At 42.1% G+C, this 1,153,433-nt stretch overlaps 1 protein-coding gene and 8 non-coding genes across 12 annotated transcripts; 4 read left to right on the top strand and 5 right to left on the bottom strand.

Moving 5' to 3' along the window:
- The first annotated feature begins 110,184 nt into the window (after positions 1 to 110,184).
- LOC119920426 lies at positions 110,185 to 110,322 on the top strand. The gene has a single exon (XR_005448172.1). It is a non-coding gene; the product is annotated as a small nucleolar RNA SNORA7 (small nucleolar RNA).
- An 11,582-nt stretch (positions 110,323 to 121,904) lies between these two features.
- Positions 121,905 to 122,042, top strand: LOC119920305. The gene has a single exon (XR_005448062.1). It is a non-coding gene; the product is annotated as a small nucleolar RNA SNORA7 (small nucleolar RNA).
- A 12,648-nt stretch (positions 122,043 to 134,690) lies between these two features.
- On the top strand, positions 134,691 to 134,828 carry LOC119919992. Its single transcript, XR_005447764.1, has one exon. It is a non-coding gene; the product is annotated as a small nucleolar RNA SNORA7 (small nucleolar RNA).
- A 197,512-nt stretch (positions 134,829 to 332,340) lies between these two features.
- On the top strand, positions 332,341 to 1,140,507 carry GRM7 (glutamate metabotropic receptor 7). Of its 4 annotated transcripts, XM_038740576.1 has the most exons (11): positions 332,341 to 333,112; positions 575,735 to 575,951; positions 705,367 to 705,508; positions 706,656 to 706,810; positions 791,645 to 791,785; positions 821,184 to 821,384; positions 840,270 to 840,409; positions 938,164 to 939,099; positions 1,056,517 to 1,056,763; positions 1,066,352 to 1,066,443; positions 1,139,385 to 1,140,507. In XM_038740576.1, exons 1-10 carry the CDS (start codon positions 332,603 to 332,605, stop codon positions 1,066,420 to 1,066,422), a joined length of 2,760 nt encoding a protein of 919 aa, XP_038596504.1. In that variant the 5' UTR covers positions 332,341 to 332,602; the 3' UTR covers positions 1,066,423 to 1,066,443; positions 1,139,385 to 1,140,507. The 4 variants fall into 4 exon arrangements, with proteins under 4 accessions (XP_038596504.1, XP_038596506.1, XP_038596505.1 ...); XM_038740578.1 differs by lacking the exon at positions 938,164 to 939,099; XM_038740577.1 differs by lacking the exon at positions 1,066,352 to 1,066,443.
- LOC119920104 lies at positions 424,656 to 424,793 on the bottom strand. Its single transcript, XR_005447869.1, has one exon. It is a non-coding gene; the product is annotated as a small nucleolar RNA SNORA7 (small nucleolar RNA).
- Positions 672,817 to 672,954, bottom strand: LOC119920075. Its single transcript, XR_005447842.1, has one exon. It is a non-coding gene; the product is annotated as a small nucleolar RNA SNORA7 (small nucleolar RNA).
- Positions 735,435 to 735,572, bottom strand: LOC119920460. The gene has a single exon (XR_005448205.1). It is a non-coding gene; the product is annotated as a small nucleolar RNA SNORA7 (small nucleolar RNA).
- On the bottom strand, positions 939,578 to 939,715 carry LOC119920004. Its single transcript, XR_005447775.1, has one exon. It is a non-coding gene; the product is annotated as a small nucleolar RNA SNORA7 (small nucleolar RNA).
- On the bottom strand, positions 1,003,095 to 1,003,232 carry LOC119920406. Its single transcript, XR_005448154.1, has one exon. It is a non-coding gene; the product is annotated as a small nucleolar RNA SNORA7 (small nucleolar RNA).
- Positions 1,140,508 to 1,153,433: the final 12,926 nt, after the last annotated feature.

Raw genomic sequence — 1,153,433 nt, 5'->3', positions numbered from 1 at the left:
GTTCTAATTCTGGCTCCACCATATGTCTGCTGTGTGACCATGGGTGAGTCACTTAACTGTAGCAGCATAGCTTAATGGAAAGAGCCCAGGCTTTGGAGTCAGAGGTCATGGGTTCAAATCCTGACTCCACCAATTGTCAGCTGTGTGACTTTGGGCAAGTCATTTCACATCTCTGGGCCTCAGTGACCTCATCTGTAAAATGGGGATTAAGACTGTGAGCCCCCCGTGGGACAACCTGATCACCTTGTAACCTCCCCAGTGCTTAGAACCGTGCTTTTCACATAGTAAGTGCTTAATAAGTGCCATTATTATTAGTAGTATTGTTATTATTATAACTTCTCTGGGCCTCAGTTATCTGCAAAATGGGGAATGAGTGTGAGCCCCAGGTAGGAAAGGGACTGAATACAACCTGCTTAATGTGTGTCTTTCCCAGTGTTATAACAGTACTTGCCACACAAGTACTCAGCAAGTACCATTATTATTATTATTTATTAATTATTTAATGTCAGTCTCCCCCTTTAGACTGGGAGCTTATTATGGGTAGGGAAGGTGTCTACCAACTCTGTTATGTTATACTCTCACAAGTGCCTACTACCAGTACTCTGCACACAGTAAGCCCTCAAATACCACTGATAGGTTTGGTTGTGGTTAGTCATGGGTATTAGTAGCCTCCTTTGGCGCCATACACAGCAGAACTGAGTGGAATTGATAAATACACAGGGGCCTGAAACCATGCCAACTAAAATATTTGTTATTGTTACATTAGTTAAGAACCTCCCTGATTCATGGGACTGTGATCCTATTAGAGCTGTTTTTTTGTTGGGTTTTTTTTTTTTTAGCAGTCCTTCTCCCTTGTTCAAAGAGCACTCAAATGCATGTAGCACAGCTATGAGACAAAAGAAGAATTCATATTTCCTAGAAAAATATATATATTTTCAGTGCTGGGGCACTAGCTTTCAAAGCAGACCTAATCACTTTTCATCCATACCGTATTCGAGTATAATAAAAAACAAAGTGAAATATGAACAACACATACATTTTGAGGCTGACAAATGTTGGAAGTTAAGAAAAATTCTGAGTCTTTACATGAAATATTTGGGCTATTTCTTTTGCACATAAAAATATACACTACTTTTGTGTTTTTTGAATATCAATATTTTAACAACAAAAGCACACTATATTTATGGTGTTTATATATTCATATACAAAATACATCAGATTGTGGATAAAAGTTGGCCATTTCCTTGTCTCTCAAGCATCAGTTTGAGGGGTAGAACTGTCTTCTATGATAACTGAACATACTTTCTGAGCTAAGAAAAAAAAGTTTTCAATCATTTCTGTGAATATATTATTATCTGGGAGTAAATCTGTCATTTTGCATTGGTCCACTTACTTTTTCAGACTTCTAGGGTAAAAATGTGATTGAAATATTCTGGGGCTGTGAGAATAATTATCTGCAACTTCTCTTATTGATCCACATCCTGCTTGCAGCCCTGCCATACCTATCACTCAATTATATTTATTGGGCACTTATTCATTCATTCAATCATACTTATTGAGCACTTAATATGTGCAGAGCACTGTACTAAGCGCTTGAAGTACAATTTGGCAACATATAGAGATGGTCCACTTATGTCTGCAGAGCACTGTACTAAGTGCCTGGAAGAGTACACTGTAACAGAATTAGTAGTCATGTTCCCTGCGCACAATGAGTTTATGGTTTAGAGGACTAAACTGCAGGAACAGGGGAAGACATAGGTGAACTGCGTGTGCAGACATCTCAAAGTTAACATGTCCAAAACAGAGCTCCTTATCTTCCCACACAAACCCTGTCCTCCCCATGCCGTTTCCATCACTGTAGACAATACCACTATCCTCTCTACCTTAGAAGCCCATAAATCTTGGTGGTGTCCTAGACTCATCTCTCTCATTCAATCCATATATTTGATCTGTCACCAAATCCTGTCAGTTCTATCTTCATGATATTGCTAAAAATCCACCCTTTCCACATCATCATAACTGCTACCATGCTGATCCAGGAATTTTTCATACCTTTTTATGGTATTTGTTAGGCACTTATTATGTGCCAGGCACTGTATTAAGTGCTGGGTGGATACAAGTTAATCAGGTTGGAAACAGTCTCTGTCCCACATGGGATTCACAGACTTAATCCCCATTTTATAGATGAAGTAACTGAGACACAGAGAAGTTAAGTGACTTGTCCAAGGTCACACAGTGGACAAGTATCCTGCCTTGACTATTACATCTGCCTCCTCACTGAACCCCCTGACTTCTGTCTCTCCCCACTCCAGTCCATACTGCAATCAATCATTTATTGAGCATTTACTGCATGGAGAGCACTGTGCTAAATGCTTGGGAGAGTACATTATAAAAGAAACATTCCCTGCCAAAATGAACTTACAGTCTAGAGGGGGAGAGAGACATTAATATAAATAAATTGTGTATATATATATATATATAAAGTGCTATGGGGTAGAGGGTGGGAGGGATTAAAAAGGGGCAAATCAGGGTGACAGAAGGGAGTGGGAGAAAATAATATGAAGGCTTAGTGAAGTCCTCTTGGAGAGATGTACCTTCAATAAGGCTTTTAAAGTGGGGAGAGTAATTCTCTGAGGCAAGAGGCAGGTCTATAATAATAATTTGGGTATTCATAAAGCATTTACTATGTGCCAGGCACTGACAGCAAAGTGGTCGAGCTGAATTAGAACCTAGGTTCTTCTGGCTCCCAGGCCCATGCTTTGTCCACTAGACCATGTTGCTTCTCTGCAGCGTGGCTCAGTGGAAAGAGCGCAGGCTTTGGAGTCAGAGGTCATGGGTTCAAATCCCAGCTCTGCCAATCGTCAGATGTGTGACTTTGGGCAAGTCACTTAACTTCTCTGGGCCTCAGTTACCTCATCTGTAAAATGGGGATTAAGACTGTGAGCCCCCCATGGAACAACCTGATCACCTTGTAACCTCCCCAGTGCTTAGAACAGTGCTTTGCACATAGTAAGTGCTTAAGAAATGCTATCATTATCCAGCACTTAGAACAGTGCTTTGCACATAGTAAGCGCTTAACAAATGCCAACATTATTATTCTCTGCCTCCCAGTAAGTTGGCGAGAGGTCAACAGTGAGTTAGATAAGATCAAGGTACAGTGAGTAGGTTGGCAGTAGGGGAGTGAAGTTTGTGAGTTGTAGTAGGGGAGCAGCGAGGTGGCAAGATGATTGAGTGCTTTAAAGCTGATGGTAAAGGGTTTCTGTTGGAGGGTGGATGAAAACCACCTGAAGTTCTTGAGGAGTGGGGTAACATGAACTGAACATTTTTGTTGAAAAATGATCCAAGCAGCAGAGTGAAGTATGGACTGGAGTGGGGAGACAGGCAGGAAGGTCAGCAAGGAGGCTGAAAGAGTAATCAAGGCTGATAGGAAATGTGGTAGTAGTTTGTATGGGGAGGAAAGAGTGGATTTGAAGGATGTGAAGGTTGAACAAACAGGATTTAATGATAGATTTGAATATATGGGTTGGATGAGAGAGATGAGTCAAGGATAACACCAAGGGTAAGAGTTTGTGAGGTAAGGAGGATCGTAATGCTGTCTGCACTGATGGGAAAGTCGAGGGAAGGACAGGGTTTGGGTGGGAAGATAAAGAATTCTGTTTTATACATGTTAAGTTTGAGGTGATGGTAGGACATCCAAGTAGAGAGGTCTGCACTCGGCTACATGGATAATTTTCCTAAAAACTGTTTTAGTCCATGTCTCCCCATTCCTCAAGAACCTCCAGTGGTGGCTCATCCACCTCTGCATCAAACAGAAACTCCTTACCATTTGCTTTAAAGCACTCAATCAGCTCGCCCCTCTCCTACTTTACCTCACTGATCTACTACAGTCTGGCTTGCACATTTCACTCCTCTAGCAACAGCTTGCTCACTGTGCCCCAATCCTGTCTATCTTGCCTACAGCCCCTTTCCCATGTCCTTCCCCTAGCCTGGATCTCCCTCCCTCTCCCTATATGCCAGATCACTACTCTCCCCACCTTCAAAGCATTATTAAGGTCACTAATAATAATAATAATAATGGCATTTGTTAAGCGCATACTATGTGCAAAGCACTGTTGTAAGCACTGGGGAGGATACAAGGTGATCAGGTTGTCCCAGGGGGGCTCACAGTCTTAATTGTCATTTAACAGATGAGGTAACTGAGGCACAGAGAAGTTAAGTGACTTGCCCAAAGTCACACAGCTGACAAGTGGTGGAGCCGGGATTTGAACCATGACCTCTGACTCCCAAGCCCAGGCTCTTTCCAATGAGCCACACTGCTTCCCCATCCAAGAGGCCCTCCCCAATTAAGCCCTCTTTTCCCAGTTTCCTCTCCCTCCTGCATTATCTGTGCATTTGATTCTGTGACTTTGGGGTATTTGATATTTGCCCCACACCACTTATATATGTATTATCCTTCAGTTTCCTTTACTCTGAAATTTGTGATAATCAACAGCATCAACTCTTTAGAAAGCTTTCTATCAATCAATCAATCGTATTTATTGAGCGCTTACTGTGTGCAGAGCACGGTACTAAGCGCTTGAGAAGTCCAAGTTGGCAACATATAGAGACGGCCCCTACCCAACAGTGGGCTCACAGTCTAGAAGGGGGAGACAGAGAACAAAACAAAGCATATTAACAAAATAAAATCAATAGAATAAACATGTACAAATAAAATAAATAGAGTAATACATCAATCAATCGTATTTATTGAGCGCTTACTGTGTGCAGAGCACTGCACCAAGCACTTGGGAAGTCCAAGTTGGCAACACATAGAGACGGTCCCTACCCAACAGTGGGCTCATAGTCTAGAAGGGGGAGAAAGAGAACAAAACAAAGCAAATTAACAAAATAAAATAAATAGAATAAACATGTACAAATAAAATAGAGTAATAAATCAATCAATCGTATTGAGTGCTTACTGATAGATTTATAAATTAACTTTAGCAATTTCAATGAGATTGCTCCTTTAAAAGCTGGTGTGTATTGTTAGAGGTAAATAAACTTCTGTAATTCTTGATAAATCCTTACCTTTCTTTTTTGATGATTATGCTACTTAAGGGAAATCCTATCCATGCATGTGAATGGGGCCCAATAATTGAGGCCTGACTGACATACGCTTCCCTATCACTTTTTTTATGATCCTTCTTAAGCACTTATTTTGCACCAAGCACAGTATTAAGTGCTGGGGTAGATGCAAGAAAAGCAGGGTGTGCACAGTCCCTGTCCCGCATGGAGCTCACAATTTCTGTATGAGGAAGTAGGTTTTAACTCTCTATTTTATGGATGAGGAGACTGAGGCATGGAGAAGTTGTGCTTTGCCTCAGGTCTCAAAGTATGCAAATAGCGGAGCCAGAATTAGAACCTATCTTCTGATTCCCAGGCACAAGCTCTTTCCACTAGGCCACACTGCTTCTTAGCACTTGTGGAGTATGTCTGTGCATATTTACCTCTAGCAATATATGCTGTTGCTTAGGTTTTCAGGGCCTCCTGATGAAGAGGAGAGGTTTTAGCGTCACAATTTTTACATGATATGATGGTTGACTATTATTAAAATAGGAACTGATGGGCACTTGAATTGTGGGGCATTGAATGACATGTCCTTTACTGAGCTGTTTACTCAAATAAGAGGTTTAACTATAAGCGGGCTTTTCTTTTGAAGAGAAGTAAGTGGAAAAGCTATTTTGTTCTGCCATGAAGGCTAATTGATAAAGCAACTCGAAGTTTCTTAAATGCACATCTAATTTTCCCTTCTAAATTTAATAGTGTGCTACTTAATAATAATAATAATAATGGCATTTATTAAGCGCTTACTGTGTGCAAAGCACTGTTCTAAGTGCTGGAGAGGTTACAAGGTGATCAGGTTGTCCCACAGGGGGCTCACAGTCTTAATCCCCATTTTACAGATGAGGTAACTGAGGCCCAGAGAAGTTAAGTGACTTGCCCAAAGTCACACAGCTGACAATTGGCCAAGCCAGGATTTGAACTCATGACCTCTGACTCCAAAGCCCATGCTCTTTCCACTGAGCCACGTTGCTTCTCTGACTTCTCTACTTGGTGACTTGGTGAATACTTCAGGGAAAAAATAGACTTTAGCCAGAAATATTTAGATTGAGCCTCTAGTTGTAGCAGACCAGATAGTGATGCATTCTACAGTTTCATTTTCTTTGTCACCTGAGCTTATATTTACAAAGATGATGTATAGATAACAGAGTTTGTGAAATTCTATGGTTTTCCTCTAGACTGTAAGCTCATTGTGGGCAGGGAATGTGTCTATTGTGTTCTCCCAAGAGCTTAGTACAATGCTCTGCCCACAGTAAGTGCTCAGTAAATACAACTGATTTGTAGAAGAAATGCACTGAATAATTTGCAAATTGTTGTAGTTTTCACTGTAATCAATATCTCATAGCTTGGAGAAATTGATGATTATTATAATTTGTCCTGTGATTTAGAGCTCATTTTGATCATCTCTGGAACATGGAAGCTTTTTATCAGTACATTTATTCAGTCATATTTATGAGCTCTTAGTATAGTACTTTGCACACAGTAAGTGGTTACATCTACAAGTTAGGGCAGACAAGTAAAATCTAGAGCCGTTCTACCAAAGATGTAAATTAAAATCATTTACCTTATACTGTCTGTGTTGAATGCCAGTCATCAAATAGCACTTGTGAATTTTCCTCTTAAATGACAAAGCAGCATGGCCTACTGGATAGAGCATGGACTTGGGAATCAGAGGGACTGGGGTTCTAATTCCAGCTCTGCTACTTCTCTACTGTGTGACCTTCAATTCTCTGTGTTTGTTACCCCATCTATAAAATGGGCATTAAGAATGTGAGCCCCTGTGTACAGTGCTCTGTACACAGTAAGCACTTAATAAGTTCAGTTGAATGAATGACAGGAAATACGTCCAGCCTGATTAACTTATATCTACCCAGCACTTGTACAGTGCCTGGCACATAGTAAGTGCTTAACAAATACCATAAAAAAGGATGGAGGTAGAAATAGCGATCTAATTCAATTGCAAGTAATTAACATTTGACATCTGAAAGAATCTGAAATATTTTCAATTTTCACTAATGGGCAGTATATGACTCAATTTATATGGTTTTCAATTATTTCAAATACAAAATAATAATTAAACGAGATGATTTGTATCTCCAATTATCTTGCAATTGGAAAGATGAGGCACAAGGTGGAATTCTATTTGAAAGCTCTCTGAAGGCATATGCAGCATCACTCTAGAATACTTAGAACAAAAGGACAGTCACTGACTCAATTTATGATTAACAAGACAAACCAGGATATCACCCTTAGCAGCAATTTGTGTGTGGAACATGTGGTTAAGTGGGGAGAAAAAAAATTCTCAAACCCAATATATATTAATGGTTAAATGCTTTGGGTCTACTAAAACCTCTCTAATGAGAAATTAAGAATTTGGAAGACTATGGAATTATTTGAATTTTGATTCATGGCTTTGGAAGAAGTGTGCCTGAGAAGAGGAATTGAACTGAGACCATCAGCTTTTCTCACTCTCTGAGCACTACCAGGAAGAAGTGTCATTAGTTCACAAACTTCCTAGACTCATACAGCAATGAACTCTGGCCACTGGAGAAAAAGAGCAATTTGAAGAACAGTACAGATTTGAATAAGAGAACCTTTTGAAGAAAAAAAAGAGGCACCTACACATTACAGATTATAGAGTAATCATAACATTTAATTTCAAATTTATAGTCCTCCATGATGATGAATTCTGCTAAAAATGCCTACAGCATGTAATGTGCCACATATGTGCCTGAAGAGAAGAAAGTGAGTGGGGAAGTAAAATCAAAGGAGTATATGAGAGAGACATGTATAGTTGCAGTGGGTGCATTCCAAGCTGGTGCAGAGCTCAAAACAGAACACCCAGTTTGGGATTGTTGGTCTGGGGTTGCTGGTAGAGAAGCAGCGTGGTGTAATAGAGAAGCAGCAAAGCCTGGTGGATGGAGTCCAGGCCTGGGGGTCAGAAGTTCATGTGTTCTAATTCTGTCTCCACCACTTGTCTGCTGTGTGACCTTGGACAAGTCACTTCACTTCTCTATGCCTGTTACCTCATTTGTAAAATGAGTATTGAGACTGTGAGCCCCACATGGGACAGGGACTGTGTCCAGCCTGATTTGCTTGTATCCACCCCAACGCTTAGTAGTGCCTGGGACATAGTAAAAGCTTAACAAATATCATAATTATTATTATCTAGAGTTAGAGAGGACTAGACAGTAAGCTCCTTGAGGGTAAGGATCATGTCTACCAACTCTGTATTCTTCCAAGTGCTTAACACCGTGCTCTGCACACAGCAAGTGTTCAATAAATTACCACAGATTGAATTTGGGTGGGAAGTTTAAAAAGTGCAACTACCTACCAATGTAGTCATTCTACACTTGAATTCCTCACCCTCTGGAATGAGCCCCTGGAGACATTGGTTCTAGGGCCTGACTTGGGTAGAGGTAGAGCCGCCTAAACCAGAACCAAAAGGGGTGGGGCTCCCTAGACATTAGTGGCAGATTTAGGTATATTCTTGAAAGCAAAGATAAGAACTTCAAGCCTGAAAATTGAATCAAAGGAGACAATGTAAGCCAGTGGTTCCCAAACAGAAAGCAAAACTAGACAATTCAAAAAGAAACATGAGGGGCAAGGATGGAAATCTAAATGCAAAAAACTGGTTGTTTACTTTTTTTGTATCATGACAATATATGCCAACCCCAGGATAGTCATATTATTTTTCATAAATGCGGCTGTTTTGTGGGGCATGCTTTCTTATAGACTTAGATTCAGTGTTAAATTCCAATCCAGCTCTGACATGAACCCTATAGATAAGTACAAATTATAGATCACTTCCTGGAACTACCTGCCTTACCGATCCCCTCTTCTCTACTTGTTTTTTTGGACTTTCTTAATCTTTATGCATCACAAAAATGTCCCCCTCCCCCTGCCCCATTTATCTATTATCATTGTTATTTTGAAACCAGAGACTTGCACAGCCCCAACTCAAGCCAGACATTGCTGCCTCTGTCTTTGGTGACCTTGAAGAATGTGGTTTCAGTGGAGTTAAGGGGGCAAAACCCAGGTGACAGTAATAATTCTGTCATTTATTACGTTCTTACTATGTGTGAGGCAGTGAGTCAGTGGTATTTACTTAGTACTTGTGTGCAGAGCACTGTATATTAAGCTTTTGGGAGAGTACAACAGAGTTGGTAGGCATGGTCCCTGACCACAAGGAACTGACATGGGATTTATAATCTATTTAATCCCCATTTTACAGATAAGTAAGTTGAGGCTCAAGAAGGTTAGGTGATTATGCCATTGGCCTGCTGTATGGCCACAGGCAAAATGGGACTCAAGCCTGGCTCTCCTGACTTCCACTCCAGGGATTTTTTTCACTAGATTAACAGGCTGTAGTGGGTTTAAAAAAAAAAAAGCAATCAGCAGTATTTATGGAGCACTTTGTGCAGAACACTGGGAAAGTACAATATAAGAGTTAGTAGGCATATTCCCTGGCTACAAGGAGTCTAGCACAATGCTTGGCACATAATAACCCCTTAAGTCCCATTGATCAATATTATTAGGCATTATGAGTGATAGTCCCTTCCAAAAATTTTAAAACCCAAAATACAGCTTGTCTAAATTCCATGTCTTAAGCAATTTTTGTTTGTTTTTTTCCCATCAGATTTTTTTTATCTAAATGATCATTCTGCCAGCCTTCTGATACAGGGGCTGTCTGTAATAATAGGTTATGCCTTTTTGTTAGCTATTCCACAGTATCTCCTCCAAGTGCCCTCAGAACTCTTGGGTGGAGGATGACATCATCTTGTGATCTTGTACATATCTGGACGCATAGTAAGCACTTAACAAATACAATCATTATTATTATTATCTAATTTATCAATTTGTGATTACCATAATTGGATCCATCATCATCAGTATGTATCGAGTCTCTGCTGTGTGCAGAGCACTATATGAGACACTTGGGAGCATATAATAAAAATAGAAGAAAAGGCTCCTTTCCTGGAGTTTAGAATCGAGTTCTTCTGAACAAGTTTGGTGTAGTTATCTCTAGTATTTCCTAAAGGCAAAGTTAAATAATTCGAGATCCTTAGCCAGCTATTTTTCACCACTGAAAGACATGTCTGAGTGTACCTTTTATACCCATATCTAGTGGTCAAGTCAATTCTCTAGCTGGTTTTCAGCTTTTGATATGCTTGAAAAATCTTTGGATATTGGTTTTGGCATTCCTTGTGAGATGTTTTCCAAATTCCTTTTTGTCTCCCACCTACTTAATTTCCTAAAAGGACCTAATTTACCCCTCTCTATGGATTTTCCTGTTCTTTGTATTTGGATATTTAGGGGTTTTTTTCGTTTTTTTCTTTTTCTTTTTTTCCTGTGGCAAATATTTTACTTGAGCCTTTTGACTTCTAGGAAATATTTGTAATTAGGGTTCTTTGTTCTTGCCCATTCCTGATAAATCTATCATCAGGAATTGATGGAAAATTCAACTCAGAATATTAGTCAAGTGAAACATGCAATTTGCTTGGTAGATCTTTACAGTTTAGGCATTCAGTTTATTTGAATATCTAATGTTAGATTCCTTGGGGTAAGTACAGATAATCCTTTTATCTACTTAGAAGAATTTCTATTTAACCTGGGTCCTTTGAAAGATAAAGAAAAAATGCAACTTGTCTTATAATTAATAATGCTAATGGCATTTATTAAGTGCTTACTATGTGCAAAGCACTGTTCTAAGTGCTGGGGAGGTTACAAGGTGATCAGGTTGTCCCACGGGGGGCTAACAGTTTTAATCCTCATCTTGCAGATGAGGTAACTGAGGCACAGAGAAGTGAAGTGACTTGCTCAAAGTCACTCAGTTGACAATTGGTGGAGCCGGGATTTGAAACCCTGACCTCTGACTCCAAAGCCCGTGCTCTTTCCTCTGAGCCACGCAGCTTGACTTTCTATGTTAAGAATTAGAACCACTTCACTCATATTTTATGAGGCTAAATTAACATTTTGAATCATTCTTGTTTATCCATTAGATCCAAATCCTATTTTTATAAATCTAAGGCCCTGTAAGTGAAACAGTAATGAGAGTAAAAGCAGGATACACCCCAGGTAGGTTTCTATTGCTCTCTGGAAAATATTGTTAAATTAGATCTTAATTATAAGAAAGATGTGATATGGCAATTTGAGAAGTTCCTAGGGATAAGTTACAGAAAATGTAACATACAGCAAGTATTTTCATCCTGGCAAACTAATGTGCTTGGCATAAGTTAGCTGGCACATCCTAGTGTGACACTGATCATTTAACATGGAAATCCATTCTGTTCTGTGAAATAATTGCATCAAAATCTTTGACTCAAGCCAATGGGTCAGGTTGCCTTGTTCTGTACTTTAAAAATGCCAAAATCAATCAATCAATCAATTGTATTTATTGAGCGCTTCCTGTGTGCAGAGCACTGTACTAAGCACTTGGGAAGTACAAGTTGGCAACATATAGAGACAGTCCCTACCCAACAGTGGGCTCACAGGCCTTGTCTAAATTTTTTTTCTCAAGCTTCTTTTGTTAATGGATTACCTTTTCCCTGCTTTCATTTATTTATGGAAAAAGCCCATTATGGATTGTGGACTCCCACAACTTTTGAAAAAGATGTCAGTATTGAATTGTCAAACTTTAGCAGTTTGTAGATAAAAATGGTGTCTACTGCTAGATTTTTTTTTCCCAACAGGAAATAATGCATAGCACTTTTATTAAGGCCAATGTTTCCTTTCTTTAGCAAATGCAAATATCATCCCAAGATGGGTTTTTTCTAACTGTAACTAACTTTGCTAACTTTTTCTAACTTTTTCTAACTGCTTTCATCCTGTGTTCTACCCTGGGATGAGGGGGAGAAAAAGGACACACAATTGGATATTATTGTCCTATGTTGCCTACACCAAAATCACATAGATTTGGTAATGAAAACGGTTCCAGCTGTAATGACTTGAAAAGCACGATTACATTTTCAAGCCAGGGTATTCCATGCCTAAAGTTCCATGCAGTACTTTTTACTATATGTAAAGTACAGAACAACAGTTCCATGCCACTGTCCGCCTCCTTCGCTCTTATGCTCGAGCTGCCGAACGCTTCTGGTGAAAGTCTACACACCATGCCAACCTCGTTCACTTCAAGTTTATCCTTTCCTGCCTTAACTCAGCCCTCTCCTCTGCCAGACAAAACTATTTCTCCTCCTTTATTGACACCCATGCCCATCATCCCCGTCAGCTCTTCCGTACATTCAACTCCCTTCTCAGGCCCCCGGTTCCTCCCCCTCCTCCTTCCCTTACCCCCAACGATCTGGCCTCCTACTTCATTAATAAAATTAAATCCATCAGGTCCGACCTCCCCAAAGTCACTCCCCCCACCCTTCTCCAACCCCCCGGCTCTCAACACTCTCTGCTACTCTCCCATCCTTCCCAGCAGTTTCCTCAGAGGAGCTCTCCTCCCTCAAGTGCTACTCTGGCCACCTGTGCTTCTGACCCCATTCTCTCTCATATCATGAAATCTCTCGCTCCGTCCCTTCTCCCCTCCTTAATTTCCATCTTCAGCCACTCACTGTCCACTGTTTCCTTCCCCTCTGCCTTCAAACATGCCCATGTCTCTCCCATCCTACGAAAACCCTCTCTTGACCCCACCTCACCTTCTAGTTATCGCCCCATCTCCCTCCTACCATTCCTTTCCAAACGCCTTGAATGAGTTGTCTACATGTGCTGCCTTGAATTCCTCAACACCAACTCTCTCCTCAACCCCCTCCAGTCTGGCTTCCGTCCCCTACATTCCACCAAAACTGCCCTCTCAAAGGTCACCAATGACCTCCTGCTTGCCAAATCCAACGGCTCATACTCTATCCTAATCCTCCTCGACCTCTCAGCTGCCTTCGACACTGTGGACCACCCCATTCTCCTCAAGACACTATCCGACCTTGGCTTCATGGACTCCGTCCTCTCCTGGTTCTCCTCTTATCTCTCCAGTCGTTCATTTTCAGTCTCTTTTGCAGGTTCCTCCTCCCCCTCCCATCCCCTTACTGTGGGGGTTCCCCAAGGTTCAGTTCTCAGTCCCCTTCTGTTCTCAATCTACACTCACTCCCTTGGTGACCTCATTCGCTCCCACAGCTTCAACTATCATCTCTACGCTGATGACACCCAAATCTACATCTCTGCCCCTGCTCTCTCCCCCTCCCTCCAGGCTTGCATATCCTCTTGCCTTCAGGACATCTCCATCTGGATGTCTGCCCGTCACCTAAAACTCAACATGTCCAAGACTGAACTCCTTGTCTTCCCTCCCAAACCCTGCCCTCTCCCTGACTTTCCCGTCACGGTTGACAGCACTACCATCCTTCCCGTCTCACAAGCCCGCAAACTTGGTGTCATCCTCTACTCTGCTCTCTCATTGACCCCTCACATCCAAGCCATCACCAAAACCTGCCGGTCTCAGCTCCGCAACATTGCCAAGATCCGCCCTTTCCTCTCCATCCAAACCGCTACCCTGCTCGTTCAAGCTCTCATCCTATCCCGTCTGGACCACTGCATCAGCCTCCTCTCTGATCTCCCATCCTTGTGTCTCTCCCCACTTCAATCCATACTTCACACCACTGCCCAGATTGTCTTTGTCCAGAAATGCTCTGGGCATGTTACTCCCCTCCTCAAAAATCTCCAGTGGCTACCAATCCATCTGTGCATCAGGCAGAAACTCCTCACCCTCGGCTTCAAGGCTCTCCATCACCTCGCCCCCTCATACCTCACCTCCCTTCTCTCCTTCTACAGCCCAGCCCACACCCTCCACTCCTCTGCTGCTAATCTCCTCACCGTGCCTCATTCTTGCCTGTCCTGCCATCGACCCCCGGCCCACATCATCCCCCTGTCCTGGAATGCCCTCCCTCCCAACATCCGCCAAGCTAGCTCTCTTCCTCCCTTCAAGGCCCTACTGAGAGCTCACCTCCTCCAGGAGGCCTTCCCAAACTGAGCCCCCTCCTTCCTCTTCCCCTCGTCCCCCTCTCCATTCCCCCCGTCTTACCTCCTTCCCTTCCCCACAACATCTGTATATATGTATATATGTTTGTACAAATTTATTACTCTATTTTACTTGTACATATCTATTCTATGTATTTTATTTTGTTAACATATTTGGTTTTGTTCTCTGTCTCCCCCTTCTAGACTGTGAGCCCACTGTTGGGTAGGGACTGTCTCTATATGTTGCCAACTCGTACTTCCCAAGCGCTTAGTACAGTGCGCTGCAAACAGTAAGCGCTCAATAAATACGATTGATTGATTGATTGATTAAAGAACAGGTATCGTACCAAATCCCATATTGTAGCAGCCTCTTTTTATAGAAACAAGGAAGTTACTTTTTTTAATGACATTTGTTAAGCACTTGCTATGTGCCAGGCACTGTACTAAGCGCTGGGGTAGATCAGGTTGGACACAGTCCATGCCCACAAGGAGCACCATCTTAACCTCCATTTTACAGATGAGAACTGAAGCATAGAGAAGTTAAGTGAATTCCTCAAGGTCACACAGCAGACAAGTGGTGGAGTCAGGATTAGAACCCAGGTTCTAATCCTTATATTGGAAAGGAATGTAGATTAAGATTCCAAGTTCCATGTGGGACATGGACTATGTCCAACCTGATGACCCTGTCTCTATCCCAGAGTTTAGAGCAGTGCCTGGCACATAGTAAGGACTTAACAAACACCATAACAAAAAAGGAACAATTAAATTGGCCAGGCTATCTCCTGCTTTATTTTTTTCTCCTGATATTATTCTTCATTTAGTGATCGAATCCTTCCAAGTTTGTTCAAATATAGAAATGAAACTGTTTTGCATGCAAGAATGGAAAGGTGAAAGAGCTCTCAAAGTGATGACTTCAAAGAATTAGAAACCAGCTCTGTTTTAAATAGGAAGGGGAGGAAGTGAAACTCACATATGACTGAAATACAAACAGGAGCTGGCTTTTATGATTCAAAACAAAGAAATTAAAATCTCAAATCTGGAACTAATCTGCATTCTAGTTTCCTGAATTGTCCTTTATGTGCCTATAAAAGTCAAAGCTATCATGGCTCTATGTGAATTAGCAGTGTGAAGGAGAGAATGTAGACAGTTGTCTGTTAACGTGGGCATTCATTCAATCATATTTATTGAGCTCTTACTGTGTGCAGAGCACTGTACTAAGCGTTTGGGAAGTACAAGTTGGCAACATATAGAAACGGTCCCTACCCAACAATGGGCTCACAGTCTAAAAGGGGGAGACAGACAACAAAACAAAACATGTGGGCAGGTGTCAAGTCATCAGAACAAATAGAATTAAAACTGTGAGCACACTGTTGGGTAGGGACTGTCTCTATATGTTTCCAACTTGTACTTCCCAAGCACGTAGTAGAGTGCTCTGCACACAGTAAGCACTCAATAAATACGATTGATTGATTGATTGACCAAAATAGACGAGTTCTCCAGCTTCTCCAACAGTCTTTAACAAAATAACAAAATAAACAAAATTAACAAAATTAACAAGATAAATAGAATAGTAAATATGTACAAGTAAAAAATACAGTAATAAATCTGTAATAATAATAATAATAATAACATTTGTGAAGTGCTTACTATGTGCGAAGCACTGTTCTAAGCGCTGGGGGGATACAAGGTACAAGGTGATCAGGTTGTCCCACAAGGGGCCTCACAGTCTTAATCCCCATTTTACAGATGAGGTAACTGAGGCCCAGAGAAGTTAAGTGACTTGCCCAAAGTCACACAGCTGACAATTGGTGGAGACAGGATTTGAACCCATGACCTCTGACTCCAAAGCCTGTGCTCTTTCCACTGAGCCATGCTGCTTCCCTGTACAAACATATATGCAGATGCTGTGGGGAAGGGAAGGAGGTAGGGCAGGGGGGATGGGGAGGAGGAGAGAAAAAAGGGGGCTCAGTCAGGGAAGGTCTCTTGGTGGAGGTGAGCTCTCAGTAGGGCTTTGAAGGGAGGAAGAGAGCTAGCTTGGCGGATGTGTGGAGGGAGGGCATTCCAGGCCAGGGGGAGGACATGGGCTGGGGGGCTGAGAGAAAGGGGTAAAGGGGAAAGGTTCAGTTAAAGACTGTTGGAGAAGCTGGAGAACTCATGTCTATTTTGGTCAATCAATCAATCGTACTTATTGAGCGCTTACTGTGTGCAGAGCACTGTACTAAGCGCTTGGGAAGTACAAGTTGGCAACATATAGAGACAGTCCCTACCCAACAGTGGGCTCACAGTCTAAAAGGGGAGACAGAGAACAAAACCAAACATACTAACAAAATAAAATAAATAGAATAGATATGTACAAGTAAAATAAATAAATAGAGTAATAAATATGTACAAACATATATACATATGCAGGTGCTGTGGGGAAGGGAAGGAGGTAAGATGAGGGGAATGGAGAGGGGGACGAGGGGGAGAGGAAGTAAGGGGCTCAGTCTGGGAAGTCCTCCTGGAGCAGGTGAGCTCTCAGTAGGGCCTTGAAGGGAGGAAGAGAGCTAGCTTGGCGGATGGGCAGAGGGAGGGCATTCCAGGCCTGGGGGATGACGTGGGCCGGGGGTCGATGGCGGGACAGGCGAGAACCAGGCACGGTGAGGAGATTAGTGGCAGAGGAGCGGAGGGTACAGGGTGGGCTGTAGAAGGAGAGAAGGGAGGTGAGGTAGGAGGGGGCGAGGTGATGGAGAGCCTTGAAGCCAAGTGTGAGGAGTTTCTGCCTGATGCGCAGATTGATTGGTAGCCACTTGAGATTTTTGAGGAGGGGAGTAATATGCCCAGAGCGTTTCTGGACAAAGACAATCCAGGCAGCTGCATGAAGTATGGATTGAAGTGGGGAGAGACACGGGGATGGGAGATCAGAGAGAAGGCTGATGCAGTAGTCCAGACGGGATAGGATGAGAGCTTGAATGAGCAGGGTAGCGGTTTGGATGGAGAGGAAAGGGCAGATCTTGGCAATGTTGCGGAGCTGAGACTGGCAGGTTTTGGTCACGGCTTGGATGTGAGGGGTGACTGAGAGAGCGGAGTCGAGGATGACACCAAGGTTGCGGGCTTGTGAGACGGGAAGGATGGTAGTTCTGCCAACAAAGATGGGAAAGTCAGGGAGAGGGCAGGGTTTGGGAGGGAAGACAAGGAGTTCAGTCTTGGACATGTTGAGTTTTAGGTGGTGGGCAGACATCCGGATGGAGATGTCCTGAAGGCAGGAGGAGATGCGAGCCTGGAGAGAGGGGGAGAGAGCAGGGGCAGAGATGTAGATCTCGGTGTCATCAGCATAGAAATAATAGTTGAAGCCGTGGGAGCGAATGAGTTCACCAAGGGAGTGAGTGTAGATCGAGAACAGAAGGGGACCAAGCACTGAATCTTGGGGAACCCCCACAGTAAGGGGATGGGAGGGGGAGGAGGAGCCTGCAAAAGAGACTGAGAATGAACGACCGGAGAGATAAGAGGAGAACCAGAAGAGGACGGAGTCTGTGAAGCCAAGGTCGGATAGCGTGTTGAGGAGAAGGGGGTGGTCCACAGTGTCGAAGGCAGCTGAGAGGTCGAGGAGGATTAGGATAGAGTATGAGCCGTTGGATTTGGCAAGCAGGAGGTCATTGGTGACCTTTGAGAGGGCAGTTTCGGTGGAATGTAGGGGACGGAAGCCAGACTGGAGGGGGTCGGGGAGAAAATAGGTGTTGAGGAATTCGAGGCAGCACGTGTAGACAACTCGTTCAAGGAGTTTGGAAAGGAATGGTAGGAGGGATATGGGGCGATAACTAGAAGGTCACTTATTACACATTCCTGCTCATGCACTAAGAGTGATTGACCAATTAGGCTTCATCCCATCACCCTCTCTTTCCCCTCCTCTTCATTCCCACCAGAACTGGTGCCTGAATTAGCACCTGCCCCCTGGCCTGAGGCACCAGATGGCTGATCTGCACCTAGGTCAATCCCCAGGAATCGCCATAAAATCAACAGATTAAGCCATCTCCTTCAAGGTTCCTGGTCTCTTAATCTCTGCTGTCACACACACACCCCAACCCTCTTTACTACAAGCTTTTCAAAAATTGGAAAGAGCCTCTTTCAGCCCTGCTGTGTGGTCACATACAGGCTAAACTGTGGAGGTGGGGAAAGAGGGCTTTTAAAGTGATGGAGACACAGACCTGGGCTCTACAGGTACATAGCAAGCATCTTCCAAAATTTTTAAATCCTAAAATTACAGAGAAAAGTGGGCAGTTTTGCTATTTTGTAATCAAGTGTTCTGTAGCTGGAACTCTTGGCCCAGAGGGTGACTCTAATGCTTCTAACACTGCTTGATAATAGGTCATTTGTTGCTTGTGTTTGGTCAGAAAGCTAACAATTTGGGGTTTCAGGTTTGCATTCTTTCCATTCTGAGAGCTGTGCATTTTCCTGTAGCCAACACTTTATAAATTCATAGGTTTATGTTCATTATATAGGCACTTCTTATATCAATGCTTACTAAGGACTAACTCTTTGTAACAAAATTTATTATTTAGCTTTGCCAAGTACTAAAGACCATCAGAAAGATCTGACCTGATTACATTGTATGTACCTCAGCACTTAGTACAGTATGTGGCACATAGTATGCATTTAATAAATACAACTATTATAATATTTATTGAGAATTTACTGTGTGCAGAGCACTGGACTATGCATTTGGGAAAGTTCAGGACACCAGAGTTAGTAGACATATTCCTTATCCACAAGATATTGATGAATAAGAAATTTCCTTTGGCATATATTAAATTCATCAGATGACTGCTCAGTTTTCCCCTTCACTTTAGAAAGAGACACAGCCTCCAACTACTTTAAAACAAAAAGGTTTTTTAAACATCTGAGGTGGTGTGATTTTTTTTTTGAGACCTTATATTCATGCAAATTAATTTTTTCCCCATCTTAATTCATACTTATTATTAACATTCTATATAAATATACTATATCTCAGATCATTTTAGAAGAAATTTCTAACTACTTTGCTTTTAAAATAATGGTAGGCAAATCAGAAATGAACTTCCCAAAGCCCCTCTACTGCCTCTTCAATATTCTGCTCTTTTCCTCTTTCTCCTCTTTTTGAGCTGTCTCTTAAGAAGAGGTTTCCTTCCCGCTCTCCATGTCTACCTCTTTTACCAGTGTCTCTGACCCTATCCCCTCTCGTATTTTAAATACACTTGTACTCTCTGTCTCTCTAATCTGCCCCCTCCCCCCCCCCCACACACATGCTTTTCTCCCTTATGGCTATTCTCAACCTCTCACTATTTGGTTGTGCCTTCCTTTTACACTTTAAGCAGCAGCGTGGCTCAGTGGAAAGAGCCTGGGCTTGGGAGCTGGAGGTCATGGGTTCTAATCCTGGCTCCGCCACTTGTCAGCTGTTTGACTTTGGGCAAGTCACTTAACTTCTCTGTGCCTCAGTTACCTCATCTGAAACATGGGGATGAAGACTGTGAGCCCCACGTGGGATGATCTGATCACCTTGTACCCTCTCCAGAGCTTTGGAACAGTGTTTTGCACATAGTAAGCACTTAATAAATGCCATTATTATTATTATTATTATTTAAGCACACTCACCTCTTTTTTTTCAATGGAATTTAAGCACTTTCTGTACTAAGTGCTGAGGTAGATTAATCAGTTGTATTTATTGAGTGCTTATTGTGTGCAGAGCACTTGGGATACAAGATAATCATGTTGGACAAAGTCCCTGTCCCACATGGGGCTCACAATCTTAATCCCCATTTTACAGATAACTGAGACCCAGAGACGTGAAATGACTTGCCCAAGGTCACATAGCAGACAGGTGGCTGAGCTGGAATTAGAACCCAGGTCATCTGAGGCCCAATCCCATGCTCTTTCCACTAGGCCATGCTGCTCTTCCGTACTAAATCAATCTTCTTTGAATCCCAGCATAGCTCAGTGGAAAGGGCACGGGCTTGGGAGTCAGAGGTCATGGGTTCAAATCCTCACTCCGCCACTTGTCAGCTGTGTGATTTTGTGCAAATCACTTCACTTCTCTGGGCCTCAGTTACCTAATCTGGAAAATAGGGACTAAGACTGTGTGCCCCACGTGGGACAACCTAATCACCTTGTATCCTCTCCAGCGCTTAGAACAGTGCTTGGCACATAGTAAGTGCTTAGCAAATGTCATTATTATTATTAATATTATTATTACTCCATATCCTTGCTCCTATTCCTCTCCAAATTATTCAAACAGTTTTCAAATATTGCTGCTTTCATTTTTCTTCCACCACTTCTTGACTTACTGCAATGGGGTTTTCACTCCCTTTGGTCTATTGAGACTGCACTTCACAAGGTCACCAAAGATCTCCCCTCTCAATCAGTCAGTCAGTCAGTAGTATTTGAGTGCTTACTCTGTGCTGAACGCTGTTCTAAGTGCAATATAATATGGCAGAGTTGGTAGGCATCTTCCCTGGTCACAAGCAGCTTGCACATAGTCAAATCCAATATGCTCTGCTTTGTCTTAATTCCCTTTGACCTCTGTGACAGTGTCATCTGTTGACCATTCCCTCCTCTGGTTTCAATGAGAGTCCTCACCTGGTTCTCCTCCTACCTCTCAGATGGCTGCTTCTACATTTAATTTGCTGACTCCTATCCACCTCTCAGATCTATCCTAGTCCCTACCTTCCTCCACCTATACAATCTCACACTTCCTCTTACCTTCAGTGAAACTTTTACTTGAACGATTTGTCTATAATATTGCCATGGCAAGTATTTCTTTGGCAACATTATTCATTTTCTGCATTTGGACCTGCACAGACCCCCAAATCCAATTTACAGAACAGTTCCACCAATGTCCCCTGCAAGCCAGACCCTACATCAACTGGCAAAACAGGATCCCAAACAATTTGATCCTGAGACTGTCTGACAACACTGAAGCAGTTTGTGCATGCTCTAGTGATGAGGAAGACATTGTCAGTTAGTCATTTATTAGTCTAATTAGTCACACACACATCAAGAAAAATTCGTGTCAAAAATGACAAAATACCTTTTAAATCTGAAGGACAACGATACTAACAGAAGAGCCTAAACTCAACCAGACTGAAGAAAATGAAATGTGCATTCATAACTCTCCAAATATATATGCTGTTCCACCAGCCTGCAATTCCCACCGAAGCAATGAAGAAAAAGAATAAGAATAATGGCATTTGTTAAATGCTTACTATGTGCCCAGCATTGTTCTAAGTGCTGGGGTGGGGGGAATACAAGGTAATCAGATTGTCCCACATGGAGCTCACAGTCTTAATCCCCATTTTACAGATGAGGTAACTGAGGCACAGAGAAGTTAAGTGACTTGCCCAAAGTCACACAGCTGACAAGTGGCAGAGCTGGGATTAGAACCCGTGACCTCTGACTCTCAATCCTGGGCTCGTTCCACTGAACCACAATGCTTCTCTATTGTATTTATTAAGTACTTACTGTGTGCAGAGTACTGTACTATGTGCTTGGGAGAACACAATATAAGAGATTTGGTAGACACATTCCCTGCTCACAACTAGATTACAGTCTGGAGTGGGAGACAGGCATTAATATAAATAAAAAGAAATTAAGGATATGTACGTAAGTGCCATGGGGCTGAGGAACGAGTGAATAAAGGGAGCAAATCCAAGTGCAAGGGTGACATAGAAGTAAGTGGGAGAATAAGAAATGAAGGCTAAATCAGGGAAGGCCTCTTGGAGTAGAGAAACCTTCAATAATAAGGCTTTGAAGGTGAGGAGAGTAATTGTCTGTTGGATATGAAGAGGGAGGGCATTGCAGTCCAGAGGTAGGATGTGGGTGAGAGGTTCATTCACTGTCATATTTATTGAGCACTTACTGTGTGCAGAGCACTCACTGTACTAAATGCTTGGGAAGTACAAATCGGCAACATACAGAGGGTGTCCCTACCCAACAACGGGCTCTGGTGGCAACATAGATGAGATAAAGGTATCTGGAGTAGGTTGGCATTAGAGAAGCCAAGCGTTCGGACTGGGTTGAAGTAGGAAAGCAGTGGGTGAGGTAGGATGGTGTAAAGTTGATTGAGTGCTTTAAAGACAACGATAAGGAGTTCCTGCTGGGTGCAGAGGAGGATGGGCAAACACTGGTGATTTTGGAGGAGTGGGGGGATTTGGACTGAACTTTATTTTTTTTACCAAATATGATTGAATGAATGAAACATGGATTGAACATTTTTTGTAAAAAAAAAAAAAAAATGAAGTGGGTGGATACAAGCAAATCGGGTTGGACACAGTCTCTGTCCCAGATGGGGCTCACAGTCTCAATCCCCATTTGGCAGATGAGGTAACTGAGGCCCAGAGAAGTGAAGTGACTTGCCCAAGGTCACACAGCAGACAAGTGGCAGAGCTGGGCTAAGAACCCATGACCTTTTGACTCCCCAGACCGATATCTAGCCACTACGCTATGCTGCTTCTCAAGACTGAAAGCTCATTGTGGGAAGGGAATGTCTGCTTATTGTTATATTGTACTCTCCCAAGCACTTAGTTTGGTGCTCGGCACACAGTAAGTGCTCAATAAATATGATTGAGTGAATGAATAAGTGTGTACATATGGAAAAGAGACACTTTTGGTGTAGGGGATTATGTCAGTGATGTGTGAATGAGGAGAAAAAGCTGAAAGTTTTTTTAAAAAATTACTATTGAGGTAATAATTAAATGTTCACTTGAAAACTGCCAGCATGCATGGCTCCCTGGTATAAATGTCTTTGTATAAACAAGCTGTTGGAATTAGAATCAATCAGTGGTATTTATTGAGCACTTACTGTGTGCAGAGCACTGTCCCAAGTGCTTGGGAGAGTACAATTCAACAGAGTTTGTAGACATGTTCTTTGACCATAAGGATCTTACAATCTAGAGGTATGGAAAAAGAGTTCATGATTGCCAGAGCAAACACAGAGTATGTAAGGAACTATGTTTTGAGCTACATTTACTTGTAGATTGTAATCTCTTTCAGGGTAGGGATTGTATTTTTTACCTTGATTGTACTCTTCTGAGAACTGAATACAGTGCTTTGCATACAATAGGTGCTCAATAAGTGTTACTGCTTAATAATAATAATAATTTGGTATTTAGATATTACTATATGCCAGGTACTGTTCTTAGCACTAGGGTAGATACCAGATTCTCAGGTTGGCCACAGTTCCTGTCCATCATGGAGCTCACAACCTAATGTGATCAAATTAAATAATTTGAAAAATATTTACCCCTACCACTAAATTTGCAGAGTTGTATTAAATCTTAAATGGAAGCTTTTCCACTTGGGGGATATCTACAGATGCTCAAAGACCATGTCTCCCTAACACCTTGAGGCCTGGGAGTCAGAGGACCTGGATTCTAAACCTGGCTCCACACTTGCCTGATGTGAGACCTCGGGCAAGTCACAAGTGCTCGGTGTCTCAGTTTCTTTATCTGTAAAATAGGGATTAAATATCTGCTCGCCCTCCTATTTAGCCTGTGAGCCCCATGTGGGACAGGGATTCTAACTTGATTATCTCGCTATCTACTTACTACAGGGCTTGGCATATAATAAATTTTTAACAAATGCCACAATTTATTATCACCATAACAGACATGGAGCTTTGCCAATTATTCTTGCACTCATGTACACATATTATCCTTTATTGCTTTCTCCTACCTGTAATTTTATTTTAATGTCTGTCTCTCCTACTAAACTAAACTCCTTGAAGACAGGAATTATTTTTCTAACTCTATTTTACTGTCTATGCTCTGCATAGAGTAAGCCTCAATAATAAATACTGTTGATTGATTTTTATTATCCAGTGAATCGAGATTAATATAGCTAGAAAACATAAATTGGGTCACAATGGAGTTGTAACCATATAGAGCTCAAATGACATTGGGGTTTGACTTAAATTCAAGAGAAAATGGACAGCCCCCTACTTCACTTTTCATTACAGAAACATGGCCATTATTTTGGCTGCATGTTCATGACCATTCAACAACAATGAAAATAAAAAGTCTAGCAACAGATTCACCAATGCCAGAGTTGAAACCAATGAAGCCTTTTCCCAGATCAGCACACTGGCCGTCTTAATACTTCAAGTCATTACCCAGCCCAGACAGAAAATCCACAATAATCCTGCTACTGCCTCAGAGACATGACCTTGCAGTTTTTCAATAACTGCATGAGAAATGTCTTCACAATATTGAGCCTGAAATACAAAGAAAAATGTACTTAATACTGCCCCAAATCTTCACCATCCATGCTCATATGTTGAAATTATGTGCACTTTCCAAGTCTCCTTCTTGCTACAATACAGACCTCACTTCAAACTCAGAATCAAAACAATACTCATCATGTCACACCTTCATTGTGCAGGACACGTCAGAAGGATAGGATCATGTTTACCAACTCTGTTATACTGTATTCTCCCTAGCACTCTGTAGAGTGCTCTGCACACAGTAGAATGGTAACTCCTTGAAGGCAGGGATTAGGTCTACCAACTCCATTGTATTGTGCTTAGTGCAGTACTCCATACACAGTAACTGCTCAAAAAATACCATTGGTTGAAGGAAAAGAGGTATAAATCAAGCTACTACTCTATACTTCGCTGTCCATAAGCAGGGTGGACAGAAGAAACACTATTAAAGATAGGACTGAAAACCACAAACACTGTAACATATTTGAAGGCCAGTTGGGAGAGAACAGAAAACAGAATGTTCTAGGGCCTTGCAGTTTGTGATCTTGTTTTAGAATTTAATGTTCAGGAGGGTGTGTAGGAAAGAATGAACACTACAGCTGCTCTAGAGGCATCCTGTTTATCGAATTCTGCTACCACATTGTCAGTGTCCCCAAGGATATGTTGGTCGATTTAATTTACTACCTCTTTTTCTATCTTTGTATCATTTAACAGTAGGTTGCTGAAGTATAATTCAGGGAAAGTCTTCAGCTCGATGTTGTTAATTGAGATTTATATAGTAGTAATAATGTTGGTATTTGTTAAGCAATTACTGTGTGCCAAACATTGTACTAACTGTTGGGGTAGATGGAATTTAATCAGGTTGGACACAGTCCCTGTCCCACATGGGGCTAGGTCATAGTAGGATTTTACAGGCGAGGAAACTGAGACACAGAGACGTTGTGACTTGCCCAAGATCACAAAGCAGGCAAGAGACACAGCTACGATTAGAATCCAGGTCCTCTGACTCCCAAGCCTGTGTTCTTTCCATTAGAGCACAAAGATTCCAGCTAACACATCCTCCCCATTCTTCAGCCTAATGGTCAGTCCACAGCACTTTGCTAATTCTGAAATGCAGTTTGCAATCACTTAGCTTTCTTCCAGGTATGTGTTTAGTGCCCAGACCTATGTGCAGAGCAGCTACTTTCTGATTCAAGTATTTAATAATAATAATAATTCTTCAATGTTACTCTTTGTCTATGAAGTTGTTTTCCTGAGAATCAGAATCATATTCCATCACATAAATATGATTTCTTTTAAACCAGCTTCTAAATTCCTTTTGTAGGAATCGCTAGGATATATGTATTTAAAATAGGTTAAGCAAGACAAGCCTAACAAATCTAATTAACACCCCAAACCTAAGCCATATCAATCAATCAGCCATCTCTAGTACTTGTGTACATATTTATATCCTCCCTAAGCATTTGTGTTTATATGCATGACCACTCGTATAGTCAATTTATTACCCCATTTGTAAATATCTCTATGTCCACCTCCCCCATTAGAATGTACACTGTTTGGGGGCAAGGAACCGGTCTGATGGTTCTCCTTTAATTTACCAAGCACTGTGAGCACCAAATAAGTGCTCAATAAATGGTTTTACAACTATTAGAAGAGCTTGTGCTGGAACTGAGCAATACATCCTCTTCCTGCTTGTAGATCTAGCCAAGTAGGCCATCAGATCCAGCATCTTCACCACATTCTGTGATGCACTGATTTCATCACTGGTGAGATTTGGGAAGCTGAGAGGTTGGTAGTTGGAAGGCATATGTGGGCTGGTGGAATGAGCATGGAACTAGGTGGCAGGAGATATGGGTTCTAGCTCAAACTCCATCATATTCTTGCTGTGTGATCTTGGGAAGTCACTTCTTCCCCTGTAAAATGTGGCTAAAGCATCATCATAATAGTAATAGAAATGGTACTTGTTAAGCACTTACAATGTGCCAATAATAATAATTATGATATTTAAGTGCCTATTATGTGTCAAGCACTGTTCTAAGCACTGGGATAGATGCAAGGTAATCAGTTTGGCCACAGTCCCTGTCCCACATGGGGCTCACAGTCTTTATCCCCATTTTACAGATGAGGTAACTGAGGCATAGAGAAGTTGAGTGGCTTTCCCAAGGTCACACAGCAGACAAATGGTGGAGAAGGAATTAGATGTGAGCCCGCTGTTGGGTAGGGACCGGCTCTATATGTTGCCAACTTGTACTTCCCAAGCGCTTAGTACAGTGCTCTGCACACAGTAAGCACTCAATAAATACGATTGAATGAATCAATGAATGAACCCAAGTCCTTCTGACTCCCAGCCCCGGGCTCTATCCACTAAGCCATGCTGCTTCTCTATGAGCTCTCCCTTCCTCTTAGAGTGTGAGCCTCATGTGGGACAGGGATTGTGGCCAATCTAATGATCTTGTATGTACTCCAGTGCTTAGCAAGCAGCAAGCACTTAATAAGCAAGCAACAGTCAGTGCATCACTTGGGCCACATATATTATTATTATTATTATTATGGTATTAAGTGCTTACTATGTTCCAGGCACTGTACTAAGCACTGGGTTTGATACAAGCAGAGCAGGTTGGACACAGTCCCTGTCCCACTTGGGGCTCACAGTCTCAAATTCCCATTTTACAGATGAGGTAACTTGAGGCACAGAGAAGTGAAGTGACTTGCACAAGGTCACACAGCAGACAAGTGGCAGAGTTAGGATTAGAACCCATGACCTTCTGACTCCCAGGCTCTATCCTCTATGCCATGCTGCCGGAACACTGTTGACTATATCATTCCCAGCTGCAAGATTGCTCAGATATCCAATGCATGCTCTTTTATTGGGAATGTGGAATATTGTGTTGGTAATTACCAGCCAATGTTTGGCTCCTCACTGAGCAGGAGAAAGCCAGTGTAATTTAGCTGTCCAATTCCTTGTGGTCCAATGGTTTTTCTCCACATTTACACATCCCTGGCAAATGTACACTGAAATATTCTATCACAATCAACTTGTCAGATTTTTAAAATGTAATGAATCTTTGTAGATCCTTATAAAATCTTTCTTCTTAGTGATGTTAGTCTTAGTGGGGAAATATGCACTGCTTATCTATTCATGTCAGTGGGTGTCAAAGTTCTGTTCCTTTCAGTAGTTAAATAGGGGGAGTATATACGTCACAGGACCCTTGGACATGAAGGTACTCTGAGAGGTCATCTTCTCCATTCCCCTGGCTCAGATGACACTACATTTACAACGTAAAATGGGTGGTAGAATGAATGGCAATGATTTTCAGTGTGTTTATGGCATAATTTTTCATCCAGAAGTTGTTTTGGTCTGCAGATGAAAATAAAAAGGATTGTTTGTTTCTAGTATGGGAACAGAACATAAAACACAATCTATTTGGCCCAGACTAGAATCGAGGCAATTAACTAGATAATTTAGATCAAAGCTTAAGACCAAGACCAAGAATAGTTTTTAGGAGTAAACCAACCAAAAGTGAGGTTTTTCCTTCTGAATTTTCTGGATACTTTGTCTAGGCTACACTTCATTTTGACTGTGGAAACCTGTCTTTTTATTATGTCACTATCATCAGTGACCAAAAGTGCTGCAGTTGGTTTTGATGGAATCTCTTCTGCCATTCAGCAGCATGGCTTAGTGACAAGAGCAGGGGTTAGGGGAGTCAGAGGATGTGGGTTCTAATCCCTGCTGTGCTACTTGTCTGCTGTGTGACCTTGGACAAGCCACTTTACTTCTCTGTGCCTCAGTTACCTCATCTGTAAAATGGGGAGTAAGACTGTGAGCCCCATGTGGGACAACCTGATTACCTTGTATCTACCCCAGCACTTAGAAGAGTGATTGGCACATAGTAAGTGCTTAACAAATACCATAATACTTATTATCATTAATAAACTCTCTAATAATATAAAATATATCCTCCCAGGACTTGTCATTGGGCATTTGTGGCCAAAATGTAGTTTGTGTAAAAAAAAATCTAGAATGATAGAATATTCCTCTTAAGATTTTAAAATCCATAATGATAGAATATCCCACTTATTTATAAGGGTTGTAATCAGATTCTGAATACTAATACTTCACTTCCCATAATATATTTTAGAATCTCTATTTATTTTCTTGTTTTCATGAATGGTTCAGTAGACAGAGCAATGACTTACTGATAGTGTAAGTCTAGAGACATCCATTATATCAGTAGGTGTCTAAAATTTTGGGAAAGTGGTATTGGTAATGTTCCCAACTAACTGTGTAAAACAGAAAGGCCATTTACTCTGGAGCTTATGTAGAGTTTACATTTCTTACTCTGGATTTTCTAATCTAATTCTCTGAAAATTTCTTCTAATTTGCTAAAAGCTGTTAGGTCTGTCCCTTTCACAAATGTGTTTCCGAAAGAGTACTGTTATGATACTTTTTCTACTCCTGCAGTCAGTATTCCCACAGAACCAAAGGAACAAACTGCAAAGTAATTTAAAACTAATAATATAGAGCATTTCAAGACACTGGCAATGCTACCTGCATGTTCATGCTTACAGGGCTCCATTTAAAGATAAAAAGAATCTCAAGATATTGCTTTAAAGCAGCTTGATACTCCTGTGTATTGGCTGGAACTGACTGCTTTAGACTGGGATGAGATCAGAGTATAGTTGAAGATGAGTTTCTGAAGTGGCCACTGGTTTGATTGACATAGTCTTAATGGGCCAGTGACAGTGAGATTACAAGCCCTAATAGGGGTGTCTCAGCTCAGAGGACTGTGAATTTTCCAAAAGTGGTTGACTTCAGCTCCAATTTTTATTCAAGTTCAAATATGTATGCCTCATATAGTTTTGAGTTCATTTGAAGCACAATCATCCAGCAACTGTTGTACTCCTCTTAAATGCATAGAACAGTGCTCTGCACATACAAAATACTCAATAAATACAATTAATTGGTTGATGGTGAAACATACACAATTTCCTGTTTAGGGTTTTTTTTGGTATTTATGAAGTGCTTACTATGTAACGTGCTGGGGTAGATACAAGCTAATCAAGTTGGACACAGTCCCTGTCCCACATAGGGCTCATAGTCTAATACCCATTTTATAGATGAGCTAACTGAGGCTCAGATAAGTTGAGTGCTTTCCATTCTTCCCAACAAGAAGAATTTGCCCTAGTTAATGGGGAAAATCCTGCTTGGGTGAGAGTGCGGGGTGGGAAGGGCATATAGTGAAACTTCATCTTTCCTCTGGCTTGAGGACTTCAGTCTAGTTAGGAAAACATTGTGACCTAATGGAAAGAGCATGGGCCTGGGAGCCAGAGGAACTGTTTTTTGTTTGTTTTTTAATGACATTTGTTAACTCTCACTGTGTGCTAAGTTCTGAGCTAAGAGAAGCAGCATGGCTCAGTGGAAAGAGCATGGGCTTTGGAGTCAGAGGCCATGGGTTCAAATCGCGGCTCTGCCAACTGTCGGCTGTGTGACTTTGGGCAAGTCACTTAACTTCTCTGTGCCTCAGTTCCCTCATCTGTAAAATGGGTATGAAGACTGTGAGCCCCCCCATGGGACAACCTGATCACCTTGTATCCTCCCCAGTGCTTAGAACAGTGCTTTGCACATAGTAAGCACTTAATAAATGCCATCATCATCAACTAAGCACTGGGGTAGATACAAGATAATTAAGTTGGACACAGTCCCCAACCCTCATTGGGCTCACAGTCTAAGTAGGAACGAGAATAGGTAGAGAAGCAATGTGGCCTAGTGGAAAAAGCACGGGCCTGGGAGTCAGAGAACCTAGGTTCTAATCCCAGCTCCACCACTTCTCTGCTGTGTGATCTTGGCCAAGTCACTTAACTTCTCTGTGCCTGTTACCCCATCTGTAAAATGGGGATTAAGACTGTGAGCCCCATATGGGACATAGACTATGTCCAACCAGATTAACTTGTATCTACCCCAGCACTTAGTACAGTGCCTGGCATATATTAAGCATTTAACAAATACCATTAAAAAAACAGGTATTAAATCCCCAAGGCATGGAGGAGATAAGTGTCTTGCCCAAGGTCACACAGCAGGCAAGTGGCAGAGCCAGAATTAGCACCCAGGTCCTCTGACTGCCAGGCCTAAACTATTTCCACTAGGCCATGTTATTTCCCTAATCTTGTCTCTTCCACTTGCCTGCTGTGTGACTCTTGGCAAATTGTTTCACTTCTCTGTACCTGTTTCCACATCTGTAAAATGGGGATAAAACACCTGTAATTTATCCTATTTAGAGTGTGAGCCCCATGTGGGACAGTGTTTAGCCTGACTATCTTGTCTACTTTAGCACTTTGTACAGTGTTTGGCATATAGTATGTGCCTAGCAAATACCCTTATTATTATTATTATTATTATTATTATTATTATTATTATTATTATTATGTGAAGGTGAGGTGAAAGCCTGACTGCAAGGGCCAGTTTAAGATCTTTGACCACACTAAGGTGGGTAAACTTCATCAACCCCACCACCCCTACCCCTCAGTTCCATATAGTGTCATTGCATTATGTTGTATGCGCACACAGTATAATAATAATGATGGCATTTGTTAAGCACTTACTATGTGCAAAGCACTGTTCTAAGTGCTGGGGGAATACAAGGTGATCAAGTTGTCCCACGTGGGGCTCACAGTCTTAATCCCCATTTTACAGATGAGGTAACTGAGGCTCAGAGAAGTTAAGTGACTTGCCCAAGGTCACACAGCAGACTTGTGGTGGAGCTGGGATTCGAACCCATGACCTCTGACTCCAAAGCCAGTGCTCTTTCCACTGAGCCACGCTGCTTCTCTATATAATGTATAATGTATTATAGTATAATGTAATTATGTTGTGCAGAAGTTCGTTTTAACCCCCAAATCTAGAACATTCCTCTCGGATGGGACGGCTGATTTGCTCCTGACTTATCATGTTCCCCTCCCAATTCCTTGTTCATGCTGGCTGGGTCCTTTAAAATTTTCCACCACCATCTGTCCACACCACATTAGCACAGTCTGAAATTGGCCCTGCCAGGCTTTGTCTAAGTAATAAAAAAAAAATTAATTCACAAAATTGACTCAGACATTACTGGGGATCCCATACTGATAATGAAGCCCATTTATAGTCTCATGGAAATTGTGTGTTTTCTCCAGTTCCAATGTATGGCTGGACACAAATCAACTCTTCCCCAGTTTTTTTTTTTTTATCACCTTTTAGGGAAAGTAGAACTTCTTGTGTCCTTGATGCAAAGGAGTTGCTGTTTTTAATCTTAAAGTGCTGATGCCTTTTACAAAGCCAGCACTCTGTCATTCTGGCACTAAAGAATTTGATTGCCAAGAAGTCCCCGCTTATATTTGATGATTCATTTGATTAATTGATTTAAATTTTCTTTGTAATTTTCCCAAAATTTTCAGCAAGCAAGCCCTATCAAGAAGCACAGAGGTGAAGGAGTAGCTAGTTTTATGGAATTTGGGACTTAGATAATAATTGTGGAATTTGTTAAATACTTACTATGTACTAATCCCTGTACTAAGCACTGGGGTAGATATAAGATAATAAGGTTGGACTGATTTAACTCATGAAGAAACTGAGGCACAGAGAAGTTAAGTGAGTTGCCCAAGGTTGTGCAGCAGGAAAGACTTGGGAGTCAGAGGACCTAGGCTCTAATCCCAGCTCTGCCCCTTGCCTGTTCTCTGATCCTTAAGTCATCTGTAGTTCAGTTTCCTCATCTATTGAATTAGAATGTAATACCGGTTCTCCCACCTACTTAGACTGTGAGCCCGGTGAGGGACAGACACAGAATCCAATTTGATTCTTACCTCAGTGCTTAGAACAAAGTAAGTGCTGAATAAGTATCATGATTCTTGTTATTGCAGCTACTAGTTGCTGTTATCAGCCACCCTCCTGGTCTCACCCCTGCATTTCTTACTGATTTTTGACACCAATATCTCCTTCCTTCCCTCACTCCTTTCTTGTATGCTGATCCTTGGAGACTCAAATGTCCGTGGTGATGAGTCCTCTGCCTTTTCTCACCAATTGCTCTGTTGACCTCTGCATGGCCTAGTGAATAGAGGACAGGCCTGAGAGTCAGAAGGACCTGGATTCTAATCCTGCCTCTGCCTCTTATGTGCTGTGTGACCCTGGGCAAGTCACTTAACTTCTCAGAGCCTGTTACCTCATCTGTAAAATGGGGATTAAGGATGTGAGCCTGTTGTTGCATATGGGCCGTCTCTATTTTGCCAACTTGTACTTCCCAAGCGCTTAGTACAGTGCTCTGCACACAGTAAGTGCTCAAATACGATTGAATGAATGTGGGACATGGACTGTGTCCAACCTGATTACTTTGTATTTACCCCAGTGCTTAGAACAGTGCCTGGCACGCAGTAAGTGCTTAACAAGTCTCGTTATTATTATTATTACCTTAAGCCATGTATACTACAGCTACCCAGGCCTACTCCCATGGCTCCCTAGCGATTTGCCTCTTAGAGTTCACAGTGCCAGAGTCCTCAAGCTCCAGGGTGTCTTTAGAGACATTAGATACCTCAGGGCTTCTACAGTTTCTACAATAGGAAGGAGAACAGGTATTTAATTTCCACTGAACAGATGAGGAAACCGAGGCACAGAGAAATTAAGTGCCTTGTCCAAGGTCACACAGCAGAGAAGTGGCAGAGCTGGGATTGAAATCCAGGTCCTCTGACTTCCAGGCCCATGTGTTTTCCACTAGGCCACGCTGCTTATACTCTGTTCTCTCCCTGCCCGAGTTGAAGAATAGCGTTCAATAAAAAGAAGAAAATGGCTTGGTCCCAAAGGTGTTGAAATGGAGCCTTGACTATTTTTAGCTTGCCACAAGTTAGAGAAATCTGATTCAAATTGCTCTTGTTCTGCATGCAGTTGGAATCATCCACTGGATTTTAAACATTCTTGGCATTGTGCAGGCCAGCTGGTTTGCTAAAAGTATCAACTGTTACTGGGGAAACCTGCTCCAATGAGTGAGTTAAAAGTTTGGACTCTATGGAGTGTTTGGTGTTGAGGAGGGTGCCAGCGTGGGTGATGGAGGAGAGGACAATGAAAGGAAATCATCATCACCACCATCAAGAATGCGCTGGGCTTTGCACTATTGCTCTAGGCATGGGATAGGGAAGGTTCTTATTAGCCCGGGCGATGTTAATCCCAATAGGCCAAATACTGCAAAGCCCCACCAAGAAGGTGCTCGGAAGTGGCAAGAAGGAGCTTCCTATCCTGGGGCTGGGCTGGGGTGCCACAAGGCTACAACAAGGATGTACTCAGAAGTAGTAATTGCAGCTCAATTGGCAACCTAACAAGGAAGTGTCACACTGGTAGCAAGCCAATTGGTGATCTCTACTGGGAACCTACTTGTTTTGTTTTGTTGTCTGTCTCCCCTCTTCTGGACTGTGAGGCCGTTGTTGGGTAGGGATTGTCTCTGTTGCCGAATTGTACTTTCCAAGTGCTTAATACAGTGATCTGCACAGTAAGCACTCAATAAATACGAGTGAATGAATGAATGGGAAGTGTTTCAACTGAAGGAAGTTGCACTGACCATGACAGTCTACCCGCTTATGTATACCCTCCCTGAGTTCCATTGATTGCCAGTGTCTTTTGCTTTTGATCCTCTTCTCCATTTGTATTCTTCTGTGATTGGTCAGATATGCCAGTGTCTGCTCCTCTCTGTAACCACCCCCCACCTCACCACCACCACCACCCAATCTCCTTATATGAATGGGTTTCAGCTGGGCCTTGAGGTGGCTTCTTTCTTTCATGCCCCTTGTAGTGACTTTTCTTCTGGTGTTCATCATTTCACAAGCTTAACTTTTCATCATATGCCTAGCCTCCCTATCTGCAGTCCCAGCATCCCACCTTAAGTCCTTAAGTCAAGCTGGCTTTCGATCTTGCATCTTTTGGTATTCTTTGCTTTTTACAGATTCTGTTAATGCATGAACCTCTATTCCTTCTTCTTTTTTGTTATTGCATGCACCTACATTTCTGTGTCTTCTACCCCAAACTCTGCCTGGTGCTCTTCCTTTTTCAGCATGGCTCCTGTGTTGGGAAACATCACCTTTCCACTCTGCACTGCTATCTGGCTTCCAGGCTGCAGGATGGCAGAATTCCTTCAGCTATATTGTGTGTGTGTGTGTGTGTGTGTGTGTGTGTGTGTGTGCATGCGCGTGCTCGTGCGTGTACTGGTTTGCCCGCCCCCCCTCCCCACACACATATCTCACCCTGGTCACACTCCCTTTACAGGATGTCTGTGTGTACATGGTGCCGCAAGTCCATGTGTGGTTGGGTGGGACTTGGTCATTTTCCCATATCCTAAGGCTCCAGACACCTAAGCGACACAAGAGAAAAGGACCCCAAAATAGGCTTCACTAAGCCCCCCTTTTCCTCAGCTCCTCCTCCCCATCACCCCAACTCGCTTCCTTTGCTCTACCCCACCTCCTCGCCCCACAGCACTTGTGTTTATATGTACATATCTATAATTCTATTTATATTAATGTCTGTTTACTTGTTTTGATGTATCTATCTATCTATCTATCTATCTATATCTATATCTATATCTATATCTATATATATATATATATAATTCTATTTATATTGGTGCCTGTTTACTTGTTTTTATGTCTGTCTCCCCCCTTCTAAACTGTAAGCCCTTTGGTGGGTAGCAATTGTCTTTATTGCTGAATTGTAATTTCCAGGCGCTTAGTACAGTTCTCTGCATACAGTAAGCACTCAATAAATACAACTGATTTTAATTTATTAAATGCATACTGTGTGCAGAGCTTGAGGGAATTTAATACAACGGAGTTGGTAGATCCAATCCTTGTCCTCAAAGAATATAGCATCTAGTGGAGGAATTTATAATTTTGAGTGGAGTCTCCCTTGTGACTCCAACCAGTAATCAGATAATCCTCTCCCCTGGGTCTCCAACTCCATTTTCCACCCTCTTTAATGCCTCCCTGCTTGTCCCAGGTAATGTTATTTTAATTGCTTCCTCACTTCCCCATGGCTCCTGGGTTACTCTGGAGTTAGGGCCCCAAAGGAGCCTAGTGTGGTAGTTGAAATGAATATTGTATCCTGTTTCAGCTTTACGAATTGTGTAGATTTAGAAGCATTGTGTTCATCTGAACTCAAAATGTCATGTCAAGGACTGCCTGTAACATTTTCCCCTTCAATACCTGACACAATGTCCACCTGTAATCTTTCCCCAGGGTACCATTTTCCTGGTGACACTTCCTCTGGTTATTGCATGAGTTGAAATATTCACAACTTTTTAAAAGAAATAATTTCAAGGCTCCATTTAAGACATTCATAAACTTTTGGTATAAATCTTGTTCACCATACCTCCAATCGAACAAGTGCAGTTCTGATCATTATATTCCCTGGCTATTGTCACAGTTAAGCCCTTCCTTGATAGCAAATTTTTTTTTTTTCTGTTACCTATTTCATCTTTTTATTTTAGTTGCTGAGTTAAGTGACTAACGCATAATTGACTTTGGTCTTCAGTATCAATTAGGGAATGCTGAAAGAGGAAGACTGTAGAAATTTACAGCACTTTTTTTGAATGTTATGCTCATGGTGCTATATGCCAAGCAATAAACAAACCCTAATGCAAATGTAAGCATTAAAGAATGAGTCAAAAACACATTGGTCTGGCAGCTACTTTAACATATCAGAATTGGAGGCAACAACATACTATTCCCTGTATAAGTCAATGTAGCAGTTAGGGTAACATTTGCAAAACTAGGACACTCATTTTGGGGGTACAATATTCATACTGACAATTAGTTGTAGATACAAATACTTAATTGGAGACACAACACAGCTATTCTGTTCCACTGTAATTTTGCAGAACAGCTGTTCAATGTAGATGCAGTAACACATGGGTAAAATAAATGGTTCCCTCTCCTCACCGCTCCACCCTCCATGGAAGTTCGGTTCATTTTTTTCTAAATCAAAAATGATTATTAAAAATCTCTAGATGGAAATCTTGAATCTGAGTTAGCATTCTTGTTTTTATCCTATTCGGTTTTCAGGAGGCTTCAGATCTTGAACATGTGAACTCCTTGCCTGCCAAAATCGCTAAGCTTAGAAGAAAAATAAATACAAGCATATCCCTGGTTCCTAAAGACCACAGTACATAAAATCTGGATATGTGCCCCACAATAACTGCTTCGGACACTGCCCATGATTCAGTCAGAGCAGAGAGCTCCGTTTCTTTCCTATCCCCTCCTCCCGAGAGGAGAGAAGGAGGAACACAGGAACATCTGCGGCTGCAGTGGGGGATTGAAACTCCTTGGGGGTCCTTGGACTCAGGACAGTGGTTGCAGAACCAGTGGCCTCAGGGGCTGAGGATTGGGAAGGGAAGGGAGAGGGGTAGAGATCAGTGCCAGATAGAGAACAGAGGTGCAGCAAGACCAAATGAAGCTCCCAGCTGAAGCTCAGGGGTCTGATCACTGGGATGGGGACCCCATAGCAAGGGGAGAGGAACTGGGGAGAAAGAGGTTGAGGCGGGTGAGATTAGGGGTGTGTGAAGTGAGGAGTTCCTAGGAATAATGGAGGGGAAAGGACAAGAGGAGTGATACAGTGCACTTTTCAATTATCTGCAGACCTTGGTTGTTGTGTAGATCGTCACATTAGGAAAAGGTAAATGACAAATTGCACTGAAGCCTCTGGGAAAATATATCTCACAATACACCCACATTTTCAAAGAACATATTGATATGGATCCTGGGGTATGCCCATTCTTAGTATTAAAATCCAGGTTGACCTATATACATATACATTCATGTATTTCTTATTTCTCTCTGTCTTTTCAAATATGAGCATCAACTCAATCTTGCTTTATCCCCTTCTGCTGTGTTATGACAAATTTCATCACTCAGCTGGCTTTTGGGTATCAGAATGAATAAGCAGTACAAATTAACTGCTTGTTTTCATGTAGTGTTGCTCATATGTATGGTAATCCTGCATAAATTCTGGTCACTAGGAAAAAGCTATTTTTCAGATTATTATTTAAATTGCATATACATGCCCCCTTCATTGATTTTTTTTTTTTTACTTTCCTCCTGGAATCCCTTTAAGACTTTGCTTTTTTAAAAAATCAGTTGATTTACTGCTTATAGACAGAAGATGAATCACTTGCACCATGTGCTTTTAAATAAAACAGAATGGAAGGGACTGGTTTAATCATATTTTATTCCAGGTCCACTTATCTCCATAACCTATTGCTTAGGCCTGTCAAGAATGATATGTTGACAATATCCTATCTAATGGTGCTTGTTGCTCACAAACATTACAGCCTTGTTTATTCATGAATGAGGCTCTGAAATCCCACAAAACTGGGTGCTGGATGCTGATTCATACACGGAAGTTTCCAAAGACTGAATTAAACCTTGATTCTAGTTAGTACTTTGCCACTGCCTTACACTTTTTGAAACATTTTCTAAAGGGCATATCTAAAGTCTATCTCTAACTTCCAAAACCTACGCTAATGTGACCATGTTGTTTCATTTAGCAATCAAACTCCCTCCAGTTTATCGGTGTTTTGGAAAATTCAGTTTTCTTCATCCAGGGAAGATTGCTTTGTCAGTACATGTCCTTCCCAGATACTTCTGTTAGCTACTTTTGAGGCTTTTGTCCTTGGTACTATTTAGAACACATTAGACTTTACTTGGAATATGCAGGATATGCACCCAAGCACGTTTCATTGTTGAAATGCTAATCTCCAATGCTGAAGTGTTGTTTTTGGGTTTGTCTTCCAAAGGCCATACCTCTTCGTGATCAGGGACAGTCTTTAATTTTTCTCTCTATATATTCCCAAGGGCATTCTGTTATCAGAGACCTTCAATGAAGGAAAAATACGGGGCAATGAGGTGAAGTACTAGACTTGTCGACTCTCACCCCAGGATTTTATTTATTTTATAATAATAATAATTATTATTATTATTTTGGTGTTTGTTAAGCACTTACTATGTGCCCAGCACTGTTCTAAGCACTAGGGGAGATACAAGGTAATCAGGTTGTCCCACATGGGGCCCACAGTCTTAATCCCCATTTTCCAGCTGAGGTAACTGAGGCACAGAGAAGTTAAGTGACTTGCCCAAAGTCACACAGCTAAGTGGCGGAGTTGGGATTAGAACCCATGACCTCTGACTCCCAATCTCGTGCTCTTTTCACTGAACCATGCTGCTTCTCTTTCAGAACTGCTAAATATTCAGATGCTGTTCTTGCTTTGCTTAAATAGCCCTTATTTCCAAGTAGCACTAAGACTAAATCACCATTTTTATTAGATTTTGGTCATTTCAGGATTCTGTTGCTTCTCTGATAGAGCAAAAACCAGAAGACATTTCAGCTGGGCATTTCCTAAGAAAGTGGTGTTACCAGATTTAACCATCATGGTTGCTTGAAATGAGCTGATCTGAATCAATCAATTAGTCATATTTATTGAGCGCTTACTGTGTGCAGAACACTGTACTAAGCGCTTGGGAAGTACAAGTTGGCAACATATAGAGACAGTCCCTACCCAACAGTGGGCTCACAGTCTAGAAGAATCTACAGTCTGAATCTACTGTTGCATCTGCAAATACTATTCCGTTATTGTCTTGGAAAACCAATGGTCTAGTCCTAATAAAAATGAGAAAGGAGAAACCTTCTGCATCTGCAATAGACTTTATTGGAAGGAGCCAAAACTGCAGTGTTCCAAAAAGAGTGGGTAAATGGTGTGACTCTAAGAAATACTTTGGAAGTTGTAGTGAGGATGAGATTGGTTCTCATTTTTAGACTACCATTAGGCTGCTGTTCATAGCCCTCTGCTTGATTAATATCACAGCTTTGCTCTGCTTTAGGTATACTGGTTTAAAAGGACACCAAATTAATACAAATAGGCAAAATTATTAGAGTTTGGTTTGTATTCTAGTGTTGCCTTTGTCTGACTAGGTGCCAAAGAAACCAGATAAGGTTGAACTGTTAGGCTATCTTCATGACCAGCAGGGCTAAAAGTAGAAACTTTATCTTATTTTCAATGAGAACCTTAGCTTTGCAGAATAAATCAAAACAAAATATTTGCGGGAGGAACTTAAGTTCAGAGACATACTATCCATAATTTTTGAAGACATTTCTGGCATCCACTAATGTTGATGATTATCGGTAACCTTCCCTGGCTTAGAGGGGCTGGTATTGATTTTCTTCACGGTGTTTGAATCAGCTATAGCTTCTTCTGATTTGTCCCAGAGGAAGCATATTTACTGCTTTGAGCACACGTCAGGTTATCACAGATTGTGAATGCCAGAGGGAAACGTTAACTACACCACCAATGCATGTGTGCCTCCTACGCACCTGAGGTTTAAGTAGGTTGGAATCATATATTTAACAATGACTCCAACCTTCCTTGTCCAGCTTTGCTGAGCAAAGCCAATTCCTACAGGACTTTGCTGTGCAGAGCACTGTTCACCCATCTCCTTTCCATAGGTCCCTTAGAACCCAGTTTGTGCCAGATTCCAAGGGAGAATCCCTTCTTGGACACTACTCGGCCACTAACACTTACAACTTTCCTGGGGATGTCAAAGACACACAGAGGGAAATTGCCAACAGCTCAGAACTGACCAGTTAGCACTGTGCCCTTTACAGGAGGAGTAGAGGTGTGGACCCCATCCCATCTTTAGCCCAGGTCACTTCAGATTGTGAGTTCTGAGCCTAAGCATCAGTATCAATAGTTGAGCAAGCATGCTACTTCTTCTCGTGCCCTGACTTTGTTTGCTTGAAGTGTTCCTGTTTCAAGAGGCATACCTCCCTGCTTGACACCACCGTACCGGAACTCTTTGAACAATGTGGCATAGGTATCGGGGGAACAGAATCGTGGCATCAGAACAGAAGCAGTTCCATTACTAGAGCCATCCAAGGGTCTACCCAGAATGGCAACAAGAAGCTTAGAGGAACAGTGTGATGGTTGTCCTCCTTGACATCCAGTCTGTTTAGGGATGTGCCATCTAACGTAACTAAATGTTTTTCCCCGCTATATTCATAACTTTCCCTCTAGTCATCTCTTTTGGTCCCCTCTGCTGTGAATTCCTTCAAACCCCTCTTGAATCAACTGATATTTTCTGTAAGATAGTGTGGCCTATTGGAAAGGCCATAGAACTGGAAGTCGAGAGACCCAGGTTCTAATCCCAGCTCTGCCAATAGTCTACTGTGTGACCTTGGACAAGTCACTTAACCTCTCTGGGCCTCAATTTCTTCTTCTGTAAAGTGGAGATGTGATATTTGCTATCCCTACCTTATAGACTATGAGGCTTATGAGGAACAGAGATGGAGTTGGAACTGATTATCTTTGATCAGTGCATAGTGAACATGCTTACCATCTGCTTTATGAAGAAGGGTTTCCTTTTGAACTTACAACTTTCACATTTCAAAGGATGCCCCATCTTCCTGATGAAGTTGGATCCATCACTTTGCCCCCTCCTACTTCTCCACCCTTCTCTTCTTCTTGAACCCAGCCCACACACTTCACTCCTCTGGTGCTAAACTTCTCATTGCACTTCAATCTTGCCTGTCTCACCACCAACCCATGGCCCACATCCTGGCTCTGGCCAGGAATGCCCTCCCTCCTCAAATCCACCAAACAATCACTCTTCCCCCCTTCAAAGTTCTGCTGAAGGCTCACCTCCTCCAGGAGGCCTTCCCAGACTACACCCCACTTTTCCTCAGCTCCCCCTCCCATCCACGTCACCATGACTCACTCCCTTTTCTCTTGCCCCTCTCCCTGCCCCACAGCACTTATGCATATATGCACATATCTGTAATTCTATATAATTATAGTGATGCCTGTTTACTTTGATGTCTGTGCCTCCCCCTCCCCACCTGCCCCCGTCTAGACTTTAAGCCCGTTGTTGTCAGGGATCATCTCTATTGCTGTATTGTACTTTCCAAGCACTTAGTACAGTGCTCTGCACATAGTAAGTGCTCAATAAATATGATTGAATGATCTGATGATAATAATAGTAATGTTAGTATTTAAGTGCTTACTATGTGCCAAGCTCTGTTCTAAGCACTGGGGGCATATAAGGTAATCCCACGTGGGGCTCACAGTCTTAATCCCCATTTTACAGATGAGAGAACTGAAGCACAGAGAAGTTAAGTGACTTGCCCAAAGTCACAGGAGTGACAAGTGGCAGATCTGGGATTAGAACCCATGACTTCTGACTCCCAGGCCCATGCTCTTTCCACTGAGCCATGCTGCTTTTCCGATGGAAAAACAATTCCGTTTTCACCCAGGTCACACTCTTCATGATTATATAGGCTTCAACCAGGCCTCTTCTTAACTTACCTCTTTCCAGACTAAGTCGCCACCTTCACTTTATCCTCATGGCTTCTTTATCCTTATTTCAATCAATCAATTGTATTCATTGAGTTCTTACTATGTACAGAGCACTGTACTAAGTGCTTGGAAAGTGCTCTATACTAAGAGCACTGTACTAAGTGCTTGGAAGAGTTCAGTACAGCAAAATTAAAAGATACATTCCCTTTCCATAAGGAGTTTACAGTCTAGAGGACTTGCTTTCCTTCCCCTTCTCCTTCTCTTGTTTGCCCTTTAATCAATCAATCATATTTATTGACATGGCAACTTTTCCCCTAGTAAACGACACTGTATCTTTTACTTTCTCCAGTTTCATGTTGTTCTTCCTAAAATGTGGGAACAAGAAGAGCACATGGTATTCCAAATGTGGGCATCCTGTGCTTATGTACACTGGCCAAATGATGCCTTTGGTTTTGTTTCTATCCCTTTCCTGATTATGCCCAGCATTGGGGGGGGGGGGTATTTTTGGGGGGTTTTGTTTTGGGGGGGCCTTTTAGCTGCTGTCATACAAAGTACTGATGATTCAGCGGAAAAGTCAATAGCGACTCCAAATTCTTTTCTGAACTGTGACTAGCTTCAGACCCAGAAGATCTTAGGGTCAAAGCGCTTAGTACAGTGCTCTGCACACAGTAAGCACTCAATAAATATGATTGAATGAATGAACTGCAGACTTGGAGATCTGAATTATGAAAATGTTAAACAAAAGTGATTGTTGCAGTGATCCCTGAAGGCCCCTCCTGTTCCATCCTGAAAAGTGGCTGTTATTCCCTGCCCTTGGTTTCCTATTTTTTAGCCAGTTTTCTATCCATGACTGAACATTGCCTCCAGTCCTGTGATAACAGTTTGCTTTAAAGGCCTTTGGAGTGGAATCTTGCCACTGGTTTCCCACTACCCACATGCTCGCTAACCCCTTCAAAGGACTCCAGCAGATTAGTGAGGCACAATTTCCCTTTACAGAAACAATGTTGTCTAAATGCTCAGTGATCCTAAGGGTAATTATAGATTCTATTCATTTGTCGGGTGTAGAAGTGAGATTTACTGGTTTATAATTTGCAGGATCACCTCTGGAACCTTTTTTACAGATGGGAGTTACACTGGTAATCTGCCAGCCTTCCAGTACAGTGGATGTCTATAACTATAGTTTATGCCCTCTTGCTAGCGGTTCGGCACTTGCTCTCCAAGTTCTTTAAGAACTCTCAAATGGATGTTATCTAGCCCCAGTGAATTATTTACACCTAGTTTGCACTTTTATTGTACACTCCCAAGAACTTAGTAGAGTGCTTTGTAGACAGTAGGTGCTCAATAAATACAACTGATTGATTTGGTCTGAAACAGTCCGTGTAGTCTCTATTATTGGATCCAGTTTCACTTAGGAGTCTGTTTCGTAAGACAAATTGTGTGTGCTAGTCTCAAACATCATCCCCGGTAAAGACCAAATGAAATTATTCCTGGGCACCCTCAGATGTCTATCTTTCATCTCTGTGAGTTTATTTTTTACCCCATGCTACTCAAGTGCCCCATTGATTCTTAACTCTGGCTTTTGATATGCTTATTTATTCAATAGCTACCGTGGGCTTCCTCTACCAGAGAGATGTAGCTCAGTGAAGATCATCATCAATCATATTTATTGAGCACTTACTGTGTGCAGAGCACTGTACTAAGCGCTTGGGAAGTACAAGTTGGCAACATATAGAGAAAGTCCCTACCCAACAGTGGGCTCACAGTCTAAAAGGGGGAGACAGAGAACAAAACCAAACATACTAACAAAATAAAATAAATAGAATAGATATGTACAAGTAAAATAAATAAATAAATAAATAGAGTAACAAATATGTACAAACATATATACATATATACAGGTGCTGTGGGGAAGGGAAGGAGATAAGATGGCGGAGATGGAGAGGGGCAAGAGGGGGAGAGGAAGGAAGGGGCTCAGTCTGGGAAGGCCTCCTGGAGTAGGTGAGCTCTTAGTAGGGCCAACATGAAGATGGGGACAACAGCTCCTTCCAAAGCAGGAACTTTTATTCACACTCCTTCCCAGAAGGGCTCGACTTAAGTCTGCTGATCCAAGCAATGAGTGTGGGCCAATTAACATAATAATAGTAATAATAATTACGGCATTTGTTAAGCGCTTAGTATGTTCCAGGACCTGTACTAAGTGCTGGATTGGATAGAAGCAAATCAGGTTGGACAGAGTCCCTTGTCCCACATGGGGCTCACAGACTCAAACCCCATTTTACAGATGAGGTACCTGAGGCCCAGAGAACTGAAGTGACTTGCCCAAGGTCACACAGCAAACAGGTGGCAGAGCTGGGATTAGAACCCATGACCTCTGACTTCCGGACCTGTGCTCTATCCTCTACGCCATGCTGCTTCTTGTGTAGGGCTTCAACATATTTGTCCATTTTTACATAGTCCCACCTTACCTCTTGCAGTGAGTTCCTCGTTGTGGGCAGGGAATGTGTCTGTTTATTGTAGCCTCCTAAGCACTTAGTACAGTGCTCTGCACACAGTAAGTGCTTAATAAATAAGATTGAAGGAATGAATAAATTCCCCATGGCCCTCTGCATAACCTCCTTCAAAGCTGGCTTCCTGGTCTCCAGCCCCTGGCCAGATCTGCCATCTCAAAGCCGTGGGGCATGGAGGTTGGGTGAGGGTACAGCCCCCAATAACAGGGTGTTGGAGGAACACAGGGCATCGGAGTTGATCTCTCACAATGATGGGGGAAGGACCTAGAGGTATACTGTGGGGCTGTGTTCCGGGATAGGGCTAGGTTGCTTCATGACACCTAATACTAATAATTTTGGTATATGTTAAAGGCCTACTATGTGCCAAGCACTGTACTAAGTACTGGGGTAGATACAAAATAATCAATTCCCATATGGGGTTCAGATTCTCAGTAAGAGGCGTAGCAGGTACTGAACACCTATTTTGCAGATGAGGGAACCGAGGCTCAGAAAAGTTAACTTACCCAGAGTCACAGAATAGACAAGCGATGGAGCTGGGATTAAAATCCAGGTCCTCTGATTCCCAGGCCTGTTAACTCCCTCCTCCATCTCTTGTCCCTAATGACCTGGCCACCTACTTTTCTGAGAAAATGGAAACTATCAGTTGTGATCTTCTTAAAATTTCCCCTGCCCCTCTCCTGTCCCTCCCTCCTCCCGCCCCTTCTTCAACTCTCACGTCTTTCCCGGCAGTATATCAAGAGGAGATCTCCTTCCTTCTCTCAAAATCCTTCACCTATGCATCTGACCCTATCCTTTTGCACCTTAGCAAAACACTTGCCTCCTCCCGAACTGTCACCTTTAACTGTTTGCTCTCCAATGGCTTCTTTCCCACTGCTTTCAAACATGCCCATGTCTCCCCTATCCTAAAAAAAATCCCTTGACCCCACAGCTCCCTCCAGTTATCGCCCCACCTCCCTCCCACCATTCCTCTCCAAACCCCTTGAGTGAGTTGTTTACAACCACTGTCTCAAGTTCCTATCCTCCAATTCTCTCCGAGACCCCTCCAATCTGGATTCTGATGCCTTCACTCCACAAAACCTGCCCTCTCAAAGGTCACAAACAATCTCCTTCTCCCCAAATCCAATTAACCCTACACCATCCTAATCTTCCTCACCTGTCAACTGCCTTTGACACTGAGGACCACTCCCTTCTCCTGGAAATATTATCCAACCTCTGCTTGACTGACTGTTCTCTCTTGGTTCTCCTCCTATCTACATATCTATAATTCTATTTATATTATTTTGATGTCTATGTATATATATATATATCTAATTCTATTCATTTATATAGATGCTATTGATGCCTGTTTACTTGTTTTGATGTCTGTCTCCCCCCCTTCTAGACTGTAAGTACATTGGTGGCAAGGATTGTCTGTCTCTATTACTGAACTGTACTTTCCAATCAATCAATCAATCGTATTTATTGAGCGCTTACTATGTGCAGAGCACTGTACTAAGCGCTTGGGAAGTACAAATTGGCATCACATAGAGACAGTCCCTACCCAACAGTGGGCTCACAGTCTAAAAGGGGGAGACAGAGAACAGAACCAAACATACCAACAAAATAAAATAAGTAGGATAGAAATGTACAAGTAAAATAAATAAATAAATAAATAGAGTAATAAATATGTACAACCATATATACATATATACAGGTGCTGTGGGGAAGGGAAGGAGGTAAGACGGGGGGATGGAGAGGGGGACGAGGGGGAGAGGAAAGAAGGGGCTCAGTCTGGGAAGGCCTCCTGGAGGAGGTGAGCTCTCAGCAGGGCCTTGAAGGGAGGAAGAGAGCTAGCTTGGCGGATGGGCAGAGGGAGGGCATTCCAGGCCAGGGGGATGACGTGGGCCGGGGGTCGATGGCGGGACAGGCGAGAGCGAGGTACAGTGAGGAGATTAGTGGTGGAGGAGCGGAGGGTGAGGGCTGGGCAGTAGAAGGAGAGAAGGGAGGTGAGGTAGGAGGGGGCGAGGTGATGGAGAGCCTTGAAGCCCAGGGTGAGGAGTTTCTGCCTTACAGTGCTCTGCATACAGTAAGTGCTCAATAAATATGAATGAATGAATCTCTAGCCACTTATTTTCAGGCTCTTTTGTGGGCGCCTCCGCTGCCTCCCACCCCCTAACTGTGGGTGTCCCTCAAGGTTCAGTGCAGGGTCCCTGTCTAGTTTCCATCTACACTCACTTCTTTGGAGAACTCATTAGTTCACATGGCTTTAACTGTCACTTCTATGCAGATGTTTCCCAAATCCAGCCCCGATCTCTCTCCCTCTCTGTAGTCTCGCATTTCCTCCTGCCTTTGAGACATCTCTACTTGTATGACAATAATAATTATTATTATGATTATGATATTTTTAAGTGCTTATGTGTCAAACATTGTTCTAAGCACTGGGTTAGTTACAAGGTAATCAAGTTGGACACACATGGGGCTCACAGTCTTACTCCCCATTTTGCAGATGAGGTAACTGAGGCACAGAGAAGTTAAGTGACTTGCCCATTGTCACACAGCTGACAAGTGGCAGATCCAGGATGTCCTGCAGTCACCTCAAACTTAACATGTCAAAAACAGAACTCCTCATCTTCCCACCCAAGCTCTGTCCTTCCCCTGACTTTCCCATCATTGTAGACAGCACCACCATCCTTTCTGACTCACAAGCCCATAACTTTGGCATTATCCTTGACTCCTCTCTCTCATTCAATCTACCATTAAATCTTGTCAGTCCCACCTTCACATCATCACTAAAACCTACCTTTTCCTCTCCATGCAAACTGCTACAACATTAATCCAAGCATTTATGCCATCCTGCCTTGATTACTGTATCAGCCTCCTTGCTGACCTCCCTGTCTTCTGTCTCTTCCCTGCTTCAGTCCATACTTCACTCTGCTGCCTGGATCATTTTTCTACAGAAACATTCAGTCCGTGTTTCCCCATGCCTCAAGAACTGCCCACTCAATCAATCAATTGTATTTATTGAGCTCTTACTGTGTGCAGAGCACTGTACCAAGCACTAGGGAGAAAATGAGAAATAGTGTGGCTTAGTGGAAAGAGCAGGGGTTTAGGAGTCAGAGGTTATGGGTTCTAATCCCAGCTCTACCACTTGTCAGCTATGTGAATTTGGGCAAATCACTTAACTTCTCTGTGCCTGTTACCTCATCTGTAAAATGGGGATAAAGACTGTGAGCCCCAAATGAGCACTTTACAAACACCGTTATTATTATTACAATCTAGAGTTGTTAGACTGCCCACAAAGGCATTTACAGCCTAGAAGGGGAGACAGATATTAAAATAAATTACAGATACATAAGTGTTGGGACTTGTGTGGAGTGAATATCAAATGCCAACAAGGTACAGATCCAAGTGCACAGGTGACATAGAAGGGACAGTGAGTAGAGGAAATGAGGGTTTAGTTGGAAAAGTCCTCTTGAAGGAGATGTGATTTTAATAGGGCTTACAACCACTGAAGGTTCTCGAGGAGTGGGGTAACATGGACGGATTGTTTTTGTAGAAAAATGATCCAGGGAACAGAGTGAAATGTGGACTGGAGTGGAGAGAGACAGGAGGCAAGGAGATCAGCAAGGAGGCTGATGAAATAATCAAGGCAGGATAGAATGAGTGATGGTAGAACCGACAGGATTGGTGACATTGAATATGTGGGTCGAATGAGAGATGAGTCAAGGATAATGCCAAGGTTATGGGCTTGTGAGACACGGAGGACCGTGTGATTTTTGCCACATGAAGCTATGGGAAAGTTAGGGGGAGGACAAGGTTTAGGTGGGAAGGTGAGCAGGGAATGTGTTATATTGTTGTGTTGCATTCTCCCAAGCTCTTACTACAGTGCCCTGTATACAGTAAGTGCTCAATAAATATGATCGAAGATAAGGATTTCTGTTTTGTAAATTCCTTAGTGGCAGGAATAATATATACCAACTCTCTTGCATTGCACTCTCCCAAGCACTTTTTAAAAATGGTATTTGTTAAGCACTTACTATGTGCCAGGCACTGTATGAAGTGTTGGGGTAGATATGAAAAAATCAGGTTAGAGCCAGACAATGTCCCACATGGGGCTCACAGTCTTAATCCCCATTTTACAGATGAGGTAACTGAGTCACAGTGATGTACAGTGACAGCATGGTGCTGTGCACACAATAAGCACTCAATATCAGTGGTTGATTGAGCTCCGTTTGTGACAGTAACTATGTCTGATTCATTCATTCATTCAATCATATTGAGTGCTTACTGTGTGCAGAGCACTGTACTAAGTGCTTGGAAAGTCCAAGTCGTCAACATATAGAGAAGGTTCCTACCCAACAACGGGCTCACAATCTAGAAGGGGGAGACAGACAGCAAAACAAAACACGTTTTGTTTTGTCTGATCTGCTTAGCACAGTGCTTGACACAATTAACACAACTATCAATCGATCAATGGTATTTATTGAGCACTTACTATGTGCAGAGCACTGTACTTAAGCGGCTTGAGAGAGTCCAGTACAACAGAATTGGCAGGCACATTCCCTGCCCATAGAGGGGGAGACAGACACCAAATGCCCCTCTGTGGGGCTGACCTCTATGCGAATGGACTGAAGGATAGCAGCCCAGGATGTCCACCCTCGCCGTCCCCATCAGCATGAGCTCCTCCAACTCCCCCCACCCCAGAGCAAGCCTAAAATCCCAGGCCCTGGGGCTGCAGCAGTGGAGGCCTGCAGGAAAGAAGTCAGAGCCAGTTTGAGTGCAGGAGTCTTTACCTGTATCCAATACTCCATACAGAAAGCATATGTACAAAATGGTGTCAAAACCCAGATGGTGAAGGGGGTACACAGCCCACACTAAATCCCAGGGGCATCTTTGGTTGCACCTTCCCTCCCGGAGCCACACAGTCACCTGCAATCCCTACTATCATTTTTATCATTAGGTGGCTGTTCACTTTCTTACTGTCTGAAGCCAGCTCTTCTGCTTACCCTGCAGAGCCACCCATAGTCAGCCTGCGTTGTAGTGGGAGAGGAGCAAGGTAAGGTAGGAGTGGTCGAGCTGACTGAGTGCCCTAAAGTCAAAGATAAGGAGTTTTTGTTTGATGCAGAGGAGGATGGGCAACCACTGGAGATTTTTGAGAAGTGAGGCGATGTGTGTAAATTTTTTGAGGAACATGATTCAGGCAGCCGAGTGGTGTGTGGACTGCAGAAGAGAGAGCAGGTATATTAGCCCCATTTTACAGATGTGGAAAGTGAGGCCTAAAGAGGTTATGTGACTTGCCCAAAGTCACCTAGGTGGACAGTGGCAGAGCTGGGATCACAACCCTGCCAACCTCGTTCACTTCAAGTTTATCCTTTCCTGCCTTAACTCAGCCCTCTCTTCTGCCAGACAAAACTATTTCTCCTCCCTTATTGACACCCATGCCCATCACCCCTGCCAGCTCTTCCATACATTCAACTCCCTTCTCAGGCCCCCGGTTCCTCCCCCTCCTCCTTCCCTCACCCCCAACGATCTGGCCTCCTACTTCATTAACAAAATTAAATCCATCAGGTCCGACCTCCCCAAAGTCACTTCCCCCCCTTCTCCAACCCCCGGCTCTCAACACTCTCTGCTACTCTCCCATCCTTCCCAGCAGTATCCTCAGAGGAGCTCTCCTCCCTCCTCTCAAGTGCTACTCTGGCCACCTGTGCTTCTGACCCCATTCCCTCTCATCTCATGAAATCTCTCGCTCCATCCCTTCTCCCCTCCTTAACTTCCATCTTCAACCGCTCACTCTCCACTGGTTCCTTCCCCTCTGCCTTCAAACATGCCCATGTCTCTCCCATCCTAAAAAAAACCCTCTCTTGACCCCACCTCACCTTCTAGTTATCGCCCCATATCCCTCCTACCATTCCTTTCCAAACTCCTTGAACGAGTTGTCTACACGCGCTGCCTAGAATTCCTCAACAACAACTCTCTCCTCGACCCCCTCCAGTCTGGCTTCCGTCCCCTACATTCCATGGAAACTGCCCTCTCAAAGGTCACCAGTGACCTCCTGCTTGCCAAATCCAACAGCTCATACTCTGTCCTAATCCTCCTCGACCTCTCAGCTGCCTTCGACACTGTGGACCACCCCCTTCTCCTCAACACACTATCTGACCTTGGCTTCACAGACTCCGTCCTCTCCTGGTTCTCCTCTTATCTCTCCGATCGCTCTTTCTCAGTCTCTTTTGCAGGCTCCTCCTCCCCCTCCCATCCTCTTACTGTGGGGGTTCCCCAAGGTTCAGTGCTTGGTCCCCTTCTGTTCTCAATCTACACGCACTCCCTTGGTGACCTCATTCGCTCCCACGGCTTCAACTATCATCTCTACACTGATGACACCCAGATCTACATCTCTGCCCCTGCTCTCTCCCCCTCCCTCCAGGCTCGCATCTCCTCCTGCCTTCAGGACATCTCCATCTGGATGTCTGCCCGCCACCTAAAGCTCAACATGTCGAAGAATGAACTCCTTGTCTTCCCTCCCAAACCTTGCTCTCTCCCTGACTTTCCCATCTCTGTTGACGGCACTATCATCCTTCCAGTCTCACAAGCCCGCAACCTTGGTGTCATCCTCGACTCCGCTCTCTCATTCACCCCTCACATCCAAGCCATGACCAAAACCTGCCGGTCTCAGCTCCACAACATTGCCAATATCCGCCCTTTCCTCTCCATCTATACCGCTACCCTGCTCGTTCAAGCTCTCATCCTATCCCGTCTGGACTACTGCATCAGCCTTCTCTCTGATCTCCCATCCTCATGTCTCTCTCCACTTCAATCCATACTTCATGCTGCTGCCTGGATCATCTTTGTCCAGAAACGCTCTGGGCATATTACTCCCCTCCTCAATAATCTCCAGTGGCTACCAATCAATCTGCACATCAGGCAGAAACTCCTCACCCTAGGCTTCAAGGCTGTCCATCACCTCGCCCCCTCCTACCTCACCTCCCTTCTCTCCTTCTACAGCCCAGCCCACACCCTCCGCTCCTCTGCCGCTAATCTCCTCACCATACCTCGTTCTCGCCTGTCCCGCCATCGACCCCCGGCCCACGTCATCCCCCGGGCCTGGAATGCCCTCCCTCTGCCCATCCGCCAAGCTAGCTCTCTTCCTCCCTTCAAGGCCCTGCTGAGAGCTCACCTCCTCCAGGAGGCCTTCCCAGACTGAGCCCCTTCCTTCCTCTCCCCCTCGTCCCCCTCTCCATCCCCCCATCTTACCTCCTTCCCTTCCCCACAGCACCTGTATATATGTATATATGTTTGTACATATTTATTACTCTATTTATTTTACTTGTACATATCTATTCTATTTATTTTATTTTGTTAGTATGTTTGGTTTTTTTTTCTCTGTCTCCCCCTTTTAGACTGTGAGCCCAATGTTGGGTAGGTACTGTCTCTATATGTTGCCAATTTGTACTTCCCAAGTGCTTAGTACAGTGCTCTGCACATAGTAAGTGCTCAATAAATATGATTGATTGATTGATTGTTAACATCCAGTCTAGGAAGAAACTATTGGCAGAGTCTCTGATACCAAGGAATAAAATCTTTTACTCAGATACTATGAGTGCCAATGTCCTCAGAGGCTCCAAGTCATGCATATGATGATCTACTGAACAGTTTGAAAGACAGACCCTTAACAACTCATTCTACATGTCATGAGGATGCATCTTAATGCCTTGAGATTAGAGCGCTTCCAGGACAGTTGCTCATGGACTCATATTCCTGGCAAAACAAGTCAGTTTGCAGGGCCAAGTAAAAAGGAATTAATTTCCTTAAGGAGGAATTTCTTCAATATCATTAGTGAGTTCACATGCTTTACCCTGAAATTTGGTTGCACATTCATAGAACTTTGTCATTTTTGCAGGGAAACAGTTGATTTATGACTGAACAGCCAATTTTTTTCCCACTATGGGAATGGGCTTTGTTGATTAAAAAACAATTATTCACTGGATTTGCTGATGCTGTGAATTTTTCCCCTACTTGGTCTAAAGTAAAACAGTAAATGGAATTACAAACAACTTCTAATTTCCATACCAATGTCTGAGAACCAGAGGGATTCCAAACTCCCTAAACTAGGGGAAGATCAATTAACAAGCCTTCTCTGCTACAAAGGAGAACATTATTTAATTTTTATTCTTTGAATCTTGCTTCATTGAGATTTAGTAGAAAAGTGGTATAGAAACTTGAGCAAAATAAATATCTAACATTCTCAAACTCAAGGACTCCATTTTGATCTTGTGTCAAAAAGGTAGATTGCTATTCAGTGAGCAACATTTTAGACAGTTTAAATTTTCTAAAGCCTGCTCTTTTGGCTTGTTTTTTCCCCCCTCACTAAAGCATATGAACTCTTATCCTGAATGGGAAAAAAACCTTCTCATAGCACTGAGTAGCTTAAACCTCAAGATGGTTGCAAAATTACTTCAAATCCCTACCTCCAGTGGTGGTTCACATTGTCTTAACCAAATAAGATAAACTCACTCCTTCCCCCTGCAGAGATAAAGGGCTGCTTAAAAATAATAATAATAATAATAATGGCATTTAAGTGCTTACTATGTGCAAAGCACTGTTCTAAGTGTTGGGGGGATACAAGGTGATCAGGTTGTCCCATGTGGGGCTCACAATCTTAACCCCCATTTTACAGATGAGGTAACTGAGGCACAAAGTCACACAGCTGACAAGCGGTAGAGTCAGGATTAGAACCCATGACCTCTGACTCCCAAACACATGCTCTTTCCACTGGGCCATGCCTTGTGGGAACACCATTCTGTGGGTTCTCTCTCTTCTCTCCACCTTTCCATAGGACCCAACAACATGACCTTGTGCTCCCAGGATACAGTGAGCACATTTTTGTGTTGGAGGTCCTGGGGGACTCAAAACAACACAGCAGAGGGACCTAAACAGGGCAGGACTGACAAGGTAGGCAATAGAGGGGGTGGGGCTACCCAGAATAGAACAAAAAAAGGCAGGTGTGGAGAAAGAGTGTATTTGCTTTTATGGCTTGAGAAGAGGCAGTAGTGTTGGCTGCCACGGCTTGAAAAGTGATGGGCTTAAGACTTATCTATGAGCTCTGTCTTCCTCCTTGCCCTTCTCTATCTGCATTGGCTGGCTCTTCAGGTTTAATCCCATTGTGGAATTCCCCATCTCCTGTGCCTCGGTTCAGTGGCAAGACAATATTCCTTGATTTTATTGACAGAACCAAGCTGTATCATTGACGTCCTATATGACACATTCCATTCTATCTCCACATACCTGAAAAACCTTTGATTAAATTAGTGATGCACTATAGATTTCTTAAAAAGCTCTCAATCGATCAGTTGTATTTATACAGTACTTACTGTGTGCAGAACACTGTATGAAGCATTTCGGAGGCTGCAATACAACAGAGTTGCTGGACACATCCCCTGCCCACCAGGAGCTTACTGTCTAGAGTGGGAGATAGACAGTAATATAAAAAAAATTATGGATATGCACACAAGTGCTCTGTGTGGGTGGGGTGGATAAAGAGAGCAAATCCAAGTGCAAGGGCGATGCAGTAGTGAGTGGGAGAAGAGGAAACGAGGGGGTAGTCGGGGAAGGCCTCTTGGAAGAGATGTCATTTTAATAAGGCTTTGAAGGTGGGGAGAGTCATCTTTTCTCCAAAAGAACATATTTATTTGTTTTTATTATTTTCTGATTGATCCCATGTCAGAAATATGAATGGATGAGCATTCATGCTCTCACATATTTAACTGATGGTACAGCTGTTGGCAGTATCTGATTGTGGAAGTGTTCAGGCTCTTATTGGCAATAGACCTGAACTCAGACAAGACTAAAGAGAGAATAGGAAATTTATTCAGGCAACCCCCTTTTTGGGGAGCTACATTCCCAGGGTTGAGAGAGACAACATTTTCCACAGTCCTCTGGGAGATTGTCTACTCTCATTTTCCTTCCAGAAGATTCCAATTAGCAAGCCCCACAGGACTCATAAATTCATGAAATGAAGATTGCAGCTTTCTCCTTTCCTGGTATTTTGTTGCTTATCTTAGCTTCTCCGAGGTGGGGCCTCTCTGATGTCCAGTTTCCTCTGACCCCATGATAAATAATGACTAAGTTGTTGAGGCTCAAGAAGGCTTGTGGGCTCATACTTTTCTCGTATGCTTATTGTTCTTGGTTTTTTTTTCCTCATTTCTCCCCCTCCCCCACCACCCACACATCACCAAGGAGAAGCCTCATCCGCCAGTAACGTGGGGGCAGGCAGAAGCACAAGAACATATAGTACACGTTCTACCCTCCCAGACACATTCTTTTAAATATTCCCATTGCAATGACACCACCATCTTTCCCATTTGGAGAGCCCTTATCCTTGGCATTGTCCTTGATTCCTCACTATCTTTCAATTCTTATGTTGTCTTTTGCTAACCCTGCCTATTTTTCTGAGTCCAGAGCTGTCTATGGGACACTGTGTTTCTTCTCTCCATCTTCCCATCCCTACCAAATTCCATGAAGTGTTCACCTTTGTTTACCCTCTGTTTCCTTTAATCTGCTCTACATAATGGACCCGACTAAAACAGTACAGTCCCTTGGTCTTAATAATAGTAGTTGCGAGAAAGCTGGTAACATTCTGGAAAGTCAGTGCAATGTGAACTTGGTTTGTGCTGTTCTCACCATCTGCGAATAGCCATTTACTTCATTTCCATCTTAGCAAGGTCTTTGAGTCACCTGAGCACATACAGCTCTATCTTTGCAATACTTTCTTTTCTAAAAGAGTTTAATCCAGTTTAGGAAGAACTATTTCTGGTCTCACTTATTCCAGCAAAAATTTGATATTTGATCTGATTTGTAGTGCCGCTGCTGCTATCCCTTAAAAAATGAATTTTGGAAAGGCATTTAGCTACAGGCACAAAGGAAAGTCTTAAACTGGGTAGCTGGGGTTAACTCTATGTGCAGATTTCATTGCCAGGAAAAAGATCTCTTTCACAATGCAACTGTGAGACTTTATTAGAAATGGGGATGAATTGGAGCCCAGGGTGAAAGCATCATATGAGATTTCTCAGCTGCTGTGCACGGTTATGCCACCTAACAGGAAAACCAGCCATTTTTTTAAGTGTTCTTTTGGCTGCGCATGCTAGTGATCCCAAAAAGAGATGAATGTGAGTTAAAATTCCACTTTGAATACTGTCATGAGAAAAATTAATGAAATGTCCAGAGATGTGTCAACACGAGTTAAAGGCTATATTTCTGCTTGTAAATGTTTGCTAATAATGGATAACAGCTGTGTTTCTACTGAAATGTCACAGCTTAGTATTTTCATAAGGTGGATAAAGGGGCGCTTCAGAGTAATTCAAAAGCTTCTATCATTGCTTCCTCTTGTTTCCACCATAGGATAGTGCGTATGTTCAGAACTGAAGAAGTGTGTTGAAGAAATAAAAAGAAATAAATTATGGTACATGTTAAGCACTTACTATGTGTCAAACACTGTTTTAATCTCTGGGGTAGATACAAGTTAATCAGGTTGGACACAGTCCCTATCCCACATGGGGATCACATTCTAAGTAGGAGTGAGTGAGATTTAATCCGCATTTTATAGATGAGGTAACTGAGGCACAGAGAAGTTAAATGACTTGCCAAGGTCACACAGCAGGCCTGTGGCAGAGGCGGAATTAGAATCCAGGATTTAATCTGATCAAAGTGGGACAGAGGAAGGAACCCGAGGGGAAGAAGTGTGGAACCCATTGGATTCAAAATAATAACTTCCCCCTCAACACTCTGACTGACTTTCCTATTTCTTTGTTATGGATTCATTCATCTACTTATTTTTGTTTCACAATGTCTCCAATGACTTCTAGACTGTGGGCCCATTGTTGGGTAGGGACCATCTCTATATATTGCCAACTTGTATTCCCAAGCGCTTAGTACAGTGCTCTGCACACAGTAAGCGCTCAATAAATGTGACTGAATGAATGGACTATTATGGGCAGTTTCTATAATCTTGACTTCCACACTACCAGTCAGTCAGTGGTATTTATGGAACATTAACTGGGTGCCCTAGATTGTAAACTCCTTCACTGCAAGGATTGCCTCTTATTCTCTCCTTTTCTCTGTCCCTCTGTGGTGACACAATCCTTACGTGACTTAAAGCAGGGCAAGGACACTTAGCACAAGTGAGGCTAAGAGGACCAAAGGCCTGTAAACTAGAAAGATCTGCAGGCCGTGAGAAAACAGCAGCTCACTAAATTCACAAGAATGAAGAAGGTCATAGGATATAAAAAGTTGCCAGAATATTTTGATATGAAAGAGAACGAACAGGGACTCTCTGGACCGACTAAGAACAAAAAAAGACATTCTGGCACGGAGGAATATTCTGGAGATAACTTGTGAAAGCAAACACTATTCTTTTAACCAAGGCCACACTCTATATGAATGTAGCAATAATTGGCAATGGGAAGAAGTAATTGTCACTGAAAAAAAAATCTCAGCAATTTTTCCAGCATAAAAGCTGTCTGCACCTGTCCCCATCCATTTGGAAATAAGTCCCAAAGAAGCAAGGAGGAGAGAATAATGGACCCATTCCCTCTTCTGAACCAGAGCTGAGAGACCTAGCCAGTCTTCTAGTATCTTCCATCTTCCTGTTGAGGTGAGATTTTTATCTATCAGAAGCACACCGAAATTTGTGTGCTTTATTACTTTACTCTGGAGTATTAGTTATGATATTTTAGTAAATTTGTTGAGAAATTCTTCTCACACTACTCATTCTTCTATTACCCTGGTCCATCATTTTGATGTGCTCTCCAAAATATTGAAATTTATATTAGTAGTGATTACTGAGAATGTCTCCTGAAATTATTTATTTTCCTACTGATCATGTTTTGTATACGATTTGGTGGAGAATATGGGCAATATCATTTTAAACCATGAAAGCAATCGAAACCAAATCTATTTAGTGAAAAGTTGGTACTTAGGTTTGTGCCAAAGAACAGTGACTTCAATTGTAGCATAAAGAGACATGCCACTGAAAAAGATATAGTGACTTTTAATCTATGCAGTGAGAGCCCAGGAGATACTGTGAACAGTAAAATAGCATTTTCATATCTGGCTGTATGATAAATAGAGGTTCAAATCCAAAAGTTGAATATTAAGAACCGTAACCTAATCTTTAAAAAAAAAAATGGTATTTGTTAAGCCTGGCTATACTAAGGGCTGGGGTATATCCAAAGTAATCAGGTCCCCACCATCTCCAGGTTTTGACCAGTCATCGTGAGCCCGTTGTTGGGTAGGGACAGTCTCTATATGTTGCCGACTTGTACTTCCCAAGTGCTTAGTACAGTGCTCTGCACACAGTAAGTGCTCAATAAATATGATTGAATGAACGAATGAGATAGCCAGAGAGACAATGGGCTTGTTTACATTATCTTATTTATTAGGTTTTTTTCATTCATGTTTTCAAGTTTGGTTATGTTAATTGACTTTTTTTCAATTTTGCATTGGTCATTGAAGAGATAAAAGTGAGCATATCCTGGTAATGCTGGTTCATATTGAAAATGAATAAAATAGAAGCAGATATGATTCATTTCAGGTGGTATTTTGATGGAAAATGGTACACTCTACCACCAAATGACTACCTATCCCATTTTGATAGAAGGAATTTTGTTAAGAAGTCAGTGTGATTATTTGGTTCAAGCATTCCTTAATAACTGTCTTTGGTGTTTTAAGGTATCTTCGGTTTTAAAGGCAGAATATTGAGGGTTAATCTGAAAAAAGAAATTGTGAGTTGGCTGGAAAGCTTTGTGTAGCCAATGGCCTTGGGTGTCAGTGATAAGGAAACAGCTGCATACAAGGAAGAGATTTAATTGCTTAGCATAAGTATTATGCCTAAATTGAGGCTGTTTAGTTGTTATTTCAGTTGGTGAGTACAGAATTGCTAACCAATTTGAATTATAGGATACATATTTGGTGTGTTGAAACTGGTAGGGAATAAATATAATCTGCAAATGAAGAATATCATTACTAATCCATATAAACCTAATTGTTCTTGGTGTTCCAGTTAGCCAAACTGACCAAGGGTTTGCATTTAATGACTACTGTTGTTTGAATTATAAGGATGAATATGGTTACATGTGTGAAATCCAAATGGCTGTTTATCTCTTTTAATGTGTTTTCACAAACATGGTTGGAAGTTTGTGGCTTAAGTTCCAGAGATTAAAAAGCAGGATGCAGAGAGTTAAATTTAAGAATGCTCTTAATTACATTTTGGCATATTGAAGATAGAACTCATTTTGAAGGTAGAAATAATGGAAACTATGAAAATAAGAAATCCTACATTTTTCAGGGGCAGAGTGTGTGTTGGGGGTGGGGGAAGGGTTGCCATTCTTAAGGGTCTTCTCACTAGATGACTCTGCAATGTTGGGATATGATATGTACAAAATGGATGGAATGTACAAGATTGGAAGCATGGTAGAAGGATTAAACAAGATTGTGAAATCTTCAAGGTGAAAATGACAAGATATGGTTTTAAGGAAGGAGTAATTATACTAACTGTCTTCTGGTTTGGGGACATTGAAAATTTATAGGGTTTTCTTCATTTAAAACTTTAAAATGTTTTTTTATATGCATAAGTTCCTATGATTGTTTTGAAATATGATTTGGTCAGAAACTCAGAGATGCAATGTGATGGGCATTATGGGAGTTCATTGATTGGGAAAATACTAAAATTCATTCAGGGAACTGGTGCAATTAGTTTTATTTTCTATGAGAGTTGTGGGGTACCATCATTACTCCTGGAATGGAATATTTGAATGCTTGCACCCTAAAATGCCACCGATCTAAATCAAGAATTGTTAAAAGATGAACAACTCATAATGTATCTATCTATGCATTACAGATCTTAATTTGTGGAAGGAAGTGTGCAAAGTGTGTGATAAAGTGAATTTGAAAATGTGATAATCAACGTATCTGTTTTGTTTTAATGTGACTATGCTTTAAGGTGAGTTTAGTAATGTTTCAAGAGTATAAAATATTAACTTGGTAAAATGCATTGATAGAAGCCAGAGCTGCAAAATAATGTCAGATATGTATTATGCATTCATAATAATTTTGATAGGAATAGTTTCTTCACTAACAATCTCATGTGAAACACTTTTGATTTTAATGATAAACATAATTGTGCATATTAACCCACTGATAGCAAGATTACATTTTTGAAATTTTAAGAAAAACCAATCTGTTTTGATACCACATTCTAAGAATTGATGCTTCATCTGTGCCTCAAAACTTGAAGCATTTTTGAAGTTAATATCATGCAATAGTTTTGTTAGTTTGCAGAATTTTGCTCTGATACATGTATTCCAGGCAAACTTTATCTATCTTTTGTTTCAATAAGAATGAATTTTCTAAGCAGATTTCCATTTCAATATTCATCTAAAACTTCCTCGGACAAATAAGACAATATATTTAGTAACAGGAAACTTAAAAAGCCTTGTTCTTTATATCTAAGAATAGTTTATTAAGTCACGCCCTTAACCACATATTTACAAAAGCCAGTATTCTTGGTGTAGAGCCAAGCAGGAGCAGCAGGAAGCAAATACGAATTCATTCTCCATCTGCTTAGCATTGGGGTGTGACTAAGACATGGGAGAGACCTGGTCCCCTTCTTCACATTTCAGCTGTGGTAGCTATGACAGTAGAGGTGTCATGGGGTGTGATTTGCCTAAATGGTGTTTGGTTGACTTACTAAATTCTGCCTCCCTCTTCGCCCTCTGCTTACCAGCTCGGGTGACCTAGTAATATAAACTATGAGGCAGTTTGCTGTGTAGATTTTTGAGAACGCCAGTTTGATACATCACCTTGAAAGATTTCACCAGAATAAAGTCCTGTAGCAAAAAATCCACCACCCCGTTTTAGAACTCTTCAGAATTCTACCTCCACTGAATCTGGCGAAACACCAAGCATCAGGGACAGAAGCAAGTAAAAACATGAACTGCTGCCACTCTAACCATCATCCACATTCTGAGTCCTTTGAGTACTGGGGTAGATCCCTGGAGAAAATGATCCCATTTCATCTTTGAATATTAAAACTAGTGTTACTTTTAAGTATTATAGTCTTGCAAATGTTATTTTGATATTTTATTATAACTTGCTGAATGACTGTAATAACAAACACCCATCAACAGAATTGTCCTATTTTTCCCATCTTTTTGGAAGTCAGCAGGCTGTCTTTAGTCAATGTACAGAATCCTGTTCCTGAGAGATTGCCCTCTTGTGACCCCATTTTCCTACCCGGGTCTCCTGAGAATCCATTATTATTACTTTCTCAGGACCATCATCTGGGAGAGCTGGGTTTATTTTTTCTTTGTTCTGAGTCTTTTATGTCCACAGTTATATTTTAATATCATAGTGTGGTATTTCTGTGCTACAGTGTGGTTATCTCTTGTTTAAGCAACACATATTACTTGTTTAAGCAACACATATTACTTTATTAGAGGGGAAAAAAGCAGGACACAAAAACTTTTGAGGCATTAAGGACCTCATGCACAGCATTTTTTTCTGAAGAAAGCAGTGTAAATGAATGAAAAACACAGATTAAATGCTCTTGGAATACACTTGGGCCAGTGAACTCTAAAATGATGCTTTTCAATTTATAGCACAAAGACCATTTGACCAACAGGATGAAATATTCCATAACTCCCCAAATTCTTAACAAACAGACATATAGAATGCATATATGAGCAATACCATATGACAGTATTGTTTAACTGCTAAAAAGAAGTGATCAGAAATACATGAATGAAGTGCAATGATTTTATTTTTGGCTCTGAATGCTGTGTCATGCAAGATATTTATTCTTCAGATCCCTTGAAGCATACAGGATTAGAATATCAATAACTTCTTCGGTGTTTCATATGCTCAAAATGATATCGAGAGAAATAGAGTGATTCAATAAAATTGCACAACACTGAGACTTTCTCCTTTCACCTCACTTAAGTAAAATAATATAAGGAATGAGATCTTAAAGGTGATACCTTTAGGTATATGAAGAGGGAACATGTTTAATTGTATATTACTGTTCCTGCTGAAGTCTTTGGGTTGTGTGTACATACCTTGTATTCTATTACCCATTTATTCATTTGTTGTGCTGTCGTAGAATTTTTTGTGACCAGAATTTTCAACTAGTGTTTTGACAGCTTCTGTGTTACATGTTTATCCCCAGAGAATCCACTGGTAGGTATGTTTAACACTGTCTTAAATTGTATGTGTTTTCAAATACAGTACTGTCATGCTAACAGAGAAACAAATCCCAGAAAAGGATACTATAATACCTAAGCAGATAGTTAACTCTTTTTTAGCTTGTCATCTCTAGTTGCAGTTACTTTCAAGTTCAAAAAAAAATGCTACTGATGTTGAGATTTTATCAATCTTTGAGTCTGAAAAACCAATGTATGTCCAACAGCTCCCTTCACCCTGTGATTAAGGATGGGTTACCCCAGAGATAGTCAGCCTTTTGTAAGGTGGTATGTGGGTTAAAGTGTACTTTTTGAACCTCAGGTCTAGCTTTGTCTCTCCTCAAGTGACATGATGTCACCATTCTCCAGGAGCCTTGTTCCTGGATTCTGGGCCTAGAGATGTGACATCCTAGATGTTATTCTAGTCTGATGGATAGAAGAAGTCTGACCTGGACTGTGCTCAATTATAAATTGTTGCATTAGTATTTTCAGTCTGTTGTCTGATGCTATCTATTCTAATTTTGATTTCTAGATATAAGAATCGAAGAACTTGGAACTTGAATTGAGAAGCAGCATCGCCTACATGAAAGAGCATGGGTCTTGGAGTTAGAGGACCTTGGGAAAGTTACTTAACTTCTCTGTGCCTCTGTTTCCTCATCTGTAAAATGGAGATTAAATCCTACTCCTTCCTACTGAGACTGTGAGCCCCATGTGGGGCCACATGTGTCCAACATATTTAACTTGTGTCTACTCCAGCACTTCCAACAGTGTTTGACACATAGTAAGTGCTTTAACAAATACCATAAAAAATCCTTCAGCACATTAAATATTATTCAAGATATTCCAAATAAGCTCTATGCAGAGAAATGAAGGAATAAGAACTGTGGAATTTGAAGGTTGTATGAACAATAATCAATCAGTGGTATTTACTGAGTGCTTCCTGTATACCAAGCTCTGTACTAGCCTAAGGAAAGTTTTCATTATATGGAAAAGGAGGTGGAGAATAATTGGCTAGAGTGGACAAAGCGTCTCTGTTCATCTCTGGTTAGCATCCATCTTCCCTTTGAAATGTTTTTCCAACTACTAATCCATTTTCCATAACTAAACCAAAATAGCTGCCTAAACCATGACAATGTGGGTGCATTGGTAGACATTGCCAAATGATAGCTCCAAAGAGTCAGCATAAACTCAGCCAAGGCGTCATGTTCTAGCCTGAAGCATCATAACTGATTTGCTGGATTTGATGTGGTTGCTTTGATCATAAAATGTTATAGCCTTATCAAGAATCAAATCAATGTGTGCATTTTTGGGTCTCTTTCTTTCTCTTTTATAGCCTCTGCTGATATTTTACAGAAGGTACTTTTCAGCAAAGAAAATACTGTTGCTGAAACTGCTGCATCACTGAGGTAAAATCCAACTTTGCATCCATGGAGGTTAATTGAATTATTGATCACCTTAGAGTGGAATCCAGTGTGTGAATCCACACAGAAGTGATTCATTCAGAGCAACCATTGACCTGCCTGAGAGGCTGAAAGAATAGGGTGAGTTCAGCATTGATGAAATTATTCTCTCTCTCTCTCTCTCTCTCTCTCGTGTGTGTACATCCACATGTGCAGTCTACACATATAGACTAGAGATCTATGTATATAAATGTTGACTATGTCAAATGTCCATGTTTTTTATTAAAAAGGTGCTTTTCCCAGATTAGTGTTTAATGGCACAATAGCGTGAGTATACGACTACTCAAATTGCAATCTACTATAATATAGTTCAAATGAACTATAAATATGAATGTGTGATACCTTTTCTATAATGTTATTGATTTCCAATGTTTTCACTCGTGTAGTATGTGCCCCCCCCCCCCCCCCCGCCAAATCAAAGGAAGTTCTGCCTCTAAAACACTGCAGGATTAAAGCTAAACAGCATTTTAAATATTTATTAGTACTTTTTAAAGGAAGGTGGTTGTTCTTTGTACTCGAATTGGTTATTGATTCTTAAAAGAAAATAGGCATGGCCTTTAGTCTCCTTGATTCTCAAACCCAGAAGGAATCTTCAAGTTATACATATTTGGTTAATGTGTTCAACTTGTCCTATCAGTGGACTCCATTTCAAAGGAATGAATGATCACTATATGCCAAAATTATACTTAGTGTCATTCAAATGGTCAAACCCAGGCCAGCACAAGTGTAGGTTTGGAGACAGTTACCCAGACCTGAGAAGGTGCTAAAGAACCCTTTGAGAATAGAACTGAGAGGAAAGGTGGGAGTGAGGCTAAGAGAGGGTTGTGAATAATGCAAGAAATGGAGTTTATAAGTAGTACTGAGGTCGTAGTGGAGAGGAGAGCCAGGATGGGAAGTGGGAGGAGGCTGTGGAGAGCTCAACTTCTTGTTCCTCCCAATCTCACCTTCTCACTTGTACCTTATTCTTGTCTTTCCTGCAGCCTACCCCTTGCTCACACCCGATCTGGAATGCCCTTCTCCTTCAAATTCATCAGACCACAACTCGCCCTATCGTTAAAACCCTTCCTGAAACCCTAGACCTTCCATGAGGCTTTCCCTGATTTAACTTTTCTTCTCTCCAGGTCATAGCTTGCCCACTACCTGTTCCCTGAGACTTTGAGCCCAGCATAAGAGAGGGAATGTGTCCAATCTGCTTATCTGCAAACAGTAAGCACTCAATAAATATGATTGCTATTGATTGAGACAAAGTGAACCTTGATAAAAGTCTAAATGAAAGGCCTGGTTTATGCCCAGCCAATCAAGTTACCTATAATTTTTCTGAGTTTTAGCATTATCATTTGAAATAATTGGTTTCAATCTAGATAGTATGACTCGAATTCACACATTCCTCCCACAATTTCAGTGCTTACAAGATTTTTCCATCCTAATCAGTCTACATTATTGTAAATATGACTTTCATCTGTGCTAATTCATTGAGTCATTAGTCATTATTACTATTACTGGAATTTTGCCCTTCTGTTAGGATTCTAATGTGGAAGTAAAATATCTATTCTGTGTTTGTCTTAAATTGAGCACTTTGTTCTTGAATAACTACATTTATGGAAAGAGAAAATTGAACTTTTAAACAAGCACACACACACAAATCAAGTAATGCTAACTATTGGAAAATGACTCCTTAATGTATATAGGGGCTATAGCATTTAAACAAAGTTGTCTTGGTTGTATACAACTATTTTCCTTTAGATTAAAATAATCTTCAAGGACAGAATATGTAAGTATATTTACAACATGAAAATGCTGTTTTGAAAATACCTTTTGTTGATCAGATGTGTTCAAACTTGCATGCAGTTGTTTGTCATTTTAGAACTGGATTGTTCTATCACATTGTGACTTTTGTGTGGAAGAATGGATTGGGATTGATTTTCTTTTTCTGAAACTTAGGTATTTCCTGGATGATTAATAGAAGCTAGGAATTATCATTATCATCAATGCCATCCCCTCTTACCATCTAAAAACACCTGCTCTGGTTCTTCTTCCCTCCCTAACCATCATCTTTAATCTTACTCCCCAAGGACTCCTTTCTCTCATTCCATCATGCCTCATCCTCTTACTCATCTGTTCTCTTTTCCTATTACACCCCAGTTTGCACTTTACATTCCTCCCAAGCTCACCTTGTCCCTGAGCCTTATTCTCACCTCTCCCACCTCTGAACTCCAGCTCACACCCCTTCTATCCTTTGCCTGCTGCTCTACCCCTCTGAAATCCCACCTCTTTCAGGAAGATTTGTCCACTTACCTTTTCTTTCCCCAGGATGTGACCTGGGGACTTTTTAAGGACAGCAGTCAGACACGCCCAACCTTCTATAACTTTTGTACAAATTGATTGACATACCCTACTATTCAAGGTCCTCTTCCTGCATTCTGCCAGATACTCTGGAAGGGAGAGGAACCTCCCTCTGCTCCCACTTCCCTAATTCTTCATCTGAAACAGGAGTGTCTGCTCATTTGACCCTGGTGCTCAGCAATCTGGGGCAGAGTTGCTCTCCTTGAGCACAGACTTCACCATCAGGATATCAAAATACTTTTTTGAAAGCAATGGTGGCCCAATGAGTGGTGAAAGGGCAAGGGTAGCAAATTATCATTCTGTGCTCTAAAGTGGAATAGATTATTTGTTACCCTTGATCTTTTCAGCCACAACAGCATCTATCGTCTTCAAAATCCCATGACATCTGTGTAGGTTTTGTCTGCGCCTGAAAGTTATTTTGTGTGAGACTAAGAATTTCCAGGTACTCTGCTCATTCTTTGCACCAGGTAGTGGTTCTGATACTGCTTTCATAGATTGGGATGTGAAAGAGAGTAGAGGCTGTGTATTTACTAAAAAAGGGGGGCTACAGTAAGGAAAATTCACATTTGTAGTAGTACTGAAGGTGTCAAGCCCCACTTGCATGTACAAATGGCATTTTTTCTGAAGCCAGTATCCTATATCCAAACAGCATTCTCCCTAAAATATACTTAAAACATGTGTTCTGGCAGAATTGGCGATATTGGACAATTATTTGGAAAATTTGATCTGCTATTATCTTTTATCTATCCCAGCTGGTGTTCAGTACAGTGCTTAAATAATACCATAATTACTCATCTCTCCTTTCCTCAAAAATAATAGTCTATCTGTGTTTCCCCATAAAAATATTGATCTGGGTTTGGGTTTGCAAGACCCTTTTTATGCCAATCATTGAAAATATCAAATGAATGAAAAGAACTTCCACTTGAAACTGGAGTGGGTATGCAAGATAGAGAATGCAGAATGTTAGTGCAGACATTTTCTTTGAGGAACTGTACTAATTTAGTTCACCCACTCCAGTATTACAGCAAGTGGATGTGGGGGATCAGCAGCATGGCTCAGTGGAAAGAGCATGAGCTTTGGAGTCAGAGGTCATTGGTTCAAATCCCGGCTTTGCCAACTGTCAGCTGTGTGACTTTGGGCAAGTCACTTAACTTCTCTGTGCCTGTTACCTCATCAGTAAAGTGGGGATTAAAACTGTGAGCCCCCACTGTGAGATAACCTGATCACCTTGTAGCCTCCCCAGCGCTTAGAACAGTGCTTTACACATAGTTAGCACTTAACAAATACCATCATTATTATTATCAGCACTTTCTAAAGTAGCATGCCATTTTGCTGCAGCTACTTATACCTCAGTCCCAAGGATTGCTACTAGCAGAGATTCATTCATATCCTAAATTTGAATGAGAAAGGTTTCCTACTACTGATGTGTCATTAGATCCAAAGTTCTGTTGGTATATTAAATTGCTTAAGCTGTCCTAGATTATGCTATTTTTATTGTGGCAGCTTGACTGTTCTAGAACATTCTTAAAACTTTAACAATTCATGAACCGGAAGGAAGTATTCTTTCATTTTCTTGCATAATCTTCCATTAGTACAACTGGGTAAAGCCTTTTTAACTCCTTTGCGAGGTCAATTTTAGCGTGTCCTTTGCCAGTAATGAATTTTACACCATGGAAAATTATCTCTAGTTTTAAGTGGAAGTTCTTTTCACTCATTTGCTATTCTATGATTGGCATAAAAAAGCATCCTGCAAAACCAGACCCAGATCAATATTTTTATGGGGAAGCAAAGATAAACTATTATTCTTTTAATAATAATTTTAAAACATCAATTGATACAGTGCCTTACCTATCCTTTTGATTTTACTGTAGCTCCTTCACAGGTTTCAATGAAGAGGTTATATAAGATGTGGAAAAAAAGGATTCTGAAAATGAGCCAAGTTAAAGCTCTTTTCCATCCCAACTTCTTCTCATGAGGTAAATATTTAGTGAAGTGAAAGAATGCCCACATCTCACATGTATGCTGCTGGCCATCAAATCCAATTTGATCATAGCACCTTCTCTGTGGGCGGGGATTGGGTCCACCAATTCTGTTGTATTGTACTCTCCCAAGTGACTTTTACACTGCTCTGCACATTGTAAGCACTTAATGAATACCATTGATTGATTGGATGCAGACTTTCAGGGGGTGTTTAACAGCCATTTGGACCGTTCCCTCTTACACCTGTTGCCAGTTATCTGTGCCATCTTGGTCCCTGGGCAATGGTGTGGGAGGCCCTAAGCACTCCTGTATACCTCCGTTTGGGCATTGCATAGGTTGTGCAATAGGATCCAGGTAGGGGCCACTGAGCAAATGTCACCCATGGTACCTGTGGCCTTCTCGGGTAGCTTGTGACACTTCTCCATAAACTGTTCCGCAGCACCATGCATCATCCACCTGTCACACCACTTTTGTATGTTCATTCTTTGACTATTGAACCCAGAGGTATCTTTGGGTGCTGGACAGCACAGAGATGGAGAGCTGAGGGATTTTGAGGCTTAATCTGCTCTCAGGCATTTGGGAGGGTACGCTGAGACCATGGTCATCTGGGTAGGTCTGGGGTATGATCACTGGCTTCAGACCTGGTCATTTGATTTAGAAAAGGGAGCTCCCTGTAAGATTTGGGTTGGCACCCAGTGTGAATTTTGCATCCTGTACACAAGAAGCAGCGTGGCTCAGAGGAAAGAGCACGGGCTTTGGAGTCAGAGGTCATGGGTTCTAATCCCAGCTCTGTCAATTGTCAGCTGTGTGACTTTGGGCAAGTCACTTAACTTATCTGTGCCTCAGTTAACTCATCTGTAAAATGGGGATTAAGGCTGTAAGCCCCCCGTGGGACAACCTAATCACCTTGTAACCTCCTCAGCGCTTAAAACAGTGCTTTGCACATAGTAAACACTTAATAAATGCTATTATTATTATTATTATTATTATAGGGATGTTGCTCTTAATATTAGGCAAGACATATCCACTACCTAAAATGTGCTTGTTTCATGCAGACAAGAATAATGGCTGATGGGAATTATCCTTTGCCACCTGTGTACTAAACCAACACAAGCAAGAGATACCAGACTATCTTCTATAATCTCAACCCTTATCAGAGGGGTCAAGGAGATCTTTAGAGAGAACAGATATTTTTTGCCATCTATTACTTTATCTGCGAATGATTTTGTATGACTTGTCAACCATTAGCAACTGATTTTTTGTATAATTAAACAGGAATTAAACATTCTATTCTCTCCTTAAAGACCAGCCAGAGGTTTGCGTGGTTGCACATGCGGTGAAACGAGTCAGTGGAAAGGATGGAAGCTGGAGGTGCTACAATTTGGGAAGTTAAAATCTGACATTTAATGAAGGAAGTATGATTGAGATCTTCTCAAATATAAAGTTTGTATCTGTGTGTGTGTGTGTGTGTGTGTTTTAGAACAGAAAAATGGAACTACTACATAGATCAAAATGAACTTGAAAGGTCAGACTCATTAAAAGGAACTCACACAAATGAATTGAATTTCATTTTCTGATGCATTTATCCCTTCCTTAATGGTCAGAAAAATGAAAATGTATTCCTTGTTACATCCTAATGGAGTGTGAAGGAAAAAAAAATACATGACCATTTATGTCATTTTCATTCAGTCAAGCTGAACAAGGTGATCAATCTGTGCTTTAGCATTTTAGCAACTATCCCCTATCATGGGAGAAGGATGGATTTTTTTTATTAATGATTATTGTGATATTGAATCCTAAAAAGCTCATGGAGATCCCCCTTGTGGATTGATGAAAGAGTAGACCTTTAGGTTTCAGACCCCTTTGTTACTCTCTTCAGTTTTTCCTGGGCTGAATCTGCAAAGGCAAAATGGAACAGAGGGTCCTGGCAATTTTCTAGATCCTTCAGGTCAAAAACCTGCTATGGATTGGCAAAGCAATGCTATTTTGACCTACATCATTTGGATTGGTTGATTACAATGATAAATGAGTCAAATAATTTCCCAGCTCTCTTTTGCCAATGTAGATACAGACTTGAGACAGAGAGCATACTAGAGGTCATATATTTTAATGTATTTCAAAGAAGACACTACTGACAGTAAAATTCACTTATGAATGCACGTGTGACTGAGAAGGCCAACACAAGACTCACAATCCCAGCCGCGTTATGCACCCAAAGACTGCTGTGTTTGATATTTGCTGCCTCTGGTGCTGCTTTGGCTTTTATTTCCTTCTCTCTAGAGAGAAAACCTAAAAATCTCCTGTACATCAAGGTAGAGCAGCTGGACCAGATTATGGGGTCTGGCAACACCATCCAACTACTCTAAATTCCTTGAGGGTAGGGATTGTACCTACCAACTCTGTTGTAGTGTCCCCTCCCAAGCATTTAGTACAGTGCCCTGCTCGCAATAAGCATTCAACAAATACCACTGAACCAGGTCAACTATATTGAACTGGAACCTTCTCACTGGGATTGGGCCATCATGGCACTGGATCATTTTTAGTATTTGTAACTTCCTGATTCTATCCTAAAGTTTCCAAAGCTTTATAGACTCTACCGTCTCCTTTCCATGACTTCAGTTTCACTTAGGGTTTACATTTCATATCTTTAGCCCAGTTTCTAGAGACGCTGAAGCAGCACATTTTACATTTACATGATGTGGGTGGGCAATCAAATTATTACCTATCCTGAGCATCCAATGACTAAAATAAATCAAATGTCAGGACAAGAAAAAAATACTAATGCTTTTTCATCTACGTGAGTATTTTTCTCCTTAGAGCAATTTTTCAGATGTCATTGAAATTTAAACTGCCATGGGGCACAGCACCAAAAATAAATGGCTTTCTGAGGACCCAGAGGAACAGAAGCTTGGGTTTGCACATTTCACATGGTAATATTGGGTTTTGGCAAAGTCTGATCTCTAGTGAGGGGCCCAGGAAGGTAGGTGTGGCTTTCAAATTGAAGCTTATAGTAATGTGATCTTCAAAAATGAAGAACAGTTCTATATTACCATCTTAGAGCCTGCCTAGGTACTGATAGCTGATGATCAAACAACAAAGTTGTAATATGTCATGCACATAAACTGTGTTCTAAATAAATCAATTCAACATGCATGTGCTGATGGAGGTCTGGTGGTTGGTCCAGGAAAATGAAGATGGGGGAAAAGTCATTTTTCTCTCTAGCTTGCTTCTGTGCTTTGCCTCTAATGCATTCATTGTATCTAGGTAATCTGGACAATTTAGATCAAGTATGCCATTTCGTCAATATCATGACTCTAAGGGTATTTTCCTCAACCCTTTAGGTCCTTCTACAACATACAAACAGCCCTACCATTTGCATATGATAACAGTCAAACAATCTTGCAATTTGAAAAAGAACAATATGGTCTCTGAGAAAATTCCTCCTCCTACTTAATGAACACTGTAACTTCAGCCTTTGTTTACAAGCCATCGAAAAGGAGATTGGTTATTAACTAGCATTTTTGGTAGTAATTCCAAAATGTTCTATTGATAATGGCAGTTTAGATGAGTGGGGAAAAAAATGGAAACCAGTCAGTGGTGAATGTTATGTTGAGTTTGTCTCTTAATTGGCCAAGGGATGGAAATATAGATAGCCAATGTCTAGGGGCAGCGTCTGTCCCATCCTGCTCCGTCCCCTGAAAACATCTGTAAATTTCTAAGGCTTCTCTGGCTTACTCTTTGGTGATCTAGGTAAAGTACAGGGAGGGAGGACAGAGACAGAGGGATGAAAATGAAAGCAACATGGAGGGAGGTGGAGTGGGCTCACAGACAGCAGTCTTTATGAAGAGTCACATCTACCTGAACCATCAGGCTTGTTCTGTGTGGAATCATGGCTCAAATGAAAATTCTTATTGGAAAATTATTTTGTCAATTATTTTAATTCCTGATAAAGACAGCCTCTCTGACTTTACTTTTATAATTTTTTGTGCATATTTGTATTAAGTGCAAGACAATATTTCTGATTTGCTCAGTAAACAAATTAAATTGGGTTTAGTGGTGGAATTAAAATTTGGAATAATTAAGATTTTTCCAGAGTATAAGCTCTTTGGGGACTGGTTTGAGATTCATTCATTCAATCGTATTGACTGAATGCTTACTGTGTGCAGAGCACTATACTAAGTTCTTGGGAAGTACAAATCAGCAACATAACATGAGATCTTGTTTAAATGTATAGTGTTGCAAAGCTAATAGGTTATTTATTTTTTCTCTGATTATTAGCAACGGATTCCACAGCAAGAGTTGGCCACATCTACAGAAGCAGCAGTCTCTAATCAACAGATTCATCTGAGATCCTGGAGGAGCAGAAGCCTGGGTTTGCACACTCCAAATGGTAACACTCCGTAATGGTGAGGTCCTTGCAGGACAAACACATCTCTAAGTGAAAGGGCCAGGCAGACAGATAATAGCTTTCAAGTCTAGGACAAGATTTGATTAAGCTTGCCACCTAGTCTGCTGTAATTGAGTTTGGACCCAGCTGCACACACCGCAGTCGAAGAGTAGGGCTCAGCTCCTTGCCAGAGTCAGGTTGCAGAATCAAAGTGCGGTTTTAGGCAATAATCCGAGGGTACCCTCTCTTGCTCTTTCAGACCATCATTGCTTCTAAAGAGCTCTACCCCACCCCTGTCTCACCTGTCAATTTACCAAGGGCAGAGGCAGACTCTTAACTCCTCCCTGCAGTGACCTAGCCTTTCTTTTGAGACCGGTGAACCTGCTCCCCCTTGTTGGAGATCCTGGGGCACCCAGAATTTGACTGACTAAGAAGAGCTCTTTCTGCTTTTCCTTTTCCAGCTAGACATAGCTTCTCTTAAAGGAGAACCCTAGTGGGAAGATGAGTTTCTTCTTTTATATTCAGAAACTCAGCTGGTGCATAGATCAAACCACTTTGGCGACCCGCATGGGACAGTTTTTCTGCCTGCAAATCCTTTTCCCTTCAGCCAGACAAGCTAACTAAAATTAGAGGTAATTTCCAGAAACTCCTAACACATTTTCTGACACACTAGGTCCCTCTAGATTGAGGAATAGGAAAAGAACCTGTCTGGGTTTGCAGTAAAACACCAAAGTTTTATTGCAAAAAGGTGGCAGATATGCTTAGTCCTGAGCCTGTCCACATTACATAATATTTCATATTTCCATTTCTGCTATGTTCCTGAGCCCAAATCAGTTCGGTTCCCCGGATTGTTCTAAATCGAGATGCTCTAGGCAGTGGCTTAGCTTGGACTCTTTCTGACAGCAGTGGCTTAGTCTTGCTCAGGTCATTTCTTGCTGTCTAGTTTTTAACCTAATAACCTCCCAGTCATTTTTATGCCAGTTTTTAAAATTGGCTTGTTTCCCAAGTCCAGCACTGAGCATACTGTGTTCACTGAAGGGAATGAGCCCTGACCTCCTTTAGGGGTTTCTGAGGGAGCCTAGGGCAGCCCAGTTGCATTCTCCCCCACCCCCCTTCTCCCCAGGACCACTCTGCACTCTGTTGCATCCCAACCACCTTGGAGAGGCATTGCTAGAAAGCACAGTTGTATTACTGTTACCCTAGGCTTTGTAGCAGAATAATAATAATAATGATAATTATGGTATTTAAGTGCTTACTATGTGCCAAGCACTGTTCAAAGCTCTGCGGTGAATACAAGGTAATCAGGTTGTCCCACGTGGGGCTCACAGTCTTAATCCCCATTTTACAGATGAGGTAACTGAGGCACAAAGATGTTAAGTGGTTTTCCCAAGGTCACAGCACACAAGTAGTGGAGGCGGGATTAGAACCCAGGTCCTCTGACTCCCAAGCCCGTGCTTTTTTCCACTAAGGCACGCAGAAGATCCATATAAGCCCTGCCTTGCGGTGGGGGGGAGGTCACTAAATGAGGGACCCAATTTTTCAAATGAGCTGGGGCACATGGAGGTTGGACCAGTTGCTCCAAGGCAATTCCAAGCCTCCAATAAGCCTACAGTCCCCCTAGCCACCACTTGGCTTGGGGCCACTAGGTCCTCTATACCCTGGCAATGAAATCCCAAAGGCCACACTGCTGAAAGCGCAGAAACCTGTTGCTCTGCCTCTGCCACCGTCCCCTCCCCTTCCTCTCCTCTTCCTCCGCTGCCCCCTCCTTCCCCCTACTCTCACACCAAAAGGTACTGCATAGTAATAGAAGATTCATGTACAGAGCCCAGGAGGACACTAAATTCTGGACTCTTTCTTGTCCTCGGGGTAAATATCCAGTAGATGTCTCCATGAATTGATATGGACCCATAGGGGAAGCTATGTGCAATCATCATAACCCTAATCTGATGGCCTGTGCACACACCTCCTTTATATGGATTATAGACCTGGCTATCCACACTGTGGGGAGGTGTGTGTGGATAGGGGGGAGGAATCTGGCTTTGACCTTATGTTATCCCTGAGACTAAACTTATTAGGAGCTATAAATAGTGACATCATCACAATTTTATAGGGGATTAGGAATGAATCGAGTCTGAGATAAAAAAAAAATACAGTAAGATACTACAGATGTCTTTTAATTTTATTATTGCAGTGTATCATTTCTGAAAATAGCAGGTTACAAAAATACATGTAAACACTTCAGTGAGGTGAAGGAAGCTCCTCATACCCCAGTTGGCAGCTTTATTTCACCTACACACTTGCATTATAGTACCCGTAAGTCATTTTGAGGTCCAATACCACAGGCAGCAAGCATTACTGAATATGTTTATCTTTATGTATCACAACAAGTCCATGGAACAGCTGTAAAAGGCCATTGTCACAACGGGGAAAAAAAGTTGACTTCCCAATCTAGCATGCCAAAAATCTTTTTTTTCTTCTGAATATTGACGGTTACTATTCTCTCCCCCACCCCACCCACCCCCCCAGCCATTGCTTTGGGGCTAAATGGCTTCTATGGGGGCTTTAACTCTGACTCATCACTGTATCCTGGGGAAGATTAATTCCAGTAAAGATATTGAGAAATGTGCTTTTCAGGTATGAAACCATGTAACAAATGAATGCATTTCAAACCAGGGATCAGTAGATCAATTCTTTTCATTTCAAATGGTAGATTTCCTCTTCCAGTAAGGTATCCTATTTGACTTGGAGATTTATAGACAAGTTGAATGATGTCAGCTTCCCATAAAAAGGGAGGCTTATGGGTAGCTTAACACACCTGTTTGTTTTCTTCCAATCCAGAGCTAAAAACCTCAAAACATGCTGCTCAGTGTTTGCCTTCCCCTTTCCCTCCCACTCTCTTTCTTCTCCAGGACCACATATCTCTCCCCATTTTGTCCACCCCAGTCTGGAGCTGTAGTCACCTGGATGGGTTAGACCACTCTCCCAAGGAAGGAAGGTAGGAAATGGTGACATGCTGTTTGCCTCTATTCTTCTATTCATTGGTTATTTTTCTTGGCATTACAAGGCTTAAAATATCTTATGTCTCTCTTTCTTCCAAATATTTTCTAGGCTTCTGGGGACTGTGTCCATTCTGATTAGCTTGTATCTACTTCAGCGCTTATAACAGTGCTTGACGCATAGGAAGGGCTGGATAAATACAATAATAACAATAATGATAGTAATAATTTTATATCATTCCATTAAAGATTGATTTAAATTCTGAAATCTTTGCTCAATTTGAAAACAATTATTTGAGAAATATAAAAATTTCAAGCAAAGAAAAACAGCTCACCACAAAAGCCCAACATATAAGGGCTGTTGATCAACTGTTTCAGGGACCTTAAAAATATGGTGAGTGGTCTAAAAGCAAAAAAATCAAATGAATTTAAAATGCAAACAAAAGATTACTCCTGACAAAGCCAAAATTGGTTCAACAGTAGTAATAATAATAATAATAATAATAATAATAGTGGTTTTTAAGTGCTTACTATGTGCCAAGCACTGTTCTAAGCACTGGGGGGGATACAAGGTGATCAAGGTTGTCCCACGTAGGGCTCACAGTCTTAATCCCCATTTTACAGATGAGGGAACTGAGGCCTAGAGAAGTTAAGTGACTTGCCCAAAGTCACACAGCTGACAAGTGGCGGAGCCGGAATTCAAACCCATGACCTCTGACTCCCAAGCCCGTGCCACACTGAGCCACACTGATTAAGGGTGTAAGGTTTATGTTTTTTGGTCCTAGTTGATTCTTCTCAAACGTTTAGTTGCCTACACTCTTATTATTGTTTGAAATTTTCAAAGTTTTTCCTAATTGATTAAACATCTGTTTTTGTTGAACTGAATTCAACTCTTCTCCAGATACAATATAGATAGAAGTCCCATCTGGGCAGAGTGCCAGATAGGCACGATGCTTAAGTAATAAGCACAATTATCTTGCTAATAAACACCAACTAGGAATTAAACTCATGTTGGCAGATATATAGGACACTTAGACATTGTGGGATTAATTAAAATCTAAAGGAAGTTCCATCACAGACACAGATTTAATAATAAATCATATGTACTTTCAGTAGAGCAATTATCTCACTTCCCTCTCTTTTCAACTATCAGTGTTTACATTTATAAATTATTTCCCATGAAAAAACAGCTTTAGATAAACTATGAGCAGCTCTACACTTGATTCTTACTTAGGAATATATAGAGCAAATAAAATAATCAATAAAAGTGAACAATAATATTGCCTTAGGAATGTTCATATTGAGCATGAGTTTCTTAAATTGGCAGTAGTAAAGTGTTTAGGTAAATATTCTTTCAGTGAATTTCCAGCCAATATTTCTTAATACTACTGAAGTAGTCCGGTTCATCAAATTTTAAGGATTTATTTTCAATTTTATTAATTTATGTGAAAGGCTCATATATTTTTCAAACATTCACCTGGCCTCTGCTATTCCTTCAATTCTAGTCTAGACAGTGTATGAATGTAAACCTACATAAATATTCACATACAGATCTCCATGGTCTTCATGTAGCAACGAATAATAATAATGACAATATTTGTTAAGCACTTACGATGTGTCAGGCACTGTACTAAGCACTGGGGTGAATACAAACAAATTGGGTTGGACACAGTCCCTGTCCCACATGGAGCTCAGTCTCAATCCCCATTTTACAGATGAGGTAACTGAGGCCCAGAGAAGTGAAGTGACTTGCCCAAGGTTACACAGCAGACAGGTAGCGGAGCCGGGATTAGAACCCATTACTTTCTGATTCCCAGGCCTGTGCTCTATCCACTATACCATGCTGCTTCTCTGTTATTACTACAACTATTATTTTTAGTACCTGTAGCTGAGATAAATGGAAGTTAATCAGAATGGGCACAGGCCCTGTCCCACTGACATGCTACACTGAAAGGACATCAGTTCTAATCCTGGGTTCTCCACTTGTCTGCTATGTAACCATAGTCAAATCACTTAACTTCTCTGTGCCTCAGTTACCTCATCTGTAACATGGGGATTAAGACTGTGAGCCCTATGTGGGGCAGGGACTGTGTCCAACCTGACAACCTTGTAACTACCCCAGTGCTTAGTACAGTGCCTTGCATATAGTAAGTACTTAACAAATACCATTAAAAACATTGATGTAAATACCTTTTAAGTGGCTGAAAAAAAACAAAGGAAAGGGAAAAGGCAATAGTGCTTGACGGTTTATCTTTATTGCTGTTGATTCCTATGATACGCTGGATGCTGAGAGGGGACAGCCTTCCAACTGCATTTTACAATAACATCAGGCAAGACTACCTTATTCTGAATTTACCGTGAGATATTTGTCATGAGATATTTTCAACTAAGGGCTAAATTTTGCATGTATAGGATCTATGGGAGAAAAGAGCAGCTCAGTGCTGTAATCAAATAAAATGTAAACTAAAAAAAAATATGTTTCACAAGTAAAGCAATATCTGAAGCTGTTTGGGTCCTGCTAGATAGAGAGACGTGGACACAGCCTTAGAGATCCAGAAGTTCAGCCTGTGCCCAGGAGTTATTGATCGGGAAATAATAATAATGATGGCACGTGTTAACTGCTTACTATGTGCGAAACACTGTTCTAAGAGCTGGGGGATACAAGGTGATCAGGTTGTCCCATGTGGGGCTCACAGTCTTAATCCCCACTTTACAGATGAGGGAACTGAGGCTCAGTGAAGCGACTTGCCCAAGGTCACACAGCAGACGCGTAGCAGAGCCGGGATTAGAACCCATGACCTCTGACTCCCAAGCCCGGGCTCTTTCCACTGAGCCATGCATATCTTGTGCTGAGGAATGCTTCAAAGCACTGTCACCTCTCTAGCCGAGTCACAGCTTTTAGACTAAAGAGAGACAGTCTGTTCTCATGGAGGCAGTTAGAGTGAATTGTGAAGTGAGTGCACAGCAAAAATACCCTGGAAGACCCCAAAGTATTTCCAGTCATGCTCCTATCAGTAGCCTGGATAATTCAGGTTCATGAACAGGTATGTGCTGTTTTCAAATAATTATATCTAACCAGAGAAAGCATACTTTTGAGATAATGTTTCCTAGGAAAATTCAGTTTAGACCAGACTCTAGACTGGAGAAAACCATCCTCTATGACCACATGATATTGACTTTTAATGCTGGTATTATTTACAGAATTTTCTCACTTTAAGATAATGTTATCCAGTTTAACTTGGCTTAAACACTTCCCTTCCCCCCTCTTCGAAGGATTTTGAACAGACTTGAATAGAGTGATTTGTGCCCATTTCATTTAAGTATGGATAATGATGGCTGTGTTAGCAGTGGCATCTTTAATCCATTATGTCAAAATGCCTTATTCCTTAATGGGATGTGAAAGATAGTACTTTGAACAGAAGAACTGTATTTACATATATCTACAAAATCTTTCCTGATTGGTAAATATTTGCTATTCGTCATTTGATCGTGTATGTATGTATTGTGTTTTAGTATATTTATGTTGTTTGGAGCAATTCATTGGACTTAGAAATTCATTAATTCACTTTACATGATGTCCTATGGAATAGTAGATTTAGCACTATTTCAGTGAAGAATCTATTTTCATGGAAACAATTGAGATCGGTTACTAGAATATAGCAGTACATTTAGACCAAGAGAACGCCAGTGTGATCCTACCCTAATTCAGTTCATAGGATACATATAATAATAACGGTATTTGTTAAGTACTTACTATATGGCAGGCACTATACTAAGTGCTGGACACACGCTTGGACTGCATCTTAGAAGGGGCAATGTTATAGTGAAGACCCGTTCTTCAGCTCCATAAGGCCCTTGGACAAGAGGAATATCCAATGCCCATAAACTGTAGGCTCCTTCTCATTCATTCATTCATTCAATCGTATTTATTAAGCACTTACTGTGTGCAGAGCACTGTACTAAGCGCTTGGGAAGTACAAATTGGTGACATATATCGACAGTCCCTACCCAACAACGGGCTCACAGTCTAGAAAGGGGAAACAGACAACAAAACAAAACATGTGGGCAGGTTGCAAGTCGTCAGAATAAATAGAATTAAAGCTAAATGCACATCATTAACAAAATAAATTGTGGGCAGGGCACTTGGCTACCAACTCTGTTATATTGTACTCTTCTAAGTGCTTAGTACAGTGATTTGTACACAGTAAGCTGATTGACTAACATGGATGCCGAGTGGAGATGGAGAACAGGAAACCTCCCTTAGTAAATCCCACACTGTGATGAACAAAATTATTATTATTATTATCATTATACTTATTAAGCACTTAAAAGCACTATTCTAAGAGCTGGGGTAGATGCATATTAATCAGGTTGGACACAGTCCCTGTTCCAGATGGGGCTCGTAGTCTAAGTAGGAGGGGTAGCAGGTATTCCATCCCCATTTTACAGTTGAGGCAACAAGCACAGAGAAGTGAAATGACTTGTCCAAGGTCACACAGCAGAAGGTTGAGGAGAGGGATTGGAACCCAGGTCCTCTGACTCCCAGGCCCATACTCTTTCAACTAGGAAATGGAGTCCCAGCTTCCCCTACCCACAAGCACACTCAGACTGGTTCAAATATGTTTACCAGGAAGTTCAGAATGATTGGAGGCAGGAAAATGTTTACAGAGTGGAATTTCCTTTGTTTCTGTCTGTGGTGTCATTTAAAGCCAGGTAGCAGAGTGGCACAATGGAAAGAATGAAAAGACTTGCCCCAGATCATACATAGAGGTAGAGGTAGCCTGCATGGTTAGTAGTATCAACAACCGAGTCTATCAGCCTTGATTGCCCCTCTGTCAGAGACCAGAAGAGATACCGGAGAGATGTCGCCTTCAAAGCCACTGGGTGAGAAGATTCCTTAACAGTGCCCTGCAGGCTCAGCAGCACTCTTTCTCAATTTTTTAACTATTTAGAAAGTTGGGCTGTTGAGACTGTTGGACATTGATTGATCTCCTGGAGCCATGAGAAGTCTGGAAACTGCTCATAAGCCCAATTGTATTGTTGCTCTTAACGTTTTTATGGTTGTCCTTGTTTCCTTATGTTGTTTTTAATGTTGCAGTCTTTCCTTATGTGCCCTTTCCCTGTCCCTAATTATTAGAGTGTGAGCTTCCTGTGTGTCAGAGGCCAAGTATGAATTTTTTTGTATTTGTTAAGTACTTACTATGTACTAGGCACTGTATTAAGCACTGGGGTAGATAGAAGTTTCCCAGATTGGACACAGTCCCAGTGTCACATTGGGCTCACAGTCTTAATCCCATTTTACAGATGAGGTAACTGAGGCACAGAGAAACTAAGTGACTTGCCCAAGGTCATGCAGCAGATGAGTGGTGGAGCCAGGATTATAATCTAGGTCCTTCTGACTCCCAGGCCTATGCCCTATCCATTAGGCCACAAATTATTATGTTTACGTACTCAATTCTGCAAGAATTCATTTTTACTATGATTGCTATAGAGCCAAATAGTGTCAGAATAATAATACTACTAATAATTGTGGTATTTATAAGCAGTTACTATGTGCCAAGGGCTGGGGTAGATGGAAGATGATCTGACGAAGCACAGACTCTGTCTTGTATGGGGCTCACAGACTAGGAGAACAGGTATTTTATCCCCATTTTACAGATGGAAAAAACTGAGGTGCCAAGTGTCTGTGACTCGCCCAAGATCACTCAGCAGGCAAATGGCAGAGCCAAGATTCGAACCTGGGTTTCTTGGCTCCCAGTCCTGTGCACTTTCCAGTAGGCCATGGAAGAAACAGTTGTACGACTGGGCTTGGTGTTGGACTCCGGGTGAGTACTAACACACAAGTTTTCCTTAATGTGAGGTTCTGAAAGAAAGCAACCCAGTGTTACAGGAGAATTGATTGTACACTGCTTCTCATTAAGTAGGTACTCTGTGAATACTAGTGAATTTCATTCATTCATTCAATCGTATTTACTGAGCGCTTACTGTGTGCAGAGCACTGTATTAAGTGCTTGGGAAGTACAAGTTGGCAACATATAGAGATGGTCCCTACCCAACAACGGGCTCACAGTCTAGTGAATGAATGGACACTGGCCAAATGGTATTTTCCCAGTGTCCTTTGTCAATCTGCTTTTACCATAAAACACCGATAACTGCCTAGGGAAAATCTGAGGTCCATAGCAGACTCACACAATAATGAATCCTTCACTATAAAAGAGCACATTGAAGTGAGAGTCCCTGTATTTGTGGATTCCTTTTCATGTGATTGAAAACCAGACTATTTCTGTTTTTGTTGTCAAACAAGAATGTTAAAGGTTTCGTTTTTTGTGTTTTTTCTAAACAAATACTGGCTTTGTCCCCATGAAGATATAGATATGAGTCTTCTCTCATATTTATAGATACTCCAGAGCAATAGTAAATAGCTGCATAGAGTCATTTATTTTCCTGTTAGGGTTAGTCTGGAGTTAGAATGAATATGTTAGGAGGCTCAGTGATTTAAATGTAGTCAGAGTGCTAAAGATGACTTAAAATGTTTTTCATCCTTGATCTGCCAACTGTTACCCTTTTCATCTTTAACATGTGAATAATCAAACCTAATATTAATCTGGAGAGGAAAATGACAAACAAGCCTTTTGTTTGAATCATTCAAACCATGGTATTTATTGAGCTCTTATTGTGTGCAAAGCACTGTACTAAGCATTCATTCATTCAATCATATTTATTGAGTGCTTACTGTGTTCAGAGCACTGTACTAAGCACTTGGGAAGTACTTGAGAGAGGACAATACAATAGAGTTAGTAGATAAGATCCCTGCCCATAAGGAGTTTACAAGCTAGAGCTTACACCCTTAAGTCTTGCTAAATATCATTTTGACGTGAATAGGCAATTTTAAGAAGTATTTAAAAAGGAGTTTGGGACTTAAGTGACCTACATGAGTTAAAACCAGACCTGAGATCAACAGTAAATACACCATGAAAAAAATCACGAATAACCAAATAATTGAGTTGGTATTCACCTGATGGGCTTTAAGGATTTGTATTAAAAAAACAAAAACCAAAAAAAAAAACTGCAGGATGTCTTACTGATTTAAAATATTTTCATAAATCCTATGTAACTACTCATGATATTTTTCACTTTCCAGATATTGTCATAAACACTACAGGCACTACAGCCAGATATGCAATACAGAAATTTCCAGAGACTCTGGTTGCAATTTGACTACTTAGTTGGAAACTGATTATCCTCGGGAGAATTCAACAGAACTCAATGACAGGATATACCTACCAATCTATTGATAGATATGAGCCAGGGTTTGGAGTTTCAATAAAAGCTTTTTAAAGGTAAGAAATAACCTATTTTGAAATCCAAACTCTACCTGTTTTAAGGTTGAAATGTAGCCATAAAATGTCTTTAGGTTATTTTAAAAAGCAAATTTAGTTTAGTGGTAATAGCCTTGATGCCAGAATTGTGATCATTTTGTTTACATTTAGGAAATGTAAATATGGGTCCCACATAGTCTAGTAGTCCTGAGTCCACAGGAGAATGAACCCGGCCCTAAATATGGGCAACAAATGTAATGGTGTGACAAGGGCCAATCTTTACATAATCATAATAGTGATAATAGATAATCAAAATTATGATATTTGCACCCAGTGTGGAAGGGTTGCCTGCCATTCATTCATAGGCCCCAGTAGCCACACTCTCAAACAATATAAACTTCATTGTCAGTAGTATCATCTCTGAACACCAGAGTTGAACATACATAGTGGAAATTGTGTTCTCTCCTTTGTACAGCACACAGATGGCTGAGGTGTGTTTATAGGTCTAAGCAGCTCAAAGCCATCATAGACAGGTGAGGATTGAGCTCCATCCTAGTTATCCTCACCCCTTTCCTCTGAACCAGGTTCCTGTTATACTACCTTTTTCCTGAGCTATGAAGAATTGGAATGGCTTTGTTTACAATCTTAGAATGTGTCAGGAGCAAAGCTAGAACTAAAGCTCCAAATCTTCTATTCCAAGTCAAATGAGCTATTCCAGATTGAATGAAATGACTCTTGCTACAATCCTCATACATATTTTAAAACTGAAAATTCTAATATCTCCTTGATCTCTTTCAAATGATGCATTATTCGCATAGTCACATATCTCACAACTTATGCAGTGTTTGTGTCACTTAGTCACAAAGTTGGAATGGGTGAACTAAGGGTAGCTGAAAGAGCATAAATCTGGATGTGGAAATTATTTTCAAGTGGAAAGATAAGTTCAATGTTCATTGGTTTGAATTGCCTTTATCTTAGACCTGTAAGGTTATTAGTAGTTACAGCTCATTAGGTCCAGAGGTTGAGAACTGAAAACGCATGGTGCCAAGCTTCCTACTGAATATCAAATATGGTTATCTTATAAACTGCAGATAAATTTTCCTCCATTTTCAAAGGACCTAAAACCTATAGTTATTAAAGTTGGATTCTATGATGAAAATGCCTAAATCAAAACAAGTCTACCAACAAAAAATTATGGTTTCAGCCTTTAGAGAGATGTTTTTTTCCTCTGGACTGCAAATCTCCCTAGGCAAAGCCCTCATTTCCTCTTCTGCCACTTCCTTCTGCATCATCCTTGCACTTGGATTTGTAACCTTTATTCATCCCCCAACCCCCTCAGCCACACAGCACTTGGGTACATAGGTAGTGGATCTGGCAAGGGCCTGGGAATCAGAAGGTCATGAGATCTAATCCCAGCTCCACCACTTGTCTGCTATGTGGCCTTGGGCAAGTCACTTAACTTCTCTGGGAATCAGTTACCCCATCTATAAAATGGGGATTAAGGCTGTGAGCTTCAAGAGGGACAGGGACTGTGTCCAACAGATTTGCTTGGATCCAACCCAACACTTAGTACAGTGCTTGACACATATTAAGCACTTAACAAATACCACAATTATTATTATTACATGTAATTTATTGAATTATGTTAATGTCTGTCTCCCCTCTAGACTGTAAACTCCCCGAGGGCAGGAATCATGCCTACCAACTCTGTTATATTGTAGTGTCCCTAAATACCATTGTTTGATTAAAGCTCATTATATAATCAATCAAACAGTAGTTTTTATTGTCTGCAGAGAGCACGATAGTAAACATTTGGGAGCATACACTAGTTAGCAGATGTGATCCCTGCCCTCAAGGTGCTAATAATCTAGTGGGAGCGATAGATACTAAGATAAATTACAGATTTAAATTCGGGAATCACAGTCTATCTTACATCAGATCCCTCTCCAAATTTAGTGCATTTCAAAGGTAGAGAAAAGCAAGTGTCACCCACCACATCTAGGTATCTAAGGTCCTCTTTTCCATCCCGAACAACAGTAGGACACTTGCTGTCTCTAGACTAGAATAGTGGAGATGAGGGTAGGCTCAACTATTAGCTTCACAAGCATGGGTACTCGGGTGTTTTTGGCCAAGTATAATTAATGACAATGTTTCTAAAAGCAATTTGACATTTTCATAGAATCGAGGTTTTGTACAATGCCTGTAGGTAGTAATTTTAAAGGAATGTGGAATTTATTTTTAAATTACATCTATATTATTTTTCTCATATGGTAAGTATGTAGCAAATGCATTTCTACTTAATAGTACAGATATAACATTACAGAGGACTGGGTAAGTTATACATGACTGAAAAATGTTACTGCACTACAAGGAAATACAACAGGATTATAAAGTGGGGTTAATATAGACCTTCCCTGACTAAACTCTCATTTCCTCTTCCCCCACTCCCTTCTGCAACCCCCTGATATGCACCCTATATTCACCCCTCCCTCAGCCCCACAGCACTTAGAGAAGCAGCATGGCTCAGTGGAAAGAGCCCGGGCTTGGGAGTCAGAGGTCATGGGTTCTAATCCCGGCTCGCAAATTCGTGAAGCGTTCCATATTTTTTCACCCCATCTCCCTCCTACCATTCTTTTCCAAACTCCTTGAACGAGTCGTCTACACAGGCTGCCTCGAATTCCTCAACACCAACTCTCTCCTTGACACCCTCCAATCTGGATTCTGTCCCCTACATTCCACAGAAACTGCCCTCTCAAAGGTCACCAATGACCTCCTGCTTGCCAAATCCAATGGCTCATACTCTATACTAATCCTCCTCGGCCTCTCAGCTGCCTTTGACACTGTGGACCACCCCCTTCTCCTTAATACGCTATTCAACCTTGGCTTCACAGACTCTGTCCTCTCCTGTTTCTCTTATCTCCCTGGTCGTTCACTCTGTCTCTTTTGCAGGCTCCTCCTCCCCCTCCAATCCCCTTACTGTAGGGGTTCCTCAAGGTTCAGTTCTTGGTCCCCTTCTGTTCTCGATCTACACTCACTCCCTTGGTGACCTCATTCGCTCCCACGGCTTCAACTCTCATCTCTACGCTGATAACACCCAAATCTACATCTCTGCCCCTGCTCTCTCTCCCTCCCTCCAGGCTCGCATCTCCTCCTGCCTTTAGGACATATCCATCTGGATGTCTGCCCGCCACCTAAAACTCAACATGTGCAAGACTGAACTCCTTGTCTTCCCTCCCAAACCCTGCCCTCTCCCTGACTTTCCCATCACTGTTGATGGCACTACCATCCTTCCCATCTCACAAGCCCGCAACCTTGGTGTCATCCTCGACTCCGCTCTCTCATTCACCCCTCACATCCAAGCCGTCACCAAAACCTGCCAGTCTCAGCTCCACAACATTGCCAAGATCCGCCCTTTCCTCTCCATCCAAACAGCTACCCTGCTCGTTCAAGCTCTCATCCTATCCCATCTGGATTACTGTATCTGCCTCCTCTCCAATCTCCCATCCTTGTGTCTCTCCCCACTTCAATCCATACTTCACGCCGCTGCCTGGATTGTCCTTGTCCAGAAATGCTCTGGGCAAGTTACTCCCCTCCTCAAAAATCTCCAGGGGTACCAATCAACCTTCGCATCAGGCAGAAACTCCTTACCCTTGGCTTCAAGTCTCTCCATCACCTCGCCCCCACCTACCTCACCTCCCTTCTCTTCTTCTACAGCCCAGCCCGCACCCTCAACTCCTCTGCCGCTAATCAATCAATCATATTTATTGAGCGCTTACTGTGTGCAGAGCACTGTACTAAGCACATGGGAAGTACAAGTTGGCAACATATAGAGACGGTCCCTACCCAACAGTGGGCTCACAGTCTACCTAACCGTGCCTTGTTCTTGCCTATCCTGCCATCGACCCCCAGCCCACGTCATCCCCCTGGCCTGAAATGCCTTCCCTCTGCCCATCCGCCAAGCTAGCTCTCTTCCTCCCTTCAAGGCCCTACTGAGAGCTCACCTCCTCCAGGAGGCCTTCCCAGACTGAGTCCCCTCCTTCCTCTCCCCCTCCTCCCCCTCTCCATCCCCCCCACCTTACCTCCTTCCCTTCCCCACAGCACCTGTATATATGTATATATGTTTGTACATATTTATTACTCTATTTATTTTACTTGTACATATTTATTCTATTTATTTTATTCTGTTAATGTGTTTTGTTTTCTTCTCTGTCTCCCCCTTCTAGACTGTGAGCCCACTGTTGGGTAGGGACCATCTCTATATGTTGCCAACTTGTATTTTACTTGTACATATTTATTCTATTTATTTTATTCTGTTAATATGTTTTGTTTTCTTCTCTGTCTCCCCCTTCTAGACTGTGAGCCCACTGTTGGGTGGGGACCATCTCTATATGTTGCCAACTTGTATTTCCCAAGTGCTTAGTACAGTGCTCTGCACACAGTAAGCGCTCAATAAATACGATTGAATGAATGAATGAATTGAATGAATGTCTGCTGTGTGACTTTGGGCAAGTCATTTAACTTCTCTGTGCCTGTTACCTTATCTGTAAAATGGGCATTAAGACTGTGAGCCCCCTGTGGGACAAGCCTGATTACCTTGTATATAGCACTTAGAACAGTCCTTGGCACAGAGTAAGCGCTTAATAAATGTCATCATAATTATTCTGTACATATTTGTAATTTATTGATTTATATTAATGTCTGTCTCCCCCTCTAGACTGTGTGTGAGCTTGTTGTGGCCAAGGAACGCGTCTACCAGCTTTGTCATACCATACTCTCCCAAGGGCTTAGTACGGTGCTCTGCAAACAGTAAGTGATCAATAAATATGATTGATTAATTGATGGATTGATACTATTCTTACTCTGAAAATATGATGCTATTTCATGCATTTGCAAAGGAAAGAGAGAACATTGAACTAGGAGAGAAAGCAATTTTGACTCAACTTGAGACTTTGTCAGCTGAACTTAAACCTATTATAGGACATTTAGAGGAATCTGAGAGTAAGATATAACAATGTGATTCTGTGCGCATATGGAGCTCAAAAAGAAAAAAAAACACACTTTATCATTAGGTCTATCTTTTTTACAATTCAGAAATATTTTGATCTATACAGAGCTGTCTTTGATTTTTGAAGACGATGCTACTGAAGATTTTGAGTGTGGCTGAAATGACCTATGTGCAACTAACAATCCATTCCTCACTGGGTCCATTGGTGGAGAAGCCATCCCCAGCGGAGCCTGAATAGGGCCAGTAGGAGGATAGGGGCCAGACATCCAGAGGGTGATAGCCATTATAGGTGCTAGTCCCTCAGTTGCAGATTGCCTACTCTAAAAAAGAGTTCAGGCTATTATATTCCATGGGCCAGGCCAACCCGTCACCCACTTTCTGCCTCTGGCCTGGAAAGCCCTCCCTCTTCACATCCTATAGATGATCATTCTCCCCTCCTTCAAAGCCTTATTAAAAGCACATGTCTTCTTAGAGGCCTTCCCCAACTAAGCCCTCGTTTCCTCTTATTTCACTCCCTTCTGCATCACCCATGCACTTGGATTTGCACCCTTTATTCACCCCTCCCTCAACCCCACAACATTTATGTGCATATTCTGTATGTATTATGTACATAGACTGTAAACTTGTTGTGGGGAGGGAACCTATCTACCAACTCTGTTATATTGTATTCTCCCAAGTCCTTAGTACAGTACTCTGCACACATTTAATCACTCAATAAATATGACTGATTGATTGAGTCTGTGGTCTCTTCAATCATTCAATCATATCCTTATAGTCTCTTTGGTTGATTGTTCCTCTGCCTCATACACCCTAACTGAGAGGCTCCCTCAATGATCTGTTCTGTGTCTCCTCTTCTGAATGTACACTCACTCCCTTGGACAGCTCATCTGGTTTCGTTGCTCACTTCCTCACAAACTATGTGGATGACACTCATCTCTACCTCACTAGCCTCAGCCTCTCTTTGGCCATCTCACATTTCCACCTGCCTCCAGGATATCACACAATGTATGCCCTGCTGACACCTTTCAGCTATAACTGAAGATATAGCTATAGCTATAACTGGAGATATTCCCTCCCAAATCCTCTCCCCACCTATTTTTCCCATCACACCTGACAGCACCACCATCATCTCCTTCTCTGAAGCCCACAGCCTCGGAATTATCCTGAACTCCTCCTCCCTCTCTTTTGATAACCAAATAAAGTTTGTCGCAAAAATATGCCATTTTTTTTCCTCAACAGCATTTCCGGTATCCACCAGGCTGCTCTCCCAGCCTCCCTTTCCCTTGACTCTGCTGCAACAAATCTACCAGACCACAGATAATTTCACCTTCAAAACCTTTCTAAAATCACATTGGCACTCCTTGTCCTACCTAACCTTGCTAAAACACAGCCCACACACTTTGTTACTCTAATGCCAACCTACTTATTGTACCTCGGTCTTGTCTCTCACGTTTGACTCTTTGCTCTCATCCTCCCTCCAGTCTGAAACTCCCTCCACCTTTCAACAGCCCTAACAGACCACCACTCTCCATGTCTTCAAAACTTAAAATGATTTCTCCTCCAGGAAGACTTCTGTGATTGACCTCTCATTTCTCCAGCCTATTCACCTTTCCTTCTGTGTTGTCTATGCACTTGGGTCCCTACCCCTTAGGTACTTTGTTACTCACCCACCCCCAAGCCCCTTAGCACTCATTCACTTATCCTTTTAGTTTGCTTCTTTCCTTACCTATGAATTTTTTTGAATGTCTGTCTGCCCCTCTACACTGTGTGCAAGGATCATGTCCATCAACTCTACTGAATTGTACTCTTCCAGGCACTTAGTACAATGCTCTGCGCATACGCACACACACACACACACACACACACACACAGAGGAAATGTTCAATAAATTCCATTGTTTGAGTAATAAACAGCATCAACTAAACCAGATCTACATAAAAAATACTGTGTAAGCAATTCCTTCAGTTTCAGAAACCTCTGTTAGCTTGCACCAAGTACCAGCTGTACTCATTGAGTGATTAAGCTGTTAGCTTTGAAAGTACAACTTTATTACTGAGAAAAAATGTTCTCTGTCAAGACTCTGTGACATAATTGCTTCACACTTCCATGACCATGCTGGGAGTTTGTGGTATGAGAAAGTAATTGGACTTGATAAGACATGTTGATTCTAAGTAAAATTCTGGGCTAAGAAGAACCCCTGAAGGTTTTGTGGCTATAAGGTGGGATATGGTAGAAAAACACTTCATATATTTCTATACTGAATCTTTCTGGTAAGGGAAACATTGCTAAAAGGAGCAGCACTTTGACAAATGGGTCAAACAAATGTGCAATTAGGAGCAAGCAATTAAAATGATGATTGAATGTGTGATAGTTAATTTCTAACAATTCAGTCTTATAACCTCCACACACTGGGGCTAGTGATATGAATAAACGTTTTTTTTCTCTATTTTATTAAAATCTGTATGTCATCTAAATGCTCACAGGCCTGCACTTCTACACCATATCCAGTTCATTTCTATGAAACTAGTGCAGGGCCATATTGTTTTTAATTCATATTAAATGTCTGTCTTCCCGTCTAGGCTGTAAGCTTGTTGTGGGCAGGGAATGTCTTCTGGACTGTGAGCCCGCTGTTGGGTAGGGACCGTCTGTATATGTTGTCAACTTGTACTTCCCAAGTGCTTCGTACAGTGCTCTGCACCCAGTAAGTGCTCAATAAATACGATTGAATGAATGAATGAATGTCTAGCCACTGTTGTAGTCTTCTAAAGTGTTTACTGTGTGCAGAGCACTGTACTAAGTGCTCAGGAAGCACTATTGATTCAACAAATGACTCAGGGCTTTGATCTAAATTTGAGTCATTCATCAAATTACTTGGATTCAGCCACATGTTTGTTGGAAAATTCAAAATTGCGGATCCCCTACAGCTATGAGAAGAAAATCCACGTAATTCATTCATTCAATCGTATTTATTGAGCACTTACTGTGTGCAGAGCACTGTACTAAGTGCTTGGGAAGTACAAGTTGTTTCAATTTCATATTACCCCTTCATATTCTTGTGGCCACTGATCCTAGCTCCTGACAATCAATGAATAATTGTTGGAGTTTAGTTTTGGGATATAATATTTGGAGTTTTTTAAAAATGCATTTTTATGGGAACACTGCATAATTGTGGAAAATCCAAGCAAGTCTAGAAAACTAATATTTGCCTAGTATAGAATACAGTTCAGTATTGAAGACTAAACAAACATGAAAATCATTAAAATTTAGTGCTATAGAATTTTAAGACAAAGATAATCCGGATAACCTTGTTTTTATTTGCATCAAGATCATCTCTTTCCTCTTATTTCCTGTACTCATTGGCCTGGTTAGGATGATCATTACAATTCCAGTTTCACTCAAGACAAGATTTTCTTGAGGTAAAGATAATCTGCATAGCCCCATCTTGATTGATACCGAAATCAGATTATACTCTCAGAACCTGTTGTCTCTTTCCATCTGCCTCCTTCCTCATGGGCCCAAGTGGAGTGACCTCCATAACCCTAATCATTTTCCCATTGCATTATTGAATCACAAAGATGGAAAGAACATAATGAGTCCGTCAGATCCATTCTCTTGTCTGGAGAATGATTAATCCAACCACAGTGGGTGTTACATTGGATTAATATTCTACCATTGAAAGAAATTGTGATTTTAAATTTATATGTAATTGTAACAAATGTATTCATAATCTAGCTGAGATGTCAAATATTGTCTTTCAGGGTAACATTGAAATTTCTATTGCATATTATGCTTTCAAATTCTTGTGAACACTGATTTGACCGAATAACAGTGATTTGACTGAATTCCTGATTACGTTCCTAACAAGATTATTGAATGATTGTTAGTTTGTGAATTTGCAGCACGATAGTTTCTTTTTCAATGCATTCTTCCTTTTGGAACCATACAAGATATTGTGTGTGCATAGAAAATTCAAACAAGTTTAGAAAACAAGATTTGCTTGTTGAAGATTCAGAATAAGACTTCAGTATCAATGACTAAAACCTAAAAAATGGAAATCGTTAAAATTTTGTGCTGTGAAATTGTGGTAAATAAAATTGTACTTTGAGTTGGTTCAGGTATGAAAACTTACTCCAAGCCAACCATTGATTTTTTCCATTGTCTGCTCCATGCTCCCACTAAACATGGGAATCATGACAATCATGATTCTGGTGTCATATAAGACATATGTTTTCTTGATATTCACATAATCAGGAAAACTATTTTGTGTGATACAAGTGTGTGTGTGTGTGTGTGTATGTGTATCTGGAGCCCATCATCCTTTTCTATTTGTCTCCAAACCCATCTGCCATTTTAGGGTGACAGTCGTGATTCTGTTTTCATTTAAGACTAGGTTTCTAGGAATATGGACAACCCTGTACTGATTGATATCACATGTTTATACCATGCTCAGATTATATTCTCAGAGCCCTTCACCTCTTTCCATTTGTCTATGTATACATTGGCCCAATTGGAGTAACCTCCATAACCCTAATCATTTTACCAGTGAATCTGCAAATCACAGAGGTTGAAGGAACATCATGAGTCCATTGAATGCACTGTCCTGTCTCTCGCCTGACTAATTAATCTAGAACAAGTGCTGCATTGGACTAATGTTCTACCTTTGGAAAATCTAATTCAGATTGTAACCTTATAAAGAACCATAATAAATTCACGTGTAATTCTGATGAGATACTAAATTCTTTCTGTGATCATTACATTGTTTTATTTATTTTATGACTCCTTCAAATCTTTAGGACCACTGATTTAGCATCCAATCTAGTTCTTAACAAGATCAATGAGTAATTTTTGGAGTGTAGCTTTGAAGTATGATGGCTTTTTTTTTAAATTCCAAAATGCATCCAGCTGTGTAGACCCCTACAAAACATTCTATGTTTATGGAAAATTCAAGCAAATCTAGAAAACTAAGATTTGCTTGTTGAAGGTACAAAATAAGGTTGCACTATCAACAAGTAAGCATTAAAATAAATTGAATTAAATTTTGGTGCCATGTAATTCTCATATAAAAGTATGGACAACCTCTCTTTGCTTTGCTCTGCACCAGGATCAGAATATCGTCTCATCTCTTCCTCCTTGTTGCCTGAACACGTCGGTCCAGTTGGGATGACCATCCTGATTTGGGTTTCCATCAAGGCAAAGGTTTTCTGGAGATAAAGATGATCCAGACAACCCTGTCTTGATTGATACCAGGGTCAGATTATAACTGAGGTCCTTGTGTCTTTCCATTTGTCATCGTACACATCAACCCAACTGGAGTAGGCTTCATAACCCTAATCATTTTACCACTGGATTGCAGTGGTGGAAGAAACATGAAGAATCCATTGGATCCACTTTCCTTTCTCCAGAATGACTATTCCACTGAGGGCAGGGGCAAAATTAGACTAATATTCTATCCTTGGAGCAGCTTATTCTGATGATAGTCATTGTGGTATTATTAGTTAAGGGCTTACTATGTGTTGTGTCATCGAATAGGATGGAGCTTATTACAAGGTAATCAAGTTGCCAACAGTGGTCCAGTGCCCCACATGGGGTTTGCAATGTAAGGGAGAACACGTGTGAAATCACAATTGAATTGAGGCCCAGAGAAAGTAAGTGATTGCCTAAACTCACGCAACAGGTAAGTGGCAAGGGACCACCCCACATTTGGTGGAAACAGTATCTAACTTTGGCTTCACTGACATTCCCCTGTCCTGGTTCTTCTCCTATCTCTTTGGCTGCTTCTTCTCGGTCTCTTTAGACTTCTCCTCCTCTGCCTCCCACCCTCTAACTATGAGGGAGCTTCAGGGCTCAGTTCTGGGTTCCCTTCTATTCTCCACGTACAGCCACTCCCTTGGAGAACTCATTTCTTTCCCCAGCTTTAACTACCATTTCTATGCAGATGATTCCTAAACCTACCTTTCCACCCCCAATCTCTCTTTTCTCTTAAGTCTCGCATTTCATCCTGCCTTCAAGACATTCCTATTTAGATGGTTCACTGAAACTTCAAACTTAACACATCCAAAACAGAATTTCTCATCTTCTACCCAAACCCTGTCCTCCTGATTTTTCTATCATTGTAGACACTACCATCATCCTCCCATTCTCACAAACCCAGAATCATGGTAGTAACCTCAACTCATCTATCTCATTAAACTCACACCTTCACTCTGTCATGAAATCTCGTCAGTTCTACCTTCTCAACTTCTACAGAATCCATCCTTTTCTCTCCATCCAAATTTCTATCATGCTGAGCCAAGCACTTATTTCCCACCTTGATCACTGCATCAGCCTCCTCACTGACCTCCCTGCTTCCTGTCTCTCTCCTCCTCAGTCCATACTTCACTCTGCCCCCTGGATCATTTTTCTGAAAAAACATTCAATGCACATCACCTGACACCTCACAAATCCCCAGTGGTTGCCCATCCACCTCCACCTCAAACAGGAAGTCCTTTCCACTGGCTTTAAGGCACTCAAACAGCTCTCTTTGTCCTACTTTACCTTGCTGATCTACTATAACCCAATCTGCACACAGTGCTCCTCGAATGCCAACCTAGTGTTTGTTCCTCAATCTCATCTATCCTGCCACTGATCCCTTGCCCACATCCTCCCTCTGGCCTGGAACTCCCTCCCTATTCATAGCCTGTAACAGTCCACCACTCTTTCCATCTCCAAAACCCTCCTAAAATCACATCTTTTCCAAGAGGCCTTCCCTGACTCAGTCCTCATCACCCCTATCTGCCCTCCCCTCTATGTCGAATATACACTTTGCTATGTACTCTTTAAATTCATTCAATCATATTTATTGAGCACTTACTGTTTGCAAATATGTTGATACACAACCCAGCCCACACTTGTCTGGGTCTATACTCTACTATTTCCCCTATCTGTAATTTATTTTAAAGCAGTAGTAGTATTTGTTAAGCACTTATTGTGTACAGAGCACTGTACTAAGTGTTGGGAAAGAATACACAGGTAAGGAGAAGCAGCGTGGCTCAGTGGAAAGGGCACGGGCTTTGGAGTCTGAGGTCATGGGTTCAAATCCCAGCTCTGCCAATTGCCAGCTGTGTGACTTTGGGTAAGTCACTTTACTTCTCTGGGCCTCAGTTTCCTCATCTGTAAAATGGGGATGAAAACTGTGAGCCCCCCGTGGGACAACCTGATCACCTTGTAACCTCCCCAGTGCTTAGAACAGTGCTTTGCACACAGTAAGCACTTAATAAATGCTATCATTATTATTATTATTAAGGATTAGGCACAGTCCCCTCTCCCTTTTGACTGTACTTTCCTTGTGGGGAGAGATCATGTCTTTCAACAGTATTGCATTATACTTTCCCAAGAGCTTTGTATGATGTTCTGTACCAAGTAAGCACTCAACAAATACCATTGATTGAGTAATCAGTTGGCTTCCTCTTGTCTCCTGTACACATTGGCTCAGTTGGAATGACTATACTGACTCAGATTTTAATTAAGACCAAGGTTTTCTTGACATAGAGATGATCTAGACAAAACTATCTGTTAGATACCAATCTTGACAGGTACCAGGGTCTGATTATAATTATGTTCATCCTCTCTTTCTATTTGTGTTCATATAGACATCAGCCCAATTGAAGCAACCTCCATAACCCTAATCATTTTACCACTGAATCACAGAGGTGGAAGAAATATGCTGAGTCCATCGGCTCTACCCTCCTGTCTCTAGAATTCCATTGAGAACAGGTACAAAATTAAACTAATACTCTACCCTTGTAAAAGCTTATTCTGAAAATGATTGTGGTATTTAAGTGCTCACTATGTTCCAAGCTCTGTACTTGGCAATGAGATATATACAAGATAAGCAAGTTCATTATGGTTCCTGCCCCACATGGAGCTCACTCACTGTCTAAGCATGGGGGGAACATGTATATAATTGCAATTTTTACAGACAAAGAAGAAACTGAGGTATACTGATGTTAAGTGATTTGCCATGCAGCAGGTGACAAGTAATTATAACCTTATGTTGATTTGTAATAAATTTGTATGCAATACAGATGGAATGCTAAGATTCTCTATCATAGCTATACTGTTCCTATTTCATAGTTTTCCTCCAATTCCTGAGATCACTGATGTAGCTCTTGATCTGGCTCTCACCAAGTTCAATGAGTGATTATCAGGGTGGAGATTTGGGTGGTAATATTTGGTGGTGTCAAAATGAATTCAGGTATATGGAAAAATGCAAGATGTGTGACTGCAATATTGAACAAGATTAGAAACTGTAGAAGTTCTTGGTTAAATTATAAAATATGGCTGACACCGATGACTAAACATTAAAAATGAAAAACATTACATTTTTCTTCCATGTAATTAATAATAATAATGGTATTTGTTAAGCACTTACTATGTGCAAAATTGTGATAAAAGGTAATCTGGATAACCTTTCTTTGATTTGAACCAGGTTCAATATACCTATTCAGGGCTCTTCACTTTTTCTTTTCCTCCTGTGCACATGGACCGAGTTGGAGTGACTGTCACGATTCTGGTTTCATTCAAGGCAAGTCTTTTCTTGACATACAATAATCAGGAAAACACTGTCTGGAATGATACTTGGGTCAGATTATATATTCATATCCCATCATAACTATTTGTCTTCCTTGTAAACATCTGCTCAATTGGTGTGGTCTCCAAATTCCTAATTACTAATGCACTGAAACATCAAGCTGCAGAGGTGTAAGGAATATCACAAAACCATCAACTCCACACTCCTGCCTCCAGAATGCATAATGCATCCAGAAAACTTGTGCCTAGAGACTAATATTCCTCCTTTAGAAAATGTTATTCTGATTATAATCTTAAATGGAATTGCAGTAAATTCATATGCAATCCAGATGATATGCTAAATACACTCTATGATAGTTTTGTTGCTGCTTTTCCCTATTATTTCTTTGTGTTTTTGCATCCAATAATCAAGGTCTTGATCTAGCCCCTAACAAGATCAGTGAATGATTGTTGGAGTGTATATTTGGAGTTTGATGTCTAGTATTTTTGAAATGTATATGGCTGTCTGGATCTAAAGACATTTTATGATCAAGGAAAATTCAAGCAAGTTTGGATAACTAAGATTTGGTTGGTGAAGTTTCAGAATAATGCTATAATATATATGAGTAAAAACTCTGGTAAGCATTAAAATGTTGTGCTCTGTAATTAATGATAATAATGGCATTTATTAAGCACTTACTATGTGCAAAGCATTGTTCTAAGCACTGGGGAGGTTACAAGGTGATCAGGTTGGCCCACGGGGGGCTCACAGTCTTAATCCCCATTTTACAGATGAGGTAACTGAGGCTCAGAGAAGTTGTGACTTGTCCAAAGTCACACAGCTGACAATTGGCAGAGCCAGGATTTGAACCCATGACCTCTGACTCCAAAGCCCAGGCTCTTTTCCACTGAGCCACGCTGCTTCTCTAATTGTGATAGAAAGATAATCTGGACAAATTTGCTTTCAGTTGAACAAGTCAGAATAGACTGAGTGAAAAAATCTCTTTCCTCTTGTTTCCTGTACATATAGACTAGGTTGGAGTGACCATCCTGACTCTGGATTCAGTCAAGACAAGTATTTTCTTCACATACAGTTAGCCTGGAAAATGGTGTCTTGATTGATTCCAGGGTCAGAGCATATACTCAGCACTCATCACCTCTCTCTATCTGTCGCCATACACAGAGGACTAATTGAAGTTGCCTTCATAAGCCTAATTATTTTATCATTGAATCATCAAATCACAGAGGTGGAAATTACATCCTAAGTCTATTAGAACCACTCTCTTGTCTCAAGCAATCAGTGGTATTAATTGAGAGCTAGCTGTATGCAGAGCACTATACTAAGCATTTGGGAGAGTAGAATACAACAGAGTCGGTAGACATGTTCCCTGCCCACAAGGAGCTTACAGTCCATAGGGGGAGATAGACATTAATATAAATAAATTACAGATATGTCTATGAGTGCTGTGGGACTGGGTGGGGTGAATAGCACATACTCAAAGGATACAGATCCAAGTGCCTAGGCCATGCAGAAGGGAAGATTCAGGGAAGAGAGGGTTTAATAAGGCTTTGAAGATGGGGAGAGTGGTGGTCTGGAATGTAAAGAAGGGGAGAGAATTCCAGGCCAGAAGGAGAGTGTGGGAAAGGGTTTGGCAGCCAAATAGGCAAGATTGAGGCACAGTAAGAAAGCTGTCACCAGAGCAAAGTGTGTGGGCTGGGCTGTAGTAGGAAATCAGTGAGGTAAGGGAGGAGGGGGTGAGCTGACTGAGTGCTTTAAAGTCGATGGTAAGGAGTTTCTGTTTGATGTGTAAATGGGTGGGCAACAACTGGAGGTTTTTGAGGAGCAGGGATATGTGGACTAGGTATTTTTTCAGTAAAACGATCCAGGCAGCAGAGTGAAGGACTGGAGAGTGTAGAGACAGGAGGCAGGGAAGTCAGCAAGGAGGCTGATGCAAAAGTCAAGGCAGAAATTTAATAAGTGCTTCAATCAGTGTGGGATCAGTTTGGATGGAGGGGGAGGGATGCATTCTAGAGATTTTGTACAGGTAGAACTGATAGGATTTGGTGAAAGCCTAAATATGTGGGTTGAATGAGAGGGATGTGTCAGGAATAATGCTAAGCAGTGATATGACAACCAGTTCAGTCACAATTCCTGTCCAGCATGGAGTTGACAGTCCAAGGGGAAGGGGAAAAGGGGATGTAATAATCATTTTACAGATGAGAAAATGGAGGCACAGAGATATTAAATGAATTGCCTAAGGTCACACAGCAGGGAAGTGGAAAGTTATGTACCCTTATATAAATCTATAATCATTCATATGTAATCTAGATGAAATCAATCAGTGGTATTTCTTGAGTGTTTACTGTGTGCTGAGCACAATACTATGCATTTGGGAGAGAACAATACATTAGAGTTAATAGGCATGTTTCCCACTCACAGGAGCTTAACATGTCTACCAACTCCATTATATTTCACTCTACCAAGTGTTTAGTACAGTTCTCTGCACCACTAAATGCTCAATAAATATGACTGAGTCTTGAGGGATATTGAGGTGCCAAATGTTTTCTATCTTTCTGGCATAGTAATATTGTTGTTTCTGTTTCAAACTATTCTTTGAAATTCCTGTGATCACTGATCAAACCTCTGATCTATCTCTCAAAAAGATAAATATACGATTGTTGGAATGTAGACTGAAGTTATGATATGTTTTTTAAATGCATTTTAAAATACATTTTCCAAGTAGTTGGAACCATACAAGGCATTCTGTGATTATCCAAAATTCAAACCATTCTAGAAAACTCATATTTTGCTTGATGAAGGTATAAAATAAGGTTACAATATTGATAACTAATCACTAAAAATGAAAAGCATTAAAATTTTGTGTCATGTAATTGTGTAATACAGATATTCTGGGCAACCTTGCTTTGACTTGTACCAGGGTCAGAGTACTTATTCAGAGCCCATACTCTCTTTCCTCTTGCCTCCTGTAGGCATCGGTTATACTGTAGTGACCAACATGATTCAGCTTTCAGTCATGATGAGAGTTTTCTTTGCATACAGCTAACCTGGAAAATCTTGTCTTGACTGATATTATGGTCAGATTACATATTCAGAACATGTCATCTCTTTCTTTTTGCCTCCGTATGCATCAGACCAATTGGAAGGGGTTTGATAATCTTCATCATTTTCCCACTAAATTATTAAAATCAAGAATGGAAAGAACATCACAAGTCCATCTGATTCACCCTCCCGTGTCCAGATTGACTAGTTTATCTGGAACAGGTGCCACATTATGCTAATATTTACCCTTGTAAAAGTTTATTCTGATTATAACCTTATATAGAATTGCAATCAATTCATATGTAATCCAGTTAAGATGCCAAATCTATGATTTTGGAAAACTAAAACAAGTCTAGAAAATGAATATTGCCTTGTTCAAGGTACAGAACAATACTGAAATACCCATGACAAAGCACTAAAAATGAAAAGCATTAAAAACGTATAGCATGTGATTGTGATATAAAGATAACCTGGATAAGAGAAACAGCGTGGCTCAGTGGAAAGAGCATGGGTTTAGGAGTCAGAGGTACTGAGTTCTAATCCCGGCTTCACCACTTATCAGCTGTGTGACCTTGGGCAAGTCACTTAACTTCTCTGTGCCTGTTACCTCATCTGTAAAATGGGGATTTAAATTGTGAGCACCATGTGGGACAACCTGATTACCCTGTATCTAACCTAGCACTTAGAACAGTGCTTGGCACATAATAAGTGCTTAACAAATGCCATCATTAATTAATTAACTCTGCTTTGTTTTGCACCAGGATCAGGCTACCTACTCAGAACCCTTCCTCCTCTACCTCTGGTGTCCTGTACACAGCTGCCAGGTTGGAAAGACCATCATCATGATTCTGCTTTCAGTAAAGATAAGTAATTCCTTTGCATACAGATAATCTGAAAAATGCTGTCCTGATTGATTCCATGGTTACATTTTATGTTGAGAACCTGTCGCCTCTTTCCATGTGCCTTCGTTCAAATTGGCACAATAGCAGTGGCCCTCAAAATCCTAATCACTCTATCCTAATCCTCCTCGACCTCTCAGCTGCCTTCGACACTGGACCACCCCCTTCTCCTCAACACACTATCTAACCTTGGCTTCACAGACTCCATCCTCTCCTGGCTCTCTTCTTATCTCTCTGGCTATTCATTCTCAGTCTCTTTCATGGGCACCTCCTCCCCCTCCCATCCCCTTACTCTAGGGCTTCCTCAAGGGTCTGTTCTTGGTCCCCTTCTATTCTCCATCTATACTCACTCCCTTGGTGAACTCATTAGCTCCCACGGCTTCAACTATCATTTCTATGCTGATGACACCCAAATCTACATCTCCACCCCTGTTCTCTCTCCCCCTCTCCAGGCTTGTATGTCCTCCTAACTTCAGGACATCTCCATCTGGATGTCTGCCCGCCATCCAAAACTCAACGTGTCCAAAACTGAGCTCCTTATCTTCCCTCCCAAACCCTGTCCTCTCCCTAACTTTCCCATCACTCTGGACGACACTACCATCCTTCCAATCTCACAAGCCCACAACCTTGATGTCATCCTTGACTCCACTCTCTCATTCACCCCACACATCCAATCTGTCACCAAAACCTGCCGGTCTCATCTCCACAACATCGCCAAGATCCGCCCTTTTCTCTCCATTCAAACCACTACCGTGCTGGTCCAATATCTCATTTTATCCCAACTGTATTACTGCATCAGCCTCCCCTCTGATCTCCCATCCTCCTGTCTCTCCCTGCTTCAGTCTATACTTCACTCTGCTGCCTGGATTATCTTTGTACAGAAACGCTCTGGGTACGTCACTTCCCTCCTCAAAAATCTCCAGTGGTTGCCTATCAACCTTTGAATCAAGCAAAAACTCCTCTCTCTCGGCTTCAAGTTACTCCATCATCTCATCCCCTCCTACCTTACCTCCCTTCTCTCCTTCTACAGCCCAGCCTGCACCCTCCACTCTTCTACCACTAACCTCCTCACTGTGCCTTGTTCTTGCCTGTCCCGCTGTCAACCTCTGACCCACATCCTACCTCTGGCCTGAAATGTCCTCCCTACACACATCTGCTAAACTAGCTCTCTTCCTCCCTTCAAAGCCCTACTGAGAGCTCACCTCCTCCAGGAGGCCTTCCCAGACTGAGCCCCCCCTTTTTCCTCTTATCCTCCTCCTCCTCCCCTCCCCATCATCCCCCTCTGCCCTACCTCCTTCCCCTCCCCAAAGCACTTGTATATAATTTGTACATAGTTATTACTCTATTTTATTAATGATGTGTATATAGCTATATTTCTATTCTGATGTTATTGACATCTGTTTACTTTTTTGTGTGTTGTTGTTTGTCTCCCCCTTCTAGACTGTGAGCCCGTTGTTGGGTAGGGACCGTCTCTTTATGTTGCCAACTTGTACTTCCCAAGCACTTAGTACAGTGCTCTGCACACAGTAAGCAATCATTAAATATGATTGAATGAAGAATGAACAGTGTATTAAGTCAGCATGCAATAATGATTGATTGAATGAATGAATGAATCAATCAGTCAAATCCCAAATGTGGAAGAAACATCATGAGTCCATCTGATACACCCTCCTGTCTCCAGAATAATTAATTCAATCAGAACAGGTACCACATTAGAGTAATGGTCTACCCTTTTTAAAGCTTTTCTGTGGGCTGGTTTGAAGATCTGGGTACATTAAAAACACAGACACTCGGAGTCGATATCGCAGGTAGAAATATTTAGGGATGATTACCCGAATGGTCTCTCTTGACTATGGGGGTCCCAGAAACATAGGTGGAGACTGGTTTAATTCTTGACCTCTGCAGGGGTCAAGTTGGAGCCCTGACTTCCCTCAGCTAACATGTGTCTTATAGCCTTTTTTTTACTTTTGGCTCTGTAGTTATCCAGGTGGTCCCCCCCACCTCCATACCATGGGTTGGATGGTGAGCAAGAGGATGTGTGTCCTTAGATAGGAATTTGTTCCACGAGTGGCGCATCATCCCATGTGGAGGTATAGTCTCTGATGAGACCATTTGCTCTGTGGAGCCAGATCTGCGCTGTATATGATGACAAATGATCAATCTATCTTTTGGACCTATAGAATGCTTATTGTGTGCAGAGTATTGCACTATGTGCCGGTGAAAGTACAATGAAATAGGGTTGATAGACATGGTCCTTGCCCAAAAACTTACTTTCTACACTCTTTGATAGTTATATTTCATTTAAATTTTATCATTCCTTCTAATTCTTGTGACAACTGATCTAGCTTCTGAGCTAGTTCCTTTCAAGATCACCGAAAAATTATTGGATTAAGAAAATTGCTGTTTTTTAAAAGGCCTCCAGAAGTTGGGAACTACACAAGGCATTCAAGGATTATGCAAATTTCAAACAAGTCTAGGAAAAAACTTCTTGGTGAAGACACAAAATGAGGCTGCAATACCAGTGAGTAACCACTAGAAATGGACAGCATTAATAGTATGTGCCATATAATTGTGATATAAAGGTAATCATGTCCAATATACTTTGATTTGCACCAGACTCAGAACACATACTTGCAGCCCTTCCTTGCTCTCCTCTTGCCTCCTGTACCCAGCAGCCAATGGAGTGACCTGTTTCCAGCAGCCAGTGGAGTGATGGAGTGACCATCGAGGCTCGGGTTTCATTCAAGCCGTCTTTTCTTCCTATTAGTAATAAGAAAATTCTGACTTGATTGATTCCCGAGTCAGATGATATACTCAGAACCGATCATCTCTTTCCATTCGTCTCCGTACACATCGACTGAATTGGAATGGCCCTCATAACTTAATAGTTTTTTCAATGAATCATCAAATCACAGACTCTCACCCCATCACTCATCACCACAGCACTCATGTATATAGCTGTAATTTATTTATATTGATGTTTATCTGTATTGATGTCTGTTTCCCCTGCTGTAGACTGTGAGCTCATTGTGGGCAGGGATTGTCACTCTTTATTGCTGTATTATATTTTTTCAAGCTCTTAGTATAGTGCCCTGCACACAGTAAATGCTTAATAAATATGGTGGAATGAATGAATGAATCATGATTCCATCAGATCCACCCTCCTGTCTTCAGAATGACTAAATTCATCCAGAAACAGTGCAAAATCAGACTGATAATCTAACCTTGTCAAAGATTATTTTGATAATTATTGTGATATGTAAGTGCTCCCCATATGCACTGTAAGATCATTTGTCATGGTCTCTGTTCCATTTGTTACACTTATCTGCTGGGTGACCTTAGGCAAGACATTTACTATATCACCATTTAACAGATAGGAAATTGAGGCAAAGATATATTAAGCATCTTGCCTAAATTCACACAGCAGATTAGTGGCAAATCATCGTAACCTTATATAAAATTGTAATAAATCTATGTGTAATACAAATGAGATGTACAACATTCCTTTGAATTCTTACAACTGAGCTAGTTCCTTAACTAGTTCTTAACAAGACCAATGATTAATTGTTGAAGTGTAGATTTGGGTTGTGATATTTGAAGTTAATCAATGAACCCATCAATAGTATTTATTGAGTGCTTAATGTGTGCAGAGCACTGTACTAAGCACTTGGAAGGGTACAATATAACAGAGTTGGTAGACGTGTTCCCTGCCCACAGCAAGCCTACAGTCTAGAAGGGGAGACAGATATTAAATAAATGAATGAATTATGGCTATGTGCATAAATGTTGTGGGGCAGAGGGAGGGGTGAATAAAGGGATCAAATCCAAGTGCAAGGGTGATACAGAAGGGTGTGGTAGAAGAGAAAATGAGGATTTTGTTAGGGAAAGCCTCTTGGAGGAGATATGCCTTCAGTAAGGCTTTGCAGGTGGGGAGTTTAATTGTTGTCAGATATGAAGAGGGAGGCCGTTCCAGGCCAGAGGCAGGATGTGGGTGTGAGGTCGGTGGCGAGATAGGTGAGAGTTAGATACAGTGGGTAGTTTGGCATTAGAAGAGCAAAGTGCATCGGCTGGGTTGTAGTAGGAGAGCAGCGAGGCAAGGTAATTGAGTGTTTTAAAGTCAATGGTAAGGAGTTTTTGTTTAATTTGGGTGTGGATGGGCAACACTGGAGGTTTTTGAGGAGTGGGGAAACATGGACTGAATGTTTTTGTGGAAAAATGATCAGAGAAGCAGAGTGAAGTATGAACAGGAGTGTGGAGAGAAAGGAGGCAGGTCAACAAAGAGGCTGAAATGGTAATCAAGGTGGGGTAGGATAAGATAGAGAAGCAGCATGGCGTAGTGGAAAGAGTACGGGCTTTGGAGTCAGAGGTCATGAGTTCAAACCCCAGCTCTGCCAATTGTCAGCTGTGTGACTTTGGGCAAGTCACTTAACATCTCTGTGTCTCAGTTCCCTCATCTGTAAAATGGGTTTTGAGACTGTGAGCCCCCTGTGGGACAACCTGATCACCTTGTAACCTCCCCAGCGCTTAGAACAGTGCTTTGCACATAGTAAATGCTTAATAAATGCTATAATTATTATTATTATTATTATTATAAGTGCTTAGATTAGTGTGGTAGCAGTTTGGGTGGAGAAGAAAGGGAAGATTTTTAGCAATGTTGTGAGGGTTGAACCTGCAGGAGTTAGTGATAGAATATCTATCTAATATCAGATAGAATATGTGGGTTGAATGAGAGTGAGTCAAGAATAATGCCAAGGTTACAGGCTTCTGTGGCAGCAAAGGATAGTGGTGCTATCTACAGTAACAGGAAAATCGGAAGGGAGGAACGGGTTTGGGTGGGAAGATGAGGTGTTCTGTTCTGGGCATTTTAAGTTTGAGGTGTTGGCAGGACATCCAAGCAGAGATGTCTTGAAGGCAGGAGGGAATGTGAGATTGCAGAGAGAGAGAGAGAGAGAGAGAGAGATCAGGGTTGGAGATGTAGATTTGGGAATTATCCACATAGTGGTGATAGTTGAAGCCATGAGAGCAAATTAGTTCTCAAAGGGAGTGGGTGTAGATGGAGAATAGAAGGGGACCTAGAACTGAATTTTGAGGGACTCTCGTAATTAGGGAGTGGGAGGCAGAGGAAAAACTCAGAAAAGAAACTGAGAATTATTGGCCAGAGATATGAGGAGAACCAGGATAGGATAGTATCACTGAAGCCAAGGTTGGATAATGTTTCCAGGAGTAGGGGGTGGTCTACAATCTTGAAGGCAGCTGAGGGGTCTGCGAGGATTTCAGAGTTCGTGAGGGTAGAGATTGTGTAGTGACTACAGATGATGAGATCGATTGTGTGTCCAAGTTGGTGAGTGGGCAAGCTCAGGTGAAGCAGGAGGTCAGTAGATTTGAGGAGTGATAGAAAGTGGGCAACACAAGGTCTTCAGGAACATCTATGTGGATATAGAAGTTCGCAAGGATCACTGTAGAGATGAAGAAATAGAGAAGGAATGTGAAAAAGGGATCAAAGTGTTAATATGCATTCAGGCTTTTGGAACCATATATGTATTCTATTATTATGGAAAATTTAAACAGGGCTAGGAAACTTCGATTTGCTTGGAGAAGGTACAGGAAAAATTTGCAGTATTGGTGACAGTAGTATAAATGGGAAAGTATGAACATTTTTTCCATGTGATAAAAAGGTAATCTGGACTGTCTGGCTTTATTTGAACCAGGGTCAGAATACTGACTCAGAGCTCATCATCCCTTTCCTCTTGTCTCCTGTACACATTGGGTAGATTGGTGTGACCATTCTGATTCTGGTTTTATTTAAGACCAGTTTTTTCTATATATACTTATAATCTGGAAAACGCTGTCTTAGTTGATACCATGGTCAGATTGTATATTCAGAGTCCATCATCTATTTCCATTTGTCTTGGAGTAGCCTTCGTTACCCTAATCATTTGACCACTGAATCATCATATCACAAGGTTGGAAGGAAGATCACCAATCAATCAGATCCATCCTCCTTTCTCTGGAATGACTAATCCATTAGATCAGGTGGAACATTATACTAATATTTACTCCCAGAAAATATTATTCTGATAATGATAATTGTGATATTTATTATTCACATACTGTGTGCCTAGCACTTTATGATATTCTGAGGTTGATGCAAGATAAACATGTCACATACAATACAATCCCACATGGGGTCTACAGTCCAAGGGGGAGGGAGAGCAGTGATATATTCTCTATTGTGCAGATCAGGAATCAGAGGCACTGAAAATGTCTGTGAATTGCCCAGAGTCACACAGCTGGTAAATGTCAAGTGATTATAACCTTCTAAAGAATTGCAGTAAATTCATGTGTAATCCATATGACTGGCCAAACACTCTCTCTCATAGTTACAAATTAGGTTTCGGTTCATATTAGACCATAATATTCTTGTAACAACTGGTCTAGCTCCTGATCTGGGTCCTAATAAGATCAGACTGATTGTTGGAGTATAGATTTGAGGTATCACATTTGTTGTTTTTAAAATGCATTCAGCTCCTTGGTCCCATATGAAACATTCAATAATTATGTAAAGTACAAAAAAGTCTAGAAAACAAGGATTTGCTTGGTGAATATAGAGAATGAGGCTTTATTATGGATGAGTAAAAACTAAAAATGAAAAGCATTACAATTCTGTGCCATGTAATTGTGATATAAACAAAATCTGGAAAATCTTGCATAAATGCATACTGTGGTGAGAATACTTATTCATAAACCATTATCTCTTTCCTCTTGTCTCGTGTACATGTGGACCAGGTTAGAATGACCATTCTGACTCTGCCTTCATTTAAGTTTAGTGTTTTCTTTACATACAGGCAATCTGGAAAACTGTGTCTTCATGGATGTCAGGGCAAGATTATATCCTCAGAAACTGTAATCTCCTTCCATTTGCCTCCATCCACATGGTTGCAATTGGAGTGATTTCCATAACCCTCATCATTTTCCCACTGCATCACGGAATCACAGAGGTGGAAGTAACATGGTGAGTCTATTTCATACATTCTCTTGTGTCTGGAATAACTAATTCATTCATAGCAGGTGCTACATTAGATTAATATTTTAGCCTTGGAATTTTTTTATTTTTTATTATTATTTCTATTTTATTAGTCTCTCAAATTCTTGAGATCACTGATATTACTTCAGATCTACTTTCTGACCAGCTCAGTGAGTGCCTGATGGAGTGTATCAATCAATCGTATTTATTGAGCGCTTACTATGTGCAGAGCACTGTACTAAGCGCTTGAGCACTGTACTAAGCGCTTGAGCACTGTACTAAGCGCTTAAAATGTAGAGTGTAAAATGTAGAGTGTAGATTTGGGTGATGATATTTGATATTTTTTGAAAGGCTTTCAAGCATTCAGAACCTCCCGCATACTCAAAATGTAAACTCCATGTGGGACAGGGACTGTATCTGACTGGATTAATTTATATCTACTCCAGTGTTTAGAACAGTGCTTGACACATAATAAGCACTTAAGAAATACTGTGATGATGATGTAAATAATAGTAATGACAGTAATAATTTGTATTATACAAGACAGTCTAGAGAAATAGCCTGACCTACTGTGGAAAAAGCATGGACTCTAGGGGTCAGAGGAACTGTGTTCTAATTCCAGCTCTGCTAGTTGCATGCTGTGTGATCTTGGGCAAGTCATTTAACTTCCTTCTGGCTCAGTTTCCTCAATTGCCAAATGGGGATTAAATGCCTCTTCTCTCTTCTGCTTTGACTGTGAGCTGGTTTGCATTATGACAGTGTAGATATCAGTGCAGATAATCTGGGAAAGCTTTCCATGACAAATACTGTGATCATATTATATACTTAGAGCCAACATCTCTGCATTTTCCTCTGTACACAGGACCAATTGTAGAGGTCTTAATAAAAGTAATCATTTCCCTATAGAATTATCTAAGGATAGCGGTCAATGGAACAGCACAAGTTCATCGAATCCACCTTCTATTCTCCAGAATGACTAATAAAGACTGTGGTGGTAGTTAAGCACATAAATGGGTAAAGCACTGTACTAAGCGGTGGGGTGGATACAAAATTATCCCGCTAGAATCTAAGCTCATTGTGGGCAAGGAATGTGTCTATTAACTCAATTGTATTGTACTCTCCCGTGAGCTTAGTACAGTATCTGCACATAGTAAATGCTCGATAAATACCATTGATGATGATGATAATCAAGTCCCACATGGGGCTAACAGTCTAAGTATGAGGGAGAGCAAGTATTGAATCCCCATTTTGCAGAGGAGGGAACTGAAGCCCAGAAAAGTTCATTGACTTGCCCAGAGTCACTCAGAAGGTGAGTGATGGAGATAGGATTAGAATCCAGGTCCTCTGACTCCCAAGCCCATGCTCTTTACACTGGGCTGGGCTGCTTCTCATCAATTTATCCAGAGCACGTCCTACATTAAGTTAATGTTCTACCCTTGGGAAAAAAACTGCTACAGAATTGTTATGGAATTGCAATAAATTAAGGATTAATCCTGATGAAATGTGAAATAATTTCTAACATAGTTAGATTTCATTTAATACCTACAAATTTTTGCCACCACTGAAGTAGTTCCTGATCAGTGAATGCTTGGGGAAATGTAAATTTGAGGTATGTTAATTTAGTGTTTTAAAATTCATTCAGCTCTTTGGAACCATAAAATACATTATATGACCGAGGAAAACTCAAGAAAATCTAAGACAAAAAAATTTCTTGGTGAAGGTACTGCATAAAGCTGCAATATCAGTGAATAAACAGGAAAAAAAAGAAAAGGAATACAATTTTGTGCCATGTAATTGTGATATAAAATTAATCTAGCCAACCCTTCTGTGTTTTCCACCAGGATCAGAATAACTGCATCATCTCACTCCTCTTGTCTCTTCCATGCATCAGAGTGACCACTGACCACTGTGATGTTGGTTTAAGTCCAGACAAGTGTTTTCTGTATATTCATATAATGTAGAAAACCTTGTCTGGATTTGTACCAGGATCAGATTATATTCTAAGGGCCCCTCATTTCTTTCCTTTTGTCTCCGATTGCTTTGGCCAAATTGGAATAGCCTTCATAACCTCCATCATTTCGCCATTGAAATATTGAATTGTAGATGTGGAAGAACATTACAAGTCCATTGGATTAACCCTCTTTTTTTCCAGATTTACTGATTCATTCAGTACAGGTGATTAATTGCACTAATAATCTTATCCCTGTAAAAATTTGTCAATTAGAACTTCTTATGGTATTGATAGTCATGTGTAGAAAATGAGATTCCCATATACTTTTTACTAGAATGATATTGTTGTTTCTCTTTTGTATCATTTCTTCCTATTTATGCAACCACTGAGCTAGCTTTTGAACTAGTTCCTAACAAGATAAAGGAGGGTTTCTTGAAGTGTAGATTCAGGGTATGATATTTGGTGGGTTTAAAATGCATTCAGTCCTTTGGATACATTTAAAACATATCATTATGGAAAATTCAAACAAATATAGGAAACAAAGATTTGCTTTGGAGGTACTAAAGTATTGGTGGCTAATCACTGAAAATGAAAATGCATAAAATTGTAAGTCATGTAATTATGAAACAAAGATAATTTGACCAACCCTTCTATGATTTGCACCCAGTTCAGAATAACTAAATCATCTCTCTCTTGTATTTGCTGACCAGGATAGAATGACCATCATGATTCTGGTTTCAATCATTCATTCATTCAATTGTATTTATTGAGTGCTTACTGTGTGCAGAGCACTGTACTAAGCGCTTGGCAGGTACAAATTGGCAACATATAGACAGGGTCCCTACCTCACAACGGGTTTACAGTCTAGAAGGGGGATACAGACAACAAAACAAGTAGACATGTGTGAATCCCATCAGAATAGGTAACTAGAATTATAGCTATATATACATCATTAATAGAGTAATAAATATGTACAAATATACACAAGTGCTGTGGGGAGGGTAAGAGGGTAGAGCAGAGGGAGGGAGTGGGAGCAATAGGAAGGGGAGGAGGAGTAGAGGAAAAGGGGGGGCTCAGTCTGGGAAGGCCTCCTGGAGGAGGTGAGCTCTCAGCAGGGCTTTGAAGGGGGGAAGAGAACTAGTTTGGCAGATGTGTGGAGGGAGGGCATTCCAGGCCAGGGGAAGGATGTGGGCTGGGGGTGTATGGTGGGACAGGAGAGAATGCGGCACAGTGAGGAGGTTAGTGGCAGAGGAGCAGAGTGTGCGGGCTGGGCTGTAGAAGGAGAGAAGGGAGGTGAGGTTGGAGCGGGCAATCCATACCAGTGTTGTTTTTTTTTCATACAGATAATCTAGAAAATTGCATCTGGACTGATCCCAGGGTCATTTTATACACAAAGAGTCCATCCACCATTTTCGTATGTCTCCTTCTGCATTGGCTCATTTCTGGTGGCCTCCATAACCCTCATCATTTTTCCACTGAAAGATTGAATTGTAGATGTGAAAGGACTTTGCAAGTCTATCAGATTGACCCTCCTGTCTCCAGAGTGACTAATCCATCCAGCACAGGTATTACATTGCACCAATATTCTACCCTTGTAAAAGGTTTTGTTGATCATAACCTGGTAAATTCATGCGTAGATGAGACCCATATACTCTTTAAGAAAGCTATGTGTTTCTCTTTCATATTATTTCTTCATATTCTTGCAACAACTGATCTAGCTCCTGATCTAGTTCCTAACAAGATCAATGCTTTACAGATGCTTAGTGAGGGTACAGAAGGAGGCTGCCATTCCATTGGCTAAACACTATAAATGAAATGTATTAAAATTCTATGCCATGTAATTGTGACAAAAATTCAATTTGTTCAACCTTACTGGATTTGCACCAGGGTCAGGATAACTCCCCTCTCAGGGTCGCACCTGGAGAGTTTCCAGTACTCTACCAGTCTTAGCTACGGGAGAGAGAGTCAAGCAGAGGCCAACCCATTCCATTCCTAGCTTGGACAGTGGCTAGCAAGTGGGAGACAATCTGCTACAAGTCAAAGCTCATTCATTTGGGGCAGCAGCAGCATGGGAGAGAGTCGAGGGCAGAGACTCAAGTTTACTGAGTGGACACCCACAGTGGTAAACCACTTCCGTATTTTTACCAAGAAGACTCTATGGATACACTACCAGGATAATTGAAGGGGGAGAGCAGGGCATTCAGGGAGAGAGGTGTCCATGGTGTCGCTATGGGTCAGAAACGACTCGACCGCATAACACAAGACAGGATAGCTATGTAATCTCTGCTCTTGTGTCCTGTATGCGTTGGCCAGATGGAGATGACCATCCTGATTCTAGTTTTAATCCATACTAGTCTTTCTATATACACAGATAATCTAGAAAACCTTGTATGGATTGTTACCAGGTTCATATTATATACTTAGAGCTCTTAACCTCTTTCCATTTGCCTTTGTCCACCTTCACCCAATTGGAGTGGCCTCCATAAACCTAATCATTTCACCACTGACACATCATATTGAAGGTGGATTTGTATTGATCGTCCTAATTCCAGAATGACAAATCTATCCAGAATAGGTGTTAAATTAGACTAATTATGAAATCTTATGGAATTGTGTTAATGTGTGCATGAGATCCTTTTTTTTAAGGTCCTTTTAAGTGCTTACTATGTGCCTGGAACTGGGGTAGATACAAGATAATCAGGTTAGACACAGTCCCTGTCCCACATGGTGCTTACGATCTAAGGAGGAAAGGGGACAATTCAATTCCCATTTTGTAGATAACTGGTGCACAGAGCAGTTAAGTGACTTGTTCAAAGTCACACAGCAGGCAAGTGGTAGAGTTGGATTGGAATCTGTGTCCTCTGGCTTCCAAGACCATACTTTTTCCACTAGGCCACTCTGCTTCCCATAATATCTGAAGGATAGTTTTGTTGTTTCCTAAAATCTCCCTTGCTCCTCTTCAGTTCCCCCATCTTCCTCCAGTCTCTTTGACTCTCCCTATATTCCCTGCAATAATTCAAGATGAAATCTCTCGCCTCCTATTATAAATCCAAATCCTCCACCTGTGCTTCAGACCCCATCCCTTCATACATTTTTAAAACAGCCCCCAAGTCTTGCCTCCTTGACTGCCATCTTCAACTATTCACATTCCAACAGCTTCTTCCCCACAGCTTTCAAATTTGCTTATGTGTACCCCCTTGTTCTAAAAAAAACCCTTCCCTTGACCCCATGGCTCCCTCCAGTAATCAATCACCCCATCTCCCTCATACCATTCCTCTCCAAATTCTTTGAGCGAGTTGTCCACACCCACTGTCTTAAATTCCTCTCCTCCAATTCTCTCCTTGACCTCCTCCAATCTGGCTTCTGCCCCCTTCATTTCACAGAAACAGCCCGCTGTAAGGTAGTCTTGACCTTCTTGCCAAATCTTATGACCTCTATTCCATCCTAATCCTCCTAGTCCTCTCAGTTGCCTTTAACACTGTGGTTTCTCCTTGAAACTTTATCCAAATTTGTATTCACTGAAACTGTCCCCTCTTGGTTCTCCTCCAATCTCTCTGACCGCTACTTCTCAGTCTCTTTTTCTGGCTTCTTCTCTGCCCTCTGACAGTAGGGGTCCCGCAAGGTTCAGGTCTAGGTCCCCTTCTATCCTCCCTCTGCACCCACTCCCTTGCAGAACAGATTCGCTCTCATGGCTTCAATTACCATCTCTATACAGATGATTCCCAAATATCACCTCCAGCCCTGACCTCTCCTCTCTCCTTCCCTGTAATCAAGCATTTCCTCCTGCCCTCAAGACCTATCTACTTGGATGTCCTGCCACCACCTCAAATTAAACATGTCCAGAACTGAACTGGACATCTTCCCACCCAATTCCTGTCCACTTCCTGCGTTTCCCATAACTGTAGACAACACCACTATCCACCTTTTCTTACAAGCCCATAACCTTGGCATGGCCCTCAACTCATCTCATAACACTTACATATTTAGTCTGTCACCAAATCCTGTTGGTTGCACCTTGAAAATATTGCTAAAATCGGCCATTTCCTCTCCATAATAATAATTATTACTATTATGGTGTTCGTTAATCACTTACTATGTGCCAAACACTGTTCTAAGCACTGGGGGTGATACAAGTTTATCGGGTTGTCCCAAGTGGGGCTCGCAGTCTTAATCCCCATTTTACAGATGAGGTAATTGAGGCACAGAGAAGTGTGCCCAAAATCCATCCAAACTGCTACCATGCTGGTCCAAGCACTTAATCCTATCATGCCTTGATTACTGCATCTGCCTCCTCGGTGACCTCCTGGCCTCCTGTTTCTCCCCACTGCAATCCATACTTCTCTCTGCTATATGAATCATTTATCAACAGAAACGTTCAGTTGTGTCTTCCCACTCCTCAAGAACTTCCAATGGCTGCCCATCTACCTCCACTTCAAACAGACACTCCTTACCATTGGCTTTAAAGCACTGTCAGCTTGTCCCATCCTGCCTCACCTCCTTAATCTTCTACTATAGCCCAGTACGTACACTCTGCTCCTCTAGTGCCAGCTTATTCACTGTTCCCCAAGCTTGCCTGTCTCTCCACCGACCCCTTTCCCATGTCTGCCCATTAACCTGGAACTTGTTCCCTTCCATATAAGCGAGATGACCACTCTCTCCACCTTCAAAGCATTTAAAAGTCACATCTCCTCCAAGAGACCTTCCCTGATTAAACTCTCTTTTACCTGGATCACTCTCCCTTCTATGTCATCTATGCACTTCAATCTGTGACCTTTGGACATTTTACATTTTCCCCACTCTCTAACCCACAGCACTTGTGTACTTACCTTTAAATTATTTGTTCACATTAATGTCTGTCCCTCCCTCTCGACTATAAAGTTCATTTTGGGCAGGGAACATGCCTGCTAATTCTGTGGTATTATACTTTCCCAAGCTGTTAGTACAGTGCTCTGCACAGAGTAAGCACTCAATACCATTGATAATTGATTGTTTCCTCTTTCAATAGAAAGCAGTGTGGTCTAGAGCAAGGGTCTTTCTAAAGTTCTTATCCCAGTTCTGCCACTGGCCTGCCATGTGACCTTAGGCAAGTCACTTAACTTCTCTGTGCCTCAGTTTCCTCGTGTGCAAATAATAATTATTCATTCATTCATTCATTCAATCGTATTTATTGAGCACTTACTGTGTGCAGAGCACTGTACTAAGTGCTTGGGAAGTACAAGTAGGAAACATATAGAGATGGTCCCTACCCAACAACAGGCTCATAAGTGCTTATTATGTGCCAGGCACTATACTAAGTCCTGGGGTGGATACAAGAAAATCAGGTTAGACACAGTCCCTGTCCCACATGGAGCCCGCAGCCTAAATCCCCATTTTACAGATAAGACAACTGTGAAGTGAAGTGGCTTCACACTTCAGCTTCTTCCCCACTACTTTCAAACATGCTTATGTTTGAAAAAGGAAGTGACTTGCCCAAGGCCACACAGCAGACAATTGGTGAGTCCGGGATTAAAATCCATGACCTTCTGACTCCACCCATGACCCTCTGACTCCAAAAAAAGAATAATTATGATTGTTTTTTTACCACTTACTATGTGCCAGACACTGTACTAAGCACTGGAGTGGATACAAGCAAGCTGGGTTGGACGTAATCCCTGTTCAACATGGAGCCCACAGCCTCAATCCCCATTTTGCAGATGAGGTGACTGAATCACAGAGAAGTGAAATGACTTGCCCAGGTCACACAGCAGACAAGTGGAGGAGCTGGTATTAGAACCCCTGATGAGGGGCCGGTCTTAGAACCCCTGACTTTGTGACTCCAAGGCACTTGCTCTATCTACTACGTCATGGGGGGATTAAATCAATCAATCATATTTATTGAGTGCTTACTGTATGCAGAGCACTGTACTAAGCGCTTGGGAAGTACAAGTTGGCAACATATAGAGACAGTCCCTACCCAACAGTGGGCTCACAGTCTAGAAGGGGGAAACAGAGAACAAAACCAAACATATTAACAAAATAAAATAAATAGAATAGATATGTACAAGTAAAATAAATAAATAAATAGAGTAATAAATATGTACAAACATATATACATATATACAGGTGCTGTGGGGAAGGGAAGGAGGTAAGACGGTGGGGATGGAGAGGGGGACGAGGGGGAGAGGAAGGAGGGGGCTCAGTCTGGGAAGGCCTCCTGGAAGAGGTGAGCTCTCAGTAGGGCCTTGAAGGGAGGAAGAGAGCTAGCTTGGCGGATGGGCAGAGGGAGGGCATTCCGGGCCAGGGGGATGACATGGGCCGGGGGTTGACGGCGAGACAGGCGAGAACAAGGCATGGTGAGGAGAATAGCGGCAGAGGAGCGGAGGGTGTGGGGTGGGCTGTAGAAGGAGAGAAGGGAGGTGAGGTAGGAGGGGGTGAGGTGATGGAGAGCCTTGAAGCCCAGGGTGAGGAGTTTCTGCCTGATGCGCAGATTGATTGGTAGCCACTGGAGATTTTTGAGAAGGGGAGTAACATGCCCAGAGCATTTCTGGACAAAGACAATCCGGGCAGCGGCATGAAGTATGGATTGAAGTGGGGAGAGACACGAGGATGGGAGATCAGAGAGGAGGCTGATGCAGTAGTCCAGACGGGATAGGATGAGAGCTTGAATGAGCAGGGTAGCGGTTTGAATGGAGAGGAAAGGGTGGATCTTGGAAATGTTGCGGAGCTGAGACTGGCAGGTTTTGGTGACGGCTTGGATGTGAGGAGTGAATGAGAGAGCGGAGTCAAGGATGACACCAAGGTTGCGGGCTTGTGAGACAGGAAGGATGGTAGTGCCATCAACAGTGATGGGAAAGTCAGGGAGAGGGCAGGGTTTGGGAGGGAAGACAAGGAGTTCAGTCTTGGACATGTTGAGTTTTAGGTGGCGGGCAGACATCCAGATGGAGATGTCCTGAAGACAGGAGGAGATGCGAGCCTCCTTCCTACTTTGACTATGAGCCTCATGTAGGACAGGGACTGTGTCCAACCTGATTTTCTTGTACCTATCCTACTACTTAGTATGGTTATTGGTGTATTATAAGCGTGTAATAAGTGTAGTAATAATAATAACTATGATTATTCCTTCATTTTCTTGAAACCACTGCTCTTGTTCCTAATCTAATTCCTAAGAAGTCCAATGAGGGACTGCTGGAGTATAGATTTGGGGTATGATATTTGGTGTTCTTTAAATGCATTTAGCCATTTGGAACTATATCAGCATTCTGTGATTTTGGAGAACGGCAGAAATCTAGAAAACTAAAGTGTTCTTGTTGAAGGTACAGAATAAAGATGCAATAGCAATAAGTACTCAAGATGAAATGTATTACAGTTTTGCATTGTGTTACATAAACATTGTCTAGATGTTCCTATTTTGACTTGTACCAGGGTCAGAATACCTGCTTGGAGCCCATCAACTCTTTCCTCTTTTCTCCTGTACACATTGGCCTGTTTGGAGGAAGTATCACAATTCTGGTTTACATTATGAAACCTGTATCTTTCAGCACAGAAAATCTGGAAAACCTTATTATGACTGATACCATGATCATATTATATGCCCAGAGTTCATCATCTCATTTCATTTGTCTCCGTGCGAATTGGCAAATTGGAATGGCCTCAATAACTTTAATCATTTCCCCTTGATTTATAGAAGTTTCTAGGTCGAAGGAACAGCATGAGTTCATTGGATCGAAGCTCCTGTCTCCAGAATGACTAATTCCTCCAGAACAAGTGCTACATTAGATTAATGTTCTAACCTTATTAAAGCTTTTCTATGGGCTGGTTAGATGTGATAGAGACACAGACACACAGAATCAATATCACAAGCTTCAAAGCTCTTCATCATCTCGCCTCCTCCTACCTCACCTCCCTTCTCTCCTTTTACAGCCCAGCCTGCACCCTCCACTCCTCTGCTGCTAACCTCCTCACTGTGCCTTGTTCTCGCCTATCACACTGTCAACTCCTGGCCCACATCCTACCCCTGGCCTGGAATGCCCTCCCTCCACACATCCGCCAAACTAGCTCTCTTCCTCCCTTCAAAGCCATACTGAGAGCACTTCCTCCAGGAGGCCTTCCCAGACTGAGCCCCCCTTTTTCCTCTCCTCCTCCTCCTCCCCTCCTCCCCTCCCCATCACCCCCACTTCCTCCCTCTGTCCTACCCCCTTCCCTTCCCCACAGCACTTGTGTATATTTGTACATATTTATTACTCTATTTAATTAATGATGTGTATATAGTGATAATTCCACTTATTCTGATGGTATTGACACCTGTCTACTTGTTTTGTTTTGTTGTCTGTTTCCCTCTTCTAGACTTTGAGCCCATTGTTGAGTAGGGACCGTTTCTATATGTTGCCGATTTGTACTTCCCAAGCGCTTAGTACAGTGCTCTGCACACAGTAAGCACTCAGTATATATGATTGAATGAATGAATTCATTTAGGGATAATTACCCACATGATGTCTCTTCTGCCTGTGGGGGCCCCAGGAATGTAAGCAGAGACTGGTTTAATTCTTGACAGCCTGTCACCTCTGTAGTTGGTCCAGTGAGACTCCCAACTTCCCTCAGCTGACATATGCCTGGTAGCTTTTTTTAAAAAAAAAAACTTTTGGCTCTCTGCATATCCCAGTGGTTCCCCCCATACCATGGGATGGATGGTAGCCAAGAGGATGTGCATCCTGTGGTACATTCTCATTCCACGAGTGGTGTATCCTCCCATGTGGAGGTGTAGTCTCTATCTGATGGGGCTCTTTGCTCTCCTGGGGTAAGATGTGTGCTGTATTGGCAGAGGATATCCTTGAGAGCCCTATTCCTTTCCATGGGTTTCCTGGAACACCCTCTCTCTTAATTTCTGAGAGAAGGTCACTCTCCTCACCTTTAAAGCCTTATTGAAGGCACAACTCCAAGAGGTCTTCTCTGACTAGGCCTTCCTTTCCTCTTTTCCCTCTCTCTCTTGTGTCACCCATGCAATTGGATTTGCACCCTTTATGAACTCCTCCCTGAGCACCACAGCACTTATGCACATATCTGTAACTTATTAATATTAAATTTTCTCCCTCCCTCTAATAATAATAATAATAATGGCATTTATTAAGTGCTTACTATGTGCAAAGCGCTGGGACTGTACACTCATTGTGCGTGGGATACATGTCTACCAATTCTGCTAAATTGCACTCTCCCAAGAGCTTATTTCAGTGCCGTGTGCACAGTAAGCATTCAGTAAATACAATTGATTGACTGCTTAAAACAACAAAGGACATTCTATGATTATGCAAAATTCACCTAGGAATTATTTGGTGATGGTACAGAATAAAGCTGCAATACAGGTGGATAAAAACAAGAAATGAAAAGCTTTAAATTTTGTCATATAACTGTGATATTAAATTAACTGTGACAACACTACTTGGATTTGAATAGCAGAATCCATACTCAAAAAGCTCCCTCACTTTCCTCTTATTGGCAGTATATGTTGAACAGGTTGAAGGGGCCGTCATGATTCATGATGGAAAAGTGATTTCTTTACATACATAAAATCTAGAAAACACTGTGTTAATACCTATAGACAGATTACATACTTAGAAACTACCATTTCTTTCTACTTGTCACCATCCACCTCTACCCAATAAGAGTGGACTTAATGACAAATCATTTTACCATTGAAATATTGAATTGATGCTGTGGAAGGAAATGGCAAATCCATTGGATCTAACCTCATTTTCCAGAATGACTAATCCATCCAAAAGAGGTGCTACATTATCTTGATATTCTATCCTTGAAAAGTTTTCCTGATTATATTCATTCATTCAATTGTATTTAAGTGTTTTCGGTGTGCAAAGCACTCTATTGTATAATTGTCATAAATTAATGTGTAAATGAGATTCCATAAACTTTCAATGATAACTTTACTAGTGTTTATCTTTCATATCATTCCTTCATATCCTTGTGACCACTGGCCTAGCACTTATCTAGTTCCTAACAAGGTCAATGTGGTATTGTTGCAGTGTAGATTTGGGGTATGCCATTTGGTGTTTTTAAAATGCATTAAGATCTTTGGAACCATATGATTATGGAGAATGGCAATAAATCTAGCACACTATGATTTGTTTGAAGGTAGAGAATAAGGCTACAATATCAGTGACTAAACACTAAAAATTAAATGTATTAAAATTTTATCCCGTGTTATTGTGATGTAATGACAATATGAAGAACCCTGTTTTCATTAGCAACGGTGTCAGAATACCCACTCAGAGATCATCATTTCTTGCCTCTTGTCTCCTGTTTTATCGGCCAGATTGGAGGGAGTGTCATGATTCTGGTTTAAGTCGTGATGAGTTTTTCTTTCAGTACAGATAATCTGGAAAAACTGGTCATGACTTATACCATGATCCTATTGCATACTCAAATCCGTCACCTCTTCACATTTCTCTCCAAACATCAGCCTAATTGGAGTGACCTCAGTAGCCGTAATCATTCCTCCATTGAATTATCAAGTATCTAGTTGAAGGAACAATACAAATTCATCAGATCCGCCTTCCTGCCCCAAGAGTGACTACTTTATCCATAACAGGTAAGTTCATTCTGATTATTATGTAATTGCAATAAATTCATGATTAATTCAGAAGAGATACCAAATGATCACTATCACAGTCACGCTGTTGTTACTATTTCATTTTATACCTTAAAATTCTCCATGTCTGTTCCAGTAGGTGCTGATCTAGTTCCTAACATAATCAATGAGTGATTGTGGTACTGTAGATGTGGGGTGTTATATTGAGTGGTTTTAAAATGCATTCAGCCATTTGGGACCATATGAAACATTGTATGATAATGGAACAATCAAACATGCATAGAAAACAATGATTTTCTTGAAAGTAGTGAATAGTGCTGCAGCGTTGGTGACTAAGTACTTTAAAGTGAAAAGTTTTAAAATTTTGAGACACACAATTATACCAAAAGGTAATCTGGCCAATCCTTATGTTATTTTTATTTAATGGTATTTAAGTGTTTACTATGTTCCTGACACTGTACTAAGCACTGGGGTAGATACAAGCTCATCAGGTTGGACACTGTCCATGTCCCACATGGGGCTCCCAGTAATTTGTACTATGGTCAGAATAACTATATCATCTCTCTTTTTGTCTTCCCTACACATCGGCCAGGATGGAGTGACTACTGTGGTTCTGGTTTCAATCCATACCAAGATTTTCTATACGTACAAATAATCTAGAAAATCTTGTGTGGATTGATATCAGGGTCAGATTATATACTCAAAAACCATCAGCTCTTTCCATTATCTTCATCCTCTTTGGCATAAGTGGAGTAGCCTCCATAACCCTAATCATTTCATCATTGAAACATCTACTCATAGGTGTGGAAGGACATCCTAAATCCATTGGATCAATTCTTCTGTTTCCAGAATGATTAATCCATCCAGCACAGGTACTACATAACGCTAATATTCTATCCTCATAAAGGCTTACAACCTGGTATGGAATCATGTTATGTTCGTGTGTGAATGAAATCCCCAATTACTCTACAATAATTATATTGTTTCTCTTTCATATTATTACTTTAAATCCTTGCAACCATTAATTAAGCTCTTGATCTATTTCCTAATAAGATCAATGAAGGATTATTGGAGTGCAGATTTGGGGTCTGATATTTGGTGTTTTAAAAATGCAGTCAGCCTGTTGAAACTATTTTGGCATTATATGGTTTTGGAGAATGGCAGCAAGTCTTAGGAAACCAGGGTTTGCTAGGGGAAGGAATGGAATGAGGCTGAAATAGCAATAACTAAGCATTAAAAGTGGAATGCATAAAGACTTTGTACCCTGTTATTGCAGTGATTCTGGTTTAAGTCATGACAGGTTTTCTTTCAGTACGTAAAATCTGGAAAACCTTGTCATGACTTATATCATGATCATATCACATATTCAATTTCCTTCATTCTTTTAAATTTTTCTCCTTACACTTCAGCCCAATTGGAGTGGACTCAATAAACATAATCATTTCCCCATTGAGTTACTAAAAGTGTAAATGTTGAAGGAAGAGCACGAGTTCATCAGATCCAGAATGGCTAATTCATCCAGAATAGGTGGTGCATTAGACTAATGTTCTACCCTTGGAAAAGCTAATTTTGATTATAACCCATTATGGAATTGCAATTTGCAATTAGTCCAGAAGAGATACTTAATGGCCTCTATCACATTACAGTCTTGTTTCTATTATATTTTGTACCTTCAAACTTCCGGACCAAGCTAGTAGATCCTGATCTAGCTCCTAACAATCAATTAATCCATTATATTTATTGACAGGATAAATGAATAATTCTGGTGTAGATTCGGGGTGTGATGTTGAGTGCTTTTAAAATGCATTTAGCCATTTGGAACCATGTAAGACATTATATGAGCCTCGAAATTTCAAACAGGTCTGGAAGACAAGAATTGCTTGGTGAAGGTAATGGATAAAGCTGCTATATCAATGAATAAACACTGAGAATGAAAAGTTTTAAAAATTTTTGCTATGTAATTGTGATAAAAGATGATTTGGCCAAGCCTGTGATTTTTCACCAGGGTCAGGATAACATTTTCCCCTTGTCTCCTTTACACGTCAGCCAGGATTAAGTGACAATCATGGTTCCGATTTCAATACATGCCAGTGTTTTCTATATGTACGGGTAATTAAAAAAAACACATCTGGATTGGAATGCTGATGTAAAGATAAACTGGACAAATATTTTTTTGATAAGCACTGGAGTCGGAATACCTACTCAGAGCACCTTGACTCTTTTCTCTTGCTTCTTGTCTTATCAGCCAGTTTGGAGGGATTGTGATGGTTCTGGTAAGTTGTGACAAGTTTTACTTGCAATAGAGATAATCTGGAAAAACTGGTCATAACTGATACTAAGATCATATTATATATACCCAGAGTCCATCATATTTTTTCAGTTGTCTTTGTATACTTCTTCCTGATTGCAATGGCCTCAATAACCATAATCATTCCCTTATTCAGTTATGGAAGTGAAGAGATGGAAGGAACAGCATGAATTCATCAGATACACCCTCCTGTCTTCAGAATTATTCGTCCAATGTTCTACCTTTGGAAAAAGCAATTTGGATTATAATCTATTATGAAAATGTAATACATTCATGATTAATCCACAGGAGTTGCCAAATAATTGGAGTTACACCGTCGTTACCCTTTCATTTCATGCCTTCAAATTATCAGGAGTGCGCCTTTAGGTCCTGATCTAGTTCCTAACAAAATCAATGAATGATTCAGGAAGTGTAGATTTGGGGTATGATACTTGATGTTTTTAAAATGCACTTAGCCACTTGGAACCATGTAAGACATTATATGATCTTGGAAAATTCAAGCAAGTCTAGAAATCAATGATTTGCTTGATGAAGGTACTGAATAGTATTCATTCATTCAATCGTATTTATTGAGTGCTTACTGTGTGCAGAGCACTGTACTAAGCGCTTGGAAAGTACAAGTTGGCAACATATAGAGACGGTCCTTACCCAACAGTGGGCTCACAGTCTGCTATATCTGTGACTAAACACTAGAAGTGAAAAACATTAAAGTTTTGTTCCATCTAACAGTGACATCAGCCTCTCAACGTCGCACCTGGAGAGTTTCCAGTACTCTACCAGTCTCGACTACGGGAGGGAGAGTCAAGCAGAGGCCTAACCACTCCACTCCTAGCTTGGCCAGTGGCTAGTGAGTGGAAGGCAATCTGCTACAAGTCAAAACTCACCAGTGCTGGGCAGCAGTGGCATGGGAGAGAGTCGAGTCAAGTTTACTGTGCAGAAAGAGGCAACGGTAAACCACTTCCATATTTTTACCAAGAAAACTCTATGGATATACTAATGATGGCATTTATTAAGCACTTACTATGTGCAAAGCACTGTTCTAAGTGCTGGGGAGGTTACAAGGTGATCAGGTTGTCCCTCGGGGGCCTCACAGTCTTAATCCCCATTTTACAGATGAGGTCACTGAGGCACAGAGAAGTTAAGTGACTTGCCCAAAATCACAAAGCTGACAACTGTCAGAGCTGGGATTCGAACCCATGACCTCTGACTCCAAAGCTCGTGCTCTTTCCATTGAGCCACGCTGCTTCTATATGGTATATGGTATATACTACCATAATGATTGCAGATAGAGGTAAGCCATCATGGGAGAGATGTGACTTTGGTGTTGATATGGATCAAAGACGACTCGACATCTTAAGACAAGACAACAGTGACATAAATATACTCTGGCTAACTGATGTGAATCAGGGTCAGAATAATTACAACATCTCTCTTTCCTCGTCTCCTGTTGACCTCGCCCAGATTGAACTGACCATCATGATTCTGGTTTCAATCCATACAAGTATTTTCTATATGTACAGATAATGTTGAAAATCTTGTGTGAATTGATAGTAGAGTCATATAGACTCAGAGGTCATCAACTCTTTCCATTATCTTCATCCTCCTTGGCCCATTTGGAGTGGCCTTCATAACCCTTCATATAGAAGCAACATGGCTTAGCCGATAAAGCATGGGCCTGGGAGACAGAGGACCTGGGTTCTAATCCCGGCTCTGCCATTTGTCTGCTAGGTGACCTTGGGCAAGTCACTGAACTTCTCTGCATCTGTTACCTCATCTGTAAAATTAAGACTAAGGCTGTGAGCCCTACGTGGGATACAGAGTGTGTCCAACCCAATTATCAGAAGGTCATAGGTTATAATCCTGGCTCTGCCACTTGTCTGCTGTGTGACCTTGGGCAAGTCACTTAATAATAATAAATCATAATATTGATGGCATTTAAGCACTTACTATATGCAAAGCACTGTTCTAAGCGCTGAGGAGGATACAAAGTAATTAGATTGTCCCACATGGGGCTCACAGTCTTCATCCAAGAGAAGCAGCATGGCTCAATGGAAAGAGCATGGGCTTTGGAGTTAGAGGTCATGGGTTTGAATCCTGGCTCCACCACATGTCTGCTGTGTGACCTTGGGCAAGTCACTTAACTTTTCAGAGCCTCAGTTACCTCATCTGAAAATTGGGATTAAGACTATGAGCCCCATGTGGGACAACCTGATCACCTCGTATCCCCCCAGCACCTTGAACAGTGATTTGCACATAGCAAGTGCTTAACAAATGCCATCATTATTATTACTATTATTATATCCCCATTTTACAGATGAGGTAACTGAGGCACAGAGAAGTTAAGTGACTTGCCCAAAGTCACACAGCTGACAAATTGGCAGAGCCGGGATTTGAACCCATGATCTCTGACTCCCAAGCCTGTGCTCTTTCCACTGAGCCACACAACTTCTCTGTGGGTCAGTTCCCTCATCTGTAAAATGGGGATTATGATTATGATCCCAGTGAGGGACAGGGACTGTGTCCGACCCAAATATCTGGTATCTACCTCAGTGCTTAGAACAGTGCCTGGCACATAGTAAGTATCTTGTATGTACCACAGTGTTTGTACAATTTTTGGCGCATAGTAAGCGCTTAAACACTATCAAAAAACCCCTAATCATTAGTCATTGAGACATCTACTTGTAAATGTGGAAGGACATCATAAGTCTATTAGATCTGCCCTCCTATTTCCAGAATGGCTAGTCCATGCTGGACAGGCACTATGCTAGACTGCAAACTCATTATGGGCAGGAAATGTGCCTATTATAGTGTTATACTGTACTCCCCCAAATGCTTAGTCCAGTGCTCTGTACACAGTAAGCTCTCAGTAAATGATTGATTGATACACTGCACTAGTAATCTGTCCTTGAAAAAACTTAATTTGATTGTAAGCTCATATGGACTTGTATTAAGCTCATGTGTAGATGAGATCAGTTATTCTCTATGATAGTTATATTGTTCAGTCAATCATATTTATTGAGCACTTACTGGGTGCAGAGTACTATACTAAGCACTTGGGAGAGTACAATATAACAATAGACACATTTCCTGTCTACAATGAGCTAATTCTCTTTCATATTATTCCTTCATATCCTTGCAGCCACTGATCAAGCTCGTGGCCTACTTCCTAATAAGATCATTGAGGGATTGTTGGAGTGTAGATTTGGGGTATGATATTGGTAGTTTTAAAATGCAATGAAGCCTTTTATAACCATATTGACATTACACCATTATGGAGAATAGCAGCAGATCTAGAAAACTGAGGTTAGCTTGGTCAAGATACCAACTGAGACTGCCCTATGAAATGCATTTAAATTTTGTCCCACATTATTGTGACATAATCTGGACAAATGTGTTTGGGTTTGCACCAGGGTCAGAATACCTACTAAGAGCCCAGGAACTCTTTCCTCTCATCTCCCATGCACATGTCAGTTCGGAGGGAGCATCATGATTCTGGTTCGTCATGAAAGCGTTTTTTCAGTATGAATAATTGAAAAACCATTGTCATGACTGAGCCCATGATCATATTATACTTCCCAAGGGCTTAGTACAGTGCTCTGCACACAGTAAGCACTCAATAAATATGATTGAATGAATGAATATTATATCTGTAGCATCCATCGGTTCATTTGTGTCCGGACACATCAGCTCAATTGGAGTAGACTCAACAACTGTAATCATTCTGCCACTGAATTATCAAAGTTTTGAGGTTGAAGGAACAGCACAGATTCATTGGATCCAAATCTTCTTTCTTCAAAATCAATAATTTATCTAGAACAGGTGGCACACTAAACTAATGTTCTATCCTTGGAACAGCAAGGGCTTGGGAGTCAGAGGTCATGGGTTCTAATCCTGGCTCGGCCGCTTGTCAGCTGTGTGACCTTGGGGAAGTCACTTCTTCACTGTGCCTCAGTTACCTCATCTGTAAAATGGGGATGAAGACACTGAGCCCCACGTGGGACAACCTGATTACCTTGTATCTACCCCAATGCTTAAAACAGTGCTTGGCACATAGTAAATGCTTAACAAATACCAACATTATTATCATTATTATGACCTAATATGGAATTGTAATAAATTAATGACTGTAGAGATGTCGACTAGTCTCTATCACAGTGTCACAGTTAGTGACACAGTTAGTGTTAGTGACACAGTTAGTGTCAAGCGCTTAGTACAGTGCTCTGCACAGAGTAAGTGCTCAATGAATACGATTGATTGATAGTGTTGTTTATTACATTTTATACCTTCAAATTCTCATGACTAATCCAGTAGATCCTGATCTAATTCCTAACAAGATCAATGACTCATTGTGGGAGTGTAAATTTAGGGTGTGATATATGGTATCTTTAAAAGCATTCAGTCATCTGTAACAATATAGGACGGCGTATGAAAGTTCAAGCATGAATAGAAAGCAAGGATTTTCTTATTGAAGGTACTAATGTTGTAATATTGATGACTAGTCACTGAAAATGAAATGCATTAAAATCTTGTCATGTAATTGTGATATCAAGCAGTCAATCTATGCATCAAGCAAAAACTTCTCACTTTCGGCTTCAAGGCTCTCCATCACCTCGCCCCCTCCTACCTCACCTCCCTTCACTCCTTCTGCAGCCCAGCCCGCACCCTCCGCTCCTCTGCTGCTAACCTCCTCACTGTACCTCGTTCTCACCTGTCCTTCTATCGACCCCCGGCCCACGTCCTTCCCGTGGCCTGGAATGCCCTCCCTCCGCACATCCGCCAAGCTAGCTGTCTTCCTCCCTTCAAAGCCCTACTGAGAGCTCACCTCCTCCAAGAGGCCTTCCCAGACTGAGCCCCCTTTTTTCCTCTCCTCCTCCCCATCCCCCCCGCCTTACTCCTTCCCCTCCCCACAGCACCTGTATATATGTTTGTACAGATTTATTACTGTATTTTACTTGTACATATTTACTATTCTATTTTCTTAATGATGTGCCTCTAGCTTTATTTCTATTTATTCTGATGACTTGACACCTGTCTACATGTTTTGTTGTCTGTCTCCCCTTTCTAGACTGTGAGCCCATTGTTGGGTGGGGACCGTCTCTATATGTTGCCAGCTTGTACTTCGCAAGTGCTTAGTACAGTGCTCTGCACACAGTAAGCGCTCAATAAATACGATTGAATGAATGAATGAATATCAAGATAATCTGGCTAACCCTCTGTGGTTTGCATCAAGTTCATTAGAATTTACATCATCTCTCTCCCCGTGTCTCCTGTTTACATCAGCCAGAAAAGATTGACCATTGTGATTCTGGTTTCAATCCAAGTCAGTTTTCTTTATGTTAAATAACCTAGAAAACTGTATCTCGATTGATGCCGTAGTCAGAATATATAGTCAGAGCTCATCACCTCTTTCCATTGTCTCCATCCACCTTGACCCAAGCGGAGTGCTCTCCATTACCCTAATCATTTCACCATGGAAACACCTAATTTTAAATGTCCAAGAACCTCTCTGGTCTACATGATCCACCATCCTGTTTCCAGAATGACTAATCCATCCTGGACAGTTGCTACCCTGTACTCATGTTCTATCCTTGTATACGCTTATTTTGTTTTTAACTTCATATGGACTTTTGGTCACGTATAGATGAGGTTCTCCTGTGCTCTGACTAATTATACTGCTGTTTCTCTTTCATATTTTCCATAATATTTTTGTAAATACTGATCAAGCTCTGGATCTACATCCTAACAAGATCAATATGGGCTTGTTGGAGTCTAGATTTGCAGCCTGCTATTTGGTGTTTTAAAAATATAATCCATCTTTTCTAATCATTTTGGCAGTATACAACTATGGGGAAATTCAGCAAGTCTAGAAAATTAAGGTGAAGGTACTGCCTGAGGCTGCCATATCAATAACTAAAAACTCAAAATAGAATGAAATGCATTTAAATTTTATCCCACATTATTGTGATGTAGATATAATCCAGGCAGCCATGCTCTGATTTGCACAGTGGTCAGAATACCTACTCAGAGCCCATAAACTCTTTCCTTTTGTCTCCTGTCCATGTTGTTCAGTTTGGAGAGAGCTTCAAGATTCTGGTTTAAGTCATGAAAGGGTTTTTTTCAGTATGAATAATCTGGAAAACCTTATCATGACTAATACCATGATGACAGTGTAGCCTCAGAGTCCATCATTTCTTTTCATTTGTCACTGCAAACATCCTCCCAATTGTAGTAGTCTCAATAACTGTATTCATTCCCCCATTAACTTATCGAAGTGTGGAGCACAAGGGAACAGCACCAAGTCATCCGACCTAATCTCCTGTCTTCAAAATGACTTATTCATCCCGAACAGGTGCTATGTCAGACGGATATTTAACCCTTGAACAAGGTGATTCTGATTATAACTTATTACACAATTCCAATAAATTCATGATTAATCCAAAGGAAATGACAAACAGTCTCTATCACAGTTAAGGTGGTGTTTGTATTGCATTTTACACCTTCAAATTCTTACAACCAATCTAATAGATCCTGATCTAGTTTCTAATTGAACAAATGAATTGTTGTGGGAGTGTATGATATTTGGGGATTTTTAAATGCATTCAGCCATCTGGAACTAGTGCTTAGGACAGTTCTTGGCACATAGTAAACGCTTAACAAATACCATCATCATTACTATTATTATTATATGACATCATATGATCATGGGAAATTCAAGCAAATGCATGGAAAACCAATCTTTTTTGTTGAATGTACTGAAAAAGGTTGTGATATTGGTGACTAAATACTGAAAATGAAAAGCATGAAAATGTTGTGTCATGTTACAGTGATGTAGAGATAATCTGGCCAACCGTTATGTGATTTGCACCAGAGTCAGAATAATTACATCATCTCCTCGTTTCCTGTACACCTGACCATCATGATTCTGGTTTCAATCCAGGCAAGCGTTTCTATATGTACAGATAATATAGAAAATCTTGTGTGGATTGAAACCAGGGTCATATTATATACACCGAGTTCATCACCTCCTTCCATTGTCTCCATCGTCCTTTGCTCAATTGGAGTGGCCTCCGTTACCCTAGTTATTTTACATTGAAACATCTAATTGTAGATGTGAAAGGACATTGTGAGTCCATTGGATCACTTTTTCTGTTTCCAGGATGACTAATCCATCCATCACAGGTACTACAATGCACTAATATTGCATCCTTGAAATATTATTTTGATTGTCATCAGATATGAAATTTTGTTAAATTCATGTGTAGATGAGATCCTGAATACTCTGATAGCTACTTTGTTGTTAATGCAGAGTTATATAAAGCAAAGGTTTTTAATATGTGACTAGTTATATTGTTTCTCTCATATTATTCCATGATATTCTTGCAACCACTGATCAAGCTCTTTCTCTAGTTTCTAATAAGATCAATGAGGGATTTAGGGAATGTAGATTTGGGGATGATATATGGTATTTTAAAAAGGCAATCAGTTTTTTGTAACCATATAGGCATTACACCATTATGGACAATGGAAGCAAGTCTAGGAAACTGAGGTTTGCTTGGAGATGTAAATGAGGCTACCATATCGATGACAAAGTACTGAAAATGAAATTCATGAAATTACTGTCCCATGTCAAGTTGAAGTAAAGATAATTTGGACAGCTGTGTTTTGATTTGCACCAGGGTCAGAATATCCACTCAAAGCCCATCAACCTTTTCCTCTTGTCTCCTGTACACATCAATCAGTTTGGAGGAAGCATCATAATTCCTGTTTAAATCATGAAAGGGTTTGTTTCAGTAAGAATAATCTAAAGAACCTTTTCACAATTAAAATCATAATCATTTTGCATATTCAAAGCCATCATGTCTATTCATTTGTCTCCAGACACAACAGCCCAGTTGGAGTGGCTTTAATAACCATAATCATTCTGCCATGGAATTATCAAAGCATCAAAGTTGAAGGATCAGCACAAGTTCATTAGATCTAATATCCTGTCTTCAAGATCAATAATTTATCTAGAATGGGTGCTGCAATAGACTACTGTTCTACCCAAGAAAAAGCTGATTATTAATTGTAGCCTATTGTGGAATTATAATAAATTTATTACTAATCCAGGAGATGCCAAATTTTCTCTATCACAATTACAGTGTTGTTTCTATTGCATTTCATGCCTTCAATTTTTTGTGAACAATCCATCAGGTCTTCATTTATTCATTCAATAGTATTTATTGAGCACTTACTGTGTGGTAAGCACTGAACTGAGTGCTTGGGAGAGTACAAACAGATATAACAGATACAGATATAACAGGTACAATCCCTGCCCACAACAAGGTTACAGTTTAGAGGGGAGACAGACATTAATATAAACAAATTACAGATATGTACACCACTACTGTGGGGCTGGGAGTGGGTATGAATAAAGGGAAATGTCAGGGAGACATGGAAGGGAGTGGAAGAAGAGGAAAGGAGGGCATAGTCAGGGAAGGCCTCTTGGAGAAGGTGTACCTTCAGCATCATCATCATCATCATCAATCGTATTTATTGAGCGCTTACTATGTGCAGAGCACTGTACTAAGCGCTTGGGAAGTACAAATTGGCAACATATAGAGACAGTCCCTACCCAACAGTGGGCTCACAGTCTAAAAGGGGAAGACAGAGAACAAAACCAAACATACTAACAAAATAAAATAAATAGGATAGATATGTACAAATAAATAAATAAATAGAGTAATAAATATGTACAACCATATATACATATATACAGGTGCTGTGGGGAAGGGAAGGAGGTAAGATGGGGGGGATGGAGAGGGGGACGAGGGGGAGAGGAAGGAAGGGGCTCAGTCTGGGAAGGCCTCCTGGAGGAGGTGAGCTCTCAGCAGGGCCTTGAAGGGAGGAAGAGAGCTAGCTTGGCGGATGGGCAGAGGGAGGGCATTCCAGGCCCGGGGGATGATGTGGGCCGGGGGTCGATGGCGGGACAGGCGAGAACGAGGTACGGTACGGAGGTTCAGCAATGCTTTGGAGGGGAGGAAGTTGATGGTGATCTGTTGGAGATGAAGCAGGAAGGTGTTCCAGCGACAGTATGTGGGAGAGGGGTCAGGAGGTTGCCTATCCACCTCCATATCAAACAAAAACTCCTCACCACTGGCTTTAAAGCACTCCATCACCTCACCCCCTCCTACCTCACCTCGCTTCTCTCCTTCTGCAACCCAGCTGGCACACTTCACTCCTCTCTTCCTATCCTTCTCACTGTGCCTCGATCTCACCTGTCTTGCCGCCAACCCCTGGTCCACATACTACCTCTGGCCTGAAACACCCTCCCTCCTCAAATCCACCAGACAATTAGCCTCTCCACCTCACCTTCAAAGCCTTACTGAAGGCACATCTCCTCCAAGAGGCCTTCCCAAACTAAACCCCACTTTTCCTCATCTCCTCCTGTCTGCATTGCCCTGACTTGCTCCCTTTGCTCTTCCCCCTCCCTCCCTTACAGCCTTATGTATACATCTGTAATTTTATTTATATTGATGTCTGTTTATTTGTATTGATGTCTGTCTCTCCCCCTCTAGACTGTGAGCTCCTTGGGGGCAGGGATTTTCACTCTTTGTTGCTGTATTGTACTTTCCCAAGCACTTAATACAGTGTTCTGCACATAGTAAGCGCTCAAATACGATTGAATGAATGGATGAGATTGAGGTACAGTGAGAAAGTTAGCATTAGAGGAGTGAAGTGTGTGGGCTGGGTTGTAGGAGGAGTGGTGAGGTAGGAGAGGGCAAGGTGATTGAGTGCTTAAAAGGTAACTGTGAGGAGTTTTTGTTTGTTGCGGAGGTGGATGGGCAACCCCTGGAGCTTCTGGTTCCTAACAAGATTGATGAATTACTGTGGGAGCACAAATTTAGGGGGTGATACTTGGTGACTTTAAAATACATTCAGTCATCTGGAACCATGTAAGGTAGTATATGATCCTGGGAGTTCAGGCAAGGGTAGAAAAGAGTTTCTTGTTGAAGGTACTGAATGTATTTGTAGTATTGGTGACTAAACATTGACTATGAAAAGCATTAAAATTTTGTGTCATGTAATGGTGATATGAATATGATCTGCCCAATCCTTCTTGATTTGCACCAGGATCGTTATAACATCATCTCTCTCTTCTTGTCTCCTCTAAATGTTGGCCAGTTGGAGTGACCATTATGATTCTGGTTTCAATCCAGAGCAGATTTTTCTTTATAGAAAATCTAGAAAACTGCAACTGGATTGATACCATGGTCAGGATATACACTCAGAGCTCATCATCTCCTTCCATTATCTCCATCCACCTTGACCCAAGTGAAGCGTCCTCCATTACCCTAATCATTTCACCATGGAAACACCTAATTTATATGTGGAAGACCCTCTCTGGTCCATTGGAGCCACAGTCCTATTTCTGTAATGATTAATCCATCCTGGACAAGTGCTACGTTGTACTCATATTTTATCCTTGTATAAGCTTATTGTGATTATAACCTTGTATGGACTTGTGTTAAATTGATGTGTAGATGAGATTCTGTACACTCTACAATAGTTGTATTGTTTCTCTTTCGTTATTCCTTCTTATTCTTGCAACCACTGACCAAGCACCTTGCCTAGTTTCTAACATGATCAAGTGGGATTGTTGAAGTGTAGATTTGGGATATGAAATTTGGCAATGCACCTCTGTAACCATTGCAACATTATACAATTGTGGAGAATGGCAACAAGTCTAGAAAATTAAGGGTTGCTTGGTGCAGGTGCTGATTAAGACTGCTGTATCAAAGACTAAGTACTCGGAATAAATTACAATTTTGTCCCATGTTATTGTGATCTAAAGATGATCTGGACTACTGTGCTTTGATTTGAAGCAGAGTCAGAATACTTACTCAGAACCTAACAGTTCTTTCCTCTTGTTTCCAATATACACTAGCTAGTTTGGAGGGATAATTGTTATTCTGATTTTAGCAATGAAAGAATTTTTTTTCAATATGAACAATATTGAAAATCTTGACATGACTGATGTCATGATCCTATTATACTCCATCATCTCTTTTAATTTGTCTCCATGCATATCGGCCCAATTGGAGTAGCCTTAATAACCATAATCATTCTCCCATTGAATTATGGAAGTGAAGAGGTATGAAGGAACAGCACAAATTCATTGAATCCCCCGCCCCCATCTTCAAATTCAATAATTCATCCAGAACAGATGCTATGTTGGCCTAATGTTCTTCCCTTGGAAAAGCTAATTCTGATTATGACCTATTATGAAACTGTAATAAATTCATGACCAATCTAGAGGAGATGACAAATAGTCTCTATCACAGTTACAGTGTTGTTTCTATTACATTTTATACCTTCAATTTTTCATGACTAATCCAGTAGCTCCTGATCTAGTTTCTAACAAGATCAATGGATTATTGTGGGAGTGTAAATTTAGGGTGTAATATTTGGTGTCTTTAAAATGCACTCAGTCATCTGGAACCATATACGACATCATGAAATCATGAAAAATTTAGGCAAGTGTAGAAAACAAAAATTTTCTTGTTGAAGTTACTGAATAAGGTTGCAAATATTGGTGACTAATCACTGAAAATGAAAAGCATTTTAATTTTATGTCATGTAATTGCGATATGAAGACAATCTGGCCAGCTCATCTGTGCTTCGCACCAGGGTTGGAATAACTACATCATCTCCTTTTTTCCTGTACATGCTGACCCGAATGGAGTGACCATCATGATTCTGATTTCATTCCTTGTTAGTGTTTTCTATATATATAGATAATATTGAAAACCTTGTCTGGATTGGCATCAGGATGCAATTATATTCTCAGAGCCAACCACTTGTTTCCATCCTCTTTGGGCCAATTGTATCCTCCATAAACCTAAACATTTTGAAATTGAATCATCATGTCACAGATATGGAAGGAATGTCACAAATCAGTGAGATCCACCTCCCTGTATCCAGAATTAATAATCCATCCAGATTAGACTGTATAGTAGACTAGTATTCCACTCCTGGAAGAGCTTATTCTGATAATAATCATCTCAGTCTTTGTTCTGTGCTGCTTATGTGCCTAACAGTCTAATAAGCTCCAGGATGTGACAGAATATAAACAGGTCATACACAGTTCCTGTAGTACAAGGAGCTCACAGTTCAAAGGGTAGGAAGAACAGGAATATAATCCTCATTTTTCATAACAAAAAATTGAGGCACAACAAATTAAATTGAGCTGCCCAAGGTTACACAGTAGGTAAATTGCAAATGATTGTCACCTTTTATGGAATTGTAATAAATTCATGTGAAATCCAAATGCTCTCTATCACAGTTCCACTGTTTCTATTTCATATCATTACCTCACATTCTTGCTAATAATAAGAAGCAGCAGCATGGCCTATTTGCAAGAGCATGGATTTGGGAGTCAGAGGATGTGGGTTCTAGTCCTGGTTCCACCCTTGTCTGCTGTGTGACCTTGGGAAAGTTATTTCATTTCTCTGTGCCTCAGTTGCCTCATCTGTAAAATGGGGATTAAGACTATGAGCCCCACGTGGGACAACCTGATAACCTTGTATTCACCCCAGAGCTTAGAACAGTGCTTGGCACATAGTAAGTGCTTAACATTCAATCATATTTGTTGAGCGCTTACTGTGTGCAGAGCAATGTACTAAGCGCTTAGCAAATACCATCATTATTATTATTATTGTTATCACTGACCTAGCTCCTGATCATATGTTAAGTGAACACAAGGTTCTTAAGAGAAAATAATTGATGCTTACAACTCATAGATTGTTATATTGCTTTTCTATTTTATTATGTTGTTATTTCAAATTCTTATGACAACTGACCTAGCTTCTGATCTAGTTGTTCTATAGATCACTGAGTATTTTTGAGGGTAGATTTAGGTTAAGATATTTGCTGTTTCTGAAGTACGTAAAGGTGTTTGGAACCATATAAAGTGTTTCTGATGATGCAGAAGTCAAATGAGTCTAGAAAACTAAGAATTCCTTGGTGAAGGTACAGAACAAGGCTACAGTGCCAATACTTAAACACTAGAAATGAAAAGTCTTGAAATTCTGTGCCATGCAATTGTGATATAATGATAATATGTTCAATTCTGATTTGTTTGCACTAGCATTAGAATACCTTCTCTGAGACCTCCATCTCTTTCCTCTTGTCTCCTGTACACGTAGGCCAGGTTGAAGTGACCATCGTAAATTCTGGTTAATGTCAAGGCAAGTATTTTCTTTACATAGTGTCAAAAATTGTATCTGAATTGACACCAAGGTCTCTTTCCATTTGTCTCTATTCACATTGGCCCACTTGGACTGGTTTCCATAACTTCAATCATTTTCCCAATCAATCATCAAATCTCAGCATTCAAAAGAATATCATGCGTCCATCTAGTTCATTCCCCTGTCTCTAAAATTACTAATCCATCAAGGACCAGTGCTATATTAGACTGATATTCTACACTTGGAAAAGTTTATTCTGATCATATCCTTATATGGAATTGTAATAAGTGTAACCCCTCTCAGGGTCACACCTGGAGAGTTTCCAATACTCTACCAGTCTCGACTACAGGAGGGAGAGTCAGGCAGAGGCATATCCACTCCATTCCTAGCTTGGGCAGTGGCTGGATAGTGGAAGGCCATCTGCTACCAGTCAGAGCTCACCTGTGCTGGGCAGCAGGAGCTTGGGAGAGAATCAAGGGTGAAGATTCAAGTTTACTGCATGGAAGGAGGCAATAGTAAAACACTTCTGTAGTTTTACCAAGAAAACTCTATGGATACACTACCAGAACAATTGCAAATGGAGGTAGGGTGTTCTGGGAGAGATATGTCCATGGCGTTGCTATGTGTCGAAGATGGCTCAACGGCATAAAACAAACAAACAAAAATAAATATTTATGTAATCCAGATGGGGTTCCAAATACTCTCTCAGATAGTTCCATTTCATATTAAGCAGATATTTTTATACAGATACATATTGGTGTGTGTGTGTGTGTGTGTGTGTGTGTGTGTGTGTGTGTGTGTGTCCACAGGACACTCAATATAAAATGATTGATGCTTAGCGTATAGCCAGTAATACAAATGCATGTCTGACAACCCCTTCCATAACCTATACCTGTAAAATTGTGCCTTTCTGCATTGTTGCATTTATCACCATCCAAATTTTTGTTCCAGGAATCATACCCTTTTGTGATTGCTGACAGACAAGCTCTCCACCTTTTTGCTGCTGCCTCCTGTCTCCTACTATAGTACATATTGAAGATTTTGCTCCATAGCATCTTTAAAACATTTCTTCTGTCCACCCAACTCCTCATCAAACAGAAACTCCTAACCATTGGCTTTAAAGCACTCAGTCACCTTGCCCCCTCCTACTTCATCTCAATACTTTCCTACTACAACCCAGCCTGCACACTTTACTCCTCCAGTGCTAACCTTCTCACTGTATCTCGATCTTGTCTATCTCTCTCTCAACCTCTCACCCACATCTTGCCTCTGGCCTGGAACACCCTGTGTTCTCATATCTGACAGAAAATTACTATCCCTGCCTTCAAAGCCTTATTGGAGGCACATCTTCTCCAAGAGGCCTTCCCTGACTAAGCCCACTTTTCCTCTTCTCCCACTCCCTTTTGCATCACCCTAACTCATTCCCTTTATTCAGTCCCCCTCCTAGCCCCACAGAACTTACGTACATAACTGTAACTTATTTATAGTGTCTGTCTCCCCATCTCGACTGTTAATTTGTTGTGGGCAGGGAATGGGTCTGTTTATTGCTATAGTGTACTCTCCCAAGTGCTTAGTACAGTGCTCTGCACACAGTACACGCTCAAATATGATTGAATGACTATCTGACTGGTTGCTCTGGTTCAGCTCAAAATAAAGAAGCTATATGGGTATTAGGCTACCCTCCAGTCTACTCACATATTCCAGCCACTGAAGGAGCTGCTTGTATTTCTTCAATGATGGTAGATTAACTGCATTCTCAGACTTCATTCTTTGGGATCCTATTCTGTCACCTTTTATAGATGCAAATATGTGTGTGTTCACACGTGTGCGCTTACGTGCCCAAGCACAAGTTTTGGTTATGGTAATAAGATTCCAATGGCAGAATCTGTAGCATATCAGCTCTTGCCCCTAATTTCAACGATGCACTTACAGATACTTGGCCCAACTTGAAAATATAACTTTACATTAAAATATCTGGCTATCACATATCTACCTGAGCACTTAGCACAGTGCTGTGACACAAAGTGCTTAATGAATACCACTATTATAAAAATAACATTCCATATTTTTAGTTTTGTCATATTGTAGCCACCTTCTTTCAACAATAACAATAATTGTGATGTTAAGTGCATACTATGTGGCATGTGCTAGGGTAGATGCAAAATAATGTTAAGCCAGGTCCCTGTCCCACATGGGCATCAGAGTCTAAGTAGAAGGAAGAACAGGTATTGAATCCCCATTTTACAGTTGAGGAAATTGAAGCACATATAAATTGAGACTTGCTCAAGGTCACATAGCCAAGTGGTAGAGCTGGGATTATAACCCAAGTCCCCTGCTGTTCCTTCAACCTCGTTTCTTTGACAATTCAATGGGGGGATGATTATGGCTATTGAAGCCACTCCAATTGGGTGATGTGTATGGAGACAAATGAACAGGGATGATATATATAACTGAATATATAACTAGACCATGATAGAAATCAAGACAAGGTTTTCCAGATTATCAGTATTGAAGAAACCCCATGCTCTTTCTACTCGGTCATACTGCTTCACAATCTCCCAAAGGACAATCCATCCTTCTGGATTCGGTTTTCTCCGATTGGCTTTCTGCCTTTCTCTAACACTGGAGTATGTGATAACTTTTACTTCTGAATTTCAGATGGAACTATCTGCTGGGCTCTATGATTTCCTTGTTGAAGGCTGGTATATGACCACATTGTCTTCAGAATGGTTGTTAGTCCAAATACGTCTTCTAAATGTGAAATGATCCATGTTCTCTAACTTGTCCTCTTAATGTAAGTGATTCAAAGTGTATCGCAGGTAATGGAGGATTTCAGAGACTTGAAAAAAAATGATTTTACTTCACCAGTGGATATTATTTTGCCCTTTACTCAAAGTAATTTACTGGGAAAAGGGACAAAATGATAGGCAAAGGAGTGTAGTGAAAATGGTCTCTGTGGTTTTCCAGATGTTCCTGCCTTTCTATTCCTCCTCCTGCTTTTTGCCATTTCTTGCCCTGAGAAAAATCCTCCTGTTAATTGATTTTCATTAGGTTATATGAGCATTTTTGCTCTTGGATCTAGTCCAAACTGTAGTACTAAGGTGACTACACTCCCATAATTAGATTTGTCACCCAGTGTCTCTGTTTTCTTTGGATTTTATAAAGAATAAACTAAAAACTGGTGTCAGATGCATTGAAGTGAATACCACAGTAAAAAAAGTCCCATGTGTTGCCCTGGCCATAGTGTATCAAAGACTTATTTAGCAAATGGATAGTCTTGATATTTTCAAACTAGTCCTCCCATTGTCTTTTGGAGCAGAGAAATTTGCACATTCCCAGCCTAGGCTCTGAGGCCTATTCTGTATTCCCCTTAGCGTTATTTGGAAGCAAATCAATATTTTAATAGATTTTAGCCAACTCAGCTCACAAACCAGTTTCCCAAAGTTTTAGAAACAGAAACTCTACTAACCTCACTGCTATTCCCTAGGATAATAAATAGCAAAGAAAACACGAAATAGTAAACCATGACTTGTTTAAAGGAGTAAATCACATTCAGCATGAAACGGGAAATGCCAACTGCAGGGACAGGGAGCTTTAACAGAAAATCTAATATTTTCCAGTCACCATGGCCTCTCTAATGTAGCATAAAACCTAGCTCTGCTACAGAGTTGAAAGTTTAAAAAAAATGTTATTTGTAAATGGAAATTGGCAGGATGGAGCTGTTTAATCAATGCTTACCAATACAACATATTTAATGGTGATGCCTTCATCAGCTTTAGCTGAGGTGATGATCATTTACATACACTTAAAACCACTCTTGAAGGTGTGGCATTTTGGATTATGCATTGGGTTTCAAAATGTTGTGTAACACGATAGCCTCAGGAACTACACATTTCATTTCCACGAGTATCTTGGGGAGGCAGTCATTATTACTGGAATGAACCACAGCAGCCAGACCACAGAAAACTGTACAGTGGCAGGCAGCAGTAGTAAACTGGAACTCATCCAAACTTCAGGAACCATCCCCAACTCCCACAGCATTTATTGTGGCCTGCAGTGGGCTGAGCACTGGATTAGACTCTTGGGAAAGTGCTCTTGTTGCTGACAACTGCCTCTCAACAGGGGGTCCTGTAAGAGAACCCACACCCCTGCCCCCAGCAAGCCTGTGGCAAAAAGCAAAGAAGCCACCTGCTGTCCAGTATAATTACCAATCTAAGAAGAAGACAATGAGTCAAAAGGTCCACTGCATTGCTTTATGCAGAGGGTTGGGGTGAGGGGGTGGGTTCTCTTACAGGAACCCCTGAACGTCAGAAGCAGCGTGGCTCAGTGGAAAGAGCCTGGGCTTGGGAGTCAAAGGTCATGGGTTCGAATCCTGGCTCTGCCACATATCTGCTGTGTGACCTTGGGCTAGTCACTTAACTTCTCTGAGCCTGTTACATCATGTGTAAAATGAGGATTAAGACTGTGAGCCCCATGTAGGACAACCTGATCACCTTGTATCCCCCCCACAGCGCTTAGAACAGTGCTTTGCACATAGTAAGCACTTACCAAATGTCATCATTATTTTTTTATCAGAAGCAGCATGGCTCAGTGGAAAGAGCACGGGCTTGGGAGTCAGAGGTCATGGGCTCTAATCCCGGCTCTGCCACTTATCGGCTGTGAGACTTTGGGCAAGTCACTTAACTTCTCTGTGCCTCAGTTATCTCATCTGTAAAATGGGGATTAAGACTGTGAGCCCCACGTGGGACAACCTGATCACCCTGTATCCCCCCACCGCTTAGAACAGTGCTTTGCACATAGTAAGTGCTTAACAAATACCATTATTATTATTATGAGAGTAATTTTCGGTTGGATATGAAGAAGGAGGGTGTTCCAGGCCAGAGGCAGGACATGGGTGAGAGGTTGGTGGCAAGATAGACAAGATTGAGGTAGAGTGAGTAGGTTGGCATTAGAGGAGTGAAGTATGCAGGCTGGGTTGTAGTAGTAGAGCAGCAGGGTAACATAGGGGTGAGAAAGGTGATTGAGTCCTGTAAAGACCATAAGGAGTTTCTGTTTTATTGAGAGGTGATGAGCAACAACTGGAAGTACTTGAGGAGTGGAGAAACATGGACTGAATGTTTTTGTAGAAAAATGATTTGGTCAGCAAAATAAGGACTGGACTGCAGAAAGACAGGAGTCTGGGAGGTCAGCAAGGAGGTTGATACAGTAATCAAGGCTGAGTAGGTTAAGTGCTTAGAGTACTGTGGTAGCTGTTTGGATGGAGAGGAAAGGGCAGATTTTAGCAATGTTGTGAAATCTGAGCTGACAGGATTTGGTGACAGATTTAATTTGTGGGTTGAATGAGAGATTAGTCGAGGATAATGTCAAGGTTATGGGTTTGTGATAAAGTGCCTACAGTGATGGGAAAGTCCAGGGGATGACAGGGTTTGGGTGGGAAGATAAGGAGTTCTGTTTTGGACAGGTTAGGTTTGAGGTTTTGGTAGGATATCGAAGTAGAGATGTCCTAAAGGCAGGAGGAAATGCAGTACTGCTGAAAAGGAGAGAGATTGGGGCTGGAGATTTAAATTTGGGAATCATCCATTAGGTGGTAGTTGAAGCCATGGGAGGAAATGAGTTCTCCCAGGGAGTGGGTTTAGACAGAGGATAGAAGGAGACTAGAATAGAATAGTTACATTTGTAACTAACTAGGAGGAAAAAAAATCAATGAAGTAAAAGAAGTGACCTAATAATACTGCAGAAGATACAGGTGCTAGTTGTTTCAAAGAGAAATGAAGATGAAGTTTTAAAATGGAATTAATAAGGTAATTAAATATGACGGAAAAAAAACAAACCTTCATGGGGCAGTCATACCAGTAAAAAGTGGAAGAAGAGACTGTCAGTAATATATTTCAAATTGAATAACCACAGACTAATTGGTCACTTCTTATACAAATGAAAGATGAAGGTTTGATGACAAAAGGAATAGGGATTTGGGGAAAATACCAATCAATCATATTTATTGAGCACTTACTATATGCAGAGCACTGTACTAAGTACTTGGGAAAGTACAATACAACAGAGTTGGTAGACATGTCCCTTGCCCAGATAGACGATGGACTCTCAAGGTAGAATGTTAGACTAGGTCTAGCTACTCCCACAACACTGAATTTTGCAGTATTCAGGATCAGAAACAGAATTTTCAGAACCCAACACTCTAGAAGTTTTTATTTAGCAGTATTGATATGAGATTATGTGCCTCCTACTAAATAATCCTAGAATCACATCATCATAATCTATCATGGTTTAAGTCCCCACAATTCCCTCTAATTTTTCCAGTTTCACACTCTTTACATATCGATCTATAAGTCAGTGGACATTTATGGGGTGACATATTTTGGGAAGTGTGAGGGAATTTCATGCACCAAACATAGTTCTTCTTAATGGAATTGGTCCATTTTACTTCCACACAACCTGCTGAAAATTTGCCCCTGAGAACATGGCAAATAAAATGAATGACGGACCGCGTGAAAACATCTTTCTCTTTGGTTCTACTTGTGTGCAGGGAAATTCCCTAGTGGAATCAGCTTCTCATGCAGTATTACCAAACAGAGAAATTCTGCTACACTGTACTGCCTGCAAAGTAATAGCTTTTCATAATGAAGATCTTATATTCAGCCTCTAGGTTTTAAATATAATAGGAAAACATTGATTCTAGCCAGAGGGCAATGGAGTGTGCTTGCCAGAAAGGGATAAATGAGCTCTATACATCCATTGTCTACAAACACATCTACTCGGCAATAATGGTCATAATGTGCAGGAAGCTATCAAAGGCATTAAGTGCTCAATTGGGAGGGAGGACAGATGGGAGGCTAGAAGTGGTAATGGGCAAGCACTTAAGCCATGCCATCTGTGCGATAGACTCACTTCAGATCCCAAAGACTTTCACCTCTCAGCTGAATAGGATGGAGAAAGGCTCTCCAATCACAAACACCACTTTCTGCTTCACCTACTGCGCCCTCTTGCTTCCATTCTCATTTCCCTTGCCAGTTCATCCCTACACTTTCCTTCCTCATTCTTTTCTCCATCTTGCTCCTTATCTATGCTCCCTGCTCTCAGAGCAGTGCCTGGGTCAGCACTGCAGACTGGGGGAAGTAGAGGGGAAGATGTTGTTTACTTCAGTCTATACTTCACACTGCTGCCCGGATCATCTTTGTGCAGAAAGGCTCTGGGCATGTTACTCCCCTCCTCAAAAATCTCCAGTGGCTACCAGTCAACCTACACATCAGGCAAAAACTCCTCACTCTCGGCTTCAAGGCTCTCCATCACCTCGCCCTCTCCTACCTCACCTCCCTTCTTTCATTCTACAGCCCAGCCCACACCCTCCTCACTGTGCCTCGTTCTCACCTGTCCCGCCGTCAACCCCCAGCCCACATCCTCCCCCCTGGTCTGGAATGCTCTCCCTCCGCACATCCACTAACCTAGCTGTCTTCCTCCCTTCAAAGCCCTACTGAGAGCTCACCTCCTCCAAGAGGCCTTCCCAGACTGAGCCCCCTTTTTCCTCTCCTCCTCCCCATCCCCCCTGCCCTACCTCCTTCCCCTCCCCACAGGACCTGTATATATGTTTGTACAGATGTATTACTCTATTTTACTTGTACATCTTTACTATTCTATTTTCTTAATAATGTGCATTTAGTTTTATTTCTATTTATTCTGATGACTTGACACCTGTCTACATGTTTTGTTGTCTGTCTCCCCCTTCTAGACTGTGAGCCCGTTGTTGGGTAGGGACCATCTCTATATGTTGCCAACTTGTACTTCCCAAGCACTTAGTACAGTGCTCTGCGCGCAGTAAGTGCTCAATAAATATGATTGAATGAATAGTGGAAGACAGATTTGGATTATTCTAGTCACCAACTGATGTTACAGAAAGGGTCGATGAATTGAGGAGATTTGCAGGCACATCAGCAGACTTATTTATTGTACCAGAGGAAGGACACCGAAATAAAATGCCAACCGCAAAGTATGCAATTAGGCTAGACTATATCAATCAGTGGTATTTATTGAACATGCACTGTGTGCAGAGGGCTGTACTAAGCACTTAACACTCAACTAAGTGCTTAGACATGTAATTGTATTCTGTCACTTCCTAGAGGGGAATACAGAGCTCATCAAAGACATCAAAAAACTAAAAGCATCCCTAAAAGACAGCATTGGGTCCATGAGGAAGTAACAGACACCCTTATCTGGATCGAGATGATCCAGATTTTGGAAAGAAAATTTATCCTAATACTGGCATGTACCTTGCTCGACTGAGAGTGGATAGGGAATTGGATGAAGTAAACATCTATAATATTTATAGAAAACTGATGTGGTCTATCATGGTCTGAGATTTCAAGAGACATTTAAAAAAACTAGGATTTCACTACTGATTCCTCTAGACCACATGCTCATTGCGGGCAGGGAATGTGCCTGTCAACCCTGTTGTAAATATCATTGACTGCAATATTGATGCTGGTTGAATTTGAGGAATTTGAGTTGAAAATAGAATTATTATTTCAAAAGGGGAGAAGCTGTAAGCAAAGAATAGTAGTTTAATAATGAAGGAACATCTAATATCATTTTGGTACATTAGAGAACTAGTCACATAAGCAGTCTTGTAATAAGAGGGATTAATGAACACTTTCACACATGATTTTAATAGGAATTCAATAGTTACAAAGTGAATTAGATTTAAAGTGCTTATAAGTTTTTCTGAAAATCTAATCATTCAAAAATGCTCTAGTTCCTGTGGTAATGTGTTTTAATTAAAAATACGTATTTCTAGCAGATTTTTAATTCTGTTTTGGTCATTAAAATATTATCTGGAACTATCTTGCAAATGGAGGCAGGCTATGTGAAATAAGATGCAAAGAGAGGTATAATTTAAAGTTTTTTTTCACTACAGAATTTACCATCTTAATTTTGAGAGATAATTAAATTTCTTAACTCTTTCACAGATAGCCTAATCTATTGTTTACAAGAACAGGAACTGAAATGAAATTTCCTGGTGTAAAAATGGACTAAATCAAGATGCAGTACATTCTTAAAAGAAGCAAGAGATAATTTTATACCAGGGAAACAAATCATTTCTTTTCACAGTTATTTTTAGTCCTGAACTCCTGGGGTCCTATTTTTACCTTTATCACCAACCAATCCATTGTCTGTACAACTATGGTAGAAGTATCAAATGCTCTAATAATAATAACAATAATGATAATAACTATATTTGTTAAGTGGTTACTATGTGTTAAGCACAGGGATAAGTGCTAGGGTAGATACAGGATAATCAGTTCAATCACAGACCCCTTTTACATGGGGCTCACAGTCTAAGTGGAAGGGAGAACAGATGTTGAATCCCCATTTTACAGATAGAGAAATGGAGGCACATGACAGTGGGAATTAGAACACAGGTCTCCTGACTCCCAATTCTGTGTTCTTCCCACCTACCATATCCTTATAGTCTACTAATTTTAAGTTTATACTGAGTGGAAGGGAGTATGTGCTCTCAGACAAGAGCAAAAAAACAGGCAATCAGATGAGCTTAATTTTCCAGTTATTTTAACAGGTCCTTTGAGAGGATTGTAAACAGAGAGTGCTCTTGAGGGCAGAATGTCTATTGGTATTATCCATCATTTAATCAATCAATGGCATTTATTGAGCATTTACTGTGCGCAGGGCACTGAACTAAGTGCTTGGCAGAGTGCAACAGAGGTTGTAGACACATTCCCTACCCACAACGAGTTTACAGTTCACCCCAGTCTTTCTTCTTCACCTCCAGGCCAGGGGTGGAGCAAGAGGTCAGATGTAGGCCACTTCCCTCGAGAAGTTCTATATGTTATTTCTTCTCTTTCACTAGATAAAATTGTTATGCAGATAATTGACACTGTAAATTTGGTAAACTGGATCCAAAAGATAGTTAATGAAGACTACAAGGGCTGTGAAAATAATCTAGGTCATCGCCTCTCTCCTGAATATCATGGTAATACCAGAAATTATGCTCCATCTGGGACACTATGTGGTGTACATTTTCAAAATTAAGTACCTACTTACCCTAGTAAAAATGAACTAGAATAAATTAAGGAAATCAGGAAAAGAGATGAATGCCCTGAGAGAAAATCATTAGGGAATTTTCCAGTACAGAGGAAACTACTACCAGCTTTTGCTGGATGACTGAAATAGGCATAAATCACTAAATCTTAATAATAATTACTGTGGCATTTGTTAAGTGCTTACTATGTGCCAGGCACTGTACTAAGTGCTGGGGTGGATACAAGCAATTCAGGTTAGACACAGACCCTGCCCCACGTGGGGCTCACAGTCTCAATCCCCATTTTACAGATGAGGTAACCGAGGCACAGAGAAGTGAAGCGACTTGCCCGAGTTCACACAGCAGTCAGGTGGTGAGCTAGGATTAGAAACCATGACCTTCTGACTCCTAGGCCTGTGCTCCATCCACTAGGCCATGCAGAGGAGGTTGATAAGGTGGCTCTCCAATTTATTGGACAAGGAGAGCTCCTGGCCCAGAGTCAAGGATGCTGTGAGTCTTTACTCTTTTATCTCCAAGGATGCAAAAACTTACCAAGCTAAGCAATAAATGCAGCAAAAAAAAAAAAGGTGGGTGAAAATATGGTGCCAAATGAACCGACCCCAACCTATTCTATTCCATATTTTTGTATGCTTCATGGAAAGAAAAGTTATATGTGAAAAAGTTACGTTGTATATATAATGCAATGAAGTTCTTTTTCATTTTTTTCTTTTTTCTCTGGCAAAAAGGCGGAGCATTAAACATTTTTGTACTTGTCAAATTGGACAAAATTCTTCAAAAAGAAAAATGGTATGTCACATCAAGCACTTTAGCCATCTAAGATTTTTTTAAAAACATATTGATTTTGGCTCAGGCTGGATTTCTTTTCTTCAAAGGATAGCCCTGTTCATTGTTGGACCCCAAAATACATTGGTGCTGTGTTATCAAACTTCTCTGCCAAAATATTCCACCCATGTGTACATAAGTCAAGCAAACTATAGAGGTGATAGATTAAAATAAACTGCCTTAAAATGAAATACTTAAATAGACAATGAATTATGCAAGTTTATAATAATAATAATAATGGCATTTGTTAAGTGCTTACTATGTACAAAGCACTGTTCTAAGCACTGGGGGCATACAGGGTGATCAGGTTGTCCCATGGGGGGCTCACAGTCTTCATCCCCATTTTACAGATGAGGGAACTGAGGCACAGAGAAGTTAAGTAACTTGCCCAAACTCACACAGCTGACAATTGGCGGAGCCGGGATTTGAACCCACGACCTCTGACTCCAAAGCCACCTCTTTCCACTGAGCCACACTGCTTCTCCATAAGTTTATGATCAATATTGATGAAATACAACAGGTAATTGCTCAACTGTAGGGCACTAAGATGTCCTTTACTAAATGGCTATTTCTGTGAGTACACATCTGATATTATTTTAATAATATTTTACATTATTTCTAAAAATATCTTGGAGATGACATTCTGATATTCAGTTTTCAGCTGAAGAAAATTTTATAAAATAATTACTTCCTTATCACTAGCAAATTTCAAGTGTGGACTACTTACCAATCAAACAGTGGTATTTATTGAGTGCTTACTTTGTGCAGAGCACAGATGTGTTCTCTGTGTGTATATGTGTATGGTTATTAGGTGGGCACTAGGGTTTGGCAGAGTGCTTCGTTTGATTTGTTGTTGTTGGTAGTAATAGTAATAGTAGTAGTATTCATTAAGTGTCTTCTTGGTGTTGTGCACTGTACTACATGTTTGGGAAGAACGAAATTAAGAAATGACAACCTTTCCATGAGCTGCCTACACTCTAATGGGGAAGACAAATCAATCAATCATATTTATTGAGCATATACAGTGTGCAAAGCACTGTACGAAAAGCTTGGGAGAGTACAGTATAACAGAGTTGGTAGACGTTCCCTGCCACATGAAAGATTTATAAATAGAGTGATCGTATTAAATAATTAAGTATTGATTCATGCATGAGTGCTGAAGTGGGTATGAGAAACAGCATGGCCTAGTGGATAGAGTACGAACCAGGGGGTCAGAAGGTCATGGGTTCTAAATCCTGGCTCTGTCACTTGTTTGCTGTGTGACCCTGGGCAAATCACTTCTCTGTGCCTGTTACCTCATCTGTAAAATAGGGATTGAGACTGTGAGCCACACGTGGGATAGGGACTGTGTCCAATCCTATTTGTTTGTATCCATCCCAGTGCTTAGAACAGTGCCTGGCACATAGTAAGCACTTAACAAGTACCACAATTATTAATAATGCTCAAGTTGGCTGAAGGGATGTTTGGGTACTGGATATCTGCTGCCCCTCTTGCAGTGCTCATTCATTCAATCATATTTATTCAGCACTTACTGTTTGCAGAGCACTTTACTAAGTCTGTTCCCCCAAAGGACCATCTCCCAGCTGAAAGGTTTGAGGAGTGAGGGATGATATAATGGTGTAGTTCTGCAGCACTGCAATTGTATCATAGTTGTGGGGGACCCTGAAAGCAGCGTGAATTAGCAGAAAGAGCACAGGCTTTGGAGTCAGAGGTCGTGGGTTCTAATTCCGGCTCCGCTGCTTGTCAGCTGTGTGACAAGTCACTTAACTTCTCTGTGCCTCAGGACCTCATCTGTAAAATGGGGATTAAGACTGTGAGCCTCACATGGGACAACCTAATAACCTTGTATCTAGTGCTCAGAACAGTGCTTAGCACAAGTAAGTGCTTAACAAAACTATCATTATTATTATTATTATCATCATCATTATGGCATTCATTCTACCATTTACCCAGAGTTCCCCAGGAACCATTTTTGAAAGCTGAAATCTGTTCTGTATGAGTGGCAAAACTTGTACTTTTTGCTACCAGAAAGACTGTCAGGATAATTCACCTTCAGGTCTAAACCTGGCTATGAGATCAGAAGGACAGGTAAGAAGGTTAAAATCCTCTAGCAGCATTGTTCCAGACTGAAGTTGGTGGTCTATGAATAGCTCTGTAGTGGGAGAGGATGAAACAGGACAAAGCCAAATCTTCCCCCTCCACAAATCTCTTGTCAGCTTAGATTTTGCTTTCAATCAATCAATCAATCGCATTTATTGAGCGCTTACTGTGTGCAGAGCACTGTACTAAGCGCTTGGGAAGTACAAGTTGGCAACACGTAGAGACAGTCCCTACCCAACAGTGGGCTCACAGTCTAGAAGGGGGAGACAGAGAACAAAACCAAACATATAAACAAAATAAAATAAATAGAATAGATATGTACAAGTAAAATAAATAAATAGAGTAATAAATATGTACAAACATATATACATATATACAGGTGCTGTGGGAAAGGGAAGGAGCTAAGACAGGGGATGGAGGAGGGGCGAGGGGGAGAGGAAGGAGGGGGCTCAGTCTGGGAAGGCCTCCTCTCTTTCTGTTTTTGACTGTTCAATGGGCATTTACTGTATAGGTCTACACAGGACAAAACCAGGATATCATTGTTATTCTTGGAACATAGTAAGTGCTTAACACATGCCATTATTATTATTATTATTATTATTATTATTATTATTATTATTATTATTATTATTGTTATTATTATTATTATTATTATATTGAAAGATTTGGAAGGAGGGAAAAAAATTTGAGTTTTAAACATCCCACCCATAACTTCTAAATAAGCAGAAATAAAATAAGCCTTTTATCTTTTATCTTTTCATTAAAAAAATGATATCCCTACACTCTTTTGCTGACTCACCATAAAAGTCATTTATCTTCAGCAACAGGCCTGAATCCAGTTAATGTTGGCGTGATCAGACAGAGGAATGATGTGTGATAGCAACACGGGTGTATTGGTACAATGCCTTCAGCAGAATAACAATGAAAGAAAAAGAGTTTTGCCTGTCACCTCAATATCATTTACTCTGTTTCTAGAGAAGCTGCATACCTACCTGATTATCTACCACACATTTTAAGAAAAAATTAAATAAAATGTTGGCTGCGGAGTTTGATCACATAAAAAGGAGATGTTAGAAAAACATAAATTTTCATGACAACAAATCTATAGGTACTTTGAGAAGCCCCTTTAACTGGAAGGTTATTTTTCCATTTTAAAGTAAAGCTTACTATTGTCATTGAACTTGCACACAATGTCAATTTTCCTTTCCTTGTGAGCAAATGATTAGTGATGTAGGTCATGTTGCTGAAACCAAAGCCCGTCAGGCAATAAGGACTCTGGAGATTTCTTAGTGGGTTAAAAAAAAATGCATTAAGCATAACTTTATTAAAACATAACGCACGAACGCATGAAATTAGTTTCAGCCTGCTTGCTTCCTCTAGGCCATTTCTTTGACCACAGTGTGACAACAGAACCTTAACTCCTACAACCCAAAGCCAGTCATCTCATCTATCAAACTATCTTTTTCTCCTTGCATGAAGGGTTAAGTTGCCAAATTCCCAGAAAATACAAATTCACAGACTTATCCATATATAGCATCTATCCAACCTTCCCACTTCTTCTTCCCCACCTTCTGCCGAGATTTTATAAGATTTGAGTTGGTGCTATTTATCTTTGCAATTTAGTTGGGTCTTTGGACTCTTTCACTCCTTTTTTAAAAAAATCTTCCCCTCTTTCTTGGCAAACTTTCAATCAGACCTTCAAGTATTATTCTTGATTTTCATTTGTTAAGGAAACAGCATGGCTTGGTGGAAAGATGACAGGCCTGTGAGACAGGGGACCTGGATTTTGATCCCAGCTCTGCCACTTACTTGCTGGATGACCTTGGACAAGTCAGTTCATTTCTCTGGACCTCATGGGGATCAAATACCTCTTATCCTTCCAACTCTGACTGTGAATCCCGTGTGAGACCTGGTCTGTGTCCAACCTGATTATCTTATATCTACCCCAGTTCTTAGTACAGTGCTTGGCACATCGTAAGAGCTTAACAAATAGCACAATCATTATAATTATCAAGCTCTTGCTGAAGCAATTTTATTGGTGACTTTGAGAATGACTGGTATGACCAACATGTAACCAACAATTGCTTCCCCACAGTGTGCATGTAAAGATATTCCTTTGCATTTGCCCCCCACAGTCCTTGGCATTTGTGCTTCTGTCTTTTGATGTTGAAATCTTTTGACATTCTTTGAAAATTCTAATATTGCTAATTTCTGCATGCCACGTTAGTCTCTGTTGCTCCAGTCTCGTAGGTGTTCCTAGCTATGCCACGTTTTCCGAGACTTGGTTTCATGTTATATTTAAAATATTAATTCTACTTCCTTCCTTTATTTGCAGTCTCCCTAAGTCAGCTCAGCATAAAACTACTATTTAGGTGTCTTGGCATCTTTCATTTTCCTCACTTGCCCACCCCAGAAATGGGGTGAGATTGGTTTTGATACTATTGAACTGTTCATGTTTATGAATAATAATAATAATAATAATGGCATTTATTAAGCACATACTGTGTGCAAAGCACTATGTGCTGGAGAAGTGACAAGGTGATCGGGTTGTCCCACAGGGGGTTCACAATTTTAATCCCCATTTTACAGATAAGGTAACTGAGGCACAGAGAAGTGAAGTGACATGCCCAAAGTCACCCAGCTGACAATTGGCAGAGTGGGGACTTGAACCCGTGATCTTTGACTCTAAAGCCCGGACTCTTTCTACTGAGCCATGCCAATGTCTAAGAGCTGGCTCATCATTTCACGTTAAGTATGGCATATAGGTGGCAGCAATGGAAATACTCTGAATATTAGATGTATTTTTTGTTCTTAGTCCAAGTCTCCTAGCCTGATAGGCTAGGCTCAATATTAAAATTGCTTTACAAAATTTAAGTATTCATTGAGCAGTAGCCACTGTGCCTTGGTGGTGCCTCCTACACTCTGGGAGCCAAAACCAAAGGAAGAGACATCTCTTCACCCTCCTGATTCCCCCGCCACATACCCGGTTGATCTTATCCTGCTTGACTAGACTGGGGTGAGCATAAGACAAGATGGCAGCCATGTTGCCTCAGTGACTCAATCAGTTTTTCTATTAATCAATCCATGCTACTATCAGTCATATTAATTGATCCCTTACTGTGTGCTGAGCACTGTACTAAGCACTTGGGAGAGTACAATATAACGGACAAATTGCAGAGGCTGGTGTGGTGACTACACCACCCAGGATAGGTGGGGTTTATTCTTAGCAACCTCCAGAGATAGAAACCCCATAGCCTCTCAATAACTTATTGCGATATTTTTTTTCCTGAGAAGGGTCTTTCTCACCCACCACCTCCCATATTATGGTTGACTTCTGTGCAAAGCCATATCTGAATCAATGCCCTTTCACTTCTCTTCAGGGCTCAGTGCAGCAGGTTCCACATCAGCAAGTCAGACATCACTTCTCAAAGTGATGGCAGATGAAATTCATACTTGAGGAAATTCACCAAGAAAATAACTCTGTCCCATCCTCCCTAGCCCAACAGTCTCTCTTCCTGTAGCGTTCCTGGTATCCCCTTTACCTGCACCCCAAATTTACCCCCCCCCCCCATGTCTCCCTGGGCCTCCTATGCTTCTCACAATTCCATATTTATTTACCTTTTTTTCCCCACAGCTCCAACATGATGAACTTTCCCTCTGATACTGATTCTGCTGCTCTGGTTGCCCTTTGGCACCCAGTAGTTACAACCTTTTAGGGCTGCAAAATTGAAAGGGTGGAGCTGGACCAGGTCGGGATTGGAGGAGAAACAGGTTGGGGCAGTGAAGAAGAGTCTCAGCCCTTCTGTCCTGCACCTCTCCTCTTTCTCCCTTACATTATTTCCTCCTGTGCTTTTTTTTTTTGAAATATGTCTTCTCCCCCTTGCTATTTAGTCATTCAAGGGACACTCCATTCAAATGATGTGGAAAACCACCAATTTTACCCGTACCCACAAACATGCCCCTTTAGTTTGTGCTCAGAGATATAAAGGTAAGTGGAAGACTTTGGGATTTCTGACATACATTGATTTTTTTTTCCCTAATGCTTTGAGGGTATGTCATCTTGGGTGACATTTGTGATCTCTCAGAACAAATCATCTATGTTTTTTTATTATGCGAATGGCAGTGATGCTTTCTGAAATACATTTTTTCAGAAGTTGATCTGTGACATTCATGTACAGTAGACAAGTTCACATTGGTGTACAAATTGGTATGTGATCATGTTTGTCAGCACACTGGATGTCTTATTCATTTTGACTACATTATTCAGATGACATTCTTTACAGGGTGCCAAGTAAAATGCTAAATAACTTGTCAAACCATAGTGTCACAATGGATAGATGTCATTTTCCCTACATTCTACATATTGGGCCCCATTCTCCAAGACATAAATTACTCCCTGAGAGTCAGTGCCACTTACGGAAGTTGTATTAGCTCTTTCAGGCCCTTAGGGCACCATTTAACAAATCACTGCTTCATTGCACTAAATCATAGACTTAGCAGTCCGGAAGGAAATTTGAGAGGCCACCTAGTCTATACCTTGGGGTCTGAGAAGGATCGTCCCAGTCGGGTGAGAATCATTTCTATTTTGAAAAGTTCTGGGGTATTGCAGCTTTCGAAGCAGCTGTGGAATCTCGACCCACCACAGACACCAACATTTCTTATGCACCATCCACCACAGCATGTGGCAAGACAGCATCACAAACCATGAAATCAGTTTCAGGTGGTTACGGGTGGATGGTCAATCAATCAATCAATCAATCGTATTTATTGAGCACTTACTATGTGCAGAGCACTGTACTAAGCGCTTGGGAAGTACAAATTGGCAACACATAGAGACAGTCCCTACCCAACAGTGGGCTCACAGTCTAAAAGATGCCGGTCTGCAGATGCCGGCTGTAGGTGGGGATTATAGTGCTTGTGTAGGTCTTTACTCTGGGACCCCTATTCACCAGACCCATGTCCTCTTAGAAGGTTTCAATTCACATTAGAAATGTTTTTTTCTTCCTTCCAAGGGAACAGATGCCCAAGATCTGTGGTCGCAATGGATAAGCTCGTTATGGGCAGGGAGTGTGTCCGTTCATTGTTATATTGTGAGAAGCAGGGTGGCTCAGTGGAAAGAGCCCGGGCTTGGGAGTCAGAGGTCATGGGTTCTAATCCTGGCTCTGCCACTTGTCAGCTGTTTGACTAAGGACAAGTCACTTAACTTCTCTGTGCCTGTTACCTCATCTGTAAAATGGGGATTAACACTGTGAGCCCCATGTGGGACAACCTCATTTCCTTGTATTTCCCGCCCCCCCCCCCCCCCACCCGGCACTTAGAACAGTGCTTGGCACAAAGTAAGAGCTTAACAAATGCCATTATTATTGTTTTATTATTGTACTCTCCCAACCGCTTAGTATGGTGCTCTGCACACAGTAAGTGCTGAAAATGATTGAATGCATCACCCACATTTTTTCCACTGTTTATTGCCATAATTGCCTCAAAGCTCATATGTCTGGTGATTTTGACCATTTCTTTCTTCAAAATGAAGTGCATAACATTAACCTATTTGGAATATTTAAGATTAGTATTATTTTTGTGGAAAAGGATGGAAGAGAAAAAAGGTAATAATAATAATGATGGTATTTGTTAAGCCCTTACTATGTGCATGAAAGAGGGGCACTGGGGGCACTGAGAATTCTTTTAGTTCAATGATACACTTTGGTTAATTTGTTTGAATTCAAAGGTTAATTGACCTCTCTCCTACTAATTTAATGTTTTTCATACTTAGCTTAAAAGGTTGAGTTCACTAATCACCCTCTTCCCCCCAACCATGTATCTTCTTTCCACCATAACAAGCCAAAGGTGATGCAACCCAAAAGTGAAGAACCTGAGTGCAATTGATATGATACTGGCGTGTATCAAAATACATGAAATATCATCTTAAATTCATCAACTCATGACTCTTTTTCTTCAGGGAAATGAAGTTTGAGGAGTCAAGACCTGGAGGCTTCTTGCATACCCTCTTTTGGAGTTCACACAATTGTGACATGCCCTCAGAGAAGATGACTAGGAGTCCCAGATCTTCTAAGGTACCTTACTCTCACTCCACCCAGGGGAATTTGCTTTGGAGAAGTTCTTTCATGTATCTGATTTATCTGACTCTTTTAGGCATCCAACACTTACACCTACTTTTAGAGGAGCAGCACGGACTAATGGCAAGAGCATGGGCTTGGGAGTCAGAGGTCATAGGTTCTAATTCCGGTTTCACCACTTGTCTGCTGTGTGACCTTGGGCAAGTCACTTAACTTCTCTGTGCCTCAGTTACCTCATCTGTAAAATGGGGATTGAGACTGTGCGCCCCACGTGGGACAATCTGATGACCTTGTATTTGCCCCAGCGCTTAGAACAGTGCTTGACACATAGTAAGCACTTAAATACTATAATTACCATTATTACCATTAACTCCCAGTCATTGACAGATGATGGATTTTCTTTCCATTTTTTCCTTTTCCCTGTCATAGAAGGGCTACCAGTTACCTTGTGCTGGAATACAAGAAAAGGAAGATAAATTGTTTATTCCAGCCCAGGAATGACAGAATGTGTGAGCATGCAATTTACCCCTTCATTCAGCAAGACAAAGAAACACTATAGTGGGTGTAGACCCGGATCATCCCCTCTTCTCAGTCAATCAGTCCATCAATCAATGGTAGTTATTGAGCACTTACTGTGTGCAGAGCACTGGCCTAAATACTGGTAGAATTGGTGTTAAGATCCTTCCCCACAAAGAGCTTACAATCCTTTATGGAAGTCAGGCCTGAAAATAAATTACAGATACTACGGTGAGAAGATGAGAGGTTAGTCAGGAAAGGCTTCCTGGAGGAGATATAATTTTAATAGGATTTCAAACTCTCTCCCCCTTTATATTTGACAGACTACCATACTCTCCATCTTCAAAGCCTTGTTAAAATCACATCTCCTTGGAGAGGCCTTCCCTGACTAAACTCTCTTTTCCCTTCTGTGTCACCTAATCACTTGGATCTGTACATTTTAAACACTTGATATTCACTCCACCCTCAGACCCACAGCACTTATATCCATAATTTATTTTAATATTTGTCTCCCCCCTAATAATAATTGTGGCAATTGTTAAGCATTTCCTATGTGCCAAGCACCATACTAAGCACTTTGGTAGATACAAGATATTGAGCTCCCACATGGGACTCACAGTCTAAGTAGGAGAGAAAACAGGTATTGAATCCCAATTTTACAGATGAGGGAACTCAGGCCCAGAGAAGTTAAGTGACTTCCCCAAGGTCACACAGCAGGTACATGGCAGAGCTGGAATTAGAACCCAGGTCCTCTGACTCCCAGGCCCATTCTCTTTCCACTAAGCCCCACTGTTTTCTAAACTGTAAGTTCCTTGTAGGCAGGGATCTCACCTACCAACTCTATTGAATTGCACTCTCCCAAGTCTTTGGAACAGTGTTCAGCATATAGTAAGCATTAAATATCATTGATTGGGTATTTGTTAAGCACTTACTATGTACCAAGCACTGTACTAAGTGGTCAGGTAGATACAAGATAAACTGGATGGAAACAATCCCTGTCCTACTTGGGATTCACAGTGTAGGATGGAGAGAGAGCAGGTATTTGATCTGCATTTTACAGATGAAGAAACTAAGGCACAGAAAAATTAGGTGATTTTCCCAAGATCACACAGCAGGTAAATGGTGGAGTCGGGATTACAACCCAGACCCTCTGACTCCTATGCCTGTGCTCTTTTCACTAGTCCATGCTGATGGGGAATGGGGACAGTAGTGGTCTGTTGGGTTTGAATGGAGTTGAGGGAGTTCCAGGCAGGATGGAGGGAGTGAGCAAGGGGTCAGTGGTAAGAGAGATGAAGTCCTGATGCCTGCTTACATATTTATGCCTATTTGTTTACTTGTACTGATGTCTGTTTCCCCCCCACCCCACCCCCTCCCTCCAGACTATGAACCCATTGTGGGCAGGGATTGTCTCTCTTTATTGCTGTATTGCATTTTCCAAGAGCTTAGTGCAGTGCTCTGCAGACAGTAAGAGCTCAATAAATACAATTGAATAAATGAATTAATAAATAATTTGTTAGAGGAGTTAAGTGTGTGGGCTGGGTTGTAGCGGGAGAAGAGTGAGGTCAAGTAGGAGGGGGAGAGCCGATTGAGTGCCTTAAAGCCAATGGTGAGGAGTTTCTGTTTGATGTGAAAATGGATGGGCAACTATTGGAGGAGTAGGGAAATGGACACGGAAAAATATATTTTTAGAAAAAATGATTTGGGCAGCAGAGTGAAGTATGGACTGGAAAGGGGAAAGGCTAGAAGCCTTCCTTGATTCACCCCTCTTTTCCTGTCTCCATCTTCCTTCTGTGTCATCTATACACTTGGGCATTTTGGTATTGACCCTGCCCTCATCCCCACAGCAGTAATGTACATATCTGTAAATTATTTATTTATATTAATGTCCGTCTCTCCCCCTAGACTGTAAGCTTATTGTGAGCAAGGAACAAGTCTACCAACTCCATTGTACAGCACTCTCCCAAGTGCTTAGTCAAGTGTTCTGCACACAGTAAGCAATCGATAAATGCTATTGTTTGATTGAAACAGTGAGGTTAGTGAGAAAGTTGACCTAATAGTAAGTAATCAAGATACAATATGACAAAGGCTTAGACGAACGTGATAACAGTTTGGAGGGGGAAGTGGCAGGTTCTAGAGATGTTGTCAAGGTAGAACTAACAGGATTTGCTGATTGACTATGTGGGTTGAATGAGAGAGATGGGCCAAGGATAATGCCAAGGTTATGAGTATGTGACAGGGAGGGTAGTGGTGTTTTCAAAACACATGGGAGAGGAGAGAGTTTGGGTAGCAAGATGAGAAGTTCTGTTTAGGACATATGAAGCAGTGTGTCCTAGTGGAAAGAGCATGGGCCTGGGAGTCAAATGATCTGGGTCCTAATCCTGGATCCACCACATGCCTGCTGTGTGACCCTGGGCAAGGCACTTAAGTCAAATTGCTTAGGAGAAGCAGCGTGGCTTAGTGGGAAGAGCCCAGGCTTGGAAGTCAGAGGACGTGGGTTCTAATCCCGCCTCCACCACTTGTCTGCTGTGTGACTTTGGGCAAGCTACTTAATTCTCTGTGCCTCAGTTGCCTCATCTGTAAAAATGGGGATTAAGTCTGTGTGCCCCACATGGGACAACCTGATTACCTAGTAACTACCTCAGGTGAAAAAATACAGTGGTATCCCTTTTTGAACCTATGAAAAATGCATTCTTCTTCTCGAGTAGGCATATCCATTTGGGATCTTCCTTGAAATTTGGAGTTGAAATATAGTAAATTACTTCATATTTAATTTATCTCCTGTGAGGAAAAAAGGTGGCTTATTTTTCCATGGGAATTAACCTCTGTCAACAATTCAGTAGCCACATAGCTAAGTTCAATGACTTTTCTATTGATCAAAATTGTTTGGAATATAATTATCTAGCCACATATTAGGCAGCAGAAATGATTTATTGCACAAGGAAATGCAATCTGTGGAATGGCTAAATAAGCAGAGAACACTTAGCTCATTTTTTCCAGTTTGTATAAAAACTTTTTTGTAGTTACAGTAAATAACAAAAAGTTATAAGGCTCACAATAGGAACATTAAGAAATCCGTTCTTTTAAAATCAATAAACCAACAGTCATTACTTCTCTTTGCTTGAGATCAGCTTGGAGAAAATTGATCCTGATTCTTAGAATTAAATCGAAAGAAATATAATTATTACAAGAATATATGTGTATTTTTGACATTCTGCAAGATGGCAAAAAAAATTAAAGAGTAGCATAGATTTTATATTCTATTAATTATTTGCAGAGAAGTTAGACCATTCAGTGTAACCTAGTGGATAGAACACAGGCCTGGGAGTCAGAAGGACCTGGGTTCTAGTCCCAGTTCCCCCACTTGCCTGCTGTGTGACCTTGGGCAGTCACGTAACTTTTCTGTGTCTCAATTACTTCATCTGTAAAATGGGGAGTAAGACTGCCTGTGAGCCCCATGTGTCCAACCTGATTAGCTTGTATCTACCCCAGCACTTACTACAGTGCCTGGCACATAGTAAGCCTTAACAAATATCTTTTAAAAAAGGGAATTACTTTTAAATTGACATTTTAATACAAAATAATTCATGTACTCAGCCATGAAAATCAGTGGTATTGGAATTTCTCTAAATGTCAGATGAAGTGTATGGGGTAAGTCTAAATTCTCATACCCTGCGATCCATCAATACATCAATCAATAGTATTTATTGAGTGCTTACTGTGTGCAGAGCACTGTACTAAGCACTTGGAAGAGGACAGTAGAGTTGGTAGACACCTTCCCTGCCTACAAGGAACTTACGACCTAGAGGGAGCAACATACATTAAAATAAATTACAGAGAGGGAAAGTAACAATATTATAAGGCTATGTACATGAGTGCTGTGAGGCTGGGGTTGGACTGAGTATCAGAGTGCTTGAGGGGTACAGACCCAGGTGCAGGTGAAGATGGGGAAGGTGGTGATCTGTCAGATATGGAGGGGAGGGATTTCCTGGCAAAATTGAGGTACAGTGAGTTGCTTTGCATTAGAAGAGCAATGTGTGTTGGGTGGGTTGTAGTAGATTAGGGGGGTTAGGTAGGAGGACAAAAACTGATTGAGTGGAGAAGCCACTGAAAAGGTTTGACTCTGTCCAACCTGGTCAACTTGTATCTACTCCAGAGCTTAGAACAGTGCTTGGCTCATAGTAAGCACTTAAAAAGTACCATTAAATTTTAAAAAAGTTGAACAAAGGTAATTGTTAGTCAATCTGATATGTTGTCCTTCTTGATTCGATTTCTCTGTATGAGTGATTCATGGACTCCTGATGCTATTAGTCAGAGTACCCAAGTTGGTTCCATGAAGTGTCATTTTGAGTTATGACCCCTTTATCAGGTGACCAGATAAGTGGCCTCCTTATCTTGGCACCTCCTCTAAGTGGTTTAAACTGCATTAGCTACCTGCCTAGTGACAAAGAGGTGGAGCCAGGGAAGAAGGAGATGGGACATTCTGTTATTCCCCCTCCTACCACTCCCACAGTGGCTCAGTGTCCCATTCCCCCCAACAACGACCCCATCACCAGCTTTCTCTCTGGTCTCCAGAGGGACAGTGGTGACAGTGGTGGCACGATACCCCCAGAGCCTCCTGGAGCTACTTTTCTGTCCTCTGGAAGGTCAGGGGTCATGGAGATCTGGTTTATGGAAGCTTACGTGACCACATCTCTCAAAGAGGTGGGACACAGCAATGTGAGACTCACGGGGGTAACCCCAACCCCCTCTGAGCAGATGAACAGTATTGTGGGGCTCAAAAGGGTGTGTAAGGCTAGCCCTCCTGCATCAAATTGCATTACATCACTGGCAGATGTTCCAGATGAATTAGAGCCCATTTGCAGGAACCAGAGGGCATGACTCATTGGTGGATCGTAAATCAACCAAACTGGAAGGAGGATAATTAGTTATTCATTTATATTAATGTCTGCCTACCTCTTTAGATGATATGCTCCTTGTGGGCAGGGAACCTGTCTACCACTCCGTTATACTGTAACCTACCAAGCACCTAAGTGCTCTGTAGACAGTAAGTTCTCAATAACTAGGATTGATTGATATCCCAATGGTCCACTGCTATTTCATATTGATATTTATGACATTCATTAAGGACTGGCTTTGTGCTAAGTGCTGGATTATCAGATCCAGCAAAGTGCTTGTCACAAATGGGACTCATGATCTCCCCCAACCCCATTTTATGGATGAGGAAATTGAGGCCCAGAGAGGTTAAGTGATTTACCCAAGGCCACACAACAGGCCAGGGGCTGAGCTGGGATAAGAACCTGGGTCACCTGACTCCCAAGCCTGGGCTCTTTCCACAAGCTCACATTGATTGAATTTGTGCTTCACTATGTTCTTAAAATATTTGTTCTACAAAGCTTCCTAGATGTTCAATTTGGTTTGTTACTCCAGTGTGGCCAGAGTCTGTGAATAATCAATATTTGAATGTATAGGTTTCATCCCAAAGGGTTTTGCATTTAGGATGATACAAGGATTTTTTTTCAAAAGATAGACTGCAGAGACATTTTATGCTTGTGTGCAAGGTAATGGGAAAAAGGCTCAACAATTACCAAGAATAAAGCTTTGCAATTTTGCATGACTCCTTTGTATCTGAAGGAACTTACTGTTGGACAGCTATTGAGGGGATTTTGAAAAATCAAAGAGGGGTTTAAAACAGAAACAGAGGAAATATTGGTTGATTGTGATCTGTCAGACTTTGATTTTCTAAAACTAGGAAATTACATTATTTTGTTGTTGGTGAGAGAAGGAATTCATAAGTTGAAATGATTCTGTAATATACATGGACAAATTTCCTCAGGCTATAATGGCATTTTGCCAAGATATTGGAAAATGTCAGCAGTCTGCATATGTTAGAAATGTCTTTTCTTTTATTCAGTAAGGCAAATAGTTTGAATATTGAATTGCACTACTGAAATCCTAAAATGATCTGACACTTTCAATCTGGAAAGGTTTAACTTTTTGAAAAGTCAAACCTTTTCAAAATTCCCATCAAGGCATTATTCATATAGAGGTGTGAAAAAGATAGTTCCTGAAGTACAATGTGAGTTTCACAGGTAGGATTCAGGCCCATCTTCTAGACTGTGAGCCCGTTGTTGGGTGGGGACCGTCTCTATGTGTTGCCAATTTGTACTTCCCAAGTGCTTAGTAAGGTGCTCTGCACACAGTAAGCGCTCAATAAATACTATTGAATGAATGAATGAATGAGGGACTCCTCCCCTCCCTATAAAGTCAGAATTGGAAAATCCTTCAATGTGAAAACCTAAAAAAAAAAAAGACAACATAACTGATTATGAATCAGGTGAATGGGCCCTCTCAAGGAAGGAGAAACAAATTTGATTTATTTAGCCTGAAGAAGAGAATGCTGAGGTAAGCTTAAGAGTAATCTTCAGTAACAATAATCAATCAAACAATGGTATTTATTGAGCACTTATGTGCAGAACACTTTAATAAACACTTGGGAGAGTACAATGTAAAAGAGTTGGTAGACATAGTTCTTGCCCATAACGAGTTTACAGTCTAGAAGAGGAGCTTGCAATAATACCTTGAATTTGTAAAGCGTTTTTATTTTTGCAAAACACTTTTAAAATATTGATTTTATTTTGTCCTTACAGTGTCCCCATTTATTATTTATTATCCCAATTTTACAGATGGGGACATAGAGGCCCAGAGAAATGAGCCGCGTGCTTGAAGTCATGCAGCAATCCTATGGAAGAAACTGGGCCTAGACCCTAGGGCTCACAGTAGTAGAAATGGTATTTACTGAGCACCTACTGAGTGTATTGCCCACAAAGAGAAGACCAACACAAATGTAATGTTCTATACCACCACCTGTCCTCATTTATCTACCTGGAGGTTCAGTGCTTCCTTGGTCTTCACACCATTGTGTTCCTTTCACTTTTTACCATTAGGCATTTTCCAGATAATGTTTGAGGGGTGTGGTATAAGCCATTTTAGAAGTCTTATTTTTCCTATATTTTTTCACAAGCATTGAGAAAGGGAGGATTACTATAATAAAATCCTAATCTTAAAGGTCTTTTACTAGGGTTTCAGTCAACACAAATTCACAGGATTTTCAGTATTTTGAAGGTGGATGGATAGAGAGGGTGCTCTTAAGTGGACCATGGAGAGCATGAAGAGGAGAGTTCTGGGACCTTATTTTCTTAATCATCAAAACTTCACATTTCATCAATTGATCAATGGTATTTAATGAGTGCTTGTTGCATGCAGAGTACTATACTAAGTGCTTGGGAGAGTACAATATAACAGATTTAGTAGGCATGCTCCCTGCCCACAAGAAACTCCTCACCCTCTGCTTCAAGGCTCTCCATCACCTCGCCCCCCCCCCCCCCACCTCACCTCCCTTCTCTCCTTCTACAACCCAGCCTGCACCCTCCACTCCTCTGCCGCTAATCTCCTCACTGTGCCTCATTCTCACCTGTCCCGCCGTCAACCCCCGGCCCACATCATCCCCCTGGCCTGGAATGCCCTCCCTCCCAACATCCACCAAGCTAGCTCTCCTCCTCCCTTCAAGGCCCTACTGAGAGCTCACCTCTTCCAGGAGGCCTTCCCAGACTGAGCCCTTTCCTTCCTCTCCCCCTCCTCCTCCTCCTCTCCATCCCCCCCGCTTTACCTCCTTCCCTTCCCCACAGCACCTGGATATATGTATATATGATTGTACATATTTATTACTCTATTTATTTATTTTACTTGTACATATTCTATTCATTTTATTTTGTTAATATGTTTTGTTTTGTTCTCTGTCTCCCCCTTCTAGACTGTGAGCCCACTGTTGGGTAGGGACCGTCTCTATATGTTGCCAACTTGTACTTCCCAAGTGCTTAGTACAGTGCTCTGCACACAGTAAGCGCTCAATAAATACAATTGAAGGAATGAAGGAATGAAAAGGACCTTACATCCCACTGGAAGCAGCGTGGCTTAGTGGAAAGAGCACGGGTTTGGGAGTCAGAGGTCATGGGTTCTAATCCCGGCTCCGCTGCTTGCCAGCTCTGTGACCTTGGGTGAGTCGCTTAACTTCTCTGTGCCTCAGTTACCTCGTCTGTAAAATGGGGATGAAGACTGTGAGCCCTATGCGGGACAAACCGAATAGCTTGTATCTACCCCAGTGCTTAGAACAGCGCTTTGGCACATAGTAAGCACTTAACAAATACCAACATTATTAATCTTTTTAACAAACCTGAACTCAAGCCCAACCATGAACTATTTTGTGTGATAAATGAAGCCTGTGTGTACTAAAAGCATAATGCATTTCAACAACTCAGCTATTGGTAAGTATGGGTTTGCCCTAGCAATGTCGATATCATATTAGTCATAAAGTAGCATTCCTACTGAGACTAACCCAGGCATTAAAAAAATCCAATAATTGCAGATTGAATTTTGCGGAAAATGCACTCTGGAAGTGCTGGATTAGTAGGACAATTTTCCAAAACCTGAACATGAATTCTAGAAGTGAATAAACTAGCATTAAGGCAGCTATGCCACTTATCACAACTCACAGGCCAAAGATGTGAGGGAAAGAAATAAGGTGGATATTAAAATGGAAAGTAACATACTTATTATAAGAATATATATACAGATTGGTAAAAAAAATTAAACAGTACATAGATTGTTATCTCATATTGGTTATTTGGTGAGAGGTTGGAGTATTTGTGGAGAACAGTTAGCTTCTCCTCAATTTTACAGATGAGGAAACTGAGGCAGAGAGAAGTTAAGTGACTTGTCCAAGGTCACACAGGAGGCAAGTAAGGTAGTCAGGATTAGAACCCAGGTCTCCTGACTCCTGGGCCCAGGATTTTTCCACTAGCCCATACTGCACTTGAGGATGTTATTATCTTATAAATTCTCTACTCTTCTCCTTCTAGTGGTGGAGAGGAAGCTGAGAGCTAAATGTGGAATGCTAATACCTACTATTACATATTTAGTTTTGTTACTGGTGGGGACAATGAAGATAGTAGTTGTAGTAATAGTAGTAGTAGTAATAATAGTTCTAGACTGTGAGCCCACTGTTGGGTAAGGACCGTCGCTATATGTTGACAACTTGTACTTCCCAAGCGCTTAGTACAGTGCTCTACATACAGTAAGCGCTTAATAAATACGATTGATTGATTGATTGTAATAGTAATAGTGTTTATCAAGCAATCAATGGTATTTGAGTACTTACTATGTACAAAACACTGTCCTTAGCACTAGAGAGACTACAGTACAAAAGAGTTGGTAGACACGTTCTCTTCCCACAAGGAGCTCACAGTCTAGAGGGGGAGACAGACATTAAAATAAATAAGCAAATTATGGATATGTACATAAGGGCTGTGGGGCTGAGAGTGGGGTGAATATCAGTGCTTCAAGGGTACAGATCCAAGTGCACAGGTGATGCAGAAGGGAAAGGGAGTAGGTGAAAAAATGGCATAATCGGGGATATGATGTTAATAAGGCTTTGAAGGAGGGGAGTGGTGGTCTGGCATATAAAGAGAGGGAGGGAGTTCCAGACTAGGGGGAGGACTTGGGTAAGGGGTCATTGTCAAGATAGATGAGATTGAGGTACAGTGAGTAATTGTCAAGAGAGGAGCCAAGTGTGTGGATCGGGTTGTAATCAGAAATCAGTGAGATAAGGTAATAATAATAATGATAATAGTAAAAATAAGAATAATGATTATGGTACTTGTTAGGCACTTACTACGTGCCAAACACTGTTCTAAGCACTGGGGTAGATACAAACTAATCAGGTTGGATGCAGTCCATGTCCCACATGAGGCTCACATTCTTAATCCACATTTTACAGATGCGGTAACTCAAGCCCAGAAGTGACTTGCCCAAGGTCACATAACAGACAAATGGTGGAGCCAGAATTAGGACCCAGCTCCTTCTGACTCCCAGGCCCATGCTATATCCACTAAGCCATGCTGCTTCTCTGTCCTTTAATAAGGTTTTGAAGTGGGGAGAGTGATAATCTGTCATACATGAAGAGGGAGTACTTTCCATTATTACAAGAGGCAGGATGTGGGTGAGAGGTCAGTGGAGAGAGATAAGATCGAGGTACACTGAGTAGATTACTCCGGCCACCTGTGCATCTGGCCCCATTCCCGCTCATCTTATGAAATCTCTCGCCTCGTCCCTCCTTCCCTCCTTAACTTCCATCGTCAACTGCTCACTCTCCACTCGTTCCTTCCCCTCTGCCTTCAAGCATGCCCACGTCTCCCCCATCCTAAAAAAACCCTCTCTTGACCCCACCTCCCCTTCTAGTTATCGTCCTATCTCCCTCCTACCATTCGTTTCCAAACTCCTTGAATGAGTCGTCTACACACGCTGCCTCGAATTCCTCAACACCAACTCTCTCCTCGACGCCCTCCAGGCAGCTGAGAAGTAAAGGAGGATAAGGATGGAGTAGAGGGCATTGGATTTAGCAATAATAATAATAATAATAATAATGTTGGTATTTGTTAAGCACTTACTATGTGCAAAGCACTGTTCTAAGCACTGGGGTTGATACAAGGTAATCAGATTGTCCCACGTGGGGCTCACAGTCTTCATCCCCATTTTACAGATGAGGGAACTGAGGCCCAGAGAAGTTAAGTGACTTGCCAAAGTCACACAGCTGACAAGTGGCAGAGACGGGATTTGAACCCACAACCTCTTGACTCTAGAAGATCAACTGATGACCTTTAAGAGGTCAGTTTCTGTGGAGTGAAGGGGGCAACACCAGATTGGAAGGGGTCAAGAAAGGAAATGGAAGAGAGCAAGTGGAGACAGTAGTTGTTAGACAACTCATTCAACTGGTTTTGAGAGGAAAGGTAGAAGGGAGATGGGGCTATAACTGGAGGGCACCTTGGGGTCAGGGGAGGGTTTGTTTTAGGATAGGGGAGACATGAACATGTTTGAAAGCAGTGGGGAAGAAGCCATTGGAGGGTGGATGGTTAATAGTTAACAGTTCATTTCTTTATGCCTCAGTTTTCTCATAACAAAACAATTGATAAAGCAGTCACTGAGTTTCATATCAGTTAATCAGTGATGCTTATTGAATGCTTTCTGTGTGCAGAGCAGTGTACTAACGACTTGGAAAAGTATAATACAATAGAGTTGGGTATAATACAATAGAGTTGGTAGACCCATTCTCTATCAAAAGTTTATCTAGAGAAGGAGATAGGTATTAAAATAAATTACAGATGTCTATGTAAGTGCTAAGGGTGAGTAGAATATCAAGTGCTTAAATGGAACTCTTTGGCAGCCAGAGTTGGTGTAAAATACAAATGAAGGTCAGGCATGAATGATCAGAATAATGAACAGATTTTTTATAAAGGGACTACTTTAATTCTCACTAAGTAGGATGTTATACCTCCTACTTAGGAGGTATATTCGCTGCCGCGAATTCAACACCAACTCTCTCCTCGACCCCCTCCAGTCTGGCTTCCGTCCCCTACATTCCACCGAAACTGCCCTCTCAAAGGTCACCAATGGCCTCCTGCTTGCCAAATCCAACAGCTCATACTCTATCCTAATCCTCCTCGACCTCTCAGCTGCCTTCGACACTGTGGACCACCCCCTTCTCCTCAACACGCTGTCCGACCTTGGCTTCACAGACTCTGTCCTCTCCTGGTTCTCCTTTTATCTCTCCGTTCATTCATTCTCAGTCTCTTTTGCAGGCTCCTCCTCCCCCTCCCATCCCCTTACTATGGGGGTTAACCCAAGTTCAGTTCTTGGTCCCCTTCTGTTCTCGATCTACACTCACTCGGTGACCTCATTTGCCCTCAAGGGCTTCAACTATCATCTCTATGCTGATGACACCCAGATCTACATCTCTGCCCCTGCTCTCTCCCCCTCCCCCCAGGCTCGCATCTCCTCCTGCCTTCAGGACATCTCCATCTGGATGTCTGCCCGCCACCTAAAACTCAACATGTCCAAGACTGAACTCCTTGTCTTCCCTCCCAAACCTTGCCCTCTCCCTGACTTTCCCATCACCGTTGACGGCACTACCATCCTTCCCGTCTCACAAGCCCACAACCTTGGTGTCATCCTCGACTCCACTCTCTCATTCACCCCTCACATCCAAGCCGTCACCAAAACCTGCTGGTCTCAGTTCCGCAACATTGCCAAGATCCGCCCTTTCCTCTCCATCCAAATCGCTACCCTGCTTGTTCAAGCTCTCATCCTATCCCATCGGGACTACTGCATCAGCCTTCTCTCTGATCTCCCATCCTCGTGTCTCTCCCCACTTCAATCCATACTTCATGCTGCTGCCCGGATTGTCTTTGTCCAGAAACACTCTGGGCATGTTACTCCCCTCCTCAAAAATCTCCAGTGGCTACCAATCAATCTGCACATCAGGCAGAAACTCCTCACCCTGGGCTTCAAGGCTCTCCATCACCTCGCCCCCACCTACCTCACCTCCCTTCTCTCCTTCTACAGCCCAGCCCACACCCTCCGCTCCTCTGCTGCTAATCTCCTCACCGTGCCTTGTTTTCACCTGTCCCGCCATCGACCCCCGGCCCATGTCATCCCCCGGGCCTGTAATGCCCTCCCTCTGCCCATCCGCCAAGCTAGCTCTCTTCCTCCCTTCAAGGCCCTACTGAGAGCTCACCTCCTCCAGGAGGCCTTCCCAGACTGAGCCTCTTCCTTCCTCTCCCCTTCGTCCCCCTCTCCATCCCCACCGTCTTACCTCCTTCCCTTCCCCACAGCACCTGTATATATGTATATATGTTTGTACATATTTATTACTCTATTTTACTTGTACATATCTATTCTATTTATTTTATTTTGTTAATATGTTTTGTTTTGTTCTCTGTCTCCCCCTTCTAGACTGTGAGCCCACTGTTCGGTAGGGACTGTCTCTATGTGTCACCAACTTGTACTTCCCAAGCGCTTAGTACAGTGCTCTGCACACAGTAAGTGCTCAATAAATATGATTGATTGATTGATTATAATTCATAGCCAACTCCTCCAGTACTTTGGTACAATATTCAGCACAAACCGACGATTAAATCAATCAACCAATCAGTGGTATTTATTGAGCTCTTACTATGTGCACTGTACTAAGTGCTTGGGAGAGTTCAGTACAACAAAATTAGCATATACCTTCCCTACCATAATGAGTTTACAATCTAGAGGGCGAGACAGACCTTATTATGAACCAATAAGTAATTTATAATGCATACTTTAATGACATATACGTAAGTGCTGTGGGGTTGGAAGTGGCACAAATAACAAATACCCAAAGGTCACAGATCCAAGCACATAATACAGAAGGGAGAGAGAGACCAGGTAAAAGAGGGCTTAAGTAGGGAAGGCCTCTTGGAGGAGCTGTGACCTTAATAATGCTTTGCAGGTGGAGAGAGTGATGGTCTGGCTCATATGGTGGGGAAGGGAGTCCCAAGCTAGGGAGAGCATGACTTACTAGCATGATTGATTCAAGCTTCAGAGAGAAACAAAAGACAGAGTCTAAAGCTCCCTGTGAATTCCCAAATACTTGAAAATGTGAGGAAAGCATAATTCAACTATTTGTAAATTCTCTTTTCCGCCTTCTTGCCCCCACTTCCCCTTTCTCCACCTCCATCTCATGTACAGAGTGAAACTCTCCCTCTGGAGTCTCAGCCCCTCTCACAAACAGCAGCCTCTACAATGCCCTACCTGGGCTGCAGGTCTGCTATGACAGGCAGAGTGCAAAGACCTTCCTCTGCCTAGGAATTGAGAGGGTATGGACTGCATTGCATGACTTTCAGCTCTAAGCCCTGCTTCCAACTTTCTCGGCACTAACCCTTTTTCAGAAAGTCTGGTGATCTCGTAATATAAAGTATGCAGAGACCTCATGAGGTGGCTCCATAAACAGCTGCTTAATGGGATCATATCAAAGGAGGATCTCGTTTCATTAACGAGTTGCTGAACAATGTCTGGAAAAATGTCGCAGAACTGCCATGGGAACAAATGAGTTAACCAAGAGAGTGCGCTTGGATAGAGAATTAAAGGGAACCCAGAACTGAGCCTTAAGGGACTCCCACAGTAAGAGGGTGGGAGGCAGAAGAGTAGGATGTAAAAGAGACTGAGGAGAGGTCAGAGATAGAAGGAGAACCAACAGAAGGCACTGTCCATGAAACCAAGGTTAGATAATGTTTCCAGGAGAAGGGGATGGTCCACAGTGTCAAAGGCAGCTGAGAGGTCACAGAGGATTAAGATGGAGTAGAGGTTGGTGGTCATTGGTGACCTTAGAGAGGGAAGCTTCCACGAAGTGAAGGGCCAGAAACTAGATTGGCAGGAGTCAAGGAGATAATTGGAGGAGTGGATGTTGGAGGCAGTGTAAACAACTCACTCAAGCAGTATGGATAGGAATGGTAGGAGGGAGATGGGGTGATAATTGGAAGGAACTGTGGGGTCAAGGGAGGGTTTTTTAGAATAGAGCTTATATGCATAAAGCACTGTTCTAAGTGCTGGAAAGAATAAGTAGTTGGAAATTAGACCCAGTCCCTGACCCTAGAGGGAAAGACAGAAAAATCAAAACAGAGGATCCACATGAAGGCAACCCCAAGAATAGGAGCATGGCTTAGTGGAAAGAGCACAGGCCCTCAGAAGATCTGAGTTCTAATCCTAGATCTGCAACTTGCCTGCTGAGGGACCTTGTACAAGTCACATAACTTCTCTGTGCCTTAGTTTCTTCATCTGTAATAATGGAATTCAATACCCATTATCCTTTTCCCCTACACTGGGAGCCCACAAAGGACAGAAACTTTGACTGACCGATTATCTTGTATTTACTCCAGTGCTTGGCACATAGTAAACATTTAACAAATACCATTAATATGAGAATAATATGGAGCATTTCCTCCCCTCCATTAAAATCCCCAACAAAGGAAAACAGCAAGCCACAAAAAGTGAAGGATTTAAAGATGTGGAAAAAAAAACAAAGAGCTATATTCATTCATTCAATTGTATTTATTGAGTGCTTACTGTGTGCAGAGCACTGTACTGAGTGCTTGGAAAGTACAATTCGGCAACAAATAGACAATCCCTACCTAACAACAGGCTCATAGACTAGAAGGGGGGACAGATAACAAAACAAAACAAGTAGACAGGCATCAATAGCATCAGTATAAATAAATTGAATTATAGATATATACACATCATTAATGAAATAAATAGAATAATAAATGTGTACATATTTGTGTACATATATGTGTACATATATACACAAGTGCTGTGGGGAGGGGGGTAGAGCAAAGGGAGGGAGTAGGGGTGATGGGGAAGGGAGGAAGAGCAGAGGAAAAGGGGGTCTCAGTCTGGGAAGGCCTCCAGGAGAAGTTGAGCTTTCAGTAGAGCTGTGAAGAAGGACAGTGTGCTAGTTTGGCAGATGTGAGGAGGGAGGGCATTCCAGGCCAGAGGTAGGACGTGGGCCGGGGATCGACTGTGGGACAGGTAAGAACGAGGCACAGTGAGGAGGTTAGCATCAGAGGAGTGGAGTGTGTGGGCTGGGCTGTAAAAGGAGAGAAAGGAGGTGAGGTAGGAGGGGGCAAAGTGATGGAAAGCTTTGAAGCCACTAGTGTGGAGTTTCTGCTTGATATGAAGGTTGATAGACAACCACTGGAGGTTGTTTGATTGTCATATCGTAGCTCCAAATACACCAATCTGTCTTGGAATCATCAATACCTCACAGTGATTCCTCCTGTTTCAAAGAACAATGACTTTTTCTCTGAAGTTCCCTTCTACCAATTTTCTCCTTTTTTTAATTAAGGTATTTGTTAAGCACTTACTGTGTACCAGGCACTGTACTAAGCGCTGGGGTAGGTACAAGCTAATTAGGTTGGACACAGTCCCTGCCCCACATGGGGCTCAGTCTTAACCCTTAAGTCTTAACAGAGAAGCAGCGTGGCTCAGTGGAAAGAGCCCGGGCTTTGGAGTCAGAGGTTTTGGGTTCAAATCCCAGCTCTGCCAATTGTCAGCCATGTGACTTAGGGCAAGTTACTTAACTTCTCTGAGCCTCAGTTACCTCATCTGTAAAATGGGGATTAAGACTGTTAGCCCCCCATGGGACAACCTGCTCACCTTGTAACCTCCCCAGCACTTAGAACAGGGCTTTGCACATAGTGAGTGCTTAATAAATGTCATAATTATTATTATTACTATTAACCCCCATTTTACGAATGATGTAGCTGAGGCACAGAGAATTGAAGTGACTTTCCCAAAGCCACACAGCAGACAAGTGGCCGATCCAGAATTAGAACCCAGGCCTTTCTATCTCCCAGGCCCGTGCTCTATCCACTAAGCCATGCTGCTTCTCAAAAACAACATCTGTTCGAAGTGGGATAGGAACCCCTGTCTCCAGGGGAGACTGTGATCTGAACACAGTGCTTTAGTCCCCTCGGCCATGGAAAAAGCAGGACTATCAAGAGCTTCAGGGATTGGAGGCCCATAAGAGATAAGCAGCCTTCATCAAGCTCTATCTGCCACCTTGCAAACTGGCCTAATTCAGTTCCCTGCCTCCCAAATTTCTCTAAGGTAAAATTTGTTAAAATTTCCCTGGGCACAATCGGCATACCTTCTAAGATTTGGGTGATGTTCTTGTAGTGAACAGAGTAGTAGTATTTAGGGAATGGAAACACTGAGAAGCAGCATGGCTTAGTTGATCAAGTATGGGCCTGGGAATCAGAAGATGTGGGTTCTAAACCCAGCTCTACCACTTGTCTGCTCTGTGACCTAGGGAAAGTCACTTACTGCTCTGTACCTCACTTACCTCATCTGAAAAATGGGGTTTAAAACTGAGTTCTCTGTGGAACAGGGGACTGTGCCCAACCCAATTACCTTGTATCTACACCAGCACTTAGTACAGTGCCTGGTGTATAGTAAGTGCTTAACAAATACCACAATTATTGTTTTTAATATTATTTCAAACCAAGATTAAGGTGTGGGGAAACAAGTTTTTCATTCATAATCATTTTGAAGTATCTGTGTTGGCCATTAAATTAAAACTGATTGAAAAAATTCCACTATAGTATATAGTCTTTTTGTCCTATATTTGTATATCTGAAATAAACTGAACAATGAAAGCATTAATACTATTTTGTGTTCTGTCCAAATGATATGGCTTCAGGGATTCTAGATTAAAAAAGTAATGTTCCCAGAAAGTTAACCTACTTATCTGAACAATATAACTTTTAAAGAGTACCATTCCAAGAGAATCCTGAAAGAAGGACAGTCTGTGATAATTCTTTCTGTTATGTTTGGAATATTCCTCCAAATTATAAGCAATGCTGTTTTGCGGACTGTCTACACAAGATCAAATAGAGAGCTGAGCAATTTCCAGATCATGGAGGCAACAAATTGAATGAAATAATCTAGGTGAAACTTATTATTTTCCTATATTGTAAGTTTTCTGGTCTGACAATTAGATAATTGCCTCAATTAGCCAATTTGTCAGAGTAGACACAACCTAATTTCCCCAAAAAGCATTGACATTACTGCACTAATATTCCCCTTGTTCTGCTTCACATTGTCTAAACAAGGCAGCATGGCCTAGTGGATAGAGCATGGGCCTGGGAGTCAGAAGGACCTGGGTTCTAATCCCTGTTCTGCCACTTGTCTGATGTATGACCTTGTGCAAGTCAATTCACTACTCTGTGCCTCAGTTGCCTCATCTGTAGAATGGGCATTAAGACTGAGCCCCACGTGGGACAGGGACGCAGTCCAACCTGATTACCTTGTATCTACCACAGTATTTACAGCAGTGCTTGGCACATAGTAAGTGCTTAACAAATGCCATAATTATTAAGTCAAGGCTTCCTCCACACAAACTATATTGTTTGGACCAAAGCATTAACTTGTTTGTTACAGAGTCCAACTGACTAGAATCAGGACCATTATGGAGGTGAGCACCCTGTTCTTATCTTAAACATTACTGTCTAGTAGTCAAAAGTTTTGACATTCAGTCTGTCATGAATACTTACCCCAACCAAGGAACCGTGGAAGCATGGAAAAGCATGACCCATTGTTAATTAGCCATATTGGCTGGAAATAATTATAGGAAATATTTGGTATAAAGAATCTACCATCTATGCTCCTTCCCAAAATGTTTACTACCTGTCATGCAGGATAAAAGCTAATTCCACTTCACTCTTGTAAATAGATAACAAAAAAGAGCATATAATTAAAGGTACAGATTAATTGAAAAGTAGAGCTTAATTCCACCAGCCAAATGAAATTTTTCCCACCAAATGGGGTTTCATCAAGTAACATCTCAACAAGATAAAATGTTTCTGTTGAAATGAATCAGACAGCCTATCTTTGTCAATTCCTCAGGGTACAAATTTGTAAGAGCTGTCAAAATACGTTGTCTATCTAACTTCACTGCCAATATGAATTGTGTTGCAAATTTGATAGCCATCTGCTTTTTGCATTCAGATTAAACCTAACTTGACAGTGGAATCTACATGGCATGGGAAACGTTTGCATTCTAAAACAACTATTATAGAATATTTTCATTAACCCAATGGCTTTTATTGGTGGATGCAGCATGGGACTGTTGGCTAATCATCACTATTTAAGATTATTTTCAAGTGTATTTTTAAAATCAAAATTTCTACCTAAAAACTATATACCAAGGCTCCTTAAATAGCACTGCTCAGATTACTCTATCAGTTCATCAAGGCATAATTTGGGCTAGAGAGGAAGTTGTAAATAATTGGAGTTTTACTTAAGCTAAATCTTATTAATTAGTCAAATGTCCCTATTGTGCATTTGCTACTAATCAAATGATGTATACCATGCTTTGCCATTAATTGCGGTTTCAGGTTTCCATCTGGAGTTTTCATAAAAGCACATATCTTCAAAATCAATCATATTTATTGAGAGCTTACTGTGTGCAGAGCAGTCAACTAAAGGCTTGGGAGAGTAAAATATAACATAGTTGGTAGACATGTTTCCTGCCCAGTGAGCTTGCAGTCAACATGCTGCCTTTTCCTTGATATTTTCCAATCCACTATTGTTACCCATTTTCTGGGGGCAGAATCTAAACTGTCTCCCCTCAGCTGCCATCATGTTCCATGAGCTCTCATCTACTCATCCATTACTGCCTTTCTGTTTTCCATAGTGATTCTGGGCACTCTTTGATCAGTTGGTCAGGTCCGTAGTAGAGTGTAAGCACATTGTGGGCAGGGAATCTGTCACCAACTCTACTATATTGTATGCTCCCAAGTGATGATGATGGTATTTGTTAAGCGCTTAGCATGTGCCAGGCACTGTTCTAGGCACTGGGGTAGATACAAACTAATCAGCTAGGGCACAGTCCCTATCCCATGTGGGGCTTTCACGATGGCAATTTACAGATCGTGATTTTACAGATGAAATAACTGAGGCACCAAGAAGTGAAGTGACTTGCCCAAGGTCATGCAGCAGATGTGGCAGAGTCAGGATTAGAACCCAGGTCCTTCTGATTCCTAGGCCCATGCTCTATCCACTAGGCCATGCTACTTTCCTGATTAACTTAACTGGACAAGTGCTTGCATGTAGTAAGTGCTTAACAAGTACCATAATCATTATTATTAATAGTATTACTCTATGTGCTTAGTACAGTGCTCTGCACACAGTAAGCGCTCAATCAGTGTGATTGAAAGACGTGAATGGATCATTTTGTATCTGCTCTAGTACTTAGTGCAGTGCATGCACATAGTAAGCACTTAGGAGAAAGACATCTTCCCTGATTAACCACTCATCTCCCCATCCTATTCTCCCTCTCTTCTGTGTCAACTATGTCATCTACACACTTAGGTCCCTATCCCCTAAGCACTTTGATACTCACCCCACAACACTTAAGTACATATCCTTATACACAGAAGCAGCGTGGCTTAGTGGAAGGAGCCCGGGCTTGGGAATCAGAGGTCATGGATTCTAATCCCGGCTCCACCATTTATCAGCTGTGTGACTTTAGGCAAGTCACAACTTCTCTGTGCCTCAGTTTTCTCATCTGTAAAATGGGGATTAAGGCTGAGTCCCACATGGGACAACCTGACTACCTTGTATCTACCCCAGCATTTAGAACAGTGCTTGGCACATAGTAAGCACTTAAATACCTTCTTTATTATTTCCCCCATCTGTCTTCTCAACTAGACTGTAAAGTCCTTGAGGGCAGGAATCATGTCTACCAACTCTATTATATTCTTCTAAGCATTTTGTATAGTGCTCTGCATACTTAGCATGTGCTCAATAAATACAATTGACTGACTGATTGACTATAATGTAGCCCTATCAGTACATGTAGTATTTACTACCTAGCCAAGTATTTCTCTTGGTGGAAAAACTGAAAGTAAAATGAACAAAAATCTTTTCATGAGTAGGCAATTGGCTATTTCTGAGGTTACTCTAAGGTGCTTCTTTGTACATCTTCAATCGTTTTGGCTGTGATCCTTACTCTTTATCATGAGACTGGAAACATCCTTGGATTGGAACTATATTACTACTATCACAATTCTTATCTCCTGCAACTTGAAAGCAAAAGCTGCATAATGTGGTTTCTTACTTAAACGATTCAGATAGCTGCAATCACAGTTTAAAGTAGGGAAGCTTGCCTTGGCCTCTCTTATCACTTAGCTTGGGCATCTCTGTATTTTATGAACTAGCCCAGTAAGCAATGAACCGAAATATTAAAAAACAATTATTGCAGAGCTTTGAAAACATCTCCTGACTTGAGGGCTTTCAGACACAGGTCAGATAAGGACAGCTATAGGGAACAACAAGCTTTCTAACTGCTCGTTGGAAGCAATCTGACAACCATTTAGAAAAATACTTAACATTCACCAATTTCTAGGTTCTGCTTTCCCCTTAGGAGTACACAGAAAACAAATCTATTCGTCTCATTCCTATCCAGCAGCAGAGAATACCCAGCAGTATCTTAGCAGCAGCCAGGACTTCCAGGTCAGTATAATTCATTGAATCAATAATTCTAAGGTTGTACTTAAGAGGTTGGAAAATGTGATGTGACCTGGTGCATGATGAATGATGGCAATCTTCAGCTCAATGTCCAGACTCTTTGGTGTCAAATTTAAAGTATCTAAGTCAGAAGGATTACCAAGCGCTCAACAGAATGATTCATTTTGCAACATTTTCTCATCACAAACCACTGAATATTGAGACTGAGCAACATGAAATTTTTAATTCAAGCCTGCACTTTAACTTTGTTGCCTAACTATAATTTTTTTTATTGAATTCAAAAAATTATTCATTGAAGCCACCAGTTTGTTCAGGTCATTTTCTTGACCTTCATTTTTTTAATCTCATATTCACTAGAAAGTGAAGCAGTGTGGCCTAGTGGAAATAACATGGGCCTGAGACTCAGAAGACCTTGGTTCTAAACCCAGATCTGCCAATTATTCTGCCAATTGCTTGCTGTGTGACATTGGGCAAGTCACTTAACTTCTCTGTGCCTCAGTTCCCTCAACTGTAGAATAGGGAGTCAATATACCTGTTCTCCCTCCTACTTAAGACTGTCAGCCCCGATGTGGGACAGGGACTGTGTCCCACCTAATTAACTTGAACCTATCCCAGTGCTTAGAACAGTGTTGGACACATAATAAGCTCTTAACAAGTACCATAAAACAAAAGAACAACAAACATAGATATGTGAATCTAGGAGAATTAGCCAGAAGTGATACCCTCCAGATTGGACAAATATAAAATTATTATTTCTAAAAGACCAAAATGGATATAATTTTGTGTGAATTTTAGAAATCTTTCAGGTGAAACAGTGCTAAAAGCATTTTATAAATGTGAATCAAGTGAAAGCCTACATAGATAGGACAGAGTTAATCAATCAATCCTACCTAACTGAAAGAAACCCCCTACCATCTTGTATTTGTAATTCAAAGCCTGCTCGGAGGTGGTGGGTGGGAGCAGTGAATAATGGGCAATGGAAGCAGTAGTGGCAGGTGAGGGGAAGCATGGTGGGAGTAGAGGGGGAGGTATAGGGGCAAGGAGGGGAGAAATGGAGAGAAAGGGTGAGTCACAACTTCTCTGTGCCTGTTTCTCATCTATAAAATGGGGACTCAATACCTGTTCTCCCTTCTACTTGGACTGTAAACCCATGTGGGGCTTACAGATTGGACTATGTCCAATCTGATTATCTTGTACCTACCCCAGTGCTTAGAACAGCATTTGATACACAATAACTGAGAAACAGTGTGTTTCAGTGGAAAGAGCACAGGCTTGGGAGTCAGAGGTCATGGGTTCTAATCCCAGCTCCACCACTTATCAGCTGTGTGACTTTGGGCAAGTCACAACTTCTCTGTGCCTCAGTTACCTCATCTGGAAAATGGGGATTAAGACTATAAACCCCAGGTGGGACAACCTGATTACCTTGTATCTTCCCCAGCGCCTAGATCAGTGTTTGGCACATAGTGAGTGCTTAACAAATACTATTATTATTATTATTATTATTATTTACTATAAGCTTTTGTGGACAGGGAGTGTATTTATTATTTTATTGTACTCTCCCAAGTGCTTAATAATAATAATGGTATTTAAGTGCTTACTACATGCTGTGGAAGAAAAATTTTACAGACTTTGCATTGTGTTTAGAAAAGGGTATGTCAGAGACAAGTTCTATTACTACTAGCGCTACATCCAGCACTAGTAGGGAGAGGCATTAAGCAGCAGAGTCCCCCTGCTAGACAAGGCCAGCTATTTTCTATCTACAATTAGAAAATACGGATTAGACAAACAAGTCTAATTATTTCAGGAGTCCCTTCAGGTTCCAATAGATGGTCAGATCTTCCCACACCCTGTTGTCATTTCAGCTGCAGCTGTCAACTGGGAGGGTTTCTTTTGGTCTTAGTTTCTCGGGGGGGCCGCAGTCTTCCAAAGGTGAGAGGTGTAGATTTAGGAGTTCAGGTTCTGGCACTTGACGGCAGTGTTAGTGGTCAGGAGGCTCTGAAATGGTCATGTCCACTGCGGTGCCAGGGCATCATTTTATTTATGAACTTTGACTTATCTCCAATCTCCTGGTTGTGGAGACTGGCAGGGTGAGTTGAGTTCCTCTGGGAGGATCTCTAGGAGGTGGTGGGTAACTGAGGCAGAGAGAAGTTAAGTGACTTGCCCAAGGTCACTCAGCTGACACGCAATGGATTTGGGATTAGAACCCACATCCTCTGACTCCCAGGCCCGTGCTTTTGCCACAAGGCCATGCTGCTTCTGTAGACTGTGAGCCCGTTGTGGGCAGGAAATGTCTCTGTTGCTGAATTGTACTTTCCAAGCACTTAGTACAATGCTCTGCACATAGTAAGTGCTAAATAAATACGATTGAATGAAATACTTAAATTCTTATAATTATTATTATTAAAATTATTCTAGGTAGGAAAGCAATTTTAAATTCTCACCCAATCACCTCTTTTGCAGTTTCACACTTAAATATTCAGTTGAGGGAGGTGCCTTCTCTCAAACAAATTCCTTCTTTTTGATCTTCTAAAGTGATAGATCCAGCCCCCTGATGGGTTTTGTTATTCCTATCCCCATGCCTTAGTTGCAGATTTCTTGCAACTAACTAGGTGATTTCACGAATTGCTAAATGAAAGGGGGAAACAGCTTAAAAATGCACAACAATAAAATGACTTTCAACCTTTGGTGCACATTTTCACAACACTGGTCAGCCCATACAACTAACTCATTTTACACATACCTTCACACAGACACACAAGTGCAGTCACTTCTTCCTATCAAATGAGGTGTTAATTTCCATTCCCCCAGAATAAATGCCTAAATCCTTATTTAGCATTCTCTTTCCTTTCTGTGACATACACATTTCTTTTTTATGTTTACTCCCTCATTATGTTTTAGGCCTTTCATTCTTTTCCTTCAAGCCATAATCTCTCTTTATAGGCATCACCTCAAATCTCAACTCCTTGGCGCTTCGAAAACATCCTATGTAACCATTCTAGCACAGACAAGAGGGGGATCTTAATCCCAAACACGTTCATGCAATCTTTTCATCTCTTAAAGCAGACCACTCTATACACTCCCACAAACACAAGGGTGCACCCAATCTCAACACAATCACACATGAAACAGAATGAAGATATTCTCAGGCATCATCAGGAACTTTCCTTTACCATGGACGTAAATTTCAGGTTACAATCAATCAATCAATCGTATTTATTGAGCACTTACTGTGTGCAGAGCACTGTACTAAGCGCTTGGGAAGTACAAGTTGGCAACATATAGAGACAGTCCCTACCCAACAGTGGGCTCACAGTCTAGAAGGGGAAGACAGAGAACAAAACCAAACATATTAACAAAATAAAATAAATAGAATAGATATGTACAAGTAAAATAAATAGAGTAATAAATATGTACAAACATATATACATATATACAGGTGCTGTGGGGAAGGGAAGGAGGTAAGATGGGGGGGATGGAGAGCGGGACGAGGGGGAGAGGAAGGAGGGGGCTCAGTTTGGGAAGGCCTCCTGGAGGAGGTGAGCTCTCAGTAGGGCCTTGAAGGGAGGAAGAGAGCTAGCTTGGCGGATGTTGGGAGGTAGGGCATTCCAGGCCAGGGGGATGACATGGGCCAGGGGTCGACGGCAGGACAGGCGAGAACGAGGCACGGTGAGGTGATTAGTGGCAGAGGAGCGGAGGGTGCGGGCTGGGCTGTAGAAGGAGAGAAGGGAGGTGAGGTAGGAGGGGGCGAGGTGATGGAGAGCCTTGAAGCTGAGGGTGAGGAGTTTCTGCCTGATGTGCAGATTGATTGGTAGCCACTGGAGATTTTTGAGGAGGGGAGTAACATGCCCAGAGCGTTTCTGGACAAAGACAATCCAGACAGCAGCATGAAGTATGGATTGAAGTGGGGAGAGACACGAGGATGGGAGATCAGAGAGAAGGCTGATGCAGTAGTCCAGACAGGATAGGATGAGAGCTTGAACGAGCAGGATAGCGGTTTGAATGGAGAGGAAAGGGCGGATCTTGGCAATGTTGCAGAGCTGAGACCAGCAGGTTTTGGTGATGGCTTGGATGTGAGAGGTGAATGAGAGAGCGGAGTCGAGGATGACACCAAGGTTGTGGGCTTGTGAGATGGGAAGGATGGTAGTGCCATCAACAGTGATGGGAAAGTCAGGGAGAGGGCAGGGTTTGGGAGGGAAGACAAGGAGTTCAGTCTTGGACATGTTGAGTTTTAGGTGGCGGGCAGACATCCAGATGGAGATGTCCTGAAGGCAGGAGGAGATGCGAGCCTGGAGGGAGGGGGAGCGAGCAGGGGTAGGGATGTAGATTTGGGTGTCAAGGTCTTTGAGAAGGGTCTTTCTTAAACACTGATCTTTTCATGTGAGGCTATTTTGGCGCCTGCAGTTTAAATTTGTTTAGCGTTGATTTAAAACGTATTTTTCAATCCCAGGAGAACACCGGACTCAATTTTTACAAATTCCATCGTTTGAACTTAGATAACAATCTCTCTCTCTCTCTGAGCCCCAAATAAATCACCTGATAAGGAGAGAGTCAAATGTGCATATAGAATCACACCCAGGTTTTTGCAGTTTGGACACGGAGGATCCTGCGTACTGCTATCCAAAACGGGTGCTAGGGTGCCCAAAACATCGTGGCTTAGTGGCAAGAGTCCGGGTTTGAGAGTCAGAGGACGTGGGTTCTAATCCTGACTCCTCCACTTGTCTGCAGTGTGACCTTGGACAAGCCACTTAACTTCTCTGTGCCTGTTACCTCACGGGCTTGGGAGTCAGAGGTCATGGGTTCTAATTCCAGCTCTGCCACTTGCCCAAAGTCATGCATCTGACAAGTCACTCAACTTCTCTGTGCCTCAGTTATCTCATCTGTAAAATGGGGATTAAGACTGTGAGCCCCACATGGGACAACCTGATTACCTTGTATCTCCCCCCAGCACTTAGAACAGTGCTTGGCACTTAGTAAGTGCTTAGCAAATACCATTAAATAAATAAATAATTAATAATTAATGCATTCATTCATATTTTTTAAGAACTTTCTGTGTGTAGAGCACTGAACTGAAAGTACAATATAACAATAAAGAGTGAAAATCCCTGCCCACAACGAGCTGACAGTCTAGAGGGGAGCAGGCAGACATCAATACAAATAAATAAAATTACATGTGGGACAGAGAGAAAGGGGAAGAGCAAATGGAGAAAGTCAGGGCAAGGCAGAAGGGCATAGGAGATGAGGAAAAGTGGGGCTTAATCTGGGAAGGCCTCGGAAGATATGTGCCTTTAGTAAGGCTTTGAAGGGGAGGAGAGTAATTGTCTGGCAGATTTGAGGAGGGAGGGCTTTCCAGGCCAGAGGTAGGACGTGGGCCAGGGGCTGGCAGTGAGACAGGCGAGATCGAGGCACAGTGAGAAGGTTAACACCGGAGGAGTGAAGCATGTGAGCTGAATTATAGGAGAGAGGCTAGGTGAGGTAGGAGGAGGTGAGGTGATGGAGTGCTTTAAAGCCAATGGCGAGGAGTTTTTGTTTGATATGGAAGTGGTTAGGCAACCACTGGAGATTTTTGAGGAGGAGGGTGACCCATCCTGAATGCTTCCTTAGAAAGGGCAGCAGAGTGAGACTGGAGTGGAGTGGACTGGAGTGGGAAGAGGCAGGAGGCTGGGAGATCAGCAAGGAGGCTGATGCAGTAATCTAAGTGGGATAGGATGAGTATGGTAGCAGTTTGGACAGGGAGGAAAGGGCTCATCAGTGTTACCAGCATTTGGTTTTCAAATGACAGACCAAGAACCATGTTTGGTGGCAAACTTGGATTGATACCAGACACAGAACAGTGTCTGGCACATAGTAAGTGCTAAACAAATACCATTAAAAGTATTATTATAAGCCCAGTCATTTGATTGACTCAAATAACTTGGCTTTACAATTGACTTAAATCTAGTAGCCCAGCTCCAGCTGAGTCAACCACATTACAACATGGTAAAACCCCTCCCTTTAATTAAACAAGCCTCTGGCCCTGCTTATCACCTAGAACAAAACAGGTTTAGGGCTAAGCAGAAAATGCCCCAGGATTTACTGCTTTCTATCCTAAATTAAATAATTTTGCTTAAAAAGTGAATTAATTCTGTTTAAAAAGGAAATTCTGATGATGGACAATATTTTAAATGGAACTATAACAACAAGCAGCCGGGCAGCTTAGTGGATAGGGCACAGGACTGGGTGTCAGGAGACTTGGGTTCTATTCTTGCTTCTGCCACTTGCCTGCTGTGTGACCTTGGGCAAGTCCATTAATTACTCTGGGCCTCAGTTTTCTGTAATTTACTTTAATGTCTGTCTCTCCCACTAGATTGTAGGGTCACTCAAGGCAGGGGTCATGTCAACTTACTCTATTGTACCCTCCAGGTGCCTAGTATAGGGTTCTGAAAGTGTTCAATCAATAAATAGTATTTATTGAGCACTTGCTGTGTGCAGAGCACTGCATTAAACACTTGGGAGAGTATAATTTAATGGCTCAGTGGAAAGAGCACGGGCTTGGGAGTCAGAGGTCGTGGGTTCTAATCCCCACTCCACCTTGTCAACTGTGTGACTTTAGGCAAGTCACTTAACTTCTCTGTGCCTCAGTTCCTCATCTGTAAAATGGGGATTAAGACTGTGAGCCACACGTGGGACAACCTGATTACCTTGTAACCTCCCCAGCGCTTAGAACAGTGCTTTGCACATAGTAAGTGCTTAATAAATGCCATTATTATTATTATTATTCATTCATTAATTCAATCATTTATTGAGTGCTTACTGTGTACCGAGCACTGTACTAAGCACTTGGGAAGTACAAGTGGGCAACATATAGAGACGGTCCCTATCCAGCAGCGGGCTCACAGTCTAGAAGGGGGGGAGAGACACCAAAACAGAACATATTAACAAAATAAAATAAATAGAATAAATATGTACAACTAAAATAGAGTAATAAATATGTACAAACATATATACAGGTGCTGTAGGGAGGGGAAGGAGGTAAGGTGGGGGGATGGGGAGGGGGAGGAGGGGGGAGGAAGGAGGGGGCTCAGTCTGGGAAGGCCTCCTGGAGGAGGTGAGCTCTCAGTTATTGGCTTAATTATTATTCAGCTCCAAAAGACAGAAAAACAAAATCTACAAACCTGGGCCAGGTACTTTGCTTAAATTTTAAACTAGATATTGCCCAGTTCTCTGACAATTCTGGTTGGAGAAGGTAATTTCTCCTTCACTTTATCTGCAGCTGTCACTTCGAAGTCAGTGACACCTTGACTCCAATTATAGCAACCAGTTGCTCGGAGCTGCTCTTTACACTTTTATCTGCAGCCTTTTGGGTTTCATCAAGGATCACCTCAGGTGTTTGGTTAGGAATTCCTTCAACTCCAGCCATATCGGCAGCACCTCAGTTCTGACGTGTGCCGCAGACAATAATTATTTCCTCTTACATTTAGTTTTTGCAGGATGTGGTGGAGTTTAATAAAGATTTATGTGGGTAGTTAAGAGATTAAGGAAGGCCATGGTCCCCATGGAATTCACACAGAGGGAGTGATGCTGTTAGTTTTCAGGAGGACCCCTACTTATTTGGATCTGGAAGTGGTGGTAGGTTGTCACTTCCAATTTTGGGCTCCTACCAACAGGCTACAGGCAGAACTTCTCTGTTATCTAGATGGGAAATATTAACCCAGGCACAATAGGCTCTCTTTGGGGAAATACCAGGACTGTCATAGTAAAGAAGAAGAAGGAAGAACAAGAAGAAAAACAAGAAGAAAAGAACAAGGAGAATTGTGATGCTTACTATGTGCCAAGCACTGTATTTTGCACTGGGTTAGATACAAGATAAGCAGATCATCACAGCTCCCCTCCCACATGGGGTTCACAGTATAAATGGGAGAGGTAACAGGTATCTCGCCTCAGTTTCACAGATGAGGAAACAGACACAGAAAAGTTAAGTGATTCGCCCAAGGTCTCACAGCAGGTAAGTGGAAGAGCAAGGATTAGATTACAGGTCTCTTGACTCTCAGGTGTGTGCCCTTTCCCTTCTACCTCCCTAAACCTCCCTCTAGTACTCTCTAAGGACCATTGGTCTGGCCCAGTTAAGGCACTGCCCATTGTCTTATGTTCATACTTCCCTGAAGAAAGGTTTGTACTGTGTTACTATTCCTAGAGATTAATTCATTAATTGGTTGATTAGAGAGAGCACATCTTTAAACCCCACTTCCATGGGCCTCAACTGCTCTCAACATTCAGCAAACTGAGGTGTGCCTTCACTAGTGCTCTGAAGGGGGGAAGAGTGATTGTTTGGCAGATATGAGGAGGGAGGGCATTCCATGCCAGAGGTAGGACATGGGTCACGAGTTGACAGGGAGACAGGCAAGATCGAGGAACAGTGAGAAGGTTAACACCAGAGGAGAGGAGAGTGTGGGCTGGGATGTAGAAGGGTAGGAGGGGGCAAGGTGATGGAGAGCTGTAAAGCTAATAGTGAGGAGTTTTTGTTTGATACAGAGGTGGATAGGCAACCAGTGGAGATTTTTGAAGAGGGGAGGGGTGACATTCCCTGAATGTTTCTGTAGAATGATAACCCGGGCAGCGGAGTGAAGCATGGACTGAAGTGGAGAGAGGCAGGAGGTAGGGAAGTCAGACAGGTGTTTGATGCAGTAATCCAGTCAGGATAGGATGAGTGATTGTACTAACGTGGTAGCAGTTTGGAGGGAGAGGAAATGGCAGATCTTGGCAATATTGTGAAGGTGACACCAGCAGGATTTGGTGATGGTTTGGACATGTGGGGTGAATGAGAGAGTGGAGTGGACACCAAGGCTGTGGGCTTGTGAAATAGGAAGGATGGTTGTGCCGTCCACAGTGACAGGAAAGTTCAGAAGAAGACAGGGTTTGGGAGGGAAGATAAGGAGCTCTGTATTGGACATGTTGAGTTTTAGGTGGTGGGAGGACATCCAAGTAGAGATGTCCTGAAGGCAGGAGGAGATACAAGCCTAGAGGGAGGGAGAGAGAACAGAGGAGGAGATACAGATTCGGGTGTCATGCACATAGAGGTGATAGTTTAAGCCAGGGGAGCAAATGAGTTCTTCAAGGGAGTGAGTGTAGATGGAGAATAGAAGGGGACCGAGAATCCTGATCTTGACATCACCACTGCATCCAAGTTAATGGATGGCAGAGTACCCATAACATTTAAAACCATCAAGGTTGCAGCTATGCTGCCTAGTGGGCTCTTTAGGAGCACTGCACCTCCTTCAGGCCCAACTTTCATTTTGTCTAAGTCACAGGAGCACAGAAAAGGGCATCTTCAACCAGCCTGCTCCTGTGCATCTTTCACTTTCACATGGCTTCAGCTACTACCTCTATGCAGACGACTCTCAAATTTATCTTTAGACTTAATCTCTCGTCTGACCTGGAATCCCACTTCTCGTCTTGCTTCTAGGACATCTCCACATGCCCTGCTAGCACCACAAGCTCAGTATGACAATCGATCAATTGGTGGTGTTTGTTGAGTGCTTACTGTGGGCAGGGCACTGTACAATGCATTTAGGAGAGTATAACAAAAGCAGTCTTCATCTTTCTCTCTAAACTCACTTCTACTGCTGGTTTTCCCACCTCAATGGACAGCCCCTCTATCCCTCCCATCTCAGAAGCCTACAATCTTGATGTCATCTTTGATTCTTTGTTATTGTTAACCCCTCTCATCCAGTCCATTGCCAAACAAATCCTGATGTCTTGTTCCCATACATTTCCCAGATCCACCCCTTCCTCTTCACCCAAACTGCTACCCACCAGGTACAAGCTCTAGTCTTGCCAGAGCTATTGCATTGACCTCCTTGCTGGTCTCCCAGCCTCCAGTCTCTCCCCACCCTGATTTATACTACATGCAGGTGCATGGATCCTCTTCCTGAAGCATCACTTGGCCCACATTTCTCCTCTCCTGAAAACCATCCACTGGATCCCTGGCTTCCAGAGTATCCCTGAGATGGCCCCATTTGACCTATTTGCTTCATTCTTCTACTATTCCCCAGTGTGCTGTCTTTGTTCCTCCAAGACAACCTCTTAGCTGTTCCTCGATCTCCATTCTTATGCCTCTGTCTTGCTTACGCTGTTCCCCCGACTTCAAGCACCTTTCTTCCCATCAGACAGACCACAGCTCTCCCCAAATTCAAATCCCTCCTCCTCTAGACTCTTCTTCTCCTCTAGATGGTAAACTTGTTGTGAGCAGGAATTGTGCCTGTTTATTGTTGTAGAGAAGCAGCATGGCTCAGTGGAAAAGAGCCCGGGCTTTGGAGTCAGAGGTCATGGGTTCAAATCCCAGCTCTGCCAATTGTCAGCTGTGTGACTTTGGGCAAGTCACTTCACTTCTCTGGGCCTCAGTTACCTCATCTGTAAAATGGGGATTAAGACTGTGAGCCCCCCGAGGGACAACCTGATCACCTTGTAACCTCCCCTGTGCTTAGAACAGTGCTTTGCACATAGTAAGTGCTTAATAAATGCTATTATTATTATTATTATTATAGTGTACTCTCCCAAGTGCTAAATACAGAGCTTTGCATGCAGTAAGCATTCAATAGCTATGAATGACTGACTCCTAAAAGCCCACCTCTTCCAACAAGTTTTCCCCAAATAATTTCTCACTACCCTGAGTAGCTTGTCTGCTGTGTGGCCTTGGGCAAGTCACTTCACTTCTCTGTGCCTTAGTTATATCATCTGTAAAATGGGATTGAGCCCGTGAGCTCCATGTGGGACAGGGACTGTGTCCAACCTGATTTGCTTGTATCCACCCCAGTACATAGTACAGTGCCTGGCACATACTAAGCACTTAACAAATACCACAATTATTATTATTATATCATCTCCCCAGTCAACTCTAGCACTTATGAACCTATTTAAAACTCTTACTAGCACTCATATATATGTCCACTTTATTTTTGACCACACTACGTAAGAGAAGGGCAAGGGAAAGTAATGTTCCAATAACCTTCCCCCTTCCTCTGCCACACCAGAACATCGGAACAGCAGCTGCCTCCAGCTGATGAGCTCCCTCTTTGAAGAAGTAGTGTCCTGCACCTGACACGCCCCCCCAGTCCCAGGAAGGAATAGCCTTGGATTTGCCATTTCCTCTAGGGCAATGGGGGTGTGCAGGGTTTCCCCACCCCCCCTCCCCGCAGGACTCTGGACTTTGAAAACAAAACAGTTAGCCTTCTGAGTTTTGAAAGAGGACCAAACCCTTTTCATTTGAAAAGGAGTCAATCAATTAAAATGCACTTAACCACAGGGGACCTATTAGAAGGACAACGATGAGGGTAATATTTCATATTTGAAGGCCAAAGACTATGAAGACCTTTCTCCTTCCTGCTTTCAGAATGAAGAGAGGAAGGAAAAGTAGAGTAGGTTTATCTGATAAACCATAAAACAGTGTGGATAATCCCTATGGAATGTCAAAGGGAACATCTGGCTAAGGGGGAATGGAAGAATCCTATTATAATTAAGTTTTGATTAGATTATAATTAACCTTTAAGATATAACTATTCATCAAACTGATTGTCCCAGAAAAGAATGGTCTCAGGAATCTTGCCAAGTTTAGAAGCCTAAAATTAAAGGCCGACTCCATCTCATTCTCTTTCACTAGTAGTGCTTAACTTGGTGATCAAAAAGAGAGAAATTACCTGCAAGCAACGTGCACTTTTGTTTTTATTGACCCAGACCACAAGTCTTTTTAACACTCCAATTTCCCTAGAGCACTTGTTTTTGGTTTTTTCCTCTGGAAATTATGCCCCCTAACCCTCCCCCCACCCCCCCATAATAGGTATTGGAGCAACCAGCTTTTATGGCTTTTAAAACCAGGGGTGGGTCTATGTGTGTGTGTATGTGGATCTGTTGTGATGGGAGAGTTGTAGTAGTAGTAGTAGTAGCAGCAGCAGTATTAATTGAGTACTTACTTGGTGAGGTGTACTGTACTAGGTGCTTGGGTAGCACAGAAAAAAGAAGTGACACATTCCCTTCCCACAAGGAGCTTATACTCTAAAGGGGAAGACAAGCATAAACATATTTACAACTAGTCAAAATAAATAGTCCGAGAAAGCAGTGTGGCCTAGTAGAAAGAACACAGGCCTGGGGATCAGAGGAGCTGGGTTCTAATCCCAGCTCTGTCACTTGCCCACTACAAGACCAAGGGCAAATCACTTCACTTCTCTATGCCTCAGTTTCCTCAACTGTAGGCTTTAAGCTCCTTATGGGTAGGGAATGTGTCTACTAATTCTGTTGTATCATGCTCTTCCAAGTGCTTAGTACAGTGTTCTGCACTTAGTAAGTGCTTAATAAATATGATTGATTGTAAAATGGGGATTTAATACCTGTCCCCTTTTTAGACTGTGAGCCCCATGTGGCACAGGTACTGTGTCCAACCTGATTAACTTGTACCTACTCCAGCCCTTAGAATAGTGTTTGACACATAGTAAGCACTTATCACATACAATAATAATAAAATCATTCAATCATATTTATTGAGCACCGACTGTGGGCATAGCACTGTACTAAGCACTTGAGAAAGTAAAATACAGCAATAGAGACAATCCTTGCCCACAACGAGGTCACAATAAATATCCCATGCTTACTTTGTGCAGAGCATTGTGCTAAGCACTTGGGAGAGTATGATACAATAGAGTTAATAGAATCCCTGGCCTTGAGAAGCTTACAACCTTCAGAGGTTCAGGACCCTGAATATCTACTTCATGCATCCAGGCACATCTCTTGGAACAGGATGACTCTGTTTTCCTGCTGTCAGTTATTCTTCATTTAAGTTGTTCTGTGTGTTTTCCTCCTCCCCCATTAACTGTTTGAGCACTCATTCATTCATTCAATCATATTTATTGAGTGCTTACTGTGTGCAGAGCACTGTACTAAGCACTTAGCACTGTACTAGCACTTCACTTAGCACTCCAGACCCGTGCAATTTTTTCCTATAGAAAAAATAAAGTCCTACCACTGACTTGTTGATGAGCTAAAGAACAGCCTCCTAAACACCATTTCCAGAACAGCTCCCCTCAGTGCTTTGAAATAAAGACCAACCATCGTAATAGGACTTCTGATTTTAACGACAATTTCAAAACTCATACGGTCGACACACTCAGGCAAGACAATTTCTCTCCAATAAATGAGCCCTACATCAAGATGTGCATGGTGGAGTCTACGACTCACTTCTGGGTGAGCAGAATTGAAGTTCCAGAATGAATGATCTCAGAGCCAGAAGTCAGCAGAACCTTTGGGAATAGAGTATTTGGTAATGCATGGCATGGAAGTGGATCATGCTACTAATTTTAGGTTTTAGCTCTAGATAAGAGAGGGACTGTAGAAAGAGATGGTACTTTTTCTCGTCCTGGGCACGAAAATAACATTGATTGAATAATGCTTTAAACTTCCCTCTTGGTTTGCATCTAGGGCTTGCAAAGGTCTCCACAAAGATGAATCATTCCCTACTTTATAATTGAGGAGCCTGAGGCAGAGGTTAGTGAAGTAAGCAAGGCTCTCACTACTCAGCTGCACTTGTTCAATAATGAACTTTTTATTGTTATGTTCTGTTCAAAAGTCTGCGTGTTCAAGGATTGGGGGTGAGAAGAGGTGGGTTATCGGGGAGACTGGGTAAGTATGTAAATAACATTTCCTGGGAAGGGAGGGAGCAGTGTGGAAGAAAAAAATTATAATAACTGAATCAATCAATCTTATTTACTGAGCACTAACTGTGTGCAGAGCACTGTACTGAAGCAAAATGAGTTGTTCCCAATAACTCTTTTGTAGTTCTACCAGAGCACTGGGGAAGTAGGGGGCAAGGTATCTCTGTATATGCCAAATTGGCACCACTGTGATGAATCCTAGAATTTCAGGCACCTCACCCTGAAATCCCACAAACCTGAGCCAATTGCAGAGCTCCCACAGTCAACCTAGGGCTATGGGTCCAAATCAGTCAATCAATCAATGACATTTATTGAACAGTTACTACATGCAGAGTACGGTACTAAATGAGAGAGTGCAATATAAGATAATTAACAGAAATATATCCTGTCCATTAGTCAGTCAATCAATGATATTTATTGAGTTGCTTACTGTGTGCAGGGCACTGTACTAAGCACTTGGGAGAGAACACAATAACAGACATATTCCCTGCCCACAGCAAGCTTACAGTCTAGAGGGGGAGACAGACATTAATCTAAATAAACAAATTAAAGATATATACATAAGTGCTGAGGGCCTGGGAAGGTGGTGAGTAAAAGGAGCAAGTCAGTGCAGAAATGAGTGTTTAATCAGGGAAGGCATCTTGGAGAAGATGTGACCTTAACAATACCTTATTTATTAAGTGCCTACCTTTTGCAGAGCATGCTACTAAATGTATGGGAGAATACAATAGAAATGATATACATGATCCCTATCCTAAAGGAGCTCACAATCTAGTTGGGGAAACAGACACTAAGATAATGTAAAGTAGTCTGGCCTATAAGTAATAGAGCATAAATGTATGTACAAAAATAAAAGGTGTTGTGAATACTAAAGTGCTTAGGTGGTGCAGAAGAGCTGAAATGGCAATTAGGGGAATGTAAGATGGGGAGATGGAGAAATTAATTGAGGAAGGCCTCCTGGAGGAGATGTCATTTCAGAAGAACTTTGAATTTGGGGAGAGCCATGGTCTGTCAAGTGTGAAGGGGAAGGAAATTCTAGGAAGGAGTGCGAGTTTAAGGAAGAGATCTCTGGCAGAAAAAAAAATGAGAATGAGGCATAATGGGTAGGTTAGCTTGATAAAGAGGAAGGAGAGAACTTATCATGGCTTTAAAGTCAGTGGTCAGGAGTTTCTATTTCTGCTTTATGTGGAGAGGAATGGACAGCCATTGGAGGTTTTTGAAGAGTGGGGAATAGCATGCAGAACAACACATTAGAAAAAATAATCCAGGAGGCAGAGTGAAGTATGGACTGGAGGAGGGACGGACAAGATGCAGGGAGGCTGATGCAGTAGTTGGGATATTACAAGTGCTGTAAAATGGAGATTTAAAATCCTACATCCTCTTACTTAGATTGTGAGCCCATATGGGGCAGGGCCTGTGTCAACCTAATTATCTTGTATCTACCCCAGAACTTAGTAATTGCCTGAAACATAGTAAGCACTTAATAAATACCATAATTAAGATTAAGTGCCCAGACCAGCATGATGGCAGTTTGGATGGTAAGGAAAGGAGGTGACTGACTATGCAGGATGAAAGAGAGAAGTCTAAGAAAATGGCAAAATTGAGGGCTCCAGAGGCAGAGAAGGTGATGTTTTCAACTATGCTGAGAAAAAGGGGTGGAGGAAAGAATTTCGGGGGGAAGATGAGGAGTTTCATTTGGAACCTATTGAATTTGAAGTGCCAGCAGGAAATCCAGTGGAGATATTCTGAAGGCAGGAGGAAATGCAAGATTGCAGGAAAGGAGAGGGAGGTTAGGACAGGGGTGGTGAATTTGGGAATCATCCATACAGAGGTAACAGTTGAAGTCCTGATAGCTAATGAGATGCTCAGGGGAATGAGTGTAGAATGGGAAGAGAAGACAACCCAGAACAGAGCCTTTAGGGATACCGATAGATGGAGAGTGGAAGGCAGAAGCAGTGCTGGCAAAAGAGACTGAAAACATCAGCCAGAAGGGTAAGAGGAGAACCAGGAGAGAGAGCTGTGTCATAAAGAAACAAGGCTAAACAGTGCTTTGAGGGTGAAGGAGTGGTCCACTGGGCTGATTGAAGACAGCCAAATGGTTGAGGAAAACTGGAATAAATAGAGTGCATTCAAATTGGCAAAAAGAAGGTCATTGGTGACCTTGGATGGTGGAGTGCAGGGTGGGGGGAGGTGTCTCAATGGAACAAAGGGGGCAAAAAGTGGACTGTAAAGATCCAGGAAGGGAATTGGACAGGAATTGAAGACAGCAGATGTATTCAATTTGTTCAAGGAGTTTGTACAAGAGTGGGAGGAGGACGGGGCGATGTGCTTGAAGGCAGAGGGGAAGGAATCTGTACAGATTGAGCAGTTGAAGAATTGTAGCCTAGAATATAATAATAATATTAATAGTAATAATTGAATTTAAGTACTTACTATGTGCCCAGTACTAAGCACTGGGGAAGATACAATATAAACAGATTGGACAGAGCTCCTGTCCCAAGTGGGGATCAAGGTCTAAGAGGGAAGGAGAATATGTATATAATACCCATTTTACAGATGAGGTAACTGCAGTAAAGAGTACAGTTAAGTGACTTGTCCAAGGGCACATAGCAGCCAAGATTGTAGACTGTAGATTATAGACTAGACTGTAAGCTCATTGTGGGTAGGGAAAGTGTCTGTTATATTGCTATATTGTAGTCCCCTAAGCACTTATTACAGTGCTCTGCACACAGTAAGCACGAATAAATATGACTGATTCATTGAAGTGACAGAATTGGGATTAAAATCCAGGCCAATCTTACTGTGTGTGCAGAGCACTGTACTATGCATTTGGAGAGTACAATTCAATTAGTAGATACATCTCCCTCCAATCATCCCTCCCCATACTCTTCAAATTGTTTGCACCCATTTCTTCTTCCTCTCTTTCAACTCTTCCTTGACTCCCTGCATTCTGGCTTCTCCCCTCTCCATTCAACTGTCTCCCCTTCTAGACTGTGATCTCATTGTTGGGTAGGGACCATCTCTATGTGTTGCTGACTTGTACTTCCCAAGCGCTTAATACAGTGCTCTGCACACAGTAAGCGCTCAACAAATACAATTGAATGAATGAATGAATAAATCCAATTGTTTGATTGCTAAGAAGCTGGACTATTTCCAGGGCTCCCAGCCTAATTGTTTTGTTCTTCTGGGGTGGCATGGAGGATGGAGCAATTCAGTTTTCCCCAGGAGGCTCCATTATGTAGGAACCCTATTCTACCAACAAACCCTGCAGTTTCATTATTACTTGAAGCTTCATTACCTCCTGAGAGACAATTAAGCCTGCTTTTCCCACCCATTGAATTGAAAACTCTTTGAGGACAGCAATCAAATCTATGTTCCTAAGTTCCTCGTACAGTGCTCTGTATTCAGGAGGTACTCAATACTGATGATGAAGAGGAGGAGGAGGAGGAGGAAAAGGGGAGAATCTAACTCGATGATAATAGTAATTGTGCTATTTGTTAAGTGCTTACTAATGCCAAACACTGTACTAAGCACTGGGGTAGATACAAGATAATCAGGTCAGACACAGTCCCTGTCCCACACAAGGATCACAGTCTTAGTAGGAGGGAGAATAGATATTACTTCCTATAAATTCTTTGGATACTTGAGATGAAATATAAATGTATTCTTCTTTAAATAATTAATTCTAATGGTGATTCTAAAACTAAAAATTTATGAAGTCTGTATTTTTCTGCCAGAAATCCTATTCTTATGACTTTTTAAAACATCCGTTAGTGGCAGAGCACATTTACAAATAAAAATTTCTTAGAAGAGCTCAACTTGGATTTTCTGAAGTGAATATAGTTAGGACTTCAACAGTCTTCTCCATGTGCTCTATGTCCTGTATACAATGTCCTCCTCATTGCATAGTACACAGCTGAGTTTTCAGTGATTAGAATGGATAAAAATGGGCCTTGATAGAGAATTTCTGTTTTTAAAAGGGCAAGAGAAAAATCACTACAAAATCTAAGAATGACTCATTTCTAAATGATCTATTTTATTTCCTGACCCTGTTCTAGGGGTCATTGATTGGATCACTTGCATTGAGTACAGTTTAAAGTTATTTGTCCCACTTCAAATCTTTACATAGACAACAATAGAACATACTTGAAATAAATGCATGCGATGGAATATTAGACCTTGATATTGTATCATTCTAGATGTAGTTGTAATAGAGAAAACTCTATTCTGTGCTCCGTGGCTTCAGGCATGATTCAGAACTTGGAAAGTTTCTTCATCACCATTTTTATTCTTCCATTCTCTTTGTTCTCCACAATGCTTTATGGACCCCTGTCAGGTTGAATGGTGGCAGGCAGGTTAGGCACCCTATCAGAATAGAGAAGAGCACAGGCTGGGTGAATGTTAGGTAGGGAGTTTGGGAATTGTGTGCTGAAGATCTAAGCCTTAATTTCTTGGCAGACTTAACGTATATGCTTAGAGTGCATCCTTATTACTGGTAAAAATATCAACCTCTTCTCAGCTTTAGAACCACATGTGAAAGGATATATGCCCACTATTCCACAACCAGCTAGACGTTTTTCACATAGAAGAGGGTTATTGGAAAGATTAGTTGTCATTAAACAGGAACTTATTACAACTCATTTTAGAGTTGACCAAATTTGAGAATTATAGTCGAAAACAATTAAAATTCTGTTTTGGTTAGGTTAATATTGCTAACTTCTCTCTAGACTGTACTTCTCTCTAGACTTACAGTCCCTCCATTCATTCATTCATTCAATCATATTTATTGAGCACTTACTGTGTGCAGAGCACTGTACTAAGCGCTTTGGAAGTACTAGTCGGCAACATATAGAGACGGTAGCTACCCAACAACGGACTCACATTATAGAAGGGGGAGACAGACAACAAAACAAAACATGTAGACATGTCAAAATCGTCAGAACAAATAGAATTAAAGCTAAATGTACATCATTAGTAAAATAAATAGGATTGTAAATATGTACATGTAAAATAAATAGAGTAATAAATCAGTACAGATACATACAAGTGCTGTCGGGAGGGGAAGGAGGTAGGGTGGGGGGATGGGGAAGATGTGGGGAAAAAGGGGGCTCAGTCTGGGAAGGCCATTTGGAGGAGGTGAGCTCTCAATAGGGCTATGAAGGGGGGAAGAGAGCTAGCTTGGCGGATGTGTGGAGGGAGGGCATTCCAGGCCAGGGGAAGGACGTGGGCCGGGTGTTGATGGCAGGACAGTTGAGAACGAGGCACAGTGAGGAGGTTAGTGACAGAGGAGCGGAGGGTGTGGGCTGGGCTGTAGAAGGAGAGAAGGGAGGTGAGGTAGGAGGGGTTGAGATGACAGAGAGCCTTGAAACCGAGAGTGGGGAGTTTTTGCTTGATGCATAGGATGACAGCCAGCCACTGGAGAATTTTGAGGAGGGGAGTAATATGCCCAGAGCGTTTCTGCACAAACATAATCCAGGCAGCAGAGTGAAATATAGACTGAAGTGGGGAGAGACAGGAGGATAGGAGATCAGAGAAGAGACTGATGCAGTAATCTAGTCGGGATAGACTGAGAGATTGAACCAACAAGGTAGCAGTTTGGATGGAGAGGAAAGGGCAGATCTTGGCAGTATTGTGGAGGTGAGACCGGCATGTCTTGGTGACGGATTGGATGTGAGGGGTGAACAAGAGAGCGGAGTTGAGGATGACACCAAGATTGTGGGCTTGTGAAATGGGAAGGATGGTAGTGCTGTCAACAGTGACAGGAAAGTCAGGGAGAGGGCTAGGTTTGGGAGGAAATATAAGGAGTTTAGACTTGGACATATTGAGTTTTAGATGCTGGGCAGACATCCAGATCTATTCATCTATCCATCCAATGGCTGCCCGTCAATCTATGCACCAAGCAAAACCTCCTCACTCTTGGCTTCAAGGCTCTCTATCACCTTGCCCCCTCCTACCTCACCTCCCTTCTCTCCTTCTACAGCCCAGCCTGCACCCTCCTCTCCTCTGCCGCTAACCTCCTCACTGTACCTCGTTCTCGCCTGTCCTGCCGTTGACCCCCAGCCCACGTCCTCCCCCTGGCCTGGAATGCCCTCTGCCAAGTTAGCTCTCTTCCTCCCTTCAAAGCCCTACTGAGAGCTCACCTCCTCCAGGAGGCCTTCCCAGACTGAGCCCCCCTTTTCCTCTCCTCCTCCCCATCCCCCTGCCCTACATCCTTCCCCGCCCCATAGCACCTGTATATATGTTTGTACAGATTTATTACTCTATTTATTTTACTTGTACATATTTACTGTTCTATTTATTTTGTTAATGATGTGCATCTAGCTTTATTTCTATTTATTCTGATGATTTGATACCTGTCCACATGTTTTGTTTTGTTATCTGTCTCCTCCTTCTAGACTGTGAACCCATTGTTGGGTAGGGACCATCTCTATATGTTGCCAACTTGTACTTCCCAAGCGCTTAATACAGTGCTCTGCACACAGTAAGCGCTCAGTAAATATGATTAAATGAATGAATCCAGATGGAGATGTCCTGAAGGCAGGAGGAGATACGAGCCTGGAGACATAAATTCATTGTGGGTAGGGGATATTCATTCATTCATTCATTCAGTTGTATTTATTGAGCGCTTACTGTGTGCAGAGCACTGTACTAAGCATTTGGGAAGTACAAGTTGGCAACATATAGAGACGGTCTGTACCCAACCACAGGCTCACAGTCTAGAAGGGGGAGACAGACAACAAAACAAAACATGTGGACAGGTGTCAAGTCATCAGAATAAATAGAAATTAAGCTAGATGCACATCATTAACAAAATAAATAGAATAGTAAATATGTACAAGTAAAATAAGTAGAGTAATAAATCTGTACAAACATATATACAGGTGCTGTGGGGATGTGTCTGTTGTATTGTTATATTGTACTCTCCCAAGTGCTTAGTGCAGTGTTCTGCACATAGTAAACGCTCAATATGAATGACTATCTTTAGCCTATGTAGGCAGGAAAAATAGCTACATTTCTGATCATTATTCTCTGTAATGTAACAGGATTGTGTGAAATATTTAGACTCTTTTTAAAGCTTATATTTACCCCTCTCCTCTTCCATGTGGACTGTCTCCTTGGTTTTGTCCCCATCTGTCACTCATCATAAGAACATGAACTATTCAAATGAGGGGGAGGGAGAGGGTTTGAAAGGGAAGAGGAGAGAGAGGAGCTAGGTGACAGTGACATTATCAGGGGTGGAATAATAATAACTGTGGCATTTGTTAAGTGCTTACTATGTGTCAAGCACTGTACTAAGCACTGGATAATCAGGTCCCACATAGGGCTCACAGTCTAAGTAGGAGGGAGAACAGGTATTGAATCCCCATTTTGCAGATGAGGGAACTAGGGCCCAGAGAAGTTAATTAAATAATAATAATTATAATGATAATAGCTGTGACATTTGTTAAGTGCTTACTATGTGTCAAGCACGGTACAAAGCACTGGGGTAGATAAAAGATAATCAGGTCTCACATGGGGCTCACAGTCTAAGAAGGAAGGAGAACAGGTATTGAATCCCCATTTTGAAGATGGGGGAACTGAGGCACAGAAAAGTTAAGCGATTTGTCCAAGGTCACAAAGCAAACAAGTGGCAGAGCCAGCATTAGAACCCAGGTCTGTCCTTTTTCCACTTGGCTGGCTTAGGTCACATAATAGGTCCATGGCAGGGGTGGTATTAGAACCCAGATCCCTTTCCTCTAGGTCACACTGTTTCTCATAAGTAATGTGCATTGTTTCAGAATAGAGAACTGGTTAAATGATAAGTATCTGATCGTCCATTCAGTTTGGAGTTGTTTCCAAGTGAATGGTTTTGGGGTTTGGGGTTTGGGAATTATCTGCATCAAGTAGGGAATGAGACTAGTAAGGAAGGATTTATCTGTATTCAGCTTGGGTCAAATCACCAGCAAATTCCTCAACTTTGCATTGCATTTCCACTGTGTAGACAGCAAAACAAAGTAATTATAAAAAGTATTTGAAGTACATAATTACTGTTCGTTCTCTATGAATAATTACATTGTAGTCTTTGATCAAGACACCATGATTCTTAGTTTATGTATAGTGTTGGTCTTCTCCTGTTGAATGCATATTTTAACACAATTTGAACAAAAAACTGTGGAACCAACCTGTTTCTAAACCACAGAGAAAAGATAATTTGTTGTAATTTTGTTAATAGTACGCTGGAGGACTAAAAAAATTAATGCACATTCCAAAAGTGCATAACTTACTTCAAGGGAGTAGTTTAGACACTGGGAGAATAGCGTTTAATGTTTCAGATCCTTGTGAAAAAGACACTTTGCTATATAAAAACAAAGTTGCATTAAAGGCATTATAAAACCTAGCGAATCTTACATTTACTTCAGGCATTTTATTGATATAAAATAAATTAATGAGAATGAAGCGGATGTAAATACAAGATAATTGAAATCTTTTGAAATGTTAGTCTACTTGGCTCACCTAATTTTCTATTACTATTATCATTATATTCACATTAAAGATGTAATTATACATCAAATGGAGAATCCATTAAGCTCTCACTGATCTGTCTTACAAAGCAATGAGATAGTCAGTCATTCAGACCAAATAATCCAAACCAAAATGATGATAAAATGAGTTTTCTTACCCAGCGATGACTAACTTCTTGACCATCTCTAAATTCCAAGCCCACCTGAACCAATCAGTCGATCTCATTTATTGAGCACTTATTGTGTGCACAGCACTGTACTAAGTGCTTGGGAGAGTACAATATAACAGAGTTGGTAGACACATTACCTCCCCATAAGAAGCTTACCAACCCAGTGATAAGAGAGAGAATGCAAGACTGAGTCAATTAATTAGGGAAACGAAACATTTCATAAAGAGTATTCTCTAGGTGGGAAGCAGTGTGGCCTAGTGGAAAAAGTCCAGGCCTGGGAGTCACAGGATCTGGGTTCTAATCCTGGCTCTGCCATTTGTCTGCTGTGGGACCTTGGGCAAGCCACTTAACTTCTCTGTATCTCAGTTTCCTTGGCTGTAAAGTGGGAATTCAATACCTTTTCACTCTTCTACGTAGACTTTGAGCCCCATGTCAGGCAGGGACTGTGTCTAACCTGATTGTTCATCTTGTATCTACCCCACTGCTTAACAAACACCACCAAGAAATCACATCTCATCCAGGAGGCCTTCCCTGATTGATTTCTAGTTTGCCACCTTAGGTACCCAATTGCTATTTCCCCACTTCCACATCACCTAAGCTCTTAAGCATTCACAACTTCTTCTTAGCATTTATTTTCATATCTTTATACAATATTTCTTTTTCCTAGCTGTAAGTTATTTTTATGTCTATCTCACCCTCTATATTGTAAGCTCCTAGAGGGCAGGCATCATGTTTACTACTTCTATTGTACACTCCCAAGTGCTTAATTAAGTGATTTGTAGGCACTTAATAAATACAACTGATTGATTGATGTCCATATAAATAAATGATTTGGATAATTTAATTCAGAAAACTTTGGCTTCTATTATTCACATGTTTTAGAGAAGAGTGGATTTTGTTGGTCTGAAATAACTAGATAATTGAGGCATATCGAATGCCTATTTTGACGTCAACTCTCCAAAAAATTTGATAATACAAGCCTCTCCTTAAAAATGCCAACCGTTTACAAGTCCCCAAAGTGTAAATTTGATCCCTTGAACAATTTCCCAAAATACTGGGACCAATATTATCGAGTAAAAGTTCCTAGTAGGAACATGATGGTCAGAGATGAGGGATTGAGAAAGGCACCGGGCAAACCACTGTCACTGTAATCAATTCCTTTGTGCAGGTTCTTGGTCCTGAAGTCTCATCTGTAATTCTGAATGGGAAATTCCATCAGAAGTAAAGAGAAAAGGCAAAGAGCAAACTCTGGACTTAAAAATGGGGAAAAATCTTTATCCCTGCCATACATGAGCAGAACAGATCAGGCAAAAACTCCTCACCGTTGGCTTCAAGGCTCTCCATCACCTCGCCCCCTCCTACCTCACCTCCCTTCTCTCCTTCTACAGCCCAGCCCACACACTCTGCTCCTCTGCCGCTAATCTCCTCATTGTGCCTCGTTCTTGCCTGTCCTGCTGTCGGCCCCCAGCCCATGTCATCCCCCTGGCCTGGAATGCCCTCCCTCTGCACATCCGCCAAGCTAGCTCTCTTCCTCCCGTCAAAGCCCTACTGAGAGCTCACCTCCTCCAGGAGGCCTTCCCAGACTGAGCCCCCCTCCTTCTTCTCCCCCTCCTCCCTCCTCCCCCTCCCCATCCCCCCGCCTTACTTCCTTCCCCTCCCCACAGCACCTGTATATATGTATATATGTTTATATTTATTACTCTATTTTATTTGTACATATTTATTCTATTTTATTTTGTTAATATGTTTTGTTTTGTTGTCTGTCTCCCCCTTCTAGACTGTGAGCCCGCTGTTGGGTAGGGACCGTCTCTATATGTTGCCAACTTGTGCTTCCCAAGTCCTTAGTACAGTGCTCTGCACACAGTAAGCACTCAATAAATACGATTGAATGAATGAATGAACAGAAGTATTTATAAACGCTCTAGACCAGGGGTTAGAAGCCTGTGACTCTTGAACCAGACATAGCTCTGAAACCAGGGCTCTCAAGCAGAGGTATCCACTTTGTAGGCAAACTCAGAACCATGAGTGGGAATCAAGATGGTGGCTCCATGTACTGGCTTCTGCCTGCAGGATGAAGTGGCCCCACACAGGGATCTGGGGTCTCCGCTGACTTCATTGGATGGCAGAACCAGCTGGGGCTGTGCTCATGCCCTCCTCGCCACCAGCTGTGCAAGGAGCAGAGGTGCCAAAGTGGGCTATCCAAAGTGTACAGGGGCAGGGGGATGCCTTAATCCCTCTTCTCCCACAAATTCTGGGGGTTCTGCACACCAGCACAACAGCAGTTAGCTGAAAACTGAGAGTCGGTCAATCAATCATATTTATTTAATACTTACTATGTGCGGAGCATGGTACTAAGCACTTGGGAGAGTACGATCTAATGGAGTTGGTAGACATATTCTCTGATCACAATGTGTTTAGAGTCTACAGGGTAAGACAGACATCAATATAAGGATGTGGGCTCTAATCCTGGCTCCATCACTTTGCTGTGTGACCTTGGACAAGCTACTTAACTTTTCTGTGCTTCAGTTACCTCATCTGTAAAATTGGCATTAAGACTGAGACCCACATGGGACAACCTGATCACCTTGTATCTGCCCCAGCACTTAGAACAGTGCTTGGCACAGAGTAAGTGCTTAACAAGTACCATTATTATTATTATTATTATTGAATCAAATATGGATGTATACATAAGTGCTGTAGGGCTGAGGGACGGCTGAATAAAGGGTGGAAATCCAAATGTAAGGATGACACAGAAGGGAGTGGGAGAAGAGGAAGTGAAGGCTTAATCAGGGAAGGCCTCTTGGAGTCAGAGGATCTGGGTTCTAATCCCAGATCTGCCATTGCCTGCTTTATGATCTTGAGCAAGTTGCTTACCTTCTCTGTGCCTCAGTTTCCTCATCTGTAAAATTGGGATTCAACATCTGCTCTCCTTCTTACTTTGACTGTGAGTTCCATGTGAGACAGGGACTGTATCTGACTTGATTAGCCTGTTTCTACCCCAGTGCTTAGAAAACTCCTGGACACATAGTCAGTGCTTAATAAATACCCAAATTATCATTATTAACTAATCAAAGGTTTCATTTGATTTGGCTCTTCTGAACAAAAAGATTACAGACTGCCACCACCCTCCCCTGCCCCACCCCACCCCGCCCCGCTTTTAAACAATTATAGTTCTCAAAGAGTCCAGAGGGAGCAATGGCTCAAAGTTGTTTTCTCCCTTCCAATGGATGATGAGAGCCAAACCCTACACTCTCTTCAACCTTCAGAGTGATGGGATGGTGGTTATGATAATCTGGACTTTCCTAGCTGACTTTACTAACCTGGAGATGTGTAGAGTCAAAAGACCAGAACTAGTTTTCTTTTTTTAGTCTTATCCTTTACTCTTGAATGGTTAAGATTGGCCTATTACCCTTTATCTGTCCTCCCCCATTCAGACTGAGAAGGAGTGTGGCCTAGTGGAAAGAGCAAAGGCCTAGGAATAAGAGAATTTGGGTTTTAATCCCAGCTCTGTCACTTGTCTGCTGTGACCTTAGTCAAGTCATTTAACTTCCGTGTGCCTCCGTTTCCTCATCTGTTAAATGGGGATTCAATGCCTGTTCTCCCTCCTACTTCTTCTGTGAGTTCCATATGGGACCTGGTTATCTTGTATCTACCCTAGCTCTTTGTACAGTGCTTGATGGATTGAATGAATAATAACATCTTAAATATCACAATTATTATTATCATCATTATTATTATTAGTCCTCTGAGGTTCAGAAACCATGTCTTAATTAATAAGCATGTATACATTCCACTTAGTATAGTGGTTCACATTTTGTAAGTGTTTCAAAGATGTTATGATTTACTAGTTGACTTTCAAAGGAGATATGAGGGTAAATATATGGCTAGGAAAATTCAAGATAAAGTATATTTTGTATGATATTGTTTGCACCTTGAATTTCTACTGTACTTGTAATTTTGTGTAAAATGTATATTATTTCACATGAGCAATTCCTCAGAATAAAATTTCCATCATATTTATTTTTTAGGATCCTTCACAGAATTTTTTTAGCATCTAACAACAATGGAAAAGCTCATTGCTTTCCACTTAGGGGTAATGGGCTCTCCACTTACTTTGGTAGGGAAAAGAACTATTCAAAATAAATACATATTTCTCCTGCTGAATAACTTCAATGTTTGAAGGTTTCCAAGAATTATAAATGACTGTTTAAACTGATTTGCCATCTAAATCAAGTCTTTCAAATTTGTTATAATAAACTTTTGGTCTCCTTGACAGGTTTTATAGCTTTGTAAAAGACTCACCTTGTTTGGAATTATATATCAACCTGTTCTATCTGAATGGATTAAATCTGTTTTTAGGGGCTGTTGATATATTTTGGTTTGCTTTTCACTAGGATCCATTATTCATTGAAATCAGATTTCCATGGACAGTCTGGATTTCTTATTTGGGCATCATTTAAATTAAAAAATAATATGGGAACCTATATTCTTTTCTTCCATTATGTAGAGATGATAGGTGTTCTTTGGAGATTTAGATTGGATAATCCCCTATTTTGAGGGCAAAACACAGAAGGATCTTGGACAATTAGAGCACCTTAGAGAAATCTGCTTCGCAGTGACAAATAGGGAAAATACATATGCCAAAGGAGACCATTTCAAACATGAGTTTACATTATTTTCCACAGGTTTTACCAAAGAATGCATGGGTTACTAAGTGGAGCAATAGCAGTCCATTGGCAGTACTTTAAATGTCTATGTCTCCTGGACTCAAGTGGCATTTCAGGAATCTTGTGCATTCACTCCACTAAACAATTGTATTATTATTATTATTATATTAACATTAATAATAATGATGATAATAATTCCGCACCACCACCTGTCATACTATCCCCTCAGCAACTTCAGTACTCATATATTTAACTATTTATTGGTTATTGACTTATTCACTTCTATTTATTATTTATGCTTATTCTCACATTCTTTTAACTAGTGTATATACACTGATTTATGTCTGCTTGTCTTCAATCATAAACTCCATGGGTACAAGAATTGCAGTCCATATGTTGAATATATGTTTTCCAGGTCCCTAAAACAGTGTTCTACACACAGTAAACACTCAATAAATGTTGTTGATGATGATGATGATGACAATAATGATGATGGATTTATGGTGCAAACAAAAGATGCAATCTTTATCTGCAGTATGATGCTGAGAAAAAAAGTTTAATCTTTGTCCAACCAGTCAAGCTGACCCAGCACTGTATTACTTCCATTCACATTATGAGAAGAAATTGACATCATCCATTTCTTCTTATTCCGTAGGTATAAAAGTTTTAAAATACTGACTCAATTAATCAATCAATCAATCATATTTATTGAGTGCTTACTGTGTGCAGAGCACTGTACTAAGCGCTTGGGAAGTACCAGTTGACTCCCTAAACTAAACATAAAACTGTCTAGTTCAGATGGATGGACCTTGCTCTACATGCTTATATTTGTCTGGAAGAATGGAATGACCAGGCTCCACCATTAAAATTCTGCTTTCTAAACCCTTCTGAACTATTTTCCTTCATCTCATTCTGAAAAAAAGAACTCTTCAATGATAGGTCACTATTGGAAAACAACTGAAATTAAGGTGTCATTTTTCTTAAAGACCAATTTGCCCTTTTGATTGAGTTGGAAATTTGCATTTCTAGTCCATGAAGTTTTAGGAAAAATAGATGTTTCATCTTTCCTCTTTTCTGCACTTCTGCACCATTTCTTGACCCTGAAAAGTATCCATTCATCTAATCAACTTACTGAAACGTTTCTGTCACTTCTTCCTGCTAGCCACAATGGAACTTTCATAACACACAAACCATCCTCATTTTTCACAAAATGTTCACTCTGAACTATTGAGTTAATACCTCTCTCCACTTGTCTCCTTTCCATATTCTTCAATAGTAATTGTGGTGATCCCACAAATCAGCGTGGCTCAGTGGAAAGAGCACGGGCTTTGGAGTCAAAAGTCATGGGTTTAAATCCCAGCTCCGCCAATTGTCAGCTGTGTGACTTTTGGCAAGTCACTTCACTGCTCTGGGCCTCAGTTCCCTCATCTGGAAAATGGGGATTAAGACTGTGAGACCCCCGTGGGACAACAGGATCACTTTGTAACCTCCCCAGTGCTTAGAACAGTGCTTTGCACATAGTAAGCACTTAATAAATGCCAGTATTAATATTATTATTATTAATGACTGTTTGTGAGCCTGCAAACAACAAGGAAGAGACTTTGCGAAGGCACTGATGGGCGCTACCTGAGACAGGTGATTGCGGGCCTTTCCAGGTGGAGCATGGAGGAAGGCATGACTTTCTCTCCCTGTTCTACATGGTAACGGGCCTGGACCAATAAATGACTGCATGTAGTGCCACAGCTGCGACGCCTAAGGCAGATAAAAGGTGGTCTCTTTGGATGGCAAAGGGGCACTTTGAGGCAGGCAGAGGGCAGACAGGCAGGCAGGCAGAGGGCAGGTGGGCAGAGGGCAGGCAGAGAAGCAGCACAGAGGCATGCTGAGATGCAGGGAGAATCAATCAATCAATCATATTTATTGAGTGCTTACAGTGTGCAGAGCACTGTACTAAGTGCTTGGGAAGTACAAGTTGGCAACATATAGAGATGGTCCCTACCCAACAGTAGGCTCACAGTCTAGAAGGGGGAGACAGAGAACAAAACCAAACATATTAACAAAATAAAATAAATAGAATAGATATGTACAAGTAAAATAAATAAATAGAGTAATAAATATGTACAAACATATATACATATATACAGGTGCTGTGGGGAAGGGAAGGAGGTAAGGCGGGGGGGATGGAGGGGGAAGGAAGCAAGCATTGGAGCAGCAGAAGCAGCAGGAAAGCAGCACTGGAAAGCAGCAGATGACAGCAGCACTTTAATTCATTCATTCATTCAATCGTATTTATTGAGTGCTTACTGTGTGCAGAGCACTGTACTAAGTGCTTGGGAAGTACAAGGTGGCAACATATAGAGATGGTTCCTACCCAATAGCAGGCTCACAGTCTAGAAGGGGGAGACAGACAACAAAACAAAACATATTAACAAAATAAAATAGAGTAAATATGTACAAGTAAAGAAAATAGAGTAATCAATATGTACAAACATATATACATATATACAGGCGCTGTGGGGAGGGGAAGGAGGTAAGGCGGGGGAGATGGGGAGAGGGAGGAGTGGGGGAGGAAGCAGAAAGAAGAAGCATTGGCAGAAAGGGCTCCTTTGACCATAGACTGATGTTGGGTCCTTGGAGGAGTGAGTAAGTGAGTGTGTGTGTGTGTGTGTGTGTGTGTGTGTGTGTGTGTGTGTGTGTGTCACTCCCTTGCATATTGGTAAAACTAAGAAAAAAACTTTACACATTAACCTTGGTGATCAGAGATGTGGTTTGACTTCTACTACGTGTCACTGAGGCTCCCCTGGTCCAGGAAGGTCCTGGTTGGTACAACCCAGGGGCTTGTGACAGTAATAACAATAGTAGTCCATACACATCACACCTCTAACACCAACCTTCCTACTGTAATTCCATCTTGTCTTTCTCGCCACCAAACCCTTGCCCCCATCGTCCCTTTGGACTAGAGCTTCTTCCCCCTTCATATCAGACCACCACTCTCCTCATCTTCAAAGCAATAATAATAATAGTAATAATGATATTTGTTAAAGTGCTTACTGTGTGTCAGTTCCTGTACTGGGGTAGGTACAAGATAATCAGGTGCTACATGGAGCTCACAGGTTAAGTAGGAGGGATCTGTCCCAGCACTTGGATCTATACCTTTTGGGCATTTGGTATTCACCCCACCCTCAGTCCTGCAGCACATATCTGTGAATTACTTACTTATATTAATGTTTGTCTCCCTTCTTGACTGTAAGCTTGTTGTAGGCAGGGACTGTGTTCTGCCAACTGTGTTGTATTATATTTTTGTTTTGTTGTCTGTCTCCCCCTTCTAGACTGTAAGCCCATTGTTGAGTAGGGACCATCTCTATATGTTGCCAATTTGTACTTCCCAAGCACTTAGTACAGTGCTCTGCACACAGTAAGTGCTCAATAAATATGAATGAACAGATGAATACTCTCCCAAGTGCTTAGTCCAATGCTCTACACACAGTAAGCACTCAATAAATACCACTGAGGGAGAATAAGTACTGAATCCCCATTTTGCAGGTGAGGAAACTGAGGCACAGAGAAATTAGGTGATTAGGTGATTAATTGGTATTTGTTAAGTTCTTACTAGTAAAGGGCTCTGCACATAGAATTGCCCAAGGTCACACAGCAGGTAAATGGCAGAGCTAGGCTTAGGATCCAGATCCCCTGACTCCCAGGCTCATGTTCTTTGAGAAGCAGTGTGGCTTAGTGGAAAGAGTATGGGTTTAAGAGTCAGAGGTCATGGGTTCTAATTCCTATTCTGCTGCTTGTCTGCTGTGTGACTTTGGGCAAGACACTTAACTTCTGTGGGTCTCAGTTACCTCATCTGTAAAATGGGGATTAAGACTATTAGCCCCATGTGGGACAACCTGATTACCTTGTATTCCCCCCAGCGCTTAGAACAGTGCTTGGCACATAGTAAGCGCTTAACAAATGTCATTATTATTATTATTATTACTACCACTAATCACATCTCCAAGCGGCCTTCCCTAACTAAGCCCTAACTTCTGCATCACCTAAGTATTTGGATTGCTCCCCTCAAACACTTTAATCTTCACCTCTTCCCCAGCCCCACAACACTTGCGTACATTTGCCGACTTATACTTCCCAAGCACTTAGTACAGTGCTCTGCACACAGTAAGTGCTCAATAAATACGATTGAATGAATGACTGAATGAATATCCATTTATAATGTATGTCTGTCTCCCCTTGTATCTGTAAGGTCCTTGTGGGCAGGGATTGTCTATAACTATTCTTTTGTTTTGTACTCTCCCAAGCAATTAGTAATACAGTGATCTGCACATAGTAAGCCCTCAATAAATATGATTGATTTGTTGATTAATTGGTATTTGTTAAGTTCTTACTAGTAAAGGGCTCTGCACATAGTAAGCACTCAATAAATGCCATTGATGTGTCAAGCACTAGGGTAGATACAATACAATCAGATCAGATACAGTCTCTATCTCACACAGGGCTCATAGTCTGAGGGGAGGGAGAATAGGAATTGAATCCCCATTTTACAGATGAGGAATTTGAGGCACAGAGAAATGAAGTGACTTGCCTGAGGACACACAGCAAATAAGTGGCAGAGCCAGGTCCAAACCCCGTTTCCTGACTCGCAGTCCTGTGCTCTTTCCACTAGACAAACGCAATTAATCTGTTGCTTACATTTGCTTACATTTGAATTACAGGGATGACAGATTGAGATGAATTGGCTAAAATCTAAATTCCCCATCCTCATAAGGGATCAAATATACTATTTGCCTGTAATACTACATATTGATCCTCTATATTTTACTCTGGAAACTGGGATGGAGAAGGGATAGATCATAAGTGTACATATACATGCCTTTCACACCCTGATCATCATTTGGGAAATCCTCCCTGCTACCATGGGATAGGTGGTTATTATTCACCTTAGAAATTGTTGTAAAAAATGGGACATGGGGCAAACATGGGTTGGAAAGAGTCACCCATTACCTAGATTTTTGGCTTCTAAAAACTATAAGCTCCTCAAGGACAGGGATTGTATTTTTGATTCCTGTGGTTTACTCCCAAGAACATAGTATAGTGCACTAAACCCAGATGGAAAGAACAAATGAGCTTCTATCCCAAGACTTCAGGACTGAGAATCTGCAGAGAGGAATTGATAATAGTGCCATTGTTTTGAGCAGCATCCCACACATTCTGTCTTCCCTACCAGTCATGTTACCATTGAGACATGTAGTGCAACAAGCAAGTAGGCAGGCAGGGGTGCAGCATGTTGCAATGGTCATGGACTGTCTTTCCTCCGTGTTAGCCATATACAAGTAAATCTGGGACTCAGCCCAGGTCTCATGATTCTCAGAGCAGTGGGAATCCACGTTGACCTCTTGGCTCTATTGACACTTCATCTCTCCCTACTCTTAGAAAATGCTATCTCATTTTGGTTTCATGGACATAGAATACCCTATCAGGCAGCCAGGCAGTTGTATTTATTGAGTGCTTACTGTGTGCAAAGCACTGTTCTAAGTGCATGGTTGACACTTCATCTCTCCCTACTCTTAGAAAATGCTATCTCATTTTGGTTTCATGGACATAGAATACCCTTGCCAGTCAGCCAGGCAGTTGTATTTATTGAGTGCTTACTGTGTGCAAAGCACTGTTCTAAGCGCATGGGAGAGTACAATGTAACAATAATCAGACTCATTCCTGTCCACAATGAGCTCATTGTAGAGGGGGACAGACATTAATATAAATGGTTCTACTCTTAGTTCTCTGACAACTCTTTCTAAGTCTCTTCTTTTGCCTCTCATCCTTTAATTATGTATGTCCCACGGGGCTTTATTCTAGATCTATTATTTTACTCACTTTCTTGGCTTGAGCTACCATCTCTGAGTGGATGACTCCCAAATTTACCTCATCATACCCTACCTCTCTCCTGCTATACAATTTGACATAACCTCCTGCCTGCAAGACAATTCTGCATAGATGCCCTGCTGGGCACCTTGAACTGACCATGTTTAAAACTGAACTTGTAGTAATAGGGTGCAACTTAACATACTTGAGAAACAGTGTGGCCTAGTGGAAAGAGCAGAGGCCAGGGAGTTAGCGGGACCTTGGTTTTAATCTTGGCTTCTCCGTTTGTCCGCTCTATGACCTTAGGTAAGTCACTTAACCTCTATGCCTCAGTTACCTCATCTGTAAACTGTGAGCCCCATGTAGGACAGGAACTGTGTCAAACCTAATTTGCTTGTTTCTACCCCAGTGTTTAGTACAGTATCTGGCGCTTAACCAATACCATCAGAAAGAAATGTATAAAACAGGGTTACTGCTCTGGGGACCCTACTACTGAGACAGACAAATTTGAAATACCAATTATATACACTAAATTACAGATATGTCCACAAGTACCGTGAAGATTTGTCCTCCACAAGGCTTCTGTGATCAGTGTAATGGAGGGACAGCCAGGGAAGTCTTTGTACAGACCATGTGTTTGAGTGGATTTTGAAAGAGGAAAAGAAGATGGTTTGGTGAAGCTGAGGGAGGTTTGGTATGGTATTTGTTAAGCACTTTCTTTGTGCAAGGCACTGTACTACGTGCTGGGGTGCATACAAGCAAATTGGGTTGGATACAGTCCCTTTTCCACATGGGACTCACAGTATCAATTCCCATTTTACAGATGAGGTAACTGAGGCACAGAGAAGTTAAGTGACATGCCCAAGGACTAATGGCAGACAAGTGGCAGAGCCGGGAATAAAACCCATGATCTTCTGACTCCCAAGCCAGTGCTCTATCCACTATACCATGCTGCTTCTCTGTACCCTTTAAGCACTTGATATTCACCCCACCTTCAGTCCCACAGCACTTACGCACTTGTCTGTAATTTATTTTAGTGTCTGTTTCCTCCTCTCGACTGTAAGCTGCTTATGAGCAGGGAACATGTCTACCAACTCTATTGTATTGTACTCTCTCAAGTCCGTAGTACAGTGTTATTCACACAGTAAATTCTCAATAAATACCATTGATTGATTGATTTGTTGATTGCCCCAAGTTACAGACAATGGTTACTAAAATCCTTTTAACTGTATAAAGCCCCTGGGGTGGCAGGGAAGTGTGGGGAGGGATAAAATTCATTTTCATTTATCAATAAGGTCGGGACAGGTGGAAAGGTGTAGCAGGAAGAGACTTTCCATTTCTAAAAATGAATAAGGAAGAAACATTGACCAAAAATAGGCATTGTTAAAAATGGGTCCGTCTTAAGGATTCTGGGAGAGAGAATGGGGCCAAGTACCAGAGCAGCCAGAAATGTGCTAAGGGAGGAAGAAAATCAAAATTGGAAGTAACTAAACATCATATTAAAACAAGTGATTGAGAAAATCTAAACTGAAAGGCAATTGTAGCGTTGCCAATCTGAAAGTACAGTGGATGTTCTGGTGTAGAAATATGGGTGTCCTTTAGCAGATAAATATAAAAATGCACAATAGGCAAAGACTAGAGACTGACAATAATTCCACACTACAGAATTAGAAGCTTCAGGTCAGTCTTGGAAAAGTACAAATCTCACCAGAAGGCTTGAGGCAAGGATGGTGTGGAATTAAGTTTATTAGGATATGGGACAGAGAAAATTCTCAAGAATTTACAAGTGAGAAATCATGCGTCATCTAAGAAAGGTGATAGGATGGAGAATAGTGCTGGGGAGCCCATTCTCAAATGAATACATTGGCAGACATTTGAGTTGGCATGCTAGTTCAGTATCCATTTTAGGTCCTGCCAAACCTTACATATTCCTGACCTCAATCTGCTATACAGATCTTTTTCCTGATCTCAGAATGAGAAAGTACCAAAAAGGAGGGGTAGGAGGAAGAATGGAGGGAGGCGAAGGGGAAGAGAGACCTTGAGACTGTGTCTCTCTTCTCTCAAATGTCTATGCCAATGTTCTGTACATAGTAAGTGCACACTGAATTAATTTATCTCTCTGTTGTGCTGTCACAGGTCACTCTACTCCTCTACTACTTCCACCGTTGTTGTTGTCTTCACTGGGCTGTGATGTCAGACTAGAGGCTGACCTTGGCCCCAGTCCTTACGTTGGTGGAGGTAGGAGGCCGATGATGGTGTCCATTGGAAAATAGTGTGGTTGTTGAGCAGATGATGCCTCTGGGTGGCAGTGGCTTCCTCTGCTGTTTCCCCCAACAGATCTGGAGTGGTAGTAATAGTATTTATTAACTGCTTATTATGAACAGAGCACTGTATTAGGTGCTGGGAGAGAATACACAGTTACGAATTACATATGGTCCCTGTCCTTAGGGGGTGGGGCATAATCTAGGATAGTAGAGTCTGAAAAAATCACTCTAGCCACATTTCAGGTGGCAGATTGGCATTTAGAATTCCTTGACCATCCTGCCCAAATTTGATTAACTTGTCATTTACATTACACACTTCCACACACATGTTTTCACAGCATACCAAACTTTGAAGGTGCATTAGGAAATGGAGCTACACCTAAAGCAGTTAATGCTCAGACTCTATAGGGCACCTTAGACTATAGACTGTAAGCTCATTGTGGGCAGGGAACATATCTACCAACTCTGTTGCATTGTACTCTCCCAAGCTCATAATATGTGCTCCGCACACATTAAGTGCTCAATAAATATCATTGATTCATTGAAAGAACACTTTGTGATTTGCACTTGGAAACAAATAGTTAACCAGTCCCAATTACTCAGCATTACTGTAAAGGGTTCCCCATGACTCAAACCTAAAATGTTGCAATCTGTCCCAGTTGAAGTCTCTGAGTGTGGTCCCTAGCTCAGCTAGATGAGGAGATGGCATGGAGGAGGAACTCCCTGGGGTTGCCCAGCCTGCAGGGTGAAGAGTGGAGGAGGTGGGAAGCCTGAAATGCCACAGTTGATACTGTGGTGAGTAACTGTTTGGCAAGGGAGAATAAATACATAAGTCACGGTGCACTCAAACTGTTCAAAGAGCTTTTCCTCTACAGGGAAAATGGAGTCTTCATGGCCCCAGGGCTTTGTCAATGGGCTTCACTGCTTGGAAAGCATTCTTGGGGTGGATGCCAATTTGCCACCTGCAATGTGGCCAAAGTGATCTTTTAAAATTCTACTATCCTAGATTATGCCCCACCCCCTAAGGACAGGGACTGTATGTAATTTCTACCCGTTTATTCTCTCCCAGCACCTAATACAGTGCTCTATCCATAGTACGCAGTTGACAAATACTATGGCTACTACTCCAGATCTACTGGGGGAAACATGAAGCTCTAGAACTCGAGAGCTGTTTTACCAGAAAGAAAACAAAGTTGATCTCAATCCTGGGCTCTGGATAAGGGTAGTAGGTTGCTGTCTGTCTCATAAAAGTGTGAGACTGAAGAATCCACCGCAGCCCCTTTTGACCTTATGAATGCACTGTTGTTTCCAAGTTCCCTCCTCCTAGTCCTTAACCTCTTTTCAAAGCTGCCTGACAGCCAGATAGAAGCACTCCCAACTAATGGTTAGTCCTGCTGTTCTCTCCTTCCTCTCTTTCCCTCCCAAAGGTTCTCTCCTTGTTCTTTTGGATTTATATCAGAAGGTAATTTTCCCTTGCTTTGCCTCTGCTTTGGGTTCATTTACATAATGGAACTCTGCTCTTCTAGAAGTGCCAGAGGGCTACAGAAATGTGGCATAGAAGAACAGAGTGAAACCTGACTGAAGCTCTACTTTATGCAATACTCAGTTCCCTGGCTTTCATCCCTTCAAGAGATGTTTAGAACTGGAACGGCTAGCTAGAGTGTTTTTGTTCACCTCTATGCAGTGGGTTTGTGTTATGTTCTCTTTTCGGGTAGAAGTGCATCTTGAGAAATTCAGGGCAAAAACCACATTAGGCAAATTGTGGGTCCAATTAAATGAAAGTTTCTGCAACTACTGACTAAATCAGTGAGTCGGCTCTTTATCAAATACTCCCTTGGAATCTGTCTTTAAAACAACTACCAACAGGGAGATTTGAGCAATTGGCTGTTTTGAGTGTACTTACTGCCTTAAAAGACCCTCTATGTGCAAGCAAACTTGGACTTTTTCTTTCATTAACAGTTTCTGAATATGGTAAAATAAAGCAAAACCTATCTTTTCTATTAAAACTCTGTAATAAAATATATCCGGCAGATGCAATCAGGCCCCGAGGTAACTTAACTATAACTGTTATAAAAGTTCTTGAGACTAAATTAGCCTTACTATTTGACTCAGCATTTCACAAGGTAATACCCAAACATCTATTTAGGTATTATTAAAAACCCTTGAGAACACTATAATCTCATTCATGTGAATTTTAAAAGAACTGAAAATGTCTGGAGAAAGAAATTCTGAATATGATAAATCTATTTTCTCATGTAATTGTGTACTCCACACAAAGGTCATAGAGGTTAAAATTAGTAAATAAAGCCTCACAAAAACAAAGCACGAGTCTGTATGGTTACTTTACAAGAGAAAATAACCCAAGCCTTCATCTTCTGACCTAAGAACATTGCATTGTTCTTGTAACCACAGGTTCCTTTGTGTTACCCTACCTCCATTTCTCTGAAAACCTTTCTAAGAACGATTTAGACCTAAGGGATTAAGGAGCACAGAGAATTTTGCAAAAAAAAAGCCTCATGGTGCCTAAACGGTTTTTATCAACAAAATGCTCAATGCCGTTTATAAACCCAGTAGTCAGAGTTGTTCTTTTCTCAGTGAATTTATCTGCCTGAAATTAGAATGATCAAAGTGGGTGGGGGATGGAAATACATTTAGAGGAGGGTTGGTGACATTTTATTATCTTCAGAACTTCTTTTGCCCTAGTTGGAGATGTTTTAATAGAATTATGTAATTACACACCTATGTAATCAGTCAAAATACTATTATAGAAATTTCTTCTGAAATTTACAAGCACCAATTGAAAAAAAATGTATCTAGGATTCATGAGTGTGACGTTTTGTTTACACTCTCATCTTAGGAATGCCTGTAAGATTTTATCACAGACAAAAAAGAAACCTTATGCCTTTCCTAGAATTGTGATGGTCCCTTTCAGAATATGGAATTTACTTGATCATGGTGAAGTTCATAAGAATTGAAGAGACTTAAATCACAGCCTAAAAGTGAAAAACATACTAAATTCCAAGAGTATCATCATTGTTTTCCTATTTCCTTTTTCTATCATCTGGGTTTAATGAGAGCTACCTAAAATTAATGTTTTTTTTTACCAATATTGTCAAATCCATTATTTTAAGGGCATTGTTCTTGAGGTTTGAATTCCAAAGTCCCAGTTTTGGTGACTGATGCTTTAACCGAATCAGAGCATGCATGGATTATGTATATGAATTCCTTCGTTGTCAGGCTAGTGGCTCTCTGGACCATAAATTATAGACAAGCACTTACATCATTGAGACTTCTTCCACTGACTTCTAAATCCAGCTGAACAACTACTCTCTAGGTTATTCTTGATAAATCTATTAAGAAGGCACATTTCAAGTCACAAATTTCTGGTAAAGTGAGTCCATGATGAAAATATAATTAGATTTGAGCTGTTCATCGTCTCACACCAACCATAAATATCAAATAGCTGCTTTTCCCAGCTCTCTTTAGTCTGCACCTCCATATTTAAGTTGACAGCTGCTCTACTATCTGCAAATGAAATACCCAATTTGAGAGACAATTTATTCTGTTGGGCTTCAACCATAGAGAATCCATTAGAATTATCCTTGGTGTGATGCCCATGAAAGCTAATTTAATTCTTCCTCTCAAGTTCTTCAGTATTGTTTCATCTTGACTCTGAGGCTGGGTACTGGTAATTTGACTTTTCAAGTTAACCAAATGATAAATTCCTTTTCATATAGCTTTAAATAGAAAGGGTTGACACTGAACATATCAATGCTGCCAACAACTCTTGAATATTCAATGATTGAATAATCCAGGCTTTGGGGTCTCCTGCTTCCCAACTTTCAGCAGTCTTGCCCCAACAGACAGAAGGTAGATCAAATCGCTTAAAAACTTCAGCTTTCTTAGTAGCTCTTCCAAAGTCTTGATAAGATATGATGAGGATAATAAATGGTTCAAAGGGTGTTCACCTTTGAATTGGTGTTCACCAAATCCCATAACAATATGTTAGGAGGCACCCACTGTAGCTTGAAGGTAGTAAATTGAGAAAAAACAAAAAAGGAAATCTTCCCTCAGCATGTGGTAAACAGAGAAGCAGCGTGGCTTAGCAGAAAGAGCACAGGCTTGGGAGTCAGGGGTCATGGGTTCTAATCTGGCTCTGCCACTTATCAACAGTGTGACTTTGGGCAAGTCACTTAACTTCTCTGTGCCTCAGTTATCCCATCTATAAAATGGGGATTAAGACTGTGAGCCCCATATGGGACAACCTGATTGCCTTGTATCTACCCCAGTGCTTAGAACAGTAAGCACTTAACAAATACCATAATTATTATTAGTATTATAAAATTTACCACTGGAAGTGATGCAGGTAAAGGTTCAGGAGGGTTTGGATGAATTGATCACTGAGTGAGGATGGAATCTCCCATCCAAGATGTTTGAGTCTGTGCCATCTCTTCTAGGGTCTAGGATATTCTGCGGCCTACATGGAGGACAAGACACGAGCCACAGAGCCAACCAGAGACCACACCCTCTGGCTGTTCTGCAGCAATCGGCGTAGTGTATAGGGCATGAACCTGGGAGACAGAAGGACCTGGGTTCTAATTCTGAGTCCACCACATGTCTGCTGTGTGATCTTGGGCAAGTCACAACTTCTCTGTGCCTGTTCCCTCATCTGTAAAATGGGGAATAAGAGTGTGAGCTCCATGTGGGACAGGGACTGTGTCCAACCTGATTAGCTTGTATCCATCCCAGCACTCAGAACATAACACATAGTAAGCACTTAACAAGTACCACTATTATTATTATTATTACTTGAAGTTGCCTTTCTTTCCCCTAGTGTGTTAAATGTAATTGTACTTGTATGAACTACCCATAATGGAAGGATTTTATACTACAGAATAAGGAAATTTCTCCTTTGGAGCAGTGACAAAGGGACTGTTAGGAATGTTAGAGGTAATCTGCCGCTAATCTCCTCACCGTGCCTCGTTCTTGCCTGTCCCGCCATCGACCCCCGGCCCACGTCATCCCCCTGGCCTGGAATGCCCTCCCTCCCCACATCTGCCAAGCTGAGGCCCTACTGAGAGCTCACCTCCTCCAGGAGGCCTTCCCAGACTGAGCCCCCTCCTTCCTCTCTGCATCCCCCCTGCCTTACCTCCTTCTCTTCTCCACAGCACCTGTATATATGTATATATGTTTGTACATATTTATTACTCCATTTATTTGTTTTACTTGTACATATCTATTCTATTTATTTTATTTTGTTAATATGTTTGGTTTTGTTCTCTGTCTCCCCCTTCTAGACTGTGAGCCCACTGTTGGGTAGGGACCGTCTCTGTATGTTGCCAACTTGTACTTCCCAAGCGCTTAGTACAGTGCTCTGAACACAGTACGCACTCAAAAAATGCAATTGATTGATTGATTGACTGTGGTCATCTAGACTGTAAGAGCCTTGTGGGCAGGGAATATGTCTATCAACTCTATTTTATATTATACTCTCCCAACCACTTAATATGGTGCTCTGCACCCAATAAGCACTCAGTAAATATGGTTCACTGATTGTACAGATGGCTAGCAGGACAACCATCACACTGTTCCTCTAAGACGCCTATTGCCACTGTCAGAGACAGACTACACCAGACGGGCCAATAGGCTGAGTCAGTGTTAGTGTTTCTGTGTTCTAATCAATTAGTTTTATTGAGTGCTTACTGTGTGTACAACACTTTACTAAGTGCTAGGAAGAGTACAATATAATAGTGTTGGTATATGTGAATACTGCCCACAAGGAGTTTACAGTTTAGAGGGAGTTTGGGCTTCATACTGGACTTCATGCGGCTAACACAGCAGCCAAACTCACTGCTTTAGTCCTGCTATATACCACCATGCTAAAGGGAATCCTACCTTTTCAAAGGGGAGGAAGGGGGCAGCAAGAGTTACTTTTAAAATCACCTGCCTCAGCCTAGAGGATAATCACTACACCTGCAAGTAGTGATTAACACAAATAGGGGCTAATCAATGCCCTGCCCCAAAGCTCTTCCTCATCAAGCACTTAGTACAGTGCTCTGCACACAGTAAGCACTCAATAAATATGATTGAATGAATCAGAAAGTACCTTATTAATTCTTCTTTTGGGAAGAAAGACCTGATAGTGTGAATAGAGAGGGGGAAAGTATGTTTGTTGTTAGAGTGATAGATGTGTGCTTACTAATCGGGGTGCTGCCCTCCGGAAGAAAGAGGAGCAAGTACCCCACCCCTTTTGCTCCCCATCTCAGCCCTCAGTGGCCTTGGCTTTCCGGAGTTTAACTTATAACGACTCTCATACCTGGTACTGTACCACAATTATTAGTCCTCTAGACTGTACACTCCTTGTGGGCAGCGATTGAGTCTACCAACTCCATTATATTGTAATCTCCCAAATGCTTAGTAGTGCTCTGCACACAGTAAGGGCTCAGTAAATACCATTGCTTGAAGAACAAGCCACAGGGTGAAGGGTGGTGGTGGGGGAGAGGTGTGACAGGAAACACCTGTCTTCCTGATTCCTGCTCTCTCCTTCCTCCCTCCCTCCTCACCGCCCTCCCCCTCAGCCAATTAGCATCTAGGCTTTAGGTCTTTGTTGTTGAGGTTGCCTGCGGTTCCCATACATTTCTGTAGCTTTTCTGGCTGGTGGCATTGTAATGACTTCACTGAAGTTCACGAGATGGGGTAAGTACTTAAGAGCTTAGAGGGGTTGGTCAGAGGACACAGCTTATGAGTGTGTCATAAAGCAATTCTTTCAACCCCTGAGGTTTAGTCCAAGAAGGTCACTCAAGGATGCCCAGGAACCAACCAGTTGTAGGTTAGCAAAGGTGCACTCTTCTGTGTATCTGTTTCATTAATGTGAGGAGGGATGGGCTTAGCACAAATGGGGTGGAGGGGTGTCTCATTTTGAGAGTCAACTGTGAGGCATGAGAAAGTGAATGGGTTGTGGGGGGGCTATGGGGGTGGCACTATGGAGGTGAAGGGGAGATGACTCACAGGTGAGATTTTTAAATAGGTTTTCTGCATGAAGAAAGATATCTCTTAAAGTCCCTTATTCAGGGGCCCAGACCTCCTACGATGTCAGGAAGGTTTCGTTGGTGAGAATGATGGAACAAAATACTAGGAACAATTTAAGATTAGTCATGACCACAAGTCAAAGTGCAGGGAGCTTTGTCTTCTATTGAAGTTTCATGTGTGAATCTGATTTTGGGAAAAAAAAAACTTACCTTATTTCTCTGTTCAAGAAACTTTGTCGTTGTTATCATAATAATGTGCAACCTCTGCTACTGTTAAGGTATTTTCACTATATGCAATAAAATAAAAGACATAGGATCTGTTTGTTACTCTTTAATAAGATGACAGATGGCAAAGATAATAAAACACAGAAAATAAGATCAAATAGGAAGGTCCAGCACAACAGATGACTGGAGGGAAATACAATAATGGTCTTTACATAGATAAAGGGCTCTGGCACAAGATGACCAATTCTTCTCTATATCTAAGGGGAAATGGACTTACACTATAAATATTTTTTGGATAGAGAAAATGAAGAATTTCTGATGAGATGTCAAATACTGGAATATGTTCTTAACATAGGTTATGGAACATTTGTTTTGGGGAGGTCCTACAAATAAGAGAGGTTTTTAACCCTTCTGGAGCATCTTAGGTCCTACTTGAAAGGGCTGTGTTTGGACTAAATGACTTCAATATTATAAAATTGATCCCTTTGAACCTGATGAGCATCATGGAACAAAACATTTGGTTTCTTGATATACTGATTGCTATATTCTTCTGGGTTACACATATGAAATAACAGAATGAAATGACAAAATATCTCATACAAGTTTTGAAAACATGCCTCTATCTTTTCATTCTAATATCTTCTACAAAAGCATTTTAGCTGAGATCCTCCCAAAGTTAGTAATTTCCTTTCACAACAGCAATATTGGGGAATAATAATAATAATGCTGGTATTTGTTAAGCACTTACTACGTGCCAAGCACTGTTCTAAGCACTGGGGTAGATACAAGGTAATCAGGTTGTCTCATGTGGGGCTCACAGTCTTTATCCCCATTTTACAGATGAGTTAACTGAGGCACAGAGAAGTTCAATGACTTGCCCAAAGTCACGCAGGTGATAAGTGGCAGAGCCAGGATTAGAATCTGTAACCTCTGACTCCCAAGCCTGTGCTCTTTCCACTAAGCCATGCTGCTTCTCTAATAACAGGGTACAAATAGGAACACCATGCGGTGTAAATAGACTTTATTACAATCTATTTTCATAAATATATATTTTATCAGTGTAGGAATAACTTCTGTTGAGCAAAATTTGAGATCTGTTTCAACAAAGTGAATCCTCTGACATTCAATGTCTGTTTCCTTGGCAATATCTATTTTTCATTGACATTCAACCCAAACCTAAGTTGATGTCTTTTCATATCTCCTTCCCACAATATTCTACAACTGTTTATCAGCCCCCAGGAGCCCAGGATTCCCATCTCTAAGTAATACTGCATTTAATGATTCAGTATTGTTGTGGATGTTCGGGGGGGGGGGGGGGGCAGGGGGGGCACAAAATGTTGCCAAACCACATCAGAGCATTGCATCCTCCTGTGACATTTTAAACTGACAAAATGAGAGCTTCACCTACAATACAGAGTGATATAGAGCTAGTCCAAATGTCATTTGGTGAATTATTGGCTTTCGAACCTGAAAATGGACAGTCAGCAAGTACAGATAAAATGTTCACTGAAAGCAGATGTGCTCTGGATGTTATTTATCTGGTACAAATAAGCCAGGCTTATGGGTGATTTGTTGAAGAGGTGGGTAGACAGCATTAATGTACGATGCTTCCCATGATGCACTTGTATCCTTTACACCAGCCACGTCTGTTTGATTACAAACCTGGAGGCAAGCTAAAACATTTTCACAGAACCCACCTGGGTTCTTTAGAAAAGGAGTCTGCGGAAAATATATGCACACAGATCTTTCAGGTGAATTCTCAGCTTTGTCACTAAGCAGGTGGGTGCAGCTTCACCACAAACTTGCTGATTTTCGCAGAATTCCATTTCTTAGAATACTATTAATAGGTTAAGTGTAAATGGGCCCTGATGATATCTAATTACCTAACAAGCTGATGTTAGGGGGATTTGATCCTAGGTTTCTGGAGAGTTTTGTTTGTGCCACAAACTGCATTCATTATTAATTCAATAGTACGTATTTGTACTTAGGTACAATGTCCTGGGGGGAAAACAACCTAGAAGAGAATTAAATGTGGTTCCATGAAACCCAAGGGCCTCACAGTTTAAGATTTATTTTCTTCTCCAATTAATCAATGGTATTTATTGAGCACTTACTGTGTGCACAGCACTAAGTGCTTGAGAGAGTACAAGACAAGACTTGTCACATGTCCAAGACTGAACTCCTTGTCTTCCCTCCCAAACCCTGCCCTCTCCCTGACTTTCCCATCACTGTTGATGGCACTACCATCCTTCCCATCTCACAAGCCCACAACCTTGGTGTCATCCTCGACTCCACTCTCTCGTTCACCCCTCACATCCAATCTGTCACCAAAACCTGCCAGTCTCACCTCCGCAACATTGCCAAGATCCACCCTTTCCTCGCCATCCAAACCGCTACGCTGCTCATTCAAGCTCTCATCCTATCCCATCTGGATTACTGTATCAGCCTCCTCTCCGATCTCCCATCCCCCTGTCTCTCCCCACTTCAATCCATACTTCACGCCGGTGCCCGGATTGTCTTTGTCCAGAAACACTCTGGGCATGTTACTCCCCTCCTCAAAAATCTCCAGTGGCTACCAATCAACCTACGCATCAGGCAGAAACTCCCCACCCTCGGCTTCAAGGCTCTCCATCACATCGCCCCCTCCTACCTCACCTCCCTTCTCTCCTTCTACAGCTCGGCCCACACCCTCCGCTCCTCTGCCACTAATCTCCTCACCATGCCTCATTCTCACCTGTCCCACCTTTGACACCTGGGCCACGTCATCCACCTGGCCTGGAATGTCCTCGTTCCCCACATCCGCCAAGCTAGCTCTCTTCCTTCCTTCAAGGCCCTACTGAGAGCTCACCTCCTCCAGGAGGCCTTCCCAGACTGAGCCCCCTCCTTCCCCTCCCCATCCCCCCCGCCTTACCTTCTTCCCTTCCCCACAGCACCTGTATATATGTATATATGTTTGTATGTATTAATGTACGATGCTTCCCATGATGCACTTGTATCTTGTGTACATGATGCACTTGTAAAATTACTCTATTTTACTTGTACATATTTATTCTACTTTATTTTGTTAATATGTTTTGTTCTCTGTCTCCTCCTTCTAGACTGTGAGCCCACTGTTGGGTAGGGACCGTTTCTATATGTTGCCAACTTGTACTTCCCAAGCGCTTAGTACAGTGCTCTGCACACAGTAAGTGCTCAATAAATATGATTGAATGAATGAATGACAACAGAGCTGGTAAACATGTTCCCTGTCCACAAGGAGTTTACAGTTTAAATGGGGAGACAGGCATTAAAATAAGTTATAGCTATGTACATAGGTGTTATGGGTGCTATGCTGAGCATAGGATGAATATCAAGTGCTAAAAGGGTACAGATCCAAGTTTACAGGTGACATAGATGGGAAAAGAAGTAGAGGAAATGAGAGCTTAGTTAGGGAAGGCCTCTTGGAGAAGATGGGAGTGTTAGTAAGACTTTGAAGGTGAGGAGAGTAGTTGTCAATTTCTCCTTGCTTTGTATACTCTACCTCAACATTCATTTATTCACTCATGTTGAGCACTTTCTGTGTGCAAAGCACTGTCATAAGTGCATAAGAGAATATAATACTACAACAAACAAACACATTCCCTGCCCACAATGAGCTGACAGCCTCGGGGGTTGGGTATGGAGATGGACATTAATATACATGAATAAATTACAAGTATATACATATGTGCTATGGGCGTTGGAGGGAGAAAGAATGAAAGAGCAAGTCAGGGTGATGAAGAAGGGAGTAAGAGGAGAGGAAGGCTTAGTCAGGGAAGGCTTCTTGGAGGAGATATGCCTTCAATAAGGCTTTGAAGTGGGGGAGAGCAATTATCTGTCTGATATGAAAAGGAAGGGCATTCCAGGCCAGAGGTAGGATGTGGGTGAGAGGTTGGCTGAGAGATAGAGGAGACCAAAACTTCTGTCCAACTGCATGCACACTTAGGTATTCACACACTCCTTTAGCACTTACTCATCTAGTATCCTTTTTTCCATTTATCTCTAAGCGATTTTGTATCTGTCTCCCTGCTAGGTGCTAAGCTCCTTGAGGGCAGGGATGCTTAATCTGCATACCATAAATACTATTAATTTTACAGATGAGGAAACTGAGGTACATAAAATTTAAGTGACTTGCCCAAGGTCACACAGCAGGCAAGTGTCAAAGCTGGGTTTAGAACCCAGGTCTTGAGACTCCCAGTCCCAAACTCTTTCCTCTAGGTGACAAAAGCTCAGCAAACTCTAAAATACTTAGGCATAGCTCATTTTTATCACAATTGTCTTTGTGGGAGGATCCTGAGTGTGTGTGGTGTGGGCAGATACTTGAGTTCTCTTAATGTACTGCCATGGCGAGGAGTGGAAGGCAGTGCAGATGGGTCAGGGAAAGGAGGGCAAGGGAACTAAAGAGTATTTCAGCAGCCTTGGGATTTTTAAAAGTCATTTGGAAGTTGGTGCAAATACTCCTTACAAACATTGAAAGAACAAATGAAATTGTGCATGTGAAATGCTTTGAATCCCTTGTAATGCAGATATTTGTAAATCCCAAGTATTTCTAAATGTTCATAATGATATCCTGTCACACTGTTAGATTTCTTAGAATGTCAGGATGTTCACTGTTAGAATGATTAAGACTGAAAGATGCAAAAAGACAAAACAGGTCAAGTAATTGATTCCCCACTGTATTTCAGAATTCATACTCATGGGCACGGAAATCTACAGACCATTGAATGTCCATTGAATTGGAAGCAGCTAAATTGTGCTGTCCTAGGAATTCTCAATAGCTTCCTCAAAATTGAAATGACCAGCTCTTTAAATTTTTCTCAGTTGCCCATTTTCAGAATTTCACTCCAAAATGGACAAGCGTGATTTTTTTCTTAATGTCCCTGTTCTAAAGAATTGAGAAGTGTGAGCAGTGAGTCACTTGGTTATCACCTCATTCTTCCTGAGGGTGAAACAAGCCTTTGATCGTAGGCACAAATTTTCATAATGATTTACTAGCAGAGTCATTCAGAACTTTGACTGTCTAGGACAGCAGGCAATAACAGCCTCTATTTTCAGGCCGTCCTTAAAATTCTTCCCAGTATTCCCTGTTCCATCCCAGACCACACTTAGATTAATTCTTAGGTTAGCACCCTGGGAAAACATCTTTCCCAGTACCCAACCTTACAATGGTCTTTATTGTTGATGTACAACTTATACTGTCTTCAGTCAAATCTGTAGTTTGATTCTGATAATACAATAATAATTGTGATATTTACATGTTTACTATATGCCAAGCACTCCACTAAGCAGTGCATTTGATATAAGCAAATAAAATGCAGATCTTTCCCCCTCCCAACAAAAGACAAACACGTGTCTTAATAGATTTTTGAATTACATATTGGTTTTTCAACTTCATTTAATTTTCAACCTTGATTGCAATTTAAATCCTCTGTCAATTCCTACGACTTTAAATTGGTTGGATGCTGCAATTTGTATGATCATTTCACATTTCATATTGATCTTTCTGACCTTCTGTATCATGCTTCATGTTTTTATTACATCTTATCACATCAGATCTTATCGTAAAATGTTTCATTTTCTCATCCAACTGAGATTTAATGTGCCTAAAGGTTCTCAATTTTTAGAGGCTACTTTATTTCAATTTTGTGTGTCATTCTGAAATGTTTCATTAATTAATTAATAATGGCATTTATTAAGCACTTACTATGTGCAAAGCACAGTGCTTAATAAAGTGCTGGGGAGGTTACAAGGTGATCAGGTTATCCCAAGGGGGCTCACAGTCTTAATCCCCATTTTACAGATGAGGTAACTGAGGCCCAGAGAAGTTAAGTGACTTGCCCAAAGTCACACAGCTGACAAGTGGTGGAGCCGGAATTTGAACCCATGACCTCTGACTCCAAAGCCCATGCTCTTTCCATTGAGCCACGCTGTTTCATAATATACTTACATTTGGAGACTAGATTCCAACTGCTACTTCTTCATTAATTTCCTTTTGAGTAGAAGACCAGATCTACATGATGCCAAAGATGTGGTTATTCAAGGTTCAAATAGGGTATACATTTTTATTCTAATGGTAAAATGAGTTTCTTGAAGAAAACATTTCCTAGAAAGGAACTTTGTGAAATCATTGTATCCCATTTCAGCTAGCTATCCATTTGGGGATGGGGAGGGGGCTATCTTTGCTCATACTACTACTACTACTACTACTACTACTACTACTACTACTACTACTACTACTAATAATAATAATAATAATAATAATAATTATAGCATTTGTTAAGCATTTACTATGTGCCAGGCACTGAACTAAGCACTGAGAGGACTACAAGAAAACCGGGTTGGACACAGGCCCTGTTCAACATGGGGCTCACAGTCTTAATCCCCATTTTGCAGATGAGGTAACTGAGGCAAAGAGAAGTGAAGAGACTTGTCAGGGTCACACAGCAGACAAGGGGCCGAGTCAGGATTAGAATTTCTGACTCCCCCGGCTGTGCTCTATCCATGCTGCTTTTCATAATCATTTATCTAGGATAGCTCCACCCATCACAGCTCAAGGGAAGTTTTGTTAATGGCCTGATCTCATGGTCACCCAGCTGAACTGTGAAGAATGACCAACCTAACAGGCCACCTGTCACCTTGTAGATATTGAATCTGGAGGCACTATTGGGTTGACGTCCCCCTCCCCCTGACACACACACATACATATATATATTTGGCCTAATGGTACAGATTCAAAGGTCATTTAATATCAGCCCCTATCACATCACTCTTCCATATTCAGTCTTATTAAAGGCACATTCCCCCAGATCTAAAGGTCTTGGTGGTTTATTCCACTATTCTGCACAACACATATTAGTTGCTACTTACTAGCCTGACTTCATTTGACACTGTGGACAGGAGCTAATTCCACAGATGGGCTCTGAACCAGCAGTTCACATCCACGAAAGATATCTTGGAGTCAACTGTCTGTCATTCCTTTAAATTACCATCCCCAATATGTGCCAGTAGCCAAAGAGACATATCAATGCAAAGTTCTAGTCATCACTCTTTTAGGAATGACATAATAAAGCTGGCAAAGATAGATAGAGGGGCACCCAAAATGATCAGTGGCTCTTGTCTGAAGGTAAACTGAAAAGATTAGGACATTTCTGTTTGGAGAGGAGATGTGAAACCATAAAAGATGTGTCCAGGATAAATATGGAATTGTTCAGTAAATCATGCACTTAGGACAACTCTTGAAGGTGATAGGTTCAAAATAGGAAAGACTTCTTCACCTAGTGGGTGGTAAGCATACAACCTCCTTAGCACTTGTGTATACCTATATGTTGGTACTTATATGTTGCGATGCTGATGATGATGAGTCAAACGACACTGTCTCTAGGTTTAAGCACAGATATTCTTTATTGAAGCTCCATAGCACCATGCATAAATGATGGGACAAACTGTCAAAACTAACAGATTGATGTTAATTAGTACAGTATTCTGCTTTTTATACCATTTCTGCCCTTTCTCCCCGACATGCCTCTCCTTTCGGTTGTGACATCATTCCCCTAGTTCCTATCTTTTTCCATTCCCCATTCCTCTCTTGATATGGCTCATGTATGATTGTGGAATCATACGCTGTTGGGTGGTGCTTTCAGCATATCATTACATTTTTTTCTGCGTGTGAACCCTCCTGCCCCAAAATGCCACTTAGGTTTCAACATTGATTTGTGGGTAGCTTGACCTGGGTGGTTCCCTTCAGTTTGGCTCCTCTTTTCAGCTTGAAGTACTGCTTAACAGGAAGACCCAGACTAAAGGCCCCTCTGTGGGGCAAGGGAGGTCTGCAAACCAGGAAAACCTGAAAACAGTCCTTTTGTAACAGTTTGTCCTCTGCCTCTAACAATATGCACACAGATGCTTTATTTTGACCCTTTTTAATTGTAAGTATTTTTGTTTATCTGCCCTGTTAAAGAGTAAGTTCTCTGAGGGCAGGGGACATGTCACTGTTAGTCTGTATTTCCCAAATGTCTAGTACAGTACATAATGCTAGATGGATACTCAAATGCTGCTGCTACTACTAAAGAAAGTTGTGCGGCCCCAAATAGTTCACAAACGATAAGGATAAATTCATGGAGGAGCAGCTCATACCTGGTCATTAGAGCAAGGTTAGCAACCTAAAGAGACAAGTTAAGGAAGTTAAAAGTCTAAAGAAAGGTACTTGGAGAATAGTTCTATACTAAGTTGTTAGAGATGTTAGATGCTACAAGCATAATTGTGAGGATGTGCAGAAGGGCAACTATCACAATGCTCCTCTCAAATTCTTTTGGTGCACTGTCAGACAGGATATTGGGCTGCATAGGTCAAGGGTCTGCCACAGTATGGCATTGCTTATTTCCTCATTGGGGTTTACTTGCATACTGTGTGCTCAGGAAACCAATGCCTAAGTATCCTCTTGGAGGATGGCAGTACACAAACCTCCTGTGCCATCCTAACTAGCAGCAAGGGAGAATGCCAAAGAGGCAACTGCCAAGATTCTCCCAGCTCCCTTAAAGTAAATGTAGTTCTGCCCTGAAGAATAGTTAGAGATTAAAAATACCCAAAAAAATCATCATGCTGCAAGTATTCTGTTCTACACCTGCCCCACCCACTTACCTATTCCAAGCAAGGACGAAGTGTGGCCACTAAGTGGCCCATTTCATAAAGGGAAAGATCAATCCTTCTCCTGTGTTAAAATGAGTAAGTGCTCCCAAGATATCCCTAGTGGTTTTTAATATGGTCCATTCCCAAAGGGAGGGAGGAAAGAATAGGGCTGGAGGACAAATGAGTGGTTTTCAGTTATTTTTTTATTCAGAAGTATATTTTTGTTAGAGCCAAACAAAAGATGAATGTCATCAAGAGTGAATTATCTATGTCATTAACGTTCAGCCCCAGATGACTTGGGCAACCTTAAGTCCCTAGTGAGTCCAGAAACATAACGTTTAGGACAGATTCCTGAATATAATTTGTAGAGATGTGTATGTTAGTTTGATAGACAATTTGAATTCAGACCAGCCTATTAAGGAGGAGAGAAAAAAAAAAATGACATCGTCTAAAAGGAAAATGTAACTATGATTCACTGTAGTTGTTAAGCAAATAAAATCATTATTTGGTAAGAGGATTGCCTGTTTAAAGTATATTTTTAACCTTTCAAAAGCATTTGGCATTTTTGTTTCCCCTCTGAAAATGTTACTGGTAATTAGTATCCGTTGTTTCAAGTAGTTCTTTCCATATCAAAAGAAGTGGGGAACAAAACGATGCAAACATTTCTCAAAATACACCGAATCTTTAAAGGTTAAGATATGCTTTGTGGCATGTAACCCTATATTTTACTGTAGTTACATTTCCAAGAGGGATTATCTGTCACATTGGTTTTACCAGTCACCCTTATGCACACTGATTAGAATCTCACTGTCCATTGGTTCAGCTATCCCTCAGGTTGAAAGATGATGTGTGTGTGTGTATAGTAATAATAATAATGGCATTTATTAAGCTCCTGCTATGTGCAAAGCACTGTTCTAAGCACTGGGGAGGTTACATGGTGATCAGGTTGTCCCACAGAGGGCTCACAGTCTTCATCCTCATTTTACAGATGAGGTAACTGAGGCCCAGAGAGTTAAGTGACTTGCCCAAAGTCACATAGCTGACAAGTGGTGGAGCTGGGATTTGAACCCATGACCTCTGACTCCAAAGCCCGGGCTCTTTCCACTGAGCCACGCTGCTTCCCCAATAGCGTGGCCTAGTGCAAAGAGCCCAGGCTTTGGAGTCAGAGGACCTGGGTTCCAATCCCCAGTCTGCCCCTTCCCTGCTGTGTGTGTGTGTGTGTGTGTGTGTGTGTGTGTGCATGTACAATCTCCTTTGGTTTCAAATATAGTATGGATGTTTATATACAGAATGTGATTTATATATTTCAGAACATTTCATATTCAGGGTAGTGAACTATTCACAACCAAGGAAATCATCCTGTTAGACTGCAAGCTCCTTGAGACCAGATCATGTCCACTAATTCTACTGTACTCTCCCAAGTACAGTAGAAGCACTCTCTTCTGTACTAAAGTACAGTGCTCTGCACAGAGTAGGCACTAACATCCTACTTACTGATGGATTTGTTGTCACAATTCTTCAGTGGTAAGTGAATTATCGGGGTTTTTTTGTACAAAAGGGGATGCAGAAAGGACATGAGAAGTGAGTAATAGGATAAGTACTTTTAACCTACCAAGATAGATTTGAATTTGAGTGTCCTAAAATAGTGCATTTTGTTGACTGTAAAGTTCAAATGATAATAGTTGTGGGAAATGGTATATCAGTTTCAGCAGATGTGTTGACTGCTGCTGCTAGGTTACATTGAGAACCATCAGGCATATAAATCATATTCAAGTAGAAATTATACAGTCAGATTCTCTTAGGTACCTATGCTTCTCTGGTACTGTGGTAAGTGAGGGTCATAGTGAGATTGCTTCATTTCATCCAGGTCATTGAAGTGGGGAATGCATCTGTTACATTGGACTCTCTCAAGTGCTTAGTCCAGTGCACTGCACACAGTAGGTGCTCAATAAATACGATTGATTGACTAAAGTAAAGCTGATGGTTGTGTCCTGTTCCTATTAACTCATGACTCTGGACCAGGGTTGCCAACTGGCTATAAATTCACTAATTTTTTGCCTCCCGAGGTGCTAAGGGCTGGAACAGTGACACTGGGATTTACAGGCACAACTAATTTTGGCTCATTTTTTATGAACTGAGGACAACCTGGCAACCTTGATTTGGATCCAAACTCATTTCTTCTATGCCCTGAACTTGTGAGCCTGTGCTAATTTGTATATCTGAATGAATTTCCCTCACACAGTGTCTAGCTTTCAGCCAAGGAATATCCTATTTGCTATGTTGGAACTGGCAAAGTAGTCTGAAATTTTGTCCTTTTTGTAATTGCTTACATACTCTATACAAATACTAGTAATATATGGTGAAATAAATTCTATGTTCATTCTTAGGAGGGGGAGGAATGTTCCAAACTTCTCACTCTATTTCTCCAAAGCATTTGATTCCACTGTTTTGTGAATTTCTATATATTTCCCTTCAAGTTCCCAGTGAACAGTTCAGGCTCTCTGTCCATTAAATGAACCCCAAAATCTAAAGACCTAATACTTTTTTCTCTGGTTTGTTTGCTATGACATTCCAAAACAATGGAGACTTTTTCATCTTTGCTTTTACCCATTTGAATTCAATTTAGGTTCTTTCAAGCTCTCAAATGCTGAATCTGCATCACTGGGACTGAATCATGATCCTTTTGATTTAAATGGAAAAGCTTTATTATTCTCAACCGTGTACTTTGGGGGACATGTTTCTGCTACCTGAAAATGCCATCAGGATTTATCTAAATAAACTGAACTCTCTGTACATTTCTTTTTCCTCTTTGACTATTTTGAGAAGCAAAGCTGGAAGCTGGGGAAAGTCAGGCAAGAATCTGTAGAGAATGCTTAAAAGAAATGGAGTTTTGAAATGGAATATATGTGCACTCCCCACATCCTAAAAACCTGGACTTAGAACAGTGTGTAAAGCTCTGGTTTCTTTAGAGTTCGTGTAGCCCAGGGTTAAAGGACCTCATATTGACCTTAGATGGGGCTCTACTATTATCAAGTGACACAATTTGGATTGAGATGTTTAAATGTATTTTTTCAGTTTATTTTGCCTTTTTCTGTCAGGTGAGGAATGTTGTCATATTTTTAAGATTAGAACAACCATTTGTCTTTCAACAAAATGATTAAAAATCCTCTCTTTCCTCATTTCCATCTCCACTGATTTTTGTTAACTGATAATTGGGAGGGTTTGTATAGTTAGCTTTCCTGGATATGGGAAGCTTGTCTGTTAAGGATATTATTGTTTTATTGCTCACACTGGCTCCTTTAGACTGTGTTATTGACATTTCAGATAAATAAAGGCAACTATGTTCTCAACTCAAAACAGATTCATATTACATTATATACTCTCTTACCATCATGAACATCAATGGACTAACAGAATCTGCACCATTTAGTCTATTCCTTAGTGTTGATCTTTTTAAAGTCAATGATTCTGAGGGAGGTGAAGGTAGAAAAAGTACAAAGGTGTCAAAACTACAGAAAAATATCACTATTCACAACTCTTGATGTGGGGCTGGATGAGATGGAATGCCACTCCGTATCCTCTGAGAGGTGCTTGGATCCATCCCACTAATGCTTAGAGAACTCGACACCCCTCTGGTCCCATTTAGGAGGCTGGAAACTGTTCTTTTATGTTTACAATTACATAGGACCATCTCACCTAGCATTGTGGTGAAATACACTCAAATACAGAGTTCCTCAGGCACTGTCTCTCACAGCTAATCCCTTAACCTGGGTGCATTTCCTGCAAAGATAGGCATATTCATTCTCTTAAAAAATCTGAGGTGTTATAGTCTGTATAAGTAGTAAAGGACGGTATCTTGAAAGGTAGTGGTGTAGTTCAGTAGGATTTATTAAGAACATATTTTGTCTAGAACATTGTTCCAATCACTTGGGAGAGAGCACAATGAAGGAAAATGCAAGTTCCTTGCCCACCAAGAGCTTCAAATGTAATGGGAGAGGCAGGAAGACTTAGATTATTTACCACTAGGAGGAAAACCCAAGATACAAGTGCTGATAACAAGAGAAGGTAAAGATGGATATATTAATAAATGCACAGAGAGTAGAGTATGTAGATCAATACGTCCGCAAGTGCTGCGAGTGGCTGGCCCAACTTGGGGAGAAATCAATCAAGGAATGCTTCCTGGAGGAGGTAAGATGGATCAATGGTATTTATTGAGTACATACTATGTGCAGAGCATTATACTAAGCATTTTGCTCCGGTCCAGATAAGCAAAATTTGTATCAGCTATTTGTAGATATATTTCTTGAGCTCTGTAATGATGCCACAGAAATACATGCAATATTTCCACTTAGAGCAACACCCCACATACTCGTCAGAAGTGGAAAGAGCATAAATTGGGAGTCTGGAGATCTAGATTTGAATATTCTGGCTCTGCCATTTACCTGCTGTATGACCTTAGGCAGGTCACTTCCCTGGGCTTCAGTTTCTTTAACTGTAAAATGGGGGTTAAATTCTTGTTCTCCCTCCCCCTTAGACTGTAAGCCCCATGTAGAACAGAGACTGCATCCACCTTGATTATTTTCTATCTGCTTCAGTGCTTGGCACATAGTAAGTGCTTAACCAATGTCATGATTAAATTATTATTAAAGGGCATGTCACCTGGATGCTGTGGAACAGCTATAGGTAGTCACATGGGTGGAGATCTCCAATTCTTGCTACCTAGAGTTCAAAATGTACAGTGTCAGGTGCTGGCAGCTGAGTATTCTGTTTAGTGGGGCACCAACATGCTTCTAAGATTCAGACCAAACTGACACTTTAGGAAGCAATTGGAATGTCCAGTCTTTAGTTTAGCTCAGACCTAGACCCGTACATAGATGCCATATCCACCTTTTAGAGCAGCTCCATCAATGCACCATACTTAACATTAAATAGCATGGCAGGATCACAAGCAAGGAGATACTGGAATGTACTCAGTTCACTAGCAAAACAGTGCTTGTTTATCTCAACACATTTTTCCAGGATATCCAGGATATCCAAACTGATGCTCAATCATGAGCTGTAAAAGGGAAAATGTACTCACTGTTACCTTGATCTTGTGTATCTTGCCATGGACCCCTCACCCACATCCTGCTCCTGGCCTGGAACTCCCTCCCTCTTCGTAGCTGACAGATGATCACTCACGGCCTCATTCATTCCATCATATTTATTGAGCACTTACTGTGTGCAGAGCACTGTACTAAGAGCTTGGACAGTACAATTCAGCAATAGAGACAGTCCCTGCCCACACCGGGCTCCAACTAAGTCTTCACTTCCTCTTCTCCCATTTTCTTCTTTGTCACCCTTGCACTTGGATTTGCACCCTTTCTTCACCCCTCCCTCAGCTCCACGGCACTTATCTATCTAGCTATAATTTATTTATATTAATGTCTGTCTCCCCTCTGGTCTGTAAGCCCAGTATGGGCTGGGAATATATCTACCAATTCTATTACTGTACTTTCCCAAGCATGTAGTGCAATATTCTGCATAGAGCAAGTGCTCAATAAATTGATAAAGCAGGCAGAACTGTTTAAAGACGTTATGAAACCATCTTTAAATATTTGGCATAGCTGTAGGTGGGAGACAGTGGTGGACTAAGATCACTCTGCTGCTTTGCAGTTAGCTTTGTAACAAAGGTTTCAGGATGATAGCAACATCAATATAGATCAGGCGCAATAATCCAGGAATGTTCATATACACACAATTTGGAAGGGATTGCCAGTCATGAATTGGTCTAATTAGTCACATTAGCACATGCTGAAAATAATTTCCCCATCAATACTGTCAATCTTCAAACCCAAAGGACTGTCTGTGTAGGAAACTGCTCATGTCTTAAGCTTTGTTCTAATAATGTAGAAAGGGCTTCAGAGATTCCCCTTAGCTATCAGTGTAAGACAGTGAGAATTCCTGCTTTATGTGGGAGAGTGACACCATTTTCGGGTTCTGTCTTACCACTTGACAGGCCTACGGAGAACCCCTCAGCCATAGTGGAGATTGCAGCAACAAGAAAAAAAGAGCCATAGTGGCTGCAGCTACTATTGCCTCTTCTGTTGCCATCATTCTCGCTAGGACAGAACTAAGCTTGGGAGTTTCTGGCATGGACAAAAATACATCATTTGTCCACATTACAAATGCCCAAGTTCAGCCTGGAAGGACAATTTTGATACAGCTAAACTAGGGTCTTAACCAGTGGCATTTTTTACACCTGCTGCCACTGCAGAGACTGCTGACCTGGTCAGACAGCCATTATACTGGAGCAGCAGTGGCAGATGGCCAGCAGTAGAGGCAGAGGACAGCATGGAGTCAATTGGACTTTATGGACAGGTGTCCTCTTGTTTCCTCAAAGACTGTTTTAGAGCCAGCTTATCAAAGTGACTACTCTTTCTCAAGTGTTCTAAAACTCTATTTTGGTACTTCTAGTGGAAAGGGGGAGGCAGGAGAGGGAGTTTTAGAGCAGCCGCTTCATATTTCCTGGGAGATTCACTTCTCCTCTTTGGAGGAGCCACCATAGATCTCCTTCACTCCCCTCTTAATGATAATAATAATAATGATGGCATTTATTAGGTGCTTACTATGTGCACAGCACTGTTCTAAGCACTGGAAAGGTTACAAGGTGATCAGATTGTCCTGCGGGGGGCTCACAGTTTTAGTCCCCATTTTACAGATGAGGGAACTGAGGTCCAGAGAAGTTGTGACTTGCCCAAAGTCACACAGCTGACAGCAGAGCCGGGATTTGAACCCATGACCTCTGACTCCAAAGCCCGTGCTCTTTCTGTTGAGCCATGCTGTTTCTCTTCCCCTGCCTTGCCACCGCAGTGTGGCAGTGTTCCATCTGGTTTGGAGAGGATACGCGATCAGGGGTTCAGAACATGGTGAACTCAACAGGCAGATTTGCTCATGAATCAGATCATGCCTGGGAGAACCAGTCAGAGGAGGGGCAGATAACAAATTAATGTTTTAATGGAAGAATCTGAATTACAAAAATTTCCTGGAGTTGTAACTTAGCCTGTAAACTATCTGCACTCAGGAGGAGGAAGTAGTCAGCCTTCCTTGTGTTTTCTCTCTCTCTCTCTCTCTCTCTCTCTCTCTCTCTCTCTCTCTCTCTCTCTCTCTCTCTCTCTCTCTCATCTCTCCAGTTTCCATTTTCTTGCTTTCCTACACCCTCTTTGGCCCCACATCTACCTGGATTTGAACTCTCCAAATTCTGGCTACTTTTCATAAGTGGACATCAGGATGTTTCTTTCATTGGAGAGTACCGATTGGCAATATCCTGCTGCTTGCTGGCTAGGCTAGTTGGGTTCCTGCTGCTCCTAAACTCTGTGGCATATATTCCTGATGCCCCTAAGGGTTTCAGAGGAATTCTTGTTCCTATAGGCCTATCTATAGAACATTAAGACCAAGGGATGGCCTGAAGATAGTGAGTCAGAATTGCCCTGAGTTTTGCCTCTCCTAATCACTCAACTGACATCTGCCTTTGTGTTTCTTTTTTAAGTTGACACCTGAATTTTACCTCTGAGCTCTTTCTTCAGCTGCCCCCAAATTCTCTGTACCTATTACCCCTTAGTTTCTGAACCTAGCACTTCCTATCTTCTCCATCCTCTTCCTCCATGCATTCAGATTCCCCTTTCCAAATCTGCTTAAAGCTTTTAACTCTGCTGGGTTAGAACTGCCCTTGTGAATAGTTCCACTCCTGGCCTGACCTCTCTAGCACCTATTTACAGCAGGCAACCTCATCATCTCCTTTCACTTAACAGAGGCATGAGCATGGGGATGGAGTTCTTTGGGTGAAGATCAGGCAAAGCACTGATTATGCTGCCTGGGTATGATTCACAATTGAGTTGCCTGATGACTGAATATCATACACAATTTTTGACCCTAGCCTCATCTAATTTGTTCTCATCCCACATGAGACTTGAAGCAGCCCCTTATTAATCCAGTGGCACTGAGAAGAGAATCATAGCTGTAGCATTTACCACAAACTGCCCTGCCATTGAGAATCTGGAGATTACATGACCCTGTTCCCCCGCAGCTACACACCACCAAAGGCTGGCCGTGATTTGAATACAGAGTGTGCAGCCTAGTGGAAGAAGCATGGTCCTGAGTGTCAAAAGGCCTGTGTTCTAATCCCAGCTCCTCCACTTGTCTACTGTGTGCTCTTGGGTAAGTCACTTAACTTCTCTGTGCCTCAATTTCCTAATCTGTAAAATGAAGATGGAATACCTGGTCTCCCTCCTCCTTAGACTGTGAGCCCCATGTGGGACAGGAACAGCTTCTGATTTGATTATCTTATATCTACCCCAGTGCTTAATGTTGCTGACAACTGCCTCCCTACAGCAATGCACAGGGGTTTCTCTAAGAACACCCTGAAAAAAGGGAAAGATCCTACCTGTCTCCTGGGTATAATTACGAATCCAAGAATGAAATGACCTGACTAGAGATCAACGACAAACCAGCTTACTGGCTCACCCATACACAGGTGCAGGAACAATTGGATTCTGGCCCACAGAGCCAAGACCATTGTCCCCCAAACTCCTAAGATACCCTTCCAACACTCCTTGTCCTTTTTCTTTTCCGCCCTTGGGCATCCTCGCCTCTGATGTCAATCTGGGTGGTCCGGGGCATTCCTGAGATGTATTTGGGGTGTCCCCTGGTTGGGAGGCTGCACAGTTCTTTCTAAGGGGTCATCAATCAATCATGCTTATTGAGTGCTTACTGTGGGCAGAGCACTATACCAAGCACTTGGAAAAGTACAGTATAGCAGAGTTGGCATACACGTTCCCTGCCCACAACAAGATTACAGTTAAGAGGGGGAGTCAGACATTAATATAAATACATTATGGCCAGGTACATAAGTGCTGTGAGTCATGGTTGGGTCCGCTAGTATGACCTTCTTGGGATGACTGTCCAGGGGAATGTTTCCCCACCCCTTCAATGTTGCCCGGGCTTGGGAATCAGAAGTCGTGGGTTCTAATCCAGCTCCGCCACTGGTCAGCTGTGTGACTTTGGACAAGTCACTTCACTTCTCTGTGCCTGTTACCTCATCTGTTAAATGGGGATGAAGACTGTGAGCCCCATGTGGGACAACCTGATTTCCTTGTATCTAACCTGGAGCTTAGAACAGTGCTTGGCACATAGTAAGCGCTTAACAAATACCGTCATTCAATTCAATTCAACAGTTTTCCTGGTGTTGATGGGAAGACCTATTCTTTGTTTTAGCCCTATTTTCCCTTCTTTGTTGTGCTGGTAACTGTCCTCTCATCTCATCCTCCTTCGGTATGCCATGTACTGTTGTGTGACTCCTGATATTGTGTGATTCTTGATACCTGCCTTTTTGTGTTACTACCTCACCTCATTCTCCTGTTCCTTCTACTATTTCCCCACTCCTCAAGAATCTCCAGTGATTGCCTAACCACCTCTGAATCAAACAGAAACTCCTCACCATTGGCTTTAAAGAACTCAGTCACCTTGCCCCCTCTGGCCTCACCTCGCTACTCTCGTACTACAACCCAGCCTCCACACTTCACTCCTCTAATGCCAACCTACTCATTCTACCTCAGTCTCATCTATCCCACTGCTGGCCTCTTGCCTACATCCTGCCTCTGGCCTGGAATATCCTCCCTCTTCATAACCCACAGACAACTACTCTCCCCAACTTCAAGCCATATTGAAGGCACATCTTCTCCAAAATGCCTTCCCTGACTAAGCCCTCTTTTCCTTTTCTAACACTCCTTTCTGTGTTACACTGACTTGCTCCTTCTATCCCTCCCCCTTCCCAGCCCCACAGCACTTATGTACATGTCTGTCATTTTTTATATTAATGTCTGTCTCTCCCTCTAGACTGTAAATTCACTGTGGGCAGTGTTATATTGTACTCTCCAAAGCTCTTGGCACAGTACTCTGCATACAGTAAACACTCAATAAATATTATTGATTCTGGTCCTATTGCCTTGAGCAGAACAGTACCCAGATGTCAAGAAGGCGATGAGGAAGTGCAGTGCTGCAAAATCCTCAGAGCAGAAGCTTTCAGTCAGGTGGAATCCTAGGCTGAATAGGAGGCCTTCCTTTGGACCCAATCTTACATTAAAACTTCCCCATCTGCATGACCTTAAATGAATTATTTTTCTGTCTAACACCAAGCATTAGTGGTAAGAAGCATCATTAGTTGGTCAGCAAGTCAGATGATATTAACTCCATGGCTCAGACATAGATTGTGAACTTTTTCCACTTGCTATTTGCTGTGTGTATAAAATAGTTCTGATTCAAAATGAAACTCACCAAAGATACCACAAGAAACATGGCTAAACTTTGATTTCTCCCTTTGTTTTATCCAACATTCTTTTTCTCTCCCCTTTTTCTTTTCCTTTCCCTTTTGTGTTTCCTTGTGCCTGTCAGTGGCATCTATGGTCATTTTCTAGCCTTGTTGTTGGCTGTTAGGCTCACGGATAATGCCTACCTGGGTGAAAAGCATATTCCCTCTTGACTACTCAACCAAATATTTTCACTTTGTTACTGCAGCACTAGATCTCTCTTCCTGTTTAACAAATTTGGGTGATTCTTCTACCTTTTTTCATATTTACCTTCTCCTTAAGATTTTAAACACCATCAACTTCCAAATCCCTCCATCAATTCAATTCCTCATACCTAGTCACTCTTTTCTCCTGCTTCTGATTTATTACAGATAAATATCTGTAATTATATTTGTAATTTAGGTATTATCTGCTGTATTTGTTTTTTATTTTTATCAATGTATGCCTCCCCCTCTAGGCTGTAAGCTCATTGTGGTCACAGAATGTGTCTGTTTATTGATATTTTGTTACTGCTCTGCACACATTATAATGGTCAATAAATACAATTGAATGAATGAATGAATTCACACCACCTTATTCATTCATTCAATCGTATTTATTGAGCACTTATGCACTTCACTCCTCCCAAGCAAACCTCCCAACTTTTCTGCCTGTCTGTAACTCCTTCCTAACGCAGCTTGGCCAAACCACATCCCTCTCCTCCTTCAAAGCCTTCTAAAATGTTACGTTCCCAAGATACAGCCTAACAAATCCACCACTTCAGTCCCCTCTTAGGCACTATCTGTATGTTCCCTTACAGTGGGTTTTTATCCATGTGGGCTCACTTACATCTAGTCACATGCTCTTTAACTATTATCTGCTTGTCTTTCTCATTAGAAAATGAGCCCCTCAACGATTAGATTGTTTTATTCTTCTGTATATCTCCCAAGTGCTGTGTACATTATGGGTGCTCAATAAGTACTGTTATTTTGCAATTATTCACTCACCATTGCTTTCTTCATTTTTTTTATTAGTCCATACTACTTCTGCTTGATCTTTAGATTACATTTCAGAACAGAGTTGGTGAGTAATAGATATGGTGCTGGATTAAAAAATACTAGAAGTGAAAGAGGAATTTAAGAAATCGAGCAGAAATTTTAGGGAAATTATCCTGATTAAATTCACCTTCATAAGCTTGTAAGTGATCCTGGGCAAACCTGAAGCAGAGAGATTTTCAATTATTTCTTGTTTACTGTGTATTCCATTTGTGAATATCCAATATGTTAACTCCACTTTCAGTTTATTCCTTTGTTTTTGTTCAGATATGCATTTTATTGATGAAAACCATGCTTAAGAGATTTTATTAAGCCATCTTGTTCTACAGAAATGAATCTCCCCAGGGTTTTTCTGCAACTCTCCTTTGCTGAGCAATAAACCAAATCTGTGCCATTTTTTCTTATAATCATTTATACAAAATTTAGCAGTTTATGGTAGTTACTGCACAGTTGAGAAAGGACTCTCCAAGAGACTTAATAAAATAAGCATAAACACAAGGTGGGAATTGTTTAAATTATCCATCTCTTTATGGACACATGCCTTTGTTTTTTCATTAGCTGGAACATTTTATTTCCCCAACTCATCATCTCCAGTCACTATACAATTAATCTCCAACTTCACAAACTCTGCATTTCCTCTCTCCTACCACAACCTCCTCACCTGCCTTCTTCCCCACAAAACTGTCCCGTTCTCCCATAGAGACACCTGATCTCTCAACTCCCCCTCTCCCCTCCTCCCCGGCTCCAATTTGCCAAAGTCATCATGCCTCATTTGTTCTTCATAGCCAACTTACCTATTCTTGATGCACAAATCCAGCCCACAACTCTGCCCTCTCCACTGAACTCAACTCCCTTGCTCCTCTGTCCCTCTGCTGATCTCCTACCACTAATGTGCAACCCAGGACGACCTCCACCTTGAGTTTCCTCCTCCTGTGCATAAACTGTGGGGTGCTTTAACTCTGCCCTCTCCTCCACCCAACAACCATATTTCTCCATACTTTTTGACTCCCATCCTCACTGCCCACTCCAGCTGTTTCAGCCTTTCAATTCCTTCCTCAAACCTCCTGCTTCCCCATCTCTTGCCCCTAATGACCTGGCCACCTCTTTCATCATAAAAAAAAAAAACTGAAGCCATCAGGCACGATCTCCCGGGCACCTCGCAAATCCCACCCTCCTCCTGCCCCTTCTTCAAGTCTCCCAGCCTTCCCAGCAGTATCACAAGAGATCTCCCACCTCCTCTTAAAAACCTATGCCCTCTACCTGCAGTTCCAACCCCATCCCTTTGCACATTATTAAAACACTCACCCCTTCCTTTCTTCACACCTTGACTGCTGTTCTCAAACATTCTCTTTCCAATGGCTCTTTCCCCACTGTTGCAAACATGCTTGTGAAACCCATATCCTGTGATAAAACCCTCCCTTGACCTTATGGCTCCCTAGAGTTATTGTCCCATCTCCCTCCTACCATTCCTATCCAAACTTTTCGAGTTGTCTACACCTGCTGCCTTCACTGCCTTTCCTCTAATTTTGTCTTTAACCCCTTCCAATTTGGCTTCTAACCTTTCCACTCTATGGAAACTGCCTCTCTAAGGTCACAAATGACCTTCTTCTGGTCAAATCCAATGGCTTCTATTCCATCCTAATCCTCCTTGACCAATCAACTGTCTTCAACACTGTTAACCATCCTTTCTCTTGGAAACATTATCTAACCATGGCTTCACTGATATTGTCCTCTCCTGGTTCTTCTCAGGCTAGTCATTCTTAGTCTTTGGTGGGCTTCTCCTCTGCCTCCTACCCCCTAACTGTGGGAGTCCCTAAAGGTTTAGTTCTGGGTCCCCTTCTATTCTCCATCTACAACCACAGCTTCAACTATCATCTTGATCAATCAATCAGTGGTATTTATTCATTCAATTGTATTTATTGAGAACTTACTGTGTGCAGAGCACTGTACTAAGTGCTTGGGAAGTACAAGTCGGCCACACGTAGCGACGGTCCCTACCCAACAATGGGCTCACAGTCTAGAGGGACTTATTGAGCACTTACTATGTGCAGGGATCTGTACTAAATATTTGGAAGAGTACAATATATGGATGATTCTCAGATCTACCCCTCCAACCCCAACTTCTCTTCTCTTCTTTGCAATCTTGCATTTCTTCCTGCATTCAGGACATCTCTACGTGGATGTTCCACTGACACCTCAAATTTAACATGTCAAAAACAGAACTCTCATCTTCCTACCCAAAACCTGTCCTCCCCTTGACATTCTATCACTGTAGAAAGCACCACCATTCCCACTGTCTCATAAGCCTGTAACCTTGCTAATATCAACTCTTTTCTCTTTCAACTTGTATATTCAATCTGTCAAAAAATCCTGTCATTTCTACCTTCACAACATCTCTAGAATCCACTCATTCCTCTCCACTAATACTAGCACATGCTAATCCAAGCACTTACCCTACCCCACCTTGACTACTGTATCTGCCTCCACCCTGACTCCTGTCTCTCCCCACTCCAGGGTATACTTCACTATGCTAGACTGTAAGCCTTTGTGGGCAGGACTGTCTGTTATATTGTTATCTTGTACTCTCCCAAGCACTTAGTACAGTGCTCTGCACAAAGTAAGAACTCAATAAATACAATTAACTGACTTCAATAATTATTTTTCTTAAAAAAACACTCAGTCCATGTCCCCCTCTCCTCAAACACCTCCAGTGGTGCCCCTCACTTCTGCATCAAACAGAAACTCCTTACCATTATCTCACCCACTCCTACCTTACCTCCTTAATCTCTAAATGAAGGTACATCTTCTCACAGAGACCTTCCCTGACTAAGCCCTCATTTTCTCTTCTCCCACTCCCTTCTGCATCATCCTTGCAGTTGGATTTGCTTCCTTTATCACCCCTCTGTCAGCCCCACAGCACTTATGTACCTATCTGTAATTTATTTGTATTCATGTCTGTCTCCTCTTCTAGACTGCAAGCTCATTGGGGGCAGGGAGCATGTTCAAGCATATAGTACAGTGTTCAACATACCGTAAGTGATCAATAAATACGATTGATTGTTCTGCACGTGGCAGGACCATAAATGCATGACTATTAGAGTCTTGCTTTAAATGCTTATGCACATTTCTTAAAAAATAACTCCTTAGCCTCCATCGTTAAAAAATCCATTGTGATTTCATTTCCCCAGAGAGTTTCAGACCAGTTCTAACAAATGCAATGGCCCCGTGATAATGAAGACTGTCAGCTGGAAATTATGATCGATTCTGACCTGCAGTGAAATATCTCCAGGTGGAAATAAGGAAATTTTAATATATTAGGTATGCTTTGCAAGATGTTATGAGAAGTGTGCATCAGAGAAGAGGTGCCTTAATTCATGATCATCATCACCACCAGATATCATATAGTTTTTAATGAGACCAATTCTCCTTTCCATAAAAGAACACTGGCAGCACAGCTGCTGGAAGCCAAAGAAGACTTTTTTTCCCTTTTCAGAGAGGATCATGCTCCCAACAGATATATGCCCCTTTAATCCCTTCACTACAGACAACAACCCCACACTTGGTTCAAGTGGAGGCCTGCAGAGTGGTCTGACACTCATCCCTTAGCCCCTGCTTCCATCCCCTGTCTCCTGCCTAGAAAATCAAAGCATAAGAATTCTTTCAAGAGTCTTCTGAACTTTTGACACCTTGTGGAAAGAGTTCAGGCCTGGAGGTCAGAGAATCTGGGTTCTAATTCTAGCTCTGCCATTTGTCTGTTGAGGGATCTGGGACCGTTTAACTACTCTATGCCTCAATTTTATCATCTGTAAAATGGGGATTAAATACTTGTTTTCCCTCCCTTTAAGACTGTGAGCTCCATGCGGGACAAGGATTGAGTCCAAATCAGTTATCGTGTTTCTACCCCAGTACTAAGTAAATGCTCGGCACATAGTAAGAGCTTAACAAATACTGCAATTATTATTACCCTTGGATGGGGAGAATCAGGCTCATTCAATCCATCATATTTATTGAGCACTTACTGTGTGCAGAGTACTGTACTAAGTGCTTGGAAGAGTCCAATACAAAAATAAATGCATTCCCTGCCCACAACGTGTTTACAATCTAGATGGGTGGGAGACAGACATCAATGCAAATAAATAAAATTACAGATAGGTACATAAGTGCTTTGGTGCTAGGAGGGGGGAAGAGCAAAGGGAGCAAGTCAGGGCAATGCAGAAGGGGGTGAGAGATGAGGAAAAGTGGGGCTTAGTCTGGGAAGGCCTCTTGGAGAAGTTGTGCCTTCAATAAGGATGGGGGGGGAGAGTGGATGTCTGTCAGATTACAGGACAGAAGGTGTTCCAGGCCAGAGGCAGGATGTGGGCTAAGGTTCAGTGGTGAGACGGGTGAGGTGGAGGCACAGTGAGAAGGTTAGCACTAGAGGAGCGAAGTACCTGGGCTGTGCTGTAGAAGGAGAGAAGTGAGGTGAGGTAGGAGGGGGCAAGATGGTGGAGTGTTTTAAAGCCAGTGGTGAGGAGTTTTTGTTTGATGCAGACGTGGATGGGCACCCACTGGAGTTTATTGAGAGAACAGGGTGACATGTCCTGAATGTTTTTGTAGAAAAATGATCTGGGCAGCAGAGTGAAGTATGGACTGGAGTGGGGAGACAGGAGACTGGGAGGTCAGCAAGGAGACTGTTGCAGTAATCTGGGCAGGATAGGATGAGTGACTGTATTAACATGGTAGCAGTTAGGATGGAGAAGAAAGGGCAGATTTTAATGATGTTGTGAAGGTGGGACTGACAGGATGTAGTGATGGATTGAATATGTGGGTTGAATGACAGAGAGGAGTAAAGGGTAATAATAATGATGGTATTAAGCATGTACTATGTGCAAAGCACTGTTCTAAGTGCTGGGCCACCAAGGTTACAGGTTTGTGACACAGGAAGGATGGTGGTGACATTTACCATGATGGGAATGTCATGGGAAGGACAGGGTTTGGGTGGGAAGATAAGGAGCCTTCATTCAATTGGAGCTAACTGACCCTGACACCCTAGGGGCTGATGATCTGAAATTGTTAAGAAATGAGGAGAGATGTGTGTGTGTGTGTGTGTGTGTGTGTGTGTGTGTGAGAGTGTATAAAAACAACAGTAGTATTATTGAAAGAACACTAACCAAAAATAAGTTTTGAAAGGAAGGAATGGAATATTTGCATTAGGTACACATGTGAGTGTTGTGGTTGTTAAGACTTGTGTCCAGATGAGTCTTATAGCTGTGTGCCATCCTAAACATAGAGGGAAGAAGAGTAAGAAACTTTAAGAAGAACAGGTAGTAAATACATGAGATTTGCCTTTCAGGATGTTCAGCGTAATTATTTTGCACAGAGCTTATGCCTAAGAACCATCTTTCAACAGCTAGAAGAATCCACCCTCTCCACCTCTGGCTAAAAACTGGGGTCTGTGCAACCATTTTATTTACACTCATGTTTTTTGGCTGGTTTCTAAGATAATTTTGAGTACATAAAGTGATTCATTTCTAACTTCAAGTGCTGCTTGAAACATTTCTCATTTCCGTGAAGTGTAAGAAAGAGCTGAAGAATTTTTAACTCCACCCCCTCAACAACATCATCTGCTTCTCATGCTCTAGGTAAAACAATTTTTAAAATATAAAATAAATGAAACAGACTTTACCAATTAATTTTGTGTGGCAGTATAGTCTATGTGGTTTACAAACTACTACTTAAAATAAGCCAATTGGTCTGTGAATGTCCACATGTTTATAAAGGAGATTATTATGGTATTTGTTGAGTGCTTACTATGTGCTAGGCACTGTACTAAGCACTGGGGTGGATACAAGCAAATCAGGTTGGACACAGTACTACAGAATGCATGGATATGGCATGTAGTTATTTGGGGGATAGTCTCAATGTAACTCTGGGAGGATGGGCAATGATTCTATGTAAACTTTTTTTTCATTTCTTAAATGCCCTTGTACATTTATGCACTTACACATGTGTGTTTATCCAAGAGGAAAATAGCTCTTCCAGTAAGGATAAGAATCTGGAATGAGTATTGGGAAGGAATGTTGATTGTAGGCCTAGGGGCCAGGTTTTCTAACATGGTCATAGGTATCTCTATGAGTAATCAATCCATAATATTTATTGAGCACTTGCTGTGTGCAGAGCACTGTACTAAGTGCTTGGGAAGTATAATATAACTGACTTGGTAGACATATTACCTTCCCACAACAAGCTTAACAGTCTAGAAGGGGAGACAGACATTAATATAAATAAATTACAAATTTGTACATAAGTGCTGTGGGGTTGAGGGAATAACCCCATATTACCTTCCCACAACAAGCTTAACAGTCTAGAGGGGGAGACAGACATTAATATAAATAAATTACAAATTTGTACATAAGTGCTGTGGTAAATAAAGGGTGTAAATCCAAGTGCAAGGGTGATGCAGAAAAGAATGGGAGGAGAGGAAATGAGTGTTTTGTCGGGGAAGACTCTTGGGGATGTGCTTTGAAGGTGGGTAGCATGAACATCTGTCAGATATGAAGAGGGAGGGTGTTCCAGGGCAGATAGGATATGGGAGAGGGGTTGGCTGTGAGATAGATGAGCTCGAGGTACAATGAGTAGGTTGGCATTAGAGGAATGAAGTGTGCAGGCTGGGTTGGAGTAGGAAATTAGGGAGGTAAGATAGGAGGGGGCAAGGTGATTGAGTGCTTTACAGCTGATGGAAAGGAGTTTCTGTTTGAGGCAGGATGCCAGGAGAGAGATGGGCAACCACTGGAAGTTCTTGAAGGGTGTAGAAAAATGATCTGGGAAACAGAGGTAAGTAGGTACTGAAGTTGGAAGAGACAGGGGCTGGGGAGGTCAGCAAAGAGGCTGATGGAGTACTGGAGGTGGGATAGAAAATGCTTGGATTATTAATGTGCTAGCAGTTTGGATGGAGCAGGAAGCATGGCTTTTTAGTGATTTTTGTCATAATTGAATCAACAGGATTTGGTGCAGATTGAATATGTGGGTTGAATGAGAGAGATGAAATGAGGACAATGCCAAGGTTACGGGCTTGTGAGATATGGAGGATGGTGATGGAATAATTTGAAAGATGGCTTCGTGGCAGTAATATCTTCTGCTCAACTAAATTGTTGTTAGTTCCCTGAAGAAGCAACAACTTTGAGCCCCGAAGTGCATGCCTTTTCTGGGAGCATAGCAAGAAACCGTTCTACAGTGGTGGCATTTCTCTTCTTACCCATTCTGGCTACAGCTGCTCCTCTTCCTTGGTTTCTGTGAGTTAATCTGTGTACGTGTGAGGGATGAAACTGGGAAAAGTGGGTGGGAGGGGATATAAACAGGAGTAGGTCATAAGAAAGTTAGATGTAGGAGTAAGCATGGAGGGCAGCGTCAGTTGCTAAGGGAGGGAACTTCAATTGGAACTTTGATAATGCAAAGGGTATGTATTTAAAACAATTCATGGTATTCATTGAACACTTACTGGGTGCAGAGCACTGTACTAAAGGCTTGGGAAAGTGGAACATAATGGAGTTAATAGACATGTTTCCTTCCCGAAGGAAATAGAACATGAGGACTATCCCGAGTCTGGGGCTGATCAGAAGGTAGAAATCTGGGGTTCATGGTGGACCACAAGCTGCAAATGAGCATTTCTGTATTTCCTTGGTGGAAAGCTCTGACTGTGCTGTTGAAAGCAATTCTTGGGATCATTTGGGGAATTAAAAGAATTGGGAGAGAGGGTATCTGAAGAAACTGTTTTTCATACGAAGAGGGTACTGGCTAGTTATGGAAGGGATAAGAGGGAATGGAACTTCTAAAAGGCTCAACAGTGAACTTCAACCTGTCCTGCTCCAACTCGATTCCATTCCCCTTTCCTTAAAGTTGGAGTTTTTGAATATTGTAATGGGTGATAAAGGGATATTGTGGAATCCTCTTCTCTGGATAAATGGCAACCTGTCTGCCATGGTTTAGGTTTATGGTTCTTCAGATATGCCACTGGCCATTCTAGATCATCTCTAAAGCTCCCTATCAGCCCTAAAATCATATTTTTGTAATTAATACAATGCAAATACAAATAATCAAAGTCTTTAACCATCATCTGTGTATACCTTGATTCTCAAGTAAGCATAAATACTTTGTCTAGTAATATTGCAATGTGAAATATGCCACATTGTGGAAATGAAATAAACCACTAGAGGTCCTTTATGATCCAAATTATACTGTCCGTCTACCTAATTATTCATTCAATAGGATTTTTTTAAGTTTATCTAAATGAACACTGTGGTTGTTTAATACTGAAAGATGGTTCAATGCACATTATGAATAATCAGCAGCTATTACATACGTGAGCTGATGATCATAGTGTATATCTTTAAGATATATTTTTGGCAATGGATATAATCTGAGATTTGTATTTCCCAGCAATTCAGTTTAATATTGGCAAAGCATATTACATATGTTAATTGGACAAATCTGCTAAGAAAATACAATGTTGGCAAAGTAGCAGTGTGTCAATTTAAAAGTAATAGATGAGACCATTGCTAGCAATATCACGCAAATGTTCAAAGTACACCAATATTGTAGATTATGACTCGTGTTGAATCAGCATTTGATCTTTACTATTTTTGTTAATGATGTTCATATAGCTATAATTCTATTTGTTCTGACAATTTTGACACCTGTCTTTATGCTTTGTTTTGTTGTCTGTCTTCCCCTTCTAGACTGTGAGCCTGTTGTTGGGTAGGGACCGTCTCTATATGGTGCCGACTTGTACTTCCAATTAACAATAATAATAATAATGGCATTTATTAAGCACTTACTATGTGCAAAGCACTGTTCTAAGCACTTAGTACAGTGCTCTGCACACAGTAAGCGCTCAATAAATATGACTGAATGAATGAATGAATACAGTTCTCTGCACACAGTAAGTGCTCAATAAATACCATTGAATCTCAACTTTCATTCATTCAATCAGTGCTTACTGTGTGCAAAGCACTGTACTAAACACTTAGGAGAGTACAATATAGCAATGAACAGACACATTCCCTGCCCACAATGAGGTTAGAGTCTAGAGGGGGAGATAGGCATTAATGTGAATACAGAAATGAATTACAGATATGTACATAAGTGCTTTGGGCCAGTGGAGGGGAAGGTAGAAACTTCTGCTCCACTAACATCCATCTTTCCTTTCTTCCCCTCCATTGGCCCAAGTTGTAGCTGAGAACCGGGAAGCAATCAAGCCAGCAATCCAGGAAAAGCTAAAGGGATAAGTAACATGGGTCTTGTGGAGAGGATTGCAAAGCCAGGCTTCCATAGTAGGGTCTCTCATTGATGGTCTTTCCTCTCCTCCCCTGAGCTACCTGAGGTGGCATTCATTCATTCATTCATTTAATCATATTTATTGAGTGATTTCTGTGTGCAGATCACTGTACTAAGTGCTTGGGAAGTACAAGTTGGCAACATATAGAGACAATCCCTACCCAACGGGCTCACAGTCTGCCCCAGCTTCTGCCAGAATAGCTTCCCTTTCATTCTGCACATCATGGCAACATCCCCTTAGATTAATATTTTTGTGTTCTCATGTTTCCAGTAATTTTACTTAATGTTGGAATTATTAGAGAAAGAGTACAATATGATGACTCATAAATCTACAGCTTTATCCACTGAAAAACTATCCAATGGTACATTATACAGTCATTAGTACAGTAGATCACTGTACCAGCATAGTAAGACTTAAGCATCCTAGTGGCAGACCCGCTAGGGGATGCCCTTACCTGCAAGAGATTTCTCTGCTGTTACCTGATGGGATCTGGAGCCAAAAAGACAATTTCCACTCCAGTGAGCTCACAGCATGGCATAGGGGAAACAGCGAAGGTCTGGGAGTCGGAAGACCTGACTTCTAATCCTGGCTCTGCCAGTTGCTTGCTGTGTCACCTTGGGCAAGTCACTTTATTTCTTGGTGCCTCAGTTTCCTCATCTGTAAAATGGGGATTTAAATACGTATTCTCCCTCCTATTAAGACTGTGAGCCTCTTATGGGACAAGGACTGGCTGAGCTGATTACCTTGTGTGTATTACAATGTACATGAGAGAAGCAGTATGGTCTAGTGGCAAGAGCACGGGCTTGGGAGCCAGAGGATGTGGGTTCTAATTCTGGCTCTGCCACTTGTCTGCTGTGTGACCTTGGGCAAGTCACTTAACCTCTCTGTGCCTCAGTTCCCTCATCTGTAAAATGGGGATTAAGATTGTGAGCCCCAGGTGGGACAACCTGATTACTTTGTTTCTACCCCAGCACTTAGAACAGTGCTTGGCATATAGTAAGTGCTTAATAAATACCATCAACATTATTATTATTATTATTATTATTATTAGAACAGTGCCTGGCATGTAGTAAGCACTTAACAAATACTGTAATTATTTATTATTATTATTATTATTCCTCAGAGCTGAATACAATATTTGGCAATTAAACAATGGTATATATTCATTCATTCCTTCAATCGGGTTTTTTAAGCACTTACTCTGTGCAGACCACTGTACTAAGCACTTGGGAAAGTACAATACAACAATGAACAGTGACGTTCTCTGCCCACAACAAGCTCCCAGTCTAGAGGTGGGAAGAGAGACATCAATACAAATAAGTAAAATTACAGATATATACATAAGTGCTGTGAAGCTGGGAGCCAGGAGAAGGGCAAAAGAGCAAGTCAGGGTGATGCAGAAGTGAATGGGAGATGAGGAAAAGTGGGGCTTAGTCTGGGAAGGCCTCTTGGAGGAGATGTGCCTTCAATAAGACTTTGAAGATGGGGAGAGTAATTGTCGAGTTTGAAGAGGGAGGATGTTCCAGGCCAAAGGCAGGACGCAGGCTAGGGGTCAGTGGCAAGACAGGAGAGATTGAGTCACAGTGAGAAGGTTAGCAATAGAGAAGTGAAGTATGCGGGCTGGGTCGTAGAAGAAGAGAAGTGAGGTGAGGTAGGAGGGGGCAAGATGATGGAGTGCTTTAAGGTCAATGGTGGGGAGTTTGTGTTTGATATGGAGGTAGATAGGCAGTGCTTACTTTGTGCAGGACGCTGAACTAAGCACTTGGGAGGGAACAGTACAGTAGAGTTGGTAGACATGATGGGCAGCAGCATGCCCTTGTGGAAAGAGCATGGATCTGGGATTCCGAAGTTCTGGGTTCTAATCCCAGCTCCACCGTATGCCTGCTGTGTGATCTCAGGAAAGTCACTTAACTTCTCTGTGCCTCTGTTCCCTCATTTACAAACTGGGGATTCAATCCCTGTTCTCCCTCCTACCAGGCCCCATGTGGGACCTGGTTATCTTGTATATACCCCAGTGTTTAGTAGAGTGCTTGGCACATCTTGTCTTATGCTGCTGCATCATCTCCGACCCATAGCGATGCCATGGACAGATCTCTCCCAGAACTCCCCGCCTCCATCTGCAATCATTCCGGTAGTGGATCCTTCGAGTTTTCTTGGTCAAAATACGGAAGTGGTTTACCATTGCCTCCTTCCGTGCAGTAAACTTGAGCCTCCACCCTCGACTCTGTCCCATGCCGCTGTTGCCCATCACGGGTGAGTTTTGACTTGTAGCAGAGATCGCCTTCCACTCATTAGTCACTGCCCAAGCCAGGAATGGAATGGACAGGCCTCTGCTTGACTCTCCCTCCCATACTCGAGATTGGTAGACTGTGAGCCCACTGTTGGGTAGGGACTGTCTCTATATGTTGCCAATTTGCATTTCCCAAGCACTTAGTACAGTGCTCTGCACATAGTAAGTGCTCAATAAATACGATTGATGATGATGATGGTAGAGTATCGGAAACTCTTTAGGTGTGACCCTGAGAGGGGGCTTGGCACATAGTAAGGGCTTAACAAATACTATAATTATTATTATTACATGATACCTGCCTTCAAGTGGTTTGCAGTCTAGCCAGCACTTAACAAATACTACTATTATTGTTATTATGCTCCTCTTTGGAGCAATGGGGTGCTTCCTCCATTATGCCTGGAATGTTGCAATATTCCAGATTTATTGGTTAATGAACCTCTGTACCCTTGCTGGTATTTGTTAAGCACTTTTTTTACAACTAAAGTGGTCAAAATAAATGATTGAATGTATATGGAAATAAACACATGTACAAAAGTGTGAAGGATGTGTATAAATACATTTATAAGTGCTAGAATTGGTCCAATGGGTTTATACAGATTAGGATACTGGGAAATTAATTGGGGAAAGCTTGTTGGTGGTTAGATTTTTAGGAGGGCTTTGAATGAGGGGAGAGAAGTAGTTGATCAGTTTTGTCAAGGAAGGGAGTTCTAAGGAATGGCATAAACAAGGGGATGGAGGCAGTTGAGGCAGGAGTGGTTTGGAAATAGCGGGTGAAGAAGGCTGATGTGAAAAATGGGGAGAACTTGATGCCGAGAAGCAGCATGGCACAGTGGATAGAGCATGGGCCTGGGAGTCAGAAAGTCGTGAGTTCTAATCCCTGGCTGTGTCACTTGTCTGCTGTGTGACCTTGGGCATATCACTTCACTTTTCTGTGCCTTGGTTACTTCATCTGTCAAATGGGGATGGAGACTGTGAGCCCCATGTGGGACAGGGACGGTATCACCTGATTTGCTTGTATCTACTCCAGCGCTTAGTACATTGCCTGGCACACAGTAAGTCCTTAACAAATACCATAATTATTATTATTATAGAGAGACCTAGGAAGACTGTGAAGGGTTTTGAGAAGGAAAAATGTGGGATGATTGACGCTTCAAGAAAATGATCCTTGCAGCAACATGGAGAATTGAATGGAGGGGGTGAGGGGCTGGAAGCAGGGAGTCCAGCAGGAAGTTGATGCGATAGTCCAGCCACAGTATAGCCAGAGGTTGTACCAGGGTGGTAGCTGTTTGGATGGACAGGAAGGAGAAGGCCATAGGTTTTAGTCCCGGCTCCACCACTTGTCATCTGTATGACCTTGGGCAAGTCACTTCACTTCTCTGTGCCTCAGTTACCTCATCTGTAAAATGGGGATTGATACTGTAAATCCCTACATGGGTCAGGGACTGGGTCCAACCTGATTTGCTTGTATCCACCATAGTGCTTAGTACAGTGCCTGGAACACAGTAAACGCTTAACAAATGCCACAATTATTATTACTATAGTCAGTCAATCATATGTATTGAGTGCTTACTGTGTGCAGAGTACTGTACTAAGCACTTGGGAGAGTAAAATATAACAGACACATTCTCTGCTTACAATGCATTTTTACAATCTAAGTAAACTGAATATGAAAGTTGACAGTGAGGTGTCAAGGATGACACCGAAGTTGTGGGCTTCTGGGGCAAGGATGGTGGTAGAGTTATCAAATGAGATTGGGGGAAGTGAGAAGGAGTTGTTAGTTGAAGGGAAATATGCTCATTGTAGGCAGGGAACAAGTCTACCAGTTCTGTTTTATTCTATTCTCCCAAGCACTTAGCACAGTGTTCTGCACACAGTACATGCTCAGTAAATGATTGATTGATTGAGGATTCCTGGAGAAATGAGAAATGACTGAGCATCTCATTGAGGATACTTAGATATCTGGTTGTTTGAGAATTGGAAAATTGGATTGACTGTCCAATTTCTCCTGCACCCATTTCTGTATGCCCTCTAAATTTGAGGTTTCTCTATACTAGTAGGTGCATTGGAGAATTATGATGGGGGGAGATGAGTCATTCTCATTTTCTATAAAAACTAGGAGAAGTTCCTTGGATTTCCAGTGTTTTAGCCATTAGACAGTGCTGCTACTCTTTATTGATAACATAATGTGGAGGCATAAAAAAAATGAAACATTTTATATACGCAGCCTGCCGGGTGGAATGGGAACTATTAATCAATCAAAGGTATTTACTGAGTGCTCATTGGGTAATGAGCACTGTACTAAGCACTTGGGAGAGTACAATACAACAGAGTTGTACATATTTATTACTCTATTTTACTTGTACATATTTACTATTCTATTTATTTTATTTTGTTAATATGTTTTGTTTTGTTGTCTGTCTCCCCCTTCTAGACTGTGAGCCGGCTGTTGGGTAGGGACCATCTCTATGTGTTGCCAACTTGTACTTCCCAAGCGCTTAGTACAGTGCTCTGCACACAGTAGGTGCTCAATAAACACTATTGAATGAATGAATGAGTTGGTAGACACATTCCCTGCCCACAGTGAGCCTACAGTCTAAAGGGGGAGGCAGACATTAATATGAAAAAAAATTATATTATTTACAGATATGTACATCAATGCTATGGGGCAAATGCCCCAAGATCACAGGTCCAAGTGGATACATGATACAGAAGGGAAAGGGAGCTAGGGAAAAGAGGCCTTAATCAGGGCACTATCCAGTGAAGAGCAAAATTCAGCAATCCCTCTATCACTTTTGTTATTAGTATTAGTAATCATAATTTTTATTATATTAAGCATGTAATGTGTGTCAAGCATTGGTCTAAGCACTGGGGTAAATACTAGTTAATCAGGTTGGACACAGTTCCTGTACCACATGGGGCTCACAGTCTAAGTAAGGAGTAGAACAGGATCTTTAAATGTGAGTGTATGTGTAAGTCAGAGCAGAATTTTTGCCTCTAGGATTATGAGTAATAGGTATTGCTCTTGCAGACCCAAGGTGGGAAAGTTTAATTGGTTCTGTGATGCATTTCATCTCTGGAGAATGAGGTAGTAGATTGTATTTATTTATTCTCTTAAGCACTTATTATGTGACAAGTAATATACAGAGTCCTGGGGTTATATACAAGGCGAGTGAGAGATGTGAATGATAGTGAGAAACAAAGTAGCCCACTCTCCTCTGTTCCAATGATGCTTTTCACCAGCAGAACTGGCTGCACTCTGAAACAGCTGCCAGCAAAATTCTGATGACAGCATTACAATTGCACATAAAAAATCCCTTGGGAAACAGGAAACAAAGATTAAAATGCAGAGGAAATGCAGTTTGCAAAGTCTTCTTCAGGCTGCAGTCAATTTCTAGTGGATACTCTCCTCCTTGGGCATTTCAGGCTACTGAAGAAACCTGCCATTTCAAACTTGTGGCATGAACCACACATTAAATGTATGCTTCGTCCTTTGCGATCTCTGAAAAATGAGGCTCATCATGATGTGAAAATGAAATATTGTATGTAGTAAGGAACTCAGAAAACAACATTGTATGAGTAATATACAATATTATCACTTTTTTGGATCTACAGGTCACTATAATTTTACAATGGCAAGATGAATTCTCAGCACATCTTATTCATCAAGCTTCCTGTTTCCTTCTTATCCGACAATCACTCTTCTCACCTTCAGAGCCTTATTGAAATCACACCTCCTCCAAGAGGCCTTCCCTGACTAAGCCATCATTTCCTCACCCTATGTGCCCCACACCCCCATCTGCACTGCCTATTCATTCATTCAATCATATTTATTGAGCACTTACTGTGTGCAGAGCACTGCACTAAGAGCTTGGGAAGTACAAATTGGCAACATATAGAGAATGTGTGTGTACCTTAGCATATACACACTTACTAGAAAAAAACATTCATTCAATAGCATTTCTTGAGTGCTTGTTGTGTGCAGAGCACTGTACTAAGAGCTTGGGAATATACAACAAAATAATAAGCAGACATGTTCCCTTCCCACAGCAAGCTTACAGTGTATGATGGGTGTGTACCCCTTAAAAAGTTTGATACTCACTCTGCCCTCAGCTCTATAGCATGTATGAATATATCCTTATACCGTGCCATTTTCCCTACCTGTACTTTATTTTAATGTCTGTCTGTACTTCCCAAGCATTAGTACAGTGCTCTGAACACAGTAAGCACTCAATAAATACGATTGAATGAATGAATGAATGCCCCTCTATAAGCTCACTGTGGGCAGGGATCATATCTACCAACTCATTGTACTCTCCCAAGTGCTCTGTACATAGAGCAATAAATACCAACAGATTGATTTCAACTGAAATTTGGATTGTAGGTTATAGTAATAATAATTATTATTATTATAATACAAGTCATGGTATTAAGCACTCTCTATGTGCCAAGCACTAAGTACTGGGGCAGATACAAAACAATCAGATTCCACATGAGGCTCACAGATTAAGGGGGAGGGAGAACAGGTATTGTATCCCTTTTTGCAGATGAGGAAACTGAGGCCCAGTGAAGTTAAATGACTTGCCCAAAGTCACATAGCAGGTATGTGGCAGAGCCGGAATTAGAAACCAGCTCCTCTGATTCCCAGGCCCGAGCTCTTTCCACCATGCCATAGTGCTTCCCCAGGTACTGAAAGGACAGTGTGATGTTTAACTCCTAGGTAATTAACTGGGAATGATACAGTTTATTATTTTATAAACTGAGAAACTAGTTTGGAAAGAATTGATAGAATATGAATGGAAGGACCTTATTTTTACAAATACATATTTATAGAAAGCACTTTGGCTCTAATCGCATTTTCCAACAGCCTTCCACTTGAGAAGAATTGCATGAAAAAAGGTGTTAGAAGTTAACACTCTGGCCATGTTTTAAAATCCATTTCCAATTTTAACTGTGGAGGAACTGCCTATTTAGTTTCTCCAGTTTCCATATAACCTAGCCTTGAAAATTATTTAAAAAAATCATTAAACATAAAAATTATGTTCACTACCAATATTTGCACTCATTTTACTCTCCAGCACCAAATCTATGCCTATTTAACCATCCTCACTTCCTTCTTCCTTCTCCCCAAAAGATTTGAAACTTGAAACATTCTTTTTCAGTTCAGTTACCTCGTAAACCCAAATTACCAATCAAAAGTAGGTAGAAAGGAGAGAGAGCATATTAAGTTTCTTTTAGGCCACTACACCTTTTTTTTTTTGCTTCTAATCAGGACTGTGTGTTCTTGATATGAAAATTCACTGGATTCACTCAATTCTCTGCTTCACTTTGACTTAGTGGACTTGGTCCGAGTGGGATAGGCAAAGTAAGCAAATCCTCAGATTAATATATTTTCATGAAACCTAGAAAAGGGGACTGTGAACTCATGGGCAGGGAACTATCAACTATTTCAACTATCATTCATTCATTCATTCAATCATATTTATTGAGCACTTACTGTGTGCAGAGCACTGTACTAAGTGCTTTGGAAGTGCAATTCAGCAACAGAGACAATCCCTGCCCAAAACGGGCTCACAGTCTAGAAGGGGGGAGACAGACATCAAGTTGTCTGTCAACTCTGTTATATTGTAATAATGACAATAATGATGACATTTATTAAGCGCTTACTATGTGCAGAGCACTGTTCTAAGCACTGGGGAGGTTACAAGGTGATCAGGTTGTCCCACGTGGGGCTCACAGTCTCAATCCCCATTTTACAAATGAGGTAACTGAGGCACAGAGAAGTTAAGTGACTTGCCCAAAGTCACACAGCTGACAAGTGGCAGAGTTGGGATTTGAACCCATGACCTCTGATTCCAAAACCCATGCTATTTCCACTGAGCCACGCTGCTTCAGTTGTACTCTCCCAAGTGCTTAGTACAGTGCTCTGCCCACCATAAGCACTCAATAAATGTGATTGATTGGAAGGGGGAAGCAGCGTGGCTCAGTGGAAAGAGCACGGGCTTTGGAGTCAGAGGTCAGGCATTCAAATCCCGGCTCCACCAATTGTCAGCTATGTGACTTTGGGCAAGTCATTTAACTTCTCTGTGCCTCAGTTACCTCATCTGTAAAATGGGGATTAAGACTGTGAGCCCTCCGTGGGACAACCTGATCACCTTGTAACCTTCCCAGCGCTTAGAACAGTGCTTTGCACATAGTAAGCACTTAATAAATGCCATTACTATTATTAAGGGGGAGCAACTATCAACTTTCATAACATGTTTTTGATTGCAAAGCAGGTAATATCAATATTCGTAGTGAAGAAAAAAAATCCTTTAGGGGCCTGAATTAATAGATTAACTGTCAGTGCTGCACAAATCCACCTAATTGTCTTTGCTTCAGATTGCTTATATTTCCATATGAACAGTCAAAGCTGTTGCTGAAAGACTAAACAGTAAATTCTTCCTAAACAGGGAGTCAGTCTTTCATGGGTCCTTCCCAAACATTTGGTAAAGTGTTCTGCAAACAATAGGTACTTAATGAATGAATCAAACCAATGCACTAGCCAATCAATCAGTGATATTTTACTGAGCACTTATTTTGGATAGGGCCTTAGGAAGCCTTGGGAAATTACAATAGAGTTGACAGACTCAATTGTGGCCTTCAAAAACCTCCACCCTAATGTTTTCTGATGGTGATAACAGGTTGCTTAAACAATGTCCTTGACACCCATCCTCATGTTTAGAATTGATCACTTTAACATCCCCAACTTTTCCCCCTACAACTCAAACTTTCCCTCTAGCAGGCCCACCCTATGAACGTATCCAAACCCCTAATGATCCTAACTATGGACTGAATAACCTTAATGATTAGGGGAAAATCTGTTTGGGAGGGGCCGTCAGAACTCCCTGGACAATAACCAACTTCATCTTGTCCTATGAACAAGACTGGACTTCATTAGCTTTTATTTTTTTAAAATGCAAACTTTATTTCATAAGATTCCAATGATGAGGTGGTGTTTTCAAAATACCAGCAAAATATATCAGGAAAAATGCTTCATACAAAAATATTTCTAGCAGGAAAATTTTTGTTAAAAATAATATGCAGGTATTTTTTTTTTTTTTTTTACCAAAGTCATTTAGGAAAGGGAATTGTTTTTTCAAATAAAAGCATCTCTGGTGACATTGTTCAGTTTCTTCAGAAGGGGGCATACTTGTGCTTTGACTAGCAAATGCATCAGATCTGCCAGTGTATGGATTTATACATAATCTTTTGGTAGACGATGACAAATATTTCTCATTACCATGGATTCAGAGACTACTATCAAAGCCTTTAACATTTGCATATTTAACTTATTAAATATGAGCTATTTTAATAAGTCAAATAAACTATTTTAAAAGCCCAGAACAATTTTGAAGAATTATTGCTGAACCAAGTAAATATTTTTAAGGAGGCAATGGCATATTCACATTGGCAATGCCGCTTTCTTTTCTTTTGATAGAAGAAAATGATCTTTAAGCTGTGTTCCTCTCCAAGTCTTTGACAAAAGTTTAAGGGAAAAATTTGAGTTGTCCCTAATTTACGCAAAGAAGTCTTTGAAATAGAATAAGGACTTTGGGGATCCATGGAAAACTATTCCTCAGGCTATGTCTACGTTGGCTTCAAGGAAGTAGGAAAGCCAAGTTACTTGGCTTAGAATACACCTCCCCATGGCCATCTAGACATTAAATAATTCTTCCCAGTTTCTTTCATGGTGATGTTCGGCAGCCTGAGGGATTATGTCCAGTATGAGGGATTCAGGATTCGGATTCAAGAATTTGGTCACCCTGAAGCTGGGAAAAATTTGCAGCCCTGCTCCCCTCTACTCCCTACTCCTTGTTCCTTATGATGTCATGGAAAAATTTAGCAGAAATCTGACCATAGAGTTTTTCACTGCCACCACTCAATGAAATGATATTGGGCAACTCATCTCGAGGACCCTAACATTTGCTCCCACTGGCGTGTCACTTTTGTGTGTGTGTGTGTGTGTGTGTGTGTGTGTAGTAATTGTTAAGCGCTTATTATGTGCCAGGCACTGTGCTAAGTGCTAGGGTAGATACAAGGTAATCAGCTTGGACAGAGTCCATGTCCCATATGGGGCTCACAGTCTTAATCCCCATTTTACAGATGAGGTAACTGAGGCCCAGAGAAGTGAAGTGACTTGCCCCAAGGACACACAGCAGACATGTGGCAGAGCTGGAATTAGAACCCAGTTCCTTCAGATTCCCATGCTCTATCCACTATGCAACACTGATCACTTCTGCTGCCCCATCTTGGGCAAAGGGCTAAATAATAATAATAATAATTATGGTATTTGTTAAGTGCTTACTATGTGCCAAGTACTGTTCTAAGTGCTGGGTTAGTTACAAGGTGATCAGGTTGTCCCACATGGGGCTCACAGTCTTGATCCCCATTTTATAGATGAGGTAACTGAAGCACAGAGAAGTTAAGTGGCTTGCCTAAGGTCACACAGCAGACAAGTGGCAGAGTCGGGATTAGAACCGACATCCTCTGGCTCCCAAGCCTGTGCTCTTTCCACTAAGCCATGATGCTTCTCCTATGAGCCATGCTTCTGCCACCCTTGTGAGGGGCCATACGGCCAACGCCCCTGCTGCCCTGCCACCACCTCCATGTCCACACTACCACTGCTCTCTAAAGTTGCACCTTGAGGCAGCCACCTCACGGTGAAAGCCAGCTATGCCCAGTATTGAACAGAATTTCCTGCAGAGCTATATTGGGCCACATCAAATTGTTTCCCAGGAAATGGCAACATATATTACATTGTTTTCTGGGTGGCAGCACCGTGAGGAAAGGGTTTAGAAATAATCATGGCTTCTTTTTGTTGTTTTTTTCCCCTAAATTTCAAGTTTCTTTTCACTTTTTGTTTCCCCCACAGAACCACTGCCCCACTGTGGAAAATCACTGAGAAGGATTAGAATCCTTTGAATCCTTCTCAGATTAGAATAGGATTAAAGTCACTGAGAAGCAGCGTGGCTCAGTGGAAAGAGCACGGGCTTGGGAGCCAGAGGTCATGGGTTCTAATCCTGGCACCACCATTTGTCAGCTGTGTGACTTTGCGCAAGTCACTTAACTTCTCTGGGCCTCAGTCACCTCATCTGTAAATTGAGGATGAAGACTGCGAGCCCCACATAGGACAACCTGATCACCTTTTATCCCCCCCAGTGCTTAGAACAGTGCTTGACACATAGTAAACGCTTAACAAATGCCATCATCATCATCAAGGAACTTTACATTTAGTAAAAAACATACACATAAACCAACTTTGTGAAGGGTTGATTTTTTTTTTTTCCTTCAAAGGCACAGTTTTCCCTTCCCTTCCTCTTCCTCTCCCCCAACCCTTAGTTCGCTGCCATAAAGAGTGGTGGAGGTGAGTTAAGCAGTTCTCCACTGACACTGAACAATGATTTGTCAGGGAGCCCTACAACCTAGGGAAATTTCACAAACAAAAAGGCTCTCTTAAGGAAGGACATTTGAGGTCAGACCAATGGTCAATCAGGCCAGCCTTCTGTCTCCAGTAGTGGCATGAGGAAGTTTGAGGAAAAGGTGTGGTTGCCCTCCTTGACCTTCATCTGTAACACTACTGTATTGTACTCTCCCAAGCACTCAGTAGAGTGCTCTGCACATAGGAAGTGCTCAATAAATAAGAATGATTTTTAAGGGATGTGTTTTCTAATATTCCTGATTCTTTTTCCTAATAACCCATGCTTCCACCCTGATTCAGTTATCATTCTGTCAGATGGTGAGTTTACTGAGGGCAGTGATGAGAAGCAGTGTGGCTTAGTGGAAAAGAGCATGGGCTTGGGAGTCAGAGGCCCTGGGTTCTAATCCTGGCTCCACCATTTGTGAGCTGTGTGACTTTGGGCAAGCCACTTAACTTCTATGTGCCTCAGTTACCTAATCTGTAAAATGGGGATTAAGACCGTGAGCCCCATGTGGGACAATTTGATAACCTTGTTATCCCAGCGCTCAGAACAATGCTCGGCACATAGTGAGTGTTTAACAAATACCATCATCATTATTATTACCTACTTTACTGTAGTCACTCAAGCGCTTAGTATAGTGCACAGAGTTCACTGTTTAATGTTCAATAAATGCCACTGATTGATTTTTTTGATCATTCATTCATTCAATCATATTTATTGAGTGCTTGCTGTGTGCAGAGCACTGTACTAAGTGCTTGGAAAGTACAATTCGGCAACAAATAGAGACAATCCCTACACAACAATGGGTTTACAGTCTAGAAGCGAGGAGACAGACAACAAAACAAAACAAGTAGACAGGCATCAATAGCATCAATATAAATAAATAGAATTATAGATATCACATCATTAATAAAGTAGAATAATAAATATGTATATACGTACACAAGTGCTGTGGGGCGGGGGGGTAGAGCAGAAGGAGGGAGTAGGGGTGATAGGGAGGGGAGGAGGAGCAGAAGAAAAGCGGGGCTCAGTCTGGGAAGGCCTCCTGGAGGAGGTGAGTTTTCATTAGGGCTTTTTAGGGGGGAAGTGTGCTAGTTTGGCAGATGTGAGAAGGGAGGGCCTTCCAGGCCAGAGGTAGGACGTGGTCCAGGGGTCGACGGCTGGACAGGTGAGAACGAGGCACAGTGAGGAGGTTAGCGACAGAGGAGCGGAGTGTGTGGGCAGGGCTGTAGAGGGAGAGAGGGGAGGTGAGGTAAGAGGGGGCAAGGTGAGGGAGAGCTCTGAAGCCAATTGTGAGGATTATGGACTTCTCATTCATAAATCTATCCAAAACCTTTCTTCCAGATCATGACATACTATCAGCCACCTTAGCATTCATGTACTCATTTTTTTGAGAAGCAGCATGGCTTAGTGGAAAGATCACGGGCTTAGGGGCCGGAGGTCATGGGTTCTAATCCCAGCTACACCACTTGTCAGCTGTGTGACTTTGGGCAAGTCACTTAACTTTTGTGTGTCTCAGTTACCTCATCTGTACAATGGGGATCAAGACTGTGAGCCCTACCTACAAAGTAGGTGCTTAAAAAATACCATTATTGTTATTATTGTTATTATTATTATTTCCCACTAGTGTCTTAGTTATATCTTTTCTCACGAGTTTTATCATAGGAATTTCATCAATTTATGTCTTCAAATAGCTCATAGAAGTCTTTTACTTTTGTGTTTTCTAAATATGTAGTAGAGTATTCTACACATTTCAGCAGCCCAACAAATACTACAGAGTATATATTAAAGGGATTAGACGAGGAACGCCTTCTGGAGGAGGTGGCTTCTTAGGAAGGCTTTGAAGGTGTAGAGGGATGTAGATAAATGGATTTGAGGGGCAATATTCTTTTTGCCTGAAATCCACCCCAGATTTCATGATCAATCCCAAATTCCTTGTGGGGAGGAAAATCATCTAGCAACTCCATTATATTGTACATTCCCAGGTGCTTAGTACAGTGTTCTGCACTAACAGCATGGTGTAATGGATAGGACACAGGCCTGGGAGTCAGAAGGTCATGGGTTCTAATCCTGCTCTGCCATTTGTCTGCTACATGACCTTGGGCAAGTCACTTCACTTCTCTGTGCCTCAATTATCTCATCTGTTAAATGGGGATTGAGACCATGAGCCCCATGTGGGATAGTGACTGTGTCCAACCCAATTCACTTGTATCCACTCCAGCACTTAGAACAGTACCTGGCACATAGTAAGCACTTAACAAATACCATAATTACTATTAAACACTCAATAAATACCATTGATTGAACAGGTGAGTGCAAGCTAAAATACAGCTATAAGTTATCCATAGAAGCTATAATAATAATAATAATGGCATTCGTTAAGAGCTTACTATGTGCAAAGCACTGTTCTAAGCACTGGGGAGATACAAGGTGATCAGGTTGTCCCATGAGGGGCTCACAGTCTTAATCCCCATTTTACAGATGACGTAACTGAGGCTCAGAGAAGTTAAGTGACTTGCCCAAGGTCACACAGCAGAAATGTGGTGGAGCTGGGGTTAGAACCCATGACCTCTGACTCCCGAGCCAGTGCTTTTTCCACTGAGCCATGCTGCTTCTTCTTAATACTTGTCATCAGCAGCAGCATTATGATATTAAGCACCTATTATGTGACCAGCAATATGTCTATTGTTGTTGGCAGGGAATGTGTCTACCAACTCTGTTATATTGTACTTGCCCAAGCACTTAGTACAGTGCACTGCACACAGAAAAGCACTCAATAAATATGACATTAGTAGATACAGGATAATCTTAGCAAATTTGCTCTGGATAATGCCTTCAAATGCAGTAACACAGCCAGGAGATTTTTACCTCATGGCAGCTACACGAGGCTTTGCTGGAACTCTTTGGAGAAACTTGGATTCACCAGAAGACTAGCAAATCTTGAACTGAATCCAGGCAGTGGAAAGATGGCACTGAAGGCGGGGAAACAGACTTTGCCTAAAAGCTTCAAATCATGGAATTTAAAAGAACATTTTGAGAAAATAGAAAATCCTAAAGGATCATGGTTTTTGAGGGGCTCACAGATAGCCTTGAAAGAGCTGAGCAAACCTCTTGGTTTATTGGATTGCTGATCATTAAATGTTTAAAATTTGAAATGCTGTATTTTCCATATGGTTGTCAACTCAAATAATGAAAGTTTTTCCAAGGCAGGTAATGTGTCTAATTTGTTCCTCTAGAATTTACCAAGATCCCAATTCAAAGTGAGCACTCACTAAATACTAGGCTTGATATTTTTCTGCAGAGATGAATAAAGTGCAGTGTCATCTAACTTGTTCATATATCACCAGTAAACGTTTTACTCCAAAATATAATGTTATTGAGCCTCATTCTGTTTCCTGCAGTGGGGAAGCACAAACAGATTTCCATAGATACACACAGGGATGCCTCCACAGATTTATATATGGTTGGGAATGGGGTGGGGGAGGGGGACAGAGATCATAATTTGATTTTCCTCCTATGAGCACAAAATAAGGATGCTGCATAACCTCATTAAACTGGCTCCCAAATAATTGATGTTTGAACTAGGGCAGAGCTCTGGGTGCTTTCAAAATTGAACCCCTCCACCTTTACTTCTGACCTTACTCCTTCTCACCTTCTTAAAACACCTTTACCCACTCTTCTTCCTTTTCCAACCACCATCTTCAACTACTCATTTTTTCCTCCCCTTCCCTTCTGTCTTCAAACATTTCTTTGTCCCTGCTATCTTATGAAAAGTCTTCTCATGACCTCCTTGCACCATCCAACTATAACCCCATCCTCCTTTTCCCGTTCGTGGACGAACTCCTTGAGCATGTTATATACACCCACTGCCCTCACTTCTCCTTCAACTCCTTTCTTGAACCTTTACAAGCTGGTTTCTACTAACTTTACCCCACTAAGACCTCCTTCTTTTAGGTCACCAGTGACTTTCTTGCCAAATCTTACAGACTATTTTGTCCTAATCCTCCCTGACCTCTAGGCTGTTTTTGACACAGTGGACAACCCCTCTCCTCTGGAAACACTATGTAACCTTGGTTTTTCTGGCACAATTCTCTCCTGCCTCTTTCATCTCTCCCTCTCTGTGTTCGTCGTCCATCTCCAACCCCACTAGATTGTAAGGACCTTGAGGACAGGGATTATATCTTGGTACCCAGTTTTACTCTCCCAAGTGCTGCATAAAGTGATCTGCCTGCAACTGGAATCCTATGAAAGCTATTGTTGATTCAAAGTATGTTCATCGTGATTCTGCAAGGATCATTGCTGCTGCTGCCCCTGGAAAGACTTCACACATAAATATGAGCAAATCAAACCTAGGATAGATGCCTTGGAGGTGGCACAACCAAATGCATGCTCTATTCAGGCTTAAGTAGCAGTAGTATTTATTAAGCGCTTACTGTGTGCAGAACACTGTACTAAGCCCTGGGAAGAGAATACGCAGGTGGGAATTAGACATGGCTCCTGTCCCTTGGTGGGGCTCACAATCTAATGCTTGTGACGAGATGAAAAAAGGCAAGAGTGTGTCAGAGTTTCCCCAACCAGCGCTATTGAAATTCAGCAGGCTGTTGTCATGCTCTGGCAACTCAGTAAGGTTTATTTGCTATCTAGGAAGGCTCTGTATTTCAGGGAGCTGCAGATAAACTGCCATAAGAGGCCCCCAAGCAACAGCAAGTCCCGGTGCTCTCTCTCTCACACAGCTTGCACTTTATGATACTCAACATCCCGGGTAGGGTTCCTGCTGCCTAAATAGTGTCTGAGCTCCACAAAAAAAAGCACCTAGGTATTCAGATCCTGTTGTCTGCATACAGTAAAAATAAGGAGTCCTGGGATTTTTCCCATGAGGTCTGGGTCCTGAGGAACCTATTCACTTCTAGAAGGGAATGAAGTTCTTATCTCCACTTTGGAAAATTCATTCAAGTAGCTCTGCCCCATCCTTCCTAGACTAACCCTTCATGATTTTGCAGACTAGTGGCAGTGGTGGAGAGGGGAAGAGGACTGCAGAAGCAGAGGTGGATGTGCTCCCTGTCACCAATCCCTGATATCCCATCCCAGCTCTGCTACTTGTCTGCTGTGCAACCTTGGGCAAGTCACTTTACCTCTCTATGCCTCAGTTACCTCATCTGTAAAATGGGGATTAAGAATGTGAGCCCCACACGGGACAGGGACTGTGTCCAACCTGATTACCTTGTACCTACCCAAGCGCTTTGAACAGTGCCTGGCACATAGTAAGTGCTTAATGAATACCACAATTATTATTAGTATTATTTCCTCTACAGCCTGATCTCTGGTCACAGCAGTGGTGTGGTCTCTGAGGATGGGGGAGGGTGGCAGGAATCAAGAGTTGGCTAGTTGTAGGTAGAGCCTTGGGAAAAGGATTGAAGACATAAATGCTGCGTATGGGAATTACTCTTAGCCTTTTAGCTGCATCTCCAGAAAATGGCTGAGCTCCAGGCTTTCTGATGACCCCAAGCTCCTTAGTGATCCTGCTTCTCCAGGCTCCAGGCATTTATCCTCCGTGTTTCAGGATGACTGGTACCTTGTGCTGAGGTTGAGATTAATCCCATTGGTATCCATCTTTTCATTATTGTCAAAGAAAAGGGAAGTCAGCTTCCCCCAGACATGTGTATACATACACATGCTGTGGCCCAATGGAAAGAGCACAGGCCTGGGAATCAGAAAGACCCGGGTTCTAGTCCTGGCTCCGCCACTTTCCTACTGTGAGGCTGCTGTTGGGTAGGGACCATCTCTATATGCTTGTACTTCCCAATCAATCAATCAATCAATCATATTTATTGAGTGCTTACTGTGTGCAGAGCACTGTACTAAGCGCTTGGGAAGTACAAGTTGGCAAGCGCTTAGTACAGTGCTCTGCACATAGTAAGTGCTCAATAAATATGATTGAATGAATGAATGCTGTTGAACTTGGGCAAATCACTTTGCTTTTCTGTTCCTCAGTTTTCTCAGCTGTAGTATGGGGATTCAATGACTATTCTCCTTTGTACTTAAACCATAAGCCCCATGTGGGACAGAGATTGGGTCTGATCTGAATATCTTGTATCTACCCAGTGTTTAGTACAGTGCTTGGTATATAGTAAGGGCCTAACAAATACCACAATTATTATCATTACTACCCTTATTCTGAGCAACTACAAAAACTGAAGGGAATCTTTTGGGGACAGGCAGAAGGCATGTGGCTATGCCCCCTCGAGGTACTAAAGTGGAATAAAACTCCTCCTCCTTATCTGTAACCCATTTCTTCAGTAGCCCTGCACTGTCCCAGGTGTATGAAGAGTGTTATTGCATCTGGTAAGTTTTGGTCCTCTGCCTTAGATGAACTTCCAGTCCAATGGGAAGATGAGGTAAGCAAACAAGTCAGACAGTGCCAAAATTAGACTGGGAATGAGCAAGGGGCCTTTGAAGGAGGGCCTGGGGCAGAGCCTGTAGCTTTGAACTGAGGAGATCCTGCTCTCCTGCCACTACATTGAGCAGCAGTGTGGCCTAGTACAAAGAGCACAGGCCTGGAAGTCAGAAGGACCTGGGTTCTAATCCTGCTGTGTCATTTGCCTGCCGTGTGACCTTGGGCAGGTATCTCTGCCTTCTATCTGTTTCAATTTCCTCATTTGTAAAATTGGGATTAAGACTGTTCACCCCATGAAGGACAGGAACTGTGTCCAACCCGATTGTCTTGTATTTACCCCAGGACCTAGTACGGCACCTGGTACATAGTAAGCACTTAACAAATTCCATTTTTATTATTTTGTTTAGGAGTTTCTGGAAATATATTCATGTAGTCCTAAAATAGCCCTGAAACCTGCTGTACTTAAATCCTAATGCCTTCTAGAATGCTTTCACTCTTTTATTGCCGAGCCCCTCTCTACATGTAAGAGTGTAGGAGAGAAAACTTTCCCTCCACATTGCTCTAGCAGTCTCTTCTTTGGCCAGCCTTAAGACCGGTTGAAGTGTGAATCCTACAGAAAGAGAAGCATTGCTCTCTTAGGGCTTTGGAAGACCCTAAGGAGGCTTTCTGATGGTTCATAAGGGATGATTTGCCCTGGGAACAGCAACTCATGCTGCTGCATGAGAAACAGAGATTCTGCTTGTACATCACTGATGACTCTGCCTTATAGGAATGTTTACCAAGCCCCTTCTCCCACTGCCTTCAGAGCTGTGGCATGATTCCAAAGGCACCCTCTGTAGCTTTCTGGCATTCTGCTCTCCCTCAAAAATCGGGTTGAACATTCAATGATAAAATGGAATCCTCTCAGAGAGAAATATTAGATGAAGGCTTAATCTGCTTCCGGGAGACTACGTGAATTAATATTAGATTAAATATTCACCAAGAAGGACCAATTAGTTCAGTCTTGCAGGATCTAAGAAAAATAAACTCATTTGGATGAACTCTCCTTTCTATTGCTTCTACACTCCTCACTGAACTATCATGAAGGTGACAGATAAAAGTCACAAACAACAATTAATTTATTATATGTAAAATAGTTAACTTTTCTGTAAAAGTCAGCACAAAATGTAGCCATCTACCCTGGATAGGCAGGGAATAAAGTATTTGTGATGTTTAATGTGGGGCTACAGAAAAATTAATGGGTTTGTGATCCAATGTCCCAAACCTATGTCTCAGGGTGTGATTTCACAATTGAAGTAACTTTTTTACCCTGAGGGCAACAATCTTACACTGCTATTGTCCAAGAAAACAGCTATTGTTTCCTATTACCCTTTCTTTTCATTTTTCCTTAATAAAATGCTCAGTGTTACTCTGAGGAAATCTATTACACAATTTTGAATTATTGCCTGCTTTCTAGGCAATCTTTATCCCAATCAATCAATCAATCAATCGTATTTATTGAGCGCTTACTATGTGCAGAGCACTGTTTCCCAAGTTACCGGAAAACCATTGAAACTAATAAGAATAGAGAAGTGAGCAATACTGAGTAAACTTTTCAGCAAATCAATCCATTCATCACATTTCCTAATTTAACTTTTATGGCCAACCACTTAGAGAAGTAAGATTCATTGTATGCTGTGTGACTTTCTTTGCTGCGGATGGTAAATAGAGTAGGGTTTCAAGTGTAGGCCAGACTTTAATTATGAAGTTTATTTGTAATATGAATTATTTAATATTACTGCCAGAAAGGGCAGTTCTTTAGCCTGATAGAGAAGAGACTCTTGGATGCAACTGTGTTCTAAGCCTTTCAAAGAAAGAGATTATTTTTTTTCCTCAGTCTATAAAGCCCAATTAGAGTTCATGGCTAATGATCTCCCTTTGCTAGTGTCAGACCTTTAAACCAAAAACATTCTAAAATTAGAAGTTGTGACTTGCCGAAGGTCAATGACAGGCAAGCCGCACAGCTGGGACTGGATCCCAGGTCTCATGTCTGTGCCTCAGTTTCTTCAACTGTAAAATGAGATTGGATACCTGCTCTCCTCCCCCTTAGACTGTATGCCCCATGTTGGACAGGGACTGTGTCAGGCCCAATTGTCTCATATTTGCTCCAGCACTTAGCAAAATGCTTGGCACATAGTAAGTGCTTAATAAATACTATTATTTTTGAATTGTGTGTGGCCACATGTGAGTGAATGCACCATTGGGTCATTCTGTTACAGTTTACTTTGGGGGTTCTCCAGAAAGTTGGAATTTGGGAATGTTTCAGACCGGCTGTATGTAGCATGATAAATCCCCTGGTGGATTGTCCAATGCTCCTTTGCACCGACAAAGACAGAAATAGTCTCAGAGATCTCATTATAAAAATGTAGCCAGGCATTCAAAAACAGCCTCCACAGATTATATACTAAACCTGCACGGTTTACTCTAAGCCCCCAATTTACAGGCTTGGGTTATGCCACTATGGGAAATGTATTTTGGGGGCTCCACGTGAAAAAAAATGCCTAAAGGAACCTGATAAATGTATTGTGTGCCCCTCCTAAAGAGAAACAAATTAGCTTGTAATTGCAAAGTTCACCCCCAGAATAAACCCAAATCATATACAGTCAGACCACTGGGAAAGCCAAAATGTTTTCCAAATGAGGGAAACTGCATTATAGTGTTTTATGTGCCACTTGGCCAAAAGTGGAGAATCAGAGGCTGTATAAGACTCTGTTCCTTCTTTACCTCATGAATTGCATAGGGTAGGAATTTGAGTTCATCTGCAGAGTCTTTAAAATACAGTTTCAAATTGAATATGGAATTCCTTACATTTAGAAGGTATGAATTCATTTCTCACACCATTTATTATTATTGCATTGGATAGACTGTGAGTATATAAATAAAAACTGACTCTCCTCTATTTCCTTATAATTCTGATGTGCAGTATTTGGTATTCATCCAGCCTAAAAACCTCAGTAGATAAAAACAACTGGGAAGCTCTGAATCTAAATGAAAATATTTGTATCTAGAGGAGTGGTGAAGCCGAAGTGGGCCCTTAGGGCAGGAAACAGCTTTAAACTGCCCCATGATTGTATTCTACTCCCTTCTCCCTTCTTGAACTCAAAACCCAAACTCTAAGTGAGTTTTAGCCACTGAGACTAGTCTATCACCTCCAGGCCACCCTCAGGCATACTGGATCATCATCATCAACAACAACAGCAACAACAACAAACTGACTATCTATTCTGTGCCATTGGTTCAGTTGAAAGGGTGTGGCTCAGTGAATTGGGAGACCTGAGTAAGTAAGAGAATGCTTGATGGTGCTATGCCATTAGTGATGAAGGTTTCTGAGGAGAGAACTACTTAAAGTGTTCCAATATCAATCAATCGATTGATGGTATTTATTAATAATAATAATAATAATGATGATGGTATTTGTTAAGCGCTTACTATGTGCCAAGCACTGTTCTAAGCACTGGGGGAGATACAAGTTTATCAGGTTGTCCCAGTTGGGGCTCACAGTCTTGATCCCCATTTTTCAGATGAGGTAACTGAGGCACAGAGTAGTTAAGTGACTTGCCCAAGGTCACACAGCTGACAAGTGGTGGGGCCGGGATAGGAACCCAAGACCTCTGACTCCCAAGCCCGTGCTCTTTCCACTAAGCCACGCTGCTGTATGCAGAGCACTATACTAAGTGCTTAGGAGAGTACAGTATGTTGGTAGAAACATTCTCTGCCCACAAGGAGATTACAGTCTAGAGAAGGAGACAGACATTAAAATAAATTACCTACATGGATGAATGTGCTGAGGGTGGGGTGAATAAAGGGTGTGAATCCAAGAGCAAGGGAGACGTAGAAGAGAGGGGGAGTAGGGGAAATGAGTGCCTAGTGAGGGAAGGTCTCTTGGAGGAATTGTGATTTTAATAAGGTTTTGAAGGTGGGGAGAGTGATGGTTTGTCAGATGTGAAGGGGGAGGGAGTTTCATACCAGAGGTAGGATGTGGGTGAAGGGTAGGTGGCAAGATAGATGAGCTCGAGGTATAGTGAGTGACTAGGTTGGTGTTAGAGGAGCAAAGCGAGCCTGCTGGGTTGTAGTAGGAAATCAGTGAGGTAAGAGAGGAGGGGACGAGATGATTGAGTGCCTTAAAGCCAATGGTAAGGAGTTGTTCTTTGATGCAGAGGTGGATGGATGACCATTGGAGGTTCTTGAGGAGTGGGGAGATATGAATTTTGTTTTCTTTAGAAAAATGATCTGGGCAGCAGAGTTATGGCCTAGAGTTATGGCCTGGGTGGGGATATGCAGGAGGCAGGGAGGTCAGAGGGGAGGCTGATGCAGTAGTCATGGTGGGATAGTAATCCTGAAAACTTCCTGGCTAATGAAGGCATTGATTGCTCATATACATGCTTCAATATCACTCCCATTAGCAACCGCTATCAGTCAATGGTATCATCATAATGGTATTTATTGAACACTTATTGTGTGCAGAGCACTGTACTAAGCGCTTGGGAGAGTATGAAGAGAAGCAGTGTTTCCTAGTGAACAGAGCAGGGGCCTGAGAATTACAAGGACCTAGGTTCTAATGTTGACTCCACCACTTGGCAACTCACTTAGCTTCTCTGTGCCTCAGTTACTTCATCTGTAAAAGGGGAATAAAAACTGTGAGCCTCCTGCGGAAATGGAACTATGTCTAACGCGATTTGCCTGTATCCACCTCAGTGTTTAATACAGTGCCTCACACATTGGAAGAACTTAACACATACTACTATTATTATTATGCAACAGAGTTGGTAAACATGATCCCTGCCCACATGGAGTTTACAGCCTAGAAGGGGAGACAGATGCTAAAATAAGTTACAGATGTGTATATAAGTGCTGTGGGGTTGACAGTGGTGAATATCAAGTGCTTCAAGCAGGGGGAGTTAGAGAAGCAGCATGGCTCAGTGGAAGGAGCATGGGCTTGGGGGTCAGAGGTCATGGGTTCTAATCCCAGCTCCTCCGTTTGTCAGCTGTGTGACTTTGGGCAAGTCACTTCATTTCTCTGTGCCTCAGTTACCTCATCTGTAAAATGGGGATTAAGACTATGAGCCCCACGTGGGACAACCTGATCACCTTGTATCCTCCCCAGCACTTAGAATAGTGCTTCACACATAGTAAGCGCTTAACAAATGCCATCATTATTATTACAAATCTAAGTACAAAGGTATTGCAGAAGGGAGACCTTGAGGGAAGTGCTGTCTGCATTGTGGCCAACTCACCAACCCCCAGGGTCTATTCCTTGCTAGCCTTCTTTCACCACAGGTCTGCTACCACATTAATCCAACCACTTAACCCATCCCACCTTGATTACTGTATCAGCCTCCTTGCTGACCTCCCTGCTGTCTCTCCCCACTCCAGTCCATACTTCACTCTGCCACCCAGGTCATTTTTCTGCAAAAACGTTCAGTCCATGTTTACCCATTCCTCCAGAACCTCCAGTGGTTGGCCATCCAACTTCACATTAAACAGAAATGCCTTATCATCAGCTTTAAAGTACTCAATCACCTTGCTCCCTCCTACCTTATCTCAAGTTTTCCTGCTTACAACCCAGCCTGCACACTTCGCTCTTCTAATGCCAGCCTATGCACTGTACCTCTGTCTCATCTATCTCACCACTAACCTCTTGCCTACATCCTGCCTCTGGCCTGGGGTCCTTCCCTCTTCATATCTGACTGATGATCACTCTCCCCACCTTCAAAGCCTTATTAAAATCGCAACTCCTCCAAGAGGCCTTCCCTAACAAAGCCCTCATTTCCTCTTCTCCCACTCCCTTCTGCATCACCCTTGCAGTTGGATTTATACCCTTTATTCACCACTCCCACAGCCTCACAGAACTTTTGTACCTCCTAGACTGTAAGCTTGTTGTGGGCAGGGAATGTGTTGTATGGTTGTTACATTGTACTCTCCCAAGTATAGTGATGTGCAAACAGTAAATGCTCAATAAATATGATTGATATCCATAATTAATTTATGAATATTGATATCTGTCTCCCACTCTAGACTGTAAGCTCATGTGGGCAGGGAACATGTCTATCAACTCTGTTATATTGTGCTCTCCCAAGTGCTTAGTACCATGCTGTGCACACAACACTCAGTAATTATGATTGATTGATCTCTATGCTTTAATCTGACCCTACTTTTAGGGCCTCTGAATCTGGGTTTGCACATGGGCACAGTTATAATAGCTAAATGAGTGATTGTTTTTATTTATAATCTGTTTGGTTTGGGTCTTGTCTTATGCTGTTGAGTCATCTCTGACACATAGCGATGCCATGGACACATCTCTCCCAGAACGCCCCACCTCCATCTGCTATCATCTGGTAGTGTATCCATAGAGTTTTCTTGGTCAAAATACGGAAGTGGTTTACCATTGCCTCCTTCCGCACAGTAAACTTGAGTCTCTGCCCTCGACTCTCTCCCATGCCTCTGCTGCTCAGTATAGGTGAGTTTTTACCTGTAGCAGATTGCCTTCCACTCGCTAGCCATTGCCCAAGGTAGGAATAGAATGGATATGCCTCTGCTTGACTCTCCCTCCCATAGTCGAGACTGGTAGAGTACTGGAAACTCTGGAAACTCTCCAGGTACAACTCTGAGAGGATTTGGTTTGGGTATTCACTGAATTTCTCATTTTCCAAGGGTACTTTTTACCTTTAAAGAAACTGACAAACCCTACCCAGAACAGAGAAAATGCCACTCATATGGAAATTGGCCTGTGGAAAAAAAAAAACAACTAATAAAACACGTTTGACAGTCCCCTCCAGCTTTTGCAGTCCCACTACTCTCTTATGGAAAACTGAACCTTCCTTTTTATGAGAGATTGTCTGACAGATACAGATCTCTATCTAGCCCACATAAGCAAGTCATGTAAATTCTTCCGTATTTAATTATTTTGAAAAATGGATGTGCAAATTAAAGTAGCTGACAAATAATTTAAACTTACATGAAAAGGGGATCAACATAGATTGTACTGACCTACTAGTTGTGATTTCAACATAGAGATGCTCTCTGGAGCATTTCTACATTTTCCTCAGCATCATCAGATTTTAATGTTTAATTTTTCCATTCAGTGTTTTCATAACAAATGTAGTCTACTATGATAGGAACACACTACTCCCCACAAAGTGTAAAGCTCTATCCACACCAATAGTTTACCCACTGATTCTCCCCATGTAAGCTATAAGCTCCTTGTAGGCAGGGAACATGTCTACCCACTCTGTTATATTGTGCTCTCCCAAGTGCTTAGTACAATGCTCTGCACAGAGTAAGTGCTCAAATAATACAATTGACTTACTGATTCATCAGTTCACCAGGAAATCTGACAGATACTTTGTTAATCCTGAGAAGCAGCATAGCCTGGTAGAAAGAGCATGGGCCTGGGAGTCAGAGGACCCGATTTCTTCTAATCCTGGCTCTGTCACTTGCCTGCTATGTGACCTTGGGCAAGTCACTTCACTTCTCTGTGCTTCAGTTACCTCATCAGTAAGATGGGGATTAAGACTGTGAGCTCCATGTGGGACTGTGCCCAACCTGATTAGCTTGTATCCTTGTGTCTACCCCAGGGCTTAATACAGTGTCTGGCACATAGTAAGTGCTCAAAGAATACCATTTAAAAAAATGCCCAAGAGGATTAGAATTCCTAGAACTTAAAAATTTCAGCAGAGGCAATGCATCCCCTCGATCATCTGACCTATGTTGAAACTTCATGTCCTCTTCTCTGCCAGTGAACATTGTCACTGAATATGAAATCAGTTGTAACTTTTGTATCCAATTTTTTTTACCATTGAAAAACTACACTCCATAATGACATGAGTCCATTAGTTAGTGTCCTCCTGTCACCTCAAGCTTAACATGTCCAAAACTGAACTCCTTATCTTCCAACCCAAACCCCATCCTCCCCCTGACTTTCCCATCACTGTAGATGGTACCATTCATTCATTCATTCACTCAATCATATTTATCAAACACTTAGTGCAAAGCACTGTACTAACCACCATCATTCCTGTCTCACAAGCCCATAACCTTGGCCTTATCCTTGGCTCCTTTCTCTCATTCAACCCAAATATTCAATCCATCACTAAATCCCACCTTCACAATATCGCTAAAATCCACCTTTTCCTCTCCACCCAAATGGCTACCATGTTAATACAGTCACTCATCCTTTCCCGCCTGGATTACTTCATCAGCCTCCTTGGGGACCTCCCAGCCCCCTATCTCCCCCCACTCCAGTCCATAGTTCACTTTGCTGCTTGGATCATTTTTCTACAGAAATGTTTAAGACATGTCACCCCGCTCCTCAAAAACTCCAGTGGTTGCCCATCCACCTCTGCATCAAACAAAAACTCCTCACCACTGGCTTTAAAGCACTCCACCACCTCACTCCCTCCTGCCTCACCTCAATACCTTCCTTCTACAATCAGCCCACACACTTTGCTCCTCTAGTGCTAAACTTCTCACTGTGCCTCGATCTCACACATCTCACTTCTGACCCCTAGCCCACTTCCTGCCTCTGGCCTGGAACACTCTCCTACCTCAAATCCGACAGACAGTTTACTCTCCCTCCAAGAAGCCTTATTGAAGGCAGATCTCCACTAAGAGCAGCGTGGCTTAGTGGAAAGAGCCCGGGCTTTGGAGTCAGAGGTCATGGGTTCAAATCCCAGCTCTGCCACTTGTCATCTATGTAACTTAGGGCAAGTCACTTAACTTCTGGGCCTCAGTTACCTCATCTGTAAAATGGGGATGAAGACTGTGAGCCCCCCGTGGGACAACCTGATCACCTTGTAACCTCCCTAGCACTTAGAACAGTGCTTGGCACATAGTAAGCCCTTAATACATGTCATTATTATTATTAAGAGAACTTCCCAAACTAAGCCCCACTTTTCCACTCCCATCTGTGTTGCCCTGACATGCTCCCTTTGTTCTTCACCCCTCCCAACCCCACAGCACTTATATACATATCTGCAATTTATTTATTTGTATTGTTGTCTGTCTCCCCTGCTCTAGTCTGTAAGCTTGTTGAGGGCAGGGAATATGTCTATTGTTGTATTGCACTTTCCCAAGCACTTAGTACAGTGCTCTGCACACAGTAAGCGCTCGATAAATATGATTGAATAAATGAATGAATGAATGGTGTCAGTGGAGGGGACAGAAAGGAGGTGGAGGTGGCTTGGGGAAGGGTGGTGTTGGAGAGAGACAGAGAGGCCACTGAAGGACAGATAGGAGCTGGATTCACTGGAATATATGTATATTGTATATATACATACATAAGTGCTGTGGGGTGGGGAGAGGGGGAAGAGCAAAGGGAGCAAGTCGTGGTGACAAAGAAGGGAAGGGGAGATGAGGAAAAGTGGGGCTTAGTCTGGGAAGGCCTCTTGAAGGAGATGTGCCTTCAGTATGGCTTTGAAGGGGGGAAGAGTGATTGTTTGGCAGAATCGAGGAGGGAGGGCATTCCAGGCCAGAGGTAGGACGTGGGCCAGCGGCCAGCAGAGAGACAGGCAATATTGGGGCACGGTGAGAAGACTAGCATCAGAGAAGTGGAATGTGTTGGCTGGGTTGTAGAAGAAGAGAAGGAAGGCGAGGTAGGAGGGGACAAGGTGATGGAGGGCTGTAAAGCCAATCAATAGTGGGAGTTTTTGTTTGACATGGAGGTGGATAGGCAGCCACTGGAGATTTTTGAGGAGGGGGTGACATGCCCTGAATGTTTCTGTAGAAAGATAATCCAGGCAGCAAAGTATAGCCTGAAGTGGGAAGAGGCAGGAGGTTGGGAGGTCAGAAAGGAGGCTGATGCAGTAATCCAGTCGGGATAGGATGAGTGATTGTACTAATGTAGTAGCTGTTTGTATGGAGAGGAAAGGACAGACCTTGACGATGTTGTGAAGGTGAGAACGACAGGATTTGGTGAGGGATTGGATATGTGGGTTGAATGAGAGAGTAGAGTCAAGGATGACACCAAGGTTGTGGGCTTGTGAGATGGGAAGGATGATTGTGCCATCTAAGGTGACAGGAAAGTTCAGGAGAGGACAGGGTTTGGGAGGGAAGATAAGGAGCTAATTGTGGTATTTGTTATGCACTTTCTATATGGCAGACACTGTACTAAGCACTGGGGTGGATACAAGCAAATCAGGTCGGACACAGTCCCTATCTCTCGTGGGGCTCACAGTCTCAATCCCCATTTTACAGATGAGGTAACTGAAGCACAGAGAAGTGAAGTGACTTGCCCAAGGTCACCCAGCAGACAAGTGGAGGAGCTTGGATTAGAACCCAAGTCCTTCTGAGACCCAAGGTTCTGCTCTATCCACTAAGTTATGCTGTTTCTTCCCCAGCTCTACCTCCTGGTCACTAGGCTGGTGACCAACATAGTTTAAACTAATTAAACCATGGGTGAGATGGTGAGAAGCTGTAGTTCAAATTGATGATAATCCTTCATGGAGACCCCCCCACCCCACCACCACCTCATTGTATGACCCCAGTTTCGACCTCAGCCTGGCATTGTTAGGTGAAGGCTTTCCACTCGGATGGAGGGTGAGGATTCAAGGATGAAGGAGCGTGGCTCAGTGGAAAAGAGCCCGGGCTTTGGAGTCAGAGGTCATGGGTTCAAATCCTGGCTCCACCAATTGTTAGCTGTGTGACTGGGCAAGTCACTTAACTTCTCTGTGCCTCAGTTACCTCATCTGTACAATGGGGATGAAGACTGTGAGCCTCCCGTGGGACAACGTGATCACCTTGTAACCTCCCCAGGACTTAGAATAGTGCTTTGCACATAGTAAATGCTTAATTAATACCATCATTATTATTGTTATTAAGGATGCCAGGGTAGCAGTAGGTAGATGTGTGTGAACCAGGAAGTAGGGGAGAAGTTGAGGGCTTAGAGTCCAAACCTCCTGTTGCTACCCTGGCCTCCATTGCAAGGTTAGAAAGGAGAAGGGACAATCAGAAGATCTAATATCAGCTCTGAGGTAAGTAGGGGAGCATTTGGTGCTTGAAATCCAGGTCCCCTCCTTCTCTTTGCCCACAAAGTGACTTTGTAAGCTACTCTTCTGGATCAGAGAGTGAGTGACACCTTAGACATACAAGAGGGATGTCTGAAAATTTTGATTATTCCCCCTCCCATAATACCTTTATTGGATAATTTAAGAGGACATTCATCGGGACATACAGGACACACCCAGGGACAAAACATGGGAATACACAGGTACAAGAGCACAAACACAGAAGGGTAGGGTTAAACAACCTCCAAAGAGGAGGCCAGGTAGATTTCTTTGGGTAGAATTCATTCATTCATTCATTCATTTGTATTTATTGAGCACTCATTGTGTGCAAATCACTGTACTAAGCACTTGGGAGAGTACAATACAACAATAAACAGACACATTCCCTGCCCACAACCACCTTACAGGACCACAGCTTTTGAGAACAGATGGTGTCCTGCATGCTGACACAGGGAGTTATGATTATGTGCAAGTTGTCCCTCTGGAAAAATGCCAAATGTAAGACTGAGATTCCTGACCCCCATCAAATTCCTGAATGTCTTCTGCAGTAGCCTGACACTATACACGGGAATACATATATACATTGGAGTAGTAGGAAAGGCATTTATTGAGTGTATACTGGAGAAGCATAAAAAGAAGCATGAGATACATCCCCTATCCACATGGAGCTTATACTCTAATGAAAGAGACAAATAAACATTTTTACAAATACAAGAATCAGAATACTTGTTTTGTTGTCTATTCCCCACCGCCACCCTTGGCTGTAAGCCCACTGTGGGCAGGGATTGTCTCTCTTTCTTGCTGTATTGTACTTTCCAAGTGCTTAGTACAGTGCTCTCCACACAGTAAGCACCCCATAAATACAATTGAATTGAATGGACTGAACAATCAAGTTCGACATTTGTACGTAAATACATGTGAGAGACAGACGAGAGATTGGCAACAGAGTAGGGGGCAGAGGAAGAGAATGTAAAGAGAACACAAGGAAGGAAAAGGGAAGAGAAGAGAAAAAGAATGACAAGTACACATTGCACCTTATTTTTTATGAAAATAAGAGTAGGAAGTAATATAGTAGCCTAGTTCAGCAGAATTTTATCTATGGGTTGATGGCCCTTGAAAATGATTGGCTGGCCACTAAGATTTTCAACTACTGTCAATTTGCCACTTAACAGTGGGCCATATGATTTGTGGGTACGTGAGGAAAATTTCACAGCATCTTAGCAAAGTTCAATTTTTTTACACAAGGCTGTGTTTTCACTGCAGATTCAAGGAGTTCTCTAGCCTCCACTCCCCTGTCCTACTCTACTCTCCTGTTCATGATCAGGTAACAGTGAGGGTTAGGTTGATGCCTTATACTTGGAGTTTGAGCTCCTTCAATCAAAAATCATAGCTCTCCTTTTGATATTATTGGTAGCATTACAATAGGTATTTCAAGAATAATGAACATCTGCTGCCAATTCTTTTCACTGCAAAATTCAAATTAAAACTAGAGAAATGTTTTGTTTTAATAATAATTGTGGGTTGATAGGTATTTAAGCGCTTTCAATGTGCTAAGCATGGGGATTGATGCAATATAAGCAGATCAGACACAGTCCCTAGTCAAATATAGGGCTCATAGTTTGAGAGGAAAAATAGGTATCTTATCCCCATTTTACAGATGAGGTAACTGAGGCACAGATAAATGAAATGATTTGCCGAAGGTCACACAGCAGGCAATTAATCAAATTTATTGAGCATTTACTGTATGCAGAACACTGTAATAAGCACTTGGTAGAGTACAATATAATAGAGTTGGTAGACACATTCCTTGACAAGAGCAAACTTACAGTCCGGAGGGGGAGACAGAAATTAACATAAATAAATGAATTATGGATATATACATCAATGCTGTTGTGCTGGGGGAGTGGTGAATGAAGGGTATAAATCCAAGTGCAAGGATGATGCAGAAGGGAGTGGGAGAAAAGAAAGTGAGGGCCTAGTCAGGGAAGGCCTGTTGGAGGAGATGGGCCTTCAGTAAGGTTTTGAAGGTGGGGAGAGTGATCGTCTGTTGGACAGAAAGAGGGAGAGTATTTCAGGCCAGAGGCAGAACGTGGGTGAGAGGTTGATTGAGAGATAGAGGAGATCCAGGTTCAGTGAGTAGGTTGGCATTAGAAGTGCAAATTGTGCAGGCTGGATTCTAGTAGGAGATCAGCGAGGTAAAGTAGGCGGGGACAAGGTGATCGAATATTTTAAAGCCAATGGTAAAGTATTTCTATTTGATGCAGAAGAGGAGGTTCTTGAGGAGTGGGGAAACATGGGATGAATGGTTTTGTAGAAAAATGATCCGTGCAGCAGAGTGAAGTATGGACTGGAGGGGGGCGAGACAGCAGGCAGGGAGGTCAGCAAGGAGGCTGATGCAATAATCAAGGCAGGATAGGATAAGTGCTTGGACTAACATGGCAGCAGTTTAGATGGAGAGGAAAGAGCAGATTTTAGCAATATTGTTAAGGTTGAACAAACAGTATTTGGTGACAGATTGAATCTGTGGGTTGAATGAGAGAGCTAAGGATAACGCCAAGGTTCTAGGCTTGTGAGACAGGGAGGATGGTGGTGCTGTCTACAGCAATGGGAAAGTTGGGGGAGTTCAGAGTTTGGGTGGGAAGATGAGGAGTTCTGTTTTGGACGTGTTAAGTTTGAGTTGTTGGCGGTACATCCAAGTAGACATGTCTGGAAGGCAGGAGGATATGTGAGACTGCAGAGAAGGAGAGAGTTCAGAACTGGAGATGTAGATTTGGGAATCATCTGCATAGAGATAGTAGTTGAAGCCATAGGAGTGAATGAGTTCTCCAAGGGAGTGGGTGTAGATGAAGAATAGAAGAGGATCTAGAACTGAGTCTTGAGGTGCTCCAACAGTTAGGGGGTGGGAGGCAGAGAAAAAGTCAGCAAAAGAAACTGAAAGTGAGTGGCCTGAGAAATAGGAGAAGCAGCAAGAGAGGACATTGTCAGTGAAGTCAAGGTTGGATAATGTGTTCAGGCAAGTGGCAGAGCCAGGAGTAGATTCTGACTCCCAGGCCTTTGCTCTTTCCACTAAACCGTGTGGTTTTTCTCTATAGAGTTTTTTTTTTTTAACTTTATAGAGTGTTCTCTATAGAGTTGTAATTTCAGAAAATACCATAACCATATAAATGGCATATTTGTTTGGGCCAACACTGCAGACTGAAAGCTCCCTCTAGATTGTTAACTCCTCATGGGCAGGGAACAATTCTACCAAGTGGACTGTTCACTCTCCCAAGCGCTCACTATAGTGCTCTGTGCACAGTAAGCACTCAGTGAATACCATTGATTTACTGATATAGACATCCATATAGTTGATATTATGGCTACATAATAAAATTATAACTTTAATGTGCCTTTGCAGAATACCTGCTTACCAAAATGAGCATTTTCTTGGTAAATGGTATTTTTAAAAGCAAACCTAAAAAAGGATTGCTAATGTGTGTTAAAAATGTTAATTTTTATTTCCTATGCTTACCAACTTGTTGAAAAATGATAAAGGGGTATGTTACATATTTTTTTCTAAAGAATGTTTTTCTTCTGTTTTTAAAAGGCCCTTTAAAAGTAAATGGTATGTTCTCAAATTAACCTTAGCTACTTTTCCCACTTGCATTCATAATACTTATATTAGTGAATTGATTATCAAAGCATCAACACTGTTTTTTTCTCAATTTTATTTTTACCATTGTAAATAAATTATGTATACACCCCAAAGTAATTGGCAGAGACATTGTTGTTCAGCTAAATTTTGAACTAATCAGACCTAATTCCTGTCAAAAATGATTAGGATAAAATATGTACTCCCTAAGCAACTCTTTCAAGCTAGGACTTTGAACATACTCTTTCCAATGTATGTATAATAATACATTCAATTGTTAGGTCTATTTCTTTAACACCTGTAGAGAAAACTCTGCCTTATGAATTCCTACCTAGGATTTCCCTCCACTTTCTCCATCTGTAAAGGACAAGAATTGATAAACACATGATAAACACACTAAAAAAAATATTCTAACATGAGAATTCCAAACTGTAAGCTCTTTGTGCTCAGGAACATGTCTGCCAACTCTGTTATACTGTACTCTCTATAGTGTTTAATACAGTGTTCTGCCCACAGTGCTCAATAAATACCACTGATTGACTGATGGGGAATGTCCCTAACCACTTAACGTATGCATAGTTTGCTGGATAAATAAGCTCTCTTGCAAAATCGATGTGCAAAAATGAAAACTCCATCTACCTCATGAAATTCTTCTGGTTGTCACCATATGCCCTGGATATTTTTATCCACCAAATTTCACTAGGATTAGGATGAATGCCCCCACTGTGTTGTAAATTTTTCAAGGGCAGGAGTCATGTCTACCAGCTTCATTGTAATAATAATAATAATAATAATCATAATAATAATGGCATTTATTAAGCACTTACTATATGCAAAACACTGTTCTAAGTGCTGGGGAGGTTACAAGGTGATCAGGTTGTCCCACAGGGGGCTCACAGTCTTAATCCCCATTTTACAGATGAGGTAACTGAGGCACAGAGAAGTTAAGTGACTTGCCCCAAGTCACACAGCTGACAAGTGGCGGAGCAGGGATTTGAGCCTATGACCTCTGACTCCAAAGCCCGGGCTCTTTCCACTGAGCCACGCTGCTTCCCCGAGTGTACTCTACTAAGCATTCAGTACACAGCTTTACATACAGTAAATGCTCATTAAATATGATTGATGGACATCTAGTCTCTTTCAAATACACAGTACCATACAGTGGTCGGCACATAGTGAGTGGTCAATAACTACTATTGATTGACTGAATCTCAATCCTCCACTGGCATCAAAAAGAGCTGTATGTCTGGTCTCTTAGCTCAATCCATTTGCCTAATGCAAACCTTATTAAACTGTCCTTTGATTTCACCCCAGTCCCACAGATAGGCTTTTAAGATCCTTAGTGACTAATGAAATGAGGTGATGTTTTGGTAAGAGCTGTGTCTAAAGCTATATCCATCTGGAAAAAAGCTTTACTTACAAATATCACTTGACAAGGAAGTTGAGATGATGTATGGTAGCAATGATGGCAAATGTCTGAGTATAATGGCTTTTGCTATTAAAAGCTCCTCCAGAAGCATTGAGTACTGCTCTATCATTATGTAATGTCCCCTCTTCCTTAGTCTGTAACCTTGCTCTTCAGAATGTTAAGAAAGCATTCTGGGGGCAACTTCATTCTAAAGTACATATCACATTGTTGAACAGTTCAGTGTTAATAATTCCCTTATTAAACCCTCTGAACCCATTATGTTTTGTGATTTCTTTTTTTTTGTCCAAGCTCGTTTCTAGGCAACCAATAAGCACTGAATTACATTAAACGATATTTCAAGCCTGTGAGCAGTTCAGAATTCTATGGCATATTAGTTAAGTCACTCATAGACTGAATCTTAGAACCACTTCATCGGTTAACTTTCCCTGATGTCTAGTTCATTCCTTATAGCTCAGTACCTGTTGTAGTTAATTTTACTAACTCTGTGTTATGGTCTCATATTTTTCTTGGTATCACCTTACCAGCCTATTTGATGTAACCTATCCTTTACTCTACAGCAGTTGGTTCATTTATAGCTATGTGATTTTTCAGTTTTGAAAAGATCTTTCTACCTTCTCCTGGAATGTATAAAATTATTGTAGCCATCATTAAAGCATTACTTTCTAAGGTAAAGCCCTAGATTATCCTGAAAATATATATATCTTTTAGGAAGGAGTCTAAAATCAAGACTTAATTTTGATATTGCATATGAGGATAGAAGGTGCATTAGTGAATACCTTAGGATCAGAATACATTATGCACTCTAATGCAAAAACCACTAGGGAAGGTATGCAGCAATGGATTTCTGAATCAAAGTCCCAAAGAGGTGATAGTGTTTCCATTCTTACTGAATCTCATTAAAGATGAACACCCAAGTGGCTTCAGACCAATATACTGCACAGCAAAAATGATCCCTGCAGCAAGAGAAAAGGAAAGTGCATGGAGCAATACCAAGTTGTCTTTATCGATTTGGAGATCTTATAATAATGGTGGTGTTTCTTAAAAGCTTACTATATGCCAAGTGCTGGGGTAGCTGCAAGGTAATCAGGTCGGACACAGTCCCTCTCCCGCACTGGGCTCTTGGCCTAGTTGGGAGGGAGAACAGGTATTTACTTCCCATTTTACAGAGTATGAAAGCGAGACACAGAGAAGTGAATTTACTTGCCCAAAGCCACACAACAGGAGGAGGAACAAGGTTATGACTGGTAGTAGCAAAACATCTAAGGATGGAATATATGAATAGCTAATTGAATATACATAAAACAACAGATGCTCAGGATGGGTATAAGTACATAAGTGGCACCATGCTTGTGGATGCAATAAGGGACTTGCAAACTGGTGGTGGACTCTGTGAAGCTATGGGAAAATTGAAATTAGAAAAAAATGACAGGACCTGAAGTACAATCTTGATATGCACAATGTTAAAAGGACTGAGGGTCACATATAAGCCTTTTCAGCCATAAACTCACTCATTAATAGAATCTCACTGTCAGCACCATCATCATTATCATCATCATCATCACCATTAACAACACTGATTTATGGTGAAGGGTATGATAAGAGGCACTTGACAACACGTATTAAGACTGATAATCATGGCATTTGTTAAGCCTTTACTGTGTACCAAGTATTATACTAAACACCTGGGTAAATACATTATAAGCAGCTCAGACGAGGTCCCTACCCACAAGGAGCTCACAATCTAAGGAGGGAGAGAAAGGTATTTAATCCCCATTTTACAGGTGAGGAAAGCAGCATGGCCTAGTGGAACAAGGAAGCACCATGGCTCAGTGGAAAGAGCCCGGGCTTTTGAGTCAGAGGTCATGGGTTCAAATCCCAGCTCCGCCAATTGTCAGCTGTGTGACTTTGAGCAAGTCACTTAACTTCTCCATGCCTCAGTTACCTCATCTGTAAAATGGGGATTAAGACTGTGAGCCCCCACCGTGGGACAACCTGATCACCTTGTAACTGCCCCAGTGCTTAGAACAGTGCTTTGCACATAGTAAGCGCTTAATAAATGCCATTAAAAAAAAACCCCAAGCATGGATCTAGGAATCAGAGGAGCTGGGTTGTAATCTCAGCTCTACCACTTGCCTACTTTGTGACCTCAGGCAAGTCATTTGACCTCTGGGTGCTTCAGTTTCTTCATCTGGATAGTCACCCGCAGCCCCGGACCACCTTCACTGTTTGCTTTCTCCACTCTTGTGCATGAACTGCAGAATGCTGCTGGCAGAAATCTGGATTCCAGGCCTGCCTCATCTCACCTCCAGCTCCTCCTCAACTGCTTTAATTCTGTCTTCATTTATAAACTTGGGGGAGCCTGGGACCCTCGCCAGCTCCCAGGAACAGTGGACTGGACCTGCAGTAGGCTGGATACCAGCCAGGAGCATCCCCAAGCTCACCAAAATCGCCCAAATTCCAGGGCAGCCTCAGAACCTAGACTCAATGACTAGTTAGCACATTGCATTCTGGACCACTTGTCTTCTAGACTGTGAGCCCGTTGTTGGGTAGGGACTGTCTCTATATGTTGCCAACTTGTACTTCCCAAGCACTTAGTACAGTGCTCTGCACACAGCAAGTGCTCAATAAATACAATTGAATGAATGAATGACCATTTGGAGCTGATTTGGGATTGAGCTGAGCAGAATAATCAATCAATAGTATTTATTGAGCCCTTACTGTGCTCAGAGTTTGGGAGTACAATACAACAGAGCTGATAGACACATTCCCTGACCACAAAGAGCTCACAATCTAGAATGGCAGACAGACATTAATATAAATAAATTGTGGATATGTACGTAAGTGTTGAGGGGCTGAGAGTGGATTGACTGTCAAGTGCTAAAAGGGTAAAAGGTCGAAGTTCACAGATGACAACAAAAAAAACAATAGGGGAAAAGAGGGCTTAATAGGGAAGGAGCAGCATTGCCTAATGGTTAGAGCATGGGCTGAGTCTGAAGGACCTGAGTTCTAATCCCGGCTCTGCCACTTGTCTGCCGTGCAACCTTGGACAAATCACTTCACTTCTCTGTGCCTCAGTTACCTCATCTGTAAAATGGGGACTAAGACTGTGAAGCAGCATGGCACAGTGGATAAGGCATGGGCCTGGGAGTCAGACGGTCATGGGTTCTAATTCCAGCACCGCCACTTGTCTGCTGTGTGACCTTGGGCAAGTCACTTCACTTCTCTGGGCCTGTTATCTCATCTGTCAAATGGGGATTGAGGCTGTGAGCCCCTTTGGGACAGGGACTGTGTCCAATCCGATTTGCTTGTATCCACTTCAGCACTTAGTACAGTGCCTGGCACATAGCAAGAGCTTAACAATTACCATCATCATCATCATTGTGTGGGACAGGGCTGTGTCCAACCTGATTACTTTGTATCTACCCCAGCGCTTCGAGCAGTACCTGGCATATAGTAAGTGCTTAACAAGTACCATAAGAAAAAATTAAAAGGTCTTTTGGAGGAGATATGATTTTATAAAGGCTTTGAAGGTGGGGAGAGTGGTGATCTGTCATACATGGAGGGGGAAGGAGTTCCCGGTCAGAGAGAAGATTTAGGCAGTGGGTCAGCGGTGAAATTGATGAGATTGAGGTACAGTGAATTCAGCACACTTCCTGGACTGATCATTTTGTGGCTGAGGCAGGCATCAGCCTATCTCTCCACTCTGCCTCTCCAGGAGGTTAGTAGCTGCCACCTGATGAGAATAAAGGTCATTATCTGAGAACTGTGATTCTATGAAATAGATGTGAAAAGAAGAGATTGCTGTTGTTAGTTCTTGTTAGGAGACTTTACCGAGCAAATTTTATAAGACCACAAAGGTTCAGGGAAGAGGAAGGAAGACTTAAATATACAAACAATGGCACAGACGGAAAGTAACAAAAGCTACCCAATTTACTTCAGGTCTGAGTATAGAAACTACTACAAGTGCCCATACATGAATTCTAAGCAATCTAATGTGAGTCTCAGAGAAAAAAAAAAAGTTCTCTGTCAAAAATGACCGCAAGGTGACAGGCCATGGAAACAGAAGAAAGATGCTGTGGTCATTAAAAGCAGTCGTCAAAGAGGAAAGAAGGAACAAATGTTGAAGAGTATTGGTGAGCAACAGCTCAGCTTTCTCCCACATTCATTTTGAAAAAAAAGTTGGATGCTATCCAAAGTTTAATACCAGAAAGGCAGTCGGGCAGCATTGGTTGGTAGAAAGTGCAAAGTATCTTCTGTCACTGTTACAAACATACAGCCAATGTCCATAGTTTCAAGAAGCCATAAAGATGTAGAACAGGATGAGAACCAGAGGAAGATTCTAAGAGGGAAACAGAGCAATATGGATCAAAGCAGGGATGCAAAATGGAAGAGTTAACAAAGGAGTCAGGAGTGAAGTAAATGGAGATTTGATATCAGCAAATGAATAATCCCATAGTCAAAGCTTGGTTACTCACTATGATGGGGAAATGATGGGGCCAATTAGTCCAAAATTTGAGGTGCATATAGCAAACTTTATTAGCCTTTCTTTAGCATGGAGCAGGAATGTGTCCAATCTCATAACCTTGTACCTTCCCTGGTGTTTAGCCCAGGGCTTTGCACATAATAAGTACTTAATAAATGCCATCATTATTATTATCATTATTTAATAACAAGTGAATAAGACCGACGCAATTAGAATTGTAAAGAGCATTTTGTTGCGCATTAGATCATTTCTCAAAGAAGTTATAGCAGCATAGCATAATGACCCTTTCCTAAAAGGATTTTGAATATAGCAAAGGATGAAATGAAACATATAATACTGTACTTACATAATTGTCTCCACCACGTAATCCATCCCAGCTCCAATTTTTAAGGAGGAAATATAATATTTTTTGAGTCACGTGCTGATAATTGTAAGCTGTAATAGTGGCACATTCCCGAACGGGAAGAGAGACAGGGTTAGAACTTGGTAATACTAAAGAGATAGGTTTGTGTTTGGGAGTTTCTTCTTTAACACGTGCTGCTCTAGAGTAGAATGAGGGGAAGGGAGGATTCCCCTAATTCACTGAGCACTTATTACATAAAGTATTTGGAGAGTGAAATAGAAGTAGGAAATGCAATCTCCAGTGCCCACTTACCTGTCCCTTCCATCTCCCCTCTTGCCTCCTTTTCCTTACAACAATAATCATAATAACAATAATTGTGTTTTTTAAGTACTTACTATGTGCCAAGCACTGTACTAAGCATTGGGGTAGATACAAGACAATCAGGCCTGACACAGTTCCTGTCACATGGGGCTCAAAATCCAAGGGGGAAGGAGAACATGTACTGAATCTCCATTTCATAGATGAGAAAACGGAGTTACAGAAAGTTAAATGACTTGCTCAAGGCCACACAGCAGGCTAAGGTTAGAAAGCAGGTCCTCTAACTCCAAGCACTTAATTTAGGAGGAGCAGAGCTATGCTTGACAACAGGAGAGAAGAGTGAGTCCAGTGGTGCTGAAATAGGCAACAGTGGCAGGGCCTCCAGTTCAGACTGCAATCAACTGGAGAGGCAGCAGCGTCTTGGAGTTAGTAGGCAACACTATTCTGGGGTCAGATGAGGCTGCTCCTGCCTAACCACTTTCCCTTTATATGAACCAAATCCTCCTTAAACTAAGCTCAGGTTAGGCCCTAAAATTTCAGCCTATGCAGAACTGTAGTGGCTTCTAAAGCTTTTTCCTCATGACCCTCTATTTGGATGCCTCACTGACACCTCCAACTTATCATATCTGAAACAGAACTCCTCATCTTCCCACTCAAATGCTGTCCTCTCCTGACTTTCCCATCTCTGTAGACAGCACCACCATTCTCCCATCTTACAAGCCCCCAACATTGGCAGTATCCTCAACTCATCAGGCAGAAACTCCTCACCCTCGGCTTCAAGGCTCTCCATCACCTTTCCCCCTCCTACCTCACCTCCCTTCTCTCCTTCTACAGCCCAGCCCGCACCTTCTGCTCCTCTGCCACTAATCTCCTCACCGTGCCTCGTTCTCGCCTGTCCCACCATCAACCCCCGGCCCACATCATCCCCCTGGCCTGGAATGCCCTCCCTCCCCACATCCGCCAAGCTAGCTCTCTTCCTCCCTTCAAGGACCTACTGAGAGCTCACCTCCTCCAGGAGGCCTTCCCAGACTGAGCCCCCTCCTTCCTCTCCCCCTCGCCCCCCTCTCCATCCCCCCGTCTTACCTCCTTCCCTTCCCCACAGCACCTGTATATATGTATATATGTTTGTACATATTTATTACTCTATTTATTTTACTTGTACATATCTATTCTATTTATTTTATTTTGTTAATATGTTTGGTTTTGTTCTCTGTCTCCCCCTTCTAGACTGTGAGCCCACTGTTGGATAGGGACTGTCTCTATATGTTGCCAAGTTGTACTTCCCAAGCGCTTAGTACAGTGCTCTGCACACAGTAAGCACTCAATAAATGCGATTGATTGACTGATTGATCTCTCTCACTCAATCCATATTTCCATCTGTTACCAAATTCTTTCAGTTCAACCTTCACAACATCATGAAAATCCACCATTTCCTCTCCATCCAAACTGCTACTATTCCGACAGAGCACTTATGCCATCTCCCCTTGACTACTGCATCCATCTCCCTGCTGACCTCCTTGCCGCCTATCTCTCCCCACTCCAGTCTATATTTCACTCTGCTACCTGGATTATTTTTCTAAAAAACATTCAGTCCATGTTTCCCCACTCCTCAAAAACCTGCAGCGGTTGCCCATCCAGCTCCACATCAAACAGAAACTCCTTATCATTAGCTTTAAAACACTTTTTTAAAAAATGGTATTTGCTAAGCACTTACTATGCAGCAGGCACTATACTAAGAGCTGGGGTAGATACAAGGTTGTCAGATTATACACAGTCTTCATCCTCATTTTACATAGGTAACTGAGGCAGAGAAATTTAGTGAACACCGTGGGGTGTTCTGTATTTTCTTGGCTTTGTACCACTTAAAGAGGCATTGTGTCTGACCTGATTATCTTGGATCAACCCCAGTGCTTAGTGTAGTGCCTGGCACAATGTAAGTACTTAAAAACTACTATTAGTATTATTGTTAGAGCAGCCAGACAGCTCCTGTAACACAGTGGAATTACATCATTCATAGAATGGGCTACTTTCTGCTCCTCTGGAGTGTTCAACGTCAGCCAGGTGGACATTGCTTCCTCTCAGAGTGATATTTGATTAGATCTCCACTTTCCCAGGGGAGTAGTCTTTCTCTCTGCACCCTTAATTTGCCTCACCAGCTTCTTGGTCCCTCCCAACTCCCTCCATTCTAAATCTATTTTTTTTTAACTTTGATGTTGTTTTTTTCAGTAACTCCAAGGCTATAAACCTTGGTGCTACTGCCGCCACTTCCAACACTCCAACCCCTTCCCCGGTTCTCGGTCCCTGCCTTCTATGGTTGCAAAGTCAGGGAGTAGTGCCCATCTTAGGGAGGGTGGGGAGAAGACCAGGCAGAGGAGGAGGTATCACTTTGGAGCTGTGAATAGAGGGATATGTGGGAGATCAGAGAGACAAGAGGATGAATTTGGGGGCACACAGAGACAGGATCCAGGAATGCCCAAATGCCCTGGAACCCTAAAGGATATGAATGGGGATTCATACCACAGAGGGGATGGAGCTAGCTTGACATTGCTCAACAGGAAATAGGTTGAATATGAAACTCCCAAGATTCCTAGAGCAACAAAATTTACTCCTCTGACAGGTAACTGTAATGGGGAGGTTTACCACCCCACACTCGTCTTGGATTGCAACAGACAACAGAGTTTCTTCCTTCATTTGAGTATGCATAGACCGTTAAGATGGGCTGGCCTGGATCTCTGAACATTTGAGCATTGACCTCTAAACTGTAAGCTCCCAATAGGCAGGGAATGTGTCTACCCATTCTGTTGTATTTCAGTCTCCCAAGCACTTTGTACAGTTCTCCACATATAGTAAGCACTCAACAAATACTATTGATTGAATTTAGAAGACAAATACCCTGAACATTTACCTACTACCACCAATATTGTGGTGTAGTGACTATAGGGATCCCTAGAACTTTAATCTAATAATGACCCCTCATCAATGCACATGTATATGTGTACTCATTTTTAAAAAAATTTTGACCACTCTAGTTGTATATATTTTTATGTTTATCTCCCCCCTTAGAGTATAAACTCCTTGTGGGTAGGGAATATGTCACTTCTTTACGCTGTCTTCCCGAGTGCCTAGTAGAGTGTCCTGCACCAAGTAGACACTTGATAAATTCTGTTATTTTGTTTACTACTACTATAATGCAAGCACCTATAGAATTGTTAAATAAATAAGCATTATCCTCTCTCTATTCATAGTATAAAATTTCTAAAATTCTAATTTCCTGGAGGTACCAAAATGAACCATTCTATTTCTACCTAGACGTCCTGCTGAAAAGAAACAGTTGCTATTGAATCCTTAAACTCTTAAACTCTACTGAGAATCTTGCAAAACAAAAAGTAAAGCAGGAAGGTAAGTGTCTAAAAGAGCAATAATTCTGGATAAGCAAGAGAGAGTGGAAATTGCAAGAATATATTTACATTTTCTTATTTTCCTCTATTTCTTTTGGAATACGTCCCTTGAAACCAAAGATGGGCAAATATAAATGGACTGAAAAACCAATGTGACTGATAAGATTTTAGAACAAGGAGTAATAGAAGAGAATAATTAATCTTCAGAAGAGGAAGAGGGTTCTCTGAAAACATTAGGAAGAGCCATCAAGGATGTGATTCTTAGTATCAATTGGATGACTGAAGTACTTCCGTATATATATGATGATTACAATCAGCAAGAATACTGAACAAGAGATGATTAAGTTAGAAGATTCCATTGCCCTTGTCTGGAACTTGTAACACAACAAATTTTGATTTTATACTAATTCTGGAGGATGGAGAAAGCCCCAAAATGCATAGCTTCTAGATTGTAAGCCCAGTGTGGGCCGGGATTGTCTCTCTTTATTGTTGAACTGTACTTTCTAACCACTTAGTACAGTGCTCTGCACATAGTAAGTGCTCAATAAATACAATTGAATGGATGAATAAGCATTACCTTTATGAAGTGAGAAGCAAACTGTGTTTCTGTAACCTGGTGTCTGGGTCTGCACAAGCCAAGCATAGTGGAGGTTGAGTGATTAGTTCCATTGACTAATCAACTATATCATTCAAGCCACTTTGGACCTGTTGGAATTATCCAGGAGGGCTGTTTATGTGCAGCAAATCAACCAGGAAATTGCTCCATCTTCCCTTTACCCTGAGCTGTGCAAACACAGCTGAGGTGTAGGTACGTGATGCAACTTTAACCTTTTCTCTAAACCAGTCATCTAGACTGTAGGCTCGTTGTGGACAGGGAATATGCCTATTCATTGTTATACTGTACTCTCCCAAGCACTTAGTACAGTGCTCTGCAAACAGTAAGCACTCAACAAATATGATTAACTGACAAGTAGTGCCTCCATTATAAAATGACAACTTGCTGTGGGAAGGTAACCCCTTTCTGCACTCATTTTCTCAACAAAAACTCTCAGGCTGCAAAAGAGTTTATTTACAGATTCCTTTATCTGGAGGAGATTGTGAATTCCTCAAAGGAGTGCCTCAGAAGTCTTTTTGTTACTTCTGTTCATTCCCCAAGTGCTCAGTACATTGGGCTGTATGCATTAAATATGAGGATAATAATAAAAATTATGGTATTTGTTAAGTGCTTACTATGTGCCAAGCACTGTTCTAAGCCCTGGGGTAGATACAAGGTAATCAGGGTGTCCCACGTGGGGCTCACAGTCATAATCCCCATTTTACAGATGAGGTAACTGAGGCACAGAGAAGTTAAGTGATTTGCCCAAAGTCCCACAGCTGATCAGTGGCAGAGCTGGGATTAGAACCCACGACCTCTGACTCCTAAGCCCGTGCTCTTTTCACTAAGTCATGCTGCTTCTCTATGGATAAATGGATGATGGATTATGATGATGAAGGAAGAGCAAGGGACAGGTAAGCAATGATTGTGATTGTCTCTTGCTGGTCATATCACAAGGACTATGATTCATGAGGTGCCTCAGCCCACAGCGGGGTTGAGAGGGAGCCCTGTTCCCCACCCCTCTTCCATAAAGTATGGCTTTGGGATTTGCTCATGTAGAATACAGAAAGAAGCTTCTCGAGACTTCCAAAGTTTGGGAGATAGGCCATCCTGATTCCGACATGAGATAGAGCCATCCCAACAAGGGAAGGTGGAAAATAAGAGACTGGTTTGCCTGGAGCAGTGGGGAAATCTGAGGACTCTCTCTTCCAAGAACTATTCATTTACTTGTCTTGATATTGTTCTCTTGGTGGTTGACTCTGTTGCTCGTTGTTGTTTGCAGTCCGTTGTTACTGTTATTTTTTTTATCTGTGCACCCCTACCTAGAATAACCTGGTGGGTCAGGGACTGTATCTTATGTGTTATATGTGTATCTACCCTAGCATTTAGTACTGTGTTTGGCACATAGTAAACTCTTAATAAAGCTTAATAAACCTACCTAAAACCATTGAGCATTCCAGTCCACCAGAAATACACATGTCTTTCCAGGCAGGGACTTGGGTTTGGCTTTGTAGTTCCACTCCTGTATTGGCCTTTCTCTGATGTACCCCTTTCCCTGACCTGTTCCTCACTTGGTCATCTTTTCTAATGCTCCTATGGACTGAAACAGTTGGCTTTAAGTAGGTGCGACATTCTCTTTCCTAGGATCGGAGGACTATGCCTAGAAAAAATGGAGGAGAGAAGAAAGGAACCTCTGGTGTAAGAGTGCTGGCTGCATAAACTCTATACCAATAATAAAAATAATAATGAAATACACAAATAGATGTGATAAAGCAAAGACAATAGCCATAACTGCTAATGACCATGATTCATCCTTATTCCCATTTGGAAGAGCTCTTTGGGTCCATAGGACTGTCGAAGGAATAAAATAAAATAGAACCAAGGCCAAAATGTGCCATCTAATTGTGTTCCCTATTTCTGGTACTCATTTTATTAAACTTTTTCATCACTTTCAACTGAATGCTGATGCCGTCCCAGATTTATTTTTGTAATTAAATGGATTGTTATTTACCAGCAGAAATAAAGCTGGCATAAAAGACACATGATCAGTAACATAGTTCAAACTTCATGAATTATTACTGAGTGTTGATGAATGGGATAATTATTTCTTTCACTACAGGTTCATGAATTGTTTCTTGGGTCTGAACAGTGTGAAAATTGGTCGGAGATATTAGATACCAACAATTCATGACTGTTCCATTATAAATTTCCAGGCTTCAGAATGGGCTACAAAGAGTCGTGAAATACAATCTTTTCATACTGCTATGGTCAGCATTTGAACATTTTGAGTTACAGTCACAATATTATCACTGTGAAGCTCTTAAAACAATTTTTAATGAAAGGAAGCAGAGGTTCCCATGTTGGAATTGCCATGGCATTTTTCAGGGTGGGGGATGGCCCAGGAAAAATTTTTTGAAGTCAATCGTATGGAGAAAATTGGCACATCTGCTGTCCATGAGAAACAAATGAAAGTACGTAAAGACTCTACCCAGATGGACTTTCTTTTTAATCTGCAGGAAAAGCAATATATATACTTCTTAAATCAGCTTAGAGGCAACAAAAAATTCACTTTTACTATAATATAAAAAGTATATAATATAATATATAAGCACTTTTAGGGTTTACTAAAACACAGTTAATTCTATAGAATCTGCTAGCATGTTTATTTTTGAGAAAGGCTTAGGGTCATTGGACATTCACTCATGCCTCTAGACCAATTTGGAAGGCTTAGGCAAAGGACTGTCTGATTGCAGAAAGCCTATGCTTATGTGAGCTTTGTGTCCAGAGGAGGGGAAATCTCTCGGAAGAGTTGGATCTGGCTTCTTTTTGCTTGAGTTGTCCTTGTTTGAGGAAACCTTGTTTCATGCAGTGATATGTTGATTCTGTATCTAGTTACTATGCACCCGCCTCCATGACTGACACCAGCTAGGAAGACAAATTACATGAAGGATTTAGACAGATTCCTTCCTACAGTGCTCAATATTTGATCAGCTGATTAGCATATAAGAGTTCAGTGCATGTGCATGTAGTGATGCGGAAGCACGGAGAAAAATATCAAAGCACGCTGGGGTTTTGGGAAGACAAATAGTGCTGGACTCTGTGTTACGTGCCATGCATATTTAATATCCACTCAAGGTCTTAGTAGTGGCATCTTATTGAATCCATGAGACCCTTCAAAGGGCAGTTAAATTTTCAGCATGGGGAGTTGTGGCATTCACTCCAGCTGTGAATGAAGTTACTAATGCAGTCAAAGCCAAAATGGATTTGAAAGTTCCCATACCTGAGGGTATACTTTACAATAGCTGCAAGCAGAAGAGAGATTTTTGGTTCCGATAGCTGCATACTATTTAATCAGTACTGAATATTGAGGAGATGCCTCAGGATTTCAAAGATGACACAACTACCCCCATCATTGAGAAGAAAGGTGAGAAAGCTGATTCTTGAAATTGCCATAGAATCTCCTCACTCTCTATTGCTGGTAAGAGTCTGGCAGTGTTCTTCTGGACTCTCAACTGAGATTATCATTAATCCCAGACTCATAGTGCAGCTTCATACTATAGTAGGGCAGATGGCATATGGGCATGATCTTTGCTGTACATCAAGTTCTGATAAAGAGAAGCAGCGAGGCTCAGTGGAAAGAGCATGGGCTTTGGAGTCAGAGGTCATGGGTTCAAATCCCAGCTCTGCCAGTTGTCAGCTGTGTGACTTTGGACAGGTCACTTAACTTCTCTATGCCTCAGTTACCTCATCTGTAAAATGAGGATTAAGACTGTGAGCCCCCTGTGGGACAACCTGATCACCTTGTAACCTCCACAGTGCTTAGAACAGTGCTTTGCACATAGTAAGCACTTAATAAAATGCCATCATTATTATAAAGTGCATGAAATGACATTACACCAGACTTTAAGCTCCTCGAGGGCAGGATTGTGTCTTCTGATTCTTCACATTCTTACAAGTGCTTATTCCAGGGCTCTGATATATTGATGAATACTAGGTAGAGATGTTAATAGGCCTTACAAATGCATTTGAGACCACCAGTAGGCCTGGGTTGGGTGAATACTAAATATGTTTAGATCCTCTGAGAAATGTATCAAGAGCCTAAAATGACCTCACAATGATATATTTGGTTATGTTGCAACAAAATTGAAGGGGCATTGCCTGGGGCTTTTCCCATCACCAATGGGATAAAGCAAGGCTGTGTGTCTAGTCTTTAAGCACTTGATATTCACTCCACTCTCAGCCCCTCAGCATTTATATACATGTCCTTCTGTAATTTATTTTAATGTCTATCTTCCCCTCTAGGCTCCTTGTGGGCAGGGAACATGTCTAACAACTCTTCTGGGTACTTAGTCCAGTGCTCTGCAGATAGTAAGCACTAGGTAATAATAATAATAATGGCATTTAAGTGCTTACTATGTGCAAAGCACTGTTCTAAGCACTGGGGAGGATACAAAGTGATCAGATTGTCCCATGTGGGGCTCCCAGTCTTCATCCCCATTTTACAGATGAGGTCACTGAGGCCCAGAGAAGTTAAGTGACTTGCCCAAAGTCACACAGCTGGCAATTGCTGGAGGCAAGATTATAACCCATGACCTCTGACTCCAAAGTCCGTGCTCTTTCCATTGAGCCACGCTGCTCCTTACCAGGTACCATTAATTGATTAGGTCCAGTCTTGGTCACCCAACTCTATCTAGTGCTTGAAGGAATCTGGCGTTGCTCTCAGGCTGAGCAACTTTTGAAAGGTCTTGCTTCACTCATAGAGGAGTTCTTAATAATGCTGATGGGCGTACTGTAGATGCCCACATTGAAGAAGATATGGAGATCTTTATGAACCATTTTTCAGAATAAAGAAACAGGTCTGGACAGACAATTTCACTAAAGAAGAATAGATTTATGTGCCAATATTACTTTGGCATGCACAGAAGCGACTGAACCGTTCTTCCTATCCCATGTAGAACACACACCAAATAATATGCATTCTTCAACTGCTTTATGCCCTTTGGTGACAGAGAAACAAATGATTTTCAGAATCGCATTATTCTAATTCACTGGACTCCTGAGGAATGAAAAAAATATTCCAGAACATTTGAAACAAATTAATTAAACCACACACATTCTACCCTATTTTGCGCTAAAGAAAATGTTCAGGTTCCACCTAGAGCTGTAAGGTCCTCTGTACACAATGGCTGACTTGTCCACTTGGATGCTAACCCCATCCATGCTAGTCATCATGCAAGCCAATTCACAGCGATTCTGACCACCCAAAATTTACAAATCCGCAATTTTCACATCAGACATTACAACCTGGATTTAACTCATGGAGACCCACTCAATCCCAGCCTACTGAAACTCAAACTTCCAGGCACTTCAGAGCTCAAGAAGACCACCCACCCAACTGCTGCCACAGATCTCCATTACAACAACAGCAGCTTGGTTTTAGATTGGGGGAGCTGCATCCATTGAAACTATAGAATTATTTGCTTATTGTAATCAATCATTTAATGGTATTTATTGAGTGCTTACTCTGCACAGAGCACTGTTCTAAGCACTTGAAAGAGTACAATACAGTTGAGTTAGTAGACACAATCCCTGCCCTTAAGGAGCTTACAATCTACTGTTATCTTGATTAGTTAAATGTGTAACTGTTTTTTTGTCATTAACTTCACTTTCAGTTTTCTCTGTATTAGTCTTCCCCTACTTAAATGGTGAGCCCAGTGTGGGGCAGGGATCAGGTCTGACTGAACAATCTTACATTTACTTGTGCTTGGCCCTTAGTAACTGCTTGATAATCAATCATAATTGTAGTATTCATTAAGCACTTACTATGTGCCCAGCACTTTACAAAGCACTGGAGTAGATGTGGCATAATTAGCTCAGTTATAGTCTCTGTCCCACACGGGGCTCACAGTCAAAGGGGGAGGGAGAACTGGTATTGAAGCCCCATTTTACAGATGAGAAAACTAAGGCACAGAGAAGTTAAATGACTTCCCCTAGGTCACACAGCAGACAAGGGGCAGAGTCAGGATCAGAACCCATGTCCCCTGACTCCCAGGCCCGTCCTCTTTCCACTAGACCAAGCTGCTTCTCAGTCAGTTTTTATAGCATGCTTACTGTGTGCAGAGCATCATACTGATCACTTAGGAGAGTACACTACAGTAAGCAGATATGATCCCTGCCCTCAAGTTCTACAACTGCTATTATTACTTTTGCTGCCTCCTTTAGAGAAGCAGCATGGCCTAGTGGCATGAACACAGTCTTGGGAGTCAGTGGGCGTGGGTTCTCATCCCGGCTCTGCCACTTGTCTGCTGTGTGACCTTGGACAAGTCACTTCACTTCTCTGCCTCAGTTTCTTCATCTGTAAACTGGGGATTAAGACAGTGATCCCCACGTGGGACAGAGACTGTGTCAACTCCTTCATTCTGACTGGTCAAGCAGTCTTGACATGCATCTCCTCCGGCTTTGGCCTGAGGTATCCCCATTCTGTAGGAAAGGGATCTCGAGTAGCCCAGAGGTACAGCTGTATTATCTCTTCGCCCCCACCCCACCCTCTTATTGTACTGTAATTTTAAGATCGTACCCAAATTCTGAACAATGGTGATCATATCATGCTCCATTAATGGGACTTGTGGATCACTGTACCCATGCAAGATGCTGTTATCTGAAATAGTCATTTCTGCTTAGAAGACATATTTTCATTATGAGATTTGGATATAACATGATGGAACATAATTACAATAATATAGCTGTAAAGTGGTTATAAGAGGACATGGGCTCTGCCAGGAATGCTAGTTTGAGTACTGCAAATAGGTTCTGAAATGAAGTGCTAAAGAGCACTAATAGATGTCAAAAAAACAAATGAAGTATAATAGTTTACTGCAAGTTTTTCCTCTTCCTTAATCACCTTGAATTTCACCTAGTGTGATGTAAGCTATATTCTATTTTAATTGTTCTCAAACTGTCTTCCCCCTAAGTCCTTATTTCCCATTGAAACAGTTGTTGACATAAAGCAATGTTTTCATTTGCAAGGGATTTTCATGCACACAACTACTGTGGAGATTTTTGCTGATTGATTTCTAATCTCCCCACCTGCAGCGTGGGCTAGTGGAAAGGGCACGGAGGCACGGGCCCGGAAGTCAAAGGAATGGGGTTCTAATTCTACCTCCACCACTTGTCTGCTGTGGGTCCTTGGGCAAAGCACTTAACTTTTTTTTTAATGGCATTTATTAAGTGCTTACTATGTTCAAAGCACTGTTCTAAGCACTGGGGAGGTTACAAGGTGATCAGGTTGTCCCATGGGGGGCTCACAGTCTTATTCCCCATTTTTATAGATGAGGTAACTGAGGCACAGAGAAGTTAAGTGACTTGCCCAAAGTCACACAGCCGACAATTGGCGGAGCTGGGATTTGAACCCATAACCTCTGGCTCCAAAGCCCGTGCTCTTTCCACTGAGCCATGCTGCATCTCTGTGCCTCAGTTCCCTCACATGCATAAAGGGGATTCAGTACCTGTGCTCCCTCTTACTGAGACCGTGAGTCCCATGTGAGACCTGATTCACTTGTACCTACCCCAGATGCTTAGTACAGTGCTTGGCACATAGTAAGTGCTTAACAAAAACCACAATTATTATTATTATTAACTGTCATTTGACTCATTCCATGCTACCTACACCCTTAAATACTCACAAACCCCAGTAGCACATACGGGCATGTCTTTTCTGTTGGCATATCTAAGGTTAGAGTCACTCCATCTGTGATATGTATGACTGTAAGATATGGTCTTTATTGCTTGATACCTTGACAATCCAGTGCATCATTGCAAGATGTACTGGTTGCACAGATGAAGAAGTTAGGGTCCATTCATCACCAGCTTAGATTTTTCGATTAAGGAGTCTCGTATAAATTTTAAAATAAGCAATTGAATTTATAAAAATGATTGAAGACATTGATGGAGAGAGGAGTTCAAAGGTGTGAAGAGGTGTTTACAATGCTCTGCACACGTAAGCGCTCACTGAATACAATTGATTAACTAAAATGAGGTGGCCTGCTTCAAGGTATTTTATAAAGACAAGATAAAGACTGTTGTTCAATCTATGGACAGAATCTTTAGTCAAGCTAAAAACTCATTGCCATAGTCAGCAGAACCAGCTCCTCCTTTTGCAGCCAGCTACAAAGATTCATAATTAGATTATAACTCCTCATTTAGAAATTTTCATGATGTTATTGCTTTGAATTACTTCAACAAAGATCAAATAATAGTTTAGTGAAGCTTAATGTAACAGTGCAGACACTGTGTTGTTTCATATTTTTGAGATGTTTTGGAAAGAATCCCAATTTATAAAATATAAGTCTTTGGAAAAATGTACCCCATCATCAGTCATCACCGATGGTATTTGTTAAGCACATACTGTGTGCAGAGCACTGTACTAAGCGCATGGTAAAGTTCAATACAACAGAGTTGGTAGGCTCACACCCTCCCTACAAGGAGCTTACAGTCTAGAGGGGGAGACAGATCCTACTATAAATAAATAAATTATGGATCTGTACTTAAGTGCTGTGGGGCTGTGTTGGGTGAATATCACATCACAGCCATTCACAGTCCAGCCGGGATTTCAAGGAATACATTACTGCTATAACATGGGGTATGATTTACTCTAAATCATCATCATCAATCGTATTTATTGAGCGCTTACTATGTGCAGAGCACTGTACTAAGCACTTGGGAAGTACAAATTGGCAACATATAGAGACAGTCCCTACCCAACAGTGGGCTCACAGTCTAAAAGGGGGAGACAGAGAACAAAACCAAACATACTAACAAAATAAAATAAATAGAATAGATATGTACAAATAAAATAAATAAATGGAGTAATAAATATGTACAAACATATATACATATATACAGGTGCTGTGGGAAAGGGAAGGAGGTAAGATGGGGGGGATGGAGAGGGGGAGAGGAAGGAAGGGGCTCAGTCTGGGAAGGCCTCCTGGAGGAGGTGAGCTCTCAGCAGGGCCTTGAAGGGAGGAAGAGAGCTAGCTTGGCAGATGGGCAGAGGGAGGGCATTCCAGGCCCGGGGGATGATGTGGGCCGGGGGTCGATGGCGGGACAGGTGAGAGTGAGGTACAGTGAGGAGATTAGCGGTGGAGGAGCGGAGGGTGCGGGCTGGGCTGTAGAAGGAGAGAAGGGAGGTGAGGTAGGAGGGGGCGAGGTGATGGAGAGCCTTGAAGCCCAGGGTGAGGAGTTTCTGCCTAATGCTCAGATTGATTGGTAGCCACTGGAGATTTTTGAGGAGGGGAGTGATATGCCCAGAGTGTTTCTGGACAACGATAATCCGGGCAGCAGCATGAAGTATGGATTGAAGTGGAGAGAGACATGAGGATGGGAGATCAGAGAGAAGGCTGATGCAGTAGTCCAGACGGGTTAGGATGAGAGCTTGAATGAGCAGGGTAGCGGCTGGGATGGAGAGGAAAGGGCGGATCTTGGCAATGTTGTGGAGCTGAGACCGGCAGGTTTTGGTCACGGCTTGGATGTGAGGGGTGAATGAGAGAGCGGAGTCGAGGATGATACCAAGGTTGCGGGCTTGTGAGACGGGAAGGATGGTAGTGCCGTCAACAGAGATGGGAAAGTCAGGGAGAGGGCAAGGTTTGGGAGGGAAGACAAGGAGTTCAGTCTTCGACATGTTGAGCTTTAGGTGGCGGGCAGACATCCAAATGGAGATGTCCTGAAGGCAGGAGGAGATGCGAGCCTGGAGAGAGGGGGAGAGAGCAGGGGCAGAGGTGTAGATCTGGGTGTCATCAGCGTAGAGATGATAGTTGAAGCCGTGGGAGCGAATGAGGTCACCAAGGGAGTGCGTGTAGATCGAGAACAGAAGGGGACCAAGCACTGAACCTTGGGGAACCCCCACAGTAAGAGGATGGGAGGGGGAGGAGGAGCCTGCAAAAGAGACTGAGAAAGAATGACCGGAGAGGTAAGAGGAGAACCAGGAGAGGATGGAGTCTGTGAAGCCAAGGTCAGATAGCGTGTTGAGAAGAAGGGGGTGGTCCACAGTGTCAAAGGCAGCTGAGAGATCGAGGAGGATTAGGACAGAGTATGAGCCGTTGGATTTGGCAAGCAGGAGGTCATTGGTGACCTTACTGTCTTTTGCCCTTGCTAGATTTGCACTTAGAACAGTGCCTGGCACACAGTAAGCACTTAACAAATACCGTAAATACTCTCCTAAGTGCTGTGCACACAGGTGCTCTATCCCTTCTCTCCTTCTACAGCCCAGCCTGCACACTACGCTCCTCTGCTGCTAACCTCACTGTGCCTCGTTCTCGCCTGTCCTGCTGTCGATCCCTGGCCCACGTCCTACCTCTAGCCTGGACTGCCTTCCCTCCACACATCCGCCAAGCTAGCTCTCTTCCTCCCTTCAAAGCCCTATTGAGAGCTTGCCTCCTCCAGGAGGCCTTCCCAGACTGAGCCCCCCTTTTTCCTCTCCTCCTCCCCATCACCCCCCCTCCCTCCCTCTTCCCTACTCCCTTCCCCTCCCCATAGCACTTGTGTATATTTGTACATACTTATTACTCTATTTATATTATTAATGATGTGCATATAGCTATAATTCTATTTATTCTGATGGTATTGACACCTGTCGTACTTGTTTTGTTTTGTTGTCTGTCTCCCCCTTCTAGACTGTGATCCCATTGTTGGGTAGGGACCTTCTCTAAATGTTGCCGATTTGTACTTACCAAGCACTTAGTACAGTGCTCTGCACATAGTAAGCGTTCAATAAATATGATTGAATGAATGAATGAAATACTCTTGATTAATTGAATGCCATACTCCAAACACACAATAGCAATACAACCAATGTATAGCAAAATAACATATCAGGACAGCTCAATGTCAATAATGATGACCCCTGCAAGAAATCCTGTGGCAGCCTTATTGGAGCAAGGTGACTCTTTGACACTTAACCACTCTGTACCTCACTTTTCCCATCTCTAAAATGGAGCTATATCTTCTCTCCGTGCCTCTAGACTGTGTAAGCTCACTGTGGGCAGGGAATGTGTCTGTTTATATTGTATTCTCCCAAGCACTTAATACAGTGTTCTGCACAAAATAAGCACTCAATAAATACAATTGACTGACTGACTAGTTTGCGAGCCCCATGTGGGATGGGGTCAGCATCTGATCTGATTATCCTCTATTTCCCCCAGTGATTAGGACAGTTCTTCAGCCATCAGTAAACTTTCAATATATCCCCACATTTCTAAAGTGCTGCCAAACGTGAATCCATAAGCAAACATTAGGCGAGTGCCTGCCAAAGTTGGTTTAGTTCTCAGATATGAGACTACAGAGGACAAACTTCTTTCTAGTTTGAAAACTAAACTTGATGTCATTTAAGTTCTAGTACTGTTCAAAGAGTGTGCCAAGCTTATGTACTCGACTAATGGATGTCTTAAGATATGTGGATCTGAATGAAAAGCATGAAAGTGTTTAAAATTCAAAAATGTGAAGGATCTTATGTTTATGTATAGTGATGGAAAATGGAACTCCAAAATACTTTGATGTAGATTTTTAGAAGGATGTTGCTTTCTTTGGGGATTAAAAAGCTCATTTATTTCAAAAAAAAATATTCATTTTTTTACTTATGAAATAGAGGCAAATCTGTCTTTAGTGTAGCCTCATAAAAATCTGTATTCTTTCCATAGATGTAAGAAATACTTATGAATTGAGGCATACCTTTTTTAATTGAGGTTTTCCGTTTTACCTATATATGTGGCCCTTTCTAATCAGTGCTGGAAATTAAATTTTGTAAATTGTTGACACAATTGCTGCCATTATGCCAACATGGCTTGGGAGTAGTTTGGCAAAAGCAAATGTCCCAAGGGAGACAGGGCAAAAAACTTCAATCAAAAGTGAAGTAACCATAAAGTCTAAATATTCATTTTAACTAATGGCTTCAGTCTCCTTAATCACCAAATCTTCGAGAAGTGCTTCTGACAGATAGCAAATGGACCATCTAGCTTTTAATCTCCTTTCTCTTCCCTTGCTCATTCTATTGTGTAGATTGTACCTTGAGGTTAAATTGTGTATATATTTGCATATGCCCTGATGTGATTCTAGTGAAAAATCACTGTTCTGGAAATCAGGAAACCTGGGTTCTTGTCTTAGTTTTGCCAGTAACTGGCTAACAAAGATGAAGACTCCACATCTACTTCCCAATGTGTTGCCCCACTGTCTGCCTACTCACATCTACTCCGGCCCCAATGGGAATTTGACTGGCAGGGATGGAAGACTGTTAGTGGCGCTGCTCAAGTCATGAGCACTAGTATCAATTCCCTTTTACCGGCTCATCCATCTATCAATCATTGGTATTTATTAAGTGGCTTACTCTGTGCAGAGCACTATGTTAAGCACTTAGGAGAGTACAATACAATAGAGTTGGTAAATATGTTGGTTGCTCACAAGGAGCTTACTGTCTAGAAGGGGAGAGACATTAAAATAATTTGCAGATATACGCATAAGTGTCCTGGGACTGAGGGTGCGGCGATAATCCCCTCTGCATAATATTTATGGGTGCCTCTTTCTCCTATTAGATTGCAGCCTCTTTGAAGCCAGGGATCTTGGATGTTTGACCTTTAAGCACCTGATATTCACCTCACAGTCCCACAGCACGTATGCACACATTAAGCACTTAGTACAGTGTTCTGCACACAGTAAGCGCTGAATAAATATGATTGAATGAATTAAAGGTCACAGATCCAAGTGCATAGGTGACAGAGAAGGTGGAGGGAGTCGGGGAAAAAGAGGGCTAAATCAAAGAAGGCCTCTTGGAGAAGATGTGACCTTAATAAGACTTTGGAGGTGGGGAGAGTGGTGGTCTGGTGTATATGGAGGGGGAGGAAGTTCCAGGCCAGAGCGAGGATTTGGGATGGGGTTGGTGGCAAGACTGGGGCACGGTGAGCAAGCTCGAGCTAGGGGAGTAAAATGTGAGGCCTAGGCTATAGTAGGAGATTAGTGAGGTAAGGTAGGAGAGGGTGAGCTGATGCCTTTAAAGCCCATAGTAAGGAGTTTCTGCTTTATGCAGAGGTGGATGGGCAACCATTGGACATTCTTGAGGACTGGGGAGATGTGGACCGTGAGCCCACTGTTGGGTAGGGACTGTCTCTATATGTTGCCAATTTGTACTTCCCAAGCGCTTAATACAGTGCTCTGCACATAGTAAGCGCTCAATAAATACGATTGATGATGATGATGATGTGGACCGGACTTTATTTTAGAAAAATGATCCAGACAGCAGAGTGAAGTATGAACTCGATGGGTGAGTTCATTTTCAGGATCATCACCATCGTGTTTACAGACATATGTACCCAATCATAAGCAGGGAGTGGGCAGGATATTGAGATGTAGAAAGGCCTGGATAAACAGTCTACGATTAATCAGGAGGAAATTATATCAAATACAGTGCTTCCTTGACCGCTATAGCTGGTGTGTCTGATTCATTCATTCATTCAACAGTATGCATTGAGCACCTTCTGTGTGCATTGTCAGTTGGCGAGGTGCTTGGAAGAGTTGAATAAAACTTAAAGCTAAGGTCCCTGCCCTTGGAGTGGTTACAATCTAATAGGAGAAGTAGGGACACATAAATTGTATGCACAGAGCAGAAGCAGGAAGAAGAAATAGAGCTATGACTGGTAATAGCAGGAGTATGACAAAATAAATAAATGGAATATTTTCACCATTCTATACATAAGTGTTAAGTAAGAGTGACTGTTGGGTTCAATTCATTCAATCATATTTATTGAGCACTTACTGTGTGCAAAGCACTGTACTAAGCACTTAAGAGAGTACATTATAACAATAAACAGATACATTCCCTGTCCACAATGAGTTTATAGTCTAGAGGAAGAGACAGACATTAATATGAATAAATAATTAAATAAATGAATAAATTACAGATCTGAACATAAGTGCTGTGGGGGTTAACATAAGAGATGATGTAAATGCATCTGGGAATTCCTTTTAGACTGTGAGCCCACTGTTGGGTAGGGACTGTCTCTATGTGTTGCCAATTTGTACTTCCCAAGCGCTTAGTACAGTGCTCTGCACATAGTAAGCGCTCAATAAATACGATTGATTAATTCCTCCTAGAGAAGGTGGGTTTTCAAGATAGATTTGAAGGTGGAGGGACTGTGACTTGGAGGATTTTAACAGGGAGGGAACTCCAGGGAAAGGGATGAGTTTATGTGGGAGATGAGAGAGGTGAGCTTGGGAGGAGTGAATAATTAATCTGAGGTGTAGCAAGTGAAGAAAAGGACTATATAGTTGGGATCCACCTGGAGTGGAGAAATTTGAAGTCAATGAAGCCAGACAGGAGCATCTGTTTGTTGTGGAAGGATAGGGGTAGCCACTGGAGGTTTTTGAGAGGTGGAAGTTGCATTTTGAATGCTGTTGTAGGAAGACAATCTGAGAAATAGAGGATTAGCTAAAGAGGAGTTAGGCTTGAGATAGGGAAACCAGTGAGGAGGTGGAAAAAATCGACTCAGGAGATGACAAGACCTTGAGCCAAGGTAGTGGCCGTAATTGTGGAGAAGAAAGGGTGAATCCAGGAAATATTGTGGAGGAAAAAATAGCAGGATATTGTTTCCCATAAACTGTGACCCCAGGGAGCCATCAGGTATTAAATTCAGTAGCAGCGTCTAAGTTGACACTGCCCAATTCACCTGCATGAAAAGGTGGTGCTGGGACTGAAATTTTATGGCCACTGGTCAATTTTTTTTTTAAGAAAGGCTCTTAAGGCTATTCTGCAATTCTGCACTTCCCACACTTCTCAGGTTTGTCCCCAGTGAGACTCCTTAGCCAAATGGAAAACAAGTAGTTCTCTGAATCCGATGAATTCATTATGGTCTGTAGGCCAGCTAAATATCCTTTGGGACAGTCCCTATTTGGGCTTCAAGCTGTGGAGAATTTTTCTTTAGATGCTCTTCCTCCTGAAATCTCCCAGTAATTTTTCTCACTGTCTTGGTAGAGCCAGACTGTAGAAATGTTCAGATCCCTATGGACAGGCGGAACTGAAGTCAAAGGAGACCGAACAGGGAATAGGAAACTTATCCTTAGAGTGCCCTCTGTTTGCACTGAATGACTAAACACAGATGTTACGGAAATTCCCACACACTCCACAACCGCAGTTGGAGCAATCCTAATACTCTACCCATATATACAACAGAAGGTATCCAGGATGTATAAACATATTTTCCACACAACCCTAAACTCAGGAATATCCTGATTAATCAATTACTCTTAATTGGTCTCTCTAACTCTTGTCAGCTTTAGGCACCTTCTGGTGGGGGCGGGGGGGTGATTATGTTAGTACTATGATACTACTTGATCCAGGATGCCCTGGGGAACCCTGAAGTCTTCTTAGCTCCCCTGTAATCAGCAGCTTCCTGCCTCAGGATCCAGATGACAGGCACTAATCCTACTTAAATCCCCATAATCTTTCCTCTCTCTTGTCTCAAGCAACTATCTTGAAGAACCGGAGATAATCCTTCCTTAATTGTTGGACCACTCCTGGGTCCTTCCCCAGAGATCTAGACCACCTTTCAGATTTTCAGGTAGGCTTGCTAAGGAGTCTGAACCCTGCCTTCCCCACTATTCACCCCTAATCCAAGACACAAGTACCCAGTATCTGCTTGGACAGTGTAATTGATCCTAATAATAATAATTGTGGTATTCAGCATGGCATAGTGGATAAAGCACAAGCCAGAGACTCAGAAGGTTCTAATATCCACTCCACTGTGTGGCCTTGGGCAAGTCACTTCACTTCTCTGTGCCTCATTTACCTCACCCGTAAAATGACAGTTAAGACTATGAGCCCTATGTGGGACAGGGACTGTGTCTACTCCAATTTGCTCATATCCATCCCAGTGGTTAGTACAGTGTCTGGCACATAGTAAGTGCTTAACAAATATCACAATTATTATTATTATCCTCTAAATCAATCACTTAAGCTCTTAGGACAGTACATTGATTGAATCAAATTTATTGAGTGCCTACTTAGTGTTGCTATTTATTATGCACTCACCACATGCCAGGCACTGTGCTAAGCACTGGTATGAATATAAGATAAACAGCGCAGGTGCTCTTAAATCTAATTGAGTGATTGATTGATAAGGTCCCTCTTCCAGGGGTTTTCAGTCTAGGTGGGGGAAGACAGACAAATAGAAAAGATAAATAAATGACAAGACAATGAGAACACTTTAAAATTCAAGACTCTGAAATGGGTAAAAATAGAGAGGCGGGTGCAGTACTGATTCCTCAATCTTGGCTTCCAATCTGCTGCAGCTTTCCAACATTCAAAGAGTTGGGAAGGCCGGCTGTTCCTGGCTCTTGGCTCTGGGGATGGGGCAGGAACTGGACTCCAGTGGTAACAGATGGGAGTGAGGAGGCTGCTCCCAACAGTGGCATGACAGCACTAGTCAGTCAGCCAGTCAGTTGTATTTATTGAGCACTTACTGTGTGCAGAGCACTGTACTAAGCCCTTGGGAGAGTACAATATAACAATAAGCAGACACATTCCCTGCCCACAACAAGCTTACAGTCTAGAAGGAGAAACAGACATTAATATAAGTAAATAAATCACAGATATGTCCATAAGTGCTGTGAGGCTGGGAAGGGAGAGAAATAAGGGGAGAAAGGGTGATGCAGAAGGGATTGGGAGAAGAGGAAAGGAGGGCTTAGTCAGGGAAGGCCTCATGGAGGAGATATGCCTTCAGTAAGGCTTTGCAGGTGGGGAGAGTCATTGTCTGTCAGATATGAGGAGGGAGGGCATTCCCAAACAGAGGCAGGATGTGGGAGATTGGCAGCAAGATAGATGGGATCGAGATATGGTGAGAAGGTTAGCATCAGAGGAGCAAAGTGCGTGGACTGGGTTGTAGTAGGAGAGTAGCGAGGTGAGGTAGGAGGGGGCAAGGTGATTGAGAGCTTTAAAGCCAATGGTGAGGAGTTTCTATTTGATGCGGAGGTGGATGGGCAACCAGTGAAGTTTCTTGAGGAGTGGGAAAACATGGCCTGAATGTGTTTGTAGAACTATGCATGGGGGTCTCAGCCTTGGGCATTTCTGACTCCCAGATCTGGTGTTGGTGGTGTTGGTAGTAGTAATATATTGAACAAATCAGTCAATCAGTTGTATTTATTGAGCACTTACTACGTGCAGAGCACTGTACTAAGCACTTGGGAGAGTACAATACAGCAGAAATAGCAGACTTGTTCCCTGCCCATAATGAGTTTACAGTTTAGAGGGGAAGACAGACATGAATGTGTTAGCTCTTGAGACAGTACAATAGAAGCAAAACACACATCTCTTTCTCACAAGGAGCTTGCACTCTGAGGGAGGCAGGCATACAAAACTATGTACTTATAGGGGGAGCAGTAGGAAGGACAATATTCTCACCTGTATACTCTTTCCCAGCTCATAGTATGGTACTCTGCACACAGTAAATACTTAATAAATGCTATTACCATGACTACAACAAAGGATCAGATAGGTTCTTGATTATGGTGAGATGAAATAACAGAATTAATCAGAATAAATAAGTACACATTGTATAAATACATTAATTCTAAGGGTGGATGCTGGGTTGATGTGGCTTTGGGGTCTTTTGAATACTCCTGTAAGGTCCTCTACAAATTTATTTTCTTTGCCTTCCTTTAGAAAGACATATTATCCGTTGTGTCAGTTGCCTACTTCACAGCCAGCAATGAACTTTTTCCATCTGATTGTCTTTTTGCCTTTTAATAGGATGTTGTATTCCAACTCTCTGCATCCCAGTCATGAGCCTAGTACTATGGAGGCAGAGATGAAGGGGATTTTTCACCCCAGTGTAACTTTACCTTGGCCCGGCAGATGTTTTCCCTCATCAAAGACACCATCCAGTTCCCCAGCTTACCTGAAGAGTTTTCTGCTTCCTGAAGCCCCTCTGCCAAGGTTTCCAGTTCCCCACAAAGCGGGGACCCTGCCTGGCTGAGGGTTCCTTTCCAGCCAAGGGTCCCAATCTCCCTCCTCCGATAGTCAGTTATGAACTAAGGTTACGAGGATATAAGGAATGTTTGGCAAAGATTTCCATTTAACAAGTCATCATCGATAAATAATGAGGCAGAAGCTTTCCCTTGGCAGCAATGCTCAATTTATTGATAGTATAGGTCCACTTATATAGGGACTAATATATGAGGACTTTATATGACTTCAACATCTATTTCCACATGCTGTTAGATGTTAAGTGTTTATCCATATTTAGTTTCTGTTCTTGGTTTCTTGCCCACATTCTATTTCAATACATAGGGCAGGATTATTCTGTGAGAACTTCAACCTAAAGTTTAGTAATTATATTTTCTCCGCTACTGCTATTCATATGGGCCAAAAAAGTTTTCAGCCAGAAATTTGGACTCTATCGCATACATATTTGGCACATGACTTCCACTGAATTGGGTCTACCAGCTAGCTACACCTGGGGTTGTACTTTTCCTTTTGTGGAAAGCTGGGGTGTGTGCTTTTTCTCTTCAGTGAAGCCTCTGTCTACCACTAGTTACTTTTCTTCTTCTCCTGGGACCTACACTTCTCAGGGGACAGAAGTACTATATTTCCCAGAATCCTTCGAGAGATGAGAACCTGCTGAAAAGATAATGGCAGGCCAATCAATGAGACATGCAGGGCTTTAAAATTCCAGAAAGGAGAGGCAGCAGCTGTACTCCTTCCCTGACTCACTTAGCAGCTAAGTCTGCAGTTTCTCTTACCTACAGCTTCTCTGTCCACATAGTGTGCTGTAATTGAACGTGAAAGCTTGTATCTTTATAGAACTTTATCTTTTTATGGATGCTTTCTTGGGCTTTTATGGAAGTTTGTGTATTTATTGAAGCTTGTAAAATTAGTGAAGTGTAAGCACTGACTCTTTCCTCTTTTTTCTTTTCCTGTGTGTTAAAACTAAACCTCAGTGCCCATGATTTCTGTGGTAATTTTATGATAGGGACAACCATGAATTCCTCCTTTGTTCCTCCACTACTAACCCTGGTAAACCAGATTTTCTGTAATGCCACATGGATAGCAATGGCAATTCTGATTATGAAACCTGGTTCAGGACATTTCAAAGATGACCGAGAAGCAGTTTGGCCTAGTGAATATATCATGGGGCTGAGAGTAAGGAGGCCTGGGGTCTAATCCCAACTCCATCTATGTGACCTAGGGCAAGTCACATAAATCCTCTGCATCTCAGTCCCCTCATCCAAGTAGAGATGTCCTGAAGACAGGTGGAGATACAAGCCTGGAAGGAGGGAGAGAAAACAGGTGGGGAAGTATAGATTTGTGTGTCATCCACATAGAGATGATAGTTTAAGCCGTGGGAGCAAATGAGTTCACCAAGGGAGTGAGTGTAGATGGAGAGGATCGCTTCCTGAGTAAAGAACATTGTACTAAGCACTTAATAATAATAAAAATAATAGTGGTATTTGTTAAGTGCTTACTATGTGCCAGGCACTATACTAAGCGCTGGGAAGGATACAGGCATTGATGGGGGAGTATAATACAAGAGTGTTGGTAGACTTGTTCCCTGTCCACAAGGAGCTTACAGTCTAGAGGGGAAAGACAGACAATAACACAAATAAATTACATATGTGAACTTAAGTGCTGTGAGGGTGGGGTGAATACCAAACTCCCAAAGGGTACAGATCCAAGTGCATCTTACAACTCAGTAAGGCATATCTCCCTTCTTTATAATTTATTTCAGCTTGAGTCTATATCACAATTCTCTCAATAGTTCATGCACCCTCTAAATCCTATTTCGGCTTGAATTATCCTGATGATTGAGGGGAAAGAGGGGCCATAGGCCTATCATTCAATTTGATGATATGTACCAGTTTTATCCTTTTCAGTACGTACTTTAGTTATTTAGACCTGACATCAGATAACAAGTTAAACATTTGACAAAAAAATTCAACTGTGTATTATTATATTCTAATTAAAAAAAGATAGGACATTTAACCCATACAGCTACAGTCATTCATTGCATGCAGTAAAATCAGGATATCTTGGGAAATTAGGATACTTTACATTCTTCATTAATGGAAGGTCAATCCAATGTGCTTATTGAGCTCCTACTATGTGCAGAGCACTGTTCTAAGTGCTTGGGAGAGCACAGTATAACAGAGTTGGTAGACATGTTCCCTGCCCACAACAGGTTTACGGTCTAGAGAGGGAGACAGACATTACCATAAACAATTGAATTATGGATATATACATCAGTACTGTGGGCCTGAGAGAGGGGTAAATAAAGGGTGCAAAATCCAAGTGCAAGGGTGATGCAGAAGGAAATGGGAGAAGAGGAAGTGAGGGTCTAGTTGAGGAAGGCCTCTTGGAGGAGATGTGCCTTCAATAAGGCTTTGAAAGTTGGGAGAGTGATCATCTGTCAGATGTGAAGAGGGAGAGCATCTCAGGCCAGAGGCAGGATGAGGGCGAGAGATAGGTGGTGAGATAGATGAGATGGAGGGACAGTAAGAAGGTTGGCATTAGAGGGCTGGGTTGTAGTAGGAAATCAGGGAGGTAAGGTAAGAGGGGGTAAGGTGATTGAGTGTTTTAAAGCTGATAATAAGGAGTTTCTGTTTGATGCAGAGGTGGATGGACAACTACTGGAGGTTCTTCAGAAGTATGGAAACATGGACTGAACATTTTTGTAGAAAAATGATCTGAGAAGCAGAGTGAAGTATGGACTGGAGTGGGGAGAGACAGGAGGCGGGGAGGTCAGCAAGGAGGCTGATGTAATCAAAGCAGAATAGGATAAGTGTTTGGATCTATAATTCTATTTATTTTGATGGTATTGACACCTGTCTACTTGTTCTGTTTTGCTATCTGTCTCCCCACTTCTAGACTGTGAGCCTGTTGTTGGGTAGGGACCGTCTCTATATGTTGCCGAATTGTACTTTCCAAGTGCTTAGTACAGTGCTCTGCACACACTAAACACTCAATAAATACGATTGAATGAATTAATTAATATGGTAGCAGTTTGGATGTAGAGGAATGGTGAATTTTAGCATTTGTGAAGCTTGAACCGGCAGGGTTTGGTGACAGATTGAATGTGGGTTGAATGAGAGAGATGAGTCCAGTACAACACCAAGTTTATGGGCATGTGAAACAGGGTGAATGGTGGTGTTTTCTTCAGTGATGAGAAAGTCACAGGGAGGACTGGGTTTGGGTGGGAGAGTATGTAGAATATAATGAGTTCTGTTTTGCACATGCTAGGTTTGAGGTGTCACTGGGACTTCCAAGTAGAGATGTCATGAAGGCAGGAGGAAATGTGAGACTGCAGAGAAGGAGAGAGATGAGGAAGATGGAAGATTTCCCAGTACTTCCTCTCCCTTAGCATGCTATTTCAGCAGCCAGTCTATTCAGTAGTGGTATAGTACTGTACCTCAGAGCACCTTATGTTCTGGTGTATCTGATATTGTCTTTCAGTTTAGCAAATGCTTGGATTCTCTCTATATCAGTCTCCAACACAGAAATTACCCCTCACCAGGGACCCTGTTACATTTCTTAGTGGGAGATGATAAAACATCCCTGAGTGGGATTACTGCATCTAGTTCTCTGTTCTCACAGCCGACAGGTGGCAGAGCCGGAATTAGAACCCAGGTTCTAATGGCCCCCAGGCCCAGCTCTACCCATTAGGCCCTGCTGCTTTTCTCTTGTCATAGCGGCCACCCAACTTTCAGCCCAAGCTTCAGCCCTGGACCAGCATGGCAGCTGTCCATCGATTTGGAGGGTATGGAGAGAGGAAATGAAGTTGGATTGTAGGGGAGAGGGAAAAGAAAGATGAAACTGTAGGCTAGAAGCTGACATTGTTGTGTTATTGATATTGTAAGCCAGAGAGAATATTAGCAAGCAGAAGTACATCTTAGATGTTTGGTTATGCAATTACTCTAGCTTCCCAAACCACCCCTCCCCCATCTTCACAGTCTTCCAAATCCTTTCTCCCTTTGCTGATTCGTTTATTTGCATTTTCAACTACACCTACGGCCACTGCCCCCCTCCCTGGCTTGCAGCTCCTACCCCTGGGACTGCCAGAATGGGACCAGACCAAGTGGTGGAGGAGGAGAAGGAGGAGGAGAAGGAGGAAGAGGCCTTGGGAGGGACCACCACTGCCCTGGTCTTAATCTAGAAGCCCCAGGGGTGTGAACTGTAAGCCAGGGAGAGGGACAGGGGCAGAAGTTAAACTTCCACCATTGTTGGCCCTTCCCACTGCAGGCTGCTTGTTGGGGCCGGAGGTGGTGGTAGCAGCTTCTCTAGCATTTTTTTGAGGGCCTACTGTATCAGAGCACTGTACTAAGTGCTTGGGAGAGTACAATAGAGGGAGTAGACATAATGTTCCCCTTCCAGGGGTTTACAGACTAGTGGGGAAGACAGACACCTTAATAAATTGCAGATGGGGAAATAACAAAGTATATAAGATATACATAACTGTTATGGGGAATATAAATTTTATATGCGCATGTATATAGCTTTCTAGCTTCAAATGTCACATATGTAATGACAGTTTCTAAATTAGAGGTTATGTAGAAGTAGGTCTGACTCCTACGTTGTATGGCTTTGTTCGAAAGTAAAATAATGTCTTAAAAGATGAAGCAAATTTGTTTTCTGGCAATATCTAGATCATAGAAAATTGATTGTGCCACTTTATCTTACCAGAGAATGAATTTTCCTTAGAACATTGAATAGTTACTTTCAGGGAATTATTGCCACTAGGGAGGATTTTTCCTGGTTCACAACTTCCAGTGTAGACCTGGTTTGCTGAATTTGGAGTAATAATAATAATTCATAATGATGATATTTGTTAAGCACTTATTATGTGCCAAGCACTGTTCTAAGTGCTGGGATAGATACAAGGTGATCAGCTTGTCCCACTTGAGGCTCACAGTCTTCATCCCCATTTTCCAGATGAGGGAACTGAGGTTCAGAGAAGTTAAGTGGCTTGCCCAAAGTCACACAGCAGACAAGTGGAGGAGCCGGAATTAGAACCCAGGACCTCTGACTCCCAAGCCTGGGCTCTTGTCACTAAGCAATGCTGCTTTTCAATAGCACTAGAGCTCTTTTAACATGGTGGAAGATCTTGTTTAACCTCTAACTAGAAATGATAATCATTTTTATAATTTCTTAATATAGTGAAAAATATTCTAACGTGTTAAACCTTATTGCATGTTCCAAAAGCTTGGGGTATTTAATGTTCCTCATAAAAAAAAAATGTCTTATGAAGGTAATGCTGTTTATTGGCCTCTGGCTGGGACTTTTAAAGATTAAAGCTAAATGCAGGAAAATAAATGCGATGATGTAATTTCACTGAATTTAAATGATGTAATTTATTATTTACATAAGTTGGAAGAGGCCAAAGGCATTGCTGATTAAATATGGTGTAAAATGATCCAAATGCTAACATCTATTCTAGTTGTCATCAAGATTCATTAACCCATAGAATGAATATAGATTGAGGTCAACATAAGGATAAACTTCACTCTGAGTTATTCTGTACATCTAAATATTAATCTTTATCCATAAATGAAGTACTTTGAACATGACATGCTGAGTTGAAGATAAATATTTTAAAAACTATCATAACCCTTAACTTTAAAATCACAATACTGGAAAATAGAAATGAACTATGGATAAAAACAGTCCTTGAAGCTTAGGTAGTGTCCACATCAGTTAAACTGCATGGCAATTTGGAAAAAGTAAAGATAATCTGAGCAGATACTTCCTGTCACTTTAGTATCGATTGGATCAGAACCTCAGAGAAGCAGCATGGCCTAATGGGTAGAGCCCAGGCCTAGGAGTCAAAAGGACCTGAGTTCTAATCCCACTCTACCATTTGTCTGCTGCATCACTTTGGGTAAATTACTTAACTTCTCTGGGCCTAAATTACTTCATCTGTAAATTGGGGATTAAATCTGTGAGTCCCACGTGGGTCATGGACTGTGTCCAACCTGATTAGCTTGTATCTACCTAAGCACTTTGTACAGTGGTTGGTACATAGTAAGCATTTAACAAATACCATAAAAAACAAACAAGCAAACAAAACAGAACAACAACAACAAAAAAACCCTCAACCACTTGCCTAAAGTGTGCACCTAAACTACAGAGGAGCATTTGCCAATCAGTTGGCTTATTTGCTTTGAAAGCGCGGAAGCAGCATGGCTCAGAGGAAAGAGCCCGGGCTTCGGAGTCAGAGGTCATGGGTTCAAAATCCCACTCTGCTGCTTGTCAGCTGTGTGACTTTGGGCAAGTCACTTAACTGCTCTGTGCCTCAGTTACCTCATCTGTAAAATGGGGATTAAGACTGTGAGCCCCCCGTGGGACCACCTGATTACCCAGTATCCTCCCCAGCGCTTAGAACAATGCTTTGCACATAGTAAGAGCTTAACAAATGCCATTATTATTATTGTATTGTCAATGGAAGGTATCGTGGGGTATGCTTTCCCAAAGACATACATGCTATAAATTAGAATCCATTTCAGAAGCTTTGGAAAAGTAATTTGAAATTCCTTTACCTGCCATATAAATGTAATGTTAAACATTACTAAGTTATTGTTTAATCTTTGTTGAAGTAATTCAAAGCCTAATATCACAACACTAACTAAAGAGTCCTAATCATAATCACTCTAAATGATACTGCCTCCCCTGCTACTCCCTACGCAGAAGGCATCTTGAGGCAAGGGGAGGAGTAGGTCTTCTCCTTGTCCCCTCAATGCCACTTTCTCCTTATCCCACTAGCTCCATCCCTTGCCTTCGCTTTCTTTGAAGCCCACATCATCCATCTTTAACACAATAGTAATAATAATAATAATGATGGCATTTATTAAGCACTTACTATGTGCAAAGCACTGTTCTAAGCGCTGAACATCCACTAAAAGTACTAGTTTCAAATCATCTACCATACCCCTCATCCCAACGCTGCTTTTCTGAGTGATTCTGATGCTGTTCTTACCTTCCTCTTCTCCTCCTCCGCTCCACTGTTCCTAAAAAACTTCAGCATTACTGCGGTACTCCTAATGACCCTCCCACTCACCCACTTCCTCTTATTTATTCATTCATTCAATTCATTCAATCATATTTATTGAGCACTTACTGTGTGCAGAGCACTGTACTAAGCACTTAGGAAGTACAAGTTGGCAACATATAGAGACGGTCCCTACACATCAGTGGGCTCTCAGTCTAGAAGGGGGAACTCAACTCTGCTGACCTCCTGCGGCACCCCACCTCAACCACTCACTAACTTGGACACAAGATGATCATCATTAGGTCATTCATTTTGCCATTTCTAATCTCACCAATTCTGAATTGCAAGTGTCTGACCACTACCCCCTAACTTGTCTTCCCTCCCACAGTCCCCATCCTTGCAAAACTGTTCTCTCCCCCGACAGTGGCCTCTGATCGCTAGACCACCTTCACCTATCCCAGGCCATCATACCCCACCCGCACTCTCAATACTGTTCACTCTGATCAACTCAACCCACTTGACCCCTCTGCCTCTGTTCATCTTGCACCACCAACCCCAAGCCCTAGATCACCTCCACAGTATGCTTCCTCCACTCGTGTGTTCATGTTACAGAATGCTGTTGGCAAAAATCCAGGCACTGGGCCCATACCAGTCACTAAAATTAATCCTTACTTTTATAACTTTGACCCCTCTTCTGGGTAACAGTATTACTTCTCCTCCTTCACTGACTTCCATAACCACTGTCCTCACCAAGTAATCGATTTTCCTGAAACCATGAGAGCTTCCATCCCCCTCATCTTGTCTTTGATGATCTTGCCAACTACTTTATTGTTCAAATTGAAACCCTCAGACTTGGGCTCCACAGAATCATCTCCTCACTTCCCCAACTCTTTGCTATCCTCACATCCACTGTCTCATTTTTTCTAAGATGTCACTTGAGAGATTTCCCACCTGCTTTCAAAATCTACCCTCTTCACCTGTGCTTCTTCTGCCCATTTTCTGATGGTTTCTTTCCTTATGCCTTCAAACAGACCCAAATCTCTCCTATCCTAAAAAAGTTGCCTTTGAATCCTCCTGCACATTCCAGGTGTCACTCCATTTCTCTCCTCGTTTTCCTGCCCAAACACCTCTATAATGGTATTTGTTAAGCACTTACTATACACCAGGCACTGTTCTAAGCACTAGAATGGATACAAAGTAATCAGGTTGGATATAGTCCATGTCACCCATGGGGTTCACAGTCAATCCCCATTTTACAGATGAAGTAACTGAGGCACAGAGAAAAGAAGTGACTTACCCAAGGTCATGCAGCAGACAAGTGTGAAAGCTAGATTTAGAACCCAGGTCCCAAGCCTGTCCTCTATCCTCTAGGCCATGTTGCTTCTTCTCTTATGAATTTTATAAGCTACTACTACAACTTGCTCTCCTCTAACACCCTTCCTGGCCCTCTACAAATCTGGTTTCTACCCTCTTTATTTAAACCACTCTCTCCAAGATCATCAGTGACCTCCTATTTATGTAATGGGCTCTATTCCAATTATCCTCAAATGCTTGGCTACCTTCAACACTATGGATCATTACCTTTTCCCCACAACACTATCTAATTTTGGTTTTATTGAAACTGTTCTGTCCTGGTTCTCCTTTTACACCTCTAGATGATCCATCTCAGTCTCCTTCACTTGCTCCTCCTCTGCTTCTCAACCCCTAACTATGGGAGTATCTCAAGGATCAGTTCTGGTCCCACACCTCCTTTCACTTTTTTTTAACAGTACTTGTCATTCGTGGCTTACTATTTGCCACGAATTGCATTAAGTACTGTGGTAAATGCAAGTTAATCAGGTTGTCCCACGTGGGGCTTACAGTCTAAGTTGGAGGGAAAACAGGGATTGAATCCCCATTTTACATATGAGGAAACTAAGGTGCAGAAAAGTTAAATGACCTGTCCAAGGTCACAGAGCAGGGAAGGGGCAGAGTCGGGATTAGAACCCATGTCCTAGAAAAGTTAAATGACCTGTCCAAGGTCACAGAGCAGGGAAGGGGCAGAGGCGGAATTAGAACCCACGTCCTGGGTTTATACTCACTCCCCTGAGGAGCTCATCCACTCTCATGGCTTCAGCTATCACCTGAATATGGAGGTGTGACTCTGACCTCCCATTTCCTTTCTTCCTCCTCCCAACCCCTTGAGACAGTCAAGACCAGATTAGTAGGAAGTCCAACACTGAGAGTAAACCCCCATTTTCCAAGTTTGAAATGGGTTGTCACAATTATTTTGTTTCCTTCAGCTTGATGCAGGTCCCCTTAGTAATGTATACAATGATTTATCTGCAGTAGTAAAAAATTCCAGTAGTTTAAATGAAATTGTTCATTCTTTAATAGTAGGGAAGATCTCATTTTAAATCAAATGCCCAATTGTTAGTAAACTATTAAGGAAGGCCTCTGCACTGATTAAAAGATTAAGAGATATTTGCTTTCAGGCTAACCTAGCTAAGATTGGAAGCTACCCATGACCTTTACAATGGAAATACATAGCTGAGATTTCAATGAGATAATGTTCCCATCACGGAAATGCAATAACTGGTTTCATGGATGTCAGCAGAGTATGTGAGGAACAGCATGGTATATATTGATGTAGAAATGTATTTTCCACGGAAATATACGCTTGCTGTGTCCTGCCTGGTTATGGATAGGTATTTTCCAAAACATGAGTTGTCAGTCTTACTTTTCCATAAAAAGCACATTTTTGCTAGTTGAATCTTGAAGTAAATGCTAAAAACTGAATGCAAAGAAATGTGCTGTTGTTTTCAATTGAATGGGAAACTTTTCCTATTAAAAAAGGTTTTTAAACTACTGTAATTTTCATTTTTCACAAGTGACTCAGTGTGTGTCTGATGAAGCTATACTAGCTGCACATTAAAGAACAATCACATTTTTATTAAATTGAAAAAAATCATTACTTGCTATCAAAAGCTTTGCCTGTATGTTTGTCTTAAACAAGAAAACAGACACATTAAAAACATAAATAAAATACCATAGACTCTTTTACTTCAATCTGAGAAATTTTTAATGGTAAACTACAGGGATTTTTTTTTTTTTAGCTTACTAAGACTCTATCACAGTAGAGGATTTTGTAAGGATATTTTAAAATCCAAAACAGAGAATAGGTGTATTTTGAATTGTGATTTCTCTAATCAATAATGCAGACATCGACTTTGTGGAGTTGACTATAGCTGCTCCCCTGGTCCAAATTTCCCACTAAAACCATTTTTAGTAGCAGATCTCCAGGGGTATCTCAAGGGTCCTAGAACTGTCCAATTCTCACCTGAAGAATTAAATGATTTTAGGGACTCATGCTTGTGTACCCCCGAGATTATTCCCCTTAATTAGCTGCCATGACCCCCATGACTTTGAAGATCTGCTTTCCCTTTCAGACAGCAAGGGATTGCATCCAGGGTGCAGCTAGCCAGTCCTGTTCCCTAAGAGCTGGTTTCAGGAGTTTGGGGAAAAGTAACCACTTCCACCACATTCTGCTGCTGCAGAAGCTACATTTCCTAGGCTTGTGAGTTACACACACTGTCAGAAGACATAGCACTTCATGTTATCAACTAATAACCAGCTTTTACTCATTTAAAAGATTTATCAACAGCATTTGTGTTAGATGTGCAATATATCTTTACCTAAACCTGGAATATAATCGTCTTCCTCTGAAATGGAGACTTTTCCCCATAGGTTAGCCTTCCCCCCTGCAATTCACTGCAAGTAGGTCTTCTGTGGTCTGTCATATCCACAGGCCTCCCTGAACAGTCTTCTCTGCTGGCTTTTGTCTTCTCAAAGAATGCCAGCTTCTGAAGCCTGCTTTCTGGGTCCTTCCCTCGGGCCCCCCCAGATGGACAACAAGTTCCACACATGATTCCTGGCTGTGTGACTTTGGGTCACTCAACTTCTCGATGCCTCAGTTTCTTCATCTGCAAAATGGGGGCTAAGCACCTACTTTCTCCACTACTTAGACTGCAAGTCTGACACCAACTAGTTCATCTTGTAACTACCCCGGCACTTAGTACAGTGCTTGGTACACATTAAGTACTTAACAAATATCATTATCTTTATTCTTACTACTATTATTACTGCCCCAGCTACTTGGCCCTGAGTGATTCTAAAATGGCTGTGGGGTTCTTCCCCATTTAGCTAGCCCACTCTTTTCCCAAATCCTCCCCAGCAATTGGCTGTGTTCCAGCTTAAGACACCAGGTAAATGATTGCCACCTATGGAAATTAGCTTTACATCTGCGAGAGGAAAACTAAGAGTGAATTATACCCTCCTCTAGAAATTCTGGGCTTTCCCCCCTTCTCTAGATGTGGGCATAGTCTAAGGGACGAGGGAGCCCTCAAAAGAAAACTCAGAAATATTCACTGACATGTTCCTGTGTCTTAATGGGGCATGTGGTGAATAAAGGTCACCAAATTATTTATAGATACTCTCGCCAGGATTTTAAAGGGAAATCATTGATCTCCTAGGTCTCTCAATTATTATGTTTCTCTTTTGCATCTTTTTACATAAGAAATGTCCATAAATTAGAACTCAAAGGTAATTTGTTGGATTTAGCCATAAAATGTCCCTATTTTGTCACTGCCAGATAACTGTAATACCTCTACTCCTATCACTAACAGCACCCAGCAGATTTAATTGCTTCTATCGAGGCTAGCCATTTTTTTAAAAAAGATAACCTCTAGATGTGGACTACACTGGGAGATAATTATTGAAAATTTTGAACTATAAAGCATCTTTATTCACTGCTTCATCACTATTTGGTGTTTTGCTTGGCTCTAAGAATCTTACTCTCCTTAATCATATTCTTCCATTTACCTGTGTAAGAATCAATGTACAAATAATCACATGGCATCTGCAAAAATGGTAATTTAGCCTCAGATGTTACTTAAGTTTATCTAATTTATATAAAAGACTTTAAGACAGTGCATTGGACAATTTATAGTATGCAATCTATATATTAATACCTAGTGGATATTAAGGGGTATTAAGCAGAACACATAATTGAATAAACAGATAAATACAATTGCTGAGGATGGGAATAGGTAAATTCAGTGACAGAGATGGATGTGAGATGATATGTCTTGGGAGGTTGGGAATTGATTGGGGAAAGCTTGTTGAAGGAGATGAGATTTTTAGGACAGATTTTAGATGTGGAGAGAGTTGTCTATTGGATTTGGAGAGGGAAAGAACTTGAAACCAAGGAAACAGGGCAAGCAAGGAGAAGACAGTGGGAGAGTCTAGAGAGAGGTACCGTTAGAAGATAAACTTGGGAGGAATAAAGAGAGCAAACTGAGAAGTAGCAGGTGAAGCCCAGGGATGTAGATGGAGAACCTTGGATCCGATGGTGAGGAAATTTTGCTTGATGCAGAGGGATATGGGAAGCCAAAGGAGGCTTATGGGAAGTTTAGGGATGTGTGACAAGTGATGTGTCAAGAAGATGATCCCTGCAAGCAGAATGTAATCTAGACTGGAGACAGGGAGAGACTGAAGGCAGGTAGACTGTAGTCTAGCCACAGTACAACCAGAGCTTGGACCAGGGAGGTGGCTTTTTGGTTGGGAGGGAAGGGGAAGATCTGGGAAATGTTGTGGAGGAAGAAGAGACAGGTTTAAGCAGTTGAATGAATGTGAGGGCTGAGAGACACTGAGGAGTGCAGGATGACACCAAAGCTACAGACCTCTGAGAAAGGGAGATGTTCATTGATTTTGGAGACTTGGCTTATGAGTGGGTGAATAAGTGGGAGAGGGCAGAAGAGTGGAATTAGATGGGTAACAGGCAAAAGGTTGAATAGTGGGAGTTCCCCAAATAAGAAGAGTAAATGTTTCATTGTTTTTGCTATAATAGCAAATAGCAAAATAGCTCTAGACTGTAAGCTCCTTGTGGGCAGGGAACATGTCTATCAACTCTGTTGTACTGTATTCTCCCAGGTGCTTAGTGCAATGCTCCACACACAGTAAGCATTCAATAAATACCAGAAGTAATATCTACACAGATTTCCATAGTGGGGTCAAGGAGGGAACTGGTTGTGCTTTACAGCTTTTATAAAATACATGAAGATTAAAACTCAACAAGGACAATCAGCTAACCAACTTTGCACAAGGCCAGGGGCATTTCTCAAATTCCACCAGGTAAATTTAACTTGCAGTACAACATGGTTCAGGCTTCTTGCAACCTAGACAGAGGTTATCTGCCAAATATTTTGTAAAGAAACTGCTCACCAGAAAGGGTGTGGGGATGGGGGTGGGGGTGGGGGTGGGGTGTGTGTGTGTGTGTGTGTGTGTGTGTGTGTGTGTGTCCCTAGAAGATACCATTTTTCCCTTTTCCACTCCCATGGGCATTCTGGATGGCCTCAGGACTGTGTTCGGAGTCCAAGATGGTTAGTGTCAGGGTGAGAGAGGTGGCAGAGAGAAGTCGATGCCCACTCCCTTGGAGAACTCATTCACTCCCATGGCTTCAGTTAGCATTTCTATACAGATGATTCCCAAATCTACATCTCCAGTCCTGACCTCTCTCCTTTCCTGCAATCTTGCATTTCTTCCTGCCTTCAACACAAATCTACTTGGATGCCTGCGGGCACCTCAAATTAAACATGTCCAAAACTGAACTCCTTATCTTCCTACCCAAACGCTGTCCTCCTCTTGACTTTCCCATCACTGTAGACAGCACCACTATCCTATCTAACAAGCTTGAAATCTTGGTGTTGTCCTTGACTCATCTCTCTCATTTCACCCACTTATTCAATCTGTCACAAAATCCTGTCAGTTCTACTTTCACAGCACTGCTAAAATCTGCCCTCTCCTCTCCATCCAAACTGCTACCAAGCTGATCCTATCCCACCTTGACTACTTCATCTGCCTCATTGCTGATCTTCCAGACTCCTGTCTCTCCCCACTCCAATCCATACTTCACTCTGCTGCAAAGATCATTTATCAACAAAAACATTCAGTCTATGCCTCCCCACTCCTTGAGAACCTCCAGTGGCTGCCTCCACATGAAACAGAAACTCCTTATTTCTGGCTATAAAGCACTCAATCAGCTCCCTCTTTCCTACCTCACTTCACTAATCTCCTATTGCAGCCCAGCCCACACACTCTGCTCCTCCAGCGCCAGCTTACTCCCTGTACCCTGATCTTGTCTATCTCACTGCCAAACCTTTTCCCACATCCTCCCCTTAGCCTGGAACTCCCTCCCCCTCCATGTACACCAGACCACCATCTCTCCACCTTCAAAACATTATTAAGGTCACATCTTCTCGAAGAGGACTTCCCCTATTAAGCCCTCTATTCCCTGGCTCTCAGACCCTTCTGCATCATCTATGCACTTCAATCCATGACCTTTGGACACTCGTTCATTCATTCATTCATTCAATTGTATTTATTGAGCGCTTACTGTGTGCAGAGCACTGTACTAAGCACTTGGGAAGTACAAGTCGGCAACATATAGAGACGGTCCTTACCCAACAATGGGTTCACAGTCTAGAAGGGGGAGACAGACAACAAAACAAAACATGTAGACAGGTGACAAAACATGTAGACTTGTTATTTTTTCCACCCCCAACCTCATGGCACTATGTACATATCTTTAAACTATACATTAAAAAATATTTATTTATATTAATGTCTGTCTCCCCCCTAAACTGTAAGCTCGTTATGATCAGGGAGCATCTCTGCTAATTCTGTCGTATTGTAATAATAATAATGATGGTATTTGTTAAGCACTTACTATGTGCCAAGCACTGTTCTACGCTCACTCTCCTAAGCTCTTAGTACAGTGCTCTGCAGATAATAACCACTCAATAAATATGCTTGATTTATTGAGCAAATTCCCAAGCTAAATAGGAAGTACACCCAAGGATGCAATCCTTTTCCAAAGCCGCCCTGTCTGCAAGAACTCAGTCTATCATTTTTTAGGACTACCATGCTGAATTGTGTGAAAAAATGCTTAGTAGCAAATTCCCCCTTGTCATCAGCCCGCTAGCGAGTCAGATACCATTAGCACCATTAAAGCCCAAGCAGATTTGTGAAATTTGCTCAACTTGCCATTAGGTTTGCCTTATGCTGGCACAGCTATGAAATCCATTAGGCCAGTGTTATGTAATTTTTTTTAAGCAACAATTTTTCCTAATAAACGATAGAGAAAAAACATATTGCATTAATACTGTTCTGCAGTCTAATACTGGTCCACAGACCCACAACCTAAAGGAAATCAAAGTGGACCTTAAAACAATGGTGGTCCTGCCAAGGAATTTCAGCATTAAAGGAGAGCCGGTGAAAATGTTGTGGTCCCATCAAACTTCCTGTAGGCCTGAAGATTTGTTTAATTGATCTGCAAAACTATATTATTCTTGCCGTGCTTATAACAGAGATCCTCAATTGATCACTTTGGTTGGTTTCCACTTTACTCAAAAAGTCTCAGTTGTGGCATCTGGAGTCCATACCCTAAATAGACCAGGAATAATTTCTGACTTTAGTGGCTATGAACTGAGGATGAATCCTTTTATCCTCTACCTAGTAGTGCCTGGACTGAATTGAATTCACATTGCATTGCTTGCAAATCACCCATTCAAATGTTAAATTATATTCAAATCCAGGTCCTACTGGTATTTCCCGTTCTCCTGAATTAGGCTTTATAAAACCACTCTCTCCTGCCTTTCAGTGATAGGAATTCTAATTTGCTTCCTTGAAAAAAATGACAAACTCTTTTTTTCATGCTCTGGAGAATCCTTAGACAAAAAAACTAAACTAAAAAGAGGAAATAGATTTCTTTCTTGGCCTAACAAAAAACCCTCCAATGCTTTCTAAATAAGATAAGCTAATCACATTAAAGATGTTACATTTTGATGATTGAACGAATTGATAGTATTTATTGAGCACTTTGTGTCAAGAACTGTACTAAGCACTTGGGAGGGTAAAATACTATCATTAGACTCGATCCTTGCCTGTGAGGATCTTAAAATCCAGCAGGAGAGATACACACTAAACTAAGTAGCAAGTAGGGAGAAGGAACAGTGTTTAAAGGTATGTACATAAGTGCTATGGGGGGGAGTACTCGAGTGCAAAGGTGACATAAAGTGATAAAGTGGCAATAGGGGTGAGGAAAGGAGAGTTAATTGGGGAAGAGTGCATAGAGGGGGTGCAATTTTAGATGGGCTTTGAAGATAGGGAGAGCAGTGGCCTACCAGGTGCAAAGTGGGAGGTAGTTCCAGGGAGGAGGGAGAGCATGAGCAAAAGATCGACATCAAGAGGGAAAAGAATGAGATAGTATGTTGGCTTGAAAGAGTGAAACATGTAAGCTGGGTTGTTGTGGGAATAATGAGAGGAAAAGTACAGGGGAGAGAGCCAGTAGTCAGTAGCTTTTTCTTTTTGCAAAAAGGAATGGAGAAATATTGGAGGGTGTTGAGGAGGGGGGAGACATGTGCAAAGAATCGTTTTTGAAAGCTTAGCCAGATAGCAGAGTCAAGTTTGAACTGGAACAGGAAGAGGCTGGAGGCAGAGCAGTCAGCAAGAACGTTGATGTAATAGTACAGTCAGGAATATGACTAGTACTAGGGGCTTCAGGGTGGCAATTGGGATAGAGAGGAAGGGATGGATTCTGGAGATGTTTTTTGAGATGTTTTTGAAGAGAAACCTGACAAATGTGGTGACTAACTGTATTAGTGGGTTGAGAGATGAAGAGGAGTTCAGGATAATGCCAAGGTTGTGGACTTGATAAACAGGGAAGAAAGTGGTGCCAACAGTGATGGGAAAGTTAGGGGGAAGAGAGGATTCTGGAGGAAGATGAGTTGTCCCAATTCAGACATGTTGAGTTTGAGGTAGCGGCAGGACATCCATGTCAAGATGGGCTGCAGTGAAGGAGGAAGGTTGGGGCTAGTGAGGTAGATTTGGGAGTCATTACCAGGGGGTGATACTGAAGCCATGAGAGCAGCTTTGCTCCCCAAAGGAGTGAGTTAGGGAGTGAGAGGCAAAGGAAAAGCTGGCAAAAGAGACTGAGAAGCAGCAGACAGAGAGGTAGGAGGAGAACAAGAAGAGGACTATCTCAGAGAAATCATGGGGCGATAGTGCTTCCAGGAGGGGATGGCCCACAGTGTTAAAAGCAGCCGAGACGTCAAGGAGGATACGACCCAGTAGAGACCCCTAGATTTGTTCAGAAGGAGGTGTTGAAAGCCTGCATCAACTCAAAAACTCAAAACAAAAGACTTTAAAGTAAAACTTTTTGTTAATATTTAACAGTTTCTTCAGGACTGGCCAATACTAAACTTGCAAATACTAGCGAGTACTGGCAAGTTTTTTCCTAAGGCACCACATCCTGTTGGAATATTTTACTTACCTTATCATTTTGTCTACCTCTACTGAGGCTCTGAGAAGGGTGGTTTCTGTTTTTGTCTACTTGCTTTTAGTAAATGTAATTCCAACTACATCCTGCAAGCCTGTTATGGGCAGGGAACATGTGTGCTAATTCTGTTATACTTTCCCCAGCGCTTAATACAGTGCTCTGTACATTGTTTGTTTGTTATATGGTACTTAAGCCTTTACTCTGTGCCAGGAACTGTTCTAAACCCTGGGATAGATGAAAGGTAATCAGGTTGGACACAGTCCATGTCCCACAAGGGGCTCACAGTCTTAATCCCCATTTTACAGATGAAGTAACTGAGACATAGAGAAGTGAAGTGACTTACCCAAGCTTACATAGCGGACAGCTGGAGGAGGCAGGATTAGAACCCAGATCCTTCTGACTCCCAGGTCCATGCTATATCCATTAGGCAACTCTGTAAGCACTCAAATACCATTGATTGATTGATCCAATAGCTTCATGTTATCTGACTGAAGGGAGAGGGTAGTACAGCAACGGGTCTCACAATCAAAGGGAAAACACAATAGCAGTGGCTTCTAACATTCCTTTAAATGTTTCAAGGGTTCCTTCAGTCCTGAAGGGCTAGATTGGTTCCTAAAGCAATAATTAGGTAGGAAGTCTCCCAACATTCCCAGGTAGAATTCATCCCATGGGGAAGGCAGAGTTTTTGGCCTAGGAGTGGAAGCCTTCATTGTAAACCTTCACACTTGTTGAACTACTAGTGGCTTTAATCTTTTCGGCATCAATTCCACCTAACCCCGCCAGGACAGTTAATCCTGGGAAATAGCTGGGGATGTCACAATCCTGGCAGATGCACAGAGAAAGTAGTGAGTTCTGTGGAGAGTTGAAAACTATTCGAACACAGTATCCCAGTATCAAAATGGCCTTCATGAAGAATAGGTAAACAGGCTATAAACCTAAGAAAATTACAATAAACAGTTCTGTTACAGAAAAGTTATTGAATAGGATGAGCAGCTGTTCAGATGACTGTGATTATTAAAGGGTGGATGAAGAAAACCCAGTGAGTAGGAATGTTACAGGATGATCGGTCGTATGCAGCCGCTCTTTACATAGGGTGACAATATTTTAAAAATTCCAAACCCAAGACACCCTACCCAAGCATGTGTCTTCCCCTTCCCTCTCAACAAGGTCACTTTCGGCGTGGGGCGGGGGGAGGGGGAGAGTCCCCCACAACTTAATTGCTTCATTTACTCTCTCAAGGCACTGTCCTTCATTGCTTCAATTCTTTAAACAATTTCCAGCTCCTAGGTTTTCTCCAAAGATGGCCTCAAGTTTAACTCATCAGGATAATCATGATCAAGTACACCCTGTTCTCCTAAGTAAGGTGGTACATTCTTCCAAAACCTGATGCTAAGGAAAGCTTACGTTCTAATGCTACACAGGTACACAAACCATTATTCTGATACAACATGTTGAATCCAAACAGACTCATGTTGTTAATAGTAATGATAATGATGATGATGATAATAGTAATAGTAATGATAATAGTAGTAATATACTATTACTATAGTGTAATAGTACTATAATAGTAATATACTATTACTAATATACTATTATACTAGTAAGTGTTTATTATGCGCCAAGAACTTTACTAAGTGCTGGAGTACATACAAGATAATCAGATTGCAATCCCTTTCACATATGGGGCTCACAGTCTAAATGGGGTGAGGCATTTAATCTCTCATTTTACAAATGAGGGAACAGAGGCAGAGAAGTTAAATGCCTTGTCCAAAGGTCACACAGCAGGCAAGTGGCAGATCTGGATTAGAACCCAGGTCCTCTGACTCCCAGGCCCATGCTCTTTCCCCTAGGCCACATTCTCTAACAACATTCTAGTCAAAAGGCATGTTGAACACAGGCAGCATCATGAGCTGAATGTACATGACTATGGACTACCCTCTCAAGCACTTAGTACAGTGCTCTTCACACAGTAAGCACTCAATAATTGACTAAGGACTGGAGATTCACTTTAAAGAATAGACATGGATCTGCCCATCAGACACAATTTTCTGTACCAAGAACAGCACTGGGGGAGCCTGGTGACAGAACAATTCAAAGACCTCAAACTCTGGCCTCAAAATCTGAAAATTGCCCACAATTATATAATAATTAGAAGGGTTCCAGAAGCTCAGCATCATTGCCTTCGGGAAAGAAAAAAAAAGACTGATGTGCTTCTTTAATTAAGCCATAAAGAATTTACAAATGACATCTATATCAGAATCATCTGGCTAATCTTCTCAAAATAGGGTGGTGATACCTGAGAGACTGACTGCAGATAACCATGTGTTACTGTGTAGACAAATACATGTTCCATAGAGATGAATTCTGAAGTCTTGAATAGTGAGTGCAATGCAACATTTTTTTTAATTCCAAGGAAAATCACTGTGACTTGGGGGGGTGGGGAGGTCAAAGCGAAATGTATGGAAATGAACTGGGTATCATTTGAGTTGACTTTTATAGGGGGACTGTCAGAACTGCCAATAGCTATGAGTTGAATGGCAGCTGAATCAACCAAGGAGTGGAATTTCTAGCTTCCCCACTTCTCAGCAGATCAGTATAGCTGCTTTCAACCCACTATCTCAAGCTCTTTTGTTTTTAAAAACTTGAAACCTTGTCCCAATTGTGTCAACATGAGGATGAGCGATATTTTCAGTCTACCATAAAGAAAGAGGGGAAATAAAATCACACATATCAACAACTTCTCTCAGAATTGCTGGGTGTGTGACAAAGGTGAGGGAGCATGACTCGGTTTTGTCAAAATTGTTTTGGTGCAAACTATTTATAATACAATCACAAGATATCATTTTTCTAAAAAGCAAGTGTGTGATGGAGGAAATTCAAATGTGGTTTTATACTTCAATGTATCTAATAAAAGAGGATCTGCAGGAGAAACAGTGTTTTCAGCTTCCAAAATGGATTTTATTTTCACTCCTGGAAAACAAATGTTTCTATCATGCATAGAGTCATGTATTCCTGTTGCATTAGCATTATTGATGGTGCTGATTTTTGTTGTTAGGGCAAAACAATGACCTGAACTAGAGAGGCACGTGTTGGGGCAGAGGAGGCATCTGGCAGAGTCTGAAACTTAAAATGAGAGGGGTGTTGTAGTGAGGGATTAGGAAGTACAATGAGAGGGACATTAAGGAAAATATTGACAACATGGATCAAATGTTATATTTGTTACCAAAAGAAAAATGGAACCACTGTGGCATCACTCTATTTGGCAGTAAGGGACAGCTTTATCATCCTAAGACTTCTTTCTAAGGCATAGCTCATGCCCCAGACTCGAATCCTGGGACATCGATTAGAGCTGGGAGTCCTTTATGGACGTGCCCACTCACAAACATGAGATAAGGACAGATTATTAAGTCTTTGTGGGACCACTCTGGCACCCACCCCAGTTCTTCACAGCACATCAGAATCCTAATTAACCTTGCAGATGGGCTTGGCATGCTAGTTGCCAGTCTCAGTCAGGTGGTACAGATTCTGTCCTCATCTGTGTAGGGGCAGTGGATAACCCTCTGGTTTCACTGGGTTAAGGTCACTGATACAAGAACCCTCCTCGGGTGGTATTGGCTCTGTTCTGCAGATACAGAAACTCTCCAGGTGGTGAGGGACCTAGGTAGCCCAGCCAACCTTGGAGGATCAGTTTTCCTCTTTACAGACAAGAATGACTGGCTGGATTGAGGTTGGCAAATGCTCATGAGTGCCTATTTTATAGCCAATAGGTACTTTCTACCGATCCTGGTTGACTCAGGAGGACTTCCTTTTCCTCATCTTTAATCAGGCCGACCACCCTCTGGGTACCTACTCATTTTGTTTGCCTCCATAAGGTAGTTTGTTGGTTCTGTCTTTTATCCAGGGGTCCTAGCAAGAGCATACTATACAAATCCTCCTTGAGGGCAGGGGGACCATGCTTACCAACTCCGTGTCACTGTATTCTCCCAAATACTTAGTACAGTGTTCTGCACAGTGTAAACACTCAATAAATGTGATTGGTTGATTGATAGGTGGGTGAAAGCTAGATCGAACATACAGTCAGATAAGGGATCAATTCTACCACTGATGGAATCTCACTTTTTTAAAGAAAGATGAGTCTTGGTCCAGTCACAAAGGCTTTCAGACCAAGACCCTGCATGAAAGCACTGGATCAAGTGCTAGTGGTTTACACAGCACTACTCACACACTTTCTTCCCTGCTTTCTGTTTTCCCTGTTGGGACACATTGTAGAATGAGTGATTACATGGGTAAAGCAGATATGTCCTGAACAATACCTGAAATAATGGTGAAAGTGATTGCAACGTGGTGCAAATGCTGTGCCATAGTATCACAGGCCATCAGATGGTTGCCAGGGTAGCCACCTTGGTAACTGTTACAGTCCCTGACACCCATTTTAACCAGATATCTTCTAGAATTTCTGCTGAGCTTGTCCACCATTCAAGACAGCCTAGGTGGCAGCAAAAAAGACTCCTGCAAGACCTCCTGGTACAGAAGCAGTGTGGCCTAGTGGATAGAGCACGGGCTTGGGAGGCAGAAGGACCTGGGCTCTAATCCCAGCTCTGTCACTTGACTGCTGTATGACCTTGGGAAAGTTCTTAACTTCTCTGTGTCTTAGTTACCTCACCTGTAAAATGGGGACTTAAGACTGTGAGCCCCACATGGGACAGGGACTGTGTCTAACTGGATTTGCTTGTATCCACCCCAGTGCTTAGTACAGTGTCTGGCACATAGTAAGTGTTTAACATATACCACAATTATTTTATTATTATTATTATTAATGGTTGTGTTCATGACATCACTTATGTGTCTTAGGACACTCATTTCTTAATGAATGGTATCTGAGCAGTACTCAACACAGATAGCCCGTTTGCAAGGGCTACGGAAGAGAGATTCTCACTCAATGGTATTCACACTCATGAATACAATCTCACCATTAGTAACATTGCCTTTGAACCAAAGCAAAGCAGGATTAATTTGTAAGATGATTGTAAACACCCCAAAGATAGCTATTTCCTTGCAAATACAGGTGTCCAAAGGCCTAAGCTAGACCTTAGGTCCTTCCAGGGCCTTCATTCATTCATTCAATTGTATTTATTGAGCACTTAACTGTGTGCAGAGTACTGTACTAAGTGCTTGGGAAGTACAAGTTGGTAACATATAGAGACGGTCCCTACCCTTCTTCCCTGACCCTAGTTCTAGCCCCAGTCCCAGCCTCAGCCTGACTTCTAGTGATGGTCTGTTTTCCATGGCAGAGTACTTATGGATGAAGTAGAGGGTGAAGGAAGGGAAGAAGTTTAGGGGTTTGGGCTTCTCCCTTCTAATTCCACCTCGTTCTCCAAGCCATATGATCCCAACTAATTCCCCAAGCCAAGCAAGCCAATTTTTTCCCTCTGCAAATAGATACTTGGTTCTGGCAGAATTAGGGAATGTTCTCCTGACAGTGTAAGCCTGACTGGATATAGCGTGACACAGTGTCAGAAGAAACAGTTATGCACATGGCATTGGACTACAAGGCAAATGTTTCTCAACACTGGGTTTGGTAAGAATGCAGCCTCCACATTATAGGATAACTGACTACTTAGTGATCCAGAGTACGGTGGCTCTTTAATAAATCTCCTCCCTTAACTGTACCTGATAGACTACTTGCTCTCCTGGTGTTTACTGCTGACATTTACTGAGCACTTGCTGTGTGGATTTTTCACCTCCACTAACCGCTGTACTCTGCCAAGTGCCTTCCTGTGGACGAAAAAGGTCTTGTGCCACCTAAGGCTGATGGGCGACAGACCCCTTCTCACTTATATGTCAGCGGCCTCTTCCAAAAGACACCAACATCTCCCAAAATGTCCAGCAAACAAAGCCTGTTTGTTGTGTATTTTGGGTGCAAGGGGATACACTTTCTGCCTCCCCCGTCTCCCATCCCCCAAACCTAATTGTGAACATTTGTGGTCTGAGGTGAGAGCCCTAGGGGCAATCAGTCGGGAATACTGTACTGTACCGCCGCCACGTCTATTCCTACTTTGTCTTTTCCCCTTTCAAGCCTGAGATTGACCTGTTGCTCTAGCCACCCCCCTTGTACCTTTCCCTTAATATCCAGACAAGGCACCTAGGAGCTGGGCAGGCTCAGTAGGCAGAGCAGGTTTGGGGTGCAGAGAGGAAGCTAAAAGTGTTAGAGGAAACACAGCAGCCCCGTTTGCCGGCCGAGGCGGTACTGGGCGAGAGCTTTTCAGCCCGCTGGCTGCTCCTCTTGCAGCTTCCTCCATCGATCGGCCCCTAGGAGTTTCGACGACGAATCCCATCACGACGTCTGGTCCAGGAACTGGGGTTCTAGGGTTGGGAGCTGCGGGGTCGAAGGCGCCGAAGAAAAGAGCAGGAGCAGTGCCGATAGGGCAGAGTAACGGTGCTCTTCTCCTCCATACCCTTCCCTCCCCCTCGTCCCCCATTCGGGTGCGGGGACAGGGGGAAGTACCGGCCTTCTCCGCCTGTCCGTAAGTGCAGGCAGCGGGACTGCCGTCGACCAAGACCGGGGCTGGGACGGGGCGTGCCCTCTTCTACCTGGCCCCACCTCTAAGGCGGAGGGTCCCTGGGGCCGAATCCCCCCCGCCCCTACGACTCCCCGCAGCGGGAGAGGAAGACCCAGCCGGCAGAGCCCCTCGGGCCGTCCAACCCCCGACCCGAGCCCGCCCGCCTAGGCTCCGCCGCTCCCCCGCACCCTCTCTCCCAACCCCCATTACCTCAGCACGCATCCCCTCTCTGCGTGATGATGCAAACCCGAGGGGGGAGGGGGAGGAGAGGACGAAGCTGGAAAGGCGGGGAACGACCATTTAAAGCGATAGCGATCCCTTCCCTCTCCCCAGTGCTGAGCTGCTGGAGAGCGCGGCGAGGAGAAAGGGGAAGAGAGCGACAGAGAAAGGGACTCCGGCAAACGGACGGGAGCGCAGTGCGCCCTGCTCTAGGCGGCAACGCGGAACATCCCCTCTCCCCCCCGGCCCCCCACCCCTCCAAAAGATACCGCTCTGTTCATTGCGTGAAGGAGACCCCGGGGTTCTCCGGCGGCCAGATCGGGGCAACTGGACATCGCAGCGTTAGCAGCCGCAGCAGCGGTAGCGGCGGCAGCCGTAGCAGCGGCGGCGGCGGCGGCGGCGGCAGCAGCAGCAGCACCATGCTCAATCTGGGGAGACTGTTTCATCTTTTGACTTTGATGAAGTTGCCCTGTTGTTTGCTGGAGGTGTTCATCTCTGCAGTGGCTCACGGGCAGGAGATGTATGCTCCCCACTCCATCAGACTTGAGGGGGACATCACCCTGGGGGGGCTCTTCCCGGTCCACGCCAAGGGACCCACTGGAGTGCCTTGCGGGGACATCAAAAAGGAGAACGGGATCCACAGGCTGGAGGCGATGTTGTATGCACTGGATCAGATTAACAGCGATCCGGACCTACTCCCTAACGTCACGCTAGGGGCTCGGATCCTGGACACTTGTTCCAGGGACACCTATGCGTTGGAGCAGTCCCTCACTTTTGTTCAGGCGCTGATTCAGAAGGACACCTCCGATGTGAGGTGCACCAATGGAGAGCCGCCCGTTTTTGTAAAACCCGAGAAAGTAGTTGGAGTGATTGGGGCATCTGGAAGTTCAGTGTCCATAATGGTAGCCAACATCTTAAGGCTCTTTCAGGTAGGGAGCCAGTCGATCAGGGGTTTGGAAGCAGTGGGTGGATGGAGTCTTAAAATCAGCCCGTGGGGAGATTTTGCTTTCCAGACCCAATCGGTTGCATGGACTTACATGATTGCGATGCAGTTTCAACTACGTTCATTTTCATGTGGGTGCTTCCTGAGGAATCTTTCTTGTCTCTTTCATTTCACTCCCCGGTTTACTGTCTCGCCCCTTTTTTGCTCTACTTTCCCATGCATGACACTTTTCGGATTTATTGTCCCATTTACAAATGATCGGAAAAACAAGGCAATGATGGCTTTGCATTAGAGTGAAATGTGATTCGCAAACATGCTTGAAAGGGACAAGGGCACCGAACCAGATCTAGTTCCTCACATGAAATATTAAAGCTGAGATGAGAACCAAAATTCCTCCTACCGCAGCTTCCACCCGACGGTTTCTGGAAGTGTTGCCTCTTCGGGGCTATTTTAAGAGAATTCGGAGAACGTGTTTCATAAGAGGGATATTGGCCTAAAGTCCTTCGGCTGTGGCTCTGAGGAGGACAGCCGGGGAGCGGGTTGGGGTGGGGTGAGGGGCTTGAGCTTGAGGTCTTGGAAATGGGGTTTAATATCATGTTTTATGAGGATTTCGTGCCCAGACCTGTAGCCGCTATCCTGGAGGGTATGGGGCGGGGTGGGGGAGGAACGACAGTGGAGTGCTCCAAGACATTACTATCGGAGCTTTGGTTGGAACAACTTCATCGACATTATGTTCCCAGATCGAGCCACTTTAATAGACTCTCCAGGCTTGTTTCTACCCTTCTATTACTCTCCTCCAGAAATCATCTCCTACTTGTCGTGAATAAAGCAACAGATAATAAACCTTCCCCTCGGGAAAAAAAAAAAATCCCTTCCCAACCCAAATCCCTAACAGCCCCGAGCGAGGGACTAAGGCACGTAGCGAGAAGAGCGAAGACGGGTCTTTTCTCCTGCGAGTGCTGGGGCAGGAACGAGAAAATGAGATTAAAGCAATTTATTTTTTTTCGGGGGAGGGTGGAAAGTAGAGGGTAGGGGAGGGTGGATTGGATGGTTATACCGCAGTGCTTTTCTCTGTCTCTCTGTTTTTTCCCTCCTCTGTTCCCTTTTGACTTCGTATCTGTTAAACCCACGACCGTACTGCATTGGGTTAAGCCGTTGGCTTTCGGTGTTAAAAAAAAGACCTCTCTCTCTCTCTTTCTCTCTCTCTTTCTCTCTGTTAAGATTGGGCAGGAGCTGATTTATTCCTCCTTCTACCGTCAACTTTTTTTTCAGCATCACATTCGCTTAATAGGGAAAGCCAAAAGTCGTGCCTTCGTTCTTCCAAAGCATACATTTGCTCACCCTTCGTTTAACAATTCCTACAGGGAATGTCCGGGAAGTATCTCGTTCCCTCAGTGCTGTCTTAGAGGGTCCGTCGAATCTGAAATTCTGTCTGTCAGGACAATACTGCAAGAATTAAGTTTGTGTTTGCAAGGAAAGGGGATGCCATTTCATAATCGTACCCACAGATCGAGTTCTCTTCTCTTTCTTTGTTCCTGCTGTCTTCTTAATGTTCAAGTATAAGCTTCTTCTTATTCCCCGAAACCTCTGGATTTTGGGAATGTGAATTCGACTACCCTTGGTGTCTCTGACGCGCGCGCGCGCGTGTGTGTGTGTGTGTGTGTGTGGCTAGCGGGGAGGGAGATACACCGACAGATTATCTGGCTCAGGGATGAGATTGCAACTGAAAGGTTGGGGGCAGTACTGGAAAAGAAAGGGGCAGGAAGGAAAAAGGAAAGTAGGAAATCTCCTTATCCATCCGTCCGTCCCGTCCCGTCTCCCCTCCACCTCCCCCCACCCCCATCCGCCTGGCTTTCCATGGGCTCTGCTGGTATTTTTTTCTTCTCCCTTTGCTTTCCCTCTTACCCACGGTGGGGGTAGTGCTGCAGGAAGGACCTATGTGAATAGAATGGAGAAAGCAAAGGGAAGCGAGGGGATGCAACTAGAAATGGGTGGGAAGGTATATGCTGCCCAAACCAGCCTGCTCAAGGGGGCTGATGTCTCTCCTGGCCTGTGAACTTGAAAAGGCTGGTGAAGAAATAACCTGCTCGAGAACGTGCTCCCCCCAGCCTTCAGGAGAAATGGAAACAAATGCCAGTGGTAACGATGTGGGCGGGTACCAAAAAGATATAGTAGTAAACACTGTAATTTTTCTCTAATTTGCAAATTACTGCTATTCACACCGGATTGAACAGCTGATGCTTTTGCTGGAGAAAGACTTGCCGGCATTTACCTGGGTTCATAGACAAAAGACTGAAGGCGGGAGGACGGTGGCAACTTATAACTTAAGATACAGGCAGAATTCAGCCCTTTATTCGGGATATCTTCATTGGTAGGCACTGTCCAACTTGATTTTGTGTTATGTTTTTTTTTAATTGGCTCAGTGTCTTCTGATGTTTCTGACTCAGGCTGCAACCTCGCTAGCTGAGCCAACAGAGTCATTATTACAATTCCGTTTCCCAAGTTGTTTGCCACCTGTCTGTAAAATGGGCAGGAAAGAGGTATATGATAGAAAGATGATAGTAAACACACTTGTGGTGGAAAGACACAATCAGTTGGGATGAAAAGGAAAGTATGGCAGTTTGGGACTTTGGGGTTTAGCTAGGTTTAGGATTGCCCTGTGTCATAGAAACTCCCAGGGAAGGAAAGGTAAAACAGTAGTCTTGGATTTCCAGGTCCTTGGATCACTTAAGCTCTTGCTGTGGGTTCATTATGATCTCTGCCATCACAACCACTTCTCGAGATATGAATTTATGAAGACATATGCTTCCAGCCTGAAGTAAAAAAATGCCTAGAATTGTTGAGTGCTAGCCCAATTACAAGGGGTGGTGAGATTGTACTGAAAAAGAAATAAAATCAGAGTCTATTCTGTTTCTTTAACAAAACAGGGCTTAGTATGAGGTCCATCCCTCTACCTTGCGATTTAGGGAACCTGTAGAGACTGCTCTGGCAAGAACACAGTTCTGATCTAGGTAATTACTTTTGCTCCTTATTATCATCTGGCTGCCAGTATCAGGCACAAGATACGAACTAAGTCATCTTTCTATCTTCCCCTCTCTCCCCTGCACAGATTGAGAGTTAGCTTGTAAATGGCATGTCTAAGGAAAGGAATTGCATCCAGGGAGCCTTTTAATCTCAAGAATTTGAAATTAGTATGAGGGTGAGGTTATGGAAACTGGAATAAAGTCACCGCAACCTCACAGGGTGAATGGCAACACATTGCAATGTTAACCTGCATCAGGGAGGATTTGGGGGAGATTTATTGAAAAAGCAAAAGTCAACCCACTACAGCTTTTGCAAAAATAGCACTTTACCCTAACTGAAGGCATGAAAAAGTAAATGTGCATTAACTATTAGGAGCATTACTTTGAAAATTTATTGCTTGGGAATGTCTTGAACATTGAGAGGATATGTAATATGGTAGAGAAAGATAAATAACCCCTGACCACTGAATTATTTGCAATAAGTAAGATATATTATTGCAGAAAGTAATGGGAGCATTTTTATTCCAGCTTTCTCAGTTATTAAATTGAATACACACACTCCAAGAGCACAAATTATCCTTGATACATCCTGACTCCTAATATACGATATTTCATGTAGTGAGACACATTTTAAGTTGCGGTTCTAGCATTGCAGGCAGGTGCTTCAGTTTTTCAAAAGCAATTGGTTGGAAACAGTGGTCAACCAACCCACATTAGTAATGCATCATTAAAAATCAAAGCACATGCAATATGCTCCATAAATGAAAAAAGGTATATAAGTACAGTCAGAAACCTTTATAAATTATCTACTGCAGTTCAAATGAAAGTATTGCTTTGGGAATTATTTTAAAAAGAAAACCATCTTTCTTTGCTTTCCCTTCTTTAAATTCTATATTTTTATTATTATTATTGTTGAATCTCATTAAGCTCCAGACTTATTTAAGGCAGATACCTGCGCCTTTTCCTGTTTTGCAGGAGTAGGAAAACGAGAGCCCACAAAGCTTTCTTGTACTCTTAAGTTTGGTAAATGAAAGTATTATCTGAGATACTCATCTTAGCCTGCCCCATCTGTACATTTCTTGTGTTTTAGGAAATGTAACAAGCAGATGGTGAGTGGGTATTTGTTAAAGGACAAAAAGGGAAGGAACCACCCAGATAGGTTATACGTATATTTATCCCATATACAAAATTGTCCCCTTTGGGTCTCTTACGTCTCAAGATGTGGATAAGATTAGAGAAGCAGCATGGCCTATGGATAGATCCTGGGCCTGGGAATCAGAAGGACGTGGGTTCTAAACCTGGCTTTCTCACTTTTCTGCTGTGTGACCTTAGGCAAGTCACTTCACTTTTCTGTGCCTCAGCTACCTCATCGGTAAAATGGGGATTAAGACTGTGAGCCCCATGTGGGACAGGGACTGTGTCCAAGCTGTTGGCTAGTATCTACCCCAGTACTTAGTACAGTGCCTGGCACATAGTAAGGGCTTAACAAATACCATTTAAAAACTGCAAGTACAAAACTAAAGGCTCTTGATGAAAAAACAAGAGTAATCAGCATCAAATTAAAATAATGTATTTTTTGAAGTGTCTTCCTTTGTGGGCCTCCTGTGCCCCATGCCTCCATCAATTTGGAAAATTTGAATGTATACAAACTGGAGATGATACTGGAGGTTGACATGCATCATCACCAACGAGCAACCATTTTATAGTTCACAATGGGTTTCAGAAATCTTTTTAAACAAGAAGGATTATCGTACCACATGGCTGGCTGGCTAGTGAACATGCTCTTGGTTGGATAAATAACTATCAAGCTTTTGCCTCCACAATCAGACTTCATTTTTCTTTCAACCTGTTTGCTTTTTGATAAATCTAAGTATTTTATTCTGGCCTTTGGTGAGGAGGGACAAAAAAGACATTTAGGTTTATTTGTAGATTTTTCTCAGGATACTGTTCAAAATGGAGAACCATTTTTCTAATACATGTGTGATCTATATGGCCCTTAGAATGATGCATTCAAAACTTAATGCTTTAAAAATATTTTTATTTTCTCTTGTGCCACTGCAGTGGCTTCAAAGGAGGAGCACATTGTGACTAGTCATTTCCATTCTAATATGTTAATATTTAGAGCATGTTATTGTCACATCAAAAACTGCTATTTCCTGACTTCAGAAATGGGGACTCTGGAGCTTTGGAGAAAACAAATGAATGTTTGTTGGCTTTTAAGATGCTATTCTCCTTTTTCCTTTTCCATTAATTAAAACAATTTTCAATTTACATGTGGGAGGGGGAAGCCACTTTGTGCAAGAATGCTACACAGACTGTATAAATGTAAGGAGATCCAAATGCATCACCTCTAGTGCAAACACTGAAACTTCCTGTACATTTTCCATGTCAGTTTCAAACTCGCAGTGAAAACTTCCAGAGAATGAGCGACATTTTTGATAGTACAGTAGTAGCGACTTTCAAGGACAATTATAAATCTCATTCAATCATATTTATTGCGTGCTTATGGTGTGCAGAGCACTGTACTAACTGCTTGGTAAAGATTTTAGAATTAAGATTGTCTTTTCATGGAGAATAATATGAACTGGCTTCTTGGGATATGTTTTTAGATAAAAAAACAAAAAAATTCAAGGTAAATATTTGCCTAATAATAATATTGTGCAAATTTATTGGTTAATATTAGTCAGTCAAGTGCATCTAAGTTTGGAATCAGTGTGTAAATAGCATTACTATCAGAAATGTATGTTTCCTTCTACCTAGTTTCAGGACTGACATGAACACACTTTAAAACATATGACCCACTTCATAAAATATAGCTTTCAAATAGCTGTAAATATATATATATATATAAAATTACAATATATAATTGTAATATATGCAGTTGATATATAGTATATTATATTGATATTAATATGGTATAGTTGAGAGTTTATATATATATATATATATATTTGCCAATCATATATTGTAATTTTTGGTAATTTATGTTATGCAGATGTCCTGTAATAGCCAAATCCCCAATCATTGAACAAGTCATATCCAAAAGAAATAAAATGAAATCCATTTTTTATTTTTAATAAACAAAACAAAGTGCATATTGTGAAGAAGTCTTCAACACCTTGTTTCATGCATATAATGAGGTGAATTGAGTTATTGTAAAGCTTGAACATACCAACAGTAGTGTTCAAAGGGATGCCGTCTTCTATTTATTCTTCAACAGGTGGGTTTGTTCAACAGGACAGTAAACATTCAGGTCCTGATCAATGTCAGTTCTTATAAATTATGATGTCTATTTTGAAACTTTATTTCACTCGCTCTTCTGTTCCAGCAGTCTTAAGGGATGAAACCTATCATTCAGATGTACGTGCAGAATATATTAATATAATTGTTGAGAGTAAAGTTAATATAGCAGAAGAAATGCATTCTAATAAATTTTTTAATGTTTGTGTGTGTAGTGGAGTGAGGGGTAAAGGAGCAGAGGCAAATTTACAATTTAATGGATTATTTTGCTTCTTGCTATAAAAGTGTAGCTGCTTAATAGTTTTATAATTGGTCATTTACAGAATGCTGCACTTCTCCCTGATGTACTTCCTTCTTCTTGCAAATACTTCCTTATGCTGTTCTTGATGCAAGGTGGCAAAATTACCTTCTTAAGAGTATTCAGTGATTCTGTTTTAATCACAGTGTTTAGACTAAAATATTTCCAGTTGTGAATGTAGTAGTTCAACATTTTTATTGTGTTTAAACTTGCATCATATCTGCAGTGCCTTTGCATGTGTGGAAACAAATGTGATGCAAATTTCTAGCGGAAAATACTGCATGATTGATAGGGTACTACTTGAAAAAAAATCAGTCACCTTTTCTTGATTAAAATAAATAAGGTCAACCTTTAAGATAGAAGCTTTTTGTCAAAGTCTCCTCATTCAAAATCCCCACAGTACCAAAATTATATCATGAAGGATGCAAAGTCTGAGGATGCAGTTTTTTTAAAAAAAATTAGGACACGCATATATGAAGCAAATGCATTTTAACTGCAATATCAGTTAATAGCAATGACATATTTTAAACATTTTCTACGTGTCAAATGGAGGGGTAGATGGAGGATAATCAAATTGGGCCCAGTCTCTCTTCCGCATGAGGCTCACAATCTACCACTTGTCAGCTGTGTGACCTTGGGCAAGTCACTTAACTTCTCTGTGCCTCAGTTACCTCATCTGTAAAATGGGGATTAAGACTGTGAGCCCCATGTGGGATAACCTGTTCACCTTGTACCCCCCCCGAGCACTTAGAACAGTGCTTGGCACATAGTAAGTGCTTAAAAAAACCCATTAAACCCATTAGGAGGAGGAAGAACAGGTATTTAAACCCCACCATAAAGATGATGAAAATGAGGCACAGTGAAGTGACTTGTTCAAGGTCACATAGCAGGAGAATGGCAGAGACATGATTAGAACTCAGGTAACTCCCAGGTCCATGCTGTCTCCACTAGGCCATGCTGCTCCAATTCACTTAACTAAATTTATTTATTTATATTAATGTCTGTCACCCCCTCTAGATTGTAAGCTCGTTGAGGGCAGGGAATGTGTCAGTTATGTTGTACTCTTCCAAGCGCTTAGGACAGTGCTCTGCACACAGAAAGTGCTCAATAAATACAATTGACTGACTGACTGCCTATGGGGATCTTGCAGGCTATAGGGGGAGAAAGGCATTAGTATAAATGAAGTACCAATATGTACATAAGTGCTGTATGAGGGTGGATGAATAGCAAGTGCTTAAAAAGAACAGATCCAAGACATAGGTGATGCTGAAGGGAGTGGGGGTAGAGGAAATGAAAGCTTAGATGGAGAAGGCCCCTTGGAGGAGATGTGATTTTAACAAGGGTTTGAAGGAGGAGAGAGTGGTGGTCTGTCATATAAGAAGAGGGAGTGAGTTCCAGGACAGAGAGAGTAAGGGGTAAGTGGGAAGATAGATGAGATAGAAGTTCGGTGAATAAAATGGTATTAGAGGAGGTAAGTGTATGGGCTGGGCTGTAGTAGGAAATCAGGGAGGCAAGGTAGGAGAGGACGAGATGATTGGGTGCCTTAAAGCTGATGGTAAGGAGTTTCTGTTTGATGAAGAAGTGGATGAGTAACCACTGGAGGTTCTTGAGGAGTGAAGAGATGTCGACTGAAGGATTTTTTAGAAAAATGATCCAGAAAACAGAGGGAAGTATTGAGTGGATAGGGGAAAGACAGGAGATAGGGAGGTCAGGGAGGAGGCTGATGTAGTAATCAAGTGCTTAGATCAGCATGGTAGCATTCTGGATGGAGAGGAAAGCATGGATTTTAGGGATGTCAAGGAGGTTTAGGATGGAGTAGAGGCCACTGGATTTGACAAGAAGGAGATCATTGGTGACCTCTGGATCCATCTGGATGTCTGCCCGCCACCTAAAACTCAACATGTCCAAGACTGAACTCCTTGTCTTCCCTCCCAAACCCTGCCCTCTCCCTGACTTTCCCATCACTGTTGATGGCACTACCATCCTTCCCGTCTCACAAGCCAGTAACCTTGGTGTCCTCCTCGACTCTGCTCTCTCATTCACCCGTCACATCCAAGCCGTCACCAAAACCTGCCGGTCTCAGCTCCGCAACATTGCCAAGATCCACCCTTTCCTCTCCATCCAAACCACTACCCTGCTCGTTCAAGCTCTCATCCTATCCCATCTGGACTACTGCATCAGCCTCCTCTCTGATCTCCCATCCTCGTGTCTCTCCCCACATCAATCCATACTTCATGCCGCTGCCCGGATTGTCTTTGTCCAGAAACGCTCTGGGCATGTTACTCCCCTCCTCAAAAATCTCCAGTGGCTACCAATCAATCTGCGCATCAGGCAGAAACTCCTCACCCTCAGCTTCAAGGCTCTCCATCACCTCGCCACCTCCTACCTCACCTCCCTTCTCTCCTTCTACAGCCCAGCCTGCACCCTCCACTCCTCTGCCGCTAATCTTCTCACCGTGCCTCGTTCTTGCCTGTCCCGCCGTCGACCCCCGGCCCACGTCATCCCCATGGCCTGGAATGCTCTCCCTCCCAACTTCCGCCAAGCTAGCTCTCTTCCTCCCTTCAAGGCCCTACTGAGAGCTCACCTCCTCCAGGAGGCCTTCCCAGACTGAGCCCCCTCCTTCCTCTCCCCCTTGTCCCCCTCTCCATGCCCCCATCTTACCTCCTTCCCTTCCCCACAGCACCTGTATATATGTATATATGTTTGTACATATTTATTACTCTATTTATTTATTTATTTTACTTGTACATGTCTATTCTACTTATTTTATTTTGTTAATATGTTTGGTTTTGTTCTCTGTCTCCCCCTTCTAGACTGTGAGCCCACTGTTGGGTAGGGACTGTCTCTATGTGTTGCCAACTTGTACTTCCCAAGCACTTAGTACAGTGCTCTGCACACAGTAAGTACTTAATAAATACGATTGATTGATTGATTGATTAACCTTTGAGAGGGCAGTTTATGTGGAGTGAAGTGAATGGAAGCCCAATCAGAGGGGGTCAAGGAGCAAAATTTGAAACAGCGGGTTCAGACAACTCACTGAAGGAGTTTGGAGAGGAATGGTATGAGATAGATGAGGTGATAACTGGAGGGAGCCGTGGGGTCAAGGCAGGGTCTTTTTAGGCTAGGGGAGACATGGGCATTTTGGAAAGCAGTGGGGAAGAAGCCATGGAGAGCAAATTCATTCATTCATTCAATCGTATTTATTGAGCTCTTACTGTGTGTAGAGCACTGTACTAAGCGCTTTGGAAGTACAAGTTGGTAACATGGTTGAAGATGCCTGTTAAGGAGGGAAAATGGGAGTATGGAGAGTTTTGATAAGGTGTGAAGGAATGGGGTCCGATGTGCATGTGGAGGGATTGGCTTTTGAGAGGAGGCAGGAGATCTTCTCTAGGCATATTGCTGGGAAGGGTGGGAAAGTTGAAGAGGGTGCATGAAGGGGGAGAGACTGAGGAGGGGCAGGTGTGACTTTGGGAAGCTCGCACCTGATGGTGTTAATTTTCTTAATTGACATCTTAACATCTCCTCTTGAAATATTGCTGGGAAAGGTGGGACAGGGAAGAAGAGGCAGGAGAAAGGACTAGTAACTAGAATGGGTGGTACAGGGGATGATATGAGCTTCAGAGTAAGGTGAAGAGAGGGATGGGGAGGTGGGATGGTGTGTAAGTGGTATTGGGGAGCAAGAAGGAACCCAACTCCTCTTCTTTCTTCAGTGAGTTTTGGGGAGTGGGAGAGGATGAGCACTATACTAAGTGCTTGGGAGAGTACAATATAACAATATAACAGATACATTCCCTGCCCACAATGAATTTACAGTCTAGAGGGGGAGACAGACATTAATATAAATAAATTACAGATATATACTAATCCTGCAAATAGGCAGGATTAGTATAGTGCTCTGCACACAGTAAGCACTCAATAAATACCATTGATCGATTTTAGTCTTCATATTTCTACCCAAGCGCCTGTCTTTTTTCTAAAAAAATTTCCCTTTAATCTTATAATAATGATTATGGCATTTGGTAAGCACTTACTATGTGCCAAGCACTAAGTACTAAGCACTAAGAGAAGCAGTGTGGCTCAGTGGAAAGAGCATGGGCTTAGGAGTCAGAGGTTATGGATTCTAATCCCGGCTCCACCACTTGTCAGCTATGTGACTTTGGGCAATCAATCAATCAATCAATCGTATTTATTGAGCGCTTACTATGTGCAGAGCACTGTACTAAGCGCTTGGGAAGTACAAATTGGCATCACATAGAGACAGTCCCTACCCAACAGTGGGCTCACAGTCTAAAAGGGGGAGACAGAGAACAGAACCAAACATACCAACAAAATAAAATAAGTAGGATAGAAATGTACAAGTAAAATAAATAAATAAATAAATAAACAGAGTAATAAATATGTACAACCATATATACATATATACAGGTGCTGTGGGGAAGGGAAGGAGATAAGACGGGGGGATGGAGAGGGGGACGAGGGGGAGAGGAAAGAAGGGGCTCAGTCTGGGAAGGCCTCCTGGAGGAGGTGAGCTCTCAGCAGGGCCTTGAAGGGAGGAAGAGAGCTAGCTTGGCGGATGGGCAGAGGGAGGGCATTCCAGGCCCGGGGGATGACGTGGGCCGGGGGTCGATGGCGGGACAGGCGAGAGCGAGGTACAGTGAGGAGATTAGTGGTGGAGGAGCGGAGGGTGCGGGCTGGGCAGTAGAAGGAGAGAAGGGAGGTGAGGTAGGAGGGGGCGAGGTGATGGAGAGCCTTGAAGCCCAGGGTGAGGAGTTTCTGTCTGATGCGCAGATTGATCGGTAGCCATTGGAGGTTTTTGAGGAGGGGAGTGATATGTCCAGAGCGTTTCTGGACAAAGATAATCCGGGCAGCAGCATGAAGTATGGATTGAAGTGGAGAGAGACACGAGGATGGGAGATCAGAGAGAAGGCTAGTGCAGTAGTCCAGACGGGATAGGATGAGAGCTTGAATTAGCAGGGTAGCGGTTTGGATGGAGAGGAAAGGGCGGATCTTGGCAATGTTGCGGAGCTGAGACCGGCAGGTTTTGGTGACGGCTTGGATGTGAGGGGTGAATGAGAGAGCGGAGTCGAGGATGACACCAAGGTTGCGGGCTTGTGAGACGGGAAGGATGGTACTTAACTTCTCTGTGCCTCAGTTACCTCATCTGTAAAATTAGGATTAAAGATTGTGAGCCCCACATGGGACAACCTGATTACCTTGTATCTCCCTCAGTGCTTAGAACACTGCTTGGTACATAGTAAGTGCTTAACAAATATCATTATTATTATTATTATTATTACTGAGGTAGATATGAGGGAATCAGGTTATCCCATGTGGGGCTCACAGTCTTAATCCACATTTTACAGATGAGGTAACTGAGGCACAAAGAAGTGAAGTTGTTTACCCAAGGTCACACAGCAGATGAGTGACGGAACCGGGATTAGAACCCAAGTACTCTGACTCTCAAGCCTGTGCTCTTTCCACTAAGCCATGCTGCTTCTCATATAAATTATGAGCCCCTAGAGAGCCAGAAACTATGTCTAATTCCCACCTGCAATTTAGTTTCCAGTGTTTAGTATAGTGGTCTGAACACAGTAAGCACATAATAAATACTATTACTACTACTACTACTACTACTATTGCTACTACTACTGCCACTACTACTACTACTACTACTATTCCCCTCCTATCTCCTCCAGATCTGGTCTCCTTTTCTGCTCTTTCTGATAGCTCACCACAACAAAGATAGAATCAGATAATTTCTGAGTAATTGTGTGTGTGTGTGTGTGTGTGTGTGTGTGTGTGAGACAGAGAGAGAAACATTGAGACCTAGAGAGATATCCTTTATACTTGAAGAAGAAACCACTGATGGTGAAGATTACCTGTAGGTGGACCCATAGAAGACAAAGCGAATAGGTTGCCCTAGATGCTTTTGCAGGGTTGCAGCAGGACTGTGCTATATTAGTCCTGAATTAAAACATGGCTGTCTGTCTTAGGATCAGGGAGAGTAGAAGAAATACTAATTAATAATAATAATGATGGTGAAAATGACAATAATTGTTGAGCTTTACTATGTGCCACACACTGTGTTAAACTCTGGAGTAAACACAATTCAGTCAAATCAGACGCAGTCTCTGTCCCACATAATGCTCATAATCTAAGAGAGTTTGCCCACCCATAGGACACCCCTTCCAACCCTAACGTAGCCCAGAGTTAAAATCTAATCAATTCATTTCCTCAGTTTCTAAGGCTTTTCAAGCCAGTGTATAACTTCTAACAGTTTCTAAGAATGAATGAATTAAAATAAAGTTGAAATGGGTAGGTAAAGAGGGCATATTTTTCTTTTATATGAATTTTATAGCCTTTTAGTGTGTAAAATTGCAAATGAAAGGTCGATTAGAGAGAAATCACTTCCTTAACGCTGTTTAAGACAATTTCTATATTGCAGTAATGAAATTATATGTAAGAAATTTTTCAAGCAGAAAAGAAGGTTCCTGGAAGTTCTGAAAGTTTAAAAAATGTGCAGGTGTGGACACCTATCTAGAAAGTTGGAATGTCAGTTGTGCCAGTGTCTGCCCCAAGAGAACCTGACAGCAGGTTGAAAAAAAGTTCAGAGGTTCTGCTTGGCACTAATGTGACCAGACTTATTAGCCAGTTAGCAAAAGGAAGTTTGACAAGTAGTAATTTTTGTTGTGTTTCAGCTCTGTAGGACTGAAAAATGGTAGCCTGTGTTTATTGGAGGCAATTGGGTTTGCTCTAAAACTGCTACTGTATACATCCTGTTTGGTCTGAGGCCTTGCACTATTGACAGCATGGCATATGCTGAGATGCTTCCTGTCAGACAGACAACTGTAACAGCATCAGGGTTCCCAGAGAGCTAGGAGTTGGAACTATTTATTTGTTCATTTATATTAATGTGTGTCTCCAGCTCTAGAATGTAAGCTCATTGTGGGAGGGGAATGTGTTTGCTAACTCTGTTAGTAGAGTGCTCTGCACAGTCAATCAGTAAATCAGTCATTTATTGAGCACTTCCTGTGTGCAGAGCACTGTATCGAGCACTTGGGAGAGTAAAATACAACAGAGTTGCTAGACATGTTCCCTGTCCACAACGAGCTTAAAGTCTAGAGGAGGCAAGGTGATTGAGTGTTTTAAAGTCTATTCATTCAATCATATTTATTGAGCACTTACTGTGTGCAGAGCACTGTACTAAGCACTTAAGTAAGGAGCTTCTGTTTGGTGTGGAAGTGGATGGACAAACACTGGAGGTTCTTGAATTGTTGGGGAAACATGGACTGAATGGTTCTGTAGAAAAATGATCCGGGCAGCCAAGTGTAGTATGGACCGAAGTGGGAAGAGACAGGAAGCAGGGAGGTCATCCAGATGCAGGGATAGGGTAAGTGCTTGGATTAATGTAGTACCAGTTCAGATGGAGGGAAAGGACAGATTTTAGAGATATTGTGATGGTTGAACCAACAGGATTTGGTGATAGATTGAATACGTGGGTGGAATGAGAGAGAGATGAGTCAAGGATAATGTCAAGGCTATGGGTGTCTGAGAAAGGGAGGATGATGGTGTTGTCTACAGTGATGGGAAAGTTAGGGGGAGGGCAGGGTTTGGGTGGGAAGATAAGGAGTTCTGTTTTGAACTTGTTACATTTGAGGTAGAGATGTCCTGAAAGCAGGAGGAAATATGAAATCTCAGAGAAGGAGGGACATCAGGGCTAGAGATGCAGATTTGCGAATCATCTGCATAGATATTGTAGTTGAAGCCAAGGGAGCGATTGAACTCTCCAAGGGAGTGGGTGTAAAAGGAGAACAGAAGGGGACCCAGAACTGAGCCCTGAGGCACTCCTACAGTTTGAGGGTGGGAAGCAGAGGAGCCTGTTAAAGAGACTGAGAATGAATGGCCAGAGAGATAGGCAGAGAACCAGGAGAGGACAGTGTCAGTGAAGCCAAGGTTGGATAATGTTTCCAGGTGAAGGGGGTGGTTGACAGTGTCGAAGGCAGCTGAGAGATCGAGAAGAATTAGAATAGAGTAGAGGCTATTGGATTTAGCAAGAAGGAGCTCATTGGTGACCTTTGAGGTTAGGGGGAGTGAAGGGGGAGGAAGCCAGATTGGAGTGGGTCAAGGAGAGTTGGAGGAGAGGAAATGGAGGGAGTGGGTAGTTTGGAGAGGAATTGTAGGAGGGGGATGGAGTGATAACTGGAGGGAGCCACGGGGTTCAATGGAAGGGTTTTTTTTTTAAGACAGGGAAGGCATGAGTATGTTTGAAAGTAATGGGGATGAAGCCATTGGAGAGTGAACAGTTAAAGATGGTGGTTAGGGAGGAAAGAAGGGAGGGGGCAAGCACTTTGATAAGGTGCGAAGGGATGGGATTGGAAGTGCAGGTGGAAGGGGTGGATTTTGCAAGGAGGTGGGAGATCTCCTCTTTTGATACTGCTAGAAAAGATGGAGGAGTTGAAGAAAGATCAGGAGGAGGGAGGGACTGAAGAGGAGCAAGGAAGATTTTAAAGAGATCGAGCCTGATGGTTTCAATTTTCTCAATAGAGTACAGAGTTCTCTATTGAGAAAATAAAGAAATTGAGAAATTAAGGAATTGAGAATTGAAAATAAATTGAGAAATGGGACATGAAGCACTCAGTAAATATGATTGATTGATTAATAATAGTAGATGATATGGCATAACTAGTGAGGGTGGGTGGCTCTTTTGGGTATTTGTGAGAAAAAGACAGTGACATCGACAAGAAACAGACTTGAATTATGACCCTTCTTTTGCCTCTGACAGTGCTCTCACTACGAGGATAGCTCACTCCTCCTGTGAGGCCTGCAGCTGGCTCTACTGCATACCCAATCCCCATTACTGGGTGGTAGGGTGGGGCTTATGAGTAATAATAATAATAATAATGATAATAATAATAATGGCATTTGTTAAGTGCTTACTATGTGTAAAGCACTGTTCTAAGCACTGGGGGGATAGAAGGTTATCAGGTTGTCCCTCATCTGGCTCACAGTCTTCATCCCCATTTTACAGATAGGGTAACTGAGGCCCAGAGAAGTTAAGTGGCTTGCCCAAAGTCACACAGCTGACAAGTGATGGAGCCGGGATTAGAACCCATGACCGCTGGCTCCCAGGCCCGTGCTCTTTCCACTGAGCCATGCTGCTTCTCTCACGCTGCTGAATGTCAGTCAATCAATCAATCATATTTATTTGAGCGCTTACTGTGTGCAGAGCACTGTACTAAGCGCTTGGGAAGTACAAGTTGGCAACATATAGAGACAGTCCCTACCCAACAGTGGGCTCACAGTCTAGAAGGGGGAGAAGGGGGTGAAGTGTCACTTCATTTGTTTCCCTCATAGCCCCATTTATGCTCAAAACATGACATGACCCTCAGCGATGAGAAGATTGCGAATGGCATTGTGGAAGCCATTCATTTATTCAATCATATTTATTGAGCATGCATAGCATAGTGGATAGAGCACGGGCCTGAGAGTCAGAAGGTCATGGGTTCTAATCCCAGCTCTTCCACTTGTCTGCTGTGTGACCGAGGGCAAGTCGCTTCACTTCTCTGTGCCTCAGGTACCTCATCTGTAAAATGGGAATTGAGACTGTGAGCCCCATATGGGACACAAGCCCCATTTGTACTTCCCAAGTGCTTAGCACAGTGCTCTGCTCACAGTAAGTGCTCAATAAAAAAGGTTGAATAAGGCAATGAATGAATGACAAGGACCGTGTCCACCTCGATTTGCTTGTATCCACCCCATCGCTTAGTACAGTGCCCAGCACAAAGTAAATGCTTAACAGATACCATTATTATTATTATTATTGAGCCCTTACTTCATGCAGAGCACTGTACTAAGCACTAGGGGGATTACAATACAGCAATAAACAGACACATTCTCTGCCCACAAGCTCACAGTCACAGCCACTAGCCTTGTGATCAGTTCCTTCACACAGGTCCTCGTCCCGAAGTGTTTGTGACTCGACCGAGAATCATCCTTATTTTATGGGTGGGCTGGTTTATGGAGGACCTCCAGAGTCATTGGTTTGGGGAAGCTTCCAGGTTTCAGCAGAACAAGTCGGAAACAGGGGGATGGGGTGTTAACCCACTGGTGGTTTTTAGGCTCACAGTCACAACGATGGCGAGAGTTTCTAAGTCCCTGTGCCAGGTAAATAATATTCCCAATGATGGTGCCCTTCATCATCATCATCATTATTATCATCAACATCATCATCCTCCTCCTCATCACCTCCAATAGCATGAATTGAGCACCTACTGTGTGCAAAGAATTATGTGAGGTGTGAGGGGAATAGTCAATAGAAATAAAAGACATAGACCCTGCCCATGAGGAGCTGACAGTTTAATGGCTGGAGAAATGGCTCCCTTCCCTTACCTACAGATTTATTTCCTGATCATGATATTCTCCAAAAATAGCAGGCAGCAATAAAATCACATTTGACAATGATCTAGTTGAGTTGATCCCTGTAGAGAGCCAACAATATCATTGTCACCAAACGTCGATAAAAATCAAATTGGCAAAAGAAATGCCAAATTTTCTGGACTGTGTAGATATAGACACAGTCACCTAGAGATATGGTCGTGAAATTTCTGTTTCTCCTCCTCATTATCTTAGCCTATTGGGCCAAAACCTTCAGTTTGACCTCCTGATGGTGTAGTGGTGGCACTCCCCATATCCCATTGGGATATAAATGCAGAGGCTTATAAGGTGGAGATGGCTGGAGAGGCATGAAGGACAGCTTCAGACAGAGCCTGGGAAAAATGGCACCAACCTTAGCAGGGAAACCTTTCTAGTTACCCTGCTCTTTCTGATTCTTTTTTGGGTAAGAATAGAGTGGAGAGGTGAGAGTGAAGCAGAAAACTCTTGCTTTCTTTTCCATCCACATTCCACAGTCCCTATACAGCTTCTGTGCAGTACAATGTGAAATGGAAATTGTCAATTATGCAGTTAATCTAATCACTGTATACTGCCAACAACATATCTAAGGTTGTCCTCAATGGAGATTTGGAGGGGAAGGTGGGGACTAAAGGTATTGTTTAGGTTTCTACACTGATGAACTGAATAATTTCCATCCACCACCTCTTCCTCCTCATCATCAATATAACTTCACTATCACTTAGACCACTTCACCTTGTCAGTGTAGAACACTTTGATTTTCTGGACTTCCTGTTCTTCCTTAGACACCCTGCATACGCAAATATATGCTCAGAATAACACTACAAATAATTTTCCTTTTTTTTTTGTCTTGTTGGGGTAGAGAGAGAAAAGAAAAAAAGCAGTGAAAATATTGTGACTCATTTTGTGAATAATTCTATTGCCTGTATCTTGTAAAGGGGAGGCTAAAAGTTAGGAAACAAATTACTCCCAGTGGTTTCAACATTTTCATTCACCTGCTTCAGTACCAAAGGTTGGAAGATTCAGGAACACATTTAAATATTAAAGAAAGGTGAGTTTTTGGTTATTCCTTCTTGGTCTGGGCCCAAAATCAAAGATAACTGATTTTTTCAAGTTCTCAGCAACCCTAGGTAAGGGAAATCCTAATAAATAATGTAGCTTCAGCAGAGTTTGTCTTGTGTGGCCACTTATGAAAAGAATCATCACTAATTAATTTCATTAGCTAAATGTTGGGTTATTTCTAGTTCTTCTTAAGTAAAAGCCCCAAGTATTTCTTTCAGCATTTTGCCAAATTAAAGGAGAATACTGCTTAATATAAAGCAACTCTAACAATTTTCTTTTTAACTTCAGTAAATCCTTACTAATTCCAAGGACTTTTGAAACCACAGGTTAGTTGTGTTTGTGTGTGTGTGTGTGTGTATGTGTGTAGGCTCTCCACAGCAGTGGTCTTGGTGGCAACCCCATGGCAACAGGGAGGAGGGAGGATAGGGAAAAGACAGTTCACCTTTTTCCTCTTCCTCCTTTTCCTCCTCCATTCTCTTTCTTGTTCTTCTCTTCCTCCTCTACCTTTTAATCTCTTCTTCCTCCTCATTTATTGCCACATCTTCCTCCTTATTTTCCTTCTCTTCTTATTTCTCTTTTTCAACAGTAACAGTGACAATTGCTGCCAATTCCACTGCTAATGTCAATTTGACCCTTCCTGAACCTCTCTTGGGAGTTTTAATTTTAATAATGTGACTACACCACAATCAATCAGTCAAGCAGTGGTATTCACTGAGTGCTTACTGTGTTCAGAGGACTGTCCTAAACATCTGGGAGAGTACCATAGAATTGGTTGACACAATCCCTGCCCTCAAGGAGTTTACAATCTAGTAGGGGAGGCTGCAGGAGTAGGCTATGCTGCAGCCTCCCAGTATCAGCCTGGAAAGAACCAGCTCAGTGCAGCCACTGCCACCTCAACTCAGGCAAACGTGGTGGTGGAAGTAGTGATGGTATCAATTCCGGATAAACTGGTTTTTCTCCGGCTATTACAGGGAATGTCCAGGGTGACTGGAATGATACGTTTCCTGTTGTGCAGCATGGCCCAGTGGAAAGAACTCAGGTCTGGGAGTCAGAGGACCTGGGTTCTAATCCCGGCTCCTCCACTTATCTGCTATGTGATTTTGGGCAAGTCACTTAAGTTATCTGTGCCTCAGTTTTCTCATCTGTAAAATGGGGATTAAATCCTACTCACTCCTACTTAGACAGTGAGCCCCATGTGGGACAGAGATTGCATTCAACCTGATTATCTTGAATCTACCCTAGTGCTTAGAACAGTACTTGACACGTAGTAAGTACTTAACAAATATCATAAAAAGATACAAAACAAGACAAAAAAAACCCCCAAACCATGGCCCAGAGAGGTCCAGTTCAGCTGGTAGTGACTATTTTGGCCAATGCTGCCTCTTCCACTGTGAGGGAATGATGGCAGTGGTCAAATATGGCTACCAGTGGCAGCAAAGGACAGGGTATCAGACGCTTGGTGAGCTATTCTCCTCTGCCTCTTTTTTCCTTCCCTCTTCCTCTCTCTCTTCCTCCCTCTTTCTCTCATACACTTTTTCTGTTCCCCTATTTTCTCATCCTCTGTCCCTTTTTTCCACCCCTGACCTTTCTCTCTTTCCTCTTGCTCTTTTAGGCTCCATCCCTTGTTCACTATGGATGACCAAAAATCTGGTCATTAAAAATTAAATCAATAGTAAGCGCTTAAGAAATACCATTATTATTAATCACCCCCTGCATGAAGAGAACTGTACTAAGTTCTTGGGAGAGTATCCCAATAGTAGTACAATAGCAGCAGCATGGTCTAGTAGAAAGAGCACAGGCCTGAGAGAGGACCTGGGTTCTAATCTCAGCTCTTCCAACTGCTTACTGTGTGACCTTGGGCCAGTCGCTTAACTTCTCTGTGTCGCAATTTCCTCATCTGTAAAATGGGGATTAAATATTTGTTCTTCCTCCTACTTCAACTGTGAGCCTCATTTGGAACAGGGACCGTGTCCAACCTGATTACTTGTATCTACCCCAGCACTTAGAACAATGTTTGGCACATAGTAAGAACTCAGTAAATGCTATTATTAACATTATTATTAATGATGATGATAATGATAGCATCACAATAGAATAAGATATGATGGTATAATAGTATCTCCATATAATAGATATGATCTCAGCCCTCAAGGAGCTTACAGTCTCTTACATATCACTGTGAATATGTGTTCTTAGATTTTTATGTGGGTGCCTGCCTTAATACCTTTGTGGTGTCTCTACTGTACTATCTTTTACTCTGATTATTTCATTGACTGTCTTTAGGAAGCTGGGCTTCTCCCCTGCTGCTTTCCCAGTCACCTTTGCATATTCTACTGCCTGAGGCTTTGTAACACCCCAGTATAGATCAAAAACCTTCATACTTTAAACTAACTCCTTTTGCTGCAGTAGGCAGGGAAAAGGAAAGATGCAGGGGGTAAGTTTATAGTCTGAATTATTATGAATTCCATGTGAATGTGATCCAAATTCATGAGGTCTTACTCTATTTCTTGTCATTTTTCATTATTCCTGATCCTTCAAATCATCAATCATGGATAGGATGGGTCACATTTATATTTAAACCTTAAATGGAAACTTGGGAAATCCTACTTAATTTACCATACCTATATACTATTGAGCAACAAGTGCAATGCAATAGAATGAAAAATTCACTGGGGAGGTAAAAACCCAGAAAGTACTAATAAACATTGATAACCACAGCAAGGAGGGTGAACACCTAGGCTAGGAAAAGACAAGTGGAAGGCATTTTTTTAAATCTTAAGAGCCACCCACATTTTGTCACTAACTAACAGCTATTCAGAGGACCTTCACCACTCTTCTGTAAGTAGGATTATTGATGGATTTTCTCTTCTATATTTTTTCTAGTCTATATTCAGTATCTTTCCTTCTTGAAACAATATCCAACCTTGGTTTCACCAACACCGTCTTCTCCTGGTTCTCTTTCTACCTCTCTGGCCACTCGTTCTGAGATCCTTTAGTAGGCTCCTTCTCTGCCTCTCACCTTCTAACACAAGGCTCAGTTCTGAGGTCCCTTGGAGAACTCATTCATTCCCACAGCTTCACCTCCCATCTCTATGTGGATGATTCCCAAACCTACTTCTCCAGCCCTGACCTTTCCCCTTTGCTGCAGTCTCAGGTTTCCTCCTGCCCTCAGGACATCTCTACCTGGATGTCTCACGGACACCTCAAACATGTCCAAAACAGAACTCCTCATCTTCCCTCTCAAACCCTGTCCTCCTTCTTTCCCATCACCATAGACAACACCATTATTCTCCCTACCTCACAAATTCATAACCTTGGCATTATCCTCTATTTAGCTTTCTCATTCAACCTGTATAGTTCAGTGTTACCAAATCCTGTTGGTTCTACCTTCATAATATTGCTTAAATCTGTCCTTTCCTCTCCATCCAAACTACTATTAAGCTGATGCAAGCACTTATCCTATCCTTCCTTGACTGCTGCATCAGACTCCTCACTGACTTCCCCGCCTCCTGCCTCTCCCTTCTTCAGTCCTTAGTGCACTCTGCTGCCTTGTTCGTTTTTCTAAAATAATGGAGTCCATGTCTCCTCACTTTTAAAAAATCTCCAAGGTGGTCCATTCACCTCTGTTTCAAACAGAAACTCCTTATCATTGGCTTTAAAATGCTCAATCACCTAGCCCTCATCCTACCCTACCTTGCTGATTTCCTAGTACAACCCAGCCCTCACACTTTGCTCCACTAATCCAATTTACTCACTGTGCCTGGTCCGTTTCAACAACAACCCTTTGCCCACATCCTCTCTCTGCCTTGAATCTCCCTCCCCCTCCATAGACCACAGACTATCACTCTCCCACCTTCAAGGCCTTATTAAAATCATACCTCCTCCAAGAGGCTTTCCCCAGTTTTCTTTGCCCCCGCTGCCTTCCGTGTCGCTTATGTACCCTTTAAGTACTTTGTATTCACTCCCCCCTCAGCCATGCAACACTTATATGCATATCCATAATTCATTTATATTAATGTCTGTCTCCCCCTCTAGGCTGCAAGCTCTCTGTAGGCAGGGAAGGTATCTCTCAACCTTGTTGTATTGTCCTCTCCCAAACGCTTAGTATAGTGCTCTGCACACAATATGTGCTCAATGAAGAGCACATATAAATTCTGTCTCGAATCTAGGTTTGCATCTAGAAGTCAACAGTTCTCAGACCTTTAGATTTTCTTTGTTCATCTTTTGGAATGAAGATTGTGTTCTCATGAAATGTAGGTGGTACAAAAATGGCTCAAAAATAAATTTTATACTTCATGGGAAAGAGATGCAGGGATTTCTTAAAAGTTACTCAGCTTTGCAATTGATCTCAATAGAAAATGCCACAATTGGAAATATAGAAGTGCTATAGAGTTGCTTTAATGTCACTTCTTGGATAAATTTGTCTTCATATGAAATGGTAAACCTTACTTTTTTAACTTTGAAATGTTATTCTACATACTGTGTATGATGCAATTAATCATCCTTATACCTAGAGTCCATGAAAAATATTAATATTGTGTACCACATTTTATGGAAGAGTCAAACTACATGGTTTAATTTTTGTTGGAGTGTCTTTAATTATACAGATCTGTAGCATTTCCTACTTAAGCTTTTCATTCCACCTTTAATTCCTACAAGCTGCTCCTGTGAAGGCTAATGGCAGTAATATGGGCAAATCAAGAAACCAGTAAATGGAGTAGCTAATTAGTAGAAAAATTAGTCTTCAGACCATGAAAAATAGCCACTCTAATTTCCATAGTGAAAACTCCATTAGCAGCTACAAGTGTTCACTAAGATCCTGGGAAGTTGCATTAGTACACAGCGATGCCAGTTGCACTTTAATTTTTCTTTGTTTTTCTCTCTTAATACTTCGAGCGAAACTCTGCAATTCATTGTGAAAAGAAATAGCTCCAACATTTTTTTAATGATAAAGACTACTAAAATAACTGAGCTAAAAAGCCCTCTCATCACAACCAATTTTTTTCTAGGTTAAAAAATTAGAGTAATTCCCCTTAAGTGATGATGATGATTTTGTATTGTTAGAGGACTGTCTACTTGTATCATGGTATATCTGCCTTAGAAATGATGGGGAAAAAAATTAACTGCATCTTTAATTAATTATTTTTGTTTGCCCATTGTATTATTTTAGCACTCATCTTTCTTTAGAAAGTACTATGAAACACAATAAATGTTTTACTGTGCAACATTAAAAATGCTCTTGAGTAAGTGTAATGAAAAATTTAGGTTGGCAAGTTTGAATATGCACTTGTTTTTGGTTTTGGTTTTTTTTTTTTTTACTCTCTCATCATATACAGTTATATGGACACCCAAATGGATGATTGTGGATGGAATCATCTATTCATCTTTCCCTCCCTACACTTACATCCCATTACTTCTTGGGTATCCATAGAATATGAATATAGAGTCTGACCTCATCAATGATGAGGAGATAAATTTTTGTCCTTTGGGAGGTACACGGACAATTTTAAGCCACCTGAGCTCATTCTATTGCACTGAAACAATAATTCACTAAATGATTCCCTAGTGGCCCAAAGGATTTAATGCAACTTCTGAGGGATAAAGTATGTATTCCCATCTTACTGGTAGGTTCAAGTATAAAAGAAGTAGAAGCACAAACTCATAAGGGACTGATCCTGTTGCTATATTCTTTGTAATGGTATATTTTTGATTAAAAAAAGAAATACCTGAAGTGCCATTATTCATAACAGCCTAAACTATGACCAAGTCTCCACAGACAAAGTGAAATCAAGAACTGAGATAATTATCTGGACAATAAAGAATAAAAAAGTCCAAGTTGACCTGAAAATCCATTTAATTCTTGACCTATGAAGAAATGCTTTTACACTTTTGAGGATTTATTGACTTGGTTCCATGGAGATGTGCTTTTTTAATGTTGAGGTAACAGTAAAAAATGTTTTGAGAAAAGTCCAAGAGTTGAATATGTTAACATTTTGGAATCAATTTTCATCCCATGTTACTTGGATAAGAGTTATACCACAACAATATGGCATTAGTTTACATTGCTGCTTATATAATTGATCACATCACCAAAGAACAAGATCATAAATTATTCTAAGTAGATCATAAAGTTGCAAACTATAATTCTAATCAATTTAAATATTTTTCTTACAGTGAATCTGCAGGTAAATCAGTATGTGCTATAGGGTTAATGGGCCACTTTTTCTTCAGTACTGTGTTTAATTGTGAGTTTTGGAAAAGGCTCAAAATGAGCTGCTCATATAAGGTTGCAAATTTGATTAGAAGAAATCCTACACCCCCACCCTTCTTTTTAGTTTCTTGGGAAAACTTTAATATAGGAATCCAGGTTTAAAAACTGCTAATGTTTACACCCTTTCTGTTGGGTGATTCAGGTCTAAATAACCAAGCATGAGACAGCCGGGCTCTCAAGAAAAATTCATATCATCAGCATCTACTATAATTTGGCCTGTATAACTGGGAAAGAAAACCAAGGTCCTTTTCCTTTGATGCCGGGTGCATTTTTTACAGTCATGAATTTGTTTTGTTTGAAACCAAGACCGGAGGTGAACATTTAGCTCATGTAGAAGGTACGTATTTTTAGGGTTTATGATATGTATGATTTACCTCAGTTTCTGTAGGCTATTTAGGGGTGCATGATATATAATTTCACATGTATCATAGGCCACCAATTATAACAGATGGAACTCTTGGCTTCAGAATCCTAGCTCCTTGCCAGTTTCTTTTCCCCATTCACTTCCTGGGTGCCTTGGATCAATCAATGGTATTTATTGAATGCTTACTATGTGCAGAACACTGTACTAAGAGCTTGGAGAGTAAAATACGATAGAGTTGGTGGAAATGTTCCCTTCCCACAAGGAGCTCACACTCTGAAGGGATGACCCAGATTTACAATTGGATTAGTCACTGGGTACTATCAGGGCTGTGACAGTGGTGTTATGGGAGCTGGGCAAATTGCCAACATCTATTCGGTTTCAGCAAGTAGCACATTGATGTCAATGATTTAATCAATCAAATGTGAGTAGATTTCTTTCATTTTTGTACTTGCTTATATTTTGAGGGAAGGCAAGGGTTGGTAAATGTTTCTGTGCTTATTTCTAAGGCTTTGTTTGTGGTTTTTGAAAATGAGGAATAAAGGAGATTATACAGCTAATACAGCTGGAAAGATAGGCATTAGATTTAGTGATTTCTTTCTCATAAGGAAAGAGGTAGATGATCTTGCTTCTGTCATCCTTTTTGTTTTAGTTGGAAAAGTAAATCAGAAAACACTCTTTTGTCACATCTTCTTCAAATGCCACCGAGTCATTTCTGACCCATAGCAACCCCATGGACATACCCTCTTCAGAGCGTCCCATCTTCTGTCATAAGGTCGTTCTGTTATGTATACCCATAGAGTTTTCTTGGTGAAGAAACAGAAGTGGTTTACCATTGTCTTCTTCCGTGCAGTAAAAAACCTGAGTCTCTGCCATTGTCTTTGATCAGTGTTTTGATCACTTCATCATCCACTTTTGACTTTTTCCCATGCCACCATTGCCCAGCACAGGTGAATCAACTTTGTCTGACACTTCGGCTTTGACCTTTACATTATGGGTAGCCCTATGTGGCATAGCTCTAAGCTTCATCAGCCTACACAAACCCTCTTACCAGGATAATGCGTTGATTCGTAAGAGAGTTTTGCCACATCATTCATTCACACCATCATTCATTTTTCTCTCTCCATGTTTAAGAGTTCTTGTCTTCATTTTCTAGCTAAAAAAGAATGCTGCTCAATAGTGTATCTTCCCTCAGTCCTCAACCCCAGAGTTTAAATGCTGTACTAGACTCTAGACTGTAAGCTTCTTGTGGGCAGGGAACATGCCTAGCAACTCTTATGTTGTAGTCCCTCCAAGCTTTGCATACAGCAAGCGCTCAATAAATATGATTGATTTATTGATTACCAAACTAATAGTAATTTATTCTATGACGGGGTGTAATGTGAACCATGACTGACTCCTTCTCCATCCTCTAACACAGACTAAAATGGAACAGATTTTGAAGGCATCATAGTGGAATGAGTCAGAGCAGTACATTAGAAGTAAAGTGATCCAGGTTATAATCCTGACTCACTCACTAGCTGCTGTGTAACTTGGGCTAGATGTTTACCCTGTCTCTGTCCCTGTCCATAATCAATCAATCAATGGTATTTATCAAGCACTTACTGCGTGCAGAGCATTGTACTATGTAGTTGGGAGAGTACAACACAGCTGAGTTAGTAGACACATCTTCGGTTCACAAAATCTTACCATCTAGAAGGGGAGACAGACAACAAAATACATTATGGATGTGTATGTAAATACTTTGGGCCTGAGGGTGGAGTGAGTCTAAAGTCCTTAAAGGGTACAGATCCAAGTGCATAAGTGACACAGAAGGGAGAGACAATAGGGAGAATGAGGAGTTAGTTGGGGATGGCATCTTGGAGGAGATGTGATTTTTGTAAGGCTTTGAAGGTACGGAGAGTAGTGGTCTGTAGTATAAGAAGGGGGAGGGAGGTACAGGCCAGAGGGAGGATGTGGGCAAGGGATCAGTGGCTAAATAAAAGATCGAGTTATAGTGAGTAGGTTGGTGTTGGAGGAGTGAAGCACGCGGGCTGGGCTGCAGTAGGAAGTCACTCACAGCCAGGAAAGGAAGGAGGAAAATGGATGGGAATAAATGGGTGTGCAGGTGGAAGAATTAAATTATTGAGAAAAGTGCATTGATTAGGAGGGGCGAAAAGGAAGATGGGGAGGACTGTACTTCTGAGGTACTTGTTGATTCCCCTGAAGTCCCAAGGAATAAAATGGTAGAAGACCAGAAGAAAAAAGCTCTCTCAATCATAAGAAGGAACGATTTGTAAGGGTCAAAAGATGGAAGAATAAAGAATCTTGTAAGGAATACTTTAAAAGGTGAAAAACAGTTAGGTGTGACTTGTCAGTTGAAAAAATTGAGGATAAGTGCAGCAGTGAATGTTTTATAGACAATTAAATCATTTTTAGAAAATAGAAAATGTAAAATCACTTAGAAAGAAATAATTGCCCTTAGCAAACAAACAGGGAAGAAGAGTGGGAACTTCAGAAATTGAACTAGATGGGAGGTTAGGACAACATTGGCAGTTATTCTTTACAACATTTTTTACAGTATACACATTCCCAGAAAAACAGTCTTACCCAGGCTCTCTGACAAATTCAGTAAGTATGTTTCTCCACATTCTGGGGGGATAGGTGAGCTAGCGAAGCCATGGACTGATCAAAAAATATGTATAGGAGGTTCTCCTGCTGGTCATTGCTATGTGCCAATCAGTCATGTGTCATCTACATTATGATTTGTACTGAGAATTAGAGATAAGAGGTAACGAGGGGAAGAGACTTATCTTCTTCCCTCCCCCTTGATAGTGACTCTAGCTCCCTCTCATCACTGGAAAGCCAGGCCCAAGTTGTGTGGAAGTACTTGGAGTTCAAGAGAACAAAGGAGCTCTATAAATCCACAGTTTACATTTTTTTTTCCTACCAGATCTATGCGTGTGAGTTCTAGAAGAGAAACTATTTTTACAGAAGCCAATGCAATAGTTACTTTATTTCTGGGATTAGAACTTGGCAAGGAATATTCTGTTTGTTTCTTCGTGATTTCTTCATCAATTTGCACTAAATTATTCCTAGCCTTAGAAGCTGGGAGGGCTGTTTTTCTTTACATTGAAAAAAAAAATCCAAGTTTGCTCTCCAGGTGGTGCCTTCCCTAACACTCAGAGCTCTGAAATAAATGAAGTGAAGCATGCTGCATTTGCATTCTGTTTTCCTTAACAGTTGGCTAAGAGTGCTTTATGCTATTAAAGCTGAATTCGGTAGCAGATGCAAAAAAAATAAATGCCCTCCTTTCATTTAAAGGCATACATTTTATTTAACCAGATCCATCAGAGATCTGCAATATTAACTGCTATACCTGAACTGACCGGCATGCCTATCAATTTCACTGTCAGGCAATGGAGAAGGCCAACAGTTTGGAGAGTTCTCTTGAATGCCTAAACTGTGAGAAGCTTTTTATGCTGTAGTTCCTGGCAATAAATCAAATTAGATGTCCTGTTACCTTTTTGACTCATAATTTTACTCTATCTTATTCTCTTTACACACTAACATCACTTCCATTAAAATCATTTGTCCTTTCATTGAGAAATGATTTAATTTTCAGGATTAATAAAACAGTAAAATCCTCTAAACATGTTCCCACTTGTAAAGTTTTCTCATGGAATGCATTCTGACTTCGAAATTCTGCGGTTCCCAGCATAGCTCAGTGGAAAGAGCATGGGTTTGGGAGCCAGAGATCATGGGTTCTAATCCACCACTTGTCAGCTGTGTGACTTTGGGCAAGTCACTTAACTTCTCTGTGCGTCAGTTGCCTCATCTGTAAAATGGGGATTAAGACTGTGAGCCCCACATGGGGCAACATGATTTCCTTGTTTCTCACCCAGTGCTTAGCACAATGCTTGGCACACAGTAAGTGCTTGGCACACAGTAAGCACTTAACAAATGCCATCATTATTAAGCACTTAGTACAGTGCCCTGCACATAGTAAGCACTCAATAAATATGATTGAATGAATGCTTATGACTGTTCATAAAGCAAGGTTTTCCCCATTGCTTCTTCTCTATTATTTTTCTTACTGGATCTGGAGAGAATATACCTGGTCAGGTGTGCCTTATCTTTAGCACCCTCTACATTCTGTCACTAAATTCATGATTTATTGTAGTACAACAACAGCCAATCTGAAGGCATTATGTCTGGAAACCTTTGCTCTCTTCAATAGAACACACTGGGGATGGAAACTTCCTCTCACTACAGCAGAACCCACAGGTTGAAACATTTTGCTGCAGTGTCTCATAGTGCTGCTCCAGATGTTAGCTAGAAAATGAATGTCCACGTTTAAATACAATGATTCATGTGCTAACACATTTGTTCCTGTGAGATAAGCATAGCCCAGCTGTCCGTATTGTTCATAATTATCACAATTTCCACATGTTCATAGGTAAAATCATTAGAGAATCAGAGGCAGTGGGAATTGTTTGTTGTTGTTTGGGGTCAAAATACCCAGGGACCCAGGAGACCTGGAGGATCTGGGGTGAGAGTATTAGGCACAGGTCAGCTGAAGCTGCCTTAGAGAGAGGGGGGAGCAGAGAGGGTCCCAGATGGAATAACAGTGGTTATATAATGAAGATTTTGAATTTGGGGTCTAGTGATATTTGGGAACCTGGATGGAAGAGGCTGAACACCTAATAATATATTCTTTGAGTTTGCTGCATTGTATTATGCATTTCAATTTAGGACTCACATCAGAATTTAAATATAAGATGGGAGAAAATATTTTCCAGCTGTGTGATAATCAGTTAGTGACATTTATTGAGTGCAGAGTACTGTAATAAGCATAAAATACCAAAGAGCAGGTATAGATGATCCCTGCCCACAAGGGGCTTGCAGATTAGAGGGGAAGACAGACAGGAAAATAAATTACAGGTAGGGGAAGCAACTGAGTTTAAGGATATATACATAAGTGCTGTAGGGCTGGGGATGGGTGTGAGTAACCAAGTGCTTATAGGCTGGGACTAAGTGCATGGTAGTAGGGGTGTGACTTTAGGCAAATCACTTAAACGTTTTGGGCCTCAGTTTCCTCATCTTGACTTCTCTCTGCCTCAGTTACCTCATCTGTAAAATGGGGATTTAGACTGTGAGCCCCACGTGGGACAAGCTGATGACCTTGTATCTATGCCAGTGCTTAGAACAGTGCTCGGCACCTAGTAAGCACATAACAAATGCCATCATTATCATTACATATTTCCAGACTGAGCCCCCTTTTTCATCTCCTCCCCATCCCCCCCGTTCTACCTCCTTCCCCTTCCCACAGCAGTTGTATATATTTGTACAGATTTATTTATCTATTTTACTTGTACATATTTCTTTTGCTAATGATGTGCATATCACTGTAATTCTATTTATTCTGATGGTTTTGACACCTGTCTACATGTTTTGTTTTGTTGTCTATCTCCCCATTCTAGACTGTGAGCCCGTTGTTGGGTAGGGACCGTCTCTATATGTTGCTGACTTGTACTTCCCAAGTGCTTAGTACAGTGCTGTGCACACAGTAAGTGCTCAATAAATATGATTGATTGAATGAATGAATGAATCTATAAAATCCCCATTTTACTTGATTTCCCTCCCTTTCAGATTTTGAGTTTATGTGAGACAGAAAGTGTATTTGAACTGATAATCTTAGTGCTTAATTATTATTATTAGTAGTAGTAGTAATAGTAGTAATAACAGCAGTAGCAGTAGTAGTACTTGATATATTGAAGGGTCTGCCTCATGACATCAGAACTTCTCATTTCACTTCTGAGAAGTTTTCCCTGTTGAAAAGTATTTAATAGATGATAACCTTGAGAAGGTTTTCCTACAAAAGGTTTACTACACAGCTCCTTGATTTCATTGCATACATTTATAAAGCCTTAAAACAAACATAAAACATTTACCAGCTCACAAGGTTTTATCCACCCACCCTCCCTCCAGGTGACACACAAATAGTGAAAAGCATTGATTCAATTTTCTCTATGTAAATTGTTATTCACCCTGGGAAAAACTGTGAATGGTATTTTGCAAGACTTTTTAAATAGAAATGCAATCCTTAGATCTTTGTGCTAATGTTGGAGACAATATCTGTGCAGATTTTTATAAGCTTACACTTAAGTATCTTATTTCTACTGTACCTTAGAGCAATGTTTTACTGTAGCTCCATATAGAGCAGATTGATAGTGCATGGACTGTTGTCCAGACTCTGTTACTGAAAGGTTCTGTGCTGCTTCATCTACAAATTGGAAAATTTGAGACTTTTCTTTGTGATTCATGTCATCTTTCAAGTAGGAATGTTATGAATTTTACCTAAATTCATGTTGATACTCATTTTCCATTAACATCTAAGTAGAAGCTATTCATTGTTCCTAATCCCCATAGAAAATACTAGTACCTCACAAACCTACACTTGTCTCCAAATTTATGCTGTCCTATAAGGAGACTAGGCACTTCTGATTTTTTAAATATTTATTACCTTGATTCAAATATTGTCCAAACAAAAGGTTTCCCTGCATGTAAAACAGTTCAGAAAGTTCTTCGTGTGACACGTCCCAAAGAAGATCTTATCAAATACCATCATGAGAGAATGTTGAAAAACAAGGAATTTGTATATTTTAAAGTCTAACCCATAGCATCATCATCAGTGTCAGCATCATGTAGAATAAAAAAAAAGCTAACGACTTTCGGCTGACCGTAAAACAGAGTGTTATGACAATAGGGCCACACATTCTATACTAAACTGAAGATCTATACCAAATTGAAGTCTAAAGTCCTGTACAGCTGTGAGTTCTGGTGCTACTACACAGGACTCGTCTAGCCCCTGAGGCAATTTCACCATCATCACTGATCAACTAGGTATCTAACATCTAACAATAGGACAAGATTATCAACAATGAGGTCAATGAACACAGCTATGTCATCAACAGTGAAACAATGCTCACAATGATACAGCTCCCCAAGGCAGGAAATGTGAGAAGAATGGAAGACTAGGATACGCAGGCAGTTGTTGTATGGTCTCCTGAAAGGGATTGACGTGTCAGGAGGGCAGAATAATTAAGTAAAAAACAAAACAAAACAGTGGGCCTGGTCAGCGTGGTTTAGTGGCTAGAGCATGAGCTGGGGGTCAAAAGGATCTGGGTTCTAATCCCGTCTTTGCCATGTGCCTGCTGTGTGACCTTGGAGAAGTCACTTAACTTTTCTGTGCCTCAGTTACTTCATCTGTAAAATAGGGATTAAGAATGTGATCGCCATGTGGGACAGGGACTGTGTCCAACTCGATTTGACTGTATCCACCTCAGAGTTTAAAACAGTTTCTGGCACATAGTAAGCACTTAACAAGTAACATTATTATTTTCATTATTATTATCATTAAATAATCCACCTTAGTCCTGGACCATTGAGAGACACTACAGTGGACAGACAGGCCTGATGAGTAGCAACTAGAGAGAAGATGCTAGCCATAAGTAAAAACTTCACGATGAATAGGATCACATGAAAAATAGAGACAGACTCAAAGATCAATCAATCAATCATCTATATTGAACTCTTACTGTATGCAGAGGGCTCTACTAAGCACTTGAGAGAATACAGTATAAGAGATTAGGTACAGTATAGAGAGCCTAGAGTCAAAAAGGTCATCCTTCAGTGAAAACAATATGGCAGAGTGTATTTGTCATAAACCAGTCTTTTTAGCCGTAGTCATACATATCAATAGGATTTTATCATCAGTAGCATCATCTTTGGAAATGAAGGATAGCTACACACACACAAACACACACACACGTATATGAAGCACCCTACTTTGTGCACCACACTGTTTTAGGTGAGGAGAAAGTGGAGTTACATAAAGACACGAGCTGGCTCACAAGGGGCTCACATTCTTAGGGAGAGGAGGAGACACAGTGCACAGGGAGAAACATTACCAACCCAACTCACCAGACCCATGGTCTTGGCCCTACCTGGACTACCAGTGACAGTCGTAGAACAATGGCATCCAAGCTTGATGTGCCGGGCTGAGTCCCAAGTTGGCTGAGAGAGCACTAACTCTGGTTCCCTGAGTGGCATTGCCATGCATCTGGAGTGTTTGCATCTAAGCACACATTGCCCAGTGAACTGCTAGGCCATGATTTTCTAGCAGTATATCAGCAAACCATGCAGAAGCAAAAAGGCACTCAGGCACAGTAGAACCCCAAGCTTGGACATGACTGTCCTCTTCCCTTTCTGCTCAGTGTGAAACAGCTGTAAAAGGAGGAGGGCCGCAGGTCTCATGAGGGGTGTTGGATTTCGGCCTAAGCCTGTCTTTGTACCTACTCCATGCAGTGCTCTACCTTTCTGCTCAGGCTTTAAACACCTGATGTCCATTATGTAGGACATTATTAATTTCATTGTTCAGTGCTTTGTCTAAAAATAAAAGCCATGTTTTTGTTCTATTTCTGGCTTTCTGGGCCTCAGTGTAGTGCAATACTAAATATATTTCCAATCCAAGTTCCATTAAAAACAAATTTAACTGAGGCTTTAGTAGAAGCTCCAGGAAGGGACTCTCATTTTCTAACTCTCATTGTACATTCTCACTCTGATGACAGTTAAACCTGTAATTGTATATGTAAAAAAAAAAAGCCTTCTTTCTGGAAAGTGAGAAAAGTGAGAATGACTTACTAAAACAGATCCCGAGATATCAAAACAGTTTCTAGAGGACAACTAAGAGACTTCATCCACCTGTTTGCCATAGTCTTCCAATTTAGCTTGTTCTTGAATTATTCTTCTGTGGTGGTCACAGTATGTATTTTTTATCCTAATTTTTAAAATGCTCCTACTGCTAAGAAACTTGAAGGGGAACACTGCCGATGATATTGAAGTGAGTTGGAATTACTACCCACTGGTAAACTAGTTAAAGATATTGAAAAGTTCTAAATGCTATTATAGTAAATTGCTGTTATAGAAAAGTGGCTATAAAAGTAATACAGAGGGGTTCCATATTTATCCTTTCACAAAGGCTTTTGTATCAGCTCCACTCTGCTTATAGTTCTAAAAAGATTTTTTCTTCTAAATGTGAAAAATTTCAAGCAAAAGTAAAGTTAGAGCTGATTTTCTGCTTGCATTAGTGCCAGTAAAGATGGCAGGTGGAGCAGTGACAATATTCTGTCAAAAGCTAAGGCAATTTAGGGGTTTATTCAAATCAAACAGGAACCATTAACAATTCAATACTTTTCGGTCATGCAAAACCCGAGTGTAAAGATAATAATGATAATAATAATTATTATGGTACTTGTTAAGTGCTTACTATGTGCCAAGCACTGGTCTAAGTGCTGGGGTAGAGATAAGATAATCAGGTTGTCCCACGTGGGGCTCATAGTCTCAATCCCCATTTTACAGATGAGGTAACTGAGGCACAGAGAAGTTAAGTGGCTTGCCCAAGGTCACACAGCAGACAAGTGGCAGAGCTGGGGTTAGAACCCATGTCCTCTGACACCCAAGCCTGTGCTCTTTCCACTAAACCATACTGCTTCTCTAGCCTCAAAACTTACAAACACTCTTCAATCACTGCTACTAAATCTTTGTAGATATTTGATTAATCAAATGTATAGGAAGTAGTTGGATATCCCACTCAGAATATATGGCAAAAATCCCTGATGCAATCACTGACACCAATAAGAGTGGTCCCCGATTACTCTGTTTTAAATGTAGCAAGTGCTATTTTGAATGTTAAGCACTATTTATGTGCTTCGACCAGGGATACACATTTGGAGGAGTTGCAGCTCTGCTAGCTGTTTCCTGATTATCTTTGCTTCTTTAGAACTACTGGAGATGACCCTAAATGATGAGGGACTTGGGAGAAGAGAGGAAAATTTCTTCATCCTTGGGGTCTTTTCACATAAATTGGGACTCATGGGTAGCCATGACCCAGCTCATTCTTCTCTCAGTAGCTCATAAAGGGCAGGGGAAAAACTGAATATATTGGGCTTGGCAATAGTAAGGAGGTGAGAAGGGGAAAGGAGACTGCTGGCAGAGAGGGGTGGGGAGAGGAAATCAGGGGGAAAGCAGACCAAAGAAGAAGAGAAGTATAACAGGAAGTTAGCCAAAATTGGGGCTCACTGCTCTCCTCTTTAGGCCGAGCCCTTTATCACTGGGTGACCAAAAGTCCTTACATTTCAAATGGCGCAGTAAGTGTCAATTCCAATTAAACTGGCAGTGGGGTATATTTTATGTACAGTGAAAGTAAGAATTGCCATCTACACCTTTCCTATTCTAACTCACTTCATAATTTTTTTTAAAGTCCAGTTACTGGGGAAATGTATTCCAGATTTTTAGGGAAGCTAGAAATGACTTACATAGCACTATGTAGTTTAGGGCCTTTTTAGAATAAGCTCTTTGATGGTAGGAGAGGTGTTTTCTGCTTTTATTGTATGCTCTCAAGCATCTAGGATCATGCTCTGCCCATGGTAAGGCAGGTGTGTAAGAACAAAGTGTACTACCATTTGGGGGCACACAGTAAGGGCTTAACCGAGAACCAGCATGGCTCAGGGGAAAGAGCCCAGACTTGGGAGTCAGAGGTCGTGCATTCAAACCCCGCCTCCACCACTTGTCAGCTGTGTGACCTTGGGTAAATCACTTAAGTTCTCTGTGCCTCAGTTACCTCACCTGTAAAATGGGGATTAAGATTGTGAGCACCACGTGGGACAACCTGATCACCTTGTATCCTCCCCAGTGCTTAGAACAGTGCTTTGCACATAGTAAGTGCTTAACAAATACCAAAATTATTATTATTATTATTATTAACCAATACCACAGTTATGATGAAGATGGCAATAAAGATAAAAGTTGTATTTTGGGCATTTTACCAACCATGAAGTACCAGTAACCCACAATAGCAGCGCAATACTGGCCAACTGATCCTCTATGGGAAAGCCTCTCTCTGGCCAAAGTACAATGGTTTGCCTCCTGACAAAAGGGAAGAGTCTGGTAAAGTTAAAGTGCAAGCACTACTCTGTGTACTCTATATAATTTCTTCCAGGGGAATCCTAGCATGATTGTCCTGGCTACAGCCACATGGTCGGGCAACTCATCTGACTTGCAAATAGTCCTCCCTCTACCAGCTTCAATGGCTAGTGGGGCAGGGGGGGTATCTGGTTTTAAAGGACTATATCCCCACTAAATATCTGAAGTTAAACCCAGCCAAGATTCACCTAATCAGAGAGGTGACCCCTCCCCACTGATTTCTGCTCCTTGTGGACTAACAGGGTTTTGAAGGGACATCATTCCTAAATATGTAATTTTCACTAGCCCTTTATCTAACTTTTCCAAATCTCCTCCTAGGCGACCTTGACTCTTAGGTAACTGGAATTTTGGACCACCGGGCAATTTCCTTCCCATAACATCCCCCAGCCTGATGGATAACAAAGCTTTTGCTATACTTGCTTATTCAGAAGAGTACTGGAAAATTTGAAGTTAGTAATTTTTCTAACTGTATCAAAGGATACCAGTGAGCATTTTGTTCTAGTTTCAAAATGAACTCCAGTAAGCTTACAGGGTTCTTGTGCAAGGTTATCTTCACCTTTAGAAATTAAGAATGATGAAAAGAAGTTTTGAATTTACGTAATGCCTTTTTCTCATGAACTCAAAGCACTATGCTTTAACAATCATGACCTAGTTAATCCTTCAAGCGTTCCTGGGATGGAGAAAGGAGAAGGCATTATTTTTTTCACTTCACAGATGAGAAAACTGAGGTACAGTGAGGTTAAATGACTTGTTCAAGGTCACTCAGTGAGTCAGTTGCAGAGCCAAGAATAGCATCTGTGTCTCCTGATCCCATGTCAGGCACTCTATCCACTAGCCCTCTTTGTCTCACAAAGAAGTTTCAGGTTTTGCAGTTTTAATAGAAATATATTTTGGGCCCAGAAACTAAAATGACACCACAAAGAGATCAGATACTAGAAGATGTATATGAAGAGGCAGTTTTACTACTGTAGTTCTCCATCTATTGCTCTGACATTGATAATATATTTGAGTCATCAGTTATGACTTTCTTACTGTTGTCTTTCTCATCTTAGTCGTAGAACTGTATCTCACAGTAAAAGAGATCTGTCTTGTGCTTGACTGCTGTAATGAGTGCTGAGGGAATCTGAGATTTACTGCTATACAGGTGATTCTATTTTAGTCTTTGTTAATTGTTTCTATCCTCTTACTGTGTGAATGTAAATTCATGATTGGCACTGCAGATAATCCTACTGAATCATCCATCAGAGCTCAAACAAGTATTTTCAAAAAGGAGTTGCAAAAGTTATTAAGTTCTACTATTATTAAAAAAAACAACCTGTGTGAGCAGATGACAGCAAAACAAGTAGCTCCTAGTAATATTAAATCATCTACATTTTGGGAATCTAAGCAAATCACTTCAGGCTGACATACCTGCCCAGGAATGAAATGAAAATGGATCTAAAAGGCTAGTGGGACCTTCTCAGTACTTTTGGTGCTTGTTGACTTCTAATTGCCTATAGTTTGTCTAGTCTGGTGTACCTGCCTTTAGTTTGGAGGCTGCTCCAAATTCTACCATAATAATCCTCTTAATGTTAAATGACAAATAGAGCTTTCTCTCCCAGTGCTTAAGTAACACCTTGGTAGAAGGTAGGAATTTGCTGGTGTATTTTTAGCAGTAATTAACTAATTTGCCCTGTAGTGATCTGGGAGTACTGTAGCTCCCTATGAAATATGGAGCTGAAATGCCTCTCAAAGCATTATCCATTCATGTCTCAAGAGAGCAGGAACCCCATCTTCCTATTGAGTTTGATTCTGAAGGACATGTCAATTCAAGGACATGACTCAAAAATATTCCAACTTGAGTATACTGGTGCTCTGTCTGTAACATATTTGTTCCATGTAGTCCCACAGAGTTGAATTCATATTGCCTTTAAAATATGGGAGAACATAAGGCATATTACCCTTCAAGAGATTAATGCTATTCCTGGCATGGAGTAGGTCCTCAATCATCCAATCGATCGTATTTATTGAGCATGTATTGTATGCAGAGCACTGTACTAAGCAGAGTACAACAGTATAACAGGCACATTCCCTGCGCACAACAAGCTTACAGTCTAGAGGGTCAAAACCTTTTATGGTAAACTGGATAAATCACAACCATCCTAAACAGAAATCTAGCTACCTCGTTTATAAAAATCTCTGTAAAAGGAACCTCCATAGGTTCCCTTGGTGACACACTTCATTTTCTCACTAGAAGTTAGGAAGGGCCTACACATTCTAGTGAAATCCATATTTCTGGTTGAGTCTACATTGTTGGCAAATAATCTAGATAATTCAGGCCCAGATAATTAGTTTTAGCTTCAGGTTTCAGGATATTTCAGTCCAGAGGGTCCATTTTTGTCTATAATATCCTGAGAATCAAGTCTAAAATATATTTTGAGAAATACATTCATGACCAATTTGCTTATGTTGAGCCAGTTTCCATTTCAAATGCTTTTTAATATCTAACTTTTCATCATAGTCTCTTGCAGACCATGGGCCAGTAAGCCAGTGAGAATTGGCATGGTTGCTTTTGGCTGGTTGTTTAACGTGTCAAATGACAAATTCTATATTCATGGTCACAAAATGAATTGATTCTCAGGAAAGATACAAGCTTGACAACAGTTAACGCAGGGGAAATCTATGGAGAGATTTGGTGAACATACCCTAGGCAGCAGGAATACAGTGCTCTTTGGGTTGCCCTGGACATTTTATTAGGTGGAAGAAAATCTTTGGTGCATGAGAAATTTTATCCTGAATGAGCTTACTAAATTTAACAAGAGGAAAGCTTACTATATGAATGCACATTACACTCTTCCAACCATTTTTGTTTGAGGAATTCTGTGCAAGTTCTGGAGTTACCAGGTATCCCTAACTTCAAAATATTATAAAACACAAAAATTCAAAGGTCTTAAGTATTCCTCTGCCCAGAATAGGACAATCAGCTCCATAGAGCTACATTAGTTATTTACCAGGCTGTAAACCTTTAAATATGCATGTGTATATTGGTGGGCACATACACATGCACTCCTACACGTAGAGGCTTCATCATTTTAATTTATGCTGCATATGGGTTGCTCCTGTTGAGCTGCATTGGCTGACTTTTTGTCCCTGTTTCATTGGATCTCTTCAGGCCGGGTCACTTCATTTTTCTGCCTGCAGGGATTTATGGAGTTCTCTTCCATATTCCTCCACATGCCTCAGCTTCTGTTTCCTAACCCCCCAGGAAAAGGAAGAGAGGGGGGAAAAAGAACAAGAGAAAGGAAAAGAGAGAATGGGAAAAAGAGGAGACTCAAAGGCAGTCTGACAGTATCGGAGAGGGATGGAAAACCAGGGTAAATTGGTAAATGTAGGGGAGTGAGGAGAAATGAGATTTGGAGGCTGGATGTTTACTTCTCTCTTGGATCTCCCATATTACTCTTGTTGCCTCTTTTGTGAGATTGTGGACCATAAAAAAAGCAGCTTTGAATATCACAAGAATGGAGAAGCCTCCATTTACCTTGGTCTTCAGGATCAAAGTAAACTCCTCTAGTGTCTTGCCATGTGTTGCTGTTGAGATGACTATCCTATATCTCCTGTGTTATCTTTTATTTTTATCTTTTAAGGATGGATTCAACATTTTCCCATTTTAAATTTTCAGTTACTTTTTCTGTTCTCCAAGAGCTCTCGAAAGCAATTGCTAACAATAATTGTGGTATTTGTTAAGTACTCATATGCAGAGCACTGTGGTAAGTGGTGGGATAGCTACAATACAGTCATATCAGACACAGTCCCTGTCCCACATGAGGTTCACAGTCCAAGGGGTAAGGAGAACAAGTATTTAATACCCATTTTATAGGTGAAGAAACTGAGGCATAGTGCAGCGATTTGTCCAAGATGACAAAACAGGCTAGTGGCAGAGCTGGGATTAGAACCCAGGTCTTCTGATTCCCAGGCCTATGTTCTTTACATTAGGCCATGCTGCTTCTCTAACAACTCTGCTACAGCATCCACTAATTCCTTAAGTACCCCATGGTACATGCCATCAGGCTGTCCTGATAGGAATACACCAAGGTTTTTTAGGTACATTTTAACTATCCTTTCCCTATTCTGTTTGCTTTTCCCACCTGCCATCATGTGGCACTCACTCATTATTCATTTTATATTTACTTTGAATAGCTCTTTTCTTTTACCAAAGCACTTTCTTGTCCTCAAATCACCCTTTTGAGGTAGAGAGGTAGATATCAGTATCCTCATTTTATAGATGAGGATGAAGACCTTAGAGGTTGAAGGTACTTGCATAAGGTCACACAGCAAGCCAATGACAGAGGTGGAAGTAGAACCCAGTTTTCCTGTCTGAGGCATATGCTCTTTCTACTGGACCACACAGTTCTGGCCACCTGGCCCAGGTGCTTCTTTTTGTGAAGGCAGAAGTGAAAAAAGAAAAAAACACTTTTTACCTTTGCACTTGTGCTTGTAAACTAGCTCTTTCTGTCTAGAGAGGAAGTGAACCTTTTTTCTGCTCCTCCATTTTAGTATACTTTTTTGTTAACATATATTTTGAGCTAACTTTCTCTTCTTTTCCAGCTTTAAGTTTTTCCACTATTAACTCAACACAGCCAGACTATTCATGTTTTTCTTTTGCCATTTGGCCAAATTTCCTAAAGCTCTTCAATTTATGAATCAGATTCCTGTATAGTTTGGAGATTAGAACTGGTGTGTTTTTTTCTAGTGCCTGCAGAGCTGTGTTGGAAGAAAAGCCTGTTTTTTTGTACTCTTCTGCCTGTTATTTTCTTCCTTCTGCCCTTTCCTTAGGATTTTGAATATGATCATCTTACTTCTATTGAGGTTATCATCCATTTTCAACTTCTCGACTAATTTTTCCCCATAATAAAAATCAAATCAAGAAGAGCGTAATAATAATAATAATGATACTACTACTACTACTAATAATAATAATAATAATTATGGTGATTGTTTAGTGGGTATTATATGCCAAACACTGTAGTAAGTGCCTGGTAGATACAAGATAATCAGGCAGACACAATGCCTGTTCCACATGGGGCTCATAAGGAAAATGAGGCACAGAGGAGTTAAGTGACTTGACCATGGTCCCACAGCAGGCAAGTAAGTGACAGAGACAGGATTAAAAACCAATTCCTCTGACTCTCAGGTCCACATTCCTTTCACCAAGCCACACTGCTACTCACTAGGCCAAGCTCTTCTGAATCATTTCCTTACTGTATTAGGAAATTGCTTCCAGACAAGCAAATTTTCCAGTGTGACAGTCTATGGTTGCCTGAATTGTTCTACCAGAAGTTATCTGGGTACTTCAAATTCCCCATCACCATCATTATCAGGATCTGACCCTCAGCTGGTTTTGGCAAAGTTACCCAAAGAAGACCATATCCACTTTATCCTCCTGTTGTAGCTATCTATGATGGTTCCTATATTCTTCTCCTGTTTTACCTTAACCCAGGCAATCCTTAACAGTTGGTCTTAGTCTCTTCCCTGAGCCTCTGAATATGGGCAGATAATTCTCTATGTACAAGACAAAATCCCCTCTGTTTTTTCCACTATTTTCTTTCTTGAACAACCGATGTCACTCTAGGCCATGAATGAATGCATGCTACCACACTGCATTTCATTTTCTAATTCTTTGTGCTGAGCTAAGACCTTCAGTCATTCTGCGTATATCCTAGGATTCCTGCAGTAGGTAGGAAATATTTTAAAATGCCAAGTTTAAATATTCACTTTTTTGTATGGTAGATGTGAAGAAGCAGAATTCATTTAAGTATTTCTAATTTCTGGATATTAAAATAGGAAGCCCTTTTTCAATGTGCATCTTTTCAAATAGTCACTGTCAGATTTCCTAGTTTAACAAAGGTCTCTCGATTCTATGCATGCCAATGAATTTAACTGTTGCATTTTATAAATTGATGTTAATATACGCTTTACAAAACTTGGGGATTTCTTTCTGTCTATACATTGTATATACAATTCATTAGTGAGGTATAAATACTTCACTGATCTTGGTCTAAGGAGCACAGACACATAGGAAATGAATGAAAAATTAAGACTATTAAAATGGCTTTCAGGAATGATACCTTGCATTAGAGCTGCATTGAAATTTCCCCAGGAGTACTGCAGATTAAAATTAGATTCTGAGCACATACAAAGTGTAAATGTTTGTATATACTTTAGCTATTTTTCTGACTCTATACAAGACAAACACTTCCTAAAACATTATTTTCCTCCTTCCATTTTGATTGCCTACACAAAGAGGGTGTTAAAGGTTAGGCTTAAATGAGTCAGACATTTTCCAACAGTACTCTACAATTTGTTTGATTTTGAATGCTCTTACCCCCACCTCCCGCCTAATTGCTGGTTTACACATATTTTGAGTTAGAATAAAAAATAAAGAAGGGTGAGGTCCTAATTCACCTAAAACTAATTAGGAGATTTTAGACTGTGATAATAATTATAGTATTAAGTGCTTCCTATATGCTAAGCATTGGGGTAGATACAAGGTTATCAGATGGGACACAGTCCCTGTCCCATACAGGATTCACAATTGACCTTATGCCCATTTTAAAGATGAGAAAACTGAGGTCCAGAGAGGTTCAGTGACTCACTGAAGGTCACACAGCAAGCCAGTGGTCGATCTGGGACTAGAAAGCAGGCATACTGACTCCCAGTCAATCAATCAATGGTCTTCATTGAGTACTTACTGTGTGCAGAGCACTACACTAAACACCTTAGAGAGTTACAATAGAGAATGGAGATACAGTCCTTGCTCTAAAGGAGTTCTCATACCCTTCCCTCTAGACCATGCTGTCTCCTGACTGACAGAAAAAGGCTCCCTGGCCAAATCTCTACAGAGTTTAATTTTGGGGGATTTACTTTTCCTTCAGAACATTACTTTTTTGGTTTGAACTTGCATTAGGCACATTCTAGCACTAGTGGTGATCATGCCACGCCTTCAGACTTAACACTGTTGGAACTGTATAGGCTTAGTCCTGCCTCCTCCCTCTCACCACTCCTGGGAATCTTGACATCAGTATGTTACCTGACAATGTTCTCTTTTTTCTAGCTCCTACCCTCTTCCCCCCCACCCACCAGCCCTCTGCCAAAACAACAAAAACAAAAACAAAATCACTGTTCCCAGATTCCAGGCAGGCTGATAATAAAATGAAGGTGTTCAAGTAGAACTCCCAGCATCCTCAGGCCCAAACTGTTATTTGGGTGGGCTCCAAACCCCATAAGAAGGCATACATGATGAAACAATCTTACAGCAAAAATAACCCATCTTAACCCATCTGCCCAAAGTCAGCCTAAGGCTTTTGAGTCAAAACAGGATGGATGGGGAGAAGGGAATTGTAGGCTTCTTCTGGCTAGGGATCATATTTACCAAGTCTATTGTAGTTTCCTAAGTACTTACTACAGAGCTCTGCACTCAGTAAGTACGTAATCCCATTGATTATCAAACACTCCAATATTAATTGACTAATATGTAGAATAGCATAAGGGCCATTGAAAGTATGATTTTTTTTTATCTGCTTTATGCAGGAGCAACCAATCAGGAGGCTTTTTACATGAAAAAAATATCACCTCAAAACGTTATAGCATCTTCTGTAGAACATACACTTGGGTTGAAAAAAATAGGGCAGAACTGGCTCCTTTCCTGAGAACCTAATACCCTTTGACCACATGAGCGTTGATTCCTTTGTAAAATATTTGTCCTGGATATAGACATAGCCTCAATATTGTCAATTGGTATATAGTCCCATGGCTGGCCAATTCATCACCATGTACCGGGTGTATTTTTTCACTCTGTTTTTTTTAACATGAGTAAAGTCTGAAGCCAGAGCAAGTTGAAGCTGTCTGCCAAGCAGGATAGTTTATTTTTTTCCCTACCTGCAAAGACAACATAATATATGGATTATAGGTGTAAAATCAATTAAAACAAATCACAAGATTTATCAGTTACCTCAAGCCAGTTTTAGTTTTCCTTCAGTAAGCATTACTGAGGAGATCCCAAAGGAAGTTCACATTACTGGAACATTTGAAAAGTTTTTGTGGAGGATAATAATGTAACAATTGCCCCCATTGTTTCCTGGATCAAAAGTAGAACTTTATAAGAGGAGAGAGCATAATAAAAACACAAAATGAAGAGATGAGTTTTATCAGGAGAGAAAACACAGGGGAAATGAATAGGAGTTTGATGATGAGATACAATGGCAGTGGAGTAGCCAAGAAAATAGGAAAATAAAATGAATGCAAAAACTGATTAAGAATATTTATTTTAAAATAATCCCTAGGAAGCTAGAAAGGTTGAAAATCAGGGAAATTTTGTTAATTGCTGTTGCTAAGAGAAGATGACAAATATTAACCAAGAGCTGTAAAGAAGAGCATTTTTCTAAATTCTGCAAGAATTCAACCAAAAATTTATAGTTTTATAGCATGTGATGTGATATTCCTTAAAATTCCTTGAAATTTCCAAAGATGATGCTTTCTTTAAGAAAGCATTCTCTCTTTAGAGTAAATCAGTTGCCAGACCAGAAATGAAATACAGTCAAGTATTATTATGTAAGCTGAACTGATCTGAAAGGTAACAGAAGATTTTCAGAAAAAATGTCCCCTTAAAATGAAATGTCTGAGAAATCTTAGCGTATAAACTTCACTTATTTCCATAGTGATGTCCTCTCAGGTTAGAAAATGAAAGTATGCCACCCTGGAATTTTATTAGGCTATACAGAAGTACTGTACACAATGGTTTCTTTTGAAACCATAAGCATTTCCTGCCTTAAACTTTGCCTGAATCTAGATGAGCACAACTAAGCAACTGCTATTGTCCCATATCATAAATCTCTAGCATCTGGGAGCAGTTTATGTGAACAAAGCTATTAGGCATACGCTAAATTAACTGGAGAGAGAGGGTCATTAGCCAGATAATTTTGGGGAAAGAAAGAACCTGATAGTGAATAAAAAGAGGGTCTTTTTTTTTCTTCTCTACCCCTGTGCTTCAGACTGAGATTTTGATAGGGCAGGAATCCCCCAGTGATAAAATTAATTCTTCAGACCTGTAAGACAAACAGGGTTAAGGGAGAGATGTCAGTTCTAGACTGTAAACTCCTTGTGGGCAGGGAATGTTGTTTTGTATTCTCTCAAGCTCTTAGTAGAGTGCTCTGTACACAGTAAACAAGGCTAAGGAAACTATGGTTGCATAGAGCACTGGGAATCCATCAGTCAATCAATTGTTACTTTTTTAACTAACTACTTTTTATCATAACATTTTTTTTTTACTTAGTACTTGTTGAACACCTACTGAGTGCCCATCACTGTACTAGGAACTTTGAATAATAAAACAGAAGCAGCACACATTCATTCAATTGTATTTAGTGAGCACTTACTGTGTGCAAAGCCCTATACTAAGCACTTGGGAGAGTACAATATAAAAATAAACAGACCCATTCTCTGCCCACAACGAGCTCACGTGTTGTCTACCCCCAAGGAGTTTATAATCTAATTGGGAAGTCAGAGAAAAAGCATCTGTAAGCTCCTTGAGGGAAGGGATTGTGTCAACTAACTCTATTGAATTCTCCCAGGCACTCTGTTCTGCACATGAATGCTCAATAAATTCCATTGATTGAAGAGGAAAAATATCACAAAAAGTAATACAAGCGTTAGGATGAAATATCTGAAAAATGACTGAGTAAGCAAATGAATGTAAATGTATGAATAAATTAGAGGAGCAATATGACGTAGTGGATAGAGCACAGGCTCGGGAGTCAGAAGGTTATGGGTTCTAATTCCGCCTCTGCCACTTATCTGCTCTGTGGCCTTGGGCAAGTCACTTCACTTCTCTGGGCCTCAGTTCCCTCTGTATAATGGGGATTAAGACTGTGAGCCCCATATGGGACAGGGACTGTGTCCAACCCGATTTGCTGGTATCACCCCAGCGCTTGGTGCAATGCTTGGCATATCGTAAGTGCTTAACAAATACCATAAGCATTATTATTATTATAAATGTTGACAGGAATTAAATACATAAGTGTTGAGGGTGGCTGTTGGGTTGATGTAACTAGAGTGTTGTGACAATCACAGAAGGCTTCTTGGCATTGGTGTGATTGTTAGGAGGGCTTTGAAGATGAAGAGGGCTGGCAAGGGATGGGTGGGAGAGAAGGAGTTCTGGGCCAGGGGGACAGCATGAATGAGGGTTCAGAGGCAGGAGAGTCAAGAGTGTTGGGCAGTTAAAAGGTGGGCTTGGGAGGAACAGAGAGTGTGAGCTGGGACATAAGGAGTGAAGAGGGCTGTTAGATAAGATGGGGATAGCTAGTTAAGAACACTTGAAGTCAACTGTGAGTAGATTTTTATGTGATGCTAAGGGAGAAGGGAAACGAAGAGAGTGAGCTGGGAAGTAGTGAAAGCAAGCCGATATAAAACATGAGGAGAGCTGGTTAAGAACCCTTAAAGTCAGTTGTGAGGTTCTTACTTGATACAGAGGGAGAAGGGAAGCCATTGGAGGTTTTTGAGAAATGTAGAGATGTGTGCTGAGCAATGTTTCAAGAAGATAATAATAATAATTATTATAATTTTGGTATTTGTTAAGTGCTTACTTTGTGCCAGGAACTCTACTAAGCACTGGGATAAGTACAAGATAATTGGGATGGACAGAATCCCTGCCTCACATGAGGCTCACAGTCTTAATCCCCATTTTACAGGTAAGGAAACTGAGGCACAGAAAAGTGAAGTTACTTGCCCAAGGTCACACAGCCAACAAGTGGTAGAGGTAGGATTAGAATCCAAGTCATCTGACTCCCAGGCCCACTTTCTTTCCATAAGAAAGAGAATGCAGCAAGCTTAGTGGAAAGAGCCCGGGCTTGGGAATCAGAGGTCATGGATTCTAATCCCAGCTCTGCCACTTGTCAGCTGTATGACCTTGGGTGAGTCACTTCACTTCTCTGGGCCTCAGTTACCTCATCTTTAAAATGGGGATGAAGACTGTGAGTGCCACATGGGACAACCTGATGAACTTGTATCTACCCCAGCGCTTAGAACAGTGCTTGGCACATAGTAAGTGCTTAGCAAATACTATAATTATTATTATAAGGCCACACTGATGGCAACAGAGTGGAGTATGGATTAGAGGGAGGTGAGACTGCAGGCCAGGAAGACCATTGATAAGACTGATACAATAGTCTAATCACGATATGACAGAAGCTTGGGCCAGACGGCATAAAGCAGTTGGGCTGATGAGTGTCTGGGACCTTGAACCAGGGCCTGCAGGCCCCAGAGAAGTGTCACTAAAGAGTCATTACCATTTTCATTATTGCATTACTGACCCATCATTTGTCTTAAAGTGTGTCCACATTGGGAAAGTGGAAAATTATTTACTATTTCTGTGAATTTGAGTCACAGAGCAAGTCCATTCTGATCAGTGAGGCTCCCCCATGCTTTTCCCTCCAATCATAGTTTTCTTTTTTGTTTTACCTCGGTATTTGCCTATTTTCTTCTGCTCTCCACTGCGTTTTATCTCTTTGGACACAGCCTTGGAGAGGTCAGGAAAAAAAAAAGTCCTGTTGGCATTTTTATAACTGAGTGGAACATGATTATATGGGTAAAAGTTACAGCTTTCTTTCTTTAGACTGCTTCATGCTATATTTGTCCAGGTAGCTAGGTGCTACAGTGCTGGGCAGGATAGAAATGCAGAGAGAAGATGGAGTGATAGAAATGCAGTGCATCATTTAAGAAAAGCTGAGAAAAGTCTCATGTGAATCAGGAATAACAGTAGCTTGGAGGAAACTATTCCTTCAACTAAACTACCAGGGCATATTGTTCCCTTATATGGGTTTATCTGCACAATACAGCTATAGCCACTAGCAGGAACAAAGCCTACCTAAAGGCTACTTGTTTTGGTATGGCGACTACCCAATGTGGGAAGATTTCATGGCAAATTGCAACACAACTGCAGGTAAAAGAAGGAGTGTATAATATCCTAGTGATTTAGGCAGCAGCACACATGAAACTCTCCTACTTAATACTTGACAGAACAAGTGCTCAGCACTTAGAACAGAGCTCAGTGCTTAGAACAGTGCTTCACACATAGTAAGCGCTTAACAAATACCATCATTATTATTATTATTATATTTTACACTCCACGGTCATTCAGGCTCTGTCAAGTCCTATTGCAGGAACACCCCAAGTGTCCTAGAGGATTCCCATCCAGGTAGTTTGAAATTTGAACAAGGTTCCAGGTCATACAGATTTGCATAAGTTAGTGGAGCATAAAGTGTTGTTCTTTTTCTGCCAGAGTGCCACGATTTGAAGTGTGATGGCATAGAGAAAAGCATTTATAGGTGTAATTCATTCATTTATTAATTTAATCATCTTGGGAAGCAGCATGGCATAGTGGATAGAGCTTGGGCCTGGGAGTCAGAAGGGCATGAGTTCTAATGCCAGCTCCACCACTTGTCTGCTGTGTGACCTTGGTCAAATCATTTCTCTTCTCTGGGCCTCAGTTCCCTCATCTGTAAAATGGGGATTGAGACTGTGAGCCCCACGTGGGACAGGGATTGTGTCCGACCCCATTTGCTTCTGCCCACCCCAGCGCTTAGTGCAGTGCCTGGCTCATAGTAAGTGCGTAACAAATGCCATTATTATTATCATTTATTGAGTGCTTATTGTGTGTAGAGCATTGTACTAAGCTCTTGGGAGAGAATAATAGAACAATAAGCAGTCACATTTCTTGCCCACAACGAGCTTATAGTCTAGAGATGGGGAGACAGACATCAATACAAATAAATAAAATAAAATTACAGATATGTACATAAGTGCTGTGGGGCTGGGCGGGGGGAAGAGCAAAGGTAGCAAATCAGGGCGATGCAGAAGGGAGTGAGAGATGAGGAAAAGTGGAGCTTAGCTTACAAAGGCCTCTTGGAGGAGATGTGCCTTCAATAAGGCTTTGAAGGGCTGGGGGAGTAATTGTCTGTTGGATTTGAGGAGGAAGGGTATTCCAGGCCAGAGACAGGATGTGCGCTATGGGTCGGTTGTGAGATAGGTGAGATCAAGGGACAGTGAGAAGCTTAGCATTAGAGGAGCAAAGCATGCAGGCTGGGTTGTAGAAGGGGAGAAGCAAGGTGAGGTAGGATGGGGCAAGGTGGTGGAGTGCATTAAAGTCAATGGTGAGGAGTTTTTGTATGATGTGGAGGTGGATGGGCAACCACTGGAGTCTTTTGAGTTTATTTGAATGATATGTCCTGAATGTTTTTGTAGAAAAATGATCTGCACAGCAGAGTGAAGTAAGGACTGGAGTGGTGAGCGACAGGAGGCTGGGAGGTCAGCAAGGAGGCTGATGTAGTAATCCAGGAGGGATAGAAAGAGTGATTGTGTTACCATGGTAGCAGTTTGGATGGAGAGGAAAGGGTGGATTTTAGCGATGTTGTGAAGGTGAGACCAACAGGATTTAGTGACAGATTGAATATGTGGGTTGAATGAGAGAGAGGCTTCAAGGATAACTCCAAGATTACGGGCTTGTGAGACAGGAGGGATGGTGGTGCCATCTACAGGGATGGGAAAGTCAGGAGGAGGACAGGATTTGGGTGGAAAGATAAGGAGCTCTTTTTTGGACATGTTAAGTTTGAGGTGACGGGAGGACATACAAGTAGAGATGTCTTGAAGGCAGGAGGAGATGCAAGACTGGAGAGAGGGAAAAAGATCATAGCTGGAGATGTAGATTTGGGTATCATCTGCATAGAGGCGGTAGCTGAAGCTATAGGAGCAAATGAGTTCTCCAAGTGAGTGGTTGAAGATAGAGAATAGGAGACCCAGAACTGAACTTTGGACAGTTTGTCATTAAAACCAATAAAAAACCCAAATATTTGAGGGAAATTTTGGATTGAAGTGTCTCTGGAAGGAGTTATTTATCACCTAATATCTAAATAGAGTTTAAAAAATAATTGTGTTGGCACTCAAATAACTCATTGCTTGTCTTTGAAACCCCTTCAGAAAGTGGTGGGTTGTTCTGTATTTTCAAAAGTGATTAAAACTGTAGGCTGACAGTCAATATTTAAGCGTAAATTAGCATAAAATTGTCTGATTTCCAGTGATAAAGCAAAAAAAGATACATTATGTGACATATGGAAAAATGAAATTACTAATTTTATAGTCATTTATTTTAATACTGCTCCAAGAAATGTATTTTAAATCTAGCAAAAGAAATGCATACTCCAATCTTCCTGAGCAGAGTGTAGCAATGACGTTCAATTTTCTTCTCCATTGAGAAAACCTCAGGATATTTGGCATTCTGTTTGCATCATTTGATGGGTTCCTGGCATATCAATATATTCAACCTGGGCCTCTAAGCAAAGCAAATCCTGGAAGATTATTCCGGGTTACCACAGAAAAACTGCATGAGGGATGCTTAGCTCTCTTTTGTACTCCTGAATCTATTGGCATTGAAATGGCATGGAAATGCTGATATGAGAGCTCTGGAAGAGTAAAACTGCTGGCGTACAGCATTTGAGTTCTACCCCTACCCTTCACTATCCCTTCCCTTCTACTCCCAAATCCCCCAAAGTCCTGAAAGTTCTGTGCAATGACCTGGGCCTGTTGTTCAAGGACAGTCCATTCCTGGGTAATGAGTCTGAGATGACTTGCTTGTCACTCACTTTAAGTTCCTTGTGGGAAGGCAGCAAGTCACTTCATTATTTTGTACTTCCCAAGCACCTAGAGCAATGCTGTAGACTGTAAACCCTCTAGACGGTAAGCTCATCCTGTAGACTGTAAGCTCATTTGGGGAATGTGTCTGCTCATTGTTATACTGTACTCTCCCAAGCACTTAGTACAGTGCTCTGCACACAGTAAATGCTCAGTAAATATGATTGACTGACTGCTCCACACCGAGTGCTTAATAAATGCAAATTCTGCTACTACTACTACTATTACTACTGATACTACCACTGTCTTGCTCTTCTGCCTTCAAACAAGCCAAAGTGCCTCCTACACTAAAAAAAACTCTCTTGATCCCGCCTACCACATCACCCCACTTAAGATGGTCTTACCAGTAGGGTGATGAGACACTGTTGTGGTCAAGGAAGGCCCATAATTCAAATCAGCTACTGGGCTATGGGACTATTGGGATATCAAAATGCAAGGGTGTTCTGCTCAGTGTTTGGTTTTGGTCTAAATATGATGCTTTCCTTCCTTGTGATACATCTACAAGTCAAGCATCCATACTCTTCAACTTCCTTGACTTTTCCCTTGAATAAACCATGCATTTATTCTTTGTGGGTTTATCTAAACCACAGGTGGGCAAATTGGTTCATATTTCAGATTCAGGCTGTTTCATTCTAGCTGCGAATGTTAGTGGTGACTTTTCACAATGCTAGGACCAGAGGCTGGAATTTTATAAAGGATACAAACCATAATCCTAGCCAAGTCAAAGTTAGGAAGGAGCCATCATGAGCAGAGGTAACCATACTTCCACATTTCAAATTCTCCTCTCTTTCCCTTTCATATTTGGACCCTGAGGATGCCCCCCATGTGTGAAAATATTGTCCATCCTTATCTTACACCCTCCTTGAAACTACTGCTATTTCCTGCCCTCACAAATTCCTGTGATGATGAATAACTCACAGTGAATTTCCACTCTGAAGAAGTGGGGTTTTTGGTTTGTCATAAGCCCACCACCTTATAATAATGATAATAATAATAATAGCATTTATTAAGTGCTTACTATGTGCAAAGCACTGTTCTAAGTGCTGGGGAGGTTGCAAGGTGATTGGGTTGTCCCACGGGGGGCTCACAGTCTTAATCCCCATTTTACAGATGAGGTAACTGAGGCACAGAGAAGTTAAGTGGCTTGCCCAAAGTCACACAGCTGACAATTGGCAGAGACGAGATTTGAACCCATGACCTCTGACTCCAAAGCCTGTGCTCTTTCCATTGAGCCACGCTGCTTCTCTTATAAATTTGATGGTTCCCTCTAGTCTTGGTGTTTTGGGATCACCCTGTTCCCAACTTTGATTTTATAGACTTCAACCATGTCCCCTCTTAGCCTTTGACTTAATAATAATAATAATTATAATAATAATTGTTGTATTTGTTAGGTGCTTACTGTGTGCTAGAGACTGTACTAAGAGCTGGGATGGCTACAAGTAAATCAAGTTGGACACAGTTCCTGTCCCACCTGGGGCTCACAGTCTCAATCCCCATTTTACTGATGAAGCAAATGAGGCCCTGAGAAGTGAAGTGACTTACCCAAGGTCACACAGCAGACAAGTGGCAGAGCCAGGACTTTCTGACTCACAGGCCTGTGCTCTATCCACTACACCATGCTGCTTTTGGGAGTACTAATCTGCTCTATCTCTGATCACTTTAGTTACCTTTCTAGCTCTGTTATGTCCTTTCAGTGATGTTGTAAACAGAACTGCATATAGTATTTTTGATGCAGAATTACAATATTTTGCATAATGGTTGAACCAAGCTTTCTATTTTGCGGTCCATGCCTGACTTAATGATGCCCAACATTTTGCTGGCTTATATGACTGCCTATACATATAGTACCAATTTACTTTAATAAACATTCCACAAGGACTTCAAGATCACATTCTTTTGTCATAACTAATAGCTTCCTACTCATCATGCTAATAAAGGTGGAAATTTGAAGGGGGAGCTGGTTAGCTTTGGGGTTGCATGACGAATAAAAAGAGACAGTGAAAGAAGGAAAAAGGAACATAAAATAAATACCAGGGTTGTGGAGACGGGGGGAGATTCCATAGGAACACTACTCACCTTGAGTCAATGCTTGGTCCCACATATCTTAGACTCCAGGTGCCTTGATACTCATCAATGGCACATTTTCATAGAATGACAATTTTAAACCTGAGTGTAGTCATAAAGCCCACTGCTGAGACACCCACCATGAACTAGTTACATCCCATGTAGGACACCTTTTCCAGACTTTTCAAATGGTGCCTTATCAAATTGTAGAATCATATTGAGTTATGGTATTCGTTAAGCCCTTACCATCTAGAGCAGATAAGAGCTGATATGATCTCTCTCCTATAAGGGACATACCATCTAAAAGGGGGCTCACCATCTAATAAGGGACTTACAATCTGTAGCTGCAAAGATCTCAAGAGCCCCATGTAGTTCAGGGACTATGCCTGACCTGATCGCCTTGTATCTACCACAGTGCTTAGTACAGTGCTTGGTGTTTAATAATAGTAATGGTAATAATAACAATAGTGGCTTTTGTTAAGTGCTTACTATGTGCCAAGCACTGTTCTAAACACTGGGGAAGATACAAGATAATCAGGTCCCACATGGGGCTCACAGTTTAAGTAGGAAGGAGAACAGGTATTGAATCCCCATTTTAAGGATGAGGTAATTGAGCCACAGAGAAGTTAAGTGATTTGCCCAAGGCCATACAACAAGCAAGTGGCAGAGTCAAGATTAGAACCCAGCTCCTCTGACTCCCAGGCCCATTCTTTTTCCAATAGGCCATGCAGCTTCTCTACATGTTAAGTGCTTAGCAAGCGCTAAACAAATACCATTACTATCAGCATTTAGTTTAGCTCCCAGATGCCAGACAAATGAATGATTGACCCATTTAGTCTTGGAAAATCTGTTAGCTAGGGCCTAAGATGATATATGTTTAATACAACTATTTCATCTCTTGCTGCGTATTGCAAAGCATGAAAGCTTGCTTTTCAGTCTTATTTTGCCAGTACTCTATATTGCTAGCTATCCTATTACTTTGCACTGGTGTTCCTTTTATGAACGTTACTAGGATGTGAGCATATGAAAATTGCCAAGTGATTTGAGGATGAGAATGATTATGTAAATAATAAATATTATTCATTATCGAGTGTAATTAGCAGTCACCAAGCAGATAATTTTCTGCTAATTCAAGTAACACATACCTTGTGGAAAAACCCAGATAATGCTAGGAAAACAAATTGAAGGCACTGATGGAGGTTTAGTTAAACAGGTGATAATCTCCCTACCCCTCCTCCACCTCCGACCCTCCAATTTATTACTAAATGGCTTTTCTGTGGATTGCAGTTATTGAAATCTTGTAATTGTAGCTTTCTGCTGTATTTACTATTAGAAAATTTGCTTTAAAATGGAGCATGCTGTGCTAATAAGTACTGGATTTGTGTGGACTTGTTTGTCAGTCTCTTTGAATAGGGTTCCCCTTATTTGAACTGGCAACTTTACAGGTATAAAATGCCAGCTATAGTATTTAAAGTGATTTTCTAGCTTTTTGGTGCATTTCTGTCTAAAAGACTTGATTAGGTAGTAACAGTTAGAACTTGTATGCCATTTGGCCTCTAATGGAAAATAAAAAATAAATAAATAAAATATAGCCAATCCATGGCAGTCTTGGGATCCAGAGTATTAATTGTACTGGAAGAGTGAGATCTGGAGGGATATCAAAATCTGTTTCATTTGGTGTTATACTAGTTTAGTAGCTCATGCTGTGCCGTAAACAGAAATCTGAGCCAAAACATTTCACATAGTTGAAAAAGGTGTGGACAAGGGGCTCATTTCCATCCTATAGAGATGTGACATCTAGTTGGAAAAAATGGCCACATTTATCTTTAGTAATTCCCAGAGCTTTCTTTTCATCCAGTTTTAATTCCTGTTCCCATGATTATTCCTCCTTGATCTTTACTGTTTTTTTGTCCTCCTCCCCCATCTTACCAGCTGCTCATCTAAGTATCAGCCTTGGAACACCTACTGTAGATGGCATCACAGCCCAGGATCCAGTCCCCACGGGGATGAATCAGTCCTTTATCATGCTAAATAAAATAAAATGAGTAACCGTTTAGTGTGAGGTTATTTTAGATGAAAGTGAGAGAACCCGTCTGGTCTGTGTATACGGTAAAGATCCTTCCTGGGGAAAACTTAAGGAAGGGAAGCGATTTACCATTGGGTTAAATTCCTAGGACTTAAGCCAACAACCCAGATAAAGGAAAGTGTCTTTAAATTTATAAAAGGGGTGGCTAAATTATTTTATGGAACTATCTTCAGTGGAGTCACCAATCTCCTTAAGAACCCTCTTTATAGATTTCTATATGATTTTCCTCACGATTACATTCATCTTTATTGACCAATTTAAGTTGATCTCTTGGGTCAGCAGTTAGTACAGCACTGTACACAGTAAGTGCTCAGTAAATACCACTGATTGATCGGGTGATTGCATGCACTACTTTTAAAGCTGTTGATTTTTACATTCAATAGTAGACTGCTTGGCCTTTTATGAATGTTAACTAAAATAAGTGCACTCTATTGGAAAATGTTGTTTGAAAAACCTATTGTCTTTAATAGGCATTTGCTAATCCTATACCAAAATAAATAGGTATTTTGCAGGCTTGTTGCACCATAAAGCTGGACTGGTCATATAAATCCTTCCACCTACTTCCTGTCAAAATTACCTCTTATCCCTATGCAGTCTACAACATACTGTCAAATCTTCAGTGAAATAAATTCCATACCTTCCTTCAGTAAAGTATTGCGGTATCTCCTATTACATACAAACGTCTGTCTCCCCTTCTAGACTGTAAGCTCGCTATGGGCAGGGAATATGTCTGCTAATTCTTTTGTATTGTACTCTCCCAAGTGCTTAGTACAATGCTCATTGCATAGTAAGCGCTCAATAAATATAATTGATTGATTACAGCCTGGAAATTTCCTAATGCCTCAAGAACCATGGCTTCCTATTTTCGATAGGATTTCTCAGTATAGTGCACAAAGCAAGAGCTAAATACTTACTCGTTATTACTAATAACAGAGCCATGGACACTGTAGATGCTGTACGTTGGTTGATAAATACAAGAAGATAGTGAAAGGAAGAAAAAAAGACATGCCTTTTCAAATGTTCAAATCAGCTTTTGGGAATGATGAAAGAATAGCACTTAGCAAGGAATTCTTAAAATAAAATGTTTTGAAGTTCTTACGTTTGTAGGGCAGAAATGATAAATTATTAATTAAAACGATTTCACTATGCAGCAGGTGAAGTGCAGTATTCATCAAAGGAAATAGCGAAAAGAAAACATCCTTATGTCATAACTGGGGCGAGTTGGATGGGATTATGTTAGATTTTGTTTTCCAAACTCTTTACAGACTGAATCAACATTTTGCAAAGCTAAATCCTTTGAGACTAGATCTTGTATGGGGAAGGGGGTTAAATATTGGATCGTATTCAAAATTCAGTTCGAGTTGTCAGGATAATTAGCAATTTAGGAGATGTTCTGGAGGACAATGTTTTGAAAAGATAAATCCTTTGAGACCAGATCTTGTATGGGAAAAGGGTTTAAACATAGGATCATATTCAAAATTCAATATATGTTGTCAGGACAATTAGTAATTTAGGAGATGTTCTGGGGGACATTGTATCTAGTATTTTAATTGAATGCCTATCCCAGTAGCAGTTGCCTATGAAATTTGGAGTCATTTGAAGGGAGGGAGGGAGGAAGGGAGGGGGAGAGAGAGATTAAATCAAATGCGTGCCGGTTACTTAAAGGTGAAATCTTCTTAATGAGTTTGAAATTAAAGTGCAAAACTTTGTACAAAGACAGTAGCATCTTTGGTTCTACTCTAGCTGGAGAATGGTATGGCTCTAATGTGAAATGCAGATTTGGATAATAATACTTGGGCTGCCTAATAACGAAGGGAGGGGTAGGGCGAAGGGAGTGGGAATGGGGTAGAGAAAGAGATTCTAGTAAGTAAAAAAGACTAAAGGACCTTACTAACGTTTCTTTCTATATTTTCCCAAAAGACCTTTTTTAAATAAAGCCCCTAAATGTAGCTGTATTAAGGGAAGGTAGGGAATATTTCCTAAATAATAATTTTTCAGTAATTCTCAGAATTGTGTACCAACTTCTAGCCAAACATGAAGAAATGAAAGCTTTCTAAATTTTCATTCAAGCAGTTCAAATCTGAGTAACAGGGGAATATTTGAATAATACACTTGACCAAGATATAACTGGTTATATAGCACGTTGACTCATTAGGATTGCTTGCAGTTAAGCAATAGGGCCAACTAGGGACATGGTGAATACTTAAGGAATTTTAGGGCTCTAAGGATTCTGGGAAGATCATTTAGTCTGTCTCTCTGCCTTCAGACAGGAGGATTACCCCTAAACTACCTTTTTTAAATATTACAAGCTTTCAGAGAGTATAGTATTACTAATTATGCTTTGATGTGGCTAGTTGTCACGTTATTCCTGTGTTTATGATTCATTCCAAACAAAATATGATTAATGGAGCAAATAGGCAGCTCAATTAATTGATATAAATGGAAAAACTAGATAAATTTTAGCTGATGAGAGCAGATGGCAGTTTGGCCCAAGATCATTTTGAGGTAGTGTGAACTCGAGCCCTGTACTGTGTGGAACACTCCTGGAATTTGGCACTTGTCCTATTACCCTAAAGACATCTGGGAAGCCCTTCAAAATGCCTCTTTTGGTAGTAGGTAAAGTGAAGAAGGCCATATCAATGGACATACTTGAAAAAAAGGATGGACATAGGACAGCACATGCTGACCTGGTTCCACAATGGGTTGGCTCATTTTACTCTATGAAATGTTATTCAGGTGAAATCCTTTAAGATGATATGACAAATGTGCATTTTTTTAATAGCTACTGATAGATCTGTCTTAAAATTGGAATTACCTGGCTGCCTGATCTTCAAAGCAGGGGGCGGAGCTGGGGTAGAGTGAGGTGGGACTTTCCATGAAACCCGTAGGAGGAAGGAGCCAGGGTTGAAGGTGGGGCACATGGGCTGTCCACTGGGGATGTGAGCACAGTTTTCTCCAAAACCGAAGTGTGTAGGGAGGAACCTGGATCTGACTGCCATGGCAGGGGCAGGGGGGACCCCAGTATGAGCCTCCTCAGCTGGGATTCTCTTGACTGGTTGTGGAGAACTGCTGCTGCTACTGCTGCCACCTCCACTCCCTTCCTCAGGACTGTGGTTGGAGGGAGATGCAGGAATGTGGATTCCACCATTGGACCAGGGGATAGAGAAGCTGCTCCAGCAAGGGCAGGGCTGGGCCCATCTCCCCACTCAACAACCTGGGCTTTGGAGCAGGTAAGCCCTTTCCCTCCCCTCAAAGCAGGAAAGTGAAGCAAACAGAAGCAACTCTGTCCCACTACCTTGGGAGGGTTCGTGCTGCCCAAGATCTGTCTCCCCACTGGGCAGTCGGTGGAGATGAATCAAGAAACCTCATGTTCATCTCCTTTTTATTGAAAACAAATGACTAAAAAGAAATCCCCCAGGGACAGCAGCAGTCTGAAGCAGAGGCAACCCCCAGACCGGGGAGCCCTGCTGCCACTGCCTGGTTGTGGGGCCACTTGTGGGGATGGGCATCAGGCCCGTGTCAGAATGCATTATATGACTCTCAGGGGGAGGCAGGTCCACATTAGATCATAGTTCAACCACTTCTCCTCAGGATTAGTGGAATCAATAAGACACAGACAAATTCACAGGCCGACCTAATGCGTCTTATGCAAAGCCCCCCCTCCCCATTTGGGGACCCACTGACCCCATTCCTCCTCCAATATCCTGGTGATTGCTGCTGCCTTAACTGCTATTTAGAGAAGCACTGTGGCTCAGTGGAAAGAGCACGGGCTTTGGAGTCAGAGGTCATGGGTTCAAATCCTGGCTCTGCCATTTGTTAGCTGTGTGACTTTGGGCAAGTCACTTAACTTCTCTGGGCCTTAGTTACCTCATCTGTAAAATGGGGATTAAGACTGTGAGTCTCCCTTGGGACAACCTGATGACCTTGTAACCTCCCCAGTGCTTAGAAGAGTGCCTTGTACATAGTGAGTGTTTAATAAATGCCATCATTATTATTATTGCTTTGGTGAGTTGTTCCATGGAGAGTTCCACGATGGCCAACCTGTGCACAGCCAATAGCAACTGAGAGCTGGGGCACACAGAGCAGTGGTTGGGGAAATGAACCACAGAAACAGCTGAGATGGAAAAGAAGAGGCCACATCTGATGCCTTTTCTCTGCACTCAGGAGCGACTGCCAATGTTGGTTGCCCCATGCTGAAGATATCATCTCAGTATATTAGGTATTCTGTGCAGGTCTGTCACTGTGTGTGTGTGTGTGTGTGTGTGTGTGTGTGTGTGTGTGTGAGAGAGAGAGAGAGAAGTGTGTATGTGTGTGTGTGTGTGTGTGTATTTCCTGTTCCCTCTCTTACTGGCCTTGCAAAGCGTTGAGCTCCAAAGGATGTGGTCATTTTATTTTATCATAACCTTCTCACCTGCCTCCTCACTCACACTCCGTTCCCCTGTAAATCTGTATTACTTCCTCACAGAGACCTCCGCTCTCTTGACCCCATCCATCTTTCTGAGCGCCTCACACCCCACCTCGCCTCCCTTTCCTCTCTACCCAATCTTGACGATCAGATTACTGCTCTCAACTCTACCCTTTCTACTCAGCTAGACTTGCTCGCTCCCCTTTCCCTTCGCCGCTCTCGTACCACTAACCCACAGCCCTGGATCACTGCCACTGTCTGCCTCCTTCGCTCATATGCTCGAGCTGCTGAACGCTGCTGGCGAAAGTCTAAACACCATGCCAATCTTGTTCACTTCAAGTTTATCCTTTCCTGCCTTAACTCTACCCTCTCCTCTGCCAGACAAAACTATTTCTCCTCCCTTATTGAAACCCATGTCCATCATCCCCATCAGCTCTTCCGTACATTTAACTCCCTTCTCAGGCTCTCTGTTCTTCCCCCTCCTCCTTCCCTCACCCCAGATCATCAAACGATCTGGCCTCCTACTTCAGTAATAAAATTAAATCCATCAGGTCTGAGCTCCCCAAAGTAACTCCCCCCCCTTCTCTACCCCCCCCCAGCTCTCAAACCTCTCTGCTACTCTCCCATCCTTCCCAGCAGTATCCTCCAAGGAGATCTCCTCCCTCCTCTCAAGTGCTACTCTGGCCACCTGTGCTTCTGACCCCATTCCCTCTTATCTTATGAAATCTCTTGCTCTGTCCCTTCTCCCCTCCTTAACTTCCATCTTCAACTGCTCACTCTCCACTGGTTCCTTCCCCTCTGCCTTCAAACATGCCCACGTCTCTCCCATCCTAAAAAAACCCTCTCTTGACCGCACCTCACCTTCTAGTTATCGCCCTATCTCCCTCCTACCATTCCTTTCCAAACTCTTTGAATGAGTTGTCTACACGCACTGCCTCGAATTCCTCAACGTCAACTCTCTCCTCGACCCCCTGCAATCTGGCTTCCATCCCCTACATTCCATGGAAACTGCCCTCTCAAAGGTCATCAATGACCTCCTACTTGCCAAATGCAATGGCTCCTACTCTATCCTAATCCTCCTCGACCTCTCAGCTGCCTTCGACACTGTGAACCACCCCCTTCTCCTCAACATGCTATACAACCTTGGCTTCACAGACTCTGTCCTCTCCTGCCTCTCCTCTTATCTCTCTGGCCATTCATTCTCAGTCTCTTTTGCGGGCTCCTCCTCCCCCTCCCATCCCCTTACTGTAGGGGTTCCTCAAGGGTCAGTTCCTGGTCCCCTTCTGTTCTTGATCTACACTCACTCCCTTGGTAAACTCATTCGCTCACACGGCTTCAACTATCATCTCTATGCTGATGGCACCTAAATCTACATCTCTGCCCCTGCTCTCTCTCCCTCCCTCTAGGCTCACATCTCCTCCTGCCTTCAGGACATCTCCATCTGGATGTCTGCCCGCCATCTAAAACTCAACATGTCCAAGACTGAACTCCTTATCTTCCCTCCCAAACCCTGCCCTCTCCCTGACTTTCCCATTACTGTTGATGGCACTACCATCTTTCCTGTCTCACAAGCCCACAACCTTGGTGTCATCCTCAACTCTGCTCTCTCGTTCACCCTTCACATCCAATCCATCACCAAGACCTGCCGGTCTCACCTCCGCAACATTGCCAAGATCTGCCCTTTCCTATCCATCCAAACTGCTACCCTGCTTGTTCAATCTCTCATCCTGACTGGATTACCACATCAGCCTCCTCTCCGATCTCCCATCCTCCTGTCTCTCCCCACTTCAATCCATACTTCACGCCGCTGCCCGGAACGTCTTTGTGCAGAAATGTTCTGGGCATTTTACTCCCCTCCTCAAAAATCTCCAGTGGCTACCAATCAACCTACACATCAGGCAAAAACTCCTCACCCTCAGCTTCAAGGCTCTCCATCATCTTGCCCCCTCCTACCTCATCTCCCTTCTCTCCTTCTACAGCCCAGCCCACACCCTCTGCTCCCCTGCCACTAATCTTCTCACTGTGCCTCATTCTCGCCTGTCCCGCCATCGACCCCCGGCCCACGTCATCCCCCTGGCCTGGAATGTCCTCCCTCCACACATCAGTCAAGCTAGCTCTCTTCCTCCCTTCAAAGCCCTACTGAGAGCTCACCTCCTCCAGGAGGCCGTCCCATACTGAGCCCCCTCTTTCCTCTCCCCCTCCTCCCCCTCCCCATCCCCCCGCCTTACCTCCTTCCCCTCCCCACAGCACCTGTATATATGTATATATGTTTGTACGTATTTATTACTCTATTTATTTCATTTGTACATATTTATTCTATTTATTTTATCTTGTTAATATGTTTTGTTGTCTGTCTTCCCCTTCTAGACTGTGAGCCCGCTGTTGGGTAGGGACCGTCTCTACTGCCAACTTGTACTTCTCAAGCGCTTAGTACAGTGCTCTGCACACAGTAAGTACTCAATAAATACGATTGAATGAATGAATGAATGAATTTTAAGAAAAACTGGAAATTTTAGTTGAAGTATAGGCAATCAATTTGTATACTACTTTCATCTTTTACAGTAGGATTCCTGACAGTTTGTTTATTCAGTGATATAATAAAGCGCCAGATGAACATTTGAGTAGAGAGAATAGCAGTGCTATTTATATTCTCCCATAAAACAAACTTCAAAACTTCTTTTCAAACAGAGAGCATCCAAGGCAGGAGTTTGAAAATCTCTCACGTTCCACAATGATCCGAAACAAGCCTGAGATTATTCCATTAAATATCAATTATCATAAATCACTGCTAGATGCAGTTCTGATGAAATGTTCTCCTGCAATGTTTTACTATTGGGGAATCTACTCTGTTGAAAAACTGGCAAAAGAAAATAAAGATTAAATGGACCTAGTTTTTTGTTGTTGGATTTGGAAAAAAAAAAGAAAGAAAGGAGGAGTGCTAATCCAAATGTTTTAGGCAAATTCCAATCCGGCTGATTTCATTCCATCTACCTACAATTTCAGTTGGATGAATTAGTCTTCAACTAATGTCCAAAGCTACTTTACAATGATGCTGTGCAACTCTCAGCAGTTGCTGTGTTTCAGGAATAAGCAGTTTCTAATTATCAATGGGTTGTTGCACCTGGGAGATTCTTGCAGGCTTATTTATGCTACCAGGAGAATGAATCTGTTTGACCTCCATTTGAAATTACTTCCTGCTGGACCTTATGTGGACATAACCTCTTTTTGGACCCTGACCTGCTTCAGGACTGAAGTAGCCTTGAGGGTAATTATTACAGTTTGAACATTTATGAGTTTCTCCTATGTGAAAGGTGCTAGGGAATATATCAGTAAACAAACTGCACATTCATGTTGTCAAAATGAGCTCATGGGTATACCAAAGTATATTCATGCATTGTCACAATTGGAGGAGATATTTGACCAGACTTTCCATTCAGAACTACGCATCTTAGTGAATGTTTGAATTCACTAATGCAGTCAGTAAGATAGATGGACCCAAGATTAATCCATGGGAAAACTGTGAGATCTCTGCACCAGTATTTTTGTGCAGCTTCCATCCATAGTGAAGAGGGAAGAAGGAGGAATGAGACTGTTTATATTGGGACAACTGAGAAGTTCTATCTGCACAAGCTTCTTTTTGTGTATTTCCAGAGTGATCTGATGGTGGTGGAATTGTTAGGACCTATACTAAGAAAGTATATTGGAGAATTAAATATTTATCCAGCAAATACATGAAAAAATCAAAACCACTGAAGCAGCCAGATGTTGTACTGTAATGGAGAAAGTTAGTTTTCCTTTGAATGATATGGATGGTTGCCTCAATTCATCTTCTTGTTAGACTAGTAGAGGCATGTACTACATGCATTTGTCTTGTCTTATGCTGTCGCGTTGTCTCCAACCCATGTACACATCTCTCCCAGAACACCCCACCTCCATCTGCAATTGTTCTGGTAGTATATACTACATGTATGCTACAGGTAAATGTGTGATCATGCATTCTCTCAGCTAGTGATATGAGAAGAATCAGTGTGGCCTAGTACTAAGAGGAGCACAGGACTGGGAGACAGAGGACTTGGGTTCTAATCCCAGTTCCTACATTTTCTTCTGTATGACATTGGGCAAGTCTCTTAACTTCTCTATGCCTCAGTTACCTCATCTGTACATTGGGGATTAAGACTGTGAACCCTATGTGGGACAGGGACTGTGTCCAACCTGATTATATTGTACCAAGACCAGAGCTTGGTACAGTGCTTGTTACAGAGTAAGCACTTAACAAATGCCATTTTTTAAAATGGAAGCTAGGATGGGAAAGAGATGATACTGAGAAATTTAACAGAACCATTGCAGATTTCCAGATTTCCAGGCCAGATGACATTTTGAAACATATTTGCAAGGCAGCCTTTCTGTCATAGAACTTTACCAGAATTGAACGTGGCTATCATTCAAAGGCGTGTACCAAGTTGGAATGTCAGAATAGCTCTAATCATACATAATCTTAAGGCTCCCTAGTTAGTTAGCTAAGGCTATATGAACTGTAATCGTTAGTGGTTAGTGGCAGGGTTTTCCCATTGTTGAAAATGGACGCATCTGTTTTAATCTTTTATCTGAATAACACACTAGAATATTTAAATGTATGGATGGATCCATATGCTCCTTGGATATAGAATCATTTGATTCTTAGGGAAACTGGGAAAGAAAAGATTTTAGAAAAGGAAAGACAAGTAATGATATCCTGAATTTGCCTAACACATATAAGTTGTTTCAGAGTATCTTCTCTTCAGTGCTTTCAATTTATCCTCACAAAATCTCTTCGATGTAGGGAGAGGCAGATATCCTTATTTTTATTTTATAGTTGACAGAACTGAGGAACAAGGAGGTTACACAGCAGATGAGTGGGAGAGCTGGCACTTTCAACTATACCATTCCTCTCTATAATTGTAATGGGGGAGTGGAATGGGGAATATAAAATTGACCCTTTTGGTCAGGTTTTGGCTACTCATGAGAGTCTGAATAGACTCTGCGTATTATCCAGGAAATATTTCTACATTCTGGCCAGCTTGAACCTACCTTCTCACTGAATCCCACCAACACTGCAGCATCTGCAGTATGGGTTGGTGGTTTTCTTCGTGTTTCTTTGACCCAGACCCACTTCCTGTTCTCTCCCAGAGAGTAACCTCCCCTTCTCCCCTTCATTAATGCAGATCCTTGAGCGTTAACTATAAATCATCTTTAGACATGGGCAATCCAAGAAAGAGCCAACTTGCCTCATTCCAAATTAGCTGTGTTTAAAATATCCCTTCAAACCTAAGCAGCCCACATCTACAAATCATTAGATATGTTATGGGTTACTGAAAAATGTATGTGAGGTTTACCATCCTCCTAGACAGTCAGGTTTCTCTTTTTAACATGAGTTGTTTTCTTGCTGAACCCCATGTTAAAGAAAACTCATGTTCTAGGAGCCACTCATGCTTGACATCACACCCATGCACCCAATCATGAATTGGTTCATGTGGGTATTATTAAGCACTTACTATGTGCCAGGCACTATGTTAAATGTTAGGATGAATTCACAACAAACAGTTCAGACATGGACCTTTGTCTCACACCTGGCTCACAATCAATAGAACATATAAATAATTTGCACACAATGAGAGAATTAAAAAATGCAAGAAAGAAAAGGCAAAATGGACGAACAGTTCTAGGAGGAGGAGTTCTGTTGTTCTTCAGCCTTTCAAGTGGCATCCAGCTTCCCAGCATTTTAACTTTCTGGAAGGTTGATTGTTTCTGGCTCCTGGTAGGATGAGGATGGGGAGCTGATCAGGAGACTGGGGAGACTGGTTTGACTGGAGCTTGTAGTAGTGTGGTGACTCATACACACGGGTCCAGCTGGGAGCAGTTTCTGACCACTAACTCCTGGGGGTGTGTGTGTGTGTGTGTGTGTGTGTGTGTGTGTGTGTGTGTGTGTGTTTGTGTGTGTAGTGAGGGGGTCAGGGTCCAGCAGTGACAGCTGAGAAGGAGGAGGCTGCTCTGAGCAGCAACGGCCTCCAGAGCTCACGGTGGCATGGCAGTTCCCTACGCATGACTCCCACACTGCACCCTGTTCAGTACTGACCTGTCTGTTTTGGGAAGAACATCCCAGAATTGTCTTGTCACGTTCTATCCAAAATTCACAGTGAAAAATTCATGCAGGAAGAACTAACTATATTTGATATTAATTTCCAGAATGCATTCAGGAGTTCATAGTAAGACACTGATGCACAAAAACACCATGATTACTGCACTGAGGACCTATATTCCCACCAAAAAATGATATATTTTAAATGCTTTCATTGACCCTGCATTTTTTTCTGTGTATGATGATTGGGGAATTGTGGTAATCAGATGTTGAATTTTTCTATTAGCTAGTTGAAAGCTCCATTTTGTTCAGGGCACAAAGTCTTTATCTTGTATTAAACTTTTACCCAAATGTTAATGACTTGGATAAAATTCTCTTGAATGATCCTTGTAACTGGAGGGATGCAGTTAAAAGGGACTATGACTGGGTATGTGCTTTAGGAAAATTCTTGAAGCTTCTTTCTGGGAGAAGGGGTGGATCAGGCAATTTTTCTTGACTTCACAGGATCCTCTTGCACCCTCCTTCCCTCTTGTCAAAAAGACTACCATTGAGCCGGAAAATGCTTTATCCAATCTTTTCCCCTTCCCTTGGAGCCTCTTATGGGATTGAAACAGCCCATTGGTTCCATGAGTTTCATACCCAAGGGTCATAATTACACCCCTCACAAAACCCCAACTCTTTCTGGTTCAGGCTAGACTCCCACTCCCTCTTTTAGATCTATATCTGTGTAAGGGCTGAGACACTGTTGTGTGTTCATGGTGTATCCGTGCATGCTTGGTTGTTCCAGTGGGCTATGGGACTACAGGTCTAGCAGACCATGGGGGAAATGGGAGAAACTATGGATGCATGAATTCATAATGCAGCTCTGGCAATGCCCCTGAAAGGGAGGCCCTGGTCCCATTCTGGATTCAACAGAACACATTGGTTTTAGGATTCAGCTCCAATCACTCAGTCAATCAATCATATTTATTGAGCACTTACTGTGTGCAGAGCACTGTACTAAGCACTTGGGAAGTACAAGTTGGCATATAGAGACAGTCCCTACCCAACAGTGGGCTCACAGTCTAGAAGGGGGAGACAGAGAACAAAACCAAGCATATTAACAAAATAAAATAAATAGAATAGATATGTACAAGTAAAATAAATAAATAAATAGAGTAATAAATATGTTCAAACATATATACATATATACAGGTGCTGTGGGGAAGGGAAGGAGGTAAGACAGTGGGGATGGAGAGGGGGACGAAGGGCAGAGGAAGTAGGGGGCTCAGTCTGGGAAGGCCTCCTGGAGGAGGTGAGCTCTCAGTAGGGCCTTGAAGGGAGGAAGAGAGCTAGCTTGGCGGATGTGGGGAACGAGGGCATTCCAGGCCAGGGGGATGACGTGGACTGGGGGTCGACGGCGGGACAGGCGAGAACGAGGCACAGTGAGGAGATTAGCGGCAGAGGAGTGGAGGGTGCGGGCAGGGCTGTAGAAGGAGAGAAGGGAGGTGAGGTAGGAGGGGGCAAGCTGATGGAGAGCCTTGAAGCCGAGGGTGAGGAGTTTCTGCCTGATGCGCAGATTGATTGGTAGTCACTGGAGATTTTTGAGGAGGGGAGTAACATGCCCAGAGTGTTTCTGGACAAAGACAATCCAGGCAGCAGCATGAAGTATGGATTGAAGTGGGAAAACACACGAGGATGGGAGTTCAGAGAGGAGGCTGATGCAGTAGTCCAGACGGGATAGGATAAGAGCTTGAACAAGCAGGGTAGCAGTTTGGATGAGAGGAAAGGGCGGATCTTGGCAATGTTGCGGAGCTGAGACCGGCAGGTTTTGGTGATGGCTTGGATGTGAGGGGTGAATGAGAGAGCGGAGTCGAGGATGACACCAAGGTTGCAGGCTTGTGAGATGGGAAGGATGGTATTGCCATCAACAGTGATGGGAAAGTCAGGGAGAGGGCAGGCTTTGGGAGGGAAGACAAGGAGTTCAGTCTTGGACATGTTGAGTTTTAGGTGGTGGGCAGACATCCAGATGGAGATGTCCTGAAGGCAGGAAGAGATGCAAGCCTAGAGGGAGGGGGAGAGAGCAGGGGCAGAGATGTAGATCTGGGTGTCATCAGCGTAGAGATGATAGTTGAAGCCATGGGAGAGAATGAGGTCACCAAGGGAGTGAGTGTAGATCGAGAACAGAAGGGGACCGAGAACTGAACCTTGGGGAACCCCCACAGTAAGGGGATGGGATGGGGAGGACGAGCATGCAAAAGAGACTGAGAATGAACGACCGGAGAGATAAGAGGAGAACCAGGAGAGGACGGAGTCTGTGAAGCCAAGGTTGGATAGCGTATTGAGGAGAAGGGGGTGGTCCACTGTGTCGAAGGCACCTGAGAGGTCGAGGAGGATTAGGATAGAGTATGAGCCGTTGGATTTGGCGAGCAGGAGGTCATTGGTGACCTTTGAGAGGGCAGTTTCCATGGAATGTAGGGGACGGAAGCCAGACTGGAGGGGGTCGAGGAGAGAGTTGGTGTTGAGGAATTCGAGGCAGCACATGTCGACAACTCGTTCAAGGAGTTTGGAAAAGAACGGTAGGAGGGAGATGGGGCGATAACTAGAAGGTGAGGTGGGGGTCCCAGATGGGCTAGAATACTGATTTAAGGCCTGCATGGGACTCTGCCTTCCCCTTCCCCTTTTCTGTGAATGGAGGAGCCACCAAAATAGGGGGGTGGGATACTTAGTGGGAGAAATAAGACAGGAGGAGCAGGTGGTGTGATTTTAAAGATGAAAAGATCAGAGCTGGAAAGGCCTTCAGGAGATCATCTGGTCCAGCCCACTCACCCTTGGGTGGGTGAATGACCAAACTATCCAAGACAGATGGTCATCTCTTTTCTTTCCTTAAAGATCTCCAGGGAAACTGGCACAGTCAATGGAGGCAGCTCATCGTGAGAAAAATAAAATCCAGGTGGCTAATGAAATACTGTAGTGTAGGTCCATCTTGCCAAATGCCACTCCCTACCTCCCCTATGGTAACAATTTTGTATTAATCAAATACATATAACACAACGATACTAACTATAACGGTGTTGTCACCGCTAAAGCACAGCACATCAGATGACTAATCCAAATTCAAAGGAGCCTTCTTTTTCAATACACATTGACTGAAGTAAAATGCAGTTAAAAACATATGCATTGCTCTAGTGGGGAGCAAATCATCCTGCATTTTTTTGCCTAATGCAAATATAACCAGTTTCCTACATAATGTTAGAAACGTACTCCTCCCGCTAGCATCTGGCTATGTGGTTTTCACTGAAATAATAACTCAGTCTTGTCATATCTTTCATTTATTTCCAAGATACAGAGACATAATTTGAAATACGTTTTTTCCATTGATACCAAACATTTAATTTTTTTCCTTTTATACTATGTCTTTCTCTTGTTAAGATTGCATCTATCTTACCTAGTATTCACAAAAAAGCAGGTAGATATCAAGTTGTTGCAAATGATATGAACAAAAAGTAATTCATGTGTTCAATCCTGGGGGTTGGCAACAGCATGTTTGAGAAATATATTTGTGGGGGAGCATTTTAAAAAATCCTACTGAAGGCTCCATAATGCTAACTGAACATAAAAATAAAATGACTAACCTAGGACATCCTTGTTACCTTTCCCAATGTAAATGAGTATGTGTATGAAGTGTGGTCCATGCCAAACCCATCTCCTCTCAGGCAAAACAACAATCTGACAAACATCTGAAGATGAATGGAATGAGGCCAAACCCTCTCACAGATTTATTGAAATGGGAAAGTGAATCTGAGGCTTCAATAGTATCGACAGTCCCTTCATTTCCTTGCTGCAACAACTTTTCATCACTTGAGACGTGGGCTCAGACATATTCAATTATGAACTGTATGTAAGACAGAGACTTAGTCTGATATGATTGTCTTGTATTTTCCCCAGTGCTTATCACGTAGTAAGCACTTAATACATCCATTACTACTGCTACTCTGGCCTTATCTGTGTTGGGCAAATGCAAAGGGAGTTAGCCTAAATTTTGCAGAGTTGGCGAGTCTCATTGGCCTTATCATTCATGTTTGCCAGCTAATGTAGGATAACCTCTTGCAGTTTTGGTATTGTAGGACCCAAAGGACCAGGTTGAGCCATGCGGACAGCCATCGTTGAGGTGAGATTACATTTTTGAAGATGTTTCACGATCTTGTTCATCCCATCACTAACCTTCCTGCATTCCAGGAACTACCCTGCAGGTTCTTCAGGACAACAGAGTTGGGGAAACAGGGAGGTGACAGCCAAAAATGTCATCTGTTGATGAGGTGGCCCACCTGACATCATGGTATGGCCCCAATGACATTAATTCTGTCTTCCTAGAGCATTCACTGTGCAGATTTGAGCAAAAAGCAAAACTTTCTAGTGGAAAATACCTTCCAGAAATTATAGCTGCTCTAGGTTGGCCCACCCTTAGAATTAATTGTTACATCTAGAACAGACAGAACAAATCCATTCAAGACTGATGTACAAACGGTATGCGAGACATTGAGGATGCCATTTATTTTGAAGTGAGGCTGTACCCACATACCTAGATATCAAGTAAAAGTAGCCAGTCTTTACTGGTGTCTTTCTACAGCATCCAAAAAACTGTGCCACAAAGCATGCACCCCCTCATCTTACACAAAACATCGTTCATTTAGGGAATCAAGAAATGGATGATTGTGAAAAAGGTTTGATTTCAATCATTTTCCAGATCTCTCCCAGAAGTAGATATTTAGATATGGAGAAGCAGTGTGGCCTAGTGGAAAGATCACGGGCCTGGGAGTCTGAGGACCCGAGTTCTAATCCCAGATCTGCCACTTGTCTGCTGTGTGACCTTGGGCAAGGCACTTAACTTATCTGGGCCTTATCGGTTTCCTTATCTGTTAAATGGGGATTGGCGTGGCTCAGTGGGAAGAGCCCGGGCTTTGGAGTTAGAGGTCATGGGATCAAATCCCAGCTCCACCAACAGTCAGCTGTGTGACTTTGGGCAATTCACTTCACTTCTCTGGGCCTCAGTTCCCTCATCTGGAAAATGGGGATGAAGACTGTGAGCCCCTCGTGGGACAACCTGATCACCTTGTAAGCTCCCCAGTTCTTAGAACAGTGCTTTGCACATAGTAAGCGCTTAATAAATGCCATCATTATTATTATTATTAAATCCTACTTCCTCCTGTTTAAACTCCGACTCCCTCATGGGACAGGGACTGTGTTCAACCTGATTATCTTGTATCTACTCCAATGCTTAGTACACTGCTTGGCACCTAGTAAGTGCTTCACCATTATTAATTCATATTTCAGTCTTTCTCAGCCACTAATAGTAGAGATCCGTGAGACTATGTTTCTTTCCTCTCTGCACAGGGAAAAACAAAATTAAGAAATCAAAATTTCCTACTGTGTTAATATTTGTAAAATCAGCTTAGCAAAAGAGTCCACTACTGTATGTGATTCCGCTGTTTTTGTCTTCCAACCTGGTCTCCCCAAGCAAGAGTCGTGTGGAACCAAGTTCTTTTGGACTCTGCATTATATCCCTTAGTGCCCTGGGAAATTCTAATTCTCAAAGCCTTACAAAGAGAGGAAACTACAGTGAAATTAATGGGAAAGATGGGTCAAAGCATCAGTGCTAAGAAGGCTGAGAGAGAAAAACAGGCCAATTTTTAAAGGCGTACATTTTAGCAAGAGTACTGGTTGGTATCTATATTATAGGTAAATCTTATTTTACCACAACATTACAGTTTCCTTCTCATGCTGTTTTGCTGCCTGAAATGTAGTGTATTTATATAATGGCTTTATTTTCAAAGTGCTTTCACATCTATTATCCAATTTTATTATAACAGCATCCTTGTGGATAGCAGAGGAAAGATATTATCATCTACGTTTTACAGAGAGGGAAACAGAAAGAGGGACAGGGCAGTTAAGTCACATAGGCTGTGTCTACACATGACAATTGTGCAGATAATTCCGACCCACAAATCAGCTCTCAATTATCTGGATAGTTCAGGTGGGTTAGTTTCATTGAGGCACTTTTAAGGCTTCAAATGTCTAGATCAATTTTACAGTTAGTCATGGGTGGATCTTAAACCTGGGTGTTTTGACCATCAAGCCAGAACTCACTCTCTTCTGAACTGTAATTCTAGGCAATGCTTTGATCTTCCAAACATTACCTGCCTTGCATTAAATACCCTCACAGTGAATTTCTCCAAATGTATTTGCACCCTACTGTCCCTGCTCACACACCTGGACAAACTAAAGCTTAAGAGGTAGGAAAAGGAGGAAAGTCCAGTAGATTGCCATTGACTGCTATCAGCCCAAGGCATTGATCTCCTCCAGAGTGGAGGTTTGGCAGAATTCCCCACCTCAGCAGAGTTGACTTTTAGAAGATGGCCTTCTGACTGTGATGTAAACAACTTCAATCTATTTTAGGCTTCTCCCTTCCAGTGTCCTCTTTTTGGGGTTTTATGGTACTTCCTCTCTTCCAAGCTGTCCTGTCGACAGACTTGAGGGATTGGCATTTTTTTTAACCTCCTGTGCCATATAAGTGCATAAAGGAATTTGGTTCTTAGAAACTCCTGAACATGTGTCAGAAGTTTCTGACCAATCAACATCTGTCGTGCCACTTCCCTGGAAGAGTGGCAGAAAGACTGAGAAGAGAGCTGATATAAAGGATGTAATAGTACACGTCAGAAGTATGTCGGAATAGTCAGAAGCAGCATGGCGTAGTGGATAGATCACGGGCCTGGGAGTCAGGAGGTCATGGGTTCTAATTCTGGCTATGCCTCTAATCTGCTATGTGGCCTTGGGCAAGTTACTTCACTTCTCTGTGCCTCAGTTTCCTCATCTGTAAAATGGGGACTGAGACTGGGAGCCCTATGTGGGACAAGGACTGTGTCCAACCTAATCACCTTTTTTTTTATCCACCCCAGCACTTAGAACAGTACTTGGCACATGGTAAGCATTTAACAAATACCATAATTGTTATTATTACTAGGAGTGATGGCATTTACTGAGATCCTCTGGAGTGCAGCGCGCAGACTTAAATGTTTGGGAAAGTACAACAGAAATGAAACATGAGTTCCCTTCCGACAGGGAGCTTGCAGTCTTTGGGTAAGAGTGGCTGGAGCTATGGGAAACGGCCCAGATAATGGAAGTGGCAGAGAGCCTAGGCGTGGCTTAGTGGATAGAGCACAGGCCTGGGAGTCAGAAGGACCTGGGTTCTAATCCTGGCTCCACCACATGTCTGCTGTGTGGCCTTGGACAACTCACATAACTTCTCTGGGCCTCAGTTAACTCATCCATAAAATGGGGATAAAGAGTGTGAGCCCCATGTGGGACAGGGATGGTGTCCAACCTGATAGCTTGTATGTACCCCAGTGCTTAGAAAAGTGCATGGCACATAGTAAGTGCTTAACAAGTACCATAATTATTATCATTATTATAAGATCCCTCCTGCTCCTCCTCTCCAAGTTCTCTCTGGTGGCCCCTCCCAATGCCTGAACTGCTGCTCGCATGCCACTTGGGTTGCACCCCCGCCCCTTATCTTTTGATGGGGTCCTTAGACCAGTCCTTGGGAGATGCTATGTAAGGAAGGGGATCACTAGTAGTACTAATTACCTAGCCCTTTGAATAGCTCTCAGTCTTGCCTCACATTCTGACCTTAATTTCTATAGGGCAAGCAGGAGTTAAACTGCTTGAAAACAGCTCCGTCCCCACATCTCAGACATATTTCATCATAGAATCAACTCTAAATGAGTCCAGAAGCTGATTAGTCAGGTTGTGGTTGATCATAGCCACTTCACTGTTCATTAGTCCCTAAGCAGGAGCTTGGGAACGACAAACAAGAGGAAATGAAACTCAAACCAGCCAATTTGGCTACTTGATAGCAGTTCTGGTAAGAAGATTGGCAGGGGAAGAGGTTGGAACTCCTGTATAACATTAGGTTGTAGGAATTTCTGTGGCTTTTGTTTACTGAGCTCTTCCTAGGTCACATAGCCACAGCTTGTCAAGACTGCTCCAAAATGAAACTGCTTCTCATGGAAGATGCAATTATTTGCTTTTCTCCTCTTAGTCCCTATTAATACTTTTCTTTATTTGCTCTTAGACCCCAAAATAACATCAGATTTTTTACGGTCTTCGCTAAGCACTTCCTCTATGTCAAACAGAGCCCGTTATTGGGTAGGGACCGTCTCTGTATGTTGCTGACTTGTACTTCCCAAGCACTTAGTACAGTGCTCTGCACACAGTAAGTGCTCAATAAATATGATTGAATCAATGAATGAATGAAAAGTGCTAGGGTAGATGCAAGTTAATTAGGTTGGACACAGTCCCTGTCCCACATGGGGCTCACAGTCTAAGTAAGAGGGAGAACAAGAGCACTGAGGCACAGAGAAGTGAAGTGACTTGCTCAAGGTGACACAGCAAGCAACTGACAGAGCCTGTATTAGAACCCAGGTCCTCTGAATCCCAGGCCCATGCTCATTCCACTCCCAACTATTTTGATAGGTAAATGCTTCATTAATGTTTCTTCTCTTTCGAAGACTCAATTTCCAGGCTCTCAGTTATTTTTTAGAACTGATTTCTTATAGACATCTAAAGAGATAAACTGATTGATTCACAATCTGAGTCTGATAGACCTGCTTTACCGCTGTAGTATCTCTTCCCAAATGACCTCTTCCCACCCAGAAATTTGAGACTCCAATTTAAGGAGAATGTCATTAATTGGGGGGACACTTCCCTTTGGACAACTATGAAGCATAAATCATTGGTGTAGAAGAATGTAAAACAAGCAAAAACTGTGCAATTATCTTCTGTAGTCCCAGTACTCAGATCCTGTCAGGATCCAAAGATCTATCAATCAATCCGTCAGTCGATCACATTTATTGAACACTTACTGTGTGCAGAGAACTGTACTAAGAGCTTGAGAGTGTACAGTATAACAGAGTTGGTAGACATATTGCCTGCCCACATTGAGCTTGCAATCTAGAAGGGGAGACAGACACTGATATAATAAATAAATTATGGATATGTACATAAGGGCTGTGGGCCTGAAGGAGGGGTAAATAAAGTATGCCAGGTCTAGCCATTTTTGCCCAAGAAAATTAGCTTCACCAGGAAAAAGTCACATTGCCTACTGTTCCTACAAGCCTACAAACATAAGAAAACAATGCCCTTAGATTGTGAGATTCTTGAGGGCAGGGAATGTGTATCTTGCTTCTGTAGTGCTATACCAAGCACTTAGTACAGTAATTTTCCCTTCATAGGCACTCAATCAATTGACCAATCGATTGATTGAATGACATTCCTGGGTCAAATGGTCCATCCAGCCCAGTTTTCATTATCCAGAAGTGATGGCAAGACATTTGGTTTATTTATTGGCTTTAAAGCCCTCAGTCAGCTCGCTCCCTCCTACCTCACCTCACTGATCTCCTTCTACAGCCCGGTCCACATATTCTGCTCCTCTAGGCGCCAGTTTACTCACTGCACCCCAATCTCGTCTATCGCATCGCTGACCCCATTTCCACATCCTTCTCTGATCCTGGAGCTCCCTTCCCCTCCATATACGCCAGACCACCACTCTCCTCACCTTCCAACCTTTATTAAAGTCACATTTCCTCCAAAAGGCCTTACCTGATTAAGCCCTGTTTTCTCTGACTCCCTCTCACTTCTGTGTCATCTATGTACTCAGATCTGTGACCTTTGGGCATTAGATATTCACTCCACCCTCAGCCCCACAGCACTTATATAAGTACTTATATAAGTTATTAATTTATATCAATGTCTGTTTCACCCTCTAGACTGTAAACTCTTTGTGGGCAGGGAATATAGCTGCCAACTGTTGTATTGTACTCTCCCAAGTGCTTAGTACAGTGCTTTGCACAGAGTTCAATAAATATCATTGATTGATTTGGATGAACCATGTCTTGACATCCATTCTAATGGCTAATGACAGACTATCTAACATCTTTAACATACCCTAACTTCCCTCTAGTAACCCACTCTGAACCTCTTTACCATGAATATATGTAAACTCCTCTTGGATCTACTCCTATTTTTATTTTGCACAAATTCCTTACAGTACCAAATTTCATATGCTGGGTGAAGAAATGTTTTCCTTAGGGGAGGGATCATTCATTCATTCAACCTACACATTCAATCTATCACTAAATGCCATCCATTTATCCTTCACATCATCTCTAAAATCTGTTCTCTCCTCTCATACAAACTGCTACCATGTTAATCCAAGCACTTATCCTATCCTGCCTTGATTACTGTATCAGCCTCCTTGCTGACCTCCCTACCTCCCGTCTCTCCCCATTTTGGTCCATACTTCACTCTGCTGTCTGGATCATTTTTCAACAGAAATGTTCAGTCCATGCTTCCCTAACTTCTAGTTGTTGCCCATCAACCTCTGCATCAAACAGAAACTCCTTACCATTGGCTTTAAAGCACTCAATCACCTTGCCGCCTCCTACCTCACCTCGCTACTCTCTTACTACAACCCAGCCCACACTCTTCACTCTTCTTTCCACTTCAATCCATACTTCCCCCACTTCAATCCATACTTCTTGCTGCTGCCCGGATTGTCTTTGTCCAGAAACACTGTGGGCATGTTACTCCCCTCCTCAAAAATCTCCAGTGGCTACCAATCAATCTGCGCATCAGGCAGAGACTCCTCACCCTGGGCTTCAAGGCTCTCCATCACCTCGCCCCCTCCTACCTCACCTCCCTTCTCTCCTTCTACAGCCCACCCCACACCCTCCGCTCCTCCGCCGCTAATCTCCTCATTCTCGCCTGTCCCGCCATCGACCCCCGGCCCACGTCATCCCCCGGGCCTGGAATGCCCTCCCTCTGCCCATCCGCCAAGCTAGCTCTCTTCCTCCCTTCAAGGCCCTACTGAGAGCTCACCTCCTCCAGGAGGTCTTCCCACACTGAGCCCCTTCCTTCTTCTCCCCCTCCTCCCCATCCCCCCGCTTTACCTCCTTCCCTTCCCCACAGCACCTGTATATATGTATATATGTTTGTACATATTTATTACTCTATTTATTTATTTATCTTGTACATATCTATTCTATTTATTTCATTTTGTTAGTATGTTTGGTTTTGTTCTCTGTCTCCCCCTGTGAGCCCACTGTTGGGTAGGGACTGTCTCTATGTGTTGCCAACTTGTACTTCCCAAGCGCTTAGTACAGTGCTCTGAACACAGTAAGTGCTCAATACATACGATTGATTGATTGATTGATTCTAATGCCAACCTACTCACTGTATCTCAATCTCATCTATCTCACCACTGACCTCTCACCCACATCCTGCCTCTGTCCTGGAAAGCCCTCTCTTTTCATATCTGATAAATTACTCTCTCCTCCTTCAAAGCCTTATGAAGGCACATTTCCTCCAAGAGTCCTTCCCTGACTAAGCCCTCACTTCCTCTTTTCCCATCCCCTTCTGCCTTGCCCTGACTTGCCATGACTTTCTCCCTTTATTCACCACCAAACACCCCTGCCAGCATTATGTACATATTAGAGAAGCAGTGTGGCTCAGTGGAAAGAGCACGGGCTTTGGAGTCAGAGGTCAGGGGTTCAAATCCCGGCTCCGCCAATTGTCAGCTGTGTGACTTTGGGCAAGTCACTTAACTTCTCTGTGCCTCAGTTCCCTCATCTGTAAAATGGGGATTAAGACTGTGAGCCCCCTGTTGGACAACTGCATCACTTGTAACCTCCCCATCGCTTAGAACAGTGCTTTGCACATAGTAAGCGCTTAATAAATGTTATTATTATAATTATTATAGCCATAATTTATTTATTTATATTATCTGCCTCCTCCTCTAGGTTGTAAGCTCATTGTGGGCTGGGAATGTGTCTGTTATATTGTTGTGTTGTGCTCTCCGAAGAGCTTAGTGTACAGTGCCTTACACATAGTAAGCGCTCGATAAATACGATTAATTGATTGATTGGTTTCTACTTCGTCCATCTATGCGTCTTGGGTAGCATTAGACATAACTCTCAACTGTCACTTGTTTTTCACCTGCCTCGCCACTAGATGTCAGCAAAGAGAACTCACTGTTGAAGTTAAGAATGAACTTGATCTCAGTCGCAAAGGGACTAGAGCTGGGTTTACGTAGTCAAAGCAACGGGGAAAAAAAATCAATCCATCAGTGGTATTTATTGAGCGCTTACTATGCGCAGAGAACTGTACTAAGCGCTTGGGAGAGTACGCTACGACAGAATTAGCAGACACTTTCCCTGCCCATAATGAGCAATATCTGGTGAATTTGGGCAGTATACACAGCCAGTCCAGAAAATCCTGAATGAAAATCCCAAACTCACCCAAGTGGAAATGGTGGTGCATGTCTATCATTTACAATTTCAGATTCTCATCTTGATCTATGATGATCAGTTGTCCAGTTGTATACTTGACAGTTCAAATTGCAGCTGGTTTATCCCTTTCCAGAATGGATACTGTATTGAAAAAGCTTTATTTCCCATAATTTTATTTAATTTTAAATGTTCAGCTTCACTCCTCCTTAGGTCTTGTTACTGAGTTCCTGTTCCATAGCTTACAAGAGGTGAATTATCTAAATAACTTCTGTGTGTTGACAAAGACTGTTTGTAGTTCCACATAAGCAAAGTGAAAGGAAAGCTAAGGAATAATTCAATGAATTTGATCAATATAAATCCCCAATATGGGTAACTTCAAGAAAAGTTGAAGTTGAAGGCCATGCCTTCTTTCCTAAATTATCTGGATAATCAAATTTACTTGAGACTTGGGAAGACATTAAGGTCCAAGTCCTTTTTCTCTTTGATTTGTGTAGAGAGGTTATGTTTTCTAGTTGTGCTTCTAGGGGGGCATGGCCAGTGGTTAAGGAGGAGGCAGTAAAGGGAGTCAGCAAGAGTGAGGTAGCACCATGTTGGCTGGGGAGACCAGTACCATCACTCACACAGATGTACACACACACACACACACACACACACACACACACACACATACACACACACACACACACTCTGTCTCTCTGTCTCTGTCTCTCCCTCTTTGCCCCAGCCATGTAGTCTCTATATGTCTCTATATGTTGCCAATTTGTACTTCCCAAGCACTTAGTACAGTGCTCTGCACATAGTAAGCGCTCAATAAATACGATTGATGATGATGATGATGATGATGTAGTATCAGCATGGCTCAGTGGAAAGAGCACAGGCTTTGGAGTCAGAAGTCATGGGTACAAATCCTGGCAGTTGTGTAACTTCTCTGCGCCTGTTACCTCATCTGTAAAATGAGGATTAAGACTGTGAGCCCCCGTGGGACAACCTGATCATCTTGTAACCTCCCCAGCACTTCGAACAGTGCTTTGCACTTAGTAAGCGCTTAATGCTTAATAAATGCCATTATTATTATTATTTTTTATATTCACAGAGGCTTGGGAAGGGAATGAAAAGGCTCTGAAGAAAGGGATTGAGATCAAGGTTTCCTTTAGAGAAAAGTGCTAGGTTCCTCCACTAAATTGTTACCTCCTTGAGGACATTCATTCATTCATTCAATCATATTTATTGAATGCTTACTATGTGCAGAGTACTGTACTAAGTGACTAAGTGCTTGCTCAGCTCTATTGTAGTGCACTCTTTCAAGCACTTAGTACAGGGCTCTACAGAGTAAGCACTTAATAAATATCATTGATGGCTTGGTTATTATTAATAATAATAATGATAATAATTTTGGTATTTGTTAAGTGCTTACTAGGTGCCAAGCACTGTTCTAAGTGCTGGGGTAGATACAAGGTGATCAGGTTGTCCCACGTGGGGCTCGTTCACAGTCTTCATCCCCATTTTACAAATGAGGTAACTGAGGCATGGAGAAGTTAAGTGACTTGCCCAAGGTCACAGCTGACAAGTGGCGGAGCTGGGATTAGAACGCACGACCTCTGACTCCCAAGCCCGTGCTCTTTCCACTAAGCCACACAGACCAGAAGCACACAAATTGTGCAATCTGACAAAGTAGTCTCACAGTTTGTGGAAATTTGTTGATCATAATCCTTCCCAGTCAATAATATTCATTGAGCGTTTAGTGTACATAAACATGATCCTTTACCTTAAGAGGCCTACAGTCTAGCTGGGGAGACAGACATAAAAATAAATTATAGGTAAAAGAAGAAATGTGTATAAAGATATGCACGTATACTGTTGGGGGCAGTGGGTAGGGTTCTTAATGGGTACAGACTCAAGTCCATGAATGAACAGTAGAGGAAGAAAATAAGATGGAGATGTAAGAGCAGCGAGCCTAATGGACAGAGCACAGGCCTGGGAGTCAGAAGGTCCTGGGTTCTATCCCGGCTTTGCAACTTGTCTGTTGTGTGACCTTGGGCTAGTCACTTCAGTTTTCTGGGCCTCAGTTACCTCATCTGTAAAATGGGCATTAAGAGTGTGAGCCCCATGTGGGACAGGGAATGTGTCCAACCTGATTAGCATGTATCTACCTCAGCACTTAGAACAGTGCTTGATGCAAAGTAAGTGCTTAACACATACCATTATTATTATTATTGTTATTATTATTATTATTATTATAGAACAGAGAAAGCTTCCAGGAGGAGATGTAATTTTAGAAGGGCTTTGAAGACTGCAAGAGTAGAAACCTGTTAGATGTATCGTGGGGATCTAGGAAGGAGTGAGAGTGAGCAAGGGGTTGATGGGTAAGGAAACAAGAGTGAAACACAATGAATTAAGTTGGTGTTAGAAGAACAAAGAATGTGAGCTTGATTGTAGAATGAGAATATGAGGGAGAGAGAACTGATTGAGTGTTTTGAAACCGATGGTCAAAGATTTCTGTTTGATGCAGAGATAGATGGACAACCCTTGGATGTTTGTGAGGAGTGGGGAGATGTGTACATGCTGTGAGTCTCAGCATGGCTGAGTGGAAAAAGCATGGGACTGGCAATCAGAGGACTTGGGCATGTTACTCCCCTCCTCAGGCATGTTACTCCCCTCCTCAAAAATCTCCAGTGGCTACCAATCAATCTGCGCATCAGGCAGAAACTCCTCACCCTGGGCTTCAAGGCTCTCCATCAGCTCGCCCGCTCCTACCTCACCTCCCTTTTCTCCTTCTACAGCCCACCCCGCACCCTCCGCTCCTCTGCTGCTAATCTCCTCACCATACCTCGTTCTCGCCTGTCCCACCATTGACCCCCGGCCCACGTCATCCCCCGGGCCTGGAATGCCCTCCATCTGCCCATCCGCCAAGCTAGCTCTCTTCCTCCCTTCAAGGCCCTACTGAGAGCTCACCTCCTCCAGGAGGCCTTCCCAGACTGAGCTCCTTCCTTCCTCTCCCCCTTGTCCCCTTCTCCATCCCCCCAATCTTACCTCCTTCCCTTCCCCACAGCACCTGTATATATGTATATATGTTTGTACATATTTATTACTCTATTTGATTTGTACATATCTATTCTATTTATTTTATTTTGTTAATATGTTTGGTTTTGTTTTCTGTCTCCCCCTTCTAGACTGTGAGCCCACTGTTGGGTAGGGACCGTCTCTATATGTTGACAACTTGTACTTCCCAAGTGCTTAGTACAGTGCTCTGCACACAGTAAGTGCTCAATAAATATGATTGATTGACTGATTGATTACAGACATTTCTCTTAGGACCCAGAGCTTCTCATTCTATATTAAGGTGTCTGCCCTGCTACAGTCCCCGAGGAACATAGATTTGACGCTCAGCTCTGTATCAGTGTGTGTACAACAAGCCTGATCCGTGACGTTGCTTCATTCCTGAGTATATGGTCCCTGGAGTCCTCTTCTAACATATGCACAGAAGAATCTCTTTGTATCTTGCATCTCTATCCCTGATCTGCGAATGCTAGCTTTGTTCTTCGGAATCCCAGAGGTATCATCTCCTACTTGGGTTATCATTTCAATGGTACTGAGTGTCTGTGAAGATCTGTATGATTCATAAAACATATTTCAGAATGAAGCTTGGTTTTACCAGAAGTGGGCATACTAGATCATGGCTCAGCTCTTCCTGAATGCCCACTTCTGGTAAAACCAGGCTTCATTCTGAAATATGTTTTACAGTTCCTACTCTGCTACTGATATTCTGCCAAGTCTTAAAAAAAGTCGCTGATCCTCTCTGTGCTGCTGTTTGCTATTCTGAAAAATCAGGATATTAATCCTTCATCCTCCCACACAGGTATACTGGGTGGAGAAATGAGATCATGAGGAGAAGCAGTGTGGCCTAGTGGATTGAGCACAGGCTGGGAGTCAGCAGGACCTGGGTTCCAATCCCAACTCCAGCACTTGTCTGCTCTGAGTCCTTGGACAAATCACTTCACTTCTCTGTGCCCCAGTTACCTCAACTGTAAAATGGGGACTAAAGCTTTGAGCCCCATGTGGGACATGATCTGTTTCCAACATGATTAAGTTGTATCTACCCCAGTGCTTAGGACAGTGCTTGAAACAAAGGATTTGCATCACACTTTCATTGTGATCCTCCCTTCCGACTAGGCAGTCGATCAGTCAACCAATCAATTACATTTATTAAGCACTCAATGTGTGTGGAGCTCTGTACTAAGCGCTTGGGGGCGTACAATATAGCAGAGTTGGTAGACAAGTTCCCTGTCCATCAGGCACGAGAATTACTGGAAATAAGCCACCACTTGTGTGTCGCTGCCAGGAACAGGGGTGTCTCTTGTTCTCTTTTTGAATATTCCGGGCCCAGGGAAAGAACATGGCCTTGCCCAACCACACCCGAACCCTGTACCGAGCGCACCTTGACCATGTTTCTACCTGAGGCTATGTTAGACTGCTTAGCTGCTTTATTCACAATGCATGGAGAAGAAGAGACATTGGATAGTATATAAGAGTGTGTCCAGAGGCACCCTCATAATGATGAGAAGCAGTTTGGCTTAGTGGAAAGAGCACAGGCTTGGGAGGTAGAGGTCATGGGTTCTAATCCTGGATCCACCATTTGTCAACTGTGCGACTTTGGGCAAGTCACTTAACTTCTCTGTGCCTCAGTTACCTCATCTGTAAAATGGGGATTGAGACTGTGATGCCTACGTGGGACAACCTGATAACCTTGTATCTACCCCAGCGCTTAGTACAGTGCTCGGCACATAGTAAGTGCTTAACAAATACCCTCATTATTATTATTATTATGATAATAATACTTGTAATCCTAATTATTTATAAAACTAGGTGGCAATCAGTGGTATTTAGTGTGCACTTAAATGGTTTGCAGAACACTCTTCTAAGTACTTGGGTGAGTACAATATAGCAGAGTTGGTCAACAAGGTCCCTGCCCACAAAAAGCACTGTGCTAAGCACTGGGGTAGATGGCAGATAAAATGCATTTGGGCAATGCCAATGTAAAGATGGGCAAATCAGGCTCCACAGAGAAATAACATATGGAGGCTGGATTGTTGAATCTGCTCATTTTTGTTTTGTAGACATTACAAAATTACCTGCAGAATTATTGGGCTTTTGGGAGAAAGATTTCACAAGCAGTACTTCCAAAATGTGCTAGGAACTCCATGTGAGTCCTATCAATCAGTCAATCAATGGTATTTATTGAGCGCTGACTTTGGGCAGAGCAGTGAACTTGGTCCTTGGGAGAGTGTAATACAACAGAGTTGGTAGACACCTTCCCTGCCCACAACAAGCTTACCACCTTGAGGGAGAGATAGATATTAACATAAATTATGGATGCATATGTAAATGTTGGGCTGAGGGTAGGGTGAGTATCAAGTGCTTGAGTGTTATAGATCCAAGTGTGTAGGTGATGAGAAAGGGAAAGGGAGCAGGGGAAATGAGGGCTTAGATGGGGAAGGTCTCTTGGAGACTCTTGTGATTTCAGTAGTGGCCTAGTGTCAAGGTCACAGTCCTGGGAGTCAGAGGACCTGGGTTCTAATGCCACCTCTACCACTTGTCCATTGTGTAACCTTGGGCAAGTTACTTCACTTCTTTGTGCTTCAGTTACTTCACCTGTAAAATGGGGGTTAAGAATGTGAGCCCATCTGTTACATGGACTGTGTCCAACCCTATCAGTTGTTTCTAACTCCGTGCTTAGTGCAGTGCCTGCACATAGTAAGCGCTTAACAAATGCCATAAAAAAAAATAAGGCTTTGAAGGTGGAGAGAGTGGTGATCTGTCAGACATGAAGTGGGAGGGTGTTCCAGGCCAGAGGGAGGATATGGTGGAGGGGTGGGTGGCAAGAAAGATGAGATCAGGGTATGGTGAGAATGTTGGAGTTAGAGGAATGAAGAGTGATGACTGAATTGTAAGAGGAGATCAGAGAAGTAAGGTAAAAGAGGGATAGCTGATTGAGTGCTTTAAAGCCTATGGTAAGCCACTTCTCTTTGATGAAGAGGTGGGTGGGCAACCACTGGAGGTTTTTGAGAAATGAGGAAACATGGACTGAACCATTTTTTTAGACAAAGGGCAGCATAGTGGCGTATGGACTGGAGAGAGGACAGACGGTATGTGGGAAGATCAGGGAGGGAGCCATAGTCAAGGTGAGATATGATAAGTGCTTGAATCAGCATCCTGGCGGTTTGGATTGAGAGGAAAGGGTAGATTTTAGTGATGTGAAGTTTGAACCGAGAGGATTTGGTGACAGAGTGAATATGTGGGTTGAATGAGAGAGATGAGTCAGGAATAATGCCAAGTTTACAGTTTTGATAAGTGCTTGGATCAGCATAAAGTGCTATGAAATATATATTATATATAACCCTATAAAATATGATACACTATATTAGCTAAGTAAGGATTTTGTTGCAATCTTCACCTTCATTTTCATGGAAAGAACCAGAAATATAACAGAAACCTATCATCCAGTATGTTCTGTACCCATCTATGTTTATGGCTAGACATGCTATAGATCATCACATCATAAATAGATTACGCCATCAATTCTCTTATTCCTTATCCTGGTGAAAAATGTCAGTGCCCCTATTTCATGAGTGCATGCAAGTGTTACTTTCCTGAGTACCTATTTTCTAGGCTAATTAAATTCAGGCCATACTGTAAAATATAGCTGACTTCAGTGGTATCAAGCTCTGGCATCACGATGTTTTAAAAGAACCAACAAATTGCAAACTGTAAAAAGTGAATACTTGTCGCTTTGGTTAAAATTTCTGTAGTCTGGAAAGGGCAATCATTTGATTCACAGGATGGTTCTAATTTGTAAGTTTCAAGAAAGTTAACTAGGTGGTCCCATCCATTGTTAGCCAGTCATTAAATGATGGAGTCTTTGGGGCTAGACACACTCTGCTATTAGAAGAAAAAGCGATCTTCGTAGAAAGCATTTTCAACATCAGCAGCAGAAGCAAAAGATTTATTGAGGACCTACAGTGAGCAGACTATTTACTAAGCTCTTGGGAACACATAGAAGAAGTAAAAGAGGAGGGAAGGGGAGGGAAGAGTCCCTTCTCTAAAGGAGCAAAACATAGAATGGGACCAAATAAACAGTGTTAAAGAGTCAAATCAGTGATGCAAATGTTAAAAGAAGCAGGATGTCTGTAAGGATGGAGAGGAAGGAGTAGATCCATGAAATTTGGAAGAGTGGCCAGGATTTAGAGACCAACCAAAAGTGGGAGAAAAATGACAGGGAGGCATCAAAAATAGCATCAAGTTTAGGACAGGATTTGACAGTGATAAGAAATTTAGACTCTAGGTCTACTCACTACAGAGTAAAATATAGAATTGATAAATATTTGTTGAATTAGAATGTTGCAGAAAGTCAAACTCTGGATGATTCAGGTCCACTCAATTATTTGAATTATTGAAAAGAATGCAGGTTAGAGAACCTGAATTAATCTACATAGTTTTTGCTAAATAGAGTTGTCCTTCATGTAAGGAGCACATAAAGCTTCATATAAATTTATTCATTCATTCATTCAAGCATATTTATTGAGCACTTACTGTGTGCAGACCACTGTACTTAGCTCTTGGGAAGTACAAATCGGCAACATATGGAGACAGTCCCTACTCAACAACAGGAAATTACCACTAGTCCAGGATCTAAAAGACATAAAAAGAGAAGCAGCTCTTCCATTGAGAAGCAGCATGGCTCAATGGAAAGAGCCCGGGCTTTGGAGTCAGAGGAAATGGGTTCAAATCCCGGCTTTGTCAATTGTCAGCTGTGTGACTTTGGGCAAGTCACTTAACTTCTCTGGGCTTCAGTTCCCTCATCTGTAAAATGGGGATTAAGACTGTGAGCCCCCCGTGGGACAACCTGATCAGGTTATAACCTCCCCAGTGCTTAGAACAGTGCTTTGCACATAGTAAGCGCTTAATAAATGCCATCATTATTATTATTTATTATTATTATAAAGCCAGACATAAAAGTCAAAAATCAATCAACGATATTCAACGAGTGCTTACTGTGTGTAGAGCCCTGTACTAAGTGCTTGGGAGAGTAATAATAATAATAATGATGGCATTTGTTAAGTGCTTACTATGTGCCAAGCACTGTTCTAAGCACTGGGGGAGATACAAGGTAATCAGGTTGTCCCATGTGGGGCTCACAGTCTTAATCCCCATTTTACAGATGAGGTAACTGAGGCACAGAGAAGTTAAGTGACTTACCCAAAGTTACACAGCTGATAAGTGGCAGAGCCTGGATTGGAACTCATGACCTCTGACTCCCAAACCCATGCTCTTTCCACTGAGCCACACTGCATGTTCCTTGTCCTCAAGGAGTTTATAGTCTAGTGGATTACATGCAAGTAAAAAGACTACGTGCAAGTAAAATGTAAGCAAAAGAGAAAGTCCGGCCTATTGCCCTATGTCTTTAATCTTTTGATGTTTGTTAAGAGGCGATACCTCTTTCTTGTGACTCTGGTAAGAGCAGGATACTCCACCACCCAGTTACCCAGTTGGACTATAAGGGAATTGAGGAGTAGCAGAACACAATCTTTACACTTCTGCTTTACCACCAGAATGGTTGGACTCTACACTTTTATGTTGTTTTGTATTTATATTGTTGCACCTTACCTACTGTGTCGCAAAGCCTGTCCCTACTCTGTTATTCATTCAATCATATTTATTGAGCGTTTACTATGTGCAGAGCACTGTACTAAGTGCTTATTATTAGATTGTGAACCATGGGTGGGCTAATTAACTACTAACCACTGTGACTAACTTTCAACTGTGTACTTTTCCACAGAGCTTAGTACAGTGCTCTGTACTAAGTGTTTAATAATAATGATAATGATAATAATAATAATAATGGTATTTGTTAAGCACTTAACTATGTGCCAGGCACTGTACTAAGTGCTGGTAAATACTATTAATAACTAGAATAACATTAATAATAATATTGATATTAATGAGAGCTAGTGAAAATTTATGTGCACTAAAAAAATAATTTGTGGGCCTTAACATTTTTCTGAAACTACCAGCAAGGAAGGACAAAAATAAAACACATGTAGTCATAATCATGGGAAAAACTAATCAGAGCATTACATTTTGCAGAACTGGATAAAGTCTTTGGGTTGCACAAGACATTTCTGCCTGTTTTTCAACTAATGTGTGAAGTAGTCCATGCTTGAATTCCTCCACTGAGAGTGTTTTGCTAATAAATATTTCCTACTGCTACTAACCCTGTCACGACTTCAATAGGAATTTTTTAAAAGATGTTCAAAGATTCAAGCAAACTATGAAGTGTATATAAAATGGGTTATTTTTCCAGATAAATAAGGCTAGCTTTTTCATCTTTGCAGTTTAAGGAAGACTTCTTCCCAGAACAGATTTACACCTCCTCAGACTAAGACCTTTTATGCAAAACTTTTGCCTGCAGTGGATTTGCATAGCTGAACACTAGACCCCAGAATGTCGGGTTAGAATGAAAACGCTATCAGACTTCCCTGTTAACAATCTGCAGTGCTGCTACCATAACAACTCAGTGGGGGGAGAGAAAGAGGGGTGGGTTTTTTTCTCTTTTTTCAAACTGTAATGATTTTACACTCCCGAGTTTAAACTGTTTTCTTGTCTTTTCCTATTATCAATAAGATGTGATTGTAGGAAGTACATCTCAAGGTTGAATGCAGGGGGTGGGGGGAGTAAAAAAAAAAAAGCTGTCTGTTTCTGGCAACCTGCCAAAGGGCCCATGTTGAGATAGCCCTTCTTCAGGATGTAATTGCAACCTCGATAAATAAGATTAAAAGGAGTTTTGATAGCCTATGGGATCCCTTATTTCATTTGGAGTATCTTTCAGGTGGCCAGTGTTTCATAAATTGGGCATTTTTGCTGTCTTGGTGCAAAATAAATCCTCTGCAATTTTGCTAGTTGAGCTGTAATTATATTCCCAACTGTGGGCCTATTGAAATCTGTGAAAGTTAGAGTTTTTAAGGACTTTCAGTACTTATTCTTGAGCTTTTCCTACCCCATCATCTTGAGTATGTACTATACAGCTAGCTAAGAGCAACATCTGGGCACCAGTATTAGCAGAATTCAGATTCCCATTATGGAAATTCATCTTCATTCTCAAGGCAGCAGAGAAGTGATTTTGAATAAAACTTTGAGATAAATAAAGTTAATCAATCAGTGGTATTTACTGAGTGCTTAATGTGTGCAGAGCACTGTACTGAATGCTTGGAAGAGTATGGTAAAACAGAGTTAGTAGACCTGTTCCCTGCCCTGAGGGAGCTTAAAGTCTAGAGGTCTCAATTTATATGTGTAAAACATTTTGCCTTTGCAGATGAGGTTCTTTTCCATCAATCAAGGGCATTTATTGAGCATTTACTGTGTGCAGAGCACTGTTCTAAGTGCTTGGGAGAGTGCACTCCTATAGAGTTGGTAGACATGATCCCCACCCACAAGCAGCTCCTAATTGGGTTGGGAGGCTGCTCACTGATAACTTATACCCATAAATACTAGCCATCCCTTTCCCTGCATTGCTGGAAGGGCAGGAGCAAGGTGAGAAAACAGGATCGGAGACTGGGAAACCTAGCTGTCGGTTAGCTGGGTGAACTGGAGCTGGGGTTCCCAAAGGAATCTGGGGCAGATCTATTGGTGCAGGGTTCATTCATTCATTCATTCAATCATATTTATTGAGTGTTTACTATGTGCAGTGCTCTGTACTAAACACTTGGAAAGTACAATTCAGCGATAGAGACAATCCCTGCCCACACCAGGCTTACAGCCTAGAAGGGGGGAGACAGACATCAGAACAAGTAAACAGGCATCAATATAAATAAATAGAATTATATATATATATATATATATATATATATATATATGTATATATGTATATATACATATATACACACACATATCAGAACAAGTAAATCAGGTGTTAATATAAATGAATAGAATTATAAATATGTACATATGTACACAAGTGCTGTGGGGCCAGGAGAGGGGTAGATCAAAGGGAGCGAGTCGGGATGAGGTGGGGGGAGGGGGAGCTGAGGAAAGGGGGGGCTTAGTCTGGGAAGGCCTCCTGGAGGAGGTGAGCATTCAGTAGGGCTTTGAAGGGAGGAAGGAGGGAGGACATTCCAGGCCAGAGGTAGGACGTGGGCCAGGGATCGATGGCGGGACAGGCAAGAACGAGGCACAGTGAGAAGGTTAGTACCAGAGAAGTGGAGCGTGTGGGCTGGGATGTAGAAGGAGAGAAGGGAGGTGAGGTAGGAGGGTGCAAGGTGATGGAGAGCTGGAAGCACTCCCCTTGTCTGTATGTTAACTTGGCATGACCAGCTAGTTTCATCAAATGCAAATTCAAGGCAAAACCAGACTCTTAAGCGAAGAGGCAAGGAAAATGAAATGGGGGAAATTGAACCAATTTGCTAATCTTTAGTAACTTTGATAGAAAGGGCAGTAACGTTTTCAGAGCATATGGAAAGGAAGGTGAATTGAAATTTTTGACTAAATTGGAGTTTTGTATTTTCTAGGGATTGCAACTTTCCATGCTAACTTTATCACCCTTACCACAGATAATTGAAAGTCGTATGTGCTGATCGTCAAAAGTGGATTGAGATCTGTTATTGAACTTTTCCACTATGCCTATTTCCTTTATATATTAATCTGGTACTTGCTTTTCATCACAAATCTTTGTAAATTGCAACCAAAGTTCTCCATTACATTTACGTCATAAAAATGGAATCCATTTCATTATTTTTTCTACCAACTTTGGGTCGGGAATAGCATTTTGTTGTACATTCATAAAGACAATTCTAAGAAGAGAACTCTCTTCACCTCATCTTGGCAGATAACTGAAAGCTTTTCTCTCATGGCATAAATTTGATGTTTGAAATCCAGTAAAGAATAAAGAAATAGGACCAGGAAGTAACTGCCAATTTACAACTGTTCTGGAGAAACATATCTGTGTAAAACATAAAAACATCACTGTGGCAATTTAACTTTGTAGCTGCATTTCCAATTAGTGAAAGATGACCTGCCATAGCCTCTTATGTATTCCCCTGGTCAGGCAAATGCACTTGAAATCATAATGCTTTGGTTCCATTTTATACAGTTTCATTAATAGCATAAATAATCTAGCCTTGGATTACCCTCTTCAAAATGGTTATTAAAAAACTAAAGAGGGTATTTGGGGGTGAAAGTGATTCTAGTGAAAGAAGCAAGTGAGGAGTTGACCATTTATTGGTGAATTCAGGAAGGGCACAAAGTCAATCCTGATAAGTGAAGTAAAAAAGAAAACTCAAGCCTGTAATACAATGTCTCTGCTGTATTTAATGACTAAGTAAATGCTCTATTCTTCATTTGATTTTGGATCCATAGACTGGCCAAATATAAAAAGCCTACTTTTGTGAGCATGATTTATGGCATTCTTGCTTATTCTCACTTTCAATCGGACCACTTTAAAATAGGCAGACAGTGGGAATAAAAAGTAATACCTTTTTTTTTATAATCACTGGATCTTTTTTGATAGATCAAAAGTGTAGTGTAGTAATACATTTTCTAGCTGTGTGGTATTTTGGGGGCTCCAACTGCTAAAGCAGCCTTTTCAAAACACTGTGAATGCCTTGCAATTCAAACATACGCTTTGAGAGTAAAATCACAGTCTAAAATTTGGCAATCCCCCAAATTATTCACAGATTCATTGCACGGATGAACTTCTTTAACTCTGGTTTCTCCAACATTTTAGGTATTTACACCACTTGTAAATTCAAACACTATGGTTACTCTAGTTATTGTGTTAGAAGGCCTAGTCTATTGGGTGTCTTGGTGTGGGGTAGATATGGGATGGGTTAAGCGAAATGGGGTAGGGAGGAAATGATATTAATAGTTTTCTGGAGCCTCGAACAAGAGCAGCAAATAATCTGGACATGATTAGAAAAAAAAGGTTATCAGTAGCATGCATCAATCAGTCTGTGGTATTTTTTGAACACTGTCCTGCTTGGGAGAGTAAAATAGAATAATAATAATAATAATTGTGGTATTCGTTAAGCACTGGCACATAGTACCTAGGCACTAGGATGGATACAACCAAATCAGGTTGGACACAGTCCTTGTCCCAAATGGGGTTCACAGTCTCAATTCCCCATTTTGCAGATGAGTTAACAGGGACAGAGAAGTAAAGTGACTTGTCCATGGTCACACAGCTGATAAATAGCAAAGCCAGGAATAGAACTCATGACCTTCTGACTCCAAGGTCCATGCTTTATCCATTACACCATGCTGCCTCTCAAAATACACATGCTTTCTGCCCTCAAGGAATTTACAGTCTAGTAGGGGAGAAAGATATTAAAATGAATTACAGGTAGGGGAATTGGCAGACAACAAGGACATGTAAATAAATGCTGTGGGGCTGAGGGTGGAGCTAGTACAAAGTGCTTAGTAGGAAGAAATAAGTGTATAAATGCTGCAGTAGGGAGAGAAAACAGTTTGAGGGATACCCTGAACTTAATCTGACTTTATGGACAGAGATACTCATGTTTGGTGAATTGTACAATTTGATTGCTTTAAAGGTAGCTTTACTAAGTGATTATTCCCTTTCTTAAGTCTATTAAAACTCCATTTTGCAGGTTTCTTCCTTGCTGGAAGCAGAGTTGATCAGAGTCCTGCCCACTCAGCATCGGGGCCTCTTCTCACCCCCATCTCCTCAGAGACTATCCATTTAGTCCAAATTTTCTTGGAGCTGGAAGACTGGGTCCTGAGCAAGTGTGCCTTGGATCAGACTCACCTCCAGCAGTCTCCCTTGCCTAACTAAAGATACCAGTCCTTGGGCAAGGGTTCGAGAAAATATTTTGCTTTTCCTCCCATGTTTGCAGTTTTTCTTGTCTTGTCTGATGCTTTCAAGTCGTTTCCGACCCATAGCAATTCCATGGACACATCTTTCCCAGAACACTGCGCCTCCATCTCCAATCGTTCTGGTGGTGAATCCATAGAGTTTCCTGGTAAAAATATGGAAGTGATTTACCATTGCCTCCTTCCACACAGCACACTTGAGTCTCTGCCCTTGCCTCTCTCCCATGCCGCTGCTGCCCATCACAGGTGAGCTTTGACTTGTAGCAGATTGCCTTCCACTTACTAGCCATTGCCCAAGCTTGGAATGGAATGGATATGCCTCTGCTTTACTCTCCCTCCTGTAGCCGAGTCAGGTAGAATAGTGGAAACTCTCCAAGTGTGATCCAGGGAGGGGACTACAGTTTATTAACAGACTACAAAAAGTATTGAAATTCCATTAGACTTGTAAGGGAAGGAAAACACTTCTCTCCCTTCCACGCCAAACTCCAGCAATAGCATCCAGATTGCCCACACCTCTATCTCCGGCAGTTTCTGAAGAAAGTTTTTAATTTTGTTAAGCATGGGACTAGTAGTCAGAAAACCTGAGAAGCAGAGTATCTGCTCACATCAGAATCAAGATACAGTGGGCGCTGAATGCCCACACTACCAACCCTCCTATGTTCAAAACCAGAGGGGATTGCCGCTAACACAGGGGACTCCACAGGCAGATTTTCCCAACCATCAGATCTTGCCTAGGCATGGCAAGCCCTCAATCAGATCCTGCCAGGAAGAACCAATCAGAGGGGGATGCAGAAGAGGTGGATTGTAAACCAATGTTTTAATTTCAGGAATCTGAACAATGATTTCCTAGAAGCCTTTCACTAGTGAGGGAGTCATAGATTAGTAAAGTGCAAACCTGTCATGTGCTGAGGGTGGGGAGATGAGGGATTAGCTATTCCTGAGATATTATTCTGTGGCACCACTGCAACTAGAAATTAGACTGGACTAAAAGAAATCAAGATGGGGGTAGTAAGTCCACAGATATCTTAGTGATCTTCTTCAGACCACAAATACTTGACGTCATACATTGGTATGGGAGTAGGTTCAGGGAAGGGAGAAGATGTTAGAAGAGTGGCACGTTTATGTGGGTAGCATGATAAAGAATAGAGAATGCAATTCAGCCTTTAATAACCTCTCTCTCTCTCTCTATCTCTCTCTCTTTCATCATATATTAATGAATACAGAACATGGTGATTTGCCTTACGTTCCGTGTTGTGTTATGAGAATATAAAAATGTTTTTCCTAAAGTTTCAAGGCTTTGCCTGGGATCCATGGCCTTGTGGAAAGAGCACAGGACTGAGATTCCGGAGACCTGTATTCTAATCCTTGCTCTACTACTTGTCTGAGTTATGACCTTGGACAAGTAATTTAAATTACCTTGGCCTCAGTGTCCTCATCTGTAAATTGGGGATTCAGTATATGTTCTCCTCTTTAGACTGTGAGCCCCATGTGGAACAGGGACTGTATCCGATCAGATTGTGTTCTATCTACCCCAGTGTTCAGTACAGTGCTTAGCACCAGTAAAGCTCTTAACAAATACCACAATTATCATTATTATGAGTCATTGCTTCCCCTCCCAATTCCTACCCATCTCCTCCCCTCTCAAAACAAAAATGTTTTATTTTGGCTTTCTTGGACCTACCACCTTCAAGTGTTAGTGTGCACCCCTATTCCATTAAAATGTTCCTGGCTTGAGCCAAGAAGGAAGTCTCACCCTAGTAAAGATATTGCACTTGCTGTCAGGAGGTATTTGGGTTTTCTGGGGAACAGTATGGGCATGCATATCTATGAGGAAGAGGATCTAGAAAACATGGGTGGGATGAATGCAAATTATGTGGGATGAATAGCATTTTTGTTGGGCTTGTGATTGTCTGCAAAGGATATGCAAAACCTATTTATATATAGGAAGGAGGCTGAACTAGATGACTTCAGGATTCTTTCCTCCATCCATTTATTTAGTGAGTTCCCCTTTAATGTAGCCACACATTTGGGAATTACATGGAACAAATTGAAAAGATCCCTACTTGAAGCCTTTTATAATATAAAGGAGAAACAAACAAATAGGACGGAAATAATTTTTGAATGATACATTTAGATTGTTGACCACAACAAGATTAGAAGTGCTGCCAGAGTCTCTAATGGTGATGCTGGGAATCCTGTACATTGCCTTTCAAAGTTGTATGAACCTTAATTCAACACTCCGAAGACACCTGAAAGCATTGCTTAATAATAATGATAATAACTGTGATATTTGCTAAGCACTTACTATATACTTATTAAGCAGTGGGGTAGGTGCAGTGCTTTCAGATCAGACCCAATCCCTGTTCCACAAGGGGCTCACAGTCTAAGGGGAAGGGAGAACAGGTATTTAATCCCTCTTTTACAGATTTTTTTTTGATGGCATTTGTTAAGCGCTTACTATGTGCAGAGCACTGTTCTAAGCGCTGGGGGGGATACATGGTGATCAAATTGTCCCACGTGGGGCTCACAGTCTTAATCCCCATTTTACAGATGAGGTAACTAAGGCTCAGAGAAGTTAAGTGACTTGCCCAAGGTCACCCAGCAGACATGTGGCAGAGTTGGGAATCGAACCCATGACCTCTGACTCCAAAGCCCGTGCTCTTTCCACTGAGCCACGCTTCAGATGAGTAAACTGTGGCACAGAGCAGTTAAGTGACTTGCTCCAGGTCACCAAGCAGGCAAGTGACAGAAACAGGACTAGAACCCAGATCCTCTGACTCCCAGACCCATGTTTTTTCCACTGGCCCATGCTGCTTCTTGCTGGCAGCCAGGTTTGAGGCTTTTAGGTTGCCAGTGGGGCCTGTAGATCTATGTTCTACATTTCTAGACTGTGAGCCCACTGTTGGGTAGGGACCGTCTCTATATGTTGCCAATTTGTACTTCCCAAGCGCTTAGTACAGTGCTCTGCACACAGTAAGTGCTCAATAAATACAATTGAATGAATGAATGAACACTGCCTTCAACTTGAGTTACCTTTCAGGTTCAAATGAATTCAACTATTGCACAGGAGCCATATAACCTGGGGCGGGAGGGGGAAGAATTTGGTGCTTAATTTTTTTTTAAAAGACATAAAAGCACCTGGTTTCATATAAACACTGGTTTATTATACATCAATCAGTCATATTTATTGAATGCTTACCTTGGGTGGAGCACTGTACTAAGCACTTGCCGGAGTCCAATACAACAGAGTTGGCTGACTAAAGGGTACAGATCCACAGCCACCCTTGTCTTTAAGCCTAGGCAGGTAGGATGGGGAATGAAGGGCCCAAGTTCCTTCTGTGGGCATAAGCAGATTTGTGATTCTTGTCTTGTCTTATGCCATCGAATCGTCTCCAATCCATAATGACATCACGGACACAACTCTGCCAGAATGCCCCACTTCCATCTGCAATCGTTCTGATAGTGGATCCATAGAGTTTTCTTCATCAAAATACGGAAGTGGTTTAGCATTGCCTCCTTCCACGCAGTAAACATGAGTCTCTGCCCTCGACTCTCTCCTGTGCAGCTGCTGCCCAGCAAGCGTGAGTTTTGACTCGAAGCAGATTGCCTTCCACTCACTAGCCACTGGCTAAGCTAGGAATTTATAGGACTCAACTTGACTCTCCCTCCTACAGTCAAGACTGGTAGAGTACTGGAAACTCTCCAGGTGTGACCCTGAGAGGGATTTTTCATTCCATGAATACAAAAATCTCTCCTTTAAAAGAACAGGAAAAAATCTAGCTACATTCCAGATTTAATAAACACTTTAATGTCTCATTGTGCAGGCCCCAGGTAAACACCGGGGATAAGTGTATTACGTTTTGTCTTCCTGGATCCAAACAATTAAATTGCTGGTGGGCACTGATCTCAACTCCCTTAATGAATAATTGTCTGCAAATGTGGGCAAGTATGTGCCCAGATTAATGCTCCTTTTGTTAAAATTGTATTGCAGAAAGAGTCTTTCCTATCCTGCTGTTTTCCCTGAGAGAGGGAAGCCATCCATTTTATCTGTGTTGCAGGAAAATAGGAGTAACATGGCAGGGAAAGAAAAGTCCTCCTACAGCATTTCATTATTGAAAGCTCTGGTTTATGTTTATGAGTCCAACTAGAGCAGCAAGTGGTGTGTTGTTTAGTTAGATTTAATTTGTCCATCTTAATTAGCCACTTATAAAATTCACTTTTTTTCAGATGCTGAACGCATTTTGGATAAACTTCTAAAAAAGTATTCCTTTGATTTTAGAGACAGTGGGTAGGGGTTTAAGGTTGGGTTAGTGATAAAATTTAATAGGGTGGACATTCACTTGGTTTTCATCTTGTCTGCCCCCTACCTGGTAAAGAAATAGCACTGGACACCTTTATGTCCAGTATTTTTCTTTTTAGGTCCAGCCTCTTTCTGCACTGGCTCCTGCAGCCAAATTCCATGGCTTGGAAATGGTAACCATATTCAGAGAGATCTGGGAGTAGAACACAAAGGCTCTGGAACAAGTTGGTGGGGGGGCAGAGGGGGACTAAGATCACCAGATAACCCCAGGCTTACTTCCGGGGTTACATTTGGGGTTACTTCAGGGAATCAGTATGACCTAGTGGATAGAGAAAGAGCCTGGGAATCAGGAGGTCATGGGCTCTAATCCTGCCTCTGCCAGTTGTCTGCTGTATGACCTTGGACAAGTCACTTGACTTCTCTGTACCTCAGGTCTCTCATCTGTAAATTGGGTATTAAGACTGTGAGCCCTGTGTGGGATAGGGACTGTGTCCAATCCGATTATCTAGTGTCTACCCCAGTGCTTAGAACGATGCCTGGTACATAATAAGCACTTAAATGCCATGATTATTATTATTATTATTATTACTATTATTATTCTGCAAAATGAATCATGTTAGTTGCCTGGTGTAACATGTGTGATGTCTCCTTATCTAGACCAAAAGTGGCCACCCAATAATACTTAATAATAAAAACTTCCTAGAAGACAGTATGTGTTTCCATGGCTTTGTTTCCTTTCAGGATGCATTTTGTGAGGTAATTTCTGGGTTAAGGTTGGCTCATAAACTCCTTGAGGGCCAGGAATGTATGCTTCTGCTATTCTCTCAAATGTTTAGCACTTGGAATGTGCTCAATAAGGATCCTTGATTGATTTAGTGACTGTCTCCATGGTCCAAGCCAACCTAGTTTAAAGACCTTTAGGTCTCAGGGTGCCTGAAGTGCCTCAATCATTTAAGAGGAGGGACCATTGTGCTCCCCTCTCAAGATTGCACATGGAGAGTTTCCAATGCTCTACCAGTCTTGGCTGTGGAAGGGAGAGTCAAGCAGAGTCATATCTATTCCATTCCTAGCTTGGCCAGTGGCTAGCAAGTGGAAGGCAATGTGCTACAAGTCAAAACCCACCTGTGCTGGGCAGCAGCGGCATGGAAGAGAGCTGAGGGAGGAGGCTCAAATTTACAGCATGGCAGAAGGCAATGGTAAACTTCCTCCATATTTTTTACCAGGAAAACTCTATGGATACACTACCAGAATGATTGCAGATGGAGAGTGGGGCATTCTGGGAAAGATGTGTCCACGGAGTTGCTATAGGTTAGAAATGACTTGATAGCATAAGACAAGACCATTGCATTAACTGAACTGTTGCAATCAACTATGGTAAATTATCTTCCTAGATATTCATGGAGCCTTCTGTTGAGTAACCAATATGACCACTCAAGCAGTGGTCCAGGAGATCCCACAGAACTTCTCATTGTGGATATAGACATCCCTGGTAGATTCAAGTCCAACTGCTGTGCTCATTATACTTCCACTTTACCTAAAAAGATATTCCTCAGAGTTGGGTAGTTTTCTCCTTTCCTTCTTTCCTTCTTTCTGAGTCAACTATCTGTCATGGTCCAGGTGAGTGCAGCTCTGCATGTAGGACTGATCAACAATGACCCAAATGTTGTTCAGAATGTGAATGGCCCCTGGGACTTTAGAACAAAACAAAAAAGCCATAAAACACTGGGAAATAGTTTTCCACATAAAAGATATACCTCTTCCCAGTTTGAGATTCATTAATAATGGATGTAAGGATCTTTGTTTCACAATTTCTCTATACTTAGTCAAGTTACTCCAGTTGACTTACCATGAGATATTACCGCGCTTCACTTTTAAGGTTTATTATGCTGTAGATACTGGGAACAAAGTACATGGTATAGGGCCCAGTCTTCTAATGCTGTTGGCCACCACTAGTATTTCCTCCTAAGAGAGTTATGTAGAGCCTTGTTAATTTGCACTAATGATAGGTTCATTTCCTAGGAATTGCCATTTAATTCTTCCATATTCTGAAGGTTCGTGGATCCAGAGAGACAAAGATGTCATAAACCAGAATGCAGTGGTGATTGACATCATTATTGAAAAGGTCACTCCTATATTTTCTTTGCTTCACCATCCATACTGAAAAATCATGAAGTGATTAAAATAAAAATTAGGCTTTCTTTTCCCATAGATAGGAAACTGCCAATAGGATTCTATAAGTGTTCTAGGGTGATAAAGGTGCTATGCAGCTAGCATCACCTATAAGAGAGAGATTTTCCTTCTGCCAAAGAGAAACAGTATGACCTAAGTAATTAATCCTCAATGCAATTTTAGCAAACAAGGTAGAGGAATCTGGGCAAACATCAGTTGCCAGATACAGATAATTATTTGTAAAGGGAACACGAGGACACACTCAGAGAAGTCGTTGAAATAGCTCAGAACTGTAATGGAGAAATTCCATGCCAAAGTGAGTGAAGTGGAGAATTGAGCAACCATCCAGTGAACTTGAACAATGAAGACAGTATGCCTGGATAACTCAGACCCCGAAACAGTTTTTCCTCCACAGCAAGCTTTAAAAAAATCTGAATTAAATGGAAAATTGCCTCAATTTTCCACTTCAGTGCCTTTGTAGAGACAGCCATAATGTCATCTCTTAGTATTATTTTTGGATGCCATAGATTCATGACAAGCAGAATAGTTTTCTACAATTTCAGAACTTTTTACATCTGTACCTTTTGGTAATGCAAATCTCTAGTGCCATTTACAAATGTAGGGGAAAATTCTTCTAACTTCTCAGAACAGAATATTCTTGAAACATGCATTACCCTGAAAATTTACAGAGTTTAAAGTTAAGATTTTATCATTTTCCAGTTTAATATCTCCATTTATATTTTAATCAAGGTGATATTATTTTCCTAAATGTTCTCTAAGCACTACTTATCTCAGAATTTCAAGAAAAATTGGGGAAAGGTATTTATTCAAAACTGCACGTGTCTTATTAACTAGAAATCTATCCACCTAATACATATTCTCAATCTCATTCCAAATCAATCTATCATATTTATTGAGTGCTTAATATAGGCAGAGCACTGCACTATGTGCTTGGGAGAGTGTAATACAACAGAATTAGCAGACACGTTCTTTAAACTTCAATGCAACTCTTTATTAATAATCACCTTACATTCATGCCATCCATTATTAAAAGGATCATTAATAATGTTTTTTCTCTTAGCGTTAATGTTTTAATATCACACTGTTCATGAAAGTAGTATCAATAGATATATTATCCCTGCTATTTTGACTAATAATATGCCTTTGCTTCATACACTTCTTCTCCTCTGCAGTATATATTGTAGAGGAGCCCATTTAAATCATATTAATATAACTGGATAGCTCATTTAAAAAAGTATCACCCATCCTAATGCCTTCCCGAAACATGTGAAACCATTCATGGTCTGATTTTTCCTGTTTCATGATGAGGAGGTAGTCAGTCAGACAATTGTATTTACTGAGCGCTTACTGTGTGCCCAGCAGTGTTCTAAGCACTTTGTAGGGTACAGTATAATAATAAAAAGACACATTTCCTGCCCACAGCAAGTTTACTGTCTAGAGGGGGAGGCAGACATTAATATGGATAAGTTAATAATAATAATAATATTTGTTAAGCGCTTACTACATGCCAGGCACTGTACTAAGCATCAGGTGGATATAAGCATATTGAATTGGACACAGTCCCGGTCCCATGTGGGGCTCACAGTCTATTCACATTTTACAGATGAGGTAACCGAGGCCCAGAGAAGTGAAGTTACTTGCCTAAGGTCACACAGGAGACAAATGGTGGAGCCGGGAATAAAACACACGACTTTCTGATTGCCAGGCCCTAGCTCTATCACTATGCCATGCTGCTTCTCACAAGCCATGCTGCTACTCTTTCAGATATGTACATAAGGCTGTGGGGCTGGCAGAGGGGATGAATAAAGGGAGCAAGTCAGGGCAACACAGAAGGGAGTGGGGGAAGAGGAAAGGAGGGCTTATTTAGGGAAGGCCCCTTGGAGGGGTAGTGCTTTCAATAAGGCTTTGAATAGTGGGGAGAGTCATTGTCTGTCGGTTATGAGGAAGAAGGGCATTCTAGGCCAAAGGCAGGATGTGAGTGAGAGGAAGGATAGGATAAGTGCTTGGATCACCATAATAGCAGTTTGGATGGAGAGGAAAGGGTGGATTTTATCAAAAAACAGTGTGGCCTAGTGAAAAGGAGCATGGGCCTGGGAGCCAGAGGATAATGATGGCATTTATTAAGCGCTTACTATGTGCAAAGCACTGTTATAAGTGCTGGGGAAGTTACAAGGTGATCAGGTTGTCCACAGGGGCTCACAGTCTTAATCCCCATTTTACAGATGGGGTAACAGAGGCACAGAGAAGTTAAGTGACTTGCCCAAAGTCACACAGCTGACAATTGGCGGAGCCGGGATTCGAACCCATGACCTCTGACTCCAAAGCCCAGGCTCTTTCCACTGAGCCTTTCCTAATCCTGACTCTGCCACTGGGCTGCTGTGTGACTTTGACAAGTCACTTGAATTCTCTGTGCTTCAGTTCCCACATCCACAAAATGGGGATTCAATACCTGTTCTCACTCCTGCTTAGACTATGAGCCCCATGTGGGGCCTGATTACCTTGTATCTACCCCAGCACTTAGTACAGTGCTTGGCAAATAGTAAGCAGTTAACAAATACCACAAATATTAATTATCATGGTTATCACTTGGCAAAGTTGTTAAGGTAGATCATGGGAGGGAGGAAAGGAGATCACAAGCCAAAGAATTGAACAGGCTTGATGCTGAGTAGAAATAGATGTGGGAGGGCAAAGAGTAGCTCTAGAAAAGTAGAGTCTATTTTCCCTATTATCATCATCATTATCATCACCATCATCACTGTCATTATCCTTATTCACTGAGCACCTACTGTGTACAAGCACAATACTTGGGAAATATATAAAAGGGTATAAGGTGTGATCTCTGGCAGTGAAGAAGATACACATGCATAAATTGATGAATTTGCATTAGCTAGAAGGAAACTAAGAGTAGATCTAAATAATAGACACAGTGGAAAAATAAATCAATAAAAAATAAGTGCAAAAGAATTGGCTGGGGGAATGGCATGACCATGAAGGTGGGGGGAATTAATCAGGAGCAGAAGATCATTGCTTGTGAAAGTGTGAGCAAAGTCTCCCAATGCACTCAGAAGAGAGACTGTTCTGGCCACAAGCACAGAGAAGCAGTGTTCCCTATTGGATAGGGCCTGGGAGTCAGAAGGACCTGGGTTCTAATCCTGGCTCTGCCACTTGTCTGCTGTGTGCCCTTGGGCAAGTCACTTAACTTATCTGTGCCTCAGTTACCTCATCTGTAAAATGGGGATTAAGAATGTGAGCTCCACGTGGGACATGGACTGTGTCCAACCTGATTAGCTTGTTTCTACCCCAGTGTTCACTACAGTTCCTGACACATAGTAAGTGCTTACTGAACACCACACACAAACACACACACACACACACAAAGCACAGTGTTCTCCCTTGCTCACAAAGGGAAGAGAATTAGGTTGAATTTCTGGTAAAGAAAAATAATAATGATGGCATTTATTAAGTGCTTACTATGTGCAAAGCACTGTTCTAAGTGCTGGAGAGGTTACAAGGTGATCAGGTTGTCCCACGGGGGGCTCACAGTCTTAATCCCCATTTTACAGATGAGGGAACTGAGGCACAGAGAAGTTAAGTGACTTTGCCCAAAGTCACACAGCTGACAATTGGCAGAGCTGGGATTTGAACCCATGACCTCTGACTCCAAAGCCCATGCTCTATTCCACTGAGCCACACTGCTTCTCTAAGAACATTGCAATATTTTCTGAATAGTTGATATATGCCCAACTTAGTTTTAAGAATAGTATTAAGAGGCTAATTCTTGGGTCAGTAGTATTCAACTAGTTACATAAGAGTTGAGGGATTTTGTAGGTTATGGCAGATTGGCACTGTGTATATCTCCTTTGGATTTTCACTTTTTTATTTAGAAAGCCTTATTTTAAGGCTATCATATTACAGACCTTGATGTCTCCATAGTTACAAAATATTCATTTCTGTCTTTCAGCAGCAGTGAGAACTTGCCGTCTTGGTTGTATTTATCATGTCCCTTATATTTCCCTTACAAAATCAACATGTATCTCTCCTCATAGACTTTGCCTCTTATCTCCAGTCTGTCATTCATGTTGTTTTGTATCCATGTGTCTGAAAAACAAAGACCTGAGCTAAGGATTCTTATGAGAGCTGAGAGGGGCTGAGCGGGTCATGTTCACCAGGATTTGAATCCCTGGCAAACAACTCACTGCAAGCTGAATGAGAAATCAGAGAGAAGGAAAACACAGAAGGAAGTTAGGTAGGCAACCTCTCCATCTACCCCTGAATTATAAATGATGCATTCAGAGTGAGTCTTTCAGAGGGAAATCTTCATGTATACCTCCTGTTAAAGGGATAGAAGTTGTGTTTCTGTTTGAGATACTATACTAATATTCTCAACGTACATACAGAATTCTTCCCATTCCCTTAATCTTCCCCCCAGTGACAGGGTTCATAAAAGACAAGACTACTTCCAATGGAAACATTTTTTTAACTGAATCTGAATAAGGCTAACTTAATCATCAGAATTCCCTGTCAGCTCAGTGACTTTTGCTTCATCATCAGGCGAAGCACAAAGGACATGACCTCTTTCTCATTGAGGCGGGTAAATTAATTAATGATGGTATTTGTTAAGCACTCACTATGAGCCAGGCACCAAACTAAGCCCTGGGGTCAACACAAGGAAATCAGGTTGGACACACTCCCTGTCCCACCTGGGGCTCACAGTCTTAATCCCCATTTTAGAGATAAGGGAACTGTGGCACAGAGAATTTAAGTTCGTTACCCAGGGTCATGCAGCAGACAAGTGGCAGAGCTGGGATTAGAACCCATGTCTTTCTGACTCCCAGGACTGGGTTTATCTACTATGCCTTACTGCTTCTCAATCCAGCCCCGCACCTGGCAATCAATCAATCAATCAATTGTATATATGGCGCTCCTAAGCTCTTTATGAGCAGGGAATTTGTCTGCTAATTCTGTTGTATTGTACTCTCCCAAGTGTTTAGTACAATCTTCTGCACATAGTAAGCACTGAATAAATTACCATTCACTGATTGCAGAGCACTGCACTAAGAGCTGTCACAGCCCCTTCTCTCCTTAGCTGTACCTCTTGGGTTCCCAGCCAATGAATTTTCTGCCCCATCATCACATCCCAAACTCATCACCTTCCCACCCTGTCTCCAGTAACCCACCAATGCTTCCCCCGGGCTTTTCTATTCTTTTAACAGTTTTAGTGGCTGTTGAAAAATATATGGTTTAGTAACATAGATTAACTACTGGGGTTGGAGGGGGACGCACGAAAGGCTGGGGACACAAGGGAAGAGGATGAGTTCAGAGAGTGGAAAGGAGGTCATGAAAGTCCTCCGTGGGACAGGGAAGGGGAGGAGTTTCTTACCTGACAAATCTGCAAATGCAGAAACTAAAATGGAAGTCACTTTTACAGAACTTGATTTTAGCGACATCTTCAACACCAAGCTATTATTAGCTTGTTTAATATTATTATTATTACCATGGTCCACAAGGCCCACTTCCAAGCTTATCCAGGGATCCCTAAATTTAGCAGGTCTATGTGACTGACAGACTGCATCTATTCGTGGCTAGTTTCCTTGCCCTGCCCTGGAGGTTGCTTGGAGGCTTGGAGAGGGTTGGGGGAAGAAGGAAAAGATGGGGGGAAGTGGGAGAGGATGAAAATTGGGGGAAATTAGAGTGTGGAATTAAAATAAGTATCACAGGAATAAAGAATACATTTTCACGTAGTAACAGCCATTGGTAATACAGTATATTATATTTATTATATGTGATATATAGTTATAGTGAAGATGACAATGATGGTAAAATCCCATCCTGTATGAATGGGGATCTGGGAGGGGAGCACAATGGCTCTGGAGTCAGAGGGGTAAAAGGTCACTCTGAAAAATGCTTAAGATTCAGAGGTTTGAGCAAGCTTCCAGATGATGCTCTCCCCTCCTCAAAAATCTCCAGTGGCTACCAAACAATCTGCGCATCAGGCAGAAACTCCTCACCCTGGGCTTCAAGGCTCTCCATCACCTTGCCCCCTCCTACCTCACCTCCCTTCTCTCCTTCTATAGCCCAGCCCGCACCCTCTGCTCCTCTGCTGCTAATCTCCTCACCGTACCTCATTCTCACCTGTCCTGCCATCGACCCCCGGCCCATGTCATCCCCTGGGCCTGGAATGCCCTCCCTCTGCCCATCTGCCAAGCTAGCTCTCTTCCTCCCTTCAAGGCCCTACTGAGAGCTCACCTCCTCTAGGAGGCCTTCCCAGACTGAGCCCCTTCCCTCCTCTCCCCCTCGTCCCCTTCTCCATCCCCCTCATCTTACCTCCTTCCCTTCCCCACAGCACCTGTATATATGTATATATGTTTGTACATATTTATTACTCTATTTATTTATTTTACTTGTACATATCTATTCTATTTATTTTATTTTGTTAGTATGTTTGGTTTTTTTCTCTGTTTCCCCCTTTTAGACTGTGAGCCCACTGTTGGGCAGGGACTGTCTCTGTATGTTGCCAATTTGTACTTCCCAAGCACTTAATACAGTGCTCTGCACACAGTAAGCGCTCAATAAATACAATTGATGATGATGATGATGATGATGCTATATGGAATGGCACGCAGGGGGAATTCCTCACAGTGACCAATTGGTATGAAGCTAGCCCTGACAGAGAGGGTGAGGAGAAGAGTTTAAGGGCCACTCCAGCCAGCATAAAGGATGCCTCTTGATTTAGGGTTTCTGGACTTCATTTTGCAGAATATAATAATAGTAATAATAATGGCATTTATTAAGCGCTTACTATGTACCAAGCACAGTTCTAAGCACTGGGGAGGTTACAAGGTGATCAGGTTGTCCCACAGTCTTAATCCCCATTTTACAGATGAGGTAACTGAGGCACAGAGAAGTTAAGTGACTTGCCCAAAGTCACACAGCTGACAATTGGTGGAGGCGGGATTTGAACCTATGATATCTAACTCCAAAGCCCATGCTCTTTCCACTGAGCCACGCAGCTTCATGGGTCCTCAGGTGCAGTGTAGATTCACCTGGAGAGTTATGGGATGGGTTACTTCAATAGGGGACACTTAATGTAGCCTTCAAACAGTCCTGTGCAGGAAATGGGATAAGGGAATGAAATCAGAGGCACTCCCACATATATGGAAGCACTACTCTAAGGATAGCTTCTTCTGGGCACTACAGCCCAATGGAGCAGTTCTCATATGCCGGTGTCTTGCATAGGCATGAGTTTCAAAGAATGTGGAGGCTTTCCTATCAAGTCCCTGGGATCCTTTCTAGTTAAACAGCTGGCTTGGCAGCTCAGCCTCTCCTGCTCACAAGAAGCTCAAACAGGGTGATAAGGGGTCAGAACACTTTCTGATGCAATCTGGCAGAAAAAGCCCCAGTGGTTTCTAAATGAATGAGATGGGTTTTAATTAAGGGATTTACTCCTAACCTGCACTAACAAATTGGACCATTTTATATGAGGGGTAGAAATACCCTGAGATTAAATTACAGCCCAAACATTCCATTTGGGATCTTTTATTGTACATGCCAATGTACTCAAAATGATCTTAGAGGCTTTTGCCAACACTGTTGTACAGACAAAAAAGAGAATATGGAAAAGAGAAAGTGTCTGGATGTGTGAATACCTAGAGAATATCTTCATATTCTGAGATTTCAGTGTCTAATCCTGAACAACAAAGATTACTGAAAAACAATTTCCAATGAACTGAAGGATGTTATAAAATTAGTTTCTAGAGTATCTACCAGATCCTGATGTTATGTTTATACTAGAAGCAGAGCAATACCCATTGGGTGTTATCTGTAAGCTCCTTGTGGGCAAGGAACATGTCTACCAACTGTTATATTGTACTCTCCCAAGCACATAGTACAGTGCTCTGTACACAGTAAATGGTCAATAAATACGATCGATCAGTCTGTGAGACAGACAATTGTCAATACTCCATTTCACTTTTTAGCTTCTCTGGTGTTTAGATTTGGACCTTCATATTCATACTTGTGTTTGCCCTATACATAACTAACATACCACCCATATGGAGGTGGCATTCTCCTATATTAAATTGGTTACCTAACATATATTCTTTCCATATAATTATTTTGGGTAAAATGTTCCACTAATTGGCATGCCAACTGAATAGAGGAATTTTCAAATAGAAAAATATTTAATCAAAAAAATATTTTTTTAAAACAAAACTGCAGGGAACAAACAAATTGTTGGCAGATAATATCATGGCTAGATAAATCTAATGTGTGAGAGGTATATATTACCACTTCTGTCTTCAAGGCTGGCTAGGAAATTCTGAAGTCAGCATAGCTATCTACTCAAAAGATTGCATTTCAGGATTTTACACCACCTTTCTTGACCTGAGAAGTTTGAAAGAATCAAAGACATGGACAAATTTAATTAAATTTTCTCTACTGTAGCATTAGTAGGACTACAGGATAATGGAGAAAGCTGTTTGGTTTGCAACCTTATCATAACAAGTACCAATTCACTGATAGGTGGCAACCTGCTGAGAGATAGATGGATTAGATAGATGGATGGATGGATAGATAGATGATAGATGATAGATAGATGGATAGACAGTGAAAAGGGTTTAGAACACCATTCCTACATGACCTGGCAGAAAAAGCCCATCATTTCTAAATGAATGAACTGGACTGTAATTGAAGGATTTACTCCTAACCTGATCTAACAAATTAGATTATTTATATGAGGGGTAGAAATACCCTGTCATTAAATTACCACCCAAACATTCCATATAAAGTTTAGTGAAAGTTAAATGAGGGAAGAAAGAGATGGTCTAGTTGAAAGAGCACACGACAGTCAGGAGACCCTGGTGCTACTCTCAGTTCTGCCAATGTCCTTCAGTGTGACCTTGCACAGGTCACTTAATCAATCAATCAGTCAATGCTAATTATTGAGCACTTACTGCCCGGAGTTCCTGGGCAAGTACAATGCAACAGAGTTGGTAGATATGATCCCTGCCCACAAGGTACTTACAGTCTTCATGGGGAGACAGACAGTGAAATAAATTATAGATAGGGGAAATAATGGAGTACAAATGGCCTAGTGGATAGAACATGGGCCTGGGAGTCAGAAGAACCTGGGTTCTAATTCCAGCTCTGCCACTTACCTGCTGTGTGACCTTGGACAAGTCACTTAATTTCTCTGTACTTGTTATCTCAGCTGTAAAATTTATTTATATTAATGCCTATTTAACAATAATAATAATGTTGGTATTTGTTAAGTGCTTACTATGTGCCAAGCACTGTTCTAAGTGCTGGGGGGACACAAGGTAATCAAGGTTGTCCCACGGGGGGGCTCACAGTCTTCACCCCCATTTTACAGATGAGCAAACTGAGGCACAGAGAAGTGAAGTGACTTGCCCAAAGTCTCACAGCTGACAAGCAGTGGAGGCAGGATTAGAATAATAATAATAATAATGATAGCATTTCTTAAGCACTTACTACGTGCAAAGCACTGTTTTGATGTGTATATATCGACAATTCTATTTATTTATTTATGCTGATGCTGTTTAGTTGTTTTGTTGTCTGTCTCCCACCTTCTAGATTGCCTGGTGTGGGCAGGGATTGTCTCTATTGCTGAATTGTACTTTCCAAGGGCTTAGTACAGTGCTCTGCACACAGTAAGCACTCAAATATGATTGAATGAATGAAATGGAGATTCATACTGTGAGTCTCATGTGGGGCAGGGACTGTGTCCAACCTGATTAGTTTGAATCTACCCCAGCGTTTAGTACAGTGCCTGGCACATAAGTGCTTAACAAATACCATGTAAAAAAGTGCTATGGAGCTGAAGTTATGATCAAAGAGCGTAAGGGATACACAGCCAAGTGCATAGTCCATGCAGAGAGTTGGGTGCATATGGGAAATGAGAGCTTAGTCAGGGAAGGCTTCTTGGAAGAGATGTGATTTTAGGAAGGTTATGAAGGTGCGAAGAGTGAGTGGTGGACTGTAGGATATGAAGGGGGAGAGAATTCCAGGCCTGAGGGAAGGATGTGACCAAGAGATTGGCAGTGGGATATATGAAATCAAGGTATGGAGAGTAGGTACACATGAGAGGAATGGAGTGCATGGGCTGGGTTGTAGTAAGCAATCAGCAGTGTAACATAGGAGGGAGAGAGGTATCTGAGTGCCTTAAAGCCAATGGTAAGGAGTTTTTGTTTGATATGGTGGTGGATGGGCCTCTATTGGAGGTTTATGAAGAGTAAGGACATATGGACTTAATGGCTTTTCAGAATAATTTGATTTTCTCACCTACAAAACAAGAATGACTATACCTGCCTTTTCTTACTTCATAGGGATGTTGTGAGGATGAAATAATTCTTCTACTGTATTCTGAAAACTTTCTTCTGTCCTCTTTGCTTTTGATTTGCTTCTGATTTTCCAATTTCAGCTCATCATTCATTCATTCATTCATTCATTCATTCAATCATATTTATTGTGCACTTACTGTGTGCAGAAAACTGTACTAAGTGCTTGGGAAATACAAGTTGGCAACATATAGAGACGGTCCCTACCCAACAGCGGGCTCACAGTCTAGAAATAATGATGATGGCATTTATTAAGCACTTACTATGTGCAAAACACTGTTCTAAGTGCTGGGGAGGATACAAGGTGATCAGGTTGTCCCAGGTGGGGCTCACAGTCTTCATCCCTATTTCACAAGTGAGGTAACTGAGGCACGGAGAAGTTAAGTGACTTGCCCAAAGTCGCACAGCTGACAATTGGCGGAGCTGGGATTTGAACCCATGACCTCTGACTCCAAAGCCCAGACTCTTTTCCACTAAGCCACGCTGATCATAGAGCATTTGTTGAGAAAACCTATTCCCCTCACATAAACTACCCAGGACATCTGTGTTGCACTGAGCATAGTTTCAATGCTAAAATATTGACTTCTTTCTAGAACATCACTGTTTGAGACCCTATCTTACAATCTGTTGTCGAGTATAGATGCTGATGGAACTGCTCAAAAACAGTTCAGAGATACCATTTGGAACTCTTTCTAATCTACACAGGATTCCTCTGCTATCTTTTCTGTAGCATGTTCCTCACCTTGGCTCATCTCTTCCATTTGCTTGGGAGGGCTGGCGACAATTGCCTTGGGCAAGTCATCTAACTTCTCTGGGCCTCAGTTTCCTCATCTCTAAAATGAGGTTTCAATACCTGTTTTTCCTCCTACTTAGACTACGAGCCCCATGTGGTACAGAGACTGTGATTAATTTGATTACCTTGTATCTACCCTAGCACTTAGAACAGGGTTTAACACATAGTAAGCACTTAATAAATACCATCATAAAGTGATTGGGGTTAGTAGAGGAAAAAGTAGGGAAAAGGACGGGACAGGCAAAAGAGATAGCTGATTACAATGGGAGAGAGAGAAAAAATAGGGAAACAAGAACAAACAGGGAGGAGTTAGGAGGGGATAAAAAATTGGTATAAATGGGAGAAGAAAAAACTCTTGCAAATCTTTTCCAGGGATCTCACCGGAAAGGAGTGCTGAAGGGAAGCAGGGAAGGAGTAGACAGGAAATTGAGAGTAAGTGGGCCAGTTAGGAACAAGGAGGCAGAGAAAAATAGAGGAGAACAGGTGTTAGTGGGGTGATATAGGGGATAAGGAGATGCTTAATTGTGGCAGAAAAAGGGAACAAATGAGCAAACAGGAACAGATAAGGAGTGAAGAACAGAGGATGGACAGAGAGAGATATAGGATGAAGCATAAATTTTGTGACTATTGTGGCTCTGAGTTAATTTAATAAATGTATAATTAAATGCACACTCAAAATATAGTAACAGATTGTAGTAAATTGCATCATTGATTTGGATGATCTCGTTGGAGAGGGAATCGAGTTTAGAAAAAAGTCCACTGGAGTAGAAATCTGATGAATGTGGCCTTTGCTGTCTGTCTTCACTGAAATGCAAACAAGTCCCTGAGTTTTTTTTAAACAATAATAATAATAATAATAATGGCATTTATTAAGTTCTATGTGCAAAGCACTGTTCTAAGTGCTGGGGGGGTCACAAGGTGATCAGGTTGTCCCACGGGGGGCTCACAGTCTTAATCCCCATTTTACAGATGAGGTAACTGAGGCACAGAGAAGTTAAGTGACTTGCCCAAAGTCACAGAGCTGACAATTGGTGGAGTAGAGATTTGAACCCATGACCTCTGACTCCAAAGCTCGTGCTCTTTCCACTGAGCCATGCTGAAAAAAAAGTCATGACAAGTAAACCTGCTTTGTACCCTGTTCTGTTGATTCCACTGGCTCTCACAGTCTTCCTTTGTGCTACTGCAACATTACATCTCTTAAAGTATACTATCCCAACATCTGTGATGATTTGTTATAAAGCTACAATAATGCCCTTCACTCCCATGAATCTCTGATTTACTTGGAATTGAGATATTTGACCCTGGTTACACTGCAGTGGATTAATGTTCTAAACTTTATAGGTCAGTACAGTCAATTATAGAAAATATGTAAAATATGTAACTCTAACTATAAAATATTACTCTCTCTTTTCCTAAATATCATGTTTCTGCTTCAGCATACTGAACAGTACCTTACTGATCTGAAATAATTAATGCATCTTCCCAAGAGTAATTTGTGCTCTGGAAGAACCTGGCTCATTATCTTCTGACATCATGTTGCAGATAAACTCTTTTTTTCAAAAATGATGTATAATATTAACAAGCTGCCCATATCAGGATAGAGTCTTGAGGTCATGACTATACAGATCTGCTGGAAAATTTATCAAAACAATGAAAATCTGTTAGTTCCACTGAAGAAATGCCACAGGTGAAATCCTCCAGTGTGGGAATTTGAATCTGAATCTGTTGTGTATTTCTGTCCATGGGAAGGAAATCTTGCTAGTTTCCTTGACTTTGAAGCCAAACTAGCAGTCAAAATAAACTGTTGTGAATGAATTGGTATGTGGATGCTGTTACAAAATTAAAAAGATGAGCATGTAGAAAAAAAAGGAGGTTTATCCCTGAAGGACTTAATCTCATTCGTGGATTAGCCTTGATATGCCAGGGGAAAGCATTTTGTAAGGGGAAAAAAGTCTTTAGCTTTTGATTCTCATAAGGAGAACTCTCCCCTTGGTAGTTGATATTGCTCTAGGCTTCAGAGCAGTGCATAGGCATTTCTGAGCCTTACTTTATTTCTGAGCTTCCAGGTATGCAATTTTCCAATGCTATTAGTATTTAACTCTTCCCTTCCCTTTTCCTTCTCCTTCCCCAGTCTCCCCTCACCCAGTCTTCAGTACTTAACAACCACCCATCTATCTGTTGAACACAAATATTAAAAGACACAACACCTTAGGTGAACCAGGTTACCCAGAACTTAACTTGTGACAAATCCATGCATGTCCTTGGCCTGTCCATTCTGGCTAGGCATGTGGACATGACCACCCTTGCTTTATCTGTCCCTCTATTGAAATGAGTGCAAATAGCACCCATGTTGAATATTTCTCTGTAGTTGTTATTCACTTATGACACTGGAAAATGCCCTACTGAGATCCCCAGTGAAGGGTTTACTTTTTGTTTACAAGGTAGTCCTTAAGGAAATAATTGGATATTCAAACTAAGTACTCAACATGGATGGAAAACTTTGATAAGTAAAATGATCTCTGGGGACCCTTAGATACTTACTACACTCATTTGCCTAGAGTGTTTACATTTAATTAAGAAAATTTTCCTGATCTAGAAGTACTTCCTCTAAAACATATAGTTGAAAATCAGTGTGGACTCCAATGTACAAACAAAATGAAACTTTCCTGGGAAAAGACTTGAACTGACAAACCAGTATCTTAAAACCATAGAAGCTGGGAAATAAAAAGATAAATAGCATGATTTTAGACATCTGAGCCATTACAATATAGAATCATAATATGATAATCTTGCAAAGTTAACTAGCCCTTCTCCTTCCCATACTGCACGAATTTTGTTTGTAAAGTTGTCTTAAGATTCAAAAGTTCTCACGTAACCCACTGCAATTTAACTACTCTCAGCCTTCACTCTCCTGTCATGAAATTCTTCTGTCTATATAGCCTGAAACACTCGTGTTGCAGCTAAATCCCATTTTGTCTTGTTTTTTTTTTCTGTTTAGTGGAGAAGGGGAACTGTGGGTTATCGTCTTTGTGTGATCGTTCTTCAGTGACTTGAAAATGATTGAAAATAATCTCAGTTCCTAAAACCTTTCCTTGTAGGTTCATTTACAAAACTTTAATCATTTTAGGGAGGATTGAAAATGACCTAATAATGATAATTGTGGTATTTGTTAAGTGCTTACTATGAGCCAAGCACTGTGCTAAGCATTAGGGTAAATATGATACTCTGACCCACATGGGGCTCACTGTCTCGGGGATAGGGAGAACATACATGTAATCCCCTTTTTAACAAATGAAGCAGCATGGCTCAGTGGAAAGAGCATGGGCTTTGGAGTCAGAGGTCATGGGTTCAAATTTCAGCTCTGCCAATTGTCAGCTGTGTGACTTTGGGCATGTCACTTAACTTCTCTGTGACTCAGTTACCTCATCCGTAAAATGGGGATGAAGACTGTGAGCCCCCCGTGGGACAACCTGATCACCTTGTACTCTCCCCAGTGCTTAGAATGCCATCATTATTATAATTAAATGAGGAAACTGAGGCCCAGAGAAAGTCAGGTGACTTGCTTAAGGACACACAACAAGCAAATGATGGAACCAGGATTAGAACTGTGTCTTCTTTCTCCCAGGCCTATGCTTTTCCCAGTAGGTCACACAGCTTCTCGGTGCAGTAGCAACAGACAGTGAAATACTAATCAAGGATTTACTGTTTCTAGGAAGCTGGCTGCAAAAACTTTGGAGGAATCTTCATTGCCTCCTACTTCTGATAAGATTTCTAGGGGTTAGAGCATGGGCTTGGGAGTCAGAGGGACCTGGGTACTATTTCCAGCTCTGCCACTTGTGTGCTGTGACCTTAGGCAAGTCACTTAACTTCTCTGGGCCTCAGTCACCTCATCTGTAAAATGGGGATTAAGATTGTGAGCCCCATGTTGGGCAGGAACTTTGCCAACCTGACAACTTTGAATCTACTCAATACTTAGTACAGTGCCTGACACAAAGTAAATTACTTAACAAATACCATAAAAAAATACAAAAAGATTTTTCACAGTGCCCTCCTGGCATTGTGATTGAAGAACCATTTAACCTCAAAACACTAGTTTTATACCAAAGTGGAGGTGTGGATGGTAGAATAAGAAGATACAGGGAAGTTCAGGGAACAATATCTTATCGATCTCTATGTGGTCAATAGACTTACATAAACATTGGACACCATCCGGAGACCTAGCCTCTAGCAACTACATAAGAAAGTTTGACTTCCCTGAAAAAACCTGGCCTCAAATCCTGACTCCACTACTTGCCTGCTGTGTGACCTAAGGCAAGTAAGTTAACTTCTCTGTGCTTCATTTTCCTCATCTCTAAAATGGGGATTAAGTACTTGCTCTCCCTCCCCCTCAGACTGTGAGCCCCATGTGACACAAGGACTGTGTCTGACCTGATTAACTTGTATCTACCCCAGGATGTAATGTAGTACTTGAAACATAGTAAACAATTAACAAATTTCACAATTACTATCCATCAATGACCAAAATTGCCATGTCTGTTATGGGTGAGGCATATAAGTGAAACAGATGATAACAAGATATCCAAGCAGCTGCTATATGTTCAGCTGAAGAGGGAGAATCATAAACAAGAATGAAAGAAGAGATATTTTAAAACACAATGAAGCAAGGCCCCAGTGAGAAAGGCCAGCCTGGCATGTGGTGAGCCTCATCTCCAAGGCTTCAAGAAGAACATATTAACAGGCGAATGGGGGATGGTGCTAAGAATAATAATAATAATAATAATAATAATAACAATAATGGTATTTCTTAAATGCTTACTAAGTACTAATAATTATGGTATTTATTAAGCGCTTACTATATGCTAAGCACTGTTCTAAGCATTGGGGTAGTTACAAGGTAATCAGGTTGTCCCACGTGGGGCTCACAGTCTTAATCCCCATTTTACAGATGAGGTTACTGAGGCCTAGAGAAGTTAAGTAAACTGCTCAAGGTCACACAGCAGTCAAGTGGCAGAGCCAGGATTAGGACCCACGTCCTCTGACTCCCAAGCCTGGGCTCTTGCAACTAAGCCACGCTGTTTCTCTTAAATGTAATAGCACAGCACAGAAATACGTAGTATTATGAAAGGGATTGTCTCTCACACATACCCCTGAAGTTAAAAATCTCACTGTCATTAGTTTTATTTCCAAACCTGAGAAACAGATATTACTGAGACTGTTAAAATCCAGGCAGATTATATTAATATTTTTCAATCTCCTTTCAATTTGGCTTTCTCCAGGATTGGACATGGTCAAATCTTTTACTTTCATAATTTTGCTACTGAGAAAACACAAAATACTTGTTTGAACAAAACTAAGGTCACTTTTTTTCTTCTCATTTGGTTGCTTGGTGGCCAACTCTCTTATTAGAACCAATCATTTGACAATTTGATGATGATTTTTTTGAGTAACTCAATGAATAACTGGGTGCCAACTGTCTACATGTTTTGTTTTGTTGTCTGTCTCCCCCTTCTAGACTGTGAGCCCATTGTTGTGTAGGGACCGTGCATGTAATTTTCCTTGAATCTAACATCCCAGCTTAATGCAAAGTGCATAGTCATAGCAATTATCTTTTTTTTTTTTTCATTTACATTGGTATCACTTAATGCCAATTATGTTTTAGCATTGCAAAATCTGCTATCTCCAAAATGGAAACCATTTAATAGTACCACAAAGTAGTTTTTCAATAGATGAGATTGAAAGGAAATCTGGGTAGTGAAAGGGATAGTCAATCATACCAAAAAACCATAAAATACCATACAATGTGAATGATGAGGGTCTTTTTGTTCTGTGGGTGAGGATTAAAAAGAAATCAAATGCATTTCATGAGTATGGAAATGGAATATAGGGTAGCAGTGCATATGAAAGGTTGACTTTTATAGGGGAGCTTCAACAAAGCAACATTAAATCGATCAGTCATTTGGATGTATGTGTTCATTTTATTCAATATTTTGCCTTGAAAATTAATTTTCCTGGAAAACAGGAGTTTTCTTGCAAAGTCATGTTTTTGATTTGGTACTTTAAACAGATTACTGCATTTGACAGATATAGAAAATATCCTGTGGACTACTCAGTGTCCTTCACATTCATTTAAAGGAAAACGATATCTCATCAAGATGTCATGGCCTTTAGCAATTGAGAGACAGTGCCAGGGTGATATCACAGTTAGAAGAGATGACGGATGATTGTTAAGAAAATATCTTCTCTTCTGTTTACCTTTCTCTTTGCTTTGAAGGTAGTGATTTTTTTGTCATGAGTTGGGATTTGGAAACTGTCATTTTGGGAAGTGCATTATACCCCAAAGTATCATTAGGAGATACCTGAGGGGGAGGGAAGTGAGAAAGGTGATGACTATGGCATCAGCCCACCCCTCAGGGTCGCACCTAGAGAGTTTCCAGTACTCTACCATTCATTCATTCATTCAATCGTATTTATTGAGTGCTTATTGTGTGCAGACCACTGTACTAAGCACTTGGTAAGTACAAGTCGGCAACATATAGAGACGGTCCCTACCCAACAATGGGCTCACAGTCTAGAAGGGGGAGACAGACAACAAACCAAAACATGTAGACAGGTGTCCGGTCATCAGAATAAATAAAAATAAAGCTAGATGCACATCATTAACAAAATAAATAGAATAGTAAATATGTACAAGTAAAATAGAGTAATAAATCTGTACAAACATATATACAGGTGCTGTGGGGAGGGAAAGGAGGTAAGGCAGGGGAGATGGGGAGGAGGAGACAAAAAAGGGGGCTCAGTCTGGGAAGGCCTCCTGGAGGAGGTGAGCTCTCAGTAGGGCTTTGAAGGGAAGAAGAGAGCTAGCTTGGCAGATGTGCAGAGGGAGGGCATTCCAGGCCAGGGGGAGGACGTGGGCCAGGGGTCGATGGCAGGACAGGCGAGAATGAGGTACAGTGAGTAGGTTAGCGGCAGAGGAGCGGAGGGTGAGGGCTGGTCTGTAGAAGGACAGAAGGGAGGTCTTGGGCAGTGGCTAGCAAGTGGAAGGCAATCTGCTACAAGTCAAAACTCACCTATGCTGGGCATCAGTGGCATGGGAGAGAGTTGAGGGCGGAGACTCAGGTTTACTGCGTGGAAGGAGGCAATGGCAAACCCCTTCCATATTTTTACCAAGAAAACGCTATGGATACAATACCAGAACAATTGCAGATGGAGGTGGGGGGTTCTGGGAGAGATGTGTCCATGGCGTCGCTATGGGTACAGACACAACTCGACAGCAGCATAAGACAACAACAACAAAGGCATCAGCCAGTCTGGGCACGTTCTGTGGCTTTTGAGTGCTCATTTGGTGGTCAAAGTGATGCTTTTGTACTGACTCCCCTGCTGGAATAACCGTGGATTGTCATGCAAGTTATTCAGTATCATGCGAGTTACTTCAGTTCTTCTTTGTTCCAACCTGAGACAAGAAAACTTGTCACACCTTTGTGGAGAAATGAATCAATGGCTTGCAAAGAGTCAAGCACTTATAATTCCTAATGTTCTACTCAAATGACATTTATTTGCAGTCAATTCCACCAAAATATTCTTGTGACTTTTCATGCTGATGATAGTCACATACTAGTACATAGCCATCAGTTCTGACTCAAGACTGTCTATGAAGCCTCCAGGATTATCTGCCTGCTCTATGCCTGGACTGAGTTTCCTCAAAAGGAAATCCAGCAATAATATGGGTTTATGTCTAATATTTTATGCTAGCCTTTTTTAGAGTAGGGAGAAAAAGTAGTAACTGGTTTTCTCATTAAATCAATCTATAATATTCATTGAGTGCTTATTAATAATTGTGGTATTTATTAAGTCTTTACTATGGATGGTCCTTGTACTGTTCTAAACACTGGGGTAGATACAAGGTAATGAGCTCCTATATGAGGCTTATAGTAGGAAGGAGGACTGGTATTGAATCCCCATTTTGCAGATGAGAGAATTGAGGTCCAGAGAAGTTAAGCGACTTGCCCAAAGTCACACAGCAGGTAAGTGGCAGAGCTGGGATTAGAACCCAGGTCCTCTGGCTCCCAGGCCCATGCTCTTTCCACTAGGCCATACTGCTTCTTGTGGCCTAGTGGAAAGTACTGTGTTAAGCATTTGGGAGTATACAGTAGCATTGGTAAATATTCCCTCAAGCAGTTTACATTGTATCTTAGCCTCTGCACCACCTCTAACTCACTCTACCATCCTTATACCATCTCATGGAATGTCTCTAAATCTCTGAATCAGGACTGTGTCTTCTAACTCAATTATACTTAATAAATTCTATTGCTAGATTGATTTTTTGTGTGTGCTTACTGTGTGTCAAAGACTGTTCTAAGCACTGGAGTAGGTACACAGTCCCTGTCCCTGTTTGTTGTTATATTGTTTTTTGTTGTTATATTGTGCTCTCCCAAGCGCTTATTACAGTGCTTTGCACACAGTAAGTGCTCAATAAATATGACTGAATGAATGAATGTGCCACATAGGGCTCACAGTCTGAGTAGGAGGGAGAATAGGAATTTAATTCCCATGTAACAGTTGAGGTACCTGAGGCATAGAGAAGTTATGTCTCTTGTCCAAGGTCATACAGCAAGCAATTGAAAGAGCTGAGATTAGAACCCATATGCTCTGACACCCAGTCCCTTTCCCTTTCCACTAGCACATGCTGCTTCTGATTTATTGATGGGAAATCCCTCTTCCATATCCAGAAGCACCGTTCATTCAGTCATTCATTCATTCGATTGTATTTGTTGAACACTTACTGTGTGCAAAGCACTGTACTAAGCACTTGGGAGAGTACAGTGTAACAACAAACTCCTTCTTGCCTACAACGAGCTCATGGGTCTACCTCCTCACAAACCCATGAACATTTGCCCAGTCTCCTGTGAGGAGCTAATTTATTCCATTAGAAGTTAAGGCAGAGTCAGGCCTTTCCCTGTCCCAACTCAGCACTCCCCGACCTGCTGTTGATCAGAGTGAGACAAGAAGGGGCCAGAGGTGGAAGGAGGGTTCCTAGAATTGAGGTCCTAATGATTGCCGTACATTTTCATCGTGGCTAAGGGGAAGGAAAGGTTTTTATAATAATAGTAATAATGATGGCATTTATTAAGTGCTTACTATATGCCAAGCACTGTTCTAAGAGCTGGGGGCCTACAAGGTTATCAGGTTGTCCCACGTGGGGCTCACAGCCTTAATCCCCATTTTACAGATGAGTAACTGAGGGACAGAGAAGTTAAGTGACTTGCCCAAAGTCACACACCTGACAATTGGCGGAGCCGGGCTTTGAACCCATGACCTCTGACTCCAAAGCCTGTGCTCTTTCCACTGACCCATGCTGCTTTTTGTAATGCATGCTGTTTTTGTAATGCATACTCATTTTATTCTGCTAGTCACCAAGTTGATTGCCAATCAACTTGGTGATAAACAGGCTTAATTACTGCTCAGTTAGTAGTAGAATACATCATATGTGTGTTCAATTTGAAGTAAGCTCAATCAAGGTTGTTTTTAAGATATTTTAAAGATGTCACAGCACCTTATTTTCACTGCTGTATAAATGCTATCCTTCTTTACAAAGTTGATATTGCTGACTGTTCCTTGTCCAGCTGAAGCATTTGCTGTCTGCAGTGCCTAAAGCTGTTTTCACTTTTGTCTCTCTCTCATGATCCTGTCAAAGTTCTGTTCCAAGAGAACTGTTCCTTTGTTGATAGCAGTGCAAAAAGCTGGTCTGTCTGCCGCAGTTGTCTTTCCACTTTTAGCTGAGGTGCAGCCTTGTCTGAAGCTGTGCTTTACTGTCAGTCTTAAAACATTTCCTCTCTCTGCCCTTATTTTTGATTGTCTCATTTCAGCTCAACCAGTCTTCTCACCCATTCTCTCACATGTCCCACCCAGCGAAGCAGTATTAAGGTGAGCATAGCTTTGATGCCAGAAGACTGTTCTAGGATGCCATTGATTCTTAATCTTTTATTTTGCCACTTGATGTTGAGTATGGGTACATAAGTGACACTGATGGAACTGCTCAAGGAACTTTCATTGATACCACAGAAAGGAAATTAGAGAGAGTAACTGAGGGGATAATAGTGGATAATGCCCTCAGTTGACTATTCCCCTCTGCAATGACTTTGCTTTGCTGTAAACAGAATTTCAGGATCAGTTCTTTGCTCCCCCAAGGACCTGAAGTCCTAAGAAGGCAACAGGGATTCACAATCAGGGCTGAAATAGGACTTAAGGCACCATCTGAAGCAGGACTGTTCTTGATTTGGACAGTCAGGAAATTGAGGTCTGGTTAAAGTCTGAAAGTATTTTGTGAAAGCCTGGGAAGGCAATGGTGGATGCTTTTACTGTATGATGATTGGATCCCCAGAATTTCGAACTGAAGAGGCAGCAGTGAAGGTGGATGTGACATTGCATGATTGAGAACTGCTTCTGTTACCGACACTGACCTGGATCTGTTTGGGAGGAGAGGAGAGCCAGAGAGGGTTTTCTTACCTCCATTTGCTACATCTCCCCTGTTCCCAGGTTAAGCTACTACCTATGATGTTAAGCCGATCCTGAAGTATTGCTCAACATAGATATAGCTATTCTTGTTTTCTAAGTAGGAAACCAGTTCTTTCCTACATTTCAGAAGTTTTGTGAAGGTTGGTTTCTCCTGTGTGGATGAGCAGGAGTAGACTTGGTCTGGGATACTGAATTAGGTGGGATTTTGACCTATTTCGGCCTCTCTCTATGTTCCACACAACTCAAATTGCTTTCTAAGACCTTGAGTCTGATTCATCCAGGGGTTACTTTCAGGTTATAATTTGGAAGGGGTGTTATTATTATCATTTTAATAGTATTCATTAAGAGTTTACTTTGTGTCAGGCCCAGTACTAAGTGCTGCGGTAGGTACAAAATAATCAGGTTGGACACAGTCTATGAAAACTGAGTAGAGGTCTTGGTACTATTCCCTGCACTTTTCCCAAATCCAGTGGTGCAGCAAAGATCATGTATGTTGTGTCACATTTTGGTTTGAAGCCCCATTGTAATTCCAGGAACATTTGGTTGATGATGTTCTTTACTACCTAGAATCTTGCCAGCAAGGGAGAGTAGTGAGAAATGCTGATAATCTCAGCAATCCAATCTTTTGCATTTCTCTTTGATGATGGTGATAATGTTGGGAACTTTGAGATCTCATAGAATTTCCTCAGAGGTCCTAATGTTGAGGAATAATTTGTGCAAGTGTTTATGTAGTGAGACCTCTCCATGTTTGTAGAGTTTGAATTTGTAGTTCATAATTAACATGCATTCAGTTATTTCAGATATTATATTTCCCAATATGTGCTTAGGTTATTTATAGCCTTTTTATCGTATTTTTCTAGTGAACAGAGACAATTATAATAAGCATAATGCTTCTCCCACAAATTGTCATTTTTAGTCTATTTTTCCCATCTGATTTTGATAAAATCTCCTGGCTAGACAGTCAAAAAGGCTAATGTCAGCTGAGATTCTGGGCTATTTTTAGTATTACTACATTTAGGTATCTGAATTTTTCACACATGGTTTTGTATTAAATGCAAACTTGCATAGTCTGCTTATTCTATAATGACAAATGACTTGTTTTTTTTCAAGTAGAATCCTCATGTTGGTTATTTTTCTTTCAAATACTACACTGCATGATTAAAGTTCACCAGGCACAGTCTTCTGGTAAGCCAGTTTGGAGTTGGTGAGGCAGGTAATTTTTAGGGGATCTTTTCTAGCCCCTTTCCAGTGCACTAGGAGCAGTACATTGGTGCTGTTCAGACCTGCAGGACATCATCGGTGCCATTGCTGACCACCACTTCCGTGATCCAGCCACCATATCCCGGGTTGTCCACTCAGATAAAGACTTTTGTTTAATGTTGAGAAGGAATACTTCACTCTGCTGCCCGGATGATCTTTCTACAGATACGGTCAGGGCATGTCATGCACCTCCTCAAAAATTTCCAGTAGCTGCCTTTAAACCTCCGTATCTAACAAAATCTTCTCACTATTGGCTTCAAAGCTATCCATCACCTTGCCCCTTCTTATCTCACCTCTCTTCTCTCCTTCTACATCCCAGCCCACACACACCGCTCCTTTGGTGCTAACCTTCTCACTTTGCCTCAATCTTGCCTGTCTCGCTGTTGACCCCTGGCCCATGTCCTACTTTTGGCCTGGAATGCCCTCCCTCTTCAAATCCACCAAGCAATCATTCTTCTCCCCTTCAGAGCCCTATTGAAGGCTCACCTCCTCCAGCACGTGGAAGAACTGGGATTAGAGCACAGGTCCTCTGACTCATGGGACCATGCTGTTTCCACTAGGCATCACTGCTTCTCAACTGCAAAGATCGTTCTGCAATTATCTCTACATGCCTCGAAAACCTCAAATCATTTCCCATTCTATTCCCCATCAAGCAGAAACTCCTAACCATTGGCTTGATGGCACTCTATCTGCTTTCTCCCTCTTAATTATCCATTTTCTTTTTCTACCAAAACCCAGCTCACAGTCTTTACTACTCTCTAGCTAATCTACACACTGTGTCTCATTTTCACCTCTCTTGAAAACTGACCCCTTGCTCATGTACTCCCAACTGTCTGGAACTCCCTCCCCTTTCATATCTGATAGTGGCTCTCCCCAATTTCAAAGCCCTTCTCAGATCACATCTCCTCTAGGAGGCCTTCCCCGATTGATTCCTAACCTTACCATATATCCTCCTGGAGTTTTGCAGCTGTAAAGAAATTTCACTGCCCTGAGTTATGAATGAAAATCCTTAGACTTCTTGATGATAGGGCTAGTCATGTCAGAGTTGAAGGTTCCTAGTCTTATCCTTTCTCCATCACCATCGGATTAAAGGAGGACTGGATGGAAGATCTAGTTCTGTTCAACCTGGTGGGGTCAGAATATGCTTTTGATCATTCAGGATGGTTTTTCAACTCAATTTATCAGCATCATGAAAAGTCTTGGAGATAGTGAAGCCCAGTCACAAACAACGTGATTGAGCAGTTGACAGTTGAGAGACTACTGCAGCAGACAAAACAACCTGGCAGATAGCAAAAGAGAGAGGGATTGATCCTCCTTGAGTGGAGGATTTACAACAATTTGGATTCCAAGATACAGCCTTGAAAGCAGATACAGGTCCTATTTGGGGACAATACATCAACTCGGGCAGTAATTATCATCATTTGTGATTTCACAGTTAGCGTCAGCTTGGCAAATAAAATGTGCGCACACACACACATATACACACATATATGATTTGCATATATTTGCATGACATCCATATATGTTCATATTTATATTTGTCCCATTTTATTCAAATATTTATACTTGTATGAAATGTGATTGACGTACAACCTTCAGTTTATTTTAATCCATATAGAGTATGCATTTGTCTGTGATGTGCTTAGAAATGCATTATATAGATGTGCATATTTATAAATGCATACACACAAAAAATGGAGAGACTTGGAAAGTAAACTGCCATTTGCCTGGGAAGAACATATTTATTAAAATCTGTAAAATAATATATTTTAGAGATGGAATATTTCAGAACTTTAAGAATTAAGAGGACACAAGCATAACTGAAATCTAGATGAACAAAAGCATCCTAAGAGATGAAGCCTCCAATTTGCCCTGATTAATTTATCTCCCACTGTGTTTGCTTGGGAAAAGGTGAATACTGATCCTGATTGTTTACTTAATACATCAGAGGAAACCCTCTTTTTGCTGAATGAACTTCACTTCAATAATTGCCAGCCTGTAAAGTGCTCACACTCTAGAGGAAGAAGGCATATAAGGTGTTGGATAGAAGCCTTGGAAGCAGACCATGCAGGGCATGCTTCAGGTGTCTGAAAACAACAAAGGAAACAAAATTACTTGCATGAGGAAGAATACAATTTTCAGAAAATAGTGAGGCACTTTTGGAGTGTAATCCTTTTCCTGAAGGACTAAGTTTAAATTTCATTTTACTACATTCTTATACTTTTATTATGGAACCTGAATCATCAGATCATAAGGCTGGGGGAATTGGTGAGCAGCCATCTAGATCATTCTCCTGCCTCCCAGCATTACTGCATATGAACTAGTCCGGAAATATTCCTTACTAAGTTCTTCCATAATGTGTGCTTTTCTTGCTTTCAGGGAATTAGGGAACTTTTTTTGACTATTCAGATTTTTCTGGATAGAACATGATGCACCATTGGAAAAGGACATATATTGTGACAGCCATGACATATTTGCATATTTAAGTTTTCATTCTTTCATTCATTCAGTCCTATTTTTTGAGCATTTACCATGTGCAGAGCACCGTATACGTGCTTGGGAGAGTACAATACAACAATAAGCAGACACATTCCCTGCCCACAATGAGCTAGGTTCTGGAATACATTGTCAAAAAGTAAATAAGTAAATATAGAGTCACTCAGGTCACCTATAACCTGGGGATCCCAGAGCAGTTAGCTCCCTCCCACACTTTATGTGGACTCACCATAGTGGTAAGAAGGGAAGTGGAATAGTGCAACTTGATGCTTTTTGTGTTCTGGATTGATCCAATGAAGGGAGATGTAATGTTTGGTTGAAGCCAAGGGGGTGCTGTGCCTAAGGCAGCTTGAGTAGAATTGGCAAAACTTTACCTTAAGGGTTCACTGGCACAAAACCAGGGACAAGAGCCCCCTCTTCCTGACTTTTTGCTGATCCTTGAACACTGGGCCCACCAAAAGTTCGACCACAACCTCCAGCATTGCCATTCTGATAGATTTAATGGGTACCAGATTGGATCACTGATTTCTATATTCTTTCAGTGCTATTTAGTGAGTCCCTATGATGTGCAAAATACTGTACTAAGTGCTGGGAAAGAGTTCCAAATTGATAATTTAGGTATGGTCTCTCACCCACAAGGGGCTCGCAGACTAAGAATAGGAGAGGAAAGGGTTGGCGAAGGAAACACAACGAAAATAACAGGATGACATAGGAAAGCAAAGACATTAATAAAAACCAATTGGGCAAACAGTACATTACAGCTAGAGGAACAGTTTTCAGACTTCTCACTGCTCCAGTGGGGACAGCAGAGTTAAATAATTATGACCTTCTGAAAGGAGAAATGGCAAGGCACAACTTCTCTCCCACATTTCTGTCACAGGCCTTGGCAGGACCCAGCACTTCAATGGAGGGAGAACAGCTAAGGTCATGCAACGTTGCTGCTTCACCTTCTCCTGCTTCTCTTCTGAATGTTTCTTTCTTTTTACATCTTTCTTTTACATGCTGTGATTAATCTTACTCCAATGACTCTTTCCTGAATACTTCCTGAGGGCTCATGTCCAAAGACAGAGGAGAATATCAAGTAACCATGACAGAGTGGCATTTACAGAATATGAAATGAAAGGATAAATATCGTGCTGCATGAAAAATACATTTATTGGCTGTCTATCATTGATGTTTCAGCATAAGAATTAATGCTGCAATATACATTGGTTACATCAAAGCTTTCCTATCAGAGTAAGAAACCTCTTCGGCCTCCAACAAAGCACCAAATAATGACTGTTGCGATGAAATACTTTTACCTAACTATTCTTATTACCCTCCCCACTCCCCCCTTTTAGATTGTGAAGCCCTCTGTGGGCCAGAGATCATAATTTAGAACAGAAGCTTTGAGCTGACCAGGATACAATGAGGGAGAAAACAAATGCCCCTCCAGGCACTGTGGTTCACAAATGCAACATTGTAGTGAGGGGTGATCAATCAATGGTACTTATTGAGAGCTTACTGGATGAAGAGCACTGTACTAAGCAGTTGGAAATGTGCAGCAGATTTGGTATACATGAGCCCTGCCTGCAAGCTGTTTGTCCAGGCTTCAGTCTTATCTGCCATATTTTCATACACTGACAAGAATCTCACTGTCAGTCCTATCATTTTTGAACTTCAAAGAAAGCTATATTTATTACACTTACATTTAATGTCCTATGTCATATATACCCATAAAGGAATATATGAGATCATTTAAATTTGACAGGGTGAATACTTGTTACCTGTTTATCTTCCCACATATGATGACTAAGTATCTACTTTTCCTTGCTCACCTGTCTCTACTCAGAAAAGGAAAAAAAAATGGTTCTGTCAGCATAGTCAATCATATAATATGGTGTGAGGAAGACTGACACTACCAGTTAATTTTAGTAGCATGAGTCATGCAGCATCAAATGTTTAAGGAAAAACCAAATGTATTGGGCACAGCGTTGAAACAAGCTCAATATCAGTGCTGTCTGAAAGTTGGCAGGCTCCCTGTGGTCAGTGGAACTAGGATTAATGGCTAATCGTTCAACATTCCTCTGGTGTTTTGAAGAAATGCCATCAAATGATTCTCATTAGTCTTCACATTCAAAGTTGAAGGATAACTAACGACTTGAATAAAAATTCTTGTGCTATGTTCCAATCGCATTCTTTATAGGAGCTACAAATGAAAGAAAAAGAAGTCTCAGTGTTAAGGGTTCAAAGATTTCTGTCACTCCAGGAGGCTTCCAATAATATATCCTAGCAAAAAAGAACTTGTAATTCACTTTTGATACTTTCATATATTTATTCCTATGAGGTATGCATAAAAGTAAAATAGCCTCCTGGTTTAGAGAGAGTTTGGGGTAAAGGAAAGATGGCAATCTAGAAAGGGATTATTTAGAGTTGATTAATTTAAGGAAATCTGTTTTAGGGAGAAACTGCATGTATTAAATAATTGGTAAGGTGCAAGTTTACAACAATGTATAAGCCTGACTTAACTTTTAAACCCCCCTTCCTCCCCACTGAACCTTCCCTGGCTGATGAGCAAGAATCCTTACCCCCCCCCCCCCCGCCACCTCCCCACCCTACTGTGACCAACCCCCCTTAAAAGGATAGGATTCTTCTGGTGAAGAATCTCCCTCAATTGTTGGCAGTCACAGTGAATAAAAGAACTATTAATATTGTATCTGCAAATGACTCACATTCATCACCTGTCTAATTCATTCAATCGTATTTATTGAGTGCTTACTGTGTGCAGAGCACTGTACTATGCCAAACTCCACATAGTGCTGCCCCCTAAATGGGCTCCACCTTCACAGTGTCAGGAATCATGAAACAGCAAATCCATGCAACAAGGAACAACAAGGAACGGCATGAAGCTTGGCCCAACATTTAATATGGAATTTTTAACCCAAGTCATCAGAAAAAAAAAAATGTGGGATTCTGGAGATCAGTTTCAAAATAAACCATTGCCAAATTCATTAGCATGAATAAAAGCAATTCCCAAAATGCTTCAGTTGCTGGTTAATTCAACAGGACCTTCAAATGAATTGCAGAGGTAGCTCTAGGTATCATTACTCAGGCAATGATGAGCTGTCTAGTTATATCAGTGAAGAGAGGATCACTTCAAATAATAATAATGATAATTGTGGTATTTGTTAAGCCCTTACAGTGTGCCAGGCATTGTACTAATCTCTGGGGTGGATGCAAGCAAATTGGGTTGGACATAGTCCCTGTCCCACGTGGGGCTCACAGTCTCAATTCCCATTTTACAGATGAGGGAACCGAGGCCCAGAGAAGTGAAGTGACTTGCCCAGAGTCACGCAGCAGACAAGTGGTGGAGCTTGTATTAAAAGCCATGACCTTCTGACTCCCAGGCCTCTGCTCTAGGCACTGCTCCATGCTGCTGCATGGACATTAATGAATATGGGTAATAGAAATCACTGACAGCAAGAGAAGTACAATACATTTGGCTTACATATGTTGTAAAGGAAATTAATGATACTGATTTTGTGTTTACTGAACTCCTTTCAGTCTTACTGAGGTTTAGTAGAAAGGAATAGTCTGAACATCACATCAAAAAATTAATGTTAATGGCGAGCCAATCTTGGAATTGTTTGACATCGATTATTTGGTGCAGAATAGATTCCCATAAAGCTGAAAGTTTGATCACTGACTTCTGGTTTCATAATAGTGATGGTGTTAGCATTCAAAAGATGATTCTACTGAAAATGAGATACAAATGGATGTGGCTAAAAAGACCAAGGTCCACCTGAGTTCATGAAAATGTTGGTCCTTTGCTGCACTGATACACTGACTACCTAGCAATTGTCACCATTTTCAAAATGGGCTCCTGATCTTGCAAATAATTATCTGGTGAAACAGAGATCTTTTCTTCCTTAGGGGGTGAAATTCCTAGTAGTAATTCCTGTGCAACATCTACAATTGTCAGTTGTGTGACTTTGGGCAAGTCAGTTAACTTCTCTGTGCCTCAATTACCTCATCTGTAAAATGGGGATTAAGATTGTGAACCCCCCGTGGGACAAACTGACCACCTTGTAACCTCCCCAGTGCTTAGAAAAGTGCTTTGCACATAGTAAGTGCTTAATAAATGCCATCATTATTATTATTATTATCCAAAGAGAGGAGAAGCATGAGGCATCTGCCCCCATTTTGCCTTCCAAATGCTTAATACAGTGCTCTATACACAGTAAGCACTCAATAAATGCCATTGATTGATTGATTAATTGGTGGCAGTAGTAGTAATAGTAGTAGTGATATTTATTGAGCATCCACTGGGTGCAATGCACTGTAATAAATACTCGGAGAGTACAAACCAAGGAAGAATCATGATCTCTGCCCACAAGGAGCTTACACTCTAATGGGGGGAAACAGACAGATGCACAATAGAGTTGTTACAATGAATAATTGAATAAAAATGCCTAAGAACGTGCTGAGGATGGGTATGATTTTTAAAAAAGTGCTTGAGCTGGCTGATGATTTTATATGACTTAGGGTGCTAGCAATTTATCAGGGAAGGCTTGTTGGAGGAGGTGGGAATTTAGGAGGTCTTTGAATGTGGGAACAGCTGTGATTGTCCGGATTTGGGGAGGAAGTTCCAAGCCAAGTGAACATGTGAATGAAAGGATGGAGGTGGGAAGGCTGAGAGCAAAATACCATTAAGCTAGTGTGGGAGGAATCAAGAGAGTGAGTTGGGGAATAGTGGGTGAGAAAAGTTGACAGACAAGATGGGGTGAATTGGTAGCTAGCCTTGAAGTTGATTTTGAAGAGCCTTTGTTTGCTGAGAAAGAACACAGGAAGTCTGTGGGGAGTTTGGAAGTGAAGAGAGATTTCTCGAATAAGATACTCAAATCAGTCTTGTGATGTAATGCAAATATAAAAACTACATCAATCAATCAATCATATGCATTAAGTGCTTACTGAGTGCATTGCATTGTACTAAGCACTTGGGAGAGTACAATATAACAGAGTTGATAGATATGGTCCCTGCCAACAAGGGGCTTGCAGTATAGAGGGGAAAACAGGCATTTAAAATAAATTACAGATATTTACATAAGTGCTGTGGGGTTGACTATCAAATGCTTATTAGGTACAGATTGAATTGCAAGGGCAATGAAGAAGGGTGACGGAGTAGGGGAACTGAGGGCTTAGTTGGAGAAGGACACGTGGAGGAGATGTGATTTTTAGTAAGGCTTTGAAGGTTGGGAGAATGGTGGTCTGTTGAAGGGGAAGGGAGTTCCAGGACAGAGGGGCGACTTGGGCAAGGGTTCAGTGGTGAGAAAGATGAGACCAAGGTACAGTGAGTAAGTTGGCATTAGAAAAGTGAAGTGAGAGTGCTGAGTTGTACTAGGAAATAATTTGATAGGAAAATAGAGTTTCTGCTCATTGAAAGAGGACACTGACATACAAAACACTAAATGACATATTTGGATTTCTTCAATACTATTTTTTTTCTAAAGGAAAGAGAAATATAGAAAATGCAGAAACGAGAAATGGCTTCATGAAGGAAATTAGACTACCATGGTACTGGGATTTTAATATTTATTTCAACCAGAAATGATGTTCTCTATGAAAAAAATCAATGAAATTATAAATTATTAGATAGTTGATTGCACTTTAATACAACTATTTTAATCAGATGACATTTCCACTCTAAAATCTCTTATATTTCAGTTTCACTGAATGAAGATGAAACTTTTTGAAAACTTGCTTTCAAAGTTTGTTTTCTGAAATATTTCTACGGTCTCTAAAGAGCAATTTAGGTTCCCAAGCCCTCCATCAGGACCCAAATCCAAATCATGGTGCAGTATCTCAAAATTCTCTTCCACAAGCTTGAGAGAAAATATTGCTTATTACATTGCACAGTGAGAAGGACATTAAGAGATTTACCAGCTCAGCCTAGAATTTTCTGTGAGCCCTAGCCAGGTCATATAATCCATCTGTGCTCCTTTTCCCCTGTATGTAAAATGGACACAATTACTCTAATCACTAAACCTATTTAACATCAAAATGGAGCCAGATTTTTTCCACTGCAGCAGTACCCCGTTGCCCAAAGGAGTTGTCAGCCCCCAGATGAGATTACAGTGGTTCATGATACCTCCTTAGAAGTTGGGAGAATCTTGTCAATATTTACATAAAGTGTACAAGCTTCTCAACAGAAGGGATCTATAATTTGCTGAGAACAAGTTTATGGATAGTAGAAACTTTTGCATCCCAATTAATTTTTCTAGAAATCCTAATAAAATTGGTCATTTGTGTCTTCTTAGAGAAATCTTAGACTTGGGACTTCATGCCTATCTGTGTTTGATGTCCTTGATTCTGTTTATCACTTTAATTGGTGTTGGGATGCTCATCTGGGCAGATTCACAATACCTACTGCACTTGAACAAATTTGGAAGATCCTTCAAAATGTATCAACTGTGAATAAGAGGAGAAATTAACAAGCTTTCTACAAATGTGTATTTTAAATGCCTATAGGAATATGCAAAATCTACATGGTAGAATATTTTGAAATTCCTTGCAAAAAACAAACTTTGTACAGTAATTGCATCAAGTCTGACTACAATTATTCATCAAAATAAAAGGAGGAAAGAAAGAGTAGTCATAGAAACCTCAAAGGGAAATTATACATTAAGCAGATTTCAAGTCTCCAGTTATTAAATAATAAACAGAGAACTCATAAACATGGAAATAAATTCTGAGCATAAAGTACTAGAGCTTTTCTGTACTAATTTGAAAGAAAGTCTAATTGTACAGGGGTATCCACCATTGTACTATCTCTATTTGCTTATTATAATAGACTGGAATCACTAGGTAAAAAAAATCAAATTAATCCCCGTTTTCTCTTCACTCATTAAGAATTCTAAGGATGAACAATTATGCAGTAAAGCTGTATATATTGAGGCATCCTTACAGATGGGTTTAAAAACAATCTCTGGGATTTTGAAAATTCTTATGAAAGCAATTTTACGAAGTAGCGTGGCCTAGTGGAAAGGGCCTGGGATTCAGAGGACCTTTTTTTCTAATCCCTGCTCTGCCAAGTGCTAGCTGTGGGAACTTGGGCAAGCCAATCATCATCTCTGTGCACCGGTTCCTTCATCTGTAAAATGGGGATTATATCCTTCTCCCTCCAACTAAGACTATTAGCCCCACGTGGGACAGGGACTGTGTTCAACATGATAAACCTGAATCTACCCCAGCATATAGAACAGTGCTTTACACTTAGTAGGCACTTAAAAAACAGCACAAATACCTTGAAAAATTTATGGGGTTAATTCACTATTGATCTTGCCCTCATCGTTTCACTCCATGCCACTAACCAAAAAGGGACTGCCTTTAGTGAGGGGTGCAGAATAATGATGATAATAATGGTGATGATGATGATAATAATAATAATAATAATAATAATAATAATAATAATAATAATAGTTAAGTGCTTACTGTGTACCAAACACTGTACTAAGAGCTGGGGTATATACAAGATAATCAGGTTGGACACAGTCCCTGTCCGAAATGGAGCTCACAGTCTAACGGAGAAGAATAACAAATATTTCATCCCCATTTTACAGATGAGGAAACTTAGGCATAGAGAAGTTAACTGATTTGCCCAAGTTCAAACATCAGGCAAGTGGCAGTGCCAGGATTAGAATCCAGGTTCACTGACTCTCAGACTCATCTCCCTCCACTAAGCCACATCACCATTCAACCACCAATTCCAGTACATTCACACAGAAGTATAGAACAAGTAGTGACTTTATCAAAGGTCCCATGGACCTTTGTCTCATGTATAAGAGGTTTAGAAGTTCATAGGTTTTTAGACTATTCTTTTATTCAATGAAGCAATTTGTTTAAAAAAATGCCTTATTGCTTTATTTATTAATGATAGAGCAAACCAAACACTAAAGGCTGTATAAAACAAATGTCTACTTATGCTATTGTACTTTCCTTGTGCTTAATATAGTGCTCTGCCTATAGTAAGAATTCAATCAATACCATGGATTGATTGCTTTATTATGGTATTTGTTAAATTCTTAGCCTGATCCAAGCAAAGGAATAAGGGGCTCACAATCTAAGTAAGGAAGATGGGCACAATAGATAATAAGAATTAATTATAGCAACAATAAGAACGATTCACTATTCTTCTTCTTGCCTTCTTGCCAAATCCAATGGCTCCTACTCTATCCTAATCCTCCTCGACCTCTCAGCTGCCTCTGACACTGTGGACCATCCCCTTCTCCTTAACACACTATCCAACCTGGGCTTCACAGACTCCGTCCTCTCCTGGTTCTCCTCTTATCTCTCTGGCCGTTCATTCTCAGTCTCCTTTGCGGGCTCCTCTTCCCCCTCCTATCCCCTTAATGTAGGGGTTCCTCAAGGGTCAGTTCTTGGTCCCCTTCTGTTCTCAATCTATACTCACTCCCTTGATGAATTCATTTGCTCCCATAGCTTCAACTATCATCTCTATGCTGATGACACCCAAATCTACATCTCCACCCCTGTTCTCTCTCCCTCCCTCCAGGCTCGTATCTCCTTCTGCCTTCAGAACATCTCCATCTGGATGTCTGCCCGCCATCTAAAACTCAACATGTCCAAGACTGAGCTCCGATTTATCTTCCCTCCCAAACCCTGTCCTCTCCCTGACTTTCCCGTCACTGTAGACGGCACTACCATGCTTCCCGTCTCACTAGCCCGCAACCTTGGTGTCATCCTTGACTCCGCTCTCTCATTCACTCCACACATCCAATCTGTCACTGAAACTTGCCGGTCTCACCTCCACAACATCACCAAGATCTGCCCGTTCCTCTCCATCCAAATCGCTACCTTGCTGGTTCAATCTCTCATCCTATCCCAACTGCATTACTTTATCAGGCTCCCTTCTGATCTCCCATCCTCCTGTCTCTCCCCGCTTCAGTCTATACTTCACTCTGCTGCTTGGATCATCTTTGTACAGAAACGCTCTGGGCATGTTACTCCCCTCCTCAAAAATCTCCAGTGGTTGCCTATCAACCCTCGAATCAAGCAAAAACTCCTCACTCTTGGCTTCAAAGCTCCCCATCACTTTGCCCCCTCCTACCTCACCTCCCTTCTCTCCTTCTACAGCCCAGCCCGCACACTCCACTCCTTTGCCGCTAACCTCCTCACTGTGCCTCGTTCTCGCCTGTCCCACCGTCGACCTCTGGCCCACGTCCTACCTCTGGCCTGGAATGCCCTCCCTCCACACATCTACCAAACTATCTCTCTTCCTGTCTTCAAAGCCCTACTGAAAGCTCACCTGTTCCAGGAGGCTTTCCCAGACTGAGCCCCCTGACTTTTCCTCTGCTCCTCCTATCCTCCCCATCACCCCCCCACCCTTCTTCCTTCCCCTCCCCACAGCACTTGTGTATATTTGTACATATTTATTACTCTATTTATTTTATTAATGATGTGTATATAGCTGAAAATCTATTTATTCTGATGGTATTGACACCTGTCTACTTGTTCGTTTTGTTGTCTGTCTCCCCCTTCTAGACTGTGAGCCCGTTTTTGGGTAGGGACCGTCTCTATATGTTGCCAATTTGTACTTCCCAATCACTTAGTACAGTGTTCTGCACACAGTAAGCACTCAATAAATACGATTGAATGAATGAATGAATATTCACATGTGATTCCATGGCAAGCCTATTTCTGCTGCTGGGTGTGTACTGTGCTTTGTTCTCACTCTTACAACCAATCAGTCAGTGGTATTTATTGACCACTTTCTATGTGCAGGGCTCTGTATTAAGTGCTTGGGAAAGTACAATCCAAAAGAGTTGGTAGACATATTTCCTGCTTACAAGGAGCTTATAGTCTAGAAGTAGAGACAGACTTTAAAATACAGATATGTACGTAAGTACTGCGGGGCTGAGTTGGGGTGAATATCAAGTGCTAAAGTATAGATCCAAATGCAGAGATGACACAGAAGGGACAGGGAATAGGGGAAATGAGGGATTAGTAGGGAAAGGCCTCTTGGAGGCAATGCAATTTGAATAAATCTTTGAAGGTGGGGAGAATGGTGGTCTGTTGGATATGGAGAGGGAGGAGCTGCAGGCCAGAGGGAGGATGTGGGCAAGAGGTTGGCAGCATGATAGATGACATCGAGGTACAGTGAGTAGGTTGGTGTATGAATAGGCGAGCTCATCAAGTGCTCTAAAACTAATGGCAAGGAGTGTCTGTTGTGGAGCTGGATGGACAACCACTGGAAGGTCTTTAGGAGTGGGGAGATGTGAACTGAATTATTTTTTATAAAAATAAACATGCAGCATTCTGTTTCTCCCTAAAATTTTCCTCTCCTAAAGGTATATTATCGAACACTAATGAAGGTGAGACCCTATTCAACTTTAAATAGATTAGAATAATGTGTGTGCTATTTTCCATCTGGAAAATGACAATACATTGAGGGCATGTTCCATATATCACAAAGGATGATCCTGCCACCACAAAGTAATTGACATTTGAGCGCATTTTGTGAAGTGCAAAAATGTATCAGTCACTACAGATGTAACATGCTGAGAAGCAGCATGGCTCAGTGGAAAGAGCAAAGGCTTGGGAGTCAGAGGTCATTGGTTCAAATCCTGACTTCACCGCTTGTCAGCTGTGTGACTTTGGGCAAGTCACTTAACTTCTCTGTGCCTCAGTTTCCTCATCTGTAAAATGGGGATTAAGACTGTGAGCCCCATGTAGACAACCTGATCACCTTGTATCCTCTCCAGCACTTAGAACAGTGCTCCACACATAGTAAGCGCTTAACAAATGCCATCATTAATATTATTATTATTAACATTTACTTAGACTGTGAGCCCCATATGGAACAGGGACTGTACCTGCTCTGATGATCTTGTGTCTACCCCAATGCTAAGTATAGTGCTTGGCACACAGATAAGAAATATCTCAATTATTATTGTTAGTGAGAACAAATATCACTTTTCTAAATTATCTAGGTGATGTGCAATGGTTTCAGAGCACTGTACTCAGTGCTTGGGAGAGCCAAGCAGCATGGCTCAGTGGAAAGAGCACGGGCTTTAGAGTCAGAGGTCATGGGTTTAAATCCCGGCTCTGCCAGTTGTCAGCTCTGTGACTTTGGGCAAGTCACTTAACTTCTCTGTGCCTCAGTTACCTCATCTGTAAAATGGGGATTAAGACTGTGAGCCCCCGTGGGACAACCTGATCACCTTATAACCTCCCCAGCACTTAGAACAGTGCTTTGAACATAGTAAGCACTAAATAAATGTCATTATTATTATTATTATGATTACAATAGAGTAGGTAAACCCAATCATTGCCCTGAAGAAGTTTACAATCCAGAAGGTCAAGTATATTTGATAAATTGGAAATTGTTCAGTTTCTAAATTGGGTTAGTCATTACTTGTCTACACTTGTTAGATTTTATACACAGCATGAGGTATACCGCATTTTTCCAAATTAATCAATCAATTGTATTTATTGAGCGATTGCAATTATTGTGTGTAGAACACAGTACTAAGTGCTTGGAAGAGTACACAATAATAGAGTTGGGAGACACAATCCCTTCCAAAATGGCATTGTTGATGATGAAATCTATGTCCTTCCCCTCCCCACAGCACGTGTATATATGTTTGCACAGATTTATTACTCTATTTTACTTGTACATATTTACTATTCTATTTATTTTATTTTGTTAATATGTTTTGTTTTGTTGTCTGTCTCCCCCTTCTAGACTGTGAGCCCGCTGTTGGGTAGGGACCATCTCTATATGTTGCCAACTTGTACTTCCCAAGTTGGCTTAGTACAGGGCTCTGCACACAGTAAGCACTCAATAAATACAATTGAATGAATGAATGAATGTGTGAAAATGTCTGAAAATACTGTTATAACTATCCCCTATTTATAATATTGTTCCTGTCACAAAATACCACATTTGTTACATCAAGGTCTACAGAATTAATGTGAATGATTCACTTGAAGGCGTGCACAAGGACAGCAAGCCAATTCAGGCAGTCTCCAATTTACAACATTCTGAGTTACAATGAATGACATTTACAACACTTCTAAACTTCAACCCTTTACAATGCATCAATTCTGACTACTTCACTAAGCGAGCCTCCTTCATGGATCCAACTCCACTTGCCACCTTTAGTATTTCACCAGGGGTAAAATGGACCTGTTGATTCTCCTTCCCTTATGAGTAGTAATAATAATAATTGTGGTATTTGCTAAGCACTTACTTGTGCCAAACACTGTACTAAGTGCTGGGGTAGATACAAGGATGGCTTACAGTCTTGATTCCCAGTTTACAGATGAGGTAACTGAGGCAAATAGAAATGACATGACTTGTCCAAGGTCACACAGCGGACAACTGGAAGAGTTAGGATTAGAACCCATGACCTTCTGCCTTCCAAGACCGTGCTCTATCCACTACACTATGCCATGTGGGAAAGTTAACACATTCATTTTATATTTCCATTTTACAATGCTCAGTCAAATCAGTAAAAAGTGGGTATCTGACCCTGATTGATTCAGGAACCAATCCCCTATTCATAACATTGTTCCTATCAGGAAATTGATACCGACTTGAAACATTTTGTTATGACACACATTTTTGTGAAAACAATTGTGTCAGAAGTCTGAGGACGGTCTGTAATTCTGGATTCTATACCTTACTTGCTCATTAGATAATAATGACAATAATGATAATTGTGGTGTTTCAGTGCTATGTGCCAGCACTGTACTAAGTGCTGGGGTAGATACACCTTATTTAGGTTAGACACAGTCCTTAACCCACATAGGGCTCCCAGGCTTAATCCCCATTTTATAGGTGAGGAAACTGAGGCAGAGAGGAGTTAAGTGCCTTGCCCAAGGTCTCACATCAGACAAATGGCAGAGCTGGGATTAGAACCCAGGCCCTCCGACTCCCAGGCCCCATGCTCTTTCCACTAGGCAACACTGATTCTCTTAGATGGTAGGAGGAGCTATCTTTGTGCTCTGTGTCTCAATCTACCCGTCTGTGGAAATGGACCATAAACTAAGCATAAACTCATACTGCATCAGTGGTATTGTAGTTTGTGATTTTTATTTAAGTAACCAATATCCTAAGAGCAGCAGCATGACGTAGTAGCAAGAGCATGGGCTACTTGGGAGTCAGAAGACATAGGTTCTAATCCCAGCTCCGCCACCTGTCTGTTATGTGACCTTGGAAAAGTCACTTAACTTCTTGGTCTTCAGTTACCTTGTTTGTAAAATGGAGATTAAGACTATAAGCCCCACGTGGGATAACCTGATTACCTTGTATCTACTCCATTGCTTAGAATGGTGCTTGCTAATAGTAACAATAATGATGGTATTTGTTAAGCACTTACTATGTGCCAAGCACTGATACCAGGTACAAGGTAATCAGGTTGTCTCAGGTGGGGCTCACAGTCTTAATCCCCATTTTCCAGATGAGGTAACTGAGGCACAGAGAAATTAAGTGACTTGCCCAAAATCATACAGCTGATAAGTGGCAGAGTCAGGATTCAAATCCACGACTTCTGACTCCCAAGCCCAGGCTCTTTCCACTAAGCCATGCTGCTTCTGCTACATAGTAAGTGCTTAACAAATACCATCTTCATTGTTATTACCGTTAATAAGAATTAGTAGGTGATCGTAGATCATAGTGGGAAATCCTTCTTTCTTACTTGGTAATAAAGTACTAAATTCTGTTTTCCCCTCCTCTTGAAATGTGATCGTTGTATGGGACAGAAACTGTGCCTGATTTCATACCTCTCCAGTGTTTAGCTCAGTGCTTTGCATAATTAAATAATAATAATAATAATAATGGTATTTGTTAAGCACTTACTATGTGCCAAGCACTGTTCTAAGCGTTGGGGTAGATATAAGGTAATGAGGTTGTGCCACGTGAGGCTCAGTCTTAATCCCCATTTTACAGATGAGGGAACTGAGGCATAGAGAAGTTAAGAGACTTGTCCAAGGTCACACAGTAGACAAGTGGCAGAGTGGGATTAGAATCCAGAACCTCTGACTCCCAAGCCTGTGCTCTTTCCACTAGGCCACACTGCTTCTCTAAATTAAATTCGAATTCTAATTCAATTCTAATTGAAGAATTCTGCAGTTAGTTTAAACCCCACAAATCGAAGAATATGGTACGCTGAGAGAATGTTCAAGGAAGAACACAAAATGAAAGGTTAAGAAACTGGAGAATTGAAGACTGTAAGGAGGTGGAAGGCTAGAGAGAAACTCATTCATCCCTTCAAATCCCCCTCATGAACAAAAATCAGACACCGAATTAAAACTAATACTCAAAAGGGAAGACTTAACTTCAAACAATATAGCCCTATCCCTCATCTGCTGCTCTTTTTTTGTTGTATTTCCTAAGTACTTACTACATGTCAGGCACTGTACTAAGCACTGGGGTAGATACAAGATAATCAGGTTTGATACAGTCCATGTCCCACATGGGGCTCACAGTCTTTATCCCCATTTTACAGATGAGGTAATTGAGACCCAGAGAAGTTAAGGACTTGCCCCAGGTCACACAGCAGAGAAGTGGCAGAACAGGATTAGAACCCAGGTCCTATGACTCCCAGGCCTGTGCTTTTTTCCCTAGATTATGTTGCTCTTTGAGGTCAACCACCAGGAATATGATGGTGATGGAGGAGCAGGGGGGAGGTGGCCATCTTGGCTATGGCATCTCTTTGTACGGCTGGAACCGCTGCCTTGAGAATAGGCAAAGAGACTTGATAATTGAGTAAAACAAATATATTCTAGAAACAAAAATCATAGGGAAGATAATGTTAATACATTATAGCTGAAAATAGGAGACCTAAAGTGAATCAAATTATTAGCTAGGTCATAGATTCATGCTCCGAAGATCAATTAAATCTTAATCTATGGGAAAAACTAAGGATAGAATCATTTTCTACTATGTCTGGGGACACTAGTACTTAGAATTCCACAAAGCATCAGCATCATTTTGAACTATGACCATATATCTGGACAAATCTCTTAAAACAATCAGACAAGCTGCCACAGTTTTTTCACCACCTAATTCATTTTCTAAGTGGTTCAAACAAGGGGGGTGGAGAGGGGAAAGAGGAAAATTGGACTTCAGTGAACCCGATTTCTACACCTTCTGGTGCGCCCCTCCAATTCCTCTCGATCTCCCGCCATGGCTTTTGTCACGACCAGCCAGGGCAGCTGAAGGTTGTTCCAGCTCCAGGTGGATATTTGGTGAACCTGTCATCTACTCCTCTTGGGCCCTTCCTCCACCTTTTCTCCATCCCCCCTCTGCAGCTCTGCACCCCAAAGAGCCAGGGTGGCGATGGGTGTCAAGATGTGGTGACCCCCACTCCCACCCCTCCCGTAGCAGCCTCCAGGGGCAAAGAGATAGTAATATAATAATAATAATGATGGCATTTATTAAGCGCTTACTATGTGCAAAGTAGTAGGGTCAATAGGGTTGGGGATACTGACACAGATTTTGGTTTTGTAGAAACAAAAATGTGTGTGTTGGGGGGTATTTTATAAAGCTTCAGTGCCCCCATTTGCAGATCCCATCTGTAGAAGCCAATAAGAGGATAATAATAATGATAATAATAATAATAATAAGGGTATTTATTAAGTGCTTACTATGTGCAAAGTACTGTTCTAAGCACTGAGGAGGTTACAAGGTGATCAGATTGTCCCACGGGGGGCTCACAGTCTTAATTCCCATTTTACAGATGAGGTAACTGAGGCACAGAGAAGTTAACTGACTTGCCCAAAGTCACACAGCTGACAATTGGCAGAGCAGGGGTTTGAACCCATGACCCCTAACTCCAAAGCCCATGCTCTTTCCACTGAGCCATGCTGCTTCTCAGCTCATAACTACATAATAATAATAATAATAATAATAGTGGTATTTGTTCAGCACTTACTATGTGCCAAGCACTGTTCTAGGCGCTGGGGTAGATACAAGGTAATCAGGTTGTCCCACGTGGGGCTCTCAGTCTTAGTCCATTACAGAGGAGGTAACTGAGGAACAGAGAATTTAATTGACTTGCCCAAAGTCACAAAGCTGATAAGTGGCAGAGCCAGGATTAGAACACATGACCTCTGACTCCCAAGCCCTTGCTCTTTCCACTAGGCCATGCTGCTTCTCTCATAACCACTGGGTGAAGGAAGATCAGATAAGGGTGCCCAGGGATGGCTGTAATCAAACCAAATGTAGTTTAGGGAGTTCACACCTGTGTCATTTTCCTGTACTAAGGGATATACCGTGGCTCAGTGGAAAGAGCCCAGGCTTTGGAGTGAGAGGTCATGGGTTCAAATCCCTGCTCTGCCAATTGTCAGCTGTGTGACCTTGGGTAAGTCACTTAACTTCTCTGTGCCTCAGTTACCTCATCTGTAAAATGGGTATTAAGATTGTGAGCCCCATGGGGGACAACCTGATCACCTTGTAACCTCTTGTTATGCTTAGAACAGTGCTTTGCACATAGTAAGCACTTAATAAATGCCATTATTATTATTATTATTATTATATACCAAAATGGTTTCAAATAAGAATTGTTTTAAATGTTCAATGGAATATGTTCAGCAGCTATGCAGATGGAAAATACCAGTTTGGTATAAATAGTACAGTGCTCTGCACACAGTATGTGCTCAATAAATACGATTGAATGAATGAATGAATTTAAATGCTGCCAGGCATCTCTCCTCTTTGCTTAAGAGCTTAGATAGTTAAAACACATCAGATCAGCTTGGTCTCCTCCACAACAGTCACCTTATAGTACCCATAGTTTTCTATCACTTAAAGCATTTAGGAGAATGGTGGAGAAGTGGCAGAGACACTGTGTAGGTAAGATAGTGTACCAAATATCAATCATTTAAGAGGAATATAGTATTGAATATGTGAAGTACATTCAAAGAACCACTCTCCATTGATTTCATAAAGTTGATTTCACCCACAATATTGTCTCTGCACATGTCTATTTTTACTTTGAAAACAGCAAAGCCTCCTCCAAGTTTCTTCTTTTCCAATAAAATTCAGACCTTTAGCAATTAATTATATTTCATTTCATTTATATTGTCAGGTTGATCTATATGGGCAACATGGAGATTTTGATATTAAATAACTTCCTGTGACATGAAAGTAATTAATGATCCTTATGCTGAGTTCCACACTGCACTGAAATGGAGCACAGCTGATATCCTGAATCCAGTTTCTGTAATTTCAAAGCACTCCACTAAAGTTTGATTTCCTATATTTTTAATTACTTTTGACCTACAACATAAGGCACCAGTGATAAGTGAAATAATGGTTCATTTGCCAGGTTTCTTTTCCTTCCATTCCCAGTAGAATGGAACTATTGTTATCCTGCTGGTATCTTAGAACAATAAAAATATAAGTTTGGTTAAAAACTAATATTGTAGGATTTCATACTCAAATCTTTCCAGTCTGCTTCATGTGGAGGGTGTTCAATATAATACAATTTCTAATAACAAATACATTCAAAATTAAAATATTTATTTTGCCTTTTGGACTAAGCTAAGATTGTTTATCATGGTAGTGAGTTAAAATATCTTAAAGATTTAAATATATTGTGCAGTCGAGCACAAATTCAATGATTCACAGGGGTGAACTGCTTGAAGAAAACAGACAGGACACCTTTGTAAGAGACAGTCAGGAATCAAGTTCTTTTGGAACCCACTTGAGGAAAATTATTATATTGAGGCAAAATAGAAAATTGTAACAGGTATTGCTGACAGCAAATGTAAGAAAGCAGCAAAAGACCCTCTTCAAATAGACTTAGTATGGAAGGGATTTGATTATCTCGGTCTTTTCAACTGCTCTCATATCTGGATATATTTCACTCAGTAGTATCATCACTGAGCATGAGAATATACAGATATAGCAACACCATAAATAGCTATACAAAATGATAGATTATATCCCATTATTCAAATTAGAACAAAAGGAAACAATATATTTGCATCTTTTTTCTAACGTCTGTTTTTCTCAAATCAGTGTAGCTATTGGGCTTCTTAGAGCATTCAGATGCATTTGATTTACTTCTCCAATGTCTGTTAATGAAGTACTTGATAAGTTAGTCATTAGGCCTAAATGGACACACCTATATCTAGAAAGTAAGACTCATATCCTTCAGCATTCCATTTGGAATACTGGGTTTTCGCCACTGTTTTCTAGCTTTTGAAGAGCTACAAATTCATTTGATCAATCAATCAATCAATGGATTTATTGAACACTTACTATGTGCAGAGCACTACTGTACCAAGTGCTTGAAAGAGTACAATACAACAGAATTAGCATATACGTTCCCTGCCCAAACTGAGCTTACAGTCTGGAGGGGGAGACTGTTATTTAGTTATCTGCTATGGTTAGACCACCAGCATTTGGATATTATTGCAGTTTTTTTCTAAGTGAAAGTATCTCTCTTCTAGTTGTTGTCCCAGGAGCTTAACAAGCCAACTCTTATTAGCTTCTTGAAATCAAACCCTCCAATCAGGAGGTCAAAAATCACAGTTAAACAGCAATCAATACTACAATTAGCTAGAGCAATTGATGCCTGCCCTATCATTCTGATCATTAGGCCTCAGGTGCCAGCAGAAAGCTCTTACCCTAAATTAGAGCCTTTCTAACTTTGTTTGCTAGTGGTAGTCATGTGGCTCTTCTAGACCTTATGATAATGCAATACATGGTGAGAGAGAGAAGCTCTGAACTAAGGAAATAAGGTTTGGGGGCTAAAGTGACAACTAATTCTACTTCCTGCTCAACTCCTTTGTACTTACTACTGTTAGGATGGATTTTTATGTGGCAGAATAGCTGGTAAAAGTTTTTTCTCAGCTATGGAGAGGGCATTAAAATGGCTCCTTGCTGTTGAGGGCTTTTTGTACAGTGGCTTCTGCAGTCTTCTCGGGCAGTAATGTAAAAGAATGTCTTAACTTGAAGATGGTCCAGGATCACAGGCTGGTGAGTGTTCAAATGGGTTAATTTAACAGGTTTTATTTTTTTATATGTAGTTCAGATGAGGTTGATGAGTTGTCTAGGTTAAGAATCATGAACATTATTACTTTTGGCAACAGTTTCTATTGATTTCAGCAGAATGATATTTTTTAAAGGACCCCTCAGGGGTAATGAAAACATGAAAGGAAGCTGACCTGCTAGATCAACCTATAATCTCTAAATCAATGGGCAATGTTATTTAATGGTTTAGAAACTAAATGGATTTAATCTAATTAACTTTCTTAGCTGTAAAGGATATTTATGTGAATTAATTTTTAATTCTCTGTGCCAGAAGGCAAGATAAAGCTTCTTTCCTCCAAAGCAGAGATCACATCTTTGCCCTAACAAAATATTAAATCATGTGGAAAAAGTCATTACCCTTGTGTAGGCTTGAAAAAAAGTTAACTTTCTTGCTTATATTTTGCTTTAGGTTTATAATTTGAAGTTTCTAAGTATTTTTATAAATAGAAACTCAACATATGGGGGCAATGATTACATTTGCAATTTTGTGCTTTTTAGAGCCAATCTCCGAATGCTTCATCTACTTTCTGGTGTAAATTCAGCTTTTTAGGAAGTTGCATTAAATAATAAAGCTACAACATTCTATCTTAATTCAGTGTGGAAGTAACATATTAAAAATAACATGTATAGTACTAAGTCTTTGACATACCAAAGTGGTGGTACAGTCCTTGCCCACGAGGAACTTCTATTCTGAGGAGACAGATATAAAAATATGTATGGAATAATGAAATAATTGGACATTCAACTGAATAAACATGTGGAAGTGCTGAGGATGGGTATAAATACATTCATGTATACTAGAGATGGGATTATACTAAATAACTGAAACTAATGCAGCTTCTAAAGATACCTAATTTATTTCCTGGGAAAAGCTCAGAGACTAGGAGAACCCTTTACATTAGGTTTCATATAATAATAATAATGGCATTTATTAAGCATTTACTATGTGCAAAGCACTGTTCTAAGCACTGGGGAGGTTACAAGGTGATGAGGTTGTCCCACGGGGGGCTCACAGTCTTCATCCCCATTTTACAGATGAGGTAACTGAGGCCCAGAGAAGTTCAGTGACTTGCCCAAAGTCACACAGCTGACAAGTGGCAGAGTTGGGACTTGAACCCATGACCTCTGACTCCAAAGCCCATGCTCTTTCCACTGAGCCACACTGCTTCATATGCTCATATGAGTATATTCTGTTACAGATCCTGTTCCATTTTAAAATTCAGATTAGCATTCTGGCTTTATGGAAAAATCTTGATGCCCCAAATCCACTAACTTGATGTAAGCAGTATTTATATTGGACTCTTGGATTTAATTTATTTTTCTGCTTCATTATGCTGATCAAAATGTCAAAGACTGCTTATGTATTTGAGAGAGATCTGCACACACGAGAGGTTGTTCTTTCCTCTTTACTCTCTAAATTTTCAAATAGAAGCAAGGGTACATAATGGGTTTCAGGAGAGGCAGGCACCAATAACATCCTCTTGCCCTCTGCCACAACAGCTCATCTTCAGAATATCTAAAGGACCTTGAAACTAATTGAAAACTCTTGGCTTGTACAGGTCTAGTGTGTGTTTATTATTTTGCTGATTCATTTAGATAACTTTGAAAACAGCTAAAAAAGCCTCAGGGAACAAGCCCATAAAACAGGCCCTGAATTAAGATATTTAAAATAAACAGCAAAAACAAAATTAAAATAGAAAGGGAGGAGCAACCTTACCATAGTGCCCCCTGAACAGGAAAAAAAAAAAAAAAACCTAAAAAAGCTGACCCTTCACATCCCACAAAGTGGCTCTCCAACAGAAAAAGGCAGGCAAGAAATTCCTCCAGTCTAAAGGAAATCATTGATAGCAGACTCATCAATGAAGTAAGAAACTATCTTACATGACCCCGATGTCCACTATAGTATCAGTTATGCATGAATCATTTCACATTGAAATGATTTAACTGTTAATGTCATCCTTTGGAAATCAAGTGTGTGCATGTGAGTATGTTTGACTGCATTCTAAGACCTCATCGACTGAGATATTGTCTTAACTTCTCGCAGTTATGGTATTAAATTCATTCATTCAATCGTATTGAGCGCTCACTGTGTGTAGAGCACTGTACTAAGCACTCGGGAAGTACAAGTTTGCAACATATAGAGATGGTCCCTACCCAACAGCGGGCTCACAGTCTAGAAGGGGGAGACAGACAACAAAACAAAACATAAACCAAATAAAATAAATAGAATATGTGCAAGTAAAATAAATGGAGTAATAAATATGTACAAACATATATACATATATTAAATGCCTACTAAGCACTCGGGAGAGTTACAGTAGAAACAAAAGATACGGTTCCTGCGTTCAAGAAATTTAGTCTCATATTGGAACTTACTGATGTTGAGTATGTAGATTAATTAACCAAATAACTCAAGAAGTTGATTGTGGTAGGCTGTAGCCATCCCAAGGCAGTGTGACCTAGAAAAGCACAGGACTTCTCACCTTCACCTCACCTCACCTTCTCACCTTCATAATCTTCTCACCTGCCTCCTCTCTCACACTCCTTTCCCCTGTAAATCCGTATTACTCCCTCACAGAGATCTCCGCTCTCTGGACCCCACCCATCTTTCGGAGCGCCTCACACCCCACCTCGCCGCCCTCTCCTCTCTACCCAGTCTTGATGATCAGATTACTGCTCTCAACTCTACCCTCTCTACTCAGCTAGACTCACTCGCTCCCCTTTCCCTTCGCCGCTCTCGCACCACTAACCCACAGCCCTGGATCACTGCCACTGTCCGCCTCCTTCGCTCTTATGCTCGAGCTGCCGAACGCTGCTGGCGAAAGTCTAAACACCATGCCAACCTCGTTCACTTCAAGTTTATCCTTTCCTGCCTTAACTCAGCCCTCTCTTCTGCCAGACAAAACTATTTCTCCTCCCTTATTGACACCCATGCCCATCACCCCCGCCAGCTCTTCTGTACATTCAACTCCCTTCTCAGGCCCCCGGTTCCTCCCCCTCCTCCTTCCCTCACCCCCAAAGATCTGGCCTCCTACTTCATTAACAAAATTCAATCCATCAGGGGCGACCTCCCCAAAGTCTCTTCCCCCCTTTCTCCATCCCCCCGGCTCTCAACACTCTCTGCTACTCTCCCATCCTTCCCAGCAGTATCCTCAGAGGAACTCTCCTCCCTCCTCTCAAGTGCTACTCCGGCCACCTGTGCTTCTGACCCCATTCCCTCTCATCTTATGAAATCTCTCGCTCCATCCCTTCTCCCCTCCTTAACTTCCATCTTCAACCGCTCACTCTCCACTGGTTCCTTCCCTTCTGCCTTCAAACATGCCCATGTCTCTCCCATCCTAAAAAAACCCTCTCTTGACCCCACCTCACCTTCTAGTTATCGTTCCATATCCCTCCTACCATTCCTTTCCAAACTCCTTGAACGAGTTGTCTACACGCGCTGCCTAGAATTCCTCAACAACAACTCTCTCCTCGACCCCCTCCAGTCTGGCTTCCGTCCCCTTCGTTCCTCGGAAACTGCCCTCTCAAAGGTCACCAATGACCTCCTGCTTGCCAAATCCAACGGCTCATATTCTGTCCTAATCCTCCTCGACCTCTCAGCTGCCTTTGACACTGTGGACCACCCCCTTCTCCTCAACACGCTATCTGACCTTGGCTTCACAGACTCCGTCCTCTCCTGGTTCTCCTCTTATCTCTCCGGTCATTCTTTCTCAGTCTCTTTTGCAGGCTCCTCCTCCCCCTCCCATCCTCTTACTGTGGGGGTTCCCCAAGGTTCAGTGCTTGGTCCCCTTCTGTTCTCAATCTACACTCACTCCCTTGGTGACCTCATTCGCTCCCGCGGCTTCAACTATCATCTCTACGCTGATGACACCCAGATCTACATCTCTGCCCCTGCTCTCTCCCCCTCCCTCCAGGCTCGCATCTCCTCCTGCCTTCAGGACATCTCCATCTGGATGTCCGCCCACCACCTAAAGCTCAACATGTCGAAGACTGAGCTCCTTGTCTTCCCTCCCAAACCTTGTCCTCTCCCTGACTTTCCCATCTCTGTTGACGGCACTACCATCCTTCCCGTCTCACAAGCCCGCAACCTTGGTGTCATCCTCGACTCCGCTCTCTCATTCACCCCTCACATCCAAGCCGTCACCAAAACCTGCCGGTCTCAGCTCCGCAACATTGCCAAGATCCGCCCTTTCCTCTCCATCCAAACCGCTACCCTGCTCATTCAAGCTCTCATCCTATCCCATCTGGACTACTGCACCAGCCTTCTCTCTGATCTCCCATCCTCGTGTCTCTCTCCACTTCAATCCATACTTCATGCTGCTGCCCGGATTATCTTTGTCCAGAAACGCTCTGGGCATATTACTCCCCTCCTCAAAAATCTCCAGTGGCTACCAATCAATCTGCGCATCAGGCAGATACTCCTCACCCTGGGCTTCAAGGCTGTCCATCACCTCGCCCCCTCCTACCTCACCTCCCTTCTCTCCTTCTACTGCCCAGCCCGCAACCTCCGCTCCTCCACCGCTAATCTCCTCACCGTACCTCGTTCTCGCCTGTCCCGCCGTCGACCCCCGGCCCACGTCATCTCCCGGGCCTGGAATGCCCTCCCTCTGCCCATCCGCCAAGCTAGCTCTCTTCCTCCCTTCAAGGCCCTGCTGAGAGCTCACCTCCTCCAGGAGGCCTTCCCAGACTGAGCCCCTTCCTTCCTCTCCCCCTCATCCCCCTCTCCATCCCCCCATCTTACCTCCTTCCCTTCCCCACAGCACCTGTATATATGTTTATATGGTTGTACATATTTATTACTCTATTTATTTATTTATTTATTTATCTTACTTGTACATTTCTATCCTATTTATTTTATTTTGTTGGTATGTTTGGTTCTGTTCTCTGTCTCCCCCTTTTAGACTGTGAGCCCACTGTTGGGTAGGGACTGTCTCTATGTGTTGCCAATTTGTACTTCCCAAGCGCTTAGTACAGTGCTCTGCACATAGTAAGCGCTCAATAAATACGATTGATTGATTGATTGATTGACTGGGAGTCGGCAGACCAGGGTTCTAGTCCAGATTCCTTCACTTGCCTGCTGTGTGACCTCAAGGAAGTCACTTAGCCTCTCTGTGCCTCATTTAGCCCATCTTTAAAATGGGTATAAAATAGCAGTCCTCCCTCTCTGACTGTGACTATGGGACAGACTATGTCAGATCTGATTGCCTCGTATCTATTCTACTGCTTAGCACAGTGTATGGCACTTAGTAGAGCTTAAGCTGTATGGCACTTCAGCTGCCAGATGATATTTCCATTTGGTATGAACCTAATACTATTGTTATACCACACTCTGCCCATGCCACTGGTTCTGAAGAAGCATAATTAGTTGTTCAGGATGTTTCTTGGCATAACTTCAGTCTTAGTACAAGAAACGAATACCAAACAACAGTACTGGTGATAATGGAGCAATCTTTCACGTGCATTGTAGGTGTTGTGATGTTTTGACTTGGGAGCAAACTCTATCGGTACATCCATGATTGATCTCTTCTATCCTGTTGAATGGGGAAAATCTACGTATTGCACACATGCCACTCCATTTTAACTGGTCCCTTTCCAGTGGTGTGAAGCCTTCTTTCTGCATCCGCTGCCATTCAGTATAAATGGGTGTCAGGTTGACCTGACAGTCTTGTTTACTTAGAATCTGAGTGGATGTTTGTCTGGGCCCAAGTAAAATTGAACTGAGCAAAGTCCTAGAGGTAGAAGCTCCTTCTATAGAGAGGAGATGGTTGTATTATGATGTACAACTTTTTGATTCAGGTAACCTGACTGTCTTCATCTGAAGTTGCAGAGGATCCTCAGTATTTGAGGCAATCTGCAAATCCTCAGTATTTGAGTGGCTAACTGGATGCAAAACGCTGAATTAGATGCTTAGGGAACATACAGAACTTTGAAAAGAAACAATCTTTCCCCTCGAGGATCTTACAATCAATCGTTTTTTGTGACCATTCTATTTGTAATAATAATTATGGTGGTATTTGTTAAGCGCTTACTATGTGCCAAGCACTGTTCAAAGCACTGGGGTAGATACAAGGTAATCAGGTGTCCCACATGGGGCTCACAGTCTTAATCCTCATTTTCCAGATGAGGTAACTGAGGCCCAGAGAAGTTGTGACTTGCCCAAAGTCACACAGCTGATAAGTGGCGGAGCAGGGATTAGAACCCATGACCTCTGGCTCCCAAGCCCGTGCTCTTTCCACTAAACCATGCTACTTCTCCAAAAGGCTTTATGTCTGTAAATATGTTTGTCTGTTGCCACCCATTAGAGTGCAAGATCCTTGTGACCAGGGAATCAATCAATAAATTGTATTTACTGAACACTTACTATCTGTCACTTCATTGTTTATTGCTTCCCAGAAGCTTTACCCAGTGCACTGCAACAAGTGGGTATTCAGGAAATGCTATTACAACCTAATAAAAAAATCAAAGCAGACCTAAATTAGTACTCCAGTTCTAAGTAGGATTTTAGATGTCTTTATACCATTATAATTTGCCTCTAGAAAGATGGTCCTACTATTTATCTATGTAGCTTCATAGGCAGTCAGTTACACTTCATTTAACTTTGTTTTTCCCCCATTTTTTCAGTATTAACTATGATTATTGACAAATTTTTCCATATTAAAAAAAATCCTGAAATCTCATCAGGTTCAAATCTTTTTTTCAAGCGTCTTTATTTTTTGAGTATGACTGAGAACATCAAAGAGTAGTACCAAGATGGAACAAAAAGGACTACTGTAACAAGATTTTTAAGCCAAATGTGTAGACTCAAGAGATTTGCTTGAGGATCCAGTCTTTTGAGATTTAGTAGCATTATCAAAGCCAGCCCATTTAACAGTCACAAAATGAAGGCATGTTCCCAGGGATACCAAGGTATTGTCAGATAGCTAGGTAGTGCAAGCTATTTTTGTTCCTTTATATGCCTACGCATTCAAGTAATGGGAATCAATTCCCCACTCTGACATAACTTTGAGTATGATGGATATTTGGCTAGGCTCATTTTGAATGAATATGTGGGGAGCCAAACCTCAGCTCCATTATGTGCACAAGCATTTTCAACATTTACCCTTCAGAAATTCAGTTGTCTTTGTATTGTCCAAAAAAATAAAGTTTTATTGTCATGGTGATAGGGTTAGTAATGGGCTCTCTTTCCCATATTTCAGCTGCAGTTGGGTCAAACTCACTTTGTAAATGAAATTATATTTGATGTTTCTTGCTAAAGCATTTTTATGGTTTTGCTTCACATCTAAGAGATGAAGACATTCTTGCCCAATCCAACGGCCTCTACTCCATCCTAATCCTCTTTGACCTCACTACTCTGCTAGTACACAACCCAGCCCGCACACCTCACTCCTCTAATGCTAACCTTCTCACTGTACCTCAATCTCATCCATCTCGCCACCGACCCCTCGCCCACATCCTCCTTCTGGACTGGAACCCCCTCCCTCCTCAAATCCAACAGACAATTACTCTTCCTCCTTCCCCGTCCCCGCACTCAAAGCCTTTTTGAAGGCCCATCTCCTTCAAGAGGACTTCCCTAAGCCCTCCTTACTTCTTATTCCTCTCCCTTTTGCATCACCCTGACTTGCTCCCTTTATTCATTCCCCCCCATCCTTTGTTTGTGATCTTGCCTTACCACTTGTTGTAAAAAAAAGAAAAAAGACACTAGTGATGTTGGTAGACTTGTTCTAGAAGTCAGATATGGTGTGCGTGAAATTCAAATCTCACAGGCATAGAAAGGTTGGACAATAATTGCTCTATTAATCTTCATCTTGGTCAAATGCAACAGTGTGGCACCAACTGATATCTGTACCCTGAAGTACATTTTAATGACATATAACGAAGTTATAAGAATGAGAGCTCTTAGAAATCACATTGGAGTACTTAAAAAAAATAGTTTGTGAATTCTTTCAAGAGGCTTTGACTTGATATGAATTGGAAGAAAATAGTGCTGTCTTTTCTCCTAGACTGTTTCTTTTTTTCCCTCTTTCTTCATTCTTGCCTTATTATATATCTTCTGATTCCCCATCCTTTCACCTTTTCAGCTCTGATTCTCAGCACCAAAGGGAAGCAAGTTGCTGCAACAGGAATTTTCCTCTCTTTAATCAGTTAACTGCTCCATGCCCTCATGCTATTAATCTGGGTTGTGTGTGCAGGAGATGAAGGGATGGTTCCTTTATGTTGTAATGCTTGTTTTGTTTGTCCTGCAAGAGAAACAGCCCTGTTGTTTCACCCTTTAGAGGATAGGTGATTGTACATGGAAATTAAAGCAAGCAATGACTGCTTAATGTAACATAGCCATAACTTTATTGTGAAAGTTGAAAAGACATGTTAAACCAAAAGTCTTAGCACAAGTAAATATCAGGTTTCTGGAAGAAGCAGCTTCTTGAAAATGTATGTTGATATTAATAAAGCATATCATTTCTTCTCTCTAATGGAATTTTCCTTTCATGAGACTTATTATCACTTTACACAGTTCTTACTGTCATATTGGGTGACCAATCTATAGAAAACATTGCTGTCAGATCAATATACTTGGCAGCTATTCCTATGAATGCAATACTATGCCCTTTAAAGCTTTGTTTTGAAGATCACTGTTCTGCCAGTATGAACCCTATTTTATTTGTTTTCATAAAATGTTAAGATTTACTTTAGCAAAACTGTCCCTTTTTATAATGTCTTAGTGTTTAAGACCAGTGGAAAAGTTTTTCAGCAATGACTTTGGAGTTTAATATATGAGAATTAGACTATTTTCTATGCATGCTGGATCTTATAATTAGGGCTGGGGTAGGGGGGAAATTCCCTTGAATTACCTTCGAAGAAGCAAGTTGAGTGTGTGTATGTGTGTGTGAACACATGCGCACCTGCGTTAACTTGATTTCAATGAGCAGGGGCAATCCTGAAGGCATATTTGGATAATTTGCATTGCAAAAATGAATTAATAGATCACTTAATCTCTTAGCTTTAAATTTTAATCAGCAAAAATAGGATTGACACCTGCCTTCTCTAGAATGCTCTATATATGTAGTCAGATTTGAAATTTTTGATATTAAACATCTATAAGTAATCACCAGCAAGAATTAGAACCTCGAAGTTGAAATTCTTAAGTGAACTTTACTACTGATATCAGGCAGGAACTTGACTCATGGCTAGTAATAACAATTTAAACTTTCTGAAAATGGATTCTGAATATGGCAGAGTAGCCAGATATATTTCTAGTACAGTGGTATTGAAACCATCTGTGGTTCTGGAAATAATTTTTAACTAGTTGACCCTTATATTCCTTTCACTGAACCAAGTATGTATTGTACCAGTCCATTGATTATTCCCTTTTTGGAGGCATAGTATTTCCAGTCCACCAGATTAGTCAGTCAATCATATTTACCGAGTGCTATGTGCAGAGCACTGTACTAGCCTCTTTGGAGAATACAATATAACAAACAACAGATATAGTCCCTACCCACAACGAGTTTACAGTCTACAGGGTCATCAGGTCACTGTTGATTATAGCTGTGCGGCATTCAATGGCATCTCAATGAACCAAAATATATCATTTCTTTGGAGTAATTTACTTAAGGGAAAACAGGTTGCTAGCTCATTAATTGCCTTTAGTAACTGGGAAAATGGCTCCAAGCATATTTGAAGGCAATGTTTGTGATCCTGTATGCCAGTGATAGCCCAGCAGTAGCAATTGCCTTGCGAGATGGGGTTGGTATTAATGAATATGGGCAGAGACAGTGAATGGTTTGAGGATGACTTTCCAAAATATATATGAACTATGTATGAAACATAAATATCTTCATCCAGTCTAGGAATGAGTAGTGCATTCAGAGGATTTGGGATGAGGGGTTAGTATTTTGCTTTACTATTGTCAGGGAATGTGTCTGTTAATTCTGCTCTATCATACTCTTCCAAGTATTTAGTACAGTGCTTTGTACATAGTAAGTGATCAATAGATACCATTGATTGATTTTTACCAAGTTTTCGACACCGCTCTCTTTTTCACATATACTGGGTTCTCAATTTTGAGCCTTTAACTTTACCAAATTGATAATCCAAAAAACCAAAATGGAAATATGTAGGGGACAAAGAACAGAACACTCTTTTTCTGTTTCCTTCTCTCCTTCCATGTGTGTGTGTATATATATCTATATAGATATATATAGGTAGATATATAGATAGCTTTCTATCGTTCTGTCTTCCCTGCCATTTTAGTACCACTTCTGTCCCACTCTGAATTCCCACTTTTGCTGCAGGGATTCTGGAGGTCAATGGGGTGGTCCATGGGAATCATTTGACTATTTTATTTTTCCGGTGGATTCTACCCCAAACTGTTGAGGAAATTATAGTCCTATTAGGCAGTCAATCAATGCTATGTACTGACTGCTCCCTGTGTGCAGAGTACTATACTAAGAACTTGGGAGAGGACAATAGAATAATGTTGGTAGACACACTCCCTGCCTAGAAGGAGCTTATGAGGTAGGGGCAGGTGTATTGGAGATAGGTAAAATTAAAATAAAATTAAATACTGATCGGCAAAATGGGGAGAGTATAAGGCTATGTATATAAGTGCTGAGCCTTGGGTGTGTATCAAGTGCTTAGGGCTACACCCAAGTGCAAAGGTGGTATAGAAGGAAGGGCAGATGGGGTGATGAGGGCTTAGTCAAGGAAGGCCTCTTGGAGGAGATATGATTTAGTGTGTTTAAAGAGAATTGTCAAACTAAAAAGAATGTTATCTAGAGCAATAACCAATCAAGCATTTTGATTGAGCACTTACTGTATGTAGAGCACTATTCTAAATACTTGTGGGAGTACAATATAACAGAACTGCTAACATATTACCTGTCCACAATGACCTTACAGTCTAGAGATGAGCATACATGAGTCTAAATGTATTGAGACTTCTGATTTTGAAGAAAGAGGTGGCATTTTTTTAATCACTGTAAGGATAGAAAGTGGGTCCCCTTAACAAAATATTTAGTCGTGAGAGGCTCAAACTACCATTATGCCACAGTTACCACTTTTAATTGATTCTGGTACAATAGTGTTAAGTGAAAGAGCACTCAACAAAGTATATTTAATTTCCCATAGGAGAATTGTAAATGCATGAGTGCTGTCTCAATATCCACAAAGTTTGCCAAAACAATATGAATGTATTTTAAGTGATAAACACAGCAAATATGCTCAAATAGCAATGTAAACTTGTATCAACGAAATATTTTGAATTAGTTTTTTTGTGTATCTATAATTTGATTTTCAAAGTGTTATCTTTCACATCCTATTGAGCTAAAAGGAATCTTATGCTAAGGGATTAGACTAGAGGTAGAGGCTAGGAGACTCAAACTTCCAGATGATGACTAGAGATGTTATCTATGCTAAATAGATTTCCATTAATTATGCTAATTGAATGGATTCTAATCAATCTAATTCAGGTCAGTCAACATACAGCAAAGGTTGAAGGAAAGGGAGATATTTAAGGCAAGGTAAACCTTGCAGCATTATCTTAAAATGTTAGAACTCTGTAAATCCATTGCTCAGTGGTATTTGAATGTCTTTCAAGTGCTAAATATTTCACTAACCATTCAGAAGTGTACAATAGAAACAAGAAGCAGGTTCCTTGACCTCAAGGAGTTTAGAACCAAATGGGGGACACAGGGCAGACCCTTATTTATAAAAAATGAGCAGGAATGAGAATGTAGCAGTAAATCGTTTGTATCAAGATGAAATAACTGAATCAATAATTGTATGTGTATATCCATGCATACATAGACACACACACACACTCCCAAGAGCTTAGTATAGTTCTCTGCACACACAGTAAGCACTCAAATATCATGGCTTCAAGATGTAGATACATATAAATGACACTCTGTATGTATACAGATATAAGTATATACAAATACTGAGAACAGAAATAAAATACCTAAATCTTAAAGGTGGATGTTGGATTGACAGAGTGAGTGAGATATTGTGAATTAACCAGGGAAGACTCCCTGGAGGAGCTGTAGTTTTAGGACTTTGAATCAATGAATGGTATTTAGTAAATAGTATGGGCAGTGCCCTGTACTAAGTGCTTCAGAGAGTACAATGCAATAGAGTTGGTAGGTGTGCTTCCTGTTCACAAATAACATATAGTCTGGTGGGGGAGACAGACAGCAGAGTACAAGTACTGTTGACCTCAAGGAGCTTAAAATGTAACAAAATGTAATATGTAGTACTTTGGAGCCAGTGGTAAGGAGCTTCTGTTTGGTGTGGTATAATATAGAAGGCCATTAGAGGTTTTGGAGGAATGGAGAGAGATTTTCAGTACAAAGCTTTAAGATGATGATTCAGACAGATGCATAAGTAATACTGATCTTAAAACTAAGTAGGGCTATGTTGTAAAAGGGTTATGATGTGGAATGACAGTAGTTGTATCTGGACACTGCTTCTTGGGGGACAATACATCATTCTAGTGATATGGTTTCCTCTTTTGTGACACTCCTTGTCATCCTAGCCCTGCCTCCTTGGTGCATTCTGCTGTACGGGATGTTTGAATTCAATAGTTTGTTGGCTCAGGGAAGCAGCGTGGTTCAATGGAAAGAGCTCGGGCTTGGGACTCGGAGGTCATGGGTTCTAATCCTGGCTCCGCTGCTTGTCAGCTGTGTGACTTTGGGCAAGTCACTTAACTTCCCTGTGCCTCGGTTACCTCATCTGTAAAAGGGGGATTGAGACTGTGAGCCCCACGTGGGACAACCTGATCACCTTGTATCCTCCCCAGTGCCTAGAACAGTGCTTTGTACATCGTAAGCGCTTCACAAATGCCATTATTATTATTAAGATAATGTTAGAAAGGGCAAGTAGGAAAAGGACATACTCCTCCAAGAGGCCTTCCCCAAATAAATCATCTTTTTTTCCCTACTCCTTCTCCCTTCTGTGTTGTCTATACACTTGGATCTGTACTCTTTAAGCATGTTAATTTTCTCCCCACAGCACTCCTGTACATATCTGTAATTTATTTTAACATCTATTGCTCTTGAGACTGTAAGCTACTTGTGGGCAGGGAATGTGTCTACCAACTTGGTTGTATTGTGCTCTTCCACGTTCTTAGTACAGTGCACTACATGCAGTAAGCTTTCAAAAACCAAAATAAAAATGCATAGATTCTAAAGCCCCCAAAGAATAGAAAGAATCTCTCAAATTAATTCATTCAATCATATTTATTGAATGTTTACTGTGTGCAAAGTGCTGTACTAAGTGCATGGGAGAGTGCAAAACAACACACATTCCCTGCCCACAGTGACCTTGAACTGTAAATCAAGGCTAATGATGATGGGGAATATCAACATACTTGAACAATTTTAATATTTCTTCCTATTTGTTTACTTTGAAGATGTAGAGTGAAGATGATAGGAATTTTCCATAAATCATGTTGAGATTTGGGGGCTGGATCTCCTAGAGGTGAAAAGGTATTCTTAGGTGGTCTGAGTTTACAAACTTTAATCTAGCTTTGTTTCCAATTTAATAAATCTGAAGAAGGGGAGAGAATCCCCCCCATCTTACCTCCTTCCCTTCCCCACAGCACCTGTATATATGTATATATGTTTGTACATATTTATTACTCTATTTATTTATCTTGTACATATCTATTCTATTTATTTTAATTTGTTAGTATGTTTGATTTTGTTCTCTGTTTTCCCCCTTCTAGACTGTGAGCCCGCTCAATAAATACGATTGATTGAAAAGAGGGAGAAATCCAGTAGTAACATTAAGTGATTACACACGGTGTGGTGTACCCTACTAGGCACATAGTGCAGAATAAAGCAGAGTCACATTGCCTGCCCACAAGGAACTACCTTCTAATGGGGGGAAACAAGATTTAAAATATTTACAAATTGTATGAACAAAATAAATGAATTGGGTTGACTATATATAATATATAACCTATAATTATATATATTTTCACTTTCCTTAGCACTCATAAGGCCACGTTTCCTCACTCCTCAAGAAACTCCAGTGATTGCCTATCCACTTCCTAAAACAGAAACCCCTCACCATTGGCTTTAAAGCACTCAATTACCTTGCCCCCTCCTACCTCTCCTTGCTACTCTCCTACTACAACCCAGCCCACACATTTCACTTCTCTAATGCTAACCTTTTCACTGTACCTCAATCTCTTCTATCTTGCCGTCGACCTCTCGCCTGCATCCTGCCTCTGGCCTGGAAAGCTTTCCCTCATCATATAACACAGATAATTACTCTCCCCCAATTTCAAAGCCTTGTTGAAGGCACACATCCTCCAAGAGGCCTTCCCTGACTAAAACCTACTTTCCTCTCCTCCCACTCCCTTCTGTGTGGTCCTGACTTACTCCCTTTATTCATCTCACTTCCCAGCCCCACAGTACTTGTGCATATATCTGTAATTTTATTTATTTATATTAATGTCTGTCTCCCCCTCTAGAATATAAGATAGTTGTGGGCAGGGAATGTGTTTATTATTGTACTTAGTACAGTGTTCTGCACACTGTAAGCACTCAAATATGATTGACTAAGGGGACATAGTTAATAAGTGCTAGAGTTACCTGAAGAGATGATATGGCTCAGGATTCTGGGAAATTTAGTCACGGAAAACTGGTTGGAGGAAGTGGGAAGTTAGGAGGGCTTTGAATAATAATGATGGCATTTATAAAGCGCTTACTATGTGCAAAGCATTGTAGGGCAAGCTGAAGTCTGATTGTGAAGAGAGTGGGAATTTCAAGCCTGGAAAAATGTATGTTAAAGGGTGGGGGGGACAAATTGGAGAGAGAACCAGGCGTTATGAAGGGGGGAAGAATCCTGGACTTTAATCCTAGACTTTTTTTTGTATCCCTAGTGTTTAACCAGTCTCATAGTACATTCTAGAAAAACACTAATGACTTCCTAAAGAGAATACCTTTTCTCAAAGTAAGAAGTTGTTGTTGCTAAAAGGTAGATGATTTAAAAACTTTACCTTTTTCTTCAAAACAACTTGTTCATAGAACACACTTGTTGCCTTTTAAAAATAAAAGTTTATACTTAGTGACAAATTGGATAAGAATATAATGACAAGATTGGAGAGATGGAAAGACCCTCCAAAGGTTTTTTCTAATCCATGATCCTATCTCCAGGTCCATGTTTACTTACTCCTGGAGTTTTATAACAGATTTTGCCATTTTCAAACAAAATCCCTGAAGAAGCAGGGGTTCACTGGTTTACACTGGCTCTCAAACAATATAGTTGATTTTTTTTTTTTTGCAATCTATGAAAGTGAACAAAGAATACCTTCCCCATTCTATGTTACAACAGAGGAAATAAGATTTGAGCATTCCTCCTACAACAAAATAATAATGATGATAATAGTATTAAGTTACTTAATAAAGGTGCCAGCCACTGTACTAAGTGCTAGAGTAGGTACAAGATAATCAGGTCAGATACAGTCTCTGTCCCACCCAAGGTTCATGGTAATTACTTTCCTGTAAACCACCCTGTTGTCCTAAAATTGTACTGGCAATGCTTGTTTCAGTGGGATATAAACAAGGAGTGGGAAGAGCTTGAAACAACTGAAATAGTATAGGGCTTCTTTTACACTAGATAAAATTCAGAAAGGGAGCAGAAGAGGTGAAAAAGTCTAATAATTCTTGTCTCACTTCAGGCTTTGACCTTAATAGCTGAGATTATTGGATTTATTTCTCTGGCACTATGTCCATTAGTACCTCACAATTTACATTGGTTAAAATTAGTTTCTAGTAAACATAATTTTACATTAGTGCAATTGGTTCAGTTTGGAATGTGAACAAAGATCCCATCATCTGCCTGAAGCAGCAGAGCCTCTCCTTGCAGAGCCCTATCACTTTGTATCCAATTCACAGTCCTATTATAATCAATCACTTGTAATTATTGAATGCTTACTGTGTACAGAGCACCACACTAAGCACTTGGGAGACCACAGTATAACAGAGTTGGTAGACATGTTCCCTGCCCATAGAGAGCTTGCAGTCTTGAGAATAATCATGGTATTCAAGTGCCTATTATGTGGCAGGCACTATACTGAGGGCTGGAGTAGATAAAAGCTATCAGTCAGGTTGGACACAGTCCATGTCCCACATGGTGCTCACAGTCTTAATCCCCATTTTACATGTGAGGAAACTGAGGCACAGAAAAGAAGTGACTTGCTCAAGGTCACAGGGCAGACAAGTAGTGGAGCCGGGATTAGAACCTAGGACCTCTGACTCCCAGGCCTGTACTCATTCCACTAGGTGCTTATTTGTCTGTTATGGGTTTTGAATGTTATTTTGAGACCACAGCAGGTCACCTCCACCAATATACGGAAGAAGATGGAAAGAATGTACTTTTCCTGCCTTCTCTGCACCCTATGTCCAACGCAGGAGTGATATACATTAGTTAGCTCCTGAATCCACTAGGTATTAGAAGTCAGTCTGGGGAAGCAGACATTCCCTAATGGTGAACCTTCATCACCATGGCCACAATTTCCTGCTCTGTGACTTTGTTTGTCTTAACCATTTTATCAGGGCAGCAGAAGCTCCCCAGTGGATATATTTGGCTGTGATTTAACAGGTGCAAAATGGTCATCAACTTGATTATTCAGGCTAAATTTCAGTGGGTACATTATGAACTAAGAGTAATAATACTGCTTCCAAACTACGTGGGGAGATTGTGATTTATTGAGTCTGATCTTCCCATGAAGAAAGCTGATCAAAAAAATCTAACTCATTCAATAAACCTTTCTGCAAGGTCAAAACGAAGCTGTAGAATAGTTGATGAACTTGGAACGACCTACAGAGTCAAACGAGATATTTTCAGGGGTGGGGCAGGGAATAGGTAAACTTTTCCCATCCAAGTTTGACATTTGCAGCTGTAAACCCAGCTTTTCAATTTGTTGGCACTCTTCCCAATGTGTAATAATGAGTCAATCTTGACTTCAGTCATTATCTTGTTTGGGAATCTGATTAAGCTATGTTTACTATGTTCTTCACAGTGCCCTGGTAAGAGTTCATAATTCTGCATCTTCCTTGAAGAAAGATTTGGGGCCACTTGGTTCTCTATGAGAAGCACATGGCATAGTGAATAGAGCACGGGCTTGGGAGCCAGAAGGTCATGGGTTCTAATCCTGTCTCCACCACTTGTCTGCTGTGTGGCCTTGGGCAAGTCACTTCACTTCTCTGTGCCTCGGTTACCGTATCTGTAAAATGCGGATTGAGACTGTGAGCCCCACATGGAACAGGGACCCAATTTGCTTGTATCCACCCCAGTGCTTAGTACAGTGCCTGGTACAAACTAAACATTTAACAAATACCACAATTATTAGTAGTATTATTATCACTTATCACATGAAGTAACAGTTTCAAAGTCTAACATCTTCCCTCCCCATAGCTAAATGCTGTCACTTAGATCTGCTGCCTAGGCAGTACACTGTCTAATGATGCAAGGATAGAAATGAAGTGGATAATTAAATCAACTAGGCTAGCATAGCCTTTGGGGACCTGAGGACCCAGTCTGGTGACAATAGGACCCCAGGATTCAAAGCAAATTGAAGGACTATATATCTGTAATTGTGGCCAACCCTCCTCTATATACCAATGATGAGATTTATAGAGTGCTTACTGTGTTCAGAGCACTGTACTAAGTGATTGGGAGAGTATAGAGAAGCAGTGTGGCTTAGTGGAAAGAGTACAGGCTTGGAAGTCAGAGATTTTTGGGTTCTAATCCTGGTTCCACAACTTGTCAACTGTGTGACTTTGGTCATTTAACTTCTCTGTGCCTCATTTACCTCATCCATAAAATGGGGATTAAGACTGAGCCCCACATGGGAAAACCTGATTACCTAGTATTTACCCCAGTGCTTAGAATAGTGCTTGGCACATAGTAAGTGCTTAACAAATGCCATTATTATTATGATTATTATTATCATTATTATTACAATGCAACAGAGTTGGTAAATACATTCCCTATCCACAACAAGATTACAGTGAGTGTCGGACTTCGCCACTGAAAAAGGGTATATTCAACCTCTTAAGCCATTTTACCAGTATTATCTACCAGTCCCATAGAACATCAAATGCCTGGTTTACATGGTCAGTAATGAAGTCCAGGAGCATATTGAATCACTACTCATGACATCAAACTCACTGGATAGAAATTTTGAAAACGTTGTACAACATCAGGATAGTAAAACTCTATGGTGAGCTAAAATTTGTACTTCACAGACAGGGGAATAGAAAAAGTGATCTAAAGACTCAGTGAAGCAAAACTTTGAAAATAACATGACTATGAATAATTAGGAGACAGCACTGGGCAAACAAGTCTGGCATCCAACAGTGGAAGTGGGATGGTACTCTGTGTTCATGATCTTAGAGCTATTGCCCTAAATGGGGGAAATCATCAACCACACCAGGCATCTTGGAACCCAATGCAGGTGTGCCCAAGGGGGCATTCTCTACATGCACGCAGTGTGGAAGCAACTGAACTAAGGCAATGCATTGGCCTTGTTGACTCCATTTATATCATCAGTTAAGATTTCACTGTCAGTAGCATCCCTTTGAACCTTAAAGATTGCTATGTAGAGTGTACCTTTGGTTTAGCCAATGATAGAAGGTTAGGCTCTCTGACACAGTTTAGTGCTATAACAAAGGGGACATTCTCTACATGCACGCAGTGTGGAAGTAACTGAACTAAGGCAATGCATTGGTCTTGTTGACTCCATCTATATCACCAGTTAAGATTTCACTGTCAGTAGCATCCTCTTTGAACCTAAAGGATTGCTATGTAGAGTGTACCTTTAGTTTAGCCAATGATGGAAGGTTAGGCTGTCTGACACTCAGCTTAATGCTATAATGAAGTATCACCAAAAATATTACTTTCAAAATTCCAGAGATCATATTATGTCCTTTGAAAACATACTGTATAGCATAAATTAATAAGTTGAAGCATCCTATCCTAAGACTATTCATTCCCTACCAAATCCACTTGGAGTTTATGGGAACTGATCTATGACTGCTCTGGTTTTCCTAATGCAGGGAATGAAAATTGAAAAGTACCAGAAGAGATTACAGAATTATCTAGGGCAGCATATTTAAAATTAGTCTAAGAAGAAAAGTGAATTCTTAAATTTTCCCCTAGACTAATTTGTACTTGTCATATGCTTTAGATCATCTAATAGAATGTCTTAAAAGATTGCTTGTATTTTAATGATCTTGGAAATTAAAATAATTCTATTACTATGTTGAAAGACAAAGGTGTCCTGAGCATTTATATCCTCAAATATTACAGTATGTCTGGCTTAATAGCTTGCTGTGGGGCTTGGTCTCTTAGAAATCCATTGAGTGCTATTTTTGTGGAGCTATGACCAGAGGATTCTAATTGTCTGTGAAATTTGTTTCACATCATACCTTTTCATAATCTGAAAGTCCAAATTGTTACCAATCAATTTAATACACAATTGGCCATTCTCCTAGTGATATTTTTAACAATGTAAAATTCCCTTTAAAAAAATACCCAAATTATGGATCGTTTTATTTGTTTTTTCAATCTGAAATGTTTTTCTACTTTCATTTGGAGAGTTAGAATGTTCTTTTAAAACTAATAATATACCTACATTTAGAAAGGAATCATTTTTATTTATACCAATTACAAAATTGAAGGGATAAAATTACTCTGCTTAATTGTGAACAAGGCTTGCTGCAGATCTTTGCCTTGAATTATAATTAATGTATTTGTGTAGATCGTTTCAAAAAGCTGAAAACAAAATACATGCTAGGATGGGGAATAACAATGAGTCAACTTTAAAGAAACAGGTTGGAAACCTAGAAATCAATAACTAGACACTTTCCCACGATGTTTGCTACTCCCTAGACATAATTAAGGAATCTTCTGAAGCTTCATTAAGTTTTTTTTTCAAGCACAAAATTACTGAGTGGGTTAGAAATGTGGCCTGGGTTTTTTGAGTTAAAACGAAGGCTGAATATTAACCCTGGACAACAACAACCAGCATCAAACAGTCAATGAAGCCTTTGAAAAGCAGTTATGAAAAAAAATGACATAGGGCTGATGACATTTTCAGTATCAGTTTTTACAGTCACTTGAGGCAGTTGTGGACTAAGCCTCAACAGGAAAGGGGGAAGTGTCCAAAGCTGATAGATTGCCCCTACTGCCAAAAAATGAACCCTGGTGTCTTTTATATATGTAAATTGTTAGTTCTTATTTTTGACACAGACTCGGATTAGAGATAGAGAAGCCTTTATTCAATCAATAAATGGTATTTACTGAGCACTTGCTGTGTGCAAGCACTGTAATAAGCACTTGATAGAGCACAGTACCACAGAATTGTTAGATACATGTAAACTCATGGGCAGGGAATGGGTCTACCAACCCTGTTGTACTATGCTCAGTATAGTGTTCTGCACACAGTACGTTCTCAATAAATACCCCTTATTGATTCCCTGCCCACAGGGATCTTACAGACTGGAGTGGGAAACTGATTAAAATCAGTTACAGACAGTTGAAATGGCAGAGCATAAGGATATGTGCATATGTGTTGTGGGACTGAGGGTGGGGTGAATAACAAGTGCTTAAAGGGTACATATCCAAGTGCATAGGCGAACCAGAAGGACAGGTGGATATGGGAAATGAGAGGATCATCAGGGAAGGCTTCATGGCGGAGATTTGATTTGAGGAGTGTTTTGAAGAGGTTGTCGCTGGTTACAAAGGAGGGAGGAATTCCAGGCCAGAGGGAAAATGTGAGCAAGGGGTCAGTGGAGAGAGATGAGATCAAGGTACAGTAAGTAGGTTGGGATTAGAGGAGCAAAGTGTATGGGCTGGGCTGTAGTATGAGATCATTGAAATAAGTGGGGAGGGAAAGAAGGGAAACATTGGTTAAAACAGTCCCTCTTTTAAAACAGATTTTTGGGTTCTGCCTCTCTAGCTTCATCATATTTACATAGTATTTGTTTCCACTTGTTTACTCCATTTCTCTTCCCCTATCAGCTCCTTCATTTATCTCAGCCTTTCCCCAAGGACAGCTTTTTTTTAAAAAATGTTCTCCATGGCCAGTGTTTTTCCTGTTTCTCCTCTGGCTTTGTTTTTCTGTAACCAATTGTGTCTGTCTTCTGGGTGTCTTTACATGTCGGAGAAGCAGCATGGCTCAGTGGAAAGAGCACGGGCTTTGGAGTCAGAGGTCATGGGTTCAAGTCTCGGCTCCGCCACATGTCTGCTGTGCAACCTTGGGCAAGTCACTTAACTTCTCTGAGCCTCAGTTACCTCATCTGTAAAATGGGGATTAAGACTGTGAGCCCCACGTGGGACAACCTGATCACTTTGTACCCCCCCAGTGCTTAGAACAGTGCTTTGCACATAGTAAGCGCTTAACAAATGCCAACATTATTATTATTATTATTATTATTATGTCCTGCTCAACTTGTTCCCACTCACTCCTCCCTTTCAGGGGTGGAAATAGGGTTTTGGAATCCAACTTCTCTGTTTCAACTGACCGTTCAGTTTTACTCTCTCTGTTGTCTCCTATGACGGGTGGTGAGCAAGCTCCATAAATACCTTACAAATCTGGGATATTTGGAGAAATATCTTGGATTTCAGTACAAGCCCTAAAATTTAGGACAGTCCTGCCAAATTAGGATGTTTGGTCAGTCTGCATATAATGCAGTGAAGCATTAATTTTCTAAGCGGCCTCTTACTTGCCCTAAAGAACTTAAGTAGTCTGCAAAAATGGCCAACTTTCTTCCAGAGAGTATATTATTCACTGGGAGACTCCAGCTTGATAAATATGCATACTATTCCAAAAGGACCCATTTTGACAATGATCACATTGAATGCTGTCATTCTGAGACTTCTTTACACGTTTCCATTTACTCCCTGTTTTTACACTCTAGAGTCCTGATATTTCTGGGGAAAGTGTTGCCTCCTGGGAAATTTTCATTTTATTTTCTGGCATTCTTTCCTTTCCAATTATTCATTCAATTGTATTTATTGAGCGCTTACTGTGTGCAAAGCACTGTACTAAGCACTTGGGAAGTACAAGTCGGCAACATATAGAGACGGCCCCTACCCAACAACGGGCTCACATTCTAGAAGGGGGAGACAGACAACAAAACAAAATATATTAATAAAATAAATAGAGTAGTAAATATGTACAAGTAAAATAAATACAGTAATAAATCTGTACAAACGTATATACAGGTGCTGTGGGGAGGGGAAGGAGGCAGGGCAGGGGCGATGGGGAGGGGGAGAGGAAGGAGGGGGCTCAGTCTGGGAAGGCCTCCTATGAGATAACTGAGGCCCAGAGAAGTTAATTAATTTACCCAAGGTCACACAGCAAACAGTTGGCGATTAGAACATAGCTCCTCTGACTTCCAGGCCCGTACACTTTCGACTAGGCCATGGTGCGTCTAGATTAAAAACCATTTCTTTTTGGCCCAGATTTCAACCACCTTCCATATAACTAGAACTGTGACAGACCCAGAGATCGTGATTATAATCAGAGCACCAGAGGAGAATCCCCCTCCTCCCCCCTCCATCCCCCCCCGCCCTACCTCCTTCCCTTCCCCACAGTACCTGTATATATGTATATATGTTTGTACGTATTTATTACTCTATTTATTTTACTTGTACATATCTAATCTATTTTAACAAGTACCATCATCATTATTATTATTATTATAATGCCAATGGCAGCAGCCAGAAGGACACCTGAGCATAGTAGTTGGGTAGCTTTACTACTGGTCCCTTTTCAAGGCAATAAAACCAGGCCAATTTTTTACTTACAGAGCCTGGACTTCCTCCCCGTGGGGGAAATGCAGGCAAAAGAGATTAGGCTGAGCTAAAAAATGGTTACTCATGCTCAGGAGAAGCAGCGTGGCCTAGGGGAAAGAGTATGGGCCTGGGAGCCAAAGGACCTGGCTTCTAATCCCAGCTGAGCCAACCGTTTGCTGTGTGACTCTGGACAGGTCACTTGACTCCACCGTGCCTCAGTCCTCCAGGGCTTCAGAGAACTAAATAGAAGACTGTATTGCAAAAAGAAAAAATAGCAAGAAAATCATGTGAAGGAAAATTTTGTGACTAAAGCATTTGGTTACAAAATTAATGAGGGAAGTATAAAAGTGTAGATGCACAATGCTGTTTTCCCATTGTCTTGTATGAGGCCTGTTTTCTGTAGTACATATGACATTCCTATGTAAATGTTCCTATATAACTGTTCACTTAAGTACCTTAAAATACTTTCTTTAACCCTCAAAATGATTAAATTAAGGTGATGAACTCACTATTATCCTCATTTTAGATTGTTGAAACTGAAACTTTGAAATGCAGAGGTTGAACTATGGGTCATTGGCACAGTTAACCAAATGATTCAGGGTTCCTGCAATAAAATCTGCCCTTATTATGTTCTCAGAATTTTTGTGATATTAAATACCATCCAAACACTGCAAATATTGAATGCTGTCCAAGCATTGTCTTAGACTTTAAAAGACTGAATAACATAGGTGTGTTGACAACTGGAAGGGTGGAAAAATTAGATATTTGTTTCAATTTTAAGCCTATGAAGAGAAATGTATCTGTTTTGGATAATTTGAAATTTGATTACTTTTATTTATCATTTTACTGTTATGAAGTGATCTGCATATGTCCATGATAGATCATTTTAGAAGTAGTATCCAAAGGAAGGGTTAATGGCTAATAAGCATTGGAAGAATTTATTTGGGATTTTTGTCATGGGCGACCAGTGAGATATCTATCCAACCATATAGCTTGTTTGTGAAATGGTGATGATGGAGGAGCTTGCCTTATATATTATGTGAACAAACTCTTAGCTCCTAGGATGAAGTAGAAAAATATCTCCACAGGAAGGTGAAATTTTAAGACCTCTTTCCTACCAAGGGCTATGGGAGGCTTTTTTATATCCTTCATCAAATACTCCACCTAAAATGACTTGTAAATGGTTAGAAAACACATTACAAAATGTCTCCTGGTGTGTTTTCTGTAGTCATTTTTGAAAATTTCTCTTCTTTAGGAATCAAGAAATGACCTTTTTGGCAGTACCTGCTCCCGTTTTGATTTGCTTACCCCTCTAGAGTGCCATTACCTCATTAAATCATTTCTGTACCATGGAGAGAGGCTGTTGTGAATAGCAAAATCACACAATTTATTTGTTCTTGACGTCTTCCAACCTCTTAGACCAACACATTTGGCAGAAAACCTATATAAATAACTCCTAATTAAATCAGGCACTTAATGTCAAGATTGAGGGGTTTTTTTTTTTGACAGCCCAATGAGTTACAAACTGAAAATAATTGTGGAGGAACAAAGCCATTTTAGTCAACATTAAACTAAAGTCTTAAGATCCCTACATAGACACACAATAGGTAAATCCTGACCTTGCCCACTTCTATAATTAACCAGGTTAGGATTTACTTTAAATTGTCTGCCCTAGCTAAGTATTTTTGCCTGTCTTTAAGAAGGAGGGTATATTCCTTCTCCTTACGTGTGAATTCTATAATGTTTCTAGAAATAGATTATTTATAAAAGTCCCACAGGTTAAATACACAGAGATACATAGACAGATTCTTTGGAAAAAAAAAAAAAACTTTGCCTGAATTATCAGGACATTTGGCCTCAATCTTCTCGGTTATTTTGGCTATTTGAACTTAACCCTGTAATGATGATCCTTGACATGTTATACATTATGCAGTGATTTTTTTGAACAAAACCTGTTATACTAATGCAGGAAGAGGTTTGTGTTTCAGTATTTTATTTTAGGTTTGACACAGAGTCTATTTTTTGCCTGTAATTATTCTGTGCCTGCTTTGGGTACAGAATCATGGGAGAGAAAAAAAACCCAAAACCTCCACACGTTCTCCTTTGGGAACTAGCTATGCTAGTCTGAATTCTCTTGCTTAACTCTGTCTATTATGGAGGCAGAAGAACTGATTTGTTACCATTTGTGATTTGTTCTTGCTCAAGCTCTCACATTTTCTGAGAAATCTGTCTTTCATATTATCAAACCACAGCTCTCCTGGCTTCAAAAGCCTTCTGATAAAACACATCCTCCAAGAAACATTCCCTGATTAATTTCTAATCTCCCCACTTGCTACTTCACCGTTTCTTCATCACCTAAGTACTTCAGTGTTCTCAATCTCCTTGATACTAATTCGTGTACCTATCTCCTTTGTTCCTCCTGTATGTCATTTATTTGAGATCCCACCCCCTCCACTGGTAGATTGTAAACTCCTTTAGGGCAGGGATTGTGACCACTTACTCTTTTGTGATCATTGTGATTTTTCAGTGCTTACTCTGTGCCAAGGACTGTACTAAGTGTGGGGTAGATACAATATAATCAGGTCCCACATAGGGCTCAGGCTAAGTAGGATGGAAAGCAAGTACTGAATCCCCATTTTGCAGATGAGGGAACTGAGTCCCAGAGAAGTGAAATGACTTTCATTCAATCATATTTATTGAGCACTTACTGTGTGCAGAGCACTGTACTAAGCATTTGGAAAGTACAATTCAGCAACAGAGACAATTCCTACCCAACAATGACTTGCTCAAGGTCACACAGCAGACAAGTGGCTTAACTGGGTTAAGAACCCAGATTCTCTGACTCCCAAGTCCATGCTCTTTCCACTAGGCCTTGCATCTCTCCTGGGTGCTTAGTACAGTGTACAGAACACAGTAAGTGCTTGAGTAGCAGCATGGTGTAATGGAGCATGGGCCTGAGAGTCAGAAGGTCATGGGTTCTAATCTGTCTGTTGTGTGACTTTGGGCAAGCCACTTAACTTCTCTGTCTCTCTGTCTCATCTGTAAAAAGTAGGGATTAAGAGTGTGAGTCCAATGTGGGACAGGGACTGTGTCCAACCTGATTAATTTGTATCTATCTCAGTGCTTAGAACAGTGCTTGGCACATAGTAAGCACTTAACAAGTACCACGATTATCAAGTACTATTGATTTATGAGAGAGGTTTTTAGGTCATCTGCTTGGGAAAAACTGTGCAACTAAGCTCAAGTGCTTTGCAGTTGGGGTGAGTACCTATAACTTTGCCCCCTCCTACCTCACCACACTACTCTCCTACTACAACCCAGGCCACATACTTTGCTCCTCTCATAACCTTCTCACTATACCTCAATCTATCTCGCCGCTGACCTCTTGCCCATGTCCTGCTTCTGGCCTGAAACTCCCTCCCTCTTCAAATCTGACGGACAATTACTTTTCCCCCCCACCCCCACTTCAAAGCCTTATTGAAGGCACATCTCCTCCAAGAGGCCTTTCCTAAGCTCTCCTTTCCTCTTCTCCCACTCCCTTCTGCATCACCCTGACTTGCTCCCCCTATTCATCCCCCTCTTCCTGACCCTTAACACTTATGAACATATGGGTAATTTATGTATTTATATTGTCTGTCCCTCCCATAGACTGTAAGCTCAATGTGGGCAGGGAATGTTTATTTTTATTTTGTATTTTTCTAAGAGCTTAGTACAGTGCTGTGCTCACAGTAAGTGCTCAAATGCAATTGAATGAATCATATCATTTTATTAAATTGCTTTTAATGTGTCTCTCCCCAGACCCCTCGACTAGACAGAAAGCTCCTTGAGAGCAGGAAGTTTCTGCTTGTCTACAAATTCTATTTTATTGTACTCTCCCAAGTGCCTAGTACAGTGCTCTGCACATAGTAAGCACTCAATGAATACCATTGAGCATGGCTCTGGAGAAAGAGCACGGGCTTGGGAGTCAGAGGTCATGGGTTTGAATCCCAGCTCCACCACTTGTCAGCTGTGAGAAGCAGTGTGCCTCAGTGGAAAGAGCACAGGCTTGGGAGTCAGAGGTCTTGGGTTTGAAACCTGGCTCTGCCACTTCTCAGCTGTGTGACCGTGAGCATGTCACTTAAATTCTCTGTGCCTCAGTTACCTCATCTGTAAAATGGGGATTAAGACTGTGAGCCCCACATGGGATAACCTGATCACCTTGTATCCCCCCCAGCGCTTAGAACAGTGCTTCACACATAGTAAGCACTTAACAAATACCATTATTATTATTATTATTATTATTATTATTGGTTTGAATCCCGGCTCTGCCACGTCTGCTGTGTGACCTTGGGCAAGTTACTTAACTTCTCTGAGCCTCAGTTACCTCATCTGTAAAATGGAGATTAAGACTGTGAGCCCCACGTGGGACAACCTGGTCACCTTGTATCCCCACCCCCACCGCCAGGGCTTAGAACAGTGCTTCACACATAGTTGGTGCTTAACAAATGCCATCATTATTATTATTATATTGAATGAACACTGACTTGCATGTATAAGACTCCAGAGGATTTTAGGTGAACCTAAAGGAAATGAGGCTATATGGTGAAAAATAGTTTAATAGCAAAGTGGGAAGCAGCATGGCCTATTGGGAAGAGCATGGGCCTGGGACTAAGTGGACCAGTGTTCTAATCCTGGTTCTGAGACTTTTTTTTTAATGCTAATTGTTAAACGCTTACTATGAGACAGGCACTTTACTAAGATCTGGACTAGATACAAACTAATCAGGTTGGACACATTTCCTGTTCCACATAGGGCAGCTTTAATCACCATTTTGCAGATGAGGTAACTGAAACACAGAAATTAAATGACTTGCCCAAGGTCTTCCAGCAGACAAGTGGCAGAGCTGGGATTAGAACCCAGGTCTGATTCCCAGGCCTGTGCTCTGTCCACTAGGCAGGCCATGCTGCTGCCCCATAAAGTGATGCTTTTGGGAAATATGGACAAATCAATGCAGTCTCATGGGTTGAATAGAACTCTGCATATCTGTGTATCTTTTTGGCAATTATTTCCCAGGATAATTTGCAGGATTAACACATCATTTACCTTATGTGCCATATGATTCAAATGTGGTCACATCATTGAAAACTGGTCAGATGACAATAAAATATAATTTTCAATGGGGTAAAAAAACCCTAAGTCTTGATGGTTGAGGCTTAACCTTTTAGTGTGTATGGGAATCATTTGGCAAACCTCACTTAGTCAGTGTATCCCAATTGTCCCACACCACACATTTTGACGCACACATCATTACTGTTTGCAGGACAGCAAATCTTGCTGCTTTTCCCAAGCCATTACTAGTGTCTTGTGAAGAGCACATTGGAAATGTTTGTTGTGAAACTGTTCTTATTGTATGATTATTCCTTACTTTCTATTTCATCTTACAGTCCTTCAAGGGCAAGGGGCTCACCTTTCATATATAGCAATAGACCATAAGAAAATATGCAGTTCCCTTCTAGGCTGTAAACTCATTGTGGTCAGGGAACATGTTAACCAACTCTGTTATACTGTACTCTCCCAAGAACTTATTACAGTGCTCTATACACCATAGGCACTCAAAAATATGACTGAGTTCCAAAATAGTGATGACACTTAATTGTGATATTTTTTATGAGCTTAATATGTGCCAAGCACTGTACTAGGTGCTGTGGTAGATACAAGATAATCAGGTCAGACACAATTCCTGTCCCATATGGGGCTTACAGTCTGAGTAAGAGGGAGAATAGGTATCGAAGCAGCAAAGCCTAGTAAAAAGCCAAGCGCTTAGTACAGTGCTCTGCACACAGTAAGTGCTCAATAAATACGACTGAATGAATGAAAGCACACGGGCCTGTGATTCAGAAGACCTGGATTCATTCATTCATTCATATGAATTCTAATCATGGCTCTTCCAGTTGCGTGCTGTGTGACTTGAGGCAAGTCACTTACCTTCTCTGTCAGTTTTCTATACCGTAAAAGGGAGATGAAATTCCTGTTCTCCCTCCTACTTAGACTTTGAGCCCCATGTGGGACAGGAACTGTGTCCAACTTGATTAACATGTATCTACCTCAGTTCTTAGAACAGTTGACACACAGTAAGCACTTAACAAGTAGCATAATAATTTTACCGACAAGGAAACTAAGACACAGAGAAGTTAAGTGACTTGCCCAAGATTACACTGCAGGCCAGTGGCAGAGCTGAATTACAACCAAGGACCTCTGATTCCCAGGCTTTCCACTAGGCCACCCTGCTTATTTAATGCACATTTCACCTTCAAAGTACTTTACTGAAATTAACTAATTCTCATTCCCCCTCAACCCCTAAAGAACTAAGTAACTTTCATTATCTGAGAGATAAACTGAAGTAATGAGTCCCTAGACCCTACTCTTATGCTCACAGCACTAGCCTGCTTTCCTCCCTCTCTAAACTCATTAATACTGTCTCCTACTTTATCAGTCTATTCTACTTTTGAATGGCTGAGGGTAAAGCACCTCAGAAAACTAATCTTAAATCTCCTTATGGGCAGGGAATATGTCTACCAACTCTGTTTTATTGTACTCTCTGAAGCACTTAATACCATGTTCTGCACATGCTTAAACACTCAATAAATACCACTGACCATGTTATGACCGTGCCCACTTGGTTTTATTTCTGAGATCCCCGTATCCCTTCCTAAGCTAATAAATCATTGACATTGACTTCACACCCTTTGTTGAAACAGTGGACCTTTCAGAAAACCAAAAAGGGTTTGGCTTCTTACTAATTGCTCTTAAATCAAGGCCTTACTTTTAGAAAGATATGTGCTTCAAACAGGCCTGAGCTAGCCTGACAGAAACAGGCAAAGATATGAGACAGACAGACACCACTCCTTCAGAAGATGAGCAGAAGCAGAGGGAAACCAAAAAGGGATGTCTGAAATTACACAGTATGAAGTTCCTACTTTTACAATGGGATTTACAGATTTTCTTCAAAGCAGCTTCTCCTCTCTTCAAATGATTTCACTTAAACTGAGCCCCGTGTGGGGCAGGGACCATGTCTGATCTGCTTGTATTGTACCTACTCCAGTGCTCAGTACAGTGTTGGAACATAGTAATTGCTTAAAAAATAAAATTATTATTATTGGTCTTATTACTAAAAGTATATTTTGAGTGAAAGAACATATACAAAAATTATCTCCATTTGCTTGGCAATGTTGATGTGAATTATCCATCTCTGGTATATTTTAAGAGTAAATTCTATATTTTATCAATAATTAAGGTTATCTGTTAAAAGTCAAACTCTTTTTCGCTTCCATGTAACTATGCCACCACCCTATAGAGCATCCATTGGTATTTAAGTAAATTTCCTGTGTCTCATAGTACCCCATTAGTTATCAGGGTAAGAGTAATGAATGAAGTAGGTTTCAGTTTGGAGGTATATCTTTGTGGGCGGGTTTGTCTTCTGAAACAGCTAGAACAACATTATCTTAATATGAATATCAAAATGAAATATATACAATCATTTACAATTTTCTTCTTCAATAGGATTGCAATTACAGCTCTAGTGGGAAGGCTGTTTGGAAATATGGTTAGGTGTCATGTATTTAAATCCAAGAAAGAGAGTAAACTGAAATAGGGCTTCCCTCCCTATAAATAGCCAAAAGATTTCACAATCTGTTCTGCATTTATGCAGTGCTAGATGAATGCTGATGTCTTTCCATTGAAAGGTTGAGATATTCATGCACAAGTTATAGGAGTGAAATTTCATGTCTGCAAAGAACATTTTAATATGGGTGTATGTATGGATTACATGTACCTTGGAAAATACACCTAGGCATATAGATAGTCCTCACATTCATGTGTCACCTCAGGAAAATGGTGATAGCATTCGATTGATGAAAGACAAATCATAAAAGTCAATGAGAAAGGTAGATTTGGTTCCCACATGCATCTTCTGATAATACTGTATTTGGAAAAATGTGCAGAAGAGAGGAACAGATTTTTAGCAGAACAAATTTTGTTTTGAATGACTCTATTTCCTCTCCACCCAAACTGCTATTATGCTGATCCAAGAGTTCTCCTCATCCCACCTTAAGTACTGCACCAGCCTCCTTGCTGACCTTTCTGCTTCCTGTCTCTACCTACTTCCATCCATAGCTCTCTGCTGCCCAAAAGTTTTTTTCTAAAAAAAAAAAAAAAAAAGTTTGGCCCATGTTTTCCCCACTCCTTAAGAACCTCCAGTGAGTGCCCATCCACCCCTGCATCAAACAGAAACTCCTTACCATTGGCTTTAAAGCACTCAATTACTTTTCCCCCTCCTATTTTACCTCAGTGATTTTAACTATAATCCAGCATGCACTCTTCACTCTTCTAACACCAACCTACTTATTGGTCCTCTATTTCTCCACCCACCTATGGCCTGGAACTCCCTCCCACTTTACAACTGACAGACTATCACTCTCCCCACCTTCACAGCCTTATTAAAATCACATCTCCACCAAGACACCTTCCCTAACTAAGCCTTCGTTTCCCCTACTGATGGGTTTTGTTAAGCACTTACTATGTGCCAAGCACTGTTCTAAGTGCTGGGGTAGATACAAGGTAATCACGTTGTCCCACGTAGGGCTCTTAATCCCCATTTTACAGATGAGGTAACAGGCCCAGAGAAGTTGTGACTTGCCCAAAGTCACACAGCTGACAAGCATCAGAGCTGGGATTAGAACCCACAACCTCTGACTCACAAGCCCATGCTCTTTCCACTAAGCCATGCTGCTTATCAAAAATAATAATAATGATGGCATTCATTAAACACTTATTATACACAAAACACTGTTCTAAGCTCTGGGGAGGTTACAAGGTAATCAGGTTGTCCCACAGGGGGCTCACAGTCTTTATCCCCATTTTACAGATGAGGTAACAGGCACAGAGAAGTTGTGACTTGCCCAAAGTCACACAGCTGACAACTGGCAGAGCTGGGATTTGAACCCATGACCTCTGACTCCAAAGCCCGTGCTCTTTTCTGTCTGCATAGCCCTTGCACTTAGATTTGCACCATTTACAGTACTGATATTCATGCCACCCTCAGCTCCAAGGCACTTATGTACATATCCATAATTTATTTTAACATCTATTCCCTCTCTAGACTGTTTGTTCTTTGTGGGCAGGGAACATGTCTACAACTCTCTTATTTTGTAGTCTCCCAAGTGCTTAGTACAGTACTCTGTGCTCAAGAAGCACTCCATAAATATGATTGATTGAATTTGTGATTGACTGGAGCCATGCTGGAAATCTGATACTGTTGAAAACCATTGAAAAATTAAACTAGCATTTCTGCAGTTGAAAATCACCAATAAGTGAAGGAAACCAAGAGCAGGTACCCGGCAAATGGCCGTGTAAAAGAAAAATCATGCTAGTTATATGCAGTAAAATAAACCACATTTTGCTACAGTATAGACATTCAGTTTACTGGTCAGTGAAGTATCCTACAATGTTAATGTACTGAATCGTTCTGAAAATGACTTTTCTGAAATTGTCATTCATTTCTTGTGACTTGTTTATTCTGAGTGGGCAAGCAGAGAGATCTGGTAGTGCTGTTGGCAGTCTGACACTTCTGACTTGGGTAATTTGTATGCTTCTGCTGTCACTAACCTGCATCCTTTGCCTCTACCATTATTAAGAAATTTTTAAATTTCCTGGAAATGAACTGTTTTAGAAATTAGAGATGGAGAAGAATAAAAACAGAGATAAGTTTTATACAAAACATTTATTAGCACCTCAAACATGTATAGCAGTTCTCATTTATCCAAAAAGAGTTCACATTGTTAGATGGCGAGATCACAGCCAATGAGGTGGGCTTTGAAAAACTTTCAGACAAACTTGGCTAAAAGATAGGTAAGAGAATTGGAGAGAAGGAAAGGAAAGAAAGGTAGTTGGCTTCACCTGTACCTCCCTGAAGCCAGGCTCGTGTGCTGCTCTGATTCTTGCTTGTGGCTGCTTCCCCATTCCATAGACTGGTCAAGATTGAGTCCTAAAGTTTTTTTTGTTTGTTTTTTGTGGGGGTGGTTAGGTGACTCTGTCTCTGCTTCAGTTATACCTGGGCTAAAAGGGAGGCTAGGGTAAGCTAATTTGGGGTTATTTCAGTCTAAAACCTTTCTTCCCAAGCAAAGCCCTAAAGCACTCATTTGGTATAGCATTTAGTGAATGTATTTTAGAAACAGACAATCAGGATTGCAGAAGCAATTGGGATACGGGGTGGCTTAGTGTATAGAGCATGGGCCTGAGAGTCAGAAGGATCTGGGTTCTAATCTTAGGTTCACCACTTTATTCATTCATTCAATCACTTATTAAGCTCTTACTGTGTGCAGAACACTGTACTAAATGCTTGGGAGAGTACAATACAACAATAAATGGACACATTCCCTGCCCACAACAAGCTTACGGTCTAGAGGGGGGGAGACAGACATTAATATAAAAAAATACAGATATGTACGTAAGTGCTGTGGGGCTGGGAGAGGGGAAGAACAAAGGGAGCAAGTCAGGGCAAGGCAGAAGGGAGTGGGAAAAGAAGAAAGGCAGGGGTAGCTTAGTCAGGGAAGACATCCTGGAGGGTATATACCTTCAATAAGACTTTGAAGGGTATCTGGGGGGAGAGTAACTGCCTGTCAGATTTGAGGAAGGAGAGCATTCCAGGCCAGAAGCAGAACATGGGTGAGAGGTCAGCGGTGAGATAGGTGAGATCGAGGCAGAGTATGAAGCTTAGCTTTAGAGGAGCAAAGTGCATGGAGAGGAGAGTAGTGAAGTGAGGTAGGAGGGGCAAGGTGGTGGAGTGATTTTAAAGCCAATAGTGAGGAGTTTCTGTTTGATGTGGAGGAGGATGGGCAACCACTGGAGTTCTTTGAGGAGTCGGGTGACATGTCCTGAACGTTTTTGTAGAAAAATGATCCGGGCAGCGGAGCGAAGTATGGACTGGAGTGAGGAGAGACAGGAAGCTGGGAGGTCAGTAAGGAGGCTGATGCAGTAATCCAGGCGGGATAAGATGTGTGAGTCATTGTATTAACGTGGTAGTTTGGATGGAGAGGAAAGGGTGGATTTTAGTGATGTTGTGAAGGTGGAACCGAAAGGATTTAGTGATGGACTGAAAGAGAGGAGTCAAGGATAACACCAAGGTTATGGGTTTGAGAGACAGGAACGATGGTGGTACCATAATAATAATAATGGCATTTATTAAGCACTTACTATGTGCAAAGCACTGTTCTAAGCACTGGGGAGGTTACAAGGTGATCAGGTTGTCCCACGGAGGGCTCACAGTCTTCATCCCCATTTTACAGATGAGAGGTGACTGAGGCCCAGAGAAGTTAAGTGACTTGCCCTAAGTCACACAGCTGACAAGTTGCTGAGCCGGGATTTGAACCCATGACCTCTGACTCCAAAGCCCGGGTTCTTTCCACTAAGCCACACTGCTCTTAGTGGAGATCTGCCTGCAATAAGTCTTCTTGTGGGGAGAATAAACTGTCTGTCAGATTTGAGGCGGGAGAGCATTCCAGGCCAGAGGCAGGAAGTGGGCTGGGGTCGGAAGCGAGATATGTGAGATTGAGGCACAGTGAGAAGGTTAGCACTAGAGGAGCAAAGTGTGTGATCCGATTGTAGAAGAAAGGTACTGAGGTGAGGCAGGAGGGAGTGAGGTGGTGGAGTGCCTTAAAGCCAGTGGTGAGGAGTTTTTGTTTGATGCAGAGGTGGATGGGCAACCACTGGAGTTTTTGAGGAGCGGGGTGACATGTCTTAAACATTTCTGTAGAAAAATGATCCAAGCTGCTAAGTGAACTATAGACTGGAGTGGGGAGAGACAGGGGGCTGAGAGGTCAGCAAGGAGGCTGATGAAGTAATCCAGGTGGGATAGGATGAGTGACTGTACCAACGTGGTAGCCATTTGGGTGGAGAGGAAAGGGCGGATTTTAGCGATATTGTGAAGGTGGGATTTAGTGATGGATTAAATATTTGGGTTGAATGAGAGAAAGGATCCTAGGACAATGCCAAGGTTATGGGCTTGTGAGACAGGAATGATGGTGGTTAGTACAGTGCTTTGCACAAAGTAAGTGTTTGATAAATATGATTGAATGAATGAATTAATGAATGGTACCATCTACAGTGATGGGAAAGTCAGGGGGAAGATGGGGTTTGGGTGGGAAGATAAGGAGTTCAGTTTTGGACATGTTAAGCTTGAGGTGACAGGAGGACATTTTCACTAATGGACTCGTCATGGAGTGTAGTTTTTCAATGGTAAGAAAAATTGGATGCAAATGTTACAACTGATATTCAGTGACAATGTTCACTGGCAGAGAAGAGGACATGAAGTTTCAACACAGGTCAGATGATCAAGGGGATGCATTGCCTCCACTGAAATTTTTAAGTCTATATTGATGGGAAAGTCAGAGGGAGAACAGGGTTTAGGTGGGAAGATGAGTTCTGTTTTGACAACTGTACTTGGATGCTATGTGATCTTGGGTAAGTCCTTTAACTTCTCCATGCCTCAGTTTCCTCATCTATAAAATAGGGATCAATTGCATAAAGCTTTCCCAACCAGAGATCTGGAAGTTGAAAAGAGAAATGGCAATTTGTCTGAATTAACTTTAAAATGGTAGTTATTGAGTACCAACTACATTTATTGCAATATACTACTGTGCTCAAGAATAACTGAAGCACGAGACACATTCCCTTCCCGCAAGGAGCTTGCACTATAATGGGGGGAGATAGACCTAGAAGTATTCAAAAATAGTTTAATCAAAAAATATAAAATGGAATGTTTGCTTGGAAGTACATATCCACAGATACTGAGGAGGGGAATAAATACATACATGGTGGAGGCCAATGAAGAATGATTGCTTCATATGCATTTGTACACAGAACAAATGCTCTTTCTAAATAATGTTTGGAGTGAGCATCATTTCTGTTATCAGAAGACAATACTAAATGTGCGATGTTTTGCAGAGACTGATGGCACTCTGCCACCAAGCAACATTAAAATGATAGGTCAGAACTCTAGATGTGTGCGCTAAACCCGGAATATAGAATAATTGAAAGGAGTTGATGGCTCTCCATTTACTCCATTTACATACATTTCTTCTCTTTACTATTAATGTTCTAGGATTGATAATTCCATAGAAGAAGTTTCTGGATTGTTAATCAAATCTCTCCTCATGCATGGTTCTTCTCTGGGTGTAAAATGGATACTTTGGGAAGCTAAATGCATTTCAGGCAAGGCATTATTCAGTAAATTCCTGATGTTGTAAACTTTGTGCCCTAAAATAATTAACCCAGGAAGGAGCTTATATCATTGGAGAATCTGAACCGTTCATTTAAAAAACATAATTAGATTCTAATTACCCAGATAAATCTGGTCTGTAAATTTTGCTTTTGTCTCATTTATTCAGGAAAGTAGAGTCTCATTAATTATCAGATAATTATTGCCGTGTAGACCAGCCATTAGGTAATACTAGTAAATACAGAAAATATTTTGCTTTATCCAATTCCTTTTAATCTATTTCAAAGCTTTATTACAGTAATTGAACATTTGTATGAGCTCTCACTGTTACTTAAAACACCTTTATCAAGAGGTAATGGTAGAGTGAGTACAATCCACGCTGGACGAGGTTTGGGTCTAATCTAGATCTCTGTTTAGGCAGCCCTTAACTTTCATTTGAGGGCCCCTCATCACTGCTAGGCTGGGAATCTAAAAGTGCTACTCTCCTAATTGCTTTTTCTGTTATTGGAAAATAGACTGCATTAAGTGTCAGAAACCAATTGCTTTAGCAGGGGGTGAACTTGGCATGTCTTCCCAAGCCTTAATTTGTTAGAGTGTATGAATTACACAGGATCTCAATTCTTTTTATATATGCCAGTGGAACAGATTTACATTTCTCCCAAATGCAATAAGTACCTCAAATTAAAAGTCAAATTTTAAACAAATATGAATTTATTGTGACACAGTAATGATTACAAGAGATGAGTCACTTTAGACTGTAAATAAAGGCCTCTACCATGATGTTTGATTTCAGATTTAAAACGAGGCCTTCAATGATTTTGAAGCTCCCCTTTCCCATCTGAGGTCCCCCAGCCTCATGGGAAAATTATTTCAAGACAGCTTTGCTCTTCATGATGGTGTCCAACTTAATAGCCCAAAAGAAAACCCTTCTGCATTACTAAGTAGCTCTAGATTCTGAAGTAATGCAGGTGGACAGCGACATATCAGTCATTACCAACTCTGACTTCATTCAGCATGTCCGAAGAGCCCATTATCCTGTTTAACTTTACATTTTGAAAAGTAAGAACTCCCTTAGTTCAGAGCCAACACTCCAAGAATTTACTCAGAATAAGCAGTGAAAGACATGGCTTCATTCAAATGTTTCATGAAATCTTTGTATGAGGGTGGTTCTGAAAATAGAGTAGCAATATGGCGTAGTAAGTAGAGCATGGGCCTGGGAGTCAGGTCATGGGTTCTAATCCTGGCTCTGCCACTTGTCTTCTGTGTGACCTTGGGCAAACCACTTAACTTCTCTGTGCCTGTTACCTCATCTGTAAAATGGGGATTGAGATTGTGAGCCCCATAAGGGACAGGGACTGTGTCCAACCCAATTTGCTTTTATCCACCCCAGTGCTGAGTACAGTGCCTGGAAAATAGTAAGTGTTTAACAAATACCATCATTATCATCATTATTATCAATCAAGCATGGCTCAGTGGAAAGAGTGTGGGCTTGGGAGTCAGAGGTCATGGGTTCGAATTCCAGCTCCTCCACTTGTCTTGTGTGACCTTGGGCAAGCCACCTAACTTCTCTGTGCCTGTTACCTCATTGGTAAAATGGTGATTAAGACTGTGAGCCTCACAGGGGACAACCTGGTCACCTTGTATCTCCACCCCCCACCCCATAGAGTTTAGAACAGTGCATTGCAAATAGTAAGTGCTTAACAAATACCATCATCATTATTATTATTTATTGAGTGCTTACTGTTGCAGAGCATTGTACTAAGTGCTTTGGGGTAGTATCATACAATAGGATTGGTAGACACAATCCCAATGGTGAAAAACTGGAAGGTAGAGATAATCTGAGTCATTAATCTACCAATGTGTGTGTGCTTGTCAAAATAGTGTGACAGAGGGGACAACCTTAGGAATTGAGGTTCTGACAACAGACCTTTACCATTTCATCCACCTTCTTCATCTCTCTCCTCTTAGAGTCTATAGCAATGGGCAAGGGATGGCAGAAGACATTTTTTAGATGCAGGTGATGTCTATCACCTTTCTGATGTTCTTTCCTTGGGTTGAATTGATCTGCATTAGGCAAACCAGTTTAGAAAAGATTTGGGACCATATAGCATAGCTTACACTTTCTACAGGGCTGAATGTCACAAAACCAATAACAAGGGTCTCGACATCCATTTTACCTCTGAATAGTTGCCTTGGGACGCTCCATACGCACAACTTGCATTAGCTTCAGTAGAAGCTGCCCACGTATAACTGAAAGCAGAGCTGACCTCTTGCAAAGGAAAATCCTGCTTCTGGAGACGTGTGAACTGAACGAGTCAAATGTGGATTTAGCCTCCCTTTTCCTCATATCTCTGGATGAGAGAAATATTTTATATTGTCTTTAACGCAATATTTGGGGAGACCTTTTTAAATTTAATTTTTACCCAGAAGAATGAATCCCTTCAGATTATGTAGCAATGAAATAAGACAGCTCACCCAAGGACACACAGTGCACAGTGACAATTCATTATTTACAAAGGAATTCCTGAGTGTTCATACCTCTATTGCTGTCACTAAATGTTACCTGGATCTGCCAGGTCTGTTTAGTCAGGATTACTGTCTCCAGCAATTATTACTTTGGTGTGTCAGTCAGAAATGGGATGACTGTCTTGGGGCAGAGGCTTCGGGAAAGTTGTGGCACCAAGAGAGGAAAAGGAAAACACCACCAGGCACTGTGGGTAATAAACTGCAGTACAGCAAGAGGCATGCTTAATGCGTGCATGATGTTGAAGGGATGTCATGCACACATTGGTTTTATTGGACACACACACACACACACACACACACACACACACACAGGTAAAAAATCTAAGTTAGGTGGAAATGATTTGAACCAAAATGAGTTCCTGCTGTACCATGGTTAGCACTTTTAATTGGCTGCGTGAAAATTGTGTTAAGTGGAAAAAGTGATAAAGTATGGTTTCTGAGGAAGTGCATTCATGCTGCCCCAAGATTTAAAAAGTTATCAAAATAAGATTTTAAAATACAATATGCACATTGACTTATTAAATGATCAGTAACAATGTACCAATGAAAGATTTTGGACTTTGTGTGTATTTTGTAGATACTTAACCTTTGAAGTGTTTAATACATTCTTTAAACAAAAAGCTACCTTGTGTGCTAGCCTATTATAGATCTGTTATGGGCTTGAATCACTTAGTCAAAATAATTAGAAGGTTGTAGCATAGAGGAAGGAAATTTCTTAAGCAAGATAAATACTGTATCACCTCTGAGTAAGGGAACTAGCTAAGGAACACCAGCAAATGAACACTAATGAAGAGTGGTTTTGTGTTTACATGTATGTAATTTTTTTCAAAAAATATGGAGACTAGTTTATAGATGCCATATAGTATACAAAAACATCAGATTCAAATGCTAGATCCTCTCCTCGTTTTTTTAACTATCAAAAAGTGCATTTTCCAGACCCTGCTTCCAATGCTAGTTGTGTATATTTCCAGACCTTTGATCCAGTAGTATTTGTTAAATGCTGCTTATGTGTCAGGCACCATACAAAGGGCTAGGCTAGACACAACCTAATCAGGATAGACATAGTGTCCCAAATGGGGCTCAGTGTCTTAATTCCCACATCACAGTTGAGGTAACTGAGGCACAGAGAAGTGGAGTGAATTGCTCAAGGTCAAACAGCAGACAGGTGGTGAAGCTGGAATTAGAACCCAGGTCTTTGACTCCCAGACCTGTGCTCTTGCCACTAGGCCAAGTTGCTTCTATATAGCTGAAAAGACTTGTCCAATAGATACTCCATTCTACATTATGTGCTTGAAAAGATTGTCTCGATGTGTTGTGTTGGACACTTACAATTAGAGCACCTCTCATGCTCTTGAATCTGCCTCTTGGTGTCTCAATCTTCCTTAACTCTCTGATCAAGGAAAGAGACCGGCCCAGAGGTTGGCATTCTGTCATTGCTAGCTCCTGCTAGTCCCTTGCTACACCATATTATTTAAGGTTGCTTCACTCTGTCTCTAAATGCTTCACTCTGTCTCTAAAATGTCTGGTCTCATCACTAACTGCTCAAAACAAATAATCTCAAAACATTTCTTTCTCCTTAAACAACTGAGCAATGTGTTTAATAATTACCATTATTTTACTTAAATAGCTTATACATTACCATTATTTTACTTAAATAGCTTATACATTCTTCTTTACCCTCAAAATGAAATAAAGGCCAGCTTGGTAAATCATTAGGCTCCTCCAAACTCCATCTGGCTCTCAATTTACATTAATCAGTACTACCTGTTTTCCTTTTGGCTTCTGAAAAACAGTCAAGAATCAGTGACTCCTTTCTACCATACAATTTACATAAACTCTTCCTCCTAACCAAATGGTGAGTGGGGAAAGGGAGTTGGTAATCAGGACATATGAAGCACAGTCACATCAAAATGAAAACATCGTTATGAGTACAGTGGAGTCACTTGTTTGTCCCTTTTGTTCACTCTGATTTTTATTAGGCCTCCAGTAATGGACCAGTGCCTATTTTCATGGCTTATTTCGAAAATGGAGGCTCACAATCCTTGCTTTTGGATTTTAGCATTTCCTGGCATCCCTGGATTGAACAGTTTCAGAAGAATCGAAATCCTAAACTGGACATTCAAGGAAAATAAAGCTCCTGAAACAGAGTTGGCTATAATTCTCTATGTACAGTAAGGGCTAAGTTATTGAGCATTTTACCAAAGAACTCTAGCAACCGCCATTGATCTACTATGGAGGAAACTCCACCCAATGAATAGAATGTTTTAGCCCCGATGGGGAGGCTGTTACTAACTGAGGGAAGTTCCCCAGATATGGTTTTCCTGCTCCTCTCTCTCTCCCACAACATTAGTTTTTTCTTTTTTCATCTTTTGTGTGGTTTCCACCACTGGCCCTCTGCCCAGCATCCGTAACCAACATGTGTTTTGGGGGTTTTCTTTCAGCATTTTCTTTTTACTTAGCAGCCCCCATTGCCTCCCCTGCACCTCACCAGATAGAAAGTGAAGAATGGAGGATCAAGGATATGAGGAAGGAGGAAAAGTTGTGAATATGGAACGTGGGATGAAATGATTAAGAAAGCCTCACTGGAAAGCATTTTAGGAGGGGTTAAGGAAAAATTTAACTCAACACAAAGCGTGTCATGAACAGCATGTTTTTCCTGAAAGTGCAACCAATATTGGCAAACTGCTGGGTAACTGGCAGCAGGTAGCAATGTTTTAGCTCTGGGGAGGGATTTCCAGGGAATACATTCCCATCAGATACCTGAACTTAAGCAGGGTCCAGATTCAGCAGGTTTCTGAAGGGATTTTTACCTCCAGTTATGGAGTTTCCACTAGTCCTCAATCAGTGGGATTTATTGAACACTTATTGTGTGCAGAGCACCTCACTAAGCGATTGAGAGTATAACAGAGTTGGTAGACACATTACCTGCCCACAGCCAGTTTAGCCCTCTGTGTGACTTAGTCTTCATATGAGAGAGGCTTGTTCCAGGGAACTAGACTGTTTACCAGAATTTAACCAGTACCATCCAATGAACAGAACTACCCCCAGCATACTATATATAAAAAATAGGGCATTTGTTAAGTGCTTACTATGTGCCAAGCACTGTTCTAAGCACTGGGGGGGGGGGGGGGGGGGCGCGGATCCGGGGTAATCAGGTTGCCACACATGGGGCTCACAGTCTTAAACCCCATTTTCCAGATGAGAGAACTGAGTCCCAGAGAAGTGAAGTGACTTGCCCAAAGTCACACAGCTGACAAGTGGCAGAGCCGGGATTAGAACCCATGATCTTTGACTCCCAAGTCTGCGCTCTTTCCTCTGAGCCATGCTGTTTCTCCAAGCTTTTACCTTCACATGAATAATCCAAAATCAGAATACTGGTGGCTGCTGTACTGATTGCTGTGGCTATGAAAATATCCTTAACTCAAGTCCTAAGGAGCCTGAAATTCTGCTCCTCTAGCTACAACATCCTATTGATTTTTGGGGTTTATTTTGTGTATTTGTTTCATGACTCCTCATGTGTCTGTCTCCAGTCCCATTTCCCCATTTATACTTAGATTGTGAACCTGCAAGGGACAGGGACCATGTCTAATTTCCACATGTGCATTCTCACCCAGCACATGGTACAGTGCTCTTCACACAGTAAGTGCTTAATAAATAATATTACTGCTAACATTGTACCATCTGAGCTGGAGCATTGATTGCTTAGAAGGTCAAATGAGCAAGTCAGTCAATTCTATTTGAGCCCTTACTGTGTGCAGAGCACTGTACTAAGCACTTGGGAGAGTGCAATATAATACACAGACACATTCCCTGCCCACAATGAGCTAACAGTCTAGAAGGGGAGACATATTATGTGAGGAATAAGTTGTGTTAGGAAATATCATAATATGTCTTGACAAGGGTTCAAAGCAGATATGCACATAACTGCACTGAAACTTGCTTGGAGTTTCTGCAGTTGGAGAGCTATCTGGTAGTTGATGAGATCTATGCAACTCATCCTCCATGATTTTCCCCCTCCCCCCACCAACAAATGACAGCTATCTACAGTAATTAATAATAATATCTCTGCCATTTATGCCTGCCAGTGAACTGCCATCTCTCAGCTTCTCCCAGCAATGCAGCAGTAGCTAAAGATGTTCCCAGGGCTGCATTATGGAAAAAAAAAATTGACAAGAGCTGCTCAGTTGTGACCATATAATGGCTCTATATACAAATTAGATGGATTCACATAGTGCTTATCTAAATTAGGTTGCCATTTTACAATGCTAATTTTCCTGTTGGTTGCCTGTGATATGAGAACATCACATTTCTGAAACCTAGTTGTGCTTCACAACTTTTGAAAATGTGGCTCGCAGGGTAGTTTTGTAAACCCTTGCACACCAGGCTTAGAAGAAAGGCCAATACTCAGAGCCTTTAAACTGCTTTGTCAAGTTTGTAATGATGATGGCACCAATTAGTAGGAGCATTGCAGATCTTGATTAAAAATGCACAAGGGACAGCAGTCCTTTGAGTTGTAACTTTGCAGTTTCTTGGGGGGAAAAAAATCTGGAGAAAATCTTGCAGAGTCAAAGGGGGAAACCAGCCTCATGGTATGTCACTATCAGTGACACCCTAAGAGTGGTGTTGTGTGTATAAGGTAGTATGTAGTACATGGAGGAAGATGACATGGTATAAAATGCCATTCTTCATAAATAGTTGATGATGAGGATGATATACTTATATTTTATATGGGTCACTTCGAGTACATGCTAAAATGAATAACCTATGTGACACAAAATTTTGTAATGGAATTCAAAACCCAATATGCATCTTAAAATCTATGCAAACGGAAAAAAAACCCCACAGTATCATAAGGAATACTTTGGCCACATTGATAGTAGTGGAATCGGACTTGACTTTCCCATCTCTGACGGCACTACCATCCTTCCCGTCTCACAGGCCCGCAACCTTGGTGTCATCCTCGACTCCGCTCTCTCGTTCACCCCACACATCCAAGCCGTCACCAAAACTGCCGGTCTCAGCTCCGCAACATTGCCAAGATCCGCCCTTTCCTGTCCATCCACACCGCTACCCTTCTCATTCAAGCTCTCATCCTATCCCGTCTGGACTATGGCATCAGCCTTCTCTCTGATCTCCCATCCTCGTGTCTCTCCCCACTTCAATCCATACTTTATGCTGCTGCCCGGATTGTCTTTGTCCAGAAATGCTCTGTGCATGTTACTCCCCTCCTCAAAAATCTCCAGTGGCTACCAATCAATCTGCGCATCAGGCAGAAACTCCTCACCCTGGGCTTCAAGGCTCTCCATCACCTCGTCCCCTCCTACCTCACCTCCATTCTCTCCTTCTACAGCCCACCCCGCACCCTCCGCTCCTCTGCCGCTAATCTCCTCACCGTACCTCGTTCTCGCCTGTCCCGCCGTCGACCCCCGGCCCATGTCATCCCCCGGGCCTGGAATGCCCTCCCTCTGCCCATCCACCAAGCTAGCTCTCTTCCTCCCTTCAAGGCCCTACTGAGAGCTCACCTACTCCAGGAGGCCTTCCCAGACTGAGCCGCTTCCTTCCTCTCCCCCTCGTCCCCCTCTCCATCCCCCCCATCTTACCTCCTTCTCTTCCCCACAGCATCTGTATATATGTATATATGTTTGTACATATTTGTTACTCTATTTATTTTACCTGTACATATCTATTCTATTTTATTTTGTTAGTATGTTTGGTTTTGTTCTCTGTCTCCCCCTTTTAGACTGTGAGCCCACTGTTGGGTAGGGACTGTCTCTATATGTTGCCAACTTGTACTTCCCAAGCGCTTAGTACAGTGCTCTGCACACAGTAAGCGCTCAATAAATACGATTGATGGTGATGATCGGATACCCGATGACACAAATTCCCCATTGTATTTCCCATACCCTCCTGTTCGCGGCATCCTGTATACAGCTCAGCTCTCAAAACTAGACTATGGGATGATGTCGCAAGTCCCCTGTTCATAGCAACCAGGACCTTCCTGGCCCTGGGGGAGCCTCAGTGACATGTAGTAGAGTTCAAACTGCACCTCTGATCACCAAGGTTACTGTGGAAAGTTTTTTACTTAATTTTACCATCATGCAAGGGAGTGACACATACACACTCTACCTCACTCCACCAAGGGTCCAATATCAGCCCGTGGTCAAAGGGAGCCCAGTCTGCCATTGCTTCTTCTTGCTGCTCTCCTGCTGCTTCTACTGCTCTCAGCATGCTTCCTTCTTGCTTCTCTGCATGCTTCTGCCTTAATTCTGCTTTCCCTGTGCATGCTTAGCTCCAGGTACCCCTTGGGATTCAAAAATGAGCGCTTTTTACCTGCTTAGGTGTAGCAGCTGTGGCTCTATGTGGCAGTCATTGATTGGTCCAGGCACATTAGGAGATCACTAAGCTTCAAGAAGATTCTGTGGAGTCCATTAAAGGTCCTGCAGAGCCACCTCAGACCTGTAGCAACAATATTCAAACCAGGGATTTTTCCCAGCCCATGCTCTCTGAACACTTCTGGCCTGGGTGGGGGTCCTCGGCTGTTCGGGGGGAAATTAGTTCTGACTCTGAAACTTTCAGAGCCTCAAACCCAACATAGGCATGCATCTGGGGAATTTGTAGTCACTCTAATTTTTAAAGTCTGATAAATGGAATACACTCTGAAAATTTCACAGTAGTTGCCAGCACAAATAACTGAGGCTGAGGTGTGAGAGAACTACTTCTGTTCTCACTGATACTTTATATCACCCATGCTGTATGTGCTCTCCCTTTCCTCAAGTGCACACTATGATTGGCCATGAAATCTTATGAGACTTTTGAGCTGGAGAACACAGTATTCCATAGACTGAGATTGCTCCAATGGAGCAGAACCTATCACTTGCAGAAAATCCCTCCAGGTGTATCACTTACCTCAACCAGAACCAGTGGAATGCCTATTGGGGTTATGCCATTAGTGGTGAATGCTTCTGACCAAGAAGCACCTAGGGCATCTGACATGATGGACAGTCTCAGCAAGGAACTGTGAAAAATAGCTGCCTAGTGTGGGTGGCCAAGACTATGACGGTTCTCCTGCCCTGTGGGTTGGTCTATCGAACCATGACATTTATTGAGCACTAACTGTGTGCAGATCATGATACTTATTACTCAGGAAAGTCCAATACAGTAGAGCTGGTAGTCGCAATCCCTGCCCTCAAGAAATTTACAATCTAGACTGTGGTGCCATGGCAAAGCATCTGCACTCTGCTAGTCATTTGGGCCACAGGTGGGTTTAGTTCATATAACTATCAGGTGCACTTCGCAGTCTGCTGCATCCTTTTTGACTCATTAGACTCTATGCCCCAGTTGAAACAGGACTGCACCAACCAAGAGACTGCAAGTGATAATTTGCAAGCTGCTAGCACTATGGAGAAGCAGTATCATCTAGTGGACAGAGCCCAGTCCTAGGAGTCAGAAAGACCTGGGTTTTAGTCTGGACTCCACTACTTGTCTGCTGTGTGACCTTAGGCAAGTCACTTAACTTCTCTGTGCCTCAGTTCCTTCATCTGCAAAATGGGAATTAAGACCCTGAGCCTCTCGTGGGATGGGGATTGTGTCCAACCTGATTACCTTGTACCTACCCCAGTGCTTAAAACAGTGCTTGGCACATAGTAAACACTGAACACCATAATAATAATAATAATAATAATAATAATGTTGGTATTTGTTCAGCACTTACTATGTGCCAAGCACTGTTCTAAGCACTGGGGGAGATACAAGGTAATCAGGTTGTCCTACAGGGAGCTCACAGTCTTAATCCCCATTTTCCAGATGAGGTAACTGAGACACAGAGAAGTTAAGTGATTTGCCCAAGGTCACACAGCTGACAAGTGGTGGAGCTGTGATTAGAACCCGTGACCTCTGACTTTCAAGCCCGGGCTCTTTCCACTGAGCCACGCTGCTTCAATAACAATATGATCAAACAGCCTCTCAGTCTCAAAGTCTTTGTGCCTTGACTGAAGCTCCTTTCCCTTTCACTATGAGAGCTTCCATCACTTACTATGAAGATTTTCCTTTGCCAGTTGATCTTTTGGTACATAGACCCTGCTGGAACATTATTACCCAGATTGATGTTCAGTTGGTTGGAGGATTCAGTGGGTTGAGGAGGGGACCACTGCCTCAAGGAAATGGTACTCTGAGGGGAAGATGAGGATTATGGTATTAGTCACTAGGTGTCAAGTGCTGTTCTAAGTGCTAGGGTAGATAGAAGTTGACACAGCCCCTGTCCCACATGGGGCTCACATTAAACATAGGGAGAACAGATCATAGATTTGCCTCTGATTTTATGGGCAGGTCAGCTAGCAATAACTAGCCTGTACCATCTCTTTAAAATGGATTGGGATTGAAAGTGGAATCAGGAAGTGGATCCTGTTGTGGAGGGCAGTGAGGTTTAGTGGAAAGAGCATGGGATTGGGAATCAGTAGACGTGGATTGTATTACTGACTCTGTCACTTGCCTGCTGTGTGACCTTGGGCAATTCACTTAACCCTCTGTTCCTCAGTTTCCTCATCTGTTTAAAAAAAAAAAGGGAGATTAAAGTACCTGTTCTCTCTCCTAGCCTGTGAGTCCTGTGTAGGACAGGGGACTGTGTCCAATCTGATTGTCATGTACCCCAACACTTAGTACAGTGCTTGAGACATAGCACTGTAGAAGTATTTACTAAATATGTAAATGTCTCATATAGCCATATTTAGCAAATACCATTATTAATTGGCCTCCTCCTATCAGGCTGAAATTTTCCATCGTAGCCCTAGAACTAGGTGAGGTCCTCTTTCCAGTTGGCTCTGGGGCTGAACTAAAGGATTCCTTCATGTCTGACTCAGCCAAGGAGCCCATTGGGAATTCTAGGAGTAAAACAAAGGTTTCTGTCACCCCACTTTGCTCCAGGACTGGACCGGAAACTTCCTTTCACCTCCAAGCTGCCTTGAGGGTGAGACTTTGATATTTATGAAATGCTTACTCTGTGCCCACTGTTGGGTAGGGACCGTCTCTATATGTTGCCAACCTGTACTTCCCAAGTGCTTAGTACAGTGCTCTGCACAGAGTAAGCGCTCAATAAATGTGATTGCTAAACCCTGGGTTATGTACAAATAAAATTGATCAGGTATGGTCTCTGCCCTATATAGGTCTCCCAATTTAGATGGGGTAAGACAGAGCATGGTAACAGTGAATGGATTGCATTTACGCTAGAAGTAGCATGGCCTAGTGGGAAGATCATGAGCCTGGGAGTCACAGGACCTGGTTCTAATCTCAACTCTGCCACTTGCCTGCTGTGTGACTAACTCTGGGAAGCTCACTTGACTTCTCTGTGCCTCAGTTACCTCATCTGTAAAATGGGAATTCAATACCTGCTCTCCCTCTTAAACTGCGAGCCTCATGTGTCATAGGGCCTGTGACCTACCTGATTATCTTCCATCTACCCCAGTGCTTGACACATTACTATTACAGTTATTAATATTATAATTGTTATCATAGCAACAATTGGTCAGCAAGCCAAGAGAGTAAGCACTTAATTACCAACATCATGACAACGTATGGCAAGTAAAAGAACGGATCTTTTGAGGTGTGCATCTTCAGATTCCTCACTGCTCAGCATGAGCCATCACAGCCTCCCCAAATTCCAAAGATTTTAAAGAGAGATTGTCAATCGATTAATCATATTGAATACTTACTGTGTGCAGCTCACTGCTTGGCAGCCTACAGTGTAACAGAGTTGGTAAACACTTTCCCTGTCCACAACGAGCTATCTGTCTTGGCACATTTTGGTGTCCTGTAGCCCTGGGAGTGGTTGGTCTGGGTAGCAGTGGCAGATCCTGGCACCCTTGTCTTAAATGGGCCTCGAGCCACAGGTGACTATCCCGTCTGCCTGGACAGGAAAGGGGGCATCAGGACACCGTATCCTAAAGAGCTGGATAGGGTGAGGGGGGAGAAGGGAGTGGTTAGAGGCATAGTCACTGGCTCCGCAACATTCTAAGGGTCAGAATGTCTCTATACCTGTGCTGCTGCTTCACCCTCCCTCTGCTGCATTCATTCATTCATTCAATCGTATTTATTGAGTGCTTACTGTGCGCAGAGCACTGTACTAAGCGCTTGAATTGGATTGGAGACAATCCAATTGCTTGCTTGCATTGGAGACAGAGGTGCAGTGCTGTGACAGGGGTGCGATTTGCATGACAATTTTGTGATGGACTGTTGAGCTGCCCTATCAGACCTACCAACCTCAAGGCAAAGGGGTTGAATTACTCTCCTAAATAGTTGTACCACCTCCTTCCCTCCTCTCCCCTCCCCTTCTCCCTGTCATGACAAGGCCCAGATGTGTGTCTATGGTGCCCACCTCTGGCATCCCCGGTTGTCTTGGAGCAGCCTTGGAGATGGGGGCAGGCAGATGGAGAAGAGAATTACTATTTCATTTTTCTTCTTCTAGACTGTGAGCCCACTGTTGGGTAGGGACTGTCTTTATATGTTGCCAGCTTGTACTTCCCAAGCGCTTAGTACAGTGCTCTGCACACAGTAAGCACTCAATAAATATGATTGGTTGATTCTCCACCTGCCTGCCTCCACGCACACTCCCTGTTTCTCAACCTCCAGCTTACCTCCATAGTAAAACTCTTCCTCTGGGGTCTCAGGCTGTCTTACAAACAGCAGTTTCCACGTTGCCCTGCCTGGGCTGCAGGGCTGCTGTTACAAGCAGAATAAAGAGACCTTCCTGGTCTCTGGACCAGGCATGATCTGGAATGCATCACATGCCTTTTGGCTTAAAGGCTGGCCACCCTCTTCCCCAGCACCACCCTCCTGCTCTGAAAGTTTGGTGGCCTTGGAATTTAAATTTTGCGGAAATTCGGTGGGGCCATTCTATAAACTGATTCTCAATGGGATCATCCTGAAGGATCCACACTTCATTAACATATCATAGAACAAACCCCGTAAACATGTGGAACTGGCCTTACTACTGGTTGGGTCAAGCAGACTGGAGGAGACTTCAGGGGCACCTGTTGCCTTTGGTGGAACTTGAGGCCCAAATGGGACAATTTTTACCTCCACTGGACTCTGTCCCAGGCTATGAGTGGTGTACACCCCACTGAGCTCCAAGATTGGGTCTGGGGCTTTTCTCTCCAAAGACAGCTGGCTCCAGAACTAGCTCAGGGATCTTTGCACCTACCCCTCCTTTTTTAGGTATCACACTCCCACCCTCTCATGGCTCCACCTAAATTCACTCAGTGTTTGCACTGAAATCTGTCCTGTTTGATCTTGCTTCTAATAAAGGACAGATGTTCATTAATTAGTTTGGTAGGAAATGCACTACCATCTGTTTGAATCCTTGGTCCTCCTTAAAACATTAACACAGGCAATGTTTATTTGGGGGGGAGGAAAGCAGCAGCCATTACCAACAGTTATTACAGTGTCACCTTTCTCCCCATTATGAACACTATCTTCTCATCCCTGATTTGCTTTTGCTTCTTCCTGCTTTTGCTTATCCCTTTAAATTAAATCCATTCAGTTGGCCTTAAATTAAAGAAATAAAAATTAAATCCAGAGCTTTGCTTGTGCTCTTTTAACTGCATAAAGCATTAAAATGTAAAGTGCAATGTCCACAATAGTGATTATACTTTCTCTCTTTTTCTTTTTAAACATTGAAATTATTTTTAAGTTATTATTATTGTTATTGAGCTTGGAAAATCAGGTACTGGTAGTACATTAAAATAATGTAAACTTCCAATAGATTTGAATTACAGGTTAATCTTTAAAAAAAGCGGAAGTTACAATCCATGTTCTTCATAGAATAATTGAGTATTATAGCTGTTGTACAAGATCACTGAAAGAGATCATCGCCTTGGAGTTTACAATCAAACCTCATTGAATCAAATAGCTACTGTAACTCTTTTTTATCAGATGTATCACTTATGGTGCCTGCACTTCTTAAAGGTATAGTGACCTCAAAGTCATCTTTACCTCTTAAGAAATGCTTTACTGAATCACACCAATGATCTCTTCAACCCATCATACCGTGTCCTACTGTAGTAACAGAATGCTCGAAGGAACCATGTGGTGGTAATGGATGGGTCGAACCACCTAACATCCCTAACTATGTGACCTTGGGCAAGTCACTTCACTTCTCTGTCCCTCAACTACCTCGTCTATAAAATTGGGGTTAAGAATGTGAACCCCTTATGGGATATGGATTGTGTCCAACCTTGTGGGCTGTCGACCCCTGGCCCATGTCATCCCCCTGGCCTGGAATGCCCTCCCTCCCCACATCTGCCAAGCTAGCTTTCTTCCTCCCTTCAAGGCCCTACTGAGAGCTCACCGCCTCCAGGAGGCCTTTCCAGACTGAGCCCTCTCCTTCTTCTCCCCCTCCTCCCCCCCTCCATCCTCCCCACCTTACCTCCTTCCCTTCCCCACAGCAACTGTATATATGTTTATATGTTTGTACATATTTATTACTCTATTTTACTTGTACATATTCTACTTATTTTGTTAATATGTTTTGTTTTGTTCTCTGTTTCCCCCTTCTAGACTGTGAGCCCACTGTTGGGTAGGGACCGTCTCTATATGTTGCCAACTTGTACTTCCCAAGCGCTTAGTACAGTGCTCTGCACACAGTAAGTGCTCAATAAATACGATTGAATGAATGAATTAACTTTCCCCTGTGCAATTTTCTCTTTGGAAACCTATCATGGATCTCATGTCCACAAATTTATTCCAACCCTTTTTGAATATACTGGTTATTTTAGCTTGCAAAACTTCCCATGGTGGCAAATTCCATCTGCTTATCACCCATCACTTTTTGGACCCTAAAATGCAGCTATCTCTAGAGTGGAGAACAAAAGCTATCAAGGTGTTCAACAGCATTTTAGGAAGGTGGCTAGAGGAGAAATTGAAGAAGGCAGAATGAAGGAGAGATTTATTTAAGATGTTAATACCCAGCTGTATAAAGGTGTACTTTCACAGTGAAAGAGAAGTGGAGGATCAGTTAATTATGCAATGACTGGGACAGTGTAAGGTGTTAGTCCTAATTCACATCGATTGGGGTTGCCTAGGAGTTGTCTAACAAAAGATTCACTGAGGCTACAAGCAACAGAACTCAGGTGATTCTCCCTTTCATATCCCCCTCTATTCTACTCTATTCATATTCTACTTTACTATTCCCCTATTTTTATGGTATTTGTTAAGCACTTACTATGTGCCAGGCTTTGTACTAAGCACAGGGGTAGATTCAAGGTTGGACACAATCCATATCCCATATGGGGTTCACATTCTTAATCCCGATTTTATAGACAAGGTAGTTGAGGGACAGAGGAGTGAAGTGACTTGCCCAAGGTCACATAGCAGATAAATGGCAGAGTTGGGATTAGAATCCTGATCCTTTTGACTCCCAGGCCCGGCCTCTATCCTCTAGGCCATGCTGTTTCTCCTGTCTCTAATCTATTTTAATATTCCTTTTCTTCTGTAGGTGGTAAGATCCTTGTGGACAGGAATTACAACTACCGACTGCTATATTGTATTTTCCCGAGTGCTAGTACAGTGAGCAATCAGTACCATGCTGAAGTTTCATTCATCGATTGAATGAAACTTAAGTCACTCCCTCAGTTCTGTGCCTTATTTGGCCATGAAGTTCTCAGTGTTCTGGACTGAGGGAAATGACATCTCTTCCTTCCCTTGTTTTTTCCATGGTTTCTTTTTATGCAGGAGGGGGAGTACATTCTTAATGACAGCCCAATCTGTCTTAACACAAGCCACTTTCCTCCTCTGCTGAAGACAGGGTGGGCAGCTATTTACATACGACGAAGTCCAACAGCAAAGTAAAAGTAAAGTAAATGATACCGAGCTCTATTTGGACCCATTCTTGTTCAAGACCAACTGGTATAAGAATCCTTGATTTATTTTTCACTTTTCAAAAACAGGGGCAAAAGGGACTTAAGTCATTTGGTCTCTTGCAAATTCATACTACAACAAAATGGAGCACAGCATATTACCTACTTTTTGGAAAGGGTCATAAAGGAAAATTGAAGAAAACTGAGCAACTAATGTTTCTTTTCCCCCATCCTGAGGACATGGACAATCAACCATTAAGTTGGGAGCTAGGGACATCAGTAGCAAAGTGCAGACTTCAAATGTATGGTGTTTTTTAAGAAGTTATCAATTTTGAGAGACTGTTCCCCAGCTCATGTCAGCATGTTCCAAGGGTACATAGCTTGTTAGATTTGATAGGGACACTCAGAGACTGTGCAAACAGATTGCGGAAAGGCAGCCAAATATCATTTCTGGAGTAAAATTTTATTCCCATGGTGTGAACAGATATATTGCATTTACTAGAACAATCCTCTAATTGGTCACTTTTCTCCAGGGCCTGGCCATTTTACACTAAGATAAAACTTCTGAATATTCAGTGTCTGTCCTCTGAGACCCTCGTAACAAAACAATGTCTTACTCAACTGAAAAATCTGTGGCTTTCCAAGTCAGCATCCAAAATGGATATTGTAAGAAAGATGTTGGGTGAAGCCAACAAGATCTAATCAGACTCTGAACATCAGACTTTAATTTCTCTACCCTGGGGAGCAGGAGTTAACTGCTCAGTGTTCCTGGTTGTCCAAGAATGCCATTTGGCACTAAACAATTTTACTGCTGCTACAAGTCAAAGTTCTGTCTGTCCTTTTATCATATGCCAGAGCCAATATTTCTTTAACTTTACCCTGGTACCATAGCTTCCATTTGTACTCCCAATCAACAACACACTAATCCTTTTCCTTCAAAATTGAGCCTCTTCATACACTTCCCTTCATACAAACTCCCAAATTGCTATTTCTTTGAATGTTTTTAAAGACAAGAAGATGCCCATGACATCACATGCCTTACGCAAAGGCACAGAGCGTAGCATGAATGATGGATGTTATTATAATTAAAAAAAATAGTCCCAACTAATTCATACTGGAACAACTTGCTGGTACTGCATGTTGGGCTGTACTGGCCTACTTTTACCACTGCTTATTATTATGAAGCTAAGTGTTTAGTATGAGTCGAACACAATTCTAACCGTTGGGGTAAATTACAGCTTGATCGTCAGACACAGTCCCTGTCCTACATGGGGCTCACAGTCTTAAGGGGGAAGGAGAAGAGGTATTGAACCTCCATTTTGCAGATGAAGAAACTGAGGCACAGAGGAGTCACACAACAGGGAAATGAGGGAACCAGGATTAAAACCCAGTTTTCTAACTTCCAGGCCTGTGATCTTTCCACTAGGCCATATTGCCTTAAATCTATAAATACATTTGCTCTATAGAATTATTTAAAGAAAGGAAAAGAATGAAATGATTGTTCTTTTCTGTGTAGTGAAGCCCCTATTGATGAGTATTTCTTGCTGTGTTTCAAGGTGTTCAGATTTTTGCCTTCGTCTCTAGAAGGGAAGCTTGCTCGTTCAAGCTCTCATCCTATCCCGTCTGGACTACTGCATCAGCCTTCTCTCTGATCTCCCATCCTCGTGTCTCTCTCCACTTCAATCCATACTTCATGCTGCTGCCAGGATTATCTTTGTCCAGAAACGTTCTGGGCATATTACTCCCCTCCTCAATAATCTCCAGTGGCTACCAATCAGTCTGCGCATCAGGCAGAAACTCCTCACCCTGGGCTTCAAGGCTGTCCATCACCTCGCCCCCTCCTACCTCACCTCCCTTCTCTCCTTCTACAGCCCAGCCCGCACCCTCCGCTCCTCCGCCGTTAATCTCCTCACCGTACCTCGTTCTCGCCTGTCCCGCCATTGACCCCCGGCTCACGTCATCCCCCGGGCCTGGAATGCCCTCCCTTTGCCCATCCGCCAAGCTAGCTCTCTTCCTCCCTTCAAGGCCCTACTGAGAGCTCACCTCCTCCAGGAGGCCTTCCCAGACTGAGCCCCTTCCTTCCTCTCCCCCTCGCCCCCCTCTCCATCCCCCCCATCTTACCTCCTTCCCTTCCCCACAGCGCCTGTGTATATGTATATATGTTTGTACATATTTATTACTCTATTTATTTATTTATTTTACTTGTACGTATCTATTCTATTTATTTTATTTTGTTAGTATGTTTTGTTTTGTTTTTTTTTCTCTGTCTCCCCCCTTTTAGACTGTGAGCCCAATGTTGGGTAGGGACTGTCTCTATATGTTGCCAATTTGTACTTCCCAAGCGCTTAGTACAGTGCTCTGCACATAGTAAGTGCTCAATAAATATGATTGATTGATTGTTATGGGCAGGAAATGTCTGCTACTTCTGTTGTATTGCACTCTCCCAAACAGTACAGTGCTCTGCACATAGTAAGCGCTCAATAAATCCAATTGAATGAATAGTAAGCACTCAAATACTATCGACTGATCATTAAGAAGAGCCAACACCTCTGTAGCAAGAGATCATTATCTCACTTATTAGACATGCATTAAAAATAAAAGCCAAAGGCAGTCATGTCATTGTTTCTTGGCTGAAGAATCTTACATAAGTAGATCATCATAGTGCCACTTTGAAAGACTAATGAATAGGCCATCCTGTCTAGACAAACCAGATGATACATGTAGACCTAGGAGGGAAAAGAGGTTTCAAAGAAAATATGCTTGGACCTTGTTAGGCGAGTAAGTCAATGTTTACTCAGCACTTTGTGCAGAGCACCTTGCTGTTTAATCAGTCAGTCAACCAATGGGACACAGAGAAGCCTAGTGAATAAGCAGGGGCCTGGGACACAGAGGACCTGGTTATAATCCCAGCTTCACCACTAGCTTGCTGTGTGATCTTGAGAAAGCCACTTCACCTCTTTGTGCTTCAGTTTCCTCAACTGCAAAATAGGGATTCAATATCTGTTCTCCCTCCTACTTAGCCTATAAGCCCCATGTGGGACAGGAACTGTATATGGACTGATTAACGTGTATCTACCCCAGTGATTAGAACAGTGCATGCATTAAAAATAAAAGCCAAGGTTAGTCATATCTGTGGTGAGCCCACAACAAGCTGCGTTATTAGTGACTGTTTCTGATCCTGCAAACAACAAGGAAGAGACTCATCAAGGCACTGATGAGCTTTACTTGAGGACAGGTGGTTGCCGGCCTGTTGGGGTGGAGCATGGAGGGAGGCGTGGTTTTCTCTCCCTGTTCTACCCAGTAACAGGCCTGGACCAATCAATGACTGCCACATAGGGCCACAGCTGCAATGCCTAAGGCAGAAAAAAGGTGGTCACTTTGAATCACGAGGAAGCTGTAGAACAGAAAGCACCTGGAGCAGAAGCCCGCAGGGGAACCAAGCATTCAGGAAAGAGGTAATCAGAGGGAAGGAAGCAGCACTTGGAAGCAGAAAGAAGAAGCATTGCCAGAATGGGTTCCTTTGACCAGCAGATTGGTATTGGGCCCTTGGTGGAGTGAGTGAGAGTGTGTATGTGTCACTTCCCTAAATGTTGGTAAAATTAAGTGAACTTTTCACGGTGACCTTAGCAGTTGGTGGTGTGTTTTGACCCTACTACGTGTCACTGAGGCTCCCCCAGTACAGGAAAGTCCTTGTTGGTAAGAGTAGGGGGGTGGGGCTTGTGACAATGTCATTGTTTAAGCCCTTGATTAAATCCTTTTTAATCAAGAAGGAAGAAAAGGGTAAAATCAATTCTTTTTATATTGTACTTACCCAAGCACTTAATACAATGCTCTGCACATAAGCACTCAAATACAATTGATTGAATTGGAAAAAAAAAGATGCAGCGCAATAGGAAAAACACAAAAGAACAGGATACGAAAGACAGAGAACCAGAGTAAGGTAAAGAATAAAGAGAATAGCCATCAGAAAAGCATAAGGAGTAAAACCAGTGACTTCTGGGAGTCTTTAAGGTCTAAGTGCATGGGTAGGCATGGTAGAAAGTATCGTATGTGCATCTGCATAAGTTGGTGGATTCATTCAATTGTATTTGAGTGCTTACTGTGTACAGAGCACTGTACTAAGCACTTGGGAAGAACAAGTTGGCAACATATACAGATGGTCCCTACCCAACAATGGGCTCACAGTCTGAAGGGACTGTTTTTTTCCATTCATCTATTTGGAGATTCAACCAGTACACTTTCAGTTAGTACACCTATTTTCAAAAGAATAAATCAATAAGTTGAAGGGGAAGAGCTGAAGTGAGTGGAATGATAAAGTAGGAGCAATGAAAGAAAATGATCAGGTGACTATCATGTGGTGTATGTTTTCCTACTTACTAGGTAATTTCCCAGTTGCTGGGTAGTTTTGACATAAATGCGGTGGGTCAGACTTTCTCCAAGAATCAGAACTTGCTTCCAGGTTCTAATCAAGAATGATTATAGGCATCCATAGTAATTGTTCAAAATCATTTAATAGATAGTGAATAGTTTTGAGAAAATAGCAAGTAGATAGTCCTAAAGTGTTAGACCATTCTAAAGTGAAGTTATTTCATCCAAAACTATTGACCCTCGAAAGGAATCATAGGAGCAAGAATTCTTACTGCCTTGTATTGGTTAGTGTATGTTTTTGTCCTCCTATGCTACACCAATGGACAAACAAAACGATGCATTTACCAGGTATTTTCAGACAGTAGGCAGTATTCAGACAGTATTTAACAAAATATAAAAATGGGACTAATGTTTCAAAGACAAAAATGATTTTCCTACTCATTGTACGAAACTCAAGGTGGAAGGGTAAATGACTTGAATAAATTAAGGAAGTTGAGTTTGATGTAACTGAAGTCTCTTTGATAATTATGGGTAGAACTGGAAGGACTTTCTGCAGGGCCTGAGGTGATGCAGTAATGGCATGACATGTACGCCCCTGTTCCACAGTGGGGAGAGTCCAATCCAGAGTTTGACACAGACCGGAGTTTCTGCTAGGAAGCAGTCCTGTCCTAGAGTGGGCCCCATTGTTGCTATTATTATGGTACTTGTTAAGCACTTACTAGGTGCCAAGCACAGTTCTAAGCCTTGGGGTAGATACAAAGTAGTCAGGTTGGACACATTCACTGTCCCACATAGGCTTCACACTCTTAATCCCCTTGTTACACTTGAGATTCCTGAGGCCTGGAGGAGAAGTGAAGTCACTTGCCCAAGGTCATGTGGCAGAGCTGGGATTAGAACCCATGACATTCTGACTCCCAGGTTTATGCTCTATCCACTAAGCCACGCTGCCTCATGGCTAACATGGCCACTGCAGCCCTCCCCCATCCCCAGAATAGCACTACCTTGGGGCCAGAGCAATTTGTGGGGAATCTCATGGGGGGAGGTGTGTGGGGGGGTACATTCCTGTATACTCTTATTTCCACCTACTTGTAATTTACTTTAGTGTCTGTCTCCCTCACTAGATTGTCTTCTTGAGGGCAGGGATCCATTCTACTAATTCTACTTCACTCTCTTCCAAGCACTGAATGCAGTGTTCTGCACACAATAGGCCCTCAATATATACTGTCGTTGATGATGATCAGGAGGAGGATAGGACTAAGTTGTGGGATGGATGGAACAATAGGAGGCATGAGACTCGAACTTCTTCCCGTCATTCTCAGTCCCCACAAACTTTGAGAGGAAATAATCCTTGACCCACACCTTTCGTTGCATATCGGAACTATTGTTCCTCCACTATGGGAACAGTTCCCATATTCAGCAAAATATGGTTTGCAAACAAATTGGACTAGTTTGTGTAAAATATCTGAGAACAAACTTGGTATCATACTGTCTACTCCTATTTCACCCTTCTTTTTCAATAATTCCAAAAGAAATGATAAAACTTCCTACTTTCTAGCAGAATGGAAAAAAATAGTTCTCAAACTGATTTCCCTGTAATAACATCCCAAGGGAGAGAGAGTTCTGTGCAGGACTACTTTGAGGGAAAGAATGACATAGTTTGCTGACTTGTCTATTGCCACCTACAGGGCATTTTTTTTTTAAGTAACTATTCTCAGTTATGTTCCCACAAAGACAGCTTTGCTGAAAATAACATCTAAACTCCTACAAGGAAACAAATAGGAGCTGTATATAGGACAATCTGCAAAATCCAAAGAGCTGTTTGTAAGATACTAGAACTGAGTCGCGAAGAAGTTGTGGAATCTACTTTCTTAGTGTTCAGTCAGACTAGGACCATCATCTGTTGCCTAGCTTGATTTGTGTCACTCTACTGGGAGCAAGGGAGAAATGGACTAGATATCCATTCCTGCCCTACCATTCAGAATCATGACACCTTACACAAAAACTCTTGGCAAAACTATCAATTCATAACATCACTTAGGGCTAACATGGTGAAACATCTGAGGAAAGTCAGACTTTTTTTTCCTCTATGGTATTTAAGCACTTACTATGTGCCAGGCACTGTACTAAGCACTGGGGTAGATACAAGAAAATCAAATTGAACCCATTCGAAGTCCCACATGGGGTTTATAATCTTAATCCCCATTTTACAGATGTGGTAACTGAGGCCCAGAGAAGTGAAATGACTTCCTCAGGGTCACAGAGCAGACAAGTCGTGGAGCCAGGATTAGAACCAGTCCCTTTAACTCCCAGGGCCATGCTCTTTTTTTCTAGGCCACACTGCTTCTTGACTTGAGAGGACTGAAAATTTTGTGGGATGGCAAGTGTCAACACTTGACATTAAAAACCAGGAATACAAATTGCTAAAACATAACCTCAGTTTTAGTCACACTTTTTGATGTTTTGGTTTCTATTTCTTATGCTGCCAGCTTTCTGGTTGGGCAACAGTTACCACTCAGTGATTTTTTTCATTCATTCAATCGTATTTATTGAGCACTTACTGTGTGCAGAGCATTGTATTAAGCGCTTGGGAAGTACAAATCGGCAACATATGGAGATGATCCCTACCCAACAATGGGTTCACAGTCTAGAAGGGGAAGACAGACAATGAAATGAAAGACAGGTGTCAATACCAATAGAATAAATAGAATTATAGCTATATACACATTAATAAAGTGGAGTCATAAATATGTACAAATATACACAAGTGCTGTGGGGAGGGGAGGAGGAGAGGAAAAAGGGGGCTCAGTCTGGGAAGACCTCCTGGAGTAGATGAGCTCTCAGTAGGGCTTTGAAGGGAGGAAGAGAGGTAGTTGGGCAGATGTGTGGGGGGAGGGCGTTCCAGGCCAGAGGTAGGACATAGGCCGGGGGTCGACAGCAGGACAAGCAAGAATGAGGCACAGTGAGGAGACTAGCAACAGAGGAGTGGAGCGTATGGGCTGGGCTGTAGAAGGAGAGAAGGGAGGTGAGGTAGGAGGGGACAACGTGATGGAGAGCCTTGAAGCTGAGAGTGAGGAGGTTTTGCTTGATTCGAAGGTTGATAAGCAACCACTGGAGATTTTTGAGGAGGAGAGTGACATGCCCAGAACGTTTCTGTACAAAGAGAATCCGGGCAGCAGAGTGAAGTATAGACTGAAGCTGGGAGAGACAGGAAGATAGGAGATCAGAAGGGAGGCTGATGCAGTAATCTAGTTGGGATAGGATGAGAGATTGGACCAGCGATGCAGCAGTTTGGATGGAGAGGAAAGGGAAGATCTTGGTGATGTTGTGGAGGTGAGACCGGCAGGTTCTGGTGACGGATTGGATGTGTAGGGTGAATGAGAGAGTGGAGTCAAGGATGACACCAAGTTTGCGGGCTCGTGAAACGGGAAATATGGTAGGATGGAAGGATGCCATCTACAGTGACGGGAAAATCAGAGAGAGGACAGGGTTTGGGAGGGAAGATAAGGAGCTCAGTCTTGGACACGTTGAGTTTTGGATGGTGGGCAGACATCCTGATGGAGATGTCCTGAAGACAGGAGGAGATACAAGCTGGAGGGAGAGAGAACAGGGGTGGAGATGTATCAGCGTAGAGATGATAGTTGAAGCTGTGGGAGCAAATGAGTTCACCAAGGGAGTGAGTATAGATGGAGAACAGAAGGGGCTCAAGAACTGACCCTTGAGGAATCCCTACAGTAAGGGGATGGGCTGGAGAGGAGGAGACTGAGAATGAACGGCCAGAGAGATGAGGAGAACCAGGAGAGGACAGAGTCTCTGAAGCCAAGGTTGGATAGTGTGTTGAGGAGAAGAAGATGGTCCACAGTGTCAAAGGCAGCTGACAGGTTCAGGAGGATTAGGATTTTACAGTGCATAGGTATCAGCTATTAGCAAGGCACATTAGTGTGTGCTGAATGCTCAGTACAGTGCTCTGTGCACAGTAAGTGCTCAATAAATGTCATGATTGATTGTTGCTTGGGATCCTCCAGGTGTGCCCCTTGCATGTGTGAAGGCTAAGCAGAGATTTCCCACTGCTCAAATCCAGCAGGAAGCTAACAGGGTTTCAGTAAGATTTTGTTTCTACTTAAATAGGGGTCTACATTTTACGAAGATGCAAGCTTCACAGAATGTGAGACCCTGCCAAAAATGACAACTTCCCCCCTCTCTCAGGAGGCAACATTCATCTCTAGCCTGCTGAATTTGCCAGTCAGGGTACCTTTGTTCTAAAAGATGCTTCCTGAAGGTTGAATAGGCTCTGAGCAGTGTCCAAGTACCCAAGTGTTCAAGGAGTGCAGATGGATCTGGGCCTATTTTCCAAGGGCTGGACCCTGATTGGGGGTACTTATGGTCTTCTTGCAGCATCCAGAGGAAATGTTTGGACCATCATCCTCTCAATGGTCCCTAGCTTCTGTATGACTCTGCTTCTCATGGCTCCTGGCATTCTGCCCACTGAGTTCTGTCTAGTCTCCTTTATAGGTTCAATAAATCTTAGAGGGCTTTGCTGTTACTTTGTGCTGCCTTTCAGAATCTTTAGCTGGCCCAGATAGAATCTATGATGATGATGATGTTTGTTAATGATGTGCATCTAGCTTTACTTCTATTTATTCTGATGACTTGACACCTGTCCATATGTTTTGTTGTCTGTCTCACCCTTCTAGACTGTGAGCCCGTTGTTGGGTAGGGACTGTCTCTATATGTTGCCATCTTGTACTTCCCAAGTGCTTAGTACAGTGCTCTGCACACAGTAAGTGCTCAATAAATACGGTTGAATGAAGAAATGAATCTATTAACATGGTTCTCTTTATTGTTCTTTGAGTTAAGCACACATGCACACCTGTTCTTAATCTGAGCAGTCTGCAATGAACAGGATATTTTTTTATTCTAAATCACACTGAAGATGCATGGGACCATGTCCAATTCCAACCTCTGCATACTTTTCCAGCAGAGAAAGAGTATGGGATTGGGAGTAAAGGGACCTGGGTTCTAATCCTGGCTCTACCACTGACTTGCTGTATGGCCTTGGGCAAGTCATTTGACTTCTGTGCCTCAGTTTCTTCAACTGAAAAATGGGGGTAAATTCCCCGTTTTCCCTCTCCCTTAGACTGTGAGTCTCATGTAGTACAGTGACTGTGTCCCACCTGATCATCTTCTGTCTACCCCTGGGGTTAGAACAGTTCTTGGCATCACACTTTTAAAAAATACCATTATTTGTAGTACAGTGTTTTGCATACAGTAAGTGCAAAATGAATATTATTAATACTTTTCCCAAAGCTTCACTCCCATACTTTCCTGGGTTTGTGGTAGGGGTGGGAGAAACATGAAAAGATACTCACAGAATAGATCTCAAAAGTTAAGTATTAATAATATTCATTTTGCACTAACTGTGCAGATCACTGTACTCCAAATAATGGAGCTTGCTTATGTACATAAGTGCTATGGTGGTGTGTGATTGCCTAAATGTTTAGGTGATACAGAAGTGTGCTAGTGTCAGGATGTGAAAATTGCTGGTAAATTGGCAGGTGTGATGGCAGTATCAGGGACTTTGGAGGAAATGCTAGAATGGGGTTCCTGACTTTAATGGGGAGAGGAGAAAACCACCCAAAAGCTGTTCAATAAAGAGTCCTAGCAACAGAGCGAGCTCCTTCAGCTAGAAAGATATAACTGGAAAGAGCAAGATTCTCAGAGAGCTTTCTTGTCTTGTAAGCACACAACTGGTGTTCAGAACCTCCCATCTCAGCTTTCTTTGGTTAGCATAATTAAGGAGTCTTACTCCATGAGTATGTGAGCACTCACTCTGTGCAGAGCACACAACTCCACCCTGAAATTAGTCCCTATCTGGCTCAGACCAGGAAATTGCCAGTTTTGTGTCACTTGTTTGTAGAAAAATAGCACTGGGCTGGGGAGAGTACAGTGGATCAGAGTTCACAGACCTATTCCCAGCCCACACTGACTAGACACTCCTGCTTGTGAACTTTAGTAAAACAATAAATTCATAATAATAGTAATATTGGTATCAAAATATTTATAGTAAAAATGTAGCTATAGCAATATCAGATAGCTGAGTAACTAGTAGGATGAAAAGGCCAAGAGGAGATAGCAGAAATATTCAGTCTTTACTGAGGACATCACCATACCCAAATCACCTTTCATTGTTAGCAGACAAGTCAGAGCAACTGGATCACACTTTGGAAAGCACATGGAATGTGTTAAACCAGTGATAAGCTAGATATAAACAAATCCCAGGGAATGAATGACCATCACTAAAGCACCAAGTAGGAATTCAAGGGAAAATAGGTGTGGAGTCATTAGGAAGAATGTAGCAACAACTGAATGGACTGGATGGAGATCTGGCAAATTATAATTGTAATTCCTACTTACAAGCATTCATTCAATCATTTGAGCACTTACTGTGTGCCCTATGCTAAGCGCTTGAGAGTATGATATAAAAATAAACGGACACATTCACTGCCACAATGAGCTTAGTATTCCAGAAGTGATCCTGGACTTATAACCTGGTGAGCCTCATTTCTACACCTGACAAACTGGTAGAATCTCTAATCAGGTTTAGGATCAGTAAGCACTTAGAAAACCAGCCTGTTGGAGAAAGGAAACAAGTTTCTATATGAGAAAATCATGTCTCATTATTAGGCTTAGCAATTATGAGAGTGGAAAAAATGAACTGTCATGGAGGAAAAAAAGAGGATAAAAACAGGAAAATGGTTGGGGAACATAACCATTTCCTTGATGGGGAAGTGTAAATAGTGGTGTTTGTCAAAGATTGGTCATAGGGCCATTTTTATAATTTTTTTCTAAATTATAAGGGGGAGTGTGCAGGGAAATTTCTTAAGTTTGTAGAAATCACTATGCTCATTACCCTCTAGATTATAAACTCATTGTGGGCAGTGAGCTTGTCTACCAACTCTGGGAGAGTACAATATAACAATCAGCTAGAATAGTGCTCTACACACAGTAAGTGCTCAATAAATATGATTGATTTGATGGTGAAATGCCAGGTTCAGGGGGATATAATCAGAGGAGATCTTATAAAACAGACTGCATGGCAGAAAAATGACAGATGAACTTCAGTGTGAGCATGTGTTAATTCATCAAGAGGAAAAATAATACAAACTACAACTATGTAATGATGGGCTCTGAACTATTAGTCATGACTCAGGAAGGAGATCTTGAAGTCATTGTCAAATATTTTTTTCCCAAATCACAAGTCTAGTAAGTAATGGCAGTCATAAATGCCTCCTAAAATCTATCAGGAAGGGGATATAAAATGAAGCAAAAGGCAACCACGATATAAATACTCTGATGTTTTGATCACTACCACTTAATAAAAAGTAGTAGTAGCATTGTAGCATATTGACTGAGCACCTACTCTATGCAGTGCACTGTACTAAGCAATTGGGAAGTTCAAAACATGTAAGGGACATATCCCTTGCCCACAGGGAGCTTATGTGCTAATGGAGGAGATAAGTACAAAATATTAACCCTGTAATAAAAATGATTGATTAGGTATACAGTTGAATAACGACTGTAAGCCCGTTGTTGGATAGGGATTGTCTCTGTTGCTGAATTGTACTTTCCAAGCACTTAGTACAGTGATCTGCACATAGTAAGCGCTCAAATACGATTGAATGAATAGACAAAAGTGCTGAGGATAAGTAGGAGTAGGTACATTAGAGATGGCTGATGGGCTTGTATGACTTGGGAATTCTGGGAATATATTGGAGGATTTGGGCTTTCAGCAGGGTTGGAGATGAATGATGGGGAAGGCTGTGGTCTGATGAATTTACTGGAGGAGGAGTTCCAAGCCAATATAATAGAGCCAAAGAAAGGCAACTAAGGTCATCAAGGAGAAGAGGGAAATACTCTGTATTAAGAAGACTGAAATGTTGATTGAATGTACACAATCATGATCAGTGTCTGTAGGAGGGACATGGATTTGCTCATTATCAAATCCGACAGTATTAGAGTGAGGTAGCATGTAGTGAAGTTTAAGAGAATTAGGTTCAGAACAAACTAAAAATAACATAGATAACATTTTTTTTCCACAGGAGGTGGTAAACATGGGATTTGTTACTATAGGAAGATGTGCAGGAAGAAGGTATAGTTTCAAGAAACAGTTGAAGAAATTAAGAAAGTAAAGGCCCATACTGACCTAATAGAGAGGAAAGTAGGGCTGTGAGAAGTTCAAGGACGATTGTATGTCTGGGATGGATAATTGAGAAAAAGGTACAATATTAGATGATATTTCTATCAATCAGTGGTATTTGAGTGCTTACTGTATGCAGAGCACTGTTATCACGAAGTCCAAGAGAGCAACTATTATATATCTTCTCTGTGCACCTTGTTGCTATTGTTAAAGACTACTGTTCTTGACAGGCCATTTGGATGTCCCAGTAGGAAATTTCTTAATATTCTTATGTACCACATTCCTGCTTTCATAGCAGGAATCATGGCTACCTACTCTATTGTACCGTAAATAAATAATGATGGTATTTAAGTGCTTACTATGTGCCAAGCACTGTACTAAGCACTGGGCACTGTTCTAAGCGCTGGACTTAGCACAGTGCTCTACATAAAGTAAGCACTTAAAAAATACTGCTGTTTCATTGAAAACGGTCTTACATATTGATTCCTTGAAAAATATTTTGGGATTTACTCTCCTTTCCTAGTGAAGTTTTGTGTAGATGCCACATAAGAGAAAACTTACTTTACAAGTGACTTTTCCCAGACTAATTACAACTGAGCAGACAAATGCTCCATAGTGCCTTGGAAATCTCAAAGCACTTTATAGAATCAAATTGGATACTGGATGTGTCATGATTATGTAGCAGAAAGAACAGCAATTATGTTCTCAAAATAACTCTCAAATAAGGTGCTACTGATGGTGAGATTTACGCATAGAATTAAAGCTATATGTACATCAACAAAATAGAATAGTAAATATGTACAAGTAAAATAGAGTAATAAACCTGTACAAATATATACAAATGCTGTGGGGAAGGGAAGGAGGTAGGGCGGGGGGATGGGGAGGAGAAGAGAAAAAGGGGGCTCAGTCTGGGAAGGCCTCCTGGAGGAGGTGAGCTCTCAATGGCAGATCAGGGTCACTTACAACAAAGACTTAGGACAAAATCAGTCTCTCAGCATTGAAGTTATGCTCACTGCATCACATCTGCTCTGGGTGAGAAACATGAGGAGAATGGATGGCAGCAGGATACACAAGCAGCTTTTGTATTAGAAACTGAAATTGGGAAAAAATAAATAAAATAGAACAGAGTACAGTAGAGCAAAGACTCATGCAATGCTACATCCTAGTTGAAAACTGGGAGTCAGTTGCTGCAGTGAGGCCAGCATGGTGACCTGCAATCAGGAAAGCAGTGGCTCTGTTGCAGCAGAAGCAGAATTGTGAAACTAGGAGGTTAAAACTGGAATCAGTTCCAGGCACTGCAAGTAGCAAGTATGACAGCACATTAAGGGACAATCTTCTTGTGTGTGCATGATGTGGTTGGAATTGTGGGTTCTGCGTCGGCCTCTTCATTCACACATGCACCTATGCTTAAATCTCACCATCAGTAGCACTTTGAGTACAAAGGATAACTATCTCTCTCTCTCACCTTCATCTCCCTTTATATTCTCTCTCTCTCTCTCTTCTCTCTCTCTCTCTCTCTCTTCTCTCTTCTCTCTTCTCTCTTCTCTCTTCTCTCTTCTCTCTTCTCTCTTCTCTCTTCTCTCTTCTCTCTTCTCTCTTCTCTCTTCTCTCTTCTCTCTTCTCTCTTCTCTCTTCTCTCTTCTCTCCTCTTCTCTCTTCTCTCCTCTTCTCTCTTCTCTTTCTCTCTCTCTCTCTCTCTCTCTCTCTCTCTCTCTCTCTCTCTCTCTCTCTCTCTCTCTCTCTCTTCCCCCCCCACCCCCCCCCCCCCCCCTTAGTGGAAAGACCCAGGGCTTGGGAGTCAGTCAGCGGTCATGGGTACTAATCCCGGTTCCGTCACTTGTCAGCTGTCTGACTTTGGACAAGTCACTTAATTTCTCTGTGCCTTAGTTACCTGTAAAATGGGGATTAAGACTCTGAGCCCCACCTAGAACAACCTGATAACCTTGTATCTTTCCCAGTGCTTAGAACAGTGCTTGGCACATAGTAAGTGCTTAACAAATACCATCATCATCATTATTATTATATACGTCACTATATGTATAACATATACATATCTCTGTTGATTACTCATATATTTGTGCCTAAGAAAAACAAGTCAATTTCAATGATTCAACAATTCAGATTTTAATATTACAATGATCTTTTCTTGCTATGCTGTTTTAACAAATGTCAGAATTTAGCAAATCCTGACAGCATAATATGATTCATTTTAAAGAGTTCAACTATGTATTTAGTCACTCAGTGCACTTACAAATAAAGTTAGCCTGACCGGTCAAATTTTTTTGAGTGATTTATTTTAATTGCATGAAAATGAAGTGACTTTAGCTTCACGAATAATTGCATTCATTTAAAATGAAACCGACAAGAGCATTTTGGTAAAGGTCTTCTTCTTCCCTAATCTTCTGTATTTAGCATTTTGTATTTCTCATGACACCTCTACCAAGTTTATTGTATAAGAAAACAAAAAAATGAAAACAGAAATCCTAAAAAAAGAAAAACCTAGCCTTAAAAAGAAATCAGTGTGCATTTTATGTATATTATGTGTGTGCATGTGTGTTCTGTCTCTGTTGGAGCATGTGAAGGAAATGGAAGACAGTTGGACACAGGTAGCTGCTACACGAACTGAAACAGGACACACAAAGATGTTTTAAAAACAGAGTAAAGCACAGGAAAAAGGAAGGAGATAAGAGGGACTAGAGAGGAAGAGAAAATTGCAGGAAAAGGGAGGGGGAGACCCCAAGATCATAAGAAACGCCACTAGTGGCATCACACCAATGGTCCAACTATCTCAGTATTCTTCCTCGGATAGTGGCGACGGGATACTTGGAGCTATTGGTGAGGAGAGAAGGAGGACATGGGAGTGTAAGGAGAAAGGGAATGGAAAGAATTTCCAAAGAAAAAGTGGAAAGAAAATCTTCTTATTAATGTGCTAACATTTTGCAATCAGTAATCTAATCATTAGCTTCATGATGATATATGATTCCTTTCTGTTATGTGCCAATGTTGCTCTGGGCATTCCTTTTAGAGTGGGTTGTCTTAGAGCACAATTTGGATGGAATGCAACAGGGGAATAGGCGAGCATAGTTACCGCAATGATGTGAATTGGTTGTAACATGATGTAGATGCCAGGAATGCTATTTTGAGCATTCCTATCACAGTTAAAAACACCACCATCCACTCTGTTTCTGAAGCTCGCAATCTTGGCATTATCCTTAATTCATCACTTTCTTTCAACTCTCACACACAGTCTGTTGCTAAATCCTGTCAATTTTTCCTCCAAAGCATTTCCCACATCAACCCTTTCCTCTCTATCCAAACAACCACCTTCCTGGTCCTGGTACTTTTATCTTGGCTAGACTACTGTATCTGCCTCCTCACTGTTTGTTAAGCATTTACTATGTATGAGGCACTGTACTAAGTGCTGGGGTAAATACAAGCAAATTAGGTTGAATACAGTCCCTGTTCCAAGTGGGGCTCATAGTCTTAATCTCCATTTTGCAGATGAGGTAACTGGGGCTCAGAGAAGTTCGGTGACTTGCCCAAGGTCACACAGCAGACAAGTGGCAGAGCTGGGATTAGAACCCAGGTCTGTCTGACTCCCAGGCTGTGCTCTCTCCACTAGTCCATGTTGCTATCCCCTCTGTTCTCTGAAAGTGGAAATATGAAGGACTTTCACTTTATTTTCTAAAACCAGGAAAGAAAGTGTATTCCTTGTAAAGAAAACTGGTTGGAAATATAAAAAATATTTGCTTTTTCGGCTGACAGATTTTAAATCCATAATTATAAGAAGGATATAACAAAACCTTAATTCATTTGAATTGAAGGCCGCACATTGAGTGTGTTTGAATAAACATTCAAATCACAACCTGCACATTTGCTTATTTTCCACCACTTGAACATGGACACTCATTCAACTTTGAAGACACTGTTGAGATGCATTCAATTCTCTGACGACAGCTTGGAGTTAGCCTGATTACAGTGTTTTGCAAGATAGTTGTATTTTGCATTATCCCATTCTGTATTGGGGTTTGTCCTGATTGAAACTGCAGGTAGAGGTCTTGATTTTCTTGCCTATTCCATTGTTTGTTGTTATTGCTTTCTTCACTTCTAAATGCAGCGAACCAGCTAACTACACCATCCCTTAGCTGTCTAGAATAGTGATGATAAGTTTGCCTCACTTCTGGGAGGATAAATGATATTTAGACACATGGATTGACAAGAGTTGTCACCTTCCCCTTGGGGCCTTTTCTAATTATGATTTGTATGGTAGGATATCGGGGAATGCAAGAATAGAAGCACTCCACTTCTGTTACTGCTGCAAACTGACCTCAATCGAGAGAAAGACAGGGTTAGAAGGAGGGCACTCTTTTGCAGCATCTTACTGTGAAACTGTGGCTAAGGCAGTTGGGTGAAATTAACTAAGGACGAGTTGAGAGATTCAGCCCAAAGTAGGCAAGTGCTCCTGATGCTTTGTGAAGATTTCAAATTACCTTTATGAAAGCATCATCTATTACTGTAAAATGGCCCTCAACTTCTCATCTATAAATATTTATGGGAGCTAAAATATGCAAAGCTCATGCACACCGTGCAGTCAATAGTAAATCATCAGTAATATTTTAATTATAATGTACTAGAATAAAAGTCCGTACTTAAATGACTGTGTGATACCAGTATGGCTATACAGACCTCTCACGGTTTGTTTACTCTGAAGGAGAGTGTGGTCATGCATTACAAGGATGATTAGGACCCTAGAAATTCAGCAGGAGTCTTGTTCTGTCGGGTTTTTACTGTGTGTAGCACTTAACCTTTCTATATCTTTATTTCTCCATGGATGAAAATGGAGCTGATCATTGTTTCTATTGGCAGGGAGGGGAGGAAGATGGTTGTGAAAATCATGGTTTGAGGAAAACCTGCTTTTACATGAAAGACATTGCTTAATAATTAATAATAATTAAGGTACTTGTTAAGCATTATATGCCAAGCACTGCTCTAAGTGCTGGGGTAGATACAATTTAATCAGGTTGGACACAGTCCCTGTTCCCACATTGGGCTCACACTCTTAATACCCATTTTACAGATGAGGTAACTGAGGCTCAGAGAAGTTAAGCACCTTGCCCAAGGCCACACAGCAGATGTGGCAGAACTGGGATTTGAACGCAGATCCTTCTGACTCCCAGGCCCATGCTGTATCCACTAACCCACTTCTCCTCCTTGGTAATGCTTTAATTGTTGTGATGTTTCCTGAGAGATTTACCAGCAATCAGAAATTAATTTTCTAATCTCTTTACCAAGTAGTTTCAGAGATGTTTACAAATGAATGGGGCACAGTGGTTATTAGAATTCATCTCTCCTTTCTTGGTCTGGTTTCTACTATAGAGGACTGCAGATATACTATAGGTTAGGATATGAGATAGTATAATGGTGAATTATTTTAGTGCATGGGAAAACAGCATGGAGACAGGAGACGGGTTTCTCAATAGACTATGCCATTGACTTGCTATGTGATATTGAGCTTAATGGCTTACTCTGTTGATGGCTATTTTTTGTCTCTATGAATTTGGGGCAGTGTCTTTACACATTACTATTTCTGAGCATCCTAAGAAAAGGAAGTCTTGATTGAAAGTTGGGGGTGAATATTTACCCTGCCCCCCCCCCAAAAAAAAACCCCTAAACCAGAGAATTGGACTCCTCCTTACTGCTATTTAATGAGTATGATTTGGAAATACTTTTGCACCATCAAAGGATTATTTCATTATTGCAGAGTGAAGCTCACAATAACTTCTTCTGTATTTCCCAAGGGATTTTGATTAGGATCAGATAATGAGTCTATATATTGTGGTCTTTGAGAAGAGTTATAATAAACAAGTCTGTTGGGGGTGTAAACTAATTTATTCATAATGATGAACTGCATTTTGGAAATTTTAAATAATTGTTTTCCACGTTCATAGAGCAAGCTGAATTTGTTTTAAATTTTAGAAAATAATTTCCCATAGGAAAATATAAGGCTCAAATTCATGTTAGCTGCTGCTTAGGAAGCAGCAAACAATAATGAAGCTATTTACAGAAGTATCCAATTGTCTTAGAACCCAGATCCTCTGATTCCTTGGCCCATGCACTTTCCACTAGGCCACAGTGCTTCTTTAAGTGTGTGGTTTTGTGTTATCTGGCATCTTGTGTTATCCCTGTTCCATGTTACCATAGATAAAATAGACTTATTTTCTTTGGGAAAACAATCAATAATAATAATAATGGCATTTGTTAAGCACTTACTATGTGCCACGCACTGTTCTAAGTGCTGGGGGGGATACAAGGTAAACAGATTGTCCCACATGGGGCTCCGTCTTAATCCCCCTTTTACAGATGAGGTAACTGAGGCACAGGGAAGTTGTGACTTGCCCAAAGTCACACAGCTAAGTGGTGGAGACGGGTTTAGAACCCATGACCACTGACTCTCAAGCCCATTCTCTTTCCACTGAACCACACTGCTTCTCCAATCAGAAAACATGAGTTGGCTGTTAGGGTGACCAGTGTTTGCATGTCTGAATTTGTTGCCGAACCTAGTGGCTGTTAAGCTGAAACTGTGAAACTATTTGCAAACATGTACCCAGGCTGTTAATAGAATGGTGGCCATTGTAGAGGCCACCTGAAAGGAAGGTAAATAAAGAAAGCTCAAAGGTGACCAATGAAGGACCATAATTATCTCTAATTCAGTCTTTATTTCCTTAATCCCTGTATTTGGCTTTATTTTTTTACTTTAAACTGTGTAATTTTCCCATATTCACTCCCTTTTTTGTTTTACATTCATAGTCATACATGACTTAACTGTGTGAGTCTGAGCTCAGACATATAATTCCCACAGCCTTTTACTCTGCTACCCCACTAATAGATGGTGTCTTGTGTCACTCACAGTTTCTCCACTTGGAGTAATATTTTATAGCCTCAGGTATGTTTACAGTGTTTTGTGACAGCATTCAGGAATCATGGCTCGTTAATTGGTCAAAGGGGAGTAGGTCATTGAAACTATCATCACAATATATGGAACAATATTACTACAAAGGGAACCAGAACTATAGCAAGGTTTTATTTAATGCTGGAAGTGGAGAAATGTACCTTTTGGAATGTGCACCTTAAACATATTAATAAGAACATTGTGAAAAGCTTTTGTAGGAAATCCGGACAATAAAATTGCTTTCTCACAGCAAAGGAACTAGCCTTTTTCCGCTTTCAGTGTTTAGTGGTAGATTTCCAAATTGCTTCTTGGCCTGCACAGATTTAAGACAGTTATTCAGAAAATTCATGCTAAAATCAGTGAAGAAAATGACACATTGGAGGCCCACATTATTCATATTGACTGTCTATGTTATATTCATTAGGTAATTGCTCAACGTTGTACTTCCCTCTGCCTGTGTAGACACAATTTAAGAAAAATACTTGCTTTCATGATTTAGAAGACCCACCTCAGTGGAGAAATTTTAACCTTAATATTTCAATCTCATGTAACTGGAAAGAATGTCCTCCATTCATAGCTCGTTGTGAAAAACTACTTCTTGATCTGTCCAATTCCATAGGGCCTCATTGTCCATAGGAGAAATTTTCTGAGCAGGTTTTTGTGTGACTTCCTCTTGAATTAACTCCTTTATAGGACAGGGAGTGTCTGGCTGCTTCAAACCAATTGATGCAGACTTTCCACTTCCCAAAGGTAAGGGCAAGTGAAATTTCTTTCAAATTTCCTCTCATTTCTAGGCCTAGGTATGTGGAAGAATAGTGAATTCAATGACAAGTTGATCCACCTACCAATGCAAATCAGCTCATGGGCACTTAGATGATGCCCAATAATGAAAACTGTAGCTTCCATTATCTATTTTAATAGCTGAAATTGCATTTTCTATAGGAGCTTGAACATACTCTTATAATATGATGCCTCTCCTTGAAGAATAACATTTTATAGTGCAAGTTTGATAAGGCTGATGGGATGGATTTTAATAAGTACCTTTAAGTACAGGGTGAGGATATTATATGAAAGATGATGACCAGTTGTTTTCCATCTCCACTAAGGGTAGTATCATAGGAAATAGGCTTAAATTTAGGCTTAAATGTCAGTGGGGACTCAGGTTACACAGTAGGAAGGACTTTCTAACTGAAAATTGTAAGATTTTGGAATGAGTCATGGAAAAGGGTTTACAGTTCTGGCAATGAGTTTTGTATTTTGCTGTGAGTCATGAAATTTTTAACACAAAGCTAGTCCCAATAGTGTATCTGCTATGCCCAATAGGCTCAGGGTTGCCTGGTAAAAAGTTTGCCAAGTTTCTCCCAATCGCAGTTTACATTTCAGTTGTCAAATAAACATGCTGTGATGTCTTGGCAAAGCCATGCTCATGGGTCTGAGTTCTCCAAGAGATTCACATAGGAGCATCCAGTTGCCATAGGCTTGTTGGGCCTTGGCTATTTTTCCAAAGTTTGATTGGAATGAAATCACAACCATAGGACAGGGGATTCAAAAGGCTTAACCAGCTGGCTGCATGTGCTTGGGGAGGCCAAGGCAGTACACAGATGTCTACAATGGCTCCAGGATGTATTTGTTGGAACAAAATAGGATATCATACCCTTAAAAGCTCCAAGTGTGGGAGCACCCTGAAACAAGAAAGTATGCAAGAGGAACAGTGTGGACTAGTGGGTAGAGCACAGACCTGGGCGTTAGAAGGACCTAGGTTCTAATCCTGGCTCTTCCATTTGTCTGCTGTGTGACCTTGGGCAAATTAACTTCTCTGTACCTCAGTTACCTCATCTGTAAAATGGGGATTATGATTGTGAGCCTGATGTGGGACAGGGACTGGGTCCAAAATGGTTAACACATATCTATCCCAGCACTCAGTATAATGCCTGGCACATAGTAAGCACTTAACAAATTTTTAAAAAATTTAAAAAGGCTTCTTTTTATAAAGCAGGAGAAAAAGGGAGTCTTTGGGCATTGAAGAAACCCCATTCTGATTCTTTGTTAGTCAGTGGTACTTATTTGATGCTCACTGTGTTCAGAGAACTCTACTATTCAGATTAGGGGGATCCTTGAATCCAGTAATCTATTTTCACCACTCTAGGAGAGTTCAGAAACCAAGATTTCCCCTTCCCAAGAACAAAGTTTAGAATAGGGATATCCATCTTCCTCCAACCATGGTCGTTAGACACAATCTCCTCATTAGAGCTGAGGTTTCCCAATTGTCAGGTCCCATGGCAAGAGTTGGCTTTCATGAAGAGACTTTAGCATATTCAGCCAGCCATCCTACTTGGAGCATATCATGGAATCATCAGTACTTTGGTAGTAGCCTTGTTTTCCTGACTAGAATGTGTTATAAAGATCCTACATTCACTTGGTGAGGTGCTAGTATTTTGCTTCAGCATGCAGGATGTAACAAATTCCTATTAAAAGTTAGTATGGTATTAAAATTAATTAAAAGTAATTATAGTATTACTTTGTACTAAGCACTGTGCTAAATATTGTTAGCCCATGCCTATCTAGGATTTGTATCGAAATCCCTTTAAGGTCCTAGCAGGTAGAAGTCATTTCACCCAGGTGCTAGCTACAGAAGTCCTATATTAGCCAGATTATTGGGTTGGACATTCTTTTGAATAAAAAAGGCTTCATAGAACCATTGGGCTGGATGGGACTTTGAAACATTATCGAGTTCATTTTCTTGCCCACACTTAAAGTGTCTTGGCCAGACGAGCATCGATCCTGCTATGGAAGACTCCAGAGGAGATTCCATAGCCTCCTCAGTTACTCATTCCAGGGTTTAACAATGCCCCTTGTTAGGAATGTCTTGGGTAGAGAGACAAAACTCTGTCATTCTGGGGACTAACACTATTTCCTCTTGTTCTGATATCAGTAAGACAAAGAGCAGTAGGTCACTACCTTTGGAAAGACAGCTAGTTCTTTGCATGCTTAAAAAGCATTATAGTTAGCCACCAAAGAAGTATTTTTTGCTTTGCTGAGAACCTCAGCCATTTCCTTCACTAATTCTTTCCTGTTGAGGTACATAAAGCTAGCCATGACCCCATCCAGATACATAAACCCAGCTAAGCCTCCCCTGTCCTGCTCCTTTTGGCTTTCCTCTTACTCTACACTAGTCCCCCTGGGGACTCTTAGTACAGTGCCTTGCACATAGTAAGCACTCAAATACAATTGAACAATTGAATGAACCCAACTGCTTCTGCCGTCTGGCCACTTTGGTGACTGGCAGTCTCTGTTTTCTGGGGCTGTTAAACTTGGGGACTGAGGTATTTGGAGTGAGGAGGAAGAGGAGAAAAAGAAAGGTGGTGGGGGAGAACCCGTGGCTTTCACCCCATCCTCTGCCATCACCCGTTTCAGCCCCCGACTTCTGCCTTTTGGCTTTTTAGTGGTTTCATATTGTGTTTGGCCTCCAAAATGATTTTAGAAAAGTGCTGATAGCCAATATGGACATCACTGGGATTCCATTTTGGACATTGAAGAGCACCTAGGAATGAAAGATAACAGGTGAGTTAAGATACATCTTGTCATGACATGAGCATTTCTGAGGCAACATGGAGAGAGGCAGGAGAGAGATTCAAAAATGCAGTCATTGGACCTTACTCATCAACATCCTTGTTCTGCATGCAGGAGACATCCTCATTAGGCCATGTGAATGAATCACAACAACTCCAATTCCCAGCAGCAGCAGTGTGTAGACTGCTTTTTTGACATGATTCTTGGAAAGATGATAAATGTTTCTGTAATTACCTGATGGAGCGGTGCTGGGCCTTGACAGAAAGGCAACAGCTCCCTATCCAGGGGTTTCACTGAGGCATATTTGATCCAGGTGGCAGTCACCTTGCACCTACCGGAGGGGCTTATTGGGGAGGAAATCTAAAGGTTCTTCTCATGTATGAACTTTATCTTATAGAGTTGTTGATGATATAGAGATCTATGCTTGCTTTAGGGCTTCCCCCATTAATAAAATGTAACTGAGTCTGGAGCTGCTGTTGTTAATGCCTTCAACAGATTTCATTAGTGAAATGAACTCCCATCAGTAAGCCTCTCTATACTGGCAAATCAGGTAACAAATTGGACATGCAGCCAAAGTAGAAATGAATGATGACTTTCTAATGCAAATGGGTAGCTATAAGCAGCAGAAAGTTTACCTGTCAACTTAAAGTTGTTTACAACTGGATCTTCCTGAAGCAGATAACATTTAGAAAGCACCTTTCTATCTGGAATGTTGTTCTTTGCTTTTATAGAGAGCACATTCAAACAGGCTCTCATTTCCCAAATAACCTAATATGGTAATATCTGAATTCTACAAAAAAACTCAACTGGATTTGTGAGAATACTGAAATCAAAAATCATTTTCTTCTGGGCTAGACTGGATCAGTAAGGATGACTTAGCCAAAAGAAAAAAAGACTTAATACAGGGCAAAAATGTTGATCATCCTGATTGTTTTGCTGTTAATCTCTGTCCAGAGCTCTCGGATTTGAGAATTTCATAGCATTTCATTTCTGATCGTGAGAAAATGTTCTCCCTGTCTACTACCGCATTATGCTTTCCAACTCTATATTTGTTAATTCATCAAGGTCTAGGACCTTGTCCCTTTTGGATGATATAAATGCCATTGCCCCTAGGGCAATGACACATACCCAATAGGCAGCTACTGAAATATTGATGAGCCAGTGTGAATTTTCTTCTTGTGTGCCATCATTATCCAAGTATTTGAGCTGCTCTATGTCAGAATAGGGAGGAGAGGGATCTTTTCCTCCCCTCCTTCCCTTCTCCTATTGCTTCACTCTGTTCTGATGAGGGGTCTACAGTTTGGGGCATTTGCTCTGCTTGACTACAATGCTTTCTTACTCAAAGACCCTCATCCTAATGACAATTAGGAAAGGTTGGAGGAAATGATGATTTCTACTGGAGTGGCCAGCATTGGTAAATTGCTGGTCCTTCCAGAGTTGCCTAATGGATAGAACATGGGCCCCCGGAGTCAGAATGACCTGGGCTCTAATCCTGGCTCTGCAATTTCATTCATTCATTCATTCAATCATATCTATTGAGCACTTACTATGTGCAGAGCACAGTACTGAGCACTACTTGTCCACTGTGTGACCTAGGCAAGTCACTTCTCCGTGCCTCAGTTCCCTCATCTGCAAAATGGGGATTCTCCCTCCTACTTAGACTTAGGTACCATGTGGACCTGACTATCTCGTGTCTGTCCTAGCACTGAGTTTGGTGCTTGGCCCATAGTAAGCACTTAACAAGTACCACTATTATTATTATTACAGTTCAGCAAAGCTCATATATGTGATATGGAACACATAGGTGTCATATAGGCTTAATAGTTTAGGAAAATTACTTGTAAACATATGTAAGGGGCTAAGTTCAAGTAACTAAAGTTGGGTCTCCAGGGAGCGAGGCTGAAAATGCAGGTAAAAAAGCAGGGGAGGAAGGACAGAGTAATGGAGACCAGAGTGTAAGCTCACTGTGGGCATAGAATGTGCCTACCAACTCTATTATATTGTACTCTCTTAAGTGCTTACTATAGTGCTCTGCATACAGTAAGAGCTCAACAAACACTATTGATTGGTGGGAGACAGAAGGAAAATGACAGTGTGAAAATGGGGGAGGCACTCTAGGGGTAGAGAGAAATAACATTGAAGGGAGAGAGAAGGAAAAGGAAAGGAGAGAGAGCCAGAGAAGAAAGAATAATAATGGTATTGGTTAAGGGCTTACTATGTGCCAAGCACTGTTCTAAACTCTGGGGGAATACAAGGTGATCAGGTTGTCCCATGTGGGGCTCACAATCTTAATCCCCATTTTACAGATGAGGTAACTGAGGCACAGAGAAGTGAAGTGACTTGCCCAAAGTCACACAACTGACAATTGGTGGAGGCAGCATTTGAACCCGTGACCTCTTACTCCAAAGCCCGGGCTCTTTCCACGGGGAAGTGGCAGAGGGGAGAGGAGGAAGGGAAGGGGAGACCTGCATGTATCTAGTTACCTTCTCACGGCTTGGCCCCGGGCTGTGGCTGACAACTCCCTGGGAATTAATAATAACTGTGATATTTGTTAAGTCTAAGTAGGAGGGAGAACAGGTATTGAATCCCCAGCTCACAAATGAGGAAACTGAGGCACAGAGAAGTTGAGTGGCTTGCTCAAAGTGACACAGCAGACAAGTGGAAGAGCTGAGATTAGAACCCAGAAGCTCTGTTTCCCAGGTCCATGATCTTTCACTAGACCATGCTGCTTCTCTTGTGTGTCAACACCAATATTGTCATTGTTGTCAGGTTCTTGCCTTCCACCTAGCTGAAAGAGGGATCTTAATGGGTTCCCCTAGTGCCCTGTCATGTGTTGAGATGGAACCCTAAACTTTGTAACTGTCTGGCCTTATGTGGGATGTCTGGTCATATTATGCTGTGTGCATAGCATAGTAATTGAACCATGTAAACACTGCACAGGTCTATTCATGCAAATTATCTAGATCACTGAGACCCAAAAATATCTTTTGTTCTCACCTATCTAGCCATTGCAGGCCAAAACCCTCCATCCATCTAAAATGTTTAAATAATTCGTGCCAATGTGTGTTCTTTGAGCCTGAATTATCTAGATAACTTCTGTGTGTTGACAAAGACTGTTTGTGGTTCCACATAAGCAAAGTGAAAGGAAAGCTAAGGAATAATTCAATGAATTTGATCAATATAAATCCCCAATATGGAAAACTTCAAGAAAAGTTGAAGTTGAAGGCCATGCCTTCTTTTCTAAATTATCTGGATAATCAATTTTACTTGAGACTTGGAAAGGAATTAAGGTCCAAGTCCTTTTTCTCTTTGATTTGTGTAGAAAGGTTATGTTTTCTAGTTGTGCTTCTATGGAGGCATGGCCAGTGGTTAAGGAGGAGGCAGTAAAGGGAGTCAGCAAGAATGAGGGAGCACCATGTTGGCTGGGGAGACCGGTACCATCACTCACACAGGTGTGCGCTCGCTCCCTCTCCCTCTCTCCCTCTCCCTCTCTCCCTCTCCCTCTCTCCCTCTCCCTCTCTCTCTCTCCCTCTCTCTCTCTCCCTCTCTCTCTCTCCCTCTCTCTCTCTCCCTCTCTCTCTCTCCCTCTCCCTCTCTCCCTCTCCCTCTCTCTCTCTCCCTCTCTCTCTCTCCCTCTCTCTCTCTCCCTCTCTCTCTCTCCCTCTCTCTCTCTCCCTCTCTCTCCCCCTCCCCCCTCCCCCCCCCCCCCCCCCCCCCCGCCATGTAGTAGCAGCGTGGCTCAGTGGAAAAAGCACGGGCTTTGGAGTCAGAGGTCATGGGTTCAAACCCCTGCTCCGCCAATTGTCAGCTGTGTGACTTTGGGCAAGTCAATTAACTTCTCTGTGCCTGTTACCTCATCTCTAAAATGGGGATTAAGACTGTGAGCCCCCGTGGGACAACCTGATCACCTTGTAACCTCTCCAGCACTTAGAACAGTGCTTTGCACACAGTAAGCGCTTAATAAATGCCATCATTAGTAGTAGTAGTAGTAGTGAGGTCGCTATTCCCCTTCTGCTACTTCAGCCTCTGCCACCAATACTGTCCCTTTTCCTATTCTTGCTCTTGCCCCTACTCCTGTTCTGCGAGCGAACAGACATTGACACACTGCTACTACTGTAGGCTGCTTGCTTCCCATAGGTTTAGACTGCATGAAGCACAACAATCCTTGAATTTTCTGGGGAATAGTTCCTGGTAGCAGCAATGGTGGCAGCTCCAGTTAGGAGTAAGAGCAGACCAAGGACAGGGAATGATGGAAGCCCCATTTGGATGGGATGGGCGGGGGAGGGGGTTGCAGCTTACTGCCTCACTTCCTCTCTCTACTTTCTTGCTTCTGGCATGACTGCCAACTAACTGTGTGATGCTGAATTCTTCACTTCTGCCTTGGTTAAACATGAGACTTTCTGAGCTCTCACTGGCCACAAGGGTGGGTGGAGGAACAAAAGCCTGAAGAAATCCATGCCAGGCCTGTGTAAAGAGAAAGTCTTAGTCAACTTGCTCAAATCAATTTGGCACTTCTAGTGACTTGCCTCCTAAATGACTTAGAGCCCCTACTAGCTCCCCCCTCATACACACACCACACCACCATGGGAAGCAGCGTGGCTTAGTGGAAAGAGCCCGGGCTTGGGAGTCGGAGGTCGTGGGTTCTAATCCTGGCTCTGCCACTTGTCAGCTGTGTGACTTTGAGCAAGTCACTTCATTTCTCTGTGCCTCAGTTTCCTCATCTGTAAAATGGGAATTAAGACTGTGAGCCCCACGTGGGACAACCTGATCACCTTGTAACCTCCCCAGCACTTAGAACAGTGCTTTGCACATAGTAAGTGCTTCACAAATACCATCATTATCATTAATATTATTATTACTTTATTGGGCTCCCCTCCCAGTAAGCAGTGAACCAACAAGAAACATGAGCCATAACAGGGCTTAGAGAAGCAGCATGGCTTAGTGGAAAGAATATTAGCCTGGGAGTTGGAAGGCCTGGATTCTAATCCCAGCTCTCCATTAATCTGTTGTGTGACCTTGTGCGAGTCACTTAATGTCTTTGAGCCTCAGTTATCTCATCTGTAAAATGGGGAGGAAGACTGTGACCCCTAGGTGGAACAGGGACCATTTCCATCTAGTTATCTTGTTTCTACCCCACTGCTTAGTACAGTTCCTGGCACATTGTAAGCACTTAACAAAATGCCATAAAATGGGCTCTTCAATCAATCACTTAGTTGTATGTATTGATCATTTACTGTGTGCCTAGAACTAAGTCCGTGGAAGAGTACAATACAATATGGGTGGAGAGACATGATTCCTCCCCTCCAGGAGAAGCAGTTTGGCCTTGGGAATAGAGCATGAACCTGAAAGTCAGAAGGACCTGGGTTCTAATGTCAGCTCCGCCAGTTCTCTGCTGTGTGACACTGGGCAAGTCACTTCACATCTCTGTACCCCAGCTATCTCATCTGCAAAATGGGGATTAAAACTATGAACCCTATGTGGGACAGGGACTGTGTCCAACCCAGTTACCTTTCATATTCCCCAGCACCTAGTCCAGTACCTGGCACATAGTAAGTGCTTAAAAAATACCATAAAAAAGTAATTTACAGTCTTGCCCGTAGTTCTTTTCCAACCCTGACTTCTGCCTAGCAGAGAATGAGCCCATTCAGCCAGCCCTACTTGGTTTCTCATTGACCTGGGAGTAGGTATCCCAAGCTAGCCTGGCCCCAGAGTTACTAGGGAAGGGAATCCTTGCCAAATCCTGACTGGTTTTGTTTATCTGTCATCCTAGTCCTGTGGATTTGTTTCTCCCTCCCTGTTTTGAGTCTGTGTCTTCATGTCCAGTTGCTTGGGCAAGGTGTCTGCTTCTCTGACTGATCTTTATGTTTCTGTATGTCTACCTTTGCAAACCTGGGTATGAGCATCTGCGTGTCCACCTCTCTGGTCTCCAGGTGTGACCACATCACCCATTTTTCTTTCCTGAGCCCTGGTTGCTCCCCTGTTCTTAAAATGAAAGGTTAGATCCCTTGATTTAAGGAATTTTCCCCCTCATTGGATCTAAAATGAATTGATCACAGCTGCCATATGTTAGCTTACTGATTAAAATACTCTGTAAATAATACTAAATAATTCTCCAATTCCTTTACAAATCCATAATGTAGAGAGTCGTTATCCTAAATAACTTTAATTGAAGCTGAAGAAAATGATCATATACAGGTCACAGAATGTTCAAGGTGTTTGTATTCTGCAATTAGAGAAGCGAAATGAGAACAAAGAATAGTTCTACTAATTGATGATTAAGCCCTGACATGAGTAATTGTGACGAGTAAAATCCAAGACTCAAACTGTTTCAGGAATGTTAGTCATCCTTTGGTTCTGAGGAAAAAAAAAATCTGGCAAACATGAAAATGTTTTCACAACCACCTCAATATGAAATGGAATGTTTTTGGAGGAGAAAGAACGTGTCAGTTGAGTAGAATGATGCCTGATAGAATGGTTCAAAAGGGTTACTCAAGCATTTTTCTGTCATTAGGAACCATATCAATAAAGCTTAATAGGAATCCAGAAGTGAAAGTACAGCAAACTGTGAACTTAATAGTACCCAGTGGGATCTCATTAATATCTCAACAGGTACACCCAAGCATTATCTTAATTGCACGTGTTGCTCCTAAAAATTGTCTCTTTGAAGTTCTATGGAAACTGTCTTTAGGAAAGACTGTTCTGATCTACTCTTACATTGGAGTGCTGCAATAGTGGGTTTTGGAGGGCTGGAGGAACCTCAGTCTAGTCCCAATAAATAAAGAAAATGCACAGCAAACAAAATAATGTGAAAAATAGATATCTGCCTTTTAGGTTAAAAGATGCTCTACTGATGGATATATGTGTTGTCGTGTGTGTCTATGTGCACGTGTATATATGTACACATGCATATACATACCCACACAGCATTTCCTTGCCAACTGCTGTAGTTAGTTTCCTAAAACTCCATGCTTGGTAAAAGTAAAATTGTTAAAAGCAGAGATTTAAAAGACCAATGGGATCAAGGACTCTGGATCCAGTAGCAGTGATGCTCCCAGTGTAATCTACAGAAAAATATCTCCTGACAAATGTGACCTCTCAGTGTGCTAATACAACTACTCAACTCCTTTTCCAGGGAAATAGCTTTCTTTGCCTTCTTTACAATTTCACTTAGAGGTCATGACTAAGAGAAAATCTTGGAGCTCTGCTACCAGAAAAGGCATAACATGCTAGAGGTATCAGATGACCCTTTATATCAACAGAGCTCTGGGATGACATTTTGCCTTGAACCTACTAATGATAATGATATTTGTTAAGTGCTTACTATGTGCCAAGCACTATTCTAAGCGCTGGGGTAGATACAAGGTAATCAGATTGTCCCATGTGGGGCTCCTTCCCCTGACCTGTAATTCATTTTAGTATCTGTCTCCCCTGACAGATTGTAAATTCCTTGAGGGCAGAGATCGTGTCTATTTATTCTATTGTGCTGTACTCAAGTGATTGGTGCAGTGCTTTGCACAGCGTAAGCACTCAATAAATACTATTGATAACACATGGTTCCTGAAGAAATGCCATAGGAATTCAAAAATTATAATCTTAAAGAGAAGAGGAGAGAGATAGCAGAGAGGAACATCCCTGCTTTCTGTTGCTGAGAAGCTGTCTGGTCTAATGGAAAGAGCCTGGGCCTGGGACTCAGAGGACTGGGGTTCTAATCCTTTGTCAATTGTCTGCTGTGTGACCTTGGGCAATGCACCTGTCTTGTCAGTACCTCAGTGACCTCATCCTTAAAATGGATTGAATACCTGTCCCTCTTCCTACTTGAACTGCAAATCCCATGTAGGATAAGCACTTATTGAGCACTTACTGTGTGCAGAGGACTGTACTAAGTGCTTGGGAGGTACAAATTGGCAACATATAGAGACGGTCCCTACCCAACAATGGGCTCACAGTCCTGATTGACTTGTATCTACTCCAGTGCTTAGAATAGTGCTTGACAATAAAGTAAGTGGTTAACAAATATCATAAAAAAGATTCTAGTCAAAGATTCTTTGAACAGATAAGTGAAGAACATAATCAACTATTCTTCCCATACTTGTGAAGAATGTGGGAGGGCATGTTGAATGTGCATCAGTGTTTTCAGTCACATTTACGTTCATGGATGCTATTCTCTCCACCAGTAGCATTATCTTTGAATATGAAGGACTGCTAATGAATACAGCCGTGTGTGTGTGTATGTGTCTGTATAATAATGATGATAGTATTCTTACTATATGCCAGGCACTGTACTAAGTACTGGGGTAGATACAGGATAATCGGGTTGGGCACAGTTCCTGTCCTGCATGGGGTTCAGAGTCTAAATAGGAAGGTGTAGGATTTAATTCCCCTTTTGCAGACGAGGAAACTGAGGCAAGGGGAAGTAAAGTGCCCAATGTCACAGAGCAGATATATGAAGACACATCTGTAAGTCACTTTCCAAATAACATAACTTCCAATTATATAAGGAAATGCTCTAAGTTTCTGCAATTGTACCAGTCTGATTCTTATTCATCTTATGATTGAGACCGAGACAATCAGTGCCAGAAGAAACAATCAATTCTGACCCAATACTTTGTTTTGTGTAGATTCCTGATTTTAAATGGTAGAGCATTCATAGTATGTTACACATTCCATTGCTTTCGTGTTAAAGAACTCCATCTAAAACTCAGTATGTCCAAGACTGAACTCCTTATCTTCCCTCCCAAACCCTGCCCTCTCCCTGACTTTCCCATCACTGTAGACGGCATTACCATCCTTCCTGTCTCACAAGCCCACAACCTTGGTGTCATCCTTGACTCCGCTCTCTCGTTCACCCCTCACATCCAATCCGTCCCCAAAACCTGCCGGTCTCACCTCCGCAACATCACCAAGATCTGCCCTTTCCTCTCCATCCAAACAGCTACCTTGCTGGGTCAATCTCTCATCTTATCCCTACTGGATTACTGCATCAGCCTCCTCTCTGATCTCCCATCCTCCTGTCTCTCCCCACTTCAGTCTATACTTCACTCTACTGCTCAGATCGTCTTTGTGCAGAAATGCTCTGGGCATGTTACTCCCCTCCTCAAAAATCTCCAGTGGCTACCAGTCAACCTAAGCATCAGGCAAAAACTCCTCACTCTCGGCTTCAAGACTCATCATCACCTCGCCCCCTCCTACCTCACCTCCCTTCTTTCCTTCTACAGCTCAGCCCGCACCCTCCACTCTTCTGCCGATAACCTCCTCACTGTGACTCGTTCTCGCCTGTCCCACTGTTGACCCCCCGGCCCATGTCCTCCCCCTGGCTGGAATGCCCTCTCTCCACACATCTGCCAAGCTAGTTCTCTTCCTCCCTTCAAAGCCCTACTGAGAGCTCACCTCCTCCAGGAGGCCTTCCCAGACTGAGGCCCCTCTTTCCTCTCCCCCTCCCCATCCTCCCCGCCCTACCTCCTTCCCCTCCCCGCAGCACCTGTATATATGTTTGTACAGATTTATTACCCTATTGATTTTTACTTGTACATATTTACTATTCTATTTATTTTGTTAATGATGTGCATCTAGCTTTACTTGTATTTATTCTGATGACTTGACACATGTCCACATGTTTTGTTTTGTTGTCTGTCTCACCCTTCTAGACTGTGAGCCCATTGTTGGGTAGGGACCATCTCTAGATGTTGCCAACCTGTACTTCCCAAGCGCTAAGTACAGTGCTCTGCACACAGTAAGCACTCCATAAATATGATTGAATGAATAAAGAGATACAAAGATGCCTTTAAAAAACAAATGGAAGAAACATTATTGTTAGACAAATATCTAGTAATAGATTACTATTGATTTTTAGCAAAATCATGAGCATATGGTGGTGGTATTTTAGAATAATGGCTAAAAATACAATCTATCCCACAACTGTCATTTACTCCTGTTTGTTTAGCAGATGTTACAACCCACTTGGTATCATGTGTTCACATGATGATTATGGGTTAAAGCTGTGTTTTGAAGGATCGATCCCTGTCCAAAATGAAAAATCAAATTTAGTTATAGACTTACAATGCCTATCAATCAATCACATTTACTGAATATTTACTGTGTTCGGAGCACGGAACAAAGTGCTTGGGAGAATACAATATAACAGTATAACAGAGTTGGTAGACATGTTCCCTGCCTGTAACGAGCTTCCAGTCTAGAGATTTTATTCATCTGTAAAATCATGCATTTTCCTTATCAAGCGAAGCAATCTTCTTTTTTTCAGGTAGTCTTGCATAGTTCAGTAAGCCTTCATTCCTTCAAAAAGTTTCACCTGTCCATTCCACCTTTATCAGTTTTTGTATTGTTGGGCCTCAGATGGCACTGAACAGGATTAGCCTGAGGAATGAAAGTCTCAGTTCTAGACATCATATTTTCATTTTCCATTAACATTTTTATTTACCCAGAGTCTGATTTTTATTTTAGACATGGGAAAATTTCTTTCAGGCCTCGAAATTGGTATTGCTGTTTGAGCTAAAGGAGGACCATTTCCTTTTCACTTGTAAAATGTAAATACCTTCAAAATGATCTATTTGACCTGCTGCAAAATTATTTAAGTGATACTGTTTACTGCCCATTCTCTTTTCTGCATCTGAAAAGATTCAGAAAGATTGATTGCCAGTGTTTCCTAATGACAAGCTTGAAGTGTGGGAACAGTATACATAAAAATGACTGTCAAGTCCTGATCGTTTAAGGACTTGTCCATTTTGTGTATTCTGCGTGCATTTTTTTCTCCTTCCTCTGGCTACCTGTCCTTTGATTAATTCTTGCATTCAGTCATATTTATTGTGCTTACTGTGTGCAGAGCACTGTACTAAGCACTTGGGGAAGTAAAATAGCACAGTGAACAAACACATTCCCTGCCCTCAACGAGCTTACAGTCTAGAAGGAGGGACAGATTGTTTCACTGTACGTTAGGATTTTTCTCTGTAAGAGACATGCTATTGAAATAAAAAGAGATGAATACTTGTAAGGAGCTAGGAGTAAAGTTCTGGAGGTATTGAGGGAGAGCATTTGGGTAAAAGAAGTATGTTAAAACTATTGGGCTACATGAGATTTTTGGATTTTTGAGGATTTCAATATCCTTCAGCCTGGATAATTGATAGTAGGCTATTTCTGGATTAGCCCAATTCCAAATTTCAGGTAAGTGAGCCAACAAGAAAGTTGCAGATATTGGAAATCAGATGTCAAGCAAGCAGAAGTTTAATTAATGGAATCAGTTGTTCACTCCACAATATTTAATCAACAGTTGCTGTGTTCATATTTCTGTTCAAGGTGCTATAACATTACAAAAGAGTTAGCAAAACATTGTCCCTGACCGCAAAGATTTTCCAATTCAATGGGACAGAAAGCATTAACATAAATATACAAATTTTATGCAGGGAAAAATCTCAAGTTTAGAAGCATAGAACATAAGTGTAATCAATTGTAAGTAAAAATAATACTTTGCAATTAATTGTTTTGAAATTACTATTTACTTAGGTTACAGAAATAAATGTTTGGACAGGAGCTGGAGTGATTGGAATGCATGCTCTCAGGATAAATCTGGGAAGGCCATATTGAGTAGGTTGGTCTATAGGGAGGCAACATGACCATGAGTAAAGTGTATGGGTCTAAGAGCCAGGAGGCCCAAGTTCTAATCCCAGCTCTGCCACTGGCCTGCTAGGTGACCTCAGGCAAATCACTGAACTTCTCTGGGCCTTGGTTTCCTCATATAAAATCAGGGTGAGACATCTGCTGACATTTTCAGTCCATGTGGGACAGGGACTATGACTGAGCTGATTCTCTTGTATCTACTCCAGTTCTTTGCAGTAAGTGCAAAAAATGTCATAACTAGCAGAGATGTGTAATACAGATTGGTGAGAGGAAAAGAATTCCTAGAAAGAAGAAAAGTATAGATAATGACTTCTGGAGCAGCATGGTGTAGAGGATAGAGCACGGGCCTGAGAATGACAAGGTCATGGGTTCTAATCCTCACTCCATCACTTGTTTGCTGTGTGACTTTGGGCAAGTTACTTCACTTTTCTGTGCCTCAGTTACATCATTTGTAAAATGTGGATTCAGATTGTGAGCCCCGCATGGAACAGGGACTATTTCCAACCTGATTTGCTTGTGTTCACCCCAGTGCTTAGTACAGTGCTTAGCACATAGTAAGCACTAAACAAATGTTGCTATTATTATTATCATTATTATTATATGGGAGATTGTGTAGATTATATTTTCTGGAATGGTGGATTTGACTAGAAAGATAACTGGGGCAACTTTAGTGTTCTGAGCAGGGGAATAATAAGTTTAGATCTTGAGAGTTTCCAATTCAACCATGGAGTAAGGAAGGTCAGGAGCAGTGGAGGAGGCTGTTGCTACTGTTGAAGGAAACAAGGAGTAGAAGGAAGTTGAACATCCTTTCCTCCTCCTCCTTTCCTTCATCGTGATCCTGCCATCACAGCCAGTGGGCTGCCCTCACTTCATTCCAAGCAAAAGCAGAATCCTAATGGGAACCCCCCAAAAGCTGGAGTGTCCCTCAGTCAGTCATATTTGAGAGCTTAATGTGTGCAGAGCACTGTACTAAGTGCTTAGGAGAGTATACCGTAACAGAGTTGGTAGACACATTCTCTGCCCACAACGAGCTTACAGTTTAGAAGGGGAGACAGACATTAATAAATTATAGATCTCTACATAAGTTCTGTGGGGCTGAGGAGGAGTGAAAACAGGAAGCAAATCAGGATGACGTAGAAGGGAGTGAGAAAAGAGGAAATTAGTCAAGGAAGGCTTCTTGGAGGAGGTATGCCTTAAAAAATGCTTTTACGGTGGAAGGAGTAATTACCTGTTGGATATGAAGAGGGAGGGAATTCCAGCCCACAGACAGAACGTGGGAGGGTGGTTGGTGACGAGATCATGGTAAAGTGAGTAGTTTGGCATTAGAGGAGTGAAGTGTGCAGACTGAGTTGCAGTAGGAGAACAGCGAGGTGAGGGTGGGTGGGGAGGCAAGGTGATTGAATGCTTTAAACTGATGGTAAGGCATTTCTGTTTGATGCAAAAGTGGATGGGCAACCAATGGCGGTTCTTAAGTGGGGAAGCATGGACTTGAACGTTTTTGTAGAAAAATTATCTCAATGTGTGGTATCAGCTCACCTTAAGGATACAGATAATATTGAGAGAGCTGAATAGAGCTTTATAACAGCTCACTTTTTAAATAATTTAATGCTATAATGAATCGGTTTTTTTTTTTTTTAATAAACTTTCAGTGACTGGATTCCTTGCCCATAAGACACACTCCATCATTGATATGCTTAGCCTTCCATCTTGCCTCCCTCTGGTCTATTATGTTTGCAACAGAAAGTAAAGTTAAAGTTTAACCTTGAATGGCTAACTGGCAAAATAAAAGATATCATAGTATAAATAGTCACTTTTAAAATATGAAAACTCTGATCTTAAAGAATGAAAAAAACAGGAAAAAAGGTGGCACATTAGATGCCGGCAGAACATTGTGCTTGTCAAAACGTAGTTTGTAAGATTGCCTAGCTACTGATAAAAGATCATTCAAATATGTGCAAAGCTAGAAAGTAGAGAATCAGTGGAGCCACTTGCTGATTATAGAATAAAAGTTGCATTCACATATGAAAGGATAGCTGGAAAGCTCCATGAATTCTATGCTTTAATCTTTACCAATTAGGGAATTTCCAAAACCCAAGTAGATTTTCATAGTAGAAAATCAGAGGACCTTTATCAAATTATGGTAAACAGAGTACTTTAGATGAAATCTATAAACTAAATGCAAATGAATCACAACAACATTTATTATTTCACTTTTAATGAATATATAAATGTCTCTACCTGTCCATGAGAACTACTGAGTTCCCAGTATTTTCAGTATTGCGGATCTTATCACCCAAAGGGAAAATCATTAGATATAAGTTGACAGATATTACATAGAGAGAATATATATAAATGATAGGCACAAGTGAACAGGAAAATCAATTCATTCATTCCTTCAGTCAATCGTATTTATTGAGTGCTTACTGTGTACAGAGCACTGTACTAAGTGCTTGGGAAGTACAAGTCTGCAACATGTAGAGGTGGTCCCTACCCAACAATGGGCTCACAGTCTAGAAAGGGTAGACAGACAACAAAACAAATCATGTAGATAGGTGTCAAAATCATCAGAACAACTAGAATTGTAGCTATATGCACGTCATTAACAAAATAAATAGAATAGTAAATATGTACAAGTAAAAGAGTAATAAATCTGTACAAATATACAAGTGCTGTGGGGAGGGGAAGGAGGTAGGTCGGGGGGGGGGGGATGGGGAGGAGGAGAGGAAAAAGGGGGCTCAGTCTGGGTTTCCTCTTCCCCACTCCAAAAAATAGATGGGTGCAGAAGTGGTCAATGGGGTGGCAAACCCAGAAAAGTGAAGAAGCCAAGCAGGAATAATAGCACTCTGAAAATACATTAATAGGTGGTCTTTGCAGTCAAAACCTTTTACAGCCCTTTTATAATGAATTATGAAAGACTTTTTACAGTGGAACAATGCACCTAAAGTCCAACATGTTTTTTCTCTGATATTCATCTTACTAGGAGACTATCTTAATTCTGGATTTGTGACAACCCAGGTAATTCTAGGTCAGTAGGATATAAGGTCTCAAATGCAAGAAGATTGCAGTTTCTGATAAAAATTTAAAGTAGGTCAGTTTAGTTTGAATGACTTTTTTTACATAAATTTTAAAAATATTCTTTTTATAATCATTTTTTTCCTGTTCAACTGGGGGAGCATCATGTGAACATATTTCTCATTGAATTTAAATTATTTCTGCAATTACAAAAGCTCCTTAAATTTGAGCTCATTGAACTCAAAGAAGAAATCTGTAAAGAAGGAAAAATATCCACTCTGCTGTTCTACTACTTTTAGTTTTTCTTCTCCCCCTCCCTCCACCAAATTTTTTCTCATTCTGACTTGTCTTTCTCTCAAGCCAAAAGCAAAAAAAAAAAAAAAAAAATCTAGTGCATAAATATGGGCAACAGATAGAAAGCTAAATAGCAGTAAACTCCTGAATGTCTCTAAATGATTCAGGAGTTCCTTTTTCATATTTCACATTAGTTCATTTCTAAGGACCTTTGCTTCACTGCTCCTACTTGTGATGGTTTTCACTTTCTAAAATCAACAGGAAAAAAAAAAAACAGTAGGTTTCAGTTTAGTTGAGCAGATTGTTCAGTTTATTCATCTGGTACAGCAAGATGATGAGAAAGGAAAATGGCAAATTCTTCAGGAATATGCATAATCCTGTGACAAAGCTGGGTTACACAGTTTTAAGCAAATATATCCAACTCTGATCTTAGGCAATGATGGAGAAATTGGTAGTCACCAAGATGAGTTCAGAATGCAAGTGAAGAATGTGGATTTGATAAACATTTAAAGTATAGAAAATAATACAAAATCAAATGCATTAAACAAAAAGAAACCCAGCTTCCATTGAAAAATATATAATTAATGTTAGCCCAGATATTGATAAACTCTTGTCTGCTGTGAACTTTTCTCCACTAAACAATTTCAAAATATAATAAGCATGCATTGTAAGATGATGAATCATCCCAAATGAAAAGCTTAGCAAGAAAGGGCAATGTTTCTGCTGTATACTTTTTAACTATCCAGAGGATAAACTTAAAAAAAAAAAAGTATGTTCAAATGTGCACAACTATTTAACTGTCCTGCAATATTTGAAGTGGGCATTGTGCCCGGGAGAGCAGATCCGTGCAAATGGATGGTTGAAAAGACCTATGTGTGACTGACCCTCTATTCCACCCTGTGTGCCTGTTAAAACTGACATTTACCATGCTGTTGCATTTATCACTTGCAATAGCTGTCACTGTTTTCAAATCTGTTCTTGGCTTTCTGATCTTCCCGGAGTCTCTGTTTGAGGAGAGCACCCCTTCTTCCGATCAGCACAGTGCCAGGTTGGTCTGACTGCTGCTGTTAACTCTCAGCCCTACACCACTATATTACAACTTTTGGAATGGTACTTTACTTTCTTTTTAAATCGTTTATTCCTCCCTCCTTACCTGTGTGTGCGCCCCATTTCCATTCACTCTACAACAGCTGCTACTACTACATACACATATATATCGTGAAGATTTTTATAAATCCCAGTATCTAGATGCAACATCATTAATTTGGTTTAGAGAAATGAATGGAAAGTTGAACAGTGAGATTACACTAGATTTGTATGATATGGAGGTTCATTTGGGTCTTAAATGAAAGAGTTATTGTGGCTCGTTATGAGGATCAGCCTATATCTGTGCATCATTTCCTGAAATTGAATTGCCAAGAAGGAAGAGACCATCTTTCATAAGGATTTCATCCCAGAAATTTTGTGTGCAGTTTAGAAAATGTGTTGGACTCTTTCACAATTCTTATGTTTTAGAATAGTGACAGGAGCGTATATTCACAACAGAGCACTGCTTTCCTTTAGAGAGATGGCCGAGGCTTTCTGTAGTAGAAAGTGAATTTAGCAATATTGACCTGTCCTGTAACAAAAAAAAAACAAACAACTTTTAAATTTCCAGAAGTAGAAATGGATGTATGTGTAAGGCTTTGCTTGGCTTCTTTTCTTCATACCTCTTATGCAAGAAGGATAACACCATCTCTTTACCCAGAGCCTTTATTCAATTGATATTTTGTAAAGAAAACTGATAGCTATAAGGTGTCTTTATTTTTTTCTCATGTTCTTATTCTCTCTTTCCCTCTGTCACCCAGGCAGCATAATAGCAAGAATGAATAATTATATTTATTAAGTCCTATGTGCCAAGCACTCGGGTAGATAGAAGATAATATCTACAGAAACAGTCCCCATCAATCTGAGAGGGAGGAAGAGCAGATTAGGAAAATGAGGCACAGAAAGATTGTGCCATCCCCAAAAGCCACCTGGCAAGGCAGTAGCAGCACTGGAACAAAAACCAAGATCTACCTGACTCCCAGGTTAGTGCTCTTTCCACTAGGCTCTACTGCCTCCCTGACTGATGCCATGTACTACAAATTACAGTGCTTTGCACATAGTAAGCGCTTAACAAATGCCATTATTATTATTATTATTATTAAATTCTGCCAAGAGGTTTGGGTGCACCTGTCTTTCCTGGATAGGTCAACATGGAAGGGCCCATCTGCTGTTTGTTTTGAATCCTATGACCTTTTGGAGAGATTAAATTACATAGTCCATTCATTTATTTCAATTTCCCATACACATGACATTATCAGGTGTATCTGTGTGTCTTCCTACGGCTCCCAACATATATATACGATTTATGTCTGCCAGGTTCCCGGCATTAGATTGTAAAGTCTTGGAAGGCAAGATTGGCAAGTTTTTGTCTTTTATGATACCCTCTCAAGTATCTAGTACAGTGCTGTGTATCATCATCTTCCACATCATTATCGATAGTATGTATTGAGCACTACCTTTAGGCAGAGCATTTGTGGGACGAATACATAGCATTTTGCCTGCCGCCACCACCAGCAGTTTCCCTGGCAAGTAGTTGCTGCAGTTGCCACTCTACTGTTTCAACCTCCTGCCACAGATATAGGGCACGCTTCTGCCATTTTACTAGAGAAGCAGCAGGGTATAATGGAAAGAACATAGGTTTGGGAGTCAGAGGTCCTGGGTTCTAATCCCAGCTCCAGCACTGGCCTGCTGTGTGACTTTAGGCAGTTTCTTCATCTGTAAAAGAGAAAGGGGTTTCGATGCTGTTCTCCATTCCATTTGAACTGTGATCCCCATGTGGGACAGGGACTATGTTCAATTAGATTATCTTGTATCTACCCCAGTGCTTAGTACAGTACTTGGCACATAGTGAGTGCTTACCAAATACCATGAAAAAAGGTAAGTGGTTCCTGTGCACAAATTCTTTGAATACTATTTGTTGAGCATGTCCAAGGATGTTCCCCCTTTCTCTGGAGAGCTAATCACGTTTCTGTGACACTTCCCAGAGACCTAGCCTCACAGACATAGCTGTCTCTCAGCTCCACCAAAAAGGTGGCCATGATTTTCAAAGATTTGCCCAGAGAAGGGGAATTCTCTGCTCCAGCAGCCACATGTGTAGCCATTCTTTGCCTCTCCTAATACACCCTCCTCAACACTGCCATTCATTCTATCTCCATTTACTTTCCCCTCTCTTGCTATCACATACAGACACCTCACTCCCCAAATCCAAGTACAGATGTCCATGTAAACATTCATGCACACATCTTTTTCCTTCTTCTAAGGGCATATAAGTTCCTCTCCCCAAACATACACATACATCCAACTACCTAATTCACTGCCCCCACCCCATGACCATAGACCCATCACAGATTTCAGGATTAGTCAAGCTGTCACTCCCAAGTCTCATGTGATTCTTCTTCCCTTGTGCCTTTTGTGGTGAAAAGCTTTGTGGCTCAATCAGGAGTGAAAGGAAATTGGAATGGGCTGAAGCAAAAATTTTTAGAATGATTTTTCAGGTATAAATCAATAGTATTGAGCACTTACTGTGTGCGGAGCACTGTATTAAGTGCTTAGGAGAGTACATGCAACACCAGTAGCCCCGGAACGTTAATGGAATCTGCCTCAAAAATCTCCAGTGGCTCCCAATCAACCTATGCATCAGGCAAAAACTCCTCACTCTTGGCTTCAAGGCTCTCCATCACCTCGCCCACTCCTACCTCACCTCCCTTATTTCCTTCTCCAGCCCAGCCCATACCCTCCGCTCCTCTGCCGCTAACCTCCTCACTGTGCCTTGCTCTTGCCTGTCCCACCATCAACCCCCAGCCCACATCCCCCCCCGGCCTGGACTGCCCTCCCTCCACACATCCTCCAAGCTAGCTCTCTTTCTCCCTTCAAAACCCTACTGAGAGCTCACCTCCTCCAGGAGGCCTTCCCAGACTGAGCCCCCTCCTTCCTCTCCCTCCCCATCCCCTCCGCCTTACCTCCTTCCCCTCCCCACAGCACCTGTATATATGTAAATATGTTTGTACATATTTATTACTCTATTTATTTTACTTGTACATATTCTATTTAATTTATTTTGTTAATATGTTTTGTTGTCTGTCTCCCCATTCTAGACTGTGAGCCCGCTGTTGGGTAGGGACCGTCTCTATATGTTGCCAACTTGTACTTCCCGAGTGCTCTGCACACAGTAAGTGTTCAATAAATATGATTGAATGAATGAACAGAGAGGTAAACATGTTTCCTGCCTGCAAGGAGCTTACCATCTAGAGGGGGAGATAAATGTTAAAGTAAATTACAGTTATGTACGTAAGTTCTGTGAGGCTGAGAGTAGGGTGAATATTGAGTGCTTAAAGGTAGAAGTGGAAGAGAGACAAAGAAGGTAGAGGGTGTAGGGGAAATGAGGGCTTAGTTGGGGAAGGTCTCTTGGAGGAGATGAGATTTTAAGAAAGCTCTGAATGAAGGTGGGGAGAATGGTCATCTGTTGGATATGAAGAGAGAGGGTGTTACAGGCCAGAGGGTGGATGTGGGCAAGGAGTTGGTGGTGAGATAGATGAGATTATGGTACAGTGAGTAGATTGGCAGTAGAAGAGCATAGTGTTTGGGCTGGGTTATAGTAGGAAATCAGCCATGTAAGGTAGGAGGAACAGAGGGGATGGAGTACTTCAAAGCTGATGGTAAGGAGTTTCTATTTGATGTGGAAGTGGGTGGGCCACCACTGGAGGTTCTTGAAGAAATGAAAAGTGTTTTTAGAAAAATGACTTGGACAGCAGAATGAAGAAAGGACTGGAGAAGGTAAAGACAGGAGGCAGGGAGGTCAGTGAGGAGGCTGATACAATAGTCAAGGTGAGATATAAATGCTTGGATCAGCATGGTTGCTGACAGGATTTGGTGACAGATTGAATACATGGGTTGAATAACAGAGATGAGTAGAGGATAATGTCTACTTCACAGGCTTGTGAGACATGGAGGGAGTGGTGTTTTCTACAGTGATGGGAAAGATGTGGTAAGGAGAGGGTTTTCCTCAGAAGATGAGTTCTGTTTTGGACGTGTTAGGTTTGAGGTGTTGGAGGGCATATAAGTAGAGATGTCCTGAAGCCAGAAGGAAATATGAGACTGTAGAGAAGGAGAGCGGTCTGGAGGGTTGGAAAGTTAGATTTGGGAATCATCCACATAGAAATGATACATGAAGCTGTGGGAGCAAGTTAGTTCTCTAAATGAGTTGGTGTAGATGGAGAATAGAAAGGGATCCAGAATTGAGCCCTGAGGGACTCCCAAGGAGACAGAGGAAAAACTTGTGATAAAGGCCTGAAGAGCAACTAGAGAGAGAGGAGGAAAACCAGGCGAGGAAAATGTTAATGAGGTCTAGGTTAGATATTGTTTCAAGGAGAAGTGTCAAAGAGAGCTGAAAGGTTGAAGAAGATTAGGATATAATAGAATTTATTGGATTTGGCAAGAAGGAAGGCATTAGTGACCTTAGAGAGGGTAGTTTCTGTGGCATGAAGGGAGTAGAAATCAGATTGGAGGATGTCAGGAAGAGAATTGGAGGAGAGGATGTGGGAAAATGTGTGTATACAACTCTCTCAGTTTGGAGAGGAATGGTTGGCAGGGGATGGGATGATAACTGGAAGGAACTGTAGGGTCATGGGCGTTTTTGTTTTTTTTTTTTAAAGCTAGGCATGTTTGAAAGCAGTGAGGAAGAAGCAATTGGAAAGTGAACATTTGAAGGTCTAGCAAGGTTAGGGAGGGTGAAAAGCATGAAATGGAGGCCAATCAGCAAAGTCACTTAGCTCCTCTAATGCCAACCTACTCAATGTACTTCCATCTCATGTATCTTGCCACCGACCTGCCACCCACATCCTGACTCTAGCCTGGACTCTAACCCTCCTCCTCCTTATCCGACAGACCACTCTCCACACCCTATTCAAATCACATCTCCTCTGAGAGGCCTTCCTCAATTGGCTCTCATTTCCCCTACAACCCTCTCCTTTCTGCAGTGCGCTTACACTTGGATTTGTACCCTTCATTCACCCCATCCTTAGGTTCACAGCGCTTATGTATATATCCATAATTTATTTTAATGTCTGTCTCCCCCTATGGACTGCAAACTCCTTGTGGTGAGGAAATATGTATATCAAATTTGTTGACTTGTACTCTCCCAAGTACTTGGTATAATGCTCTACACACAGTAAGCACTCAATAAATATGATTGACTGGTGGATTTGGAGAACAGGCAGGAGATCTCTTGAGATACTGCTAGGAAAGTTAGGCTATTCAAAGAGGGATCAGGGGAGATTTTAGGGAGAACATGCCTGATGGTTTCAATTTTATCAATAAAATATGTGGTCAGAGCATTAATGGCTAGAGATGCAGGAATGGAGTGGGTAGGGGATTTGAGGAGGGAGTTGAATTTCTGAAATAGCTGGCATGGGCAATGGGCATGAGAGTAAATAAGGATGGAGAAATAATGTTGCCAGGCAGAGGCGAAGGCCTAGTTAAAACAGGTATGGATGGATTTGCTAAGGATGAGGTTGATCTGGTGTCTGGATTTCCACCAACAGCACCCTGCAGCTCATGCATAGAAGTGGAGGAAACAGAGTGTGGAGGTGATCCAGGGCTGTGGTTTGGTGGTACAAGATCGACAGGAGGACAAGGGAATTCAGCAGTTGAGTTCAGTGGAAAGTATGGTGTTGAGGGTGTGGATTTGTGTGTCAAGAGGTATAAAAATTCACGGCTGCTCCAGCCCTTGTAGTCTGAGGCTCCCCTGTCCACTGGGGCCTGGGCCAGAAGGGGACTTGGCTCCCAGAGTCACTCCCATCTCCAGTCTCATTCCCAACCATTTGAGTAATTCAGTCACTCATCCTGTCCCGCCTAGATTACTGCATTAACCTCCATGCTGACCTTCCCACCTCCTCCAGTCAGTACTTCACTCTGCTGCCTGGATCATCTTTCTATAGAAATGTTCAGGACATGTCACTTCATTCCTCAATAAGCTCCAGTGGTTGCCTGTCCACCTCCATATCAAACAAAAACTCCTCACCATTGGCTTTAAGGCACTCCATCACTTTGCCCCTTCCTACCTCACCTCACTTTTCTCCTTCTACAACCCAGTCTGCACACTTCACAGCTCTGGTGCTAACCTTCTTATTGTGCCTCGGTCTCGCCTGTCTCACCAATGTCCCCTTCCTATGTCATTCATTCATTCATTCTATCGTATTTATTGAGCACTTACTGTGTGCAGAGCACTGTACTAAGCGCTTGGGAAGTACAAGTTGGCAACGTATAGAGACGGTCCCTACCCAACAATGGGCTCACAGTCTAGAAGGGCGGAGACAGACAACAAAACAAAACATGTAGACAGGTGTCAGTCATCAGAACAAATAGAATTAAAGCTAAATGCACATCATTAACAAAATAAATAGAAGTAAATATGTACAAGTAAAATAGAGTAATAAATCTGTACAAATATATGTACAAGTGCTGTGGGGAGTACTTCTGTCCTACTTCTGGCCTGGAATGCCCTTCCTCCTCAAATCGCCAATTACTCTCCCCCGCTTCAAAGCCTTACTGAAGGCACATCTCCTTCAACGGGCCTTCCCAGATTAACCTCCACTTTTCCTCATCTCCCACTCCCTTCTGCATTGCCCTGACTTGCTCCCTTTGCTCTCCCCCACCCCGCCGAACCACAGTACTTATAATAATAATAATTATGGAATTTAAGTGCTTACTATGTGCCAAGCACAGTTCTAAGAGCTGGGATAGATACAAGGTAATGAGGTTGTTCCATGTGGGGAACAGTCTTAATCCCCATTTTACAGATGAGGTCACTGAGGCACAGAGAAGTTAGGTGACTTGCCCAGAGTCACACAGCTGATGTCAGAATTCGAACCCACAACCTCTGACTCCCAAGCCCCGGTTCTTGCCACTAAGCCCCGCTGCTTCTCTATATCTGTAATTTTATTTATTTATGTTGATGTATGTGATGTTTGTCTCATATGTGAGCTGCTTGTGAGCAAGGATTGTCACTCTTTATTGCTGTATTGTACTTTTCTAAGCACTTAGTACAGTGCTCTCCACACAGTAAGCACCTAATAAATACATTTGAATAAATGAATCAATGACTATCTTGCTTCTGCTGCTTGCCACCTCCCACCCCTGGGAATGATTGCTTGGTCACTGCCACCCTCCATTTGCCATGTGACTGTTGGCCATTTTTTTGGTCTTTGGTTTGCATCTATTTGATTTCTGAGGATTGACCACCCCTGAAATATGCCCATATCTTGAGCACACACTGACTATACATAACTGACAGACATTCCTCCACACTCACTACATTCATCCATCCTGCACCTAAACATGCAACCTTAGACTCACACTCACGAATCACAAATATGTACTGATCCCACCCCCCCCATCCTGCCTTTTAACCCCTCACCCCCATTTATGGAAAGCAGCATACAAATTCAGGAACCCTTAGAAGTTTACTTATACACAGAGAAAAAAAATCTCAAGTAGGGACCTATAAACGCACACTGAAACACCAACAACATAAACATAACCTCTTTTTTTCCTCTCTTCCCCCCAACACACACACACACACACCACCACCACACCCCGCAGAGAGGGGAGTTCAAAGCCAGAGGACAGAAGTCAGTATAAAACACTACAAGTAGAATGGAGACAGGAAAGGAAACCAAAAGAGAATGAAACAGAAGTATGTCATTTCTATAACTCAGGCAAAGACTGGTTGTTTCTACTAATGACGCATACGAAAACCAGCAAGTGGCATTATTTGAGAAACTGGATCTTGCTAAACTATACATTTACACATCATCTTTTAGAACCAAGATGACTAGCCAGAACCAATGATGCTGAACAACGCCAGCTGCAGTTTAAGATAGTTTCATATCACTGATCTTGGTGATTGACTATCAGAATCAAATGAGGCAAGAATTGCTTTATGCCCTTTGAGGAGCTTCTGACAAATGGGATGACTTAATCATCAACACAGTCTCTGCTCATCAAAAACGAATAAGGCAAAAATATGTTGTTAGAACTGTATGCACTCCCACTCTGAATCCCGCAACTGTATTCCCTCTCTTCATTGTTTTCCCTTAATTCTGCCCTAATACTGTGCCCCTACTTCAGGCCCCCGAAACTGACCTCTGACCTTTTCCTTCCTTGAATCTCCCTCTCAAATTTGGGGTTGGGCAATCTGGTACAGAGAATTGCTCTAGACCTCTTGAAAACAGTTTCCAGGTATTTACACTAAAAGATTCCTTGTAACATCTTCCCCCTTATCATGCTCAAATGAATTAACTGTTCCAGCTAAGTGAAGGATCGAAAGGATATTGGTCAGGCTGCCCACGTCCTCCCCCTGGCCTGGAATGCCCTCCCTCCACACATCTGCCAAGCTAGCTCTCTTCCTCCCTTCAAAGCCCTACTGAGAGCTCACCTCTTCCAGGAGGCCTTCCCAGACTGAGCCTCCCCATCCCCCCGCCCTACCTCCTTCCCCTCCCCACAGCATCTGTATATATGTTTGTACAGATTTATTACGCTATTTATTTTACTTGTACATATTTACTATTCTATTTAATTTGTTAATGATGTGCATCTAGCTTCATTTTATTCTGATGACACCTGTCCACATGTTTTGTTGTCTGTCTCCCCCTTCTAGACTGTGAGCCCGTTGTTGGGTAGGGACCATCTCTACATGTTGCCAACTTGTACTTCCCAAGCGCTTAGTACAGTGCTCTGCACACAGTAAGCACACAGTAAGTGCTCAATAAATATGATTGAATGAATGAATGAAGCTAACTGCTAGTGAGACAACTGTGCATTTTCAAATATACCAATTATTTTGTTTCTTTTTCCAGATACCCCAGATCAGTTATGCATCAACTGCCCCCGAGTTAAGTGACGACAGACGGTATGATTTCTTCTCGCGTGTGGTCCCACCAGATTCTTTCCAAGCCCAGGCCATGGTGGATATTGTGAAGGCACTGGGATGGAATTTTGTGTCCACTATTGCATCTGAAGGAAGCTATGGCGAAAAAGGCGTAGAATCTTTCATGCAGATTTCCAGAGAAGCAGGTAGGAAGAATATGGGATTATCAAGGCTTAATATGCTTTATATTATCAAGGTTTCTATGCTTTAGATGTTTTTTCTTTCCCTGTGCATTAACCCACCATGGCAGCAGCTCATAATTTTCACAAGACATAAAAAATGGATCTGGGATTTAGTTATTTGTAATAATTTTGGGGTTTCAAAAATATGGCTTTTATAGGTGTGACATTTAAAGTGTCAAAGTGCTCATGGGAAAAATAAAGCCAACAATAACCAAAAAACCCCCACTAAATCTGGTCACTTCTGTTTAATAGTACACATTCTATTCTTATGTACTATTCTACTATTGTATGTGATGCAAAATAGTTTTCTTCTCCACTCACAGATGAAAGCTTCATGTTGTGTAAATTCATAGGACTGGTTTTCTATAAACTGCTATTGCAAAATGCTTATCTTAATAACAATACTTTAAAATATTTTCATTAGTTATCCCAAATTATCTTAGTGTCCAGGGTAGAAGTAGGTAATTTTGCTAAAAAGGCCACTTATAAAATTTGAGGCATCAAAGGCTTCACACAGACTATTTGTGGATATTAAGGGGCAATCGAAGGGGCAGAGGAGGTGATATTAAAATGGTGGAAGTGGCTGCTCTTCTGCCTCTGGCTGCTCCTTCATATGTATGTATGTTTGTGTGTGTGTGTGTGTGTGTATATATGTGTGTGTATAGATAACAATCCTGTGGGCATGCTGCTTCCATAAATTAATTGGCTTTCCTGATCTGTCCTGTGAGATAGAATAATAATGATGATAATGATTGTGGTATTTGTTAGCATTTATTATGTGCCAGGCACTATACCTTGTGGATACCAGCAACTTGGGTTGGACACAGTCCCTGTCCCACATGGGGGTCCCAGTCTCAATCCCCATTTTTTCAGATGAGGTTACTGAGGCACAGAGAAGTGAAGTGATTTCAAGACCCAAGGCCACACAGCAGACAAGTGGCAGAACTGGGATTAGAACCCATGACATTTCTGACTCTCAGGCACCTGCTCTATCCACTACGGCATGCTGCTTGAACTGGCTGGATAGAGCCCACCACTGCCAATACACAGTCATGTGGCGAGTAGTACAGATAAACTCAGTTCAGCCGTTAGACATGTTTTCTTTACACATTTTGGCTTGGATGCTGCTAGGGAATTAGGGAACAGTCTTCTGGCAACATCAGCCTGTTTGGACTTAGCATGCTTGTTCACAGGGCTGAGGCTTTGGAACAGGTGAGTTAGGCGGCGTGAATTTTCCTTAAGTTTTTGTAATAATGCAACTTTCCCACTCTAGGAGACCTGAGTGTTTTAAGCTTCTTTTAATTCATGAATGTTAGTAGCAGGTACAATGTTACATGAAGAGGGAAGATTGATTCCAAACCATGTTGGCAGAGGTTGGAACCACAGACTTGGACTTCCTTTGATCATTCTTTTGATCTTTTGATAGAATTTATTGAGCACTTACTATATGCAGAACACACTACTAAATGCTTGGGTCAGTAAAGTACAACAGAATTAGTAGACAGGTTCCCTTCCCATAACAAGCTTAAATGTACTATTCATTTAGGACTTGTGTCCCACATGGGACAACCTGATTACCCTGTGTCTATCCCAGTGCTTGGCACATAGTAAGTGCTTAACAAATACCATAATAATAATAATTATTATTATTATTATTAAGGAAGCCAGTCCTTTAAGCCACACCTATCACTAGTCATCCTCAAAAAAAATGAAAACACACACACGGTCCCTTTTGGATTGCCATTCTCTAGATATATAAAAAATACACACACATACTCAAGGGGCAAAACAAAATTTTATCTGTAAGGATGGGTATGGTCAAAAATGATTAAACTGTAACTGCCAATCCTTTCTACAATGTGCACATGTGAAAATCACACTTTGCTGTGCTATTGCATTTGCTATCTCCAGTATCTGCTGCTGTTTTCAAATCAATTTATTGGTTTCACAACCTTCCCAAAGCATCCGCTCTAAGATGGCCACCTCAATCCTGATAGCTGCACACCAAACTGCTCTGTGTGCTGCTGTCATCTCTCAACAGTCTAAAACCTGGCCAAAGAGACTTAGGTTGTGTTTTCCTCCATCTTGAAAATCATTCTTCTGCTCTCCTTGCCTTGTCCCCAGTCTACCCATTATCTCTGCTTCATTTCGACTCACAACACCAGAAGGATATGTTTTTATCAAAAGTTTTTTTTTTCAAACCATGCATAATTAACTTTGGCAAGTAGATGACAGTTTGCATATTTTCTAAATGGCCAGAAAAATTCAGGATATATATAAATATATGAATATATGAATATATTCATATTCATATATATAAGTATATATATACACATCCATACATACATATCACTATCCTCAATAATACAGGTAAGAGTGATTGTAATGTAGTTTCTCTTAACAAACATATATATACACAAATGAATGTAGTTTTTCTTTGAAGACAAACATTGAGAGAACTCAAATAGCTTCCAGGTGATATTTCAAAAAAAATTTGGATTTTTAAATTAGGTCTCTGTTCATATGAACAAATGCATATGTAGTATCAAAGCAAACCATTTGGCATTTATTACCACAGGAGATAACACAATGCCAATATATTTTATGATTTAAAATTTCAATCAATCATAATGCCCATAATTACAAATTACTAAATTATACAAAAAGCTCTTTTTTGGTGTGAAAGGAAACTAAATGTTATCAGATTGTTGCAGTAAATGTCAAATCCTGTGGATCTAATCTGACACCATGAATTATTTACATGAGAATTATTTGCATCCTTATCCTAGACTATCAGATGGTATTTTACAAGAGTTCCAGGATAACCTATTGAAAGTGGTGTATAAATAGTAACAATTGTGATTATTATAATTGTAGGCTGTTAGTAATAATAATGGTGGTATTTGTTATATGCTTACTGTAGACTCAAGAATCAGACTGGACATAGTCCCTGTCCCTCATGGGGCTCACAGCCTAAGAAGGAGGGAGAACAGGTATTAAATTCCCATTTACAAGCTGGAGAAACTGAGACACTGAAAAGTTAAGTGACTTACCCAAAGTCACACAGCAGCTAAGTGACAGAGCCAGGATTAGATCTCAGGTCCTCAGACTCCCAGGCCCATGCTCTTTCCACTGGGCCTAGCTGCATTGTAATGCTGACAATTTTGCTAACTATAGTTTTACCACATAGCTACTCTTTTAACTATTTTTTTTTCTTGGATATTTACATTAGATAGTCCTTTGTACACCAGTCAGTACCTTTACAAATACTGGTTTCCAAATTTCTAAAAGTCAGTGAATCAATTTGAACTTTGTCTTTAGGAAATATAGAGGCCTGGGTGTACCTGGGTACACACAGACAGACAGACACTTATTCTCTCATGGGCAGCTTGCTGCTTAGTGAGGAGAAGGCCATCATCAGTGTGGTGCAGATGATCTGTCTCTTCCCGCTGCCTCCACTGCCATGTACCCCTCTTTCAGTTCTGCTCCTGGAAATTTCCGACATGGCTCTGGGGAAAATGATGATGGAATCAGTGGAAGCAGCAGCCATTGGAGGTGAACATGGAGACAGCAGAGGAGATGGCACCAAGTTCAATTCATTATTCATTAGGACATGAAAACATTCCAGGAACTAGACCAGAGTTGCAGGGGTATTTTCCAGATGAAACCTTTCATGAGGTTAGACTTACTTCTATGCATAGTGTACATTAAAATCATTTGGGAAAATGGAGTGACTAATGTAAAAATGCATTTCAATTCACTTTTAAATATGCTTTGTTCCATCCACAGTCAGTTGCCAGCAAATGGCGAGGATATGGAATAAAAATTCAAATGGCTTACATTAGATTAATGGATCCTATGGCTTGGTCTAATGCATCAATTAGGCTCCTGCTGTATTTATAGAAAATGGGAGACCTGGTAAATAGGGCAACAACCAAGTCTAAATCATAAAGGTGGCGTTCCTTTTGAATGGAAAAGTTTATAAAATAAAAAGTGCACACTATAATTCTCTTAGAACTGGACCAGAGCAATTTGAACTGTGAAGGTTAATACATTTAAATATTTACATGTATTATTTGTTAAATCTAGCCCAATGAGCTAAATCAAATGTTAATTTTTACATGAGAGTTCCAAATAAGTATGAGGAGACCTTTTTACTGTGAAGGAATATTGAGATGAGTGCAGGAAATCGCTTTTCTGGATTAAGTAAAATGCTTGCCTGCAGTAGTTATTAGTAGTACAGTGTTATGGAAAAAAAGAAGAGGCCCTGTTTTGGGCATAGAAAGTGGATGTGTGTCTAAATTCTGATTTTGTACCCTACAAAAGCAGAATCTGCTTCCCGTTTCTCTCGTCATAATGGCTAAAGGAGGTTTGTAAACCATGAAAGTGGCTTTTAGAAATAATGGTAATGACAGTGCTTTTTAATACATGGCCCTTGTTTTCTTGGTCTCTGTGGCTTGCAAACCACTTAAACCCACTTGGTTTGGGTTGTACTTTTATCTAAATGTGCTAATGGCTAAATGGTATGCCAAATTAGACCCTGTTGTAGTGTACATTCTGTTTCCCAAAATGGTGCTTTGGAGGCTGTTGTAATCTCGGATTTATTTGTACTTTTAAAGGCAAATATTCATCACCATCATCATTGTAATAATAATGCTATTTGTTAAGCATTCATTATGGGTCAAGAACTATTCTTAGTGCTCAGATAGATACATGTTAATCAGGTTGGGGTCTCACAAGCTAAGTAGTAGGGAGAACAGGTATTGGATCCCCATTTTAAAGATGGGTAAACTGAGGTCCAGAGAAGGTGTGACTTGTCCAAAGTTACACAGCAGGCAAGGCACAGAGTGGGATTAAAACACAGATCCTCACTCCCAGGCCTATGTTTTTTCCACTAGGCCATGCCCACCCAAATTAATATTTAGAAAGTTAGCACTTGGTGGTGATCAAGCTAGACTTTCTATTTAGAGAGTAATAAGGGTTAAATACTGTGGCTGGAACCATTCATTCAGTTGTATTTATTGAGCACTTACTGTGTGCAGAGCCCTGTACTAAGTGCTTGATCATGATCGAATTCGAGAAACTAGAGATTTAAGAACTAAGGTGGGAAACTTGTTTCTTTGTGGAGGCAAGTGATATCTAGTTTGGAATGATCCAAGCCCCGTGACATTTCCTAGTCACTTCTACTTGGACCACCCTTTTGGCATAATATTGTCCTCTTTAGCAGCCCCTCCAAAAAGAAGGCAGAGGAAAGAAGAGAAGAAATTCAGCTGTATTCTCTAGGAGGATTCCTGAGCTTTCTTCCAGTCAAACAACCATACTGAAAGTGTAACCTAAGTAATTCTGAGTGATTTATTGCAACAAGAATAGTTCCCTGCAGTATGTCAATGATAATTCTACAATATGAACTATGCCATTTTGCAAATAATTGATGCTAGTATAGATGTCTGCATTTGGAAATGTTTGTAGTTTAACTGGCAGTTAAAATGGAAATTTGAATTCATACTTTGAATTGGTGCCTAATAGGCATATTGTGTCAGTTATCAATAGTTTGGGGTAATCACTGCCATAGCTTTTCCCTATTACCCTTACTTGATGTTCAGTTCTAACAGATGGAGTGATCAAGTGGTGAAATCTAGCAGCAGAGTTAATCATCAGGAGGCCATGGTAACAGAATTACAGAGTATGTGGTAGACGGGATGCAGCTTCTCTGGCATTATTCACACTTTACTCTCTTTCCTAGTGAGGCCCCTGGTGGCTGGACAGGAAAGCTTCAATCTGAGGGTAGTGGGAAGGGGAGGAGGTCTTTAGGAATGTGACCCTTTAAACCTTTGTGGTGAAAATGGGGAGCCCTGCAGAAGTCTTTAGTACTGCTCCTACCTCCCTAAGCTATGGCAGGATGGCCTAGGGAGTTTTGGCTCCCGTGTCCCCATTACAGCCCCTGCAGATTCCTGAAAGTATAGAGCCAGAATGGGAACTGTTTCCTGCTTTTAGGGATTGGCCAACACTCAGTGTAGAGAGTTCCCATCCATTTTACCTCCAAGGAATCCCAGGCAGCCCCATTTACCCTAAGAAGTCTGCAGGGATTTACTTTCCAAGGTAGGGAGTTATGTTTCTGTGGCCAACTCGATGTGGTTGGGGGACAGTAGAGACACTTCCCCCCCCCCCCCCCCGCAACACTGCCGAGTCTCCCACTGGACAGAACCTCAAAACTCTCAAGTCTGAGCCCATAGGATTCCGGATGAGTACAAAGTCACTTAAGAACTTGTTGGGTAAAACCCCTTCTTAGGATTGCACTGAGCTTGGAGGAATCTGGTACAAAGAGAGTGACAGAAAAGTAAAGCTAGAAACAAAACAAAAGCAAAACAGAGAAAAGGGCCACCTCCATTGGAAATGTGGGCAGGGTTTGAGCCTATTATGTATTTTTCCTTAACAAATTCACTCAGCCTTAGATTATTGCTCTCAAGGTACAATCTTAGCCTTAGGTGGCAACCTGAATCAATAGCATAAAGCACTTCCATAGAGCTGTACAATTCTTGGGATGACCAGTTTTTCACTGATAATTACTCTTTGGCTCTTGGCATTTGTCCTCTCTTTACTCAGGGATGCTTTCCCCCAGGCCCTCGTCCCCGCACCCCACCAGCCCATGGCCCATATCTATCATAAGGAGACTTGATAATCCATTCACAGTTCAGTGAGAAGCACAAAGAACTATTCCAATGACCTTAGGAGGGCTGAGAGATAGCCTCCTGAGTGGAAAATGAATGAAATAGATCACAGTCAGGCAATTATGAGTTCAGACCATTTTATCACAAATTCAGTTCACACCCTTGCAATTCACAAGTAAATCTATGCTCTGTGAATATTCATAAATACAATAGGATTTCTAATTTTTTTTGGCAATCACCACCAACCATCCAAAGAGACTTTCTCTGAATACTCATTCAAGATTCCTTTATTACTCAAACATAAAAATTAGTTTGGGGAGCATACGTGACATGTTTTTGTCTTTTCACCTGATTTTTATCTATATCTATTTTATCTATATGTATATAGATATATAGTATGCATATATGTAAAGTAAGTCAAGAAATGACAACTTGAAATTTCCTGGCAAAATAAAGATGGGAACTTTCTCCTTTGAAAGCAGGTCTTCATGTTACACCTTAAAGCACCATATTGTATCAGAGACCAGGTTTTCACACTGTCACGCTCTGCGAAAGAGGATTGGAGAGTAGTGGTGATAATCTCTCCATTTACTGCTAATTGTATCCTTTTCTGCACCCTCTGCAGTTTAGTGGGTTGTGAGACTGGATGGAAATGGCTGAGGGTTGAGCACTGAAGGAAAACACATGCAACAACCCCTGAACCCCAATGTGGGTGAAAACAGCTGAGCCATGGTTGAAGATTAAACACACCAGGCAGTATGGGGATTGGGTACTGTCAACACTTGATCCACACAGTCCCAGTTCAAGCAGTTCAAAACATTCTGATGTAAGTGGGAACTGCTCCCAATACAGTATTTATTATCAGCTTCATTTTCACACCCTTGGGCAAACAATTCCATGTTATTCCCTAATTCCTGAGTATACATTAGCCAGCACATTCTAAACACATTAGAATGGAATTCTTGTCTCACTACCGAGAATGTCCAAAATTGGTGATGCAAGTGATTTCTCCATGGCCAGTACTGCTATCATATTACTTCCCTTAATGGAGGATATAATATGATATTTTCACACTGGAATAGTCACTATGACTATTGAAGATAGTGCTTTTTAATATTTATCCAATTTACTTTGAATGTCTCCTGTGGGATTAGGATTAAAGCAAAGGAACAGATGGCATACATTTAACGTTGGAGAATGAAAAGGAAGGTCTTTCTAGATCAATGGTTCTGGGAAAAAAAATTTGCTCTGACTGCACCTTTTCAAAAATGTCATAATGATGAATGGCTTTCAGTTGGAAATATCTAAATGCATAACTTCTTGATACATGTGAAAAATGAAATTGAGCCCAATAAAAATGCAAAATGTAAGTACTGTAAGAATCTTCAACTAGAGAGTTGTAAAACAACAGAATAGGTTCCTGAGGTAATTATAGACTATCCTTTGGAGACTTTACAGGCATGAATTTGCCTAAAGGCAGGGGGATGGACCCAAACAACCTTTCAACTCTATTCCTATACTGTAATTACATGTTTCAATAATGCCTTGATTTTGATGATCAACAGGTTTCATAAAAAAGTTTCATTTTTTTTTCTGTTTTTCCTGCATGGGGTATCCCTAGTAGATTGAAATTCATGCAGTTTTATTTTCCAGGATAATGAACAGGTAGTGTTGATATTTGAAGAAAGATATTTCATATGAAAGCAGACAGTTATTTTCATGTAATTTTCTATCAGAATATGCTCAATTAAAATAACACATTAAAATACTTCACTAAATTCTTCAGCATGAAGCAAAATTACATTGAAGTTGAAGAATATTTTACAAGATTCTAAATGCATAAACTTTTGTGAAATAGCAGTATGTAATAGTAAGATGTACTTTAACCTGGCACCCTTCAATTCCATTAATATCCTTGCTCCTCTAAGCCGTGGTTAATGAATGCTTAAAATTTCAGCTTTGAAAGCCAACTTTGGAGCAGCCTGGAGAGGTCGAGTATTGAGAAAAGGATAGATAGATTCAGACCAATGGCTAACACCTATGGAAGTTGGGTTAGGGAAAACCAAAGCAAAATTTGGAAATACTGAATATCATCATTAATATCATTGATTCTACTGAATACCAACCATGTGGAGAGCACTGTGTTAGGTGCCTGAGAAGCTTAAACAGAAGTAAATGATAGTCTCTGCCAGCACTGTTGACTTGGGCTTTGGGGGTCTTGTCCCGAGACAGTGTGAGTCCACAGTGAGATTATGAAGAACAGGTATTGAAACCCCATTTTCTAGTTGAGGAAATCAATCAATGGTATTTGAGTGCTTACTGTGTACAGAGCACTGTACTAAGCACTTGGGAGAGAATGATGTAACAGAGTTGGTATACATGTTCCCTGTCCACAAAACGTTTACAGTGCAGCGACAACAGAAGCTGAGAGAATTTAAATGATTTTCCAAGGTCACATAGCAGCCTCCTATTTGCCTCTCCTATTGACTCTCACAGGATGACAGTTTTCCTTACCAATCTTTCTTTTGAGGGCCTCAGCTTCTGTCACTCCCCTCAACACACAGAGAAAGGGGAAAGAATTGGCCTGCTCTTAGCCACCCGGTATGGCTTTCACTCTCTCACATACCCACCTTCTCCCACCTTCTTTTTCCTTTGACTCCTACCCATATCACCTGTCTGTACTACACACTACAGTTGGTAGTTCCTGTTATCTACCACCCTCTGGTCCCACAGCTGCATTTCTGATTAATTTTGATAACAATAGTAATGCTATTTGTCAAGTTCATACTATGTGCCAAACACTGTACTAAGCACTGGGGTAGGTACAAGAAAATCAGGTTGGAGTAGGAGGGAGAGCAAGTATTGGATCACCATTTTGCAGATGAGGGAACTGAGGTCCAGAGAATAAAGTGACTTGCCCAAGGTCACACAGCAGGTAAGTGACAGAGCCAGGATAGAACCCAGGTCCTCTGACTCCCAGGCCTGTGCTCTTTCCACTAGACCACTAATGTCTTTCCTTCTACCAATTCCCTTCTCCCACATTGATCCTTGAGAACTTTATCCTTTCATTCATTCATTCAATCATATTTATTGAGCGCTTACTGTGTGCAGAGCACTGGACTAAGCGCTTATGAAGTACAAGTTGGCAACATATAGAGATGGTCCCTACCCAACAGGCTCACAGTATAGAAGGAGACAGACAACAAAACAAATCATATTAACAAAATAAAAGAGTAGTAAAAAGGAACAAGTAAAATAGAGTAATAAATCAGTACAAACATATATACAGGTGCTATGCGGAGGGGAAGGAGGTAGGGCGGGGGGGAGGGGGAGAGGAAGGAAGGGGCTCAGTCTGGGAGGGCCTCCTGGAGGAGGTGAGCTCTCAGTAGGGCTTTGAAAGGAGGAAGAGAGCTAGCTTGGCAGATGTGCGGAGGGAGGGTATTCCAGGCCATGGGGAGGACGTGGGCCGGGAGTCGACAGTGGGACAGGCGAGAATGAGGCACAGTGAGGAAGTTAGTGGCAGAGGAGCAGAGAGTGCAGGCTGGGCTGAAGAAGGAAAGAAGGGAGGTGATGTAGGAGGGGGTGAGGTGATGGAGAGCCTTGAAGCCGAGAGTGAGGAGTTTTTGCCTGATACGTAGGTTGACTGGTAGCCACTGGAGATTTTTGAGGAGGGGAGTAACATGCCCAGAGCGTTTCTGCACAAAGATGTTCTGGGCAGCAGCATGAAGTATAGATTGAAGTGGGGAGAGACAGGAGGAGGGGAGGTCAGAGGAGGCTGATGCAGTAATCCAATTGGGATAGGATGAGAGATTGAATCAGCAGGGTAGTGGTTTGGATGGAGAGGAAAGGCGGATCTTGGCTATTTTCCGGAGGTGATACCGGCAGTTTTTGGTGACAGATTGGATGTGAGGGGTGAACAAGAGAGCAGAGTCGAGGATGACACCAAAGTTGCAGGCTTGTGAGATGGGAAGGATGGTAGTGCCATCAACAGTGACGGGAAAGTCAGAGAGGGCAGGGTTTGGGAGGGAAGATAAGGAGTTCAGTCATGGACATATTGAGTGTTAGATGGCGGGCAGACATCCAAATGGAGATGTCTTGAAGGCAGGAGGAGACACAAGTCTGAAGGGAGGGAGAGAGAGCAGGGGCAGAGATGTAGGTTTGGGTGTCATCAGCGTAGAGATGATAGTTGAAGCCGTGGGAGTGATTGAGTTCACCAAGGGAGTGAGTGTAGCTAGAGAACAGAAGGGGACCAAGAACTGACCCTTGAAGAACCCCTACAGTAAGGGGATGGGAGGGGGAGGAGGAGCCCACAAAAGAGACTGAGAACGAATGGACGGGGAGATGAGGAGAACCAGGGGAGGACAGAGTCTGTGAAGCCAAGGTTGGATAGCATGTTGAGGAGAAGGGGGTGGTCCACAGTGTCGAAGGCAGCCAAGAGGTTGAGGAGCATTACGATAGAGTAGGAGACATTGGATTTGGTAAGCAGGAGGTCATTGGTGACCTTTGTGAGGGCAGTTTCGGTGGAATGTAAGGGACGGAAGTCAGGTTGGAGGGAGTGGAGGAGAGAGTTGGCATTGAGGAATTCGAGGCAGTGGGTGTAGATGACTCGTTTAAGGAGTTTGGAAAGGAATGGTAGGAGGGAGATAGGGCGATAACTGGAAGGGGAGGTGGGGTCAAGAGAGGGTTTTTTTTAGGATGGGGGACACATGGGCATGTTTGAAGGCAGAGGGGAAGGAACCAGTGGAGAGTGAGCGGTTGAAGATGGAAGTTAAGGAGCGGAGGAGGGACGGGGTGAGAGATTAGATGAGAGGGAATGGGGTCAGAAGCACAGGTGGCCAGAGTAGCACTTGAGAGGAGGGAGGAGATCTCATCTGAGGATAAAGCTGGGAAGGATGGGAGAGGAGCGGAGAGGTTTGAGAGCTGGGGGGTTGGGGAAGGAGTGACTTTGGGGAGCTCAGACCTGATGGAATTAATTTTACCAATGAAGTAGGAGGCCAGATCGTTGAGGGTGAAGGAAGGAGGAGGGGGAGCAACAGGGGGCCTGAGAAGGGAGTTAAATGTACAGAAGAGCTGACCCGGATGATGGGCATGGGTGTCAATAAGGGAGGAGAAATAGTTTTGGCTGGCAGAGGAGAGGGCAGAGTTAAGGCAGGAAAGGATAAACCTGAAGTGAACGAGGTTGGCTTGGTGTTTAGACTTCCGCCAGCAGCGTTTCCCCCGTGTTGAGGATCCCTCTGGCCATAGGATTCATTTCTCTTCTTGACTCTACTGACCTCTTGTATTCTTTCACCTTAGCCACACATCAGCAGGGACACATGCGAGGTCTCATTGTCTCCAGACAAGGTTCAATCTCTAATCTCAGCAACTCCCACCTACCCTCAGACTACAACCTTTTGATCTGCCATCTCACCCACATTCTCTGTCCTCCAATTATTTCCTCACCCTCCACTATGACCAAGGTTGAGTTTACAAAAGCTCATGAGCAGGGCTCACCTTTCTTGCAGAGGCAGTAACACAGCATACTCTAAGTCACAGAGAGCTGGGAGTTGAGGGTGAAACAGCTTTAGCCTTGAGCACTCCAATCTTGGGTGATGTCTGGAAACTGGGAGTTACCAGCAGAGGCAACATGGTGGGGGTACCTGTCTGTCAGCTCCATTAGGCTGGGGTCTTGTCTACCTACCCTACTATACTCTCCCAAGCGCTTAGTACAGTGCTCTGCACACAAGCACTCAATAAATATGATTGAATGAATAAGCACTTAATAAATCTGATTGAACAAATGAATACAGGCAGTAAGTGCTTAATAAATACCACTGATTGATTGACCAATCAGTGGTATTTATTGAGCCACCTACTGCATGCAGAGAACCATACTGACCTATTGGGAGAGTACAGTAGAGGTAGAAGACATGATTCTGGCCCTGGAGGACCTTATAGTGTAGCAGGGGTGACACACTAAAAAAAGAATAGCCAAGAGAAGGAAGAAATAGGGTTTAAAGATATGTACATAAGTAACTATGGGGAGTAGTGGAGTGAGTAACCAATGCTTAGGTGACATAAAAATGCCAAAGTGGCAGTAGGGAGGAAAATAGGGTAGAATGATAAGAAATAAACCAGGGAAGGCCTTCTTGGGGATATGTGACTTCAGAAGGTCCTTGAAGATGGTGAGAGAAGTGGTCTGACAGATGTTGAAGAGATGGGCAATGGGAGAGATGAGACCAAGGACCAATGAGTAGTTTGGCTTGAGAGGAACAAAGTGTGCAAGTTGGAGTAAAGTGGGAGTGAGTAGTGGGGAAAGAACTGACTGTCTCAAAGCCAAAGCTTAATGCAGAGAGGAATGGACAATGGCTGGAAGTTTTTGAGACATGGAGAGATGTGAAGAGCAATGTTCTAGAAAAATAGGTCTCGCTATTATAGATTGCATTGGGCAGAGGAGGAGACTTAAATGCTTATGTCTCCCCTATCATAAAAAGAAACTTGACCCCCATGGCTCCCTCCAGTTATTACTCCACATCCCTCCTGCCATTCCTCTCCAAACTCCTTGGGCAAGTTGTCTACACCTGCTGTCTCAGTTTCTCTCTAATTCTCTCCTTGACCACCCCCCCCCCCCCAATCTGGATTCCTCCCCCTTCACTCCATGGAAACTGCTCTCTCGAAGGTTGCCAATGATCTCCTTCTTACCAAATGGTCTCCACTCCATCCTAATCCTCCTCAACCTCTCGGCTGCCTTTGACACTGTCGACCATCCCCTTCTCCTGGAAACATTATCCAGCCTTGGCTTCACTGACACGGTACTCTCCTGGTTCTCCTCCTATCACATTGGCAGTTCATTCTCATTCTCTTTCATGGGCTCCTACTCTGCCTTCCACCCCCTAAAGGTGGGAGTCCCTCAAGGCTCATTTCTGGGTCCCCTTTTCTTCGCTACACTCACTCCCTTGGAGAATTAATTTGCTCTCATGGCTTCAACTACCATCAATATGAGGATGATCCCCAAATCTAGATTTCCAGCTCTGATCTCTCTCCATTTCTGTAGTCTCACATTTCCTCCTGCCTTCAGGACATCTCTACTTGGATGTCCCACTGACACTTCAAACACCATATCCAAAACAGAGCTGCTTATTCATTCGTTCAGTGGTATTTATTGAGCACTTTGTGCAGAGTACTTTACTAAGCACTTGGGAGAGTGCAATACAACAATAAAAGGTCACATTCCCTGTCCACAATGAGCTTACAGCCTTCCCATCCAAGCCCCACCCTCTCCCTGACTTTCCTGACACTGTAGACACCACCACCATTCTTCCTGTGTCTCGAGCCTGTAACCTCAGTTAACCTTCACTCATCTCTCTAATTCATTATGTTTTGAGAGCTTACTGTGTGAAGAGCACTGTGTATTAAATGCTTGAGAAAGTTCAATGCAACAGAGTTGGTACAAACATTCCTTGCCCACAATAAGCTTACAGTTTAGAGGGGGAGGAAGACATTAATATAAATTATGGATGCATCCATATGTGCCGCAGGGCCGAGGGAAGGGTGAAGAAAGGGAGCTAATTCAACCCACTTAGTCAATCTGTCACCAATCTCTGTTAGTGCAACCTCCACATCGCCAGGATTTGCCCTTTCCTCTTCATCTAAACGGCATCTTGATCTTGTCTATCTTGCTGCCGACCTCTTTCCCACACCCTGCCTCTTGCCTGGGACATCCTCCCTCTTCATAGCCAACAGACGATTGCTCTCCCCCTTCCAAGCTTTATGGAAGGAAAAGCTCCTCCTCCAAGAGGCCTTCCCCGATTAGCCCCTCATTTCCTCTTCTCCCACTCCCTTCCGTCGCCCTTGTACATATCCATCATTTATTTATTCATATTAATTTGTCTCCCCTTCTAGACTGTAAACTTACTGGGGTCAGGGTATATGTCTGTGGTGGTGTACTTTCCCAAGTGCTTAGTACAATGTTCTGCACACAGTAGGCACTCAAATGCGACTGAATGAATGTGTCTACCAACTCGGTTATGCTGCACACTCCCAGTGCTTAGTGCAGTGCTTTATATATAGGAAGCACTCAATAAATGTAATTGTTTCATTACAGGGGAGCTTTGTTTTTAATGGTATTTGTTAAGCGATTACTATGTGTCAGGCACTGTACTAAGTGCTGAGGTAGATACAAGCTAATCAGGTTGGACACAGTTGATGTCCCGCATGGGGGTCATGGGCTTAATTACCATTTTACAGATGAGGTAGCTGAGGCACAGAGAAGTTGTGACATGCCCAAGGTCACACAGCCAACTGCTGGTGGAGTAAGGATTAGAACTCATGTCCTCTGACTCCCGCGCCCCTGCTCTATCCACTAGACCATGCTGCTTTACATTGCTTTCTTTCTCGCTCTCCGACTCTCTCTCTCCTTTACTCTTTTTCTCTGCTGCCTTTGCCCAGTGAAATTATACACTGCTTCACATGATATAATGCACCAGGTGGGGGTCAAGGAACCCCAGCAGGGGTTCATGCAGGCCTGATCTTGCTGTAAATGTTTTTTTCTGTTTGTCTTCCCATTTAAATTGCGCCCATATCCATAATTTTTTATAAAACTTCTCTCCCCCTCTAGACTGTAAGCTCACTGTGGACAGGGAACATGTCTACTAACTCTGTTGGATTCTCCCAAGCTCTTAGTAGAGTGTTTTGCACTAAATATGATGGACTGAATTGATAAGGAGCTGGCATAAACCACTTATTTATTGGATCATCTTGAAAAATGGTGTGGAGATTATTATCCTTATCTTGCAGCTAGGCCCAGAGAGATGAAATGACATGTTCACTCTAATACAGGGACAGAATCTGAACTAGGGTGTATGGTTCATGGTTAAAAGCCTCTAGGATATTTACTCCTTTAGTGACATTGGATTTTTAGTGACATTGAGAAGCAGCATGGCTCAGTAGGAAAAAGCATGGGCTTTGGAGTCAGAGGTCATGGGTTCAAATCCCGGCTCTGCCAATTGTCAGCTGTGTGACTTTGGGCAAGTGACTTAACTTCTCTGTGCCTCAGTTACCTCATCTGTAAAATGGGGATTAAGACTGTGAGCCCCACGAGGGACAACCTGATCACTTTGTATCCTTCCCAGTGCTTAGAACAGTGCTTTGCACATAGTAAGCACTTAATAAATGCCATCATTATTATTATTGGATTGGTCAAAGCAAAATGCCTGCAAAGAGTACAATAGTTCACCAATAGAGGGAGATGACAAAACAGGTAAATAAAGATTTTAGTGAAACCAGAAGAGTCCTGTAGCAATGAGCCTATTCCGTTTTTCTGTTAGGTCTGTTAGTAATAATAATGATAATAATGGCATTTAGTAAGCACTTACTATGTGCAAAGCACTGTTCTAAGTGTTGGGGATGTTACAAGTGATCAGGTTGTCCCACGGGTGGGGGGCTCACAGTCTTCACTCCCATTTTACAGATGAGAGAACTGAGGCCCAGAGAAGTTGTGACTTTCCCAAAGTCACACAGCTGACAATTGGCAGAGCTGGGGTTTGAACCCATGACCTCTGACTCCAAAGCCCAGGCTCTTTCCACTGAGTCATGCTGTGAAGCACCGTGGCCCATTGGAAAAAACACAGGCCTGGGTGTCAGACGACATGGTTTCTAATCTCAGCTCTGACACTTACCTGCTGAATAACCTTGGGCAATTCACTTAAGTTTTTTGTGCCTCAGTTTCTCATTTGCAAAATGGAGATTCAGTACCTCTTCTCCCTCCTACTGTGAGCCCATGAGGGTGAGAGATTGTGTTTGACCTCATTATCCTGTATCTATCCCAGTGCATAGTGTGGTGCTTGACACATAGCAAGCACTTCCCACATATCTCTACTGTTATAAGGAGTGGGTTGTTTAAAATCTGTGCCTGTGATTTGTTTTGTTGTTTATAGTATTTAAGTGCTTACTAAGTGCCAGGCACTGTTCTAAGTGCTGGGTTAGATACAGAGTAGACAGCTTGGACACATTCCCTGTCCCACAGAGGGGTCACACTCTTATCTCCATTTTACAGAGGAGGTAACTGAAGCACAGAGAAGTTAGGTGACATGCCCAAGGTCACACAGCAGACAAGTGGTGGAGCTGGGATTAGAATCCAGGTCCTTCCTACTCTCAAGCCTGTGCTCTATTCACTAGGCCATGCTGCTTCTCTAATTTACAGTGATTTGCAGTAGGATTGAGTGCTGCTTTTTGTAGTTCCCCACCGGTGCTAAAAATGTGGGATAGACTTACTCTCATTGATCCTACATTTGACTCCCTTCATTTCCTTGGTGCAAGAGTTAAATAAGCCAGTTAGGGGGAGAGGTTGTATCTAATGTGGGGATGGGATATGTGTCTAGATCTGTTAGGTGTATGTTTGTGTGTGTTTAAAAAAAAATTGTGCTTACATCATCAGACAGGTGAAAATCAGCTGCAGTGAAATATTTAGTTCAGAGTTTTAAAACTAGTGATTTTTTATTGTGTTAATTACTTGATGTGTCTGCTGAAATAAGAGCTGGGTAAAAATCTTAATTTTTTTTCTTTCCCAAAATAAACATATGCAAATAATTCAAACACAAAATGGGGAAATCTAGCATTTTGTGCTTTGAGTATGATTCAGAACAATTTTCTCCAGGAAACTCAAAGCACTTTAAAGACAGTCTCCAGATGATCCTGAAAGTATGATGAACAATAAAAATGAGGTGAGTATTGTCTGTCAATCAGTGGTTTTTATTGAGCACCTTTTTCAGTACAGAACACTGCACAAAACACTCAGGAGGTCCTTTCCTATCCTTAAGGAGCACATCCACTCTGTCTTGCCATCCGATTTCTAAAGCGAACTATTTTCTGTTGTACTTTAGAATCAGCCAGATGGCTAAAATGGCTGCCGGAGCTGACTTTTTTGCTCTTGAGTTCTGGCATGGTTTTCAGTTTTGTCACATTGTCCCAGATTGGAAATTTTGCCCAAAATTCAGCCCATGTAGACACAGCCTATGAGTTCAGCAGACCTTCTCCCGTAAAAGCCACAGAGGGACCCTAAGATTAAGTGATTTTTTCCAAGGCCATGTGGTATGTCAATGACAGACCTGGGAGCAGAGCCCAGAAGTGTTGACTCTGTTGCTCTAACCACTAGGACCATGTACACAATTGGTTGTTTTTGAAGCCAGTTCCAGTACGGCTGATTATTAATGAACAGATGTCACTCTATAGTACTGACATCCATCAAAGAAAATTATTATGCCAAAATCAGTCACTGGGGAGTGGAGAATAAGTCTCTGTAAATTGTTGCCATAGGATTCCTGTTTCCTCTTTTAACAATAAATGTACACATTGCCATGGCATTTATCTAGCTTCAGGAAATGAATAGGGTGTGCAAGACTATTTGAAAGAAAATAAATAACACATGGTGGTTGTCTGTGCATTTTATGATAGTAAATACTTCAATTCCTGCAAAATTTGGCATCTGTTGCCCAGCTGTAAGTAAAAAGTACTCACTGTTTAATCTAGTGATGAGCTATAGAATTGTATTTAACCCTAAAAATGATACATAGCCATCAGTAATTCTTGAATTTGTAACTTGTCTGGGAAAATGACCTGTATTAAGTGTCTGTGAGCAACACTGAGATATTGAATAAAAAAAGGAAGCAATAGGACTGGTTAGGTTCAATATCTTCATAAATGATCTGCAAGTTGGAGAGTCCAGTGAAATTTCCATCTTTGTAGGTGGAACTCTGCTCTTTTGAGTAGTGAAATGTCATGCGGTTAGGAAGGAACTGTAGGAAGATCTCAAAGCCAAGTGAACAGATCCCAGAATTGGTGAATGAGCTTCAGTGGTAGTAGGGGCAAACTGCATTGCTGTAATTAAGGCAGGAATTAATCAGTAGATTAGACTTCATGATGACAGTACTACATTGGAAATTGTCAGGATAACTATATTTTTAAAAAGCTATTGAATATAAAGAGAAGAGTGGCTCAGTGAAAAGAGCACGGGCTTTGGAGTCAGAGGTCATGAGTTCAAATCCTGGCTCCACCAACTGTCAGCTGTGTGACTTTGGGCAAGTCTCTTCACTCTGGGCCTCAGTTACCTCATCTGTAAAATAAGGATTAAGACTGTGAGTCCCCTGTGGGACAACCTGATCACCTTGTACCCTCCCCAGCACTTAGAACAGTGCTTTGCTCATAGTAAGTGCTTAATGAATGCTTAAACTCCTTGTGGGAAGAGAATGTGCCTACCAAATCATTTGTAATGTATTTTTCCAAGCACTTAGTACAGAGTTCTGCACATAGTAAGTGCTCTGTAAATATAACATTGATCAAATAGTGTTGTATTCAAATTGCTATGTATGTAAGTGCTGTGGGTAACTGTGAGTACAAAAGTGGTGTTGTGATAGTTGGGAGGACAGGACAGGACCAGTGGGGGAAAAATGATTCCAGAAATGCTTCTTGGTCATCACATCAAGTAGGTGTTCAATAAACAATATTGCTGCTACTACTACTTCTACTCCTGGAGGAGGCATGACTTCAGGCGGGCTTGAAGATGGGAAGAGCCATGGTCTGGTGAATTTTAAGGGGGAGGAGTTTCAGAAAGTGGACAGGGCACAAGCAAGGGCTGGAAGTAGGAGAGGTGAGATCAAAGGACAATAATAATGTTCACTTGGGAGAAGTGCATATTGCAGGCTGGGGAGTGTTAGGTGAAGATGACAGATAAATGAAAAAGAGAGAACAAGTGGAGAACGCTGCAGCCAAAGATCAGGAATTTTTTGCTTGATGTGGAGGGAAATGGAAGTCAAAAGGACCTGGGTACTAATCCCAGCTCTGCCATTTGTCTGCTGAGTGACCTTGAGCAAATCACTTCTCTGTGCCTCAGTTACCTCATCTGTAAAGTGGGGATTAAGACTGTGAGCCCCATGTGGGACATGAACTGTGTCCAACCTGATTAGCGTGTATCTGTGCCAGTGCTTAGTACATTGCCTGGCACATAGTAAGTGCTTAGCTAATGCCATTAAAACAAAAATGAGTAGACAGAGGGGTTTTTTTTCTTTTTGAAGAGGGGAGGGATATGAGCAGAATGACATTTTAGGAAAATGATCCAGGCTGCCAAATCAGGTGGCAGCTAAAGAAAGGAGAACTGAGAGGGAGAGAGCCCAGTAAGGAGGCGTATTCAGTAGTCTGAGGAAACTGTCAACAGTATTTGAGTTTTACTATGTGCCGAGCACTGTACTGACCAGCTTGGGAGAGTACAATAAAGCAGAGTTGGTAGACACATTCTCTGCCCACAAGGAGCTTACGGTCTAGAGGAAGGAGTGATGAGGAGCTCACCCAGAGTGGTGGCTGTTTGGGTGGATACAAGAAATATTGTGGAGAAATAACTAGCAGGATTTAGTAAGAGGCTGAACATGAGTATAAAAAGTTAGTAAGGAGTAAAGATGACACCAAGCCACAATCAATAGATCATAGTTTAGTTTCCATCAGTCTCTGTCTAAATTCAAATATTTTCTTACTGGAAGCTTGGAATGTATGCGTTCCTTTTTATAATAATAATAATAATGATGGCATTTATTAAGCACTTACTACTTTCCTCTAGTCACCCATCATGAATCTCTTGTCCATGAATTTATCTAAGGCCCTTTTTGGCCTGAACCACTTCCCATGGTCATAAATTCCCCGCCATCTTTACATTCTCTTGTCTTAACCATTGCATTTCTTTCACTTCCTAGCTGTAAATTAATTTTGTGACTGCCTTCCCCATTAGATTGTAAGCTCCTTGAGGACCGAGAATGTATGCTTTTCCTCTATTGTATTCTCCAGAGAGCTTAGTACAGTGCCCTGTACAGAGTAGGTGCTCAATAAATATTAGCAATTAATATGTGTGCCCTCATCAGAAGAGCATAATAAAGCTGCAGAATATACAGAGAAAGAGTTAAGGAAGATAGAGAAACCGATTTGTGAAGATAGCTTTAAAAGTTTAGGAGTTTTCAATCTGAAATGAGGGAGACTGAGAGGGGATCTGATTAAAATCTACAAAACCAGGACTAGTGGGGGCAGAGGAAGCGTGAAATTGTTGTTCACCAAATCTTGCACCACAATATTGAGAGGGCACCTTCCGAATCTGCAAGTTGGTAGGTCCTCTAGGCTCGTTGTGGGCAGGGAATGTGTCTGTTATGTTGTTGTGTTGTACTCTCCCAAGTGCTTAGTACAGTGCTTTGCACACAGTAAGTTCTCAAGAAATACCACTGACCGATTGCTGCAAATTTAATAAAAGGAAATACTTCTTCATATAGTTGGCGGGAAATTTATGACCATGGGAAGTGGTTCGGGCCAAAAAGGGCCTTAGATAAATTCATGGACAAGAGATTCATTCTACTAGAGGAAAGTAGAGGGAAAAGTTAGGAACATTAGATGGTATCCATTCTGTTGAAGGGTGCACCAAGAAGGTAACCATCATCACACCTGGGTTATAATCCTGGCTCTGCCATTTGTTTGTTGTCAACTTTGCAAGTCACTTCACTTCTCTGTGCCTGTTTCCTCAGCTGTAAAATTGGGATTAAGATGGGAGCCCCATGTGGGATGGGGACTGTGTCCAACTCACAGTGCTCTGCACACAGTAAGCACTTAATAAATATGATTTAATGAATTCTCTTGTATGTACCCCAGCTCTTAAGTGCCCAGCACATAGTAAGCACTTAAAAGTAATTACCATAATTATTATTATTATTATCATCATCATCATAATATAGGTCCCCCAGGCATCCTGAAGCTAGTATTAGAGATTGAGTACTGATTGATCTGATCCAGAAGTGGCATTGCTTATGTTCTTAGCAGCTCAACAACAGCAGTGCAATTGTAATATTACTTTCTGTCACTTGATCTCAGTAGTTGTCTGTGAAGAATAATGAATTAATGTCCAGATTTTAGATTTTTCAGTCAGATTTGTAATTGGTGTCTCAAACATAAATAATATTGCCTTCTGGAGTGGGAAAATGAACTTGGGGGCATCAGAGTTTTTCTGGCTGTAAGTTAAGGGAGAGAGTGATACAGTCCTTGAGCGAAGAGACTCAGAGACCCTCCATAAATTGTTCTCAGTCCCTCGGTGTGCACTTAAACTTTGCGGTTTTCAACAGTGACCTTGTGAGATGCTGCTGAAGTTAGAGGTGTGATGACCTGACCTCATTAGACTTCTATTTTTGTTATCTCTAAAATGGGATTACCACCTCCAATGGAAATAATAACCCGGAACAAGTGTTAAGTGTCATTCTCCAAATCAGTGTTACATTTTATGTGAGTGTTGTGTGCCGCCAGGAAGGCTTCACAGTTTAAATCTTCCTCTCCACAGCTTCCCTTAGGAGAGTCATACATCAGCAATGAAGTGAAAATAGCATGCACAGCTCCCAGTGTATTTATTCCCATGTTTCAGGAGCAGGGTTAGAATACAATCTGACTCCAGGAATGATGATACCAAAAATACGTAGTCACAAGAAGACACAAGTGACAAAACCAAGCAGTAGATGCTCAATAAATGTCAATAGGCACAAGAGAATAACAAAGCCCAAGGCTGGCTAAAGATAAGGGGCTGGAGGATTCGAAGTTGTCTTAACAAACAGCTCCCTCTACCCAAATTTACAAAGACACATAACCCGTCTCCCTCCCATTTCCCTCCATTCTTCCATTACCTCACATTGGTCCACCCTCACACCCAAACTCTGAGCCTGAAGTTGTCCATTCCAAGACTTTGTGGAGGAAATAAGACCCAGAATAGGTTTTCCCCGCATCAATATTGGGTGCACCGTATGTACATTTTTAACAAAGGATTGAATTGAAGCCAAAGTATGTCAATTCAGATTCTGAAGTAATTGAATGTGGGATGCTCAATAACCTACAACAAAATGTTGTAACTTCTAGTTGCAGAATTGTTCTCCATTCTATCAATTTAAGCCTGGGTTGCTAGACCCTGGAAATGCTATGTAAAGAGCACTGTACTAAGCACTTATGCCAGATTCTCCTCAGTCTGAGGATGGTTGTGCCTGAGTCTGGAAACTCCCAAGGTGTATGTCTACCTTCCAAGTCTGAGAAATTTTAGTCCTGCCATTTCATTAAAGACAAACCAATCATTCATTTATTCATTCAATCGTATTTGTTGAGTGCTGACTGTATGCAAAGCTCTGTACTAAGCGCTTGGGAAGTACAAATTGGCAACATATAGAGACGGTCCCTACCCAAAAACGGGCTCACAGTCTAGAAAGGGGAGACAGACAACAGAACAAAACAAGTAGACAGGTGTCAATTCCATCAGAATAAATAGAATTATAGTTATACAGACAACATTAATAATATAGAGTAATAAATATATACAAATATACACAAGTGCTCTAGGGAGGGAAAGGGAGTAGGGCAGAGGGAGGGAGGGGGACAATAGGGAAAAGGGAGGTGATGGAGAGCTTTGAAGCAGAGAGTGAGGAGTTTTTGCTTGATTCAAAGGTTGATAGGCAATCACTGGAGATTTTTGAGGAGGGGTGTGACATGCCCAGAGTGTTTCTGTAGAAAGATAATCAGGGCAGCAGAGTGAAGTATAGACTGAAGTGGAGAGAGGAGGATGGGAGATCAGAAAGGAGGCTGATGCAGTAATCCATTTGGGATAGGATGAGAGATTGAACCAGCAAGGTAGTGGTTTGGATGGAGAGGAAAGGGCAGATCTTGGCAATTTTGTGGCAGTGAGACCGGCAGTTTTGGTGACGGATTGGATGTGTGGGGAGAATGAGAGAGTGGAGTCAAGGATGACATCAAGGTTGCAGGCTTGTGAGACAGAAAGGATGATAGTGCTGTCCACAGTGATGGGAAAGTCAGGGAGGGGACAGGGTTTGGGAGGGAAACCATGGGAGGGAAATCAAACATTTCTAGTTGTAAAATTACAAGCAGCGTGGCTCAGTGGAAAGAGCACGGGCTTGGGAGTCAGAGGTCATGGGTTCGAATCCCGACTGCCATTTGTCAGCTGTGCAACTATGGGCAAGTTGCCTAACTTCTCTGTGCCTCAGTTTCCTCATCTGTAAAATGAGGATTAAGATTGTGAGTCCCACGTGGGACAACCTGATCACCTTGTATCCCCCCAGCACTTAGAACAGTGCTTTGCACATAGTAAGTGCTTAACAAATACCAACATTATTATTATTATTATTATTATCATTATTATTATTATGATGTGTGGCTGCTCTCAATCCCTTGGATATTGAGGAAACCCAATAACCTTACATTATGTTCTGAGTGTATAGGGCATTAATGTAACTTTGTATGTTTTCTACATGCAGCAGAACGGCCTAGTGGAAAGTCAGAGGCCATGAGTTTTAATCCCTGCTTGACCACTTGCCTGCTGTGTGACCTTGGGCAAGTCACTAAACTTCTGTGCCTCGGGTCTCTTATCTGCAAAATGGAGATTTAATGTCAGTTTCCCTTCTACTTAGACTATGAGCCTCATGTGGGAAATAATTATCATGTATCTACCACAGTGCTTCTGGTACCAAATTATCCAAATACCACAATTATTATGCAAAAATGACTTCATATGATCTTTTTTTATGGTTTTTGAGTGCTACCTATGTGCCAGGCACTGTAGTAATCACTGCAGTAGATACAAGCTAATCAGATTAGACACAATCCATGTCCCACATGGGGTTCATGGTGTTAATCCCCATTTTACAGATGAGGTAATTGAGGTATAGAGAAGTTAAATGACTTGCCCAAGATCACACAGCTGACACGTGACTGAGCTAAGATTAGAACCCGGGTCCTTTTGACTCCCGAGCCTGTGCTCTATCCAATAGGCCATGCTGCTTCTCTTTGTTATCATTGATTACCTGTAAGTCTCATTCTCCTTTCCATCTTTTTGGAAGAACTAGCAAAAACAACGTTCTGAAGATATTTTAGCAGCCATGTAGTATTTGGAATTCTACTAGAAAATTCAATTTTCTTTACAACAGTGCAGCTAACACTATCACAAAGCTTCAGAGTTCTGTCATTTATAGAGCTACATACACTAACTAGGATAAATATGAGTTTAACTTGATTTGAAATTGATGTTTTCATTTTGCTGTTGGATCATGCATTTAAACTCTTGGTCACATGAATGTAAATAATTACTTTCCAGCATTTAACTGGTGACATCATCCTATCAAAGCAAGCATCTGCTCTGAGCAGCATTGTTCTATCTAGATTCCTAGCCATCATTTAAGTACACAATGTCCTCGAAGTGACCTGATTCTATAGCCTCAAATTGGCCTTGAAATTGGATGAGTTTGGTGTAGTTTCCCATCTCTTTACATTACTAATATCATTAAATTAGGAATGAAATTTTAGAGAGATAACTCAGTCTCTCCTGTAGCCTGGAGAGCCAAAGCATGTTTTCCATTGCGTAGGTCAACAGGAAACAAATATACCACTCCATGGCACATAATGATGTGAAAAAGAGCAACCTGCACTTCACTGTCAATCAATCAGTGGTATTTATTAAGCACTTACTGGGTGTAAAGCACTTGGGAGAGTGCAGTACAACAGTGGTGGCAAACATGTTCCTTACCCACAAGGGGCTTCTAGTCTTCTAGACTGTGAGCCCACTGTTGGGTAGGGACCGTCTCTATGTGTTGCCAACTTGTACTTCCCAAGCGCTTAGTACAGTACTCTGCACACAGTAAGCGCTCAATAAATACGATTGATTGATTGATTGAAGGGGCTTACAGTCTAGATGGGGAGACAAGCATTAATAAAAATGAATGCATTACATATGTGTACATAAGTGCTGTGGGGCTAAGAGAGGGGAGAATATTCTGTGTTTAAAGGGAATAGATCCAAGTACAGTGCTGACACACAAAGGAGGAGGAGTAAGGCCTCTTGGGAGAGATGTGACTTTGATAAAGCTTTTATGGTAGGGAGGTTGAGTTGCAAGGTGGGGGGGGGGGTGGTATGTCATATATGAAGGACAAAGGAATTCCAGACCAAAGGGAGGACGGGGCAAGGGGTCGGGGGTGAGATAGATGAGCTCGAAGTACAGTGAGTAAGTTGGTGTTAGAGGAGTGTAGTGTGTTGTGTGGGCTGAATTTTAGTAGGAAATCAGCAAGGTGAGGTAGGAGGAGGTAAGCTGATTGAGTGCTTTAAAGCCAGCGGTAAAGAGTTTCTGTTTGATGTGGAGGTGGTTGGGCAACCACTGTAAGTTCTTAAGGAGTGGGGAGACATGGACTGATCACTTTTTTTAGAAAAAAGATCCCAAGAGCAGAGTGAAGTAGGGACTGGAGGGGGGAGAGACAGGAGGAAGGGGATATAAGTGCTTGGATGGGTATGGTAGCAATTTGGATGGAGAGGAAAGGGTTGATTTTAGTGATGCTAGGCGAGTAGAATTGACAGGATTTGGTGAGCCACTGGGTAATTGTATACCTTATCCGTGAGCCCCATGCAGGATTGGAACTGTGTCCAACCTGATTATATTGTATCTACCGCCAAGGCTTAGTAGAGTACTTGTCACACAGTAAGCACTTAGTACCATTTTTATTGTATATTATGATAATATCCACTTTATTACTCTATATGTATAAATTATTTTAGTGTTGCGCTCCCCCACAGTGCCTAATACAGTGATCACCCACTGTAGGCTCTCAACAAATACTATCAACTGATCCCAACCCAGGGTGAGGTCCAGGAGGTCATCTTCAGGGAGGATGTTCGAAATAGCTCAATTCATTTGTAAAAGGTGGCTCAGTCTGAAACCGGCCTGGGCCTTGAAGGTGAAGAAAGAGACTCATTTTAATTGGTCAAATCTAGACTATAAGCTCCTTGCAAGCAGTGATAGCATCTACCAACAATATTGTATTATACTCTTCCACGTGCCCCATACAATGCTCTGCACAGAGTAAGCATTCAGTAAAAACCATTAATTGATCGTATTGAAACCTGGGGTTGATCTGCACCAGGAATTCACCTTGTGAAATCTGTCAAACTCCTGCACTGCAGAACAGTCAGCACCCAAAGGACACAAATATGTCATGCCGTTTAGAAACACCTGGACAAACTCAGTTTAACAAATATTCCCAGAAATCCAGTGTTTGCTGCTGCAGATCGACTACCTAACTTGGGCAACAGAAAGACTAACAGGCCCTTTAGGGAGGGATTACCCACAGATGGTTTCTTGAGCAATTCCACAAAGCAGTAAAGCAACCTCAGACTATACAATAGCCATCACCCGCTTAATGCTATTACAATTGGCATCTATGTATATTTCCCCTTTCAATCCCACTCCTCTAGGCATCTCTTACATAATAGCACACATATTCTGCAATCATACACATGCACTTTCAAGTAATCAGAACTTCTCATACGTGGGCACCAAATAACTCATTCTAGAGATGTGCATTATACTTCAGGGTCTTTTCTAGGTCAATTTAATCCTTGGTCCAACACACAACTCTAACTACTAAGGCTGTCTCTTTCTGGGAATTCCAATAATGTGCATTCTGGTTTTGTCCGGTAATTCTTATTTTCTGCCCCTTCGGCCTTTTCACTTATTTCCTAACATGAGTTATCTATAGAAACAAAGGATGCACCAGTTCAAGCAATGGGGTTTTTTGGTGTTTTATTTTGTTTTTTTGCCAGCCTGCTTGTACTGCAAGTTGTACACAGGTGGAAAATCATTGAAATCAGGATATATTTTTAGATTTATTTGTGAGGTACTGCTTGCAAAGTTTATCCCTAAGTGGGTGCATAGGAAAACTTACTTGGAGAAGTGCAGAATATATTATTGTGCAAAACTGCCAGAAAATTGTATAAGGTGTGGATAATGATTGGCAATAATTGATTCACTTGAGTCAAATGAATTCCTTATCATCATCATCAATCGTATTTATTGAGCGCTTACTGTGTGCAGAGCACTGTACTAAGCACTTGGGAAGTACAAATTGGCAACATACAGAGACAGTCCCTGCCCAACAGTGGGCTCACAGTCTAAAAGGGGGAGACAGAGAACAAAACCAAACATACTAACAAAATAAAATAAATAGAATAGATATGTACAAGTAAAATAAATAAATAAATAGAGTAATAAATATGTACAAACATATATGCAGGTGCTGTGGGGAAGGGAAGGAGGTAAGATGGGGGGGATGGAGAGAGGAACAAGGGGGAGAGGAGGGAAGGGGCTCAGTCTGGGAAGGCCTCCTGGAGGAGGTGAGCTCTCAGTAGGGCCTTGAAGGGAGGAAGAGAGCTAGCTTGGCGGATAGGCAGAGGGAGGGCATTCCGGGCCCAGGGGATGACATGGGCCGGGGGTCAATGGCGGGACAGGTGAGAACGAGGTACGGTGAGGAGATTAGCAGCAGAGGAGCGGAGGGTGCGGTCTGGGCTATAGAAGGAGAGAAGGGAGGTGAGGTAGGAAGGGGCAAGGTGATGGAGAGCCTTGAAGCCCAGGGTGAGGAGTTTCTGCCTGATGCGCAGATTGATTGGTAGCCACTGGAGATTTTTGAGGAGGGGAGTAATATGCCCAGAGCGTTTCTGGACAAAGATAATCCGGGCAGCAGCATGAAGTATGGATTGAAGTGGGAAGAGACACGGGGATGGGAGATCGGAGAGAAGGCTGATGCAGTAGTCCAGATGGGATAGGATGAGAGCTTGAATGAGCAGGGTAGCGGTATGGATGGAGAGGAAAGGGCGGATCTTGGCTTTTTCTTAGTGGAAAAGCCAATCATCTCAAATTAGATAAAAGAGTCATGATCTATATTACCTGGTAGAATATAAATGGTAGGAACTGGATAGCCCTATTTTCCCATTATGACTGTGACACTGGAGAATAAGTACCCTTTTCCCTTCTGCCTCTCCTTCCCTCTTGCCCTCCTTTTTCCAACTCTTCACTCTCCTCCTTTTTCCCTCCATTCCATCTCCCCATTTGCCCCATCTCTCTTTCCCTTTCCCATTATTTTCCCATTTTCTTCCCTCTCTCCTCTGCCCCACTCCCCTCAACATTCCATTCTAATGTTGCCAGCCTGCTCAAAATGAAAAGACCTCACACTACAGTATGAGTTTTCCTTAATGTAAGATTTTGCTAAAGTTGAGTGCCTGCATTTTAGAAGAACTGGATGTACCACATGATAAAAAAAAAAATCGGCTGGTCACTGTTATCATATCTTAGAATGACCAGCTATTCCCTAAAAAGTCAGTATCAACATTAATGAGCAACTGTTGTGTGCAGCATACTTGTGCCTGAGTACTTGAGGATTATACAAAAGAAATGTGATATGATCCCAACCCTGGAGGGGCTAACAATTTAATGAGGGATACAGGAGGCATGAATTCCCAAGTATGTCAGTTGAGTGAACAAATAGATTAAAAATTATAGACACAAGTGAAAATCAATGAAAAATAGAGGATTACATGGATTGGAAGCTGGGGGAATTAATCACGGAAGGCCTCTTTTGTAAATGGTATTTGTTAAGCATTTACTATGTGTCAAACACTGTTCTAAGTGCTGGGGGAGGTACATGTTAATTAGGTCGGACATAGTCCCTGTCCCTCACGGGACTCACAATCTAAGTAGGAGGGAGAACAAGTACCACCATTTTATAGTTGAGGCAACTGAGGCACAGAGAAGTGAATTGAGTTGCCCAAGGTAACAGAGCCAGCAATTGGCAGAGGCGGAATTAGAACCCAGTTCCTTCTGACTCCCGGGTCATGCTGCTTCTCCATGAAGTGGGTGACAATTCAGGAGGACTGTGATGGAGGGAAAAGATAAAGTTTGGTGGCACTGAGGGGTGATAATAATGGTGTTATTTGTTCAGCACTTAATATGCTCTGTACTAAATTCTGGGGTAGATACAAAATAATCAGGTTGCAGGCAGTCCATGTGCTACATGGTAGGACTTCAGTGTCAGGGAAGGAATGAGTCAGAAGCAGATGAAGTGAGAGTGGGGACAATTAGGAGATTGGACTGGGAGGACAGAAGAGCATGAACTGGTTTCCTGGTGTGTAGGTGATTGCTCCCTTTACTAAGGAAGGAGTTGTTCCTTCTGGTGCTTCAACATATCATCCCTGGGATTTTAGAATGTTTTAGGTGAGAAAGCACCCTGTTCTTTGTGCCAGATTTTAGGACAGAATTAGAACATCTTCACCCAGGCTTGTCTGCTCAGACTCCCTCAAAGAGTAACATAATTGGAGGGTAGGGTACCTACTTCCTAACCCCGGATTTAATCAATCCATCAGTGGCATTTATTGAGCTCTTACTGTGTGCAGAGCACTTGGGAAAGTACAGTACAAAAGAGTTGGCAGATATAATCCCTGCCCACAAGGAGTGTAAAGTCTAGAGGGGGAGATGGGCATTAAAATAGATTACAGAAAGGGGAAATGACAGTGTAAATATATGTACCTAAGTACTGCAGGGATGAGGGTGGGGTGAGTATTAATGTGCTTAAGGCGTACAGACCCAAACTCACGGAGGATGCTGAAGGAAACGGAAATAGGGGGAATGAGGGCTGAGTCAGGAAAAGCCGCTTGGAGGATAAGTGATTTTTAAGGGGCTTTGAAGTTGAGGGAAGTGGTGGATTGTTGGATCTGAAGCTCGAATAACTTGGGAGGAGTAGGGGAGTAAATGGGATGGAAGGTGGATTGGATGGGACCATAAACCTATCCTCAAGGCCCCAGTTCAGTATGATGGAGCATGAACATGACTGAGATTTGACTGAGCATGTGCAAATCAATTCCTGAGAGTGGGCATATGACCTCAGTTGCACAATGAAACCAATACTGACAGTGGGCTGAAATTCTAAAGGCATATCATAGAAGTTCCTAAAATATACCCATCCAGTTACCACCCCCCACCCGCCCCCACCACACACTACCTTAACCTCTTGGTGTCTAATACAGTTATGAATAAAGGGTATTGCTAAAAGAAAGACTATCTTTTTGTATGTTAGAGCTATAAATCTGGAAATGCCTTGATAGACCTATAGACTACCCATTTAAATGTATCTACAATGCGCCTTCTGGTAATATACCCAAGCAGATGTTATCGTTATAAAACAAGGGCATGTGAATTGATTTCAGACCAGCTGTGTGTTTTCATTAAGGAACATGTGGGCCTTCTGGATTTACTTCAGAAAACTAAGCTTCATTGTGGTGAGCTGCGAATGTGGCCCTGGGACAAGTGTGTATTTTAGTTCTTCTCTACACCTCACATTCTCAACTCTTGATTCTTGGCTTTGGCAACCAGTCTTTCTAAAAACATTATTGTATCAGTGATAGGCCCTTCAAATATAATTTTAGAGTTAGCTTCATTATTTGAATCTTACTTTGGCTTATAACCAGAGAGGATTTGCAGTATGCAAATTTCTCCTCTATTATGCATTACTGAATGTTGTGTTTCTAAAAACATACTGGTGAGCCATTGTTACTAATCCCTATGTGCTAGATACAGTCCCTTCTCTAAGGAATAAGACAACATTAAAGAGAGTGTGTAAACGCATTCTATGCTAAGGTAAGCTTAGAAGCAGAGAAGCTAGAGTATTTCATTCAGTCGTATTTATTGAGCGCTTACTGTGTGCAGAGTATGAGCCTGGGAGTCAGAAGAACCTGGGCTCTTATCCTGGTTCTGCCACTTTCATTCATTCAATCGTATTTATTGAGCACTTACTGTGTGCAGAGCACTGTACTAAGTGCTTGGAAAGTACAAGTTGGCAACATATAGAGACCATCCCTACCCAACAATGGGTTCACAGTCTAGAAGGGGGAGACAGACAACAAAACATGTGGATAGGTGTCATCAGAATAAATAGAAATAAAGCTAGATGCCCATCATCTAGATGCACTTGTCTGCAGTGTGACCTTGGGCAAGTTATTTAACTGCTCTGTGCCTTAGTTACCTCACCTGCAAAATAGGGATTAAGACTGTGAGCACCAGGTGGGACAGGGACTGTGTCCAACCTGATTAGTTTGCATCTACCCCAGTACTTAGTACAGTGCCTGGCACATTGTAAGCAATTAACAAATCCCTTAAAAAAAAAGACTTTAGAGACTAAATTGGCTTAATGTGCCTGGTTTGGGTCCTACATTAGTTGGACTCACAAATTTTGTCTTCAGTTCTTGCCACCTGAAAGACAACTGGTGAGATTTTAAAATATCCTGCTTAAAGTCAAAGCAGAGGTGACAGCAGGAGTCCAGTGCAGAGCAGAGGAATCCTGATAAGAGCAGGTAGGAGAGAAACAAGTGGTCTCTGTTGATGCTGGTCCTGCTGTTAATGCCACCACTGCTGCTGCTAGAGATCCTTCCTATACTGGATTCTTCAGGTTCCTGGCAGGGCAGCCCCAGCAGCAACTCAGAGCAGCCAGCATTGGCAGCAAATGCATTGGCTTCTATTTCTCTTCTTAACTGCTCCTGCTGCCGCTGCTCTGTTTCATGCCGAGGACATCTGTCACAGTGAGTACATGCTTCTGTGAATGTGTGCATGTGTATGTCTCTGTCTCAGTGAGTGGGCATTTTCTGTTTCCCTTGCCTAGGTGCTTTTTTCTCTTGCTTTCTATCTCTTCTGTTTTCCTATTTCTTTTTTTCCTTCCTGTCTTCTCCCTCCCACCCCCTCTGTTGTTTCTGTTGCTTCCTTTCTATCTCACTGTCATTTTCTTTCGGTTTCTCTCTTCTCCTTTCTTCTTTTTCCCCATCCCAGTATGCTGGACTGCTGTTCCCCTCTCACTTGGTTCTGCAGAAAATATTTAAGCATTTACACTTGAAGCACATTACCTCTACAGACACATGTAGAGACAAACTGAGATGGGTTTTTTTAATCACAAACAGCTGATTAAAAAACCATTTAGGTCTGCCTGTGGTTCCAGATACACCTTTCCAGATAATGATATACAGATCTAGCTTTACAATTTGAGAGAGGGTGAATGGGCAAGGGGGTGGGGGTGGGGGCCTTCTGGTAGAAGAGAGAGAAGTTTCTAGGAAGTAGAATTCCCTGAAATAATATTGAAAGTAAAGTTATAGTTTGAGTTGTGGGGTGCCCCCTGGGAGAGGTGGAAATTAGTTGGGAGATGCCTCCTAGGGGATATCAATCCCCTATTTATTTATTTATTGAGCACTTTTTGTGTGTAGAGCATCTTACTAAGCGCTTGGGAGAGTACAATGTAAAGAGCTAGTAGAGTTGTTCCCTGCACACAATGAACTTACAGTCTAAAGGGGATACAGATGATAATATAAGTAAATAAATTACAGATATGTGCATAAATGCTGTGGGACTAAGGGGTGAATAAAAGGTGTAAAGGGAAGATGTGCTTTTAGGAGGGATTTGGGGCTTTGAAGCTGCAAGCACTGGGGTAGATACAAAATAACCACCTAATCAGGCCGGTCAAAGGCCCACATGGGAGAACAGGTATTGAGTCTCCATTTTACAGGTGAGGAAACTGAGGCCCAAAGAAAATAAGTGACTTGCCCAAGGTCACACAGCAGGCAAGTGGTAGAGCTGGGATCAGAACCCAGAACCCAGGACCCAGAAGAGTCCTGTGGTCTCTTTGCTATTCATGCTGCTTCTCCCTATTCTTGGATTTCCATTCAGAGTTTCATTAAGAGCAGGTTTCCTGCATGGTGGGAGGTCAAAGCAATAGTTTCAGCCTCACAGCCCCTCTAGAGATGATTACCCCCTATTAAATTGGCACCATTGCTCATTTGTCAGTACCAGAATTCTCCCATGCCACAGTCTCTCCCCTACAGGGAGACCATTCATGTCTGAGTGAAGAATGGGGGTCATCACCTTTAAAAGTGCAAGGGATGTCATCCCTTGCCCCAGAGCATTCTGGGTGATGCCATCAGGGAAGACCCTGAATTAACCAAAAGCAAACATCTCCACAGATATCTCAGTTAACTGCTGCTCTCAACCAGTTCCATGAATGTTTTAGAGAATCTAGGTTAAAACACCTTGGCTTAGAGCTAAAGTTCATTCCTTACAAACAGGTTATTCCCCAAGAGCCAGAGTATTTCTTTCTTCCCCAGCTAAGCAGGGTAAAATGTACTCTCTGGCCTATTTTGCTTTGTTTACTTTTTCATCTGCTCAGTTTGCCATTTCCAAATGACCCAAAAATCTGTTTTGCTTCTAATCTACATTTACGTGGTTACACTTTCTCAATCTTTTCCCGACACGCTGGCATTAAGTTACTGGATATCGCTTTGGGGTCCTGAATAAAAAGGCTGGTAGGTGTTTTGTGGTGAGAAATATTGAAAACTGGAATTACCTTCTGACTTCTGTGAATTCATTGAAAAGAAGCCTAACTCCTTTCCTTGCTTCACTGAGCCAAACAACAAGCTGCTTTTCTCTTGCTTGATTTAGTTTAGAGGCTTTACCTTGGATGTGAGCAATAAAAATAAATTGTGTGAAAAACCTCTGCTTTCCCCAAATTCAAAAGGAGCTCATGGACTCATTTGCTGGAAAGTGAAGGGAGGGAGAAACTGGTGTTTAGAGTAACATCAGAACACCGACTGAATTTTTAGCACCATGCAGTGAGATCCTTCCAAACAACACAAGTAATCACCTTGGCAGTGCATTTCAGGGCAGTCTTGTGATTTGCTAGAATGGATGCAGTTTCCACATTGTGAGCTCCTTGAGCTTAGGAATCATGTTTCCTGACTCTGCTGTAATTCTCCCAAGAGTTTAGTACAATACTCAGCATAGAGTAGGAGCTAAATAAATATTATTGATTGACTGATAAGGAACCTGACACATTTCCAGGGAGTTTGCGGGTAGAGCAAGGGTCACTCTGCACTGAGCTAGAGGCCCCTAAAGCTGTCTAATAGTTACAGTGGGAAAATTCCCTTGCTGTGTTCATTGACCAGTGACATCCCCACTAGTGGAGCACCTTCTGAAAACAAGAGAATGAGTCCTGGCCAGTTGGAGCTTGAGGAAGAGGATGCCGATGGCTGCTGCCAACATAGAGCAAAGCTAATGAATAACTGTGACTGAGGAGATGAGGGACCTGAACCAAGAGGGAGAGTCCTGAGATTTAGTCACCTCTGGTCCCACCTAAAATACAGCTAGGAGGAGCCTCAAAAATCCCATTTCAGCACTCTGGAAAAACTGTGAAATTGAATTGGAGGGACCTGGAGGTGGAAGATGGCCAGTGACTGTCACTTTTCTACACTTGATGCTGAAACCTCAGACTACACTGTGCCTAAGCCACTATCTGGGTGAGTGTGTGTGTGTGTGTGTGTGTGTGTGTGTGTGAGAGAGAGTGAGAGAGATTGTGTATTTATCAATCGATGGTATTTATTGAGCCCTTGCTGTGTGCATAACACTAGAACACTGTACTAAGCGCTTGGGAGAGTAAGATATAACAAAGTTGGCAGACAGTTCCTGCCCACAAGGAGCTTACAGTCTGTCACCTCTGGCAGTTGGTCATTCTCTTTATCCTTATCTGTCTCTGCTGCCTTGATTTTTTGTGTCTTTTTCCTTCCCTTCTATTATTGGACTACTGGTATGGTTACCAAGGAAACCCCCTCATGAAAACACTTCCCCTTCCATTTTTGAGCTTCAGGGAATATAGACACTTTAGCCTTGACATCCTTAAATGCAACTGCTGGAAGTCTCGTGCTAGACAATGATGAAGCTGCTCAACAATTCAAAACAGTCTTCTGGGAAGAGCAGATAGAAAGAAAGCTCTACTCCCCAACTTTTCATTTTGAAGGTGGGAATGAACTTGGGGGGGGCTGTTGAGCTTTGAGGACAGGACTTTGAAGAGACTGGGGAGACGTAGAGGGGAAAAGAGGGAGGAAGAGAAGAGAGAGAACGAGAAGTCTTTGACTACTGTTGTGTGTGTTCCCAAGTTCTTAGTATAGTACTAGCACGGAGTAGCTTTTCAATAAAAATTGATGAAGTTGATAAGATCGGCTTTGAGATAATAAATAATGGGAGGGACATAGAATAGTGGGGAGGTTGGGACAGGTTGTCCAAGGTTTGATCACAAGTGGGAAATGTGGTCATGGGAAGAGGGAAAAATAACAGAAAATGTTTTCCAATTTTATTTTGATCGGTTTCATGTCAGGACCTTCCTTAGACATCTCATTGTTTTAAAACAGTAATAGAAAAATAAATGGACCTATGCCACATTAATTTGATTATAACATAAAACATCTTTCCTTTAGAAGCTGATGTTTATCCCTTATTACTGAAGTTAAAAATAGCATTTTGACATTAGTAAATGTGAAATTTATGTTTTAGGTCAATGTAATAGAGTGTCCTGAACTACAAGTGAGTATTGCATTGATAACTGCCAGAGAGAAGTGAAAATTAGTCTCAGGTTGGGGAGAAATACTCATGATCTTATCTTTGGGGGTCATTTAAAAAAAAGTTCCATTTAAATCTACACTCAGAGTGTAAATGTAGCTGGGGACTAGCTTGAGGGGAAGGCTTGGGCATAATGTCTGAAATATCTGAACTCACATAGGATAAGGAGAGCACAAGCCTTGGAGGCAGGGGACCTGGATTCTACTCCCGGCTCTGACACTTGCCTGCTGTGTGACCTTGGGCAAGTCACTTTACTTCTCTATGGCGTAGTTTCTTTAATTGAAATTTGGGGATTGAACAACTGTTCTCCCTTCTTTGTGAGCCCCATGTGGGACAGGGACTGTGTCTAACCTGATGGATTTGTATTTATCCCGGTACTTGGAACAGTGCTTGACAGATAGTAAGCTCTTAACAAATATCATAAAAAGTTCCATCAGTGTGAATTTATTCCTGCATCATTTATTGGTCCCGAAGAATGGCATTCTGTCAATCTAAAGATTGTGAGAAGACTGGGCCCTAAAAACAAAATACTTCTTTGGGCTCAACTTGCCAACCTTTCATTTCTGCAATTAGCATCATTTCTGAATTAGTGCTCTTGTTCATTTCAGTCACTTCAACATTGTCACCAGGAGCCAGTTAATAATAATAATAATAATGATGATGATGATGATAATGACATTATGTGTTAAGTGGTTACTATGTTCCAGGGTCTATACTAAGTGCTGGGGTGGATACAAGACAATCAGGTTGGGCACAGTCCCTGTTCCACATGGGGCTCACAGTCTTACTCCCCATATAACAGATGAGAAAACTGTGGCACTGAGAAGGTAAATGACTTGCCTAAGGTCATACTGTAGACAAGTGGCATATCCAGGATTAAAACCCAGGGCCTCTGACATCCAGGACCTTGTTCTTTCCATTAGGCCATACTGTTTCTCTTGGACATTATCTCCAAAAAGGAATACTTGTATTCTCTGGTGATGATATCCATTCACTCACATCTGATGGCCTTAGTGAAGGTAAAGTAATTAAAACAGAACATAATTGCTGAAAACTTTGCTATCTTACTCCTCCTATCTTACCTTGCTGATTTCCTTCCACAGCCCAGCATGCTCACCTCACTCTTCTAACACCAATCTACTCACTGTACCTTGATCTCATATATCTCACCACTGACCCCTCTGCCATGTCCTCCTATTCATTCAATCATATTTATTGAGCACTTACTGTGTGCAGAGCACTGTACTAAGTGCTTGGAAAGTACAGTTCAGCAAGAGACAATCTCTGCCCACAACGGGCTCTCAGTCTAGAAGGGGGGAGACAGGCATTGAAACAAGAAAACAGGCATCAATGGCATTAATATAAATAAATAGAATTATAGATATATATACTTCATTAATATAAATAAATAGAATTATAAGCATGTACATATATGCACATGTGATGTGGGGGGGATAGAGCCAAGGGAGTGAGTTGGGGCGATAGGGAAGGGAGGGGAAGCAGAGGAAAAGGGGGGCTTAGTCTGGGAAGGCCTCCTGGAGGAGGGGAGCTTTAAGTAGGGATTAGAACTCCCTCCCCTTTCATAACCAACAGACGATTACTCTTTAAAGCGTTATTAAAATCACATCTCCTCCTAGAGGCCTTCCCCAACGAAGCTCCTATTTTTCCTACTCCCTCCCCTTCTCTGCATTGCTCTTGCATTTGGATTTGTACCATTTATTTACCCCACCCTTATCCCCACAGAACTTATTTACCTATTTGTAATTTATTTTAATGTCTACCACTCTAGACTGAAAGCTCCTTGTGGGTAGGTAACATGTCTACCAACTCTGGTGTACTTTACTCTTCTGAGCACTTATTACAGTTCTGTGCACACAGTAAGCATTCACTAAATATCATTGATTGCCTGATAGACTCTCATTTTGTCTGTATGTTCAATGAAATCTCTGTTAATTTTTGAAATACAATGGAGAGGAACTCTAAAAATAGGTGCCAAGTTTTCATATTGAATGCGGAGGTGAAAAGGGGGCAGGAATTTAAAGAGGATGAGGGCTTGCAGGGGGCACATTTTTAAGAGCTAAGAGACCATAAATCCCATGTTGGGTCTTTCTAGCCATAAAGTCCAATCAGAGACCTGTAAATCCCGTTCAAAAACTGTGAAGCCCTTTGTCCTCATTGTTCCATGGAGTGGGCAGCTATGCTTCCTAAAGCTTTCAGAAATATGTGTTAATGGGAATGGTACGGTCAATTCTGTATTTCCCAGAGGCTCTCGATTCTGTTCCTTCTTTCAGATGCCTGACTCTACCATTTTAAAACTACTATTACTACTACTAATTGTTACAATTACCAATTGTAGTATTTGTTAAGAACTTACTATGCACCAGGCACTGCACCAAGTGCTGGGGTAGATACAAGAAAATCAGGTTGGATACAGTCCCTGTGTCCATGGGGCTCACAGTCTTAAGTGCGATTTTACAGATGAGGTAACTGAGGCACAGAGAAGTGAAATGACTTGCCCAAGGTCACACAGCAGACAAGTGGCAGACAGGTTTACAACCCAGGTCCTTTTGACTCCCAGGCTCATGCTCCATCCACTAGGCCACACTGCTTTCATGGTGCTCACTGATTGTTGATACTTGAATTTAAGAGTAGGATGAGGAAATTAAAGGGGGAGAAGCCCAAATTTACTGAGCTATGTCCAAGCAACTCTGCCAAAATGGTCAGTGAGAATGGAGGTTGTGACCACTGGCTAACATAGTGCTTGGTTATTATCTCTGAAGTCACTAACCTATGATCCCATTTTCATGAATAGTGGATAATTGAGTGATAGGTTTAGCCTGCCACAGGAGAGCAATAATTGTTCAAAATTACCCATCCAAAGTGAATCATCCACAAATAACAATAATTGATGCTTTCTAAAAAGTTTGCTGTGGGCAGGGAATATGTCTGTTATATTGTTACATTGCACTCTCCCAAGTACTTAGTAGAGTGCTCTGCACATGGTAAGTGCTCAATAAATACATTTGATTGATTGATTGGAATTAACCCATGCATTACCTCAGTTGTTGTAAACTCTGGATTGACTGGATGATGATACTATTAATGGTAATTATGGTATTCGTTGAGAATTTACTCTGTGCTGGGGACTGGAGTAGATGCAATGCAATCAGATCAGACACAGGCCCTGTCCCACCTAGGTCTCACAGTTTAAGGCAAGGAAGAACAGGTATTTCATCCAAGTCTGACATTTGAGGAAACTGAAGCCCAGAGAAGTTAAATCACTTGCCCAAGATTACTCAGTAGGCAAGTGGAGCAGACAGGATTGAAATTCAGATTCCCTGACTCCTTTGTATAATTGTGCTATTTGTTAAGTGCTTACTATGTGTCAAGTACTGTACTAAACACTGGGGTAGATACAAGTTAATCAGGTCGGACACACTTCCCATGCCACATGGAGCTCACAGTCCAAAGTAGCGAAAGAGCAGGTATTTCATCCCCATTTTACACATGAGGAAATCAAAGCACAGAGAAGTTAAGTGACTAGCCCTAGGTCACACAGCAGGCAAGTGGCATTATCGGGATTAGAAATTAAACAATTGTTTAAATTAAACAAGTGGATTATGTGTTCAAAATTGACTGGCACTTCTTCAAACTTCCACTAGCTCTGCATCTATCTGCCTTCTAGTGTTTTTCTACTCTTTAATACTCTGATCCATAATGGTGGCTCCCTCCAAATTCTACTGAGCCAGTGGCCCTTCTTTCCATCACCTAGAGATGTCCTGTGATTTCTTCAGCCTGATACCAAGCTGGGGCTCAAGCCTTATCCCCATTTAGTGTTAACTGTTATTATTTTCTCCCAGTAACTTTCTCTCCTAATAGAAACAATTGAGCAAATGTGGGCATCCATATAATAATAATGGTATTTGTTAAACACTTCTGTGTTCCAATGACTGCACCACACGTTGCAGGAGATACAAGGTAATTGTGTCAGAAACAACCCCCATCCCACATGAGACTCACAGTCTAAGTAGAAGGGAGAACAGGAATTTAATCCCCATTTCACAGATGAGGTAACTGAGGCCTAGAGAAATTAAGTGACTTGGCCAAAGTCCCACGCAACAGGGAAGTGGCAGAGCTGGGATTAGAATCCAGGTCCTCTCTCTCCCGGGCAAGCCCATGTTCCTTCCACTGGGCCAAGCTGCTTCTCCATACTTACCTCTTCACTTGTAATCATAGAAGAACTATGAAAGACAAATTTCTACTTCTTTATAACTCAGAGAATATATGCTACTACTAAGGATTAGCGTTTATACAAAATCCCAATGGGCTAAATTCTAAAATTGCAGCCAGGAAAATAAATCCATGTTGTCTCGGAAGGGCAAGCCAAAGAGATTATCATTTTATGTATTGAACCTTTGGAAAAAAATAGAGAACATAAAGGATGGAAGACATCTGAAAGGAGTAGAAGGTGTTTGTAGTTCTCTGAGGCTGGTTTGTGGAGATGACAATAGAATTGGTATAAGGAACAAAATGGCATAATAGAGATTGAACAATATTCTATTCTTTCATATTTGGTTCATTGTTGTAGATGCTTCATTCCCAAATATCCCTAACAGCTGGAAATGCAATGATATGAGACCATATCAGATAAAATAATCAGGTTTGTTGAATACATAAGTGAGAGGAATAGAATAAAACAGGATTTTACATAAAGTGATAATTAGTACTAACACTTTTTTGAGGGCAAAAAAGGTGGCAGTATTCAGAAAGCCAAATAAGAATTGAGATGCAACTCTGAGTTAGAAAAGGAAATAGAAAAAAGGTTGGTAATATATTAGGCCAGTAAAGATAAAGAAAAATCTTTCCCCTTCATCAGGTGGAGAGCACAACCTCTTACAGGGGATTTTATGGTCCAAGTGGCAAGCAGAGGTCAGGCATTTTGGTGGCTGCTTTTTCTGGAGTGGAGTTCATTCAATCGTATTGAGCTCTTACTGTGTGCAGATCACTGTACTAAGCACTTGGGAAAGTACCATACAACAATGAACAGTGGCATTCCCTGCCCACAACTAGTTTACAGTCTAGCGGGCATGGGTGTGTACTAGTAGCAATACTATATATTGAGTGCCTACTTGGTGCCATGCATTTGGTCCTTGGGAAGTTTAGAAAAAAAGAAATAACACATTTTCTGTCCACAAGGAAGTTCTGTTCTAATGTGGGAGACTAATATAAAAATATTTAGAGGAGTCTAAATAATTGAATATACATTTGCACTGAGACCTGCACTAGATTGTTGTGTCTGCCCTTAAGGTCACACAGAGATATTTTGCTCTGCAACTATGTTTCCATCCCTGGACAGCCATATCACAATTTGTACTGTTTGGCACATGGGCAAGAGAGGGTGGATTGCTCAGGGCACACCATCACCACTATTAAAAAGAAACCAACAAAAAAAAGCACCAACCAATAAATAGCACTTAGAGAATGCTTATTCTGTGCAGAGCACTGCACTAAATGCTTGGCAGAGTAAACTAGAGTTAGTAGACATAATCCCTAGCAGGAAGAGCAGAATTTCACACTCCTCATAGCTCAAAATCCACAGTCCCATCTGCGGCCACAGTCAACGGTCCAGCAGCAGCTGCCTCAGTCTTCCCAAGGTTCTGTGGAGGCGGTGCCAGGCCTAATCTGCTTCTCTCTGTCCCACCGGGGTGATGCAGGGCAGGTTGGGATGGAGTTTCCTCAGTGACATGAAGGAGAACCGGTGCAGGATTTTGGGGAGGCAGCATGGTGGTCAGGACAAGGACACCAAGGGCCTTAGATGGTGGGAGCCAGAGTGGAGTCTTGTGGCTGTGTAGTGGAAAAGAAGTGATCCTTGTTTTCAAGGAACTAACAATCTTGTCTTGCTGACAGTAGGATTCCCCTAATGTCCCCCCGCCCCCCCCCCTTCTAGACTGTGAGCCCACTGTTGGGTAGGAACCATCTCTATATGTTGCCAACTTGTACTTCCCAAGGGCTTAGTACAGTGCTCTGCACACAGTAAGTGCTCAATAAATACGATTGATTGATTGATTGATGTTCCTTTAGTCCTCAACTTAGAAGTCCAAGTAGGCAGTCCAGGCTATTAATCCCTTACTTGCTGAACAGACAGTGACTCCATTTGGTGAACCTCTGAGTGACTGAGCAGCCTTATTTAGAAATGTATTAATACAATATGGCCTAGTGGATAGAGCCTGGGAGTCAGAAGGACCTGGGTTCTAATCCCGGTTTGCCACTTTTCTGCTGTGTGACCTTGGGCAAATCACTTCACTGCTCTGTGTCTTAGTTTCCTTATCTGTTAAATGGGGATTAAGAATATGAGCTCCACATGGGATAGGGACTTTGCCCAACCTGATTAACTTGTATCTACCCCAGCGCTTAATACAATGCTTGGCACATGGTAAGCACTTAACAAATACCACAATTATCATTATCATATGTGTCTGTTATATTGTTATTCAATACTCTCCCAAGTACATAGTACAGTGCTCTGCACACAGTAAATGTTCAATAAATATGACTGACTGACTAATATTAATAATGATAATGATAATTGTAGTATTTACTTACTATGGCTGAGCACGGGGCTAGATAGAGGATAATCCAATTGGATAGAGTCCCTATCTGATCAGGAACTCACAGTTTCGGAAAGGAAGAATGGGTATTGACTCTTTACTTTGTAGATGGGGAAACTGAGGCACAGAGAAAGTAAAGTGGTTTATCCAAGGTCACACAGAGAAATAAAGTCACTTGTCCAAGGTCACACGGCAGTCAAGTGGTAAAGCTGGTATAGATTCCATGGCTCCTGACTCTGTTTTGTTTGGCCTCTATTGTGTTGTTTCCTTAAATGAGGAAGGGGCAAAAAAAAAAAAGGTTTCCTAAAAATTGCAAATTTTATAATATCCCAACCAACTACATCTACATGTAAATATTGTGTAAAGGACACTGAACTGTTCAGCTGCATTCAAATTGCTTTTACTATCAGTGACATCATCATTGACTATGAAGGCAGCTGGAGCAATTTCAAATATCTGTGACACCTAAAGGAGGGCAAACTGGTGAGCTACCCAAATGTTTGGAGGATTAGCCTTTCAGGAAAAGGGCAACTAAACTGAATTGGTGTTGCAAAGAGAAGGTTGCCTTCTGTTTACTGAGACTCCTGCTTTTTGATCTGCTTAGTCTCCTGATGTTCCTAAAATCTTGCCTCCAGGTGGGCAGTGCCTCTCCTGATTGCTGCATGTCAAACTGGCCTGTTGTCTCCCAAGTCATGTGCCAGAGACAGTGCTTTACTACCTGTCTTTCAAATGTTTATCTTCCCTCCCTGCTTTGGAACGGTGGTTCCCCATCCACCTCTGCATCAAACAGAACTCCTTACCATAGACTTTAAAGCCTTCAATCACCTTGCCCCCTCCTAAATGGCCTCGCTGCTTTCCTACTACAACCCAGGCTGAACACTTTGCTTCTCTAATGCTGACCTATTCACTGTACCTCGATCTTGTCTCTCTCGCTGCCCACTTCTCACCCACTCCCTGTCTCTGGCCTGGAACACCCTCCCTTTTCATATCTGCCAGGCAACTGCTCTCCCCACCTTCAAAGCCTTATTGAAGGCACATCTCCTCTGAGGCCTTCCCTGACTAGGCCCTTTTTTCGTTTTCTTCCACTCGCTTCTGCATCACCCTGACTTGCTCCCTTTACTCATCACCCCCACCAGCCCCACAACACTTATGTATATAGCTGTAATTTATTTATTTATGTTAATGTCTGCCTCTTCCTCTAGACTGTAACCTCACTGTGGGCAGGGAATGTGTTGGTATATTAGTATGTTGTACTCTCCCAAGAGCTTAGTACAGCGCTCTGCTCACAGTAAGGTGCTCAATAAATATGAATGATTGATTGAAATCAAGCTCCATGCTACCGATGGGAGGCAGGGGGAGAAGAGAAGCTAAAGAATGTTGGTATAGACATGTAAAGCCTGGGCCATATAACACAAGTGTGCTTTCCCCTGGTCCTGCCCCTGCTTCATTTCTGGCCTCAACATCTCTGAGCTCAAGACTTCATTGTGACCCTACTTTCCATTGCTCGTTGTGGGCAGGAAATGTGTCTGTTTATTGTTATATTGTATTCTCCCTAGTGCTTAATACAGTGCTGTGCATACTGTATGCGCTCAATGAATACGATTGACTGACTGCCTACCCACTGCATATTAGCTGATAATGCCCATCAGGCTATCTTTTAGGGTTGTCAAATTCAGTAGTGGTCCATGCCAAGCACTTCCCGGTGAACGAGGTCAGAGGGAGGCAATTTTAGAGGGGGCATCTCTAGCTCTTCCTCTTGCCTATAGTGAGCAAGTACTTCCAACTTGTACTTCCCAAGCGCTTAGTACAGTGCTCTGCACACAGTAAGTGCTCAATAAATACGATTGATTGAGCACTCAATAAATGTCATTGTTAGTTTTAGGGATATTAATAATAATAATTATGGTACTTGTTAAGTGCTGGCTATGTGCCAAACACTAAGTGCTGAGGTAGATGCAAGTTAATCAGGTTGGCCACATGGGGCTTACACTCTTAATCCCCATTTTACAGATGAGGTAACTGAGGCCCAGAGAAGGTAAGTGACTTGCCCAAGCCCACACTGTAGATATGTGGCAGAGCCAGGATTAGAATGCTTTCCCAGTGCCCTGACTTTATTTCTTGCTCCTCTTTCTTCACATTTCCTTCCACTTTTAACTTTGATAGTCAAATTCAACTCAAGGTCCCACTCATCTCTCTATCCTCTCACTTTTCTTCTGTTGCTAACAAGAAAATCTGAATTATTGCTGGTATTCTGACCCCTCAAATGGAAGGGAAGAAGAGAACAGAGCTGCTTCTACTTGAGGGAGAGTACTTCCTAGCACCTTCAATCAGACCACTTCTTGGTTTCCAAAGGGAGCTAGTTCATCATCATTGTCAACAACTCAACTTGAAGAGGCTTTTTCATTTGTGCAAGTTTGAACAACCAATCCCTTTTACATTTAGGATAATGCAGTAGTAAACCTTGTAGTACTGAAAAGCTGAATTATAATGTGCATTTTATGTGAGGTTTTTTTAGGAGGATAGGAAAGTGAAATTCAGAATTTATTGTTGGCTTTTGAAATTGGACTGGTTTTGCTACATCTGTTCAAGTGCTTGATTAAAATGGCACATTTATAGCTTGTCAGAGGCATCTGCAATCATAACCATGAGAACTGAATATATTTATATTCGCATTCCCTAAAAAACAGGAATGTGTGAAGCGCAAAGGAAAATGTTATTAAATAGGTCATCCGGAACCATTCAAGCCTGTTGTGGTTGGTGACTGTTACTTAGAAATCAAGTGTGGGAAGAAAAAGACAAAGAACCTGGAATGAGGCATTGTTACTGTTGGAAGACAGATTCTAATTAGTATTCACAATCAGAAGGAATGTCCATCTCTTCCCCAAATCTCTAAACAACAAAGTTTATTTGGGCAGGGGCACAGAGGAAAAGGAAACAGCTCCTTTGCTAAAGCATCATGTTATTTTCTTGTGGGCAGGGATCATGTCTACCAACACAGTTATATTGTACTTTCCCAAGCACTAAGTACAGTGCTCTGCACACAGTAAGTGCTCAATCAATAGCATTGATTGCTTGATTCCAGTTCTCCCCTCCCTTTATCTCACATCTAATTGCTTATCGTATCAGCGACAATCTTACCTCAACTATTTCACTGCCCACTGTAATTTGCCTGTATAGGAGTAGTGTAGCCTAGTGGATAGAACATGGGCTTGGGAGTCAGAAGGACCTGGGTACTAATCCTGGATCTGCGTGTCTGCTGTGTGACCTTGGCAAATCACTTACCTTCTCTGGGCCTCTTATGTAAGATAGGGACTGTGTCTAAACAGATTATCTTGTATCTACCCCAGTGTTTAGAACAGTGCCTGTCAAATAGTAAGTGCTTAACAAATACCACTATTATTGTTATTACTATAATGGTGATGATGATGTAGGTGATTGCAGACTGTCACTGTAAAAATGATCTAATTGATTGTATCTCTGTGGGACCAGATTCACTCCTCAATCAATCTGTGGCATTTGAGTGTCTACTATGTGTAGACCACACTGTAAAGAGCTCTTGGGAAGGTACAACAGAAGCAAAGGGTGGGATCCCTACCAACAGGAGGGTTTGAAATTTAATGGGGGGAGACAGACATAAATTATTTACAAATAGAGGGAGAATGAGGAAGAACAAGTACATAACAGGTATGAGTTTGTCAGGACAGAGAGGCAGGGTAGCTTAGTGGAAAGAGCACAGGACTGAGAATCAGGAAATCTGGGTAGTAGTCTCAGTTCTGCCACTTGCCTCCTGTATGGTCTGGGGTAAGTTACTTTACTTCTCAGTGCTTAACTCATCTGTAAACTGGAGATAAAATACCTATTCTTCTTTCCTCTTAAACTTTGTGGTCCATGTGGCATAGAGACTGTACCAATCTGATTATTTAGCATCTACCTCAACAGTCTGGCACATAATTTCTTAACAAAATGACTCCATTATTATTATTCAGTAGCTGACTAGATATCTCAACATACAATGTACATGAATCAGTGGTATTTATTGAGCACCAGTTGTGTTCAGAGCATTATTCTAAGTTCTTGGGAGAGTACAATAAAGTTAGGAGAAATAATGATGGCCCTCAAGGGGCTTACAGTGGAGTGGGGAGATAATCACTTCACACACAGTGCCAGTGTGTGGCACTGGCAATCTCCTGCAGGGAAGTTTGTTTAAATCTTTTCTTTCCAATTTTAGTACATGGACTAGTGAAGCTAAACACCAAATATATATATTACATATATATATATATATATATAGATAGATAGATAGATAGATAATCTACCTCTGTATCTATATAGAAATAAATATGGGCTGAAGATTAGTTTACATCCCATTACTTCTCATGTTCTAAAACCACTTTTGCCCACTTTTCTTACTTCCCTCACTGCCAGTCAACCATTCACTCATTGACAATTTCTTGCCCCTCTGCCTTTAAAAATGCCAAGTCTTCCCTTTCCTAAAATGACTTTCTCTGAATCCCACTACATCATCCAACAGTCTAGCAATTTCCCTCTTCCCATTTCTGTCCAGACCCCACAAATGGGTTATAGACACTCACTGCCTCTACTCCAACTTTCTTTGTGACCCTCTATTATCCACTTTCCTCTGCCTTCACTCCACTTCTCTCTTCAAGATAGTCAATAACTGCCATTCATTCATTCATTCAATTGTATTTATTGAGCGCTTACTGTGTGCAGAGCACTGTACTAAGCGCTTGGGAAGAATAAGTTGGCAACATATAGAGACGGTACCCAACAATGGGCTCACAGTCCTGGCAGTTCCATTTAGCCAAATCTAGCAGATTGTACCCCGTCCTCACCCTCCTGGACCACTGACAGCATGGCCTAGTGAAACAAGCTTGGGCCTGGGAGTCAGAGGACCTGGGTTCTAATCCTAACTCTGAAACTTGCCTGCTGTGTGATCGTGGTCAAATCACCTAACTTCTCTGTGCCTAAGTTTACTTGTAAAATGGGAATCCAATACCAGTTTTCTCTCCTACTTAGATTGTGAGCCCCCGTGAGCCCGTTGTTGGGTAGCGACCATCTCTATGTGTTGCCAGTTTGTACTTCCCAAGCGCTTAGTTCAGTGCTCTGCACACAGTCAGTGCTCAATAAATACGATTGAATAAATGAATGTAGGGCAGGGACTGTGTTCACCCTCATAATGTTGTATATAGTTCAGTACTTAGTGTTTGGCACGTAGTAAATCCTTAACAAATGTCATTATCTTTATTCTTATCATTAGTTACCTTTAGTGATATTTAGTCCTGTGATACTGGTTGGAACCTTAGGTTGTCTTTTTTTTTTAATGGTATTTGATAAGTGCTTACTGTGTGTCAGGCACTGTTTTGAACACTGGGGTAGTAACGGGGTAATCAGGTTGGACACAGGCCATGACCTACATGGGGCCCCCAGTCTTAATCCCCATTTTACAGATGAGGGTAACTGAGGCACAGAGGTGTTAAGTGACTTAACCAAGGTCACACAGCAGATAAGTGGCAGATCTGGAATTAGAACCCAGGTCCTTCTGACTCCCAGGCCCATGCGCTTTGTCCACTAGGCCATGCTGCTTTTCTGTTGGGTTTATCTGGTTCATACTGATACTGTCTTTAATGATGATGTTGGCATTTATTAAGTGTTTACTATGTGCAAAGCACTGTTCTAAGTGCTGGGCAGGATACAAGGTGATCAGGTTGTCCCACGGGGGGCTCACAGTTTTCAGCCCCATTTTACAGATGAGGGAACTGAAGCACAGAGAAGTTAAGTGACTTGCCCAAAGTCACACAGCTGACAACTGGCAGAGCCAGGATTTGAAACCATGACCTCTGACTCCAAAGCCTGTGCTTTTTCCACTGAGTCACGGTGCTTTAATTTTTTCACTCATACTGTCAGTCCCATTGTGCTGTACTGATTCTGTGAGGTGATTCATACTCATTTGCAAATCATCTCTTGAGTCTGGATAGGCACCTCAAACTCTAACTTATACTGTCATGGAGTAGCCTCAGGACACTGATAAAGTTCTCAGGGCAGACAAATGTGCTTAATGGCTGCCAGAGCCCAGATCTACTGATGGTGTGAAATTTGTTTTTAAGGTCTAGAAATACAGTATAGAGGTCTTGAAGTTGCTCCCTGCATTTTGTTTGCATTTGTCATACTGCAAAGATCATATCTACCAAGGACCATTGAGTTCATAAGCTACCTTGTCATTCAGGGAGTGCATGATTAATGATGTTCTTCACAAACTGTTCCAGGACTAGGGCTAGGATCTTACTGGCAAAGGAAAGTAGCGATTTCTACTAAGATCTCTGTCACTTTGTTTTTGAACATAGCAGTTATGTATGGCAACTAGAGAAGCAATGTTGCCTAGTGGAAAGAGCAGGTCCAGGGAGTCATAAAGACCTGGGCTCTGCCACTTGTCTGGTGTGTGACCCTGGGCAAGTCACTTAACTTTTCTGTGCCCGTCACCTCACCTGTAAAATGGGGCTGAAGACCATAAGCCCCATGTGAGACAGGGCCAGTGTCCACCCTGATTATCTTATATCTACCTGAATTCTAAGTGCAGTGCCTGGAGCATAAGTTATCACTTGACAAATACCCTTAAAAAATCATAACCTAGCAGATTCTGGCTCCAAAGTGTAGTAAGGCAGGTCCAGGCCATGCACCCTTCCTTACCCTGGACTAGTAGCTCTAGTAAGGAAGGAACCTGTTCTGGAGGGAATCAAGCCTCCAGGCTATGGCAACTGGGCCAGAAAAATGAGCTTCCAGTCCCCTTTAGGGTCATCCTTTCAGGCAGGTTGGCAGCACAGAACACTTCAGCTGCATTTGCTGGTCCACTGCTGAAAAAAGGGTGGAATGCTGCCATCACCACCACCATCAGAGCTAAACTGAATTAGTGCTTTCAATGAAGCCAGCAGAACAGCATCCAACATGACCTCTCCAGAAACTCTTATTCATGGCCCAGAAGGGCTAATTTTGTCACGATGGGAAGTTGTGGTTGCCACCTTTGCCTCCCAGGCCTGTGCTCTTTCCATCAGGCCATGCTGCTCCTCTAAGGTTGCTGTGACAGAACTGAAGCATGGAAATAGTAGAATATCTGCGATGAGTAACCTTGTAGTGAAAATGAGACTACATGAGAGGTAATCGACAGCACTCTAGTACAGGGCTCAGTGTTCTGAACACAGTAAGTGTCCAATAATACCATTGATAGATTGGCTGATGGTAAAACTTGGGCCCTCTCGTGCCCCGCCTACACTGCCGAAGGAAGTCAGTTGACTGGCAATTTCGTCGTTATCTCCCTTACTTTCCACTACTTTAAATGTGCACATTATTGTCTTATTTTCAGATAATAAAATCAGTTGAGGCATATTTTCATAAACTAGGAAAAACTCAGGTATATTAACATATCTGAACTGGCTTCAGAGCCGTATACTTGGGATCATTGATTTTTCTCTGAAATTGCATCTGGAACAGTTTCTAATAGACGAGCTCTTGGAGAAGGAAGGAAGATTTGACCCTGCCTAGCTCCACTCGGGTCCATCCATTTCAATCAACCTGGTTTGCAGATAGTTCCCTGGCAATAAAATAGCATGGCCTAAGGGAAAGAGATCAGGGCAAGGCTGTTGAAACACCTTGGGACCTTAACTATTCTGGGCGCACTTTCCTCATCTGTAAAAGGGAATTAAATGCCTCTTCTCCCTCCCCCTTAGACTGCCACTCCATGCAGGACTGATCTTATTGTATCTTAGAGAAGCAGCATGGCTCAATGAAAAGAGCATGGGCTGTGAAGTCAGAGGTCATGGGTTCAAATTCCGGCTCCGGCAGTTGTCAGCTGTGTGACTTCGGGCAAGTCACTGCACTTCTCTGTGCCTGTTACCTCATCTGTAAAATGGGGATTAAGACTGTGAGCCCCCTGTGGGACAACCTGGTCACCTTGTAACCTCCCCAGCCCTTAGAACAGTGCTTTGCACATAGTAAGCTCTTAATAAATGCCATCATTATTAATATTATTATCTATGTCGGCATCCAGCAAAGTGCTTGGCTCACTTTGAGCGATTAACAAATACTGCTGTCATTCTTATCATCATCAGTGATTGGCTGAGAGTGTTGGGCACGAGGCACCCACCTCCTGCTCCCCAGTGGCCCTTCTCAGGCTTACTGTGTCACTGTCTTTTGGGGTAATGGAGCTATGGGGAAAATGTCCCTAAGCTGTCAGTTACCTTTCCCCTGTCACCCTCTCATGGCAGCCTCTACCACAACCTCAGTCTCACCTCCCTCAGGAGCAAAGCTAGGTCGGCCGAACATGTCTCACAAGCCTGCAACCTTGGTGTTATCCTTGACTCCTCTCTGTCATTCAACCCACATAGTCAATCCATCACTAAATCCTGTCGGTCTCACCTTCACAACATAGCTAAAATCAACCCTTTCCTTTCCATCCAAACTGCTACCATTCATTCATTCATTCAGTCGTATTTATTGAGCACTTACTGTGTGCAGAGCACTGTACTGAGCACTTGGGAAGTACAAGTTGGCAACATATAGAGACGGTCCCTACCCAACAGTGGGCTCACAGTCTAGAAGGGGGAGACAGAGAACAAAACATATTAACAAAATAAAATAAGTAGAATAAATATGTACAAGTAAAATAAATAAATAAATAGAGTAATAAATACATACAAACATATATACAGGTGCTGTGGGGAAGGGAAGGAGGTAAGGTGGGGGGCATGGAGAGGGGGAGAGGAAGGAGGGGGCTCAGTCTGGGAAGGCCTCCTGGAGGAGGTGAGCTCTCAGTAGAGCCTTGAAGGGAGGAAGAGAGCTAGCTTGGCGGATGTGGGGAGGGAGGGCATTCCAGGCCAGGGAGATGACGTGAGCCAGGGGTCAACGGCGGGACAGGCGAGAACGAGGCACAGTGAGGAGATTGGCGGCAGAGGAGTGGAGGGTGCGGGCTGGGCTGTAGAAGGAGAGAAGGGAGGTGAGGTAGGAGGGGGTGAGGTGATGGACAGCCTTGAAGCCGAGGGTGAGGGGTTTCTGCCTGATGCGTCGGTTGATTGGTAGCCACTGGAGATTTTTGAGGAGGGGAGTAACATGCCCAGAGCATTTCTGGACAAAGACAATTCGGGCAGCGGCGTGAAGTATGGATTGAAGTGGGGAGAGACAGGAGGATGGGAGATTGGAGAGGAGGCTGATACAGTAATCCAGTCGGGATAAGATGAGAGATTGAACCAGCAGGGTAGCGGTTTGAATGGAGAGGAAAGGGTGGATCTTGGCAATGTTGCAGAGGTGAGACCGGCAGGTTTTGGTGACGGCTTGGATGTGAGGGGTGAATGAGAGCATGGAGTCGAGGATGACACCAAGGTTGCAGGCTTGTGAGACGGGAAGGATGGTAGTGCCATCACCAGTGATGGGGAAAGTCAGGGAGAGGGCAGGGTTTGGGAGGGAAGACAAGGAGTCTGTTGAGTTTTAGGTGGTGGGCAGACATCCAGATGGAGATGTCCTGAAGGCAGGAGGAGATGAGAGCCTGGAGGGGGGGAGAGAGAGCTGGAGCAGAGATGTAGATTTAGGTGTTAATAGATGTTAATAGATTTAGATGTTAATAGAATCACTCATCCTGTCCTTCCTGGATTACTGCATCAGCCTCCTTGCTGACCTCCCAGCCTCCTGTCTCTCCCCTCTCCAGTCCATACTTCATTTTGCTGCCTGGATCATTTTTCTATAAAAATGTTCAGGAAATGTTTCCCCACTACAAGCGAAACTCCAATGGTTACCCATCTACCTCTGAATCAAACAAAAACTCCTCACCACTGGCTTTAAGGCATTCAATCACGTTTCCTACTTTTACCTCACCTTGCTACTCTCCTGCTAAAACCCAGCCCTCACACTGTACTCTTCTAATGATAGCCTTCTTACTGTATCTTGATCTCGTCTATCTCACCATTGACCCTTTTGCCACTTCCTGCCTCTGACCTGGAATTCCCTCCCTCCTCAACTTCGACAGACAATTACTCTCCCCCCCCCCCCCCCTTCAAAGCCTTATTGAAGGGACATCTCCAAGAGACCTTCCCAAATTAAGCCCCACTTTTCCTCATCTCCCACTCCCTTCTGTGTCACCCTGACTTATTCACTTTGCTCTTCCCTCTCCTAGCCCCACAGCACTTATGTCCATATCTGTAATTTTATTTATTTGTATTCATGTATGTCTCTCCCCCTCTAGACTGTAAGCTCACTGTGGGCAGGGAGTGTGTCTTCTTATTGTTGTACTCTCCCAAGTGCTTAGTACAGTGCCCTGCACACAGTAGGCACTCAATATTTACGACTGACTGAAGGAATGAATGAACCAGTGAGCCAGTGGATCAGCAGAGGTCAAGTTCTGTGGTTCCCTCTGAGTCTCTTCCTCCATGTTGTCTCTCCTTCCCTTTCCTGTCTTTTCTGTTCTCTGCTTCCCATTTGAGCCACCCTCCCCTCGGCCCTGTATCTGTGCTGCCATGCAGGAGTGTTTTGCTAGATTTAAATATAGAAATATATAATTAAATGCAATCATTTCTGCTTGGGCTGAATTGACAGTAGTTGATCTGGCCACAATAGCCACCTGCCTACTTCATTTTAGATCACATAGCTTCCCTCTTTCATAGAGAAATCAAGCAGAATATTATTCATAAGGCAATATTAACAAGAAGTCTCCTCGGATCAGATTAACTAGGAGAGGATGCCCACCTCTCCCCAACTCTACATAGTATTTTTTTTTCCTCATGGGATGTACTTTTTCAGCCACCTTGAGCAAAAACTGAGCTCTAAAATGTGATTAATGGGAGTATTTGTGGTACCTGTATGCGTAGTATGTCTTTGGGTATATAATGTGTGACTGTGGACTCTTAAAAAGTGGGGGGTTTGTCATGCTTCTATCCTATTAAGTGTCACCCTAGCACAAATGAGTGCATAATAGGTATGAGAAAAAGGAAAATGGAGCTTTTATTCCTGAAACTATTTTTAAACTCTCCACCCAGTATCTATGGCCTTTTTCTCTTTTCCTTCGATATCCTTTCAAGACTCCTTTTTTTCTTACCGTTTGGACAAGAAAATAAAATGAGCCTTAGACATTATAAGTTTGCTGGCTACCACAGATACAGGGAAATTTGTGGGAAAAGGAGAATGTAATCATCCCGGGCATATTTCATTAATAATGAAGCTTAGCAATTTTAATTCACTGACACAGTACACCTTCTGTGTTGGTTCAAAGTATAAGTGACTTATTTGAGGAAAATGTTGGAGAAGCAGGTAACTAAATAAGCTTATTTAGATTAAAATGAGCTTATAATGCTTTCTGCGTAAACCATTAACTCTGGGAAATTGCTAAACTACTCGAATATTTTATGAACCAATAATACTCTTTTCATAAAAACAATCATCTGTTGTATCCAATCATTGCAAGATGATTTGTCGCCTGAAAAATTAAGCACCTAATAAATGACTCCAAAATTCTTATTGATAGAATGATGAAGCGGCTTAAATTTGAAAATATCAAGTTTGGACTGACCTGTGTATGTGGTGTGTGTGTGTGTGTGTGTATCCTTCATTTTCAAAGATGATATTAATGGTGGTAAGATCCTATCCATGTGAGCCAATGAGCATAACAAAACTTGTATTTGATAACCCTCCCTTCTGCTCAGGGTGCACATAAAGATAGATCCTTCTATTCATTCAATCATATTTATTGAGCGCTTACTGTGTGCAGAGCACTGTACTAAGCAGTTGGAAAGTACAATTGTATGTCTGTCCCTGACAGGGCTGGTCTACTTTTTCTCTATTTTAGCCTGACTCAGTATCCTTATCTTTGTCAAGTCTTTCCTCCAGGAGAACAGCTGCCCACATCCTATATTTCCTGACCCTTTCCCCTCTTCCCCACTCCAAAAACTGGGAGTTCTAATCCCAGTTCTCTTTTTCCCTCCCAAATCTCTATTTAAAGTCTATACCTGTTATCATCTTTTCCTTTCTTCCAAATCTATGACCACATCACATTGTCACAAATGATAGTGCAGCGTTCTACCCTCTGCAAATAGAGCCACTTTTAGATGTTCGTATTCATGTTTCAAGAAAATAAAAAGTTTAAAACTCAAGGCCAAGGTAATTCTTTCAAATGATTTTGTTTCATATCTGAAAAGCAATAGCAGCCCCAGCTGATAGCATCTTTCCTTATTGATCATATCTGGAAGATTTATGAGATCATTGAAATCTGTCTCTGGTTTGTACATTTAAACAACAATTAAGTATTTAGGGTGAGGCCAAGGGATCTAAACTGTTTTCACAAATCTCCTTACCAATGAAGGGATTGGTTTTATATGAAGCATTGAAAGGGTTAGACTGTGGATCTCCTAGACATGATAGCCACTTAGTGTGTGCTAATCCATTAATGTTCATGAAATACTTCATGAATTACAATTAAAATGCTTACTCTTCATTATCCCTGATTTATGAATATCTATCATTGTCAGTTGTGGGTAGTCTGAATGCATGAGAAAATTTCCTTCACCACCAAATATTGAACATTCTTCGAAATAATGACAGAAAGGAAATCCTCTTTCACAGAATGCTAAGTCAAGAATTGGGATTTACAAAACTTGATCTGAAACTATGACTTCATGGTTTGTCATTTTGTCAATTGGAGATCCAGGTGACTTCTCATCTATTAATCTCAGTCACTTCACGCATTAGAAATGGCCCTGTTGCCATCTTCTCTCAAAATTATAGAATGTCATACAACATTTTAATGATGTTTGGGAGGTTTTTTTGGAGATGATTCATTCATAAAAGTGATATTTTAAGCACTTTTTCTCATATAGTTGATGAATTATGAGGAGCAAATATAGTATATTCACTTTTAGGATACAGAAATGCAGAAAGCATCACAGATGGAATTTTTTTTTCTAATTTGAGATCCTCTCTAAAAATAAAAGGAAGGAACAAAAATGAGTTGCTTAAAAGAAAATATAGCAAATCTGAATAGTTAAACATCAAAATTAATGAAGGACAATACTACCCACAAAAGACCTCTATTACAAAATGATTCAAATCATATATGGGTCTCTGTAATATGACAAGAAAATAAGATTTAACAGTATAGGCAATTAGAGAAGCAGCGAGGTTTAGTGGAAAGAGCAGGGGCTTGGGAGTCACAGGTCATGGGTTCTAATCCCGGCTCTGCCACTTGTCAGCGGTGTGACTTTGGGCAAGTCACTTAACTTCTCTGGGCCTCAGTTACCTCATCTGTAAAGTATGGATTGACTGTGAGCCCCACGTGGGACAACCTGATGACCTTGTATCTACCCCAGTGCTTAGAACAATGCTTAGCACATAGCGCTTAACAAATACCATCATTATGATTATTATATACTTTTTACATTTTGAATTTTTTAGGAAGAGGAATGACAAATTTTTTGTGTTGTCTTGTTTTCCATTGGTGCAACTGAGGAGAAAATTAACATGAATGATTCATTGAAAAGGGGAATCCAAGATATTGAAAATGGAATCATATTTTAAATAATCAAGTCCATCACTATAGAAGTAGCACAATACTTTTCTCCCAGTTTTATTCAGAAAATAATCTTGAATGATGTATTATTACAGTATCATCATCATCGATGATGTTTATTTAAGACCTATTTTTGCTTAGAACATTGAATTTGGCACTGAAAGACCATACATCATCATCATCATCAATCGTATTTATTGAGCGCTTACTATGTGCAGAGCACTGTACTAAGCGCTTGGGAAGTACAAATTGGCAACATATAGAGACAGTCCCTACCCAACAGTGGGCTCACAGTCTAAAAATACAGAATAATGCAGAATAAGGATAAAAGGATAAAATACAGAATAAGGGTAAAATATGACTCATGACCTTTCGGAACTTTCAAACTAGAAAGGGTTACGTGAAGACATACATTTACTTCTAAGACAGCAAGCTTTTTCTCAGGTTGTCATTTATCATGAAACACTCAGAGAAGCAGCATGACCTAGTGGATAGAGCATGGGCCTGGGAGTCAGTAGGACCTGGGTTCTAATTCCAGTTCTGCCACTTGTCTGCTTTGTGACTTTGGGGAGGTCACTAAACTTCTCTGTGTCTCAGTTTCCTCAGTCCCCCTGTGGGACAGGGACTGTGTCCAACCCAATTAGCTTTTATCTACCCCAGAGCTTAGTACAGTGCCTGGCACATAGCAGTCGACTATAAATAGCAAAGAAAAATATATTTCTACCCACTTCACTCCACAGAAACTGCCATCTCCAAGGTCACCAATGATCACCTTCTTGCCAGATTCATTATCCAACCTTGGCTTCACTGATACTCTCCTCTCCTGGTTCTCCTTTCTCTTTGTTCATTCTCAGGCTCTTTCATAGGCTCCTATTCTGTCTCCCACCTTTTAACTGTAGGCATCCCTCAAGGCTCAGTTCTGTGTGCCCCCCTATTCATTCATTCAATCGTATTTATTGAGCACTTACTGTGTGCAGAGCACTGTGCTAAGTGCTTGGGAAGTACAAATTGGCAACATATTCTCCAACTACACCCACTCCTTAGAGACCTCACTTGCGCCAATGATTTCAAGTACTATCCTGTACTTGATGATAACTAATTAATCTAAATAACTAATTAATGGAAGCTGTTTTGGTATTAAAAGCACCACATAGAAAACCCCTCTAGACTGTTAGCTCATTGTGGGCAGGGATTGTGTCTATTGTTGTAGTGTACTCTCCCAAGTGCTTACTACAGTGCTTTGCAAACATGGAGTGCTCAATAAATATGATAGAATGAATGAATGAACAAATGAATACTTCACAAATCTACCTTTCCAGCCGCAACCTCTTTCCTTCTCTTCAGTCTCGCAACTCCACCTGCCTTCAGGATATCGCTACCTGAACGTCTCACCGACACCTCAAATTTAGCACATCTAAAATAGAACTCCTCAACCCACCCAAACTGTGTACTTTCATTGACTCTTCCTTATAATTGTAGACAATGCAACCATCTTGCCTAGAGAAGCAGCATGGCTCAGTGGAAAGATCCCAGGCTTGGGAGTCAGAGGTCATGGGTTCTAACCCCGGCTCTGCCACTTGTCTGCTGTGTGACTTTGGGCAAGTCACTTAACTTCTCTGTGCCTCTTACCTCATCTGTAAAATGGGGATGAAGACTGTGGGCTGTCCCACATGGGACAACCTGCTTACCTTGTATCTGCCTGAGTGCTTAGAACAGTGCTTGGCACATAGTAAGCACTTAACAATTACCAACATTATTATTATTATTATTATTATTATTATTATTGTTATTATTATTACAGCCTTGACATTATTTTCAAGTCATTTCTCTCATTCAACCCACATATTCAATTTGTCACCAAAACCTGTCAGTTCTACCTTCACAATATCTTTAGTTTCCACCCTTTCACTTCTGTCCAAAATGTTATCATGCTGATCCAGCCTTGACTACTAAATCTGCCTCCTTGCTGACCACTCTGCCTCCTTTCTCTCCCTACTCCAGTCCATTCTTGACTCTGCTGCCCAGATCATTTTTCTAAAAAAAAAAACCCTTTTTCCCTCACTCCTCCAAAAGCCTCCAATTGTTGCCCATCCATCTCCATACCAAAGAAAAACCCCTTATTATAGACTTTAAAGCAGTCAATCATCTATTTCCCTCCTACCATACCTAGCTGATTTCTGACTACAATTGAGCCCAAACTCTTCAATCTTGTAATGCCAACCAACCTACCGAAACTTGATCTCAACTATCTCGCTGCTGACCTCTTGTCCACATCTTCCCTCTGGCCTGGAATTCCTCCTTTTATATCTCTCAGACCACCACTATCCCTTCCTTCAAATTTTTACTAAAACCATATCTTCTAGACTGTAAGCCCGGTGTGGGCAGGGATTGTCTCTCTTCATTGCTGAATTGTGCTTCCCAAGCTCTTAGTACAGTGCTCTGCACACAGTAAGTGCTCAATAAATAAGATTGAATGACTCTCCTTTTCCCCATAAGCACTTGATATTCATCCAACTTTCAGTGCTATATTGCTTAGGTTCACAGCTGTAATTAATTAATTTATATGAATATTCATCTCCCCCTCTAGACTGTAAGCTCATTGTGAGGAGGAAACATGTCTACTATGTTGTATTATACTTTCCCAAGTCCTTAGTACGGTGTTCTGCACACAGTAAGCACTCAACAAATACCAATAATTAATCTCCTTCAAAAGGCCTTCCCTAACTAATGCCTTATTTCTCCTGCTTGCTTTCCCTTTTGCAGTGATTATATACTTGGATCTATACGTTTAAGCACTTAATATTAGTTTTACCCACAGCCCCACAACACTTATGTATATATCTGCAATTTATTATGTCTGTCTCCCCCATTAGACTGTAAGTTCATTGTGGGCTAGGAATGTGTCTGCTAAGTCTGTTATATTGTACTCTCCCAAGTGCTTAATACAACGCTCTACACATCATAGTCACTCAATAAATACCACTGATGCTGCTGCTTGATGAAGTGCTTAGTAAAGTGTTCAGCACACAATGGGTTCAATAAATACCTCTGAACTGGGATTCAATAATTTCTTTACTCAGGGATCTCTTCTATGCTTTGGAAGTTTGATATACAGTGGACTAAGCTTTCTCCAAAATCCATTGTTGAATGCTTAATCTTAGCATTTATGGGAAGGAGGTGGGGAGGAATTTCCTTACCTATAATGCTCATCAAGAGCATCAGAGCACTTAGGTATTTGTATACCATAGAGAATATAGATTGAAGTCATGAGGTGATTGTATTATGAGGTGGCTGTTCATTCATTCATTCAATCATATTTATTGAGCGCTTACTGTGTGCAGAGCACTGTAGTAAGTGCTTGGGAAGTGCAAGTCAGTAACATATAGAGACGGTCCCTACTCAACAATGGTCTGTTGCTAGGGGTAGAGTATCAAATAATAATGGTTGTTTGTATCACGGAGTGGCTTTAACCTGGATTAAGTCTGTAGTATAATTATACATCCATGATAGCTTACTAACCCCACCCCACCCCCATTAAATTTTAAGCTCTTTTAGGATAGGGTAGGGACCAAGTCATTTACTTCTGATGTACGGTTCCAGGTGACCTAGTACAGTAGGCCCTCAGTAAATACTGTAAATGATGGAGGGACCTAAACGTTTTAAAATAAGACAACTGTATTGTTCCATTTTAATAGATATTATGGATTTTATGTGGATGCTTTAGTGAGCAGGTGACATTCGTAACATATTGTGATATATTTCTTTGTTTCTCCTAAATGCTTGTAGGTAATACATCTATGAGTTAATCTGGAAAAGCAGGAATGATGACAGAATGTTGTAATGCAGTCATTACCAGCAATTTGCAAAGATTAGAAGGCTCTTTTGTTGGATATATCATTGAAAGTTTGGGGGATTGCTTTTGGAAGTCACTCAAAATTGGCCACTAATGTATAACTTTCTTTAGGAGACTCTCTTTTCATGTTTAGTTGACTAAGTGAAAATCAACTGCACAGTTTGATTTAGATATCGTTTGGCCAGAATTTTCTGTACATTACTTGACTTAACTTGATGCCACTTAGATGAGAACAATACAGCATTACCAAGAGCCTTTGTAGATGCTTTGATCTTTAGGACAGTGCTGATGATGGTGCTTCACAGAATGGACTGATGAATCATGTCCAAGGGCAATTGAGATGCCAATTAAACTTTGCACAAAATTCTTGAAATCTGTGCATTTGGTGCTATAGGTAGACACCCTTTCAATAATCAATCAATAACATTTATTAAGCACCTACAATGCACAGAGCCCTGTATTAAACACTTGGGAGAGTACTAGAGAGTTTGAAGAAATGATCCCTGCCCTCAAGGAGTTTACAGGCTAATGAGAGGGATGTGTATTTAAATGTCAGGACATGTAACTCAGGTACTTGTGTAACCAAGACATAGCTGATCCTGGAAAATCTAATCTAGTTTCTTTAAGGATCATGACGGTTTGTGCTTTCATACTAAAGTTGGGCCTACACTAGCAAATTACCTGGATATGTTCAATTCTCAAAATGTAGTTTGCCCTCTATTGTTCCCTCTAGACTGTAAATTCAGTGTGAGCAAGGAATAATAATAATGATGGTATTTAAGTGCTTACAATGTGCCAAGCACTGTTCTAAGTGCTGGATATGTCTATCAACTCTGTTGTACTGTACTCTTCCAAGTGCTTAGTACAGTGCTCTGCACACAATAAATACTCAATGAATATGATTGATTGTCCAAAGATCCGAGGAAATCTTATGAATTGGAGCCAAAAGAAATACTGCCACCAGAAATAGCCAAGGCAAGCAGGCTCATAGATTTAAAGACCTAAAGTATATGATTGCCAGTGTTGGTGTCTCAGTGTAGATGAGAGTTGAAGTCTAATTTCATTTTAAAGTTTATAGGTAACACCATTTGAAAAAAGAGCATGGGTCTGGGTGTCAGAGGACCTGGGTTCCAATCCAGGCTCTGCCATTTGCCTGCTGTGTACCTTGGGCAACTCACTTCACTTCTCTGTGCCTCAGTTCCCTCATCTGCTAAATGGGGAATCAATTCCTAGTCTCCCTCCTATGCATACTGTAAGCCCTATGTGGGAGCTGATTATTTTGTGGCAACCCCAGAGATTAATACAGTAATTTGCACACAGTTAGCACTTAACAAATACCATTATTATTTTGTTGTTGTTGAAATGTAAGAGAAACACTTCAGCATTACCAAAAGGAAGCCCCTTTTGAAGAGGGCTGAAGTACTAGGATTGAAGTAAGGAAGAAAATAAGATGGCAAATGGGCCAGTAGTGTCCCTTCAAATGGAACCCTCCCACATCATAACTTTCTTTGGATTTTCCTATCGATTTGCATGTGAACTAACTAACTGTATTGCCCCTTGTTGGTGGCTTGCTGGCTTTTTCTTTCTGCTTTAATATTTATAATTGATTTTCTGTTCTGGTTCAGTATCTTAATGTTTTCTATTTAAATGGAAATAATAATGCAACATAAGGCCTGAAAAAAATTACCAACAAGACCATTATTTTTCAGTTTATGAGGGATTTGAGATATATGCCTCATAGATTAAGCATACAAATATCGATTTGGTTCCTCCTTCCTTTCTTTGAATGATTAATATGCAAGTGTACCTCTGATTCCTTGTAGGAATTAGTGATGCCTCATTAACTGTTACAAGGGGAATACTGAAATGCTGAAAACTAAACTTGTCTCAGCATGTCAAAAAATGAATAAATTCAGGGAATAATCAGTTTACATATCAAAGAGAGAGGCTTGATAACCCTGGTTGTTTTTACATGAAGAACCTTGTACTAAAAGTTTAAAAACAGTGAGACATAGAGGGCATGTTAATCTGACCCCAGAGTTTCAAACAATGCAGTGTAGTAGCGCAATGTTGGGAGACCACTAGAGCAGAGAGACCAGACCATTACTACTACTAATAATACTTGCTAAGCACTTACTATATACTAAGTCCTGGGGTAGATACAAGGTAATCAGATTGGTCACAGTCCCTGTCCCACATGGGGCTCCCAGTACAAATGGGAGTGATAACAGGTATTTAATCCCCATTTTGCAGTGAGGAACCTGAGACATAGAAAAGTGAAATGACTTGTCCAAGGTTACATGGCAGGCAAATGGCAGAATCTCTCTTTATGAGAAACACTGTGGTAGGCCCTATTAGTTACCCATCATTCTGCCACACTTGCTCGCGCTGCCAGGATCTCACCATTAGTAACATCATCTTTGAAAATGCATTCATTCATTCAATCATATTTGAGTGCTTAATGTGTGCAGAGCACTGTACTAAGCGCTTATGAGATGCAGCTCTCTATCAAAGATAATGTTCATTCAGTAGTATTTGTTGAGCACTTACTGTGTGCAGAGCACTGTATTAAGTGCTTGGAAAGTACAGTTCAGCAACAAATAGAGATAATCCCTTTTCAGCAACGGGATCACTGTCTAGAAGTGGAGAGACAGAAAACAAAACAAAACAAGTAGATAGCCATCAATAGCATCCATATAAAGAAATAAAATTATAGATATATACACATCATTAATAAAATAAATAGAATAATAAATATGTACATATGCACGCAAGTCCTGTGGGGCAGGGAGGGGAGATCAGAGGGAGGGAGTAGGGGTGATGGAGAGGGTAGGAGGAGCAGAAGAAAAAGGGGACTCAGTCTGGGAAGGCCTCCTGGAGGAGGTGAGCTTTCAGTAGGGCTTTGAAAGGGGTAAGTGTGCTAGTTTGGCGATGTGAGGAAGGAGGGCATTCCAGGCCAGAGGTAGGACGAGGGCCAGGGCTCGACGGCGGGACAGGCGAGAATGAGGCACAGTGAGGAGGTTAGCAACAGAGGAGTGGAGTGTGTGGGCTGGGCTGTAGAAGGAGAGAAGGGAGGTGAGGTAGGAGGGGGCGAGGTGATGGAGAGCCTTGAAGCCGAGAGTGAGTTTTTGCTTGATTTGTAGGTTGACAGGCAGCCACTGGATAATTTTGAGAAGGGAAGTGACATGCCCAGAGCATTTTTCTGCACAAAGATAATCCAGGCAGCAGAGTGAAGTATAGACTGAAGCGGGGAGAGACAGGAGATTGGGAGATCAGAAAGGATGTGGTAATCCAGTCAGGATATGATGAGTGATTGTACTCAGAAGGTAGCGGTTTGGATGGAGAGGAAAGGGTGGATCTTGGCGATGTTGTGAAGGTGAGACTGGCAGGTATTGGTGATGGATTGGATATGTGGAGTGAATGAGAGAGCGGAGTCAAGGATGACACCGAGGTTGTGGGCTTGTGAGACAGGAAGAATGGTAGTGCCATCCACAGTGATGGGAAAGTCAGGGAAAGGACAGGGTTTGGGAGGGAAGATAAGGAGCTCAGTTTTGGACATGTTGAGTTTAGGGTGGCAGCAGGACATCCAGGTGGAGATGTTCTGAAGGCAGGAGGAGATACAAGCCAGCAGTAGGGGAGAGAGAACAGGGGAGGAGATGTCGATTTGGGTATCATCCGAGTAGAGATGATAGTTGAAGCCATGGGAGCAATTGAGATCAACAAATGAATGAGTATAGATGGAGAACAGAAGGGGACCAAGAACTGACACTTAAGGAACCCCTACAGTTAGGGGATGGGTGTGGGAGGAAGAGCCCGCAAAGGAGATTGAGAATGAACAGCCAGAGAGGTGAAGAAAACCAGGAGAGGATAACACGTTGAGGAGAAGGGGATGGTCAACAGTGTCAAAGGCAGCTGAGAGGTCGAGGAAGATTAGGCTAGATTAGGAGCTGTTGGATTTGGCAAGAAGGAGGTCATTGGTGATCTTTGAGAGGGCAGTTTTGGTGGAGTGGAGGGGCCAGAAGCCAGAATCAAGGGGGGTCCAGGAGAGAGTTGGAGGAGAGGCATTTGAGGCAGCGAGTGAAGACAACTCTCTCTAGGTGTTTGGAAAGGAAGGGTAGGAGGGAGATGGGGTGATAACTGGAGGGGGCAGTGGGGTCAAGGGAGGGTTTTTTAAGGTGGGGAGACATGGGCATGTTTGAAGGCAGAGGGGAAGAAGCTGTTGAAGAGTGAGCAGTTTAAGATGGAAGTTAAGGAGGGGAGGAGGGAAGGGGTGAGTTTTTATAAGGTGAGAGGGAATGGGGTCAGAAGCACAGGTGGAGGGGGTGACACCTGAGACGAGGGAGGAGATCTTTTCTGAAGATACTGCTGGGAAAGATGGAAAAGTAGAGGAGAGGGTCGAGAACAGGGGGGATGGAAAAGGGGAAGGGGTGACATTGGGGAGTTCATACCTGCTGCTATTAATTTTCCTAATGAAGAAGGTGGCCAGATCATTGAGGGTGGGGGATGGGGGAGAGGGAGGAACAGGGGAACTGAGGAGAGAGTTCAATGTTCAGAACAGCTGACAGGGTGATGGGCATGGGTGTCAATAAGGGAAGAGAAATCGTTTTGCCTGGCAGAGAAGAGGGTAGAGCTAAGGCAAAAAAGGATTATCTATGTGTGCAAATGCTGCTGAAAACATCAACGTGAGAGTGACATACCCTACCATATTGTCTGCACTTAAGAAATGTATGTATTTGCTTTGTTGAAGATTCTGAGATTAGGCATACTACCACCGTGTCTGTATTTTGTTAAGATGGTCAGTGGAAATCAGGACTAAACTTTATTTTGTTTTAAGATGCATTTTTGTCTTAGCTCATTTTAATTGATCACTCATGAACTGAGCCCAAATAACTTGCACGGGGATTCAGTCAGAGTAAACTCAAGACTGAAAAGGGGACTCAAAATGTCTTCTTACAAAATACTACCAGAATTATGAGTGTTTAAGGCTGGACTTGGACCATGAGAAATAATCACCTAGCCACCGGCTTCTAGGCAAATGAATAACCAAACCACTTGCCATCCAGGACATATGGTTGTGCATTCTTTACTTAAAGTTCTCCAGGAACAGAAGCACCCTATTCTCTTTCTCAGAAGCCGGGTCCAATGTTTTAGCAGCCTGATTATCAAATACAGTCAGTTCAGCCAGAACAGGAATTTTTACTCCATGGCTTAGCTAAAATGTGATGGCAGAATTAGGGGACATTCTTTGTGATGTGCATCTCTCGATACAGTTGGAAGAGATGGCATTGGACAGACGTGAGTGCTACAAAGTGACTTTTCTTTAATGTGGGATTCTGCGAAAACATAGGGTAACTGAATGTATTTCCTTATGCCCCAAGAAAATCTTTCCTGCTACAATTTAAAATCACTTCCTCTTGTTCAGCCCTTGATAGAAGCCAACCAGTGGTCAGCTTTCTCCCAGGGAAAAAAAATCAAATTTCTGAACACAATTATTAGGTCAGACTTCTCTAGGCCAAACAACATCAATTTATTCAACCTTTTTACAAGATCTTGTTTTTCAATATTTTGATTGTTATTGTTCTCTTCTGAGGGCATGAGTCCCATATGAGCTTACAAGAGCGACACCTTTCCACTTCTCTCTTTCATCAAAGGTAAATTCATTCAATCATATTTATTGAGCACTTACTGTGTGCAGAGCATGCCAAACTATATCCCTAGGAAGCTGGCCAACTTGTTTAAAGTAAAATCTAATCTGTGAATCTAAGGCCTACAAATAGGTATATGATGAAGAAATGCCTGAATGTCCTAGATTTTCTATATCACACAGACCCATGTTTGGAAAAGCACAGTTCTGGGAATCAGGAGATGTGGGTTCTAGTTCAAACTCTGGTAAAGGAGGAAAGTTGGCTGGGGTATTCCATCAGCAGTGAAGCTTCCCAGCAAAAAAAGTAATTAGGTATTCTCCAAGGTAGAGTGACCAAACAGAAATCCTGAAAAATAACTGCCTGATATAACAATAATGATGGTATGTATTAAATACTGTGTGCCTAGCACTATGCTAAGCACTGAATTAGATATAATTAGATCAGGCACAAGGTCTGTCCCTATGAAATAGGAAGATAAGGTATTTCATCCCTATTTTACAGATGAAGGCACTGAAATACAGAGAAGTTAAATGACATGAGCAATGTCATGCAACAGGTCGGTAGCATGCTAGGACAGAACCCAGGAGTCCTGACTTCCAGGCCTACAGTCTTTCCACTAGGCCGCAGACTACAATGGCTGCCAAGACAATTTCCCGCTGGATCGTAGTGCTATGTAACAGCATCAACACCGTGCTGCAGTCACTTCGGCCATAAATGGGCTGCATGTAAAAAAAAAAAAAAAACCAACAAAAAACAACGCTCCTGTATATTTTGTGATGTGCTGCTTCCAGCAGCAGGAACACACTTGGCAGGGATGAGAGAGTGTGAGTGGAACTGATCAAGCCACTATCATTATAATCATCATTATAATCAATCGAGAGTCCTGAAGGCTCAGGACAAAGGGTCGTGCATCATTTTCGATAGGCGATCTCAACCTAAATATGCACTTTGTTCTCCTGTAACATAGGAGTGGATGTTTTTGAAGGAAGATAACCTACTCGTCGTACATTGTTCTTGTCTCTCTTGATACCATCCTCTAGCTCATGCTCTCCCTTTCTGCTGGCAATGACCTTTCCCTTCACAACTGGCGGACTATTGCTCTCCCCAACTTCAAGGTCCGTCTGAAATCATATGGTCTCCCAGAGTCCTTCCCTGATAGGTCTCATTTCCACTCTGTATTTCCCTCAGCACTGCTGCTTCAGCACTTTCACCAGTGAAATGTGCAATCCTCTAGACTATAAGCTCTTTGTGGGCAGGGTTGGTGTCTACCAATTCTATTGTATTCTCCCAAACTCTTAGTATAGGGCTTAATACATACCATTGATAGATTAATGTGCACAACCCTTTCTTCCTACACCTTATCTTCTTGCACCAACTTGCGGATTGTGCCACAGCCAAATAGCCTCATGTTTTCATGTTGTGGGAAAATGTTTACTAAATCTTCATTCGTGTTATATCTAACTGGTGTAATGAGAACACATGTTATCACAGAACAGTGAGTGTATGTGTGTGTGTATATGTGTACAAATATATATGGATTCTGTGGAATTTACAGCTTTTGATCTGAAGAAAAAAGCCCCTCACAACTGTGTTAGCTGGCTTTTAAGTGCATATACATTCATCCTTCATTTTCAAAGATGGCAGTGGAATAAAACACTTCATATTTAATTTTAACACCTTTCCTTTGCAAGCTCAATTGCCCTTCTCATTCATCTGCTTTAGTATTGCTGAAGTTCTTCATGTCAGCCTCTTGGAATCTGCTTCAGTAGAATTTACATTACAATAAAGTTCTATTTTTAAGTTTTATGGTTAATCATAAATATTTGCTTCAAACTAAGACTGTAGAAAGGAATGAGGGTGGAATTTTGCCCCCAAAATGATTCTCACATGTGAATAAGAATAAGAAAAGAAATAATTTCTAGGGCACTCATAATTTGGGGGAAAGCCAGAAGTAGATATGATTTTGAAACTTAGGGATTTGTATTTTACAGAAATCCATTGGCATAGCCAGGGACCGCTAAGGTTTCTTTCCCATTTCATTGAACACAATAGTGGAATGACTGAAAATGCAGAGAGAGTTCTCCATTGAATTTAATAAACAAGTTGGACACAGCTGGAAATTCCTTTCACTGGAGCATGTATTTCATTGGAGCAACTTTCTGCCCTGATCACTGTTGTGATCATCATCATCAATCGTATTTATTGAGCGCTTACTGTGTGCAGAGCACTGTACTAAGCGCTTGGGAAGTACAAGTTGGCAACATATAGAGACAGTCCCTACCCAACAGTGGGCTCACAGTCTAAAAGGGGGAGACAGAGAACAAAACCAAATATACTAACAAAATAAAATAAGTAGAATAGATATGTACAAGTAAAATAAATAAATAAATAGAGTAATAAATATGTACAAACATATATACATATATACAGGTGCTGTGGGGAAGGGAAGGAGGTAAGATGGGGGGATGGAGAGGCGGATGGGGGGAGAGGAAGGATCAATGTTCCCGCTCATAGTAGTAGTGTTAGTAGTAGTAGTTAGCAGTAGTAGTGCTACTACTCACCGTACCTTGTTCTCGCCTGTCCCGCCATCGGCCCCCGGCCCACGTCATCCCCCGGGCCTGGAATGCCCTCCCTCTGCCCATCCACCAAGCTAGCTCTCTTCCTCCCTTCAAGGCCCTATTGAGAGCTCACCTCCTCCAAGAGGCCTTCCCAGACTGAGCCCCTTCCTTCCTCTCCCCCTCGTCCCCCTCTCCATCCCCCCCTTCTTACCTCCTTCCCTTCCCCACAGCACCTGTATATATGTATATATGTTTGTACATATTTATTACTCTATTTTACTTGTACATATCTATTCTATTTATTTTATTTTGTTATTATGTTTGGTTTTGTTCTCTGTCTTCCCCTTTTAGACTGTGAGCCCACTGTTGGGTAGGGACTGTCTCTATATGTTGCCAATTTGTACTTCCCAAGCGCTTAGTACAGTGCTCTGCACATAGTAAGCGCTCAATAAATACGATTGATGATGATGATAGTAGTGCCTTTGACACTGTGGACCACCCCCTTCTCCTCAACACGCTATCCAACCTTGGCTTCACAGACTCTGTCCTCTCCTGGTTCTCTTATCTCTCCAGCCATTCATTCTCAGTCTCTTTTGTGGGCTTCTCCTCCCCCACCCATCCCCTTAATGTAGGGGTTCCTCAAGGGTCAGTTCTTGGTCCCCTTCTGTTCTCTACACTCACTCCCTTGGTGAACTCATTCACTCTCATGGCTTCAGCTATCATCTCTACGCGGATGACACCCAAATCTACATCTCTGCCCCTGCTCTCTCTCCCTCCCTCCAGGCTCGTATCTCCTCCTGCCTTCAGGACATCTCCATCTGGATGTCTGCCCGCCACCTGAAACTCAACATGTCCAAGACTGAACTCCTTGTCTTCCCTCCCAAACCCTGCCCTCTCCCTGACTTTCCCATCACTGTTGACGGCACTACCATCCTTCCCGTCTCACAAGCCCGCAACCTTGGGGTCATCCTCAACTCTGCTCTCTCGTTCACCCTCACAACGAATTTGTTACCAAAACCTGCCGATCTCACCCTGTAACATCACCAAGATCCGCCCTTTCCTCTCCATCCAAACAGCTACCCTGCTGGCTCAATCTCTCATCCTATCCCGACTGGATTACTGTATCAGCCTCCTCTTTGATCTCCCATCCCCCTGTCTCTCCCCACTTCAATCTATACTTCACGCTGCTGCCTGGATCATCTTTGTGCAGAAACTCTCTGGGCATGTTACTCCCCTCCTCAAAAATCTCCAGTGGCTACCAATCAACCTACGCATCAGGCAAAAACTCCTCACTCTCGGCTTCAAGGCTCTCCATCACCTCGCCCCCTCCTACCTCACCTTCCTTCTCTCCTTCTACAGCCCAGCCCACACCCTCCGCTCCTCTGCCGCTAACCTCCTCACTGTGCCTCATTCTCGCCTGTCCCGCCGTCGACCCCCACCCCACATCCTCCCCCTGGCCTGGAATGCCCTCCTTCCACACATCCACCAAGCTAGCTCTCTTCCTCCCTTCAAAGCCCTACTGAGAGCTCACCTCCTCCAGGAGGCCTTCCCAGACTAAGCCCCCTCCTTCCTCTCCCCCTTGCCACCTCCCCGCCCCACCTCCTTCCCCTCCCCACAGCACCTGTATATATGTTTGTACAGATTTATTACTCTATTTTACTTGTACATATTTACTATTCTATTTTATTTTGTTAATATGTTTTGTTTTGTTGTCTGTCTCCCCCTTCTAGACTGGGAGCCCGCTGTTGGGTAGGGACCGTCTCTATATGTTTCCAACTTGTACTTCCCAAGTGCTTAGTACAATGCTCTGCACACAGTAAGCGCTCAATAAATATGATTGAATGAATGAATAGTGTTAGTAGTACTAGTTGTAGCAGCATTTATGTATTTGGTGCGGTGGACTGTCCTTGGTGCTGGGGAAGTACAGAATAAAGAAGTGGCATGTTCCCTACCCACAAGTAACTTGCATTCTAGCCAGAGAGCCAACCATAAAAATATTTTCAACACTGTCAGAGTAAATGTATTGGAGCAGGCGTATATTCATGAGTGTGTGAGAAGATGCAAATGAGTTCATTAGTGTTTGATCAATCAATCAGTTGTATTTATTGAGCACTTTCTGTGTGCAGAGCTCTATACTAAGCAATTGTAGATGGCAGAAGATGGTAGAAGGGCTGATATGGCTCAGGGTGCTGGAGTATACCATATTTTGGGTGGGAAGACTGGAAATTTCAGAGAGCGTTCTACAGTCATCATTTCAGGCTGAGGTGGTTGTGTCAGAATAGGCAGATTAGCACCCATCCTCTCTGACATTTGTTACTGGTATTTTCATGCACAAATTTCAGAAATTTATTTTTTTTTAAAGTAATAACATCTTGTCTGGAAATGCTTTTTTTTGGTTGTGTTAAAATGTAATAGCAAAGATTAAAGGGTTGAGTTGCCTCAGAAAGCACTTTTGGGTGTTTTTTTTGGTGAAAATAGGAAGTATGCCATAATAATGGAAATTGTTCCAATCCATCAGAATGAAAAAAGAAAGAAAAGAAGCGGTGATTTTTTTTTTCACTTTTGTGGAATTTACAGCTCTTGGTTTGAAGAAAAAAATTAGTTGGATTTTAAAGTAAACCAGGTCTAGGGCAATTGATATGGGGTCATCTATTGTTGTAAGAGCATAGATTTAAACTCCAAATATGAAGTGATTTCAATATATGATACCTGTTTCACAGGCAGTTTGAAAATATACAAATGGATAGGCTTTCCATGAAGCCTTTAGTTATTTCCACATTCTAGCAATTACAGAGATTCTGTTGAAATTAGTAATGATATGCAAGGAAAGAGGTACATAGGTGTGTGGGGTGGTTAGATTTATGTCAACATTTTAAAGATTCAAGGAAGCTTTGGTTTGTGTTTGAACGGGATTCTTTCTATATGACATTGTTGAACTGGAAATGCTTGATAATAATTTTAAACCATACAATGAGGTTTTAAATAACACATGAACAAAATACGCAACACAACACACAACACATACACACACACACGCGCACACACACACACACACACACACACAAATCCAAGCCACCACCCAGTTCATAATTCTAAGTAGAAAAGGTTTATCAGATGGAGTTGTCTTGAGTGCTGTGGTGGGAGGAGATTCTGGCAGTCCTTATCTAAGTTTCTTTGTTCAAGTTAAGTACTCAATGTGTGTCAGGAACCAAGCCAGGATATCTCTGAATCTCACTGTGTCAGAAAGGCTGCTTTCCTGAGACCCAACCTTCTGGCTCCCGGGGTCAGGAAGTAGCTGAAGAGAGTAACTCACTGGACTTTCTCCCTTGGGTGAGGAATCCTCAGCTAAAGTCTTCGGTGTAGCAACCACCCCACCTAAATATGCTTCTTTTGATTTTCTTGGTTTACCATCTATATTGATGATAATCATAATCCCTATGATTCTTATTTTTGTTAAGCACTAGGAGAAGCAGCGTGGCTCAGCAGAAAGAGCCCGGGCTTGGGAGCCAGAGGCCATGGGTTCTAATCCCGGCTCCGCCACTTGTCAGCTGTGTGCCTTTGGGCAAGTCACTTAACTTCTCTGGGCCTCAGTTTCCTCATCTGTAAAATGGGGATTAAGACTGTAAGCCCCACGAGGGACAACCTGATCATCTTGTATTCCCCCCCCAGCGCTTAGAACAGTGCTTGGCACATAGCGCTTAACAAACGCCATCATTAATTAATTTTGTGTGGCATTGTTCTAAGATCTGGGGTAGATATCAGTTATTCAGGTTGGACAGTTCCTATCCCACATGGGTCTCACTGTCTAAAGTAAAAGGAATAACAAACGTTGACTCCCCATTGTACTTTCCAAGCGCTTAGTACAATGCTCTGCACACACTAAGCACCCAATAAATCTGATTGAATGAATTTTATAGATGAGGAAACTGAAGCACAAAGAAGTTAAGTGACTTGTCCAAGGTTCCACAGCAGACTAGTGGTAGAGCCGGGGTTAGAACCCAGGTCCTCTGACTCCCAAGCCTGTGCTCTTTCCACTAGTCCATGCTGATCTCTGGGAATCTGCATCAGCCTCCTTGCTGATCTTTGTCCCCACTGTCTCCCCCAACTTCAGTCCTAATTTTACTCTGCTGCCCAGATCATTTTTCTACAGACTGTTCAGTCCATATTTCCCCACTCCTCAAGAACCTCCAGTAGTTGCTCATCCACCTCCACTTCAAACAGAAACTCCTTACCATCAGCTTTAAAGCACTCAGTCACCTTGCCCGCTTCTGCCTCACCTCACTGATTTCCTACTACAACTCAGCTCACATGCTTTTCTCCTCTAATGCCAACCTACTCACTAAGCCCTCATGTCTCCTTTCACTTCTGCATTGCCCTGGCACATGGATTTGCACCCTTCATTCATCCCACCCTCAACCCCGCAGCAGTTATGTACATATCCGTTAATCATTTATATTAATGTCTGTATCCCCCTGTAGACTGTAAGCTTCTTGTGAGGTAGGGAAAGTGTCTACCAACTCTGTTACCTTGGACTCTCCCAAATGCTAAGTACAGTGCTGTACACACTGTAAGCGCTTATATATGATTGATTGAATCTCTCAGACCCAATGGTGGCAAAGCCAAGAGTAGAGAGTGGAATTACAAGTAGACACCCAGCTATCTGTTCATCTCAAATTGTAGCTCTGGGGTTTGTATTCCAGTTTGAGGAAACATATTTGCCCCTGAAATAATGGCAGGTTTTTATATCAAATTTAAAACACAGATCTAGTTTGGAATCTTTGCAAATTCCATTGGTACAAAAGTACCAAAGACATTTCAGTGTCTATTCGATCTGCTTATTTCAGGTTTATGTGATAAGATCAGTCAAAAAGCTAGATTTTGATAATAATGGTATTTAAGCGCTTACTATATGCCAAGCATTGTTCTAAGTGCTGGAAGCTCCTTGTAGGCAGGGCACATGTATACCAACTCTGTTGTACTCTCCCAAGGCTTTGTAAAGTGCTTTGGCACACAGTAAACACTCTATAAATGCCACTCACTCATTCATTGATTAAAAAGCCTCCTCCATCACTGAAAAGGTTTTATAAACCTACATTTGGACAAATTTTAATGTATTATAGATAACAATTGGAAATGAGGAATTGAAAACAGTGAAATATATCATACTGTGGGATCTTGTTTAAACCCGGGCTGGAGGTCCAAAGAAAATCAAAACACTTAAGCGCTTAGTACAGTGCTCTGCACACAGTAAGCACTCAATAAATATGATTGAATGCAAAACACATGGCCTCAACAAGACCACCATATATGAGCAAAAATAATCAACCTGATTAGCAGGAGCACCATCCTGTCATTTGGAGCATGGAGGTTAACTTGAGGGTGGTGCTATGGGGGTGGGGCTTTTGGGGACAGTACATCGATGAGGGGCAAGGGAAGGAATGGAGGAGAAAGGGAAGGAGAGAAAAAGAGAGTAGCAGGGGTGGGGGCCAGCAGTGACTATGAGTGCTTCATCTCACCCCTCCCTGGAGCCCTGTGAGAATGAGCCTTCAACCCACCAGTCTGCCTCATCCCTTTAAATCCACCCAGGTAGCCTGAGGGATTGACCAAGGATGGGATGGGGTCAGAGCTCCGGGGCTACTGTGGTGGCAGCAAACACCTTAAGGGAATGGATAGACACTGCTGCTTTTGGGTCAGGAATCACCAACCGCAGCCGCAGAAATGACCCAGCTTCATTTCTGCGGCTGCTGGCCGAACAGGAGCAGTGCTTGTGCAGACTCAAGGGGTGTGCACCACCACCATGGCAACGTTAGAGCTGCGACCCCCAGATAGACTTCAGGATGTCCTCCAGTCTGCCTGAATATATTGGGCTGAGTCACGGTGGGCAGACTGCCCCTTCTCACAGGGCGGAAGCCAGGGAAACGGCTTGTGCCCGGCTCCTAGTATCCTGGGAGAAGCAGAAATTGCAGTGGCATCTCCCTTAATCAATTACTCATATTTATTGAGTGCTTACTGTGTTCAGAGGACTGTACAAAGTGCTTGGGAGAGTACAAATATAACAGAGTTGGAAGACGCATTCCCTGCCCTCAACTAGCTTACAATCTCCAGTGCCTCCTCCTGGTAAGGGGCAAGATGGAAAGCTGCCATCTTAGCTCTACCTCATGTCCCTCTCTGGCTCCAAGTGGGTGAAGCAGGCTAGCTGTGGCTACCTGTGTTGCCCAAAAAACTGTAGAGGAAGTTAATGTCCAATGGAATGGTAACCCTTTGGGGTGATTGGCCCCTTCGCCCCTGCGGAGTCAGCACCTATGCTACTTTGTGGCCTGGCCCTGGGCTTTCCTACTAGAAGTGGGAGGAAGGGGGTGGGGATGCCGTCACTTCTCCCTAAGAACCTCATTTCCTCCCTTATTTCTAGTTCCAACTCATTTCTGAGCGCAGTAGCTCAGGAGGAGCATCTCTATGGGGATGTTTGGGACCTTTGTCCCCATGCTTCCCACCTGTGAAGGTGAAGCCAACTGCCTTTCTTCCACAACTTTTTGGACTGCCTAGCCCTCCGCTCCTTCCACTCTGCCCACTCTTATCCATGCCAGATCTCTGACAAGTAGACTTGTTTGTTCTGAGCAGGGCTAAAAAGTGCTGAGTACTTCTGATTGGGTTGGAGGAATGTAAAAAAATTCCCCCTTTGGCTCTTCCTGATGCATTTGTTCTTCAAATCCTGCTTGACTTGTCTACCCCCACAGTTTCCCCATGAAAGAGGCAAACATTGGCACCCACATCGTGCCAGTGTTTTTCTTCCCTTTTGAGACATACTCCAGGGTCCAATTCAGCTCTGAGCTCCTTACTCATGATTCTGTTCCAAAGCAAATTCCAGGCAACCCTGCAGATATAAACAGGGAGACCATTTTGAATCATTAGAAATCCTAGTTGTGATGCTATGACTATACAGATTGTTCAAACTGAATTGATAACCAGCATGGGTTTTTAAACAGAGATCATTGACATCTTTCAGTTTTCACTTCCTAACAGACTTGTTACAATCCCCCTATCAAATTGTCTATAAGCTAATTGAAATTGGAGAAGGAAGGTACTGACTAGGTAAAACAGTTCTTTGATATGGGCTGTGACTGGAACCTGAATCCTGCAAAATGGATCACAACGTCTTCAGTGAATATGGAAAATTACCTTATTATCCCTTTCCTCTAACATTCAGAATCTCTTTGCAGGTGTAGAGAAATATGAAGCCAAGCAGAAGCAATCAATGTGAGCTTGGTTATTGCCAGAGCTAAAAAAGAGTCCAGTTTCCACCTTTCCCCTTTCTTTCCCAGGCCATACTATTTTAATAAAAGGCTAAAATGCAGTTAACAATAGGAAATTAAAACCAAAATTCTCCCTTTTTTCTGATATATTAGCATATTTCAGGATTTATATTTGTAATTTTGGTATTAACGTTACCTTATCCATCAAATTATTCTAAGGCTTTGTGAAAGCACTGAGTAATTAAAATTCCTCAGCAAAACTGGTTTCAATTCTTACATGAATATTCTACATGCATCACAAAAAGCAGTTGTCTTTACAGGCCTAAGGGAATATTCATTGCTTCATTGTGAATATCTGCTATTCGAAGAGAATCTCCAACTCTGCAATCAATACGAGTTTATGACATGATCCATGCAATTTTGACATCAGAACAACCTTTATGGGCCATTAAAGTATTCTTAAATGGTATCACTTTCTGAAATTTGAAAACCAAACATTTTTATTTAAATCCTGAATAACAGTAAAAAAGAGGTGGAGCAGTGCACATCTCTCCATTTCCCTGGCTAACATTGTGAGCTTGAGAGAAGATGAAGTGTCTATGAAATGCAGTGGCAGCACAATGTGGTTGCTCAAGCTATTCCAAGCTATAATTTAGATTTGCTTATTTTTAATATTCCCTCCTGTCACCAAAGGAGGTGAATGCAGGCCAAGGGATGAATATGCTGGATTTGAACACTGTCCACCACAAACCCACATATTTTACCTTTCAGATTTTACAGAGTGATTTCCTTAAGTGTTTAATCAGTTTGTGTCCATAGATAGACCTTTGGGACTCCATTTATTTCCTCATGCACTGTGTCTCTTAATTGTCTGGCTCTCGAGGATGCGCATTTTTCCTAAAATTTGTATGATGCTTTTCTGGGATTTTTTTATGGTATTTGTTACGGACTTACTATGTGTCAAACACTCTTCTAAGTGCTGGGGTAGATACAAGTTAATTAGGTTGGACACAGTCCCTGTCCCCCATGGGGCTCATAGTCTAAATATGAAGGAGAACAGCAGTACTGAGACACAGAGAGGTTAAGTCACTTGCCCAAGGTCACATAGCAAGCAGTTGGCAGAACTGGGATTATAACCTAGGACCTCTGACTCCCAGGGCCATGCTCTTTCCACTAGGCTAAACTGCTTCCCGTAATTACTATATTAAACCCATTGTTCTCTTTTCCTAAGTTTCCTCAGCTTCCTCCTTCTACCGTAACAAGGTAGAAGGACATGAGTTGGGTGTTTGCTTGCCCTTTGAGCCTAAGTGACACAGTAGTGATAGTCTAACTGCCCCATTAAGTCTTGCACCTCATCAGCAGGCCTGGGAACAAGACCAACAGAGAAAGAAACCACTTGGAATTACCCTTTTCCCCCGAATATTTTATACAGGTCACCAAATAGGCTTCTCTTCCATGATGGCAAAAAGTCTCTATCCTTTTATTTACATCATGCCATGATGCATTCCCAATTAGGTGAGATATTGCCACTGCCCATTGTATCATCTCTTTCAGCAGCCCCTGGTAATGACATTCACCAGTTTGGAAATGGACATGAAAATATTATGCAAATGAGAAAAAAATTAAATGCATGGTGGGAGATGGTAATTGGTCACTTGGAATGTGGTCTAAAATATTGAGTTTTTCTCTTGAGATTCCCTTAACCACCAAGAATCAATCTATCCTGTAACAGAGCACTCTAAACACTCTTCCACTAGCTTGCTGTGGGCAGGGAATACGTCTGTTAAATTGTTGTGTTGTATTCTCCCAAGTACTTACTACAGTGCCCTGCACACAGTAAATGCTCAATCAATATGGTATGATCAACAGTGAACAAGGGAGGTAACCCCCAGCCAGGCTCTTAGCTATTTTAGCAGTGTCTGGATTTTACTTGCAGAGTTTCAAACCATGAGCTATTTCTCCTTGGAAAACAAAAATCTGAATTTTCCAGACTATAGAGAGTGTCATGGCTGTGTACTTGATCATATTTCCAATTATGTTAAGCCTCAAGCAACTCATAAGATTTTAGCTGGTGACCAGGAGATGAATGGCTCCATTATCACTTTATCAATTATTTGTTCATTCAATTTATTAGAGATTACACCCAGCAATAGTGATCACCATTTCTTTAACAAAATATCTAAATGCTGACCAATTGGAATAATATTTGAAGAATGACTTGTCTGTGTGTTGTTTTTCTATTTATTTTCCCTAGAATGAACCATCGAAGGTATTTAGTCTTTGGCATGTATCATAGAAGCCTGCCTACACTTGCAGGGACATAGCAAATTTAAATAATCCCTTTACTTTAAAAGAGACCTACCAATTACCTAAAACAAACAAATAAATGGACAATTTGTCCTCATTCTCCCAGAATAAAGTAGTATATATCAGATATAAAGTGTCATATACCCCATGTACAATTATTTTTAAATTGTAATATGGAATATGAATGCTGTTTAAAATCGTTTTTAGTGGTATTTGTTGAGTACTTGCCAAGTGCCAGGCACTGAACTGGGGTAGATACAAGCTAAGCAGGTTGGACACAGTCCATGTCCCACATGGAGCTCACAGTCTTAATCCCCATTTTGCAGATGAGTAACTGAGGTACAGAAAGGTGAAGTGACTTGCCTAAGGTCACACAGTAGACAAGCGGAAAACCTGGTATTAGAACATTGGTTTTCTGATTCTCAGTCCCAAGCTCTTTCCACTAGGTCATGCTGCTTTCCAAAATTACTGTCATAGAATAACTAATCATGGAGAAAAATAAAGTTCAAGTATTAGTGATGTGAAAAGAAAATCCAAATGAACTATTATTTTTTTAAATGATATTTAAGTGCTTACTGGATGCCAGGCGCTGTACAAAGCACTGGGGTAGAAACAAGCTAATCAGGTTGGACACAGTCCATGTCCTACAAGGGGCTCGCAGTCTCAATTCCCATTTTACAGATGAAGTAATTGAGGCACAGAGAAGTGAAGCTTTTTGCCCTAGGTCACACAGCCACGACGTGGTAGAGCTGGAATTCAAGCCCTGGTCCTCTGACTCCCAGGCCCATGCTCTTTCCCCTACGTCAGATATAGTAAGTGTTTATTCTGTAAAAGAATGCTTTTCAACTTCAGTTAACTATTGGAAGCAAATCATGTACTGTTTAAATAACCTTTGAAGATATATTTCATCACATACAAGTTGTCCAGGTCAAAGCAATTATTGCTTGCACAATAGACAGGCAAATATTGTTGATTGACTGACCATACAATGCACTAAAGGTAACAGTTATTATTAGAAAGTGATACTGATCACATAATTTATAATATAAATTGACAAATGCTGTTTGTATTTCACTTCCAAGTTACTTTCTGTACAGCTTAATCAATCAATCCTATTTATTGAGTGCTTACTGTTTGCAGAGCACTGTAGAAAGTGCTTGGGAGAGTACACTGTAACAGTTGGTAGACACATTCCCTGACCACAGTGAGCTTACAGTCTAGAGGTGTTACAGACATTTATATAAACTACAGCTATGTGCATAAGTACTGTGGGTCTGAGGGAAGGGTGACTAGAAGGTGCAAATCCAAGTGCAAGGGTGATGTAGAAGGGAGTGGGAGAAGAAATATGGGAAGGTCTCTTATAAACCTTTGAATAAGGTTTAGAAGGCAGGTAGAGTGATCGTCTGTAGGATATAATAATAATAATAATAATGGCATTTATTAAGCATTTACTATGTGCAAAGTACTGTTCTAAGTGCTGGGGAGGTTACAAGGTGATCAGGTTGTCCCACGGGGGGCTCACAGTTTTATATGAAGAGGGAGAGTGTTCCAGGCCAGCGGCAGAATGTGGGAAAGAGGCCAGCAGCAAGATAGACGAGATGGAGATACAGTGAGTAGGTTGGCGTTAGAGGAGTGAAATGTGTGGGCTGGGTTGAAGTAGGGAAGCAGTGAGGTAAATTAGGAATAGGTGAAGTGTTTGAGTGCTTTCAAGCCGAAGGTATGGAGTTTCTGGTTATGGAGGTGGATGGGCAACCACTGGAGGTTCTTGAAGAGTGGGGAAACATGCACTGAACAGTTTTGTAGAGAAATAATCGGGGCAGCAGAATGAAGCTTGTACTAGAGTGGGGAGTGACAGTAAGCAGGGATGTCAGCAAGGAGGCTGATTCAGTAATCAAGGTGGGTTAGGGTTAATGCTTGGATTAACGCGGTAGCAGTTTGGTTGTAAAGGAGAGTGGATTTTAGTGATGTTGTGAAGGTTGAACCGACAGAATTTGGTGACTCGTTGAATTTCTGGGTTGAATGAGAAAGATAAGTCGAGGATAATGCCAAAGTTATGGATTTGTGAGACAGAGAGGATGATGGTGCCATCTACAATGATGGGAAAGTCAGGGGGAGGACAGCGGTTGGGTGGGAAGATAAGGCGTTCTGCTTAGAGGTGTTAGTGTGACATTGAAGTAGAGATGTCCTGAAGGCAGGAGGAAATGTAAGACTGTAGAGAAAGAGAGAGGTCAGGGCTGCAGATGTAGATTTGGGAATCATCTGCATAGAGGTGGTAGTTGAATCGATGAGAGTGAATGAATTCTCCATGGGACTGGTTTTAGATAGAGAATAGAGGGAGAACCAAAACTGAGTCTTGAGGGACTCCCACAGTTAGGAGGTGAGAGGCAGAGGAGGACCCTATGAAAGAGACAGAATGAGAGGTCAGAAGATTGGAGAACCAGGAGGGGACAGTATCAATGAAGCCAAGGTTGGACAATGTTCTCATTATCCCATTGCTCCAAAATCAGCAAGGAAGATAATTAAATTCATTTAGCATAATTATTCATATTTTAAATTGATACATGGCTGTGTAAGCATGTTACAGCTCTCTCTAGGTGGAGTGCAATACTGTTGAATTTCTCACATAATAATGATGGTATTTGTTAAGCACTCTCTATGTGCCAAGCATTGTTCTAAGCACTGAGGTAGGTACAAGTTAAATATAAGGTAATCAGGTTGTCCCACATGGGGCTCACAGTCTTAATCCCCATTTTACAGATGAGTTAACTGAGGCACAGAAAAGTTAAGTGACTTGCTCAAAGTCACACAGCTGATAATTGGTGGAGCTGGGATTTGAACCCATGACCTCTGACTCTCGAGCCCCTGCTCATTCCATTAAGCCATGCTGGGCTTCTCTCTCTATAGAGATATATATCACATATAGGTTAGACCTTGTGATTCACTCTTCTCTTCCCCTCCCTAGTTGATTCTTCTCCAAAAACAGTTCACTATCTAAGCCTTGAGGTCAGACAGCATTCATTACTTCTGATCCACAGTGAGTTTCTCCTGTGCCTATTCAAATAGGCTCTCCCCCATCCCACTATTGGGAAGGGAGAGATTGGAGCAACTTTTCTCTCTCACTCTTCATTCATTATTTTGTTTGCGGGAAACATAGGCCTTGTGTTCTCCTGATTCAATCCTGAGCTGCAATGAAGAACCTTTCCTGTAATGGGCAGAGGAAGAAAAAGGGATTTGCCATAGAAGAATACTTCTATAACCTCCCTCAGACTTCCTTCGAGGTGTCAACTGGGGAAGAAATCCACTCCCCTCTTAGTGGGGTATGGTTTTCCTCAGAAGAAATTTGATCAAAAAACAACAGTGGCATGCTGCTTAGGCTTCTGCCCTGACTGCTCTGTTGTTCCTCATGCCTGGAAAATGAATAGAAGAAGTGATACACATGATGAGCTATTTCTCTCTTTAAACTACATCTGGGGTAAAGGGAGTCAGAGGTGATGTAATATTGGGTTATTTCAGTTAGAACCTTTTTTCCCCATCTCTTTCAGCAAGCAAAATATTAATAATAATAATAATAATGACATTTATTAAGCACTTACTATGTGCAAAGCACTGTTCTAAGCGCTGGGGAGGATACAAGGTGATTAAGTTGTCCCAGGTGGGGCTCACAGTCTTAATCCCCATTTTACAGATGAGGTAACTGAGGCACAGAGAAGTTAAGTGACTTGCCCAAAGTCACACAGCTGACAATTGGTGGAGCAGGGATTTGAACCCATGACCTCTGACTCCAAAGCCCGTGCTCTTTCCACTGAGCCATGCTGCTTCTAAAACCCTAGGGCATTCATATGGACCAAACACATAGAAGAGCAACTTCATAATCAAGCAATCAGGCTGTGTACTATCAACCTCTAACCTCAGTGGCTTTAAGTATAATTCTGCATTCCTCAATCTTTGGATCTCTTGTTGTTATGGTTTCCAATTTATAATATTGAATACCTCTTGGCTCTGAGCATAATTCTGTTTGGGAATCTCATGCTGCCTTGATAGGTGGAAACTTTATGCTCCTTAAGGAGCCCCAGCCTGCACCCTCCGCTCCTCGCCGCTAACCTCCTCACTGTGCCTCATTCTCGCCTGTCCTGCCGTCGACCCCTGGCCCACGTCCGACCCCTGGCCTGGAATGCCCTCCCTCCGCACATCCGCCAAGCTAGCTTTCTTCCTCCCTTCAAAACCCTACTGAGAGCTCACCTCCTCCAGGAGGCCTTCCCAGACTGAGCTCCCCCTCCTCCCCCTCCCCATCCCTCCCGCCTTACCTCCTTCCCCTCCCCACAGCACCTGTATATATGTATATATGTTTGTACGTATTTATTACTCTATTTTACTTGTACATATTTATTCTATTTATTTTATTTTGTTAATATGTTTTGTTGTCTGTCTCCCCCTTCTAGACTGTGAGCCCGCAGTTGGGTAAGGACCATCTCTATATGTTGCCAACTTGTACTTCCCAAGCGCTTAGTACAGTGCTCTGCACACAGTAAGCACTCAATAAGTACGATTGAATGAAGGACAGGAATCATGTCTACCAACTCTATTGTATTGTACTCTCCCAAGTGATTACTACAGTGCTCTGCACACAGTAAGCACTCAATAAACACCATTGATTGGTTGATATGCAGATATAGCAAGTAATAATAATAATGATGGCATTTGTTAAGCGATTACTATGTGCAAAGCACTGTTCTAAGCGCTGGGGTGGATACAAGGTGATCAGGTTGTCCCACGTGGGGCTCACAGTCTTCATCCCCATTTTACAGATGAGGTAACTGAGGCACAGAGAAGTAAAGTGACTTGCCCAAAGTCACACAGCTGACAAGCAGTGGATCTGGGATTAGAACCTATGACCTCTGAATCCCAAGCCCGGGCTCTTTCCACTGAGCCATGCTGCTTCTCTTGGATCTTGGCCAATACCCACACCCCATTTTTCTCTGGATTGTGCTGAATAGCTAATGGTTCCTATGTTTATTTTTAAAAACTTTTAGTTTGAGTTCAGTCTAAGCAGCCCCATTCTCAATCTCTCAAACCAAACTCTATGAGTCTAATATAATCTGAGAGAAGAAAGTCAGACATAAATTTGATGCATACAATGAGAACAAGAGTAAAAGCATAGATGAAATTTATAAAAAAAGAAAATAATTCAAAATGAATGAATAAACAAAATAAATGAACAGAGCTACACATTAGAGCAGAGATAGCTGATGGGAAAACATGATCAGAGAGGTATCTTTTAAGAGAGCTTGGAAAGTGGGGAGGGATATGATCTGGAGGCTTTACCAGAGAAGGAAGTTCCATATTGGGGGTGGGGGGGGAATATGTGAACAGTGGGTTAGACATGAAATAATTAAGAGTGAGGTACAGTTATGAGTTCAGTTTCAGGGAAGGAAGCATGCAAACTGGTATAATGGAAGAAGAGGGCAGAAAGATAAGGGGAGAACTGGTGGAGAGGCTTGAAAGCCCAAGAGTTTTAGTTTGATGTGGAGAAAAGTGGGGAGCTATTGGAACATTTTGAGAAGCAGAGTTATTTGTTCTGAACAGCATTTCAGGAATTTGGGGATGAAGCGCATCGATCAGTTGTATTCATTGAGTGCTTACTGTGAGCAGAGCACTGTACTAAGTGCTTGGGAGACTACAGTATAACAAAGTTGGTAGACATGTTCCCTGCCCACAGTGAGTTTACAGTCTAGAGGGTATATTCCTTATACATATGTTAGAAAAGACTTACAACTTGGGATTTATTTTTTCTAAGAACTGGAATTACCCTTGTATATTTTACCATCTCTTCCTCTTTTACACTTTAAATGTACACTGTAGACAAGCAGCATGGCCTAGTGGAAAGAGCACAGGCCTGGGAGTCAGAGGACCTAGGTTCTAATTCCGGCTCTACCACTTGTGTGCTTTGTGACCTTGGACAAATTGCTAACTTCTCTGTGCCTCAGTTACCCCATCTGTAAAATGGGGATTAAGCTTGTGAGCTCTAGTGGGACTGGGACCGTGTTTAACCTGATTATCTTATATCTACCCCAGTGTTTAGCCCAGTGCCTGGCACATAGTAAGCACTTACCAAATGCCATTAAAAAATGTATAATTGATTGCATCTACTTTTGTTCCCCAAAGCAGATGAGGATATATCTAGTCATGGTAGAAGTAGATATGTGGGAATTACATATCCACCTTACCTAGGCTAGAGCATGCATCTGTCAACTATCTGAGTGTCAACTCTTAAGACATTAAGACTAGAAAAATTTGGACTTTCAGAATGAAAAGGGAGGCAACCACATCACCTTGATGATTTGGACATTCAACTGTCTTGAGTGAGGGACCTAGATCATATACCATCTTGATAGTTTATTGGTCTTTAGGATTCCATGATTCTTTCTGTCATGGTTCACCTAGGATTGATGGTGAGTGTTGGGAAGAAGTGGCAGGGAGAAGAGAATGCACACACTCAAATTTCAAAGCAAAATGCATCTGTTTCATATTGATACTTTGTCCAGTATATGGTTGTGTAGGGTGGGGACTCTTGCAGCTGTTGTGGCCATCTTAATTTGGCAGCCTCCATTTGGGAAGTGCCTGGCCTGAGGAATTCTACAGTTGCTAGGGCCTAGAATAGTTTAAGATAAAATTCTGTTTTATCAGTCTGGCTTTGCCATAACCTGGATCCAACAGCCCACTTCTGCTGCTTTGAGTCTTTGCACCCAAATTATGGCCAAATTGCATGTAGCTTCCTTCATCCAGACATTGAGGATTCTGAGTTGGATTCCAATTTATATCCTAGGCCTTAGTGGCCTAGTTGAAATTGCCCCGGGTGTATTCTATGGGCATGGCAGTTTCTTCTGGCCATACCTGAGGGAAGCAGAACAGCAGCCATGCCACCCAAGACTGCCAGCAGCCTATTCTTTATTGATTGGTGTTTGCCAGTGCTTGAATGTTTTTTTTTTCTTTCACATTGAAAATTCTTGAATTTGATTTTGAGGGCTTTTTTCAAAGATTTATGTCAAGTCACACAATGTAGAATCATTAATGTGGGTGGGAGCTTCACCCATACATGCTATATTTTACCAATATTGTAAGAATGGGGCATTGGTGAAATGTCCTAGAAGTTGCTTTATCTAGCCCGCATATAAAAGGATCATGATAAAGTCATTTACTTTTTTCCTAATCATGTCAGGCCATTGTTTGTGTCATAGACCTGAGGCTGGGCTCAATGCCCCCTCTGGTTATTCCCAAGGCAAGATCAAAATGTATTCAAGAGCAACATGAGCAATTTACAGCATTGTGACGCCAACTGACCTGGAGTTAACATTGCTTAAGTATAACAGACGGGCACCTAATTCAGAGTCCCAGTAAGGATTCATGCCATGGCCAATTTGTAAAAGGGAAGACAGAAGAAGGTGTAAAAAAAAAAAAAAAAAAAAAAACCCCAAAAAACCAAAAAATATTCACCATTACCTCCCAAAGTCTGCTCCTGACTCCATATAAATTTAGCACAACTGGTTGTGCTAGATATTGGGACTGTAGCTGGCCCTGGGTCACTGGGGGTCCCATTTCTGCCCCTTTAGGGCAATCAGTAGCAAAAGGACACATTGACCAGTTCCTCATTTGAGGCCCTTGGGAACATATAGCAGAGGTAAAAGACACAGTTCCTCTCCTCGAGGAGTGAGTTGTTTACAATTGAATGGAGGAGGCAGGAAGAAGCAAATTGCCAAATATATTCTGGTTACAACAATGAGATTGATAAAAAACACAAGTAATTTAAGGAAGCAAATCAATAGCTAACAAGTCCAGAGTGAGCTCTAAGTGGCTGATGAGGTGACATGACCAGGAATCTGTAGATTGACACCTCTAAGGTTCCTCAATCATCAATCTATCTTATTTATTGGGAGCTTAGGAATTAATTTGGTGGATTTGATGTGAATGGGTGTTTTTTGCAGGGAGAAAGAGACAGGAGAGTCGTGCAAGAGATAAATAGCTGAAAAGGGTGGGGAGAGTGTGAGCTAGAGTATGTGAGAGGAGAGCAGAAAGATTAAAAAATGGGGAGAGAGATAGAAAGAAAAAGAAAGGTAGGAAGCAGGAAAAGAAAAGAAAAGATTGGTGAAGGGACTGGAGATCAGTGATTATTGTTTCCAGTTAGGAGAAATAGGTAGTTATGGGATGTTTTTGAAGAGGGGAGATTTTTGAAGATGTGTTCCAAAGAGGCATTTTAAAAAGATGATCCTCATTCCTGAATGTAGGATAGACTGAAGAACAGGGAGGTTTGATGCTGAGTTGCGTTCCTAAGGGTGAAGCTGTAGCATCAATCATTCAATCAACAGTACCCCTAATCTTGCATCTCCTAGGCATGGAGGAAGGGGGGGTAGGTTTTCAAATGAGAATGTTGTTGGGTAGGGACTGTCTCTATCTGTTGCCGAATTGTACTTTCCAAACACTTAGCACAATGCTCTGCACACAGTAAGTGCTCAATAAATACGACTGAATGAATGGATGAATAAATATCTTGTTATTTAGAACAGATGACTTCATATTATCAGCAGAATCCCTAGAGAAAGTCAGAAAGAGTGTGTGGGAAACATCTTGAATGATTCTTTTAAGCCATGCTGTGGTGTGATTTAAAAATTGAATATGGATTAACAGATTGAGAACTGACCCTGAGAAGGGAAATGAAATTGGATGTAGAAGCAAACAAATTGCTTAATTGCAGAAATCGAAGCTATTGGTGTAGATAAAGTTCTTGTAGGAAGCGGTTATTTGCAGGATTTTACAGAATTGCACCTGTGGAGATAAACAGGTATTTCCTCAACTTTAAAACTGCTTATACTCGTAAGAAGAAAACGTGCAAAAAAAAGTGGATCAAGAAGCAATCCCTTTAATGAAGGCCCATGGTTTTCCTCATTGCTCTTCTGGATGGTGTTTTTTTTTTTTTTAAACTCATTTTACTAAATTTTTCATTATGTTTTAACCATGATTACCATTAGGGCAGAGTTAGTTGTAAGTCATTTATTTGTTTCCTCTCTGCTTTTCTGTACGCTGTGTTTTTTACTATGTTCAAATTTAAATTGTTCGTGTTTTGATGATACAAGACATAAACTTTTTAGAAGACAGAAGGTCCAAGCAAAGGGAACCAGAGGAAGGGGACTAGGACCAGTGCCCCTTACCAGAAGGGGAGATAATGATGTGGGAAGGTACTTTTTATTTGATTGTTTATTCATGGTATTTGTTAAGTGATTACTATGTGTCAAACACCGTTTTAAATGCTCAGGTAGTTATAAATTAATGGAGCTGGATACAGACCCTGTCCCACATGGGGCTCACAAGCAAGTAGGTGGGATTACAGTTATTTAATCCCCATTGCATGGAGGAGGGAACTGAGGCACAGAGAAGTTAAATGACTCGCTCAAGGCTAAGCAGTAGGTAAGTGGTGGAGGCAGGATTAGAACCCAGGTCCTCTGACTCCCGAGACCATGCTCTTTCCACTAAGCCACACTTCTCAGTAGAGAGCCATTCATCTCTGGGGTGATGAGCCACTTAGAGAATACTTTCAAAATGTTCACTTAAAGTTCATTATGAAAAGGATATATATGGAGAATGATGATTGTCATTTCATTATTCCATTGTATGATGATTAAATCAGTACATCAAAACTGAAATACTTTATAGTTGACATAATCAGTCAGAAATGATGACGGCTGCACAAGTACCATTTGGAAATGATGATAAATGAGTTGGTGCTGCAGAGAAATTGGTGATTTGCACAGTTCAACACTATTACTGCGTGTTGTGTGTTATTTTGAAGGTACAATTTATTTCACTCATTGTAATAGGAAGGTAATCTAATTCACTGAGTTCTTCAGGGAGTAAAAATAATAGTAATAGTAGTATTTAAGGAATGCTTACTCAGTGCAGAGTATTATTCTATGGGCTGGGAGAGAATGCGTATGATTCTAGTGGATTCTATCTGCTATGATTATTTCCCAGATGACTGTAGGAGTAAAGCAGCATGATTTAGTAGGAAGAGCACAGGCCTGGTAGTCAGAGGGCCTGTGTTCTAATCCCAGCTCTACCATTTGTTTACCTGCTGTGTGACCTTGGGCAAATCACTTAACTTCCCTGTGCCTCAGTTTCCTCATTTGTAAAATGGGAATTCAATACCCATTTTCTCCCTCTTCCTTAAAACTGTGAGACCCATATGGGACAGGGACTGTGTCTGAACTTACATCTTGAATCTATCCCCAGCACTTAGTGCAGTGCTTGGCACATAATAAGTACTTAACAAATACCACAATGTTTAGAAGTTCATATATCATGAAGCTGAGACTTGTCCTCCATTGTCACTGAGCAAGGATGAACTTAGGAGTAGAGGGGAATTCAGCTTTCCAATGTATTTTGGAAAGTGAAAATCCCTTAGGAATTTTTCACTTAGAATTCCTCTCCTAGAGAAAATCCATAAAGACAATTCCCAAGAAGACAAAAAAAAAGTGGAAAATACCACCTTCTATCTCCTCCCATTCCAGGCCCAGTGCTCTCCAGAATGTCTACAAAATCATGACTAAGAAGGAAGAACATGATGCTGTGGTCCCCAAAACATGTTTGCAGTGTCCACAGTCACCTACCTATCAGTTATCTGTTGGAAGCAGACACAGTAATGGAGAGAATGAAGGAGGTTTTGTTTCTCTCTGCTGCTGTGGATGTGGTAATAATAATGATGATAATAATAATAATAATGGTATTTAAGTGCTTACTATGTGCCAAGCACCATTCTAAGCACTGGGGTAGCTACAAGGTAATCAGGTTGGACACAGTCCCTGTCCCATGTGGGGCTCACAGTCTTAATCCCCATTTTACAGATGAGGTAACTGAGGTCCAGTGAAGTGAAGCAACTTGCCCAAGGTCACATAGCAGACTAGTGGCAGATCAAGGATTGGAACCCACGTCCTCTGACTTCCAAGCCTGTGCTCTTGCCACTAAGCCATGCTGCTTTTCTGGTATTGGACCCTCAGAAACAATGGATTAGAGAATCTATAAAAATAAGTAGGTGAGCTGGCCCCTAAATCTATCTGCACTCCATCAATCAATACTATTGATTGTAGATTGTAGAAGACAACGACCATGCTTCCTGTCTCACAAGCCCTTAACTTGGTGTCATTCTTGACTCCTCTCTCTCATTCAACCCGCATATTCAATCCATCACTAAATCCTGTTGGTTCCACCTTCACAGCATCGCTAAAATACACCCTTTTCTCTCCATCCAAACTGCTACCATGTTAATATAGTCACTCATCTTATCCTTCCTGGATTACTGCATCAGCCTCCTTGCTGACCTCCCAGCCTCTGTCTCCCTACTCCAGTCCATACTTCATTCTGCTGCCTGGATCATTTTTCTATAAAAATCTTCAGGATATGTTTCCTTACTCCTAATGAAACTCCATCTACCTCTGCATCAAACAAAAACTCCTCACCATTGGCTTTAAAGCACTCAATCATCATTCCTTCTCCAACCTCACCACACTACTCTCCTGCTACAACCCAGTCCACACACTGCACTCTTTTAATGCTAGCCTTCTCACTGTATGTCAGTCTCATCTATCTCATTGCCAACCCCTTGCCCACATCCTGCCACTGGCTTGGAACACTCTCCCTCCTAAAATTCAACAGACAGTTACTTTCCCCCACCTTCAAATCCTTATTGAATGCACATCTCCTCCAAGAGGCCATCCCTGACTAATCCCTCCTTTCCTCTTCTCTCACTCCTTTCTGCATTACCCTGACTTGCTCCCTCTATTCATCCTCCCTCCCAGCTCCACAGCACTTATGTACATAATACTTTATTTACTTATCTTAATATCTGTCTCCCCATCTAGATTGTAAGCTCATTATGGGTGGGAAATGTGTCTGCTTATTGTTAAATCATGCTCTCCCAAGCATTTAGTACACTGTTCTCCACACAGTAAGTGCTCAATAAATGATTGAATGAATGAATAGTATTTACTGGGCACTTGCTGGGTGCAGAACACTGCACTAAGCACTTGGGAGGGCATGGTATAACAAACTATCTAGTTCATCTCCCTGACTTCTGTCAGGGCTAACCTTTAACCAGCCAGGACAGACGAGAAACCATCTCATTATTAAAGGCCTCCAGTGAAAATAACTCAGCCCTTTTCCTCAATAGTCTGTCCCCATCAGCAGGAACTCTCTGTGTATATAAGGGAAAACACTCATGTGGCAGTTAGAGCTTGTTTGTTCTTATTTTCTTCTCTTTGGAGTGCAACTGATCATCATTTACTGCTGAGAAATGGTTTAATTTGAAGGCTTCTAGTGAATATTACCTCAGTTTTCTCTTCTCGTTTCAATCCCTTAGCCTCTTTATAGAGATCAGAAAAGTTGCAGCATCCTCCCAAGAAAACTATTCATTTAATGCTATAGACATCTGTTGGCACACTGAAGTATTTCCCAAAGTCTCCCCCTCTAGGCTATAAGCCATTTATGCACAAGGATCATGTCCTATTGGACTGTACTCTCCCAAACTCTTAATACAGTGTTCTGCATTCAGTTATCATTGATTGATTGGCATACAAATGTTAGTGATCCATGTTTTCTGGGTTTGGACTCAGGTGACTAGATGCATCCAGTTTTGCCTTGAATATGTGTTTTTTCAGTAGGTATATCAGCTAGAACATTGTTAGCGAATTAGGGACTGTTCATCCCATATGGTGAGTCTGTTTGCATTCAGGATGCACGATGTCAGGGGAAATGGCTTCTACATATGTGAGCATACACATGACACTGGACCCCGTGAGTACCAACACAAATTTTTCTTAACGCGGGGTTTTGCGAGAATGCAATCCCCGTGTTCGAGGAGAACTGAGTGAATGAGTACCTTGTCCACTCCATAATTCAAACAAATAGCAGATAACAATAGCAGTAGCAGAAAGTCCTTCTTGGAAGGAAAAATAGATAACAAGTAGCCAGGAAGTCAGGAAACAATAAATCCCTTTAACTCAATTTACTAGAACTATTAAGGAATCAAAATAAATGACACACATAAAAACAAGCAATATTATTGCAGGGCTTCTAAAATGTCCCATGGCCAAAACAGTTCATGTCAAATGAGTTACAATTAGATACTTTATGTTATGTTGAAGCTTTTGCTCCCAATTGTGGATTGCACGTTTCATTTGAGCCATGAAGAGGTATAATGTAATTGGAAAAATAAATGACCTCCTGTCCCATTAAAATTTCTACTTGGGAGTTTTGTTTTCCCCACACAGTATTTGAGGGCAGTAGATAATGCTTCTCAAGAATTTCTAATTCACAGTTATTTGTTTGCTGCCTACAATTTCTTGGTGCAATTCTTATCACAAAAAATCCTGTTTGATGCTGTTTGGGCTGCCTTGCAAAAAGCAATTTCCAGCAACCTCCACCTACACTGAAGAATCCTGTGTTCCATGATATGGTTTTATTTTTCCAGGCTGGCTCTTGTAATTTCACGCTGTAATTTAGGAAACAGAACCAATTCTAGATATTGATACACATGTGCATATATATATACACACATATGTATATGGATAGATAGATATAGATACACAGATATAGATATACATAGCTATATGTATATTGCATCTTTATTATTTGTCTTTTTAGAACTATTTCTCCCTAGGAGACCTGAGTTTTTATTAGTTCTAATTTTCAGTTGGGTCCTGTGTTATTGGTTCTCTTTGCACCAGTGCATCCTATTTCTTTTTCTTTCTATAGGATTATACATTATTTCTATTTTTTTCTGCTTCAAGTACATTCATTACTTTTGTCAACTTTACACATCATTGACATGATAAAGCAGCATTAGAGAAACTACGAAAAATCATCCCAACCAGGAAGAAGATTTACCTAGCCCCATCATTACCTTGCTATGAAGTCTTGAGCCAGTCTGCTATTGTCTTTGAACCTCAGATGGCAAATTCTTAACCAGGGTTAACACTGCTCACCACAGGACCTGACCTTGCAGGATGTTTATGGGAATTGATGAGAGACTGTTCCCCAAGTGCCCTTTCACACCTTAAGGTGTTTTGTCATTAAAAGAAACAGAAGGAAAAAACATCACCTATACACTAGCCTTCTTCATACTCCCTAGCATGTTGGTATGAACCAATATGTTTGGTTTTGTTCTCTGTCTCCCCCTTCTAGATTGTGAGCCCACTGTTGGGTAGGGACTGTCTCTATATGTTGCCAACTTGTACTTCCTAAGCGCATAGTACAGTGCTCTGCACACAGTAAGTGCTCAATAAATATGATTGATTGATTGGTATCGTTCCACCTTTACCCCCAGAGCACTTATCATTGTCAGTTGTATTCATTGAGCTCTTACCCCTAACTTTTCCTCTCATAAACTATTGTGGACTGGCCATCTATGTGTTTAACAGAGCAGAGGACTGTACTAAGTGCTTGGGAGAGTGCATACAATATAATAGTTATGTTCCCTGACCACAAGGAACTTACACTCTAGACTGTTTATATGTACACTTATGTACATATTCTTATACTCTGTAGCTTCCTCTATCTGTAATTTATTTGTCTTTCCCCACCACTAGATTGTAAGCTCCCTGAGGATATGGTTCATGTCTACTAAAAACTGTATTATACACTCCCAAGGAAGTGCTTAATAGAGTGCTTGTTCTGCTTAGTTCATAGATGGCCAGTCCTTAACAGTTTATAAAAGGAAATATTAGGGGTGCTGAATGCTAAGATTGGAACAACTATAGAGAGTTCATTCAAAATCCTTTTTACCCTTGTCGGTAGTAAAATACTGGGCTGGATGAACCATAAATTTGAGTCAGTAAAATGTTCATTTTCAAACCAGAGAAGGGAGGCAAAAAATATTCTTGTGCCATTCTCTCCCTCCTCCTCATCCTTCACTTTCCCTCTTTCTCACCTCTGGTCTCTGTCTCTCTGTAACATATTCCCTCCACTTCTCTACTTCATCCCTAAACATAAACATATAGACCAGGAGTGGATAAAGTCAGTCAATCAGTCATTCAGTGGTATTTATTGAGTGGTTACTGGGTGTAATCAATTGTATTTATTGCATGCTTACTGTGTGCAGAGCCCTGTACTAAGCACTCTGGAGAGTATGCTACAACAGAGTTGATAGACACATTCCTGGCATACAGTGAGCTTTCAGTCTTAAAGGGGGAGACAGACATTAATACAGATAAATTATGTTTAGGTACATAAGTGCTGTGGGGCTGAGGGAGGGGAGAATAAAGGGTGCAAATCCCAGTACAAGGGTGACTCAGAAGGGAGTTGGAGAAGAGGAAATGAGGGTCTAGTCGGGGAAGCTCTCTTGGAAGAAATGTGCCTTCAATAAAGGCTTTGAAGGTGAGGAGAGTGCTCATCTGTAGGAAATGAAGAAGGAGGGCATTCCAGGCCACAGTGTAGAGCACTGTGCTTAAGCACTTGGGAGAGGACAATACAATAAGACTTGGTAGACAGTGTAGTACTGTACTTTCCCAAGCACTTAGTAAAGTGCTCTGCACTTAAGTGCTTAACAAGTATGATTAATGAATGATCAAAATGCAGCTCATGAGTCACATGCAGCTCTTCTTCACTTGCTGTCTGCCTCATGGTCACAAATTAGGTAACATGCTTTGAGGCTCACATTTCACCACCATTTGGGACTGGGTCCAGGGAGGGGAATAGCACCTGCCCCTGGCTCCTCTTCTGGCTATCCCTTGCTCACCAACCCCCTGCCTTCCTGGGAAAGGTCAGCTCTCTGCCACTTACTGACAACCCCATCTCCATGCTGGAAAGTCCGGTCACCTCCACTCTACTGCCTCTTCAAAACATTTGCTCACTATCCTAATTAAATAAACTGCAGTTCTTGACCATCTTATGTTTTTGGTTTATTACTTTTCAATACATAAAACATAGTCACCCCTGGCATAAATACTCTGGGTCTATAAGGGTTAGCACTAGCCAGTACCTTGTTTTGGCTCAAGGGTTCACATTTGCTGAGAATGATTTGGAAAGGAGACAAAATTCAGGTCAGGCTGCCTCTGACTCAGCTTGTACATGTGCTCTCTCTCTCCCCTCTCTCCCCTCTCTCCCCCCCCACCTCTACTCCCCCACCTCTACTCCCCCCCCCCCCCCCCCCCCCCCCAAATAAGGTTGAAAGTCAGAGACGATCCCCTTGATTTTCACAGGACTATTCTTTGGGTCTTCACTAATCCTGAGTCACATTTGGGTTTTGTTGTCAATTTCTATTGGGCCAGAAGAATACCTTAACTTCCTTCCAGCCCAACACATGAATGAGAAATATAAATAAATACAAATGTTTACCTGGATGGCAGGAGGTGTTGCAACATAGAATTATACCCAATGCAGGCCCACAGGAAGTAAGAGTTGCCCTTTTCACATGGATTTAAGGGTGTTCCTACTTTCAGAAACTCTATCCCCTAATTAGATGTTAGGAGACCTTTCTAACTGTGAGGATTATGAATTTACTGAGAGGTGGTGGAATTCCCTTTCTTTGCTTAGGAAATAGTTGTCTGATTTCTGGGATGGTTTTAGTGATGTCCTTCCTAGAGGCTAGGTAATGTGGCATTTCCAAATCCGTTTCAGCTCTCTGATTGTATGAAACTATAATTAATGGGAAAAATCATGCTTCTCAGAAAAGAATTCTCAAGTGCCCTCTCATTCTAGTTTTGATACTTCAGGCATTGCTTTGATTATTTTACTGTGTAGCGCTATGCTTTTCTCTCAACTATTAAAAATACAGCATCATTCCATCAAATATATGTGCATATTAAGACAATATCCTAGTCCAAAATAATAATAACCGTAACAACAATAAAAACTAATAGAGATACCAGTGGCAACAGAGCAAAAGCTTGGGTCAACAGGAAATAAAGAACAAAAATGATTTTTCCAATCCCATGAAACAAGCAACAATTTAAAGTCCTCTTTGGCTTATAAAACATCTCTGGAGATAGCCAGTTCGCTGTGCAGTGGTTAGGCTAGGATTTACTTTCTTTAAGTTGAGACCAAATGAGGATCAGCCTAACAAGAGGAAGACTTGACAACAAGAACAGGCCTTGTTAAAGTAATTTTTGTGGCAGGAATCTGTTTCATGTGCAAACAATGCAGAAAGAAGGGCTATTCAATCACACTTGTGGATAAGATTTCCACATTTAAAATATCAACTTTGAAAACGTTAGTATATATGTATATGCATGTAATAGCACACAGAAGTCACCTTCATCAATTTTCCCCAAACAGAAAAATGTCCATGATTTGCAAGTACCCTTTTAAACAGATTCTCATCTCCCAATATTCTGTACAGCCATCTATAGAAGTGAAACCATTCAGAACTTTGCCCTGAACTCAAATGAGATCCTGAAGAGAAGGAATCATGTATTCAACTAGGCAATCTGCTTCCACTACATTCTCTCCTTCACAAATCTTGGCTAATAGCCTCTCAGTGAGCTTTTATAAAATAAGGAATGCTTTTGAAAGAAAGTCTTCATTGTAATGCATGGAATGCCTTTGTACAGTTTGACTGTTTCAAAACTATTTTATAAATTAAAGTACATTCCTTAAAAAATGCAAAAATTATCAAGTAGCAAAACTTAGTTGCAAGAATATCAATTGAACTTTCTTGTTTTGCTGGCCAGATGCTACGTATGAAAGAGTTTCTGAACAAGGGTAGGAGATGTTCCAACAGCAAATGGATCATTTACATTGTTGACTGAAGCTGTTCCATTTGGCCCAGTAAATAGAGCTTTTGCCAATTGTGTTGGCATGGAATGAGCTACCTAGACTACATATCATGTATCATGTGTACAAATCATCAGTCTTGCAAAGCATTTTGAAAAATCAAGAGATCACCACTAATATCGACAGACATTTCTTGAGCATCCTCTTGGGGAATTTATGTAAGAGATAAAAGGCCTGATTCCTGTTCTCAAGGAATTTACTGTCTAATGTGAATGTTGGCCAAACATACATCAATGAAGCTAAGATAATGAAGAGTAAGAGAATAATATAAACAATAGACATGGGGAATAAATTGATTCATTCAAGCATAATAATTAAGTGCTTACTGTGTGCAGAGCACTGTACTAAGTGCTTGGGAAAGTACAATACAGTAATTAAGAGTGGCAATCCCTGCCCACAATGAGCTCACAGTCTAGATGGGAGGAGACAGACATAAGTGCAAATAAACATACATCAATATAAATAAATAAAATTACAGATATATACATAAGTGCTGTGGGGTGGGGAGAAGGGGGGAAGAGCAAAGGGAGCAAGTCAGGGTGGCATAGAAGGGAGTGGGAGATGAGGAAAAGTGGGACAATCTGGGAAGGCAGCTTGGAGGAGATATCTTCAGTAAGGCTTTGAGGTGGGGGGAGAATGATTGTCCGGCAGATTTGAGGAGGGGGGCATTCCAGGCCAGAGGTAGGACATGGGTCGGGGTCAGCAGTAAGATAACAAATGTATAGACAAATATATGCTTGGGAAATGGGGATACTATTCAGGGAAATGCACCCCAGTCAGATGACTTCATAGGAGGGTATTGTAGTAGCAGATGGACGTGCTTTGCCAATCTGAAGGTAGAGAGCTTCCATGTCAGGGGCCAGTAAAGTCCATGGTTTGAAAGTGAGAGAGGAGAGAGGGACAATTAGGAAGGTTGCTTGGGAGGAGGGAAGAGCATAAGTTAGGAAACGATCATTTTATTTGGTTAACAAGATTTCCACCATTTCCATCCAAATTTGCCAGTGCCCTCTCTCCCCTTTTTAGGCATCTTTACCTTTTTCTAATAATCATAATGTTAATAATAATAATGATAGTCTTGTCTTATGCTGTCGAGTCATTTCCGACCCATAGCAACTCCATGGACACATCTCTTCCAGAACACCCCACTCCCCATCTGCAATTGTTCTGGTAGTTTATCCCTAGAGTTTTCTTGGTAAAAATATGTAAGAGGTTTACCATTGCCTTCTTCCATGCAGTAAACCTGAGTCTCTGCCCTCGACTCTCTCCCATACCGCTGCTGCCCAACACAGGTGAGTTTTGACTTGTAACAAATTGCCTTCCACTCACTAGCCAATGCCCAAGCTAGGAAGGGAATGGATTTGCCTCTGCTTGACTCTCCCTTCCTCAGCCATCACTGGTAGAGTACTGGAAACTCTCCAGTTGTGAGCCTGAGAGGGAATAATAATAGAGGTGTTTGTTAAAGGCTTACTAAATGTCAAGCACAGTCCTAAGCACTGGGGTAGGTACAAATTAATTAGGTCAGATAGCCAGTCAGTCTATATATGTAGGAGTCACCTTGATTGGAGAAGACGTATCCAGTTTTTCATGCTAACCTGACTTTGATGTCAGTAGTAATAGTATTCATATGTGCTTACTGTGTTCAGGGTTTTGTCTTAAGCTGTGGGAGAGAATATACAGCTGGAAATTAGACATGGTCCCTGCACCTCGGGCCTCAAAAGCTAAGAGCTTTAGTGTGGAGAAGGGACTGGAGACAGACACATTAGGAGTGATGAAACGTCAAAACACAACACAAACAAAAACACAAATTAGGCTCAAAGTCTCAGTGGGGATGGAGGAGTCCAAGAGCCTGCTGGAGAAGGCCTGGAACAGAGACATTAAGTGGTGGGAGTGTAGGCAAAGGTGCTCTTCTTGGCAGGGAGGGAGGAGTTCAAGAGCATGCAGGATCAGGTTTCATCCCTAGCCTATTGAGAACAAAGCAGGCTGGGAGCAGGGGACTGTTTGCAAAGAAAGGAATGATTTGAGTATTTAACCACAGACTCACTGCCTTCAGTTCAAGGGAAGTGCATCAACTCTTTTACAGACTAAGTGTCTTCCAGAAGTACCAGACCTGCTGCATAAGAGCCTGTTGGCTTATTTCCATTATCTCATAACTCTCTTCCTCTTGGAGGGGTAAAAGGACTGTCTCACTCATAGAAGCACCCGAAGCCCTGAGCAGCTCAGGAGTCTCCAATTCCACAGCTAATGCCAGTTTGCCCCAAGGCATGTTTCTTGGACTGCAGCTACAGGAGATCCAAGCATTTTATGACATATATTAATTGAGAGTCAACAGTCTCTGGGATTTTACTGTCTCTCCAGATATTTTCTTGAGGCAAGGGATCATATATATTAACTCTATTGTACTCACATGTGAAAGGTGCTCTGCACAGAGTAAGTGCAAAATAACTACTATTGATTGATTGGAAACTTTATATTCCATTTAGACCTGACCAGAGGTCCTATTAGCATGATTTATTTTTATTTCTCACATGAACAGGTTTCTTCATTCCTATTTGTAACCCGTTACAACTAAGGACCTGTGATTTCAACTGTCTATATATTCATTTTGCAGCATGATTTTGAAAATATCCTCCTGGACTTAAAATATTTGATGATTTTACAAGATAAAGAGAAATTTAGACCCAAATGATCTTGTGTGAGAATCAGCCCTTCAAACCTAGCTATGTTGTCTTTTCTCTTTTACACAGTGATCATTTTATATGATTCCTAGTACAGTACTTAATTTATTCTGACAGTGGTACTCTTGCTTTTTTACATTGCGAGAGACTTGATTTAACTGTCACAATAAAAGAGATTCTTTGAGGTGATAAAATGCATAAAAGAGCTCTTAAAATGCACCTAACATTATAATGATGTCTTTAATAGAATAAAGTTTAATTAATTAATCTGTGCTTGAAATCTTCGTTTCTCTTCCAGTTTGTTTACCAAGACTGCTTCATTTTATCCTTGATTAATTTTGTCATGGAAAAAAAAAGATGAATGCTAGGGGATAATCTATGGACAGAGTGATACCAACAGATTGTTGGTATGTTTGGTTCTGTTCTCTGTCTCCCCCTTTTAGACTGTGAGCCCACTGTTGGGTAGGGACTGTCTCTATGTGTTGCCAATTTGTACTTCCCAAGCGCTTAGTATAGTGCTCTGCACATAGTAAGCGCTCAATAAATACGATTGATTGATTGATTGATTGATACAGCTTGTTTGGGGTGGACAGCCTCTAAGCAAGATTATTTTTTTTCAGGAAAGAAATAAACATTCCTAGTTGGAAAATGAACAAATTTTCAAACACCTATACTTTTCTAGTTTCTGTGGTAAAATATTCCAATTTGTAGTCAATTGATGCAAATTGTATATTATGTATTGATGAATGATAAATCAATGATATTTATTAAGCATGTAATATGATTGATAAGAATGAGATAGATGAGAATGTCCAGTTTACTCATTAGGGTGGAGGATGAGCATGCCCAGGTATGCCTGGAATCCAGTCAAGCTACCTTTACACACTTAGAACCCCTGTCATGTACCCCAATGTACTAAGCACTTGGGAAAGTACAATAGATTTGGTAGATATGATGCCTGCCTAAAGGGAGCTTACATGAATATCTTCTACAGTACTTTTATTATGGAATTTTATAGAACTTTGAATAAACATAGCATTGATGAGAAGAAAGTTTCCACTATGCTTAGAACATGCAACTTGCAAAGAAAGAACCTACATTTTTTAAATCTCCACAGAGAATAATATAAAAAGGAACAGGCTTAAACTACAGCATTAGCATAGGCATTAGCATCAGATTTAACGTGGGTATAAGAATCAGTCAATCAATATCAAACACCTATTATATGCAGGACACTGCATTATATACCTAGAAAAGTATAGTAGAATTAGTAGACATGATCTTTGATGCTAACAATCTGGTAGGGAAGATAGACTAGAAAGGAAACTACAGTTAGGGGGAAGCAACAGAATTTAAGGATTTGTACACAAGTGCCTCAAGATAGGAGGGGATGTGAGTATCCAAATGTTTAGGTGATGTGGAACTGTTGAAGTGGCAGTTTGGAGGGATTAAAGTGCCTGAATGAATAAAGGGGGTTGAATTGAATGACTTATCAAGGCCCCTTTGAGTCTAGAAACAGAGGCAGATTTAAAGGGGCACCATTGGATTAAAATAACTAGAGCTGGTGCCTGCCTTCTCCCTACAATGCATAGGCTTTGCAGGCAGGAATGGCAAAGGCTGTATTCTCACAAAACAGGAACTGGCACCTCTTTGGAACCCTCCAGGGCACTTCTTGGCCTCAAGTCAAAAGAGATTTCTGAGGCAATAGGGCAGGTGGGTCTTCTATCCAGTCCATACTTTCAGCTGCTATCCAGCTAATTTTCTTAAAAACTGTTTAGTCCATATCTCCCCACCCTTCAAAAAATCTCCAGTAGTTGCCCATCCACCTTCACTTCAAACAGAATCTCCTGACCATTAGCTTTAAGACACTCAATCAGCTCTCCCTCTCCTACCTTACCTCGCTGATCTAATACACCAATCTGCACCCTATGATCCCCTAATGACAACCTATTTAACTCACTCTCATCTGTCCCACTGCCAACCTCTGGCCCATGTCCTCCTTCTGGCTTGGAACTCTCTTCTTCTTCAAAGCAAACAGGCCACAACACCCCTCATCTTCAAAGCACTCCTAAAATCCCACCTATTACAAGAGGCTTTCCACATACCCTCATTTCCCCTACTCACCTTCCCTTTTGTACCCCTTAAGTACTTGATATTCACCCCACTCTCCGCCCCACAGCATATAGGTATATATCCTTACGCACTGTCATTTCCTCGCTCTGCCATTTATTTTAATGTCTGTCTCCCCCTCTAGACTCTAAGCTCTTTGTAGGAGTTCATGTCTATCAACTCTGTTGTACTTTCTCAAGTGCCTACTGTCATGCATTACACACAGTGCATGCTCAGTAAATATAGACTGATTGAAGAATGAGGAAAATTGATCATTTCTTCCAATATTTCACATAATTATCACTACTCCTTCATTCCTGTAGAAAATAGAAAAGACTGTTGAAGTTTTTAGAGACATAGGTGATTAAAACAGTTTGATCCTGGAAAGATTTCCATTTCATTTGACGATATGCACAAAGGTTCTGATTTTTTCTGAAGTAGTTCATTCTTCTCTAATCACAGGGGTACTCTACAGCTTAAACAAGTTGAGGACAACCAACTACACCCAGAGATTTTGGCTTAGATCTAAACTAATTTAATAAAAGGTAGATTAAAGGCCTCCCCCGATTAAGCTTTCTTTTCCCTGACTCCCTCTCCCTTCTGTGTTGTCTGTGTACTTGGATCTGTACCCTCTGTGGTATTTGGCGTTCACCCCACCCTCAGGCCCAAGGCACTTATGAACATATCTCTAAATTGTTTATGTTAATGTTTGTCTCCCCTTCTAGATTGTAAACTCACTATGGGCAAGGAATGTGTCTACCAATTCTGTGGTATTGTACTCTGCCAAGTACTTAGTACAGTGTTCAGCACAAAGTAAGCCCTCAATAAATACCACTGATTGATAGGTGGAGATTTTGATTTGGATAATGGAGCTGGACATTTGCTTTTATTGTACTCCTGCAAGCACAGTATTCTGCATGCAGTATGTACTCAATGCATGCCATTTTTTCATGGTATTTTTTAAGTGCCTACTATGTGCCAGGCATGGTTCTAAGCCCTGGAGTAGATACAAGGCAATCAGATTGGACATAAACCATGCCCGACAAGGGGCTCACATGCTTAATCCCCATTTTACAGATGAGGTAACTGAGGCACAGTTAAGTGAAGTGACTTGCCCAGTGTCTCACAGCAGAAATGTGGCAGAGATGGGATTAGAACCCAGGTCCTTCCGACTCCCAGGCCCGTGCTCTATCCACTAGACCACTCTGCTTCACTTGATTGAATTTAATAAGCATCAGTCTAGTTTTGCCTCTCTATTCCTATCTTCAAAGCCCTACTAAAATAATACCTCCTCCAAGAAGCCTTCTCTAGCTAAATTATCTTTCTCCTCACCCTATTTTCTCTCCCTTCTGTGTTGTCTATGCACCTGGATCTCAATCCCTCAAGCATTAAGTGCTTAGTACAGTGTTCTGCACACAGTAAGCTCTCAGTAAATATGATTGAATGAATTTTGGTACACTATCCCCAACCCACAGCACTTATGTAAATATCTTATACTCAACTGCTTCCCCTAGCTATAATGTATTTTAATGATAATGATAATAACAATGATAGTGATAAAGGTATTTATTAAGCACTTTGTGTGTGTGTGTGTGTGGGTGTGTGAAGCACTGTTCTATGCCCTGGGGTAGATATAAGTAATTAGGCTGGACAAAGTCCCTGATGCACATGGGGCTCACAGTCAAACACTTAATCATATTTATTGAGCACTTACAGTGTGCAGACCACTGTACTAAGCGCTTGGGAGAGTACACTATAGCAATAAACAGACACATCCTTTGCCCACATAAGCTTATAGTCTACAGGGGGAGACAGACATCAATATACATAACTAAATTACAAATATGTACATAAGTGCTATGGGGCTGGGAGGAGGGACGAATAAAGGGAGGGAGTCAGGGAAAGGCAGAAGGGTGTGGAAGAAGAGGAAAGGAGAGCTTAGTCCGGGAAAGCATCTTGGAGGAAATTCATTAATTCATTTCATTCCATCGTATTGAGCGCTTACTGTGTGCAGAGCACTGTACTAAGCACTTGGGAAGTACAAGTCGGCAACATATAGAGATGGTCCCTACCCAACAATGGGCTCACGTGCCTTCAATAAGACTTTGAAGCAGGAGACAGTAATTGTCTGTCAGATGTGAAGAGGAAGGGCAGGGGCAGGATGTGGGTGAGAGGTCAGGGCTGAGAAAAATGAGATCCAAGTACAAGGAGAAAGGTTAGCATTAATGGAGTGAAATGTGCCGGCTAGGTTGCAGTAGGAGGGAGAACAGGCATTGAATACCCATTTTACAGTTGAGGAAACTGAGGCACAGAGAATTGAAGTGACTGGCCTAAGGTTATGTGGCAGCCAAGTGGTAGAGCCAGGATTCTCAGGCTCTTTTGCAGGCTCCTCCTCCCCCTCCCATCCCCTTACTGTGGGAGCTCCTCAAGGTTCAGTTCTTGGTCCCCTTCTGTTCTCGATCTACACTCATTCCCTTGGTGACTTCATTCACTCCCACAGCTTCAACTATCATCTCTACGCTGATGACACCCAAATCTACATCTCTGCCCCTGCTCTCTCTCCCTCCCTTCAGGCTCGCATCTCCTCCTGCCTTCAGGACATCTCCATCTGGATGTCTGCCCACCACCTAAAACTCAACATGTCCAAGACTGAACTCCTTGTCTTCCCTCCCAAACCCTGCCCTCTCCCTGACTTTCCGATCACCGTTGATGGCACTATCATCCTTCCCGTCTCACAAGCCCGCATCCTTGGTGTCATCCTCAACTCCGCTCTCTCGTTCACCCCTCACATCCAAGCCGTCACCAAAACCTGCCGGTGTCAGCTCTGCAACATTGCCAAGATCCGCCCTTTCCTCTCCATCCAAACTGCTACCCTGCTCTTTCAAGCTCTCATCCTATCCCGTCTGGACTACTGTATCAGCCTCCTTTCCGATTTCCCATCCTCTTGTCTCTCTCCACTTCAGTCCATGCTTCATGCCGCTGCCCAGATTGTCTTTGTCCAGAAATGCTCTGGGCATGTTACTCCCCTCCTCAAAAATCTCCAGTGGCTACCAATCAACCTACGCATCAGGCAAAAACGCCTCACCCTTGGCTTCAAGGCTCTCCATCACCTCGCCCCCTCCTACCTCACCTCCCTTCTCTCCTTCTACAGCCCAGCCCGCACCCTCCACTCCTCTGCCGCTAATCTCCTCACCGTGCCTCGTTCTCGCCTGTCCCGCCATTGACCCCCAGCCCACGTCATCCCCCCGGCCTGGAATGCCCTCCCCCCACACATCCGCCAAGCTAGCTTGCTTCCTCCCTTCAAGGCCCTACTGAGAGCTCACCTCCTCCAGGAGGCCTTCCCAGACTGAACCCCCTCCTTCCTCTCCCCCTCCCCCCCACCCACCCCGCCTTACCTTCTTCCCTTCCCCACAGCACCTGTATATATGTATATATGTTTGTACATATTTGTTACTCTATTTACTTGTACATATCTATTCTATTTATTTTATTTTGTTAATATGTTTTGTTTTGTTCTCTGTCTCCCCCTTCTAGACTGTGAGCCCACTGTTGGGTAGGGACCGTCTCTATATGTTGCCAACTTGTACTTCCCAAGCACTTAGTACAGTGCTCTGCACACAGTAAGCGCTCAATAAATACAATTGATTGATTGATTAGAACGAGAGTCCTCTGTCCCCAGGCCCATGCTTTTCCTACTAACCCTTGTTGCTGCCCAGTAACTCTCTTTCCCCTCTCCCACCTTAAATTGCCAGATCCTTGGAGGCAGGGATTGTGTCTAACATTTCTTTTATATTGTCCTCTTTTATTTTCTTTTATATAGTGCACACAAAAGGTGCTCAGTAAATGCTATTGATTGATTGTATAAATGAAGGATATGATCCCGACTCTCTAAGACAGACAGCATCCACACAACAGAAAGTTATACAACTCTCCATTTCACTATGGCTGTGTAGACATGGTGTGCCTTGTTTAGCACAGCAGAAAGTCCAATTAAGGATGGAACAGATCTAATGTTCCCTTCACCTATATATAGGGATGAGTGGGTGGTGTGAGAAAAATTTAATCACAGCTGCATGTCTTTGGAGTCAAGGAGGCTGTTAGTCTATAGTGTTTTCAGTCTGGCACCATTCACCAGTGCTAAATTCAGTCAATTACAAAATAAGCAAAACCCTTTTGTGCTCAGAGAAATGTGTAGCAAAGGCCTCTGGCTGGCATTTTCCATTTAAGCTGAGACTTTGTATTTTCCTTCTGACAGGTAAAGAATAAGTTTATTGATGGGACCTCATAGCCCTATGCAAGTTAAGCAGGTTTGAAACACTGAAAATTCAGTTAGGGATTTTCAGTCTTTTGAAATGCAAAGTTTTAATGAAGGAAGATAATAAGAAAATCCCCAAATCCCCCTTTCATGTTCAGATTACTGCATTTTCAGTTCTATTCTTCTTCAAACATAGGAATGTGAATGCTATGTTGACTTTTCGATGACTGTTTTGAGAATATTCTGTAGGACACACTTTTCTGCATTATATCTAGATTTCTGCTTTAGTAGCTTGATGCTTTTAAACTGTACCATCTTAGAACTGGAAGATTTTAGCTAATCTTTATAGTTTCATTTTTTATTTCCTCTGTGGTTCTGTCTCATCTTAGATACTGAGGCCTAGAAAAAGGTTTGATTTCTATTCTCATTAATTTAACCAGACCTAATATTCATGCTCTGAAACCCTTTAGAACTTGGCATCATTAATGAGCAACGTGGGTTACTAAAAGAGGCTGTGAAAATTTGCCCTGGAACATTTTAAAATGAGGAAAAAATCGTGTCTAGCTGAGGTGGTTTAAGTGTAGTCTCATGGTCTAGATGACCTCTAATTCTACTAGGTTACAGTCTGCTCATAGGCCCACAAGAACACACTGTACACTGGCCTAGATATGCCTCAAAAGCAGGCTTGGAAGGAAGACAAAACACCAGAGGGAAACCTGATGGCTGTGCCTAGCCTCTCAACACAGGCTGCTTTCATGACAAAAGCCTGTTCCCAAAGAGTAGGCATGAAACCTGAGGAGGGGGGAGGGAGTGGACACCAATACCTCACTCCTGTCACCCCTGTGGCAAAAGCCCTGATCCCTGAAACCTGATGAGTTCATTTTCCTATTTCAGGATATATATATATATATATATATATATATATATATATATATATATATATTTGTGTGTGTGTGTGTGTGCGTGCAGAACAGAGAGGAGAAGAGGGAGAAAGAGAGATGAAAACTCATAGGTGCTAAAAGCTTATAAAGGCAGTTAGAGGGGAAGATGCTCTCATCCTATCCCGACTGGATTACTGCATCAGCCTCCTCTCTGATCTCCCATTCTCCTGTCTCTCCCCACTTCAGTCTATACTTCAAGCTGCTGCCCGGATCATCTTTGTGCAGAAATGCTCTGGGCATGTTACTCTCCTCCTCAAAAATCTCCACTGGCTACCAGTCAACCTACGCATCAGGCAAAAACTCCTCACTCTCGGCTTCAAGGCTCTCCATCACCTCGCCCCCTCCTACCTCACCTCCCTTCTTTCCTTCTACAGCCCAGCCCGCACCCTCTGCTCCTCTGCCGCTAACCTCCTCACTGTGCCTCGTTCTGGCCTGTCCTGCCATCGACCCCTGGCCTGGAATGCCCTCCCTCCACACATCCGCCAAGCTAGCTCTCTTCCTCCCTTCAAAGCCCTACAGAGAGCTCACCTCCTCCAGGAGGCCTTCCCAGACTGAGCCCCCTCCTTCCTCTCCCCCTCCCCATCCCCCCCACCCTACCTCCTTCCCCTCCCCACAGCACCTGTATATACGTTTGTACAGATTTATTACTCTATTTTACTTGTACTTATTTACTATTGTATTTATTTTATTTTGTTAATATGTTTTGTTTTGTTTTGTTGTCTGTCCCTCCCTTCTAGACTGTGAGCCTGTTGTTGGTTAGGGACTGTCTCTATATGTTGCCAACTTGTACTTCCCAAGTGCTTAGTACAGTGCTCTGCACACAGTAAGTGCTCAATAAATACGATTGAATGAATGACTGAATGAATGAGCCAGATGAGGACAGGGACAGTGATGGGAGGAATGCTGCAAGGCAATTACAGGAGAGGAGGGACCCAAGAGAATGAGCAGAGTATTTGCTACTAGTAATCAATAGTTATTCAGTGAACATTATTGTGTGCGGAGAACTGTACAAAGCACTTGGGGGAATGCAATAGAATTTGTAAGCGTGATCCCTGCTCTTGGCGAGTTTACAGTCTAGTGTGGGAGAGAAACACTAAACTCAATTACAAATCAGAGGAGGAAGTATTCTAGTGTGTAGGATGTGGAATAAGTGCTATGGTAGGTTGTGAGTACAGAAATGCTGAGGAGATGGTTGAGAGGAGATAGACTGGGGCGATTAGAATTGTGAAGGGAAAGTCTTGCTAGGGAAGCTGAGATTTCAGTAGGCTTTGAAAATGAGGTGAGCTGTGGTCTGTTAGATGTGAAGGGTGACCTCTATATGTTGCCAACTTGTACTTCCCAAACGCTTAGTACAGTGCTCTGCACACAGTAAGCGCTCAATAAATATGATTGAATGAATGAAATGAATGAAAAGGGGGCAGGGAGGACTCTCCCTCTGGGTCCTCTATCCCTGTTCCTGCCTTTATAAGCTTTTAGCACCTGTGTGTTTTTCTCCCTCTCTCTGCTCTCAGCCATTCACACACATGCTGAAATAGGAAAATGAGCACATCAGTTTTGGGGGAGGAAGTTTCAGGGTATATGCATAAGGTCAATAGTAGGAGACAGAGTGAAGTAGCTTCGAGAGTTAGCCACATAGAAGATAGAAGTGATAGTTGAAGCCATGGGAAAAGGGGACTAAGAACAGAGCCTAGAGAGACACTCACAGTTAGGTGTTGGGAGGCAGAGAAAGAGCCGGAGAAAAACTGAGAAGGATCGGCCACAGAGGTAAGAGAAGAAATAGGAGAGTACTGTTTCAGGAAAAAACAAGGTTAGATAATGTTTACAGGAGAAAAGAGTGGTTAACGGTGTCAGACACCTGAGAGGTGTAAGTGGATGAGGACAAAGTAATAGTTCACAAAATTTTTGGCAAGGAAGAGATCATTGGTGAACTTGGAGAGAACAGTCTCAGTGCAGTGAAGGGGGCAGAAACTGAAATGCATAGAATCAACAAGGGAATCTGGGAAGAAGATGTGAAGGTAGTGGTTATGTGACCCGTTTGAAAAATTTGGACAGGAATGAGGAGGGGATGCGACCATAGTTGGATTGTACACTGGCATCTGGATAAAATTTTAGTCTTCTAGACTGAGCCCACTGTTGGGTAGGGACCGTCTCTATATGTTGCCAACTTGTACTTCCCAAGTGCTTAGTACAGTGCTCTGCACACAATAAGCGCTCAATCAATACAATTTATTGATAAAGTTTTGATTTTTAGGATAGAGGGAGTTTTTATCTCAATATCATAGAACTCTTTGCACAATAAATGTTCAATAAATACTATTGATTGAAAAACAGTAGGTAGAGGTTGTGTTGATAGCATACGTGACTTCTATTGCACTGGAAATCTGCTTGACAGAACTGTTTCTGAAGGAGCTGGGGGAGGGGGGGATGCCTTGGGCTCCTCCCCTTTAAATAGGTGCACCTGGAGGAAACCACTCCTCAGAAACCTTTACTGGTTGCCAATGCACCACTATATCAAACAGATACTGCTGAGATGGTAGTTGAAGCCATGGGAGCAAATCAGTTCTCCAAGGGAATGGGTTTAGATAGAGAATAGAAGGGGACCCAAAATTGAACCTTGAGGGACTCCCACAGTTAAGGGGTGGGAAGTAGAGGAGGAGTCAGCCAAAGACACTGAGAAGGAGCAGCTGGAGAGATAGGAGGAAAACCAGAAGAGGACAGTGTCAGTGAAGCCAAGAGTAGATAGTGTTTTTGGGAGAAGGGGATGGTCCACAGTGTCGAAAGCTGATAAGATATCAAGGAGGGTTAATATGTAAGATCCATGTGGGTATGGATCAGTTTATTTCAATCAATCAATAGTATTTAGTGGAAGCTTATTCTATGTTTAACAATACACTAAGCACTTGGGGGAGGGCAACCAAGTTAGTACACATGATCCCTACCTTCAAGAAATTTACAGTCCGGCAGTGGAGGCAGGCACTCAAATAAATTACAAGTAGGTGAAAACAATCAATTTTAAAGATATGTTACATATGTGCTGTGGAAGGAGGTGGTGGAGTGAGCCCCCAAGTAATTGAGGACTCTAGGGCATGGAGGACACAGTATGGAGGGGAATTAGGCTAGGGAGATGAGAGATTAGTCATGGAAGGCCTCCTGGGGGAAGTGAAGTTTTAATAAGGTTTTGAAGATGGGGAGAATAGTGGTCTGTTGAACTTGAAGTGGAAGGGAGTTCTACGCAGGGGAAAGTTTTAAGCAAGGGCTCAACAGGAGAAGTAGCATGGCCTAGTGGTTGGAGCACAGGCCTGGGACTCAGAAGGACATAGGTTCTAATCCTGGCTCTGCCACGTGTCTGCTGTGTGACCTTGGTCAAGTCACTTCATGTCTGTGTGCCTCAGTTACCTCATCTGTAAATTGGGGATTAAGACTGTGAGTCCCATGTGGGACATGGACTGTGTTCAACCTGACTAGCTTGTATCTACCCCAGCCCTTATTATACTGCCTGGCTCATAGTAAGCACTTAACAAATACCATTAAAAAAAAAAAAGACCAGAGTGAGGTTGTCACATCTTTGTTTTGTATTTCCCAAATACTTAATATAGTGAATGAATGAATGATGGTAATTTTTAAGTGCTTACTATGTACTAAGCACTTGGGTAGATACAAGATAATCAGTTCCTACATGAGGTTCACAGTCTAAAATGGAGGGAGAACAGCTACTGAATCCCCATTTTGCACATGAAGGAACTGAAGCCCAGCTTCAGCACAGCTTAAGTGACTTGGCCAAGGTCACACAGCAGACAAGTGGGTGGTGCCAGAATTAGAATCCTGGGCCTCTGATTCCCAGGCCCATGCTCTTTCTTCTAGGCCACGCTATTTCCCAAATGGGGTACTCAATAGTACTACTCCTACTATGAAATGATGTTCTCATCTGCCTAGCTCAATACTCCTTAATATGAGTGACCCTTAATGTTAGATGTGCCCAATACATATATAGAATTTTTTTTAAGGAAAATTATTCATTCATTCAATCGTATTGATTGAGCACTTACCGTGTGCAGAGCACTGTACTAAGCACTTGGGAAGTACAAGTTGGCAACATATAGAGACGGTCCCAAACCAACAGCGGGCTCACAGTCTAGAAGGGGGAGACAGACAACAAAACAAAACATATTAACAAAATAAAATAAATAAAATAGTAAATATGTACAAGTAAAATAGAGTAACAAATCTGTACAAACATATATACAGGTGCTGTGGGGAGGGGAAGGAGGTAGGGTGGGGGGGATGGGGAGGGGGAGAGGAAGGAGGGGGCTCAGTCTGGGAAGGCCTCCTGGAGGAGGTGAGCTCTCAGTAGGGCTTTGAAGGGAGGAAGAGAGCTAGCTTGGCGGATGTGTGGAGGGAGGGCATTCCAGGCCATGGGGAGGATGTGGGCCGGGGGTCGAAGGCGGGACAGGCGAAAACGAGGCACAGTGAGGAGGTTAGCGGCAGAGGAGTGGAGGGTGCGGGCTGGGCTGTAGAAGGAAAGAAGGGAGGTGAGGTAGGAGGGGGCGAGGGGATGGAGAGCCTTGAAGCCGAGAGTGAGGAGTTTTTGCCTGATGCGTAGGTTGATTGGTAGCCACTGAAGAAAATTATCTTCAGAGATCTGCACTTGCCCCATGTAGGGCCAACCATTTCAAGTTGGATGAAATTTCCCTTTTCCAAATAAATAGAATTACTTTAATGGCTGCAGTATTCTTTAAAGTGATGGGTACCAAAATTACTTAAAGTCTTCAATACATTTAAGCTGCTTCATTTTAAAAAAAGAGACGATGGAGTCTCTTGCTTATGCTCTCTTCCAAAGTTCTGATAAATCCAGCCATGAAACAATTTTCTAGGAATGTTTATTCAGAACAACACATTAATCAAATAAATTCAGGGTATTAATTATAATAATTAAAACTATATACCTTTCTGAAGTAATAATTCAAATACAACTGCAGTAGAATCGTCAATATCTTTAAAGAAAAATAATTGAAAAAATTAATTTGTTGCTATCGCAGCCAAATGATCCAATTAAGTTGTGATATGAAATGAAGTTTGAAGAAAATTGAAAGAAACATACTAATTTACCCAGGTTAAATTAGCATAAGGATGGGAATCACAATATTCACAATCACTAGTTCACATTGACACAAAATGATGCCCTGATTACTAAAATGCCAGTGCAATTAGTTTTGAAATAGGAATTTACATGTGCAGATTTTTTTTTTACTTTACAGAGGTAGGTGAAAGTGGGGGTGTCTTACTTGGGAACCTGTGTGGCCTAGTGGAAAAACCACAGGCCTGGGAATCAGAATACCTGGCTTCTAATCCCAGGTCCACCACTTGCTTGCTATGTTACCTTGGGCAAGTTATTTAACTTCTCTGTGCCTCAGTTCCCTCATCTTCAAAATGGGGATTCAATATCTGTTCACCCTTGTACTGTGAACCCCATGTGGGACCTGATTATCTTGTATCTTCACCCGTGCTTAGTACATAGTAAGCACTCAACAATATCATGATTATAACTACTGTTTTGGGGGTGTTGAGTTCAAAACTTTTCTCAACTATCCAGTCTATTATTTTTACATGGGACAAGATATTTTAACAAATACATTCCCCAGCCACATGCAAAACCAAACAGGACTGCTTTGAGTCACTGACTTTTACTTCCCAAGTGCTTAGTACAGTGCTCTGCACACAGTAAGTGCTCAATAAATGTGATTGAATGAATGAATCAATGTCTCCAGTACAGGGATCACTCCTCCCCCTATTCTGCCCTGGAACACTATTACCTAACCTTTTGGATTCCTCTCATTCTGGGCAACAGTCAGGCAATCAGTGGTATTTATTGAGCACGTACTCTGTGTCAAGCACTGTACTAAGTGCTCGGGAGAATACACCAGAGTTAGAAGACATGGTCCCTGCTCTCAAGGAGTTTCAGCCTAACAGCACTGCCAGATTTCAGCCAGGGAGTGAGTGACCTCTCTCTCAAAGGCTTTGCCACCATTGGACTCTGTTACCATATCTCACCTCTGATCGTCCACTAAATACATCATTTTCCTCTGCTTTCCGCAAACTTCAACACCCCACAACCTCTCAGATATGGTCAATAAATCAATCGTATTTATTGAGCGCTTAACTGTGTGCACAGCATATTACTAAGCATTTGGGAGAGTACAGTAGAGTCAGTAGGCATATTCCCTGCCCACAAGGAGCTTACAGTCCAGAGAGGGAGACAAACATTAATATAAAAAAGAATTATGGATATGTACATAATTGCTGTGGGGCTGAGGGTGGGATGAATAAAAGGAGGAAATCAGGGTGATGCAGATGGAAGTGTGAAAGAGGAAACAAGGGTTTAGTCAGGGAAGGGCTCCTGGAGGAGATGTGCCTTCAATAAGGCTTTGAAGGTGGAGAGAGTAGTTGTCAGTCAGATATGAAGAAGGGAAGGGTGTTCCAGGCTAGAGGCAGAATGTGGTGAGAAATCGTTGGCAAGATAGATGAGATGGAGGTACAGGGAGTAGGTTGGCATTAGAGGAGCGAAATGTGCCAGCTGGTTTGTTGTAGGAGAGCAGCGAGGTAAGGTAGGAGGGAGCAAGGTAATTGAGTGCTAAAGGACTTCACACTGCTCTGCTTTTGGTCTTCACTAGGAAATGTCTGTGTGCAGCCCTGCCTTGGCTGTGATATGGCTTTCTTGAGGTCGTGATGCCCCACAAATTCTCCATAGGATGTGTTTGCCTGGGTGGAGAGGGGGAGCCACAAATCACCTGCAGGTTAATTAATCAATGACAAAGCCAATCATTATGTGTATCATGTTCAAAGCATAACTCCTTATCTTCCCACCCAAACCCTGTGTTCCCCATGACTTTCCCAACTCTGTAGTCAGAACCACCATCCTCCCTACCTCACCAGCCCATAAACTTGGCATTATTCTCAACTATTCTCTCTCATTCAACCCACACATTCAGTGTCACCAAATCCTGTCGGGTCAACCTTCATAGCATTGCTAAAATCCACCATTTCATCTCCATCCAACCTGCTACTATATTAATCCAATCATCCTCTCCTGCAGTGATTACTGAATCAACCTCCTTGATGACCTAACTGCCTCCTGTCTCTGTCCACTCCAGTCCATACTTCACTCTGCTGCCTGGATCATTTTTCTGCCAAACTGTTCAGTCCTTGTTTCCCCACTCTTCAAGAACCTCCAGGTTTGTCCGTCCACCTCTGCATCAAACAGTAACTCCATACCATAGGCTTTAAAGAACTTAATCACCTTGCCCCCACCTACTTTACCACTCTTTTCCTGCTACATCCCAGCCCGCACACTTTACTCCTCTAATCCCAACCTGCTCATTGTGTCTCAATGTCATCTATCTTGCTGCCGACCTCTCGCCCACGTAACAGTAATAATAATACTAACTGTGGTATTTGTTAAGTGCTTACTATGTGTCCAGCACTGTTCTAAGTGCTGGGGTAGATACAAGGTAATCAGGCTGGGCCAGTCTCTGTCCCACATGGGGCTCACAATCTTAATCCCCATTTTACAGATGAGGTAACTTAGACACAGAGAAGTTAAGTGACTTGCCCAAGGTTGCACAACAGGCACGTGGTGGAGCTAGGATTAGAACCCATGACCTTCTGAATCCCAGCCCCATGCTCTATCCACTATGCCATGCACTTACCTCTGGCCTGGAAATCCCTTCCTCTTCATATAATAATAATAATAATAATGATGATGATGATAATAGTAATTACAGTGGTATTGGTTAAGTGTTTACTATGTGCCAGGCACTGTACTAAGCACTGGGGTATATACAAGTAAATAAAGTTGGACACAGTCCCTGTCCCATGTAGGGCTCAAAGCTTTAATTCCCATTTTACAGATGAGGTAACTGAGGCAGAGAGAAGTGAACTGACTTGCCCAGGGCTACACACAGACAAGTGGCAGAGCTGGGATTAGAACACATGACCTTCTGACTCCCAGACCGTGCTGTAAACACTACGCCATGTTGCTTCCCTTGCTGTTACTTCATATCCCACAATCACTCTCCCCCCTTCCAAAACCTTATTGAAGGCACATATCCTCCAAGAGGTCTTCCCTGACTAATCCCTCATTTCTTCATCTCTCACTCTCTTCTGTGTTGCCCTTGCACTTGATTTGTATCCTTTATTCACCCCTCCCTGAGCCCCACAGCACTTATATGCATACCCATAATTTTTTTTTTTGTATCTGTCTCCCCTTCTAGACTGTAAGCTCCTTGTGGAGAAGCAGGGTGGCTTAGTGGAAAGAGCCCGGGCTTGGGAGTCAGAGGTCATGGGTTCTAATCCCGCTTCTGCCACTTGTCAGCTGTGTGACTTCGGGCAAATCACTTAACTTCTCTAGGCCTCAGTTCCCTCATTTGTGTGTATCTACCCCAGTGCTTAGAACAGTGCTTTGCACATACTGCTTAACAAATGCCATCATTATTATTATTATTGTGGGCAGGGAACCTACCAACTCTGTTGCAGCATACTCTCCCAAGTGCATATTAGTGCTCTGCACACAGTAAGTGCTCAATAAATACAATTGATTGACTGAATCATCAACAATTCAGAAAATCAACCCAGTAGCTCAGCTTCGCCGTTGACAAATCATGTGGACTTAGGCTCATGAGGCAAAACTGTCTGCTTAGCCTAGCTGAAAATACCTGGAGCTTCACTGCTACTTTTACCTCACTGAATATGGTGACAGAGCCCAAAGCCACCACAGCCACTTGGCAGATCAGTTTAAGAGTGTTATTTTCAGAAATGGAAGGAAGGATAGAAAGGAATGAAGTAATCCCACCATCATCCACCCCAATTTTCAGTGATTGAGCATTCACCATGCCAACCCCAGTCTTGACCAAGTCAGTCTCACCCCAAGACCCACCACTAGATATTTCCAACTCTTAGCATTTCCCTGGTTTTCTCCCCACCAGCCCCTGCTAGTATCAGGCCCTTACTACCTCTTTCCAACGCATACACCTTGTTTTATCACAGATCTTCAAAGGCAGGAACCATGTCCTTTACATTTTTTTGTGCTCTGACTGCCTAATATAGTGCTCTGTATACAGTAAGCACTTAAATGCTGATACAGAAATAAATGAGCAGTTCCCTATCCCTTTCCCAGTCAAGCAATCAATGAGCACTTACTGTGTGCAGAGCACCGTACTAAACACTTGAGATATTGCAGTACAATAGAGTTTGTAGACACTATCCCTGCCCTCTAGGAGTTTCATCAGTCCATCACTTAGAACAGTGCTTTGCACATAGTAAGTGCTTAATAAATGCCATTATTATTAGTAGTAGTATTAATCGGTGGTATTTATTGAACACTTACTGTGTGCAGAGAACTGTACTAAGTGCTTGGGAGAGTGCAATATAAGAGTGTTGGTAGATATGTCCTGCCCACAAGAAGCCTACAGTTCGAGGGGGAGAGAGACATTAAAATCAATTACGAATAAGTCCATAAGTGCTGCGGGGTTGACATTGGTGTGGATAAAGTGTACAAACCCAAGTGCAAGTGTAACCTAGAAGAGAGAGGAAACAGGGGAAGTGAGGGTTTAGTTGGACAAGGCCTCTTGGAAGAGATGTAATCTTAATAATAATAATAATAATGGCATTTGTTAAGTGCTTACTATGTGCAAAGCACTGTTCTAAGCACTGGGGGGATACAAGGTGATCAGGTTGTCCCATGTGGGGCTCACAGTCTTAATCCTCATTTTACAGATGAGTGAACTGAGGCCCACAGAAGTTGTGACTTGCCCAAAGTCACACAGCTGTCAGCAGTGGCAGAGCTGGGATTAGAACCCACGACCTCTGGCTCCCAAGCCCGTGCTCTTTCCACTGAGCCATGCTGCTTCTCCAATAATAAGATATGGAAGTTGGGGATAGTGATGTTAGTTTCCCTACCCCCTGACCATTTCTCTACATCACATACAATTCCACTTCTTGAACAGTTCCATCGGAGTCATCCATATGCAGGGCCAGCACTAACAGTTTGGTGACCCTGGGGAGGCCAGTGTTTAGCAACGTGGCAGAGGAGGAGAGGCATAAAGGGAGGAGCTACTTGCTTGCTGCTCCAGAAGTTCTACTCCTCAAACTGGCACCTCCCCAAACCAAGCCTTGAAGATGTTAGTTCTCCTAAGGTAGGTCTAGGGTTAGGGATGGGGGTACGGGTGTTTTAAAAAGCTGATCGAGGGAAAGCAGCACAGCCTCGAGGAAAGATCACAGTTTTGGGAGCCAGAGGATCTGGGGTCAAATCCTTGCTCAGCCAGTCAGTTAATCATATTTACTGAGTGCTTACTGTGTTCAGGGCACTGTACTAAGCCCTTGGGAGAGTACAATATAACGATAAACAAATTGTCTGCCCATAATAAGCTTGCAGTTTAGAGGATGAGCTTACACCTGCCTGCTTTGAGACCTAGGGCACATTTTTATGGTATTTGTTTAGTGGTTACTAGGTGCAAGACATTGGACTAAGCACTGGGGTAGAAACAAGCAAATCACTAAATTACTAATAAGAAACATTTTAACTTTTGCCCTGTGAGCAAGAGAGCAGTGATTGTTGTGTCACCTGGCGAGAGGGGAGTGAACACCATTTAAGAGTAATTGTGGTATTTGTTAAGCACTTACTATGTACCAGGAACTGTACTAAGCTCTGGTACAGATACAAGCAAATTGTGTTGGACACAGTCCCTGTACCATATGGGGTTCACAGTATTAATCTCTACTTTACAGATGAGGCACAGAGAAGTTAAGTGACTTGTCCAAGGTCAAACAGCCGACAAGTAGTAGAGCTGGGATTAGAGCCTATGCCCTTCTGACTCCCAGGCCCATGATCTACCCCCAAGGCCATGCTGCTTCTCCTTCACAACTTCTACACATCTTTACACATCTTCTCTCTTCTTCTTTCCACCTTGAGTAATATGTGCCAAGGGGATCGTTTCCATCTAAATGCAGTATCTAATACTCTGGTGCCATTAGCATCCTTAGCAAATAACGAGAAACATGATCCATAGCCACATGACCCATCTTAAATGTGTTGTCACGGTGAAAATGACTTTGCTTCAGATATACTTAACACAGCCAGATTGTTGGTCTTTTGCTCTAATTTATAGACTCAAATGGGAAGGAATTTATATTTTCCCCTCTTCGGGGAGAAATCTGCTTTAGATCAAAGTTCTATGTTAAATTTTACATAATCATAGAGGTGCCTGCTTAGTTCAACCTAAATTAAAACGTATTGTTGCAAGATTATGTGTTTTTGTTAATTATGCTTGAACATTTAACGTCCGTTTGATTATGTTGTGTTTTCTATAATCATGTTTTGAAACGTAATTTGCTATTTGTTGTGCCAAGTAGCACAATTGTATTATTAGTCAATGACTGGTGACTTTTTTTTATACCCACATATGCCTAAATGATCTAAAACCTGAAACTGTAATTTCTTTCACAGACTTGCCTTATGGTTATTAGTGTGCACAGTGGTTTTATATGGATTCATGCTTTTATATGTACACATGTAGACAAATATGAATATGTGAAGGTGGCCTTCGAGTTTGAAGATGTGTTCTTCTGATATAGTGAGATTCTCATGGAAGTATGTGAGTGATACCACGAAGCCAGTCAGACTGTATGAACAGCGATCCTCACAATTGGCAATTTCTTCCAAGATTGACTGCTTTCAAGTTTTTTATCCTTTCTCAAATATACTAAGGCTCGTTTTCCACACTGCTGATGAAGAGGGGGTGAGGCGGTCCAAAAAGGCAGGGTGGGACTCCCTTTGCAGGCTGTCAGGGGTTCAGAGTGGCTACCCCGTGTTTCCCAGGGGATTTGCTTCTCCTCTCCTCCATGGGCTCCCCCAGGCTCCATATCCATTCCCCTCCTTTCTGTCCTTGCAGCTTTGGGTACAGAAACAGGGCTCAGTCTCATCTGGTGAGATAAGCAGGTAGAGGTGGGTGGTAGGGGGTTCGGAGTGACTGCCCATGTTATCCAGGGGATTTGCTTCTCCTTTCCTCCACAGGACCCCCCCTTCCCCACCCTTCCAGATTCTGGACCTGGTCTTCTCCCCACCCCTGTGGGGCTAGAGCCCCAACAGGCACTCCAATACCGGACAAATGGCAGCGAGCCTGACTCTGCTCAGACCTCTTCCCAGTCTCATCTGAACTCATCCCCCCACCATCTCCACAGTTTCTGCTTTTGCTATGGAAAGTGCACAGGACTGGTACTCAGGAATCAGTGTGGCTCAGTGGAAAGAGCCCAGACTTGGAAGTCAGAGGTCGTGGGTTCTAATCCCAGCTCTCCCACTTGTCAGCTGGGTGACTTTGGGCAAGTCACTTCACTTCTCTGGGCCATATTTCCCTCATCTGTAGAATGGGGATGAAGACTGTGGGCCCCACGTGGGACAACCCGTTTACCGTGTATCTACCCTAATGCTTAGAACAGTGCTTGGCATAATAAGCACTTAACAAATGTCATTATTATTCAAGTGCTTAGTACAGTGCCAAGCACTTAGAACAGTGCCAAGTGCTTAGTGCAGTGCTCTGCACACAGTAAATGCTTAATAAATACAATTGAATGAATCCTGGGAAACAGAGTGCTGATAGCTCTTTTCCCCAGAATTTCTGCTTTTGCTACAGAAAGAGCTCCTATGCTTCCCAAAAGCTGTTGTTGTTTCCCAACTGCTCCCCCCTTAAATTGTCACAGGATGCTTAATGGGCAGATTTCTCCACCAATCAGATTGTGGAGAATCTTCAACAGGCAAGTTTGCCTACCTATCAGATCCTGTATCATGAACCAATCTGAGGAAGGCAGCAAACAAAGCGATGCTTTAACTGGTAGAATCTGGAAAACAAAGGTCACCTGGAAACTATCATTTATTTGAGGGGGTTGTACATTAGCAAACAGCCAAACATCCATGTACCATGATTGTAGTTGACAAGATCAATGTGGGAGTGAAAATCACTTCTGCGTTGTGTGCATGTGGAGATTGTCCTTTGCTTTTGTTGCTCCCTCCTTTGTTTCACAATCTGCCAAAGCTAAAAGACACTCACCCCCTTTCTCTTTGTTGTTGGCCAGACTGACCTTTCTGTGGCTAACCTCCGACTGTCACATTGTCTGAAGTTTGGCTCCTCTGTGTCTTCAAGAACATTATTTCCATTTATCAATGTCCTATTTCAAGTCACTATAGAGCAGCCATATGACTTCCTTGCTGTGGTGCATTCTTCTCACATGTCATGTGGAGAAAGTCTGATGTAACCAGTATGGCTTTGACACTGATGGATTAAATAAACTGGGATAGGCGTTGGGGAAAGGAGTGGTGGTCCTCTCTACTATTCCTCCCCCTCTGCCACTCTCTGTCCCCTTCCCCTGGTTTTGGATGGGGAGAACTGCATGCCAAAGAGGGGAATTTGGTGGTGACCAAACCACTACATTAAAAAGAATAGTTTAAAAAGAGAATTGATCAATCAATCAATCAGTGGTATGTATTGAATGCTTACTATGTGCAGAGCACTGTACTAAGCACTTGGGAGAGTACAATACAACAGAATTAGTAGACATAATGAGCTTACAGTCTAGAGGGGAAGACAGACATTAAATATGAATAAATAATTCATAATACATAATTAAAAGATATGTACATAAGTGCTGTGGGGCTAGGTGTGGCATGAATATCAAATGTCCAAAGGTCACAAATCCAAGTGCATAGACAATGGGGAAAAGAGGGTTTCAGCGGGGAAGGCCTCTTGGAGGAGCTGTGACCTTAATAATGCTTTGAAGGTGGAGAGAATGGTGGTTTGAAAAGCAACGGGGCCTAGTGGAAAGAACACGGATGGGGAGTCAGAGGACCTGGGTTCTCGTCCTGGCTCTGCCACTTGTCTACTGTGTGACCTTGGTCAAGTCACTTCTCTGTGCTTCAGTTACCTCATCTGTAAAATGGAGACAAAGACTGTGAGCCCTTTGTTGGGTAGGGGCTGTCTCTATATGTTGCCGATTTATACTTCCCAAGTGCTTAGTACAGTGCTCTGCACACAGTAAGCGCTCAACAAATATGATCGAATGAATGAATATAATAATAATACTAATAATAATGATGCTATTAGGCACTTACTGTGTGCCAAGCACTGTTCTAAGCACTGGGGTAGAACAAGGTAATAAGGTTGTCCCATGTGGGGCTCACAGTCTTAATTCCCATTTTACTGTTGAGGCAATGGAGGCACAGACAGACAAGTTAAGTGACTTGCCCAAAGTCACACAGCTGACAAGTGGCAGAGGAGGGATTAGAACCCATGACCTCCATCTTTGTATTCTATTTCTCCCTCCTACTATAATTTATTTTGGTGTCTGTTTTTCCCACTAAATTGCAAGTTTCTAGAGGGCTGGGATCATGTCTACTAATTAGATTGTACTCATTTTAGTGCTTAGTATAGTGCTTCTCACACTGTGTCCAATAAATAAGATTGATTGATTGACTGATGACTCTCTGATCATGGTAGCAATCTTTGTAACTCTGCCTCTGGCTAGATAGACTCAGGGTGCTACCTTCTTATTCCTGTGACCAGGTTGAATATTCTCACATTGAATGCTGTGTGGACTCAAAGACCTAATTTTGCTGATTGTCTTGATGTTCAGCTATTGAGTTCTGATGAAGTCTTTTCAAGGACAGATATTTAGTCCATTGATTCACTGTTTACAGTCCAGGTGTTTGTGAGTATAAATCATATAAATTCATTTATTCAATTGTATTTATTGAGCACTTACTGTGTGCAGAGCACTGTTCTAAGCACTTGGGAAGTACAATTCAGCAACAAAGAGACAATCCCTGTTCACAACGGGCTCACAGTCTAGAACGGGGAGACAGAGATCAAAACAAGTAAACAGGCATCAAAAACATCAATATAAATGAATAGAATTATAGATATATACACATCAAAACAAGTAAACAGGCATTAATATAGATAGAATTTTAGATATGTACATATATACACAAGTGCTGTGGGGCAGGGAGTGGAGGTAGAGCATAGGCAGCAAGCCAGGGAGATGGGGAGGAGAGGCAGAGCTGAGGAAAAGGGGGGCTTAGTCTGGGAAGGCCTCCAGGAGGAGGTGAGCCTTCAGTAGGGCTTTGAAGGGGAAAAGTGTGATTGGTGGATTTGAGGAGGGAGGGCATTCCAGGCCAGAGGTAGGATGTGGGCCAGGGGTCAACAGAGGGACAGCCGAGAATGAGGCACAGTGAGAAGGTTAGGACCAGAAGAGCAAAGTGTGTGGCCTGGGATGTAGAAGAAGAGAAGGGAGGTGAGTTAGGAGGCTGCTAGGTGATGGAGAACTTTGAAGCCAATAGTGAGGAGTTTTTGCTTGATATGGCAGTTGATAGGCAACCACTGGAGATTTTTGAGGAGAGGGTGACATGTCCAGAGCGTTTCTGTAGAAAGATAATCCGGGCAGCAAAGTGAAGTATAGACTGAAGTGGGGAGAGACAGGAGGTTGGGAGATCAGAAAGGATGCTGATGCAGTAATCCAGTCAGGACAGGATGACTGCTTGTACTAACAAGGTAGCGGTTTGGATGGAGAGGAAAGGGTGGATCTTGGTGATGTGAAGATGAGACCAGCAGTGTTTAGTGATGGATTGGATATGTGGGGTTGTGAGAGATTGGAGTCAAGTATGACACCAAGGTTGCAGGCTTGTGAGACAGGAAGGATGGTAGTGCCATCCATAGTGATAGGAAAGTCAGGGAGAGGACAGGGTTTGGGAGGAAAGGTAAGGAGCTTGGACATGTTGAGTTTTAGGTGGCGGGAGGACATCCAAATGGAGATGTCCTGAAGGCAGGAGGAGATGCAAGCCTGGAGGGAGGGAGAGAGAACAGGGGAGGAGTTATAAATTTGGGTGTCATCTGCATAGAGATGATTGAAGCTGTGGGAGCGAATGAGTTCATCAAGGGAGTGAGTATAGATGGAGAATTGAAGGGGACCAAGAACTGTCCCTTGAGGAACACCTACAGTTAGGGGAAGGGAGGGGGAGGAGGAGTGGGCAGGAGCACCCCGCAAAAGAGACTGAGAATCCCAAGTGCTTAATATAGAACAGTAAGCTCTCAATAAATATTATTGATTGATTGGTAAATCACCTAGTGGGGTTGTCCAGAAATGAACCTGAAGACAGCTAGTGAGGGTGGGCCTTTGAGCCTACCTTTCACTCAGTGGATCAATCAGTGGTATTTATTGAATGCTGACTGTGAGCCGAGCACTGTACTTGGTGGTTGGGAGAGAACATTTCCTGCAGGAAGTCTATTACGTATAAGGAACAATGACCAAAAGACTGGATATGGCTGAGTGGGCAGAGCACTAAATCATGGAGAAAGAGGTTTTTGATGCTTTAATTCACTATGGATGCTAGGGAAAAATCAATAAACTCATTGCACCGGTTTCCTCTTTTGTAAATAAGGGATCATGACAGTCCTGCCCTTCACAAGGGTATAGGGAGGATTTGTGCAATGATATCTATAAAGGATATTGAGGCCAGAGATTGGTGCTCTGAAAATATCATATATGATTATATCAATCAGAATTATGATACCTTTAGCTTGCCGCGTGGCCCCCACTGCTCCCGGAAGGATCCTCTTCTCAGAGTGCCCCCATAGACGCCCCCTTCTTCCACCCGCCCCCCGCCACCAATTAAGCGACCTTCCTTAAAGTGCCCCTCCATCCCTCCCTTCCCATTCCAGTCCTGACTGACTCCCGCCCCGCCCCCCCCCCGGAAAAAAGGCCCTTGTTATCACCAAGTTACATTAACGACAACCTCATTCACACCTACTCAGCCCTCCCATGCTAGTTGGCTGTTCACTCCTCTCCCCAGGTATCTCTGCTCCCTGACCCCCTTAACAGGTCCATCCTACTCCAGCACATAATAGTATGTATCTGCTGTCTGTGACATCATTATCTGACAATTTTATTATTGCCATAGCATGTTAATCGTTTAACTACCCCCTGTGATGCCATTGCCTACTTATATCATTGCTACTGTTTTATCGCTTCTGCATCTCAATTGTTAACCTCCCGCTGTACTGTCACTTGCCCTGCTGACCTCACCATGAACTTTCAATTCCCTTGCTCCCAACTGCCATTCCCATTCCTCACCATCCCCTTCCCCTCTCCCACCCAGCTTTTTCCCTCCCTCTCCCCCACCAAGACCACTCCCCCTCACCCCCTACCAAGGATCCCTCTGTACCAGCACCAGTCCTCCACTCCTCCCTCCCATCCCCCTCCCTCCCCTTCTCCCCGCCCCCACCCCATCCCAGTTCTCCTTTCCCATCGCCACCCCTCTTCCCACTCTCCCCACCTAGGCCCCTGCCAACTCATCACAATCCAAACCCTCCCCACCCCTTGCACCCTTCCCCCTCCCTCCCTTCCCTCGGCAGCTACTGCCAAGTGTGGCCTCTGGAACCCCCGTTCCGTTTTAAGTAAGATCCCTTTCATCCTGGACCTATTCCTTTCCAGCTCTCTACTCCTCCTCGACCTAACTGAAACATGGTTGTCTCTGGACAACACGGTCTCTTCTGCTGCTCTCTCCAGTGGAGGCCTCTTCTTCTCCCACTCCCCCAGACTCACAGGAAAAGGAGGAGGTGTCGGTTTCCTTCTCGCCCCCCAATGTCGCTTTCCCACTATCCCTCCTCCCCCTTCCCTTTCCTTCACTTCCTTTGAAGCCCACATTATTTGCCTCTACCACCCCCTCCAGATTCTTGTAGCCGTCATCTACCGCCCCCCCCGGGTCCACCTCCAACTTCTTTAATGATTTTGACCCCTTCCTCACCTTCCTTCTCTCTTTTTCCATGCCCACTCTGATCCTCAGAGACTTCAACATCCACATGGATATCCCTGATGACTCATCTGCCGCCCACCTATCTCTCCTTGACGCTGCCAACCTCTTGCTCCACCCCACCTCACCCACTCACCAACTTGGTCATACCCTCGACCTCATCATCTCCTACCGCTGCACTGTGTCCACCCTCACCAACTCTGAAATCCCTCTCTCTGATCATAATCTTCTCACCTGCCTCCTCACTCACACTCCTTTCCCCTGTAAATCCATATTACTCCCTCACAGAGATCTCCGCTCTCTTGACCCCAGCCATCTTTCTGAGCGCCTCACACCCCACCTCGCCTCCCTCTCCTCTCTACCCAGTCTTGATGATCAGATTACTGCTCTCAACTCTACCCTTTCTACTCAGCTAGACTCACTCGCTCCCCTTTCCCTTCGCCACTCTCGTACCACTAACCCACAGCCCTGGATCACTGCCACTGTCCGCCTCCTTCGCTCTTATGCTCGAGCTGCCGAACGCTGCTGGCGAAAGTCTAAACACCATGCCAACCTCGTTCACTTCAAGTTTATCCTTTCCTGCCTTAACTCAGCCCCCTCCTCTGCCAGACAAAACTATTTCTCCTCCCGTATTGACACCCATGCCCATCATCCCTGCCAGCTCTTCTGTACATTCAACTCCCTTCTCAGGCCCCCGGTTCCTCCCCCTCCTCCTTCCCTCACCCCCAACGATCTGGCCTCATACTTCATTAACAAAATTCAATCCATCAGGTCCGACCTCCCCAAAGTCACTCCCCCCCTTTCTCCAACCCCCGGCTCTCAACAGTCTCTGCTACTCTCCCATCCTTCCCAGCAGTATCCTCAGAGGAGCTCTCCTCCCTCCTCTCAAGTGCTACTCCGGCCACCTGTGCTTCTGACCCCATTCCCTCTCATCTCATGAAATCTCTCGCTCCATCCCTTCTCCCCACCTTAACTTCCATCTTCAACTGCTCACTCTCCACTGGTTCCTTCCCCTCTGCCTTCAAACATGCCCATGTCTCTCCCATCCTAAAAAAACCCTCTCTTGACCCCACCTCACCTTCTAGTAATCGCCCCATATCCCTCCTACCATTCCTTTCCAAATTCCTTGAACGAGTTGTCTACACGCACTGCCTCGAATTCCTCAACACCAACTCTCTCCTCGACCCCCTCCAGTCTGGCTTCTGTCCCCTACATTCCATGGAAACTGCCCTCTCAAAGGTCACCAATGACCTCCTGCTTGCCAAATCCAGTGGCTCATACTCTATCCTAATCCTCCTCGACCTCTCAGCTGCCTTCGACACTGTGGACCACCCCCCTTCTCCTCAACATGCTATCCGACCTTGGCTTCACTGACACCGTCCTCTCCTGGTTCTCCTCTTATCTCTCCGGTCGTTCATTCTCAGTCTCTTTTGCAGGCTCCTCCTCCCCCTCCCATCCCCTTACTGTGGGGGTTCCCCAAGGTTCAGTGATTGGTCCCCTTCTGTTCTCGATCTACACTCACTCCGTTGGTGACCTCATTCGCTCCCACGGCTTCAACTATCATCTCTACACTGATGACACCCAGATCTACATCTCTGCCCCTGCTCTCTCCCCCTCTCTCCAGGCTCACATCTCCTCCTGCCTTCAGGACATCTCCATCTGGATGTCTGCCCGCCACCTAAAACTCAACATGTCCAAGACTGAACTCCTTGTCTTCCCTCCCAAAGCCTGCCCTCTCCCTGACTTTCCCATCTCTGATGACGGCATTACCATCCTTCCCGTCTCACGAGCCCGCAACCTTGGTGTCATCCTCGACTCTGCTCTCTCATTCACCCCTCACATCCAAGCCGTCACCAGAACCTGCCGGTCTCAGCTCTGCAACGTTGCCAAGATCTGCCCTTTCCTCTCCATCCAAACCGCTACCCTGCTTGTTCAAGCTCTCATCCTATCCCGTCTGGACTATTGCATCAGCCTTTTCTCTGATCTCCCATCCTTGTGTCTCTTCCCGCTTCAATCCATACTTCATGCTGCTGCCCAGATTGTCTTTGTCCAGACACGCACTGGGCATGTTAATCCCCTCCTCAAAAATCTCCAGTGGCTACCAATCAATCTGCGCATCAGGCAGAAATTCCTCACCCTGGGCTTCAAGGCTCTCCATCACCTCCCCCCCCTCCTACCTCACCTCCCTTCTCTCCTTCTAAAGCCCAGCCCACACCCTCCGCTCCTCTGCCGCTAATCTCCTCGCCGTGCCTCGTTCTCACCTGTCCCGCCGTCGACCCCCGGCCCACGTCATCCCCCGGGCCTGGAATGCCCTCCCTCTGCCCATCCGCCAAGCTAGCTCTTTTCCTCCCTTCAAGGCCCTACTGAGAGCTCACCTCCTCCAGGAGGCCTTCCCAGACTGAGCCCCTTCCTTTCTCTCCCCCTCGTCCCCCTCTCCATTCCCCCCATCTTACCTCCTTCCCTTCCCCACAGCACCTGTATATATGTATATATGTTTGTACATATTTATTACTCTATTTTACTTGTTCATATCTATTCTATTTATTTTATTTTATTAATATGTTTGGTTTTGTTCTGTCTCCCCGTTCTAGACTGTGAGCCCACTGTTGGGTAGGGACTGTCTCTATATGTTGCCAACTTGTACTTCCCAAGCGCTTAGTACAGTGCTCTGCACATGGTAAGCGCTCAATAAATACGATTGATTGATTGATTTAATTTATGGCCTAATCCAAAGGAAGGGAGTACTGCTGAGGTTAGGACTTCTTCCTCCAAGTTCTCCTCTAACTCTATTTCCTTACCTCATTCCCCCTTATTCATCATTAACATTGTTTATTGCACAGGAATTTGAGGGACATCCTGATAAAATGTGGCACAATCCCTGTCTTGAGAAATTTCAAATTAATGGGGGGAAGACAAAGACCCTTAAATTGATGAAAAGTGTGTGAGTACTGATGTAAATAGCACACACAGGTGGAGGGAAGATAGACAAGGGAGATGCAGGAGTGGCAACCATGACATGAAAGGCAAAGGGATAATTCAGTTCAGTCGTATTAAGTGTTTACTGTTTGCAGAGCACTGTACTAAACACTTGGGAAAGTGCAGTACAACAATAAAGAGTAATCCCTGCCCATAAGAAGAAGGGAAAAAAAACAGGGTGCAACTTAGGGAGTGGGGGAGTTACAAAATATCTGATTTTCACGGGTCATAGCTTGTAACTTTAGAATCAGTATTAGTATTATACTGTTTTGGAATATTTAGATTGAAGTGATGATGAAATGAGCAGACTCTTAAACAGTAATCGCCACACGCTAAAAAATGTGCTTTCTCTGGAGCAGGGACAAATTAAATAGCTCTTTATGAATTATGTCTTTCTCTCTCTAGGTATTTCATAGAACCCTCTCTATTTCCCTACAGTTTTCCTTACTGACACATATCAGTTGTAGTAAACAGACTATTGTATCCACTTAAAATTGAAAAGGGCAAAGGCATTTCTAAGAACTACTTTAAAAAATCTGAAAATTTTATCATTATTACAGTGCCTTATTATTCTGTGTGTGTGTGATCTCAGTGTAGAAGATTTTTTAATGCACAGATTGGGTATTAAATGATTTTAAATGCTTCTCAATAGCAAAAATCAATATTTCTTGAGACCTTGCAATAGAGAGGGCACTCTACAACAAAAGAGAATATATAGAAAGAAGTCCTAACATCAGAGAGTACTCTCCTCCTTTGGATTAGGCCATAGATTTTAGATTTTGAACTTGACATTAGGGACAGTGTTTGCTGCTTTTCATAAAGCTGTTATCTTTGCTTTGCAGAGTGTTTGGCACCTGGAATCCTCTATGAATAATTTGGGGGATGATAATGATGATGATGGTGATGATTTAGTAGTGCACTGATTTGGGAAGCAGCGTGGCCTAGTGGAAAAAGCACAAGCTTCAGAGTCAAAGGACCTGGGGTATAATCCTGGCTCTGCTACTTGTCTTTGTCATTAAATTTATCTGTGCCTCATTTACCTCATCTGTAAAATAGGATTAAGACTGGGAGCCCAAGTGGGACATGGACTCTGTCCAACTTGATTAGCTTGTATCTACTTAGTTCAGTGCCTGGCACATAGTAAGCACTTAACAAATACTATTAAAAAGTATAAAAAAAACCCTTAAATTGAAAGGATTGATGAGCCTAGTGTTGAACAATGTGTTTAGAAACAGGCTAGCCTGCCTTAAAACCCTACATATCCAAGGCAAACATAGGAAATTTTATTTGACATTGATAAATTAGTTAGATCATATTGTTTTCTCTGACATTCGTCAGGCACAAAATGCATTATCTAAATTGAACGCCTTCGCATATTATCTTCAGGCAACACAAATTAATTTCTAAAGATGCCAGATGCTCCTTATTTATGTAGTGTTAAAATTTCTAGATCATGGGGCTGGTTTTCTATTATGTGGAATTGAAGTAATATAAAAGCATGATGGAAAAATAACATGACAGTCTCTCCATTTCCTCTGCTTAATCATCTCTTTTTCTATATTTCATTCTTTATGAACTTGTTCAGTACCATCAACTCTCTTCTGGACAATTCCTTTTTCTTTAACAACATTTGATGTGGCCCACCTGTAGTCAGATATAAACCAGAAGAGCAGCTGGTTTAGATCTGCTAACAGGTGGGCTACATCAAGTGTTGTTAAAGAAAAAAAGAACTGTCCAGGAGAGAGAATAATGGTAGCGAACAAGTTCATGAAGAATGAAATGTGAAAAAAATTGTGAAGCCGAAGAAATAGGGAAAAAGATTCATTTGATTATTTTTCCATCATGCACCACTTCCTTACTTGTGCAAATTGAGAGCATTAAATATATGTGTGAAAAAACACCCCTCTATGAATCCTTCTACAAAATGGAATTAACTGCAATTTACTTAATCACTTAGCTGTAATTGGATCATGATAGGATTCAGGGTTTACTTTAAGTACTGTTCCCTTCAGTGCATGAGAAGATGCCAAATGGCCCTTTCTCCTCTGGACAGATTTGTGCCAAACTTCTTAAAATCTTAGTTCTCCATACACACTAGTGAAGTTGGGCTCTAAGGAATGGTAAGGTGGGAGATATTTACTTGATAGCATGCAGAAAGGATTTCACAACAAAGAGGCCCAGACAATGATTGCCCTGATGGTCACTCCCTTAATTAATCAAATTAGGAGACTATTAATAGATAATAGATTTATTTGGGTAATGGTCTCTGCTGGACAATTCAGCAAGCTGCCTTGAGTGACCTAGAGATCTGGAGACACAGCATACTTCATTCTGCCAAAACGCATGTTATCACTACATGTTTTGGCTTGAAAGTTGTTAGGGCATTAAGGAATGTTTTCCTGACAGCAAGTATCTGTTTGGATAGAGCATCAGAAGAAAGCGTGGCACCAGGCATGGTGATTACTGCAATGTGAATTTTCCTTAATGCTTTTATAAGAATAGCATACCCACATTATGGGAGAACTGAATGGAGTAGTTCTACTTTGAATATTCAAGAAAAGTCTCTTATGAGGCAGGGTTACTGTCTTAAAATCACCTGAATGGTATGAAGACATGGTACAAAGGGGAAAATCAATTAATCAATCGTATTTGGAAGCAAAGAAAATGGAAGCAAAGATTCAGAGGAAATGAAGTATACAGTAATACACTACTGCTACTCAGGGTTTTTGGTTTTTTTTCCTCTAGAGTCAATAAACCTGGAGACTTTCTTCAGCTATGCATATCTAGATATAGGAGGGGGATGAATCATTCAGAAGTCTCACACAGATCTCTCATTACATCCTCCAACTACTAAGCACTCAATACAGTGCGTTGCACTCAGTAGAAGCTCAATAATGACCATTGATTGATTAATCAGGGTTGTAATCACAAGTGTTGTAGAATAAAAGTTGGTCTTTTTCCTCATCAAGCTCTTCTTTCCTGTCATGCTTCTTTCAGCATTTTGTTGATGGCTTTTTTTCCCCTTTTCTCTTCAAATTCAAACAGGTGGCCTCTGCATTGCACAGTCATTGAAAATCCCTCAGGATCGGAAAGACAAGTCCATTGATTTTGACAGAATTATCAAACAGCTCCTGGAGACACCCAACTCGAGAGTCATTGTGATTTTTGCCAGCGATGAGGATATAAAGTAAGAGTGACAGATGAAATGAGCTAATTTGCAATTGACAATAATTGAAGCACTATGTAATAATGAGGAGTGGAAAAGAAAAAGCATTGGATGAAAGATGTTACTCTAGTGATGCATATAGATGATACACAAAATCTAATATCTACTGAAATATATGAAATCATAGGGAATGATGTAAAAAGCATGTCACTGGCATGCATTTTTCTTTTTCTTTTCTTTTTCTTCATTTAGCAAACTGCACTGCATCATTTTTAGAGTGAAAAGACAAGTAGATGCATTGAAGTTTTATGATTGCTTTACAATTCTAACAAAATAGGTGGCAGATGTTTCAGCAAAGTAGTGTCTGTGGCAGACAAAGTGCATACAGTAGCTTGTAAAAAGGAATCATAAGAGAAATATCTATTTGGCAAATATTATTCTACTGATTTAGTATCACTTCTATGAAGTGCCATTTCCTAATTCTCAGGGCAGAGAGTAGGATGTTGTTTTGGGGTGTGATGTTTGGCAAACCAAATCATTTAACCCCTTTGTACCTCATTTTACTCAATTGTAAAGTGGGTACAATAATAAGAATGTTCAAGAAGGAGAGCAGTAACAATCTTTCTTAGTGGTCATATTGTGAAATAGCTAGGGTTGTAAAATGTTCCAAGAACTCAGCATAGCAGATTATAAGCATGTGGTTTGCATTCATTTTTATTATTATTGTTCCATATTCTATGTCAAAGTATTCATAATTATGCTGTCTCAGTCAAATTACTTGTCTTCCAAAGTATGATTTGGGAGCATTGACATTTCAATTTACGAATAAACTCTACCGTAATGTTTCTTTTCAGAATCTTTGAGTTCTGGGCAGCACGTTGTGTGGATTCTTGGAACATTAATTTTGTGCAGGAGTATCAGGGAGATGACATTAACTTTTAGATTTTTAAAGCCAAGAGGGAGATCCTATTCAGAAGTTGTTATGATCATTTGTCATTTGGATTTTAATAGCTCTGGATTTGTTTACTTTAATGAGTGTCTTCTTTCAGGTTATTCAGCAGCCTTCTGTTGTTTGTTTTTTACTGTTTGATTTGCAAAGTACAAATACTTAAATGTTGTTCCCTGTCATTTGGCATTAACATGTGGAATTTAATGCTCCTTTCCACAGGCAGATCCTTGCAGCAGCAAAAAGAGCTGATCAAGTGGGTCATTTTCTGTGGGTGGGATCAGACAGTTGGGGCTCAAAAATAAATCTGTTAAATCAGCAAGAAGACATTGCTGAAGGAGCAATCACCATTGTGCCTAAGAGAGCGACGATAGAAGGTAAGACCCTGATTTTGATTGTTTCTATTTCTTGGAATTTGTCTGAAATTTGGGGCCATGAATGATTGATAGTAGATAACTGTATGGCTCTCATATGGACCAAAACACATGTGCAGGCTCACTGCTTATCTGTTATATATTCAGTCAGCACAGAGCGTAGTTTCTGTGAAACCTAAATAAGTCTAAAAACCCTGTTGTGTTGCTAAAAGAAGTTGTTCCCATTTCAAAGGCATTGCATTATTTTCACAATAGCAAAGTTACTATCATTCATTTTTACGTTTATGCCACAGGAATTTTCAGATGGGACACCATTACACTTAATAAGAAGTAAAAAAAAAAAAAAACACCCCACCATTGTATAATATATAACTTAGGAAAATAAATCCTCCTTCTAATTTATCCATTGCTTTCATAGCAGGATAATGACATGAAATGTGTCCTGACAATCCCTTTCAAAATCCCTTCCAGAGTATACTGGCTCTTTTGACTTCCTGTAATGCTTGGAATAAGTGGTTATGTGTCTGCCCTGCCTTTAAGTGGGCTTTGAATCAATCAATCAATCAATCATATTTATTGAGCGCTTACTGTGTGTAGAGCAGTGTATTAAGTGCTTGGGAAGTACAAGTTGGCAACATATAGAAACGGTCCCTACCCAACAGTGGGCTCACAGTCTAGAAGGGGGAGACAGAGAACAAAACAAGACATATTAACAAAATAAAATAAATAGAATAGATATGTACAAGTAAAATAAATAGAGTAATAAATACGTACAAACATATATACATATATACAGGTGCTATGGGGAAGGGAAGGAGGTAAGGCAGGGGGATGCAGATGGGGTGGAGGGGGACAGGTAGGAGGGGGCTCAGTCTGGGAAGGCCTCCTGGAGGAGGTGAGCTCTCAGTAGGGCCCTGAAGGGAGGAAGAGAGCTAGCTTGGCAGATGGAGGGAGGGAGGGCATTCCAGGCCAGGGGGATGACGTGGGCCGGGGGTTGACAGCAGGACAGGCAAGAACGAGGCACAGTGAGGAGATTAGCAGCAGAGGAGCAGAGGGTGCAGGCTGGGCTGTAGAAGGAGAGAAGGGGGGTGAGGTAGGAGGGGGCGAGGTGATGGAGAGCCTTGAAGCCGAGGGTGAGGAGTTTCTGCCTGATGCATAGGTTGATTGGTAGCCACTGGAGATTTTTGAGGAGGGGAGTAACATGCCCAGAGCATTTCTGGACAAAGACAATCCGGGCAGCGGCGTGAACTATGGATTGAAGTGGGGAGAGACGAGGATAGGACATCAGAGAGGAGGCTGATACAATAGTCCAGACGGGAAAGGATGAGAGCTTGAACGAGCAGGATAGCAGTTTGGATGGAGAGGAAAGGGCGGATCTTGGCAATGTTGCGGAGCTGACACCGGCAGGTTTTGGTGACGGCTTGGATGTAAGGGGTGAACGAGAGAGTGGAGTCGAGGATGACACCAAGGTTGCGGGCTTGTGAGACAGGAATGATGATAGTGCCGTCAATGGTGATGGGAAAGTCAGGGAGAGGGCAGGGTTTGGGAGGGAAGACGAGGAGTTCATTCGTGGACATGTTGAGTTTTAGGTGGCAGGCAGACATCCAGATGGAGATGTCCTGAAGGCAGGAGGAGATGCGAGCCTGGAGGGAGGGGGAGAGAGCAGGGGCAGAGATGTAGATTTGGGTGTCATCAGCGTAGATATGATAGTTGAAGCTGTGGGAGCGAATGAGTTCACCAAGGGAGTGCGTGTAGATCGAGAACAGAAGGGGACCAAGAACTGAACCTTGAGGAACCCCACAGTAAGGGGATGGGAGGGGGAGGAGGAGCCTGCAAAAGAGACTGAGAATGAACGACCGGAGAGATAAGAGGAGAACCAGGAGAGGATGGAGTCTGTGTAGCCAAGGTTGGATAGCGTGTTGAGGAGAAGGGGGGGGGTCCACAGTGTCAAAGGCAACTGAGAGGTCGAGGAGGATTGGGGTAGAGTATGAGCCGTTGGATTTGGCAAGCAGGAGGTCATTGGTGACCTTTGAGAAGGCAGTTTCTGTGGAATGTAGGGGACGGAAGCCATACTGGAGGGGGTCGAGGAGAGAGTTGGCATTGAGGAATTTGAGGCAGCGCGTGTAGACGACTCATTCAAGGAGTTTGGAAAGGAATGGTAGGAGGGAGATGGGGTGATAACAAGAAGGTGAGGTGGGGTCAAGAGAAGGTTTTTTTAGGATGGGAGAGACATGGGCATCTTTGAAGGCAGAGGGGAAGGAACCAGTGGAGAGTGAGCAGTTGAAGATGGAAGTTAAGGAGGGGAGAAGGGATGGAGCAAGAGATTTCATGAAATGAGGGGGAATGGGGTCAGAAGCACACATCCTGCCCAATTGATATAATAATAATAATGGTATTAAGCGCTTACTGTGTGCAAGGCACTGTACTAAGCGCTATGGTAGATGCAAGCAAACTGTGTTGGACATAGTCCCTGTCTCACGTGGGGCTCACAGTCTCAATCCCCATTATACAGATGAGGTAACTGAAGCACAGAGAAGTAAAGTGACTTTCCCAAGGTCACACAGCAGGTAGGTGGTGGAGCTGGGATCTGACTCCCAGTCCTGTGCTCTATCCTCTATGCCATGCTGCTTCTCCTTTGTTATCCTTCTGTGCTAACAAAATTGCTGATTCCAATTTATGTTCTCATTTACTTTAAAGAGAAAAGTTCATTATGAAGTAGACACTGTGTAAAGAAAAAAAAAGAATTCTTCTTTTGGTACCTGGATTTGTATTCCTTTTTGTCAGGCCAGCTCTCCAAAGACTCCTTGGAACATGTTTCACACGTTAAAATGAGCTCTATCATTTGACTCAGAGAGATCAAATATTTGCATTCCTTTCTACTCTGCCTCCACTATAATCTAATTAATTATTCTACTCAGAAGGCCACTAGGAACCGAAAGGTCTGTGTGGGTTTTGTTGAAAGCCCAGGTGGCTTGTATTTCCAAGTTCTATTCCTACATTCTCCAGGAGAAACACATTGCTTGAATTATTTACATGTTACATGGTTGGTACTGAATTTGAATTCACAGAGTTCTCTCTCCCAAGACATTTTCCAAAAGAAGAGTGTATTTCATAAAGTCAGGGCAAATAAATTAGTAGTCACCCAGTAATTGAAAGCTAGTTCTTTTCAATGTGGACTTGCTCCTCTTCCGTCTCCTTTCCTGCAGTAAACGTATCAGAACCCTTGAGAAATTGGCCTGTGACGTATGAAAATATACTCATAGAGCATTTCTATACTTTTGTCATGAAACCCTCAGCTAACAAAGCCACAACTGACAACTTCTGTTCAAGCAGAAGGGGGCTGAATTTTTTTTGTTTGTTTTTTCTTAGAGTTGAGCCTAGTCTAGTTGTAATACAGTGATCAGGTGAACTCAGCTTTCCAAAATTTTATCCCAAAAGCAGATTGGTCATGCACTGATTTACCTTCCCAGGTCTTTTTTCTCTGGAGACAATTGGAAATGGCAGCAGCAATGTAAATTAAGTGCAGGGACTTTCCACAGATATGAAGGTTAAAATGGAAAGTTGTGTTATAACTGTTGAATTCATTCAACAATGCTGATACCTTGCAAACGTCTCTGTCAGTAAACAGGTACTGTGTTGAAAAAGCCCCTTTCAATTTGACCACTGCATTGAACCTGTCACCTCAACAGCCAAGTGTTAAGAAGAGCTTTATTTTTCTTCCTTAGAATCTTGCATTACTCTATTATAAATAACCTTAATGTCATATAATAATAATAATAATAGCATTTATTAAGCACTTACTATGTGCAAAGCACTGTTCCAAGCGCTGGGGAGGTTACAAGGTGATCGGGTTTTCCCACGGGGGGCTCACAGTCTTAATCCACATTTTACTTATGAGGTAACTGAGGCCCACAGAACTGAAGTGACTTGCCCAAAGTCACACAGCTGACAATTGGCGGAGCTGGGATTTGAACCCATGACCTCTGACTCCAAAGCCCATGCTCTTTCCACTGAGCCATGCTGCTTCTCTATGATGATTCCTATATGACATTTCCTATGTATTTTTTGTTCTTCGGAGGGGAGCCACAAAGAAGTCTATGGTTCCAGCATCTTGGGGCTGCTGACTGTTTCCATCTCATGAGCCAAGGGCTTTATTGTCATTTTTTTACTTCCCCACTGCTTGATGAGCCAGGAAATCATAGGGATCATCTTTGGCTCGACGTTGCCCCATTAACCAAGGCATTCAATGATCTTCAGCTTTGTAATCTTTCATTAGTAGAAAAAGATCAAAACTTCATTAAATACTTTCCAAGAATTCTGCTTTGATATTTCCTTGTTCTGCTGTGAACTGGTTAGGTTCAATGGTTGGCATCTTGTAGCAAATTTCATAATGGTAAATAGAGCTGAGATAATGAAGAATGGGTTTTCAGAAGCCACAACAATTGTAACAACTTTCAGATAGTTCTGAAGAGCAGTTTAGTTTTGACATAAACTTGAAATATTTAGAAAATTGCTCCTGTGGTAGAGTCAAAGCAGGATATACCTTAAAATCAGATTTTCCCTAGAGCTTTTAATATTTCCTGATTTTAAATGACTCACACTACTTCAATCAATCAATCAATCAATGAATCGTATTTATTGAGCGCTTACTTTGTGCAGAGCACTGTACTAAGTGCTTGGGAAGTACAAGTTGGCAACATATAGAGACAGTCCCTACCCAACAGTGGGCTCACAGTCTAGAAGGGAGAGACAGAGAACAAAACCAAACATATTAACAAAATAAAATAAATAGAATAGATATGTACAAGTAAAATAAATAGAGTAATAAATATGTACAAACATATAGGTGCTGTGGGGAAGGGAAGGAGGTAAGACTGGGGGAATGGAGAGGGGGATGAGGGGGAGAGGAAGGAGGGGGTTCAGTCTGGGAAGGCCTCCTGGAGGAGGTGAGATCTCAGTAGGGCCTTGAAGGGAGGAAGAGAGCTAGCTTGGCAGATGGGCAGAGGGAGAGCATTCCAGGCCCGGGGGATGACGTGGGCCGGGGGTCGACGGCGGGACAGGTGAGAACGAGGCATGGTGAGAAGATTAGCGGCAGAGGAGCGGAGGGTGCATGCTGGGCTGTAGAAGGAGCGAAGGGAGGTGAGGTAGGAGGGGGCGAGGTGATGGAGAGCCTTGAAGCCAAGGGTGAGGAGTTTCTGCCTGATGTGCAGATTGATTGGTAACCACTGGAGATTTTTGAGGATGGGAGTAACATGCCCAGAGCGTTTCTGGACAAAGACAATCCGGGCAGCAGCATGAAGTATGGATTGAAGTGGGGAGAGACACAAGGATGGGAGATCAGAGAGAAGACTGATGCAGTAGTCCAGACGGGATAGGATGAGAGCTTGAATGAGCAGGGTAGCAGTTTGGATGGAGAGGAAAGGGCGTATCTTGGCAATGTTGCAGAGCTGAGACCGGCAGGTTTTGTTGACGGCTTGGATGTGAGGGGTGAATGAGAGAGCGGAGTCGAGGATGACACCAAGGTTGTGGGCTTGTGAGATGGGAAGGATGGTAGTGCTGTCAACAGTGATGGGAAAGTCAGGGAGAGGGCAGGGTTTGGGAGGGAAGAAAAGGAGTTCAGTCTTGGACATGTTGAACTTGGACTTCAGGAATGCCTTTTCATCACTTTTCTTTACCTACTTTCTGGAACAAGGGAACTCTGAGACTTTTATATATTTTTATTTAATGTGTTCATTGATGGTGGTAAAAAAACTCAAAAACATCCTTGCACTAAGCTGTAATTGCATATATTGTGATGGTCTTCCTGAGAAAAGGGATATTCAAAAGTGCACAGAAGCAAAGCTATAAAATTTCAGAAATAATGATTCCTCAAGTAGAACAGTTAAATTGGAAAATATCCCTAGTGTACATGATTTAATGGAAGAAAACAGATATGTATTGATAAAATGATCAATTTGATACCCCACCCACTAGGTTTGATGTATCTCTTTCAACTTAAATCTTATCTTGGTTGCAATAGTCAATACAACCCCAAGATGTGACAATGAAACTGAAGAAAACTAGCTATGAACTAACCTTTACCAAGGATAGCCTACCCTCAACCAAAGATTTTCACCAACACCGTAGAATGTAATGCTATTATTGAGTTATATTTCCTAAGCAATACACTACCCAGAAGTAGGTAGAGAGAGCCTCTTGGAGAGCTTTGGATTTTAGGAGAGCTTTGAAGGTGGGAAGAGAAGTGGTCTGACAGAATGTGGAGGGGGAGGGAAGTTTTAGGACAGAGGGAGGACATGGGCAATGAGTCAACATTGGGAAAAATGAGCTTTAGGTATAGAGATTAGGTTGGTGTTACGGATGCAAAGTATGTGGGTTGGCTTGGAGTAGGGGATCAACAGGTATTATAGGCAGAAGAGAGCTAATTGAGTGCCTTAGAGCCAATGGTAAGGAGTTTCTGTTTAATGTGGAGGTGGATGAGCAACCACTGGAGGTTCTTGAGGAGTGGGGAGATGTGGACTGGATGTTTCTTCAGAAAAAATATCTGGGCAGCAGAGCGAAGTAAGGGCTGGAGTGGGGAAAGACAAGAATCAGGGAGGTCAGTAAGAAGACTGATGCAAAATCAAAGCAGGTTGGGATAAGTGCTTGGATTAACATGGTAGCAGTTTGGATGGAGAGGGAAGGATAGATTTTTAGTGAAGTTGTGAAGGTTGAAGTGACAGGATTTCATTAGCGATCAACTATATGGGATGAATAAAACAGATGGGTCAGGGGTAATGCTTGGATGAGAAGGGGAGAAGTTTGGAGAAGAATGGGCAAATTTTAGAGATGTGACGATGTTGGAACATCTGACTTCTAGAGCAGCTTTATTTATGTGATCTGTAAGCCATTGCACCATTAAATGAGAAGCAGTGCTGCCTAGTGGAAAGAGCATGGGCCTGGATTCAGAGGACCTGGGTTCTAATCCAAGCTCTGCCACTTGTCTGCTGTGTGACCTTGGGCAATTCACTTCACTTCTCTGTGCCTTAGTTCCATCATCTGCAAAATGGAGATTCAATACCTGTTCTCCCTCCTAATTAGACTGCGATCCCCATGTGGGATCTGATTATCTTGTATCTACTCCACCTCTCAGTACAATGCTTGGCACATAGTAGGTGCTTAACAAATGCCACAGATATTATTATTATTATCATTATTATGGAAAGACTGGATCACCAAAAATGAGGTCCTGGAACACAGACATCAGAATTGAGGCAATGCTCAATTGCCTCATTGCTTTCATGCTGATGGATTGACCTTCATTCCAAGACCTCATTGTTGGTGATCCTCATTGTTAGTGGAAAAAGCACAGGACTGTCAGTGAGGACACTCAGGTTCTAATTATAGCTGCTACACCTGACTTCTGTGTGACCTTGGGCAAGTCGCTTATCTTCTCTGGGCCTCAGTTTCCTCATAACAAGTATCCTCCCCATTAGATTGTGAGCTCCACGTGGAACAGGGACTATGGCTGATCTGATTGTATTAAACAGCGTGGTTTAGTGGCAATAACACAGGCTTGGGAGTCAGAGGTTGTGGGTTCTAATCCCAGCTCCACCACTTATCAGCTGTGTGACTTTGGGCAAGTTGCTTAACTTCTCTGTGCCTCAGTTCCCTCATCTGTGAAATGGGGATTAAGACTGTGAGCCCAATGTGGGACAACCTGATTACCTTGTATCTACCCCAGTGCTTAGAACAGTATTTGGCACATAGTAAGTTCTTAAAAATACTATTATTATTATTATTATTATTATTATTTCTACTCCTTTGCTTAGCACATGGTAATGTCATTACAATTGTCTCTATTATTATTATTATCATTCTGTATTGCCATTTAACATTAAGGTGTGAGGGTGGCATTGATAGGGGAGACTGTGATAAATCTAGGTTTCACAACCTAAAAGAAAATTGGACATTGCAATTGTTTGATTGACTTTCAGTTTTTCATGAAGTTTGATTGACATCTCATTCTGTTGCACAATCTCATCAAAGATGTTGAATTTCTTGATTCAATTTTTTTCCATCTGTATATTGTCATCATTGGACAATGTACAATCTAGGTAACATAATTTGTTTCTAGAATTCAGCAGGATATATTTGGTCAAACTGTTACATCACCTCATTCTTTAGGGTACTAAATATGGACCACCTAAATAGTTATTTAAAATTTCTATTTCAAGAGCAAATATATTAATGATGGGTAGTTCCCTAGAGGCCCGCCCGCCATCACACCGCGCGGCCTTGCTGCTCCCGGAGGGTTCCTCTCCTCAGAGCGCGCCGCCATAGACGCCCGGGACTCCGTTCCCGAGAGGCCCGCCTGCCCGCCCGCCCGCCATCACACCGCGAGACGCCCGGGACTCCGTTCCCGAGAGGCCCGCCCGCCATCACACCGCGCGGCCTTGCTGCTCCCGGAAGGTTCCTCTCCTCAGAGCGCGCCGCCATAGACGCCCGGGACTCCGTTCCCGAGAGGCCCGCCCGCCCCCATCACACCACGCGGCCTTGCCGCTCCCGGAAGGCTCGTCTCCTCAGAGCGCCGCCATTGACGCCCGGGACTCCGTTCCCGAGAGGCCCGGCCGCCCGCCCTCCCGCCATCTCAGCGCCCCCACGGACGCCCCCCCTGCTTCCACCCCCCCCACTTCGGAGGCCTTCCGTAAAGTGCCCCTCATCCCCCCCCCCCCCTTCCCGGTCCGGTCCTGACTGACTCTCCCCCCGCCCCCAGGTAAAAAGCCCTTGTTAGCACCTTGTTAGCACCATGTTAGCACCATGTTACATGTTAAATTAACGACAACCTCATTCCCACCTCCTCAGCCCTCCCATGCTAGTTGACTGTTCGCTCCCCTCCCCAGGTATCTCTGCTCCCTGACCCTCCTTAACTGGCCCACCCTACTCCAGCTCTTAATAGTTTGTATCTGCTCTCTGTGGCATCATTGTCTGCCAATTCTATTATTGCCATAGCATATTGATTGCTCAACTACACCCTGTGATGCCATCGCCTACTTTTATCATTGCTACTGTTTTATTGCTTCTGCATCTCAATTGTTAACCCCCCGCGGTAATGTCACTCTCCCTGATGACCTCACCATGAACTTTCAGTTCCCTTGCTCCCAACTGCCATTCCCATTCCTCACCTTCCCCTTCCCCTCTCCCACCCAGCTGTTTCCCTCCCTCTCACCCACCAAGACCGCTCCCCCTCAACCCCTACCAAGGATTCCTCTGTACCAGCGCAGGTCCTCCGCTTCTCCCTCCCGGCCCCCCTTCCTCCCCTTCTCCCCGCCCCCACCCCATCCCAGTTCTCCTTTCCCATCGCCACGCCCCTTCCCACTCTCCCCGCCCAGGCCCCCGCCAACTCATCCCAATCCAAACCCTCCCCACCCCTCGCACCCTTCCCCCTCCCTCCCCTCCCTCGACAGCTGATGCCAAGTGTGGCCTCTGGAACCCCCGCTCCGTTTTAAGTAAGGTCCCTTTCATCCTGGACCTTTTCCTTTCCAGTTCTCTACTCCTCCTCGCCCTAACTGAAACATGGCTGTCGCCGGACGACACGGTCTCTTCTGCTGCTCTCTGCAGTGCAGGCCTCTTCTTCTCCCACTCCCCCAGACTCACCGGAAAAGGAGGAGGTGTCGGTTTCCTTCTCGCCCCCCAATGTCGCTTTCGCACTATCCCTCCTCCCCCTTCCCTTTCCTTCCCTTCCTTTGAAGCCCACATTATTCGCCTCTACCACCCCCTCCAGATTCTTGTAGCCGTCATCTACCGCCCTCCGGGCCCCACTTCCAACTTCTTTAACGACTTTGACCCCTTCCTCACATTCCTTCTCTCCTTCTCCATGCCCACTCTGATCCTCGGAGACTTCAATATCCACATGGATATCCCTAACGACTCCTCTGCCTCCCGCCTTCTATCTCTACTTGACGCTGCCAACCTCTTCCTCCACCCCACCTCACCCACTCACCAACTTGGTCATACCCTCGACCTCATCATCTCCTACCGCTGCACTGTGTCCACCCTCACCAACTCTGTGATCCCTCTCTCTGATCATAATCTTCTCACCTGCCTCCTCACTCACACACCTTTCCCCCGTAAATCCGTATTACTCCCTCACAGAGATCTCCGCTCTCTGGACCCCACCCATCTTTCGGAGCGCCTCACACCCCACCTCGCCGCCCTCTCCTCTCTACCCAGTCTTGATGATCAGATTACTGCTCTCAACTCTACCCTTTCTACTCAGCTAGACTCGCTCGCTCCCCTTTACCTTCGCCGCTCTCGCACCACTAACCCACAGCCCTGGATCACTGCCACTGTCCGCCTCCTTCGCTCTTATGCTCGAGCTGCCGAACGCTGCTGGCGAAAGTCTAAACACCATGCCAACCTCGTTCACTTCAAGTTTATCCTTTCCTGCCTTAACTCAGCCCTCTCTTCTGCCAGACAAAACTATTTCTCCTCCCTTATTGACACCCATGCCCATCACCCCCCGCCAGCTCTTCCGTACATTCAACTCCCTTCTCAGGCCCCCGGTTCCTCCCCCTCCTCCTTCCCTCACCCCCAACGATCTGGCCTCCTACTTCATTAACAAAATTAAATCCATCAGGTCCGACCTCCCCAAAGTCTCTTCCCCCCTTTCTCCAACCCCCCGGCTCTCAACACTCTCTGCTACTCTCCCATCCTTCCCAGCGGTATCCTCAGAGGAACTCTCCTCCCTCCTCTCAAGTGCTACTCCGGCCACCTGTGCTTCTGACCCCATTCCCTCTCATCTTATGAAATCTCTCGCTCCATCCCTTCTCCCCTCCTTAACTTCCATCTTCAACCACTCACTCTCCACTGGTTCCTTCCCATCTGCCTTCAAACATGCCCATGTCTCTCCCATCCTAAAAAAACCCTCTCTTGACCCCACCTCACCTTCTAGTTATCGTCCCATATCCCTCCTACCATTCCTTTCCAAACTCCTTGAACGAGTTGTCTACACGCGTTGCCTAGAATTCCTCAACAACAACTCTCTCCTCGACCCCCTCCAGTCTGGCTTCCGTCCCCTTCATTCCACGGAAACTGCGCTCTCAAAGGTCACCAATGACCTCCTGCTTGCCAAATCCAACGGCTCATACTCTGTCCTAATCCTCCTCGACCTCTCAGCTGCCTTTGACACTGTGGACCACCCCCTTCTCCTCCACACGTTATCTGACCTTGGCTTCACAGACTCCGTCCTCTCCTGGTTCTCCTCTTATCTCTCCGGTCGTTCTTTCTCAGTCTCTTTTGCAGGCTCCTCCTCCCCCTCCCATCCTCTTACGGTGGGGGTTCCCCAAGGTTCAGTGCTTGGTCCCCTTCTGTTCTCAATATACACTCACTCCCTTGGTGACCTCATTCGCTCCCACGGCTTCAACTATCATCTCTACGCTGATGACACCCAGATCTACATCTCTGCCCCTGCTCTCTCCCCCTCCCTCCAGGCTCGCATCTCCTCCTGCCTTCAGGACATCTCCATCTGGATGTCCGCCCGCCACCTAAAGCTCAACATGTCGAAGACTGAGCTCCTTGTCTTCCCTCCCAAACCTTGTCCTCTCCCTGACTTTCCCATCTCTGTTGACGGCACTACCATCCTTCCCGTCTCACAAGCCCGCAACCTTGGTGTCATCCTCGACTCTGCTCTCTCATTCACCCCTCACATCCAAGCCGTCACCAAAACCTGCCGGTCTCAGCTCCGCAACATTGCCAAGATCCGCCCTTTCCTCTCCATCCAAACTGCTACCCTGCTCATTCAAGCTCTCATCCTATCCCGTCTGGACTACTGCACTAGCCTTCTCTCTGATCTCCCATCCTCGTGTCTCTCTCCACTTCAATCCATACTTCATGCTGCTGCCCGGATTATCTTTGACCAGAAACGCTCTGGACATATTACTCCCCTCCTCAAAAACCTCCAATGGCTACCGATCAATCTGCGCATCAGGCAGAAACTCCTCACCCTGGGCTTCAAGGCTGTCCATCACCTCGCCCCCTCCTACCTCACCTCCCTTCTCTCCTTCTACTGCCCAGCCCGCACCCTCCGCTCCTCCACCACTAATCTCCTCACTGTACCTCGCTCTCGCCTGTCCCGCCATCGACCCCCGGCCCACGTCATCCCCCGGGCCTGGAATGCCCTCCCTCTGCCCATCCGCCAAGCTAGCTCTCTTCCTCCCTTCAAGGCCCTGCTGAGAGCTCACCTCCTCCAGGAGGCCTTCCCAGACTGAGCCCCTTCTTTCCTCTCCCCCTCGTCCCCCTCTCCATCCCCCCGTCTTACCTCCTTCCCTTCCCCACAGCACCTGTATATATGTATATATGGTTGTACATATTTATTACTCTATTTATTTATTTATTTATTTATTTATTTATTTTACTTGTACATTTCTATCCTACTTATTTTATTTTGTTGGTATGTTTGGTTCTGTTCTCTGTCTCCCCCTTTTAGACTGTGAGCCCACTGTTGGGTAGGGACTGTCTCTATGTGATGCCAATTTGTACTTCCCAAGCGCTTAGTACAGTGCTCTGCACATAGTAAGCGCTCAATAAATACGATTGATTGATTGATTGATTGATAGTAATCAGGATGGTCAAGATTGTATTTGGAAAGAAAAGGAGTTAGAAAAGGAACTCAGCTGTAATTTGTGAAAATTTATATCTGGATGAAACTGGGAGAGGGGAGCAGTGTTAAATGGTTGTAGCACCATTATCCTTTTGTTAGGTTTTGAAATTGGAATGAGTTATCAAGAAAATAGTCATACATTTTAAACTATAACTATGTTTTCTTTTAAAAAAGAAAACACTCCAATGCACTCATTTGGCCCAAACAAGACAACAAAGGAATGGCAAATAGTTAAGCCTAATAATATTTTCCAATTTCATTTTTGGTGTAAGATTTCTACTTCTCAACATTTTTCTGTCAATCCCCCTCCATTTGAGTGTATGCTTCTTTTTTGTTGTACTTTCCTGAGTGCTTAATATGCTGCATGAAAGGCAGTGGATGTTCAATAAATACTATTACTGCTGCTACTCCTTACATATCTTTTCTCACTTTCCATTATTTTGGGTGATTCTCTAGACTGAGCAGGGTAATCTTCTGGAAATGTCCTCTTCACTCTAGCATTATATCCTAAAATTAATCTCCACCAGATTTTAAACTGCTCCTTGTCCATGGTCAATAAATACTCCTTGGACATTCGCTATTTTCTCTATCTCTGACTTTATTCTTCACTGGCTTGCAATTAATTAATCAATCAATGGTATTTATTGAGCACTTACTATGTGCAGGGCACTCAATGGCTTGCAATAAGGATCTAGATCAGAAAAATCAACTGACAACCCATCTTCAAACATTATCATAGGTCACTTATGGGCATTTGTCTGGACCCACAAATAACCAAATACTTATTTCTAAATCTCAAACTGTTCTTCCTATATCAGATGCTCTTCATCAGGGTGTATTACTTTCACTGTTCATTGATCTCCTCAATGAGTCCCTTGAGGAAGGGCTACAGGACTAGAAACTGTAACCTAGAGAAGGGAAGCTTTTCTTCATTTTAGTATTACAAAGGTCATCTTGTAGAATCCATTAATGGAAATAATGTTAGATAGCTTTTAATCAGTCAATTATATTTATTGAGTGATTACTGTATGCAGAGCACTGTACTAAGCACATAGGCGAGTGCAGTATATAACAGAATTGATAGACACGTTTTCTGACCACAAGGAGCTCACAGTTTAGAGGGGGAGGAAGATATTAAAATTAATTACAGATATGTACATAAATGCTGTGGAGCTGAAGATAAGATGAATATCAAGTGCAAGAGTGATGCAGAGAGGAGAGGGAATAGGGGAAATGATGGTTTAATCAGGAAAGTCCTCTTGGAGGACATGTGATTTTAATAAGGCAACATACAACATACCTCTTTTTCTTGCTCCAGAAGTTTTTTTCACCATTTCCCCATTTCTCATTGCCCTTAGCCCATTCTTTGTCTGCCTCCTAAAAAAGAACTCATGGAATTTCATGATTCCTGGTTCTTAAAAATAGTTCTTTACAAGTTAAAAGCTAAAGTTTCTTAACTCCTAATATTTTTTACTTAGTCTAGGGGTGACTTTAAAAACTCTTCATATTTCTGAAGACAGTTGTGGGGATGATACTGATCAGATGTTTTCCATGTCCACTGAGGTATGAACAAGAGCGAATGGGTTTATGTTAAAACAGGAAAGTATTAAGAAATCACTTTTAACTCTGTGTGATCAAATACAGGAACAAGACTACTCAGGATAGTGTTGGAGTTTCCATTCATGGAGAAGAGACTCCTTCCTGACTTGGATGGTTTGGTCATTCTCCCGTTTCAAATCTGGGGGTTTGACCTGATCATCTCTCAGAATTCTTTATATCTCTATTACTTATGATTCTATAAATGATTACTAAACCCTCCTAGGACTCATGGTATTGGATGAATGAGTGGTTTTATAGAATATACCCTCTGCCTGTAAGGAATTTTCAAATCCAGTTCAGATAGAGGACAAACATAAATCCGAGATCGCTATATGCGGGGCAGTGGAATGAGGTGCCTGTGGTTAGAAGTCTCCATAGTCTTAATTCAAACTCAGGCTCCAAAACTGTAAATGAGTACAGGACAGTGACTCTGACGACATGCAAGAAAAAATTATGTTATTTGGTTCCCATTCCTTGGGAGGTTATGCAGTGAAACATAGCTTAAATTATGTGCTTTTTTCCAGTAGTTATCTGCCAGTAGATTTTTGTGGAGGCAAGAGAACCAATGAGGTCATTTAAAAAAAATGTGAAGAGTAGGAATTTTAGAGGTAACCACAAAGAAGAAAAGGTATTCATCTGAAATTTGAAAGGAGACGAGAAATCAAGGACTTGATAGGCGCAGCAGAGGTGAAGGATTTCATTCCAACATTATGTATATAAAGGAATAGAGAAAAGAATTGCATGGATGGATGACTAGTTGAATGAGCAAAGAAGGGACAGTACTGGAGTGGAAAAAAAAGTTTGTGACATGAGGCAAAAAAGTGAAATAATTCAGTAAGTGAAAGAGAAAAAAGGGTTCAGACACCTTGCTATCTGAAATTTACTGTACCAAATATACTGCCAGTAACAAATGTATTCTGACTGGTCCAAATCTACTTTCCAGTGCAATATCTATTTTCTAATAATAATAATAATAATAATAATAATAATAATGGCATTTATTAAGTGCTTACTATGTGCAAAGCACTGTTCTAAGCACTGGAGGGGATACAAGGTGATCAGGTTGTCCCACATGGGGCTCACAGTTTTAATCCCCATTTTGCAGAGGCCCGGAGAAGTGAAGTGACTTGCCCAAAGTCACACAGCTGACAATTGGTGGAGCCGGGATTTGAACCCATGACCTCTGACTCCAAAGCCCGGGCTGTTTCCACTGAGCCATGCTGCTTCTCCTATCACTAGTGTCTTATCACTAAGACAAGGAAACAGTTATCATCTGTTGTCAAGTTTAGGTATTCATTGTTCTGAAATGATCATTTGACAGAGATAGTTAAATGGCTTCTGATACTAATACACTAAGTTCTCCTCTAATGCAGGAGTTGCAGTCTTAAACCCCGAGTTAAGGAAAATTTGATTATACTGCATACACCTTGACCAACACCGTGTACATTTTTTTATGGTATTTGATAAGCACTTACTACGTGACAGACACTCTACTAAGGGCTGGGAGAGATACAAGTTAATTAGATTGGACTCAGTCCCTGTCCCATGTAGAGCTAACGGTCCTAATCGCCATTTTACAGATGAGGTAACTGAGGCACAGGGAAGTTGCTACTTGCCCAAGGTCACACAGCAAAGTGGCCAAATGTATGCGCACAATTGTTTCTTCCAACATCGCGTCATGATTTATCCATGTAGATTCCTGATGTTGGAAGAGTGTTCCTTAACTCTTAAAACAACATTTTCTCCACGAAGCATAGTAAAGCTGTATATTATGTTGTGGGCCAGGAATGTCTAATCCCGGCTCTGCCACTTATCAGCTGTGTGACTTTGGGCAAGTCACTTAACTTCTCTGTGCTTCAGCTACCTCATCTGTAAAATGGGGATTAAGACTGTGAGCCTCACGTGGGAAAACCTGATTACCTTGTATCTACTCCAGTGCTTAGAACAGTACTTGGCACATAGCGCTCAATAAATATGATTGAATGAATGACTAAATTATTGAAGAGCTGATTGGACTGTTACCTTCCATTATCATTTCAAAAACCTCTCGTATTCATCCAAAAGTCACAATAAAGGTAGTTACTTCAAATATTTTATATCTATATGATAAAATTTGTATTTTATTAATTTGATTAATTAATTTGTATTTGTACAGTGATTAATTTGTATTGGGCACTTATTCTGTTCAGAGAACACTGTAAAAAGAGTGCAATACATTGCTGCCCTCAAGGAGCTAACAGTCTAGAGAGGGAGACAGACATTAAAATAAATTACAGGTAGCAGGGGCAACAGGGCTTAAAGATATGTACAAAAGTGCTATGGTGGGTGTTTTTAGCTAATGTTCTAAAGGTTATGAAAATAGGCTTCACTTAGCACTTCACAGATGTCATGGCTTGATTGATAATTTGGGGTCTAGATAGAGAGTCACTGGATGGGATCTCTTGCTAAGTGTGGTGGTTTCAGGAGAGATGGGACATTCCTGGGTCCAGATTTCCATCCGAGGTTTGACTCTGGATGGTCAAGTCGTGTCTGCTCCAGAATCTAGGCAGGATGTCAGGATTTAGGAATGCCCTACCTCTCCCACTATTTTATTCTTACTCCATGTTGGCAAGATCATCATCAATCATCAATCGTATTTATTGAGCACTTACTATGTGCAGAGCACTGTACTAAGCGCTTGTCTAGATCTTGGCAAGATCTAGTTGGGATTAAAAAAAAGAATGCATGTTTCCATCGGTGGCAGAGCTGAGGTTAAGAGGTTGAGGGGAAGTACGAGGTCTGGCTTGGACCTACATATCCTAGAGAATCGGAGGCTTTCTTTTCTACCTCAGAATGAGAGCCAATCAAATTGGTGGACCATTTGGGATCTCCCTGAGCCCATCCTAGATTAAAAATGTATTCTCTATATCACTTACAATCACAGATCTCCCAATTTTGAGGTATATGCTGATCTGTAATAGCAACCTTATAAAATATGCCTGAATGGTTGATGTTGTAGAACTGCCTAAGGTAAATTTCCTACACCAATTACGCTTATTCATTCATTCATTCAATCATATTTATTGAGTGCTTACTGTGTGCAGAGCACTGTACTAAGCGCTTGGGAAGTACAAGTTGGCAACATATAGAGACGGTCCCTACCCAACATTGGGCTTACAGTCTAGAAGGGGGAGACAGAGAACAAAACAAAACATATTAACAAAATAAAATAAATAGAATAGATATGTACAAGTAAAATAAATCAATAAATAGAGTAATAAATATGTACAAACATATACAGGTGCTGTGGGGAAGGGAAGGAGGTAAGGCGGGGGGGATGGAGAGGGGGAGGAGGGGGGAGAGGAAGGAGGGGGCTCAGTCTGGGAAGGCCTCCTGGAGGAGGTGAGCTCTCAGTAGGGCCTTGAATGGAGGAAGAGAGCTAGCTTGGCGGATGTGGGGAGGGAGGGCATTCCAGGCCAGGGGGATGACGTGGGCTGGGGGTCGATTGCGGGACAGGCGAGAATGAGGCACAGTGAGGAGATTAGCAGCAGAGGAGCAGAGGGTGCAGGCTGAGCTGATATTTTGTCTGGGATGGCATTGTTATTGCTTTGACTCTCCAGTGTCACTTGATTTACTGCTAGATAGCAAGTTGCACTGGCCTTTTGATCTTGTGGATAAAACTTTCTTGTCAAAAGCCAATTGAAAGTGGTCATTCTATTCACTGGGAAATTGTGTAAGAAATTGATTGAATCCCTTTGAAAATTTTCTCTGCTGCATATAACATTTTTATAGAATTGTATTATTTAACATCCTCGGAGTCAGAATTTCATAACACAAAGAGAAGTGAAAATTTGGCACTTATCTGGTATTTGGGTACTGAAGCCCACCAAGCCGGATAGCCAAAGTCTTTCTCCTCTGGAGTGTATGTCACACTTTGTATATTTTTCAAATATTTGTCTTCAGTTTTACCTGATTGGAAATGGTTATATCAATCATGAGGGCAGAAAATTTCATCTTTTTGTGCATTCGTCATGCAGTTAGTCTTTTTTTTCCACTTCATTTTTCCATCCTATCAAAAGTTTGGTTTGGGGGCAAATCTGTAGCTTAGTGACTGATGCTTAATGTTAATGAAAGCACATGCCACTAGTGTCCTCTGTATGCATAATGCCCCTGGCAATAATATGCTGACTTAATAATTGAGATAATCTCACCTAGTTGGTAGAGAGTAGCTCAAGCTCCTCCACAATCCCTTTCAGATCTCCTCACCCTACTCCTGGTGGTGAGCAAGATGGAGGGCAAGAGGTAAACAGGACTGACAGCACCTACAGACGTGATCTGTCGAGTGGGTGCATTGCTGAATAAACAGGAGCACTCATTTGTGCTCCCACAAATCCAACTGAGCATTTTCAAAGGGAAGAGTGATGATTTATGCACACACACGAATTATCAATTCCCCTTGTATTGGATTGAAAACAAAACTGGTGTAATTATTATGTTTCAGCGACAGGTGGCTTCACTCTGATCTTTTTAGTTTTCCAAGCTCCCTGCAGTTTGCTTGCTGAAGAAACAAGGATTGATTTGTTCAGCACAAGGAGAGGTTTGCTTACCCCAGGAAGTTCAATATTACATGGATCTAGATGTAACAATTATTCGGGTTAAAATGTGGTTGCTGACCCTGATCCCTAAACTGGCTTCCTGTGAGCAGTAATGAAGCAATGAGTCACTGAATTGAATTTTTCTGGCTATCTAGAGTTTTCCAAACTATGGGTGAACACAAGCCTTGATGGTTGCTTTTTTTTCCATTAGCTACTGAGTTTGTTCTTGGCTTTAAAGAAACACTTGCTTAAACCAAATCATGAATGACAGAATTTGATGAACAGAAACAGGAACGTGGTATATTTTAATAAATGGTTACCCAAGGGAATAGTGAGAAAAAGAAACCCAACTTTTCTAAAAAAAAAAAAAAAAAAAACCTGCCCCTTCTGCCACTCAAACGCACAATTGCCTCATACCTAAGTTTAATCATCCTTAAATTAGATGAATGAGACAACCTTAGAAATTAAGGATGTCAACATCTGTTGAACAATAGTAACCAAAGACATACTTTTTGGGGAAAAAAAACTAGGTTAATCAGGTTTAGCAGACAGTTTTATTTGCAAGTTGCAATTAAAGCTAGTAATTGAATAAGTATTTTATTTCTTTCAATGGTGGGCTAATTTTCTTTAGGAATTCTTATTAGCTAATCCAATATAAATGCAGGTTGGTTACTCTTGTTTTGTTTTTCTAAATGCTGAAAAAGCATTTCATTGGTTTAGCATGAATAGTCATTTTGGGGCCTAGAATAATGACTTTGGGAATTCCCTTAATGTATCTATAGCTGTATAGTTTATAGCCTCAGCTTGAAGGTCACTTGACATTTGCACATTGGCTTAAGTATTGCCTTTCAGTGCTACAAGAACTCCTCCTGAAATGGCTTTTTGGCCAAATACCATATTTGTCAGGCAGGCAGACCTGTCTCCAAATTGCATTTACAGATGGCATTCTCAGAACAGCATTTCTGAGGCAATGCAGTGTTCCACTTTAAAAGACTTGAATGAAGGCCTTGATGAGAATGTGATCAGGTTTTGGGATGCAATAATTGGAGATAAATTTTATTATTCAGCATTTGTATATTGAGAGGTTATGAAATATCTTATCAGTATAATGCAATTCTATTTTCAGGAAACTCTAGTTTGAATCGTTAAAAGAAATTCAGTTCAGGACACAAAATTGGCTTAAAACTGGTTAATGCTTGATTTTCTGTATGCGGAAATATGGTGAAAATGATACAGCCAATGTTCCCACAACTAAAACTCAGCAGGAGTAGTCTTTAAGGCCAAAGTTTATTTATCCTTGTAGACAGTCTTCCTGTGTTGTTCTGAAAACAAACTCAGTCCTTAGATAATAATGAGCCCAATGGAAAATAGTGGAATTTACACTTTTTCAATTTGTATACTTATTCTTTTTGCATTAAGATAAATTTGATATTTCTCAATTTCAAGTGCTTTCCTAATTTTAATCAGTGTTATAAATAAGTTATGTGAAGAAATGCTTTGGAATGCATTTATCTTTCTCAATCCAAAATAGTGTTTTAAAATCAGAACTTCCAAAATTAGAGTTTCTTTTTTGGTTTTGAATATTACATAGTAGTCTGTGTCTGATTCACTATTAATCAGTGGTATTTATTGAGAACTCTGTGCAAAGCACTCTACTAAGTTCTTGGGAGAGTACAGTACAGTAGAATTGGTAAATATGTTCCTTGACTGCAAGAAGCTTAAAGATTATAAGGGGAGGTGGACATTAAAATAAACTACAGGCAGATATGTACACAAGTGCATATGGGAGGACATGGGCAGGGGGCTGCTGTGTGACCTTGGGCAAGTCACTTAACTTCTCTGAACCTCCGTTACCTCATCTGTAAAATGGGGATTAAGACTGTGAACCCCACATGGGACAACCTGATCACTTTGTATCCCCCCCAGCTCTTAGAACAGTGCTTTGCACATAGTAAGCGCTTAACAAATGCCAAAAAAAAAGAAACATGAATTCAAGCTGCAGTGAGTAAGTTGGCATTAGAGGAGCTAAATGTGAGGGCTAGTTTATAGTAGAACAGTGAGGTAAGGTAGGAGGGGGAGAGCTGATTGAGTGCCTTAAAGTCAATGGTAAGGAATTGATATTTGCTGTGGAAATGGATGAACAACCATTGGAGGTTTTTGAAAACTAGGGATTCAAGGGATGAAAGGTGTTTTAGAAAAAATGATCTGGTTGGCAGGGTGATGTATGAACTTAAGAGGGGAGAAATAGGAGGCAGAGAGGTCAGCTAGGGGACTGGTGCTGTAATCAAGGTGGGATATGATAGGCGCTTGGATCAGTGTGGTAGCAGTTTGGAAGGACACAAAAGGGGCAAATTCTAGCAAGGCTGTGGAGGTAGAACTGATGGGATGGGGTGAAGATTGAATATGTACATATTTTTAAATTACATATTATAAATTATTCATTTATATATTAATGTCTGTCTCTCCTTGGAGACTGTAAACTCATTATGGGCAGGGAACGTGTTTGCTAATTCTTTTGTATTGTACTCTCCTAAGGGCTTAGTACAGTTCTCTGAACATAGAAAGCATTCAATAAATACAATTGATTGAATATTGGATTGAATGAGAGAGATGAGTTGAAGATAATGCTAAGTTTACAAACTTGTGGGACAGGGAGGATTGTGGAGTTGTCTACACTAATGGGAAAGTCTGGGGGAGGACAGGGTGGGAAGATGAGTGTCAAAAGACCTCCCCAGTTCGTACCAACCAGAACCTTCCTGGATCGGGGGAGCCTCGGTGACACATAGCAGAAGTCAAACCACACCACTGATCACCAAGGTTACTGTGGAAAGTTTTTTACTTAGTTTTACCAGCGTGCAAGGGAGTGACACATACTCACTCACTCACTCCACTCCACCAAGGGTCCAATACCAGTATGTGGTCAAACGAGCCTGTTCTGCCAATGCTGTGTCTTTCTACTTCCAAGTGCTGCTGCCGAGTGCTGCTTCAGTGCATGCTTCTGCTCCTCAGTGATTGGTCCAGGCCTATTACTGGGTAGAACAGGGAGAGGAAGCCACGCCTCCCTCTGTGCTCTGCCCCACTCAGGCCAGCAATCACCTGCCTCAAATAGAGCCCATCAATGCCTTCACAAAGTCTCTCCCTTGTTGTTCACGGGATCATAAACAGTCTCTAACAAGGCAGCTTGTTGTGAGCTCACCACAATGAGAAGTTCTGTTTTTGTTATGTTAAGTTTGTAGTGTTGGTGGTACATCCAAGAAGAGATGTCCTAAAGGGAGGAGGATATGTGAGACTGCAAAGAAGGAGAGAGATCAGGGCTGTAGATGTAGGTTTTGGAATAATCGACATAGCGATGGTTGTTCAAGCATTGGAAACATGAGTTCACCAAGGTTGTGGATGTAGATAGAGAATAGACGGGGGTCCAGAACTGAACTGTGAGGGGCTCCCTCAGGGGAGGAGGCAGAGGAGGAGCCAAAATACATTGAAAAGGAGTAGCCAGAGATATATAGGGGAACCAGGAAAGGAACTGAAGTCAAGGTTGGATACTGTTTCCAGGAAAAGGGAAACAGCCTAGAGATTGAGGAGAATTAAGATGGAGTAGAGGCCACTGGATTTGTTAAGGAGGTCACTGATGATCTTAGAGATGAAAATTTCCAAGAAGAGGAGTGGATGGAAGCAATATTGCAGGGGGTCAAGGAGAGACTTGGAGGAGTGGAAGTGGAGGTAGTGGGTATAAACAACTCATCTGAGGAGTTTGGAGAGGAATGATAGGAAGGCAATGGAGTGATAACTCGAGGGAACCAAGGGGTCAAGGGAGGTTTTTTCGGTTGTTTTTTTTAGGATGGGGACACATGGCATGTTTGAAGAAGTGGGGAAGGAGCTATTGCTGAGTGAGCAGTTGTATATGGTGGTCATGGAGGGAAGAAGGGCAGAGACAAGTGTTCTAATAAGGTGCAGAAGGTGGGGAACTAAGGCACAGGTGGAGGAGGTACATTTTAAAAGGAGGCAGGAGATCTCTTGAGATATACCTGGGAAGGATTGGAGAGTCAAAGAGGGAGCAGAAGGAAGGTGGGACTGGAGAGGTAAGAGGAGATTTTAGGCATACCATTCATTCATCCAATCATATTTATTAAGCACTTACTGTTTGCAGAGCACTGTACTAAATGCTTGAGAAAGTACCTTACAGCAATAAAGAGTGACAATTCACTCCTCATGGTTTTGATTTTATCCATGAAATAAATGGCAAAGTTGTTAGGGACAAGGGATGGGGGAGGCAAAGGGACAGGGGGTTTGAGGAAGGTGTGAAAAGTCTAAAACTGTTGTCAGTGTCAATGGGCATAGGAGTCAGTAAGGAACTGAATTTCAATGATAAATGAACAGATACTTAAAAGTGTTTGTGAATCAAAAATCTTCTTTTGACTCCATAGTCTGCATGTGATTAATCAGACATAGCCTCGTATATGAAATAGAAAGCTTTTCTAGAAGAATAATTTTTTGAACTTTTTAATGGAAAATAAATTATTACCTTTGAACTGTACCGCTATATAAGAATGTTAGATTGTGCACATTAGTTATGAACGTTTCCATTGATAAATGGAAAAAAATCTGCTGAGAATCTGCTAGTTTTTACGCAGGCAGGGTGGAAATATGACATATTTGATAGTGAAGTCTAGTGGCAAGAGAACAGGCCTAGAAGTTGGAGGATCTGGGCTCTAATCCCAGCTCTGCTGCTTACCTGTTGTGTGACCTTGGAAAAGTCACTTCACTTCTTTGTGCCTCAGTTCCCTCATGTGTAAAGTGAGGATTCAAGACCTGTTCTCTCTCCCCATTAGACTGTGAGCCCCATGTGGGACAGAGACTGTATCTGACTTAATTGTCTTGTATTGATCACAGTGCTTAACACAGTGCTTGACTAATAATAAGCACTTAAGTTTTTTATTATTATTATAACATATTGCCTCTATCTTGTACTTTCCAAGCTCATAGTACAGTGCTGTGCACATAGTAAGCACTCAATAAATATGATTGAATGAATGAATGAATGCATGGGTCCAAGTACGTATTTCTTTCGAATGTCTGAATCCTCAGAAATATCAGAACACATACACACACACACACACACACACACACACACACACACACAAATAAAATCCTTTACAGTTGCATTTAAGAAAGAAAAATCCATTAGATGCCTCTTCTCATGTACCAGTACACAGTGATAAATTCCAGATGGACGGGGCATCCACATAATGGTAATAATAGTAATAATAATGGTATTTGTTAAGTGCTTACTATATTTCAAACATTGTTTTAAGTGGTGGGGTAGATACAAGGTAATCAGGTTGTCCCATGTGGGGCTCACAATCTTTATCCCCATTTTAGAGTTGAGGTAACTGAGACATAGGGAAGTTAAATGACTTGCCCGAGGTCACACAGCTGACAAATGGCAGAGCCGGGACTAGGACCCTTGACCTCTGACTCCAAAGCCCGTGCTCTTTCCACTAAGCCATGCTGCCTCATGACTTACTGGAACATCCAGAGTACAGTCACGATTGTCCAAAGGAACTATCCCAAGCACAAGGATATATTTCCTTTTTTTAATGGTTTTCCAGGAAGGAAGTGAAAGATTTCATGCCCAATCATTAAATTGGTGGCAGCATTAAGCTTGACTTGAGGCCAACACTCATAATAATGACGATAATACAACAACTGTAGTATTTAAGTGGTTACTATGTGTCAAGTACTGTACTAAGTGCTGGGGTAGATAACAGATAATCAGGTCCCTCATGGGGCTCACAGTCTAAATAGATGGGAGAACAGATATTGAATCTCCATTTTTCAATGGAGGGGACTGAGGCACAGAGAAATTAAGTGACTTGCCCAAGGTCATGCAACAGGTAAGTGGCCTTAAAACCACTGAGATTAAAATGGAGGTTCTCTGACTCCCAGAGCCATGCTCTTTACACTAGGTCATGCTGCTGTAGAAGGAGAGGGAGGAGCAGGAGGATTAGGTAAAGACTCTGAACCTATTCCACAATCAATCAATCGATGGCATTTATTGAGCACTTACTGTGTTCAGAGTACCATACTAAGAGCTTGGGAAAGTATAATACAAAAGAGTTGGTAGGCATGCTCCCTGTCCACAAGGAGCTTACAGTCTACAACTATTAAAATAAACTATTAAATTACAGATAGGGGCAGTGGTAGAGTAATAGGACATTTAACCTGTGTGCTGTGGGGCTGTGGTGAGTATCAAAGTTCTCAAACATCAATGCTATTCCCAAATAGCTGGGTATGGCAGCAATTTTCATACTGCTCCAGATACTGGACGAGTCAGTCTGACCAGGCTATCCCCTCAATAGCATCCACTGAGGTACCACCATAATGTCTGAATGGTTGCCATCTTTACCGAGACCAGAACAAAAGGAAAGAGCAAAAACTGATTTAAAATATGGGTCATAGGTAAGATAAAAGTTAGAATTTTTTGAGTGTAAAGGTTACTACCTCTGGAATGATTGACTGATGAAGATTTCATAATTTCCTGCCTGAAAGATATTTGAGAAAGTGATGGCTATTCCTTTAGCTGGGTTGATTTAGGTGCATCCTCCTGGAGGCAGGAAGATGTCCAAACTGACTTGTGCTACAGTTCTCTATGTGGAAATCTATAGAGTGGATTCACCTCTGGAGAGTCAGAGTGCATTCTTAAATAATTCCCCAGTTTTATCTTTCCTCTGAATCAGAACCACTTATATTTTGATTCTTACAGAGTGACAGCTCACTTGAGAGTTAGTGAATGTCTCTCCTTAACCATCTAAGATTGAAAGAAACAAGCACTCAATCCCATACTATACAATGCTAAGAATTCTCATATCCCATCCCTTCCAAGCCTTGACAGGCCTTGCTATGAATGTTGTTCTCCTGAATAGAGCCCAGTGCTGCTACCAACTTGGCCTCCATTTAATTCCTTCATCTGCATGCACTTGAATTGGAGCTTCTGAGCTGAGCTACAGTAGATTCAAGGCAATGAGAAAAGATGAATCATAATAAAATAATTCCAAAGTCAGGAAATGAAGCAAGATCACAGTGATGAATGCCTTCCTTTGTTCATTTCCATTGTTAATTTTGGCACAGTTGCCATTTTAGGAAAGTCAACTTGAGAATAGAAAACTTCATGTTGTTCTTTTCTAAAAATAAGTGAATATCTGAGTACAGGCCAAAGCTCCCATCCAACTCCCACTGAAGTCACAGAACTACTCAAAAGACTGTTTCCTTGTTTTGTTGACAGTGCTTTCTGAGAACACATTTGAAGCATAAGCAAGAAGGCTGGAACTTGGAGAAATCTAATGTGAGAATATCCATCTCTAGGAAAATATTTGGAGAAAAAAATTATGAATAATTATGACAGGTGTCATATTTGATTTCCTCATAAGAGTAGTTACAATTTCTGCCATCTGCTTCATCCCACTCTGGAAAAAAAGGCTTTATTTGTATATTGGAAGATTATAATGAAACTTTATATCTACTAATGGAATCTCAGAAATAAAATTAGCCAAATCTCTAAACTAATGCAGTTCAACCACATGACAGAATGTGCTTATGCTGTACTAAATCTGATTCAAGATCAGCAGATGATCATTTTTATCAAGATGGAGAATGTTGAGCTGTCTTGGAACCATGCTAGTTTATTTCCCACTCAGATTTCTATTCAAAGTCAGGAGAAATCCAGTTAACCTGATGATTTGAGACTGAGACTAGTCTACATAATCAAAAAAATGTGGACAAATGAACATAATTGGGTTTGGCTAACTCAGATAGGCATGCACTCAATTTTGCTTAACTTTTATTTTGATTATCCAAGTTAATCTGGGTATTCCTAACTCATTATTGAATAATAATGATTTGAATAATCAGCTTTCTAATTTAATCATCAGCATCATCAATATCATTGTTAATTTTAAGCACTTGCAAGATATTCCAAAGAAGTGCAGAATATGATCCCTGTCCCTAAGAAACTCATAATCTAATGGTGAAGACAAGCACACATAAATTGGCAAATATGCAGTATACTGCAATTTGATTTCATTCCTAAATGATTACTAGAGTTTGTGTTTGTAATGACTGTTAGGATATGAAAAAGGTCCCATGGTCTTTTACATAAGCACAGCCAGGTTAAAAAAGATATATATTTATCGATGAAAGAACTCCAAAATTCAAAGAAGAAAAACATAAGTTAGATTTTTCCATCACTCTTTGCCTTTCTGTTTGGCATTAGGATGAAGGATGTTTAAAATTGAAAATCAGTCAGTAGTTAAGAAGCTCACACTAATCAATACACTCATTTTCCATGCATTTTTCCCTTCTGGCAATTTAACATTGGAGTCTCCTAATTTTGTCACATGAATCTTGACATGCTATCACATTGAAGCAGCGTGGCTTAGTGGAAAGAGCACAGGCTTGGGAGTCAGAGGTCGTGGGTTCTAATCCCGGCTCCGCCACTTGTCAGCTGGGTGACTTTGGGCAAGTCATTTAACTTCTCTGTGCCTCAGTTACCTCATCTGTAAAATGGGAATGAAGACTGTGAACCCCACGTGGGACAACCTGATGACTTTGTATCTACCCCGGGACTTAGAACAGTGCTTGGCACAAAGTAAGTGCTTAACAGATACCATGATTATTATTATTTTGGCAAAGTCACAGCCTGTAGAGACCAGGAGGAAGGGGAACAGAGTGCCAAGGTTATGAGATGAGAAAAAACAGGAAAGCAGATAGCTAGAAGAAGGATCATAAGAAGTAGCCTCCACATACACTAAGCCCATTCCCTTTCCCTACTGGCCTTCTCTCTCTGCAGGACCTTTCAGATATAGCTGCAATTTCCAGGACCCCACTTGCTTCTGATTCAAATTCTGATGAATTAAAATGCAGAGTTCACTTGAAGATACAATAAGAAAAAGAAATGTGAGAGAAATCAAGAGGTGTACAGTAGTCCTTTGGCATTGGGAGTTTTTTTATTCGCAGTTGTGCCAATCTGCAGTTGGGATGGACCCAAACTTCAAGCTGAGTGGTGGCTATCAATCATATTTATTGAGCACTTACTGTATACAGAGCACTGTACTAAGCACTCGGGAGAGTACAATATAAAAATAAACAGGCACATTCCCTGCCCATAACAAGCTTACAGTCCAGAGAGGGAGACTGCCACAACCCCTGCCCTCAATGTCTGCAGTCCTGTCTATTCAGTGACCACCCCTACCCTCCATCCTATCACGGTAAAGGCCAGATGGCTGATAACTGTTGAATAGACTTTTTCCATCCAGTGCAGGTGGTATTCACAATTTCATCTCTTTTGGGGTGATTTTTCTAACCCACCCCCCATGAATACAGAGGGACTATTGTACTTTGAAGAGGAAAACAGGGAGTGAAAAACAGGATGACACAGAAAATTAAGGGAGAGATGAAGGGGTGACAGAAGAACACAGAGAAATCAGACAGGGGTTGTAGAGGTAGAGAAAAACACCTAAACAGACACCCACAATCTGTTAGAGACTTATCTAATGAGAAGTCCTAGTTCCTGAAGCAGTAGCCATGATAGTCTTGCCTTGTCTTATGCCATCAAGTCATGTATGACCCATAGCGACACCGTGGACACATCTCTTCCAGAATGCTCCGCTCTCCATATGCAATCGTTCTGGTAGTGTAACCATAGAGTTTTCTTGGTAAAAATATGGAAGTGGTTTACCATTGCCGCCTTCCATGTAGTACACTCGAGTCTCCGCCCTCGACTCTCTCCCATGCTGCTGCTGCCCAGCACCGGTGAGTTTTGACTTGTAGCTGATTGCTTTCCACTTGCTAGCCACTGCCCAAGCTAGGAATGTAATGGGTAGGCCTCTGCTTGACTCTCCCTCCTGTAGCCAAGACTGGTAGAGTACTGGAAACTCTCCAGTTGTGACCCTGAGAGGGTAGCCATGATAGTAGGTAGATGAAATAGTGGTTACATGTGCAACCAATGACAGCATTGCAGCTCATTGTCCAGAAATTCCTGCACGGGAAATGTCACACCTAAAAGCAGGGCTGGGACTCCACCACAGAGCAGCAGTAAAGGAAGGTAAGTGAAACTGAAGCAAATTCTTCCACTAGCTGGTCCATTTCCCACACCAACTCCTTTGGGTTCTGTGCTGAGATACTGTTAGAGACCAAAGTGACAGCTGCAGCTATAAGTTCACTCGCCTTCATTTGTCATTGCTTCATGTGAAGGTTCTCTCTTTACGTATCAATCAATCATATTTATTGAATGCTTACAAGTGTGCCGACCACTGTACTAAGTGCTTGAGAGAGTACAGTGCAAGAGAGTTGGTAGAGACGTGCCCTGCCCACAATGAGCATGTCAGTTCCTGACAGTGCGTGGGTATGGGTGTGAGACTGTGGAAATCTAAATGAATGTGTCTGGGTGTGATGGTGGTGGTGGATTAACTAGTGCACAGGGTGGGCGGGACGTGGTAACTATCTAACAGCAGAAACTGGTGGTAACTATCAGTCAAACATTTCCTGAATCAATCATATTTATTGAGTGCTTACTGTGTGTAGAGCACTGTACAAAGCACTTGGGAGAGTATAAGTGTTGGTAGGCATGGTAGAGTTGGTAGACATGTTCCCTGCCCACAAAGAGTTTATAGTCTAGAGGACTGTATAGCCACATGGCCCTAAAGGACCCTCAGTCACTTTTTCCTCTCTCTCAATAGCTGCCGTTTCTCCATTCCTAGTCTTGATTTACATTAACAAGATGCTTAAAACCTAGGGAAGAAAACCCATCAATGCCTTTCCCCTTTCTCCTTGTGGGAAGGGAATGTGTCTACCAGCATTGTTGTATTTTACCCTCCCAAGTGCTTAGTACAGTGCTTGCGAAGAGTAAGAGCTAAATACAATTGATTACAGTGCTCTGCACTCCATAATAGTTCAATAAATACCATTGGTCGATTGATAGGGAAGATTGGGTGGAGACTGGAAGAATTATGCTGTAGCCTAGGAGGCATGCAGTGAGTGAGTCTCTTATAGGAACCACTTCTCAGTGCTCTAATCCACCCAGTTACTCACCACCTGGGTCTATCTCCAAGACAAGCAGATCACTTAGGGACAGTGATACCTCCAAACACTTTCATGTGTATATATGTATATGTCATTATGTTTTACATAAGGACATCAATGGGTGGGGGAAGTTTATTCAGATTGTAACACTTGAATTTTCAGGGAAATAAGTACTTAGATTTTGATTTGTTACTTTGAGTGATCCTTTCATACATTGGTCCCCTTGTCAGTTAGAAAATTGTCTGGATCCTAGTATGAAGCTAGGTCTCATTACAGACACATAGCTTGGTGCTGATCTGAATTTCACTTTTGTATCCAGGTGATCTGGACTGAATTTAAGCAAAAAGACTTGGTTTTCACTAAGGGGATATCTTATTTGCATCTCATTATCAAATGGAATTTCAGACTTTTTGTATAATGCAGATTAGTTCCTTTTCCAGCTGAGCTAATGGTCCCATTCCTCTTGAGCCCTGAATGTTGGAAGCCAAATCTTGTCAGTTCCATTCCCCACTGAGGCATGGGTATAGTTATTGGCTGACCTTACGTTGGGCATATCTATGTGGGCCATGACTCGTTGCAACCAGGGCAAGAGAGGAAACACAAATGAAACACCAAGCAAGAGTCAAATCACCAAGCAAGAGTCAAATGAAGGGTTGGCCTTAAATCTTTCAACATTGGAAGGTTCCTGATGCTGGGGAATATTTCCTCATCGTAGTTTGAATTTTCAGGCAAGGAAAGAAAACAGCAGGGAACACAGATCTTGAAAAGAATCCAGCTCTTTTAGATCATGTATGAATCCCTTTTATTTAATTAGTATGCTAATTAATATGATTTGCCATTCGTTTGAACTCTTCGGGAAATCCATGAATATATATCAATGCAGAGCTGGTTTTAGTTGTCGTGATGCATTCTGAAAGTTAAAGAAAAGAAAAATTTGTTGTGGGTGACAATGACTAAACTATTAAAACTTCTTGACATTGCATATTTTAAAAAGTGAAACACAGTAATAATAATAAAAACCCCTTTGAAATGATTGTCATTACCAGACTATGACTTAGTCTTATGACTAGCACACATCATTGAAATGACTGTAGCTGTTAGTTTGCCCTCTGTATTTTTCCATCAGGCTCTTTGCAAACAGCAGCAAGCATAGAGCAAATATGTAGCCTATACAAAGTAGCATTTGCGGTAAAAGAAATGTTCAAGATTTTGGTGATAGTACCCTCCAGCTGTACAGTTTGAATTTAGCCCAGATGAATTTTGACTAAAATGTTCAACGTAACTCTATCCAGGTATTAATAACTGGTTATTTATGGCTGTCGTGTGTGTTACCTTCCTGTTATGACAGAACACTGATCAATCCACCCAGCTATTTCATGAAACAAATCCAAGGACTGAACTGGACTGTTAACTCCCCTTTACATCTAAGCTGCTTAAACTATCCAACATGTCATGCCACTTCATGCCAAAGAAAGCAAGCTAAAAGTCAACCCACATATCAAATGAAGAGGGTATTCCAAATGAAGAGGTTACTAACATCAAACTTCAAAATAGTCTAGTCTTTGGGCCCATTAACAATTCAACAGTAATCTCCCCATCTTGAGTTAGACATAACCTTAGGTTTTTTTTTTTAATGTCTCTTTTTCTGTGCAATAAAGATAAAATTTAAAAATCCATTCCAAGGTGCATCACCATTCATTTCAGGAAATAGTAGTTAATTCCCATTTGTACATCATACTCTATTTATCTCTATTTATTTAACTCTCACTGTAAGCTTGTGCTGTAAGACATATCCATTTTGACAATGTTTTCAAATTTAATTTGGAACTTCTATAACTTATGCTATTTGCAACTTTTTTCAGTCTGTACCTTTTGCTATAAAATTGGAGTATTTACCATGATCTCAATATCCTAGTATCAGAACTCTTCAAGAGTAATTAAATAAAAAAGGCAAGGCAGGGAAAAATGCAGGTATTAAAAGACAGAACTGCCAGAGAAAAATATTCTTGAGAAATGTTTTGTGTTTTATTTTAAACTTCCCCAGTTTTTCAATCAATCTAGGTCACAGTGAAATCAATAAAGTGTCATCACAGTCTTAGAGAGCCCTTCAAGTGTGTTAGAGAAAAATGAATCTGAAACGTAAGAGAGTTTGATAGCTACAATGAGATCAGTATACACATAAAAGTACTAACAGGCCACTACAGTAGTTAAGGTATTATAAAATTACCAAACCAAGAACAACAAACTTCTCCATGTCCTTATTCATATGGATCAGTTGGGCAAGTCACTTAAACTTCTCTGTGCCTCAGTTCCCTCATCTGTAAAGTGGGGATTAATACAGTGAGCCTCAAGTGGGACAGCCTTGATTACCTTGTATCTCCCCAGCACTTAGAACAGTGCTTGGCATAGAGGAAGCGCTTAACAAATACCAACATCATTATTATTATTATTATTATTATTATTATTATTATTATTATTTGTTAAGCGCTTACTCTGTGCCAAGTACTGTACAAAGTTCTGGGGTAGATACAAGATGATCATCAGGTTTGACACAGTCCCTGTCCTAGATGGGACTCACAGTCTAAGTGGAAGGGGGAACAGGTATTGAATCACCATTTTGCAGATGAGGAAACTGAAGTAGAGAGAAGCGAAGTGACTTTCTCAGTTCACCCAGCAGGCATGTGGTGAAGCCCACATCCTCCCCCTGGCCTTGAATGCCCTCCCTCCGCACATCCGCCAAGCTAGCTCTCTTCCTCCCTTCAAAGCCCTACTGAAAGCTCCCCTCCTCCAGGAGGCCTTCCCAGACTGAGCCCCCTCTTTCCTCTCCCCCTCCCCATCCCCCCCACCTCCTTCCCCTCTCCACAGCACCTGTATATACGTTTGTACAGATTTATTACTCTATTTTACTTGTACATATTTACTATTCTATTAATTTTGTTAATGATGTGCATCTAACTTTACTTCTATTTATTCTGATGACACTTGTCCACATGTTTTGTTTTGTTGTCTGTCTCCCCCCTCTAGACTGTGAGCCCGTTGTTGGGTAGGGACCGTCTCAATATGTTGCCAACTTGTACTTCCCAAGCGCTGAGTACAGTGCTGTGCACACACAGTAAGCGCTCAATAAATACGATTGAATGAATGAATGAATGAAAGCCGGGATTAGAACCTAGGTCCTCTGACTCCCAGGCCCCTGCTCTTTCCACTAGGCTACATGCCTTGTTTTTATTTACAATACAGATTTTTGGGATTGACTAAATATATAATTCAAGGAATCCTTACATGGTTTTTTCACTTTTTAAATTAGGGTAAAAACTGGGTTGCTTCAAATATTTGGGGTTTTATTTTTGCCTTTATTATCATTAGTCACATGCAGCATCTCCATAACATATAGTATAGCTAATATTTCTTTGGTAACATCACTCTTCTGCATTTACACATGAAGTTAATGGCTAAATATATGCTCAGCATGATAACTATTTGTTGCACACATAGCCACATTGACAAGCTCTTGTTTAATAAGGATATTGTTTTGGAGTTTTTGGTTAATGCAGAGAGAAATAGATAGTCACTGGAAATTTTGAAGGACTGGGCTGATGCAATTAGCTTGGGAAAGGTGGAAGATAACACCAACAGAGAGACAAGTTTCTATTTGACCAGTGAAAATGGAATGTTTTTCTTGGATTGGAGGCTTGGTAAATGTTTTGACTCCCAGGGGCGGGACTGAAATGACAGGCTTACCACAGTTATTGAATGCAAACAGGCAATTTTTGTATGGACACAACGGGGAAAGAATTCTTGGTTGAGCCACTGGCACGGGTCAGCCCCTGAGGAGCAGCTGTATTTTTTTTTTATTTAATGCATTCCCTTACCTTTTAATGTGAATAGAGATTTTGGGGAACAGATTTGGAAAATGCATTGTATTTAAAGTAATCAAACAGTCAATCTTTTTGAATGCTGTGTGCAGAGTGCTACACTAAGTGCTTGGGATAGTACACAGCATGGTTTAGTGGAAGGAGCCCAGGCTTGGGAGTTAGAGTTCATGGGTTCTAATCCTGGCCCCACCACTTGTCTGCTGTGTGACCTTGGGTAGGTCACTTAACTTCTCTGTGCCTCAGTGTTCTGATCTGTAAAAATGGGGATTAAGACTGTGTGCCCCACATGGGACAACCTTGTATCTACCCCAGCACTTAGAACAGTGCTTGGCACATAGTAAGTGCTTAACAAATGCTATCATTATCCAGCACTTAGAACAGTGCTTGGCACATAGTAAGCACTTAAATACCAACATTATTATTATTATTATTATTACATTAGAGTTGATAGATACTATCCCTGCCTGCGAAGACCTTACAACCTAGTAGGTGAACAAATCAAAATGCATGTCAATTTCTTCATGACAAGCTGTCTTTGTTCATGCAGCCCCAAGATATGGTGGCCTATGATACAATGCTGAAATAGCTATTACTCTCATGCCTTTTTTATCACTAAGAATCTTTTTATTTAACTGATTTTTACCCTACTATACCTACTGCATGTTGTTTGCAAAAATGTTAAACAGCTGTAAATGCTACTGACTGAATCACAGAATCCCACTGAAGTGAAACTCTATTTGGTGGGTTGTAGTTCTTGACAGATATTTATCAAACCATAAATCCACGTGTGTAATATACTCAGACAATAGCATCCAGACAAGTGTCCTGTTAAAGGCCAACTTCTCTAAGAGAAGACTTGGATAGAGTACCAAGAGAGTATTTTTTGGTTTGTTGTTTGCAAGTGAGGAATAGTCTACCAGAGGAATGTGAGCCTCATATGGAAGAGAAGCATTGTCTGACCAGATTATCTAGTATCTACCTCAGTGCTTCATAGAATGCTTTTTATTTTCTTTTTAAATTGTATTTGTTAGGTGCTTACTATTGCACCAGGGACTTCCTTAAGCAATGCGGTAGTTATGAGGTAGTCAGGTTGGACACAGTACATGTCCCACGTGGGGCTCACAGTCTTAATCCCCATTTTACAGATGAGGTAACTGAGGCACAGAGAAGTTAAGTGATTTGCCCAAGGTCCCACAGCAGACAAGTGGCGGAGCTGGGATTACAACCCATGGCCTCTGACTCCCAGTCCCATAGTCCCATGCTTTAACCACTAGACCACTCTGCTTCTCGTGCTTGGCATGCAGTATGCATTTAACCATTATTATTACTTATTATTATTACTATTACATTGAGGTGAACACTCAATAACAACTATTTCAGGACCCCACATCCACAAGTCAGCTTCACCTCTGAATTTTTTTCCTACCACAGTGTTTGCTTTACTACTATGCACACACATTAGGCCATTTGTTATGTGTTCCTTTTACTTCCCCTTGATAGATTTATCAGAATACTTTCCCTTTGGATTCGCACAGTGAATAAAACTGGAAAACCTCTGGGTAACACAATAGTCACCTTAATTGGAAAATGCCTAACAACACATATGTTCCCAACACTTTCAGAGATTGAGGAACTTCTTACAATTTTTGGTTCCCATGACTATCATAGCTTTATACTAGTTTTGTGTTTCTGTGTTCTCAGGATGGCTTTGCTTCATACTTTCTCTCCTTAAGGCTTCAGACTTAGTAAGGTAGACCTTTTGGAAATCATTGTTATTGTCACCATCATCAACATCAGTAACGTACTATGAATCTCACTTGTAGACAGTATTGGACTTCTGAGAAAATAAAAAATATCTCTATTTCCCTAACTAGACTATTGCCTTTTTTTCTCAAGTCCTAATTTTGTGGGGACTGCACATTGAGTCACAAGCGAAAAAATTTATCAAGGCATTTGTTTTCCCAACAATATTTTCCTCAAGAATGTTTTTTAACCTCAACTACCTTCATCACCCTCTGCATATCCGCCAAGCTAGCTCTCTTCCTCCCTTCAAAGCCCTACTGAGAGCTCACCTCCTCCAGGAGGCCTTCCCAGACTGAGCCCGCTTTGTCCTCTCCACCTCCCCATCCCCCCCACCTCCTTCCCCTCCCCATAGCACCTGTATATATGTCTGTATAGATTTATTACTCTATTTTACTTGTACATATTTATTATTCTATTTATTTTGTTAATGATGTGCATCTAGCTTTATTTCTATTTATTGTGATGACTTGACACCTGTCCACATGTTTTATTGTTTGTCTACCCCTTCTAGACTGTGAGCCCTTTGTTGGGTAGGGAAGGTCTCTATATGTTGCCAACTTGTACTTCCCAAGCGCTTAGTACAGTGCTCTGCACACAGTAAGCGCTCAATAAATATGACAATGAATGACTGAATGAATGGTGCATTTTTATTAATCAAAAAACTTTTTAATCTCACTACCTCAGCAGACCATGACCCTGAATGACAATGCACCATTTAGGCACTTATATAAATGATGCTTAGATGCACATGGATGTGTGTTGTTCTCCCAGAGAGTATTTCACTCAGCCAGATTTATCAGAAGAGCCAGCTCAATATATATTTTTATTTTTTATAGTAAATGCTTTTTGGAATACAGTCTGATCAGACTCTTAATCCCTATCCAAGTATTTGGGGCATTTTAACTCCTCAAAGCAAACTTTTTTATTTGTTTTATTTGTCTCCTCACTATAATTTGATTTTTTTTTCAGTACACTCAGTTACAGAATAGCATAAATGTTCTCCTGTATTCATTTATAGGTGTGATATTTTAAGCCTTCATTTTCAGGGCACGTTAGCATACTCTGATTTTTTTTTCTATGTCTATCATAAAGCAATCAGTCATAATTATTTTCTATTGTACTCTCCTATGTGCTTAGTACAGTGCTCTGAACACAGTAAGCATTCAATAAATTTGATGGATTGATTAACTAGACAAGATCGAGGCACGGTGAGCATGCTGGCTCTAGAGGGCAAAGTGTATGAGGTGGGCTGTAGAAATAAATGAGGTAAGATAGGAGGAGGCAAAGTGATTGAGTGTTTTAAAGCCAATCGTAAGGAGTTTCCGTTTCATCTGGAGGTGAATGGGCAACCCTTGGAGATTCTTGAGGCATGGGGAAACATGGACTGAATGGTTTTGTAGAAAAATAATCCGGGAAACCGAGTGAAGTATGGACTGAAGTGGGGAAAGACAGGAGGCAGGGAGGAGGGTAGGACAGCTAAACAAGTGGAACAGGAAATATGTAAAACCTGATGAATAATGGAAGATATCTTCTGAAAATCAGTGAAAATCTTTCCACTTATAAATTTTTCTTCTAGGCCATGTTTTTTCTCCCTGGGTTTTCATTGATTCTTGGCTCCAAATACGGACCATTACTGGTTGATGTTAAATTTAAAGAAAAGCAAGGTGATGCACCAATGAAGCCATAACCACAAAGAAAAATCTATATTGACATTGAACCAACTGTTGTCACAGAAATATGTTACTTAGAGAGCACAGTGATCAATGATGCAGCGATAGACGAGGAGATAGAAAACTGAATCAAGAAGAACAGCACATCCTTTAAGAGACTGTGAGAGTATGGTGGCAGCATGGCATCAAACTCCTGGCCAAACTAAAGATCTATCAAGTTGTAGTACTAGCAAAGCATCACTACACTTGGGAGTCCTGAACCCAACAATGGTACCACATAGGGCTACTAAAGCCATTCCGCCAGCATCATTTACAGGCCTATGGCAAAACAAAATCACAAACAATGAAGTTCTGGAATGTAGTCAGTCCCCCAGCAATTAATGTATGCTCACTTTAACACAGTTACTCTGGGTGGGAGACGTGAGGAGAATGAGCCGCAGCAGGATTACCAAATAATTCATTGAATTCATTCAATCATATGTTTTGAGTGCTTACTGTGTGCCTCTGCACTGTACTAAGTTCCTGGGAGAGTACAATATAACAATAAACAGACACATTCCCTGCTCACAGTGAGCTTACAGCCTAGAGGACAGCTGTGTGGGGAGCTGAAATTATGAAACTGAACGTAAGGAAACATTTTAAGGATATGGTAAAACAAAGCCTCAGAATGCTACATCCCAGCTGTAAACAGGGAGTTAATTGCTGACAGTATGGTGGACTGGTATTAAGAAAGGAGTGGCTGTGAGACAAGGAGGCAAAAGAGAAAAGAATGCCAGTACTGCAAAGACTAAACATGACAAAACAGTGAGGCACAGCCTTTTTGTGTGCACGACGTGGCCAGGACAATTATATATAGATCTGGAGAAGGTCAACTATATAGATATGGAGAAAGTATATAGAAGACTTGGATAGGGTATCTACCCCAGGGCTTTTTTCCCGTCTTTTTAAATGGTATTTATTAAGTGCTTACTATTGCACCAAGCACTGCTTTAAGCATTGGGGTAGATACATGGTAGTTAGTTTGGACACAGTCCATGTCCCACATGGGGCTCACAGTGTTAATCCCCATTTTACAGATGAGGGAACTGAGGCACAAAGAAGTTAAGTAATTTAACCAAAGTCACACAGCAGACAAGTGGTGGAGCTGGGATTAGAACCCAGGTCCTTCTGACTCCCAGGTCCAACTATGAAGGACACATATATAGATCTGGAGAAGGTCAAATATATAGATATAGAGAAAGTATATAGAAGAACTGCAAAGATGATCAAGGAGATGAAATAGTTTTTATAAGGGGAGGTTCTGAATAGATTTAGACTCTTCAGTGTGACAAGATGAAGGTTAGACAGGGAATGATTTAAGTTTACAAAATCATTAAGATGGTAGACAAAGTATACCCAGAATTGTTGTTCAATCGGTCATATTTACTGGGCACTTACTGTGTGCAGAACACTGTACTAAATGCTCCTGGGGGTAGAATATAACAGAGCTGGTAGACAAGTTCTCTGCTCCTAGGGAGTCTACAGAGGGAGATTACAGTCTAGAGACTAAATTTGCAGTCAGGTCTAAATCCCACAACACCAAGACAGTGAGCGGTGTGGGCACTGTGGGCAGGGATTGTCACTCTGGATTGTTTTATTCTTTCCCAGGGCTTTTTGTAAAGTGCTCTGCACACAGTAAGTGCTTAATAAATATGATTGAATGAATGAAAGATTAGAAGGTACTCTTTGAAGCTGAATCCAAAACAAATAGCAGGACACACTTTTTTACATAACCAGAGCTTTGCATATAGAATTAATTTACTTCAGCAAAAATAGCAGTAGGCTCAAGAAATGTTCCAAAGAGTTTAGGAAAGAATAATGCCTGAGCGATTCATTGCAGATTCTTTGAGGAAGAAGATAAATTAAAAGTCTCAAGAAGGGTTTAGAAGGATTTGTGGTAAATATATCTATCTGGTTTATTGGAAGGATCAGTTAAGGGATGTTTACATCCCTAGCTGTACTCTATTCTCAACTCTTCCAACCTCCATTTCTTCCCTCCCCAAATAAGACAATAGCAGCTTTCCCCACATTCAAAGCCCTCCTCAAATCCCATCTCCAACAAACTTGCTCTAAATAATTTCCTGGCACCCAGAATCATGTCATCCTTTCAGCCAACTCTAATACTTATGAACTTATTTACACCCTCCTTTGCACTCATGTAGATACGTCTGTTCAGTTTATTCATTTTCATCACTCTGGTTGTAAATATATTTGTTTATTTCCTGTTGGATGTGAGCTTCTCTGTGAGCAAGCAACAAGTCACGTAATTATTCTATACTTCTCAAGTGCTTAGTCTTAAAATTATTGTTTTCATAATATTAACCATTGTTATCATTATTATTATGATATTTGTGAAGTACTTACTTTTCCCAAGCACTGTACTAAGTGCTGGGGTTGATACAAAGTAATCAGGTTGGATTATCACTCTGCTGTTAGTAGAGTATACAAAATGGATGCTCAATAGAGCTTAGAACAGTGCTTTACACATATTAAACACTTAATAAATACCATCATTATTATTATTACTGCTATTACCATTAATACTGCTACTATTGCTATTACATACTTAGAACAATCAGCGTCAGTATAATCTTCCAGACATCCTATTGCCACTTTCTGAGTAGAATGTCGGACGATTTGAGTGACCCAGTGCATTACTTCTTATGGTTTATTTCACTGGGATTTGGGGAAATAAGTTCTTATTTTTGAAATTATAGGGTGAAAGAGATGGTAAAGAGAAAATAAATTGAATTGAGTTATATTCTTAAAGCTACTTAGATGTCAAGGAAGGGAGCAATCACCCTATTCCTATTGCTTCAAATATCTCACTCTGTCAGTGACAAAGTACGAGGCTGAGAGGAGCACTGGTTTGACCCAATAAAAGAATTTCATATGGAGAAATACTTCATCTGTAACCATTTCAACTCCAGAGGTGTGGAAGGCCTATTGTGAGTGAAGCTCTAAAACTCTTAGTCATTGTATGTTCAGCACACCATTGTAAATAATCACAATAGAGATACCACTCTACAACCAATGTTTACAGGTCCAGGTGGTGCCCAGCCAATAGTAAATTGAGATCAGTGTTACCAAGGAGAAGCAGCGTTGCTTAGTGGAAAGAGCCCGTGCTTGGGAGTCAGAGGTCATGGGTTCTAATTCCGGCTCCGCCACTTGTCAGCTGTATGACTTTAGATAAGTCACTTAACTTCACGGTGCCTCAGTTCCCTCATCTGTAAAGTTGTACTTCAACTTGTACTTCCCAAGCGCTTAATACAGTGCACTGCACACAGTAAGCACTCAATAAATACGATTGATGATGATGATGATGGGGATTAAGACTGTGAGCTCTACGTGGGACAACCTGATGACCTTGTATCTAACCCAGCACTTAGAACAGTGCCTGGCACATAGTAAGCACTTAACAAATATCATTATTTATTATTATTATTATTATTATTATTATTATTATTATTATTATTATTATTATTATTATTTGCCCCCAATTAGTGTGCAAAGCTGGTTTTGGTGGAAAAAGAACTAATGAACATTTCCAATGAACCTTTTAGCACTGTTTATTAGCAGGGCCTCCTATGCAGCTTTTGCTGATTGTTGTTCAGATCTTGAAACCCTATGTGGCTGAAAGAGCTGTTATTGCAACACTTCTGAATGCCCTGCTGGCTTGGGAAGATGGAAGATTGAGATTTGAAATTGAGATTTACCTCATGGCATTATTTTAGAAGCACCATTTTTGAAATAGTCATTTCTATAGTCATTTGTAACACAGCATGATTAATGTGCATGGTACATAGATGAGTGAAAGTTGAAACTGTGTATTATCAGCTTTATGGTAGGAGTTGTAGGAGGCAAGGAACAAAGTAATGATAATTATTTTGAACAATCTTTAAACACAGCATAGCTGGTTCTCATCATTAAATACTTTTCTATGGTTTCAAAAATCTATTGTCAAAAATCAGAATGTTTTAGAAAAAAGAAAAACACTAAAAAAGTATAGTTATTCCCCAAAATTAGGGCAAGCAAAATGACCAAGCTTAGAGGTAATTATTCCTAGGTCATTATCAGAGTGGTATTTGAAAATAAGATTGGTGTCAGATGTAGTAGTCTCAGAAATAGAGAAAAATGATTTTCTTTTGTATCTAAAATGAATTATATTAAATTCAATACAGTTGCTGCATGGATCACTACTATTGTGCCTACTTATATAATTGTACTAGCTGATTGAATAGAGCACTATCTGCTATCACAGATCTACAATGACTGGTTTTTAATTTGTTTCAACTCAAAGAGGACATTTATTGCTTAGGACATATTTCCTTTCTAAATATTATTTAATGAAGCATCAAAATTAGCATTTCATTATATTTAAGTAGCACGAGCACAAAGTATTCAAGTTCATTTACTCTGGAAAAAACGATTCTGTTATTTTCACATTGCTAAATTATTAGCATGTTCATGAGGCTGAGAATGAAAGGTGAAGTTTTCCATAAAACAGTAACAGTAATTGTAATAATAATGATTTGGTATTTATTAAAGCTTACTATGTGTCATGCTTTGTTTTAATTACTGGAATCCAAGATAGGTTGGACACAGCCCCGTCCCACATGGGGCTCAAAGTGTAAATGGGAGGAGGAACTGGTATTGAATCCCTATTTTACACATGAGAAAATATGGGAATTATAGACTCACATACATATTACATGAATTGATTGGGCTTATTTTGGGAAGTACAAGTTGGCAACATATAGAGATGGTCCCTACCCAACAGCGGGTTCACAGTCTAGAAGGGGGAGACAGACAACAAAACAAAACATATTAACAAAATAAAATAAATAGAATAGTAAATATGTGCAAGTAAAATAGAGTAATAAATATGTACAAACATATATACATATATACATACATACAGGTGCTGTGGGGAGGGGAAGCAGGTACGGCGGGGGGAAGAGGAGGAGGGGGAGAGGAAGGAGCGGGCTCAGTCTGGGAAGGTCTCCTGGAGGAGGTGAGCTCTCAATAGGGCTTTGAAGGGCGGAAGAAAGCTAGCTTAGCGGATGTGCAGAGGGAGGGCATTCCTGGCCACAGGGAGGTTGTGGGTCGGGGGTCGATGGCGGGACAGGCGAGAACGAGGCACAGTGAGGAGGTTAGCGGCAGAGGAGTGGAGGGTGCAGGCTGGGCTGTAGAAGGAAAGAAGGGAGGTGAGGTAGGTAGGAGGGGGCGAGGTGATGGAGAGCCTTGAAGCCGAGAGTGAGGAGTTTTTGCCTGATGCGTACGTTGATTGGTAGCCACTGGAGATTTTTGAGGAGGGGAGTAACATGCCCAGAGCATTTCTGCACAGAGATGATCCGGGCAGCAGCGTGAAGTTTAGATTGAAGTGGGGAGAGACAGGAGGATGGGAGATCAGAGAGGAGGCTGATGCAGTAATCCAGTCAGGATAGGATGAGAGATTGAAACAGCAGGGTAGCAGTTTGGATGGAGAGGAAAGGGCAGATCTTGGTGATGTTGCAGGGATGAGACCGGCAGGTTTTGGTGATGGATTGGATGTGAGGGGTGAATGAGAGAGCAGAGTCTAGGATGACACCCAGGTTGCGGGCTTGTGAGATGAGAAGGATGGTAGTGCCGTCAACAGTGATGGGAAAGTCAGGGAGAGGGCAGGGTTTGGGAGGGAAGATAAGGAGCACACCACCTAACATGGCAATGTTTCTTCAGGAGATCAGTAGCTTTGCTTCAACAGTTGGACTTCCACCTCTTGCCTGCCTGGCCTTCTATCTTACCCCCAATCTTTACATTTTCTCTGTATTCCTTGCTTTTCATTTGGCCCTTCTTGTACTTTCCCAAGCATTTAGTTCAGTGCTCTGCACCCAGTAAGTTTTCAATAAATATGATTGAATGAATGAATCTGGTCTTCTGCCTCACATCCTATAGCCCTAGTGGGGTTGAGTAAGACCCAGCAACCATCGTCTCCCCATCTTTTGAACCTAACTCCCTTTTTTTCCCAAGGTTATGCTACCTCAAGTAACAATAATCATAATGATAATAATGATAATAATACTATTTGCTAATTGTTTACTATATGCTAAGCACTGGGGTAGATATAAAATAGCCACATATCTATTCTCTCACTCAACATGTCATCTATATACATGTTAACTAACATCTACAGACTCCTTCATTAAAGTGTGTGCAAACGTACATGCATGTCTGTGTGTGTGTGTGTGTGTGTGTGTATGTGTGTGTTGCTGTTACTTAGAGCTGCAGGAAAATATGTATTTAGGGCATATGAAAAAAATTACTTAATCCACAACTTTCAATCTGGCCATTCTTGCTTGTTGCCTCTGAGAGTTGAGTATCTCATTATTGTTCATGAGTTTTTTTGGGTTGTTTTTTTTTTTCAGTTCCTTTACATGGTCGGGGTCTCTAGGATATTCACTCAAAAGGGAAACTAAGTAATGAAGTTATTCAATTCCTTGGAGGAAGCTCTCTGGTATGACAGGGAGGGTCTCTGAAGACTGTTTTTCTTCAGAAACTGGAAATATGATGTAGTCTTACAAAACCCTGCTGAATTATACAATTAAAGGACATGAAACCTTATAAGATTTTTCCTTTAGTCATTTTAAGATAGAAGTAAATCCATCCATGCTCCCAGGAACTCCCCTGATGTTTGAAGACAATGATTGTAGAATTCCTTGCCCTGAGGGAGATGCAGGGGAGATGTCTGTGTGATCATGCATGGATGCATGCATTTTGACCATTGTGTTTATACTGCATTGAAAATGAGCTATTAAGGTAATTAAGAGAATTGTTATAGCTCAGTAGGCCCTTGGAGAATTGGACTCAAGTTCCTCCCTGGTATAAGGAGGAAGGTAACTATTTGCTGCAGTGCTGGCATGTTGAATGCAGCAACACTCTAAACCATTAGGCACTGGGAAAATTGGGTTCAATACCCAAAAGCTTAAAAAATGCTCTAATTAACCTTATCTTAGAGGACAATTGATGGCTTGTATATCAAATACTTTAAGAAGTTAAGGAATTATTTAAGAATATAATCTTACGAGTGATATTTGGATCAATTATTTATTCTTGAGAGTCTAAGGAAAAGATGATAGATTATGTCTAAAATAACTCATTAGTAAAAGTGGATATGCATACGAGTTTTCTGCTTAAAAGTTAAGTATGTAAGTTGATATGTACAGATGTGCTATAGAGTTCTTCTAGCACAGGTTTTGAGGGGGTCCAACTCACCACTCCTCAATTCCCAGCACCTCTACCACTGCCTTCTGAGGCTGAAGTCTAGGTGAAGGGGACACTGGAGAACTTTAGGACCCAGCTTGGCTGACTGGGTGATCAATCAATCAATCAATTGTATTTATTGAGCACTTACTGTGTGCAGAGCACTGTACTAAGCGCTTGGGAAGTACAAGTTGGCAACATAATGGGCATAGGGTGATGGGCATGAGCACTCCTAAAGTGATTCTAGAGGTTTTTTCAATCTGAATTTGGGGCCCAAATCCCATGGATACATCAAATGAAAACGAGTAGGTTAGCTGGAGAAGAACAAAACTGGAGATTAGTGGGAGAAAAGAGAGTAAGAAAAAGAAAGTCAATTGTCAGGGAAACATAGGTCCAAGGGAATGAAGCAGCATGGGGCCTAGTGGATAGTGCACCTGGGAGTCAGAAGGATCTGGGTTGTAATCCTGGCTCCATCACTTGTCTGCTGTGTCACCTTGGGCAAGTCACTCCACTCCTCTGTCTCAGTTCCCTCAGCTGTAAAATGGGGATTAAGACTGAGTGCCCCATAAGGGATGGGGACTGTGCCCAACCCACTTTGCTTGCATCCACCCCAGTGCTTACTACAGTACCTGGCACATAGTAAGCACTTAAATATCACAGTTTAGGGAAAGGCTGGTGTCTCAGCCCTAGGTTATTAAAGATTGTAAAAATGTAAGAACTTTAGAAATGTCATTCCTGGAACAGACCTATCAATCAGTCCACTAATGAATGAATAGTATTTATAGAGCTTCTGCTGCATGCAGAGCACTGTACTAAGCATTGGGGAGAGAGCAATAGAGGCAGTAGACATAATCCCTGCCCACGAGGAGCCTACAGTCTAACAGGGACTCTTTAGGCCTCTGTTTTGTCTACAACAGTGGTAGCAAAGGTGTTTGGAGCAACAGTGTAATGGTTGATCCTCTTGACATCTGTACTAATATTTAAGAATGGGCTACCTAAAATCCCTAACTTTTCTCCCTATGATCTTAACTTTCCCTCCATTCATTCATTCATTCATTCATATTTATTGAGCACTTACTGTGTGCAGAGCATTGTACTAAGCGCTTGGGAAGTACAACTCGAATAATTCATCCTGGACCTCTCCTCCAGTAATTTATACAAACCCTTCTTGAACTGCTGTTTTATTCTAAGCACTTAGTACAGTGCTCTCTTCAACATTAAGTACTGAATAAATACCTATAATTGATTGACTTTCTGCTACCCTCCAGTCTATGAAGGAAGCGGGTTTTTTTCTAGTTTTGAACCACATACCTTCAAGCTTCAATGGCCCCCTTGCTCCCCCCTGCCCCCCCACCCCCGATACACACACACTCACCCAAACCACAGTTGAGTGCTTGATTGATAGACTAGGATCCAGCAGAGACTAACAAGAGTCCAGACACTTCTAAAGTGATTCCAGAGCCTGTTTTGGCAGGGATAGCAGACTGAGAAGCCCAGAAACACCACATAGTGACACCTGAAATGCAAACTATGGGCTCTTTTTATGAATGGAAGACAGTTGTGGGACATAGGGTCATGGATCCCAGACTCTAATAAACTGCAGGACACACAGTTTAGAGGCCTAAATCTAGCCCCATAGCTTTGGGGAGCATTTATAATTTGAAAGTGATCTGAGCTGGCTTTAGCATTGTCCGGCTCCTCTAATATATATTTCTTGGATAGTGAACAGCGTCCCTGAAGTGGGAGGTGTGAGAAGTTCTATGGAGAGTAATAATTAAGAGATTATAACCTTCTAGATAGATGTAATAAAGCATAACTTAAAAATTGCTTAAGATTAGATGGTACATTCTGTTTAAGCAGGTGCAGAGTACATGAAAATCCCCTCATGGCCCTCCTAACTATGTCATACACTGGTACATGGCCCTCCAGAGACCACTGGTTTAGGTGTTCATGCTCTGTTTGTTGTTATTGTTTCAAATAATCCCCGAGGCCAAATGCAGATGTAAAAGGATGGTTCTTCTTTAGAAAGTAAGGAAAGTGATCACCATTAAATAGTAATAGCAGGTTCAGAAGGGGGAAAAACCCTTACGGATGCAATATAGCAAGAATTAACAAAAGGGGAGCTAGAATAGGGATCATGGAAGATTAGTTGATAGATGAGCAGATTTGTGGAAGGAGAAGGATTTGCATCTCTACATTTCTTAAATAGGGAATACTATAAATAACTAAGTCAATCCAGTCTTTGTTTACATAGAATTTATAGCTCCAGTTGTTGCCTGTCATCAGCCTAACTAGGGATAAAATTTTCTTCAGTGGTATTTGTTAAGTGTTTACTATGTGCCAGGCACTATATTAAGTGCTGGTCACCGTATTTGGGTTTTAATTTAATTGAAAGCACTTGTTCACAAACCTACAAATATGAATTTAACAAATGTATGTAAAAACTATTTAACTTTTCTATCCCATAAAATACCCCAAAGTAATTACAGTTTTGTTTTAATATGGGGGAGGAGAGGATAAATTGTAACTTTATAAGTGCCAGAAACTTGAGAGGACAGGAAACTTTGTTTAATTGGATTTGGTGAGTGCTTACTACATGGTATTTGTTAAGTGCCTTACCATGTGCCAAGCACTGGGTAAGATATGATATAAGCAGATCAGACACAGTCTCTGGCGCACAAGGAGCTACAATCTAAGGGGAAGGAAGAACAGGTAGTTAATCTCCATTTTGAGTTGAGGAAACTGAGGCCCAGAAAAATTGTGACTTTTCCACGGTCACACATTAGGCAAGTGATGAAGCCAGGATTGGAACCCAAGTCTCTCGACTCCCAGACCTATACTCTTTTCACTAGACCAAAGTCTACAAAGCAGCCATAATTGTTCTAATATTTTTAAAGCAGTGTGTACATTTCCACATCTACAATAAATGGCATGAATTTAGTAACCTTAATTTTTCCTTCCTTCATTAATAATAAAAGTATCACTATAAAACTGGTGCATTCCTCATTTTCACTTTTCTACTTTTTCTACTACTTTTACTCTTCATACTACTAGAGGTTTATAAGAAGTGAGTTGGGTGGCCAAATAATAACCAAAAAGAGAGTAGGTTTAACCTCCTCAGTGGGATAGGAATCAATCAATCAGTCATATAATGAGAGCTTACTGTGTGCAGGGCACTGTATTAAGGGCTTGGAAGAGTACAATATAGCCAAGATGATGACACATTCCCTGCCCAGAAGGAACTTACAGTCTTTAGGAATCCATATAATTATCATCATCAACACCACCATCATCAACATACATTTTATTGGAATACTCAACTCACTATACCCACCTTAGAAGGTTTATTCTTCTTAAACTAAGTTTGCTATCACTGAGTCATTTTTATTCTTTGTGTGTGTGTGTGTGTGTGTGTGTGCGCGCGCGCGCATGTGTGTGTATGAGAAAGAGAGGAAAAAAAGATATGGAGAGCATCTGTTTCACAGCTGAATATATGTATTTTTAGATTCTAAATTCGTAGATCCATTCGTGATTATCCATTTGGAATGCATTAGATGTATGATGTTTTCTATCACTCTGCAAATGGGCAAAGGTTGTTTGTTGAGAGCCTGGAAGATCCACAATCAATGGCCAACAGGGAATGGAATTGAGAAAAGTGAATTGCCTTTCAATTGATGAACAGTGCAGCCAATGGAAAGAGCCCGGGGCCTGGGAGTCAGAGGTCCTAGGTTCCAATCACAGCTCTGTGTGACCTTGGGCAAGTTACTGCACTTTTCTGGACCTCAGTTTCCTCATCTGTCAAATGGGTATTCAATTCCTTTTAACCCCAAAAGACTAGTTTATTTCTAGACTGGAGGAAAAACTGCAGATCCAAACTAAGACAGGCTTAGGTGTTAATTCTAGCACAGGCAGTCCTCTCTGACCTCTAATCACACCCAGCTGAAAGGATCCCAGGGAGATTTGTACTGATTCCAGATCTCTCATTTCTCTCTGCCCAGCAGACATCTCAAAGATTTGCCACATAGGGAAGGAGTCTGGTCTCCAGCTGCATCTGAAGCTGATCCTACTCTGGTTCACCAGGTGCTAGAGCCCCCAAAAGTGGGGGAATAGGGAAAGAGAAGCTGCATCTAGCTACTCCTGGGTACCTCTTCACTACCTGGAATCAATCCCAGTTGGCCGATGTTGACATTGGAATAAGGCTCATTTCCATTTCTAATGCTCCTTGGTGGTTTTGACCTTGTGCTCTTGGGTTAATGCTGATAGCTGTTCTATTTCTCTGCTCTTTCTTTGCTAAGGGTCTCTCATTTCATTTATCCAATCCAATCTTGCAGTGTACTTGTTAAGGCTGAGAAGCATTTCCTAACATGCTGTCAATCCTCCTCAGTCAAAAATCAATCAATCAATCAATCGTATTTATTGAGCGCTTACTGTGTTCAGAGCACTGTACTAAGCGCTTGGAAAGTACAAGTTGGCAACATATAGTGATGGTCCCTCCCCAACAGTGGGCTCACAGTCTAGAAGGGGGAGACAGAGAACAAAACAAAGCATATTAACAAAATAAATAGAATAGATATGTACAAGTAAAATAAATGGAGTAATAAATATGTACAAACATATATACATATATACAGGTGCTGTGGGGAAGGGAAGGAGGTAAGGCGGGGTGCATAGAGAGGGGGAGGAGGGGGAGAGGAAGGAGGGGGCTCAGTCTGGGAAGGCCTCCTGGAGGAGGTGAGCTCTCAGTAGGGCCTTGAAGAGAGGAAGAGAGCTAGCTTGGCAGATGTGGGGAGGGAGGGCATTCCAGGCCAGGGGGATGATGTGGGCCAGGGGTCGACGGCGGGACAGGCAAGAACGAGGCACGGTGAGGAGATTAGCGGCAGAGGAGCAGAGGGTGTGGGCTGGGCTTTAGAAGGAGAGAAGGGAGGTGAGGTTGGAGGGGGTGAGGTGATGGAGAGCCTTGAAGCCGAGGGTGAGGAGTTTCTGCCTGATGCGTAGGTTGATTGGTAGCCACTGGAGATTTTTGAGGAGGGGAGTAACATGCCCAGAGCATTTCTGGACAAAGACGATCCGGGCAGCGGCGTGAAGTATGGATTGAAGGGGGAGAGACAGGAGGATGGGAGATCGGAGAGGAGGCTGATACAGTAGTCCAGACGGGATAGGATGAGAGCTTGAACGAGCAGGGTAGCGGTTTGGATGGAAAGGAAAGGGCGGATCTTGGCAATGTTGCAGAGTTGAGACCGGCAGATTTTGGTGACGGCTTGGATGTGAGGGGTGAACGAGACAGCGGAGTCAAGGATGACCCCAAGGTTGTGGGCTTGTCAGACTGGAAGGATGGTAGTGCCGTTAACAGTGACGGGAAAGTCAGGGAGAGGGCAGGGTTTGGGAGGGAAGACAAGGAGTTCAGTCTTGGACATGTTGAGTTTTAGGAGGCGGGCAGACATCCAGATGGAGATGTCCTGAAGGCAGGAGGAGATGCGAGCCTGGAGGGAGGGAGAGAGAGCAGGGGCAGAGATGTAGATTTGGGTGTCATCAGCGTAGAGATGACAGTTGAAGCTGTGGGAGTGAATGAGTTCACCAAGGGAGTGAGTGTAGATCGAGAACAGAAGAGGACCAAGAACTGAACCTTGAGGAACCCCCACAGTAAGGAGATGGGAGGGGGAGGAGGAGCCTGCAAAAGATACTGAGAATGAACGACCTGAGAGATGAGGAGAACCAGAAGAGGACAAAGTCTGTGAAGCCAAGGTTGGATAGCGTGTTGAGGAGAAGGGGGTGGTCCACAGTGTCGAAGGCAGCTGAGAGGTCAAGGAGGATTAGGATAGAGTATGAGCCGTTGGCTTTGGCAAGCAGGAGGTCATTGGTGACCTTTGAGAGGGCAGTTTCTGTGGAATGTAGGGAATGGAAGCCCGATTGGAGGGGGTCGAGGAGAGAGTTGGTGTTGAGGAATTCGAGGCAGCGCATTTAGATGACTCATTCAAGGAGTTTGGAAAGGAATGGTAGGAGGGAGATGGGGCGATAACTAGAAGGTGAGGTGGGGTCAAGAGAGGGTTTTTTTAGGATGGGAGAGACATGGGCATGTTTGAAGGCAGAGGGGAAGGAACCAGTGGAGAGTGAGCAGTAGAAGATGGAAGTTAAGGAGGGGAGAAGGGACGGAGCGAGAGATTTCATTAGGGAACAACACTGCAACTAGAGTGACCTTTAGAAATGCATTTTATCTCTAGGTCTGATATCTTGAGTGGTCATTGAAATCACAAAGGTTTAAAACTCTCTGACTCTAAATAAGCTGGTTGCTTTTAGATTATTTGGTTTCATATCCCCAAAGCAAAAAAAAAGGTATTATTTTCCATTCGTTAATTCTGAGTTATATTGTTTGTTATATTGAAATATAACAAACAGGCTTGGAATGGTTTGTGTTGGTTCAGAAATAGAATAAAACCTCATCTGTGTATGATAATATTACCTAGATTATGACTCCTGCTTTGGTTCCTTCCCTTTTCCATGTTTTTTTAATCTTTCCTGCCAAGTGTTCTATTGATAAAGCAAATAATTGTGGAGAGTGTGAGTAACCTTCACAGGTGCTTCTTTGTAACAAATATTCCAGGCTTGAATTATAACCATTATTCCTAACTCAGGTTTTGATATGATTGTATAATGCCGGAAATGAATTCTGTACAAGGTCCACACTTTCCAGTGTTAAAAATAAAAATTTCCAATTAGCTCTGTCAAAGAGCTGAAAATCTTTTCCAGCATCTAAAGCCAGAATCTGAACAGTGTGTAGTAGGTTTTTTGACAGATTGAAAAAGTCTTTGAAAAGCATCTAATAAGATCTTTCGGTTCATTTCTACTCTCAGGGTATGGCAAATTGCCATTATCTGAGGAGAAGGAACCTGTATACCTCTTAACAGTCCAGGTCAGTCCCAGCATTTGTTAGGTCCAGACTGGAGTGAGACAAGGGTGTCAGCTGTGAATTTGGTTTGTGGATGTTTGGGGAGAGGGGTTCTTATCTGGTTCTCAATCATCCCCAGGGTGGATAACTCCCTACAAGGCAAGGTCATTTGGTGGGGTTCAATCTGAGGATTTAGATCTATGCCAGGGTAGACTCCAGTATTAGGAGATGAAGTTTTAGGGGATCCTAAACTGACCCAGACCTCTGGGAATTTAGCTCATAACTGTTTCACCTTCCCCAGGATGAGTATGAGTTGGAGCTGCTGTACTGAACAATATGCTCAGAATTGATCATGATGATGATTGAAGCAGCACGGCATAGTAGACAGAGCCTGGGCCTGGGAGTCAGAAGGTCATGGGTTCTAATCCTGGCTTAATCACTTGTCTGCTTTGTGGCCTTGGGCAAGTCACTTAACTTTTCTGTGCCTCAGTTCTGTGCCGCATCTGTAAACTGGGGATCAAGACTGTGATGATGATGGTATGTGTTAAGTGCTTACTATGTAGAAGCAAATACTATAGAGAAGCAGCATGGCTCAGTGGAAAGAGCACGGGCTTTGGAGTCAGAGGTCATGGGTTCAAATCCCAGCTCTGCCAATTGTCAGCTGTATGAGTTTGGGCAAGTCACTTAACTTCTCTGTTCCTCAGTTTCCTCATCTGTAAAATGGGGATGTAGACTGTGAGCCCCACGTGGGAAAACCTGATCACCTTGTATCAACCCCCAGTGCTTAGAACACTGCTTTGCACATAGTAAGCGCTTAACAAATACCATTATTATTATTATTATTATTATTATTATTATTATTATTATTATTATTATTATTATGTGTCAAGCACTGTTCTAAGTGCTGGGGTAGATACAAGCTAATCAGGTTGGACACAGTCCCTGTCCCACATGGGGCTCACAGTTTTAATCCCCATTTTACAGATGAAGTAACTGAGGCAAGCACCTGGTGGTAGGACCTATGTCATATTGAGTGTTTTCTATATGGAACCCAGATCAATAAATAATTAACTATGATAACCTACATGAGCTCTGCAGTTTCATCAACATTCCCAAGGTGCAGAAATGTTTAGCAGAGGAATAGTATGCTGTGGTGGATTATTTCAATCTATTTTGTCTTAGTTATTTTGTTTTGTTTATATTGAAATTTGTGGGGGGGAAACAAAATAAGTCAACATCCAGTGGAGTAAGCAGTCAGGTCTTGAAATAGTCTCAATTGAGAATTGTCATTTCATTTCATTTCTTTGGCAACAGTAGCAATTTTCCAGGAATTCATCATTTTGGTTTTATTTTATAATATATCTTCTAAGAAGGACTTCCAGTCTGTGTCCCCTTTTAAAGATCTCTCCTTGAAATATATCTCATTTGGATTGTTCTGGTTGATATTTCACTTCATTTTGAATTATTCTGTCCAGCTACTTAAGAAATTTTGAGGAGCATATCAGTGTCTAATTCTTTCAAGGATAAATTGAATAAAGTTTGATAGTTCAAAGTGAAAGTTTCAGCTGTAGCTTTCCTACTTCAATTGTTTCCTGGGTTTTATCTTGGCAACTGCTACTCTCACACCCCTTGACTTTCTTATCCTATTCACTAAGATTTTCTCTCAAGGTCCCAACATGCTAAGTTCCTTATTTGACCAATTTTATTATTCATTTTTAATAGTTGTCATGTTCTTTTAATTCCAATTTTCTTGTGATAGATTCCAAAATGCCATTTCCCCCACCTAAGCTTTTTCCTTTTATCTTCTAATCCTTTTTTTTTAAGTGGGGAAAGAAACCAAATTACATTACCTCAGTGTTACCTTTAATCCTTCTTACAGAGGACTGCTAGATATTTTCTCTTTATCAGAATTCTTCAGGCAAACCTTAAAATGCATTATTGAATAAAACAGTGAGAAGGCTGCTCCCTCACCTCAGCAGTCTTGAGCCATGGTCATTCAGTCTTCTCCTTTTTGAAATTGGAACATTTGGCAATGAAATTAATTTTACAGCATTAAGAAGTACACCATAGCTAAAGACAACCAAAGCAGAAGGCCATCTCTGTCATGCCGGCCTCACACACTGATAGTTCAATTCTTACTCTGAACATAACAGGAATGAGAGGATGAGCTGCTCAACACATAAGTCACTGTGGAAGCTTTATATCATATGCTGGACTAGTAGCAACTAAACCAGATGTGCTTAGTTAATACTCTGATATCAACTGACAGCAAAGCAGTTGTTAAAGTAATTTTTAGTACCTTTTGACTTCGCAATTTGGTAAGCCAACTATTCGGATTGCATAGATCTGCATTCTTCCCCAAAATCTCTTCTAGGGCATTCCTGAATCTTGCTCACAGCTGGAAATTTGAAATATCCCTGTTTTGTCAAAATCTAGTCCACCTGTCTTTCAGTGCTTAGCTATGTCACTCTGCCTTAGAGGCACAGTGTCACCAAGCATAGACCTTCCTACTCATGCTCCATTAACTTAAAATCATGTGCACCTTCCTTTCTTTGTTTCTGTTTAATTAAGGCTCATCCAGAGGCTTACATTAGGGCTTACATTCCAGAGGCTCTACTCAGTAAAGTCATTGTTCACAACTTGTGAACAGGGAGTACATTTTTCTCTCTACCCTAGCAGATTGTTATAGCCCTACCTTATCCATAAAGTCTGGTTAAGCTGAACTGCATTTCATCTTTAATGTCTTCTGGATTTGTCTCAGGTTTCTTTTATCCTTGAGGTCTCCAGACATTCTTGCAACACTTTTCTTAAGGCAGAACTCTTCAAACTATGTACTGTAGTAAATCTTCCATGGATTGGAAAGCTCACATCACCTTGGTAAATGTATTTCCACTTGAGTATGAGAGAACAAGAAGTCTTTCTCTTCTGTTTTATTTCAATAGTCCCAACTTGCGGCTATTATACCCCCACTTAATAAGTCAGGGTGAATAATTTTTTTTCATGTGTGTAAGGGTGTGTGACCTTTTCCATTCATGTTTGAAAATTTCTTTTCTCACATAAAATTCCAGAATCATTAGTTTCACACTTCTTGCAAGGCTCACAGCACCTTCAGGTCATTCATTAAAGGTGGAAATTGACAATCCTTGGCTGGTGTCAGAGGACAGAACACCATCATTCTGACTGTCGTGCCAATAATGGGACCTCCACTTTTGTAGAGACAGCCCCACTATGTAATCCACAGTGTGTTCCAGAAACACTGGAAAAAGGTTTTTGTTCCAGAAATCCCCACCACTCACCAGCCTCTTCTCCCAGCAACCTCCTGGCCACAGAAAATAGCAGCAACAGCTGCTGAACTCTGGCACAGCTCCCTGCGTTAGTTGGGCATGCAATACGCCCACTACTCCTTGGTCTACCCAAAATGTGGCCTGGCAACTAGTTTTGGCTAGTCATTTAAAATCCTTGCTGGTCTTTCTGTGGTGGGGTTTGTAAGCTCCTTGAGGGCAGGGATTGTGTCTAGCTACTCTACTCTCCCAACCCTTAGTATGGTGCTCTGAAGACAGTAAACACTCAGTTGTGCTCTGAAGACAGTAAACACTCAGTTGATACCAATGATTGTAAGCAAAGGAAGTTGTACTACAGGAAGTTGTGCAGGGTGAAAGTATTAAGTGGTTTAAAAAGGGGGTAGGATGAATTCAGAGAACAGCAGTCCAAAATGGGATATTAGAAGAAAAATTGGGAGGGAACAGGAGAAAGTTAGGGATGTTTGAGGGCTCTTTCTAAACCACGAGGATAGATGTCAAAGGGACAACCAACACACCATTTCTCCAATCATCATGTTGCCACTATTAGAGATGAAATGCTGTATTTGGTGCACCATCGGTCCAACACAGGAATGGCTGCACACAGTTAGACTGAACTGAGGCTATGGGTAGCAAATCCTTAATGAAACCATGATTAGCCTGCCCTCTTGGGGCCCTGGGGCCCTCATTTCCACTTATGCCCACAAGGAAAAGAGTTTTTATTTAGGGGTGGGTCAGAATAAGGGAATAAGGGGCTAGCCAGACAGAGAGAGAAGGAAAGACAGGAAGGGGGAAAGGAAAGAGGTGGTGGGGGAAGAGAAGGAAAGGAGGAAAAGGGAGAATGGGGCGAGGAAGGAAGTGGACAGGAATAATGTAGATTGGGTTTGGGAGAGAAGGTGAGAAGTGGAGGTGAAAGAGGGGAGAGAAGTGAGGAAAAGGGGACATAGGAAAAATCAAGAGGGAGAGAAAAAGGGATAGCCTTAGTACTTCCTCCCTCTCCTCCTCCAGGTCTGCCCTCCTCAGTGTGCTACTATTCTCTCCCATCTGCCTCCAGTCACTGCTGCTGCCCTACTCCAACTTTTCTCTGGGGACTGGGCTGCCACCTCTGACCAACCCCATCAGTTCTATGAGGAATAATAAATAACCCACTGCCAAAAAGGGGCAGCACAATCACCTCCTAATCCAGGCAGTGATCATTAATCCATTAACCAGTGGTATTGATTAAGTGTTTACTGTATGAAGAACGTTGTAGTAAGCACTTGGGAGATTACAGTATAACAGAGTGGACAGACATGACCCCTGCCCAAAGGGAGCTTACAGTCTAGAGGGAGAGACAACAGCCTAGGCAGGGAGACAACAGTTTAGAAGGGGAGACATTAATAGGTGGGCTGAGGGTCAGGCAAACACTGTGGCTACCCAACGAAACCCAGCTCTTTCAGGCAATGATGTGTTTCTGACCATGCCAGAATCCTCATCATGGGCCGGAAGGACCAGTTTAGTTGTGGTGGCAATGATATGGGAGCAGTCGGTCTTATCATGCTGATCTTAAGTGGTCCTCTGAATAGGACAACCCTTAGGCCTTATCAGTAGACCTTGTGGGTCTCCCCCTTTTAGACTGTGAGCCCACTGTTGGGTAGGGACTGTCTCTATATGTTGCCACCTTGTACTTCCCAAGCACTTAATACAGTGCTCTGCACACAGAAAGCGCTCAATAAATACGATTGATTGATTGATTGTGGGTCAAGGGCGAGGTCTGATCTGATTGTCTTGTAGATACCCTAGCGCTTAACCAAGTGAATGGCACATGGTAAGCTATCAATAAATATCATTGTGATCATTATTAACTCTGAAAAACATGACTGTCCCACCCAAATCAGGACATAGTGTCACCTGAGACCACTTCATACCCCCTCATCAAATCTTCCCTATGTCAGTTCCCTGAAGTCAAATATCTGCCCTGTCTACTCGCAAGCATCTTTTTTTCAAAGCCTATGTCCCCCAACCTTCCCTTAGTGCTTTTCTAGTTGACAACAAGATCAATTGAGCACCAATTGAACATTTATTATGTGTAGAGCCCTGTACTACATACTTGGGAGAGTAGAACACAACAGAGTTGGTAGACACATTCCCTGCCCACAGTGAGCTTCAACTGCAGGAATGGTCCAACGCTCTCTCATGTAACAATTTTACCCTCGCCTCTTAAAAACAGTCAGATTTTTATTACGTTTCTATGGAATGATCTATGCTAAATTCATCAATTCAAGTGTAAGCAATTAGAGGACAGCAATCACACATTTTACTTGTATGTTTCCTGGTACCTAGTACAGTGCCCTGCACACAGTGTGCATTCAAATGGCACTGTTTAAAAAAAAATGAGTGCAATCTTGCCTCAGAGCATTGAGGATGAAGAGGTGACTTCTCAGTAACCCTTCCAGCTCTAAGGTTCAGTGATAATTTACTTAAGAATAGTCCCATAATTATGGAAAGGACAGTAATTTGGGAAAATAATTTTCTGTTCCCATTCTCCAATGTTCAGGTTCTCCACTTAGAAAACCTGGGAAGTGCATATTTGGTGCCACTCAGGCATCTGTTTAAAGCTGAAAAATTGGCTTGATGGCAACTCTGTCAGTTTAACTATGAAGCTAACTCTTTGTCACTCTCTTTTCTGGACCTGTTTTGAGATGGGAGGAAAAAAAAACGATTGCTTCACAACTCTAGAAAGAAGAGATTGGCAGTGAGATATTGGACCCTTGCAGGCAAGAGGGTATATTAATTGTATATTTTGCACGAGGCCTTTCAGGTTGCTGTTTTAAACCCCTGATGCTTTAACTATAGCATACCCTCTGTTCGTTTAGAGTGTAAGCTGGGGAAAGCAGATTTAGTCCCTGTAATCCTAATGTTTTCTGGCTTTTGGGGTGTGTAATCCATAAAATCCACGCAGAAAATATACTTGCAATGGAAAACTTGCCAAGAACGACTATGCTTAGCTGTACTCAGTGCCTTTCCATATTGCTACTAAAAAAGACAGGTTTTTTAAAAATAGAATACTCATGCAACCAGAGAGGGGAAGGAGCATCTTACTGTTTGCCGCCAGCCCTGTTGATCTATACAGGTGGCTATTTAAGATCAATATTTGCCTCAGAATATGTGTGTGTGTGTGTGTGTGTGTGTGTGCGCGCGCGTGCGTGCTTATGAGGGTGATGTGATGGATTTTCTTTATATCCCTGTAGCAAATATTTGAATACACTCCTAGGTAGCCTCACTCTTACAACCTTAGGCAGACACCAGCAGAGTACTGAAGAAAGAGTTTAAATTGCCACTTTTCCTATTTCATTTTTCTCTTTTGAACTATTATCCCGAGGCTGCACCACAAGAATTGTTACAAATGGCCCTCATCACAGGTGGTGCTAGTTATACTTTGCAAATGCAGTTCCACTGGAGATAAGAATTTATTTTTCGTTTCTCACGGCAAAGATCTGTTTTACCTAGAAACCAGTAATTCATATTATTACCAACTTGAAAAAGGAGAGAGCATGTCATTTTACTTCCAATTCTCTAATTTTTTCTCTTTGCAGTAAATGTTTTTTTTTTCTTTTAAATCACACTCGATATCCACCCACATAATATGATATGGTGCTCATATGTTGAGTCTTGGCAGCTGATGGAGAGTTAGCTGTTGTTGATCTGTATTGTTTTGCATATCAGTCAATCAGTGGCATTTATTCAGTGCTCATTGTGTGCAGAGCACTGTACTATTCATTCAGTCATATTTATTGAGTGCTTACTGTGTGCAGAGCACTGTACTAAGCGCTTGGGAAGTACAAGTCAGCAACATATAGAGACAGTCCCTACCCAACAACGGGCTCGCAGTCTAGAAGGGGGAGACAGACAACAAAACAAACCATGTAGACAGGTGTCAAAATCGTCAGAACAAATAGGATTATAGCTCTATGCACATCATTAACAAAATAAATGGAATAGTAAATATGCACAAGTAAAATAGAGTAATAAATCTGTACAAATATATACAAGTACTGTGGGGAGGGGAAGGAGGTAGGGCAGAGGGGGGAATGGGGAGGAGGAGAGGAAAAAGGGGACTCAGTCTGGGAAGGCCTCCTGGAGGAGGTGAACTCTCAGTAGGGCTTTGAAGGGAGGAAGAGAGCTAGCCTGGTGGATGTGTGGAGGGAAGGCATTCCAGGCCAGGGGAAGGACGTGGGCTTGGGAAAATAAAACAGGGTGGGGTAGATGCAATCCCTGCCCACAAGGAGCTGACTGTCTAGAGGGGGAGACAGACATTAAAATAAATTACGGATATGTACATAAGTGTTGTGGCTCTGAAGGTGGGATGAATATCAACTGCTTAAAGGCTGTAAATCCAAGTGCAAGGGTCACTTGGAAGATATAACTCCATGTCCTGCCTGCTAAACTCTTCTAGAGATTCACCTCCTCTGCCATGATGGGTTGCCAGCTGGCTCCAATGGCTCCAAGTATTGTGGGGACCCCTTATGTTCCTGGATAAGGCTGTACACTGTGTATATGCTTATATATTTGTCTGCTGTGTGACTTTGGGCAAGCCACTTAACTTCTCTGTGCCTCAGTTACCTCATCTGTAAAATGGGGATTAAGACTGTGAGCCCCACGTGGCACAACCTGATTACCTTGTATCTACCCCAGTACTTAGAACAGTGCTTGGCACATAGAAAGCGTTTCACAAATAACATCATTATTATTATTATTCTATGTTTCTATTGTTGTGCATAACTGCATCAAATTACAATTATCCTATTTCTCCTCTTAAACTGAAAGAGAAGCCATATGGCCTAGTGGAAAGAAGATGGGACTCAGAGGACCTGGATTCTAATCCCAGCTCTACCACTTGTCTGCTGGGTGACCTTGGGCAAGTCATCACTTCTCTGTGCCTCAGTTACCTCATCTGTAAAATGGGAATTAGAATCCTCGTCCCTCTGATTTAGACTGTGAGCCCCATGTGGGATAGGGACTGTGCAATCTGGTTATCTTGTATTTGCTCCAGTGCTTACAGCAGTGCTTGACAAGTAGTAAGCACTTAGCAAATCCTATTAAAAAAACCCCAAAAACTTGAAGTCAGTTTCTGATGTCATTCTTCAGGATTGAGGATAATGAAATAATCCTAGTAGTAGCCAGTACCCCCCACTCCTTTCCATTGGTCTAATCTCAACATCCTCAGCTCGCTAGTTATCTATTTATCCACTTTTTTTTTCGTTCATTCATTCAATCATATTTATTGAGCACTTACTGTGTGCAGAGCACTGTACTAAGCGCTTGGGAAGTACAAGTTGGCAACATATAGAGATGGTCCCTACCCAACAGTGGGCTTACAGTCTAGAAGGGGGAGACAGAGAACAAAACAAAACATATTAACAAAATAAAATAAATAGAATAAATATGTACAAATAAAATAAATAAATGGAGTAATAAATTTGTACAAACATATATACATATATACAGGTGCTGTGGGGAGGGGAAGGAGGTAAGAAGGGGTGATGGGGAGGGGGAGGAGGGCGAGAGGAAGGAGAGAGCTCAGTCTGGGAAGGCCTCCTGGAGGAGGTGAACTCTCAGTAGGGCCTTGAAGGGAGGAAGAGAGCTAGCTTGGCGGATGTGCGGAGGGAGGGCATTCCAGGCCAGGAGGATGACGTGGGCGGGGGGTCAACGGCGGGACAGGCGAGAACGAGGCACGGTGAGGAGATTAGTGGTAGAGGAGCGGAAGGTGCAGGCTGGGCTGTAGAAGGAGAGAAGGGAGGTGAGGTAGGAGGGGGCGAGGTGAAGGAGAGCCTTGAAGCCAAGGGTGAGGAGTTTCTGCCTGATGCGTAGGTTGATTGGTAGCCACTGGAGATTTTTGAGGAGGGAAGTAACATGCCCACAGTGGTTCTGGACAAAGACAATCTGGGCAGTGGTATACTCTCACCCTCTGTCACTGTTTTATCAATTTATGTAGGCTCATCTTCCCTCTGAGATTGTAAATCCCACATTGGTAGGAAATGCATCTTCTGTTTATCACTCAAATGCTGATTTCAGTGCTCTGCAGAAAGTAGGCACTCATTGGGTACCAGTGATGTTGATTTTGCTCGTTCTTATTCAGCACTATTTATGAATGTAAGTGCCAGTGGCATTCCCATGTCAAAGTTTAATCAAATTGCTGCTAGAACAGGATTCTACTTAGTGCAGGACCAATTTCAGAAAATAAAGAATCGAGGCTTGTGCCTCATGATGCACCATCAGAGAGGACAGCCCTGAAATGGCCAGGAAGTGGCTCTGTGGGTGGGAAAGAGCTCAACCTCCCTCCGTGCATTGAATGTGGCACATGTATTAACAGAGAACTAGAAGGGGGACAAAATGGCTCTGGAACAAGGTGGATGGAGGATCAGAAGTCCTGTCAGAGAACCACTCTTGGTCCAGGTGGACCTGGATGGACTTCAACAAAATGGTGGACGCTCCCTGCGGACAGGGAATGTGCCTACCACCTCTGTTGTATTGTACTCTCCCAGTCAGTACAGTGCTCTGCACACAGTAAATGCTCAGTAAATATGATTGGTTGGTTATGCATGACCTTATTTATGTTACTTTGCATGCACTAGCAGGGTAACATATAGACGTCATACAGAAGAGGTCCAAAAAGTTTTAATTCATTCATTTATTCAATTGTATTTATTGAGCACTTACTGTGTGCAGAGAACTGTACTAAGTGCTTGGAAAGTACATTCAGCAACAGAGACAATCCCTACCCAACAACGGGCTCACAGTCTAGAAGATGAGCTCACAATAGCCTCACCTCTTGGCGGCCAAATGTCTGAAACCTGTCCTGATTAAAGGATGGGCTTTTGTTCTGATGTGTACTAAATAAAGTGGAGTTATGGTGATGGAGGCGAGGGCACTTTAAGTCTTGTATAAATAAATGATAGACTCCTTGAGTATTTTGTATTCACCCAAGTACTCAGTACAGTGTTCTGAGCACAGTAAGTGCTCAATAAATACCATTGCTTGAAAACAGGTGAGTCAAGTAGAGTGCAGAGAAAGCAGTTGATGTCATTGTAGCATGTTACAAGCTGATCAATGATAATGCTAATAATAACAATGATTCTGGCATTTGTTAAGTGTTTAATATATGCTAAGCACTGGGCTAGACACAAGATCATCAGGTCCCACATAGGGCGCACTGTATAAGTAGGAGGGAGAACAGGTAACGAATCCCCATTTTGCAGATAAAGGAACTGAGGCACAGAGAGGTTAAGTGACTTGCCCAAGGCCACACAGCAGACAAGTGAAGGAACAGAGATTAGAACCCAGGTCTTCTGACTTTCAGGCCCTTGCTCTTTCCACTAGGCCACGCTGCTTTTCATGGTCAGCAGTATACCATCATTCCTTTAAGAGCTAGTATGCTAAATAGGAATGTATCAAGGAGGAAACAGGAGACAATCATTGTACTTTGGGATTCTTACTTGCTAAAAGGAGAACTTGAGAAGGTTAGATGGAGAGCAACAAACATGATAAAGAAAACAGTAATCATTGGGACTATTTAATGTGGAGAATATATAGTTGTCCTTCATGTTTGATGAAAACCTCACTGATTGACTTGTGGGCCAAAAAGGCAGTCCTTTATTAATTTTTTAGATTTTTTAATGGTAGTTTTCAAGCCCTTACTACATACCAGAAACTGTATTAAGCGATGGGGTACATACGAGCTAGTCAGGATGTACGCAGTCCATGTCCCACCTGGAGCTCACAGTCTTAATCCCCATTTTACACATGAGGTAACTGAGGCACAGAAAAGTGAAGTGACTTGCCCAAACTCACTCAGCTGACATGTGGCAGAGCCGGAATTAGAACCCCTGACCTCTGACTCCCAAGCCTGTGCTCTTTCCACTAAGCCACACTGTACCCGGGTCCTTCTGACTCTCAGGCCCATACTCTATCCACTAGGCCATGCTGTTTCTCTATGTCATTATGTTTTCATGCTTAGTGTTGCTGTTTTCTCTTTTCCCTCCTTGCCTTTTGTTCTCTATGAAATTTTTGCTCAAAAATGTGTTGCATCTTTTATTATAGTACTGTGTCATGCTGGTCTGTCCTCGACAATTGATACCCAGTTTTTAGCTGGGAATTCGTATTGTTGGAAGATTTGTTTCAGTGAGTTCTTAAATCATTTTCTCTGTTCCAGCTTTCTGTTTCCCAAATTTTAGCTCTATGTAGAGTAATTTATTTTATTTTATTTTTTATACCATTGCTCATGCTCCAAGTGTCCCATCCAGTGTACCTGTGTTAAGGCAGCTTAGTTTCAATGCTAGACGACTGACTACATTCCAGAGCTTCATAGTTCATGATCTTTTCATGCTATTGGGTATTGAATATAGTTAATAAGTGATGCGGTGGAGTTGGGCAAGGAGATGGATGTGATCACTGTATGGGATCCAGATCTCTCAGATGGAGAGAAGACTGGACAACACTACAGCTCTGTAGACTTTTAAGTTGATCCGGAGCCTGATACCAAACTGCCACCCCACTCTGTCTGACAGACTCACAAAGGATGTGCTGGCCTTCATGATATGTTTTTCTACTTGCTCATCCATCATTGTGAGGTTGGTCAGTGTACTGCCTCAGAAAGAGAATTCTGTGTTGCCAGTATGAGGTTTTGGATGTATGCATGAGTTCTTTGGTGCAGTCTGATACATCACCTCAATTTTCTTTAGAATCATCACCGTCACGTAATGCCTGATTGATTCAGTGAAGTGGTTGAAGATCATATGCATATCTTCTGAGGTGTGGGCCTCTAGGGCTGCAGTTATTTGCACAGAGTAATTCTTGAATGACTGTTTCTAGGACTGTGGATGATGCTCAAAGTCTGCTGAGCGTGGAGAAGAGAGCAATCATCAAGTGTTTGAAGTATTATTATGTGAAGAAAAGTGACCACCTGATATTTCAGTCTCAATTGAAGACAGGACTGCAGAAGAGATTTAAATTAAATTGGAGGGAGAATTTCCAGACAGTGAACATTGGAGTGTACTTCTTGTAAGCTCCTCGTGGGCAGTGAGGGTGCCTGCCAACTCCGCTATATTGTTCTCTCCCAAGCTCTTAGTACAGTGCTCTGCACACAATATGCGCTCAATAAATATCACTGATTAATAGATTGTAAAAATATATTAGACCCTTATAATAATAATAATAATAATGGCATTTATTAAGCGCTTACTATGTACAAAGCACTGTTCTAAGCGCCAGGGAGGTTACAAGGTGATCAGGTTGTCCCACGGGGGGCTCACAGTCTTAATCCCCATTTTACAGATGAGGTAACTGAGGCACAGAGAAGTGACGTGACTTGCCCAAAGTCACACAGCTGACAAGTCGCGGAGCCGGGATTTGAACCCATGACCTCTGACTCCAAAGCCCGGGCTCTTTCCACTGAGCCACGCTGCTTCTCTATAAATATATACAGGTGCTGTGGGGAGGGGAAGGAGGTAAGGCGGGGGGATGGGGAGCTCAGTCTGGGAAGGTTGTCCCATGGGGGGGATCACAGTCTTAATCCCCATTTTACAGATGAGGTAACTGAGGCCCAGAGAAGTCAAGTGACTTGCCCAAAGTCATACAGCTGGCAATTGGCGGAGCCCAGATTTGAACCCATGACCTCTGACTCCAAAGCCCGTGCTCTTTCCATTGAGCCATGCTGCTTCTCTATCTGCTTGGGTGCTCTGGGCACAGTCCTGCTTGGAGGCTGGGAAATAGGCCAAATGATATCAGATGGTATCTTCCATAAATTCATTCATTTATTCATTCAATCGTATTTATCGAGCGCTTACTGTGTGCAGAGCACTGTACTAAGCACTTGGGAAGTACAAGTCGGCAACATATAGAGACGGTCCCTACCCAGCAACGGGCTCACAGTCTAGAGGGGGGAGACAGACAACAAAACAAAACTTGTAGACAGGTGTCAATCGTCAGAGCAAATAGAATTAAAGCTATATGCACATCATTAACAAAATAAATAGAATAGTAAATGTGTACAAGTAAAATAGAGTAATTAATCTGTACAAATATATATACAAGTACTGTGGGAAGGTAAGGAGGTAGGGTGGGGGGATGGGGAGGAGGAGAGGAAAAAGGGGGTTCTGTCTGGGAAGGCCTCCTGGAGGAGGTGAGCTCTCAGAATGTTATGACGCATTTGAGATTTTTTGTTAGTGGTATTTGTTACGCACATAGTATGTGCCAGGCTCTGGAGTAGATATAATCTAATCGGGTAGGACGCAGTCCATGTCCCACATGGGATTCACAGTCTTAATTCCCATTTTACAGATGAGGTAACTGAGGCACAGATAAGTTAAGTGACTTGCCCAAAGTCACATAGCAAATAAGTGGCAAAGCTGGGATTAGGACTCGCAAGCCCTTGCTCTTTCCACTATGCCGTGCTGCTTCTCAAATTCACTTGAAAATATAAATGAAGTATTATGTAAATGCATAATAAAATGCATGTTCAAATGAATGCACATCTTGTGGGACAAGATCTTTTTGCAAATTATATATGCAGCTGTCTCCATCCTGGTTTTCCCAGGGATTGTCAGTCACATAGAAATGTTTGGAATGAATTTTGGTTGTATCGTTTTAGATTGCTCCAAGAAGATGGAGATCTCTCTCACCTACCAACTCTCTTGAATGGTACTCTCCCAAGTACTTAGTACAGTGCTCTGCACACTCTAAGCACTCAATAAATACCACATAGTGAATGGTTGCGAGGCCAGGTGCTATTAACCTTGTTTAATCAAATGGGTACCGTGATATAAAATGTGATAAATCCTGAGTCATCTAACAGTCTCTTAAATCCTTTTACCTCTTTTGCAATATTGGTGCATAGGAAAACTATTATATTTAAACCTTCCAAATATTTGCTCACCAGAATATACATTTATAATCATATACTCATGCATAGTAATGAACCGTACTTTGAAATTTATTTTAATTAACCCAGATGTTTACCTTACTAAATGGAACTATAATACTCCAAGTCTTTCTTCCTTTTGTTCAGTATTTAAGTATATTAATAACACTAGCTGGGAATAAATGAGCCTACTAGACCTTATTCTTTATCTGAGTATAAAAATAATCCTTTCATGAAATCATAGGAGTACAGAATAAATAATACATTTGTATTCATTTGTGAAATGCATGTAATAATTATTTAGATCTTCTGAAAAATAATAGGACTTATTAGAATCATTAATTTTCCTAAGTGTGATACATGGAGAATATGATTGGTACTGTAATGTATCATGGAACTAAAAGCAAATTGCCCTACCTCAGGCAATCACAAAGCCCATATGGACATAGGAAACTTTGAAAATATTACTGTGTTTGGTCCTTTCAGTTTCACAATAGAATAAATAAATAAACATAGGGAAAATACTGTAGAAATGAGTTCTAGAAAAACAGAAAATAGGAAGAACCTTTGAAAAGAATGTTAGGTAAACATTTCACCTTTTTTAAGTTCTCTTTAAATGGAAAATATTTCACCTGTGCACCCTTCAGGCAATTTCCAACGAGGGCAGTTTTTCATGCATAAACAAATAAAATGCAATGAGAGAAAAAAAATAATTTCCACCAGAAAAATAACAAAGTATTCCTAAAACAATGAAATCATGCTGGCTTCAGGCACCTCCGAATAACATGTAGGAATGCATTTTATGTATGCTTATGTGTACTCTCGCAGAATTTAGGAACTTCAATCCATCAATCCACTATGCAGCATTCCAAGCTATCATAGGTCTTTCCTAACAGTGTGTTAGCACCTTTGGCTTCTCTCTGTCTTCATAACTACATGATTTATTCCTTACTGTACTCTGGAAGACTTGGTCTCCCTTCTGATCATGTCTTTCATCTCAGGCTTTTCCATTTGACTTGTGGGGAGAAGAGCATGGAGGTCTCCCCTGCACTTCTCCAGCCCCTCCCTCTTCCTGCCCCTTCTTCAACTCTCCCATATTTGCCAACGGTATCTCCCATCTCTTCTCAAAATCTATGTCCACAGTCTGTGCCTCCGACCCCATCGTTGTCATCGTCAGCATGGCTCAGTGGAAAGAGCACGGGCTTTGGAGTCAGAGGTCATGGGTTCAAATCCCGGCTCCGCCAATTGTCAGCTGTGTAACTTTGGGCTAGTCACTTAACTTCTCTGTGCCTTAGTTACCTCATCTGTAAAATGGGGATTAAGACTGTGAGCCCCCCGTGAGACAATCTGATCACCTTGTAACCTCCCCAGTGCTTAGAACAGTGCTTTGCATATAGAAAGTGCTTAATAAATGCAATCAATATTATTGGTATTATCAGTGGCATTTATTAAGTGCTTAGCATGTGGAGAGCACTGTACTAAGCACGTGGGAGAGTAAAATGCAATAGATTTAGCAAACACCTCAAACTTAACATGTCCAAAACAGAGCCCCTTATCTTCCCACCTAAATCCTGTTCTCTCTCTGACTTTCTCATCACTGTAGACAGCATCACCATCCTTCCTGTATCACAAGCCCATAACCTTGGTGTTATCTTTGACTCCTGTCTCTCATTCAACCCATATATTCAATCCGTCACAAAATCCTGTCAATCCCACCTTCACAACATTGCTAAAATCTGCCCTTTCCTCTCCATCCATATTGCTACCAAGTTAATACAGTCACTCATCCTATCCCACCTGGATCACTGCATCAGTGTCCTTGCTGACCTCCCAGTCTCCTATCTTTCCCTACTCCAATCCAAACTTCGATCTGCTGCCAGGATCATTTTTCCTCAAAAACGTTCTAGACACGTCACCCCGCTCCTCAAAAAACTCCAGTAGATGCCCGTATCAAACAAAAACTCCTCTCCATTAGCTTTAAAGCACTCCATCACCTTGCCCCCTCCTACCTCACCTCGCTTCTCTCCTTCTACAACCCAACCCACACACACTTTGCTCCTCTAGTGTTAAACTTTTTACTGTGCCTCAATCTCTCCTGTTTTGCCACCAACCCCTAGTCCACTTTCTGCCTCTGGTCTGGAACGCGTTCCCTCCTCTAATCCAACAGACAACCACTCTCCCCTGCTTAAAAGCCTTATTGAAGGCACATCTCCTCCGAGAGGCTGTCCCAGACTGAGCCTCCCTTTCCTCATCTCCCACTCCCTTCTGTTTTGCCCTGACTTGCTCCCTTTGCCTTCCCCCCCGGCCCCAAAAACTTATATCCATATCTGTTATTTTATTTATCCCTTCCCTCTACCCCCTTCCATCCCCAAAGCACTTATGCACATATCTGTAATTGTATTTATTTGTATTGATGTCTGTCTCCCTCACTCTAGACTGTGAGTTCATTGTAGGTAGGGAATATCACTGTTTATTTTTGCATTGTACTTTCCCCAGAGCTTAGTACAGTGCTCTGCACGCAGTAAGCGCTCAGTAAATACAAATGAATGAATGAATGAGTGTCCACAATGAGTTCACAGTCTACATCCCTTCACACTATATCAAAACCCATGCCCCTTCTCTTCTCTCCCTGACCACGATCTTCAACTATTCACCTTTCAGTGGCTTCTTCCCCACTGCTTTCAAACATGCTGATGACTGCCCTGTCCTAAAAATCCCCTCCTTTGACCCCATGGCTCCTCCCAGTTATCACCTTTTCTCTCCTTTCCAATTCTTTGGGGGAGTCATCTCCAACTGCTGTCTCCAGTTCCTCTCTCCCGGTTATCTCCTTGACTCCCTCCAGTCTGGATTACCCCCCTTGAATTCCATGGAAACTGCCCTCTCTAAGGTCACCAATGACCTCCTTTCCAAATCCAATGGCATCTCTTCCACTCTAATCCTCCTTAATCTCTCAGCTGCCCTTGACACTGTGGACCGCCCCCTTCTCGAAACATTATTTAATCTAGGCTTCACTGACACTTTCCTCTCCTGGTTCTCCTATCTCTCTGGCAACTATTCTTTCACAGGCACCTTCTCTGCCTCCCTCATAGTAACTGTGGAAGTCCTTCACATCTCAGTTCTTGGTCCCCTGCTATTCTCCATCTACACCCACTCCCCTGGAAAACTTATTTGTCCCCAAAGCTTCAACTACCAATTCTACAAAGATGACTCCCAAAGCTACATCTCCAGCACAGACCTCACTCCAGTTTTGCAATATCACATTTCCCCTTGCCTTCAGGATATCTCTACTTGAGTGTTCCACTGACTCCACAAACTTAACCTTTCCAAAACACAACTCCTCATCTTCTCACCCAAACAAGGTCCTTCCCGTATTTTTTCCATCACTGTAGACCATACAGTTATCCTGCCTATCTCACAAGCCTGTAACCTTGGCATTATCCTCGACTCAACTCTCTCGTTCAACCCACATATCCAATGCCCCCAAATCCTGTTGATTCTGCTTTCACATCACTAAAATCTGCCCTTACCTCTCCATCCAAACTGCTACTACACTGATCCAAGCACTTACATTATCCCACCTTGACTACTGCATCAGTCTCCTTGCTGACCTCCCTGCTGCCTGTTTCTCCTCATTCCAGTGCATACTTCATTCTGTTGCCTGGATCATTTTTCTAAAACAAAAGTTCAACTCATGTCTCCCTACTCTTTAAGAACCTCCAGTGGTTGCCCATCTACCTCTGCATCAAACAGAAACTCCTTACCATTGGCTTTAGTACACCCAATCATGACTCCCCTTCCTTACTTACCTCTCTGATTTCCTGCTATGACTCAGCCCGCACACTTCGCTCTTCTAACATCAACATAGTCACTGTACTTCTAGCTCATCTATCTTCCCACCAACCCCTTGCCCACGTCCTACCTCTGCCCTGGAACTTCCTCCCTCTTCATATCTGACAGACCATCACTCTCCCCACCTTCAAAGCCTTATTGAAATCACATCTTCTTTAAAAGGCCTTTCCTGACTAAACCCTCTTTGTCCTTAATCCTTCTCCCTCTGTGTCACATAGGCACTTGGATCTGTACCCTTTAAGCACTTGATAGTCACCATATCTCCTGTCCCACAGCACCTATGAACATATCCATAATTTACATGAAAGTTTGTCTCCCCCTTTAGCTTGTAAACTCCTTGTGGGCAGGAGATATGTCTGCTACCTCAGTTTTATTCTCCTAAGTGCTCTGCATCCAGTAAGCACTAAAGAAATACCATTGATTGCTTGATATAGGGCTCATCAGCCAACTCTTTGCTCTCTTGATGCCGTGACAATTCCAGCTTCTCCAACAGTCTTTAAGGACAGACAAATCACGTGAGAAAACAATTATATCATTTTTCAGCCTCACGTCTTTTGAACATTGAACCCATCTATTTTACTTCATCATCATTGCCATCATCAGCATCATTCATTAAGCTGAGCCCCTACCTTATGCACAGCACTGTACTGAGTGCTTAGGAATGTGGGACTAAATAGAAGACATAATCTCTGTCCTTGAGGAGTTCCTAATATATCGATGAGCTGCTTTCTGTAAGAAAAATATTTCAATTTTGAACAATGGGGTAGCAAATGGATTTCAATTTCTGGTGGAAAAAACATTTTTTTCAATCAATAATGATATAAGCAATGGATACATTTCAGTAGTTCCTGCTTTTTGAGTCAGAGAAGTTTAAATGGAAAATATTTCTACTGACTTGAAGAACCATAGGTTCTTAAATTTGTAGAATTGGACTGGGAATGGCTTGGGAGTTTTTCTTGTGAATTTCTAGTTTAGTAACCCAGAAATCTCCTTAGGCACTGTACTAAGCACTGAGGCAGATATAGGCTAATCTGGATGGACACATCCATGTCACACATGGGGCTCACAGTCTTAATCTCCATTTTACAGATGAGGTAACTGAGGCATGGATAAATTGAATGACTTGCCCAATGTCACACAGCAGACAAGTGGTATAACTGGTATTCAAATCCATGTCCTTCTGCTTCCCAGGCTCATGCTCAGAAAATGAATTGAAATAACAATTTTGGACCCTGAAAATTGAGTGGAATAACATCTGATTCCCTGGGAATTGAAATGCAGAAGTGGATGCCATTTTTTTCAGACTAGCCTTAACCTATCATGAGTTTATCTTGAGATCTGTGGGTGAAAACTCAATCCTAAAATTTTCAAAGTGTATCATTTGTGTTTCTTTGTAATCAGAAAATGACAAAAAAATATCACTTTTCTAAATTTTATTCTGGATCATTCTAGTAGTTTGCTTACATAACTAAGTATTCTGCTCAGGAAAAACTGGTTGCAGAGAGATTTTTAGATGACAGTTGAAAATGAAGGTGGTAACTAGGCAACCTGATTCTTGGATGTCTATTAAAAATAAAAAATGAAGCTTTCACTAGATTCACTACTTCTCTTTAAGGTGTATTTTCTTATTCTTTTATTGGCAAGAGCTAAGGGATATGTTCCATTTGCTATAATTGCTCACATCCTTCTATATGTTAGGGAACTTTGTCCATTTGAGGTTTGGGTTTTTTTCCAATTTTATTTTGTAATCATGACACACAGATTGTGCTCTTACTAAACTCCTGTAAATCCTGTTCTTAATAGATTTTGGCACAGATCTTCTATTAGGTATATATTTTCATTGAATATGTTTTGCAGTCTCACATTTGAGATCACTTTAGGGTAGAGGAATAACATGCAAAACACTTTTATTTCTCTGTATCAAGCTGAATGAGTGTGCCATATTTGATCAGGTACATCCACAAATTCATGGGGTACGGGGGAGAGACTCTTAACTTTTTGGAAAGCCATAACATATGAAAATGATATATTACTATATCTACTGAATAATTTACTCCCATGCGATGAATGAAAAATCATTACCTGTTTTAATATCTCTGTAGTATATCACACCTATAAAGTTCTGCACATAGTGAATTTTATGGAATGTGTCCACATTCTACTATGCATACTTATGCTTTTATCAAACTAATTTGAATCATGTAATAGGAAACCTTTGAAAAACTATTCCTTGTACATGTTCAGTAATCTGAAGTCCTCTTAGTGACTACGTAGGTCATTACAATACCAGTGTTTAATTTTATGTGAATAGCATGGCCTCTTTGAAATGTTTAGCAACTCACTTCTGCCACTACACATTTAATCACTCTTAGCTTGTGATTCACATATTTATTTTTTCATTTATTCTCATGTTGCTTGAAATGATTTTGCGATGTAGTGAATTCACACAACAAAATTTCTGAAAGCCCTATTCTTGCTCATTAAATTTCTGATACATTTTCACAATCTGTGCTGGTTGCTTCCTCCTTTCCTAATTCATTCATTTATTCAATCATATTTATTGAGTGTTTACTGTGTGCAGAGCACTATACTAAGCACTTGGGAAGTACAAATCGGCAACATATAGAGACGGTCTCTACCCAACAATGGGATCGCAATCTCCTTGCGCCGACACTCTCCCCTCTCCAGTCCATACCTCACTCTGTTGCCTGAATCATTTTGTCTTAAACATCATTTGGCACACATCTTTGACATCAAGCAGAAACTCCTGACCATTTAAAGTACTCAGTCAGCCATTTTCTTCTACTGTTCTTCTACTACACTTCAGCTTGCACTCTTCACTGTGCCTGATTCTCATCTTTCCCATGTCTGACCCCTTGTTTGTAACCTCTTTCGTGTGTGGAACTACCTCCCTCTTCAAGTCCACTAGATTAAAGCCCTCCCCATCTTCAAAGTCCATCAAAAACCCCACCTCCTCCATGAGGTCTTCCCCAATTGATTTTCTTTTCCCCAGGTATTATCGGCCCCACTACCACTTCAGCACCCCTGCCCCACCTCGGCATTTTGTCACTACCACCTACAGCACTTTGGCACATATCAGCTCACGTATTCTTCCTCCTCTCATTAAATAATAATGATGGTATTCGTTAAGCGCTTACTATGTGCAAAGCAATGTTCTAAGCGCTGGGGGGGATACAAGGTGATCAGGTTGTCCCATGTGGGGCTCACAGTCTTAATCCTCATTTTACTCATGAGGAAACTAAGGCAGAGAGAAGTTAAGTGACTTGCCCAAAGTCACACAGCTGACAAGTGGCAGAGACGGGATTAGAACCCATGACCTCTGACTCATAAGCCCGGGATCTTTCCACTGAGCCATGCGGAGTACATTGTCTATCTTCTCCATTAGATTGTAACCTCCTCAAAGGTAGGGGTTTTGTCCTCTACCTCTATTGTACTCTTCCAAGTACTTAGTACTTGGTTGGTTGAATGTTTGGTTGACTAGTGTAAGAATCTGCATCCTTGTGTTGTCCTGCTTATTTTTTTTCCCTCCTCAATGTCCCTCAGAAAGAAAATATAATTTTCAGGCATATTTAAAGTCGGTTTCTAACCAAAACTATCAAAGAAGAGGGGTGTTTTCATACATCAAGCTGTTCTTCAAGTAATTTGGTTGCCTGCTGTGATACAGTCGCATGGAAGAATTGATGGGTCTCACTGTAAACACTGTAAATTCTGAGAGGAAATATTCACTAGGGAAATTAGCTGGCAACTGTAGATGATTATTTTTAATTTCCTAATATCATCTCCAGTTAACTAATTGGACAGATAGCTTGACATATATAACCTGCCCATGAAGCTAGTTTAAGCAAGACATTTTCTGAAGTATTTTAGTGTGAAAGGATCCATGAATTGTAATTTAGATGGATTTTCCCAAATTTCAAGTGGATGGTTCCCTCGGCCTTGTTTGTATAAAATGTTTTCTTATGAGGAATCAGGTCTGCATCAGTGCCCAGAAATGAGGCCAGCCTTCTGATAAAATCCCAGTTTATCAGGAAAGGCGAGTTCCCCATTGGTTCTTCAGCAGCCCCTGGCAACCTTTAACATCATTGCTAGGGAGACTCTGATAAGGAGAAGTAGAAGAGAGAAACAGATCCTTCTCTCAGGCATGTTCACCCTTCTCTTCCCTCCTGCACATTATCTACCCTCTCCCCACCACACTAGTTCCCAAGAGTGCTTTCTGGCTTGACTTTCAAGGCAGCCACTGTGGGAAAGGTGGGAGTGGGGAAAGAGAGGAATTTTTTTTCAACTCAATTTATTTTGGTGTAGTATGGGCTGATTCAAAGTGATGAAAACTCTAGGCAGTACAGACCTCTTGTCACTGAATGAAATGCTGCAAGAAAGGGTGTTTTCATAATATGTCAAGGCTGGGACTAGAAATGCTTGGAGTTTCACAAGAGCATGTTACCAAAATATTCCCAGCCTAATCCTTTCAACTCAGTGAATGCTTTTAACTACCCAAGTGCCTAAGTTTCTAAATAAAAACAGAACTTGTTTTTAATGACTCCTTTCAGTCTCCAGACAGTTTACAAGAATGAGAATATGACACACATCACAACCATTATGCAGCAGGCAATAATAGCTCAAAGGAAATTTGGTGTGTTTTATCGACTGAGATGTGCTCTGTCCTGTGGGCTATTTAAAATCTTAGTAGAACCATGGGCCTGGAAGGGACTCCAAGAGGCTGAGTGCCTATTACAAATTCTCTTTTGATGATGACTGGTTTCCTTTCATGTCATCATGCTGCATAGGCCTCAAGTTTGAGTCTTCAAATCTTGTAGCCAAGAGAGATGAATGGTCCCAGTTAGATAGTAATGTCCTACATTCCAAATTGATTTATCTACCTCTAACTTTACACAGCTGCAGGGTTTTCTTTTCCAAATGCCTCCAGCTAATCATCAGCCAACTGATGGAAGATTTGTTTACAGAGGGTTCAGAAAGGGTATGGGACTCGTGTAATGGGGCAAAGGCAATGGTCTGCTGAAGGATGGAGGAAGAGAATACCCAAAGAGAAAGGAGTAGATGAATAGTGTAAGGTCTTTGAGAGTAGGGATGATTTCTACTTACTCTATTGTATGTCCCAGGCACTTGGCACAGTGCTCTGCATAAAGTAAGAGCTCAATAAATACCACTGAGGGATTGATTGGTGTTCACACAGGGCTCAGAGGGAGGAAGCTCTTCCTTTAGACTGTAAGCTCCTTGTGGGCAGGGAACATATCTATCAATTCTGTTGTACTGTACTCTTCCAAGTGCTTAGTACAGTGCTCTGCACATGGTAGGCACTCAATAAATGTGATTAATGGAGAGGAAGGAGAGTGGAAGATAAGGGAAAGAATCAGAGAGAACCAGAGAGCAAAGAGAGGAGAGCGAGGAAGAAAACCAAGAGAGGAAAGCAAAAAAGAGAGAGGCAGCAGTGACACAAAGACAGAAATACAAAGGGCAAAAAGGACATGGACATAAAGAAGCAGATCTTGAGGGTTTCACCCCCTTCACATTTGTGTCCAATCAATCAATTGATGGTATTTGAGTGATTAATGTGTGCACAACACTCTACTAACCATTTGGGAAAGTATAATACAGTAGGGTTGGTAGATGGGATTTCACCCTCTCCCACACTTCCCTCCCACTCCACCCCACACCCATCCTCCCTGAGTCCATTGTCAGATGTCGGACATGAGCCAGGCCATTGCTGAAGGGGAGCAACAGCCAGAATGCTGCAGGAGGGCATTCTGACTCCCAACAGCCTTCACAACCACTCATGTTTTATTGCAGGGAGGGGCAAGGAGCAGGCCAGCAGTCCCTTCCTTTCTCCTAGGGAAGGCAGCATGGCCTAAGGGCAAGAGCATGGGGTTGGGAGTCACAGGTCGTGGGTTCTAATCCTGGCTCCACCACTTGTGTGTGGTGTGACCTTGGGCAAATCACTTCACTTCTTGTGCCTTAGTAACCTCATCTGGAAAATGGGGATTGAGACTGTGAACCCCATATAGGACAGGGACTGTGTCCAACCTGATTACCTTGCATCTGCCCCAGTGTTTAGAAGAGTGCTTGGCACATATTAAGCCCTTAACAAATACCATCATTATTATTATTACTATCCGTTATCTATTATAATACCTGTATCCCCCTTTAGACTGTAAACTCCTCGTGGGCAAGGAACAGGGTCTATCAATTCTGTTGTATCGTACTCTCCCAAGCACTCAGTATAGTGCCTTGCACACAGTAAGTGCTCAATAATTACAATCAATTAATTGGTTGATAGATTAAGGGGATGAAAACAATATCATTGCACACTCCCTCCCTACACAGTCATCCATGAAGACTATTGTCCCTTTCCCTCTCCCCAGCTACCAAAATGGACACATATGCCTCCTCCTGAATATCATAGACACAATGAAGCAAAAACTTCAGAAAATTGTGGCACAATGATGGATAGCTAGAGGTAGCAGCAACACACAGGCCAGCTTGACATATGGCAATTAAAAATGAGATGACTTTCTTAGAGCAGAGCTGACAGATCGTGACACAAAGGGGAAGTAAACGGCCCCAGAATGTGCTAGTAGTAAAAGCAAGTCATCAAGGAATGATCCTTACCTACACACATGTAACCAATGATACGACTCTATTCATGGTCTTAGTGGCACAATACTCCAAAGAAAATCTTACAGTCAGTAGCATCATCTTCAAACCCAAAGGATCGCTATTCTTTACTACTCCAATGCTATTTCTTTAAAACTAATCCAAAGAACCCAGAATTAGCTTTCTACCCAAACTGAATGAAGTTCATTCACTCATTCATTGTCAGTCAATTGTGTTTATTGAGCGATTAGTGTGTGCAGAGCCCTGTACTAGGGGCTTGGAAAGTACAATAAGGCAACAGAGACAATCCCTACCCAATAACAGGCTCACAGTCTAGAAGGGGGGACAGACAACAAAACAGAACAAAACAAATAGGCATCAATAGCATCAATATAAATAGAATTATAGATGTATACACATCATTAATAAAATAAATACAATAATAATAATGATGGCTTTTGTTAAGTGCTTACTATATGCCAAGCACTGTTCTAAGTGCTGGGGGGATGCAAGGTAATCAGTTTGTCCCACATGGAGCTCACAGTCTTAATCCCCATTTTACAGATGAGGTAACTGAGGCCCAGAGAAGTTGTGACTTGCCCAAAGTCACACAGCAGACAAGCAGTAGAGCCGGGGTTAGACCCTATGACCTCTGACTCCCAAGCTTGTGCTCTTTCTACTCAGCCATGCTGCTTTTCTGGATGGGGAGGGGGGTAGAGCAAAGGTAGGGAGTCAGGGCAATGGGGAGGGAAGGAGGGGCAGAGGAAAAGCGGGGCTCAGAATGGGAAGGCCTCCTGGAGGAGGTAAACTTTCAGTAGGGCTTTTAAGGGAGGAAGTGTGCTAGTTTGGCAGATGTGAGGAGGGAAGGCATTCCAGGCCAGAGGTGGACGTGGGCCAGGGTCGACAGCAGAACAGGCGAGAACAGGGCACAGGGAGGAGGTTTGCACCAGAGGAGGGGAATGTGCAGTCTGGGCTGTAGAAGGAGAGAAGGGAGGTGAGATAAGCAGGGGCAAGGTGATGGAGGACTTTGAAGCCAATAGTAAGGAGTTTTTTCTTGATTTGAAGGTTGATAGGCAAACACTGGAGATTTTTGAGAAGGGAGGGTGAGATGCCCAGAGTGTTTCTATAAAAAGATAATCAGGGCAGCAGAATGAAATGTACACTGAAGTGGGGAGAAACAGGAGGTTGTGAGTTAAAAGCTAGGAACTTCTGAGCACCGTAAGAAAACAGGACTGGGAGTCAAGAGACCTGTGTGACTTTGGGAAAGTCACTTAACCTCTCTGTGTCTGTTTCTTCAACTGTACGATAAGGATTAAATGTCTGTTCTTTTTCACCCTTAGGCTGTGAGCACCATGTGGGGCAGGGACTGTCTGATGTGATTGCATTGTATCTACACCCAGTGCCTAGCACATAGTAAGAATTTAACAAATACAATTATTATTATTGAACCCTGACAATCCAGAAAACATCCTGCCACTTATACCTCCAAGTTACAATATGTTCCAATAAGCATTGTGTCTTAAAGTACCAGAAGAAGGAAACTCCAAGTCAGGTTAACACCAGGTATAGGTCTCCCCTCTTCAAGATTCATTCATTCAATTCATTCATTGTCGTATTTATTGAGTTCTTACTATGTGCAATCCTGGGGGCGGCGGGGCGGGGGGAAGACAGACATCAAAAAAGTAAACAGGCATCAATATAAATAAATAGATTTATAGATATATACATGATGAGTCCAACTTGAATAACTGAAACCAGAACTAGTGCAATTGGGGATTAAAATCTAGTTGTTGTTTTTTATGGTATTATTTAAGCACTTACTATGTTCTAAGCATTGGGGGAGATGCAAGGTAATTAGGCTGGACACATTACATGTCTCACATGGAACTCACAGTCTTAATCTGCATTTTATAAATGAGGTAACTGAGGCACAGAGAAGTTAAGCGACTTGCCCAAGGTAACACAGCAGACAAGTGGCACAGCCGGAACCTGAACCCAGGTCCTTCTCACTCCCAGGCCCGTGCTCTGTCTATCCGCCAAGCTAGCTCTCTTCCTCCCTTCAAGGCCCTGCTGAGAGCTCACCTCCTCCAGGAGGCCTTCCCAGACTGAGCCCCTTCCTTCCTCTCCCCCTCGTCCCCCTCTCCATCCCCCCCCATCTTACCTCCTTCCCTTCCCCACAGCACCTGTATATATGTATATATGTTTGTACATATTTATTACTCTATTTATTTTACTTGTACGTATCTATCCTATTTATTTTATTTTGTTAATATGTTTGGTCTTGTTCTCTGTCTCCCCCTTTTAGACTGTGAGCCCACTGTTGGGTAGGGACTGTCTCTATATGTTGCCAATTTGTACTTCCCAAGTGCTTAGTACAGTGCTCTGCACATAGTAAGCGCTCAATAAATACGATTGATGATGATGATGATGATGCTCCTCTAGTTAGAAAATGAAACATGCTCACCTGCCCTGAGCCCAAATAAAGTCATGAAACTAGCCTAAAAATAATAGTACATAGTGTCTCTCTCCTCTTAAATCCCCTTTTACTTGGATTTCCTGGGAATCTGGGGAAGGGGAGGACTGAGGTGTTTGTGGTTAACAGTGTCTTTTTAATTCATAATTGAATGATACGGGGAGTAGTAAAAGATGGGATAATAATGTCTTTGGATACATGCAGACAGGGTCAATGAAAATTCTGTGGATGAAATAGAATGTTTGGAATGTCATGGTTTCTGAAAAGCTGTTGCTAGCCTGCTTGAAAACTATTCAGACCCCATGATCTTATTTTTCTAATTTTCATGGAGCTGGTGCTTTTGAGCCTAGTATTACCGGAGACCAGCGAGGCATAGACTGTGAGCCCGTTGTTGTGTAGGGATTGTCTTTGTTGCTGAATTGTACTTTCCAATTGCTTAGTACAGTGCTCTGCACACAGTAAGCGCTCAATAAATACATTGAATGAATGAATGAATATTGTGCACGTAGGAAGGTGTAGCATCTGGAAAGTATGAGAATGCCAGTGCCTCTCTGGTAAATACAGCTTTTTAGATGACTTTAGGAGATGTAGGAAAGAAGACTGTGGGATGCATGGCTATGCCTTTCCCCAACTCTTACATTTTTCTCCGAGTACCTTATTTCTAAACAGGAAAGGGCTGGCAAATTTAGTATTTCTCATCAACTTTTTTTTTTACTGAAAGCAGCCTGTGGCAGAAGGGGATAATAGAGGCCAGCCAAATGGATGCCTGAGGCCCACTCTGCCATCGAGCTTGGCAGGAGATTTCTAATCCTGTAATGCATGGTTTTGGTTTTGGGGAGTGTGGAGATAGTAGCTAGTCATTGCTCTCTCATGCATCATGAAGGTCCCATTAGTGTATGTCCATAGAGTCTACCTTCCAAGCTGAGCAAGCGGCCAAGGCTTTTGACCTTCCTTGACATTTTGATTCTTTCAGTTTTCGTACCATCCTTTCGTCTGAGCTTTACTTCTTTCTGGAGGAAAGGTCAGCTTTCTAACATCAAGCTTGGGTTAAGTTATAGCTCTATTGATTTGCACAAACTTATCTTTGCCAAAGATTCCAGTGGATTTTAAGGACATCGCCTCAATTTTGAGAGGGAAGAATTGGGTAAGAGCCAGGGGGACCAATTCATTTAGACCTACGGAAGGTAAAGCTTTGTGCCGCATTATCCCAGGGGCTGCTATGAATCAAAGCTCTCTATGACATGTGGCTGGCTAGAAGGACTGACCCCCAACTCAATCAATCAATCAATCGTATTTACTGAGCGCTTACTGTGTGCAGAGCACTGTACTAACCACTTGGGAAGTACAAGTTGGCAACTCAACTTCATGGCATTTCAAAAACACTTTAAATTTGTGGATCCTACCCGTTTTTCCTCAGAAATTACACTGGACCATCAATGACTTGCAATACTGGCTGTTTCTCAAAAAAAAAAAAAACAAAAAACAACCAAAAACCAAGGGCTATAGTTTGATTTTTGGAAACTGACCTGCCATGATAAACAAGACCATATCCTGACCTTAACGGGCTCACTAGGGCCTACAAAACAATGAATACATTTTATGCTGCCTTCCATTTATCTTTGGGTTCATCTCCATGGAAATTTTCACTGAACTATTGGCATCATGGGGAGAATATATTGAGCTCTGACTGTGCGTGGAGCACTGGATGAGGCATTGATGTATAGCCTAGTGCTATAGGGAGCACCAGGAGGAGGTAGGGATTACTGAGAGGGTAAAAAGAGGCCATGGTAAAAGCAGGCAGAATAATGGAATTTTGGGAGTCCTGGTGCTGGTATGGATGTAGGTAATGGAACACGGGGCCTTTCTGCAGCCACTAGATGTTGCCTCTGTTTGGTTACTGTGTGGCAGCAAAAACCCTGGTCAAGAACTCCGTGTTATAGTCCTATTGTTATGGCTGTAATTTTGTTTTAGGAAGTAGTGGGAGTATAGGATTTCCAAAGCAAACTTTCTTGCTGCACCTTTCATCTACATGCAGTACTCCACAATGCTTTTCCAACTGCTTGGGTAATCATGCAGCTGCTATAAATTGATTAACCAGTTACTTTTAATTGTGACTGTGGTTGAATAAAGTTGGTACAGCATCCATTTCTACAGGCCCTGTCCTAGCCCTCTCTGTGCTGTTTTGCATGTAGCTTATCGATTTATTTGCTATTCATTCATTCAATCGTATTTATTAAATGTTCAGTGTGTGCAAAGCACTGTACTAAAAGCACTTGGAAAAGTACAATACAGCAATAAAGAGTGACAAGCCCCGCCCACAACGAGCTCACAGTATAGAGAGGGGGAGACAGACATCAATACAAATAAACAGATATCAATACAAATAAATATGATTACAGATATATACATAAGTGTTGTGGGGCTGGGAAAGGGGAGAAAGTCAGGGTGACACAGAAGGGGGTGGGAGAAGAGGAAAAGTGTGGCTTATTCTGGGAAGGCGTCTTGGAGGAGATGTGCCTTCAGTAAGGCTTTGAAGGGGAGAAGAGTAATTGTCTGGCAGATTGGAGGAGGGAGGACGTTCCAGGCCAGAGGTAGGTCGTGGACCACTGGTCAATAGTGAGATGAGCAAGATTGAGGCACAGTGGGAAGTTTAGCACCAGAAGAGTGAAGTATGCAGACTAGGTTGTAGAATGAGGGAACCGAGGTGAAATAGGAGGGGGGAAAGGTGATGGAGTGCTTAGAAACCAATGGTGAGAAGTTTTTGTTTTATACAGAGGTGGGTAGGCAACCAATGGAGATTTTTGAGGAGGGCAGTGACATGTCCTCTACGTTTCTGTAGAAGATGATTCGGGCAGTGGAGTGAAGTTTGGACTGGAGTGGGGAGAGGCAGGAGGTTGGGAGGTCAGCAATGAGGCTGACCTAGTAATCCAGGCTGGAGAAGATGTGTGATTACATTAACGTGGTAGCAGTTTGGATGGAGAGGAAAGACCAGATTTTAGCAACGTTGTAAAGGTAGGATCGACAGGATTAGGTGATGGATTGAATATCGGGGTTGAATGAAACAGAGGAGTCAAGGATAACACCAAGGTTGCGGGCTTGTGAGACGGGAAGGATAGTTGTGCCATCTACAGGCACAGGAAAATGTGGGAGAGGAGAGTGTTTGGGTGGGAAGATAAAGAGCTCTGTCCCCTTCTAGTCAGAGAGACCATTGTTGGGTAGGGATTGTCTCTATCTGTTGCCAAATTGTACTTTTCAAGCACTTAGTACAGTGCTCTGCACACAGTAAGCGCTCAATAAATATGATTGATTTTAGACAAGTAGTCTACTTGTATACTTGTTTTGTTTTGTTGTCTGTCTCCCCCTTCTAGACTGTGAGCCCGTTGTTGGGTAGGGACCGTCTCTATATGTTGCTGACTTGTACCTCCCAAGTGTTTAGTACAGTGCTCTGCACACAGTAAGTACTCAATAAATACGATTGAATGAATGAATGACGTTACATTTGAGGTGATGGAAGGGCATGCAAGTAGAGATGTCTTGTACGCAGGGGGAGACATGAGCCTGGAGAGAGGTAGAGAGAACAGGGGAGATGTAGATTTGGGTATCATCTGCATAGAGATGGTAGTTGAAGCTGTGGGAGTGAATGAGTTCTCCAAGGGAATGAGTGTAGATGGAAGGGGACTGAGAACTGAACCTTGAGGGACCTCCATAGTTAGGGGGTTGGAGGCAGAGGAGGAGCCCATGAAGAATAGAGAAGCAGCGTGGCTCAGTGGAAAGAGCCCGGGCTTTGGAGTCAGAGGTCACGGGTTCAAACCCCTGCTCCGCCTCTTGTCAGCTGTGTGACTTTGGGCAAGTCACTTCACTTCTCTGGGCCTCAGTTACCTCAACTGTAAAATGGGGATGAAGATTGTGAGCCCCACATGGGACAATCTGATCGCCTTGTATCCTCCCCAACGCTTAGAACAGTGCTTTGCACATAGTAAGCGCTTAACAAATACTAAAATTATTATTATTATTATTAATGAATGGCCAGAGAGATAAGAGGAGGACCAGGAGAGGGCAGAGTCAGTGAAACCAGGGTTGAATAACATTTCCAGGAAAAGGGGGTGGTCCACAGTGTCAAAGGCAGCTGAAAGGTCGAGGAGGACTAGGATGGAATAGAAGCTGTTGGATTTGTCAAGAAGGAGATTATCAGTGACCTTTGAGAGGGTGGTTTCAGAGGAGTAAAGGGGACAGAAGCCAGTTTGGAGGGGATCCAGGAGGGAATTGGAGGAGAGGAATTTGAGACAGCAGTTGTAGACGACTCCTCAAGGAGTTTGTAGAGGAAGGGTAGGAGGGAGATTGGGTGATAACTGGAGGGAGCTGTGGGGTCGAGGGAGGGTCTTTTTAGGATGGGCATGTTTGAAGGCAGTGGAAGAAGCCATTGGAGAGTGAACGGTTGAAGATGGCTGTTCTGCCCTGACACACTCACCTCACATTTTGGATTCCTCTCATTCTGGGCAACAATCAGTTAATCAGTGGTATTTATTGAGTGCTTGGGAAAGTACACTAGAGTTAGATGATGATCCCTGACCTCAAGAAATTTTCATTCTAGCAACTCAGCCAGATTTTTGCCGGTAGGAGAGCCCTTTTCTTGTCTTACACTGTCAAGTTGTCTCCTGCCCATGGTGATTCCATGGACATGTCTCTCCTAGAATGCCCCACCTCCATCTGTAATCGTTCTGGTAGTGTATCCATAGAGTTTTCTAGGTAAAAATATGGAAGTGGTTTACCATTGCCTTCTTCCACGCAGTAAACTTGAATCTCTGCCCTTTACTCTCTCCCAGGCTGCTACTACCCAAAACAGGAGAGCTTTGACTTGTAGAGATTGCCTTCCACTTGCTAGCCACTGCCCAAGCTAGGAATGGAATGCGTATGCCTTTGTTTGACTCTCCCTCCCATATCCGAGACTGGTAAAGTACTGGAAATTCTCCAGGAGCAATCCTGAGAGGGTGGAGAGCCTCTGACCTCTCCCTTAAAGACTTTCCCAAGGCCTCTGTCACCAAATCCTGCCTCTGACCAGCTGCTAATTCCATCACTTTGCTTTCCGCAAAACTCAGATCCCCACTCCCCGCCAGCCCCTGAAGCAGTTTCTCAAATTGGATATGCAGGGTGGAGTTTTCTTCCATTGTTGGCATAAAGGCTCACAGAATTCTGCTTTTTGTCTTCAACAGTAATCAATTGATGGTATTTATTGAGTGCTTACTCTGGGCAAAGCACTTGGGAGGGTACAATACAATAGTTGGTAGCTGGGATTGCTGCCCTCAAGGAGCTTACAATCTAGTGCAGACAGACCTTAATGGGTACAATTCTATTGAAAAAAACCTCAGTGCTCGGCACATAGTGAGCACTTCCAAATACCACAATTATTATTATCTGGTGAGTCCATTCCACAGTTGGAGACTGACTTTGGAATTGACAGGCAGCTCAGATTATAACTTTTGGTATGAATGTCCCATTCACTCTACCTGGGCTGGCAATCTCTAATCCTAAACCTAATCATCAAGGCAAAGGTTCACTCTTATCTGGGAAGAAGAAGGGATAGTTGCCTGGAAATGATTCCCTGACCTATGATCAGACTTTGGGAAATTTTTCCAGCCCCCTTCAAGTGAAACTCTATTCAGCCTCCAGTGTCTGCAGGTGGCTAAAACAGGCAATGATGGGATGGAGGGGATTGAAACTAGAATTGATGTCAGCAGGATAACAGCTCATGACAGCTTCCCTCCACACCGGGCTGTCCTGGAGCCAAATGAATCATCCACCCCAGAATGAGAGACAAATAAACCTGCATAGCACTGCTACTAGAAATGCATCAACTTATTGATGTACACATATTCTGTAAAATGAGAGGTTTCAGATTTAGCCATTGATCAGAAATTTGTCATGGCCACATTAATGTATTAGAGGGCGGCTGAGGTTACTTTGACTATTTATCACTAACATAGTATTTTCCATTTTCAAGGTGCATTGTAATCATTTTTGTTAGTTGTGACCATGATGTCAATGCCTCAGATTTCATTTTGAAATTGACGCTAGTGGACTACACCAATTTTTCGTGGTTGACATTGCATTAGTGATTTAGCCATAAAACCTTTTAGGTTGAGGAAGATATGCTCTTTTGTTTTGTCCCGTATCTTTTTTTATTGTCATGAAAAAACACATTGTAATCTTAAAATAAAAACTACAAATGATATCTCTATTTTCAGATGTTCCCGTAAAGCCCTACATGAGTTGACCTTTCAATTCCATTCTATTTAGGGTTTGATACATACTTTACATCCCGGACCCTTGAGAATAACAGAAGAAATGTGTGGTTTGCAGAATATTGGGAGGAAAACTTCAATTGCAAGTTGACGATTAGTGGGTCAAAAAAAGAAGACACGGATCGCAAATGCACAGGTAATTGGATTCTCTTTGTCCTTCTCATGTTACTCTACGTGGCCTGCATTGAAATGTCTGAATAGCTGACAGAAGGAAGCTTGGCTGGAGGTAAATTGAAATAATAAATTGAATTTTACTAGATTGTTCAGAAAATAGGACAGGAACATAAGTCTTGAATGCCAAGAGAAATAGACAAAAATATATTCTTTTCTGTCTGTCCATCTAACAGTAATTTAAATCTTCTATTGATTCCATGAATTCAGAAGAGGTCATCTGGCTTTGAAAGCTTTTTTTAAAAGAAAATCCTGATAAACATTAGCTCATGTTCTAGCCAAGAAGATGGAGTTTTTTGCACCTCAGCTCAAGTATCTGGCAAAACCACATTAGAAACTGATTTGTCAAGAGCCCAGGCTTGGGAGTCGGAGGTCATGGGTTCTAATGCCGGCTCTGCCGCTTGTCTGCTGTGTGACCTTGGGCAGGTCACTTTGTTTCTCTGTGCCTCAGTTCCCTCATCTGTGAAATGGGGATGAAGACTGTGAGCCCCTCGTGAGACAACCTGATTACCTTGTGTCTACCCCAGCACTTGAAACAGTGCTTGGCACATAGCAAGCGCTTAACAAATCCTATCATTACTATTATTATTATTAAAATGGGGATGAAGACTGTGAGCCCCACGCGGAGCAACCTGAAGACCTTGTATCTACCCCAGCGCTTAACAAATACCATTATTATTATCATTTAATATTCTTGGCAAGGTTTTAGTGTTAAGGCAAAGTGTTGTCATTCACTGCACCCATAATTCCATATGACTAAGTAGGCCCTGAGTGCAATGAACCATCCTGAATTTAAAATGTATTTTCAAGTCCACATTTGGCTTTACATGTAATTTTGCTTAAATATTTCAAAATAACCTGTGAACGACATTCAGTGCAAGGTATCCTCTCCTCTGCACTCTCACATTTCCTTCTGCCTTCATGATATCTCTATTTGGATGGCCCGATGACACTTCAAACTTAAAATGTACAAAACAGAACTCCTCAAATCTTCCCACCCAAACCTTGTCTTGTCCCCTAACTTTCCCATCACTGTAGAAAAAACCACCATCCTCCCTGTCTCATAAGCCCGTAACCTTGGCATTATCTCTCTCATTAAACCCATATATACAATCTGTCACCAAATCTTGTCAGTTCAACTTTCACAACATCACTAAAATCCACCCTTTCCCCACCATCCAAACTGCTACCAGATTAATCCAAGCACTTATCCTATCCCTCTTTGATTACCACATCAGCCTCTTTGCTGACTCAGTCTCTACTCACTACAATCCATATTTTATTCTACTGCCCAGATCATTTTTCTACAAGAACGTTCAGTTCATATCTCCGCACTCCTCAGTATCCTCTCGTGGTTGCCCATCCACCTCTGCATCACACAGAAATTCCTAACCATAGGCTTTAAAGCACTCCATCACCTTGACCCCCCTACCTTACCTCCCTGATTTCTTAATAAAACCCAGCCCACCCTTTCTCTCTTCTAGTGCCAACCTACTAGCTGTACTTCAGTCTCATCTATCTCACCACCAACCTTTCACCTAGATCCTGCCTCTGGCTTGGAATTCCCTCCCGCTTCATATCTGACAACAATTGTTCTTCCCACATTCAAAGTCTTGTTAAGAGCATATCTCTTCAAAGAGACATTTCCCGACTAATCCCTCATTTCCTCTTCTCCTACTCCTTTCTGTGTTACCCTTGCACTTGGACTTGCACCCTGCATTCATCCCTCCCTTAGCCCCACAACAATTATGTAAATATCCATAATTTATATTAATGTCTGTATCCTACTCTAGACTGCAAACTTGTTGTGGGCAGGAGACGTTTCTAACAACTCTATTGTTTTGTACTCTCCCAAGTGCTTAGAACATTCAGAATGTGCTCAATAAATATGATTGATTGATTACCATTGGATAGCTCAAGGAACTAATTGGTCATTTTTAGCCAGTGTTGTTAAGATCGTTTATTTTCTACACTAGGCTTCCATTTTGGTGACTGTTCTGATGCTTCTTCACATATATATTTGTCTATTTTTTCCAATTTTTGACCATTACTAAAGATAAGCATCTAATGAACCTAAAAATTCAAAATGGCATCTTTTGACAATTGGTGAACCGACACCATTTTATCATTATGACTGTTTCCTTTTCATTTGCTGCTTCATCTACAACATTTCCTGGATCTGCACTTTCACAGCACTTGACATACCTGGCTTGACTGACGACCTCACCTCCCATCTCTCCCCACTCCAGTCTGACTTCACTCTGCTTCCCAGATCATTTTTTGTAAAAAAAAAAAAAAAAAAAAAAAAAGTAAAAAGTTCAGTTCATGCCTCCCCACTCCTCAACATCCTCCAGTGGTTGCCCACCCACCTCCACATCAAACGGAAACTGTAAACATCAGCTTTAAAGCACTCACTCACCTTGCCCCCTCCTACCTCACCTTGCTGATTTCCTACTATAACCCAGCATTCTCTCTTTGTTCCTCTAATACCAACCTACTCAACATACCTTATCCTTGTCTATATCACTGCTGACCCCTTGTCCAAGTCCTTCCTCTTTCCTGCAACTCTCTCTCCTTTCATTGCCAACAGACCATCACTCTACCAATCTATCAATCATATTTATTGAGTGCTCACTGTGTGAAGAGCACTGTAGTAAGCACTTGGGAGAGTATAACAGATTTCATAGACATATTCCCTGGCCATAAGGAGCTTACTAACTAGAAGGAAAATGAAAATTCGTTTTTCTCCACATTGGGAAATTGAACCCCAGTCTCTCTGCTACAAGTTAACCAGGCTGGATACAGTCCCTGTTCCACATAGGGCTCATAGTCCAAGAAGAAGGAAGAACAGGTATTGAATCTCCATTTTATAGTTGAGGAAACTGAGGCACAGACAATTTAAGTGGCCTGCTCAAGGTTGCACAGCAGTCAAATGGAGTGGAATTAGAGAAGCAGCGTGGCTCAGTGGAAAGAGCCCGAGCTTTGGAGTCAGAAGTCATGGGTTCAAATCCCAGCTCTGCCAATTGTCAGCTGTGTGACTTTGGGCAAGTCACTTAACTTCTCTGTGCCTCAGTGACCTCATCTGTAAAATAGGGATTAAGACTGTGAGCCCCACATGGGACAACCTTGATTACCTTGTATTCCCCCCCGCCCCAGTGTTTAGAACAGTGCTTGGCACATAGTAAGTGCTTAACAAATACCAACATCATTATTATTATTATTATTATTATTATTATTATTATTATTATTATTGTTATTACCCAGGTCTTTCTGACTCCCAGGCTTGTGTCCTTTCCAGTAGGCCATGGTGCTTCTCATGATTGATTGTTTTGACTTCTTCCTCCTCACTGCTTCCCGTCTCTTTTTGCTCCAGTCCGTACTTCACTCTGCTGCCAGATCACTTTTCTAAAGCACCATGCACATATGACTCCACACTCCCCATGCCAAGAATACCTTTAATGGTTGTCCCTCCCTGACCATCAGCTTTAAAGTGCTCACTCAGCTTTCTCCTACATCTTCCTGCTCTTCGGTTCTGTCAAGTTAACCTGTTCTTCATTCTCCTGCTCACGCTCCCCTTCCTGTCTGGAACATCCTTCCTCTTCACATTCAGCAGACTATCGCTCTATCCATCTTCAAAGCCCTTCCGAAGCATATCTCCTCGAAGAGGCCCTCCATGATTACTCTTTACTCTCCCCAGGCTATATCTCCCACCTGCCACTTCAGCTCTTATGATCTCCCAACAGACACTTCTGGTGGCTCAGAAGCCAAAGCCGTGTACTTACAATTGCTCATAGGACTTAGGTATTTATTTCACATACCCTGTTGTTTAAGCACCAACTCATGTACTTCTTCCTCCTATCTGTGAATTATTTAAATGTCTGTCTCTTTTGCTGGACTATACCTAGATTGTGAGCCTGCTGTTGGGTAGGGACCGTCTTTATATGTCACCAGCTTGTACTTCCCAAGCGCTTAGTACGGTGCTCTGCACACAGTAAGCGCTCAATAAATACGATTGAATGAATGAATGAATGAATTGAATTGAATTAGACTGTGAGGCCCATGTGGTATAGGGACTACATCCAACCTGATTATCTTCAATTTACCCCAGCACTTAGTACAGTGCTTGACACATATTAAGTGATTAATAAATACCACATTGCCATCATCGCTATTATTATTATTGGGATCGTACCTATTTACTGTACTTTTCCAAGGGTTTAGAACAGTACACAAAGTAGGTGCCCAATAAAACCTATGACCGACTAGAGGAGATGTAGACCTCAATTTAGGGGATGTTAAATGCTGAGAGTTAATTTCTAGTCTACTCTCTCCTCTTCCTATGTTAGCCATTATGGATTGATTCAACTTCTAAAGGTGTTCAATGCAATTTCCATAACCAAAAGCAACAAAAATGAAATATTTCAAGTGCCAGTGGTAGAATTTAGTTGCATTTTGTCTTTCATGTTTCTGTTTCCAAGACAAATACTCTCAATTCCAAGAACATGATAAGCATGAAAAAAGACGGATTGTCAGACAGAACGAAGACCAAATGCAGATTTTCTTACAGGATGTTTGCACTTTAGTCCTAGCAATACTCCGATTGAATACTTGACTTTTAAACAATCACATTCTTTTTATAATGGTATTTGTTAAGCACTTACTATATGCCAGTCACTTTACGAAGCACTGGGGTAGATACAAGCTAGTCAGGTTGGACGCAGCCCCTGTCCCACATGTGGCTCAGTCATTATCCCCATTTTACAGATGTGAGGCACAGAGAAATTAAGTGACTTCCCCTCGGTCACTCACCAGGCAACGGCAGAGCCAGGATTAGAAAACAGGTCCGTCTGACTCCCAAGCCCATAATCTGTCCACTGGGCCATAGTACAATCATGTTGAATATTTTCATAATGGCCATAGGAAGACCATGGGGCCTCCTTGAAAAAGCACAGATCTATGAATGGAAGATTTGGGTTCTAGTCTCAACTTTACCACAAGCCAACTATTGTGAACTCTGACAGGTCACTTAGCCTCTCCGTGCCTCAATTTCTTCATCTGTATAATGGGGAACATGTTACATGCTTCACTCTACTTCCCAGGGAAATTGTGAGTATAATGATATAATAATTATGCTACTTGTTAAGCACTTACTATGTGTCAAGCACTGTTCTAAGTGCTGGAGTAGATATAAATTAAGCAGGTTGGACACAGTCCCTGTCCCATATGGGGCTCACACTCTTAAACCCCATTTTACAGATGAGATAACTGAGGCCCAGAGAAGTTAAGTGACTTACCCCAGGTCACATTGTGACTTAATGGATAGAGTACAGTCTTGGGAGTCAAAAGGACCTGGGTTCTAATCCCAGCTCCGCCATTTGTCTACTTTATGACTTTAGGCATCCTGGGCACTATTTTAATAATAATAATAAGAAGAAGAATGATGGTATTTGTTAAACACTTACTAGGTACCAAGCACTGTTCTAAGTGCTGGGGTAGATACAAGGTAATCAGGTTGCCCCATGTGGGACTCACAGTCTTCATCCCCATTTTACGGATGAGGTAACTGAAGCACAGAGCAGTTAAGTGACTTGCCCAGAGTCACACAGCTGACAAGGAGCAGAGGCGGGATTAGAACCCATGACCTCTGACTCCTAAGCCCATGTCCTTTCCACTGAGCAATGCTGCTTCTCCATTTGTCATTGCCCTCATTATTTTGCTATAAAGTACCATATAGGAGGTTCAGTGTCATTGCGAGTTCCCTCTGAGTACTAACACCATGTCCACCTCTGTGTCAACCATAGTGGAAAGCATTACCTTTACCTGAGGATCCTAACATAGGTTGGTGAATTTCAGGTTGCCAAGGGTCCTTAAAAGTGCGATACACATTTGTACAGGCAGACCCCAAATTAAGGTCATTTTTACAGTTCAATGTAAAAAAATAACCTGAAAGCAGATTTATTCATGCAATAAGTAAAACTCTTTAGAAAATTAGGAACCATTTATGTCTTACATTTGAATCTCTCAGGCAAGAAGATTTCATTACGATTTTCAGGTTGTATTTGGAGGGATTGCTTAGCTCACTCTGGAAGGCAACCACCTGTAACACTTGGCTCTATCTTTGGCATGAATAAGCCAGTTCACACTGGGGATCTGTTTTGAAAATTCATTTGAAGCATGTTGCTAAGCAAAAACAGAACAATTTAAACTGAGAATAGAGATGAAATTTCTCAAGGCTACATTGTTCTTCAAAAAGTGGTAGGAACGAATGTACATTGTTCTCCTTTTGTTGATCCACTGAGATCCACTGAGATATGATGGTTTTATTATGGTATTTCATAGTACATCATAATACCATAGTACTTTAAGTCCTTGATCAATTATTTGAACTGTGTTCTCATCACCCCTTCTAATTATGTCAACTCTCTATGGAAATTTTGTAGACTATTTCAGAGGACAAACTTGTGCTTGGGAATTTTCTAAAGCCTCATTAAAATTCTCCTCTGGGAAGCTTTCTCCGACTAATCTCTTATTTCGCATTCCTATTTTCCCTCTTTACCACATCACCCATGCACTCGAGTCAGTACTCCCTAAGCACTTAGATAGCTGACCACAACTCCCCACCCCCACAGCACTTATGTGCATATCCATGGCCTCAGTTTCTTCCCCACCTGTGATTTATTTTGATGTCTTTCTTCCCCTCTAGATTGTAAACTCCTCCTTGAGGGAGGGGATTGTGCCCGCCAACACTATTTTTTTTTTCTTATGGTACTTGTTAAATGCTTACTATGTGCCAGGCACTGAACTAAGCACTGCAGTAGATACAAATTAATCAGGTTGGACACAGCCCCTGCCATTTATTCATTTATTCATTCCATCGTATTTATTGAGCACTTACTGTCCCACATAGGGCTCACAGTCTGAGTCCCCATTTTACGGATGAGGTAACTGAAGGACAGAGAAGTGAAGTGACTTGCCCTAGGTCCCACAGCAGACAAGTGGCAGAACTGGGATTAGAACCCAGGTCCTTCAGACTCGCAGGCCCATGCTCTATCCACTAGGCCATGCTGCTTCTCTCTTCTATTGTACTCTCCCAAGTGCTTAACTATGTTGCTGTACACACAGTTACCAGTGGATAAAAAACATTGATTAATAGATTGATATTATTTCTAAGATTCTCTGTTGGATGTCAAAATATTTCCAGATTTTAGTTCTTACCGATTTTTCTCCTGGACCAACAGCAACCGGTACTGCCAGGCTTAAAAGGGTTATCTATCCTTCTGTGATAGATATCAAATGACAGATCTCTCTTTTTGGACTTTGCTTTGGATTACAGATGATGTCAAAGAGCCAGTTTGGGGGCCAGAACAGTCACTCCTTTGTCTTGTATTTCATCCCCTAGAAACTACTTGTTTTAAAATTATTTTCATAAGGGAAGGTATACGGATACCCTGCCTGGCAGTCAGCTACCATAGCTACCGTGGCTCCCAGCTCCCCGTGAACACAGTCTGTCATATTAGCAACAGTGCCATGTTCAGCTTCTCTTAGTCTCTTTCTATCACATCCAAAAGCCCCTGCAGAGAGGGGAGCCCCACCCTACTCTCACCTCACCTCAATTTCCCTCCCTCACTAAATTGCAGAAGAAAATTGAGAGCCTACTGTGTACAGAGCAGTTTACAGGGTGCTAAAGATCAAAAATTGAGTTAGAACATAATGAACGGTACAAATAAAAAAAAATTTGATGCACATAAATATGACAGAATGGAAGAGAAAGCATGTTTCAATTGACACCAGTGTTGTAACTAAATCACCAAACCCAGGAATGTAATCAAATGCAGTTTAAGTAATCTTGACACACGTGCATACAGCTGGGGTTGATTCCTCCTCTGCTGCTTCAGCTCCAGAACCTGCTCACAGAGCAGCCCACAGCATAGTCTGTTGGCAAATACGAACACTTTTGGAATGGTGATGCTATTTAATAACCTGTAACTGAAGAAACTGTACCAGAGGCATTTTTGAATTTATTTACTTGGGCTGCACATTCCTAGCAAGCCCAAAGCATTTGCCACTGGAAGCTGGCAACATTTACTGTGTACCCACTGTGTGGAGAGTAAAGTAATAGGCATGGTGAGTAATAGGTGCAGTGTTACGAAGTAAATTGTTTGATCCTTTCCAGAGATGTCTGTGATCTTGAAGGAGAAAAGGACAAAATCAAATAAATTAATAAAGGGATGGTCCATGACAAGAGGGTAACATAGAGTGGTAGGGGGAAGAGTTAGGGTTGTTAAATGGGGCAGCGTAAGCAATGGATGGATTTCAGGGAAGGTAACCATCACGCTGTTCCTTCAAGCATCCTGCTGCCATAGTCATATTCAGCATCCTTTGCTGAATTTTTTTCAGCACTGTTTCCCCACTCCTCAAGAAGCTCCCATGGTTGCCCATCCACCTCCGCAGCAAACAAAAATTCCTCATCATTGGCTTTAAGGCACTTAATTACCTTGCCCGCTCCTACCTCACCTCACTACTCTCCTACTACAACCCAACCCTCACACTTCACTCCTCTAATGCTAACCTTCTCAATGTACCTCGATCTCGTCTGTCTCACCACTGACCTCTCGCCCACATCCTACCTCTGGCCTGGAACGCCCTCACTCCTCATATCAACCCCACTTCAAAGCCTTATTGAAGACACAGCTCCAAGAAGCCTTACCTGACTAAGTCCTCCTCTCCTCTTCTCCCACTCCCTTCTGCACCACTCTTACTCCTGGAATGTCCTGTCTCTTCATATCCCACAGCATTCTCCCCACATTCAAAACCTTATTAAAAGCACATCTCCAAGAGGCCTTTCCTGAATAAGCCCTCATCTCCTCTTCTCCTACTCCCTTCTGCATCATCTTTGTACTTGGATTTACACCCTTTACTCACCCCTCCCTCAGCCCTACAGCACTTATGTATATATCTATTATTTTTATTATGATTTGTTTATCTTTTATTAATGTCTGTCTCCCCCTCTAGACGGGTGAGGGGGTGGGAACATATTTATCAACTCTGTTGCATTGTACTCTCCCAAGTAGTTAGTACAGTGCTCTGCGTACAGTAAGGGCTCAATAAATATGATTGACTGACATCCAGCCCCACAGAGTTTATGTACATATCCATCTGTAATGTAGTTTGATGTCTGTCTCCCTGATCCTTGAGGGCAGGGATCTTGTCTATCAACTCTATTATATTGAACTCTCCCAAGTGCTTAGTGTATTGCTCTACACTAAGTGCTCAGTTAATTCCATTGACTAATTAATTGAATGCTTAAAGAACACAGTACTAAGTGCTTGGGAGAGTACAATAGAGTAAGTTGACATGACCCTTTACTAAAATGACATTACAATATAGTGGAGGAGACAGGCATTAAAATAAATTACAGGAAACCGAGGTCTAGAGAAATTAAAGGACTTGCCCATGGTCAAACAGCAGGCAAGTGGCACAGCCAGGATTAGAGCTCAGCTCCTCTGACTCCTAGGCCTGTGCTCTTTCCATTAGGCTGTGCTGCCTCTCATTGTTAAAGTTCCGTTTTAAAATTACTTTCATTATTAGAATCACCTTTTGAAACAAAATTAATTCACTTTATAAACAATTAATGAATGCTTCAGAGCATTACTAACATTTGGTTGCCAAATAACAGACCAAGAACAATGTGCCATGTCAAAATTGAATTGTTGGGTCAAGAATGTATTATTATTTGGGATGAAAAGCAGTTTTTCTCCCATTTGCCTTTCAAATGTCAGGCAATTACTATGGCTTTTTTCCTTGCAGAGATCAGGGCTAGGGGATGTTGGGGGAGACCAGGGAAAGAGAGCAGCCAGGACCCAGGATTCCAGCTCCAGGAATATTGTTAGGGGAAAATAGGTGGATCTGTTCCCACAAAAATTGAGGGTAAATGTTTGGTTTCTGGGGAGGCAGCCTTGTAGCTGAGGGAATTGCACTCTGCCTCTTTCACGCCTCTGCCCCCTCTTTGCAGTGCCAAAATCCAGACTTAGTAGACTACAGAAGGAAAACAGTAGCTTTGCAGAGCTGCCTCAAACACCATCTATGTTTGGGAATTCTCCAATCAGAAAACAGTGTGGCCTCGTGAAAAGTGCACAGGTCTGGGAGTAAGAGGACCTGGGTTCTAAATCCAGATCTGCCACTTGTCTGATGTGTGACCTACATCCTTCCCATCTCACAAGCCCGCAACCTTGGTGTCATCCTCGACTCCGCTCTCTCATTCACCCCGCACATCCAAGCCGTCACCAAAACCTGCCAGTCTCAGCTCCGCAACGTTGCCAAGATCCTCCCTTTCCTCTCCATCCATACCGCTACCCTGCTCGTTCAAGCTCTCATCCTATCCCATCTGGACTACTGCATCAGCCTTCTCTCTGATCTCCCATCCTCGTGTCTCTCCCCACTCTTCAGTCCATACTTCATGCTGCTGCCCGGATTGTCTTTGTCCAGAAACGCTCTGGGCATGTTACTCCCCTCCTCAAAAATCTCCAGTGGCTACCAATCAATCTGCACATCAGGCAGAAACTCCTCACCCTGGGCTTCAAGGCTCTCCCTCACCTCGCCCCCTCCTACCTCACCTCCCTTCTCTCCTTCTACAGCCCACCCCGCACCCTCCGCTCCTCTGCCGCTAATCTCCTCACCGTGCCTCGTTCTCACCTGTCCCGCCATCGACCCCCGGCCCACGTCATCCCCCGGGCCTGGAATGCCCTCCCTCCGCCCATCCGCCAAGCTAGCTCTCTTCCTCCCTTCAAGGCCCTACTGAGAGCTCATCTCCTCCAGGAGGCCTTCCCAGACTGAGCCCCTTCCTTCCTCTCCCCCTCGTCCCCCTCTCCATCCCCCCCATCTTACCTCCTTCTGTTCCCCACAGCACCTGTATATATGTATATATGTTTGTACATATTTATTACTCTATTTATTTATTTTACTTGTACATATCTGGGTAGGGACTGTCTCTATATGTTGCCAATTTGTACTTCCCAAGCGCTTAGTACAGTGCTCTGCACACAGTAAGCACTCAATAAATACGATTGATTGATTGATTAACCTTGGACCAGTCACTTAACTTCTTTGGGCCTCAGTTCCCTCATCTCTAAAATGGGATTCAATTCCTGTTCTCCCTCCTGCTTACAATGCGAGCCCCATGTGGGACCTGATTATCTGCCCTAATGCTTACTATAGGGCTTGGCACATAGTAAGCGTTTAAAATACCACTGTCATTAACAAACAGGAGGGTCTGTCCTTATGGTCAGATAAGCTTCATGGCACACCCATAACCTAGGTCAGGGCTGTCCACATCCTTGGAGTTCGAAAACTACCATTCCGATCTCTCCAAATTGAACTGAGAGGAACAGGTTGTAGGAAGGAACATCTTGGTGCCTCTCTAATAGCTACTTAAGTAGCCTTTGCTATCACAGCCACTGAAACCGCTGGGAAATGCAGTGGGCCATTTAGTAATAGTGGTATTTATTAAGTGCTTACTGGGTACAGAGCACTTACTGAGTCCTGAGAAAGAAAATGGGGAATTAGACCTGGCCCTGTCCTTCGTTGGTGAAGCTGTATTTTGTGACATATAGGCCATTGGGGCTGGGAGCTTTTGGAGCCCCTGTAGCACTTAGCTTCTTAGACTTTCCGAGTCCCTAGGTCCCCATGGGCCAGCTAGCTCAGGGACGTCGACCTGGGCCAGGGCAAAGCTGAGACAATGCACTTAGTGTGGCCTGGCATGGAGAGGGGGACTAAGTGGCTTTCAAAAGGGGTTGTCATGGGTGTCTTTCTGGGATGTGAAGGATAGTGTTCTTTTAAGAGGGAAAGTTCTAGTTCCTGGAAATGCTAAGAGAGCCAGCAGAAGTAGCAGGAGGGTGTCACATGTGTGCATAGTTAATTTGATAATTAAAAGAGCTATTTGAGGTTAAATAAAGCATGCACTGTCTGGATTGACTAGTAGAAGTGAAGAGGCATATTGTTGTGGGGTGTGAAGTCATTGTTCACCTAGTGGCAACTGTCCTTCACATAGTGGGGCCACTGATGGTCCTTCTGATTCCAGACAAGGAGATTGTAAGATTCTTGTGGGTAGAGATCATGTCTTCCAACTGTAGTGTACTTTCCCAAGTGTTTAGTAGAGCACTCTGCACACACCGCTCAATAAATGCCGATGATTGATTAATTGTGGTGCACCTGATGTTACCCACATAAAGCCAGGCATACAGCTAAATATGATTGTCATATGAGCCCTATTTTCTAGAAGAACACAGACTTCACATGATCTTAGAGCATTTCTCTCGGGCAAGTTCTAAACACCCACTTGTCTAGAGCCTTTGTGTTTCCCTCCCAGGTCATTGAGATGGTTCCACAGTGGAAGACTGTCTTATTGAAGGGAGATCCTGCTATCTGGGTACCTCTTCCAGATAATCCGATCTCCTGCCATATTACCATATCTTCCAACCCTTCTCCAAGGTGCTTATGATTGGGTTTGACACCCCAGGATTGGGGGTGGGGGAGGTAGCGAGCAGAAGTAGAGTTGGTCTTCTGCTGACATCATCCAGCAGGGCAGCCCTTTCTCTCCAGTGCCGAGAGCTCTGAGCTCTGGATGACCCTCCCCAATTTATGATTTATGGAATCACTCTGGGGTGGGGTGGTGGGGGAGGGGTGGAGACAGGGGCCTGTGGTTTCTGGAGTTAGCTGGGCGGGAGATTAGAGGCTCCTTTAACTTAATTTATGTGGAGTTTTCTAAAGCTTTAGCAAATATAAATGTAATTGACAATGTCACCATGCCCCTCTCTCTTTCCTTTCCCCCCACCCCACACAGACACATACCCACAGATCCACCAGTTACAACAGTGGCAACCAGGGCAAGAGCAAGTTCTGCTTTCAGCCGGCCCACTTTCTTACCCACACCCACCCACCGTTTTCCACTTTCTGGGCCCTAGGGTCTGCCTTTCAGTCAGCCCTTAAATCCAGGGATGAAGTCCCCAGGGTTGCGGCCAGAGTGAGCTGATCCTGAGCTTCATTCAGCCCAGGCCCGGGAAGGGAATGCAGGGTGTTGTTTCCCGGCGAGAACCACTAGGTGGCAGCTGTTGATTGGTGTGAAGGAGTCCCTAGGGCCCACCAGCAGTTGGGGATGATTCCCAAGGCAGATTTAAGCCAGAGAGAACTGACTTCTGTGGAGCTCCTAGCCACAACCCCACCATAGACACACACACACACACACACACACACACACACACACACACACACTGCTTTCAACATTTTCTTTGCTTCCCACTCCAAACTCGTGCTGAGCAGATCCTATTTGGGAGAACCAATCAGAGGAAAGATCAACAGGAAGACTGGCAGATGTGTTTACCAATCAGATCCTGCCTGTGAAAACTAGTCCGAGGATGTGAGACTGTGAGCCCTTGTTGGGTAGGGACCGTCTCTATATGTTGGCAACTTGTACTTCCCAGGCGCTTAGTACAGTGCTCTGCACACAGTAAGCACTCAATAAATATGATTGAATGAATGAGGCCCTATGACTGTTCTAGAAAGAAATCCTTTCAACTGGAGTGATATGATCAAAGAAGGACCAGCCGCCTGCCCGCCCCTCAACCAATCATTTCCTTATTCAGTTAGTCCTACTTATTGAGTGCACTGGGGAGAGTACAATATAACAATAGACACATTCCCTGCCCAGAATGAGCTTAGTCCTTTGTACCTTCGCAGATGGAGATTCATCGTGTACCCAGGCTTCGTCGAAACACGTCATATATTTCATGACGTGAAATACAGAGAAACAGCATGGCTCAGTGGAAAGAGCACCGGCTTTGGAGTCAGAGGTCAAGGGTTCAAATCCCGGCTCTGCCAGTTGTCAACTCTGTGACTTTGGACAAGTCACTTAACTTGTCTGCGCCTCAGTGACCTCATCTGTAAAATGGGGATTAAGACTGTGAGCCCCCCGTGGGACAACCTGATCACCTTGTAACGTCCCCAGTGCTTAGAACAGTGCTTTGCACATAGTAAGCGCTTAATAAATGCCATCATCATCATCATGTGGTAAAGCTTTCTGGAAAAAAAACTGGGGACTCAAGCGTGTCCTAGTATGATCAGTGTTAGGGTTAACTTCATTCATAAACTATCTTCTAGACCTTGCTTCTTCAGGTTTAAAATTAGATGGTCCTTCTCCAAGGTCGCACAGCAGACAAGTGGAAGAGCCAGAATTAGAATCCAGATTCTCTGACTCCAAGGCTTGTGCTCTTTCCACTAGGCCATGTTGCTTCCTGTTTGAAGAATTCCCAAAGATAGATGGTTTTTGAGATGGCTTTGCAAAGTGACTACTGTCCTTCTGTAGTCTACTAAGGCTAGATTACACCACTGCAAGGGAAGAGGGGGCACTTATAGTGTGCAGAGCACTCTCTTAAGCGCAGAGGAGCAGGGTGGCTTAGTGGCAAGAGCACAGGCTTGGCAGTCAGAGGTAGTGGGCTCTAATCCTGGTTCCACCACTTGTCTGCTGTGGGACCTTGGGCAAGTCACTTAACTTCTCTGTGCCTCAGTTACCTCATCTGTAAAATGGGGATTGAGACTGTGAGCCCCATGTGGAACAATCTGATTACCTTGTATTTAACCCAATGCTTAGAACAGTGCTTGGCACATAGCTCTTAACAAATACCATTATTATTACTATTATTATTATTGGGAGAATACAGTACAATCGAATAGGTAGATGAGATCCCTGCCCACAAGGAGTTTACAGACTAGAGGGGGAGAGAGAAACATTGAAATGAATTAGAGAAAGAGGAAATGGCAGAGTATAAAGATACGTACACTAATGCTGTGGGACTCAAGGTGGAGTGAATATCAAGTGCTTCCCCTCCATCTTCCTTCCCATCTTTCCTCCCGACTTTCTACTACATCCCTCCTTATTTTGCCCTTGTTTCCCCTCCTGAATTCTCTTCTATCACTGAGCACCTGGTGACTTTACAAAAGTAAATGAGGAAATAAGAAAAGAAATATGAAAATATATATATAAAATATATAAAGGATGTTTCTGTAGATTTTGAGAAAATGCTTCTTGAAGCAAGCCATCACCCACAGGGCTTGTGTCCTCTAGTTGTTTGAAACATCCTTATATATAAACATCCTGTTTATACCCTTTTTCATATTGTGAGCTCCATGCAGAAAATAAAATTGGATCTCTTTTGGTACTTTTAATGTAAATTATATCTGAATAATGCTTAGTCCACTCTCACACATCTAGTGGATGGCATTTGTTGATTATGAAGATGAGGAGGAGGAGGAGGATGACAACGATGCTAAAAAGGAGGAGGAGGAGGAGGAGGATGCTGATTGAAGCTCATACCCACTCACAAACTTCAGCAGTTTGTTCCTGCTTGTTCTTGTGCATTGCTGTTCCTTCCTTCTTTGTGATACAGAAATCTCTATTTTCAAAGTTAGGTATCAATTTTTCTATACCTCCTGTAGCCTAATAGTTGGTATGTATTGGGGAAAAAAATCAAACTGCTAGGCTGTGAAGGATAATTAGGTAGCTAGGTAAGTGGAGCTGTGGTTATTGCACTCTTTCAATGTGTACCTCATCCCTTGAGGCTTTTCGCCTTTGAGGGTGGGACCAGTGAAATGTGGCACTTTTTTGAAATAGGTGTAGAGGCAGAAATAATGAGAAATCTAAGATGTGTAAAGTAGTGCCTTGAAGGAAAAGCCTGTAGATATTGGAGGACTGTATCCATTCAAAATTGAGGTACCAAAGTGGTTTGAAACACTATCAGAGAGTGCAAATTCCAACTGAAGGAAAATGTCAAATTATAAAATGCTGTCCCTAATACATTTTAGAAAAATGAAACTGTCTCAAGCAAGCAACGTTGAAGCAAGCATATATTCCAAAGATTCAAAACTGTAAATTTGTTGTGGACAGGGAATGTGTCTGTTTATTATTGCATTGTACTCTCCCAAGCATTTAGTACAGTTCTCTGCACACAGTAAGCACTCAGTAAATACGATTGAATGAATGAATCTCAATTGGCCCAACTCTGAGCCTTTTACTTTAACTAATGCCAAGCAGTGATTCAAATCTTATTGATACACATATAAGAAAACCACTGGGTACATATGTCCTGCTAGCTTTCCAAGTGTTTGCTAGTCCCAGCAACTTTCATTCCCATATCACTTTTCAGCTGACACTGAATTTGTTTGAAGTCTCTCTAGCCACATGCATGTTCTGCCAGTGTTTGAGATGTTTTTCAATTTTGAAATCTCCTCTAGGTTAGGGGTGGCACCATGGCAACACAAGGTCAAACTTTAAAGGAGGTCTTGTGGATACTAACTTCTGTTTACTGATGAAGCTCTCTGAGTGTATTGCATATAGTTAGAATTGGGTTGGTTTTTGGTTTTTTGTTTTGTTTTAATGGCATTAATTATTTACTATGAACCAGGCACTGTTTTAAGCGCTGGGCAGATGCAAGCTGATCAGGTTGGACACAGCCAATGTCCCATGTGGTGTTGTCTCCCATTTTACAGATGAGATAACTGAGGCACTGATAAGTTGTGGCTTGTCTAAGGTCACAAAGCAGAGAGGTGGTCAATCTGAGATTAGAACCCAGATCCTCTCACTCACAGGCCAGGGGTTTTTACACTAGACCATGCTGCTTTTCTTGATGTTGAGTAGTAAATAGTTGATAGACCCTTTAAATGTTGTAAAAAAAAAATAGGCTGCAACCAGCTGGGAGAATTTGTCTTTCCCCTTTCCCCACCAGTCCCCTTAGCCTTGATGAGATTGTTAGTGGAGCTCCAATACGTGACTGAACTATGATTCTGCAAGTAACCATCTAGGGGACTTTTTGTTTGTTGATCCCAGCCCCTCTCAAAGTATGATTGACAGGCATTCCATGCTTAATCTGGAAAATAGCCCTGCTGCTCTTTGGAGGGAGCAAATGGGAATGGCCATCGGACCCCCCCCCCCCACTCAAAGCCCACCCTTAAAATTAATACAAATCCCATCCACCTTCAGCTCACAGTTTCTCAGTAAGACAAACCAGGGTGCTTTATGTCGATCCTGAGTCAGGGCGCTGTGACCCAAAATAGAGTTGCTTCATAGCCACTGTGGTCTTTTCTGGCCATGTAATCCAGCTTCTTTTCAGGATTTTTACTGGACCTGTCCACCTTTGTGGAGGAGTGCCCTAGGTGGCTCTGCTATAATGGCATAGAAAAAGCAGGTAGAAAAGGGACTAGAGCACAGTTTTCCTGAATCCCAGCATTGGGCTCTTTGCTCTGGACCAGAAGCAGGCCTTATAGAGGTAAAGAGCTGAATTAAAAAGGCTAATATGTCCTCTGGGAGACTCAGAGATAAAGTGTGGCATCTTCACATCATCAAGACTCAGACTGAACTGAAAGTATACCGGACATTTATAATATCCAATCTTCTTTATAGTTAAGAGACCTAGCCCAAAGTCCACATTACGTTGTGTGCCTACACACAACATTTAACCTCAAGAAACAAGATAGGGTGACAAACAATGAAGTCATGGAATACAGTCGAAACACACTATCAAAACAATGCTTGTCCCCTCACACCTTTGTAGAGTGGGATCTGTGAGGAGCATAATTGACAAAAGAATGCACAAATAGCTGCTCTATTGAGTGTTGACATGCGGTTCCTCTAATCAAGATGTATACATGTGTGTATATATAGAGAGAGAGATAGAAAGAGAGAGAGAGATGCAGAAAAGAAGAGAAAAAAATTCCTTGCCCATGGGGGTTAAATGATGACACCACTGATGGGGAAGCAGCCTGACCTAGTGGAAAGAGCATGGGCCTGGGAATCAGAGAACCTGGGTTCTAATCCCTACTTTGCCACTTGTCTGCTGTGTGATTTCTAGACTGTGAGCCTGCTGTTGGGTAGGGACCGTCTGTATATGTTGCAAACGTGTACTTCCCAAGCACTTAGTACAGTGCTCTGCACACAGTAAGTGCTCAATAAATACGATTGAATGAATGAATGAATGACTTTGGGCAAATAACTTAACTTCTCTGTGCTTCAGTTGCCTCTTCTGCAAAATGGGGATTCAATACCTGTTCTCCTTCTTACTTAGACTGTGAGCCCCATGTGGGACTTGATTATCTCGAATCTATCCCAGTGCTTAGTACAGTGCTTGGTATATAGTATGCATTTAACAAATAGCACAATTATTATGGGGCTATTTTATCAGTGTGCATGAATGTGTTGAAAAGACTGATGTGTGACTGATTTTCTTTCAGTAAGATACATTGGTTGGCAAATGCTAGTAGTGTGCCATTAGAGTGAAGCTTTTGTCTTCTCTAGGCAGCTCCAAGGTGCCTGCCTAATTTTCCTGCCATAGGTAAGCCTATTTCCAAGAAACTGCTGTGTTTCCCTGTCTTATTATGGGGAATCATCATCCCACCCACTAGCTTCACTTTCCCTACCTTAATGTTACAGTAGGATCACTCTTAAATGTCTGGAATGTCAGATGAAAAGTAGTATGCAAGAAGAAGTAGAGATATTTTTAGTACATCTTAGATTTCTGATGAATAACTTTAGATTGTCATAATTAGCAAGCCCCAAATTCAGAGGTCTTCTAGGTTTACATTCATATCCCATCAAGAATCTTGCGGTAGGGAAATGTACTCCCCTCTCAGCCACATGTGTCCCCTGACTACAGGGGAGGTAGCATAGCCTAGTGGAAAGAGCATAGGTTTGGCGGTCAGAGGACCTAGGTTCTAATCCCGGCTCCACCACTTGACTGCCATGTGATCTTGGAGAAGTCATTAAACTCTCTGTGCCTCAGTTTCCTCATCTGTAAAAAGGGGATGACATACCTGTTCTCCATCCCTCTTAGACTGAATATCATGCGGGACAGAGACTGTGTCCAACCTGATTGTCTTTTATCCAACCCAGTGCTTAGTATACTGCTTATAACATCGTAAAGTGCTCAGTAAATAGCATCATTATTATTACAGAGTAATCAATCAATGGTATTTGAGTATTTTTACTGTATGCAGAGCACTGTACTGTGTGGGAGAGTACAGTCCAATAGAGTTGGTAGACACAATCCTTGTCCACAAGGAGTTTATAGTCTAGAGGGGGAAATGGGTACAGTAAGCACTAAGTAAATATGATTGAATGAATTGAATGAATATTAAAATAAGCTACATCTTTAAACTGAAATGAGTGATTTAAGTTAGACAATAGTAGGATGACTGTGAGATGTTTGTCCTCTCCAAGGAAGGTTATGTAGTTGTTTTACAGTGGTGGTGTGTGATTTCCTCCCTCCCCCCAATATCTAGTTTGTTCAACTATCCCATAAAAGTAGACAGGGATTGCTTTCTAAAATATCCCCCAGTCAGTATCATAAGCTTCACCTCACATTTTAAGCATAAACATTATTTAGGGTGCTAAGAAATAGTAATCAGATGATTTGTTTATGTATCTCGCAAAGGTAGTCAGGGCTTTTCTTTCTTGGATCTGTGACACCACGTAGGAGTAACTTCCCCTCAAATTGGGTGAAGCAACTCTTTCTTGTCCTCCTATACAGGGGTCATCAGGAACAGATTTAAGAAAAAGTGGGGGGTTTACTTTTCTGGGGTGGCATAAGAGTTGTATTGACCCAAGGTGATGCATGGACTAAATAAGAAGAAGAAGAAGAATGAAGTGCTTACTATGTTGATGACTTCCAGAAGCCTCCTATTGTCTTTGGATACCCTGGGTGGTGATGGAGGTGGTGCACCGGTCTTACTAACAAAGAGTATCAGAGACACTGGGGAATGTGAATGACAATGGAAGCAATTCCATTTCAGATGCTTTAGTAGTTTTATAGCTTGAATAAAAACACAAGTATGATTCAGTCAAGAGGTGGAGGAAAAATAGATGGCAGGGAGTGGTGGGGGAGAGAATATTAATTTTTCTTTTCATTTGATGTATACACACAAACACACACACACAAAAGGTTTTTTTTGTGTTTATTGAACAGCCACTGATCTAAAATTACTTCAGCAATGAGCAGCCCCTGGGACCAGGGGAGAAGTGGCACTATCACAATGATCAGCCAAAAGTTTTGTTGGAAAACTAGCCTATAAGCACACCTTTCCACCACAGCCTCAGAAATGACACAGTCTTGAAAAAACATTTTGCCTAAAATGTCAGTGATAAGCTTGACAAGGCCCTACCTCTTCCCACAAAGACTAGTCTAGTGCTGGGCCCACAGAGGACACTCAACAAACATACCTGATGGACCAGTTGAAATTCCTGGAGAATCTAAATGAGTCTTTGCATGTGGAAGTAACTTTCCTCACTTTTATCTTCTAAATCAGTCTCTGAACACTTGGGCCACATAGTGTTTGCTTCATTGCATTCATCTTTACTTGCAATTACTTTGAAATTGAAAATGAAATCGTGGAAGAGAAGCAGCCATACGTGAAAATTAAATGGCCCTCCAGGAGTGCCCCCACCCCCCAGTTGAAAATAGCTATTCCCTTTTTTATTTTTCCATAGCATTTATTTTTCTGAAGTGATACTTGCTATTAGTTCAATTCTCGATTGCCTAAATATTGATTGTCCACACTGGAGATTAATCAGAACCTTTCTTCCCCTTTATTCATCTTTTTTTTGTAATGGTATTTGCTAAACAATGTGTGCCAGACACTGTAATACGTGTTGGACTAGTTACAAACTTATCAGGTTGGACACAGTCCATGTCCCACATGGGATTCACAGTCTTAATCCCCATTTTACAGATGAGGTAACTGAGGCACAGACAGTTAATTGAGTTGCCCAAAGGCACACAGCAAAGTGGCAGAGCCAGAATTAAAACCCAGGTCCTTCTGACTTACCGGCCTATACTCTATCCACTAGGTCATGTTGCTTCTCAACTTTATCTTTTTGTTCCCTGATTCTGGTCCTTTTCTCCATTCATTAGCACCCCCACCCATGTTTGGGCTGCAGAGGAGAAGGAGGTGAAATGAAAATCCCGAATTTTACCACTATTTCGTCACAGTAAAAGCTTCGGGGGACAATGTATTTAAAATTAATGGCTCAGATGAATGATATTTGTGCTGTTTATTATGTAGATTTCAATTATCCAGTGCCCCTATCCTTCATTAACAGAAATAACAAAGGCTTAGCACTATGATAAAATTCAATGGCTGTTGAGGAATCCACATCATCACTATGGTATTATCACTCATTAATATTGATGGAGCCTCCCCAAGTCTATGGCATCATACTTCTTGCTTTGGTATTAAACATTATTTAGAACTCCAGCCAGCCTTGAACAGGATGTATGGAGCAGGATCCCTGGTTTCAGGAATGCAGTATTTCAAACCCTCCACTAACTTACTGTGTGACCTTGGGCAAGTCATTTCAACTTTCTCTGCCTTTTTTTATTGATCTCTTAACTCATAATCATATTTTAGAACATAGGGCCTTGAACAATGCCCTTTCTGGGTGAAAACAAAAGCCCATCCAGTCAAATATTCTCTTTCAGAGAGTAGCAACAGGATATACAGTGGAATCATGTGGATGTACTTGGATCTTTCTTTATTTTTTTCATTTAATGGTAACTGTTAAATGCGTACTATGTACCAGGCACTCAGCATGGCATAGTGGAAAGAGCCCAGCCTTGGGAGTCAGGAGTCATGGGTTCTAATCCTGGCTCCACCACTTGTCTGCTGTGTGGCCTTGGGAAAGTCACTTAACTTCTCAGTGCCTCAGTTCCCTCATCTGTAACATGGGGATTAAGACTGTAAGCCCCATGTGGGACAACCTGATTACCTTGTATCTACCCCCATGGGACAACCTGATCATCTTGTAACCTCCCCAACGCTTAGAACAGTGCTTTGCATATAGTAAGTGCTTAATAAATGCCATCCTTACCCCAGTGCTTAGAACATTGGTTGGCACGTAGTAAGTGCTTAACAAATACCATCATTAGTATTATTATTATTATACAAGCTAATCAGGTTGTCCCCCATTGGACTCACAGTCTTAATCCCCATTTTATAGATGAGGGAATGGAAGCCCAGAGAAGTGAAGTGAATTGCCCAAGATCACACAGCAGTCAAGTGGAGGAGGCAGAATTAGAACCCAGGTCCTTCTGACTCCTGGGCCCAGGCTCTTTCCACTAGGCCACACAGCTTAAGCACTTTATATTCACCTTACCTTCAGTCCCACAGTACTTATGTACAAAGCCATAATATATTTTAATCTCTGACTTCCCCTCTCATCTGTAAACTCCTTGTAGCAGGGAACATATCTGCTTACTCTTTTGTAGCATGTCTCTCTTACTCTTATTCTCCCAAGAGGTTAGTGCAGTGCTCTACACACAGAGCATTGGTTGCTGTCCTTGACATCTAATCAATCACTCAATCAATGGTGTTTATTGACTATTTATTGACTATTGTGTGCAGAACAGTTTACTAAGTGCTTGGGAGAGTACAATACAATAGAGTTGGTAGAAGTGATTCCTGTGCTCCAGGAGTTTGCAGTCTAGAAAAGGAGACAGGCATGCCCATAAATTACCAATAGGGGAAATGGATTTGTAGAAAAGTGCTGTGGAACTGGGGGTGGGGTGAATATCACATTCATTCATTCATTCAATCGTTTTTATGGAGCACTTACTGTTTGCAGAGCACTTGTACTAAGCACTTGGGAAGTACAAATTGGCAACATACAGAGACGGTCCCTACCCAAAAATGGTCTCACAGTCTAGAAGGGGGAGACAGACAACAAAACAAGTAGACCAGTGATTAATGATTAAGGGGTACAGATCTGAATGCACAGGTGATGCAGAAGGGAGGGCAAATAGGGGAAGTAAAGACTTAGTCCAAGAAGGCCTCTTGGAAGAAATATGATTTTAGCAAGGCTTTGATGGTGGAGAGAGTTGGTGGTCTGTCAGATTAAAGAAGGAGGGACAAACAGGCCAGAGGAAAGACATGGACAAAGGGAAAGCAGAAAGGCAAATAGGACTGGGATACAATAATAGGTTGGTATTAGAGGAGCAAAGTGTGCTGGCTGGGTTGTAAGAGATCAGTAAGGCAAATTGTGAGGGGAAAAGCTGATTGAGTGCCTTAAAGCTGGTACTAAAGAGTTTATGTTTGTTATGAAGATGAGTGGGCAAACATTGGAGGATTTTGAAGAGTGGGAAAATATGGACTGAACTTTTTATAGAAAGTGATCTGGGCAGCAGAATGAAGTATAGCCTGGAGAAGGGAGAGACAGGAAGCAGGGAGGTCAGAGAGGAGACTAGTGAAATAATCAAAGCAGACTATGACAAGTGTTTGACCAGCGAGGTAGAAATCTGGATGGAGAAGGGGCTCTTCTCTTTTCAATGCACTAAAATTATGAAGCAATAACCATTTTTCAAAAGCAGGAAACCGTGAACATTACTGAATGCTTCTTGGACATCTGTTAAGAATCAAGTGACCGGAAATCCCCCACCCCAAAAAAAAGCAGAGAAAGGAAAAGGGTAAAAGGAAGGTGGAGAAAAGGAAAGAAGGGAAAGGAGAAAAGAGGGAAGTAGGAAGGTGATAGAGCTCCTAGCTTGTAGGGAAATGTTTATCAACTCTATTATATTGTACTCTCCCAAGTGTTTAGTTTGGTGCTCTGCACACAGTAAAAGCTCAATAAATACCATTGATTGATACTTATTACTAGCTGCCATTCCTTGCCATCCAGAGTACTGAAAAAGTGTAGGGCCTGCCACACTGTGGAAGATGCCCTTCCCCACCTCTGCCCCTAACTAAGCCCTTATTTCCCCTACTTCTTCTCCCTTCTGTGTCACCCTAGCACTTGGATTTGTACCCTTGAAGCACTTGATATTCGCACCACCCTCAGCCCCACAGCACTTCTGTACAGATTTGTAATTTATATTAATGTCTCTCTCCCCCTCTAGGCTGTAAGTTCCTCGTGGGCAGGGAACATGTCTACCGATTCTGTTGTGTTGTACTCTCCCAAGCACTTAATAAAGTGTTCTGCCCACAGTAAGTGCTCAATAAATACGATTGATTTGATTGTCCAGGCCATGGTCCAGGTGACAGGAGAGGGAGCTCCCACATGAGCCTTGACATTCTGGAAAGGGGAACAATGGTGGATGGTAAGCTTAGTCCCCCCTCTCCTTCTTTTCTTGAGGACTTAAATGTGTCCTGAAGCACCAAAATTAGAAAGTGTGACAGAACTCACAGTTTCAATACAGCAACTTATTTAAGAGGGAATATTCTAGTGGGGCATAGGCAGTACCATATCAGGAGCAATAGAAAAGAGTAGAGGGTAAAAGTAGCCCTTGGGGATTGCTCTCCCTAATATTAGGTGCTCAATCTATGAGCCCATGCATTTGTCTCCCTCTAATATTAGGCGCTGGACCTCGAGCCCATCGCTGGGGAATTTGCCCTCCCCTAATACTAGGCACTCGGGGATTCTCCCCCGCTCCCCCATAATATCAGATAGTCAATCTATGAGCTGGGAATTTTTGTCTCCCCCTGATATTAGGGGCTCATCCTATAAGCTTTTCACCAGGGACTCTATCTCCTCCTAATATCAGGTGCTCAGTGACAAGTTCAAAGTGAAACCAAACCATTCATTCATTTATTCAGTCAATCATATTTATTGAGCACTTACTGTGTGCAGAGCACTGTACTAAGTACTTGGGAAGTACAAGTCAGCAACATATAGAGACAGTCCCTACCCTCATTTCATACTGAACCTACTAAAAGCAAGGGGTAGACACATATCTACATACACATGCACACTCACACAAATTACAAGATGTATAGTTACCAATCCAACTGTTTTTCTTCAAGTTTTTTGTGAGGATGATCCCATGCTGGAGAAGCTCAAGGAGTCTTGCCACCGACAGCACATTTGTGGTGTTGCCACGGAAGCAGCATGGTTCAGTGGAAAGAGCCCGGGCTTTGGAGTCAGAGGTCATCGGTTCAAATCCCGGCTCTGCCACTTGTCAGCTGTGTGACTTTGGGCATGTCACTTCAATCAATCAATCAATCAATCCATCGTATTTATTGAGCGCTTACTATGTGCAGAGCACTGTACTAAGCGCTTGGGAAGTACAAATTGGCAACACATAGAGACAGTCCCTACCCAACAGTGGGCTCACAGTCTAAAAGGGGGAGACAGAGAACAGAACCAAACATACCAACAAAATAAAATAAATAGGATAGAAATGTACAAGTAAAATAAATAAATAAATAAATAAATAGAGTAATAAATATGTACAACCATATATGCATATATACAGGTGCTGTGGGGAAGGGAAGGAGGTAAGATGGGGGGATGGAGAGGGGGACGAGGGGGAGAGGAAGGAAGGGGCTCAGTCTGGGAAGGCCTCCTGGAGGAGGTGAGCCCTCAGCAGGACCTTGAAGGGAGGAAGAGAGCTAGCTTGGCGGAGGGGCAGAGGGAGGGCATTCCAGGCCCGGGGGGCATTCCAGGCCCCCTCTCCACTCCCCACTGTTCTGTATGGACCTATCCCCCATTCCTTCCAGTCCTATTGTCCTTCTCTTTAAGGTCCTATCTCTCCTTCTCTATCTGGTCCTATCACCCCTTCTCTGTCTGGCTGTGCAGCCTGGCTCTTTCCGGACTTGCCCCCGCCCGCTCTCTCTGTTACACAAAATCTTTGCTACCTTTATTTATTTTTCTTTCTCCACACTCTTTCATGCTTCTCACAATCAATCAGTATTATTTAGTTCAGAGTTTCAGAGGAGAGGAGAGTTTCAGTTTTGAGCTCCCCTCCCCTGGCATGCTTCTCTTACCTCATCTAATTTGGTTATGCATTTCAGCTAAGGTACTCAGGAGCATTTTCTGAGTCTGACCTCTGGAAAATAAATGGTTTGTCATCAATACAGGAGAGTGATGTGAGGAAATAGGACAGTGGACAATCTTCTAAATATGTTCCCTCACATGAAGAATGACTCATTAAGCATTCTGATAGTGCCATCATGCTTATGAATTATAAATGGTTTTTGCAGCTGAGAATTCCTTAATTAGAAGGTTAAAATGGTAGGTTGCAGAAGGTCCATTTTGTGCACAGGGGTACTGAATCTGTGTCAAAATAAAAATTTTGACTATTAAAGGAGAGCAGAAGAATGTTCAAAATAAGTTCTTGCTGTTGACACTGTAGCTTCAAAAATGTCAATATTTTAACCTCAAAGAAGAAAGGCCTTATATTCCAAGGAGAAAATCACCAAGAGGGTGAATATATTTCATGAAAACAACTTGTAGTTAAGATGAAATATGTGAAGGTTACCACTTTTGTTATGAGTTTTGTGTCTAATAATAACAACAATAATTTATATAGTCTCTTTCTTGCTAAAACTGAGAGCTATCGCAGATTTTTTCTCATTAATTTTCATATGTCCCCTAAAAGAAAGAGAGCAGAAAATATTTTTTATCCCCGTTTTAGAGATACACTCAAGGATTTCAGAATGGTTATCTGATTGGCCAGTGTGACAAAGCTAGAATTCAGACATCAGGATTTCTGTGAAGCCAAAATGACTACCTCCACTGCTGCTGCTGTTGCCTCTTTCACTTTTGTGAGGGTATTGCTTTGCTTTATACGCACTGGTCATGTAATCACGACTATTGCTCAAACAAAGTGGCTCTCTCATATTGAGAGGATGCTACTTGTACTAATTATGCTAAGGAAGAGGAAGAAAAGGAGAGAGAGAATATGCGGAGAAGGAAGAGAAAAAGGAGCAGAAGAAATAATATCAATCCAATCAATCGTACAGGTCCAAGTACATAGGTGATGCATAAGAGAGGACAAATAGGGGAAATGAGGGATTAGACAGAGAAGGATGTTGCCGGGGGTGTGGGGGTTCTCTCCTTGCCCAACTGCTAACTCCCCCTAACTCTGTAGGATTTGCATTTGGGTTTGTGCATCTCAATCTTTCTCTTCCTATCTCACTTTCTTTTCCTCTCTCTCTCCTTCATTCTCCCCACAACACCACGTCTCTTTTCTTTCCTTCCATCTTTGTCTTTTATCCCTCCTTCAAGCAGCATGACCTATTGCAAAGAGCACAAACCTGGGAATCAGAGGACCTGAGTCCTGATTCCAGCTTTGCCACATACTGTTGTGTAACCTTGGGCAAGTCATTACACCTCAATTTCCTCACCTATAAAATGGGAATAAGAGAAGCAGCATGGCTCAGTAGAAAGAGCATGGGCTTTGGAGTCAGAGGTCATGGGTTCAAATCCCGGCTCCGCCAATTGTCAGCTGTGTGACTTTGGGCAAGTCACTTAACTTCTCTGTGCCTCAGATCCGTCATCTGTAAAATGGGGATTAAGACTGTGAGCCCCACCTGGGACAACTTAATCACCTTGTATCCTCCCCAGCGCTTAGAACAGTGCTTTGCACATAGTAAGCACTTAACAAATGCCATCATTATTATTATTATTATTAAGGCCCCTGTTCTCCCTCAGACTGTGAGCCCCATATGGAACAGGGACTGGGTTCCACCTGATTGACTTCATTCATTCATTCATTCAATCGTATTTATTGAGCACTTACTGTGTGCAGAGCACTGTACTAAGCACTTGGGAAGTACAAGTCAGCAACATATATAGATGGTCCCTACCTAACAACGGGCTCACAGTCTAGTACTACCCAAGGTTTATATGCTTATATGCTTGACACATAGTAAGTGCTTAGCAATTATCATCATCTTCCTCCCAGGTTTAGGTCCTGTATCTCCTTCCCTCCCTCCCTCATGTGTAGCTTTGTTTCCTTGTTTTTGGTCTTTTTCTCTTCCTACCCCCACCAAAGTGTGCGTGTGCTATGATCATGTGGTGGGTGATGCCTAATTGTGGTAATGAGGGACAAGGTGCAAGCAGGCAAGTCTAATTTTAACAAAGATATGGTCACAGTCAAATTTTATTTGGGCAACCTGATTTAGTAGTTTAGGTAAGAAGTGGCAAAATGTTAACATAACTCTTGATTCCTTATTACAAATAAATATGAAGGATAGATCTGGCTTCTTCAAATTATGCTGAAAACCTAAACTTAGTGCATTCGCTGTTGTGGCATGGAGTGAGAATGCTCACAGTTAGAGATCTGAGAAATGAAGTTTCACAGATGAATATATAAAAAGGTCTTTAAAAAAAAGAAAAATGAGATCTCTTCTTCCACAGGGCTGAGTGGCTGTGTCTTAGGGCCAAAGAGATATAGTCCTTGGAGGAAATCATCACCATTGTAGCTAAATACCTGCCTATATAAAAATGTGTCTGAGAAAAATTCTACTCTGTTTCATATGGGACTAAAACTATCTCTTTGCCTATCCATTTCACCTTGTTGAGCCACTCCTTTCCTTCATCATCAGTCCAAAGCATCATTATCCTTTAAAAAACACCAACCTGCTTCTCTTGAGGATTTTGATGACATGTGATGGTAGCAGTATTTCTGCTTTGCGTAGGAAGCACCAGTAGCCTTGCCCATGAACGGGCCTACTGACAGTTATTTGATGATACTTTTTATTATTACAACTGACATTTACTAAGTCCTTACTCTGTGGCAATTACTGTATTAAGCACTGGGATATATACAGTTCATGTATCAATCAATCAATTGAATTAATTTAGCCCTTACTATGTGCAGAGCACTGTACTAAGCACTAGAGAGAGTACAATACACCAGAATTAGCATGTTCCCTGCCCATAATAAGCTTACCATCTAGAAGACCAACATTAATATGAATAAATAAGTAATTTATAATACATAATGTAAAGATATGTAAATTAGTGCTGTGGGGTTGGGGGTTGGGTATAGTCTCTATCCCACAGAAATGCTCAAAATCTAAGACTGGTGTATAGAAAAATGAGAATAACTTTGCAAACAACAATTAGAGCAATTTCCAGCTCAGCAATCCAAAATGTCAGCATTAGAATACTGAGCAACGAGACTTGGATTCAGCAAGCCAGGAAATGAAGGAAAGAAGGAGAACTCCTAGGCAATACCCTTCAATTAAAGACAGGGATTTGAAAAGCAGAACATGTTTTCCCAGGTTAAAATACCTGCTGTACTTTGTTTTAAAATGTATTCTTTATAATAGGGAACTGGCTGTATTTTGAGACCCGAATTTTCCTCTTGTGGATAAATTCATTGTGATTTTGATTAGTGTTCTTGATGATGTTTGTTTCCTGCAATTGAAAGGTTTAACAGAATTGAAATTGTCTAATATGGTTAATTGTTTAAATAGCTACAGGAATAATAGCATCAGATGTTGCACTTTGCTCACTCTAAATGCAGGTATTCACCTCAAAACGAAATTCAAAGTAGAAAAAAAATTCTCAACCATGAATCTCTTTTTGTGTTCGTTGTTTATATGTGCAGGACAGGAGAGAATTGGAAAAGATTCCTATTATGAGCAAGAGGGCAAAGTTCAATTCGTGATTGATGCTGTTTATGCCATGGCTCATGCCCTCCATCATATGAACAGGGATCTATGTGCTGATTACCCTGGTGTCTGCCCAGAGATGGAGCATGCGGGGGGCAAGAAGCTGTTGAAGTATATCCGTGGTGTAAATTTTAATGGTGAGTACAAAGAGCACAAAGTCCTTTTAGGTCACAGATGTTGTAATTAGTATCTTTCAGTATTTATATCTTTTTCAGTATTTCAGTACTTAGTATATATACATTTGACCAAACACTTTTATCTTGGACGTCATTAAATTATTGTCATTTCACAAATGATTCACCAATGCTTTAGGCTGCTAAGATATCATGTAGATCCTTAAAAAGTTAATGCCAGTTCCTGCAGTTACCCAACATATTCCTAGTCTAGCAAGAATTTTAATATAAACGTTGCACACGATTATCAAATGTTAACCAATGCACAAAAATATTTTACCATCTCACTCTCCTGGATGGAGTAAACTTGGAAACAAATCAATGATTTCTGCCACTTTTTCACTCCTTGGCATGCAGTGTTGTTCACTTCAGGGAAAAGGTTAATGGTTATTTCATTTTGAAGCCCTCTTTCTCACCAATTGTCAATTTTGTAGAAAATTATCCCCATTTCAGAGATGAGAAAGCTGTGGCACAGAGAAGTTTAAGTGACTCACTTGAGATCACACAACAGGACAGTAGCAGAAATGAGCTAAGACTCCAGCAATCTTGACTACCAGCCCTGCACCTTTTCCACTTTTTTATGTGACATACTAGGATGAAGAGGGAAGTTTCAAAATATTGCTTTGTATTTTCAAGTATCTTGGATGTTAGGTTCTGTGAATGACCAATGCCATCAAAGATGGTGGATCCCAGGGTCTTTTGTCCCTACAGAAGAGGGTTTTGAATGACTGCAGAAGTCTGCCCTCCTCTTTCACGCTTCATAATAGTCGAAAATGAAACACTGGAACCACTGAAGAGAAGTGTTTAAATGAACTCATTTTCATTCTAATTTCAGATCTTGAACTCAGGTCTCGACAAGTGAAATAAATATAGAACAGGGCACACTGCCTTACTTGTTTCAGTCAAGAAATATTTTATAATTCAAGTGACAATATGAACAGAATAGATAAATTGCCTTGGCTTTCTTTCATTCTAGTCAAGTTCTGTGATCTGGGTGCTTTCCTCCAATGTAGACCAGATAAAAAGAAATCTTCACACAATCCACTAGGGCAATTTACTATTCCAGGATTTCATGGAATTTAGACTAAAAGGACTGAATCATTTTTATAAACAAAAATAGTACTTTGAGTAAAGCTGTTTAAATTAGATTCTAAATAACAAAAGCTAATGGCTACAGAGACCGAGCGCGTTTCATTTATTTGTATAATTTTTGAAGTGCATTGTGGGAGGGGTTCAATTTCTTTTTATCCAATAAGCCAAGTTCCCCAGTGTATGAACTACTCCAAGGGAGTAAATGAGGTATGTCTGAAAGTTCAATTAACTCTTTCAGATCAGCATGCAAGCAGGGTTGCTCAGTGGAAAGAGCACGGGCTTGGGAGTCAGAGGTCATGGGTTCTAATCCGGCTTCTCCACTTGTTGGCTGTGTGACTTTGGGCAAGTCACTTAACTTCTCTGGGCCTCAGTTACCTCATCTGGATTAAGATGGTGAGCCACACGTGGGACAACATGATCACCTTGTTTCCCCCCAGCGCTTGGAACAGTGCTTTGCACATAGTAAGTGCTTAACAAATTCCATAATTATTATATCCATTATTAAACATAACACTACTAGGAATTGGAATGGTAAGCGGTAAATCAGTGGTTTGAAAGAGTTAATAAAGCTTCCAAAGATGTCTAAAATACTTTAAGGGAATATTTTAAACATTAGAAGAATCTGGCTCATCAATCCTAGTAACATTTGTAGGCGTTCCTAGGAGAACTATCCTCCAATCCTTTAAGACAATTCCTTTGTTACTAAGTAAGGTCTATTTGCCTGTAACCAGTTCATGTCATGTTGGCAAATTTCATTACATTGACCAACTTAGAGTAGGAAATCATTACAGGATTCTTTTAATGCATATTTCACAAATGCAGCTTCAAAGAGAGGAAACATCTCATTTCTAAATTGCCTCCATTAAAGCCTGAGAATTGTTCAAGGCAGAATTTTCAAAAAACAGTGTAGATTTTAGAGGCAGAATTCCAGCAGCTTGAAAAGACACATGCTACCTATCACCCTTAGGATGAGTTCCCCTGGAGAATACAGGTCTCTGAGGTTGGGTGTGATGGCAAAAAACAGTGTAGATTTTAAAGGCAGAGTTCCAACAGCTTGAAAAGACACATGCTGCCTATCACCCTTAGGATGAGTTCCCCTGCAGAATACAGGTCTCTGAGGTTGGGTGTGATGGCTCACAACTTGGAGGATGGGAATAAAATTTAAAGTGACCCTCAGAAATGCGAAAATAGATCCTACAAAAATAGCGTGAAATTCAATTGGAACCCAAAGTAGCCCACCTAGAAGCAAAGGATAAACTCCAATTCATATTATCAAATGACCGCAAGCATTGTGGAGTTCTAGTGATCCACAAGATCATATGGGTCAGTAATGTAGTGCTGTTTTCTAAAATTTCAGCATGGTAGTGAATGAAATCTAACACTGTAAAATCTAATATAATCTAATGGATTGCAATAACATGGGCCCCGATAGAGAAGTGATCCTATCGCTCTACTTTGCATTACTCAGCCTTTTAGAGTATTGCATCCAACTATAGTCACGACTCTTTAACAGGTTGTAGAGAAACTGGAGAGGGTCCAGGGAAGAGTGGCAAAAATGAATGAAGGGATTGGAATCAGGGACTACAAGGAAAGGTTTAAGGAAAGGAGTTTCTTTAGTACTGAGAAGAGAAACCTAAGGTGAACATAAGAAGGAATTTGAGGAGGACATGAACCATTTATTCTCCAAGTCCATTGAGTTCACCCAAAAAGGAAAGGCACCTGGCCTGTCAGGGTGATACAACAGGGAAACCATCTGTTGAGAGAGATTGTGGAGTCTTCATCCATGAAAATCTGTAAGAACAAAATAGATAATAGTCACTCCTGGATATTTTCCTCGTTTACGTGCCCAGAACAAGGGAACTGAGTCAGTTGAGCTCCCAAGATCCCTTCCAACATTTTGAAGCTCTTATTGCATTCCACTTGTCATCCCACATTCAGGCACAGAGCCATGAATTTAGACCAACTGCTTCATGTTCCCTGACTTGCCAGGACCTCCATAGATGGGGCTTTTTCTGGTGGTAGGGTCCCTGCAGAGGGTGAACTTTATAGGGAGGCAGCATGGTTTGGTGGAAAGAACCCAGGACTGGGATCCAGGAGATCCAGCTTCTAGTCCTGGCTCTGCTACATGTCTTCATTATGAATTTAGATGTCACCTAACTTTTCTGTGCCTCGGTTTTGTCATCTGTAAAGTGGGGATAAAATACCTGTTCTCCCTCTTCCTCAGACTGTGAACCCCATGTGGGACAGGGACTCTGTCTGATCTAATTATCTTGTATCTAAGCAAATTATTATTATTATTATTATTATTGCTAATAATAATTAATACCCTAACCCTTGTACTTAAGAACACTCTACACACTCTGTGATTCTACCACCTTACAGGCCTGGGCCCATGTGGGCCAATGGTAAGGAAATAGATGTAAATATTGAATCTGTGTTTATAATGGGAATTTCATTCTTTGCAGTCTAGATAGAATTCCCAACTGATAAGTGGAAAGGCAAGGGAGCAGGTTTCTAAATAATTTTTATTTTGTGTTGAAGTGAAAAATGATTTATTGGAATAAAGATCTGCAATGAAATATTTTTCTGAAATTATAATATAATAAAAATAATGATAGTAATAATAATAACAGTGTTTGTTAAGCACTTACTATGTGCCAGGCACTGTACTAAGCACTGGAGTGGATGCAAGCAAATCAGGTCAGACACAGTTCCTGTCCCACATGGGACTCTCAGTCTCAATCCCCATTTTACAGATGAGGGAATTGAGGAACAGAGAAGTGAAGTGACTTGCCCAAGATCACACAGCAGACAAGTGGGAGAGCTGGGATTAGAACCCGTGACCTTCTGTGGAGGTGCCAATACATTAGAAACACAATTTTCCAAATGCCTGTTATCCTATCCAAATTGATTATCTGAACTGCCACCAATTGGAATAATAACTACAAAATAACTGAGATAACCAAGCAATTTGGGGCAGATCTCAGTCTCGGTCATTGAGTCAGCTTGTTCAGTAGCTAAATGGCTAGTTCAGATTGAATGAAAAGTGATCACAGGTTCAAGAACGGCATGAGCATTTATTTGCTAATCTTTGCTCCCATCCTGTGAGAGTCCTTTCCAGCCCTTGAAATGTACAAAAGTTTGCTTCACCATCTCTAACCTCCAGTTTAAATTCCTCATTCCCTCCCTCAGTTTCATTTTCCTATGGGGAGAAATTTTATTAATAATTGTTTTACAAATACCACAATTATTATGTGCCAAGCAATTAGTTAAGTGCTGGGGTCTACACAACACAATCAGAGCAGACACAGTCTGTTCCAAATTAGAATCAGTCAATCATATTTATTGAGCACTTACTTTGTGCAGAACACCATACTAAGCGCTTGGGAGAGTACACTATAACATTAAACAGACACATTCTCACAACGAGCTTACAGCCTAGACAGGGAGACAAACATTACTATAAATAAATGAACTGCAGCTGTGTAAATAATTGCTGTGGGGCTGGGATGGGGGAAATGAATAAAGGGAGCAAGTCAGGGTGATGGAGAAGGCAGTGGGAGAAGAAGAAAGGAGAGTTTAGTCAGGGAAGGCCTAGACCTTAGTTTCCCAGTTTAAGGGGGAGGGAGAACAGGTATTTAATTGCCATTTTACAAATGAAGGAACGGAGGCACAGAGAAGCTAGTGACTTGCCCAAGGTCACATAGCAGACAAGTGGCCTAGCCATAGAACATAGGTCTTCTGACCTGTGGTCCTTTATTCTTTTCACTAGGCCAAGCTATTTCTCTTTTTCACCCCTTCAGCTTGTTGTCCAGTAAAGAATCTTTTGCTGATTGCCTTTATCCTAATCATTCAATTAATCAGTAGTATTCATTGAGCACCTACAGTATGCTAAACACAATCCTAAGAGCTTGAAAAAGTACAATAAAATTAGCAGAAATGATTCCTGCCTTCAAAGAGTTTACAATCTAATGGGGGAAGCAGACACTAAAATAAATGATAGATAGGAAGAAGTAAAGTAGCTATTTAAATGAGTGCTTAAGTAATAGGGTATGTGCAAAAGTGTTGGAGCTGGATGAATTTTTTTTAAGTATGTGGTTGGCATAAAGAGATGGGATGGTAATTGATGAGATAAATCCTACCTGAGTCCATCTTTGCCAGATGAAGCTGGCCCTACCATTCAAGGTAGGTGCAGTTGGATAACATCAGTTTCCTGCCCCAGACAAAGGTAGGAAGCAACATGGAGTAGTGGAAAGGGCACGAATCTGAGATTGAGGACCTGGGTTTTAATCCCAGCTCTGCCACTTACCTGCTGTGCGTCCTTGGGCAAGTCACTTAATTTCTCTGTGCCTCAGTTACCTCATCTCTAAAAAGGGGATTAAGTCTCATGTGGGACATGGACTGTGTCCAACCTGATGATTTTGTATTTACCCCAGTGCTTAAAACAGTGCCTGGTGCACAGTAAACACTTAATGAATACCTTAAAAAGGGCAGAAGTTCCACATGGTTACTCCCTCCAAGTATCCCAACCATCATGAGAACACCTCTGGGAACCACCTTTGGACCTCAAAGGGCTAGTGTGCACCAATCTCCTGTAAGCCACTTCCCAGATCACAGAGGACTAGCTGGGAGCCATAGGAATGAGGAGGGAAATGAGGGAGGGAAGTATATGCAGGAGGGGGAGAAGATCAAAGCTCAGCCAGTAAGCAATCAACACCTTGCACCTTGGGCCAAATTTGGAACCAGGCATCTGGTCCCAGCCAGGACCCCGTAACATCAATTATTTCATATAATTGGCTTTCTACGGTACTTTTCTTTGACAATCTCAACAGAAACACCTTTTGCAAGTTTCACACGTACTGTTTTTTCTCTTCCAAGGTTAAATTTTTTTTGTTGGAAAACATAATGACTTAGTTATAATGCGCAATCATCAGAAATTGCACTCCTCCAGTGACCAACTTAATGGTAACATTTGACTTCTCTAAAATAATGTGGACTAAGAAATTGGGACAGGGCCCTACCTTGCAATAGAAATATTTCTAGGGTGTTCTCCATTTGTAGGACCCTACGTTGTGCTGGAGATAGACTACATTAGAGATGTTCAACATTTTGTAGAAAATACCCATCAGGTAAAATTTGGTCACTGATTTTTCCACTAGCGGTAGGAGAGGAGAAAGAGGAAACAGCTGATAGCTCCAAAATAGAGGACATGATCCTTAAAATGACATTACAGCCTTTCCCCAAATATAATTAGTCAGTCAATTAATTCATGGCATTTATTAAGCACTTACTGTGGGCAGAGTATTGTACTAAGTGCATGGGAGAGTACAATAAAGTTGGTAGACATGATTCCTGCCTTAAAGGAGCTTAAACTCTACTGGGAGAGACAGACATTAAAATTAATTACTAGTAGGGGAAACAATAGAGCATAAGAATATGCACATAAGGTCTGAAATGGGGAGTAAGTCAAAGGGTTTAGAACATTCAGATTTAAGTGTACAGGTGGCACACAAGCGAGGGAGAATTGGATGGAGAAATGAGAGATTAGTCAAGGAGGAGCTATGTTTTTAGTGGGCTTTGAAAGTAGGAAGAGTGGTGGTCTGTTGGACATGAAGGGGGAGGGAGTTCTGGGCAGGTGGGATGGCATGAGAAAAGGGTCAATAGTGAGAGGGATGGGATCGAGATACAGTGAATAGGTTGGTGTGCAAAATGGTTTGTAGTGGAAGGAGCAGTGACTTTAGATAGTGGGGGGAGAATTGATTGAGTGCCTTAAAACCAGCAGTGAGGAGTTTCTGTCTGATGCAGAGATAGTTTGGCAGCCATCAGCAGTTTTTGAGGAGTGGGGAGATGTATGCAGAACAATCTTTTAGAAAAATGATCCAGCAGCATAGTGAAGTATGTTCTGGAGAAGGGATGCTGGAGGCAGGGAGGCCAGTGAAGAGACTGAGGGAGTAGTTAAGGCAAAATATTACAAGTGCTTGGACCAGCAAAGTGACAGTTTAAATGGAGAAGAAAGGGCAAATTTTAGAGATGTTGTGAAGGTAGAACTGGAAGACTTTACTTATGGATTGAATATGTTGGTTGAATGAGAGAGGAAAGTCAAGGAAAATACCAAGGTTGTGCACTTGTGAGAGAGGGAGGAAGGTGGTGGTGTCTAAAATGAGGGAAAATTCAGAAGAAGAGGTTAAGCACTTAGTACAGTGCTCTGCACACAGTAAGCGCTCAATAAATATGATTGAATGAATGAATGAATGGTGGGAAGATGAGGAGTTCTCTTTTGGATATGTTAGGTTTGAGATGTCAGTAGGATATCCAAGTGGAGATGTCCTGAAGGCAAGAGGAAATCTGAGACTGTAGAGAAGGAGAAGGTCAGGGCTGGAGAGGTAGATTTGGGAATCATCCACATAGAAACAGTAGTTGATGGAATGGGAGTGAATGAGTGCTCCGAGGGAGCAGGTGTAGATGGAGAATAGAAGGGATCCCAGAACTGAACCTTGAGAGACACCCACGATTAGGGAGCAGGAGGAAGAGGAGGACTGAAACAGAGCGGAAGCAGCCAGAGAGATAGGATTAGAACTAGGAGAGGGCAGGGTCAGTAAAATCAAAGTTAGATACTGTTTCCAGGAGAAGGGTTTCGTCCACAGTATCAAAAGCAGCTGAGAGAGAGGTCAAGGGGGATTAGGATGGAGTAGAGGCTGTTGGATTTGGCAAGAAGGAGATCATTTGCAACCTTAGAGAGAGCATTCATTCAATTGTATTTATTGAGCGCTTACTGTGTGCAGAACACTGTACTAAATGCTTGGGAAGTACAAGTCGGCAACATATTGAGATGGCCCCTACCCAACAACGGGCTCACAGTCTAGAAGGGGGAGACAGACAACAAAACAAAACATGTAGACAGTTGTCAAAATCGTCAGAACAAATAGAATTATAGCTCTATGCACATCATTAACAAAATAAATAGAATAGTAAATATGTACAAGTAAAATAAATAGAGTAATAAATCTGTACAAATATATACAAGTGCTGTGGGGAGGGGAAGGGGGTAGGGCAGGGGCAGTTTCTATTTGAGTGCAAGGATTTGAGAAAATGGTTACAGGAGAGGAGTAGAGGCATGGATGTAAATGACTTGTTCAAGGAGTTTGGAAAGGAGGGAGTTGCACTGATACCTGGAGGAGTTAAGGGAGATTTTTTTTGAGGTAATGGGAGACAAGGGCATGTTTGAAAACAGAGGGGAAGGAGCCTTTGGATAGTGAAGGTGGTCAGGGAGTGAAGAAGGGAAAGGTCAAGTGTTTTAATAAGATGTGAAGAGATGGGGTCAAAGGCATGGATGTGGGCTAGATTTTGAAAGAAGGCAGAAGACCTCTTGAGAAGAATGAGAGTAGAAGAGGGAGAAGGAGGAAGATGGGAATGTTGAGACACAGGGAAGATTTTTAGGGAATTCACATTACCTTAAAGGTAAAGATACCTTTCTGTTATCTGAAACAAGTAAGTCAGATAATAACTGCCCTCATTCTCCCTTATAAAAGCAATAATAATAAAAATGGTACTTGCTAAGCACTTACTATATGCCAAGCAGTGTACTAAATGCTGGGGTGGATACAAGCAAATCAGGTTGAACACAGTCCCTGTCCCATGTGGGGCTCACAGCCTCAATACCCACTTCACAGATGAGGGAACTGAGGCCCAGAGAAGTGAAGTCACTTGCCCAAGGTCACACAGCAGACAAGTGGAGGAGTCAACATTAGAACCCAGGATCTTCTGATTCCCAGACTCATGCTCTATCCACTACACCATGCTTCTTCTCCTGTTGCTTCATTGCAAAACAAGCAATGCAGTGATTTCCTTAGGGAGTTGATGTGGTATGGTGTGAAGTAGTATTGGTGGTACTAATCCCTCTGATGAAAAATACTAGATTATATGACGTACTAAATTTGAATGGTGTGTTTCTCCCCAGGTCTTCAGCCTTTTCCTGTTGCAAGTTAGATCTTAATCTTTCAGGTGATTCCATGAGGGGTTGGCACATTTTGTTCTATGGAATGTTATCGAGGTGAAATCATTCAAGAAGATATGACAAACAGGCATTTTTTTAGTGTCTACTCAGATCCATCTCATTGTTTGAATTATTAAGTTGTCGGATCTTCTGAGCCCAGGGGCGGCAGCAGGGAAGAGGGAAGCGGGACTTTCCAAGAAGCTCCTGAGACAGGAAGCCAAGTTGACGGCGGGCATGCGTGCAATTTCCTCCCCAGTCAAAGCATGTGTGGGTGGACCTGGAGCTGACCCCCACAGCAGGGGATCCCAGAGTCTGGGTCCCTGCAGGCAGGAGGTCTCCTGGGCCATCACAGGAAACTGCAGCTCTCTTGCAAATTGTACCGCCTGTCACAGACCCTTACAGGACATTAGGGGACTGGTTAGCGGATTAAACCACTGTGATCCCTTAGTGTCCTCCCTGAGCACCTAATTTACTCCTTCGAAATGAATGCAGTTTGTAAGAGGATCTGGGCCAAGAATCCTGTGGTTTTTTTAAGTTGCTTATGATCTCAGCCATATAATATTAGTTTCCACATTTCTCCAGTAACCAGCAATATCCTCCAGTCCTTTATTCAGTGATGGACTTTGTGGTGTTGAGGACAGGTAGCTTGAAAAACTACAATATCAGTTCTGGGTAAAGCATTATCTATTTTAATTGTTATAATTTGTTCTTATTGTCTCATTTTATTACCCACAAAGTGGTGAATTGCGCACTCCTACTCATAACCAAATAGAAGAGTTCACTTATCTCAGATGCTTTAAGAGTAATCCAGATTAGGAGCAAAGGACTAGTGTCAGTGACATCTGGTGATTCTTTCCAGTTTTATAATTGTGCATAGGTACACACACACATAGACCCACACACATATGCAAGCACACATGCTTACCCACGTATGCAAATGCATAAAATTTGGTTTGTACTTTAATATTTATTGTTATTATATTATTATTATTATTATTATGCTACTTGCTAAGTGCTAACTGTGTGTCAAGCATGGTTCTAAGCACTAGGGTAGATCAATCAATAAATAAATCGTATTTATTGAGTGCTTACTGTGTGCAGAGCACTGTACTAAGCGCTTGGGAAGTACAAGTTGGCAACATACAGAAACAGTCCCTACCCAACAATGGGCTCACAGTCTAGAAGGGGTAGATACAAGTTAATCGTGTCATGCACAGTCCCTGTCCCTCATGGGGCTCACACTCTTAATCCCCATTTTACAGATGAGGTAATGAGACACAGAGAAGTGAAATGACTGATCAAGGTCACACAGCAGACATGTGGTAGAGCCCAGGATTAGAACCCAGGTCCTTCTGACTCCTGGGCCAGTGGTCTAACCATTAAGCCATGCTGCTTCCCTTATGTAGGCATGCTAATCACATACTCTCTAAGATGTTTTATTTGTCCTTTTCTGACTTTCCTTCGTGTATGTCAGTGGTTCATTTTTAATAAATTATTTCTTTCATTTTCATGTGAATCACAAGTGCAACTAAGTATGGTTAAAATGCTAAGGCCAGTTCCATCATGGTGCACATCAAAATGTCAAAGATTTGCAATACACTAGCACAAGGCATCATTAGATGAACTATTCTACTGCTTAATGTACATTTTAAAACAAGGATTTTAATAAGGATAGAAAATAGAATGAAAAGAATCGTTTCCCTTTGCAAATTTTGTAAGAGGAGAGAGAAATTATTCAATGAGCCCCATTCCCATGAACCTTAATGCTGTTTATTTGTGTTACAACTTTGGAGAAAGCTACATAACTGGATGTTTTGTCACTAACCGGATGAAATCATCTTTCTTTCACTTGCTTCAGATATTCCTTTTCTTCCAAGACTATGAAGCACTCAAGTCTTTTTATTTCAATGAACTGAGGCCATTGATTTGTGGGAAGACTCAGTATAAATTCCAGTACCATCTCAAATTGTTGAGACAGAAGAGAGATGTGCTTTGGAATATGAATGCCTCCTCTAAAGTGACAGGCCTTTTATTTTCTTGCTAATGATCTGAAAAGTAAAGAATGGTGCTTTTGCTTTGTTTTGCTTTTTGTTTTGCAGACCTGGCAGATTCCTGTCAGGAGCATGGGTACAAAAATCTCCCCTTATTTAGGTTTGAGATTAGGACCACATACCTCTGACATGTTATCAATCTATCATATTTATTACTAACAATAATAATAATGGTATTTGTTAAGTGGTTACTATGTGCCAGGCACTGTACTATGTGCAGCGTGGCTTAGTGGAAAGAGCACGGACTTGGGAATCAGATGTCATGGGTTCTAATGCCGGCTCCACCACTTTCATTCAATCATATTTATTGAGCACTTAGTGTGTGCAGAGCACTGTACTAAGCACTTGGGAAGTACAAGTCGGCAATATATAGAGATGGTCCCTACCCAACAACAGACTCACAGTCTGCAGTGTGACCTTGGACAAGTCACTTAACTTCTCTGTGCCTCAGTTCCCTCATCTGTAAAATGGGGATTGAGACTGTGAGCCCCACGTGGGACAACCTGATTACCTTCTACTCCCCCAGCACTTAGAACAGTGCTTGGCACATAGTAAGCGCTTAATAAATACCACCATTGTTATTATTAAGTTGAACACAGTCCCTGTTCCACGTTGGGCTCACAGTCTCAATCCCCATTTTACAGTTGAGGTAACTGAGGCCCAGAGAAGTGAAGTCACTTGCCCAAGGTCACACAGCAGACAAATGGCAGAGCCAGGATTAGTACCCATGACCTTCTGACTCCCAGGCCCATTCTCTATGCACTATGCCATATTATGTACAGAGCACTGTTTATAGGTGCTTGGGAGAGCACAATATAACAATATTACAGAGTTGGTAGACGCATTCCCTGCCCACAACAACCTTACGGTCTTCACAAAGTGCCTATCTTGAGGAGTCTCTTGGGACTGTGAAAAAGAAATGCTACATTTATACCACTTTGGCACTCTTTTAAATGACTTCTTATTAAGAAGGGATGCTTGATTGTGTTCAAATTGACCACATTTACCTCTAGGAAATAATTTTTAATATCCAACCAGATTACAGAAGATGATGTTCCTAAAATTGCCAAAATACTTGATGGAAATTCTATGAAAGCATGTCAGTTATTATGTAATCTTTTGGTAGGATGATGATATATTCCTCTTAGTTAAGGAGTTGACTATTGTAAAAGTAAATATCTCATCCTACATATTTTTCACATAACCTGTTAATATTTCCTTCAACTGAGATGATTAAACATAAAATATTGAGGTGATTAAATGATAGAATCATGGAGTTGGAAAAGCTCCCTACCTTTACACAGGAATGCACCTAAACCATTCCAAAGTAGCTATCAGTCCTATTTATGATGGTCTTCAGGGCAGACATGTCACAGCCTTCCTTGATAGCCTATTTTAGTTTTCAATCATTCCACTGTCACAAGGGTCATCTCCTTATAGATAGACAAACAAAAAATTTGATATCTCCATCATGAAAAGTTTAGACCATGAACCGGGAACTTAAATGAAAAAAAAAAAAAAACCAGACTTGAGAATCAGGCTGCAGGCTTAAAAAAAACATTTCCGGTATCCTGCTTTTTTATGGCACTTGTTAAGCACTTATTATATCAAACACTATATTAAGCGCTGGGGTAGATGCAAGAAGATTAGCTTCGACACCATCACTGTCCCACCTGGGGCTCTCAGTCTAAGTAAGAGAGAGTAGGATTTAATCCCCATTTTGCAGATAAGATAACTGATTTGCCTAAGGTCACACAACTTCTCCTTTCTTGTCCATTTTTGGCCTTTTTTCATGGGAATTTGTACTCGGGGAGTAGGGGGCTGACTGTGCTGTTGCTGTCAGATGGTTCTATTATTTTAGCCTAATTATGCATGGGGAAGTATGTGACAGCAAGTTCCACTGAACTACACACTTAGAAAGGGAAGAAGGAAGCAGGGAGAGATCCCGCATGGTGCTTCTCCCCAAAGAAAGTATAAATACTTAGCTGCACTAATCAGAGCTCAGGATTGGAGAGGAAGTAGAAGTACTAGGTAGTTGGAGAAGGAGACTCATGGCCATCTTGGAGGTGAAGTGGTAGTGACCTGTGTGCCTGGGAGAGCAAGACACTAGGGAGAGCTCACCTGTGACCCTGAAAGGACAATGGGAGACATTGGAGATGATCTCGGGTGTGGGTTAGGATACCCTGGAGTTCTGGGGTCCAAAGTTGGAGTCTGGAGGAGTGAGATTCCTGTCCCTGAGAGGAAAAAGGAACCAGGAGTGACCCTGCTTCCAACGTTCTGTGGGGCTGGGATTGAGATGAGTATCAAACTGCTCAGGGGGTACACACCAAAGTGCATAGGCAACATACAAGGGTTGGAAAATGAGAAGTTTCTCGGGGAAGGCTTCTTGGAGAAGATATGATTTTAGTAGGGCCTTGAAGATGGGAGGAGTACTGGTCTGTCAGATATGAAGGGGGGAGGGAGTCCCTGACCAGTGAGAGGGCATGGGCAAGGGTTGGTGGTGAGACAAACGAAATTTAGGTACAGTGAGCAGATTGGTGTCAAAGGAGCAAAGTGTGTGGGCTGAATTGTAGTGCAAAAATGAGTGAAGTCAGGTAGGAGGGGGAGAACTGAGTGTCTGCCTTAAGGACAAGGACAAGGAGTTTCTGTTTAATGTAGTGGTAGATGGGATACCAGTGGAGGTTTTTGTGGAGTGAATGAATAAATGAATGAATGGAGTGGGGAAACATTTTTTTAGAAAATGATCCAGGCAGCAGAGTGACCTCTGGACTAGGTGGGAAGAGGCAGAAGGCAGGGAGGCTCACTTCAGCTGTGAGCCCCAGGCAGGACAGAGACTCTGTCCAACCTAATTAACTTGTATCTCCCCCAGCATGTAAAAGTCTATGACACATAGGAAGCACTTGGCAAATGCCATAAAAAAGGGAGGTCAATTCATTCATTCATTCAATCGTATTTATTGAGCGCTTACCGTGTGCAGAGCACTGTACTAAGTGCTTGGGAAGTACAAGTCGGCAACATATAGAGACAGTCCCTACCCAACAACGGGCTCACAGTCTAGAAGGGGGAGACAGATGACAAAACAAAACAAGTAGACAGGTGTCAGTACCATCAGGATAAATAGAATTATAGCTATATATACACCATTAATAAAATAGAGTAATAAATATGTACAAATATAATAGAGTAATTAATATGTACAAATAAAATAGAGTAATTAATATGTACAAATATATACAAGTGCTATGGGTAGGGGAAGTGAGTCCGCAGTAAATACGATTGACTGAGTGACTGGCAACGTCAAAGGCAGCAGAGAGTTAAGAAGATTAGGCTGGAATAGTGTCCATTTGGCAGGAAAGTTCCCCCTCTAGACTGCAAGCTCACTGTGGGCAGGGAACATGTCTACCAACTCTGTTATATTGTATGCTCCCAAGAGCTTAGTACATAATAATTAATAATAATAATTATGGTATTTGTCAAGCACTTACTATGTGCCAAGCACTGTTCTAGTTCTATGAACTCAGTAAATGCTCAACAAATATGATTAATCGATTGATTGAAAGCCATTAGTGGCCTTGGAGACAGCAGCTTCAGTGGAGTAAAAGCAGGCTGGTGGGGCAGGTAGGGAGCCAGACCGTTGACGGCCAAGGAGGGAGTTGGAGAAGATGAAACGGAGTCAACAGGTTGCCCACAGTGTTTGTTAATAATCAATCAATCCATCATATTTATTGAGTTCTTACTGTGTATAGTACAATATAACAGAGAGTACAGTTTAACAGAGTTGGTAAATATGTTCCCTGCCCACAATGAGCTTACAGTCTAGAACAGGAGGCACATTTACACGAATCAGTAGATTTCAGGTATATACGCAAGTGCTGTGTGGCTGAGGGAGGGGTGAATAAAGGGTGCAAATTCAAATGCAGACGCAGAAGGGAGTGGAGGAAATGATGCCCTACATTCTCCTATCGTGTTATCCTTCCATAAGCCTCTTGTATAAAAGCATCATTTTTCCTTCCCTTAAGCTTTACCCCATTCATCACGATTCTGTACACAAAGAGCTTGTTCTCAGGAGTTATTTCTTGTTTTGGCCAGTTATGCTTCAAGTGCAGCAAAATGAATGAACTCCTAAAAGAAATCTCTTCAGATAGCAATGAGAATACTGCAGAAATCAAGATGTATGACTGAGTGTGCTTAATTGCATTAGGGAAGCTGCTGGACACAACCCCTTTGGCCAGGGGAGGTCTCTTTTCATGTTTCTCAGAAGTGGTATAAAATGATTTCTCTAGCTATTCATTAGTGCCCCTGGGAAGAACCCAAACCTACCCTTTACATACTGCTTTGCAAACAGCTTAGTGAAAATGTAAGGGACTTTTAACGGGTCCTTGTTAGAGGTGCAATTTCCATAACAGGTTTTTGGCTGGCTTACAAATTTGCCCAGGTGTCCCCTCAGGTCTACCAATCCAGAGGCGAAGGAATCGAACTACGATCTACCATAGCACCGCCTCCTCCTCCCAGTCATATGACACATTCTGATGCCGGCCTGGTGCCCTCCCCCTACGCACCTCCCAGGTCCCTCTCTCCCATCGGTCCCAGGCATGGCATCAGCAGCAGAGGCAGCTTTCCCCGCCCCATCGGGAGAGCTCCGGCTTCCACCCGTCCCTCAGTTCTGGGCATGGCAGTGGTAATAATAATAATAATGATAATAATAATGATGATGGTATTTGTTAAGCGCTTACTATGTGCAAAGCACTGTTCTAAGTGCTTGGGGGATACAAAGTAATCAGGTTGTCCCACGTGGAGCTCACAGTCTTAATCCCCATTTTACAGATGAGGGAACTGAGGCCCAGAGAAGTTAAGTGGCTTGCCCAAGGTCACACAGCTGACAAGTGGCAGAGCCGGGATTCAAACCCATGACCAGTGGTGATAACCTGGCCACGAGAGGCCCAGCTGTGGCAACTCAGACTGGGGGCCCCCCCTGCCCTTACCATGGGGGTCAGTTCCAGAGGAAAGTCCCGCCTCCCTCTTCCCCGATGCCGCCTCCTGATCAGAAAGTGGGGTGACTTCATAATGTGAACCATACAGACAGCAAATCAGGAGGCCCTCTAAACCCCTTCTTTGTGGGACCATCTTGAAGGATTTTGCCTGACTAATGATTGCTGGTGCCAAATGCCCCAATCTGTCATTGAACCATTTGAACACGAAGGCAGATATTCAACGGAAATAGATTGTCATTCAAATCTCATTTGTCTTGTGTACACACTTCAAAATAAATAAATTGTTGGGATAAATGTAACAATTCTTTACTAACCTAAAACAATTTTATCTAATTAATTGCATCCTGATTCCATTAGATGGTAATGACACTTAATGAATTACCTAGAAGTTGTGGATGAATGGGAAATGCCCTAGTAGAATTAGATGTATATTATTATCATTCATTAAGCGTATCAAGTAAACACTCTATTCACACTTTGAGGGTGGAGGAGAGAGGCTACTCAATCAATTAATCAATTAATGACATTTATTGAGTGCTTATTGTCTGCAGATGACTGTACCAAGGGCTTGAGAGAGTACAATACACTTAGTAGACACATTCCCTTCCCACGAGGAGCTTACATTATGGAGGGGGAGACACACATTGAATAATTAAGGAGAGGAAAATGTCAGGGTATAAAGGACATGTATTTAAGTACTGTGGGGCTGATTGTGTGGTGAATATCGAGTGTTTAGGGGTACAGATCCAAGTGCATAGGTGACGCAGAAGGGAGAGTGAGTAGGGGAAATGAGGGATTAGTTAGGGAAAACCTCTTGGAAGAGATGTGATTTTCATCGAGCTTTGGAAGTGGGAAAATTGGTGGTCTGTCAGATACGAAGTGGAAGGGAGTTTCAGGCCAGAGAGAGGAGTTGGTGATGAGATAGGCAAGATAGAAGTACAGTGAATAGGTTGGTGTTAGGGGAGCGAAGTGTGTGGGGCTGGGTTGAAGTAAGAGATCAGTGAGCTAAAGTAGGAGGTGGAGAGCTAATTGAGTGCTTTAAACCTAAGCAAAGAGTTTCTGTTTGATGTGATAGTGGATGGGCAACCGCTGGAGGTTCTTGAGAAGTGGGGACATGTGGACTGAACAGTGCACGGGATTGGTAGTCAGAGGTAGTGGGTTCTAATTCCGGCTCTGCCGCATGTCAGATGCGTGACTTTGGGCATGTCACTTAACATCTCTGGGCCTCAGTTACCTCATCTGTAAAATCGGGATGAAGGCTGTGAGCCCCATCTGGGATAACCTGATAACCTTCCATCTCCCCAGCACTTGGAACAGTGCTTAGCACATAGTAAGCACTTAACAAATACCATCATTATCATTATTATTTTAGAAAAATGATCTGAGCAGGAAGTGGAGTATGGACTGGAAAGGGAAGAGATATGAGTCAGAGAGGTCAGCGAGGAGGCTGATGCAGTAGTCAAGTGGGATATGATGAGAACTTGGATCAGCATTGCAGCCATTCGGCTGAAGAGGCAAGGTGGATTTTAGAGATGTTATGACTTGCATCTATACCCCATATTTTTCCCATCTAAGCACTTAAGTACTCACTGTACTTATGCACATATATTGTTGGCCAGAAAACCACACCATGGCCAATTTGCCCTTGAATCACCTAAGGCTGGGGCAGTGAGTTCATCCTCAGAGCTAGCCGGTCTCCTGGTGATCCTGCCCTCGAGCTACAGTTTCCATTTCTGACATGTGGTAGATTCAAAGACATCTCTCTTAAATCATTCAAGTCAAAAACTTAGTTTTTTATAGTGCATGTACCCTGATTTTTTTTTAGACAAAAATGTAGCAAAAATGTATACATAATATTGAACTAAATATGGCGGCAAGAGAAAGGCCTGAAAATATTTATAATGCTTTCTTTGAACCCAGTGTTGATGAATTAAATTATTTTATTTGCAGAGAAATGTGTCCATTAGTAATTACTTGTATATCTGAAATCAAATGTGTATTTTGTGTGGGTGCCTGTCTAGTAATATATATTACATACAAACTCAGAAATATTTATGAGCTCTTTCAGGGAGAAGTGCTATATAATTTAGTAAGAAAGTATACCTACTTAATTTTTAATGGCAGTCATAAAACAACTGCTAAAATGTTGACAAAACTCTTGATATTATGAATGAATAAGGGATCATTAGAAAAGAAGACTGGCCATTTTCCTATTGTTTCCTCTGTTCTTTTTTATCCCAATTGCATGCTGATTACTGGAAAAAGAACATATTGTGGAGGAGGAAGCTATTTCTGGATGCTAGTCAAGATTCACTAGACCTGGGCTGTCTTCTGATGGCAGTATCTCTGCAAAGCAGATGGAACATTTTCTGGGAAAAAATAATTTAAAGGCTCCATTCACTGGGCTGATTTCCACTAAAGAACTCCCTCAGGAAACAAACCCTTCTGATATTTCATGCTCTGTGTAAAGGGCTGAAATAAGGCAAGGCTACTGCAGATTTTTTTTTCTTTTTCAGCCAGCAGGGCTAAGTCGTAATAATTAATCAACAGACAGAGGGCTGGGATTATGGTACAGTGTCCCGGAGTGCCCATTTAAAATTCTGTGGTGATGGATGGCTTATGCTTCACCGAGGGTGCTAGACTCACATCTCTCAACTAAGGGAAGAGAACTAAAACGAATATTGTCAAGCTCTGGGTTTTGTTTTGTTTTTTACTTCCTCAGGCAGTGCTGGCACTCCAGTAATGTTTAATAAAAATGGAGATGCACCTGGACGTTATGACATCTTTCAGTACCAGACAACAAACACCAGTGCTCCTGGCTACCATCTGATTGGCCAATGGACCGATGACCTACAGCTCAATGTGAGTTCAGTTCATTCCTCGTTTGCATCAGTGTACAGTAAGCAGACAGATTTTAAAGCCAAGCAGTGCTTGGAGATTTTCATACTATTTTATATTACTTTCTTAAGCTCTGAACATGCAAAAGAACTTAGAACAGTGCTTTACACATAGTAAGCGCTTAACAAATACCATTATTATTATTATAAGAACACATGCCCTTACCCAGGCATTCACTTACTCTTTCTCACTCTCACAAACGTACACACCGTACCTATACATTGCCCCATCTATTGATAGGCTGATAGGAAAGGGGGGAGGAGGAAAGAAAGATCAGTTGTGGTGAGTGTGTGAAAGAAAGCTAGAGGTAGGGGAGATAGTAGGGAAGCTTTGATGATAGAGGTGGTGACATCCGAAAGGGTGCCAAGAGCCATGGGGGTTGAAAGCACTGGCGGCTGAAGGTTGTGGGGTTGGGAATTAGAGAAAGCAGTATATGAGGGTTGGAAGGAGGGAGGGTAGGTCTGGTTCAGATCAATAGATCCCTCCCTGCATCCATGTTGAGTAGGGCGGGGGTGGGGGGGGTCTATCCCAGTAGACCAGCACTCCTTCCTGAAGTTACCAAAAGAGAGGTATCTCCCATGGTGGAGCAGCAGGATGATGCTTTGTTAGAACTTCCTATATGCACACAGGAATTTCTAAAAGCAAGCCAACATGCTTGCTGCATTAATGTAAACATATAATTAAATAAGCATATTTACAGATATATATGTGCAACTGTGAAGCTGTCTTTTCTTTCCAACAATGATATTGTTGATGGGGAGATCCGCAACACAGTACCGACTGAAGAGATCGTCGTGCAACTAAAATTCCATTTCTCTCTGCATGTCAAGATAGTTTTTGTGCTGCATTGATGTATTTACTCCTGTCACTGTTTTCTGCCTCATTGTCTCCCCCTCTTCTCAATATCTCTGCTCAAGAAGATCAACCTCTCTCCTGATTGTCACAGGCCACACTGGTTTGTCTGCTGCAGGTGCCTACCAGCAGTGGTCTGATACAGCATATTGCTGATATGTACGACACTTTGTATGTAAAGCACTTGCTCCATTGTTTGCTTGGATATGCCCTGTTTCGGAGTACTACGCAGTGCTAACTCCTATTTTCCTCGTGTGCCTGGACTAATGAAGCTATGTTGCAATGAGCCTTGCCTCAAACCTAGTGTTAAATTAACTGCTTTCCAAAACTTCATTTTGGTACAATACTCTCTTACCATTTGACGTTGAATATGGCTTGCGGGTGATGCTGATGAAACTTTTTGAAAAGCTAGGTATAATAATAATGATAGCATTTATTAAGCACTTACTTTGTGCAAAGCACTGTTCTAAGCTCTGGGGAGGTTACAAAGTGCTCAGGTTGTCCCACGGGGGGCTCACAGTCTTCATCCCCATTTTACAGATGAGGGAACTGAGACCCAGAGAAGTGAAGTGACTTGCCCAAAGTCACACAGCTGGCAATTGGACGAGCCGGGATTTGAACCCCTGACCTTGGACTCCAAAGCCTGTGCTCTTTCCACTGAGCGACGCTGCTTCATAGGTGTACCTATGGTTATGTCCAGATCTCCCCGGTAAATAGACTGGGGACACCACCACAGTTCTGATGAGCTTCTATTTAGTATGAATTTGATTCACCATTGACACCAAACTTACCAAACTTGCCAAATTTACCAATGTCATCTTGATTTGGTTTTCTACTTTTTTTTTCTGTCTGGGCATCATTCCATCACTGGACCTTTTGTAGTTTTTCTTCACCTTTTCAGAAATGCAAGGACCAAAACAGGACAGAATATTCTTAAAAGGGTTGACTAGTCCAGAACATTGTAGAAGGATTACATCACAACCCTTTCAATCCATCCCTTAACATGTCGTTACTTTTTAATTAACGACACTTTGTTATTGACTCTTGTTCAGGTTATGTTGCCTAGGATCCCTCACCCCAAGTCTCACCCCTATCAGTATTTTGTCTTTTTTGTTTCTAAGCTAAAGGAAAACACATATGCCAACAAAACTGCCAAAGCGTGTAGGTGCCGCTTCCCCTCAAAATCAGTAATGGTCCTTCTTCTTAGAGAGGTATATGCAGTTTGCCTGACTTAATTCAACTGAAGTCTGGGTGGGTCTTTTTAGTGCAGCTGAATAACTTAGCAAACATCTAATATAAAATCTTGCTGAATGCTAATGTTCAGCACAATATTTTATTTAAAAGCCAAATCCAAACTTTCTGTGATTTTCCTTTTTGCTTTGGTTGTGCTTGCATCCTCCAGAGTAATTAATTACATTTGGAACTCACCTCTACATCCCAACAAATTTCAGTACAAGCATTCCTCCTACCACACAGAAATTGCATTCCTCAAAACTCCAACATCTTCAAAATATTTTTTGTCAACCATTATTACAATGGGAAACAGAAGCGAAGAAGAATATGATTTGAAAACAGTTGAAATAGTACATGACTTCTGCCACACCAAGTGAAATTCAAGATAATTATTGACAACAAAAACACCTTATTTCAAGCCTTCTGCGTAGTCTGTCACTTTCCAGACACTTTATAGTTCATTAGTGCCAAACAAATCACCAAAGTACAATAATAATAATGATATGCTATTTGTCAAGTGCTTACTATGTGCCAAGCACTGTTTTAAGTGCAGGAATAGTTACAAGATAATCAGGTCATGTCCCACTTAGGGCTCAATACTTGAAGTTCACTCTTTCTATTAAAAAGTGGAACAAACTTTAATCGGTTGTAAATTTGTTCCCTATGCAATGCTATTATTCACCTACAGGTACAGTTTAGCTGCACAATTCTGTGATTCTTACTGAAACAAACTTGCTGTAAAAGCCGTGTCACATGATAATCAATTTATGACTATTAAAGCACTGTGTTCCGTTATTCTTTCATTGTTCTATGGAAAAATCCTTACTTTTTAATTGCCTCATGCTCCACCCAGTACTTTAATTTAATTGTCAAAAATGAAGGATTCTTAATAAGTATGGGGTAAAATAATTATACATTGAAAGAATTTTCAAGTTTACATGATTCATTTACTTCCAAATATGTTGCTTATCTTGGCTCATCTATAACTCACTGAATCACCACAATTCAGGGTCACTCTCCAATTCCTTCCATTCCACAAGGATTCAGTATATCCAATTTATATCCATATCTAGATGATCACTAGGAAAATGGTGAATTCAGAGATCACCAGCAGAAGCTGTGGCTGATTGAAGAGGGAAAGTAGGAAAACAAATATGAACTTTATTCCAAATTGGTCCCTGGGATTCTTGAAGTCTAATAAAGTGGAGTCCACTAACCCTTCAAGGGACTTTCTGGGTGATAAAGCGTGGTTTGATCTTACATCCCTGGGATAATCATAAACTCCTTAGAAGCCACAAGACTGGCCTGGACTCTGGACATGTGGATTGGAGTGAGGGGAGCTGAAGGCTGGATAAATATTTCTGTGACCTGCACACCAGTGTTGTGTGATGCCACTCAGACAATCAATAAATTGTACTTATTGAGTACTTACTGTGGGTAGAGTACTGTAGTAAACAGTTGGGAGAATACAGTAGAACTGAGTTGGTAAACATATTCCATGCCCACAAGGAGCTTGGAGTCTAGAGAGGGAGACACACATTGAAATAAATTACAAATGTTTACAAAACTGCTGTGTTGCTGAGTATGGGGTGAATTTTAAATGCTTAAATAGTAGAGTAGATGATGCAGAAGGGACAGAGAGTAGGGGAAATGAGAGCTTACTTGGAGAAGGCATATTGGAGGAGATGTGATTTTAATAAGACTCTGAAGGTAGGGAGAGTGATGGTCTGTTGAATATGATGTGGGAGGGAGTTCCAGGCCAGAGGGAGGACTTGGGTGAAGGCTCAGTGGCGAAATAGATGAGATCAAGGTGCAATGAGTAGGTTGGCATTAGTCAGTCAGTTGATCGTATTTATTGAACACTTACTGTGTGCAGAGCAATGTACTAAGCACTTGCGAGACTACAATACAACTGTATTAGAGACATATTCCCTGCCCATATGAAATGTGCAGACTGTGTTGTAGTAGGAAATCAGTGAGGTAATATAGGAGGTGGGTGAGCAGATTGAGTGTTTTAAACCCAATGATAAGGAGTTTCTGATTGATGTAATTGATGTAAAGGTGGATGGGCAACCACTGGTGGTTGTTGAGGAGTGGGAAGATGTGGATTGAATTTTTGTTTTTAGAAAAATGATCTGGACAGCAGAGTGAAGTAAGAACTGGAGTGGGGAGAGGCAGGAGGCAGGGAGGTCAGCAAAAAGGCTGATGGATTAATCAAGATGAGATGAGATATAGGAGGAGAACTAGGAGAGGACAGTGTCAGTGATGACATGGTTAGGTAATGTTTCAAGGGGAAGGAGGTGGTCCACAGTGTCGAAGGCAGCTGAGACGTCGAGGAGGATGAGGATGGAGTAGAGGCCATTGGATTTAGAAAGAAGGAGGTCATTGGTGAGGGCAGTTTCCGTGAAGTGAAGGGGAAGGAAGCCGGATTGGAGGGGGTCAGGTAGAGAGTTAGAGGACAGGAAGTGGAGGCAGTGATTGTAGTCAACTTGACTAAGGAGTTTGGAAATGAAAGGTAAGAGGTAGATGGGGCAATAAACAGGGTGGGGGGCTTTGGGTTCAAGGAAGTTTTTTTGTTTTTTTATTTCATTTATAAAGTGGGAAATACATGACTCAAGATTGCAAGCTCCTTGGGGCAGGGAACATGTCTACTAACTCTGTTGTACTGTACTCTCCCACACAAATAGTACAGTCTTCTGCACACAGGAAACATTCAGTAAATACCAGCGCTTAGAACAGTGCTTTGCACATAGTAAGTGCTTAATAAATGCCATTATTATTATTGTTATTAATAATATAATAGTATAATAGTATAATAATAAATATCATTGATTGATTGATGGTCATGTTGGAAAACAGTGGTGAAGGAGCCATTGGAAAGTGAACAGTTGAAGATGTTGGTCAGGGAGGGAGGGGAGTGGGCAAGCATTTTGATAAGGTGCAAAGTGATATAGTTGGAGGCATAGGTGGAGGGGGAAGATTTTTAGCGGAAGTGGAAGATCTCTTCTTGAGATGTTGCTAGGAAAGATTGGAGAATTGAAAAGGAGGCAGGAGGAGCTGAGGAGATTTGAAGGAGATCAATTTCATCCATAAATATGTAGCCAGGTCATTAAGGGCTAGAGATGGAGGAGGTGGGGGAACAGGGGGTTTGAGGAGGGAGTTAAAGGTCCAAAACAGCTGGATTGGGCAATGAGAATTAATAAGGTTGGAGAGATAATGTTTCCAGCTGGAGGAGAGAGCAGAGTTAAAGCAGTTGAGGATTAATTTGAGATGGATGAAATTGGCTTCATGTCTGGATTTTCAACAACAGCACTCTGCAGCTCATGCATAGGAGAGGAAGAAGCGGATTCTGGAGGTGATCCAGCAGTGCGAGTCAGTGGTAGGAGATTGATGGAGGGACATGGGAGTGAAGGAGTTGAGTTCAGTGGAAACGGCAATGTTGAGGGCATCGATTTGTGTATCCAAGAGGAGGTAGTTTAGGTATGGAGAACAAATGGGGCATAATGACTTTAGAAAATTGAAGGGGGGGTCAAAAGCAGAGGGGGTTCATCAGCACACTCAAAAACAGCGAGAATCAAGGATATAATAATAATAATAATGGCATTTATTAAGCTCTTACTATGTGCAAAGCACTGTTCTAAGCGCTGGGGAGGTTACAAGGTGATCAGGTTGTCCCGCAGGGGGCTCACAGTATTAATCCCCATTTTACAGTTGAGGTAACTGAGGCACAGAGAAGTTAAATGACTTGCCCAAAGTCACACAGCTGACAGTTGGCAGAGCCGGGATTTGAACCCATGACCTCTGACTCCAAAGTCCGGGCTCTTTCCACTGAGCCACACTGCTTCCCTAAGTTCTTGAAGTTCCTTCAAGAACAGGAAAATGGTGTATTCAGGTAGTACTGAGGAAAAAGGAATTCTGTCAGAAAAGTAACTACCAAGGCCCTAAGAGGGTTTCATGTTGATTTACTAAATTGTAAAATCATAGGCAACTAAATTGTAAGCTACTCAAGGGCAAGGTTCTATGCCATGTATGTCCATACAACTTCCTAGGACAGCACTTTCTGCACACAGTGGACACATAATAAATGTTGTGGATACAACAAGATGATGATGATATCCCAGAAAAAGTTATAGTTCATAACCATGCTTCTCACGGAGAGTGACTAGCAGGTTAAATGCCTTCTTCCCCCATGGGCCAACATCACTTCAGCTGGATGCAAACTTCAGAACTTCCCATAGTGTAATAACATTGCTCCAAAACCACTCATCTCAAGGAGTTAAACTTCTTATCATCCATTCTGGCTTTAAGTTAATAGGCATTTAAGCCAGTGCCCTAGGCCAAGTTCTCTACTGAGTGTCCTACCAAAAGAAGAAAAAAAAATATTTGGGATGCTTCCATGCTTCAAAATTGAAATTAAAAGCCTACATTGCTTGCTTAAGTATTTATTAGACTGTGAGACCCCTGAGAGACAAGAACCGTGTCTAATTCCCACCTGGGCATTCTTTCCCTGCACTCAATACCATGCTCTGTACACAGTAAGTGCTTAACAAATACTATTACTACTACTTAAGAATATGCAATCTTAATACTCTCTCTCTCAACTCTTAAAGTACAGTGCATTCCCAGACTATGGCCTCTGAACAGACTCTAATGGAATAAAATGTAAAATCCCAATTTCTAAAATCTAGGTGCAGTATCTCCTTGACCCTCAGTGGCTGCTAAATTATTTAGGTTAGAGATAACATGCCTTTACACAATAAGACAATTCCACCCAGAATGGACACTACCTAGAGCTAAGCCTGTATTTCACTCTGCTGCTGCTGAGAGGACACTTGTGTGTAATAGGTAGTAATGAAGAAAGAATTACAGTGTTGGAAGGAAGGAAAATCCATCATACATTCTCAATCGAATTCATCACCATAAATTTACACTGACAGTCTCACAGTATGACAGACAAGCCAGGGCACACATAAGGGGTGTGTAAATTGGGGACAGTTAAAATTACACATCACTGACTGTGTTTAATGCCACTGCTATAACGATTGATATTTAACACCTAACTCAGTATTCTTCAATACTAGACTCCTCTCAACAGGAGACTAATAATGAGTATGGAAATGTGAAAAAAATAATAAAAAAAGAAATTCCTGTTCTGAAAAGAGTTAGGGTTATTCTTGGTGCTTTTAAAGTGATATAGTACACACTGTGTACAATTTAGGAAGGTACATTTTCTGACCCTTTCCTTGGAGAAAACATTGACCAGTGGGCACCAGGTGGCCCCAATTCAGCAAGTCCTGTACTGTGAAACAAGTCATTAAAGTATAGTGGTCAGGACTCCGTCCTAGAGGCAGAATACCGGACAAGGATGTGTACCCTTGGCAGGGAATTTGTCTGTTTCTTGTTGTATTGTACTCTCCCAAGTGCTTAATACAGTGCTCTGCACCCAGTAAGCATGAATGTATATATGAATGTATATACTTCATGTGAGTATGAATGATCTGATACTTGTAAACAGGAAGGAGCAGATTCTGTAGGTGGGAAGCATGACTCAGGAGTCAGACAGAGGACTAAAGGGTTAGACAAAATGAAGTCCAAGAAAACATTAAATCAATCAACCACCAGTGTTTATTGAGCACTTATTATGTGCTGCTTACTGTATGCAGAGCACTGTAGTGTTTGGGAAAGTACAATTCAAGGAACAAAACTGGGATGATTTTGGTTGGAGAAGAGATGGCTGAGAGAAGTTGTAATAAAGATATTCATGAACACGGAGCGGACTAATCCAGAGAATATTGGTTAGCAGTTTCTTCCTCCATTTTACATGAAACATGGGGAAACAGACTTAAACAAGGGGGTGATTATAAAGAAAAATGGCAGAGATCACCGGAGGAAGCCTGAAGCTATTTGGCAGACCTCCAAAGGAGTAAATTCTCATCTTGGTATATGGTTTAAATGTTAACCTTCCCAAAGACATGTTACTGGGCTATAGTCCCCTCAAAGCATTTCCAGGCCTTTGAGTTCTGGATTCAGTGGTTGAAGAAATTTATTTACCTTTAACTTTGTAGAGCCACATACATCTATTTAAGAAAGGATCACCTTTAAAAAAATCAACTATTTGTTTACTCAGGAGAATGATTTTCCATATTCTGCTTTGTATAAAAATGAAAACTTCAAGAGCCTGCAGCTTCGTCTCACTTTCTTTGGTAAGCCAATTACTAGAGGCTCAGGATCTCCAACACTGAATAGGTGCAAACAAATGTTCTTTGCTGCTTTTAATTTGTTAATCTTGAATTTTGTCACCTAGCAACTCTCACCATACCCACACACAGATTCAGTGCTAGCATGCTTGGAAGTTAACCACATGTCTTCATCCTCTTGTAGGCTGCTCAAATTGGCAGAGCAATTTCCTAGTGGATATTTCTGTTCAGGGTGCAGAGGGTGATTCCCTGAGGCATAGCCACTGCCCTGTTGCTTTCCATACGATATAATTCCACTAGTGGTTTCTGCAATATATTTCTTCTGAGACCAAATGTAGGGGAGCAGCATGGCATAGTGGATAGAGCACGGGCCTGGGTGTCAGAAGGTCATGGGTCCTAATCCCGGCTCTGCCGCATGTCTGCTATGTGACCTTAGGCAAGTCACTTCACTTCTCTGGGCCTCAGGTACCTCATCTGTAAAATGGGGGTTGAGACTGTGAACCCCATGTGGGACAGGGACTGTATCCAACCCGATTTACTTGTGTCCACCCCAGTGCTTAGTACAGTGCCAGGCACATAGTAAACACTTAACAAATACTACAATTGTTGTTATTATTATTATCCTGGCATGAGAAAGTTAGTAGAAGGCAAAGATGGATCCTATTCGAGAGCTCATATCCGTGAACAGAAAGTTCCATATTGGGACCAACCAGAGAGGTTTACTTGTTGGAATCTCCAGCTACAGATAACAGTGTAACATAATTTTGACAACCTCTCACCCACATCCTGCATCTGGCCTGGAACACCCTCCCTTTTCATATCTGACAGACAATTAGTCTCCCCATCTTCATAGGCCTTCCCTGATTAAGCCCTCATTTCCTCTTTTCCCACTCCCTTCTATGTCACCCTGACTTGCTCCCTTTATTCACTTACCTACCTGCCCCCAGCTCCACAGCGCTTATGTACATAGCCATAATTCATTTATTTATGCTAATGTCTGTCTCCCCCTCTAGACTATAAACTCGTGGGCAGGGAATGTGTATGTTATGTTGCTGTACAGTGCCCTGCATGCAGTATGCACTCAATAACTTTGGTCAGTTGATTAATTGAATGATGAAGCCATCGCTGGACATTGTCCTGGCTGAAGTGATATGGTGATATGGTATGACATGGTGATATGATCCTAAACTTTGACTCCTCAGTGAAGCAATTTTAGCAAAGTTTGAGCTGATAGAAACGAAAACTAAAAACAATGTCTGTGTATTGTGGGGGGGGGGGGATGCACGTACGTGTCAATCTTAATGTACATTCATAGAAGCAGCGTGGTTCAGTGGAAAGAGCACAGGCTGGGGAGTCAGAGTTCTAATGGGTTCTAATCCCAGCACTGCCGCTTGTCAACTGTGTGACTTTGGGCAAGTCACTTAACTTCTCTGTGCCTCAGTTACCTCATCTGTCAAATGGGGATTAGGACTGTGAGCCCCACGTGGGACAACCTGATCACCTTGTATCCCCCCAGCGCTTAGAACAGTGCTTTGCACATAGTAAGCGCCTAACAAGAAGGGATTTATTCTACTCGTTTTGGATACTTACAATAATCTTAAGGTGCTTTCATTCATTTACATGAAGCACGGGTCTGTGCCCAAGGGTGAGAGCCCCAGTGCAGGATGTCTAGAGGAAATAGAAGAAAATAGTCTTTTGCAAAACTGGGGATGAGGAGTGTAATGAAAGGACAGATATAGCAAGAAAAAAATCACTTTGGGGAGTATCAAATTGTACTTGGAATTTTGTGCCTCTGGTGGAACATTCTGAATGGAACTTTGGACTTCAAGGTATTGTAAAACATTCAAAATCTGACTGACATCCTCAGATAGATTACTACATTCTGCATGAACTGAAGGTTTGATCTACCTGCATAATATCAGAAGAGAACGGCCATTACAAAAAAAGCATAAATGTGCTTTATAGAGTGTGCATATGCTCTGGGTACCCTGGAAATAATCACATCCTGACTGGAATCTAAGTGCATTCCTTTCAGACAATAATATTTTATTTACTCTTGAAAAGAGTCGTTCCCTTGCTTGTCTTCTAGACTGTGAGCCCATTGTTGGGTAGGGACCATCTCTATATGTTGCCGACTTGTACTTCCCAAGGTCTAGTACAGTGCTCTGCACACAGTAAGCACTCAATAAATGCGATTGAATGAATGAATGAACGAATAGGACAACAAACATTTATTCTAAATGACTAGAAAAGAATGTTGAAGCAAGAGGAGGTTGATAGATACTTGGAATTTATTGGGGTTCCAATTTTCCCAGGAAATGGCCTTTTGGCCTTCTTTCAAGTGTGATGCTTTCAGAAAATCTAGAGTTGGAAAAACAAATATTTGTAATGTGTGTAAAGTCTCCAGTAGATTTGCATTATTGTCTGAAACTGTAACAGAGAAGCAGTTCCACAAGGGATTCCTAATTGCACAAATTAGAAAGCAAGAGCCCATGTGAATTTGTGAGGGTCACACTGCAAGTTAGGGGGAGAGGTGGAATTAACCTTCTGTTCCAGAGATTACAGGATTTTGCTTCTTCACTATTCCTATGTCCTTTGATACTGTCACAATTCTAGCCAAAAGCCGGATGGGGAAAAAATAGGTAGAAAATAAATCTGTACAGGCAGAACTTGGAGAAAAGGACAGAACATTCTAATAGGCCTTTTTTGTTATTTATAAATCTAAAAAAAATCAAATTTCTGTTCTTCCTACAAAGAAATTGCCCACCTTTTTTTGACAAATGAATTATTTTGAAAGACAACCTGAGAAATAGAGACTTCAACTCTCAGGTGATAGCATGATCAACTTGTTTTTCATATCTCAATTTGTTAAAATAACCATTCACAGTTCCTGGTAATACAATTAGATAATTGCAGGAATCATAATTTTGTTTTAATCAAGATATCCTCAAAATAACTATCCATCACCATTTAACTACTAATCACTTGATTAGGGTTCATAGTAGAAATGATAAAAAAACTCTTAGAATCTAATCACGTTCATGGATGACACTGCTGTGCATGACATCTGGTTAGTTACATTTATAACAGTGTTGCCCTAGTGAAATAATCATGTTTTTCGTAGCTGATGTATCTCTTAGCAAGATAAATATTGGAGCAGTTTATTATTAATGTTTTTAACATTTATTGAGCAATAGTGTATGAATATACATAAAAAATTATATTAAAGACTAATTGTCTCCAATCTGATCAACTTGTAATTACCCTAGGGCTTAGAACCGTGCTTGACATATAGTAAGCACTTAACAAATACCACAGTTTTATTACCCACATGGAGCTCACAATCTAGGAGGGGAGATGTATGGAAACTAACATATTTAAACATGTAAACAAATGCTGCTTAGCAAAACTCTTTGAGGAAGAACTATGGTTAGTGACAGAAAAGTCCCCAGACTCCTTGTTTCTGAAGATCACACTCCTGACTTTAACTGCCCTCCTCTCCAATGTAGTTGGTTCTTTAACTTGAACACCTACTATAACCATGGAAGTTCTGTCTTTTTATTTTCCTTTTGACCTTAGCAACACCTCAAGCTGCAAATGTACCCTCAACCTAGATATGACCCAGAGGGTAGCAGGAGAGGGAAAAACATAGCACTGACAATTAGCAAAAAAACCATAAAAGAAACATTTAGACAGCTGTTGGAAGGGACAGTTTGTTGTCCCACAATGATTAAAATGGCGCTGAGCTGCTAACTTCTGCCTTCACTACAGGCAGAACTTGAGGAAATGCAATTACAATGAAAGAATAGTAAAGGGTGCCATTTGAGAAGCAGCAGAAAGAGCACAGGCCTGGCAGTCAGAGGACCTGGGTTCTGATCCCAGTTCTGCCACTTACCTGCTATGGACCTTGGGCTAGTCACTTCAGTTGTTTGTGCCTCAGTTCCCTCATCAGCAGAATGGGGATTCAATGCCTGTTCTCCCTTCTACTTAAACTACGAGCCCCATATGGGGCCTGATTATCTCTCTATATACTCCAGCACTTAGTCTAGTGCTTGACACATGGTAAGCATTCAACAAATATGACTATGATTTTGTTATTATTAATAATAATAATGAATTTAGTTGTTGTAGTGTAGTTCTGGAGACAAGCCTGGATGAGGTGACTCCATGAGGTTCTGTCTACCTACAGGATTCAAAATTTGTCACACATTCTCATGAATGTGTGCCAATTCTTCATTGTCTGCCAATTCTTCATTGTCTGCCAATTCTATTATTGCCATAGCATATTGATTGCTCAACTACACCCTGTGATGCCATCGCCTACTTTTATCATTGCTACTGTTTTATTGCTTCTGCATCTCAATTGTTAACCCCCCGCGGTACTGTCACTTGCCCTGCTGACCTCACCATGAACTTTCAGTTCCCTTGCTCCCAACTGCCATTCCCATTCCTCACCTTCCCCTTCCCCTCTCCCACCCAGCTGTTTCCCTCCCTCTCACCCACCAAGACCGCTCCCCCTCAACCCCTACCAAGGATTCCTCTACCAAGGATTCCTCTGTACCAGCGCAGGTCCTCCGCTTCTCCCTCCCGGCCCCCCTCCTCCCCTTCTCCCCGCCCCCACCCCCATCCCAGTTCTCCTTTCCCATCGCCACCCCCCCTTCCCACTCTCCCCGCCCAGGCCCCCGCCAACTCATCCCAATCCAAACCCTCCCCACCCCTCGCACCCTTCCCCCTCCCTCCCCTCCCTCGACAGCTGATGCCAAGTGTGGCCTCTGGAACCCCCGCTCTGTTTTAAGTAAGATCCCTTTCATCCTGGACCTTTTCCTCTCCAGTTCTCTACTCCTCCTCGCCCTAACTGAAACATGGCTGTCTCCGGATGACACGGTCTCTTCTGCTGCTCTCTGCAGTGCAGGCCTCTTCTTCTCCCACTCCCCCAGACTCACCGGAAAAGGAGGAGGTGTCGGTTTCCTTCTCGCCCCCCAATGTCGCTTTCGCACTATCCCTCCTCCCCCTTCCCTTTCCTTCCCTTCCTTTGAAGCCCACATTATTCGCCTCTACCACCCCCTCCAGATTCTTGTAGCCGTCATCTACCGCCCTCCGGGCCCCACTTCCAACTTCTTTAACGACTTTGACCCCTTCCTCACATTCCTTCTCTCCTTCTCCATGCCCACTCTGATCCTCGGAGACTTCAATATCCACATGGATATCCCTAACGACTCCTCTGCCGCCCGCCTTCTATCTCTCCTTGACGCTGCCAACCTCTTCCTCCACCCCACCTCACCCACTCACCAACTTGGTCATACCCTCGACCTCATCATCTCCTACCGCTGCACTGTGTCCACCCTCACCAACTCTGTGATCCCTCTCTCTGATCATAATCTTCTCACCTGCCTCCTCACTCACACTCCTTTCCCCTGTAAATCCGTATTACTCCCTCACAGAGATCTCCGCTCTCTGGACCCCACCCATCTTTCGGAGCGCCTCACACCCCACCTCGCCGCCCTCTCCTCTCTACCCAGTCTTGATGATCAGATTACTGCTCTCAACTCTACCCTTTCCACTCAGCTAGACTCGCTCGCTCCCCTTTCCCTTCGCCGCTCTCGCACCACTAACCCACAGCCCTGGATCACTGACACTGTCCGCCTCCTTCGCTCTTATGCTCGAGCTGCCGAACGCTGCTGGCGAAAGTCTAAACACCATGCCAACCTCGTTCACTTCAAGTTTATCCTTTCCTGCCTTAACTCAGCCCTCTCTTCTGCCAGACAAAACTATTTCTCCTCCCTTATTGACACCCATGCCCATCATCCCCGCCAGCTCTTCCGTACATTCAACTCCCTTCTCAGGCCCCCGGTTCCTCCCCCTCCTCCTTCCCTCACCCCCAACGATCTGGCCTCCTACTTCATTAACAAAATTAAATCCATCAGGTCCGACCTCCCCAAAGTCTCTTCCCCCCTTTCTCCAACCCCCCGGCTCTCAACACTCTCTGCTACTCTCCCATCCTTCCCAGCGGTATCCTCAGAGGAACTCTCCTCCCTCCTCTCAAGTGCTACTCCGGCCACCTGTGCTTCTGACCCCATTCCCTCTCATCTTATGAAATCTCTCGCTCCATCCCTTCTCCCCTCCTTAACTTCCATCTTCAACCGCTCACTCTCCACTGGTTCCTTCCCCTCTGCCTTCAAACATGCCCATGTCTCTCCCATCCTAAAAAAACCCTCTCATGACCCCACCTCACCTTCTAGTTATCGTCCCATATCCCTCCTACCATTCCTTTCCAAACTCCTTGAACGAGTTGTCTACACGCGCTGCCTAGAATTCCTCAACAACAACTCTCTCCTCGACCCCCTCCAGTCTGGCTTCCGTCCCCTTCATTCCACGGAAACTGCGCTCTCAAAGGTCACCAATGACCTCCTGCTTGCCAAATCCAACGGCTCATACTCTGTCCTAATCCTCCTCGACCTCTCAGCTGCCTTTGACACTGTGGACCACCCCCTTCTCCTCCACACGTTATCTGACCTTGGCTTCACAGACTCCGTCCTCTCCTGGTTCTCCTCTTATCTCTCCGGTCGTTCTTTCTCAGTCTCTTTTGCAGGCTCCTCCTCCCCCTCCCATCCTCTTACGGTGGGGGTTCCCCAAGGTTCAGTGCTTGGTCCCCTTCTGTTCTCAATATACACTCACTCCCTTGGTGACCTCATTCGCTCCCACGGCTTCAACTATCATCTCTACGCTGATGACACCCAGATCTACATCTCTGCCCCTGCTCTCTCCCCCTCCCTCCAGGCTCGCATCTCCTCCTGCCTTCAGGACATCTCCATCTGGATGTCCGCCCGCAACCTAAAGCTCAACATGTCGAAGACTGAGCTCCTTGTCTTCCCTCCCAAACCTTGTCCTCTCCCTGACTTTCCCATCTCTGTTGACGGCACTACCATCCTTCCCGTCTCACAAGCCCGCAACCTTGGTGTCATCCTCGACTCTGCTCTCTCATTCACCCCTCACATCCAAGCCGTCACCAAAACCTGCCGGTCTCAGCTCCGCAACATTGCCAAGATCCGCCCTTTCCTCTCCATCCAAACTGCTACCCTGCTCATTCAAGCTCTCATCCTATCCCGTCTGGACTACTGCACTAGCCTTCTCTCTGATCTCCCATCCTCGTGTCTCTCTCCACTTCAATCCATACTTCATGCTGCTGCCCGGATTATCTTTGTCCAGAAACGCTCTGGACATATTACTCCCCTCCTCAAAAACCTCCAATGGCTACCGATCAATCTGCGCATCAGGCAGAAACTCCTCATCCTGGGCTTCAAGGCTGTCCATCACCTCGCCCCCTCCTACCTCACCTCCCTTCTCTCCTTCTACTGCCCAGCCCGCACCCTCCGCTCCTCCACCACTAATCTCCTCACTGTACCTCGCTCTCGCCTGTCCCGCCATCGACCCCCGGCCCACGTCATCCCCCGGGCCTGGAATGCCCTCCCTCTGCCCATCCGCCAAGCTAGCTCTCTTCCTCCCTTCAAGGCCCTGCTGAGAGCTCACCTCCTCCAGGAGGCCTTCCCAGACTGAGCCCCTTCTTTCCTCTCCCCCTCGTCCCCCTCTCCATCCCCCCGTCTTACCTCCTTCCCTTCCCCACAGCACCTGTATATATGTATATATGGTTGTACATATTTATTACTCTATTTATTTATTTATTTATTTAATACTCTATTTATTTATTTATTTATTTATTTATTTTACTTGTACATTTCTATCCTACTTATTTTATTTTGTTGGTATGTTTGGTTCTGTTCTCTGTCTCCCCCTTTTAGACTGTGAGCCCACTGTTGGGTAGGGACTGTCTCTATGTGATGCCAATTTGTACTTCCCAAGCGCTTAGTACAGTGCTCTGCACATAGTAAGCGCTCAATAAATACGATTGATTGATTGATTGATTGATCATGACAAATAGAGTTAGTGTCCTTGGACTTAATAAGACATACTGAGTGTTATATCATCACTCATTTTGCTCATTTAGTTTGGCTTATAAGATGCCCTACTGGAAGGATCATTTTTATGATGTCTGGTAAAATGTCATTAATATTTTAAGTTGGAGAGACACATGCATTGATACATGAATACTTATATCTGAGGTCCAACAACTACACCCTCTTACCCTGCCTAACAGAATTTAGTATGACTGGATCAGAAGTAATTGAAGCCTAGAACACAGACCACCAGTAGTAAAGCAAGGCTCATCACATCACACCTAAACTGGGTGGGACATGTAAGGAGAATGGACAGCAGCAATAGCAGGATACCAAAAGAGCTGATCTGTGGTCAACTGAAGTGGGGAAACTAAACGGAGAGCAGAAGAAGAAAGTCACTGGAGAAGAGCTGCAATATTTAAATATGTACAATGGGAATGGCAGTCATATGGCAGTCATATTGGCCCTACTCTCCCTGATAAAATCTCAACACCAGTGACATTATCTTTGAACCCCAAGGATATGTGTGCATGAGTGTGAGTGTTAAAGATGATTCTTTCAGAATGTGTCATTTGGAGAATGCTTCTTGTTGACTACAGCACCTCCTTACAGTGCTGCTCACAGACATTGCTAAGCATTTACACAGAAATACCCCCCCCACACACACACACACACAATTCTATCGTTAAAGTATGGATGCTTATATTTAATTTCTTTTAATTTTTTATCTTGCTATATTAAAAACTATGAAATCCTCTTTGCATAGAGACGTAAAAATGCATCGTGGCAACTGCTAAGGAATGCCTTGCAACCATGAATTTTTTAGCTTTGGAAACATTTGTTATATATTAACTGAAAAACGTTTGACCTAAAGGAAAACACTTGAAAATTAAGATTTGAGCTGGGCAGTAGATTTTATTTATTTTTCATTATATTTTTCAGCAATAAATAATGTATAACTAGAGTCCTCTAAAGGATGTGTAAGATTAATTACATTTATAATTATCAATACGGTTCCACAAACATGTACATTAGATAAGCTTAATACCCCCATGAATTCTGGTTTGCATTGTAGACATTCAAGCCAGTCACTTCATGTTCTTTGAGGAAACTGTCAAATTGCATTACTTTGTCCATTTCAGGTTTAGGCAGATTAGGGGAATGGAGGAATTAAAAGAAGGAAGTGTTTAGTGAGCAGAGTGAGTGTACTAGAGAATGCCACTATTCCAAAACTAACAAATCAAAAAAGAAAAAGCCAAATTTATGCTTTTACTCACTTTTTCCTCTGAAAAATCAAAAGGTTAAGGCAAAGAGAAGGATTGACTTATTTAGATAATGAAAACATCATTCAGGAGTGTAATTTGAATTCCCTTAAAAAATGATTGACACTGAAAAACATGTAACTTGCAAATTGCAATTCCATTATCCCAAAATAGAAATTTAATATAGCTTTGTAATCAGCTAGGTTGTTTATGCAAATCTTGTGTACTTCAACACCTACTGTATCTAGTCTGCTTGAACTAATTTGTTTATTAAGGGTTGAAAACATGTTTCAAAGAATTTGAAAAGTTAGGCATAAAGAACATCTCAAACTGCTAGATTTGGAGTGGCACCTATTCACAGTAGGGGAGATAAAAGCACAGGAACACAGGGTGGATCACAGTGGCAATTTTCCTGATGAACATAGCCTGGACTCTGGTCATTCCGATTACTTCAGCCATCCCCCTCAGCACTTACATAAACCCTCAGTTAAATTTACTCATTATTAACAAATTAGACTCTTTGCACAGTGCAATAACATTCTGAGAACAATAGGAAAGTAAGTTGCTCAAGCCTGAATATCTTATGCAGGTACCGCTGCAATGCCTGTTCTAAGTCTATATGTGTAGATATTTTGGGGTGCATTCATCCTCTCTCCTTCCTGAATTGTAACCTCCCCAATAGCAGTGACAGGGCCTGGGATAAGCTAATATTCATTGAGCATGCACATGGGGCACTGCACTGTACTAGGTGCTTGGGAAGTATGGAATAAAGAAGAAACATGTTCCTGCCCACAAGGAACTTACACTCTGGGAAGTGCAGGGGATTGCTGGTAGGTTTGGGATTATGGGAACTAGTCAGGGAAGGGTTGTTGTAGGAGGTGGGATTTTAGGAGGGCCTTGAATGTAGGGAGTGTGGTGGTCAATTGGATTTATGGAGAGAGGGCATTCCAGACCTGGGACAAAGGCAGGAGAGGCAAGAGTGAATTAGAAAGTTAGCTTGAGAGGAGTGAATAGAGCAAGCTGGGAAATTACAGGTGAAGAGAGCAGATGTGTAATAATAATAATAATAATGGCATTTATTAAGTGCTTACTATGTGCAAAGCACTGTTCTAAGCACTGGGGAGGTTACAAGATGATCAGGTTGTCTCACGGGGGGGGCTCACAATCTTAATCCCCATTGTACAGATGAGGTAACTGAGGCACAGAAAAGTGAAGTGACTTCCCCAAAATCACACAGCTGACAGTTGGCGGAGTCGGAATTTGAACACATGACCTCTGACCCCAAAGCCCGTGCTCTTTCCACTGAGCCATGCTGCTTCTCTAACATAGGGCAGGTTTGTTGAGAATCTTAAAATGGAGTTTGAGGAATGTTTGTTTCATTCAGAAGGACAAGGGAAGCCAGTGGAGGGTTTTGAAGAGGTATTTTTTGTTTGTTTGGTTAGTACTACTTGTTACGTGCTTACTATATGCCAGGCATTTTACTAAGCACTGGGTAGATACAAGGTAATTAGGTTGGATGTAGTCCTTTTACCACTTGGGGCTCGCAGTCTGTCGGAGAGAAAAGGACTGAATCCCCATTTTACAGATGAGGTAAATGAGGCATAGAGGAGTTAAGGATTAGGGTAGACTCCTTTGGACATAGCTCCACGGAGGTCCTTATTGATCTTAGAGAGTGCAGTCTCAATAGAATGAAATAGTCAAAAGCCTAACTGCAGTGGATCAAAAAGAGAGAGTTGGTGGAGAGGAAATTAAGATAGATTGTGTATACGACTTGTTCCAGAGGTTTGGATAGGAATGGCAGCAGGGTGATGGGATGAAAGTTGGAGGGGGCAGTGGCACTAACAGAGGGCTTTTTCTCCCGGGGGCGGGGGTGGTGGTGGTGGTGTGTGTGTGTGTGTGTAGCAAAGTCAGCAAGGCCAGGTGGGCAGTATTTGACAGATTTGAGCCTGTTTGAAGGCCGAGGAGAAGGAGCCTACAGAGAGAGGAGTTGAAAATAGCAGTATAGTTGGGGAGGAGAATGGGAGCAAGCAATTTTAGGAGGTGAGAAGGGATAAAGTCAGAGATGCAAGACCAGATGGAAGACCTCCTTTTGAGAAATAATTGGGAAGTAGAAGAAAGCTGAGGAGGCAGCAGCGGAGTGGTGAACAGGAATGGAGAGTTAGAGGAGTTCTAGAGCCTGCTTGTCTTCAGTGTACTGACAGAGTAGTTGGCAAAGTCATCGTGAGGGATGAAGGGATGTGGTGGGGGGACTGGGGGATTCAGGAGAGAGTTAAAGGCTTGGAACAGCTGGGAGGGAGCTGTGGGCAAAGGATTCAACGAGAAAGGGGTTCCAGTGGAAAACAGAGCTGAGTTATTACAAGATAGTGATTTTGTAATGGCAAAGGTTAGCCTGAAGCCTGGATTTCTGCCTGCTCCATTCAGCAACACAGGCTTAGGAGTGGAGGAAGCAGGCTGTGGTGATGATCCAGGGCTAAGGGTTGTTGGTGTGGGAGTGATGAAGGGAGTCAAAACTGGTGGACAAGACAGAGTTGAGGGTGTGAGTGTGTGTCCTTTGGCAGCTAGGGTTGGAAGGTCTGGCAGAGTCCAGGAGGGCTGAGATGACTTGGGATAATTGGAGTGGGTTTGGAGGAGAAATTTCATGGAAGGCAGTGAGGGTCAAATTGGTGGGACATACAAGGTGCATGATTTGGAAAGCTAGACGCTAATGGTCAGAAAGTGGTATGTTTACTTAATGCAGTTTGACCAAAGGCATTTTCTTGAGATAATCAAGTCTAGTGTGTGTCAAAGCTGATGTGTGGCTGAGGCGGAATGGAACAGAGAGTCAACAGGGTTGAGAAGAGAAAGGAAAAGGATGGCTGAAAGGTCAGAGGGATCATCAGTGTGCAAATTGAATTCCCCAAGGATTAAAGTAGAAGAGAGGAATGAGAATAGAAATGTAAGAAAAGCATCAAAGTCAGCAAGGCCAGGTGGGCAGTATATTGCAGTTACCAGGAGCTGGAAATGTGGTAGAGGTGGGCAATGTGGAAGAGAAATAGACTGAAGGCAGGGTGAGAGAGTGTCAGCAATTCTGGGAGTGGGATGGGGTGGGGAGGGCTGACTAATTCCCTTTTCCCCATAAATCTGGAGCAAGGGGAAAAGATGAGTACCCCTTGGGAGGGAGCAGCAGGGGAGAGCCAGTTCTTGCTGATGGCAAGGAGGAGTGAGCAATCCAGGAACAGGTTGAAGATGAAGGGAAGCTTGCCCCATGATGGAGCAGGTGTTCCACGGACCACAGCAGACTGAGGTCAAGGTGGGAAAATTTGATGGTGGGAGGGCATGCAGGGAACGATGGTGAGATGATGGAATGTATTTGAGGGGCTTGGGGACCTTGGTGAGGCAGGAGAAAATATAATGGAAATGAGTAGGAAAAGATGGGAGTAGGGCGAGGATCTAGTGGGGCAGACAACCTGAGGCACGGTCTTCCCTTGGGGCAGTGAGGTAGATGCTCAGCTGCTGGAACCTTCCCAGCATTCTAAAAGTTATGAAGGTGAATCTTCCACTCCAACCTTATGGGTCACATCTTGGGGTGCAAGTTTCTGGGAGCCCAAGTGGTCAGGCTGGTTCACTGAAAGGCAGTGTAGCGTAGCAGATAGACCACAGGCCTGGAAGTCAAAAGGACATAGGTTCTAATCCTGGCTCCTCCACTTGCCTCTTGTACCATCTTGGTTAAGTCATTTCTCTTCTCTGTGCCTGTTGCCTCATCTGGAAAATGTAAACTGTGAGCCCAACATAGGACAGGGAATGTGTCCAACCCAATTTGCTTGTATCCATCCCAGTACTTAGTACAGCTCCTGGCACATAGTGAGCACTTAACAAATACCATGATTATTATTGTTATTATTAGGTCTTGCATCCTTTGAATCGTCTGCTCTTCTACATAAATTGTAGGTGACTCTATGTGTGTGTGGTGATGGTCGTGATGCTGTCCACAGTGATGGGAAAGTCAGTGGGAGAATGGTAGTAGGAAATTGAGTGTTATAAACTCAGGGACTCAGGATCGTAGACTTTTTTTATAGATCATAGACTTTTTTTACAGGGAAGAAGGGTGGTCAGGGCTGGAGCTGTAAATTTGGGAATCATCTGTGTAGAGATGGTAGCTGAAGCCATGGGAGCAAATGAGTTCTCCAAGGAAGTGGGTGGAGGTGGAGAATAGAAGGGAATAATAATAATAATAGAATGATAATAATGGTATTTGTTAAGTGCTTACTGTGTGCTAAGCACTGTTCTAAGTGCTGGGGTAGATACAAGATAATCAGGTTGTCCCACGTGTGGATCACAGTCTTAAACCCCATTTTACAGAGGCGGGAACTGAGGCACAGAGAAGTTAAGTGGCTTGCCCAAAGTCACACGGCAGACAGGTTGCAGAGCCGGGATTAGAACTCATGTCCTCTGACTCCCAAACCCATGCTCTTTGCACTAAGCTACATTGCTTCTTACCCAAGGTCACACAGCAGGCAAGTCATGGACTAAGGGTTAGAACTCAGGTCTCCTGATTCCCAAGCCTGTGCTGTTTCCACTAAACCATATTGCTTCTCCACTGGGTGAGAAGAGGTTTCGTGTTGTTGTTGTTGTTGTTTTTTTAATGGTATTTTTTAAGTGCTTACTATGTGCCAAGCACTGTTCTTAGCACTGCAGTAGATGTAAGTTAATCAAGTTGGACACAGTCCCCGTCCCGCATGGGGCTCACAATCTAGGTAAGAGCTGGTCCCTATCGAATTGTAAAAAAACACACATGCACACTACACACACACTCCATACGTCATTCTGCTAATGTACACATTCATATACTTTGCACACATACACCCATACTCTTATCAAACATCTCCCTCAGCTCATCAAAATATATATGTATGCGCACATACATACACACACATACATACATATACTCGTGGGTATATGTACGCCCATTCTCCTTGAAACTGTATCCAACCTTGGCTTCACTTGCACTGTCCTCTCTTGGTTCTCCTCCTATCTCCCTGACTGCTCCTTCTCAGTTTGTTTTGCTGGCTCCTCCTCTGCCTCCCACCCTCTGACAATGGGGGTCCCTCAAGGTTCAGTTCTGGGTTCCCTTCTATTCACCACCTCCACCCACTCCCTTGGAAAACTCATTTGCTCACATGGCTTCAGCTACCATCTCTACACAGATGATCCCTAAATCTGCAGCTCCAGCCCTGGCTTCTCTTCTTCCCTGCAATCTCACATTTCCTCCTGCCTTCAGGATATCCCTACCTGGAGGTCCCACCAACCCCTCAAACTAAACATGTCCAAAACTGAACTCCTTATCTTTCCATCCAAAACTTGCCCTTCCTGTCTTTCCTATCACCCTACATGATACCACTATCCTCCCTATACCACAAGACTATAATCATGGTGTTCTTGACTTATCTCCTTTATTCAACCCACATATTCAATCTGTCACTTAATCCTGTTGGTTCGATTTTTCACAACAATGCTAAAATCCACCCTTTCCTGTCCACCAAACTGCTACCACACTTACCTAAGTTCTTATTGCTCCTTGACTACTGCATCTGCTTCCTCAGTGACCTCGCTGCCTCCTGTCTCTCCCCACTTCAATCCATACTTCACTTTGCTGCATGGGTCATTTTTCTAAAAAAATGTTCAGTCCATGTCTCCCCACTCCTCAACAACTTCCAGTGGTTGCCCATCAACCTCCGTATCAAACAGAAACTCCTTAACATCAGTTTTAAAGCACTCAATCAGCTTGCCCCATCCTACCTCACCAGTCCCTATAGTTCAGCCTGCACACTCTGCTCTTCTATGCCAACTTACTCACTGTGCCCCTATTTCATCTATCTCACCATCAATCCCTTTCCCGTATCCTCCCCTAGTGTGGAACTCCCTCCGCCTCCTTATATGCCAGAACACCACTCACCCCACTTTCAAAGCATTAATAAAATCACATCGCCAAGAGGCCTTCCACGATTAAACCTTCTTTTCCCCAGCTCACTCTCATTCATTCATTCATTCAATCGTATTTATTGAGCGCTTACTGTGTGCAGAGTACTGTACTAAGCACTTGGGAAGTACAAGTTGGCAACATATAGAGACGGTCCCTACCCAACAACAGGCTCACAGTCTAGAAGGGGGAGACAGACAACAAAACAAAACAAGTGGACAGGTGTCAAGTCATCAGAATAAATAGAAGTAAAGCTATGCACATCATTAACAAAATAAATAGAATAGTAAATATGTACAAGTAAAATGAATAGAGTAATAAGTCTGTACAAACATATATACAGGTGCTCTCCCTTCTGCGTCATCTCTTCCCTTGGATCTGTGACCTTTGAGCATCTGATATTTGCCCCACCACCAACCCCATAGCATGTTTGTACATATCATACTCTATCCTAATCCTCCTCGACCTCTCAGCTGCCTTCGACACTGTGGACCACCCCCTTCTCCTCAACACGCTATCCAACCTTGGCTTCACAGACTCCATACTCTCCTGGTTCTCCTCTTATCTCTTGGGTAGTTCATTCTCAGTCTCTTTTGCAGGCTCCTCCTTCCCCTCCCATCCCCTTACTGTGGGGGTTCCCCAAGTTTCAGTTCTTGGTCCCCTTCTGTTCTCGATCTACACTCACTCCCTTGGTGACCTCATTCGCTCCCACAGCTTCAACTATCATCTCTACGCTAATGACACCCAGATCTACATCTCTGCCCCTGCTCTCTCCCCCTCCCACCAGGCTCGCATCTCCTTCTGCCTTCAGGACATCTCCATCTGGATGTCTGCCCACCACCTAAAACTCAACATGTCCAAGACTGAACTCCTTGTTTTCCCTCCCAAACCCTGTCCTCTCCCTGACTTTCCCATCACTGTTGATGGCACTACCATCCTTCACGTCTCACAGGCCCGGAACCTTGGTGTCATCCTCGACTCCACTCTCTCACTCACCACAAGCCGTCACCAAAACCTGCCAGTCTCAGCTCCGCAACATTGCCAAGATCTGCCCTTTCCTCTCCATCTAAACCGCTACTCTGCTCGTTCAAGCTCTCATCCTATCCCATCTGGACTACTGCATCAGCCTCCTCTCTGATCTCCCATCCTCGTGTCTCTCCCCACTTCAATCCATACTTCACGCTGCTGCCCGGATTGTCTTTGTCCAGAAACGCTCTGGGCATGTTACTCCCCTCCTCAAAAATCTCCAGTGGCTACCAATCAATCTGCGCATCAGGCAGAAACTCCTCACCCTGGGCTTCAAGGCTCTCCATCACCTCGCTCCCTCCTACCTCACCTCCCTTCTCTCCTTCTACAGCCCAGCCCGCACCCTCCGCTCCTCTGCCGCTAATCTCCTCACCGTGCCTCGTTCTCGCCTGTCCCGCCGTCGACCCCCGGCCCACGTCATCCCCCTGGCCTGGAATGCCCTCCCTCCGCCCATCCGCCAAGCTAGCTCTCTTCCTCCCTTCAAGGCCCTACTGAGAGCTCACCTCCTCCAGGAGGCCTTCCCAGTCTGAGCCCCCTCCTTCCTCTCCCCCTCGTCCCCCCTCCATCCCCACTGTCTTACCTCCTTCCCTTCCCCACAGCACCTGTATATATGTATATATGTTTGTACATATTTATTACTCTATTTATTTTACTTGTACGTATTTATTCTATTTATTTTATTTTGTTAATATGTTTGGTTTTGTTCTCTGTCTCCCCCTTCTAGACTGTGAGCCCACTGTTGGGTAGGGACTGTCTCTATATGTTGCCAACTTGTACTTCCCAAGCACTTAGTACAGTGCTCTGCACACAGTAAGCACTCAATAAATATGATTGATTGATTGATATCTTTAAATTATATCTTATAATTTATTTATGTATCTATATTAATGTGTGTCTTCCTCTTTCACATGTAAGCTCATTATGGGCAGGGAATGTGCCTGCTACTTCTCTTGTATTGTACTCGCCCAAGACATAATACAGTGCTCTGTATATAGTGAACACTTAATGATTGATTGATAGGTATACACATGCAGCTAGTTATGGGCAGGGAATGTGACTATTGTTATGTTGTACTCTCCCAATCATTTAGTACAGTTCTCTGCACACAGTATGTGCTCAATAAATACAATTGAATAAATGAATTAATGTATGTATCCACAAACATGTACTCATTTCCTTCCTTACATATATGCACATACATGGGCGAACCTATTTAGACCTACATAAACACAAAAACAGGGCTTTTCAGTAATCCAGAGTAGTGATTTAGTGATACTGGAAGACAGAGCTCCCCAAGACAAGAGTTCACATAGAATGGCACACTCCCAAACAGCTTAGACACATACACACACACACACACACACACACACACATACACACAGTGATGGGAGTTGGAGAGAGAGTGAAAGAAAATAATAAGGCCAAAAGGAGAGGGCACCAGAAAAAAGAACACTAGGAGAGTGAGGAGAAAGGAAAATAAAAATATAATCAGTTCTCTTATTTCTATTCTTGACAAATCATACATTAAGGAAAACTCATTTATGCTTTGGAAAATGTCATATGCATGCACACAACCCTTACTTCCAACACTGAAATGTGTTCTGTCCATTTGGACACGCATCATCAGAAGAATCTTTGCTAATCCCTCCAACAGTGCTCTATTCAATATGCTGAATGAAAATGTGTATTATAGGAGAGATGGCTGTCTATCATCTATAGAATCTTGGTGAAGTCCAGATGTTTATGCTAGTGTTTGCTACAAATGAATGACTGGCCCCTATGATTTGCATGGAGTTGTTTTTCAGCCCTGGCTTTAACTACTCGCTAAGAAAGCTAAATATCCAATCAATAATATTTGTTGAGTGCTTACTGTGTGCACAGCACTGTACTGAGCAGTGGGAGAGTACAGCACAGTAGAATTGGTAGACATTTTCCCTGCCCTCAAGGAGCTTCCCAAGGAAGTTCCTTTAAATCTTTCAGGTCCCAAAGCATAGCAGTCAGTAAATAATTGCTCCATTTGCACTGAAAGGTACCCTTGGGGCCTTAAATGTGTTAACAGAGTTATTAAACATGCTTGACTGATCCCCAGGGGAGAGCTTAATACGTGGTAGGAAAATTGGACTCGTCACTTATTTGTTGGATGTGTACAGTGCCTTTCTTCCAAATAGCTTTATGCAAAATTCCCGATTCCTGAGCTCTACTAGAAGATTGAACCTCAATTGAATGTTGTTAGAAATGCATTGTGTATTCTTTGAGATGGACTCTGGATAATTGTATCACAATGGAATAAGTAATTTATCCATTGCTAAAAATAAGAACGTCTACGTTAGTTACGTTCGGATTATTCAACAAACATTTTTCGTTCTAACGGCCTAGAAAACAGCATGAAGAAAAGCACACAGTGATTCATTCGTAATCAAAACTCATTTCTGGGGAGTTAGGTCACCATTCATACTCTTACTGTCCTCTCCATGTTTCTGTTTCTTGAAACCCTTTAACCTATTTCCCATACGTAGAAATAGGGACCAAATGCCAGATGAGAAGGCTAGAGAAGATGTCAAGAGATACATCTTTCTCTTAAAGGTGGGTCTAGATCTCGTCAGCTCATCAATAAAGTAGGCCCCTTCCTGGATACCTGGGAGTCTCAGAATTGCTGAAAAGAGCTCAGGAGCTGTCCTGCCAGGGAGGATATTTGGGATCCACCCCATTGGCTCCACCAGGTTCCACCCTCCAGGATACGGGCAGGGCAGCCCCTCCCTCTCCAGATTTCCTCTGGCCACTATTGGAATCATTCTGCAAACTAAAGCTCCTCCAGTGAACTTCAAAAGAAACTTCCCTGCTGCAAGGTAAGCCTATACTTTTCACCTGGAACAGGGTAAGGGGACATAATCACCGCCTCCCCATCGAACCTAGCAGATGGGGTACCCACACCCCACAAGTCCACTTCTGGTGTACCTAACAGCCCCCATTCATCCCCTTTCTGCTAAGGGAGTTTGGGGGGACGGTGGCTTCCAAGTCTGGGATCCTACATGCCTCCATAGACAATCCCTAGAAGACCCTTTCTTAGTGTCCTCTCTGCTCTCCTAGGGGAAGGGTCTCCCACACCATCTCCTCCCTGTGACCTCTCTGCTGGGACTCAGGCCCAGCCTGGACCCTTCTTATGGCAGGGAGCCCGGCAAGCAGGGAAGGAAAGCAGTTCCCCACGTGGGATCAGGCCTTCTTCACCCACCCAGGGAAAAGCAGACGGCCTGCTAGTTTGATAATATCTTCCAATTAGACGGAGGCCTGAATCCTTTCTTCTCCCTTCCCTTCTTGCCCCCACTGCTGCCAATCACTCGTGGGGTGGGGGAAGGCCCCCAGACTCCCCCATCTGGGGAGTCTCCTTCCCCAGGCCAACACCCCTTCTTGCTCCTCATACCCCCAAGGGAGGATCCCCGCCCCCCGCCCACAGAACAATTTTAAGAGTTTAAAGGGAGACAAACCCTTTTTACTCTCCTTCTGAGGCTCCTCCCATTTCCTCTCAGCTAGCAGCCTGTCTGCCCCATTAGGAGCCACAGGCTTCTCACTACTCTGGCGGCTTCCCTCCTCCTGCTTGTAGGTGCCATGGCTTCGACTACTAAGTTCGCAGTCCGAAAGTGCACGTTATGCGGATCAAGGCTCTCGAAGCACCCGATGGAGCAGTGCAAATGCTGCCCGGACCGCACCACGCCCCTCGGCTGGAATCCGATGCACCCTCCGATGCCCTTGGGAACCCCAGATGAGGTAAGCTGCCCTGCGCCGACCACAGCATCAGCTGACCCCATTCCGGTCCCCCGGGGCCCACCAACAACCTCTGACTCATCCAAGCCAACAGAGTTCCCCATGCTGGCGGGCACCTTGGAGCGAGCCCCGGTTCGCTCCCTGCGAGACCATCTCAAGGAACTGGTTGACTCAGTGGTCCCGCAACAGACCCCCGATGCCCCATCTCCACCGGCCCCATCCCGCCACGCCCCCACCAAGCAGGGCAGGGCCGCACCAAGCCACAGGAGACCACCTCGTCTTTCGGGTCCACGTGTTGCAACAGACGCGGGCATGGAGATCCCATCCACGGGGGATTCATCCCACTCCTCCTCCCCAGCAAGAGGTGATTCAGTGGGGGAAAAGACCCCTATATGCCATCCTCTCAATCGGATGAGGAACAGACTCCCAAGATATCTAGCTTTGCTAGAGCTATCGAACATGTCTGATTGACTCCCAAGGAGAGGCTAAATACATAGTGGGAGGAATGGACTCATCATTCATTGGATGTGTGTTAGTGTCTTTCCTCCAGATAGTTCTGTGAAAACCTTTTGATTCTTCTGCTCCGTTGGAAGACTGAACCTCAGTTGAACTTCCTTTAGACCTGTACTGTACATCCTGTGAAATGGACTCCAGGTGATCTGAACACAGTGGATGAGCTAATTTCCTCATGGTCAAAAAGTAGAAATACCCGAGTTAGTCACATTTGACTGACCAGGGTGTCCACCTAGCAGTGCTTTCCAGTTGCTTAGAAAATGGCGTGAAGAGAAGCAAGCAGTCATTGATTCTCAATCAAAACTCATGTCTACGGAGTTAGGTCACCTTCAAACTCTTACTTTCCTCTCCGTGTTTCTGTTCCTTAAAAGTTTTGTTTCGCCTACCCTGAAATAGGAAGATGCATCAGAGACTCATTAAGGAATACAAAGCGCTCAAAAATAACATGCATGAGTCATAACAGAGCTATATTGCAAGAGAGGTTTCCCTAAGATAACAAAACAAAACATGAGGGTCTTTATCATAGCAGGGAATATGATGCCTGACATTTTAAAGCATGTTCTCAAAGCTAGATTGGTGAATATAGATAGGTTGGAGTAAACGTCCCCTCAAAATTGCTTTCAATTTTCCTCCATTTCATTCCACGGATGACTATGAAGCGCAGGTGAATATCCAGCTGGATGTTTTACTTCATATTCAAGCATGGCTAAATTTTAATATTAAGTTAATATAGCATTTTAGCTCCACGTGGCAGTTTATAGGATGTAGTTGGGACTTTAGGATTTCAAAACTCCAGTAAAAATGGGTAGAACCCATTGCATTCCCCTTTCTCACGACTGTGACTGCTGCACAAATGAGTCTGTATTGTGCCATTTTCATTCTGGTTGCAGTGTGTAATGCAAGTGGGTGAGAGTTGAAATGTAACTGAGTTGTATTTCAGTCATTATATTGCAGTTCTGTAATATAACTCAAATGAAGAATTGTATGACCCTTTGCACATTTCTACTGTCAGGAATTTCACTGGGTAAATTTGGCATTGTAAGTATTTTTAAATGGGAAATTTCAAGACTCAGAAACTCACATTGTGGCTTTTCTTAAATAAAATCCTACTTGCAAAATAGCTGATGGGCTGCAACTTTGAAGGCAAACATGACTGAAAAAAAATCTCACCATATTTGTAACAAAAAAAGTAATTCATTTAAATGAATAGTGTCTTTGCAGAAATTTTCAGTACTGATCTTTTTTTAACTCTACAGACTGGTTTACAATTTTCTGTCACCTAAATCAATCTTGTAAAACTATAGAAAAAGAAAAGAATCAAGGTTATTGCTTTGCTGTAGTTTGATATTCATCAGAAAGACCCTTGTCCTTTGGTGAAAGGAGTAGTTCTATTATGTTTCCCCAAATTGTTTACTTCATATTCAGAGATGATGCTGATAACAGCTTTCTTATCTTGATCCATGAGTGTAGTTAAAAAGACCCATCCCTGTTCAGCAGTACCTTACATTGGCAAACTTATAGACACCATCCTTTTGATCTGCAGCCAAAGTTGTCTTTCACAGAGCCGGTCATTTTTTTGTTAAAAAGTGCTGTTTCTTTGAAGTGTATTCGATTCTTTGGATTCTAGACTATTGATGTGAGATTTCCAGTCAAAATTTATGGATCTGAGAGGTCAGCAAAAGCAACTGAACTTTTTAATGCTATGAGAAAACCTGCAGGGCTCCATCATCATGAGAAGGCATTTATTTGGCCTTTATGTATATGCAGCACTCTGATATCAGGGTGCAAAAGACATTAGATGGACTCAGGTTTTGCTTACTAGGAGTTCAAAATGAGTAATATTGAGACAAGCAGGCATATATGAGATGTCCAGAACACTAGATAACTTTTGAACAAGAGTGTAAAATAAATACATCAATCAATCATATTTATTGAGAGCTTTTTGTGTGCAGAGCACTGTACTCACATGCTTGGGACAGTACAATATAATAGAGTTGGGAGACACATTCCCTGACCACTATGAGCTCACATGAATGATATAAAGTATCAACAGTGAACTCGACAGGGCCTTAAATTGGGAAGACAGGAGAAGAGAAAAAGACAATGCTTCTGTCTTTTACAAACAGAAAAATGTTATTTGGGTGCCTTGTATTCACCCAGAGGGGCATAAAACCATTTGGGCAAGCTGGAGATGGAGCAGTAGATACACACTCTTGGTGATTCTTGCATTATTCCCCCCATGACATCTTCTCTGTGTGACATAAATGGCCATTACTGGGGGGAGCAGAGTAAGGGCAAGCAGCTACCCACCCTAGCTGCTATGCTCTCCTAGAAGCAGGAGTTCCAGCGCTTAGAATAGTGCTTTGCACATAGTAAGCGCTTAACAAATGCCATTATTATTATTATTATTATTTCTATTTCAAACAGAGAATGTGAGAGAGGACAATGGAGAATTGCTTTCCCTTTCATGTTTCGGGAGTGTGATGTAACTTCCTAGGCAGCTTCGGATGTGAGAATGTACTCATGATGCAGAAACCAAGGAAAAGATGCAAAATGCACAGCTTCCTTCTGTAAGGCAAAAATTGTAATCATTATCCCAGATTGCCCCTTTGGTTTGGTACTATGAGTCCAGTTTTTGAAAGGCTATTGCCTTTGCTATTGCCTATGGAATGAGGTGTTGATCTGTAAAAATGACCTATTTGGTTTTCATTAGTCTTTATGAGATTGCCTTGAAATTTATTTCTGGAATTTTAATTTCTCTTTTCTTAGGAGCCTGTTTTTTTTTTAATTTGCGGTATTATTACAAAGAGAAACTTACAGCCCGTTCATATTTAGAGTATCTTGCAAAAAACTGAACTTGAAAGAAAAACTCCTTTGTAAAAACAATTCTTATGCAAGTGATCATTTATTTCTGCGATTCAGATGGTATAGCGCCCAATTAAAAGTAAAGATTATAAAACCCATATGCATTGTTCCCCGATTCATATCAGGGACCAAGCTAGAAAAAATACAGAAAAGTTACATCTAGGTGTATTTCAATGTCTCCTGTCCATTTACCTTCTTCATCTTCTGTCTTTCTATATCACCCATCTGCATTGATTCTTGTTCACAAAAATGATGACTAAAGATATCAAAACGAGTTGCTATAGTCACTTGAAAAAATCATTATTGCTCATCTTGAAATGTGTCACCAGTAGTGTTGGTGTCAAAACAATTTTCTCATTAAGTGATGCAGAATTCCTTTCCTTGACTGAACCAAGATGAATTTAGAGAGCAACTATCAGTGACTATTAACCTGCATATTTTATTTCTCCTAAACCAATGGGAAATACACTTTTCTCATAACTGCCTGACTGAATTAACCATAAGCTTCATTTAATTATTTAGTCTTGATGAGAGTAGAGATCTGCTGTCATGAGACGGTTTAGACTCTAACTGGTTAATTGTTCATCACACAAAAAAATAAGGTAAAATAAATGATGATGGAAAATCTTCTAAAATGGACATTGTTCTTTTAGAAAATGTATTGGTCTATTTTGGAAGGGCTCTTTGTTTGTGCCAAATTTCCAAAGGCAACACATGTCAAAAAGACAAAGTGGAAAGGGCACAGGTCTGAGAGTCAGAGGACCTAGTCCTAATCCCAGCTCCGCCACTTGTCTGCTGTGTGCCCTTGGTCAAGTCACTTAACGTCTCTGTGCCTAAGTTACCTCATCTGTAAAATGGGGACTAAAAGTGTGAGCCTCAAGTGGGACATGGACTGTGCCCAACCTGATTAGCCTGTAATCTATCCCAGCACTTAATACAGTGCCTGGCACATAGGAGGTGCTTAACAAATACCATTAAAATAAAGTCACAAATTCACTGTGCTTCAGTTTCCTCATATGTTCTCCTGGGACAGTGACTGTGTCTGACCTGATTATCTTGTATCTACTCCGGTGCCTTGTACAGTATTAGCATATAACAAGCACATAACAAATTCCACAGTTATTATTATTATTATCATCATTATTATTAACTGTTAGGGTTTTCACAGTATTTTAAATGCACATCAAATTATAGGAACAGCAGAAAAACATAACTTGACTTTTGTGTTGATAAAAACAAAGTTTGAATAATTAGACCCATGTTCCCCACACATAAATGAATTAATCACTTTTAGGATTTAAAGAAAAGTAATTTGACACTTTTTGAAAACCGTGCAAATTAACATCAGCCCCAGAGTCTGAAAAGCCTCATCAGATTGGCAGATGATACTAAATTGGTCAGGGCTGTTAATTTTGGAAGACAGAAACCTAATTCAGTTAGTTGGACAGATTGGAAATATGGTCATAGAAAAACAGGATGAAATTCAAATAGAGACAGGTGTGGGGTGCTGGCTATAAAGACAAACAACACAAAGGATGGTGAATCATCAGCAGTGGCATTTATTGAGCAACTACATAGGGGGTGCGCTTAGTGAGTGGAAGAATCCGATAGAATAATAATAACAATAATACTAATAATTGTGATATTTGTTAAGCACTACTGTATTCATTCATTCATTCAATCATATTTATTGAGCGCTTACTGTGTGCGGAGCACTGTACTAAGCACTTGGAAAGTACAATTTGGCAACAAATAGAGACAATCCCTACCCAACAATAGGTTCACAGTCTAGAAGGGGGGAAGACAGACAACAGAGCAAAACAAGTAGACAGGCATCAAAAAAGGCACATGCTATATGCCATGCACTGTACTAAGCACTGGAGTAAATAATGATAATCAGGTTGGACAGCAAGACACACACTCAGTGCTCTCTGGGAGCTTACAATTTAATGTGTAGATGAACAGATGCGGGAGAAGCAGTGTGCCTAATGGAAAGAGCACCCGCCTGGGAGTCAGAGGATCAGGGTTGTAATCCCGACTCCATTAATTGTCTGTTGTATCATCTTGGGCAAGTCATTTAACTTCTCAGTGCCTCAGTTACCTCAACTGTAAAATGGGGATTAAGACTGTGAGCCCTATGTGGAACAGGGACTGTAAATACCCCAGTGCTTAGTACAGTGTCTGGCACATAGTAGGCACTTAACAAATGCCGTAAAAAATAACTAGACATAAGCATAGCAAAAGATAACCTGTGAGTCAGCAATTTTTGAATCATTCGTGAAAAAGCCAACATGGTTCTAGAGTACTTAATAATTATTGTGCTTTTGTTAAGTGCTTACTACGTGCCAAGCACTGTACTAAGCACTGGGGTACATACAAGCAAATGAGATTGGGCTCACCGTTTCAGAACCCCATTTTATGGATGAAGTCACTGAGGCCCAGAGAAGTAAAGTGACTTACCCAAGTTCACACAGCAGACAAGTGGCAGAGCCAGGATTAGAATGCATGACCTTCTGACTGCCAGGCCTGTGTGCTATCCACTAAGCCATGCTGCTTCTCCTATTTCAGCAGGAATATAATCTTTCTTCTCTGTTCCACACTGGTTATGGTTATGTCTCAGTTTAGGTCACCACAGTTTTTAAAGGAAGTAGTGAAAGTTAAATAATTCCAGAGAAAAGCCACAAACTGGTTCAAGGATAGGATTGTAGGCCTCTGGAGAAATGTTTAAGGAATTTGATGGCAGTAATCAAGGCCCTGAAAGACAATGACTAGGCAAAAGTAAGAATTTGAATAAAAATTGAAAATACAAGGCATCAAAAGTGACCCTTTCCTTTCTATAAAACTCTCGAGGAACTATTTCTTTCATGAGCACTTCCCACATTAACTCCACTTGGTCTTTATTCATTCCAGCCTACACAGTTGTGTATACGATGATTGAAAAGTTATTGCCCATTTCGAAAGGATAAAAGATTAGTTGCCTGCCAGATGAAAGAATAATTCCAATGGAATCTTAAAGAATGTCATTTTCAGGATTCTTTACTTTTTAAAAATTTATTTCAGAAAGGTGAATGTTTCAGTTCAAATTTGATGAACAGAGCAACATTTACAACAGATTATAAAATTTGTAGAATTTTGAAAAATAGTGGTGTTGGAAAGGAAGTTGAAGTAATAAGGAAAATGAACTCCTCCAGGGCAGGGATTGTTTCTTATGCATCATTTGTATTTTCTCCAAGAAGCTGGTATGCTACTCTGCACACAGTCGGAGCTCAGTAAATACTGTTGATGGTGCCATTGATGAAAAGGGCATTAGCTGCTCTTAAAATAGCATTGGAATTGCTCTCTTTTCTGCCCTGCAACATATGCTGTGATTCTTTCAAACTAAGAACTTACTTTTCGTTCACCCTATTACTTTTCAATCTATGTGCAAAACTAATGCCTCTGCTGTTTGCATTTGAATTTATCCATTATTTGCTTACATATTTCTGACCATTTTTTGTTCACGTATTTTTATTCACGTTTAGGTACTGTAATTATATTTTCTCTGTAACTCCTCTAGACACCTCCCTCAGTGGTTTACAGACAGATGGGACTCAATAAAGATTGATGATGATGATATTTGTTAAGCACTTACTATGTGCCAAGCACTATTCTAAGTGCTGACGTAGATAGAAGGTAATCAGGTTGTCCCACATGGGGCTCACAGTCTTAATCCCCATTTTACAGATGAGATAACTGAGAAGCAGAGAAGTAAAGTGACTTGCCCAAAGTCACACAGCTGATAAGTGGTGGAGCTGGGATTAGAATCCGTGACCTCTGACTCCCAAGCCCATGCTCTTTCCACTAAGCCACGCTGCTCCTCTAAAGATTGTTGTCAGAATGACTGACTGGATGACTTCCTGCCATCCAATACAAAATCTTTATGGCACTAGAAAGTATGGGACATGACAATGCAACTTTTTCCCTTGCAATTTTGTGGGCTGAATCTTTCTGGACCATTCAGAGTTATCTGCAGAAATGAATAAGCAGGCACTGTAATATAATCTTGTTTTCCTTTATGCTGGTTTTCCAAACCAATGAACCCCATATTCCTATGTAGAGTTCCCCCAAAGCCAAGCGATGCAGCAGTAGACTGCAAAGTAACCTCCCTCCTCTTCAGGGGGAGGATCATTTCCTGGGTAACCGCTGATGGCTTTTACACCTTGTCCACTGAGTTCAGTTGGATTAAGAAAATGTGCAAGGCAGACAGTAGAATCCCTAGGAACAAGTACTCCCGGCCACACATGTACCATTATGCACTGTCCCTACTCTTACCCTATGCAAGACTGCCATATAGGGTCCTTGCATTCTGTGCAGATAGGGATGCCTCCTAATGTCTGTATGTGTCATCATCATCACCACAGCCTTGGTTGAGTGTCTGGTGCAAACAAATTGTGAAGTATACAGAAGTTCTAAGAATAGAAAGGCAAAGGATAAAAATAAGAAGGAGGTAAATCTAAAAGAAAAACAATAGATGATGGCAGTCCTCCATCATAAACAGATGAAGTTTGGTCCAGTCACGAGGACTTTGAAACCCAATAATAATACCAATGGTGCTATTTGTTAAGCATTTACTATCCCCTTTCTAGACTGTGAGCCCATTGTTGGGTAGGGACCATCTCTATATGTTGCCGACTTGTACTTCCCAAGCACTTAGTACAGTGCTCTGCACACAGTAAGTGCTCAATAAATATGATTGAATGAATGAATGAATGTGCTAAGGACTGGGGTAGTTGCAAGATAACCAGGTTGATCCCAGCCTCTGACCACCCAGGGACTCACTGTCTAAAAGAGAGGGAAAACAGGTATTTCACCTCCATTTTAGAGATGAGGAAACTGAGGCCCAGAGAAGTTCAGTGACTTGTATAAGGTCACACAGCAGGCAAGTGGAAGAGCTGTTTACATGTGTAATAAGTAAGTGCTGCAATCTTTGCTGCCCACATTAACCAGTTATTTTCAGGATTCAAGCAAACAGAGATGAATAGACATTTCAGTCAGTCATATTTATTGAGCATTTACTGTGTGCAGAGCACTGTACGAAGTGCTTAGAAAGTACAATTCAGCAACAGAGACAACCCCTTCTCAACAACAGGACAGGCAAGAATGAGGCACAGTGAGGAGGTTAGCAGCAGAGGAGTGGAGTGTGTGGGTTGGGCTGTAGAGGAGAGAAGGGAGGTGAGGTAAGAGGGGGCAAGGTGATGGAGAGTTTTGAAGCCAATAGTGAGGAGTTTTTGCTTCATACAAAGGCAACCACTGGAGATTTTTGAGGAAGGGTGACACGCCCAGAGCATTTTTGTAGAAAGATAATCTGGGCAGTAGAGTGAAGTATAGACTCAAGTGGGGAGAGACAGGAGGTTGGGAGATCTATAGTCAGTCTCTCTCTCTCTCTCTCTCTCTCTCTCTCTCTCTCTCTCTCTCCCTTTCTCTCTCTCTCTTTCTCTTTCTCTGTAAAACAGTCCATTCTCCATTAATGGAGGTGGCAATATCAAGTTTAATAGGCCTGCAATATGCTACTCACCATACTGAATTTACAATGAATCCACCCACATTTCCCAGTGTCAGCCTATCTAGTCAACACAGTATTCTTTGACTTCTCCCTATTTCAGTAGGCTAAGTGAATACAAGAAACTTTCTGCAACCACTGAGATTAATTCTCTACATGGGGTATAGCTCTTAACCCAAAAGCATCTCTTTCCAGATTCCATGACTGTTCTACACCTTCTGACTATTCTGCTTTTGCCCATTTCTCACAGAAATGGGACTGTCCACTTTGGAGGCAGTCAGAGATTTGGTGGTTCATATTCCACTGTTTTCATGGGGTGGGGAAGTAGAGCTCAACCTTTCCAGAGTTTTCTCAATTACAGATTCCCTTTGAAAAGTAATCAATCAGTGTCAGCCAGCAGTATTTACTGAGATACTTTATTTTTGCCAACAGTCTCACTCTAATTCCTTGTAGATGTGGATGAGTGAGTTCCCTGAAGAATGGCAGTGAGCAGTTGCAAAAGTGCTGACTTTTTTTAGTATCCACTACCTGTACAGCACCTGAGTCTTGATAGAATAAGTGATACAAGTGCAATGGTATTTCTCCCAGTAGGAGCAGATGGAGTATAAATCTGGCATTGAAGAAAGGTACTTCAGTGGACCCTGAAGGTGTCACCTCTCCTGAAATCCTAAAAGACTCTTAGTATCTTGCTTTCCAATCTTAAGGTGTATTGAGGATCAGTAGTTCTAATTGCTTTAAGGAATATATGATCATTTTAAAACTATAGGTACTATAATTACTAGCTTTCCAAGAAATCATGGAGATTGAAAACAAAAATATATCCAATATACTCATATGCTAGCATATTGTGAGTAGGGAATGTGTCTTTTTATTGTTTTATTCTCTCCCAAGCACTTAGTACAGTGCTCTGCACACAGTAAGCACCCATTAAAAAAGACTGAAAGAATTGACATAAGCCTAATGAGGCTTGAGGGCAGAGACATGTCCTTTTCTTCTATTGTATGCTTTCAAGCAAACGTCTAGTAGTGATTGCTCTGCATACATTACTCAATGAATGTTGTAGTAATTGTGAAGATTGTTAAAGCACTTCAAAGTACCTCCTTAATGTGATTCATTTCAGATGAAAAGATTTTAGAGGAGGATAAAAAAATGTCTGCCTTAGATGGTTTATTGTAGCCCAACATGAGTAGAGAAGTCATTTGTGCAATGCTACTCGCAATCTCTCAACCTTGCCAGTTGTGTTTCCATTGGATCACAGAGTTCGGTGAGCCCAGGGGCATTTCAGGTACAGGTATAACGTCTCCACCTGCTCAGGTACTGTTGCTGCTTCTGCTATCATGTCAGTGCCCTCTCTGAATCCCCTCTTGCCAAAGTTTTGTGACTAGGGAGGTAGGTAATGCGAAGAGAGATTCAATAGTAGGAATACCAGAATCTGATAGTTTGTTCCTTTTAGGGAGAACGAACCCAAAAGGAACAGTCCCATGTAGGTGAGAATCAATCATATTTTGAAAGAGCTCCATAGGTGGAGAGCCCAATGGCCACTAATGTTCAGCAGTAAGCATATGTTTATATCCCCCTAGTCCATTGGAATTTGGAGCAGGAGGGGGAGAAGAAGATTATAATTTTAAGGCTGGAAAGGACAATAAAAGTATCATGACAAAACGATCATTTTTGCAGGCCCCTAGATTTTTCTAGCTTGCATTTAAGGTTCAAGTTATTTTTATAGGCTAAAATATGCCAAAATAAAATGGTTTGAATGTATCTGTATTGACAAATTAAAACACAAACCATATCAAATTTGAATGTGTTAACAGGACAAGCATTTAATCATTAAGAATGATTATGGGTTCCTTGGAAAAGCTAACAAGTTGCAATGTACCAAGATAAATTAACCACACTTAGAATTATTAAGCACAGCTTTCATGGAAACAGACTTTTCACTGCCTTAATTTTCACCTGTACAGAGATTATGTTAAAGGTGTGATATTTTTATGAAGTGACTTCACATACTGCTCCTCTTTACACAGTGCCCCCAGAGTCTTTTGTGCTACTACATAGGAAGCTAATGGTACAAATTATGAATTCGTATTCATAGGCACGACACATAACCACAGGCAAAGGTGTAGATTAAAACTCAAAGTACTTGACATATTTTGTTTCCAGTAATCAACTCAATAAATGCCAAGGGACCAAACTAAAGTGTCTTTCAAACACCATAATGAATATACATATTTTATTTAGATATGTATGCAACAACTCTGTAGAAGGTTAATTTTAATCACCTAAAATAAGCACAATAATAGAACTGTTGTAGAATTTTTTTGTGAGATTGAACCTTGAAGCTTGTACATGATATTTATTTGAACATACGGCATTCTGGTGCTTAAAAATACTTCAATTTTTTCAAATTGTGTCAACTGAATACAAATTTAGTTAGATTCCATTCCTATGTGCTTCATAGGAGCCATGTCACCATTTTTGCAAAAGTAAAGTTGACCCAGACACATAAAAGAATGTAATATTTTTCCTACACCATGCAGTGTTTCAAGAATAGGTTGCTGTGGATAGTTTGACAGTTTGCATGCTTATCAGGCAAAGAGGTTTCATCTCTAATATCCTGATGACATTTTTGCACATGTTCTGTGAGATGAAAAGGGGAGGCCTCCTGCAAACTCCTGGCATGATCAGGAAATTTCAGGGGCAGCATGAAAAACAACCTTTGAAGAGGAGAAAGTTTGGGGTGTTTCTAGTGATCCACCAGCAGTCTTTAGGGTAATATAAATCTTCTCCAAGCCAGTCATTGTCTATTATGCCACAACCACTGTGGCATTACAGGGGGTTCTCTTAGAAATCCTTCGACTAGCCTGAACCCAGATGTAGTCATATTTTGAAAGGATCAGGAATCTATATTAGATCAGCCCCCAGATTATACTGGTGAATGGACACAGCTGAGGATAACATGAGGATAACAGTGGGGGTGAGAGAATTAGCCAGGTGCTTTGTGAAGGCCCCAAATCTGTTATTGGATCATTTCCTCATTATCCTAATTTTGTAAAACTCCAAAGAAAATTAATTTCTGTTAGATATTTGCAGGACAGCTAGAAAAAAACAATTATGTTGGAAAACAAGTTTGCTCATCCCTACTGAAACAAGTAAATGGGTTCTCCACACAATTGCTTTTTAAAAATTTAATTTTTTAGCATTTTGTCAGGCCCAAGAGAACTGTATTACAGGCTACGAATTCCTGAAATTTAAATCCTTCAGACTAAATGTTCAAGGAACCACTAAACTGAATCAAAATAGGGATAGTCCAGAAGGAATGTTATTTGTGAAAAAGGGGAAGAGATCATGGTGAGACTGTCAAGATCATTTTCTAATGATGCTTTCCATTATTTTAACCTCCCAAGGGGAAGAGCATAGCTTTTGCACAATTAACTAATGAAGGGTGGACAGTTGTTGAATAGGCTTGTCATTGCTGTACAGAATTTTTCTTACTTGCATTTGAACTTAATGAACAGGAAAATTTGTATCTTTGCTAGAGCTAGAAACATCCAGTCAACAGATCATCACACTAGAGCTCTGCCCAGGCTCTGGAAAACTGCTAGGTCCCAGGGACCCTAAGTCTTCAGGGCCAGCTTAGACCTGCACAAAGTCAAACCTAATGGGTTTGGGCCCAGTTCCGGATGGCCTTCCACTCCCCCACACTCCTTCATTTCAAGAGTGGTTGACACCGAACTATGAGTGACTGGAAATTCACATCTGTAGTAAAACTGTTATCTCTTTAGTCTATCAGTCAATCAATGTATTTATTGAGTGCTTACTATGTGCAGAGCCCTGTACTAGGCACCTGGGAGAATAGGATACCAGAGAATTAGCAGACACATTCCCTGCCCATAATGAGCTAATAGTCTAGAGGGGGAGACAGACATTAATATGAATAAATAATTTATAGTACATAATTTAAAGATGTATACAGAAGTGTTGTGGGGTTGGAGGTGAAGTGCCTATCAAGTGTCCAAAGGTCACAGATCCAAGTGCATAGATGATATAGAAGGGAGAGTGAGCTGGGCAAAAGAGGGCTTTATCAGGGAAGGTCTCTTGGAGGAGATGTGACCATAATAATGCTTTGAAGGTGCAGTGAGTTGTGGTCTGGGTGGGAAGACAAGGAGCTCAGTTTTAGACATGGTGATCAGTCATTCAATCAAAAGATCAATCATATTTCTTTGTTTATTTTTAATGGTATTGGTTAAGCATTTACTATGTGTCAGGCATTGTACTAAGCACTTGGGTAGATACAATCTCCCAACCTTCTGTCTCTCCGCACTTCAGTCTATACTTCACTCTGCTGCCCAGATTCTCTTTCTACAGAAACTCTATGGGCATGTCACCCCCCTCCTCACAAATCTCCAGTCCATCACCTAGCCCCCTCCTACCTCATCTCCCTTCTCTCCTTCTACATACCGCCCAGCCTGCACCCTCCACTTCTCTGCTGCTACCCTCCTCACTGTGCCTCGTTCTCGCCTGTCCCGCCTCAACCCCTGGCCCACGTCCTACCTCTGGCCTAGAATGCCCTTGCTCCTCACATCCGCCAAACTAGCTCACTTCCCCCCTTCAAAGCCCTACTGAAAGCTTAGCTCCTCCAGGAGGTCTTCCCAGACTGAGCCCCCCTTTTCTTCTGTTCCTCCTCCCCTCCCGACCCCACTGCACTTGTGTATATATGTACATATTTATTATTCTATTTATTTTATTAATGATGTGTATATTTCTATAATTGTATTCATTTATTTTGATACTGTTGGTGCCTGTGTACTTGTTTTGTTTTGTTTTCTGTCTCCCCCCTTCTAGACTGTTAGCCCGTTGTTGGGTAGGAATTGTCTCTATCTGTTGCCGAATTGTACTTTCCAAGCATTTAGTACAGTGCTCTGCACACAGTAAGCACTCAATTTAATACAACTGAATGAATGAATACAAGTTACTCTTGTTGGACACAGTCCATGTCCCACATGGGGCTCCCAAGTCTTAATCTTCATTTTACAGATGAGGTACCTGAGGCACAGAGAAGTGAAGTGACTTGCCCAAGGTCGCATAGAAACCAAGTGGCAAAACAGGGATTAGAACCTAAATCCTTCTGACTCCCAAGCCCCTGCTCTATCCTCTAGGCCAGGAAGCACTTATTGGATGCAGAACACTTTACTAAGCACTTTTTGAATACATAGGGGCACAGTAAAATAAGAACATGAAGACAATGATTAACACAATTCAAAAAGCAGAACAGTGCAGTTAAAGGAGCCTTCACTAGGTTCCTTGTCCCCAAGGCAAGTCTTGTTTAGAATCCAATAATCACAACTGCCATGGCTAAAATCTTTCCAATGTTCTCAAAGTTGTAGAGGGGCTGCTACTGCTGCTACTGCTTGAATCCTCTTAGCCTGCTTAGGTAAGGCAGGCCAGGAGGAAGACCCTGGGATAATGAAAGGACAGGGGGGCACAGCAAGGTGAGGTGAGGGGCAATGGCCAAGACCATTCCTGTCTGCTCCTCGAGCCTGAAGCTACCCATAACACCACATAATAATAATAATAATAATAATGGTATTTGTTAAGTGCTTACTATGTGCCAGACACTGTACTAAGCACTGGGGTGAATAAAAGCAAATCCAGTTGGACACAGTCCATGTCCCACACAGGGCTCACATTCTTCATCCCCATTTTACAGATGAGGTAACAGAGGCACAGAGAAGTGAAGTAGCTTGCCCAATGCCACACTGCAGATAAGTGGCAGAGCTGGTTTTAGAACCCATGACCTTCTGACTCCCAGGCCGGGGCTCTATCCACTGCACAGACTAAATCAAAACATTAGCGGGATCACTGACAGAGCCTATTTTTCAAGTTTCATAGCTCCTAAATAATGTCTTCATTGCAGCATGGCCTAGTGGAAAGAGCACAACATAGGAGTGAGGAGCCCTGGGCTCTCATCCTGGCTCTGCCTCATTCCTGCCATGTGAATTTGGGCAAGTCACTTCACTCATTTGTACCTTGGTTTCCTCACTTGTAAAATGGGAATAAAATAAAATACCTGTTATCCCTCCCGCTTGGACCATGAGCCCACATGTAGGACAGGGGCTAGGTCAAATCTGATTATCCACCCCAGTGCATCACCCAGTGCTTGTCACATCATAAGTACTAGACACATTCCATCCTTATTATTCAAAGCTTAGAATAGTGCTAGACACATAATAAGTGCTTAATATCATCATGATTCGTTAGAGAGAAAGAACAAAGAAAGAAAGAGAGCTTGCCTCAATTTAGCATCCTTAGCTTGATCATTTTCACCCAAAGAATCATGGCAAACAGATGAAAACTAAATGCTTGTTGCCTGGACATAACTGGGCTAAAGAAATATATGCATTTGAACCATGAAATTCTGAGAGAAGCAGCCTATCTTGAAGTGGAATGGATGTGGCGTAATGTTGAATAATAGACTCTTAATCTTGGCGTGAGACTGAGCCACAAAATGATAATTGACGGTTTATGTCCATGCCTGTGAATTTAAAGAGAGGAATTTCCGGTGCTCAGGCACTGCAAATCACTGTTTACTCTATGGCATAAGGCAATATTAAGAAAAAATAATAGAGGGAGTCCTAAGGTTTATAAGGAACAATAAATACATCACCCATATGGGCTTAACATTTTTATGATCTATGATGCCCCATAAATTACTGTGCTTTTATAATTGATTTTAATCGTAGACTTCTTTCTAGTTAGTCTATTTTATGGGTCTCTGTACTTTTCTCGTTTTTTTTTTTACAATTATGATTCGGTTTATGAAATGGTCTTTATTTACAGACTCAGAGGGTTGGAAAAGTCATCTTAGTCCGTCTGTCTCTAGACATAATCACACGTAGGCTCTCCTAGAGTCCTGCACTTATGCTATTTTAAAAGGCCATCAGAGAAGAAGGTTCCAGCCTCCCTCCAAAGAAATTATGTAAGTTGCTTTTGGGAACCATGACTGGACAACTCAGCACTAAGTAGCCATGCCTAAGTTTGTGTGCTCCATCTAAAACTCAGGATAAGGGGATTTCATCAATCCAATTCAATCAGTCAGTCAATCGTATTTATTGGCTGTTTACTGTGTGCAGAGAACTGTACTAAGCGCTGGGGAGAGTTCAGTATATTGGAGTGGGTAGACATGCCAATAACAAGCTTACAGGATTCTAGTATTGGCTACCATCAATGAGGAAATTACTGCTTCCTTTGCCTATATTGGCACATACAGCTACTATACTAAACCAAGGACAGATGGTGAATTTGGGGGGGGAGGGGTTGCTGAGCCAGTTCCACTCTGTTCTGAGGCTCAAATGTCCCGCTTCTCCATCTTTCTTCCACCTTCTCACCTTTTCACATGTGTGTTGAAAGTGACACAGATTAGACAGAAAAACCAATATCACTATTTTCCAAAATACGTGTAATGAAAATATCGCCTTGGGACTTGCAGGTTGGCACTCTCCAATTGCTCCCCTAGCCCCCTCCCGTCTTTCCCTTGCTGTGTTCCTGGATTTAAGCATGTGAGAAAAACAAATTGGTGAAAAGTAAATACTTGATACGATAAGGATTGTTCTATCCACTAAGCAGTGTGGCTTAGTGGATAGAGTTGGGCTTGGGAGTTAGAAGGACCTGGGTTCTAATTCTGGCTCTGCCACATTCTGCTGTGTGACCTTGGGCAAGTCACTTAACTTCTCTGAGCCTCATTTATCTCATCTGTAAAATGGGGATTAAGAGTGTGAACCCCATGGGGGACAGGACTGTGTCCACCTGATCAACTTATATCTACCCTAGTGCTGAGAACAGTGCTTGGAACATAGTAAGAATTTCACAACTACTATAGTTATTAGAGAAGCAGTGTGGCTTAGTGGAAAGAGCACGGGCTTGGGAATCAGAGGTCATGGGTTCTAATCCCAACTCCGCCACTTATCAGCTGTGTGACTTTGGGCAAGTCAGTTAACTTCCCTGTGCCTCAGTTACCTCATCTTTAAAATGGGGATTAAGAGTGTGAGCCCCACGTGGGACAACCTGATTACCTTGTATCTACTCCAGTGCTTAGAACAGCACTTGGCACATAGTAAGCGCTTAACAAATACCATCATTATTATCATTATTATTATTTATTATTTCTATAATTCTCATAACTTTTAACTTTTGTGTTTCAAAATTCCTAGGCCCCATTAGCCTAATTGCAGATTGGTCCCTGTACTAGACTGATCCATCAGGCCCTCCACCGCAGGGATTGCAGTGGGCAGGGAATATCAGGATTTTGTTCATCAGATCACCAAATGAAGCCCCCAAATTTGAAAGGACTGTAAAGGAATGGAACTGGACTGGAAGTGAAAACTAAGTGAATTCCCTCCCTGAGGCTTGATGACAGCATAAAAATCCTATAAGACTCTAGGAATGCTCATAATTGCAAAAATATGATGACTATATCAGCATTTTGCTGTATTTTGATGATAGAACTTCTGATAGTAATGGAAATATTTGTTATTCCAATTTTTAAAAATCAGTTATTTCAACAATTGGGAAACTGTATTTTCCTTCCCTTTTTCCTTTCTTAGCTAGAACCTTTAGTTCATTATGTTATGCTATCTTCTGCACATGCATATGGGGAGGTAGGGCTATGTTAAAAGTAGAGGTGCAATGCTGTAGATTGAAATGGAAGAAAGACAGTGTTTCCCTTCCTTCTTGGGCACAGCACAAGGTGCTACCAGGTGACCTAGTGCAGGATGTTTAATGGCAGTACATGCTTCCTTGCCTCAGATGGAGAATGAGGATCGGCAAGAAGTTTCTTTCCCCTCTGCAGCTCCTGAGGGCGCATTGTGGTACGCCAGACAGGACAGTGGGGCCCCTAGATGTTGCACATCTAGCCACATTCACAAAAGAGCACCACATGTATATGCGATCTGCGACACACATCCTCTTCCCCATACGTGCAAACTCACACTCAGAACTCCTCCCTCTCCCTGCCCCGCAAGCTCTGCAAAAAAGGGCTCAATAAATACCACTGATTGATTGACTCCATGTGCTCAGTAGAAATTGGGCACACCTTCAGCAATCCAGACATTCTGGAACCCTGCTCAAATATGTACATATGTGGGCATGTGGATATATGTTTATGTCATCTCGGAACATGAAAGATAGCTGTTTGCCTATGTATGGCATCACATGCTTTTTTTTTGCTTTCCTGTTTTTTTGTTTTGTTGTTTCCACTGATTTCTGGTAAAAAGAAGCAAAAAAAAGACCTCCCAACCCTTACTAATCCATCCCAAGTACTGTACTCGACAATGGTTTATGTAACGGGTGACAGGCTGCTGCTGCTAGTGAAGTCTCACAAAGATATATTCTGTTCCTTGCCCCCCTAAAAAATGCACCCACTATTTCTGCCAGTCACTTCGCAGCATGTGCTGCTGTGCAAAGGGGGAATGGGCAGGCAAAATTGCAGATGGTTCAGCAGGCCTACTTGGTTACGTCATGCTCGTTCTGAATAGGAAATATCTTACTGTATGTTCATCGGTACACTGTGGGTGAAATTGTTTCTCCACGACTTTCACAAATGGATGCGATCTCACCATCAGCAGCCTCATCTTCAAACATGAAGGGCAGCTGAATATGTATGGAGAGAGAAAGAATGAGAGGGATTTCACTGAGATCTTTAATGCTGCTTTAGCCAGAAACAACTTCATTTTCGATAGAAGGCCATTCCCTAAATAAGGCATGATTTAAATTTAATTTGTCAAACTGAATCTCCTGTTAGTCTGGTGCTATATAACAGAAACAACCTAATTCTATTCTGTTTATTGGAGAACTATCCTATTGGCATCTCTGGTGTTAGAGACTTTCTTCCATTAGTCCCAATTCACCAGGGAAGCCTGTCAATACGGTCAGCCACTCTTGGTAATTTATAGGCGCTACCAGGGCAGCAGCCTCCATCATGCTCTGAAATTATAGTTAAATAGAAAATGGCATGAGGTTTCATTCCCAGTATGTAAGAGAACAATGCCCCTGTGTGATATGCATGGCTAGGCTCGATAGCTCCAGTTCTCCTGCCTCCATCCCAGCAGCAATTCCTAGCAACAAGGACAGCATGGAAATGGGTTCATGCCACCTCCATTTCACCACAGCTTTACAGATGACTGCTGAGTGGAATGTCACCCAGGGAATGTAGGAGTGCCAGCTAGGATGAAGTTCTAAATTTAGCTTCCAAAAAGACTCAGATGGCATAGGTGTCTGTTGTCAGAAGGCAAGGCAAAACCATTAGAGTTAAATATTTCTCTCTTCTAATTTCTCAAAAGAGAAGGGTTTTTTTTTTTATTTTTGGTTTTAAAGAGCCTGGGCTTGGGAGTCAGAGGTCATGGGTTCTAATCCTGGCTCTGCCACTTGTCAGCTGTGTGACTTCAGGCAAGTCACTTAACTTCTCTGTACCTCATTTACCTCATCTATAAAATGGGGATTAAGACTGTGAACCCAGTGTTGGACAACCTGGTAACCTCATATCTGTCCCAGCACTTAGAACAGTGCTTTGCACATAGTAAGCACTTAACAAATACCATCATTATTATAATGCATCTGTTAAATGCACAATGTGCGTCAGGCACTGTACTAAGCTCTGAGGTATACACAAGACTCAATTCATTCAATCATATTTATTGAGTGCTTATTGTGTACAGAACACTGTACTAAGCACTTGGGAGAGTAAAACAATAAACAGATACACCTCCTGCCCTAATCAGGGTGGACACAGTCCCTATCACACATAAGGCTCACAGTCTGAATCCCCATTTTACAGATGAGGTAACTGAGACACAGAGAAGTTAAGTGTCTTGCCCAAGGTCACAGAAGACAAGTGTGGATTCAGGATTAGAATCCAGGGACACTGACTCCCAGGCCCATGGTCTTAAGAATATTCTCTGTTTCAGTATTAAGAACACCCACAAAGTCTCTAGAGAATTGGAAAGCCCTTTAGAGAATTCCATCAGTACATTAATATTGTCAGAGTTCACAAAGATTTTTTTAAAAAAACTTTCCTTCTAAATATTCAGTTTGCCATTATTATCAGTTATAGGTAGAAAGTATTTGTAAGAGGAAATTGTTCTCTTTCTATGAGACTATAAAATTGAAGTTTACTCAAGATGTCTCAAATTTTTATCTGGGAATTAAATCAGTATAAGTATATTCTCTTAGCTTTTAACTTGCTGAGTTCTTTCAAAGTCATGCTGTTCCAATTCCATAGATACCATTTGGCACAGGTCTATTACTGGTGCTCCCTTTTTTGACTTAATAGTAACTGCCACATTATATTTTAATCATATATAAGTTGATCCATCAGTGGATGTGAATAACCAATATATCCTTACATTTCTACTCCTAATACTGTGCTTTAAAGATGATTGCACTTGTGAATTATAATTAGAAGGGATTGGAATTATTATTGCCTATGCCATTACTGTTAAATATTGTTAATATAAAGGTTGTAACTTTAGGGATTTAGATGATGAATCCAATTGAACTATTGACTCTAGGTAGACTAGATTGTGTTTGTATAGGTGTATATTTATTATACAAATATAGATAGACTGATGAGAACAACATTTCATATATGCAAATATGTAGAATTTCAATCCTAATTGCTTTCACTGATGAGTGCAGAGAAACACATCAAATTCCTGTAAGCTGAAATGCATCTCTCTGTCTCTGTCTCTAGATAGGTATGTGTGTATCAGTGTAAATCCCATTATAAGTACTGTTTCTTCTTACAATAGCAGAGCCCCAGGTTAAATACACGCACACTTTGTGTTGTGAAAACTGCCCTAGATAAAATCAAATGTTTCATATGCCACCTGTGATAATGCAATTACATATATAAGTCTTTGTAGAAAAGGATGTAGTGTGTAGTAAGCACACTTTGATGTTTGCAGCTTAGTACTTTGAATTAAAGATGACTATTCCTGTGAGTTAGAAGAACTTGGAAATGCCAGCCTGAGGAACTATCAGGGCATTGATAATATATCCTTTAATTGTTTTTACAATGTATAAAAACGTTTTTTGTCATCAGCAGGGTAGATTTATTTTCATTCCAATATGCTTACAAGCTTTTTCTATTATGTCCCTTATTCCCAGCAACAGAAATGACTAAAAAGTTGTGAAATAGCATTAAATTGAGATTCCACTCTAAGTTGGGGACATATCAATAAAATCATGTTAAATGCTGCCCTAGAAATATTAGTCCATAGTAAGGTACAGATAAAGTTTTGTTTTGCAGCATACCGGAGCAGTGGACGTTGCTGGTTAATTTTGAAGTCTAGTTAGTTGAGTGTGAGGGTTAAAAAGGATAAAGGTTGTCCACAGATAGCATTCCCAGGATGGAGGCTTTGTAGATAGACAATGACTCTTCCCCACCTTTTCAAATACTTATTGAGGGTACATCTCCTCCAAGAGGCTTTCCTTGACCAAGCCCCGCCTTCCTCTTCTCTCACTCCCTTCTGTGCTGCTTTGACTTGCTCCCTTTATTCATCCCCCCTCCCAGCCCCACAGCACTTATGTATATATCTGTAATGTATTCATTTTCATTACTGTCTCTCCCCCTGTAGACTGTGAACTCATTGTGGGCCGAGAATGTGTCTATTGTTGTATTGTACTCTCTCAAGTGCTTAGTACAGTGCTCTACACAAAGTAAATGCTCAATAAATCCTAATGAATGAATGAATGAAATCTTAACACTAGCGGGAACTGTGTAATTAAGAATAAAGTCCTACTGAAGCTTGGCTCTGCTTAAGCTCAGTTATCCGGAGGGGATGCAACTCCTGGAAATTTCTCAGAGTTGAAATTGTCATCATGTCATTATAGAGAAGAAGCAGCCAAGTGGATAGACATGAGCCCGGGAGTCAGAAGGACCTGGGTTTTAATCCTGGCTCTGCCACTTGTCAGCTGTGTGACCTTGGGTGAGCCGCTTAACTTCTCTGTGACTCAGTTACCTCATTTGTAAAATGAGGAATAAAACTGTGAGCCCCATGTGGGACAGGGACTGTGTCTATCCTGATAAGCTTATATCAACCCCAGCACTCAGTAAGTGCTTAACAAATATCATAAAAAATGAATAGTTTTCTTATCACAGAATATATTCTCATTCATCAAAGATGGCAGTTTTCATCTTTTCAACTACATTTCACCTAAATTCATGATGCTCAGGGATATAACTATTGCATTCCGTTGTAGCTTAACATACTTGTGGGGAAGTTGATTCAGTAATTTCCGTTTTAGGGGTCCCTATTCACATAGGTTGTATCTCACTTTTTAATGAAAGCAAACTGACAATTTATAATAAGCCAAATGATCTTTAGATGTTGATAAATGGAGGTAAAGGTGGCTCATGGTAATGATTGGCAGTCCAATAGAAAAAGACATTTATGGCCCCCAAACACTCAGTAAATACCATTGATTGATTGATTGATTGAATGCCTAGGGAAGATTCCCAAATTATTCTAGGGGGAAAAATATGTCTGTGTTTTGTTATTGTTTAAACTGTTATAGTTATCAGCAGTATTATTTAAGTTTCTACTGTAATAGGCACTTGGGGAACATATGAAATAAGTAGAAGACACAGTCCTGGCCTTAGGAGTTTACAATCCAGTGGGCGAGGGAGTAGACATTAATACATTTGCCCTAGTGAAGAGTGAAAGAATAGCTATGACTAATAGATACATGTGAATAAAGAAATAAAAGATAAATGGACAAACTATAAATTTAATTTAATTTAATAGCTCAAATTAAAGTCAATTTTCTTTGAAAAGCAATGATTTGAAGATGTAGGAAAACATTTTGTCAAACCTGAAAACACTTTTTTGTTGCAGTCCTTCAAAGTTTCCCAAACAATGTGAAGTCACAAAGACTCTGAAGGGAATCTTGGGACTTGCTTTCTGTGGGGAATAATACAAGGATTTCACAAAGAGTAAGCATAGCTTTGTTTTTCTACTTTCAAAAATATAATAATGGTATAGAAAGCTACCTAATTATTTGTCTTTCTGAAAATGGAAAAGCAATTTCAATCCTCCAAATTGGAAGGATTACTTCGTTACTGTGGGCTCCTAAGAAAATAAATGAGTCTTGAGGAGTGGGGAATCACTACCGATAACTTGTGGAATGTAAGGCAAACACGCGAAATCTCAAACACAGAAAGTTAGTACGATGGAAATGATGAACTAGGAGCACAGTAAGATGATTAAATTTAGACTCTATGCTGAGATGAGGGACCACAGTCAAATGGTTTCCTGAAGAGCAACAACCTGTACTCTGCTTTCCTTTATTTAGGAGGGGCAAATAAATTTGCTTGTAGTTTGGGGGCAAATTTAAAGTTGCATCATGGATATCTTCTTCAGGACAGATGGTCTGTGGGGAAAATACCATGCATACAACTTGAGAATTACCCAAGAGTTGTGGCTTCCTACACTTTCACTAGTACAGCTTGTACAATGGAGTACAGGTAGGTCTCAACCATCCAGGTGATCATCCAGAAGACACAGATTTAGTGCTTTCCTGCATCAGTCATTATCAATGGTTTTTAATGAGCGCTCACTATGTTCAGAGCACTGTACTAAGCACTTGGGAGAGCAAAATACAACCGAGTCCCGTCTGGACTACTGTATCAGCCTCCTCTCCGATCTCCCAACCTCTTGTCTCTCCCCACTTCAATCCATACTTCACGCCACTGCCTGGACTGTCTTTGTCCAGAAACGCTCTGGGCATGTTACTCCCCTCCTCAAAAATCTCCAGTGGCTACCAATCAACCTACGCATCAGGCAGAAACTCCTCACCCTCGGCTTCAAGACTCTCCATCACCTCGTCGCCTCCTACCTCACCTACCTTCTCTCCTTCTACAGCCCACCCTGTACACTCCGCTCCTCTGCCGCTAATCTCCTCACCGTGCCTCGTTCTCGCCTGTCCCGCCGTCAACCCCCGGCCCACGTCCTCCCCCTGGCCTGGAATGCACTCCCTCCCCACATCCGCCAAGCTAGCTCTCTTCCTCCCTTCAAGGCCCTACTGAGAACTCACCTCCTCCAGGAGGCCTTCCCAGACTGAGCCCCCTCTATCCACCCCACCGTACCTCCTGCCCTTCCCCACAGCACCTGTATATATGTATATATGTTTGTACGTATTTATTACTCTATTTTAGTTGTACATATTTATTCTATTTATTTTATTTTGTTAATATGTTTTGTTTTGTTCTCTGTCTCCCCCTTCTAGACTGTGAGCCCACTGTTGGGTAGGGACTGTCTCTATATGTTGCCAACTTGTACTTCCCAAGTGCTTAGTACAGTGCTCTGCACACAGTAAGCGCTCAATAAATACGATTGATTGAGTTGGCAGACACGTTCCCTTCCCACAACGAGCGCACAGTCTAGAGTGGGAGAAGGACATTAATATAAATAAATAATGTATAATATATAATTTAAAGATAAGTACATAAGTGCTGTGGGGTTGCGGATGGCTGAATATCAAATGCTCAAATGTCAAGTGCATAAACAATGCAGAAGGGAGAGGCTGCCAGGGAAAAGAGGGCTTAACTGGAGAAGACCTCTTGGAGAAGATATGACCTTAATAATGTTTTAAAGTTGGGGAGAGGGGTGGTTAGGTCACATAACCCTCCCACCTCACCCCATGCCAGCAAAGAGATTCACTCCCACCCCTGGAATAATGAGTTGAAAAAAGTGGGGGAAATATCACAAGGTTTGTTCTTTTGTTTGTTTATTGTTTTCATCTTTTACCCGAGTCCCCTAGATTCTAAAATGAAGTCCAGAGACTTGGAGTTTTGTGTGCAGAGATACACCCAGTACAATAAGTAGCTGATATCAATTTCTACATGTATGCTTATTTTATTAGAGAGGAAACTGCATATAATTCCAAATCATCCATGGTAGTAGATGACTGAATTTCCCAAATAACCTCAAACATATTTTTATCCTTTAGCTTAAAGTTTCTCCTCTCCAAGCCTTTCATCACGCTTTTGCCAAATAGTAACATATATGGATTGGAGGTGCACTTCTTCTTGTGTCTTCATCATCTCTGGAGTAAGTCTGAATAAGTAGTGAAATAGTAAATAGTCATGGAACATATGTACATTGCACAATTTTTTTTCTGGGTATTGCACGAGTCCCTCCTACATATCCTTGCTCCTTTCCCACTACAACTCAGCCTGCACACTCTGCTCCTCTAACACCAACCTACTTACTGAGCTTCAATCTGGTCTTTTCTCATCATTGATCCTTTTCTCACATCTTCCCTCCTGCCTGAAACTCCCTCCCTTTTCTTATCTGTTAGTTCACCACTCTCCCCATATTTCCAGCCTTACTAAAATCTAATCTTCACCAGGAAGCCTTCTTTACAAAGCTCTCATCTCAGCCTTATTCCCCTTCTCTTTTAGGCTACTTATGCACTTAAGTTCAAACCCCCTAATCACTTTGATACCCAGGGTCCCACCCCCCAGCACATCTGTACAGATCCTTATACTTCGGTTCTTGTCCTACCTGTAATCAGTCAGTGGTATTTCTTGAGCACTTACTGTGGGCAGAATACTGTCCTAAGAGCTGGGGAAAATGCAGTGCAGTAGAGTTGATAGACATGTTCCCTGCTACAAAGAGCTTACAATCTAATAATTCATTTTAATGTCTTTATCTCCCTCTAGAATGCTGGCTTCTTGTGGGCAGGGAATATGTCTACCAGTTCTATCATGTTGTAATAATAATAGTGGTATTTTGGGAGGAGTGTGCCATAGACTGTGAACTCCAAGTGGGACCTCATTATCTTGTATCTACCTCACCACTTGATGCATAGTAACTGCTTAACAAACATCAGAATTATTATTATTTTTGTACTCTCCCAAGTTCCAATTGCAGTGCTTCTCACACAGTAAGGGCCCACACAATACCATTGATTGATTATTTGATTGATTGCTAAGTTGGCACAAATAGATTTGGTGTGAGAAGAAATAATATGAGCATGTGTATGGCCCCTCTCCATATATGTCATGTGCTATATGCTTCCTAGCCCCTGCCTGAGCCTCACTGTACTGTACCCTAGAGTTCTTTGTGATTTTGCAACTTCACAGAATTGTAATACAATACAGTAGTAATGAGTGGCAAGGGAGTAAAGCATTCTGCTAATGGTGGACTTTACAATAATATAGGAATCTGTGTCTAAAGCTGTCAAACCATCTAGTCTCTAACCCATCAATTCCCATGTAATCAATGACTATTATCAACACAGTTTTACCATAGCAGAAGGGTCTTCAAGAGTATAATTATGGTGTTACAGCAGAAATTCCTGTAGTAGTAGTAGTAATAATAATAATAATAATAATGGCATTTGTTAAATGCTTACTATGAGCCAATCGCTGTTCAAAGCACGGTGGGGGGAGGGGTACAAGGTATTTCATTCATTCATTCAATTGTATTTATTGAGTGCTTACTGTGTGCAGAGCACTGTACTAAGCACTTGGGAAGTACAAGTCGGCAATATATAGAGATGGTCCTTACCCAACAATGGGCTCACAGTCTAGAAGGGGAAGACAGACAAGAAAACAAAACAAGTTGACAGGTGTCAAAACTGCTGGAATAAATAGAATTATAGCTATATGCCCATCATTAATAAAATAGAGTAGTAAATATGTACAAGTAAAATAAAGTAATAAATATGTACAAATATATACAAGTGCTGTGGGGAGGGGAAGGGGGTAGGGCAAAGGGGGGGTGATAGGGAGGGGAGGAGGAGCAGAGGAAAAAGGGGGTTCAGTCTGGAGGAGATGAGCTCTCAGTAGGGCTTTGAAGTCAGGTTGTCCCACATGGGGCTCACAGTCTTCATCCCCATTTTACAGATGAGAGAACTGAGGCACAGAGAAGTTAAGTGACTTGCCCAAAGTCACACAGCTGAAAAGTGACAGAGCTGGGATTAGAACCCACGACCTCTGACTCCCAAGCCCATGCTCTTTCCACTGAGCCACGTATTTGCTAGGCATTTGGTTGGCTTGGGGATTTCTAGACTGTGAGCCCATTGTTGGGTAGGGACCGTCTCTATATGTTGCCAACTTGTACTTCCCAAGCGCTTAGTACAGTGCTCAATAAATATGATTGAATGAATGAATGAATAAATGTGATTGAATGAATGAATGAATGATTTGTCCGGGCATCCTATCGGTTCCAAAATGAAAGGGTTGAACTCTAACCAAACATGAGGTTACCTCCCCCTACCAGTTATATGGTACAATCTTCCAGGCGTATGACAATGGAAGCAGGTCTGGGCAGCGCTTCTCAGGATCTGGCGAGGAGCCACGTCCCTCTTCACCCACACATGCTTCAGTTTTGGAGGAAACCACACGCCTGGGTTCCTGGTGGGACAGTTGACTCAATCAATCAATCAATCAGTGGAATTTCTTGAGTGCTTGCTGTGTGCAGAGCACTGTGCTAACCGCTTGGGAGAACACAATATGACAGAGTTGGTAGACACTTTCCCTGCCTACACTGAGCGCCCAAATCTGAGTCCCTTCCTCTTTCCGAGCTGAACGGACAGTCCCGTCTCCATCTTCCTGGCATTGCCCCTTGTTCAGAAGATCGGGTGACCTACTAATTCAAATGATGATCCATCAGTAGCCATTATAAACCGCGTATTTGTCATGTCACCTTGAAGTATTTTGCCTCATTAACATTTTGAAATGTGGTATATGTCAATCCATCCTGGAACTGGGAAATGTCCTATGTATTTAGAACAGGAGAATTGAGTGACAGTTCCTGCCCTCAAGAAGCTTACAATTTAATAGGGGAGACTGACCAACACAATTATAAATAATTGGAAGAGGTGAAAGAAAGAACAAATGTAGAAGCTGTTAGCAGGAGAGTTAAAGGACATATCCATAAGTATGTGCATGTTCATGTACATCTCATCTACCTGTCATGGGCTTGTGTTCAAAGATCAAGAGATAAGCTCTTGAACACCCTATTCCTGAAAATGCAGTAGGGCTCCTTCTCTGGCCCACTGCAAGGGTAAACATTGCATATCAAAGGGACTGCCCAGACCTCAGGGTTGTTGTCAAAAGGCCCTGCTGTCCAACCCTAATAATAATAACAATAATGATAATAACAATGATAATAATAATAATTGTATTTATTAAGTGCTTATTATGTGCAAGCATTGTACTAAGTTCTGGGGAACATACAAAATAATCAGGTCCCACATGGGGCTCACACTCTAAGTAGGAGGGAAAACAGGCATTGAGTCCCCATTTTGCAGGTAAGGGAATGGAGGCATAGAGATATTAAGTGACTTGCCCAAGTTCACACAGCATTCATTCATTCAGTCTTTTTTATTGAGTGCTTACTGTGTTGCAGAGCACTGTACTAAGGGGATGGGAGAATACAGTATAACAATAAATAGACATGTTCCTTACCCACAAGTAGCTTACAGTCTAGAGGAAGTTTACAGTCTAAGCAGGGAAGTAGTGGAACCTAGGATTGGAACCCAGGTCCTCTGACTCTCAGGAATGTTCCCCTTCCACTAGGCCACCCTCCACAAAGATCAGCAAGGGCTGCCTACATTTCATAGGATTTTAGTTTCAGGTTAGGGCGAGGGGAAAGATGTATCCTACCATCATCCACCTAGGCACTCAATTCATTTTTCATTCATTCATTCAATCATTGATTGAGAGCTTACTGTTTGCAGAGCAGGCGACTGTTGCACTGAGCCATCTACAGTTTTACCTGTTCCCTCTGTGGTATCATCACCTACATCATAGGCCAGTATCGATTATAATATTGAGTGGCTTTAGTGAAAAAATATTAGAAAAGTAAAGCAAAACAGAATAATAATAATGATGGCATTTATTAAGTGCTTACTATGTGCAAAGCACTGTTCTAAGTGCTGGGGAGGTTACAAGGTTATCAGGTTGGCCCCCTGGGGGCTCACAGTCTTAATCCCCATTTTACAGATGACATAACTGAGGCACAGAGAAGTTAAGTGATTTGCCCAAAGTCACACAGCTGACAATTGGCCGAGCTAGGATTTGAACCCAAGACCTCTGACTCCAAAGCCCCTGCTCTTTCCACTGAGCCACGCTGGTTCTCCAATAGAAACAAACCACTCTTCACAACCAAATGGCTGTGAAACAAAACCAGAAAATATAATGGAGGAAAGAAAAGTAAGATTCCTCTCACACAAAGATTGTTTTTAAATTGGCTAACTAGTCCTTTTCTTTAAGAAAAGTACCTAATAATCATAATTGTGGATTTGTTAAACTCTCACCAAATATGCACCTTTCAGAAGCATTCTAGTTTTGTCTGAAGATGGTGTACCTCATCATAAAACAGGTGAAAGAGCTCTAGTTTCTGCCTATACAGCAAGCAATGTCTAATCCAATCTAATCCAATCATTCATTCATTCATTCATTCAATCGTATTTATTGAGCACTTACTGTGTGCAGAGCACTGTACTAAGCGCTTGGGAATTACACGGTGGCAACATTTAGAGATGGTCCCTACCCAACAGCGGGCTCACAATCTAGAAAGGGAAGACAGACAACAAAACGTGTAGACAGGTGTCAAAATCATCAGAACAAATATAATTAAAGCTATATGCACATAATTAACAACATAAATAGAATAGTAAATATGTACAACTAAAATAGAGTAATAAATCTACAAATATATACAAGTGCTGTGAGGAGGGGAAGGAGCTAGGGCGGGAGGATGGGGAGGAGGAGAGGAAAATGGGGGCTCAGTCTGGGAAGGCCTCCTGGTGGAGGTGAGCTTTCAGTGGGGCTTTGAAGGGAGGAAGACAGCTAGCTTGGCGGATGTGTGGAGGGAGGGCATTCCACGCTAGAGGAAGGACGTGGGTCGGGGGTCGACAGCGGGACAGGCGAGAACGAGGTACAGTGAGGAGGTCAGGGGCAGAGGAGCGGAGGGTGCGGGTTGGGCTGTTGAAGGAGAGAAGGGAGGTGAGGTAGGAGGGGGCGAGGTGATGGAGAGCCTTGAAGCCGAGAGTGAGGAGTTTTTGCTTGATGCGTAGGTTGACTGGCAGCCACTGGAGATTTTTGAGGAGGGGAGTAACATTCCCAGAGTGTTTCTGCACAAAGATGATCCAGGCAGCAGCATGAAGTATAGACTGGAGTGGGGAGAGACAGGAGACAGGGAGGTCAGCAAAGAGGCTGATAACAGTAATCAAGGTGAGAAAAGCTAAGTGCTTCGATTAACATGGTGGCAGTTTGGATGTAAAGAAAAGGGCAGATTCTAGCGATGTGGAAGTTGAACCAAAAGGATTTAGTGATAGATTGAATGTGTGGGTTGAATGAGAGAGATGAGTCAAGGATAGCGCCAAGGTTATGGGCTTGTGAGACAGGAAGGATGGTGATTCTGTCTACTGTGTCAGGGAGAGGATGGGGTTTGGGTGGGAAGATAAGGAGTTCTGTTTTGGACATGAGAAGCAGCGTGGCTCAATGGAAAGAGCACGGGCTTGGGAGTCAGAGGTCATGGGTTCAAATTCTGGCTCCGCCAATTGTCAGCTGTGTGACCTTGGGCAAGTCACTTAACTTCTCTGCGCCTCAGTTACCTCATCTGTAAAATGGAGATTAAGATTGTGAGCCCCATGTGGGACAACCTGATCACCTTGTATCCTCACCAGTGCTGAGAACAGTGCTTTGCACATAGTAAGCACTTAATAAATGCCATTATTATTATTATTATGTTGTTTGAGGTGATGGCAGGACATCCAAGTAGAGATGTCTTGAATGCAGGAGGAAATGCAAGACTGCAGAGAGGGAGAGAAATCAGAGTTGAGGATGTAGATTTGGAAATCATCCTCATGGAGATGGTAGTTGAAGCCATGGGAGTGAATGAGTTCTCTGAGCCAGCGGGGTTTAGATGGAGAATAGAAGGTGACCCAGAACTGAACCTTGAGGGATAACCACAGTTAATGGGTGGGAGGCAGAGGAGGAGTCTGCAAAAGAGACTGAGAATAAACAGCCAGAGAGATAGGAGGAGAACCAGGAAAGGATAGTGTCAGTGAAACTGAGGTTGGATAATGTTTCCAGGAGAAAGGGGTGGTTGACAGTATCAAAGGCAGCTGAGCAGTCAAGGAGGATTAGGATGGAGTAGAGGCCGTTCCTTCACTGGCTGGCATCACCTCTGATTTAACAGCATTTTCATCGATCTGGCACTACTGTAATCAGAGAACAAAGGTTGAGGCTGGAGTCCTGGAATTCCTGAGTCCAAGGAAGCATGCCAAGGACTAGATGTCACCCAGGTGAAAATACTCGATCCATATTTATGTGAGAAATGGGGGCTGGGAAGCCTCGTGGCCTCTCTTCTTCTATTCTGCACTCCAGGTAGTTACATCTGCTTTGCCAGGCATCGCTTTTTCTCCTCTGAGACTGGCCCCATCTTCTTTCCAGCTTCCCCGAGGGTAGTTCCTGTGGAGTGAAATGAAAGGAAGCCAGATTGGAGGGGGGTCAAGGAGAGAATTGGAGGAGAGAAACTTGAGATATTAGTCCCTTCTTCCCTGGAGGTCTTTACTACTCTCCCAAAGTGCAGAGTAATTTCAACTGTACCTATATAAGAACTGTAATAAAAACCTCAACGAATGGGCAGTAACTAAAGGTTTTATGCTACTGGGAGGTAACCTGCTCGTTAACGTTTCCTTCAAGGCTTTCTAAGAATCAAAATGTTCTATCTCTCTATGGTTTTAGATCTGAGAGATTCTTCTTACTGATTTATACACTCTGCCTATTAACTGACTCTTTAAAAGTGCTCTAGGCAAAGAAAAATGACAGTTTTTGAAAAAGCTGAACTTTATACCAAATGTGCATTTCTCTTCGTACGTATAGTGGTTCCTATGGCTATAGTTATTCCTTAGTATTTGTTGACTGCCTACTGGGGGCAGAGCTATGTCCTAGGCTCTTGGGCTCTTGACATACAACAGTGAAAAATTGTGAGAAGCAGCATGGCCTATTGGAAAGAACACAGGCCTAGGAGTCAGAGGACCTGAGTTCTAATCCCAGCTCCACCACTTGCCTGCTGCATGATCTTGGGTAAGTCACTTAACTTCTCTGTGCCTCAGTTACCTCATCTGTAAAATGGGGATTAAGACTGTGAGCCCCTGTGTGGGACGTGGACTGTGTCCAACCTGATTATCTTATATTCATTCATTCATTCATTTGTATTTATTGAGCGCTTACTGTGTGTGCAAAGCACTGTACTAAGCGCATGGGAAGTACAAGTTGGCAACATATACAGATGGTCCTTATCCAACAGCGGGCTCACAGTCTAGAAGATCTACCTCAGCATTTAGTATAGTGCCTGGCACATAGTGAGTATTTAAAAAATACCATTAAAAAATTACTGTCATTGGTTTACAGTTTAATGGAGGGGCCTAAAATACCAATTTAAATTGTCAGTATGATTGAAAAGTTCAAAAAATAATACTGAAACAACATCTTGTATTTACAGGAAAATTGTGTAGCCAATTTGGGGAATGGGTGGTGTGGGTGAGTCAAAATGTTGGTTATCCAAGAGAACTGTCATGTCATGGGTTCAAATCCCGGCTCTCCAATTGTCAGCTGTGTGACTTTGAGCAAGTCACTTAACTTCTCTGTGCCTCAGTTACCTCATCTGTTTAATGGGGATTAGGACTGTGAGCCCCACGTGGGACAACCTGATCACCCTGTATCCTCCCCAGCGCATAGAACAGTGCTTTTCACGTAGTAAGCGCTTAATAAATGCCATAAAACCCCCAAAAAACTGTCCAGCAGGAAGTTTTACATAATCACACAAAGGGCTCTTGTAAAATCACTTGGAAGCCCTAGGAAAGTCTGGGAGGAGTGAGCAAACAGTCTACATTTAGAGGAGTGTTTGCTGATCAGATTAGGAGATAACTAAAGCTATTGTTAGTGATGAGGACTGCTTGCTAATCTTGCTAAACAGAACAGCAAGCCCTTTCCTATGGCAGTTTATGCAGAAGCCCTTGAGAAGTTAGACAACCCTGAAGCCAGAGAGAGGTAGTTTATTTATTGGCATTAGATGAAGCTGTTTGCTAATCAGATTAACCGAGAATGTATGTAAAAACTATAGGAGAGCTCCAGACCCATTGAAAAGGATATGAACACAGTGCATTTTTCTCACCCAAGGGGTTCATTGGTAGAGATTATTTTTTTCAGTTGGCACAGTGCCAGAAAACACACTTTTCTTTCTTCAGAATCTCTCAAAGAGCTTTAAGATAAATAAGATCATTTGTTCTCCCAACACTATTGGAGGATGGGGGGGCGGGTCAGGGGGCAGTTACTATAATATTCACGCTTAGAACAGTGCTTGGCACATAGTAAGCGCTTAACAAATACTATCATCATTGTTATTATTATTTTTATTTGAGGAAACTGAGGCCCATTAGGATGCAATAACTCTTTCAAGGACACGAGGCCCTGAGATCTCAACGATTGTGTCCCTTCCTGCTGCTTCCCGTAGTATCCTGCTGCTTCAAGAGGTCAAAACAATGGGGGGAGCAGATGCTGTAGAATGTCTTTTCAAGCACATAGTTTTTTTCCCACTATAGTTTTTTTAATAGACTCTTTTAAAAAAAATCGCATAAGCCAATTCCAGAGTAGTTTGTAACAGATAGGGAAGACAGAACATCGAAGGTCTTCTGTTTAATTTGCAATAAGTTTTGTTGCACTGCATTAAAGAAATTCACATTAGCGACATCAGGGAAAATAACTTTGAGAGAACGGCCGTGTCTTCCCCAAGTCCATTTCTGACCAATGGAAAAATAAGACCCAGAGTTATTTGAATGATTAACACCCTATTTTACAGTGCACATCAATGAAATTTTAAGGAAATGAGCAGTTTTTCAGAAAACTGTAAATCACTTTTTCTGGCAGCAGTGTCATATTAAAAATGGGTCAGGATATGAGCCCTTTGGATCTCATGAAGGGCATTATGAGACATATTATGTCCACGCTGCCCCATCACATTGTCACCAAGCAAGAGGAGTGTCATGAAATCCCACTGGAGAGAAATTATTTTCTTAACAAAATATTGTAATAAGTTTGCCTGCAAAACACATGACCAGGATGAAGATAGTAAGAAATAATGGATGATACTAGGGAAGGTATGAAACTAAGGTCAATGGTAAAAGTGGAAGACTTCAATTATCCCCACATAGACTGGGCAAGTAATTCATCATGACAAGAAGTAGAGATAAGGCTTATGGATAGGATAAATGGCTGTTTTTTTGAACAACTACTCCTAGAAGCCACAAGGAAAGATAATTTATTGGATTTAATTCTGACTGGTAGGGAGGAACTGATGCAAGAATTCTAAGTGGGAGAACAATGGTGATCATAAAATAAGTACATTTAATATTATTGCTCAGGAAGGCCAGAATAAACCCAAAACAAGTGTTCTGAAAAACTGGACTGCTAGAGAAAACAAACCTAAGTAAAAAACTAAAATAGCTAAAAGAAAAAAAAACTTAAGTATCATGAGGGGATAGGTAAAACAATGAAAGCATTCAAACAACATAAAAGCCAAGGATAGATGCCAGAAATAAAAAATAAAAAAAACAAGCTGTAAGATACCGTGGCTATAGGAGTAGTTTCAGGCTCCTTGCAGCTCAGAGTCCAACTGACATAGTCACCTCTAGGAGTCAGAAGACATGGGTTCTAATCTTGGCTCAGCCACTTGTCTGTTGTGTGACCTTGGGCAAGTCACTTCACTTCTCTGTGCCTCAGTGACCTCATCTGTAAAATAGGGATTAAGATTGTGAGCCCCACGTGGGACAACATGATTACCTTGTATCTACCCCAGCACTTAGAACAGTGCTCGGCACATAGTAAGTGCTTAACGAGTACCATCATTATTATTTCAGTAGCTGCCATAACCTTTTCAAAGTTCTGTATTTTGTGAAGGCTATGTGCTGCTATTGCTTGTGTCCTCCCCCTGGGGTGGTGCAATCAAGCGCTTAGTACAGTGCTCGGCACACAGTAAGTGCTCAATAAATATGATTGAATGAATGAATGAAGGCAGGATGGAAACAAGACCCCAAGATGACATGAAGGAACCCAGCTTAGTAGGAACCCAGTAGGTGGGAGGCTTAGGGCCTGCTGAGGCTGCAGGGCCCTATTATTCTGATTCAGCAGGCTGTTGGCCTAGATGGGACTCAGGAAGGTTGACTTAACATCTAGTAGGGCTCACGTCATCCCCCTGGCCTGGAATGACCTCCCTCCCAACATCTGCCAAGCTAGCTCTCTTCCTCCCTTCAAGGCCCTACTGAGAGCTCACCTCCTCCAGGAGGCCTTCTCAGACTGAGCCCCCTCCTTCCTCTCCCCCTCCTCCCCCTCCCCATCCCCCCGCCTTACCTCCTTCCCTTCCCCACAGCACCTGTATATATGTACAGATATTTGTACATATTTATTACTCTATCTTACTTGTACATATCTATTCTATTTATTTTATTTTGTTAATATGTTTGGTTTTGTTCTCTGTCTCCCCCTTCTAGACTTTGAGCCCACTGTTGGGTAGGGACTGTCTCTATATGTTGCCAACTTGTACTTCCCAAGCACTTAGTACAGTGCTCTGCACACAGTAAGCGCTCAATAAATATGACTGATTGATTGATTGATTAATAGTAGGGACCCTCTAGACTGTAAGCTCGTTGTGGGCAGGGGATGTATCTGTTTTATTGTTATATTGTACTCTCCCAAGTGCTTAGTATAGTTCTCTGCACACAGTCAGCACTCAATAAATATGACTGGCTGAGTGACTGACTGACTGACTGACAGACCCACGTTTCACAGAGCTCCAGGCTTCACAGATGGTCAGGTCCCCAAATCGGCAGCAAACTCCCATGACCACAAGCTCTCCATTCTGGGAAGCAGGTTGGCCTAGTGGAAGGAGCACGGGCCCAGGAGTCAGATGTCCTGGGTTTTAATCCCACCTCTGTAATTTGCTTGCTGTGCGACCTTGGGAAAATCCTTAACTTCTCTGGGCCTCAGTTTCATAAAATGGGGATTCAATACCCATCCCCTTCCCATTTACACTATGAATCCCATGAGGATTAGGAAATCTGACCTGTTTATCTTGCACCTACCCCAGCCCTTAGTACAGTGCTTGGCACATAGCAAGAGCTTAAAGAATAGCATTATTATCATTATTGTGATTATTACAATCCTGTGCTTATAAGGGCAGCAAGTCCTTTTATGCTCAGTTTTCCTTTCTGCCTTTTGAGGAAACAAGCAACCTGGCATTCACACTGTTGAATATTCCTTAAGGGAGGATAGGCCTGGGCCTTTCATGGGGAAAAGAGTCAGGAGGGGATAATAATAATAATTATGTTGGTATTTGTTAAGTGCTTACTATGTGCCAAGCACTGTTCTAAGTGCTGGAGTAGATACAAGGTAATCAGGTTGTCCCACGTGGGGCTCACAGTCTTCATCCCCATTTTACAGAAGAGGGAACTGAGGCCTAAAGAAGTTAAGTGACTTGCCCAAGGTCACACAGCTGACAAGTGGCGGAGCCAGGATTTGAACCCACGACCTCTGGCTCCCCAGCCCGTGCTCTTTCCACTGAGCCATGTTCTAGCCTTTTCTCAGTAACTTCCAAAGATGATTAGATCATTAGCTTCTTGATGACTCTCAGCTCTACATTCATGCTTTTCTAGACTCATCCCTGAACTCTAGACTGGTCTTCTCTGGACTTTCCCCAGGTACCCTGAGGAAATAGAGCACGGGCCTGGGAGTCAGAAAGATGTGGGGTCTAATCCCAGATCCACCACTTGTCTGCTTTGTGATCTTGGGCAAGTTACTTCACTTCTCTGTGCCTCAGTTACCTCATCTGTGAAATGGAGATTATGATTGCAAGCCCCATGTGGGACAGGGACTGTGTCCCATCTGATTATCCTGTATCCATCCCAGCGTTTAGAACAGTGCCTGGAATATAGTAAGGGTTTAACAAATGTCAAAAAAAAATAGGACAGGGGCTTTTCTGGTTGCTTTGTGTTTAGTTTCCAGGCCATTAGTTGCCTCCAGTGGAGGACTTCAGATGAGATAAAGAGGAGTTTGAAGGGTACCTTGCAGGGGTCATTAGAGCTAATGATGAAAGAGTCTTCTGTTAGCACTGACCGGATGGTGTAACAGGACTGTCCTACTAGATAACCCTTACCGAAGGGACCACACCCCAGGATTGTGGTTTATGACAGAACCTCTTTATTTAAGCGACCCACTGGCCCCATGTGCCAGGGTGTGCTGTCCCAGCATCATCTGGAAGATGCACACCTGTGCAGCAAAAACTGGTATCTTCTATAGCCAAAGAAATCCAAACTCTCAAATGTTTCCCAGACTCCTCTTCTCAGTTCAACAAAGAATGCTGTATTCTAAGCACTCTTCTTTTTCCTGATATTATGCGGGAACATGTGGGAATTTCCGAAAGAAAATCTCCCTCCGCATGATGTAAACAGTGCTGATTTCTCCCATTTCATTAATAGTGTGTGGAAACACTTTCATTGAGAGATCTTTGTTCTGATGCTTGTTTTAATGTTTGTGAAGCAGCATGGTCTGGTGGAAAGAGCGCAGGCCTGGGAATCACAAGACCTGGGTTCTAATCCTGCTCTGCCACTGGTCTGCTGTGTGACCTTGCAGCATTTTTTACTTCACCGTGCAACTCAAATTCTCTGTGTTTCAGTAACCTCATCTATAAACTGGTAATTAAGACGATGAGCCCTTTGTGGGGCAGGGACTGTTCTAACCTGATTATACTGTATCTACCACATAGATTAGTGCAGTGCCTGACCCATAGCATTTAATAAATACCAAAAAAAAAAAAAAAGATGTCAGTATGCATGAACCTTTTCCTTGAACTGCTCCAGAGAGGACCAGATTGCCTGCCCTGGACTGATGCAGGCTCAGTGTGGATATCTTATATCTTGTGGATATATTCTGCAGCTGCATGCCTTGTACCTAGTGTCTCCTGTACCACTAGTAACATCTTCAAATGTATCAAAACCGGAAGCCGGCCAGGGGATCACTGGGATCATTTGATGATTTTTCCATGAAAGGTGTATTCAGCAGTGAAGAGGAGAGAGCTTTATTTCTTTAGTTTGTTTCCTTAGATGATTTTAGGATGGAGCCCTAATCCAAATCATTGTGCCTAGCAGCTGGGTCAAATGACCTAAAATGAATTCTGAAGGGCCTCTGATGGGACATAGGAAAACTCCTAGCAAGGATGTGTAACCTATTGTTAAAAATGAATGTTAAATTAAAATGTAACTCCTGACTCTCAGTAGAGTTCTAGATGTCACTCTGGGAATTATAAACCTGGAAAATATCTTTAATATAATATATTTTAAGATTACTGAGCACAAAGGGAAACACAACCTGTTGAAGGACAGGAGAATTCTGTAGGGAGAAATCATGCTTCACTAATTTTCCGGAATTCTGTGCTTTAAGGCAATAAATCAATTTTTGCCTTCCTTCTAATCCACTCTCTTCTCCCACTCACCCCATCTCACTCTCTTTGTTTCTCTCAAGCTAACTTACTCACTGTGCCTTCTTTTGGTCTCTCCTGCCACCAACCTCTTGTTTATGTCCTCCTCTATGCCTGGAATTCCAGTAGTACCTTATACGTTTCTCACACTTCCTGTACACCAAAGCCCACAGCAACACAATGTGGGATTACCTGTTGAAACCTTAAAGGATAGGTTCAAAGCGAATGATAAGAACCCCCCCCCTCCCCCCCCGCCCTCCCCAGCACAGAGAATGGTAAACATACAGAATGCGTGGCCTCCATTAAGTCATGTTGTGAACAGAAACTATGAACAGGTTCAAGAAGGGTTTGGATACATTTCTGGATGAGCTCCTTGAGGTGGTAATACGGTTTTCTATTGTCTATCATATTCTCCCCTGTTCTTAGTACGTTGCTCTGTACACTCAGCGAATCTTACTGACTGATAGATTGGTTGATGCGAGGTCAATAGACTATTAGTGAAAAATGTTAGAGATGTTAGAAAATTCAAGTAGGCTTAAATAGATTTATAGATGATACAGTGCTTTGCACATAGCGCTCAATAAATACGATTGATGATGATGATAGGTTCCTGATGACATTAAAGGGAAAGGTAGGACTGTTAACCATTTACCATCCCTAAAAAGGAGGATGAATATCGAGTAGGGTAATCATCATTTGTTGCCACTGTATGAAACAGGCTATTGGGCTAGAATGACTATTAGTCTTTAGCAGTATTGCATTTCTTATGATCTTGAATGCAACTACAAGTGAATGGAAATGAGTGGAAAATTAGAAGGATTCTGAGGTAGCTTATCTCAGATGAGTCAAAGCAATGGTCTAGGAAAAAGCTGTCAGCAAATAGCACCTATTCTTAATCTGGGGAAGGTAATAAACAATGGGCTCTTCAAGAGATATTCTGGGGAAATGAGAAGAACCAGGAAATTGGGTTGAGGCCATGGGGAGTAATATTGAAAATAGCATATCTATCTCTGGTGTGGGTCTTCAGAGCCCCCAGTGATTTCATGGTCAAGGAATTGAGTGAATACCTCTGAGGAATTTCTGTGTAATGGAGGGGAATTCCCTACTACACTACTATTTAATTGGCCTTTGGGGTGGAACATAACAATGATATAATAATGAACCCAGTTTTATGGGTGTGTGTACCTGAAAAGTCTGATACAATTGTTTCCTCATGGGTAAAAACAGCCTGGTTTGTGGCAAAAACTATTTGCCTGTGCTGTTTTTGACTCTGCCTCAGACTCAGGGTGTCAGAATTAAATACTGAATTGCAACATATGGGTGGAGATTTGATGGAGTTGGTAGTTTCCACAACTTCCCTTGAGGCTCAAGGGGTGCTAGGATGCTGGGTATGTGCCCATTCACTCATCTGATGCTATTGATTGAAGACTACTGTGTGCAGAGTACTCCTAGATGCCAAGGGATCTTTTGTGAGTGACTCCTGAGAATAAGTGCAGTATGTCTCTCCAGGAAGTGACATTATTGCCAATTGAGTTTACTAGTAGAATTGTGCATTTTAGATGTGCTTCCCTAGAGGGAAAACCTGAAACCCAGTCTCTGAAGATGCCCAGTCTCTGATTCCAACCCAGAAAACCACTGCACCATTTTAGCTTTGCTTCTAGTATTTGCTGGGCACGTACTCTGTGCAGAGCACTGCACTAAGTATTGGGAAAGTACAATAAAATGGAGGTGATAGATGTGATCCCTGGCCCAAAAAAGAAGAGCAAATCTGATATGCAGCACCAACCTAAAGAAATCTGACTGGGCTATGGGCTATGTAGATGTACAGCTCATCCCAGGAAACCAGATGCCATTGCATCACCATGATTAATAGAGAGCATCTCAGGAGTTGTCTCTTTCTGTTTCCTTTCCTTCGGTCATACTGGGCGGTGACAGGACCATCCCCAGAATCCCGGCAGGATAACAACATGGTGTCAATTGGAAGGCAAGTTGGGTGATGTTCTCAGGTCATGCTGACAACCAGGTCCACCAGAAAATGACACCAGGAAACAACCACCATAGACCTGCATCCATGCCTCTCTGAAAACGAACTGGTGTCACCTAGTCGAATATTCCTTAATTACGACAAAAATGACTAGTGACCAGCTCCATTTTGTTGGAGTGGAAGCAAAGCTATGGTCATAGTAGGCATTCAGCAGTATTGGGATGCATTCAAATTCTTCTCTATTTCAAACACCCGTGGTAGTCTCCTGGGGTAATGGTGATGTGAGTGTGCCCACCCACAATACAGAGGGGAATTCAGTCTAATGGATTTAGTTTAAGAAGTCAGGGATGTAGAAATGGAAAGCGGTGACATTTTGACAGCATAGATTAAATGGAGAAGGAAATGGGGAAAAAAAAACCATAACCTAAAGATGGAAAGTGTCAGAAGAATCAAAACTCTAGAGAAACTGAAGGTACAATACAAATAGCTTGGTCTGATATTGTAAGGGATGCTAAGAAGAAAAAAGTGAATGATGGTGAATGAGCCAGATTCTACCAGGGGATTAAACTACTCCAGGAGAGTAAATTTAGGCGCTTTGAAATCGGGAGTAATTCTTTGACATCACCATTGGGTAAATTACTGATTCAGTGCATTAAGTGGTCCCCTGTTGGCTTGAAAGAGCAGAAAATTACTAAAGTATTCCCAGTGAAGGAGTCCAGGAAGTTCCAATCCTGATAAAGGAGCCAAATTCTATCATTTTGAGGTGTCCTTTGTGAACAAGACTCATTCACTCAGCTAATCAAGCAATGGTATTCATTGACCACCCACTGAATAAGTACTAAATTAAGTGCTTAGATGAGTACAACAGAAGCAAAGCCTAGATTTCTTGCCTTCAAGGAGCTTGCAGTCTAAAAGGGGAAACAGATAGACTGATGTCCATTTACAATGAAAATGAGCCCTTCTGAGAATTCTGTGAAGGGGTGGGAGATTCAGAAGTGGAAGAGATATCTGTGTTCAGAGATGTAAATGTGCTGCAGTCCTAGGTAGATACATTCATTTTTTCTGGACTCAAAGATAGGTGGTAACCTCTCTCAGCTCATAATTCCTTATTCCCCTCCCCCTGGTATGTCATCCTCTTGTCCAAACCCTTCTGCACGAGCTTTGTTTTAGCCCTTCCTCCATCCCTCTCACCAGGACTCTATAATCTCATAAAAAAAAAATCACCAAGACATTTAGAATGGGATTAAAAAACAACGGGACAAGTGAAGGACAGTGCCTCAGCATTTGCCAGTCGATCAATTGTATTGATTAAGTGCTTACTGTGTGTAGAGCACTCAACTAAATTCTGGGGATTGAGGTTAATCACGGAAGGCTTCCTGGAGGGGAGATGATTTTAGTCCCTGAAAACTATGTAGATGGGGGGATTGGTGGTCTTTTGGATATGAAGGAGGAGGGGTTTCTAGAGAAGCAGCATGGCTCAGTGGAAAGAGCACGGGCTTTGGAGTCATAAGTCATGGGTTCAAGTCCCAGCTCCGCCACGTCTGCTGTGTGACATTGAGCAAGTCACTTAATCAATCAATCGTATTTATTGAGCACTTACTATGTGCAGAGCACTGTACTAAGCGCTTGGGAAGTACAAATTGGCAACATATAGAGACAGTCCCTACCCAACAGTGGGCTCACTTAACTTCTCTGAGGCTCAGTTACCCCATCTGTAAAATGGGGATTAAGACTGTGAGCCCCACGTGGGACAACCTGATCACCTTGTATTCCCCCAGCGCTTAGAACAGTGCTTTGCACATAGTAAGCGCTTAACAAATGCCATCATCATCATTATTATTATTATTATTATTATTATTATTATTATTATTATTTCCAAGCCAGAGAAAGAATGTGAGCCAGGGGCCGGTGGCGAGAGAGAGAAGAGATTGTGGTGAAGTAAGTAGGTTGGTGTTGGAGGAATGCAGTGCGTGGGCTGGGTTGAAATAGGAGAGGAGCAAACCTGACCTGGGCCTTTCTTTAAGAAAGCAGATAATTGGGAGAGTACAGTATTTGACCAGAGGTTGATTTTTTTTCTCCCCTATTGATAAGTATCAAAATTATCAGTGCTTAGAATAGTGCTCGGCACATAGTAAGCACTTAACATATACCATAATTATTAATTAGTAGTGCATATTGACAAGAATAGCAGCTCTGATTTTTACTATAAGCCAATCATCCAGTGATTGTCTCTCTTTATTGCTGAATTGTACTTTCCAAGTGGTTAGTACAGTGCTCTGCATACAGTAAATGCTCAATAACTCCGATTGAATGAATGAATGATGCATTCAAATAGTTCCTAAAGTTCCAACTCTGTCACCTAGGGAGATTATTTCTCTACCCAACAAGTCTGTCTGCTTATTTACCACACCTTCCACCACCCAATATAAACTTAGCCTATTGTTCTGCCATATGTCAAATTCTTTATTTAATCAGCAACACCAAGTAATTCACCAGCAGGTTTTTTATTGAGCATCCAAAGGGCCCAGAGCACTAATATGAATTAATCTGATGTATTAGTGTGATGTTTGTTTCATGACCAAATCGGTGAATGATAAATTTATTGTCTGGGAGGAGTATTTTTCATGTAAAATGCCTATTTATGGCCTGTACCAGCAAGAGGCAAGTTTAGCTTCACAAACCTAACAGACATTTATGCCCAGAGGGCTGTTCAGCAATAGGGAACATGTGTGGGACAGCATGTTATTTCCATTAGAGATCTGGTAATAGAAAAGAGAAACTCAAATGTCATTTTCAGGGCAGAAAACTAACTTCGTGTGCTGAAACTATTGTGCTTGGTTGAATAACTGAGAAAGGGCACATTAAAACTCCATTTCCAACCTTATAACTATGAAGGTGGTGTTGAAAGAAGGCCTGGGGATCAACAGTTCTGATTTGCCAATTTGATATAGACTCTCTGAAGAACGTTATAAAGAAGCTGCGAAAGGAGAATTAACTGGAATTTAATGGGAGATTATAACACCTTCAACATACTTTGAGGCAATAAATCAACTTATAAATCTGTAGCCACAGTGAACTGCCTCCAGAGACATGGTATAAAATAAGGAGCTAGGGAAGGAGCAGCATTTGGCTTAGCCTTAAATAACAGACATTCTAACTCATCCCTGAGATTCTCTAGTCACATGTGAGGTTAAATCACAGCAGATTCTCAGAGGGCAAAGGACTTTTCTTCCAAATGAGGATTTAAACTCTGGGGTCTATGTGGATTTAAAGGAGCCAAATGGTCTTCTGGGATCCAGAGAAAGAGAATGGAAGCACAAGTTCTTTGTGTGCTACCATAGGGAGAAATTTTATGAATTGTTAAATGTGAAGAGTTCCTCTACCACCAATACAAGTAGAAACATGTTTTTAAAAGGAAACAGCATTCATCCATAATTCTTCCTCTGTGCCTACTTTGTGCAGAGCACTGTATTAAGCATGAATGGGGATTACAGTGGATATCTTATGCTATTTAGAAAGTTCCTGTTGTGTGCTGATCCCTGTGTTGTGGGGAAAAAATACAAATAAAACAGGCCAGACACAGTCTCTGACCTCGAGGGGGCTCATGATCTAAGTAGGGGAGGACAGAAGTAGAAAAGGCATGGTCCCAAGCAACCGGAGCCAAAATGGAAACACACAATTGACAAATGTAGCTATTAGATGGGGAAAGAGCCTGTGGTGGGAAGTGGCACTGGATCACACCACAGTCCATGGCTCAGCCTGCCCATCATTCCAACAGTTCAGCCATTTAGAAAGGGGTGGGCTGGTCCTCTGTGGTGGTAATCAGGCGGACCCACTGGTATGGTTGTTCTTGGCACCTGGGACCCAGGTCTGCTGGCTCTGCTTCCTCTACGTGGAGTAGGCTGATTGGGGGAAGGGAGAGAGAGAGGGGAGGGGTGACTGGCCATTGTGCAGCCCCTGGAGGGTCCCAGGGCTTGCCAAGGTGTGGAGACAAGAGATTTGCTCATCCTGGCTCCTAGGCAGGGTCTCTGTTCTCAAGAATCTTACATGTAATTGGGAAAGAAGACTCAACACAAAACTTGGGCAGTGCATGACCATGATCTATCTTAAATTCAGGGATAAGTACATTCGGTACCGGGAAAGATGTAGCTGGTGTTGGGATCGTGGCAATGAGGGAAGGCTTCCGCTGAGAGATGAGTTTTTGTACAGTTAATAATAGTGATGATAATTATGGTATTTGTTAAGCGCTTACTGTGTGCCAGGCACTGTAATAAGCGCTGGGGTGGATACAAGCTAATCAGGTTGGACACAGCCCCTGTCAATCAATCGTATTTATTGAGCGCTTACTGTGCGCAGAGCACTGTACTAAGCGCTTGGGAAGTACAAGTTGGCAACATATAGAGACGGTCCCTACCCAACAGTGGGCTCACAGGTGCTGTGGGGAAGGGAAGGAGGTAAGGCGAGGGGATGGAGAGGGGAAGGAGGGGGAGAAGAAGGAGGGGGCTCAGTCTGGGAAGGCCTCCTGGAGGAGGTGAGCTCTCAGTAGGGCCTTGAAGTGAGGAAGAGAGCTAGCTTGGCGGATGTGGGGCGGGAGGGCGTTCCAGGCCAGGGGGATGACGTGGGCCGGGGGTCGACGGCGGGACAGGTGAGAACGAGGCACGGTGAGGAGATTAGCAGCAGAGGAGCGGAGCGTGCGGGCTGGGCTGCAGAAGGAGAGAAGGGAGGTGACGTAGGAGGGGGCGAGGTGATGGAGAGCCTTGAAGCCGAGGGTGAGGAGTTTCTGCCTGATGCGTAGGTTGATTGGCAGCCACTGGAGATTTTTGAGGAGGGGAGTAACATGCCCAGAGCATTTCTGGACAAAGACAATCCGGGCAGCAGCGTGAAGTATGGATTGAAGTGGGGAGAGACAAGAGGATAGGAGATCGGAGAGGAGGCTGATACAGTAGTCCAGATGGGATAGGATGAGAGCTTGAACAAGCAGGGTAGCGGTTTGGATGGAGAGGAAAGGGTGTATCTTGGCAATGTGGAGCTGAGACCGGCAGGATTTGGTGATGGCATGGATGTGAGGGGTGAACGAGAGAGTGGAGTCGAGGATAACACCAAGGTTGTGGGCTTGTGAGACGGGAAGGATGGTAGTGCCGTCAACAGTGATGGGAAAGTCAGGGAGAGGGCAGGGTTTAGGAGGGAAGACAAGGAGTTCAGTCTTGGACATGTTGAGTTTTAGGTGGTGGGCAGACATCTAGATGGAGAAGTCCTGAAGGCAGGAGGAGTTGCGAGCCTGGAGGGAGGGGGAGAGAGCAGGGGCAGAGATGTAGATTTGGGTGTCATCAGTGTAGAGATGATAGTTGAAGCCGTGGGAGCGAATGAGGTCACCAAGGGAGTGAGTGTAGATTCATCATCATCATCAATCATATTTATTGAGCGCTTACTGTGTGCAGAGCACTGTACTAAGCGCTTGGGAAGTACAAGTTGGCAACATATAGAGACAGTCCCTACCCAACAGTGGGCTCACAGGCTCACAGTAGATTGAGAACAGAAGGGGACCAAGAACCGAACCTTGAGGAACCCCCACAGTAAGGGGATGGGAGGGGGAGGAGGAGCCTGCAAAGAGACTGAGAATGAATGACCAAAGAGATAAGAGGAGAACCAGGAGAGGACAGAGTCTGTGAAGCCAAAGTTGGATAGTGTGTTGAGGAGAAGGGGGTGGTCCACAGTGTCGAAGGCAGCTGAAAGGTCGAGGAGGATTAGGACAGAGTATGAGCCGTTGGCTTTGGCAAGCAGGAGGTCATTGGTGACCTTTGAGAGGGCAGTTTCCATGGAATGTAGGGGACGGAAGCCAGACTGGAGGGGGTCGAGGAGAGAGTTGGTGTTGAGGAATTCGAGGCAGTGCATGTAGACGACTCGTTCAAGGAGTTTGGAAAGGAATGGTAAGAGGGAGATGGGACGATAACTAGAAGGTGAGGTGGGGTCAAGAGAGGGTTTTTTTAGGATGGGAGAGACATGGGCATGTTTGAAGGCAGAGGGGAAGGAACCAGTGGAGTGAGCAGTTGAAGATGGAAGTTAAGGAGGGGAGAAGGGACGGAGTGAGAGATATGGGGCTCACAATCCATATGTCCCATATGGGGCTCACAATCTCGATCCCCATTTTACAGATGAGGTAACTGAGGCCCAGAGAAGTGAAGTGACTTGCCCAAGGTCACACAGCAGACAAGTGGCGGAGCTGGGATTAGAACGCATGACCTCCTGACTCCCAGGCCCATCTCTATCCACTATGCCATGCTGCTCCTAGGGTTCTAAGGAATGAGGTGTGGAGAAGCTGAAAGAAGGGATGGTGTGGGCCAGGGTTCAGACAGAAGTGGGAAAGTGAAGCACAGATAAGGAGGTTAGACAGAGAAGAAGAGAAGACTTAAAATTGTGTAGGAGGAGGGGTGTATAAGGGAGTGGTTTGGGTCTTGAGAAGGATGATTTGTGCCATTGAATGTGGAATCATTTGGAAAGGGAGATAGAGTCTCTGGTCTGTAAGCTCCTCCTCTGCTCTGTAAGAGCCTCCTCTACTTAGTAAGCTTCTTGTGGGAAGGGATCATGTTGACCTACTCTTCTAAGAGAAGCAGCATGGTTTAAAGAAGCAGAATGACGTAGTGAGTAGAGTTCAGGCCCGGAAGTCAGAAGGTCATGATTCTAATCCGATTCTGCCACATGTCTGCTGTGTGACCTTGGGTAAGTCATTTCACTGCTCTGTGCCTCAATTACCACATCTGTAAAATGGGGTTTGAGACTTTGAGCCCCATGTGGGACAGGGACTGTGTCTTACCCAATTTGCTTGTATCCACCCCAGCACTTAGTACAGTGCTTGTCACATAGTAAACAGAGTCAGCATTTGATAAATGCCATTGATTGGTTAATTGAGATAAAGAGTCAAAAAGGCCAACAAGGAGGCTACTGCACTAACCCAGTGTTGAGATGATAAGGGCTTGGGCAGTAGTGACTGGAAAAGGGGAAAGAAAAGGGCACACCTGTGAACTATGACCGAGGTAAAATCAGCAGCTTTTGGTGAAAAATTGAACATATGGAGTGCAATAGAGATTGAAGTCAAAGATAACTTCAAGGCTTTAAGCACATGAGGCTGAGGGATAGTTTTTTGTCACCTGGAATGGGAAAGTCAAAGAGAGAGTTTTGAGGAGGAAAGATGAAGAGTTCAATTTTTTGATGTATTGAATGTGAAGTGAGGTGAAATACCCGAAAGGAGATAGCTCATTTAATGAAGGAAAAAATGAGAATACAAGACTAGAGAGTCTGCAAACGGGATCCTTCCATCACAATAAAGAGATCAGCTCAGGAATACTTATATCTATAACTGCTGTTTAATCTGCTTTATCACATGGTGCTTGTTTATTGCTACTCTCTAATAAGACCGATGACCTACATATTGTGCAAAGATAAATATTAATATATGAGCAGTGTCTTCAGCCAAGGCTTTTGGGTGTCCCATACGTAGATAGGACTTCCTTTCTAATGTACCCTCAGGAGTCTGCCACAAGGCATATGGGTGCAATGTCCCTTCAAATGTGTTGAAGCTACATTTTTTATTGCCCAACATATGTCATCAGTCTCACCTAAGTTTTAAAGAATAGGCAAGGTTCAGTGCTTGGTCCAAGGTTCAGTGCTTGGTCCAAGGTTCAGTGCTTGGTCCCCTTCTGTTCTCAATCTACACTCACTCCCTTGGTGAACTCATTCGCTCCCACGGCTTCAACTATCATCTCTACGCTGATGACATCCAGATCTACATCTCTGCCCCTGCTCTCTCCCCCTCTCACCAGGCTCGCATCTTCTCCTGCCTTCAGGACATCTCCATCTGGATGTCTGCCTGCCATCTAAAACTCAACATGTCCAAGACTGAACTCCTTGTCGTCCCTCCCAAACCCTGCCTTCTCCCTGACTTTCCCATCACTGTTGACGGCACTACCATCCTTCCCGTCTCACAAGCCCACAACCTTGGTGTCATCCTCGACCGCTCTCTCGTTCACTCCTCACATCCAAGCCGTCACCAAAACCTGCCAGTCTCAGCTCCGCAACATTGCCAAGATCTGCCCTTTCTTCTCCATCCAAACTGCTACCCTGCTCATTCAAGTTCTCATCCTATCCCGTCTGGACTACTGTATCAGCCTTCTCTCTGATCTCCCATCCTCATGTCTCTCTCCACTTCAATCCATACTTCATGCTGCTGCCTGGATTGTCTTTGTCCAGAAATGCTCTGGGCATGTTACTCCCCTCCTCAAAAATCTCCAGTGGCTACCAATCAATCTGTGCATCAGGCAGAAACTCCTCACCCTGGGCTTCAAGGCTCTCCATCACCTCACCCTCTCCTACCTCACCTCCCTTCTCTCCTTCTACAGCCCACCCCGCACCCTCCACTCCTCTGCCGGTAATCTCCTCACCATGCCTCGTTCTCACCTGTCCCGCCATGGACCCCCGGTCCACGTCATCCCCCGGGCCTGGAATGCCCTCCCTCTGCCCATCTGCCAAGCTAGCTCTCTTCCTTCCTTCAAGGCCCTACTGAGAGCTCACCTCCTCCAGGAGGCCTTCCCAGACTGAGCCCCTTCCTTCCTCTCCCCCTCATCCCCCTCTCCATCCCCCTCATCTTACCTCCTTCCCTTCCCCACAGCACCTGTATATATGTATATATGTTTGTACATATTTATTACTCTATTTATTAATTTATTTTATTTGTACATATCTATTCTATTTATTTTATTTTGTTAGTATGTTTGGTTTTGTTCTCTGTCTCCCCCTTTTAGACTGTGAGCCCACTGTAGGGTAGGGACTGTCTCTATATGTTGCCAACTTGTACTTCCCAAGCGCTTAGTACAGTGCTCTGCACACAGTAAGTGCTCAATAAATACAATTGATTGATTGATTAGAGATTCAAAAGTGGGAAACCTGTACAGTAGTTTTGCTAAACTACTTTTTTTTAACTAAGTCACTGAAACCAAAATGTAAGATCCCTTCAACACCTGAAGTTATAGATGAAGAATGTAACAGTATTTAGATAATGCAATAGTAATAATTATAATAATTATAGCATTTGTTAAACACTTACTAAGTGCCAGGCACTGTAGTGAGTGCTAGGGTGGATAGAGAAGCAGCGTGGCTCAGTGGAAAGAGCACGGGCTTTGGAGTCAGAGGTCATGGGTTCAAATCCCGGCTCCACCAATTGTCAACTGTGTGACTTTGGGCAAGTCACTTAACTTGTCTGTGCCTCAGTTACCTAATCTGTAAAATGGGGATTACGAATGTAGGTTGTAGACAACCTGATCACCTTGTAACCTCCCCAGCACTTATAACAGTGCTTTGCACATATTAAGCATTTAATAAATGCCATTATTATTATTATTATTACAAGCAAACCGGGTTAGGCACAGTCCCTATCCCTATTTTATAGGTTAGGGAACTGAGGCCCAGAGAAGTGAAGTAATTTGCTCAAGGTCACACAGCGGACAAGTGGAGGAGCCGGGGTTAGAACTCATGACCTTCTGACTCCCAGGCCTGGGCTCTAACCATTATGCCATGTAATAGCAATTGTAATACTCCCTTTTATCATCTGTGTGAATCCTGAATCACTGGGATTCACAAGGGGGGCAGGGGGCATTTAAAAGATTCACAATTATATTTAAGTGGCCCTGAACCCCTTTGCCATTCCTCTAACACTGCAACTACATGGGTCACACAAGTTTACTTAGTAACCCCAATCATCCCTGTTGGGGGTGAGACCAGACCAAAGTGAAGCAAGGCTGTGCCCTTCACTCATTCGTTCATTCAGTTCTATTTATTGAGCGCTTACTGTCTGCATAGCACCATACTATGTGCTTGAGAAAGTACAGTATAACAATAAACAGTGACATCGCCTGCCCACATCGAGTATACAGTCTATTCAGACCATGATTCCTCCTCCCACTCATTAGTACAGAAGCTGGGGAAAATCAGCCTTGAGAATGGCCTAGCACATAGTGTTGCCAATTTGTACTTCCCAAGCGCTTAGTACAGTGCTGTGCACATAGTAAGCGCTCAATAAATACGATTGATGATTGATGATGATAGTAAGTGCTTAACAGTGTGGATCAGTGGAAAGAGCACGGGCTTTGGAGTCAGAGATCATGGGTTCAAATCCCAGCTCCACCACTTGTCAGCTGTGTGACTTTGGGCAAGTCACTTTACTTCTCTGTGCCTCAGTTACCTCATCCGTAAAATGGGCATTAAGACTGTGAGCCCCATGTGGGACAACCTGATCACCTTGTAACCTCCCCAGAGCTTAGTACAGTGCTTTGCACATAGTAAGTGTTTAATAAATGCAATTATTATTATTATTATTAAATACCATTTTTAAGAGCTATATGTATTTTCCCCTATTTCTATCCCCCAGCCAAACTGGATCCAGTACTGGGCTCTCTGGGAGACTCTCAAAAAGTGTGCAGTCTGCACCCACACACCTCCCACCACTGAAAAAATTTTAGGGAATTGAAACCTATTGTTAGTTTGTAGATTTGAGTTTTCAGGATGGAGATCTAGGGCATAGGAATGTTTGCACTTTTAGGCTTGTCTTTCCGAGCCTAAGATGGAACAAGAAGCAGAAAGGACATAATAACATTAAAAACCAAAGATTTCTGACCTGTCTCTGCCCGACCTAATTTAACCTTGCTGGGGTCAACATTGGAGAAAATGCTAAAGAGGGATCCAGATAAAAGATGGGTTGAAATTATCTGTTTTTGGAAAAATAAATCACCATTTATTTCTCCATCACCCTTCCTGTCCACCATAGATTTGTCTCTGATAAAACAGTATTTTCTAGATGACTGTCTCCACGGCCCTTCTGGAATATTTGAAACCCTGTTTTGCAAACAACAGAACTTCAGCACTTAACAGTAGAAGCAGAGGTCTGAGCCCATAGAATACAGATTCATTCATTCATTCATTCATTCAATCACATTTATTAAGCGCTTACTGTGTGCAGAACACTGTACTAAATGCTTGGGAAGTACAAATCGGCAACATATAGAGATGGTCCCTACCCAACAACAGGCCAAAGTAGCAATGACGTGGTGTGCTTGGCAAGGAAATCAATTGTATTGTGCAGAGAAAGTCCCATCCAGGTCCCACTTCCCAAACCGACACCTTAATGCTGGTATTTTCCTCCTACTGTGCCTTTAACTTACAAAAGTATGTTTGAAATAGATGTTGCATTCAGAATTATCAATTCCTGTGGCATTTGTTAAGCTCTTACTCTGTGCCAAACACTATATGAAGCACTGGGGTAGATCCAAGATAATCAGTTTGGACACGGTCCCCGTCCCACATGGGGCAGAGTCTAATTGGGAAGGAGAACAGGTATCGAATCCCCATTTTAAGGATGAGGAAACTGAAGCTTGGAGAAGTTAAGTGACTTGCCCAAAGTCACAAAGCAGAGAAGTGCACAAGGTGGGATTAGAACCCAGGTCCTCTGAACTCCCAGGTCCTGTGAAACAGAGTTCATAGAGCTCTTCTAGACTGGAAGCACATTGTGGGCAGGAACACACAATCCATCTCTGTTATATTGTACATTCCCATTCGCTTAGTACAGTGGTTTGCATACAGTAAGCACTCGGTAGACACGATTGAAGCTTCTGTCCCATGCAAGAACGAGGAAAAAGCAAAGCAAACTGAAAGGGCCTTCCATCTTGTGATCATCTCAGCAGAATTTTCTCAGGCCTGTTTTCCAGTTCTGTGCACTGAAACAGTGATGTGGAAAGGGAGCCATCTTTTAGGGGCATAGAGTCAGGCAACAGGCTCAACCTATAGGTAAAGGGTTAGAGCTCAGATTGTCTCAGGGTGCCACTAGCTGCCACCTGGAGCAAGGACAGAATGCAGGGAAGCAACTGGGCCATGAATAAGAGGGAGGTACTTCAATGTTACAGGGGCCAGGTTCAGCAGCATGGGCAGGCTGGAATAAAAAAATGACCACAACAGTAAAGTTGCTCAGGAAATGAAGTGAGATAAAGTGTTCCCTCAGAACCTCATTCAAAATAGAAAAAGATGCTGAGAGAGAAAATTCAGCAGTCAGCTGCAGAATTCATGATCTGCTTTCTAATGATATAATCAATACTCCTTTGGAATGTAATAGTCATGCCTGGAGCTCTGTTGTTGCCCAGTGGTGTTCTTGCAGTCATTCTTTCTTAATTCCCAAAGATTTTCATATAGAACAGCTAGTTTCTGATGCTGGAATTTTATGACAACCCTAATTTCACTTCCTTTGGAGTTGTAGCCTGCCTGCCTCTACCCAAACCCTAGTGAGAGGTCTAACATCAATTTTGTTTTCATATCATGGCCTTAATGTAGTATAGTTTGGTGTTGCTTCATCACACATCAGTGCAACACCATTGGGAATGCTCAGTCATGAGCCATGCCTAATGGAGCTAGGAAATTAGCATTCAGATTGGAGGTGCCATTTCCCATTGCTGGTAAAAGAATTGCAGGGGGCTGTGGTTTCTGACCAAGAGAGCAGGGGGACAAATGGGAGCAGAGCTTAGCCCTGGATCTGTTGCCCTTAAGTATCATTGACTTATAAGTCTGCAGGTTCTATATCATCAGTCCCTCTCCCTGGAAGGTACATAGAATAAAATAAGTGAAATCAGACTTTTTCCTAGCAATCCAAAAAAATGCAATTTCCCATTTGCCCACTCTTGCCCGCCCCTTGAACTATTAACTATTAACCAGGGTACCACTGGTTTGATTGCTAATTTATAATAATACCTTGAATTTATAATGTTTTTTTAAAAAAAACTTTAACCAAATAATTTTCCCATCAGCTATCTTATTTCATCCTCATATGTGTGATAAGAAGAGGCTGGTATTATCCCCAGATGAAGAAACGGAGGCACCGAGAGGTTAAGTGACTTGTCCGAGGTCACCCAGCAGGCTAATGCCAAAGCTGGGACAAGAATCCAGGTTTCCTGACTCCCAGACCTGCTTTTAGTTCGCTAAACCACACTGCCTCTCCATTTGTTTTAAGCACATACACACACGCACACACACACACTTTGCCTTGTTTTTCATGGGCTGTATTATGTGGAGCAGTTTGTCGATCTAGATTTTCCTGGACATCTTTAGGAAGGTTCTTCGTATAATGTAGTTTTCTGCATGCATTCTGCATTAAGTGCCACTGACCCTCAGAGCGATCCAGAGGATAGCCAGGGAAGGCCGGCTGAGAAAGAATGGATAACACAGCAGAATCCACAACCACTGTTGGAAAAAAAAATAACTCAAGCACTTGACCTGCTAGGAATAGGAAAATCTAAACCCAAGTCTAGTGCAAGTACTCTGCTCAATTGTTAGTCACGTGATCTTTGAAAATCGTGCAAATGTCATTTTGGCATATGAGCAGCTCTAAGTAGGATCACACTGCTCATCTGAGAAGCTCAAATCAGCAAGAGGATCATCTAAAGCCCAGGGATCTTTCAAACAGGAGCTCCTCTCTGCTGATGACTGTGTTCTCAAAATGCTTAAGGAGACATGCAAATGAATATGAATCTGACAGGATCTACTTACAACCAAGAGTCTCAAGTCGGAAGCTATCACTGAAATCTGTTACTTAACTCGTTGTCCACTCCAGCAAAGAGGTAGAAAATTGAATGAAGGAGCTCAGCTTGTGTTTGGGATAACAACACACAGTGTGACAGCATGGTGGCATCGTGTTTCAGAACAAACTGATTGTCTGTAAAACAACTGTAGTGTACAACCTTCTATTTGGTGGTGAGACCTGGAGTTTTCATAGAAACATCCAAATTCTGAAGTGGTTCCATCAATGTTACTTTCATGCCCTACTTCATACCCAGTGGAAAGGCAGAAGCACAAATAGTTGCAGCCTGGAACACAGAAAGTCTCCCAGTCTTCATGCAATAGTCATGATGTCTATCCTTCACTGAGTGGAACATGTGAGGAAAACGGATGAGAGCAAGGGATCCAAGTGACTGCTGTATGATGATACAGTGAAGCCAAACTTCAGGGCAGTGTGGTGTAGTTGTCGACAGCTGGAAGAAAACAGCAGAAGAAAAACCAGCTTGGAGTATTGCAATTAGAATGGAACAATTATCTTAGAAACAAAAGAGACCCGGAGGAGACCGCAGCTACTGAGAAAAAAATGGAAATAATGTAAGGCATTTTGGGCCACAAGCGCAACAGTGCAAAAAAGGACATTCTTTCGGTGCCCATGAAATGAGAAGGTTTTTAGTTACATTGGATTTATCAACCACACTCAATCATATCAATAACAATTCCCATATGGAGTTTCAACTTTTAACTCAGACAGTCAAATGTATACATATACACATATCTGGAGAGGTAGAAGGGGAGGGATATGTTTCAGGAGTCCCTGTGTATTTGTCTATCTCTAGATGTGCTCTCTTCTTGATGAGTTATCAGCCAGATGTATTTCTTGAGCAGAGGTTCCTTCATTGAGCCTAAAGAGATCTTCATTTGAACAACTCTTTCTAAGGAGGAGTTGACAAATGTCCAAGTCCTTCATCATCAATAGTTCATTACACTGATGAGTCTGTGTGCCATTTGAAAAAAACCCATTTGGTCACAGTTGTGATGTGTCTATTTGGCACATCAGGCCATTTGGCCATCTGGAGGGTGGGCCTTGTGTGTCAGCACTGCCCTTTCATTTCCCCACCTCCAGGAAATCAGCATATGAGCTGCCTTCCTCACTTTTCTGTCTGGCCTAGAGAGAGGGGTTTGCCTTGTCCAGGAAGGAGAGGATCGGGCCTCAGTAAACACCCTCTCTTTGGAATTCCCAGATTCGTGACATCTTCTACTCAAGTCGAGAGTGGAGAGTGACTCCATGGTTGGTATGATGCAGAAGAACAAAGTCCCTCAGAGTAAAAAGAAAAATATGGTGCTAAATAGAAATGATCAGACTGGAGTAGGGAGAAGAAAAAGAGAGAGACCAGAAGATATAACAAGAAATCAGAAATACAACAACTTAAAAATTTCAGGGGTATCATTCCTGGATCAGCCTAATGATCCATTCAGCCCTTTAGTCTATGTCTGACAGTGGATACAGACTGCTTGGAGGATAACCCTCCCTGTCATTCAGGTTGCCCTCCCTGTCATTCATCTTAATGTTTAGGACAGTACCTTCTAACATGCACAAATTTTCATCTCCACGTCTCTAAACTTCACTCTACAGGTATTAGTTACCCTTTATTTGTCACTCATTCATAAATTTAACCACAGCTCTCCTGAACCCAGCAATAATTTCTGCTAGCCCAACTTCTAGTATTATTGAATTCCATCTGCTTACTGCATGGTGTGTGAAAAAATTTTTCCTGTTGCTAGTTTTGAATCTACCACTTTCGTGTTTCAGAGACTCCCCCTCAGTCCTGTTGTTGTAGGATTTGGTGAACCATATTTCCTTCTTCACCCTGTCAACACCAGTCATGACTCTGTAGCCTCCAATCACATCCCTTCTCAAGGGCTAAACTAAATTTGGAAGTTGACAGGGAGATCAGTGGGAAAAAGATGAATGAGATTCAAAACAACAGGAAATAGTAAAGAAGCCTCAAAGAAAGAAGGATATAGCACAAGTAAATGGGAAAGAGAAGTTTGGGTGAGACAATATCAGAATGGTGAGAAATGGGCAGGAACAGAAAGATTTGGGAAAGGGTGTGGATGTGTGGGAAACAGTGAGTGGGCCAATTCATCAACTCAGCGAGGGATAGGTTAGAAATTGCAGGGGTTGGTGGGTGGGAGATTGCATAGTTTGGAATATGTGAATTTCAAAATTACTCATTAATCTCTGGTATATTTGCATTTAGGAATTATTCCTATTTTGAAGCTACATCCAGTACTGACATAATGAAAATTTCCCAAAGGAAAATGTGCTGAAAGGAGGTAACATATTGTGTGGATGATGGGTAGAGCTCCACCCAGCTGGTTGAGCAGCAGCATTGTGTAGAAAAGTCTCTGATCTTTCTTTTTGGAGCAATTCTTATACACGTATAGGGAAATAGCTAGATAAATAATTTTGTTTCTACATTTCCAGAGTGCATAAAAAATGTCAAGCGCATCAACTGTAAGCTCCTTGAGGGGTGGGACCAGACCTTCTATTTTTGTTGTCTGCTCACAAGAACCTAGCACAGTGCTCGGCATACAGTAGAAGCTTAGTAAGTGCTGATACTGCAGCTCCTGTGAACCAGATTTGTTCACATAATACATCTCACCAACAATATCCTCTTCAAACTCAAAAGGGAATGTGCTCATGTTTGTGCACCATTTTTTTTAATGGTATTTGTTAAGAGCTTACTATGTGCCAAGCACTATATTAAGTGCTGGGGTAAATACAAGCTAATCATGTTAGACACAGTCTCTGTCCCACATGGAGCTCACAGTATAAACCCCCATTTGACAGATGGGGTAACTGAGGCATAGAGAAGTTAAGTGACTTGCCCAAGGTCACACAACAGACAAGTGGCAGAGCTGGAATTAGAATCCAGGTCCTTCTGACACCCAGATCCATGCTCTATCCACTAGACCATGCTATAATCACTTTCTCTCTTGCTCTCTCTTTTCTTTCCTCATATTTGCAGCTAGGCATGAGTCAAAAAGCTAGGATTTCATCTACCGATCTGCATCATAGTCTTATAATAATAATAATGATGGTATTTGTTAAGAGCTTACTATGTGCAAAGCACTGTTCTAAGTGCTTGACAGTACTGTTCTAAGTGCTGGGGAGGTTACAAGGTGATAGGGTTGTCCCACGGTGGGGGGCTCACAGTCTTCATCCCCATTTGACAGATGAGGGAACTGAGGCCCAGAGAAGTGAAGTGACTTGCCCAAAGTCACACAGCTGACAAGTGGCGGAGCTGGGATTTGAACCCATGAGCTCTGACTCCAAAACCCAGGTACTTTCCACTGAGCCATGCTGCTTCTGGAGAAGGAAATGTGGTTTTATGGCCCAGGTAGAAGTAAATATTTTGTAGCAGTAAGAATATGAATTTTCATGGAGACAGACTTGCTTTTAGGTATTGAATCCTATCAGAATCTGTGAGAGAAAAATCTAATTAAAATTACTCAGCAAGAGAAAAGATTCAGGCTCCCCAATTCAGTTGGCATAATGTGTAATCAGTATTGTCAAAAATAATTCTACAGCAGAGGTTGGATATGCAAGGCTTCCCTTTCGTTTCTCAACTATTAATTTCTAAGTGGTTCAGCCCTTTTATCATTAGCATGCACTATTACAAAGCCTGAAACATAATTCTGAAAAGGAATCCTTGAAAATGATCAGTAGCTATTGAGAACACTTTACTGTTACTTTACCATAAATTCATGCACACTTTTTTTAATTTCTATTTATTTTTCACTTGCATAATCCATGCAAATTGAACAGATGATAACATAACTATACTAGTGTTAAATGAAATGAAATTATTTTGTGTCATTTTGTAGCTGAAGCCATCCAGTGTTAACTTACTTCTAAGTTATTGACTCTTTAGAGGATGTTTTGAAATTGAAATGCTTACAGTATTGAATGCAGCACATAATAAGAAAGGGTTTTCTAACCAATCAGAAAGGGAAAGAGTTCCAATTTCCATCAAGTCTGTTAACATCTAATTGTTCTTCAGGAATAAACCACCAGAGGAAATAGAGAAATGAATACCATTTTCAGGAGGGTTATCTGGTTTGCCGTGTGTTAATTTGTGGTGCTTGAATTTCATCTTTGATATATTTAATAGAGGCCTTGGGAGCAAATATATTAAAGTGCTTTGCATTGACTATGTGCTATTGACATAGGCTTAGCTTAACACTAAGATCATTTTTAAAGTCCAGGACTTAAAAGTTAATTACAAGACCTGAATGGCAAGTAGTAGTAAAGCCAAGCAAAGATTATTCTGGGATTAATAACTGTTGGCATGCTAACTGTTGTTTAAAAGATATTTGTAAGGTAGTAATGACTCTTCAGAACCATCTTTAACAATTGTTTTCAAATCTGCCTATTGAAATCATCAGCAAAGTGATTATTTTCTTGCAGGAGAGTGCCAAGTAACCCAAATAGAATTATTTTTGTGCTAATGTTTTAATCAAACACCACAAAGAAGAATTGACCTGAGAACAAATGACTTATTATAGAAATGTGCAGGTAGGCCAGAAATGGAAAAGGTATTTTAATAATGCACATGTTACTCTATACTTTATTCATTCAAATTCGCAATTATGTGGTTGGTCATAGACAATGCAGATTGTTAGCTGATTGTGAACACACACAATTTTCACATAAGAGATTGGCATTCAGGGGTTTCAACTTGAAGTTTGACTGTGCAGAAGATCCAAATAAATACCACCTCTGAACAACTGATATCCCAAAACCCATCATTCACTTTTAACACGCATAAACATATTTTCTTTTTACCATGAATCGAATGGTTTTCTATGCCAGCTTGAGAGCCACATTTGATTCCAAGAGCCAGGCATGGCTTTCAATCCTGAGGTTGTTGGTCCCCAAATAAATGAAAAACTCTATTTAAATCTTCACTTCTTGAGGTCATTGTGGGCTGTTAAGTAGGGTGGATTTTATTACTTCTTGCTCTCTATACAGCTGACAAGGAAACAGTACTTTAGGACTGCTTGGAGAAAACCTGAAAAAGAAAGGAGTTTTCTCAAAAGATGTCTTTGTCTCTCTACAAATGTCTTGAGGTTTCTGGGTGCTGAGGGCTGGTTTTTAGGTTATGTCACTGAGTCACCAATATGGTCAGAGGCTGTTTCCAACACTCAGCAGTGCTTATCAGTAATTTTTGGTTTCCATGAAGAGACAGTTTTCATTACATGAACACAACATGCTGCTGTGATGACAGAAATTTTGATATTTTTATCCTGCAGCCCAAGGCCCATATTGTTTTCTTCTTTAGAAACTAGCTGAGAAATTGGGTGTAGAAATTGGACGGGGTTGGGTTAAGGGGTAATTTCTCATCCCTGGCTGATTTGGCGTGGTTCTGTGTCTCAGCCCTTTAGTTCAGTTTATTGCCTAATAATTTATTTTTATTATTGTCTACCAACATGAGCTTAGCATGGCCTGCACTGTACTTTTCCTTTTGAAGTGTTTGGCACGATGAAACCAGGTTTTGACATTTCTATGAAGTATAAGAAGTTATGTTTGGGACAAAACTGGTGTTATTACGGACAGCCTCTAAAGCAGTATAAAGTGCTAACAGAGAGAGATCTTTAATAAATCTACATACAGAGATAAAATTCTACTGTCAGTGTTGTTATTGAACTCACACTGTGGGTAAAGCTGCAGGGCAATAGATTATGATAAGACCAATAGATTGGAGTTGGTAATATAGGTGGAGCATCACTTGGAAGTGATGAGATCTAGTGTGTGCCCCTGCTAATAGTAGGATGAAGCAAGAGGTCAGCAGAGTTGAGAAGTGAAAGGAAATGGACACTTGGGAAATGAAAGATACCTTCAATGGAGGCTGAAGTCCCCAGGCATCAAAGTAGAAGAAGGGAACAAAAGTAGGAAGGAGAGAAAGGCCTAAAAGTCAGTAATGCAGAGTTGCGACCAGGAGTGTGCTATCTGCAGAGAATGGTAAAGATGGACGATGTAGGATCCACAAGAAGAGAAGGTGAGAGGTGGAGGGGGTGAGATCATAGTAATAGACTGTTAGCTTGGTGTGAGCAGGGATTGTTACTGTTTATTGCTGTTTGTACTTTCCCAAGTGCTTAGTACCGTGCTCTGCATGCAGTAAGCACTTAATACGATTGAAAAAAAAATTAATAATTGTGGTTTTGGTAAGCACTTACTATGTATCAAGTTCTGTACAAAGCCCTGCGTTAGATACAAGTTGAGTAGGTCCCACATGGGGCTCACAGTCTAAGTAGGAGAGAGAGCAGGTATTAAATCCCCATTTTGCAGATGAGGAAATGGAAGCACAGAGAAGTTGAGTGACTTGCCAAGGGTCACGCAGCAGGTGTGTGGTGGAGCTGGGATTAGAACCCAGGTCCTCTGACTCCCAGGCCCATCCCTTTCCACTAGGCCACACTGCTTCTTCCCTCTCTCTCTGAGATAGGGGACTAGGCAGCATATAAAGAAACAGGGGAAATGGAGACCACATCAGGAGAGGGTGAGGTCTCGGTGATGGTGGGGAGAAGTGAGCAAGCCAGGAATAGGTTGACCTGCAGAGCCAAACTTACATGTTCTTCAAGATAGGGGAGAATTGAGCTCAATAAAAAATTACCTTTACTTCCAAAGTTGGATGATACCTCCATAGGGAGGATCGCCCAGCAGGATTTAGAGTTTTATGGTATTACTGAAACTTCCGTGTTCTTCATGGTATGATTAAAGTATACCCAGAGCTAAAAACAGGTCAGAGGTGGCGAGGCCCAGAACAGGCATTTCTGAGAGCCTTACAACTTCTACATTCTCCACTTTCTTCCCTCAACCACAGCCACTCTTGCAACTGCTGCCTATTTCCCAGCTAGAGGGGACTTAGTCTCAGCCTGCATGGGACCCCATCAGGACCCTATCCCTTGTCATCACACTCTGCCTATAGTTGAAAAACTGAACAGTAAACAAATATCTTCCAATACTTATCTGTGATTATCCATTATACACTGTGAAAGCAACAAGGCCTAGTGCACAGGCCTGATGTCAGAAGGACCTGGGTTGCCACTTGTCTGCTGTGTGACCTAGGGTGAGTCACTTAACTTCTCTGTGCTTCAGCTGCCTCATCTGTAAAATGTGGATTAAGAGTGTGAGGCCCATGTGGAGCATGGACTGCATCACACCTGATAACCTTGTTTCTACCCCAGTGCTTAAAACAGTGTCTGATACATAGTAAGTGCTTACCACATGCCCTCATCTTCATCATCATTGCTATGGATGAGGAGAATGCAAGGGACCACATTGAGTTTTCAGATTTGATTTGTCTTGCAGTAAATAGTGTGAAAACAAGAGATGTGCTACATAGATAAAAGACTGTATATATCATGTTTTGCTAGAACTGATGGGCCAGTGTCCCACCCAGTTCCTGTCAGAACACTTTTTTCTCATTAGTTGCCAAGAAGAGGACAAACACACTTAGCAGTTGACATTATTTCCCCCAGCCCCTTCTCCCACAGGAGACCCCCCCCCCCCTCCTCCAGGTGATAGAATAAATGAAATCAGCATCCTTTGCCACTCAACTGAAATAAATCATTCCTGACTCAGAGAAAGTGGAAAAGTGACAATTTTCAAAAAACACCAAGATGAATGGGGAAAAAAGTTTCTGCAAACCTAGGCAGCTGGTTTTGGCTGGCAACATGAGAGGAAGAAATATTTTGCTGAGAAATCTCTCCATGCCTTGGCAGAATATAATCATTTGAAGCAAACATTTGGATGATGCAGTTATTTTAACCAATCAGGTTTGACCGCTGAATACTATCTGTAAGTGGATGCAGTTCATTTATCTTCAAATGTACATTTTTTAATCAGTTTACACTAACTTAGGCCCTTACTAAGTATAAATCAGTTCTCCCCTCAATCTGGGTCACTGCTTTTGTTCTTCACTATTGTTATTTTTATAGTGCTCTGCATTCATTCACTCATTCAATTCATTCAATTGTATTTATTAAGTGTTTACTGTGTGCAAAGCACTATACTTGGGAGACAACAGTACAACCACAGACATGTTCCCTGTCCACAACGAGCTCATAATTTAGAGCAGAAGATAGACATTAATATACATAAATAAATAAATGAATACATTATAGATACATACATATATGCTGTGGGGATGGGAGGGAGGATGAATGAAGGGAGCAAGCCAGGGTGACACAGGAAGGAGTAGGAGAAGAGGAGAAGAAGGCTTAGGCAGGGAAGGCTTCTTGGCGGAGATGTGCCTTTAATAAGGCTTTGAAGTTGGGGAGAACAATTATCTCTCTGATATGAGGAGGGAGTGTGTTCCAGACCAGAGGCAGGAGGTGGGCAAGAGGTAGGCAGTGAGATAGATGAGATAGAGGTACAGTGAGAAGGTTAGTATTACAGGAGTAAAGTGTGAGGGCTGGGTTGTAGTAGGAGAGTACCATTGATTGATCATTTTAATTAATCTGAAATCCTTAAGTAACTACCATAATTAACTATATTTTTATATTTATAATTGCAGTTAAAATATTAGAGCTGTGCTTCATATTCTAATCCTGCTAATTATATAACTCTGAAAAACTGGAACTGCACTGATGACAACTTTAGGATTCTAAACCTTCCTTAGCCTCAGCATAACTCTACAGAACATGAACAATGCTTTTTCTGAAAATTAAAAAAAAAAACAACCAATCCCATTGTTTTGGGGAACAATTCTTCCTGTCCATAAATTATCCAAGATGATTAGATTTTAAGGCACAAATGGAGTTTAAATGAGGAGGTAGTTTTTTTTAATGAAATTAGATTATTATAACAAGGATTTTCTGGTTAAAGTGAGGAAGGCTCAGCTATACCTGCTTAAAGAGGCAAGTTTAGGAGTGCCTCTCTCCAGCTAGGTCCTTGCACACCTAGATTTTGATTACTGGATGTTACAGGAATTTTTTTTAGATAATTGATTTTAGTTATTTTCATTTTCTTGCTTTGACAGTTGTACTCTCCTGTGGAATTTTGTGAAAATCTTTTCAAGCTGCTATGAAGTTTATCCTTTATATTCAATGATTAAGGCTGGAGATCGAAAACAAGTAAATCTATCTATCTATAGAAAGAGAGATAGATTTGATCTTTGTGCTAGAAAATCATGGCACAGACTGTGAATGTCATCTATGGTGGCATATGGAGTCCATATAGGGAATTTGGGCCCCACAGTCCTGACTGAACCACACAAACACACACACACACACACACACACACACACACACACACACACACACACACTGCCTTTTGTCATTTTGTCATTTTTTATGTGCAGTAAATTCCACTGTTTTCACTTAGGCCTCTTTGTATCATGAAACTGAAACTTGACCCTAATCTCACCAGGCTCACTTTCTGTCTCAGGAAGCTTATCTGAAGAGTGGCTTCTATTATTAAGTTTCTAGAAAGTAGCTTTATAGTATTTTAGCCAATCTTTCTGAGAACAATGCTGTAATTATTTTAGGATATTCTAAGAAAAGTAAAATCTCTTTCCATAACTTGGGGTGACTCCCTTTCCCCATCTAGGAGCTCTGGGTTTGTATTGATATTGGTGTGTAATGTTAAAGAGATTATGAAAATTCATATTTAATTAAAGAATTATATAATAAAGGTATAATCACAGAGAAGGATATAAGGTCTCCCAAAAAGCTGATTCAAGGGCTCAAGCAATGGAGAACAAATAACATTTAATTGATACACTTTGCACTTATCTCTGGGGATGAACTTAGTTGCTATCAGTATGCTCATAAAAAGCAAGCAATCTAATTGCTAAAAATCAGTGACCAGGAATAAACTCATCCATTCTATTGCTCCCTCTCATGCCTGTTCAACACTTCCTGGGAAGTGGGAAGCTGGGAAGCAGCGTGGCTTAGTGGAAAGAGCACAGGCTTGGGAGTCAGAGGTCGTGGGTTCTAATCCTGGCCCCGTCACTTGTCAGCTTTGTGACTTTGAGCGAGTCACTTAACTTCTCTGGGCCTCATTTACCTCACCTGTAAAATGGGGATTAAGACTGTGAGCCCCACGTGGGACAACCTGATTGTCTTGTATCTACCCCAGCACTTATAACAGTGCTTGGCACATAGTAAGTGCTTAACAAATACCATAATTATTACTTCCTTTCTCTCTGTTCTGCTGAAATCACACTTGCCCTCCTTGTCCTTGCAGCCCTGGTCCTCCAAAGCTGCAGGGTTGAGAAGGAACCAGACTAGGGCTGGGTCGGCAGATGGCAGCAGCAGTCTTCTCCCAGTCAGTCAGTCAATCATATTTATTGATCGCTTGTCATGTGCAGAGTACTGTACTAAGCTACTGGGTGAGTACAATATAACAAGAGTTGGTAGATATGTTCCCTGCCCACTGCAAGCTTAAAGTCTAGAAGGGGAGACAGACATTAATATAAATGTATCAATTATGGATATATAGATAAGTTTTGTGGGGCTGAGGAAGGGTTGAATAAAAGGTGCAAATCCAAGTGCAAAGATTACATGGAAGGGAGTGGGAAAAGAGGAAATGGGAGTCACTAATGGCCTCTTGGAAGAGATGTGCCTTATTCTCTCTCAGTTTTATTTCTTTAACTTTATGAGTTTGGGACAAAAGTTGTACTTTAATTTGTTAAAAATTGATGTGAGAAAAGGAATGATTATATTTGTGTTTTATTGGATTTAAAAGCTCTAACCCTAGTTTTATGTAAAGCAGACAAATCCATACCAAATCCACCTTCCTGGACAGGTGGCATTCAATCAGTAACCCTAGGATTCATGTGTTGTTGTTTATTTACTTATTTGTTCATTTATTCACTTTAAGAGGTTAATATCTTTTCTCCCACTATTCATCAATTGATAACTACTATCTCTCTCATTCAACTGTAAACTCTTGAGGACAGAGATTATGTCTTTACCATTTGTTGTATATCCCCACAAACTCTTAGTACTGGCCCTGGACCCAGTAGACACTCAATCAATCAACCTGAGCATTGTACTAAGCACTTGGAAGAGTACAATATAAAAGATTTGGTAGACATTTTCCCTGCCCACAAAGAGCTGATAGCGTGGCTCAGTGGAAAGAGCATGGGCTTTGGAGTCAGAGGTCATGGGTTCAAAGCCCGGCTCCGCCAATTGTCAGCTGTGTGACTTTGGGCAAATCACTTCACTTCTTTGTTCCTCAGTTACTTCATCTGTAAAATGGGGATGAAGACTGTGAGCCCCCTGTGGGACAACCTGATCACCTTGTAACCTCCCCAGCGCTTAGAACAGTGCTTTGCACATAGTAAGTGCTTAATAAATGCCATCATTATGAAGCAGCATGGCTCAGTGGAGAGAGCATGGGCTTTGGAGTCAGAGGTCATGGGTTCAAATCCCAGCTCTGCCAGTTTTCAGCTGTGTGACTTTGGGCAAGTTACTTAACTTCTCTGTGGCTCAGTAACCTCATCTGTAAAATGGGGATTAAGACTGTGAGCCCCCTGTGCGACAATCTGATCACCTTGTAACCTCCCCAGTGCTTAGAACAGTGCTTTGCACATAGTAAGCGCTTAATAAATGTCATTATTATTATTATTATTATAGAGGGGGTGACAGTCATTAAAATAAATTATGAGATGTACATAAGTGCTGCAGGGCTGAGGTTGGGGTGAATAAAGGATCCAAATCCAAGTGCAAGGATGATGCAGAAGGGAAGGGGTGTAGGGGAAGTGAGTGCCTAGTTTGGGGAGGGTTCTTGTGGAGGATGTGTGATTTTAATAAGACTTTGAAGGTGGGAAGAATGATCATCTGTCAGATACGAAGGAGGAGGGAGTAACAGGCCAGAGACATGACGGGAGCGAAGGGTCAGTGGCAAGATAGCCACGATCAAAGTACAGGGATTAGGTTGGTGTTAGAGGAGTGAAGTGAGAGTACTGGGCTGTAGAAGGTAAAAAGCCTGGTAAGATAGTCAGGGACAAGGTGATTGAGTACTTTAAATCCAATGGCATGGATTTTCTGTTTTATGTGGAGAAGGATGAGCAGTCATTGCAGGTTCTTGAGGAGTGGGGAGACGTAGACTGAACTTTTTTTAGAAAAATGATCCAGGCAGCAGATTGAAGTTTGGACTGGAGTGGGGAGAGACAGGAGGCAGAGAGGTCAGCGAGGAGGCAGATGTAGTAGTCATAGCAGGTTGAGATAAGTGCTACGATCTGTGTGGTAGTAGTTTGGAGAGGAATAGGTGGATTTTAGTGATGTTGTGAAGGTAGAACTGAAACAATTTGGTGACCAATTGAATGAGTGGGTTGAATGAAAGAGATGAGTTGAGGATAATGCAAAAGCTAAAGGCTTGTGGGACAGGAATGATGGTGGTGCTGTCTACAGTGATGGGAAAGTCTAGGGGAGGACAGAGTTTTGGTGGGAAGATGAGGAGTTCTGTTTGGACATGTTAAGTTTGAGGAGCCTTTGAAATACACTGAGAATGAGTGGCCACAGAAATGGGAGGAGAACGAGGAGAGGGCAATGTCAGTGAAGTCAAGGTTAGGTAATGTTTCCAGGAGAAGGTGATGGTTCACAGTATAGAAGGCAATTGAGAGGTAGAGGAGGATTAGGATGCAATAGAGACTGTTGGATTTGGCAGTAAATACTGTTTAACACAGATTCTGATAGCCGCACATTTATGCATATCCCTTTTTTTGTTATTGCTGGTTGTTAGGTACTTATTATGTACCAGGCACCATACTAAGCACTAGGGTAGATAAAAGCTAATCAGATTGGACACAGTCCATGTCCCACATGCGGCTCACAAACTTAATCCCCATTTTCAGCTGAGGTAATTGAGGCAAAGAGAAGTTAAGTGATTTTCCCGAGGTCACAAAGCAGACAAATGGTGGAGCCAAGATCAGAACCCAGGTACTGTGACTCACTACGCCATGCTGCTTCTTTGTTCTTTGAGGACAGTGCTGCTTCTGTTGAAATTTGTGTGTGTTTGTGCATGTGTGTGTGTGTGTGTGTGTTTGAAAGGCAGCCCCTTTAATACTGCACCCACATAATGTCACAGGGCCTATTGTCTAACCTATCCTCATTACTCATGTATATGTGTAGATTCACCTATAAATTAAATTATTTCTTCTGATTCCACCATTTTTATGGTATTTCTTAAGCACTTACTGTGCACCAGGCACTGTACTAAGCACTGGGGTAGGAATAAGCTAATCAGGTTCAACACAGTAGCTGTCCCAAAAGGTGCTCACAGTCTTAATCCCCACCTGACAGATGTGGTAACTGAGGCACAAAGAAGTGAACTGACTTGGCCAAGGTCACCCAGCAGACAAGTGGTGGAGGCCTGTGCTCTATCCACTAGGCCACACTATTTCTCTGCCTATGTAGAATGTAATCTCCTTTGTGGGCAGGGTAACTGTATCAGTACAGTGCACTGCACCCAATGCACTTTTCCCATTACTATTACTATTGCTTACACTCCATCATGCTGCCAAATGAGACCACTCTCTTTTCAGCCAAAAGACCAATGCTAGGCTGCCGAATCACATGAGACTTTACGATTTGGGAGAGGAAAGGGGCAAAAATATATCCTACCATCACCAGGACATTCATTTAATTTGTTTTCCCAGTGGTGGTGATGGGTGGCACTGAGCACATACTTTCTCTCTTCCAGTTTCTCCTCTCCCAAGTGGCACACACTGTGAGATGCCTTGCAGAGATCATGGGTGAGGTTTGTGCTCAGTGAACTCTATGATGAGATCGACACAGCCCTCACTTATTTCATAAGCCATTACTGAGTTTGGTGCTGATGGTGTCTTTACTGATCAATCAAACAAAGTCACTGGAATTTGAGTGATTACTGTGTGCAGAACACTGTATTAGGCGCTTGGGAGAGCACAATACAATAGAGTTGTTAGACATGTTCCTTGCCAACAACTAGGGAGCTGGGCCCTTCAAAAGAAAACCAACACAAATTAAAAGCTGGGGAAGCAGCATGGCTCCATGGAAAGAGCCCGGGCTTTGGAGTCAGAGGTCATGGGTTCAAATCCCGGCTCCGCCAATTGTCAGCTGTGTGACTTTGGGCAAGTCACTTAACTTCTCTGGGCCTCAGTTACCTCATCTGTAAAAATGGGGATTAAGACTGTGAGCCCCCATGGGGCAACCTGATCACCTTGTAACCTCCCCAGCGCTTAGAACAGTGCTTTGCACATAGTAAGCGCTTAATAAATGCTATTAAAATAAAATTAAATTAAATTAAAAAAGTAAATATAAGTTTTTCTTTAATAATAATGGCATTTATTAAGCACTTACTATGTGCAAAGGACCGTTCTAAGTGCTGGGAGGTGAAAAGGTGATCAGGTTGTCCTACGTGAGGCTCACAGTCTTAATCCTCATTTTACAGATGAGGTACCTGAGGCACAGAGAAGTTAAGTGACTTGCCCAAAGTCACACAGCTGACAAGTGGTGGAGCCGGGATTTGAACTGATGACCTCTGACTCCAAAGTCCGTGCTCTTTCCACTGAGCCATGCTTTAAGGCAAATGTCCCAGAATTCTCCCCTCTCCCTTCCCCCTCCATTTTCCCCGCCCACTCCTCCAAGAAACAAAAACTATTCTTGTGGGGCTAGAATGAATTTTCCTCTGTTAACTTCAGTATCAAGGAGATTTCCTCTTACCCACATTCTCCAAGACAACCTCCCCCACCCTCCCGCCCCAACCCATGCTTCCCACGACAAGGGAGGCAAGATAGGAAATCATACAGTCAACATTAAGAGGCTCATATAAAGTAATTAACACAATGAGTTGAGGGGTTGAAATAGGTTATGGATTGGGCTAGGAGATCTATATTCACTGATTCAATTTTTTCTATCAGGCATCTTGCAGTGTTATTACCCATCAAACCATTGCTATTTATTCATTCTTCTCTAGAATTTTTTTATTCTATTTCAGGCACTAAACATCAATTTCTGTATGCCTGTTATAATTTTTGGAATAGGTACGATTCTATAAGCCACTGGACTGACTTCCTCAAAATCCGTATATTATTTCCCAAATAAAATGTCTTGTGAAAATTCCAGAAAATGATTCCCTCTCATTAATAATGGGACTGTTATAATTAGCTTCATTTTCCTCATATGATGAATATGAGAATTAATTCATTTTGCTTGGAATTTGTAATGGCAAATTGCAATTGTAATTACAACCTGGCTGGCAGGATTTTATGGATGACTGTTGACATATATAATTTCCACAGACAAAAAATCAGCAAGCCAGCTGAGTATTGGTTGTTTTCATTAGGCTGAACAAAAAAATTTGTTTGGTTTCCTAGCTCATGCCTTCAGCTTTGTCTGACAGTGAACATGAACATAACCCTTCTTTTTTCTCTTTTCTATCTTTGCCTTTCATAGATAGAGGACATGCAGTGGGCCAAAGGAGTACGGGAAATCCCATCGTCGGTCTGCAGCCTACCCTGTAAGCCTGGAGAAAGAAAGAAGACAGTGAAAGGGGTCCCCTGCTGTTGGTACTGTGAACTCTGTGATGGCTATCAGTTCCAAGCAGATGAAATGAGCTGTCAGCACTGCCCCTACGATATGAGGCCAAATGAGAATCACACGGGATGCCAAGCCATTCCCATTGTGAAATTGGAGTGGCATTCCCCTTGGGCTGTCATTCCTGTCTTCTTGGCTATGCTTGGAATTATTGCCACCATCTTTGTCATGGCCACCTTTATCCGTTACAATGACACTCCCATTGTCCGTGCGTCAGGAAGGGAACTCAGCTATGTGTTACTGACAGGAATATTTCTTTGCTATATCATTACTTTCCTGATGATAGCCAAACCCGATGTGGCCGTCTGCTCCTTTCGACGCATCTTCCTAGGCTTAGGGATGTGCATAAGCTACGCTGCGCTCTTGACCAAAACAAACCGCATTTACCGCATCTTTGAGCAGGGCAAGAAATCAGTGACCGCTCCCAGGCTCATTAGTCCCACATCACAGCTAGCTATCACTTCAAGTTTAATTTCTGTTCAGCTTCTAGGTGTTTTCATTTGGTTTGGAGTTGACCCACCTAACATAATTATAGATTACGATGAGCAGAAGACAATGAACCCCGACCAAGCCAGAGGAGTTCTCAAATGTGACATTACAGATCTCCAAATCATTTGTTCCTTGGGATACAGCATTCTTCTGATGGTTACATGTACTGTGTATGCCATCAAGACTCGGGGTGTTCCAGAGAATTTTAATGAAGCCAAACCCATCGGATTCACCATGTATACGACCTGCATAGTGTGGCTTGCTTTTATCCCAATATTTTTTGGCACCGCTCAGTCAGCTGAAAAGGTAAGTGAAAATGAACCCATTCAAAAATGGCTAAATGCATTGCATTTCTAAGTCATCCTTTTGTTTTTTTAATTTATAATGTACTGTAACCAGTAAAAGCTGTGGTATCCTGTCCCATAATAGTAAGAATATCATTGATTGGTAATGCTACTAATTGGCACTTCTCCTAACTCCAAATAAGGGCATTTTAGGCTGATTATTCCCTCTAATAAAAGGAGTTTATAAGCCAACAGCTCTCACCCTTAACAGGTGCTTTGTCTTACGGCATCTAGACATTTCCGACCCATAGCGACACCACAGACACACCTCTCCCAGAATGCCCGTCTCTCCATCTGCAATTGTTCTGGTAGTGCATCCATACAGTTTTCTTGGTAAAAATACAGAAGTGGTTTACCATTGCCGCCTTCCGCGCAGACAACTCGAGTCTCCGTCCTTGACTCTCTCCCATGATGCTGCTGCCCAACATGGGTGAGTTTTGACTTGTAGCAGATTGCCTTCCCCTTGCTAGCCACTGCCCAAGCTAGGAATGGGATGGGTAGGCCTCTGCTTGACTCTCCCTTCCATAGCCAAGACTGGTAGAGTACTGGAATCTCTCCAGTTGTGACCCTGAGAGGGGAACGGGAGCTCTAGGGAAGGTTAGTTCCTAAGATAACCAGGTTAGACCTCAAAATAGAAACATGGGTGCCTGCTGTGTGATTGTTCACAGTCACCTGCTGATCATCCCTGACTCAAAATGACCAGAGCATTGTACTCACCTGTAACCCCCATTTTCCGACCCAGGCTGGATAACAAAGCTTTTACTGCTGGGACATAATGAATCAATTGCTATTAGTTGAACCATTAAGTCCATCGTTGTGTCTGTGCCCCATCCATTTATATTTAATAGAAGAGGGAGAGTTGGCTTTTTCTCTAGGTAAAGAAATATATTTTATTATAAAATGTTTGAATATAATATATAGACTTAACCTCCATCCAAACCTGAATGAAAGGGCCTGAGCCAGCACTTATGGAATTTGGTGCCAAGGACAATGAAATTACTTTCAGAAAGGGATGTACTCTCAAAGAATCCTACAAGAATTTTGTTATGGTATTCATAGTTTGTGTTCAGATATCACAGCAGGTTTCTAAACGAATACATTCCATTTTTTTAATATCTGTTTATCAGTCTGAAGGTAACTTGCATTCCATTTCACTGCAGTACATCCCCAGTCCAAAGGAAGAGGGTGGTGGAAAGAAGGAAATCTGAAAAAGTAACAAATGTTATTCTCCCATAATGTGGGTGGAGAAATAGAGTGTGAAGTTCTGTGAATATTTTGCTCCTGAAGCTGTGCTGTGTGGATGGAGCTTAATCACGCTCCCTGTGCATCAGTATCATTTGGGGATGGGGGCAAGCTGAAATAAAGGTGCGGCTGTTCTCACTTGGAGTCCACAAGCCCTATGTGGGAATGTGTTTATTGTTATATTGTATTCTCCCAAGCTCTTAGTACAGTGCTTTGCAAACAGTAAGCACTCAATAAATACAGTTGAATAAATGACATAAAAGGAGACATCAGGTATTTTGAGTTTTCCTAGGAGTTGGGATGACCTCTGGTTTTCCAAAGGAAATCTCTCCCATCATGGATCTGATTCCCTTTTTTCCAAGGAGCACGTGGAAAACCACAGCCTTCCAATACTCAGACCTGGGTGTAGCAGATTCCTCTCAAAGCAACTGCAGACCCCAGGGTGTCACCTGAAACTCTAGGCAAGCCTGAAGCCCAAACCTTGTGTCATTTAGTTCCAGAAGCAGTCTGTACTCTGTACAGTGGAGACAGCCAGGAGTTCCACTATCACAGAATACAGAGTGTGCCCAGGCTTGGCAGTTCAGTGGCTGAGGCAGGGCCCTGGTTTTTATTGTCATATTCCTAGCCATGACACCGGAGGAATTTCCACATAGCCAATGATATGGCTGACAGCAAGATCAAACTTATTCAAGGATTCAAGTATTAGTTTAGATGATTTTGATGGTTTTAGAAGGCATTCCAGATTGAGGTATATCATCAGAGGAATACCTAAAAATATCAGATATAATGATTCAGGGCATTGTAATTTTCCATTTAAAGATTATACATAGATTATCAATATCAATAGTATTTACTTAGTACTTTGGGCAGACTACTGTACTGGATTGTGGCATTTTAAAAGGTTAATTAGCTTCATATGAGGGATAACATATTGCAGGATAAAGGTATATGCAAATGCAATGCTTTAATATTGCATAGCTGGAGAGAGAACCAAAAGATATTTCTTACAAATATTCTTTTATATATAGAGAGAACTGTGGAATTACAATTATAATTTTGCAGAGAGACAACCATCCATGCAAACTCAAAGGCATTTACCCAATTTCAATTTACAAAATTTTGTTCAGTTTTATTTAGATTTAACAGTTAAGTGTTTAAATCAAGGAATTACAGTGTAGCTCTAGGTAATAAACAATCATTTGAATAGATCATTTGGTGAGGTGCTGACCAAGACAATGAGTGTCTTTTAGTAGACAATGCCAAAGTCCAAACTAACTGATTTTTATCAAAGGATTCCAAATATTTACCTGATGATGAATCAGCTGCTTCTTCCCCTCTGTTTGTTAGTGAAAAGAGGAGAGGAAGGAAGGGGGAGAGGACAAGAGAGAAAGAGTGGATGATTGGTGTCCAGGTTTACAACTATGTTACTGGCTGCAGGGAAGAAGAATAAGCATTCCCCTACCCCATTGCATACCCGGGTTGGGCATAAACCTATCCCCCTTCAGGATTCAGTAGCAGCGAATCAGGATCGATGCACAATATATCACAAAAATGAATATAGTTCTGATCAAATTCTACTTCAGCATTTCTTCCACTCAATTAAAGGATCAATGTCACCATCTGTGAGAGGGGATAATAATACTTTCCCCCATCTCATAGGCTATTGTGTGGCTGTTCACTTGATATGTTCAGCACTTTGAAAAACTCTGAGATTGGCTTGAAGGATATGACACGTTTTATTACTTGAATTTTAAACCCAGCCAAACTGCACACCATTCATTTTTAAAAATGAAACAATTTCCCTGCATGTCCTCCAGTCCATTTGCATCATTTCCTGAACAGGTTCCTTTGTTCCTATGGATACAAAGGGAATGGAGTCCTTTTTGTGAGAATTTCAGGTGAATCCTGATGAGTGTCTGACATCTTACCAGCGTAGAAGCAGCGTGGCTCAGTGGAAAGAGCATGGGCTTTGGAGTCAGAGGTCATGGGTTCAAATCCTGGCTCTGGCAACTGTCAGCTGTGTGACTTTGGGCAAGTCACTTAACTTCTCTGTGCCTCAGGTACCTCATCTGTAAAATGGGGATTAAGACTGTGAGCCTCACGTAGGGCAACCTGATCACCTTTTCACCTCCCAGCACTTAGAACGGTGCTTTGCACATTATTATTATTATTATTATTATTATTATTATTATTATTATTATTACCACACTTGGATCTTGAACCTACCAATCACCTAGTGCATTCACATCACCACCACAGCTTGGGATTTGCAAAGAGGGCAGAGAAAGGATGATTGGGGAACATGTTAGAGTTCAGTGAACATACAGTCTCCTTTCCCCAGCTCCCTACTTAGTTGAAAACTAAAGATGCAATTTGTGATCAAACCAGGTCTACTCTAGAACATATCCCTGGTAATTCAGACCCCAGATTTCACTGGGCCATAAATTATCCAGATATTTTAGGGCAAAACGTTAGGTTTTTCAGCAACAGTATCTTGACACTTGCAGTCAAACCACATCTTTAGTTCTGATGATTTATGCTAGTGGAAATTATCTATTTCAGAATGTATTTCTCATTTTTCTGACATGATTCTGTACCCAGCACAGAGTATACTTGAGGACACACCAAAATAACCAGGCTCATTTCATAAGAGCTGCTATCTCAGAAGTCTGCTTGCTCCAATTAATTGGAATAGGCAGAATTAATCAGCAATTTCTCCAACTGCATGCCTTGCCTCAAGCACCTGGAAGATCAGTAAAATCTAGAGGGACTAAAAGTATGGCCTCCTGGCTCATTATCCAGGTGTAATGAGAATTCCTCACCCTGGAGTCAGTTTGGAAGATATGACCCAAGAGTCATCTTTGATCTTTAGTTTCAACTTTGAATGAACAAATTATGATTATTAAGCCTAAAAAAGCATCTGTTCTAAATGCAAGTTAATCAAGCCAGATACAGTCCCTGTCCCACAAGGGGCTTATAGTCTAAGTAGGAGGGAGACCAGGGATTGAATCCCCATTTTACACATGAGGTAACTGAGACACAGAGAGTGAAGTAATTTGCCCAAGGTCACACAGCAGACAAGCGGTGGAGTCAGGATTAGAACCCAGGACTGTATCTGGCTTGATTAGATTGCACTTAGAACACTACCCAGCACTTAGAACAGTGCTTGACACATAGTAAGTGCTTAATAAATGCCATAAAAAAAAGAAACGGGCAGGAGAACTGAGGGGAAAAATCAGTTTCCTTCACTCCAAATCCACCATAAGAACATTGGGTGGCTCTGCGCTTCTCCTCCAGGTAGGGGATAGCAGTTATTTTGTATCTATGCCAGTGCTTAGAATAGGAAGCTCTTAACAAGTACCATAAATTAAAAAGAAAGGGATATAGAGATGGACAGGAAAGGGAGACATGGCAAATTATGCCTCAAAATCAAAGCTTTAATATCCTAGCCAGGGAAACACATTTGTATCTTTATGGTTGATTTGGGGGAACATTGTTTAAATGTTCTCACAGTTCTCCAAATGCGTGCTGTTTTTTATTGTATGTATTAAGTGCTTATTATGTGCCAGGCACTGTACCAAGCACTGGGGTCTTGTCTTGTAGAAACAAGCTAATCAATTTGGGCACAGTCCATGTCCTACAAGGGGATCACAATTCCTGTAGCATCAGTAAGACTGTGCACAGTGCACACAGTAATTTAAGGATATAGCCCCAATCCCTGCTAATGTTACAATTCATGCCTAAACAATCTGCTCAGAGTGGGACAGGGACTGTGTCTGACCTGATTATCTTGTATCTATCCCAGAACCTAGAGAAGCAGTGTGGCTGAGAAGCAGTGTGGCCCAGTGGAAAGAGCACGGGCTTTGGAGTCACAGGTCATGGGTTCAAATCCTGACTCTGCCAATTGTCAGCTGTGTGACTTTGGGCAAGTCACTTAACTTCTCTGTGCCTCAGTTACCTCATCTGTAAAATGGGGATTAAGACTGTGAGCCCCCTGTGGGACAACCTGATTGCCTTGTAACCTCCCCAGCGCTTAGAACAGTGCTTTGCACATAGTAAGTGCTTAATAAATGCCATCATTATTATTATTGTTACAGTGTTTGGCACATAGTAAGGACTTTACACATGCTACAATTATTTCTAATATTCAAATGTACTTGGTTGACTGCCACATGATTGCAGCAGGAACTAGTTTCTTCTGAGGATAATGGGTCACTTGCTGTCAAACTCTAAGCAGTTCCTAATGATCCCAGCTCTCCTCAGTTGCAACACGTATGGGTTTTCAGAGTTCACAATAGCTAACAATGTGCATATGCCATCTGCTCTCCAGTTAAGGTCCCTTAACACAGCACTGTTTGTAACCCTGAACCTTTAGTGAGTGTCCATACCAGCAAAACATCAGGTTTGACTTTCTTGATATAATTGTTTTTGACATTAAACCATTGTGACTTCCCAGGGGTTGTGTGCCTACTTTGAACAGAATGTATCTGCCTTAAAGAAATGCTTATCCAAGTACAGAAGACATGGTGCTGTTCTGGATCCCATGCTGATCCTGCTAGATTGTAAGCTTTTTGACACCAGGGATCATGCCAACCAATGCTACTGTAATAATGATGATAATGGTTTTTGCTAAGCGCATACTATTTGCCAAGCACTAAGCAGTGGGGTAGATATAATATACTTCATTCATTCAGTTGTATTTATTGAGCACTTACTGTGTGCAGAGCACTGCACTAAGCACTTGGGAAGTACAAGTCGGCAACATATAGGGATGGTCCCTACCCAACAATGAGCTCAATCAATCAGGTCAGATACAGTGCCTGTCCCACATGGAGCTCACTGTCTAAGTAGGAGAGAGAATATGGTTTGAATCCCCATTTTGCAGACTAGGGAACTGCAGCCCATGGAAGTGAAGTGACTTGCCCAAGGTCAAACAGCAGACAAGTTGCATAGCAGGAATTAGAATAATTACTATGGTATTAAGTGCTTACTATGTACCAGGCACTATTCTAGGTGCTGGGTTGGATACAAGCAAATCGGGTTGGACACAGTCCCTTGTCCCACATGGGGCTCACTGTCTCCATCCCCATTTTACAGATGAGGTAACTGAGGCACAGAGAAGTGAAGTGACTTGCCCTAGGTCACACAGCAGACAAGTGGTGAAGCCAGGATTAGAACCTACGTCCTCTGACTCCCAAGCTCGTGCTCTTGCCACTAGGCCATGCTGCTTCTCTAGAACCCAGGTCCTAGACTCCCTGGCCTGTACTCTTTCCCCTAGGCCACACTGCTTCTCTCATATTGTCCTCTCCCAAGGGCTTAGTACAGTACTCAAAGTAAGTGCTCAGTGAATGCCATGGATTGATTTATCCAAATGGCAATAGTACACAGGGCATACCATTGCACAAGGTATGGTGGAGGAAAGCCCAGGGGATAAACCAAACTGAATGATTTGCAACTAAAGTGGTTCAGTAAAAATGCTCAGTCTGCATACTCCAAATGCAAAAATTCCTCCTTGGTTGTAAACTAGCCAGCTTTGGAAGCTACATTAACTTCGGCCAGAAGAGCCTTTTTTAAGAGCACCAGAGGAGCAAATTAGTGAACGGTAATACAGCTCTGGGAATAGTTCAGGCATCTGCAGCCCCAAGGACATATGCCAGAACAGGGCCACCTCAGCCTCAACCACCAGGACTGTCCCTCCTCCTATGCCTCCAGTCCCACCCATGTCAATGCGTCTGGATCCTGACAAAGGTCATGGACCGATCACCCCTCCCTCCAGTCAACTCAAATTGCAGGGTCATTAGAGTGGTTGAGGGAGGTCACAGCTCCAGAAGGAGAGTGACAGAGGCAATGGCAAATGTGCCTTGGAGTCAAGAACTCACAGGTAAATGAAATGACATGTGCCTACACATTTCCCATATTCCCCCTTCCCACCGCCAGTGTCAAAGGATTCAAAAGCGTTAGATGCCCAGTGAGCCACCCTTTCTAATTTGTCACCCTGTGGCTATTTCTTACCTGTGTATTCTTTTAGCATGGCATAGTGGATAGAGCTCAGACCTGGGAGGCTAAAGGACTTGGGTTCTAATCCCAGCTCTGCCTTGTGTCAGTTGTGTGACCTTGGGCAAGTAACTTAACTTCTCTGTACCTGTTACCTCAGCTGTAAAATGGGGATTAAGGTCACGAACGCCATGTGGAAGAGGGTCTATGTCCAACCTGATTTGCATGTATCCACCTCAGAGCTCAGAACAGTGCCTGGCACAAAATAAGTGCTTAACAAATGCCACAATTATTATTATTATTATTATTATCAATATTATTTTTACAGTGCTCAGCACACCATAAGCACATAATGAATACTATTACTACTTGGGGACCTCTTGGTCTAAAAGAGTTCATTCAGCTTCCAAAAATGTCTCGTATAGCCAATCAAGCAATCAATGATATTTATTGAGCGCTTACTGTGTGCAGAGCACTGTACCTAGTGCTTGGGGAGTACAATATTATAGAGTTGGTCATGTTCCCGGCCCACAGTGAACTTATAGTCTAAAGCCAAGCAAGGAGGAACCCAGACACTGGGAGTCTTGGGTTCCTTTTTGAAGTATGTTAAATGATCATTTTGTAATCATTTAGTTGTAATTCCTAATGCAGTGGATACTAGGTGAACTCAGTCTGTTGTCTCCATCTCCCCATAGCACACACACACACACACACACACCACTTGGTGTTTTGTCCATCATACTTTTCTCATAACAATCCTGCTGCACTTTAAAATCAGATAGGATGGGTGTGATGGCAGAATATTATTAATGCTGACATGAATTTCTGCATAGTGTTGGGCATATAAATAAGTTAACAGGGCTTTGGGAAATTGAAAAATTACATTATGAAGTTTGCCATTTGAATTTGGTCCCCTGAATGTTTAGAATAAAATATCCCAAACTGTATTCCCTTAACGGTTACTGAATAACGAATCTGTTCCACATAGCGGAGGCATCAGAATCTAGTTGGATTCCTATCTTGCTAGCTCTCTTCCTCCCTTCAAGGCCCTGCTGAGAGCTCACCTCCTCCAGGAGGCCTTCCCAGACTGAGCCCCTTCCTTCCGCTCCCCCTCGTCCCCCTCTCCATCCCCCCCATCTTACCTCCTTCCCTTCCTCACAGCACCTGTATATATGTATATATGTTTGTACATATTTTTTTACTTTATTTATTTATTTATTTTATTTGTACATATCTAGTCTATTTTATTTTGTTAGTATGTTTGGTTTTGTTCTCTGTCTCCCCCTTTTAGACTGTGAGCCCACTGTTGGGTAGGGACTGTCTCTATATGTTGCCAATTTGTACTTCCCAAGCGCTTAGTACCGTGCTCTGCACATAGTAAGCGCTCAATAAATACGATTGATGATGATGATGAAATATAATATAACCTTGCATTCCTTTACTATTGCAGTCAGCAAGACATTCAGAATGATTGTATAGCTTATAATGAATAGGAAGCTATATTATTCTAGGATTAAAACCTAAAAGGAATCCTGATTTGGAAAAAAATGCTAGAATAAATACTATAGTGAGGCACTCTTCCTTAAAATTGAGACATTTTTGAAATTCTTTTTTAAAAACTGAAATGAACTTCACTGTGACATCATCATACATAATTCTCTACTGGCTGGTTTAAATAGTTATTGTAATGAACAGGTTCTGGGAATGCAATTTGCCAAACAGGGACTCTCAATTACGTGCAAATTGAAGTCATCCACAAATTAAACAATCATCATTTACCAAGTGAGTGATCCATTGACATGGTTAAGAATGGATTAGCCTTTTCTTCTTTATTGATTAATCAAATTGCACTGCACATAATATAGGCTTTTCTTAAGAAAGGTGTGTTTTAATCAGAGAGGGAATACATGATGTGGCAGTTACTGTAGCAATGGCACATTTGGAATGACAGAATCAATACTCTCATAATATAATACATTTTTGGTGCATAATGATTATTGTTATTCCAGAACTTCAGTATTGCATTTTAAATGCTTTCTATGTGTTTTAATAGGCTCTGAATTTATGTTATTTTATAACTGTATATGAGAGCTCAAATTCCAACTTCTGTGGGTGAAGTTATACAGCTTAGCTCACTAGCAATCGTATTTATTGAGCTCTTACTGCATGCAGTGTATGGTACTAAGCACCCGGGAGAGTACAACATAACAGAGTTGGTAGACACATTCCCTGTCCACAGTGAGCTCAGTGTCAAGAGAGAGAGACAGACATTGATATGAATCAATATATTATAGATACATACATATGAATCATTGCCTTATCACAGCAGAAGAGTTTGCGTATGCTGATGAAGCTTAGAGCTATGCCATATAAGACTGCCTGTAATGGAAAGTTCTAAGTCAAAGCATCAGACAAAGTTGATTCACCTGTGCTGGGCAACAGTGGCATGAGAAAGAATCAAAGGCGGGTGATCAAGTGATCAAAGCATTGATCAAAGACAACGGCAGAGACTCAAGTTTTTAATGCACGGAAGAAGACAATGGTAAACCACTTCTGTATTTTTACAAATAAAACTCTATGGATAGCCATACCAGAATGACTTTATCACAGAAGATGGGACATTCTGAAGCGGGTTTATCCATGGAGTCGCTATGGGTTGGAAATGACTCGATGGCATGTGAAGAAGAAGAATGTACTTAAGAACTGTGGGACTGAGGGAGGGGTGAATAAAGGAAGAAAATCAGGGATCAATGTTGCAGAAGGGGGTGGGAAAAGACGAAATGAGGGCCTAGTCAGGGAAGGCCTCTTTGAGGAGATGTGCCTTCAATAAGGCTTTGAAGGTGGAGAGAGTAATTGTCTGTTGGATATGAAGAGGGATGGCATTCCAGACCAGACGGGACATGGGCGAAAGGTTGATGGCGACAAAGATAAGACCGAGGTATAGGAAGTAGGCTGGCATTAGAGGAGGTGGAGTGTGTGGGCTGGGTTGTAATAGAAGAGCAGTGAGGTCAGGTAGGAGAGAGCAAGGTGATTGAGTACTTTAAAGCCAATGGTAAGGAGAGACAGGAGGCTGGGAGGTTGGCAAGAAGGCTCATACAGTAATCAAGGTGGGAGAGGATAAGTGCTTGGTTTAGCATAGTAGCAGTTTGGATCGAGAGGAAAGGACAGATTTTAATGATGTTGTGAATGTAGAACCAACAGGATTTAGTGATTGAATATGTGGGTTGAATGAAAGAGAAGAGTCAAGGCAAAGGCCAAGGTTACTGGTTTGAGAGACAGGAAGGATGGTGGTGTTCAGGACACCCAGCGGGAGGAGATGTAACTGCCTGCTCACGGATCTGTCCCATTCCCCCATATAGATCTCTGATATTTTAACCTGTACCAATTTCCTCAACTCATCATGCCACATTTAGTCCCCATACCCAAACTACCTTCCTCTGACAACAAAATTGACACACTCAACATCAAACTCTCTACTGAACTCAACTCACTCACTCCCCTATCCTTTCGTCGACCTCGTACCACTAATCCACAGCCCTGGATTATCTCCACAGTCTGCTTCCTTCACTCCTGTCCATGAGCTGCAGAGCACTGCTGGTGGAAACCAGATATCAGGCTGAGTTTGTCCATTTCAAAATCATCCTTGCCTGCTCTAACTCTGATTTCTCCTCCTTCTGGCAAGATTATTTCTCCAGGCTGATTGATTCCTGTTTCCAGTGCCCTCATCAGTTGTTTCAGACTTCCTCCTCAATGCCCCCTGCTCCCCTGCCCCCCAATCTCTTCCCCTAATGAACCAGCCATGTACTTTATTGAGAAAACTGAAACCATCAGGAGGGATGACCCTAAAAATCTCCCCTGCTATCTCCAGTCCCTCTCTCCTCCTGCCCCTCTTCAATTTTCCTGTCTTTCCCAGCAGTAGCTCAAGGGGAGATCTCCTACCTCCTCTCAAAGTCCACCTTCTCCATCTACACCTCCAACCTCATCCCTTCACATTTTATCAAAACGCTTATCCCTTCCCTTCTTCCTTCCCTGTCTGCCATCTTCAGCTGTTCAACTGGCTTCTTCCTGACTGCTTTCAAACATGTTTGGGTCCCTTCAGTCATTGCCCCATCTCCCTCCTACCATTCCTCTCCAAACTCCTTGAGTGAGTGAGTTGTCTATACCCAATGCCTTCACTTCCTCTCCTCCAATTTTCTCCATGACCCCTTCCAATCTGATTTCAGCCCCCTTCACTCCATGGAAACTACCCTCCCAAAGGACACCAATGTTCTTTTTGTCAAATCCAATGGCCTCTACTCCATCTTAATTCTCAACCTCTCGACATTGTGGACCAGGCCCTCCTCCTGGAAACATTATCTAACCTCTGCTTCACTGACAGTGACCTCTCCTAGTTCTCCAACTATCTCTTTGGATGCTCCTCCTGAAGCAGCATGGCTTAGTGGAAAGAGCATGGGCATGGGAGATAGAAGGACCTGGGTTCTAATCCTGGCTCTGCCGCTTGTCTGCTGTGTGACCTTGGGCTAGTCAGTTAACTTCTCCATGCCACTGTTATCTGTAATATGGGGATTGAGACTGTGAGCCTCAAGTGGCTGGCACATAGTAAGCACTTAACAAGCATCATTAAAGAAAAAAAAAACAACATATCTTGCACGGGTTCCTTCTAGTCCTTCGAACTCCTAACTATGGGAGTCCCTCAAGGCTCACTTCTGGGTGCCCTTGAGAAGCAGCGTGGTTCAGTGGAAAGAGCACGGGCTTTGGAGTCAGAGGTCTTGGGTTTGAATCCCGGCTCTGCCAATTGTCAGCTGTGTGACTTTGGGCAAGTCACTTAACTTCTCTGTGCCTCAGTTACCTCATCTGTAAAATGGAAATTAAGACTGTGAGCCACCTGTGGACAACCTGATCACCTTGTAACCTCCCCAGCGCTTAGAACAGTGCTTTGCCCATAGTAAGCACTTAATAAATGCCATTATTATTATTATTATTATTCTCCATCCCCATCCACTCCCATGTCTTCAACTACCATCTCTATGAAGATGATGTCCAAGTCTACATCTCCAGCCCTGATCTTTTTCCTTCATTGCAGTCTGGAATTTCCTCCTGCATTTCAGATACCTCTACTTTCATGTCCCACCAGCACATCAAACTAAACTTGTCCAAAAGAGAAGTCTTCATCTTCTCACCCAACCCCTATCATCCACCGGATTCTCCCATCACTGTGGACAACACCAACATCTTCCCTGTCTCACAAGCCCATAACCTTGGCACTATCCTCAAATCTTCTCTCTCATTCAACCCTGAATATAGTGATATTCAGTCTATCACTATACCCTGTTGGCTCTACCATCACCGAAACCCTAAAATCAACCATTTCCTCTCCGTCCAAACTGCTGCTATGCTTATCCAAGCACTTATCCCGCCTTGACTACTCCATAAGCCTCCCAACTAACCTCTTTGCCTCCTGTCTTTCCCTACATCAGTCCAGACTTCACTTTACCTCCCCCTGGGTGTGTCCTAGGTCTCCCAGCCATAGAAAAGAATGGACAACACTACAGCTCTGTAGACCTTTAGCTTGGTCTGGAACTGGATACTGCACTATTGCCACACTGTGCTGTCCACACATGTTCACTTATATCTTCAGGAGACTATTGATGATGTGGGATGATATTTTCAAAGGAATGTCTCTTTTCTCCGATCCAGTCCCGTCATCTAATGAATGAAGCAGGAGTAGTTCCAGTTTCAGTCTTTGAAGCCATTCTTGAATATGCAAAAAGAAATCAGGAAATAAATATTAGGCTTGACTTCTAATATTCTAGGAAACTCTTCAATCTCATTAAAGCATGAGCTTCATCACAAGACCCTGTGAAAAAGTTCCCAAGGACATGGAACATGTCTAGTCCACGCTCTGAATTCCCTCATCCTATAATACAGTGTCTTATCTCTAGAAAGCACCTAGATGTGATGACAATAATGATTCTAGACTGTAAGCTCATTCTGGCCAGAGAATGTGTCTATCAACTCCTCTGTATTTTCTCAAGCACTTTGTACAGAGCTCTGCACATAGTAAATGCTCAATAAATACCACTGATAATGATGAAACTTCTTGTCAAAAGCAATGGATAAGTCTCAGTTCTGAAATTTCAGCCCCAAGGGCCTACATGAAGCAATTTGTTATGGTGGTGGTAGTTCTGAACAACATTGCTCACTTTCTCTTCCCTGCAAATAATGTTCTTGCCAAAGCATGAGTTCAAAAAGCAATATGAGAAGCAGTGTGGCCTAGTGGATAAAGCATGGGCCTGATTCTTTGGCCAGAAGCCTTCCCCACCGATGGCCGTAAGAGGCATTTTCCTACTTGCAAAGCCAGGCCAAGAACCCAGGTTTCCTGATTTTCAGAGCTGCGCTCTTTCCACTGGACCAACAGCAGGGATAGAATGACCACTTAGTATATCGATGGCTAATGGTGATGATGCTCTGTGCAGATGGTTGGGCTCTGGAAGGCTCACTCGAGATGCAGTTTCAGCAACTTTACTTCACATGAATTGGTAGGAAAAGCCCTCTAGCATTGCAGTCTTATGCCGAAGGAGCTCTGCTACCCAGATTCAAAGTTGTACTTGCTGCAACTCAGCTCCATTAAGTTGGACAAGTGTGGAGAATGGATGACAGCAGAATACTTAAGCATCTGCGAGATTATTAGTTGCAGTGCAACAACTGCCATGAGTGTATGTTTCCCCCACACTGCCATAGTTGATTGAGTTGGGAATACTCAGGCTATGGTGACAACCCCTATTACCGCCCCCTCAGCCAGCCATAGTCGTGGATGAAGGTGAGGGCTGGGAAAGAGGGATCATTAGAAGTGATTGAGAGGGATGGTCATTTCTCCCTCATTTTCTCATCCCTGCCCCCAAGTCACAAACTTATTAGCCCTCATAGAGTTCACTGCAAAGCACCAGACCCTTGAGAGGCATGTTCATAATAATAATACTAAGACTGTTTGCCGATTTCTACTTCCCAAGTGCTTAGTACAGTGCTCTGCACACAGTAAGTGCTCAATAAACACGATTGAGTGAATGAATGAATGACTACTGCTTCTAATAACAATAATAATAACAATGTTTATTAATCAATCAATCAATCGTATTTATTGAGCACTTACTGTGTGCAGACCACTGTACTAAGCGCTTGGGAAGTACAAGTTGGCAACATATAGAGACAGACCCTACCCAACAGTGGGCTCACAGTCTAGAAGGGGGAGACAGAGAACAAAACCAAACATATTAACAAAATAAAATAAATAGAATAGATATGTACAAGTAAAATAAATAAATAAATAGAGTAATGAATATGTACATATATACATATATACAGGTGCTGTGGGGAAGGGAAGGAGGTAAGACGGGGGGGTGTAGAGGGGGACGAGGGGGAGAGGAAGGAAGGGGCTCAGTCTGGGAAAGCCTCCTGGAGGAGATGAGCTCTCAGTAGGGCTTTGAAGGGAGGAAGAGAGCTAGCTTGGTGGATGGGCAGAGGGAGGGCATTCCAGGCCTGGGGGATGACGTGGGCCAGGGGTCGACGGCAGGACAGGCGAGAACGAGGCACGGTGAAGAGATTAGCGGCAGAGGAGTGGAGGGTGCGGGCTGGGCTGTAGAAGGAGAGAAAGGAGGTGAGGTAGGAGGGGGCGAGGTGATGGAGAGCCTTGAAGCCGAGGGTGAGGAGTTTCTGCCTGATGCACAGATTGGTAGCCACTGGAGATTTTTGAGGAGGGGAGTAACATGCCTAGAGCGTTTCTGGACAAAGACAATCCGGGCAGCAGCATGAAGTATGGATTGAAGTGGGGAGAGACACGAGGATGGGAGATCAGAGAAAAGGCTGATGCAGTAGTCCAGACGGGATAGGATGAGAGCTTGAACGAGCAGGGTAGTGGTTTGGATGGAGAGGAAAGGGCGGATCTTGGCAATGTTGCGGAGTTGAGACCGGCAGGTTTTGGTGACGGCTTGGATGTGAGGGGTGAATGAGAGAGCGGAGTCGAGGATGATACCAAGTTTGCGGGCTTGTGAGATGGGAAGGATGGTAGTGCCGTCAACAGTAATGGGAAAGTCAGGGAGAGGGCAGGGTTTGGGAGGGAAGACAAGGAGTTCAGTCTTGGACATGTTGAGTTTTAGGTGGTGGGCAGACATCCAGATGGAGATGTCCTGAAGGCAGGAGGAGATGCGAGCCTGGAGGGAGGATGAGAGAGCAGGGGCAGAGATGTAGATCTGGGTGTCATCAGCGTAGAGATAATAGTTGAAGCTGTGGGAGCGAATGAGGTCACCAAGGGAGTGAGTGTAGATCGAGAACAGAAGGGGACCAAGAACTGAACCTTGGGGAACCCCCACAGTAAGGGGATGGGAGGGGGAGGAGGAGCCTGCAAAAGAGACTGAGAATGAACTACCCAAGAGATAAGAGGAGAACCAGGAGAGTATGGAGTCTGTGAAGCCAAGGTTGGATAGCGTGTTGAGGAGAAGGGGGTGGTCCACAGTGTCGAAGGCAGCTGAGAGGTCGAGGAGGATTAGGATTAGGAGGATTAAGGGCTTAGTATGTGACAAGCACTGGGGTACATAGAAGATAATCAGTGTGGACACAGCCCCTGTCCTACATGGGGGTCACAGTCTAAGTAGGAGGGACTAAGATTTGATGCCCATTTTACAAATGAGGAAACTGAGGCACAGAGAAGTCAAGTGACATGTCCAAGGCCACATGGCAGGAAAGTAGTGGAGCTAGGATTAGAACTCAGATCCCCTGACTCCCAGAGCCTTGCTACTTCCACTAGACTATGTTGCTTGGTCCTCAAGGTGTTTACAATTTAGTTGAGGCTATGTGGCACTTAGCTGGTTCTGTAGATGAAGGGGGGAGAATAAAGCTGATTAATGATAACTAGATAAAGACTGCAGTAATATTATGTGATCTGACAATATTATTAGTGGCAGAAAGAGTAGTCAGTTGCAGCAGGAGTCTTAAGCATGGCATAGTGGACAGAGCACAGGCCTGGGAGTCAGAAGGTCATGGGTTCTAAACCCAGTTCCACCACTTGTCTGCTGTGTGGCCTTGGGCAAGTCACTTAACTCCTCTGTGCCTCAGTTACCTCATCTGTGAAATGGGGATTAAGACTGTGAGCCCCATGTGGGACAAGGACTGTGTCCAATCCAATTTGCCTGTATCCACCCGAGCACTTAGTACAGTGCCTGGCACGTAGTAAGCACTTAACAAATACCATCATTATCATTATCATTATTATTGTTATTAAGGAGGACAATGGAGATAGCCTGTAGGATCTTGGGAACAAGGAAGTAGGAGGACAGGGTCTCCAACTAACTACCTCTCTTGCACAAAAGACAGGGGTGGCCAGGGAGAGACCCAAGCCCCTGTCACTCCCCGTAGCTGACTTTTCAGATGCAATGTAGATTTATTAGAAAATCCTTCACTCTTATATGTTGCTTAGACTGTGATCCCCTTGAGGGACAGGGACTGTAGCCAACCTAATTGTTCTGTATCTACTCCAGTGGTTAGTACAGTGCTTGGCACTGTATTTGTATTTGTTCAGTGCTTACTATGTGCCAAGCACTGTTCTAATGATATGTTCTAGCAACCAACATCCATAATACTTAATCACCTGCATTTCAAATTTATAGTTGCTTATTCATATGTTCTGCTTCTGCAGGAAGCCCTCTTTACCCTTCAGGAACCAGTAGTGTGAAGCTGAGGATTCTCCAAACAATTGCATAGGAAGAGTTTTACTAAACAGTCCGATCTGATTATTTCATATCTGCTTCAGTGCTGGGCATATAATCAATCAATCAGTCAGTCAAGGTATTTATTGAACCCCTACTACATGCAGATCACTGTGCTAAGTCCTTGGGAAAGTACAGTACAAACCTCCACAATTCAGTAGAGAAGCAGAGTGGCTCAGTGGAAAGATTAGGGGTTTGGGAGTCGGAGGACGTGGGTTCTAATCCCAGCTCTGCCACTTGTCTTCTGTGTGACCTTGGGCAAGCCACTTATTTTTTCTGTGCCTCAGTTACCTCACCTAAAAAATGAGGATTAAGACTGTGAGCCCCACATGGGACAACCTGATTACCTCGTATCTACCCCAGCACATAGAACAGTGCTCAGCACATAGTAAGTGCTTAACAAACACCATAATTATTGTTATTATTCAATCATATTTATTGAGAGCTTACTGTGTGCAAAGCACTGCACTAAGTGCTTGACCGATTTTGCCTGGAGGCATTACCACTAATCAAGTAATCACACAGTGGTATTTATTAAGCACTTACTGTGTGAAGAACACTCTACTAAGCACTTGGGAGAGCATGATAGAGTTGGTAGGTATGATCCCTGCCCTCAAGGAGCTTACACTGTAGTGAGGGAAGCAGACAATAAAAAAAATTGCAGGGAGGGTAATAAAATACATATAGGGGAAGAAATTACAGCTAGGGGAACTGTCCCAGACTCCACCTCTCCTAGTAATGACAGTATAAACAGTACTTTTTAAAATGTTTACTATGTGCAAAGCAATGTACTAAGTTCTGGGGAAAAACATACATGTGTCAGAATTAGATACAGTCCTTGGCTCCCGAGTTGCTCGCAAATTAGGAAAAACTGGGAGGAGGAGAGGGAACTGGTGACAGACACATAAGGAGAAATAAAAGAATAAAAGCACTAAAACAACATAAAAAACATGGACAAATAAACCCACACAAAAATGAAAGAGCAGTAGAGTACTGTGGCTAGAGGAGCAGGCTGTTGGAGCCCATATTTACTATACTATTCTATTTATTTGATTTTGTTAATATGTTTTGTTTTGTTGTCTGTCTCCCCCTGTTGTGTTGTCTGTCACAGCTGTCTGCTGTGAGCCCGCTGTTGGGTAGGGACCATCTCTATATGTTGCTAACTTGTACTTCCCAAGCGCTTAGTACAGTGCTCTGCACACAGTAAGTGCTCAATAAATATGATTGAATGAATGAATGAATGAACTGCAGCTACAGTAACTGCTTCTGCTGATGCAGCCTTCCTGCCATTCAGTATTCTGTGGAGGTCTTCTGCTGTCGCGTGGCTTGGTGGATAGAGTATGGACCTGGGATTCCTGGGTTCTAATCCTGACTCTGCCACATGCCTGCTGTGTGACCTTGGGCAAGTCACTTAACTTTTCTGGACCTTAGTTACCTCATCTTTAAGGGAGGGGGAGGGGTTAAGTCTGTGAGCCCCATGTGGGACAGGGACTGTGTCCAACCAGATTAACTTGTATCTACTCCAGCGCTTAGAACAGTGCGTGTACATAGTAAGGACTTAACAAGTACCATTATTATTATTATTTTGTCCTTCCTATCTCACCAGCCCTATGGGACAAGGCCCCGTGATGAAAGGGTTTACCAGCAAGGCACGCAGCTGTCTGCTGAGTGGGGAGTTCAAGGGTGGACTGTGCTACTTCTGTCCTGCCCACCGTGGTGGTGTAAGGCAGGTTGGGAACCAGGCCCCAATAATGTGCCAAGGGGTCCCGTGTGGGCAAGTTATCATGGCTGTCCAGCGGGTGGGAGGTTAAAGGCCTTCCTGTGGCTGCCCGTGTCCTTCCCACTGTGGTGGTATGGGTCTGGCAGTGGATCAGTTGGTAAAAGAAAGACACAGAAAGCCTGAAGTGCAATCTGTAAATCAGGCATTCATGCTAGTTTCAGGATTCCTGGGGTACACCAAGAGGTTGTAATTAGAGATGCTTTAAAGACTCTTAGACTGAGTTACATTTGGCAGAATTTCTTTGTGATCAAAAATATTAAAATCAATTGAGAATTCATCTATAATTTAACTTGTATTACAACTGGCCAGTAATAATTTGAAGTGTGATATTAATCCAACTTGCCTTTCCCAAAGGAGAGATGTTTTGTTAGAACAGAAGTTATCAAGATAGATTTAAGTAACTAGAAATGATCCAGGACCAGGAATGAGAAATGGGGTATTCTTTCCTTCTACATGTCCCTAATTCATTCCTAAATTATTTTGACTGGGGAACATTCTCCTCTCTGCAGAGGTGAAGAATGGATTATCAAAACAGAGTTATCACTTTGGGGATTATTTTCATCTATTATCATTATTATTAGTAGTGGTGGTGGTCATAATAATAATAATGAGAAAAACAGTATTTATTAAATAATTACAGTGTGCCAAGTGCTGAGATACATGATAATGAGGTCAGAAACAGTCCCTGTCCCAAATGGAGCTCACAATCTAGACTGTAAACTCATTGTGGACAGGGACTGTGTCTGTTTATTGTTAAATTGTACTCTCTCAAGTGCTTAGTACAATGCTCTGCACACAGTAAGTGCTCAGTAAATATTATTGAATGAATGAATAAGTAGGAGGGAGAACAGTTATCCTCATTTTACAGATGAGGAAACTGAGGCACTGAGAAGTCAAGTGATTTGCCTAAGGTCACAAAGCAGGCAAGTGGCAGAGCCAGGATTAGAACCCAGATCCTCTGACACCCAGGCCCGTGCTCTTTCCACTAGGTCACGCTGACTCTAGGGGTTTGGGAGAATGTCTCTAGAGCAGACTTGAATCTCCTTCTCTGTAACTAAGCCATTTGCCACAGCTTTGCTGATATTTTGACTGGGGGGAGGGAATAACCTATGTTTAAACTTATCTCCATTAGATTGCAAGAGGGTTTATTATAATTGTGGTATTTGTTAAATGCTTCCTATATGCTGAGCACTGTATTAAGTGGTGGGGTAGATACAAGATATTCAGGCCCCACATGGGGTTCACAGTCTAAGTAGGAGGGCGTATAGAGATTGAATCCCCATTTTGCAGATGAGGGAACTAAGATGTTGAGAAGCTTAGTGACTTGTCCAAGGTCACGCAACAGGTAAGGGGAGGAGGCAGGATTAGAACCCAGGTCCTCTGACTCCCAGCCTGTGCTCTTTCCACTGGACCATACTGCTTCCAGTGATTGCTGAGTAGTATTATTTGATGATATTGAAACAATCATCTTGAAGTTTCCACTCAAAAAGAGCCATTAGCTTCTCGATTGCAGTATGTCCTTCTGGCCTTTCTGCTGCAGGTTTCTGCCAGACCTCAGCTGAGGTGAAATATTGTCCGAGGTTATGTTTTACCAAATCCTTAAAACTTTTCCCTTGTTCCACTTATTTTCAGTTGCCCAATTTTTGTATGACCTTATCTGTGGCTTGCCTAGGGTTAGGAAGAAATAGAAAGTAGAACACTGAGGCAGAGGCAGAGAAATAATAATAATAATAATGGTATTTGTTAAGCACTTACTATGTGCCAGGCACTGTTCTAAACCACTTAACTTCTCTGTGCCTCAGCTACCTCATATATAAAATGGGGATTAAGACTGTGAGCCTCACGTGGGACAACCTGATCACCTTGTATCCTCCCCAGTGCTTAGAACAGTGCTTTGCACATAGTAAGTGCTTAACAAATGCCATCATTATTATTCTAAGCACTGGGGTGGATACAAGCAAATCAGGAGAGAAAGCAGGAGGAGTCAGACAGAAGGAGTCACATATTCCCTAAAAATGTTCTCAGAGTGGAGCAGCAGCAGAAGGTGGCGACCAGGATAACTACAGCTTCTGTGGCTGTTACTGCTGTCTCTGTATTTTCCACCCCAACAAGGTGGGGCAAAGTCCATAGGAGCTGGTTGGGGCAAGAACTCCAGAGAACAGAAGACTGCAGTGACAGTAGCGGGCACAGCTGTTGTTTCTCTTCTCACCTAATCATACCACTGCTGCTCCACTTCTTACTGGGCTTGTAACTAGTGCTGCCCAGAATCAGGGATGGGAGTAAGGTTGTTGCGGCAGGGTAAGTGGAAACACTTGCAACAGGTTTCTCATGCCATGCTTTGGGCAACCACACAGACATTTTATCTCAGAGGCAATATACTCTTTTCCATGACAAGCCTGTTCCAGGGCACACATTTCCCCCAGGAAATGGACTTAGGAAAAGAACTGCCTCAAATTCACACTTTTATAAACCACATCACCTAAATAGGTTAGAAAGCATTTACATTCACTATTTCCCTCTCTTGTAACTTGCAGAAGCTTGTAGGAATTATTCTCATGCAGTTACTACTGTAGAAATTTTAAATTATGGATTTAGTGTAGGGTAAATGCTAACTTGTGATTCTTAATACCTTTGCAATCTAGTAAATGGTAACATTTGAAGAACACAATCCTGAAGTCCAAAGCTTTCTTCAAAGTTGAACTGTTTAGCCCAGGTTCCAAATCTGGATAACAGTATTTGATGTCTGTTCCTAAGAAAACTCCAGTTGGGATCATAGATTTGAGTGTCCTCTTTAGTTTCCAAAATTAGAGATTTTAGTTCAAAAACTGTGTTTGGGGCTTGTGAACTGTGTATTAGTAAGATTGTACCAGGGACAGCATATATGTGTTAATAGAGTTATTTTATATAATTTTCCTGTAGAGGAAAGGCACTAATACACTCTTGTCAGAAAGACAGATTTCAGTAATTGCCATGCTGTCTGACTTACTGAAGTTTAAATTGCTACCCACCATCTGGTAACATCCCAGAAGCTTCCAATTAATGCAGAATGCATTAGACCACCTGCTTAAGGGTATGAATTGCACAGAGCATATTGCACATGTGCTCTGGAATCTGTCTTGGTTACCTATCTGCATCCAAGAGGAAGCATTCATTCTACTCTGCAGAACCAGTTCTGAACTTAGTCCTGGTTACCTTTGAGATCTTATATTTCCCTGTGCATTCTCATGACAGTAAAAATCAGTGGATTCTGCTAATGCAATCTTCCAAGTTCCAAACATTTTTCAGGCCTCAAACATCATAATCAGCCCTCACTAGAGATCTGGTTGTGCCTGGGGCAAACACAATTGTTGAAAGGTACCCTGTGAATTTTCTCCCAGAGTTTTTAATTGGATATACAATAGGGTTAGTTGTTGCTAATCCACGACTCACACAAAAAATGATAGGATTCCAAAAAAGCCTTTCTTCTTCAAATACCACTGGTTAAAATCTTGCTTTACAAGTTGCCCTTCACTGATTGGTTCCTCTAGGCAGGATCTGATTGATGGGCAAACTTTACTGTTGAGTATCTTGAGCCAGTGACACGGATGGGTAGGAACAGTTTAGAAATGATTGGGTGGGTGTTGGAGCTAAGTCACACTAGCTTCCACTTGTGCTACAGTGGCACAGGTTTTAGGGCGCATAGGAGCTCTTTCCAGAGCAAAAAGCAGCACAGGCCTGGGAGTCAGAGGACCTGGGTTCTAATTCTGCTCTGACAATTGCTTGCTATGTGACCTTGGACAAGTCATTTACCTTCTTTGTGCCTCAGTGTCCTCTACTGTAAAATGGGGTTCAAATATCTCCTACTTATACTGTAACTCTGTTGTGGGCCAGGGACTGTGTCTGACCTAATAAATCTGTACCTACCCCAGTGCTTAGAGTAAGAAGTAAAAATTCCATAAAATATTAGGAAAAAAAATGGATAAAAGCAGAAATTCCGAGAGGGTTATCAGGTACTCTGGTCCCCAGGTATCCTGACTACCTGTCTCTTTCTAAAGTTACCAGTTACTCTATCCAAAGAATGAACTGTGGGAAGAAGAGGAGGAGGGGAGGAACTGATGTCCGTTCTTAAAAAAACTCCAGTTGGGATTGTAGATTTGAGTGCCTAGAATGGGGTCAGAGTTGAGTCATATTCACTACCGCTTGTCCCATTCCAAAGCCCAGTTCTGTCCCTGGCCCCACAGGGGTGGGGATGGGGAGAGGAATGAGTCCAGAACCCTAGGAGAAGCTAAAATCCCTAGGACGCTCTGTACATATAATTGCCCTCCCTCCACTCCCCCCACCCCCACTGCTATTTGGCTGTAAAGAGAGTCCTTTCCTACCTCCTCCCCCATCCATCTTTGCTATCATTGCTGCAAACCAAGACCTAGTATACTTGAAAAAGGGTAAAGATGCTTTGATAAGACGTCTCAAAATTGGTCATTCTCAAAAATGGTCACTCTTTGAGGCATTTGTGAAACAGGAGGATCTCTGTTCATAAAGTTGGTGTGGCTCTGTGGTCCCAGGAGAGGAGAGAGCCCCATTCCGTGTTCATGGGATACCTGCTCTGTGCACTGTGGCCCATATGTATTTGGGATATGTCAGGACCATGTACTTCCTACCCTATTTCTGCCATATCTTCACTGCCAAGCAGTTACACTTGAAGAAAAATGATTCTCATCTTGAGAAGAGAGTAGTTTTTGTGATATCCTGGCAGACTTGCATCCTGTGCTGTTTTGTACCTGACAGGAAGGGAAAATACTGCATTCCACATCCAGGAGCAGCAGTGTGGTCTAGTGGATAGAACACGGGCCTGGGAGTCAGAAGGTCATGGGTTCTAATCTGGCTCCACCACTTGTCTGCTGTGGGACCTTGGCCAAGTCACTTCACTTCTCTGGGCCTCAGTTACCACATCTGTAAAATGGGGATTATGGGGATTAAGACTGTGAGCCCCACGTGGGACAACCTGATCACCCTGTATCCTCCCCAGCACTTAGAACAGTGCTTTGCACATAGTAAGTGCTTAACAAATGCCATTATTATTATTATTACTATCTTAATTTTGTGAGGACTTGCATTTGAGTGATACTGTTTGCTGAAGTTTATGCAAAATATAAGTGGAAGAAACCTAGTCAGCTTCTTTTTTGTTTTGTTTTGATTTTTTTGTTTTGTTTTAGTCAACCTTGCTGCTTGAATACTCACAGATGTGGCCAAACTTTATAGGGACCCAGTGGCAAAAGATGAGCGTGGCTCAATGGAAAGAGCCCGGGCTTGGGAGTCAGAGATCGCGGGATCTAATCCCAGCTCCGCCACTTGTCAGCTGTGTGACTTTGGGCAAGTCACTTAGCTTCTCTGTGCCTCAGTTACCTCATCTGTAAAATGGGGATTAAGACTGTGAGCCCCATGTGGGACAACCTGCTGGCCTTGTATCTACCCCAGTGTTTAGAACAGTGCTTGCCACATAGTAAGCACTTAACAAATACTGTAATAATAATAATAATAATTATTATTATTATTATTGGTATAGTTTTAAATATCCAGTTCTACTCACACCAGCTTCTACAGCATCAAATCATGCCATATAATTTTTGCAGCCAGGCCCCAGGGGAAACCAGATTTTCAGATTACTTATCTCAGGGCATTCTGGTCACAACAGTCCAATGCAGAATATGCCAAAACTCTTTCAGTATAGATGGTTTTCCCAGGAGGTACTTTCACCTGCAGGGATAGGATACGTCTGATGGTGTGGATGATTTACAAACATACTACTTTGCTAGAATCCAAGGTCCAGAATTCAGCTGCCCTTCGATCCATAATTCACCACACTGGTCTTTAAAAAAATCCTAACAGAAAGAGATTTCCCATCCTTCTTCAGCAATTCCTTTTAGCCAGTTCTCAAAGCCTGTTAAAGGCTAGACCTGCAATACTAAGCTCTTAGGAGAGTACAATCAATCAATCAATTGTATTTATTGAGTATTTACTATGTGCAGAGCACAGTGCTAAGTGCCTGGAAGAGTACAGTATGATAATATACCAGAGTTGGTAGACATATTCCCTACCCACAATGAGTTTACAGTCTAGAGGGGACGACAGACATTAACATAAATAAATAAATTATGGATATGGACATAAGCGCTGTGGGGCTGAGGAAGGGATGAATAAAGGGAGCAAATGAGGATGATGCAGAAGGAAGTGGGAGAAGAAGAAATGAGGGGCTAGTGAGGGAAGGCCTCTTGAAAGAGGTATACCTTCAGTAGGGCTATGAAGGTGGGGAGATTAATTGTCTGTTTGTTATGGAGAGGTAGGGTGTTCCAGGCCAGAGGCAGGAAGTGGGCAAGAGGTTGGCGACAAGATAGATGAAATCGAGGTACAATGCGTAGGTTGGCATTAGAGGAGCCAAGTGTGCAGGCTGGGTTGTAGTAGGTTAGCAAGTTGAGGTAGGATGGGGCAAGGTGCTCGAGTGCTTTGAAACCGATGGTAAGGAGTTTCTGTTTGATGTGGAGGTGGATGGGCTACCACTGGAGGTTCTTGAGGAGTGGGGAAACAGGGACTTAAAGTGTTTGTTAGAACAATGATCCGGGCAGCAGACTGAAGAATGGAATGGAGTGGGGAGAGGCAGGGGGCAGGGAGGTCAGTAAGGAGGCTGATACAGCCTCCTTGAGAAGTAGCATGGCTTAGTGGAAAAAGCACGGGCTTGGGATTCAGACGACATGGGTTCTAATCCCTGCTCTGCCACTTTTCTGCTGTGTGACCTTGGGCAAGCCACTTAACTTCTCTGTGCCTCAGGTTACTTTATAAAATGGATATTAAGACCTGATTACCTTGAATCTCCCCCAGCACTTAGAACAGTGCTTGGCACATAGTAAGTGCTTAACAAATCATCATCATCATCAATCGTATTTATTGAGCGCTTACTATATGCAGAGCACTGTACTAAGCGCTTGGGAAGTACAAATTGGCAACACATAGAGACAGTCCCTACCCAACAGTGGGCTCACAGTCTAAAAGGGGGAGACAGAGAACAAAACCAAACATACCAACAAAATAAAATAAATAGGATAGATATGTACAAGTAAAATAAATAAATAAATAAATAGAGTAATAAATATGTCCAACCATATATACATATATACAGGTGCTGTGGGGAAGGGAAGGAGGTAAGATGGGGGGATGGAGAGGGGGACGAGGGGGAGATACCATAATTATCATAATTATTACATTAATCAAGGCGATATAGGATGTGATGAGTAGAATGCAATTTGTAGACTTGATTCCTGCCCTCAAGGAGTTTATAGTATGGGAAACAGTCACTAAAGTACCTAAATTAGATGTGGGAGGAACAAATAGAGTATCATGAATAAAGAGTTTAACAGCAGTAAGGGGATTTGGAGAACCATGTCACTGTTGGAAAATATTAGGGTGGTGGAATAGATTAATCAGAGAAGACCTCCAGGAGGAGATGCAATTTCAGAAGGGCTACAAAGATGAGGAAAACAGTGGTCTGCCAGATGTCAAGTGGAAGGGAGTTCCAGGCAGAAAGGAGTGTGTGATGAACAGAGGCTGGTGGCTGGATATGCCTAAACAAGGCATGGTGAGTAGGTTGGCTTGAGAGGAATGGAATGCATGAGCTGCCTGTATGGCAGAAGAACAAGGATAAATTAGAGGAGAGAGGTGATTTCCTTAAAAGCAACAGTCAGGAGTTTCTGGTTGGGGAAAGGACTGGGCAACCATTAGGGATTTTAGAGGCATGGGGAGACATGCACAGAAAAATAGATAGCAGAGCAAAGTATAAGACTGCAGAGGGAAGTGACCAGAAGCAGGGAAGTAAGCGAGACTTGTGCTTTGCTTGGAGGCAGGAGAATTGACTATCAATCAGTGGTATTTATTGAGGGCTTACTGTGTGCAGAGCACTGTACTAAGCATTTGGGAGAGTACAATGCAATGAAGTTGGTAGACATGCTCCCTGTCCACAAGAAGACTACCAATCGATCAATTGTATTCATGGAGTGAATTATTAAGTAATTAGGAGAGAAGTGCTTGTATTAAGTGCTTGAGAGAGAACAATACAATAGAGTTGGTAGACATGTTCCCTGCCTAAAAGGAGCTTAGAAGCTACAGGGAGAGGCAGACATTAAAATAGATTAGGGATAAGGGAAGTGGTATAGCAGACTCACCTCTCAGGGTCACATCTGGAGAGTTTCTAGTACTCTACCAGTCTCAACTATGGGAGGGAGAATCAAGCAGAGGCATACCCATTCCATTCCTAGCTTGGGCAGTGGCTAGCGAGTGGAAGGCAAGTCAAAACTCACCTGTGCTGGGCAGAGCAGCATGAGAGTCGAGGGCAGAGACTCAGGTTAACTGCACAGATGGAGGCAATGGTAGACAGCTTCCATATTTTTACCAAGAAAACTCTATGGATAAACTACCAGAACGATTACAGATGGAGATGGGGCGTTCTTGGAGAGATGTGTCCATGGCATCGCTATGGGTCAGACACAACCCACCAGCATAAGACAACAACAACATGGCAGACTAGAGAATTTTAGAAATTCACTTCCTGATCTAGAACTTTATGGCACCCACTACTACTACTACTAATGATAATGATAATAATAAAAATAAGAATAAGAAGAATTATAATTGTGGTATTTGTTAAGCACTTACTATGTGCCAATCACCATTTTAAGCACTGGGGTATATACAAGATAATTAGGTCCCATATGTTTTGTTGTCTGTCTCCCCCTTCTAGACTGTGAGCCCATTGTTGGGTAGGGACCGTCTCTATATGTTGCCGACTTGTACTTCCCAAACGCTTAGTACAATGCTCTGCACACAGTAAGCACTCAATAAATACAATTGAATGAATGAATATGGAGTGCTCAGTTTAAGCAGGAGGGAGGACATTTATTGAATCCCCATTTTGCAGATGAGGGAACTGAGGCAAAGAGAAATCAAGTTATTTGCCCAAAGCCACATGACAGGTAAGTAGTGGAGCCAGGATTAAAACCCAGATCCTCCTGGTCCCAGGCCCATGTACTTTCCACTAGGTCACACTGCTTCTCCTAATGATTTTTGACATGACTGCTCCTAATTCATAAACATTGAGAAGCGCATGGCCTAGTGGGAAGAAAATGGGCCTGGGAGTCAGAATGCCAATGCCATCACTTGTCTGCTGTGTGACTTTGGACAAGTCACTTAACTTCTCTGTGCCTCAATTACCTTATCTGTAAAATGGGGATTAAGACTGTGAGCCTCATGTGGGACATGGACTGTGACCAACCTGATTATCTTGTGTCTACCCCAGTGCATAGTACATTGACTGGCATATAGTAAGTGCTTAACAAATACCATTTAAAAAAAACTGATGTTTTGTCATTTACCTAGTGTTTATAGTTATTACCAAAAATCACATGATTACCTCCATGACATCTTGCTTATTTTCCTATACTCTATTTTAAAAAGTCAAAATAAATTCCTTTTTATCCTGTTGAGATCAGGAATATGCAGCATTTGTTAAAAAGTGCGCTTTTAATCTGACAAAAAATTGATTTTTCTTCAATGCCAAAGGTTGCGGAAATAGGTGAGCATAGAATATGATCCATATTTTCTGATGTATGGAAAAAAATGGAATTTTGAATGTTTTATCCATAGTAAGAATTTTCTTCCATAGTACTTATTTGTCAGTAAAAGCTCTTGGAAATAAAACAAAGGACCTGTTCTTAAACAGGATGCTGAAGCTTTGATTCAAGGTCTGTTTACCCCATTGAAAATATGAATCTATAAAAACTTCTTTAATCAGTGAGTCATCTATGAATTTAGGAATTATTACTGGTTGCACAAAATAAATCACCGGGCACCTTTCAGTGAGGTACCTAGTCCCAATCCTTTTAAAATGAAATTTCACTGTAGATATTTTTGTTGGATATTTTTACCTAGGTTGTTTTGATGAGTAAAAATAGTGAAAATAATAAAATTTACAGTTGCATCAAGGCCTTCAGCAGATATGCAGCCAACTTCTTAATGAAGTTCAAAATTATCATAATAAGTTCCCCAACAGAATCTTATTCTATGATTCTTGTATTTCTTTTTTCATGGGGACAAACCTCAGGTTGATATTTGTGTTTCTTTAGCTTCAAGTTGGGGGTGAGAGGGGTATCATGAGTAGATATGACTTTTACCATGGCCTGATTTCCAAAAACCATTTCTTTGGGACTAATAATAATAATAATGGTATTTGTTAAGCACTTACTATGTGCAAAGCACTGTTCTAAGCACTGGGGAGGATACAAGGTGATCACGTTGTCCCATGTAGGGCTCACAGTCTTAATCCCATTTTAGAGATGAGGTAAATTAGGCTCAGAGAAGTTAAGTGACTCGCCCAAGGTCACATAGCAGACGTGTGGAGAAGCCGGGATTAGAACCCATGACCTCTGACTCCCAAGCCCGTGCTCTTTCCACTGAGCCATGCTGCTTCTCGATGACTTTAGAAAACTAGCTCCAAGGCTACATATGCTGAATTATAAATACAATTTCACCTGAAAGTCACTTTAGTTAAATGGATGTTCAGTTTCCAGAAAATACACTTCTGAGTGTATTTTAGAAGGGGAAGCCCTTGGAGTTTGGAGCCAAATGGGATGCCACACTTTGTTTTAGCTAATCAATATTTAACGCTTAACGGATAGTCAAAAATATATCTTATTTATTGCCCGACTGTTCTTTATCACAGGCATTCACCCAAGGAGAGCTTGGAAAAGCGGAGGCACAAATGTGGTACATAAGAAGTAGCCTATTTAACATTTTGTGCTTCCCTTTACCTGTAAAAGCTGCATCTCATACAGAGGTGCACAGTGAGTGTAAGGCTAGGAGGGAAGCATTGTGGATCAGTAGAAAATTGAGAGGAGGCAAAAAAAAGAGGCTATGTTACAATTTGTCCACAAGAGTGCACTTAACTCCTTACTCAGGGTTGTTGTGCATCAGTTGCAACCCACTAGGGGTCACACACTAACCAAGTGAGACTAATCTACTCTCCCATGGGCAAAATTTAGGGAAAAAAATATCCAGTCTCTGGGAAAGTTAGTCTTTAGTGTTACAATGTTCCAGTTTTCCTTCCCCTTTAGTGTTGAGTGTTATGGTTGGTTCTCCTTTTCCTTCAATTTTCAGTTGTTGCCCTTGTTGCCATCTTCAAAACCCTGCATAGATTCAGGAAACCTCCAAGGTACCAGGGTAGCTGAGCTCCCAGGGCTAACTCTGGTCAGGTTTCACTGTAGGACTAAGGCAGATGGTCTAGGAAAGATAAATCCAGGAATCTCTGCCGTTTATTTTTTTCAAAACTTGATGGTTTACCAAAGACTGAACAGCTGAATCAGTCATCCAGTTAGAGGAACCCTCCATACTCTAGCCTTAGATAAAAATTATTTTTATTATGATATATGTTAAGCACTTACTATGTGCCAAGTTCCATTCTAAGCACTGGGAGATACATGTTAATTAGGTTGGACACAGTCCTGTCCCATATGAGGCTCCTAGTCTAAGTAGGGGGGAGAAAAGGCATTTAATCCTCATTTTGCAGATGAGGAAACTGAGGCCCAAAGAAGTTCCATGATTTGCCCAAAGCCATACGGCAGGCAACTGGCAGAGCAGGGATTCGAACCCTAGTCCTGTGACTCCCAGGCCTGTGCTCTTTCCAATTGACCATGCTGTTCTGCATAAAACAACCCTAAAAGCTAACAGTCTGTCAAAAAAACCCATGGCCAGGATTACCCCATTTGGCTGTCTACAATGCCTGAGAGCAATTTCCAACTCTTGAGTTCTCTGTTGACTGGGTGTCAAAGGAAACACAACAGATAGTTCTTGTGAGACATATTTTACATTACTTTCTCATGTGAGGGTCAGGCTTTCCAAGGTAAATTTGAGGTTATGTTGCTGTGTATTTTGTGAATCGTTCTGTGTACTCTGCTGACTAATAATGCTGTTGTATATTTGTTTTTGTTTGTTTGATTTTGCTGTTTGGCTGTCATTAGCAAAATAAGTAACATTAATTTTAAACCTAAAATGGTCCAGATATATGATCAGTAGTGTTCACAGGAATCATTTTGTATTACTTCCTAAGAGAATGTGGAACCACTAGGGGCTTTTACATTTGCACATTCATATAGCTGCATTTCAAAATATTTTCCATCCACACCATAAGCTGACAACCCATTACCACGAAATCATTGCTGCTCAATTGACAGTGGTTTTAGTCCGATGGAGTTATTATAATGTTGATGAAACACTCTATTATGATAGCTTTTAGAAATCTTCGTAATGTCAAGCACACTTCCAATCATGCTATAATTTTTATAAAAAAACATGTTTTTCAATGACATTTGTGTTTTTTGTTTAGAATCAATGAAAATGGGTTTGTGTGTGTGTGTGTGTGTGTGTGTAAACACAAATACCTCCATATATTTTAGTTGGGTTTTTGTGAGGATGATATCTTCATGACTTGTGGCAACAGGCCCTGTTCTTAAATCTATCTCTTGTTCCTCAACCTTCCCAAAGCCTCTGCTCAAGGACAGCAACTCATTTTCTGATTGCCACAAGCCAGAGTGGTCAGTTTGCTCCTGTTGTCTCCCAAGCATGCTGTACAACACCGTTTAAATCATTTCATTCTCTACAGTGTTCATTATTTGTTCCCAGCTTGTATATGCTTCCTCTCAGTTCACTATACAACAGTTTTTTGAGTAGTCAGTTATCATACATTCTCCACCCCAGAAGCCATATTGGCTCAATGTTGGTGAATGTACCTCATTCAAGGATGCAATTGTTAGTGACAATTGAATATGGTTCCCTGCACTAATTTTACTGAAGCCCAGGGAAGAGGAGAAAAGTAGCAGCAACAATAATAATCAATCAATCAATTGTATTTATTGAGTGCTTACTGTGTGCAGAGCACTGTACTAACCGCTTGGGAAGTACAAATTGGCAACACATAGAGACAGTCCCTACCCAATAGCGGGCTCACAGTCTAGAATAATAATAATGATTGTATTTATTAAGCGCTTACCATGTGCCAAGCACTGTTCTAAGCACTGGGGTAGGTACAAGGTAATCAGGTTGTCCCACATGGGGCTAACAGTCTTAAACCCCATTTTTCAGATGAGGTTAACTGAAGCACAGAGAAGTTAAGTGACTTGCCCAAAGTCCCATAGCTGACAGGTGGTGGAGCCAGGGTTAGAGCCCACGACTTCCGACTCCCAAGCCCGGGCTCTTTCCACTAAGCCATGCTCCTCGACTGCAGACAGGGAGGATCTGGGCTCCACCTCTGATTCCTTTCTGGCTCCAAGGAGTGGGACTGGCTAGGTACAACAGGTTGCCAGCCCTGCCCCAAAAGCTTTGGTCACGAAGCTGATGGCTTGACACAGTCACAATGTCATCCCCATGGAGTTGGCCCCTCTGATCCGTGTTCCTTTTTTTTCCAGATTGAAGCTGTTTTTACACTTGTTCCAGCAGCAAACCTGGCCCTCTGTTAGAAGAGCCACAGCAAATCAATCAGTCAATGAATGCATGGTGTTTATCGACTCCCTATTGTGTACAGAGCACTGTACTAAGCACTTGGGAGAGTTGCAATATGAAAGAGACACATTCCCTGCCCACTAGGAGCTTACTGTTTAGAGGAAGAAACAGACATTAAAATAAATTATGGATATGTGCATAAGTGCTGTGTGACTGAGGGTGGGGTGAATATCAAGTGCTTAAAGGGTACAGATCCAAGTGCATAGGCAACACAGAAGGGAGAGGGAGTAAGGGAAAAATGGGCTTAGTAGATGAGATCAAAGTACAGTGAGTAGGGTCTCCCCATGCTAGCTTTTGTAAGAAGTGCAGTAGGACTGTGAGTAGATAGCTGACATAGGAATTATCCTACTAACTGGATACCGGCAATGATTAAATTATCTTGATAATTGTTCCAGTCTCCAGTCCACTTGGTAAGAAGTTTCTGTTTGATGCAGAGATGGATGGGCAACCATCAGTTCTTGAGGAGTGGGACAACATGGACTGAATTATTTTTTTTAGAAAAGTGATCTGGGCAGCAGAGTGAATTATGGACTGGAGTGCAGACAGACAGGAGGCAGTGAGATCAGCAAGGAGGCTGATACAGCACTTATGCACATATCCTTAATTTATTTATTCATGTTAATGTCTGTCCCTCTCCCCCTCTAGACTGCAAGCTTGTTGTGGACAGGGAACGCGTCTACCACCTCTGTTATATTGGACTCTCCCAAGCACTTAGTACAGTGATATGCACACAGCAAGCGCTCGATAAATGTAGTTGATTGCCTGGTTGACGATATGTGCTTGTATCAGCACAGTAACACTTTGGATGGAGAGGAAAGTGTGGATTTTAGCAATGATGTAAAAGTAGAACCGCCAGTATTTGGTGACTGATTGAATATGTGAGTTGAATGAGAGAGATGAGTGGAAGATAATGCCAAGTTTATGGGCCTGCAAGACAGGGACAAAAGTGGTGTTGTTTACAGCGATGGGAAAGACAGGTCAGGGTTTGATTGGGAAGATAAGGATACCATATACTGAATGAATAAATACCAAAGGTATGATAATCACAAGGGACTCTAGCCTCTGCTGGTAAACAAGTGTTCACCGTTTTGGATTTCTGCCAGTAGAGTCTCCCTGTGCTAGCTTTTGTGAGAGGTATAATAGGACCGTGGGCAGATAGCTGACATAGGAATTATCCTCTTAACTGGATACTGGCAATGATTAAATTATCTTGATAACTGTTCCAGTCTCCAGTCCACTTGGTCTATCTAGACACAATTTAGAGACACAATCAGTATATTGATTAATAGAAATACATCTTTTTTGTTGTTGAAGTGGTTTGGCATGATACCATGGACAAGCCTACATCCAAAAGGTAGACTATTCTTTCTAGTTGGAATGGAATGAATTTAGAGGATATAAAGGAATATATAGAGGCACATCTCCTCCAAGAGGCCTTCCCTAAGCCCTAATTTCCTCTTCTCCCACTCCCTTCTTTGTCACCCTTGCACTTAATTGTAATAATAATTGTGGTATTTGTTAAGTGCTTACTATGTGCCAAGCACTGTACTGAGTGCTAGGGTAGATACAAGCAAATCGAGTTGGACACAGTCCTTGTCCCATGTGGAGCTCACAGTCTCAATCCCTCATTTTACAGATAAGGTAACTGAAGCACAGAGAAGTAAAATGAAGTAACATGTTGTGTTTGAAATGATGGAGGTTCATCCAGACTGAGATGTCCAGAAGGAGACAAATATTGCCTGATTCCCTAATGACGTTCTAACTGAAATGGACAATGAAAACACATTTAATGGCATAACTAAAATTCTCTCCAGACATTACCTGGGATTGGACAACTCAAGCTCAAGTTTTAAAGGTTATACAAACACCCAGAGGCTCTTTTTTTACTGCCTCAAGATAGGGAAGGCCCTGGAAGTCTTGTTTTGTTATCATACCACTGCTTATATTGTGGTGTGCAAAAGAGAAGGCAGTGTCTCTTCCCTTTACAGGAAATATTTTGAGTTTTTGGTCCACTAAGAGAAATGCCTTAAAAGTACATCAGTGAAAACATTCCCCAGTGTTGATCATCACTACATCATTAAACTAAAACAGCTCTGAGTGTTTTTCCCTTATATGTAGCATTAGTGATTTGACTCTACTTTGGTTTTCTCTTACTATAATGAGGTTGTTGTTTCATTATTTTATTAAGGCTTCCATCTATCAATCAATTAATGGTATTTGTTGAGCACTTACCGTGTGCCAAGCACTGTACTAAGGGCTTGGGAACGTACAATACAAAAGAGTTTGAGATGTGATCACAGTCCACATGAAGCTTAGAGTTTACAGGGGAAGACATATCAAAATAGATTATGGATGGGGGAAATAATGGGGGAAATAACAAGAATATTTACGTATGGACGTGGATCTGGGGTCGGTGAGCTCTTTAATAATAATGATAATAATAATAATAATTGCCATTGTTAAGCACTTACTATGTGCAAAGCACTGTTCTACAAGCTGGGGAGGATACAAGGTGATCAGGTTGTCCCACGTGGGGCTCACAATCTTAATCCCCATTTTACGGATGAGGTAACCGAGGCACAGAGAAGTTAAGTGACTTGCCCAAATTCACACAGCTGACAAGCAGTGGACCTGGGATAAATAATAATAATAATAATAATGGCATTTATTAAGTGCTTACTATGTGCAAAGCGTTGTTCTAAGTGCTGGGGAGGTTACAAGGTGATCAGGTTGTCCCACATGGGGCTCATGGTCTCCATCCCCATTTGACAGATGAGGGAACTGAGGCCCAGAGAAGTTAAGTGACTTGCCCAAAGTCACACAGCTGATAAGTGGCGGAGCTGGGATTAGAACCCATGACCTCTGGCTCCCAAGCCTGGGCTGTTTCCACTGAGCCACACTGCTTCTCTGTAAGATTGTAAGCAAGGAATGTGCCTAACAACTTTGTTGTATTGTACGCTCCCAAATGCTTAGCATAGTGCTCTGCACACAGTGAATGTTCAATAAATATCATTGATTGACTGATTGGTCAAAGAGCTTAAAGGGTAATAAAAATAATAATAATGGTATGTTAAGAGCTTACTATGTGCCAAGCACTGTTCTAAGTGCTGGGGTAGATACAAGGTAATCAGGTTGTCCCACGTGGGGCTCACAGTCTTAACCCCATTTTGCAGATGAGGTAACTGAGGCACAGAGATGTTAAGTGTCTTGTCCAAGGTCACACAGCAGACAAGTGCTGGAGCCAGCATTAGAACCCATGTCCTCTGACTCCCAAGCCCATGCTCTGACTACTTAAGCCACGCTGCTTCTCTTGGTGCACACTACACAACCAAGTGCCTGGTTGAAACAGACGGGAGGCTGAATAAGTGAAATAAAGGGCATAATGGACTTTCATTCATTCATTCATTCGTATTTGTTGAGCACTTACTGTGTGCAGAGCACTGTACTAAGCTCTTGGGAAGTACAAGCTGGCAACATATAGAGATGGTCCCTACCCAACAATGGTTGTCTGGGAAAGCTTCAGCTGGATTATTTGGAGAAGAATCATTTGGATCTCACAAAGAACTTCGTTTTCCCCTATTTTAAAGGCCATTTAAGGTCACTTCTACAAGGCTGTTGGAAAAATGTAGGATAGAATAACAAAATGTTAGAATTCCAGATTTGGAAGGGGCTCCATGAGGTAATCAGTCAGCATTTACTCTAGGCAGAGCACTGAACTATGTGCTCGATAATTAAGTCCAGACTCTTTGCCTCCAAACAGGTGGAGAACAGAACCATTCAGTAAAGATGGATATTAATGAACTCCATTATCTCCTTTAGTAGCCTTTGCCTTGCCACTCTGATGGCAACTAACTACAGGTGAATTAGCGTATGGGTTTATCACACTTGCCACATACCGTATTGCAGCACCAAACATAGACCGCCTTTAAAATTGAGGCAGCTAAAACTCTCTTTTCTGATTGAGAAAAGAACAATCAATCCATGGTATTTATAGAGTGATTACTGTATACAGAGCACTGTATTAAGCACTTGGGAAAGTACAGTACAGTAGAGTTGATAGACACAATCCTTTTCCACAAAGACCTTACACTCTAGATGGGCAGCCAGACATTAAAATAAAATACAGATACAGGAAATGACAGAGTATAAGGATATGTACATAAGACAGTCATTCAATCATATATACTGAGCACTTACTGTGAACAGAGCACTGTACCAAGTGCTTGGGAGAGTATAATATTACAATATAACAGGCACATTCCCTGCCCTCAACGAGTTAGTGCTGTGGGACTGAGGGTGGAGTGAATATGAAATGTTTAAGGGGTACAGATCTGAGAGCATAGGTGACATGGAGGGGAGGGCGGTTAGGAAAAATGAGGGCTTAATCAGGGAAGGCCTCTTCTAGACTGTGAGCCCATTGTTGGGTAGGGACCGTCTCTATATGTTGCCGACTTGTACTTCTCAAGCTCTTAGTACAGTGCTCTGCACACAGTAAGCGCTCAATAAATATGATTGATTGAATGAATGAATGAATGTGCTTTTAGGAGTACTTGAAGGTGGAGAGAGTGGCGAACTGTCAGATATGAAGGAAGAGAGAGTTCCAGGTCTGAGGGAGAAATTAGGCAGGGGGTTGGTGGCAATATAGATTAGACTGAGGTACAGAGAGTAGGTTGGTGTTAGAGGAGCAAAGTGTGCAGGTTGGGCTGTAATAGGAGATCAGGTCAAGAAAGAGAGAATTGATTGAGTGTCTTAGAGCTGACAGTAAGAAGTTTCTGTTTGTTGCAGAACTAGTTGGGAAACCTTTGGAGGTTTTTGAGGAATGTGGAGAGATAGATTGAACAGCTTTTTAGAAAACTGATCTGAGAGAGCAGAGTGAAGTATCAACTGGAGCGGGAAGAGACTGGAGGCAAGGAGGTCATCGAGGAGGTTGATGAAGTAGTGAAAACAGGATATGATAAGTGCTTAGATCAGCATGGTAGCAGTTTGGATGGAGAGGAAAGAGTAGATTTTAGAGCTGTTGTGAAGGTAAAACTGACAGGATTTAGTGACAGTTTGAATATTCGGGTTGAATTAGAGAAATGAGTTGGAGATAATGTCAAGGTTATGGGTTCGTGAGATGGGGGATGGTGGTGTTGCCTACAGTGATGATAAAGGCAGGGGAAGGACAGGATTTGGATGGGAAGATGAAGAGTTCTGCTTTGGACATGTTTAATTGGAAATGTGGATATCCTAGTAGAGATGTCCTGAACACAGGGGGAAATGTGAGATTGTAGAGAAGGAGAGAGGTCAGGGCTGGAGAGTTAGATTTGGAAACAATTAGAAAGTGCTTGTGGGTTAAAGATGATACTTTGAAAACCAATATTCTTAGAAGAAACATTATTTGTTTTGTGCCCCCCAAAATACTTTTTGCACGGGAACGATTTTTTGGGGGAACTGCAGAAAAGGTTCTAGGCTTTATCTGAAGTAATGTAACATTTATCTAAACTATTGTCTGCAAAAGGCTAAACATGACACAGTGTAAGCATTCAAAATAATATCCCTAGCATCCATATGTCATGCATATGTCAACAAGATTCAATTTGAGCTGACAAAACATTTGTAAAGGCAGCTAGATTGAAACCCAGGTGGTGATTGGGCAATTGACAAGAGTTTTGAATATGTGGTATTATTCATCCTCGACATACAGAAAATTAACATAAGGCAGTTGCTTCTTCACTAGAGTTATAGAACAATAGAATGAACAGGCTTGGCTCCCAAGAGCAAGTATACACTAAACAGTAAAAGCTCTGATATATGACATTTTATCAACCTCAAACTCACATAACTGGAATTTCTGACTGCAGCACCAAATAATAATGATGATGGTGATGATGATGATGATGATGATGATGATGATGATGATGATAATTGTGATATGTGTTAATAACTTCAAATGTGCCAGACACTGTACTAAGCACTGAGGTGGTTACAAGCAAATCAGATCAGGCACAGCCCCTGTCCCATGTGGGGCTCAGAGTCTTAATCCTCATTTTACAGATGACGTAACTGAGGCACAGAGAAGTTAAGTGACTTGCCCAAGGTCACACAGCAGACAAGTGGCAAAGATGGGATTAGAACTCAGGTCCTACTGAGTTCCAGGCCAGGGCTCTATCCTCTAGACCATGCTGCTTCAAAAACACACAAAACAATTCTTGAGGAGTTAAAAATGATCAGAATGGTGGTAAGGAGGGAATGGGAAATTCAAATTGTATTTCTTCTGGAACTTTTTCATGAACATTCCCTGAGACAGGCTATCAGGGATGAGTTAAATAACATAGGACAGGAAAATAGAGAGGTTCTCTGTTAATCAGATATCACTAAGCCCTCTCCTGTGGGTAGAACTGTAGACTGCAGACTGTAAACTCATTGTGGGCAGGGAACAGTTCTACCAACTCTGTTGTACTGTACTTTCCCAAGGAGTAAGTACAGTGCTCTGCACACAGTAAAAGCTTGATAATTACCATTGATCGACTGATATACTCCATATAAGCCCTAACTCTTAATGGGAATTTTTCATTACCTAGTACTGCTCATTCCCCTGTTATGCTAAATAACCAAAAGTATAATGTTTGTGTGGAGGGAGAGGTGGGAAAAGAGAGCTGGGGGAAAAGATGAGAGGACACACAAATACTGTTCTCATCATCATCATCATCATCATCATCATCATCAAAGGTATCATCAATGGTATTTACACTTTTGTAACACTTTTATTAATTAATGATGGTATTTGTTAAGCGCTTACTATGTGCCCAAACACTGTTCTAAGAGCTGGGGTAGATACAAGGGGATCAGGTTGTCCCACGTGGGGCTCACAGCCTTAACCCCATTTTGCAGATGAGGTAACCGAGGCACAGAGAAGTTAAGTGACTTGCCCAAAGTCACACAGCTCATACGTGGCAGAGTCAGGATTAGAACCCATGACCTCTGACTCCCAAGCCCGTGCTCTTTCCACTGAGACATGCTGCTTCTATTAGGTGCAGAGCACTGTACTAAGTGCTTGTGAGTACAATGCAACAGTTAGCAGACATATTCCTTGTCCATAATGAGCTTACAGTCTAGAGGGAGGGACATACATTAATATAAATAAATCATTTATAATTTATAATTATATATATGTTCATAAGTGCTGCAGTGCTGAGGGTGGGGCAAATATCGAATGCCCAAAGGTCACAGATCCAAGGGCACAGATAAAGCAGAAGAGAGAGTGAGTCGGGACAAAATAGGATATAATTGGGGAAGGCCTCTTAGAGGAGATGTGACCTTAATAAGGCTTTGAGGGTGGGGAGAGTAGTGGTCTGGCATATATGGAGGGGGAGCGATTCCAGGGTTGGAGGATGTGGGAAAGGGGTCAGTGGTAAAATAGACAAGTTTGGGGCAAGTGAGCAAGCTAGCACTAGAGGAATGAAGTGTGTGGGCCAGTGCAGGCCGGACAGTAGTAGGGAGATCAGTGAGATGAAGTAGGAGGGAGGTAGATGATTGAGTGCTTTAGAGCTGGTGGTAAGAAGTTTTTGTTTGATGCAGAGGTTGATGAGCAACCATTAGAGGTTCTTGAGCAGTGAGGAGAAATGGAATGATTTTTTTTTTAATGATCCAGGCAGCAGAGTGAAGGATGGACTGGTGTGGGGAGAGACAAGAGGCAGAGAGGTCAATGAGGAGGCAGATGCATGGATCAGCATGGTAACAGTTTGAATGGAGAGGAAAGGGAAGATTTAGCAATGTTGTGAAGATAGAACCAACAGGATTTGGTGGCAGTTTGAATGTATAATAATGATGGCATTTGTTAAGCGCTTACTATGTGCAAAGCACTCTTGGGTTGAATAAAAGAGATGAGTTGAGGACAATGATGAAGCTAAGGCTTGTGAGAAAGGATAGTGGCATTGTCTACAGCGATGTAGACTGTAAGCTCGTTGGGCAGGGAACATTGTTGTTATTTTGTACTCTCCCAAGTGCTTGGTACAGTGCTCTGCACACAATAAGTGCTCAATAAACATGATTTAATGAATGTGTGAAGGAATGACTGGAAGGATGGGGGAAGAAACAGCTTGGATGGGAAGATAAGGAGTTCTGTTTTGGACATGTTAAGTTTCAGGTGTCAACAGGGCATCCAAGTAGGAGAAAATGAGAGAATGCAGAGAATGAGAGAGGTCAAGGCTGGAGATGTAGATTTGGGAATCATCTGCAGAGAGGTGCTAGTTGAAGCCATGGGAGTGAATGAGTTCTCCAAGGAAGTGGGAGTAGATGGAAAGAAAAGGGTGCCCAAACTAAATCTTGAAGAACTCCCACAGTTAGGAGGTGGGAGGCAAAGGAGGAGCCTGCAAAGAAGTTGTCAGACTGAGAAGCTATAGTCAGAGACCCAGGATGAGAATCAAGAGAGGACAGATTCATTGAAGCCAAGGTTGGATAAAGTTTCAAGAGAAGGGGGTGAGGGGATGAGGGGATGGTCTAGCTTGTTGAAGGCAGCTGAGAGGTCTAGGAGCATTAGGATAGAGTAGAGGCCATCAGTTCTGGTGAGAAGAATGTCATTGGTTACCTTAGAGAAGGTTGCTTCCATGGAGCAAAGGGGGCAGAAACCAGATTGGAGGGGATCAAGGAGAGAATTGGAAGAGAGGAAGTGGAGAAAGTGAGGGTAAACAACTCTCTCAAGAAGTTTGGAGAGGAATGGTAGGAGGGAGATGGGGAGATAACTGGAGGGAGCAGTGTGGTCAAGGGAGATTTTTCTTTTAAGATAGGGGTTACATAAGCATGTTTAAAAGCAGTAGGGATAAAACCATTGGGAAGTGAGCAGTTGAAGATGGTAGTCAGAGGGAAAAGGGGAGGGGGCAAGTGTTTTAATAAGGTATGAAGGGATGGGATCAGACACACGGGGAGGGGATAGATTTTGATACGAGGCAAGAGATCTCTTCTTGAGATACTGCAGGGAATATTGGGCGAGTTGAAGAGGGTAGTGGAGGAGGGGGGATTGGAGAGGAGCAAGGGAGATTTTAGGGAGGTCACACCTGATGGTTTCAATTTTGTTGAAGTATGTGGCCAGGTCATTAGGGGAAAGAGATGGTGGGAGCAGGGGGACAGGAGGTTTGAGGAGGGAGTTAAATACTTGGAACAGCTGGTGGGGGCAGTGGGTATGGGAATGAATTAGGAAAGAGAAATATTGTTGTCAGGCAGAGGAGAAGGCCTGTTTGAAGAGGGTAAGAATGAATTTACGTTTAAAGATGCTGCTGACAGTGAGATTCTGGAAAGCAACGTGAAGTACCAACTAAGGTGCCTCTTGAGGTGAGCTGGAGGGATGAACATGTGAATATTACCCGTCAGCCTGAGGTAATATCAAATCATGAATAACCACAAAAGCCAATTGTCCCAACTTGCAGTAATAGGAATTTTCATATGGTAAAATCTGAACTGATTGTTTTATAAAAGTTTTCCAATAGCCTTAAGGCTTAGTTCACCCTTTCAATGAGAATGTTGATGAGTATTAGGTCAAAGGATATGGAGAGGATGGAATATTTAAATGTTAGAATCCCAATATGTCAGGGGCTTTTTTTAGTCAACCACTTTGCATATGTGTGTCACAGAAAGCTGTAATATTTAATGAAGGTAATTAAATAGAATTTGAAGACACGTTTGTTCCTCTTTAATGGTGGCAGGGATCCTGCTAACAGTTTAGGTTATCAACATAATATGAAGACAAAATTGTTAATTTATAAAATTAAGGAATTGGGAAATCCATACAAAATTAGCAAAATGCCAGGTGTCAATAAAAACAAGCACAAATTTGGCAGTGCTGCAGATATGGTCAGTGTTTGCTTATTTAAAGCTGGTTATAATGAAATTTGTTAATTTTAAGAAAGAGATGAATTAATAGAATTTACATGGACTTTTCTATTATAGCAGCCCTCACCCTAAATAATTTGAATAGGTTGCAAATGAAATGATCAAGTATTCTGTGAGCCTTGGTTATCATCAATTGCTAGGATCCCTGACAGTCTGTCTCCCCAAAAGGGGTGTTTCTAATGAACCTAGTCAGTAGCAAACAAGTTAGAGAAGGCAGTAGACACTTGGCTGCCCTAAGGTGAGAAAATATGTGCCACCCCATCCCGTATGATGTCATGACAAGACTCTGTGTTTACCTGCAGCATAATGTGATGGTGCTGCATGGAAATCTGTCTAAATCCTGAACATAGAGCATTTCTCTGGCAGGGGCTCTGACTGTCTCCCTTTCTCCAGAACCAATGCTTTCCTCTCTCAGCTCTCTCTTCACATAGGTACTGCTTTTGATTAGGCAGGTGTTTTCAATTTATAAACCCCTTGGCCCCATGGTCCCTCCCCGATAAAGTGCCCTGAGGTGGTCACCTCACTCACTTACCATCTGAAGTTGGACTTGTAGGGGAGGGAGCGGAGAGAGGTGAGGGTCCAATTTTTCATAGGGATTTTTGTACATTTAACATTCCTACTTGAGGACCTTCCGTGAGGAACTATTATTACTGAGAAAATGTGGGAGGAAAAGTCCTGAGGAGCACCTTTAAATTCACCAACTACAGGCTAGTGATGTCTTCAAATCATCACTGGAAACCTGGCCCTTGGAAAATTAGTTTTGTAATTATTGTGCCAGATTCTACCTTGACCTCACTGGCCCCAAATGAAGCACTGGGATTCATTCATTCATTTCATTCAATCATATTTCTTGAGTGCTTACTGTGTACAGAGTACTGTACTAAGCGGTTGGAAAGTACAGTTCGGCAACAGATACAGACAATCCCTACCCAACAACGGGAAAACAGTCTAGAAGGGGGAGACAGACAACAAAACAAAACAAGTAGACAGGCATCAATAGCATCGAAATAGATAAATAGAATTATAGATATATACACATCATTAATAAAATAAATAGAATAATAAATATGTACAAATATACACAAGTGCTGTGGGGCGGGGAAGAGGGTAGAGCAGAGAGAGGGAGCTGGGGTGATGGGGAGGGGAGGAGGAGCAGAGGAAAAGGGGGCTCAGTCTGGGAAGGCCTCCTGGAGGAGATGAGCTCTCAGTAGGGCTTTGAAGGGGGAAAGAGAGCTAGTTTGGCATATGTGAGGAGGGAGGGCATTCCAGGCCAGAGGTAGGATGTGGGCCAGGGGTCGACGGTGGGACAGATGAGAACAAGGCACAGTGAGGAGGTTAGCGGCAGAGGAGCGGAGTGTGTCGGCTGGGCTGTAGAAGGAGAGAAGGGAGGTGAGGTAGGAGCGGGCAAGGGGATGGAGAGCTTTGAAGCCAATAGTGAGGAGTTTTTGCTTCATGCAAAGGTTGATAGGCAACCACTGGAGATTTTAAAGGAGCAGGGTGGCATGTATGTATGCAGGGTCCCCAGAGGCTATGGCTAGGTGGACAGGGTGGAAGTAGAGCTGGAATATACAGAACACATACAAGCCGGACCTCATTCTGCAGAGAAATTTCCTGTTCCCCTTTATCTCTAATGTACCCAATGGGAAAGATTCTATGCCAAGACCCCATAGACTGGGAACCTTCCTTCCAGTAATGTAGTTGGCTCAGCATCTTCTTGGCAGCAGCCCAGGGGAAGACTCAGGGAGGGAATGGAGGTGGTTCTTTTCCCCTATGGCCTGAGAATGTGTGTTCCCCAGATTGATAGAGAGATTCAAATTGGAAATGTTGTTTGGATACACTCAAACTGCCACTGCAAGTAGAATTGTTGAAGTGTGCCAATGCACTAAGCAATTTCAATCTGAACAGGAGGCAAGCAAGGCTCTGGTAGAAAATAAATCCATTGGTTAGATGCGTACAAGGTGTTCTTTCATACAGTTGATTGAGTGGGTGGGCCAGTATTGTATTGTTGCAACTAAGCCAAGGCAGAAAGGTGAATACAATTTAGAATAAAATGACCCTTGTGGAAGAAGATGCATACATGATTATCATAACTTTTATCCACTAATACAACCTTGTAGAAAAGTTAAAAAACAACTCTCTCCCAGAAATGCAGCTTAACAGCATCTAAAAGTTTCCCTGACCTCCTCAACCAGGTCTAGGGCACGAAAAATGTGTGTGTGTGGCGGCAGGGGGGGGACTGAAAGGAGCTATGGAATTCTAAAGAAATGCAACCCTAAGCAAGAGTTTGCCATTTTTAGTTCATTTTTTTTTTAGGGGCAGCAAAATATCTTTTACTCCGGGTACTTATTGGTGGAATCATTTTGGAAGGTCACAATAGCAGCTTACTATAGGACTGACAACAGAAGGTGCTGCAAGTGTCTTAGCTTATGAGTCAATTAGTAGAGTCCTCCAAAACTGGGTATACTTTCCCTTGCGATCTCCATGGATTAGGACTCTTATTTTTTTAGTTATTTATACCCACTGGAATAAATGTGAGAGAATAAGTTGTTCACTATTTTATTTTCAAAATAGCCTGTTTATTCATTGTCTAGTAAATTCAGGTACCAAATCATTTATCAACGGCTTCCTTGGAATTGAATCCATCAGCCAATCAATTGTATTTTTTGAGCACTTATTGTGTGCAGAGCACTGTCCTAAGTACTTGGTAGAGTTCAATAGAAAATTAGTAAACATGATCTCTGACTTCTAGGAGTTTACAATCTCCCTTCAATACCTAATTCCAGAGAAGGTGGTTAGAAAGCAAAGAAGCATAGTAAGCTATCAAGCAACAGATCTTGAGCCCTCACATAAGAAAACTCCATTTTACTGCTTCTTAGTTGATTGTAGTCTATAACGGGGATTAATTTGTGTTGTGTTTTTTGCTGAGAAGAGCCCAGAGACTTTTAAGGTGCAAATTAACAAAACGTGGAAAAAAGCGATTCCAGTCTAAGCTTTCTGGCAATCATTAAAAGGAGTTTATATTCCTTTACACAGCCCACGATTACACCAGGTGAGGGAGAACAATAAAAGGTTGGACAGGGACTATTATTATTATTATTATTATTATTATTATTATAGTATTTGTTAAGTGCTTACTATGTGCCAAGCACTGTTCTAAGTGCTGGGGTAGTACAAGGTAATCAGGTTGTCCCACGTGGGGCTCACACTCTCAATCCCCATTTAACAGATGAGGTAACTGAGACACAGAGAAGTTGTGACTTACCCGAGGTCACACAGCAGACAAGTGGTGGTTGGAATTAGAACCCACGTCTTCTGACTCCCAAGCCCGGGCTCTTTCCATTAAGCCAAGCTGCTTATCAAGACTAGTGCATCTTGCTTTCTGATACGGGGAAATTCTTCAAGATGATCTGATAAAGAAGCAGTTTATAGGAGATCATGATTGGCTATCTTCATAGTTTAAATTATGAAGTTGCCCAATCTTCTGATCAGGGGGCGGCACAGGGGAAGAGGGAGGTGGAACTGTCCATGAAGCTACGGAGGAAGAGATTCAGGCTGGCCACGCCGGGCGCATGGGTAGAGGAGCGTTTCATATGTAACATCTTGTTTGATATGGGGGAATTGGCTTTACCGCGTCCGTGTGAAAGTGTGTTTAGGACGAGTTATTTTTGAATGAATTGGCCAGTGTTGTGAAAACGTGTATTGTTCATTGAAGATAAATTCCTAGCTGAATTTGGGTAGCTCCGCAGATTGAGTCACTTTATTGGCCTGGGGGCGTTTTTAATTCTTCTCCCTTTTCTCACCTATTCATGAAATCACCCAGTAACTTGCAACAAATTTGCAAGTTAAGGCTTGGGGGTAGGAAACAACCAATTTGCCTTCAGGGCCAGAGCTATCAGTCTGGGAGGTCAAAAGGGAATTCCTTTGAGAGAAGGCACCTCCCTCCAGCAAAGGGTTGCCTCCCTTTCAGTGAATGGCAGTGAATGGTTGCCCTTCTCAGTATAAGGCACCTCCCTCTAGAAACTACAATGGCGGTAATTTGGAGTGAATTTGCCGTTGTTCTCCAAACCTAGGAATAACTGTAGGGGTGGTGATTTAATCATTATTAAAGCAGCGTGGCTCAGTGGAAAGAACACTGGCTTGGGAGTCAGAGGTCATGGGTTCTAATGCCGCCTCCACCACATGTCTGCTGTGTGACCTTGGGGAAGTCACTTAACTTCTCTGAGCCTCAGTTACCTCATCTGTAAAATGGGGATTGACTGTGAGCCCCACGTGGGACAACCTGATCACCTTGTACCCCCCCCCCCCATCTTAGAACAGTGCTTTGCACATAGTAAGTGCATAACAAATGCCATTGTTATTTTTATTATTATTATTACATCCTGGTGGGCTGTGCAAACAGGAAGCAGACTGTCCAGCAGGGATGTACATATGAGGATTCCTCCAGAGCAGGCTAGAGAGTGCTCCATGCCCTGGAGGGGCTGTGCACACAGGAAGCAGGGGATGCTTGTGCAGGTTTCTTCATAAGTGGACCGTTGTATGTGCCGTAACTGGGAGGGGCTGTGTGCCAGGGAGCAGACTGCCCATCAGGGTTATGCATGCACAGTTCCTCCAGAGTGGACCAAGGGATGCTCCATAGCCAGGAGGGGCTGTGCTCATGGGGTTGGACTCTCTACCAGGGATGCACACGATTTCCTCAGCTGGACCGGGGATGAGCACAAACTGAAGCAGCTCATAAGGGGAGGGGGGCCATGCCCATTTGGGGCATTTCCCTCTGTATCTCCTGGGCTCCAGGGCTGCCACCCCTAATAATAATAATAATAATAGCATTTATTAAGTGCTTACTATGTGCAAAGCACTGTTCTAAGTGCTGGGGAGGTTACAAGGTGATCAGGTTGTCCCACAGGGGGCTCACAGTCTTAATCCCCATTTTACAGATGAGGTAACTGAGGCACAGAGAAGTGAAGGGACTTGCCCAAAGTCACACAGCTGACAATAGACAGAGCTGGGATTTGAACCCATGGCCTCTGACTCCAAAGCCCATGCTCTTAGAGGAGGCAGAGGGGCTGTGTGGGTGAAAGGGGGTATGCATGGTTTCCTCTGCTGGGCTGGGGCAGAGAAGCAAATTGAAACAAATCTGTCCTGGCTCCTCAGGAGGAATCATGTCCACTAGGGCATTTCCCTCAGTATCCTCTGGGCCTCGGGGCTGAAAACCCTTAAGGGAACAGAGATGCTGCTCCAGCAGAGATTGGGGGCGGGGAGGGGGGGGGGGGGCACGGAGTCTCTGGTGTATCTGGGGTACAGACCTTTCCCTGGGGATGCATGTAGGGGGTGGGCAACAGGCCAGCATCAGATTGTGCCATAATGACTGTCGGGGGAGGTGGCTTCAAGTTGTGTCACAGTTCAATACCTTTTACCAAGGATTAGTAGAGTTGATAGTACAGCCAGACAAATTTGTAATCCAACCAAATGCCTCTTATGTAAATTTCACCCCAGATGTGGTCCCCAATAAAGATCTGTGCTACAGCACTTGCTCCAGTAAGCAGAGGACATTCTGCTCCTTGGTCCTCCCTCTCCCCTCCAGGCTTGAAACCAGGAGTTTTAACAGAGCTGGATGGAGAGTCTCCTGACTAGAACTCTCTCCCTTTTCATATGCAACAGATCATCACTCTTCCCATCTTCAAAGCTCTACTAAAATAACATTCCTTCCAGGGAGCCTTCCCTGACTATCTTCACATAATAATAATAATAATAATAATAATAATAATAATAATGATAGTATTTGTTAAGCACTTACTATGTGCCAAGCACTGTTCTAAGCGCTGGGGGGATACAAGGTGATCAGGTTGTCCCGCATGGGGCTAACAGTCTTAAACCCCATTTTACAGATGAGGTAACTGAGGCACAGAGAAGTGAAGTGACTTGCCCAAAGTCACACAGCTGACAATTGGCAGAGCCAGGATTTGAACCCATGACCTCTGACTCCAAAGCCCGGGATCTTTCCACAGAGCCAGATTGCTTCTCCTCCACCCTATTCTCCCTCCCTCTGCATCAGTTCGGCACTTTAGTCTGTACATCCTAAGCATCCCACCCACATAGTGCTTATGTATGTATCCTTGAGCTGTATCACTTCCCCCTTATTTATAATTTATTTATTCTAATATCCATCTCCCCCTTTAGATTATAAACTCTTTGAGGGCAGGGATCGTGTCTATTAATGTTATTGTGCTTTCCCAAGTGCTTGCTTAGTACAGTGCTCTGCACTCAGTAAGAACTCAATAAATACCTTTGAACGATTGCCAACTTGTACTTCCCAAGTGCTTAGTACAGTGCTTTGCACACAGTAAGAGCTCAATAAATACGATTGAATGATTGATTGAGATCTGGAAAGGTACAGATTTTCAGAGCCTGGGCACCTCTCTGGTAGCAATTAAGGGTTATGAATAGGCACCCCAAATTTACCAACATATGGATTCAATGAAGGTACTTCGAAGTATTCTATTCTATTTGTCTGGGCTACATTAATAAAATGTGGTCAAAGAAGATGAGCATTTCCAAAGCTGCAGTGCAGTTTACCCAATGCTTAAATTTTACTGGGAGAGGTGTTCATTTATTCATTCATTCATATTTATTGAGCACTTTCTGTGTGTAGAGTGCTGTACTAAGTGCTTGGGAGAGTACAATACAACAATAAACAGACACATTCCCTGCCCACAATGAGCTTACAGTTCGTGGGAGGGGAGGGGTAGGGAAGATTCTACCTTCATTTCCATTGCCGCAGACCCAGAATTTGCAATATTCCCTCAAAATATCTGAGCTCTGCTCAGAGGTGTTTGTTCTGAGATGGCAAAGCTCAAATAAACTGAAATTAAGCTCAAATTAAACTGAATTTATTTTGACATCATTATTTTGATATCTCAATATCATTTTGACTTCCTATAATAGTTAAGCAGATGGAAGGTGTTTTATTCCTCATCTTAAATGAATATCTATTCTTAACTAGCAGTAGTAGCAGCAGCAGCACTTATTGGCGGAACTCTCTTATATTGTACTCTCCCAACCACTTGATACAGTGCTCTGCACACAGTTATTATTATTAAGTGCCTTCGAGTCATTTCCAATTCGTAGCGATTCCATGGATATACTTTCTCCAGAATGTCCTGTCTTCTGCCATAATCCACAACCTTTCTAATGATTCTTCCGTTATCGTTGTTATGGTCTCTATCCATCTTCCTGCTGGTCTGCCTCTTCCACGTTTTCCCTGGACTTTTCTTAGCATTGGTGTCTTCTCCAGAGAATTAGTCCTCCTGATTATGTGTCCAAAATATGCTAATCTAAATCGAGGGATTTGGCCTTCCAAGGACCACTTTTGTTTAATTTGCTTCAAAATCCATTTGTTTGTTTTTTGGGCAGTCCATGGTATTCACAAAAGCCTTCTTCAACACCACATTTCAAAAGAATCGATGTTCTTCTATCCTGTTTTTTCACTGTCCAGCTTTCAGATCTATACATTGTCACTAATAACAATGATGGCATTTATTAAGTGCTTACTATGTGCAAAGCACTAGAAACATCATAAGAGTTGATAATTTGTATTTTTGTGGCAATTGTTGCATCAGCACATTTCATGACTTTTTCCATAGCAAGTCTTCCTAACATTAATCTTCAGCCTATTTCTTGGCTACTAGTTCCTTTATTATTGATTATAGATCCCAGAAGAGAAAAATTGTCTTTAATACACACAGTAAATACTTAATAGGATTGATTGCTTGATTGCTGTACTGTACTAGGTGCTTGGAAAGTAGAGAATAACAAAGTGACATGTTCCCTACACACAAGGAAAGAGGAAAGAGCATGGGCTTGGGAACCAGAGGTCATGGGTTCAAATCCCAGCTCTGCCACTTGTCAGCTGTGTGACTTTGGGCAAGTCACTTCTCTGTGCCTCAGTTACCGCATCTGTAAAATGGGGATTAAGACTGTGAGCCCCACGTGGGACAACCTGATCACCTTGTACCCCCCACCCTGCCAGCGCCTAAGAACTGTGCTTTGCACATAGTAAGCACTTAACAAATGCCATCATAAAAAAAAAAAACAGGGAGTTTACACTTCAACTGGGGAGACCAACATAAAAGTCTTTACAGCTTGGGAGGGGCGTGGTCAAAGCTAAATAAAGAGGACATATTTATGAAGGATTCAGAGAATAGCCAGAATTTGGCACTCAAAAGTAAAATGACAGACTTCTTACAATGAAATTTCCTTGAAATAATCATCTATATTATGTGGCATTCCAGAATCAACAAATCTCCATTCAGCATGATAACAGATGTGTGTCACTAGAAGTTATAAAGTCTATCAGCAAACATCTTTGCTTTATAATATATGATGGATCTAGCCATTTCCATGACTATAGTTTGTTCTAATTATGACACATTAGTAGCAACAAGAATTGGATGGCTCAAGCCATTTAGTTAATTAAAAGCAAACTTGGACTCTGCCAAAGGAATTATGGATGAAATTAACATCCACTGGAATGCACCTGTACAATGTGAAGTGCATTATTTCCACTAGAAAAAAGGAAGTGATTCATTGTTTATGCATTCCCCACGTTTTTTCTAGCCTTACATGTCCCACTATGGGAATGTTTTATAATTTGTTTTTAAAGGGCTCACTCAGGTGAAATATGACAGCACTGATCAATGAAACATGTTTTTTTTTTTTTTTGGTTCAAACCAAGAAGATGTGTTAGATTTCAGCTAGAGGGAAGTCCAGCTCACAGCAATTATACCAGATGTCAAGATCCACAGTTCCTTGACTAGCACATATAGCAACTGAAAATAGAGGTTTATAATGGAAAGGGCTGATGCATCACAGATACATTGTCAATATCACAGAAGACCCAAGGTTTCAAGAATGACTAGCAGAAGTACAATAGCTCAACCTGAGATAAAAAGGAGTGTTTTCCCATTGTTAAATGCAGCCTATATATGCTGGGAAATGTGAGTCAACCTACTCACTGTACCTCGATTTCATCTATCTTGCGGTCGACCTCTCTCCCAAATCCTGCTTCTGGTCTGGAATGACAGAACTCTCTTCTGTGTCCCCTGACCTGCTTCCTTTATTCATCCCCTTTCACAGTCCCACAGCACTTATGTATATGTCTGTAATTCATCTATTTATATTAATGCCTATCTCCAACTCCAGACTGTAAGCTCATTGCAGGCAGGGAATGTATCTGTTCTATTTTTATATTGTACTCTTCCAAGCATTTAGTAGTAATAATAACAGTAATAATATTGGTATTTGTTAAGCACTTACTATGTGCAACGCAGTGTACTAAGCGTTGGGATGGATACAAGTAACTCGGGTAGGACACAGTCCCTGTCCCTTGGGGGGTTCACAGTCTCAATCCCCATTTTACAGATGAGGAAATGAGGCACAGAGAAGTTAAGTGACTTGCCCAAGGTCACACAGCGGACAAGTGGTGGAGCGGGGATTAGAACCCATGACCTTCTGACTCCCAAGCCTGTATTCATGCCACTATGCCATGCTGCTACTCAGTGCTCTGCACACCATAAATGCTCAATAAATATGATTGACTGGCTGACTCCCTGATTCTGACAGGCAGTTGAAAGATCAATCAATCGTATTTATTGAGCGCTTACTGTGTGCAGAGCACTGTACTAAGCACTTGGGAAGTACAAGTTGGCAACACATAGAGACGGTCCTTACCCAACAGTGGGCTCACAGTATAGAAGGGGGAGACAGAGAACAAAATAAAACATTAACAAAATAAAATAAATAGAATAGATATGTACAAGTAAAATAAATGGAGTAATAAATATGTAGAAACATATATACACATATACAGGTGCTGTGGGGAAGGGAAGGAGGTAAGGCGGGGGTGATGGAGAGGGGGAGGATTGGGAGAGGAAGGAGGGGGCTCAGGCTGGGAAGGCCTCCTGGAGGAGGTGAGCTCTCAGTAGGGCCTTGAAGGGAGGAAGAGAGCTAACTTGGCGGATGTGGGGAGGGAGGGCATTCCAGGCCGGGGGGATGACGTGGGCCGGGGGTTGATGGCAGGACAGGCGAGATCGAGGCATGGTGAGGAGATTAGTGGCAGAGGAGCAGAGGGTGTGGGCTGGGCTGTAGAAGGAGAGAAGGGAGGTGAGGTAGGAGGGGGTGAGGTGATGGAGAGCCTTGAAGCCGAGGGTGAGGAGTTTCTGCCTGATGCGTAGGTTGATTGGTAGACACTGGAGATTTTTGAGGAGGGGAGTAACATGCCCAGAGCGTTTCTGGACAAAGACAATCTGGGCAGTGGCGTGAAGTATAGATCAAAGTGGGGAGAGACAAGAGGATGGGAGATCTGAGAGGAGGCTGATACAGTAGTCCAGACGGGATAGGATGAGAGCTTGAACGGAGCAGGGTAGCGGTTTGGATGGAGAGGAGAGCGTGGATCTTGGCAATGTTGCGAAACTGAGACTGGCAGGTTTTGGTGATGGCTTGGATGTGAGGAGTGAACGAGAGAGCGGAGTCGAGGATGACACCAAGGTTGCGGGCATGTGAGACGGGAAAGATGGTAGTGCCGTCAACAGTGATGGGAAAGTCAGGGAGAGGGCAGGGTTTAGGAGGGAAGACAAAGAGTTCAGTCTTGGACATTTGAGTTTTAGGTGGCGGGCAGACATCCAGATGGAGATGTCCTGAAGGCAGGAGGAGATGTGAGCCTGGAGGGAGGGAGAGAGAGCAGGGGCAGAGATGTAGATTTGGGTGTCATCAGTGTAGAGATGATAGTTGAAGCCGTGGGAGCAAATGAGGTCACCAAGGGAGTGAGTGTAGATCGAGAACAGAAGGGGACCAAGAACTGAACCTTGAGGAACCCCCTAAGGAAATATGTAAAAACATTAGGTAATTTAATACAAGAAAATTCACTACTTTATCACATCCCCCACCCCTGCGGTATCCCTGTGCACAGCCATTTTAGGAATGAAGGATTAGGATCATGCCAGGAGGTTATAGAACAGGTGAAGGTTTTTCATTCAGTGGTATTTATTGGACTTACCACAGTATTTATTGGGCAGAGCACTGTACTAAGCTCTTGGGAGAGTACACTATAACAATAAATAGACACATTCCCTGCCCACAACATTCTTGCTTCTTGAAGATGTGAGTTAAACTGTGAAGATATCATTTGTTAGTTAAGTTTATAAATATAATTTCGACTAGAATTCAGACTTTTTCCACCAGAAGAGTGACCTATTTTCTTCTTCAATCGAATCTCATTTTTGTATGGAATATCTATTCCCTTTTAGACACCTTATGTGTCCCAAAGAAAATTCCTCGAAGATACCCCTGGGCCATAAACACCTGCAAGCACTGTGCATGACAAGGGCTTGAAAGTCCTCAAGGCCATGGCTGTTCTGTTCTGGGACAAGTCCTTGTACAAATGTGTACCCCCAGGCTGATGCACTCTTGCTCTCTAGACCTTGATCTTTTCTTCCACCTGTTTGCTTCTTGAAGTCTGAAGGCATATCTATAGAGGTGAAAAAAATACCCATGCTCCTGGCCCCCAGCATTTTACTCCCTCTCTCTCTCAAAGATCATATCCCAATCTGGTGTCAACTACCCCTTCTAAGCAAATGACATCTACATATTCTTCTGTAGCCCTGACCTCTCATCATACCTACAATTTTGCATTTTCTCTTGACTCCAGCACATCTTCCCCTTGTAGCCAACCCCCCTCCCCACCCCCCAGCCCCAGCAACTCAAACTCAAAGTATCAAAAGTGAAATTACCAATCTTCCCTCAGGAAATACCATCCTTCTTCCAGCTTTCCCATTTCTGTTGATAACATCACCATCCACTCCGTCGCGGGAGCCCAGAACTCAGAGTCATCCTCTACTCCACATTATTTTTCAGAAATCATATTCAATCCTGCCAGTTCTTCCTACACAGCATTTCCTCAATTTGTCTCTTTACCGCCACCCAAACAGCCACAACTCTGGTTCATGCTCTGTTCATATCACTGCCAGATTTTTCGATTGGCATCTTTATTCGGAGTCAGTCTAATGATTGCTTTCACCAGGGGTGCTGTACTTCTTCCCTCCTTCGGAAGGGAAATGAATTTTGCAAATTTAAAACATAGTTTGTTCTTTCTACAGCCGGGATGCACTGAGTTTGTTTCACCGATGGTCTATACCTAAAGATGAGCTAGAATTAAGCAAAGAAAGTTAGGATGTTAAGTTCAAGTTATATACTAGGGATACATGGCAGTCCTTCTGACTTTCCCAAGCATACTAGTCTCTAGTATACTAGTCACAGAAGGTAGGGTGTAGAGCAAGGCCCCAGGGAAGCCCACTGGTGATGGGATTTGGGGTCTCCTATAGAAATCAGGGAGAAGGAAAAATGAAACAAGGCCCTGTGTGTGCCCAGAGAGGGACCAATCCAGCCCCAGCAGAGGTTTCAGTCTGCCTGCAGATGGTCAGATGTAGACCCAGAGTCCAGAACACACGCGATCAGGTGCGCTACATCAGTGGGAGTTGTCACAAATTTTGGGGTTCCATCCTGACACCCAGTTCCCCAAAATATGAGTCACTTTACCCAGGGTAAACTCTGCTGAACGGGTTAGAGCCAAGGCCTGGGCCTATCTCTGGGGGTTGAATATTTTTCCCAAAATCTACCAAAGCAATCATGCCAATGCAAAAAGGATTTTCAACTATTAAGGTGAAATGTGGTACAATCAAAAATGAAAGCAAAATGATCTCTGATATATAGTTTTCTTAATAGTTGGCAAGGAAAAAATAAGAGTTTTTATTCCCTCTATTTTCCCAGCTTATGAATGTTTTCTGAAACTTTATTCTAGCTCTCTCAGGGAAAAATGGCATGAGCATCATTGAGCTGCCTAGACATCCTCCTTGCCTGGCTCTGTGCAAATTCATAAACTGCTGTCAAGTATCAAGCAAGATGTCAGTTGTGACCTGCAACTTGACAAAAACCACCTGCATAACACATACCATGCTGGAAGCTGTTATTCCACTCGTTCATACCGATGAAAGATAACGAGGGGAGGGAGACCACATATGAGAGTTGGTCAGTTCCAACAATTCATTCTTTCTCACTCTGCTGGAATTTGTATTCAACTCTCTTTTGAAGTTGCTAGGGACATTAATGGAAAGGTTGATTCTTTGTATTTCATTGTGCCATTTCCGATTTTGTCTCAATTACAAGAAAGATTCCACAGCTAAAATCCTTAGCATAATAAAAATGTATCATACATTTTTATGTATGTATGTCTATCAGCTTTGAAAAACAGTGGGAAGGAATATTTGTCAGCCAAATCTTCCTCCTCCTCCTCGATATAATTCATCCAACAGTGGACTAGATGCATGGGAACATAAAACAGGGACCAGACAACAGATGCCTTACTGAAACCACACTCCATCAGCTTCCCACAGGATAAATTAGCCCACTTGATTTGATTTCTGCATCTTTGTCTATCCTTGTATCATTGGACAGTGTGCTACTTAGGTAACTGAATTCAACTACAATATTAACCTCTGGGTAAAAATTGTCAATCCTTGGCTGTGTGTAAGCTTTGCCAGGTGCAGGATGATAGAAAATATCATTCTGCTTCAAGCTCACTGAAGTTCATAGTGCTTTGCCTGCATATTTAGTCACACTCTTTCATTCTCATTATCCCACCCTCTCCCAATTCTTGTCCATCCATCAGTTTTTTGACCTGCCCTGTACTTCACTTGGATTAATCTTTAGGTTGACTCAGACACTGGCTTTCCCCCTCTAAAAAAGGAAGGGAAAAAGTGTGTGAGTCTTTAGATGGCTGCCATCATCTGTGATGATGCTGTTGCTGTTGCTTTTACTGTTGATGATGATTCATTCACTCATTCAATCAATCGTATTTATTGAGCACTTACTGTGTGCAGAGCACTGTACTAAGCGCTTGGGAAGTACAAGTCGGCAACATATAGAGACAGTCCCTACCCAACAACGGATGATGATAATAGCTGCACCCTCATGAATCAGAACATTGGAGATAGGCTTAAACCATAATAGCCTGGGGGAACAATGGTGGAATTGAGTTTGCCAGGACCCAGTGTTACTTGGCACACAGTAACCACTTAACAAATGTGATGATGATGATTATTATTATCGTTGTCATTATCCATCAGGTATTTTTTGAGCACTTACTGTGTGTAGAGCACTATACTAAGCACTCGGAAAAGTACAATTGTTGGTAGACCTGTTCCCTGCCAACAAGAAGCTTACAGTCTAGAGGGTTAGTACACTGCTCTGCACACAGTAAGTGCTCAATAAATACAATTGAATGAATGAAATTAGGGATATATAATAATAATAATAATAATAATAATAATGACATTTATTAAGCACTTACTATGTGCAAAGCACTGTTCTAAGCACTGGGGAGGTTACAAGGTGATCAGGTTGTCCCACGGGGGGCTCACAGTCTTAATCCCCATTTTACAGATGAGGTAACTGAAGCACAGAGAAGAGAAGTGACTTGCCCAAAGTCTCACAGCTGACAAGTGGCAGAGCCGGGATTTGAACCCTTGATCTCTGACTCCAAAGCCCGTGCTCTTTCCACTGAGCCACACTGCTTCTCTGATGTGTACATAAGTCCTGTGGGGATGAGAGTAAGGTGAATAAAGGGTGCAAATCCAAGTGCAAGGGCAATGCAGAAGGGAGTGGGAGTAGGGAAAATGAGGGCTTAGTCAGGGAAGACCTCTTGGAGGAGATGTTCCAGGCCAGAGGCAGGATGTTGGTGAGAGTGTTTGAGAGAGTACAGTATAATAGAGTTGGTAGATAGGATCCCACAAGGAGCTTACAGGCCACAGGGGACAATTGACAGTAAGTTAAATTATGGATAGGAGGAAGAGTAATGATGATGATGATGATGTGTAAACCAGTGCTGAGATGGGGTGAGTATCAAACTACTTAAGTGCTTATTATCAATCAATCAATCAATCAATCATATTTATTGAGCGCTTACTATGTGCAGAGCACTGTACTAAGCGCTTGGGAAGTACAAATTGGCAACACATAGAGACAGTCCCTACCCAACAGTGGGCTCACAGTCTAAAAGGGGGAGACAGAGAACAGAACCAAACATACCAACAAAATAAAATAAATAGGATAGAAATGTACAAGTAAAATAAATAAATAAATAAATAAATAGAGTAATAAATATGTACAACCATATATACATATATACAGGTGCTGTGGGGAAGGGAAGGAGGTAAGATGGGGGGATGGAGAGGGGGACGAGGGGGAGAGGAGGGAAGGGGCTCAGTCTGGGAAGGCCTCCTGGAGGAGGTGAGCTCTCAGCAGGGCCTTGAAGGGAGGAAGAGAGCTAGCTTGGCGGAGGGGCAGAGGGAGGGCATTCCAGGCCCGGGGGATGACGTGGGCCGGGGGTCGACGGCGGGACAGGCGAGAACGAGGTACAGTGAGGAGATGATACTATGATACTACATGCTTACTATGTGCCAAGCATGAGGGTAGATAAAAGATAACCATATATAATACAGATGCTGTCCCATACAGGATTCACTAAGAAGGAGGGGATACAGATATTTTATCCCCATTTTTCAGATGAGAAAATTGAACTCCAGAGAAGAAATGTGACTTGCCCAGTCTCTCACACAGGAGGCAAGTAGCACAACTAGGATAAAAACCTAGGTCTTCTGACTCCTATTTGCATACCCTTTTCACTAGGCCATGCTGTGGCTCAGTATTTCTTGGGTTTAGAGTCTGATGTCCATTTTGTCTGGCCAAATGATGAAATTCAAGGAACAATGATCATTCATGGCATATATTCACTTTGTATGTACATCTGTATGTATTGTATTATCATGGACATGTGATTCATGACCCCTATGAACTGGGCTTTCTATTTTAGCATATTTTTCCAGTGTAAATTTTACCTTTAGTGGGCAGCTTCAGGTTTGGGGGAATGTATTACCTTTTCAAGCCACTGAAGCATATTTTTATTTAGGAAAAGCAAAGAAATTATTGCCAGAAATACTCAAGTAAATTGAAGCAAAACATGTTTTATCAAATTATCTGGACAATTGTCTTAATTCTCTATTCACTTTGCTACTCAATCATAGATCACAGAGTTAAATGTGAACTCAAGATGACATTTGGACTGGTCCTCTCCCTCAGGTCAGGTGAATGACTGAACCGACTGCAAGTCCAAGTCCAGCAAACAGAGCCAAAATGAAATGGAAGGTTAAGCACCTCCCATCCATTGAATTGGAACCAAAATGCATGGCCAATTGGGTTAACTCTGTTTCAACTGCCAGAGTACCCTTTGTTTCCACCTGACTCCCAAATTATGATCAAGCTATTTTCCCATTGTGTACCCTGAGTTGAAATAACCTTTTTAACAGGGATTATCATCATCATCATCATCATCAATCGTATTTATTGAGCGCTTACTGTGTGCAGAGCACTGTACTAAGCGCTTGGGAAGTACAAGTTGGCAACATAAAGAGACAGTCCCTACCCAACAGTGGGCTCACAGTCTAAAAGGGGGAGACGGAGAACAAAACCAAACATACTAACAAAATAAAATAAATAGAATAAATACGTACAAGTAAAATAAATAGAGTAATAAATATGTACAAACATATATACATATATACAGGTGCTGTGGGGAAGGGAGGGAGGTAAGATGGGGGGATGGAGAGGGGGACGAGGGGGAGAGGAAGGAAGGGGCTCAGTCTGGGAAGGCCTCCTGGAGGAGGTGAGCTCTCAGTAGGGCCTTGAAGGAAAAAAGAGAGACCTAGCTTGGCGGGTGGGCAGAGGGAGGGCATTCCAGGCCTGGGGGATGACGTGGGCCGAGGGTCGATGGCGGGACAGGCGAGAACGAGGTACGGTGAGGAGATCAGCGGCAGAGGAGCGGAGGGGGCGGGGTGGGCTGTAGAAGGAGAGAAGGGAGGTGAGGTAGGAGGGGGCGAGGTGATGGAGAGCCTTGAAGCCCAGGGTGAGGAGTTTCTTTAAGCACACCAGGGCATTTTCCTCTCCTTTGCCTTGGACATCCACGTTAATACATGCCTTTGGTGGGTTAATGCTTATATCTTGTGTATTGCAAATGTGATGCATAAACAGAATGATTCTAAGCTGGCCTTTTGCAGGCTGTCCTTCTCTCACTATGAATCACATCTGTAGTTTTATTTAGAGCTTGTTTTGCCAACTTAATTGCATTCCAGTGAATAGGACTTTTATTAATTAGCAGTGTTCCAGTCCTTGACCTTAAGGGTCAGTACACTAAAAGGAATTGCCACCAGCACAGAAGAAATAGACCATGCTGGACCCAAAAGAAAGTATTATTGAAGATGAGACGATTACCCCCATGCTTTTCATACTTGAAAAACAAAAGCATCCAGCAAAATGAAGATGTATTTTACTGCAGTAGGAGTGGAGCTGCATGACTCCTAATTACCCCCAATGTATTTGTCTTGGGAATTGGGGATTCAATTTTCTAACCCCTTTATAAGACTATCTACCAAGGGAATGTTGGTGGAGAATATCATTTTACCTGACCGAAGAGTACTTGAGCATAATGAAATAGCTTACTTTCATAATTGAAAAATTAATACTGAAACCCTAATGCGATACTGTAGTTTTTCTCGTGTTCACTGACCAAGAATCAAATCTTAACCAAGAGAAGGCAGATATCAGTGGGGCAAAGACACCACGGTTAGTAGTGCACTGGAAAGGGGAGCTTGAAAAGAAATAAAAACCTCCATTTGCTTAGCACTCCTCAATGAGTGGAGAAATACTGGCCAAAAGCCAAAGGGAATACTGGCGACATCAAGAAGTATGTCGACTGTGTCCAGAACCCTGGGAGGTATCACAGGGACACAGTACTGTCATGTTTACCTAACACCTTAATGAAATGACAAAATTTAATTAGTTTCTCTTCTGATAGAGTTGCCACTGTTTACAATGAAATCCATTATTTGGCCACTGAGGGCATGTGATCCCTGCCACCTTGGCATTTAGCAATCCCCCTAACAACAGCTTCTTCTACCACTGAACAGAGTTGGGCCAACGTATTTAAGGCTCTAACTGCTAAACAGAAAACAATTTCAGTCTCTAAAGTCAAGTTTTTTGTTGTTCCACAGGAGCAACAATTATCTAGAGTGAGCTGATTGTGTGACACAGGCAATCCATCAGACGTGCTCGTTACTCTGAAAATAGACTTAATTATGAAAACTATAACTCTAAGGTTTTGGAAATGAAAGAGATATATACCAGTTTATGTCCCAGTACATACATTTCAGTCATGGTCCCAGTGCTGGTACACAAAACCAGTGAATTGGGTTCTGGGACTGGATATTTCTATGCCTCCAGAGGACATTCAGTATATAATTGAGCCCAATCTTCAGAGTCTGACTCTGCAGCAACATACTAAAACCACACAACAGTAAAGATGGAGTATAACAATGAAATCCACAGCATCTTGAAACATTTCCCCAGGAGATCGTGCCATGCTAATATTCCAGGTCCTATCCAAATAAATTGTTAATTGTAATCCCCAAATCTCAAATCTGAGACTGTGAACTCATCCTCTGAAATGTAAACTCATCCTATAGACTGTAAGCTTGTCGTGGGCAGGGAATGTGTCTGTTGTATTGTTATAGTACACTCTCCTAAGTGCGTAGTATGGTGCTCTGCATGCAGTAAGTGCTCAATAAATATGCTTGATTGATTGAAATCTAAGCCCCACATCCCTCCTATCCACTTTGCTTTTTAAAAATATATATTTAATAATAATAACAATGAATCCCATTATTATTATTATTATTATTATATTTCCTCCCCCAACATAAAAAAGTGGGCAGTTTTCATATAAAAGATATATGAAGGTGGACAGTTGGGGCTTTGCTCAACACAAACCATGAGTTGAAGTCAGTTATCATCAATATCAGTATTTGGGGATGTCCTCACAGTACACTGCTGGCAGTGGTGGCAGACTTGATGTACTTGATCACCAGTGTCACAATGCTTTGCATGTTTGATGCATGCAATAGCAGGAGAGACAGCAGCAGCTAGTGCTATACCCAAGGTATGACTGAGGAATTTGTGCTGGATGGCTCTCTATAGTCATGGGCCTCATTCGCAGAACCTTAACTGACCACATTCACCTTGTGCTCAGACCCAAAGAACTACATTCCTTATTATTATTACTAATAATAATAATGTTGGTATTTGTTAAGCACTTACTATGTGAAAGCACTGTTCTAAGCACTGGGGGGATACAAGGTGATCAGGTTGTCCCACGTGGGGCTCACAGTCTTAATCCCCATTTTACAGATGAGGTAACTGAGGCACAGAGAAGTTAAGTGACTTGCCCAAGGTCACACAGCAGACAAATGGTGGAGCTGGGATTAGAACTCATGACCTCTGACTCCCAAGCCTGTGCTCCCTTTCCACTGAGCCACACTGCTTCTTTGATTGTAGTATTTGTTACAAGCTTACTATGTGTTCTAAGTGCTGGGGAAAATACAAGATAATCAGGTTGCACAGTCCCCATCCCATGTAGGGCTCACAGTCTAAACAGAAAGGAGGACAGGTTTTGAATGCGCAACCTACAGATCTTCAGGTACTGCGATTTCCTTTACAAGTAGCTCATGTCTTCTGATTTTATTGTGCTTTCTCATGTGCTTGATACAGATCTCTGCATGGATCGATTGATTGATTGCCCATTATAGTCAGGGTAAATTAAGCTTTTGGAGCCTTAATTTCTGTCTCCCCCTCTGTTGTAGTCTCCGGACCGCTTAGTATAGTGCTGGTCACACAGTCAGTGCTCTATAAATACCATGGGTTGATTGATTAGGTCCTTCTCTGCCATATCCAGCAGAATTAGGAAGCAGGCTAGCATACTTGCAAGAATCAAACTTACCTTAAATACTTCTGATTCAGTTATGTACCCACACTGTATTCAGCACATCAATTTACTTTATTCAATTTTATATTGCTGCAGCTACAAGAAGCCAATATACTATGTGAGCCCTTTGTTAACTGCCATAAGGGGCATGTAATAAAGGGTTTTGAAACTCTAGCCATCAAAGGACTATAGGTAACCTAATTCATATTATTCACAGTATTAATTGGGCACTTAGCAGCAATCTATTGCCACTCAAATAAACCATAGCAGGTAACTGTACTGTGAAATTAGCAACCTGTGAGAGGATTTTAGGTTAGCTGGTATACAGTTTAGTAAGTTCATTAAAATATGAAAATGATCACACTTCTGTAAATCATGTTTATCCTTTGAAAGATTATTTCATTCATTCAATTGTATTTATTGAGCGCTTACTGTGCGCAGAGCACTGTACTGTTTGGAAAATACAATTTGACTGTAAAGAGAGACAATCCCTGCCCACCCTGGGCTTGCAGTCTAGAAGGGGGGAGACAGACATCAAAAGAAGTAAACAGGCATCAATATAAATAATCAGGACACCTTTCTCTTACTTCTATGCATTTCCTTGAACCACCTTCAAAGAAAGGTCCAGCCTACTAGCATAGAATGAATGGGACTCAAGTCTCCAACAAATTTGATCACACTCCTGAACCCCAGTACATTCTTAGTTACCTCTAATGCTGTTTTCCTAGTGCCAGAAAGTTTACAACAAAGCTTATCATGTGTCCTATCACACCTACTTCATCACAACATTTTTTATAGGCTGCACCGGTCCATTTTAGAAAAATATCCCTAAGTCTGAAAATTGGATCTGTCCCAACTGAACTAATCAGAGTTCTTGCACTGATAGCTTGCAACTCATGCTTACTAAAAATTCTTGAACTTCCATCTCTGGACTGGAGAATGCTGTGTATATGTCAATTTAGGTGCAGCAACATTTTGACTCTCAGGTATTTAAAAGGAAAGAAAAACCATGGAAACTTGCAATGATGTCCCAGTGTTTCCAGTTTCAAAAGAAATACCATGGTTCTCTCACATGGTCCTCTTGAAGCAGCATGAACTAGTGCAAAGAGAATGGGCCTGGGAGTCAGGAGACATGGGTTCTAATCCTGCTTCGACCACTTGCCTGCTGTATGACTGTAGGCAAGTCATTTAACATCTCTGTGCCTGTTTCCTCATCTATAAAATGGGGATGATATATCTCTTCTCCCTCCCCCTTAGACTGAAAGTCCCATGTGGGACAGGGGCTGGATCCCAGCTGATGATCTTGTATCTATCCCATACCTTAGCACAGTGCTTGGTACATAGTAAGTAGCATTGTGTAGTGGATAGGGCACGGGCTTGGGACTCAGAAGGTCATGAGTTCTAATGCCAACTCTGCCACTTTTCTGCTGTGTGACCTTGGGCAAGTCACTTCACTTCTCTGGGCCTCAGTTACTTCATCTGTCAAATGGGGATTGAACTGTGAGCCCCTCGTGAGACAGGGACTGTTTCCAACCTGACTAACCTGTATCTACCCCAGTGCTTGGAACAGTGTTTGGCACAAAGTAAGTGCTTAACAAATCTTGTCTTATGCCATCGAGTCGTTTCCGACCCATAGTGACACTACGGACACATCTCTCCCAAGAATGCCCCACTGTCCGTCTGCAGTCGTTCTGGCAGTGCCTCCATAGTGTTTTCTTGGTAAAAATACATAAGTAGTTTACTATTGCCTCCTTCTGTGCAGTAAACTCGAGTCTCCGCCCTCAACTCTCTCCCATGCCACTGCTGCCCAGCATGGATGAGTTTTGACTTGTAGCAGGTTGCCTTCCACTTGCCAGCCACTGGCCAAGCTAGGAATGGAATGGGTAGGCCTCTGCTTGACTCTCCCTCCCATAGCCGAGACTGGTAGAGGACTGGAAACTCTCCAGGTGCTATCCTGAGAGGGGGCTTAACAAGTACCGTAATAATGATAGGAAGTGCTTATTATTATTATTATTTTATTATTACTTATACATAAGGATATTTTATGCCAGATGTCCCCAACCCTGCCACATCCCAGACTGTGGCACCACAAGCTATTCTGCCTGAAATGTTAGGTTAAACTCTGTTGGGTACTTGAAGCTTTTCCCATACCATTTTGAAGACCACTCCTTCTCGGTTCTATGCTGCTGCAGCCAAACTACGGAAAACTGGGCATAGGGCTGCTGTAGTAATAATGATGATAATAATAATAATGGCATTTATTAAGCACTTACTATATGCAAAGCACTGTTCTAAGTGCTTGGGAGGTTACAAGGTGGTCAGGTTGTCCTAAGGGGGCTCACAGTCTTAATCCCCATTTCACAGATGAGGTAAAGAAGTTAAGTGACTTGCCTAAAGTCACATAGCTGACAATTGGTGGAGAAGGGAGTAGGGATTATCTTGCATCTACCCCAGCGCTTGGTCCTCTCTGATCTCCCATCCTCGTGTCTCTCCCCACTTCAATCCATACTTCACGCTGCTGCCTGGATTGTCTTTGTCCAGAAACACTCTGGGCATGTTACTTCCCTCCTCAAAAATCTCCAGTGGCTACCAATCAATCTGCACATCAGGCAGAAACTCCTCACCCTCGGCTTCAAGGCTCTCCATCACCTCGCCCCCTCCTACCTCACCTCCCTTCTTTCCTTCTACAGCCCAGCCCGCACCCTCCGCTCCTCTGCCGCTAATCTCCTCACCGTGCCTTGTTCTCTCCTGTCCCGCCTTCGACCCCCGGCCCACGTCTTCCCCCTGGCCTGGAATGCCCTCCCTCTGCACATCCGCCAAGCTAGCTCTCTTCCTCCCTTCAAGGCCCTACTGAGAGCTCACCTCCTCCAGGAGGCCTTCCCAGACTGAACCCCCTCCTTCCTCTCCCCTTCGTCCCCCTCTCCATCTCCCCGTCTTACCTCCTTCCCTTCCCCACAGCACCTGTATATATGTATATATGTTTGTACATATTTATTACTCTATTGATTTTACTTGTACATATCTATGCTATTTATTTTATTTTGTTAATGTGTTTTGTTTTGTTCTCTGTCTCCCCCTTCTAGACTGTGAGCCCACTGTTGGGTAGGGACTGTCTCTATATGTTGCCAACTTGTACTTCCCAAGCGCTTAGTACAGTGCTCTGCACACAGTAAGCGCTCAATAAATATGATTGATTGATTGAACCCATGACCTCTGACTCCAAAGCCCGTGCTCTTTCCACTGAGCCACGCTGCTTCTACTGTACAGCCACAGCCACACTGTAGCTTGAATCAGTAAGGGGAAAATGTGTTTTGGCCATGGTTCCCCCTGAGGACCAGGCAAATCCCCTTCTCCCTTCCTCAAGGCTGCCTTCACATAGATACCCAAGGGCTGGAGACAAAGGTGGGAGAATGATGGGGAACCAGGGAGGGAGTTGTTGATATCTCTTCCACATCTTTATTGTCAATCCAACTGAACAGAAGAGGAATAAGTCAAATCTAAATCACAAGAAATAATGAAACATTACCTCCGACAATGTGATATAATGCTAGCCAGCTCAGGGCGTGGGAGGTGCCGGAGGGGGCAACAGCAGCAGTTAGACAACAGTCAGCATGCAACATGTCTGGCATGCAACAGTCAGACAAGCCTAGCCAATCAGTCAATCAATCGTATTTATTGAGTGCTTACTGTGTGCAGAGCACTGTACTAAGCACTTGGGAAGTACAAGTTGGCAACATATAGAAACGGTCCCTACCCAACAGTGGGCTCACAGTCTAGAAGGGGGAAACAGAGAACAAAACAAAACATACTAACAAAATAAAATAAATAGAATAGATATGTACAAGTAAAATAAATAGAGTAATAAATACGTACAAACATATATACATATATACAGTGCTGTGGGGTAGGGAAGGAGGTAAGGCGGGGGGAAGAAGAGGGGGAGGAGGGGGAGAGGAAGGAGGGGGCTCAGTCTGGGAAGGCCTCCTGGAGGAGGTGAGCTCTCAGTAGGGCCTTGAAGGAAGGAAGAGAGCTAGCTTGGCGGATGTGGGGAGGGAGGGCATTCCAGGCCAGGGGGATGACGTGGGCCGGAGGTCGATGGTGGGACAGGCAAGAACGAGGCACGGTGAGGAGATTAGTGGCAGAGGAGCGGAGGGTGTGGGCTAGGCTGTAGAAGGAGAGAAGGAAGGTAAGGTAGGAGGGGGCGAGGTGATGGAGAGCCTTGAAGCTGAGGGTGAGGAGTTTCTGCCTGATGCGTAGGTTGATTGGTAGCCACTGGAGATTTTTGAGGAGGGGAATAACATGCCCAGAGCGTTTCTGGACACAGACAATCGAGGCAGTGGTGTGAAGTATGGATTGAAGTGGGGAGAGACAAGAGGTTGGGAGATCGGAGAGGAGGCTGATACAGTAGTCCAGATGGGATAGGATGAGAGCTTGAACAAGCAGGGTAGCAGTTTGGATGGAGAGGAAAGGGCGGATCTTGGCAATGTTGAGGAGCTGAGATCGGCAGGTTTTGGTGACGGCTTGGATGTGAGGGGTGAACGAGAGAGTGGAGTCGAGGATGACACCAAGGTTGCGGGCTTGTGAGACGGGAAGGATGGTAGTGACGTCAACAGTGATGGGAAAGTCAGGGAGAGGGCAGGGTTTGGGAGGGAAGACAAGGAGTTCAGTCTTGGACATGTTGAGTTTTAGGTGGCGGGCAGACATCCAGATGGAGATGTCCTGAAGGCAGGAGGAGATGCGAGCCTGGAGGGAGGATGAGAGAGCAGGGGCAGAGATGTAGATTTGGGTGTCATCAGATGTAGAGATGATAGTTGAAGCCGTGGGATCGAATGAGGTCACCAGCCTGACCAGCCTAGCATGCAGCAGACAGATAATCTTAACATTCACCAGTCAGTAATCTATGGTGATACTTTCAGATTCTTCCACAATCTTTTGGAAGACCGTGATACCAAGAGACAGAATCAAAATCTGATCCCGACCCGATTATCTTGCATCTACCCCAGCGCTTGGTCCAGTGATCGGCACATAGTAGACACTAAACAAATTTTATTATTATGATTCTTATTATATGAAACTAGTGCCGACCTTCGCAGATAGCAAATCCAATGGTGCTATCTTGTGTGGGGAGTTGAAGGGTCTGTTGGTCGTTCTTCATTCTTTTCAAACATGCCTATAATCTCATCCTCAATGGTGTCATCTTTGAACATGAACAGATCATATATTCTCTGTTCCTCACCTTCTGATTTTCTCTCACTATATAAATAAAACACAACTTCATTAGTTCAGATGCTAAGCAGAAACTACAAGATTGGTTGAGATTGGCTTATATGCTGTGGGACAAAAAGAGTAGGCAGATGATCAAGTAAACAGTTTTGTTATTTAGTGGGAGGGCGGGAGTCAAGAGGTTTTTTCTGGGATTATGTGTTTTGGGAAGGGAAATTCTGCATTGCAATGAAACTAAGTAACTGACTTAGTTTGCTCTGTCCTGAATTGCATGGAACTTCTGTGTTTTAATCTCAAACTAAACCATTAGAAAGATGCAGTTTTGCACTGAATAATTGAATTCATTGAAGATAGAGAATAGAAGTTTTGCACACTATTCAAATATGCATAAAAAAGGGAAGGGAAATATATTCCATCTGAAATTTCTGGCCATGTAGAAAGTGAATCTGATTCAAAGAGGGCTGAGAAATAAGATTTACAGTAATAACTGCAGCCTGGCACTCAACACCATAAAATGCCAAGATTGGGTGTCAATCAATTTAATGGGCCATGACTGCATGTGAGGAATAATGCTAGGGTTGAACAGCTCTCTGCAGTGATGTCATCGCCAAATATGGATGGAAACAACTTACAAATTTATTGCTAGCAAAAAAAAAACAAAAAAGAAGCAAAAGTTCTCTAATGAAGCAAAGACCATTGCTGGAGCAGGGCTGGAACAATAAGAGCAGGGTTTAGGGATATATATATATATATATATATATATATATATATATATATATGTGTGTGTGTGTGTGTAAGAGTGTGTGTGTGTGTGTGTGTGTGTGTGTGTGTGTAAGTGTGCAGGAGTATGTGAGCTGTGGAAAAAATGATGGTATTTGTTAAGCACTTACTATGTGCCAGGCACTGCACTAAGCACTGGAAATGAGAGCAGTTACCTCACCATCTTCACAGGACTTTGTTGTCTGGCAGCTCACTAAACTTTGCATTCTACCCTCCTGTAACTTGCCACTGCTAGAAGCTGCAAATTGGGAACTAGGAGGCTGCTTCATAAATCCTTATGGGTGAGCCTCTTGACTTTTGGCTGCTGCTTCTAAGATTCTCTGAGGATTGACCACAAGGGAGAGAGCCTCAAAGGAGCCTGTGTAGGAGTGCCCAAATGATCAGGGTCCTCACACTGCAGGTGTCCCTTCTCTCCTTCAGTGCTTGCCCTCCTTTCTCTTTTCCTTTTGCACATCTCTTTCCTTCCTTATTCATTCATTCTTTCAATCGTATTTATTGAGCTCTTACTATGTGCAGAGCACTGTACTAAGCACTTGGAAAGTACAATTCGGTAACGGAGACAGTCCGTACTTATTGAGACAGTCTCTTCCTTCAAATCGCCCAAACAGCTGAATGTTAAGCTCTTGGAGAATGAAGATTTCTCCCGGGAGCTCTGCAGCACAATGCAACAGCCCTGCCAAAACAAGAAAATTAAATCGCAACCCCCAACATCCCAGTTACCTAATCTGTAAAATGGGGATGAGGACTGTGAGCCATGGACTATGCCTAACCTGATTAGCTTGTATCTACTCCAGAGCTTTGTACAGTGCCTGGCACATAGTAAGTGCTTAAAAAATACCATAAAACTATATACAATGAGTAGAAATCTTTCCATGCTGCTATGTTGCAAGCAGCTGTCATTCATTCATTTATTCAATCATATTTATTGAGCACTTACTATGTGCAGAGCACTGCTAAACACTTAAGACATCGGGCAGGGCCAAAAGAGACCACCACATTTCTTTCAATGAAAATGACTCAGATAAATGATCCATTTCCTGAGAAACACTGGCCGTATTAGCCTACTCCAGTGAAGCCGTACACACAGTCAAAAATATCTATCGACAAAAAGAGCAAAAACCTATGATGGAATTCTGTTATCTACATAGCACAATGGCCAATGATAAAGTGATAAACAGGGAAGTAGAGAAATTAGAATCAAGAAGGCCAACACATCCTTTGGAACACAATGTGGTGGGTAATGAGATATCAGGCTCCAGACTGAACTAAAAACCTATGGAACTGAGGTAGTATCCAACCTCCTCTAAGGCTCTGAGACCTGGATCAATCAGTCATATTTTTGAGCACTAGCTCTATGGAGAGCACACAGTTATTTCCCCTTTCTGTTTTCCCACTCCCTCTGATGTTTGCCTTTCTCATAAAGTCCTTCTGTTTGATTTTAAAGCTGTCCAATAGGAGCACAACTTGAGCATTAAAGCAGATAAACACAAGAACACTAGGATTGTTCTTCCACAATTTTCATTGCAGGGTATGTAGATGATCAAAATGGAGGAGTGAAATACTACAGTATGCTTAGTTATGCAAGTTTCTAAATTTACCTTTGTTTCCTTTTACAATGTATTAAAAGCATAATCCACAAAATAGCTTCTGAATAAAGTATCATAATTTTTTTTCTTTACAGTGACTACAGTCATGGGCAGTGACTATGTCTGCCTAGGCCAGTGTGCTTTTTGAAGATAATTTTTAGAAGAAAAGACTATTTTTGCCCCAAATCCTCCAATGCAAATCTCAGGGCCAGCTCCTCCCTAATATAATCTGTGATTGAATTGGTCAGGAACAAAATCACCATTCAGTAGCGCCATGTAGGCCTTGTGCCACTGCTAATCCCATCCTGGGAGTATTAATGTCAGCATGTCTGTCCAATTGTCCAAAAATCCAGATAATTGAGGCAGATGTGGGTTTTTGACTTGACTGATGTGAATGGGTGCTTCAGTTCTCCCCTTCGTTTTATAGCACAGATGTGTCCTTGGTGGATTTCTCCTTCAGTGAATTTACCCATGTAGTTGTGTACCCATATAATCTAGAATGGCTCCAAATATGGCTTAATGATGTATTTTTTAAAACGATGCCAAGCAGGACACAAAACCTCAAACGAATAGTGATGAACCTGACATGCAGAGATGATGCATTGAACATAATCCCAACTGAACAACTGTCTCCAACTCTTAATTTTGAAAGCAGTTGGTTTGATGGTATGGACTTAAATGCTCTATCATCTCATGAATGCCATATTAAGACTCTCTGATACCTATGAATATCTAAGCAGTGGCACACAATGATTTTCTTCATAAGGCATACTGTAAGAACATCTGTAGCTGCTGTAGCATGCCTTTGGCCTAGGACACCTTAGTATTTCTAAACATCAGCGAGCTTTTAAGACTTTACTTAGCACTTTCCACTCCCCCTTTCCACCTCCTCACTAATAATAATAATAATAATAGTAATAATGACATTTGTTAAGCACTTACGATGTGCAAAGCACTGTTCTAAGTGCTGGGGAGGTTACAAGGTGATCAGGTTGTCCCAGGGGGGCTCACAGTTTTAATCCCCATTTTCCAGATGAGGTAACTGAGGCACAGAGAATAATAATAATAATAACATTTATTAAGCACTTACTATGTGCAAAGTACTACTGTAAGCGCAAGGGAGGTTACAAGGTGATCAGGTTGTCCCACGGGGGGCTTACAGTCTTCATCCCCATTTTACAGATCAGGTAACTGAGGCACAGAGAAGTGAAGTGACTTGCCCAAAGTCACACAGCTGACATTTGGTGGAGCCGGAATTTGAACCCATGACCTCTGACTCCAAAGCCCATGCTCCTTCCACTGAGCCACGCTGCTTCTCACTACACACTCTTACCTAAACCTTCACTTAAAACCAACAATCAGTAGTAAAGCGGAGGTGTTTCTTGAAACAACTTGTTTTTCTGTTTCTAGAAATGAATTGACATCCAGAACCCAAAATGGTATCAACAGAGAAATTCATGAACTCACATTTTGCAGTTTTAACCTATTAAATCACTACAAAGGATGAAGCTTGATGTTTCTTTGAAGCGACTTAAAAAGTTGTGTGCCTGGAGATTAATAGGCTCTCTGGTAGAAAATGTGATTGCCAAACGTGCCTTTTGTCAGGGATTCCTTACTTAGAGCTGAAGTTTCCTGGAGACTGTGGAATCCGACGACTTGTCAGAAGACAGGGACTATGTCTGATCCTCATATACTATATCTGCCCCAGTGCTTAGTACAGTGCTCTGCACATAGTAAGCACTTAACATATACCACAGTGTTACGGTGGTGATTATAATTATTGAATCTTGCTGGGCAGGGCTTCCTTGAGGACATTAACAGAGGTCCAAGATTAAGGCCCAGAAAGAAGAGTGTGAGACATGGAAAGAAGAGAGAGGCATTCTCTTCTTCCTCACTCTCATCCATCACTCAACTCACTAGAGAAGCAGCATGGCTCAGTGGAAAAAGCACGGGCTTTGGAGTCAGAGGTCAGGAGTTCAAATCCCGGCTCTGCCAATTGTCAGCTGTGTTCCCTCATCTGTAAAATGGGGATTAAAACTGTGAGCCTCCCGTGGGACAACCTGATCACCTTGTAACCTCCCCAGTGCTTTGCACATAGTAAGCGCTTCATAAATGCCATCATTATTATTATTATTATTATTACTCAATGATATGCTCGTTGTGGGCAGAGAATGTGTCTGTTTACTGTTATACTGTACTCTCCAAAGCGCTTAGTACAGTGATCTGCACATGGTAAGCTCTCAATTTACGATCAAATGAATAAACGATTTGATCTTGGATGGTCTGTTGGTTGCATAAGCAGAATGGAGCAGACAATCGATCCATCAATGGTATTTATTCAGTGCTTACTGTGTGCAGGGCACTGTACTAAGCGCTTGGGAGAGTACAGCACAACAATATAACAGGCACATTCCCTGCCCACAAGGGGATAAGTGCTTAGTACAGTGTTCTGCACACAGTAAATGTGATTGAATGAATTACAGTCTAGACAGTCCCAACTCCCGGCACTCCTGCCAGCTATCTGGCTCTAGCAGTTCCCCAGGGACTTTGGAATTTAGATCCTGCTTCTGCTACTACTGGGAGCTGCTCTCTGGTTGGGGAACTCATTCATTCATTCAATCATATTTAATGAGTGTTTACTGTGTGCAGAGCACTGTACTAAGTGCTTGGGAAGTACAAATTGGCAATGTATAGAGACGGTCCCTACAGAACAATGGTCTCACAGTCTAGAAGGGGGAGACAAACAAAACAAGTAGGTGTCAATACCATCAGAATAAATAGAATCATAGCTATATACACATCATTAATAAAATAAATATAGTAAATATGTACAAATAAAATAGAGTAATAAATATGTACAAATATATACAAGTGCTGTGGGGAGGGTAAGGGGATAGGGCAGAGGGAGGGGGGCATGTAGGGCATGTACTCCATGTAGGGCAGCCCCCAGGAGCCCTGGAAATCCCAGGGAACATCTGGCCAGCACCATCAGCATCTCCAGCCTAGGAGTTCTAGCCGTTCCCCAGCGCATCACTCAGTGGAAAAAGCACGGGCTTTGGAGTCAGAGGTCATGTGTTCTAATCCCAGCTTCGCCACTTGTCAGCTGTGTGATTTTGGGCAAGGCACTTAACTTCTCTTGGCCTCAGTTACCTCATCTGTTGAATGGGGATGAAGACTGTGAGCCCCCTGTGGGACAACCTGATCACCTTGTTACCTCCCCAGTGCTTAGAACAGTGCTTTGCACATAGTAAGCGCTTAATAAATGCCATAAAAAAAGACTATGATTAATCAAGCAATCCATCAACCAATGGTATTTATTGAGTGCTTACTATGTGCAGAGCACTCTACTAAGCACTTGGGAGAGTACACTACAGACCCCGCCCCAGTTTCCCCAGTCTATAGGCAAGCCAGGTACAGAGGAGCAGGTGATCAGCAGCTTTGCAGCAGCAACTTTGGAATCAGAGGTTGTGGGTTCAAGCCCCAGCTCTGCCAATTGTCAGCTGTGTGACTTTGGGCAAGTCACTTAACTTCTGTATGGTTTAGTTACCTCATCTGTAAAATGGGGATTAAGACTGTGAGCCCCCTGTGGGACAACCTGCTCACCTTGTAACCTCCCCAGCGCTTAGAACAGTGCTTTGCACATAGTAAGCCCTTAATAAATGCCATTATTATCAGAGCTGGGTCCCCCTTTTAGATCAGACTGCAGATCGGTCCCATGATGATGCGATGATGGTATTTGTTAAGCGCTTACTCTGTGCCAAGCACTCCTCTAAGCACCTGGGTAGATACAAGGTCATCAGGTTGTCCCATGTGGGGCTCACAGTCTTCATCCCCATTTTCCAACTGCAGTAACTGAGGCACAGAGAAGTTAGGTGACTTGCCCAAAGTCACACAGCCGACGGGTGGCGGAGTTGGGATTAGAACCCACTACCTCTGACTCCATATTAATATAAATATTAAATATACCATTTAAATACCATGTTGCTTCTCATCTGCACATAATAATAATAATGATGGTATTTGTTAAGCACTTACTATGTGTGAAGCACTGTTCTAAGCGCTGGGAGGATACAAGGTGATCAGGTTGTCCCACGTGGGGCTCACAGTCTTAATTCCCATTATACAGATGAGGGAAATGAGGTTCAGAGAAGTTAAGTGGCTTCCCCAGGGTCACACAGCTGACAGGTGGTGGAGTTGGGATTTGAACACATGATCTCTGACTCCCAAGCCCGGGCTCTTTCCACTGAGCCACGCTGCTTCCCGCTGCATGCATTAAGATATTTTAATGCAGCATGACAAGGTATATCGCGTAGTTGCCCTGTGTGGCCTAGGTTCCTGCGTGTGTGCAGACCTCCCATCTGCAACAGCTTCAGTGAAAGGAGACTCTGTTGCCCCCAGCTGGTAAGCCATGCACTTGCAGCTCCTGACTGCGTGCTACTTTTTTTTTATTTGCTCAGTTTCATTACCTGAAAAAAATGAATTCCCTTCAGATAGTGGATTATTAATAAATGCTGATATTAGAGAATCCCAATTATTTATTTCTCTGGTTTTATTGCAGCACTGAAAGTTATAGCTTCGAGATTTACTGACCACTCTAAACAATGGGACCTGAGGCTGGATATACACCAGCAAATTATCTGTTTAATTCAGGTCCAAAAGACACGCTTTTGTTCTAACTCATTTCTCAGCCTGACATCCAAATAACAGACAGTAGTTTATCCATCAGCCATTAATTTCCCAGATAATTTGCTATAGTAGACCCTGCCTTAATTGTCTAGAAATTTGAAGGAATTTTTTTGGGGGGGATAAAATATCTTTAGGTTTGTTTCGATTCTTCACTTTATTCTGAGCATGACCTGACCTTCATATTCATTTTTTCCAGAAGTCTTTCTCCCTTGCTGGTCTGAAATCCCAAAGAAAACATGTATATGACTATTCCTTTACTTTGCTTTTTCTGCCTTCTATATCTTAAAGTTGTGCATCACAACCCTTGAAAAGAGCTAAGTATATACAAGCTACAGAACTGTAAGACATAAAATTTTAACTTGGTTTCTTGAGAACAATGTTAAGGGAAAGCAGCAGCATTCATTGCTGGCAGGGGACACTGAAAATTAGTCCTTGAAGACCTGGTTATGGTTTTGCTATCTGCCTCTGTAGTTAGCCTACTCAGGTGGTGATCTTCTCCAATATGACCTTAATTTTCATTTGGTGTCCCAAACCTCCTGCTGTTTAGAAACATATTGAGGCAGAATTTATCACACTCCCTGAATAAATGAGATATGCAATTTTGCCATACCAGGCTAATGCTTGCCATTATTTTAAATCCAAATCTGTGCTGTTTTAATAAGAATGTTTTAGGATGTTATCACTTCATTACCCCTTCCCATCCTCATGGTACTTTTATTTGGATCTATCTCCATTTTCAATCTTACCGGTAATAACTCTATCTACTCTTTAATGTAAAAATAGCATTCATGTCAAGGTATAAAGTCCAAAATTCACAGCTGTCATCTTGGTTCCTTTTTCTTCTCAAATGTGTTTGCTTATGTGGGCTGCAGTCGATTTTCAAAGTATCACGGTGTGGCCAGAACTGTCAGATTCAATATCAAAGTTCTTGATTGTACCTGTTAGTGTCATACGGTCCATGTCAGCAAAAGATATACTTTCAATTCAGTGTCTGTTGTCAAATTCTCTCTCCCTTTTTTTTTCATCACGGTAGGACTAGATTATATTTCACCCATTGCTCTTTGTTTTGTCGTGTGGACAATTTTCTGTAGGAAAAAAAGACACTAATTTCAGCAAGACACCTGCCCTACCTACTTCTACTGCTGTAAGCTCACTTAAACGGGGAGCATGTCTACCAAATCTGTTAGATTGTACTTCCCCAAGCACTTAGTACAATGCTCTGCACACAATAAGCACTCAATAAATATGATTGACTGATTGTCGAGTATGCCATTCAACAATTGGCCATATATAATGTTAGGGGCTTTTTATGTGTTGTTAAAACTAGTGGAAAGTGCATTTAAACTTAGGGGAGTATGTCATGCTCTAGAAATAGACAAATACACTCATCTCTAATGCTGATACTGTAATCTTAAGCAAGCTCATTATGAGAGAAATCAGCATTTACGAACTATTATTTCTATGAGAAACAAAGGAATATTTCCAACAACCTCCAGTAAATTCCTCATTGCACCCTGAATATATTTATTTTAACTACCACCTCGATGCAGCTGCCTCCCCAATCTATCTCATTAGCCCCAGCCTCACTCCTTGTCTGCAATCTAGTATCTTCTCCTGCCTCGAGTTCATCTCTATATCTATGTTCTGCTGGCACCTCTAGCTCAACATGTCCAAAACTGGGCTCCTCATCTTCTTTCCCAAATCCTCTTCTCTTCTTTATTTTTTTTTTTAATGGTATCTGTTAAGTGCTTACTATGTGCCTTTTCTGATTAATCTCTCAACTCCCCAGCCTATATCCTTGTCATTATCCTTGTCATCTAGCCTGCAATTTCACATCTCCTCTTGCCTCCAAATAATATTTACATGCCCTTGCATCAATCAATCAGTGGCATTTATGGAGCACTAACCATATGCAGAGCAATGTACTAAGTGCTTGGGAGACTGCAGCAGCATTGGTAGACATATTCCCTGCCCACAGAATCACCTTTAGCATTGAGGTACTCCCTCCCTCCCTCCCCACACCCCCACTGCCCCAGGAGCATTTATGTCCCTTTCTTTTAACCTCTGTTACTTCCCCACTTGCCTTGTCTTATGCTGTCATTCATTCAATGGTATTTATTGAGCACTTACTGTGTGCAGAGCACTGTACTAAGCACTTGGGAAGTACAAGTTGGCAACATATAGAGACGGTCCCTACCCAACAACAGGCTCACAGTCTAGAAGGGGGAGACAGAGAACAAAACAAATTAACAAAATAAAATAAATAGAATAAATATGTACAAATAAAATAGAGTAATAAATATGTACAAACATATATACATATATACAGGAGCAGTTATTTTTCCATATGTATAGGAGGCCGGATGCTCTTCTGGGAACCTTCAAACTTTTCGATCTGCATTTGGGTAGGGACCGTCTCTATATGTTGCCAATTTGTACTTCCCAAGCGCTTAGTACAGTGCTCTGCTGTCGAGTCGTTTCCGACCCATAGAGACACCTCAGACACATCTCTCCCAGAACACCCTGCTCTCCATCTGCAATCATTCTGGTAGTATATCCATAGAGTTCTCTTGGTAAATATACGGAAGTGGTTTACCATTGCCTCCTTTGCACAGTAAACTCGAGTCTCCACCCTCGACTCTCTCCCAAGCTGCTGCTGCCCAGCACAGGAGAGTTTTGAGTGGTAGCAGATTGACTTCCACTGGCTAGCCACTGCCCAAAGTGGGAATGGAATGGGTGTGCCTCTGCTTGACTCCCCTTCCTGTAGTTGAGACTGGTAGAGTGTTGGAACTCTCCAGATGCGACCCTGAGAGGGGACTTCCCCACTACTTCAAATTGATTTTAGTGTCTGCCTCCGTGCCTTGATTATAAGATCCTTGAGGACACAGAGATCATGTTTACAAATGATATTGTATTCTCCCAAGCACTTAGTATGATACTTTGCACAGAATAAGCTCTCAATAAATACAATTGATGGTTTAATTCATATGGGCATTGAGTTAATGCACTGATCTGATGCCATAATGCCAAGTTTAGGCATGACTTCTGCTCAAGTTCAGAACTGAATGGTAAAGCAAAACACCTTCCTATACATGACCCAAACTTTAAATGTTCACCTTTCACCCACATATACCAATATTGCTTCCTGGGCAATGATAATAATTATGGTAGTTGTTATGTGCTAACGATGTGTCAAGCACTGTTGTAAGTGCTGGGGATGATACAAGATAATGAAGTCAGACACAGTCCCTGTCCCACCCAGGGTTCGCAATCTGAGTAGGCAGAGGGAACAAGTATCCATTCATTCATTCATTCATTCATTCAATCTTATTTATTGAGCACGTACTATGTGCAGAGCACTGTAATAATAATGATGGTATTAAGCGCTTACTATGTGCCAGACATTGTTCTAAGCCCTGGAGTAGATACAAAGTAATCAGATTGTCCCATGTGGGGCTCACAGGCTTCATCACCATTTTACAGATGAGGGAACTGGGGCACAGAGAAGTTAAGTGTCTTGCCCAAGGTCACACAGCTGACAAGTGACGGAGCCGGGATTAGAACCCACGACCTCTGACTCCTAAATCCGTGGTCTTTCCACTGAGCCATGCTGCTTCTCTAACTAAACGTTTGGAAAGTACCACACAGCAATAATGAGAAACAATGCCTGCCCGCAACGAGCTTACAGTCCTTTCACAGATGAGGTAACTGAGGCACAGAGAAGTGCCTCAGATCACATAGCAGGCATGTGTTACCAGCAGGCAAGGCTGTGTGACCTTGCCCAAGGTCACAGAGCAGGTATGTGGCAGAGCCAGGATTAGAACCCGGGGCCTCTGACTCCCAGGTCTGTGCTCTTTCCACTAGCCCATACGGCAGTCCTTCTCTAAGCAGCCAAAGTGCACAATGGCCACAGTACCACAAGTCTCTCTCTATTTTTTACCCTTACATTCCTTTGATTTATTTTTTCTAAACCATTCAATCAATCAATCATATTTCAGAGCATTGTACTAAGAGCATGGGAGAGTACAATATAACAGAGTTGGTAGACATGTTCCCCTCCCACAGTGAGCTTACATTCACGTGTGAATCCTCCTCATATTTGTGAATTTGGTATATCGACAATAAATAAATGACATTCATTGAGCACTTACAGTATGCAATGTTTGTCACTAAGCCCTGGGAAGAATGTTTGAGCAATGATTTAGATACCAGTCTTTGCCCCAACCCCACAGGCAATGGGCTCCAAGATTAACCATTCAAAATAAAGTCTCTAATCATATTTGAAAAGTCTATCATTCTGGTACAAAAGCCAGAAATGTAGACTGGCTTTTGTGAGAGCCATCATTCTGATGAGATGGAAACCAACAAGAATTTGGAGAGTTTGAGATGGTGGGGAAAAGAAAAGAAAACAGCAGGATATGCTCCCCCTCAAAAAAACCCAACAGATTTTCAAGCATTTTGCACCCCAGCAATCATATTTTCTAGACAAATTTTTCAAATGAATGTACAATTTAATGGGTGAGTCAGTAGGTGTAGTTTGATGAAGTCGAGGGATAAGATGTAAGTAATTTGTTGGAAGTAAGAGAGGTTTGAGGGAGAAACAGTGAGGAAATTTCCTTTCATTAAATTGTTTCAGTTAATGCCTCATCCAGGTTTCATTAAAATCTTTGACATCCTTAACTTTCCCGTAGCGTGGCTCAGTAGAAAGAGCACGGGCTTGGGTGTCAGAGGTCGTGGGTTCAAATCACCGCTCCACCACTTGTCAGCTGTATGACTTTGGGCAAGTCACTTCACTTCTCTGTGCCTCAGTTCCCTCATCTATAAAATGGGGATGAAGACTGTGATCCCTACATGGGACAACCTGATGACCTTGTATCCTCCCCAGCGCTTAGAACAGTCATTCATTCATTCAATCGTATTTATTGAGCGCTTACTGTGTGCAGAGCACTGTACTAAGTGCTTGGGAAGTACAAGTTGGCAACATATAGAGATGGTCCCTACCCAACAGTGGGATCACAGTCTAGAAGTCCTTTGCACATAGTAAGTGCTTAACAAATACCATCATTATTATTATTAATCCCTTGTGGATCACTTGTCCATGAATTTACCCAAACCCCTCCTGAGCCTACTGATCATTTCAGCTTCCAGAAGTGCCTGGAGTCACGATAAGGCACTTTTAGCATAGACTGTTCTTTTAGAACTGCTAGTTCCCAACTTCAGTCTCATTGATCATGTAATGAGTGGGGTGATAATTGAGTAAATTTAGGCTGGTGGAGGATGAGGTTCAGCATTTGGGTGTTTATTGGTGCTGAACTCCATGTTTCACACTTCACCCCAGGTGTGAACGTTAAAACAATGGGCTCATTGAGTTACAGGGTTCTCCCTATAATCAATTTGAGAACAGAGAGAACACACAGTTAGGGAATATCAGCTATATGGCAGCTCAGTCAGGCTATTGAACCAAAAGCAGAGCCAGGTGGGGAGCAACACTGCACAGCAAGCTAATTCGAAGATGCTTAGTGAAACCTGGGCAACATATCAACTGAAGCAGTTTAGCAAGGCATGATCCACAGGTAGCACACACTGAAAATATGAAGTGCCTTTCTCTCTCCTGCTTTCTGTCTTTTCACCCAGCAGGTGGTAATTGGATGGAATGTGTCACCCCAGGAAGGTTTGCAGGTTGAAAACCTCAGCACATTCATGAGGGATTTGGCCAAATTCCTGGATAAGAGAAAGTTAGGGCTAGCCTTCCCCAAACATGATCATTTACCTTATAGATTTATGGTACAGCTGTCCTTTAAATTTCAAGGTGGCATCACTCTCCATGAAGTTAAACAGTGGCAAATTTCCCACTCACATCAGTTTACTTTAGAGGTAGGGGTAACTTTCCTCCTGCTCTCAATTCTTCTGTCCATGGCAAGACATAGACATTAGTGTGCGGGTAATAGTGTAGGCTAGTGGAAAGAGCACAGGCCTGGGAGTGAGAGTTAGGGAGTTAGAGTTAGAGGACCTGGGTTCTAATCCCACCTCTGCCACTTGCCTGCTGTGGGACCTTGGGATAGTTACTTCTCTGTCTCAATTTCCTCATTTACAAAATAGAGATTAAATACCTGTGCCCCCTCCCGCTTAAATGGAGCCCCATTTGGAATGGGGACTGTGTCTGATCTGATGATCTTGTATCTACCCCAGTGCTTAGTATAGTGTGTGCTTGGCACATGATAAATGCTTATCAAATGCCATCACTGTCATTATTTAGTGTCCCACCATTGGTCTAAGGAATACTTAAATGTCTTACCCCACGCTTCACCAGATATGACAGTTTGAAAAACAAAGTGGTCTGAGCAGATGCCTCTTGTGGCTTAGCTGTCATTGCTGGGAGATTGGGAACTAGTTATTTTTTGTTGCAATTTGGTCTGATTTGCCAGAAATTGTTAGGTTGGGCTTGTGGAGACAAGTAATTTTCAGGGAGTGAAAGTTCTAATACATGTTGAGGATTTAAGGTTAGATACCTCTATCATCCTGTGTTTTGTATAATGGGTTCTCCCAAAGAGAGATGCAGCATGGTCTAGTGGATGGAGCACGGGCCTGGGAGTCAGAAGGACCTGGGTTCTAATCCTGCTCTGCCACTTGTCTGATTTACCACCTTGGGGAAGTCACTTTACTTTTCCATGACTCAAGTGCCTCATCTGTAAAATGATTACGCCTGTGAGCCCCACGTGGGGCATGGATCAACTTTGTATCTACACCAGCACTTAGTCCAGTGCCTGACATTTTTAAAAAATATATATAATTTCATGATGTCTAATTGCAAGAACATCCCTTCTGAAGAGGTTGGAGGGCCACTCTAGAAGCAAATGTATCCATCACTTATCTCTGTTAGATGCCCTTCAACAGTTAGACTAGAAACTGCATGGTTTAGTGGAATAATAATAATAACAATGGCATTCATTTAGCACTTACTTTGTGCAAAGCACTGTTCTAAGCGCTGAGGAGGTTACAAGGTGATCAGGTTGTCCCACGGGGGACTCACAGTCTTCATCCCCATTTTACAGATGAGGGAACTGAGGCACAGAGAAGTGAAGTGACTTGCCCAAAGTCACACAGCTGACAAGTGGCATTGCGGGGATTTGAACACATGACCTCTGACTCCAAAGCCTGTGCTCTTTCCACTGAGCCATGCTGCTCAGAGGACCAGGGTTCTAATCCCAGCTTTGCCACTTGCCTGCTGTGTGACATTGGGCCAGACACTTCACTACTCTGTGCCTCAGTTTCCTCATCTGTAAAATGCAGATTAAATAATTGTTCTCCCTCCTACTTTATAAAAAAAATGGTATGTGTTAAGCACTTCCTATGTGCCAGGCACTGTACTAAACACTGGGGTAGATGGAAGCAAATCAGGTTGGACACAGTTCCTGTTCCACGAGGGGCTCCCCATCTTAACCCCCAGTTTACAGATGAGGTAACTAAGGAACAGAGAAGTTAAGTGACTTGCCTAAGGTCACACAGCAGACAAGTGGCAGAGCTGGGATTAGAGTCCAGGTCCTCTGACTCCCAGGCCCATGCTCTATCCACTAAGCCACGCTACTTAGAATGTGAGCCCCATAGGGCACAGGGACTGTGACCAACCAGATTATCTTGAATTTACCCCAGGGCTTGGTACAATGTTTGGGCCCTTAAAAAAATACCACAGTTATCATTAGTTTCACCCAGTGTCTCAGTGTTGCCCCTGTATGTAGTCATTTCATGAGTCACCTTTCTTTGGGCACAAATCTGCTATTATGATCATAAAGTATTATCTTGATGTTTCATGATACAGTGGTTATTTTCTGCCTATTCATTGGTTAGACATTGCATGGAAAGGTTAGAGTTTACTAGGGATGGTCCTTTGGTGTACCAGTTTTGAGGTTGATGAGATGGGTAAAGTTTACATTGAAAAGAGGAGCGAGTTCCTAAATAGTAGTAGTAGTAGTGGTCGTAGTAGCATTTATTGAGAAACCTCTTGTTGCAGTGCACTGTACTAAGTGTTTGGAAATAAAGAATAGAAAAGTGACACCTGTGCCCACAGGAGCTTACACTCTAAATGGGGAGACAGGCATAAAAAAAATATGACTAGAGTAGTTATAATAAATAAATTGACTGGACATATATGCATGATTGAGGAGGAGGGTGTCAATAAGTTCATAAGAGTGATAGTTGGCTAAAAAAATGACTGCTAAAGAGGTGTTATTGAAGGCCACCACTGGCTCATCAGTCAGTCAATCATATTTATTGAGGGCTTACTGTGTGCAGAGAGTACAGTATAATAATATAACAGACACATTCCCTGTCCACATTGAACTTTCAGTCTAGAGATGAACTTATGGTGATTGAACAACCAATATTCAGGCTGTGTACTTGCAGAGGGTAACCCTTCATTAGCAGGATGTGTTCTTAATTTTTTTTTCCAGTAATGGAGCTGGTTTGTGCTGAGCCATCCACACTCTCTCACCCAGTCTCCAAGTGACCAGTAGCAGACATTACGAGGTGGCTGAAGAGAGTCAGGGGTGCAGCTTATGGTCACGGGACAGGATAGCTCTGGGAGCCCTATGTTGTTGAATATGACAATCACATCCACTGTGCAAGCCACAGGGCTCTTACAGAAGAGATCTCACCTCACTGAAAGATGTTCAGAGAATAATAGCTAGGCTTAGTCATCCACAATTAAAACTGGTCTATGGATGTTTTGGAAGGACACAGTGAATGGAAAATGGGAAAGGGCAACAAAATAAGTAAAATGAGGTTAAAAATTGGAGGCTTCCTAATCTTCCTTTAAAACATATATTTTGGCTCCACCACTTCTTTTCCTGATCAGCTATACTCCTGAATACAGGAGTTGGATGTAGAGGGTGTGATTTTTGGGTGGGCACATGAAGTCAGCTGTTCAGAGCACATTTGAAAACCAGCATAACATCCCCTAAACATCCTCAAACCCCCATTTTTTTCTTTCTTATGCCATTTGTTAAGCGCTTACTATGTGTCAAACACTGCTGTAAACACTGGAGTAGATACAAGTTAATTAGGTTGGACACAGTCCCTGTCCCTCAAGAGGCTCACAGTCTCAGTAGAATGGAGAACAGATTCATTCATTCATTCAATCATATGAGCACGGGCTTGGGAGTCAGAGGGCGTGGTTTCTAGTCCCGGCTCCACCACTTGTCAGCAGTGTGGCTTTGGGCAAGTTACTTAACTTCTCTGTGCCTCAGTCCCCTTATCTGTAAAGTGGGGATTAAGACTGTGAACCCCATGTGGGACAACCTGACTACCTTATATCTCCCCCAGTGCTTAGAACAGTGCTTGCCACATAGTAAGTGCTTAACAAATACCATTATTAGAGAAGCAGCATGACTCGGTGGAAAAAGCACGGACTTGGGAGTCAGAGGTCATGGGTTCAAATCCTGGCTCCACCAATTGTCAGCTGTGTGACTTTGGGCAAGTCACTTAACTTCTCTGTGCCTCAGTTACCTCATCTGTAAAATGGGGATTAAGACTGTGAGCCCCCTGTGGGACAACCTGATCACCCTGTAACCTCCCCAGTGCTTAAAACAGTGCTTGGCATATAGTAAGTGCTTAATGAATGCCATCATTATTATTATTTATTGAGCATATACCGTGTGCCAAGCACTGTAGGGAAACAGCGTGGCTTCGTGGAAAGAGCTTGGGCTTGGGAGTCAGAGGTCATGGGTTCTAATCCTGGCTCTGCCACTTGTCAGCTGTGTGACCTTGGACAAACCACTTAACTTCTCTGGGCCCCAGTTACCTCTTCTGTAAATGGGGATTAAGACTGTGAGCCTCATGTGGGACAATCTGATCACCTTGTATCTCCCCCAATCAATCAATCAATCGTATTTATTGAGCACTTACTATATGCAGAGCACTGTACTAAGCGCTTGGGAAGTACAAGTTGGCAACATATAGAGACGGTCCCTACCCAACAGTGGGCTCACAGTCTAGAAGGACCGTGACTTCAAAGACTCCAACTCTTAGAACAGTGCTTGACACATAGTAAGCGCTTAACAAATACTATCATTATTATTATTACTACACACTTGGGAAAGTACAACATAATAATAAGCAGATACATTCCCTGCCCAACCCCTTCATACAGCTGAGGAAATTGAGGCACAGAGAAGTGAAGTGACTTGCCCAAGGTCACTCAGCAGGCAACTGACAGAGCCAAGTTTAGAACCCAGGTCCTCTGACTCCCAGGCTCATGCTCTTTCCACTGGGCCACTCTGTTTCTCAGTTGTACAGAAATAGGGTTTGCTACCCTTCTCTGTCCTCACTGCACCACTAATAATAATAATGAAATAAACTGTGGTATTTGTTAAGCACTTACTATGTTCCAGGCAATGTACTAAGCACTGGGGTAGATACAAGGTAATCAGGTTGGACACGGTCCCTGTCCCATACAGGGCTTACAGTCTTAATCTCCATTTTACAAATGAGGTAACTCAGGCACAGATAAGTGAATTGACTTACCCAAGGTCACACAGCAAACAAGTGGCAGAGGCAGGATTAGAACCCAGGTCCTTCTGACTCCCAGGCCCGTGCTCTATCCACTAGGCCAGCTGCTTCTCAAGCAATTTGAACCCTTTAAAATGTATTTCTATCATCATTTTTCATATCTTGGGAAACCAGTTTGACAAGGAGAAAAAAATAGAGAAACAATTCTGATCCCATAATAATTGTTAATTTCATAGTCATTATAATAGATTGTTGATTTCATAATAATTATAGCACATCATTATCCAGACTCCAAATGGACTGTTTGAGGAGTTAATTATAATGATTTATTGGTTTTTAGATCCCTTAGTAGATGATTTTGAGTGGAACATTCTGCCTACATATTCAGTTTATTAGCAAAGAAAAAAAATATCCATTTGTCATGGCAAGGAACACATTGATAGTTGATTAATGATCCAGTAATATTTTAATGTATGTGTTACGTAGCAGGGTTGGCTTCTCTCTAGTGACTGTTAGTATCCTTTTACCATGATCCCTTTCCTCTCATCTAAGGAAGAACATTTAACAAAGGAATTAAACGGGACCAAAGATTTCTTTTTCATTCTACTTCATTTTTTATTCTGATGCTTTCTGCTCCAAATGCACCATTTAAGCCTCAAATTGCAATATTGCTCTGTTTAGTTTTTTAATGGTATTTGTTAAGGGCTTACTATGTACCAAGCACTGTTCTAAGCACTAGGATAGATACAAGATAATCAGGTTGGACACAGTCCCTGTCCCACATGGGGTTCACAGTCCAACTAGGAGGGTGTACCATTTAGTCCCCATTTTACAGACAGGGAAACTGAGACACAGAGAAGTTAAATGACTTGCCCAAAATCACCCAGCAGACAAGTGGCAGAGTTGGGATTAGAACCCAGATCCTCTGACTCTCAGGCCCATGCTCTGTCCACTAGGCCATGCTGCTTCCCTTAGTGGTATATTAAGTGTTTCTTTCTGTTGCACACTTTCTGTTGCTGCTATGTGTGCATAAAACAATTATTTATAGCACACTTAAAGTCTGTTTTGCTGGATTAGAGTAACAAGTGGCTCAAATGCATATGAATTGGCAAAACTCCTCTTCTTCAATTGAGTAGGTTGGGTGCCTGGGAAAAGGGGAAAAGAAGAACTGTTTACATGCTTCTCATTAGCCCTTCACTAAAGACAAATGGGTCAGTGCCCTGGATCAAGAATTGTTGTTTTGCTCTACAGAGGGTGCATTCGACCAAGAACATTCATGTTAATTAGGCTCTCACCTCCCTGAAGCAGCAATTTAGAATATCTAGGCCAGTATAAGTCAGGCAAAATATTTTTCACTGCAGTCTTTCCTTATTACTGTTGAAATCTGCAGTCCGAGGATTTTCAATCAAATATTATCAATCACCTCTAAAATTCTTTGGAGCGATGAGTCAGATGCAACGTCCCAGGGAGTACCCCTTAATTCCAGCTGCTCATCAATCCTCTGCACGGTAGGTGCCCAGATTATTCCAAGGCACCTGAAAAAGACATAGACAGTGAGCCTGATGTGGGATGGGGACTGTCTCTGGCCCTGACAGTCAATTACTCTTCCCACCTTCAAAGCCTTATTGAAGGCACATCTCCTCCAAGAGGCCTTCCCAGACTAAGCCTCAATTTTCCTCATCTCCCACTCCCTTCTTCATTGACCTGACTTGCTCCCTTTATTCATCCTCCCTCCCAGCCCCACAGCACTTATATACATATCTGTAATTTTGTATTTATATTAATGCTGGTCTTCCCCTCTGGACTACAAACTTGTTGTGGGCAGGAAATGTGTTTGTTAATAAATAATAATAATGATGATGGTATTTGTAAAGCTTTTACTATGTGCCAAGCACTGTTCTAACCACTGGGGTAGATAGAAGGTAATCAGGTTGTCCCACGTGGGGCTCACGGTCTTAATCCCCATTTTACAGATGACCTAACTGAGGCCCAGAGAAGTAAAGTGGCTTGCCCAAGACCACACAGCAGACAAGTAGCGGGGCTGGGATTAGAACCCACGACCTCCGACTCCCAAGCCCGTGCTCTTTCCCCTAAGCCATGCTGCTTCTCAATGATGGTATTTGTTAAATGCTATGTGCCAATCATTCATTCATTCATTCAGTCATATTTATTGAGCACTTACTGTGTGCAGAGCACTGTACTAAGTGCTTGGAAAGTACAAGTTGGCAACATAAAGAGACGGTCCCTACCCAACAACAGGCTCACAGTCTGGAAGGGGGAGACAGACAACAAAACAAAACATGTGGACAGGTGTCAGGTCATCAGAATAAATAAAAATAAAGCTAGATGCACATTATTAACAAAATAAATAGAACAGTAAATATGTACAAGTAAAATAAATAGAGTAATAAATCTGTACAAACATATATACAGGTGCTGTGGGGAGGGGAAGGAAGTAGGGCGGGGGGTGGGGCGGAGGAGAGAAAAAAGGGGTCTCAGTCTGAGAAGGCCTCCTGGAGGAGGTGAGCTCTCAGTAGGGCTTTGAAGGGAGGAAAGGAGCTAGCTTGGCGGATGTGTGGAGGGAGGGCATTCCAGGCCAGGGGGAGGACGTGGGCCAGGGGTTGACGGCGGGACAGGCGAGAACAAGGTACAGTGAGGAGGTTAGCAGCAGAGGAGCGGATGGTGCGGGCACTGTTCTAAGTGCTGGGGTAGATACAGGGTGATCAGGTTGTCCCACATGGAGCTCACACTTCTAATACCCACTTTACAGAAGCCATGCTGCTTCTCATATTCTGAGTCTGTTATATTGTACTCTCCAAAGTGCTTAATACAGTGCTCTGCACAGAGTAAGGACTTGGTAAATATGATGGCTGACTGACTGCCCAACTTGATTATCTTGTATCTATTCCAGCACTTATAACAGTGCTCGACCCGTAATAAGCACTTCACAGATATTATTATTATTAATAATAATAATAATAATAAATAGGGCCAACAGGGACCCCTACCTGAATCCCTATCCTTGTTTTCATGATCAAAAACAAGGTCTTGTTACCTCCAGTTTACAGATAAGGACACTGAGACCCAAAGTCACCCAGTGACAGAATGGAAACTAGAACTCAGGTGTCCTATTTGTCAGTGTACACTAAATGATATTACCTGCCACTTCAGTAACACTCCATGACTTGTTTACACATCTAGACTCAGAAAGCATTGCCTTGGATCTAAGGGTCAGATTCTGACATCCTCAAGTCTGTAGTTTCATCAATTCTACAGGAAAGGCCTCCTTGGCTGCCTAGGATGCTGAACTTCTTGTCTCAAAAATATATGCTCTTTGGAATAGGAATCAGTACTATATATGGCACATTCTAACAAGTCCCTTTTCTCCCACAGAGACCTCCAATCTTTTGACCCCATCTAGTTTTCTCAAATCATCATGCCTAATTTATTCTCCATATCCAAACTACTTTCCCTCAATGACCAAACTGATGCCCTCAACACCACCCTCTCTACTGAAATCAACTCACTTGCTCCCCTAGCCCTTCATAGATCTCATACCACTGACCCACAGCCCTGGAACACCTCCAAAGTCCACTTCCTTTGCTCCTGTGCATGAGCTGCAGAATGCTGCTAGTAGAAATCCAGGTACCAGGCTGACATCGACTACTTCAAGTTCACCCTTGCCTGCTTTAGCTCTGCCCTCTCGTCCACCTGCCAAAATGATTTCTCCATCTTTGCTGACTCCCATGTCCATTGCCGTCGTTAGTGTTTTCAGAACTTTAACTCCCTCCTCAAACCCTCTGTCCCCCATGTCTTGCCCTTCATGAACTGCTCATGCACTTTATCGAGAAAATTGAAACTATCAGGTGTGATCTTCCTAAATTCTCCCCTGCTCTTCTCCAGACCTCCTTTCCTTCTGCCCCTTCTTCAACTTCACCGTCTTTCCCAGCAGTATATCAATAGAAGATCTCCTGTCTCCTTTCAAAATCCGCCCCTTCACCTGCACTTCCAAGCCCATCCCACTGCACCTTATCAAAGTGCTTGTGCCTTCCCTTCTGCCCTCCCTGACTACCATCTTCAACTGCTCACTCTCCAATGGCTTCTTTGCTACTGCTTTCAAACATATTCATGACTACCTTATCCTAAAAAATATACACTTCCTTGAACCTATACACTTCCTTGAACCCATGGCTCCCTCCAGTCATCGCTTCATCTCCCTCCTACCATTCCACTTGTTGTGAACAGGAAACATATCCGTTTATTCTTGTATTGTACTCTCCCAAGCACATAGTACAGTTCTTTGCACACAACACTCAATGAATACAATTGAATGAATTCCTCTCCAAACTCTTTGAGTGAATTGTCCAAACCCACTGTCTCCACTTCCTCTCCTTCAATTCTCTCCTTGACCCCTTCCGATCTGGCTTCTGCTCCCTTCATTCCACAAAAATTGCTCTCTCAAAGGTCACCAATGATCTTCGTCTTGCCAGATTCCTGCCAAATAGCCTCCATTCCATCCTAATGCTCCTTAACCTCTCATCTGCCTTCGACACTGTGGACCACCCTCTTCTCCAGAACAAACTATCTAAGCTTGGCTTCACGACACTGTCCTCTCCTGGTGCTCCTGTCTTGCTAACTTCTCCTTCTCAGTCTCTCACAAACTCCTCCTCTGCCTTCCACCCACTAACCATGGGGGTCCCTTAAGGTTCAGTTCTGGGTCCCCTGATCTCTCATCTCTGAAATCTCACATTTTCTCCTGCCTTCAGGATGTCTCTAGTTGGATAGTCCTCTGACTTGACATGTCCTAAATAAAACTCCTTATCTTCCCATCTGAATCCTGTCCTCCCAATGACTTCCCCATCACTGTAGACAGTACCACCATCCTCCCTGTCTCACAAGGTCATAACATTGGCGTTCTCCTCAACTCATCTCTCTATTCAAGCCACACATTCAATCTGTTACCAAATCCTGTCAGTTCTACCTTCACAACATTTCTAAAATCTGCTCCTTCTTCTCCATCCAAACTGCTACCATGTTAATCCAAGCATGTATCCTGTCCTGCCTTGACTATTGCATCAGCCTCCTTGCTGACCTCTCTGCCTCCTGTCTCTCCCCACTCCAGTCCTTACTTACCTCTGCTGCTCGGATCATTTTTCTACAAAACCGTTCAGTTCATGTTTTCCCACTCCTCAGGAACCACCAGTGGTTTCCCACCCACATCATCATCAAACAGTAACTCCTCATCATAGGCTTTAAAGCACTAAATCAACTTGCCCTTTTATACCTCACCTCTTTGATTTCCTATTACAACCCAGCCCACATGCTTTGCTCCTCTGTCAACCTTTTCACCATACCTCGATCTCGTCCATCTCGCCGCCCACCTCTCTTCCACATCCTACCTGTGGCCTGTAATGCCCTCCCTCATCATATCTGACAATCACTCTACTCACCTTCAAAACCTTACTAAACCAACATCTTGTCCAAGAGGTCTTCCCTTACAAAGCCCTCATTTCCTCTTCTCCCACTCCCTCTGCATCACCCATACACTTGGATATGTACCCTTTATTCGATCTTCCTTCATCCCCACAGCACTTATTGTACATATCTGTAATTTGTTGATATTAATGTGTGTGTCCCCCTCTAAGCTATAAGCTTATTGTGGACAGAGAACGTGCCTACCAACGCTGTTATAGTGTATTCTCCCAAGTGCTTATTACAGTGCTCTGCACATAGTAAGTGCTCAATAAATACAACCAATTGATTGATATCAAGTGAATCAGTTTTCTTGAGGAAACCTTAAGAAGAATGATACTCTGTATTCTGGTGGGAGTTGAACAACAGATACTAACTGAACAGAATTTTTAAATTCTGAACAAAGGGATGAAATTATTGTTAGATAGTGTTGAAGTCTATTTAAAGAAGAAACATAGAACATACATATTTTATCAAGCTGAAAATTATCCTTAATCATAAAAAAGGAGATTTTATTTTACTTCAAACAGAAGAGAAGTCTGCCTCTATCATCTTTCAGTCCTCTTTGGGACTATATGACAGCTAGTTAATTACCTTGGCAACAAAAGTATATCAGATTTAAACTGTCCAACTAAATTTTTCCAATATGATGGTTAATAGAACATTGTCTGTTTCATTTCTTGACAGGTAAAGAATGAATCTGCTTTAGATCAATTCCAAAATGTCTTTATGGAGATATTCAAAATCCTTTTGTTCTGGAATCTGCATTGTACAATTCTGCAATTTTAATAGAAAAAAAGACTAAACGGTGCCTCTCTCAAGGCAGATGTGTGGAGCAGATGGTTTCTGGAGTTTTCTTTTTATGGTTTTTGTATTCTGTGCCTCTAGGCCAAGGAGGACCTTTCTAATACTCTATCTTGTCACTCCCTGAAACAAGGAACTGAGGGATGTTATGGGAATGTATTTTTTTTTGAATAAGTTAGGTACAGGATACGCAAAGGCAGGCACCTCAGAAACTCTCGCTCAACCCGCTAATCTAGAGGAAGACCTCTAAAATAATGCCTTTTACCTCTACTGTACTCTCCCAACTACTTAACATAGTGCTTTCCACATAGTAGATGCTCAATATATGCCATGAATGGTGGTGGTGATGATGAGGATACCGCACTAAACAATCTCTTCGTAGTGTTAGCTGGTCACTTTATTAACCCACTGCTGGATTGAAAAGGCCTAATGAAGAACTTTGTTGGCCCAGAGGTGCCTTCCTTTCTGCTCTGGCCATTTTTCTTTGTGTAATAGGCCAATACTAGCCACATCAAGGTGCAGCAATAGTATTTACTGAGTGTCTTCTGAGTGTAGCCCACTGTACTAAGTGCTTGGGAAGTACAAAAGACATGAAATACCCTCCACCCCCAGCCCACTGGGAGCTTAACAATCTATGTGAGAGGCAGACCTATGAAAATATTCACAAAAAAAGGAATCAGAACAAATAGAATAGAATATTCAATTGAATCTGCATTGATACACAAATGCTGAGGAAGGGTATATACAAATACATAAGTGCAAGAGGCAACTTAAGGGTTGATAAGATTTGGAGTACTGATAGGGAAGATTTGTTGGAAGATGTGGGAATTTAGGAGGGCCTTGAAGGAGGGGAGGATTTGGGACAGGGAAGGAGTAAGAGTCCCAGACCCAACATGAGCAAGGGTTCAGAGGTGGACAAGAGCAGAGCAAGTTACAGCTAAGAGGTGAACTCAGGAGGAGTGATGAGTGTGAGCAGAGGAATATCTGGAGAAGACAGCTGAGAAGTAAGGAGGATCTGGTGGAGAGCCTTGAGGCCAGTGGTAAGGAAGCCTCAATATGGAAGGAGACAAGCAAGCAGTGGAGAGTTTTGAGGAGAGGGGGCATGTGTGCTGGACAACGTTTCAGAGAGAGCCATCAATCAATCAGTCATCTTTGAGTACTTACTATGTGCAGAGCACTGTACTAAGTGCTTGGGAGAGTACAATACAACAGAATTAGCAGACACGTTCCCTGCCCGTAACAAGTTTACAGTTTAGAGGGGAGACAGACATTAATAAGAACAAGTAATTTATAATGTATCATTTAAAGATATGGACAAAAGTGCTATGGGGTTGGGGGTAGGGCAAATATAAAATGCCCAAAGTGATTCAGGTAGTAGCATGGAGTATGGATTGAATGGGAAAGGGCCTGAAGGCAGGAATGGACACCAGCACACAGGCTGATACAATAGTTGAATGGTGATATTTGAATGGGTGGCTGGCGAGCAAGGAAGACAGAATTGTGAATGAATGGCCATAGAAAATCCACTAGTGGAATATGGAGAAACAGATGCTAGGTGCAAATGAGGGTCACTTCCAGATACGAAGATCTAGTCACCATGGAAACAGGCTACTGTTGTCACCAAAAAAATGTGGCAGAGTTGCCATAGTAGTGAGATTTCTGAGGAAAAACCAGAATAATTTTTATAACAATGCAAAACAACACGACTCACTTGAAAATGCCTTGGGTTCTTTGGTTTCTGTGGTACAGTACTCAATTCATGCTTCTTGTTTGTCTTTTTTTTCTTCTGAAACTTCTGATTTGCATGTCTGAGCCTCACTCACTGCTTGACTGGAGGGAGGGGTGACAACATTCTAAAATAATATTACTAATCTCTCATTTTCCCTACTTCCTCTTCCTTTTATGTTGCCCTTGCAGTTGGATTTGTGCCCTTTATTCACCCCACCCTTAGCACATATGTACATATCCATAATTTCTTTTAATGTCTGTCTCCACCTCTAGACTATAAACTCCTTCTGGGCAGGCAACATGTCTACCAATTCTGTTATATTGTACTCTCCCAAGCACGTAGTACAGTGGTCTGCACAGTAAGCACTCAATAAATAATAATAATAATAATTGTGGTATTTAAGTTATTACTAAATGCCAAGCACTGTTCTAAGCACAGGGATAGATATGGGATAATTGGGTCCCACATGGAGCTCACAGTCTAAGGAGGGAGAACAGGTATTGAATCCCCATTTTTCAGGTGAGGGAACTGAGGCACAGAAAAGTTAAGTGACTTAACCAAGGTCACTCAGCACTAAGAGGCAGAGCTGGGATTAGAACTCAAATCCTCTGACTCCCAGGTCCATTCATTCATTCAGTCAGTCAGTCATATTTGTTGAGTGCTTACTATGTGCAGAGGACTGTACTAAGTGCTTGGCAGAGGTCTCTTGCTATTTCCCAATATGATTGATTGATTGATATTGGTCCCAGAGATTTTGGGGGAAAGGGGTCATTGAAAAGCCCTCCCCTCTTGTAAAATGCTTTCCTAGCCTAGGAGGCTATAGTTAACTGTCCACATTTACTGAGCTTATCACATAATTACCATTAATCAAAGCCCTGGACCATGACTCTCAAGTTCCATTTTGGGTAAAGGAAATAGTCCCCGTGTTTGCATTCTCAGTGGGATAATGCAAAGATAAAATTTTAAAAGGAAAATAGTGTCCAATTTCTTAAAGCAAATTCACTGCTAAACAATAAATCCAACTATAGCTTAGTCTTGTCCTTTTGGGTCACAAGTGAAAAGACTACTTCTGTAATCACAAAGCCCAGAATTTATAATCAAATGATATGACTGAGACCATGACAGTCCCATAGAAATCTAAGTAAGGTCACTTTGCATGCCTATCTAGCACAATAATTGTAGCAATCATCATAACTACTATCATTTGTTTATCAAATGTCCCTTGGGTGGCATCTTTTGTCCATGCTAAAATACAGTGAGCTGCACTGACTACATAGCAATTTGCATAGCATTACAAACTACAATTTGCATTTTCAATCTACTCTCAATATTTTGGCCTACAAAGTAAGAATTTCCCCTACATATTTATTTGTGGTCTATAAAAACCGCAACTGCTTCAGAATAGAAACTGGAATGCTCTGGTGGATGGAACTGTGCCCAATAAGCCTATTTATCCTGTATGGAGCTCCCAAATATACAGCAACAGGCCCACAAAGCTACTTAAAACTACTTAAGTCACAAAGTAGTTCTAACCCCAAGCCTTTATTCCCAAAAAGGAGAATGATTGCCTGGGCGGGCAGTGGTCTTCATCTCAGCGCATCCCTTCTTCCTCTGCTTCATTCCATCCAAATATTTTGGAAGGGAGTTGACTAGTGAAATCTGTTCTAATAACAGATCTACCCATCCTCTCCCAGGGAAGACCGTTAAATGTCACTGTGTATCCTCTTCCAGTACAAGGACGTAGTGCACCATCCTTGCAATAGGCATGAAGGGAGGGGCTGTATAATATCCCTTGGACTTAAGACAGCTTGCCCTCACACAGAGGTGGAGAGGGGAAGAGTTAGTTTTGAACATGTTCTAGATTTGACCTTCTTTTCATGTCTCTACGAAACATACTGTAATTCATTACCTTCAAACACTTGGCTAGGCTCTTTATATATATATGATTTGTTTTGAAGTGTTATTGATATTTCAACTCAAAATAATGAATCATTGATTAGTCTAATTTTGTTGTCACTCTGCTCTTTCCTGTTCTTTCTTAATTCACTGCTTAGTCACATCTTTCTTACTTCAGTGCAGCCTTGCAGATTAGCATGGAAGTTTGACCAGCATACCAAAGCTGTATACTAGTCCTAGTTCCACTTGGAAGGTAACAAGGAGTAAAGTTAATAAAATCATAATTTGCATTTATCACTTAGCCTTGGTTCATCACTCATCTTTGGCCTGCAGGTTATAGTGACTGCGTAAGAAGTGAATAGTAGTAACAGGAGGAGCTGGTAATATACAGTCTCAATTTTTGTTACAAGACAGACATGCAAACACCTAGAGGCCAGACCCCTCTCAGGGTCACACCTGGAGAGTTTCCAGTACTTTACCAGTCTTGACTATGGGAGGGCGAGTCAAACAGAGGCATATCCACTCCATTCCTAACTTGGGCAGTGCCTAGCGAGTGGAAAGCAATCTGTTACAAATCAAAACTCACCTGTGCTGGGAAGCAATGGCACGGAAGAGAGTCGAGGGCAGAGACTCAAGTTTACTGCATGGAAGGAGGCAATGGTAAACCACTTCAGGATTTTTTACGAAAAAAACTCTATGGATACACTACCAGAACGATGGCAGGTGGAGGTGGGGCATTCTGGGAGAGATGTGTCCATGACGTCGCTATGGGTCGGAGATGACGTGACAGCATAAGACAAGACAAGAGGCCAGAACCTATGTGCTCCTTATGTATGGTCCACAAGCACATACCTTTTATGGGGCTTTTTACAGTCCAGCCTCAATAAATTGTTCTGCCATTTGGCATAAAACAGGAAGGCAGAATTAGGGAATGTTCTTCCAATCAGTCAGTTGATCAATCATAATTATTGAGCACTTACTGTGTGCAGAGCACTGTAGTAAATGCTTGGGAGAGTACAATATAACAGTTTATAGACAGGTTCTCTGCTCACAAAGAGTTTACAATCTAGAGGGGGACCCAGACATGAATATAAATAAATTATGGATAATAATAATAATAATGATGGCATTTATTAAGTGCTTACTATGTGCAAAGCACTGTTCTAAGCGCTGGGGAATTTACAAGGTGATCAGGTTATCCCACGTGGGGCTCACAGTCTTAATCCCCATTTTACAGAGGAGGTAACTGAGACCCAGAGAAGTGAAGTGACTTGCCCAAAGTCACACAGCTGACAAGTGGCAGAGCCGGGATTTGAACCGATGACCTCTGACTTCAAAGCCCGGGCTCTTTCCGCTGAGCCACGCTGCTTCCACGGATGAGTACATAAGCGCTGTGGGGCTGAGGGAGTGCTGAAAAAGGGAACAAATCCAAGTGAAAGGGCAATGCAGAGGGAATGGGAGAAGAGGAAATGAGGGTTTAGTTAGGGAAGACCTCTTGGGGGAGGTGTACCTTCAATCAATCAATCGTATTTATTGAGCACTTACTGTGTGCAGAGCACTGTACTAAGCGCTTGGAAAGTACAAGTCAGCAACACACAGAGACAGTCCCTACCCAACAGTGGGCTCACAGTCTAGAAGTCAATAAGACTCTGAAGTTGGGGAGAGTAATTGTCTGTCGGACATGTAGAGGGAGAGCTTTCCAGGCCAGAGGCAGGATATGGGTAAGAGGTCGGTGGTGAGATAGATTTAATCCAAGTACAGTGAGTAGGTCGGAATTAGAGGAGAGAAGTGTGTGGGCTGGGTTATAGTAGGAGAGTAGCGAAGTTAAGGTAGGTGGGGACAAGGTGATTGAATGCTTCTGAGCTGATGGTAAGGAGTTTCTGCTTGATGCAGAAGTGGATGGAAACCACTGGAGGTTCTTGAGGAGCAGGGAAACATGGACTGAATGTTTTTGTAGAAAAAAATGACCCGGGCAGCAGAGTGAAGTATGCACCGAAGTGGGGAGAGACTGTGTAGTAGTAGTAGAAGTAGCACAATGATACTAGATACTCAGGAAGTTCAAAATAGAGAAGTGAGAATATTCCTTTGCCCACAAAGGACATAAACAGGCCGACATAAACAAATTTACCAATTGAGCAATCAAAACAAATGAATGTACAATTGAATGAACATATACGTAAGTGCTGATGATGGGTAAGGATAGGTACCTAAGTGCTAGAAATGGCTGATGAGATGCTGTAATCAGGGAAGGTTTTAGGAGGAGGTGGGATTTTGTCTGTTGGATCTGGGAAGGAAGTTCCAGGCCGGGGGAACAGTGCAAGTGAGGGGAATAAGGTGGGAGAATTGAAAGCCAGGTACAACTACAAAATTAGCTTGGGAGGAATCATCATCATCATCAATCGTATTTATTGAGCGCTTACTATGTGCAGAGCACTGTACTAAGCGCTTGGGAAGTACAAAGTACAAATGCAACGTGAATGCAGCACGTCGGGGAATAGCAGGTGAAAAAGTGCAGCTACGTAGGAGTGAGTTGGTGGAGAGCCTTAACACCAATTGTAAAGAGACTTTGCTTGCTATGGAGGGTTGCAGGAAGCAATGATTCCATGATTCTTCAAGAAAATGATTCCATGGACAAGGGACCGTGTCTACCAGCTCTGTTGTATCATACACGCCCAAGCACTTACTACAGTTTTCTGTTTCCTGCACATAGTAAGCACTCAATAAATGACATTGATTGATGCAACAACAGGTAGCATCTATTGGAGGCAAGAGGATATGTGGGGTTGTAGGCTAGATGAGAAGTCAGGGCTAGGGAAGTAGACTTGGGAGTCATCTGCATAGAGTGGGTTGGGAGCTGAAGCAGATGAGATTCCCCCAGGTAGTGTGATGACGGTGTCAGAGGAAATGACTGCGCACATGGGCATAACATATAGTGTGGCGTAACAACTACTGTGTGTGTTCTTCAATGCAGGGTTCTTAAATAATGCAACCCTTATAATGAATCAATCAGTGGTATTTATTGAGTGCCTACTGTGCGCAGAGCACTGAACTAAGTGTTTGGGAAAATACAGTGCAACAGAGTTGGTAGATACCTTTTCTGCCTCAAAGGAGCTTGCAGAAAGGAAAACTGACTGTACTGCTGATGAACAAGAGATGAGGTTTTAATGAAAAACAAATTTGACTCTGCCTCTTTTTCTGGTTGATTTTCCTTTGATTTCCATGTGGGGTAATGCTGAGCAGATCTGCCGCAGCAGATGCTGAGCTTTTCCTAGTAGAGCAGCTGAAGGATATGTGGATAAGGACAATGTAAATTCTGGAAGCCAATTAGAATGGCCTCAGTACCATAACAATTTGTGGTTATAACCAGTCAGGTTAATGAAAATGTAATGTCCTGATATATATAGAAGCTATGTGGAACCTAACATTACCACATCATTTATTTATGGAACTTTTTAAATGCTTACTCTGTATCTAGCACTGTTCTAAAGGCTGGGGTAGATACAAATTAATCAGGTCAGTCAAGTAAATCTTTTAATCAAAAGGCATGTGTTTTGATGTAAGTTTTTATCCTATACTTGTGATTTCTTTTTGGTGAAGTCAGTTTGTACTGATGTGCTTTAAACAGCTTTTGGTAGGAACTACAAAATAATAAACTCCAAGTGGGTATTTTTATCAGAAGGAAAGCTGTTAGGAATTTATGGGTTGTGTGACAAGAAAGGCATAAATTCTTGTATCGCTAAGCATCAGTATTCATTTATGTTTGATTAAGCCACACGATGCTGCCATTTAAAAGTGAAGATTCCTGTCTGTGTCAAGGATACGATTTGAGAATTATAGCACCAAAAAAGAGGTCAAGTAGAGAGAGGTCTTAGAAAAATGAAATAATTGGGACTTTGGGGTGTTACATTAAAATATTGGGACATTACCTGTCAAGCTGAGGTGCTAGATTATCTAGAAGATAATTCCCTAGCATTTGAGTTGATAAATTAATTCACATTCACACCCTAGTCTGCAGGAAATTTAAGTATTTACAGTTGATAAAATGCTGGGATACTCAGGGAGAGTGTGTTTAGCACCCATGCAGGATAGGTAACAGCAGTGGCAGTGGCTCAGTCTGTTAGTTTGTTAGTCAATCGCATTTATGGAGTACTTACTGTGTGCAGATCACTGTACTAAATCCTTGGGGGAGTAATAATAATGATCGTACTTGTTAAGCGCTTCCTATATGCCAAGCAGTGTTCTAAGCACTGGGGTAGATACAAGTTAATCAGATTGGACATAGCCCCAGTCCCACATGGGGCTTACAGTCTTAAAAATCCCCATTTTACAGATGAGGCAACTGAGGCATAGAGAAGTTAAGTGACTTTCCCAAGGTCACACAGCAGACAAGTGGCAGAGCTGGGATTAGAACCCAGGTCCGTCCAACTCCCAGGCCCATGCTCTATCCACTAGGCACACTGCTTCAATATAACTATACGACACATTTCCTGCCCACAGGCACTACTGCTTCAGCCCCACTGGGGTGGATGGCCTTAACAGAGGAAAGTGTGTGGTAGGAGTGTATTCCTGGAGGTTGGGGTCATCTAAAGGAGGGAGCTTTGGCCCCTGCCCACTTGAGAGGTGTGGCCACTACTATGGCTTCCTCTTCCCAGATTCCTCTCCCCCTCTACACGTGCTTATGAATGACTTCTCACAATCAGCAAAGTGCTGTGAATCATCTCAAAATGCTATTGAGGAAGAACCAACAGAAATTAAAAAGCAGCTGGATATGGGAGGTGAAATCGGAGAGGAGTCAATGATGACCTCAGGGTTGCAACATATGCAGAAGTTCCCAGAAGCCAGAACAATATGGAATGGGAAAATCTGGACCTGGCTCACAGATATGGCTTCATCATAAGAAAAGGTATCTTTTCTGGCAAACCTTTTTATGGTATTTTTTAAGCGCTTACTATATGCCATGCAGTGTATTAAGTGCTGGGATAGAAACAAGATAATCAGGTTGGACCACCGCCCCTGTCCTACATAGGGCTCACAGTCTTAATTCCCATTTTACAGATGAGGTAACTGAGGCACAGAGAAGTTAAGTGACTTGTCCAAGATCACATAGCAGACAAATCATAGAGCAGGGATTAGAACTCAGGACCTCTGACTCCCAGGTCCAGGCTTTTTCCACTAGGCCATGCTGCTCACTTCCATTTCTATCCTTCACTCTGAAAGACCCACTCTGATGAAAGCTATGTGAAGGAATTATTAACCATGACTTGTTGAATTATGAACATTTTCCCTATTCAAAACCAAAATAAGCTACTTTCCATTCTCAAATATACACTACACCCATAACATCCAATCCTGCCTCTGTTGGAGGAGAGCTTTAGGATTGCTGAAGGAATTCAGAGCAAAAGGAAACTGACTGAGTGACCAGAGTTTTTACAAGTTAAAGTTCCATTCTGCTTAAGCAGAATGCATTTTCAGATGAAATGTGACTATTCATAGAAGGGGGAAAGCCGAGTATTCCAGGAAATAGTGCTTGAAAGGCCCAGAGGTTTAAGTTAGGAGATTGTTCACTCATGTCAGTGAAAGGATTGTAACTTGCCCAAAGCCTGATTTATTTTATGCCCAACCTAATTTATTCAGGTTCTGAGCCTGTGGGTCTGTGCTTATTTGAATTTCTGGTTTTCAGGCCTACAACAAGGAAGGAAACACGGAAACACTCTCTCTCTCTCTCTCTCTCTCTCTCTCTCTCTCTCTCTCTCTCTCTCTTTCTCTCTCTCTCTCTCTCTCTCTCTAAAGCTACCTCATAAAGAAAGGAGCAACTTGTACACTTTCATATGTCAAAAGTTAAATACATTTGTTTTGTCAAGCAAGTCTGTCCAGCATTCTTCACAGTTTTTGGTTCTTGCTTTTTGTTGTTTGTTTTATTTTCAGCAGTTAACTTCAAAATTTAGATATTTTTCCAAGACCACCATCATCAGCTGAATACTCTCCCATGAGGTTGCAAGCTCCTTGAGGGTGGGGCCTGTGTCTTTGCCTCCATTATACTTTATCAAGGATTTAGTATATAGTGCTCTGCATACAGTAGGCACTCAATAAATACTATTGATTGATTCACTTTGGGGCACTTGAAAATGTAGCTAAAAATTTTTTTTTTCCAGGTTGGCTCGTAACCACACCCATATGGACCATCTCTTCTTATCCCTTAAATTTTCTGCTTGCTTAACCATCTCTTCAGTAATTTACACCCTGCATCAGAATTTCTATGCTTTCTAATTGGATTTGATCCCTTCTATCACTGTTCCATCTATCACTGTTCACTGGCTATCTCTATCTTTAGGGTATCTTGAGGGCAGGGGCCCTCTCTTTTACTTTTATTGCATGTCTAGCATGGTGCTCTGTGTACGGTAAGCACTCAGTAAATACTGATGTAGAGCTGTCCTTCGGTCTAAAGATAAAACTCGTAAACGGATAGACTGCATCCATAGTGGGAGTGTCTCTGGGAGAGAATCCCTTGCATTCATTCATTCAATCGTATTTATTGAGCACTTACTGTGTGCAGAGCACTGTACTAAGCGCTTGGGAAGTACAAGTTGGCAACATATAGACAGTCCCTACCCAACAGCGGGCTCACAGTCTAGAAGGGGGAGACAGACAACAAAACAAAACATGTTAAAAAAATGTGCGGAGGGAGGGCATTCCAGGCCAGGGGGAGGACATGAGACTTCCTGACTCCCAGTTCTGTGTCATCTGCTCTTCATTTTTCATCTTTGCTTTACTTGTAATCTTGATAGTTCATGTGGTGTCTTCATAATTGTGTTGAACCAGCACAGGAAAGTCTTCCTTTTCTCCATTGCCATCATCATGACTGCGGATCCATGGAGAAGTTGCTGTGGTTTCCCCCCAGGCCACGTGGACAGGGACTACACTGTCCATCGGGTAACGTGGGCGCCACCACGGCAGCAGCGCTCCCGGGAAGAGAGCAAGGGCGGAGGGTCCCGGGGATCCAGGGGCCTTGGCAACAAACAGCGGAAGGAAACCTCGCCATCAGCCCCGTGCGAAGCAGCCCACAGGGTCTCGACTCCATCGGCCCTACCTTGCCCGACTCCAGACCCATTACAGCCATGAGCCATGGGCACTTATAAACACTTCATCCAAGAGCATACAGTAGTGCAGCTTTTTCTGATGCATTGCCATTCAGGGTGAGCTTGTAGCTCAGACACCAGTGGTGTGTACAGAGAACGTGTCTACCAACTCCGCTGTATTGTACTCCCCTAAGTACTTAGTACAGTGCTCTGCACACAGTAAGCACTCATTGAATGATTGATGTGGATGGTAATGAGGAGGAGAAAGGTATGTCTAGAAAGGCAAGCACTTGTAAAGTTTTTGCAGTAGTTTGGGTCATGGGTGAAGTCGGCGCGGGGTTCTCCAGGAGGGTCACGGGTGGAAGACCGCCCCCCAGACAGCCCCGGCCATCGCCGGGCGCCTTTCCTCCGTCCAGGTGGTGCACCACCACCGGCTCTTGGATGGCTGGGAAGGCCGGGTTCTCGGGCAGGTGCCCTCCACGGGGGTTACAGTCCCCCGGCAGCAGCTCTCGCCGCATCCTGGAGCCAAGGGCGCCTTCCCCCTCTCACCCCCGCCTCCGGGGTCAGGGCTCCGCCGTCCCGTCTTTCTTCCCCGCCCCCCCCCCTTCTTTCTTATTTCGTATTTACTGAGCGCTTACTGTGTGCAGAGCACTGTACTAAGCGCTTGGGAAGTACAAGTTGGCAACATATAGAGAAGGTTCCTACCCAACAGCGGGTTCACAGTCTAGAATGGGGAGACAGGCAACAAAACAAAACATATTAACAAAGTAAAATAGAATAAATATGTACAAGTAAAATGAAATAGAATAATAAATATGTACAAACATATATACATATATACAGGTGCTGTGAGGAGGGGAAGGAGGTAAGGTGGGGGGAGGGGGAGGAGGGGGAGAGGAAGGAGGGGGCTCAGTCTGGGAAGGCCTCCTGGAGAAGGTGAGCTCTCAGTAGGGCCTTGAAGGGAGGAAGAGAGCTAGCTTGGCGGATGTGCGGAGGGAGGGCATTCCAGGCAAGGCGGAGGACGTGGGCCGGGGGTCGACGGCGGAACAGGTGAGAACGAGGCACGGTGAAGAGATTAGTGGCAGAGGAGCGGAGGGTGTGGGGTGGGCTGGAGAAGGAGAGAAGGGAGGTGAGGTAGAAGGGGGCGAGGTGATAGAGAGCCTTGAAGCCAAGTGTGGAGTTTCTGCCTGATGCGTAGGTTGATTGGTAGCCACTGGAGATTTTTGAGGAGGGGAGTAACATGCCCAGAGCCTTTCTGGACAAAGACGATCCGGGCAGCGGCGTGAAGTATGGATTGAAGTGGGGAGAGACAGGAGGATGGGAGATCAGAGAGGAGGCTGATGCAGTAATCCAGTCGGAGTAGGATGAGATATTGAACGAGTAGGGTAGCGGTTTGGATGGAGAAGAAAGGGCGGATCTTGGCGATGTTATGGAGGTGAGACATCGTATTTGTTGAGCACTTACTGTGTGCAGAGCACTGTACCAGCTCTGTGAATAACAGGGGTTTTCTGCAAAAGGATACCGTTCTCCTCCCTATAAAGAAGAAAATTGGGGTCATATAAAATCTGTGGAGCTTGATGTTTGTATATGCAGGGAGGGAGGGGAAAATTTCCTCAGTCAAGTCTCCCTAGTTAGACTGCAAACTATTTGAGGGCAGGGAATGCATCTTATATTTCTTCTGAATATCCCCTAAGCATTTTGTGGCCTAGTGGAAATCAATCAATCAATCAATCGTATTTATTGAGCACTTACTGTGTGCAGAGCACTGTACGAAGCGCTTGGGAAGTACAAGTTGGCAACATATAGAGATGGTCCCTACCCAACAGTGGGCTCACAGACCTTGGAATCTGGAAACCCAGGTTCTAATCCTGGCTCTGACACTTGCCTGCTGTGTGGCCTTGGGCAACACTTAACTTCTCTGTGCCTCAGTTTCCTCATCAGTAAAATGGAAATAAAATACCTTTTGTCCCTTCCTCTTACAGTGCCAGCCCTATGTGGAACAGATATTATGTCCTCTCTGATGATTGTATATCCAGTCCACTGTTTAGCGCATACTAATTGCTTATAAATGTAATAATTATTACTCATATCCATTAGAATGTTCTACATAAACATTAGAGTGTTCAGCTTATATGTTGAATCTAAACCGATGATAATGAAAATCCTTCTATGTTCCAAAATAGACTCTTCACAATCTCTGTGCATAGCACTAATTCCCAAAGGTGTAAAGGAATATATGGGGATGGTGTCGGGCTCTGCATTGCCTTAGTGGTCCTTCTACTAGCGCAACAGTTTCAGGGCATGCTACTGTCAAGGCCATGTTTCTAGGGAGCATGGCAGTCAAAATCTCTCAGCCCAAGTGTTGGGGTACCATGGATCCGCCAGTTGTTCAGGCAAGCCTTGGTGATCCTGATCCTGAAAACTGTAGATGAACTTCAACACCTGTAGCATCTTCTTCGAATAAAAAGGACAACCATATGTGTCCTATATATTCACTCTCTCTCTCTTTCTCTCTCTCCTTCTCTTTCCTGCTTGGAGCCTCTCCTGGAGGAAACCAGGCAGAATGATTCATAGATAAAGGACTGTCTCCGTGGGAAGCTAAGATATTTCTCCAGAATTCTCCCAGGGCCTTTAGTAGTCATGAACAACCATCCCAACCCCACCCAGAGCCCCTAAATTGGGAGCCATCCTGGGATTTCCTCAAGACACCTGCATCTGGGATCAGGCTCTAAGAGAGCCTGGCTCTAAGGCTCTGAGACTGCCCTAAAAACCTTGGAGCCATCTTGGAATCGGAGAGTCAAGCTTTTGCACTCCCTAGAACACAATTCTTTATAGACCATGTTGTCTGGGAGCACAGTCGAGCTGCCTGGTGAATGTCTTAGGCCTACTTAAATCAGAGAATCAGGGAAGATGCTAGAGGAGACTATGGTCATCCATATGGCTCCATCTATGTAGGAGTTGGTTTAAATTTGTGAATTTCCCTCCCCCAAATGAAATGGCCTTTTTCTGTTTAAAGTAAGAACAGTTAAGTATCACTCTTAAATCAGACCATTACTGACCTCAAATTAGGAAACAAAGTATAAAATCTATTACAGAGAGTTTGTTTACCATTTGTACACAGATAACACGATTGATTACATATAAGGTGACCATTAAACACTGTATCTGCTATTTTTATCATAATCCCATTTCACTTTATATCCTGCAAGTGTCTTCCTTGAGTAGATGCTGTGCAGCCAGAATCTAAGTGCTGACTATGATAGGCTGGTCTCTGATATCTCATTTGCAGGTGATGGTAATGGAGGATGTCAAATTTACGAATCATTGTAAAAATATAGTAACTTTGTCAGGCAATATAGCTAGAAGTCTTAATAATATAATCACAGAAATTAGTGATGAAGACAACATGAGCTATTTTTTTAAATATTTCCTTTATGGAGCAAATATAGCATTGAGTCATCTATTTGGTCTTTTTGTACATTTCTTTTTATACTACATTTTCTATAGCTCTTTCCAATTTGGTCTAAAATGTGGCAGACACCCACTATTTCCTTTGAAATGCTTTCCCATGGTGGATTTAGCTCGAGTGACATATATGTCCAATTTACTTCTGGCTGAAATAAGGGCTTTTCACTGCTCTGAATGGAATAGTTGACACATTTTACTGGATGGCAGGGTAAAGTCATTGATCTAATTATATTCTAGTGAGAATATTATCAATCTATCAAACAATGGTTTTTATTAAGAACTTACTGTGTGCAGAGCACTGTAGTAAGCTCTTGGGAGAGTACAATACAAGAGTTAGTAGACATGTTCTCTGCCCAGCAGGAGCTTATAGTCTATGCATACAAGCCCCTGGTTGACAGCAAATACAGTGTCTCTCTATAAAAAGGAAAGTAGAGAGTTGTGGAAATTGTCTAGATAACATGGGGCAAAAAATCAGTATTCAGATAAAATGCATTCAGAAAATAGTTTGGGGACATAAAAATATTGTTACTTCTTGCAGCTTAACAGCCAATGTAGCTGCAGCTTTGTCTTCGATGATAAAGGAGGGTGATAACCAGTATTTCCTTGGTCAAAATTCTGCATAGTTTGCCTTCAGGTATCCAGATGGGATGTGTGGAGGCAAATCAGTAAGGCCATGATATTGCTTACTGTGCTTACTTCCTGACTGGCTCAGGAATCCCCATAATGAATATAACCTCCTTAAGGGCAGGGATCATGTCGCCTAAATCTATTGCTCTCTTCCAAGAAACAGTACAGTGTTCTGTAAACAGTGGATGCTCAATGAATACTACTGATAGAGATAGTTAATATAACAAATTGCTGCGACCCTGCCCTTTTCTCACCAACCCTCCATCTGGCACTGGACTTGCAGGCACCCAGTTACCCAGGGCAGCAGGAGGCTAGAGAACAGGGGTGGAAGGGGGAAACCCTGTAAGACTTCCCCATCAGTCAGAGCAACATGTTAATGGCAGGGTTCCTGGTGCATGTGTTGGAATTATTTAAGGACTGAGCAGTTAAGCTTTCAGAAGCAGCATGACCTAGTGGATAGAGCATGGCCTGGGAATCAGAAATACCTGGGTTCTAATTCTGGCTCCTCCACTTGCCTGCTGTGTGACCTTGGGCAAGTCATTTAACTTCTCTGTGCCTCAGTTACCTCATCTGTCTAATGGGGATTGAGACTGTGAGCCCCATGTGGGACAGGGACTGTGTCCAACCCAATTTGCTTGTACCCTCCCCAAACTTAGTACAATTTCTGGTACATAATAAGCACTTAACAAATACCACCGTTATTATTATTATCATCATCATCATTATTATTATTATCAGTGGAATCAGGTTTGAAGATGAACTTCCTATGTAAAGCTATTCAGGTAACAAAAAGCCAATTCCTGGTACTGAGTTTTGGGTCACCAATTATTCACCTCATGAGTGCACAGTCCTAAATTGTACTTTCCATGTATAGACTCATTCTTTAAGTCTCTACTTAACACCAAAACAGAATTGTGCACTTAACTGGCGAAAGTTAAATATTTCAACAAAATTAGAACAGAAGGCCATGAGCTAGGTCATTACTGGACCAGACCCATCGTCCATCCAGCTCAGGGTTCTGTCTCCAGTGGTGACAATAGGGTGCTGGAGGAGCCATGTAATGGTGGCTCACCTTGACAGCCATTTTGTTTAGGGATGTCCCATCAAACATCTCTAACGTTTCCCCTCTTAAGCCTGAAAATTCCCTCTTGGAACCCATTATAAGAATATAAAAAACAGGTACTACTACTACTGGTACTACTTTTTCCTGTTTGGCTGCTTTAGTCTAGCCCAATTTCCCACACAATAACACACAATCTGCTTCCTTAATAATAATCATGGTATTTGTGAAGCTCTTCCTATGTACCAAGTACTGGACTAAATGCTCGAGTAGATACAAGAAAATCAGGTGCCACATGGGGTTCGCAGTCTTAATTGGAGGGAGAATAGGTTTGGAATCCCCATTTTACAGATGTGATAACTGAGGCCCAGAGGAGTGAAGTAACTTGCCCAAAGTCACACAGCAGGGAAGTGGTGGAGTTGGATTTAGAACCCAGGGATCCTACCTCCCAGGCATGTGTTCCAGGGCAAGCTGCTTTCCTTTGACTCTGGCCATAATAATTGGTTGGCTTAACAAATGGGTCCCAGGACAAGTCATCTTACCATTTAGCTCTTGAATAATAATGTTGGTATTTGTTAAGTGCTTACGATGTGCCTAGCACTACTTTAAGCGCTGGAGTAGGTACAAGGTAATCAGGTTGTCCCACGTGGGGCTCACAGTCTTCATCCCCATTTTACAGATAAGGTAACTGAGGCCCAGACAAGTTAAGTGACTTGCCCAAGATCACACAGTTGACAAGCGGCGGAGCTGGGATTAGAACCCATGACTGTGACCCATGACCCATGACCCATGACCTATGACCCATGAATGTCATTTTTCAGAAGAAATTTCAAGCTTGAGAATGAATCATAGAAGAATGATTTCAAACAAATGATAGATATTTAAAAAACACATGCTCCTCCTTTATGATCCTGAAGTAGTAAAATGAAGCTGTGTTCAGGGCCACTGGAATTGATCCAAGATCCAACTATAGTATAGGTTCATGACTCTATTGATTAGTGGAAAGTCTTGTGAGGGAGGATGATATATTTTCTGAAACACTACAACTCTAATGGCTTCCCATTTCCCTCCTTATCAGCAAAATTCACCGTGATTGGTTTTGAGACTCTCCACTAACTGTTCCTATCTTACATGTTAGCCTTCTTTACTGTCCAGTTTGCTCTCTTTGTTTCACCCAAGCCAACCTTCTATCTGTACCTCATGCTCAATTCTCCCACCTCCAACCCTGCTTGAAACTGTTGCCCCAGACTGTAATTCCCTTCCCTGACTAATCTGACAGGCCACAGCTCTCCCCATTTTCAAAGCCCTCCTAAAGTCCAACCTCCTCCTAGTATTCCATGATTAGCTCCCAAAACCTCCTCACTGTGCCTCATTCTCACCTATCTCTCCATCGACCCCTGGCCCACATCCTACCTCTGGCCTGTAGTGCCCTCCCTCCTCACATCTGCCAAACTAGCTCTCTTTCCCCCCTTTCAAAGCCCTACTGATTGCTCACCTCCTCCAGAAGGCCTTCCAAGACTGAGCCCCCTTTTTCCTCTGCTCCTCATCCCATCCCATCACCCCTACTCCCTCCCTCTGCTATACCCCCTTCCCTGCCCCACAGCACTTGTGTATATTTGTACAGCTGTGTGACCTTGGGCAAGTCACTTAACTTCTCTGTGCCTCAGTTACCTCATCTGTAAAATGGGGATTAAGACTGTGAGCCCCACAGGGGACAACCTGATAACCTTGTATCTACTCCAGGCTTAGAACAGTGCTTGGCACATAGTAAGCACTTAACAAATACCACCATTATTATATTATTCCATTAATTTTATTATGTGTATATATCTATAATTCATTCATTCATTCATTCGATCATATTTATTGAGCACTTACTGTGTGCAGAGCAATTCTATTTATCTATTCTGATAAATAGATATCAGGCCTTCCCAGACTGAGCCCCCTCCTTCCTCTCCCCCTTGTTCCCCTCTCCATCCCCCCCATCTTACCTCCTTCCTTCCCCACAGCACCTGTATATATGTATATATGTTTGTACATATTTATTACTCTATTTTACTTGTACATATCTATTCTATTTTATTTTGTTAATATGTTTGGTTTTGTTCTCTGTCTCCCCCTTCTAGACTGTGAGCCCACTGTTGGGTAGGGACTGTCTCTATATGTTGCCAACTTGTACTTCCCAAGCGCTTAGTACAGTGCTCTGCACACAGTAAGCACTCAATAAATATGATTGATTGATTTTGATGCCATTGATGCCTGTCTACTTGTTTTGTTTTGTTGCCTGTCTCCCCCTTCTAGACTGTGAGCCCATTGTTGGGTAGGGATTGTCTCTATCTTTTGCCAAATTGTACTTTCCCAGTGCTAAGTACAGTGCTCTGCACACAGTAAGCACTCAATAAATATGATTGAATGAATGAATGAATGAAAACTTCAAGTAACATCAACCTGTTAGCCACCTTTAGCTCTTCTTCCCCCTACCATTTATGTATGTATGCATGATTGATCATAGAGTCAATTTCTTGATTGTGATTACCACATTTGTAAGTATTTTTATGTCTAGCTTTCCCATTAGAATGTACCTCATGGGCAGGGAACATGTCTCATGCTTCTTTTATAGTTTTCCAAACCCTTAATATAGTGCATTGCATTTGGTGCTCAATAAATACCTTTATTACTAGTACTACTACTACTATTACTACTACTCTTTCATTCATTCAGTCATATTTATGGAATTGTTGCTGTGTGCAGAGCACTATACTAAGCACTTGGGAGAGTACAATATAACAATAAACTGACACATTCCCTGCCCACAACGAGCTTACTAATACTACTACTGTTATATATAGGACAATCTGGGATGCATATATTTTTACAATGGCATGATAAACAGTACTGCAGGTGTTATATCTAATGAATATAATGAATATGAGAAGCAGTGTGAACTAGTGAAAAAACACTAGGCTGTGAATCAGAGGCCCTGGATTCTAGTCCTACCTCTGCCACTTGCTTGCTGTTTTTTTCTGGGGCAAGTCATTTAGCTTCTCTGTTCCTCAGTTCATTCATCTGTAAAATGCGGATTGAATACCTGTTCTCCCTCCCATGTGAGCCCCATATGGTACAGGGCCTGTGTCTATCCTGATCATCTTGTATCTATCCCAGTGCTTAGTACAGTGCCTGGCACATTGTCAGTGCTCAACAAGTATCACAATTATTATTATTAGTTTCACCCAGTGTCTCAGTGTTGCCTATATTTTTATGGTACTTGTTAAAAGAGCTGAACAAGCACCAGAAAAAAAAGAATAGGAATTATTGCATATATCAATCAATCAATCGTATTTATTGAGGGCTTACTGTGTGCAGAAAACTGTACTAAGCGCTTGGGAAGTACAAGTTGGCAACATATAGAGACAGTCCCTACCCAACAGTGGGCTAACAGTCTAAAAGGGGGAGACAGAGAACAAAACCAAACATACTAACAAAATAAAATAAATAGAATAGATATGTACAAGTAGAATAACTAGAGTGATAAATATGTACAAACATATATACATATATACAGGTGCTGTGGGGAAGGGAAGGAGGTAAGATGGGGGGTATATGTGCATCAGATGAAAACTACCTCCAGCAAAATGTTCAAAGTGATAATTCTGTAAATAGGATTGCTGAGGTAGAAGTATAAAAAAGGAAGCAAACCCAAAGTTTTTAATGTTAACAGTATCCTTGAATTTGAAAATCCCTCTTTAAAATAGGGAGATGGTACAGGTGAATGGAGTATATGAGAATTGTTCCTAGAAGCAGTGGTCTGAAAATTCCACACATCAGTGCATGTGTTTTTAATGAGCACTGTAGACCAGTAAGAAGGTTTTAAATTGGAAGTCTTGAAAGTTATTCAGAGAGCTTTAAAAATATATTCTAAGGACATGTGATAGTCAGTGAGAAAGCTTTTGTTTTCATTGTTTTCATTCAATGTTTTTTCATATATTTGGGAGTGGAGAGTGTATTTTGCCTATTCCTCCTACATATAGAAATTCCAATTATTAATCAATCAATCATATTTATTGAGCACTTACTGTGTGCAGAGCACTGTACTAAGCGCTTGGGAAGTACAAGTTGGCAACATATAGAGACAGTCCCTACCCAACAGTGGGATCACAGTCTAGAAGGGGGAGACAGAGAACAAAACAAAACATATTAACAAAATAGAATAGATATGTACAAGTAAAATAGAGTAATAAATATGTTCAAACATATATACAGGTGCTGTGGGGAAGGGAAGGAGGTAAGATGGGGGGATGGAAGGGGGGCGAGGGGGAGAGGAAGGAGGGGGCTCAGTCTGGGAAGGCCTCCTGGAGGAGGTGAGCTCTCAGTAGGGCCTTGAAGGGAGGAAGAGAGCTAGCTTGGCAGATGGGCAGAGGGAGGGCATTCCAGGCCCGGGGGATGACGTGGGCCGGGGGTCGAAGGCGGGACAGGCGAGAACGAGGCACGGTGAGGAGTTTAGCGGCAGAGGAGCAGAGGGTGCCTGGCTGGGCTGTAGAAGGAGAGAAGGGAGGTGAGGTAGGAGGGGGTGAGGTGATGGAGAGCCTTGAAGCCAAGGGTGAGGAGTTTCTGCCTGATGCCCAGATTGATTGGTAGCCACTGGAGATTTTTGAGGAGGGGAGTAACATGCCCAGAGCATTTCTGGACAAAGACAATCTGGGCAGCAGCATGAAGTATGGATTGAACTGGGGAGAGACACGAGGATGGGAGATCAGAGAGAAGGCTGATGCAGTAGTCCAGACAGGATAGGATGAGAGCTTGAATGAGCAGGGTAGCGGTTTGGATGGAGAGAAAAGGGAGGATCTTGGCAATGTTGCGGAGCTGAGACCAGCAGGTTTTGGTGATGGCTTGGATGTGAGGGGTGAATGAGAGAGCGGAGTCGAGGATGACACCAAGGTTGCGTGGGCTTGTGAGACGGGAAGAATGGTAGTGCCGTCAACAGTGATGGGAAAGTCAGGGAGAGGGCAGGGTTTGGGAGGGAAGACAAGGAGTTCAGTCTTGGACATGTTGAGTTTTAGGTGGCGGGCAGACATCCAGATGGAGATGTCCCGAAGGCAGGAGGAGATGCGAGCCTGGAGGGAGGGGGAGAGAGCAGGGGCAGAGATGTAGATTTGGGTGTCATCAGCATAGAGATGATAGTTGAAGCTGTGGGAGCGAATGAGGTTGCTGAAGAATCCTATTCTGCAAATTAAGTTGCAAAATCTGTTTTACTAGCACTGTTTTTGGATTTTTCAGAGTAGAAGTAGAAATGCTAAACGGTTCTCTATCCTTCGAGAGATATATTTAGAGAGAGATGGACATTCTATAATAATAATAATGGTAGTATTTGTTAAGCATTTAATTTTCTAAGTGCTTAATTTGTTGAATGCTTAATCAATCAATCTGTGGTATTTAATGTGTGCTTATTACTATGCAGCACTTGGGAGACTACATTACAATAGAGCTGGTAGACATGATCCCTCCCCTCAAGGAGTTAACATGATCCCTCCCCTCAAGGAGTTTACAGTCTAGTAAGCTAGACTGAGAGAGACAGAGAGAGGTTGAGATGGAAAGAGAGAAACAGTAACAGAAAATGCATTCAGAGGTCAGTTCTGAAGGTGTCTGGTGAACACTGGATGAATGGTTGACCATAGTAGCTCAACATTGTATGAATGTCATGAGACACACACCAAAATTTGAAGCTTCTAAATCTCTCTCTCTCTCTCTCTTTTTCTCTCACATGCGCTTTCCCCCACCCACTCTGTTGTTCTCTCATCTATTCATCTATCTACCCTGTATATCTATATTATCTAACTATCCATTTATATATCTATTTAACCATATGTCTATTTGGCTGTCTTTTAGGCCAGCCTAATTTTCAAAGGTGTGTGTCATTTGGAAATGAGGTCTTTGCTTTGGATACACACTTTTGGTGATTCTGCCATATATTGCTTACCACTGTGAGTTGGTATAGGCAGAGTTTATGCTAGTACTATCTCCCGGAATTAGGCATGAACAGATTTCAGCAAGGATGCAGAAAGGCTGGAGGTTTATCCTCCATCTGCACAAAGGACCTGGGTTCTAATCCCAGCTCCGCCACATGTCTGCTGTGTGACCTTGGACAAGCTACTAACCTTCTTTGTGCCTCTGTTACCTTGTCTGTACAATGGGGATTAAAACTATGAGCCCCATGTGGAACAGGGACTTGTATCTACCCAGTGCTTAGAACAGTGCTTGGCACAAAGTAAGTACTTAACAAGTACCATAATAATTATTAATTATTACATTGTAGGGCACGGCTTTGTGAACCCTGGAGCTGCAAGGAGAGATTTCAACTCTGGTCCGAAAAAGTCAATACAGTACTCTAGGGAAAATAAAATATGAAAACGAGTCACTCTTCACATACTGCTAGTAATTTCCATCTTTATTCAGCTTTTTTTCCCTGCAGTCAACTAATCTATGGTTTCATAATTATGTGTGTTTGCCTAAATTTTGAATGCACAATTACTACTATGCTTGCAGATTTTATAAACTAAACAAAAATGAAATATTTATAGATACGTTAAAAGAGTTACTATAATGGAACTAAGCCTGCCAGGTTTGAGAACAGATTCCTCCCTTTCAGTTAAGTCTGTTTAAGAAAAGATGGCATACTAAAAATGTCAAACAAAGGTGTTTAAACATCTTGGGTTTCAAAAAGTTATTAAAAATGCTCCCAAAACAGAGAATTATGAATTAAAGTGTTCTATAGAATATTATTGAACTAGATTCTCAACAGTGTCTTGGATAAAGGGGCTTAAGAAGGCACTTTAAAGCTAGCCACACATTGAGCTCAATTCTCTTCCTATGTAAAGGAGAGAATGGAACTTCTTCAAACCATCACACTTGCCATATATGGTTTTAAAATATTTTGCACCTGGGGAATCAATCAATGTTATTTATTGAGCATTTAGTGTGTGCAGAGCACTATACTAACTGCTTGGGAGAATACAGTACAACAGAGTTGGTGGACACAAATCCCTTGCCCCCTACAAGCTTAATGTCTTAAGGAAGGATCACTGATGTCATGAAGCCATGCATACAGGGAGTTCAGTGCTGGATAAACTTCTATTCTCCATTTACACCTATTTATGTGATTCTCCATTAATATGATAAGTGTTTGGATCAGCAAGATAGCAGTTTGGATGGATAGGAAAGGACAAATTCTAAAGCAGTGAAGGTAGAACTGACAGGATCGGTGACAGATTGAATATATGGGTTGAATAAGAGAGACGAGTTCAAGATAATGCCAAGGTAGCAGGCATGTGAAACAGGGAGAATGGTGGTGTTGTTTACAAGAATAGGGAAGTTTGGGTTAGGGTTTGGGTTGGAACATGAGGAGTTGGTTTAGGACATGCTAAATTTGAATTCTCTCTCTCAGGAAATCCGCATATTCAGCCAGTCACTAAATTCTGTAAATTCTACCTTCACAACTTCTCTAGAATTAGCTGCTTTCTCTCCATCTAAACTGCTACTTCGCTGACCTCTCTGCCTCCAGCCTCTCCCACTCTAGTCAGTTAATCAAGTAATCAATTGAACAATGGTATTTACTGAGAGCTTACTGTGTGCATAGTACTGTACTAAGTGCTTGGGATAGGACAACATAGAGTTGGTAGACATGTACACTGCCCACAGTGAGCTTATAGTCTAGAGGGGGACATTAATATAGATGCATACATAAATGCTGTGGGGCTGAAAGTGGGGTGAATACCAAATGCCCAAAGGGTACAAATCCAAGTGTGTAGATGTTGCAGAAAGAAAAGGGAGTCAGGGAAAAGACGCCTTAATTGGGGAAGGCCTCCTGGAGGAGATGTGACCTTAATCTATATTTCACTCTGCTGCTCGTATTGTTTTTTTCTAAAAAAATAGTACAACACACGTCTTCCAACTCCTGAAAAACCTCCAATGGTTGCCCATCCATCTCCGCAACAAGCAGAAACTCCTTGTGATCGGCTTTAAAGCACTTAATCAACTCTTTCCCTCCTGCGTATACTCGTTCCTCTCCCACCACAGCCCAGCCCACACACTTCGCTCCACTCATACCAACCTCCCCACTTTGCCTCCATCTCTTCTCTCTCACCATTAACCCCTTGCTCCCATCCTCCCTCCTGCCTGGAACTTCCTTCCCCAAGCTCATCCTCTAGACTGTAAGCTCGCTGTGGGCAGGGAATGGGTATATTATATTGTTACATTGTACTCTCTCAAGCTCCTAGTACAGTGCTCTGCACACAGTAAGTGCTCAATAAATACGACTGACTGATTGATTCATACCCAAAGACCAACGATGTGCCCAACTTCAAAGGCCTATTAAAATCATATTTCAGCACTTAGAACAGTGCTCAGCACTTAGAACAGTGCTCAGCGCTTAGAACAGTGCTTTACACATAGTAAGCGCTTAACAAATACCATCATTATTATCATTATTATTATTATCTGCTCCAGGAAGCCTACCCTGACTAACCCCTCATCTCCCTACCCCATTCTCCCTCCCTTCTGTATCACCTTATGCACTTAGTTATATATCCCCAGTGAGGCTCAGTGGAAAGAGCCCGGGCTTGGGAGTCAGAGGTAATGGGTTCTAATCCTGGCTCCACCACTTGTAAGCTGTGTGACTTTGGGCAAGTCACTTCACTTCTCTTTGCCTCAGTTACCTCATCTGGAAAATGGGGATTAAGACTGTAAGCCCCACGTGGGACAACCTGATCACCTTGTATCCTCCACAGCACTTAGAACAGTGCTTTGCACATAGTAAGTGCTTAACAAATGCTGTCATTATTATTATTATTACCCCACCCCCCACACAAACACATACACACGGCACTTGTGTACATATCTCCTTATATCCTTCCAGTCTGTTAGCTCCCCAAATGTATTTTATAATGTGATGTCTGTCTTACCCATTAGACTGTAAGTTCCTTGATGGCAGGGATCATGTCTGCCATCATACCAGACCAAATACCAAATACCATCATCATCATGTCTACCAGCTCTATTGTACTCTCCCAACTGCTTACTACAGTGCTCAATAAATACGAATGAATGAATGAATGAATTGTCAAGCCTCCTGGGAAGTAGCGTAGCCTAGTGGATAGAGCACGGGCCTGGAAACCCCAGCTCTGCCACTTGTTTGCTGGGTGACCTTGGGCAAGTTGCTTCACTTCTCTGTGCCTCAGTTCCCTCATCTGTAAAATGGGGATTAAGACTGTAAGCCCCATGTGGGACTTGGACTGCGTGCAACCTGATTAACTTGTATCTACCCAAGCACTTAGTGCAGTGCCTAGCACATAGTAACTCTTAACAAATACCATTAAAAAAATCAGGCACAATGAGGGTCTTTTTATACTCCACTTAAACATTTTAGAAGAACACTGATATTTGGTTTTATGAACCCCAGGTTTTTGTACAGGGAATTAAAGCATTTGATTAATTAAAAACCAAGATAATAACTGCTGAGGAATCTATAGCAAAGAGTAGATGACCATGAAACTATACTAAGTGCTCTCCATATGCATAGAGCTTTTGCAACCTCGAAAAAGCCTTTAAGGCAGACACATTTTGTCAACCTCATTTGACAGGTAAGGCAAATGAGATGCACAATGGTTAAGTGACTCAGTTCAGACTACTGCAAAAGTGAATGTCAAAACCAGTATGAAATGCATAAAGCAATTTGTCAGGGTGCAATACAAAGATATAAAAATAGCATTTGTAGTTCACTGTCCCTAGTGGGTGAGGATTTGTAAAACATATTTTTTAAAGCAGGGTTTAGCTTCCACAGGTTCATTCATATTTCACTTTAGTAGGATGTTCTGTGATCATGTGCATAGGCTAACAGAATGCTGATAGTATGCTAATCAGTTGGTGATCTTTGGACACTCATAAAATATTCTTGCATAAATTGAAGAAATTTGAAATATGCAACAACTCGGGTTGCAGAAAATGAATACATTAGTGACCCCTTGAGCAAGATTTAATTATTTGACAGAACATATTTTTGCCATGTGTGAGGAGGAATAAATATCCACCTCAAAACATTACCATGAAGTCAATGACATTTAATTACTCTCAATCATTTTCAGTATATAGTAAATGAATAAGGCCCATTGAGGGGTAGCAGAGTTATTCCTCTTCCTCACTCATTATCACAAACAGTTGTTGATCTGTTGTCTCCAAGTTCAGCCCATCATCAGTCTTGTTATTGTACTTGACATAGATTATTAAATGCTATCACACAGCCTGCGGTCATTTTATTTGTAATAGTGTCTCATGTGTTATGTCTCCTAGCTCTACATACAAACTACCACACTTACAATATCCATGAACTTAAGTGCTTCAGTGGCGCTGGGGATGCTATACATGCCGAAAGTGTACATCATCATTTTCCACCCTGAGCTGAATGTCCAGAAAAGGAAGCGCAGCTTCAAGGCAGTTGTCACGGCAGCCACCATGTCATCACGGCTTTCACACAAACCTAGTGACAGGCCCAACGGTGAAGCAAAAACAGAGCTCTGTGAAAATGTAGACCCAAACAGTAAGTACTTCTAAATGCATTTTCTTTTATTTTCCCCCATTAGTAATCTCTAGAAGATATGTTTAATGCTTTTTTTTTTTAGAAATTGTATAACATGACAATCCCTTGGCTCAAAATTATTTAGAAGAATCAGTCTTTCCATCACTCTGATCGTTACCACTTTCCTTTCTGGCCTCTGCCTATTGGGGAAAAATCAAATACAAAATAAAAAAAAATCTTCATCACAGTGGCCAGCTCCTTCCCCTGTCCTCTTCTTTGTGTTCCTCTGAGCAAAACAGGTCTCAGTACTGAAACCTCCAATTGACAAAACACACCTGTTGGATTTGAGATCCTCACCCCCTTCCTGGCTAGGCAGTCAGAATTTCCCAATTTAACTGAAATGAAGCTGTAGGAATCCAGTTGCAATTTTTCAGAACAGTGGGTGTTCAGTCTTTTTCCTCTGTTCAGCTATTTGGGCTGCTGTTATACTATTCTTCATTAGCCAAAATCTCTGAAAATAAAAACCACAGCAAACTTCTAATTCATTAATTTTGCTCAACTCCTCTCTCCCAACCCCGACCTGCAGCCATCATCAAAGCTGTAAATGGTTTTGCATTACTGCATGAAGAAGTACAAAAGACAGTTATAGCCTTCATATATAGGAATCAGGAAGACCTTTCAATACTGCAGCACTCATCTTTTGAAATAAAAAAAAATAACAATTCAAATGAAAACTGGAAGGAAGTCTGAATGGACCACTTTTCTCATATATTTATGGTTTAAATGAATTCAGTGCCTAACTACAAACATATTGTATCTGGGAGCAAAAAGAAAATTGTTAAAAATGCAAATAGTGAAAATACATTACTTTCTTTCTATTACTTTTCACTAGCATTTTACAATTCATTTCATATGAAATGAGTCAGAGTCTCCCAGGATCTCCTCCACTCTCCAGCTGTAATGTAGTCAACTTTGGTGCATTTATTCTTTCAGGGATCAAAAGCATTATTGAATATATTCCTGAAAGAATTAATACAGCATCCAAGCATGCCTACTTTGCAACTGGGGAGTATCCTAGGTTAGATAGTCAATAGAAAGGTGATCTCCAATCTAATTGGAAATAAGGTTTATGTAGATAACCCAAAATTTAGCTAACCAAATAGAATGGAGCATCAACAATTGCAAGTCTAATTCCAATGCCTAGACTACTCTCTGATTTTCTGGGCTACCTTCAGTTTAAACAAACTGGTCATGTGATAGTTCAGATTTGGATGATTAGCTTTCTACTACATCTTCAAAAAATCAAAATAACCAGGCAATTTTGGCTGCCCAGTGAAATTATTGCAATACCCACTGTAGATCATTTATTTTGCTCTTCCAACTCCAAATTTTACCTGGTCTTGAATTGGTTGAGCATTGTGAAGTACTTTAAATATCTGATTCCAACAGACATAAGAATAGTCACCAATGATACTCCCCTAGCTCAAGATGACTAGGAGAATGCAAGGAGGACCACAAGAAAAATGGAAAATGAACAGTAATCTGATGGAAGTACACATTCACTGTACATATTTAAAAGTTTGGCACAGATGTGGTATGGAATTTTCAGTAACACATATGTGCTGAATAACTCATTGCTTTTTCTTCCGATTGTCCTCATTGCATCATGTCTTAATATATACTATAATGCTCTGCAACCAAGACAACTCTGAATTTAAGATGACCCCTAAGATCTGATGCTTCTGAAAGGATAAATAATTCAGTCTTCCATTCATTTTTTTTCTCACACCTACTGGTAATAGTAATCTGTCTTCTGGCTTTATGAAGTCCCCTTTTCATCACCCCTCTCTTATGCCTTCACCCTATTTAGCTCTTGTTTGACATTTAACATCGTATTTTTCCCTTTCACAAAAAAAGGTAGGTTTTTTAGGTACTCAGCCCAAGGAGACATCAGATGAAATGAAGTGTCACAGACAGGGAGATATGTATGCACTAAGACTCAGAAAGATGAGAAAGGGACAGAGCTAGGAAAAGATAGAAAGATAGAGACTGTGATTCAGAGACATAAGGTGATGAGACAGAGAGAACGAAGCATGGATGGGAAAAGTGGCAAACCCAAAAGCTTACTGAAGATTTTCCTATTCTGGGTCCTGTTCCCTGATTTTAGCATAAGACTATGAGGTAGAAGGAGATAGAAGTGCTCCTTAAACATGTGATCTCTCAGTGTTGGACTTCAACCACTTTTGTGAAAGGGGGGGTCTAAAGAGAGGGGTGAGCGGGGAGTAGAAAGTGAAATACCAGGGCTTCCGGAAACAGAGTTGCCAGAGCATAGTTGAGTGTTTTCCTCAAATCACTGAACCATGGAGCTTGGAGGACTTGAAGAGATTGACTGATCCAGCCCCTGTTTCTACTAAAGTATCCAGACCAGATGGTTCTGTATTCAATAACCCCAAGGAATGGGACTCTGCAACCTCCTTTGGTAGTTCTTTCATTTTTTAATCATCCCAATCACCAGGGAGTTTTATTTTTGGTCCAGCCTAAATCCCCCCTACTCTAACTGAATTCCATTTCTTTTTTTTTTTTGATCCTAAGGGGGCATGAGGAACTGGTCAACATCTGCACCCCTGGAAAACGTTAATAAATTTGAAAATGGTTATCTAGTAACCCCTTCACCTTCACTTCTTGGGCTTCCTTTATCTTTTCCTCATAGAATCTATTCTCTAATTTTTTGAAATATTTGTGTTGCTCTTCTCTACACCCTTTCTGGTTTCTTATAGTCTTGTATATTCTTTGTCCTTTTTGAGGTGTGATGACCCAAACCAGACCCAGGACTTTAGTGATGGACTTACTTGAACAGAGTGGAAGAGAGGGTATACTTCCAGAATCTAACATGATGTATCCCTGATGATATATCCCAGTATCATATTTGCTTTCTTATAACAGCTTTTAATAATGGTTTCTGGTCAACCATGACTCCCAGATCTTTTACAGTTGACCATGTCCTCACCAATCTATCTCTCTTAATATAGTATTTTGTTGATTTTTGCCCCTATAGAATTTAATCTTGCTTGGCCAGGATTATTTGTTTTTTTTTTTCAATTTGCCTGTCTTTGAATTCTACTTCCATCTTCCTTGTGAGCATCATTTGTGACTGTGATATAGATTCCTTTGGCCAAGACATCAATAATGATATTGAATAGATTACTCATCATCCATCATCAATAGCATTGATTAAGTGTCTATTCTGTGCAGAATATTATGTAAGATGCTTGGATCTATTTGGGGAACTGTTCCTAGAGGCCGATACTTGTGGATCAACACTCAGTGTATCTCCCCTGGTTCAATCAATCAATCACTGGTATTTATTGAGCATTTACTGTGTGCAGAGCACTGTACTAAGTGCTTGAGCACCCTTAACTAATGTTCTTAATGACTGCCCTTAGATTGCTCTTGATGTTTAGATTGTGAGCCTGCAAGGTACAGAGAATGTGTCTAATATCCACCTGTGTGTTCTCTCCCAGGGCTTACCACAGTGCTCTGCACATAGTAAGGGCTTAATAAATACTATTTCTACTACTACTACTGCCCTACTACTCCTGGCCTTTTATTGAAACCCTCTAGCCAGCTGTGCACCCATCTAACTGTCATATCTAAAATTATATTTTCTCAGCTTTTCAGATGCCATATGGGACAGAATCAAAATTCTTACTTGCTAGACTGCATCTGCACAAAGACCTCACCTTAAGATGTTTAGAGTTTGTGATCAGCAGAACTTCCAACATTTCTAAATTTAAACAGTCTTTCAGCCTTCCATCCCATCCATCTTAACCTTACAACACTGGCCTCTTTTATTGGATTAGGTTAAGGGAAGCAAGTGGGGAAACAATTTTAAAAGCCATGACCTTGGAGGGAAAGGGGAAAAATGTTTAAAGAGAGCAGAAGTGTGTGTAGGTCAGGGAGAAAGGGAGGACATGGAACGAAAGAGGGAAGGGTTACCTGATCACAAGGTGGTGTCACTGGGGAAGAAAAATCCATTCTTCTTCCAATGGAACATAACAATAATAATAACAATGGTATTTATTAAGCATTTACTACATGCCAAGCACTGTTGTAAGCACTCGGATAGATACAAGGTAATGAGGTTGTCCCATGTGGGGCTCACAGTCTTAATCTCCATTTAACAGATAAAGTAAATGAGGCACAGAGAAGTTAAGTGGCTTGCCCAAGGTCACACAGCAGACAAGTGGTGGAGCCGGGATTAGAACCCACATCCTCTGACTCCCAAGCCCATGCCCTTTCCATTAAGCCACGCTGTTAGCCTATCATAGGACCTCTGTGAATCAATATAAGTACATTAATATAGCCATATTGCTCATGTATAATTGATTGAACACATAATTCTGATATAGTGCATTCACCCTCATTTCAGGAAACAATCCCCCATTTGTAGCATTGTTCCTCTGAAAAAACTGGTTCCAATATACAACCAAGTAGCATTAGATGTGGTTTTTCAGAAATAAACTATGTTTTCAATCAATCAATGGTGTGTACTGAGCACCTACTGTGTGCAGAGCACTGTAATAATAATTATAATGATGGCATTTGTTAAGCGCTTACTATGTGCCAAATTCTGTTCTAAGCGCTGGGGGGCATACAAGGTAATCAGGTTGTTCCACATGGGGCTCAAAGTCTTAATCCCCATTTTACAGATGAGGTAACTGAGGCATAGAGAAGTTTAGTGACTTGCCCAAAGTCACACAGCTGACAAGTGGCGGAGTCGGGATTTGAACCCATGACTGAACATGAGAGAGTACAATATAATAGAGTTGAGAGACACGTTCCCTGTCCACAAGCTTATTGTCTAGAGCTTAAATCTACAGACTGCCTGTATACTTTATACTTCTCCCTTATCTGCATATCTTCTCACTCTCTCCTTGGAAGAGATTAAATTTCTCACAAGACTTTCTTTCCACATAGCACTGTTGGTTGCTTCTTAGTATTTGAAATTCTTCTAAGTAATTGAAAATTGATGATTTCATAATTTATTCTAATAGTTTACCAAGCATTTATTTTAAAGATGATCAGTCAATATTTTTTACATTATTTTTCCTTTTCTAATGGTCAAGCCCCACTGGTTTAAATTTCTCCCATTTTAACCCCTTCTTTTCCTAGTCTATGTTGCCTTTTCAACTGTTCATCCTCACTGTTTTGATCTTTTTTGAAAATGCAGAATTGAAAAAGAACATTTAACAATGACTTTTTCAGTCATAAAATCAGCTTTCCTTTCTTACGTGGGAGGCGAGTGAGGGAAGGGGAAACATTAAAGAGTAGGAATTTCCCCAGTTTGTCCTCTTTGCTCTTTTTCCCAATATAATTGTCAGATTTTTTTTATTACCCTTTATGCCTCATGTTAGTCACATCAACTTTTCAGTTTTCTCTTTCCTTATTGTGTCACTACACAATTGGGCTATTTCTTTACTCTTCATTCCAGATTTCTCAGGAGTTATGGTCTAGCCATCTTGTAATTTCTATTTTTCTCGCCTGCCCAGGCACTAGTATAGATCGTTCCTGATCCTGAAGTACTGCCTTTTTGGAGACCAGCCTGTTTTCTCGGGCTTCTTTGCTTCTTAGACTTAACTTTCACTGGACAGATCCAGTGTGCCATGGTGTTGAAAGAAACAGTTTGTGCTCATGTGCATATGCTCAGGTGCATGGCATTGGACGCAGTGACACAGCACTGGTTTTCCCTTATACAGGATTTTCCGAGCGTGTAGCCAGGGTGTTCTGTAGAACAAGTGGATGTACGACACGTTGCATCCCCTGTTCTTCATCCTAGGAATGATCACCAGACTATGTTTCTCCAGGCAACATCACCTCCCTTCTTTGTCTACCTATCTTCCCTGATCAACAAACATCTTACTAGTCCGGGAATCAAAACAGACTTGAAGGTGAGGCTTTGATTTGATTTTTTAGTGCTTAAAATTGCAACAGTATCAACCCAAAGAGCACTCCTGATTTCAGAGCACTATGGTAAATATTCCAGAATTCCAAAACTTCCTAAAAACAATATCCAAAGATAAATCATTGTGAAAATCAATACATTTAGTTGATTTCAATCAATCATATTTATTGAGTATTTACTGTGTGCAGAACACTATGCTAAGCACTTGGGAGAGTACATTATAACGATTTGATAGAGTTGGTAGACACATTCCCTGCCCACAACAAGCTTACAGTCTAGAGGTATACCTTAGCATTTCCTGCTTAGTTATACCTACTGAGAAGAAAATAAACTCAGTACTATGGTTTTAGGAGTTCCATCAGTTTCTAGAGTCACTCACACTGTTGAGAAATTTTAGAAAATAAATCCCAACTTTAGATGCATAGTTCTATGGCACTGAACAACATTCAGTGCTTAGGCTGTGGTTAAAACACTTCTGTTATTGAAAGGGTCATAGAAGGCGAAACATTTTAGGTGCAGCAATTGCATTCCTGTTGCTTCCTCCTTTCAAGACAGTGATTACGGAATGAAACTGTGGTTATTTCTGGGCTGCAGCCATCATTTCAAATGAAATGAACCCCTCCCAGGTCCTGTATCTTCAAACCACATGATATAAAATGTCTGCTTATGTGCATCTAAATCAAGGGGTAATCTTTGTTCACAGGCTACTCCAGAAGGCTGCCCGGGTAGAGGCTAATCTGACTGATCCAAAAGTTCAAATACTTTGATGCATGCAGAGACTACTGTAATTATATCTTTGATTCCTACTGTGCCTTTCCTCCTAAGAAGGTTTTTTTTCCTGGTGAATCTGCCACTCAAACACTTGAGAAAATCTTCCATGTGTTGAGGGTAACATGTTTAGGAGGAAAGATGCTTCTCAAAAATGTTGAGAGTACAGATGTGCTGACCACCAGTAAGGAGATTCATGTACCTCCAAACATTGTGTTGACTTAAGACCCAGTTCATAACCCATCCAAGAACCCAGCTCAACTCCTTGGATTGCCCTATTTCTCCCTTCACTTCAAGTTAAAAATAGGAACAAGAATATTGAATACCTTGGTAATCCAACTGCAGGCCGGTATGCCTTCAAGAGGAACACTAAGATATTTCTGAGGTACCTCACAAAGAAAAAAAGTCACCCAACCACTGTGGTCCCTAGACATCCCAGGATTGAACCACAATACAAGCAAAAATGTAATTTTCTCTCAACATTGTGGATCCACATGTAAAAGCAATATGGGTGTTTTTCAAAAGGGTAGTCTCAGTCAATACCATTATGATACATTTAGAGAGACAGAAGTTAAGAATGGCTAAGAGTGGGACATGCAGAGATAAAGGAAGATGTTTCTACTTTCCCTTTTTTTACAAATGGGTGAATGAAATCCCATGTAATATTCTTTAAGGGATGCATGGAATCCAATTGAAAGTAGTGTTTATATTCTGATCTTAGAGCAAATGTGAAATAAACATGTCCCCATACTCACTGTTGCTATGAAACACTTAATGTATTTCAATCTTAAATGTTTTTATTTTTAACAACTCAGGTTGCCATTACAGTTTGCCATCTGGTACGTGCATGGTTCTATTCATCTAAAAGTTTTGTATTGCAATCACATGTTTGCATAAAATTATTTACTAGTGGATTAAGTAGAGCAGAAATTGTCACACCTCAGTATTATTCTTTCAACAAGTTCATCACCTCTCTTGTGTTTCTTCAGTTGAATTTCATGGTTCTTTGAAAAGACAATCTCCATCACGTCTTCAGTGAAGATAAAGCAAAATAAAAATGTAGAACTGGGCAATGTAGTTCTCCAACCCCCAATTTTGTTATAATACTTCCTTTGATTACATTTCTTTCCAAACACAACCACTTACTTGGCTTTCTGCTTTTATGAGACACAATAGAAAGATAGTTGCTCAATAGTTAGAAAATAAGTGAGCTGCATGACTGACAATGCTCTGGAAAGTTGTAGACCTTCTGATGGTAAATTGATTTGAAAAGCCAGCAGCCATGGGTGAAAGAGGAGCAGTAATGATGGGACCAGGATGGAAAAACTTAGTTTGTTTCTTAGTGCTTTTTGTTGTTATACAGCTGGTGTAGCAGTTTTCATGGCAAGAGGTGCAGCTAGCGGATATATAGGAAGACCAGTCAACTCTCAAACCATAACTGCTGATTTCTAACATGCTAGTAGCAAATGGAAGGCAGATATTAACTAAACTGGCAGAGTGATTCTAGTGGGTTGAGGTGAAAGAGAAACAGCTGCCTTTCTCATAGTGTGCATGCCAGTACAAGAAAGTAATGTGAGACTTGTTACAAGAGTCTTTCAAGCATATAGTACCCAGTGTCCCAGTGAGCTGGAACTTATGCTTTCAGTTAGTGCTCTGGAATGTTGGTTGCTTTCCTGGAGCAGCTTTCTAGAGTTTGTAGCTTTGTTGAGATAGATTGGGAGGTTCTTCCAATCTAGTTGTACCTCTTGAGCAGGGCCCAGGAACTCTCAATACAGTGGCAATTTTTCCTCTGCCATCACTTTGAAATAGAGGTTGATGTTGGCCCCAGACTGTTTGCATCCAGGAGCCTGTTGTGTGATGGAATCCAATGTTAATGAAATAAACAATTAGCCATGCTTCTTCTCTAACTAATGGTAGTACTGAAAAGATGTAACTTTCTGGGACATTGGAATGGGAATTGTCTGCAGCAGATTATCTTGGTAGAACTTTCAATATAGAAAAAAAAATCATATTTTTCTTTGGGGTGAGAGAACCTGATGTTACAATTTAATGAATGTAATGAGAATGAAATTCATATCTAAGACAGTATCTGGGTCAATAAGTGTTTTAATCTTTCTTTTTACATTTATTTGATTTGGAATTAAGACAGTATCTACTGGGTATTGATTGCAGCTTCTGAAGAATTAGTGGGAAGTGACACACGGTGTGGCCTCAATGAAAGCAAGAAAATATAGGCTATAATTAGAGGGATCAAAACAATATAACTGTCACTCAGTGGATTTTTATTTTAATTATACTGCAAAATTATAACAGGAAGTCACCAGTAGTGTATGTGGGAGATCTATGCACACTTGCTTAGGGAAAATTTCTAGGGTTTTAAACACTTTTGTGATGTGTTAATCTGTTTCTTTTTTTTGGCTTGTTTCTTCATTTGTTCTGATTCCTAACATCACATGATGTTGCCTGTCTCATCTTTCTGAGAGATACCAACATGTTGCACAGAGAGCAGGGTTTAGGAAGAGGAGGGACCTTAGAAGGAATGGAAAAGTTTGGCATAGCAATTTGAATGATCCAGGTTTGGTTTAAACAACAGGTGTAGCCAACAGATGAGCAACCATAATCAGCAGGTCAAATAGCAGTCCCATTCTTAGATAAGCAGGTGTTCCCATGTTCAGAGGTACCTGAATTGATGAACTGGTTTCTCTATTCCTAACTCACATATCCACTCTTCTAGATGACAATTTATATCCATTGAAAAAGTTGGAATAAGTTGAATGGTCTCTATCACAGCCTCATCTCTAAAATAATTAAGAATATTATGTGACTATACATTCTATATATATATATTGTACATACCAATATATTTACTTTCCCTATAGACTGCATTCCACCAGTAAGAAAGAGTGTACAAAAATCTGTTACTTGGTACACTATTCCACCTACAGTATAGCTTTTTCCTGATGTCCAAAAGGTAAGAAAAAACTCTAGTTTTTATCTTTACATGTGAATTTTTAAAAAACGATGTCAAAATCATTGGGACCAGTAATTTGATTGCAAAGAAAAACATGAACGTGAAAATTGTGCATGATTACCTCTGAAAGTGTTTCTGCTTCAGGCCAAATTTCCAAAGGTGATCTCTGTAGGCCTTCTTTTCTGTGTGCTCAGATTGGCATTTGTAATTAATTATATACCAAATGGGATCCCAATTGAGCTTTTACCTCTGCAAACAGGGGCAAGGGGCCAACTTCTGGCAGTTAGTGGAAAATGTACATATCCACTTAAGAAGGTGCCTTTCTGAACATTCACCTCTGAAAGTAAATAGTTTCAACGAAGTACATGATGGTGGTTCTTTTAAATTATTCAATTGTCAAACTGGTGGTTATCCCTACAATCATCCTGTGGGTTTATCATTGCTATCAGCAAACCAAGCCTATTGAGATGGACCCTGTTCCAGTGGCAAATACGGTGGTTCGATTTCTTTGGTAAAATAACTGGTAGTTATAAATTAATCAATGATTTGTGAATCTAAAACCTAAGTTTTAGAGCTGTGATCATTTATTTGTAGTATAGAAGTCCATCCATGGCTTTCCACATTAGGCACAACTGTGAGCAGTATGACATTCTGTGAAAAGTCTTTAACTTTGGGATTGACGTTTCTGGCTCAGAAAACAATAAACCAAGCTCTAAATCATTTTCAGCCAAGAAGGTAGAAATGATCAATGAGACTATTGCACAAGTCAAAAGAAGTTTTCCAAAGACTAGCTAGAGCAGGGGCATACTGATCCTGGCTCTCGAAGAATAGCGCTGATATGAGGAATGACAGCTTAACTGGACATGGCAAAATAACAGATCACAGGTTTTAATGGGCCCCAGTGGACTGCAGAGAAGACTGTGGATAAAGTCCCATCATCCTGGATATTCAATTTAAAGAAGAAAGCTGAATAATTTCTCTTTATATGTGCTCCTAAACTTCTAAGGAATCTCTCCAGAGAAGACTTAGGGAGAGAGTGTTCTTTTGCTTTCTGCTTCTGACAAAGAGAAATGATAACATGGGGAACAGCCATGTCCAAAAGCAACTAGCTGGTTCAGAGATATGTGGAACTTAAGAAATATTGGAAAACAAGATCATTCAAGAGCCATTTAATTAGAAAAAGATTCAGCTCTCTTTTTGTTTAAGCAGACACAAGCCTTAGATGGAGATGCTGCCAAGGGAGGAAAAGAAATAAAAGTTTCAATCGCCGAAGGACCCAGCCAATCAAGTCTGGAACATTTCCAGAAGGCATTTACAGTGGTGATTCAGCAGAAAGTGACTTTTTCTACCTAGAGAAAGTCAAAGACCCTTATTCTCCCATTCCCAGGCTGGGACAGTCATGACCCCTCACAGGAGAGACGTGGAAAGAAAGGGGGCGCAGAAGAGGAAGTATTTCAATTTTCACCGCTATTTCACAGATAAATATAAATAATAGAGTTTTTACAAACCAACTGTGAATTATGATGACTTTTGAAAATTACAAAAACTGTAGTCTCTCCATGTGTTATTGGCTGCTATGAATAATGGATCTCATATGCAGTTTAAAACCATAATTCAAGCAATTCTCTCCATTCCACATATCACCACTTATAGTAAGAGCTTAATTTTCAAGGATTCAACTAAAGATCATTTTTTTCCTGAGCATCTACCCCTATGAAATGTAATGTTTTTTTCTTCTAGTTTTATCACTTACTTTCCGGTATGTGTTCTTTGACTTTCAAAAGAAGGGAGGCATCCAATTTAGTCATGAAATACATACAGTAATAGTATAGAAATGAATTTACCAATGATGGAAATAGATTCAATTGGCTAATAATCATTAACCTAGCTGGTCTTAGAAATGCACTGATGTCAATTTAATAGGACAATGAATTCTGGAAACATCCCAAGCAGAAATAATAGAAATACAAGGTAAGTAAATAATTTTAAGTTTGATAATGGATGATAAATAAGACCTCATTTTTGAAGGCTGCAGGGAAAAAAATCACTGAAAACAATATATTGGCAAGCAAATGGTGAAAGTGCAAAAATGACTCCTTGGATATAGTTAGAAAGCTCGGGCAATGCATGAAGTCTTTCAACTCAACTCAAAGCCATTTAATGTCCTGGTGCAATCATTTTCCAAATGAAATTGCAATGGCATAGAAGACTCAATGCCCCTCCCAAACTGACCTGTACACTTAGTTCAGGGGAGCAAATAAAAACCTGGATGTTTTGGCTAAACGATAAGCGGGGGCTTGACACATTATCATGGATGGAAAAAGTGGTCATTATTTGGGGTAATCAATGAATTTCTGCTGGGCCCCAAGCTATCTCCTACTGCCTTGAAGGAGATAAATCATCCAGGGCAAAGATTCTCAGTATGAAGCCCCCAAACCAGAGGCCAGCACTCCACTCTCTAATGCCAAAGTCTGCCACTTCAGACTCCCATGGTGGTCAGCAGTTCCTTGATAGCTTCAGAGATCTGTAACATTTCAGCCACTGATCATGGCAAGCTCCCTCCTCCACATCTACTGCAATCCGGCATAATCCCCCTCCATCTCAAGCATGGGCTGGAAACCCAAGACCAGTAGCCCCCAAATTGCGGAGGTGAGATGGGCAAGTGTGGGAACTCTCCAGCTCTCTAGAGTTATAGGCAACATGGTAGTTTCTGAGGAACAGCCCAGAGCCGCACTTCCACAGGTGGAACATACCCCGTCCCTTGTCAACAGCAATATTGTCAGCATTTGAGTGCAGAACACTATATTAAGCACTTGGGGAACATTCAAGGGCAGTACAAGAAGTGAGTCCCACCTTTAAGGAGTTTACAGTCTATTGAGACAAAGGAGCCAGAAATCATCGATATACAATATAGTTAAATGTTATATGAATATGGTTAAAAGAGCATGAGAATGAAATAATAAGCACAGATGAATGAATACATTTAACAAACTAATAATAATAAAATAAACAGAGAAGTAGATGAGTGTTGAAATGGCTGAGGAAGAACTTAACTCCTTTGGGATTTATTCTCATTGTAATTTGGTATTTCCCCATTCAAAATTTGGCATTTCTAATAATAAGCCAGTTCTCACAATGTTGAAATCTATCCATAAGCATAATACACTTTGGAAAGTACTACAATACATTTAACAGTCCTCTAGTGGTCGAAAAAGTAAATGATGTTCTCAAAGTTCCCAATTTTCTACCAAGGAGTAAATTTAGGCACTGAACTGGATAAAAGTTTAACTAAACTTAATTACAACAGATGGAAGGAATTTATTAGGGGAATTCAGGGGGAGATGGAAGAAAGAGAGGGGGATGGGGAGGGGAGAGAAGGGGAGAAGGAAGAAGAGGGAGAGAGGAAGAGGGAGAGAGAGAGAGAGTGTAAAAGTAACAGGTGGCCTGTTCTAGGTCATCTCAGGGCAGTGAAAACTGTGGGGAAAAAAAGGAGATTATGGCTTTTGTATCATTAATGATATGAAAGCTTATTCTTAAGGATTTTCCCTGCAGAACTGCCACCCCAGGGAAAATCAGCAAGGTAAATCTCTGAGAATTAGTTTTCACTTTAAAAAAATGTCCTACAAAAAAGCTATATCCTCTCCTGCCCCCTGAGCTCAACACCACCCGCTTTGATTGAATACAGATAGGTGCTTCCCAGGTGATTGATAGCAGCAATTCCTCTGCCTGTCCCCATCTACAACTCCCTTCTCTATTTCCCTCTGTCTCCCTTTTCTGACTTTTATTTCTTATCTGTAGCACAAGTTGGAACTATTGACCCTCTTTCCCGGAAGCCCTCACTCCCCCCTCCTGCAGACATGAAAAAAAATCTCATTAGTTTTAATTCTAGAACATATGGCTCATCCAATTACATCTTCCTGAAGTGCTGTGCTCTGAAATAAACTCTATACCAAGTTGGGTGCTTGGTTCATATGACTGTGGAGTTGCTAGATTATCTCTCAATAAAACTGAAATATTCTCTGGAGGAAATTCTGATCACATAGTCACATTTACCACCACCACCCCTGTTCATTTTTTAAAAGCTACATCTATATAACTTATTATGGTTTCTTCCCCACTATTTTCACATGTTCTCATGTATCACCTATTCTAAAAAAACCCAAAATGCTTTCTGGACCCCATATCTCCCTCCAGTTATCACACATTTCCCTCCTACCATTCCTTTCCAAACTCTGGGACAGTTGTCTACACCTGCTGCCTCCACTTCCTCTCCTCCAGTTATCTCCTTGAGCCCCTTCAATCTGGTTACTGTCCCCCTTCTCTCTAAAGAAACGGTCATGTCTAAGGTAACCAATGACCTTTTTTTAGCCAAATCTGACAACCTCTACTCCATCCTAATCCTCCTCAAGCTCTCAGCTGCCTTTGAGAGTATGGACCACCTCCTTTTTCTCGAAACTTCATCCAACTCTGAGTTCACTGACACTGTCCTCTCCTGGTTCTCCTCTTACCTCTCTGACTGCTCCTTTTCAATCTCTTTTGCTGGCTCCTCCCATGCCTCCCACCTTCTCCCAGTGGGGGTCCCTCAAGGCTCAGTTCTGGATCCCCTTTTATTCTCCGTGTACAACCACTCCTTTGGAGAACTCATTCACTACCATGGTTTCATAGACATGTATGATTCCCAAATCTACAACTCTGGCCCTGATCTCTCCTTCTCTGCCATCGCACACTTCCTCCTGCCTTCAAGCCTTCTGATGACACCCAGATCTACTTCTCTGCCCCTGCTCTCTCCCCCTCTCTCCAGGCTCGCATCTCCTCCTGCCTTCAGGACATCTCCATCTGGATGTCTGCCCGCCACCTAAAGCTCAACATGTCGAAGACTGAACTCCTTGTCTTCCCTCCCAAACCTTGCCCTCTCCCTGACTTTCCCATCTCTGTTGACGGCACTACCATCCTTCCCGTCTCACAGGCCCGCAACCTTGGTGTCATCCTCGACTCCGCTCGCTCATTCACCCCTCACATCCAAGCCGTCACCAAAACCTGCCGGTCTCAGCTCCACAACATTGCCAAGATCCGCCCTTTCCTCTCCATCCCAACCGCTACCCTGCTCATTCAAGCTCTCATCCTATCCCGTCTGGACTACTGCATCAGCCTTCTCTCTGATCTCCCATCCTCGTGTCTCGCTCCACTTCAATCCATACTTCATGCTGCTGCCCGGATTGTCTTTGTCCAGAAACGCTCTGGGCATATTACTCCCCTCCTCAAAAATCTCCAGTGGCTACCAATCAATCTGCGCATCAGGCAGAAACTCCTCACCCTGGGCTTCAAGGCTGTCCATCACCTCGCCCCCTCCTACCTCACCTCCCTTCTCTCCTTCTACAGCCCAGCCCGCACCCTCCGCTCCTCCACCGCTGATCTCCTCACCGTAACTCGCTCTCGCCTGTCCCGCCATCGACCCCCGGCCCACGTCATCCCCCGGGCCTGGAATGCCCTCCCTCTGCCCATCCGCCAAGCTAGCTCTCTTCCTCCCTTCAAGGCCCTGCTGAGAGCTCACCTCCTCCAGGAGGCCTTCCCAGACTGAGCCCCTTCCTTCCTCTCCCCCTCATCCCCCTCTCCATCCCCCCCATCTTACCTCCTTCCCTTCCCCACAGCACCTGTATATATGTATATATGTTTGTACATATTTATTACTCTATTTATTTATTTATTTATTTTATTTGTACATATCTATTCTATTTATTTTATTTTGTTAGTATGTTTGGTTTTGTTCTCTGTCTCCCCCTTTTAGACTGTGAGCCCACTGTTGGGTAGGGACTGTCTCTATATGTTGCCAATTTGTACTTCCCAAGCGCTTAGTACAGTGCTCTGCACATAGTAAGCGCTCAATAAATACGATTGATGATGATGAAGCCTTCTGTGCCTGGATGTCCCACTGATTACTCAAACTAAACATGTTGAAAACATAATTCCTTATCTTCCCATACAAATACCACTATCCTTCTTATCTCACAGGCTCATAACCTTGGCACTGACCTCCAATCATCTCTCTAATATAACCCACATGTCCACAATGTCACCAAATCCTGTTGGTTCTACTTTCACAATATTGCTAAAATCCATCCTTTCCTCTCCATCCAAGTTGCTACTATGCTGTATACGTATTCTACCTGTCTTGCCTACTGAATCAGCCTCCTCGCTGACCTCCCTGCCTCCTGTCTCTTCTCACTCCAACCAATAGTATGCTCTGCTGCCGGGGTCATTTTTCTACAAAAAACATTCAGTCTACATCTCCCCTCTCCTCAAGAACCTCCAGAGGTTGCCCATCCACCTCTGCATCCAACAGAAACTGCTTACCATTGGCTTTAAAGCATTCAGTGAACTCATTCGATTCAGTTCAATCATATTTATTGAGCACTTACTGTGTGCAGAACATTGTATCAAGCACTTGGAAAGTACGATACGACAACAGAGACAATCCCTACCCAACAACGGGCTCAAAGTCTAGAAGGGGGAGACAGACAACAAAACAAAACAAGTAGACAGGCATCAATACCATCAAAATAGATATACAGAATTATAGAAATTCATCCTCTCCTACCTTACCTCACTTATTCCCTACTCCAGCCCAGCCCATGAGCTTCACTTCTCTAGTGCCAGCTCGCTTGCTATGTATTGATCTTGTCTATCATACTGCCGATCCCCTTCCCACATCCTCCCTCTGGCCTGGAACTTCCTTCCCCTCCATATATGCTAGATCACCACTGACCCCCACCTTCAAAGCCTTATTAAGGTCACATCTCTTCCAAGAGGCCTTTTCTCCAAATTCCTCTCCCTTCTGAGTTGTGTATGCATTTTGATCTGTGCCCTTTGGGGATTCGGTAGTCACCCCACCCTCAGCCCCACATAATGTATGCATATATCTGTAAATTATTTACTTATAGTTATGTCTGTCACACTCTAGACTGTAAGTTCACTATGGGAAGGGAATGTTTCTACCAACTTTGTTGGATTGTCCTCTCCCAAGTGCTTAGTCCAGGGTTCTGCACACAGTAAGCACTTAATAAATGCCACTGATTGAGTGACTGATCATGGCCTACTCTCTTTTTCCCCTTAGTTCTCTAAATCAACCCAGTTGGCTTCCGAGTGCTGAAGGGGAGCTGTTTTCCAGGGGAATCCACTCCCAGGTTATCAGTCTAGAAATGCTGGTGACATCAACCTTGTTGTTGTTGATTCTCAACAGATTTGCTCCCTCCGCTTAGTAGAGCATTGGGGAAGCCATCAATAACCATTTCTGCAAAAGTCATATATTTATAGGACCATTTGTTTCCAATGGTCATACAAACGGCAAACGCTCATTCTCTATCTCCTCATTTTAAATGTACATCTGTGATGGGAATAAATCTTTAGCCAACATGCAATTTTAGATATGGTTTCATTCTTTGCTCTTAAAGGTGTGGGGACAGAGGTGCAATATGGCACTGGAAAGGATGGGGGGAGGAGGACAAGAGAAGTAGTCAGAGAGAGGGAACTTGGGCAAGGATTCTTTGATAAAAAATTGCCTCCTTCCAGGACTTGTCACGGTATCAGCCTCCTTAGCTTTCAAGGGCATATTTGACTATTTATTTGTGGTCTATTTAATTGTTGATGTATGTGTTTGTTCCTGTTTTTATTAAACAATTGTGATATTTTTAAGCGCTTACTATGTGCCAAGCACTGTACCTAGCGTTGGAGTAGATATAAGGGAATCAGGATCCACATGGGGCTCAATGTCCAAGGAGGAGGGAGAACAGGTATTGAATCCCCATTTTGCAGATGAGAGAATTGAGTTACAGAGAAGTTAAGTGACTTGCCCAAGGTCACACAGACAAATGCTCTTTCCATTAGGCCACACTACTTCAATTTTTATTATTGGTATCTAGGCCCTTACGATCTTACCTTTTGTATATTTGGCAATTTGTGTCAACTAAACTCTACAGTTAGACTGAAAGCTCCGAGAGAGCAGGGCCTGTGTCTACTGCTCCTGTTGCATGTTCCCAAGTGCCTACTGCTGCACGCTGTATACAACAGATGCTCAATGAATGCTTGGGTGATGAGGAGTAGGAAGAGGCAGGAGGGCCAGTCAGAAGCCCCACTGGGGCTAGAGTTAGGCTGGTTTACCAGCATCCTGGGAAACTCCTGGGGGCCTGGGGTCTAGGTGAGCCCATGTAGGCTGAATCAGCCATGTCTGACTCTGAGAAGCTATTTGCTTGCTCCATCTCCAAACAAGCAAATAACAACTCAGAGCTAGTTAGAGGGGCATGGTGAATAGAATTCAAAGAGCTTCTGCTCCTTATACTCTCTGCCCCTTCCCTCCTACTAAGAGAAGCAATGTGGCTTAGTGGCAAGAGCACGGGCTTGGGAGTCAAAGGATGTGGGTTCTAATACTGGCTCTGCCACTTGTCTGCTGTGTGGCCTTGGGCAAGCCACTTAACTTCTCTGTGCCTCAGTTACCTCATCTGGAAAATGGGGATTAAGACTGTGAGCCCAGTGTGGGACAAACTCATTACCTTGTATCTACCCCAGCACTTAGAACAGTGCCTGGAACACAGTAAGCGCATAGCAAATACCCTAATAATCATTATTACTACATTCTTATCCCTCTAGACTGTAAACATGTTATGGGTAGGAACATACCTGTTAATTTTGTTGTATTGTACTCTCCCAAGTGCTTAATACAATGCTCTGAACATAGTTAAGTGTTCAATAAATACGATTGATTGATTGTTGGTTCTGGTGGCTTCTCTCCAGCTAGGTCTTTCCCTAGCTCCTTACTACTCCACACCACTAGTTCCAACCAGCTGGGTTTCTCCTCAACCTTTCTGCCACTCCTTCATGGAGTGACAGAACAGACTGGTCTTATCCCGACTGGATTACTGCATCAGCCTCCTCTCTGATCTCCCATCCTCCTGTCTCTCCCCACTTCAATATATACTTCACGCTGCTGCCCGGATCATCTTTGTGCAGAAACGCTCTGGGCGTGTTACTCCCCTCCTCAAAAATCTCCAGTGGCTACCAATCAACATACGCACCAGGCAAAAACTCCTCACTCTTGGCTTCAAGGCTTTCCATCACCTCGCCCCCTCCTATGAGAAGCAGCGTGGCTCAGTGGAAAGACCGCGGGCTTTAGAGTCAGAGGTCATGGGTTTGAACTCTGGCTCCGCCAATTGTGAGCTGTGTGACTTTGGGCAAGTCACTTAACTTCTCCAAGCCTCAGTTACCTCATCTGTAAAATGGGGATGAAGACTGTGAGCCCCCCGTGGGATATCCTGATCACCTTGTAACCTCCCCAGCGCTTAGAACAGTGCTTTGCACATAGTAAGCACTTAATAAATTCCATCATTATTATTATTACCTCACCTCCCTTATTTCCTTCCGCAGCCCAGCCCACACCCTCCGCTCCTCTGCCGCTAACCTCTTCACTCTGCCTCGATCTTGCCTGTCCCGCCGTCGACCCCCGGCCCACGTCCTCCCCCTGGCCTGGAATGCCCTCCCTCCACACATCCGCCAAGCTAGCTCTCTTCCTCCCTTCAAAGCCCTACTGAGAGCTCACCTCCTCCAGGAGGCCTTCCCAGACTGAGCCCCTTCCTTCCTCTCCCCCTCTGCCCCCTCCCCATCCCCCCACCTTACCTCCTTCCCCTCCCCACAGCACCTATATATATGTATATATGTTTGTACATATTTATTACTCTATTTTACTTGTACACATTTATTCTATTTATTTTATTTTGTTAATATGTTTTATTTTGTTGTCTGTCTCCCCCTTCTAGACTGTGAACCTGCTGTTGGGTAGGGACCATCTCTATATGTTGCCAACTTGTACTTCCCAAGCACTTAGTACAGTGCTCTGCACACAGTAAGCACTCAATAAATACATTTGAATGAATGAATGAATGAATGAATTCATGGACAGGTTTCTCATTACCAACACCCTTTATGTGTTAATATAGTGGATAATTCCTTAAGCACTTTGAAATTCACCCCAGCCCCATAATACATACGGAAATATTTTTCTACTCTACTATTTCCCCTGTCCCTAATCTATTGCAGTATCTGTCTACCTCTGTAGACTACAGCAGAGAGCATGACAACTGCTCTCTGGACAAAAGACATTTCTGAAGAAAGCAGACTCCAGTAAAGTGGATCTATTACCTGTAATCCCCCTAGACTGAACTCTCGGGCAGGGATTGCATTACAACTCTGTTGAATTGTTCTTTCCCAAGTGCTTAGTACAGTGCTCTGCACATAGTAAGTGCTCAATAAATATCATTGATTGATGATCTGCCTTACCTTTTCAGTGGAGCACTCTTCTTTTTTTAACCTAGTGAATCCAAAGCTATAGCCCAGTGGGATTTAAAGTTTTTGCAAAACAAGTGCTTGTTAAAACATGTATATTATCACTTGAACAGTGGTAGTTTTACATACGTCTGCTTGAGAATAAATGAGAAGAAAGTTTTGTTGGCTGAAAATTGTATGTGATCTTTAACCACTAAAATTAGTTGCACTTTAATGAAGGGTTTGAGAAAAATATTTAAAGTCTACAATTAAACAATTTTACCTGGGACCTTTTTACTTAGCAAAAAAATCTGCTGATTGATACTTTTCAGGGATTTGTATAGACTCCTGCCTTCTAAATTCCATGGTCTTAAAGAAGAGTTTTTAATGATCACCGACTTCATCTGAAAGAAAAGTCTAGAATTGTAGTTCTCCGTGCAAGCAGCGTCATTTCTTCAAAATGGCAATATGCATCATTTTACAAGGGCAGAATAATAGAAATTAAGGAGGATTTTTAAAATGCTGTATCCATGCACTACCTGCAATGAAATTATATTGTTTATATAGTCAGCTAAACAACTGTTTGTGAATTGTCCCATTTTAGGCAAAATGCTCCTAAATTTAAAAATCAAGTTCTATGTAACGCCTTTATACTAAAAAAATCCCCTCAACTTTCTTTAGAAATCACTACACATTTCAATCATTTAGAAGGACTGCCAAAAATCATGCTATTTTACTGAATACCAAAGACATACCTTGTTAACATAAACTTGCAATCTAAGATTGCCCTACTGTGTGGTTTATTTTTAAAATGCAGTTAAGCCAACATAAATTTTAGATCATGGCTATGAGGTCTTCTGAGAGGCTCAGTCACACACCATTTGACACAATGACTTTGTGTTTTCATCAAAGATTCTCAGAAGAGCCTAAACTTTCTTGCTTATAAATAGAGTCTAACTAAGGGTTATGTAACCTTGGTGTTATCCTTGACTCCTCGCTCTCATTCAACCCACATATTAAATCCATCACTAAATCCTGTTGATTCCACCTCATGACATCGCTAAACTCTACCCTTTCCTCTCCATCCAAACTTGTCTTAATAATAATGATGCTATTTGTTAAGCACTTACTATGTGCCAAGCACTGTTCCAAGTGCTGGGGGAGATACAAGGTTATCGGGTTGTCCCAGGTGGGGCTCCCAGTCTTAATTCCCATTTTCCAGATGAGGTAACTGAGGCACAGAGAAGTGAAGTGACTTGCCCAAAGTCACACAGCTGAAAAGCGGTGGAGCCGGAATTAGAATCCACGACCTCTGACTCCCAAGCCCATGCTCTTTCCACTAAGCCATGCTGCTTTGTCCAGATATCTCCAACCCATCGTGACTCCACGGACACATCTCTCAGAGAAGCAGCACGGCTCAGTGGAAAGAGCACAGGCTTGGGAGTCAGAGGTCATGGGTTCAAATCCCGCCTCCACCAATTGTCAGCTGTGTGACTTTGGGCAAGTCACTTAACTTCTCTGTGCCTCAGTTACCTCATCTGTAAAATGGGGATTAAGATTGAGCCCCACATGGGACAACCTGAAAACCTTGTATCCTCCCCAGTGCTTAGAACAGTGCTTTGCACATAGTAAGCGCTTAACAGATACCAAAATTATTATTATTATTATCTCTCTCAGAATGCCTCACCTCCATCTACAATCATTCTGGTAGTGTATCCATAGACATTTCTTGGAAAATATATGGAAGTGGTTTCCCATTGCCTTCTTCCACACAGTCAACTTGAGTCTCCACCCTTGACTCTCTCCCATGCAGCTGCTGCCCAGCACAGGTGAGTTTTGATTTATAGCTGATTGCCTTCCACTTGCTAGCCACTGCCCAAGCTAGGAATGGAATGGACAGGCCTCTGCTTGACTCTCCCTCCTGCAGCAGAGACTGGTAGAGTACCGGAAATTCTCCAGGTGCAATCCCGAGTGGGGACCATCCAAACTGCTAACACGTTAATCCAATCACTTAACCTATCCCTACTGTATCAGCCTCCTTGCTGAACTCCCTGTCTCCTGTCTCTCTCCAATCCAGTCCATACTTCACTCTGCTGCCCAGATCATTTTTCTGAAAAAAGTTCAGGACCTGTTTCCCCACTCCTCAGGAAACTCCGGTGGTTGCCCATCCACCTCCGCATCAAATACTCCTCACTATTGACTTTAAAGCACTCAATCACCTTGCCCCCTTCTACTTCACCTCACTACTCTCCTACTCAACCCAGCCCACACACTTCGCTCCTTTATTGCTAATCTTCTCACTGTACCTCGATCTCGTCTATCCCTCCTCTGAACTCTCACCCACATGCTGTCTCTGCCCTGGAATGCCCTCCCTCCTTGACTCTGACAGACAATTACTCTCTCCCCCTTCAAAGCCTTATTGAAAGCACATCTCCTCCAAGAGGCCTTCCCTGACTAAGCCCTCCTTTCCTCTTCTCCCTTTCCCTTCTGCGTTGCCCTGACTTGCTCCCTTCATTCATCCCCACTCCACTCATCCCCTCCCTCCAGTCCTACAGCAGTTATATACATATCTTTAATATATATGTCTCCTCCTCTAGACTGTAAACTTGCTGTGGGCAGGGAATGTGCCTTATTTATTGCTATATTTTACTCTCCCAAGCACTTAGTACAGTGCTCTGCACACAGTAAGCACTCAATAAATATGACTAAATGAATGATTGAATGAATGAATTAATGAAAGAATGCAGTCACCACATTATAGGAGAACTGGATGTATCATCACTTGATATTCAGTCTCCCCCTCTAGACTATAAGCGTCTCATGGGCAGGGAATTTTTTTATGGCATTTGTTAAGTGCTTATTATGTGTTAAACACAGTTCTAAGTGCTGGGGTAGATACAAGGTCATCAGGTTGAATTCAATTCCTCTGTCCTGCATGGAGCTCACAGTCTAGGTAGGAGGGAGTAGGATTTAATCCCCATTGTACAGATGAGGAAAGTGAGGCACAGAGCAGTTAGGTGACTTTTCCAAGGTCACATCGGAGACAATTGGCAGAGCTGGGATGAGAACCCAGGTCCTCTGACTCCCAGGCCCATAATCATATCATTAGGCAACACTGCTTCTCAAAAGGGTGGTTCAATTTCAATTTGATATTGGTACAGTATTGCTCAAGTAGTTAAATGACTGTTCATAAAACTATTCCTGATATTGTATTTTCATGAATATTTGTCCACAGTGAAATTACATTTGTCTATAGCCGTCCTTTATATTTGCAGACAACATCACTGACAGTGAAGTTCACTTATGAGTGAGTGTCTGTGTAGCTGAAAAGGACAATGTGGGACCCACCATCGTGAGCACACCTGGCATACAAAAAGCTTGTCCCTTATTGAAGTGTAATGTTTAATGTTTGTAGTACTTGGCACTAATTTGAAGCAGTGTGGCTCAGTGGAAAGAGCACGGGCTTTGGAGTCAGAGGTCCTGGGTTCAAATTCCGGCTCTGCCACTTGTCAGCTGTGTGACTTTGGGCAAGTCACTTAACTTCTCTGTGCCTCAGTGACCTCATCTGTAAAATGGGGATTAAGACTGTGAGCTCCACGTGGGACAACCTGATCACCTTGTATCCCCCCAGTGCTTAGAACAGTGCTTTGAACATAGTAAGTGCTTAATAAATGCCATCATTATTATTATTAATTTCTCTTTTGCTTCATCTCTCTTTCCTCACAAAGTTTTTGCTCAAACAGAGCCACTCCTTTATTGTTGACCTTTATTGTCCCCGGCAATCACCTCTCAATTTTCAGCTGGGATGCAGCATTGTCTAAAGCATTTTGGTTTTTGGTTCTTTTTTTTCATTTTTAGTAAGCACTCAATAAATTCCATTGATTGATTGATTGATTTTATTTTAATGTCTGTCTCTGCCAGTAGACTGTAAACCCCTAGTGGACCGGGATCGTGTCTACCAACTCTGTTGCATTGCATTTTCCCAACTAATTAGTATAGTTCCCTGCACACAGAATCACTTCCAAAATACCACTGGTTGATTGATTGACCATATCCTTAAAATTTTACCTCTGCCCTCTTTGTTTTCAGGTTTCCCAACTTCAGTTTTACATGCAGCAGCTTACTCTCCTCATATGTCCCACTCAGCAAAGCTGTGTGAAAGTGATCATTGCTTTGCTCCTAGGAGTCTGATTATTTTCCAGAACTTCACTGTTTTGTGTTCTGTAAGCTTTGAGGGTAGGGACCATGTCTATCAACTTTGTTATATTGTCTTCCCCCAACGCTTAAGTACAGCTCTGCCGCTAATCTCCTCACGTGCCTCGTTCTCGCCTGTCCCGCCGCTGACCCCCGGCCCATGTCATCCCCCTGGCCTGGAATGCCCTCCCTCCCCACATCCGCCAAGCTAGCTCTCTTCCTCCCTTCAAGGCCCTACTGAGAGCTCACCTCCTCCAGGAGGCCTTCCCAGACTGAGCCCCCTCCTTCCTCTCCCCCTCGTCATCCCCCCGTCTTAACTCCTTCCCTTCCCCACAGCACCTGTATATATGTATATATGTTTCTACATATTTATTACTCTATTTATTTATTTATTTATTTTGCTTGTACATATCTATTCTATTTATTTTATTTTGTTAACATGTTTGGTTTTGTTCTCTGTCTCCCCCATCTAGACTGTGAGCCCACTGTTGGGTAGGGACTGTCTCTATATGTTGCCAACTTGTACTTCCCAAGCGCTTAGTACAGTGCTCTGCACACAGTAAGCGCTCAATAAATACGATTGATTGATTGATTACTCAATAAAATATCATTTATCGATAGATCAATTGATTTGCTCTTTGAAATGTGACCTGTAAATGGCACTGATGGAACAGCTCAAGGAGCCAGATGTAACACCTGTGCAGGTCTCACAGGTCTCACGGCAATAGAGAAAGATGGACAGCACTATAGCTCTGTAGACCTTAGGTTTGGTCTGGAGCCAGAAACTGCACTGCCACCGGTCTCCCAAATCTGTAATTGGCTAGTGGAATCAATGAAGGACAAGCCTAAAGAATTGTCAAAATGCAGTTTAATACTCCTCATCTCTCTATTACATGTCAGGAGGCTGTTCAAAGGATCCAATAAAATATTTTATGGGTTTTGTAATTACTTTTATTTTTTATTTTTTTATTCAATGGTATCTGTTAAGCACTTACTGTGTGCCAGGCACTGTACTAAGTGCTGGGGTAGATACAAGCTAGTCAGGGTGGGCACAGGTCAGGTCCCACATGGGGCTCACAATTTTAATTCTCATTTTACAGATGAACTAACTGAGGCACAGAAAAGTTGTGACTTGCTCAAGGTCACGCAGGCAGACAAGTGGTGGAGCCGTGATTACTGTTTTATTGTTCAAATTCACTAATTGTAAGAAAAAGAACCTCCAAATTAGGGTGTTAAGTATTGTAAATTAGGAAGACTGTATGCAGAAACAACCTTACTTTCACCTGGACTGTTCCATACCATTAATTCATCAAAGGTAAACATTAATACAAAAACCTCCAGGAAATGCATTTTTGTCTCATCAATTATAAAACAAATAATTGATAGCCAATGAAATGGTACCCAGGGATATCTGTCATCTGTGAAGAATATTTCCCTTGTATTTTTTAATACTTCAGGTTGTGTGTCATGGTTATTTATATTGCTTACACATATTTGGCCTCAACTGAATTTTAGTAATACTCTCAAAGTTTCCTTTACTTCTTCCATTTGCGTATCAGTGAGCTCTGAAACGTTGAGTCAAGGGATGACAGTGCTGATTGTGCTTCTCAATGTAGGTCAGTTCAGTGAGGCACAATCAGAATAAATTCTGATTTTCAGAAAGCAGCATCTGGAGTTTGTGAGCTGCTGCTCCTCTGCTACTGCTCACTGCTGAACCCACTAGTGTTCACATTTTCTGCCATAATACCTGTACCTCTTACAGTTCTCTCAAGTACCCACAGGGTTCGTGATCCCTTAGCTCACAACCGCCAAACTGGACCATTGTTTCTGTGGCATCTTTCTGCAGTTTCCTTTAGAACATATCCTCTCAGTGTGGAAACGGTGTTGACTGCTTCGTTTCTGCCCATAAATTCTAAAGCCTAAGGGCATTACTCAACTCTGCCGGCAGTTCATGCCGTACAATGGAATGTGGATGCATTTTTAATGATCTATCCTCTAGGATTTAAAGGTAATCTTTTTCTCTTTTTGATTCGCATGCACTTTTTTCATTTTTTTTTTGTGGAGTACAAGATTAGTTTCAAATTCTCTTTATATCTTTGCCCCATTTCAGAGTAATTGTTAACTTCCCTAACTTGCTCAAGAGGTGTGAACAGGTCTCATCTACACAAATTTAGCTGGATCAGCCTCTAGCACTTTTGAAGAAGATGGCATCAAGTATCAAGTCTTTGTAAGTGTTTGTTCCAAGTGTCCTCTATGAAACAGTGCATGTGCTACAAATTGCTCTACATTACAATTTGATGAGATTGATTGTGTTAAGCTGTAGCCAGTTTTTCCCATCATCATCATCACAAGTGGTCATTTCATTCAAAGGAAGGAGCTTTGGGGAATATATATAAACTGAGGCCTTGTCTAAGTCTAGAAAAATTTTGAAACTAAGAGCTTCACTAGTTTTATTGGCTTGATTAAACCACTGTAATTTTAGGATCTATTTAATTGCACATAGTATCCTGTGGTTTCTCTCTCCACTGCCTTATCGCTCTTCTCTGCCCAGATTTTTTATTAGCTTGCCCTTCCTATATTTCCTTAATGTTTTTCTTCTATGAATCAATTTCATGTTCTTCTTTTCCCTCACCAACCTAGCTCTATTTACCCCTTAGCCTCATTTCTTGCTGAAATTGATAGGAGTATCAGTCACTCAGCAGGTCAGAAATCAGACTCATCCTTGATGAACACAAAGGGAGAACTACAGACTGATGGCAGGTTTAAAGCCATTTTCAAGCCTATGGGTATGACCAGAATGGTGGGTTAGAATCATGTTAGTGTAGAGTTTTGCTTATCCCTCACTGATAAAATAGGCTTGGTTTCATGTGGTTTGAGCAGCTACTTGGGCCAATTCCTTTTTTGAAGTTTAATTTTCATGCCCCTTCCTCTAAAGAAGAAGAACTTTAACCTATCCAAATAGTTTCACAAAAGCAGATCTTGCCAGAGGACTCACATTTTCTGTTTTGGAGGCTCCCAACTTCCGGGAAAATAGGTGGGATGTCTCAGAGTTGGACCTCACCAGAAGTAGAGATGATGATGATGAATGGTATTTATGCTTACAATGCGTCAAGCACTGTTCTAAACTCTGGGAAAGATACAAGATAATCAGGTCAGACACAGTCCCGCTCTCACAAAGGGATCACAAGTTAAATAGGAGACAGCACCTGGCATTTAACGAAAGTAAGCATTTAACAAATACCATAATTATGATAATTATTATTAGAACAGATATTGAGTCCCCACTTTACAGATGAGGTAACTAAGGCCCAGAGAAGAAAAGTGACTTGCCCAAGGTCACAGAGCAGACAAGTTGTGGAGGCGGGATTAGAACCCAGGTCCTCTACCTCCCAAGCCTGTGCTCTTTCCACTAGCCCACACTGCTCCTCAAGAAGATCTGCTTCCTGAGGTCCACTTTCAGAGTCACCCCTTGGGAATTTTAAGCAAGATCAAATCCAGCCCCAAGCTTATATATTCAAGGAGGATCAGTTCCTTTTCTGGACCTCCTAGATGCAAATAGCTGAGCAGGGTTTGGATGCCTCTTTCTGACTCCTACTCAGGAATTAGATTTTGCTCACTGAAGAAATAACATGCAGCTCACAAAATATGTATATCATCATATTATGAGTTCTCCAATTTACCAGTCCAATTGAAAAATAAGCAATGATTGTTTGTTATTAAATGGCAAGAAACAACAAACTCTGTTTTCACTATGAATTTTGGGACCTTGTTGTAAGTGAGAGAAATGACAGATAGGTGTTTCTGGCCAGCCATATTATCCTATTAACCAAAGGACTTCTCATGCCTGGATGGAAAAGAACAAAATAGAAGCCAGTTTAAATAACTACTAAAAGGGTGACCTCTAAAAGTCAACTAAATCTCAGAGGTGGTGGTAATTAATGTTTGTCTAGGTTGACACATACATGGGGTGTCTTCAGGCAATCCCATACTGAAAATGAGAGTTTTTACAGCCAAAACTTAGTTTAAAAGTATCTATAAAAAGAGAAAGAGATTGCATAGCCTTACATAATTTTGAAGAACAATTCAGACATACTTATCTCTGATGAAACTCAAAATAAATCATGGGCAAGAATCCTTTAAAAAATATATATCACAGAGAAAAACCTTATATTTTATAGAGCAATCACAACGAGACTGATTTTGGGGAGAAATATAGGAGAATGCTGACTTTGTATTTAGATTTGGAAACACTCTAATATCTAGACACTAGTTGATGAAGCTGAGACCTCAAAATGAGAGGTTGATTACATTCATATTTCATCAGTTACATGTCTTTAACCTGTCAGCACTAAAGGAAGGCTTTTTTCAAATGGTTCTACTCACCTACTGAGGTATTAAACTGTTCTATAACAGAAGAGGACCTATGAATATCCTTTTGTATTCACACACACACACTTGTCTTCGGTAAGTTCTTTCGGGTGTTGCTTTTTCAGGATTCTATTACAATCTTCAGGATGGCTCTCTGAGGAATGACCAAATGGAAGCAAATATGTGAGTGTTGTACTGTCCAGAGAGCCATCCTAAAGATGACCATTGAAACCTGGTGCCATGACAGTTCATGACTCTAGGCTGCAAACTCATTGTGGGCAGGGAAAACGTCTAATAACTCTGCTGCATTGTATCCTTCTAAGTGCTTAGTATAGTGCTCTGCACACAGTAAGTGTTCAACAAATGCCATCAATTGACTGATAATTACAGTATTTATTAAGCAGTTATTAGGTGCCAAGCACTGGGGTAGATACAAGTCTCATTCAGTTCAGAACCAAACCCAGAAAGAAGTATCCTTATAAGCCAGCTTATTCTTCCCCAGGAGATTGGAATCTCTCAAAGGCAGGTATGGGAGAGACTCTGGTATCTTGTGAATCCCTGGACTCGTTCTGAGCAGTCAACCTAACATCTTCCATTCATTCATTCAATCGTACTTACTGAGTGCTTACAGTAAGCCTTCCAGATCAATATGTCCCAAGTCAGTCTGAAATATGTATCCCCAGGACCACACTCTGGTCTTAGCCTACATCCCAAGGAGTAGTCGAGGTGCAGACAGACTCCAAGGTGAAGGAACATAGCATTTCACCCTACCACTGATCTGTTGGTCTTCATCGTTTTTGGCTCACAGGGAGTTTCCATTCAAAGAACGGAATTTGGTGCTTGCTATTTTGTTCGATGGGGAGAAGAAGAAAGAGAAAGGGAGAATATCCATGATCAGCAACAGCAGTGGCATAGCTAGAAGGGTTAGATTTGAAGGACAGATGGAAGTCCTTTTCTTTGGAGACAGCTGGGGTAGAAGAGAATTGGGACTCCCCTCCTCAAAAATCTCCAGTGGCTACCAATCAATCTGCGCATCAGGCAGAAACTCCTCACCCTGGGCTTCAAGGCTGTCCATCACCTCGCCCCCTCCTACCTCACCTCCCTTCTCTCCTTCTACAGCCCAGTCCGCACCCTCCACTCCTCCACTGCTGATCTCCTCACCGTACCTCGCTCTCACCTGTCCCGCCATCGACCCCTGGCCCACGTCATCCCCCGGGCCTGGAATGCCCTCCCTCTGCCCATCCGCCAAGCTAGCTCTCTTCCTCCCTTCAAGGCCCTGCTGAGAGCCCACCTCCTGCAGGAGGCCTTCCCAGACTGAGCCCCTTCCTTCCTCTCCCCCTCGTCCCCCTCTCCATCCCCCCATCTTACCTCCCTCCCTTCCCCACAGCACCTGTATATATGTATATATGTTTGTACATTTTTTTTACTCTATTTATTTATTTACTTAATTTATTTGTACATATCTATTCTATTTTATTTTGTTAGTATGTTTGGTTTTGTTCTCTGTCTCCCCCTTTTAGACTGTGAGCCCACTGTTGGGTAGGGACTGTCTCTATATGTTGCCAATTTGTACTTCCCAAGCGCTTAGTACAGTGCTCTGCACATAGTAAGCGCTCAATAAATACGATTGATGATGATGATGATGATGTGGGATAGGAAAGCATTTAGGAGGTGAGAATGGCTTTTGGGGAAGTTCACATCTGATAGTCCCTTCTTGGCTAACAAATAATGAGATTGTAAATCATTAGGAAGGGAGGAGATGAGGTCGTGGTGGGCTTTTGGGATGGAGTTAAAGGTCCTGAGGATGAGATACAGCTCGTTTTGGAGAGAACAGCACTTCAAACAGGGATGGATTATTAAGCAATCAGTGAGCCCTGGCAATGACATTCATTCATTCATTCAATCGTATTTATCGAGTGCTTACTGTGTGCAGAGCACTGTACTAAGCGCTTGGGAAGTACAAGTAGGCAACATATAGAGATGGTCCCTACCCAACAATGGACTCACAGTCTAGAAGGGGGAGACAGACAACAAAACAAAACATGACATCAACACTTACGTCCTGATGGGAAGACAAACATCCTGGCATTAATATACCCCCCCAGAGGATTCTCTCTAAACCCTCCATCCAAACATTTTCTTCACTTTCCCCAAATTTATCAAGACAGTGTAACCCTACCTTCCCACCAAGCTGCCGGTCATATGACCCTCTAAATAGTTTTTTCTAGACGATTTCATTAGGAAATTCAAATAGGAATATTCAAATTTGCTTAAGCGATTACATTCTTTTAAAACCAATAAAATGGAATAATTATTTAACCCATTTTTCAACTTGTTTCTGTGCTCTAGGAAAATTTGCATTCCCTGAAAATGACACATGGAAACAGCTAAATCACAGACATCCATGAAGTCCCAATTTTGTTCTGAGTTAGTTCATAAATACATTATTAGTAAACTTGTCTCTCTGAGACTGCTACTTTCCTTTCTCAAGTAACTTTATCATTCCTTTTGTTTTCTCCTCTTCTAGGAGTTTTGAAAGAAGACAGAGATTTAAATTTACATTTATCATATGATTCCTTGTACCAATTTTACTGTTGTTCCATGTCCTAATAAACTTTGGTAGTGACAAATAATTCATCTGAGTCTTACATTCTCTCTGGGAGAACTTGAAATACCATAAATTGTAAAAACTACTAAAGTATGAAGGATCATGGAATTTTTGTCTTCCACATATTTCTTATTAATCTCTTCATGTTGAGAACATGATGACTTGATAGAAATGTCTTTAACCTATTGTCCCATCAGAAACTACATTAAAGCATGATTTTTCCTCTCTCCATAATGTTTTACAGACTGCTTGTCCTAGTCATAAAAGCATTAAAAACATGATTAATAGGATGTCAGTTCTATTATCTAAAATTATTTTCTTTTGTTGCTCAATCATCTTAAAGACACATTAAGACACATTTTCAAAATATCCATTCTACATTATCACTGAAATGAAATTTCTTAATTAATGCCATGCAGCATAGCTTTAAGTCTGTCTTACAGATGTTTCATACCATATGGTAATGGATTACTTATGACTTTGTCTTCAAAGACAAGATGAAAGACAAATAATTTTCTCTCTGATAGCTAAGGATCCTTACTGTTACCTTTTAGTACCACTCTTTTAAATACCATAAACTATTTTTCCACTAAGTGGTGTTAGGAGTAGCGTGGCCCAGTAGAAAGATCATGGTCCTGGGAGTCAGAGGACCTGGGTTCTAATTCTGGCTCTGCCATGCATCTGCTGTGTGACGTTGGGCAAGTCACAACTTCTTCATCCCTCAGTTACCTCATCTGTAAATTAGGGATTCGATACCTGTTCTACTACCCATTTGAACTTTGAGCCCTGTGTGGGATGGGGACTGCATCTGACCTGATTATCTTCTATCCTCTCCAATGCATAGAACTGTGCTTCTCACATAGTATGCACTTAACAAATACCACCATCGTTATGGTTATTATAATGTTCACCAAATTGCTTCATTATGTTGAGACTACTTCCTCAGAGCAGGTTGGGCAAGTTTTCAGGATGCCAGACCTCAGGATAGGGTTGTAAGGGGATATGGCTTTGGGCATTATAGCTTTTCTTTCCCTGTTTCCCATTTTCATTCCTTCAATCATATTTATTCAGTGCTTACTGTGTGCAGAGTATGGTACTAAGTGATTGGAAAGTACAATTCAGCAACAAATAGACAATGGGCTCACAGTCTAGAAGAGGGGAGATGGAAACCAAAACAAGTAAACAGGCATCAGTAGTATCATTATAAATAAAGAGAATTATGGATATATACACATCGTTAATGAAAATAAAAAGAATTATAATTATAAATATGTACATATATAGACAAGTGCTATGGGGTGGGGAGGGGAGGTAGAGCAAAGGGAGCAAGTCAGGGCGATGGGGAGGGGGAGTAGAGGAAAAGGGTGACAATCTGGGAAGGCCTCCTGGAGGAGGTGAGCTTTCAGTAGGGCTTTGAAGGGGGGAAGTGTGCTAGCTTGGTGGATTTGAGGAGGTCGGGCATTCCAGGCCAGAGGTAGGACGTGGGCCAGTGGTCCACGGCGGGACAGGCAAGAACAAGGCATAGTGAGCAGGTTAGCACCAGAGTGTGTGGGCTGAGATGTAGGAGGAGAGAAGGGAGGTGAGGTAGGAGGGGGCAAGGTGATGGAGAGCTTTGAAGACAATAATGAGGAGTTAGCTTTTGCTTGATTCGGACATTGATAGGCAACCACTGGAGATTTTTGAGGAGAGGGGTGACATGCCCAGAACGTTTCTGTAGAAAGATAATACAGGCAGCAGAGTGAAGTAGATACTGAAGTCGGGAGAGACAGGAGGTTGGGAGATCAGAAAGGATGCTGATGTAGTAATCCAGTTGGGATATGATGAGTGATTATTCTATCATGGTAGTGGTTTGGGTGGAGAGGAAAGGGCGGACCTTGGCGATGTTGTGAAGATGAGACCAGCAGGTTTTGGTGACAGATTGGATATGTGGGGTGAATGAGAGGGTGGAGTCAAGGATGACACCAAGGTTGGATGACACCAAGGTTGCAGGCTTGTGAGATGGGAAGGATGGTAGTGCCATCCACAGTGATGGGAAAGTCAGGGAGAGGACAGGGTTTGGGAGGGAATACAAGGAGCTCAGTCTTGGACATCCAGGTGGAGATGCCCTGAAGACAGGAGGAGTTGCAAGCCTGGAGGGAGGGAGAGAGAACAGGGGAGGAGATGTAGATTTGGGTATCATCCATGTAGAGGTGATAGTTGAAGCTGTGGGAACAAATGAGTTCACCAAGGGAGTGAGTATAGATGGAGAACAGAAGAGGACCAAGAACTGAACCTTGAGGAACCCCTACACTTAGGGGATGGGAGGGGGAAGAAGGAGCCCGTGAAGAAGACTGAGAATGAACAGTCAGAGAAATAAGAGGAGAACCAGGAGAGGACTAAGTGAAGCCAAGGTTGGATAACATGTTGAGGAGAAGGGAATGGTCGATTTTCCCCTAACATATCTGCCTGAAGAGGTTGCTGATATATTTCATTCAACATCACCTCTCACATCTATTAATACCCTCCCCTCTCACACTCAGCTGCACTTTTACCTTCCCTAGTAAGCCATGCAGATAAAGGGCAGTAAAGACCAAAGCCCTGGTCCAATGTGAGGGTCAGAGAGGCATCCAAGCTCAGGATGGGCTCCAGTCGTTCTTTCATTCAACTGTATTTATTGGGTGCTTACTGTGTGCAGAGCACTGTACTAAGCACTTGGGATAGTACAATACAGTTGAGATGGAGATGTGCTCACCAGGCTGCTAAAATGATGGAGTGCAGAACCATCTTGGGATGGGGGAAGAGACAAAGAAAGTTCTAATTTCAGATCTGCAGCAGGCCTGCTGGGTAAACTTGGCCCAGTCATTTAACCTCAGTTTCTTCATCTGTAAAATGGAGCTAATAACACCTGCCTCCTCCTACATCACAGGGATGTGTTTAATAAATTCCATAATGAACAGAAATGAGACCCTGTTGGTACCACAAAGCACCCAGGGGCAGCTCCAGCTTAAAGTTGATTGAACTAACTGTTCTTAGCCTTCTTCGTATGGGTCACTGGGCATGTTTAGAAGCAAGAGAGAAGCATAAACTTTTAGCATTCACTAGATTTTTGAGTACTACCTTCCCTTATGACCAAATTGATGCCATCAACACCACCCTCTATACTGAACTCAACTCACTCGCTGCCCCCCCCCCCCCCGAACACCACCCCTCTGCCACTTTCACACCGCTAATCCACAGCCCTGTTTTACCCCACAGTCTGCTTCCTTGGTTCCTGTGCATGAGCTGCAGAGCACTACTGGCAGAAATCCAGATACCAGGCTAACCTTATCCATTTTAAGTTCATCCTTGGCTGCTCTAATAATAATAATAATAATGGCATTTATTAAGTCCTTACTATGTGCAAAACACTGTTCTAAGTGCTGGGGAGGTTACAAGTTGATCAGGTTGTCCCACAGGAGGCTCACAGTCTTAATCCCCATTTTACAGATGAGGTAACTGAGGCACAGAGAAGTGAAGTGACTTGCCCAAAGTCACACAGCTGACAAGTGGTGGAGCTGGGATTTGAACCCATGACCTCTGACTCCCAAGCCAGTTCTCTTTCCACTGCGCCACACTGCTTCTCTAACTATGCACTCTCCTCTGCCCGGCAACATTATTTCTCCATCTTCTTTGACTCCTATGCCTATTGCCCTCACCAAACCCCCCACCCCCTGCCTCCCCCATCTCTTACCCCTAATGACAAGGCCACATACTTTACCGAGAAAATTGAAACCAATAACAGACATGATCTCCCTGATATCTTCCCTGCTTCTCTCCAGACCCTCCCTCCTTCTGCCCCTTTGTCAACTCTTTCTTCTTTCCCAGAAGTATCTTTCAGTTACTCCAGTTCCTAGTTTGACATAGAAGAAGCAACTTCCACTCTGACCTGTGCTTTCTCTGCACCCAAATATGGTGTTTTTAATGAAACCTTCAAGGGTTTGGTGTGCTTCTCCATTCTCTTCCTCAGTCTCTTTCTCTGACAGCAAGCATGTTGGTATCAGTTCTACTAGGGAAAACAAAGAGCTCTCAACTTGTGTAGGTGCAGGGAAAAAAATCTCTAGAACCAAAAATCATCTTCAACAGTTTTGTGTTAAAATTATAATCAAATATAATGCTTAAGCCTGAAGCATGCATTCCACTAATGATTTGATATCTTAAACAGCTGTTTTTTCCAAACTTGGCAATTTATCTCTGAAGAAGCACATTAAGCTTTTTGAATCTTCATAAATAGTAAACAGTTTTAGTAGCAAATATCTTGTAATATGAAATTTGTTCCTAGTTTTTGGAGGCAAGTTGCAAATTCTGATTAGACATGATAAATCATTATACAACATCCATTGTATGAAAATACAATATAGTAAGAAGTACAGTCTTTGGTCTGATGAATGCATATTAAAGACATCAAAACTAAAGCATCTGTCTCATATTGCTAGAAAGATAGGACACTGCGAAATTTTAAGGACGTATAGCAGCTGGTGTGAATGTAAGTAGTTTAGGAATGTAATGGAAAAAATAGAGATCGTAGGTTTAGGTTCAAAGCCTGCATCAAAAAGGTGACTTATTTTTTCCCTTCCAAAATGAAAAAGCTTTCTTCATATCCACCACAGATGTTAACAGAACAGAATGTATGTGGTATGAAAGTTCAATCAATAAAATCCCTTGGGCATATCTGAAAAGATAACTTTTTTCTCAGGCAAAAGGATCATGAAATTATTTAGACTATTTTAGGACTGTTGTTCGATGGTAGTGTTAGAAGCTAGCAGTATTTTGACCTGTGACTGGAATTATGCAGTAGGTGAGGAAGACTGGGTATTAAAGTGATGATCTTCTGGCAAAATAAGTAGACTTTTCAAACTGTTTTCTTTAGCAGTATTCCTCCGTGCCATTATTGGCTTAACACAGAAAGTGGAAGGCAGATTTCAACTTCTTTTTAAGGAGCTTTCACCTTATGTAATGTAAAATGCTTAGTAAACTGTGGTTATTTTTCCAAACAAAAGGATCATTTTGATTAAGTTTTGAGAACTCTGTTGAGCAAGAAATTCCTTTAATCATGGAGAGCTCGGACAGCTTTTTGCTGGGTTTTTCATTTCCTCTCTCAAAGGCAGGTCCAAGGATAGGAAAACAAAACTTCATTTACATAGTAGCAATATGGAATAACACTGAAGCACCTTTGGGCAACCATGCAATTTGGACTTTCTGGATAATCACGCAAAACGATGATGTTGATCACTGAAGGTCTTCATTAAAAAGTAGTAAGTACTCATCTCTGCATGACTGGGAAACCCAAGAATAATGCCAGTAGGACCAGGCCAATTCTGGTACAAGTGACCTAGAAACTCAATCCGGATTGTTCAGGCCAGAAATGGAAGGCTTTGTTCTCATTGCCAACATGATGCAAAAGTTAAACATGAAGTAAATTATTATTTCTATGCTTTCCCTAATAGAGGAAATATAAAAAACCTTGACATTCTTATATCTTACTGCCACATCCAATGGCCTCTACTCCATCCTAATCCACTCCAGCCTCCCAGCTGTCTTCAACACTGTCGACCATCCCCTTCTCTTGGAAACGTTATCCAGGATTGGCTTTCATTGGCACTGTTCTCTCCTTGTGGTTCTCCTCTTATCTCTCTTATGGCTCCTTCTGAGTCTCTTTTGCAGCGTCCTCTTCTGGCTCCCACCCTCTGACATTGGGGATACCTCAAGGCTCAGTTTTGGGTGCCCATTTATTCTCCATCTATACCCACTCCCTCGAAGAACTTATGCACCGCAATGGCTTCAACCACTATGTCTATGTGGAGGATTTCCAAATCTCCATCTCCAGCCCTGATCTCTCTTCTTCTGTGCAGGCTCACATTTCCTCTATCCTTAAGGACATCTCAAGTTGGATGTCCCACCAACACCACAAATTGAACACGTCCAAAGCAGAACTCCTTATTTTTCCACCCAAAACCTGTTCTTCCCCTGATTTTCCCTTCACTGTAGAAGACACCACTAACCTCCCTTTGTCACGAGCCTACCACCTTGACTCATCTCTTTCATTCAACCTACATATTCAATCTGTCGCCAAATTGTGTCGGTTCAACCATCACAACATCTTTAATATCTGCCCTTTCCTCTCCATCCAAACCGCTACCACATTAATCTACCCACTTACCCTATCCTACCTTGATTACTGCATCAGCCTCCTTGTTAAACTCCCTGCCTCCTGTCTCTCCCCACTCCAGTCCATACTTAACTCCTCTGCCTGGCTCATTTTTCTAGAAAACCATCCAGTCCACGTTTTCCCACTCCTCAAGAACCTCCAGTGGTTGACCAGCCACCTCCACATGGAACAGAAACTCCTTACCATGGGATTTAAAGCACTCAATCACCTTGCCTCATCCTACCTTAACGCCCTGATTTCCTTCCCAGCCCACCCACTCCCTTAATCTAATGCCAACCAACTCATTGTACCTCGATCTTGTCTATCTCACTGTCAACCCCTCGCCCACATCCTGCCTCTGACCTGAAACATCTTCTCCGTATCCGACAGACCATCACTTTCCCCTCATTCAAAGCCTTATTAAAAGCCCATCTACTCCAAGAGGCCTTCCCCAACCTAGCCCTCATTTCCTCTTCTCCCACTCCCTTCTGCTTCCCCCTTGCACATGAATTTGCACCCTTTATTCACCCCTCCCTCACTCCCACAACACTTCTGTAGATATCTGCAATGTATTCATTTATACTAATGTCAGTATTCCCCCCTCGACTGTAAGCTTTCTGTGGGCAGGGAATGTGTCTACCAACTGTTATATTGTACTCTACAAAGCGCTTAGTATAGTGCTCTGCACAAAATTGACAATTATGATTGTTGGATCGTATTAGAAACTTGCAAAGACCCTAACCTAATTTGAGCAACACTTAAAATGATTCTTATGAGTAACTTTTAAAAGAACCTAAAAAAAAGAAAAAGTTGATAACATTTCAAAGCTAAGTGGCACTTTCAAATTTTCTAATCTTAATTATAAGCTTTAAATTTTAACCAAATTACTACTATTTTCCATGAAGGTAAATCTAAGTATGAATACTAAAGAGAAGGGAGTTGGGCATTATTTTCTATGAAATATTTTCGCAGTACAAAATGCTTCAGTTTTTTTTCCAACGCCAGTGTAACCTAAAAACCATAGTGATAGCAAATGGAAATGCAGATTCTGTTATTAATCTGACAAAATGATTTGTTAATTAAAACCCAAACATTGTAAAATATAGCGATGAGGCAGAGAGCTGCTACACTTACATAGTTTCATGATACTCATTAAGCTTTTGGAAACATTGGGGAGCAAGCAGTGAGAATCTAGACAAAAGTTATTAGTAAGTTCGTTTGTCTCACTTGGGGTTTTTTACAGAAAACTCTTGAATGGCTGTGTTTTGCTAGAAGTCCCCAACATCTGATTATCTCAGTGCACTCATCTCCACATTATTAAATGTTCTGGACACCATTTACAGTATTGTTTGCTGAATCTTTTCAAATGCTATGATTTGATCCCTTCCTTTTGCCAAATATATCAGCAGGTTCAAGTTGGGTTTTGATAAAGTCGTGGACGAGAGATCCAATTATTTGAAGGTAGGGATTTCATTGTACCCTCCCAAGTGCTTAGTACTTGTGATTTCTTGCCTTGACTACTGCATCAGCCTCCTCCCTGACCTCCCTGCCTCCAGTTCCTATTTTGCTTGGCTGGTGAGATCGTTTTTTCAGAAAAAATATTATTCCCATATCTTCCCACTCCTCATAAACCTCCAGTGTTTGCCCATCCACCTCGGCACCAAACAGAAACTCCTTACCATTTGGCTTTGAGGTACTCAATCTCATCTCTCCCTCCTACCTTATCTTATTGATTTATTAAAATCCAACCTGCACACTTCACCCCTCTAACGCAAACCTACTCTCTGAACCTTGATCTCGTCTACCCTTCACTGACCCCTTGCCATGTTCTCCCTCGGGCCTGGAACTCCCTCCCCCTTCACAACCGACAGTTCACCACTCTCCACCCTCATCTTTCTAAACCCTCATCTTTCCAAACCCTCCCCAAATCACATCTCCTCCAAGAGGCCTTCCCTAAGCTCTCATTTCTCCTATCCACCCTCTCTCCCAGGTTGACTATGCACTTGGCTGTGTATTTAGCCATTAAACACTTTGATACCTCAGTCGTTCATTCATTCAATCATATTTATTGAGAGCTTACTGTGGGCAGAGCACTGTACTAAGCATTTGAAAAGTACAGTTCGGCAACTCAGTCCCACAGTACCCATCTAAATATTCTTATACTTTATGATTTCCCCTATCATTTATTTTAATGTCTGTTTCCTGCCATAGACTGTAAGCTCGTTGTGTGCAAGAAATGTGTCTACCAACTCTGTTGTACTTTCCTAAGCACTTAGTACAGTGCTCTGCACACAGTAAGCACTCCGTTAATACCACTGATTGATTGATTGGGGTGAAGTAATAATAATAATAATAATGATATTTGTTAAGCACTTATTATGTGCCAGGCTCTGTACTAAGCGCTGGAGGAATGGAGATGGAACTGGCTTGGCTCACAGTGGCCAGGAGGCATGTCGACTGGGACAGCCAGGCTCATAGCAGCCAGAAGGGATAGCCGTAACTGACTGGTGGGCAAACCTACCTGTTGAGTGTTCACCCCAACTGAGCCTAGGCCGGATTAGGAAGAAAATCTGCCTTTGAGTCCCCCACACCAATGATGCAATCTCTTCTGGTTTTGAATGCAGGACGGTGCAGAGCACCCATTGGATCTTCTCACGGCAGCAGCCATTCTTTTTCTTATATCTCCTGACTACCAGTCCCTGCTCTTTCCAAAGCAAAAACAAAATATCTGGGAATGGGGACATCAGAAACTGCAGGAGGTGGGGATAGGTAGGAGGGGGAGCAGTTTGGATATGATAGCTGGAGTTTGGCTCGGGAAAGAGGAAAAAAAGCCTGGCAGAGTTTCAATAGCTTTTGAAATCCGATAATAACCTGCAAACAAGAGGAAGGGAAAGCAGAAAAATATTCTCCAGCACCTACTCAAGAAGTGAAGCTGGCCCTCTTTTCTCCTGTTTTCCCATAGATCTATGAAAAACTGTGGGTTCCTTACTTGCTGGAGGAGATGGGTGAAGGTTTGGAAAGCAGGTAGGATTCAGGCTGCCAGCTCCAGAAAAATTAGGGGTAAATGGGTGGTCTCTGGGGAGGAGACCCTGTGTTGGAGGAAGTCTGATCCCACCTCCTCCTCCACTCCGCCCCACTCTTCTCTAGCAGCTGAAATCTAGCCTTACTAGACCACAGAAGGACAAGAGTTGCTTTGTAAAATCGCCTCAAAAAAAATCATCCATCTCGGGGATTTCTCCAACAGAAGGATCTCTGGCATTACAGTTGGGATTAGCTTCATGGTACCAGATTGGTTAGGAAGATTGGCTGGGAGAAGTGAAGAGAATGATCTTGGGTCCAGCAGTAGAAGAATGTAGATAGGTAAAAGTCAGTCAATCAGTGGAAGGATGATTCTTTGTGTGACTTCTTCATTTACAAAATTGCGATTAAGATTTCACACTGGTAATAGGAAGTATGCTCTGACAAAACTCCAGAGGGCATGGGATTTCCTTTCACACCTGGGGAATTATTTGTGAAAAACACCAACATTTTCTTCTGGGCCTTTAAAACTATTCAGCTAGGCTTACATCGCCATTTTCTCATGAGGTTTAGTGGTACTACACAAACAATTTTGTCAATGTGGAAAGCAGGATTTGGGGGGCTTCATTTGAAAAACGTGAATGGGGCTTTTAAAAAGCCAAAAACCTACTTTAAAATCGCAGCACTGTCAGAAATGTTGCACTTTGAATCTTTAGATCTTCAATGCGCATCAATTCAAACTAATTCAATTCAAGAAAACACATCTTTGAAATTACAGTTTGCCTTCAGCTTTGAGATGTAAAGGATGACAGGGGAAGAACAATTGATCCTAATCTTCCACCAAGTAGGAAGTGTGCAGGCTGGTGAAGTGAGTTTGGAGATGTGCTTTATGCACCTTGAAAATCAGAGGAAGATTTTGCATCACCTCTCTTCCCACTGCACAGTTACAGATGGCACCTAGAGCGGAGCCTCCAGGGCGTGAAATGTGCCCAGTGCGAAGGAAAGTTTAGTCTGATTACAAGCTGTTACAACTATCTACTAGCCAGCAATTCTGTTGCAAGAAGCTTTGCTGCATGAAAAGCATCTACACATTTCAAGGGAAGCGGAGCCTCACCCCTCGGGTCTGGGAGAACTGTAGAGCCCAATATCCAATGGATAATTTTCTGAAAGATGGGCAAATTAGTAAGGATCTGTTTTCTTTTTCCTGTTCGGTTTTCTCTGGCTTTTCCACTGATTTTAGCAAGAAGCTAAAAGGCCCCTAACCTTTGTTATAGTCAACCTGAGTGTCGCATGCCACAACCACTTATGAAAAGGGTGAGGGCATAATAGTGTCTGCTGCTACTGAGGTATCACAGGGACATTAGGCTCTAAGATCACAGACTGTACCCGCCCCACCTTGCCAGTCATCTTACAATGCAGGATTTTGGCCACATGGGAACCGACTGAGAGAGTACAGATGGCTCAGTGTAATCTATCAGCACCACAGGAACAGCAAGTTAAGTGCATGTCCTGCTGGCAGCGGGATATACCTTATCCATCCCCTCATCCTGAAAGTCCTGTGTAATTTAGACAGCTCAAATGTACTGTGTTGTTGAAAGAGAGTGCTTTTTGATAGCAGATGCAATGCTCCCCCCAAAATGGGCATGAGGCTAAAAAGGGGGTGGTGGGTAGATACAGTATTGAAGCACTTCCTCTCCATGGCACGACACTTATGAAGGGAATCTCACCTGCAAAAGAATTCATCTTCAGATGGCAACAAATATAATAATGATGGCACTGGTTAAGTGCTTACTATGTGTCAAGCAGTGTTCTAAGCACTGGGGTATATACAAGATCATTAGGTTGGACACATTCCAACCTGAGAAGCAGAGTGGCTCAGTGGAAAGAGCACAGGCTTTGGAGTCAGAGTTCATGGGTTCAAATCCCGGCTTTGCCACTTGTCAGCTGTGTGACTTTGGGCAAGTCACTTAATTTCTCTGTGCCTCAGTTACCTCATCTGTAAAATGGGAATTAAGACTGTGAGCCCCACGTGGGACAACCTTATCACCTTGTAACCTCCCCAGTGCTTAGAACAGTGCTTTGCACATAGTAAATGCTTAATAAATGCCATTATTATTATATTCCATGTCCCACATGGAGCTCACAATCTTAATCTCCATTGTACAGATGAGGTGACTGAGGCCCAGAGAAGTGAAGTGTCTTGCCCAAGGTTACACAGCAGACAAGTGGCAGAGTGGGATTAGAACCCAGGTCCTTCTGACATCCAGACCCATGACCTATCCACTAGGCCATGCTGCGCTGTAACAGCACAGGCTGGGGCAATGTCCAATGAACTAGAAGATGATACTTTTCCAATGAGCAAAACTTTTCCATGCCCATAGAAAGCATCTTCCTACTGTACCTCCTGAACACAAAGAAGAGCACAGAGTTGACTGTGCTTAACTGGAAGTCATCATTCAAAATAATCATGATAATTATGATATCCGTTTAGGCCCTGTCACACAATCTAAGTAAAAGTTTTGGGCAGGGAATGTGTTTCTTCATTGTTGTATTGTACTTTCATTCATTCATTCAATAGTATTTCCTAAGCTCTCAGTACAGTGCTCTGCACACAGTAAGCACTCAATAAATATGACTGACTGACATTTACAGAGATAAATATGTGTTTGAAGGTGGAAGAACTAAATTATAACCAAGTCTGGCAATTGGAACTTTTAGAATTGAATAGGGAGAGATAAAGGTAGAAAGAAGGGAAATACACAAAGAAATCACTTTTGTTGGCACTGAAATGTACACCTGTGTCACAGATGGTTTGAGAAAATGGTTAAACACACCCTTTTAATGGTTGCAAAGGGTTGGCAGGGTGTAGTGTTTGTCCAGAAAAAGGGTTGGCAGGGTGGAGTGCTTGTCCAGAAACTCATAATTGGTCCTGATGAGTCAGGTATTTGGGAGAAGCAAGTAAGTCAGTTTATCTGTTCATGCTCTTGGAGCTGTATTCCTTGCTGTTTTCCTTCTTTATCTTCATCTGCACTGCAGCTTAGAGGGCAATTTTTCAGAAGCACAAAACTTATGCATTTGAAAAGAACACTCACCAAGGGTGCCTATATATTTTAGCAGCATTTATGCATGGATTTAAAAGTGCTGTGGATGTACCTTTCACATTAGAAATTTACGCTGTAAGTGACAAGGGTGACTAAATCTGAGTTGAGACAAATGTTCAGTCTGTACCTGGAATGCAATCTAAAGCTATATCCCACTTTACCAAAAGAGAAGCAGAGTAGATGAACAACGATAATAGGTAGACGATGCATATGTCAATAGCAGCCAACAGCCATTTTTCTGTCTTTCCTTTGTATTTCCTTCACTCTGTCTCTTAAAGGTGCACAATAAACTTCCTTTTGCCAGGTTTGGGAAAATGAGGAGCTCAGAAACAAGTAAAAAAATGCTGTCGGATCCCATCTGGATTACTGCATCAGCCTCCTTGCTGACCTCCCAGCTTCCTTTCTCTCCCAACTCCAGTCCATACTTCACTCTGCTGCCTAGATAATTTTTCTACAGAAACGTTCATGACATATCATCCCACCCCTCAGGAGATTCCAGTGGTTGCCTATCCATCTCCGCATCAAACAAAAACTCCTCACATTTGGCTTTAAAGCACTCCAACACCTTGTCCTCAACTCGCTTCTCTCCTTCTACAACCCAGCCTGCACACTTTGCTCCTGTAGTGCTAACCTTCTCACTGAGCCTCGATCTCACCTATCTTGGGCTGACCCCTAGCCCACTTCCTGCCTCTGGCCTGGAACACCCCCCCACCCCCCTCCGCCAAATCCAATAGCCTTATTGAAGGCACAATTCCTCCAAGAGGCCTTCCCAGAATAAGCCCCACCTTTCCTCATCTACCACTCCCTTCTGCGTTGCCCTGACTTCCTCCCCTTGCTCTTCCCCACTTCCAGCCCAAATGCACTTATGTACATATCTGTAATTTTATTTATTTGTATTCTGTCTCCCCCGCCCAAAGACTTTCAGCTCATTGTGGGCAGTTAATGTGTCTATTATTGTATTGTACTTTCCCAACTGCTTAATACAATGCTCTGCACACAGAAAGCGCTCAATAAATACGATTGAATAAGTGAATGAAAGTGACTGGACAAAGGAAAAGGGAGAAATAAACTTTGTCATAAGTTTGAAACGGTAAAATTTAGCTCTGTTCCAAAACCCATAACTTCATCTTTCAGTTTATCATTCCTCTCTCCTATATTCTTCAAGACTGTGAGCCTGTCTTCTAGACTGTGAGCCTGTTGTTGGGTAGGGACCATCTCTATATGTTGCCAACTTGTATTTCCCAAGCGCTTAGTACAGTGCTCTGCACACAGTAAGCACTCAATAAATACGATTGAATGAATGAAAGCCTGGACACTACAAAAAAAAAATCCTTAAGCACGGTGGTCAGAGATTCATGAATAAAGGACAGAAGGGTTGGGTGAATGTTCTATTCAATATGACTCTAGTACATATTCTGCTACTCAATAAATATGAAGTTACCATGGTTACTGCCACTTGGCATGACACATTTGCTTATATTATTGTTATAGAGATCGCCAAATTAAGTTGGCATTTTAATTGATGAGGCATGTAAACTTTTTAAAGGGTTAGAATAATATGATTTCTTAGGAAGGATGAAAAACTGATTGCAAAAAAATGACATTTTTTGAAGGTTCAAACTCATTAGATAGCTGCAAAATCGCTTAAATGAAACACTTCCAGAAATTAATTTATTTTTTGTTATTCCCACTGCTAATTTAACAAGTTCCTTAAAGTTTTTTTAATCTCTATCAAAGTAAACATCCATTTCAAAAGAATATTCCCTAAGGATTTAATACACGGTTTTCAATCAATCAATTATATTTATTGAGCACCTACTGTGTGCAGAGCACTGTACCAAGTGCTTGGGAGGGTAAAATACAACTGAGTTGGTAGACACATTCCCTGCCCACAATGAGTTTACAATCTAGAGTGGGATAAGGAGGACATTAATATCAATAAAGAAATGAATGTGCATAAGTGCTGTGAAGCTGAGGTGAATAAAGGGTGCAAATCCACATGCAAGGGCAATGCAGAAGGGAAAGGGAGAAGAGGAAATGAGGGGTTAGTTGGAGAAGATCTCTTGAAGGAGTTGTGCTTTCAATAAGCAGCATGGCTCAGTGGAACGAGCACGGGCTTGGGAGTCAGAAGTCATGGGTTCTAATCCTGGCTCAGCCACGTCTACTGTGTGTGTGACCTTGGGCAAGTCACTTAACATCTCTGAGCCTCAGTTCCCTCATCTGTAAAATAGGGATTAAGACTGTGAGCTCCACGAGGGACAACCTGATCACCTTGCATCCTCCCCAGTGCTTAGAACAGTGCTTTGCACTTAGTAAGCACTTAACAAATGCCATTATTATTATTATTATTAATAAGGCTTTGAAGATGGTGAGAGTGATCATTTGTTGGGTATGAAGAGGGAGGACATTCCAGGCTGGAGGCAGGATGTGGGCGAGGGGTCAGCAGCACGATAGACAACATCAAGGTGAAGTGAGTAGGTTGGCATTAGAGGAGCAGAGTGTGTGGGCTGGATTGTTGAAGGAAATCAGGGAAGTAAGGTAAGAGAGGGCAAGGTGATTAAGTGCTTCAAAGCCAATTTTAAGGAATTTCTGTTTGATGGGCAACAACGGAAGGTTCTTGAAGAAGTTTTTCTAGAAAAATGATCTGGGCAGCAGAGTGAAGTATGGACTGTAGTGGGGAGAGAGAGGAAACAGGGAGGTCAGCAAGGAGGCTGGTGCATTATTCAATATAGGATAAGTGCTTGGATTTAACATGGTGGTAGCAGTTTGGATGGAGAGTAAAGAGCAGATTTTAGTGATTGTGTGAAGGTTGAACTGACAGGATTGAATATCAATCAATCAATCAATGGTATTTATTGAGCACTTACTGTGTGTCGAACACTGTACTAAGCACTTAGGAGAGCAGCATGGCCTAGTGGATAGAGCATGGGCCAGGGAGTCAGAAGGACCTGGATTCTAACCTTCCACTTAATAATAATAATAATTGTAGTATTTGTTAAGTGCTTACTGTGTGCCAGGCACTGTTCTAAGCACTTGCTGCTGTGTGACCTTGGGCAAGTCATTTAATTTATCTGTGCCTCAGTTCCCTCATCCATAAAATGAGATTAGACCTGTGAGCCCTATGTGGAACAGATACTTTGTCCAATCTGATTAGCTAGTATCTATATTATTATGCATTCTCTGCCCATGACAAGCTTACAGTCAGGATGGGGAGACAGACATTAATATAAATGAATAAGTAATTTATAATACAGAATTTAAAGATAGATACATAAGTGCCATGGGCCTGGGGGTGGGGTGAATACCAAATGCCCAAAAGTCATAGATCTAAGTGCAAGGGCAACACAGGAGGGAGCGGGAGTAGGGGAAATGAGGGATTAGTCAGAGAAGACATTTTGGATTTGTGATTTTAGGATGGCTTTGAAAGTAGGGAGAGTGGTGGTCTAATGGATATGAATGGGGAGAGAGTTCCAGGCCCAAGGGAGGATGTGGGCAAGGAATTGGTAGCAAGAACAAGGTACAATGAACAGGTTCATTCATTCATTCATTCAATCGTATTTATTGAGTGCTTACTGTGTGCAGAGCACTGTACTAAGCGCTTGGGAAGTACAAGTTGGCAACATATAGAGATGGTCCCTACCCAACAGTGGGCTCACAGTCTAGAAGGGGGAGACAGAGAACAAAACATATTAACAAAATAAAATAGAATAAATATGTACAAGTAAAATACATTAATAGAGTAATAAATATGTACAAACATATATACATATATACAGGTGCTGTGGGGAAGGGAAGGAGGTAAGGGAGGGGGGATGGAGAGGGGGAGGAGGGGGAGAGGAAGGAGGGGGCTCAGTCTGGGAAGGCCTCTTGGAGGAGGTGAGCTCTCAGTAGGGCTTTGAAGGGAGGAAGAGAGCTAGCTTGGCGGATGTGTGGAGGGAGGGCATTCCAGGCCAGGGGGAGGATGTGGGCTGGGGGTCGACGGCAGGACAGGTGAGAACGAGGCACGGTGAGGAGATTAGTGGCAGCGGAGTGGAGGGTGCGGGCCAGGCTGTAGAAGGAGAGAAGGGAGGTGAGGAGGGGGCGAGGTGATGGAGAGCCTTGAAGCCGAGGGTGAGGAGTTTCTGCTTGATGCGTAGGTTGATTGGTAGCCACTGGAGATTTTTGAGGAGGGGAGTAACATGCCCAGAGTGTTTCTGGACAAAGACAATCCCGGCAGCGGCGTGAAGTATGGATTGAAGTGGGGAAAGACAGGCGGATGGGAGATCAGAGAGGAGGCTGATACAGTAATCCAGACGGGATAGGATGAGAGCTTGAATGAGCAGGGTAGCGGTTTGGATGGAGAGGAAAGGGAGGATCTCAGCAATGTTGCGGAGCTGAGACTGGCAAGTTTTTGTGACGGCTTGGATGTGAGGGGTGAACGAGAGAGCGGAGTCGAGGATGACACCAAGGTTGTGGGCTTGTGAGACGGGAAGGATGGTAGTGCCGTCAACACTGATGGGAAAGTCAGGGAGAGGGCAGGGTTTGGGAGGGAAGAGGAGTTCAGTCTTGGACATGTTGAGTTTTATTTGGCGGGCAGACATCCAGATGGAGATGTTCTGAAGGTAGGAGGAGATGCGAGCCTGGAGGGGGGGAGAGAGAGCAGGGGCGGAGATGTAGAATTGGGTGTCATCAGCGTAGAGATGATAGTTGAAGCCGTGGGAGCGAATGAGGTCACCAAGGGAGTGAGTGTAGATCGAGAACAGAAGGGGACCAAGAACTGAATCTTGAGGAACCCCTACAGTAAGGTTGGTGTTAAAGGAATGTAGTGTGTGGGCCTGGGTGTAATAGGAGACCAGGGAGGTAAGGTAAGGGTAAAGAGGGTCTCCTGAAGGAGATAATGATTTTATGAGGGCTCTGAGGATGAGGATATGGAGTTCCAGCCTGAAGGGAGGACTGGAACAGGTCAGCTTGTGGTAAGATGAGTTGTAGGGGGTGGGGGTGGGAGGACAGAGGAAAAGGTGAATTTGAGGTGTCAAAGGCAGGGAAGACTGACTGCTCGTCTCCCCACCCTCTTCTCCCTCTCTTCTGCATCTCCCCCAAACCTGGGTCTGGACCCCCAAAGCACTTAGATACTCACCCACCCCTAGCAATAATTGATTTTAGTGTCTGTCTCCTCCACTAGTGATGTTATTAGCTCTGCGCCCAGTAAGTGCACAATAAAAAATCTGGTGAGGAGAATGAGTAGTGGTTGTGCCTGTGGCTGGGCTCTGGGTATCCCTGTCTCCTTCCATCCTGGGATGGAGGATGGCTGCTCTCTTGGCTAAATATGTGGGCTGAATGAGAGAGATGAGTAAAGGGTAATGAAGATTTCTTGTCACTAATCATCTTCTACCTTAAAAAGAAAGATGGCAACAAGAAAAAATTGAAAAAAGCTTCATTCATTCAATCGTATTTATTGAGCACTTACTGTGTGCAGAGCAATGTACTAAGCGTTTAGAAAGTAGTATCTCATAGACTCTAGACTTTAAGCTCATTGTATCTATACTGTAAGCTCGCTGTGGGCAGGGACTTTGTTTATTGTCACACTGTACTCTCCCAAGTGTTTAGTGTAGTGCTTTGCACTCAGTAAGTGCTCAATAAATATAAGTGAATGATTGAATGAATACATGACCTAGTGGAAAGAGCACAGGCCTGGGAATCAGAGGACATGTGTTCTATAATGGCTCTGTCAATTGCTTGTTGTGTGACCCTGGGCAACTCATTTAACCTCTCTGAGCCTCTTTCCTCAACTGTAAAATGGAGATTCAATACCTGTTCTCCCTCCTCCTTTGGCTGTGAGCCCCATGTGGGACAGGGGACTGTGTCCAATCTGATTAGCTTGTATTTACCCCAGTGCTCAGAACAGTGCTCGGCAAGTAGTGAACACTTCACAGAAACCCAAATAACAGTAATAATGATAAGACACCTTCCACCACTGACTACAAAAGTCCTTCAACAAGAGTCAACCTGCCGACAGGTCAAGGTGGGGTCCCGACTTCTAGTTCCTCAGGAGGCTGGGCCCGTAACCAACTCTGAGAACCAACTGAAGTTGTGGCAAATCCTTGGATGAGTTAGATTGGAAATGTGGAGGCAGAGATGGGGAAAATCACTATGCATACTGCTCTCCTGAACTTCAAGGATGTCTGGACGGACAATAGGCAGGCCTCAAGAACTCTGATCTAACTGATTTGATAGCAGACCACTGCCAACCATAGAGGATTGATTCTGTTGGGGAACAATGAGGAGTGTCAAAAAGATGAACATGCCCCTCTCAGCTCCCTGCTGCAAATAACATTTCCTTGGCTATGTGATCTCCATGTTGTATTAGTTTGAGCAAACTGAGTCCAGGATCCTTTGTTCTTTCTCTGACCCTGACAAACATTTAAAGACTGAAACATATACTGGAATAGTCCATTATGAATGCAAAAGAGCATTCTTTATTCCATTGTGTGAGATACAATTTGGTAGCTGGCTTTTGTTTTAAGTTAAAGAGTGGTTTAGCTTAAAAGAAAAGGAGTCCTATTGCTACATTGCATTCTGATGTACATTAAAAATGCCATTTAGATAATTGTCTTCATTAACTGGGCTGAACAACACAAGGTGCCAAAGATCTGAAGTTATTTTCATTCTGAAAAACACCCAAACCATTTCCTCCACAGTGAGAAGGTTTTGTGCAAAGGGCAACACTGTCACTCACAAATGTGGTAATAGCTTTAGATTACTAGTCATTTTCATTATATATAATTTATTCTGTGCCTTGCTTTGCCTTGTCATTCATGTTGCCAGGATCTTATCAAGCAGTGTTGCATAAGCGAGTCCAGAAAAGAACCTCCACTTAGGTCAGTGGGATTCACCTAAGGCCAGATCTGCTCAGGAGCATTTATCTGGGCTAATCCAGTCAAACCCCATTTTTTACCTGAATTTTCAACCTAAATTATACAAATTGGTCATCTTTATGCCCCAGATTTATCAGACAACTGCCAACCCTCTATTTTTCTGTGCTACATAGTCCCAGAAAATAATATTTCAGCCAGAAGGGATAGAAACTGGTCTAGGTATCAGTTTGGGGATAATCAACACTGTCAAGCCACAGATTCATTTCCCAGCAAGGTTGATGAAGCCATTCTCCTTATGTGACAAAGCATTTGAACATCATACAAAACATCTTACAAACAAAACCTGGTTTCCATACTTTACATTTGCACTTAATGGCTTGGAAAGCCATGAAAAGTAGTTCTTTATTTTAGGCAGAATTACAGGGAACCTGCCTACCAACTTTGTTATAGTGCACTTTCCCAAGCACTCAGTACAGTGCTGTGCACACAGTAAGTGCTTGAAAAATACAATTGATTGATTGGGACTTCAGATATTGCTGCAGGAGGGGAGGTGACACTGTCAGAGGCAAAGGAGTACCTGCCTGCTGAGATAAGACTTCCAGTGGAGTGAGAGGCAGCATGGCTTAGTGGATAGAGCACAGGCCTGAGTCAGAAGGACCTGAGTTCCAATCCCAGCTCTGCCACATATCTGCTATGTGACCTTGAGTAAGTCACTTAACTTCTCTGGGCCTCAGTTAGCTCATCTGTAAAATGGGGATTAAGAATGTGAGTTCCATGTGGGACAGGGACTGTGTCCAACATGATTATAACTTGCATCTACCCCAGTACTTAGAGCAGTGCTTGGCACATAGTAAGTTCTTAACAAGTACCATAATTATTATTATTGGTATAGGTTTCTGACCAAAGAATGACCCAGGGCATACTTCATGGTGGGTTATCCAACCAGGCAGGAATCTTGAAAATAGCAGGTTAAGGAGGGTGGCAAAATCAGCTACCGCGGCAGGGGCTACTGAGGTAGCTACCATGACAGCTACCTGTTGGTCCATGGCAGCACCGCTCAGCATCGACACTATACTGTGATTACTTTGACTAGGAATGGCTTTTGTTCATGAAATCCTAGCCGACACGGGGCCTCGCCTCTGCTCCCAATGCACTTGGTGCACCTACTTGTCTGGCACTTAGAACAGTGCTTTGCACATTGTAAGCATTTAATAAATGCAATTATCATTATTATAATTATTATTATTATTATTATTATTATTACTTCTCCATCAGGTACCTGAGTTGCAGGGCTGGGTTGTGGAGTGGTGCTTCACAAACCACTAGTGCCATAATCAATTCCCTCTTACAGGATCCGGGTCCTAAAGTCTTTGGAGCTGGACTTTCTGTTGCAATTTGAATGAAAAGTGACTTTAAGGATTTAAAAACATGTACTGAGAGTGAATTCAAGTGAGATGGCCCGGCGTAGGTAGAATCGGACTGAAGCTTGGCTGAAAACAGCTCATAGACTCTGCCAGTTTCTTACTGGCCATTACGTGGCCTACCTTTTTAAGCAGATCGACAGAGCACTGAGAGGTTGTACTCATGCAGACAGGCAGGTTTGGCAGAGGATTACACTCCCAGAGAAGCAGCGTGGTGTAGTGGATAGAGGACAGACCTGGGAGTCAGAAGGCAGTGGGTTCTAATCCTGACTCTGCCACTTGTCTGTTGTGTGGCCTTAGACAGGTCAATTAACTTCTCTGTGCCTCAGTTCCCTCACCTGTAAAATGGGGATTAAGACTGTGAGCCCCATGTGGGACAGGGACTGTGTCCAACTTGATTACCTTGTATGTACCCCAGTACTTAGAACAGTGCTTGGCACATAGTAAGCACTTTACAAATGTCATCATGATCATTATTGTGTACATTGAGATTGGCCCTGAACTATGGATGACTAAGTACAGAAGACCACGAATGATGATGTCCCTGCCCTCTTAACTCTATACTCAAAATTGACCCCTACTGACTGATTTGAAGTTATCTGGTATTGTAAGGGAAAAGTGGGAAGAATGCTGTGCTTGGAAAGACTGAAATATTCCCTGTCAATCAACTCTCTGACACTAGACTTCCTGGGCCAGGCTTGGAGGTGGAGATCATGGTAGGAGGCACAACAGAGAACCAGCTTGGCCTAGTGGATAAAGCAAGGGCCTAGGAGTCAGAAGATCTGTGTTCTAATCCCAGCTCACCACTTGCCTGCTGTGAGACCTTGGGCAAGCCACTTCACTTCTCTGTGCCTCAATTTCCGCAACTGTAAAATGGGGATTCAATACCTGTTCTCCCTCCAACTTGACTGTGAGTCCCAAGTGGGGCAGGCCTGTATCTGGACTGATTAATCAGTATCTACCCCCACCACTTAGAACAATGCTTGGCACACAGTACGCACTTAACAGATACCAAAACAAAATAAAACAACACAAAAAACCCCCCTGACATCAGTTCTGTCTGTCCCAGGTATTGGGAGGCACTTACTATGGGGTGGTTCTGAAGTTGATTTATACCAAGTTTTTTTTCCCAAAAAAGACTCTTACCCCACCCCAACAAGTCCATTGTTTGTGCAAAAAAAGTGGTACAATGGTAACTAGAAGCCAGTCTGTATGTTCTGAAATTTAGAGGCATTTAAAATGCCTAATAACAATAAAAGCTGTACCTCTAGACCCAAGTGTGGAAGTAGGACTATAAATGGTAACTGGTGAAAAAATATTATTTCCCCCCCATTTTTTTAGGCAACAAATAACAAGTAGACAGGGTTTTCTCCCAAAATAATTTCTTAGGTATGTGGGTTAGTTTCACCTCAAAATCAATGATGGCTCTTGTGAGTATATGGTGTAATTTTTACTGGTTTATTCAATTTGAAGCAGCAGCATGACCTAGTGGAAAGAGCAAGGGGCCGGGAGCCCCAAGCGTTTAGTACAGTGCTCTGCACACAGTAAATGCTCAACAAATATGACTAATTGATTGAGTCAGAGGACCTGGGTTCTAGTTTAGTTCCACCACTTTCCTGCTCTGTGACTTTGGGTAAGTCAATGAACTTCTCTGTGCCTCAGGTTCCCTCATCTGTAAAATGGGGATTCAATACCTATTTTCCTTTAGACTTTGAGCCCCATGTGGTATAGGGATTGTGCCTTACCGGAATGTCTTGTATCTTCCTCAGCATTCAGTATAGTGCTTGGCACATAGTAAGCATTTAACAAATATCACAATATTATCATTAATATTAACTGAATACCCATAAAGTGTGCTAGGCATTGTTCATAATATAAAAAAGACTCAGCCCTGTATCTGAAAAGTTATGTTTCAGGAAAAAAAATATTGGATCCTCACTTTTCCTTCCCCTATGTGACAACATGAGTAAAAGCATTGGGAAAGCAGTGACCATGTCTGTATAGGAAAGCATAATTTCGATAGGAAAATTCCTAAGTTTTTTCTTCCTGAAGCTGCATGGGACACACCTAACAATAGATGTCAAGATATTGTTAGTGGGGATTGCACTTTGTACAGAGGACTAACATTTTTGGAGCCACTTTGGCGTGGCCTAATGGATAAAGCACGGGTCTGGGAGTCAAAAGGACCTGGCTTCTAAACCTGGCTCTCACTACATGTCTGCTGTGTGACCTTGGGTAAATCACTTCTCTGTCTCTCAGTTACCTCACCTGTAAAATGGGGATTAAAGACTGTGAGCCTCATGTGGAACAGGGACTCCATCAAAGTTGATTAGCCCCAGTGCTTAGTACAGTGTCTGGCACATAGTAAATGATAAACCAATACCATTAAAAAAGTCAGCATACAAGTCTGATTGGCATTTTGGAATTTTTCTATCCCTCCACCCCACTTTCTCCCTGGGTTTCTTCATGGCAGTCACCAAATTTTAGCTCAGTGGCAGCTGTGTGGGGGGAGGTGAAGCCGGGGTGGAGGGTGGGGGAGAGTACAGAGCTTCCCCTAAATCCAGAGAACAGTTACTTATAAGGCAAACTCTCAGGTTAATCAGGAACCCCAAAATGCCACCTCATATCAAAAGATAGAATCATTTCTGCCAAAACATGTTTTCATTATGGGCTTGGAATACAATGCTGTTGTGGAATTAGGGATCATTTTTCCAACAAAATGTGACAGTCTGGATACAGCATGATGTGGTGTCAGAAAAAAACTGCTGTGCACATGCACGTCTAAGCAGATGCACTGTGATAACTACCGTGTGAGTTTTATGGAACATGAGGTTCATGAAAATTCAAACCCCATGTTATGGCAGAACTCAATAAACTCTGCAGTAGATCATCTTAATGTTTGTGAGTCCTATTGTGCTCAATTGTGCCAAAAACTACTAAGATCAAATCCTAGTAACGCTAGCACAGGCAATAGCATTAAGGCTATGAAGACTAAGGCTACCAGAGATCTCATCCCATCACCTTCCTTTGATTCTTGGGGAGCATATGTGTCTGTCAGACCTCAGGTTTATAGGAAACACTGTCTTGTGGCAAAATAAATAGCTAGCACCAGAGGTCACGTAGTGTCTTCCAGTTGAATCTGGCTTAGCAGCTTTGCCACCAGGACCAGGTGGGCAACAGATAAATCTGCCACTGTGCACTTGTTCTATCTCTCTGGAGGGACTCAGGATGGATAACACGCTGGGGGTGACCATCAGGGCAAGAGTGCCGCATGTATCTAGGGACTGCCAACATAGCCCGCTGCCCACTCCTATGGGCTAGAGGGACATCTTGCAATATAACCAAAGCATTGGTGAAACCAGAACTGGCTACAGTTAAAACATAAAAATACATTTGAACTTAGTCAGATATTTCAAACCAAAAAACCTCATCCATCTGAGAAAATTAGATAATCTGGCCCAAACTGTACTGCGGGGGTACAGGGCATCCTGAATTACCCAGATAATTTGCATGTACAACCCAATCAGTCAATTGTATTTATTGAGCACTTAAAGTAATATTTTTTAAAACTGTGATATATCTTAAGCATTTACTATGTGCCAAACACTGTACTAAATTCTGGGGTAGATTCAAATATGAGCAGGTGCTTGGGTAGATAAAATATAAGCAGACTGGACACAATCCCTGTCCTAACATAGGGCTCCCATCTAAGGGAAAAGGAAAACAGATATTTTATATACATTTTAAAAAATGAGTTAACAGAGACCCAGAAAAGTGACTTGCCCAAGGTCACAAAGCAGGCAAGTGGTGGAGCTGGGATTAGAACCCAAGACTCACAGAAGGCAAGTGGTGGAGCTGGGATTAGAACCCAAGACTCACAGCAGGCAACAGGTGGAGCTGGGATTAGAACCCAAGACTCCTGACTTCCAGTTCTGTGCTCTTTTCACTAGGCCAGTTAATCTCATTCATGTAGTCATACCACCTAGATAATTTAAGACAAAAAAATCCAATGAACATTTCAGGGATATGTCTACATTGCTAAAGAGGGAAAATTTTAATGATTGTAAATGAGGGAGGCAAAATTATCAAACTTCCCACAGAGGAGCAAAGTGAAAGGCAGATAGGAACCTCCTTAATGGCAGCAGGTTTTGGCTCAATCATCAACCAGATTTATTAAAGACCATAAAAATATTCTGATATATTTGACAATAATCCACTGGACCTGAAGTTTTGGGTAAAAATTAACTCCCTTTAACCACTGTAGAAAAACTGTAAATTTCAGAAAAAGTAAGACAAGATTCTCAATTCTGAGTTTTTAGAGTGAGGCGAAGTTCCTTTCTACCAAACTCAGCTCCCCAAATTGTCTTGTTCCTGGCAAACACTCCAATGTCAAATGCATGAAATAAAAGAATGAAATGGCTAAACAATGAAGTAAAGATAGAAAAACCTCAAAACCAACAAAAATGACATTTCTCCTTTATTTTGTATTAAGGAGCTTTGACTTTGTTGCCAGTTTTTGTGATATAACAGTGGAAGGAAAATCAAATCTTGGGACAGTATTTCTAGCTTTCAGATTTAACAGTGAAACACATTTTCTTTCTTCCTTTTCATGTTTCCGTGATTGTGCACTCTGCAGTAATCCCACTTGTCAATAAAGTCTAAATAAAAACTAATCTACTCTCTGAAGCACCTCAGACAGCAACCGAGTCTGCAGGGTTAAGCCTATCAGCAGCTTGAAACCATTGTACAGACTCCACCATTGCCTTAGTAATATCCCACCTATCATCCATCCTACTGGAATAATTTTGTCCCAGGTCATCATGGAAGGACTCAGAAGCCTTGGGTTGAACTGGAAGAGATACGAAATCTTTTTCAGTGAGATTCTGCCCTATCGTGCACCCTCTGAGTGGCATAGGGCTACATGATTGACAGTTGCTATTCTAGAGTGAGACTGGCCCTATACCTGCCTCTGTAACACACTGTCTCTAGACTGTAAGCTTGCTGTGGGTAGGGAATGTGTCTATTTATTGTTATGTAATATTCCTTGCCCATCCACTTTCTAATGCAGCAGTGGGGTTGTTGGAGGGGGGGAGGGGAGGCAGTCAGGACTGGGGGCTAGGAAAGTTCAAAATCCTCTACCAATCGGGGAACATGTGGCCATTTGGGCTCCCAGGGGCAGCCCTGATGCAAGACTATCAATGGTAATTATCAAGGGTATTAATTGAGCATTTACTATGTGCAGGCCACTGTACTAAATGCTTGGGAGAATACAACAGAATTATCAGGCACGTTCTCTGCCCATAACAAGCTTACAGTCTAGATGGGGAGACTACTGGGAGGTCTCTCCAGAAGAAATATACCAAAAGAAATATACCCATGTGTTCCTTAGAAAAGAACCGTCATTTTGAACTAAGACCTGTTTATATGGCCAAGTCCTTCAAGATGATCGAATAAGCTGCCGCAGTTTCTCACCACCTCATCCATTCCCTAAGTGGTTTAAAACTCTGTTTGCCACTGGGCCAGTGACAAGGAGATGGAAATGGGACAGAGGGAGATCGGACATTTGGTGAACCAAGCTTCTGCATCTCCCGGCCCCACCTTCTATCTCTTCTGTCTCCTTCTGTGGTTCTACATCTGGAGGAGCCAGGGAGGCTTGCAGGTGTGGAGATGTGGCAGCCCCCAGCTCCCAACCCTCCCACATCAACCTCTTGGGGAGGGGATATGCAGCGGCCCCACTCCCATCATTCCCCTAGTGGCCTCTCAAGGCACGGAGACTCAGTGGTCCCAGCTCTGATCCCTCCCGCAGTAGCTTCTCAGGGCACAGAGACATGGCGGCTCTCACTCACACCCCTCCCACAGCAGAGTCAATATGCGCTGGCATGGGGAACTATACAGATTTTGATTTTTCAGAAGCAGGAGGGATTTTCATAAAACTTCAGCACCCCACCCCACTCTAATCTGCTTCAGGCTGCACCATATGATTGGCAGATCTTTCAAACAAATTTGATATTGGTAATAGCAAGGTGATGCTGATGCTGTTACACTCACATTGCTATTTCAACTTTCCACTTATGTGTGGTCCAGTGATTTGTCTCTAAGTGTCAGCATTCCTGCTACACCTGGGTCGAAATCAGTGCCTATCAACTTGTCAGATGCTGTCACTGTTACACAGCATGGCCCACCTGTTTTCTAGATAATTCTTGAGTTGCTAGATGTTCACTAATGCTTCTGCATAATTTAGAAGACCTGAAATAAGAAATTGCCTGATTGTGAGGTCAACGTCCAATAGTCTTGACTCAGAAAAGTAAAGTCATCTCTAGAAGGAAGTGCCTTCTGCATCTCTTTCCATGAACTGCCCATCAAGAAGATTTACTTTGTTCAGTGCCCAAAACAGTTTACTTTGAGATATCTCTTCCTCTTGTTTCTGCTCAGTCCCTGTGAGTGGTAATTGTGTCTACCAACTCTATTATAATGTACTCTCTGAAGTTGCCTAGTACAATGTTCTGTACACAGTAAGCACTCAATACATACCGTTGACTGACTGATGGATAATTCACAGAATTGTCTGTCATTTTCTTTATGATCACCCACATTTGGGCTAGTGAAATAACTTTTTTTTTATTCCACCCAAATTGAAATATGGAAAACACCATAATCACCAAAGTTAGTGGCAGTCTGAGATAGCAATTATTTTCCCTCTTATGGGCTTTTATTGTATATAACCAAACCATTCAGAGTCATTCTGCACTCTTGATGGTCAATGCCAAAGGTCAGGTGACCCTCCAGCAAACTTTCTAGATAATTTAGGCCCAAAAGACACCACTTTAGATTCACTTTTCTGAGATTACAAGTACAAAAACAGACCTATTGTCTGAATTATCAGATTGAGTGCATGTTTAAGAAGTCTGAATTATTTGGCGAATTTGTTAGTGCATCTTCAACTGGGAGAAAATCTATATTAAATACTTAATGCATGGCAAATTGGCAGGGTATTACTGTCTGTTACTAAATATCTTTATACTGTCCATGCTCTGACAAGTAATTCCTTAGATTTTGTGTTAGCCCACTAAAAACCAGATCTAAAGTCCAGGGGCTGTTTAATGAAAACATTTTCATGAATTCTTCATTCTAGAATTTCAACCCCTCAAAAACAGTTTGATTATAGTGAGTATGAATGGCTGGAAAAGTTTTAAAACTTCCTCTAAAAGATGGTACCATCTTTAAAATGGGCTTTGTAAACTAAAGAAAAAATACTTAAGAAAAAAACTTCAAACCCCTAGCTACTTCAGAGCATAAGCAAGGTCATATTTTTTATTTTCTTTCAAATTTTCTCTGAGAACTTCAGAGAAGTAACAGTTAAAAGAACCTATGAGATTGGATAGGTGTAATTTTTCCTTATGATGTAGCATTATACTGATCCTTTAGGTATAAAATTCTCTTTGAGGGGATTTATCTGATTTACTTCAGCAGTTAGGCTAACTGTGCCTAAAGGTTATAGGAACACAACTCTGATTTAGATCTATTTATACTGAGCAATCCCTAAGGCCTGTGTCAATTTGGCTATGGTCTCCAATTCCCCTATCATTCTTTGTTTTCTTCCTGTCTTCCCTTATCTTTCTGCCAAAATCCTGCCCTCCCATCAACTTTACCATCACTGCAAACAGCACTACCATCATTCCCATATCTCCCTGCTCATAAACTTGACATTATCCTTGACTCATCCCTCTCATTCAATCCACATAGTCATTCATTCATTCAGTCATATTTATTGAGTGCTTACTGTGTGCAGAGCACTGTACTAAGCGCTTGGGAGGTACATATTAAATCTGTCACCAAATCCTATAACTTCTACCTTCACTTTCCACCCTTTCCTCTACATACAAACAGCTACTAAGCTGGCCCAAGCTCTTACACTATTCTGCCTTGACTACTAATTCTGGCTCAGCCTCTTGTCTGCTGTGTGACCTTGGTCAAGTTACTTTACTTCTCTGTGCCTCAGTTACTTCATCTGTAAAATGGAGGTTGAGACTTTGAGCCCCATGCGGGACAGGGATTGTGTCCAACCCGATTTGCTTGTAGCCCCCCAGTGCTTAGATCATCTTTCTACAAAAACGTTCAGGACATATCACCCCCATCCTGAAAAATCTTCAGTGGTTGCCCATCCACCTCCGTATCAAACAAAAAACCTTCATCATTGGCTTTAAAGCACTCCATCACCTTGCACTATCCTACCTCACCTCACTTCTCTCCTTCTACAACCCAGCCCACATACCTCACCCCTCTAGTGCTAACCTTCTCACTGTGCTCTGATCTCGCATGTCTCACCACCAATTCCTGGCACACACCCTGCCTCTGGTCTGAAATGCCCTCCCTTTTCAAATCTGACAGACAATTACTCTCCCCCACCTTCAAAGCCTTATTCCAAGAGGCCTTTCCAGACTAAGCCCCACTTTTCCTTATCTCCCACTCCCTTCTGCCTCGCCCTGACTTGCTCCCTTTGCCCTCCCCTCTCGTCCACCAGCCCCACAGCACTTACGTCTATATCTGTAATTTTATTTATTTGGATTGATGACTGTCTCCCCCTCTCTGGACTATGAGCTCATTGTGGACAGGGAATGTCACAGTTTATTGTTGTATTGTACTTTCCCAAGCGCTTAGTACAGTGCTCTGCACACAGTAAGCGCTTAATAAATACTACTGAATGAATTGAATGATTGAAAGAATACAGTGCCTAGCATATAGTAAGCTCTTAACAAATACGATTATTATTATAATTATTATTATCATCCTCCTCGCATTCCAGCTTTCAATACTCTGCTCACTCCAGTCCATACTTCATTCTGGTAACCGGGTTATTTTTTGAAAAAAAAACCAAAAAAACTGTTCAGTCCAAGTCACCTCACTCCTCACAAATCTCCAATTGTTGCCCATACACATCTGTATAAAACAGAAACTCTTTACCACTGGTTTCAAGGCACTCAATCAACTCTCCCCTTCCTATTTAACCTTGCTAATCCCCCATTACAACAGCCTGCCCACTTAGCTCCTGTAACACCAACCCAGTCACTATATCTTGCCGAGAATCAGTGTGGCTCAATGGAAAGAGCCCGGGCTTGGGAGCCAGAGGTCATGGGTTCTAATCCTGGCTCTGCCACTTGTCAGCTGTGTGACTTTGGACACATCACAATTTCTCTGTGCCTCAGTTACCTCATCTGTAAAATGAGGATTAAGACCGTGAGCCCCACGTGGGATAACCTGATCACCTTGTATCCCCCCAGTGCTTAGAACAATGCTTGGCACATAGTAAGTGCTTAACAAATGCCATCATAGAGAAGCACTCAATCAACTCTCCCCTTCCTATTTAACCTTGCTAATCCCCCATTACAACAGCCTGCCCACTTGGCTCCTGTAACACCAACCCAGTCACTATATCTTGCCAAGAATCAGCGTGGCTCAGTGGAAAGAGCACAGGCTTGGGAGTCAGAGGTCATGGGTTCTAATCCTGGCTCCCCCACATGACTGATGTGTGACCTTGGGCAAGTTACTTAACTTCTCTGAGCCTCAGTTACCTCATCTGTAAAATGGGGATTAAGACTATGAGCCCCACGTGGGACAATGTGATCACCTTGTATCCCCCCCAGCACTTAGAACAGTGCTTTGCACACAGTAAGCACTTAACAAATGCCATTATTATTATTATTATTATTATTATTATTATTATTATTGTTATCTTGATCTCATCCATCTAGCTCACATCCACTTATTCATGTCCCCTCAGTATCCTGGAACTCTTTCCCCCTTCATATCCAACAGACCACCTTTCTCCCCATATTCAAAGCCTTACTGAAGCCAGTCCTGACTAACCCCTCATTTCCCCACTATTCACACTTCCTTCCGTGTCTCCTACACATTTGCAGCTGTACCTCTTAAGCACTTTGATTCTTTCCCCATCCTAGCCCACATCACTTTTAAGTACTGTGACACTTTAATACTCACGGCATCCCAGCACCACAGCACATTATGTATGAATCCTTATACTCTGCTGTTTCCCCTGTTTCCCCTACAACACCGTAAGCTTCTTGAGAGCCAAATTGTGTATTGTTTTCTCCCAGGTGCTTAGTACAGTGTTGCACATAATAAGCCCTCAATCAAAACCATTGATTGATTAAATGATTGAGGTTCTCTGACTTCCAGGCTTGTGCTCTTTCCACTAGACCACTCTACCAAATAATTATTTCTTAATATTAATGTTTGTCTCTCCCTCATTCAAAACCTCCATGAGGAATGGGATAAACATACTTCCCCTACACAGTAAGCTCATTGTGGGCAGGGAACGTCTCTACCAACTCTGCTACATTGTACTCTCCCAAGCACTTATTACAGTGCTCTGCACACAGTAAGCACTCAATAAATATCAGCTATTGATTGGTTGCCATCATTTCAATTTCTATAATCTTACAGGAAAATAGGACATTTCAATATCTGGAGTGGAAGCATAGTAAATTGAACACCACAGAGTACACTTGTTTTCCATTCAAGATAATTCCAATGAAAATCCATCAAGATCTCAGAACCCTGGTTAAAGTATAATAACGTAAAAATCTCCAATCATCTTGAAGGTACATAAAGACAACTCTATAGACTTGTTATGGGGTGGGAGTCATAGACAAAGTTATACTCCATGAGTCTTCAATGCTTTACCAATGGAAAACACTATGATTCTTTCATTTACAAAAGGAGAAAATAGTAGTAATAGTAGTCGTAGTAACATTTATTAGGTGCCCTTTGAGTGCAATACACTGTACTAAGAACTTAGAAAGACATAACAGAAGAGAGTGACATCTTCCCTGTCCATAAGAAGCTTATACTCTAATGGGAGAGACAGACATAAACATATTGAAAAATGAAAGAATAAATGAGTGAATGTGAACTGATTTGCCTGAGGTTAGAAAAGAGATAGAAACAGAATGCTTGTACAACCTCCATGACTTAAATAATTAAATAGTTAATTATTAATTAATTAAATAGTTCAGTGTAAGCCTTTGTAGGTAGGGAATGTGTCTGTTTATTGTTGTATTGTATTCTCCTGAACGCTTAGTACAGTGCTTTGCAGTAAGTGCTCAATAAATTCATTCATTCAATCATATTTATTGAGCGCTTACTGTGTGCAGAGCACTGTACTAAGTGCTTGGGAAGTACAAGTTGCCAACATATAGAGATGGTCCCTACCCAACAGCAGGCTCACAGTCTAGAAGGGGGAGACAAACAACAAAACAAAACATATTAACAAAATAAAATAGAATAGTAAATATGTACAAGTAAAATAGAGTAATAAATATGTACAAACATATATACAGGTGCTGCGTGGAGGGGAAGGAGGTAGGGTGGGGGGGATGGGGAGAGGGAGGAGGGGAAGAGCAAGGAGGGGGCTCAGTCTGGGAAGGCCAACTGGAGGAGGTGATCTCTCAGTAGGGCTTTGAAGGGAGGAAGAGAGCTAGCTTGATGGATGTGCAGAGGGAGGGCATTCCAGGCCAGGGGGAGGACGTGGGCCGGGGGGTCGATGGCGGGACAGGTAAGAACGAGGCACAGTGAGGAGGTTAGCGGCAGAGGAGTGGAGGGTGTGGGCTGGGCTGTAGAAGGAAAGAAGGGAGGTGAGGTAGGAGGGGGCGAGGTGATGGAGAGCCTTGAAGCGAAAGGTGAGGAGTTTTTGCCTGGTACATAGGTTGATTGATAGCCACTGGAGATTTTTGAGGAGGGGAGTAACATGCCCAGAGCGTTTCTGCACAAAGATGATCCAGGCAGCGGCATGAAGTATAGATTGAAGTGGGGATAGACAGGAAGATGGGAGATCAGAAAGGAGGCTGATACAGTAATCCAGTCGGGATAGGATGATAGATTGAACCAGCAGGGTAGCGGTTTGGATGGAGAGGAAAGGGTGGATCTTGGAATGAATGAATGAATTGGGATACTATTGCCCTGTGGCATAAGTGATACTGCGAAATGATCCAATTTTTATGGCAAACACAGTTAGAGAAGCTTCCTTTCTTTTACCATAACCAGATCAGAAAAATGGAAGTGGTTGGCTAGAGATCCAAGCAAGCTGCTGTTTGTGTGTTGCTGGAGTAGCCTGTAGTTTGCTTCCAGAATGAATCACATGGAAGGCTACTTCTGAAATTTGAACCTTGGGTGATGTCATGAACCATGCTCAAACTTAATTAGCTATTCTAGAGGCAGCAGGAATGTTTTTCAAAATGATAAACAGCCTATAAATATACATTCTTTGGGGTGCTCATTCCACTCATCCCAAAATATGAGAAGGTCAAGGGCAAAATCAAATTTCAATTAAAACATTTGTACCAATTATCCCTGTTAGACACAACATTTCATTTTTGGTGCAGGCCTGGCATCTTGTAGTAAGTCAGTTACAATAATCTATCAGCAGCAGAAAAGAATGGAAATCATTGCTATGATGAGAAGAAAATCCTAACAGAATACGTAATCAGGTACAACAGCTTTGTGGCTAGCATTTGAAATGAACTGGAGATGAAAATCCTGATTCTGCCATTCACTAATGTCCAGTGTGAATGACTTAAAGATTCAGCCTCAATGTCCCTTTGTGCTTTAGAATGAGATTGGGTGAATAATATCGAGGATTCCATTCTGTCTAGTTTACTCCCATTCAATGATTGGGTTCACATATCAGTGTCTTTTTTCCACTGGGCCAGCTGATAGATTTTATGAATCCAGCACCTGGATTATGACTATAAGTACATTGCACCAGGTCACAGAACAGATATCATATGGTGAAATAGCCTGTTGATACCAACAGATGAGCCTCAGTCCTGAGACTTGAGGACTGAAAAACTGGATGGAAGAATTGATTCTAGTGATAGGGGCTTGCGTAATGCACCCCCCCCACCCCCCCCACCACCACACACCCTTTTGTTCCTGAAAACTTTGTTCCAATTTGGCCAGGAAGTGTAAAAGATAGTGTAATATTGGATTTAAAATGTTTTCGTGCCCATTAAAAATGGACTACATGATCACTATATCTTGCTAACCCAACAAGCTCCCTGAAAGTGTTTTGATATTGCTACTAGTGGTCAAAAGCTGTTTTGCCACATATCACTGACCCACCTCTTTCCACAGAGGCTTTATTTTTAGTTTGAGACAACCCAATGTCAAAGCCACCTTCAAATGATCATTTTGACCAATTTGGGGTTGATACTTCTAGGTATTCTCAAACTCTTTCCTTGTTCAATGCATTGTCCCTTATGAGGGTAGGATGCAGATATGGAAAATACTCAAACTCTTTATGTTCAAGGGAATTCCAAATACAATGCAAGGAAGCATCACCCCTAAGTTCAAGTGGCAGCTAAATAAATCAGCAGTGTGAACTCAATGATAATAATGGTAATAATCATAATGATAATAATAATAATATTTAAGTGTTCACTATGTGTTAAACACTGTTAGTACAGTGCTTTGCACAGAGTAAGCACTCGATAAATATGATTGAAATATTATTGAATGTTCTAAGTGCTGGGATAGAAACAAATTAATAAGGTTGGACACAGTCTCTGTCCTACATGGGGCTCACAGTCTAAGTAGGAGGGAGGGCAGGTATTGAATCCCCATTTCACAGATGAGGAAAGTGGGACACAGAAATGACTTGCCCAGGGTCACACAGGAGGCAAGTGGCAGAGGCAATCAAGTGCACAAGATGATGGAATAAGGCCAGTTACCCTCTATCTGTACCCACAGGGAATCTCTGCTTTACTCTGGTTTCCTCTCCTTTTCTTATGTGTTAGTAAGCTAAAGTATCTCATGCTTGGTGGGAAATTTGAGAGCCTTTGTAGAGCTGCATGTATCAATCACTCAGTGATATTCATTGAGCACTTACTATTTGCAGAGTACTGTACTAAGCGCTTAGAAGCATACAACAGAGTTGGTAGTCATGTTCCCTGCTCACTATGAACTTGAAAACTAGATATCTATAAGCTCACTGTGGGCAGGGAACATGTCTGCAGAAGAAGCAGCGTGGCTCAGCAGAAAGAGCCCGGGCTTTGGAGCCCGAAGTCATGAGTTCAAACCCCGGCTCCGCCAATTGTCAGTTGTGTGACTTTGGGCAAGTCACTTCACTTCTCTGCACCTCAGTTACCTCAGCTGTAAAATGGGGATTAAGACTGTGAGCCCCCCGGGGGACAACCTGATCACCTTGTAACCTCCCCAGCACTTAGAACAGTGCTTTGCACATAGTAAGCACTTAATAAATGCCATTATTATTATTATTATTATTACTCTCCCAAGCACTTAGAACAGTGCTCTGCACATAAAAATCACTCAGTAAATGCCTTTGATTGAATGATTGATTGATTCAATATCTCAGGATATTGGCTATTCTCTCTCCCCTCCCATTTTATTCCCACTTTTTTTCAACCTTGAATGATTCCCTTTCCACTTCTCAGGAAATTGGTAATCACACACACACACACACACACACACACACAAACACAGAGATAGAAAGGGGAAAAAAGAGAGAGTAGGGAGAGAGAGAGAGACATACAGAGAATAAGAGAGACTGTTACTCTCCCTCTTCCCACTCTCCCCACCTAGGCCCCTGCCAACTCATCCCAATCCAAACCCTCCCCATCACTCGCACCCTTCCCCCTCCCTCCCCTCCCTCCACAGCTACTGCTAAGTGTGACCTCTGGAACCCCCGCTCCGTTTTAAGTAAGATCCCTTCCATCCTGGACCTATTCCTTTCCAGCTCTCTACTCCTCCTCTCCCTAACTGAAACTTGGTTGTCTCCAGATGACACGGTCTCTCTGCTGCTCTCTCCAGTGGAGGCCTCTTCTTCTCCCACTCCCCAAGACTCACTGGAAAAGGAGGTGTCGGTTTCCTTCTCACCCCCCAGTGTCACTTTCGCACTATCCCTCCTCCCCCTTCCCTTTCCTTCCCTTCCTTTGAAGCCCACGTTATTCACCTCTACCACCCTCTCCAGATTCTTGTAGCCATCATCTACCGCCACCCCCCAGCCCCACCTCCAACTTCTTTAACAATTTTGACCCCTTCCTCACATTCCTTCTCTCCTTTTCCATGCCCACTCTGATCCTCGGAGACTTCAACATCCACATGGATATCCCTGATGACTCCTCTGCCGCCCGCCTTCTATCTCTCCTTGATGCTGCCAACCTCTTGCTCCACCGCACCTCACGCACTCACCAACTTGGTCATACCCTCAACCTCATCATCTCCTACCGCTGCACTGTGTCCACCCTCACCAACTCTAATATCCCTCTCTCTGATCATAATCTTCTCACCTGCCTCCTCACTCACACTCCTTTCCCCTGTAAATCCATATTACTCCCTCACAGAGATCTCCACTCTCTTGACCCCATCCATCTTTCTGAGTGCCTCACACCCCACCTCGCCTCCCTCTCCTCTCTACCCAGTCTTGATGATCAGATTACTGCGCTCAACTCTACCCTTTCCACTCAGCTAGACTCACTCACTCCCCTTTCCCTTTGCCACTCTCGTACCACTAACCCACAGCCCTGGATCACTGCCACTGTCTGCCTCCTTCGCTCTTATGCTCGAGCTGCCAAACGCTGCTGGCGAAAGTCTAGACACCATGCCAACCTCGTTCACTTCAAGTTTATCCTTTCCTGCCTCAACTCAGCCCTCTCCTCTGCCAGACAAAACTATTTCTCCTCCCTTATTGACACCCATGCCCATCATCCCCGTCAGCTCTTCTGTACATTCAACTCCCTTCTCAGGCCCCCAGTTCCTCCCCCTCCTCCTACCCTCACCCCCAACGATCTGGCCTCCTACTTCATTAACAAAATTAAATCCATCAGGTCTGACCTCCCCAAAGTCACTCCCCCCACTTCCCCAACCCCCCAGCTCTCAACACTCTCTGCTACTCTCCCATCCTTCCCAGCATTATCCTCAGAGGAGCTCTCCTCCCTCCTCTCAAGTGCTACTCTGACCACCTGTGCTTCTGACCCCATTCCCTCTCATCTCATGAAATCTCTTGCTCCATCCCTTCTTCCCTCCTTAATTTCCATCTTCAAATGCTCACTCTCCACTGGTTCCTTACCCTCTGCCTTCAAACATGCCCATGTCTCTCCCATCCTAAAAAAAACCCTCTCTTGACCCCACCTCACCTTCTAGTTATCGCCCCATATCCCTCCTACCATTCCTTTCCAAACTCCTTGAACGAGTTGTCTACACGCGCTGTCTCGAATTCCTCAACACCAACTCTCTCCTCGACACCCTCCAGTCTGGCTTCCGTCCCCTACATTCCATGGAATCTGCCCTCTCAAAGGTCACCAATGACCTCCTGCTTGCCAAATCCAATGGCTCATACTCTATCCTAATCCTCCTCGACCTCTCAGCTGCCTTCGACACAGTGGACCACCCCCTTCTCCTCAACACGCTATCCAACCTTGGCTTCACAGACTCCGTCCTCTCCTGGTTTTCCTCATCTCTCCGGTCGTTCATTGTCAGTCTCTTTTGCAGGCTCCTCCTCCCCCTCCCATCCCCTTACTGTGGGGGTTCCCCAAGGTTCAGTGCTTAATCCCCTTCTGTTCTCGATCTACACTTACTCCCTTGGTGACCTCATTCGCTACCACGGCTTCAACTATCATCTCTACGCTGATGACACCCAGATCTACATCTCTGCCCCTGCTCTCTCCCCCTCCCTCCAGGCTCGCATCTCCTCCTGCCTTCAGGACATCTCCATCTGGATGTCTGCCCGCCACCTAAAACTCAATATGTCCAAGACTGAACTCCTTGTCTTCCCTCCCAAACCCTGCCCTCTCCCTGACTTTCCCATCACTGTTGATGGCACTACCATTCTTCCCGTCTCACAAGCCCACAACCTTGGTGTCATCCTCGACTCCGCTCTCTCATTCACCCCTCACATCCAAGCCATCACCAAAACCTGCCGGTCTCAGCTCCGCAACATTGCCAAGATCCGCCCTTTCCTCTCCATCCAAACCGCTACCCTGCTCGTTCAAGCTCTCATCCTATCCTGTCTGGACTACTGTATCAGCCTTCTCTCTGATCTCCCATCCTCGTGTCTCTCCCCACTTCAATACATACTTCACACTGCTGCCCGGATTGTCTTTGTCCAGAAATGCTCTGGGCATGTTACTCCCCTCCTCAAAAATCTCCAGTGGCTACCAATCAATCTGTGCATCAGGCAGAAACTCCTCACCCTCGGCTTCAAGGCTCTCCATCACCTCGCCCCCTCTTACCTCACCTCCCTTCTCTCCTTCTACAGCCCAGCCCGCACCCTCCACTCCTCTGCCGCTAATCTCCTCACCGTGCCTCGTTCTCGCCTGTTCCGCCGTCGACCCCCAGCCCACATCATCCCCCGGGCCTGGAATGCCCTCCCTCTGCCCATCCGCCAAGCTAGCTCTCTTCCCCCCTTCAAGGCCCTACTGAGAGCTCACCTCCTCCAGGAGGCCTTCCCAGACTGAGCCTCTTCCTTCCTCTTCCCCTCGTTCCCCTCTCCATCCCCCTTGTCTTACCTCCTTCCCTTCCCCACAGCACCTGTATATATGTATATATATTTGTACATATTTATTACTCTATTCATTTATTTTACTTGTACATATCTATTCTATTAATTTAATTTTGTTAATATGTTTGGTTTTGTTCTCTGTCTCCCCCTTCTAGACTGTGAGCCCAAAGTTGGGTAGGGACTGTCTCTATATGTTGCCAACTTGTACTTCCCAAGTGCTTAGTACAGTGCTCTGCACACAGTAAGCGCTCAATAAATATAATTGATTGATTGATATTAACATTGTCAGAAGTTTCTAGCAAAGACCTAGGATTCAGGAGATTTGGGTCCTCTCTGACTTCTTATGGGATCTTGGGCATGTTACCTTTCACACCTCCTTTTCACAGAGTGCTATCAACAGTGTTTCTTTTTGGGGAAATGTTGGAAATGTCATATGTGCAAAGAATAAAAATTAAGATTTAACAGTCCCATAAGCATTACAGTTTGGAGTTTTATGTATCTACACCTTACACATGTTGTGCCTCCTCTTTAAAACAATAAACCTGATACCTGCAGTAGCTGATTACAGATCAGAACTAATAATCTCTTTATTCTGGTGTGGGGCAGATTAACCTGCTCAAATCCCTATACATTAAGTATTCTGTAGAGATAACTCTGGGAGTATTCTGCCTTATAGCAAGGGAAAATAACGAAGGACAAGAAAGGATGTTAAAATTTTGCAGCAACGCCTTCATACTGCTTTGGGGTTCAGGTCACAAGTGAAAACATATTATGATATTTGTTAAGTGCTTACTATTTGCCAGGCACTGTATTAAGCACTGGGGTGGATACAAGCAAATCAGGTTGGTCCCATGTGGGGTGCACAGTCTCAATCCCCATTTTACAGATGAGGTAACTGAGGCTCAGAAAAGTGAAGTGACTTGCCCAGGGTCACACAACAGACATGTGGCAGGGCTGGAATTAGAACTCATAACCTTCTGACTCCCAGGCTTGTGATCTAACCACTACACCAGCTCATTTCCATCATGCTGCGTCCCGTGAGAGTTCACCTCTGAAAAGTCCCATAAAGCTCAGAGCAATTGGAAAGGCTGAGTTCTGTCCAAACTGGAGGAGCCCTGATAGAGAGAGTGGGAGAGGGAGGAGGAGAGGAGAAATGATGGACCCCGAAGATTAGGCCTGAGGAGCAACCAAAGTCAAGTGTGAGAAACCTGAACAATCAACCACCTATTTTGCATTATCTCCAGGAATTCTATTCCTTCCACACTTTCAGATAACTCAATTTTACTCTTTTTTTATTTGGTGAGAGGGCAAGAGTGGAGATGCTGGGGACGCTTTAAATGAAAAAGCTCTCTTTTTTTTTTCTAAACACTCTATTGAGAAATGAAATGCCGGCTGGCTCCCTTTTTAGTAGTCACAGATGAGAGAGGGATGCCAGTTTCAGTTTCCCTTTTTTTCTTTTTAACCATGTCTCTGCATTGAGGTCCAGTGAGGTAACACTGCAGCAAAGGCTTTGGGAATACAACGTGACACTTAAATGATCGTTCCTTACAACCCACAGCATGGTTGAAAGACAGAACAAGTCTGTTAGCCCTGTAATCTTTGTTAGAAAAAAACTCTCTCTACAGACCTTGGCTCTGCATTTTTTTCTTGGGCCTATTTATGCAGAAGATTAATTAGTACCCAGGAAAAAAAGAGAAACTCTCTCTCTTTAGTAACTTCTGATTTCTCATTGTAATTTGTGTCCAGGTGATAAACCTCACTGGTAGCTGGCAGAGCACTGCTATTTATAGCTGGGGAGGTTGTTGAATTACTAATTGTCTCAACTTTACTGAGACTGATGGGAAGTCATTACAGCTGGGAATGATATAATTTATTAGAAGTGAAGACTATAAAAGTGATCGGAGATGAGACCCACTCTTCACGTAACTTGATAACAGCAAACTAATACGTTCCTGTTTCATGATTAAATCATGAGATGCTGCAAAGAAATCTGCAGTCCAGGACCAAAGCTCCATAGTCTGTCCTTGTGGATCCTCAGGAAAGCCATCAGAAAGGAAAGATTCAGAACAACTTTAAAAACAGAATGATAATATAGCTTCATTTCTACAAAGAGTGTTTCCATTTGAAATTGAAGCAGAAATACTTCAATTTTACATGTCTTCATTGTAGGTTTAGAATTAACATGAAGGAAATCTGTTTTCAGGCCTACTCCCGCTTTTTACATCTTTTGAGAAAATGGAGGAAAACTGAGGATGCCTGTGAGAATGTAGAAACAGAATGCTTTAAGGACAGAAGGATTTCCCCTAGATTTTAAACTTGTTTTGGGCAAGAAACGTTTCTGCTAATTCTGTTGTATTGTACTTTGCCAAGTGCTTTGTACAGTGCTCTGCACATAGTAAACACTCAGTAAATACAATTGATTTCTCCTGACCTACCTACTCGCAATATCAATCAATCGTATTTATTGAGCGCTTACTATGTGCAGAGCACTGTACTAAGCGCTTGGGAAGTACAAATTGGCATCACATAGAGACAGTCCCTACCCAACAGTGGGCTCACAGTCTAAAAGGGGGAGACAGAGAACAGAACCAAACATACCAACAAAATAAAATAAGTAGGATAGAAATGTACAAGTAAAATAAATAAATAAATAAATAAATAAATAGAGTAATAAATATGTACAACCATATGTACATATATACAGGTGCTGTGGGGAAGGGAAGGAGGTAAGACGGGGGGATGGAGAGGGCGACGAGGGGGAGAGGAAAGAAGGGGCTCAGTCTGGGAAGGCCTCCTGGAGGAGGTGAGCTCTCAGCAGGGCCTTGAAGGGAGGAAGAGAGCTAGCTTGGCGGATGGGCAGAGGGAGGGCATTCCAGGCCCGGGGGATGACATGGGCCGGGGGTCGATGGCGGGACAGGCGAGAGCAAGGTACAGTGAGGAGATTAGTGGTGGAGGAGCGGAGGGTGCGGGCTGGGCAGTAGAAGGAGAGAAGGGAGGTGAGGTAGGAGGGGGCGAGGTGATGGAGAGCCTTGAAGCCCAGGGTGAGGAGTTTCTGCCTGATGCGCAGATTGATCGGTAGCCATTGGAGGTTTTTGAGGAGGGGAGTAATATGTCCAGAGCGTTTCTGGACAAAGATAATCCGGGCAGCAGCATGAAGTATGGATTGAAGTGGAGAGAGACACGAGGATGGGAGATCAGAGAGAAGGCTAGTGCAGCAGTCCAGACGGGATAGGATGAGAGCTTGAATTAGCAGGGTAGCGGTTTGGATGGAGAGGAAAGGGCGGATCTTGGCAATGTTGCGGAGCTGAGACCGGCAGGTTTTGGTGACGGCTTGGATGTGAGGGGTGAATGAGAGAGCGGAGTCGAGGATGACACCAAGGTTGCGGGCTTGTGAGACGGGAAGGATGGTAGTGCCGTCAACAGAGATGGGAAAGTCAGGGAGAGGACAAGGTTTGGGAGGGAAGACAAGGAGCTCAGTCTTCGACATGTTGAGCTTTAGGTGGCCGGCGGACATCTAGATGGGGATGTCCCGAAGGCAGGAGGAGATGCGAGCCTGGAGGGAGGGGGAGAGAGCAGGGGCAGAGATGTAGATCTGGGTGTCATCAGCGTAGAGATGATAGTTGAAGCCGTGGGAGCGAATGAGGTCACCAAGGGAGTGAGTGTAGATCGAGAACAGAAGGGGACCAAGCACTGAACCTTGGGGAACCCCCACAGTAAGGGGATGGGAGGGGGAGGAGGAGCCTGCAAAAGAGACTGAGAAAGAACGACCGGAGAGATAAGAGGAGAACCAGGAGAGGACGGAGTCTGTGAAGCCAAGGTCAGATAACGTGTTGAGGAGAAGGGGGTGGTCCACAGTGTCAAAGGCAGCTGAGAGGTCGAGGAGGATTAGGATCGAGTATGAGCCGTTGGATTTGGCAAGCAGGAGGTCATTGGTGACCTTTGAGAGCGCAGTTTCCGTGGAATGAAGGGGACGGAAGCCAGACTGGAGGGGGTCGAGGAGAGAGTTGTTGTTGAGGAATTCTAGGCAGCGCGTGTAGACAACTCGTTCAAGGAGTTTGGAAAGGAATGGTAGGAGGGATATGGGACGATAACTAGAAGGTGAGGTGGGGTCAATATACTACTGAGCTCACTGCAATTCAGATCAAGATGCTGTTAGCAGGTGGCAACGCAGACAATTCTCTCCCCTCCCCAATCTCATATCTCCACACTATGTGGACAAAGCATATGAATTTTATTGAGCTCTTACTGTGCTAAATGCTTGGGAGAGTATAAGATAATAGAGTTAATAGGCACAATCCCTGCCCTCAAGGAATTTACAATATTATGCTTGTACTATACCCAGTGTAAAATGCAGGGTTTTCTTTTGGGCCACTTTCTTCTTACATTTTGTCCTGTAGTGTTTTACATATTGTGGTTTTGTGCAAAGGTAGCCAGGCCCAATGTGAATGCCCTCATAATAATAATAATAATGATGATGGCATTTGTTAAGCGCTTACTATCTGTGAAGCACTATTCTGAACACTGGGGGGGATACAAGGTGATCGGGTTGTCCCACAAGGGGCTCACAGTCTTAATCCCCATTTTACAGATGAGGTAATTTAGGCTCAGAGAAGTTAAGTGATTTGCCCGAGGTCACACAGCAGACATGTGGCGGAGCCGGGAGTAGAACCCTCATGGGAGCATGGACTTGTGGAAAGAAGGTCTGCTTCCCTTTGACTCCCAGTGGCTTTTCGTCCAGCTAGTGGGTGCCAGTGCTATGCATCCTCATTCTGAGAGCTGCCATAGTGACATCGAGCAATGAGTCTGTGAGCACAAAGTCGGGAGGGCTCAAAGAGTCTGCTCTAACCTAGGACATCACCAGGAGTTTAAATTAGCTCCAGAGTCTTCCTGCATGTCACAAAAGGAGGCAGCATTACCCAGTGGATAGAGCATGGGTCTCAGTGTCAGGAGAACCAGCGTCTAATTCCGATTCTGCCACTGACCTGCCACATAACCTAGGATAAATAATTTAATCTCCTTGGATCTCAGTTTCTTTCTTTGTTAAATAGGGAATGTACTTACCAACTGTTGTATCATACTCTTCCAAGAGTTTAGTACAGTGCTATACACAAAGTTAAGTGTTCAATGAATACCATGGATTGACTGACTGACTGATTAAATAGGGGTGATGCCTGCTCTTCCTGTCTCTTAGATTGTGAGATCCATGTGGGAGAAGGTGTGTGTCCAATCTGGTAATCTTATCTGAACCCCAGCTCTTAGCTCAGTGCTTGGCATCTAGTATGAGCCAGATGTTATTATTATTATTAGTAGAATATTACACAATATTCTTATTGCATAAATTGGAGCTGTCATGAGGTAGTATACGACTCTGAGTCCCTACCCCTACCCCACACCCATATTAGCATTCAAATGCAGTGAATAAAGAAGTAGTGGCGACAGAAGGAATGAGGGCTAAATAATTGAGGTTAATGTCGAGCTATTCTTCAGTTAATAGATGAGCACATCAAGATCGCTGATTTATTTTTGACCTTTAATAAAATACATCACTTCACTGACTTTAGCCTTAAAGTGTGCCAATAAAAAAAAAAAAAAAACAACTATCCAGGGTATGTCTAAGGAATATGAGAGCCATTCCTCCAATGAGAGACTTTAATTCTTCCTCATCTATGGAAGTCTACTAATGTGGTAACAAAAGGGATAAAAAGAAGATGTAAAAAGCTTTGATATGGCAACATCTTTTTTTCAAGCAGAATACAAACTGAATAAACAAATACAGCAGCAATCAAATTACCCAGAAACTTAACTGAAAATAAGAGTGAGGCATGGTGTTGTTCCATAACATAGACTATTTCCTTCAATTGAGATGTGTTGTAAATGAATTTTTTAAGAGCCATGTCAACAGATATGATGTCTTACATCTTGTAACGACAAATTAGATTTTCTTTGAAACATTGGTGTATGCATTTACTCTTTTCTCTATTTGAACAAAAACAGATTTCTCAATTTCAACTAGATTGTTTTTGGCCTACTATCCTTTGGTGATAAAAGGTAAGAGGAGTGTTAAAGGCTACAATCAAAACCTGATGGGTTGATAACAATGGCTTAGCATTGTATAAAAGCATCAAACATGCACTTGAAAATAATTGCAAAACAAATAGCTTCATATGTATATTCTTCCACTTCCCCTTCCCTCAGTCTCTGGCTAAGTCTATACTACTTACAAGGTGATATGGATAATTCAGGCAATTGCCAAGATAAAAACAAATTAAAAACCCCACCAGTGCCTCAGCTCTTTGCTTGCTGCAGAAAATACTATGTATTTGGCTGGAGTTCAATCAATCATTGTTTTTTATTGAGCACTTACTATGGGCTGAGCACTGTACTAGCACTTATTGGTTATCTGGTTATTGTCTCAATTTTCCACAACACAATTCCGGATTTAGCCGAAGTGCTGGTCTTGTGCTACTGTAATTCAGATTTCTAAGAAGCACTACTATTCATGTAGTAATGAGCCTATAAACTAAAAAAAAATAAGAAACGTTTAGACTCAAGGTGATGTTACACCACTCTTAAATCTTCTAACATTGCCTTTCTCATCATATCAATTGGGCCAGAAATCAAACTTTTATGAATCAAAAGGCCACAACCTTGGCCTAGGCCATCCTCTAAGCTGTAAGCTTTTTGTGGGCAGGGAATGTGTCTACCAACTCTATTATATTGTACTCGCCCAAGCGCTAAGTACAGTGCTCTGCACACAGTAAATGCTCAAAAACAACAGTGATGATGATGACTGATCATCCTTGACTCATTCATTCATTCAATCATATTTATTGAGCACTTACTGTGTGCAGAGCACTGTACTAAGCACTTGGGAAGTACAAATCGGCAACATATAGAGACGATCCCTACCCAACAACGGGCTCACAGTCTAGAAGGGGGAGACAGGTAACAAAACAAGTAGACAGGTGTCAATACTATCGGAATAAATACAATTATAGCTATATACACATCATTAATAAAATAGAGTAATAAATATGTACAAATGTACACAATTGCTGTGGGGAGGGGATGGGGGGAGGGTAAAAGGTGGGTTGGGAGGGGAGGAGGAGGAGGAGAGGAAAAAGTGGGGGCTCAGTCTGGGAAGGCCTCCTGAAAGAAGTGAGCTCTCAGTAGGACTTTGACGGGAGGAAGAGAGCTAGTTTGGCGGATGTGTGGAGGGAGGGCATTCCAGGCCAGGGGGAGGATGTAGGCTAGAGGTTGACGGTGGGTCAGTTGAGAATGAGGCACAGTGATGAGGTTAGCAGCAGAAGAGTGGAGTATGCAGGCTGGGCTGTAGAAGGAGAGAAGGGAGGTGAGGTTGGAGGGGGCAAGATGATGGAGAGCTTTGAAGCAGAAGGTGAGGAGTTTTTGCTTGATTCGAAGGTTGATAAGCAACCACTGGATATTTTTGAGGAGGGGAGTGACATGCCCCAAGTGTTTTTGTAGAAAGATAATCCGGGCAGCAGAGTGAAGTATAGACTGAAGCCAGGAGAGACAGGAGGATGGGATATCAGAAAGGAGGCTCATGCAGTTATCCAGTCGGGATACGACGATAGATTGAACCAGCAAGGTAGTGGTTTGGATGGAGAGGAAAGGGTGGATCTTGGTGATGCTGTGGAGGTGAGACTGGCAGGTTTTAGTGACAAATTAGATGTGTGGGTGAATGAGAGTGCGGAGTCAAGGATGACACCGAAGTTGTGGGCTTTTGAGATGGGAAGGATGGTAGTGCCTTCTACAGTGACGGAAAGTGAGGGAGAGGACAGGGTTTGGGAGGGAAGATAAGGAGCTCAGTCTTGGACATGTTGAGTTTTAGATGGCAGGCAGACATCCAGATGGAGATGTCCTGAAGGCAGGAGGAGGAGATACGAGTCTGGAGGGAGGGAGAGAGAACAGGGGTGGAGATGTAGATTTGGGTGTCATCAGCATAGAGATGATAGTTGAAGCCATGTGAGTGAATGAGTTCACCAAGGGAGTGAGTATAGCTGGAGAACAGAAAAGGACCAAGAACTGACCCTTGAGGAACCCCTATAGTAAGGGGATGGGAGGGGGAGGAGAAGCCCGCAAAAGGGGACTGAGAATGAACGGCCAAAGAAATAAGAGGAGAACCAAGAGAGGACGGAGTCTGTGAAGCCGAGGTTGGATAGTGTGTTGAGGAGAAGGGGATGGTCCACAGTGTTGAAGGCAGCTGAGAGGTCGAGGAGGATTAGGATGGAGGAGAAGCCATTGGATTTGGCAAGAAGGAGGTCATTGGTGGCCTTTGAGAGGGCATTTCGGTGGAGTTTAGGGGATGGAAGCCAGATTGGAGGGGGTCTAGGAGAGAGTTGGGGTAGAGGAATTTGAGGCAGTGAGTGTAGATGACTCATTATAGGAGTTTGGAAAGAAAGGGTAGGAGGGAGATAGCGCAATAATTAGAAGGGGTAGTGGGGTCAAGAGAGTATTTTTTGGGAAGGGGTTGATGTGAGCATGTTTGAAAGCAGAGGGGAAGGAACCAGTGGAGAGTGAGCAGTTGAAGATGGAAGTTAAGGAGGGGAGGAGGGAACGGGGAGAGTTTTCATAAGATGAGAGGGAATGGGGTCTGAAGCACAAGTAGATGGGGTGGCACTTGAGAGGAGAGAGATCTCATCTGAAGATACTGCTGGGAAGAATGGGAAAGTAACAGAGAAGGTTGAGAGCCGGGGGGATGGAGAAGGGGGCGGTGACTTTGGGGAGCTCAGACCTGATGGTGTTAATTTTACTAATGAAGTAGGTGGCCATATCGTTGGGGGTGAGGGATGGAGGAGGGGGAGGAACAGGGGGCCTGAGGAGGGAGTTAAATGCCTTGAACAGCTGATGGGGGTGATGGGCATGGGTGTCAATAAGGGAAGAAAAATAGTTTTGCCTGGCAGAGGGGAGGGCAGAGTTAAGGCAGGAAAGGACAAATTTAAAGTGAACAAAGTTGGCTTGGTGTTTAGACTTTTGCCAGCAGCATTCAGCAGCTCATTTTTTAGGAGAAGCAGCGTTGCTCAGTGGGAAGAGCCCGGGCTTTGGAGTCAGAAGTCATGGGTTCAAATCCTGGCTCCGCCAGTTGTCAGCTTTGTGACTTTGGGCAAGTCACTTAACTTCTCTGGGCCTCAGTTACCTCATCTGTAAAATGGGGATGAAGACTGTGAGCCCTTTGTGGGGCAACCTGATCACCTTGTAATCCCCAGCACGTAGAACAGTGATTTGCACATAGTAAGCACTTAATAAATGCCATCATTATTATTATATGAGCAAAGGAGGCGGACAGTGGCAGTGACCCAAGGCTGTGGGTTAGTGGTGCAGGAGCGATGAAGGGAAAGGGGAGTGAGCGAGCTGAGTTGAGTAGAGAGGGTGGTGTTGAGAGCAGTTATCTGGTCATCAAGAGTGAGTAGAGAGGATAGGGAGGCGCTGAGAGAGATGGATGGGATCGAGAGATCGGAGGTCTCTGTGGGGGAGTAATACAGATTTACAGGGGGGAGGAGTATGAGAGAGGAGGCAGGTGAGAAGGTTATGATCTGAGAGAGGGATTTCAGAGTTGGTGAGGGTGGAGATAGTGCAGGGGTAGGAGATGATAAGGTCGAAGGTGTGACCAAGTTGGTGAGTGGGCTGGGTGGGGTGGAGCAGGAGGTTGGCAGCATCAAGAAGAGATAGAAGGCGGGCAGCAGAGGAGTCACCGGGGACATCCATATAGATGTTGAAGTCTCCGAGGATCAGAGTGGGCATGAAAAAGGAGAGAAGGAAGGTGAGAAAAGGGTCCAAGTGGTTAAAAAAGTTGGAGGTGGGGCCAGGGGGCAGTAGTTGAGGGCTATAAGAATCTGGAGGGGGTGGTAGGGGCGAATAATATGGGCTTTAAAGGTGGGGAAGAAAGGGAAGGGGGAGGAGGGATGGTGCGAAAGCGACATATGTAATGAGCCTTTTGAATTCCAGAATTCCATTCAGTGAAAATGAAATTGAAAATGCGACCCCCTCGGTGTCGTGTTTGTAATACATTAAGAAACTACAGAGTGCTAGAAAGACAGCTATTCAATACACGTTTTAATTTGGACAAAGTTTAATTCTGGAGCTTGAATTAATCTGAACTGAGAGTTAGTTGTAATTTTTAGTTGTTCATCTGAGTACACCCATTTTCACTCCTTATGTTGTCAAAAGGTAAGGAAACAGAATTAAGAAAAAACGTTGTCATCATCCAAACACAGTTCTCTACTTCCCAATACATGAATTGAACAAATGGACTTCAGATATTCTACACAAGAATTAGAATTAAATTTTGGTGAATGAATACTTTTTGTAAATTACTTCCTTTGAGCAACTGAATTTGTGCTCATTTTCACATCTCATTTGCCTCATAATTCACCATTGTTGTGGGGAAAATACCCAAAGATTAAGGATTTTAGATTTACTGAAAAATTCTTCAGTAATGCATTACTTTTTCTATGGGAAGAGTTCTGAAAGTGAGTCTTGCATGGGAATTACTGACTGCTGATACTAATCAACTCTCATTGTTCTCTTTTATCTACCCAAGTGCAATTTTCCAGTACAATACCCAGCACAGCAAATGCACCGTTGTCCACAGTAGTGGACAACCAAAGAATTATTTCTGCATATCATGACTGATTGCAAATGTAAGGGTAATTACTCCAATTTTTTTTTTAACTCACCTAACCTAAATGACTATAACTGGCAAACATATTTACTGTAAGGGGGAGAAAAAAAAATAAATTTGAAGTGAATAAATGATTTTAACCCAAATATTCAATTTTTCCTGTACTGCTAAAAAAGTTCAATGATAGCAATATTAAATGAACTGACTGGACAGGCCTATACAAATACTTGAAACACTCAGCAATCTAGAATGGTTTGAAAATAAGTACTGTATCACTTTAAATTATTCTGTTATCCTAGAAGTTTCATAATAGTATTTATTGAGTACTTCAGTGGTGGCAATAGTAGTAGTACTAATAAAAGTAGTCATAGCAGCAACAACAGCATTTCCTGAGCCTCCCACATGGTATGGTAAATGGTGCTAGGTGCTTGGGAATTGCAGAATAAAGAAGTGACATGTTCCTTGTCCACTTACACTCTAATGGGGGAGACGAACATAAACATATTTACAACTTGAGTGATCGAAAATAAATAGTCAAGTATACATACATACATACATGAGTGCTGAGAATGGGTGCAAATAAGTTCATAAATGCTAGAGTTGGTCGAAGGGATGATATGACTCAGGGTTCTGGGAAATTAATTGAGGAAACCTTGTTGGAGGAGGTGGGATTTTGCTGTTAATACTACTATTGTGTGAAAGGCAAGAGTGTAACAGGCAGAAGCACTTATATGTAAGTGTCCTTTTTTGGCCTTCACTTTTCAGCAGATGAAATAATTCAGTGGAATTATACTGAGTTCATTCTTAATTTTTCAGATGAGCCTTCCACTACCAGTTGTTTGAATCATAAAAACATTCAGACCCAAGGATCTGTCAACATAACTGTGGGACCTCCTGGATGTTTTTGAGAATCTATGAACACTGTTCATCCTAAATACATTTAGCTCCTCCCCATCCCCTCCTGGCCAACCCCCATAGTGATTATTCACATTTTGGGTTGCTAAATTCTAAACATATAATTATATTTGCACATCACTTTAATTTCAGATATTTAATTATCAGTACAACAGAGGTTTCCAAATAAAATTTGTAAACATGTCAGTTCTCCAAGTCTTAAAAGATAAACACTCTATTTTGCAAGATCAGTTGTAACTTTTTCATGACTGTCAGCTGAGGTTTACCAGAGATGACATTTTGCAGCAATGACTAGGTAAAATAACAAAGTTCCCTGTCGTCATTCTCAAACTGAACACAATCACTCAAGGAACATCTCAGAAACAACTGAATTTCTCAAGAAGGTACATCTAGCCCTAGACCCATCTTCAGGTGGTGGTGTTACAGTCTGGGTTGTGACATCTAGCAAAACACAGTTCTTCTTGTGGTATAAGATGTTGGCCAGCACAAAGTCTAGGTAAGGTTCTTTTTAACCCTGGTACCTCACCATTTTTAAAAAGACATTTTCAATTTCCAGGTGAGTTATATGTATTTCTGCCACAAGAGGGCAAGAAGCAGCTGGACCTAGCGGAAAGATCACAGGCCTGGGAGTCAGAGTTCCTGGGTTCTAATCCTGGCTCTGCCAGTTGCTTGCTAGGTGACCTTGGGCAAGTCACTTAACTTCTCTGTGCCTCAGTTTCCTCAAATGTAAAATGGGGATTCAATCCCTGTTCTCCCTCCTACTTAGACTGTGAGCCCCATGCAGGACAGGGACTGTGTCCAACCTAATTAACCTGTACCTACCCCAGAGCTTAGAACAGTGTTTGACACATAATAAGCACTTAATGAATACCATAAAAAGAAGTCAAGCTGACCTTTGTATAGCCTACGGTGGCAATTCTCCTGTACCTTGGTGTGTCTGCTGCAGTGATTCTGTTCAGATCATTGGAATTTTTCTGTCTCGGTGAATTACTCATATACCTGGTAAGATTTGGAAAACCTTGTCTCCTTGCCCCCAGCCCAATGAAATCCACCCCTCAGCCTGCATTACCAAATCTTTGGCCTGAGAACACCACTAACTGTGTAACCATTTTGGATTTACTAAGTATCGTTTGGCAGAACTTCAGTAATAATACCACTCTCTCTTTACATTTTAACAAAGTGGGAAATAAACCCAGGGCCATCTTAGTAGGTAGGACATTGTGATTTCCAACCACCTGGCTCTCTAGAGTCCACGAAGCTCTGCAGTAAGTGGAAAAGATTTTATTTTACTCTAAGGGAAAACCCAAAGGAAGCCCTCAGAGTTAAGACTTATAGGATATTTAAACTGGCTTAAAATCTTAATGGAATCTATTTTTCTTAAATTACCATTACAGACTCGGAGGCTATAACACTGTAAAAGTAAATCTATGGTAATTGAATTGGGTAATAGTGAGAACTGGAGACACCACTTAGGTGGCCTGTGCTCCATGACAATGAATGTCATCAAGGCAAAAAATACACATTTTCCAAGGAACACAAGTAACCTGGAAGTGTTTCAAGAAGTCACCAACAACAGCGTACCTTGGCACCTTAGGAGATCTCTTCCAGCGTTGTGCTGGCTCATCAGGAAGCACTCCGGTCTGTTCAAAAGGGGCCACGGGTTCAGACAAATGGATCAATGAGCCCCACGGGGAACAGGGACTGGATCTGATCTGATTGCACACCTCAGGGCTTAACCCAGCACTTGGCACATAGCACGCACTTCCCAAATCAGACGTCAATCGGTGATTATTTTCACTGGACTTTTCTCTTTCAGGCCCTGCTGCAAAAAAGAAGTACGTCAGTTATAACAACCTAGTCATCTAATCCGTTCCATCCAACGGAAATATGAGGGAGGAAGACCTTCAATTATTCAGTCATCCAACCTGGCAGAGGACTCTTCCCGTCGTGCAGCATCCCATCACTGGAGGAGTTTAATGGCTGGGCAGTTACTGGAGACCAATGTTAGAGGATCTAAGTGTCCTAAACAGCTGCTTTTGAAATATCCTTAATTAATCTTGGCTTATTAAGTCACTGGCATCAACACTGCCACTCGGCTGTGACTTCAGACCGTCTCAATGAATGGGTACCTAGCTCCTTATAATGAACAGCATTTAGTGATGGTGACTTTACAGGGGCTGATTTGTCATTCTATGTACTTCCAGACTGCAAGGTTTTAAAGACTTTCTGTACAGTTTGTGAGGATTTTTGCGTATTGCCATCCAATGTTGTTTCAAAGGTCACTGTTTGTTTCAAATGCCCAGTTCTGTAGGAGCCCTATTCTCTCAGACATTTGAAAAAATCTTGGTGGACTAAAACAAATCTGTATATTACTGTATAACTATTATTATCGTATCACAACAAACCATATATGTTATTTTTTTTTTAAGAAAAAGAGATTTAAAGACCAAAAACTGTGCTGCGAAGTATGCCCCACCTATCCTAAGCACGATAGGCCACAGCAACGAAGAAAGGGTTTGGCTGAATTGAATAGAGGTCTTGATATTTGGAATGCATGCCAGTAATGTATTTTACAGTACATGTTAAGAATTTACGTTTGATATTTGTATTTGTGTTATATTTTGTTATTTTCGTTAGGTATATGAATATTTTGCAATAATTTTACTACTTACTAAGATATTTGGAAGAAAGAATATGGCTTTTACATGTCTTGAGGTTTTGTTGATGCCCCACTATGACTGACCAGTGTGATAAGGACTTAAAAAAAAGCATGTATGTTTTTTACTGTTTGTAATAAGTAATTTCGTTAATCTTGCTGCTTATGTGCCAATTTAGTGAATCAATCCTTGCCGCAAAGCTCCCCCTTTCCATTCTCTTTCGATCCTGTGATATTGTCCAAGAATGTATCAATAAAAGACTTTGGTTAACTTTTTTATTCACTGCAATAAATCTTTTTAGCTGTTTTTCCCCCTTTCACCCCCCAAACCAGAAACCAGGGTAGAATGGTTCGCCAGATTTTCTCACAAGGCACGGGACAAACCGTAAGGGTCTAGAGACTCCACTGGGAAGCCTAGACTCTTCCGCTCCCCATAATCCCCCAGACTGCCAGTCTCACCTGAAGTGGGCCACACACCTGGGATCCCCACCCTTCCAGAACTGCCCAGGAATCATACGTCAGGATTCTTCACGGGAATCCCTCCTGCCCTCTTCAGATTTCACTCTCCCTTGCATAGGTCCTCCCTTTGGCCTGAAACTCTCTCCCCCTGTATATCCAACAGACCACCACCACCCACCTTTAGAGCCTTATTAAAATCACATCTCCTCCAAGAGCCCTTCCCTGAATCAACCCTCATATCCTCCCTTCCCTCTACCTTCTGCGTCACCTATGTACTTGGATCCGTACCCTTTGAGCATTTGATACTCACCCCACCCTCTGCCCCCATCACTCAAGTACATATCCGCAATTGATTTTAATGTCTGTTGCCCCCTTAAGACTCTAAGCTCCTTTTAGGCAGGAAATGTGCCTACCAACTCTGTTCATTCATTCATTCAATCGTATTTATTGAGCACTTACTGTGTGCAGAGCACTGTACTAGCGCTTGGGAAGTACAAGTTGGCAACATATAGAGATGGTCTCTACCCAACAACGGGCTCAGAGTCTAGAAGGTGGAGACAGACAACAAAACAAAACATATTAACAAAATAAAATAGAATAGTAAATATGTACAAGTAAAATAGAGTAATAAATCTGTACAAACATATATACAGGTGCTGTGGGGAGGGTAAGGAGGTAGGGCCGGGGGGATGGGGAGGGGGAGAGGAAGGAGGGGGCTCAGTCTGGGAAGGCCTTCTGAAGGAGGTGAGCTCTCAGTAGGGCTTTGAAGGGAGGAAGAGAGCTAGCTTGGCGGATGTGCAGAGGGAGGGTATTCCAGGCCAGGGGGAGGACGTGGGCCGGGGGTCGATGGCGGGACAGGAAAGAATGAGGCACAGTGAGGAGGTTAGCAGCCGAGGAGCGGAGGGTGCAAGCTGGGCTGTAGAAGGAAAGAAGGGAGGTGAGGTAGGAAGGGGTGAGGTGATGGAGAGCCTTGAAGCCGAGAGTGAGGGGTTTTTGCCTGATGTGTACATTGACTGGTAGCCACTGGAGATTTTTGAGGAGGGGAGTAAACGTGCCCAGAGCGTTTCTGCACAAAGGATGATCCGGGCAGCAATGTGAAGTATAGACTGAAGTGGGGAGAGACTGGAGGATGGGAGATCAGAGAGGAGGCTGATGCAGTAATCCAGTTGGGATAGGATGAGAGACTGAACCAGCAGGGTAGCGGTTTGGTTGGAGAGGAAAGGGCGGATCTTGGCGGTGTTGCGGAGGTGAGACCGGCAGGTTTTGGTGACGGATTGGACGTGAGGGGTGAACGAGAGAGCAGAGTCGAGGATGCATTGTACTCTCCCAAGCGCTCTGCGCAGAGTAAGCCCTCAATAAATATCATTGATTGAGGGATTACACCCAGGATGTCTCCCACCAGGGAAGCATCCCCTCTCCTCCAAGTTAAGGTAATGCTGGTTCCAAATAGGATCACTGACTATCGACTTACCTTGTTAGGCAAGTCTCGGATTTGGCAGTTGTCTTCTAATCAGTTCCCTTAAGGACCCAGCTCTAGACAACACTTTGGGGACATTTCCTCCTCTCTCAGCAGGCAGGTGAGCTGGGGGGTGGGGTGGAGGGGAGGAAGCATCTCCAAGAGAGCATCTAGTATGCTGTCAGGGTCACCTAGTCCCTTTAAGCAAGTCATCAGAATCAGATTTACATGACACATGGGAGTTCATCACCTAGAGATGAAAAGTCGATTTAATTTGAGAAAAGTGCCTGTATTTAATACACTTTGTTATTTTATGCCTGTATCTGGTCTTTCTACCCTATCTCTAGATCACGTCCTGGGAATCTCAGTCATAGTGCTCTGAATTCTTGGGCTAATGAACTGCTGCTTCTGATTTTCTCAGGCCTTTGGCTCTGATAAGCTTGACATGCCAATCCCCTTACTTAACATTGTGCCCATTAGGCATGACAGCTTCCTCCCCCTTCCCACCTCTCCAACATACACCTATCACTGGAACCCTTCCTTCCTACCCATCCTCTCCTATAGGCCACCTGAGTTGTGGGAGGGCTAGACAGGTAAAAGAGGTGAGGAATGGAGGTCATTACCTGGATCATTTAAGCCACAAACTGGGTCCAACTAAAATATCTGGATTACTGAGGCAAGTGTATTTTTGGTTGGAAGTAGATAAATAATTGTTTCAATTGTCCACTTCCATCTGCCATACACCTTGCCTAGGCTAAGAAAATGGAAATGGAAACCTGCAACCAATGAATGCCACTGTAGTGAGTGCTTAGGAGAGGTCGATATAACAGAGGTGGTAGACACATTTCCTGACCATGCCAACCACTCTACATTAATCTGATAACCCTAAAGCCCACAGAAACCTAAAAGAAAAAAAAGAGTAGAAAGGAGAATCAGCTGTTAAGACACTGCTTCAGCTAACTGTCTGAATTTCTAACTCCAAACAGGAAGTTCGGCAATGACGACTTCTCTCATTTTACACTTGGCAAATCAGACTATGTGACCAGCACTCAAAAAACAGTACACCAGGTTGTCATGCTTGATTTGAAACTATGGGGATGCAATATATTCCACTTAAAAAAATTCTAAATCTGGTTCTGTCTCTTGAAATTTTCTTCCTTAAAAGACATGAGAAATAGGGATGGCAGAGTGCCAGGTATGAAATGGATGTAGGATAGAATCTAAGCCAAGAATGGGAAAATCCTGGTGGGCTGGTGCTGAGTGGGTTGAGCTGAATTGCATCCATGGCCACACGGGAAGAGATGTGGAATAGAGCTGTCAGCGGGTGCAGAGTTCTTCGGAGGAAGCTATTAGAAGCCATGTGCAAGCGGTAGCCAAAAGTGATGAATTTCTGCTCGTCAAACCTCTCCATCACCTCTTCCCTCTGTACAGGCTTCATGATGCTGAATTTAAGATTTCTCAAAACAATTTTCAGAGCGAGTGTGGTGTTGGGCATGTGTGCATGTGCGCACACGCACACACACACACACACACCATGCTTTGCAATCTATGAGAAACAGTAAAGACATCTGGTCACTATAGGCAATATCATAATGAGGAGCAAAGCCACTCCACCCAATAATTTCAGCCAAAGCTTCTTCGAGCCTGAGGAAATGGAGGCTAGCTCTACCCAGACAAACTTAAATGGAACATGGAGCAAACTACCCAGATATAAGCAAACCATCGCTATGGAATTATGACTATCAATCAAATTCACTGGTTAAGACACTAACTCCCCACTTCACTCTGAATGAAGTACTTAAAGCAAAGTGATCAGATTTTCCCAAGCTCGAAGCCAGCCACTATCCTGCAGAGAAAACAGGCTGTCCAATTTCCTAAATTCACTCAAGAGTTGCAGGGAGGTGAGAGTCAACCATAATTAAAGGGAGAGGGGTTGTGTTGCCTTTCCCTTTCTGCTGCAGAGTAGGCTGGCCCTTGCTAATGTTTCCAATTGTTTCAGTTCCTCCCTGCCCTGTAACTGCTTAATCACATCCACACAGGTTTCTAGGAGAGCATCCAGGAAGGGGAGGAAGGGAAGGTGGAAGGACACGGGGAGGAGAGGAAAGAGGACTAGAGTTAAACACAGATGTGGTAGCAATGGTTGGAGAAATGAGTAGTAAGATGGTGAGTAGGACAGGGGGACATTTTGTTCCAACGTGGGACTGATCTGTTGGCACTGAAATATCGGTCCCCCTAACACAAAGGATTTTTTCTCATTTTCCACTGCTTCTGGGAAAATTTTAGATCACAAACACCTTGCTCTCTCTTTCCCCTTTCTTTTGCTTGCCCTGAATGTCCTACTGCACTGTGAGTGGGGAAGTGGGACACATTTGAAATGGATTCAATGGGCGGATACCCGATTATCTGCACACCTGGTATCCTAATTGCAGAAACACTCTGGCTCTCCACCTTAGGAGCCTACTCAAGACAATACAGGAAAATAAAGCCTTCATACAGAGTAATTATCCCCATCTTTGAGGCAAGCAGCAAACTAGCTAAGTTTATTGTTAAAGTAACTGGAATCTCGTTTACTTTGCATCTATCTGAAAACTAAGGGACTCTGGGTTCTCCACTTGCTGGATATTAGAATATTGCTAGTAATTACATTATAATAAGGACAATGCCAATTATACTATAATAATGATCAGAATGCTGTAATAATCACCATTGTATGTAAGATCATGATGCTTGAAGGAAATTTTTGAAAATTCAAAACATTTCAACACACTTTCCAAAACAGAGGCCTGGAATCTACCCCACACCCAAGACAAAAATCACAGAACTATATCCATATCTGTGTAGCCACTCTTCATATTTGAAGATGACTGTCATAAGACAGAGTTAAAATGAAAACAATGTCAAGTGATAAAAACAACAAATATTGGCAAACAAGGGAACATATCTCTCTCTCTCTGTGTGTGTGTGTGTGTGTGTGTGTGTGTGTGTATGAGAGAGGGTAAGGTGCAGTAGACACTGTCAGTCTCACACCAGTCTTTTCAGACACACTTTGAACCACAGGTCAGCTTTCCTGCCAGTGGAGACTTCTTCTAGCATGAAATCCAATCAAATGTATCCACATGTGGATTGTGGCTAAACAAAAGTGATGTGGGACAAATGTTCCTTTCTAAATTGTGCACATATAAGTGTGGAGACATTTACTATTGTCCAGTACCTGAAGATGTGCTTTCAAGTTTTCTCTTCAATATCAAAACATTTCCAAAGTCTCTGCGTGAAAAGAAATCCTTGATTTTGTGTAGTCATTCAATTTCCAAAGTATTTTCATATAATTTGAGTCATTTTTGTGCTCGCAACATCCCCATGAGGTAAGGAAATATTTTTTTTCTCCATTTTGCAGATGGGGAAACTGAAACATGATGGGTTAAGTGATTTGCCCAAGGTCACATAGCAGGCAAGTGACAGAGCTCTGATTACAATCCCGCTCCTCTGACTTTCAGATCCAAACTCTTTCCACTAACCTGTCTCTCGTGATTCACCTACGTAAAACATTCAAATCAACTCTGTGTAAGAGCATGACTAATTTCTAATTAGTGGGTTACTGCAGTTCCACTTCACAAAGGTTTTAGTCAAACAAGCCTGAGGGAGAAGACACAAATAGGAGAGTGGGTGTTCATTACCCTCTTCCCATAACTTATCGATCAATGTATCAATCAGTAGCATACATTGAGTGGCTCTAGATTGTAAAACACTGCCATTCTAAATGCTTGAGAAAGTGCAAGAAAAGGGAGACACATGTTTCCTGCCCTCAAGCAGCCTTTATTTTTTATGGTATTTGTCAAGTGCTTACTACGTGCCAGGTACTCTACTAAGCACCGGGGTGAATACAAGCTAATCAGGTTGGACACATTCCCTGTTCCACATGGAGCTCGCTGTCTTAATCCCCATTTTACAGATGAGAGAACTGAGGCCCAGAGAAGTGACTTGCCCAAGGCCGCACTGTGGACAAGTGATGGAGCCAGGATTAGAACTCAGGTCCTTCTGACAATCAAATGATGTCACCATCTCTACAGGCTATCTGTCCTTTCATTCATTCATTCAATCATATTTATTGAGCACTTACTGTGTGCAGAGCACTGTACTAAGTGTTTGGGAAGTACAAGTTGGCAACATATAGAAACGGTCCCTCCCCAACAACGGGCTCACAGTCTAGAAGTCCTGATCCCAAAGCCTCCCACCCCAACGAGGAAGTAGAGAAGGGTCACCAGGTATGCCTAGACTATGCTTTGGGAAACAACACAAAATATTTGGGGATTGATCTGAACAACAAATTTCAGAGTAAACAAGTGAAAATCAACTCCAGAGGGTAAGTAATATCCAGGCTTGAACTGCCTAAACACATTTTGCAATGGGCAGGAGGATGAGGGAGGAGAGAGGGTGATGGATAGGGGGTGATGGAGAGAGAGGAAAATGAAGAAAGGAAAAGAGGGGGAGTGAGAGTGAGAATCTAAGTTGCGAGTCCACAGGAGGAGTCTTTCTAGACATCCATCAAATGTGCACAGTACTCTGATGAAGATAATCGGCATCTAAAGAAAGTTGGGCAGATGAGATATAGACAGCCCAAAACAAATACATATGTATAAAAGCCACTGTAGTCTCACAGTTATTGAAACTAATTCTCCCTTTGTAAGTAAAATGAAACTTGTTATATGTCTTTTTGATTGTAAAAATGGTCACTGGAGAGCTAAGAGATCCAATTTCACCAATTCCTCTCACATCTAAGTATGTGACTGGGTGGAGGAGAAAGTAGGTTGCCTGATTTCCCACCTGGGGGTGGCCCCAGGGAAGTGGGAGGCAGAACATTCTGTGAAGCTCCATAGAAGGAAGGGACCCAGGCTGGCCGTGGGTTTGCAGATAGGGGAAGGGATGTGTGAGCAGATTTTCCAGTGGCTCTATTCTAGCTTTCCCTCATATTCCCAGGCCTCAGGGCTGCTACCCCTCCAGGGGACAGAGAGGAGGCTGAGAGGTGATGAGGGCGAAGGGGGTGGGGGTGGGGGCACACCCATGTGTGATTTCTACCACTGCACCAGGGTATTGAGAGGCTGCTCCAGCAGGGGTAGAGGGCACCAATGTCCATCTCCCGACTCATCAGCCTGGGTTCCAGAGTGGCAGCCAGAGCAGGAAAAGCAGGAAACCACCTGTGGTTCATCACAAAAACCTGGATCCTCTGGCCCTGACCCCAGGGCAGGCAGAGGAGACAAAATGAGAAGGCTCTTGCTTGTTTCCCTTTCCTTTAAAAAGAAACATGACCAAAATTAAATTCCCTGGGGCCAGCAGCTCCTGCCCAAACTCCATTGTGGTCGCACGGATGTATGCAGGAGGTGGGCGAAGGGCCAACGTCTGATTGCATCACTTGACTGTGGAAGAAGGTGATGCCATATTAGATCATAGTTCAACCCCTTCTACCAAGGATTTGTAGATTTGATAGAATGCCCAGACAAATTCCTAATCCAAATGACACCTGTTGTTTCCTTCCCTCTACCCTATTTTCTCTTTCTTTCTGTTCTCTCTCTGTTTGGTCAACTCCCAATCTAATTCACTATAATAAGAATCTAACAGATGAGGTTAAATATTCAATTTTTACAAAGTGCATTATGCTGAGGTCTGGTGTCTGAGGTTAGGGCATTAGTCTTTTGCCTAATGAAAGAATCTCTTTGTGTCTATAAAATAATTATTTGAAGATGTACCAATCTCTAAACCATAGTATTTTAAATTTATTTATAAAGCTAAAGTCTCAGTAATCACAGAAATTACTTGCAATTTTAACTGATGGCAAATGCATTCCTAGGTACCTGGCCATTTGACATTAAATTCAATCGAGCTTGGAGAATATTTAGGCAGAAATTGCTTTTATAAAAAGACATTTCCTTGAAAATCAATTCTAGGGGTTGATCTTTTTCCTACCTAACCCACTGTAATTTTTAAGATGCACCTCAGAATCGTTTTATTAAACTCTCAAGCCTAAGCTATCTGGAAACCTTTGGAAGCTGCCTTAATTCTTTCAGGTGAGTAGAATACCATCTTTGCAAATGTATGCTCCCATTCAGGAAACTACCATAATAGCCTGTTTATTTTATTTTGTTAGTATGTTTGGTTTTGTTGTCTGTCTCCCCCTTTCAGACTGTGAGCCCACTGTTGAGTAGGGACTGTCTCTATATGTTGCCAACTTGTACTTCCCAAGCGCTTAGTACAGTGTTCTGCACACAGTAAGCGCTCAATAAATACAATTGATTGATTGATTGAAAAAAGTGAATCCAGTGGCCCTACATCCTGGGAGAATGAAACTAACTTGAATTTGTATAATCTCTTTTTGCCTAGGTGTTCAGTCCTTGGGTGGTAGATAGACCAGATATCACAGGGTTGTGTTTACTATTTAAATAGCAAAATACTCTTGTCCAGTGGTCTCAGAGTGCTTTGCTAATAGGCATTCCATTATTCCAAACACTTTATAATGGAACTTTAAATGGCTTTCCTAATATTGCACAACATATAAGTGGTAGATCTCTGAATGTCACACTGAATGCCTGCCTTCAAATAGTTCTTTCTATTTATGGAATGACTTTCTTACATTGAGCTCAAAGTGTTTTACACACACTTATGTAGTAGAAAGAATTACTATACTGCTTTGAAAGGCAGACAGAGAGCTGCCCTTTGTGTTCAGAGATGGTGTTACTATGTGGTTGCTAGCCTCAGGCATGTTATGCATGCAATGAGGCAGGAAAGGTGATGTTAGACAGACAGTGCTTTCCAGACTGTGTTGATGCATTTCCTCTTTACAGCCCTTGCCTGCAGCCTTCTTCAGTCTGCCTCTTGCTAACTGGACCTTCCACCTGTGTGAACAGCGACTTGGGAAGTGAATGCAATGGCTCTGGAATAAGGTGAAGTTAGGGGTTCCCCCAAAGAAACACTCTAGCTTTGGTGAGATGAGCGAGATCAGAGATCATGGGTTCTAATCCCGGCTCTGCCACTTATCAGCTGTGTGACTTTGGGCAAGTCACTTAACTTCTCTGTGCCTCAGTTACCTCATCTGTAAAATGGGGATTAAGATTGGGAGCCCCACATGGGACAATCTGATCACCTTGTATCCTCCCAGCGCTTAGAACAATGCTTGGCACATAGTAAGCACTTAACAAATACCATCATTATTATTACCTGGTAATCTTGTGCATGTCACTTAACTTCTCAGGGACTCAGTTACTTCATCTGTAAAATGGGGGTGAAGGCTATGAGTCCCATATGGAACATGGGCTGTGTCCAACCTGATTAGCTTGTATCTACCCCAGCACTTAGTATAGTGCCTGGCACAAAATAAGCACTTAAGAAATACCATAAAAAAAGAAGCTGCTTGAGGGCAGGAAACATGTGTCTCCCTTGACCTGTACTTTCTCAAACATTTAAAACAGCTCAAAAAGTTGAATATGATGTCTCAGGTAGGAAAGTTCTGCACTCTAAAATGGCTCTGGAGACCTTTGGCTTGATAACACACATAAAAGCGCAGAGAGGTCAAGTGGCTGCAACAAAGAAATCAAATGGCTTAAAAGATAGCCCTCAAATCCACTCCATAGCTAACCAAAATCTCATAGAACTATCTACTTTTTGTAATCACTTTGAAGCCATAGCTACATCTTTAAGTATAAATTAAGCATTGTTGGAAAGCACAAGTGTTCTCCAACAAAAGTGTGGAGTATGAAGAATGGTTCTGAGAAGACAGGGGCTGCCTTAGCTATAATTTTGCAACAGAAACATTTCTCCAAAAGTATTTTAGCAGTTCTAAATACCCTCAAAACAATACTTGAAATTTCAGAGTCCTTTCTACTAGTATATGTGTGTCTTCACAATGCCTCTTCCTATTAAGAGTACCTGACGAATCCAATGTTTATATTCCTTTCCACATCCTTGGGAAGAAGTTGCAAGAGGAATTCAGGATCATCTCCATTCTATAGGTGTGGAAAGAGGTGTGGAAAAGCTAAAGAATTTTGCCAAAGTCATATGCAGATAATCATATTACACATAAGGAAAGAGAAAGATTTTATTTTCAAAAACCACTACTTTGAAGGCAAGATGCCACCCATCAATGTGGGTGCTTTTTTGTTTGTTTGCTGGCTTTTATATTTTTAGGTGCTTACTATGTGTCAAACACTCTCCTGAGTGCTAGGAAAAGTACAAGTCAATTAGATTGGACACAGTCCCTGTCTCTCATGGGGCTCAGATGATAAATCAAATGTATTTATTGAGTGTTTACTGTGAGCAGAGCACTGCACTAAGCACTTGGGAGAGTACAACATAACGACATGACAGAGCTGATAGAAACGTTCTCTGCCTACAGTGAGCTTACAGTATAGAAGGGGAGACAGATGTTAATATAAATAAATCAAATACTGATATGTATCTAAGTGCTCTGGGCATCAGGAAGGGGAGAAAAGAGAGAACAAATCTAAGAACAAGGGTGATGCAGAAGGAAATGGGATAGAGGAAATGAGGACTTGGTCAGGAAAGGTCTCTTGGAGTAGATGTGCCAAAGTTGCTTTCTATTTAAGGCACTCATTAAGGCCTGAATGTAATTTGGAAGATTAACAGAGAGAGTGTCATAACAACAGTCAGTCAATCACAATTATTGAGCACTTGCTGTGTGCAGAGCATTGTACTAAGTGCTTGGAAGAATAGAATATAACAATATAACCGACACATTACCTTCCCACAATGAGCTTACAGTCTAGAAGGGGAGATAGACATTAATATAAACAAATTACATATATGTGCATAAGTGCTGTGGGGCTGGGAGAGGGGATGAATAAAGTGAGCAAGTCAAGGCAATGCAAGGAAATGCTCTGGACATGTCAATCCCCTCCTCGAAAATCTCGAGTGGTTTCTTATCGACCTTCAAATGAAGCAAAAACTCCTCACTATTGGCTTCAAAGCTCTCCATCACCTTGCCCCCTCCTACCTCACCTCCCTTCTCTCCTTCTACAGCCTAGCCCTCACACTCCGCTCCTCTGCCACTAACCTCCTCCCTGTGCCTCGTTCTCTCCTGTCCCACCATTGACCCCTGGCCCGTGTCCTATTCATTCAATTGTATATATTGAGTGCTTACTGTGTGCAGAGCATCATACTAAGCACTTGGGAAGTACAAATCAGCAACATATAGAGAAGGTCCCTACCCAACAACAGGCTCACATTCTAGAAGGGGAAGACAGACAACAAAACAAGTAGACAGGTGTCAATACCATCAGAATAAATATAATTATAGCTATATACACATCATTAATAAAATAGAGTAATAAATATATACAGATAAAATAGAGTAATAAATATGTACAAATATATACAAGTGCTGTGGGGAGGGGAAGAGGGTAGGGCAGAGGGAGGGAGGGGGCGATGGGGAGCAGAGGAGGAGGAGGAGAGGAAAAAGGGGAGGGCTCAGTCTGGGAAGCCCTCCTGGAGGAGGTGAGCACTCAGTAGGGCTTTGAAGGGAGGAAGAGAGCTAGTTTGGCAGTGTGGAAGGAGGGCATTCCAGGCCAGAGGTAAGACGTGGGCCAGGGGTAGATGGCAGAACAGGCGAGAATGAGGCACAGTGAGGAGGTTAGTGGCAGAGAAGCAGAGTGTGTGGGCTGGGCTGTAGGAGAGAAGAGAGGGTGTGGTAGGAGGGGGCAAGGTGATGGAGAGCCTTGAAGCCGAGAGTGAAGAGTTCTTGCTAATTTCGAGGGTTGACAGGCAACCACTGGAGATTTTCGAGGAGGGGAGTGACATGCCCAGAGCGTTTCTGTACAAAGATAATCCGGGCAGCAGATTAACCTACCCCTGGCCTGGAATGCCCTCCCTCCAAACATCCACCAAACTAGCTCTCTTCCTCCCTTCAAAGTCCTACTGAGAGCTCACCTCCCCCAGGAGGCCTTCCCAGACTAAGCCCCCCATTTTTCCTCTGCTCCTCCTCCCCTCCCCATAGCCCCCACTCCCTCCCTCTGCCCTACCCCGTTCCCCTCCCAAAAGCACTTGTGTGTATTTGTACAGATTTATTACTCTATTATATTAATGATGTGTATATAGCTATAATTCTATTTATCTATTCCAATAATAATAATAATAATAATAATGGTATTTATTAAGTGCTTACTATGTGCAAAGCACTGTTCTAGGTGCTGGGAAGTTTACAAGGTTATCAGGTTGTCCCATGTGGGGCTCACAGTCAACCCCATTTTACAGATGAGGGAACTGAGGCACAGAGAAGTTAAGTGACTTTCCCAAAGTCACACAGCTGACAAGTGGCAGAGCTGGGATTTGAACAGATGACCTCTGACTCCAAAGCCCCGTGCTCTTTCCACTGAGCTACGCTGCTTCCCAGAGGCAGGAAGTGGGCTAGAGATTGGTGGCGAGATAGACAAGATAGAAGTACAGCGAGAAGGTTGGCATTGAGGAGCTTCAAACTTCACACCAAATGGCTTTTCTATGGTTGTAAGACCTGGACCAATCATCAAGACACATATAGCATCCAAATAATTTATTTCATTATTATATAAAAATCAAACTCAACTGAATGACAGGATCAAAATGAGGTGCTGGAATGCAGTCAGCTCACTAAGGAAAAGCTCCTTGAAACACAGCTTGTCTGGGTGGGCCCTGTCAGAAAATGGATGACAGCAGGATATGCAAAGAAGCTGCTGCATGGTGAATTGAAATGAGGACAAAAGAGGGCTGCTGAAAGACCCCTGTAGCAGTTGGGCCAGCCTGGTGAAGGGTTTATGGGGAACAGGTTGCTCTCCTTGAGCAGAGCCTTCAGGTGGCTTGGAATAGAAAGAGAAAGATTCAAAACTACAGTCAGACACTGAGCAGCAAACACATTAACATGGCAGAGGAAAATATTCATATGGTCCCAGTGTGAAACAGCTTGTTAATCACAGACACATCTTTTTGGCCATTCCTGCAAGCATAGATCTTTAAAACAGACAGACACACAAAGAAGCACAAAGAGCTATTCCATTTTCATCAGCCATTTCCATTCAAACATGCTTAAGTAGAACTGTTAAATCTCTCACCCTCCCTCCTTTCCCTTCATCCTCTCTTCCCCTAAAGTAAGCTTTCAAATATTACGTAAATTGGTCAAAACGTGGTTTTTAAGGGACTATTCAATGTGACTTCTGCCTGATCAAACGTTGGGTCAGAGCTCCTGTATCTAGGATTTTGGGATGACACTAGCTTTTCAATGCTCTCAAACTTGGGTTTAAGCATTCCATGCCAGGGCTAGA

This window comes from Tachyglossus aculeatus, chromosome X1, assembly GCF_015852505.1.
Source record: "Tachyglossus aculeatus isolate mTacAcu1 chromosome X1, mTacAcu1.pri, whole genome shotgun sequence".
In the NCBI taxonomy this organism is placed as follows: Eukaryota; Metazoa; Chordata; class Mammalia; order Monotremata; family Tachyglossidae; genus Tachyglossus; species Tachyglossus aculeatus.
Note: the sequence above shows the minus strand (reverse complement) of the source record. Positions and strands in the feature narration are given on the sequence as shown.

What these genes read in the sequence shown, in the direction of transcription:
- GRM7 (XM_038740576.1), top strand. Translation starts at nt 332,603, where the DNA reads ATGCTCAATCTGGGGAGACTGTTTCATCTTTTGACTTTGATGAAGTTG. An exon ending in CCGCTCAGTCAGCTGAAAAG is followed by an intron (nt 939,100 to 1,056,516) that starts GTAAGTGAAAAT and finishes TATGTCTCCTAG; the next exon opens with CTCTACATACAAACTACCAC. An exon ending in TGAAAATGTAGACCCAAACA is followed by an intron (nt 1,056,764 to 1,066,351) that starts GTAAGTACTTCT and finishes CTTTCCCTATAG; the next exon opens with ACTGCATTCCACCAGTAAGA.